Source organism: Pleurodeles waltl, chromosome 11 (genome assembly GCF_031143425.1).
Source record: "Pleurodeles waltl isolate 20211129_DDA chromosome 11, aPleWal1.hap1.20221129, whole genome shotgun sequence".
NCBI classification, from domain to species: Eukaryota; Metazoa; Chordata; class Amphibia; order Caudata; family Salamandridae; genus Pleurodeles; species Pleurodeles waltl.
Genome location: NC_090450.1, coordinates 5,611,675 through 6,765,107, shown reverse-complemented (window position 1 = coordinate 6,765,107; position 1,153,433 = coordinate 5,611,675). Strand labels below are relative to the sequence as shown.

The 1,153,433-nt window shown below is 47.6% G+C and overlaps 1 protein-coding gene across 5 annotated transcripts; it reads right to left on the bottom strand.

The window, feature by feature from the left end:
- Positions 1–419,840: 419,840 nt before the first annotated feature.
- Positions 419,841–1,066,161, bottom strand: FGF12 (fibroblast growth factor 12). Of its 5 annotated transcripts, none has more exons than XM_069212770.1 (5): positions 1,065,850–1,066,161; positions 636,472–636,582; positions 627,199–627,302; positions 459,670–459,868; positions 419,841–420,218 (listed from the first exon to the last, which is right to left on the bottom strand). In XM_069212770.1, exons 1-5 carry the CDS (start codon positions 1,065,860–1,065,862, stop codon positions 420,103–420,105), a joined length of 543 nt encoding a protein of 180 aa, XP_069068871.1. In that variant the 5' UTR covers positions 1,065,863–1,066,161; the 3' UTR covers positions 419,841–420,102. The 5 variants fall into 5 exon arrangements, with proteins under 5 accessions (XP_069068871.1, XP_069068868.1, XP_069068870.1 ...); XM_069212767.1 differs by lacking the exon at positions 1,065,850–1,066,161 and adding an exon at positions 694,934–697,494; XM_069212769.1 differs by lacking the exon at positions 1,065,850–1,066,161 and adding an exon at positions 857,477–857,782 and having other exon boundaries at positions 419,847–420,218.
- Positions 1,066,162–1,153,433: the final 87,272 nt, after the last annotated feature.

The window sequence follows — 1,153,433 nt, the reverse complement described above, 5'->3', positions numbered from 1 at the left end:
CCCACTTGCCAAAAAATGGAGTACTGACAGAACCTGCACCAGAGGGGGAATCCCTGTGGGTTGGCAGATGGGGGACATCAGGTCTGGCTCCAGCTGGGCACATAGTTCATGTATAGTTGCTCTGTCAAGCCTGTATGTAAGTATGATATGTCGTTCTTCCATTGTCGACAGGTCCACCAGCGGTCGGTACACGGGAGGATTCGTCCTTCTCCTCGCAAGGCCCAGCGGACGGTGCCTAGGAAGGACAACATGGAGCACAGAGTCAAGCAACCCACAGGTTCGTTCACACAGCTTGCACAGTACACGAATCGCTATGCATTGAAAGGCTTGTATGAGTGGCAATGCAAGACCTAGGCCTGTGTGACGTAGTAGAAATTATGCCATGTGGGCCCTTGAAATGGCGGCTGCCTGACCTGTGAAGTGTGACAGTGGGATGTGAGGTCAATGCGCTGGCGTGGCACACCGTGGCGGTAGGCGGTCGAAGACCGCGGTGCTAAGCCGCATTAGTTAACATTGCACCCTATGGGTTTCAGTAGCCAATGAGGATGGGCGCCTGCGGTCGCGGTACGCACCGCGGCGGTACGCACCGCCGCGGGCGTGACCGCCATTTTCTATCTGATTAATCACTCGAGACCTGATCATCCACAGGAGAGGACCGATACTGCAAGTGCTGCTGTGACCTCGGTCTGGGAGATACAATGGCTGCTGCGACTGGGGAAAGGGCCCCTGCCTTCACTTCCGAAGAATTGGAGAAACTTGTTGATGGGGTCCTCCCCCACTATGCGCTACTCTACGGTCCTCCAGACCAACAGGTTAGTATACAGGGTGCACGTTGAATGGGCTATGCCTGTGTTGAGTGGGGTGTATGTAAGAAGGTGGGGAGGGGAGCGAATGAGGAGTGCAACGCACGAAAGATGAGAGCATGTGCCACATGGCAAGGTTGGGGAGGGGGGGCCACTCACATTGACCAGGCAGAAAAGTGATGAGATTTCCTTTACCACCCTGTACATGTCACATAGGTCAGCGCCCATCAGAAGATCGACATTTGGCGTGCCATCACCAAGGACGTCCGGGCCCTGGGGGTCCACAACAGACGGGGCACCCACTGCCGAAAGAGGTGGGAGGACATCCGCCGCGGGACCAGAGAGACCGCCGAGTCTCTGCTGGGGATGGCCTCCCAACGTAGGAGGGGTGCCAGCCGCCAATTGACCCCCCTGATGTCCCGGATCCTGGCGGTGGCCTACCCCGATTTGGATGGGCGCGTGAGGACATCACAGCAGACACAAGGGGGTGAGTATCAGCACATTCTGCTATCTTTGCGCGCCGTGAAGGTGTCTGGGTGGGGGAGGAGGGCTGTGGCTATCTCTAGGCCAGGGCGCATTCTGTAGGCTAGGCCCCTCCGTTAGGCATGGCCCTGTGCCCCCGCCCCCCACCTCTGTAGGGTGCCAAGTACAGCTATCCATGGTCCGGCCTCACCCATGTGAGCATTTGTCGTCCATAGACCTGTAGGCCTAGTCACAATAACTGAGTAGTGTACCCCGATTGCACGGCCTAGTGCAGGGGGCTTCTGTGTCTGTCCTCTCCGACAACGGTGTTGCCAATAAATGCACTCAACCTGTCTTCATTTCTCCCCCCCCCATTTTCTTTGTCTTCCTGTTCATGTGTGCATTAGCATCATCAGGCGGAGGAGAAGTGGCATCGGCGCACGAGGGAGCTGCATCTCACATGGCCCCGGAGGGCCATGCAACAGACTCCGAATACACCAGTGAGACGGAGGGCGAGTGGAGCTCCACAACGGGGACCCGTGGAGACGTCAGCGACACCGACACATCCTCGGAAGGGAGCTCCCTTGCGGTGGCGGCAACATCCGTGCCCACCGCCACAACAGGTACAGCCGCCACCCAGCGCACCAGCCCCGCCCTCCCAGCAGCCCCTCAGCCTTCGCTCCGTGCCCGCTCGCCCAGGAAGGCGGGCATCTCCTTCGCCCCAGGCACCTCAGGCCCTGCCCCAGTTACTCCTGCTGCCCTCAGTGAGGAGGTCATTGACCTCCTCAGGACGCTCATTGTTGGGCAGTCTACCCTTTTGAATGCCATCCAGGGTGTAGAAAGGGAGGTGCATCGGAGCAATGCATACCTGGAGGGCATTCATTCGGGTCAGGCTGCCCATCAGCAATCGTTCAACGCTCTGGCCTCAGCACTGACGGCAGCCATTGTCCCTGTCTCCAGCCTACATCTTCAGACTCCATCCACCCAGTCCCAGTCTCCTGTTCCTCTGCCTATCCCATCCACACCATCAGACCAGCCTGCACACACCTCTACACCCAAGGGCAGCTCATCCAGACATAAGCACCACAGATCCCACAAGCATTCACCCAAGCAACATCCAGATGCAGACATGCCAACAGTCACTACCACCTCTGTGTCCCCCACCTCCTCATCTCCCTCCTCCCTCCCTGTGACGTCTCCACTCACACCTGCATGCACACCACCATCAGCCAATACTTCCATCACCAGCACACCCTCCATTACAGTCCGCACACGTGCAGTCACCACCCCCACTGCCATTTAAACGTCCCCTGTGTCCTCTTCCAGTGTGTCTGTCACCCCCTTTTCCAAACCACACAAACGCAGGCAGCCACCCACCCAACAGCCATCCACCTCACAACAGCCTCCGTCACAAGCACCTGCACCCAAAGACAGCACACTTGACTCTCCTACAACCACATCCTCTTCCTCCACTCCCATACCCACTACACCTACCCGTCCCTGTCCTTCCAAAGTGCTTTTCCTTTCCAACCTTGAACTCGTTCCAACCACTGACCCACCCCCTCCATCTGGTAAGAGTAAAAAAAGCACCTCAGCCACCACCAGCCCTGCATCTACAGTGACCATAGTGCAGGGCTATTGGAGTCCACCAGCTCCTAGGGAAGGAACATCGGCCAGCAGCAAGGGGACAGCCAGCCCACCCCCTGGGAAGAGGACAAAAAAAACTAAGGGCCGGCGCGACAAGCCTGAGACGGCTGCCACCAAGGACAGTAGCCTTGCCCCGTCACCTGCCACATCATCAAAGGGAGGCAAGGGCCACAGAGCTTCAGCGAAGGAGGGCAAGGGCAGCAGGGCGGAGAAGTCAGGCAGAAGGCGAGCTGCCCAGGAGGTCCCCACCAGCCCCATTCCGGTAGTGACGGACGACACCCACGGGCCCAGGACTCCATCACAGGAGGGCCCCGCGACCGCAAGGTCGGATGGCGACTGAGCGGGAAGTCTTGGCCAGGTCTGGCTCCCTAGAAACACAGGACAAGCACCGCTGAACAGAGCCCCGCCGTGACAAGAACCGCTGAACAGGGCCCCGCCGTGAGAAGCACCGCTGAACAGGGCCCCGCCGTGACCAGAACCGCTGAACAAGGCCCCGCCGTGAGAAGCACCGCTGAACAGGGCTCCGCCGTGAGAAGCACCGCTGAACAGGGCCCTGCCGTGACAAGAACCGCTGAACAGGGCCCCGCCGTTTCAAGAACCGCTGAACAGGGCCCCGCCGTGAGAAGCACCGCTGAACAGGGCCCCGCCGTGACCAGAACCGGTGAACAGGGCCCCGCCGTGAGAAGCACCGCTCCGCTGGGCCCTTCATCTCAAGCACCGCTCCGCTGGGCCCTTCATCTCAAGTACCGCTCCGCTAGGCCCTTCATCTCAAGCACCGCTCCGCTGGGCCCTTCATCTCAAACACCGCTCCGCTGGGCCCTTCCTGTCAAGCACCGCTCCGCTGGGCCCTTCATCTCAAGCACCGCTCCGCTGGGCCCTTCATCTCAGGCACCGCTCCGCTGGCCACCGCCGTCTCAAGCACCGCTCCGCTGGGCCCTTCATCTCAAGCACCGCTCCGCTGGGCCCTTCATCTCAAACACAGCTCCGCTGGACCCTTCCTGTCAAGCACTGCTCCGCTGGGCCCTTCATCTCAAGCACCGCTCCGCTGGGCCTTTCCTGTCAAGCACCGCTCCGCTGGGCCCTTCATCTCAAGCACCGCTCCGCTGGGCAACGCCGTCTCAAGCACCGCTGGCCCATTGACAGCGCCGGTTCTGTGTCGAGCAGGGCTTCACGAAGCACTTTGGGCACCATGCCTCCTCCATTAACAGTGGAGTCGGTAATCCATCTGATGGACTGTGGCTTTGCACTCCCCAGGATGTAACAGTGGGGAAGCCACCCACTGTAGAGACTTGAGAGACTGTGGCTTTGCACTCCCCAGGATGGCACAGTGGGCAAGCCACCCACAGTAGAGACTTGTGAGACTGTGGCTTTGCACTCCCCAGGATGGGACAGTGGGCATGGAGGCCCCTCGTGGATCTGGCGTCGTGGACTCATGTGGCTGAGGTGCCCCCCCTTCCCTTCCCTCTGAGGTGCCTGTAGTTTTAACATCTGATGCCCCAGCAGTGTTCTCTCCAATGGTATCTGGTCTCCTGTGTGGGCTTTGCCCATGTGTTTGTGCACATTGGCCCACGGACTATGGAACTTTGACAGAATGGGCAGGACTTATTGCCTATGTATATATTTTTAACTATGTTCATTCCTTATTTTGTATATTTCATATTGCATATTTCCCATGACTTCAATGGAGCTATATTATACATATATTTTATAGATCATTTTAATTGTGTCTTTGCATTATTCCGGTGGGTTTGGGGGGTGTCACTCTGACTTGTTGCTCTGCATTGGGGTGTAGGTATTTGGGGTGGGGGGGTGGGTGTATGGCGTATGTGTGTGTCCGTAAGCTTTCCTCCTCCCCCCTCCCCTGTGTCGTAGGTGCAGTACTCACCGTTGTCGTCTGCGCCGTCGTTCGTACTCCTGGTAGATGAGCAGGTAGACAATAGCTGGTAGGATGTTTAATTCGGTTTCCATGCTGTCCAGATTCCTCGTGGAGTGTGTAGAGGTGAGCGTTTTCCCGTTCGTAGTCTGTTTCCGCCGTGTTTTTATCGGTGGGGCTCCCGCCACGGAAAAGGTGGCGGATTGGTGAGTTGTGATAGGGTGGGCGGTACATTGTCTGCCGCCTGCCTGTTGGCGGTGACCGCCGCGCTGTTTGTCTGTCCCGCCGTGGCGGTCGGAGTGTTAAAGTGGCGGCCTGTGTTGGCGGTTCCTGCCAGGGTCAGAATTCCATTTTTTGACCGCCTGCCTGTTGGCGGGTTGGCCGCCGCTTTATCACCGACCGCCAGGGTTGGAATGACCCCCATAATGTCTTCATCCTGGCCTTGAACACGGGAGAAGAATTTATGACGTTCAAACACTGTGCTCAATTTGGGAGTGAAATGTTTCTCTAGCATCAACAAAGACATTTCATAAACATTAGTAGGCTGACCATCTCCAGAGCCCAAAGGTATTTCAGGCAGGTCATCATAAATTCTTCTCCCCTCCTCTCCAAGATGATGAAGCAGTATTGCTGGTTTCCTAACAGGGGTATATCTGTCCCCCGCAATAGCCAATAAATAGGTGGAAAACATATTTCGCCACCGTTTCCCCGAAATTGAAGGTTCACCAGGTACAGGTAGGAAACATGGTGGTGAAGACATATTTTGTTCTGCCATCCTGAAGGAGAAAAACAATAAACTACAATAATATACTAAAATAATAAATTAAAGTTAAAAGTTAAAATAATAATCTAAAATAATAGTTTAATATACAACATATTAGTTCAAATGTTCATATTGGTTCATAAAACAATCCTTTTCCAGCACTGTGTGCAGATAACAGTCCTCTTTTTATTTCTATTCCTTTTTCTTCTGCCCGATAGTCCTTCCACAGTGTTCACTATTCCATATCATCCAATCTGTGTAGGGACGAGTCTCACAGATAAATTGAACTCCGCAAAGGAAGAAGGTTGCCGGATAACTGTGCTCCGAAAATAATAAGGTAAATCTTTCCTTGTCTTTGAAATAATGCACTTTAGTTGTTTTGAATGTTCGTGTAGCACTCACACTACACGCCTCTAGTGTTGTGCTCGGTGCAGTGCGCGTGTACTGAACACGCGCACTGTTTATGTTTAATTGGATCCGTTTATACACGCGCGTTTATACGCGCGCGCGCCGCATCTGAGCTGGATGGCAGGATCACGTCGCACAAAATCACCGATCGTTCAGCACGCGCACTGTTTATGTTCAAATAGATCCGTTTATACGCGCGCGTGCCGCATCCCACAACAAATTTGGTTTATCTGGTCACGCCGCACCAATCGTTCGTTCTTCCTTTTCCTTCGTTTTTTAACTTCAATGTCGTTACTTCAGATCAAAGTTCATTCAAACATACAAGTTCCATTAAATAATATTTGTAGCCATGTACAGTCTTTAAAGTTTTTCCTTTGGATTATTGTGCTGCATAAAAAATGAGAAGAAAAACTTACTTAAGAAGCAGATACTTGTTTACAGTCAATAATTGAAGTCTTGACCGAAATTGAAGATATCCAGGGGTTGGGGGTTATAGTAATTTCTGCCCCCTGCGCAGAACAACCCTCGTCGCCAAATTATGTAGGAATCACGCGGTAATCCAAGTTCGTTTTCTTCGTCTTTATTCCGATGTTGATGGTATAAAAGCATACATAACCCCCAGCAACGGATCAAGCCTCCATCTCTGCTCAACACCTTACTCCTTCTCCCCACACACCACTTCTGGAATCCCCAGACCCTAGGATTCCACCTTCTAAACATTCCCTCACTATGAGGCATGATCCTACAGTGTTTGTTGCTGCTGATGAGCTGGGTGAGGTGGGTGAGTGAGGGTTGACATGTCTGCTGTTATCAGATCTGCCCACTATCTCAGATATGGTTGGAAGGGATATTTTGATTATCTCATGGCATAGAGCTGGGTCTGTTCTATGGTGGTGAGTTCCTATTGAAGGATTATACTAAGTGGTGACCATGCCCCCCTTCTCTGTGAGAGTTGTGTAATGTGTGAACTATTTGGGGGGACAGTGTGTCTTCCACATTTACATCCATCCACTGGGGAGTTAGTATGGTAATTTGGATTCAAGAAACTTCTGTGTGCAGATGACACCCAGCTGTTGCTGAACTTTGGTCAGTCATCTTGTAAGTCATTTGAAGAGCTGGCTAAGTATCATCACTTTTCAGGGCATCAGAGCCTACATCTTCTTAAACCTCAGCACAGAGGAGTCTGATACACTGATGTGAGTGAAGGTCAAACACTCTGGCCTAATTATTATACAGACTGTAAATGTCATAATAATTTAAATGAACAACTTCATATTTAATGTGTGAGTTAAAAAGAAATATTTCATTTTTTTATAATTTAGATATGTAAATTTCAAAAGACTTCATAAGTCAAACATGTTTCACGACTGTATATTTTACAATAGGTTTCTTATTCAAGGCTACATAATTCTTCAATGGGAAGTAATTTAAATATAGATACTATAAATATATATGCAGTGAAGCCCCAATTGTGTCATACACAGACAAGACAAGGGGAGAACAAAAAAAGAAAGACGGAGAAAAATCCCCAAAACAAATCAAGACAATTTTGAGAAAACTAGGAAATGAGGGATACACATCACAATACCAACAAACAGTAAAAAAAAACATGTATTTCGCATCTAATATGCAGTATCAAGACAGTTAAAGAAACTTTGTACACAATTTTCTTAGGTTAAAATTACAGGACTCCTAGAAGTGCAGAACTCTTTCAGGGGTAATAGAACATCCGTCCACACAATAAATGCAAAATCATTTAAATCCTTGAACACAAACATAAGGGGTTTCCTCACAGACATATACTGTGTTTATTGCGTAAACAGTGCTTAGGTAACTCCTAACAAAAAGTATACAATTCTGATAGTCCTTTCATATATTTCACATTTTAAGCCACAAACAAATAATATTAATGATAAATTGAGGCCAATAATATAAACTAAAAATAATTTTTCAAACACTTCCCTGATTGTGGATGTGTTGGCAAAGAAACTCTGTAGAAACAGCTTGGAGCAACAAATGCTTATTTTTGCCTCCACAACCTGGGTAGGAGGTGGCCCAGTTGATGGTCCCCTCCAGTGATGGAATCTTCTTCCCTTCTCCCTGACATCTTTCCATATGTATGAGAACATAGGTGATACCACCTGCCTCTAAGTACATTGAGCTCCGTGATGTCACACCAAGCGCAGGACTGGCGCTCTCTTGAACCAGAAGCCAGGTACCCCTTTGAGGCATCTGGCACAGACTGAACTTTCACCAAAGGGTTGGTCATTTTGTTCTCCTGCTGAGAAGATGTATGCTTGCCTTCTCTGGCTATGTATTCCCCTCCAGGCTCCTCGGATGCCATTCAGGGGGCAGAAGGACATTCTGCCCGTCAGCTGCTGCTCTTTGCTCCTTTGTGGCCCCGGAAGTGAAATAAGACTCCACTTCTGGCTCGTGACGTCAGCATTCACTGACAGTCGAAATAATTTAGTAAAGAAAATACAAAAACGTTGTTCACTACTGAATCGCAGTTTAGAAATTGGTAAATGCAAATTGTGAAAAAAATGCAATTGGCAGTTTCAAAATATATTTTTAGTACGTGTAGGTTAACCAATCTGTAATTACGATTAGTTAGATATAACACTGTGATACAGTAATGGTTAAACAGTACATCGTGCCCTCAGTTCCATGAACCCTAAACACATAAGTTTTGCCCCTCACAAACTAAACGTAAAAAAAAGAAATAGGTGCATCATATTCTTCTAAAGTCTGAGGGGCATATTTATACTCTGTTTGCGCCGGATTTGCGTCATTTGTTTAACGCAAATCCGGCGCACACTTAACTCCATATTTAAATTTTGACACTAGACATGTTTTGCGCCAAAATATTGGAGTTAAAGTCATTTTTTGCCTGCGGAAAAAACCTTGCGTCAATGAGATGCAAGGTAGGCGTTCCTGGGCAAAATATGACTCTAAGGCCCTAGGCCTTATTTATCCTCCCGTGCAAAATCACGCACGAGGGGAAGGAGGGGTCAAAAAATGGTGCAAAGCTTGCTTTGCACTGTTTTTTAATGTGTGGGTCAGGGTAGGCATAAGGGGACCTGTGGGCCTATTTCAATGGTGAAACACCATGGAATAAGCCCACAGCTGCCCTCCCCAGGAACGCCCCCACCTACACCAGAGGGACAGCGGAGGATGGGAGAGCCCATCCCAGGTAAGTTTTTTTTTTAAGTGCTATTTAAGAATTATTCAAGGTGCTATAAATCAGGCCTCTAGTTGGCAGAGGTTTGCACTCTGTCCGAGCCGAGGCCCACTCCTCCAGCCGGGTCAAGTAACATGCACACAGAGGCCCAGATTAAAGGTCCCCTGCACCACTTTAGTGCCGCCTGAGCGTAATTGTTTTTATGCTAAGATGGCGCTAAGGTAGCCTTTTCCCAAAGCCATATTCACAAAGTGGCGCAGTGCATGTATTTTGCCAGTTTGTAACCCCTTGCATTGCGTTATCCATCCGCCAGGCATAATGTTTGCAAATGGGGCATTCCCCTTTAGAGGGAGTGAAAAACCTGTCATTTTTTGGCACTTTGAACACCTGCTCAGGGCAGGCATTAAAAGGGGCACACAAATGTTTACAATGGTCCCCTATGTACTGTTCAGGGTTACCAACAAAACTTTGGTTCTAACCCTGAACAGCACATCAATAGTGTCAAAAATTATAGACACTATTGCTCCCTACCCTGTGCCCTGGTGCACCTTATCTCTGGTACGGTGCACACATGGTGGCGGTAGGGGGGGTTAAAGAGGACAGGGAAAGCGGGGCTGCACCAGGTGCAGTGCCGCTTTCCGTAAATCTGCCCCTAAATGTTTACATGTGCTAACCCTCTGGTAACGGGCACAGAGCAGTCAGGCTAAACTCAAGAGGCAATGTGTGAAGTATTTGTGCCCACTCACGGTAACACAGTAAAAACACCACAAAAGGACTACACACCAATTTGGAAAATAGCCAATATTTACCGGGGTCAAACAAGACCAAAGTGACAAAAATACAGCATATACAATCCATATTATGAATTTTGAAAGATTAATAAAAAATGCAGTGCTTAGACGACAATAGCTCCCACCCAGGGATATATGGTCACGCTGGACTGGGGCAAATCCAAAAATCCAGTCTGACCACAAAGGAGCACGGGTAGGTACAGAAGTCATGCAGACCTGCTGACAGTACCTGTACCTCATGGCTGCTTCAAGGTTCGGTGACGATGCATTGATCCAAAGGAGGATGCTTTGTGCTTGCAGGTGATGCATCATATCCTGATCTGGCAACATTGGTGATGCATCGAGGTCAAGAAGCAATGAGTATTGGTTCTGATGCTTAGGTGCTGTTTTAGCCAAGCTGGGCTATGTTATAAGTTGGGGTAATTGGGTTGCGCAATCGGCAAGCGGTGTCCGCTGCTTTGGTGCAGGCAGTGACAAAGCAGTGTTTCTGTAGTCGGATGCATCGGTTCCAAGCGACGCACCGGTGTTGTTGAGCCAGTTCTTGTGTTGCAGCTCCACACTCACCTCCAAGGGCCCAGGACTGGATTTGGCACCACTTGGCAGAGCAGGACTCATAACAGAGGAGCCCAGGTGCGGGTATAAAAATGTAGGTCAAGTCTTTGATATTACAGAGACTTCAGAAACGGGAGGCAAGCTCAGTCAGACCCTTGGAAAAACTTTAGGCTGCAGGATGTAGCAAGTTAGATACAGTTCTCTCACTCTGAGGTGAGAAGCAGCAGACCAACACAGCAGAGCAAACAGCAATGTGGCAGTCCCTCCTGACAGCCTCTCTGTCCTTCTTCCTGGTAGAATATCCTCAATCTAAAAGTGTACTGAGTATATGGTGTCAGAGGCCCAGTACTTATACCCAAAAGAGACTCTGAAGTGGGGCAGACTTCAAAGAGTGGTTTTGAAGTGCCCCAGTTCCCTTTCAGCCCAGTCCTCTCTGCCAGGAGGTCGGTGGGGGTGGGGTGGTTTTCAGTCCCTTGTGTGGGGGTCAGGCCACTACCCTTTGAACTGTAAGTGAGAGCACAGCCACCCTTCCTGTCCAGGAAGAGCTATCAGTGTGCAGAGGACTGCAGATACAGCTGAAGATCCTATGCTTATGGCTTTCTGGATGGAATACACAATGGGAGATGTCACCCAGCACAGACCAGATGTGGATTGGAGACAGGCTTTAAGGCCCAGAGAGAAGAAAGAGTGGAGGAATACCTATGTTCTAAAAGTGGCATTTCTAAAATAGTAATGTTTAATCCAACTTTACCAGTAAGCAGGATGTCTAACTACAATTCTAAACATACCAAACATGACAACACCACTCCTTTCAGATCAGAAATTACCACTTAAAAGTATATAAGAGAATTTCCAATGTTTTTCTATGAGAGGAGCAGTCCTCACAGAAGTGAAAAAAATGAAATAGGCTGCTTGTCACTACCAGGACATGTAAAACGTAAACATACATGTCCTTCCTTTTAAATACACTGCACCCTGCCACGTGGGTCAAATAGGGCCTACCGTAGGGATGACTTACATGTAATAACAAAGGTAGGAGTGAGCCTGGCAGGTAGCTACAATTACCAGGTCGAAATGGTGGTTTAAGCAACACACACAGGCTCTGCAATGGCAGGCATGAGGCATGTTTGAAAGGCTACCGTAGTGGGTGGCATAACCAGTGCTGCAGGGCCACTAGTGCCATTTAACTTACAGAACCTTGGCACACATGGTGAACTTTACTTGGGACTTACAAGTAACTTAAATATGCCAATCATGTAGGAACAAATGTTACTATATGTTCACACAGAGTATATGCACTTCAGCAGTGGCCAGCAGTGAAAATGAGCACAATGTCCTAAAACCAATAAAAACAAGGTCAGAAAAAAGAGCAGCAGGGAGGCAAAAAGTTTTGGGATGACTCTGCAGAAAGTGCTATTTACAACACAGTATGATTAGGGCAAGCCCCTCTACGGCAGTGGTGAAGGCCCCCCTAGACTCAGACAAGGTGCACGTGCACAGTGTTTTGTGCTGAGTGGGGGCCCTGGAGCTGTTGGGCCCCACCATACTGTGGGGGCTGCAGGGGCCCTTGTTATGCCACTGCTCTGCAGAACACAACTAGCTGTATCAGTGGCCCTCTGAACAGCTGGGGCCCCGGCCCAGACCCCACTTTGCCCATGTCTTAAAACGTCTCTGTCTGCCTTTGCTATCATCTGCAAATTATGAGGCAAATGGTGAATTGTGTAGAAAGTGCAGGAACTCCATAAACATGCGGTAAAAGTCCCAGCAGTGGAATAGTCTAAGTTCTGTGACAAGTGGGAATGCCTTCTGGCTGTATTCCAACCCCATAAAGTTGGAGATATAATTACACCTCCTTTTTGTTTTCTGTTGTTGTTAATTCATTTTCATGGTCCAACTTTCTATATATTTTATGTAAAGTCCAGTGGTGGCTGGACACTGGCCTGTGTCATTGTTGTTTGATTGCGTCACACTGTGTGTGAGTTCTGAGCTCCTGCCCAGGGCCTCGCTGGTCCCAGAGAATCAAGAGCCTTGTGTGCTTGTCAGAAGTGAAACTGTCCCCAAGACCCCGGCCCCCGCTGCGAATGATCATTACATCGGTGAGTGGTTTGTGGGGGGGCAATGATCAGGACAGGCTACAGTTAAGTTTGTCACTCATGAAGTTTAGCAAGCACAGCTTGAGAGCCAGTGGACCAGACTTCTTTGCACATTTATTACATTCCTGTAAAAGTATTATTTTTAAATTGAGAAATAAATAAATATTGACCGTTCAAAAAGGCATACTAAATATTGCAATAGTTAATTCATGCCAGAGACTCGTGTGTATGAAAAGATCACAGCTGCACCACTGACACTGGCTGTGTGTGCTCTTGGTGTTTCACTTTTGCCTTTCTCGATTCTGGAATGTATCTAGTTCTCGGAAGTATCTATGAAAAGAAAGTGTGTAGGTCGACTCACGAAGAGGCATAAGTCATCAGAAGCCTGGACCTGCGCCAGGCAGTGAGTTATCATTTTTGGTGTCGTTTTTCACGAACCTTAGCCCCTGTGCATGTCAAGAGTCAGGGCCTGGAGCGGGTCAGACCTGCTGGGTCTGATTCCAACACGCAGCCACCAGCCCGGGCCACGTAGGAGCCTGGAACAGGTTTATCTTCAATCACAGCTCTTCTGGGACCCAGCAGGGGGGGCAGGCAAGGGCAGCCCTTGTGCACCCACCAGTAAAGTCCTTGGTGGCCACATTCAGTGGCCAGTACAGTGCCACCTGGGGAGGGAGTGCCAAGGGACTCAAGAAACCACTGGTCCTGTCCCGCAGTCTAGGTGCTCTGTTCACTCCATTTATCTGCACCCCTGCCCCAGATTGAACCCTCACCCCCATTTTCCGACGTGCACCAGCCCACATCCTATCAGTACCTTGACATGTTACCCCAGATACTGCCTGCGGCTGTTGTAAGTTTCTTGCTCACACAGTTCCACTAAGGGGGAATCCCTTGGTTTAGAAAAACATAGGCTGAGGATGTCACTTGCAAAAGGATTTCAGAAAAACACCCAGTCATACAGAATCATGTGCCAGCCCTTGGATAAATGCAAATATCTCACAAAGGCCCATAGTTCTACTTTTTGATGCAAACCTGCGATAACACAGGTTTGTGTCAAAAAGTATAGCGCCAGCTAGCGCCATTCCAGGACGCCAGCCGGGTGCCATATTCACAGATTGGCGCAATCCAGCACAAAGTGTGGGCTACTGTCAAAAATTTGACGTTAGCCGGGTGGGGGTATGAGAGAAGCGGGGTTTTGCACTAAAAAAATATTTTAGGCTGGTTAGAGTAAAAAACGATTACTCTAACCAGCCTAGCGTCATTTCTTGACGCTAAACCTACTGTACCACTTGATTCCTGTCTTAGAAAAGACAGTTCATGTCCACCACCCCAATGGCCAGCACAGGGGACAAGGGTCCCCTGGGTATGGCTGATGCACCCAGTGCCATGTATAGGGGCCCATTTCAGGGCCCCTAATGGCACTTCCAAATCCAAAATACTTACCTCTACTTACCTGTAATTACCTAGGATGGGGTCCCCCATCCTCCGCTGTTCCCCTGGTGTGCGTGTCATTGGGGCTTGGGAGGGCACCTGTGGACTTATTCCATTGTGTTCTACCATGGAAATAGGCCCACAGGTCCCCTAACGCCTGCCCTGACCCAGGTGTTAAATAAAGGCGCTCAGCAAGCTTAGTGGCATTATTTAGGCCCGCCTCCCTCCTGTGCGTGATTTTTGCACGGGATGATAAATAAGTCTCTAGGGCCTTAGAGTCATTTTTTTTGGAACGCCTACCTTGCATCTCATTGACACAAGGTAGTTTCCCGTTAGCAAAACATGACTTTAACTCGAATATTTTTACGGTCGACCGATCTAGCGTCAAAATATAAATATGGAGTTGAGTTTGCGCTGAAATAGCATCAAAATAAATGACGCTGTTTCAGCACAAACGAGTATAAAAATGGGCCAAAGAGTTTTCTGAAATGTGAGCCAGGTTTGTACATGTGCCCGACAAATGCGGAATAACGCGCAGAACCCGTATTGTTTCTGCCCTGCTACGGACTGTTGGTGGGGAGTGCCTGCGGGACCCTAGAGCAAGGACAGTTCAAGGGCGGCTCGGAGCCAGCACTGGCATTATAATGGGAGCACATTAAGGATGTGCTTAAATGTGTGACTATCTCCCACGGAATTATGAAAAGCAGTAAAAAATATATCCTTTCGTAGAAAAAGGTAGCTGTCTGGCAGCTTGCTTGACTTGTTTGAGGCGAGTACACACCTTGCAAAGAAAGGACAACAACCCTTGGCACATACCGGCAGTGACCGGTTCAAGCAGGCTCCAAGCCCCTCCCACGGGCATCTTCGGCTCGGCGATGGTCTGGTGAGACGTGTCCCGTTTCTGTGTGAACCAGTCGGTGCTTATCGGCTGCAAGGCATCTTTACACAACGTGTGACTTCGCTTAAAAAACGACGCAAATTTGGTTTCTCTCTCATTTAAACATCACCAAGCCTGACGCAAACACGTTTATAATGCTGCCTCTGAGGTCCGAGGACCCTGCCCTGGATCCTGACAGACTTGTATTTTTATTTTTTATTTTTTTTCGGTAAAATAAACCAAATACTGCAAGCGCATCACCTTAAAAAGTAAAAAAAAAACACCCGAGAGCGTCCCCACCTCACGGGCACAACTCTCTACACACTGACGGGCTCATACTAAGGAGAGAAGTGAGGGACTTTCAGGCCACAGATGGAGGTTAACTGTTCCCCGGCCGGTTTCGGGGTCATGGGGCGCTGGCGGCCTCCAAACTAACACCTGGGGAGGAGGTTCCTGGACTCAGGTCTGTTAAGATTCAGCAACACGTGGCCACTACGCCTTGGCTGCTAAGTCCTGAACTGCCACAGGCGCACGAGGGTGCCAGGGGAAAACTTTCAATCGACCCCGACTCCCTCACCTCTTGGAGTTTCCATGGCACTGACCACCCTCACCATCTGAGTGCACACTCACAGCGAGGGTCATGCCAAGCGTCATATCTATGGAGCTGAGAATAGTAAATATGAGTTTACCTCTGTATGTATAGATACGCCAACCTGCGCAATAGAGTGGTGGCTGATATTTGGGAGTGATATATTTTTTGAAGTCAGAATAACTCGGTAATGTAGCAAAGGACCATATGTGTGTGTGTGTGTGAGAGAGAGAGAGTGTGTGTGTGTGTCTGTGTGTATGCATGAGTGTGTTTGTGTGAGAGAGAGAGTGTGTGTGTGAGTGTGTGAGAGAGAGCTAGAGCGAGAGTGTGTGTGTATGCATGGGTGTGTGTCAGAGAGAGTGTATGTGAGTGTGTGTGAGACAGAGAGAGCGAGAGTGTGTGTGTGCATGCATGTGTGTGAGAGAGTGTGTGTATGCATGCGTGTGTGTGTGAGAGAGACAATGTGTGTGTGTATGCATGAGTGTGCGTGTGTGAGAGAGAGTGTGTGTGTATGCATGTGTGTGTGTGTGAGAGAGTGTGTGTATGTTAGAGAGAGAGTGCATGTGTGTGTATGCATGCGTGTGTGTGTGTGTGAGAGAGAGAGCACTTCTAAGTAGTGGGCATGTGTTACCTGTTTGTATGATGTAGTGTGCCAAGCGGTCGCTCTATGTTTGCAGGTCTGGTGAACCGTGTGCACGAAGGCCTGTCGGTCTGTGATTGGGAAACCTGTTCATTTGTTGGTCTGTGTACAGTGGTGCTGTACACCTGCGGGTCTGTGTACGCAGATGCTTGTAGGTCAGGTGATGTGGGTCTCTGTGGATATATTGATTTGAGTGTGTGCATGGACACCTTCTGGTGTGTTGCTCAGCATATGTGCTTGTGTGTGTGTGAGCACGCCAATGGGTGCATGAAGTGGAGTGTGCATGCCCCACACAAACCCCAGTCATTGGCTTTGTCAGAGATTACTTTTCACTGCATGTTAGCATTTTTCCCATTGGTGCCACACTACTTTAGGGGTGAACCTGGCTATACAAATAGTTAATAATTTTTCCTTTTAATTACAAGGGAGCTTCACTTTTCACTCATTCACCAGGGTGTCTCCTAGGAGTGATTTCTGCCTGCTGGTGAAAGTTTGTTCAGTTCTTTTAGTCAAACGAACTATCAGGGTTCTTCTCCAAATGTTTGCACTGACAAGTTCTACGTTAACCCTCACTCACGTATAGGTATCTGCATCTCAGGTCCACACAACATGAGGCGTGTTCGGATTTGATGAAACTTTGTTGCGGGCGACAAGTTTCTTCACAAAGGTTATAAGCCACCACACTTTGAGTTGAGGCACAAATATTCTGATGTGACTTTAAAAATCCACTTAAAAGAAAAAATATACGTGATAGATAGCACCCTCCTGTTTAATGGAAAATATTTACCTGGACGCGCCCTTCCTGTGAGCCCAAGAGATGCCCACTGGCTCCTCCCCCGGGCAGCCACATTTCTGGCTGACAAGCCTGCTCAGGGTGACAGGAAGGAATGCAGCAGTTATGAAAATACATCTTCTGCACCTGAAAGTCACACCCCACCGAGACCCGCCCCCTCCTGCTCTTCCACGACCAGAATTTATTGTCGCTGAGCTTCCTCCAAGAGTCAGTCCTGTGATACTGCGCGTGTGCTGGAGTATACACCCTACAACACACTGACGCGTAAAGGGATCACTGGAGTACTGAGGTCAGCAGGGTGCGAGGAAGGGGGTTACGCACTATCTGGGATGAGTGGCGGGGCTTAGGGGCCCACCGGTGATGGCCTCCACGTTGATGGTGAGGCAAAGGTGACGTCTGGTGGTGCCTACTCAAGAAGGCAGAAGCTCCTTCTCTTAAGCATTGGCCAACTCTGCCATGATCTAGCTGAACATCAGATTAGAATCTAGGGAATGAAGGTTGAGTCGCTGTTTTGACCACCATTGCTAGGTCACAATCGGACTCTCTCAAAAGAGCCCAGCTCTCCCTGGTGAAGTGTGCAGCCGAAACATGGTGATCACCCACTTGTAACTGCAGATAACTGTGGTTTGTCCATGAATCTCGAACCAGGGACAGATTTGTGTGTTTCAAGAACATTGAGGGGCAGATTTAGAACGGTTTGGGCCACCCCTGCCCTCTTCAAGGCTGCTGAAGGATGATGCAAAGCCTACGGCAGATTTGTACAGCCACACAAGGCCACCTTGCGTGGCCCTGAGGTGCATGATAAACCTGGAGTAGTGCAAAGCAGGGCAAATCGCTCCCTTGCATTACTCTGTCCCAGGGAGGTGTTTCACGGGTGGATCGTGGGTGCACCCATGCACCAGCCTATAGGTTTGGCCCATTCCCAGATTTACCAACACTAGTATACCTGGGAATGCGTCAACATGCTAAGCCTTCCCAGGGGAGGCGGAACAAGCAGCAAATCCTTTGTTTGTCCTTGTTTTGACCTCTTTATTAGTGTCCTGCATTCTGCAGGACACTTAGAAAGCAGAAAATGCCTCTGAAGACTGTTTTTGTGCAGGAAGGCACCAGCACAAGGAAAGGACAGCAATGCACTGTATCATGTTAAACATGGCACATTCCTGTCCTGTCCCTTTCATGCAGCGCAGCATGGTGGCCTGCTGAGCTGCATGTAATTATGATAAATCTGCCCCTTAATTTTGAATGGACTGAGCTCATGGTCAAGAGTTGAAACATTGAGGCAGGTCAGTTTGGATTCAAACATTAAGACCAGTCTTGAGATCACCGAAGATCTGAGCAAGTGAAGAATGAGAGAGATTCGTCTTCAGCAATTTATCAGATTCAAGTTTCAGCTACAAGAAGAATCTCATTATTTTGATTAACCATCTGTGAATCTTGCCATCTGTGCGTTTAATAGCAATGTACCCAAAGAGACAGCAGTGACATTACTTATGCATTATTAATGGTCCTGAAAACCTCTTTGAAACTCCCTTATTGTTAGGGATAGGCAGGAACCAGGAACTTGGAGTTTAGTTTTAAAGTCTCCACCAGTCAGAAGTCCTCAAATAAAGATGACATTGTTATTCGTGGTCACTGATATTTTAAAAATTCAATTAATTTCATCATTTAAGTTGTATAAACAATGAGGACATGACAAAGAGGGGCCACTAAATATTCTTCCTACCAATGTCATCCCAGTGTCATCCCAGTGTTATCACAAAATGCCGATCCTTTCTGTTTCAAAGGTATGTTTTTTCAGCTGCGGCTCCCTCATTAGGGTGGAGGAGCATCGCCCCCTGCTGCCAGAGCACCAAAAGTGAAACATAAAATGGTAATAAAATAAATTACCATTTCATTTTTCACTGCTCTCAGCTTGAGCAGTGTTTGGGGGTGGGGCATTGCTGCTGACTGGCAGCGATGGAGTGGTGCTCACTCCACCAGTTTACCCTGCGCATGTCAGTTTGACCGGCTGTCTTAAGTCGGACAGCCTGACATGCGCAGTCTAAACTTCTTCACCTGGCTGTCTTAGACAGCTTGGTAGAGAGCAGGCACCGGCACCTGTGTCTAATAGAGCATCAAAAGCAAAAACAACAGATGTTGGATGGAATCTGGGTTTAATCCATCTGTTTTTTTTTTGCTTGCCATTCCGGTATGGACCCAGCCATATGCAAATCAGTCTTGACCCTGTTCTCCATGGGAACAATCCAGCCTGAACTGGCAGGCCAGGTCCTCCCTGGACCAGAAACAAGCATCCTAGGACCGGTTTCAGGATATCACCCTTCATCACCCAGGCTAGCTTGAATCCAGTGGCACAGTGAGCACAGGACCCACGTCTGGGCATACCGTTCCAACTTAGAGCAACTTTAGAAACACAAAAGGATGATGGACGGAGTGCTGAACGATGCAAACACTCACCCCCAGTCACAGATCTGGGTTTAATCCATCGTTCTTTTGCTCACCATGCCACCCCAGTTTGGACCCAGCCATATGCAAATCAGTCTTGATCCTGTTCCTCATGGGAACAGTCCAGCCTGAACTGGCAGGCCAGGTCTTCCCTGGACTGGAAACAAGCATCCTGGGACCGGTTTCAGGGTAACATCCTTCATCAGCCAGGCTAGCTTGAATCTGGTGGCACAGCAAGCACAGGACCCATCTCTCGGCATACCCTTCCCTCTTGGGGTGACAAATGCAAAAACAGATGATGGACGGAATGCAGAGCAAATCAAACATTCACCCCAGTCACAGATCTGGGTTTAATCCATCAGTTTTAGCCTGGCTGATGAATGGTGGTACCCTGAAACTGGTCCCAGGATGCTTGTTTCTGGTCCAGGGAGGACCTGGCCGTGTCTCCCATGAGTTAATGGAGAGGGTACTGCAGGGCTTTGGGCTGGGGGAGCGGTTCTGCAATTATGTTAGAATAATGAATACAGACATCTTCAGTTCAGTCATGGTAAATGGTTGGAAAACAGACCCCTTTCCTATCAGGTCTGGGGTAACACAAGGCTGCCCGCTCTCGCCCTCTCTGTTTGCTTTGGTGATAGAGCTACTCGCGGAGTACATCAGGAAGAACCCGAGCATCAGAGGGATCCCGACACCAGGAGACGCAAAGAAAGAAGTCAAGTGCACACTGTACATGGACGACGTCACCCTCTTCTGCACGGATGGGAAATTGGTCCAGTCCCTGCTGCAGGCATGCAAGGACTTTGGCAAAGCATCAGGAGCAAAGATCAACGTGGACAAATCACAGGCAAAGCTCTTCGGCCGCTGGGACCTATGTAATGATCCCCTCCCTTTCCCCATTGAGGCAGGACTGGTAAAGATCCTCGGTATCTGGTTTGGGGGACCAGCGGCGAAAAGCTGGAACGAACGCCTGGCCAAAGTCAAGCAGAAACTGGGATTATGGAGCTTGAGACACCTGAGCACTGAATGAAAGGCTCTTGTGCTCAGGAACGACGCACTGCCTGTGCTGCAGTATGTGACACAGGCCTGGACACTCCTGGCCAATGTAGCACGGGCTGTGAATGGTTTTCCACTTTGTTTGGCACTCAAAGATGGACAGGGTGAAAAGGTCAGTCATGCACAAGGGGCTTCGCAAGGGAAGGAAGGCAGTCCCTGACATCCCAACAATCCTCAGAGCCGTCTTTGTGTGTGGCTGTGTCCGAATAACCCTGATGAATGAGAACAAGGACCACTCAGCCTACAGGGTCTTCTGCATCTTCCTGCTCCTGGAATCGAGAAGACTGAGGTGGGATAAGTGGGAGAATGCACCAACGTCCAACGGGGACCTCCCCTGGTACTACAAGGAGATTGAGAAGTTTGTGGTGGAATTTGGGCTGAACTGTGTCACACCAAGCCTACGGAAGCCCAGGACAATCCACAGACTAATCAGGTCCAGGGACACCACAGAACCAGTTAGCGACCTGCCACCCGCTACAGCAACAAGGGTGTGGGAAAATGTATCCTCCCCATCCCTGACCAACAGACACAAAGACTTTGCATGGATGGCCGTGAAGGGGGACTGCCTGTCTGGTCATTCATGCACAGCAGGGACCTGTGCCCACACAGAGAATGCCCAAGGGGATGCACCGCAGAGGAAACTACATACCATCTGTGATGGGCCTGCCCATTCGCCCAGAGACGGCGGGGAGCCTTAAGACAAGAAATGGAAGCCCACATCCCATACCCAAACATCACTCACCACTCCGTGCTGTATGGGCTGTTTCCAAAGACACATTCAGTGGAGGTTAAGGATGCTGGAGAATCCTCTGCTGCGTAAAGGACATCCTCCTGTATGCCAGGACCCGACTGGTGACCAACGGGGAGGTGGTGAGCAGGGAAGCGTGCCCCAGAATGGTACACAACCTGCTGAGAGATTACACAGACAAGGACAACAAGGAGCGTGAGAAGGAGGAACTGTAAACCCTAACCCTTCTTTCCCACTGAACTCCTCACTCTGCCCCAAGAAACAACCCCCACCCCTTTACTACTACTCACACATGTAAACCAACTGTATTGTTAAGATATGTTTGAAACAAAGTTGAAATGGACTGCCCTTTCTAAGGGAAGAGGTGCCACTCTTTAAAAGCCTATGTATCGCCTACTTTAAGCACTTAATAAAGGTTGCTGAAAAGAAAAAAAAAAAAAAAGGTCCCAGGAAGCTTGTTTCCGGTCCAGGGCAGGGAAGACCTGGCGTGGCACTTCGGGCTGGACTGTTTCCATGGGAACAGGGTCGAGACTGATTTGGATATGGCTGGGTCCAAACTGGGGTGGCATGGTGTAGGAAGTGGGCTCTGTATGTACTATTTCAAAGTAATAAATAGCATGCATAGAGTCCAAGGGTTCCCCTTAGAGGTAAGATAGTGGCAAAAAAAGATAATTCTAATGCTCTGTTTTGTGGTAGTGTGGTTGAGCAGTAGGCTTATCAGAGGGTAGTGTTAAGCATTTGTTGTACACACACAGGCAATAAATGAGGAACACACACTCAAAGACAATTCCAGGCCAATAGGTTTTTATATAGAAAAATATATTTTCTTAGCTTATTTTAAGAACCACAGGTTCAAGATTTACAATCAATACTTCAAATGAAAGGTACTTCACTTAGGTATCAAAGGAACTTTGAATCAGCAAAATAGCATGTATAGTTTTAGCAAAAATGGCAATAAGCTATTTAAAAACTAGACAGTGCAAATGTCAGCAGTGCCTGGGGGAGGTAAGTATTTGTTAGTTTTGCAGGTAAGTAAACCACCTACATGGTTCAATGTTGGGTCCAAGGTATCCCACCGATGGGGGTTCAGGGCAACCCCAAAGTTACCACACCAGGAGCTCAGGACTGGTCAGGTGCAGAGGTCAAAGTGGTGCCCATAACACATAGGCTTCAATAGAGAAGGGGGTGCCCCGGTTCCAGTCTGCCAGCAGGTAGGTACCCGCGACTTCGGAGGGCAGACCAGGAGGGTTTTGTAGGGCACCGGGGGGGACACAAGTCAGTACAAAAAGTACACCCTCAGCGGCACGGGGGCAGCCGGGTGCAGAGTGCAAACAGGCATCGGGTTTAATGGGAGACCCAGGGGTCTCTTCAGCGAAGCAGGCAGGCAAGGGGGGGGCTCCTCGGGGTAGCCACCACCTGGGCGAGGGAGAGGGCCACCTGGGGGTCACTTCTGGACTGGAGGTCGGATCCTTTAGGTCTTGGGGGCTGCGGGTGCAGTGTCTTTACCAGGCGTCGGGTTCTTAGAAGAAGGCAGTCTCGTTCAGGGGGAGCCTCTAGATTCCCTCTGCAGGTGTCACTGGGGGAGCTCAGGGGGGTAAACTCTGGCTACTCACAGGGTCGCAGTCACTGGGGAGTCCTCCCTGTAGTGTTGTTTCTCCGCAGGTCGAGCCGGGGGCGTCGGGTGCAGAGTAGAAAGTCTCACGCTACAGACGGGAAACGTGCAGTCCTTTAAAAGTAGTTTCTTTGTTGCAAAGTTGTTTCTTCTTTGGAGCAGAGCCGCTGTCCTCGGGAGTTCTTGGTCCTTTTAGATGCAGGGTAGTCCTCTGAGGCTTCAGAGATCGCTGGACCCTGGGGGAACGCGTTGCTGTTGCAGTTTTTCTTGAAGTGGGGAGACAAGCCGGTAGGGCTGGGGCCAAAGCAGTTGGTGTCTCCGTCTTCTCTGCAGGGCTTTCAGGTCAGCAGTCCTTCTTCGTCTTCAGGTTGCAGGAATCTATCTTGCTAGGTTCTGGGAGCCCCTAAATACTCAATTTAGTGGTGTGTTTAGGTCTGGGGGGTTAGTAGCCAATAGCTACTAGCCCTGAGGGTGGCTACACCCTCTTTGTGCCTCCTCCCTGAGGGGAGGGGGGCACATCCCTAATCCTATTGGGGAAATCCTCCAACTGCAAGATGAAGGATTTGTAAAAGTCAGAGCCTCCTCAGCTCAGGACACTTTAGGGGTTGTCCTGACTGGCCAGTGACTCCTCCTTGTTTTTCTCATTATCTCCTCCGGCCTTGCCGCCAAAAGTGGGGCCTTGGCCAGAGGGGGCGGGCATCTCCAGTAGCTGGAGTGCCCTGGGGCGCTGTAACAAAGGGGGTGGGCCTTTGAGGCTCACCGCCAAGTGTCACAGTTCCTGCAGGGGGAGGTGAGAAACACCTCCACCCAGTACAGGCTTTTTTACTAGCCACAGAGTGACAAAGGCACTCTCCCCATGTGGCCAGTAACATGTCTGGTGTATGGCAGGCTGGCAAAACTAGTCAGCCCACACTGGAAGTCGGGTATGTTTTCAGGGGGCATCTCTAAGATGCCCTCTGGGGTGTATTTCACAATAAAATGAACACTGGCATCAGTGCGCATTTATTGTGCTGAGAAGTTGGATACCAAACTTCCCAGTTTTCAGTGTAGCCATTATGGTGCTGTGGAGTTCGTGTTTGACAGACTCCCAGACCATATACTCTTATGGTTACCCTGCACTTACAATGTCTAAGGTTTTGCTTAGACAATGTAGGGACATAGTGCTCATGCACCAATGCCCTCACCTATGGTATAGTGCACCTTGCCTTAAGGCTGTAAGGCCTGCTAGAGTGGTGACTTATCTATGCCATAGGCAGTATGTGGTTGGCATGGCACCCTGAGGGGAGTGCCATGTCGACTTAGTCATTTTCTCCCCACCAGCACACACAAGCTGGCAAGCAGTGTGTCTGTGCTGAGTGAGGGGTCCCCAGGGTGGCATAAGACATGCTGCAGCCCTTAGAGACCTTCCCTGGCATCAGGGCCCTTGGTACCAGGGGTACCAGTTACAAGGGACTTACATGGATGCCAGGGTGTGTCAATTGTGGAAACAAAGGTACAGTTTTAGGGAAAGAGCAGTGGTGCTGGAGCCTGATTAGCAGGCCTCAGCACACTTTCAAATCATAACTTGGCATCAGCAAAGGCAAAAAGTCATGGGGTAACCATGCCAGGGAGGCATTTCCTTACACTTGGTGAGCAAAAGAACGATGGATTAAAGCCAGATATGTGACTGGGGTGAGTGTTTGAAAAGTTTCAACATTCCGTCCATCATCCTTTTGTGTAGCTACTGGAGCATCGAGGCAACCTGCTCCAGCAAATCCTGGCACTGCTCTCATGCTGCTCATCTGCAGCATTTTAGCAGTGTCGGAATTTGGAGAGGGGAGCTCCCTGAGGCTCCAGGAGGTGCCGTCACGCTGACTGCAGTGAAGAGAAAGAGCATGGGTGAGTACATTTTTTCTTAATACTTTTAAGTTTTTGGCCCACTGACAGGCACTGTGAGAAACTCACGTTGCCTTCAGCCTTAAATACACAGCTCTCAGTCACAGCCCGGTATAATAATGAGCCATGATTAAGAGCTTTGGAATCTGAGTCTAAAGGCATTGTGATTTATTAGAGTGACTGCCACTGGACCGGCACATGGTTTGACAACCTTCCACTGTTGAGAGTCACCGGCCCCCACTGTTTCAGTTTCACTTTCTGGCCTTCTGAAAATTGGGCCACAGAGAAGACAAAAGAGATTTTGCTGCCTGCGGTATTGCAGGTTGGATAAAAATTGAGAATTTGATCCTATTTTGATAGCCATTCCATTCCCACACATTCCCACGGAATGCATTACCCGCTTACTATTTTTGCTTAGTACAATATGGGGTTAGTATTGTAATGTTTTCCTCTTGGTTCCCGGGCCGAGCATCTCTTGATGGGACGATTGAGAAGCCTCCTCCCCCACCCATTCCAGACTTCCAAATGCAGAGCTGGGTTCATACCGAAGGCACTGAGCTGTCAATCAAATGGTAGTGTTCTGTGCAATGGTGAGCAGGGGTGTAACACAGGACACTATGGCATCTTTTTCACAGGTGGGGACCCCAGTCATCAAGGGGCCTCCAAACCTGCAAGCGGGGCTCCTTTCATGAATATTTATGAGATATGGGAAACTCAGGGGTTCCTCCTCCCATTCTGCAGGGAGGCCCGTCATTTTGCATGATGCCACTGATGGTGATTACATAGTGGGACCGTGCACACAATGGATTTTAGCTTATGTAATGAACTCAAAAATGGAACAGGATGTGTCCCAAAAGAGACTATCATGTTTTAATATGGAAGTTTAAAACTCATAATATTTTATGTGATTTGTATTTGGAAGTGAAGAAGACTTAAAGATTGATATTGGAAATTGTAAGTATGTGATTCCTAGAGGTCGGAGGTAATCTGTGCTACACCAGCAGAGTTCGTGGAATTGTGCCCACTAATCGCTCTCCCAGGAGCATGGGGTTCAGCAAAAACTCTGCCAGCCGCTGCATTGCAGAGTTTTTCTCACATGTGGATCACCAACATTAAGATGGCGAGCAAGAGTGAGAAGAAACGAGCGCTAGGCCGCTGCCTGGCGAGATTTCTCACCGCGGGTGGTCGATGCAGGTCACTACAGCTCATGTTGAGAAAGTTGCCGCTCGCATTGTGAAAGCTGCTGGTTGAGTAGGAAATCTACTCGAAAGAAGCATCGGTCTCCGATGCACAGCATGTTTCACTTCGTGCTGATTTTACAGTGCAGGAGAAGCTTTCGGCGGTAAAAATCAGCTCGACCAGCATGACGGACTGTAAATCCGCCACTGGCAGAACTCTGCGGAATCTTGCTGAGTTTTTAGGTAACTCCACCACATTCCACTGATCATTACTCCAGGAGTTCTGCAAATTCCCACTGATTTTCTTACAATGCAGCCTACCACCTCAAAAAGGAGTGGGATGGGAGATATTGAGTGGCAACAGAGTTAGGGGTCTTCAGGGTGCCACAGAGGGCCAGGTCTACAAAGCCATTTAGCATTTTTTAACAGACCATATTGCTATTTTGGGCCATTAAAATATGCTAAATAGTCTTTTGAGATGTACAAAGCCCTTTAGGGAATCACAAATAGGGATTTCTTATTTTCGATTTCCAAAGCATATGTGCAAAGCATTTCCTAGTTGCGAATTGGCTGGTTAGGAAATACAATTACCATTGAGTTGAAGTCAATGGCAAGCATTTGCAATTTAAAAAAGAATCACCCAAAGCTGCTTTTTCTAAAGTGCTATAGAGCATACACATGCCCCTAGCACATATGTGTGCTCTGCATGTGCACCACTATTTTTGGGGTGGGTAACGGGGTGGACGTACCACCCATAGCCATCCTTGGATTTTCATTTCATAAATAGGAAATTATAATTATAGAAATGCAAAACCAGCCCATTGGAACAAATGCCATGGGATTTCCTAATTGGGATTTCCTTATTGCAATTCCTACTTTAAAGAAATCGCTATTAGGAAATCAGTAAATTCATACATATCATTGTGCATTTCCTAATTAGCGATTTCTATTGAGTCACCATTTAGGAAATACAAAATTGCATTTTGATACATTTGGTCTTTAGTGTTAAACTTCAAAATATGAGCAAATTGGTAGAATCAAAGCACAAAACCATTTCCCACTACATAAGAAAATACTAGCTTGTTAAACTTCATTTATTATTCACTACAAAGCCAGCCTTAATCAATAATTTATGGCCCTCTCCCAGCGTATGGGATAAGCTACAGCCCAGTGCACAGGAATAGGGTAAGGGAAATAGGAAACATTAAGAAATGGTGTTTCACCCAGGAAAGCCTCCATTTTGTTTTGCTTTTGACCTTCTTGTTTTGTCCCTCGCAGTGGCAAGGTATCCCTTACAGTAGTTCCGTTGTTAAAGCTGACATCCTTGGTGTGATATTCCCCAAACTCTTTTGTCCTCACTCCCTGGTTTTTGTGAACTCGTTTTTGTTGGCATTGGGAGGTCAGTGCACTTTACCCCTGCTATCCAATGCCAACGTGATTGTGCTGTCTCCTTCAAACATGGTCATATTAGACTACACCTGATTGGCACATTTGTTTTAGTTGTAAGTGCTTAGAAAACGGCACTACGTGTACTCCTGGCCTGTAAGTTGAATGCTATTAGTGGTAGCACCACTTATCAGGTCATCCATTCGCCTTTTAAAACATAAACACTGTCTCAAGTCACCAAATTATCCTGTGGTGCAGTTTTAAACTTCCGTTTCAAACTGGCAAAAGTAAACATTTTTCCAGGCCTAATATTTATAAGTTACTCCTAAAGTAGGCCCTAAGGACTCAAAGGGCAGGATGCATGGTAAGTAAAAAGTAGGAAATGTGTGATTAAGGTTTACACGTCCTGACTGTAGAAGAACTCCTGAAGATATTTTTCACTGTTGTAAGATCTATCTCTCCTATAGGCTAAAACTGGATTACCAGATTTCAATCAATAAATGCTAACTTTAGATTGGGAGCAGATAGATAAATACTATTTATACTCAAATGAATTGTAATTTAAAAGTCTCTTTAATGGTAAACTTGGATTTATTTACAATTTTTAAAATGCTACTTTTAGAAAGTTTTTTTTTCTGCCAAAGGTTCTGTGGCATGTCTAGGAGTTTCCAGCTGCCTGGGTCTGCTTATGGTCTGACCCCCCTGTCAAGGATGTCTACTGGGCCCAACAGTACACAGTAGGACCTGGGTGCAGCAAGGAGAGAGTTTCCCTGGCAGGATGATCAGGAAGGAGATGTACCCTGGCCTGATTGCATTTCAAAAGTCCTTGCTCACAACCCACACAAAGCAACCTGACACCAGACCTGCCCTGCCTTTTTCACCATAGACAGTTTGAAGCATAACTCAGAGGAAGTGGGGAAACTGACCAGAACTAGTTTTGAGGGTAAGCCACAGAACTTCTCACACAAATGCTTGCAACAGGTATTAAAATAGGACCATTTGAACCACTCATCAGAAAACTCCTGAACCAGTGGAAGATTCAGAAGATGGACGGCCCTGCTGTCTGAAGAAGGGAGACTGGTGCTGCGTGCTTTGAACCCAAAAGTACCCAAAGTACCCAAAGTAACTCCAGGGGTCCGTTGGTGGACCTCCTGTGTGAGCTAAAGGGACACAACAAGCTTCAATAGGTCTCCCTGTAACTGCACAACTGACCAGCTACAACTGGACACTCCTTGACTTGCCTGAGGACAGCTTCTGGCCTCTGCTGGGGTGAGTCCAGATCCCAAAAAAAGATACCCCCCACGTCCTGAACCCTTGGTTGGCATCAGTGAGAGATCTGCCTAAAGAAAAAAATGTAAAATACTGAAGTCGGGGATCCCTGTGACTGCAAAAAGGTCTGTCTGCACCAAAACTCTGCCACTCCCAACGACCACATACACAAATGTATTTTTACCTCTGGTCAAATTTTACCCAAGGTGGGGTTGCTTGGACTTTCTGCACAGTGCACGTCATTTTCGTACACTATAGAGAGAGCCAGCCTCCTACACTCAATAGCTGCTTTTCACGCTATAGCAAAAATAGCCGAAGTAAACAGCTAAAGCGACGCCCCAGTAATGGCCAACTTTTCATGCTACGGCTACGACTGTCCATGATGCTTGCTCGGCTGTTTGTAGCAACCGGCTCTTTGCTCTACATCTACAACCTTCCGCAACACTCAACCTGCTCTTCGCATCAAAAGCCTCCTCTTCATGTCGTTCTCCAACTCGCACCGAACTCTTTGTGCATGACTTGAGATGGTAGTTCTTTAGCTGGACTAACCTGGACCCCGTATTCGACCCACACTCCATTGTAGTCAGCCTGAACTTGTGACTTCCCCCATTCGAGAGCAACCTGATGTTCGAGAAAGGCGCTTTGTTCTTTTAGGTTTTATTTTCATGATCAACTTTAAAAAACAATATATTTGTCTCTACTAATAGGATTGTGTCTGTTTATTTGTTAAAATGTACTCTATTTTTCCTAATTGGTTCTGGATTTTTCTCTGTATATATTTTCACTGTACTACTCCTTGTGTACTGCATACATTCTTAACACAATTCCTTTGGGTTAAACCTGACTGCCTTTGTGCCAGGCCACCAAATGGTTATGCGCAGGATAATTTAGTGACTTTGGTGTTTTATCCGGACAAGGATTGTGTTTATTGCCAGATTGGGGTTCCACCCAAACAAAAAAACAATTGCAGCAGTGATCTGATATATTGATCTTGGCATAAAAATGTGGTGTAATCTCTAGTGCCTAATTTTTAAAAGAGGGTCAGCTGTAGATGGCAGCCAGGGTAACTGGCGCTAAGAAGGTTGCGTGTGGCATGTGCCTTTGCACCTGTGTCGGCAGAGTGAGGAGGACTTTTGTCCGACTAAATTGTGTGATTTAGTTGGGGGTCAGTGTAAGATGCTCAGTGTTTTGACTGAGTAAAGTATGTGATAAATTCTGTTTACATTGTAACTGCAGACTGGAACATGGCAGAAGGCCATCATGGATGTTGTCAAAGTAAACAATTGCTTTCCTGTAACTCTAACCGCTGCAGTCAAGCCTGATTCCTCATGCTATCTGTGCCCAGGGAACTCCCATTTCCACATCTCACACTCTGACATACTTGTACCCTGCAGACCATCTTCTCCCTGTCTCATGACGTCAGTCTTTGGCATCTGTGCTCTGCCTACACTTCTCCAAACCACGTGACTCCCACTGCAAACCTGGTTGTAGGACACTCTACGCCGTGTCTTGTCTCTGCTTAGCAGGGGTCACTGCAGTACATTTGCTCGAGACAATTCGTGACTCGCAGCTCTATCTTTCCATTGTTGAGAAACACTTTAAAAACTTCGATTGGAGAGCAGAGTTTCTTTGAAACTGCTTTTTATGCATAGTGTTGGAACAAGAATCAAAACAATGAGGCGAGTTCTAACTTATCTGGATTCCTCCTAATACTTTACAATAGAACTGGGTGAAATTTAAATTCCACTGGCGGCATTTGCATAATTTAGGTAATTTCGCGCCACACCTGTTAAACGAAATTCCCAAAATTATGCACTTACACCATTGTGTGCAATTCTGCACCATTCAGAGTAAATATTTACAGCAAATGAGCAATTCACTGTGAAAATTTACAACAATGCATGGGCATAACAAATACGAACAGTTGTTCACCGTGCTTTTCTTAATATGCGTCTATGAGCCAGAATTTGACGTAAGGGTGTATTTGCACTAAAATTTGCACATTGCATGATTTTGTCATAATTTTATGTAATTACATGAAAGCAAATTATGCAAGTGTCTCACTCCCCTCGTTTATAAAATGGCATAGCTTGTCAAAGAGCGATTAATGGTTAGACTGAAACAGTGGGCACCTGGAGGACAGAAGTGCATTGGAGAAGACCTACATTTCCGAACAGCCCGAACTGCCGTGTATTCCTGTCGGATGGGGACATATTAGAGTACCGGATATAACTATCCTCTCAGTTGCTTGCATCTTTTCTAGGCAATTGTGCTACAATGTTGCTTCTTCCTGGACTTGCCACTCGGTCACCAGATTACCTTTTGTAAGACGTCGTTGATTATTGCTTGCATCAACAATTAGATCACAGTGAAGTATCATCAAAGTGTTTTGTTGGGAATAAGACATTTTGAACTTGTACACATTTTGACTATTGGAAATAAGGATTAATTTACTGAGGAATTACAATGGACACTTTGAAGACATACTGGTGATGAACACAAGCTTTGCACTTCTGTAATTTGTGAACTAAGGTTTAATCTCCATGGAGGATAATTAATATTTTTTAGTTGTTGTTGGTGGAAACAAACTTGAACTTTATAGAACTCAAGTCAAGATTCAAGTTCATTGTAACAACGGATAGTAAAACACTGGAGGTAGGTTTAATAAGCCTAGCAAAATATTTCCATGCTGTGTTACCTTTGAGAAACTTAAAGTTTTAATGGTTGGTTCTCATGAATTACTAGTTCCTTATTGTCCTACAGATAGTTGGTTGCATAGATACAATTTAGTGTACCTTTTCACAATTGTAGTTACGGTTATTTCTCTGAATGACAAACATAATAACTCTCCTTACCTTGGGGTAATTCACTAAACGTACAGACCTCAGTGACAACCCAGTGACAAAGCAGAAGCAGTGAGTCCTCCGCCTCTGTTTCCTCTGTTCCTCATCCCCTTTGTTTGCCTCTAACACTGGGCCACATATTTCTGTAAATGTGGCACTAGTGAGCGGCAGAGAAGAGCACCACTCCCATTGGATCCTGAGCATATGGTTGTGGCCAACCCGACTCTCAGGAAATTGAGAAGACCCTGCAAGGGCAGGGGAAGACCTATGTAGCTGAAGACCTCCAGTGAGGAGTCTGGGCATGTAGCGGTGCCTAGCTTGTGCTGGACTCGTTCCAAGGCTGCTCACTCCAGCGCCCTGACTTCCTTCAAGGCCCAGTAAAGGGTGCTCTTGCTGGGGACACTTAAGGAAGGTGGACGCCAGGGCTTCTCTTGGACTGCTCCGGTCATGGCACCCAGGGGTGGGCACCTCAGATGCAAGTTATTCAGCACAGTGCACACAAGGAGTGTGATCTCACCTAGACAGCCTTGGGGATGCAGCTGAAGACCACCAGGAGGCCAATCCAGCCCCCACAGACGACTTTGTTAGAAGGAGGAGATCTTAGAGGCTGCAGAATGTACTCAAAATTCTGGTTATCAGTCGTACACTGGTTACAGTACTCATGGCTTGAAGCGAACGCTGCAAACCCTTCTAACACCCATTCATCTGGGTCAGAGATATAGAATTTGTATTCGCTGGTGTTGTGCGGCATTTGGAAGTCCGCAGCAGGAGCCCCGGGCCCCAGTAATCCAGTTGCCACAAAGAGATCTCCAGAGTGTTTCCACAACGGCAGCAACTTGTCCAATTCCCTCCTTTTTGCTTATTCAAATGTATCCCTCCGAGGCAGGGGAAACCACAGGTGTCCCTTACATTGGAAGAATTTCAGTGGACTCATTTCTCTATTGTTTCAGCAGAGCCACATATTCACATGTCCAGGAACTAAAATGGAAAGGAAAATGATCAGTGCACCACCTGAATTAATGTAAGCCATCAGTTATTGCCTGGGGCTGCATCCCAGTCCATATTTTTGCACATCATGTCATCTCAGAGAGGAACCAGCCATGCAAATATCAGCTTTGTCCTGCTCCAGTATGAACAGTCCAGCCTGAACTTCAATGCCAGTCCCCTCTGAGTAGGAACAGAAGCAGCCCAGGGCCAGTCCTGGTCCTGGCAGTTCTGGCTGGACTGCTTCCAATGGACAAGGTTCATTGTTAGCACCGGCACAATACTTACGCCTGCTGTGTTTGCAGGAATTGTGTCATTAAAGCCAAAGCTATTGCCTACTTTTCAACTTATCTACAGTTTTACAAATGGTTCTTATATATATTTTAAAAAAAAAAGAAAAAAAAAATGGACATCGATTTTGTGAAAACATACTAAAATGTGTTTTATTTTGGTGGTAATAGTGCAAAGTACAAGCTTCATCTAGAGCTAAGTGTTGGATGGAACGTCCTCTCATGCCGGGCGGTGCCGCTAAAAACAGGAAAACCCCAAAGGCAGAATAAACCCACAGGCAGGATAACCCCACAAGCTGGATAAACCCACAGACAGGATAAACCCACAGGCAGAGTAAACCCAGAGCAGGATAAACCCTCAAGCAGAATAAACCCATAGCAGAATAAACAGACAATTAGAATAAGCCCACAGCAGAATAAATTCACAGGCAGGATAAACCCACAGGCAGGATAAACCCACAGCAGGATAACCCCACAGGCAGGATAAACTCACAGGCAGAATAAACCCCCAGACAGGATAAACCCACAGGCAGAATAAACCCACAGCAGGATAAACCCACAAGCAGAATAAACCCATAGCAGAATAAACAGACAATTAGATAAACCCACAGCAGAATAAACCAACAGCAGAATAAGCCCACAGCAGAATACATTCACAGGCATAATAAATCCACAGGCAGGATAAACCCACATGCAGAATAAACCCACAGGCAGGATAAACTCACAGGCAGGATAATCCCACAGGCAGTATAAACCCACAGGCATAATAAACCCACAGACAAGATAAACCCACAGGCAGAATAAACCCACAGGCAGGATAAACCCAAAGGCAGAATAAACCCACAGGTAGAAAAACTCACAGGCATAAGAAACCCACAGGCAGAATAAACCCACAGGAGAAGAAAACCCAAATTCAAAATAGACCAACAGACAGAATAAACCCACAGACAGAATAAACCCAAATGTAGAATAAACCCACAGGCAGAGTAAAGCTACAGGCAGAATAAACCCACAGCAGGATAAAGCCACATCAGAATACCCACAGGCAGGATAAACCCACAGCAGGATAAACACACAGGCAGGATAAACTCACAGCAGGATAAGCCCACAGGCAGGATAAACTCACAGGCAGGACAAACCACAGACACGATAAACCCACAGGCAGAGTAAACCCAGAGCAGGATAAACCCACAAGCAGAGTAAACCCATAGCAGAATAAACGCACACTTAGAACAATCCCACAGCAGAATAAACCAACAACAGAATAAACCTACAGCAGGATAAACCCATAGGAGAATAAACCCACAGGCAGAATAAACCCAAATGCAGAATAAACCAACAGTCATAAAAAAAACCACAGGCAGAATAAACCCACAGGCAGAATAAACCCACTGCAGAATAAACCCACTGCAGAATAAACCCACAGCAGGATAAACCCGCAGGCAGAATAAACCCACAGGCAGGATAAACCCACAGGCACAATAAACCTAAATGCAGAATGAACCCAGAGACAGAATAAACCCACAGGCACGATAAACCCACAGGCACAATAAACCCACAGGCACAATAAACCCAAAGCAGACTAAACCGAAAGACAGAATAAACCCACACCATAATAAACCCACAGGCAGAATAAACCCAAAGCAGAATAAACACACAGGCAGAATAAACCTACAATCAGAATAAACCCACAGGCAGAATAAACCCACAGGCAGAATTAACCCATCAAAAGTATAAACTCAGAGCAGAATAAACCCACAGCAGAATAAACCCACAGGCAGGATAAACCCACAGGCAGTATAAACCCTCAGCCATAATAAACCCAAATGCAGAATGAACCCAGAGACAGAATAAACCCACAGGCAAGATAAACCCACAGGCAGAATAAACCCACAGGCACAATAAACCCACAGGCAGAATAAACACACAGCGGAATAAACCCAGATATAGAATAAACCCAGAGACAGAATAAACCCACGGCAGAATAAACCCAGAGGCATAATAAACCTACAATCAGAATAAACCCACAGGCAGAATAAACCCACAGGCAGAATTAACCCACAGAAAGTATTAACTCAGAGCAGAACAAACCCACAGCAGAATAAACACACAGGCAGAATAAACACAAACACAGGATAACCTCACAGCAGAATAAACCCAGAGGCACAATAAATCCACAGGCAGGATAAACCAACAGGCGGTATAAACCCACAGCAGAATGAACCCACAGCAGAATAAACCCACAGGCAGGAAAATTTCACAGGCGGAATAAACACACAAGCAGAATAAGCCCACAGGCAGGATAAACCCACAGACAGGATAAACCCACAGGTAGGATAAACCCACAAGAAGACAGGACCCACTGCAGAATAATCCACGGCACAATAAACCTACAGCAGAATAAATCCACAGGCAGGATACACCCACAGGCAGAATAAAACCACAAGCAGGATAAACCCACAGCAGAATAAAACCACAGGCAGTAAACACACAGGCAGGATAAATCTACAGGCAGATGCTTCTAATTTTATTATCGTCTGAAGGATTAAGTTGAATTCTTCTCTGTTTGTGGCACTTTCTCCAGAAATCAGATGGTTAATAAATGCCACCTAACTCTAAATTAGGCGCGGGATGGTTGTTGAACACCTTTCAGCTCGTCCTTCAGCTTTTAACCTCTGAGGTGTCTGTGGGTCCTGAGGGGGGCCGGCGCGCGCTCACTCCTTCCGGCGGATATTGCTGTGCATTGCAGTTCATTAAATCCCTAAGAAGCTGCTGTAATATAAATTCAATAGCTCCTCTTCACCGCATACATTAGCCACAACCTTCTCCCAGTGAGCAACCCCCCCCCACCCGAGGTCACATGTGCCTGGCATAGCAACTGAGGTCCGTCCCTGGGGAGATCTGTGGGGTCTGCACTGACTGTGCATGTGGAGGTCTGTTGGGTCTGCACTGACTGTGCCTGGGGAGGTCTGTGGGGTCTGCACTGACTGTGCCTGGGGAGGTCTGTGGGGTCTGCACTGATTATGTCTACACGTCTGTTGGGTCTGCACTGACTGTTTCTATGGACGTCTGTGGCGTCTGCACTGACTGTCTATGGAGGTCTGTGGTGTCTGCACTGACTGTGCCTGGGGAGGTCTGTTGGGTCTGCACTGACTGTGTCAAGGGAGGCCTGTGGGGTCTGCACTGACTGTGTCTAGAGAGGTATGTGGGTCTGCACTGACAGTGCCTAGGGAGGGATGTGGATCTGCACTGACTGCATCTAGGGAGGTCTGTGGGATCTGCACTGACTGTGTCTAGGGAGGTCTGTGGCGTCTACACTGACTGTGTGCAGGGAAGTCTGCTGGTTCTGCACTGAGAGAGTCTAAGGCGGTCTGTGGAGTCTTCACTGACTGAATCTAGGGATGTCTGTGGGGTCTGCACTGACTGTGTGTAGGGAAGTCTGTGGGGTCCACACTGACTTTGTCTAGGGAGGTATGTGACTGCACTGACTGCATCTAGGGAGGCTTGTGGGGTCTGCACTGACTGTGTCTAGGGAGGTCTGTGGGATCTACACTGACCGTGTCTAGGGAGAGGTGTAGGGTCTGCACTGTGTCTAGGAAGGTCTGTGGGGTCTGCACTGACTGCTCTAGGGAGGTCTGTGGGATCTACACTGACTGTGTCTAGGGAGAATTGTAGGGTCTGTACTGTGTCTAGGAAGGTCTGTGGAGTCTGAACTGACTGTGTCTATGGAGGTCTGTGGAGTCTGAACTGACTGCATCTAGGGAGGTATGTGGGTCTGCACTGACTGCGTCTAGGCAGGCCTTTGGGGTCTGCACTGACTGCGTCTAGGGAGGTATGTGGGTCTGCACTGACTGCGTCTAGGCAGGCCTTTGGGGTCTTCTCTGACTGCGTCTAGGGAGGTATATGGGTCTGCACTGACATTGTCTAGGAAGGTCTGTGAAGTCTGCACTGACTGCTCTAGGGAGGTCTGTGGGATCTACACTGACTGTGTCTAGGGAGAGGTGTAGGGTCTGCACTGTGTCTAGGAAGGTCTGTGGAGTCTGCACTGACTGCTCTAGGGAGGTCTGTCGGGTCTACACTGACTGTGTCTAGGGAGGTCTGTGGGGTCTGCACTGACTGTGTCTATGGAGGTCTGTGGAGTCTGAACTGACTGCGTCTAGGGAGGTATGTGGGTCTGCACTGACTGCGTATAGGCAGGCCTTTGGGGTCTGCACTGACTGTGTCTAGGGAGAAGTGTAGGGTCTGCACTGACTGTGTCTATGGAGGTCTGTGGGGTCTGCACTGACTGCGTCTAGGGAGGCCTGTGGGGTCTGCACTGACTGCATCTAGGGAGGTCTGTGGGATCTACACTGACTGTGTCTAGGGAGAAGTGTAGGGTCTGTACTGTGTCTAGGAAGGTCTGTGGAGTCTGCACTGACTGCGTCTAGGGAGGTATGTGGGTCTGCACTGACTGCGTCTAGGCAGGCCTTTGGGGTCTGCACTGACTGTGTCTAGGGAGAAGTGTAGGGTCTGCACTGACTGTGTCTATGGAGGTCTGTGAGGTCTGCACTGACTGCGTCAAGGGAGGTATGTGGGTCTGCACTGACATTGTCTAGGGAGGCCTGTGGGGTCTGCACTGACTGCGTCTAGGGAGGTCTGTGGGTCTGCACTGACATTGTCTAGGGAGGCCTGTGGGGTCTGCACTGACTGCGTCTATGGAGGTCTGTGGGGACTGCACTGGCTGTATCTAGGGATGTCTGTGGGGTTTGCACTGATGCGTCTAGGGAGGTCTGTGGGGTCTGCACTGACTGTGTCTAGGGAGGTCTGTGGGGTCTGCACTGACTGTGTCTAGGGGGAAGTGTAGGGTCTGCACTGACTGTGTCTATGGAGGTCTGTGGGGTCTGCACTGACTACGCCTAGGGAGGCCTGTGGGGTCTGCACTGAATGCGTCTAGGGATGTCTGTGGGGTCTGCACTGACTGAATCTAGGGATGTCTGTGGGGTCCGGTGAACACGGCACTCGCTCTCTGTTGAACATGGGCTCAGAGCGTGTGGGGTATTCCCGCCCGTGGCGCCAGGACAAACTGAAATACCACAGATCTACTGCTCACTCTTTAATTCATGTTTTTTAAAGTTAAGAAGCAAACGACAGAGAATGTGGTTATTTGATATTTACCCTCCTCAGAAATGCCACTTCCAGCTGCAAGTGGATGAAATCCTGATGTCCCCTCACATAGCGCTTTAGGGCAGAGCAACCCTAGTGGGCGCTGAACTGGATGAGGGCACTCTCCAGCTTTCAGGCAGCAATAAAAGTGTCAAGATAACTTGGGATGAATGTTCCTGCTAGAGAGAGCGATCAGAGTTTTGTCTGGTGGCAGCGTTGATTCTCCATAAAGTGGAGCAGAGGGTTAATGTGTCTGCTGCAAAGAACGGGTCTGTATTTTAGAGATGATGGGATCTTTTCCAGGTGGTAGTGAGGGAATCCAAGGAGGAGGTCATGGGCTGGGAGGGGGGCACACACAAAGATGTTCTCACTGGCCACCACCCCCACTAAAGCTGGCTCTGCCCTCAGGCTTTAAGCCTGAAGGAGGGTTGCATTTTGAGGGGGCGAGCACATCTCACAAACACGGCATATTGCGTCCTACCACCACATGTACAACCACAACTGCAAATAACAAATGCACCACTTAAAAAGCTACTTAACAACGTGTAACCCCAAGTTTCAGGCTCCTGGTGCTTTCACTCTACATGTCCAAGGACCTGACTCAGCAACAAACGTACTCGTGAGTCAGCATCTATTCTGTGATGAACAAATCTTCATGCCTCCTCCTACTCTGCTTCCAAACATCTGTTGCTGCCCTCAATGTAACAGGATTCCACTCTCAGACCCGCTTCTCCCACCTCTAAGGACACCAGCATTGTTGTGTTCAGTCATGGACCCGCCCATGACGTCCACACTTGCAGGGAATCCCAAGGCTCGCCGATTCACGCCCAAGGCAGGCGTCCTGGTGGTTGCTGGAGCAACCAGCCTTGTCAATTCCTCACTCTACAAGGTGAGCAGCAATTGTTCTTCCTTGGTGCACGCATTCTGGAGTGCACAAAGGGCAGGACAGAGCTGAGGATCCTGTTTGGGGCTATAAGCCTTTGGGAGGTGCAGCAATTCATAAACTGGGACAGTCTGTGGCCGAGAGGGCCTGCCTTTCACCTACTAGTCACTAAAAAGGGCAATCACAGCTCACTTCAAACCCCTGGAGAATCCTGACTACGAACGTTTCCTCCTCAGACAGGCCAGACAACTTCCCAATGAATCAGTTGATACTTTCTATGCGAGGCTAAAAGACCTAGCTCGCACCTGCACTTTACTGGACGTGGAAGATGAAGTCCGTGCGCAACTCATACAGGGATGCGCATCCGTGAAGCTAAGGGAGCACATATTGCAGATACCTAGTATGTCGATGGTAAACATACTCACATTGGGAAGGTCCAAGGAGCTACCTAAGGTACGTACATCTCAAATGGAAGCAGCGCTACAAACCCGGGTCCAAGTGGAGCCAGTGAACGCCATCACCGCAGCTGCTGTGGATAGAAAGAAATCCAGGCAAAGGGCCACCACGTCATCACGATCCAGCTACTCTTGTGGCAGTCCATTCCCTCATCAAGGTATGTGTCCTGCTCAAGGCAAGTAATGCTCGAGTTGCAATAAGTTGAACCAATTCGCCAAAGTATGCAGGCCAACGGTCCGTCCCATGTCACAGAAGCTCAAAGCTGTCAACTCAGTGCAACCACCCATGATGGCAGAAGAAGATGATGATCTGGACGATGATGAGGAGCGTGAAGGAACTGTCCACGTGATACACGTGTTGCAGCCTAGTGGGTATCCTCGGAAGCGAGTACCAAGGTGCCCAATTCTTCTGGCAGGCCATATGGTTGACGCGTTGATTGACACTGGCGCTTCCATTAACGTAATGGCCCAATCAGTATTAAAAAATCTTCCCATTCAGCCCAAGTTACGACCTACAATGACCCAAGTATATGCGTTTGGGTCGTTGCAGCCACTGCCGTTGGCAGGTGTGTTTACCATGACACTGTTTCACAAGGAGAATGCAATACAAGCCAAGGTATTTGTCACCAAGACTGGATCGGATATGCTACTAAGCTGCCGGACGGCAGAGCAGTTAAACTTCATTTCTTTTACATTCAGTGTTCAACTTGAGACTGTGGAGAGCTTGGTAACTGAGTTTAAGTAATTTTTTTAATGTATAGGTTCTCTGAAGGACCGCATGTTACGGCTACACATTGACAAGTCCATACAGCCAGTGGCTTTGAAACATCGCAGAGTGGCTTTCCATCTGAGGCCCAAAGTGGAGGAGGAGCTCGGGAAGCTGGAGCAAGCGGATGTTATAGAGAAGGTCGACGGTCCCACTCCATGGGTATCACCCATTGTGATTGCTAGGAAACCTAAGCAACCAGGAGAGGTGAGGATTTGTGTGGATATGCGCTTGCCAAATGTCGCCATTAAACGGGAACAGCATCTAACACCTACTGTAGATGACATCGTTGCAGAGGTTGCAGGGTTAAGGTGGTTATTGAAAATGGATTTGAGGGCTGGATATCACCAGCTCCTGTTACATCCCGATTCCAGAGGCATAACCACTTTCTCCACTCATGTGGGTCTCAGGCGATATAAACGTCTGAGTTTTGGGATTTCCAGCGCCGCAGAGGTTTTTCAAGACACCATTTGTGGGGTACTTGCTGGCCTACCAGGAGTCATCACGTCGTGCATGTGCCCAGTGTGGAGTCACATTTCTCTCGCCTCCGAGCAACATTCCAGAGACTTCAAGAGAATGGCCTGACGCTCCACAGAGACAAGTGTTCTTTTCTACGGACAGAAGTGGCCTTCTTTGGGTATTGTTTCTCTGGAGAAGGAGTCTTGCCGGATCCAGCCAAGGTAAAGGACGTTCAATCTGCCATGGCTCCCATTAATGTATCTGGTGTCCGTAGCTATTTGGGCATGCTGAATTATTGTGTGCGGTTTCTCAAGAACCTGAGAGCTCTAACGGCTCCTCTCAGTGACCTCATCAAAACCAATGCCGTTTGGGAGTGGGGACCCAAACAAGTACACACCACCCTGGTCTATTTTGACCCTCAAAAGGAGTCTGAACGGTCGGTGGATGCTAGTCCCACGGGGCTTGGGGCAGTGTTGGCCCAAAAGCAATTGGATGGAGTGTGGGCTCCGGTGGCGGATGCCAGTCGTGCCCTAACAGAGACTGAGCAACACTACTCCCAAATTGAAAAAGAAGCCATTGCAGTGCATTGGGGCTCCAGACATTTTCATCTGTACCTGTATGGTCAGCCGTTTGTAGTACACACTGATCACAAGACCCTGATTCCTTTGTTTAATGGGTCGTCGTCCAAGCCCCCGCCACAAATAGAAATGTGGGTTTTGCAGCTGCAAGACTATCGATTTCAGGTGGTGTATCGACCTGGAGTTTTGAATCCTGCCGACTACCTCTCACGGCATGCCAGGCCTGCTACTTCTTGAGAAGTCGCAGATGCAAAAGAAGTAGAAGAGTATGTGAGGTTGGTTGTGGAAAGGTCCCTGCCGCTCCCTCTGTCTCTGGACAAAATCAGGTCAGCCACCGATGGTGATGAGTGTCTGCATCTGGTAATGTCAGCTGTGGTATCCAGAAGATTGCATCCTATTCTTCAAAATGTGACTCTCCGGACGGCGGAAGCTCGTACCATGTTGTCCTCACTGCACAAGGTCAGACAAGAACTGGCTGTATTTCCTGAAGGATGTTTGCTGAGGGGGCACAGGCTGGTCATTCCCATGTCCTTACAGCACTCTATAGTGGAGCTTGCCCATACATCTCATCAAGGAATGGTAAAGACAAAGTCCAGGTTAAGGAGCAAGGTGTGATTCCCGGGACTTGATGACCACGTCGAAAGTGTTGTACGTCAATGTATCATGTGTCAAGCGGTTGGTCCAGCTGAACATCCCCCACCAATCCTTACGGAAACCATTCATCCTGTCCCATGATTTCGAGCGAGCGCTGATTTTGGGAGTCTGCCAGATGGACGTCACACTTTTGTTGTGATAGATGACTTCTCAAAGTTTCCTGAAGTTGAAATTGTGGAGTCTACCACAGCGTCTTAGATCATACCACGTCTTGAAAAGATTATGGCCACCCATGGTTTGCTACACGAGATTCGCACTGACAATGGACCTCCGTTCTCACGCCAAGAGTTTGCTGAGTACTTACAGTCTTGAGGGATTGTACACAAAAAGATCACGCCTCGTTGGCCTCAAGCAAATGGTGAAGTGAAACGTTTTATGAGGACTATTAACAAGGTACTGCGAATTGCTATTGCTGGGGGTCATAATGTGGACTGTGCTGTATATGCATTTTTGCGGGAGTACTGATTTACTCCTCATGCTACCACTGGAGAGACACCTAGCTCTTTATGCATTAATAGGAATGTTTGAGATACCATTCCCCATGTTCAGGAACCGTCCGAATTTCATAGTTAAGTGGGGAAAATGCTCTCACAAAGAAAGGACAGGAATGACAAGATGTCACGGAGAAGGAGAGCTAAGGAGCGAACTATTCATGTCGGGGATTTGGTCCTGGTAAAATGCAGTAGAGGAGGAAGCAAATTTGTGTTACCTTTTGAGAAGGATCCCTGGGTGGTGAGTGAGGTCAAAGGCACCATGATCATTGCTAAAAAAGGCCAGGAGATGGTCACAAGAAACATTTAATTTTTCAAAGTGGTGTGCACCCTGGACTGCCAGGTGACAGAAGCTAGATAACAGTCCTCAATTGGTTTAGACAATGAGAGCATGGATGGTCAGGAGGAAGGTGGTTTCACATCTCAGGGTCCCTGTTTGCTGGCTAACAGTGTGTCATCCTGCGGAGCAAGGAGCCCAGATGTTCAGAACTCTGAGGGTCATCCATTCTCAGAGCCTGATGCACATGGATCGGTGACGGCTGGCTCGGTCTTGTCAAGGTGAGGAATGAGTTGTTATAGCTTACGGCCCGCCCCCAATGCTCGACCAGGCTACAAGATTTTGTGTTAGATTGATCATGCACATAATGCCATTTGCATGCTAAACTCAGTTTCCAGAATGTGTGTAATGTTTTGAACAGTCTTTGAAATGTGAACTGACGTTTTGGTTTTACATGTTTTGTGATGGTTAAAGGAGGAATGTTGTGTTTAGTTATGGACCCGCCCATGACGTCCACACTTGCAGGGAGATGACAATAATCTCTCCTGCAATGGGATAAAGTAATGGTTGAGTCGGTGACACAACCGACTGTAATAAAAGGACTCAGGAGGTTTTCCCGCCAGTCGGGATACTAGCAAACTGTGTGGTGGTGTTCATTTATAGTGCGGCAATTATACAACGTGTGGCCTAGCCCGAGCACACAACAAGCATCACCCCTCTCTGGGGGCAGGATAGCGCCACCTCTCTGTGGTGCTCTCCTGCTCACTCCCACGCGGGTGACACATAGCAACAAGTGTGGGTGCCGAGCTCCGGGGTGGGTCAGTTCTGAAAGTCTGGGCCTTGGCCCGTCCCTTGGCTCTGCTCAGACCAGACTTCCCACTGTTGGGTGTCGGCACATGGAAGTGCAGTCGTGTCATGACTGCTGTCAGGGAGTCTCGTGTGATAACGCCTTGTTTCATCCTTGTGGTGTCGGTCTCCTACAAGACCATCCCTCATCCCAGATGCAGAAAACATTTGAAAGTCCAAAGCCCACACGCGCTAAAGAACATTGCAGCGCATGAAATCTGCAGTGCAAAGGAAACTAACGGTGGACTGATGCCTCTAGATAAACTCCTACAAATGCTGCTCTCACTTTTTATGGCTTTGCGTTTTTATCTCGCGAGAGCATGGCCCAAGGCCATTAGATCGATTCACAAAAGATCAATAATTCGATGACGCATGGAGCCATCGCACCCAAGCAGTGAAACAACAGAGCAACTCAAAGCAGCAAAACGAAGGCACCGGGGTACCAAACACAGTTTTATCCAAATTAACTTTCAAACACAAGAATCAGCATGGTCCTGCCTCAAAGTTCTTTGAAAAGGGAGGAGCCTGAGTCTCTCTTCCGGCGAGCAAGGTGTCGCGTGAGGGGTGACAGATGTGGTTTCTCATGCTTGCTGCAGTTCAGGGAGGGCCTGGTTTGATATAAAACATTTGTTTGAATGGGGGAGACGTAGAAGAGGTGATTCGTCTTATCACAGTCCCCACTGAGTACCAGAGATTTCCAGATTGTCAGTCAGGCAGGAGTGTGAAGAATCCTGAGGTCTTTATGAGTAATCCAGCCAATAACATGGCTGAGTGAATAAAAAGAGGAAACGTCATTAGTGACAGAACTTCCGTATCAAAATATGTGCTGATGAAAATATGAACGGCATTTAACAACCATCAGTGGCTGAAGGGGGCAGTTTCTTAATGCTCAGTGTGTGTGTGTAGTGTATTGATATACAATGGGGCATATTTATAATCTGTTTGTGCTGAATTTGCGTCAAATTTTTTGACGCAAATTTGGCGCAAACCTAACACCATACTTATACTTTGACACCCGATCCTGCGAATGTCAAAGCTCAGCAGTGTGTGTCATTTTCTGGATGCGTGAAACCGCCTTGCGTTAATGACATGCAAGGTAGGCTTTCCTGTCCAAAAAATTACTTTAAGGCAAGTGCGCCTTATTTATACTCCAGCGTCATTTTGACGCACAGGAGGAGGTGGGCCTTACAAAATGGCACCGAGCCTGATTTGCGATGTTTTTTAACGCTTGGGTGAGGGCAGGCGTTAAGAGACCTGTGGGCTCATTTCCATGGTCTCTGACCATGGAAGCAGTCCACAGGTGCCCTTCCCTGCCCCCAAGGACACCCCCTGCCACCCTTGCCCACCCCTGGAGGACACCCATGGATGGGGGACCCATCCCAGCTTAATACAGGTAAGTAGAGGTTAGTATTTCTTTTTAAAGTGGCATGGGGGGGCCTAACTTGGGCCCCCCTACATACCACTATGCCCAATGACTATCCCCAGGGGACAGAAGTCCCCTGGGCATGGCCATTGGGCAGGGGGGCACGACTCCTGTATTTCCTAAGACAGGAGTCATTTCAATGGGGGTTGTGCCTCAAAAAATAGCGCAAGTCCGGTTTTTGACGCACAACCCCCATTCTTCCCTACACCTGCGTTGCCCTGTTAGAGTAATTTTTTTTTACTATAACCAGGCCGCAGCGGCGGCTAATGTCAATCCATAAATAAGGCGCCCGTTTGGCGCGTTGGAATGGTTTTAGCCGGCGGTAAATGTTTTGATGCAAACCAGTGCTGGCGCTGGTTTGCGTCAAAAAGTATAAACATGGGCCAATGTTTTTAAACTACAGCTATCTCTGGCCAGATCTGAAAAGTTAAACACAATAACTGTCCTGCATTACTCTCATAGGCCACATGGTGGCACTCTGAACTCATTGGTGTGTCACGCGCCTGTCTCAGCCGCTTCACACCTCAAACCTCCTCTTTGAGAACTCAGATTTTATTACTCATGTTTTTCCTGCATCTGCCAGCTGACCTGGAAACCGCTATACACAGAGAGATGTGGGTCTGCCTTCACTCACCCAGTGCACGCGCGTTTATTTGCATCACTTGCTGGGATGTTGTTTTCCACAGAAGGTTGTGATAGGATATTTAAGGGTTTAACCAGACCCTCACCCCGCATTTATAGAGGGCTTTCTCACAGGAGTTTGCTAAAGCTTTTTCACTTTTATCTTGTGTTTCCAGTCACTGTTACCTGAAGTTCCAATGTGCCTTGTACAAGATGTTTAAACTCGTTCCAGTGCCCTGGTCTCTCGGGTACCATTGCCAGACAGCACACCACAGGATGAGGTGCGGTAACACGAAACGAGAAAACATATCTGTCACCGCCAGTTTACCACGAAATAATATAATATAACCCTCTATAACGCCCTGTTCCATACCAAACTACAACATAGGATAACGTGACATAACATACAACGTCACAATAACTCGAGGTAACGTAGCATAACGTAACGTCATAGAACATGATCAGTTGTACTAGTGTTCGCAGAAAGCGCTGGGGGCAGGTGCCTTGGGGTGTGAATCCATCTGGATCCTACAGAGAGGTCGGTGGAATTTTCCACAGTCCATGCTGGAGGGCTTGTTGTGAGGAGGTGTACGCATGCGCATCTATGACACTTTCTGAGATGCTGCGTATAATGAGCACGCTCTGTTGTTCTTAGTCTGTTTGTATTGCTGTACAGGAGGAGTTTGTTTTGCTTTTTGAGGATTGGAACTGGCTTTAAAAGCTATTGATCGAGAGTGAGTCAAGAACCAGTCACACGCGGCTTCTTTACGCGTTTCAAGACACCGAATGCACCTTTTAGGTGATATGGTTTTGAGGGGTCTGTCCAGGTTCTCTAGTAATCCTTGGCAGCTAAATGCTTTAGCCAATGGGCAATTCCTACCAGTTTTATTAACTATTAGTTGATATAATCAGTGCAGATGAGGAGCTGTTTTGCCTTCACTCCGCAGACTGGGGACCATTGCGCGATGACAGTGGTTATTCTGCACAGCTTTCAGGTGAGGGACTGCGCAGCCAGGAGAGGAGACATTTTTTAATTTAGCGACTCAGTCTTTTCATATGGAAATATTGAGTGTAAATTTGTATTTTTTAAAATTTTATTGAAGGTGGCACGGTTTCGGGCGGGTCTGATCAGGACTTTGGTTGGGACACCCCTTGAGGTCACCGAATATCCTAAAGAGGTAGTGTACTGGGGAAGAAGAGCTGCTAAAGGCATACACGGAAAGGAGAGCTATGGATAGACACAGGAAACAGGAAAGTAAAAGCAGAGCAACCCTTGTGTGAACAAACAGGAAACGGATTACTAGTGGACAAACACGCTGGGGTTGTACACAGAGTAAGGCGCAGAACCTCCCACAGTGACAGGGAATCTCAATGCCTCTGTGCGGTTTGCTCTTACAGATAGTCACCCTGCCAGCCCCATAGAAAGGAGGCAGCAGAAGTGATTCTGTCTCTGGACCCTAGAGCACAAACAAGGATAGTACTTACATACACAGAACACGCTCTTGTGGGTCCAGCTGGAAACACAGTGGCGATTCCTGAGAAAACAGCAATAGCACACTGTCACTGTTAGGCACGAAATACAACGTATAACACTGGACAAGGATGGGGGCTGGAATTGCCTCCTGGAAACCAGGGGCCAACCCCAGAACAAAGGAGGACACTTATACACTGGTGAAGACTGATAGAACACTTACCAGACACAAAGAACCAAGAAGAAACAGAAGGGAACAAAGAGGCAGAGGCAAGAACTAGGAACAGGCTCACGCTGAAGCAAAGGCGGGTCTAGGACTTGAAAACAGGGCGCAAACTTCTGGCTGGGACAAACAGAGACAGGACTGGGAAACTGAGAACAGGCTCTGGCTGGAACAGGCAAGGACAGGACTGGAATACAGGGAGTAGGAAATGAGCAGTAAACAGGACTGGGAAACAGAGAGAAGGTTCAGGCTGAAACAAGGCAGGAGCAGGGCAGAGAAACAGGGAGCAGGCTCTGGAAGAAACAAACAGGTACAAAGCTAAGAGATAGGGAGCAGACTCTGGCTGGAACAATCAGGAGCAGGGCAGAGAAACAGGAAACAGGATCAAGCTGGAACAGAACAGGAACAAAACTGGAACACCATCCGACAAAGGGTCTGTAACACAAAGGAATCGAAGTCCGATGCACGACGGGGAGCTTGAGGAAATGGCTGCTTATAAGCAGTTCCAAGCTGGGCTGCACAGGAGAGGTCTCAGGCGTGTGGTTGTTTCAGACACTTGCAAGTCCTGGAGGAGAGGATCCAGTGAAAAGGAGCAACTGGACTTCTCCCATAGAAGACAATGGGAAACAGAATCCGGTTTTCCTGACTACCAAGCTGTGCATTATGGGATTTGCAGTCCCAAGAAGCAAATGTAGTCCTACACAAGTGTACCATGGAGAAAAGAGAAACAAACAGGAGTCAGCAAGGGACTCTAGATAAGTGTTTAATGTGATTCCCAGGCTTCCGACATTCCCCGTACAGCGCCCCCTAGAGATGGGACGACAGAGTCATAACAGAAGGTTCCATTTTACCTACCTCTTGTCCTGATGAAGACCCATTGACAAGATTACAATTGGCTTTCTTATTGGGTCGAAACGTCAACAACATACTTGTTTCTTGGTCTATACTGACCTTACAATCCTCCCCCCAGGGATGGAATAAGAACTATTCTGCCATTTTCACAGACAGATAGTATCAAATGAATCTTGAACCTCAATGAATCAGTGGATTGAAGGACAGATAAAAGCTATAGAATAATATATCTTGTCTTTTCACCTTTTCACGAGCACCCTTTTCTAGCACTTTGTTCTATTTTCAAGGAGCAACCATTGTAGTTTAAATATTGTTTGTACACGTACTCATGTTTAATACAAGCAAAGTGTTCCTAATTTGGAGTGTCTTTGTTCTTCCTTTATGTCCTTCTCTGGTTGATTCCTTAATGTGTTTACCATTGTTTGTGTATATGTTGGTGTTTGATTCAGGGGACCGTCTGTTATATGTATCGCCTTTTACCCAGGTCCTTCGCCTTGTTGGGTGACCCCACTGGTTTGTAATCATGCGCATCTTCGAGCAGAACCCAACTTGCTCAAAGTTTGTAAAAGTCAGAAACTTAGATATGTTGGCCTGGATGACATAATCTGATTAGCTTTACAAGCCTTACACCGGAGGCTCCAAATATGTAAATCGTAGAGCACTCTACAAATAGCAAGAAAGAGAGAAATAAAGAAAGAACTACGTCACACCTGGAGATGCTAGTGCACATCACCTCACTGGCACAAACCAGCCTGTGAACTGCACTACGTGCCAATTTAGGAGCAAATCCTCACTGCTCGTCGAAAGCAAATGAATGGTCATTAAACATTCAATGCCAGAATAGCAGCGAAGTGACCTTCTTCGACAGGTAATGTAATAATGCTCCACACAGGAATCGGTGATTCTTCTTGTATTAAGTAGCAGCAGTACAGGAAACAGGTCCACACTCCCCAGCACTGACGCTCAACGGTCAACTCTCAGTCCCACACGTCATAAAGACACACAGAACCTGCCTATGTCACTAAACGCCAGTGACGCGCCATCCGCCCAAGCACACACAACAACCAGGCACAACAGGACTGCAAGACGAAGATATCATAGCTAGAATATTGACTCAAACAATATTGTGAAGGTAAGTACGTTTTGTTAAGTAAAGATTTACTGTTAGTAATTATACAACTACATTCCTCGACGATATATAACGATATTATAGTTAGGTATTGAAATAACACAAAAACACATGAAAAAAACACTGAAATCCTCTACTTCTAGTTTACTGAGATAACTATATCTGCACCCTCGCCACGCACTGCTTATCGCCTCACATATTACATCACTCATGACATGTTAAATGACATCATTGATATCATCATGGTCATATGCAGAATAGAGTTACTATGTAAACTTGTGTCGGTGCGTAGCTTGAAAATATCGTAAGTCTTGGAGGCAAGTGTGGCTCTGCATGGTGAAACCTACACGGTGCACCACGTACAAATCACTGAAGTGTGGGCTGCAGCAGTACTCCACGTGAAACAAGGTAAGGACTGAGTGCGCCTGATGTGAGATGCAGACATATGTTTTCAAGGTAGTTTGTAGTGAAAACCAAGCCTGTTCCCCAAAACGTGCCACAGTACCCCACACTGCAGGTTGAAAAAAACATTTAGTTTCTTTTGGCCTATAGTGGGTTCCGCTGAGTCACCCCCACAAGTGGCCAGGTTTCAAGTTGTCCATACCCTGCTCCTTACAATACTTTTAAAAAAACATGACACATGGTGCTAGTACCTGAGTCCTTTTCTTTGTCTTGAGGCCAGCCCATCATGTGGACGAGTACCTGAATGGTCAACAGGAGGAAAAGCTCCTTCTGCCAATCAATGCATCCTATTTTTTTTATTTTCGGACCGCAGGGATTCTAGCAGGACCAACCGTCCATAAATATCATTTTTAACCTCTTCATGCCACCAAGCACCTCTTTAAACACACATTTCTGAAAAATGGCTGAACAGATTTGCACCAAATCACAAAATGTATGCTTTCTAAAGTTCTAGCTTTTTGTCAAAGTTGGTGTAATTCTGTTCTGCTGTTTTTTTTTGCATCAATAATAGAAGTTTCCTAAGGGAATTAGTATGGGAAATCAATGTTTTGGGGCCTTCCCTTTCCTTGGTCCCCCAATTGATGGATCATCAAAAACTTACCAAGAGGGAGCTTAAGAGAATGAATTAATAAAAAAAAAGGTTTAGTACACATATGTGACATGGTTCCAAAGTTATTAGCAAAACAAAAAACGTTCTACCTATAGAAACCCTGGCCTAACTATATCGACACAGTGGTCACTGTAAAAAATAAAGGTTAAAATGATATAGTAATTTGTTGAAATAAACTAATAACAAATGTTTGAAAAGCAAAAAAAAAGAACGCTGGCATTTGCCAGTTATAGCTTACAGAGCTAACTACAACTTTGTGTCCCCACTGTGCACTGCTTATGACTTCGCATATGGCATCACGTATGACTTGCTCAGTGACATCATTCATGACATCACGCACAACATCTCAAATTTAAGTCTGATTTACACAGGGGAAAAAAAAACGTTGTGAATGTTTGCACTGCAGTTTTGGATACCTTCATTTTCCACTGTGTTCAGCATTTTCAGTGGACGGTCATGCTATGCTATGGTTTTACGTTACTGGGATCCTTCCAGGATGAAATGGCCAAGAACAGCATGAGATTACGCCGGAGCTCAACGGAGTTCTTTATGAGACTTTGGGCCTGATTTAGAGCTCAGTGGATGGGTTACTCGCCACAGCAGTGACGGACATCCCATCTGCCAAAATCTAGATCCCATAGAAGATAATGGGATTTGGACTTTGGCGGACAGGATATTCATCACCGTTGTGATGCAGTAACCCATCCGCTGAGCTGTAAATGAGGCCCGACACATGGGTCAGTTCCTCTACAGCTGCATACTTCCCTACACTTGAAGTCCTATTTATTGAGGTAGCCATTGTGTGGCTGCTCATTAATTACCTTAATTGATGTTCCATCTTGTGCTTAACAATCTTATGAACAGCGACATGTTGGTGAGTTGGGGATCTGTGGGCCTTTTGAGGTCTGTAAATAAGGGCAGACTTGTCACCACTCTTCAAGAGGATGGGCAAACTCTTCCAGGAGACAGCTACTCTGTCCAGTGACAGCAGAAGTAATACACTGATATAGTGGCAGAAGTCTTCCGATGCCGTCAACACAAAAGGTAGCTTGACCATGGGCGATACTCACCGGCAGTCTCTGGCCGGTCCAGCATGCTTAGTGGTGACCAGATACTCTTCAAAGTGTCTTTTCAGATTTATGGATGTCCTTATAGAGAAACAAAGTGATAGAATCCATTTAATTTTTTTTTTTTAAAGAAGTCACTCCATGTGAGTAATTGCACACTTACTAAACAGCTACCATAAAAGACTTGATAAAACCGTTTACCTGTGAAACATGTGGGAATGAAGACCTGACAGTTTTTTAGATGCAGTTGAGACTAGGTGCTCAAGGCTTTAGAACTGATGCACTGAAACAAACAAGGTGATGGAAGGAATGTTTGACATCACTTGGGCCACCTCTCGGTTCATCGAGGTTTGGTCCCCAGTGCCACAGAAGACAGAGACCTGTCAGATGCGAGCAGGCCGTGGCACTGCCCCAGTGTAAGCTGCCCGCAGCAGTGCCCAGGTGAATACAGGCTGAAGATCTGTGAGTTATTGTGACATGCTAAAGATTTCCTTCAGTGAATGAGCAGTTATGAGAATGAACTGATATCAGTTTTGCTTCTTGACATATGAAGAGTGTCTATAGAGTGGTGCCCCAGTCTCGTTTATTACATGCCACACAGGACATGCCACTCTAGTAAGCCTTCCTGTCAGTTAGTGCAGCTCAAGGGTGGACAATACCCCTGCTATCGACCTTGCAATTACCCAGTTGTTCTGCATTGTTGTGTATGAGAAGTGCAAATCATCTTAGTGCTAGGAGTTAGCAGGGGTAGTCCTAAAAAGGGTCCCGTGCCAGCAGACCTAGAACTGGAGATTGATAGACGTTTCTTGTTTTTTCATGAGTCTCTCAGACAAGGACCACATTATTAAAATAGAACTTTTTTATACTGTTTTTTGTAAAAAAAAAAAAAAAAAAAAAAAAATTAGGAATCTTAAAGAGCTTCATTAAAATTGAAATCATCCTGGTAAAATGTTTATGTGCTAGAAAAAGGCCCCACAATTATTTAACAAACTATCTAAACTTCCAAAGTAATAAATAACATTAATTTTCAAAACAACAAAGAGTTATATGCAGATGAAGTTGGCAAATCACTTGCCCAGCTTGGGTAGAATAGGAACAATAGTCTTCACAATGTGTCTAACATAATATATTACACATATAAAAAACACCATTGGGCCTACAAACTCAATTAATTATTGTAATGCTCACAAAAATGATTTAAAGTGTGATTAAAACAACATCATAACCCTCTGCTTAGAACGTTATTCAGAGCGCAGGTCCATATTTCACATCCTGAAGGCAGGAGGCCAACAGAGACACATTATATCAGTTTATTATACATTTCTTTAAAAGGCCTTCAGTATATCTGTGTCATGCATTGTGCTTGTTTGTAATGTAGACCTTCACAAAAGATGTGATCAGAAACGAGTAAACAGTGGATCAAAAATGAGACTCCACAAATAATGACACATATGAAATATTGGTCTTGCAGTCAGTTCAATTCAATCAGAACCAAAAATAATTTATCAGCAAAAAAGTTAAAAAAATAAAATAAAAACCTCAGGTTGATACAGTTGGGTGGATAGAACCCACATGTATGGGGCGTTGATCAGAAGTCCTGAGTTTGGCGTCTTTTAAAGACCCTTGGGTGAATCCTCCAATATCGTTGTTTACGTACCTCATCCTGAAACCAGAGTTGTCGATGTGTTTCGGCCAACAGTTCATCAGGGTAGAAGAATGACAACCAAAGAACTTGTTTAAATCAAACACTGAGACATTTCAGAGATAATATTCGGACTCTCTCATGATGCCCATGTCCTGTTGTACTTTTTTCGTCACAGGTATGGAATGCCGTAAAACTCAGAGTTGGGTCCCAGATAGTGGAACCTGCAGTCTTGATGACCTGCGACAGTCCAAATAGTTTATCCAGTTGCAAAAAAAAAACACCCAAACAGAAGGTACTACCCCCACTTTGGACAAAGGGCCCTGGCACCAAGAGTGAGTCAAGATGTTTTCCACATCTCAGTCTCCTTGTTCAGATGCAGAGTAGATGAACTCTGTCACATGTTTTGCTTGAAGTGGCCAAAATATGGAAGAATTACGACACGTGCAGACGCCACTAAATCCACACAAAAATAAAATTGTCCATTTGTGCTGAAATTTCTGTATACAACAACTCAATCAGAATTTTTACCAAATTTGGAATCATGGAACAATGACCGTTTTTTGTATAACAATTAAAGGTGATATTTTGAGAACTCATAAAGCAGGTAGATATGTACGTCTTTGCTAAACCTTCGGCGAGTCCTCTCCCAAAATCCAGGCACATTCTGTGGAGATCTGCTTTTGGTGCTGATGTCAACTGACGTCAAGAAGATCTATCTCTTTGTATAATACACAGGTGAGTAATCTCTTGCAAACTGTACTGATTGTCTTACGCCTGGAAATCTTCCAAAGAGAGCATGTGACAGAAATACAGCTAAGAAATGGAACTTAATATTAAGAACTGTAACAAGCATTTGCCAAGACCTACACATGGTGACTCACAAGTGGTGGAATTGTACCCACGAATAATTATGTGAATGCACAGGTGGGTTCTGAAAATGCACAGACCTCACTTCATTATGTAGGTATTTACGGGGTATAACATGTAGCCTTTGCGAGATGATTTCATAGAAACAATTATTGCCATGTAAGTAAGGACTGAATCTCAACTTGAGTGATTAAACAACAGTTTTTAATGTGTTGCCACAAACTCTTGATACACGGACATCACCTTCATTTTCAATAGTTTTCTGGTTTTGAAAAAACTCTGAATTTTGATAGCTGCACAGACTACCAAATATAAAGTTCTGTCTCAATCACCTTCGTTTAAATTCATAAGGTTTAACTGTAAAATGAGAAAGGAGAACATAAACAGATGTTGAAAACTCACTTCGAGCTGCACTCAATAATAATTTGCCTTCCATTATATACCGAGATACTCCATTTTCCTGCTTTGGATAATAGAATCCCGGATGCGCTAAAGAATGGGGTACGAAGGAGTCTTGTTTTTCTTCCACAGAGACTGCTTTTCCAAAGCATGAGAGATGTACTAATCTCTCAGAGATGAAGAGGGCTCTCAATGTGAAATGCAAAAATCCTGCTTCAAAGAGAATAAAGAGAAATCTAACTAAAAAGCAAAGGGTATGATTTAGATCTTGGGGGATGGAATATTCCATCACAAATGTATTAACATCCCCATAGGAGACAATGGGATCGTAATACTGTGGACGGGATGTCCGTCATGTTTGTGATGTAGTATCCCCCTCCACCAACTCTAACTCAGCCCGAAGTCTCTGACTCATATTATTACATTACTGTTACATCCCAAAAACCAACTCTCTACGGGTAGATGCGGGACATCCTCGGCCTGATTTAGAGTTTGGCTGAGGGGTTATTCCATCACAATGGTGACAAATATCCTGTCCACGGAAATATAAACCCAGTAGGATATGACAAGATTTATATTTCGGGGGATGGGCTATCTGTCATGTTTGTGACAGAGTACCCCTCCCCACCAGATTCTAAACCAGTCTCGAAGTCTCTGCAACCATATTTCATTACTATTAAATTCCAAAAACTAACTCTCTACAGGTAGCTTCAGCACAGACTTGCGGCCTGATTTAGAGTTTGGCTGAGGGGTAACTCCGTCACAACGGGAACGAATGTCCTGTCCGCTGAAATAAAAATCCCGTAGAATATGATAGGATTTATATTTTGGGGGATGGGCTATCAGTCACCGTTGTGGAGGAGTAACCAATCTTCCGAAATCTAACTCAGGCCCTCAGTGCCTAATTACAAGCTGTGTGCCAAATCGGGTTTGATAAAACCACACCTGGATTTATAATTAGGGAGTGATAAAACTTTCTGTGGGATACAAAAAACTCACTATATCACAAATATTATGTGCAGAACCAATTTTTACAGGGTGAGATTTTAATGCACGTCATTCTATTGTATGTGATCTTTTCCCTGTGTTTTTCCCGGCCAGTAAATTTGGTTGAGAAATACACATGCATGAAAACAAGGCCTCGTCAGGAAATTACATATAAAACAGGAAGTGAATTTGGTCTCCAAGACCAGTGCCAAAACAAGATAAAAAATCATGACTACAAGTAACAGATACGGGCAATGCTGTGTGTGCACATCCCAGGATTGTGGCTGAATGTAAAAAACAGTGTCAGGACCACAAGCGTCTTATTTGTGGGCTACTACCAAAGCACAGAAGGTTGAGCCTGGCCAGTGGAAGCTGCTCCCGGACTCATGCTAACTCTCCAGGAGAAAGCTGTTCGGAGTATTAAAACGTAGACAGCACTGCGAGAATTGGAGGAGGCGAAACTGAAGGTGTAAAGGAACCATGTGAGTGTCACACATAACATTAACACGTGTCTGCATGAGTGCAACACATTGGCCTACGTGGCATGTTGTTGATTAAAGAATTTAGGGTCAGATGTACAACCCTGAGTTCTGCGACTTGCAATTTGCGACTCGTTAACAAGTCGCAAATTGTGAGCCGCAAAACCTTATGTACGACAGTGTCCTTTACACTGTTTGCGATTCACATTGGCGTTGCAAATGACCTACCTCATGAATAATCATGAGGCAGGTCATAATTCGTGACCCCATTGGGAATGGCTGCCCTCACAGGGATGGTGGCCAGCTGGAGACAGCAAACCACCATGTCTGTGACTGATTTTAAATGAAGCAGTTTTTTTTTTTTTAAATGCATCCTGTTTTCCTTGGAGGAAAACAAGTTGCATTTAAAAAAGAAAGAAAAGTTTTCTTTTCATTTTTTTCAGAGCAGGCAGTGGTCGGTGGGACCACGGCCTGCCCTAAAAAATATTTTCCCTGCCATTCACAAAGGGAAATGGGTCCCGGGGGGACCCCTTCCCATTTGCGAATGGGTTAGCACCAGTTTAAAACTGGTGCTATCTGTGATTGTTTTGTGTCTACATTCATGGTCTCAAAACAATGCTACATTGTGCTGCGTCTCGCACTTAGGAAGGGAACGCCCCTTCCGACTTGCGACTCACAAACCTATTTTGTGATTTGGTAAATAGATTACCAAATCACAAAATAGGGTCTGTACACACCAAAATGTTTTTTCCCTGCCGCAAACGGTCCAATTCTGCGAATCGGGCCGTTTGCGGCAGGAAAAGTGGTGCGTACATGTGCCCCCAAATTCACATACCTTTAAAAATACTATAAAGAATATGTCCTTACAAATGAACTAGGAGACGCTGGAACAAAATATATATGTAAATCTTGTAGATATGTCCTGAGACTCCATTTGTCAATCGTTCAATAAAATATTTATTCTGTATAATTTAGCCATAAAAGGATCAAGTAAACATTTAACTACACAAAGCTTCAATTCTTAATTTCATAATACGTATCACTAAAACCATAAACATAAAATATCGCACACCATCTACAAACCCAGCAGATAAACCACTCTGCCTGTAGACGTTATAAGACTTAATTTATATTTTTATTACTTTTAATGGCACTCTGCATGAAATGTATTACAGCTCTGCATGCTGCCTCAGACATGAGCTGCTGTAATAAAACCATTGCCAGTCGTGGCTGATTCCTATTGAAAGAGTGTAAAACTGAGTAGTTTACATTTTACCTAAGAGTATTTAGCACATTGTGCTCTGTGCCGGTATCACATGGGGTTCCGGGAGTTCTTGTGCCTAGGTTGGGTACTCAATCAATCAATCAATCAACAGACTTGTAGAGCGCTACTTGTGACCCCTGAGGGTATCCAGGCACTGGAATGAAAGTAGAGTGCGCAGTGTTCAATCTAAAGGAGGTGAAGTAAAATCTATGTCAGGGTTACTTACAAGTAGGAGATGGGACCCCAATGATCCTGGGGTCAAGGTGAGTAAAGAAGGTCTGCTGAACCATTTCATTTGATGTAGCATCAATTACCTCAGGTCGTGTAAATAAATCTGGAATACTCAATAAACTAGAAGGTTTTTGAGGTGCCTCATGCAGTATCCAAAGATAAATGGTCCCGGATAATTAGCCTGGTGATCTTGACTCTGGCTTTGCCGACATTGTCACCCACAGAAACAAGGGACGTGGTTCAATTAGGTCCTACAAATATGATACCACAAGCTATGTGTGGAACAGTCCTATGGTACCTCAAGGACGCTATACGAAAAAAACAATCACCGTCTTCCTACTTCTGATGTCAGTTTATCCCTATAAACCCACTCAATGAGAGACCACCGATAAAGACTTAGAATGATATGTTGATCACCTCCTTGATAGGTTTCTGCCCCAATTTGGCTGATAGCCTCTGTACTGTTTCAGTGGCCCTTAAAAAATGTTGCTTCCTGGCTGCATGTGCAGGCTCTCTGGTCATGCCCCATACAAGGGGATGCCTACGTATGTAAAAGCCTTCTCAGGCCTATGGAACACCTCCTATGTCGGAATATCATCTTTTAGGGCCTGATTACAATCTTGGCAGATGGGACACTCCATCACAAACGTGACAAATATCCCTCCTGTCATATTACAAGTACCATCAGATATAATATCTTCTTCCCCAACATCACAGTCACCTTCCACCATATACACTGTTCCCACTACATAGCGGTGTCCAGTGTCCTGAATCCTCCAGAGGTGTCTCTGTTCCTTCTTTAGCAGTTGCCCCTGCCTTAATTGAGTCTTTCTGCCCCAATAAGAGGCTTTATTGTGTCAGTCTTGCTCCACCGCTGCTTGTGATTGACATGGTGGTACGTGTGGTGTCGCTGGTTATGGGGTGATGTGGTGCGTTCCTTTCTGTTGTGATACTCAAGGTCTTGTTGCACAAAATTGAGTTGCTGCAGTTGTAGTATGCACATTGGCACATCAGCCCTGCTGCATCTGTCTTCGTCTCTTCCAGGAGGGCATGTTCACACATATTTGCCGGCTGTGCAAAGGAATGGTGGTAAAGCAGTGCATGGTCTGTATTTCACAGGGTAGGCACAAGAGGCTACAGAATATTTGACCCATCGTGTGCTGGGATTACAAATGGAACCACACATTGACCTCTGTACGTTTACCACACTGTAGATACATATGAAACGATTGTAGAAGAAGACATCCAAACTCCTAACCTCTGAAATTCAGATAGTGGGCCTAAAGCATCTACACTTTTGGGTGGCAGAAACACTCAGGCATGCCTTTCCAAAGGTTTTCCCACTGACTGCAATGAATCCCTCTACAAGAATGCCTAACTGCTAGTGACTGAAATTCTGTTCCCCTTTCTTTCTTCAATCTCCTTCTTGTGATGAGTAAGGCTTGAGATGTTAGCAGATGGCTCTCAGCATCTTCTGTACCCCTCAGGGTCACCTGCATGGCACTGTCGGTGCACTTTCTGGCTGGTTTCTGATATCTCCAGCAGCGTCCGATGAAACTATCACCGCTAACAAATGGTTCTGAATCGCAAACTGTGAATCATTGTTTTGCATTTGAGGTTCTTTCGGAACCGCTATTCTATAATTCAATATCGGTCACGATGTCTGATTTAGAAAATTATGCATTCGTACATTTGTGACTTATTGCTGATTGCAATCTGAAAGCATGCGGAATGCAGATAATGCTGAACTTTCAAGAAGTCACAGAAGATAAGGTGATTATGCCAACTGCAGTGAACACCCTCTCTTTGGGGTAGATCATTACCTGCTCTGAAATGAGGGTGAAATAAGCGTTATTAGAAGGTAGAAAATTAAGTGAGCACCCCAATGTTCCAAGGAGGAACACCAGACAGGTGTATTGGCAAGGTCATTTACCTTCCATGTTTAAGAATCCTATAAAACAAAAAAAGTTTCCAAGTGCAGATTTTCGCGAGTGTTAGAGCAGTGGGTTATCCATCAGCCACCAACCCCAGGCCTTTTGGCTAGGTTCGTGCTGAAACAATATTATGTACATAGACACCTACATGAAGCTATATGAGAATTTACAACTTGCATACATTTCTAATTTGACTCTGAGGGATCTGTGTGAATCCTCAAGAGGACAAAAATCGACTTACATCTCAGGCAAATATTATTTGCTTTAAAACACAAATCAATGATTTTCTTCAAAGATGTTTTTTATATGAAATTATGTTTTTGTTCAATATCTGAAATGTGTCATCAATTTGCTCTCGACACCTGGCTTAACTATTTCTGACTCTTTTCTGAAATCCGTTCACGGTCGCTGTGGGCCACTGTGATGTCTAGGACTCAGCATCATCAATTCTGCTAAAGTTATAGTTACAGTTGGCGATCTCACGAGTGATGTTAGTCAATGGACTTTCCTGGCAATACCACACTTAGGGTCAGATTATGAAATTGCTATTTTGCATTTTCTAAAGAGCGAATCCTAAGAAATCGCTATTTAGGAAATGCAAAATGGAATGTTCAAAAATAGATTTTTCCTAATAGCGATTCCTACAGACTAGGAATTGCTGTTAGGAACTCGCTATTTAAGAAATTATACATAATTTGTCCCTATCGGCCTAGGGAAATTGTACATTTGGAAATGCAAACCCAAAAGTACCTAGGGGCAGACAGACCACCTTGATACATCCCCAAAAAAGTACTGCACACATAAAGCACACAAATGCCCTAAGGACATGTATGCACTACATGCCACTTTAAAAAAAGCATTTTAAATTCATTTTTTTTAAACTTGCACATAGTTACCATCGACTTGGAGTCGACAGTAATAGCATTTCCTAAATGTTCATCTGGCATTTAGGAAATGCTTTGTACATGTGCTTAGGAAATCACAAATAGAAAATCCCTATTTATGATTTCCTATTTGGGAATCACAAAATGCAATTCCTAGTAGGTAGAAATCACATTTTGAAATTCCCCATTGGCCTTCGTACACCAGAAAAGGCATTTTAGCATTTCTTAACAGACTGAAATTGTGATACGATCTGTTACGAAATGCTAAATCCTTTTGCACATCTGACCCTTAGGGCCAGATTACAAAAATGCAATTTTGTATTTCTTAAATAGCGACTTCATAGAAATCGCTATTTAATTAAAGGAAAATGCAATGTACAAAGACATCGATTTTCTGAAAGAATCGCTATTAGGATATCGCTATTGAGAAATCCCATTGCATTTGAGTCAATGGGACAGTTTTGCATTTCCCAAATAGTGTTTTTTGATTAGGAAATCACTATTTAGAAAATGCAAAACCAAGGATGGCAATGGGAAAAAGACCCCACTTGGTGCACCCTAAAAATAGGGGTACACCTGTAGCGCACGTACATGCCCAAGGGGCTTGTGTGTGCTCTAGTGCAATTGAAAAAAGCACTTTGGGTGTTTTTTTTTAATTGCCCCTATTTGCTATCGACTTAAAGTCTATGGTAATTGCGTCTCCTAAATACCCAAATCACATTTAGGAAATGCATGGTACATCAGAATAGGAATCACAAAAAGGAAATCCCTATTTGAGATTTCCTATTCTAGGAATTGCAAATTGTGATTTCTACAGGATAGAAATCTCAATTTGTGATTTCTTAAAGGGCTTTGTATGTAAGAAAAGCCTAGTTTGCATTTCTTAACGGCCTGAAATAGTGATTGAGAGGATTAAGAAATTGAAACTGGCATTGTACATCTGGCCCTAAATGTTTACATGAATAAGGCAACATGAAGAGAAATATTGTCCAGTAGTGTTCCCTTGGCCCTATTTGATTTATTTTGTGTAAATTTATTTTATGTTACACGCAGAAGAAACCCCTTCAGTTCATCCTACTATTTTGCATATACAGTTCCTGGGTCTGATTTAGAAGAAAGTGGTGACAGAAAATTGAAGTGATCGCTTGAGGACCTACAGTGATAGTGAGAACCTATAATGGCAACTCATCATCAGCACCAAGTCATAACTGACCACAGCGCACAGAGAACATGCGAAAAGCAGCTCCCCAAAGGAGTGAAGCACATTCTGACACAAAACTCAACTAACAATTTGGCTTGACCAACAATTTACATAATCCACTTTTTGAAGTATATGCTAAACTTGGCGGACCAAGGCACCCTCCGCAGATCTAGCAATTCTTTCCTATAAAGAAGGATTTTCCATTATTTCCTATGGAATTTAGATTTCGGCAGATGGGATACCCGTCAGCGTTGTGGTACCTCCTACGCTCAAATCTAAATCAGGCCCAGATTCCCTGGCACCTCAGGTGAATCTAGAAGTCAATACTGAAAGTACCAGAGCTGAACCATAAATAGAACCCTAAACAATTCTAGAAGTCATTGCAGAGTCACAGGACTAGGGTCAGTTTCCATAAAACTTAAGATACTTGTCCCATATCCATCTTAGAATGTCTTGGGCTATTTTCTCAATAGGCTGCGCTTTCTTCAGCCTAAGTCTAACCGCAGGGCGGTTTTGCTCTCTCTCTGCACAAACTGTTGTGTGATGGTTCATTTTCCTGGATGTCTGAGTGAGAAATATAAAGCTTTTGAACATCCCTGGCCAGGCACCTCTGGTTGTCTATGGTGCATCTGTCTAGGCCCTGGCACACAGCACGTCATAGCCAGGAGTGCTGAGCTCGACTCCAGGGACATTGACAGACGGTCTTTAGCGTCAAATATTTCATACACGATGTGCCTTGGTCGCAGTTCTGAAATCTAACGCGCGTTGTCCCCTGGGAGCATTGCCTGTTTATTCCCGACGAATTATTGTTTAAAGAGGAAATTTATGGGATGGCGGGAGGGACTCAAAATTCAGTGGACTGTGGAGATTTTATCTCAGCCGGACTTTCATCATTTTAATATTTGTCCGTGCACTCTGACTTCCAAGGACTCAAGCATTTCTGTTTCACCAGCAACTTGGAAGGGTTTTTAAAGTGTGAAATTGTTTGGGTTTTTATACAAATTTCAGCTGGGAAATGTTGAAAAAAAGTGCTTATTAAAAAATTAATACACCTCTGAAAGAATTAATACATTAAAAATCATAGAAAACAATCTAGGCTCTTGTTTCTTCGTATATGTTTTTCTTGCACTAATTCAGTCAACACCCAGCTTAAAAGGAATTTACTTTAATCAGAAGGAACCGGGGAATAAAGCAAATACCAAAGAAATGAGGGTGGGGAGCGGCTCCCTGATTCCGGCAACGGTTGGTGAATCTGCTGCCTCTCCTGGGAGAACTCTGCCCACTCAAGAAACTTTATTGGGTGAAATCTGGGAACTTTGCACATTGTGGGGAAAATGCAGAAAATACATAACTAAGTGGTAAACACCACAGTCACAGAATTACCTAAATGCACTGACCCCACAGCTGCCTAATATTTTATTAAAATATATTTAAGACGGATAAAAAAAAAAAAAAAATTGACATTCTAATTTTAATTAGTGCAAATAACAAGCTGGTCTTTGAAGAAAACAAATTTTAAAGGGAAAATATGCCACAATTAACAAGTGATATATCTAGTACACATATCCTTATTGTATAATCGTCTAGAGCGCACAGCTAACCAAACTGGGCAAAAGGAAGCAATGACAGATTAGCATCTTAAACAGCCAGGTCTTCAGGCCTTTATGAAATGCTGGTAAGGTTGTGCAGTTTCTCAGGGGGTCTTTGAGGGAGTTCCATTGTTTTGGGCCAAATGAGTCAGTAATGAGTACCAAGTATAATATAGCCCGGTAATACCATTTTGGAGTTCTAGTAACGAAAACAAACCACTTAGGGCCTCATTACGAGGCTGGCGGTCCTAGGACTGCCAGCCTCATGGTGACGGGTGGACAGCTGCGGCTCTGGCGGTCTGACTGCCAAATTACGACTTTGGCAGGCAGACCCACCTAAAGACCGCCGTACCCGCCAGGATCATAGATCCCGACAGAGTGTAGGTGGTCGGGTTTATAATCAGCAATGGCGGTGCTGAACTCAGCGTCGCCTGGCTGATTACAACCTCACTTTCCACCAGCCATTTCAGACAGTGCACATTTCCAAGGTGCTGGATGGCCCCATCTATGCTACGATATGGGACTCGGCTTCCTTAAGGGAGCTGGGTCCTAATTTTTAGCACTGTTCCCGCTGGCCTGACCAGAGGGAAAACGTATTAGAATGTTCGCGCTGGTCAGACCGAACATTGGACAATATTACACAGTTGTCTGTTTTGTGGTTTCTAGGTTGTAAATGCACACCTGGAAATCATGGCTGGGAAACATCCTGTGCAGTGGGCACTGCAAATCCTGGCCCTTGCCAACCATTCCAGTTTCCTCAGAGGCTGCACACCTTCCCCACCGACAAGAGGCCCTCCTCAACTCCCCACAAACTTTCCGTGTTGCCACTATTCCCCTTTCGCTCTCCCGCTTCCCTAGCACAGATATTTACCACCTGGGAAGTTTATCTCATGGTGAATTAATGGTGGCTATTGTTAATTCCAGCTCTGGTATATCCATGGATATACAGAGGAACTGCTGATGAGGGCATTAATATTAACTCCAAGAATTACAACTCTGTTAGTGTTAGCAGCACACAACACTGAGTCTGCCTATTTCGGGATCTACCACGTCACGTAGAATTTCGATAGTATCATTACCACTTAACAGTAAGCAGAAAATAGCATTTCTCTATGTTAATCTGCAAGCCAGTCCCCTGTACCAGTTGTTCTAGCATGCTCATAAATTTACCAGAAGGTGTAAAAGTGGAAGGTGCAGCTGGCTCCCATCACAGGAGCATGGTCTTCATTTGCTGGAAATTTGTGGGGTGGATTAAACAATTAAATATGAAATAAACCTGTGGAAAAGTATCCATTATAGTTCTCCATTAATGTGCAGATTGAGATGAATGACTACCATTAAATACCATAAAATGAAAAATATCATGTGGTGAGGGTTACACCGTTGTTATATGCTGGGTGTGTGGAGCTCTATAAGTAACTCACTGAGGTCATATCTTTAATCACAGCTTCACGAGGTGCGTTTCCAGCACGTTTCCGAAGATAAATATGTCTGAATTTGGGGTAGTGTTGAATCTTAAATATTGTGTAGGATGTCAGAGATAGTGTTGGGTCTCTGCTTAGTCTATGCTTTTGGAGACAGTAAGTGGTCTATGTGAAATGTAGGATCTCTGGGGCACTGTAGTGCCTCTGGGATACAGTTAGGTTTGCAAGATAGACAAATAGCTTTGAGATAGTGAAGGAACTTTAGGCTAGTGTAAGATCTCTGGGAGATTCTACCACTTCTGGGTTAAAAATAGATATCTGTAATGACGTGGTATCTCTGGCACTTTAGTATGTTTATAAAGTGCTGGATTTCATGAGTATTTGAGAAACTTTAGGGTACACAGAACGGTAAATAAACTTTGGGGCTGATTATTAGTTTGGCGGTCCTCTAACCGCCATAATGGTGGTGGCGGTCCAACCTTCTACAGTCTGGAGGAGCAGACCGCCATATTATGAGTTTGACGGAGTAGCTAACAAAACACAGCCAGCACTCTGCCACCACTTCCAGGCAGCACAGACCGCCGCAGCCTCTTGGAGGGACAAATAGGCCGGTGGAGATCATGTTTGTCGCACCTATGACGATGTTGCATGCCATCAATCTGACTGCTGTGGTCCAACTACCACGGAGCACCGGGTGGAACCAAACCGTATAAATGGAGACACTCACCTCCAGACAGCCTTACACATCCAGAGCCACCATGGAGCCATTCCTCAATGTCATGCCACTGCTCCTGCTTGCCGAAAGACAATGAAATCAATAATGAAGTGGACGACAACAACAATAAGTACTAACACCTACCCGGATTCTTTTCATTTTTTATAAAACTGTATCACTAGCAAACACATCATGGGGGTGGGGATGGCGCCAAGGCCAGCACCTAAACCAATCATTCATGACACACCCACTCATATAATGCAGCATACACACCGACACATTGAAAACATGCACACTTCAACCAGCACACACACACACTGCATGGCAATATCACACATATACACAAGGCTACACAACACTGGGCCAGGGACACCAAAGGCCACACAAAATACACATACACACAGCAACAACAACACAACTAATGCACATATACACACACATTCCACACACAACACTGGCCAGGGACTGGCCACACACACAACACCAACATCAATCAACACTGAAATCGATACACACATCACACACACACATAGCACAATGGATCAACAATACCATGCACAATTCACACTGACAAAAACATACAAAAGACTCAAAGCGTGCCACAACAACAACACCTGCACAGCTGCAATAGGAGCAGCTTGACCATACTTGGGAGGAGACTGCATTGGGACACATGTCATGTTCAACAAAGCCCCAAACAACATGGACATTGTAACTGTCCACAATTGGATCTCAGGGACAACCAATACCAATATTCAAAAACAGTCACATAATGGGGAAAGGTCAATGCTACAAAGCACACACAACTCATACTACATGGGACATACCCCTACACAAACAAGCTACCAGGAACACACACCTAAATGGACACATGCACAACCAAATGAAAAGCAAACTACCACAACCCAATACACTCCAGGTCTGCACTGACACAAATACAGAACACACACACCACATGTACACAATACCCATTTCAGGGAACAAGTCACACACCATACATGCCCACATCACACAACACAAAATAAAAACACATACTACAACAAACACACCACAATACCATGACACCAACATTTCAACTACATACACATAACCATCACACAACATACACCCTACCCTTTGGAGACAACAGCACTGCACACAAGCTCACAGACAGCAAGAAACATAACATGGAGCAGCAAGCAGCACAGACACACAAGCAACATGCACACAATGTCAGCCAGGAGCAATGGAAACCTAGGGAAGGAAAAGCAGTAGAAAGATGTAACCAAACACCAGAAACAGGTTGGGTTTATTATAAAATGATCAATAATGAATAAACAGGTCCAATGCCATAGGCCAGTCCACTTCACACAGGCACCAAGACTCGTCTCCTGACTACTAAAGAACCTCCACAGGTTCCAAACAGATGTGGCTTTAGTGTAATGATTTCATCAACAATGATCCTTAACTTCTCATATGTGAATCGTGGATGTTTTTGTGGTGACAATGTGATGGAAAAAAAGATGGGGAAATAAGAAAAAAGAAATATACGTGCAGTGTGATGAGTGGGTAATGTGCAATGAATGTTGTGATAGGGTGCCAATATGTCTTTGGGGGATGTACTGAGGATATGAGATGTGCGATTCTATGAGGTGGAGTGAATCCTATTCTAATCTTTTCTCTGCTATTGCTGTGTGTGGCATTGTAGATGCAAAGGGTTGTGGTGTGTGAAGGGGTGTGTTTTAAAGTGTGGTTGGTAGGTGTATCGAGCGTGTGAATGCACATCAGCTGTGTTGTGTTCAAATCTATCCAATGTGGTGTTGTGTATTACTGAGAGGAACGCAGACCACCCAAGTTAGCACCGCCATTAGAAGACTGCCATGGCAAGAATGCCGTGGTGATTTTTTACTTGTAATAGGTACGGTGGTTGGTTGGTGGGCTGGTGCTACCTGTGATCAGACCGCCCTTCAGAGTCCCGGTGTTGTCAGGATTTTTGCTGGATTTTGGAGGGGTTGGCTGTGTAACTCGTAATACGGTGGTTTGTGTGACCACTAATTGCGGTCTTTTGGCAGCCGCCACCGTGATGGTCTGGCAGTCAGACCTCCAAACTCGTAATGAGGCTCTCAGTCCTCATTACGACTTTGATGGTTGGAATGATCCGACCGCCAAAGCTGCGGGGAGGGGGCTGCCGTCATACCGGTGGCCTTCCCTCCCAGTTGTATTATGATGTGTCCGCCGGACTGACCAGCAGAAATATTGTATTAGGATGTTTCCGCTGGTTAGACAGGTGGAAACAGTGCCAGGGCATTGGCTTCAGCTCCCTTATGGGAGCTGAGGCCAATGCCGTGGCACAACAGCACCCTTGGAATGCACACTGCCTGTAGGGCAGACAGTGTGCACTCTGAGTGTGCTGGCAGGGTGGCCCTGTACTACCCATGCCATTGGCCCAGAGGGGCCTCCTCAGTAGCTCCCAGAAATGGCTTTCTGCCAGCCTTTTCATGGCAGGGAGAGATTAAGGAAGGGGTGTGTTAAGGAAAACCTAGTCACAGCAGTGGGTGGGCTCAGCAGATCTAAACTCTAGTATTGAATTTTTGCCATCTTGGATTTTGGAGGAATGTTGTTCCCTGGGATTGATTTCCACCACACTTCCCAGGAATGGGTCACTCAAGAGGTTGGTGGCCTGTGCGTGATTGGACAGAGGCACCACCCACTTTCCACCGCTGGAGCAAGGATAAAATTGGAAGAGCTGCACCCTACCGCAGATCCCTGCAGGAGCAAAACGAGAAGAAGAAGGGGATGACCTACTAGACCCCTGGCCTGCACCTGGACACTGCACTCAGAAGGATTGCACCAGCAACACACTTGGTCTTCACCAAGAAAATAACTTTGCCTGACTTCTACTGCTTCAAGAAGGGACTCTCTGTATGCTACAGGTAGAAAATAGCTGGCCAGAGCCCTCTGCATCAAACCATGAAAAATCTGACAAGCTGACCAGTGACCAGTGGTCATTTTTGGTTATAAACCAGATGCATTCTGGAAGTTGGTGTCCTGACCCCCAAGAAGGGACTCAGAGCTTCTGGAACCTTGAGAAGAGTTGTGGATACCTAGAGAACCTTTAAATACCTTCTGGAAGAAGATCCATATGTTTGGAGAATTTCAGAGCAACTTTTGGGGAAAAAAGCTCCATAAATGAACCTATCCGACGTCGTGAGTCAAGCCGGTAAACGTAAATTGTGACACGGGATGCCGTGCAGGTTCGGCCTGCTAAAAAGCACCTCTGCCCCAGACTTCTAGGACTTCACTGGGGGCTTGTGGAGAGGCAATCCGATGAGATTGCAGTGTATCCAAGGAGGCCTCCAGCAAGGTCGGCTTCAACTTAGACTTGGTCCCTCCGAACACAGAACTCTTCATCAAGGCCTCCTGTGATGCGTAACCAAAGAGGGCTCCAGGGAGGTCGACCTGAACTTGTGACTTCGACCTGGTCGTGAAAGATATTCCAAAATTCTTCTAAATCGGAAAGTAAAACTTTCTCTTGCTCAGTGTAGCCGAGCAGGGCTCCATTGCGGTCAACCTCAACTTTTGACTTTGTCCCAGTCAAGAGCGACCAGATGCCCAGATTGCCTCTTTTGATTTCTATGCACTGGAAAACATTTAGGCGGTCACTCTGACCGCGCCACCCGCCATGCAGTCACCGCCATTTGGCCGCTCCGCGGTCACAAGACCGCGGAGGCCATTCTGGCTTTCCCGCTGGGCCGGCGGGTGCCCGCCAAAGGAGCGCCCGCCGGCCCAGCGGGAAAGGCCCTGCAACACAGAGGCCGGCTCCGAATGGAGCTGGCGGTGTTGCAGGGGTGCGAAGGGTGCAGTTGCACCCGTCGCGATTTTCACTGTCTGCTAAGCAGACAGTGAAAATCATGCTGGGGTCCTGTTAGGGGGCCCTGCACTGCCCATGCCAGTGGCATGGGCAGTGCAGGGGCCCCCAGGGGCCCCACGACACCCGTTCCCGCCATCCTGTTCCTGGCGGTAAAAACCGCCAGAAACAGGGTGTCGGGAAGGGGGTCGGAATCTCCATGGCGGCGCTGCTTGCCCAGGCAGGGGAAATCCGGCGGGAAACTGCTGGATCCCCTTTTCTGACCGCGGCTTTACCGCTGCGGTCAGAATGGGCAGGGAAGCACCGCCAGCCTATTGGCGGTGCTTCCGTGGTCATCCACCCTGGCGGTCGATGACCGCCAGGGTTGGAATGACCCCCTTAATCTTGAAAAATGTATATTTTCAGTTCCCATTATTGGATTTTTGTTATTTTAGTGTAATTTTAAAGATACAATTGTAATCTATTTTTATTAATTGGATTTTTATTGTGTTTTGTGTTCCACTTATTTCACTTATTCACTGTTTTGTGATTATTAGATGCTTTACACACCGGTCTCCTGAGTTAAGCCTAACTGCTTGTTTCCAAGCCACCAATGGTTGAGCTGGGATTAATTTATTGAGACCCTGACGGGACCTACTAGGGGTTTGTGGCCTATTGAGTAGTGTAGATACTTACCTGCCCGTCCCAATAATCCACTTTCCAAAAATTATTAATTAGTTTTAAACTGTTAAATAACTAGTTAATTGATTGTTAATTATGTAAATAATTTAATACTGATTTAGGTCCTAATTATGGCATGAGTGATAGTTACTTGAGGTAACTCTAACTAAAACGGTTGAATTTCTATGGTTTTGTACGTTTAAAATATGGGCCTAACTATAACTTCTGTGTAACCTATTTCTATGTGTTTTTAAGTTCATTTCCTAACTACAATGTCCATGTAAAATTTGTTTTTTTCTGTGAATTTCAATTTTTTTCGTAACAAATAGTAATTTTCATTACTATACATTAATCCAACCAACACTGCACATGGCCAGGCCCTGAGGCCACCCTCCTTAAGTCCCCAACCTTGCAATATGCACAGCCTTCGCACGTAAGCTGTGGGGAGTGTCTGCAATGCCTGGCCTCCTGCAACACCCTGAGGCTAATCCCTCTAACCACCCAACCCCATGCAGCATATGGCCCTTTGGTCATGCTTGGTGGGAGTTGGCCATAACCTATCTCTCTGGGAATGAGAATAGGTGTGAGAGGGTGTATCTGTGTGTGAGAGTGGCTGTGAGAGTCTCTGTTTCGGTGTGAGAGTGCGTGCATCACTGTCTGATAAGGTCTGTGAGTGGGTGTATGAGGGTTTCAGTGGTTCTATGAGTTGGTTTGTGAGAGTCTGAGTGGGTCTGTGAGTGGGTGCATGAGTGTCTGAGTGGGTATGTAAGTTGGTGCATGAGTGTCTGAGTGGGTCTGGTAGTGGGTGTGTGAGGGTCTGAGTGTGACTGTGAGTGTGTGTACGAGCGTCAGTAGGTCTGTGAGTGGGTGCAAGAGTGTCTGAGTGGGTCTGTTAGTGGGGCATATGGGTGTGTGAGTGGGAGAAAGAGATTGAAAGAGAGAGAGAAAGAAAGAGAATGTGTGTGAGAGACAGTTTTTTAGGCTTTTTTCTATGATATACTTAGAGTGAGATATGTCTGGACAAAGTGAAAAGAAAAATGTATTTGTCAATTAAATAGAGTGAGATCACCTTTTTATTATTAACCATTTTGAAGTAGAAAACACATTATCTGGGGGCCCTTTTCAGCACCCATGCCCTGGGTACCAGTGATACTACTTATTAGGGACTTTCAGGGGTGACTGAAGTGCCAATACATAGTACAATTTTGAGGAAAGAGATCCGGCCCTGGGAACCTGTTTAGCAGGCGCCAGGGAAACATAACATTTTGAAACCACATCATTTTCCAGGCCAAAAGTGGGGTGCTAAACATGCAAAAAGAGGCCTCTCTCACATGTGCAGACAGCGTGCATTCTGAGGGCATTGTGTGCAATGGCATTGGCCCCCTAAGGGAGCATTGATTCCATCGAGCTGACCGGCTGAAACATACCAATTGCGATGTTTCTACTGGTCAGCCCGGTGGTTACCTTGTAAAACGATGGGGGTGAGTCGGCCAGCTTGATGGGGGCCTCCTCCCTGCAGCTTTGGCGATCCAATGGTTGGACTGCCATAGTCGTAATCAGACCCTTAGTACTTTCAACTCTTTTTATATTATGAAAAGATATTGTCAATTTTTGGACAATATTGGTGTAAAAAAAAAATAAAAAAAAAAAAATATTTAGCTTCTTATTATACACAATCTTATGGTAAATGGTATTTTTGAAACCATTTTTTTTTCAACGATATTGTTTATCCCAACATTTTTTCATTAATACAATGTTGTGATAGTGTAGGATCTCCAATACCAGGAATGTGATTGTGTAGAAGTTGTGGACAATGCAGTGCTACTGATGGGCTGTGCCATCTCAAGTACAGTTTACTGTTCCTGAAACTGTAGCATCTCTGAGATAAGGTTGGATCACCAGGATAGTCTAGGACACCCGAGTATGTGTACAATTTCCTGCTCTTTCAGAGAATGCAGAATTCCAGGTGCGGCACATCACGGATGGTGTTGGATAGTGCTGGATCTCTTGGATAGTGTATAACCTTGAGCACACTATCAGATCTCCAGGATAGCATGGAGCTCCTGTATGGTGTAAGCTGTCTCTGAAGCACAAAATTTCTCCAGTAATCAATGAACTCTGTGATAGCGTGAGACACTAGGGATGATGCCAGTTTTCTGCCATAATAAAGGATCCGTGAGGTGGTGTAGATTTTCAGGGAATCTAGGGCTCATGACCCTGGGTCTGCATCCTCAACAGCAACGTGAAATAAAAAGTAGTTCACCACACACTTGTTATGTTATGCATGTTATGCAGATTTGTAGAGTGTATAAATAACCGGGGAAGGCATCCTGGTGCTAAGCAGCTGTGAGTCTCGCCACACCTAAGGCCTAGAGTGACTACTCAAAAAACCATGCTTTCAGCCTCCTGTGTAATTCAGGAATTGAGGAGGATGCCCTTATGTATAAGGTCAAGTCATTCCATGCTTAGGAGCAATGTAGGAGAAGGCTTGACCACCAAGTCTGGTTTTCTGCAAGCGCTGGATTGTGCAAGTATGAGGCAGGACAAGCAGAGGTGTCTACAAGATTAGTGAAATCAGATGACAGGTTGAGGTGTGCTAGGTCACTGTTATGTAGTGCCTTAAAAGTGTGGGTGGGGTGTTTCAATTTTGCTAGTTTGTGAATGGGGAGCCATTGGAGCTCCTTCAGGTCTGGTGTGATGCGAGTGCATCATGGGAGTTTGAGAGTGATTCCACCTGTCGAGTTCTGAATGGTCTGCAGCCTTCTGTGAGTTTTTTGATGATCCCATCATAGAAGATGTTCCACAAAGTCTAGCTTGTTTGTGACCAGGATATGCACTGTGTTTTTTTGGGTCTGGAATAGGAACCATTTAAAAATCTTCCTCAGCATCTTCATGATATGGGAGCATTAAGCAATGACGGCATTGACTTTGGTGGTCCTGTTGAGTTTAAAGTCAGTTGTGATCCCGAGGTTCTTGGTGTGCGTGGTAGAGTTGAGTGTTGGTCCTAGCACTATTGCCCAAAAGATGGATCCCCACAGTGATGTGGTCTTCCAAATATCATGATTTTGATCTTGTTGTTGTTCAGCTCACTGCGCCACTCGATTCAAGCTTGCTGGGCTGATGAGGGGTGATGCCCTGAAACTGGTCCCAGGATGCTTGTTTCTAGTCCAGGGAGGACCCTGACTGGCAGTTCGGGCTGGACTGTTACCATGCAGAGCTGGGTCAAGACTGATTTGCATATGGCTGGGTCAAAATTGGGAATGGCGTGGTGGGGAAAAAAAATGATGGATTAAACCCAGATCATTGTGACTGGGGGTGAATGTTTGCATTGTTCAGCATTCTGTCTATCATTTGTTCCTTTTGCTGGTGTTCAGCTTTACGCACTTGGTCTTCATCCAGTTGTAGACTTCGATCACGCAGGCATTGAACTCGATCTGGGTATTTGGCATCTTGTCCGTGAGGGAGAGTATGAGTTTTGTGTCATTGGCATAAGAGAGAAAGGTGATGTGAGAGCAGATGATGGCTTGAGGGATCATGTATGTGTTGAAGAGGGTCGGGTTCAGGGAGGGTCCTTGTGAGTGCATGTGCATGGATTCCGATGGTGTCTAGGCGCTGGATGAGGATGTTCTGGGAGACTGTATCAAAGGCTGTGGAGAGGTCCAGGGGAATGAGGGCCACTGTGACTCGTATGTTCAGAATCATATGGGTTTCATCCAAGATGGCAATGACAGCAGTTACCATGCTGTGGCTGGGTCTGAAACCAGACTGTGTGGTGTCAAGGAGTTGGTTGTCATTGATGTATTCGTTGAGCTGTCTGTTGATGATTTTCTTAAAGACCTTGGCAGGTAATGGTAGCAGATGACCTGTCTGTAGCTGGTTCTGCAAAGGGTTTCCTCAGCAGTGGGTGGACAGGTGCATGTTTCCAAGTATTTGGGAAGGCCACAGAAGAGGTGGTGGCATTCAGAATGGGTGTGGGCATGGCACTGATGGGTTGTAGCTCTCTGGAGTAGATGTGGTTGTACATGAGTCCGATGGGTGACCTTAGTGGATGGACTTCATGGTGGCGGCGGTTTCTTCGGGGGTGACGATGGGCTCTGAGTTTATCAATGGTTCTTTGGATGAGGCTGGGAGGTGTTTGGTGAGGTCTGTAGGGTCAATTTGTGGATTGTAGCTGGTGTAAATTGTGGTGAATTTGTTGCTAAAGAATTGAGAGAAATTGTTTCAGAGGTCCTATTGACAGGTGATTAAGTTGGAGGCAGCCTACGGTGAGGTGAAATCTCACAATGGTTGTGATTTCTTTGCTTCTGTTGGTGATGGCATTGATGCAGTCCACCAGAGTGGCGGGTCATTTGGTGGTAGTATGGTAGGGCAGGTCTGAATCTGCTTCTGTCTTCATTGTCTTGACTAGCAGGCAGTGGCAGCTGGCAGGCAGATGATAGCTGTCATTTGGGCTAGAAGGATGTTGAGCATTACTTAAGAGAATAGTCCAATGTCTGCATGCCTCTGGACCAGAATTAATTTTTTGCATTCATTGTAGCGGTTATTTCAGATGTGCACAGCAGTCATTTGCATCATTGGCATTCCTAAAGACTGACCTTCTGATGATGTCTTCTATGTCAACATCAGCTCTAGTACCTGTCTTCTCAGTGTCATGACTGGCCAATTATTAGAGTTACTTGAAGCTAAAAGAGACTTTCCAAAGGTCCATGGAAAACTGTGAAGAGTTGCAAGGATTTTCAGTTTGCCACATGGATGTAAAAATGATCCTTTTCCCAATAGTTTCTTTCACAGAGAGTTTCATTACATTAGTAAAATGGTTCTGCATCACACTTGACTTGGCATTCTGAGCTTGTGTAACACCATTGTGGACAGAAAAGTTTGATTCAGTGAAAATGACCCCAATGTGTGCGCCAATTGCTTTGCAACAACATTTGTGTATTATTTGCAGTTCTCATCCCCATGCTGGCTTAAAGCCTCTTCCGAAGAGTGGGCGCACATCTCACACTTGACTCAGGGTTCTCAGGTAAGTATACTTGTTCACAACCAGCAAACTCAGAATGACCTCAAGACATTTATAATGTCAGTTAGTGATGCCGCTTGGGTTTTTGGATGCAGTCCTTTGGGAGAGAGACCGACCCATGCAATAGTTTATAAAAAATGGCTCTTTATTGGAAGCAGAGCTCACAAGCTGTATAAGCCTTTGACTTAATCACACACTCTAGCCTATCAAAATCTAAACCCATCTCCCCACACCTAAGCATTCCTACCCTAAAGCCTCTACAGCCCCATACCTCTCTTAACACTCCCCACCTTAAATCGTCTCTCCAAGTAGCCCTATGTCCCTGCCATATATCATTGGAACTCTCTGCTCTTCTCCCCACCAGTCCCACCAGGACCAGGCTCCTTCTCACCCCCACTTCAATCATCACTCACTCGTGTCTTTCATCATGTCCTTCACTCGTGTCTTTCACTCGTGTCTTCCAGTCATGTCTTTCACTGATGTCTTTCACTGATGCCTTTCACTGATGTCTTTCAATCATGTCTTTCAATCATGCCTTTCACTTGTGTCTTACAATCATGTCTTTCACTGATGTCTTTCAATCATGTCTTTCACTTGTGTCTTACAATCATGTCTTTCACTTGTGTCTTACAATCATGTCTTTTACTTGTCGAAGTAAGCCTCAGCAAGACCTACTAGTGCAAGGGGTTCGCCCTACTCTGCACAAAGTCCTCAGATCATATAGGAAGAAGTTGGCACAGCAACTGAAATAAAAGACAACGTTTATTAAACCTCATGAGGTGGTACCACAGTTCAAACAGCACCCTTCGGTAATGTTTGAAGTAGCACACTGAACTAAGAGAGCATGGTCCTTTTATACACACGTAGGGGCTATAAGAAGGTGGTACAATTATAGAAGCAAGACTTACATACATATAAGGTCAAATGGAAATGCACAGTCGACAGGTAGGAGGGGCTAACAGTTTTCAAGGACTAGTTGACACATTACTTCCTGTTACTGATTACTAACAGCTGCAGATCTTACTGGGCATGTGCAAAAGTGGGAGATGCTAAATATAACTTGTCACTAGACAGATTTTCAAGAGTAGTTAACAGAAAGGTAGGACAGAGCACATGGCAGAGAAAATGGCTGCAATGAATACCAAATGGATTCCTCAAAATGTTCACAATAGTTGCTAAATACAAGATGTCTTCTGCTAATGCTTAATCTAATCACAACTGATTTACAACAGACGCCCCTTTCAGCATTAGCTGAAGACATTCGTCTTTCTGGGATAATCTAAATATTCATCTTGTATATTTATGCTCATCATTTCAGCTATTTCCTTATCTAACATGTGTTGTGCTTTCATTTCTGTAATATTTCTTTTGGTAGGCATACAAGCAGTAATACACATGGAGCAGAACATTGGACCAAACTGAATACAGATACAGCATGTGAAAAATATTGCACTCATTACACACAGGATAGTCAGTAGTTTCCAGCCTCAAGCGGAAACAAAAGCCCAAAAAAACATCCAGAAATAGTCCAAGTACCAGTCTCTGTGTGGATTTCTGCAGCAATTTTATGCAATTTAGATATTGCATCATGTACTGAAGGTGAGTGATCTGGAATAAAAACGCAGCAACTACTACCGATGATGCGACATGCACCACCTCGATCAGCTAATATCACATCTAGTACCATACGATTTTGGAGTGCTACAATCCTCGCAATTTGGAGCTCCTCGGTAATATTCCCAAGTGCCAGAGCTGCCTGATTGGTAACAGCTTCCACAACCCTAGTCAATCGTCTCACTTTCCTACTGTTTAACGTAGCACTCACAAAGGAGAACAACCCTAAATTAAAATCAACATATTGTTGCAGGCTAGTGTCCGTTTGGTCTACCTCATTTGTACGTATTGTCCTTTTATATATATTTTTAAAGATGTAATTGAACAGTTTAAAATCTTGGTGATATGATGCAGGGGCCAAAAACACAGGGGGTAATAGAAAAGATACATAACACACACCTGACCACCCAACAGGTAGTTGGTAATATCCATAGTTACCACAAACAAAATGTGTATTATGTGAAGCTGTAAAACTACCATTATTTACACCCTCAATAGTTAAAATCAGGGTACAATCGCTTATCCCCACTGGAATTCGCCCAATGCTATGTATATATAAATCTGCTTTAGTTTTTGTAACAGAAATCACAAATTGTTCGTTCTTGTCAGAATCTCTTATATTTGTGAAGACATATGGTATTGAAACATTGTCCAGTTGATACTCTTCCCATTTAGTTCCTTTGGCTTGGGGATACCCATCTTTGTCTTGGTAGCATACTTTATTAAGGCGAAAAAGAAGTCCGCCCTCTGTACGTTTTCCAGATGCAAACAAAAGCGTATACCAAGTTTGACAAGAACCATTGTGTGAAAAAGGAAGAGGAATGAAAGGTGTTCCTCCTTTCTTTTGATGCGCAGGTATCATTTCACATACCCAACAGTTAGTAGTTTTTGTAGCATTATGAGTATGATGCAACATCTGAATGAAAGTATTATTGAAGTACGACTGAAGGTGCTTCTGCTTCTGATCGGGAAGCGTAAAGTAATAGTGATCCTCTGGTACTGGAGTAGTGGCAACAAAAAACTCATGAGCAGGAGACTTCTTTTCAACAAACCAGGTGATTATTGCTATAACCACCAAAACAACAACAAACCCCATAGTACTAATGATCAGTTTGTTATTCATTTTAGCAACAGTGATAATCGACCCTTTCAGAAATTAATTAAAAACAATCGTTGCAGCTCTTATCCCTGGGCAGCCGCCGATTTCTTCACCACAGGCCAAGACGGGTGTCACTACTCTAATGCATGGCTGATCCCCCCCCCTTGCCACATTGGCTCTCTGTTTCACTAACCCAGGGCGGTAGCTCAACCAGTTTTCTCCAGCACTACGGGGTCTTTCCTCGGTCTCAAATTATATCGTGACACTCCAGAAATCGTATGGTCCGGGAAGAACTCTGCAGATTCGTCAGGTGATATAGCACGGCCTTTCTCCGTAGTCAAAATCTCTCGATGATCGATCAGCACAGCAGGTTCCACCAAGGTAGCTAGCACTCTTTTGCAGTGAGTACTATGGACCCAATTCTTTTGGTTCGTCACTCGAACTGCTGTCCTTGTCGCAAAGAGCACCTGCTCTGGGCCTCGCCACCTTGGTTCCAAGCTGCTTGATCTTTCAAAGGACTTAATCATCTCTTGGTCACCAGGTCGGAGTTCATGGCCTTCACCTGTAGATCTGTCAGGAAGTGCTTCTCGAACCTGTTGATGAATAGAAACCAAATTGCTGGTTAACTGTGCCAAATAATCATTCATCAGGACACAAGGTACATCATATACAGAATTTGGCTTAGGAACTCCCCAAATGTTCATTGGCCTTCCAAATACTATTTCATAGGGCGTAAGGCCTGTTCAAGAGTGTGGCACTGACCTAATAGACAATAATGCCAATGGTAATGCATCCGGCCAAGTTAAGGATGTGGAAACCTTAATCTTCGCTAACTTCAGCTTCAAAGTAGCATTATATCTTTCCACCAACCCTGCTGATTGTGGGTGGAAAACCGCATGGAACTTTTGTTTGATCCCTAATCCTTTCAGGACATACTTAATAACTTCCCCAACAAAATGAGGTCAGTTATCATTCCATAAATGTCTGCAAACACCAAACCTAGGGAAAAATTCATTCAAAAGCACCTTCGCTGTGGTAATAGCAGTATTATCCTTTGTGGGGTACGCCTCTATCCATTTACTGAAGGCACATACCACCACCAAGACATACTTTAAATTGTTGCAGCATTCAAGCTGAATATAATCCATTTGTAGAACTTCGAAAGGTGCAGTTGGTGTAGCAAACCCTCCTGCAGGAGTTTGTGTCCCTTTTCCAGGATTGTATTGTAAACAGATCAAACAAGACTGTACTACTCTCTTAGCTGTACTGGAAATTTCTGGATGCTCCCAAACTTGCGTAAGCAACTTCGTTATTGTTGAAGCTCCAACATGTGCCAGCCCATGTGCCATCTGAACCATAGGTTGTACAAAAGCTATAGGCAATTTCCATTTATCCATCTGCTTATTCCGCCAACAGCCCTCATCATCCAATTCTCCTTCTTCAGACCATTGCTCACATTCTTTCACAGAAGCAGATTTCTGTATATCTAATGTGTCTTGTCTAGCATTATGCCAACATTCATCTTATGACTTCACTACATACACAGAAGTAGTACTTCGCTGCATTGCAGTCTCGTGTGCTAAGGGGTCCGCAAGGGCATTACCTTGCCCTATCTTATCGGTCACTTTCTTGTGTGTACTACATTTCACAATAGCTAGTTTCTTTGGATATGTCAATGCAATCAAGAGGTTATGCACTAATTCTCCGTGCATTATCTGCATCCCGTGGGATGTGAGAAAGCCTCTCTCCTTCCAAAGCAAACCAAAATCATGAGCCACTCCAAAAGCGTAGCATCTGTCTGTATTAATGTTCACACATAAGTCAGTACTAAGCTCACATGCTCGTGTCAAAGCTATTAATTCAGCTGCTTGAGCTGACTTCTGTGGTATACGAGCTGTCTCCACTACCTTGTGTATTGTGGTGATTGCATATGCAGCTGAGGTCGTACCATCTGGCAACTTCAAACAAGACCCATCAACCCACAATTTCCCGTCTACATCTGGAAGGGGCGTATCTTGTAAATCAATACGACCCTTTGTCTGTTCTTCGTTAAGGAATATACAATCATGTGTTTCTTGTGACTGAGGTTGAGTCACCGGATACGGCAACAAAGTGGCTGGATTTAGGGTTGCACATCTCTTCAGTGTAATGTGAGGAGCCAGCAATGTCAATTAATATCCTGTCAGGCGAGCGCTAGTTAAATGTTGCGTCTTTGTTTGATTTAAAAGAGCATCAACTGCATGGGGTACTAACACCAACAGCTTATGTGACAAAACTATCCCTTCACTCTGACGTATTGACACAGCTGTTGCGGCAACCGAACGAAAACACCCAGGCAACGCTCAAGCGACAGGATCAAGTACTGCTGAAAAATATGCACAGGGACGCTGCTTATCGCCATGTGTCTGTACTAAAACTGACAATGCACATCCATCTTTCTCATGTACGTAAAGTGCAAAAAGGTTTGTGTAATCTGGAGTACCTAACACTGGTGCTGAACAAAGGGCTTGTCGTAGCTGCCGGAAAGCAGTCTCACATTCATCTGTCCATGGGAGGGGCATTGGAGTATCTTTAGTCAAAAGTGCCAGCACAGGTTTGACAATGTGTGAAAACCCTAATATCCATTGCCTACAAAAAAAAAGTAAGACCAAGGAATGCATGAACATCTTTCTGAGTAGAGGGTACTTGTGTGTCTAAAATAGCTTGAATATGATCTGATGTAAGAGCACGGCCCTCCTTAGACAAAAGGTGACCTAAATATGTTACCTTTGGTCTACAATATTGCAATTTCTTTCGTGACACTTTATGATGGTGTGAAGCAAGAAAAGAAAGTAAGGTCAAAGTGCACTTTCACATTGCTCAGGGCTATCAGCTGCCAACAACATATCATCAACATATTGTATGAGAGCCACAGCTTAAGACAAAACAAAAGAATCAAGTTGTCGTTCTAACGCTTGACTATAAATACTAGGACTCTCAGGATAGCCTTGAGGAACTCTGCAAAATCTATATGATCGTTTATTCAAAGTAAAACCAAACAAATATCGGCTGTCAGGATGAATAGGGATCGAAAATAAAGCATTCTTCAAGTCTGTCACAGAGAAGGTAGTTGCTTTCGGGGGAACCAAAGTAAGAAGTGTTGTGATGTCAGAAACCACAGGATATTGTGGTACCACAATCTATTTGACTTCTCGGAAATCAATAATGAATCGATAAATCCTAGTATAAGTATCCTTTTTCAGAATAGGAAGACTCGGACTGTTACAGACATTATACGAAACTTCCTCAACAACTCCAACTGCAATAAGATCATGCACAATTTTTGTGAGTGCTTCGTCACCCTCCTGTGAAATTTTGTATTGAGGCAAACGTGGCAATACAGCTCCCTCCTTGACACTAATATGTACCTGTGGAATAATCATTTGTCCCCCATCAGTATCTGAAGTAGCCCACAAAGTACTAGGGAGTGAAGCTAATGCAATATCCTCTTTAACAAGACAAACTCTTTCCATCACAGGATGATTATCATTCATAATAACATGCACCCCTTCAGGAGAGCATCGTATTGTAGCCCTGAAATACTTGAGCATATCAAGACCCACAATATTGTCTGATGTATTTGGAGAAAGCACAAATGGACATGGAGCAGTAAATTTATCAACATGGAATGCAAGTGGTTGTGACAATGGGCTAGGGGAAGGTGTTCCATCGAAACCTATCGATGTAATGGTTAAGCCAGACAAGGGAGCCCTTGGAATCAGTTGTTAAGACAAGGTGCTACAAGTAGCTCCTGTATCAACAAGAAACTGATCAGTAGAACCCAAAACATGTGCTGTAACATAGGGACCCCTCGGATCTACTGGAACTTCAACTGATTCCTTACCCCATCCTAGGCAATCCTATGCATAAGCAGAATCTTGGAAATCAGGCTGCACATAGTTAGACATCTGGTATTGGTTCCGTCTATCAAAAGTGTTAAACCCATCCTGCCCTCGTACTGCCCTCGTACATTAGCATCAACCCTAGCATGATCATTTGTGCTTCTTCTAGGCCCTGAATATCCTGAGCGATTTCTCATTTGTCCCCGACCACGTGATCACTGCTGAACACGTAGTGCTGGACAATCGGCAGCCCAATGCCCAAATTTCTTACAATACGCACACTGATCAACAGACAAATTCGAATGAGTGTAAGAAGAACCATAAGATCCATGTCCACCTCTATCACTACCACTAAAAGGCGGACCATATGCTTGAGCTAACATAACCTTCGTCTTTAATTCTTTAATCTTTTTATCCTCGCTACCTTTTGCTTCTAATTCCTGACGTTCATAATACTGAGCCATAGTCAAAAGAGAAACCAGAGTAGAGGTAGTCCATGAACTTTCACTAGCTTTTAGACGACTAGCTATTCCTGGTAAAAGTTTTGCGACATATTTATAGACAAACAAATGTCTGCCCGTATCATCTGACAATAACTGGCCGCTAAAATCATGAAATGCCTCTTCAAAGCGTGTAAAGAAATCAGAGACTGATTCATCTGCCTTTTGCTTACAAGACGCTAAAACAGTCCAATCTATCTTTTTAGGGGGAATAATCGTTTTTAACTTAACTAATATGGCTGCGGGAAGATCTAGAATCAACTGATATGGCTTTTTCGCAGTCCATCTGTTCTAATTCTTTCCATGACGCCCAAAAAACAACACGATCATCAATTTTACGAACAGTTCTCCACATATCTGGTGGTAATATCAATCCGAAAAATAAATCAATGTCAGCCAAAGTCATAGTACAAGAACTAATTGCTCCCTCAACTTCCTCATAAAAGACGGCTGGATTTTTCCGTGGGTCAGGTAATGCTGTTTTAAGTGCCATTACATCTGCCCTATTCCAAGGAGTATACACCCAATTATAAATAAAATAACCCTTAGCATCAACAGAAGTTTTATTATCACTTGTACCCAATCCTTTAGGAGGAACATACAAAGGCGCGGCCTCCCGCATTGGTTTTGCGTGAACTATCATAGTCTTATCTGTTCCGAAGATGGAAGCTTGCACCCCGCCGGTCTGAGATGTCCGTGCAACTACGTCCACGGCCCTTTTCTCCTCTTGCAAACGGACTGCCACAACACATAATTTCACCAAATGCCTGACTGCATCAGCCACCTGGGAGAAAACAAAAAGACCATCACGCATTTGCTTATGATCAGCTGCTACATCATTGGGCTCTAACTCATCAGAATATTTCCGAAATAGTTCAATAACTTCTGTGCCAAATGCCTCAGTAAAATATAGCTGCTCCTTTTCCGTCCACCCTTTCATGTTGTCTAAAAGTTCAGAAGCAGAGACAATGCTACAAATTGTTTTACGAGCAATAGATCTAAGCTCAGATGCACGGTCAGCAGGCAACATAGAGCGACTGTCTCGTATCTTCTGTTGCTCCAAACCGGAGACCTCAGCTAACTCATGAGGGGCAGAAGGAATGACATGCAGAGGTGGAGGGCGACCTAGTAACAAAAAATCATTGTGTGGTTTATTAAGGATAGGATAGAGAGGTTGCCTAACAGTGTATTGGCCAGTTACCTGTAATTTACGTTCTTTCTCTTCTAGCTCCTTTAAGTCATTTATTTCTTTCTCTCTCATTTCCAATGCTTTCACAAATACATTCTTCCGCTGCTCTTTCTCAAGCAAGGCTTGCTCACGCTTCACTCGTCCACGCACTTCTTTCTCCCACATTTGTACACAGTCAAACATATCTTGCCTAGACCTTCGCTTACACATACATTGTTCCACATAGTCAATCTTTCGCAAATCAAATGACCCATGCATAGGCCAACGTAACTCAGGATCCGCACAAGTGTATTTATTCCATAATGTGCTGTACATTATAGAAGAAAGACCATTTTTAACATGCATATCTCTATTGGGCGTCCCCTATGGGGGTGCCGGTTGCGATTCTTCCAGTCTCAAATTGGTACCATTACAAAAGCAACACATCCTACGAAGTGCGCTAAAAATAGGCATGCCAGAAATAATGCAGAATATGCAATATTATAATCAAAGTAGCATTTAAGGTGCCGTTCAAATCAAAATTAAATTGGAGAAAATTCTCCTCATTACCTGCATATATAAATTGCAATTTATATATTAATTCAAAGGACACAAATTGACTTGTCACCAAAAACACGAGAGCCACAGTAAGTGGTGCTAAACTTCATTACCAAACAAAGGCATCAAAACCCACAGCAAGTGCCGTAAAATGGCTCTTACCAATCACAGGGTATCCAGGTTCCAACTGCCAAGTTCTAAAATCGACCAAATGGTCACTGCATGACGAATGAACAAAAAGGATCTCAGTCGAGGACCGGCGCCACCTGGATGGTCAAATCAGAAAGAAGGGAAAAACGCTGTGGTTGCCAAGACTCGGGTCTCCTCAGGCATTGATTGTCCGCAGCGAGATCTCAATCCTTTGTCGCGACCAATCCGTCGGGCGTCCGAGTCGCCGATGAGTCCCTGTTCGGGTGCCAATTTGTCGAAGTAAGCATCAGCAAGACCTACTAGTGCAAGGGGTTCGCCCTTCTGTGCACAAAGTCCTCAGAACATATAGGAAGAAGTTGGCACAGAAACTGAAATAAAAGACAAAGTTTATTAAACCTCATGAGGTGGTACCACAGTTCAAACAGCACCCTTCCGTAATGTTTGAAGTAGCACACTGATCTAAGAGAGCATGGTCCTTTTATACCCACGCAGGGACTAAAAGAAGGTGGTACAATTATAGAAGCAAGACTTACATACATATAAGGTAATATGGAAATGCACAGTCGACTGGTAGGAGGGGCTAACAGTTTTCAAGGACTAGTTGACACATTACTGTCTGTTACTGATTACTAACAGCTGCAGATCTTACTGGGCATGTGCAAATGTGGGAGATGCTAAATATAACTTGTCATTAGAAGGATTTTCAAGAGTAGTTAACAGAAAGGTAGGACAGAGCACATGGCGAGCACATGGCAGAGAAAATGGCTGCCATGAATACAAAATGGATTCCGCAAAATGTTCACCATAGTTGCTAAATAGAAGATGTCTTCTGCTAATGCTTAATCTAATCATGACTGATTTACAACACACTGATGTCTTTCAATCATGTCTTTCACTAGTGTCTTCCAATCATGTCTTTCACTGATGTCTTTCAATCATGGCTTTCACTCGTGTCTTCCAGTCATTTCTTTCACTGATGTCTTTCACTGATGTCTTTCAATCATGTCTTTCACTTGTGTCTTCCAATCATGTCTTTCATTTATTTCTTTTATTCATGTCTTTCACTTGTGTCTTTCAATCATGTCTTTCACTTGTGTCTTTCAATCATGTCTTTCATTTGTGTCTTTCAATCATGCATTTCACTCGTGTCGTTCGATCATGTCTTTCACTCGTGTTCTTCGATCATGTCTTTCACTCGTGTCTTTCGATCAGGCTTTTCATTTATTTCTTTTATTCATGTCTTTCATCATGTCCTTCACTTGTGTCTTTCAATCATGTCTTTCACTGATGTCTTTCAGTCATGTTTTTCGCTTGTGTCTTTCAATCATGCATTTCACTCGTGTCCTTCGATCATGTCTTTCACTCGTGTTCTTCGATCATGTCTTTCACTCGTGTCTTTCGATCAGGCTTTTCATTTATTTCTTTTTTTCATGTCTTTCAATCATGTGTTTCAATGATGTCTTTCAACCATGTCTTTTATTTGTGTCTTTAAATCATGTCTCTCACCTATTTCTTTCACTCATGTCTTTCATTCTTGTCTTTCAATTATGTGTGCCACTTGTGTCTTTCAATCATGTTGTTCACTCGTCTTTCAATCATGCCTTTCATTCATGTCTTTCACTTGTGTCTTTTACTTGTGTCTTTCAATTGTGTATTTCATTTGTGTCTTTCAATCGTGTCTTTCACTCGTGTCTTTCACTTGTGTTAATAATACTGCTACTAATAATAATTATAGTACCAATAATAACATTAATAGCCTGATTTCTAAAGAGCATGGATTCTCCGACTGGAGGGCCCCAGCGCTAGCCAGCTGAAAAGCAGTCTACTCCACACCCCAGGTCCAAGACGGATAGCATTACAGGTGTGTAAAATAACACATGTTGAGGGTTTTTTCCGGAAAATGATTTCAGGGCTTTCCGCCCCAAGATCATGAGGCTAGGTGTGCCAGAGTTTGGAAACACAATAGCTAAAAGGACCCCCCATGCATACTCTAGAAATTCTAGGGATGGGAACAGGAAGCGCATTGGGGGATCTCAGGTTTCTGGTTAGGGGTCTATCTTCTTACCAGATTATGAAGATTTTGGGGACCTTTATAATTCAAAATTATATGACAAAAACAGAGCTTTAAAAGGGATTCTCTTATTAATAGGCAGCCAGTATAATAGCTTCAATGCAGACCCCATTTCCATCTGTCTCTGGATATTAGGAAGCAGACAAGCTTCCGCATTTGAACTCTCTGGAGTTTAGCAAAACGACCTTGAGCAATGCTAAGGTAAAGAACACTGCAGTAATCCAACCTTGACATAACCAAGGCCTGGGTTACACATTTCTTGCACTCCTGGGAAAGAAAGCTGATGAATTTGCTCAGGGTTTTAAGAATACTGAAACATTTCCCTGCTAGGTAAGAGATTTGGTTTTCAAAAGACAGCTTAGCATTGAACCAAACCCTGAGATTCCTCACTTTCATCTGGGGATTACGCACAGACCCTAGGTCCTCCGGCCACCAAGCAAAGGACCAAATCTAAGGTTGCTTCCCGACTACCAGGACCTCAGTTTTGCCCCCATTCAGTTTGAGGCAAATATGAGACATCCACTCTGCAAGATCACAGAAGCAGGATTTAAACCGAGTGGCAGATGTTCCTGCATCCTGAGATAGAGAAATGATGACCTATGTGTCATCTGCATAAGACGCGGTATTAAAACCATGGCGTTAGATGACATCAGCAAGGGGGCATATATATATGGATTGAACAGAGTGGGGGTCAACACTGAGCCCTGCAGCCCCCCCTGCTGTAATGACAATCCCTCAGAATAGAATGGTTGTTGAAATACCTGGAGGGTGTGGTTCTGGAGGAAGGGGGCTAACCACTGAAGGGCCAGCTGCCGCACACCGTACATTCATAACCATTCCAGTAAAGTATACTGACAGTGTCAAAAGCAGCGCTTAGGTCTATCATAACCAGAGCAGTGGTATTCCCTTCATCCGCTATCTGCCTCAGGGATTCAGAAGCTAGCGATAGAGCAGATCGCATGCTAAAAAGAGGGCAAAATCCTAACTGAGCCTCATGAAGAAGTTGTTTTGCTTTGATAAAAAACATCGGCTCATCATTTATATGTTTCTCGGCCACTTTGGCAAAAATCTGGAGCAGAGAAATTGGCCTCAAGTTTTCTGGTTTGAGGGCTCAAGGGAAGGTTTCTTTAACAGAGCTATCCCAGTAGCCTCCCTCCAACCCGTAGGACCGTGGCCCGTAGTGAAGGCGAAGTTAAGGAGGGTGCAAAGTTCTGGAAGAATTTCCTCCAAACTAGGGAGGACAGTCTTAACAATGGAAACAAAGTTGCTTTGAGGAATTCTGCGCTTGCTCAAATGTATCAGTGTAGAAACAGCAGGGTATTTTCGTAACCTTCTTATGATACTCTTTAAGACCTGTACGGTATATCTTTCCCTCCTGCGTATTATACTTAAGGCGCCTACAGCAGTAAAGATGTCTACACTCCTTTATCAGCAGCTGCAGCTCCTCACTAAACCCAACAGCAGAAGACCTTGGCCACGTAGTCGGTGGCTAGTCACTGATGCAATATAGTCCAATGTGTTTAAGGTCCAATTGGTCAATTGAGAGTCTGCCACGCCCACATTAGTGGACAAGGTGGGATGGTTACGCGCCACGCTTTCCAAGAAGGCGGTGGATGTTACCGGCCTCCAGTTTCATGAGAGGAACTGTTTCCTTACATTGGCATTTCTCAAGGGGGCTTGGGCCACAAACTGAAAAGGTATCACCAAGTGACCTGACCAGGTAAGGGGAAGGGAGGGGCAACCACCACTCCCAGGAAATTAGCAAAGATCAGGTCTAGTGTGTGGCCTAATTTATGTGTGGTAAGTGAGCCAATTGAGTACATTGGAGGGATGCCAGGTCTTCATCCAGGGTGGAAGTGGCCTTACAGTCTGTAACTTCAACATGAGATTAAGGTCACCTAGGACTAAAAAAGCAGGAATGTCGAATTGAAAAAGGAGGTAACCTATCTGCAGCATGGTCACAGAGTTCTATCCTGGGCCTGGAGGGCGATAAACTAAAATTCTGGCCACTGAGAATTTGCCCGATAAAGTCAGCGACAAGTATTTCTCTTCTCAATCCACATTGTCAAAAGATGAAAAGGTCCATTTAAATTCTTGTTTAAAACAATGGCTATCCTCCCCCTTTCTTGGGTGTCTGCCTAGCCAAGCGCCGGATAGCATATTCTCCATGGGCTGCTAGTACCACATCAGGTGCCGAAAATTCAGTAAGCCAGGTCTGTCAGAAACAAAACGTCAGGCCTGTGGTCCACCAGAAAGGCAGAGCTCTCTAAAGAGTGTGTTACTAAGGAGCGACAATTAGGTAGAATGCTGCATAGGGTCATAGGGATGTGCTTACCAGTGATATCCTGAGAGTAACTGGTAGAAGAATACCGAAAATTACACCTTTCACAGCCCTCTACCCCAGCAGAAAAATCCAAAATGTGTAGGCCTACTGTGTCAGAAGTAGGGGAGAGGCTGCAGAAAAAAAAGATTCTGACTCAAAAAGACCAAAGGTCCTGGCACCTGGCGCCGTCGAGGCACGGACGGGTGCAGACGAGCTTGCCTTAGGCGTGCCTTCAATGCACCAGCGGCAGGCCCGCTGCGCGGACGCGCCATAGCCGTACTAAAATAGAGTCAGACCCAACTAGCCCATGAACCGCCAGCCAATCAGGAAAAAGCCCACCCACTGCGCTCGCTCTAACAGGTGAGTCAGTGGTAACTATGGGGATAGTAACTCCCAGGGTTACGAGCACAGGCGCACAGAAACTTTTTTCAAAAGAAAACCTTTCTTAAAAATGCCCAAAGTCACCAAATAAAAAGAGCTGCAATTAAATTGATGTTTGTCCACACGCAGAGCCACCAGAAACAAGACGGGAAACGGACTTACTTACTCACTTCAAGACATCACAAAAACCCTCCCCAGAGATGTTTGTCCTGTCCCCTCCACAGCTCCCCTCATCTCCTTCCTCCTACCCCCCATCATCTTCAAAGCACAAGTCCATTTTTCCCCAGTAACTAGTGAACTAGGAGTGTCCACATGAGTAACTTCCCCTCTGCTGTGCACTTTACAAAGCCTTCGACCTCCCTGTTGACGCCTCTGTGCAGCTTGATAACAGCACATGGCGTCCAGTCATCCTGGGTGAGATCTGCATCCAAATAGCATCGACCAAGACCGATCTTCCCCCGGACACTCTCCAAATCGCTTCTCATCATTTTCAATCACCCAGGCACGTGATCTGAGCCCGGTCACTGTAACTAAAATAAACTCAAGCCTGGCTTCCCCCTCACTCCGACAGCTTGGGCACTTATTGGGTCCATCCCACCCTCCTAGGATACGCACGCCCCCTTCCAAGTTGCCATCCTCCATCCCCCGCTCCCATCCATGACCTTACAGGTTCACATGATCACCAACCCCTTTTAGGGTTGAGTGGCACAGTCTACACGTCTGCACCCTTCCGTCTGACTTCTTCCTAACTAGGGATTCCAACCTTTTGATTTATGACTACACACACTCTTTTCAACGCGTCTCACAAACTCACATTCTTGCAGACTTCCATTTACCCAATATCCCCTGCCTGTGCTCCTCCCACCGTCCTCAGTGCGCTATGTCACTGTCCCAGTGCGGAACAAGTGTGTCTCCCATGGTGACTCCTGACATTCCCCATCCTCAAGGACTTCCGCAGCACAACCAACTCGTGCCTGTTCATCGCTGTCTCTCTGCTTTCATGTGTGAGCACTCTGGGCCAGATTTACCAAATTCCCATGCAGTGCAATAGAGCAGCCAAAAATGCTGTGCTGTGCTGCGTTGTGTGAGAAGCAGAGAGCAGGAGAGCTCCACATCTACAGAGACAGGGCAGTCTCCTCCCCTCTCCCTAGCACCGCTAAATAGAGCCGGCGCAGAACTTTGCTGCAGAGCGCCACGCACACACCTTTTTGGCATTGTACATAGTTGTGTGTGAGTCTAACATCGGTTTTAAACTACTATGCTTAGACTACATTTAAAACTTTTCCTACTTTGTATGTGTGCTGGAGAGTGCAGTACAGTGAAATGCAGTAATTTCTCTTTTTAACACCTGATTTCATTTGCCATTATTTATTGATGCAAAACCCTGCATCAGACTTTTGGTCGATAGAGCTTTGTATCGAAAACCAAGGGTTGTTGCATGCTAACGCCCATCTACCACCCATGGAACACCTCTTGGGCTAAGTAATGCAAACCAGACCTAGGCGCTGCATTGGGTTACCTTTAGGCAACTTTCCAGGGCAAAACCAGCTATGCATAGGGAAGTAAATTACAAAAAAAAAAAACATTTTGATCTGGTTTGCATCACATTTGTGACCAAACCCAGCACAGGATGTTAGTAAATCTTCGCTATTGCCTGTTGTCCCACCTCTCGTCCTTCTGTGTGCCTCCTGAGCCTGAACTGGAAAAAATGTTCATTGCTTAACCTGCTCCGTGTTATCCAACACCTTTACTATGCAGTCGCGGCTTGCGCAACGCTGAAGGGGCACCGCAGCGCGCGGGGGGATTAACGGTGGGAGGGTGGGGGATTAAATTAAATTACAATAAAAGAGAAAAAAAACACTTACCTGGGCCGCCACTGCCGCCTTCACCTCCGCCCTGCTCCTCTCCTCTGCCTGCAGGCACAGGCTCCCAGCCTGCTCAGCAGCCAATCCAGACGCTGCTCAGAGCAGCGTCAAGACTGGCCGGGAGCGCCTGGACCGGGCACTCCCAGGCAGACTGGGAGCCCGTGCAGGCTCTCTCCAGCCCGGCACCTGTGTTGCTGGGCTGGAGAGAGCCTAATGCACATGTGTGTTTGACCAGCCCGAGACGGCCGGCCAAGCACACATGCGCTCTGAGCGGGAGTGATGAGCTCTCCCCCTGATTGCTCGTCACCCCCGTGGCCCTACCCCTTTTCCCCCAAAACGATAATAAACAAAGTTTATTATCTTTTTTGTGAAAAGGTTTGCAGCTGCCGCTGCTGGCGAGGGACAACACTCCTGCGCCCTTAAGGAGGAGCCGCCCCTGTTACTATCTTTGGTCAGTGTTGCTTCTCTTCACCACTAACCTCTCCCTGCAATGTCAGGTCCTCTAACCACAGTCCCTGGTAATTTCTGGCCCCAGCTGCCTCTGCCACTCTGAACACTCCAAAAACATTGTGAAAACTGTGTCTCTGAAGAATCCTGTCTCCAGGGTGGAGACAGATGCAGCTCTCAACTGGCTCATTATCACTTCAAGGTGTAATGGTCCAACTATGGTCCCTCACCTTTCTCTTCTCTCTCATCCATCCCTCCACAACCCTTCCCCAACTTTGCCATCATTCACATCATAGCCTGAAGCCCTTGCCACCAAAGACTATCCCTGCCAACTTCCCTGCTATCGTGAGAGCCCCTTTTCCACCAATACCATCACACAGTTTATAACATCATTTCAGCCTTTCTTTGCCTCTTTCTCACAATGTACTTTACAAATTCCATCCATGCTTACCTATACGAGGTTCTTATCGATTTTGCCAGAGAGTTTCAGCAGACGTCAGCACTCTCATCTCTTTATCTCTCATAAGTCTTTTGGCACTCTTTCTCCATGCAGATCCGCCCTTGGCGCCAATCCACAGAACCTTCACCACGGAACATGAGATAAAGCATCTGCCAGTTCCAGGCGCGGCTCCTCCGCTAGGGAGGAGGAGTGTTGACCCACCCTTACCTCTCCAGCAGCAGCAGCTGCAAACCTTTCAGAACAAAAGGACATTAAACTATGTTTATTATCTTTTTGGGGGGGTAAAAGGGGCAGGCCACAGGGTGTGAAGAGCACTGAGGGGGAGTGCACAGCACTTCCCCTCACTGTGCATGTATGTTTGGCCAGCCGTCTCGGACTGGGCAAACACACATGCGCAGTAGGCTCTCTCCAGCCCGGCACTGTGTTGTCGGGCTGGAGAGAGCATGCACAGGCTCTCAGTCTGCTGAGCAGCACCAGGATTGGCCACAGGGCAGGCTGGGAGCCTGTGCCTGCAGCCTATCTGTGAGAGGAGCAGCACTATGGTGATGACGGCGGCGATGATAGAGGTAAGTTTTGTTGTTTTTTAAATTAATTTCCCCCACACCGCCCCCAAACCTGCGTGCCACCCTTCCCCCATTTAGCACAACAGGCCGCTCCTAGCCACTTCATAATCAAGGCCCAGGATGTTTCTGGCTCTGAACAGTACTTTCAGCTGCACGCATCCTAGCACCAGTTCTCACATCTACCTCAGCATCCATCGCTTAATCTCCAAGAATGTGTTTATCACTCTCACCAGTGTTTTGTTGTCTATCATAAACGTACCATTCTTGTTCATCAAATGACTGCACAAATGTTTTATTGCCAGCACTGGTGGCCGCTGACCTATAAACGTGGTCAGGAGTAATCCTTGGCTTGAATTCCAGTGAGTGAGTATGACTTCTTCATAGATGGTTCTGTTTTTTTTTTTTTTTGCACACTTGCTGCCACTCAGTCTTACTTTCGCACACATCTCACTGTTTTTTTCCTCAAATTCAATTTTGTTTCAATTGCACTCAAAATTGTACTCACTCTGAATGACTCAGTCTCCCTAACTTACATGGTTTCACTCATTCTCCCTCTGAACTACTCAGACTTAGTCAGTCACTCAGAGTTACTCAGTCTCACTCATTCGCACTCATCCTCACTCATTCTGACTCACTCATTCTCACTCTGGCTCACTCATTCTCTCTCACCCAGCCTCATTCTGATTCACATTAACTTACACAGACTTACTCATATCACTCATTCTTACTCTGACTCGATCAGTTTCACTCTGATTTACCCAGTCTCACTCATTCTAGCTTATTCCAAAGCACTCAGTCTCACTCGTCACTCATTGTCTCTCATTCTGACTCACTGAATCTCACCCAGTCTCACCCACTGTCACTCCTACTCACTCTGACTTAGTATCACTCACTCACTCAGTCTCACTCACTTGCTCAGTCTTACTCATTTGTAATCAGTTTCACTCAATCTTTGTAATTCTCACTCGGTCTCACTAATTCCCACTCACTCTTACTCAGTCTCCCACTTGGTCTCACTCAGTCCCAGGCCGAGCTCTCCCATGCTGCTGCATCTGTCTTGCTCCTGTCGTCTCATTGCTTTTTCAGCGGCTTGAGACTATCATGGGTGATTTGCTGTGCTTTAGAAATCCTTGATTGATTGAGCCCCACTAAGTCTCCCTCAATCAATCCCACTGTTACTCACCCAGTTTCAATTAAATCTCTCTCGTTCTCACTCAGTCCCACTTATTCTCCATCATTTTGACTCATTTGGTCTCACTCAGTCTCACTCTAACTCGCTCTGACTCACTCAGTCTCTTTCTTACTCATTTTCACTAATTCAGACTCACTGATTCTCACTCATTCTCACTTATTCAATAACTTACTCAGGCTCACTCAGTCTCGCACAGCATAGCAGTCTTTTATGCTCACTGTCATTCTCCCCGCTCATTCATTTTCAGTCATACTCGCTCTTCCTATCATACATTTTCACTCTCTCATTCATTAAGTTTCTTCACTTTCGCTCACACAGATGAATGGACACGTGCACACATGCACAGTGAGTCCTTCACAGTCTCACCCACATGCAAACAGCATTTAGAATATGTTGATACCTCTCTGCCAATGCAAGAGTCCCGCTCTTTCATGTACCCCTGGGAACCCCAATAGGTCTCCTGCTTTAATCAGCACTGGAGCATTAAACTGACATTCTGGAACTGCTCAGTTGCAGACAGGAGTTTTCAGTTTCTGGTCGTTCACCTCACTCTTTCCCAACTCTGTTATGAGGTGGAGAAGTGGGGGGTCATGGCCTATTGGTATGCAGCTTCGGAGGGCCCTGCAGGTGGTTAGCTTGCAGCAGCAATGGCTTGCTTTTGCAAAGACGCGTCAGCACATCATAGAGGAGGGAGGCACCGAGGCATGCAAGGGCCCCGAGGTTAGGGATGGGATTTCCCCAGCCCTAACCATGGGAGAGCTCTCTGATGGCTGATGCGGGCAGCTTCATGCAGTTTAGCTGAGCACAGACTGGATCAGTAAGTCCCTCAGGCTGTTGCAGGACGCGAGGTAGGTCAGCATCTTTTTATTACAGCAAAAGTGAACACTACAGGGCGTGGCCACATAGCCCATCAGGGAGAGCCGCCACTTATGCCAGTATCACTGAGAAAGCCTCTAGGAGGCAGCTCTGTGTTTGTGCCATCTCCAAGGTTCTGCCCAAAGTTCAGTGCATAATCATTCTTTCCAGTACAGGCCAAAGGCTGCTGCTCCACGCTGCCAATGTAAAAAGGCAGTGCCAACCACATTGGCATATACCCATCCATTAACCTCAATCCCATCAGTTCATCCTGCCTCTCATTGAGTCCCATGTTCTGGTGGCTTCGTCATGCGTCTCATTGACTCCCATGTTCTGGTGGCTTCATCCTGCCTCTCATTGAGTCCCATGTTCTGGTGGCTTCATCCTGCCTCTCATCGAGTCCCATGTTCTGGTGGCTTCGTCATGCGTCTCATTGACTCCCATGTTCTGGTGGCTTCATCCTGCCTCTCATCGAGTCCCATGTTCTGGTGGCTTCGTCATGCGTCTCATTGACTCCCATGTTCTGGTGGCTTCGTCACGCGTCTCATTGCCTCAGACACGTGTCTGCACAAGACTCTTCCCACCGGTAGTATTTTGCAAGTTTTTGATGCCCAAGTATTTGTTGCATCTGTTTCACTTCACATGTGATTTTGCTGACCCCTTCACATGACAGTCATCCTAGTATCGATCATTTGTGTTCCTGGAGCCTGGACACCACGAGCCCTGGCTCCAGTTTCATATTCATAAATGTCAGTGTCTTTGCTAATCCCTTCATCTTTCCTGGAGCCATCAGAACCCCCACTTCCTGTGCCACCTGCTTCATTAGTTTGATCAATCGTTCGGACTCCCTCTGCCCTCCCGGTGTCCCACCCACAGGGAGTTATCCAGGCAGTGCCCCGCCAGCTCTGACCCAGACACTGGCATCACCACTCATTCCAGGAACTTCAAAGGTGTGCAAACCACGAGCACCCCATGGGCAGGGCCTTGTCTATACAACTTACTCTCAGGGATGCGCCCACTCTTGTGAGGGAGAGCAGGCTCTGAACTCAGGATAATCCACCACTCTCCCCTCTCAAGAGACGGAGAGATAACTTAACCACCCCATCAGTCCTGCACAAGGAAGAGTTGTGCAGGGGCAAGGGACTGCAACAGGGAAACACAACACCAGCAAGGCGCCCATCACAGGAGACTCCTCTTCAATCCCGAAGGGATGAAATCTGAGAGCAGGGACTGAGAGGGCCATAAAAGTATACCACAAACATGTGTATATCCATCTATACGTGTAGCTACATCTACCCATGTTCACTCTGTCATAGGACTCAAGCTACAGCCTACTGACGAGCCCCAAAGGGAGGAAACAAGCCTGGGTTTGAAAGCAATGGACTGCAACGCAGCTGTGTGATTGCCGGGGGCTGAGGTCCTTTAAACTGTTCCACCCATCACCTTGGTGTTGCTCGGGTCCTAGCCATCTCCCGTCACCCCTGGAGAACAACTTCCTCCTTTCTGCTTCATTAATGTGCCTTTAAGACCCCTCTGTGGTCCCTAGGAGCCCCCACTTCTCTCCTCCCCGCAGGCATCATGCAGGCTAGTATTGTTGCAGGCACACCCCAGGTGCTGCCCCCCTAGACCTGGTCCTTGCCCTCTGGCACAGGGAGCCCTTCTCTGCCCATTGCCACATGGCATACAGCAGCCCCTCCCCTCCACGTGGGGCCAAACTGTGTCTCTTTCACTCCATCACCAACCTCCCGTCAGGGAGCTAGAATTGGGTATTTTATTCTCAAGCCAAAGTCATTTAGTCAGGTCCTACCTAAACAACTTACCTCCAAAACCAGCCACGGGGTTCAACAGCTCTCTGCAAATCTGGCCCGAGGGCTTCACAGAAATGTGTCACTGTTTGTATATCAGACAAGGGAAAAAAAAAGGGAATTATTGTGCAGCGGACTTTGGATTGCTTAGGGATTTAGAGACTTTCTCACTACAAATTAATGCATCACCACCTGAAAGGAAGACTTTGTAACTGACTCTGGGGATTTGTCCATTCACCCCCTATAAATGGTATCGATTGGCTCCTCCTCTGAATGATACTGGGATGGGGTAGAGGTGCTCAGAGGGCTCATACGCCCCTAAATTTAATGACCACCCCTCCTGTTCCAACCGGTATGCCCCCCTTACTGCTCCCAGAATGCCATACAGTTATATGAAATAAATGGTGTTGCTGTCGGCCCATCCCTCCTGTGCCTTTCAGGGTCAGTTTCCTGTCATGAGGTCCGAGGAGGGGGCTGGAATTAAATCCCCCAACGCACTAACCATTCACAGCCCAGCCTCCTCTCCTTTACTCGCTGACCTTATGGTTGCCTCGGGACACGTACAGTGCTACATATATATATTAACTTTAATAAAACAAAGGTTACAGGGACGTTATAAGTAGGTTCACATTTTAAACATTAAACACAAGCATGGCAGCCCGTGCTTGTTTTTTTTGCAGCAGATTTGCAATATCATCACATATTTGCAGCAATTCTTATACACTTTTTTGCCCTGGGTGAGGTTCCCTCTGGGACCCCAGCACCAGAGCTAAAGGGTCAGGGTATCCACACCCTGACCCCCACCCCCTTCTCTTATTTTTCACCTTTTTTTCTGGGACTCATCTGAGTCCCAAGGTACCTGCCAACGCTTCCTTGTTGAAGCTCTGGTAGCCAATCTGATCCCAGCACAAGATCAGGAGTATTTGTAGAGCCTTTGCATCCCTATAAATGCAAATTTGTTTTTCCTTTCATTTCTCAAAAACTACTGACTGGATCCACACCAAATAATAAATAAGGTGCTTACTGGACTACGAGCTACCTTTCTGCCACCAAATTCGGCGTAAATCCGTCCAGTGGATTGGCGCCTATTCCTGTTCAAAATCCCTTTGGAAATGAACATGTAGAAAACATGTTTTAGCACCCCCCTCTTTTTCTCAGCTCCCACTTGACAGACCACCCCAAATCTTTCCAGAAAGCAGCTCATATGAGTATGGAATTTCTTGGGAAATTTTTGAGAAGATTTGTCAACCAGTGCCAAAGATATAGAAAAAACACTTTTTCTCAGGAAACATGGTCTTCACTTATATATATATATATATATATAACCTACTGGCGGTCACCAGTTAGAGTTAGGACAATTTGTCCTGAGAAAAAGCGTTTTTTGACTTTCTTATTTTTTTGTCACTGTTTGACGCATCTCCACAAAATCTTCTTTAAAAAAGTGCGCTGGTGATTCTTATTGCACACATAAAGTTTCGGGACAGGGCCTAGAAAAGGGGGATAAAAAAACACGTGTTTCCCATGTTAATTCCCATAGGAGGCTTGAACCCAACTACAGCCAGAACCGCTGAATGAATTTTCGCCAAATCTAAAGGTAGCTTTCAGTAGGCAAATTACATTTTTTGTTAGGTGGTGTTCATCCATTCGTAGTTGTTGAGAAATGTAAGGAAGGCCAAATGTGTATATCAGTTGCTACGATGACTTTGCGATTAATAACAAGCTTGTGCAGACTGATTGGCTGTGAACACTTCAACCAGTAAAAGTTGGCAGCCATTGTGGGACTCGGCTGAAGCAAGCATGTCGAGTATACTAGCATGCAGAACTGTAAGATGTGGAGAAGAAGGCATGCAGAGGATCTAGGCATGCAAAAGTTTGCATGCAGAAGAAGATAACTTGGAGAGAGTGCAAACATAAGGACGGCACAGACATGCATGCTGCACTGGATTTCAGAGGATGCAGAAACGCAGAAGTGTAAGCATGCAGAGCATGCAGGCATGTTGAGTATCCTAGCATGCTCAACTGTAACATGCAGTGGAATAAGGCATGCAGAGGATCTAAGCATGCAGAATACTACATGCAGAAGAAGGTAACATAGAGAAGATGGAAGCATAAGAAGAACACAGGCATGGATGCTACACTGCCTTACAGAGGATGCAGAAATGCAGAAATGCAGCACAGTATGCATGCATGCCGAGTGAACCAGCATGCAGGATTCTAATATGCAATGCAATGGAAGAAGGCATGCACAGTATCTAAGCTTGCAGAAGTTTACATGCAGAAGAAGGTAACATGGATAGGGTGTAAGCATAAGGAGAGCACAGGCATGCATGTACACTAACTTGCAGATGATGGAGAAATGCAGAAGTGCAAGCATGAAGAGCATGCACGCATGCCGAATATACTAGCATGCAGAACTGTAGCATGCAGCGGAAGAAGGCATGGAGAAGTCCAGTCAGGCAGAAGATATTAACATGAAAAGGGCTCAAGCAGGCACAAAATATAAGCAATACAGATGAAGCAGCCTTTCAGAGAATGCAGTTGTACAGTTGATTCAGGAATGCTGACAGCACAGACATTCAGAGGATACGCACATGCACAGGCTGCAAGTATGCAAAAGTTCCACAGAGTTAGAAGACAGGCAGGAGAAGCAGGCATGTGCGAGACCCAAACATGCAAAAGATATAAGCATGCTGAGGACACAGACATAGAGAGGGCAGATGCATGCTGAGGAGAAAGGAATGCTAAGGTCCCATTGGCTGATCAGAGAGTACATAAATGCATAGAACCCATGCAAGCATTTTGAAACTTTTGTGTCCTTCCTTTCACACTCCTCTACAAAACAAACATTGGCTCAGCCAATAAATCTCGTCTGTCAAAGGCCAAGCTATTTGGTTTGTCAATCATGTTTTGCCAATTGCAGTCATGTGTGCATCAAGTTCCATGCACATAGACATGCAAACACTTTTCTGTCCGTCAAACCCCATTCCAAGGTGTCCACCAATCAACTACATGCTCATATGTGTGCATTAATATGTGCACATGTGTGTTGTGATATCTGCATGCACATGCTTTATGATTAATTACAGTCGTTTTTAATGTAGCATTGTAACACTTCAAAGGAGAATTTGTTGATCAACTGATTGGTCCATTCAACTGACCTACTGGATTTAGCGATATATAATGCATAACTCCGACGCATTACAGAAGAACAAAGGAAAGTGATTTCGTACCACTCCCCTGGTTGTAATAATCTTACCTGCACCTCCACACATAGCATATCTTATAATGCGAACTCTAAAACTGTGCCCCTTATACCATTATCAAAGGCACTCCATACCATTACTGAATAGGTTAAGGAGCATGAATATGTACAGTTCTTTCCTGCCCACACTTCCAAATAGTTTCATAAACTTTATGGCTAGTGAATGACAATTATACATTTTCAAAAATATTGAGTTGCATGAATATTGTGTCAAAAAGTTCATCAATATAAAAACAGCAAGGAGCAGAGGGCCAGATGTACAACCTTTTTGTTTGTGACTCACAATTTGCAATCCATTTGCAAATCGCAAATTGGGAGTCGCAAAATAAAATGTATGACAGTGTTAATTAAACTGTTTGCAATTCCAAATGGGTCTCAAGGGACCTGCCTCATGAATATTTATGAGGCAGGTTGCATTTTGCGAGTGATTTGTGAATGGTCACACTCACAGGGATATGGGGTCAGCAGACCACCATGTCTGTGACAGCTTTTTCAATTAAGTCGTTTTTTAAATTTCCTTAAGGGAAAACGGGATGCATTTCAAAAATGAAAATAAAAAGTTTTCTAATTCAGTTTTTCAGAGTAGGCAGTGGTCCATGGGAGCACTGCCTGCTCTGAAAAAGTATTTTTGCATGCATTTACAGAGGGGAAGGAGTTCCCTGAGGACCCGTTCCCATTTGAGAATGGGTTAACATCAATTTGAAACTGGTGTTAACTGCGATTATTTTGCGACCGCATTCACGGTCGCAAAACAATCATACATCCCACTGCGAGTGGCAATTAAGAAGGTATGCCCTTGGGATGCCCCTTCCTAACTGTGAGTCGCAATCCCTATTTTGTGAGTTGGTAATTGGATACCGACTCGCAAAATGGAGAGGGTACATTGTGCAAGGTCATTTTGCGGTCACAAGCGGCGATTTTCGCCTTTTGTGGCCGGAATATTGCATCATACATCTGGCCCAAAATAAAGGTAAGAATATTGTTTATTTATTTAATATTAGTATTAAATAGAAATATGTAAATATATATAATATAACATATGTATTTATATATAAGAAATATATATATATGTGTGTGTGCAATATCCTTTACTTTAATATGGTTGCATTAAATATTGTTTCGTAATTCATTTTTTATATACTGGGTATTATATTAATGTTAGGTGTAAGTGTTAATAATAGAATTGTTTTTATTTTTTAGCGGAGTTTGTAATTGTTTTAATATGTGATTAATATTGTTTGCGTTTAATTAGTAACTCAAAATTTAGTAGCAGGTTGTTGTTTTTATAGAGGAATATGGTGAGAAGATATTTAAATTATAAATGTGCATTTAGTATGACATTTATACTGTTAATTACATATTTAATTGATTTTGTAAATTGTTTTGTTTTAAAAATAGTGATGTGTATATTGTGATTTGTAATTTATTTCTCAAATGGATTACTTGATTACTAATTTATAATGTAGTAGTGGGTTATATAGGTTAGGGTCGGAATTTATTTAAATGTAAAAGTGATTTTTTTATAATTAATGTGTAATTTGGTTTTTCCATAGTTCAAGTACTCATTGATAATTTAGTTGCAGGTTATAGGGTTTGTAGGGTAATAGGATTAGATGTTACTTAAATTAGTAAAGTATGTTTTATGTTTATGTTAATTACATGTTAAATTGATAATTAATTTATACAGTGTTTAATAAATTATTTTGATTCTGTAGGTATAGTTTATGATTTTTAATGTATATTTCATTTTCTATAGTTTAATTGCTAATTTATAATTTAGTAGTGGGTTGTTGTTTTTTAGTGGAATAAGGTGGGAAGTTATTTAAATCAGATGTTTTACGAATATTTATTTCATGTAAAATAAATATTTAGCAATTAATTACATACATTATTACATTATTCGTTATGTTATTTATTTGTTGTATTTTAAGTAATTCTTTATTTATTGATAGGTGTAATTATTTATACAAAAACAACAAGTGATGGACGGAATGCTGAACATTGTCAAACACTCACCCCAGTCATAGATCTGGGTTTAATCCATCGTTCTTTTGCTCACCATGCCACCCCAGTTTGGACCCAGCCATATGCAAATCAGTCTTGACCCTGTTCCTCATGGGAACAGTCCAGACCGAACTGCCAAGCCAGGTCCTCACTGGACCGGAAACAAGCATCCTGGGACCGGTTTCGGGGTTTCACCCCTCATCAGCCAGGCTAGCTTGAATCCAGTGGCATGGGAAGCACGGGACCCACGTCTGGGCATACCCTTCCCACTTAGGGCGACAAAGCAAAAACAACAAGTGATGGACGGAATGCTGAACATTGTCAAACACTCACCCCAGTCATAGATCTGGGTTTAATCCATCGTTCTTTTGCTCACCATGCCACCCCAGTTTGGACCCAGCCATATGCAAATCAGTCTTGACCCTGTTCCTCATGGGAACAGTCCAGACCGAACTGCCAAGCCAGGTCCTCACTGGACCGGAAACAAGCATCCTGGGACCGGTTTCGGGGTTTCACCCCTCATCAGCCAGGCTAGCTTGAATCCAGTGGCATGGGAAGCACGGGACCCACGTCTGGGCATACCCTTCCCACTTAGGGCGACAAAGCAAAAACAAGTGATGGACGGAATGCTGAACATTGTCAAACACTCACCCCAGTCATAGATCTGGGTTTAATCCATCGTTCTTTTGCTCACCATGCCACCCCAGTTTGGACCCAGCCATATGCAAATCAGTCTTGACCCTGTTCCTCATGGGAACAGTCCAGACCGAACTGCCAAGCCAGGTCCTCACTGGACCGGAAACAAGCATCCTGGGACCGGTTTCGGGGTTTCACCCCTCATCAGCCAGGCTAGCTTGAATCCAGTGGCATGGGAAGCACGGGACCCAAGTCTGGGCATACCCTTCCCACTTAGGGCGACAAAGCAAAAACAACAAGTGATGGACGGAATGCTGAACATTGTCAAACACTCACCCCAGTCATAGATCTGGGTTTAATCCATCGTTCTTTTGCTCACCATGCCACCCCAGTTTGGACCCAGCCATATTTATACACTTTCTAAATGAATTTTACATTTATTACTTTTTATTTTTTATTTTTATTTTGTTGTTGTAATTATTATTGTTTTATTTATAGTTTAGTTTTTTTGGGGGGTGGCGTGTTTTTTGGGTAATAGGGAGGGAAGATAATTTATTTTATTTTGTTTTATTCTTCGTTAAATTATTTTTGCTTGTTAATTTTCATTTTCAGGTTAATGGTAATATTATAAAAGGATTTTGTTATTGTCTAACATGTTGCTGACTCACACTATGAGTACTGACAGAAGAAAACATTTTCTACTTGAGAACCTGGTGATCTATCAAATTGCAGGGTTTGCGATTAGGAGATGTGTTCACACATCTGGCCCTTAGTTTACTAAGGAATCCCAAAGTAATTTTCAGTCCAGCCATAGAATTCTAGATAGTCTCTTAGAGAAAGCAGCAGATTTTGGTAAAATTAAAGTCCCTCTTTCCACTTTTCTGTTTTTCTTCATTGGCATACAGAAAGGATTAACAAGTTGGGAAAATACAAGAGGTAGCAAAAACATAAAGTGAGACATAGCTTGAGAAAGACATATATGCGAGCTGGGAAGTGTCAACGGAACCTCATTGACAGAGTGCAGACTAGACCTTGACAGAGAAGCCAAGGCGGCCTACTGCATTACAGCTGCTATCTATAAGTCTTTAAAGGAGAGAATTCAATAGGACAATACAAGCATCTCCTTTGAGAATGTGCTCTACAAGATCTAAAGCAGGTCTTTTACAAATGAAAACACAATTAAATGACTCAGGACCTCATTACAAATGGAGTCTTGATTCTGATGGGGACTCTGACAGCAGTTACGGACCCATGGAAAATATATTTGCACAGAGATCTTGGCTGATTGAAACAGTCAAAAAAATAATGTGAATGGTTGAAGAAAATGAGACCAGTCATGCTTTCTTAGTGAATCCCCAGAGCCAACTAATGATTAGTCAGATTTTCCACATCCCCAAGGTTAGTGGACAAGTCTGAACATTTTGTTTTTACCAGAAGCATCCTTAAAAATACATTTGATTCTAGACGGTTCATGTTGAATACTCAATTTCAGGTAGTCACTTGTCCAAAAATAAAAATTAAAAAAAATAATGTAAACCTGTAAAGTGAATCACGTGGAGGTAATGAAACTATTTGTGGTTGTTCTTTAAAATGAAAAAGTTTTTTATGTTAAATTTATTTTTCTTTAGAAATCCAAATATTACTGGCCTCTTTTTGAGGTTAGGGGTATCCAGAGAGCTGCAAACAACTGATGGTTCTTCCATCACCCTACCTCTCACATCCTCCGATGCACTTTGATCTACATTTCTGCTCCCATTCTGCTTAGTATGAACTGGAAACAGTTGTTGCTTTTTTAACATATTCACATAACATTGATGTTACCTATCTCAATGTGGTCCAGTATTCCTTCCCAGTCCTTCAGAGATTCTCCACATCCAGCCATGTCAAATTGCTTTGATATTATGATATAATTTGCCTGGCCTTAGGGGCATTTAATTCACTTGATGTAAGCATCGTACCACTAGCCATTTTTTCTAGTTTCTCTAAGTCTTTTTACAGTTTGTTTAATGAGATGTGCTGGTTTTTTGGAGCTCATCCGTGTACCGATGCTGTGGGCATCATTTCTTACAGTTGAAGATGTGAACAGGGGCCTGCCCTCTCTCCTTCTGAGTACACATAAACAACTGGAAAATCCATTTGTATAAACTTGCTTGGTCAGCAAGTTTATTTTTAATCTCTAGCCCAGTGGGGCCACTGTAGAGTCAGTGGTAATACTGGGGTTGCAGGACTGGTGAAGACCAGGGTGGAAGGGCAGAGGCTGGAAAGGAGAATGATGTATCAGAGTGTCGGTGACCTCCAGTCTAATTTGAGAATTGATGAGTTTGATCCATAGTCCAGGTCCTAGTCCTCTCGCGCATCGACGTTGGTAATGATCACCTCACTTGGCACACACCAATTAAAACAGTTTTTTATGCACTGGCTTTTCAACCAAATTTGGGCAGATCTCTCATACTGTGAAATATCTGCATTGACTTTCCCTTCCTACCAGATCCCGCCTTAAAGGGTACTGAGTGATCTCCAACGCGTTCCACCTAAGAAGACATGATTGCCTGCCTTCCAGACTCAATCTCATGTGGTCTAACACACATGATGACATGCAATCTGGATTTATCTGGAATACGGCCTCAGCCCCAGGCCCCTAGACTCTCTAGTAACAGAGTTAGGGCCCGATTTAGAATTTGGCAGATGAGTTACTCGGTCACAACAGTGACGGATATTCTGCTTGTCAAGATATAAATCCCATAGGAAACAATGGGATTTATATTTCATCGGATGGGATATCTGTCACCGTTGTGATAGAGTAACCCACCACTGAAATCTAATTCAGTCCCTTTCTCAATGCCCCAATCCTGAGGCAAAGCTCCCGGTGGGCAACTACCCCCCATGAACATCCTGCACATTAAGTGGTGATAGTGCACTCTGGGCAACAATTAGTCATGTGATACTCACAGGAGTACTTGTTGCTAGTAAATGCCAACCCTCTTTCACCGTGAATAGACTCCCTCAGGGATATGGACCAATGAAATGTCCTTATAGCTTTTAATTAAAAAATAAATAACAAAGTAGTACCCTAGTGCATACAAATGCATAAGAGTAACTGTAACAACAAACCTGAAAGTGGCAATAACAGTGGCAATCGGGCTAAATAAGAAGAAAAATGCCACCAATTATTATGGTAATTCAGAGTGTAGTTGAATTGTGTATTTTTCCTCCAGCCCCTCCCTTCCTCTCTCTAGCAAAACGACTGTGGCACTGAAAGGAGCCTGTAAGAAATATTAGGTTGTCTCTTTCCTCATCTGCGCACCTTAACAGGACAACAAAGATACTCTTGTGCGCAAAAGGGAGTCCTACCCCCCCCCGCTCCCAGAAGGTGTGTCATTTAACAAAAGCAGATAGGACTGTCTGGCTTTCTGAAGGTGATAGCCAGTTTCCTTGCCTTCGAAGGAGAAGATGTTTGCATCTTCTGTAACAATCCTTACTCGCTCAGATTATATTAGCTCTTCCCACACCTCTCATCTGCATCAGGTTCATATACCTTTCTAGGCTCCTCAATTCAATGCTACTAAAAATAACAATCGATGTTACAACTTATTGAATGTTACAGAGAGAAACAATCAATATGGACTTTCATCTACTTACTGGCTCTGTGACACATTATTGATTGTTGAATATGAATGGTGTCTCCTATCAACATTAAACAATATACATCATTGGAGACCACTTGAACTGTGCATGGCAAGTTAAATTGAAGCAAACATAAGATAGAATATTTGTGCAAACAAAAAATAAAATGCAACATGCATTTATAATTGTAACATATGCAGTGAAGTGAACTTACCTAAATACAAGGGGAGGGGCATTAAAGAGGGAAAAAGTGAAAAGCATATGACTTCCAGAAGCGCGTACCACTTGCCAGGCTGGAAATAGATTAATGTACAAAGAATGCGCAAAAACAAAGGTATTTTTCAGCATATAATTGAAAACTCTGAAATTGCCTCCTTTCACATTTTAGACCTTCTCCGTTCTCGATTAAATTCAGGAACAATCTAAAAGTGTATGTCTTCACAAGCATCCTACCATCCTTGACAGTAATCTTTCCCTACCAACTTCCCTATTCTTCTCTCTGATATAATATGTTTTCTACTGCACATTTAATTATATCTGAGAGTTTTTAGTAGTGTAATGTTATGGGTAACAGCTCTGCACGTTTATTTCGACCATGGCTGTCCGAAGACCGTCAGGACCGCGATGGCTGTCTCACCACCGATGGGCCGGTGGTGAAGAACGGCACATTATGTGTGTGGCGGTTTGTCCTCTGCTGGTACCTCCAGGGCGGTAGGACAGCCGGGCCAGGCGACAGCACCTCTGGGCCGGCTGTCCACTGTAGACCGCTGGCGGTATTAGGATTCGCCTGTCCGCCAGGGTTTCCGCGGTGGTAGCACTTCCACGAAAACCCTGGCGGAAAGGCTGCTGGTGACAGGAAATTCCTTTCCTGTCACCAACAGATGACCTCCCCAACCCCCCCTTCCAAGAAAGCACGACTGTTGTTTCCTATCAAATTGTAGCAGGAATCCCTCAGTACTCGTAATATGGCAGTCAGAAGCCCGCCAGCACTGGCGGACTTCTAGCGCTCGCGGCTTCGGCGGTCCAGGTACAAGACCGCCAAGGTCAAAATGAAGGCCTGAGTCCATCCACACAATGAGTGATTGTCAGCCTAACTCCTGGCTAGCTCACAGTACCTCAACCGAACCCCAAAACAACTGGCGTGGTAGGTGATTATGGCAGCCTGAACATAACACTGTGACTCCCTAGGGAAGCCGTGGAAAGATACCTAAACCCTTTTGTATTCTTACTTGTGCATGCCAAGGTGAGACACAAGAGATGTGAGATAAGTTTTCAATACATTTATTGAAACAATCACAATCCGTAATATAAGAAGTGAGCTGCGATAATTAGGCAGATGAAACAAAGTGAAGTAATCAACACTACAAGCATGGTAAAACAGTTCAACCCTGGTGTATGTAGTTCTAAGTGTTCTAGAAGTTCCTAACTAATCCTATGTCTACACTGAGAGCATAGTGGGTGTGCCCTTCTGCCTGGCCCTATCTAATAGATTAGCCCCAACCCCATACCTGGAACAGTGAGAGGAGTTTGTGTATTATGCAGATTACAGTTCTCTCGAGAGGCGGGTAGATCCACACCAGGCTAGATCCGTGTCACCCAGCAGGTGTCCCGGGATAGTCAACACCGGAATGCCCTCAGTCCCGACTGGGTCCGTACTGTACCCGAAGTACAATTAGGATGCAATGCTGTGTTATGTGTTAGAAAATGTCTCTTGAGCGTCCAACACAAACTAACATATCGTGCATTGAGGTCTGTAGTCTTGGACAGAAAGTACTGATTACATGTCATGCAAAGGCTAACTTAACCAGCATCTTGTTCCTCAGTTTCCTAGAATAAAAGCAAGCTGATAAAAATATCTAAAAACTATTGCTAAAAGCAGCCTTACTAAAGTGAATAAAATGTGAACTGTAAAACAAAACTAAAACTGGGGTGACCAGGTCAGTTTCTAGAGGTCCTCGTGACAGTACAGTGGGTGTACTATGGTACATGGTGCTATGGTGTCTGTCTACATAATGGAGGGAGATTTAGTGGGCCCGGAATCTTGGTGTTAGAGGAGTCTCTCCTCAGCCTGTTTGATGATGCTTCTTACGGAATAATAGTCTGATGCTTAAAGGGGTGAAGTGGAGACGACCCCAGTTTGGCATGGCAATTCAGCAGACTAGTGCCCTACTCCTGATGGGGCATCCAGTATGTGTTGTGATTCTCCCCTTCTCTTACCCTTGATCAAGATGTGTTCTTTCTCCCCTAAAAAAGGGGCATCCCTCCTGTAATATGGGAGTCTTGTTGACTTCTTGTGTCAAATGCACTTTCTTTGGAATGCTACAGGAATCATTCTACTTCACCCGTCATCTCTTGGCCAGTAGGGGGCTTCTGCAACTTATTGCATTCTTTTATCTCAGAACTGTGCAGCTCTCACTGATTCTGCTGGTTTTGTCATGAGGTTATTTTAGCACTTTACACAGGCACATCATTTAGCTCTCGGCCTGAGTGAGTCCTTTTACCTAGTTATGTTTCACTTTTAATCCTTTTATTATTATAGCGCAGCTTCATGTTAGTGAAGATGTTTTTAATCCCCTTTTATCAGTTGCCCTTTCTTGCAGAATCTGTTATTCATTTCTTTGCACAAAATTTTCATCCTGTCCTCAACCCCAGGCTGTACATGAGTTGCTGGTCCAAAGAGTACATTGTTTACCCTTTAAAGAAAAATATGTGTTCTTATGTGAGGGCAGTTCTTAGAACAACAGATATGCTGCTCACACTATCTTGGAGGGGGACATACCAGCCAGCTTGCCATCCCACGCAGCATGTCATCGCAGTTTCTGCCGAAACCTTTTGGTTCCTCTTCACCTACATGAGAGGACTGTCAGCAGACTAACAGACCCTACCTTTACCTCTGAACACATGTGTGGGGGTTGAGCTTCTTTCCCAGGACCAGTAGGGCAAATTATGGCTGCCACTGCTTCTTGCTCTCATGTAGAAACTTAGGGCCTGATTTAAGAAAAGTGGCGCTGCGCCCAGGGCATCGCTATTGTTCTTGCGCCCCTTAGTACCCCCTAACACTACCATGTGTGAGCCATATGTAAAATACGGCACACCATAGCATTAGTTAGGGAACTGACATCAGTATCTTTGATGCTAGTTTAGAGCTTTGCAGGATTAGCGCTAAAAATGTTGACGTTAATCCTGCAAAGCCCATTGAGGCCCATTGTAGACAATGGTGCGCCTCCTTTTAATGCCTTCTCTGAGCAGGCGTTAAAGGTGCTTAAAAAAATGACGCAAAGAAATCTCTTTGATTTCTTTGCGCCATTTTTTCAGACTCCCCCCTAAAGGGGAATGCCCCCTTTGCATACATTAAGCTTGGTCCAGGCATAATGTAGTGCAAAGGGTTACAAGTGGATCAATGCATGCACTGCGCCACTTTGTAAATTTGACGCTGCAATTTTGGCTTGGTTGGGCCATATTAGCATAAAACAAATTACGCTAATGTGGCGCAAGGAGGTTGTAGGGGCTCATAAAACTGCCCCTTAGTAGTGTAGGTAGGGATGTTAGACAGGCTATTAAGACATTATGAATGGACTCATCTTGTGTTTCACTCTTTTGGTCACGGCTGTGATAACGCTGGGTTTCATTCACCTGCTAATCGCAATTCATGTTCTTCACATAGAACACAGTTGCTTCAATGAAACCTATTGAACCAAGTCTTGCCTCTGTTTAGTCTTTGCATGTACGAGACGTGCATAACTGAGAGTAAATGGTAAAGATCGGTTCCACCATGACTTCCCAGGGGAATCTGAGTGTCATGCGATAGGCTGCCACAAATCACTCCTACCTCTGGTACTTGGGAGGTGCTGCTAGCTAGCCGGAAAGAGTTAGGCTGACAGCTGTCACACGGTTTGGGATCGGACTCAGTCCACACTTGGTGCTGCTGCTGCTGAAACTCCAGCAGTCTTGTTACCACAAAAGGAGTCTACAGCAGTTTCTTTGCAGCAAACAAGAACTGCTCTCCTGCAGTCTATTCCATGTGATTTCTCCTTCTGTATCCAGCAAGTCCTTTATATCTTACAGACACTGTAGGCCCTATCAGAATACTAGTAACAGAAAGAGAGAGGGTGGAGAGAGGAGAGAGGAGAGCAAGAAAGAGAAACAGAGAAGCTAAAGCTCTGTAATGCATTGACAGGGATTGAGGGGGTCAGGCCTATGTATATATGAAATATGTCTGATACATGATACATTGTGAGACAAGAGCATCCAGTATCAATCCTAGTGTAATTCAGTCCACCTGTAAGCAAAGATTTTAAACATGTCTAGAGCCTTTAGTGGAACAGCAGGCAGCTCATCTTCTGTAGCTGGAAGAAAACATGCTGATTAATTCATGAGTACACAGACGGCTGTAGTTAAGTTTCCCCAGAGGTTGTTAAGCTGAGAATTTGAGCTTAATTTCTGCAAACAAGAACAATTTATAACAACAGAGTTTTATTGAAAAGGTTTAACCCTTCTAGACAGATTTGTTCTATACTTCAACAACAGAGAAACCAATGGGAAGAGTGGTATCAAAGATATCTTGGGTGATTTTTCAAAGTTCATGGCACATGTGCCGTCACAGCTGAAAAGTGCCCATGTGATGTGTGGAACACCTCCATAAACAGCCCTATTCATAAAAAGTATTTTGGGTTGTAAATGTGAGCATTGCCAAAAATATCTAAAAAATATCTCATTAACAACTGCCAGTAATTCACATAGGGATTCTGGGCAGGCATTAATACATTTGGAATTTTCTTGAGCAAAGAGCGAGAAGGGGAACGGATCAACCCCAGATTTGTTGTGGGTGTAGGGGAAGAGGTTTCTCCACTGAGAAACATGTTGACATCTTTGCTATGTAAGCTCATTCCTGCTAGAATAGAAGCCAGCAGGGATAGTCACATGACAATCCAGTAATGCACCTGGAAACCAATTCCTAGCGCAGCTTTCTAGGCATGTTACTGGGAATGTTGGTGAATAGGAAAAAATAAACATGAAGATGCATTCAGATGGAGTCTACTTTGTTTTTTTTTATGAATTCATCGTTAATGGAAAATGCTTTTGATTTTTAAAAAAATGTAACACCTGAAAGAGTTGTAGTCAAAGGTCCAAAGACCCACTTGGCAAATATTTTCAAGGTAGGGAGAAATTACACCACCAGCAAACCTACAAAAAACAAAGGTGGCTACATCCAGGTCTGGGCCAACCCCTTTCTCAACCAATGTCCTGCTTCTTTGACTATCACCCTTCATAACACTTTGTTGAATGTCAGAATATTGTTGACAAAATATTGCTGTATATAAATATTGTGACCTATGTCACGTTTACAAATGTATCACTCCACTGGGTGCACGTTATTAAATCAATATTTTTTTAAAAGATATTTAGAACACAATATATTTGACAGAAGATATTTATCCAGTGTTCTACTATCTATGGTAGGGGCCCTTATATGATCCGCCCACATGCATGATTCCTACAACCCCTTTCTGTTGACTTCTTGAGATGCTTATAAACTACCCTCTTGCTATTTTGGAGAAGTTCCTAGACGGTCCCACCTGTTGATTATTGAAGAATCTGAACCTCCATTACTAATATGCTCTGATCTGTAGCAAAGCTATAATCCTTAAGGCAACAGGTAATGTATTCCAATGTTTTTGGAAGTTTGAATCACTCAAGCAAACTCCACAGTGAGCAATGATCAATTTATTTTGGGGTGTGAGCACAAGATGTTCCTTGGACCCTTCCACTTCCCCATGATGTATTAGATTCATATTGATATGTTGGGGGATTGAGTCAAGCAGGTCAATTCCTTCAAATTTCGCACAATCCCATAGGGTTAGGTGGATGGTCAATCTTTCCTTACACCCATTGACTGAAGCCCATTCCTCATTAGATCCAAGCACTTTCAAAGTACAAAGAGTGAACGAGGTATGAATGCTTCCCCTCCCATTAATCAAAGACCCACCAATATGACATATTTCACATAGCTCATGGTCTCAACAAGATCTTAAATCAAATCTCTCACCTGTGCAGAACACATTGACATGTCACTAGAAGGACTCACATTGCATACACCTAATTCTGCCCACCTAGGGCATCACTGCTGGCTGATGCTGGGATTAAATCAGCCATACTGCTGGGGAAGATTTTTTTAAAGATTCTCTCTTCCCACAAAACTATTCATTAAATAACAGTGCCTAGAAAATTTGTTTTCATAAAGACTTATATTCCAAGACATTTTATTTTCCTAAAGTGTATTGCATAGCGGACCTTGTTTAATGCTGCATACTTTTAAAGTTAAACAAAGAATCCTGTATCACACCATATCAGCAGGAAGAACAAGTATAATTATAAGCGTACAGGCCTAGCAATGGTAGGGCATGCCCTGAACACACCAAGTGCACTTTACTATGGACTTATAGGTATTTTAAATATGCCAATTGGGTATGAGCCAAAGTTACCATATGCAGGGGAGAGAGCAAAAGCAATTTAGGACTGCTTAGGAGTGGTACAGTGGGCAGAGTCCCACAACCAGCAAAAATGAGATCAGAAAAAATGGAGGGAGGCAGGCAAAAAGTTGGGGAAAGACCACTCTAAGGCTGAGCGGTCTGACATGTTCCCACCACCAGCTGAAAGTGGGGGAGAGCTACCCAACCCCTTGGGGTTGCATGAGCCATCTGAGGGGCCTGTGGTCTCTCTGAATCCAGAAGTGAGTCCTAAACAGGTATGGTCTCAGCTTCTTTAATGCCCAGACCACCGCAAATGCTTCTCGTTCAATGGCACTCCACCTCTGTTCCTGTGGCAGTAACCTCCTATTAATGAAGGCTGGGATCAGAGTGGCAGAGAGGTTGACACTCTCCACTGACCCATCACTTTCTTGTGCAGAGAGGAGGTCAGGGAGAAGCTCGCTCCCCTCCTCCGCACCCTCATCTGTCACAAGGAGTATGCTCATTTCAGACATCTCAAAGTGAGGCTTCACTCTATGTGGTGCACTCTTAGGGTGTTCCTCGGGGTCTGGATATCCACTAGGTAAGTGGCCTCCCCTTACAATCCTTGATCTTGTATGGGACAGTTCAGCAATCCTAGAGAGCTCTGGGCTCTACAGGCTATATGACCTATACTTTGTCACCAGGTTGAAACTCCACCAGGGTGGACTTCTGATCATACCAGAGTTTCATTACCACTTGACTGTCCTCAAGGTTGCTCTTGGCCTTTTTCCAGAAGTGGTGCATCTGGTTCCAGAGGGCTAACAGGTAGCTAATCTCATCCTGGGGGGAAGGGTGTTCCCATGGAGCTTTCTCCCACCCTTCCTTAATAATACTTAGAGGTCGAAAGATAGGGTAGCCATAGAGTAGTTCAAAGGGACTGAACCCTATTCTTTTATGTGGCACCTCCCTGTAGGTGAAGATAAGGCATGTCCCACTTATGCCTCATGGCCTCAGGTAGGCCTGCACACATGTCCTTTAAGGTCTTGTTAAATCTTTCAACTAGACAACTGGATTGAGAGTGATAGGGTGTGGTGAACTTATAAGTTACACCTCATGAATCCCAGATGGACTTCATGTATGCGGACATGAAGTTAGTGCTTCTGTCAGACACTATCTCCTGTCTCCTTGGTAAAGATCCCCATCAAAGTCCTGATCACCACAGGTGCAATCCTCAGACGGATTGCCTCTGGATAGCGTGTGGCAGGGCCACCAAGACCAGGAAGAACCTGTTGCCTAGGGCTGTCTTGGGGTCCAATGGACCAATGACATTGATACACACTCAAAGGGGGTGCCAATAATGGAAAGTGGGATCAGTGGAGATTTCAGCTTTTTCCCTGACTTCCCACTGGCCTAGAAGACGGGACAGGATCTGCAGAATGTATCTGAGACTGTCATCATTCAGGGCCAATAGAAGTGGGCGGCAAGCCAGGCAAAGGTCTTGTCCTTCCCTATATGTCCTGCCAGGGGGATGTTGTGAGTCAAACATAGTAGGAAGGCTTGGTAATACTGGGGGGACCACCAGCACATGTGCTGCCCCAGTACCTGGAGCCTTAGGCTCCCTGTATATGAGATCATTCTCCCAGTAAATTAGGTGAGCGCCAGAGGCTTCACCTGCTGCATGGGATGAGGCCTGTTGCCTCAAGAGTGGGATACTCTTTTTGCGCTTTGCAGAATTTCTCCCTGGTGGGCCCACCCTCAACTTGCCAGCCAGCTAGCTCAGGTAGGGCATCTAGGATGGCAATGTCCTCCCTGGTTTGCTCAGGGGCCTCCTCCTCAGGGGACGGGTCAACCTCCACCTTGGGAAATTTGGGGACAGTTTCCTTTACCCCTTCCCCCTCTCCTTGACAGCTGTCTGGACCATTGTTCCAGGCTCCAGACACCCTTGACTCTGTTCCCAGGCAGCCATGGACCATGTGGTCATGTAGACCCACTCAGGCAATCCCATCATTTCAAAATGAGACCTAAGCTCTACCTCCCTCCAGGTAGTGTGCTCCACGTCATTGCCTAACAGACACTCTACAGGTATGGCAGGATTTACAGCTATTTTCAGAGTACCAGACACACACACCCCACACTCATAGGGAACCACAGCCACCAATAGATGGGTCTCATGATTGTTGCCAACTATGACTTGGCGCTATGTGTTTGTTAGGACCTGCTCTGCTGACCCCAGCTGACATTTGACAGTTTTCATGCTGGCTCATGCAGAGCCTCTTCCCATTGCCCGTTAATGGTGACCCACTGGCTTTACCTGGAAGTATTAGCAGGCATGTGGACTTTTAGCACCTTATCTTCATCCTCCAGGGACACTAGGGTTACCTCTGTCTGTTCCCCAAATCTATCTGAGACTACCTCCTCCCTGGGCACTACACTAGCAACCCAGGTGTCTGCCCACCACTGAGTGGCTGTGCTGTCTTTAGACCTTTGGAGTTGCCCTTAGAGTGTCCATACGTGAAGCACTCTGCACATTGGGGTGCAAACCTCCCTGTCTTGTGATCAAGGAACCCTTTCTTCTTAGGATCAGACTGGGACTGGTTACCACTTCTTCCTTGGGAATTATTTTGGGGGCCCTTAGAGAACTCCTTGCTTTAAGTTTTTCCCACCCCTCTTTCATCTGTTGGGAACCCTGACCACCTTTGTGGGTGTCCCCCCAAATACCTTTTGGGACATGCTGCTGCTAGCCCAGATGTCTGCCTCCTCCGCAAGCTTCCTGGGATAAGTCAGCTTACTGTCAGCTAGGTGCTGGTGCAACTGTGTAGAATAAATACTGAGCATGTGCTCTTTTAGGATTAAATTGTACAACTCAACATAATCACAGACTTTGCTGCCCCGCACGCAGCCATTCAGTGGATTACGGGAGTAATCAATTAAATCTTCCCAGGATTGGTTGGGGAGCTTGTTACTGCCACTGAATCTTTGGTGATACTTCTGAGGAGTCAGTCCAGATTTGGCAGTCAAAATGGCTTTCGTCGGCTTGTACTTGGTCTGATCCCCAACCTCTAATGTTAGAAGTGTGTCCCTGCCAAGTGTTGGCACAAGTTTCCACAAGCAAAAATCACTTATCAATGTCATCTCCTACCATGTAGCTGGGCAGAAAATCCTTCAATATACCAACCTTCTTGCCTCCCTCGGTTACTGAATGTATGCTGCCGCCATTACTGCTGGAATCCACTCGCCTGACTTTGAGTTCCAGCTCTTTCAGACTCAGTTCATGAGCCAGAAGTATTTTCTTCTCTGCTAAGGCTCTTTCAGCCTCAGATCGCTTGTCTTCCCTCTCAGCCTCTATATTTAATCTTGCTAACTGCAGCTAAAATCCTCTATCCTCTCTCCTTTCCGCTATGGACCGTGATTTGAGACACTGCTCCCTGCCCTCGCAGGTGGCACAATTTCAGCGGTGTCCCGCTCCAGTGCTGCAGGTGGCTCCTCGGAAGAGCCATATCTAGGCTCCTCCAAATCATCATCACCTTGGGTGCGCGACACTGCCTAGGCACTCAACATCTTTTGAAAATCCACCTTCTTGTTGCTCCTGGGGAAGGTACTCCAATCCCTTTGCAAAAGCTTTTCAAATGGCTAACACTGTGATCCTCCAGCTTAACCAGCTCAAAATCCATAACTCCTCTTGAAGAACCAGCTAGAGGCATGATGTATAGTATGGATTTTAAAAAAATATATGAAGCAGAAAAGAATTGTAGAAAGAGAAAAAAAATGAAATATTTTAAAATGCGGGTAGGTAGTGTACACATAGCTATTGTATGGCACTGCACAAGCACATGTCCTATTCTCATCGCTGATCACCAATGTTAGAATTTGGGCCTCTAGTTGGCAGAGGTATACACCTTGTCCAAGTAGGGTCTACAATACTAGTCAGGGTAAGTCACAACACAACCTAAATTATCCTGTGCTCACCCTCTAGTGGCTTGGCACAGAGCAAGCAGGCTTCACTTAGAAGACAATGTGTAAAGTATTTGTGCAGTACCTCATACAGTAACACAATGAAACCACCACAAAAAATACTCCACACCAGTTTATGAAAATAGATAGTATTTATCTGAAAAGAATAAGACCAAAACAACAAAAATCCTATATGAACAAGTCAAGATTCACTTTTTAAATGTTTAAATGAGTCTCAGTCTTTAAGAATCAGTTGTTGTATCCTTTTAACACACAGTACCTGGGATGCATCAAAAATAACAATGCAGAGGAGCCGCAGAGGAGATGCTTCAAAAAATAAAGTGATGCGTTGATTTTTCTGGTGCTGCAAAAGCGATGTGTTGATTCGTTCCACGCTGCAAGGTGATGCGTCAGTTTCTGGCAGCGCAGCCTTGGTTCCTCATTGCAATGCAGGGATATTTTTGATAGCCAAGGGCGATACGTGGAAATTCCAAAATGCACTGGTGGGATGGAGCAGATGTTGTATCAATCTGGCGGGTGATACAGCAATTGTCCAGCTGCAAGACAGGCACTGCATTGATTCTGCAGTTGATGCATCGATTTTTTGCAGGCATTGCATTAATTTTTTTGATGCATTGGATTTTCTCTGTTTAGTGAAGTCTTTGATGGCCCTGAGACTTCAGATCAGGAGACAGGATCAATCCAATCCCTTGGAGAGCAACTGAGGATGAAGGCAGTGCTTTCCAGCAGAGTCGGGGGTCAGCAGGACAACAAGCAGGCCAGCAGTTCTTCCAGCAAAGCAGTCCAGATGAGTCCTTTGGGCAGCCATGCAGTCCATCTGACAAAGTCCAGTTGTAGGTCCAAAATTCTCTGATTTTGTGGAGTCACAGACCCAGCTTATATACCCAAAAGTGCCTTTGAAGTGGAGGAAACTTCTAAGCATGGTTTTAAAGAGCATACATTCCCCTTCAACTTAGCCGTGTCTGCCAGGAGCCCTGTGGGGGTTATCAGTCCTTTGTGTGAGGGCAGGCCAGTGGCCAAGGGTAGGTCGCTCCCCCTGCCGCTCCACCAGCCCAGGCTCCTGAAACCTCCCAGCAAGTCCGGCTAAAAAACAGTAAGTACTCCCCCCGCCCAGCCCCTCGCCCTGCCCCGCGCTACTCACCTCCTCTCCTGTGCCTCTGTCTTCTGCCTTCCGCTCTCCCCTCCTACCTCTCTCCGCTCCTCCGCCGTCCTTCTTCCCTTCTTCTGTATACTTCATCTGTGTACTTCTTCTGTATACTTCATCTGTGTTCTTCTTCTGTGTACTTCATCTGTGTTCTTCTTCTGTGCACTTCATCTGTGTTCTTCTTCTGTGCACTTCATCTGTGTTTCATCTGTGTTTCTTCCTTCTCTTCTGCACCGCGACCTGCGTGTGCGTTCTTCTGTCTTCATCTGTGTTCTTCTTTTTTCCCTGCACCCTGTCCTGCGTGTTCTCTCTTCTTCTTTGGTCCTTCTTCTGTGTTCTTCATCTGTGTTCTTCGTATCCTCTGCTTCTCAGGTCTCTCCTCTTCTGCCTGACTCCTCTTCCTCGACTCCTCGCTCCTCTTCTTCTTTACCTCTCTTCCTGGCTCTTCTCTCCTCTGTTCTTCTGTTCTTGACTCCTCGCTCCTCTTCTTCTTTACCTCTCTTCCTGGCTCTTCTCTCCTCTGTTCTTCTGTTCTTGACTCCTCGCTCCTCTTCTTCTTTACCTCTCTTCCTGGCTTTTCTCTCCTCTGCTCTTCTGTTCTTGACTCCTCACTCCTCCTCTTCTTTACCTCTCTTCCTGGCTCTTGTCTCCTCTGCACTTCTGTTCTTGACTCCTCGCTCCTCTTCTTCTTTACCTCTCTTCTTGGCTCTTCTCTCCTCTCTTCTTCTGCTCCTGACTCTTCTCTCTGTCCTTCCTTACACCCTTCCACCTCTGTAACCCCCCCTCCCCTATCTTCCTATCGTTCCTCCTTACTCCCCTCCACCTTTAACCCCCCCTCCCCTATCTTTTCTCCCCTCCCTTCTACCTGACCCCCCCACCCTCCACTTTCCCGCAGCCAAATCCTGCTCGCCCCCGCCCCCCCTGCTCCCATTCGTCGCCCCCCTCCTGGCCCCCGCCCCCAGCTGACCCCTCCTCGCCCTCCTCCCTCTTATGGCGGCCGCCGTGTGGCCGCGCCGCTGGCGCGCCAAAGGCACGGCAAAGGCAAGCCCGTCTGCGCCCGTCCGCGCCTGGACCGCACCCAGCGCCACGACCCCTGGCCCCCAGCACTCCCAAGACCCTCAGGACCGCTACGACCCCATCACCCTCCACGCCCTCAACCCGGGGAGCTCCAGCACCTGCTTCCAAGCCAACCCAAAATGTACCCACGGACCCATCGCATGCCACACCTGCAGACTCACCTTCCACCGCGAAACCACCAAGCCCGCCAGCCCAAGCGCCATCAACCACCTCAAATGCATCCTGATCAACGCACGCTCCGTCCACAAGCATACCGTTGAACTATGGGACCTATTGGACTGCACCGCACCGGACGTCGCCTTCATCACTGAGATCTGGATGAACGCCTCCTCGGCCCCCGACATCGCCATAGCCATCCCCGACGGCTACAAGATTTCCAGGAGAGACCGCACCAACCAATTAGGGGGAGGAATCGCCATCGTCTTCAAGGACTCCATCAACGTCACCACCTCCACCGAAGACACCCCCCTCGCCGCTGAACACCTGCACTTCCAGATCCACACCGACCCCAGGACCACCCTCAGAGGAACTCTCATCTACCGACCCCCTGGACCACGCGCCCTCTTCAGCGACTCGATCACTGACTTCATCTCCCCGCACGCCCTTGCCTCGCCGGACTACATCCTCCTCGGTGACCTCAACTTCCACCTGGAACAGAACAACGACCCCAACACCACCACCCTGCTCAACAACCTCACCAACCTCGGTCTCAAGCAACTGGTGAACACCCCCACCCACATCGCCGGACACATGCTCGACCCCATCTTCTCCGCCAGCAACCACGTATCCTTCAGCCACTCCTCCGCTATACACTGGACTGACCACAGATGTGTCCACTTCACCTTCCGACTCGAGACTCGCCACCTCTGCACACAACCCATCCCACGCCGACAGTGGAACAAAATCCCCGCGGATCAGCTCCTCTCCACTCTCAGTGACAACCAACCCACCTTCTCCACCGACCCCAACGACGCAACCCTCAGCCTCACGCATTGGATCACCAACTGCGCAGACACCCTCGCTCCCCTCAGACGCCTCCCAAGACAGACCAACACCAAAAAACCTCGCTGGTTCACTGACACCCTCAAGGAATCTAAAAAAAACTGCTGCAACCTCGAGAAAGCCTGGCGCAAGGACCACACCGCAGATAACATGACTGCCCTCAAGAACGCTACCCGCGAACACCACCAACTGATCTGCGCCGCCAAAAGAAATTCCTTCACTGACATACTGGACAAAAACACTCACAACAGCAGAGAACTCTTCAACATCGTCAAAGAGCTCTCCAACCCTAACGCCAACGCCAACGCCATCACGCCCTCACAAGACCTCTGCAACTCCCTTGCCATCTTCTTCCATCGTAAGATCACCGACCTACACGACAGCTTCGGACACCAGACCCAGCCAACCACCACAGAACCTAAAACCCCAGCCATCACCCTCAACGCCTGGACTCACATCAACACGGAAGAGACCAAAGCCACAATGAACTCCATCCACTCCGGGGCCACCTCGGACCCATGCCCACACTTCATCTTCAACAAAGCCGACGACATCATCGCCCCGCATCTCCAGACCATCATCAACAGCTCGTTTTCTTCTGCCACCTTCCCCGAGAGCTGGAAACACGCTGAAGTCAACGCCCTACTGAAGAAACCTACGGCGGACCCAAGCGACCTGAAAAACTTCCGCCCCATCTCGCTCCTCCCCTTCCCCGCCAAAGTCATAGAGAAGACCGTCAACAAGCAACTTACCAACTTCCTTGAAGACAACAACCTACTCGACCCCTCTCAGTCTGGATTCCGAGCCAATCACAGCACAGAAACCGCCCTCATCTCAGTCACAGACGACATCAGAACCCTGATGGACAACGGAGAAACAGTCGCCCTCATCCTCCTCGACCTCTCGGCTGCCTTTGACACCGTCTGCCACCGCACCCTAATAACCCGCCTCCGCTCCACCGGGATCGAAGGACAGGCCCTGGACTGGATCACCTCCTTCCTCTCCAACCGCTCCCAAAGAGTCTACCTCCCACCTTTCCGATCAGACCCCACCGAGATCATCTGCGGCGTCCCACAAGGCTCCTCGCTCAGCCCGACTCTCTTCAATGTCTACATGAGCCCCCTAGCCGACATCGTACGCAAGCACAGCATCATCATCACCTCCTACGCCGACGACATTCAGCTGATACTCTCCCTCACCAAGGACCCCACCAGCGCCAAGACCAACCTGCAAGATGGAATGAAAGACGTCGCAGATTGGATGAAACTCAGCCGTCTGAAACTGAACTCAGACAACACGGAAGTCCTCATCCTCGGAAACACCCCGAACGCCTGGGATGACTCCTGGTGGCCCACGGCCCTTGGCACGCACCAACCCCCTCAGACCACGCACGCAACCTTGGTTTCATCCTGGACCCACTTCTCACCATGACCAAACAAGTCAACGCTGTATCATCCTCCTGCTTCCTCACCCTCCGCATGCTCCGAAAGATCTTCCGTTGGATCCCCGCTGACACCAGAAAGACCGTGACCCACGCCCTCGTCACGAGCCGCCTGGACTACGGCAACACCCTATACGCAGGAACCACCGCTAAACTCCAGAAACGTCTGCAACAAATTCAAAACGCCTCCGCCCGGCTCATCCTCAACATACCCCGCAACAGCCACATCTCCGCCCACCTGAGACACCTGCACTGGCTTCCCGTCAACAGAAGGATCACCTTCCGTCTCCTCACCCACGCACACAAAGCCCTCCACAACAAGGGACCCGAATACCTCAACCGCCGCCTCAGCTTCTACACACCCACCCATCAACTTCGCTCCCCCAACCTCGCTCTTGCCGCCGTTCCTTGCATCCGCCGCACCACGGCAGGTGGGAGGTCCTTCTCCTACCTGGCGGCCAAGACATGGAATTCCCTCCCCACCAACCTCAGGACCACCCAGGACCACTCCGCATTCCAGAGGCAGCTCAAGACCTGACTCTTCGAGCAGCAGTAACCCCCATCCCCGAGCGCCTTGAGACCCGCACGGGTGAGTAGCGCGCTTTATAAATATTTATGATTTGATTTGATTTGATTTGAAGTGTAGGAGAGAGCTCCTCCACCTTTCCTGCCCAGGGAAACCCATCTGTATTCATATGAATGCAGATGCATCTGAGTGTCCTGTGTTTATGGCTGTCTGAGTAGAATGCACAAGGGGAGCTGTCAACCAACACAGTCCAGACATGGATTGGAGACAGGCTGTATGTCACAGATGGCAGTGAGGGCATAGAAATGCCTACTTTCTGAAAGTGGCATTTCTAAAATAGTAATGTAAAATCCAACTCACTGGTAAGTAGGATTTCTCACTAGCATTCCAACTATATCAAATATGACAAGTTTACTCCTCTTAGATCAGAAATTACCAATAAAAAGCATATAAGGGAATTTCTAATGCTGGCCTATTTGAGGAGCAGGCGTCACAGTAGTGAAAAATGACTTAGAGAGCTTGTCACTGCCAGGACATGTAAGACTTATGATGTCCTGCCTTTTAGTTACATAGCACGCTGCCCTATGGGTTACCTATGGCCTACCTTAAGGGTCACATGTGTAAGAAAAGGGGAATTTTAAGGCTTGGCAAGTACTTTTAAATGCCATGTTGTGAGGAAAGACCACTCTTGACATGATTATCCCCCCACTTTGCCTGGAAAATGCTGTGGTTTTGAACTGTAAGTGCCATGGGCCCCTGCTAAACAGGTTTCCTGGGTCAGATCTCTTTTCCCAAAGCTGTGCTAAGTATTGACACTTCAGCCACCCCTGTAAGTCGATAGTAAGTGGTACCCATGGTGCCTAGGGAATGGCTACTGAAGAGCGCCCCCCAGAGCTGCAGGCACCAATCGTGCCACTCTGGGAGGCCCCACACCAGCCTTACGCAAACTGCCATTGCAAGTGAATAACAAGGTGTACCCCAAAATTGCGAGCTCAACATGGCACTCACCCTGAGTGCCATGCCCACTACCACTGCATGCAATATAGGTAAGTCATCCCTCTGACCGGCCTTGCAGCACCAAGGCAGGTTGCACTATAATGCATGTGAGGACATATGTGTTCATGAGTGACCAAATATGCTGTAACTGTGTCTTTACTAACACTTAAAAAAGGTAAGTGTACAGAGGAGCCATAACAAATGCATGCACTGCACACTGGTCATTTTGAGTTCCCCAGCTACATGATGGCCTCTCTGAACCCTAGGTTGTTTGTTTCAAACAACTCAGAATTATAAACTCACACTGGCACCAGTGTGGGATTTATTATAAAATATGCCCAGAGAGACACTTAGAGGTGCCCCCTGCATAACCTAATAGCCCCGGCATGGTTGCTGACTGGTCCTACCCAGCCTGCCACCATCAGACACAAATCTGGACTCCCGAGATGAGGGCCTTTTGCTCTTATGATCCAGAAAAAAAAAACTTTCCTGGACCACCCTGCACTGGCGTCCAGCTTCAAAGTCTTCCTGCCTTTGAAACTCGACCCTTGCCTCCGCAGCTCACAGCAGAAGGCAGCCCAACAGTTTCTCCCCCACTTTGGGTGGGAAATCCAGTGAGAAAACCTAGCAAGGGTAGGGGACTGGCTACCCTGAGCCTGCACCACCCCTCAGGTCCGGCAGATGAGGTGCCCATTCTATTTCATTTTCCTCCATCTTAGATGGCAGGAACATAGCAAATCAAGGATGGTGATGTGATCCTTTCTTACAAAGAAGTGGTCACGTAGTGAGTGCAGCCACCCTAAATTAAGTGTCCCATTGGCCACTACCAGGTATCCCTCTAATTCCCACTAAATGCAGTATTTAGTGGGCATCCCTAGACCAACAGATCAGGTTTGATAGACACAAGAAGACCTGTGACAAAGAAGACCAGAGGCACAAGAACAGAAGTCCTGTTGCAAGAAGAAAAATGGTGCCAAACCCTGCCTGCTGCTCCTTAGACTCGACAATTGCCGCTTAGGGGTCGCCTGGATGCTGAAGGACTCCAATAAACCCCAGAGGTCCTCCAGTCTTCTGAAAATTGCCAAGAATCTCCCTCTGAGTGAAGGTATCACTCCCTGAACACCACAGACAAGAAACCAGTGAAGTCCAGTTCACTAACTGGCCACTAACCAATGAAGCAGGCATAGCAGCCTTACAAAAATCTACCCAACTGACTCAAAGGATAAGTCCTACGAGAGTGCCAAGTTTGCTGGCACTGTAACTTTCATGGTCCAAGACAGGCCAATGGTCTGGGTACTAGACCCCCAACATCGGACACCTAGAAGCAATGTCCACTACAGACTTTCAAAAGACTAGACGCAAGCACCAGTTGAGTGACTTCAAAACATCCAAGAACTACCCCCAGTGTGGTCCTTCTGACCTGCAATCAACCCTCTAAGTGACCTGCTCCTGGCTCCAAGGACTCCAAGATGAACGACTCCTGGCTGAACTTTCTGCACTGCACTCGGCCTCCATGGGTCCTACGTTGACAAACCAGCTGTACTCTAGGGGTCCCTAACCCCTTGTGACCTCTGCCCTCCAGGGGGACCCACCGGACTTACCTTTAAGCCCACCAGTTTCCAAGTGGTCCCTTCTCTTGGGCGCACCAGCTCCAAGAACTTCAGCTGCTGCTCCCGGTTGAATCAGGAGCCTTCCGAACTTTGCCACCTGGACCATCGGACATCTTGACGACCTTGACCTAAAAATAAAAGGTGACACTTGTGAGAACATTGCCTGATTTTATATGCAATTTAAAAGTTTTCCTATTGATTCCTATTGTGTGTAATTACGCACAGAAACTGAACATTTTCTAAGCTTTGAAAAATCATAACTAAAACAGTACTTACCGTATTTTTATGATCTTGGTCTTAAAAATTTGATAAAAATCTGAAGTCTTGAGTTACTCTTCTGAGTGTGTGTCCACATTTATTGATACCAGGGGTTCAACAAATGCTTAGCACATTTCCTGGATTAGCCTAACTGCTCGACCACACTACCACAAAAATAGAGCATTAAGTGATTTATTTTTAGCTCTGGATACCAAGGTGGAGTTGCTTGGACTCTCTGCACAGTGCTTGTCATTTTCGTACACTATATAGAGAGACAGCCTCCTACACAAGTTGAAATGGCAGTGGAACTGCACACACAGGCCTAGCAATGACAGACCTGAGACAGGGTTAAGGTACAACTTATGTGGGTGGCACAAGCAATGCTCAGGTCCACTAGCAGCATGTAATTTACAGGCCATGGGCACACCTAGTGCACTTTATTTGGGACTTACTAGTAAATCAGATATGCCAATTGGGTATGAGCTAATGTCGCCATGTTTAGGAGAGCGCTCAAGCTACTTAGCACTGGTCAGCAGTGGTAAAGTGCAGTCCAAAACCAGCAAAAATTAGTTCATAAAACTAAAGGGAGACAGGCAATAAGTTGGGGGAGGACCACCTTAAACCTGTCTGGTCTAACAATATATCTTTAGTATATTGCCAATATTTACCTCTGAGTGTATATTTTTGTCATATTTGGCTGCCTAATTTGCTAAAACATGAGAGGCATCCATGTGTGAGTGCACGCATAAGAGTTAAATAAATGTGGAAAGATACCATTTTGCAACTCCATTTAATCTCAAAACACAAAATAAATATGGATAAATACCATTAAGATGGCCAAAAAATAAATATTGAAAACTACAGATGGGAAGGTTAAAAAATAAACACTATGAAACTGGGAACCCTATTTATAAAGACTAAACCTAGCTAGAATAAAATGGGTGCTGCTCGGGGGATGGGATGACAGTATGATGTAGGGATGCATGTTTCACATGAACAGTGAGCATACATTGATTCCTAAAGAATTCTGAAATAGTGTGGCTTTTGGTGTAATTAAGTTCCTATTGAAGCATCTCAGGACCAGTTGCAGGTCTGGTTGAGCATGGCCCTGATTGTAACACCACTTCGCCCTATCTCGAGTTCCCCGGTGCTCCTCCACCTGATGGTACAGCGTGTGGGACCACCATGTCCAATTCTACTACCCGGAAATGCCGGCCGGTGAAATCAAGTATGGGTCGACAGGGGCTCCCACAGACCTTCTTCTATGACATAGGGGAGCATGGAATGCTTCCGCCTGCCTCCTGTGAACCTTTAATGCTCCAGGACCTTCCTCACGCTTCCACCCCAGGCCTATAGCCATCTCCCACTACCATTTACCACCTGCTTAATACATGCAGTAAATGCGAATGGAGAGGGACTTGTTACATCAAATGGAATGCGGATCAGCATCTGGATTGCGTTCCAGTCAAATGTGCTCCACATGTTATTTCCCATTCAGGACAGACTAACTCATACCTCCAGCATTTAGGGGATACCAGCTAGAAATATGAATTCCAGCCACCGGTTATCTTTGCACATAACTACTGGGGCTAAGATTTTTAGGTGGCAGTTTCAGATTTATATAAACATGATATAGAGTGTTTTTAATCTGCAGACTATACTTTTCTGAATTGGAATGTCTAATTGAACTGCAAATCATTTCCATCTTTCTTATACATGTTTTTTTTTTACAAGCCCCTCACCATGCAATGTGGTGCAAGCCACGCAAAGCCACTTTGCGTGGCCTTGTGTCATCATATATCTTAAGTAATGTAATGCAGCACAAATTTCTTCATTGCATTAGTCCTCACAAGGGAGGAGTTTCACGGGTGATGCATGGGTGTCCCCATGCAACATTCATGGATTTTGACGCATTCCCAGATTTACAAGAACAGGTTCACGTGGAATGCGCCAAAAAGATACGCCTCCCCAGGTGAGGCATAACAGGGAGTAACACCTTTATTTCTCCTCGTTTTTCCCCCTCTTTCTATGCGCTTCAATCTGCAGCACGCATGGAAGGAGGGAAAAGCCTCCCGGGATTGTTTTTGTGCAGGAAGGCGACCCTCCCTACACAGAAACAGTCCTACATGAAACGGGGGGGTCATTGAACCATGCTGCAAGAGTGCCTGCGTTGGCGCTAAGCTGCCCATTGTACGCCAGCGCTGGGGAAAGGACTGCGCTGAACTGGGATAAATACAGCGCATTCCTTCATGTTCCCTGTGGCGCCGGGCAGTGCAGCGCGGTGAGCTGCTGCGACGCGTCACTCGGCCATAAATATGACTCATAGTGTCCCACACGCTTACCTCATTGGTGTTCAAAGTAGGTCCAGGAAGGTCAGATCCATGCCAGGGTTTCAGGGTGTCGACGTAAAATACATTTATATATAATTAATGTGAAGGAAAGCAATTCATATACTCAAAGCACAACTTAGTCATTTCCATACAGAAATTCAATGTATATTCACAAATGGAACGTTTTTTGGGTGCAAGTTCACATTTGCGATATTCAAGAACGGATTTATTCCCGTGTGATAAATCACCAGTATAGTGTAATTTTATATGGGTGCAAATCTGCTCCCAAGGGCAGGGAGTTGGCATTCTCATGAGGGACGGTCTTCCAAAACGGGGTTTCGGCAAAAGAGTTGCACGTTTGAGTATTCACAGATAGTTACTCGGCACATTCGCGCCAGAATATGATCACAGATTGACTCTTGTAAAAAGGCAAGTGTAATTATGTACACAAATCGAGAGGGGGTTACAGCCACAAAATAATACCGGGAATATTTTCACCGTGAGATAAAAGCAGACAGAGAGTCGGGACTTTGCATGAGCAAATATGGAACATTTGTTTATCCGAAAAATATATTAACAGGAGAAATACACGCATTCGCTTGCGGTAAAGTCCAAAGCCTCCCACGAAAACTTTTTGAAACTTATGAAATCCAAAAAAGTTGAAAACGTACTCCAGGCAAGGGGGTATGGCTATGGGGGTGAATTTCTAAGTCATCTTTCGACTGGACCTTCTATGTCTATTAGGAACATAGAGAAAGATCTGGGCCTCCAGGACATGCCCGGCCTCAGGTGGACCCCCCTTGCCCCCCAAGATTCTGCATGGAGTAGCCCCGCCCATCAAGCGTTGTCTGATGTGATCAACAACCCATCGACGCACTGCTATTGGCGGAGGCTGCCCCTCTCCCCGTGTACGTGGGATGATGGAAGGTGACAACTTCTAGTTAATCACACAAGCTCCAGAGACGAGGCTGTGTCTCTCTTCTTTACAACGTGCCCTCGCTGCTCTGCGTTTAATTGAAGATGTGCTCATTGAAAGTTACTTCCAGGCAGCTAGTAAATGTCAAAGTAAAAATGCATTTGCCTCTTTGCAATCTAGCTCTGTGTTGCCTGAGTATTCCCAAGTGGCAGTTCAGAGGCTGCCCGAGGCGGCAGGAGATGACTTCTGGGATAGTTCCGCGGAACTACCGCGGTCTCGGCTTCCGAGCTCCTATTACAGATGGTCCGCCTCTGTGATGCTTCTCAGCTGCCTCGCACCGAGCTCCTGGGATGTTGTTTCACATGCTGTTACATTACTGCCCTTGGTTCAATTAAAAATGCCGGATTCATGATGTATCTAAAATATGCTAATTTGCATGCAAATGCGCTTCATGAATAACAATGCGTACAGGGTGTCTGCTTCGTTAAGCTGCACCCAATGCTGCCACACTATTGGTGCTTTGAGATAACTTCTTGCGATGATGGTGGCTTTCAGATGTAGAGTCCGCGCCAACCAGTGTCTGCTGCCCCATGGACCTCACAGCGCCCTCAGTGGTCACAAGGCAAAACCCCATTTTATTTAAATAGTAATTCTACGCGCATTTATATGGCACTGCGCGCCCACCACAGCGCTTCGAAGCGCGCTAGTCTACAGGGGAGTGCTTGGTGGGGGGTTGTTCACTTTGAGCGAGGTGCCCTAGGTCGTTGTTCCTAGGCTCTGATGCCAGGTGGGGGTGCAAAAGACAGAATGCATGGACTTTTCATTATCTGATTGTTGCACCCAACTGTGTGCGTTTTTACTCCACTGCTTAATTTGTGCAGGCGCTCATCACTGACGCCTATCTCTACATACTGGCACTTGTTAATTAGAGTCTACCACACAGTGGTACTGTTGTGGGGGCTGAACCGCAATATCACATGAACCTCAATAATTTCCTTTGAAAGTTCAACCCTGCAATTTGTTTCATTGATCTTGCCGCAAGAGACCACCCTCGTCATCAATCCAAGATATTTAGCAACAACGATTAGCAGTTTAGTTGAGTAATACCATCTTTAACTGGGCTACCCAGGAACTGAGTTCCAAGTCAAAATGAAGTTTAAAAGGTTTAATACAGAATTGTTAATATTACAACACTGTGGTAACAGAACTAGTGAATCATAAATCATGACAAAGCCTACTAAAGGTCAACTCTAATCCTAGGTGTGACACTCATAAGGATAACAAGGCAACATCCTAGATAGAAGCAAAATATCAAACCAATCAGACAGTCTCAGGAGGAAAATAAAAATCCCTCCCAGATCTCTCAAACTAGGGGTTTTATCCACATTTTAGGGATATTCATTTTAAAAAACCTGAAAATTCAGCATTGAACTATCATGGTCAGATCACATTGGGAAACCGCAAGCAATTTTGTAAATTCAAAAGTTTCTTAGCAGTACTCACTTCTTAAAAAAAGAGGAATCTTCAATTTCTTCCCTCAGGTGCTGCACCCAGAGATGTACAACCCAATGTGAAACATTTATTTAGGGTACCCCATAGCATCAAACTCTTCTGCTTGCCTGCAGAGGACCTTCCAGGGGGAATCCTTCCAATGAGTCTTGAGGTACCCGGCAGAGAGATTCATTCACCGTACTTGCTTTCCAACTCTACGATAGATTGACGTCACTGGCTTCGAGGCGCAGCAGAAACAGCGGAGCCGATGGGAGGCGAACTGAGCAGGCCCAAGATGCGCACAGCACTAGAAACGCCATCCGTTTAATTAGTGTCCCAGAGTAAAATGTGGCACAACTCTGGCCCTTCCATAATAACACTTCAATATACAACATTTCAATTGTTTTAATTGCAACATCATCATTTAATCGGTTACGGTCATATGTATCTCTAAGTTTACTCTTTTGACAATTAATCCATCCCCAGTTACCTACTCTATTTTTTGGGCACAGCACGTTAGTAGCACATAAAATACACCGATACACTATTGAAAACATAAGAGAACTGGCACATACGGGCCATCCCTACTGATGGAGCTGACCCGAGCGTCCCCCTTGTAAGAGTGCCATGTTAGAAAAGTGAATGCGGGCACTGGGAATCTGCAGCAGTGACAGGAGCTCTGTGTAGGGCCAGCTGCTGTGGGGCCAGCTGCTGTGGGGCCAGCTGCTGTGGACCCCTTGGGCTCGGACACCTGCAGTTTTACAAATAAATCACTGCTGAGGTAGGGTGACCAGAGTTTGAGGAGCAAAAACCGGGACAGGTCAGACATAAAAGAAGGACTAAATAATTTACTCCCATTTTTAAATCTGGCCTGTCCCGTTTTATTGCGTAGCTTTGTGAATGTGTGCCTATACATGTGTGTGTTTATATATAAATATATATTTATATATAAACACACACATAAACACACACACATTAACAAGACTACACATATAAAATTAGCTATGGCTTGACTTCCCACCATGCACCCCAACCCGCCCCCAGCCACCTCTCTCTGCTCCCCACTCCGTCTCTCTGCTCGGAGCAGACAGGGGACTGTGTTGCCTGACGGTAACAGATAAATTAGTTTAATAATTTCATACTTTGTACGCCTCTGTTAAAGGAGAGCATACCTTTAACATATGCTTCCCTAGGTGATCTGACCTTTGTCTCAAAAACCGGGACATTTATTTAAAATTAAGAGAAGCGTTGGGACACCGGGACAGTCCTCTAAAAACCGTGACTGTCCGGGGAAATCTGGGACGTCTGGTCCCCCTATGCTCAGGAGCAGCTACAAAATCTGCTGGCTACAGGCAGCCATGTGGGGCAAGGAGGGGGAGGGGGGACTCTCTATGACCAATGAGGGGTAACCCTCAGGCACGCGCATGAGAACCACAGCCAGAGTAAATGCTCTGGGGGGGCTCCCTAAGAGTGACAGATCAGGGTATGGACCCAAACAGACCAAAGCTTCCAAGCAGGGAGAGAAAGCCCCCAAGAATCATTACATTGGTAACCAAGAGCAATGCCTCTGCGGGCGCTCCATGCGTGCAACCCCAAGGGATGCAAAGACTCCGTCCAAGGACGCCAAAGGGTAACCTGGAGTAAGGGACATGAAACACACAACCCTGGAGAAGTCTCTTTAGAGTGGACCCAGCAGGGAAAGATTCCTGCTCTGTAAAAACATCAACACGTTGTTTTCTTTCCTTTGCTTCTCTGCTGCTAAACTGGGAAAATGTTGCTTTCTGTTAAGGAATGTCTTCCTCTACCCCTCCCTGAAAATAGGTGGATGTTTGGGGCACTTTCACCCAGAAATTACAAACATACTCCACCAATGTTTACCACTGAAAGGTAAGGGTGAGGTGGGCGTGCAAAGCCAAAGTAATGAGCTAGGAGCTAGGAATAAAAACTGGGCGTAAAGCCAAAATTAAGAGGGTGTGATGCAGCCAACATTCCCAATGGCCATCCCACCTACGACCATTATCTACGTTCCCACCACTAATCCCACAGTATGAAGCTCTGAGGATCTTTCACATTAGCAGATGTGCTGTTGTGTAAAGTAGATTATCAGGTTGAAAAATTCCTCAAACCATGATTCGGTTATTCAGGGCTTCAGTAATTCCATCACTACCTGCAAACTTTGATGGAGGATTGCAAAAGGTTTTGTGAATCAGCAATGATCATCTGTATTCTCTGAAAGACAATTTATTATGTAAAGTTTTGTTTAAGGGTTTATATACCAGCACACAACACGAAGACCTGAGCCTGACGTCAAAGGGTGTCAGAGGGAGAGAAGGGGTCAGCGGTGTGTACACGATGAAAGGCGCAGTACACACAAGTATGCAAGTCTGAGGTCCACGTAAAGTGTCTGGTAGCAACAAGCCATGCTGACATGAGAAACACCTCCTGAACCTACAGAACACAACCCTTGTCCCTTAGTACTCAGTTGTGGAATAAGGTCATTGTCAGATGCTTCTTTGGGTCTGGGGAAGATCTCCTGACTTCACTTCAGTGGTTCATTCCATTGAAGACACCTATGACTCGCCTACTCATTCATTGATTAGAACATTTCAGAGACAGACATGATCAACTGGCTACCAATCATCAATGTATCTTCTTGTCAGCCGGGCTTTCCCTGCTGCTTTGAAAGTAGCCAGGTCCAGCTCGATGTTGGTGGCAATTTCCCTTGAGTCTTGACTCCTCGGACCTGAGCGATTAAAGGTCTCCGGGGCTTCTGAAGAGGTTTGCAGCCAGCAAGCCATCTACTATCAGGTTATGTACAGCATAATCACGTTTGACCACTACTACTGTCACTACTAGTACTACTACTTCTAATATTATTTAATACTACTCCAACTACTACTAGTAATAAAACTACTACAGCTATTACTACTAGTGGTACTAGTATGACTACTACTGCATTTACTACTACTAATACTACTAGTGGTACAACTACTACTACAGTTACAACTACTATTACTGCTAGCATAACAACTATTAGTGCAATTACCGCTACTACTGCCACTACTAGTACTACTACTGCTAATATTTGATACTATTACAACTGCTACTAATAATAAAACTGCTACTGCTATTACTAGTAGTGCTGCTAGTATGACTACTACTACATTTACTACTACTGCTACTAATACTACTAGTACTAGTACAACTAGTACTACAATTATTACAATTACTACTACTAGCGTAACAACTACAACAATTGCCACTACTACTACTAATAGTGCTAATAATATTAGTACAACTACTACTACAGTTAACACTATGAGAAGTTCATGCATTTCGGATCATAGAATGTTGGCTTCAGTGTTCCGTCGCTGTTGTCAGGCACGAGCGTTCCAACTATATCAGTTGGAAACGCATCTAATGGACGATACCGGGATGGTTCTCTTGTGTGGACATAAAGAAATAAAAGGCTGTCGTACCAAGTCAACACGTACATGTGACTTCTTTTCAAAGATCATGACTCACTACTTTTAATAGTACTACTGTTAGAACAACTATTAGTACAATTAACAGTACTGCTACTAGTATACCAATTACCACTACTATAATAACAATAATCATCATATTAATATTATTATTACAACTATTACTACAATTAACACTACTTGTAATACTACTACTGGAAGGAAGAGGAGGAGGATCTGCCCTGAATTCCAGGGATCTCCAGTATGCAGGTGCAGGTATTTAATTTGGCTTGGGGTGCTGGTGTTTGTGTGATTTCCTGTCTGCATCACAGCATTGACTTTTGGGAGTTGTAATTGGTTAAGGCTTTGCTGCCATGGCTTTTGCCCGCCCACATCCAGCTCCTATTGGCTGATGCTTGTAGCTGGGTGGGACATGCATGTGCAGGAGGTCTTTTCTCCCTCTCCACCCATGCCCCACCCTGTACCTGTGGCAGTGACGTAGTGCACCACACTCCAGCAGCTTCAAAGGGGAAGGGGGCGCTTCCGGGTTACACACGTGCCTCTTCTGTCTGCAGGTCAGCAGAGACAAGGCGCATTACAACACTTTTAAAGAATTCCAAGGCAGGTGGTGGGACAAGGGGCTGGGAGCACGGTTATATGTCGGAACCACTGGTGCCTAAATCACCCATGGCTCAACAACGATGTCGGAACAAAAACACTAATGCCTTTACCACAAATGCGTTTACAGCAATTTTACCCTTGTAAACGCATTCCTGGTAAAGGCATTACCAATCAGCATGCACGACCCAGCATGCTTCCACCCCAGCCCCCCACCCCTTAAACCTAAACCCTGCCCCCCTAAACTCTAATCACCCCCAGCCCCCCACCCCAAAAACTAAAAATACCCTGAGTCCCCACCCCGCCCCTAAAACCTGAACCCTGCCCGCCCTAAACCCTAATCACCCCCAGCGCCCCCACCCCCAACCCCGCCCCCCAAAACAGCCCCAGTCCCAGCCCAACTTACCTCCTCCTTCACCGCATCCACTCCAACTCCCTTCTGTACCTTAACCACGCATGTACGTTGTTCAGACATGCGTGGTTAAGGTACAGAAAGCAGGGAGTCGTAGAAAACAAAAGCGTTTCTTAGCTTTTGTTTTTCACAACCTCGTGGTTCCGGACTCATTCTTCCGGGTATTTCCCTGGGAGCACATTTAAGGAAATAGAGAAAAGGAAATCATGAAAGTTGGGAAAAACTGAACAATACAGAGAAAACGTGAATGTTAAATAGAAAGCTGAGGAGTAAAAAATAACCATTAGTAAAAATGTTAGAAAGAAGAGAGAGTTGTAGGAGGAATGGAGAGTGATGGGAAAGAAGAAGGACATGTGGAAGGATGGATGGAAGAGGAGCCACGGGTGAGAGAAAGAGTGTGAGGAAAGAAGGCCGGACAGTGACGAAGAAGCAGGCGGAAGGGTGAAAGGATGAATGGAAAAGTAAAATGGAGAAACAGTTAACGGAAGGGAGAATGAAAAGATTAATAAAAGGATGGAGAAAGAAGGGTGAGAGTAAGGAAAAAGACAGAGTGACGAGATAATGCTAAATTATTGCTTGAAATCTTTTATTTTACACCACTGACAGTTAGTAGACATGTTAGTTTTAATGAGATGTATTTTACACTGCAGCCTGCATCTGTAAATAGACATGACCCTTAATATTAAGATCCAGAAGAAAAACAGAGGGGCCCTATTTTTCAGTGAAAGTTTAAAAGACGTGCCTGTCACTAGCCTTTGCTTTGCACTGGTCTGACCTGCTCCACTTAAGCTGTGACTTTCATCTGCTGGTAACCAAAAGCAAGCGCAGGGGAAGCATCTTCTGGAAGCAGAGGGCAGCCTCCCTCGGACGACCACCGCTTGTCAAGCTAATGCGAGGCTCCTACATGTTTAAACCATTACTGTGAATGAGGCCCTTGGCTCGGCCGCCGGTGTCAAGGTCACTGACTTATCCGAGGGTGCTGACGGAGCCAGAACCTTCCAGGGCCCTCTCTGTCACCAGCTGCTCCTGCACCACCCTCTGAGGCTGTGAGGCATGGTGGGCACCTTCCAGGACCATCTCTCTCACCAGCTGCTCATGCACCACCCTCTGAGGCTGTGAGGCATAGCGGGCACCTTCCAGGACCCACTCTGTGCCACCGGCTGCTCCTGCACCACCCTCTGAGGCTGTGAGGCATGGCGGGCACCTTACAGGACCCTCTCTGTCACCAGGTGCTCCTGCACCACCCTCTGAGGCTGTGAGGCATGGTGGGCACCTTCCAGGGCCCCCTCTGTACCACCGGCTGCTCCTGCACCACCCTCTGAGGCTGTGAGGCATGGTGGGCACGTTCCAGGGCCCTCTCTGTCACCAGCTGCTCCTGCACCACCCTCTGAGGCTGTGAGGCATGGTGGGCACCTTCCAGGACCATCTCTCTCACCAGCTGCTCATGCACCACCCTCTGAGGCTGTGAGGCATAGCGGGCACCTTCCAGGACCCACTCTGTGCCACCGGCTGCTCCTGCACCACCCTCTGAGGCTGTGAGGCATGGCGGGCACCTTACAGGACCCTCTCTGTCACCAGGTTCTCCTAAACCACCCTCTGAGGCTGTGAGGCATGGTGGGCACCTTCCAGGGCCCCCTCTGTACCACCGGCTGCTCCTGCAGCACCCTCTGAGGCTGTGAGGCATGGTGGGCACCTTCCAGGGCCCTCTCTATCACCAGCCGCTCCTGCACCACCCTCTGAGGCATGGTGGGTACCTACCAGGGCCCCCCTCTGTGCCATCACTGCTACTGCACCACCCTCTGAGGCTGTGAGGCATGGTGGGCAGCACCCAGGGCCCCTTCTGTGCCATCACTGCTCCTTCAGTACCCTCTGAGGCTGTGAGGCATGGTGGGCACCTTCCAGGGCCCCCTCTGTCACCAGCTGCTCCTGCACCGCCCTCTGAGGCTGTGAGGCATAGCGGGCACCTTCCAGGACTCCCTCTGTGCCACCGGCTGCTCCTGCACCACCCTCTGAGGCTGTGAGGCATGGCGGGCACCTTACAGGACCCTCTCTGTCACCAGGTGCTCCTGCACCACCCTCTGAGGCTGTGAGGCATGTAGGGCACCTTCCAGGGCCCTCTCTGTCACCAGCTGCTCCTGCACCACCCTCTGAGGCTGTGAGGCATGGTGGGCACCTTCCAGGGCCCTCTCTATCACCAGTCGCTCCTGAACCACCCTCTGAGGCTGTGAGGCATGGTGGGCACCTCCCAGGGCCCCCCTCTGTGCCAACACTGCTACTGCACCACCCTCTGAGGCTGTGAGGCATGGTGGGCACCACCCAGGGCCCCCTCTGTGCCATCACTGCTCCTTGAGTACCCTCTGAGGCTGTGAGGCATGGTGGGCACCTTCCAGGGCCCTCTCTGTCACCAGCTGCTCCTGCACCGCCCTCTGAGGCTGTGAGGCATGGTGGGCACCTTCCAGGGCCCTTTCTGTCACCAGCTGCTCCTGCACCACCCTCTGAGGCTGTGAGGCATGGTGGGCACCTTCCAGGGCCCTCTCTGTCACCAGCTGCTCCTGCACCACCATCTGAGGCTGTGAGGCATGGCGGGCACCTTCCAGGGCCCTCTCTGTACCACCGGCTGTTCCTGCACCACCCTCTGAGGCTGTGAGGCATGGCGGGAACCTCCCAGGGCCCTCTCTGGGCAGCTGATCCTGCACCACCGTCTGAGGCTGTGAGGCATGATGGGCACATTCCAGGGCCCTCTCTGTCACCAGCTGCTCCTGCACCACCCTCTGAGGCTGTGAGGCATGGCGGGCACCTTCCAGGGCCCTCTCCGTCACCAGCTGCTCCTGCACCAACCTCTGAGGCTGTGAGGCATGGCGGCCACCTTCCAGGCCCCCCTCTGTACCACCAGCTGCTCCTGCACCACCCTCTGAGGCTGTGAGGCATGGCGGGCACCTTCCAGGGCCCTCTCTGTCACCAGCTGCTCCTGCACCGCCCTCTGAGGCTGTGAGGCATGGCGGGCACCTCCAGGGCCCTCTCTGTCACCAGCTACTCCTGCACCGCCCTCTGAGGCTGTGAGGCATGGTCGGCACCTCCAGGGCCCTCTCTGTCACCAGCTGCTCCTGCACCACCCTCTGAGGCTGTGAGGCATGATGGGCACCTTCCAGGGCCCTCTCTGTCACCAGCTGCTCCTGCACCACCCTCTTAGGGCGGAGAGGCATGCCGGAAACTTCCAGGGCCCTCTCTGTCACCAGCTGCTCCTGCACCACCCTCTGCGGCTGTGAGACATGGTGGGCACCTCCCAGGGCCCTCTCTGTGCCACCGGCTGCTCCTGCGCCACCCTATGAGGACGGAGAGCCATGCCGGCACCTTCCCGGGCCTTCTGTGCCACCACTGCTCCTGCACCACCCTCTGAGGGCGGAGAGGCATGCCGGCACCTTCCTGGGCCCTCTCTGTCACCAGCTGCTCCTGCACCACCCTCAGAGGGCGGAGAGGCATGGTGGGCACCTTCCAGGGCCCTCTCTGTCACCAGCTGCTCCTGCACCACCCTCAGAGGGCGGAGAGGCATGGTGGGCACCTTCCAGGGCCCCCTCTGTACCACCGGCTGCTCTTGCACAACCCTCTGAGGCTGTGAGGCATGGTGGGCACCTTCCAGAGCCCTCTATGTCACCAGCTGCTCCTGCACCACCCTCTGAGGCTGAGAGGCATGGCGGGCACCTTCCAGGGCCCTCTCTGTCACCAGCTGCTCCTGCACCACCCTTTGAGGCTGTGAGGCATGGCGGGCACCTTCCAGGGCCCTCTCTGTCACCAGCTGCTCCTGCACCACCGTCTGAGGGCTGTGAGGAATGCCAGCACCTTCTAGGACCCTCTCTGTCACCAGCTGCTCCTGCACCGCCCTCTAAGGCTGTGAGGCATGGAGGGCACCTTCCAGGGCCCTCTCTGTCACCAGCTGCTCCTGCACCACCATCTGAGGCTGTGAGGCATGGCGGGCACCTTCCATGGCCCTCTCTGTACCACCGGCTGTTCCTGCACCACCCTCTGAGGCTGTGAGGCATGGCGGGCACCTCCCAGGGCCCTCTCTGGGCAGCTGCTCCTGCACCACCGTCGGAGGCTGTGAGGCATGATGGGCACCTTCCAGGGCCCTCTCTGTCACCAGCTGCTCCTGCACCACCCTCTGAGTCTGTGAGGCATGGCGGGCACCTTCTAGGGCCCTCTCCGTCACCAGCTGCTCCTGCACCACCATCTGAGTCTGTGAGGCATGGCGGGAACCTTCCAGGGCCCTCTCTGTCACCAGCTGCTCCTGCACCGCCCTCTAAGGCTGTGAGGCATGGCGGGCACCTTCCAGGGCCCTCTCTGTCACCAGCTGCTCCTGCACCACCCTCTGAGGCTGTGAGGAATGCCAGCACCTTCCAGGGCCCTCTCTGTCACCAGCTGCTCCTGCACCACCCTCTGAGGCTGTGAGTCATGGCGGGCACCTCCAGGGCCCTCTCTGTCACCAGCTACTCCTGCACCGCCCTCTGAGGCTGTGAGTCATGGCGGGCACCTCCAGGGCCCTCTCTGTCACCAGCTGCTCCTGCACCGCCCTCTGAGGCTGTGAGGCATGATGGGCACCTTCCAGGGCCCTCTCTGTCACCAGCTGCTCCTGCACCACCCTCTGAGGCTGTGAGGCATGATGGGCACCTTCCAGGGCCCTCTCTGTCACCAGCTGCTCCTGCACCACTCTCTTAGGGCGGAGAGGCATGCCGGCAACTTCCAGGGCCCTCTCTGTCACCAGCTGCTCCTGCACCCCCCTCTGCGGCTGTGAGACATGGTGGGCACCTTCCAGGGCCCCCTCTGTATCATCGGCTACTCCTGCACCACCCTCTGCGGCTGTGAGACATGGTGGGCACCTTCCAGGGCCCCCTCTGTATCATCCGCTGCTCCTGCACCACCCTCTTAGGCAGTGAGGCATGGCGGCACCTTCCAGGGCCCCCTCTGTGCCACCGGTTACTCCTGCCCCTCTGAGGGCTGTCAGGATTGCCAGCACCTTCCAAGGTCATCTCTGATACCCCCTGATATTTTTCAGACTGCACGTTTTAAAAGAAGTCTAGCTCCTAATTCCACAGCCCCACCTGCTCCTTGAGATGGAACATGTTTTCCTCTGTGCAGCACTGACTCATAATCAATGGCGCAGGCCTCTCCGGCGAATGGCGCGTGGCCAGATATTTTGATTTGTATTTAATTAAGGAAGTTGGTGCGTGAGCAGGTTCACAGTTTTTGGTAATTTGCATTCGTTTATGGAGAGCTGTTAATGCAGGATATGAGATGAAAGCAGGTTCAGGAGACAGTGTGTACTGGCTTCTCTCTTCGAGTCCTCCGCCCTTCTCGTCCAGCGCGTCCTGGCCACAGTCCTTCTTCTCATGTGTACCCCCCCTCCCGAGATGCGACCCTGGGTTGTAGATATTCTGAAAGCTAGACTTACATCCACTACTCTCTTCCTCGTATACACATTGGACCTATTCACTTTAGTCTGTAACTAGCTTCACTTACACTGGTGAACAACACTCTTATTTTTAAGATCCCCTGGATTAAAGCTCTGGTGTGGTTGAGGACTGTACTATAGTCCCAGCCCAACATGCTCTGTTTACAATCACCTGCCCTTCACTACCAATGGAGCCCACAATGCTGCACGCCTGTTTGGCTGGATGTATGACAGAACCACACATGCATTTACCACACACGCCTTTACAACGCGGTCTCCACAAAGCATGGTCATTACCACGCATGCATTTAGATCAAAAGATTTTACCCCACGCATGCCTTACCACAAACATTATGTGGTGAAGGCATGCTTGCTAAAGGCATATGCATGGTAAAGTAAAGTAAAGTGGTAACATGGTATGTATATATATATATACATATATATATATATATATATATATATATATGTATATTTCTTAGTGGCAGTTGCCGCTCGGTAGTTATAGTGAGGCCCTAATTTCTACACAGAAAGCGTTTCTTTACTTGCCTATATTTTTGGTGCCGCTTGACGATTCTTCACAAAACTTTCCCAAAAAATTTGCCAGTCCCTTCAGCTGCTGCCTAGAAGTGATCCATCTGAGGGGGGGGGAGGTGGAGGGGGGGTTGAGAAAAAAGGTACTCCCAAAACCAGTTTTCCCCATTCATTTTTCTATAGGTATTTTAAACAGCGATAACACAAAACCTACTGGATCACAATTACACCAAATGTTGCAGGAAGGTGGGTCCTGGTCAAGAAACAGTGCTTTTTTGGAGAGTAATTCCATTTTGTAGTTCTTGAGAAATTGTATGTCTAGGGACGCGAAGGATTCGCAACCCCTAACAATTTCATGCTGAGATCTGATTGGCTGATAACACTTCAACAATAGAAGCTATTAAAGTTTTGTCAGCCATATTGGGACTCAGCCTTGTCCCCCCAAAAAAAACTAAAGGTGCCAGGGTACCAACACCCTGACCCCTTAGCTCTGGTGGTGGGGTCCCAAAGGGACCCCTCAGGGCTAAAAAAGCATTTTTTTTTTATTTTACAAGCGGAGACGTGGTGGATCCACAAATCTGCTTGCATAATTAAAAAAACACGAAGCACTTTCAACTGTGCTTTGTTAGCCTAAATGCCCCTGGGTGGAATAAGTCCAGGGGGCTTTGGAAAAAAAAAAAAGTGTCCAGCTCCTGATGTCACCTCCTGGGGCTTACTTTTCTGTATGCGGGGGACTGTGCCCCCCCCCCCCCCAACACTGCCATGGGCAGAGCCACCTCCTCAGGGCTTTCATGTAACCCTGGGGACCTCAACCTCCCGGGCAAAAAGCATTGTATTTGTGGGGGGGGGGGGCACTCCCACTTCCCTGGAGACCTCCACCCAGGGGCAAACAGTAAAAAATTGAAAGGGGATCCGTTTCGGACCTCCGCACCCAGGGGGCCACCACCCCGGGGCAAATTTCACATTAGAGGGGGCCTGTGGCCCCCTTCTTGCAGCCTCTGATGGCCCTGTGGAGAGCCCCCGGGCCGGCTTCTGCTATGTCCCGGGGTGCCCTCCCCTGGGACATAGCTGTTTGCCAAGCCACAGCAAACAAAGAAAACACTCTACTGTTTGACAGCAGGACCTTTAAAGCATGTTCTGTTATCAAACAGCAGAGCTTTCATCAGGGGACAGAGATGAAATGCTTCAAAGCATCTCCGTGCTTGCTGAAGTAATGGCACCGCAGGGCAGGCCTTAAGGCTTTCCCTGCAGTGTCAGATTACCCGTCAAGAGGTCATTTTATTTAAAAAAATTGAAAACAAAAATAATGAAAAACAAATAAGGTGGGATCGCGGTCCCAGATAGCCCATAAAAGGCATTTTAGTTACATTTTTTTCTTAAAGAAATAAAGAAATGAGGAAGGATGGCAGGTCCCAGATAGCCCATAAAGGGCTACAAAAAAAACAAAAAAAACACTGTATCTGAGTGTGGAGGTTGCAGACCTTCACACTGAGCTTTAGGGGTTCGAGTCCGGCTGGACTCATTTTTTTTTTTTTTAAATAAAAAAAATATTATATTCTTCAAAAAAATTACATTTTTGATTTTAAATTGGAAACAAATAACTTTCTAATTATATCAGACATCGAGGCCGAAAAAAATCTCTCTCTCCCTCTCACTTTCTTTTGCTTTTTCTGTGTCTCTTTCAATTAATTCTCCCACTCACACTAACATTTGTTTTTTTCACTGAATATATATTGGCACGTCATCACACGGTAATAAGTCTGAACAGCCATGACTGTAAATGAGAGACGTGCACTCTCTCAGTTACGGTTATATATATATATATATATATATATATATATATATATATATTGTACCTGCCAGTTTTTGAAGGTTCATCCCCAAACTTTTTGCCTCCTATTCATTCTGACCTCTTGTTGGCTCTAAGACTCTGAGCACTTTCTCACTGCTGGTCAGTGCTAAACTGCAGGTGCTCTCCCATCTAAAGTTGGTATGATTGGCTTATACCTAATTTGCATATTTAATTTACCTGTAAGTCCCTTGTACAGTGGTATCTCTATACCCAGGGCCTGTGAATTAAATTCTACTAGTGGGCCTGCAGAGCTGCTTGCACGACCCACTGAAGTAGCCTTTCGAACCTGTCTCAGGCCTGCTAGCGCAGGGACTGTGTGCAGCAGGAAGGGCCCTAGTGAGTGTTAAGCAGGACAGGCAGGGAGGAGGCCTCATTGGAGCCTTCATGCCCCACTGGGCCCTCATCTTTGTACAGAGGTCGCAGGCGGAGAAGAAGCCTCATCAGAGCCCCCTGCATTTGGGTCCCTTTCTATTGGTGCTCTACTCCGCCTTGGAGGGCCTGTCGTGGCCCGGGGGGGGGGGGGGGGGGTGGAGTCACAGGGAGTGTGGGCGCCCCAGGTCAGGTGCGGGCCCCTGTAGGGGCCTGTGTATAACAACGGAGTGGTGCGTGCTGCCCCCCTCCCCTCAATCATAAAACAGCCCCCGTTTTAGTGCTGAGGAGTGATGGGGGCACACTTTCCTTCATGGCACTCTAGGTGCCGTCATTATAAAGACAGGTTATTTTAGAGGCAATGTGTTCGTGGTGGGCATTTAGACTGATATGTTTCTGCGCATTACTTGCCATACATTTTTCTGATGTTCCCTTTATTGGCCTTCTGGGGATGTTATGCTGACCTGTTTTTATGACTTGCGATGTGTTCTCCAATGTTCTGATGTTCCTGTTATGGGCATTTATGATGGTATGTTCACTAGGCCAAGGGCATTTTTAGTGACATGTTTACTGTGACGTAATGCCTTTCTGGTGACCTGTGTTTTTATCGTGATATCTGCTTTATTGTAGTAATGTTTTTCCTGACTACTGCTTATGTTGCAAAACAATGATTAACCTGTATGTTATATGTGACTAATGCTGCTTTCTGCAGGGTAGCATTACTGTGTATGTTCTGACAATTGCTTTGGTAGCAGGGTATTACTGACATGTTGTGTTTGGTCTAATAATGTTGTACACAATACAGTTTATTTTTACATAACTTGCTGTTGTGTTTCCTTTGTGGTCAGGATAGTGCGTCACGTGTGTTGTGTGTGTTGTGAAATTGCTTTGCACATTCCCTCTGAGCTAGGCCTTACTGCTCGTGCCAAGCTACCAAGGGGGTGAGCAGGGGTTATCTTGGACGTGTAACTCCTGCGCCCTGACTAGAGTGGGTGGGTTCTCCTGGCTTAGGAGCATACCCTAGCCAACCATAAACCCCATTTCTAATATATATATATATATATATATATATATATATATATATATATATATATATATATATATATATATATATTTCTGTGATGAAATGGTACCATTTACGAAGACAGCACATGGCGCTGGGAAAGTACGACAGTCATTGTCTTGAAATTCTTCCGTGCACTGTGCACACGCAGGAGATCAGTATCTCCTTGCTGACATCTATTCCAAATCCAAATGCCGGGCACCACCACTGCACATAATATATTCCAAGCAGACGGTCCTAAGCAGTGGTGTGCCTAACTGCCGGTGCAACGTGAGGGCAGAGGACCAAGCCCTATTATATCACCAAGAAGCAAAACGCTGCACTCCAGGAAACTGAAACCATTAAAGCTTTTCATTGGTGTGGAAGAACTATAAATACCAGCATGCTGTGCGAATCATGTGATGGTTGAAACCACTTTGAAGAAGACGGAAGTCGAAACGCGTCAGTGGGACCTGATTTTGCCTCTTTCATGAGTAGAATAAAAGCTTTGATGGTTTCAGTTTCCTGGAGTGCAGCGTTTTGCTTCTTGGTGATATAATAGGGCTTGGTCCTCTGCCCTCACGTTGCACCGGCAGGTAGGCACACCACTGCTTAGGACCGTCTGCTTGGATTATATTATGTGCAGTGGTGGTGCCCGGCATTTGGAATAGATGTCAGCAAGGAGATACTGATCTCCTGCGTGTGCACAGTGCACGGAAGAATTTCAAGACTATGAGTGTCGTACTTTCCCAGCGCCATGTGCTGTCTTCGTAAATGGTACCATTTCATCACAGAAAATAATGGTGAGTGGATGCCCCAATCCTATGAGTGCTGATGTGGCCCTGTATTTTGGGCCCGGAGACTGTTTTGATTTGGAACACTGCATTCTCACATGTAGAGGCGCGGATGAGCAGGATTTTTCGCAATGAAAAATCCAACTGGGAACTTTGAGTTCGACATCGTCTAATTAACTCGATTATTTATTTCACGTTGCAGAATAAGTATGTAAGGCCGATTGTTTAATTGGAGGCAGTACTTTTAAAAGAACACATTTAGATTTACATCGTGAAGACACCTAAATGACTTTGTACGATCGCATTCTAAGAGAGAACATGTGCTGCACAACAAGTTTTGTAATGCTGAGTTTATATCTGGAGGCAGAAATTTTAAAACAGACACATTGGTGAAATTCACTTCTTTAATTGGATATATGACCGGCATTTAATGGCAAATGAAACTGGGAACTCTGAGACTGAGTGATTTGATGAACTTTCACCAGGGTGACACTTTATAAAGAACTCAGTGGTTCTTTTCACGTTGCAGGGAGTGCAAGGAGAGCCTAATTTTCTATCTGGAGGCAGCAATTTCAAAAAAACATCTTTATACTTACAACGTGAAGGCACCATAGTGTATGATGCATGTTAATTACTAAAATGATCGCAATTTTGATTAGAAATACGAGTGGTACAATAAGTTATGAAAGCCGATTTTATATCTGAAGATAACAACTTCATAAAAATAGGAATGATGATGAATAGTGATTTTCACGTACGTAATTGGTTGTTAACAAGGGGGAATAGGTGTGCAGCAAAGGGTGCTCTTGGTAGGATTCCCAGTTCATTGGTGTGGAAGAACTATAAATACCAGCATGCTGTGCGAATCATGTGATGGTTGAAACCACTTTGAAGAAGACGGAAGTCGAAACGCGTCAGTGGGACCTGATTTTGCCTCTTTCATGAGTAGAATAAAAGCTTTAATGGTTTCAGTTTCCTGGAGTGCAGCGTTTTGCTTCTTGGTGATATAATAGGGCTTGGTCCTCTGCCCTCACGTTGCACCGGCAGTTAGGCACACCACTGCTTAGGACCGTCTGCTTGGAATATATATATATATATATATATATATATATATATATATATATATAGCTATAACAATATAACACTTAAAACATTCAACACTTACCTGCAAAACCTTTACCAGGCCTACACCTTTACCATTCATGTGTTTTTCAAAATTAAATAAATAATACTTGCCTTTAATACACACTTTAAAACCTTTACCACGCATATGCCTTTATCATTCATGCCTTTATAACGAAATTTGTTGTGAACGCATGTTTTCTAAAGATTTATTAGTAGTAAAGGCATGCGTGCTAAAGGCAAGCGTGGTAAAAGCTTATTCGTTGTAATGGCTCTTTGGTAAAGGTCCTGCGTGGTAATGACCACATAATAATGGCTATTTTCCATTTGGACTAGGGGTGTACATTACTTGCGTAATTTGTTGTAGCGTAATTATGCAAAATTCCAGCAGATTCACAGCAAATTATGTGCAATTGCATAAGGAGCATAATCCCAACATTCAAAGCCCTTTCTCTTAAAGATCTGAACCCCCCCCCTGAAAGCCACTTCTTAGGAAAATGACGTCTTACACTTGTCCTTCTTCAAAGCTCTCTCAGGGGATACTCCCTCCTACTCATCATTGTGAATACTTCACTCACTCAAGGTAAATTGTGATCCTAAGGCGGTGATGTTAATTCTTTTCTTCTTCCCTCTCTCTTGACTGTGTCGCCGTTGACTCTCCTTCAGAGAAATGGAGAAAGATCTGATTAGTAACCAGCTATAATGTCAATATGAGCTTCCTTCCTGTAGGAAGCTGGCCTGGTGTGTGGTGGGTACCTAAGGTACTTACACCTTAAACCAGGTCCAGGTATCCCCAATTAGTTTAGTGTAGACAGTGTGTAGAAGCCAGGCTCTGTAGAGGTGGTTGTGGTAGCTGTGGATGAGCTGCCAAGGCTTATCTAGGAGACATGCAAAGCCATGGAATACCACTGTAGTCACTTTAGCTTGCTCCGTCACCCCCGCACATCACCACAACACCGCCCGCAGTATTACAACATTTTAAATAGCATGGTGGCGTTGTGTTGGCGGGGTGCTGGTGGCGGACCAAGCTGTATTGACCCCGTTCTCTCCCACAATGTAAGGCAATAATCCGGGGGGGCGGAGGAATGTTGAGTGTTGTGTGCGTGAATGGGTGTGTGTGTGTGTTTGTGTGTGAATGGAGGGGGTTGGGGTGTTGAGTGTGTTTGTGTTTGTGTGTGTGTGTGTGTGTGTGTGCAAGTGTCTGTGTGCTTGTGTGAATGCGTGTATGTGGGGGGTGGGGAGAGGAGGTGTGCATGTATGGGGGTGGGGAGAGTATGTGTGTGTGTATGTGGGGGTGGGGAGTATGTGTGCATGTATGTATGTGTGGTTTGTGCGTGCGTGGATCAGGGGCGGGGGGTACAGAACAGAGATCAGGGGTCAGTACGGGGATGAAGGGTAGAGGAGGGATGTCGCTGCTTGGGGGGCTCCTGATGGAGTCAGGGATGGGGGAGAGGCTCCTACATGGAGGTGGGGGGAGTCCTGTAGTGGCGACAGGATCAGTATTCCTTTTGCCAGTATCCTTACCACCAGGGAGTTTGTGGCGGGGCTACCGCCACGGAATTCCTGTTGATAAAGATACTCATTATACCGTGGGCGGTGCTAGCTGGACCGCCGGGCCGAAGGTGGCCAACCTTTGGTCAGGCAGTCCCACCCCACTAGCGGGACAAGCAGTGAACTGTAATGGTCATAATTTGGCAGTCATGCACTGCCATGCTGTCGGCGGTCTGACCGCAGGCATGGTAGTGCAGGACCGCCAAGGTCATAATGACCCCCTAAATATTTACACTAGTTATCAGAAATACACAGAGAAAGTAATAGAAAACAGTGCAAATGCAATAATACAATAGTGACCCAAGCGGGAGCCCAAACCATATACTAAAAAATGGAATGTGAATGCAGGACCCCCACCTAGGTAAGTAAAATGTGTAGAGGAGAGCTGAGGAACTAGGAAACCACAAAGGTAAGTTACACCCTGCCCCCCCCCCCCCAAGCGACCAGGAAGAAAGGAGTAAGTTACTGGATTTTCCTCAAACCACCCAAAAATAGGAAAATGAAGAAAATGCAACACCCAGACAAGACTGCAAGAAACCAGCGGTGGATTCCAGTAGAGGAAGACCTGTGGAAAGAGGGGACCAAGTGCAGAAGTCACAGAAGACTCAGGGGGAGTAGGAGCTACTACCTACCCAGCTGTGATTGCAGGAGTTGGTCGACGGTAGGACGAAGACGGTCAGGAATGCAGCCCTGGAGCAGGTGAATAGTTCCTGGAGGATGCAGTTGACGTCCCACACTGGATGGATGACTGCAGTCAGTTAGTGGCATGGAAAAGCCACCAACAAGGATTGGCAAAGGCAGAAGTCGCGATGAAGCAAAAGTGGAGCTGTCGGGGACCATCAATTTCCAGGAGGACTCAACCCTTGGGGGGAGTCCTAGAGGGAGGCAGAGAGTCCACAGAAGAAGAGGCAGCCCCCACAGAAGGCCCACTGGACAAGGAATCAGGAGTCATAGAGGAGCCCACACAGCATGACTGGAGAAGTGTCCCATGTTGCAGGAGAAGCAAGCAGAGGGCCGTGTGTCACAGGAAGGAGTACTGAGGGCTGGGGCTACATGTAGCCTTAGGATCCCTTGGAGAAGATGACAACAGCTGCAAGAGATGCAGTGCACAGGGGTACTGTCCTCAGTGGGAAGGTAAAGGCCTACCTCCACCAAAGTTGGACAGCTGACAGAGAGGACCAAGAGGACTACTCCAGACCACCACCCGTGATGTAGGGTCCACGCAGCTCAGTATGAGAGGAGATCCATGCAGCCGATTGTCATTGCAGTTGGTGCCTTCGGATACAGGGGAGTGACTCCTTCACTCCAAGGAAGATTCCTTCTTCCTTCTCATGCAGGCTGAAGACTTGTCACCGTCAAGGGAGGCACAGCCGGGGAAATGTTGCAGAAGCTGGAAGGAGCCATGGAAACTATGTTGCAAGCAGAGTCTTCACTGTGGATGCAGATTCTCAGTTCCTGGAGGGTCCAGTCACAGTTTCAGTTGCCAGAAGTCAAAGCAGAGGTTGCAGAGGAGTCATGCTGTAATCTTCCAAGCTGAATCTGAGAGACCTTTAATAGCCCTGAAAGGGGTATTGGTCTCCTAGCCTATCACCTATCAGGAGGGGGCTCTGACATCACTAGCCTGACCTGGCCACTCGGATGCTCCCAGAGGTTCCTGCCAACCTTGGATTCAAGATGATAGAACCCAGAGATCCTCTGGATGAGTTCTTAGCACCACCCCTGGGGTGATGATGGACAGGGAAGTGGTCACTCCCCTTACCATTGTCCAGTTTGGCACCAGAGCAGGGACTGGAGGTCCCTGAACCGCTGTAGACTGGTTTATGCATGGAGGGCACCAAATGTGCCCTTCAAAGCATACCAGTGGCTTGGGGAGAATACCCCCCCCCCCAAGCCATGTACCACCTATTTCCAAAGGGAGAGGGTGTTACCTCCCTCTCCAAAGGAAATCCTTTGTTCTGCCTTCCTGGGATTTAGCTGCTCAAGCAGCAGGAGGGCAGAAACATGTCTGCGGGGTGGCAGCAACTTGGACTGCCCGGAAAATCCCAGAGGTCTGGTAGGAGCAATGCTGGGGTCCTCTAAGGAGCCCCCAGATTGCATGGAATCATACTTCAAATACTGGCAACAGTATTGGGGTATGATTCTGACATGCTGATACCAAACATGTCTAGGTTCGGAGTTACCACTATGTAGCTGGACACAGGTCACTATGTCCAGTACATGCGTAAAATGGCATCCCCACGCTCACGAAGTCCAGGAGGAAAGTGGAGCTGGAGTTTGTGGTGGCACCTCTGCTATTGCAGGGGTGCCCTCACTCCAGCTACTTGCACCCCGCCCTCTGGGCTAGGAGGGCATGCCATGGGGGTGATTTACAGTGATCTGGTGCAGTGACCTATAGTGAAAAGGGTGCATGCACCCTTTCACACAGGCTTACATGGCAGGCCTGCAGACACACTTCGCACGGGCTCCCTGTGGATGGCATAATACATGCTGCAGCCCATGCTGCAGCCCATGCTGCAGCCCATGCTGATCCCTTGATACCCTAATGCCCTGGATACCTGGGAACCATATACTATGGACTTACATGGGGGAACCTGTGTGCCAAATGTGGGTTGAGGTTGGTTTATTAACCAAGTTTGAAGGGAGAGAGCATAATCACTGGGGTCATGGTTAGCAGGATCCTAGTGAAGACAGTCACACACTGACAACAGGCAGAAAATGGGGGTAACCATGCCAAAAACGAGGGTACTATCCTACTTTCCTACACTTCCTATATGATATACTGGACATTTTAATAATATTGAGGATATATCCGGCCAATAGAGAGATTCCTACACAATTCAGGTTATCTCTGATGCTGTGCAGCATGGCTAAAGAATAAAAAATATCCTTTGAACTGGCTGGCTATGTCATTTAGTAGATGCGTACACCGCTCATGTGCAAGCTTACATAATGACATGGAGACTTTTTGTCTTTGTAGTTACAGATCCAATTTGGATTGGTTACTAAAAAAAAAAAAATTAAGGGGGTCATTCTGACTCTCACTGGCTGCGGTAACCGCAGGGCCGGCGGGAGCCGCCAGAATACCGCTGCGCGGTCACAAGACCGCCGCAGGTATTCTGGGTTTCCCGCTGGGCTGGCGGGCGGCCGCCAGAAGGCCGCCCGCCAGCCCAGCGGGAAACACCCTTCCACAAGGATGCCGGCTCCGAATGGAGCCGGCGGAGTGGAAGGGGTGCGACGGGTGAAGTTGCACCTGTGGCGATTTTCAGTGTCTGCATGGCAGACACTGAAAATCATGGTGGGGCCCTGTTACGGGGGCCCCTGCAGTGCCCATGCCATTGGCATGGGCACTGCAGGGGCCCCCAGGGGCCCCACGACACCCCATACCGCCATCCTGTTCCTGGCGGCCAAAACCGCCAGGAACAGGATGGCGGTATGGGGGTCGGAATCCCCATGGCGGCGCAGCAAGCTGCGCCGCCATGGAGGATTCCCCAGGGCAGCGGAAAACCGGCGGTACACCGCCGGTTTTCCGTTTCTGACCGCGGCTGTACCGCAGCGGTCAGAATGCCCTTGGGAGCACCGCCAGCCTGTTGGCGGTGCTCCCGCGGTCCCCGGCCCTGGCGGTCCATGACCGCCAGGGTCGGAATGACCGCCTAAGTGTTTGGATGGAAGCAACACAGGGGTCCGTGTGGAAACAACTTGTGGAAGGAAACATCTTGAGGGTGGAAACAACACTCGGGGTGCTGGTGGAGGGCCGAAGCTTCACTGGGGTGTGAGTTGGCAGAAGCAACACAGAGCGTGTTGTTGAGTTGAAACTAGACAACACTGAGGGAATGAGTAATGGACCTTTGGGGGAACAAATGGGTGAAATTGTTTTATTCAATACCCCGTGTAAGAGGGAGCACAGAGCAATGACCAATGTTTAGCAATTGCCTTGATTGCTGACAGAGCAGAAGGGGTGGTGCTTGATTGACAGAAACACGCTTCCCTTCGGGTGCGGGTTACGCTGTCTGCTTGACTGCACCTTCCACAGCTGCAGTTAAGATGGACTTCCTGTAATGAATTCCCGCAGACAGAGATTAGCCTTCTCGCTCAGGGGTGCCGCTTCTCCCTGACCGCCATGACACTTACTTCCTTGGCGGGGGATAATGAACTGCCATTGATGTTCTGTAACTGCTCCATAAATTACAGACACACTGCCAATGACCCATCCCAGTGTAAAGCTAAAGGGAAGAAGAAAATACTATAAAAGCCCTGATAGTGGGCTATATTGAGAATCACATTTACTGATGTGGTCCCAGTTGGTGCTTCACATTCACTGACACGGTCCCAGTCCGTGCTTCATATTCACTGACGCAGTACCAGTTGGTGCGTCACATTCTCTGATGTGGTCCCAGTTGGTGCTTTGCATTCACTGACGTGGTCCCAGTTGGTGCTTTGCATTCACTGGCATGGTCCCAGGTAGAGTTTCACATTCACTGACGCGGTCCCAGTTGGTGCTTCACATTCACTGACGCAGTACCAGTTGGTGGTTCGCATTCACTGTTGCGGTCACAGTTGGTGCTTCACATTCACTGATGTGGTCACAGTTGGTGCTTCACACTCACTGTCACGGTCCCAGTTGGTGCTTTGCATTCACTGATGTGGTCCCAGTTGGTGCTTCACATTCATTGACGTGGTCCCAGTTGGTTCTGTATATTTATTGACCCGGGCCCAGGTAGAGCTTCGCATTCACTGATGTGGTTCCCGTTGGTGCTTCACATTCACTGATGTGGTCCCAGTTGGTGCTTCGCAAACACTGATGCAGTCCCAGTTGGTGCTTCGTATTCACTGTTGCGGTCCCAGTTGGTGCTTCGCAAACACTGATGCAGTCCCAGTTGTTGCTTCGTATTCACTGACGCGGTCCCAGTTGGTGCTTCACCTTGACTGATGTGGTCCAAGCTGATGGTTCACATTCATTGATGCGGTCCCAGTTGGTGGTTCGCATTCACTGCCGTGGTCCCAGTTGGTGCTTCACATTCACTGACGCGGTCCCTGGTGGTGCTTTGCATTCACTAACCCGGTCCCAGTTGGTGCTTCACATTCACTGACGTGGTCCCAGTTGGTGCTTCACATTCACTGACATGGTCCCAGTTGGTGCTTCGCATTTACTGATGCAGCCCCAGTTGGTGCTTCACATTCACTGACATGGTCCCAGAAAAAGGTTCGCACTCACTGACATGGTCCAGTTGGTGCTTCGCATTCACTGACACAGTCGCAGTTGGTGCTTCACATTCACTGACGCATTCCCAATTGGTGCTTCACATTCACTGACCCGGTCCCAGTTGGTGCTTCACATTCACTGATGCGGTCCCAGTTGGTGCTTCACATTCACTGATGCGGTCCCAGTCGGTGTTTTGCATTCACTGACGTGGTCCCAGTTGGTGCTTCACATTCACTGAAGTGGTCCCAGGTAGAGCTTCGCATTCACTGACACGGTCCAGTTGGTACTTCGCATTCACTGACGTGGTCCCAGTTGGTGCTTCATTTTTACTGTTCGGTCCCAGTTGGTGCTTCAAATTCACTGACGCGGTCCCAGTTGGAGGCTCACGTTTACTGATGCGGTCCCAGTGCTTCGCAAACACTGACACAGTCCCAGTTGGTGCTTCGTATTAAATGTTGCGGTCCCAGTTGTGCTTTGCATTCACTGTTGCGGTCCCAGTTGATGCTTCACCTTGACTGATGCGGTCCCAGCTGATGGTTCACATTCATTGACGCGGTCTCAGTTGGTGCTTCACATTCACGGACGCGGTCCCAGTTGGTGCTTCACATTCACTGACGCGGTCCCAGTTGGTGCTTCACATTCACTGACGCAGTCCCAGTTGGTGCTTCACATTCACTGACGCGGTCCCAGTTGGTGCTTCACATTCACTGATGCGGTCCTAGGTAGAGCTTCGCATTCACTGACATGGTCCAGTTGGTGCTTCACATTCACAGATGCAGTCCCAGTTGGTGCTTCCTGTTCACTATTGCCGTCCTAGTTGGTGCTCCGCATTCACTGAAGCGGTCCCGGTTGGTGCTTCACATTCACTAACCCAGTCCCAGTTGGTGCTTCACATTCTCTGACGCGGTCCCAGTTGGTGGTTCACATTCACTGACGCACTCCCAATTGGTGGTTCACGTTCAATGACGTGGTTTCCATCAGTGCTTCACATTCACTGACGTGGTCCCAGTTGGTGCTTCACATTCACTGACGCTGTCCCAATTGGTGGTTTCCATTCACTGACGTGGTCCCAGTTGGTGCTTTATATTCACTGATGCTCTCCCAGTTGGTACCTTCCTCCATAAGATTAATTCTCAGCCGTTTCAATGATAGAGAGAGATCTAAAGGGGCACTGAAGGCCAGAGAGCAACCACTGCCAGCCCAACACAATGGAATTCAAATCCATGCTCTCATTAAGCATATCTCATGCGAGAGCACTTCAAACAACATCTCTAAAAGTGAACCTTTCCTGCAAAAGTAATTCATATAGTGTCTTCCTCGTAAATGAGAAAAGCTTTGGACACATCCTGGATCTAGGTATCACACAGAGTAACTTGTTATATGGAAAATGGATGGCTGGTTTCCTGCTCCATGTTGACATATCAGACAGGCAAAAAGGAAGATACATGTAGGAATGTAGCCTCTTTTGGCATGGTTACCCTGACTTTTTAGTTGATGTCAGTATGTTTTGACTGTGTTCACTGGGATTCTGCTAACCAGGACCCCAGTGACTCTGATCTCTACACTAAATTTGGTAGCTTCGGACTTCACACACTCCATATTTGGCATACTGGTGCCCCCTTATACGTGCCTAGTATATTGTACCCAGGTATCCAGGACACTGGGGCACCAGAAGTCCCCCATGGGCTGCACATGTATTATGGCACCCATGGGAGCCCATGTAAAATGTGTCTGCAGGCCTGCCATTACAGCCTGCTTGAAAAGGTGCATGCACCCTCGCACTTCAGATCAGTGCACCAGGACACTGTAAGTCACCCCTGTGGTAGGCCCTCCTAGCCCAGAGGGCAGGGTGTAGGTACCAGTGTGTGAGGGCACTCCTGCATGAACAGAGGTGCCCCTATAAACTCCAGCTTCATTTTCCTAGACTGGGACATGTCTAGTACATGCGTAAATAGCCCTGAAAGGGGGTGTGGTCGCCTGCAAGGTGACCACCTATCAGGAGGGGGCTGTGACATCACCTGCCTGACCTGGCAACTCACATGGATTCAAGATGGCAGAACCAAGTGGCCACTTGAAGGAGCTCTGGGCACCAACCTTGGGGTGGTGATGGGCAGGGGAGGGGCCACTCCCCTTGCCTTTGTTTAGATTTTGCATCAGATCAGGGACTCGGGGTCCCTGGACTGGTGCAAACTGGTTTTTGCAAGGAGGGCACTAAATGTGCCCTTCAAATCATACCAGTGGCTTGGGGAGGCTACCCCTCTCAAGCCATGTTGCACCTATTTCGAAGGGGAGAGGGTGTTGCCTCCTTCGCCCACAGGAAATCGTTTGTTCTGCTTTCCCCTGCTTGAGCTGGTCAAGCAGCAAGAGGGCAGAAACCTGTCTGGAGGGTGGCAGCAGTGCGGGCTGCTTGCAAAACCCTGATAGACTAGTAGGAGCAATACTGGGGGATCCTCTAAGGAGCCCCCAGAGTGCATGGAATCATACAAACAATACTGCCAACAGTATTGGGGTATGATTCTGACATGTTTGATACCAAACATGCCCAAGTTTGGAATTACCATTATGTAGCTGGGCACATGCAGTGACCTGTTCCCAGTATAAGGGTGAAATGGCTTCCAAGCACTCAGAAAGCTCAGTGCAATGGAGCTGGAGTTTGTAGGGGCACCTCTGCTCATGTAGGGGTGCCCTCACACACAGGTACCTGCACCCTGCCCTCTGGACTAGGAGGGGCTACCATAGGGGTGACTTACAGTGACCTGGTGCAGTGACCTGTAGTGAAAGGGTGCATGCACCTTTTCACGCATGCTGCAATGGCGGGCCTGCAGACACATTTTGGATTGGCTCCCATGGGTAATATGATACATGCTCCAGACCATGGGGAAGCCTTGGTACCCCAATGCCAGGGGTACCTAAGTACCATACACTAGAGACTTATATGGGGGCACCAGTATGCGATTATGGGGTGTGCAGAGTCCTAGGCAACCAAATTGAGAGGAAGAGAGCACAATCACTGACGTCCTGCTTAGTATGATCCCATTGAAAACAGTCAAAGCGTACAGATAGCAGGCAAAAAGCGGGAGTATCCATGCCCAAAAGATAGTACTTTCCTACACTAGCCACTGTACCCTGCATACGGAAGACCTCGGCCGGAGATCTTTCGCCTACCTCTAGGCAAAGATCTGGAACACTCTCTCCCTGCACCTCAGACACCATTGTTGCCTCAATTCAGGAAGGACCTTAAGACCTTGCTCTGTGACTGAAGCTCAGTGCAGAAACCTCCTCAGCTCCTTGAGACCCTTGAGGGCGAGCGGTTGCGCTCTATAAATATGGTTGATTGATTGAAAAATGGACCGTTTTCAATTGTTCCATCTTTTAACACTTTATTATTATTATAACTTAGAAGATTGTACTTAAAATACTTGAAAGCAGCAGGACATACACGCTAGAAGAGTTTTTTTTAGCTGGTACACTTCTTTTCTTATGAAATTGCTGTTTTAAACATAATTTTTCCTCAGAATCCAGGGTTTTGAGACCCTCTTCCATGTGTTGAGCTACAAAACGCCCATTGATTGCCTTGATGTTTGTGTGTTGTTTACCTTTTGTCGATAAACCACTGATGAAACAATGTGGATTGATCGCAGCACAGGACGCTTTAATTAACCAAAGCCCTCATGCTTAGCAAACAAGGAGAGTAATTGACTAAGAAAGTGATCGGGCAGTGAACTCTTGTCCTAACCTCTCCCTTCCTTGATGTAATTTCATTAATCGTGAAAAGTAACTCACGTGTGCCATTAAAGTTATGAATTACGTATCTGAACCCACTGCTTCTGTCGCACCCTGGCCCCCACGCATGCGCACACACTGACATATGTTACCAGTGGGCGGGCACATGCTCGGATACCCACCCAGGAATCTACTTCACGTACTCATCATACATACACCTCACAAACGCAGGTGCGTAAATCTACTCCCGCAGCAGCCCTGTCTCTCATGTGGTGACTTCTCTTCTGAAAGGGCACAAAATGATGTCTAAATACTTCTATCTGTAGGTGTGCCTGTGGGCGGGGCAAAGGGAGGGGCTGGAAGTGGAGGTGAGACTCTATAAACTGGGAGAAGGAACATTAAGGAGGGTTCCTAAGGATGGATGTACAACAAACAAAAACACATCACAAAAGGGTCAATCAGGTGCAATTCACACACGTAACACCCACATCTTCTCTAGCAGTAAAGTCCCAAAAAGTGTCAAATCCACTCCAGTCAACTCCTAAATTAATGCACAACCCTCACGTGGCCTCTCAGAAATAACTGCAGCCAATGGGTGCAGAGAGTAACACTAACAGCTTTAATACCTACATTCAAAAAATAAATACATAAGCAATGTCAAATAAAATAAAAGACTGCATGCACTAATAGAAAGACAATTGTGAAACCACGTAAAACATGTCTAAAAAAACATAAAATTAGTTTTAAAGAGAACATCGGACATTGCAGACACTCGTAAAGATCAATTTATAAAAATGTTTAAAAAATGTTAAAAAGCATAACTTATGCCCAGCAGGCAATCAAAGCAGTATAAATAAGCTCTGTTCTTCCTTATTGCAAACTATTCAGTTACAGTGGATGAAACTGACTACCCTCGTCACAAAACATACATTCAAACAAAGCGCTTTCCGGTCTCTTCATCACTCATCCGAGAGGTAGATTATAATCCCTCAGAATCCATTCAAATATCAGGACAACTAATAAGGCACTGTTGTACTGGTATTCAGTGTTTCAAGCTGCTCTAGCTGGAAAGTGTTAGTTCGAAGAATCAGAGAAACATTCCATAAAGAGTGAGAGCAGCTCATGAGAGGCTCCTGGACATCTCATCCCGGGTGTATCTCACAGGAAAGTAAACAAGGGGAAGAGAAACAGCCATTGTACCCTGTCCAACCAGCTGTGTGTCAAAATATCCACAGCAAAGATACTGTGGAACCAGAATATTGTGTCAAAAATACTTTGGGACAAAAATATCAGGAATCGTTACATATAAGGAAGTATAGATTGAACATTCCTAACGCCACATCTACGTACCTTCAATATCTATATATCGTCAGGACACATATATATGGAGCCATATTAAGTTGATTTATATTTACATACATTAACGCATCATCTTGGTTTTTACTGCACAACATCCTTGTACCACAATAATTTGCCGTCGATTTGAAGGTGAAAAACCTTTCAATCTCCAGGGCTCACTCCTCGCTCAGTCCTTGGTCATCAGTAAAGGATAAGGTTGTTTCCCTTGCTTTTCTGGCTTTATATTAAGTAGGGTGCAATGTACAGGTCACTCAGTTACACTAACACCCTGCCTGGCAGGCACAAATGTTACCTCATTAGAAGTGGCCACACAGAATTTAAGCTATGAAACATCAGCACCTTTATTAATTCTGCTCATGTTTGACTGCATGAGATTATTGCAGACTTTTTAACGCTAAAACAAATGTAAATTCTTCAGGTTCACAGCTGGTGGGAATGTGAATTGTATTTCCCACCCTGCAGCATAAACTAATGATCAAAGCTGTCTATAAATCCACCTTTGATGCAAACACATGGACAACACCAGGTAATCATGACAGCAGACTCAACAGAACTTGCATCAAACTAAAGTCAGAGTTCGCTGAACTCACAAACCTATATCTGCACATGACTTCCGAGTCCAAGACACCTATGGAAAACACTGCGGGGCATTATAGGTAACTCTGGCCTCCTCTGAGGCCCTACCTGACGATTCAGGGGCAGAGGAGGTATGTATGCAATCCCCCCAGCCCTCCACTAGGTACATTGGTGGTGTTGTCACCAATGGGCAGGTATGGCCGATACAGCAGGAATCCTTGAATCTCAATCTCTTAGTACACTCATCAAATAGAGAATCCCCCACTGGTCATATGGACCTTTGGTTGTGGACCTGAAGTGTAAGAACTGAGATAACCCCTGCAATGCTTTTCAAGAACTGTGAAACCAATATGGCTTCACAAGAAGGACAGAAAGGATGGTATCCAAACAAAAGGGTTTTAATAGTGCTTTCTGACATAGGACAGTACCCCCTTGCACCACATCTCTTGCAATTGCCAAGGCTCGTTTGCACTCCCTCCTGTGATGCATAGGCCTCTGCATGGTTCTCCTGTGCTGTGGGACCCTTCTCCATTTGTGCTGCATGGGCTCTTCTGTCACTCCTGAGTCCCCATCCATTGGGACTCCTCCGGGTGCTGCCTTTGCTCTTGTGGACTCTCTGTATTGCTGAAGGTCTCCTCTGACTCCCCCTCCTGGGTTGAGTCCTCCTGGGCCTTGCTGGTCCCCGGCAGCTCCACCTTTCACCAACTGCAACATCTGTCTTTGCAAAGCTTGTTGGTGGAATTCCTGCACCAACACCTGACTGCAATTCTTCTTCCAGAGTGGCACATTGTCTGCATTCCTCAGGAACTCTTCACCGACTCCAGGGCTGTAGTGCTGACCTTCTTCACATCACCTTCGACCAACTCCTGCATCCACAGCTGGGTGGGTTGTAGCTCCTACTCCTCCTGCTCCATTCTGTGACTTCTGGACTTGGCCCCTTCTTTCACACGTCTTCCTCTTCAGGAACCCACCGCTGGTTTCTTGCAGTCTTGTCTGGGTGTTGCATTTTCTTCATTTTCTTTAGGACGGTTTGGGAAAATACAGGGCCTCATTCCGACCCTGGCGGTACGAGACCGCTAGGGCCGGGGGCAACGGAAGCACCTCCAACAGGCTGGCGGTGCTTCATTGCCCATTCTGACCGCGGCGTTAAAGCCGCGGTCAGAAAAGGGAATCCAGCGGTTTCCCGCCGGATTTCCCCTGCTTGGGCAGAACCTCCATGGCATGGAGATTCCGACCCCCTTCCCGCCATCCTGTTCCTGGCGGTTTTTACCACCAGGAACAGGATGGCGGGAACGGGTGTCATGGGGCCCCTGGGGGCCCCTGCACTGCCCATGCCACTGGCATGGGCAGTGCAGGGGCCCCCTAACAGGGCCCCAGGGAGATTTTCACTGTCTGCATTGCAGACAGTGAAAATCGTGACGGGTGCAACTGCACCCGTCGCACCCCTGCAACACCGCCGGCTCCATTCGGTGCCGGCCTCTGTGTTGCAGGGCCTTCCCGCTTGGCCGGCGGGCACTCCCTTGGCGGTCGCCCGCCGACCCAGCGGGAAAGTCAGAATGGCCTCCGCGGTCTTCTGACCGCGAAGCGGCCATTTGGCGGTTCCCGCCAGGCGGGCGGCGTCCGCCGCCCGCCAGGGTCAGAATGACCCTCACAGTAACTTACCCCTTTTCTCCTGGTCGCTACCTTACCTTTGTGGTTTCCGAGCACACCCAGCTCCCCTCTACATATTGCACTTACCTAGGTGGGAGTCCTGTGTTGGTATTCCATTTTTTAGTATATGGTTTGTGCTCCCCTTAGGGTTACTATTGTATCACTGCATTTGCACTGTTTTCTGTCACTTTCTATGCCTATTTCTGGAAACTAGTTATATATATATATACATGTCCATTTTTATACTTTTGACGCAAAACTGTGCAAATGCAGTTTTGCGTCAAAAAGTATAGCACCGGCTTGCGTCATTCCAGAGTGCCTGACGGGCGCCATATTTATGGAATCCCGCAAGCCGGCGAAAAAGGTGGGTTAACGTCTGAGAAAATTACCTTAGCCGGGTGGGCGTGGTGGTATGGGGAAGGGATTTTTCACCAAAAAATTACGCTAGGCTGGTTAGATAAAAAAAAAATTCCTCTAACCAGCCTAGCGTCACTTCCTGACACAAAACCATCCATACCACATGACTCCTGTCTTATGGGAGTCATGCCCACCACCCCAATGGCCAGCACAGGGGACAAGGGTCCCCTGTGTATGGCCATTGCACCCAGTGCCAGTGCCATGTAGGGGGGCCCATTTTAGGCGCCGCAATGGCACTTTCACAACATATTTAAAATACTTACCTCTACTTACCCTACTCACCTGGGATGGGGTTCCACCATCCTCTGGTGTCCCTCTGGTGTGGGTGTGTGTGTTCCTGAGGCTTGGAGTGGGCACCTGTAGGCTCTTTCCATGGTGTTTGACCCTGAATGGGTCCACAGGTCCCCTAACGCCTGCCCTGACCCAGGGGTTAAATAATGGTGCTAAGCAGGCTTAGCACCATTATTTAGGCCGCCTCCCCATGTGCACCTTTTTTGAACAGGAGGATAAATAAGACGCTAGGGCCTTAGAGTCATTTTTTGGACGGGAACGCATACATTGCATCTCATTAGTGCAAGTTTGTTTCACACATACAAAAAATGACTTAATCTTTAATATTTTGGCGCTAGATGGGTCTAGCGTCAAAAATATAAATATGGAGTTAAGTTTGCGCTGAATTATCGTAAAAAAATTATGCTAAGTCAACGCAAAGGAAGTATAAATATGCCGCAAAGTGTGTTACTTACCTCCTATTGGAGGGTTTACTCTCTAGTACTTTTAGGTATTGTGTCACTAAAATAAAGTACCTTTATTTTTATAAAACTGAGTGTTTTCTTTCATGTGTGTAAGTGCTGTGTGACTACTGTGGTTTTGCATGAGCTTTGCATGTCTCCTAGATAAGCCTTGGCTGCTCATCCACAGATACCCCTAGAGAGCCTGGCTTCTATACACTTCCTACACTACACTAATAGGGGATACCTGGACCAGGTATAAGGTGTAAGTACTTTAGGTACCCACCACACACCAGGCCTGCTTCCTACAGTTGGCGAACACAAATTTACATTCTCCAGAGTGACTTTCAGGCACTAGAACGATTCCAGGTGAGATTTCTCAGTGCGACAGGTCACGACCATTCATGTTGAGAAAGCTGCCGCTCAAGTAGAAAATCTCCCTGAGCAGTAGAAAAGATCAGCACTCTTGTGCACCGTGTGGTGCTGTTCACTCTGATTTTACAATAGAGAAGACGCTTCTATCACAAAATATCAGTGCAAGCAGTGTGACATGCCCAATTCCGTGGAATCTCGCAGAGTTTTTGTGTAACTCCGTGAAATTCCGCGGAGTGAAACACAGCAAGTTCCACCAAGGCCTAAATACAACATAGACTACGCCTATCTAACTTTACAAGGTACAAGATAAGGCACCTGCGGAGAAGGGGGAAACAAGACTCGTGCTAGGTATTTTATGAAAATACATTGGGTGCAATTGGGTCCCGATTACAAGTTAGGCCAACCTTGATTCTTAACAGATTCTAAACAAGTATAGTTAGTGCAAGTAAATATTGAGTACATTTAAGAAGGCCATAGATTCCCCTTTATGACAAATACATTTATTACAATTCCACTTAATGTATGGAGGCTCTCATCTACATGAACACAAAGGCCCTCACTTCTATTGATTATTGAAATGTGCTCAGATTAATACGGGTAACCTCTTTTGAAGTATATAAGTTGCATATAAAGGGGAGGGTACTAAATTACTCTGCTCTATGACGATGCACTGGTGCGCGGCTGCCCTCCTCAGAGGGCATCTGAACGTCAACCTCCGTATTTATCACTGTCAGACTATAGTGCTTATTCACTCTCTGGGAAAAACAATTGATGGGCAGTGGCACTGATGTCTTGTACCCCATAACTTCACTGTGTCTTGCAATCAGCTGGCCAACAGTTGCCCCATTAGCAGTGTCCCAGCATGGCTCCTGAGGATGTGTCCACTCTCACCAAGGATCTCTTCACTCTCACAGGTCCAGAGCTTGTGAATACTGAACTGCCCAGTCCATGAGAAGAACATTGTCGCATGGGTGTGGCCTTAGAATTGGCACATTAAAGCATGAGACATATTCTGGAGGGTATTCATGGTGCTAGAACAAGGACAGAGCTGGAGGTGCAGTAAAGTCTGTGATCTATCAGCAGAAGCAGGCAGACTAGACCTAGGGGTGCACTCTACCCACCTTTTACTGTTTAAGGAGTTGTTTTTGAGATCTCTTTGCATCTTGGGGGTTCTCCCTTGATCACAAAAAATAAAAACTTGTACAATTTATCTTTGTTTTCAGTCTTGAACATTATTAACAGTCGTGGGCCACCACGTTTTTCACGACACACGCCGCCACAATTATTTATTTTCACAATTCAATAATCGGATACATTCATAATAAACCACATCAAATGCAAAGATCAAGCGTATGACGTAAGCGAAATGGCAATTGTAATGTGATTCTTGATATAGAATCACAAGATGTGAGGGAATTAGTTGAAGGGTGAGCACAGTTAGGTGTTGAATGATATTGATAAGTTCAAGAAGTCCGGCCGTGATAGTTGTGCTGTTGAGGAGGTCTGTGGATTACACGATTAATTCAATGCTGACCACTCTCCATTGCTGCCACCACCTGTTGCGGGCGTCTTGACGCCCCAGGTCTGAGGTTTGAGCACAGGACACACTGGTTCTCACCTTTCTGTTCCCAGGGCTCCAGCAACAAACTGCTGAGTCGTGTCATCCTCTTGCCTGGTGGCCAAAGATTTCAAATGGACATTCTCTCTTCTGCTTCTGAGCCATCAGCATCTCTGCGCCTGATAGTGCTGCAGTCAGTGATGTTTAAATATAAAATGACATAATGGCTGAGGTGAAGTCATAATTGGCTCTCATATGTTTGCATAATCTAGAGCAAGGCTAGAGTGTTCCTGCTTTGCAAGCACTGCACAGGGCTGCATTGAGAAGCAGACTCCAGGGGGCTGAGGGTGGACGTCAGGGCCCACAGGTCCTTCGTGGACCGCGTGATGCTCTGAGCTGCGGTAAACCATCATTACTTCGTGTAACCTGTGGCCGGGGAACTGTAGGAAGAAAGGGGTAACCACATCCCAACAATGGCGCTTTGGAGCACCGTTTGAAAGAGGCACCAGACACAAAGCCATTGCCTCTTGCATCTGTATGAACTGTGATCCATTGACTCCTGTAGAGGTATGACGCTCTGACACAATGTATGAAACAGAGAGTCACAACTCAAAAGCCATTGCCTCTTGCAGCCCTATGACTGTGTTCCATTGCCTCCTGTAGACTCAGGGTGCTCTGATGCACCATATGAAATAGGGAACCATGATTCAAAATCCATTGCCTCAGTAGCCCAATATACTGTGATTAATTGCCTCCTGTAGACCTATTGAGCTCTGATGTGCTGTGTGAAACAGGGAGCCTTGACTTGAAAGCCATCGCAACTTCTTCCCTATGTACTGGGATTCATTGCCTCCTGTAGACCTATGGATTTCTGATGTGCTGTGTGAAACAGGGAGCCTTGACTTGAATGCTCTTGCTTCCCTATGTACTGTGATTCATTGCCTCCTGTAGACTTGTGGTTCTCTGCATGAAACATGGAGCCATGAGCTGAAAGCCATTGCCTCTTGTAGACATATGGTACTGTCAGGTGCCAAATGAATCAGGGATCCACGGCTCAAACCATTCCTGTCTGCATTCATGTGGTTCTCTGAGCTGCTGAATAAAATCAGGGATCGTCAACTCAAAAATATTGCCTTCTCTAAATGTATATTATTAATAAAGGTCAGAAGAGCGCTCTTTTATGGTCTTTCAGGAGCTTTCACTGAGCTTTGGAAATCTGAAAAAAATGGAGTTATTTAACAACTGTTAAGTTCCATCCTTCAGGTATATCACATTCTCACACTTGGAAGTGCTACAATGTGAAAGTGTTGTTTTGCAAACGAGACACTGCCCATATTTGAGCAATTCCCCACTTCAACATCCTCGGAAACCAGAGGGCAGCTGCCTGTCTTGGTGGATTAGTTTAGCTCCAGATCAAGTGAATCCCAGAGAAAGGATCTGGTGTCCCGGTGGCATGGCGCGTCTTGTGGGGTCTACAGGGATCCTGGGTGCGGAGATAATGTGGAGAGGAACAGGCCAACTTGCATTGAATTGCACAGGTTATCCACCCAGCAGCCACTGAAAGAGGGAGTAAAGTGTAATCAGCCCTGCTAGTTGTGACGAGCGGAGTAAAATGACCAGCAAAGAAAGGACGTTCTAAAGGTGAAGACATATGGCACCGAGGGCCAGATCTATCAAGGCTTTGCCTCAGGTTATTGCCACTAAGGGTGATGCAAACTGGTGCAAAATCCTGAAATGAGATCTACTTCACAGATAAATCTTGATTTACTCCTCATAGGAGAACTGAACTAATGCAAAGTAATTGGGTCATCGGGTGGCCTCATGGGTTGGACATGGGTGTTGCCATGCAACTGTCCTAATTTTTATGTAAAAAGTCTTATCTACCAAGAACGGTAGAAAAGGTTTTGTGCCAAAAATGTACACCTCGTTGAAGAAGTAACATTTCAAAACTTTTCTAACTTTGCAAGTGTGGTGAAACAAATAGCACACGTACAAAGTAAAACGAGTTTAAATTACGTCTAAGCATAGTTGTTTGCACTGGGAGTAGACTTTTCCAGTACAAAAGCTATGCTAAAAATCATGTATGCGCCATTGCGCTATGGTGCAAGTGTGTGTCAGTGGCACAAAGCAGCCAAACGTGTGCCAGCACAGGGCATGACAGCAGTACTGCCATATCCTTGTAGATATAGCGCTGTCCTCGTGTCTCTTTTTCATCGCATCTCTGGAAACTAAGGGTGGGTGAAAAATTCGGCCACACCAGCCGAGTTCACAGAGTTTTGTCAACTCCACACTCCGCTTGGAGCTCAGAGTTCCTGCAAAACTCTGCCAATTTGTAGAACTGGCAGAACTTTTTCTAGCACGTTCCTCGCCAACGTTAAGTTGGTGAGTTCGAGTTAGAATTTGCGTCCCGTAGCATGATTTGCAGGCACAAGATTTGTCAATGCCCTCTGGTGCATCATGTGGCGCGTTTCACATTGATTTGACTGTGCGGAAGAAGCTCCCGGCTCTACAAATCAGTGCTAGCGGGCAACATGCCCGATTCCGCCCGCTTGAGGAACTCTGTGGAATCTCATGGAGCTTTCTGTGACTCTGCGGAATTCTATGGAGTAAAACTCTTTGGGTTCCACCCAGGCCTGCTGGAAACATCTGGATTACATCTTTTATTGGGTTCCACTACTGAGGACATTTGTCTACGCAGCAAAGAAGCATCATTTAACTGTTCTTTGCTGCAAATGTTCATCCCAATGGCTATTGGCCTAAGATTGGCTGAAACAACAATATTCTTAGAAACGTCTGACATTTCCTCATCACTTTATGGAAAGACATGCACGAGGTGGTGAAGAAATCTTCCAAAAATGTACTACGTAGCTGTTGGAGGCATGGGGTGGGTTGCAACAGCGGTAGTAATGTCTAAGATTTCTTGAGAAATGTGTTTATTGGTTGACCTGCATGCGCTAAATACAATTTAAATTAGACAGCGGTCCACCGCCATTCTGCATTTTGATTGGCTGCTAGCAATCTGTATCTACCCAGGAGATTCATGGCTAGCACCTGAAAGAAGCCTCTTACAATATTATCACACATATGCCTGAACCTTTTTACACTAACAGAGGCCAGTTAATATCACAGAGTTGTAATGAAGAACTAGAACGCTAACCTCACTCACAGAATGATCCTGCACCGGAAGACATGCTCCTGGAGAAGGCAGTTTCAGACTCATTCAATTTACTTCCTCCGAATATGTGCATGTAAACGATTCTAGTCTCTGCTGTGCTATAATTTCGTGGAATAAGCAGGTCACCAAAAACTTTCCTTTTCATGCGTTTGTGTTATTTACTTAAAGTGTTCACATTCTGTGAAAATCCTAATCTCCAGGATCATGGTTATGGGCTTTAAAAGCACTAGTTGTCTTATTGTTTTGTTAGATTAACAATGTAACTTATTTTTAAAACAAGATTTATTTAATTACATTTGAATTTTGGCATTTGTAAAGTATGCATAGCAACTTGCTATAGAGAATAAATATAAACTTTAATGTGTTTCATTGTGTCCTTATATTCAACGCACAAAAAGTGTATTTATGCAAGAGAGTGCAACTACTAACAGAAGGAACTGGGAGAAGGAAAAACAAAAATGTAGAAACAGCAACTCATTGATATGGTCTTTCTACACATAGCAGCATAAATGTATTCATTTTAAATGTGCACCGTGCCTGGATAAAGCTTCCAGCACCTTTAAACACCTACATCTGTGCGGGAGGATCCAAAAAGCGCTTTGTCTACCTGGGGTTACTACCTTAAACATTCAGGAGGTATGAAAAGACATCGAGGATGGACACACTGAAGAAACAGGTGTGGAAATGGGATGAAGTACTGATACAGCGTTAAAGAAATGTTTTCACAAGCTGTAGAAGTCAAAAAGGGTTTACTGACTACATACAAATAAACATTGGCAAACCCAATACGTCTCAAAGCCTATTAAACACGTTGGCTTTCCCAGTAGTTTTTAGCAATGCTGTACAGCATTGCTGCTCGTGTGCAACTTAGTTAAAAAGACAATTGTGCTACGGCATTACTTTCTAGGTGCACCCGTGCGTTACAAGCTGGCACATGCCAACAAAAACTCTCATGGAGTGCTTATACTAAAATATAAAGTGGTTCTCCAAAAGCGAGCAAAAGACGCGTAGAAGCTGGCCAATCAAAGAGACGGTAAAGTGGCTATGATCCCTGACAAACACAAAACAGACCATCTGAAAGAAGGAAAACCATTTATTAGAAAGCAATGAAACACGAGTGAGAGCAAAGTCAAACAATGGTTGGCAATGTGCAGGCCGCAAGCCCAATATATGTCTTCCGCAACCAGACATCTTGCACAGTCTGGTATTCGCAACCTACTGGATAGTCTCTGAAACAGAGTCAGTTGACCAGTGGTTTCCCCAGACATTATCAATGGAGAAAAACTCCAGAAGCACAAGCAAGACTCAAATATATGTTGTGATACATGAGTTTCTAGGAGTGACTGCATTATGTGTTTCCAGAGAATGGAGAAAGGTCCTAACTTAATATCTAAAAAGTAAACAGTTTTTGGCTGAACCAGCGAGTTAATAATTTCTCGCTTCAAGAGTTAAAATTCAGAGCACTTGAAACATCAGATATTGCTCTTCCTGTTGGTAATGTTAGCCTGAGGGTGCAAACATGGCTGGAAGAGCTTCCAGTTTCCATGCTAGGGGTAAAAGCTTTGGAAACTGTTCACTGCAGGAATCTTTCGAATTAACATGTTCAGACCCTTATAATATATCTTATGCTATAGATGACTAACAACACACTCATTTTAAAGAGATGCTGTCACATCTCTGTCATCTCCTCTATGTTCATTTTCTTCCACCTGCTCATCTGAAAGGGTTTATAATCAATGGTTCTTAATGCAGCGACAGGAAGTTTGGTTGTCCCTCACTTTGCTCTCAATGTCGAAAATTAGCGCTCTAGTTGTTTCTTAGAAAGTTTTCTAAATTGATATTTTTATGTAATTGAAAAGTGTGTGGTTATTGTTTAGAACATTAAAAAATAATTTTTTGTTATTTTGTTGTTTAAGCCTCGACAAAGCGACAGGTGATGTGAAACGTGTCGGCTGCGCTCTTTGTGTTCACTGATTTGATGACATCATTTAGTTGGACTTTCCTTCATATGTTGTATCCGCCAATGAACGGATCATACTTTGCCTTGTCCTCTTTGGGTCTCATAACTAGGGTGATTGATCTAATGATATCACTGTATGGAACCTTTTCTATGTGTTGTATGCGCCAATGAATGAATTATGGTAAGGATGTAAATCAAAAGATTTGTGTGCAGATAACACATGTATTTCGTATAATACAAAGAAGTGCATTCAAATAGTTTGCTTGCGGTGCCCTTTCCTTTGTTTTGGTACTTTATTCTTTTAGGTGATAGGGGCAGCTACCATTTTGGGGTGCACCTTTACTCTGAAGAGAGTCTCCCTTCCATTTGCACAAGTTTCAGTTTTGTGTTGAGACGTGTCTGCAGGTGGTTGTACCTGCATCCGGTACATTCAATGTTGGGTACCTCCTGGGGATGAGGAAGTCTGCTGCTAACTGCTGGTCACGTTGGTGCTAAAAGTAAGCGGATAACAACCAATGGGTGGTTTCATGGGAACACCAATGCACCACCCTGCGAACACCCCAATGCCCTAATGCAAAGTGGTGCATAGCCGCACTAAGCGTGTCTTCGGCCAACTTTGACCAACTTTCCAATGCAAATCCTGATTGTGTACAAAGAGAAGCAAGAGAGAAAGAAGCAGAGAAAGATGTAGAGAGAAAGAAAAAATGAGCAGGTGCGGACATCAAACCTCTCCATGTCGTGCACAGGCGTCGAGCAAAGCTGTACCTTAAGCACTGGGCTCCGATGTCCTGAAATTCACCCACAGATCCTTAGAGATCTTGCATCCCTGGTTATGGCTGGTGTGTAACGGGGAGGCTACTTCCAGAAAACTAAGGGCCTGATTTATACTTTTTTAGCGTGGCATTTGCTTCATTTTTTTGACACAAAAGTGGAGCAAACTTACAAATTATAGTTGTGTTTTGTAAGTTTGCGCCGCTGTTGCGTCAAGAAATGATGCAAATGCGGCGCTAAAAAGTATAAATCAGTCCTAAGTCCTTTCTCATGATAGACTGTTCAATGGAACTCCGGACGTTGACTGAGCGAGCGCACGCACTCACCACAGGCGCACAGACACACACGTGCACGCATGTGCGCACACTCTCACACATACACATTTTCCCTGAAAAATCCAAAGGTTAAAGTGATGTTATAGTAAGGTGAAACCATCGGTTAAAAAACACACACACTTTAAACTCTAAAAACATTGAACTTCACCAGTGATGCAGAGTGATGTCACTAATGATATCATTTCATAGGTCATCAGTGATCTTTTTAATGAGATCATAGAACAAGTCATGAGTGATGTATTATGTGAGGTCATAAGCAGCTCATGGCAAGTGTGCAAGTTATAGTTACTTCACTTAATTGTAAGTTGGAAAGTTCAATGATTATTTGAGTTTAAAATAGTATTTTTCAACTGACAATTTCACTTAACTATAATGTCACTTTAACCATGATTATTTCAATTCATTTCTAAGTTTTTTAATGTAAAGTGTTACCATGCCTAACTATACAGTCACTATAACCTCTTTTTCCTTTCATTTCTAAGGTTTTTCAACGTGCAGTAAGATTTTATTACCGCACCTAACAATCCCCATCCCCCACCATGCAGGGTCTTTGGCTTTTCGGCACGTGCAGAGAGGGGCGGCTGCAGGACCTGTACCCAACCTCCAAAAGCACCCAATGCCTGCTGTGCATGGCCTTCAGGGGTGCACAGCCACCCCCCACATGCTGGCCAACCCCTCTCCCCACTGGCCAACTCTCCCTGCCCCCTCAGTGCTGGCCAACTCGCCCCACCACTGCTGTCTCTTAACACCAGTGGACACCTACTACCCTTGTTTTTTCTTGTTTTGTTTGATTCCATGGTAATCTTGCTGTAATTGTGAGGTACTCCTGTGTAGTTTCATGGTTGGGCCATGCTGAGTACCATAAGAATACCACGAGTCCACAGCAATTTCGAAAAAAATTGCACTTTGACTGCAATGTGGTCCCTCTAGGACCACCCTTCAAAGGCCGGGGGGTTAGTGTACGCAGAGAGTCAGCGCTCCTCCCAGAGTACATTCAACTGAAAACTCACCAGAACCCCTAAAATGTGCATGGTTCCGCCAACAATTAATTCTGATTGTGACTAACATCTGTTATCACCCTTTGCTCCTTTTAAGACCTTCAAAACCTGACATTCACTACGATGCACTTCAATGGGGGCCATGTCACTGAGTATTGTAATGGCTGCACAACATGTTGTCTATGTTGTGGCCAGCCACTAAAGAGGATGGGTCCATCAAATGGCCCTGGGAGTGAGGATGTGCTCACCCTGCACCCTTATATTATTCATTTTCAGTATGCAGGGACGATGTCCCTGAGACCTGTAATAGTTGCCAGAAAGTAATGTTAATTCTGTAGCCAGCCAACAAGGACTGACTAGTCCTCTTTAAAATGCAGATTCAGAGCATATCTATAAATTAGAGGTCCATTTGTGAAATACCTTTTTAACCCCTTCATGTCCCACCCAACATCTCAAAAATGTATGCACTAATTTAAACCAAATTACAGAAAGTATGCTTTCTGAGTAAAGTTCTGACATTTTGCCAAATGTGGTGTAATTTCATGAAGCTATTTTTTTCTGAAACAAAGAGCAAAGTTTCCTATGGGAATCGAGTAGGAAAATTTTACTTGTAGCACTCCCAGGCTCAACTCCTAACATTCACGGTTGGGTCATCAGGACTTCCTGCCACCCTCAGGGGAGAGAGATATTCGTATCACCAGTAATCTCAAGCAGGAAAAGACGGTATCAAAACCACCTCAAACAAACCTCTTCTTTTCAGGATTTGCACCAGAGACATGAATAGACAATCAATGGAGAATCAGACATGACCCATCATTTGCATCTTTCAAAAGCCCACCTGACAAACGAGCAGCTGTAGAACATGATGACCACAACGTGATCATCTCTTCTGTTTTCATTCAAATTAAAAACAGCCTCTCTCTCCCCGCCTACATACATGCACCATTAAGTGCCCAGGAAACCCACCTTATTGCCTAGTTGCTAAAATTAGGCCTGGGAGCAATTTCAATTGCAGTAGAGTAATTTGAGTAATTCCAGTAATTCCGTGTTACTTTCAATGGGATATTAAAGAAAATTACACAATTAGTCCTGCTTTCATGATTTGGGGAGGAGAAAATCCTACCGCAAGAGCACATATAGAGAGTGGTAGTTCACATGCTGTAATCATGTTCTACTGCATTTAGCTCTATTTCTAAGCACAAAAATGCATCCCTGCGTCCATTTTTACGCCCCGTAGCAAAGTAAAGGGCTAAAGTTGTCGCTTCCGAAAAAGTGCATTTTCAGTGTCCTCTCTTCCTCCATTCTTCCCCTGGGAGCCTCCGACTTATATAAAAGTAGAGACCCAATTATTTCTGAGGGACATAAACTGAATTAACATTTTCATTTTCCTGGAAAGGGAACATCACAGTAATGCAAATGGCTAACCCTTTGCTAAGATGTCTCGCTTCAGCAAGTGTGGGGGGCGGGGGGTGTAAAGTTCCTGGAAGCAAGAACGGAAGCACTGCAGAGCTAAGAGCGCGGATTTAACTCCCCTAAGCTTTTCTCATGCATTTTGCTTGACAGCATGGAGTGAATTACTATCCATTACCAAGCAGTGAATGTGACAGAAGTATTGCATTAGTATGTAGCAGCATGCAGTGTATTGGTATGTAGCAGCATGCAGTGTATTGGTATGTGGCAGTCTGCAGTGAATTAACATCTGCTGTGAATTCATATGTGACAGCATACACTGAGATAGTATGTGACACCATACATTGAATTAGTATGTGCAGCATGCAGTGAATAGTATGTGACAGCAGGAACTGAATTATTATGTGACAGCATGCAGTGAATTAGACTGTAACAGCATACGGTGATTAAGCATGTGGCAACATACAGTGAATTGATATGTGAAGCCATACTCTGAATTAGTGTGTGCCGCATGCAGTGAATTAATATATGACAGCATACAGTGAATTAGTATGTGCAGCATACGGTGAATTGATATGTGCAGCATGCAGTGAATTAGTATGTGCAGCATACGGTGAATTGATATGTGCAGCATGCAGTGAATTAGAATGTAACAGCATAGGGTGATTTAGTATGTGACAGCATACAGTGTATTAATATGTGACAGCATACCTTGAATTAGTATGTGCAGCATACGGTGAACTAGGATGTGACAGCATACAGTAAATTAGAATGTAACAGCATGCAGTGAATTAGAATGTAACAGCATAGGGTGATTGAGCATGTGACAGCATGCAGTGCATTAATATGTGCAGAATGCAGTTAATTAGTATGTGACAGCATACAGTGATTTAGCATGTGACAGCATACCGTGAGTAAATATATGACAGCATACAGTGAATTAGTATGAGACAGCATACAGTGAATTAGTATGTGCATCATACGGTTAATTAGTATGTGCAGCATGCAGTGAATTAGTATGTGCAGCATGCAGTGAATTAGTATGTGCATCATACGGTTAATTAGTATGTGCAGCATGCAGTGAATTAGTATGTGCATCATACGGTTAATTAGTATGTGCAGCATGCAGTGAATTAGTATGTGCATCATACGGTTAATTAGTATGTGACAGCATGCAGTGAATGAGTATGTGAGAGCATACCATGAGTAAATATATGACAGCATGCAGTGAATTAGTATGTGACAGTATGTAGTGAATTAGTATGTGACAGCGTGCAGTTCATAACTATTCAGTATCATACAGTGAATTATTGTATGACAGCATGCCTTGAATTAGAATGTGACAGCATGCAGTGAATTACTATGTGACAGCGTACAGTGAATTAGCATGTGAGAGCATACAGTGAATTAGTATGTGACAGCAAACAGTGAATTATTATGTGACAGCATACAGGGAATTAGAATGTAACAGCATACAGTGAACTCGTTTGTGAGAGCATACAGTGAATTAGTATGTGACAGCATGCAGTGAATTAGTATGTGACAGCATGAAGCAAATGGGTTTTTGACAGCATGTAGTGAATTAGTATGTGCAGCATGTAGTGAATTAGTATGTGACAGCATGCAGAGAATTATTATGTAACAGCATGCAGTGAATTAGTATGTAACAGCATACGGTGACTTAGCATGTGAAAGCATACAGTGAATTAATACGTGACAGCATACAGTGAATTAGTATGTGCAGCAAACAGTGCATTAATATATGACACCATACAGTGAATTAGTATGTGCAGCATACGGTGAACAAGTATGTGACAGCATACTGTAAATTAATATGTGCAGCATGCAGTGAATTATTATGTGACAGCATGCAGTGAATTATTATGTGACAGCATGCAGTGAATTAGACTGTAACAGCATATGGTAATTTAGCATGTGCAGCATACAGTGAATTAATATGTGAAACCATACAGTGAATTAGTGTGTGCAGCATGCAGTGATTTAATATATGACAGCATACAGTGAATTAGTATGTGCAGCATACCGTGAATTAATACGTGCAGCATGTAGTGAATTAGTATGTGACAGCATGCAGTGAATTATTATGTGACAGCATGCAGTGAATTAGAATGTAACTGCATACGGTGATTTGGCATGTGACAGTATACAGTGAATTAATATGTGACAGCATACAGTGAATTAGTATGAGCAGCAAACAGTGAATTAGTATGTGACAGCATACAGTGAATAAGCATGTAACAGCATACAGTGAATGAGTATGTGAGAGCATTCAGAGAATTTGTATGTGAGAGCAAACAGTGACTTAGTATGTAACAGCATACAGTGAATGAGTGTGTGAGAGCATACAGAGAATTTGTATGTGAGAGCATACACTGAATTAGGATGTAACAGCACGCAGTGAATTAGTATGTGAGTGCATACGGTGGATTAGTAGGTAACAGCATACTGTGAATTAGTATGTAACAGCATACAGTGAATGAGTATGTGCAGCAAACAGTGAATTAGTATGTGACAGCATACAGTGAATAAGTATGTAACAGCATACAGTGAATGAGTATGTGAGAGCATACAGTGACTTAGTATGTGACAGCATGCAGTGAATTAGTATGTGACTGCATACAGTGAATTTGTATGTAACAGCACGCAGTGAATTAGTATGTGAGTGCATAAGGTGGATTAGTAGGTAACAGCATTCAGTGAATTAGTATGTGACAGCATACACTGAGATAGTATGTTACAGCATACAGTGAATTAGCATGTGATAGCGTGCAGTTAATTACTATTCAATATCTTACTGTGAATTAGTGTATGACAGCATGCCTTGAATTAGTATGTGACAGCATGAAGCAAATGGGTTTTTGACAGCATGTAGTGAATTAGTATGTGACAGCATGCACTGAATTAGTATGTGACAGCTTACAGTGAATTAGAATGTGAGAGCACACAGTGAATTAGCATGTAACAGCATACAGTAAATTAGTATGTGAGAGCATTTGGTAAATTAGTATGTACCAGCATGCAGTGAATTAGTATGTAACAGCATAGGGTGATTTAGCATGTGACAGCATGCAGTGCATTAATATGTGACAGCATTCAGTGAATTAGTATGTGACAGCATTCAGTGAATTAGTATCTGCAGCACACAGTGAATTAATATGTGACAGTATACAGTGAATTAGTATGTGCAGCATACAGTGAACTAGTATGTGCCAGCATGCAGTGAATTATTATGTGACAGCATGCAGTGAATTAGAATGTAACAGCATACGGTGATTTAGCATGTGACAGCATACAGTGAATTAAGATGTGACACCATACAGTGAATTAGTATGTGCAGCATGCAGTGAATTAATATATGAAGGCATACATTGAATTAGTATGTGCAGCATACGGTGAATTAATATGTGCAGCATGCAGTGAATTAGTATGTGCCAGCATGCAGTGAATTATTATGTGACAGCATGCAGTGAATTAGAATGTAACATCATACGGTGATTTAGCATGTAACAGCGTATGGTGGTTGAGCATGTGACAGCATGCAGTGAATTAATATGTGCAGAATGCAGTGAATTAGTATGTGACAGCATGCAGTCAATTAATATGTGACAGCATGCAGTGAATTAGTATGTAACAGCATACGGTGATTTAGCATGTGACAGCATACAGTGAGTAAATATGGTACAGCATACAGTGAATTAGTATGTGCAGCATGCAGTGAATTAGTATGTGACAACAGATAGTGAATTCGGATGTCATAGCATACAGTCAATTAGTATGTGTAGCATAGAATGAATTAGTATGACAGCATGCAGTAAATTAGTATGTGACAGTATGCAGTGAATTAGTATGTTACAGTGTGCAGTTAATTACTATTCAGTATCATATAGTCAATTAGTGTATGACAGCATGCCTTGAATTAGAATGTGAGAGCATGAAGCAATTGGGTTATTGACAGCATGCAGTGAATTAGTATGTGACAGCATGCAGTGAATTAGAAGGTGACAGCGTACAGTGAATTAGCATGTGAGAGCATACAGTGAATTAGTATGTAACAGCATAGAGTGAATTAGTATGTGAGAGCATTTGGTGAATTAGTATGTAACAGCATGCAGTGAATTAGTATGTAACAGCATACGGTGATTTAGCATGTGCCAGCATACAGTGAATGAGTATGTGAGAGCATACAGAGAATTTGTATGTGAGAGCATACAGTGACTTAGTATGTAACAGCATACAGTGAATGAGTATGTGAGAGCATACAGAGAATTTGTATGTGAGAGCATACACTGAATTAGTATGTAACAGCACGCAGTGAATTAGTATGTGAGTGCATACGGTGGATTAGTAGGTAACAGCATACTGTGAATTAGTATGTAACAGCATAAAGTGAATGAGTATGTGCAGCAAACAGTGAATTAGTATGTGACAGCAGACAGTGAATAAGTATGTAACAGCATACAGTGAATTAGTATGTAACAGCATACAGTGATTTAGGATGTGCCAGCATACAGTGAATTAGTATGTGACAGCATACAGTGAATAAGTATGTAACAGCATACAGTGAATGAGTATGTAACAGCATACAGTGAATTAGTATGTAACAGCATAAAGTGAATGAGTATGTGCAGCATACAGTGAATTAGTATGTGACAGCATACAGTGAATAAGTATGTAACAGCATACAGTGAATGAGTATGTGAGAGCATACAGTGACTTAGTATGTGACAGCATGCAGTGAATTAGTATGTGACTGCATACAGTGAATTAGTATGTAACAGCATGCAGTGAATTAGTATGTGAGTGCGTAAGGTGGATTAGTAGGTAACAGCATTCAGTGAATTAGTATGTGACAGCATACACTGAGATAGTATGTTACAGCATACAGTGAATTAGCATGTGATAGCGTGCAGTTAATTACTATTCAATATCTTACTGTGAATTAGTGTATGACAGCATGCCTTGAATTAGTATGTGACAGCATGAAGCAAATGGGTTTTTGACAGCATGTAGTGAATTAGTATGTGACAGCATGCAGTGAATTAGTATGTGACAGCATGTAATGAATTAGTATGTGACAGCATGCAGTGAATTAGTATGTGACAGCGTACAGTGAATTAGTATGTGACAGCATGCAGTGAATTAGTATGTGACAGCATGCAGAGAATTAGTATGTGAGAGCATACAGTGAATAAGTATGTAACAGCATGCAGTGAATTAGTATGTAACAGCATACAGTGATTTAGCATGTGACAGCATGCAGTGCATTAATATGTGACAGCATTCAGTGAATTAGTGTGGTATTGTGTTTATTCCTAGAACAATATTGTAAGTTGTATTTTGTTATAGTATTTCAATGTAGAGTTGTATTTTATGTTTTAGGAGTATTTGTATTATTTATGCTCTATGTGGTATCTCCCAGCTTCACCTGTCGCATTTGGTATCCTCCTCAGCTGGACAGCATTCCGTGCTGGACAGTTGATGGGGCTGGAGGTTTGAGTGAAGACTGGGGTTCCTGTTTTATAATTTAAGAAAGATAACTGAAAATAAATTGGATTTCATCTTTCATTTGCGTGGACCTACTCTCATCTTGAAGACTGATACTACATTTTGGCGACGAGCTGGCGAACTCCATCCTACAACAGGAACTCTAGTTCATTTTGGTCCTGGTATTGTTGGATTCTTACATAATAATAATTTTCTTTTGTACTATACTTCCTCTCTGTTCTTCTTTTACCTGTGCCTTCGTTTATATTAACATCTCTTTGTTCATTTCAATTTCTTTTTCCTTTTCCTGTTTATTTTCCATATCTCTTTTCAGTATCATTCAATTACTGTAGCTACATATATTTTATTTGTTCCACGTGTTATTCCTCCGTTCTCCGTTTATCTGTTTTTCTTATTACTGAAATTCAAATGTTTTATTAAACGCGTTTCATTTTGTTGCTCTGCCGCGAGTATGGTCGCTTAGCAACTAGAGACGTGTCATGTTTGTTTAACTCTGCGCACGTGTTCGTGCCTGCAGAGTAAACACTCTGGCCCTTGTGCGTTGTTTGATTCTGGGTGCTTGGCGACGCATGCGTCACCACGTAGCAACGCGGGACGCTAAGCCGCTAAAGTAAGCCTTTGGGTCCTCGTGCGTTGTTTGGCCCTGGTTGCTTGGCGACCCACCCATCGCTTCTTAGCAACGCAGGACGCTTACATTCCGTGGCTTCATTTCTTTAAAATTTCTCGTGCGCGTGTGTCAAATTACCATTAGTTTCAGATGTGATCTTCTGAATTCAGACACATATATGTTAATTAGAACTAATTGAGCAATTTTAATTGTCTCCTACGTTACATTTGTATCCTTATTTTCAATTGTTTTTTTTCAAACTCAAACACTAACAATAATCCTTTATAGTGATACTAAAACCTTATTTCTGTTTTTAGTGGATTGTTAACTGTATTACAGTACAATATTGTGTTGTTTAAAAATTAAGAATATTATTCTATTATTTGTTAGTGTTTTCAGCTTCTTTGTAAATCTTCGGCACCTTATTTTTTTCTTCTTTTTTTTCTCTTAGTCACTTTCTGGTTCGTTTTTTTCTTTTATTTTTCTTTGTTATTTTAGTTCTCTCTTACAATCTACTCTCTGTATATGATATTCTTATCATTTTTCTCCTTTCATTATGCAAAATATCTCTCCTCCTCCTTTCTTCTTATCCTCTCCGGGTGAACCAACAATTCCTTGGCCAAAATGGAAAAAAGTTTTCCTAACATATTTAAAAGTTTGCGGTACAAACTTATCAATTGAAAGGAAAACGTCACTTCTCCAACACTGTTTAGGTGCGGAAGGGCAGGAAATATTGGAGACATTACCTGCAGTGTCAAGTTTGGATGGAGCAGTTGGTGATGCTCCCTTGAATGACTTTGATGAAACCCTTCTTCGTCTTGACACACATTTCTTACCCAAAGTCTCTATTCTTTTACAAAGGTTTTATTTTGGAAAAAGCAAACAGATGGATGAAGAATCAATCGAAGATTATATAACGAAACTTCGCAAATTAGCTTCTCTGTGCAACTTTGGTGCTAATATAGAGGAACGCTTACGAGACCAATTTATGTTAGAATGCAAATCTGATAAAATCAGGGAAGCTCTGTGGTCGAGAAGTGATCCGTCTCTCGATGAAGTAATGAAAGTTGCAAAACAAATTTAGCATTCTCAATCCTGTATTGAAACGTTGAAGAATTCAAAAGTTTCTTCTTCTTTAAACGTTGCAAAACAAATTGAGCATTCTCAATCCTGTATTGAAACGTTGAAGAATTCAAAAGTTTCTTCTTCTTTAAACAAAATAGATTCCAAACCTAAAACCTCTGTAAATATAAGGAACAAAACGAAAACATTTTGTTTTAGATGTGGTTCACCTTCACATTTAGCGAACTTTAAAGACTGTCCAGCTATCCAAGTTGTATGCAATAAATGCAACAAAAAGGGTCATTTCGCTAAATGTTGCAAGTCTGTTAACAAGAACAATGCAAAAATTAATGAAGTTACGGATGACAACGATAATCAACCTTTCATTCTACAAATAGTGAATGATGTTAATTGCGTCTCCACAATTCATTGTGACTACCCAAAAGATCTTGTATTGATTAATGAAATTCCTGTCACTATGATGATGGATTCTGGTGCAAAGTTATCTCTAGTGTCTGTACAAGATTATGTGACACTTTTTGAAGGCAAAGTTGATCTTCTAACACCTGATGTTTTGCCTTTCTCGTATGGTGGCAAACCTGTTGAATTAAAAGGATATTTCAAAGCGAAGATTTGTTTCAAAGACAGTGAAATAATTGGGAAAATATATGTTCCTGTAGTCGGAGATACCATTTTAAGTTGGCCCCATCAGAAAGAATTGGGAATAGTTTTGAATCCTAATGCTGTTCCGCAAGTTATAGTCCAAGAAGTATCTGATCTTGAACGACAATTGTGGAATGAATGCCCGGAGGTATTTAATTCCAATGTAGGATGTGTAAAAGGCTACATGCATCAGATTGTTTTGAAGAAAGACGCTCAACCCATAGCTTCCAAAGTGCGGAATATTCCCATAAGTTTAAGAGGAAAAGTGAAGCAAGAACTTGAAAGACTTAAAGACAGTGTTTGGATTTGGAACTTGAATAGAATTGTTGTGGTATAACTTGTGTGGGGAGGAGGGTGGTGTGGTATTGTGTTTATTTCTAGAACAATATTGTAAGTTGTATTTTGTTATAGTATTTCAATGTAGAGTTGTATTTTATGTTTTAGGAGTATTTGTATTATTTATGCTCTATGTGGTATCTCCCAGCTTCACCTGTCGCATTTGGTATCCTCCTCAGCTGGACAGCATTCCGTGCTGGACAGTTGATGGGGCTGGAGGTTTGAGTGAAGACTGGGGTTCCTGTTTTATAATTTAAGAAAGATAACTGAAAATAAATTGGATTTCATCTTTCATTTGCGTGGACCTACTCTCATCTTGAAGACTGATACTACAATTAGTATGTCACAGCATTCAGTGAATTAGTATGTGCAGCACAAAGTGAATTAATATGTGACAGTATACAGTGAATTAGTATGTGCAGCATACAGTGAACTAGTATGTGCAGCATGCAGTGAATTAGTATGTGCCAGCATGCAGTGAATTATTATGTGACAGCATGCAGTGAATTAGAATGTAACAGCATACGGTGATTTAGCATGTAACAGCGTATGGTGGTTGAGCATGTGACAGCATGCAGTGAATTAATATGTGCAGAATGCAGTGAATTAGTATGTGACAGCATGCAGTGAATTAATATGTGACAGCATGCAGTGAATTAGTATGTAACAGCATACGGTGATTTAGCATGTGACAGCATACAGTGAGTAAATATGGTACAGCATACAGTGAATTAGTATGTGCAGCATGCAGTGAATTAGTATGTGACAACAGATAGTGAATTAGGATGTCATAGCATACAGTCAATTAGTATGTGTAGCATAGAATGAATTAGTATGACAGCATGCAGTAAATTAGTATGTGACAGTATGCAGTGAATTAGTATGTTACAGTGTGCAGTTAATTACTATTCAGTATCATATAGTCAATTAGTGTATGACAGCATGCCTTGAATTAGAATGTGAGAGCATGAAGCAATTGGGTTATTGACAGCATGCAGTGAATTAGAAGGTGACAGCGTACAGTGAATTAGCATGTGAGAGCATACAGTGAATTAGTATGTAACAGCATAGAGTGAATTAGTATGTGAGAGCATTTGGTGAATTAGTATGTAACAGCATGCAGTGAATTAGTATGTAACAGCATACAGTGATTTAGCATGTGCCAGCATACAGTGAATGAGTATGTGAGAGCATACAGAGGATTTGTATGTGAGAGCATACAGTGACTTAGTATGTAACAGCATACAGTGAATGAGTATGTGAGAGCATACAGAGAATTTGTATGTGAGAGCATACACTGAATTAGTATGTAACAGCACGCAGTGAATTAGTATGTGAGTGCATACGGTGGATTAGTAGGTAACAGCATACTGTGAATTAGTATGTAACAGCATACAGTGAATGAGTATGTGCAGCATACAGTGAATTAGTATGTGACAGCATACAGTGAATAAGTATGTAACAGCATACAGTGAATGAGTATGTGAGAGCATACAGTGACTTAGTATGTGACAGCATGCAGTGAATTAGTATGTGACTGCATACAGTGAATTAGTATGTAACAGCACGCAGTGAATTAGTATGTGAGTGCATAAGGTGGATTAGTAGGTAACAGCATTCAGTGAATTAGTATGTGACAGCATACACTGAGATAGTATGTTACAGCATACAGTGAATTAGCATGTGATAGCGTGCAGTTAATTACTATTCAATATCTTACTGTGAATTAGTGTATGACAGCATGCCTTGAATTAGTATGTGACAGCATGAAGCAAATGGGTTTTTGACAGCATGTAGTGAATTAGTATGTGACAGCATGCACTGAATTAGTATGTGACAGCTTACAGTGAATTAGAATGTGAGAGCACACAGTGAATTAGTATGTAACAGCATACAGTAAATTAGTATGTGAGAGCATTTGGTAAATTAGTATGTACCAGCATGCAGTGAATTAGTATGTAACAGCATACGGTGATTTAGCATGTGACAGCATGCAGTGCATTAATATGTGACAGCATTCAGTGAATTAGTATGTGACAGCATTCAGTGAATTAGTATGTGCAGCACACAGTGAATTAATATGTGACAGCATGCAGTGAATTAGAATGTAACAGCATATGGTGATTTAGCATGTGACAGCATACAGTGAATTAAGATGTGACACCATACAGTGAATTAGTATGTGCAGCATGCAGTGAATTAATATATGAAGGCATACATTGAATTAGTGTGTGCAGCATACGGTGAATTAATATGTGCAGCATGCAGTGAATTAGTATGTGCCAGCATGCAGTGAATTATTATGTGACAGCATGCAGTGAATTAGAATGTAACAGCATACGGTGATTTAGCATGTAACAGCGTATGGTGGTTGAGCATGTGACAGCATGCAGTGAATTAATATATGCAGAATGCAGTGAATTAGTATGTGACAGCATGCAGTCAATTAATATGTGACAGCATGCAGTGAATTAGTATGTAACAGCATACGGTGATTTAGCATGTGACAGCATACAGTGAGTAAATATGGTACAGCATAAAGTGAATTAGTATGTGCAGCATGCAGTGAATTAGTATGTGACAACAGATAGTGAATTAGGATGTCATAGCATACAGTCAATTAGTATGTGTAGCATAGAATGAATTAGTATGACAGCATGAAGTAAATTAGTATGTGACAGTATGCAGTGAATTAGTATGTTACAGTGTGCAGTTAATTACTATTCAGTATCATATCGTCAATTAGTGTATGACAGCATGCCTTGAATTAGAATGTGAGAGCATGAAGCAATTGGGTTATTGACAGCATGCAGTGAATTAGTATGTGACAGCATGCAGTGAATTAGAAGGTGACAGCGTACAGTGAATTAGCATGTGAGAGCATACAGTGAATTAGTATGTAACAGCATAGAGTGAATTAGTATGTGAGAGCATTTGGTGAATTAGTATGTAACACCATGCAGTGAATTAGTATGTAACAGCATACAGTGATTTAGCATGTGCCAGCATACAGTGAATGAGTATGTGAGAGCATACAGAGAATTTGTATGTGAGAGCATACAGTGACTTAGTATGTAACAGCATACAGTGAATGAGTATGTGAGAGCATACAGAGAATTTGTATGTGAGAGCATACACTGAATTAGTATGTAACAGCACGCAGTGAATTAGTATGTGAGTGCATACGGTGGATTAGTAGGTAACAGCATACTGTGAATTAGTATGTAACAGCATACAGTGAATGAGTATGTGCAGCAAACAGTGAATTAGTATGTGACAGCAGACAGTGAATAAGTATGTAACAGCATACAGTGAATTAGTATGTAACAGCATACAGTGATTTAGGATGTGCCAGCATACAGTGAATTAATATATGCAGCATGCAGTGAATTAGTATGTGACATCATGCAGTGAATTAATATGTGACAGCATACAGTGAATTACTATGTGCAGCATGCAGTGAATTAATATGTGACAGTATACAGTGAATTAGTATGTGCATCATATGGTGAATTAGTATGTGACAGCATACAGTGAATTAATGTTTCAGAATGCAGTGAATTTGTATGTAACAGCATATGGTGATGTAGCATGTAACAGCTTACAGTGATTTAGCATGTGACAGCATATAGTGAATTCATATCTGACAGCATACATTGAATTAGTATGTGCAGCATGCAGCGAATTAGTATGTGACAGCATACAGTGAATTAGTATGTGACAGTGTACAGTGAATTAGTATGTAACAGCATGCAGTGAATAAGTATGTAAAAGCATGCAGTGAATTAGTATGTAACACCATACAGTTAATTAGTATGTGACAGCGCACACTGAGTTAGTATGTTACAGCATACAGTGAATTAGCATGTGACAGAGTGCTGTTAATTACTATTCAGTACAATATAGTGAATTAGTGTATGACAGCATGCCTTGAATTACTATGTGACAGCATGAAGCAAATGGGTTTTTAACAGCATGCAGTGAATTAGTATGTGAGAGCATACGGTGAATTAGTATGTAGCAGCATACAGTGAATTAGTATGTGCCAGCATACAGAGAATTACTATGTGACAGCATGCAGTGAATTAAAATGTAACAGCATACAGTGAATTAGTATGTGACAGCATACAGTGATTTAGTATGTAACACCATACAGTGAATTAGTATGTAAGAAGCATAGAGTGATTTAACATGTGACAGCGTACAGTGAATTAATATGTGCAGCGTGCCGTGAATTATTATGTGACAGCATGCAGTGAATTAGAATGTAACAGCATACAATGAATTAGTATGTGACAGCATGCAGTGAATGAGTATGTGCAGCATGCAGTAAATTAGTATGTGACAGCATGCAGTGAATGAGTATGTGCAGCATGCAGTGAATTAGTATGTAGCAGCATGCAGTTGTGAGAGAACAGGGCTGATTGCAGAGGCCCCTAACTTTTTGCTGGTGTTTTCCTGACTCTGATGGTGCCCTGGGTACTGCTAACCAGTCCCAGGGCCTGTGCTCTGTGTAAAATCAGTATGCAAATTAGGCTAATTATAAATGGCTAAGTCAACCTACTTATAAGTCCCTAGTATATGGTAGGGCATGGAGGTTTAGGGACCCCAGCATAGGTAGTGCCCCCATAGGTGCACTGCTGAGGTGCCCAGTGTCATTTTAAAGGCAGGCCTGCCTTGCTGGCTGCTTTTAAATTAAAGTTACATGCAAATTCGACTTTGGAATTAAAAATAGTTCCAAAGTCTTAAACTACCTTATGTTTACACCTACGTCACCCCTGAGGTGTGCCCTATGTGCCCCTAGGGCTGGGTGCCATGTAACTATGAGCAGGGACCTTATAAAAATAGTTTTCTAAGCCCTGGTGAGGTAAAACAGCCAAATTCGTTTTTCCCTCATTGTAGTGAATGGCCTCCATAGGCTTGAATGGGGAGACTTTATTTTAATTGTAAACATCCCCTTAAGTAACAGATAAAAGAAGTTTGGTATCAAAATAATTGTTATAATAAATCCCACAACTTCCAGACTTAATATAACTTGTTTAGGTAAAGAGTTTTAAACTTTACCTGAAAAGTTGCCAACTTCAGCCCTGCAGTGTTTTTGCTTCTGTGCTCTGATTGGCCAGCCTCTGACAGCCTGGCCAGGCTGCCTTGATGAGGTGTGAAGTGGCCTGGCTCCACACAAAGAGATGTTCCTGGGGGAGGCGATCTTACCTCAGCAGATGGTGAAGCAGGAAGGGGGAGGGCTGCCAAACTGGTCTTCAAAGGCAGAGAAGGACATTTGGAGCAACCCAGCAACACCCTCATATCCTGCAAACCCAGACAATTTGGTGCCCCCTTGATTAGACTAGGAGAGGGTGGGAGAGGGGTGTGTTTAGGATTTTTAGCCACACCAGTGGGTGGGCTCAGCCAGAAGTAACATCCACAAATCACTTTCAGCCATGATGGATTTTTGAGGAATGTTGCTCCCAGGGATTGATTTTTGCCAGGAAGTGGTCATCACAGGGGAAGGACCCTGCACCTGATTGGAGAACCAGGACCCCCTGGTTTTTCACCCAGGAGCAGGGATAAAACTGGCACTCCTGCACCCACACCTCAGATCCTTATCAGATTCCAACAAGGAAAAACTACAGGAGAAGAAGGACTGCCCTGCTGGACCCCTGACCTGCACCTGGACACTGCACTCTGGAGGACTGAACCCACTGCACACTTGGGCTTCACCACTAAAAGGACTTTACCTGTCTTCTATTGCTTCAAGAAGGGACTCCCTGTTTGCTACAGGTACAAAGGAGCTGCCCAGAGTCCCCTGCATTAAGTCCTGCAAGCTGAGCCTAGCTGACCAGCATCCAGTGGCCATTTGAGGATTCTGCCAGGTGCATTCTGGGAATTGTAGTCCCAACTCCCAAGGAGCACCTCAGGAGCACCTCAGAGCTTCTGGAACCTTGGATCAAGTTGTGGACACTTCAAGGACACAAAAAGGACCTCTGGGAGAAGATCCATAAGTTTGGAGACGTTTGGAGCAACTCCATAAGTTGAAGAGGTGCATTGTGGGAGTTGTAGTCCCAGGCCCCAAGAAGCACACCAGAGCCTTTGAACCCTTGGCTGGTGCTGTGGACCACTTTCCTGAATCAAACACTTCCAAAAGTAAGTGTGACAGTGTTACCTCGTGGGTGGCCTGAACTCTGGACTTTGTTCCTTTCCAGTGTGACCTTTTTTTAACCCTTTGAGCGCTAGTTGCTTCTATGCACTAGAAAGCATGAATTCTTTAAAAATTAATATCTCTGGTTCCCCTTATCAGATTTTATTTGTTTCAGTGTTTTCTTTAAGATAAACATATAATCTATGTTTAGAAATTGACTTTAGATTTTTAAACTGTTTCCTGTGTTTTATTTGATTACTCTTTTGTGATATTTGAATGCTTTACGCTAAGTTAAACCTTGTCGCTCGTTGCCAAGCTACCAAGGGTTGATCTGGGTTTGATTTACTGAGACCCAACTGGACCTAAGTGGAGGTAAGTGGCCTATTGCTAGGTGTAGGTACCTACCTGCCCTTACCAATAACCCATTTTCCAACAGCAGTGATTTAGTATGTACACTCTACTCTATGCCACTCTATTCTACTCTACACCACTGTACTGTACGCCAATCTAAGTTATAATCCCTAGATTTCTTGTGTGGTCTGTGGGTATGGATGCTGGTCCTACCTTCAACAAACACAAGGTGGCGCACTTGGGGAGATCTTGTTCTCATAGACCAGTATTTCCATCTTGTCGGAGTTAAGCTTCATGCAGCTGGTTTGCTTCCAGTCTGCTACCATGGTCATGCAGTTGGTGAACTTGGTTTTGGTGCTGGTTGTCTTGTCGACCAGGGAGAGGATGAGTTGGGTGTCATCCGAATAGGAGATGACAGTGATGTTGTGTGTTCAGATTATGTTGACGAGCTGTGTCATATAGATTTTGAAAAGGGTGTGTCTGAGAGACAATCCCTATGGGGCTTTGAATATCAGTTTCTTGATCTCTGATCTGAAGAGTAGTAGCCTGACCCTCTGGGTTCTTCAGGTGAGGACGGAACAGATCCATCTAAGATCAGATCCTTGTATGTCAATGTTGTGTGTCACGACTCCCTCTTGGGCTCATGTTATTGCTCCCTTGTGGTGCCTCTCAGCCTCCTGCAACCCATGGACCCCCTCCCAGAGCACTTGAACCCTTGAACGTTCTGTACTGCTGTTTCTCTCAGTATTACACGTTAGATTCCTCATGTTTCCTGGTTAATTAGCCCTATCTGTCTTGACCTGTTGACTCTAACCTTAATCCTTTTGGGTTCCGTATGTTACCGGTAATTGTTTCCAACTGCCACTTGCACCTGCCATCAGCTAAGGTCATATTTGTTATTTTTTTAACACATGCTCTCTCTCAGCTTTCCTTGGAACTTTCCAGTATCCCACATGAGCCAAGTGCACCTTCTAAACCAGCCTCCCCATCATGTATAAATATGCTGTCTGAAAGTAAATCAGGGGTGATCTTGTTCCATTCCTGCACAAGCATCTTCCCTGCACTAACCTCCAGAGTTGCCTGGAGCCCTCCCGAGCTCTAGTACCCTAAGCCTTCCTGTTGGTCCCATTACCCTGACGCCATCAACATTTCCAGTGTCTTCATTTCTAGAGCTAACATTCCACCTCCTCTTGGGCTTTGCACTATCGCCTCCAGTCTTCCTCCGGATTCCAGTTGCACAATTTAAGACTTGTCTAAGTCCTTGATTCTCAGGTGAGTGCCCCGTTCCTAGGAAATCAGACATTATTTGTTTCTATGTTTCTAAGAGTCCTAGTGCTCCAGACACCCTAACTGGTGGATGATCTGAACTTATTTGTCTCATAACTGAAGGTTCTCACATCTGCATTTCTTGACCAGTTTGGTATGAAGATCTTGGAAAAACTTACATTGCATGATTCATATATTTGAGTTTGAACTGAACTGTGTATTTCAAGACATTCTTAGGAGTGCCAGAACCTCCAACTACTTTTTGAATTGTACCTGCTCTCAAGCGTTAATTGTGACCAAGCTTGTAAGTGATATTATTTCAAATATCTGTTTAAAAACTATGGGGGTCATTCTGACCCTGGCGGTAAAATCCACCAGGGCCAACGACCGCAGGAGCACCGCCAACAGGCTGGCGGTGCTCCCATGGGCATTCTGACCGCGGCAGTACAGCCGCGGTCAGAAACGGAAAACCGGCGGTGTATCGCCGGTTTCCCGCTGCCCTGGGGAATCCTCCATGGTGGCGCAGCTTGATGCGCCGCCATGGGGATTCCGACCCCCATACCACCATCCTGTTCCTGGCAGTTTTGGCCACCGGGAACAGAATGGCGGTATGGGGTGTCGTGGGGCCCCTAGGGGCCCCTGCAGTGCCCATGCCAATGGCATGGGCACTGCAAGGACACCCGTAATAGGGCCCCACAAAGATTTTCAGTGTCTGCCATGCAGACACTGAAAATCGCGACGGGTGCAACTGCACCCGTCGCACCCCTTCCACTCCGCCGGCTCCATTCGGAGCCGGCATCCTCATGGAAGGGTGTTTCCCTCTGGGCTGGCGGGCGGCCTTCTGGCGGTCGCCCGCCAGCCCAGCGGGAAACCCAGAATACCCGCGACGGTCTTTTGACCGCGCAGTGGTATTCTGGCGGTTCCAGCCAGGCCTGCGGCTTCCGCCGCCGGCAGGGGTCAGAATCACCCCCTATATGCTGAGAACAGTTGGTAATCAAATCTTTTTACTATTTCTAGTGCACCACACCCGCATCAGCACTAAAAGAGTACAGAGCCTCCTATTCAGTGTTGCAAGGCAGCAGAGCAGACCCAGTGACACAAGTTTATCTTTAATTGTTTTATCCCAAACCCCATTGCCCTCGGGCAGTGAGTGAACTAAGGTTGTGGTTACTTGATTTCATCCTCTGCCTCAGGGTGGCTTAGAGGTCCAGCATCTTCTCCACGGTTGTAACCAAGTGAGTGTGTGACATTGAGAAGTCTTCTGATGAGGGTGTTATGGGAGATAGTGTCTAAGGCTGAGGAGAGGTTGAGCATGAGGGGGGGGTCGCTGTTTCTCCTCTGTCTAGGATTATTCAAATGTAATCAGTTGCTGCGATTAGTGCTGGTTTTGTGCTGTGGTTCTTTCTGAATCCTGATTGAGTGTTGTCTAGAAGATCGTGAAGCTTGATGTGTGTTGTAAATTGTTTGTTGATGGCCTTCTCAATCACTTTGGCTGGAGAAGAGAGCAGGTAGGTGGATTAGAAGTTGCTCAGCTGATTTGGGTCCGATCTGGGCTCCTTGAGGAGGGCATTGATTTCTTCAAATTCCCATTCATCCGGGAAAGTGGCTGACATGATGGAGGTGTAGGAGATGTGGGACAGTTTGCTGGTAATTGATGATGTTTCTAGGCGGTAGATGTGGTGGGGGCACAGGTCCATTGGGGCCAGTGAGTGGATGGTCCACATATTTGCCACTGTGGTGTTTCTGGTGAGGGTTGTACATTTGGTCAGATGGCCATCTTGGTTGGTGGTGGGTAGATTAGTGATGAGTTTTCTGGGGTTGGGTTGGTGTGTGAAGTTGCTATAGATGTTTGCGATTTTGCTGTGGAAGAAGTTGGATAGTTTGTCGCAGAGTTATTGGGAGGCAGTTCTTGACCATTGCGAAGATCTCCTTGTGGCTGTTGGCACTTCTTTCGGTGGGGTCCACTAGTGCTTTTTTGTTTGGTGTCTCTTCCTTGCTGGTGACAGCATTTCAGTGCAGCCATGTAGGTAGTTCTGTTGGTGGTGTTGCGGCAAGCTGATTCCAGTTTTGTATAGTGTCTCGGATGTCTTCTGTGTACCAGCTGTCCTGCTTATTTGATCTAATATGCTTGTTGGGTTTGATGAATGCAAAGGAGTCCATGCAGTTCTTGATCCAGTTGTTGAAGTTGGTGTTGTCTTTGTTGAGATTGTCTGTGGGGCTAGGTTAATCCTTGCTCAGCAGGCTGAGCTAGTCTGCCTCTGTGATATTGCTGCAGCTGAAGTTTGGAATGCTAAAACTGGTACGGGTGTTGTCTTGAGGTTTGTTGATCTGGAAGTGGGTGATGGAGTGAGCAGTCCATGTGAGCGGTGTGGCAGAGTACTATTTGATGCTGTCGCTTGTGGTGAAGATGGGATCCAGTGTCCCTCAGTTGTGTGTTTGTTCTCAGTTGAGCTGGGTGAGTCTGATGTTACTCAAGCTTTCAAGCAGTCCTGTGAAGCCGGTGCATTTTGGTTTTGCATGTGAAAGTTGAGGTCACTGAGGAGAATGTAGGCTCTGGAGTAGATGGTAAGTGGAGCGATGAAGTCACTGACAAGATTGGTAAAAGTGGCTCATGGTTTGGGTGGTCAGTAGGCGAGGGATACGTTCAAGGTGACGTTTTTTGACATTTGCAGCTTGAAGAGCAGCTGTTCCATGAATGGAGAGGATTTCTCAGTGGATGTTGTGCATTTGATGGATTCCTCATAGATGATAGCAAGTTCTCCTCCCGGCTTGTGAAGGGGGTCCTGTCGAACAATCTTGTAGCCCGCTGGGATTGCTGTGCCTATATCAGGAGCCGATGAAGGGTGGTCCCTCAACTCTGTGATGAAGAGGATATTGGGTGCATCGCTGCTAAGCAGGTCCCTTATTTCAGTTGTGTGTTTCCTGAGTGATCATGTGTTGAGAAGCATTTAGCTATATGGGTGTTGATGTGCGTGTTAGCTATGGCATGTGGTGTAGGCTGGAGGTGTAGATGATGTTAGTTCTTGTGCAGCATGCATGTTGAGTGGGTGTTGAGGGTGTTGTTAAAATGTGCGTGAGGGGTATGAGTGGATTAATGTTGTAGAACTGGCAGTGAGTGCAGGTGAAAGTTCCTATCATGGTGTGAGGCACTACAGCAGTTAGGGGAATGGTATCCGGTGTCTGGCAACCTAAGAAATGCTGCACAGTTTTGCTGGAAGATGATCGCACTAGAGTCCTGGTGCTGGGTTCGATGCATGTAGGGACGGGCTCAGAAGGGTTTACCTTTGGCACGGAAATAGAACATCTGCTGCACATCACAGTTGTAGCTAGCATATCAGTAGGTCCTAGGAGGGGAGGTGAGTGCAAGGTACTGTGATGTCATTTCCTGTGCTGATGGGTAATTAAGTCCTCTTGCTTTGCTTCTTCTTTTAAAGGCGGTTTTGGAGGGAAAACCAGTAATGTCACTTCCTGTCCAGATGGATGATGGGAAATTCAGTGGTCACGACCTAAGCAGGTGGATGGTAGGCGAAACAGTGATGTCAGTTCCTATACCACTCTGTATGCCACTCTACTCTGCACCATTCTGCCAATGCCACTATACTCTATGCCACTCCACTGTATGCTACTCCATGCCATTCCCCTCCACAAAATTCTATGCCACTGTACTCTACACACTTTCCTCTCCACCACTCTCCTACATGTCACTCTCCTCTACACCATGTGACCATCATTATCTGCAGCAAGTTCAAATCTATGCAGTCTTCCATACCTTGAAGAAACATTTTTACAGTGTGTCTGTACAAGTTCAAGTATGGGTCACATTTTTAGCTATCTGATTTGTTAATGGGGTAGACATTTATTTTGGTGCACCCGCGTATTTCCTAACCGAGTCCCACCATGGTCATCAATGCTGTTTACATCCGGGGTTTTTACCAGCACCATAGAGCACCCGTTTGTATTTCAATGTATCGAACAACACAATATTCTATGTTTTCTATAGCCAGACCTCTCCCATTACTTCTCTGTATTCATATCTAGGAGTAATACACAGTACTCCTCAGTGCGAACTCAAACTTTATCACAACAGATTTAGTAGTCTGGTAAAGTCGGTGGCTATAAGAATGCCACTACTACACGCCATTTGTAACTAGGGGTGGGTGTAACTTCTGTAATTCTTTGTGGTGCAGTTACACAGAATTACCTAAGAATTCCATGAGATTACGCTTCAATTATGTGACAAGAAAGATTCTGTTTTTAGAGCTATTTCCTAGGGCAAAAATGTGCGCTTGCATCCAAAATAAACTGGAGGGTGCATTTTGCACCAACAACTCATGCTGAATGCAACAGAAGGGAAATAGCTAGAGTGAGCTGCCAGCCACGCTCAATAGATGTGCTCTTGGGGAGGGATTTTCCCCAAATTCACTACTGCCATTTAGCGTTATTTTCTTGGAACAAAATGCACCCTTTCGCCCAAAATGGACACAAAAATACATTTTGCACTAAAAAGGATTACTAAGACACATATTTATACTTTTTTAGCGCCGCATTTGCATCATTTGTTGACGCAAAAGCGGCGCAAACTTGCAAAATACAATTGCATTTTGTAAGTTTGCACCGTTTTTGCATCAAAATGCGGCGCTAATACAGCGCTAAAAAAGTGTAAATATGAGCCTAAATGCAGCAGAACCGAAGTAGCGAGCAGCCACTCATGCTCCCTAAATGTGCTTTCCCAACAGGATTATCCCCCCCAAATTACTCATAATGACACTAGCAGGACCAATTGTGTAATTATCAGTAAATCCGAACAAAAGAGTAATGGTAATATATCAACGTTACTCTGATTAAACCGGCGTTTTTTAAATGCTGCCCAGGCCTATTTATAACAGGTTTTACTGTTATCAAAATTATTGGCCTCTTTTTCCTAAATGAAAGACAGGAGGGCTGAGTTGGCCTTGAGGGATCTGAGCTTGTGACCCGTGGATTCCTGCAGGTTGCAACAGCACGCGTTCACCTCACTGAGCCACCACAGGGAAGGTGGGGACCAGAAGTGATGTTGGACCAGTCACACCAGATCCAGCAGTGGCGTTTACTGCCCTTTCTTCCAAAATTACTTCCACTCCATGCTGGAAAGGATGATGGAGCCGGAGGAAATACCGAGCAGGGACTGATCACCTGTACCACTTGGAGACCTGAAAAGGCCTGGCATAGATCAACATCGGCAGCTGAACTCACCAACGTCAAGTGCGCAATCTGACAAGTAAAAACATTTGTACTGCGAAAACCAATTACTACTTACAAAACTTACTTAAGGTTAACAACAAAGCTCTGTTGAGACTTTGACACACTGCTCCAGCATCTTCCGATCATTTGCTGTTTCTCACTCTGCCAAAAAATATTTGACATTAATGGAAATTTACTAAGAAAACTGACACAGATTCAAAACTGGGAAAGGCTCCTTCCTCGGCGTAAACCTTCTCACACTTTTTCAATAGAACCCTCCTTGAAGCTCCTTCAAACCAGACAACACCATCCTTCTCTGGTATCCTGCACTCTTTAAGGACTACCCTCGCTGTTGATAACTTCATCCCTCGGGATATCTTTCAATCCTGGCCTCATCAGGCGCAGCCTGGACTTCTTTCCAGCAGGTGTCATCAATCATCATTGATGAGGGGTGATACCAACCCACGGCTCCAAAACTACAACCTTGGCCTAGATGAGATCTGGACCTACCATCCGTCACACCTTCGCTCCTTTGGAAACATTCTTAGAGAGGGCAATAGCTAAGCAAGCCCAAGACCACCCAATCACCACAACCCCATCCCATATATCCTCTTCAGATTTCATATTTACTTCTTGTGATGATGTACTATGAGTATATATAGAGTAGGTTAGAATGTAAGTAGGGTGTGCTGTTAAGTACACCACAGAAGAGTGTAGTTAGAATGTAAGTAGGTAGGTTGTCCAGTTAGTACACCGTAGAGGAGTGTACGTAGGATGTAAGTAGGTAGGTTGTCCTGTTCTATACACCACAGAAGACTGTAGTTAGAATGTAAGTAGGTAGGTTGTCCTGTCAGTACACTGTAAAAGAGTGTAGTTAGAATGTAAGTAGGTAGTTTTCCTGTCAGTACACCATGGAAGAGAGTAGTTAGAATGTAAGTAGGTAGTTTTCCTGTCAGTACACCATGGAAGAGTGTAGTTAGAATGTAAGTTGGTAGGTTGTCCTGTCAGTACACGGTAGAGGAGTGGAGTTAGAATATAAGTAGGTACGTTGTCCTGTCAGTACACCGTAGAAGAGTGTATTTAGAATGTAAGTAGGTAGGTTGCCCTGTCGGTACACTATTGAAGAGTGTAGTTAGAATGTAAGTAGTTAGGTTTTCCTGTTCAGTACACAGTAGAAGAGTTTAGTAAGAATGTAAGTAGGTAGGTTGTCCTGACAGTACACCACAGAGTAGTGTAGTTAGAATGTAAGTAGGTAGGTTGTCCTGTCAGTACACCAGAGAGTAATGTAGTTACAATGTAAGTAGATAGGTTGTCCTGTCAGTACACCAGAGAGTAGTGTAGTTAGAATGTAAGTAGGTAGGTTGTCCTGTCAGTACACCAGAGAGTAGTGTAGTTAGAATGTAAGTAGGTAGGTTGTCCAGTCAGTAAACCGTAGAGGAGTGTACTTAGGATGTAAGTAGGTAGGTTGCCCTGTTAGCATACCATAGAAGAGTGTAGTTAGAATGTAAGTAGATAGGTTGTCCTGTTAGTACACCGTAGAAGAGTGTAGTTAGAATGTAAGTAGGTACGTTGTCCTGTCAGTACACCAGAGAGTAGTGTAGTTAAAATGTAAGTAGGTAGGTTGTCCTGTCAGTACACCGGAGAAGAGTGTAGTTAGAATGTAAGTAGGTAGGTTGTCCTGACAGTACACCGGAGAGGAGTGTACTTAGAATGTAAGTAGGTAGGTTGTCCTGTCAGTACACCGGAGAGGAATGTACTTAGAATGTAAGTAGGAAGGTTGTCCTGTCAGTACACCAGAGAGTAGTGTAGTTAGAATGTAAGTAGGTAGGTTGTCCTGTCAGTACACCAGAGAGTAGTGTAGTTAGAATGTAAGTAGGTAGGTTGTCCAGTCAGTAAACCGTAGAGGAGTGTACTTAGGATGTAAGTAGGTAGGTTGCCCTGTTAGCATACCGTAGAAGAGTGTAGTTAGAATGTAAGTAGATAGGTTGTCCTGTTAGTACACCGTAGAAGAGTGTAGTTAGAATGTAAGTAGGTACGTTGTCCTGTCAGTACACCAGAGAGTAGTGTAGTTAGAATGTAAGTAGGTAGGTTGTCCTGTCAGTACACCGGAGAAGAGTGTAGTTAGAATGTAAGTAGGTAGGTTGTCCTGACAGTACACCGGAGAGGAGTGTACTTAGAATGTAAGTAGGTAGGTTGTCCTGTCAGTACACCGGAGAGGAATGTACTTAGCATGTAAGTAGGAAGGTTGTCCTGTCAGTACACCGGAGAGGAGTGTAGTTAGAATGTAAGTAGGTAGGTTGTCCTGTTAGTACACCATAGAAGAGTGTAGGTAGAATGTAAGTAGGCGGGTTGTCCTTAGAAGAGTGTAGTTAGAATATAAGTAGGTAGGTTGTCCTTTTTATACACGAGAGAAGAGTGTAGTTAGAATGTAAGTAGGTTGTCCTGTTAGTACACCGCAGAGGAATGTACTTAGAATGTAAGTAGGTAGGTTATCCGTAAAAGAGTGTAGTTAGAATATAAGTAGGTAGGTTGTCCTTTTTATACACGAGAGAAGAGTGTAGTTAGAATGTAAGTAGGTTGCCCTGTTAGTACACCGTAGAAGAGTGTAATTAGAATGTAAGTAGGTAGGTTGTCAGTAGAAGAGTGTAGTTGCAATGTAAGTAGGTAGGTTGTCCGTAGAAGAGTGTAGTTACAATGTAAGTAGGTAGGTTATCCTGTTAGTACACCGCAGAGGAGTGCAGTTAGAATGTAAGTAGGTAGGTTGTCAGTAGAAGAGTGTAGTTACAATGTAAGTAGGTAGGTTATCCTGTTAGTACACCGCAGAGGAGTGTGGTTAGAATGTAAGTAGGTAGGTTGTCCGTAGAAGAGTGTAGTTACAATGTAAGTAGGTAGGTTATCCTGTTAGTACACCGCAGAGGAGTGTAGTTAGAATGTAAGTAGGTAGGTTGTCCGTAGAAGAGTGTAGTTGGAATGTAAGTAGGTAGGTTGTCCGTAGAAGAGTGTAGTGCAGTGGTAAGAACGTTCGGTTGGGAGGAGGAGAAAGCGTGGAGCACGGAGGTGTACTATGCGTTATAAGTTGGTGCTGTAATTGTTATGAAATAAACTCCTGAAACTACTGCTGGGTTGTTGTCATCGTAAGATTAAGGTAGCGTGGTAACTGACAACAGCCAAGGTGCAGACATCAGTCGGTCAACCACTGATAACGGTGATCCGTACCTGCTGGCGGTACTAGCCTTCTTAAACACATCAGTTGCATTAAAAAGCACAAAGGGACTCATTCGTTGGTAGCCAAGAAATGCATCAGGCATTTACAAACATTCATAGTCCTATAACCTGGAATGACCTCCCTCTGCAACTCCGACTTCCTCCCCCACTGGTGAATTTCAAAAGCAACCTCAGCACGATTTCCCTGCCCCCTAGAATGTATCCCTTTCCCCTAGTCTGTCACTGGATTACCGAGTCCTTTCATCCACTAGTTTCTTCTGACTCACCATGGAAAAATGTCCGACCCATTGGGTTTGCCAATGCTTGTTGAACTCTGTTGCTGATTATTCCCAACACTCTTGGTGAAAAGCATCAGTCGCATTCTGAGAGCAGGGCTTCCTGGTGTTACATCTTTGCAATGTCCTCTGTTCCTCAACCAGTCTTATATGACAATGCCAATCAATTCATCTCTGGCTCCGCCCAGCGCGTGATGAGCTCTCACCAGATGAGGTGTCACGTGCCATCATGGGATCAGCTCTGACTAGAGATGGATCTTTGAGCCTTCTCCAGTTCCTCTTCTCAGGGACTCATTTCACCTCCCACCACATACCCGCATTGCTCTCCTGATTAGGCCTCGTCTTCATTTTCCGCATCACTGGCCGCGGCGCGCGCAGTGGGAGATGGCGCGTGGGGCTCCCCCCTTAATGCAATTCTGTGTCTAGTAAATGGAATGGAGCCCTTAAGACTGATTAGGGGGATACAAGTCCGCCAGGGCCCGTGGAGACATACAGCTTCAGTAAAAGATGGAGTGCGCAATGTCCACCTTGACAACCCCATTGTGAGATGCCCCCCCATGCTTTCACTACTCAACTATTCACTCTAATTCAATTACCACGCCCCCCCTCCCCCCCCGCCCCCCAGGGACTCTACTTATGTCTCCCATCGACTACTGATATTTTTAACCAGTCATTCATCTTTCCAAAATTTACATAAATCAATACTCCCCTCAAAGCACTATTACTCTTGAAATGAAAAGGAATGCGCCAGTGCTTTTATGGGAACTCCCGCTTTGAGGCGCTATCTGACGCCGCAGTACAAGGAAGACCTCAGAGGCAGAGTCCCTTCAGAAAACAACTTAAATGAGAAATCATTAGACACTGAGCGGTTCATTACTGTCAGACACAAGGGTTTGGGGAAAAGGCCAAGATTTCCTCACACAGGGTTACTCCTATTTTTATCTGAATTACAAGAGTCACGAGAATACTGTTTGAAAGTGCAGACGGTGGTAGGTTTCCAGGAGTCCCCCGTACTCAAATACTCAGAATACACATTGGAAGAGGTCCAAAGAGGTGGGAGATTGTTCATACTGAAACTTGACACTTTCCATACTTAACTTTTTTTTGTTTCTCCCCAGGGAAATATTCAGACGTCTATCTTTGAAACTGAGCTACTCCTGCCCTTGAAATGAGTAAGTTAACAAGAAATTACAGAAGGAACAGTGTTTTTATTGGGAATGAAAAAAGCAATGAGTTTGTGTGTTCATCCACTTGTCTAGGAGGACTCACACAGGAACAGCGGGGTTTCTCCATGAAGGCGGGGGAGCGTTGCACCCCTCCTGCTGCGAGTCGTGCTAAATGTGAACAATAAAATAGCAATGAAATGATTTCACTCTCGTTTTATTTTTCACTCAGTGCGGGCAGCTGTCAGCCTGCCCCGGAGCCGGGAGAAATGAGGGGCGTGTCCTGAATGGAGGCCTAGAGCTGTGGAAAGTGCGCATGTCAGTTTGCCATACTGATACAAAGTGGTGCAATGCATGCAGTGCAAAACTTTGTAAACACTTGGGCCACATTATGCCTGCACGAGGCATAATGTATGCAAGGGGGCCCCCAGTTAGTGGGGCTGAAATAATGGTGCAAGGAAATCTAAGAAATTTCCATGCACCATTTTTTTGGCACTTTTAACTTCTGCTCAAAGCAGGCGTTTAAAAGGGGCTCTTATTGAATACAATGGGCCCCTATGTACCCTGCAGGAGTAGAGCCAATATTTTGGCGCTACTCTTGCAGAGTACATCAATAGACGCTAATGCCCCGTACCCTGCGCCATGGTGCGCCATATCTTAGCTTCGACACACACATGGTGGCGGTCGGGACGCACTAAGGGACGCAGGGAAAGCGGCGCTGACCTGCGTGCAGCGCCACTTTCCTTAAATCAAGCCATTGTGTCGGTTTTGTATTATCAAAAACAGACAAACGTACATGTTAGTTCTTTACTTTATGCATGGGGGGTCTCTATTTACGAATCCTACACAAACAATTCCAAGAGTTTCAAGTTCCAGCACATGGGGAGGGCGTTTTTACCTCGCGGGTGTGAGGTGAAGGAGGCAGTTTTGTGTTATTGTAAGTAGGGTGCACGCAGTTTTAGAGTTTTTTCCACACAGAACCTTCAGTGGTTCATTCTCCTCATTTACATGAAAATATTGTCGCTGTAATTTGCACCTATAGAAACCATGGCCGTTCCGATCAGAAAAAAATACTGAAACGTCCTCCACGCACTTCGAGTCAATCACCAGTGCCAGGGGGCATCGACGGTGCTAGCCATGCCCTTTGGACGCCAATATCCAGGGGTACAATAAGTCAGGACACGTCCACCGCACTGGCATGGCAGATCCGCATCATGGATCACGTTTATCCCCGAAGCATTTTCTGCCGTGTATGGGGGAGCAGTTTTGAGGGTAATGCCTACACTCAAGGCAGGCAGGGTGTATCCGACCTGTTGGCACCCTGACACGCTGCAATATACAGGACAGACCTTTTCCAACAGTGCATGAAAAATATGACTTCTCACAAGCCTCTGTCTGGGTGATGTCCTCAGAGAATCGCTGCCAACTACAGAAAAACACAGCAAGAAAATCCGTAGCTTGACTGATGCAAACTGACAGTCCACAGTGGTGGTTCCAACAGAATGCTAGTGGTCACGGGCTCAACAGTGAAAACAACCTGACCGTGCAAAGCAGGGTAACTTTCCCCAGATGCCAAGATTATAAGGCCAGTCCGCCAAGATTGAGTCAAGGCCTGGTTGATAAACTCCGCTCAGCTAGTGGTGTCGGCAGAATTTTGGCCACTCGGTGTTATGCATGTAACGTAGAGTTCCAGCCAAATTCCGTCGACCAACATGTGTCAGAGTTTTTTCTCATGCGCGGCTTGCCAAAGATAACTTAGTGAATGTGAATGAGAATTGGCATCCCCTAGTACGATTTCCAATGTCTAGGGGAGCAGTCCGTTCAGTCCTCCCAACATGGGCGGTTGCAACCGTTCACACTGGGAGAGCTGGCGCTCAAGTAGAAAATCTTCTTACGTGGCAGCAAAACCAACGTGAGGGGCAGCGTCCTCTGGTGTGCCACGCGGTGCCGTTACATTGATTTCTAAGAGCCGAACGAACTCCTGGCACTAAAAATCAGTGCGGGCCCTGCAGCCTGCCAACTTCCATCCACTTGCAGAGGTCCACAGAATCTTGCAGAGTTTTTATGGAACTCTGTGAAATAAAACCACAAGTTCTGCTCAGGCCTTGTTAAGTCCTCATTCTCTATGTTTCCTTACTTTATTTCTGCCATGTCGACATAACTTAAAGGGTTGAAGAGTCTTACAGTTCATCTGTGCGGGAGCTGGAGACACACTGGGGATCTCCTATTCATCAGAAGTTGGCAATGCAGCAGATTGTATGTTGACTGTTTCCAAGCTAATATACTAAATGGTGGTACGTGTGCCACTGCAGGCTAAGTTGGCACAGTCCCTCCTCAGGCCTCAAAAGGTGGCAGCAGAGCCGAAACACCCCACTGAGGGCACCAAAGTAGCACGAGTTGTCTCCTGGTGCATATGTATCCGCCCTCTATGTCAGAGTGGGATCTCTTCCATCCAGTCTATCCTGAAGGGCCAACAACAACCACATGCCACATTCCTCTTAGAGGGTGCCCACTACTTCCCCTGAGTGCCAGTGAGATGTATGTCTGTGAACCAAATGGAGCCTTGCACTGCCTCTTCCTGTAGGCGATACTCCTCGCTGCTCTGAACCAGGCCCCCCTTAGTTCTTCTAACCCTGACTCCATCAACTTCGCTAGACCTGTGGAAGCCTATCAAGGTGTGCTACTTGTTCCATCTTCCCTGGTGACACCCACTGCATTTAGTTGTCACCTGCAGGAAATTGGTTGCTGGTGATGCATTAATATGTCAATGGGCATCATCTTGTCAACTGCCCTCGATTTTTTCAAGGCAGTCTGACCTTCCTCCCCCGCGGTCACACATAGGACTCAGAGGCCAAACTTAAAACATCAGATATGGACACTAGCTTCCCTGCATCATAGTGTGTCCTGGAGCTGCAGATCACATAACCCCTGCCAAATCGAGCCCATGAACCACCAAACTCACCCAATATTCAGCGCCACCTTTTCCCACTGGCTGCAGCTGGTACTGTGGAGCTGTGGAGGAACAGATGTTGTCCCAAACAAGTGCTGTCTGAGGGGTTCTAGTGGTGGAGATGTCAGCTCTCACATCTGCTCTGGAGCCTGGCAGTTGTTGCTGGTAGTCCTGAGGTGTTCTGGTCTCTACCTTACCCTACCAACCTCCCCAGTCTCTCGGGCAATCAATCAATCAATCAATCAATCAATCAATCACATTTATAAAGCGCGCTACTCACCCATAAGGGTCTCAAGGCGCTGGGGGGGAGGGGGTCAGTGCTCGAAGAGCCAGGTCTTGAGCTGCCTTCTGAAGGGGAGGTGTTCGGGTATGGCGCGAAGGTGACTGGGCAGGGAGTTCCAGGTCTTCGCTGCCAGAAAAGAGAAGGATTTTCCTCCGGCTGTGGTTTTGCGGATGCGGGGAACGGCTGCCAAGGCCTGACCGGTGGAGCGCAGAGTGCGCGGAGGAGTGTAGAAGGAGACGCGGGAGTTGATGAGTTTGGGTCCGAGGTTGTAGAGGGCTTTGTGTGCGTGGGTGAGGAGTCTGAAGGTGATCCTCTTGTTGACCGGGAGCCAATGGAGTTTTCTCAGGTGTCCGGAGATGTGGTGGTGGCGAGGTATGTCCAGGATGAGTCGTGCTGCGGCGTTCTGGATCCGTTGAAGTTTCCTCTGCAGCTTGGTGGTGATGCCGGCGTACAGAGTGTTCCCGTAGTCCAGGCGGCTGGTGACGAGGGCGTGGGTGACGGTCTTCCTGGTGTCGATGGGGATCCAGCGGAAGATCTTGCGGAGCATGCAGAGGGTGTTGAAGCACGCTGAGGTCACCGAGTTGACCTGTCTGGTCATCGAGAGGGAGGAGTCCAGGATGAAGCCGAGGTTGCGTGCGTGGTTGGTCGGTTGGGGAGTGCTGCCTAAGGCGGGGGGCCACCAGGAGTCGTCCCATGCGGAGGGGGTAGGGCCGAGGATGAGGACCTCCGTTTTATCTGTGTTCAGTTTCAGTCGGCTGTCTGTCATCCAGGTCGCTACTTCCTTCATGCCGTCGTGCAGTCTGGTCCTTGCTGATGTGGGGTTGTTGGTGAGGGATAAGATGAGCTGGGTGTCGTTGGCGTAGGATATGATGTCGAGTCCGTGTTTGCGTGCGATGTTTGCCAGGGGGGTCATGTAGACGTTGAATAGGGTGGGGCTGAGGGAGGATCCTTGGGGTACGCCGCAGATGATCTCCGTGGCTGCGGATCTGAAGGGGGGGAGGCGGACTCTCTGGGTCCTTCCGGAGAGGAAGGAGATGACCCATTCCAGGGCCTTGCCTCTGATGCCGGCGCTGCAGAGGCAGACTATCAGGGTGCGGTGGCAGACCGTGTCGAAGGCTGCAGAGAGATCCAGGAGAATGAGGGCCACAGTTTCACCCTTGTCGGTCAGGGCTCGGATGTCGTCCGTGGCTGCGATGAGGGCGGTTTCGGTGCTGTGGTTGGCCCTGAATCCGAACTGAGTGGAGTCGAGGGAGTCGGAGGATTCCAGGGCGGCGGTGAGTTGAGCGTTGACGATTTTCTCAATCACTTTGGCGGGGAACGGTAGGAGGGAGATAGGACGGAAGTTTTTGAGTTCGGTGGGGTCTGCTGTAGGTTTCTTTAAGAGGGCGTTGAGTTCTGCGTGTTTCCAGCTTTCAGGGAAGGTAGCAGTGGTGAGGGAGGCGTTGATGACGTCTCGGAGGTGGGGTGCGATGATGTTGTCGGCCTTGTTGTAAATGTGGTGAGGACAGGGGTCGGAGGGTGATCCCGAGTGGATCGAGTTCATGACGCGGGTGGTTTCCTCGGTGGTGGTAGGGTTCCAGGCGAGGATGGTGGAGATGTCGTTTGTGGCTTCCGGGGGCGGGTTCATGTTGGTGGTCGTGAAGCTGTTGTAGATGTCGGCGATCTTACAGTGGAAGAAGGTCGCGAGGGAGTCGCAGAGGTCCTGTGAGGGAGGGATGGGGTTGGTTTCTGCGTCCGGGTTGGAGAGCTCTTTGACGATGCCAAATAGTTCCTTGCTGTTGTGGGCGTTGTTGTCAAGTCTGTTCTGGTAGGCTGTTTTTCGTGCGGTGCGGAGGCGTTGGTGGTGTTGGCGGGTGGTGTCCTTGAGAGCTGTCAGGTTTTCCTCTGTCGGGTTGAGGCGCCATGTCTTCTCGCGGAGGCGGCATTCTTTCTTGGAGTTTTTGAGTTCGGTGGTGAACCAGGAGTTTTTCTTGTGGTTGTTGGTGTTGGTTTGGGTCTTCAGAGGGGCCAGGAGGTTGGCGCAGTCGGAGATCCAGTTGGTGAGGTTGTTGGCAGCCTCGTTGGGGTTGCTGGTGCTGGTGGGTTGGTTCAGGGAGAGCGTTGCTGCGAGTTGTTCTGTGGTGATTCGGTTCCAGTGTCTTTTTGGTGGTTGCCGGGTGTGGTGATGCACGGTGGTTTTCTTGAAGCTGAAGTGGACGCAGCTGTGGTCCGACCATGTGAGTTCGGTGGTGTGGCTGAAGGTGATGTGTTTGCTTGAGGAGAAGATGGGGTCGAGCGTGTGTCCGGCGTAGTGGGTGGGGGTGTTGACCAGTTGTTTCAGTCCCAGGTTGGCGAGGTTGTCTAGAACGGCGGTGGTGTTGTTGTCGGTGTGGTTCTCCAGGTGAAAGTTGAGGTCTCCTAGGAGGATGTAGTCGGTGGAAGAGAGTGCGTGGGGGTTGACGAAGTCTGCGATGTCTTCGCTGAACTTGGTGCGGGGTCCTGGTGGTCTGTACATGAGGGTGCCTCTTAGGGTTGTCTTGGGGTCGAAGTGGATCGCGAAGTGGAGGTGTTCGGCGTCGGGAAGTGAGTTGTCGGTGTGGGTCGAGATGCTGATGGAGCTTTTGTGTGCGATGCCTCCTCCGGTGCGGTTGAAGCGGTCTCTCCGGATGATTTTGTAGCCGTCGGGGATGGCTATGGCGATGTCGGGTGCCGAGGAGGGGTTCATCCAGGTCTCGGTGAGGAAGGCGATGTCTGGGTTCGTTGAGTTGATGAGGTTCCACAGTTCGATGGCGTGCCTGTGGACGGAGCGGGTGTTGACCAGGATGCATTCGAGGTTGCTTCCGGGGGCGTCGTTCTTGGTGGTGGCGGTGTGGGTCCGTAGGCAGGTGAAGCGGCAGTTGCTGCAGGTGAAGGGTCCGTGGGTTCGTTTGGGGGTGGCGCGGTAGCAGCCCGGCGCGCGGCCGGGGTTGAGGTTGGCAAGGGTGGCGGAGTCATAGGTCAGGCGGGGGGCGCGGGGGCCAGGGGTTCGGGCGCTGGGCGCGGTCCAGGCGTGGACGGGCGCAGACGGGCTTGCCTTAGGCGCGCCTTCGGCGCGCCAGCGGCCGCCATTTAAGGGGTAGGTGGGGAGGCGGGGTCAGCTGGGAGGCGGGAGGTGGGCGGGCAGGGGAGCTGGAAGCGGGAAAAAAGAGCGGCAAAAAAGAGCGGCAAAAAACGGCGGGAAAAGCGCGGTAGGAGCGGCGGGAAAAGCGGCAAGGCGGCGAAAAGGGAACAAGAGCCTACTAAAATCTACTAAAAAGGAGGGGCTGAGAGGGGAGGACGGCGCACGGCACTCGGGGCCACACGCACGGGATACAAGGAGAGAAAAGGGAATTTCAGTCACTCGGGGGCACACGCACGGGATACAAGGAGAGAAAAGGGATTTTTAGTCAGCACAAGCACAAGCACTCGGGGTACACGGGCAAGAAGGGGGGAGCACACTCACAGGAGAGGAAGGCAGTCAGGGACTGGAGGCGCTGCGTGAGCAGGGGAGCGACCTACCCGAGAGTCAGTGGTCGCTACCTCTGCCTCGCAGCGGCCGCCATTTAAGGGGTAGGTGGGGGGGCGGGGTCAGCTGGGAGGCGGGAGGTGGGCGGGCAGGGGAGCTGGAAGCGGGAAAAAAGAGCGGCAAAAAACGGCGGGAAAAGCGCGGTAGGAGCGGCGGGAAAAAGCGGCAAGACGGCGAAAAGGGAACAAGAGCCTACTAAAATCTACTAAAAAGGAGGGGCTGAGAGGGGAGGACGGCGCACGGCAGTCGGGGGCACACGCACGGGATACAAGGAGAGAAAAGGGAATTTCAGTCACTCGGGGGCACACGCACGGGATACAAGGAGAGAAAAGGGATTTTTAGTCAGCACCAGCACAAGCACAAGCACTCGGGGTACACGGGCAAGAAGGGGGGAGCACACTCACAGGAGAGGAAGGCAGTCAGGGACTGGAGGCGCTGCGTGAGCAGGGGAGCGACCTACCCGAGGGTCAGTGGTCGCTACCTCTGCCTCGCAGCGGCCGCCATTTAAGGGGTAGGTGGGGAGGCGGGGTCAGCTGGGAGGCGGGAGGTGGGCGGGCAGGGGAGCTGGAAGCGGGAAAAAAGAGCGGCAAAAAAGAGCGGCAAAAAACGGCGGGAAAAGCGCGGTAGGAGCGGCGGGAAAAAGCGGCAAGACGGCGAAAAGGGAACAAGAGCCTACTAAAATCTACTAAAAAGGAGGGGCTGAGAGGGGAGGACGGCGCACGGCACTCGGGGGCACACGCACGGGATACAAGAAGAGAAAAGGGAATTTCAGTCACTCGGGGGCACACGCACGGGATACAAGGAGAGAAAAGGGATTTTTAGTCAGCACAAGCACAAGCACTCGGGGTACACGGGCAAGAAGGGGGGAGCACACTCACAGGAGAGGAAGGCAGTAAGGGACTGGAGGCGCTGCGTGAGCAGGGGAGCGACCTACCCGAGGGGGCAACTGAAGAACTCCCTCTGGCATCATGGAACCAACACAGGAGCCTGTGGCCAGATACAGTGGTACCACCTGTGCCTTCCTATGGGCTCCATATGCTTGGAGAAAGACTATTGGAATACATGGGGCCAGGCATGCACGGCACAGACTAGTAACCAGCATATAATTGTGTTTACCAAGAGGTGTTTCTGGTGTTTTGAGGGTCCAAGTTCAAGATACCCAAAATAGCCTGTAATATATGTAACTTCACATGTCCCATACCCAGTTTGAGCTGCAAGGAATACCTGAAGTGTGCTTGCAGTGAAGTGTTACAAAGGTGAAGGCTGGAATGTTTGAATTAACGGAAGCCACTGGTAATTACTTGGGGCTAGATCCCAGTCCATCGTTATTTTGCACACCATGCCACCTCAGTTTGAACCAACCCATACGCAAATCAATCTTGACCGTGCTCCAATAGAGACTCTAGATCAATTTGCCAGGTCAGGTTCTCCCTGAACCAGAACACAAACAACCAATGACCAGCTTTGCCCTGTTAGGGCTCATTAGTTGCGTACAGCTTCGGCCCAGTGGCACAGTGTGCATGCAACCCACACCGAGGCATACCTGTGCAACTTGGAGTGGTTGATGCACTGAAGTATACAAAAAGGTAATGGATTGAATGCTTGAATTAATCTCAGCCATTGCTAATTGCTCGGGCTGCATACAAACCCATCGTTATTTTTCTCACCTTGCCACCTCTGTTTGGACCTAGCCATATGCAAATAAGTCTTGACCCTGCTCCTACAGGAACAGTCCAGCTTGAACTGCAAGTACACGTCCTCCCTGAAGTGGAACACAAGCAGCCCAGGACCGGTTTTGCCTTAATTGGGGTCATCAGTCAAGTACAGCCTGGTTCCAGTGGCCCAGTGCTTGTAGCCTGTTTTTACTGCTTTGATATGGACAGCCGTAAATTTGCGCTCCTCGGGGGAGCTCTTCTTGATCAATGGTGATAAAAGTATTCAAGCCAGTGTGTGGTTCTGCTTACTGAGTTTGACATCTCTTCATTTGTATTGACAATGTGTCCAGCCTTGTGACAGAGGGGGTTGTTCTAAGATTGAAGGCTGGGGCTTCTCCGAATGTGCTGCATTTAGTGTGCGATACTTAGCAGGGTCGCAGCACATGGGGGTCTCGGCAGAAGTAGACGCCTGCTTGCTTCTTGCTCCTGTGCCAGGCGAAGCACCAGATTGGCCTGACCTGCTCAGCTGGTCAGGTTGTCGCTGCCTCTTAAGTGGTGGGAAGTGTGCGCCATCATGATGGGAGGGCAGGCGCTCGCGCCGCCAGGGCTTCTCGCTCGTACAGGGCTTGTTGCTCGTACAGGGCTTCCCACAGCCCTCTTTAGCAGCCCTGACACTTGATTAATGCCTCTGCTCCAGGTGACACATTGGCTTCACACATTCATCCATCATCTCTGCTCCATTTCCTATGGGTTTAGAGACTTTAACAACTTAATGCATATTATTATAAAGTTTGTGGGGAAACTTCTGTATTCTTCAGTTACTTCAAGATAGCAAACGTTTTAGCGCAAAGATTAGAGATTTTTAATGTAAGTATTAACCCTTGTGATGTGTTTAGGTTCAAGGTGCTTCAAATGTTTTAATGCTGCACATTCGAAAGAGTGCAACAGCCCCTACCCATCCCAAAATGGCCTACATTTTCTCACAAATACTCAAAAAATTTGTAATCTCAACACGTTTAACAAGTCAGACATTGCAGTTATGTTCAGATATCCCTTTAAAAAATGCAATAAGTACGATTGTCAACATCCCATTAGATACCAGGGGGCAGGTTTAAGAAAAGTGGTGCTGCACCCAGCTTCATAAATCTGAGCCCAGGTCTCCCTGAAAGTATGAAAGTTTCCACAGAAAGTACCCTGTATCAGACTTAGGGCTCAGAGGCTGTGAGGATTGTGTCGCAAACACTCTTCCTATCCACTCTTCTGCGACAGACACAGGACCTGCTAACCTTCAGGAGAGACCTCAAGACCTGGCTGTTCAGCAACACCCATTGCCTGCCCCTTCCACGCAAACTGCTGCGTGTGAAGTCGCTGTATTTACAAGGTGTTGTTAAGCCACAAAAAGTGGCTTAACGCCACCTTGTAAATACGGCGCATGGCATTGCGGCACCAGGGAGTTACAAAACGTGACGCTCCGGTGGCGATAGGACCTTGTAAACCTGGCTCACAGTTTATCATCGTTTTATTGTTAAAGGTTTGCAGCTGCTGCTGCTGGCGGGGGGTGACGCTCCTACGCCATAGTGGATGAGACGCGCCAGACCAGATTAGTTGAGATATTGCGCTCCAGAGTTTTAGAACATGATAGATTAGAAGCCCGAGGTTCTGGGTCTGCAATTTAGATGTCTTCACCTGTTCTGAATTTTTAGTCTCAAGATGAAGGCGTGTTAGCTTCACATATCTACATGTGGTCTGGATGCGGAGTTCAAAGTGTACATCTTTGTAACTGAAACACGCCAATGAGGGCACAAGTGAAGATCTATGAGGAATGGCATCAAATGGTTGCATTTGCTGGAGCTCATTATCAGTCTTGAAGCTAGTTGGGGGACTGCTTTTGAGGGTGCTAGTGAGTTTGAGGTGGTCCCTGCTAGGTGTGAGCTCCCATAAGAAAGAGGTATTAGACCAGAAAGTTGCACTACATGCCAAACGTAAGGAAGGAATGGAGAACAATGCCTCACATCCCAGCACTCAGTTTACCCAGATGCATTATGGTAAATTCAGTGCATGATAGCATTTACTTATTCACCATTGTTGGTGCAGTCAGTCATGTGTATCTTTAGACATGTGATTCAGGACTGTTGTCCTTCTTCAGTTGAGAGTAACAAGTTGTTTTAGAGGTACTAGAAGTGCTGCTCAGTCTTCTCAGTACTCTGTACCACTCACTGCACCAAATGTTATTACGGTCTACGCTCACTTTGAGTTTTTTAAGCACATTTAAATTGCCTGAGCCATTCTTAGCTGTGTTCACCATGTGGCTTCAAGAAGAAGTGGAGGTCCCTCCACATGCCCAGAGGTTTCACTGACCTACCCAGAGATGGTACAAATCTGTCGGCATGAAGAAGAGCAAGCACGACATTTTAGGGTTTGGCATCAACTAGGCAACTAACCTGAATAAATTTAGGGCCTGGTTTAGATTTTGGTAAATGGTTACTTTGTCACAATGGTGACCAATATCCTGTCCACCGAAATACAAATTCCATTATTTCCTACGGGCTTTATATTTCAGTGGACGGGATGTCCATCACCCATGTGACAGAGTAACCCATCTGCTGAAATCTGTTTCAGGCTACTAATTTTTCTGTGTCTAGTTTGCAGAGGTTTGAGGACATGTAGCTTTGAATGACCAACAAGCAATTTTTCAGAGTACTTAAATCTGGGACGCGGGAAATCTTTAAGTATCACTGATTGCCATCTCCGTAGTGATGGACAGCGACATTTCTTTGTCCATCAGGATCCTTGGTGGTTCTATGTACCGGTTACTCCTTTACTTTAAGAATTATGTCATGTTCGTGGCTTGACTCAAGTAAATAAAACACAGTTTCACCTGTTTACCCATTGAAGACTGTTTTCCATCATTAACAACACTTATAAAAGACACTTAGACAAATGATGTTGTTATTAGGCATTATTTGACTATTTTCTTGATCTCGAGCAGCTCGTCTACGTTTGAGGATCCCCGCTGTGCATCAGTACCTCCCCCTCTTCGATCTCTTTACCTGCAGCCTTCACAAAGAAGGGTTTATTTCAATCCTTTCCTATACTTCAGGCATAAATATTTGTCTGACCGTTTCGTACAATATAAGCAAGACCACTAGCACTATGCTGTGGAGGAAGACCGAATTGTACAGCAGGGTTGACTAAATTATGCGGTAAAGAAAGAAAAATTATGCAACATAATCTCTCATAGTATGTGATACTACTACTTAATTTTGTTGCCATTTTTCCACATGTTCACACTGTCTGGTTAATCATTTCACATTATTAGGATCAATTTAACACCCAAATGCAACAATAAGTAACTTACAGATTAACATTCAACTTTTGTGAATGGCTTCCCAGTGACCTGGAACACGTTACCATGTTTTAATTAACTTTTGATTCATTCGAGCTAACAACTGTTTTTTGTTAAAATCTGTAGATTATGCAGCAGATGAAGGATTATGTGGCAAATGTGGCAAACCCATAATTAGGTGAACAACGCCGCAGCCGCAGAATTGCGTAATTCCTGAGGCCTTGATTATGACCAAGTCCTGATGCTGCGTTCCCAAGAACCTCTTCTGGTTTTAAATCCGAGTCTGAAGGGTCCTAGGAGAGGAGGCTGCACCTTCTCTTTGGACACTACAGAGTGGAACCATCTTCAGGCATCTCTTCGCCCACTGAGTAACAAGTTAAATTTCTAAAAACTTCTGAAAACTTGGCTGGTCTCCACTTGTGATTCATGGCTTCTGTGTCTGACTCTTCTGGCTGTTTGCAACCCTGGATGCTCCTTACAGCCGCTGTTGCACTTTACAAAACCACGACATTTATTTATTCATTCGTTCATTGACAAACTCACTCAACAGCCACCGGAAAATGATGACTTCATTCCTGTGTCGTTCTCAGGAGAAAGAGGGGGACCATAACTATTGCTGGAACCAGCATTGATTCCACCTTACTCTACTGTGATTTGATTTTTGATCTTAGAAGCGCCTAAAGGACCGTTGCAAAGCGCCTAAACGTTTGCACCGATGCTGCAAGAGCCGAGGTTTGTGCTCCGTGGTTTTCACTCAATGCTCCTACACTTCTAAAACAAAACTGACTACAAATCTCTCAACAGACTGTATTTACAACACTGACCGTGCTGGAGAGAGTCGTGGGCCGAGGCTTCCCTTCACTCTAAGGGTCGTTTACTTTGATATTTACCCAGGAAAGACCTTACTCAAGTAATGTAAGCCTCTTGGCTTTGACTTGATTTCAGAGAATCACCTGGGAGCTGGTGGGGGTGGGGGGCAGAGTCTCAGAGATAACTCGTGCACCCTCACCCCTGAAATAATCTCTACATAAATAGCAGAAAAGCACAAACATCTGTGACTGTTTAAGCCAAAGTTGAAAACTTTCCTCTCATGTAGCTTCTAAAGTTCTTTACACTGTGCACCACAGAGTGCCTGGATGCCGGTCAGTTTAGGCGCTGTATACAACCTTGGACTGGATCCATTGCTGAGCCTAGCCATTGTGCATTCAACCAATGCATTTATACGCACTCAAGCAGCAGGGGCGCAGGGGGTCTGGTGGGGTGGTGCACCCCTCTAATAAATGCATGTTCTAGAATATAATTGGGTTCAGGTGCTTTCAGTTGGATATGGTGGGTTGTCTTTCGGATTTCACAAGGAATTTTTACATAAACACAGACAAAAACCCACACACCCCTCCATCTGCTTTCAAGTCTTCAAAAATGTTGTTTATGTTACAAAATATTGTGTCTTCTCTCACTGAGCTCATATTTAAGAAAAAGTGGCGATTCAGAGATGATGCACTACTTTTTCTGCGCCCCCCCCCCCCCCACCGGCACCTAAGGCCCCCATGGTTGCACTGCATTTAGAATATGGTGCACCGTGGTGGTCAGGGGTACAATAGCATCAACAATGTTGTCCTGGTGCTGCAGGATGCAGGAGGCCGCAGGTTACTATGGGAGCCAGACAGGAAGCCTGGGGACTTTCACAAAACAGAGGCGGGCCCCAGATCACATGCATGCAGCCTTCTCCAGGTGGGGTAGTGCATTTATTTATGGAAATTAAACATTAAAAACCATAAAAGCTTCCTTTGCAGCGGCCCAGAAGTCACTCCGGTGCTGGGGACCCAGCTCTGTCACATTTGTATAGCTCCTCGAAGACGCAGAGCGTGGAGAACGGCGCGGAGCAGCACTTTTACTGGGAGGGAGAGTGGATTTTCAAGAAGGAAACTCGAAGGAGCTTGTGAGACAAAGACTATAGGAAGCAACGACATCTGCCGCTGCTCGGTTCACACCTGGTTTCATGATCACGCATTTCAATGATGCCAATGTCCTCTGGGATATTAAGAACCGCATGAGACCTACAGAGAGTGTAAGGGATGTGGGCCTACATACAACACAGACATGAACTGCTGAACGCATTCAGCAGAAACTAATGATTCACTTTAACTGCTATGAAGCTGTGACTTCACTGGAATGGGGACCAGCGAAGACATGCACCAGCTGTGGCATGAGTGAGCTTACTGGGGCAACATCGGCACCAGAGAGGAAATCCACAGGAACCCCCGGTGGTGGTAAACTGAGAAGGCAATCCACAGGAACCCCTGGGCAGTGGTAAATTGAGGAAGCAAATCACAGGAACAACTGGGTGGTGTTGGTAAACTGAGGAGGCAATCCACAGGGACCACTGGGCAGTGGTAAACTGAAAAGGCAATCCACAGGAACACTTAGGAGGTGGTAAAGTGAGGAGGCAATCCAAAGAAATCCCTGGGTGGTGGCAAGCTGAGGAGGCAATCCACAGGAACCCTAGATAATGGTAAACCAGAGGATGCAATCCAAAGGAACCCCTGGGTTGTGCTAAACGTAGGAGGCAATCCACATGAACCCTGGATGGTGGAAAACTGAGAAGGCAATCCACAGGAACCCTTGGGTTGTGGTAAACTGGGGAGGCAATCCACAGAGAACCATGAGTGGTGGTAACCCTGAAGAGGCAATCCACAGGAACCACTGGGTGGTGGTAACCTGAGGAGGCAATACACAGGAACACCTATGTGGTGGTAACACTGAGGAGGCAATCCACAGGAACCCCTGGATGGTGGTAAACCTGAGGAGGCAATCCATAGGAACCCCTGGATGGTGGTGCACTGAGGAGGCAATCCACAGGAACCCCTGGGTGGTGGAAACCTGAGGAGGCAATCCACAGAAACGTCTGGGTGGTGGCAACCCTGAGGAGGCAGTCAACAGGAACCCCTGGGTGGTGGTATATCTGAGGAGGTAATCCGCAGGATCCCCTGGGTGGTGGTAAAGAGAGGAGGCAATCCACAAGAACCCCTAGGTTGTGGTAAAGCTGAGAAGGCCATCACTGGAACCCCTGGCTGGTGGCGAACTGAAGAGGCAATCCACAGAGACCCATGGTTGGTGGTAAACTGAGGAGGCAATCCACAGGAACCTCTGGGTGGTAGTAAACCAGAGGAGGCAATCCCCAGGAGCCCCTGGGTGGTGGTAAACCAGAAGAGGCAATCCCAGGAACCCCTGGATGGTGGTAAACCGAGGAGGCAATCCAGATTAACTCCTGGGTGGTGGTAAACCTGAGGAGGCAATCCACAAGAACACCTGGGTGCTAGTAAACCTGAGGGGGTAATCTACAGGGTTCCTTAGGTGGTGGTAAAGCTGAGGAGGCAATTCCAAAGAACCCCCAGGTGGTGGAAAAATGAGGAGGTAATTAACAGGAACACCTGGGTGGTGACGAACTGAGTAGGCAATCCACAGGAACCCCTGGGTGGTGGTGAGCTGAGGAGACAATTCACAGAAATCCCTGGGTGGTGGTAAACTGAGATGCAGTCCACAGGAACCACTGGGTAGAGGTAAACCTGAGGTGGCAACCTACAGTAACCCGTGGACAGCGGTAAACTGAGGAGGCAAGCCACAGGAACCCCTGGATGGTGGTGAACTGTGGATGCAATCCACAGCAACCCCTGGGTGAAGAAATCCTGAGGAGGCATTCCACAGGAACCCTTGGGTGGTGAAAACCTGAGGAGGCAAACCACAGGAACCCCTCGTGGTAGTTACCCTGAGGAGGCAATCCCTAGGAATCCCTGAGTGGTGGTAAATCTGAGAAGGTAATCCACAGGAACCCTTGGGTGGCCTTAAACTGGGAAGGCAATCCACAAGATCACGTGGGTGGTGGTAAACCTGAGAAGGCCATCCCTGGAACCCCTGGGTGGTGGCGAACTGAGGAGGAAATCCACAGAGACCCATGGGTGGTGGTAAACTGAGGACACAATCCACAGTAACACCTGGGTGGTGGTAAACCAGAGTAGGCAATCCAAAGGAACCCCTGGGTGGTGGTAAACAAGAGGAGGCAATCCACAGGAACCCCTGGGTGGTGTTACACTGAGGAGGCAATCCAGAATTACCCTTGGGTGGTGGTAAACCTGAGGAGTCAATCGACAAGAACACCTGGGCGCTAGTAAACCTGTGGAGGTAATCTACAAGAACCCCTAAGTGACAGTAAACTTGAGGAGGCAATCCAAAAGAATCCCTGGGTGGTGGTAAACTGAGGAGGTAATCCACAGGAAATCCGCGGTGGTGGTGAATTTGAGGAGATAATCTACAGGAACCTCTAGGTGGTGGTGAACTGAGGAGGCAATCCACAGGAACGCTGGGTGGGCGAAACCTGAGGAGGCAATCCACAGGAATGCCTTGGTGGTGGTAACCCTGAGGAGACAATCCACAGGAACACTTGGGTGGAGGTAAATCTGAGGAGGTAATCCACAGGAACTCCTGAGTGGTGTGAATTGTGGAGACAAACAACAGGAACCTCTGGGTGGTGGTAAACCTGAGGAGGTAATCTACAGGAACCCCGGGGTGGTGGTGAACTGAGGAGGCAATCCACAGGAACCTTGGGTAGGGGTAAACTGAGGAGGCAATCTGCAGGAATCCTGGGTTGCGGTAAACTGAGGAGGTAATCCACAGGAACCACTGAGTGATGGTAAACTGAGCAGGCAATCCAGAGGAACTCCTGGGTGGAGGTAAACCGGAGCAGGCAATCCACAGAGACCCATGCGTGGTGGTCTGTTGAGGCAATCCACAGGAACTCCTGGGTTGTGGAAAACTGAGGAGGCAATGAACTTGAATCCCTGGGAGAGGGTAAACCTGAGGAGGCAATCCACAAGAACCCCTGGGTGCTAGTAAAACTGAGGACGTAATCTACAGGAATTCCGAGGCGGTGGTAGAGCTGAGGAGGCAATCCAAAAAACACCCAGGTGGTGGTGAACTGATGAGGTGATCCACAGGAACCCCTGGGTGGTGGTGAAGCGTGGAGGTAATCCACAGGAACCCATGGGTGGTGGCAACCTGAGGAGGCAATATACAGGAACCTTTAGGTGGTGTTAAACCTGAGGAGGCAATCCCTTGAAACCCTGGGTGGTGGTGAAATGAGGAGGCAATCCACAAGACCCCTGGATGGTGATAAACCAGAGGAGGCAATCCACAAGACCCCAGGATGGTGGTAAACTGTGGAGGCTATCCACAGGAACCCCTGGGTGGTGGTAAACAAGAGGAGGCAATCCACAGGAACCCCTGGGTGGTGTTACACTGAGGAGGCAATCCAGAATTACCCTTGGGTGGTGGTAAACCTGAGGAGTCAATCGACAAGAACACCTGGGCGCTAGTAAACCTGTGGAGGTAATCTACAAGAACCCCTAAGTGACAGTAAACTTGAGGAGGCAATCCAAAAGAATCCCTGGGTGGTGGTAAACTGAGGAGGTAATCCACAGGAAATCCGCGGTGGTGGTGAATTTGAGGAGATAATCTACAGGAACCTCTAGGTGGTGGTGAATTGAGGAGGCAATCAACAGGAACCTCTGGATGGTGGTAAACCTGAGACGGTAATCTACAGGAACCCCTGGGTGGTGGTGAACTGAGGAGGCAATCCACAGGATTCTTGGGTAGGGGTAAACTGAGGAGGCAATCTGCAGGAATCCTGGGTTGCGGTAACCTGTGGAGGTAATCCACAGGAACCCCTGGGTGATGGTAAACTGAGCAGGCAATCCAGAGGAACTCCTGGGTGGAGGTAAACCTGAGCAGGCAATCCACAGAGACCCATGCGTTGTGGTAAACTGATGAGGCAATCCACAGGAACTCCTGGGTGGTGGTAAACTGAGGAGGCAATGAACTTGAATCCCTGGGAGAGGGTAAACCTGAGGAGGCAATCCACAAGAACCCCTGTGTGCTAGTAAAACTGTGGACGTAATCTACAGGAACTCTTAGGTGGTGGTAAAGCTGAGGAAGAAATCCCAAAATCACCCATGTGGTAGTAAACTGATGAGGTGATCCACAGGAACCCCTGGGTGGTGGTGAACCGGGGAGGCAATCCACAGGAACCCGTGGGTGGTGGCAACCTGAGGAGGTAATCTACAGGAACCTGTAGGTGGTGTTCAACCTGAGGAGGCAATCCCTTGAACCCCTGGGTGGTGGTGAAATGAGGAGGCAATCCACAAGACCCCTGGATGGTAGTAAACCAGAGGAGGCAATCCACAAGACCCCGGGATGGTGGTAAACTGTAGAGGCTATCCACAGGAACTTCTGGGTGGTGGTAAACTGAGGAGGCAATCCACAGGAGCCCCTGGGTGGTGGTAAACTGAGGAGGCAATCCACAGGAACCCTGTTTAGTGGTAAACTGAAGAGGCAATCAACAGGACTCCTGGATGGTGGTAAACTGGAACTCCTGGGTGGTGCTAAACTGAGGAGGCAATCCACAGGAGCTCCTGAGTGCTGGTAAACTGAGAAGGCAATACAAAGGAATTCCTGGGTGTTGGAAAACAGCTGAGGCAATCCACAGAAACCCCAGGGCGGTGGTAAACCTAGGAGGTAGTTCACAAGAACCCATTGTTGATGGTAAAGCTGAGGACGCAATCCAAAAGAATCCCTAGGTGGTGGTAAACCAGAGAAGGCAATCAACAGGAACCCCTGGGTGATGGTAAACCTGAGAAGGCAATCCACAGAAACCCCCGGTGGTGGTGAACTGAGGAGGTAATCCGCAGAAACCTCTAGCTGGTGGTAAACCTGAGGAGGCAATCCACAGGAACCTGTAGGTGGTGGTAAAGCTGAGGAGGCAATACAAAGGAACCTGTAGGTGGTGTTAAACCTGAGGAGGCAATCCCTTGAACCCCTGGGTGGTGGTAAACTGAGGAGGCAATGAACAGGAACCCCTGGGTGAGGGTAAGCCTGAGGAGGCAATCTACAAGAACCCCTGTGTGCTAGTAAAACTGAGGAAGTAATCTACAGGAATTCTTAGGTGGTGGTAAAGCTGAGGAGGAAATCCCAAAATCACCCAGGTGGTAGTAAACTGATGAGGTGATCCACAGGAACCCCTGGGTGGTGGTGAACCGGGGAGGCAATCCACAGGAACTCGTGGGTGGTGACAAACTGAGGATGTAATCTACAAGAACCCCTGGGTGGTGGTAAACCTGAGGAGGCTATCCACAAGAAGCCCCATGTGGTGGTAAACTGAGGAGGCAATCCACAGGAACTCCTAGCTGGTAGTAAACCTGAGGAGGCAATCCACAGGAACCCCTGGGTGGTGGTAAACTGAGGAGGCAATAGACAGAAACCTCTTGGTGGTGGTAAACCAGAGGAGGCAATCAACAGGAACACCTGGGTGGTGGTAAACCTTAGGAGGCAATCCACAGGAACCCCATGGCGGTGGTAAACTGAGGAGGTAGTCCACAAGAACCCATTGGTTGTGGTAAAGCTGAGGAGGCAATCCAAAAGAGTCCCTAGGTGGTGGTAAACCAGAGGAGGCAATCAACAGGAACCCCTGGGTGATGGTAAACCTGAGGAGGCTATCCACAAGAAGCCCTATGTGGTGGTAAACTTAGGAGGCAATCCACAGGAACTTCTAGCTGGTAGTAAACCTGAGGAGGCAATCCACAGGAACCCCTGGGTGGTGGTAAACTGAGGAGGCAATAGACAGAAACCCCTAGGTGGTGTTAAACCTGAAGAGGCAATCCCTTGAACCCCTGGGTGGTGGTGCAATGAGGAGGCAATCCACAAGACCCCTGGATGGTGGTAAACCAGAGGAGGCAATCCACAAGACCCCGGGATGGTGGTAAACTGTGGAGGCTATCCACAGGAACTCCTGGGTGGAGGTAAATCTGAGGAGGTAATCCACAGGAACTCCTGAGTGGTGTGAATTGAGGAGGTAATCAACAGGAACCTCTGGGTGGTGGTAAACCTGAGGAGGTAATCTACAGGAACCCCTGGGTGGTGGTGAACTGAGGAGGCAATCAACAGGAACCTTGGGTAGGGGTAAACTGAGGAGGCAATCTGCAGGAATCCTGGGTTGCGGTAACCTGTGGAGGTAATCCACAGTAACCCCTGGGTGGTGGAAACCGTAGGAGGTAATCCACAGGAACCCCTGGGTGATGGTAAACTGAGCAGGCAATCCAGAGGAACTCCTGGGTGGAGGTAAACCTGAGCAGGCAATCCACAGAGACCCATGCGTGGTGGTAAACTGATGAGGCAATCCACAGGAACTCCTGGGTGGTGGTAAACTGAGGAGGCAATGAACTTGAATCTCTGGGAGAGGGTAAACCTGAGGAGGCAATCCACAAGAACCCCTGGGTGCTGGTAAAACTGAGGACGTAATCTACAGGAATTCTGAGGCAGTGGTAGAGCTGAGGAGGCAATCCAAAAAACACCCAGGTGGTGGTAAACTGGTGAGGTGATCCCAGGAACCCCTGGGGGGTGGTGGTGAACCGGGGAGGCAATCCACAGGAACCCGTGGGTGGTGGCAACCTGAGGAGGCAATCTACAGGAACCTGTAGGTGGTGTTAAACCTGAGGAGGCAATCCCTTGAACCCCTGGGTGGTGGTGAAATGAGGAGGCAATCCACAAGACCCCTGGATGGTGGTAAACTGTGGAGGCTAGCCACAGGAACTCCTGGGTGGTGGCAAACTGAGGAAGCAATCCACAGGAGCCCCTGGGTGGTGGTAAACTGAGGAGGCAATCCACAGGAACCCTGTTTAGTGGTAAACTGAAGAGGCAATCAACAGGACTCCTGGATGGTGGTAAACTGGAACTCCTGGGTGGTGCTAAACTGAGGAGGCAATCCACAGGAGCTCCTGAGTGCTGGTAAACTGAGAAGGCAATACAAAGGAATTCCTGGGTGTTGGAAAACAGCTGAGGCAATCCACAGAAACCCCAGGGCGGTGGTAAACCTAGGAGGTAGTTCACAAGAACCCATTGTTGATGGTAAAGCTGAGGACGCAATCCAAAAGAATCCCTAGGTGGTGGTAAACCTGACGAGGCAATCCACAGAAACCCCCGGTGGTGGTGAACTGAGGAGGTAATCCACAGAAACCTCTGGGTGGTGGTAAACCTGAGGAGGCAATCCACAGGAACCTGTAGGTGGTGGTAAAGCTGAGGAGGCAATACAAAGGAACCTGTAGGTGGTGTTAAACCTGAGGAGGCAATCCCTTGAACCCCTGGGTGGTGGTAAACTGAGGAGGCAATGAACAGGAACCCCTGGGTGAGGGTAAACCTGAGGAGGCAATCTACAAGAACCCCTGTGTGCTAGTAAAACTGAGGACGTAATCTACAGGAATTCTTAGGTGGTGGTAAAGCTGAGGAGGAAATCCCAAAATCACCCAGGTGGTAGTAAACTGATGAGGTGATCCACAGGAACCCTTGGGTGGTGGTGAACCGGGGAGGTAATCCACAGGAACTCGTGGGTGTTGACAAACTGAGGATGTAATCTACAAGAACCCCTGGGTGGTGGTAAACCTGAGGAGGCTATCCACAAGAAGCCCCATGTGGTGGTAAACTGAGGAGGCAATCCACAGGAACTCCTAGCTGGTAGTAAACCTGAGGAGGCAATCCACAGGAACCCCTGGGTGGTGGTAAACTGAGGAGGCAATAGACAGAAACCCCTTGGTGGTGGTAAACCAGAGGAGGCAATCCACAGAAACATCTGGGTGGTGGTAAACCTTAGGAGGCAATCCACAGGAACCCCATGGCGGTGGTAAACTGAGGAGGTAGTCCACAAGAACCCATTGGTTGTGGTAAAGCTGAGGAGGCAATCCAAAAGAGTCCCTAGGTGGTGGTAAACCAGAGGAGGCAATCAACAGGAACCCCTGGGTGATGGTAAACCTGAGGAGGCTATCCACAAGAAGCCCTATGTGGTGGTAAACTGCGGAGGCAATCCACAGGAACTCCTAGCTGGTAGTAAACCTGAGGAGGCAATCCACAGGAACCCCTGGGTGGTGGTAAACTGAGGAGGCAATAGACAGAAACCCCTAGGTGGTGGTAAACCTGAGGAGGCAATCAACAGGAACCCCCGGTGGTTGGGAACTGAGGAGGTAATTCACAGGAACCTCTGGGTGGCGGTAAACCTGAGGAGGCAATAAAAAGGATCCTGTAGGTGGTGTTAAACCTGAGGAGGCAATCCCTTGAACCACTGGGTGGTAGTGAATTGAGGAGGAAAACCACAAGACCACTGGATGGTGGTAAACCCGAGGAGGCAATCAACAGGACCCCTTGCATGGTGGTAAACCAGAGGAGGCAATCCACAAGAACCCCTGGGTGCTAGTAACACTGAGGACGTAATCTACAGGAATTCCTAGGTGGTGGTAAAGCTGAGGAGGCAATCCAAAAAACACCCAGGTGGTAGTAAACTGACGAGGTAATCCACAGGAACCCCTGGGTGGTGGTGAACCGGGGAGGCAATCCACAGGAACCTGTGTGTGGTGGCAACCTGAGGAGGTAATCTACAAGAACCCCTGGGTGGTGGTGAACTGAGAAGGCAATCCACAGAAAATCCTAGCTGGTAGTAAACCTGAGGAGGCAATCCACAGAAACCCCTGGATGGTAGTAAACTGAGGAGGCAATAGACAGAACACCCTTGGTGGTGGTAAACCAGAGGAGGCAATCCACAGGAACACCTGGGTGGTTGTAAACCTTGGGAGGCAATCCACAGGAACCCCAGGGCGGTGGTAAACTGAGGAGGTAGTCCCCAAAAAACCCATTGGTGGTGGTTAAGCTGTGGAGGCAATCCAAAAGAATCCCTAGGTGGTGGTAAACCAGAGGAGGCACTCAACAGGAACCCCTGTGTGATGGTAAACCTGAGGAGGCAATCCACAGGAACCCCCGGTGGTGGTAAACTGAGGAGGTAATCCACAGGAACCTCTGGGTGGCGGTAAACCTAAGAGGCAATCCACAAGAACCTGTAGGTGGTGTTAAACATGAGGAGCCAATCCCTCAAACCCCTGGGTGGTGGTGAATTGAGGAGGAAATCCACAAGATCCCTGGATGGTGGTAAACCCGAGGAGGCAATCAACAGGAACCCCTGCATGGTGGTAAACCAGAGGAGGCAATCCACAAGGCCCATGGATGGTGGTAAACTTTGGAGGCGATCCACAGGAACTCCTGGGCGGTACTAAACTAAGGAGGCAATCCACAGGAACTCCTAGCTGGTAGTAAACCTGAGGAGGCAATCCACAGGAACCCCTGGATTGTGGTAAACTGAGGAGGCAATTCACAGGAACCTGTGGGTGGTGGCAAACTGAGGAGGTAATCTACAAGAACCCCTGGGTGGTGGTGAACCTGAGGAGGCTATCCACAAGAAGCCCCATGTGGTGGTAAACTGAGGAGGCAATCCACAGGAACTCCTAGCTGGTAGTAAACCTGAGGAGGCAATCCACAGGAACCCCTGGGTGGTGGTAAACTGAGGAGGCAATAGACAGAAACCCCTTGGTGGTGGTAAACCAGAGGAGGCAATCCACAGAAACATCTGGGTGGTGGTAAACCTTAGGAGGCAATCCACAGGAACCCCATGGCGGTGGTAAACTGAGGAGGTAGTCCACAAGAACCCATTGGTTGTGGTAAAGCTGAGGAGGCAATCCAAAAGAGTCCCTAGGTGGTGGTAAACCAGAGGACGCAAACAACAGGAACCCCTGGGTGATGGTAAACCTGAGGAGGCTATCCACAAGAAGCCCTATGTGGTGGTAAACTGATGAGGCAATCCACAGGAACTCCTAGCTGGTAGTAAACCTGAGGAGGCAATCCACAGGAACCCCTGGGTGGTGGTAGACTGAGGAGGCAATGGACAGAAACCCCTAGGTGGTGGTAAACCTGAGGAGGCAATCAACAGGAACCCCCGGTGGTTGTGAACTGAGGAGGTAATTCACAGGACCCTCTGGGTGGCGGTAAACCTGAGGAGGCAATAAAAAGGATCCTGTAGGTGGTGTTAAACCTGAGGAGGCAATCCCTTGAACCCCTGGGTGGTAGTGAATTGAGGAGGAAAACCACAAGACCACTGGATGGTGGTAAACCCGAGGAGGCAATCAACAGGACCCCTTGCATGGTGGTAAACCAGAGGAGGCAATCCACAAGAACCCCTGGGTGCTAGTAACACTGAGGACGTAATCTACAGGAATTCCTAGGTGGTGGTAAAGCTGAGGAGGCAATCCAAAAAACACCCAGGTGGTAGTAAACTGACGAGGTAATCCACAGGAACCCCTGGGTGGTGGTGAACCGGGGAGGCAATCCACAGGAACCTGTGTGTGGTGGCAACCTGAGGAGGTAATCTACAAGAACCCCTGGGTGGTGGTAAACTGAGAAGGCAATCCACAGAAAATCCTAGCTGGTAGTAAACCTGAGGAGGCAATCCACAGAAACCCCTGGATGGTGGTAAACTGAGGAGGCAATAGACAGAACACCCTTGGTGGTGGTAAACCAGAGGAGGCAATCCACAGGAACACCTGGGTGGTTGTAAACCTTGGGAGGCAATCCACAGGAACCCCAGGGCGGTGGTAAACTGAGGAGGTAGCCCACAAAAAACCCATTGGTGGTGGTTAAGCTGTGGAGGCAATCCAAAAGAATCCCTAGGTGGTGGTAAACCAGAGGAGGCACTCAACAGGAACCCCTGGGTGATGGTAAACCTGAGGAGGCAATCCACAGGAACCCCCGGTGGTGGTAAACTTAGGAGGTAATCCACAGGAACCTCTGGGTGGCGGTAAACCTAAGAGGCAATCCACAAGAACCTGTAGGTGGTGTTAAACATGAGGAGCCAATCCCTCAAACCCCTGGGTGGTGGTGAATTGAGGAGGCAATCCACAAGACCCCTGGATGGTGGTAAACCCGAGGAGGCAATCAACAGGAACCCCTGCATGGTGGTAAACCAGAGGAGGCAATCCACAAGGCCCATGGATGGTGGTAAACTTTGGAGGCTATCCACAGGAACTCCTGGGCGGTACTAAACTAAGGAGGCAATCCACAGGAACACCTGAGTGCTGGTAAACTGAGGAGGCAATATGAAGGAACTCCTGGGTGGTGGTAAACAGACGAGGCAATCCACAGGAGACCCTGGGTGGTGGTAAACTGAGGAGGCAATCCACAGGAATTCTGGGTAGTGATAAACTGAAGAGGCAATCAACAGGACCCCTGGATGGTGGTAAACTGTGGAGCCTATCCACGGGAACTCCTGGGTGGTGCTGAACTGAGTAGGCAATCCACAGGAACTCCAGAGTGCTGGTAAACTGAGGAGGCAATACAAAGGAACTCCTGGGTGGTGGTAAACTGAGGAGGCAATCCACAGGAACCCCGGGGCAGTGGTAAACTGGGGAGGCAATCCACAGAGACCCCAGGGTGGTGGTAAACTGAGGAGGTAGTCCACAAGAACCCATTGGTGGTGGAAAAAACGAGGGCACAATCCAAAAGAATCCCTAGGTGGTGGTAAACCAGAGGAGGCAATCCACAGAAACCCCTGGTGGTGGTGAACTGAGGAGGTAATCCACAGAAACCTCTGGGTGGTGGTAAACCTGAGGAGGCAATCCACAGGAACCTGTAGGTGGTGGTAAAGCTGAGGAGGCAATACAAAGGAACCTGTAGATGGTGTTAAACCTGAGGAGGCAATCCCTTGAACCCCTGGGTGGTGGTAAACTGAGGAAGCAATGAACAGGAACCCCTGGGAGAGGGCAAACCTGACAAGGCAATCCACAAGAACCGCTGGGTGCTAGTAAAACTGAGGACGTAATCTACAGGAATTCCTAGGTGGTGGTAAAGCTGAGGAGGCAAACCAAAAAACACAGAGGTGGTGGTAAACTGATGAGGTGATCCACAAGAACCCCTGGGTGGTGATGAACTGGGGAGGCAATCCACAGGAACCTGTGGGTGGTGGCAAATTGAGGAGGTAATCTACAAGAACCCCTGGGTGGTGGTAAACCTGAGGAGGCAATCCACAAGAAGCCCCATGTGGTGGTAAACTGAGGAGGCAATCCACAGAAACTCCTAGCTGGTAGTAAACCTGAGGAGGCAATCCACAGGAACCCCTGGATTGTGGTAAACTGAGGAGGCAATTCACAGGAACCTGTGGGTGGTGGCAAACTGAGGAGGTAATCTACAAGAACCCCTGGGTGGTGGTAAACCTGAGGAGGCTATCCACAAGAAGCCCCATGTGGTGGTAAACTGAGGAGGCAATCCACAGGAACCCCTGGGCGGTGGTGAACCGGGGAGGTAATCCACAGGAACTCGTGGGTGGTGACAAACTGAGGATGTAATCTACAAGAACTCCTGGGTGGTGGTAAACCTGAGGAGGCTATCCACAAGAAGCCCCATGTGGTGGTAAACTGAGGAGGCAATCCACAGGAACCTGTAGGTGGTGGTAAAGCAGAGGAGGCAATACAAAGTAAGCTGTAGGTGGTGTTAAACTTGAGGAGGCAATCCCTTGAACCCCTGGGTGGTGGTAAACTGAGGAGGCAATGAACAGGAACCCCTGGGAGAGGGCAAACCTGACGAGGCAATCCACAAGAACCCCTGGGTGCTAGTAAAACTGAGGACGTAATCTACAGAAATTCCTAGGTGGTGGTAAAGCTGAGGAGGCAAACCAAAAAACACAGAGGTGGTGGTAAACTGATGAGGTGATCCACAAGAACCCCTGGGTGGTGGTGAACTGGGGAGGCAATCCACAGGAACCTGTGGGTGGTGGCAAATTGAGGAGGTAATCTACAAGAACCCCTGGGTGGTGGTAAACCTGAGGAGGCAATCCACAAGAAGCCCATGTGGTGGTAAACTGAGGAGGCAATCCACAGAAACTCCTAGCTGGTAGTAAACCTGAGGAGGCAATCCACAGGAACCCCTGGATTGTGGTAAACTGAGGAGGCAATTCACAGGAACCTGTGGGTGGTGGCAAACTGAGGAGGTAATCTACAAGAACTCCTGGGTGGTGGTGAACCTGAGGAGGCTATCCACAAGAAGCCCCATGTGGTGGTAAACTGAGGAGGCAATCCACAGGAACTCCTAGCTGTTAGTAAACCTGAGGAGGCAATCCACAGGAACCCCTGGGTGGTGGTAAACTGAGGAGGCAATAGACAGAAACTCCTTGGTGGTCGTAAACCAGAGGAGGCAATCCACAGGAACACCTGGGTGGTGGTAAACTGAGGAGGTAGTCCACAAGAACCCATTGGTTGTGGAAAAGCTGAGGATGCAATCCAAAAGAATCCCTAGGTGGTGGTAAACCAGAGGAGGCAATCAACATGAACCCCTGGATGATGGTAAACCTGAGGAGGCAATCTACAGGAACCCCCAGTGGTGGTGAATTTAGGAGGTAATCCAGAGGAACCTCTGGGTGGCGGTAAACCTGAGGAGGCAATCCCTTGAACCCCTGGGTGGTGGTGAATTGAGGATGCAAACTTCAAGACCCCTGGATGGTGGTAAACCAGAGGAGGCAATCAACAGGAACACCTGCATGGTGGTAAACCAGAGGAGGCAATCCACAAGAACCCCTGGGAGATAGTAAAACTGAGGACTTAATCTATAGGAATTCCTAGGTGGTGGTAAAGCTGAGGAGGCAATCCAAAAAACACCCAGGTGGTAGTAAACTGATGAGGTGATCTACAAGAACCCCTGGGTGGTGGTAGACCTGAGAAGGCTATCCACAAGAAGCCCCAGGTGGTGGTAAACCAGAGGAGGTAATCCACAGGAACACCTGGGTGGTGGTAAACCTTAGGAGGCAATCCACAGGAACCCCAGGGCGGTGGTAAACTGCGGAGGCAATCCACTGGAACCCTGGGTAGTGGTAAACTGAGGAGGCAATCCACAGGAACCCCAGGTGGTGGCAAACTGAGGACCCCGTGAGACCGTAGCCTTCCAGTGAAGATCTAGGTGAGCAGATTGTTACCCCTCATCACCTTCCATGGTTCGAAGTTTTCGAGCCTTTAGGAGTCCGTAAATAATTTAGAAACTGGTTATAAAATGAATCAGGGATGATGGAGGTTCATTTCACGCTTTTTGCCATAGTCTAGAAGGTAATATATTTTTTCCTTTTTATCTAAAGTCACTAGAAAGGTAATTACATCATCATTCAAACTAAAAGTGACAGGTACCGCATTTCGTTCCGTCCAGTTGGATGCACTTTGGAGGTTTCTTTTCAAAATACAAAACAAATTCATCCTAGCCACAGTGCCATGTCCGTAGGCCGACATTATGGGCTTGAGTTAGAACTTGTCGGATAGGAAGCTCACTACAACGTGATGGATATCCCGTACGTCTTATTATAAGAGTCATCGGATATAATGCACTTGCAGTAACACTGACAAGATATATCTGTCATGTTTGTCTAAATCAGTGGTACTCAAAGTAAGGCCCACGGGCCACCCGTGGCCCAGCAGACCTTCCCTTGCAGCCCAGAGACCTTCCTTTGGGACCTGGTCAAGTGTTGCAGAGAAATAAAGCTGCTCAATTTTGATTTATTTTCTGTTGCTGCTAACCAAGCAACATTATTTGGAGAGTCAGGTCTGTTTCTGTATTTATTTGAGCTTCTTTTGTAAGCAGGGGTGCCCTTCTCATAGAACGAGATTAAATGGCTATAGAAAAAAAAGCCTATAATCAGAAAACAGAACAAACAAGCAGATGCACGCAATAGGTCTTGCATATTTACTATAAGTTAATTGTCATCTTTTGACAACGGCACCCGCAAGCAAAAACAAAAGAAAACATGAGTGAAAACTAAGAAAAGATGACTTGGTTAAAAAAAAAAATATATATATATATATCTTTGATCCCTACTCCACAGAGAGAAATGGGAATGATGCCAGGTGTGTCTTGACACATTTCCAGGCTGTGAAGCAGAGTGCCAGGGGAACCAAGAAATGGTGAGTGACAGGGGGCTCCAAGCCCTTTACTGAACACAACTGTGTCGCAAGCGAGACGCATGCGCTCGCAGGCTGAACCCTAAACATGTTACAGGGGTACATTTGTTTGTGCTCTTGTGGGTAGTGGAGTTGTTTCTACATCTAGTTCAGCTTGTATTGGCAGCAAGGCAGCCCTGCGCATACAGACACCTCCGCTGGGTAGACTGGACGTGCAGTCCGAATATGGGACCCACTAACACGAGTGTAACTCGGCAGGGCCAGTGAGGACGAGGTGGGGGCGACGGGCGGCATTAAGAAAGAACACTTGAATCTGCCCCTTCAGGAGCTTTTCATTGGCTGTCAAAATGTGAAAGATTTTGGTATTGTCATAACGGTGCACCTCTTAAAATGTTCTCTCAAACAATCAATCAGTCGCATTTATAAAGCGCGCTACTCACCCGTAAGGGTCTCAAGGCGCTGTGGGGGGGGGGGGGTTCAATGCTCGAAGAGCCAGGTCTTGAGCTGCCGTCTGAAGTGAAGGTGGTCTTGTATGGCGCGAAGGTGGCTGGGAAGGGAGTTCCAGGTCTTCGCTGCTAGGTAAGAGAAGGACCTGCCTCCGGCAGTGGCTTTGCGAATGCGTGGTACGGCTGCCAGGGCTTGTCCGGTCGAGCGTAGGGTGCGAGGAGGAGTGTAGAAGGAGATGCGGTGGTTGATGAGTTCTGGTCCGCGGTTGTGCAGGGCTTTGTGTGCGTGGGTGAGGAGTCTGAAGGTTATCCTCTTGTTGACTGGGAGCCAGTGGAGTTTCCTCAGGTGTCCGGAGATGTGGTTGTGGCGGGGTATGTTCAGGATAAGTCGTGCAGTAGCGTTCTGGATTCGTTGTAGTTTCCTCTGTAGCTTGATGGTGATGCCGGCGTACAGAGCGTTCCCATAGTCCAAGCGACTGGTGACGAGGGCGTGGTTGACGGTCTTCCTGGTGTCGGTGGGGATCCAGCGGAAGATCTTGCGGAGCATGCGGAGGGTGTTGAAGCATGCTGAGGTCACCGAGTTGACCTGTCTGGTCATGGAGAGGGAAGAGTCCAGGATGAAACCGAGGTTGCGTGCGTGGTCGGTGGGTTGGGGAGTGCTGCCTAGGGCAGGAGGCCACCAGGAGTCGTCCCAGGCGGTAGGTGTAGGGCCGAGGATGAGGACCTCCGTTTTCTCTGTATTCAGTTTAAGCCGGCTGTCTGTCATCCAGTTCGCTACTTCCTTCATGCCTTCGTGTAGTCTGGTTCTCGCTGAGGTGGGGTCGTTGGTGAGGGATAGGATGAGCTGGGTGTCGTCTGCGTAGGATATGAGGTTGAGTCCGTGTTTGCGTGCGATGTTCGCCAGGGGGGTCATGTAGATGTTGAAGAGGGTGGGGCTGAGGGAGGATCCCTGGGGGACGCCACAGATGATCTCCGTAGCCGTGGATCTGAAGGGGGGGAGGCGGACTCTCTAACAAAAGTTTAATTTTTTAAGTAAATCTGCAAAAGTCCATGTTCTCTGTTCCAAACTAAAGTCTTGTAAACATGGAGAAATGCTTAAAAAATCAATCGGGGTTGATCTATTTTAGGGACACGAACTGATGTTCAGTAACCACCTGTCCCAGAAAATTTCAGGAAATGTAGCTGGCGTCTCGGTTTTTCGAGGGTCGACTGAAAAGGGTGAAAGGTGCCTTATTATCCTTTCCAAAGCAGGCTACTTAGCAGCTGTTGTAAGAAAGGAATGTAATTAACAGGCATAGCACTGGCTTCAAAAACTGCATTTTATTTACGTTCCTAGAGCATCTTTTGTGACTCTCAGCTGATGAGCGCCTCCATTCTGTCGCCTCGGTTGAGGTAAACATGTGTAGTCCTTCTTCTATGTTTGTGAAATGTTCCGGATTTTGACTTTAGAATTCTAGTCCCCCGACCTCTGATGCTCATTAGAAGCCTCTGCATCAAAACATCGACCTGCAGCAACATGCAGGCAAAATGTCGACTTGCCCAGCATCGCCGTCATAAAGAAAAGTGTAGGACCAGTTGCAGGATCTGATTGGTGATGGGCAGGGTCACCAGTGACAACCAGTGAGACTCTCACCAAAAGAGTGTGACGTCAGTGACCTCGCGAGAACACTCAGGATTCGTGGGAGATGGGAAGGATTGCTTGCAGAAAGTACACCTCTTAAAGACAAGACGCAGGGCTCCTCCCAGTGATGTAATGCACCAGCACGTGTGCATCACTAGTGCATTGTCACGCGATGCACACCACATTCGAGTTATACATCCCCTGCTTGCTTCTTTGTTTCAGCACGGGCGCCTCGGGAAATAATTCAGTGACAGCTGATTAAGTGTAAAAGGTCATTTATTAGGACAGGATTGCATAATTTACATAACCATTAACTTTTAAACATAACCGTAACTTTAATAAAGCCCTCCCATTAACATCTCCTGGCTCATCCTTCCCCTTCAAACCCTTATCTCGTTTCCATTCCCCTACGCGCTCCCCTTTTCCTTTCATGCCCCATTTGGTTCGCGCGTACCCCCACTCAGAGCCTTCACCTGCTTGTTTATTCCCTGGAAGGGTGGCCAAGCCCGCATCTGACTCACCACCCTCCCCCATCTACTGCCAACCAGCAGAAACCCATTTGGCGTTTTGCTGCCCCACCCCCCTTAAGGCCACGCTACTGCGACCAGTACTTCTCATTTCTCGTTTGCAATTCACAATTTCTCTCCCCACAGCTCTTCAAAAACACAGTCTCAGATCTGTCAAATAGTATGCATTTTCCACTGTGGACAGGTGAACACCATAGTCCCTGAAAAGTGCAACCTCCTGCTCTGTAATGTTCCCATATTTCAATATTTTTCTCCCTTGCGCCCCGCAAAAAGCCCTCATGTCTCTGTTAAGTTTCCTACGAGCCCGCTTCATGGCTCCATGCTTCACTGCCCCTCTCCACACTCTACGTGGAACCAAATCTGTCCACCCCAAGCATGTACTATGCGTTTTTTTTTTTTTTTTTTTAAACTCCAAAAACCCTCTGCATGTATTGCAGTAGCATGAGACCTGATCGTTTCACAAGATCATTCTCTCCCAAATGTATGATTAACAAATCTGCACATCCCCCGCTCAATAAGTTAGCAGTGATGAAAGAAGCAGTTTACCCCACCGCATTCTGCTCTTTTCCCACCGTAGCACCTCGTGCCGTCTGCTGGATAGTCCCCAGGCCCGACCAAATATCTGTTCCTCCGCGGACTTCGCCGCCCCATGGACAATTGAATGGCCGACCAGCCATGTAACCATCTTGCCCTGCGCTGGACCAAACTCGTCTCCTGCAATGGAAAAACAACTGTAACATGTGTTTTTTTTTTTTTTTTTATATAACAAACCTCTCCCCCTTTTACCAAAAAACCCCTTACAGCTGTTTCTCCCCACCTTTCAGGGTCTAACGTAATCCTTGCAAAACTTCGATCGCCCGTGGCCTATCGCCCTGATCTTAGCCCAGTCCCAACCCAAAAATACGCCGCAGCCGTAGCTACCCCAATCCTAAACGGATGCGTACCAAAAAACCCAATGGCCTGGCGACCCACACGTCCCAAACGCCATCCTTAAACCTCGTAAAAGCTGAAATCTATTAAGCTTGGACCCTGATCTGTGTACAACAAACCCCTGCTTCCTTGTTTGACATCCGTGAGGATTGAAAATTGCTCCATTCTGTGACTGGGCAAGGCAATACATTGCCCCCTTCCTCTAACTGTACCCACTTCCCTTTACCTAGCTGATTGGTTTCCGACCGTCTAAGTCATGACCCCCCAATCGATCGCCGTGCACACCAACTCCTTGTATCGCATCCCAACTGCTGCCCCCCCCAAACAAATCTGACACTCCAAAAGCTCCAAAAAACATCCACCTATGCATGCGCGGAAAAGTGCTAGTTCGCATTCGTCCGCGCAACTTCCCGGCCGTACGCGTAAACCTCTTTTAGTGACAAATCCAAATCAACGGGTTTCCTGGCCGTTCTACCCTCTACCGCTCTGATTCTGCCCCAAAACATTCCACATTCTTCTCAACGTTCATTTCTTGCCTGGTCGTGATCAAAACAATTTCCCATACAAAGATACACCTGCCAGTTTACCCCTGATCTTGGCCGCTGATAAACTTCTTCGAATCATGCACAGCCCAAATTGCAACTCCTGATGCTCTAGCTGTTATTCACTCTGTCCCCAAAAATTTCCTGTAGCCGCTCCAAAGCTGAAAAACCAACCATGCCAAACGAAAACATTGCTGAGTGGATTCCGCTAAGGACATCTCCACCAGTCCGTGATCATCATTCCCCCCATACCCAAATGTCTGCCGGGTCCGCTGTCTTGGGCCACGCCTCTGCGCCCATCTATCCTCCCAGAAAAACCCAAAAAACATGCGCACCAGCCATACTGTCTCTTCCTCAGAGAAACACTTGGATACCGTTGCATTGTTCCAGAAATGTTTCCCAACTTTAACCTCTCCTCTGAGTCCCACTGACCCTCCTATTCTGTGGTGTGTCAAAAGCTGCGCCCAAACGAACAACCTAGCCGCCTGCAAAAACGTCCTCTCCCCCTAAATGCCCTACAAGCAAAGTTAAAGTGCCCCGACAGCTTCTGGGCTGTTCTCCAATCTATTTTTCATGCCTCCCGCACCGTGGCCGAGAAAAACCAGCATCTCCGTTACTTCCTGTGCCGGTAATCTGGCCGTCATTGTACTGGAGTCTAACTCAAATACCCAGCACGGTGATAAACGATGAGGGTCCTTCGGTCTTTCCGAGTGCCCCAGCACTCCCATCTGCTGTGCCATGTCCTGAATTTATTATATATATATATATTTTTTTTTATATAGCCGTCTGGCATTCCCCTGCATCTTTACTTCCTACAAAAAGGGGGCATCATTCAAAAATAGTGGGTCACCGCCTAAATGCCCACTGCTCTTAACAAAAACCCACCGCATGAAGGTGTTAAGGCTTCGAACCAGGCACATGAAATCGCACAAAAACCCCTGGGCAGGACCCTGTCCGCGTGGCTCGCTCCTCCAAACTGCATCTCCACCAAATCAAAACTCCCTTGGATGTATCGGCAATAGCCTGCACGCTGATTGTATATCGTATTTTGCCAGTTCTGCCCCATGGCCACATGCCCTGACCAATTTTATAGCATCCTCCACAGATACATACACCACTCTGGTGTCTTCCGCTGCCATGAAATCGTTAACATATGTGCCCTCCAGCCATGAGAGGTGATGTTTCAAACTGAAATCACCCGGGCCTTCTTCGGCACGACTCCCCATGTAGATATCCTCCAATTCTGCCTTGGCCATTCATAAATTGGGCCCACAATTCTGCCCAATGCCCGTTCCTTGTCCAAATTTTTTCTTTACCACCTGTGGTGTTTCCTTTGCAGACCGCAATTGTCCGCCCAACGTCTCACCCGTGGGCCTTGGTACCTGACCCTGCAACCTTCTTGCAAACCTTCTGTTAACTTAAAACAGCTGCCCTATACCGTGCATATACGCAGCCATGGGAAAATAAAGTCTAACCCGACTGGCGTAGGCCCCTTTGAGGCCGTAGCGCCCAGTGTCCCTCTGCCTTTAGCAGCCCTCCCTTGTTCAGAGGGACTGAAAAGTGAAAAAACATTGTGTGCCCAGGTGACGGCCCCCGCTCTTGAAGCAGTCATGGTTACCTCTGCAAAGATGTCTGGAGCAGAAACCCCTGTTGAAGTTCCAGCACGCTCCTGTCGTGTTAGGTGTTGTTCTTATGTCCCACAACCACCCCCCTTGTGGCGGGACGTGCCTGAAAACGTCTTATATACTACTGGTAACCCACTGGCCGTATGTGTCGATGTTGCAGATTGTGATGAAATCATCCACTGCATCCCTAATTCTGGGTCTAGGGCCCCCCATGGCTTATCTGTACTAATGCTCACTCAAGCTCTGAACTCCTCGTCCAAAATCAGCCAGGCTAAACCCCCAAAATGCATCTGCACTTCCCTAATGATGCCCCTGTATTTAAATAGTGCTATAGCCCTGTCAAGGTATCTCTCGCCATAAATGCTTGCAAAGATTAAAAACGCTGATGTCCCATTGCCCATATCACTTGGCACCCTCGGCCTACAGGCCAACTCCCACTCCTCTTCCTTATGACCTTTCTTTGGCATGCGTGTCCCTATGTAACAGTTTAAAACGTCTACGTACTCGTGTCTCCATATTCTGTCCTTTGCTTCATCCGCTATGTGTGAGCCAATGGCATAGCCAGACCCATATAGGGTAGCCTTTTCTTTGTTCCCCCCCTTCCTACTCATCTTTGCCTGAATTCTCTCCTGCAGCCTTGTCCCCGCCTTCAGTTGTACCTCTGGCTTGCAGCTCTGTGCCATTTTCCCCTCGCTGCTTATCTTTTCCTGTTAGTGTGTCAAATATCGAAAATTCCCTTACCCCAATGGACTTGTAATTGGAGTGTCGTTCCCTTTTGCACTGTCCCCCCCAAAACCGACCCCCTTTGCCCGTTACCTCTGCCATTCGTAGCCACCGGCCGCAAAAACCTTCCGGGCCCCTCGGCCCCATGCTTGTTCTTGCTTTCTTTCCTGTTGGCCACTAGTGTTGTCCCGCTCCTGCAAAAACGGAAAACAGAGAGAGGGGTTGCGCCGCTCCTGCGTCCCTTTCCCCTCCCCCTTGTGCCGTGCCCTCCGTTTCCTTGATCTCCCCCTCTTCCCATTCTTCCAGATCCTCTTCTCAGTCAAGTTCCAGCACACCCTCTTCGCACACATCCATCCGTTTTGTACCACTCCCACTCCTCATCATGTAGCTATTAGACATGTCATCGTGACCCACATGGCGTCCGCCATCTCTGTGTTGTCCCCGATCCTGCGGAGTAGAGAAGGCCGCCGGAGGCCCCTCTAGCGCTTCTGACCAACGCGCTGGGGCCGTCTTGCGCCCCGTTGGTATGGCTTCCTTTCTGCCAACCTCTTACGTCGGCATTAACCTTCCGCAAGCCGCATGGCCGTATGCGCCACTGGCTCCCATCACGCTGCCTAAACCACTATCCTCCCCGACTTCTTGTCCCCTTCCGCTCAGGCCCCGTACCAAATGCGAAACGCCGCTTGTGCCACCTCTACGACGCGGCTGTTTGCCGCGGCGCTGAGGCGGAGTTCCTACCCGGCCTTGCCTGCCTGTACCCCCCTGCTGCGGGCCCAAAGGTGCGTTGAGAGAGCTGCAAGGCCCTGCCTAACTTGGTGCCTCCCCGGGTCCTGCGTAGAGCCTGGCACGGGGGGGGGGTGTCCCGCTAGTGCGTTGGTTGTGCCTTGTGTAACAGCCACCTTGTGCCGAAACTTTTTTTTTTTTTTTGGGGGGGGGGGGATGGGGCCTGTATTGCCCCTTGCTCACCTAATTGGGCCTTAAGGGCCGGTGGCGAGGGCCCCACACTGTAATGAGGTGGGCTCCCCCACCTAGATAAATATAGCTGCCTGGCCTGAGTCTGTCGCGTAGCATTATCTTTATGTTTATATATCTTTCTATTTTTTTTTTTTTTTTTTTTATATTAGTAGGATTTATTTATTTTATTTTTATTTTATTTTTATTCATTTTTTATTTTTTTGGGCCTCACGCGGTCGGGGCCAGTGTACTCTGCCACCACAGTAATAGCCTGTTGGCCCATAGGCAAAAAGGGGGCCTGCTGGCAGGGCCCCCAGGAGCCGCGGTGACTTAAAAACCCCCACCCACCCTCTCCCGCGGCCGCGACGCCGCAAGTGCGGCCGGCTGGCCAACAAGACCCGTGCCTTTGTTCCTGCTAAAACGAGGGGGAGGGGCGGCCGCTCGAACGGGAGCGCTGGCCGCCTCCTGTAGATATGGGGAAAGGAGGAGGGGGGGCGCGGGATGAAAACGCGCCCCCGACCTACTTCATAAAGGGAAAAGGGGGGGGTACCCGTTTACCCCTTCCCCTTTACCTGCCACCCTACCTGCAACCCAGAAAAGAAAGGGGTCCCGGCGATACAAAAACCCCAGGGACCGCCCACTCCAAACTAATCCGCGCGATGGGAACGCGGAAAGAGGCCGGTCCCTCCACCCCCAACCCCTTTTATTCCCTCCCCTTAAACCCACCCCCACTTACCTTTTTCCCCAATCCCTGTCCTCTTCGCCGTCACTTCCTTCCCGAAAAGTCCCGCGGGAAGACTAGAGCGTTGCTCTGCTTCCCGCGGGCCCCTCCAAAAGAGGCCACTTAAAGTGTTTCTTTATTTTCCATTTGGGGCTTTGCATACAAAATAAATAAAATGTCAGGAAAGGAAAGAATAAAGTGCAAACCATGCAGTGAGCAGGACAAAACAAACGTAAGAATTTATGAAAATTTGAGGGCAACATTTTTCAAATGTTTCAAACGTTACACAAAGTATTGGCATGCCAGAGTGTCCTCTGAATGCGCGCTGAGGCTCACGGGATGTGGTCGCTGTGTGTAACTACACTGCATTGCTGTAGGTAAAGTCTGTTTTGGGAGCAGTCACCTGGCCAAGGTGCCCAAGGGCTCTGCAGTGGTGAACACATTCTTCAGAATAAGGGTGAACAGAAGAGTGCACGGGGTTACCTTCGGTGCACTCATTCGTGTTACCCTTGGCCTATGGTCCTGGGACCCCTCGGGGCGCACAACACCTACCAAGGGGGTCCAGATCTGTTTAAAAAAAATAGTGTTGTTAGCAACTTTATAAAATATATACAAATAAAAAATGAACTTTCAAACATTAAAGTTTAAAAACACGCTTTAAATGTGAAGGGATTTGATAATAGAAGTTAAAATGAAGTTGGCATCCTCTGCTCGATTAGTGGAAGCACCGCAAGTGAGGCAAACTGTGGGCATATTTATGACGCGGTTGTGTCATGTTTGCGCCACGCAATGTAGTACAGACGTGACGCAAACCTCTGAATCAGATTTTTGAGTGGCTTCAAAAATATGTAGTAAGGCAACGCAACAAATGGCTGTTTTGTGTTACTCTGCCCTGGAAGGCGTTCCATGGGCGATGCGTGGGTGTTCCCACACAACTCCCATGAATTGTTGACGCATCCCCAGATTTACAATACTTGACTACCTGGGGATGCGCCTAAATCTTACACCTTCCCAGAGCAGGTGTAACAAGGACAAATATCTCAGTTTCTTCTCAGGGAAATAGGAATACGCCTCCCAGGGTTGTTTTTGTGCAGGCAGGTGCCCCTCCTACACAAAGACAATCTCGTATGCACGACAGGCACCCTAGCTCCATGATGCAGGGATGCCTGCATTGTCGCTAGGCTGCCAATTGTGCGCCAGCACAAGGGAACAGACAGGAGTGTGTTGTAGTGTGAAAAATAGGTTGTACCTTCCTGCGGTTGTATAATATATACGTTGTGCCACGGTGCATATTTCAAAACTGTGCGCAGAACACAGGGAAAGTGCACCTTATTATAAAATGCACTGCCCCAAGGGTACCCACGAACACGTGTGGCCCTGCGGGCAGCACATACAAGTGAACTATACAGCGGCTGCTTACAAGTGGCCTTGTGTTTCACTTTGCACTTTCAAGAGGGGAGAGAGACATCCCCTTGTAGGCAGGCAAGTGCAGTGAGTGACTGCACCTGCCTGCGGGTGAATGTCTTGGGGGCAGGGTCTATGGGAACCTCTACCTCTCCACCAGGAGGCAGCCTTTGCGAGGCCAGCTTTTTGTGACACACTTTCAGTTTGATTCCTCAATGAATGTTTACCTTTGCGTCCACACGGGTAATACAGCACAGGCACAGAGGCAAAGTGATCCTCTCATTTGCATAGGGGCCACGCCCCATGCAAATGAGAGAACTCCCTCTGATGTATATGTACGCCAGCACTATCAGTATTACAGAAGGGGACGCACAAGGGTCTGCGGCCCCTTCTGTACTTCCATTGGTCTCTTGGAGCACACAAAGCAGCTGCACATGTCCCTTGTGCCCCCCCGCGACACAAGGGACTATACGGCCTCTGGTGTCACAGAGGCTGCAGCCCCATATGATGAGCATCTGTGCCAGGTTTGCACAACTGACTGCAGGTGGAGGGCACCGGCGCTCATGTTTAGGGACCAAGACTTCTCTTTCACCATCAGTCTTTGACACTGAGCAACGGAGTGAAAGGAAAAAAAAAAGGAGAACGAAAAAATAGGAAACTAGTGACAAAGAGAAAATGAAGGGATAAAATAAAATAAAAAAGAACCTGCAGGAGTGAGACAGAGAGAACGCAGGAGGAGAGAGGTGGAAGAAATGGGCGCGCAGTGGATTCAGGCCCCTCCTTCCCCAGTCAGAGTGACACTTCAACAAGGATAATCTTCAGCTAATGCCGGGGGTAACACGCTGCAAGAAGTCATCATCTGCAAGGAGCTGGGGCTTTGCTTCCGGCTGGATGCCCCGGCACAGAGGCCATCTCGGTGCAGGAAAGGAGTAGCAGCGGTGCCCAGCGGCTCTCTGATGTGAAACACTAAGGGGACTATTTAATCTGCCAGTGCGGAAGCACCACAGGGACCTGACCAGTAACCTCAGCGCAATCCTTACTTCAGGGGAGCCTGATGAGCAGTGATGGATCTGTGCGCGCCCCAGACTGCGTGCTGCAGAGTCAGTGCTGCCGGGTGTGTAGCACCCTGAGGCCAATGGTGTGGCTTCGCAGTGCGTGCCTCCTGTGAGGATTTCAAGGTGGAGATTGCCGGGGTGTACGGGTGAAAGCTGTAGCAGTGGAAGAAATCGACTCTCATTGGTGCACTTATGCACTCATGCCTCCAGTGACAATTGTCTGATATTCCGTCATCACTCTGCGAGAATTGTTGGACACATAGGGCTGGATTCAGAGTTTGCAGACGGGGTACTCCCCCACAAAGGGGAGGGATATCCCGTCCACCGTATTACGATGCCATTATACCCTATGGAGATGGGATATCTGACACGTTTGTGATGGAGTAACCCATTCACCAAATTCTAAATCAGTCCGGCAGTGATGGACACACACCCAGCGGAATGCGGAACCGAAGAAAAAACAAGCAATGTTGGCTAGTTATGCCCACCGGAAATATGGTTAACTTACAGTATCAAAGAGACCAAAACATGCTAGCTGACCACCAAGAGAATTCTCCAAAAGTAAATGGTCCTGAGCAGCAGTTGCCCAGAGCAGTATTCTTCCGGTATTTGTCGACCTGGTTTTTCCAAACCTGGAATTAGCAGATCCACACATTTAATACTCTATAATTCCAGACCCAGAAAAGATTAGACCTGGACATGCATCCTGCCTATAGTTCGTTGGAATGTCAGATAAAACATACCATTTTAAATTAACAAAACCACCCAAAACCCAAAACGTGCAGAGTGGGTGTGGCGCTGAAACCCGCTGCATAGGACGCCATACAGAAAAACTCTTATGATGGCCAAAGTGATGTGGGTTAGTGGTATCCAGGAAGAATTGACGACTGAGAGGAGCCCACAGTATATGCAAATACTGGAAAACTCTCCAACACCACCATATTCAAACTAGCTCAGATTTAATCTTCCTGCACAGAGTATATTCAAACAAGGACTGCTTAAAAATATATCCTAAACGGGTAAACCAACAGGCGTGGGTTTGATACAATACTAAACATGACGTCTTCTTTTTCCTTTCAGGTGCTATCCTCCAGGATATTGGGATGACAATAGGCTGAGTGGGAGAGAGAGGAGTGAGTGATCTCCTGAACCATAAAACGTGTGCCGTACTGATACCCGAAATAAGAAGCGGGGATTTCAAATCTAAGGTTGTGATTCTCGGTACCTGTTAGCCAAACCTTCCCAAAAACACTAAGGGGCATCTTTAGGGTACAGTAGCACACTGCATCGCAACATATCACTGTGCTGCATCACAGGGAAAGGGCAGGAAAGCACCACATTTAAGGCAAACAGCGCATTCCAGTCCTTTCTCCCTCCACCGGCCCACAATGGGCCGCATAGCACCAACGCATGCACCCTTCCACCGTGGTGCAAAGGTGTCTGTGTCACAGGCAGGATTTATTTTGTGCAGGAAGAGCCACCTTCCTGTACAAACACAGTCCTGAGAGGCGTATTCCACTACATGTGCTGCAGAATGTGCAGCACACGTAGAAAGAGGTAGTAAAAAAGAGAAATAAAGATAGTTGTCTTCGTTACACCTCTTTTTGGAGCATTCCAGGGTGTACAAGGGCTTGTATATCTGGGAATGCATAAAAAACCGTGGGAGCTGTGCAGGGGACACCCATGCAATGCCTATGTAATGCCTTCCCATGGCGGAGTGAGGCAACACATCGATTTGTGCTGCATTGCATGGTCTAGATTTTTGGAGCCACTCAAAGTGGCTTTACATGGCTTCAAAAATATGACATAGAAGTTTACGTCACGCTTGTACCAAGTTGTGTATTGCAAACGTGACGCAACCCTCTCATAAATATGCCCCTTATTTTGTAAGGGCAGGAACTTAGAAAGGGTGGGGGTTGGTTCTTGAGCCCATTACCTCTCCAACCATGAAAGTGCTTCGGAGGGGGGTGGGGCTTTGTACAGACCGGTATTGATGCCCTTTTTAACCCCACCTCAAGAAAAGAAGAAAAAAAAACAGAAGCTTCAAATGTTGCCGCTGATGTCCCGGGGAGGTTGTAAAAACCCAGTGGCTATCATAGTGCTGTACAATCCACACAATCAGTTGGAAACCTCCTCTGTAGTCTGTGGGAGTTTCCAGCTCACATTGTCTACCACTGTTTGACATCGGCTCCTCACCTGGTGAGCGTGTGAAAGGATCTGGTATAATGTGACATACAGTGTGAGGTGGTAGGTCTGTCTTAGCTGCAAGAAGGATAATGACACTGAGTGTAATCGCCAGGCCCTAAATCGAAACATTGATCGTGGACATGCAGCAGTGGGCGTTAGTGAAGTTAATGCCCTGGAACAAATGAAGGATAGAGAGGAGGCTAGAAGAAGGGCACACGGATTGGAGGGAACTCCCTCCGGACTGTCTCTGTTAGACGACCTTGAGGTCTGAGGCAGTAGCGCAGCAAAACCTGTGGGCCCTCCACCGCGAAGTGCATGACAGGGTCTTTCCTCCCCCCATGATTTAGTCAGGAGCTCTCAGGCAAGGGGCCTGCCGCCTGTGCACAGTGCTGGCTGTTCTGAGGGGGGCCCCCTGGAGCTCAGGCCCCACCCCCACACCCTAGGGGCGGCGGCGGCTATTGTTACACCACTGGTGTGAGGTAGATGGGATCCATGGGATGTATTTCAGGGCTGGCCATCATGCACATATCACATGTAGGTGGGAATTATTAGGGTCGAGCCTGCGTTGCATGCGCTCTCCCATGCGTATCGCAGCGAGACGCTTTAGTATTTAGAAAAGGGCTCGGAGCCCTGTCAACTTCACGTCAGTGTTTTTTATTAGTTCGTGGGCTTGCCTAATAAAATCTGCTTTCTTTCATTAGTCGAAGGCATGCATACGTCATGCCTTTTCCGGTAGCTAGCCCTCCTCGAGCGCAGTGACCAAGTACAGAAAACATGCGTGGCTCGCTGTTTTCCATCAGGCTTGTGGACTTCTTCTTCTCTAATTTACGAGCGCGATCTCGCTTGGCAGAAGTCGAGCGCTTTACATAGTCAATTTCACTTTTTCGGGTTAAGTACATAAATGCACATTTGCCCGATAGGTGAAAAGTTGGGTTAGGAGTTTACAACGCGATCAGCTCTAACATGAGCAAACGCGAGACCCGTTGCATTGCAAATGCTTGTATGTGATAGCTATGGACTGTACTAAGCCAAGGGAGCTAGATCACTGAGAGGGTTAGGGTGAAATCTGCGCAGAGTCCATACGGAGATGTCAAGCACATATCTGTGATGTGATAGGGCTTATGTGAGTCAAGGAAATGTGCCCAATTTTCCTAATAAGAATAAGCCGGTAAGGCAGGCAGGTCACATTGGCCACATCTCTGGAATTACAAATGTAGTCGTCTAATGTTATCTTTCTGCAAAATATAAAGTGGCTATGATCATAGTTTGTGTCTGTAATTCTTGTTATTTAAAATCAAAATAAAGTTTAAAGAAGCATTTGCAAAACCAAGAGCTCGTCTTTAACGTTGTATCGCATGGAAATATCATTTGTGCAAGCTAGTATGTGCATTTCTTTCGCTCGTTAAACCCAAACCTATTGACTTTAGTGTTCTTTCTTTACATAACAGCAGAGAAGGAAGGTGAATGGATAAGAGGCAGATGAAGAAGACAATAGAAAATGTCATACAAAGAAACAATAAAGGGAAATAACAAAAAGGGAAGAACCACGGAAAGACAAAGAGGGAAAAAAACAACTGGAAAGAGGGAAACATGCACACAAGAGCTGACTAACACATTTCAAAAAAGTATCCTGCACGTGCGAAACACAACAGAAGCTGATTGCTTTGCGTCTACACTGTATCTGTGGCATGAAGAATGCAATGTGTAATGATTAGGTGGTCTTTTGAAATGTAAAATAGTCCCAGTTGCAATGCAAGCACTCCAATGGAGGCCGAGTGATACACTAAGCAGCCAATAGCATGAGGTGAAAGGGAAATACTCCTCTGGGTGGAGCCAAAGCACCCTCTATGTATGTTTTATATAGTTTGCAACAATAGCTATTGCACACAGCTGTGCTGTCAATCCAGACCTACAAAGAGGACACAGAAAACAGATGCTCTTAGTTGTCGGTGAGAGGGCTTTTACCTGCGAAAAGCACCATTATACTCAACATAGGGTCTGAGATCACAATATTGTTACAGAATATCACTCTCTGAATATTGTCTGACATACATATTGTGACCTGGATTTAGTTTACAAACAAAATTGCCCCTAGAGAGTTAATAATACAAAATCTTCTGCCAATGGGATGATCTTTTAGTAAATTACATTTATGTCAAACTATATTTCTGTATATGAAATTCTGAAATATAACCTTGAGGTGGGTCGAGAGCAGGGGACATCCTGACTGCACGCATCCTCTGTGTGTTACTGCTCCATTCTCTTCACGCCTGTTCAGATTAAATGATGTGAGTGCTTCTGAAGGCCCTGAAGAGTCTTTTCATAATCACCCATCTCTTGTTGAGTCTCCACCAAGGTACCGGGATCCAGATGGCTCTATCTCAACAGATATTGGCTGTGGGCGCTCCCAACAGACTCTGCATAAATATCCCTGATTGGCTGCACAGCTGCTGGGTGTAGGATGCGTGGAGCTGCAGCTACTGTGTGATAGACATTTCATGACGCTGGGCGAGCTTAGGAGAGGAAAGCTACAGCTGGGATTGTCGTGATTCAAAGAAATGCGTAGATTGTGGAAGAATAGTAAAATTACACTATTTATAATAAACGGCAATACTTTGCATTAATAATACGGAGCTCTGTTGTGCTGCTGGGTGATATAGCTCACTGGCCTCCTTGTGCCCGGGAGGGTCACAGCATCTCTCCGCACTGGGGTAGCCTGGGATTGGAAACTGTATTGTGGTGTAAGATAGATGCTAGCTTGGAAGCTGGCAGAGGACACAGGGGCCTCAGGGTTTTACCCAAAGCACCCCAAGACCGGGTATGTTGTGGGTGCTGGGTGGACACTAGGTCAACCACTTAGAAAACAGCGGGTTGTCACTGACACCCGGTATAGATGCTGGCTCTGGAGCTGGCTGAGGCCGCAGGGGCCTTGAATCTTCCCTCACAGCCCCCAACATCTGGACTTATGGGTGCAACAGGTGGGCATCGAGGCACCCACTTATAAAAAAAAGAGTCATAAATGAGCGGCATGTGCAGCTCATTTAAAGGCCCCCGGGGCTTTCTTAATTGGTATTTTTTACTTTCTGTTGGTGCCTCTAGAACAGACAGGAGCGCCCAACCATTTTCTAATAATGTTGAGGGTGGCTGCAATGAGTGCAACAGCCCCATCAACTAAAAAAAACCAACAAAAACCACAGTCTCGTGGGTCATTGAATCCATGGTCCCAGGAGAACTTACTATATTTTTGGAACCCCTCCAAGCTGGAGCTCTATGCTCTTCAGTTGGGGATTCAAGGAACCATTGTGGTGAGTTCTAGGGTTCCATTTTGGGCCTAACAAATACTAAACAAAGACTCAAAGACTTGCTGATTTTTTTTTTAAAGTACGCTTTATTAAAAATATTTCATGACAATCACTTTTATTAAATATTGCCATTTGTAAAATTATAAAATATATACTTGATTATAGTTATTGGTGACATTCTGACAAAGACAACATGTTTGTTTTATGTGTGTTAAGGTGCTGACCCCTCTAGAAAGCCAATAAGCCCATTTTTATATTTTTGTTTTCTGGTCCTTTGACAAGTCAATAGGTCTACTTTACTTAAAATGACACAAGTTATATTGTTACAACTCATGGCCAGCAATGTGCACCTGCAGGTGGTTGGGTGCAGGGCCTGGTATTCGCCCAAACCCATGCTATGCCACTCATGGCTAAATGCATGCACTGCGAGGGGTAAGGTGCCTATGCAGGGTTGAGCACAGGTCCGGGCCTTTGCCCAACCCCATAATGTGCATGCCCAAAGAGGGTGTGCAGTGGGGTGTTGAGTGCCCATCGGGGTTTCGGGTTGGGCATCTAAACCTATGCCACACCACAAACCTCCAGCTTGGTAAAGGGACTCAATAGAGTGATTTGTGTCTGGCTATCCGACAACTAAGGATCCTTGAGGTCACAACATCAGGGCACCCATTCTACATAGGGCGCATTTTTCCTGTTTGCGCTATGGTATACCTTTTATAGAGAATATGTTGCCTTCAGGGCAGGTGCAAATTTATGCTTCCCTGGGAGATGCACATTCAAGGGGCATGCTCCAAATATGGAGTGGCTGGTTCAAAGTCGCTCAGTGTGTCCCTGTGCTGTCAGCAACCTGCGTGCACTTCATGGAGGGATTAGCGATCCCTTTGAAGGCGGGTGCAGTTAGTGACTGTACCTGCCTACAAGGTGTTGTCTGGAGGGGTCCATGAGACCCCCTTACCCTCCCCTGCAGAAGGATAACATTAGGGGGAGCACTGACAGCAGGCCAGCAGGCAGCTTCTTTGAGCCCACCTCCATGACACCTGACGGGTGCAGCAGAAAAGAGATGTCCTCTTTTGCTTGGAACCGTGTCCTCATGAGATACCACTGGTGATACATGTGCACCAGCGCTATCAGTATTATAGAAGGGGCGGCACCACTGTCTGTGGTCTCTTAAGTGATACCAAGGCCCCCAGAGGCGCACACGGAGGGCGCACATGCCTGTTGTGCTCCCAGGCGCTTTCTGTAACACAGCCCCCTGAGAGGAGACACTGGTACAAACAGAAGTGTGCATTGTGGACATTCTTTAACCTAGTTGTAGGGCTTCCAAGAGCAGGACACCAGGTGGTCTTTCCTCCTCTCGGTCTGGGGAGACGACGAGATGGCCGGCTGCAGTGGGGCTCAGTTTTTCAGCTTCCCTTGGGGGTCCTCCTGGAGAGAAGGGTGAAGGTACTTCAAGAGAGCTGCCCCTGCACCCCAATACCAGGATGGCACTTGAGCTGGGCAAACTACAGAAGGTTACACTCAGACAACACACTGCCCTGGAACACATACTACCATCCCACACTACACAGAACAGTGTCTCTGGTACACAAACTACAGAAGGTTACACTCAGACAACACACTGCCCTGGAACACATACTACCATCCTACACTACACAGTACAGTGTCTCTGGTACACAAACCACGGAAGGTTACACACTGACAGCACACTGCCCTGGAACACATACTACCATCCTACACTACACAGTACAGTGTCTCTGGTACACAAACTACAGAAGGTTACACTCAGACAGCACACTGTCCTGGAACACATACTACCATCCCACACTACACAGTACAGTGTCTCTGGTACACAAACCACAGAAGGGTACACACAGACAGCACACTGCCCTGACACACATACAACCATCCCATACTACACAGCACAGTGTCTTTGGTACACAAACCACAGAAGGTTACAGTCAGACAGCACACTGCCCAGACACACATACTACCAGCCCACACTACACAGTACAGTGTCTCTGGTACACAAACCACAGAAGGGTACACAGAGACAGCACACTGCCCTGACACACATACAACCATCCCATACTACACAGCACAGTGTCTCTGGTACACAAACCACAGAAGGTTACAGTCAGACAGCACACTGCCCTGACACACATACTACCAGCCCACACTACAAAGCACAGTGTCTCTGTTAGACAAACCACAGAAGGTTACAATCAGACAGCACACTGCCCTGACACACATACTACCAGCCCACACTATACAGCACAATGTCTCCGGTACACAAACTACAGAAGGTTACAATCAGACAGCAAACTGCCCTGACACACATACTACCAGCCCACAATACACAGCACAGTGTCTCTGGTACACAATCCACAGAAGGTTACACACAGACAGCACACTGCCCTGACACACATACTACCAGCCCACACTACACAGCACAGTGTCTCTGGTACACAAACTACAGAATATTACACTCAGACAGCACACTGCCCTGACAGACATAATGCCATCCCACACTACACAGCACAGTGTCTCCGTTACACAAACCACAGAAGGCTGCACTCAGACAGCACACAGCACAGTGCCTCTGGTACACAAACTACAGAAGGTTACACACAGACAGCACACAGCACGGTGTGTCTGGTACACAAACTACAGAAGGTTACACACAGGCAGCACACAGCACGGTGTCTCTGGTACACAAACTACAGAAGGTTACACACAGACAGCACACAGCACAGTGTCTCTGGTATACAAACTAGAGAAGGTTACACACAGACAGCACACTGCCCAGACACACATACTACCAGCCCACGCTACACAGCACAGTGTCTCTGGTACACAACTACAGAAGGTTGCAATCAGACAGCACACTGCCCTGACACACATAATACCAGCCCACACTACGTAGCACAGTGTCTCTGGTACACAAACCACAGAAGGTTGCACTCGGACAGCACACTGCCCTGACACACATACTACCAGCCCACACTACACAGCACAGTGTCTCCGGTACACAAACCACAGAAGGTTACACACAGACAGCACACTGCCCTGGAACACATACTACCATCCCACACTACACAGCACAGTGTCTCCGGTACACAAACCACAGAAGGTTACACTCAGACAGCACACTGCCCTGATACACATACTACCAGCCCGCACTACAAAGCACAGTGTCTCTGGTACACAAACTACCGAAGGTTACACTCAGACACCACACTGCCCTGGGACACATACTACCAGCCCACACTACACAGCACAGTGTCTCCGGTACACAAACTACAGAAGGTTACACTAAGACAGCACACTGCCCTGACACACATACTACCAGCCCACACTACACAGCAGAGTGTCTCTGGTACACAAACTACAGAAGGTTACACACAGACAGCACACAGCACGGTGTCTCTGGTACACAAACTACAGAAGGTTACACACAGACAGCACACAGCACAGTGTCTCTGGTACACAAACTACAGAAGGTTACACTCAGGCACCACACTGTCCTGACACACATACTACCAGCCCACACTACACAGCGCAGTGTCTCTGGTACACAAACTACAGAAGATTACACTCAGACAGCACACTGTCCTGACACATATACTACCAGCCCACACTACACAGCACAGTGTCTCCGTTACACAAACCACAGAAGGATACACTCAGACAGCACACAGCACAGTGTCTCTGGTACACAAACTACAGAAGATTACACTCAGACAGCACACTGTCCTGACACATATACTACCAGCCCACACTACACAGCACAGTGTCTCCATTACACAAACCACAGAAGGATACACTGAAACAGCACACAGCACAGTGTCTCTGGTACACAAACTACAGAAGGTTACACTCAGACAGCACAATGGCCATGACACACATACTACCAGCCCACACTACACAGCACAGTGTCTCTGGTACACAAACCACAGAAGGGTACACACAGACAGCACACTGCCCTGGCACACATACTACCAGCCCACACTACACAGCACAGTGTCGCTGGTACACAAACTACAGAAGGTTACACTCAGACAGCACACTGCCCTGATACACATACTACCAGCCCACACAACACAGCACAGTGTCTCTGGTACACAAACTACAGAAGGTTACACTCAGACAGCACACTGTCCTGACACACATACTACCAGCCCACACTACACAGTACAGTGTCTCTGGTACACAAACCACAGAAGGGTACACACAGACAGCACACTGCCCTGACACACATACAACCATCCCATACTACACAGCACAGTGTCTTCGGTACACAAACCACAGAAGGTTACACTCAGACACCATACTGCCCTGACACACACACTACTAGCCCACACTACACAGCACAGTGCCTCTGGCACACAAACTACCGAAGGTTACACTCAGACAGCACACTGCCCTGACACACATACTACCAGCCCACACTACACAGCACAGTGTCTCCGGTACACAAACCACAGAAGGTTACACACAGACAGCACACAGCACGGTGCCTCTGGCACACAAACTACCGAAGGTTACACTCAGACAGCACACTGCCCAGACACACATACTACCAGCCCACACTACACAGCACAGTGTCTTTGGTACACAAACTACAGAAGGTTACACTCAGCCAGCACACTGCCCTGACACACATACTACCAGCCCACACTACACAGCACAGTGTCTCCGGTAAACAAACCACAGAAGGTTACACACAGACAGCACACTGCCCTGGAACACATACTACCAGCCCACACTACACAGCACAGTGTCTCCGGTACACAAACCACCGAAGGTTACACTCAGACAACACACTGCCCTGACACACATACTACCAGCCCACACAACACAGCACAGTGTCTCTGGTACACAAACCACAGAAGGTTACACTCAGACAGCACACTGCCCTGACACACATACTACCAGCCCACACAACACAGCACAGTGCCTCTGGCACACAAACTACAGAAGGTTACACACAGACAGCACACTGCCCTGGAACACATACTACCAGCCCACACTACACAGCACAGTGTCTCCGTTACACAAACTACAGAAGGTTACACTCAGACAGCACACTGTCCTGACACACATACTACCAGCCCACACTACACAGCACAGTGTCTCTGGTACACAAACCACAGAAGGGTACACACAGACAGCACACTGCCCTGGCACACATAGTACCAGCCCACACTACACAGCACAGTGTCGCTGGTACACAAACTACAGAAGGTTACACTCAGACAGCACACTGCCCTGATACACATACTACCAGCCCACACAACACAGCACAGTGTCTCTGGTACACAAACTACAGAAGGTTACACTCAGACAGCACACTGTCCTGACACACATACTACCAGCCCACACTACACAGTACAGTGTCTCTGGTACACAAACCACAGAAGGGTACACACAGACAGCACACTGCCCTGACACACATACAACCATCCCATACTACACAGCACAGTGTCTCCGGTACACAAACCACAGAAGGTTACACACAGACAGCACACAGCACGGTGCCTCTGGCACACAAACTACCGAAGGTTACACTCAGACAGCACACTGCCCAGACACACATACTACCAGCCCACACTACACAGCACAGTGTCTCTGGTACACAAACTACAGAAGGTTACACTCAGCCAGCACACTGCCCTGACACACATACTACCAGCCCACACTACACAGCACAGTGTCTCCGGTAAACAAACCACAGAAGGTTACACACAGACAGCACACTGCCCTGGAACACATACTACCAGCCCACACTACACAGCACAGTGTCTCCGGTACACAAACCACCGAAGGTTACACTCAGACAACACACTGCCCTGACACACATACTACCAGCCCACACCACACAGCACAGTGTCTCTGGTACACAAACCACAGAAGGTTACACTCAGACAGCACACTGCCCTGACACACATACTACCAGCCCACACAACACAGCACAGTGCCTCTGGCACACAAACTACAGAAGGTTACACACAGACAGCACACTGCCCTGGAACACATACTACCAGCCCACACTACACAGCACAGTGTCTCCGTTACACAAACCACAGAAGAATACACTCAGACAGCACAAATCACAGTGTCTCTGGTACACAAACTACAGAAGGTTACACACAGACAGCACACAGCACGGTGTCTCTGGTACACAAACCACATAAGGTTACACACAGACAGCAGACAGCACAGTGTCTCTGGTACACAAACCACAGAAGGTCACACTCAGACAGCACACTGCCCAGACACACATACTACCAGTCCACACTACACAGCACAGTGTCTCTGGTACACAAACCACAGAAGGTTACACACAGACAGCACACTGCCCTGACACACATACAACCATCCCATACTACACAGCACATTGTCTTTGGTACACAAACCACAGAAGGTTACACTCAGACACCACACTGCCCTGACACACACACTACTAGCCCACACTACACAGCACAGTGCCTCTGGCACACAAACTACCGAAGGTTACACTCAGACAGCACACTGCCCTGACACACATACTACCAGCCCACACTACACAGCACAGTGTCTCCGGTACACAAACCACATAAGGTTACACACAGACAGCACACAGCACGGTGCCTCTGGCACACAAACTACCGAAGGTTACACTCAGACAGCACACTGCCCAGACACACATACTACCAGCCCACACTACACAGCACAGTGTCTCCGGTACACAAACCACAGAAGGTTACACACAGACAGCACACTGCCCTGGAACACATACTACCAGCCCACACTACACAGCACAATGTCTCCGGTACACAAACCACCGAAGGTTACACTCAGACAACACACTGCCCTGACACACATACTACCAGCCCACACAACACAGCACAGTGTCTCTGGTACACAAACCACAGAAGGTTACTCTCAGACAGCACACTGCCCTGACACACATACTACCAGCCCACACAACACAGCACAGTGCCTCTGGCACACAAACTACAGAAGGTTACACACAGACAGCACACTGCCCTGGAACACATACTACCAGCCCACACTACACAGTACAGAGTCTCCGGTACACAAACCACAGAAGGTTACACACAGACAGCACACTGTCCTGGAACACATACTACCAGCCCACACTACACAGCACAGTGTCTCTGGTACACAAACTACAGAAGGTTACACTCAGACAGCACACTGCCCTGACACCCATACTACCAGCCCACACTACACAGCACAGTGTCTCCGTTACACAAACCACAGAAGAATACACTCAGACAGCACAAAGCACAGTGTCTCTGGTACACAAACTACAGAAGGTTACACACAGACACCACACAGCACGGTGTCTCTGGTACACAAACCACATAAGGTTACACACAGACAGCAGACAGCACAGTGTCTCTGGTACACAAACCACAGAAGGTCACACTCAGACAGCACACTGCCCAGACACACATACTACCAGCCCACACTACACAGCACAGTGTCTCTGGTATACAAACCACAGAAGGTTACACACAGACAGCACACTGTCCTGACACACATACTACCATCCCACACTACACAGTACAGTGTCTCTGGTGCACAAACCACAGAAGGCTACAGTCAAACAGCACACTGCCCTGACACACATACTACCAGCCCACACTACACAGCACAGTGTCTCTGGTACACAAACTACAGAAGGTTACACTCAGACAGCACACTGCCCTGGAACACATACTTACCAGCCCACACTACACAGCACAGTGTCTCTGGTACACAAACTACAGAAGGGTACACACAGAGAGCACACTGCCCTGACACACATACTAGCATCCCTCACTACACAGTACAGTGTCTCTGGTACACAAACTACATAGGGTTACATACAGACAGCACAGTGCCCCAGCACACAATCTTCAGATTACATTCAGACAGCACACAGCACACTGCCCTGGCGCACAATTACAGAAGGTTACATACAGACTGCACACTACCCCGGCACACAAACTACAGAAGTTTACATACAAACATCACACAGCACACTGCCTCTGGTACACAAACTACAGAAGGTTACATTCAGTCAGCACACAGCACAGTGCCTCTGGCACACAAACTACAGAAGGTTACGTATACACAGCACACAGCACAGTGCCCTGGCGCACAAACTACAGAAGGTTCCGTATACACAGCACACAGCACACTGCCTCTGGTACACAAACTACAGAAAGCTACATTCAGACAGCACACAGCACACTTCCTCTGGTACACAAACTACAGAAGGTTACGTATACACAGCACACTGCCTCTGGTACACAAACTACAGAGAGCTACATTCAGACAGCACACAGCACACTTCCTCTGGTACACAAACTACAGAAGGTTACGTATACACAGCACAATGCCCATTGAACACAAACTACAAAGGTTACATACAGAAAGCAAACAGCTTCTTACACACAAACTACAGGTTACAGACAGACTGCACACTGCCCCGGCTCACAAACCAGAGAAGGTTACATAGAGACAGCACACAGCATAGTGTCCCTGGCACACAATCTATAGAAGGTTACATACAGACAACACAGAGCTCCTTGCACACAAAGTACAGGTTACAGACAGACAGCACAGTGCCCCGGCACACAACCTTCAGAAGGTTACACACAGACAGCACACAACACACTGCCGCAGCGCACAAACCACAAAATGTTACACAAAGACGGCACACAGCACACTGCTGCGGCGCACAAACCACAAAATGTTACACAAAGACGGCACACAGCACACTGCTGCGGCACACAAACCACAGGAGGTTACATAGAGACAGCACACAGCACACTGCCCTGGCGCACAATTACAGAAGGTTACATACAGACAGCACACTGCCCCTGGCACACAAACCACAGGAGGTTACACAAAGACAGCACACAGCACACTGCCCCTGGCACACAAACCACAGGAGGTTACACAAAGACAGCACACAGCACACTGCCCCTGGCACACAAACCACAGGAGGTTACACACAGACAGCACACAGCACACTGCCCCAGCACACACTGCTGTTTGTCTGAATCGTTTTCTCCCAGTCTGCTCTGCTGAAGCCTGGAACAATTTTCCTCGCATCATTGCAGATGTCAGCAGTTATTGCTCCGGTTGCGAGAGTGTGACACGAATTACGACGTGTTTTAAATATGCTGTCAAAATATATTAGAAGGCGTCGTGATCAGGCGCCCCCAGAATGACACAACAAGAAACGCCCTCCAGCACCAAGGAAGGAGAGCGCCTTTCATCTCGGGCAGGAGGACGCCGTGTGCGCCTCACCTCTGCAGTGCGCTGCGAAGACAGGCGAATACCTCGGAGCACTGCTCGACGTAAACCTTTCAGAGCACTGAAGCGAGGTGTCAAGGGTCGGCTTTCACCCAGAAACAAACACCATCTGCCAGGAAGCACTCCTGACTCTGTGGGCAGGGCCAACTTTAAGGGGGTGCGACTGGTGAGGCCGCACGGGGCGCTGACCCGCAGGGGGCGCTGTGTTTAGCAATCATTTGCAATTTAAAAGCACCTGATGCAGAGTTACTTGTGTGTCCAGCTTTGAGGCAGCAGTAAAAATGTCAAGATAACTCTTAGGATTAATGTTGTTTCTTAAGAGAGAGATGGCGTTTTGTCCGGTGGTAGTTTTGACGCTATAAAGTAGCACAGAGGGTTGATGCGCCTGCTGCAAAGAACAGATCTGTATTTTATGTGGATAGCTGAGTGGATTAGTAAAGCCAGTCTTTAAAACGAATGACATGTATGCGAGGGGGGGCTTTGAAGAGATGAGGGGCACCTTTGCTGTGTGGTCGTGAGGGAATCTGAGGAGGAGGGTATGGGGGCACCAAAAAAGATTGTTGTTCTGGGCTCCACCAGCGCTGCCGGCCCTGTCTCTGGGGAATGTGCTTTGTGGGGCTGTTTACAAAGTCACCCCCTTCACTGATTAACAAAGAACCTGCTTAGGGCAGCTTACAAGCTGAGTTGTCACAAGGGGGTTCTAAGTGGGGACTAGTGCAAACCCCTGAATCGGGCTACCCATCTCCCATGGAAGGCCTAGCACATGTTTATTATAAAAAGATGCAGCTCGTGCTGAGAATATGTGTTTGTGCGTGCGGCTTTGGGGGCTCGTCCTGTAGCGCACAGAAGCCTCCAAAAACAGAGAAAATACCAGGGCACCTGCATCAATTTGCAAATGGGAGAGCTGTAACTAAAACAAAAATAATGGCAGGAGCAACACACAGCAAGTACATATCTGGTTTAAAGTTATATGAAACAGGTCTTTTCAGTCTGAAGCGCTCGTTCCCTGCGCCGACTGTGCAGAAGATGTCTCCCCTGGTCAAATACCCATCCAACAAGCACTGGCAAACTCAAAGGTTCTCTCCGACAAGAGCTATTGGCTTTGCCAATGTTTTGCGACCACGTTGTAATGCAGCTTATCAGCATTGAAGCATGGCTAAAACTAACTTAAAAAGCACTATCACATGGCCAGGTCTGGGTCATCATGCTGCTTTTTTTTCATTGTCCCTCCGAGGTAAGAAAGAGGATGAAAGGAGGGCAGGAGTCAACACGGTTAGGTAAGGACGCAAGTGGGGAAGGAATTAAAAAATAGCTCTATGAAGGTTCATATCGCTCCTTTTTAGGTTGAAGCCAGCCGGACAGCACAGGTATCTGGCTGTGACATGGGCATTCTGAAAGTTTCCCTGGGAATGCATTCCACCCATTGCTCACCATTGCCTTTCTAGTTTGTAACTCACATTCTTGGCTTTCTATTTGCTAGCTTTGTTTACTTTAGGTCATTCAGCATGTCTTCATCCATCCTGTGGAGCAAAGCTTGTTAACCAACGTTCCTTGTATTCCTCCTCACTTTCTGTAAGCAGATATTTAATGTTCTTTCTTGCTTTGTCACTGTGGCTGTGTGTTCAGAGACAGAGATCAAATATTAAGCTCTGTTGTCCAAGGGAGCTTGATGTTTATTTATTTTTTCTCTGATTTCGAAGTGAAAGGATTTATGAGAAAATCTTGCTAGATTCTAGGAAAAAAACGTTTTTTCTAGCACACAACAAAATTGACATGTCTGTAAATGAGCTGTGCAAATATTTCAGGATATATCAGAAATTGGAAAGCACATATGAACTACATATTTTGTAATCCGGAAGTGTAATGGAAGAAAATGTTTTAATACCACTAAAGCAAATCTGTACTTAGGTGATGCCATATTCACACATTACCATTTTTGCGCTGTATAGTTCTATCAGTAAAACTGTATGTTTGTGTAAATGTAATGTAATTATAAATGTAAATGTAATTGAAAAATGTGTTGTTTGTAAGGGAAGTGTGCTAACACACGATGCATTCTCCACTGAAAACCATTCCATGTTAAACCACTCCCCTCTATGACACTCCACTCTACAACACTGTACTCTACTCTGCAAAACCCTACTCTACGTCAAAACACTACACTCCACCACACTCCACTCCACTCTATACTACTTCACTCTGACAATACACCACTCTACAACACTCCACTCTATGACACTCCACAAAACACTGTGCCATTCTACTCCACTCTACACCACTCCGTGCCACGCCACATCACTCTATGACACGTTACTCCACTCTTTGATATGCCTTTCCTCCCTTCACCACTCCACATCACTCCAATCTAGGTCACTCCACTCCATGACACTCTACTCCACAACACTATACTCCACTGTAAGCCCCTCCCCTCTATGACACTCTACTTTACTCCACACTACTCCATAACACTCCACTCTATGACACTCCACTACACACTGTGCCATTCTACTCCACTCTACGCCGCTCCATGCTACGCCACATCACTCTATGACACTTTACTCCACTCTTTGATATGCCTTTCCTCTCTACACCACTCCACATCACTCCAATCTAGGTCACTTCACTCCACGACACTCATCTCCACTGTAAGCCCCTCCACTCTATGACACTCTACTCCACGACACTATACTCCACTGTAAGCCCCTCCACTCCATGACACTCTACTTTACTCCACACTACTCCATAACACTCTACTCGATGGCTCTTTATGCCACTCAGCTAACGGTAGTCTACTTCACTCTATTCCACTCCTTTCTATGACACTCTACTCCACTATATGCCACCGTATGCCACACCACTGTGTGCCACTTCACTCTAGGCCACTCTACACCACTTTGTGTCACTATATGCGACTCCACTGTATGCCACTTCACTCTAGGCCACTCTACACCACTCTATGTCACTCCACTCTAAGCCACTCCATTCCAAAATTCTACTCCACTCCAGCTTAGACTCGAACAGAAAATAGGCCTGGGCACCAAAATACAAGCGATCCTCCATAAGCAAGTTAGATAGCAAAACAATTGGCACATGTTTGCACATTAGAGCTGCTTTGAATTAGGAACGAGAAGCTGTGTAAGTGTTTTGCAAGGTATGGCGACTGCATGAATATGAGCTTAATGCAGGCAATGTTGTTTTTAATACAGCTGAAATTAATAGTATAATCCAGCCGACCATATAACGGGCCTACAAACAGCCACAAAAAAGGGCCACACAGTGATCTTTCAGATCAGCCTGTCGGGTACTGCCTAATTACCCTATCGGCCAGTCTGAACCTGACTCCACTCTCCTCCACTCTGTGCCACTCCACTAAACTCTACTCTATGATACTTTATGGCACTCCACACCCTTCCACTCTACTCCAGTTCTTGACACTCCACTACACGTCACAACACGCCACACTACAACACTCTACTCCACTCTTCACTAATCTACTCTACTCTTCACCACTCTACTCCACTCTGTGCCACTCCACTAAACTCTACTCTATTATGATACTTTATGTTACTCCACACCCTTCCACTCTACTCCAGTCCTTGACTCTCCACTATACGTCACACTACAACACACTACTCCACTCTTTGATAATCTACTCTACTCTTCACCATTCTACTCCACTCTTTGCCACTTCACTCTATGACGTTCCTCTCCTCACCATTCTCCTATATGTCACTACCTTTTAATTGCACTAAACAGCAACCAAGCTGCTGTACAACATGGCTAATCGACATTGGCAAAGCCAATAACTCTTGAGTAGATGAGATCTGCTGGCTTTGTCAATGCTTGTTATTTATTGCTCCCCAGAGACGACACGGAGGGAGACAACGAGAAATGGAAACCGGATGGAGGCAACACAGAGAGTGGGAGGCAAGGTCGCTGGGGGGCACATAATAGAGGGTGGTCTGTGTGGGAAGGGTCAAGCACAAGGAAAATTCAGGGTGTGCCGGCTGTGCTGGGGGCAAGCAGATTGACAATGGAAGATCGGCAGGTGGGAGGGATGTAGGCAGTGCACTGAGGGAGAAGTACATGAAGGAGACAGATGAAAAATATGCACATATGCACACTTACGGAGTGCTTAAACAAAAATAGAAAAGTAGAGGCTGAAATGATCAGTGGAAGGATACAAGTAATTTGTCAATGCTCCAGTGGAGGGACACACACACGAAGAGGAAGAAAGCCTATGGAAGCTGACCAATAAGGAGCAAGCAAATGAGTGTGACAATGACGCTAACTAATATTAGACAATGGGCAGCTTCTATCCCCTGTATGATATAAATGAAGGTCTTGCAAGAGAGGGGAGACCTACTGATTACATTGAAACATGGAAATCCATTAATGGAGATACATCAAACACAGCAGCCAATGTTATGTTATAATGTTAACTTGCCAAACCTAATGTAATAGGAGGAAACCCCAAGCTTTAGGAGCCAAGTAGGAAAAGGTGGCCCCCTGCTCTGGCTGTTTGGAAGCAGGAGATGTGGACAATCAGGAGGTTGGCAGAGCAGAGATGTCTGGTCGGGGTATGGAAGCTGGTGTGGCTGTTCAAGTAAATGGGTCCTTGCTTATGTATTGCTCTGTGGGTGTGAATGGGGAGTTTGAAGACAGTACACTTGTTTCTAAGGATTGGTTTTGGGTGTGTGTGTTCTGAATGACCTGAAGTCTCCTGGTGATTTGCATGATGGTGATTCAGACATAGAGGGTCTTTTCATAGTCCAGTCTGCTGATGATCGGTGCTTGAGTGACAGATCTTCAGCCATATACAAACTTTGTTAAGGAGTTTGAGGGTGCAGAAGCAAGTGAAAGCGACCTTTTAAACCTGGTACCTGGTTGGACATTGAGATTTGATTGTCAATCACTATTCCTTTGTTAATTGCTGAGTTTAGCAGGGTGGCGCCGGGTCCTAGTTCTGAAGAACACCAAGCTGTGAACCAGAGAGAGGTGTCATTTTCTAAGATGAACAATTCTGTTTTGTTGGAGTTGAACTCCAGGCAGTTGGTCTTCATCCAGTTTGTGATTTGTGACATAAAGTAGGTGAACTTCATCGGGTGCTCAAGGTTTTGCTAGAGAGGGAGAGAATGAACAAGGGTCATCAGTGCAATAGATGATAGTGAGTCTGTAGGACCAAGTGATGCTGTCAAGTGGGACAATGTAGACTTTGAGGAGCATAGGGTGGATCTTTGAGCCTTGAGGACTGCCACAAATCAGGTTTCAGGCAGAGTGCAAGTATGGATCCAGGCTGACAGTTTGTGTGCATTCAGCGAGGAAGGATCTGATGTAATGGAGTGTGGTTCAGAGTGTTCCAGTGGCGTGTAGGCATTGGATGAGGATGGGTCGGAAGAGTGTATTGGGATCAGAAGCGAGGTTGAAGAGGTTGAGTGCCAATGCGCCCCCTTCTCCATGATTAAATTAATGTAATCTGTGGCAGCAATAAGGGTGGTCTTGTTGCTGTGGTTAAGTCTGAATCCTTACTGGGAGTGGTCCAGTAGGTGGTTGGTGTTGAGGTGGTCAGCTATTCATTTGTTAATGCAGTTTTCCAAGACTTTAGCATGAGTGTGGGGGAGAGATGAGTTTATTGCTTGCCAGTGCCTTTGGGGCCACTGAAGGATTTTTCTGGAAAGGTAAGGCGGTGGTGTGCTTTCTGGATTCCAGAAAGGTGGCTGTGATGAACGGGTCCTTGAAGGACGGCATGAGGTCAGTGCAGATGAGTCGAGTCCCTTGTTGAAGATGAAGTGGGACAAAAACAAGGTGATGGATGGAATGCCTGCATTAATCTCAGACACTGGCAATTGCTCACGCCACATCCCAGTTCATTATTTTACACCCATAATGCCACCTCCATTTGGACCTAGCCATATGCAAATCAAGCTTGACCCTTCTCCAGTAGGTTCAATCCAACCCAACCTGCCAGGCCAGGTCCTCTCTGAAATGGAACACAAGCTACCCAAGAACGGTTTCATCCTGGTTAGGGAATGTCAGTCAGGTATAGCATGGTTCACATAGAAAACAGTCTGCATAGGACCCACATTTGGGCAAACCTATTGCACTTAGTGCATCAACGCTAACAGCAATAAGGTGATGGATAGAATGCTTGAATTCATCTCAACCACTGGCAATGGCTCAGGCCACAACCCAGGCCATTATTTTTCATCCACCATGCCACCTCAGTTTGACACAGCCATATGTAAATCAGGCTTGACTCTGCCCCAACAGAAACAGTCCAGACCGAATTGTCAGGCCAATTCCTCCCTGAATGGAAACACAAGCAACCCAGGACTGTTTTAACCCTGATTAGAGCTCTTCAGTTGGGTATAGCTTGGTTTAAGTGGCACAGTGAGCATGGGACCCACAGGGAGAGGAAGAGCATTGGAACAGGTTCTGGAATCTGCCAAATAGATTGCGATCATCATTATTGGGGTTGAAAAAACAGCATTGCACAAATCAGAGACAACTTTGTGGTTAGGAACACCATTAGAGTATTGTTAGAAGCAAAGGCATAATGTTTGGCAGAGAAAAGTGGACAGAGTTTTGCAAAAAGGAGAGACATAACAACTGGCTAAGGAAAGCCTGCTGAACATCCTGGACAAAAAGCCACATAGCATCTAGGAAACATGAACCTAGAAGAAGCATAGTGTTAGGTGATGGAAGGGCTATGAAGCATCCTGAGAACAAATAAACATGGTATTCATTGGTGGAAAGGCTAGATGTCATCCTGGGAAGAATAGACATAACACTGGATGGAGGAACAGCTACAGAGTATCCTGGGAAGAATAAACATAGTGTTGGGTAGTAGAAAGGCTATAGGGGAGCCTAAGAAAAATAAACATACCTTTGGAAAGTGTAAGGGCTAGAAAGTATTCCAGGAATACTAAACATAGCATTAGGTGGTGTTCAGGCTACAGAACATTGGTAAAAATCAAAGATTTGGTGGTGGAAAGGCGACACTCCATCCTGTGACAGATAAACAAAGCACTGTTATAGGCGATCCCGGGAACAATACATTTAGCGTTGGGTGGTGGAAGGCCTATAGAACACCTGTGAAGAACAACCATAGCTCTGGGGAATGGAGGGCTGTGATGAATACTGGGAAGAATAAACATAGCACTGTGGGATGGAGCTCTGTAGAGAATACTGAGACTGGCCCTAATTCCAAATACGCTGGAGCAATCAGAGACATTTTGGTTATTCTGCGTAACACTTTAACACAGAATTACTGATAATCATGCAATTACTTTTGCTCGCGTAATGAAGAGTAATTTGGAGGAAAAAACCTACAGCAAGACGTGGTCTTGCTAATCGAGTTCTGCTGCATTTCGCACTTTTTATTAGCACAAAATGAATCCTTGCATCCATTTTGGATGCAAAAATGCATCTTGTACCAAGAAAATAGTGCTAAATGCCCAAAATACATTGAGGGACAAGCCAATCACAACAGCAGATTTAGTGAGCATGAGCAGCTGCTCACACTTGCTATTTGTGTTCTATTGCATTAAATGCTATTTCTTAATGAAAAATGCAACATTTTGCACATTTTGAAAGAGAAATGGCACTTCTGCACTAAGTGCAGAATTACTATTCTCATTTCATTGCAAAGTATCTCACGGAATTCTTATGCAATGTTGTGTGATTATGCCACACGGAATTACATGAGTTACGTCCACCCCCAGAGAAAACTGGGAAGAGTAAGGATAGCATTGGGTGGTGGAAGGGCTCTGTACAGCATCTGGGTAGAGTAAGCATGGTATTGGGTGGGAGAAGGGCTCTGTACAGCATCTGGGTAGAGTAAACATGGTATTGGGGTGGTGGAAGGGCTCTGTACATCATCCTGGGAAGAATACACATAGGATTGGGTGATAGAAGGCTTCTGTACAGCTTCCAGGGAAGAGTAAACATAGCATTGGGTGTTAGAAGAGTTCTGTACAGCATCCTGGGAAGACAAAATATAGAATTGGGTGGTAGAAGAGCTCTGTACAGAATCCTGGGAAGACTAAACATAGCGTTGGGTGGGGGAAGGGTTCTGTACAGCATCCTGGGAAGAGAAAACATAGCATTGGGTGGTGGAAGGGCAATAAGCATCCTATGAGGACCAAACACAGCATTGCGTGGTGGTGGGGCTATAAGCATCCTGGAAAACTACACATAGCGTTGGGTGGTGGAAGGGTTCTGTACAGCATTCTAGGAAGACCAAATATAGCATTGGGTGGTAGAAGAGCTCTGTACAGAATCCTAGGTCAAGTAAACATAGCATTGGGTCGTAGAAGATCTCTGTACAGCATCCTGGGAAGAGTAAACATAGCATTGGGTGCCGGAAGGGCTCTGTACAGAATCCGGGGAAGACTAAACATAGCATTTGGTGGTTGAGGAGCTCTGTACAGAATCCTGGGAAGACTAAACATAGCATTGGGTGGTTGAGGTGTTCTGTACAGAATCCTGGGGAGACTAAACATAGCATTGGGTGGATGAAGGGTTCTGTACCAAATTCTGGCAAGACTAAACATAGCATTGGGTGGTTGAGGTCCTCTGTACAGAATCCTGGATAAAGTAAACGTAGGATTAGGTGGTGGAATGGTTCTGTACAGTATCCTGGGAAGAGTAAACATAGCATTGGGTGGTGGAAGGGTTCTATTCAGCATCCTGGGAAGACTAAACATAGCATTCGGTGGTTGAGGAGCTCTGTACAGAATCCTGGGAGGAGTAAACATAGCATTGGGTGGTAGAAGACCTCTGTAGAGCATCTTTGGAAGAGTAAACATAGCATTGGGTGGTGGAAGGGCTATAAGCATCATAGGAAGAGTAAACATAGCATTGGGTGCCGGAAGGGCTCTGTACAGAATGCTGGGAAGACTAAACATAGCATTGGGTGCTTGAAGAGCTCTGTACACAATCGTGGGAAGACTAAAGATAACATTGGGGGTTTGAGGTGCTCTGTACAGAATCCTGGGGAGACTAAACATAGCATTGGGTGGATGAAGGGTTCTGTACCAAATTCTGGCAAGACTAAACATAGTATTGGGTGGTTGAGGACCTCTGTACAGAATCCTGGATAATGTAAACATAGGATTGGGTGGTGGAAGAACGCAGTGCAGCATCCTGGGAAGAACAAACTTAGCATTGGGTGGTGGAAGGGCTCTGTACAGCATCCTGGGAAGAGTAAACATAGGATTGGGTGCCGGAAGGGCTCTGTACAGTATCCTGGGAAGACTAAACATAGCATTGGGTGGTTGAAGAGCTCTGTACAGAATTGTGGGAAGACTAAACATAGCATTGGGTGGTTGAGGTGCTCTGTACAGAATCCTGGGGAGACTAAACACAACATTGGGAGGATGAAGGGTTCTGTACCAAATTCTGGCAAGACTAAACATAGCATTGGGTGGTTGAGGACCTCTGTACAGAATCCTGGAGAAAGTAAACATAGGATTGGGTGGTGGAATGGTTCTGTACAGCATCCTGGGAAGAGTAAACATAGCATTGGGTGGTGGAAGAGTTATATACAGCATCCTGGGAAGAGTAAACATAGCATTGGGTGGTGGAAGGGTTCTGTACAGCATCCTGAGAAGAGTAAACATAGCATTGGGTGGTGGAAGGGTTCTCTAGAGCATCCTGGGAAGAGTAAACATAGCATTGGGTGGTGGAAGGGTTCTGTAGAGCATCCTGGTAAGAGTAAACATAGCATTGGGTGGCAGAAGGGCCCTGTACAGCATCCTGGGAAGATTAAACATAGGATTGGGGGATAAAATGGTTCAGTACAGTATCCTGGGAAGAGTAAACATAGCGTTGGGTGGTAGAGTAACTCTGTACAGCATCCTGGGAAGAGTAATCACAGCATTGGGTGGTGAAAGGGCTATAAGCATCCTAGGATGACCAAACATAGCATTGGGTGGTGGAAGGGCTGTAAGCATCCGGGGAAGACTAAACATAGCGTTTGGTGGGGGAAGTGTTCTGTACAGCATCCTAGGAAGACCAGATATAGCTTTGGGTGGTAGAAGAGCTCTGTACAGAATCCTGGGAAGCCTAAACATAGCATTGGGTGGTTGAGGATCTCTGTACAGAATCCTGGGAAGCCTAAACATAGCATTGGGTGGTTGAGGAGCTCTGTACAGAATCCCGGGAAGACTAAACATAGCATTGGGTGGTTGAAGAGCTCTTTTCAGAATCCTGGGAAGACTAAACATAGCATTGGGTGCTGGAAGGGCTCTGGACAGAATCCTGGGAAGACTAAACATAGCATTGGGTGGTAGAAGAGATCTGTACAGCATCCTGCGAAGAGTAAACATAGCATTGGGTGGTAGAACAGCTCTGTACAGCACCAGGGAAGAGTAAACACAGCATTGGGTGGTAGAAGAGCTCTGTACAGCATCCTGGGAAGAGTAAACATAGGATTGGGTGATAAAAGGGTTCTGTACAGCATCCTGGGAAGAGTAAACATAGCATTGGGTGGTAGAAGAGCTCTATACAGCATCCTGGGAAGAATAAACATAGCATTGGGTGGTAGAAGAGCTCTGTCCAGCATCCTGGGAAGAGTAAACATAGCATTGGGTGTTAGAGGAGCTCTGTAGAGCATCTTGGGAAGAGTAAACATAGCATTGGGCAGTGGAAGGGTTCTGTACAACATCCTGGGAAGAGAAAACATAGCATTGGGTGGTGGAAGGGCTCTGTACAGCATCCTGGGAAGAGTAAACATAGCATTGGGTGGTAGAAGAGCTCTGTACAGAATCCTGGGAAGACTAAACATAGCATTGGGTGATAGAAGGGTTCTGTACAGCATCCTGGGGAGAATAAACATAGCATTGGGTGGTTGAGGAGCTCTGTACAGAATCCTGGATAAAGTAAACATAGCATTGGGTGGAAGAAGAGCTCTGTACAGCATCCTGGGAAGAGTAAACATAGCATTGGGTGGTAGAAGAGCTCTGTAGAGCATCCTGGGAGAGTAAACATAGCATTGGGTGGTAGAGGAGCTCTGTAGAGCATCCTGGGAGAGTAAACATAGTATTGGGTGGTGGAAGGGTTCTGTTCAGCGTCCTGGGAAGAGAAAACATAGCTTAGGGTGGTGGAAGGGCTCTGTACAGCAACCTGGGAAGAATAAACGTAGGTTTGGGTGGTGGAAGTGTTCTGTGCAGCATGCTGGGAAGAGTAAACATAGCATTGGATGGTTGAAGGGTTCTGTACAGCATCCTGGGAAGAGTAAACATAGCATTGGGTGGTGGAAGGGCTATGAGCATCCTGGGAAGACCACACATAGCGTTGGGTGGTGGAAGGGTTCTGTACAGCATCCTGGGAAGAGTAAACATAGCATTGGGTGGTACAAGAGCTCTGTGCAGAATCCTGGGAAGACTAAACATAGCATTGGGTGGTTGAAGAGCTCTGTGCAGAATCCTGGGAACACTAAACATAGCATTGGGTGCTGGAAGGGCTCTGGACAGAATCCTGGGAAGACTAAACATAGCATTGGGTGGTTGAGGAGCTCTGTACAGAATCCTGGATAAAGTAAACATAGAATTGGGTGGTAGAAGAGATCCGTACAGCATCCTGCGAAGAGTAAACTTAACATTGGGTGGTAGACGAGCTCTTTACAGCATCCTGGGAAGAGTAAACATAGCATTGGGTTGTGAAAGGGCTCTACACAGAATCCTGGGAAGAGTAAACATAGCATTGGGTGTTAGAAGAGCTCTGTAGAGCATCTTGAGAAGAGTAAACATAGCATTGAGTGGTGCAGGGGTTCTGTACAACATCCTGGGAAGAGAAAACATAGCATTGGGTGGTGGAAGGGCTCTGTACAGCATCATGGGAAGAGTAAACATAGCATTGGGTGGTAGAAGAGCTCTGTACAGAATCCTGGGAAGACTAAACATAGCATTGGGTGGTAGAAGGGTTCTGTACAGCATCCTGGGGAGAATAAACATAGCATTGGGTGGTTGAGGAGCTCTGTACAGAATCCTGGATAAAGTAAACATAGCATTGGGTGGAAGAAGAGCTCTGTACAGCATCCTGGGAAGAGTAAACATAGCATTGGGTGGTAGAAGAGCTCTGTAGAGCATCCTGGGAGAGTAAACATAGCATTGGGTGGTAGAGGAGCTCTGTAGAGCATCCTGGGAGAGTAAACATAGTATTGGGTGGTGGAAGGGTTCTGTTCAGCGTCCTGGGAAGAGAAAACATAGCTTTGGGTGGTGGAAGGGCTCTGTACAGCAACCTGGGAAGAATAAACGTAGGTTTGGGTGGTGGAAGTGTTCTGTGCAGCATGCTGGGAAGAGTAGACTAGCATTGGGTGGTTGAAGGGTTCTGTACAGCATCCTGGGAAGAGTAAACATAGCATTGGGTGGTGGAAGGGCTATGAGCATCCTGGGAAGACCACACATAGCGTTGGGTGGTGGAAGGGTTCTGTACAGCATCCTGGGAAGAGTAAACATAGCATTGGGTGGTACAAGAGCTCTGTGCAGAATCCTGGGAAGACTAAACATAGCATTGGGTGGTTGAAGAGCTCTGTGCAGAATCCTGGGAACACTAAACATAGCATTGGGTGCTGGAAGGGCTCTGGACAGAATCCTGGGAAGACTAAACATAGCATTGGGTGGTTGAGGAGCTCTGTACCGAATCCTGGATAAAGTAAACATAGAATTGGGTGGTAGAAGAGATCCGTACAGCATCCTGCGAAGAGTAAACTTAACATTGGGTGGTAGACGAGCTCTGTACAGCATCCTGGGAAGAGTAAACATAGCATTGGGTTGTGAAAGGGCTCTACACAGAATCCTGGGAAGAGTAAACATAGCATTGGGTGTTAGAAGAGCTCTGTAGAGTATCTTGAGAAGAGTAAACATAGCATTGAGTGGTGGAGGGGTTCTGTACAACATCCTGGGAAGAGAAAACATAGCATTGGGTGGTGGAAGGGCTCTGTACAGCATCATGGGAAGAGTAAACATAGCATTGGGTGGTAGAAGAGCTCTGTACAGAATCCTGGGAAGAATAAACATAGCATTGGGTGGTAGAAGGGTTCTGTACAGCATCCTGGGAAGAACAAACATAGCATTGAGTGGTTGAGGAGCTCTGTACAGAATCCTGGATAAAGTAAACATAGCATTGGGTGGTAGAACAGCTCTGTACAGCATCCTGGGAAGAGTAAACATAGCATTGGCTGGTTGAAGAGCTCTGTACAGAATTGTGGGAAGACTAAACATAGCATTGGGTGGTTGAGGTGCTCTGTACAGAATCCTGGGGAGACTAAACACAACATTGGGTGGATGAAGGGTTCTGTACCAAATTCTGGCAAGACTAAACATAGCATTGAGTGGTTGAGGACCTCTGTACAGAATCCTGGATGAAGTAAACATAGGATTGGGTGGTGGAATGGTTCTGTACAGCATCCTGGGAAGAGTAAACATAGCATTGGGTGGTGGAAGAGTTATATACAGCATCCTGGGAAGAGTAAACATAGCATTGGGTGGTGGAAGGGTTCTGTACAGCATCCTGTGAAGAGTAAACATAGCATTGGGTGGTGGAAGGGTTCTGTACAGCATCCTGGGAAGAGTAAACATAGCATTGGGTGGTGAAAGGGTTCTGTAGAGCATCCTGGTAATAGTAAACATAGCATTGGGTGGCAGAAGGGCCCTGTACAGCATCCTGGGAAGAATAAACATAGGATTGGGTGATAAAAGGGTTCAGTACAGTATCCTGGGAAGAGTAAACATAGCGTTGGGTGGTAGAGTAACTCTGCACAGCATCCTGGGAAGAGTAAACATAGCATTGGGTGGTGAAAGGGCTATAAGCATCCTAGGAAGACTAAACATAGCGTTTGGTGGGGGAAGTGTTCTGTACAGCATCCTAGGAAGAACAGATATAGCTTTGGGTGGTAGAAGAGCTCTGTACAGCATCCTGGGAAGAATAAACATAGGATTGGGTGATAAAAGGGTTCAGTACAGAATCCTGGGAAGCCTAAACATAGCATTGGGTGGTTGAGGAGCTCTGTACAGAATCCCGGGAAGACTAAACATAGCATTGGGTGGTTGAAGAGCTCTGTTCAGAATCCTGGGAAGACTAAACATAGCATTGGGTGCTGGAAGGGCTCTGGACAGAATCCTAGGAAGACTAAACATAGCATTGGGTGGTAGAAGAGATCTGTACAGCATCCTGCGAAGAGTAAACATAGCATTGGGTGGTAGAACAGCTCTGTACAGCACCAGGGAAGAGTAAACACAGCATTGGGTGGTAGAAGAGCTCTGTAGAGCATCTTGGGAAGAGTAAACATAGCATTGGGTGGTGAAAGGGCTCTGTACAGCACCTGGGAAGAGTAAACACAGCATTGGGTGGTAGAAGAGCTCTGTAGAGCATCTTGGGAAGAGTAAACATAGCATTGGGTGGTGGAAGGGTTCTGTACAACATCCTGGGAAGAGAAAACAAAGCATTGGGTGGTGGAAGGGCTCTGTACAGCATCCTGGGAAGAGTAAACATAGGATTGGGTGATAAAAGGGTTCTGTACAGCATCCTGGGAAGAGTAAACATAGCATTGGGTGGTAGAAGAGCTCTGTACAGCATCCTGGGAAGAATAAGCATAGCATTGGGTGGTAGAAGAGCTCTGTCAAGCATCCTGGGAAGAGTAAACATAGCATTGGGTGTTAGAAGAGCTCTGTAGAGCATCTTGGGAAGAGTAAACATAGCATTGGGTGGTGGAAGGGTTCTGTACAACATCCTGGGAAGAGAAAACATAGCATTGGGTGGTGGAAGGGCTCTGTACAGCATCCTGGGAAGAGTAAACATAGCATTGGGTGGTAGAAGAGCTCTGTACAGAATCCTGGGAAGACTAAACATAGCATTGGGTGGTAGAAGGGTTCTGTACAGCATCCTGGGGAGAATAAACATAGCATTGGGTGGTTGAGGAGCTCTGTACAGAATCCTGGATAAAGTAAACATAGCATTGGGTGGTAGAAGAGCTCTGTAGAGCATCCTGGGAGAGTAAACATAGTATTGGGTGGTGGAAGGGTTCTGTTCAGCATCCTGGAAAGAGAAAACATAGCTTTGGGTGGTGGAAGGGCTCTGTACAGCAACCTGGGAAGAATAAACCTAGGTTTGGGTGGTGGAAGTGTTCTGTGCAGCATGCTGGGAAGAGTAAATATAGCATTGGGTGGTTGAAGGGTTCTGTACAGCATCCTGGGAAGAGTAAACATAGCATTGGGTGGTGGAAGGGCTATGAGCATCCTGGGAAGACCACACATAGCGTTGGGTGGTGGAAGAGTTCTGTACAGCATCCTGGGAAGAGTAAACATAGCATTGGGTGGTACAAGAGCTCTGTGCAGAATTCTGGGAAGACTAAAGATAGCATTGGATGGTTGAAGAGCTCTGTGCAGAATCCTGGGAACACTAAACATAGCATTGGGTGCTGGAAGGGCTCTGGACAGAATCCTGGGAAGACTAAACATAGCATTGGGTGGTTGAGGAGCTCTGTACAGAATCCTGGATAAAGTAAACATAGAATTGGGTGGTAGAAGAGATCTGTACAGCATCCTGCGAAGAGTAAACTTAACATTGGGTGGTAGACGAGCTCTGTAGAGCATCTTTGGAAGAGTACACATAGCATTTGGTGGTGAAAGGGCTATGTACAGCACCTGGGAAGAGTAAACACAGCATTGGGTGGTAGAAGAGCTCTGTACAGCATCCTGGGAAGAGTAAATATAGCATTGGGTGGTGAAAGGGCTCTACACAGAATCCTGGGAAGAGTAAATATAGCATTGGGTGTTAGAAGAGCTCTGTAGAGCATCTTGAGAAGAGTAAACATAGCATTGAGTGGTGCAGGGGTTCTGTACAACATCCTGGGAAGAGAAAACATAGCATTGGGTGGTGGAAGGGCTCTGTACAGCATCATGGGAAGAGTAAACATAGCATTGGGTGGTAGAAGGGTTCTGTACAGCATCCTGGGAAGAACAAACATAGCATTGAGTGGTTGAGGAGCTCTGTATAGAATCCTGGATAAAGTAAACATAGCATTGGGTGGTAGAACAGATCTGTACAGCATCCTGGGAAGAGTAAACATAGCATTGGGTGGTAGAAGAGCTCTGTAGAGCATCCTGGGAGAGTAAACATAGCATTGGGTGGTTGAAAAGCTCTGTAGAGCTTCCTGGGAGAGTAAACATAGTATTGGGTGGTGGAAGGGTTCTGTTCAGCATCCTGGGAAGAGAAAACATAGCTTTGGGTGGTGGAAGGGCTCTGTACAGCATCCTGGGAAGAATAAACATAGGATAGGGTGGTGGAAGAGTTCTGTGCAGCATCCTGGAAAGAGTAAACATAGCATTGGGTGGTGGAAGGGTTCTGTACAGCATCCTGGGAAGAGTAAACATAGCATTGGGTGGTGGAAGGGCTATGAGCATCCTTGGAAGACCAAACATAGCGTTGGGTGGTGGAAGGGTTCTGTACAGCATCCTGGGAAGAGTAAACATAGCATTGGGTGGTAAAAGAGCTCTGTACAGAATCCTGGGAAGACTAAACATAGCATTGGGCTGTTGAGGATCTCTGTACAGAATCCTGGGAAGACTAAACATAGCATTGGGTGGTTGAGGAGCTCTGTACAGAATCCTGGGAAGACTAAACATAGCATTGGGTGGTTGAGGAGCTCTGTACAGAATCCTGGAAAGACTAAACATAGCATTGGGTGGATGAAGGGCTCTGTACAGAATCCTGGGAAGACTAAACATAGCATTGGGTGGTTGAGGAGCTCGGTACAGAATCCTGGGAAAACTAAACATAGCATTGGGTGGATGAAGGGCTCTGTACAGAATCCTGGGAAGATTAAACATACCATTGGGTGCCGGAAGGGCTCTGTACAGAACCTGGGATGACTAAACATAGCATTGGGTGGTGGAAGGCTCTGTACAGAATCCTGGGGAGACTAAACATAGCATTGGATGGTTGAGGAGCTCTGTACAGAATCCTGGGAAGTCAAAACATAGCATTGGGTGGTTGAGGAGCTCTGTACAGAATCCTGGGAAGACTAAACCTAGCATTGGGTGGTTGAGGAGCTCTGTACAGCATCCTGGAAAGAGTAAACATAGCATTGGGTGTTAGAAGAGCTCTGTAGAGCATCTTGGGAAGAGTAAACATAGCATTGGGTGGTGGAAGGGTTCTGTACAACATCCTGGGAAGAGAAAACATAGCATTGGGTGGTGGAAGGGCTCTGTACAGCATCCTGGGAAGAGTAAACATAGCATTGGGTGGTAGAAGAGCTCTGTACAGAATCCTGGGAAGACTAAACATAGCATTGGGTGGTAGAAGGGTTCTGTACAGCATCCTGGGGAGAATAAACATAGCATTGGGTGGTTGAGGAGCTCTGTACAGAATCCTGGATAAAGTAAACATAGCATTGGGTGGTAGAAGAGCTCTGTACAGCATCCTGGGAAGAGTAAACATAGCATTGGGTGGTAGAAGAGCTCTGTAGAGCATCCTGGGAGAGTAAACATAGCATTGGGTGGTAGAGGAGCTCTGTAGAGCATCCTGGGAGAGTAAACATAGTATTGGGTGGTGGAAGGGTTCTGTTCAGCATCCTGGGGAGAGAAAACATAGCTTTGGGTGGTGGAAGGGCTCTGTACAGCAACCTGGGAAGAATAAACCTAGGTTTGGGTGGTGGAAGTGTTCTGTGCAGCATGCTGGGAAGAGTAAATATAGCATTGGGTGGTTGAAGGGTTCTGTACAGCATCCTGGGAAGAGTAAACATAGCATTGGGTGGTGGAAGGGCTATGAGCATCCTGGGAAGACCACACATAGCGTTGGGTGGTGGAAGAGTTCTGTACAGCATCCTGGGAAGAGTAAACATAGCATTGGGTGGTACAAGAGCTCTGTGCAGAATCCTGGGAAGACTAAAGATAGCATTGGGTGGTTGAAGAGCTCTGTGCAGAATCCTGGGAACACTAAACATAGCATTGGGTGCTGGAAGGGCTCTGGACAGAATCCTGGGAAGACTAAACATAGCATTGGGTGGTTGAGGAGCTCTGTACAGAATCCTGGATAAAGTAAACATAGAATTGGGTGGTAGAAGAGATCTGTACAGCATCCTGCGAAGAGTAAACTTAACATTGGGTGGTAGACAAGCTCTGTAGAGCATCTTTGGAAGAGTACACATAGCATTTGGTGGCGAAAGGGCTATGTACAGCACCTGGGAAGAGTAAACACAGCATTGGGTGGTAGAAGAGCTCTGTACAGCATCCTGGGAAGAGTAAACATAGCATTGGGTGGTGAAAGGGCTCTACACAGAATCCTGGGAAGAGTAAACATAGCATTGGGTGTTAGAAGAGCTCTGTAGAGCATCTTGAGAAGAGTAAACATAGCATTGAGTGGTGCAGGGGTTCTGTACAACATCATGGGAAGAGTAAACATAGCATTGGGTGGTAGAAGAGCTCTGTACAGAATCCTGGGAAGAATAAACATAGCATTGGGTGGTAGAAGGGTTCTGTACAGCATCCTGGGAAGAACAAACATAGCATTGAGTGGTTGAGGAGCTCTGTATAGAATCCTGGATAAAGTAAACATAGCATTGGGTGGTAGAACAGATCTGTACAGCATCCTGGGAAGAGTAAACATAGCATTGGGTGGTGGAAGAGCTCTGTAGAGCATCCTGGGAGAGTAAACATAGCATTGGGTGGTTGAAAAGCTCTGTAGAGCTTCCTGGGAGAGTAAACATAGTATTGGGTGGTGGAAGGGTTCTGTTCAGCATCCTGGGAAGAGAAAACATAGCTTTGGGTGGTGGAAGGGCTCTGTACAGCATCCTGGGAAGAATAAACATAGGATTGGGTGGTGGAAGAGTTCTGTGCAGCATCCTGGAAAGAGTAAACATAGCATTGGGTGGTGGAAGGGTTCTGTACAGCATCCTGGGAAGAGTAAACATAGCATTGGGTGGTGGAAGGGCTATGAGCATCCTTGGAAGACCAAACATAGCGTTGGGTGGTGGAAGGGTTCTGTACAGCATCCTGGGAAGAGTAAACATAGCATTGGGTGGTACAAGAGCTCTGTACTGAATCCTGGGAAGACTAAACATAGCATTGGGCTGTTGAGGATCTCTGTACAGAATCCTGGGAAGACTAAACATAGCATTGGGTGGTTGAGGAGCTCTGTACAGAATCCTGGGAAGACTAAACATAGCATTGGGTGGTTGAGGAGCTCTGTACAGAATCCTGGAAAGACTAAACATAGCATTGGGTGGATGAAGGGCTCTGTACAGAATCCTGGGAAGACTAAACATAGCATTGGGTGGTTGAGGAGCTCGGTACAGAATCCTGGGAAAACTAAACATAGCATTGGGTGGATGAAGGGCTCTGTACAGAATCCTGGGAAGACTAAACATACCATTGGGTGCCGGAAGGGCTCTGTACAGAACCTGGGATGACTAAACATAGCATTGGGTGGTGGAAGGCTCTGTACAGAATCCTGGGGAGACTAAACATAGCATTGGATGGTTGAGGAGCTCTGTACAGAATCCTGGGAAGTCAAAACATAGCATTGGGTGGTTGAGGAGCTCTGTACAGAATCCTGGATAAAGTAAACATAGAATTGGGTGGTAGAAGAGATCTGTACAGCATCCTGCGAAGAGTAAACTTAACATTGGGTGGTAGACGAGCTCTGTAGAGCATCTTTGGAAGAGTACACATAGCATTTGGTGGTGAAAGGGCTATGTACAGCACCTGGGAAGAGTAAACACAGCATTGGGTGGTAGAAGAGCTCTGTACAGCATCCTGGGAAGAGTAAACATAGCATTGGGTGGTGAAAGGGCTCTACACAGAATCCTGGGAAGAGTAAACATAGCATTGGGTGTTAGAAGAGCTCTGTAGAGCATCTTGAGAAGAGTAAACATAGCATTGAGTGGTGCACGGGTTCTGTACAACATCCTGGGAAGAGAAAACATAGCATTGGGTGGTGGAAGGGCTCTGTACAGCATCATGGGAAGAGTAAACATAGCATTGGGTGGTAGAAGAGCTCTGTACAGAATCCTGGGAAGAATAAACATAGCATTGGGTGGTAGAAGGGTTCTGTACAGCATCCTGGGAAGAACAAACATAGCATTGAGTGGTTGAGGAGCTCTGTATAGAATCCTGGATAAAGTAAACATAGCATTGGGTGGTAGAACAGATCTGTACAGCATCCTGGGAAGAGTAAACATAGCATTGGGTGGTAGAAGAGCTCTGTAGAGCATCCTGGGAGAGTAAACATAGCATTGGGTGGTTGAAAAGCTCTGTAGAGCTTCCTGGGAGAGTAAACATAGTATTGGGTGGTGGAAGGGTTCTGTTCAGCATCCTGGGAAGAGAAAACATAGCTTTGGGTGGTGGAAGGGCTCTGTACAGCATCCTGGGAAGAATAAACATAGGATTGGGTGGTGGAAGAGTTCTGTGCAGCATCCTGGAAAGAGTAAACATAGCATTGGGTGGTGGAAGGGTTCTGTACAGCATCCTGGGAAGAGTAAACATAGCATTGGGTGGTGGAAGGGCTATGAGCATCCTTGGAAGACCAAACATAGCGTTGGGTGGTGGAAGGGTTCTGTACAGCATCCTGGGAAGAGTAAACATAGCATTGGGTGGTAAAAGAGCTCTGTACAGAATCCTGGGAAGACTAAACATAGCATTGGGCTGTTGAGGATCTCTGTACAGAATCCTGGGAAGACTAAACATAGCATTGGGTGGTTGAGGAGCTCTGTACAGAATCCTGGGAAGACTAAACATAGCATTGGGTGGTTGAGGAGCTCTGTACAGAATCCTGGAAAGACTAAACATAGCATTGGGTGGATGAAGGGCTCTGTACAGAATCCTGGGAAGACTAAACATAGCATTGGGTGGTTGAGGAGCTCGGTACAGAATCCTGGGAAAACTAAACATAGCATTGGGTGGATGAAGGGCTCTGTACAGAATCCTGGGAAGACTAAACATACCATTGGGTGCCGGAAGGGCTCTGTACAGAACCTGGGATGACTAAACATAGCATTGGGTGTTGGAAGGCTCTGTACAGAATCCTGGGGAGACTAAACATAGCATTGGATGGTTGAGGAGCTCTGTACAGAATCCTGGGAAGTCAAAACATAGCATTGGGTGGTTGAGGAGCTCTGTACAGAATCCTGGGAAGACTAAACCTAGCATTGGGTGGTTGAGGAGCTCTGTACAGCATCCTGGAAAGAGTAAACATAGTGTTGGGAGGTAGAAGGGCTCTGTACAGAATCCTGGGAGGAAACATAGCATTGGGTGGTTGAGGAGCTCTGTACAGAATCCTGGGAAGCCTAACATTGCTTTGGGTGGTGGAAGGGCTCTCTAGAGCTTCTGGGTGTTATACATATAGCAATGGGGAATGTAAGCGCTATAGAGAATTCAGCGAAGAATAAACATTGCATTGGAAGGTTGAGGAGCTCTGTTCAGAATCCTTGGATGACTAAACATAGCATAGGGTGGATGAAGGGCTCAGTACAGAATCCTGGGAAGACTAAACATAGCGTTGGGTGGTGGAAGGGCTCTCTAGAGCTTCTGGGAGGAATACACATAGCAATGGAGGATGTAAAATCTATAGAGAACTCAGGGAAGAGTAAACATAGGACTGGGTGGTGGGAGGGTTCTGTACAGCATCCTGGGAAGAGTAAACATAGCAGTTGGTGGTGGAAGGGCTCTCTAGAGCTTCTGGGAGGTATACATGTAGCAATGGGGAATGTAGGCGCTCTAGAGAATTCAGGGAAGAATACACATAGAATTGGGTGGTAGAAGAGCTCTCTACAGCATGCTTGGAAGAGTAAACATAGCATCGGGTGGTGGAAGGGCTATAAGCACCCTAAGAAGAACAAACATAGCATTGGGGGGTTGAGGAGCTCTGTACAGAATCCTGGGTGGGAGGGCTCTCTAGAGCTTCTGGGAGGAATACATATAGCAATGGAGGATGTAAAATCTATAGAGAACTCAGGGAAGAATAAACATGGCATTGGGTGGTGGAAGGGAAATGAGTAGCCTGGGAATAATAAACACAGCAGCGGGTGGTGTAACGGTTGTTGACCAATCTTGGAAGAACACACACACACATTAGGCAGTGGAGTTGCCTGGGGCATACCTGGGGCCACATACACCTGGAGTTGGGAGAAGGGGAACAAAGCAGGTATCGATGGAGAGATACGTCATTTAGTGGAGAAAGGAGAATACAAGCTGTTGAAGAGACAAACCCATTGAGTTGTCAACTTGTGATAATGCTTCGTTTGAACGGATGAGGCAACTTGAAGGTCGAGTGCTAATCACAACACTCAGGACAAGGGCACATACATTTCCAAGTTATTGTGACACAAGTTTATTATCTCCCGTTAAGTAAAAACTTTCACTAAAGTATTCCCAGAAATTGTGATCACTTTTAAAACTTTAATTTTTACATTTACACCCAATCAACCATCATCTTGCCTTCATGTAAGTTTCCCCGCCTTTTCTGCATGCAGAGAAAAATAATATATAATTAGAAATACTCAATTGTCTTCAAAATGGTTAAGTCTTTTCATTAATTCTAATTACCAATTCGATAGAAAATATCTCATTCAGTGATAAAAAACAACCATTAAACAGCGCTGAAAATCTTTCCTGCTACAGAAGCTTTAGTTCTTGGCAATCTAAATAATGCAATCAATATGTTTTAATTAGACGAGTAGCTATCTCAGCAGGCAGGCAGTATGAAGAGCCTTGGAGATGCTGATCCGTTAGCAGCTAAACCAGAGCTACGGGGAGCTGCATGGACCAGTCCAGCCCAAGCTGGTACCTGCCCCGTCCAGTCCTTCTGGCATCAGGGTAAATTGGGCTAAAAACTGTGCCCCAGAATTATGGGATTTTGGTGCAGGGCAACGCAGCGTCACCTTACTGTGCTGCCCTGCGTCAAAGGGAAAGGGCAATCATTTGCAGTTTCTACGGTATATGGCACATTCCTGTGCTTTCACCCTGCGCTGGTGCTGTTTTGGCTGCCCAGCTCCAATGCAGGCACCCTTGCCCGTAAAGTTTTGATGCATTCCCAGGTTTACAAGGTCCTGTAAATTTCGGGGAAGCATAAAAATTCATAGTGTAGCATGGGAACGCCCACTGCAACGTACAGGGAATGCGTCCCTGGGCAGAGTAACACAACGCAGCGATTTGAGCTGCCCTGCCTTACTCCATATCTGTGAGGCCATTCAAAGCCACACAAAGTGGTTTTGCATTATGGCGTCATAGCTATGGATGAGTGGTCATAAAAAGTAACGCAACGTCAGTGCAATTTAATGCACTCACCTTGGAACAATCACTCGGACTGGATGATTTCTGCAGAGTTCTTTCACCCAAAATTCACCTTTCTCTCTCACTCTATGGGTAACTATCAGAACCCCCTACATAGCTCAGGCCGGGCTGACACTGGCCAGAGATGGTCTGCGTCAGCTGTAAATTGTTTCCAAACAGTGAATTTTCCAAAGTTTGGGAATCTGACCATGAACAGCAATACAGACCAGAGGGAAGTCTAGCATTAGCCTTTTCAAGTTAGTTTACTGATATTCCTGATGGAGAAGATTAGGGAGATGAACACAAACAAACGGGAGGTTGGGCTTAAGTAAAATAAGTGTAGCCTGTGCTTAGGGAGTAGTAAAATTAGGATAAGATTAGGACAAGGAGTTAGGAGCAAAAGAAGTCAGAGGAGGGAGAAGAAAGGGCAGTAGTAAACCAAACCAGAGAGTAGCCTAGATATTAGTTGCGAGCACGACAAGAATAACAAGAAGTGGGTGTTGGAGGTTAAGATATAGTAAAGCAAAGCATAGCTTCCCTACTAGATATTAGGGAAAGAATAAAGCAGAGATTAGAGATTGGAGGCTATGAACACAAAGAGTAATTTAGAGATAAGGTGATAGTGAGATAAGAAGGGGGCAGGAGATGGGGTGGTAGTTAAATAAAGAGAAAGTTGAAGATTAGTTGCTAAAAAGAAAACAAACCGTAGGGTGGATATTGGATGGTAGGAAAAGAAAGAGAGATTTAGAGATTAAAAAGATAACCACACAAAAAAAGTGAGATTGGAAATTGGGTGGAAGTAAAACATCTAGGGCCAGATTTACAAGGCCCTTGTGCCACATTAGTGTCATTGTTTTTATGCCAATGTGGCGGTGTGTAGGCATCTCTGACACTCCATATTTACAAAATGTAACCCCTTGCGCCACATTATGCCTGCGCCAGGATAATGTATGCAAGGGAGGCTGCAAACATTGGTGCAGTGAAATCTGCAAGATTTCACTGCGGCATTGTTTCCATCATTTTTAACGCCTGCTCCGAGCAGGTGTTAAAGTAGCGGGCCCATAATAACCTATACGCCTCCCTAGTGCTTTGCTGGACTAGCACCATGATTAGTGGCGATGATGCAGCAAAGCCCCACAGTTGCATCATAAATCCTAATGATAGTGTGCTAACGTGCTCCATGGTGTGCTGTTCTGTAAACACAGCGCTACCATGGTGAGGTTAGGGGGACTAGCGCATCAGGATTGATGCACCACTTTCTTGTAGATCTGGCCCCAAATATTCCGGAGATTAAGTGAAAGTAATAGAGAAGAGATACGATAGGAGATTGCTCTGTCATAAAACATAGAGTGGCTTGAAGATAACATGGTAATAAAATGAAATTATCTTGGGCTTAAGTTGACAGTAAACCATGACATGGGCTGCGTTAGTAATACAAGAAAGCGGAGGGTAGAGATTGGACGGGAGCAGGACAAAGAGTGCTTGATCATTACCTTCACGTCCTTATGTCCCCGTCCCATTCATCACAAATGAGGTGAATCCCCCTAGAGAGCGAACAGAGAAGAGGAAATGCTTGAAAAGAGCCCCTCCCTCGCAGACAGTAGCCTATAAGGATACACTTTACCCAGCATTCTTCCCGTTCTTTTTTCTATCTCTCGAGACGGACAGAGGACATTCGGCTTCTGCTGGGCTGGAGCTTGCATTAGGACTTACCTGGTGATTGTCTCTTCTGTGACTGGGCACCGTGGGTTCTTGTGGTCGTGCTTTTGCAATATAACCACAGCCTCACTGGGCGTTTGTGGTGTGCATAGTTGAGGGAGTTTTCAGTGATGAGGATGAGCCGGGCTTCTTCCAGATAGTATATTCGGCACATATGTGGGACCCAGGATGAGTGCGCATGCCCATACTGACATAGCTACTCTCCGGAAGCATTTGGGCAGTGAGCATTTAGTGCTGTAGGGGAGGTAAGTCCGCGTAGAGGTGTTTGGGGTCTGCTGTGTTGGAGCTGTTTTGTAATGCATCGTGTTCTTGGGACCATTATTCTGTCTGATTGCCATGATGAAACATTCACATTAGAAGAGGTATGTGGACTCCCCTTTCTCCAGTGACCCTTCACCCACCCCTCATCCATAACAGCCTGCTAAGGAGGAGATGAGCATCTCAGGAGACTCATCAAGGAGACCCTGATTGAGCAAAATGTGGTGGAAGCTCCTGCAAAGCCAATTTTGGGGGGAGTTTTCTGCTGAGGTGCCATCCCTCTATGAAGAAGAGCAGACCACAGTGGGGGCTGCGGTGAAAAATGGGAGTATATTGTCAGCCCAGCAGGATTTCCCTGCCCCTCCAGATACTATGAACGTTTTGCGCGAAGAATGGAAGGACCCTGATAGGATTATTTTTGCCTAGGGCTATAGTCAAGCTATATCCTATTTCACATATGCATCATGCCTTGCCGGATTTTATTCCTAAAGACTCTTCTGAGGGGCTCACGTCACTAACTGAGGGTTCTGTTATTGGTGAGCAGACAGATAAGAAGATTGATTCCACCCTGAAGAAGGTGTATTCAGGTGCGTTGAGGGCTGGCATTCAGCACACTTATTTGTCTCAGTACCCGATCGCAGATATTAAGCAGCTCTTGAAAGCAATAGAAGAGGGTGGAGAATGCTTTTCCTCTCTAGAGGGTGTTGAATGACAGAATGAATATATGTCGGACATTTATATTAATGTAGTACGGGATACTGCTCTGATGGTTGGGACTTCAATTGTGGCCCAACGCAACTTGGTCCTCATGGACGGGTGCACGGATTCAGGCCTTAAGTCCTATATGCTGCACTTGCTATTTGAGGGTACTCATCTGTTTGGGGCAGAGGTGGGAGAAAAGTTGCATAAACTCTTTAAGGAGAAAAAACACTCCTTTTATCTCATTACAAAAGCTTTTTCTGTTTGTCAACCTTCTCATCACCAACATCAGGGCCAGAAGGGGAAATTTCATACTAGGAGGAAGCCAGAGAAAAAAGACTAAGGCCCTCATTTCAAGTTGAAACCGCCGGGTGGCCGCCAATGCGGCTGCCCTCCCGCGGGGTCTATTTGGAGATCCCGGCTGGGCCGGCGGGTGGAAACCTGGTTTCCGCCCGCCGGCCCAGCAGGGATCTCGGCTGCAACACTGGAGCCGGCTCCAAATGGATCCGGCGGTGTTGCGGCTGTGCGACGGGTGCAGTTGCACCCGTCGCGCTTTTCAATGTCTGCTATGCAGACAGTGAAAAGCTGCATGGGGCTGTGGCAGGGGGCCCCTGCACTGCCCATGCCAGTGGCATGGGCAATGCAGGGGCACCCAGGGGCCCCGCGACTCCCCATTCCGCCAGACTTTTCATGGCGGTTCAAACCGCCATGAAAAGGCTGGCGGGAGGGGGACTCGTAATCCCCTGGGCAGCGCTGCCCTGGGGGATTTAAACCGCTGGGACAAAAGTGGCGGGAAACCGCCGGGACAAAAGTGGCAGGAAACCGCTGGGACAAAAGTGGCGGGAAACCGCCGGTCCCGGCGGTGCGACCACGGCGCTTCCGCCACGGTCGTAATTCCCAGGGAAGCACCGCCAGCCTGTTGGCGGTGCTTCCGACAAAACAGCCCTGGCGGTCAAAGACCGCCAGGGTTGTAATGAGGGGCTAATTCCCCCAAAGAAGCAGCATTTCTAACTTTTTAGGAGATAGCCAGACCTGTGTGGTTGGAGGCAGGCTTCCTTTTTACCTGGGGGATTGACTCAAATCCACTCCAGACTCTTGGGCTCTCCAAATAATTCACACAGGGCACATGACAGTTTGTGTCACTTGCACCAGATTCAGCAGTGAGAGCGATGCCGTGGCCATCACACCAGAAGAAGAGGCTCACTGTTCAGCAGGGGGTAGATGCTTTGTTGCAGAAGGAGCTGATTCTTGAGGTTCCCCTGCTGTCTAGGGGTCAAGGCCTCTAGTCGCAATCTCAAGCATCTGAACAGATTTGTGTAGACTCCCCCGTTCAATATGGTGACAATGGCCTACATAAACAACCAGGGTGCACCAGCTGGAGGTCCCTGAATCTGACAAAACGGTACTGAATGAGCTGGGTGGAGGTCCATCTATTTCCATTTCAGTGGTTCACTTCAGTCATTCCACCCCCACCCCCTGAGATGTCCCTATATGTGCCCATCTTCAGGGAGATTTCTCAGAGGGTTGAGGTTTATTTTCTAGATCTTTTTGCCTCTCAGGTCAATGTCCAGCTATGGAGGCTTTGTGCAAGGGCTTCACAGGAGGGACTGCTGGGGTGATGCTCTAGCAGTCCCATGGCCAAACAAACTGCTCTATGCATTTCTCCCATTTCCACTGGTTCTCGGACGTCAGTCCAGGATTCTGAGGAGTACAGGGCAATGATTCCGGTGTTCCCATATTGGCCCAGGAGGGCACGGTTCCTGATTTTCAAGTCCATGGCCCTGAAAGATCCTTTGTTGTTTTCTCTCCACCCTTCTCCAATTTGGTGCTTGGCCAGAGTTTTCTCCCAGAAGCTGCAACTGTTGGTTTGAGAGTTGAGAGAAGGGGTCGGCAGCAGATAGTGTTAGCTGATCACCCAGCAGCAACAGTTCAGAATTGCTGTTGCCCTTTGACATGGCACTCAGATGGGCATCATTGGGTAAATTACCAGACGTGATGTGAGAGACATTCGGTCTCCAGTGGCTTGTTCTGTTCCTAATGTGTTGCAGTTCATCTGGTATGGTTATGAGAAGCAGTTGTATGTTTCTACGATGGGGGACCAGTGGGCTGCAATCAGGGCTTTCTGTGCTCCTTGGAGGAATTTGAGTGATTCCGACGATTTTGAATTCCACTTGTTAAAAGGTTTTTCTCTGTCTAGGTTGATGGTTAAGCCTCTATTTCCCTAATGTGATTTGCCTTTGGTTTTGATGGCCTGACTTCTCCCTTTCAGCCCCTTGAGTAGACAGACATCAAGTTTGTGAACTTAGAGGTTGTTTTTCTAGTAGCTATTACTTCTACCAGGAGGATCAGGAAGCTTGCTGCTCTCAAGGCTAGAGAGCCTTTCCTCACCTTCTTTGGGATGGTGCGATGCTTCGTCCAGATTCTTCTTTTGTTCCGAAGGTGGCTTCGGCCTTTCACAAGGATTAGGAAGTGGTTGTCCTACCTCTTGGAGGCGTCTGAGGCTCCTGAGGAGATGGGCTGGCATCTCCTGGATGTAATGAAGAGGTTGCAGGATAATTTGGCCAGGACGGAATTTTTCCGTAGATCTGACTCCTTTTTGTTTCTTTTGGTTCTTGCAAGGGTGAGAAAGCTTCTTTGGTTTCCATTAGAAGATAGATCAGGCAGGCTATTAACCTAGCTTGAGCCATTGCGGGTAACCCCACCTGGCTGTATTGTATCAGGGTTATTCTACTAGAAGCCTCTCATCCTCTGTGGCTGAGGCGTGGGGTGTTTCCATTGCTGAGATTTGTAGGACTATTACGTGGGCAGGTTGAAATACTTTATTAAACATTATCGACTTCCGTATCTTTTGCATGCTGGAACTGTGGCCTCATCAGGCGGTTTTGCACTTGGTTGAGACACACAAACTCTTAAAGAACAGCACTTGAGCTTAACATCCACCCCTATATAATAAATTCCTAAGCAACAATAGTTGCGGCCGGTAGTTTTACCAGGTAGGGAATGGGGTAGCACACATGCAAACTTACACCCCACTCACACCCATTCATTCACACACACACACACATTCACAACACTCAATAAAAAATACACATACATTCATACATACGTACACACACCGAACAATAAAATAACACATAAAACTTACCTCAACAGCAGCTCTTTGACATGAAAGCCTTGGGGGTCCCAGGAGGGTTGGACCTTCTACTTTCCCTCACTCATCACAGACTGGGATGGGGTTAGTGAGACTGAGGCCCTGGCCCCTGGAGTCCCACCCCACTCTGCAACGAGGAGTCAGTGATTGACACCCTGCCCTGGACGCTTCAGGGCTTAAAACTGAAGCACCTGAGGGAAGGCAGCAGTCCCATACTCACCACAGACTGGGATGAGGTCAGTGAGACTGAGGCCCTGGTCCCTGGAGTCCCACCTCACTCTGCAACGAGGTGTCAGTGATTGACACTCTGCCATGGGCACTTCAGGACTTAAAACATACGCACCCAGGTCCAAGACAATCGGTGCACCCCCCCCCCCTTCATTATGGGGAGGGCCTTGAGGCACTTTTGCCAGGCTGAGGAGGTCACACCCACAGGGTTATGAAATCCTCAGCCTCAAGTTCAGCTCAGGCAGCCATTCCCCTGCACACTTAGCTCATATCCAGCTCCTGGCTGCCTCACCAGAAAATAGAGTGTCCATCAGGCTGAAATTCGCTCAGCCTGAAAGACACTATTTTTGCCTGTAAAAAGGGTGGTGGTGTGGCGCCTCAGCCCGTGTGGAAGGGCCGCTGCTGATTATTAATTAACTGAATGAGAAAAGGCACCTTATCTCATTCCTCTATGTGTTGGACTGGCACATGAAGAACAGTTTCTTGCACTACATATCAGAAATTCAAAGCAGCCTCAAGAAGGGGCAGTTAATGGAATAAAACATCTCTATAGAACATTTGAGTAGAACATTTCCTCTGTGCCTGAAGGGAAGATAAGAAACGTAATTAATGTTAAAGTTCAAACAGTTTAATTTATACATTTATAATTACATTTACACATAAAAAGAAAGTCCTAATTTGATACCAGTGCATCTAATTGCCAACTCTTTAAATGTGACATCCTTGCAAATATTAGTCACAATATTTTAATCTTTGTATACAGCACAGTGCTTTAAAACGAAGTATACGCTCTCTTGAAATGGCTGCGGACGCCATACGTATGGCAGGTGAGTCTAGGGGAGGTCCCAGGCTGCCGGAGCGGTGGCAGAATTTCATAGTTATTGATCAGGTAAATTAGTTCAGCGAGATTCATTGGCTGTAAATATGAACTAATTTCCTGAACATCAAGCATGTGTCTGCCACTCCTGGACCTGTGTTACGCATGCTTTGTATGGATTATTAGAGTAATCTGTGCCACTAAGGTCACTTTTGTGACACTGAGCGACATCCCTGGGTACAACAAGTTTAGAAGGTTTGTACTTTGTTGGAATGTTTGCACTTGGCGCCGATGCCCTGTTCCTTATGCCTCAGTGCCTCCTTTAGCCTCCTGGCTGTGGGCTCTGCAGGTGCATTCTGACAGAAAGACCACTGATGGTGGGAGGAGCCTATCAGAGCAAACTACTACCACCACTGACAGAGAATGGCTCTAGAAGGCAAAGGTTTATGGAATATCAATACAATGGAGTCCCCTGAAGTTTACAGATAGGAACCCCAATGATCGAGACAGACAGACAACACGTGTTTCACCCATTCCTGGTAAGAAAGGCTAGGTCTTTTTCAAGGATAAAATAGGGTAGCTGCAAGGGGCTTCGATAGGCAGTACATTGCTCAGGTTTGAATAGCAAGAGGCCTAGCTAGATGCAGTGGTTAAGTGGTCCGTGAAAATAAGGCAAAAGGGCTGCGCAGAATCCCAATGTTTCCTGCTGTCTGCTTGAAACAACGCAGTCGGTCTTGTCACTGTCTCAAAAGTGGCTCAGTGTTTTTGATATTTTCACCTACATATGTCCCTTAAATCCTTGCTATTTAAGTGAATCTATCTATCTATCTATCTATCTATCTATCTATCTATCTATCTATCTATCTATCTATCTATCTATCTATCTATCTATCTATCTATCTATCTATCTATCTATCTATCTACTTATCTATCTACTTATCTATCTATCTATCTATCTATCTATCTATCTATCTATCTATCTATCTATCTATCTATCTATCTATCCATCTATCTATGTATCTATCTATCTATCTATCTATCTATCTATCTATCTATCTATCTATCTATCTATCTATAGTACCTAGTGGCGGTCATCACTAGGTAGTTATAGTTAGAACCTAATTTCTATTTAAAAAACAGTTTTTGTTTTGTTAATAACTTTGGAGTTGTTTAATCAATCTTCACAAAATTTTCCAAGAAAATATGATGCTCACTTCAGCGTCAGTCTGGGAAGTTTCAGGGTGATCTGTCATGCGGAGGTCAAGAAAAAAGGGGGTCCCGAAACGCTTTTTCCCCATTCATTTTTCCATATGGATTTTGAACAACGGTAGCACCCAAACCACTGGCTGGAATTACACCAAATTTGGTACAAAGGTTGCTCTTGGTTTAGAAAGCACCCTTTTTGTTAATTGGAGTAACTCCACTCAATACTGTTTAAGAAATTAAAGAAAATCCAAATTTGTATGTATAAGGACGTGAAGGCTCTGTGAACCCTCACGAACTCGTGCTGAAACCTGGTGCTGGGAGGAGGAGCAAAACAGGTATTTTTTTTATTTTGCAAATCCAGCAAAACGTTTTAAATAAAACAAAGAGCAGGCTCCAGCGCTACTTTATTCTAAAGCCCCCGGGTAGGCGAAGTCCCGGGGGCATTGTTAAGTTTGATGCAGGGGTGGTGCTGGCCCCCGCACAGCTCCAGGGACTGGCAACTCCCCAGGGGCTTAAAATACAATTTAATGCAGAGGGGGACACGTGCCCTCCCCCCCAAAGCCCTGGGGATCGCCACCTCCCTGCGGTTATTATTAAATTCTATGTGGGGGGCATGCGGCCTCCCCCACAGCCCTGGGGACCACCACTTATAAAAGGTGAGGGGGAGCTGCTCAGCCACCCTACAATCCAGGAGACACCACCTCCTCGGGGCACCACAGACAAACAATGCAGGGGGGAAATACACCCCCCACACAGAGCTTTAGGGACCACCACTTCCCTGGGGCTACAAAAAAAGAGAAGGAGCTTTGTTTCTGACCCCCACAGCTCCGGGGACCATCACCTCCCTGGGGCTATACTCAATGGAGGGGGGGGGCTGCACGGCCTCTCTCGAGGAGCCACTGATGAGCTGGCTCTGCTATGTCCAGAGGTGCCAACTCCTGGGAAATAGCTGTTTGATTTTTCTTGGTGGGAGCTTGGACACTGAAAGCAGTGTTTTCATCTGACTTCCCTGCACACAACTATGCATACAGGGAATACAGATGAAACATTGCTCCCGCTTGGGTAAGCAATGGCAACTCCTACAGGATGTGGGGAGCTGTATAGGACTGGGGGGACGTTGAGGCTTCCCCTGTGGCCCTGTCACTCTCTCTTCCATCGCATAATGGGAAAGAGGAGAGAGTGAGGAGGGGGGGAAGAGAGAGAGAGAGAGAGAGAGAGAGAGAGAGAGAGAGAGAGAGAGAGAGAGAGAGAGAGAGAGAGAGAGAGAGAAGAGAGAGAGAGAGAGAGAGAGAGAGAGAGAGAGAGAGAGAGAGAGAGAGAGAGAGAGAGAGAGAGAGAGAGAGAGAGAGAGAGAGAGAGAGAGAGAGAGTTATTGCAATAGTCTCTCCATGTCATGACTATAGTAAGTAGTAACCTGTGGCTTAATGGTTAAAGTTACTGACCCTCACAGGGCAAACTGAAGGTTGGTTCTAGTCCAGGTGTGTCTGTGGTAATTTCCCTATGGTATTTTTTTTTTTTTTTCAAATTGGTTCTTAATTAAAAGGTGATCTCACCCTTTAATTGACAAATACATTTTTATTTTCAATATGTCCAGAAATAACTCATTCTAAGTACATCATTCACCAAAGCCTAAAAAACTATCTCACTCCCTCTCTCTTTCTCTCTCTCCCTCAATTTCTCTTTTTCAGTCTCTTTCTACCACTCACACACCCATTCTGACCCTTATGCACCCACTCACAGACCCACTCATGCACCCACTCACAGACCCACTCAGATCCTTGTGCACCCACTCACAGCTCCACTTACACCCTCACGCGCCCACTCACAGATCCACTCAGACACTTGCACACCTACTCACAAACCCACTCACACTCTCATACACCCACTGACAGAACCACTGGAACCCACATGTACTCACTCACAGACTCACCCAGACACTGATGCACCCACTAAGACAATGATACACCCACTCACACATCCAGACAGACACTCATGCACCTAGTCACAGACCCATTCTCACACATCAACTTACAGACACACTGAAATCCTCATGCACCCACTCACAGACCCACACAGACACTGATGTACCCTCTCAGACACTGATGCACCCACTTTCACACCCAGACAGACTCTCACAGCCTCTCTCACCCCCAGATACACCCTCTCACACGTATTCTCACACCCAGACAGACAGGTCACGGGCAATTCTGCCCGCAGGCTAAAGGGCGGTGAGCAGTGTGGGGTTGGGTGGTTAGGGGAGTTGGCCACAGGGTCTGTCTGGAGGCCATGCCCTGCACCCAACCACCCCTGTGCGCAGCCCAAGGCCATGCCCAGCAGTGGTTGGATTAACATATAGTAATGAAAATTACTTTATATAAGAGAAGCCATAGAAATTCACTGAAAAAACAAAAGTCGCAGGAACATTATAGTTAGGAAATGGCACTAAATAAACAGAAATTCAATTAAAAAAAACAAAGGTTACCTGGACGTTATAGTCAGGCTCACACTTTCAATGTACGAAACCATAAAAATCCACCTGTAATAGCTATCTTACGTAACTAGAACACATGCCCTAAAGTGACTATAACTTACATGCACTGCTAAATTCCCCACAAATTACGGCACTCATGACATCTTTGGTAACATCACTGATAATATCATTGTTATACCTGCTGTAAAATTTTGAGGAAAACCTAGGCATGACGAGGGCCCAAGATATAGTTACCCTAGGGAATGGTATAATTACTTGAGATTACTCTAACAGGTAAATTTCTGTGGTTTTGTACGTTTTAGAGTGTGAGCCTAACTATAACATCCCTGTAACCTCTGTGCTTTTTAAGGGAATTAAATATATATATATATATATATATATATATATATATATATATATATATATATATATGTATGCATACATGAATACAAAGGTCACTTTAAACATTTTAAGTAAACATATAACTGCTTTGGAAGAAATGTAGTTGGACAACTTCTGGCGTATTCAGCAGTTGTTGTGGGGGGTACTCGTGGGGGCAACAGAAGCAGAGCTGGGGCAGAGCTGGGGCAGAGCTGCATCCCCCCCCCCCCCCCCCTTTAGAGACGCCACCTGCGTCATTAGCACCCCGTGACAATGGAGCCCCTGTTGACAGAGTGGGGCGCACTGTGAGGTCTGACTGCACTCTACAGGGGACATAAGATACCCGAGTGGAAGGCATTAAGCTCTCAATAGAAACCAAGCCCTACAACATGAAAGCAATTTGAAATATGGGCCGCGGGATCGATAGCCCCGAGAGCAGTGGAATTGGAGCTGTCCGGCAATTATAATTCTGAGAAGAAAAATCCTGAAACAGGAAGGCTGCAGCTGAACAAGAAACAGTGCGGGAGACAGTTTATTTACAAATAAAAAGCCCCCGGCGACTTTATCAAAAGAGACAGGAGGGGGCGTCCAGAGGAAAGAGCTCTAGCGCCGCGAAGTAGAGCGCCTGACCCACACCTGGGTGTTCTGAGAACCGTGCAAAATCCAAAGGCAGAAAGATCTGTCCCTCAGGAAGGAACAGCGCCTAGAGTCGCAGATCAGCACTATGCGCAGAATTGCGTGATACTGTTTGCGTCGCTCTCACGAGAAACTGCTGCTCTATTCCAAAACAGGATCTGATACTCTTATTCAATCACTGGTGCTTCCCAAAACTGACTACTGCAGTTGTTAATTTGTAAATAAATAAGAGCCAGGGCCCTCATCAGGAGGCCACGCAGCTTGCCCCACCCATACCCGCCCCCCGCCAATGACAGAACTGCTAACCACCACCCCCCCACAAGTGTCACTTTTGTGGCTATTCCAGGCCCCTGGAGCTATAACACTGGCTTGGGAGGCGGGTTGGTCATTTTCAAGTATGTTGAATTAATAAACACATGTTCTTGTGCTAATTCCTAAATTATATAAGCAGCGCCACCATATGGTAGACAGACAGAAGAGCCAGTGTTGAGAATTGAGATGCGGTGTTGAGCACCGGAAACCTTTGGATCAAATTAAGCACTGGTACCATAACCCTCTCCTGACAGCTGTTTGAAACCGGTTTCCCAGACCCAGTGTACCTTTGTTAAGTCATTCTGCAGCAAGTTTTCCAATGGGGCCAAAAGGAATGGCCTCATCACGAGGGGCGTAGCTTAGTCAGTGGATTCAGGGGGGGCGAATCTCACATTTCCTAACTAATTAACTGGATTAAAAAAAAACATAGCGACAAAGCAGAACCCACCCAGACCCCACTGCCAAGCCAAGAATACATGTATCTGGGCGGGTGTCAGACCCCAAACGGCCCCCCCTTGAAGCTACGCCCCTCCGCATCATATCTATTCTGCCCCTTGACCCCGAGCCGTGTACCAGGCAGCTTGCATCACCCATGAGGCCCTACACAGACGCGCCTTCACCCCGCTGGCGATCTTGACGTTGTTCATTGTCTTAAGATGTACCACAGTATGTCCCTTTACAGCTAGACTGAGAATGGCACCAGCCAACATGCGTGTTACACACACCTCGCTACTGCTGTGAGGTGCACAGTACCCGGTGTTCAAGGCTCCGTCCCCAGGCCCTCGGATACTGTAGTGTCCCGCCCGCGTGCGCTACGCCATGAACCTCTTCCGTCAGAACTGATGCGAGCGCCGAGAGGGCTTTGGCTGCCCTGGGGCGCTGCACTTTCGCCTCACTCTGGGCTGTTGAGTGCATCATTCAGCCGCGTATAAAGCGCCTTCACTTCAAGGCATGCCTTTCGAAAGATACACATTTTCTTTTTTTTAATGTAGTTGGATTTTTCTACATATTTTTGTCAGACTCAAGTGCGAGTCAGTACAACCACCTCCTTCACTACGGCCACCGTTGAGGGGGCGATTATACCCACCGCCTATGCCACGCCAGTGGTCACCACTGTCACCATTAATGCCACACCACAACTCAACTACCAGCACAAACACCGCTGCTGCCAATTACCACCAGCACCACCACTACTACCACCGTCATCACAATTACAAAACCGCCACACTTTGTCAGCACAGTCACGGCATCCCTCCATGCCTGTTTCCATGCTTTAGCACATGAACGCGAGATCTATTAGCTTTGCGAATGCTTATTAAAACTTTTTTTTTTGTGAAACAACACCCTTCAGTTTCGCAGACAAATGGGCTTTCTCCCTCTGGTCTCTCTCTAGTACAAGGGGGTGATGGTATTTTTGCTCAACCACCTTCAGAGGATACCCGCCACCACCAGCTTTCCATAGTGTTCTTCTCACTGCATGCCAGTCAGCTCTGCTGCTTGCCACCCACTTGGTGCTTGTGCTCACTGCATGCCAGTCAGCTCTGGTGCTTGCCACCCACTTGGTGCTTGTGCTCACTGCATGCCAGTCAGCTCTGGTGCTTGCACCCACTTGGTGCTTGTGCTCACTGCATGCCACTCAGCTCTGGTGCTTGCCACCCACTTGGTGCTTGTGCTCAATGCATGCCACTCAGCTCTGGTGCTTGCCACCCACTTGGTGCTTGTGCTCACTGCATGCCACTCAGCTCTGGTGCTTGCCACCCACTTGGTGCTTGTGCTCACTGCATGCCACTCAGCTCTTATGCTTGCACCCACTTGGTGCTTGTGCTCACTGCATGCCACTCAGCTCTGCTGCTTGCCACCCACTTGGTGCTTGTGCTCACTGCATGCCAGTCAGCTCTGCTGCTTGCCACCCACTTGGTGCTTGTGCTCACTGCATGCCAGTCAGCTCTGCTGCTTGCCACCCACTTGGTGCTTGTGCTCACTGCATGCCAGTCAGCTCTGCTGCTTGCCACCCACTTGGTGCTTGTGCTCACTGCATGCCAGTCAGCTCTGGTGCTTGCACCCACTTGGTGCTTGTGCTCACTGCATGCCACTCAGCTCTGGTGCTTGCCACCCACTTGGTGCTTGTGCTCACTGCATGCCAGTCAGCTCTGCTGCTTGCCACCCACTTGGTGCTTGTGCTCACTGCATGCCTCCTCATTACAAGTCGTGCTTAGAATGTTATCAAGTTGCCTTCTACAGCCTGTAAGGCAGATATTCTTTGTTGATGAGCTGCTGGCACTCAGGACTGATGTAGGCCTCTTTTTGTCTCTGGTTTGCCTACTGCAGCCTTGGAGAATTTTTACAAATTCTGCAAGAAAAGTGAGAAAATAAATCTAATCAATTAAGATGAGCGGAGGCTTTAAAGTGGGCAGTATAATCGGGGCTTGGGCTGGATCGTGGGGCTTCAGAGGACAGGAGGGGAGATGTGGGAATTGTAATTTAGGGCCTGATTTAGTGTTCGGCGGAAGGGTTACTCTGTCACAAAGGTGGCTTGTATCCTGTCCTTCAAAATATGAACCCCATAGCAGGTAATGAACTGTGATACAGCGGACGGGACATCCTTCACTGTTGTGATGGAGTAACTGTTCTGCCAATCTGTGTCAGGACCTTCATTTGATTAGGAAGATTTGGCAATCAGAGCTTCCTCTGTACTTAAGGGGAAAAGCTGGTTGGGGCTGAGCAGTGAGGGGGTGACCTTTTGCAAGAATTCCTGCCTGTCCTGCTAGGGGCTGCTCCTGCTTCATCTCTGAACCTGAAAGGCTTCTCTTTGGCGAGGAAAGCTGACCTTTTGCTTCTGCACAATGCTAATTGGTTCCAGAATCTACCTTGCAGAAGCACACTGGCTGTGAAGCATCTTTCATGAGGAGCAAAGTGTGGAAGTTCATAGGACCACAAATAGCTGCCTCCTCCCAGAAGAAATCAAGAGACCACCGACAGCTGGAGTTTTGGATGTGGTTCCCTTTGGAATCTGGATCTGTGACTTAGACCCTTTCTTATGGCTTGGTGGTGCCCCGCCATCTCACTGGTATGGCGAAGGTGATGACCCTCACCAATCTGTCAGATGACCATCAGGTACGTTTAGAGGTAGCCGCCTTGTTGGCTGAGGTCTCTGTCGCGCCGGCTACGCTTGAGTGGCTGCCATCTTTGACGCAGCTGCAATCAAAGATTTTTTTAAAACAACCACCCAAATAGGAAATTTGTTTTTGAAAATAAAAAAAGAATCGCCCTGACTCTCTCGTAGTGTGGTGACGAAGGATATTCTGTGCTATCGATATATTGTCTAATGTTGGCAATATTGTCCAGGAAGAAGTTGTGCTTTGCAGCGCATTTCTTCTTGGAATTGTGGACGGCAGATCTGATGTGGGGTGTGCATGGTTCTTCATAACCTTGACTAACCTCATCCTTCTATTACAGCCTTCGGTGATGGTCAGTAGAGGTAAACCTGAGGTCTGTAATGAACTCCTTGTAATAGGAATAGAGAACGTGCAGTGCACTGGTCCTTCTTTAGGAGTCTGAGAAGTGTAGGTTTCATCGGCAGTGTAGGGTGCTTGACTGTCATAGCTTGTGTTATCTGACCTTGCCCAGAGCAAATTGTAAAATTGAATCCATGCAGCTGGATTTCCGCTTAAATAAGAGCTTTACCTCAAGCTTCAGGAAGTCGGCTGCCCGGTGAGAAGAGTTTTCACTGTTACCGATGAGGGCTGAGCCCAGCTATGAGCTGACCAGAGGAATGATGCAATCCCATGCACTGCCCTCTCCATCCATGGAGGTCTTGTCCTGTGGGCCAGATCCCTAGGGAGAGGAGGCAGACACACACTGTTCACCCCCCCAGCCTGTAGTTGGCATAGTGGGGGGGTTATCAGGAATGCAGGGTATGGGCGGCGAGTGGCTGCTGGCCACTTGCTCAGTGGCACACAGGCAGCTGGTGGCACTTAGAGACAGTAGGCCCTACCCTTTTATCCAAGGAAGGTTGTCTGTGGTTGTGATGTTCCTTGTCTGGAAGTGTGTGAACTGTCCAGTGTTTATTGAGTGTGCTGGGTTTATGTGTCACCTGCTGGGTTAGAATGGACCTTGGGTCACACTAGAGGGAAAGTTGATTTTGCTCCTGGTTGGGAATCACATTTGTAACCTTGACGGCCTCCCATAATGCACACTTGGTTCGACGAATGGAACCAGGCAACGCTACAGCCAGCCAGGAGTTGTTGCTGAAATCTTGCCTCATGGACAAAGGAGAGTGCATCATGGGGGGATGGGCAGCCGGCATGTCTTGTACCTGGCACCACTGGGCATGCCCTCCTGCCCTGCCAGGGGGTCAGGGGTTGCACTCTTCAGGCTTCAGGTGGACCTACTGGCAGTCACTTTACCCAGGAAAAGTGAACGTGAAGGGGCTTTTACACGTACATTTACTCCTGCTCTTTGTAGTAAATTAATTATTTTTGACTATTCACTAATTCAGTATTTACCTGAAGGTCTACATGTCTCCAGTCCCTGAAACAGGAGATGCAACCACATTTATAATTTTAAACTTAATACCAGTAACTTTTCACATGTAGGCAGATGTCTTCATCAGCAGAGCACAGATCTCCCTCTGACAAGGCACAGGAACAATTTTATTAAAGTTTAAAAATAGTAACAATATGTTTATATTATATATATATATAATCTAGAGTGTCGCTGGTGTTGCAGGGTGCTCCTTACTAGAGCTGCTCTCCACCTAAACTTGGGAACTACCCAGAGTTCTCTATTCTCTTGTTTTGCATATATATATATATATATATATATATATATTAATGTAAATTAATTCTATGTACTTATTTTAAGTGTAGAACAAAATAAAAACAATGGTAAAGCAGTAATAGTTTAGTTTGGAATTAAATATGTATTCAGTTGTATAAACTTGACTGAACATATTTTTAAGAATTTACTTAAAAAATCCTTACTAAAGTAAAATGTTAGTATTTATTTATTGGGTAGTAACATTTACTAAAGGTTGTGGGTAGAATTATTTTAAAATAATTTCCTTATTTTTGAGAGTTACTATATATATATAATATATATATATATATATTTATATATATATATATATATATATATATATATATACAAGTATATATATATATATATATTAACTTTCAAAAATAAGGAAATTGTATTTATATATATGTATATATATATATATATATATATATATATATATATATGTATATATAAAAAATCTAAAAAAAATATATATATATATATATATGGTAACTTTAAATAAAAATGAAATGATCAATGAATGTATTTTAACATTATTACTCATGTGTTGATATTTTATTCCCTGCCTGTTTTCTGGGTGGGGGTCTTGCAGTTTCCGTCCGTATGTGGTACTTGACCTACTCCAGGCCTGAGCTGCAGCACACTCATGTCTGCCTTGGGTCCTTTTTAGTTGTGTTAGTGTTAGAAGTGCAGTTTATGACTAGTAATAGGCTTACTTTATGTCCGTGGGGGCCTGTCTCTGCCGAAGTCCCTCCCTAACTCACACTTTACCACTCCCTAAACCCCACCTATTTGGTCATAAGTATTCCCCATTTTCCAGCCGCTCAGTTTGTCCCTCCCTCATTTTCTTCAAAAACATCGGCGCATGTGTGGGGAGATTTCACAACATAGGGTACAGGAGAGGCGGAGACCTCGGCACGTAGGTTTGTGAGTAGCATTCTGTAGTACATGAGTAGTAAGTTTGCATTATGACTAGACACACTGCTTAGTGGTGTTTGTGAATAGGACCCTGTGGGCGGGAGGGCGGGGCTTGACTTCCATTGGATAAAGCAGATAACGCGGTTGGGCAGATGTTGCGTTGCCCATTGAACGAGCAGGCGAGAAGCAGAGAGCACTCACTTCGGTATCGCTTCCAAGAGGAAGGCACATAAGTGCAGGGAACCTGAGAGGAATTGAACGATCTGAAAGAGAAAAATAAAAAAAATCCTTTGCGAAATTTTCTGTTTCAATAAAGTGAGATTAATGGCTGTGGGTGCGTCAAGGGCTGCCCGAGAGGAAGCTTCCTGAGGCATTCCATTTACTGATTAAAAGCTTGTGCGCTCTGAGGCTGAGCCGGCCCAGGGTCATCATTATTCATGGGCGGCGGAAGGATTGCCCCGCTCGCCCCACCCTTGTGCTGCGGCGGCGCACAGCCAGCCACATTGATCACAGAGTCCAGGACACTTCAAGGTAGTCTGAACAGTGAGTGATGAAATGCGATGCTTGGGGCTCGCTTGCAGCCAGAGGTTTAGCCAGCAGCACAGTCAGCGCACGCCCATGGTCACCGGTCCAACCCCCCTGGGCGTCAACAATAGGGAGGGGTTTAATTTGTTGCTTTAATTTGGTGTTAGTCTTTTGACGCATCAACCAGTCACACAGTCAGCTCCTCAGAGCCCACATACAGTGCCTTGAGACCCTCATGGGTGATTTGCTGCGCTTTATAAATCCTGATTGATTGATTGATTAATTAGCGTATTTGTCCTGGGCAACACCTAAAGCCTTCTCCTTATTAGCAACAGGTGCAGACTTTCGTTGTAATCTGGTGCACCCTGGTGGTGGTGCACTAAGGCAGCTGGTTTGTGTCACCTTATGGTATCACAGGCCTTGCCTAGTACATGCTGCAGCTGATGAAAATATCATGCTGTTTGTTTGTCTGGTTACGCAACATTGCCTCGTATGCAGCATAATCCTATATTTGTTTACAGTATTTTATATTGCAGTTCTAAACGCTGTAAATTATAAGTGTTAATTTTCTTCATATTCAGACATCAGAGGGATGAAAAGCAGAGTTTGCCCTGTCGGCATTTGAACTTGGAGCAGGTGAGCGCATAACGCTTTTTTCCTGGTCACTTAAAGTCCTATTCAACTATTAACTTTTATATATTAAATCCTAAGGAGGTCCTTTCCCAAACGTAAACAGTTTTTACAAGTTTCCTAAAAAATACAATTTTGGCATTCACTTAAAACGGGTTTGGACAGAAACGCGTGCAAGAATAAGAATGTTTGAAATAGAAAAATAAAATGAAACAGCCTCAGTGTTTCATCAAAAGAAATGTCCAATAATAATACATTTCTACAATAGTTTATCATTATAATCAGCATAAAAGTTTCCATCGTGAGTTATGAAACGTGTGCGCTAACAGACAGTAGCTGAGTGTGCACACATCAGGCGCCGGATGCAGGAGTTGTGTTTTGAAGTAGTTAAGGCACGACTACGTTTGCACTACTCACACACTACACAATGTAATTCACGAACCTACAGTCGGAGAGCTCCACATCCCCCTCTCAGTCTTTCTGTGCGGAGGCCTCCACACACAAACCTACAGTGGGAGAGCTCCACGTCCCTCTCTTCAGTCTGTTCAGTGTGGAGGGCTCCACACACAAACCTATAGTGGGAGAGCTCCACGTCCCTTTCTTCAGTCTGTTAAGTGTGGAGGGCTCCACAAACAATCTACAGTGGGAGAGCTCCACGTCCCTCTCTTCAGTCTGTTCAGTGTGGAGGGCTCCACACACAAACCTACAGTGGGAGAGCTCCACGTCCCTTTCTTCAGTCTGTTCAGTGTGGAGGGCTCCACACACAAACCTACAGTGGGAGAGCTCCACGTCCCTCTCTTCAGTCTGTTCAGTGTGGAGGGCTCCACACACAAACCTACAGTGGGAGAGCTCCACGTCCCTTTCTTCAGTCTGTTCAGTGTGGAGGGCTCCACACACAAACCTACAGTGGGAGAGCTCCACGTCCCTCTCTTCAGTCTGTTCAGTGTGGAGGGCTCCACACACAAACCTACAGTGGGAGAGCTCCACATCCCTTTCTTCAGTCTGTTAAGTGTGGAGGGCTCCACAAACAATCTACAGTGGGAGAGCTCCATGTCCCTCTGTCAGCCTGTTCTGTGCAAAGGGCTCCACACACAGACCTGCAGTCGGAGAGCTCCATGTCCCGCTCTCAGTGTGTTCAGTGTGGAGGGCTCCACACACAAACCTACAGTGGGAGAGCTCCACGTCCCTCTCTTCAGTCTGTTCAGTGTGGAGGGCTCCACACACAGACCTGCAGTCGGAGAGCTCCATGTCCCGCTCTCAGTCTGTTCTGTGCTGAGGTCTCCACTCACAACCCTACAGTAGGAGAGCTCCACATCCCTCTCTTCAGTCTGTTCTGTGCGGAGGGCTCCAATCAATCAATCAATCCTGGATTTGTAAAGCGCGGCTAATCGCCCATAGGGTCTCAAGGCTGCACACATGTAGGTAAGCATTTTCGTAGTAAATGTGGGAGGAGGGGTAATGGGTGGAAATGAGGAATACTTACTGCAGTGCGGGAGGGTGGGAGAGGGATTTAGGAGGGGTTTAGGGAATGACATGCTAATGCAAACACACGCAATGATGTAACAAAACGTGAGCGGGTCCCCCCGGGACTCACTCAGGAGCTCCCCGGCCAGAGCACTGTGCTGAGGGGTCTCCTTGGAGCTCGGGGACCCCTCACAGCGTGGGATGTGGGTGTCTTTGTTATGCCACTGAACACATGCACCCACAAAACACTGAGAACATTGGCATTCACAAAATATATTTCTAAAGTTTTTCGAGCCGACTGACAGAGAAAACAAAGGAGAGAGCAAAATAAAATAGCACACATATGAATTAGTTTTAGATTAATTACATTATTTCAGCATTTAATGGTTTATGTCTGTGTGTTTCTGTGGTGTTAAAAAGAATATAAATCGCCAATTGGCTTAGTGTTTTAAAACGTAATAATAAACCATATAAAGTTTTAAATGAAACTTTTAAGATTCCATTAACAAAAAACATTATCAAACGTTACTATCTATTGAATCAAAATAAAGGTGTTAGTGAAATGTATCATTGTTGCTTTTGGTAATGTGTTTATAAATTGCAATATTGCATATGAATTAACTAAATAGCTAATTTAACGATGTCGCTGCATTCACGACTTGAGGCAACATTTCATAGAACGTCATCCACCTGAATATGAAACAATAGCTGTTCATCTGAGAAATCCAAAACTGGGTTTCATCATTTTGCACATTGCAAACTCTTGCCTTTCCTCGACACTCGTAGGCATCCATCCCCTGGGCTTTTCGGTGAGCTGGAACCGTGAAATATCGGATCTCTGCAGCCAAAGGGTGGATGGATTCTATTAGTTAAAGTTCAAAATTATTTCTTATTCTCCGTTTTTTCCATAGAAAATACAGAAATCACTTCTAAAACGTGTTTTAGACCCTTCTGTGGATTTTCCGCACTAACCATTTTTTTTTTTTTTTACTTTTGGGATCAAAATGCAGTTACCATAACCTATTTTGTGGTTTAAGAAAGCTCTGCCTTCTAACCTCTCCGAGACTGCTGTACCCACTGATGTGCAGTGAACCCTTCCAGTCCTTAGAAACTCACCTGACCTGCCATCCATCTGCCAGGAAGGAGAGACATAGCTGGGATAACCCCCTACCTCTGTTTCCTCTTCTCTTTGTAAACATCTGCACTTCTAGTTTCTTCAGTAAGCCTGCCAACGTTCATGACCTGGTAACAGGCATCAGGCTGTCTCTAGACATAGTGGTCCCAGGTAGAGCTCTCTCTTGGCTTTGTTCAGGGAATGTGGCTCTCTGTCCCTTTGCTCTTACCAAACACCTCAAGTGATATCTGATATGGGTGAGTATACCTTCTCCCAATCAGCAAAGGTTATTGCATATTTGGACGTTTCGTTTTAGAACCGATTCCAAACACTGACCTTCCCCAGAGTTTGCATTACAAACCGACTTATCATTCAATTTTGAATGAGTTCTGCAAAAGTCAGACCATCCTCTTTCTGTTCTTACAAGTGCACTATTGCTTCCTAAAAAACTGGAAAACTCTGTCTCGATTAATGCTCTTAATGCTTCAATATCAGTCTGACTCAGCGGTTTCCTCAAAATCAGTCTGACTCAGCTGTTTCCTCAATATGAATCTGACTAAGCTGTTTCCTCAATATCAATCTGACTCCGCTTATTCCTCAATATCATTTTGATTCAGCTGTTTTCTCAATTTCAGTCTTACTCAGCTGTGTTCTCAATATCAATATTACTCAGCTGTTTCCTCAATATCAATATGACTCAGCTGTGTTCTCAATATCAATCTCACTCAGCTGTATCCTCAATATCAATCTGACTTAGTTGTTTCCTCAATATCATTTTGATTCAGCTGTTTTCCCAATTTCAGTCTGACTCAGCTGTGTTCTCAATATCAATTGTAGTCAGCGGTTTCCTCAATATCAATATGACTCAGCTGTGTTCTCAATATCAGTCTCACTCAGCTGTATCCTCAATATCAATCTGACTTAGTTGTTTCCTCAATATCATTTTGATTCAGCTGTTTTCCCAATTTCAGTCTGACTCAGCTGTGTTCTCAATATCAATTGGAGTCAACGGTTTCCTCAATCTCAATCTGACTCAGCTGTTTCCACAATATCAATATGACTCAGCTGTTTCCTCAATATCAATCTGACTCAGCTGTTTCCTCAATATCAATCTGACTCAGCTGTGTTCTCATGATTGAATTGGATTCAACTGTTTCCTCAATATCAATCTGACTCAGCTGTTTCCTCAATATCAATATGACTCAGCTGTTTCCTCTATCATTGCCAACAAATATGCTAAAAATATTTCTACAATGTATCTTTATCCTGGCATGTCTCCCGGAGTCTTTTGAGTCTTTTTTGGGATCCCCCCCCCCACCCGCATGAGTTTACAGAAAGACATTTCAGGTTTAATTTGTGTGATTTGTACTCCTCACGTTCTGTTAGTGGGCAGGATCATTATGTATTCAGTTCATTACGCTCATGGTGAAAAGGTGGAATCTGCAAATGGCAGCTGTAATATTGTAGTGTCCCCTTTGCTGATCCTGCCCCACGAATCTGGTATTCCATAATGTCTTTAATTACTTTGGCTGTCTTCACATTGAACATTCTGGCTGATGTTACACCGGATAAACTAAATTGAAGAATAAAGGACAATATTTTGAACATTTGGATGTGCTGTGGTTCCTTCTGCTCCTTTTGGAGTTATTGTTTATGTCAGAATCACAAAAATATATGTTGCTGTGAAACAACCTGAATGTGGTATGGGAAAGACCTTTCTTTCCGTCCCACTTGTTGCACTTACCTGAGGTACTTGCAAAATGGAGGCTGCACACATCACCTGTTGAACGTTGTACTGGGCCACCTTGGCTCTGCAGGGGATGAATTTACAGCTCCTGGTACAGGTGGAATCCAGAAATGGCGGCAACCTAAAGCCTGACTGGTAAATTCAGAAGAGCCACTATGGCCCAGCGATCTCCATGCGATATAATGGGATCTTAATACAGCGGGCGGGATATCTGTCACGTTAGTGACAGAGTAACCCCATCCACCAAGATCTCAACCAGGCCCTTAGTTTGAGAGGATTTGACTGTCAGAGTTAGAAGTGTGTGGAGTGTTGAAAGGTAAACTCCAGAGACACTGAACAGCACTCCCTCTTACTCCCCCACACCCTCAAACCTCCCACCCCCACCAGGGTAAGCAAAGTTACTTGGACATTAGAGACTTATGATTACACAGATGGTTCTAGTGGCATGAAAAAAGAAATAAAGAATCAACTAACCCCACCAAGAATGACAAGATGCTGATTTACAAGGAGATGCCCATAATAAAGGTATTGACCATGCTATAGCATGAACGCAAATCATAATAGTCTGAGCTTTTTAATGAATACTAGTGACAAAAATGTGTTGATAAACCTGATAATGTATAGTTGTAGATGAAAATAAATATGTAGCGTTGTTGTAATTTAATAGCGATTAGATTAAGCATTAGCAGAAGACATCTTGTATTTAGCAACTATTGTTAACATTTTGCGGAATCCATTTTGTATTCATGGCAGTCATTTTCTCTGCCACATGCTGCCATGTGCTCACCATGTGCTCTGTCCTACCTTCCTGTTAACTACTCTTGAAAATCTGTCTAGTGACAAGTTATATTTAGCATCTCCCACTTTCGCACATACCCAGTAAGATCTGCAGCTGTTATTAATCAGTAACTAGCAGTAATGTGTCAACTAGTCCTTGAAACTGTTAGCCCCTCCTACCTGTCGACTGTGCATTTCCATATGACCTTACATGTATGCAAGTCCGGCTTCTATAATTGTACCACCTTCTTTTAGCCCCTGCGTGGGTATAAAAGGACCATGCTCTGTTAGTTCAGTGTGCTACTTCAAACATTACCGAAGGGTGCTGTTTGAACTGTAGTACCAGCTCATGAGGTTTAATAAACTTTGTCTTTTATTTCAGTTTCTGTGCCAACTTCTTCCTATATGGTCTGAGGACTTTGTGCAGAGAAGGGCGAACCCCTTGCACTAGTAGGCCTTGCTGAGGCTTACTTCGACAGCGTACACAGGACTACATGCAGCTACCTCCTAGTATCAGCTGCAGAAGAAGCCCAAACAATGTGGAAACACTCAAAAAGATTACCTGTAGACACTTCATCAAAGAATGAGATGCATGAATCGGACCCCGAGAAAAATCTGCAGGAAGTGCATAAAAAATTGGCTTGCTGGTTGAGGTAGGTGAAACCCTACTCAAGTGCCTTCAGTGACAATCACTGCCGGGTTGTAACCCAAGAAACCCCAAGTTAACCTGGGCTTCACCCTCTTGTAGCTTGGCTCAAAAACAATCAAGCTTAACTTGGAGTCAAGGTGTAAAGTATTTATGCCACACTTCAAACAGCAATAAAGTGAAAATACAACACGGGGAAAAATCCCACATCACAATTTAGAAAACAAAGAGTAAAATGTAATAAATTACTTGAAACCAAAACAACAAGAATCCAATGAGCAAAACCAGAAATCTGCTATTTTCTGTAAGTTAAAACAGTGCTTAATAGCAAAAAGTGCCACTGTGGTTATCTGGTTGCACCAGACCGGGACTAAGTCCCAAGTTCAGGCCGACCGTGATGAAGCATAGGCTGGCTACTGGGACCAGCGTAGTCCCTCTGAAAGAGGTACCTTCAGAAGTTCAGCATGAAGAGTCCAGGGGTGAGGGGAGCAATGGGGGGCAAGGAGAGTATCATGAATGGGTGCTGCGGTAGCACAAAGAGCAGGCCGGGTGTCATGGATGGCCATCGCTGTAGTGCGATAGTCCCAATGAGTTTTCATAGACGGTCATGCTGGGGATTCATGTTGGCAATCACGGTGGGCTGTTGATGCTGGAGCATGAAGTGCAGATCTCGCATTGGCAATTGTTGCTGGCAGCTGCTTTAGTACGAAGAGTAAGGTTCACTGGAGATTTGCATTGGCAGTAAGCGAGGGCAGCTAGAGCATGGCGTCAACAAGCCTGTTCCTGGTCTGGAATAGCCCAACACATAAGGTTTTCTCTTTTTCTTTAAGGAGGAACTCAATTAAGGCCATATCAGGAGTCCTGACCCTGAAGGACATCTCTTGAGGACCATGAACTCATTCCAGCAGCGGTTTCACAGTCTATATTGAGTCGATGTGTTTGGTTTCTTCTTGGTTGTACCAAAACTCATTCCCTAGGGCCGAGTAATTGGATTTGGTGCCTCTTGGCAAGTCAGGACTCTCAACAAGAGAGCCCAGATGCTGACAGATGAAGTCTTTGATGTCCCTGAAACTTCTTAACAGGAGGCAAGCTCAGGCTAAGCCCTTGGAGAACCTTTGGAAGTAGGATGTAGAAAGCAAAGTCCAGTCCTTTCACTCCGAGGACAGAAGCAGCAAGTCGCAGGTCAGCAAAGCAACAGGCAGAGTGGCAGTCACCCCTACACCATCCAGCTGTCCTTGCTGGCAGAATATCCTCAGTCCAGAAGGGTTCTAACTACGGAAGGTCAGAGGTCCAGTACTTATGCCCATTTTTGTTTTTAAAGTAGGCAAAGTACAAAGAAAAATCTTTGTAGTGCCAAAGGCCATGCCCTTCCCTGCCCCCAGACACACTCCAGGGCGTTGGAGACTGCTATGTGTGAGGCCAGGCACAGGTTTATCCAGGTGTAAGTGTCAGCTCCTCCCACCGCTCTAGTTCAGGAAGATCCATCAGGATGTGCAGGGCACACCTCAGGTCCCTTTGTGTGACTGTGTAGAGTGAATTCACAAACAGCCCAACTACCATTCTGACCCAGATGTGTAATCAGTAGCCAGGCAGAGGCACAGAATGGTTAAGCAAGAAAATGCCCACTTTCTAAAAGCTATATTTTCACACTCACAATATGAAAACCAAACTTCACCAAAAGATGCATTTTTAAATTGGGATTTCAGAGTCCCCAAACTCCAGATCTATCTGCTCCCAAGGGGAAATTACACTTAAAAGATATTTAATATGAAATTATAAAATGAGCCAAAATTGGTGAAGGAGGATAGTGCAAAGTAAATATCCCAACTGCAAAGGAAAATACAGCTGGTAAAGACAAAAATGCATAAGCATAAGAGACGTGTTATTGAAACAGACCAATAAAGGATGGCACACAGCCCAGGGACTAACAACCCTCACAGGCTTTGGTTTGGAGTGTGATTCTGGATTAGAACACAAGCTGTCTGAAGTTCGCAGGAGAGCCAGAAAAGGCCATCAAAAGGGAGCCCAAATCTTCCTGCCTCACACCAGCCTCTCCAGTGCCTGCCTCGCATCAGCTTCTCCAGTGCTTCCCTCGCACCAGTCTTGCTAGTGTTATCCTCAACCAAGGCTCTCCAGGGCATGCTCGCACCAGCTTCTTCAGTGTCAGCCTCATTCCAGCCTCGTCAGTGTCAGCCTCGCGTCAACCTCTCCAGTGCCTGCTCGCACCAGCCTCTTCAGTGTTAGCCTCATTCCAGCCTCTTCAGTGCCAGCCTCGCGTCAACCTCTCCAGTGCCTGCTCGCACCAGCCTCTTCAGTGTCAGCCTCATTCCAGCCTCTTCAGTGCCAGCCTCGCATCAACCTCTCCAGTGCCTGCTTGCACCTGGCTCTCCAGTGCCTGCTTGCACCTGGCTCTCCAGTGCTTGCTTTCACCTGTCTCTCCAGTGCCTGCCTCGCATCAGCTTCTCCAGGGGCTGCTCGCACCAGCTTCTCCAGTGCCTGCCTCGCACAAGCCTCTCCAGTGCCAGCCTCACACTAGCCTCTCCAGTGCCTTCCTTGCACCAGCCTCTCCAGTGTCAGCCTCGCACAAGCTCCTTAAAAACAACAACAACAATAAAAGCATACCTTTTGCTGCCAGCTGCATCGCATCCCTCTTCCTGGTCCCAGCAGCTTCAGTGGTTCCTTGTGCAATCCCTGCGCTGCTCTCATGGTATTACCAAGCATGAGAGCAGCATGGGGATTGGTTTGAGTGTACTGGTTAACCTCCGGCTAAGGCTCGGCGAGTCTGTGCTGTTTCTCCAACCCGGCTGTCAAATACAGCTGTGTTGGTGAAACCTAAGTGCGCATGTCTGTTTGAGCGGCCTACAACGGCCAGCCAAACTGACATGCACACTTAAGTGCACTCACTCCACTCTTCCTCCTGCCTCCCATGGCCCAGCCCCACCCCTCCCTGCAGACGCTGGCTCAGCGTGGGGCGACACTCCTTCGCCATTGAGGAGGAGCCTGGCTCAAGATAACCCTCATTCCATGAACACTTTCAAGGTGCTAGCGGTATGTTAGTGCATGGTACCGGTGTTCATGGGCGCAGAGCCACCACGCCCGCGTACAGCTCACACTCGGGGCCTTATTAAGACACACTGACTGCTAAATGAGGGCCATTAACACGCATGCGCCTCTAGCTCCAGGATGTGTGCACACTTGCACTCATGTTCACGTTCACCAATTACATTCCGTGGGGTGCTGCTGTGGAAAAGCCTAGGGCAAGGCGTATTACACATGTATTTTACGTAAATGTGTAGCTAGAACTACACTTTACACACATTCAGGTTAACATCCTGAAGCCCAGAGAGAGATGAGACCCAGAACAGGCCACGGAGGTGATTTCTGCCCCTGAATAGGCGCTGACGTGCCCGCGCCCAGACAGATTTTATCAGAGATGGATGCCAGGCCGATAAAAGCCTCGCAGGTTCCATGCTACAAATGTGAGGAGGTTACAGCTGAAGTCTGGTTGGATCTGAGATGTATGGGCTGGGGTGGAACTGTCAGGAGGGAGGCAGGAGGAAGATGTTCCCTCAGGGGACCCCGAGATGCCTGGCTCGGCTCCCGGCTGAGCGGGCCCGATAGGTCCTCACGGTTTAGCCAGAGAAGATCCTGAGCTTCGCAAAGGGGCGAGAGAATCATGTAACATACATGTAACAGAGCCCTTCACATCTCTGAAAGAGCAGTAAACTGAAGGGTGTCCTCGGCGCAGGCTGACTGGAGTAAAGCACTGGCCAGACCAATAGGTCTGGCTTTTTCAAAAGTGGGCGATCTTCCTCGACTGATTTGGCGAGCTTTGTGTGTGTGTGTGTCAGTGTGGATGGGTGAAGGCGAGAATGAGTTACTGGTGCTTGGATGGATGAATGAATGGCTGACTGCCTGTGTGGATAGATAAAGAGGGCGAGGCTAAAGTGTGGGTGCAGGGCAGTGTCCGGGGTCCAGGGCAGTGCTTGCAGGTAATGGCTGCATGGGGATTACGGGCAGTGCTTGGGGGGGTGTGAGTGTGAAGCAATGTGTTGTGGAGGGGCAGTGTGGTGAGATATGAAATAAAGCCATATATCGCTGCTGAGTGCTATACTGGTTGTTAAAGGCCCTGACCGGAGTTATAAGCCTGAGCCGCGGGCAGGGAGAGGGCCTTTAACAACCGGTATAGCCTGAGGCCGAAGGGCTATAAGGCTATTAGAACATTCCACCCTCTGAGGGTAGAATGTTTTGAATAAAAGGAGAAACGTGAAGACAAACATGGACCTGTTGGAGCTCCGGGCATCTACCAGTCATTACAAGCCCAAAGCATTCCATTGTCTCCAACATTCCATTATCCTAATATTGATTATAAACTAGCATGTCGCATGGATCGGCTGCAGGCAGCTGCCTGGATTGCATCCTTGTCCTTTCATCTAAGAAACCCCTGAGGCAGAGGCAGCGACACCCCTTGCACTCTTGTGCCTTGTTAATGAGGGGGACACAGAGGAAACTTGTGATCCCAGGAGGTGCAAAGGAAATCTAGTTATCAAAGTTTGGAGCAGTGATCTTTAGTCATTGACATTACCAGGGTTTGACCCTATACCATGTGCCATCCTGACTGACCCTCAATATCTACCTTCACACCAAAGTAGAACCCCTAATAAGAACTTCCCGGGCCGCCCTGCTGGATAAGGACAGAGAGTATGAATAAATGGAGGGTGGATGGAATGCGATTTGAAATACTCCTCAATATTAACCTTCCAGTATCTATGTGACTTCCCAGCTTTCCTTAACCACCACTTGGAGCCTGAAGTTCTGGCAAAATTCCGCCAATTACCGCATGGCAGAGTTTTTTTCTTGTGCACACCTCGCCACTGTTGAGTTGTTCCCCCTAAAATCCCTGTCCTCTTCATGTTGTCACCTTCCCCTCCCACAGCTCGGCCATTGCTTCCCCCTCTCTGCCCAGCCACTGCTTTTATTCAATGTTGGTTAATTTGTCATTTTTCAACACAACACCAATGCTGACTTCTTTCTATCCCCATTGCCCACCCCCCCCCCCAACTCCGTCCCCTTGTGTTTTTTTCTTTTTTTCTGTTTTGGAGGGTCTGACAGCTAGAATTTGATACCAGACTCTTCTTGCCTTTAATGCATACTTTTGTGTATTCTTTAAATTCTTTAAATTTACCACAAGTTCGGTGAAATCGGGTGGGGGTTGTGTCATGCCATTAGCCCAGAGTAAGGTATGGTGAATACCTCTTCTATGGAATTTTCAGTTTCCAGATGAAGCATAACTTGCACAATGAGTAGTTAACACATGAAATCCCAGATTTACTAAATTGTCACTTGCGCTGCTCTGTTTGAGAAGGCGAGAGCAAGCGACGGTCATATTTGCAGGGATATGACACTCTCCTCTCCTCTCTCTAGTGCCGGAACAGACATTTGCTGCAGTGCGCCACGCACACACCTTTACTCCACAGTGCAGGGGCGCCTGCTGAGTCTAGCACAGGTTTTATACTGGAAGGGACCCTGTCAGTACTATATCCTATGCTTAGACTAACTTTAAAACTTTTCGCACTTTGTATGTATGCTGTGCCGTGCAGCACACATGCAAAGTTGGAAGAGAAAGGAGAAATAAAAGCATGTCTCTGTGATAGTGCCTAGATGGAATGGGCACTGTTTTTTGATGCAAAACTCTGTTTCCTTTTTTTAGTAAATAGGGTTTTGCATCAAAAACCTAGAGTGATTGTATGGGAATATCCCTGCAACACCCATGGAATGCACCTTGGAACTATGCAATGCAATACATTAATTTTAAGTGACTTTCCAGTGCAAAACAAGCTTTATGCTGGATAGTAAATAGATAAAAAAAGATTTTGCATTAATTTACCTCACGTTTATGAAGCAAACATAAGAGAAAATCTTACTAAAAATATAATTAAGTTCTGCAGGCCAAATGTATTATGTATTTGGCGTTGGGCAGCACAGCAAGTCTCCTTGCTGCACTGTTGTGCACCAAAGTGAAAGGGCAGGATTGTGCTGTATTTATACAATATGTGCATTCCTGTCCCCTTGTGCCGGCAGTGTTTCGGCAACCTAGTGACAACGCTGCCAATCTTGCACCATGCACTTTGTAGGCAGGATTGTTCTAGCGCCGGAAGGGACACCTTCCTGCACATAAATAACCAATAAAGGCGTTTCCTTTTTCTCTGAGTGCTTCAGAATGCAGCACACATGGAATGAGGAATAAACAAGGAGAAATTAAAATGTTCTCCTCGGTGCGCCTGCCTTGCGGAGGCGTGAGGTTTTGACACATTCCCAGGTTTACAAGTGCTTGTGAATCTGGGAATGTGTCAGAACTCATGGGAGTTGCGTGGTAATACCTACCGCAACGCCCACGGAACACCTCCCTTGCGCAGGGTAAGGCAACGCAGCGACTTGCGCTGCCTTGTCTCACTGCAGGTCTATGAGGCCGTTCAACGCTACACAAACCGCCTTTGTGTCGCCTCATAGATATGGTTGAGAGGTTTGTGCCGCTGGAGCGTACAAAAAAGTGACACTACGGTGGCTGACGTGGCTCATAAATATTGTTTAGTATTTTTTTTCATTTGTTATGTTTTCCCCCTAATACCTGTTGTCAGGTTTCAACTACCACAATGTGAGAGGGGAACATTGTGCGAGGACTTCTAACTTCGATCCCAGTTCAGCCTCGTGTTTACACATCACTTGTAGTGATGGTCTTGGATTCTGGTCTGATATCTTGGATCACTAAATTAAAAGTTAGGTAGGAAACAATGGCACCGCATCATAGCACATATGTGTGCTGTGTGTGGACACATGCGCGCAGACAGGTCATCATTCTCCAGCTGCATTCTTGTTGCATTTGGCTGATGCTGCTTCTGCTTCGGCATCGAGCATGTATTTTCCTTGTGCTTTGAAAAAAAGCATTGGAAGAGGCAGAGGGTTGAGCACCGCCACGAGAAGGCGCGAGCCGCTGGCTTTGCCAAGGCTTGTTTTCTCTTCCGGCCGCGCTGTCTCCCTGAGAGCTGTGAGTGTTTGTCCTGCAGCCTCGGGCTCTCTTCACTGTACACGTCCCTGCAGAGAAGATGTCTCTTCTGGCATCCCCGAGCCAGGGTACTGACCAGCGACAGACACCCAGCAGAAGAGACAGCGCGGGAGTGTTACAGAGACACCCACACTCGTGAAACACTGTTAACCACGAAACAAAGCAGACATGTTTCTTACTGCGTAATGTCAACTGCAAGATAAAAGCATCTCTCTCTCTTTATGTCTCTAGCCGTATGTCTCTCCTTTCAACGTGTTTCTCTCTCTCTTCCTCAGTATCTCTTACTCTTTCTTCTTGTCTCGCTTTCTGCCTCTCTGTCTCTTTCTGCTCTCATCTCTCCTAATGTGTCTCTTCTCTCCCTCAGCCTCTGTCGCGCTGTCCTCCGCTCACGCTCTCGCCCCGTTTCGCTTTCTATCTCTCTCTGTTTGTTTCTCTCAAACGTTTTCTAATCTCTCTTGCTCAAGTCTCTTAATCACTCTCCCTCCATCTATCTCTCTTGCACCTCTCTCTTTTTTTCTCTCTCTCTCTTCCTCTCTTTTTCTCTCTCTCACACTATTTCTCGTTCCCTCTACTCTCACTTGCTCTATCTCCCCTCTCTCTCACACTCTCTCTCGCTCTCTATCTCTCTCGCGCTCTCTCTGTCTCCCTCTCTCCCGCTCTCTCTGTCTCCCTCTCTCCCGCTCTCTCTCTCCATCTCTCTCTCCAGTCTCTCTTTTCCTCTTTCACACTCTCTCTCCCTCTCCATTTCTCTATCTCTCCATTTTGCTCTCTCTACCTGTTTCTGTCTCTCCCTCCCAGCCCCTCACTCTTCCTATCCCTCTCTCACCCTCTCTCTCTCACTCTCTCTCTGTCTTGCTCTCTATCTCTCTCTCTCTCTCCCTTTCTCTTTCTCCCTCTCTTCCTTTCTCTCTCTGTCTCTCTCTGCCTCTCCATCTCACCCTCTCTATCTCTTTACTTTCTCTACCTCTCTTGCTCTCTCTCTTCAGCTCTCTCCCTCTCTCTCTCTCAGTCCCATTATCTCTCTCTCTATCCCTCCCTCCCTCCCTCATCCCTCTCTCTGTCTCTCTTACTCACTTTCTCACTGTCTCTCTCTTTCTATGTCCCTCTCTCTCGCTTTCTCTCTCACTCTCTCTCTCTCTCTCTCGCTCTCTCTCTCTCTCTCTGTCTCTTTCTCCCTCCATCCATCTCTCCCTTTCTCTCTCTCTCTCCCTCTCTCTTTCACTCTTTCTATCTCTCTCTCCTCCATCCATCTTTCTCTCTCTCCCTCTCTGTCTTTCTTTCACCCTCTCCATCTGTCACTCTCTTGCTCGCTCTCTTGTCCTTTCTCTCGTTTTTGTTCTGTCTATCATGTTCTCTCTCTGTCTCTCTCTGTCTCTCTCTGTCTCCATGTCTCTCTCTCTAATTATCTCTCTCACACTCTTTCTCTCTCCCTCTCTTTCTTTCTCTTTCTCTCTCTTACTTTACCTCTCTCTGTCTCCCTGTCTCTCTCTCTCTTCCTCTCTTTCTCACTCTCTCTTTCTCGCTCTCATGTCTCTCTTTCTTGCTCCCATGTCTCACTCTCTCTCTTTCTCGCTCTCGTCTCTCTCTCTCTCTCTCTCTCTTTCTCGTTCTCATGTCTCTCTCTCTCTTTCTAGCTCCCTCACTCTCTCTCTCTTCATCTCTCTCTCACTCTCTCTTTCTCGTTCTCATGTCTCTCTCTCTAGCTCCCTAACTCCCTTTCTTTCTCTCACTCTCTCTCTTTCTCGCTCTCATGTCTCTCTCTCTCTCTCCCCCTGTTGTACCCACTGTCTCTCACTGTTTCCCTGTCTCTCTCTTTCATCCCCCTCTATTTCTGCCACTTTGTCTCTCAAAAATAGAGGCTTCATGTGTGTGAATGAAGGTCCTGAATTATTTTTGCCCCTTTTCTTCTTGTTTGAAGATGGAGTGCTTAGTAATTTTATGACTAAGAGCTTGGTATAAATCTTTGCCGGATTTAGATGTTGGCAATGGATGAAAGCCTGCATTTGAACTGCCATCTCTGCCAAGAAATGCCGCCCGGGCCAACAGCTGGAGCTGGAGAGGCACCAGGGATGCTGGCGGGACCCCAGCCACCCCTCCCGCTGTGCAGATTTGGATGTGCCTCACTGCCAAGGAAATAGTGACGGTCCTATCGTCACGTCTGAGAAGGTGGATTGGGGGTGAAGGGTTTAAATCTCGCCTTTTCCCCCCCAATCCACCCTCGTCTTCGACTGGACAAAACCTGTCACCATTGCTGCCACCAATTCACGGACAACACATGACCCCCCCGCACCGGAATCAAAGATAGGGAGGCTGTATTGCCGGGGTACGTTAGGTGGGCACTGCATCGGAGGTCGGGACCACTACAGGCGTACACATGTCACAGTGACTTTTGGAAATCACTGTGACATCCATATGTTGGGGACACAAGAGGGTCAGAAATGAATGGGGACACAATGGTACACAACACATATTGCACACATACACAACCGTCATTTTTGTGGCAGTATTCAATGGCAAATGAATGCTGATGCCATAATGATGGGTCATTCACTCCTGTCAACTGTGTCAATGTGTGCACATTGCCATGGGACCTGTACTTGTCATGTTGTCCTATCTCTCTTGTATGTGAGTCACTACTTGCATGTGTGTGTGTGAGAGTGTGGATTGGTTGGTTGAGGTGGAGGGAACTGGAGTGCGTGATGTGGTTGTGTATGGATGCATGTCACTTGCACGTGAGACTGAAGTTGTGTCTATTATGTTGCCATGTGACAAATTCAGGTGTGTGGTCATTCTCGTAATGTGTGTAATTGTGCATGTGTGTGTTTTTGTAGCTGAATGTGTAGTTGTGTTGTTTGTTGTGCCATTTATGGGTGCAGTGTCAATGTGTGTGCATGTTGAAGTGGTTAGGAAAGTATTCAATTAGTTTATTGGCGCTGCCTATCCTTAATTCCAAATATGACTAGCTCCTAATGTGCACTGGTCAGGGTGAATACCTTCAAAAGACCTTGTCCGTCAGCAAAAATTTGCTGATAAGCCTGCAGTTTAATATTCACCAGGCACACATCAGACCAGTCACTAACACTAAGTAAGATTACAAATTAAGGAACATTGTTGCAACATTTAATAACGTATCTATTCTATTCGTTTAACAAATCAAATGTATGCTGAACTGGAGGGGGAGGGAGCTCCCCTAGTGCAGCACTGGTTGAAAGAAAAACACGATTTGGATAATTTAACTTGGATGGTTTTAGAAAAAATTAAGGATGTTCCAGGCAAAGAAAGGGAAAACATAAGGAAAAAGCGGGAAGTTTTTGGGATTTTTACTCTGGATACACACAATGGTGGTCTGAACGAGTATATACCTTGGGAAAATGCCTTAATTTGAATATTTCTTTGGTATTTGGCGCAATTCTCCTCAGAAGTGAGCGACCATCTCTGATGGTTGGAAGTATGTACGGTCCTCCCTAAGATTTTGGTTGTTGTGATGTAATAAGAGAGGTCTTGGTCCATTATTTAGAACGTGGAGGAGGATGTCTGGCCCCTACGATGCAAGAGGGATACATATTTTCTATGGTCCCCTGGTATTTCTGAAATGAATCAGTGTAGGTGAATTTATTCTAAATTTTTTGGTAGTGTGGTTATTAAATAAACATCGATTGGGATGTCATTTCCCCCAAAAATACATTCTAGTGCTATTTTTGTTTATCTTTCCATTTTTATGCTGGATGTATGTCCACTCTAAGATGGCCGACCCCGTTTTTCGGTCCTGTTTCTGACTAGTGATCTCGTGATTACGGTTGTAGTCTTGCGGTCTTTTACCGCGAATGCAAATGAGATGCCTGACTTTAAAATGGAGGTTGCTGCCTTCGGCAATTTTATATCGGACACCTGTGACTTGCATCCGTTGAAGGAAATCGGCTACTTGTTAAGGTAGGCTCTTCTTTTCTCTGCTTTAAAGAACAGCAGTTTTTTAACAAAAAGAGAGGATCTTGAGATGCCGATCAAAGATAATTAAGCCGTTTTTAAGTTTATACTTTGACCCGTTTTTCTGTGTACTGAGAAGGCATTGTACCTTGCTCCGGGGAAAGAAATGGGGCTTTGAAGCTTTGGGAGAAAATGTTTAGCCCTTTTTGGAGTAGATGTCGTAATAACAACTAATGTGAGAATTTAGATAGCCAGATAAAAGAATAAAGAGTGACCAAGTATGACGGAGGAACTTTATTCTTATTACAGTATTGATTTCTCCCTCCTTTCTACATACAGATGGAGGATTCATGGAAGTTATGTGAATAGATCCCCCTAGGAATTTTTCTATTGTGAAGAATATCTTGGTAGGTGAAGCAGTAGTTTTTTGTGCCCATTGGCAAAAGATTGGTCTTTTAGATTTTATATTCCTATTTCTTTATTTTTCATTTTTTTGCTTGCTCAAGGTGTTTGTTTTGAGCTATCAGAAGTGGAAGTTAGAGAATTTATCCTTTTCTGCCTTGTGTGTGAGGAAACTCATCAACATCCCTGCTTGGTATTTATTATTAACAATATCCTTTCTGTTTATGCTGTTATGGGGGAATCCACGTATATGGTGGGGTTCTGCTGCACGTATTTATTGGTTTATTTTATCTGCACCGGTTTCAGGTGCTCCATTACTTTTGTTTTTTTTATTTTACCACTTCACATTTTTTTCTTTTCATTTTCTTTTATTTTTGGTTTTCCAGTTTTGGTTTTTGGTTGTGGTATTATTCCAGTGCAAATTTCTGGTGGTTATTTGGATTCCAAGGAATTAGATCAAACTCATTATCTCGTTGTTGTTTATGTCTATCAGGATGTATACGTACAGGAAGGACGAGAAATTATAAGACCGGCGATATTATTAATTAAATATTGAAAAGGAACTGCCCTGATGAAGGTGGCCTTATAAATTGGATGGCTACCGCCAAAACGCGCGTAGGCTTGGTTCCTGCAGTTGTTTGGATGGACTACAAATTTATAGGGTTAAAATAAAAATAAGAAATCTTTTATGAATCAGTGAGACGGAGACGCAGTCAAGATTTGAATTCCAACATGGTTCTATTGTGAATATCATTTAAGTTCTAGAAAAAGAAAGTGTATATTTAGTGTTTATTTCACTGTATTTTTTGTAAATTTAAATTTCATTTTTTGTTTATTGTTGTGGTTTTACTATCTTTTCTGTCTCGTCTTGTGTGATTATTTGTCTGTGTTTATCGATTGTATATATGTGTAGGTATAATTTTTAAAAAAAATTGTGCTTGTCTTTCCTTGTGAATATGTATATATTTATATAACTTTGACTAGGGTGTTTAGTGTTTGTTGTACATACATATGTAATAAATATCATTTCTTGTATCTTTGTTAAGATTGTTTGTGGGTTGTTCTGTTTATCACTGTGGACAACAGTGGACATTAGCTGTAGCTCATTTCTCTTTCTTGTGCTCAAGTATTTTCCTTGGATGGGCTACTTATTGGACCAGGGACCCTCGATAGTCTTTCTCCGTATGCCAAACTGGCATCCGCTCAAGTCCTGTGAGTACAAATAGAGTCTAGTAGAAATTCATTAGTTGCCAATCCAATCCATGTCAAATTAATTCCACAATAAATCTGTACCAAATAACACTAGGATATTCCTCAATCCAGCCTAAGATGTTTGTCAGTCCAGCCAACACGTGTTTCGTCAGGGATATCTCATCTTAGACTTCATCAGGGCTGTAATAATATATACCACAACAATCATTAGGTTCAGAATAGAAACTAATTGTATTATTGGTATCAATAACCATGCGGTGTCACGTGGGTATTAGTTGAATAATGTCAAGCTGGTGATAAATAGATTCTGCATATGTGCTATTTCATACTTGCATGTTATTTGAAAATAGTAACAAAGTATGTGTATTGAAGTGGTTTATGTGCCCAACACCTGAAAGCATTGAATGCGAATAGTACTCCAATCAATCTAGTGAACCCAATCTTAACAGAGCAGTGCAAAGTCTTTTTATCCCCCCACATATCCATGTGATAGTGCCCAGTAAATTCAGCACGACTGACCTGAATACATCAAATGGTTACTTTTTTGCAGGTAAGCTTCTCTGATTAACATGAATTCTTGATTCTAATTAGGTTGGCCCAAAGTATACACCAATGTCTGTAGTCCAACTGTCTAAAGTATAAGAAATGTTAACTGTAATTATCCTAAATATTATCATCATTGTCTCATTTATCCTAGTTATTAACTCTTATGCTAATCGGTTTTACCACTTTTGTGTTAAATGAGATTGCTAGCCGAGAGCAATAACTAAAAGACAATCTTTTAAAATGCTCAAAATACTTATGCCCCCGTCCGGTTCAGGACCGTTGTTACTAATCCTAAATTTATATCATGGTACTGTTGCTGTCACTCCTATAAACCACTGCCGTGTTCACACTATATATTGCAAATCACCGTGAGTACGCTTGTTCCCTTAGCGCGTTATACACACCACGTTATGTCTCGAAGTTAAGCTCGCTTTGCGTGACGACTATTGCATACCCAGTCGTTGTATTGCTCTCAATAATCATGTGCCCCTTCAAGTCAGAGCCGACAGGATTAGTCTCGTATTCGTATCGAAACTACCCCGCCTACCTGGTATGACTGCTCCCGTTCTTCTCTATTTAGATGGGATCCAATGCGAGTACACTCATCAACTGGGCGCGTACCGCACCCGAAGTTAAATAGCCGATTTATCGTATAACGCGCTGGTCTCGTGTCCCATTTGTCCTACTTTAGTTTCTATCTCTGTTACTAACATATGAACATAGAGATAGGACTATAATCCTATACCTATTCTCTAAATGTTAAGACATTTAACTTCCTGTTAAATCGATATGATCATTAGATAACTTAAGCGTCGTACTCATAGTAGTAATACTTCTATTCAAAAAAGGAAAGGGGTAACTCCTACTGTTAAGTAATTCCGTGAAGTAAAAACTGGGCAAAATTAACAAGTTCTGGAATTATTGCTCATGTTCTTATGTGATTATTTAGTTGTGCATTCTACTTCTAATCAGAAATTTTGACTTTGCACAGTAATGTGCAATATTATTACCAATGAGACAATGGTAGGTCATATACATATTCAACATCCTATCTATCAGTATTAATGTCTTAGTTACGTGCCTATTGTAACATTAGCTCGTTTGTAGTCATAAATGTGTAAACTGTGGGCTTCAAAATAAGAGACCGTGTGAACAAGAATACCAAATGGTTACTTACTATTAACATAATAATAAAGATCCTAACTCATGTTCCTACAGAATATTCCAATTCATGGTCTGTATTCAATCTCACCTCTACCGCCTGTAATTTCATAATCCATAACGATTCTCTACGTCTTAACTGAAGCTCCCTATTACCACACCTGGGGTTCACAGGAATATGTTCTAAACCAAAAAAAATGATTTTTGCTTGAGTACATTGACTATCAATGTGTGTGTATGTTATGTCATAGATGTATGTCAATTTGTGTTTTCGGCATGTAAGGGTTCTGTTGTATAGGAGTGGCAAAGCATTAATCTGTGAATGTGGTGTGTCGTGTAGTGTGCAGTGCGAAGTAACAAATATGGCTAAGGTAAAGTGGGTATGTGTCACTTACCTCTATTCCTTAGCCTCTGAGTGTGAAGTAACAAATATGGCTAAGGTGAAGTGGGTATGTCTCACTTACCTCTATTCCTTAGCCTCTGAGTGTGAAGTAACAAATATGGCTACGGTAAAGTGGGTATATGTCACTTACCTCTATTCCTTAGCCTCTGACATTGTACAGAGTCCAATGGATTCCGCAAACAATCTGTGTCCAGTCAATCATCTTGCAGAGCTGTGACATCTAGCTACGGGGGAGGAGGGGTTGGAGACCGTTGACGTTACGGTCTTCTCGGGTCCCCAGCTGGTGCGGTTTGGCAGTGCGACCACGAAGTACTAAATCAGGCCCTATATTCCTTGTTAATTTCAGATAATTCACATGGAATAGTAGCCTGTCTCGACAATGGATTTGGATTTAATCCATTGATTGTACTTGAATTAGTAAAATTAGATCTAATAAATTATCTGTTTTGTGTGTGGGGGATAGACCTTCTAATATTGATAAACTAGAACATTTTAAAGTGTACGGTGCAAAGGGATTGGCTAGAGGCTTCCAAGAATAATCTTGGTGAAATGAAGCATTGGGCCTGATTATGAGTGGGTCGATAAATTGTGAACGTGAATAAATCCCTGTTTACGCACAGGTCGCAATTGCGAGTTTGGCTGTATTTAGCGCATCTGATGCCTCAGATGTCAATAAATTTCAGCAGGTTAAATTTTACAGGGGAAATTATACGGTATTTACCATACCATGTGGATTTTGGTGCATTGTACATAAAATCTGCATGCTATTCCCCACAAGCTAGTGAGAGTTGTTATTTATTGCACACCACAAATAACGTATCATCAATTTATTATGTGCCATAAATGACATGTAAACTCATAATCAGGGCCATAATGGGTTAGTCTAAAGGTGTGCATATGAAAAGAGAAGGGTAGATCATTGCCACATCATCGCCTAGCTCATCGGGACAGTTGATGTGGATGACCGGGTAGCCAGACAAAGTGGCAGAAGTCAAGTCAGGCACCAAGGTATCAGGTAGCCACATTTGTGTGTGAAACACGGCAGCCGGTTGAGAAGAACCAAGAAAATCAAAGATATCTAATTGATATCTGGGCGATCCTGCATTAATTAAAAAGAAGTCAGCTTCCAGGGGAGAGGAATTATTCAGAGGAGTGCCGGGGTACAGGGAGTGTAGAAGTGGGGGTGGAAACGAAGGGGAAGAAGAGAAGCCGCAATATCTGCAAGAGAAGGGGCCATTGAAAAAGGAGAGAAGCCACATCTGATACCCTTGTGATTGAGGTACTTGAGGCCAGATGCGGGTGGGGTCCAATGTCTGGAGCCTTGGAGGACTAGAGACCCAAAGATTCAGGCGCGCTGCGAGGTCTGGGTGTGGACGGGCGCAGACGGGCTTACCTTTGGTGCATCTGCTGAGCCGATGTGCAGATTTGCCACTAAATATTCCACGATTCCTGAAGTGGACATGGCAATAAAGTGCTAGAGCCCTGGAGAACCACTCACAGAGCTTATAAACAGGAGGTGGGGAGGAATAACCTTTGAAACTGGTTCACACCGAATCCTGGTCGGCGGCTAAATTCCCCTGTTAGTCACACTTACCTGGAACCAAGTAACTATTAACATAAAGATATGAAAATGATTACATAAGATACAGGTTAAAATAATATCAAGTCAAGATTCTGGAAGATTGGTGGAGCCAGGCACCTCCACAGCATCCTACAAGGACATTAAATGCTAGGGACACCAATTCCCATAAAACTGTGAGCAGCTGTCAGGTGGCAGGAGTCCCCAACTTAGGCTAGTTCCACTAACATATGCAGCTGCCTCAGCCAAATATGTGGCAATTCCTAAAGAGGCGTGGCCAGTGATGCTCTGGAATGCTAGAGCACTTCTCGGAGAGCTTGAAACTTGGGTGGGGAAATTAAATTTTAATTTGTGGCCTAGTCACTCCTGGCCGACCACTAAGCTCCCTTAGTGGCTGCACCTACTGGGACCAGAACTAACTAAAGGAAAGATGTGAAGTGAAGGCAGAAAATAGTTCATCTGCTCATCATTTTAGACCTGATTGGGTGAAGTCCATCAAGAGGGAATCTTCATCGCTGTTAGTACTGTTCATTCTCATCCCACTCATTGCCCAACTCGTGACAGGAAAACTCCAAGAAAATGCTGCCAGTCAAGGCCCTCCCAACCTTCCCTGAGTGCAGTAAAGGGCCCGTAGTCCAAGCTTCCTCCTCAGTAAACAAAGCTTAGACTGGTACCCAACTGGCCAAGCAGAGGCGCAGGGGCCATAATGACTACTATGGGGATGAGTAGCACTATGAGTAATGAAGATCACCGGTAAGTCATCTGGACATTACTTCTACATCCCTCTCATTACTTACGAGGAATATCCCCGAAAAACTGGCATTCTCAATAAACCAACACAAGTACACACGAGTTGACAAAAATGCAAAAGACCGTGGGTACTCAAAACATAATCATGAACTGTTCTTCGCTTTAGAGAAGAAGTTCACGCTGCCACATGTCCCTGCCAACCTTTGAAGGCTACGCAGTGAATGAAAATATCAGATGAAGCCCAAGATGCTGCCTCGCAAATAATTTAATATATATTTTTTAAACCTCAAATAAATAATAAAAAAAGTTTCAGCATTCTTATCTTAAAAATGTATTCATTAGTTTACATATAGTTAGTTATTGTCTAATTATTTAATGATTTATTTAAAAAAGATCCCAACCACAGTAGTTATTTTTTATTTAATTAATATGAATTTAAATTACTAAAGAGTGTGTGTAGGATTTATTTTAATTTATTTAAGGTTTTTACAAAAAATAAAGGTTTTATTTTTTTAAAAAAAGCTTATAAAAATGTATTATAATATCTCTTTTGTATTATATAATATTTTTTAACAAATAAGAAAAATATATATATATATATTTTGAAATCAAAATAAGTTAATTTATTTTTACTTTATTTCATGTTCTGTGTTGTGTTCAGTCCATGACTTCATTTTTTTACATGGAAGGATGTTGCAGTGCTAGGGGTTGGCCAAGCGTGGTGCTGGGCTTACTCTAGGTCTGAGATGGAGCATTTACAACTGCTTTTAGAACTTTTTGGTTGTAGTAGTTTTAAAAGGGCAGTTTGTGAATACCAATGAGCTTACTCTTCTGTGATGGGACAATGTCCCTCTTTGAACATCAACCTAAAGCCCCCTTAATCTCCTCTAAAGCCCCACATTTACCTGTAAGACATCCCCACTTTCCAGCCACTCACCCGTACCTTTCACATTTACTACTGAACATCGGCTCAGGTGTGCAGAAGTCTCCGCCATGGAGATGGACTTCTGCAAAGAGAAGATGTCGGAGGTGGAGATCTCTGCATGTAGGTTTGTGAATAGCATTTTGTAGGATGTCAGTATCATTACCACAGAACTACTGAATAAATCACAAAATGCAGTTGGTAAACAGTTCCCAACTGTCACCTTTCAGGGGTAGCCCAGGTTGTATGAAGTATTTTATATCTGGAATCATCTCAGACCATCTTGAAATTAATTTAAAGATAATGACCTACTTACATTGCATTTTAAATAAAAGACGCTTCGAGTTACTTGTACTCTTAAATATGTCTCTCCAAAAGTACATATAAAAAGAAAAATGTTTATATTCAAACTTGGAAGGTAGTTTTAGGCATTTATTCAACTGGAACCACCTGACAATTTGGTGAACCTGAAATCAGACCAATGTTTGAATGATCACCTTGGACCAGATTAAATTCATGCTGGAGGGGCAGGGTGAAGAGGGGTGATTTGAGCCATTTAGATATCATTTTTTAACTATGCGTGTGGGTGTTTTGTACAGTGTGATGTGATAGAATGTGAACATGTTTCGTTTTAATAAATTCTGACTCTCTGCAAGTCATTTTCCACTCTAGCCAGTCACCCACAGGCAAACATCACGTAATGCAAAATCTAATATCAAATGGCGAACATTTCATACCTTTTGCGTAATGCAAAATTTGGAAATTATGCAAAAATAGTCTGAGCAGCAAACCTTATGGACTGACCTGATTTTCACATCTAAAGCTGCATCTGTAGTGACCATTTCACATTGTGTCCCAAAGCTCTACGGAGAACAGAAGGGACGTCAAAATGTCGTCCCTCCATGATTTCTCCTTCTACCATGTTGTACATCCTGGAGCCAACCAATAGGGAAAGAGCGGTGAGGGTCACTCTGACCTTCATCTGCAAGGAAATCTGTTAATCAGTAATTACTGAGCTTAGCTGGGCTGCAGAGCGGCAAATAAATCCAGAAATATACACAGGATTATGAGGATGTGTGATCTGCAACAGCAGCAGTGTTATAAACGCAAGGACCAGTGACAGAGGAGGAGAAACAAGCATTGGCAGAGTCTCACCTATGAAAGCTATTGGCTTTGGCAATGATTTATAACCATGCTGTACAGCAGTGCGGATGCTTGCTAGTGTGGCTAAAACTAATTTAAGAAAGCATTATTATTTGTTTCGTTTCTATACATGTCTTTTCTTCCTCTATTATAGCCGTTATCTTGGAAAATGGCAGAAGGGCTGCTCTGAGGAGATATTTCCTGTCTCTATAAGACTACTCGACTGCCAAATCCTATGTTTTCACACCAAAATGAAGTACATAGGCCACGTAGTTCCTGAAATATTACATCATCACTGGAACACATCGGCCATTTTTAAAAATGTCGTCCAGAAAAATTCAGCCCAGATTAGCAATGTCTCCCCGAGCTAAATTACTTCTCTCATGATCCAAAAACACAAATAAAAAAAGAAAAGCTCCGGACAACAATTTGTTTATAGTGGTATATTGGGGGGCAATATTACTTTGGAGACAATAGCTCTTGCCAACAACAGTTAAAGATGGTTGTAACTGGACCTAAAATGATGCCAGTCAAAGGTAGGCTGTTGTGCAGACCCAATTAATTTAGACATTGTACTTTAGATATCCATTTCAACAACAAAGACTTCCCAAGTACAAATTACAAACACATTATTAACTGCTCAGCAGGAAGTACTGTTATTAGTAGACAAAGTTTTGTTACTGTTTTGTTGATGAGTGATAAACATTTATTATTTCCACTTAGTTACTGTGTTCCACGCAAATTAAATCAAATGGACTTAGCAGATATGAAACTACATCTGCCCAGTCTAACAAATGAATGTTTAAAATGCCTTTTGCATTCATTTAGGAAGCCTGGACAGCAGCAAAGAACATGCCTTTGTTTTGTAACTGCAATATCCGCAGCCCTCAGGCAGAGAGAGTTTTTACCGCATTTTTGCAGTTTCCCCTGCCCAATCAGATCTTAATATCTGAGAATGTAATTTACAGGTGAGTACAAAGGGCTCTCAAAGATTTATTTTTAATTTTTTCTGAGCAGAGGAGTCAAGGAGTAGGCTCCCATGTTTCATTTGAGAAAACAATTTCAGATCACCCAGAAGTAATATCACTGCAAAGGCATTGCCTGTAAATGTGTAACAAAAAAGTTTGTGAAGCCCACCTCCAAAGTTTCACGCTTCAAACCAATAAAAGTGAATAACTACAATTTATTTAAGTTTACAGAACTGCCAACTATTTAACTTTTTTAGTTGCCTATATCAATTTGGACCCTGAGCACTACTCACACAGCGATTTGTGATTTAACAGGAATAGTGCTGAGCTGCCCAGGGATTGTACTTTTTAGGTCTCACTTGTGACTGTGCATGCACTGCAGGTGCTCTCGCTTGCAAGAAATATTGACTAAAATAAGGGGCTTGTAGCCTGCCCATTGATTAACATGTGTTGGCTTCACGGTCACTCTTATTTGCTGCCTTATAATTGGCCAGAGTGTGCTGGCTTCACTTCCTCTTTCGTCTGGAGCATGGACTAAGTACTGATTGCTTCAGTTTCTTTGCTGTCCTTTTTTAATCCTTTTATGTATACACCAAACAATGTTTATGATCTGAATATGAAGGAGAAATGTATCACTCCTTTTTAAGACATATTTTCATAGTTCACTTTATTTGTTTTGGCAATCGCTTGTGGTACATTTGCTGAATGTTGAACATCTTTGTGTAACACCGGTTTTGCAAGTACATGTGCGCGTAAGTTCTGTGTGTAGAGGCTTTAGACATTTAGTGGATTTTAGCACCCCATAAATATCTTCCCAACCAAATTCACATGGATCTTTATCGACATATGTATGATACAAAACATTTACTCATCTTCTGATCAAGTAGAAAGCTCTTTTAATGTGTCCACTCTCAGATTATAATGTCAGTGGAAGGTCACTTAATGGGACGGATCTCTTGCACTCACTATACTGAAGATCGTCAAATGTGTGGCAGTCAGAACTTGTTTTCAACACACACACAAGGTATTTTTCTACGTCTTTAAAATCACATTCTTCTTCTGTCTCAGAAAAATCCTTTTAGAAACGTCACAGATTCAGCAGTTAAAGATCAAAGCTTTGTTCCAATTGTGCTCATAGTGTCATCACCTGTAAGAATATGTGCCTTGATAAGAACACCGGGCATCTCTGGGTCAAGTTTCTTGTACAGAATATGATGTCGTATTAAGGGTAGCAAAACGAGTCTGGTGGTCTACTGACCGGCAGACTTGCGGTGGTCTGAGTGCCACATTATAACAGTGAAGGTTGTGCCACGGTCGGACTGTCAGCACCGCCAGTATTAGTCGTCCCGTCAGTCATGGTGGTCCTATTCCACCAGGGCAGCACAGCAAGCAGTGCTCCGAGGGGTATTGCAACCCTCTTTCCCTCCAGCAAGTTCATGGTGGTAACATCACCATGAAAAGGCTGGCAGAGACGGGATGCAGAGGCCAGCACCGCCACAATATTCACTGTCTGCTTTGCACCCTATGCACTACAGCATTGGTGCCGGCTCTATTAGGAGCCAGAGACAATGCTGTACGCTGTTTCCCTCCGAGCCAGTAGGTGGAAACTGAGGTTTCACCTGGTGACCCAGTGGGAAACTCATAATGGGCCCGGCGGGGAAGCTGCCACACTAGAGTCAACCTACCCGTCGGAACTTCGGCGGACGGGCTTTTCCATCCCCTGAAGTCATAATGAGGCCGTAAGTGTCTTTTCTGACCTGTTCCATAACGTATCCATAACTCTAACAATCCTTGACTTATAAACATTTCAACAATTCTATATCACAATAATAACATATGTGTCATTTGACAGTACAATGACTTCATTGGAACCACTTTGAGCAGCCCACTCAACATGTGGCACAACACAAATGTCAGCTTCCCTTCAATTTGCTGTTAAGTTCTTCAACAATATGGCCCGTACCTTTTGAATATATCTCTGCAGGCACCAACTCCTCATTGACAATCACTCCACTTGCAATAATTGGAAATTCAGTGTTCATTGAAGCATCAGCAATGTTTCGATGCGTTAACATCTTCAAGTTCACATTGTTTGATGTTTGATGTTGATGACAAAAACGTATCAAGTTGTACAGGTATCTGTGTCGAATTGTTGATGCAGGCAAGGTCAATTATTCCACTTGTAGACATTTGTCTGAGTCTCTCACATTCTTTGACAGATAGTTCAAGATAATTGTCAAGGACAATGTGCAGTTCTTGCAATGTGCAGTTCTTGCACTTTCTTTGATATCTGTAGAACAGTCTGAACGACCTCTGAAACGTTTTGCATAGATGAAGTCTTGACCATTTGCAATTGTGACGTAGTCCACAACAATAGCAGTTTTCAATGAGGACACCTTTTCGAGTTTAAAATGTTCAAGTGAAAGTTTTTTTTTTTCAAGTTCTTGTATGAGTTTGTGCTTCACTGGTTTGGTTGCAGCATCTCCATCAAATAATATTTGCTGGAAGAAGATCATGTGACAGAATGTCCTTGATACATTCACCGCTTTCGTTTGCTACACCCATCCCTCTATGGGCCTGCGAACGTTGTTTTTGTGTAGCCTGTTTAATGTTGGCTGGTTGGACAAAACTCTCACTATAGCAATTAAAGTGTGGAAGTTTAGCTTTAATGATCATGTCAAACAGCTTTTTCTCTCTCAATACAAATTTCTCCTGCTTCAGGTCTGCATATAGTTTTCATCCATGTTTCAGGAAATCTAGTAGACCTGTCCTTATATTGTTTGGTCATGAAGTTGTGTAGTCTCACAGGCTCAGTCATTTCTTGCTTCTGCATGTAAAGAAGAAAGCTGTCAACATGTTTATTAAGATGTTACTCTCTCTTTCCTCCAAGTTCGTGTTGAGAAACAGTTTCACAATGGTTCATTAATTTTGAATTTATCATCACTCTGAAAACATTGCAAATAGAAAGGACTTAATGTTAAACTAGCTTCCATTGGGCAACACATTCACTTTTACGTGTCTGACCAACAATGCCCTTGGAGCTTTTCTGTGATCTCTAGATCGTCTGTTCCAGTTTCATATCTGGAACCACACAGAATGTTCCTTCTCTGTCTGCTGTTGAGGTATGGTTTTTCCACCTCTTGCCTCTTCTCTCTTTCCAAATACCAGGACCCACATTTCAGATAGTTTATGCAATTGAATTTGCAAAAGACAGTAGTCAGTGACTCCACAGTCTCCACATGGAGCTCCCCATCACCTTCCCGATCAGCATGTACCAAGTTTTTCACTAGAGCCATCATGTGTAAAACATTTCCCCAGTACTTGCATAATTCTGATTTTTCTGCAGATTCTTTGACAATCTCTACAGACTTGGTTTTCAGGTTTTCAGATTTTGAAATGAGTGTATTGAACATTGCCTGACTTTGCATTGCGCCTTTTGAATGAAGTGCATCTTGTGCCTTCTTTACTTCTGAGATATGATAATCAAAACCTAATTTGTCATTCTTGTTCCAGAAAGCATTCCAATGCAATGTTTTTATAGCCTCAGAAATGATGAGCATACCCTGTAACAAACAAACATAATGAGATCTGCTCAGTACTGACTGAACAGTTTGGCTTCCAAAGATTACAGCCTGAATAAGTGCTTTGTCTATGCCACATCCACTGAGATAACTTCCTGTAGACCGCAATACATCTTTTGTCATATGGAAAACGCCCATCATTGGATAAAGATCATCAAATTACACTTGAGTGCTCATACAAATGTCAGCTACAATACAGAAAACACCTTCACAGCAGAAAGATGACAGGATAGGCTGCTCTTCAAGCTATTCACACACATTTTGGAATTTTTTTAGAGCTGTGTATACTGTTGCATAGTTTGCGACTGGAGATGGTATTACTGGTAAAAACCCACCCTTCTTCAGTGGGGCGGTATCGTGGAAGATCAGAGCAAGAATTCCAGCCCACAGAGGAACTGGCTTTTCTTCATTATTCAATCAGCATCAAATAAGCAATATGATACATTTAGTTAATTCAGCTTTGCGGACTGCAGCATCACGTAGAGGAAGCCACTTTGGAACTTTCTAGTAAACTGGAACGTGTTGATGGCTTGTAGTGATTTTGCACACGTTGGCAAGGCAGTTGGGTTATAGGTTTAAAGCTTTGTTTGTTTATGCCTACAGCTGACACAGCTTGTTTTCCAGCAGCTACTTCATTGGTACAGTCTTGAAAAAGCACCATGGCAGTATCATGTGTGCTGAATGTTCCAGACAAAGAAGAGCTGTCTTCAATATCAAAATTATCAAGAGCAGCATTTGTAAATCCTTTCCTGGTAAAGTGACTTTGAGGTGGTGTGCTGTCGGATTCACAAGATTTTACAGCATGAGCTGCTAATAAGTTCCTGCTATGACTATGTCATTTTAACTAGTTGGCACACCAATCCTATTCATTGAACTGATCAGCTCTCTACTTTTGCACTTGCCATAAATTGCGTGGGCAGACATCATGTGTAGCGGAGTTTTCTTTTTGCCGTGCTGTAATTCATAAAACATGATTGGAAAATACAGTATATTTGCACAGCATAAGTCTGTTGGTTCATGGGATTGTCTTTGACTTCTTTGCTTATATCTTCAAACTCATCAGCAATGTCATTGGCTTCTGTTCCAAACTCAAGAACTTTAGTTTGCAACAGTTTTGCTTTGTTGATATTAAACAATGATGTAAAAAAATTTAAAGACAATATCAGGCACTCTTGCTGACTCCCATGATTTGCTAAAACAACAGATGATGGACGGAAAGCAGAGCAAATCAAGCATTCACCCCCAGTCACAGATCTGGGTTTAATCCATCAGTTTGGACCCAGCCATATGCAGATCAGTCTTATCCCTGTTCCCAAAGGGAACAGTCAAGTCCGAACTGCCAGGCCATGTCCTCCCTGGACCAGTAACAAGCATCCTGGGCCCGGTTTCAGGGTATCACCCTTCATCAGCAAGGCGAGCTTTAATCTGGTGGCATAACCTGCATGGGACCCACGTCTGGGCATACCCTTCCCACTTGGGGCGACGAATGCAAAAACAACAGTTGATGGATGGAATGCAGAGCAAATCACGGATTGACCCCCAGTCACAGATCTGGGTTTAATACATCAGTTTTTTTGCTTGCAATGCCATTCCAGTTTGGACCCAGCCATATACAAATCAGTCTTGACACTGTTCCCCATGGGGCATGATTTACTGAGCATCGACAGATTTGTCATTGAGTAAAAAATCTAAATCTTTCAGAAAATTTCGTAAAATGGTTCCTGCTGATTTTACTGCATCCTGTGATCTTATTTTGGCAGAAAGGACTTCAGGAGTCAAATCATCTGAGAACACCATAAGTGTCTCGTTCTTTTTGTTAGACTGACAAAAACTAATACCTTTATTGTACATTCTCACCTGGAAAATTTTAATTCCATTAGTATGGATCAATAAAGTTTCATCAATGTTGACCATTATTTCTCTGATCTCACTGAGTGTGAACTCACAGCCAGCACTCAAGAGTGGCTTTAAAACTTCATTAGCTTTTCAAAGAGTGCAAACTTAACTGAAGGCCGGCAGTTAGATTGCTGCTGAGAGCTCTCTCTACATTCATATTTTCTTATGTATGCACGCATGCAGTTCAGGTGGGCAAACAAATTTACTGCAAATACATTCACCTTGCTGTTTAGATCAGCTACTCAGCTGAAAACCTGATCTTGGAAGAGACTACAGAAAAAAAAGTTTGCCCTTTGAGACTCACATACTCTAGACTTTTTGTTTGTCAATCCCTTTGGCCCTTGCTCTGGCTAAACCACATATAACACACTGAAAATCCTCTGCTTTCTGATCAGGTGCTGGAGGTGGACGAGGGGTAGCCATCGATCTTCTAAGTGGATGGGCATTGGGTATGGTTGTTGTTGCTTTCTCAATAGTCTCGGATTCTTGTTGTGATTCACTGGTTTCTGCTATTTAAAAAAAGAAAATTCTAGGCTTTTGTTCATTGTTTACGACTTGTAGCACTTGTTGTTACAATGACAAAATATTTGATCCTCTCCACCCATCAGTTTGAATCTTTTGTGAACTTCGTCTGCTGTATTTCTGAAGCATCTCAAACTTTCTTCTGTCAAGCGACAGTTGATGTTAGCATTTCTTTCATATTACTTTGGCACATGACACATTTTTCTTTGTGGAAGGAGACCTCAGATTTTATAGTTAGCAACACTCTTTCAGGAGGTAAAGACTCTCTGTTACCATCTGCTTCTCTCATGTTTACAAATGTGAATCAACAGAAAACCTGAAACAAAAACAATAATAATATAAATTACCAATATGATGGCTAGGACACAACATTTTCGAGTCACCATTTTTAAAAAAATTGTGAACAAATTGCTCTGAGAAGTTATTTTCTGTCTCTATCAGACTACCTGACCCCAAAACCTAAGTTTTTATACCCAAATGAAGTATATAGGTCTCATGGTTCGTGAAATATTACATCATCACATCAACCCATCCAACATTTTAAAAAAATAACATCCAGAAAAGATTGGCATGCATTAGCAATGTCTACTACAAGCTAAATTACTTACCTAATGATACAAAATCAAAAATGAAAATCTCTGGCCAACAATTTTTTCTCTGAGGTATATCAAGGGGCCAGGACTAATATGCTTTGAATAGACTTTTCTCCCTATTCTTGAGTTTGTCAAAGGCAGAAGAATTTCAACCTCACACAGTGCTCTGATTAGATGACGGATCTTTCTACTACTGAGTTTAAACCTTACTTTGCAGTACCTGGAGAGAGTAGCTTATCCTTTTGCTCTCAAAGGAGTAGCCAGAAAATTGAAATACCCCCCACTTTGATCGATACTTTGAGCGCCGTAGGCCTTTCATGCATGCATCCATTTATCTATCAATCTTTTCATGCTTCCATCTATTCATCCTTTCACTATTCCACCTATCCTCACTTTCATCATTACAGTATTCCATCCATCCTTCCACTCACACTTCCATCTATTCTTCCATCCTTTTACTCATCCATCCACCAATTCACCCTCCTTTCATCAATCCACCAATCTATCCTGTCACCCTTCCATCCAACAACAAAAAAGGGAGGGGCTAAAGAAATATGGGAGGTTCGGAAACAAAGTCCTGGTCCTGTGTTTAGTGCTCCCATCAAACATATAAATCAAAAGAAATACACAGTTCCACTGCAAGCGTATGTATCTGTAGTTCAAAGGTTCCTGGGAGTCCAAATATTTGAAGCAAGAGCCCTCACTCACCATTTGGTGACATGCTTCATCATTGGGCTATGCTCTTCGTCAGGCCAGCACTGCAATGCCTGACGGGCCCCACAAGGGGGATCTTTGCTGGAGATCTTTTTGTAATGGTAACCAGCCGGTCAATAAGTGTACTAGTATAGCATTGGTATGCAAAGGAAATGCTGTTAAAAATGACTAGAGGTAAAACATAATTTATTGCGATATCTGACCTCTGTCATGATTAAAAACAAGGGTGTGGGGAGAGAATAAAATAAGGTCTAAACTCCCCAGAAAAATAAACAAAAAGTGTTGGTAGTTATCACTAAATCTCTAAATTTGGAGTGTAGTGAAAGTAGGTACAGGATCCCCTGTACTACTCTTAAATCATAGTCAACATGTTTCTCGCTTGATAGTCTAAATGATCTGGTGCAATTCTTCAGGAACAAGACACCTACCTAATCCTTAAAAAATATATAACCCGTATTCGGGGATGTCATGTTTAGCAGAAACCCTCCTCATATTAGTGAATGGGCCCCATCGGGGAAAGCACCAAGCTTGCGTGGTCCAATATGGTTTTAGAAGAGTCCACGTCTTGCAGCAACACCTACACCAGCTCGATACATCCAGACTTCTGCCGTCCAGCCTTTCATCATTCCAGGCACTTCTTTCACCCGTCCATGCAAATTTTGTTTTACCCTTACATCCATCAGTCGTTTCACCCCTCCATCCATCCTTTCATCCTTTCATCCTTTGACTCTTCCTTCATGTCTTTGCTTTCACACTTGCTTTGGGCCCTGTCCCTTCCTCTCTTTTTCTCTTCGCTTCTTTGCTGTGATTAATTTTGCACCCCTGACCTCTGTGATTGTATTCCCTTGCTTTGTGTTTTTGAGAGCTTTTGTATACAGAGCTGCAGACAGGACAGGCGCATAAATAACTATGTGTCAACACCACCCCCACTTAAGCTGCAAAAGAGGGGGATTAAGGATGCCACTGCTGCATCCCATCATCATCTCGCCTCCCACCCCTCCGATATAACGCACCCTAGAGAACCCTAGAGAACTCTTGTCCCCTCCCTGGCCTCTTGTTTTTTTCCTATTTTTTTTTATTGCCCTTATCTCAACCCACATGCTGATGGCTAATGCCCACTTTAGAACATTCCGTGATTTCTGCCCACCCCTATTAATATGGTGAAGGTTTGACTCACTGCTTTTCTCACACATGCAGTCCACACAAAGTCTAGCACACACAGACTGAGGCTGTTATCCCATTTCTGTTCCATTACACACATCAATGCCAACACCATTGTGCACAGTTACACATCACACACAGGAAGAGTGCTACATATGGGTGAGTAAGCAAAAGATTCCCAGGCACGTGGGTGGGGACCGAAGATACTTAGAAATGTCCTAATAATGTGCGTAACCAATCAGAAAATGAGAGGGGTGTGTGGAAAATGAGAGGGGTGTGTGGCTTTAACATCTTTGAAGATGGCGGTGCCGCGCTGAGCTCTGGGCCGGGCTGAGGCCTTCCTTTGGAGTAGACTCAGGGGGATGGACTTTTGGAACAATTTCCCTTCGTAGTCTGCATGGGAAAGTACGGTGAGTCGCCCGCGAAGCTTATTCTTTGGGTATGCCCTCCACTTTCCAAGTATTACTGGCTATAGAGAATGCCTTCAATGTTACCATGTCTACTGTATTTTCTTTAATCTGTTTAGTCAGAACTCTGCACCCAGCTAAAAGAAGTCTCACTATTACCTTTTTCATATTAAATATTTGTAATAATGATGAGACAGCTCTCTGGGGCAGAAAGGACCCTACAGCATGAATCCTAAACATGAGATGCCATGCACAGAACAGAACCGACAGAATGGGGCCGGCTAGAAGCTGGATTAGACAAACCAGGTCGGAATGGGAACATTTAATTAAAACAATGCAAGACAGCATTTGAAGCTAGATTTAGCATATTTATATTTACATTATTTTCCCATATTTGCATTTTTGTATGTACAGTTTGCGGAACAGGGAGATACATTATGAGTTATTGAAGAGAAGAATCTAGCTGTAGGAACAAAGGTCCCCCTCTCTGCCATGTTGTGTACACCCTGCATTGCCCCAGTGTTTTCCTCCTCTTTGGCCTTGTGGAATCACATTTAGGTTCTTCACCAACTTGGGCCTAATGGGCCCTGTGATACACAATGACAATTGGGACTATCTCTGTGGGACAATGTACAACTAACACAAGCTGTGCTTACTGATATGTTTCTGACATTGCCTGAAACGCACTATATAGCAAGGCTTGCCATTGGAACAGCCACCATGAAATATCGTTGTCATTGCATGCTAGCTGAAGCAGTCTTCCTTCTTGAAGATACCATTTGTGTACGTGCTGTTCTCAGTTCTGTCATAAGATGTATCATGCGATATTAGACAGGTAGGACATATTAGGTAACTTCCTTGTCTGTGCTTCAATTTACTACATATGCTGCGTTATGAAGAATTGACTGTAGCACCTTTGGCAATAGTGAAGAAATGATCATACGTCAATGTCAAGGTCCAAGGAAATGCTCGATTCTGTTTGTGGTTTGATATTATAAAAGATCATACATTACTTCCTTATTCAGACTGTTCGAGCTACATTTTTGCTGCTCAGTCTCCATGTACATGTATTCGTTGTTTCTAAATAAACCTTTTTGTCTACTAGGAAGAGCTGGCTAACGGTTGTTTGTATCCTGAGATGGGTATCTAAGATTGTGCTTCTACAGCCTGGCATCCACCAGACCACATCCAGGCTGTCATCATGTTCCTGGTTGCTCCACAGTGGAAGAGAGAATCCAGGCACACAGGCCTTTTCATACTTCCTCCTGGGAGAGGGCGCTCCTGGCACTGTCGGCAAAATCTGTGGACCCTCCCAAAACCAGAGTCCTTCACATTCTGCTGTGTAGATGAAGTGTGGATGTTTGTGTTACTTTGCAGCATGGGTATCCTTCACAGAAGGATGGTGAGCCTGACCTTCTGCATGACCTTCAACCTTTGCTGCTTTCCGCTGAAGACTTATTATTGATTTTGCTGCGTTATATCCTGGGATATTTAATACAAAGCCAGCCAGTTTTGAGGAGATCCAGTGTGCCTGTTATACACATTCAGGGCCAAATTTATCAAAGTGTTGCATCGCTCTTGCACCATGCAAGCAGCACAACTTTTACGTTAGATTTATCAAGCTACGCAAGACAACCTTAACTGGCCTTTCCTGGCTTTATAAATCTAGAGTACATCTATGCATTGCAAAACTATGCCTTGGAACACCAAAGCTCCACCCATGGATTTTGGCACATTTACATATTTATTACTACTCGTAGAACTGGGAATGTGTCAAACTCCTATACCCCACCAGGTGTGACGTAACAAGGACAAATATTGAAGGAAACAAATGCCTCTGAGTCTTGTTTTTGTGTAGGAAGGTGTCCCTTCCTACACAAAAGCAATCCTGCTTACAACGTAGGCACCTTTGAACCATGGTACAAGGTGCCTGCATTGACGCAAGGCAGCACATTGGGCGCCAGCGCAGGGAAAAGATAGAAATGTGGAATATTATGTTAAATACAGCAAATTCCTGCCTTTTCACATTCACGCAGAGCACTGCAACAGAGTCACTTGCTCTGCTGCGCTCTGTGATTTGTTAACAAATATGTCCCTCAGTTTAGAAGAAGACCCAGGAGGAAGTTAGCATAAATGACCACAGATTTTGTTGGTTATTTACTCAAAACTTGATTTATGCAAGAGTCTTTAAAAGGCCATTGCTACCCACTCATGTCCTCAGTTTTGGCTGCATACTAGTGCAGTGGGACCAGTAGCAGTCAACACCCTTGCCTTCGGAAGGATTGCAAAAGGATGACAGGTTACCCTAAAGCTAGACAAAGCATATACGATGATCAAGGTGCCAATGCCTGTGATGCCTTGAATCAACAACAAACATGTCTAGTAGATGAAAGTACGTTGATATGTGGCCATCTTGAGTACAGGGAACGTTTGCTGTGCCATGCATTTCCCCAAACTACAGTGCTGGCACATGGAAAGTCAGAGAAGAGACACATGAAGAAAAGCAACACAGTGGTCCCAACATCACCCAAGGAAGACAAGAGGCTCCAACTGTCCAAGACATCACCCAGGGAATTCAACAGTCTCCATCTGTCCCAAACATTACCCAAGGGAGGAACTGAGGCTCCAGCTGTCCAAAACATCACCCAAGGGAGGAACAGAGGCTCCAGCTGTCCAAGACATCCCCTAAGGAAGACAAGAGGCTCCAGCTGTCCAAGACATCACCCAAAGAAGACAAGAGCCTCCAGCGGTCCAAGACACCATCCAAGGAAGAAAAGAGGCTCCAGCTATCCAAGACATCACCGAAGGACAACAAGAGACTCCAACTGTCCAGCACATCACCAAAGGTAGACAAAAGGCACTAAGTGCAAGTGAACAAATGTACGCTCCCGTTTCAAAGGACTAAGTGCAAGTGCACACACCTACGCTCCTGCTTCAAAGGACTAAGTACAAGTGCACACACCTACGCTTCAAAGGACTAAGTGCAAGTGAACACACCTACGCTCCTGCTTTAAAGTTCTAAGTGTAAGTGAACACACCTACGCTCCCGCTTCAAAGGACTAAGTGCAAGTGAACACACCTACGCTCCTGCTTTAAAGTTCTAAGTGTAAGTGAACACACCTACGCTCCTGCTTCAAAGCACTAAGTGCAAGTGTACGCATCTACGTTCCCGCTTCAAAGGACTAAGTGCAAGTGAACACACCCACGCTCCTGCTTCAAAGGACTAAGTGCAAGTGAACACACCTATGCTCCCGCTTCAAAGGGCTAAGTGCAAGTGAACACACTTACGCTCCTGCTTCAAAGGACTAAGTGCAAGTGAACACACCCACATTCCCGCTTCAAAGGGCTAAGTGTAAGTGAACACACCCATGCTCCCGTTTCAAAGCACTAAGTGCAAGTGTACACATCTACGCTCCTGCTTCAAAGGACTAAGTGCAAGTGAACACACCCACGCTCCTGCTTTAAAGGACTGAGTGCAAGTGAACACACCTATGCTCCCGCTTCAAAGGGCTAAGTGCAAGTGAACACACTTACGCTCCTGCTTCAAAGGACTAAGTGCAAGTGAACACACCCACATTCCCGCTTCAAAGGGCTAAGTGTAAGTGAACACACCTACGCTCCCGTTTCAAAGCACTAAGTGCAAGTGTACACATCTATGCTCCTGCTTCAAACGACTAAGTGCAAGTGAACACACCCACATTCCCGCTTCAAAGGACTAAGTGCAAGTGAACACACCCATGCTCCCGTTTCAAAGCACTAAGTGCAAGTGTACACACCTACGCTCCTGCTTCAAAGGACTAAGTGCAAGTGAACACACCTACGCTCCCGCTTCAAAGGACTAAGTGCAAGTGAACACACCTACGCTCCTGCTTCGAAGGACTAAGTGCAAGTGAACAAACCCACATTCCCGCTTCAAAGGACTAAGTGCAAGTGAACGCATCTACGTTCCTGCTTCAAAGGACTAAGTTCAAGTGAACACACCTACGCTCCTGCTTCGAAGGACTAAGTGCAAGTGAACGCATCTACGTTCCCGCTTCAAAGGACTAAGTGCAAGTGAACACACCCACGCTCCTGCTTCAAAGGACTAAGTGCAAGTGAACACACCTATGCTCCCGCTTCAAAGGGCTAAGTGCAAGTGAACACACCTACGCTCCCGCTTCAAAGGACTAAGTGCAAGTGAACACACCTACGCTCCTGCTTCAAAGGACTAAGTGCAAGTGAACACACCTATGCTCCCGCTTCAAAGGACTAAGTGCAAGTGAACACACCTACGCTCCCGCTTCAAAGGACTAAGTGCAAGTGAACACACCTACGCTCCTGCTTCGAAGGACTAAGTGCCACATTCCCGCTTCAAAGGACTAAGTGCAAGTGAACGCATCTACGTTCCCGCTTCAAAGGACTAAGTGCAAGTGAACACACCTACGCTCCTGCTTCGAAGGACTAAGTGCAAGTGAACGCATCTACGTTCCCGCTTCAAAGGACTAAGTGCAAGTGAACACACCCACGCTCCTGCTTCAAAGGACTAAGTGCAAGTGAACACACCTATGCTCCCGCTTCAAAGGGCTAAGTGCAAGTGAACACACTTACACTCCTGCTTCAAAGGACTAAGTGCAAGTGAACACATCTATGCTCCCGCTTCAAAGGGCTAAGTGTAAGTGAACACACCCATGCTCCCGTTTCAAAGCACTAAGTGCAAGTGAACACATCTACGCTCCTGCTTCAAAGGACTAAGTGTAAGTGAACACACCCACGCTTCCACTTCAAAGGACTAAGTGCAAGTGTACACATCTACGCTCCTGCTTCAAAGGACTAAGTGCAAGTGTACACACCTATGCTCCCGCTTCAAAGGGCTAAGTGCAAGTGAACACACCCATGCTCCTGCTTTAAAGGGCTAAGTGTAAGTGAACTCATCTACGCTCCTGCTTCAAAGGACTTAGGGGGTCATTCTGACCTCGGCGATAAAAGGCGCTTACCGCCGGTCAGAAGACCGCCATAACACCGCCGCGGTCGCGGTAAACCGCCACGGTCATTCTGACCCGCAACTGGCAAACCGCCAAAAACCCGACAACAACAAAAGTTCGCCACACCAACGGCCAGCGAAAAACTGGCGATGACCAAACCTCCACGTCACGCCAACAGAAATACGCCCATGCCATTCCAACCCACAAATCCCCGCAGCGGTCTTTCAAACGCGGTATTCCATTACGGTACACACCGCCGCGCTCAAAATACACACACCTTTACAAAACACAGCCACATTGGACAATTCAAAATACACACACCTGATACACATATACACACCACTCCCACACACCCATTACAATATAAAACACACACCCACATCACCCACAAACCCTTACGATCACAATTGCGACTGAAGGCCAGAGAGAGACAGCACCGAATAGAGTACACCATCACACAGAGGCAAATCCCAACATCACCCACACAATATCCACGCACAAAACACCACACACCACCACACTCACCACACTCTACAACACATACACCGCCCCACACCTCATCCACACCACCCCATGGCACCCCAAAGACACCCCAGGTTTTCTGACGCAGAACTCAGGGTCATGCTGGAGGAAATAGTTCGGGTAGAGCCCCAGCTCTTCGGGACACAGGTGCAGCACACCATCATTGCCAGGAAGATGGAGCTATGGCAAAGAATAGTGGACAGGGTCAACGCTATGGGACAGCATCCACGAAATCGGGACGATATCAGGAAGCGGTGGAACGACCTACGGGGGAAGGTGCGTTCCATGGTATCAAGGCACAACATTGCGGTGCAGAAGACTGGCGGCGGACCTCCACCTACTCTCCCAGAATTTACAGCATGGGAGGAGCAAGTCTTGCACATCCTGCATCCTGAGGGCCTCGCAGGAGTAGCTGGAGGAATGGACTCTGGTAAGTAAAATCTTCACTACTTCATTCCCCCACCCCACCTGCATGCCAAATCATACCCCCACCCTCACCCCCACCCCCATCACACCAACTCCTTGCAAATGGCTCACCATCACAACCCACCCATCCCAACACCTAGCCCTGCATGCGTCCACAAAGCATGGACACCCATCACCAAAGCATGCCCACTGCACATACCCATCTCCCCCACAAGCCACCGTCACAACAGCCCCCACAAGGGAATGCCAGCACTGGGGTACACGGCCACCCACCCATTGCACACTATGGCACACACAGAAGCAATAACCATACTCTTATACCCCTGCAGGACCCGAACGCCAGCACACCGCCCAGGAGGGTCCAGAAATGTCCATCCCACCCCCAGAAGAGGCCCCCAGTGATGACAGCAGCTCTGTCTCCCTGGACCCAGATGACCATCCCGGCCCATCGGGGACCTCGGGACAGTCGGTTCCCCTCACACAGCCACAGGCCACAGCAGACCTACCCCCTCTGGGAACACCAGCACAGCTCCCACCCAGCGGGCCCATGCCTCTGTCTCCAGGTCACGTCAATCAGCGGTGTGTCCACCACTACAGGGCACCCAGGTTGACCCACCACCCCAACAACAGCAGGGACCTGGGGGCAGTGGTAGTGGGCACACGGTCCAGGGGACAGAGGCCCAGGGAAACGGGGGAACTGGGAGGGCTGCTGTGTGACAGGGGGGGGACAGGCCCAGGGAACCCACTCTCCACGAGGCCCTCTCCTCCATCATGGGAGCATACCACCACTCCCAGGAGACGATGGCTACGGTACTGGCCAGGTTCCGAACCATTAGTTCCACAGTGGGGACCATTGTCGTGGCTCTTAACCAGATTGTCACCACATTGCGGGACCATGTGGCACCACAAAGGGCCCCTGGCATGGGCCAAGAACAGGCTGCCACCTCCGCCGGCGCTAGTGGACAGGAGGCCCCCACACAACAACAGGCCACCAGAACCCCACCTCCTGCAGAAGAAGAACCACCCCGCAAGCGGGCCTGAGATCTCGGAAGAAGACAGAGTAGGATGGCAAGACCCCCGCCAGCAAAGGATACACCCTGATGTCATCCCACTGTCCCACATTGTCACCCTGTCCAACCTTAAACTGCCCCTGCTCCATCCTTCCACAGGCATATGGACAATGCACCTGTGAGATTGAAAATCTGGACTCTGCCATGGACATTACTCCACCATCACCCATCACCGATTTTCAAGCATGTCCCTAAATTTAGCACTTAAATAAAATCACTTATTGCACTAAAATTATCTGGAGTCAGCTTGTATTTTGAACAAATGTATTAGACATAACGGTGCCAAAATGTTCAGTTACATTGTGATGACAACATACCACTGTCACACAGCTGTAGTCCATGGGCAAACAAAGCAGAGGTCACGCAGTGGAGCCCACATCTCTGAAAACGTAAGGGAAAGTCACAACTCAGTTAACATAAACTGGGGGAAACTCAGACAGTAGAGAGGCAGGAGACTGTAAGTACATGTAAAATGGCGGTTTGGATTCGTACCTGTGTGTTATTGAAAATACTGTTGTATCACTGTGTCCCTGTTGTCTGTGTCGTCCCCATCGTCTTCCTCCTCTTCACTCTCCACAGGCTCCACAGCTGCCACAACACCAGTGAGACGGAGGGCGAGGGGGATTCCACAACGGGGACACGTGGAGACATCAGCGACACCGACACGTCCTCGGAAGGGAGCTCCCTTGTGGTGGCGGCAACATTCGTGCCCACCGCAACAACAGGTACAGCCGCCACCCAGCGCACCAGCTCCGCCCTCCAAGCAGCCCCTCAGCGTTCGCCCCGTGCCCGCTCGCACACCAAGGCGGGCATCTCCTTCGCCCCAGGCACCTCAGGCCCTGCCCCAGTTACCCCTGCTGCCCTCAGTGAGGAGGTCATTGACCTCCTCCGGACGCTCATTGTTGGGCAGTCTACCATTTTGAATGCCATCCAGGGGGTGGAAAGGGAGGTGCATCAGAGCAATTCATACCTGGAGGGCATTCATTCAGGTCAGGCTGCCCATCAGCGATCGTTCAACGCTCTGGCCTCAGCACTGACGGCACCCATTGTCCCTGTCTCCTGCCTCCCTCCTCCAACTCCCTCCACCCAGTCCCACTCCCCTGTTCCTCTGCCTATCCCAGACACACCTACAGACCAGCCTGCACACACCTCAACACCCAAGGTCAGCTCATCCAAACATAAGCACCACACATCCCACAAGCATTCACACAATCAACATCCACATGCAGACATGCCAACAGCCACTGCCTCCTCTGTGTCCCCCTCCTCCTCGTCTCCCTCCTCCCTCCCTGTGACGTCTCCACTCACACTTGCATGCACCACTTCATCAGCCACTACGTCCATCACCAGCACACCCACCAGAACACTCCTCACACGTGCAGTCACCACCCCCACTGCCATTTACACGTTCCCCTGTGTCCTCTCCCAATGTGTCTGTCACCCCCTCTTCCAAACCACACAAACGCAGGCAGCCACCCACCCAACAGCCATCCACCTCACGACAGCCTCCGTCACAAACACCTGAACCCAAAGACAGCACACTTGACTCTCCTACAACCACATCCTCTTCCTCCACTCCCATACCCACTGCACCTACCCTTCCCATTGCTCCTAAAAAGTTTTTCCTCTCCAAAATTAACCTCTTTCCATCACCTGACCCACCCCCTCCATCTCGTAAAGGTCCAATCAGCACCTCAGCCACCACAACCCCTGGACCTACAAGGACCATAGTCCAGGGATATTGGAGTCCACCACCTTCGAGGGCAGCTACATCGGCCAGCAGCAAAGGGACAGCCAGCCCACCCCCTGGGAAAAAATCCAAAAAAGGCAAGGGCCGGCGCGAGAGGACAGAGACGGCAGCCTCCACAGGCACCACCCTGGCACCGTCAGGAAGTGGGGTGCCACCTGGCACATCTCCAAAGGGAGGCAAGGGCCACAGAGGATCAGGCAACGATGGCAAGGGCAGCACGGCCGACAAGTCCGGCAGCAGGCGAGCTGCCCAGGAGGGCCCCACCAGCCCCATTCCGGGGGTGAAGGAGTACACCCACGGGCACGGGACACCAGCACAGGAGGGCCCCGCAAGTGAGAAGTCGGATGGCGAGTGAACACCATATATTGGCCGGATCTGGTGCCCTGGAGACACATGTGAAGAACCGCTGAACAGGGCCCTTCAAGACAAGCACCACTGAACAGGGCACCGCCGTCTCAAGAACCGATGAACAGGGCCCTTCAAGACAAGCACCGCTGAACAGGGCCCTTCAAGACAGGCACCGCTGAACAGGGCACCGCCGTCTCAAGAACCGCTGAACAGGGCCCTTCAAGACAAGCACCGCTGAACAGGGCACCGCCGTCTCAAGAACCGCTGAACAGGGCCCTTCAAGACAAGCACCGCTGAACAGGGCACCGCCGTCTCAAGAACCAATGAACAGGGCCCTTCAAGACAAGCACTGCTGAACAGGGCACCGCCGTCTCAAGAACCGCTGAACAGGGCCCTTCAAGACAAGCACCGCTGAACAGGGCCCTTCAACTCAAGCACCGCTCCGCTGGGCACCGCCGTCTCTGCACCGCTCCGCTGGGCCCTTCAACTCAAGCACCGCTCCGCTGGGCACCGCCATCTCTGCACCGCTCCGCTGGGCCCTTCCTCTCAAGCACCGCTCCGCTGGGCCCTTCAACTCAAGCACCGCTCTGCTGGGCCCTTCAACTCAAGCACCGCTCCGCTGGGCACCGCCGTCTCTGCCCCGCTCCGCTGGGCCCTTCAACTCAAGCACCGCTGACACATTGGCAGAAGGGGCAGGCCCAGATCAGTGTCGGACAGGGCTGCTCGATAAACTCTGGGCACCAAGAATCCTCCAGTACCGCTGGAGTCTGTCATCCACTTGAGAGACTGTGGCTTTGCACTCCCCAGGATGGCACAGTGGGCAAGCCACCCACTGTAGGGACTTGTGAGACTGTGGCTTTGCACTCCCCAGGATGGCACAGTGGGCAAGCCACCCACTGTCTGGACTTGAGAGATTGTGGCTTTGCACTCCCCAGGATTGAACAGTGGCCATGGAGGCCCCTCGTGGATCTGGCGTCGTGCACTTATGTGGCTGAGGTGCCCCCCCTTCCCTTCCCCCTGAGGTGCCTGTAGTTTTCCTATCTGATGCCCCTGCAGTGTTATCTCCAATGGATTTGGGTCTCATGTGTGGGCTTTGCCCATGTGTTGAGGACCATTGGCCCACGTACAATGACAGAAAGCCAATTTTGACGGGACAATTTACATATGTGTATATAGTTATGGGATGTTCGACTTACTTATTTACTTAGCCTTACAATATATTTGAATTCCAATAACATATTATTTTGTCTTTGCATTCTTCCGGGGGCTTTGGGGGGTGTCACTCTGATTTGTTGCTCTGCATTGGTGTGTAGGTAGTTGGGTGGGGGGGGGTGTTGCGTATGTGTGTGCCCATATTCTTTTCTTCTCCCCCCTCCCCTGTGTCATAGGTGTAGTACTCACTGTTGTCTTCTGCGCCGGCGTTCATGCTCCTGGTAGAGGAGCAGGTAGACAATTGCTGGTAGGATGTGTAGTTCTGGTTCCATGCTGTCCAGATTCCTCGTGGAGTGTGTAGGGTGAGCGTTTTCCCGTTCGTAGTCTGTTTCCGCCGTGTTTTTATCGGTGGGGCTCCCGCCCCGGAAAAGGTAGCGGATTGGTGAGTTGTGATAGGGTGGGCGGTACATTGTCTGCCGCCTGTCTGTTGGCGGTGACCGCCGCGCTGTTTGTTTGTCCCGCCGTGGCGGTCGGAGTGTTAAAGTGGCGGTCTGTGTTGGCGGTTCCCGCCAGGGTCAGAATTCCATTTTTTTGGCCGCCTGCCTGTTTGCGGGTTGGCCGCCGCTTTAACACCGACCGCCAGGGTTGGAATGACCCCCTAAGTGTGGTTGAACAAACACACATTCCCACTTCAAAGGACTAAGTGAAAGTGAACACACCCATGCTCCCGCTTCAAAAGACTAAGTGCAAGTTAACACATCTACGCTCCCGCTTCAAAGGACTAAGTGCAAGTGAACACACCCACGCTCCCGCTTCAAAGGACTAAGTGTAAGTGAACACACCCACGCTTCCACTTCAAAGGACTTAGTGCAAGTGAACACACCTACGCTCCTGCTTTAAAGTTCTATGTGTAAGTGAACACACCTACGCTCCTGCATCAAAGGACTAAGTGCAAGTGCACACACCTACGCTCCTGCTTCAAAGGACTAAGTGCAAGTGAACACACCTACGCTCCTGCTTTAAAGTTCTAAGTGTAAGTGAACACACCTACGCTCCCACTTCAAAGGACTAAGTGCGAGTTCACACCCCTACGCTCCTACTTCAAAGGACTAAGTGCAAGTGAACACACCTACGCTCCCACTTCAAAGGACTAAGTGCAAGTGAACACATCTACGCTCCTGCTTCAAAGGACTAAGTGCAAGTGAACACACCTACGCTCCTGCTTGAAAGCACTAAGTGCAGTGTACACATCTACGCTCCTGCTTCAAAGGACTAAGTGCAAGTGAACACACCCACATTCCCGCTTCAAAGGACTAAGTGCAAGTGAACACACCCATGCTCCCACTTCAAAAGACTAAGTGCAAGTGAACACATCTACGTTCCCGCTTCAAAGGACTAAGTGCAAGTGAACACACTTACGCTCCTGCTTCAAAGGACTAAGTGCAAGTGAACACACCTATGCTCCCGCTTCAAAAGACTAAGTGCAAGTGAACACATCTACGCTCCTGCTTCAAAGGACTAAGTGCAAGTGAACACACCTACGCTCCCGTTTCAAAGCACTTAGTGCAAGTGTACACATCTATGCTTATGCTCCTGCTTCAAAGGACTAAGTGCAAGTGAACACACCCACATTCCCGCTTCAAAGGACTAAGTGCAAGTGAACACACCCATGCTCCCGCTTCAAAAGACTAAGTGCAAGTGAACACATCTACGCTCCCGCTTCAAAGGACTAAGTGCAAGTGAACACACCTACGCTCCCGCTTCAAAGGACTAAGTGTAAGTGAACACACCCACACTTCCACTTCAAAGGACTTAGTGCAAGTGAAAACACCTACGCTCCCGCTTTAAAGTTCTAAGTGTAAGTGAACACACCTACGCTCTCGCTTGAAATGACTAAGTGCATGTGAACACACCTACGTTCCCACTTCAAAGGACTAAGTGCAAGTGAACACATCTATGCTCCCGCTTCAAAGGACTGAGTGCAAGTGAACACACCCACGCTCCTGCTTCAAAGGACTAAGTGCAAGTGAACACATCTAGGCTTCCGCTTCAAAGGACTAAGTGCAAGTGAACACACCCACGTTCCCGCTTCAAAGGACTAAGTGCAAGTAAACACACCCACTCGCCTGCTTCAAAGGACTAAGTGCAAGTGAACACACCTACGCTCCTGCTTCAAAGGACTAAGTGCAAGTGCACACCCCTACGCTCCTGCTTCGAAGGACTGAGTGCAAGTGAACACACCTATGCTCACGCTTCAAAAGACTAAGTGCAAGTGAACACACCTATGCTCCGGTTTCAAAGGACTAAGTGCAAGTGTAGACATCTACGCTCCTGCTTCAAAGGACTAAGTGCAAGTGAACACACCCACGTTCCCGCTTCAAAGGACTAAGTGCAAGTGAACACACCCATGCTCCCGCTTCAAAAGACTAAATGCAAGTGAAAACAACTACGCTCTCGCTTCAAAGGACTAAGTGCAAGTGAACACACCTACACTCCCGCTTCAAAGGACTAAGTGCAAGTGAACACACCCACGCTTCCACTTCAAAGGATTTAGTGCAAGTGAAAACACCTACGCTCCCGCTTTAAAGTTCTAAGTGTAATTGAACACACCTACGCTCTCGCTTGAAATGACTAAGTGCATGTGAACACACCTACGCTCCCACTTCAAAGGACTAAGTGCAAGTGAACACATCTACGCTCCTGCTTCAAAGGACTAAGTGCAAGTGAACACACCCACGCTCCTGCTTCAAAGGACTAAGTTCAATTGAACACATCTACGCTCCCGCTTCAAAGGACTAAGTGCAAGTGAACACACCCACGTTCCCGCTTCAAAGGACTAAGTGCAAGTGAACACACCCACGCTCCCGCTTCAAAGGACTAAGTGCAAGTGAACTCATCTACTCTCCTTCTTCAAAGGACTAAGTAGAAGTGAACACACCCACGCTCCTGCATCAAAGGACTAAGTGCAAGTGCTCACAGCAAGGACATATTTAAGACACCTTAATTTTGTCCTTGCGTCAGAGTCTTCCGCGGTATTTACAAAGCAATGCAAGGTGTGGCTTGGTCCACTTTACGTGGCTTTGTAAAAATTGTAAAACAAGGCAGCTGCTTGCCCTAGGTTACATTACGTTTCAACTTGGAACAATCTCCATGGCAGAAGCATGGATGCTCCCATGCGCCACTCATGGATTTTGTCTCCTTCCCAGATTTACTGATACTTGTAAACCTGGAAATGTGTCAAAATGCTGCTCCTTCCCCGGTGAGGTGTAATGCGGAGAAGTATGTTTACTTCTCATTGTTATTCCCTCTTTCCACTGTAGAAAGAGGAAAATGTCTCTAAAGATTGTTTTTGTGCCAGAAGGGACGTAGGCACCCTTGTACCATCTTGGTGCTAGGCTGCACACTGTGTACCAGCACTAGGAGACAGAAGAAAGGGTCTTTATCTGTCTTTTTTGCATTTTTTTATAACAAAAACTTGACCGGAAGGAGTTGAAGCGCTTTACATGAGCACTAGTTACATGACACAAGGACGCATCCATTTTTCCTAGGCACCGGGAGATTAAGGGGGTCGTTCTGACCCCCGCGGGCGGCGGAAGCCGCCCGCCTGGCGGGAACCGCCAGAAGACCGTACCGCAGTCAAAAGACCGCGGCGATCATTCTGACTTTCCCGCTGGGCTGGCGGGCGACCGCTAAAAGGCCGCCCGCCTGCCCAGCGGGAAAGCACGAGCAACGAGGAAGCTGGCTCCGAATGGAGCCGGCGGAGTTGCTGGTGTGCGACGGGTGCAGTTGCACCTGTCGCGATTTTCAGTGTCTGCCAAGCAGACACTGAAAATCTTAATGGGGCCCTGTTAGGGGGCCCCACGACACCCGTTCCCGCCATCCTGTTTCTGGCGATGAAAACCGGCAGAAACAGGATGGCGGGAAGGGGGTCGGAATCCCCATGGCGGCGCTGCTTGCAGCGCCGCTGTGGAGGATTCCCTGGGGACGCGGGAAACCGGCGGGAAACCGCCGGTTTCCCTTTTCTGACCGCAGCTGTACCGCCGCGGTCAGAATGGCCCCAGAAGCACCGCCAGACTGTTGGCGGTGCTTCCGCGGTTGTTGGCCCTGGCGGTCGGTGACCGCCAGGGTCAGAATGACCACCTAAGTGATTTGCCCAGAATCACCGGATGTTGAGCTGGGACTGGGACTCAATCCTGGTTCCCCAGACTCCAAAGTCAGCTGCATGCATGGAAGTTTAGTTAATGTGTCCCAGAAGGCTCTAACCTCGAAGGCGCAAGACTGCTTCTTCCATCCCCTGTACCCTTCCAAGGGATACATATATATCTATATATATATATATATATACACTCTTTTCAGAGGATTCCACTTACATTTGCCTCCATCCCTCCCCCACTGCGCACAAACAGATCAATGCTCCCCAGAGTCTTGCTAATGACTCCACTGCTTCCTAAAATTACCAATTTGTTTTCAGGACACGAACGCAGAACGGTCCCCGCCTTGTCATTAAACAGAGACAGAGACCAGGCACTACCAGGCACTGCAGCGAGAGCCCTGCTGCTGCCGGTCCCCGACCTCGGGGGGCACGGGGTGCCTCGGATGGAGGCCTCTGACCCCAGTTCACGTTCACTCTAGTACAGCTGCGACGGGGCACGGAGACGCGGCCTGGTCCGAGTGGCCATCCCAAGGCAACCAGGCACCTGTGGCTTGTTTATCATATGCCAATTCAGTGGCATAACAACAGTTAAATAGGCCCACCCTGCAACCCTGCAAATTACCTGGAGCACCCCCAGACCCAGTCAGGGGCCTGCCGCCCGTGCACAGTGTTCTGTGCTGAGGGGCTACCTAAAGCTCCTCTCCCCCACCCCCGCACTACAGGAGCTGCAGGGGCCTGTGTTACGCCCCTGTACTAACTTTATGTACATAAAGAGTGTTTGTAATGTAATCACTTTTAATGTGCTATTCTGAGTATCAGATTTTACTGGAAATAGGAGAAATAAGAAAAGAGAGAAGCAGAGTGCAGTGTAACAAAGGCAGAGACAGAAGCACAAACAAGCACTGAAACAGCACAGATCTCATTACAATGAGGTGATTTTAATAAGAGGGACTACTCAGGAGCAGCATAGAGTGCAGGAAGGGACTGCTCAGGAAAAACTTAGAGTGCAGGAAGTGACTGATTAGCAACAGCTGAGAACACAGGAAGTGACTGCTCAGGAACAGCTCAGAGCGCAGGAAGTGACTGCTCAGGAACAGCTCCGAATGCAAGAAATGACTGCTCAGGGTGCAGCTTGTACTTATAACAAGCAGTACAGACAGAGTCACAGAACGGTTACTGACACACTACAGCCTTGTCCTCCACAGTTACTCAGGTGGTTTTACACAGACATGCCGGGATCCTCAATGCAAATGGTAAATTCCACAACACTATTGAAGAGTCCACAAAATATCCAGTACTAGGAATAGTTGTACGTAATATCATGGTTCAAAAAATATTTGTCAAATTATCAACAACATTAATACCGACTTTACATATATGTAATTCCGAACTAATTGAGTGCAGGAAAATAGGGTAAATAAATTTCGATATTATGATAATAAAATATATATATAGAAGTATAGATAATAGTATTCAAACCTAAAATAAAAGTGGAACTATTTTTTTAAAAACCTATTTTTAGCATACATTTCTGCTGCTTATTCGACCTTGCTGCTACTTTGCTTGTCCTTTCATCGTGCCCATGGTCTGCTCAAAGCCCTGTTGCATTGTCCCTCATCTCACATTCCAAAATAACCCTCCAGAGAGGGCCAAACTCCTGTTAATGCCCATCGGTTCTTGTTCCACAGATATCTCTGTGTCTCTCCGACCACTTCCATCCTTTGGCTTGCGCCACAGTCCTTGATCCAGATCACTCTGTCCTACTCAATGTCCTAACCCACTGCACATCTCATTCTTCAGCCCAGGACCCTGAAGAGAATTAAACAGATCAACACTCATCTCCTAAACCTCAGACCTACTTCAACGCCACCCATGACCCCCCTGTGTACCCTGAAGAACAAGAATTAGCAGAAATGATTTCAATGTTTACATTCAAATGAAAATCCCTACCTCCCTGAAGGCATCACCACTGCTCCGTTTTCTTGCAAACAGCATCAATATTGAGCATTATGTTATATCAGTCGGAGGTTACTGTATCGCCACAGGAGGGCACCCATAATGCTCACCGCAGAAGACAGCTCAACATGCGGGTTGCATGTATTTCTGTAGGGCACCCTCAGCACCAGTGTACAGTTCTGGTAATGCCAAACACATGGACTTGCAGTAAGAATGTCGTTTATGTTTGGAGAGGATATGGATAGCTCCTCAATGAAAGCATGGGAGAGCAGTAGAGGTAGCACCTCGTTGGCAGCAGGAAAGCTGTGATTTAGAGCTCCTCGTTGGCGGTAGAAGGCCTTTGGAGATAGCTCCATTGGCAGCAGGAGACCTGTAATTTTTAGCTCCTCTTTGGCGGTAGAAGGCCTTTGGAGATAGCTCCATTGGCAGCAGGAGACTTGTAATTTAGAGCTCCTCGTTGGCGGTGGAAGGCCTTTGGAGATAGCTCCATTGGCAGCAGGATAGCTGTGCTTTAGAGCTCCTCGTTGGTGGTAGAAGGCCATTGGAGATAGCTCCATTGGCAGCAGGATAGCTGTGCTTTAGAGCTCCTCGTTGGCGGTAGAAGGCCATTGGAGATAGCTCCATTGGCAGCAGGATAGCTGTGCTTTAGAGCTCCTCGTTGGCGGTGGAAGGCCTTTGGAGATAGCTCCATTGGCAGCAGGAGACTTGTAATTTAGAGCTCCTCGTTGGCGGTAGAAGGCCATTGGAGATAGCTCCATTGGCAGCAGGATAGCTGTGCTTTAGAGCTCCTCGTTGGCGGTAGAAGGCCATTGGAGATAGCTCCATTGGCAGCAGGATAGCTGTGATTTAGAGCTCCTCGTTGGCGGTAGAAGGCCATTGGAGATAGCACCATTGGCAGCAGGAGACTTGTAATTTAGAGCTCCTCGTTGGCGGTTGAAGGCCTTTGGAGATAGCTCCATTGGCAGCAGGAGACTTGTAATTTAGAGCTCCTCGTTGGCGGTAGAAGGCCATTCGAGATAGCTCCATTGGCAGCAGGATAGCTGTGCTTTAGAGCTCCTCGTTGGCGGTAGAAGGCCTTTGGAGATAGCTCCATTGGCAGCAGGAAAGCTGTGCTTTAGAGCTCCTCGTTGGCGGTAGAAGGCCATTGGAGATAGCTCCATTGGCAGCAGGATAGCTGTGCTTTAGAGCTCCTCGTTGGCGGTAGAAGGCCATGGGAGATAGCTCCATTGGCAGCAGGATAGCTGTGCTTTAGAGCTCCTCATTGGCAGTAGAAGGCCATTGGAGATAGCCCCATTGGCAGCATGGGTGACAGACAGTTCCTTGTTGGCTGTATAGGAGACTTACCTTCTCGTCAGCACCATGGAAGCAATTACGTATAGTTCCTCATTAGCAGCAAGGGGGGATAGCTCTTCGCTGGCAGGATGGAGGCCATTAGGGATAACTCCTAGTCAGCAGAATGACATCATAGGTGCTGCTAAGGGGATCTATGTGTTGCAGCATCGCAGCCGTTAGCGAAAGATCAGCATTGAGTCATGAGGGATAGCTCCTTGATGCCAGCATGGCGCATCTGGTCGCATCTTTGCCTGGCAGTTCAGTAGTTGGTTATGTCTCAAACCTCCGACTGCGCGCTTCAAGAACACGAAGGGACTGTAGAGTCAAAAAGTGCATGCCCAGAGGCTTGCAGGACTTTGATGACACTACAAAGACCCTACTCCGTGTAATAATGTTAACTGCTTGGATACTCATGCACTCGCATCAGAAATACCCAATATTTACACAACCACCCATTAGAAGCAGGGTTCCAGTCTACGTCAGTGTTCACGGGGTTTGGCCATTTTGGTGGCTTATCATTACCCACTCATCAAGCCCTCGTGGTCACAATCCTTACCTCTTGAGGTATTTCCATCTCCAGCAGAGACTGAAGAGGACTGAAGATCCAAGTTGTTAGTAGCTTTTCTATGTCTATGGTACCTACTATAAAACCCTCCTTCATCTCTCTTCCCGTCTGTTTTCTTTGTCCTGTGACAAGATGAAGGAAGCCACACTTATTTATTTATTATTCTGTTGTGTTTTTTGCAGTGTTTATCAGCATTTACCTGGTAGGCACCGCTATGCCTTCTTGTCACTGAGCTGTGGAAAGAATTGCATTGACCACTGGTGCGATCCGGCTCAGGTGTTGCGCTGGGCAGGGAGCGGGGTTAGGAGCTGGTGCTCAGGTCATTGTGTCTCCACCTGCTGGTGCCCCGGTCCCTCGCCAGCGTGCTTATCCACATGCGTCTGGTAATGGACAGGTGCAAGGTTATATTTGGTAGCGATGGGACCTCATTACCGAGGCCACTTATACGAACAGGTAGCCGTGCTATATTAGTTTCTACAACGGAGGATGGAAAGTTTACCTCCAGCTGATTTGTCTCCTTAGTGAGCGGCAATTAAAGCTCTGAAACTGAGTCAAACCTTCTCTAACGTACCACATTTGTTTTTAGACTTCTTATACGTTTTACACTTAGGAAGCCAACAGTTCCAAAGCTTGCTCCTACCTGGTATTTGTCAGTAGCTTTTCAAGGCCTATTCCAAAAACCCTTATGAATCTTTTGATCAAGCAGGATTTGCTTGAGTATCATAAAAACAGTTGTTGGTAGCTATCACATCAGCAGGGAGGAAGGGTTTTTAAGAATGTTCCCAGACAGGGACCTCCTTAGGTTGGATCCTATGTAGGTTCCAAACGTTCATTCATCTCTCCATCTTACTCAGTAAATCAGTCCTGTTTTTCTTGGAGAAAATAATTTGCAGATTCCATCTTCCTTGGATGTCCTTAGATCCTTGGACTTTGCCTCCTATTCACACGTGTGGTAGCATGCAGCATGTCGTATACATTACAGAGAATTTCAGATCTTCCAATTCATTATTTCTTTTGTATGGCCTTGTCAATAAAGGGAAGAAAGTGACATCTCAGACCATCAGTAGATGGTTATGACAGGCAATTTCCAAGGCATATTTTCAATGGGTCAAAGTGTTTCATTTAACGTACAAAGTCCTTTGACGAGTGATTTCAACTTCAAAGGCAGAATTGAAGGGTACTTTATTCTCAGTATAATTGTAGGGACGCTCTCCTTGCTTTCGTTAAACATTACAAGTCAGATATAGCAAATTAGGCTCATTGCAATGTTGCCTCTCCTGCTCTGAAAGCAGCAATTAAGTAATTTTTGATGTTAATAATTTAATTGTTGCTGTGTTTTATTGCTTGCTATATCCTCAGGAAGTAAGGACTCAGAAGGACTAGATGATGGGGTAATGTTCTAGTTACTTACCGGTAATCTTCATTAACCTGATTCGTTGTTGTCATTGTCCCAGTCCAGAGCCCTCCTTACCTCCCCCTCCACTGAGTTGGACTTGCTATTAACAGGAAGTGAGGTGAGGAGAAAGAGCACTTTACAAAACATAATAGACATAGAAAAGCCACTAGCAACTTGAATCTTCGACCCAAGGGTGTGGGGAGCTCTCTGTCTGAGGTGAGGACTGAGGACCCCTCAAGAGGTAAGGATTAGAGGAAGAGGACCACGAACTGGGGTACTCACACCAGAGAGAGAGCTCACCACGTGCTTGGATCGTAGAGTCAACTTGATAGTAACTTTACTATGTCTATGGTGCTGCTCTACAATTCTCATTCTCCCTAAATAGTTATCAGATCACAAACAAATGAGAATGTATTTGTGATCAGACTTTGAAATGCAAAAAATAAGCTATAATTCTTGAAAATATACTTTGACGAATGTGCATTTTAAAGGTGGTACTCGTGACACAAATTTGTACAAAAAGTAACTTTCTGAAGGTTAAATAGTGTTGAGCAAAAAAGACTATTGCATCTAAAAGATGAAAAGGCAGCACGTAATGGCCCTGGCTTACCTGTCAGCAACAGAAACCTCAAAGCACGAGCTGAAAACCTTTTTATCTCAGCTAAGTGTGGAGATGCATGCGCTTGGAGGCCCCAGGGGCGAGAGGCGCTTGTTAAACACTAGACAATAAAAGATTAAAAGCGCTTGCTTGGGCGCGTGATTGGCCTTGAAAGCTTCCCTCTGGCTTGGAGTTATAAGTTATTTAAGGTCCTGCGTGTGTGGGCTTTCCCTGCTGAGAACTCAGGGCGGAAGGAAGAGTGCTCAGGCCAATGCTTGTTGAGTTGACCTGTATCCTTGTGAAATGTTTAATATCCGCCGGTGCAAGCACACTGGGAAAAGTGAAACACTGAAAGTTCAAAGTGGGCCTAGTGCCTTCTCTCCACTCCAGGTGACGAGGTCTCCTGTCCTGCAGATGCTGTGGAAGAAAATACGGAGGTCTGCAAATTCCACACACGTGTGGTGTTATTTGCACACGTTTACATCTGTGTGCGGAAGAACGCGGCCCACAGGGGCGGCTCCTCCATTAGGGCGGAGGAGCGTCGTCCCCCACTCAAGCAGCAGCAGTAGCAAACCTTTCACTAAGAAACAATCATAAACTTTGTTTATTATCGTTTTTTGGTAAAAGGGGCGGGGCCAAGGGGGGGCGAGCACTGACAGAGCACATGTGTGTTTGGCCGGCGATCTCTGGTCGGCCAAACACAAATGCGTAGTAGGCTTTCTTCAGCCAGCAACACGGTTGCCGGGCTGGAGAGAGCCTGCACAGTCTTCCAGTCTGTCGGGGAGCACCATGTGTTCTCCCAGCCAATCCTGACGCTGCTCGGAGCAGCATGGCAGCCTGGCAGCCTGTGCCTGCAGCAGAGGTGCGGATGGAGTGGTGCGTCAGCAACAATGGAGGTAAGTGTTTTCTTTTATTATTTCTAATTTAATTTTTATTTACTCCTCCCTTGCGCTGCTCCGCCCCTTCTGCATGCCGCTATCCACGACTAGTGGTAACTGCACATGATTTGCGCATGGTATAACTTGTGCGCAGGGTTTACATCTGAGAATTCCTGATTTGGGAAACGGGCTTTAAACTCAGCGGTGTAATTTACACTTGTCACCGAGTCAGTCCTAGTATTAGTGGGGGCCTGGTGGGGCCTTTGCCACATCTGTAATTGTCCTGGGCAAGCACCCCCACCCGTACCCTTTATGCCACACCACCGATGACAGCCACCACCGGTACAAAAACAGTGGGGCACATTTAAGAGCAACTAGAGCCTCTTCGCGCCACATTGGATTCAGTTTTAGTTTTTTACGCTAATGTGGCCAAACAGGCCAAAATCGCCACCCCAGAATTACAAAGTGGCGCAATGCATGCATTGAGCCCCTTTGTAACCCCTTGTGCTGCATTATGCCTGCACCAGACATAATGAATGCAAGGGGGGTCATTCTGGCGCTACGGGGGACGAAAAATGGTTGCATCATGTTTTTGGGCATTTTTTAACACATGCTCAGAGCTGGCATTAAAAGGGGCATGCCATTGTTTTCAATGGGCCTCTATGTACTGTTCAGGGTGAGCAGCAAACTATTGGCACTAACCCTGAACAGGGCATCAAAAGCGTCAGAATTTGCCCTGTGCCATGGTGCCACACATGGTGGCGGTAGGGGGGCGCAAGGGGCCCCAAGAAAAGTGACACTACATGTAATGTAGCTCCACATTTTGTATTTCTGGCCCATAGCATCTGACCAGTGGCGCAACAAAACTATAAGCGCCCCCCCTGCATAGAACATGGAGGGGCTCCCCTCTGGATTCACTCGGGCCAGGTGCTCTGTGGAGGGGGCCCCCTGGAGCTCACCCTCCCAACCCTTCACCGGAGGAGCTTGGGGGTCCTTTGTTACACCCCTGTGTCTCACTTTAAAGGACTGTTTATGGTAATGTGAGACAGTACAAGTAAATACCCCAGGAATGGATGTGTATTTGTGTGGAAGTAAAAAAACTGTAGAATAATATTGGTTAAGCTTAAAACGTTATGCAACAGTTTCACTGTTAAGCCAGACCTAAACGTTCATATAGGTGAATGACTGCCCTCCTCCCATCTGTGCCGCTAATAATGAAAGACAACCACCAAGAATGATCTAGTTATTGAAGACACTTTTGCATTATAACAATGCCACGTGTGTGTCCCTGAAAGCTCAGGTTCAGCCAGCAGAATAAACAGAAAGATCACAGCTGCGTCAGCTCAAGAACATTTTTGTGGAAGCACACGAACTCTGCCCAATTAAAACAGGTGCTCCTGTACACCTGGCTCCCAACATGTGGGCGGGGCCAAAGCCCCTCTCTAGCGATGCTCACATAATCGAGCCTACCTACCTCTGCCCTGTCGGTCTGGGATCAGCCATGTTGTTCATATTTTCATTTCACTGACTCTTGCATTCCATAAGAACAGTTACTGTCTACTTTTTCCGGGGTGTTTTTCTGTAGTTTTCTTCATTAAACATATATAAATATGTGAAGGGGGTACACAGCAGTGAAATATTGTCAGGGCGAAAGTTAAAGAACCTGCAGTGCCTACTAGTGAGTGGGAGCAGTGTGTGGGCAGATGTGGCCAGCCCCTTCTGAAAACTGAATAAAAACATGGCCCTGAGGCTCCACGCCTTGTGGTCACTGACCTTGTCTTTACTGAGGCCACCCACTGACTGACATCACAGGAGGTCCCAGGACCCAAGCTAACGTCACCAAGGAATGGGCCTGTTGTGGGTGGTTCTTGAAGAACTCTGTTGGCCACTTTAAATCACCGGGTGAGCGAGTCTCAGTTTTCATTCCAGGATCTCAAGGGATTGAACGCAGTCTAACTAAGGTTCTCTTCAAAATGTTCCTCCTCTGTCAGTCAGTTTTCATTATCACATGAAGAAAAAGGAGCAGGCCCAGGTCCATCCTTCACCCTTCCAGGGGTTTTAGCAAGATTTATTGAGCAAAATAGTCACAAATAAGGATCCCAATTAGCAGCTTGAAAGAGCTCAGCTGTTCTTTCACATTGAATTTTCTGTACGTCGCTGACCCACCCGGATGATACTGTCCAGAGATTGGATTTGCTGGTCGGATGTGCTCCTGGAGTAGATTAGAAACAAGTGAAGGCGCTGCTCCAGCTCAGAGCTGCTTCTTGGGTCGAGGCGCTGCAGGAAATCCTGAGAGGCACAGATGGTACATTAATTCAACACTTCAGGCGGCTTCGGAGCTGTCCATGGTGCTGAAACTGTGTAACTCCAAGGCATCCTAAAGCAGGGCCACGGAACCATGCGTCAAGGGACGGCCAAATTATGCGCCAGTGTGGAGAAGATTATGAGGCAGGAGAAGACAAATTATGCGGCATAATGTGCCACATTTTGTAATTGTAGTACTTCATTATTTCATCATTTTTTAACATAATAACTGTCTGGGCGTTGGTTGTACCTCATTAGAATCAGTTCAACAGCCAAATCTAGCAATAAGGGGAGAAAGGTGACCAGTTCAGCGTTTCAAAAGGACTTTCCCCGCACAGCAACATGTTGCTGCATTTTAGGTAACTTTGGAACCCTTACAACTAGAAACAATTTTTTCTGTTAAAATTTGCACATTATGCAACGGATAATGGAATTATGTGGCAAATCTATGGTCATGCGAAAATCGCCGCAGCCGCACAGTTGCGTAATTCCAGTGACCCTGCCTATAAGACAGGACGGCGCTGTGCAGTGATTGAGAGCAGTGATACTGAACAGTAAAGTGGTTCACAAATCTTGTACGTGGGGTTAAAACTAAACACATATTGTTGGATAGATCGTTTTTTATTGTGTTTTTTTTAATTTTATTGTTGCCATTTCACACTGAAATGTGGTTTCATTTCCAGAGGTATATCCCTAGCCGGACATCCCTCTGTGTGGTGACTGATTATGTCACATTGAGTCTAGCCCCAGCCTCAGCAGCACTTCCTGCTGCTAGGCCTGGCTGCAAGAAGACGCGAGGGGCAGAGTCAGGAGGATAGGTGACCCTGCCTTCCATCCGGGGCCCGGTCCTCTGCCCTGACTGTAGGGGGAGTCTGCCATGTCGGCTTCCAGAAGACTTGGTGACCCTGCCTTCCATCCGGGGCCCGGTCCTCTGCCCTGACTGTAGGGGGAGCCTGCCATGTCGGCTTCCAGAAGGCTTGGTGACCCTGCCTTCCATCCGGGGCCCGGTACCCCTGCCCTGGCTCAAGGGGGAGCCTGCCACGACGGCCTCCAGAAGGCTTGGTGACCCTGCCTTCCATCGGGGGCCCGGTCCCCTATCCTGGCTCTGAGGGGAGCCTGCCCAGCCGGCCTCCAGGAGGCTAGGTGACCCTGACTTCCATCAGGGGCACGGTCCCCTGCCCTGGCTGTAGGGTAGGCTGTCATGCCGGCCTCCAGAGGGCTTGGTGACCCTGCCGTCCATCAGGGACCAGGTCCCCTGCCATGGCTGTAATTGGGCCTGCCATGTCGGCCTCCGGAAGGCTTGGTGACCCTGCCTTCCATCAGGGGCCCGGTCCGCTGCCCTGGCTAGAGGGGGGTGGGGGACTACCATGCCGGCCTCCAGAAGGCTAGGTGACCCTGCCATCCATCTGGGGCCCCGTCTCCTGCCCTGGCTGTATTGGGGCCTGCCATGCCGGCCTCCAGAAGGCTAGGTGGGCCCCACAACTCCACAGAACTGGGGATGTCCCTGAGACGAACTCTACAAAGATTCACTTTTAGAGGTTTGATGATGGTTACACTGATTGTCAGATACCTCTCAAAACAGAAACAAGGAGTGCGAAGCACCAGATATAAACACCCGCTTTCACTATTACACAACTACTAAACGGCCAAACTGACGCGGCCTCATGTTTATCAACCTCGGAAGAATGAACGTCAAACTCATCGTACAGTGGAGGCATATTCATTTTTAACGGATTTCTGCAATCTTTTTATTCCCTCACTGGTGCATCTTAATCTGAGTGGAACTAGGTAGACGTTCATCTGTGCAGCAGACGCTGGCATCTCGGTGGGACCCGCGCCTGTCACCTGCAGAGCACACGCAGGTTTCTGGTTTGCTAGTCCCACGTGAAGCGCTAACCCAGATGTCCAAGGTCACACGATGCTCAGCTCCAGCAACAGAACCAACGACAAAGGGAGCTTTCCACGATTTACTGATACAAAGTAATTTTTCCAGCCTCGCATCTGTTTTTCTCATTAATATTCTTCGAGCCCTTGGCAAGCGTGTCATAATTAATTAGTCATGGCTAAACAAGTACATGTATCAAAGACAATATTGAAAAACACATCTGTCATTGGGGGGGACGGAACCAGATTTATTTCCTGGGGGATACGTTTCAACCTTTCAGGAAATAAAGCTCATGAGACCTTAAATGTGAGGGGACTCCAGAGACGAATGAAGCTCACGAGAAACAGAAAGTTAATGGACTAAACGAATGAGCTTGGTTTGTCAGAGGGAAAGAATGAATTCATCCGCATGTCAGTTTTAGATATCAGTTGTTATGTGGTGAGGTTCATGCGGGTTTGCTCGTTGTGCCAGGGTGGGCGTGATACCTCTGGACCAGGATGCCACACTGCAGGAGTCCGCCTGCAGCATCTCTTGAGGGGTCCTGATGTCAGATCTTCAGGATCTCAGGTGAGTCAGGGCAGAGGTCACGGCCTGAAGGTGAAGGGTCAGCAGTCATCATCTTCAAGCAGGTCCTTAGGTGACAGACGCTGCAGGGTGGGGTGTTTGCTCTCTCCACAGTGGGGTGGTGCGGGTACCCCGGTAGCAATGCTTACACAGTCCGCAGATGGACCCCAAAGAGGGGTGGGGCCTCCCAGGGTCACGTGTGCGGAGTTCGACTGCTGTAATCAGTGGTGCAACGCAAAATGATGCCCCCCACAGAATATGATAGGGAACCCGACGTTTCCACAATTGCTCAGATATTCATTGGTCTTGGGCTCAAATGGGGCCCCCGGAACGGTTGCCCCCCCTTACGCTGCAGGGGCCTACTCAGCATTTAACTATTTCTTAGTGCAGGCCATCATATTTCATTTTGCAAGGTGTGCTATTATCATGAACAACAAGGGGCACCCATGGATAACAAGCAACCAGGGGTTCACGTATGATTATTAAAGAAACAATGATTCCTAATTAAGAGACGAAAAAAAATATGTACGTATTTGGGAGAAGAATCAGACCCATAATCACAGTCCAACCCACACAAGATACACTTTGTTAGCAATCGAATTACCCAAAGAAATGTAAGTGTGGAACCTTGTTCAATGAGAACAGACCCAGGCAAGTTTGTGTCAAAAACAATGCATCTGATGAGTCACAATTCAACAGAGACACACAATAGCCCTCAGGCCTGGAACGAGCGATCCACAAGGGGTCAAGGGGTCCAAGCCAACAACGTTTTGATCCTTTTAGCAGTACCAGAGTCATCATCAGGACTAAAATAAAAAAAGTCTGAGGAAACTGAACGTTTAAGGGAAACTACATCAATACGGACTGACAATGAACAGTAAAAAGTTCACAAAGCACTGCTACATAATCGTAGGACCCGACCGATCAACTTAATAGAAGGACAGCGGTGAAAAAACCACTGTCATGTCAACCCACAGGAAGAATCGGGTTTGGGCAATGCCGATATTAACAGGTCAGCCCTTATACTGCAGCCCTGCAGGTCATTTCAAAAACTGACCGCTCTCTTAGTACCCCCGGCTCAGACATATCAAAGAGTTACTTTATGTGCTTGGGCTTAATGAACTCTGAGTCTCTCCAACAATTGTCTCCTTTTCATCGAAAATCACCCTCAAAGAACAGTATTGTAATATGGTAGACTCTGAGGAACTGGGGCTAGCACGTCACTCTACACGGCCATGTGACTTTGCCGACCTAAAAGAGATCTGCAAATACGAGGTTTTCTGGGACACAATCCCGGTGCCCAGAGAAAGAATATTGTACTTCCAGTTTCGCCTAGGTACTCTGCTACTAAGATCATTTACCAGTCGCTGGTCCCCTGAGGGGACAATCACTTGCCCAGCTCACTAAGCACCTATTGAAAACCTCCCTCATGTTTTCTTTGTTTGCCCTGCCTATGTTGCCTCTCGTAGAAATGGTTGGCCCCTGCCTGTAGATTATTGGGAGTCCACAGGTCCAATGCTGCCCTTCAAATTCTTAGGTCAGACACGCGTTTGACTCTGGTAAATCGCTGTTGCCAAGTTCCTTGGGGCAATTTGGATTCTTAGAGAACAATTTAATCTGCATGATGGTTTTAGTACTAATGTACCAAATTGCTCCAGAAGAGCACTTAGGTTTTATTCTCTTATATGTACTGTGTATATTTTATATATTTACTGTGTATTTATTTTATCGTTTCTACGTGCTTTTATAGCCCTTGTGGCTGAAATAAAGTACTTTGATGATGATGATGAACAGGTCTGGTGTTCAGCATAGAGAGTGAGGGGACCCACTCCAAAACAAGGAACCTTGGAGGCCCCCACACCGCAAGGGCTGCGGAGTTCGCCGTTACTCCCCTAACTGTGATTGATTAGTATTCATTTACTTGCTTTGGATCTTAAGGCCTGCTATTGTCTTTGAGCCACATGGGTGTATACCCTCATTTCCAATCGGAAAGCATTAATGCTCTGGAGTTAATGGGTTCAAAAGGAGAGCACACAGCAGCAACATGTCCACTTATCATTGTAGGGCCACCTTTTGGGTGGAACGACCCCAGTTTTTGCCAAATCTGGATTGATGGCTTTAGAACTCTGCACACTTTGACCCTGCTAACCAGGAGTTAATGCATGTGCTTCCCATTCAAAAAGGCTTACATTTATTTATTCCTAAATGACAGATTTATCTTGGCTGTAAATCTCTAGTATATTGTGGCGCCTATTTTGCCATCCACAGAGTGGGCCTTTTGAAATTTGTCATTAGGCCTTCGACTGTAGCCATGACTGTTAGAGTGTAAAACCCGTAAACCTGCAGTGCCAAAATAACTATTAATGACCCACAAAGACATCCCTTTTTAATATTAATATGTCACCCCATGTAGGGCTTGTAGCCCAAGGTAGGCTGCATGGTGTTTAAAACAGGGACATGAAACAGGTCAACCCCAGAGACGGAAGTCAAAGGGTTAGATGGGCTCGAACATCTATTCAATACCTGGCCATAGATCTAGCAATTACACCAGTGAGAACTAAGGAAATTAACCTTCAACAATTAAGGAAAGCAGGAAAAGTGAAACAATTTAACCCGCATCACAAAACACTGTCCTTATTGGGTAGAATAGAAGTCACTAAAATGTTGGTCCTTTTGGAAACACTATGGGTCTCATTACAACCCTGGCAGTCAAAGACCGCCAGGGTTGTTTTGGCGATTGTACCGCCAACAGGCTGGAGGTACAATCTGCCGAATTATGACCGCAGCATGGAAAGGCTGGCGGGAAGGGGGGCTGTGGGGCCCATTGGGCCCCTGCACTGCCCATGCACTTGGCATGGCAGTGCAGGGGCCCCCAGGCACAGCCCCACCCTGCTTTTCACTGTCTGCTGACGGGTGCACCCATCGCATGACCGCAACACCGCCGGCTCCGTTAGGAGCCGGCTCCAATGTTACGGCCGACATCCCCGCTGGGCCAGCATACGTAAACTCTATTTCCACCCGCCGGCCCAGCGGGGATGTTGTAATGCGGTTGGCGGGATTGCTGCCGCATAGGCGGCCGTTCGGCGGTCAAACCTGGGCGGACAGCGATTGTAATGAGGGCCTATATGTGTTCCAAATGATGCTTCTGCATGGGCCTGGTGTTTACATATTGAACCCCTACTCCCACTGCTCAGACTCTCTGGCAGAGAAAGAAAGAAGAAGCAGGCAGCCCTGCACACTAAGGCCTTCGCACGGTGAGCTCGGGGCATCCAAACACTCAAGTTCTTATTATGCACTTTCTAGTGCACGGTAGGAGAAGTAAAACAGAAAAGGCCTGGTGCGTACTGGATCCGACTCGAAGAAGGGACACTTACAGGATTTCTATCATTAAAAAAAGCACAGAGACCCTACGCTCTAAATGTCACCAGTCATGAGGCCCCCATTGCAGATCTGGGATTGGTTGGTGGTCAAAAAGGGTCTCTCAACATTTCCCTCACCCTTCGCTCCCGTATGGAGTGGGCTAGGTTTCACACCGGGCCTGGGTGAGCCAGCCATTCTTCAACTTTACAGAGACGGGTGCAGATCCTCGCGAGATACGGTGGAACAAGCTGAGGTGGAACGATCTGAGCACCTGAAAGTGGAATTGGGGTTGAATGAAACAGAACAATTTCAATGTCACCAATGGAGGCATTGGCTCCTCAACCCCCGGTATAATGCAGGGAGATGGGAAGCATGCTGTCTCTCATATCTAAAAAACGTCTTAATGAAACAGAGACAGGAGGAAAAAATCCCATTTTAAAAGGTTTAGGAGAATGAACTACAGATTTCATTGGATGAAAAGCAATGGAATGATATACTTAGTTGAAAAATACATTTTCCACACGCGTGGATGGAAGACCATGTTGAAACTACTGTACAGGGAGCACCACATGCCCTCAAGGCTGGCATCGATGGGTCACCCAACAAGAGGGGTAGTGTTGGTAGGGATGTGCTGAAAGGGGGTCAGTTACACACATGATTTGGTCCTGCCCCGAGTTACAACCTATTTGAAAGAAGGTGCTCCAAAGGATTGAAGAGAATTTAGGATCTGAGCTGTCGGCTGCCTGGAAGTGATACTAGCAGGCAGAGGGTGGACAGAAATATATCCAGTTGACAACTCCAAGACCCCTTCCAGACGGGCAGTCATGTATAGCCTTCATGATCTGGTACCTGAGTGAAGGTGCCTCTGTTTGGGCATACCCTTGATAAATTCCAACGCCTCTCTTTCTTACAACTGGTGAGATTGAAAAAAATAATTTAAGATTACGTTTGATCAACATATTGCCATATTATTGGCAAAAAGAGAGTTGTTAGATTTAAGATAAGGAGCTAAGGAACTGACACCATGTATTCAACCACCTGAGTGCTGACCCAGCTGTGTGGAATCTGCCGTATTCCATTGCAGACTTAAAGATGAGCTAAAAGACATAATAGCTCAAGCCAATCCTCAACCTCAGAATGGTAGAGATTTGGCTGACCTTGGCCTACCCTTGGACCATAAGCGATGAAGTCGGAGAGGGGAGGGGAGGAGCGGCTTGAAGGTCAAGTCTTTATTCACTCCATGGACAAGGTTGCTGATGTTTCTAATCACAGAACTACAGAACCTATAGAAGTAGGAGGTATCTGTGATTCTCTTCCTGTGGAAGAAAAAGAATTATGACCTAAGAACTGCCAACGCTTGTATTGTGTAAACGAACGGTCACTTTGTTCGAGTGCGTTCAACCAAACTGAAGACTAGAGCAACCTCAACGCAGGATGTTGGCAGCTCGCTGTGTCTACGTAGGTGGGAAACTAACCATCTCAAAGGATAACTAGGAGGACCCTTCAGACTCAAATGAATCAGCAGCTGGCACGCTGCAGAGCTCAGTGCCACATCTCATTTTGGACGCCACATTAAAGTTCGAACAAGAGGAAGTCACTGTACGGTTATGCTAGTCTGGCTGGAGGCAAGGGGATTATTTACCTGCCCTTGGCACAGGGCAGAAATACACAGTATCGACAAGATACAGCGCATTTCTGTCCTCTCCCCTGCGGTGGTGCACAATTGGCTTCCTAGCGTCGACACGTACCCATGCACCATGGAGGAAGGATGCCTGTGTCACAGACAGAATACTTTCTGGCAGGAAGGGACACCTTCTTGCACAAAAACAATCCATTGAGGCTTTTTCCTCTTTTTTTATCTGTGCTGCAGGATGCAGCACACACAGAAAGAGGAAAAAAACAAGGAGAAATAATGATATTCCTCCTCGTTGCGCCTTCCCAGGGGAGGTGTAAGATTTTGACGCATTCCCAGGTTTACAGATTCTTGTATATCTCTGATGCATCAAAATGCATGGGTGTTGTATGCATCACCGCAACACCCATGGAGCGCCTCCCTGACGCAGCGTGAGGCGACTCAGCGACTTAAGCATTGTCGCTTCACACCATATCTATAAGGCCATCAAAAGCCGAGCAATGTGGCCTTGCGTGGCCTTGTAGATATGAGCCACCACAATGCGCCGCATGTGCATCATAGACACTGACGCGCAACGGAGGCGCAAAGGCCTCGCAGAACAACACACGTTCGTGCGACTACCAGATAGCTCACCGCTACGCTTCTTCCTGGTTACTTTTCAGGCTTATCAGGGCCTCCCCAATCTTCATTATCACACAAGCCTTGCACCTACGTACCTGTAGCTGTCTGACGCAGCCATACTAATTTCAGTTCTGTACCATCTAACTCAGCCCACTCTACTGATCACAGAGCAACTTCGCTACTATACGCCACCACTTACTTACTTAAACCAGCGGCCCCAGCCTTGATGAAGTCACCTGTGTGACGAAACACGTGTTGGCTGTATCTCCACGATGATTCAATACTTTCGAAGCACCTACAAATAAAGACACCATCTACAAACAGGATTTGAGACTGGTTTCAACATCATTCTTCTCCTAACCCACAGAACCACACCGACAATACCTTTTCTTGCTTCATTTTTGGACATTACTCTCTGTGTGCTGTGGCCATTTTGTCCCATTTTGTTCTAGGGTACTCCTAGTACCTACTTTGGTGCCTACCGGGCAGTAAGGCACCTGGCCGTTTTGCACCGGACTTTACTCGTATTTATTTTGTTTAAACTATTTGTCTACTGCCTAGAAGTGCGGCGCCTCTCACCCTTACTGCCCTCAAGCCCCAAGATGTGTTCACCTAAGTTCAGCAATATGACATCTGTGGGCAAGCTAAAATGACCTTTAAACAGAAAGGGTATTTTACGACCCTCAACACCTCTGAACCAGATCTGGGAGGATCTTTCTTTCTTTGTATTTCATCACTGGTCTCCCTGAAGATCATGGTAAAAATAACGTTCTAGTAGTAGTCATAAATGTTTGTGATTTGTTTAACATCTTTCTGAATGTTGGTGCTCGGTTTTGTAAACGGCAGACCAGTGCTGTCCTCCAGGGGCACGTGCCAGGGTCAGGTGGGCACAAGTGTCCCCAGGCCAGACAGCAAGTAGCTGTGTTCTTGGGGAATAGTCGGAAACTTTCAAAAGTGTCTCCTCCCCAACTGTGTAAAATAATGTCTTCAGGATTGCTAAAGCGACAAATATAAACTCTGTGCCATGTTAAATGATGCAAGTATGGTGAATATTTCATGTGCCCTGAGGGTGCTGTGACAGGCACGGCAGAGACGACGCAGCACTTCTTAGTTTCTTGCACTAGATACAAGCAGGATACAATGTAGCAAGCTGGCCAGAGAGCGTAGGTTCAATGATGGAGTACGGGGACATAGAACGAGTGACTGACCTGAAACTGAAACATTCTGCAAGCAGAGGAGCCGAAGTGCGCAGGAGACTTTAAAGGGCATCTAAGAAGTGAGGCCACCGGTTTGAAGTCCCCTGATCAACATAAGAAGACGAGAAGGGTCCCTTTGGTGCCTTCTTCTTATAGAATTTCCACTGTTGAAAGATTTGAGCTGTGGTCGCTGCTCCTGTGGTCATTGAAGGTGCATTTTTATGTCTAGTAATCTGGTTGCCGGGGGGGGCCGGCTTTGTAGTTGATGGAGAGAGACTTGAATTTTATGATTGACTCGAGGGATGTGGGGGGACCCGTGGCGTTCCCTCAGTGTGGGGTTCATCTGTTTATATTTGCAATGCCTGATGATCTGGGGATTAGTGGCATGGAAGGCGGGCATGAACAAGGTGATGGTACATTTTGTACATGTGGTCCTATATCTATATTCATGTTCACGTGAGCATTGTGTGGCAACTTCGAGGCTCTTGAGTTTCCGGGTGGGTAACTCTAAGTGAAAGGGCGTGAACAGTGCTCGGCATAATGTTGCTTTCAGTAGGCGAGGAATGATCTTTGTGGCAAGGTCGATTTCATTTAGTCTTCAGTGGGCCTCATGTGCTCATGGTGTGAGCTTCTGCAAACCCTCTGATCCTAAAAATCTGTTGGTTTGCAAATGCTACAAAACTTTTCTTTAAATGTATAAAGCCCATTTAGCGGTTTAGAAAATATTTTCTGAATAGTTAAATGGGTTTAGAAAAGGATCATGGATGTGTATCTAGTTGGGGAGTGTTTTGGACATCCCTTCCAAGTACCAGTCCCTTGCGGCATGTCTTAGTGGCTTTCTACCTAAATCGTGTCGCAAAACATTAATGTTTTATCAACACCACAAAGGAGCTGGCAACCCAGTCTCAAATGCAAAGGGGTCTCCAAGGAACAACCTCAGTTTAATTACTCGGATCACTTTATTGGCTACTAAACACACACGTTAAACCTTATTGCAAGCTTTTACATCGACCAGAAATGCAAATAATATTGATTTGTTTGTATACTTCCTGATTCTTGAAATCATTAGGCACATTCAAAAATATGGATCATCGCGCTGAAACCAAGGTCCAGTCCCTGCGCATTCAATAGAATGAGATACTTCGGTGCTGCCAGTTCGAAAGAAGGGTTTCTTCCCCAAACTGAAGCTTTGTTGTGTCACAGACCACAAGACCATTAAAATCTGTGCTTGTGGAATGAGCCAAAAACCTCACTTTGAGAGCAAGGCACCTTCAGCCTGTGTCAGGTGGTTGAGTTGGATTGGTGATTTGGTGGATGGGCTTAGAAGCCTGATTTCTGTTCCTGTGTCAATTACTAATACGCAACCTGTGATGTCTTCACCAAGGAAAGGTTTATATTTTTGTTTACAGTTGTGACTAGTGTCACAGAATAAAGTTGGAAAATTAACTAAGGGTACCATTTAGATTGGGGCTGAGGAGCTACACCCGCCAGATTGTGTTGTCAGCCGTGCAGAGCGTGTGTTGATGTCAGTGACACTCTCCGTACATAGGGCAGGAGAGACACCAATGTCTGGCAGATGTCCCGCTCCGACAAACTCTAAGTAAGTCCCCAGTCCCCCGGCTCACCTCCTAGAGAAACTCTCGAGTACGCCTTGACAGGAACGTCTTGGACTGTAAGGGGCTTTTAGGCGAAACCAAACCATAGCAATGTTAAGTGTGAATTTTATTTGCCCTAAACTGTTTACAAGGAGGAAAGCTTATCTGGGGATGTAACCCTTAACTATAAGGTTGCTTGACATGCAAGGAGGACTCATCAGTCTAGGTAGAGGATGCTAAGAACTCTATAACTCTGCACCTGGCCTGGTTTTGAAGGTTACACTCTACATACTGATGTCTGCGTAAAGGGGAGTGGATTCATGGCTTCTGTAGGACTGATATCTCTGCCAGTAGTGGAAGAAAGATAGCAAGCAGATACTCTGGTCCCCGTTGGTAGCAGCCACACCTCTCCTCCTTAGGATCTCATCTCAGCAAATCAGTCTCCAGGTGAAAGCCAAGCGTGGTGGAAAGGAGTTGCACAGGTCTACTATTTGTAATAACTCTGTAAAAATGATGTATTCAAGTCCCAGCTTTGAAAAAAAAGGAAATACTCCACGTGAAAGAAGCTTAAATAGAGTTCTAAAGAGTTCTTGGATAAAGACCTCACCTGTTGGTGCCAGCTCAAACAATGCCAAAACCCAAAGACCAACACCCAACTCAGGAGGTGGTTTGGAGGATTAGATGAGGCAGGCAGCATCAGGAAAATAGAAGGATCATCAAAATAGTTAGGAGAACTGCATGTATGATTTTTTTAAAAGTTCTAAGGCAAAAAGTCCTAGAAAAAATCCAAGTATTATAGAAAAATAACTCTTCTCTGTGGACTTGGACTTAGCAATTTCAGGTGAACTGTGATGTCCCGCTCAAAGGTGTTACCGTCATACTTAACCATCACCTGATTGGAAAGATTATTTTGATCATTAATTCACTCCTAGCTCATCAGGGCAGTTTTCTGGGCACCAGGTCTGTCCACAGCCTCCCCTTGTGAAGGACAGTCCTCTTCACTGAGCTAGGCCCTCTTAATATCAGTAGCCCTTCTGTTTCTGTGTCCTTGAAAAAGGTAAATAAGGCATCGATCACTTGATCTCCTGAGAGCATTTTCAGCTCCTGGGTGCCAGAAGGATTCGGGGATCCTGAGTCCTTCTGGGAGTTTGCGTCTTCCAGCCGGAGTCAGAATTATTTTCCTCTAGGGATTCCTTCTTTAGGTGGAGTCTCCCCAGGTCGAGGAATGTTCAGATGACGTGCTACTTGAGGCTCCAGATCTTTCCTGTACACGAACCAGAGAACGGAGAAAATGTAACAATCCTAACATCTTTCTCACAGTCCTCCCCCTCATTTGCAGTACTACCTTTTAAAATACTGTAAAATTACCCAGGATCCCATGTTTCAACATGGCTGGAGCCAGCTACTCCCAGACAGACCTGTCTTTGGCCTCTGAGCCACCCCTCTAGGTTTTCCCTCCTACTGTGGCTGGATCCTGATTGATTAGGGAAGTGCAGGGGATGAATACGAGAATCCCTCCTTGGCATCTCCAAGTAAAAAGGGGTAGTGCTCATGCTGCTGTTTGCCAACCCTTCCTCCTACCCACTTCCAGAACTATCAATCCCTGCTAAGTGGTCAGCGGTTCACGCCCACTGGTCTCTCCTGTGCAAAGAGACAGATTGTTGTCTGAGTCAGCTAGCAAGGATGTGAATTCCAGCTCTGGAGGTGTGATCGGTGGCAGAACAGGTTGTCTGTTGCATTTTGACTATAGACTGGCTGTCTGGGAGGGTCCTTGGGATGAACAGAAGCCTTCCCTGACATCTCCAAGTCAAAAGAGGTCCTGCTAAACCTGTAAATTGTTCTGTCAATTGTTCCTGTCACTCCCACATAGCTATTGTCTTCTAATTGGTCAGAAATTAACACCTAATTGCTTTCCTGGGCTCAGAGACCATTGTTTTCTGCGCCAGAGTTGTTTACTCCCTCCTTCAAGGATGTGTACCTCAGATTTGGAGGTGCGATGAGAGGTGGCACTGGTTATAAGTCAGTTCTGGATCAGACAGCTTAAGGTTCTTTTTACACATGTGTTTTTCTTTCTGTTAGAGTTAAAACAACTGATTTCACTGTCAATTCAAAATTGAAAGGAGAAGTTGAAAATAACTCTGAAGCATTATCTAGACCTTTCCTAAGCAGAGGTGAAAACAAAGTTTTAATTTCACCCAGGCCTAATAGCGGAAAGTCTAACCCGGCCTACAAACAGAAATATCTTTTGGATTTTAATTCACTATGAGGGCATATTAATCTCAATATGAAGTGTGCCCTATTATTACATATTAGCACTGTACGATGTGCGCTACAGGGTAAACTTTAGGGATAAGCTAGGAATATAACAAAATAGGCTTTTCCTACATAGTAATGGCATTTTTACCTGTCATTTGGCATGTCAATGAATTTAAACTGCAGCTTAGCAAAAGCACAGTGGTGCTCCTGGCAGACATATATTTTGTCATATATATGGCTGTTGTAAATACACACTGCAGCTCACATATAACATTTAAGTTTTCATGCCATAGGTTCGCTTCAGATCCAATTTACCATAGGCTTACACAGAAGTTATATAGGGTAAACGGGGAATTTGAATGTACAGCACATGCATTGGAAGAGAAACCAAAACACTTTACTGCTGTTTAGCAGTGGTGAAGTGCACAGAGTTCTAAAGTCACCAAATTAAAACATGGGGGATCATGACAAAAATGGGGTAATTTTTTATAGAACTTTACTGAGTTCCAGTGCATGTGACATGTTGCTTGGGAGGTATGCTTTTCTTCAAGCTCCCATCCTGGAGTGTTGAACAAGATATCTGATATCATATGATGTTGAATAGACTCTATCCATTCTACTCTCAGAGTTGTAATTCTATAGTTGGTAGGAACAACATTGAAAGGAAAACAACACCGGGTAGGAGTGCTCTCATTTATTTTCTTCTTACCACCGCCTCCCGGCAATAACTGCCGATTACTCTCTCGCCCCTGACGTTCCACTTTCCACGCAGGGAATTGGAACTACACAGCCATAAACATTCAACATACGACAACCCAACACACACCGCTTTCTTCACAATAACAGAATGATATGTGGACAGTAAATTATTGAAAACTAACATATTTATGGATACACATGTGATAGACTATACTATTTGATGTACAGTGTAATCTTTGAATTTAATAGGACATGACTTCATCCTCCCTGACACTCTCCTGTTCATACTCTCATCCATGCAATCTTCACTTGCTTCTGCACCCAATCTTCTGCTGACACAATCCCTTTTAGATTCTGGCACAATGGAAAGAAAATATTGAATTCATTTCTTCCCATTCTCTAACACAACCACATGATCCAGAACTTTTTTCACTTTAGCAGGAGAAGAAAACTTAGATAAACCCTTCTGCACAAAACCTGGTTTCTCAATTCTCACCCAATCTCCTACTTGAACAACAAGACCCTCACGTTGTGTCTCCTTCGTTCTGTACTTTTCCTGTTCCGCTGATCTCACATCCACCACATTTCCCAACTTGTCCAAATCATCCATTCCTTATTTAACTTTGAACCAGCCACTCTATCTCTTAGTAATGTGAATGGGGATATCCCTGTACTAGTATGGGGTGTTGTCCTAATCCCCCACAGCAAGTATTCAACAGTTTCCTTCCACTGTAACCCACTGACCAATGCCAACTGCAAATTGTCCTTTATGACATGGTTCAACCTCTCCACCAACCCGTTGCTACGAGGATGATAACGGGATGTTAGAGTGTGCTTTATTCCCAAACCAGCCAAAGAAACCTGCCATCTCTTTAGAAACAAGTTGTGTCCCATTATCAGTTACAATCTCTTCCGGAAAACCTTCCCTCAGAAACACTTCTTTGAAAATGTTTATCACGTGATCTACAAATTTCACTTGAGGACACGTGGTCATGTAGTCCACCATTACCAGAGCATACTTAGGTGTACTACCAATTACCCCAAAAGTCCTGAGATGTCAAACGCCAATTTGGACCATGATACATTCTTAACCTCAATGGGGTTCACCGGGAAAGGATATGTCACTCATGATTTATCACTCAACACACACATGCAACAGTCGCGCACATAACGTATAATTGACCTATCCACCCCAGGCCACCAGAAATCCTCTATCACTCTACGCTTCATAGTGCGAATCCCAAGATGTCCCTTATGTGCCAACTCTAACACTTTCTTCCGTAAACTGTCAGGGACTTTCAACAGATTACCTCTGCATGTAATATTTCCAAAGATGGATAACTCCTCTTCATCCATTTTGTAGGGGGTTAGATCTTCTGGTGTGTTTTTTTGCACTGGGCCATCCTCCTCTGATGAAGTTCTTAACTTCCTGCAACACTCCATCATTCAAACACACACTTACCCACTCTTGTTCTGTTAATGCCCCCTTGGAAATATCAACAACAGCATTCACTGCACACACAATTTCCAATTTGTCTACTGTTTCTGATTCATCATCACCTCTTGACAAAGGTAATCTGGACAGGCAATCAGCCACCCGATTTTTAACACCCGGGATATACTCCAATTTGTAGTTGAATTCCTGCAGTCTATATTGCCACTTTGCAATAAGGGGTGTGGCCCTGCCCCCTCCCTTTGTGGTAAAAAGATCTACCGATGGCTTACGATCCGTTCTTAAGATAAATTCTCTTCCCCACAAGAAATTCCTAAGATGTTCACCCCACCACATGGCTAAGGCTTCTTTTTCAATTGTAGAATATGTGCATTCCGCCACCTCAAGGTTCTAGATGCAAAAGCAATGGTTTCCTCCTTTGCATTGCTCCTCATTTGCATTAGCACCGCACCGAGTCCTATATTACTAACGTCAGTTGCAATAATACATGTGTCATTAATGTCAAAAGCCTTGAGAGGATGCGCATTGGCTGTGCTCTATTTGATTAACTAAAATCTTTTGTCACACTCTCTGTCCCATGTAAACTTGACGTTTTTCTTTAGCAGATTGCGTAAGCTCGCTGTCATGTCTGAAAAATTGGGCACAAATTTTGCATAGTCTTCTACTAAGCCAAGAAAAGATCATAGTGTATCTTTATTCGCAGGTGTAGGTGCAAGCCGAATTGCATCCAAAATTTTCATCTTGTGTTCCACACCCTTTTCTGGTACATAGGGGGTCATTCCGACCCCGACGGTCAAGGACCGCCGGGGCCGGGGATGCGGGAGCACCGCCAATAGGCTGGCGGTGCCCCGCAGGGCATTCTGACTGCGGCAGTTTGGCCGTGGTCAGACAAGGAAAACCGGCAGTCTCCCGCCGGTTTTCCGCTGCCCTGGGAATCCCCCATGGCGGCGCAGCTTGCTGCGCCGCCATGGGGGATTCCGACCCCCTCACCGCCATCCTGTTCCTGGCGGCTCCGACCGCCAGGAACAGGATGGCGGTGAGGGGTGTCGTGGGGCCCCTGAGGCCCCTGCAGTGCCCATGCCAATGGCATGGGCACTGCAGGGGCCCCCTTAAGAGGGCGCCACTTTGTATTTCAGTGTCTGCTTTGCAGACACTGAAATACGCAACGGGTGCCACTGCACCCGTCGCACATACCCACTCCGCCGGCTCCATTCGGAGCCGGCTTCCTCGTGGGGAGGGGTTTCCCGCTGGGCTGGCGGGCGGCCCTCTGGCGGTCGCCCGCCAGCCCAGCGGGAAAGCCAGAATGGCCTCCGCGGTCTTTCGACCGAGGAGCGGCCATTTGGCGGCTCCCGCCACCCGCCGGGCTCAGAATGAGCCCCATAGTGTCCCAAATAATCTACGTCTTCCTGCATAAACTTACATTTGTCTCTCCTTAAAGTCATCCCATAGGACCTAATAACTTTCAACACACCCTTTACTCTCTCATTGTGCACATCAACTGTTTCCCCAAATATCAATATATCATCTTGAAAGTACATAACTCCTTTTTTGTTATGAAACAACTTGTTCATCGAAAGTTGAAATACAGCAGACGCAGAGCCAGACCAAACAGCATACGTATGTATCTATATGCACCTTCTGGAGTCACAAATAATGTTTGGTGTCTAGAATGTGTGCTCAATTTCACCTGATGATATGCAGAGGATATGTCAAGGGAGGTGAAAAACTTTGCTCCCTTCAAACTGGCCAACATTTCATTGATGTTAGGAAATGGTTGACGGTCTACCCAAATATTAGCATTCAAGTCTCTCAAATCCACTCAGAGTCTTAAGGATTTGTCCTCCTTACATAACAAAACTATAGGAGCTAACCATTCCGCCCCTTCAATAGGTTCAATTATGTCCAATGAACACAATTTCTACAATGCACACTTCAATTCAGACCGTAGTGCCAATGATACTTTGCACACCTTGTGAGCCGCAGCTTTGGCACCTTGTTTCAATATTATGCAGTGCTGGAATCCTTTAGGTTTTCCTAACCACTCTTCAAATACATCTGGGTAACCTTTGATCCAATCCTTGGTTGCTCCTGTACCCATTTGGTAAATGCTACTACTTTTTGATAAAACCATATCATGGTGATTCCCAAATCTCCTTGTTCTTCCCAACCCAATAAATGTACACCCTCCTTAACCACATACACCATTCCTACTGCACATTTCCCTTTGAATCTTAAGTTTGCTTCAAATTTTCTGACAACTTCTACGCGTTTTCCTCCGTACTCAAACACTTTTATACAAGATTTGTTCACAACTATACTGTCAATATCCTTGAAAACTGTCACGTTAATTAATGTGAATGGGGAGCCAGAAATTTCACATTCTTATTGTTGACTGAAACCACACAAGATGGCGGCCTTCTCTTCTGCATTGCCATCATGGAAGATATCTCCACTGTACAGCTGTCCTCTTGAATTTTAGACAATAGCATGAGGATAACATTCTCCTCTTCATCCGAATCTACGTAGCTGTTTTCAATCATTTTGACTGTCTGTGCTGTAGTTTTCATGCCAATGCTTCTCTTGCATACCCTTGCAAAGTGACCTCTCTTTCTGCACTTGAAACACAATTGATTCACAGCTACACAAATTTTTGAATTACCTACATGAGATCTACTTCCGCACCTGTAACAAGTCATTACACTAGTGATGTTCTTAATCCTGGACGGTAAGACTTGACATACGTCACATCCACTTCGCTTTGTTACTCTTCACGGTTGATTTTTTCACCTGTTTTGTTTTTATGTGTCTTATCTCTGTGGTTTGGACATTTTCATTCATTTCCAGCATGCATATTTGTGAATGTTCTATACTCCTAGCCAATGTCAAAGCAGTTTCTAAATCTTGGTCTTCTGTGGCTGAAAGCTTTTCCTGTATCTTTTTGTTGTTTGTTCTCTCAATTAGCTGATCATGTATTATCTTGTCCCTGAACTCTCTGTAATTGCAACTAGTCACCAGAGTTTGTAGGGCTTCTACAAAATCGTCTATTAATTCTCCCAGAATCTGTGTGCGCTAAAGAAATGTATGCCTTTCAAGAATGATGTTTTTCAATGGGTCAACTCTCTTATCCAACGTGCTGATTATCAAGGCATATTCATTGACCATAGACGTTGACTCAATTCCATCATCCCCCACCATTAAGATACTAAATGCTTCCAAGGGCAATATTTTTTTAATGTTCCTTCCTTCTGTACCCAAATTATATATTAAAAGTTTTTTTTTTCTTTTTAAAACTAAAAGTGTCACCCTCTATCGCCTCCAGGTATGCCTCAAATGTCTCCTTCCATGTTTGCCAATCAATTAGTGGTGTTCCTGATGTCTGTAAGAACGGTGCAGGTGCCAATATCTTCTCCATCATAACTGAAATATTGTACCTTCCAAAGTTGTTTGGATTATGTCCTTAATACCTTCTGCTATCCGGTTTCCTTTTGCTGTAAAAATATATACATGTATTTTCTTTTTTTCTAAAAGTTACAAATGCCTTAGTGCGTTCCGACTTTTGTTCCTATCAAATCACTTGTGTTTCTCCTTTACTTCTTTATGTATATGGGCACTTTTCAATCTGTATCCCAATTTTTCAAAATGGCTACTAGTCATGCATGTTTCTCCTTTGTTTCTAAATGTGGTTGGGCACATTCAAAACTTCTCCCCAACCTCCCAAAATGGCCACCAATCATGCGCGGTGTGCTATTTCTTACCTCTCCATAGTGCTTTCTCACTTTCCTTGCCTGAAAGGCGCACGCGCACGAATATCGATCGCACCTCCGCTGTACACAGATGCTTCCTGGAAGCCCATGTTCCCTTGTGTATACCTCTGGCCTTCTACTAGTCACTCTCCACCTCTGCCAGAACTTAACGAGCCTAATAACGGCCTGTGAACTGGTCGCACTTACACAATCATGGAAACTCTCCTCTGGGATAGTGAAGATATTACCCTCCTGGTTTTGGAAGTTGATTGCCGCAAGGATGACTTCACCTGCTGGAAGACGACACCGGGTAGGAGTGCTCTTGTTTATTTTCTTCTTCCCACCGCCTCCCAGCAATAACTGCAGGTTACTCTCTCACCCCTGACGTTTCACAATCCGCGCAGGGAATTGGAACAAAACAGCCATCAAAATTCTACATACGACAACCCAACAAACATTAAAAATAATAGGCCTGTGCGGTGTTGATGGAGTTCTGCTACATAGAACTCCGCAAAGTGCAGAAAAAACTCTGTTATCCTACACGGAGTTCCGCGAGCGGAGGAGTTTGGGTAAGTCACGTGTTTGCACGTATTTTCAACATGGGAGTTTCTGCCATGCTGTAAAATCAGCTTGAATTGCATCTCCGTGGAGCGCTAGAGGGCGCTAACTTCTTTCTGCCACTTGAGTAGTTTTTCTACTTGAGCCGCAGCTTCCTCACAGTGAGCGGCAGCTTTCTCATCATGAGCGGTTGCAGCCTACTGCAACAGGTTGTGTTCAGAAATCTTGGTCTCGCCCGCCAACTTAGAGATTTCTCTCACTTGCGAATAACAACTTAACGTTGGTGAGCGAGAGAAAAAAACTCTGCTCTGCATCATTTCCTGTTGATTTTCAGAACTCACACTCTGCGGGAAGTGGGGAAAACTCTGTGAACTCTGCCGGCTGAGCGGAATTCTTCAATCACCCTTAATAAATACACCTTTTGAGGCCTAGAGTCAATGTAAAAAAAATTGATAAATAACACACATCTAGCTGTGGACTCTGACCTATGAGAGCTTGTACAATGAAAATTAGTTTTATGGAATCTTTACTTTTTAAAACAATAGGTGCCTTTGATATCAGTTGTTTTGGATCTTGGAACATCAGATGCTGTGTTCACTTGCAAAACTGCAGACTCCACAGGCTCACACATGGAGAGGCAGCTCCCCAGGGTGACACACGTAACGAGGGCTCCATACAATGGCTACAGATGAGCTGCCAGAAATGATTATGCCTCGTCAGGGGCACTGGAATTATGCGGCTGGAGAGGGCCAAATTATGCAGCACGGCTGAGTAAAATATGCGGCCAGAAAAGACAAATTATGCGCACATTTTACGTCATTTTTAAACTTGCAACACTGTCTGGGCATTGGTTGCACCAAATGAACACCTGTTTAATACCCAAATACAGCATTAAGCAACTGACAGGTGACCAGTCCAACTTTGCAAAGGTCCTTCCACTGCACAGCAACACGTGTCGCTGCAATTTTAGTAACTTTGAATTGTTTGAGCTAGAAACAAATTTTGCTAAAATCTGCAGATTATGTGGCGGTTGATTGATTTTGTGGCAAATGTGGCAAATACTAACTATGCAAAAGCCACCAGGGACGCACAGCTGCATGCTTGCAGTGGCCCTGTAGAGTACTGCCTTGTAATGAGGAGGGTGGACAGCTATTTTTCCAAAAACAGAAGTACTTTGACTGTACCCTCATACCCCACCAGAATCTGGAGCTGTGTTTCTGGGCAAAATCCAGGAACACGCAGTGAGCCAGTCAGGGAACTCGTGACATGAGAAAAGCATGTTCTAGTGACCAGAATGATGAAATGAGGAGCAAACTGCCATGTGGTCATCACACTGGGGCCATTCAACCCTTCATCCTTCAGGGGTCTCTGTGTTTGATGCCCGGTATACACAGCATATGATGGCTGATGGTGGTACCAGTGTTGGGTGGAGCCTGGTTCACAGTCCCGCCACACTCACAACAGGGCAGTGCTGTGTTAAAATGATTCATCTCTGCAAGGAAGGGTGATGACAGGTGCCAAGAGTGATGCTGTGTTCTTGAGTCAGAATACCTTTCAAAGACTCCGACAATCAATAAAGCTCCTTTCATCTTGCGGATGTATAAATAGTTCCTATAATCACATTTCTACGCAGTATTCTCCAGCATCCTGTCAGCAAGGGGACTTAGAGAGTGGCATTTTGGAAAGACGCGGTGACGCACAGAGCTGGGTGGAGGACGAGGGGGTGAGGTAGGTAGGTGGGCTGCATGTGTGTGGTTTCAGAACACGTGTAGGTATTCTTACTAATATTGGGGTGAATGGGCTGCCTACAATTTGATTTTCAAACCGACACCTATTCCTTTGGTGCAGATTTTCATCTGCACGTTATCACTAATTATGGTAAATGGATACATATTTTAATCAATCAGGATTTATAAAGCGCTCTAACACCCGCGAGGGCATCCAGCCGCTACTGTGTGTAGGCGCATGCCTGCCGGATGTCTGAAGAAGTGAGCTTCTGTGACGTGCTCCGTGGGGCGGGAGGACTTTGGGTTTTCACCACTTGGGTGGGAGTTCCTGTTGTTGGTGGGCATCTTAATGAAATCGCAGCCCCTCCTTATAAATGCGTCGAGCAGCCAATAGCTGCCTCTGCTTGTGTGAACTTCAGGGTGTGGTTGCCTGGGGGGGGGGGGGGAGTGCATACATTTTCGTCCCCCAAAGCCTGTTCTTTCACGTTGTAATCATGTATGTCTTCACAGTTGTAGTTATGTCACACACTGAAAAGATTCGTGAGTGCTTTTATTTTTAAACATTCTCACAGAATATTAAACTGTATAATGGAACCCGACTTTGAGTTTTTCAGGAAGCGCTTTTGTGGTTGATCTAAAAAGAGTTCCCCTGACCTCTGGGACCTAAACAGCAGCGCAAATTGCATCGAAATATGAACCTAACAACACATGGAAACCATTTTTAGGGAACAAAAGAAACCGAATACGAATCACAATATTAATATCAAAAACACTAAATGCATGTTAATAAATTGTGCGATCCCTCCACTAATGTGTCCGGGTGTGACCCGGACCCACGCGTGGGCGCTCCCAGTCACCCTTGTATACACTCAGGCACGGGCGCTCTCAGTCACCCTTGTTGTATAAACCCACGCATGGACGCTCTCAGTCACCCTTGTTGTATACACCCACGCATGGACAGTCACCCTTGTTTTATACACCCACGCATGGATGCTCTCAGTCACCTTTGTTGTATACACTCAAGCACGGTCTCTCTCTGTCACCCTTTTTGTATACACCCACGCATGGACAGTCACCCTTTTTGTATACACCCGCGCATGGACAGTCACCCTTGTTGTATACACCCATGCATGGACAGTAACCCTTGTTGTATACACCCACGCATGGACAGTCACCCTTGTTGAATACACCCACGCATGCACAGTCACCATTGTTTTATACGCCCACGCATGGATGCTCTCAGTCACCTTTGTTGTATACACTCAAGCACGGTCTCTCTCTGTCACCCTTTTTGTATACACCCACGCATGGACAGTCATCCCTGTTTTATACACCCAAGCATGGACAGTCACCCTTGTTGTATACACCCACGCATGGACAGTCACCCTTGTTGTATACACCCACGCATGGACAGTAACCCTTGTTATATACACCCACGCATGGACAGTAACCCTTGTTTTATACACCCTCGCATGGACAGTCACCCTTGTTGTATTCACCCACGCATGGACAGTCACCCTTGTTGTATACACCCACGCATGGACAGTCACCCTTGTTGTATACACCCACGCATGGACAGTCACCCTTGTTGTATTCCCCACGCATGGACAGTAACCCTTGTTGTATACACCCACGCATGGACAGTAACCCTTGTTTATACACCCACGCATGGACAGTCACCCTTGTTGTATTCACCCACGCATGGACAGTCACCCTTGTTGTATACACCCACGCATGGACAGTCACCCTTGTTGTATTCACCCACGCATGGACAGTCACCCTTGTTGTATACACCCATGCATGGATAGTAACCCTTGTTGTATACACCCACGCATGGACAGTAACCCTTGTTTTATACACCCACGCATGGACAGTCACCCTTGTTGTATTCACCCACGCATGGACAGTCACCCTTGTTGTATACACCCACGCATGGACAGTCACCTTTGTTTTATACACCCACGCATGGATGCTCTCAGTCTCCTTTGTTGTATACACTCAAGCACGGTCTCTCTCTGTCACCCTTTTTGTATACACCCACGCATGGAGAGTCACCCTTGTTTTATACACCCACACATGGACAGTCACCCTTGTTGTATTCCCCACGCATGGACAGTAACCCTTGTTGTATACACCCACGCATGGACAGTCACCCTTGTTGTATACACCCACGCATGGACAGTAACCCTTGTTGAATACACCCACGCATGGACAGTCATCCTTGTTTTATACACCCACGCATGGACAGTCACCTTTGTTTTATACATCCACGCATGGATGCTCTCAGTCACCTTTGTTGTATACACTCAAGCACGGTCTCTCTCTGTCACCCTTGTATACACCCACGCATGGACAGTCACCCTTGTTGTATACACCCACGCATGGACAGTCACCCTTGTTGTATACACCCACGCATGGACAGTCACCCTTGTAGTATACACCCACGCATGGACAGTAACCCTTGTTGTATACACCCACGCATGGACAGTCACCCTTGTTGTATACACCCACGCATGGACAGTAACCCTTGTTGTATACACCCACGCATGGACAGTCACCCTTCTTGTATACAACCACGCATGGACAGTTATCCTTGTTTTATACACCCATGCATGGACAGTGACCCTTGTTTTATACACCCATGCATGGACAGTAACCCTTGTTGTATACACCCACGCATGGACAGTAACCCTTGTTGTATACACCCACGCATGGACATTCATCCTTGTTTTATACACCCACGCATGGACAGTCATCCTTGTTGTATACACCCACGCATGAACAGTCATCCTTGTTGTATACACCCACGCTGGACGGTCTCAGTAACCCTTGTTGTATACACCCACGCATGGACAGTCATCCTTGTTGTATACACCCACGCATGGACAGTCACCCTTGTTGTATACACCCACGCATGTATGCTCTCAAACCCCCTTGTGGTATACACGCATGCATGGGCACTCTCAGTCACCTTTGTTGTATACACTCATGCATCAGAAGCTACTCTTGTTAAAGTTACAACTCTACAAGTGTGGCATCTGCTGAAATGTGTGGCATACAGCAACACACACATAACACACACTAGAATGAATGTAACGAGCTGCACGCATGGGTGTACATATGTCTGTGTGTATGCGAGTCTGTATAAGTTGTGTCTGCATGTGCCTGTGCTTTGTTTGTACATTTGCCTGTGTGTACGCGTGTGCTTGTATGTCAGCTGGCGTGTCCTCGAAGGACCTCTTCCTGTGTCGTTCTCTTTGCATGGAAGGCCGCTGTGTGTAAACTGATGAATTTGCCTGTATACATATGTGCGTGTGGTGAGTGTGTGTGGTGAGTGTGCGAGTGTGTGTGTGGTGGGTGTGTGTGTGTTTGGTGTGTGTGCGTGTGTGGTGAGTGTGTGTGGTGAGTGTGTGTGTGTTTGTGTGTGGTGTGTGTGTGGCGCGTGTGTGCGTGGTCTGTGTGTGTCGTGTGTGTGTGGTGAGTGTGTGTGGGTGTGTATGTGGTGTGTGTGTGAGTGTGGTGTATTTGTGTGTGTCTGTGGTGTGTTCGTGTGTGTGTGTGTATCTACAGGTATGATTACTGTGTGTGTATGTGTGCACTTTTACACAGCACGCAATTGTGTGCGTGAAATGTAGAGAAGGCATACCTATTGGCTTTGCTAATATCTTTTCACGTGACTTTGTATGAATTTCCTCTTCCACTTGGTGAATAAAATGATCCCAGATTAAATTTTTTCACTTCAGTAATTAGTGTAATCGTTCCCACTTTAATACTCCAGGCCCCCGGGCTGCTACTTAATAACGTCTTTTAAGCTATAAATCATCTAATTTGCACATTTCAAAGTGCATTTCATTCCAAATCATTTTATTTAGAGAGTTTATTGCCTCAGTGCCTGGCAGAGGGAAAGGCGTCTCTGATTCAGAGTGTTACAAACAGGAACACGAGCATGGCGCCGCCTGGAGGTGAACCGGGAAAGGGGCAGGATGTAGCCGTGTTGTTAGAAAGAGAGACGGGGGGGGGGTGATACGAGGCAGCGCCACAGGACGCAGACTAGAGGTGGGAGGGGTTGGGGGGGGGGGGCGGGCTCCAGGGCTGGATCCTAGGTGGAGGGGACTCGACACCCCTCGGAGCCAGGCAGCTGATCTGCGCCCGTGGGAGGCCCAGGATACCCATGGAGGGCAGACTGCCAGAAGGCGCCTGGAGGCCTGCAGGTGGTATGAGAAGCGCTATGTTAATAGCACTAGCACACAATGCATTCCAAGGCCAGAAGTTGGACACGAGCAGGTAGGAAGGACTGCGACCCCGCGCAGACGTAAGAATGACGTGGAAAGTGTAGACAGGAGTCGAAGGAGACGTGTAAGAGAGGCGGGAGATGTGAGAAGAAGAAGCCTAGTTTGAGAAGAAGGCGCGTGGACCAATTACAGGTTAAGTGAAAGACGGGACAGATAATTCAAGAAACAGGAAAACAGGTGAAATGAGAAGCAGACAAAAGGAAACTACGAAAGAATAAGACGTTTGATAACCTAGGAGGTGAGCAAAAAACACAAACGTATACAGATTGGAGAGTTGATGCCCACAGACTCAAGAAACCACTCACAGATTCAAGAACCCACACGATTGTAAGAGACGAATGAATAACAACAGCCAGGCTGTGCAGAATTGTGTAAAATGGGATTACCTGCCCTGGCTCCTCCACTGTAGAGCGTTCTCGGCCTTTCTTAAAGTGCTTTCTGGACAGGAGGGCGTCGTAAACACCAGTGATGACATCATGAATTCACAGATCACGTCAGATCACCACTGACAAATTCAAGATGCTCTTAAATCAATAGGTGAACCTGGCCTCATCCTATGCTTTGATAGTGAAACTATATGGAAACCAAGTTCTCCTTCTTTTTCCTGAAGTCAGGCAGGGAGCGCTGATCTCAAGAAAGCAGATGAGATCCAGTTCCACATGAGAGCCAGGTTCTGTCATTCAAGGGTTCAATCAAGGATCTATAAAGTCTGGCAAATCACCCGTGAGGGCCACAGGGTGCTGGAAAACCAAGAGAATAGAGGAGCAAGAGTGGTACAGCAGCGGGGCGAGCTGGGCCTGGGCCTGGGGCCGCTCAATGCGTTGTGGTGGGGGTCCGTTCAGCAGATCCTGGGAGGAGGGAGGGACGCTGGAAGGCACTGGGCGGGGCTAGATGGGAGGCGGGAAATACAGGTGCTACGAGGAACCGGCAAGGGAAGAGCAAGGAGAAAGCAGTGAAAATGAGGTATAACCAATGAGAACGAAACTAAAAAACAGGGAAAAAATGGGGAGAAAGCAGTAAAAATGATGGAAAAGAAAGGAGATAGCACACCGAAAATGGGGTAAACAGCAAGGAGAAAACAGTGAAAATGAGGGAAAAGCAATGAGAAGACCCACAAAACACTGGGAAAAGAAAGGAGAAAGCAGTGAAAATGAGGGAAAAGCAATGAGAACAAACACAAAAACCAGGGAAAAAAAACAGGAAGAAAGCAGTAGAAATGCTGGAAAAGAAAAGAGATAGCACACAAAAAATGGGGTAAACAGCAAGGAGAAAGCAGTGAAAATGAGGTATAACCAATGAGAACGAAACTAAAAAACAGGTAAAAAATGGGGAGAAAGCAGTAAAAATGATGGAAAAGAAAGGAGATAGCACACCGAAAATGGGTTAAACAGCAAGGAGAAAGCAGTGAAAATAAGGGAAAAGAAAAGAGATAGCACACAAAAAATGGGGTAAACAGCAAGGAGAAAGCAGTGAAAATGAGGTATAACCAATGAGAACGAAACTAAAAAACAGGTAAAAAATGGGGAGAAAGCAGTAAAAATGATGGAAAAGAAAGGCGATAGCACACAGAAAATGGGGTAAACAGCAAGTAGAAAGCAGTGAAAATGAGGTAAAAGCAATGAGAAGACACACAAAACACTGGGAGAAGCAAGGGGAAAGCAGTGAGAACAAGGGAAAAGTGAGGAGAAGGCACACAAAAAAGGACGGATAAAGGGAAGAGAAGAAAGGCACAAGAGGGATGTACCAGGACGGGGAGAGCTGGGCCTGGGGCCATTTGCCATTTCTCTTGGAATAGCCACACACTGTGGAAGGTTCATTCATGATGAAGCATGGGTTTCTTGGGAATGGTCAGGACATCACAACAGCCATGAAGTACGTCAACCTAAAACAGAGAAATATGTGTGGTGTATGCCAGCCCGGTGGGCTTAGAGGTTGTACTGGTGCAAGAACAAACCTGACACAAGCGCTCTTTGGCCTGTTCAAGCAGAGCTTTGCCAGAAATGGCAACACTATACTCACAAACACAGCGGTAGGCCCTTGCCAGTGGGGCTGAGTCCATTTTCATTAATATCTCTAGGGACATCTTTTAGGTGGAACAATTCATGATAAATTGCTCATCCCACTTTTTTGGAGCATCTCACTGCACTGAGTGGAGGTCACACCCTTGAAACTGGAGTCCATTATAAATGAACAATTTTCATGAAGTCCCATTTCAGGGATGTGGTTTCCAGCAATGCCATGAAAGACTGAGGACCAAGCATCCTAAGAAAAGCCTTGCAGGCCACAGACTAACAGGGGCGTAGAATGACTTATGAGGTCACTAAAACTGTGAGGATGTGTTGAGCAAATGAAGACCCCAAGTGTTCTGTCTATGACCTTTGTACACGTATTGCACCAACCCTTACTGCACAATATGATGCACTCCTCTGACCCTCATTTCGGACGGGATGTTAAAGATATCATAGCTGAGGCTGTCCAAAGGGATTGAGCTGGCCAACACAAGATGCAAGGGAACAAATGAAAGATCAGCTAGGAGAGGGGAGACCAGGCTGTAGGCATTCTGTGAGAGGGTGATGTACTAATCAAAGGTCAACACAGAGGAGGGAATTTCAGAGCCCTGTTCGAACATGCGCCATGGACTATTGTTGTAAGCACTCAAGGGGCCATGGTTACAGCAAGCAAAGGGTCGGAACAGATCATTCCGTTAAATCCATTTTCAAGAAGCTGCAGAGCAGATCAAATTGTCTTTCACTCACCTCTTAGGACTTCCCCAGTCAACTTCCCAACCAGAAGAACCACACCCAAGAAGCAGAAAGTCAGCCACTGGGGGTGTTTGCAGCCCACTGCCGACTGTTGAGAACTCACCTCCTTTGCATTAGAAGCGGTCATGGATGGTTTTGTTTCTGTGGAGGTGTTTGCAGCCCACTGCTGACTGTTGAAGAGTCACCTCCCGAGCTATGGAAGCTGGCCTGGTTCATTTTGTTTCTGATGAGGTGTTTGCAGCCCACTCCCCACTGTTGAAGACTCACCTCCCTGGTTTTGTTTCTGTGGAGGTGTTTGCAGTCCCCTGCTCACTGTTGAGGACTCACCTCCCTTGATCTAGAAGTCGTCCTAGGTGGTCCTTGGAGGTGTTTACAGCCCACTGTCGACTGTCGAGGACTCACCTCCCTTGCTCTAGAAGCCAAACTGGGTGGCTTTGTTTATGGGGTGGTGTTTCCAGACCACTGTTGAAGACTCACCTCCCTGGTTTTGTTTCTGTGGAGGTGTTTGCAGCCCACTGCCGACTGTTGAGAACTCACCTCCTTTGCTTTAGAAGCGGTCATGGGTGGTTTTGTTTCTGTGGAGGTGTTTGCAGCCCACTGCTGACTGTTGAAGAGTCACCTCCCGAGCTATGGAAGCTGGCCTGGCTCCTTTTGTTTCTGATGAGGTGTTTGCAGCCCACGCCCCACTGTTGAAGACTCACCTCCCTGGTTTTGTTTCTGTGGAGGTGTTTGCAGTCCACTGCCGACTGTCGGGGAGAGACTTCTCAGCTCGGGAAGCTGTCCTGGGTGTTTTTGTTTCTGTGGAGGTGTTTGCAGTCCACCGCCAACTGTTGAGAACTCAGCTCCCTTGCTCTAGAAGCCGTCCTGGATGGTTTTGTTTATGGGGTGGTGTTTGCAGCCCATTCCCCACTGTCAAAGACTCAGTTCCCTTGCTCTAGAAGCCGGCCTTGGTGGTTTTGTTTATTGTGTGGTGTTTGCAGCCCACTGCTGACTGTTGAGTACTCACCTCCCTTGATCTAGAAGTCGTCCTGGGTGGTCCTTGGAGGTGTTTACAGCCCACTGTCGACTGTCAAGGACTCACCTCCCTTGCTCTAGAAGCTAAACTGGGTGGTTTTGTTTATGGGGTGGTGTTTCCAGACTACTGTTGAACACTCACCTCCCTGGTTTTGTTTCTGTGGAGGTGTTTACAGCCCACTGCCGACTGTTGAGAACTCACCTCCTTTGCTTTAGAAGCGGTCATGGGTGGTTTTGTTTCTGTGGAGGTGTTTGCAGCCCACTGTTGACTGTTGAAGAGTCATCTCCCGAGTTGTGGAAGCTGGCCTGGTTCCTTTTGTTTCTGATGAGGTGTTTGCAGCCCATGCCCCACTGTTGAAGACTCACCTCCCTGGTTTTGTTTCTGTGGAGGTGTTTGCAGCCCACTGCTGACAGTTGAAGATTCACCTCTCTTGCTCTAGAAGCCGTCCTGGGTGGTCCTTGGAGGTGTTTGAAGCCCTCTGCTGACTGTTGAAGACTCACCTCCCTTGCTCTAGAAGCAATGCTGGGTGGTCCTTGGAGGTGTTTGCGGCCCACTGCTGACTGTTGAAGACTCCCTTCCCTTTCTCCAGAAGCTCTCCTGCGTGGTTTTGTTTATGGGGTGGTGTTTACAGCCCACTGCAGACTGTTGAAGACTCTCTTCCTTTGCCCCAGAAGCCATCCTGGGTACACCCTCAACATCAGATTGAGGCGATAAATTGGGCTTTTATAAGTATGGGTCATGTGCAGTGTGCAAATGGGCGTGGCAGCCTAAAAATGAATTGCAAGACATAAGAGGAAATAGAGTGCTCATAAGATCACAAATAGATTGTAATACGAAATTTGTTATCTATATGCTCATCTGTAAATGTGAGAAAATATATATAGGCAGAACGATTCGTCCATTGAAAGTGAGGATTTCAGAACATTGGAGGGCGATTAATCAAGAGGATGAACGTTATCCTATAGCATCCCATATGAAAGTATGTAAAACACAGGGTGTTCATAAAATGTTCAAATTTGTAGGTTTTGATCACTGTGAGATGAACCCACGAGGGCGCAACAGAGAACTGGAGTTACGGAGAAGAGAATCTAGATGGATTATGAGATTTGGAGTGTTAGAATGGGGTCTTAATACTGATTACGTAATGGAATATTTTTTGGGGGACAAATAGCCCAGTATAGCGGAGTGCATATGGAGAGATATAGAGTACAATAATATTGCCATAGTGCAAGTAGAAAATTATATATACATTTTTTTTCCATCTGGGTCAACATAGTGACAGGGTTCGTAGTTAAGATCACACCTTATAAGGTACTTAGGAAATAGGATGGAATAGCCCTATAATATTAGAAATATTCATCAAGATATGTGTAGTAAAAGTAGAAAATAATAAAAAATTCTATCTCTGTCAACATAGTAATAGCGCCTGTGGTTATGATCTTACTGTGTCAGGTACTTATGAATAGGAGGGAATTGCCCTGCAGGGTCAGAAATATTTAAGAGTAGAGGTGTATTATGTCTCTCAATATTCTGATACTATATAATGTAAGGGAAAGACAAATTTTGCTCCTATCTGTGGTATCTACCAGAGATAGTAATTCTCTTTAGTGATAGTGCTCGGTGTACTACGGAAGCTAAGAAACACAAAATATAGAGAACATAAGTCCCGATAGGAAGCAGTATAGTCTGCTTTCATTTTTATTATTGTACAAATAGAGAAGGGAGCGTGTGGGATTCGTTCTCTCACTTTACAACAAAGAGAGACATGGAGTGGATCGAGGTATAGAGCCTCGACATGCGATTGGGAAAACGTACATGTCGAGATACAACTATAGTAACGTAGTCCGTTTTCGTTCTCTACCATCCCGGAAGTGTGGACGGTAGTTTGTATAGTCCGCTTTCTCTTTTTACTATAAAGAGAAACGCTTAAATAGATTGAGGTCAGAGGGCCTCGGCTTCAACAATTAGAAGCGTACTCGCACGGGTGAACTAAATAAGTTGGTAAGCAAATGATAGTATGAGGAAATTGTATATCTCGGGCATCACACTATATGGGTGATGATGTACTAGGAGTGGTGAATTTCCAATAGCTAAATTTTACACAATTTTCGCAGGAATAGAGAGACTACCATTACACATTTGGATGTGATTTGGGGATACAGACAAATTGGGTGAGTGTGATTAATGCTTCCATTTTCTTACGATAATGGCATTACTCCTAGTCCTACTCCCTCGCCTTCCTTTTAACCAATGAGGCCTCCCGCCTCCCCTCTAGACCCTCCCTTCCCCTTTCAAAAACCCACCCACCCTTATCCCCTCCTGTACAAAAACCAAGCCCAAGCTGCAACTCGGACAGTCCGTACCGGGAGGGTGGGAGGGAACGGAAAAGGAAGGCGAGGGAGTAGGACTAGGAGTAATGCCATTATCGTAAGAAAATGGAAGCATTACCTCCCGTCCCTCCCTCGCCTTCCTTTTAACCAATGAGACATAGCAAGAAAACACACAGGAGACGGACATCGAGTTGCAAGACCTTTATTTAAAATCCTGCACCAAGAACATCCCAAACATTATCTCATAGAGGATAAGACCCGTTGACCTAACACCGACTCCAAAATACCCAAGTCCGACAGCCTATAATGACGCACAAACGTCGAAGGAGAAGCCCAAGTGGCGGCCCTGCAAATTTCCACCACGGAAGTCCCCTGAAGCTCCGCCACCGTAGCCGCCATGCCTCTGGTAGATCTCCCCTGAATCCCTTGAGGAGGAACCACCTCTTTCAAGGAATAGGCCAACAGAATTAAAGATCGAACCCACCGACTCAAGGAAGCCGTGGAAGGTTTCTCACCTTTGCGAGCCGGACCAAAATTAACAAACAGTGAATCCCCTTTACGAAAAGGAGCCACCACCCGCAGATACTCCAACAAAACCCTGCGCACATCCAACGAATGCAAACGGACCTCCTCCCTTGAGGAGGGATTCGGACAAAATGAAGGAAGGATGACCTCCTGCCGGGAATGGAACAAAGAATTGACTTTTGGAATAAAGGAAGGTACCGGAACCAGAACCACCCGATCGTGAAAAATCTTACAAAAAGGAAAGGAACAAGCCAATGCCCCCAATTCCCCCAACCGACGAGCCGAAGTAATGGCTACCAAAAAGAATGTCTTCAAAGATAGATGGCGCAAATCACAGTCCCCCAAAGGTTCAAAAGGGGGCTCCGTCAACACATCCAAAACCAAGGACAGATCCCATGAAGGAAAAGAACGTACCGGGCGAGGAAATAAATTAACAAGCCCTTGAAAAAATCTCGGCATCAAGCGCCCTTCATCCTGAAGATTACGCCATGGTCCTCTGAATGCCTGAATAGCCGCCCACTGCACCCAAAGAGATGCCACTGACAATCCTAAATGAGCACCGTCCTGCAGGAACTGCATCACCTCAAAGATAGAAGCGCAGGTAGGATCTAACTCACGACTTAAGCACCATGACGAAAACACCTTCCACTGTCTACCATAAGAAAGCAAAGTGGAACGTCTCCTCGAAGCCAGCAATGTAGAACTCAAAGCTACCGGCACCCCCAGAGCTGTCAATCCCCGTCGTTCAACTTCCAGGCCGTCAAGTGTAACCTTCTCAATGACCCCAATGGGAGGCAGGGAAACTCCAGGGGAGACGGACAAAGAGGCAGAGGCCACATCCTCCCGTCCGCCATCAGCCTCAACAAGGGGAACCAATTCGCCCTCGGCCAAAGTGGCGCAATTAGGACAACCCTGGACCCCAGATCCCTCACACGTAACAGAAACGCCCTGAGTAGTTGAAAAGGAGGGAACGCATACAAAAGGCCCTGAGGCCAAGGACATGACATCCCGTCCACCTCCCATGCTTGGGGACATCGAAACCGGGAGCAGAAGCGATCCACTTTCGCATTCCCTACTGACGCAAACACATCCAGCACTGGAAGACCCCAAAGCCGAACCAGATGCTGAAACAGAGACTTCCGGAGAGAGAAAAGTTGAGAGGAAGGAATCACTCTGCTCAGCAGATCCGCCCGAACATTCACCACCCCCCGAATGTACGTAGCCCTGAGAGAAAGAACCCACTCCTGAGCCCACACAAAAATCTCCCTGACTAGATTGAACAGAGCCCTTGACCTGGTCCCTCCTTGCCAATTGACATAAGCCTTGGCCACTAAGTTGTCTGTGCGAACCAGAACCGCCGAACCCCTCAGGGAATCCTGAAAATGGACCAGAGCCAGGAATACTGCCCGCAATTCGCGCCAATTCGACGACCGACTCGCCTCCCGAGGGGACCAAAACCCCTGAATCTGAGCCGACCCCATCCATGCCCCCCAACCGGAGAGGCTGGCATCCGTCGTCACCACCACGGGTCTCAGAGGCGATAAAGAAACCCCTATCCTCAGGTGGTCTGCATCCAACCACCATTGCAACTCTCTGTGAATCAATCCGGACCCTGGAACCCTGTCCTTCAGAGAGCCGGACCCTGGTGTCCACCTTCTCAAGAACCATGTCATCAAGCACAGGAGATGGAAACGTGCCCAAGGAACCAGAAATATCACCGACGCCAAATGACCCTGCAGACGCAACCATAGAAGAGCTCGGGGAGCAGACCGCAACAATACCTTCTTTACCAAAGCCTGTAGGACACCCAACCGTTTTTCTGACACAGTCACCAACCCAAGAAGAGTCTGAAACCGAGCTCCCAGAAAAACCAGATCCTGGGACGGCACTAAGTCTGACTTCTCCCAATTGATTAAAAACCCGTGGTTTTGCAGGACCCCCAGAACATGGACCACCTGCTTCTGCAAAAGGTCTCGTGATTGGGCATGAATCAAAATGTCGTTTAGATAAGGATGCAGAAATACCCCTTCTGAATGAAGCAAAGCCACTAGAGGAGCCAGCACCTTTGTGAAAATTCGAGGAGAAGATTTTAGACCGAAAGGCAGAACGCAAAACTGATAATGGTCCTGACCCACAGCAAACCTCAGGAACTTTTGAGAGGATCTTGCCACCGGTACGTGTAGGTAAGCATCCTGCAGATCCAGTGACACCAGAAAATCCCTGTGTCTGACAAATGGAAAAATAGTCTGAATGGACAGCATGCGGAAATGCACTGTCCTGATCCAGGTATTCACCTCCTTTAGATTGAGCACCGGCCGAAATCCCCCTGAAACTTTCTGCACAAGAAACAAGACCGAATAAGTGCCCTGACCCCGTTCGTCTAGCGGAACGTGGGAAATGGCCCCCTTGACCAGTAAGTCCCGCACTCCGTCCAATAATGCTCTTCTCCGTGACCCCTCTGAAGGCAGAGGTGTGGGACGTACCCCTGAATCTGGAGGAACCACCACAAAATCTATGACATAACCATTGGCCACAATGTCTAGTACCCAATGATCGTTTACACTGTCCTTCCAAGCCGAAAGAAAATGACTCAGTCTTCCCCCAACCGGCCCTCTGCCAGGCCCACAGTGATTGTCAGGACCCCTTCTTGAAACCACCCCGGGTCGCAGGAGCAGACTTCTTAGGTGAAAAACGCGGCTGAAAACGCCGTTTCCTAAATGAAAAGGATTTAGCATCCCTAGTAGGAGAAGATCTGGAATGTTTCTTCCACCCTTTACCCGAAGAAGAACCCCTTTTATAAGGTAAGGCATGCTTCCGTTCCTTAAAAGCCTTGGAAAGCATGGATGGCAATTGTTCTCCAAACAAGGTGCGACCTTCAAACGGCAGTCTCAACAAGGCCGCCTTTTCCCCTGGATCAGCCTTCCAGGAACGCAACCAGAGGGACCTACGAGCCCCAATCAAAGACCCAGATGCCAGAGCCGAAGTACGGACCACATCCGAAGACACATCAGCCAACAATCTGGCCTGCTGCTCCATACCAGCCAGGAGCTCCGAACATTCCGCCCCTTCCTGTACAGCCACCGCCAGTTTATCAAAGTCTTGAACCAATGACTGTGACGCATAAGCAGAATAAATCCCTGCCCTCAGCGCCAGATTCTCCGCAGCAAATGCCCTCTTAAGACCCGAATCCACTTTACGGTCAGTGGCATCCGTAGGCACACAATCCTCCGGATTGACTGCCTTTTTGCCAATCAGAGTAGCCAAAATAGAGTCCAGGCGTACTGAAGGAGGCAAAACCTCCTCACCCTCAAGTAAGTAAAGTTTCTGAAGGAATCGTGGAACCTGAGCCTTATCCACATCCTTCCACTCACGAAACACCATATCCCTCACAGGTCCCTGAAAAGGCATGGCAAACTTTGAAGGTGTCTTATATTGAGGAAATAAATGAGAATCCGAGTTTGCAGGTTGAAACACTGGGAAACCCAAATTGTCCCGAACATGTGCCATCACTTCCCACATATCTTCTCTGGAAACATATTTCCCCCCAGATGACGTCGATGGGGCCTCATCCTCACTCTCCGATGAGGATTTCCTAGCTGCTACCGATGAGTGCGCACATTTAGACTGACCAGTCCTGGCCACGCCTGCTTGTAGTGCCCTGGTCACCGCCACCTCAATCATATCCTGAACCTCCTCTCTGGACATGAGGGGAGTACCCCTGCCAGGTACCTGTGAGGTCTCAGGAGTAGTAATGCTAGCCTCACCCCCCTCCTCCTCCGAGGAAGAAGAGACAATCCTACGTCTCTTTGCTGGAACTTTAGGTATGGTAAACAAATAATCACTGACTTGAACCCCAAAAAACTACCCTCTATATAGGCACCTGGTCCTCCCCCCAATCAGGGCTCCACCAATCCCTAAAGAGGTCACCTATTTCATCAAATACATAAAAACCACGGGCCGAACGCCCGTCCTACCTGAGAGCATCTCAGAATTGAAGTCCCTCGGTTCCCCGCGGCTCCGCGGCGCTGAAACCTGGAAATCAACGTCCCAGCCACAGAGGGCCGGCTGACCCCGTCAGCCGGCCTCCAGGACACGCCTCTCAAGCAACCATGCTGCTCGTTCAAGACGCGCCCCAGCCGTAGCACTCCTCGCGGAGCTCCGCGTCCCGAGGAGTGCCTCCATCGACGACCTCCAGGCCCCGCCGTGCAGGTAAGAAAGGGAAAGAAAACCGTCTAGCGTGGGCTAGACAAAAGAACAGGAGGGGATAAGGGTGGGGGGGGGTTTTGAAAGGGGAAGGGAGGGTCTAGAGGGGAGGCGGGAGGCCTCATTGGTTAAAAGGAAGGCGAGGGAGGGACGGGAGGTAATATGTATATTATAATAAGAACAGTTTATGTGAACCTCTGGAAGGGTAATTCGCTACATAATTTTATATGACAATCTACCTGTGTTTCAGATGGACATATCAGAGACTATGAAATTATAGGAAACATTAATTTGCGTATCTTCCAATTAATTATAAATTGGAGGTATGATTTATCTGATTGTAAGTCACATATTGTGGGTCTACACGGGAGTGTATTTGGCCTTTTAGAAATACATTAGGAGCACGGTGTTCTATGTATGTGATTTGCATGTATATATATGTAGATTGGATAGTCATATCACTTACAATGGTTTAATCTGAAATTCTAGAGGGTTAGTATGGATTGGCCTCACAATTAAGGGTGGTAGATATTCTGATTCCCACTTTCAAGTTAAGTATTAGGTTAGAACTGGATTGACGTGTAACTGTAATTGATACATAATAATTATCTCCTGTAACATTATCCATGGAAATGTTATTATAGGAGGTCCTGAAGAAGTCCGAGGGGTACTCCCCGGATGAAACACGTGTTGACGATGACGATAGGCTGAATTGGTAACCTTTGGGATCGACGATGACGATGGACTGAATTGGTAACCTTTGGGATCGACGATGACGATGGACTGAATTGGTAACCTTTGGGATCAATCACGTAGGAAATACATATTGGACTTTTGGATAAGATTTTTTGGACTTTGGAGGAGAATTCGAAATGAACTTTAATTTTTGTTGAATTAAGGACTATGGGGGTTATTACAACTTTGGAGGAGTGTTAATCCGTCCCAAAAGTGACGGTAAAGTGACGGATATACCACCAGCCGTATTACGAGTTCCATAGGATATAATGGACTCGTAATACGGCTGGTGGTAAATCCGTCACTTTTCCGTCACTTTTGGGACGGATTAACACCTCCTCCAAAGTTAGAATAACCCCCTATATACCTTGGAATATACACGTTAGGAGGATATTAAGTGTACTTTTCTAAATATTTGATTGTTAATATTTTTGATGTAATGTAATATACTTTAAGTACTCTAACTTTAAAGAATCTGGAGTATTTTATATTGCTCATGTGTGCATAGGTGAAGTATTTGGTTTTGTTTATGGGGTAGTGTTTGAAGCCCACTGCTGACTATTGAAGACTCACCTCCCTTGCTCTCGAAGCCATTCTGGGTGGTTTTGGCCTGTGGAGGTGTTTGCAGCCCACTGCTGACTGTTGAAGACTCACCTCCCTTGCTCTAGAGCCGTCCTGGGTGGTCCTTGGAGGTGTTTGCAGCCCACTGCTGACTGTTGAGGACTCACCTCCCTTGCTCTAGATACGTCCAGGGTGGTCCTTGGAGGTGTTTGCAGCCCACTGCCGACTGTTGAGGACTCACCTCCCTTGCTCTAGATACGTCCAGGGTGGTCCTTGGAGGTGTTTGCAGCCCACCGCAGACTGTTGAGGACTCACCTCCCTTGCTCTAGAGCCGTCCTGGGTGGTCCTTGGAGGTGTTTGCAGCCCACTGCCGACTGTTGAGGACTCACCTCCCTTGCTCTATAGCCGTCCTGGGTGGTCCTTAGAGGTGTTTGCAGCCCACTGCAGACTGTTGAGGACTGACCTCTCTACCTATGGTAGCTGGCCGGGTTCCTTTTGTTTGTGAGAAGGTTTGCGCAGCCCACTGCTGACTGTCGAGGTAATATTTGCAAAAGCAGCCATAGCAGAGGATGTGTCCCTCTTTTGCAGCCAACAAACTGTCCAGAGCTTGATGGATGTACTGATCACTTATGCCAGGCAGTGGGGCTTATCCTGGGCTGCCTCGGTACCTCACAGCTCGGGCACAGCCCTCGCAGCTCAGACCTGACCACACACAATAGATTTGCAGGGCACCGTAAAGCTGGCGGTAAGATTTGTCACTCCCATTTTCATTTTAGGTCCAATTTGCCCCAGACCAAACATAATTTCAGTTGTTCCCATTAAAGTTTCATGATTACTCAGATAAATAAAATCTAAGCCCGCATTGCGGAGACAGAAGGAAACAAAACCATTCACTTTGTTTGACAATAATTGTGCTAGAGTCCTGCGGGAGGAAGATTTTTGAAAGTTTCTGCAAACTGCTACATGGCTGCCCTCCAATTCCATTCCTAGCTTCCACAGTCCTGTCCACCTAAACCTCATAACAGCAGGATTTCACTCATATGGACTGGCCTTCTAGGGAGCAGGGCGAACCCCTGGGGGACTGACTCATTGGGAGTTGGTCTTTGAAAGCACCTGTCACCCCTCAACACCCTGCAGAGTCATGCATGATTGCTCACAGCTGTGGTGATTATGTGCACCAGGCACCCTAAGAACGCTCCTCCCACCTGGCCAGCTGCGGGCACTGTGGTTGCAATGTAGGCCTTTGTGGCTTTGTGATGGTGGCAGCATGATGGGGCAATGCCGCAGGTTCATTCATTTGTGGTGTTTCAGCAGAATGTGCCTGGCAGCTATCCTACAGCACCATCTTAAAACTTAGGTGGTCATTCTGACCTCGGCTGTAAAAGGCGTTTACCGCCGGTCAGAAGACCGCCATAACACCGCCGCGGTCGCGGTAAACCGTCACGGTCATTCTGACCCGCAACTGGCAAACCGCCAAAAACCCGACATCAACAAAAGTCCGCCACAGCAACGGCCAGCGAAAAACTGGCGATGACCAAACCTCCACCGTCACGCCAACAGAAATACGCCCATGCCATTCCGACCCACAAATCCCCGCAGCGGTCTTTCAACCGCGGTATTCCATTGGCGGTACACACCGCCGCGGTCAAAATACACACACCTTTACAAAACACTACCACATTGGACAATTCAAAATACACACACCTGAGACACATACACACACCACTCCCACACACCCAATCAAATATAAAACACACACCCACATCACCCACAAACCCTTACGACCACAATTGCGACTGAAGGACAGAGAGAGACAGCACAGCATAGAGTAGACCATCACACAGAGGCAAATCACAACATCACCCACACAATATCCACGCACAAAACACCATACACCACCACACTCACCACACTCTACAACACATACACCACCCCTCACCTCATCCACACCACCCCATGGCACCCCAAAGACACCCCAGGTTCTCTGACGCAGAACTCAGGGTCATGGTGGAGGAAATAATGCGGGTAGAGCCCCAGCTCTTCGGGGAACAGGTGCAGCACACCACCATTGCCAGGAAGATGGAGCTATGGAGCAGAATAGTGGACAGGGTCAACGCTGTGGGACAGCATCCACGAAATCGGGACGACATCAGGAAGCGGTGGAACGACCTACGGGGGAAGGTGCGTTCCATCGTATCAAGGCACAACATCGCGGTACAGCGGACTGGCGGCGGACCCCCACCTACTGCCCCAGAATTCACAGCATGGGAGGAGGAAGTCTTGCACATCCTGCATCCTGAGGGCCTCGCAGGAGTAGGCGGAGGAATGGACTCTGGTAAGTCAAATCTTCACTACTTCATTCCCCCCACCCCACCTGCAGGCCAAATCATACCCCCACCATCACCCCCACCCCCATCACACCAACTCCTTGCAAATGGCTCACCATCACAACCCACCCATCCCAAAACCTAGCCCTGCATGCCTCCCCAAAACATGGACACCCATCACCAAAGCATGCCCACTGCACATACCCATCTCCCCCACAAGCCACCGTCACAAAAGCCCCCACAAGGGAATGCCAGCACTGGGGTACACGGCCACCCACCCATTACAAGAAATGGCACACACAGAAGCAATAACCATACTCTAATACCCCTGCACGACCCGAATGCCACCACACCGCCCAGGAGGGTCCAGAAATGTCCATCCCACCCCCAGAAGAGGCCCCCAGTGATGACAGCAGCTCTGTCTCCCTGGACCCAGATGACCAGCCCGGCCCATCGGGGACCTCAGGACAGTCGGTTCCCCACAGACAGCCACGGGCTACAGCAGACCTAACCCCCTCTGGGAACACCAGCACAGCTCCCACCCAGCGGGCCCATGCCTCTGTCTCCAGGACACGTCAATCAGCGGTGTGTCCACCACTACAGGGCACCCAGGTTGACCCACCACCCCAACAACAACAGGGACCTGGGGGCAGTGGTAGTGGGCACACGGTCCAGCGGATAGAAGCCCAGGGAAACGGGGGAACTGGGAGGGCTGCTGTGCGACAGGGGTGAGACAGGCCCAGGGAACCGACTCTCCAAGAGGCCCTCTCCTCCATCATGGGAGCATACCACCACTCCCAGGAGACGATGGCTACGGTACTGGCCAGGTTCCAGGAGATCCAGGTACTGCAGGAGGAACAGTACATGGGGTTCAGAGAGGAACTGAGAAACATTAGTTCCGCAATGGGGACCATCGTCGTGGCCCTTAACCAGATAGTCACCACATTGCGGGACCATGTGGCACCACAAAGGGCCCCTGTCACTAGCATGGACCAGGAACAGCCTACCACCTCTGCCGGTGCTAGTGGACAGGAGGCCCCCACACAACGACAGGCCACCAGAACCCCACCTCCTGCAGAAGAAGAACCACCCCGCAAGCGGTACCTGAGATCTCACAAGAAGACAGAGTAGGATGCCAAGACCCCCGCCAGCAAACGATACCCCCTGATGTCATCCCACTGTCCCACATTGTCACCCTGTCCAAACTTAAACTGCCCCTGCTCCATCCTTCCACAGGCATATGGACAATGCACCTGTGAGACTGAAAACTGGACTCTGCCATCGACATTACTCTACCATCACCCATCACCGTTTTACAATCATGTCCCTAAATTTAGCACTTTAATAAAATCACTTATTGCACTTAAAAAATCTGGAGTCTGCTTGTATTTTGAACAAATGTATTAGACATAACGGTGCCAAAATGTTCAGTTACATTGTGATGACAACATACCACGGTCACACAGCTGTAGTCCATGGGCAAACAAAGCAGAGGTCACGCAGTGGGGCCCACAGCTCAGAAAACGGAAGGGAAAGTCACAACTCAGTTAACAGGAACTGGGGGGAAACCGAGACAGTAGAGAGGCAGGAGACTTTAAGTAAATGTAAAATGGCGGGGTTGATTCGTACCTGTGTGCTACTGAAAATACTGTTGTATCACTGTGTCCCTGTTGTCTGTGTCGTCCCCGTCGTCTTCCTCCTCTTCACTCTCCACAGGCTCCACAGCTGCTACAACACCACCATCTGGACCATCCTCCTGCAGGAAAGGCACCTGGCGTCGCAAGGCCAGGTTGTGAAGCATACAGCAGGCCACGATGATGTGGCACACCTTCTTTGGTGAGTACATTAGGGATCCACCTGTCATATGCAGGCACCTAAACCTGGCCTTCAGGAGGCCGAAGGTCCGCTCGATCACCCTCCTAGTACGCCCATGGGCCTCATTGTACCGTTCCTCTGCCCTTGTCCTGGGATTCCTCACTGGGGTCAGTAGCCATGACAGGTTGGGGTAACCAGAGTCACCAATTAGCCACACACGGTGTCTCTGTAGATGTTCCATCACGTAAGGGATGCTGCTATTTCGCATGATGTACGCGTCATGCACTGACCCAGGGAACTTGGCATTTACATGGGAGATGTACTGGTCAGCCAAACAGACCACCTGGACATTCATCGAATGATAACTTTTTCTGATGCTGTACACCTGCTCACTTTCACTGGGGGGAACCAAAGCCACATGGGTCCCATCAATGGCACCAATGTTGGGGATATGGCCAAGGGCATAGAAATCACCCTTCACTGTAGCCAAATCGCCCACCTCAGGGAAAACAATGTAGCTCCGCATGTATTTCATCAGGGCAGACAACACTCTGGACAAAACCTTAGAAAACATAGGCTGAGACATCCCTGATGATATGGCCACTGTTCTTTGGAATGATCCACTTGCCAAAAAATGGAGTACTGACAGAACCTGCACCAGAAGGGGAATCAGGTCTGGCTCCAGCTGGGCACACAGTTCCTGTATAGTGGCTCGGTCAAGTCTGTATGTCAGTATGACATGTCTTTCGTCCATTGTCGACAGGTCCACCAGCGGTCTGTACACGGGAACATTCCTCCATCTCCTCGCAAGTCCCAGCGGACGGTGCCTAGGAAGGACAACATGGAGCACAGAGTCAAGCAACCCACAGGTACGTAACCACAGCTTGCACAGAACACGATTCGCTATGCATTGAATGGCTTGTATGAGTGGCAATGCAAGGCCTAGGCCTGTGTGACGCAGTACAAATTAAGCCATGTGGGCCCTTGAAATGGCGGCTGCCTGACCTGTCAAGTGTGACAATGGGATGTGAGGTCAACGCGCTGGCGTGGCACACCGTGGCGGTAGGCGGTCGAAGACCGCGGCGCAAAGCAGCATTGGTTAACATTGAACCCTATGGGTCTCAGGAGCCAATGATGATGTGCGCCGGCGGTCGCGGTACGCACCGCCGCGGTACGCACCGCCGCGGGCGTGACCGCCATCTTCTATCTGCTTAATCACTCGAGACCTGATCATCCACAGGAGAGGACCTATACTGCAAGTGCTGCTGTGACCTCGGTCTGGAAGATACAATGGCTGCTGCGACTGGGGAAAGGGCCCCTGCCTTCACATCTGAGGAATTGGAGAAACTTGTTGATGGGGTCCTCCCCCAGTATGCGCTACTCTACGGTCCTCCAGACCAACAGGTAAGTACACTGGGACCATGCTTTGTGGGCAATGCCTGTGTTGAGTAGGGTGGATGAAAGATGGTGGGGAGGGGATCGCATGCCAGATGAGAGCATGTGCCATATGGCAAGGTTGGGGAGGGGGGGCCACTCACATCGACCATGCAGAAAATGATGATATTTATTTTCCCACCCTGTCCATGTCACATAGGTCAGCGCCCATCAGAAGATCGACATTTGGCGTGCCATCGCCAAGGACGTCCGGACCCTGGGGGTCCACAACAGACGGGGCACCCACTGCTGAAAGAGGTGGGAGGACATCAGCCGCGGGAGCAGAAAGACCGCGGAGGCTCTGCTGGGGATGGCCTCCCAACCTAGGAGGGGTGCCACACGGCAATTGACCCCCCTGATGTCCCGGATCCTGGCGGTGGCCTACCCCGATTTGGATGGGCGCGTGAGTACATCACAGCAGACACAAAGGGGTGAGTACCAGCACATTCTGCTATATTAGCGCACAGTGGAGGTGTCTGGGTGGGGGAGGAGGGCTGTGGGTATCTCTAGGCCAGGGCGATTTTTGTAGGCTAGGCCCCTCCGTAAGGCATGGCCCTGTGCCCCCGCCCCCCACCTCTGTAGGGTGCTAAGTACAGCTATCCATGGCCCTGGGTCACCTATGTGTGCAGTTGTCATCCATAGGCTTGTAGGCCAAGTCACAATAATTGAGTAGTGTACACCGAGTGCGCGGCGTAGTGCAGGGGGCTTCTGTGTCTGTCCTCTCCGCCAACGGTGTCGCCAATGCATGCACTCAACATGTCATTTTTTCTCCCCCTCCCCTTTTTTTTGGTCTTCCTGTTCATGTGTGCATTAGCATCATCAGGCGGAGGAGAAGTGGCATCGAAGCACGAGGGAGCTGCATCTCACATGGCCCCGGAGGGCCATGCAACCGACTCCGAGTTCACCAGTGAGACGGAGGGCGAGGGGAGCTCCACAACGGGGACGCGTGGAGACGTCAGCGACACAGACACGTCCTCGGAAGGGAGCTTCCTTGTGGTGGCGGCAACATCCGTGCCCACCGCTACAACAGGTACAGCCGCCACCCAGCGCACCAGCTCCGCCCTCCAAGCAGCCCCTCAGCGTTCGCCCCGTGCCCGCTCGGCCAGGAAGGCGGGCATCTCCTTCACCCCAGGCACCTCAGGCCCTGCCCCAGTTACCCCTGCTGCCCTCGGTGAGGAGATCATTGACCTCCTCCAGACGCTCATTGTTGGGCAGTCTATCCTTTTGAATGCCATCCAGGGTGTAGAAAGGGAGGTGCACCGGAGCAATGCATACCTGGAGGGCATTCATTCGGGTCAGGCTGCCCATCAGCGATCGTTCAATGCTCTGGCCTCAGCACTGACGGCAGCCATTGTCCCTGTCTCCTGCCTCCCCCCTCCAATTTCCTCATCCCAGTCCCACTCCCCTGTTCCTCTGCCTATCCCAGCCACACCTACAGACCAGCCTGCACACACATCAACACCCAAGGGCAGCTCATCCAGACATAAGCACCACAGATCACACAAGCATTCACACATGCAACATCCAGATGCAGACATGCCAACAGCCACTGCCTCCTCTGTGTCCCCCTCCTCCTCGTCTCCCTCCTCCTTCCCTGTGACGTCTCCACTCACACCTGCATGCACACCACCATCAGCCAGTACGTCCATCACCAGTACACCCACCAGAACACTCCGCACACGTGCAGTCACCACCCCCACTGCCATTTACACGTCCCCTGTGTCCTCTCCCAGTGTGTCTGTCACCCCCTCCTCCAAACCACACAAACGCAGGCAGCCACCCACCCAACAGCCATCCACCTCACGACAGCCTCCGTCACAAGCACCTGCACCCAAAGACAGCACACTTGACTCTCCTACAACCACATCCTTTTCCTCCACTCCCATGCCCACTGCACCTAGACTTCCCACTGCTCCTAAAAAGTTTTTCCTCCAAAATTAACCTCTTTCCATCACCTGACCCACCCCCTCCATCTCGTAAAAGTCCAATCAGCACCTCAGCCACCACAACCCTTGGACCTACAAGGACCATAGTCCAGGGCAATTGGAGTCCACCAGCTTCTAGGGCAGCAACATCGGCCAGCAGCAAGGGGACAGCCAGCCCACCCCCTGGGAAAAAAACTAAAAAAGGGAAGGGCCTGCGCGAGAGGCCAGAGACGGCAGCCCCCAAAGGCACTACCCTGGCACCGTCACCTGGCACATCCACAAAGGGAGGCAAGGGCCCCAGAGAATCGGCAAAGGAGGGCAAGGGCAGCAGGGTGGACATTTCCGTCAGCAGGCGAGCTGCCCAGGAGGGCCCCACCAGCCCTCTTTCGGGTGTGAAGGAGGACACCCACGGGCCCAGGACTCCAGCACAGGAGGGCCCCGCAAGCAAAAGGTCGGATGGCGACTGAGCGGAAAATATTGTCCCGATCTGGTTCCCTGGGAACACATGTCAAGCACCGCCGAACAGGGCCCCGCCGTGACAAACACCGCCGAACTGGGCCCCGTCGTGACAAGCACCGCTGAACAGGGCCCTTCCTGTCAAGCACCGCTGAACTGGGCCCCGCCGTGACAAGCACCGCTGAACAGGGCCCTGCCGTGACAAGCACCGCTGAACAGGGCCCGCCGTGACAAGCACCGCTGAACAGGGCCCCGCCGTGACAAGCACCGCTGAACAGGGCCCCGCCGTGACAAGCACCGCTGAACAGGGCCCTTCCTGTCAAGCACCGCTCCGCTGGGCCCTTCATCTCAAGCACCGCTCCGCTGGGCCCTTCATCTCAAGCACCGCTCCGCTGGGCCCTTCCTGTCAAGCACCGCTCCGCTGGGCCCTTCATCTCAAGCACCGCTGGCCCATTGGCAGGGCCGGATCTGTGTCGGCCAGGGCTTCACGAAGCACTCTGGGCACCATGCCTCCTCCAGAACCAGTGGAGTCTGTAATCCACTTAATGGACTGTGGCTTTGCACTCCCCAGGATGGATCAGTGGGCAAGCCACCCACTGTAGAGACTTGAGAGACTGTGGCTTTGCACTCCCCAGGATGGTACAGTGGGCAACCCACCCACTGTAGAGACTTGTGAGACTGTGGCTTTGCACTCCCCAGGATGGTACAGTGGCCATGGAGGCCCCTCGTGGATCTGGCGTCGTGGACTCAACTGGCTGAGGTGCCCCCCTTCCCTTCCCCCTGAGGTGCCTGTAGTTTTACTGTCTGATGCCCCTGCAGTGTTCTCTCCAATGGAATCGGGTCTCATGGGTGGGCTTTGCCCATGTGTTTAGGCCCATTGGCCCACGAACAATGGATGATAGCCAATATGGCCCGGACTTTTGACCTATGTATATATTGTTCATGATGTAATATATTTTATTTATATATTTCATATTTCACTTAACTTCAATTATGCTATAATATACTTCATTTTTAATGATCATTTTATTTTGTCTTTGCATTCTTCCGGGGGGGGGTTGGGAGGTGCCACTCTGACTTGTTGCTCTGCATTGATGTGTGTGTTGTAGTGGGTGAGGGTGGGGGTGGGTGTGTGGCGTATGTGTGTCCCCGTAATTTTTTGCCTCCCCCCTCCCCTGTGTCGTAGGTGCAGTACTCACCGTTGTCTTCTGTGCCGGCGTTCGTGCTCCTGGTAGAGGAGCAGGTAGACAATAGCTGCTAGGATGTGTAGTTCGGGTTCCATGCTGTCCAGATTCCTCTTGGAGTGTGTAGAGGTGAGCGTTTTCCCGTTCGAAGTCTGTTTCCGCCGTGTTTTTATCGGCGGGGCTCCCGCCCCGGAAAAAGGTGGCGGATTGGTGAGTTGTGATAGGGTGGGCGGTACATTGTCTGCTGCCTGTCTGTTGGCGGTGACCGCCGCGCTGCTTGTCTGTACCACCGTGGCGGTCAGAGTGTTAAAGTGGCGGGCTGTGTTGGCGGTTCCCGCCAGGGTCGGAATTCCATTTTTTTGGCCGCCTGCCTGTTTGCGTGTTGGCCGCCGCTTTTACACTGACCGCCAGGGTTGGAATGACCTCCTTAATGTGTATGTCAAGGAGCCTGTTGGCAACGCACTGTCACAGACTTAAGGGTGTGTCCTAAGGCAAAGGAAAGCAGATTGGCACAGAGTGCCACAAACCCTTACAAGGATGTGTACTTTGCAGCACAACAGGTATTTTTCACTCAAAAGGCTTTTCTAACCACAGATATTGCTTTGCACTGCTTTGCACCAGAGGAGAGTTCCATGGGTGTGACATGAACAGATCACCATAGATTTGATGCAAAGCCTGATCTCCAACAATAGTCAAATGGTGTTTGAGTTAAAAAATGTCTGCATCCTTGACACGGGTGATAACTTGGAGACATGTTTTGATTTCCTCAAACATTTCACATAATGCATGCGTGTTGCACTGTAGAGCACACATCCAATGTTTGGAACATATTAGAACTGTGGTTCCACTCCTGTGGTCTGGGGACCCCTGTGGGTCCGCAGAGCCTCTTCAGGGGCCCGCGACTGCTCAGAAAATTAAATAATATAAACAGATTAATAAAGTGTATTAAATAAAGTGGCTAAATGTACAGCTGGAAAATTTGAAAAGTACTGTAAATGTCAAGGAATTTTAAATTGGAGGCTTAAAATGTAATTATTGTCCACAGATTGATTTGTTGGAGCCGTGCAGGTGCATCGAAGAGAAAATTGTATGAATGATGTGTGGCTTCATTTGTATTTAGAAAAACTCCAACCTTTTTATTAAAATATGTTTATGCATTTTTATGTATATTTGTTTGCAAATTGAATAAAACGTGTTCTCATGTGTTCATTGTTCTGCATTTCAAATCATCAACAATGTTTCGGCTTCCAGTAGTGACTCAGTGGGGGGTCCCCCGGTTCCAATAATGATAAAGGGGGCCCGCAGAAGTATTAAGGTTGAGAACTTTATTAGAGTTTGTCTTGTGATGAGATTTTCTTCTGCAAGGGTATGTTTCAGGACAAATCCTGGGCTGCACGTCACACACACACCTCTCCGCCATGGTGCAAAGCTTGCGTGTGGTGATAGGAGGCTGAGAGTGCACCAGCGATGGTGCGGTAAGCAGCAGCAGGTCATTCTTAGTAAATGTGCTCTTTGCTGCTTCCCTCCCGGAGTGGTGCAGTGCGTCAAGTTTGGTTGCACCAGAAGTAATCACCATGACCCATTGTTTAAAGATGCGATGCTGTGGCAGCGCCATGGAAGGATGGGGTAACATCCGATGGATGAAACATGCAAACTCCACTCCTCTTCCTGAATCAAGCACTACATGACACTTTCACTTATGGAGAGGGGAACATAAGGGAGAGAAAGAGGAAACGAGAAAGGAAGAGAAGGTAAATGAGAGGAAGAGGAAAAGAGAGAAAGAGCTGAGTAAACGGTGAGAGAAAGAGAACTGAGAGCGGGAAAAAAGAGATAAAAGAGAAACAAAAAAGAGAAAAGGGAGATGATGGAATGAGTAATGGGAAACGAGAGAGAAGAAAAAAGAGGGGGGAGAGAGCAAGAGACAAAGGACAAACAAGAGAAAGTGGTAACAAGAGAGAGAAAACTTAAAGAAAGAGAGAGAAATCTCTGCTTGCTGGCAGCCCTGTGAAAGTTCTGACGTCTCACGCCTGATGTCCAGGACCGTGATGTCCAGGCCCCTGATGTCCAGGCCCCTGATGTCCAGGGACCCTGATGTCCAGGACCCTGATGTTGAGGACCCTGATGTCCAGGCCCCCAGGACCCTGATGTCCAGGACCCTGATGTTGAGGACCCTGATGTCCAGGCCCCCAGGACCCTGATGTCCAGGGAACCTGATGTCCAGGACCGTGATGTCCAGGCCCCTGATGTCCATGGACCGTGATGTCCAGGCCTCTGATGTCCAGGACCCTGAAGTCCAGGGACCCTGATGTCCAGGGTGTAACACACCCAGCCCCTGCTGTTGACGGCAGGACTCAGTCCCCTTTGAGTTACAACATGTAATGCCCCTTTCAGGAGTGGATGTGGCTCTCTCAGAGACAGCACCATGTGCTGGGGACTGCTCACCTGACAGTGGAAGAAGCAGCACAGAGGTGACCGGGCAGAGAATGGGGCAGTTCTTGAAGTAGGCACTGGAACCAAAGTCATCCAGGTCTTTACTAGGAGTGGGCGTGACTTGTGTAATTTGCTGTAGGGTAATTACATGAAAGATTATGCAGGATTACACGAGGAACTTGTGGGATCTGAGCAACTCAGAAACCGTAGAATCACACACTTGCCATGTCCTTAGGGCAAGGTATGGGACACCATGTATGTCACCACAAAGGATAGAGAATGCTATGTTCTGAATGGTAGACAGTTGCTGAGAGGAGGTTGTGTCAAGTGGATGGGATCTTCTTTCGTCTGAATAAAGCACAGCTTTACAACCTCATCGAGAATACCACAGAGCTTAACCTTGCCTTCAGCTCTATCGTCTGTCCAATTTACACCTTTGCGTCTAAAATTATATCTTTGTGGGCTAAGAAAATAGCACTAAATGCAACAGAACAGGAACAGCATCAGCCGCTGTGGTCTTCTCAACTTTCACTTTTAATGCCATTGTCCAGGTGTGTAAGATGTGTCTCCATCACCTTTCTTCTCAACGTGCTCTTTGTCCTCTCATCTTCCACTCTTGGCACCTTCAGCAGCCTGCGGGTGACAAGCAGCGCCTGAAAACTCAACGCCATAAAATAATAAACATGAAATGTACTGCACAGGTAGAAGTGCAAACAGCAGCAGTCTCCATGAAATTCACACCACGCGTGTCAATGAGGGAGCTAATGGCTGCTTCCTGGCTTATCAAAAATTAACAAAAAAGCAGCTTGGACGACTCAAAAACAAATTAGCGTGAAGAAGCACAGTCATCATGGATGAGGTGAAGGAATGGCTTCCTTGGGAACTATTGATTATAATGAAAATGGCAATTCTTGGTAGTTGCTGCAATCATGTGCCCGTGCAGCTTCGCAAACCATGTCTCACAATCATTCCTAATTGCAAGAGGGTTTACTGCACACAGCTGGTGCCCGCTGGGGGATCCGCCATTCAACACACATCGATATTACGTTCACAATCCAATACAGAATTGTATTTATCTATGCATAATTTAGCACAAAGCTTTCCTCCAAAGCACTGGGAGCTTGATTTCCAAATAAATGAGTAATCCCACATTTGAAGGTTGCGCCTTTGTGGGGGTGCAGATTGAGTGAGATCTTTACGTTCACAAAGGTTTTCCAGATTGTGCCTCGAAGCCTGCGACAGTCTCATGATTCCAGGCGCACTCCAGGGAACTGCAGTTGGATGACAATTCGATTTACAGCACTGTTGTTTTGCATGCTGGGCCGTATATCTTTACAAACCACATAAAGAGGCATTTTACAAGAAAGTGGCACATGAGCACTTTTCATGCGTTGCTCTGCTCCCCCTCTACGTCACCATGGTAGTTCTGCATTTACTATACAGCGCACCATGGCACATGTTAGCACAATAGCATCTTAATTTATGACGCTATTCTGTCGCTTTGCTGGTTTAGCGCTATAAAGTATGGTGCTAGTGCAGAAAAGCACAGGGAGCCCATAGGTTATTACAGAGGCGTCACTTTAATGCCTGCCCTTAACAGGCTTTGAAAATGATGAAAAAAGGCTCAGTGAAAGCTTGTAATTTTCAATGCGCTCGTTTTTTGGGCCTCCCTGCGTGGGATTGCCCTCCTTGCATTCAAGGCGCAGGTATAATGTGGTGCAAGGGGTTACAAAGTGGCGCAATGCGTGCGTTACACCACTTTGTAAATATGATGCACGGTGGAGGCCTTCTTAACGCATCCTTAGCGTAAAGAAATGACACAAGGGCAGTGCAAGGAGACGCAAGGGGCTTGTAAATATGCCCCAGTATGTCACACACGTCTTGCATTTTCTTATCTATGTGTCTGTTCAGCACCTGCTGTGGGCTCGTGCTCCATTGCATCATTGTCAACCCCCGATCCCTGTGATTTCGCTGTGATTTGTGGCTGCACCCCTTCCTCCCTGCCACTGCCTTCTTCTTGAGTAAATGGCCCCCATCTCTCCACCAAATAAACAGTTTGTTCTTTATCTATTTTTTTAGTGGATGCCACTGCATTAATTTCAGCACGGGTGCCGTCCACAGTGCAGATGCCCTTTCAGGAGTCACCTTACCCCTGAGGATCTGGAGCTCCCTGCCTCGTGCCACGCCTCACCTGTGGTTCTCCCCACCCAGGCTGGGATGTGTTGTTCTTTGGACCTCCCTTAGTGACTCTAATGGACTGTAGGCTTCTGCACAGCCTGTGCTTTCCAACAAAGTTTTTTTTGTTTGCCCTTACCCTAGGAGCACTTTCTCTTTGTGTGTGCATGTGGCTGTGGACACTTTTACGTACATGTGCACAGACACACTTCACCTCCATGTGACACCCACTATCCCTGGACCCAGGAGGACATATAGGGTTGACTCAACACATCACCCCGTTTTTGTTGGGTGGCTCTGGGCCAGTATTACTAAGTTCAGGTCTCAGTGTTCAAAGGTCTAACATGTTCTGTGGCTCATGTGCAGTGCTGACCTGACCTTGACTCAAGGTGGTCATCAGGGCAGAGGGCACTGCCAGCGGAGGGGGGGGGGGGGGTCATATAATGGACAACTAACACAAGTAAGCATGTATGTGCTGTCTCCTGTGCCAGTAAAGAAAAGCAGGAATTATTACTGTGACTTTACTCCACAGCCATCTTTCTCAGGAGAGGTAAGAAGCCCAGGAACAAACACCTGGTGCTGCAGCATGGATTCCACTAACAGGCTGGGCCTGAGCCGCAGGGATGTTCATTAACACACTTAGGAGGTATTTGTAGCAAAGGAAGGCACAGATCATTCTGGAACTCGCTTTGTAGTCTTGATATTGATACCTACAGAGTCTCAGCAGGGCCCTCTGGGAGTTTCCACTGGGGCTGGGATGTGACAGTCCTATTGCAAAGGGACAGGCGATGTGATACATGCGTTGCCGCATGGAGGGGGGTAGAAGAAGAGACGACCAAAAACATAAGGAATGACATGGGACAGAGACATGGCTAAGGAATAACTAAAAGTTACAAGTAGTAGATTCAGTCCAATATTTAGCAATATTACACGCAACGCAGCAAGCAGCCTTGCTGCACTGTGTTACGTGAAATGGAGAGGGCAGGAATGGTCTGTATTCAACCATAAACAGTCTCCCCCTGTGCTGGTGTACAAACTGCTGCCTAGCACGGGCGGCTCCTTCGCAATGGCAAAGGAGCGTTGCCCCCCTGGCGAAGCCGGCAGCGGAAGGAAAAACAATAGTATTGTTTTATATTTCACCTGCTGGCTCAGCCAGCAGTGCATGGAGGAAAGGGCAGGGCCATGGGAGGTGGAAGAGGGGAGGGGGGCTGGAGTGCACCTAAGTGCACATGTGTATTTTTTCAGCTGTCTTAGGCCGGCCAAACATACATGCGCACTAAGGTGCCTGCACCCGGCTATGTTGCACAGCCAGGTTGGAGAAACTGCACAGACGCCCCCATGCAGTGTCTGAGTGGAAGACTATGCCACTAAGACCAATCCTAGTACAGCTCTCATGCTGGGTTTAGTAGGAGAGCAGCGCCACAATTTCATGGGAAGCCTGTGCTGGTGCCCCAGGTACTACTGTGAAACCAACACCATCGAGAAGGAACATGAGGGACGCAGCCAGTGTTTTTTTTTATTAATATCTTTTTTATTTTACCCACCCCATCCTCCCACCTCCCCTTGACATTTGTGGGGGCCGCAGCTGGGATTCCTCAAACAGCAGGTACAGGTCAAATTAGACAACGATTCCTAAGCTGTAGTGCGGGCCGGTCAGAGCAAACTTCCATAAATCATTGGTGAAGCGCGGGCAGAGCAACCTTCCCTAAAGCATAGTTGCAAGTCAACTAAAACAAACCATCCTTTCCCATGCAGTCACAGCTGAAAATTTCCCTGATCAAGCCATAGGCACGTGCCCAGCATAGGAAGCTTCCCTAAGACACAGGACGAGTAAAGCAAGCTTCCCTATACCACTGGCATAGGACAGGATGAGCTACCTCCCCTAACCCACAGGTGCACGACGAGTCGATCAAGCTTCCCTATACCACTGATATAGGAGAGACGGAGCTACCTTCTCTAACGCACAGGTGCACGACGAGTCGATCAAGCTTCCCTATACCACTGATATAGGAGAGACGGAGCTGCCTTCTCTAACCCACAGGTGCACGAAGTCGATCAAGCTTCCCTATACCACTGGTATAGGACAGACGGTGCTTTCTTCCCTAACCCACAGGTGCACGACGAGTCGATCAAGCTTCCCTATACCACTGGTATAGGACAGACGGTGCTATCTTCCCTAACCCACAGGTGCAGGACGAGTAAATCAAGCTTCCCTATACCACTGACACAGGAGAGACGGAACTACCTCCCCTAGCCCACAGGTGCACGACGAGTCTATCAAGCTTCCCTATACCACTGGTATAGGACAGACGGTGCTATCTTCACTAACCCACAGGTGAAGGACGAGTAAATCAAGCTTCCCTATACCACTGGCATAGGAGAGACGGAGCTACCTTCCCTAACCCACAGGTGCAGGACGAGTAAATCAAGCTTCCCTGTACCACTGGTATAGGACAGACAGAGTTACCTTCCCTAAGCCACAGGTGCAGAACGAGTAAATCAAGCTTCCCTATACCACTGGCATAGGACAGACGGAGCTACCTTCCCTAACCCAGAGGTGCAGTACGAGTAAATCAAGCTTCCCTATACCACTGATATAGGACAGACGGTGCTACCTTCCCTAACCCACAGGTGCACAATCAGTCGATCAAGCTTCCCTATACCACTGGCATAGGAGAGACGGAGCTAACTTCCCTAACCCACAGGTGCAGGACGAGTAAATCAAGCTTCCCTATACCACTGGTATAGGAGAGACAGAGCTACCTTCTCTAACCCACAGGTGCACAATGAGTCGTTCAAGCTTCCCTATACCACTGGCATAGGAGAGACGGAGCTACCTTCCCTAACCCACAGGTGCAGGACGGGTAACTCAAGCGTCCCAAGCCACTGGTATGGGACAGACGGAGCTACCTTCCCTAACCCACAGGTGCAGGATGAGTAAATCAAGCTTCCCTATACCACTGGTATAGGAGAGCCGGAGCTACCTTCCCTAACCCACAGGTGCAGGACGAGTAAATCAAGCTTCCATATACCACTGGCATAGGACAGACGGAGCTACCTTCTCTAAAGCACAGGTGCACGATGAGTCAATCAAGCTTCCCTATACTACTGGCACAGGAGAGACGGAGCTACCTTCCCTAACCCACAAGTGCAGGACGAGTAAATCAAGGCTTCTGTATGCCACTGGCATAGGACAGACGGAGCTACCTTCCCTAACCCACAGGTGCAGAACGAGTAAATCAAGGTTCCCTATACCACTGGTATAGGAGAGACGGAGCTACCTTCCCTAACCCACATGTGCAGGACGAGTAAATCAAGCTTCCCTACACCACTGGTATAGGACAGACGGAGCTACCTTCCGTAACCCACAGGTGCACAATGAGTTGATCAAGCTTCCCTATACCACTGGCATAGGAGAGACGGAGCTACCTTCCCTAACCCACAGGTGCAGGACGAGTAAGGCAAGCTCCCCTATACCACTGGCATAGGACAGACGTAGCTACCTTCCCCAACCCACAGGTGCACGACAAGTAAGGCAAACTTCCCTATACCACTGGTATAGGACAGACAGAGCTACCTTCCCTAACCCATAGGTGCAGGACGAGTAAATCAAGCTTCCCTATACCACTGGCATAGAACAGACGGAGCTACCTTCTCTAACCCACAGGTGCACGACGAGTCAATCAAGCTTCCCTATACCACTGGTATAGGACAGACGGTGCTACCTTCCCTAACCCATAGGTGCAGGACAAGTAAATCAAGCTTCCCTATAACACTGGTATAGGACAGACGGTGCTACCGTCTCTAACCCACAGGTGCAGGACGAGTAAATCAAGCTTCCCTATACCACTGGTATAGGACAGACGGAGCTACCTTCTCTAACCCACAGGTGCAGGACGAGTAAATCAAGCTTCCTGTCCTATACCACATGGTATAGGACAGACGTTGCTACCTTCCATAACCCACAGGTGCACAATGAGTCGATCAAGCTTCCCTATACCACTGGCATTGGAGAGACAGAGCTACCTTCTCTAACCCACAGGTGCAGGACGAGTAAATCAAGCTTCCTTATACCACTGGTATAGGACAGACAGAGTTACCTTCCCTAACCCACAGGTGCAGTACGAGTAAATCAAGCTTCCCTATACCACTGGCATAGGACAGACGGAGCTACCTTCCATAACCCACAGGTGCCGGACGAGTAAATCAAGCTTCCGTACACCACTGGCATAGGACAGACGGAGCTACCTTCTCTAACCTGCAGGTGCACCACGAGTCAATCAAGCTTCCCTATACCACTGGCACAGGAGAGCCGGAGCTACCTTCCCTAACCCACAGGTGCAGGACGAGTAAATCAAGCTTCCCTATACCACTGGTATAGGACAGACGGAGCTCCCTTCCCTAACCCACAGGTGCACAATGAGTGGATCAAGCGTCCCTATACCACTGGCATAGGAGAGACGGAGCTACCTTCCCTAACCCACAGGTGCAGGACGAGTAAGGCAAGCTCCCCTATACCACTGGTATAGGACAGACGGAGCTACCTTCCCTAACCCACAGGTGCAGGACGGGTAAGGCAAGCTCCCCTATACCACTGGCATAGGAGAGCCGGAGCTACCTTCTCTAACCCACAGGTGCACGACAAGTCAATCAAGCTTCCCTATACCACTGGCATAGGACAGACGGAGCTACCTTCCCTAACCCACAGGTGCAGGACAAGTAAATCAAGCTTCCATATACCACTGGTATAGGAGAGCCGGAGCTACCTTCTCTAACCCACAGGTGCACAATGAGTCAATCAAGCTTCCCTATACCACTGGCACAGGAGAGCCGGAGCTACCTTCCCTAACCCACAGGTGCAGGACGAGTAAATCAAGCTTCCCTATACCACTGGTATAGGACAGATGGAGCTCCCTTCCCTAACCCACAGGTGCACAATGAGTCGATCAAGCTTCCCTATACCACCGGCATAGGAGAGACGGAGCTACCTTCCCTAACCCACAGGTGCAGGACGAGTAAGGCAAGCTCCCCTATACCACTGGTATAGGACAGACGGAGCTGCCTTCACTAACCCACAGGTGCAGGACAGGTAAGGCAAGCTCCCCTATACCACTGGCATAGGAGAGACGGAGCTACCTTCCCTAACCCACAGGTGCAGGACGAGTAAATCAAGCTTCCCTGTACCACTGGTATAGGACAGACAGAGTTACCTTCCCTAAGCCACAGGTGCAGAACGAGTAAATCAAGCTTCCCTATACCACTGGCATAGGACAGACGGAGCTACCTTCCCTAACCCAGAGGTGCAGTACGAGTAAATCAAGCTTCCCTATACCACTGATATAGGACAGACGGTGCTACCTTCCCTAACCCACAGGTGCACAATCAGTCGATCAAGCTTCCCTATACCACTGGCATAGGAGAGACGGAGCTAACTTCCCTAACCCACAGGTGCAGGACGAGTAAATCAAGCTTCCCTATACCACTGGTATAGGAGAGACAGAGCTACCTTCTCTAACCCACAGGTGCACGACAAGTCAATCAAGCTTCCCTATACCACTGGCATAGGACAGACGGAGCTACCTTCCCTGACCCACAGGTGCAGGACGAGTAAATCAAGCTTCCATATACCACTGGTATAGGACAGACGGAGCTACCTTCCCTAACCCACAGGTGCACAATGAGTCGTTCAAGCTTCCCTATACCACTGGCATAGGAGAGACGGAGCTACCTTCCCTAACCCACAGGTGCAGGACGGGTAACTCAAGCGTCCCAAGCCACTGGTATGGGACAGACGGAGCTACCTTCCCTAACCCACAGGTGCAGGATGAGTAAATCAAGCTTCCCTATACCACTGGTATAGGAGAGCCGGAGCTACCTTCCCTAACCCACAGGTGCAGGACGAGTAAATCAAGCTTCCATATACCACTGGCATAGGACAGACGGAGCTACCTTCTCTAAAGCACAGGTGCACGATGAGTCAATCAAGCTTCCCTATACTACTGGCACAGGAGAGACGGAGCTACCTTCCCTAACCCACAAGTGCAGGACGAGTAAATCAAGGCTTCTGTATGCCACTGGCATAGGGCAGACGGAGCTACCTTCCCTAACCCACAGGTGCAGAACGAGTAAATCAAGGTTCCCTATACCACTGGTATAGGAGAGACGGAGCTACCTTCCCTAACCCACATGTGCAGGACGAGTAAATCAAGCTTCCCTACACCACTGGTATAGGACAGACGGAGCTACCTTCCGTAACCCACAGGTGCACAATGAGTCGATCAAGCTTCCCTATACCACTGGCATAGGAGAGATGGAGCTACCTTCCCTAACCCACAGGTGCAGGACGAGTAAGGCAAGCTCCCCTATACCACTGGCATAGGACAGACGTAGCTACCTTCCCCAACCCACAGGTGCACGACAAGTAAGCCAAACTTCCCTATACCACTGGTATAGGACAGACAGAGCTACCTTCCCTAACCCATAGGTGCAGGACGAGTAAATCAAGCTTCCCTATACCACTGGCATAGAACAGACGGAGCTACCTTCTCTAACCCACAGGTGCACGACGAGTCAATCAAGCTTCCCTATACCACTGGTATAGGACAGACGGTGCTACCTTCCCTAACCCATAGGTGCAGGACAAGTAAATCAAGCTTCCCTATAACACTGGTATAGGACAGACGGTGCTACCGTCTCTAACCCACAGGTGCAGGACGAGTAAATCAAGCTTCCCTATACCACTGGTATAGGACAGACGGAGCTACCTTCTCTAACCCACAGGTGCAGGACGAGTAAATCAAGCTTCCTGTCCTATACCACATGGTATAGGACAGACGTTGCTACCTTCCATAACCCACAGGTGCACAATGAGTCGATCAAGCTTCCCTATACCACTGGCATTGGAGAGACAGAGCTACCTTCTCTAACCCACAGGTGCAGGACGAGTAAATCAAGCTTCCTTATACCACTGGTATAGGACAGACAGAGTTACCTTCCCTAACCCACAGGTGCAGTACGAGTAAATCAAGCTTCCCTATACCACTGGCATAGGACAGACGGAGCTACCTTCCATAACCCACAGGTGCCGGACGAGTAAATCAAGCTTCCGTACACCACTGGCATAGGACAGACGGAGCTACCTTCTCTAACCTGCAGGTGCACCACGAGTCAATCAAGCTTCCCTATACCACTGGCACAGGAGAGCCGGAGCTACCTTCCCTAACCCACAGGTGCAGGACGAGTAAATCAAGCTTCCCTATACCACTGGTATAGGACAGACGGAGCTCCCTTCCCTAACCCACAGGTGCACAATGAGTGGATCAAGCGTCCCTATACCACTGGCATAGGAGAGACGGAGCTACCTTCCCTAACCCACAGGTGCAGGACGAGTAAGGCAAGCTCCCCTATACCACTGGTATAGGACAGACGGAGCTACCTTCCCTAACCCACAGGTGCAGGACGGGTAAGGCAAGCTCCCCTATACCACTGGCATAGGAGAGCCGGAGCTACCTTCTCTAACCCACAGGTGCACGACAAGTCAATCAAGCTTCCCTATACCACTGGCATAGGACAGACGGAGCTACCTTCCCTAACCCACAGGTGCAGGACAAGTAAATCAAGCTTCCATATACCACTGGTATAGGAGAGCCGGAGCTACCTTCTCTAACCCACAGGTGCACAATGAGTCAATCAAGCTTCCCTATACCACTGGCACAGGAGAGCCGGAGCTACCTTCCCTAACCCACAGGTGCAGGACGAGTAAATCAAGCTTCCCTATACCACTGGTATAGGACAGACGGAGCTCCCTTCCCTAACCCACAGGTGCACAATGAGTCGATCAAGCTTCCCTATACCACCGGCATAGGAGAGACGGAGCTACCTTCCCTAACCCACAGGTGCAGGACGAGTAAGGCAAGCTCCCCTATACCACTGGTATAGGACAGACGGAGCTGCCTTCCCTAACCCACAGGTGCAGGACAGGTAAGGCAAGCTCCCCTATACCACTGGCATAGGAGAGCCGGAGCTACCTTCTCTAACCCACAGGTGCACGACAAGTCAATCAAGCTTCCCTATACCACTGGCATAGGACAGACGGAGCTACCTTCCCTAACCCACAGGTGCAGGACGAGTAAATCAAGCTTCCATATACCACTGGTATAGGACAGACGGAGCTACCTTCCCTAACCCACAGGTGCACAATGAGTCGATCAAGCTTCCCTATACCACTGGCATAGGAGAGACGGAGCTACCTTCCCTAACCCACAGGTGCAGGACGAGTAAGGCAAGTTCCCCTATACCACTGGTATAGGACAGACGGAGCTACCTTCCCTAACCCACAGGTGCAGGACGGGTAAGGCAAGCTCCCCTATACCACTGGCATAGGAGAGCCGGAGCTACCTTCTCTAACCCACAGGTGCACGACAAGTCAATCAAGCTTCCCTATACCACTGGCATAGGACAGACGGAGCTACCTTCCCTGACCCACAGGTGCAGGACGAGTAAATCAAGCTTCCATATACCACTGGTATAGGACAGACGGAGCTACCTTCCCTAACCCACAGGTGCACAATGAGTCGATCAAGCTTCCCTATACCACTGGCATAGGAGAGACGGAGCTACCTTCCCTAACCCACAGGTGCAGGACGAGTAAGGCAAGCTCCCCTATACCACTGGCATAGGAGAGCCGGAGCTACCTTCCCTAACCCACTGGTGCAGGACGAGTACAGGAAGCTTCGCTATACCACCAGTGGCGGCTCCTCCGCTAACGCAGGGGGCATCACCCCACTGCTCTGAGCAGTGAAAAAAGGAATAAATAAAACGATGATAACACCATGTTATTATGATGTTATTTTTCATCGTGAGCCAGGTTAGGTTTGGATGGAGCTGGACTGGAGGAGGCCGGAGGAGGGCTGGAGTAGAGGGGCTACGTGCATTTGCATCATAAGTGTGCATGCCTGTTTGGGCCGGACAAACAGACATGCAAACTTTGCATTTCTGCACAAGGCTGTATTGCACAGTCCTTTGGAGAAATGCACAGGTCACACTCCCTGCCTGAGCACCGAAGCAGGCCGCTCAGACCAATTACAATCAGATGGCCTTTAATCTCTCCAGTGATCCCACTGGACATTTTACAGCCCTATCTTTTAAAGAAAGCTCCAGCCGGTATCTGGTGTGTTTCCTCATTCCCTGGCAATGTAGAAAGTTTTCACAATTTTTCTTTATTGGTGCTTTCAGTGGCTTTTTAGTTGAACTTACTCATCATTTTACTGGTGGTATTCAGCATTTAACTAGCTACTTTTTAGATGTGACTTTTTTCTAATTGATTTCTTCCTATGATTATCCTGTATTTTTAACAAACTTTGAATTCATTGTTCATTTTCTTCATTTGAGTTTTTTTCCTCTTTTATTTCATCTCTTTATTTAAACTGGAAGCATACATAGCCTTTTGTTTTTATCTTTTAGGGTATGATTGTAGTTACTCACTGATTAAGCAGGAGCACTCCGTGCACTTTTACGATCGGATGCCGCATAATTCGTGGCCATGGGACGAAAGGTGAGCTGTGGCTGTGCTCATTCTGACGGCTTCACGTCTGGATGAGCAACTAAGCATCCTCGGGGGTTTCCCACTCTAAGAGTCACAGATGAAGTACCAGGGGGCAGGTTTAAGAAAAGTGCGCACCTTAGCCCCCCTAATGCCACCATGTGTGCGCCATATTTACATACGGCACACCTGGCAGTAATTAGGGAACTAGCATCAAAATGTTTGTCGCTAATGTCGCACTTTGGCGGATTATCTTAAAAAAAATTCCCACTAATCCTGCAGAGCACCCAGAAGCCCAATGAAAACAATGAGATCCTCATTTTAACATTTGTTCTGTGCAAGCATTAACACTGGCTAAACAAATGGAGCAAAGAAATCTTTTAGATTTAACTGCACCATTTTTTTCAGCCTGCTCATTGGAGGAACTCCCCCCCCTTGCATACATTATGCCTGGTTACAAAGTGGCACAATGCATTATTTACCAAGCTGAAAGCTCCAGGCAATTACTCCTCCTCTCATCACACAAGGATACATGCCAAGGCTTACTCACTGAGCTCCACCTATGGGAGGTTGAAGGTCAGAGGGTTTCGATTGCCTGAAACTTAACCTTAGAACTGATACTACTCCAACTATTCGAGGGCAGGAGACATTCAGAAACAGAGCTGTTCAAACAACTTATATGGCCCATATTTACCATCTGTGCAGGTGCTGGGTCTACACATGGGAGTGCCTCCGGGTGCAAGCCCCAGTGCTGAGGAACCTTTATATGCAAAACATTCTGTGGACTCGAGTGAGGTTAAAAAAATCTCTAGACCGAAAGGAGGGTCAGCCAGCCTGTAATTTATGGGAAAAGTACATAACGAAGGGGGGAGGGGTCACATTACTAATGAAAACCAGCTTAGGAAGCAATTGAAAACCTGGTTATTCAACCAACGAATCCGTCGTGTCTGGCTGTTTCAATTTTTTAAGTCTAGCGCCGAGAGGCCTGGATGGCAGCTGTGCACTTTAGAACTCTGAATGATTGCAGCAGAATGTTCCCATAGGTTTTGAGGCAATGTGTGCTGACAATGTGTACTCTACTGAAATATTGAGACTTGGGCCCATATTTATACTTTTTTAGTGCCGCATTTGCGCCGCTTTTTGATGCCAAAACTGCGCAAACGTACAAAATACAATTGTATTTTGCAAGCTTGCGCCACTTTTGATTCAAAAAGTATAAATATGGGCCTAGGTTTTGAGTGATAACCTGCGCCAAAGTAAACCTGACACAGAGTCAACAAAATATGGCATCACGGTCCCTGGTATAAGACCTGTAATTGTGGCGCAATTAGACCTTTTCCGTGGTTTAATTGTAGGTATTGTCTTGGTACTGAAGTTTGTACTAGAAGGATTACCCAGAGTACTCTTCTCACTCTCTGCCATTTTTATAAGCGGCTTACGCCGCCGGTGAGTCACTTTTTTGATGCATCAATGGTGCAAGTTACGGGCCCATTTCTACAAGGCCACGCAAAGCCACTTTGCGTGTCTTTTTATGGCCTCAAAGACTTGGAGTAGAGCAATGCACCGCAAGTCGCTGCGCCATACTACTTTGCGTCAGGGAGGCGTTTCATGGGTGTCCCTCGCAACACCCATGGATTATTACACATTCCCAGATTTACAAGATTACCAGGGGTGGCGTAAGGGTGGATCAGTGGGGCAAAATATATTTATTTCTCCATGTTTTTTCCTCTTTCTATATGTGCTGCATCCTGCAGCACTCATAAAAAGAGGAAAACGTCTCTTGTGATTGTTTTTGTGCAGGAAGGTATCCCTTCCTCTCCCTTCCTGCACAAAAATAATCATGCCTGCAATGCACAAACCCTTGCACCATGGTGCAAGGGTTTCTGTGTTGGCACGTGGCAGCAATTTGTGTGCCAGCGCAGGGAACAAGAACAGGAATGCACTGTATCTTGTAGATATGGCTCACTCCTGTTTAGGGCAGCGTCAGGATTGGCTGGGAGTGGTCTGGGAGCCTGTGCCTGCTCTCTCCAGCCCGGCAACACGGTGCCGGGCTGGAGAGAACCTGCTGCGCATGTTTGTCTGGCCGGCCCAAGACGACCAGCCAAACACACTCCGTGTCTGTCATCCCCAATGCCCCACTCCTTTCACCACAAAGGCATAATGAACCAAGGGGCATATTTATACTCTGTTTGCACTGCTTAGCGCCATTATTTTTAACGCTAATTCAGCACAAACCTAACTCCATATTTATACTTTGGCGCTAGACACGTCTAGCTCCAAAGTTATGGAGTTTACATCATTTTCTGGACGTGGAAACCTGCCTTGCGTCAATGAGATGCAAGGTAGGCGTTCCTGTGCAGAAAATGACGACAAGGCCTTAGCGCCATATTTATCCCCCGTGCTAATATCAAGCATGGGGGGATGGGGGCCTTAAATAATGGAGCTAAGCTTGCTTAGTGCCATTATTTAACACCTGGGTCAGGGCAGGCGTTAGGGGACCTGTGGGCTTTTTTCGATGGTCAGAGACCATGCAAAGAGCCCACAGGTGCCCGCCCTTGTCCCCGGGACACCCTCACCCACCATCATCCAATTCAGGAAGACACCTAAGGGTGGGGGACCCCATCCCAGGTTTGTAGAGGTAGGTATGGTTAAGTATTTCTTTTTTTTTCCGAAGTGCCATAGAGGGGCCTAACTTAGGCCCCTCTACCTGGCTCTAGTCCCTATGGCCATGCCAGGGGACATAGGTTCTCTGGGCATGGCCATTGGGCTGGGGGGCATGACTACCGTCTTAACTGATACAGGGGTCATGTCCTTGGGGTTCTAACATCAGAAAATGACGTTACTCTGGGCAGAGGCATTTTTGTTGCCTCTGCCCGTACTATCGTCACCCTCTGACGCTAACCCGCCTTTTCCCCCTAGGCCTCCCACACCCGGCTAGCATCCTTTTCTATGACGCTAGCCAGGCCTTCCCTCCGGCTAGCCTCATACCATGAATATGCCGCCCTGACGGCATCTTGGTATGGCGCTAGCCGGCGGTAATACATAAATATGGCCCTAGTTTATTACTCCTTCTTAGTGAAAGGTTTGCAGCTTCTGCTGCTGGCGGGGGAAGCGGAACGCTCCTCCGCCGTCATGGAGGAGCCGCCCCTGAAAACACAAACAGCGAGAATGTTGGTGAATTAAGCACCATAAGTTGGCTAGTTATAACATCTGTTTAGCACAGCGCCTCGAAGGGATAGAAGTGGATATGTCAGAGTAAGTCAGGAGGATCTAATACTGAAAAACTCTGAAATATTACAAATAATTTGTATTCATTGAGGGGGCTGATTTTCTGTAGGCCGCAAGGGCAACTGAGTGGTGTGTAAATCAATGAAAAAATATCTGAAAATAATATACGTAATTGTGCAAGTACAGCATGATACAATGCTAAAGATAACCACAAAATAAAAAAGGAAATAAATAAATTTCGAATAAAAACAGAATCAAAAGGACAAAAGGATAGCGAAAAAAGAAAGATCCAATGTGATCTTGAGTGCGACCTCTAGAATGCTGCTGTAAAACCCACAGAAGGATACAACGCAGGACTGCTAGTGGGTCAGCAACCCCCACCCTGCAGAGCTGCTCAGAAGCTGGGCTAGGAAATGCTGCTCAGCAGAATTCAGAATTTGTGAAGTAACAGTACCATGGATTACCCCAAACTCTCTTGGGATCTCAAGCTTCATTCTGGGTACCGAGCTAATCCTGAATTTATCCTGGCAATGAACAGATGGCCAGGACAAATTAAAATTAGACCAAAGGTGGGAAGCCCAGAAACCAAAGGTTTGGCTTCGCGAGGAAGGGTAGGAGAGAGTGAAACAGGTGGTAGCCCAGCGATCTTGACATTTCCACCACCCACCTACCCAAAGCGGTCATTGTTTGAATCACCGACAAGGAGCAGATTTAAAAGCCCCTAGTGCCCCTTTCGTGACGCCTTAATGTCATTTTTCTGACACTAAGTGGCCTTTTTCCCCTGCCATATTTACAAAGTGGCACAATGGTGACATTGTGCCACTTTGTAGCCCCTTGTGCACTGTTGTGCTTGTGCCTGATGGCGCAAACAAAGTATAAATATGGGCCTGAGTCCTTGGAAGTGTCCTGGTGACCCGTACGGATCCGATGACTGGACTTCAGTGCTCTAAAGCCAGACAAGGTGCGCGCTATGTCACCTCCGTTACAGTTCATACACTGGTGTCCGCATTGTCTAATGCTATGGTAGAACATGTCTTGGCTCATGGAAGGACTGACAGTCCTTCTAAGCACACTGATGGCTGATTTTAGCAGCACTGCCACAAACCCCTCATTTTTCGAACCGCGCTTTCCTTAATTCAGCCACAGGGGACTGTGTAAAATAGTGGCACACCCAGATTACAATGCCATTTTTGTATGTGTACATCTCACAGAATGCCAGAGAAAATATGTGCCTGCAAGCTTTTATTTTTAAGGGGACATTTACAACAAGAGCTAGTATTTGTAAATTATGTTTAAATTCTGAGATTTAAAGATGCATTGAGGAACCACCTTATGCAATCTAAAACATTGTTTCTAAAAGCTGAAACAAAGTACACAAGATACAGTAATGTGAGCGTCTTAGGAGGCGTCCTTCATTCTAAGGATCGCCACGTTAGTGAAATGGATCAGGTGAGGGTGAAACGAAACAAAAAATGTATCAGTTAAAGCCTAGTGTTGTACAGCCAACAAGTTCTGCAATTTGTCGAAACGTCATTTGAGGGGTTCTCTGCATGCAATAAAGCTGTGCACGTTTTTTTGAAGGAGGTTCGAAATGCATTTATGTGGTCAAATTTACTTTTACATGCCAGAAACATTTTTATTGTTATTTTTGTTTTTTTTAATGTCCAAAAATACAATATTGTTTCAAATGTTATTCCGTATTTGAAATAGATTTAGTCATCACTAAACACCATGAGTTTATAATAATTAGGATTTTTGGTGGTATAAAAAAGTGGGATTGTTTGTCTAAAAACAATTATCATTCGTATTAAAAGTTGAAATTTATTAAAAACGTATAGTTAGGCCCTGATTTAAGAGGGCCTAGCGCCTCCTTGAGCCACACTAGCGTACATTTGTTTACATTAATGTGGCCCAACGAGGCCAAAATTGCAACACCAGATTTACAAAGTGACGCAATGCATGCATTGTACCACAGTATGGCCCTGATTTATACTTTTTGGTGCAAAACTACACCAACTCAGTTTTGCATCAATAAGTTTAGCACAGGCTTGCACCATTGCTGTGCACCAGCCGTGCACCATATTTATGGAATGGTGCAAGCCGGAGCAAAGGGTAGGCTGGTGTAAAAAGAAATTACGTTAGCCGGGTGGGGCTGGCGGTATGGAAGAAGCGGGTTTTGCACCAAAAAATGACGTTAGGCAGGTTAGAGAAAAAAATTACTGTAACCTGCCTAGAGTCATTTTCTGATGCAAAACCATCCATACCACGACTCCTGTCCTAGAAAAGACGAGTCATGCCCACCACCCCAAAGGCCATGGGCACTGCACTCAGTGTCATGTAGGGGGACCATTTCAGGGACCCCAATGGCACTTCAAAAGAAATACTTACCTGTACATACCTATACTTACCTGGGATGTGGGTCCCCATCCTCTGCTGTCCCTCAGTTGTGGGTCGAGGTGTCCCTGGGGCCTGGGGAGGGCACCTGTGGGCTTGTTCCATGGTGTTCCACCATTGTAAAAGGCCCACACATCCCCTAACGCCTGCCCTGACCCAAGCATTAAACAATGGTGCTCAGCAAGCTTTGCACCATTACTTGACCCCTCCTCCCCCATGCATGATTTTAGCACGTGGGGATAAATATAGCGCTAAGGCCATAGAGTCATTATTTGTACAGGAATGCCTACTTTGCATCTCATTCACGCAAAGTAGGTTTCGGCGTCCAAAAAATGACTTTAACTCCATAAATTTGGCGATAGGCGGGTCCAGCGCCAAATTATAAATATGGAGTTTGTTTTGCACCGAATTTGCATAAAGAAAATGACACAAATTTGGCTCAAAACAAGGATAAATATGCCCTATTGATTTTTGTGGAAACGCTGCATCTGTAAAACGAAAAGATACACCTCGGACACACAAAATAAGCACAACTTTATCAAATTTGAATCCCGCTCCTTTGTGTGTTTGTCTGCGGCGTCTGTTTGAAGCCTGGTCATGTAGGTTCTGTTGATGCAGAGCCCATTTTAAGCAGCCTTGCGCTGCACACTGGTACTACTCAGAAACAAAGCAGCATTTGCTGAAGTTCAAATAGCACATGGGTTTTGAGCTGATTCCTCGACACTGCTTCAGGCAGGGGCTGGCGGGGTCAAACGGAAAGGCTTCTAGGACTGGGGCACATTCACTTATATCTGCAGCAAGGAGCTGTCTCTGGCCCTCTACGCCTTTCTTGCAGGGGTAAAGAACTTTTTGGACATTTTCTGTACACTCCAGCAAGCTCTTAGTTCAGAAGAGGTGTGATGTTTTTATTAGCTGCAAGCCAGGGGACCTTGATTTATTTAGGGGAACATTAAAAGTTCACAGAGTTTAGTGACTTCTGTGCTCCAGCAAAACTCTGCCAGCATTAATTTGGTGAGGGCAAGCGAGAATTTTTATTCCCTAGTGTGATTTTTGGACGCAAAATGCCTCCCAGCAAGATTTGTCAATGCGGCTGTCGTGGCAGGTCGCGACTGTTCGTGCTGAAAAAGTTGCCGCTCGAGGAGAAAATCTACACCAGTGGCACAAAGAAGCAGAGACCTCGGGTACACAGTGTGGTGCCAGCGCTCTACGAGCTCCAGGCGCTAAAAATCATGACGAGCAGCACAATGTGGCGCTTTCCGTTACTCGAGGAACTCTGCAGAGACTCACAGAGTTTCCACGTAACTTTGCGGAATTCCTCGGAGTGAAACTCCGCACGATCCGCCCAGCTCTCATTCTAATCCTTACCTCTGCTTCAGCAGAATTTGGGGTGTTCGAGCAAATAGCTTCCCTTCCCCACCGGGATCCTAAGGGGGTGCCGGGATCACAATGCAAAACAAATATTAAACCAAGACCTCAGGGGAGATTATTTTCTGTCTAGTGTCAGGTGATCAAACCTGTGCCTGGCACCATGTCACACACATGTCACACACATGTCACACCCCGGAGCGACATCCCACCATCAGCACAGCCATGTTCTGACATGGGGGGCCTTTGTCCTAAGATGCTGTTTTATTGCAACTGAGCACGTCACTCGCAAATGATAACAACAGCAGGCGATCGAGGGGCGATTTACTTTTAAACTTGCACAGATAAGTGTTTTATGCCCCATGGAAAAGGATAATTGGCCATATAAACTTCTAAACTAATATCTTGTTTCGGTATTCCATTGATGACGTTGCGCAGCTCTGAGTTGTACGTTACCTCCATTAGCCAGCACCCTTATTTACAAACGCCCCAACACTTTAGGTGCAGAGACCTCCTTTCAGCTTTGATGGTCAGATGTTCTTCGGCTCTACTTGTGTGCGAAATCTTTATTGTTTTGCTGAAAAGCAGCCCCTCGAGCTGAATACAAGCAGATTCCTGCTTACAAAGTATAGCAGGATCTTGTCAATGCCCATTTGATACCTGCAGCCCATCAGATAAAACCGGGCCCTACATGGGTTGACGCTGCATAAACACTCAGACAAACGTTATATAATTCTGTATTATATTCTGGACATCTATAAATTGTGCATATTTTTTTCAAACAAAAGGGTTTTGTTTAATCAAAAAGCCACTTGGAATCTTAGCCAAAGATTCTCTACTTTCTCCGCGAAGGAGATGCAGACTGATAATTAACTATCTGCACATTGGAGTATTGCATTTAATTAAAAGGGTGTATTCTAGCTTGCAGAGTGGACTGTCAAATAATTATTGTTCATATGGCTGCGTTAAGCTACAAGACACATTGGTTTAAGACCCTGTTGTTTATGATAAACATAATTTGGCGTCACAACCTCGTGGCACCATGAGAGTTACACTCTGTATAAAAGTATGACTTTATCCTCTATTATGGTGTTGGAAGAAATACATTAAAGACATACAATTTATGTATGATAAATGCTATATATTTACCCCGGGATAAATATAGCAGCATCTCCCTGTCAAATATTCAATTTAAACAAGGGATACCTGTTACATTTCCAATCACAACAGACATGTGGGGATTCAGCGAGTTCTGCATCCTGCGTTGCACTCACATTGCACCAGAATTTGACACAAGTGTCACAGGCTTTGGAATTTACCAAATGTCAATGCACAAATATTTGACTTTGGCAAGTGTATGAATTTCCTTGTGGTACCTAAATATTTAAGGGCTGTAATACACGAGGACATGAGTTGCAGGTTTTTTGCACAGCTTTAGTTCAGAGCTTTACATGTGTAACGGGTGAGCGGGGGTCACTTCCTTGTTACTCAGTATTTTATGTATTCATGTTCAGTTGTTAGTATGATGGGAGGGGGTAGTGACAATTGGGTTTCCGGTTGTTTCAATGAGTTCCACAACTCCTAGAAAGAATTACTTTACATGTGCCTACACTGAGATATTATGACCCTGCCAAAATTAATACATTTTTGTACTAATTAGGCACCTGATGCCATTTAAATCTAGCAGGGCACCTATAGCTGTCCAATCCGAAGAACCAGTCCACAGGCAATGGACACCCCATCCTACTATGTAATGCCCTCGGCTTGGGAAAGGCCTGGGTGAAACTCCTCTTGCTTAGAATCTCACAACACTGATGATTTTTCTTCACTGAAAATTTAAACCACAAGATGCTGAGATGCTGATTGTATATGGTAGAATTTATAGAAGTTCTTTCATCGTTTGTGTGCATCCAGCCTCACCGGTGGTACCACAGGACTAAGGGCCTGTTTTAGACGTTGGCAGATGAGTTGCTCCATCACAATAGTATCCCATCCCCCTGAATCTAACTCCCATAGGATATAATGCAATTTATAGTTCGACCAATGGGATATCCATAGAAATCTGGCCCTAAGAACCCAAATGATGGTGAATAGTTATTTATGTATGCGTTTATTGCATACATTGTGCAGTCCTTCACTCCTGATTTAGTACATTCTTTAACTTAATATTCATAATAACTCCTGAAATAGTATTTGATAATCTTGAAATAATATGAACATTTTCTGAGAAACCTGAGCTACAGCTCTGCATCATTTGTACAATTCTGAGAAATGCTGAGGGAGGAGGGGGCTGCTGCTGGCTTGACCTAGAGGAAGGCTCTGGTCCATCTGTGAGACAGAGTGATGGAAACAATAAACTCTTCTCTTTGAAGCCTGCAGTATAGAAGATGGATGTGTTGGAGAGATGCTTTAAAATAATTCAACTCAAAGCCATTATCTTAACACATTGAATTACTTGGTCATTGAAGCACATTGAAGGGCATTGATACTTTTTTTCAGAATATCATTTTCTGTCTAAAGCTACCCCTGAAACGCAATAACCACTGCCTCTCCATGCCTTAATATAAACAAATTAATTGCATATGTGGCCTTGTAAACTACGTTTTTTATCTGAAAAAATCAAAATGCAGTTAGATAAGATTAAGAAAATCATAAAAGTAAAACTATAACTATTTATGGATATTATTTAGAGTTCAGTCCTTCAAAGCGTTTTTAAATGTAACATCTTTATTATTTTGATGCAGATATGAGAATTGTTTTGATCACAAGAGCAAACAGCTTGCATAAAATGCTAATGGAGTCCATATTTAGAGTATTTGTCTTCATTATTTTTTTAAACATCGCAACAGGCATGATTTGGGTTCAGTCTCCATGTCCTATTAGAAAGAGGTTTTGAGTTCAGAATCTTAAGATCCCGCCGTGGCAGTTTTTCATCGCGGAAGAGGTTGCGAGACGAGGCCGGCTTCGGCTATGTGGACTCCTGGTTCACTTTGGCCCCGTTCATGGTCGGTGTCCCTGAACTTTTTCTCGAACGCTGTTGCTTTTCCCCTAGTTCATGCAGCGACGGTTCTCTGTACATGCACACTGTAAGAGAAATTAGATAAATTAGCCATAGGACTCTGTGATGGAAAACAAAGCAAATTACACAGATCGACTAAACCAATTTCAGCAGTTCCATAGATGATTTATTTTTTGTCTACATTGACCAATAGATCATCTTATTTATCTGCCTCCGTGGATACTATTTTTTAAGATAAGTTATTGTGTTGTGTCAGATTTGTATCTTTTATGATTTTATTTTTAAAAACAAATAAAGATCTTTGAACTAAACTGAACTGGTCTTCAGATCTATAATAACTAACATCATGGTATAGCTCCAACTCAAGCAATAAAAACAAGTTACAAGTGCACTACATTTTTGGGACAGACCTTTCTGAAGCATTTTTTAAATTTTTCTAGATTTCACTCTAGAGATCTGTAGATTACATATCATGTTATAGGGAATCAACCAACATCCTTGAGTTCAAACAACTAAAGTAAACAATAGAATAAAGGTCGTTGGATAATGGAATGGCCAAATCACCCTCACCCACCGGGTTGTCCCACCCAAGGTCACTTAAGGTGACTGGCATTCCTAACAAGCAGCAATAGACTGAACGTTAAATTCTGTACCAAAGACACTTATATAAACTTCACCAGGTCTGGGACCAGGACTCCACATGGATTTGAGGTAAGCACAACATAAATCTTCAGACAAACTATTTCATAATGTGGAGGCCCAAGATGAAAAAATTCAGGGGCATATTTATGAACCACTCGCGCTTCTGTTGCATCACTTTTTGTTATGCAAAGGAGGTGCAAACCTTTCAACCATATCAATGAGGCCACTGTGCATGGCTTTGAATGGCCTCACAGATATGGAGTAAAGTGAAGCAGTGCAAGTCACTGTGTTGCCTTACTCTGTGCCGGGGGCATTCCATGGGCGTTGCGGTGGGTGTTCCCACACAACACCCATGGATTTTTGGCGCCTCCCCAGATTTAGACTTGTAAACCTGGGGATGCACCAAACCCACGCCTCCCCAGGAGAGGTGCAATGAGGAGAAATATCTGTATTTCTCCTTGTTATTTACTCTTTCTATGTGCGCTGCATTCTGCAGCACACATTGATAGAGGAATATGCCTCTAAAGACTGATTTTGTGCAGGAGGTGTACCTTTCTGTACAACAACAATCCTGCATGCTAAGCAGGCACCCTTGCTCCATGGTTGTCGCTGGGCTGCCGAAATGGTGCCAGCGCACGAGAAAGGACAGGAATGCGCTGTATGCCGTAGATACTGCATGTTCCTGCTCTTACCCTTTGATGCAGAGTAACACAGGAGGGTGGGTTGCTGCACTGCCCTGTGCCAAAAGCCCATTCACATTGGCCTTAGTTTTCAGTTTTAGTTCCTTTAGTGAAAAAACCCTTCTTTTTATCTATTATTTTGGTGTTAAAGTTTTTGTTGTTTGACTACTGGGAGGGATGCACTTGTGCAGTATTAGAATGTTGTACTCAAGGCTGAGACATAATCCAATATACACCTAGTGATGATGCGGCCTGGGACCATAATCCATCTAAGGTACCCTGGATATTCAAAGCTGTTGCTTGGTATTTTTTAGCTCCATCCATTTTGCACCCAGTGACTAAATGCTCAGTCTGACCATCTCCAGGTGTTTTAAATATGTGGCCTGTTGGTGCATTCTAGTACTTCAGTAGTTTTGTTCAAAGATTATTTTATATTACAATATTACCAAAATGTCATAGATTAAGAAGGCCACTCCGAAGGTGAGCTCATTAAATATTCAAACTCTTTTATTTGCTATGCGACATAAGTTCCATCTACCAACAAATACATGGATCCCCATATGGGGTTGATATAAACATCAGTTTTGGACAACATTATCGGGGTCATTCTGACCCCAGCGTCGGCGTTAATGTTGCGGTAGTACCGCCCACAGGCTGGTGGTACTTACCGCCACATTATGACATTGGCGGGTTGGCTGAAGCCAACCCGCCAATGCACCACTCTGACCACCAAGGCGGTAGCAGCCGCCAAGCTGGAGATAACCATCTCCAGCCCGGGGGTCACCATTGTGCCTCCGGCTGGATTATGACCCTACTTACTGCCCTGGTTTTCATGGCATTCATAATGCCACGAAAACCATGGCGGTAGGCCCTATCAGTGACAGGGAATTCCTTGCATGTGACTGATAGGAGGCCCCCACCCCGCCAACCTCTCCAGAAACCTCCCACACCCCCACCTCTCCAGACGCTCTCCAACTCCCCCCTGCATTCACACCTCCCCAATCACACACATAAACACACACACGCTCACACACTCATTCACACATACATACACACATGTATTCTTCCATTTGCACACACATCTGCACACACTTTAAAACATGCACGCAGACATGCATTCCTATTTCCATACCTACACGCACTCACACTGCCATACATTCACGCACACAATCAATGCTAAACACACACCCGCATTCACGCACACACTCACACATACAAGCACACACCCTCACGCACACACAACACCCTCCACCCCCCTACCCTATCGGAGACCCGGCTTAACTGGATCCAGGGGTTCTTCCAGCAGGAGACGGGATGGGGCGCTGCTACCACCAGCAGCGCCCACCAGCAGAACACCGCCAGGGCGTATTATTTTTCATAATACGGCTGGCGAAGGTCTACTGGCGTGTTGCTGCTTACCACCATCCGCCAGTATGGCCACAGCAAGATTTCCACCCTTCTTGTGGAAGAAATCCATCTGTGGTTATATTATGGTGGACGGATGGTAGCAGCGGCGGTAGGCGGTTTTTACCGCCGATGTCAAAATGAGGGCCTATGTGTCTTTGATACAGTCTGACCAATGGGGCAAAATGTCATTTTTTTATCTCTCAAATGTGATAAAACCAGTTTCAAAGAATCTAAAATGAGATACACCCCACCATTCTTCCAATCAGTTGTGCATTAGCTACGGTTTTCCCACTCACGCAGCAGAACTACTCCCCAGAATACAGATATGGCCGTTTCTGCATTGTTCCAGCAAAGCACATATTTTCATGTCATCTGTGGTGTGCTTCAGACCAATGAACCACACATTGCAGAGCATGTTACGTGTCCGCAGTAAAGCATCCATTGTGATGCCTGTTCCCACATTGCCTATTGTACTATGCTTCTAGCTAGCCATATATATAATATTATACACAGAACTACATGTACTCATAGGGGCCCATGTTCACAGCTTTTACACACACACATGGGCACACACAGAGTTCCCATCAGTCTCATGTGACTGTACTTGAACTGGCTGACTCCTGTGTTCTTCAGCTAGGAAGAAGATGTGCGCCTGTGCTGGGGTACCAGCATCCTGCCCTTTGGTCGACCCACCCGTGCCATACTAGTGCGCTATTACACAGCGTAAGAAGGCCTGACCACATTAAGTTGGCCATGTCGGGGCATATAATCCATGCAGAAATAGTCATTTCCTGTGCTCTAATCTTGGCGATTGTATGCAACCAGTGAGCTAGTGGCACCATGTGCCTTCAGTCCTGATGGCCAGTGTGGATGAGCAACCATCTGGCTTTCACTGTTAAACGGACAATTCATCATGTTGCAGCACACATAAAACCCATTGAAAGGCACTGGTGTGGCACACAGCAGGGAGAAACCACCTGCATAGACTTGTGAAACAAATTAATGAGCGGCCCGCACCATGTGATGCTCCAATCATCCTCACTCAACACTCTACTAAAACAGAGGCTGCTTCGAAATAGCAACGTCGTTGAGGCAGCCCTCTGGCCTTTCTTTCCATATACCGCTAGTGAAGATCACCCCAGATATAGGTGACAGACTAAAACTTATAATATTGGTGAGATGATGTTCATTTCATGAAAGTAGCCCCAAGCATCACTCAATTCCCTTTCCAAGTTAACAGTTTCATCAGAGTGTAAGGGTAAACTGCTTGCGTCCAAGGTTGGTCTGATGAAGCACTGGCCAATTTGCCTGGATAGGATCTGATTGGAGGTGATATAAATTTGAGGGTGCTAGTTCACTAACCTAACCATCCTTGGGTTACCCATGTTTAGAGATGGATCTCAACCTTGTCTGCTGTTCTGATGCAGAGCCCTTCTCCTTGTCCCAAAAGCTGTGACGTTAATCACTGCAACATCTGGTTTACTGACTGCACCTAGTCGTGAGAGGAGAAGGTTCTTTCTGAAATTAGAAACATCAAAGAAACTTTTTAATTCCTTTATTTGCAACCCACCACTTTATCAAATGACCGAACACCAGGGACCAACAAAAAGCACCAACACGATATCCGTCTAATATCCATCCGCCCTGCAGGTGACACAGGAACGTGTGCTGATAGTTGAAAGAGATGAGCTACTCATCAGCAATGGTCTCCATGTGCAGGTCCTGTACCTACTCCTTGTTGAATGAATTAAGACACAACGCTACACCTCTGGTGCTTGTCAGCTGTGAATAAATGTACAAAGGTGGAAGATGAATATTCAGTCTACATTTATAATTTTTAGTTTTGGCTACATGTTGTGACAATAAGGCCCGTATTCATACTTTTTTTGCGCCGCATTTGCGTCGTTTTTCGACGCAAAAACGGCGCAAACTTGCAAAATGCCATTGTATTTTGTAGGTTGGCGCCGTTTTGCGTCAAAAAGCGGCGCAAATGCGGCGCTAAAAAAAGTATAAATACGGGCATAAATATCTTGAAAGTTGCTCAAGGACTATAAGCTATAAGTGGAGAGAGGGAAATTGTTTATGCTCCTGATATGCTGCGCGCTAAAACCAGGGAGGACAATCTATCTCTCAAATCTTTTAATATCCAAAGTTGCTGCTCTGAGACAGCCGACTATAAGTCATGAACTGTTTCAAAGATATGGCAGTGAAATGCAGTCTTATCTTCTGAAAAGAGCCAAGCATTTCTCATTTTCATCCGCAGCCACTATCTACATAGGAAATGGATTTCAGTTGTGTAGGCTGATCCTGGCAGAGGCGACACAAAAGAGATGGTCAGTCATTTCCCTCCTTTAAGGACATTTAACAACACTAGTGTTTAGGAGAATAATCCAACGTCATTTTTATCATTATTAGCTATTCAGAATGCTTTCTTAGCAGGCATTATCTACAATTATAGGACTGATCAGAAACATTCTGAAGGTATAGGTCCCCTTTCATCACTCTCCTATCTCGGGTTATGGATCATTCTTTTGTGTTTTCTAGAATCACTGGGTATTGTGTTATGTTTCTCCTCAGAAAGGGGAGGATCTGAATTTCCAGGGCTACATGGCACTCCAAGTGATGTGCAGACACTGGTAATCTTTGTTGTACACAGAAATGCAGGGATAGATCACTGCTCATGGGAACCACCGCATGCATGAGATCTTTGAGGTGGCCCTGCTATATGGACTGCCACTCTGCTTTTTTCTGTGCTCTTGCCCTACCCTTGTGTTCTGTGGTGGTGCTCTGAAGGAAGAGGGGAGTGATCTAGTGGAAAAGGGTTCAGAAGAAGGTTGTCTGCCCTCTTATTCATCCATCACTGTGCTGGTCCTCCACAATCATGCACGTTTATCTCCATGACATAGACTCCTCCTCGATCCCTTGCATGAGTCTCAAAGGTTTATCTCCATGGCATAGACTCCTCCTCGATGCCTCACATGACTCTCAAAGGGTTATTCACAGGACATAGACTCCTCCTTGATCCCGTGCATGGCTCTCAAAGATTTATCCCCATGGCGTAGACTCCTCCTTGATGCAGTACATGGCTCCCAAAGGTTTATTGTCGTAGTATAGACTCCTCCTCGACCCCATGCATGGCTCTCAAAGGTTTTTTCCCCATGGCATAGAGGGTCTCATTTACATGAAACTGGTGCATTGTCATCAATGCGTCAGGATCTTGCGCCAGGCGCACATCCTCTAATGATGCCATGGATGCACTGTAATTACAAAACAGAGCTCCATGGTGCACATTTTTATAGATGCATCAGAAATTCTGATGCATCTGTTGGTGCTAAAGTGATGCATTGCTGGAGTTGCGTTGTTAAACTGACAAAACCCCAACAATGCAAAGATAGTCCCATTGGAAAAAGTCCTGCATCAATTTTATGCCTGATCTGAGCAGGTGGTAAAAGTTTGACGCAGTGAAGTCGTAGAGTGATGCAGTTCAAAGTTGTACATTTCTCTACATCAGTTACATGTGGCTTTTTTCCTGGGAACACCTACTTTGCATACATTATACCTGGTGCAGGTATAATGTGACGCAAGGCTTTACAAACTGGCGCAGTGGGCCCAATGCGTCAGTTTGTAAATATGGAGCAGTGTAGTGCACTGCTAGCACCACAGCTGTGTAAAAAAAAACATGATGCATCAGTGGTGCAAGGGGCTTGTAAATGAGGCCTCAAGTCCTCCTTGATCCCACGCATAGCTCTCAAAGTGTCAGTTCAGCAGGAGATGGTGAAGGACCGCTCAGCCATAATCAGACAATCCTTATATTGCCTGGAGGTACAGTGGGCTGGTAATACACCTAATATCCTTTCACTGTGGGGTAACAACGGCTGTTAAATACCCTCCAGGACATTAACAGCTTTATTTGTCTGCAGGTGCAAGCAATAATTCTTAGTTAGTATGAATTATAAATTCATCATCTTCAATATTTATTTGTATTCCTATATCATTTATCAACAATGATGGAATAAACCCAAGGGCATCATACAGCGAATGTGCAGAAATGAACAATGAATATCAGAGTCTATAAGACAGGAGATATTTCTATAATAAAAGGGCATAAAAGAGCTATTAAATTGTCACAGAGACAGCAAAGCAAATACCTCAAAGGAAACGCACTGGCCCTCGTGTCCCATCTGCAGTCTAACCAAAGGAAGCCTTGATGGCCCAGAACAAAACCCAACTGGGAACACAAATGAGACAATGTAATCATCTCCAAATGCCATGACCTTAACATACATCCAAGTGATCATGAAAAAACATGAAAGTCAATGGCAGAAGAGGGGGAACTCTCTCTATACTTCATTTAATGTACTTTTTTAAAGAATTGGTGGCATAACGTCGCTTGTTGTTATATCCTAAAAATGCTGCAGATTGACCTATATAAACCGTCATGAGCCTTCTATCATATAATTACATATTATTCTCCCTTGTGCAGAAATTGCTTTTAATGTGGGGATGTCCACTTCCCTTTTCTGCCCACAGCTGCCTTCTACAGTATTTGTACACATGTTTGTACGGTAGGAACACGCCTTCCAGAGTTTGTGAGCATCCACGGCCACTTCTCCGTCTCCCAACAATAACCACAAAACTCTGGCTAGTCCAGTTTACTGGGGGGCTACCAGCAGCTCTAAATACATCTGTAAACATCAAATATTAGGATTCCATCCACCAGTGTTGCATTATGTGCTCTTTTCGTGATGATCCGGCGGTGCAAGCCCCTCAACCATATCTTTGGCTTTTCAGGGCCTCCTGGATATGGAGTGAGACAAAGCAGCGCACTCACTGACTTGCGTTACTCTGCACGAGGGGGAGGTGGAATTCCATGGAAGCTGCAGTGGATTTTTCCATGCAACATCCATGGATTTTGAAGCTGCCCCAGATTTATTTTATCACACAAACCTGGGGCAGGGCCAAAAGCTTGTGCCTCCAGAGATGAGGCGCAACCAGGAGAAATACTTTTATTTCTCCTAATTTTTCCTCTTTCTGCGTGTGCTGCATTCTGCAGGACATATAGAAAAACAATAGAATCTCTGGATTGTTTTTGTGCAGGATGTTGCCCCTTCCTGCACAAAAACAACCCTGCATGCACAGCAGACACCCTTGCACCATGGTTCAAGGGTGCCTGTGTTGGCACTAGGCAGCAAAATGTGGGCAGGATCAGGGGGAAAGGGCAGGAATGCACTGTATTTCATAAATATAGTGCGTTCCTGCCCTTTCACATTGGCATAGGGCAGTGGAGCAAGAAGACTTCAGGCGCTGCCCTACGCCAAATGTCCATACAAATGGGCTCTGACCACAACGTTGCCACAGACACAATGGTAACCAATGGAACCAGTGCAACATGGTGTGGTGTGTTAAGAATCTAGCTACTTAGTAAGTTGCAGACCAACAAAACTGTTGAAAGTTTGTCCAGATGGCCTTAATACCATCCATATAAAGGATGTTAAATGTCCAGGAATTACTGTAGGTAACTTAGCACTCTCCTTCCTGGAGAGTTGGCACACTTCACATGATATTCTATGGAATGCTCTACTGTCAGCCACTACTGTGCAGTGCAGGTGCCCGGTGACACTGCACATCTCCCAAAACCAACATATGGCCTCTTTAAGTCCTATAATGAAGTGGCACTCAGTGTGGCGCAGAAGGGTTATGAAGTCACTAAGATTACTGTCGGGGATCTGTGTTTGTTGTTGACCACCAATCACAGGTGTCTCATCAGTTGGAGGAATCATTTTGCAGTTTCTTTCCCTGCCTGACTCTCACCGTCGGTCATTGCCCCAGCCAGCAGACGTCTCGATCACTTACAAGATGGTAACCAAATGCCACCTATCTGCAGGAAGAGGTAATTCAGAACCTCTCGTCTAAGATGCTGGAACTAGAACATTCAGGGCAGACCGTGGGGCTTTGGCCTGCAGCGCATGTGCCACAAAGAATTGACTGGATACAGATTCTGCCTTAGCTGATAATGATGCGCCACCTTTTCAGCAGTGACGTAACATTGTCCCAGCAGCCCTTGCGGTGCATGGGGCGGGGAGCTCCAGGGAGCCCCCTCAGTGCAGCCTGCACAGTGTATATGCAGCTGGACCCTGGTCTGAGAGTCCCTGACTGGATCCAGGAGCCCCACTCACATAGTTTGCAGGCTCATTATGCGACTGTTCAGTAGTGGCAGTCTCCACCAAGGATGAGAAATGAAGATCACTTCAGGGCACTGAGAAGCATTGCATTCACCTGATAAAAAATAACATAAGTATATACTTGGACAAACTTCTGTTGTTCTACTCATTCCTTTTGAATTTCGTAATTTTTCTGGGGCTGGAAACTGAAAGCTGATGGTGCGCAAAATAAAAATGGAAATAGATGCAAATGTCCCACTTTCCTAAACGAAACAAATTTGCCTCTTGGCAGGATGGGCGTCTGTGCTGAATTGCATTTGATGGTTTTGGGCATCTCAGAGGCATTTGAATAATGTCATTGGCTACAGTTACAGGCTGTACGCCTGGTGCGTGCCAAGCGACAAATATGAGAAGAATAATTTCATATGTGGCATATTGCTTGTCATTGCACGGAAACTGGTGTACAAATGAAACAGCACCATAAAAGGACAATAGATGGAGATGGATACTGGACTGGACCAAGGAGGAGAACAGAAAGCTGTTTACAAAGGAAATTGGTGCAGCATGTGTGTAAGTCCAGTAAGAGAAATTAAAGGATTTATTTTGTGTATTTAGCTGAAGAAAGTTTGACATCCTGATATGGATGCAATATATTTATAGTGCAAACCTAGCCAAAAGGCAGCGAAGGCCTGTGCATGGTCAAAGACGAGCATGAAGTCAGCAAGTGGTGGGAGAGGCAGCGGTGACGTAGTGTTCGCTAAAGAGGAGCGTCTTCGATTCTTTGCTAAACTGAAGCAGCGTTGCAGCGGTGCTGATGGAGACCTGGTTGTTGTTCCAGATCCTGGGTGCATTTCTGGAAAAGGCCCGCTGCCTTGTTTTTCTTTTATACACATCTCAGTCTTTAGCCTGAGGGTGTCCGGGCTGCGGGTGTACTGAGACTCACCAATTATAGTGAGGTTGTCTGCAGGATAAGCAGGGGTGCCAGTTGTGATGGCTCTGGATATGATGCCGCTGGTTTTCATGCTGCTATTGGGTAGCAAGGAGAGCTAATGTAGTTCCATTAGGATGGGGGTGATTTAATCATTTTTCTTCGGGTCCTAGATGAAACGTGCTGTAGAGTGTAGGATGCACTTATGGGGTGCTATTGTGGAGTCTTGTAGGCCATGAAACAGAGCATTATCATCGTTGAGATGGAAAGGCACAAGGGCTTGAACAGCAGTTATAACGTTTTTTTCTAGCAGGTATGGTTTGACTTTCTTTAGACGAGACATCTGGCACCAGAACATCTTATTTTTTGGCTACGTACTCCTTGAGGGTGAGGTTGGTGAACAAGGTCAACCGAAGTGACTTGGCTTTAGGTGAAATGTGGGGTTTAAAACTATCAAGGTCCTTGTCATCGAGCCAGGTTTGTACTGTTCATTGTTGCTGTTCTTCGGTAAATAACAGGAATTCTGTCACCATTGTGTTGAGCTTCAGGATATACCTTGCAACTGCCCCACTCTTAACCTCAGAAACCCACAACAGAACTGCCATAGAGGGCCACATCAGTGTGCATCTGCTTGCCGTGGTCTGCTTTCTTATCCTCAGGACCCTGCTCATTGGATAACAGTGGGCTGATCCCTGGATGATGGAAACTCTACCAACACCACCTCAAACTGGTCCAAGAGAGACCAATGCATATAGCATTGAATAATTGGTTGGATCCTGAGATCCTGTACCCTGCTGTGATCTCCAGAGACACATGTTCCAGGCTTCACTGGAGCTTTCACAAGCAAGGGCGTCAGTTCAGCCAATTCTAGGCCAGTGAACATACTTTGGACCTCTTCAGCAACCAGATCCCACTTGGCTAAACTGAGCCTCTGATATCAATGAAAGTTTAAAAGACATATTTCATCTAGAACACAGATCCAGCTGTGGGACCACAATGCCTTCCAAGAATTCCCCCCCCCCCTTGATTTTGATCTTATTGTGTTTCTGCCCCTGCTTTGAAGATCTAAGAGTCCTCATAAAAGTTCACCATCCTCCAGAGACTTCATAGGTCCCAGTGTGTAAGACCTCAAAGTGTCCTAAGGGCTAAACTTTTAAAAGTAATGTCTCATTTTTTGACTTTCATAATTTTAATGGCACTTAGTTAATATGCAGATATCATTCTATAATTACTTTCATCTGAAACTTCAGTTCTTTATCTCTTGACTGCCCTTCAGTGGACACCTCCGGTGATCTTACTGATGGGATTAATGTAATACATTGCCAGGGAGAGAAAGGAGGTACTCAAGAATTCATGTTTAAGTCAGATATCTAGGTCAATACTTGCAACACAGAATGCATGGCTGAAGTTATTATCTCGAGCTTATTAAGAGTCTAGGATAATGGGTGTGTTTTATAACACTGCAAGTAGTGGGGATGCCCAGAGTGTTACTGCGGTGGGTTGGGTGATACAAATAAAAAGTTCTCATTTTAAACTCATATTAAACCCATCTCTACACACAAGACGTTTGTTGTCTCAAAGCAGCCCCTTCTCAAACTGAAGTTTAGAGGTTGCAGTATTGTCAAACATCCCGAAGATGTCTATGAATGTTGAACTCCATAAACCAAATCACCAGCCCTTATCCTAAGCCACCTTCTAACTGGACATAAAAGTAGAAAGCAGAACCACATCAGCCCAAAATCAAAAAGGGCTGTTGCAAGAAATAAACATGATTGCTCCACTCCCTTTGGATAGGTAATCCTAACCTGCTTGGGGCTAGAAGAGCGCCTCGAAGTGCTGAAGCCCGCCTAGTCCATGCTGCTCAGAAAGCACCAGCTGTTCATGTATCCCACCTGCCTTTTCCAAATACACCTCATACACCTCTTTCAGGACCATCACTTCAGCTTTATGACTTGTGGCTGCGTTGGCAAAGGCACATTCAAAACACAGTCAAGCCTTGTGGTTCGTGTGCACCTTCTGCTGCCGGTGAAACAGTGGGTAGGATGCAAGTATTTGGCACACATGGCCCCTCATTCCACTGCAGCCCCAAGGGTGAAACAGGAGTTTGTGTTACAGTCATTGCCTCTTTCCTCAGGGGACACACAAATTATTCAAACTGACAGGCACTGATTCTTTCCATATAAAGGATTCCCCAGGGCTCCTGACTCTACTCACTGAAAATACACCAGGTCTCTTTCCTCAGTAAAAAGCATCACTTTACAGACCACATCCTCAACAATGCGAAACTGAGACAGCAGAGACACAACATTAGGAGGCTGAGACGATAGAGTGGATACAATACAAAGCTGAGACAACAGAGTGACAACAACACGAGGCTGAGACAACAGAGTGACAACAATACGAGGCTGAGACGACAGAGTGACAACAATACGAGGCTGAGACAACAGAGTGACAATAACGCGAGGCTGAGACGACAGAGTGACAACAACACGAGGCTGAGACAACAGAGTGACAACAACACGAGGCTGAGACAACAGAGTGACAACAACACGAGGCTGAGACGACAGAGTGACAATAACACGAGGCTGAGACGACAGAGTGACAACAACACAAGGCTGAGACGATAGAGTGACAACAATACAAAGCTGAGACGACAGAGTGACAGCAATACGAGGCTGAGACAACAGAGTGACAACAACACAAGGCTGGGACGATAGAGTGGAAACAATACAAAGCTGAGACAACAGAGTGACAACAACACGAGGCTGAGACGACAGAGTGACAATGACACGAGGCTGAGACAACAGAGTGACAATAACACGAGGCTGAGACGACAGAGTGACAACAATACGAGGCTGAGACAACAGAGTGACAACAACACGAGGCTGAGACGACAGAGTGACAATGACACGAGGCTGAGACGACAGAGTGACAGCAATACGAGGCTGAGACAACAGAGTGACAACAACACAAGGCTGAGACGATAGAGTGACAACAATACAAAGCTGAGACAACAGAGTGACAATGATACGAGGCTGAGACAACAAAGTGACAATGATACGAAGCTGAGACAACAGAGTGACAACAATACGAGGCTGAGATGACAGAGTGACAACAATACAAGGCTGAGACAACAGAGTGACAGCAATATGAAGCTGAGACAACAGAGTGACAATAACACAAGGCTGAGACAACAGAGTGACAATAACACAAGGCTGGGACGATAGAGTGACAACAATACGAGGCTGAGACAACAAAGTGACAACGATACGAAGCTGAGACAACAGAGTGACAACAATACGAGGCTGAGACAACAGAGTGACAACAACACAAGGCTGGGACGATAGAGTGACAACAATACAAAGCTGAGACAACAGAGTGACAACAATACGAGGCTGAGACAACAGAATGACAACAATATGAGGCTGAGACAACAGAATGACAACAATACGAGGTTGAGACAACAGAGTGACAACAATACGAGGCTGAGACAACAGAGTGACAACAACACAAGGCTGAGACGATAGAGTGACAACAATACAAAGCTGAGACAACAGAGTGACAACAATACGAGGCTGAGACAACAGAATGACAACAATATGAGGCTGAGACAACAGAATGACAACAATACGAGGTTGAGACAACAGAGTGACAACAATACGAGGCTGAGACAACAAAGTGACAATGATACGAAGCTGAGACAACAGAGTGACAACAACACAAGGCTGAGACGATAGAGTGACAACAATACAAAGCTGAGACAACAGAGTGACAATACGAGGCTGAGACAACAGAGTGACAATAACACGAGGCTGAGACGACAGAGTGACAACAATACGAGGCTGAGATGACAGAGTGACAACAATACAAGGCTGAGACAACAGAGTGACAGCAATATGAAGCTGAGACAACAGAGCTGCAACAATACTGTGCTGAGACGACAGAGTAACTGAAGGTCACTACTTTTAGCTGGAGGTTTGCGGTTCAGCAGTACCTGAAAGATAAAGTCCTAGAGAGAGTGGTTTGTACCTCTACAATGCTTCAAGTAACTCACTCAAGCTCAGTTCAACCCCACGAGAAATTAACTAATTCTCACTAACCCTTGAATTTTCTGCCAAACTGTTTGACTTGCACACAGACCCTAAACCCCATTTAGATGCCACAATAAATCCAAAATACACCCTCCTACCAACTGGAAGGACTCAAGAAAATCAAACTCTCACTACTAACTGAACTTTACACCAACATGCAAATTATACTCACAGAGCTAGAAGACAGAAATAGAAGAGGCAATTTGCGCTTTTCAGGGGTCCCTGAGAAACTGGAAAAGGTTTATATGATCACTTTCTTGAAAAGCTTTCTGCCCACAATAGCAAGCATTACATTCGATAAGCCTTTAGAATTCCAAAGAGTGTATAAGGTCTGGTTGAGAAATGTAAACAGAACAAACAGTCTTACGCCAGTCATAGCTTGCTTTTTGAGATGTGGTCGATCTTGCAAAGCGTTGTGGCATACAACTGTGCAATGACTTAAAAATCCTTGACTTCTAAGACTTTTCAAATAATGCTTCAGAAAAAAAGAAACTTACTGGCTATCCGTTCACGTGGTCAAACTTAGGTATCATTTACATGCTACTCCTGAAACACTGAAATTGTTGAAAACCAAATGGTGTACTAGATAAACCTGGGGCTTGAGATCAGGTACACTAAGGGCTTCTGAATGTCTGAAAAGACTAAGGGCCTCATTATGACCCTGGCAGTAGAGAACCGCCAGGGCCAACGGGGGCGGGAGCACCGCCGACAGGCCGGCGGTGCTCCCTTGGGCATTCTGACCGCTGCACTTTGGCCGCGGTCAGAAAGGGAAAACCGGCGGTCTCCCGCCGGTTTTCCACTGCCCCTAAGAATCCTCCAAGGCGGCGCAGCTCGCTGCGCCGCCGAGGGGATTCTGACAATCCTTACCGCCATCCTGTTCCTGGCGGCTCGCCCGCCAGGAACAGGATGGCGGTAAGGATTGTCGTGGGGCCCCTGGGGGCCACTGCAGTGCCCATGCCAATGGCATGGGCACTGCAGGGGCCCCCGTAAGAGGGCCCGCTAGTATTTCACTGTCTGCGTAGCAGACAGTGAAATACGCGACGGGTGCAGTAGCACCCGTCGCACCTTCCCACTCCGCCGGCTCGATTACGAGCCGGCATCCTCGTGGGAAGGGAGTTTTTCCCTGGGCTGGCGGGCGGTCTTTTGGAGACTGCCCGCCAGCCCAGGGAAAAACTCATAATACCCTCCGTGGTCTTCTGACCGCGGAGCGGTATTATGGAGGGCGGCATCCTGGCGGGCGGCCTCCGCCGCCCGCCAGGGTCGTAATGAGGCCCTAATTCTATTCTGAATACAATGCCATATGCATGTCATAAAGCGCCTGGAAGATTAAAAGTAAATAGTAGACTACACAGAGGGTCTCAGCTGTGTGTGGCCAGATTTGTGTAGGGCACACTAAACTATACTGGCCAAACTAAGACCAATATTTATACTTTTTGGCGCAAACCTGCGCTAATGCAGGTTTGCGCCAAAAAGTATAGCGCCAGCTAGTGCCATTCCTAGACGCCGGCCAGGCGCCATATTTATGGAATGTCGCTAGCTGGCGCTAAGGCCCTGTTAGGACGCTAACAGGGCTGGTGAGGCGTAGGTGGAACCGGGGCTTATGCACCAAATTATGCCGCTGCACTGTTTAGAGGCGAAAGAATTGCCTCTAGGCAGTGTAGCGCCATTGACGGGTGCACAAATCTCATGGACATGGCTCCTGTCTTAGTAAAGACAGGAGCAATGCCCACCACTCCGTTGGCCATGCCCAGGGGACAAATATCCCCTGGGCATGGACATTGGTGCCAGCGTCGTGCAGGGGGCCCCAAGTCAGGGCCCCAAGCAGTGTTGGGCAGAAAAGAAACAATACTCATCCAGACTTACCTTGGATGGGTCCCCCATCCTTAGGTGACCTCCTGGTGTGGGTAGGCGTGGGTGGGGCTGTCCCTGGGGCCAGGGAAGGGCACCTGTGGGCAATTTCCATGGTCTTTGACCATGGAAATCTGCCTACAGTTCCCCTTACCCCTGCCCAGACCCAGGCATTAAATGATGGAGCTAAGCAACCTTAGCACCATTATTTAAGACCCCCCACCCCCTTGTGTTGGATTTTAGCACAGATGGATAAATATGGTGCAAAGGCATCTCATTGGCGCAAGGTAGGTTTTCCCCTCCAGAAAATGACGTAAACTCCATAACTTTGGCGCTAGAAGTGTCTAACTCCAAAGTATAAATATGGAGTTAGGTTTGCACTAAATTTGTGTTTTAAAAAATGATGCTAATTCAGCGCAAACTGAGTTTAAATATGGGCCTTTGAGTCCAAAGGGTTTTTCGAAACAGATCAAATAAGAAATGCAGACAGACTTAAGACATTCACCGAAATGCAGTCCATTGCCCAGTTCTGGAACTATCGGCTTGAGGTACTGCATGAGAATAATTTGGGTCCCTGACGTCTCATCCTTCAAGAATCCCTGATTCTATAATATCTTACTACTTGGGGCACATATAATGGGGCAGTATCAAATATCTGTAAAACAGATCTAACATTTGTGCCATTTAAAGCTGAGGAGCTGCAGGGCTGTTTATCTCATAGGCATTCATTTGATTATTCAGAAGAGCACTGACTTTACATACTGCAATCAGACAAAAAAAAACCTCCTGGAAGCCCTTCTTAAGTTCTGTTATTTCAAAACTTCTATAGGTGGCACAGGTCCCCGGAAAGGTTGGCAGCTTCAGACCTTTGTAACAACACAAGATGCTGGAAATGCCAGTTCCTAGACAGTAAAATAAGGTGCTCCAAATGTCCTGCCCTCTGAGGCGCTCCAACTGTCCTGCCCTCTGAGGACTGTCCTGCCCCTCTGAGGTGCTCCAACTGTCCTGCCCTCTGAGGTGCTCCAACTGTCCTGCCCCTCTGAGGTGCTCCAACTGTCCTGCCCTCTGAGGACTGTCCTGTCCCTCTGAGGTGCTCCAACTGTCCTGCCCCTCTGAGGTGCTCCAACTGTCCTGCCCTCTGAGGACTGTCCTGCCCCTCTGAGGTGCTCCAACTGTCCTGCCCTCTGAGGCGCTCCAACTGTCCTGCCCTCTGAGGACTGTCCTGTCCCTCTGAGGTGCTCCAACTGTCCTGTCCCTCTGAGGTGCTCCAACTGTCCTGCCCTCTGAGGCGCTCCAACTGTCCTGCCCCTCTGAGGCGCTCCAACTGTCCTGCCCCTCTGACATGCTCCAACTGTCCTGCCCTCTGAGGTGCTCCAACTGTCCTGCCCCTCTGAGATGCGCCAACTGTCCTGCCCTCTGAGATGCTCCAACTGTCCTGCCCTCTGAGGCGCTCCAACTGCCCTGCCCTCTGAGGACTGTCCTGCCCCTCTGAGGCGCTCCAACTGCCCTGCCCTCTGAGGACTGTCCTGCCCCTCTGAGGCGCTCCAACTGCCCTGCCCTCTGAGGACTGTCCTGCCCCTCTGAGGCGCTCCAACTGTCCTGCCCTCTGAGGACTGTCCTGCCCCTCTGAGACGCTCCAACTGTCCTGCCCTCTGAGGACTGTCCTGCCCCCCTGAGGTGCTCCAACTGTCCTGCCCTCTGAGGACTGTCCTGCCCCTCTGAGGCGCTCCAACTGTCCTGCCCCCCTGAGGTGCTCCAACTGTCCTGCCCTCTGAGGACTGTCCTGCCCCCCTGAGGTGCTCCAACTGTCCTGCCCTCTGAGGACTGTCCTGCCCCTCTGAGGTGCTCCAACTGTCCTGCCCCCCTGAGGTGCTCCAACTGTCCTGCCCTCTGAGGACTGTCCTGTCCCTCTGAGGTGCTCCAACTGTCCTGCCCTCTGAGGCGCTCCAACTGTCCTGCCCCTCTGAGGTGCTCCAACTGTCCTGCCCTCTGAGGCGCTCCAACTGTCCTGCCCCTCTGAGGCGCTCCAACTGTCCTGCCCCTCTGACATGCTCCAACTGTCCTGCCCCTCTGAGGTGTTCCAACCGTCCTGCCCCTCTGAGATGCGCCAACTGTCCTGCCCTCTGAGGACTGTCCTGTCCCTCTGAGGTGCTCCAACTGTCCTGCCCTCTGAGGACTGTCCTGCCCCTCTGAGTTGCTCCAACTGTCCTGCCCTCTGAGATGCTCCAACTGTCCTGCCCTCTGAGGTGTTCCAACTGTCCTGCCCCTCTGACGTGCTCCAACTGTCCTGCCCTCTGAGGCGCTCCAACTGTCCTTCCCTCTGAGGACTGTCCTGCCCCTCTGACGTGCTCCAACTGTCCTGCCCCTCTGAGGACTGTCCTGCCCCTCTGAGGCGCTCCAACTGTCCTGCCCCCCTGAGGTGCTCCAACTGTCCTGCCCTCTGAGGACTGTCCTGTCCCTCTGAGGTGCTCCAACTGTCCTGCCCTCTGAGGCGCTCCAACTGTCCTGCCCCTCTGAAGTGCTCCAACTGTCCTGCCCTCTGAGGCGCTCCAACTGTCCTGCCCCTCTGAGGCGCTCCAACTGTCCAGCCCCTCTGAGGTGTTCCAACTGTCCTGCCCCTCTGAGATGCGCCAACTGTCCTGCCCTCTGAGGACTGTCCTGTCCCTCTGAGGTGCCCCAACTGTCCTGCCCTCTGAGGACTGTCCTGCCCCTCTGAGTTGCTCCAACTGTCCTGCCCTCTGAGGTGCTCCAACTGTCCTGTCCCTCTGAGGTGCTCCAACTGTCCTGGCCCTCTGAGGCGCTCCAACCCAAGGACAGTCACGTGCACTATTCGATGCCCACGGGTTGGTACCCGCAGGACCAACTCCAGTTGGATTGGCCGGGACAGGGCCTGGGCGGAGGGAACATTTGGTGTATGTTGTGGGTCTGGGGGTTGTTGCGATGTGACGGCAGGAGGTGTGAAGAAGGTGCGAGCATGGCAGTGGGTAGATGGGCCGCTAGTAATTATGCTGTTGTACATTAAGGGCTCATTGCAAAGTCTATAACGAGACTGAATTGACAGCAAGTGGGATGGATGAACTGCTGTCTGCGTGACACTAGGTCGGGCAACTCCTGGCTGCGCTCTTCGGAGTATTGGAGCCCTTGGCCTGAGCCCAGCTCGCCCGTTCCCAAGTCCAGCCCTGGGTACCAGGCCAGCGTTCTGACAGGAGGTGGGCGAATAGTGCACTGCTCTGATATAGTGATGACAAGGTACTTGTAGCTGTGGTCCTGCAGTCATCCAGAGGTACGAGGTTCTACTGCTCTTCTAGAAGCAGACCATCCTGGGTCCAATCTGGTTGTGATGAGAAGTGTTGAAGTGACATAACTCCGGGCCTCTGCAGCGCAACTCTCTAGAATGATCCTCAAGTAGATCCATCCACCCTGGTATTCCACCCGGGTATCCTAAGAGATAATGAGAAGGGCCACCCACAGATTCAAGTATTCTGAGCCGGCTTCATTGTAACCATTTTTGTTAAGTTCTTCTTCCGAAATGGCACATGAACTTTAATTGAAGCACGCGGTGCTGGCCAGATGCCATCTCTGTGGTTGATCAGTTTTGTTTTTTGTTTATTTTTGGAAACAAACCTCTAACTCTGAGACTCTTCCTAACATGATAAGTCAATGACCCCAAACCATAAAGAGTTTCCCCCCTTCCTAAGGTGGATACTGAGTATTTTCCTGTCCAGGATCACCGTGATGGACAGAACACTCTTGGGAAGAAAAAATAAATGTTTCAAAAGGCAAAATGATGTTTTTTTTTCCAAAGCATTGCTCACAATAGTGCTGTGTTGCATTGGGTGCATGGAAACTGTTCCCTTTCTTGAAGCCAGGTAAGGCCCCAGTGTCAGAAATCTGCCAGATTCCAGAACTCTAAATGAAGCAAGACCATAGGTTTGGTGGAGCCGAGCATCACATATTTTTGCCAAAATGTGGTCCAATCACAAGAAGATGGAATTAATTAATATTAAGTGGCGCTGAATTCCTCCCATGAAGCGTGAGAGAGGAACTTTAGGAACCTTAACTTAACTTTGCCATTTAAAGTCTTCTTTCTAAAGAGGTACCAGCTGGCCAGACATGCCTGGTCCCCTCTTGACCCAGTGTCTTAAGCCTCAACCTCAAGGTGACACCTGGAACCGATGCTCCTTAGATATCCGTTGGCACCACCGGCTGGTGAGCGGCTACTGCTTAGATCTTATGGCCGCGGCGAGGTTCGGATTGACATCATGCTATCCTTGCCCAAAAGGCTACACTGCCAGCATCTCAAAGAAGATATGCCGCATGGAGCGGCTAAAAGGTGCAGTGGTGTGTGCAAGGCGTGTGTGGTTGGCACACCATTGTCTTGTATTAATGTTCCAAGGCTGCACGCGCTCATTTGGATATTGTGCAGCAACCTGATCAAGCGCTGTCTTACTGGAGATGGAAGAACTAATGCAACCAGTACCTCTGTCCCCGAACCCCAACCGCACCACCACCCACAGTGGTCCGGGGAGGAGATACTTTCAAGACGACATACTACACACATTTCTAGAACATCACATGACCTAAGTGGGGGTTAACTTGTCTGGAAATGTTTTTAATATTTAATAGGAATAAAATAAAAAGTTCAGCTGTATATGACTCCAATCGATGATATTATATTACTAAATAATATAATAAAATTCTAGAGTCATTTTTAGTACCGTCCAAACTAATTAATGATCAAATTCTCTTTAAAAACACTAGTGAAAAATAAAGAAAGGGAAATTCCCTGCTGGTGACTAGAAATCCAGAACTGACAGACATTTGTCTGACTGTCTTACCTAGGAATGCTATGGAAAGTTCCTGAAGGGCCATTAACAGCGTAATGCTGTTAACTCCTGTGTCTAGAACATTTTCCTTCAGGTAGGCATGTACGTCTGAATCAATGTATGTTGTAGTGTAGGTATGTGGTGATGACATAGTACAAACCCAGCCAAAAGGCAGTGCAGCGCTGTACGTAGCCCGATGCAAAGACGCAGTGTCTGGAGGGGCGGCTGGGTTGTGAGAGTGGAAGTCGGCCCCTACTGCGGCGTATCACACTGTTCTCGTGACGTCTCTCCTGCGAGAGGGATGGGAGTTGCCAAAAGAAGACTTAGAGCCTGATTATGACCTTGGCGGATGGAATACTCCGTCACAAATGTGACGGATATCCCGCCCGCTGTTTTAGAAGTTCCATAGGATATAATGGAACTTGTAATACGGCGGACGGGATGTGCGTCACATTTGTGACGGAGCATCCCATCCGTCAAGGTCGTAATCAGGCCCTTCATTTTCCTCCTGCTGCCTGGCAAAGCACAGCAGCTAGATAGGCTTCAGCTGGGCATGGCGTTTCAGCGCTCTCTGCAGCTGCGCTTTTGAACTCTCATCTAATATTGTGCACTAGAGGCGTCCAACAACAGCAGGGCTGTGCCGGTGGCTTCTCTCAATGCCACTTTAGTTCTTACTTGTAATCCAGCAGGTTTCTGCTTGATTTCACTGCCAAGAAGCAGTTTTCTCACAGCTTTGATTGATTTAAAGTCTTGTGCCATGACCTGTGTGGAGAAGGGTTTGCAAGACTTTATTTTGAAGATGAATTCACATCTTCTTCAGTTCCTACTTGTTACACAATTTACACTATTCTAAGATGGTTTTCCCATTCTGCCTCAGTTTTGATCCCAATCCAAGATGGCAGGTACAAATCTGTGTAACCCATTTTCCTGTGCCGGCTCAATCACAATATGTAAGGAGACCTTGCCTGCAACTCCCTGCATCACAACACAGCCAGAACTCCTCAGTGGTCTGGAGCATCAGTATTGTTCCAGAGCTTCAGCTTCACGGGACTCTACAACTTCTCTGAACTATAGATTCCTAACTCACTCAGCCTTCCTTCCTGCAACGTCTGCTAAAGCCTGAATCTCTGCCTTCATATTTGAATTGTTCCAGGGATTATAATTTATACCAACAACCTTTTTCCTACAATCGAATACCCCTTTCTTCAGACACCTGGTTTCATACATTCACTTGTAATCATGGCAGTCAAGTGGCTTCCAACGGGTATGGTCCATGAAGATTTGAAAGACGCATGTCACATCCACCCATTGAAAGTTCTTCAAGAGAGGCAACGTTAGCGCTTCTGTAAATGGCAGCAGAGTTGAGGCAGTCTTGCTGGATGCAGGTATGCATGTTGTTCCATAGATTGTGTGCAGAGAGAGAAGGTTCCAGTCTTATCTGTTTCATTTTTGCTCTCCTTTGTCCCAGTCTGATGGTGTCCCACCAGTAAGTGTGCCGAGAGCCACTGAAGGTGGTAAGCTTGTACGCCAGTTAGTTGAGGCTTCCAGGCAAAATTGCTTTGCTGATAATGCAACATCTGTGACATTGTAGCCTATATAGTGAACTGTTTTTAGTCATTAGTAACAATTTTGAATGACACCCCTGAACCAGGATTTCCGACCCAGTGGTTTTAACCTCCAAATGTGCACTTGGCATCTAACACCCTTGAAATCAGATCGGTGGCGCTTCAGATCACTTTTCAGTTGCCAAACATAGCAGAAAGCATATGGCATCTTGTGCCTTGGACACTGTTGGACTTGGCCCTTTCTGCAGAGTATCTCCAAATGTTTTGTTTGCAATTCTCCTATTTTTTCTTTTTTTGCTGAATTCATTTTTGTTGGACTTAGGACTGTGTGCACTTTACCACGGCTAAACAGTGTAAACTGCTTGTGCTAGCTACTCTAAACATGGTAAAATTGGCTCATACCCAATTGGCATATTTAATGTACTTGTGAGTCCCTAGTAAAGTGGTACTATTCGTACCCAAGGCCTGTAAATTAAATGCTAATATTGGGCCTGCAGCACTAATTGTGCCACCCACTTGAGTGGCCCTTTAAAAATGCAGGCTATTTGCGCAGTTTAAACTACCATATCGACCTGGCAAAATAAACCTTTTGCCAGGCTCACACCTTCCTTTTTAATACATGTAAGTCACCCCAGGGTAGGCTGGGACAGTCCAAGGGGATTGGTGTGTTATATTTAAAAAGCTGGACATGTACTCTAAAGTTTTACATGTCCTGGAATTGAAAAACTCTTAAATTAATTTTTCACTACTGCAAGGCCTATCTCTCCAATAGGGTAACATTAGAGTTACCTTATTGCATTTAATAAGCTGTAACTTTCAAATGGGAACAGGTACCCAGTAAGAGTTTGATGTCTTTGGAACTGTAATGAAAAATGTTCTTTTATGGTAAAGTCAGATTTTAAATTACAATTTTGAAAATAACACTTTTGGAAAGTTAGCATTTCCCTGCCTTAGCCATTTAGTGGCTGCAGCCTGCCTCTGGGTCATATTACTGGGTATAGCTGACAGCTGGGCTTTGTGTGTTCCTCTTAGACAGCCACACACAATACAGAGCTTAAGTGTGCATGGATGGGCCATTGCTGGCAGGGCAGGGGAGGGCAGGGGACTCCCCTACTTACACTTGAATAGATGGTGTCTTGCCTCCACACGAAGGGCTACACACCCCTTCAGTACACTGCTGGTCCCATGCAGACACTGTCAGGAAGAAGGACTGCTGTGCTGCTGAAAAGACTACCACTCTTGTGGACTGCTGCCCCGCTGGACTACTTACTCCCTTATGCAACTGGTGTCTTGCTAGATTGCTGCCCTGGTGCCCTCCTGCCTGAGTCAGAGGGATTTGGACCTGCATCTGAACTAGGACTCCCAGAGTGACTCCAATGGCTAATCTCCTGGCATCCTGTTCAGGGACACGCATCATAGCATGCTCACAACTACCTGAAGCAGCACCCATATTCAGCTGAAGCAAGTCTCTGACCTCCAAGCAGTGCCCTTGCGGGTCCTGGACTCTTGGTGTGACCTCAGAGAGGCTGAATTAAAGCTTTTGGGTTCTTTGTGACTGTGAATGGACCTCTTGGTGCGGAAACCTTGTCATTCGAACAGCCCATCAGCGTGAAGTTCCATCGGTCCGGCCTTTCGCGCTACAGCATTGGCCACTTGTGGGGAGCACCATTGAGAGGTACCACCCGAACACTTGCGACAAAAACAGGGTCTTTGCGCTACAGCGAAGCCTGTCTGCGACGCGAGGCCTGCTCTTCGTGCTACATCGACGACCATCCACAATGCTTTCAAATTCCTCATAAACTGCAGATGGGACTCTGCGTTGGACTGACAAGGACCGACCGACACTACCGGACTCCTGAAAGAATGCGCTCTATTGCCTTTGTCCAAGTCTCGCTACAACTACAGCCAGAGATAAAGGACCTGAGACACTCAAGGTTGTGCAAATAACATCTCTGTCATTGTACCCTGGACATACCGGTGCGCCTCCAGGCACTTTTTAATCTCAGTGTTTACCCTGCGCCCACCCTGTCTCCACTCTCAATGAAATGCTACGGATCGCAGAATGCCAGAGTGCTCAGCGTTTCATCCTTCCAGGTCGGCGCTACGGATCGCAGAATGCCAGGGTGCTCAGCGTTTCATCCTTCCAGATCGGCGCTACGGATCGCAGAATGCCAGAGTGCTCAGCGTTTCATCCTTCCAGATCGGCGCTACGGATCGCAGAATGCCAGGGTGCTCAGCGTTTCATCCTTCCAGATCGGCGCTACGGATCGCAGAATGCCAGGGTGCTCAGCGTTTCATCCTTCCAGATCGGCGCTACGGATCGCAGAATGCCAGGGTGCTCAGCGTTTCATCTTTCTAGATCGGCGCTACGGATCGCAGAATGCCAGGGTGCTCAGAGTTTCTTCCTTCCAGATCGGCGCTACGGATCGCAGAATGCCAGGGTGCTCAGCATTTCAACCTTCCAGGTCGGCGCTACGGATCGCAGAATGCCAGGGTGCTCAGCGTTTCATCCTTCCAGATCGGCGCTACGGATCGCAGAATGCCAGGGTGCTCAGCGTTTCAACCTTCCAGATCGGCGCTACGGATCGCAGAATGCCAGGGTGCTCAGCGTTTCATCCTTCCAGATCGGCGCTACGGATCGCAGAATGCCAGGGTGCTCAGCGTTTCATCCTTCCAGGTCGGCGCTACGGATCGCAGACTGCCAGGGTGCTCAGCGTTTCATCTTTCTAGATCGGCGCTACGGATCGCAGAATGCCAGGGTGCTCAGCGTTTCAACCTTCCAGATCGGCGCTACGGATCGCAGAATGCCAGGGTGTCCAGATCGGCGCTACGGATCGCAGAATGCCAGGGTGCTCAGCGTTTCATCCTTCCAGATCGGCGCTACGGATCGCAGAATGCCAGGGTGCTCAGCGTTTCATCCTTCCAGGTCGGCGCTACGGATCGCAGAATGCCAGGGTGCTCAGCGTTTCATCCTTCCAGGTCGGCGCTACGGATCGCAGAATGCCAGGGTGCTCAGAGTTTCTTCCTTCCAGATCGGCGCTACGGATCGCAGAATGCCAGGGTGCTCAGCATTTCAACCTTCCAGATCGGCGCTACGGATCGCAGAATGCCAGGGTGCTCAGCGTTTCATCCTTCCAGGTCGGCGCTACGGATCGCAGAATGCCAGGGTGCTCAGCGTTTCATCCTTCCAGGTCGGCGCTACGGATCGCAGAATGCCAGGGTGCTCAGCGTTTCATCCTTCCAGATCGGCGCTACGGATCGCAGAATGCCAGGGTGCTCAGCATTTCAACCTTCCAGATCGGCGCTACGGATCGCAGAATGCCAGGGTGCTCAGCGTTTCATCCTTCCAGGTCGGCGCTACGGATCGCAGAATGCCAGGGTGCTCAGCATTTCATCCTTCCAGATCGGCGCTACGGATTTCAGAAGGCCACGGTGCCTGCATTGCATCATATAAAGTACAGGCCTGCATAAAATGTAGATGCACGGGCTTAAGCATGACTACCTCGCCCCTCTGTTGTTTAAACAAAGGTCCTGAGTACTTTGTTAAACTCTACTAAACTGACACTAACAGACTCACCATCCACCAACATACAGAGCAGGCAAGTCGATCTGAAACCCAGCCGGGACGGATCAGACCACATTTTCACAACGACAACTATGTAAATTAATTATATTTATATCAATTATATCTGTGGAAAACACACAATGCCCTAAAACTGGATGGTGGCTGGCGGTACACTATGAGCCAGCCCCCCCACCCCTCCTCACCAAGGCCTAGGAGTTGTGAATGTTTCCATTCAGTGCACCAGGACGCAGCCGACCTGGTGTCTGGGGATGGTAGATGGTGGCTGGAGGTTCACTGCTAGACAGCCCCCCCAAGGGGCCAGGGAGCTGTGAATGTTTCCATTCAGTGCACCAGGACACAGCCCACCTGGTGTCTGGGGATGGTAGATGGTGGCTGGAGGTTCACTGCTAGACAGCCCCCGCAAGGGGCCAGGGAGCTGTGAATGTTTCCATTCAGTGCACCAGGACACAGCCCACCTGGTGTCTGGGGATGGTAGATGGTGGATGGTGGTTCACTGCTAGACAGCCCCCCCAAGGGGCAGGGAGCTGTGAATGTTTCCATTCAGTGCACCAGGGCAGAGCCCACCTGGTGTCTGAGAATGGTAGATGGTGGATGGTGGTTCACCGCTAGACAGCCCTCCAAGGGGCAAGGGAGCTGTGAATGTTTCCATTCAGTGCACCAGGACGCAGCCGACCTGGTGTCTGGGGATGGGAGATGGTGGCTGGTGGTTCACTGCTAGACAGCCCCCCCAAGGGGCAGGGAGCTGTGGATGTTTCCATTCAGTGCACCAGGGCAGAGCCCACCTGGTGTCTGGGGATGGTAGATGGTGGCTGGAGGTTCACTGCTAGACAGCCCCCCAAAAGGGCCAGGGAGCTGTGAATGTTGCCAGTCAGTGCACCAGGACGCAGCCGACCTGGTGTCTGGGGATGGTAGATGGTGGATGGTGGTTCACTGCTAGACAGCCCCCCAAGCGGCCAGGGAGCTGTGGATGTTTCCATTCAGTGCACCAGGACAGAGCCCACCTGGTGTCTGAGAATGGTAGATGGTGGCTGGAGGTTCACCGCTAGACAGCCCCCCCAAGGGGCCAGGGAGCTGTGGATGTTTCCATTCAGTGCACCAGGACAGAGCCCACCTGGTGTCTGAGAATGGTAGATGGTGGCTGGAGGTTCACCGCTAGACAGCCCTCCAAGGGGCCAGGGAGCTGTGAATGTTTCCATTCAGTGCACAAGGACAGAGCCCACCTGGTGTCTGGGGATGGGAGATGGTGGATGGTGGTTCACTGCTAGACAGCCCCCAAGGCCCAGGGAGCTGTAAATGTTTCCATTCAGTGCACCAGGACAGAGCCCACCTGGTGTCTGGGGATGGGCGGTGTTGGATGGTGATTCACTGCTAGACAGCCCCCCAAGGGGCCAGGGAGCTGTGAATGTTTCCATTCAGTGCACCAGGACAGAGCCCACCTGGTGTCTGAGAATGGTAGATGGTGACTGATGGTTCACTGCTAGACAGCCCCCAAGGGGCAGAGAGCTGTGAATGTTTCCATTCAGTGCACCAGGACGCAGCCGACCTGATGTCTGAGAATGGTAGATGGTGGCTGGAGGTTCACTGCTAGACAGCCCCCCCCCCCCCCCCCCAAAGGGCCAGGGAGCTGTGAATGTTGCCAGTCAGTGCACCAGGACACAGCCCACCTGATGTCTGGGGATGGGAGATGGTGGCTGGTGGTTCACCGCTAGACAGCCCCCCAAGGGGCAGGGAGCTGTGAATGTTTCCATTCAGTGCACCAGGACAGAGCCCACCTGATGTCTTGGAACAGTTAGTCCACCTGAAGTCTGGGAGAGGGGAGATGGTGGATGGTGGTTCACTGTAAGTTAGCTCGCCAGATGTCTGGAGATGGTGGATAGTGGTTCACCGTAAGTTAGCTCGTCTGATGTCTGGGGATGGGAGATGGTGGCTGGAGGTTCACTGCTAGACAGTCCCCCCCCCCCCCCAAAGGGCCAGGGAGCTGTGAATGTTGCCAGTCAGTGCACCAGGACACAGCCCACCTGATGTCTGGGGATGGGAGATGGTGGCTGGTGGTTCACCGCTAGACAGCCCCCCAAGGGGCAGGGAGCTGTGAATGTTTCCATTCAGTGCACCAGGACAGAGCCCACCTGATGTCTGGGAGCAGTTAGTCCACCTGAAGTCTGGGAGAGGGGAGATGGTGGCTGGTGGTTCACTGTAAGTTAGCTCGCCAGATGTCTGGAGATGGTGGATGGTGGTTCACTGTAAGTTAGCTCGCCAGATGTCTGGAGATGGTGGATGGTGGTTCACTGTAAGTTAGCTCGCCTGATGTCTGGAGATGGTGGATAGTGGTTCACCGTAAGTTAGCTCGTCTGATGTCTGGGGATGGGAGATGGTGGCTGGTGGTTCACCGTAAGTTAGCTCGTCTGATGTCTGGGGATGGGAGATGGTGGTTCACCGTAAGTTAGCTCGTCTGATGTCTGGGGATGGGAGATGGTGGCTGGTGGTTCACCGTAAGTTAGCTCGTCTGATGTCTGGGGATGGGAGATGGTGGTTCACCGTAAGTTAGCTCGTCTGATGTCTGGGGATGGGAGATGGTGGCTGGTGGTTCACCGTAAGTTAGCTTGCCTGATGTCTGCAGCGGAACAGCAGGGCGATGGATCACTGAATGAGGGCAGAGGATGGGCCCCCAGAATGAGGATATTTATTTTCTCCTGCTTTGAAGGAGCAGTGACAGACAGGGACAGCCCGATGCAACTCCTCAGTGTTTGAAAGGATCCCCCGGCAGTGGGAAGTAAACGGACGGGGCAGTTTTATAGTAAATGCCCTGGGGCAGTAGCCAGATGGGCGAGTGAGGTAAGATAATGGACATACTCAATTTGTCTTCATTACAAAACAGTATTTTTCATATTCCCATCGTCCTTTATTGTGCACCCTTTATTCCTCCCAGTATACACCACAGAGGAAAGACTCGGGGCAGGGCCTTTGGTGCTCCGTGAAATCTCAGGGCAGGGTCCTGGTGCTCAGTGAAATCTCCGGGCAGGGTCCTGGGGGTCAGTGAAATCTCAGGAAAGGGTCCTTGGTGCTCAGTAAAATCTCAGGGCAGGGTCCTGGTGCTCAGTGAAATCTCCCAGGGTCCTGGGGGTCAGTGAAATCTCCGGGCAGGGTCCTGGGGGTCAGTGAAATCTCAGGAAAGGGTCCTTGGTGCTTAGTGAAATCTCAGGGCATGGTCGTTAGTGCTAAGTGACACCTCAGGACAGGGTCTTTGGTACTAAGTGAAATCTCGGGGCAGGGTCTCTGGTGCTAAGTGAAATCTCAGGACAGGGTCTTTGGTGCTAAGTGATGCAAACACAAGGACGGACAACATGATATATGAGTGACAGAGATCCAACAAACATGGCGGGGGTCAGCCATTTTGTTTTTTAGATAAGGACTTATGCGCGGGCCTGGATGCGGGGGAGGGTGGGTTGAACTTTAGCAGGCTGCAGCTAGAAGAGGTTGACTTTAGATCACCCACACGAATAACAAGCACCTGGGATCCAGCTTGTTGTGTTAGGAGTTAATGAACTGGATGGATTCCAAGGTGCACCGTGGAATCCTTTGGGATCCAGAAGCCGAGGAGCCCTGATTGCTCGGCGCCCTGGGGCAGAGTGTTTATGTTTTGATGCAGGCCTGAAATGGCCTTCACCTCTCATCCTTTTCTAGTTCACTCATTGGATTATTAGCAAGTACAGTTTCCGTTTCTTCTGAGAGGTAAAGATTGAGGTCCTTAAAATACCAGCGGATGCTCGACCTCCATCTCACCCCTGACCTTCGGTGCCACCATTTGTAATGTGCGCGATTGTTCCACTTTCAGTTTGATTTCCGTAATTAACTCATGTTGGCATCACCGCGGAGTGACTATTGTGAGCCACAGAATCCGTATTCCCACCGCAGGGAGCTGGTGGAAGGGGGCAGCCGGTGCCCGCAGCCTCGGAGTGGTTGTGGACTGGTGACCATGTGCCCACTTGGGAATCCGAAGCCTCAGTTCTAACCCAGGCCTTATCTCCAGTGCAACATGCGTGATGCTTGCCAAGTCCCTTACCCTCTGATGGTGCCAGAAGCATTATTCATTAACTTGAACATAGAGCCTCGAGGTCGGCTGTTCTTGCTCTGTTTGTCATAAAAAGGTCCATGCAGAAGGATCTAGCCATGGGGGCCCGAATTACCCTAAAGCACAAACTATCTGTAAGAAGAACGTTTTAAGCTTGTACCTACAAGTTACATCGTCTTCCACTGATGTGCACATTTCTTGGGAGAGTCCCAGGGGTGTACAGTACTTATTTGTTTTTTCCTAACTGAAGATTTGCCAAGGTAGATTTCCCTGCCAAGAGGATGCATCTCCATGGCTCATTTCTTAGTGAAATGCGTCATTAGCAAACGATGGTTTTAGGACCCATAAAGAGGCACCAAATATGAGACGTTCTTGTGCCAGCAGCCACTGTACCATCCGGTGAGCCCGAGTGACTTGGGCCCGACACTTGAGTTTCACAACACGCGCGCTGATACTTTGGGAGGGCCTTCAGTGTTTTAATCAAATGTTCTGAGATAGATAAGTGCGCAATGTTAGCCTCATCCAGTCAAGAACTGATTCCATCCTGGTCTCTACTCTGAGTAAAGCTCAGAATTGAATCCCTTTCATCTGGAATGGAGGACAGTAAGAAGCCAGCGGGCACTGGTTGGGTCTTTGGAAGGCGTGAGTCCATCTTGCCCTGTTGAGTCTTCGACTCATCCAGTGCAACGAGCTTTATTTCCACCAGTGAACACCAAATCTCAATGGACCACCCGTAGGGACGAGCGTGCTACCCACCATCTCCATAATACCTGGAATCGGCTTTAACTTATTAGGTCCAGGGCAGTGCTCAATCTCTTAGAGTTGGGTAGGGGATTTAACAGTGTTCCAGGTGCCTACAAGGACATGTTCAGCATCTTCTGTCTACCATGTAGGTGGTTACACAGCAATATGGCCCTCGTCTAAAATACCTGCCATCAACAGGTGCGAATGAATATCTTGAAACAGAGCCCCGCCTTGTGGACTCTTCCATTTCAACGTGAATGAGCGAGCGCCACTGTGTGGGATCCACCTTTAAAGAATGTGGCCATCTGAGACGTGCCCTTGATTATGTACACGTCGAGCAGGACAGGCGACGGCTTCAGAGATTATAGACAGGTCCAGGAGAATCAATTCCCTAACAGCACCATCACAGAGCAGACACTGAGCTCCCATAATTGACGTTATTGCAAATGGGATTCCTGGGACCTTTGTCATGAGATCCCAGGTGTCTCCTCTGTAAGGGTGGTAATTATTTACAGGAGTGATGTGATGCTCTTGAGCGTGTTGGCTGGATGGATGCCCTTTCAGATCATGGCTAACACGGTTTGTAGTACGTGCTTCCTGCTAACTGAGGAGATCAAGACCTGAGATGCTCTTTCCTACCCCTAGAAGTCCAGCAGGCCCAAGCATCCTTTCACTTTAATCCTCACGTCTGTTTCTACTATTCTTTTTAAAGTTACACCGCATAACTTTTGTGAGTCATCTATTTATCCAACGTCCAGTATCCCCACGCTTCCCTTGGGAGGGATTAGAAGATGATAAGCGTGTTAGCCTAATTTGATATTTTCTTTATGAATCAGATGTTCGAGGGCCCTTTTGTCAAACCTAAGTTATCAATATATGTGATAGATGAATATATAATGTGATTTCCGTAAAATGCACTTCGCAACGCGCTAAAGAAAAACAAATACAATAAAAAATGATAACATGGTCTACACCAGACCGCATGTTACAGCAACTCATGTATAAGGTACTCCAGTAGGAATGTCCATGTATGTCTCTACCTATGAAGGTATGAACACGTGAGGACTTGTAATAATTGTACATACTCAATTTGAGTAACGTGCATGGCCTGATGTGTGCAGCGGAGAACTACACAAAGAGAGAAGTACCTCTTGGGTGAGTGGGGAAAAACAAAGGGTGATGGGGGCATCAGACAGGGTAGAGGAGAGGGGTTGGGAATAGAGTGGGCGGTGCTCAGGGGGTGATATCATTTGAAATATTTGTACACATTGTTCACAGGTATTTACATTTGTTGTCGTCTAAAAAATGATATCCTGCAGCCTTTCTTTTCATAGTCCCTGTACCCCCAGCAAGATTGTCACACATTTCACTTTCGGAAATCCTTTACATTTGTAGGAGAAAAAGGAAATGGCCCACCAATCTCCATGTTAAAAGAATAAGCATTAATTTGTGGGAAGACACAGCCTGATAGGTGATCTTTATCCTTGCTCCACAGCAAATGTGACAAGGTATACATACAATATAAAGGCATCTTTACCGCTCTTTAACCTTCTGAACTCCGGCCTGATTATTTTGAAGCTGCTGCCGGACCCCCCACAGCCCTACTTCCAGTGCCTGTGGTTTGTCTATGGAGTCACAGCAGACCCTATCATTGGCCCTCTGTGCAGCAAGAACACAAGAGGGCAAATTAACATAGATTTCATTAGTAAAAAACTGTTTTTCGCTACACTGTATATTTGTGGAATTCAGGTTATGACTGTGTCAAGAGATAGCCGGAGGCTTCTAACTCTAAAAGTGACTTTGGGAGATTGTGCTCGGAGGGCAGCTCAGGTGGGTTTATAGTCAGAAGACAAGGTCCTCTCTTTTGACTCAAGATTATCTTAGTTTTAGCTCTCTGCTGGTGCAACCAGAGAGAGGCTCCATCGCCCTGTATCATTTTAACATACGTGTGAGTATCACCCACACTGGGTTGTAGCCAAAGCTGCAGTTTTTCAAGTTTGCTAATCGTGGGGACAGGTATGCATTGATTAGTACCAGGGAGACACAGGAAACCTGAGGAAATCCCACGCAGGATCAGAATTGCTGCAAAAGTGAAGTTGACAGAATTTGACAGGAAGGAGCCAAACATTATCGTGGGAGCTGGGACGGCTATCCATGCCGTCATCAACCACTCAACTGGACCCGGTGGCCCATCACGTCGAAAGCCGTTTATAAGCCGCTGATAGGCCCAACAGGCTCATGAATCGGTGGCGTAAAGCAACGTGAAGTGCCTCCAATGCACAATGTGGTGGGGTCCCTCAGGGCTTCCAATTCTTGCAGATATTCATAGCGCCCCAGGCCTATGGGGAGCACCAGAATAGCAGGGGACCCCAGCACAACACGGGCTGTTGGGGCATACTTAACTTACTCCCCTGTCAGCATTGCAATATCGCCGCTACTCAGCCTATCTAAGGCCTCTTCCCGGAGTCCTATGCGGTCCCTCTCCTGTGCTTTGGTGGAAACTAGATTGCAGGGGTAACCGCTGAGAATGGAAGTTTAACATGAGTCCATTAAATTTGTTAGCTTCTTTTTCATATCAAAAGGAGGTTCTTCTGAATTGAATGTTTTTATCAGGGCCAAAACCACAGGGGGAAAAAAGTTAGCATGTTTCTATAGTGGTAGAATTTGAGAGTTTAAGTTTGGCCAAAAGGGGTGTGACTGGCTCTAGAGAAACTATGGTGCCAGATGTACAAGGCCCTAGCGCCTCTAAGCGCCACACTACCACTGTTTTTTTACCCCAATGTGGCATTTAGGACCCCATTCTCCTTTGCATATTTGCAAAGTGGCACAATGCTAGCATTGCTCCATTTTGTAAGCCCTTGTGCCACATTGTATTTGCGTCAGGTATAATGTACGCACGGGCAGGGGCGTTGCAAGGAAAGTGCCCCATCGGGGCTGATGTGCCTCTTTCTTGTAATTCTGGCCCTGTGTGTAATAAAAAAGCTTTGGTCTTAAAATGAGCTGAAGCCTTGGAGAGGATTTCGTTACAGCTGTCGAGGATAAGCCTTCCTTTACAGTGGAGATTCAAGAAAATTCGTTTATTTCCAGGAAAACCCCATAAAACGGCAGAATATAAAAGCAGAAAAGTTAATTGTGGTGTAAAGAACGAATAAAATTGCAATTATACGATATAAAAATGTATGGTTTTCGCAATGCACTGTTCACAAACTACTTATGCAAGTTATATAATTCTTGCCATTATGTAGCAAGTGTCAGTAATTGCTCTGGATTTCACCATGAAAAATAAACTGTCTACTAGCAGAGAGTACAAGAAGGACTCCTGGGTTATTCACAAGGTAAATTGTTTGATTAGTTAAGGAGATGTACAGCTTCCTCTACACAAACAATAAACAGTTATGACTACAGAAATTCCGAAGGAGGAACAGTAAGAACAAGCATTGGCAAAGCCAACAGGGCTTCCTGTACCACAAAAGTCTAAGGTATTGGGTTTACCAATGCTAGATGGGCGTGGTACGCCTGGGCATTCCTGCCGTGCATCCTCCTTTTAAAGCACCTAAATACCTGGATCCTGTAATATTCAGCGACTTGAGGCCTGTAGCTGAATTAGAATCAACCACAACCTGAAGAAGTAAGTCTGGAGCTGGTCCAACTAAACTCTCAGATACTTGCATTGGAGGCGAGACTGATCCTCATCAACAGAACTGCATTTACTGTCTAACAATAAAGAGGTGGTCCCTCTACCTCTGCTCTGGTGTCATAGTCACCCATAGTTAGTGTAATGTACAAACCGTCCCATTAACAAACGCTTTTAAAGCTAAACACAAATATTCACTCAGAGAGTGTGGTTGCTGTGCTGCGTCACACATGCATCTACACGGTTCTTTTAATGGAAGTCTATGTTACCATCATTTTCTGGCACTGGATCTATGTTTTCTTCCACATTAGATTATCAAGGATGAAGCAATTTGTACAAACATAGCATGAATGTATTGTATGTTGATGTGTTTGAAACTATCACGAGACAGGTCTCTAACACCTCAACAGACAGGGCATATTCACAGCAGAGGTTCCAATCCTGAGGAAGGCCACTGACCAACAGGGGTTGATGGGTGACTGAAACATGTAGCCTCTCAAAGGATGCCACAATAATTGTCATTTCTACCCATCACATATAAATAGTTTTATCAGATCAAAGGCACTCTAACTAAATTTGAGGCTGAGTGCCGGGCCAGATAATTTGAACCTTTATCACATTTTGGATCCTGCCCCGTCAACCTACACAATATGAGAACTCCCACAGATAGGTCAGCTCACCCCAGTAAGATGTGGCTTTAGGGTGGACAGCTCACTGATGAGGCATGACACAAGTTGTAGGTGACAGAATATTCTGCCTTGAAGTTTAGAAGCTACAGAACACATATGGAATGGTTTGCTTCCAATTTAAATGTTAAATTGGCTCCATCCTGTTGTGTTATTTAGTGCACACAGAGAGGTTGGTGTAGCAACTTATAAAAATTCCTATTGCTCATTGTTTTTGTATAGATGACATAAACAGTTGTAAAAAAGACAAAATATGAAAATATAGGAGGAAAAGCAAATACATATTTTAAGGAATCTCAAAACAGAACACTGAAATCAATATTTCCAGACTTTGTAAATCGCATGTTTTTTTTTTTTTTTTTTTATTTCATGCAGAAAACTGAAGATAAATATATTTTTATGTTCTATGTGATCTAGCTCAGAAATACCAGAGAAGGCTAGTTGGAGGTAGGTAAAAGGACATACCTGCTGGCTGAGGCAATGAATAATCAAATGTCAGAATTTACAAGGAAATGTTGCAATTTACTTCCCTTATGATTTTGAACTGAAACAAATGCTCTGGCCATGTGGTGCTCCAGAGCAGCCTGGAAGCAAAGCACCATAAATACTGTCTTTGTGTGCCAATGTGTTGTGTAAGACAAGGAAAAGCCCAGGTTCCATAGGGGCCTAGTGTATATCTTGTTATTAGGAACAGTACTCCATATGGTAAACAATGATGACCAATTCAGGAACGTTATTTTCTTTTTCTAAATGTTAGTATTACTCAAAATGCAAAGCCTAAATAATAAAAACACCCCAAAACTAAATATTGAGTGAGATGAGAAGGTGGTCGGTGCCCAAACTGTGATACAATGGTGCATAGTGAGTAATTTACATAACAACAATTATGCACACTGCCCGTGTAAAAACAACACACTCAACACAGGTCTGGTGCCAAAGGTCGACAGCATTTGAATTTCCTCACAATTAAGGGGTGATCATCAGGACTGAAGATAATACTGCTCGGAGAGAGAAAATAGGGAATATAAATACGAAATGGAAATTACAACATAAGATAAAAACATAAAACTAAATTGAAAGTGAAGTCAGGACGCTGACGTCTCACACCGGAAGGCTATACATGTAACACAAGGTGCTTAGCCGATAGCAAGGTGGAGCTAAAGGTTGGGGGGCAAGGAAGGAAGCTCTGCTACCGACCCAATGCATGGACCAGAAAAAGAATAGCTTGTGTGATTGAGGCAACAAGGCAATCAGAGGCCCGGCTCACCAATATTTCCTCCCCAGGATGGGGCGTGTGGGGCTATGTGGATGAGAATGCAACATATCTCAATGTTCAAGCAAATTAAGAGGGATAGTCAGAACAGATAGCAGAAGCTCTAGACTTCAAAAAGTTTAGAAATCAAGCCGACAAGGAGCACAGAAACACAACTGCAATATTTTGAGATCCAAAAACGGTGGAATTGTGAAAGAGAAAACTAACCCTGAAGCCAGGTTGTGAGAGACATGCACAACGGGGTGTCCCACGCAGTGGCCAATTGGGACAATAAACCAAACAATTGTGCCCAGGAAGCCATGTTACTCTGGCGTGTGTAAACATGTTGAAAAAGAAAGAGGACAAAGCGGTCACATGTGTTATTCTTATCAGACCTCGGTGGCCATATTGAAAGGAAATGCGTACCTAGCACCCACCTCAAAAAACGGTCTTAAAAATAAAAAAAGGTGATTTCTAGAAATTATACATTATATTGCTGAGGATATTCAATACATTTTAAGCATATAGATTATTTTTCATAAGAGAAAAGCACACGGTGTAATAACAAAGTATGTTCCCAGTTGTCAAAGGTAACGTTTGTTACATCAGACATAGCAATAAAAAATCAGGTATTATGCATAATTTTCCAAACTCTATCAATAAATTCATTTTGTACTAACAGAGCAATGAAGTCCAGCCTTCCATGTGGTTCAAGCTCAAAATAGTGGTGTCCAGGTGTAGGTGACTAATTGTAAGCAACTGGATCTCTCATCACCCTCTTATATACCAGGGTTTAGATTTCTCATCACCCTCTTCAACCTAGTGCTTAAATAGCCACCTCCCTCTTATACTTAGGGCTTGGATTTCTGTCACCCACTTTTGGCTCGAGGTTGAATCTCATGTCACCCTCTTCTACCTAGGGCTTAGATCTGTCTCCCCACCCTCTGTAAAAAGGTTCAGCTCTCTTGTCACCATCTTCTACCTACTGCTTGGATCTCTCATCACCCTCTTCTACATGAGGTGTGGATCTCCTGGCACTCTATTCTAGCTAGTGCTTGGATCTCTCGTCACCGTCTTCTACCTACGGCTTGGATCGCTCATCACCCTCTTCTAAACCAGTGCTTGGATCTCTCGTCACCCTCTTCTACTTGAGGTTTGTATCTCTTGGCACTCTATTCTACCTAGGGATTGGATCTCTTGTCACCACTCTTCTAAACTAAGGCCTGCATCTCTCATCAACCACTGCTGAACTAGGGTTTGGATCTCTTGTAACCCTCTTCGACCTCGTGCTTGAATCTCTCGTCACTCTCTTCTAAACTAGGGTTTGGATCTCCCGTCACCCTCTTCTCCTTGAGGTTTGGTTCTCTCATCCTTACTCTTCTACTCCGTCTCATGAAGAAGTAATCACCACTTTTCTACACACGGGGTTGGCTCTTTCATCACCACTCTTCTATACTAGGGGCTAGAGAGCTGGTCGTCTTTCATTTTAAAGTCTTGACAGTTGAAGAAAGGCTTACTTTTCAAACACTGACTTTGAGAGTTGGATTGAATGCCGCTCCTAAGTGACGATTAATGCAATTGATTTTTAGCTCTTTCTTTGTAAAAAATATTAATGAGCCTTTCAGAGCGGGCAAGATGCGATAAAACTAAGAATGATGATGAGGAATAAGTGCATTGGAACATGATCAGTCTGCTTTTTACTCAGCTCCGAAATATTGCGCTGACTAAGTCTTATCCAGTGTATAGAATTTACATCTTAACAGAAAAAAAGGAAAACCATCAGAAAGGGAGAGAGTGGCACAGGTCCAGCGAGAGAGGAAAAGAGAATCACAGCAACATGAGGGGAGAGAAAGAGGGGGTGCAAACAAAGAAAGGGGGAGGGAGAGAGAAAAAGCGAGCCAGGGAGTACATGAGTGTGAGTAAGAAGGGGATAAAATACAGGGAGAAACGCAGCGGGTATGTAGAAGTTTGGTGGGGCCATGGCACAAAAACTTTGCGGGCGTCTCTTAGGTTTCTGACCCAAGAAACAGTTCATCATTAAAAGGCATGTGCTGTAGGGAAAGTGAAAACAAAAACATTGTGCCCACTAGTGGTGTTAGAGTGTTGGTGCAGCAAGAAGGAACACGTCAGGCTTTCTGTTTCATTAATTAGAAGTGTGGTTTAACAGAAAAGTGGGCCCCAAAATGCCCGTCTGCCTTACCCGAGTGATGGCACTGAGGAGGGAGACAGAGAGAGACTTAGATCAAGAGAAGCTTCAGAGAAAGAGACATACAGGGGATGGACGAGACAAGAAAGAAAGAGGGGGAGAGAGAGAGAGAGAGAGAAAGAAGTTCAAGAAAGTCAGAGACAGGAAGGGGGCAATATATAGAGAGAGACTGAGAGAGGCACGGTGAGGAAGGGGTGCATTCAACACCCAAAGGAGAAATAACAATATTTCTTCATCTTACGCCTCTATTTTGATGCAATCCCAGGTTTACTGACCTTAGTAAATCTGGGAAGCTGGCAAAATCCGAGGGTCAATGCACTGGAATGCCCATGCTCCACCCACGGAACGCTTTTCCAGCACTGAGTAACATAAGGCAGTGACCTGCGCTACCCTACGATACTCTGGATTTACTAAGCTACATAGAGCCAGGCTGGGTGACTTTGCATTGCTTAGTAAATCCCATTTAAGGGCTTGTGTTTCCTGACCTTGCCCTGCGTAATGCAAGCATGATGCAAGCTTCCTGACCTTGCCCTGCGTAATGCAAGCATGACCCATGCCCTTAGTAAGTCTGCCCCTTACTCTTTCATTTTTTAAAGAAGGAGCGCGGGTACTAAGGACCAAATGTACGTTGCTTTAGGTTTGCAATTTCCGAATCGTGATTTTTTGAGATTCGCTATTAGGAATACACTGTTTGCGATTACCAAATCGGTCGCAAGGGACCTGCCTCATTATTATTATTCATGAGGAAGGTTGCAATTTAAGAACCATTGGGAATGGCCACACTCACAGGGATGGTGGCTTGCTGCGGTACAACAGACCACCATGTCCGTGACTCCATTTGTGAATAGTTACCAACAATCTGAAGTTGGTGGTAATCTGTGAATGTTTTGCGACCGCATTCCCGGTGGCAGAGCATTTCTACATAGCAGTGCGACTGGCTATTAGGAGGGGACACGCTTGGCAGACCCATTCCTAATATTGCGAGTCTCAAACCCTATTTTACGAGTCGGTAATAAGTTACCAACTCGCAAAATAGGGTTGGTACAGGTCAAAAAAGCATTGACTGGCCATTCGCAACCGGTAAAAAGCTTCCTACATCTAGCCTGCATTTTATGAAAAGAGGGTATAAAGTGAGAGACAGGGCAGAGTTAAAAACAGAACCCATGCAAAGACTTTGAGGAGCTGGCTTACCTTCGATGGGCCTCGGTACAAAATGCGAGGAGGCCTTGGTTTTCTTCACCCGGTTGCCTTTCATGATTTCGCCTTCCTTGTTGAGCCCCAGGAACCAGGCGCGCCCGGACTCCTGCTGGCGGTACAGCGTGGAGGAGTAGATCACGTAGTAATTCTCAAAGACAGACTCCTTGAACTTGCACTCCGGCGTGAAGATCTCCTGGAAGAGGGGAGCACATGAGGTGGTGAGCAAAACACTGAGGAACCTACTGGAAGAGGGGAGCGCGCGAGGTGGTGAGTAAAGCACTGAGAAATTTCCTGGAAGGGGGGAGCGCGCGAGGATAAGCAAAGTACTGAGGAATCTCCTGGAAGAGGGGAGCGCACGAGGCGGTGAGCAAAGCACTGAGGAATCTCCTGGTAGAGGGAAGCGCACAAGGCGGTGAGCAAAACAGTGAGAAATCTCCTGGAAGAGGGGAGCACATGAGGCAGTGAGCAAAACACTGCGGAATCTCCTGGAAGAGGGGAGCGCTCGAGGCGATCAACAAAGCACTGAGGAATCTCCTGGAAGAGGGGAGCGCATGAGGCGGTGAGCAAAACAATGAGGAATCTCCTTGAAGAGGGGAGCGCGCAACGCGGTGAGCAAAGCACTGAGGAATCTCCTGGAAGAGGGGAGCGCGCGAGGCAGTGAGAAAAACACTGAGAAATCTCCTGAAAGAGGGGAGCGCACGAGGATAAGCAAAGCACTGAGAAATCTCCTGGAAGAGGGGAGCGCGGGAGGCTATGAGCAAAGCACTGAGGAATCTCCTGGAAGAGGGGAGCGCACGAGGCGGTAAGCAAAACACTGAGAAATCTCCTGGAAGAGGGGAGCGCATGAGGCAGTGAGCACAACACTGAGAAATCTCTTGGAAGAGGGGAGCGCACGAGGCGATGAGCAAAGCACTGAGGAATCCCCTGGAAGAGGGGAGCGCACGAGGCGGTAAGCAAAACACTGAGAAATCTCCTGGAAGAGGGGAGCGCATGAGGCAGTGAGCAAAACACTGAGGAATCTCTTGGAAGAGGGGAGCGCACGAGGCGATGAGCAAAGCACTGAGGAATCTCCTGGAAGAGGGGAGCGCACGAGGCGGTGAGCAGAGCACAGAGGAAAAACAAGACAACGGCAAAGGTATGGGTGAAATGACACCAGGTGCGTGAGAGAGGCAGTGTTAGCGGACAGAGCACGTGCTTTGCACTAGTGCTTGCACCCCTTCCCAACGCGGATATCATTGTTAGTTTACGAAACTGGCACTGCCCTCAGATTTGTCACTCTGCAGCAGCTTTCCCCTTGTCACTAACTACCACATGTGCTCTCAGCCTCACCAGGGAGTGTGTCTGTGCAAAATGGTAATCACGCTAGCGAAATCTGGGGAAATCTGGAATTCACACTTTTTTGAGTCACGTATTTCACAAACATCTGTTTTTCAAATAATCACACTGTTTTCTTAAAAGGTCTCTTTTGTTAACTAAATGTCGCAAAACTTGTGCAATATGCTTTTGAACAATTATGTCCAATTGCAGGAATATTAGGCAAAATTTTTCACTATGCTATAATCAAATTTAGCAGTAAACACTATCTGCTAGCCTGAAATTCATTGAACGAGACTCAATTTCGCACTAAAAATATAGCGCCAAAAAACACACTGGTGCAAGGCACAGCCGCTCACCTCATGGCTGTTCGCCTTGTTCCTGAGCACTTGCGGACAACGTCGCACAATAGTGTCATTTCGCTTATTTGGTGTAATAGATTAATGTGAAATTGTCGAATTTAAGCAAGAAAAATGTTTTTTTTCCACAGTAGACGGCTGGAGCAAAATTGTGGTTATTCTTGTTATTTTCACAATAAGGACGCCAATGTCATTCGTAAATAATTTTGCTCCTTCACAACGACCTACCTGATTCAGCCATGTGCTGCCGGTGAAATAATCCACAGTGGTTCCATTTTTTTCAAAGGTTAGGATAAAAGAAATGCCAATTTTTATGCACATAACAACGTAAAGAACACCCATTTTAAAACTTGCACTCGATGATAAATGTATATAGTGGGACCATCTGTAGGGGAGGGCAATGAATTCTGCTCTGCAGGCAGAGTTTGTTGAGTTTTGCCAACAAAAATAATCAGTGCCCTCTTCTGATGTGCATTGTGTCACTTGCGTTGATTTCACAGCGTGGGACAAACTCCCGGCATTAAAAATCAGCACGAGCAGCGTGGCTTGCTGCACTCTGCTGCTCACGGAACTCCATATAGCACAGCAGAGCTTTTTCTGCACTTCGGGGAGCTCCGCATAACAGAATCCCGCAAACTCCACTCAGGCCTAACTGCGTGCACAAAAAACATCCCCTAGGGCATGCTTTGATGGGGTTAAACCCAAAATAAGCCTTACACACAAGTTGCTGAGGCACTAGACACACCTAAAGATGAAATGTCACCCACACATCACATCAGCAGTCTAAGATCAGCTTCTCAGCTTGTCATGGAACCAAAAGAACTCTCGCTTGTGAGCAGTAATAGTGTGGCCCCCTCTCTAGGGGAGGGGTGCTGGTACCGTATATTAGCTTTTCATCCACTACATACATGGGGGAATTTTTATGAGGGGTTTGCAGCATGTCTGCCCCACGCAAAGTGGTACATGTGTGGCGCAATCCACTAAGGCATATTTTTGAAGCCACACAAAGCCACTTTGCGTGGCTTTGAATGGCTTAAAAAATATGGGGTAAGGCAAAGCAGCACAATCACTGCTTTGCCTTGCTCTGTGCAAGTGAGGTGTTCCTTCGGTGTTGCGTGGGTGTTCCCATGCAAAATCCACAGATTTTTCCACATTTATAGATTTACAAAGACTTGGAAACATGGGAATGCACCAAAATCTTATGCCTACCCAGGTGTAACAAGTAGAAAAATATGTATTTCTTCTAGTTTGTTTCTCTTTCGATTTGTGCTGCATTCTGCAGCACACATAAAAAAGCCTCTCAGGATTGTTTTTGTGCAGGAAGGTTCTCTTTCTTGTACAAAAATAGTCTGCATAAACACAGACACCTTTGAACCGTGGTGCAGGGGTGCCTCCATTGGCCATAGGCTTCCAAAAAGGCTCCAGAGCCAGGGGAAAGGACAGGAATGCACTGTATTGGATAAATACAGTGCATCCCTGCCCTTTCCTTGTGACGCAAGGCAGCGCAGTGCAGAGACTTGATGCTCTGCCCCTCAAAACCCATAAATATGAGCCACAGTTTACCCAAGTTATCGCTCCAGCTGAGTTAATAATTGAAAAATTGACTCCCAATGGGACAATATTATAGTAAACAATATTTATGTCATAACATTTATGTGAGACAGTATTTCTGACAGCAATATTCTGCCATGCAGCCTGGGATGAGCGCCTTTTATACACTTTACTAGCTTGCAAAGCATTACCCATCCATCGGCTCAGACTTGGAGGGAGCAGTGAGTACCTCTACTCCCCTGTAGGTGTCTCTGTGCTAAGGCTGACTCCTGTCCAGATGCTGAGTCCTGGAGCTGCTGCAGCTTTCCAAATAATTAAAAACATGGACTACATTAAAAATAAAAAGATGCATTCTGGGCACCAAGGGATATATTGTGTGGATGATAACGTCGGGTGCACTGATGGGTGCTTCGGGAGGAAGTGGTCCAGGTGAGGGTCGTCGCTCGGTCAGTATGATTGGGGGGTGTGAGCTTCAGATTTCCGAACAATCATCCTGGGACAACTTGTTTAAACACACTGGGCCTGAGTTAGAGTTTGGCGGACGGATGACACGTGTGACAGATATCACTCCGCCGTAGTACGATTTGCATAGGACATTATGGGATCGTAATACGGCGGACAGGATATCCGTCACATTTGTGACTGAGTAACCCCATCCTCAAAACTCTAAATCAGGACCAATACGTGAGAAGCAGGACCTTGGGTAGCGTAAAGTGAGACGAGTGTGGATTGTAGAGGTACATAAAATGCAATCGTTTTCAACCTAATTGACATTTTTCAAGGTCTTCAGAATGTAGATAAGAGAGAGTGAGTGTTTTTGTCAATATGGGCATGCAAAAACCCCAGGTGAAATCAGACACTTCACATTACGCGACTGAAAGCATGTGTACCCAAGTCATTTCTACAGAATACATATTTTAGGGTGTTCAACACCCCAAACACCCCTCCTGGAGCTACGCCCGTGGTCCAGGGATGCTGACTAGAGTTTATAATTTCCTCTAGAAGGTACCTCTACGTCTGTCCATGAAATACGCCTTTCAAGCGCCTCACACCGCCGCCTCATGAGCCGCGACTTTGTGCGACTGATGCGCGGCGGCCATCATGCAGAATGTGCATTATTACTGCAGTGCAATATTTGCCACTTTCAAACTTCATAACCTTGTACACCTAATAAAATTAAATTGAGAAGACACTTTAATTGGGCGTCCTTTTGTGCAATCAACAAATTAATGTGGCGCCTTGGGATGCCTACCTAGAACTATAGAAGAAGGACAAATGTGAAGGTTGCACCTGGGAAATAGATAGTTCTACGACATTGAACGTAGGTTGGTACGACTCCCTTCCAGTGTGCTGCAGACCAGCCAGGAGAGTTAAAAACAGACGTAAGTGGTTAAATTAAGTTAGGCTTTAAACGGTTATACTCCACCATGGACGTTCATCATTCGTCCCTCTGGCCTCCACGCAATATCAGATTATCCTTTGACATTGACATAGGATAAATGTACATCCAAATGGTGTATCTACAGGATAAAGTCATTGATTGTCTTGAAACATGGGCTGAACCCTGGGCTCCTGCACTCACACTGGACCTCCTGCCGAACAACACTACAAGTGAGGTCACATCTTCTACTCAAGTGTCAGCCACAAGGTTGCTCAGTATGAGGTTCACACAAAATAGGAAGTTCCCTTTGGCTAAGATTCACAAGAGTTTTGCTTCAGGTTTGCATTACTCTTTTCATGCCAAATACATTTCATTAGTTCTTTAACATAAGAGTCGGTATGGTGAAGAAACCGAGGAACTGTTTGTGCGTTACCATTAAACCCACACTCTAAACAGTATTACAGAGCAGACTGAGCACGAATGGACCAGGAGTAAAGGCAAGAAGAGACAAGAGGGCGAGGAAGGAGAGAAGTGGTAAGAAAGCTAATGAAAGGTAAGAAAAAAGACTTTGCTAGAGGCGCGCAGTATACGTTTCATCTTTACAGGGCTGCTATAAGTAACAGTGAGCAGCTAACTTCTCGAATAAATAATGGTGTAAATTCCATTGTTTTCTTTTCTGACTTCACAGTGCTCTGCTGTTCAGCACACATACAAAGTAGCAAACATTTAAAAACTTTAAAAGTTGCCTAGGGGTAGTATTGTTTACTGAAGGGAATCCTTCCGCTAGAAAACCTATGATAGACTCACACACACCCTTGAACTATGGCGCTAAAGTGTGTACATGGCACTAGGCAGCGAAATTCTGCCCCGGAGCTAGGGAGAGTCACATCTCTGTAGACATGGCGCTCTCCAGCGCCCTCTGTCGCGCAACGCAGTGCTGCATATTTGGCTCCGCACTGCGCTGCGGTACATGTTGGTAAATCTGCCCATGGTATTAAGTACTGGAAGGGTACTGCTCCAGTACAGAACCTATGCTAGACTCACGCACACTCCCTTGCACTGCGGTGTAAAGGTGTGTGTTGCTTGGCAGCACAATACTGCGTTGGCGCTACGGAGAAGGGAGGAGAGAGCTGCAGACACGCCGCTCTCCTGCTCCCTCCTTATCGGGTAACGCAGCACAGCACTTTTGGCTGCCGCACTGTGTTTTGTGATGTGTTGTAAATCAGGCCCATAGTATTTTGTACGGGAAGCTACTCTTGACATGTGGAAGTTCTTCTTAGATAGGGGAGGGTGTGTGGCCTTGTTGGTGGCTGAGTGGCTTCCTACATGGATGACTGACTGAGTACAGGGACTGATGAATCAATGTTGCAGTCACTCACCCGTTTATGGATCCGTGATTTGAGTTGCCCTCCTTGTAAATCGACCCCAAAATCCACATATCGTCATGGCGAAGATGCATAGAGTAGTATATATGTACTCCTTAATTCCATACCTACTGACATTGGCTATTATAATAGTATTTATATAGCGTTTACTACCCCTGACGACGCGTCGAAGATTCACAATATGTTTGTATTGAAGTTTGTGGAGCTGATATAAGAGCAGGCGGGTATTAAAACTTCAATATTATCATAAAACATATGTTATACATGCACTAACCGAACTCATGTAGGCTTCCTTCATTCATACAGCAATCTCTCTATGATCCTTGCAACCCATTCATCCCATCCATGAGTTTAGGAACTCCTTCAACCATGCATTCAAGCATCCTGTCTTCGAGTCACTTACTGGTTCTTGCCTTCGCCTCTTCACATGACCTCAGACACAAACTCAGCTAGAAGCACGTACACTCAGGAAAAGAGTCCGCTCTGTTGGCTTTGCCAAGGCTTAGTTAAACCTAGAACCTTCCCTTGCAAAGACCATACAGGACAGCATGGGAAACATGATGAAAGCGGTGACTACAGAAAAATTAAAGGCAACGTATGTCCTCAAAGAGGGCGCGGGTGTTACACGTAGACACACCCGTTCTACACTCCGTGAGTTAAGTTTATTTCACACATACCCTGAGTCACGAGCATCCTACGTTTAACATCATAGGAGGTTACAGAGTTCAACCGGCCTTACTTTGTATCTGTGTTCATTACATTGTAACTCACCGAGATTACACAGCACTCCTCGAGGAGCTGCTTGTAATAGGAAACAGCAGCTGCACAGATTCCCTTCTCTAAAGTCCATTAGACATCACTGGTTGTGAAAATCAACAATGTTACCGTGTGAGACACTGTCTCGAGTGGGTGAGACCCTGTTAACGAGGAGAGCGCCAGAGACAGGGCATTAGGTTGTTACAGATGAGAGCGTATAAAACATACGAGACAGTTTATATAAATCACAGCACCAGAGTTGGTGAGACACCCTGGGACAGGGGAGAGTGCTATAGAGTCGGTGAGACACTCTGGGACAGGTGGGAGTGCCCTAGAGTGGAAGAGACACCCAGCAGGAGAGCCGCATAGACCGGAGGAGACATGCTACGCAGCAAGAGTACCACTGGGACGGAGAGACCGTCTGCACTCACTGATAAGGCCCTGAGAGGTTCAGACATTGAGCCGGAGGTGGGTACGTCCCAGGGATGACGAGACACATCAAGCAGACGAGAGCACCACAGACTCAGTGAAACAGTCTGCTCAGGTGCAAGTGCACACAGAGACGGCGAGGCACCCTGGGACAAGTGCCATAGAGTGGGTGAGACACCCTGGGACAAGTGCACACAGAGATGGCGAGACACCCTGGGACAAGTGCCACAGAGTGGGTGAGACACTCTGGGACAAGTGCCATAGAGTGGGTGAGACACTCTGGGACAAGTGCAGACAGAGATGGCGAGGCACCCTGGGACAAGTGCCATAGAGTGGGTGAGACACCCTGGGACAAGTGCACAGAGAGATGGCGAGGCACCCTGGGACAAGTACCATAGAGTGGGTGAGACACTCTGGGACAACTGCACACAGAGATGGCGAGGCACCCTGGGACAAGTGCACACAGAGATGGCGAGGCACCCTGGGACAAGTGCACACAGAGATGGCGAGACACTCTGGGACAAGTGCCATAGAGTGGGCGAGACACCCTGGGACAAGTGCACACAGAGATGGCGAGGCACCCTGGGACAAGTACCATAGAGTGGGTGAGACACTCTGGCACAAGTGCCATAGAGTGGGTGAGACACTCTGGGACAAGTGCAGACAGAGATGGCGAGGCACCCTGGGACAAGTACCATAGAGTGGGTGAGACACTCTGGGACAAGTGCCATAGAGTGGGTGAGACACTCTGGGACAAGTGCCATAGAGTGGGCGAGACACCCTGGGACAAGTGCACACAGAGATGGCGAGGCACCCTGGGACAAGTGCCATAGAGTGGGTGAGACACTCTGGGACAAGTGCAGACAGAGATGGCGAGGCACCCTGGGACAAGTACCATAGAGTGGGTGAGACACTCTGGGACAATTGCACACAGAGATGGCGAGGCACCCTGGGACAAGTACCATAGAGTGGGTGAGACACCCTGGCACAAGTGCCATAGAGTGGGTGAGTCACTCTGGGACAAGTGCCATAGAGTGGGCGAGACACCCTGGGACAAGTGCACACAGAGATGGCGAGGCACCCTGGGACAAGTGCCATAGAGTGGGTGAGACACTTTGGGACAAGTGCACACAGAGTGGGTGAGACACTCTGGGACAAGTGCACACAGAGATGGCGAGACACTCTGGGACAAGTGCCATAGAGTGGGTGAGACACCCTGGGACAAGTGCACACAGAGATGGCGAGACACCCTGGGACAAGTGGGAGTGCCATAGAGTGGAAGAGACACCCAGCAGGAGAGCAGCATAGACCGGAGGAGACATGCTACCGCAGCAAGAGTACCACTGGGACGGAGAGACCGTCTGCACTCACTGATAAGCGCTGAGAGGTTGAGACACTGAGCCGGAGGTGGGTACGTCCCAGGGATGACGAGACACATCAAGCAGACGAGAGCACCACAGACTCAGTGAAACAGTCTGCTCAGGTGCAAGTGCACACAGAGATGGCGAGGCACCCTGGGACAAGTGCCATAGAGTGGGTGAGACACTCTGGGACAAGTGCCATAGAGTGGGCGAGACACCCTGGGACAAGTGCACACAGAGATGGCGAGGCACCCTGGGACAAGTACCATAGAGTGGGTGAGACACTCTGGCACAAGTGCCATAGAGTGGGTGAGACACTCTGGGACAAGTGCAGACAGAGATGGCGAGGCACCCTGGGACAAGTACCATAGAGTGGGTGAGACACTCTGGGACAAGTGCCATAGAGTGGGTGAGACACTCTGGGACAAGTGCCATAGAGTGGGCGAGACACCCTGGGACAAGTGCACACAGAGATGGCGAGGCACCCTGGGACAAGTGCCATAGAGTGGGTGAGACACTCTGGGACAAGTGCAGACAGAGATGGCGAGGCACCCTGGGACAAGTACCATAGAGTGGGTGAGACACTCTGGGACAATTGCACACAGAGATGGCGAGGCACCCTGGGACAAGTACCATAGAGTGGGTGAGACACCCTGGCACAAGTGCCATAGAGTGGGTGAGTCACTCTGGGACAAGTGCCATAGAGTGGGCGAGACACCCTGGGACAAGTGCACACAGAGATGGCGAGGCACCCTGGGACAAGTGCCATAGAGTGGGTGAGACACTTTGGGACAAGTGCACACAGAGTGGGTGAGACACTCTGGGACAAGTGCACACAGAGATGGCGAGACACTCTGGGACAAGTGCCATAGAGTGGGTGAGACACCCTGGGACAAGTGCACACAGAGATGGCGAGACACCCTGGGACAAGTGGGAGTGCCATAGAGTGGAAGAGACACCCAGCAGGAGAGCAGCATAGACCGGAGGAGACATGCTACCGCAGCAAGAGTACCACTGGGACGGAGAGACCGTCTGCACTCACTGATAAGCCCTGAGAGGTTGAGACACTGAGCCGGAGGTGGGTACGTCCCAGGGATGACGAGACACATCAAGCAGACGAGAGCACCACAGACTCAGTGAAACAGTCTGCTCAGGTGCAAGTGCACACAGAGATGGCGAGGCACCCTGGGACAAGTGCCATAGAGTGGGTGAGACACTCTGGGACAAGTGCCATAGAGTGGGCGAGACACCCTGGGACAAGTGCACACAGAGATGGCGAGGCACCCTGGGACAAGTACCATAGAGTGGGTGAGACACTCTGGCACAAGTGCCATAGAGTGGGTGAGACACTCTGGGACAAGTGCAGACAGAGATGGCGAGGCACCCTGGGACAAGTACCATAGAGTGGGTGAGACACTCTGGGACAAGTGCCATAGAGTGGGTGAGACACTCTGGGACAAGTGCCATAGAGTGGGCGAGACACCCTGGGACAAGTGCACACAGAGATGGCGAGGCACCCTGGGACAAGTGCCATAGAGTGGGTGAGACACTCTGGGACAAGTGCAGACAGAGATGGCGAGGCACCCTGGGACAAGTACCATAGAGTGGGTGAGACACTCTGGGACAATTGCACACAGAGATGGCGAGGCACCCTGGGACAAGTACCATAGAGTGGGTGAGACACCCTGGCACAAGTGCCATAGAGTGGGTGAGTCACTCTGGGACAAGTGCCATAGAGTGGGCGAGACACCCTGGGACAAGTGCACACAGAGATGGCGAGGCACCCTGGGACAAGTGCCATAGAGTGGGTGAGACACTTTGGGACAAGTGCACACAGAGTGGGTGAGACACTCTGGGACAAGTGCACACAGAGATGGCGAGACACTCTGGGACAAGTGCCATAGAGTGGGTGAGACACCCTGGGACAAGTGCACACAGAGATGGCGAGACACCCTGGGACAAGTGGGAGTGCCATAGAGTGGAAGAGACACCCAGCAGGAGAGCAGCATAGACCGGAGGAGACATGCTACCGCAGCAAGAGTACCACTGGGACGGAGAGACCGTCTGCACTCACTGATAATGCCCTGAGAGGTTCAGACATTGAGCCGGAGGTGGGTACGTCCCAGGGATGACGAGACACATCAAGCAGACGAGAGCACCACAGACTCAGTGAAACAGTCTGCTCAGGTGCAAGTGCACACAGAGATGGCGAGGCACCCTGGGACAAGTGCCATAGAGTGGGTGAGACACCCTGGGACAAGTGCACACAGAGATGGCGAGACACCCTGGGACAAGTGCCACAGAGTGGGTGAGACACTCTGGGACAACTGCACACAGAGATGGCGAGACACTCTGGGACAAGTGCCATAGAGTGGGTGAGACACTCTGGGACAAGTGCCATAGAGTGGGTGAGACACTCTGGGACAAGTGCAGACAGAGATGGCGAGGCACCCTGGGACAAGTACCATAGAGTGGGTGAGACACTCTGGGACAATTGCACACAGAGATGGCGAGGCACCCTGGGACAAGTACCATAGAGTGGGTGAGACACCCTGGCACAAGTGCCATAGAGTGGGTGAGTCACTCTGGGACAAGTGCCATAGAGTGGGCGAGACACCCTGGGACAAGTGCACACAGAGATGGCAAGACACCATGGGACAAGTGCACACAGGGATAGCGAGACACTCGGGGACAAGTGCCATAGAGTGGGTGAGATACTCTGGGACAAGTGCACACAGAGTGGGTGAGACACTCTGGGACAAGTGCACACAGAGATGGCGAGACACCCTGGGACAAGTGCCATAGAGTGGGTGAGACACTCTGGGACAAGTGCCATAGAGTGTGTGAGACACTCTGGGACAAGTGCACCCAGAGATGGCGAGACACCCTGGGACAAGTGCCATAGAGTGGGTGAGACACTCCGGGACAAGTGGAGTGCCATAGAGTGGAAGAGACACCCAGCAGGAGAGCAGCATAGACTGGAGGAGACATGCTACCGCAGCAAGAGTACCACTGGGACGGAGAGACCGTCTGCACTCACTGATAAGGCCCTGAGAGGTTCAGACATTGAGCCGGAGGTGGGTACGTCCCAGGGATGACGAGACACATCAAGCAGACGAGAGCACCACAGACTCAGTGAAACAGTCTGCTCAGGTGCAAGTGCACACAGAGATGGCGAGGCACCCTGGGACAAGTGCCATAGAGTGGGTGAGTCACTCTGGGACAAGTACCATAGAGTGGGTGAGACACCCTGGGACAAGTGCACACAGAGATGGCGAGACACCCTGGGACAAGTGCCACAGAGTGGGTGAGACACTCTGGGACAACTGCACACAGAGATGGCGAGGCACCCTGGGACAAGTGCACACAGAGATGGCGAGACACTCTGGGACAAGTGCCATAGAGTGGGTGAGACACTCTGGGACAAGTGGCATAGAGTGGGTGAGGCACTCTGGGACAAGTGCACACAGAGATGGCAAGACATCCTTGGACAAGTGCACACAGAGATGGCGAGACACTCTGGGACAAGTGCCATAGAGTGAGTGAGATACTCTGGGCCAAGTGCAGACAGAGTGGGGGAGACACTCTGGGACAAGTGCACACAGAGATGGCAAGACATCCTTGGACAAGTGCTCACAGAGATGGCGAGACACTCGGGGACAAGTGCCATAGAGTGGGTGAGACATTCTGGGACAAGTGCCATAGAGTGGGTGAGACACCCTGGGACAAGTGCACACAGAGATGGCGAGACACCCTGGGACAAGTGGGAGTGCCATAGAGTGGAAGAGACACCCAGCAGGAGAGCAGCATAGACCGGAGGAGACATGCTACCGCAGCAAGAGTACCACTGGGACGGAGAGACCGTCTGCACTCACTGATAATGCCCTGAAAAGTTGAGACACTGAGCCGGAGGTGGGTACGTCCCAGGGATGACGAGACACATCAAGCAGACGAGAGCACCACAGACTCAGTGAAACAGTCTGCTCAGGTGCAAGTGCACACAGAGATGGCGAGGCACCCTGGGACAAGTGCCATAGAGTTGGTGAGTCACTCTGGGACAAATGCCTTAGAGTGGGTGAGACACCCCGGGACAAGTGCACACAGAGATGGCGAGACACCCTGGGACAAGTGCACACAGGGATAGCGAGACACTCGGGGACAAGTGCACACAGAGATGGCGAGACACCCTGGGACAAGTGCACACAGAGATGGCGAGACACCCTGGGACAAGTGCCACAGAGTGGGTGAGACACTCTGGGATAACTGCACACAGAGATGGCGAGGCACCCTGGGACAAGTGCACACAGAGATGACGAGACACCCTGGGACAAGTGCACACAGAGATGGCGAGACACCCTGGGACAAGTGCACACAGAGATGGCGAGACACTCTGGGACAAGTGCACACAGAGATGGCGAGACACCCTGGGACAAGTGCACACAGAGATGGCGAGACACCCTGGGATAAGTGCCACAGAGTGGGTGAGACACTCTGGGACAACTGCACACAGAGATGGCGAGGCACCCTGGGACAAGTGCACACAGAGATGGCGAGACACTCTGGGACAAGTGCCATAGAGTGGGTGAGACACTCTGGGACAAGTGCCATACAGTGGGTGAGACACTCTGGGACAAGTGCACACAGAGATGGCAAGACACCGTTGGACAAGTGCACACAGAGATGGCGAGACACTCTGGGACAAGTGCCATAGAGTGGGTGAGATACTCTGGGACAAGTGCAGACAGAGTTGGTGAGACACTCTGGGACAAGTGCACACAGTGATGGCAATACACTGTGGTGATGCCGCGTCCTCGCGACTCCAGTTTTACGTCTTGAGCTCATGACAGAGAGAGCTCGAGACATTCGGAGTCAAGAGGACGGTTGGGGCGGTAGCTGCGACATCGCTTACTCAAGAGCTGTGCAAGGAGGTTTGGGGAGAGAGAACTCTCTGTGCACCTGACAGAGCACCTGTCTCCTATGAAGGGAGAAAGATTGAATTGGCTGGTTATTTCGAAGATGTACTTGAGTTCAAGGGAAGGAGAATTTTTGGCAAGGTTTATGTGGCGATTAAGGGACTAAACATTTTATGTTGGTTCCATCAAGGGTTATTCCAAATGGTTTTGAGGCCAGGCACTAAGGAACAAGTATCTGTTGTAGAATCAGGTGATTATGCAGCCAATCTGATAAAGGATTTTCCTTTGGTATTTTCTGAAATGTTGGGCACTATTGAAGGATTTAATCATGTGATAAAAGTAAAGGAGGGAGCCATTCCAGTGAAACACAAATTTAGGAGTGTACCATTCAGTGTGAGGGACAAATTGGAAAAGGAGTTGAAGGACCTGTGTATGAAAGGTATCATTGAACCTATAGATTCCTCTTTGTGGTTGTCTGCCTTGGTTATTGCAAGGAAGAAAAATGATGATTTGAGGGTCTGTGTGGATCTGCGCAGTTTGAATAAACATATTTGGGTGGACTCGCATCCTTTACCTAATATTACAGAAGTGCTGGCCACTATTGGTGAATCAAGGTGTTTTTCCAAGTTGGATTTAGCTACAGCATATCATCAGATTGTTCTAGACCCAGCCTCAAGGCATCTTACTGCTTTTGTTTCACCTTTGGGCACATTTCAGTATTGCAGGATGCCTTTTGGGTTAGCCTCAGCAGCAGCTGTTTTTCAGCGAGTAATGTCTCAGATGTTAAAGGACATAAAAGGGGTAGCTGTATTTCAAGATGATGTTTTGATCCATGCAGCATCCAAAGAGGAACATGATCACATTGTGAGGAAGGTGTTAAGAATCATGCAGGAAAAAAGAGTGGTTCTCAAAAGTGAAAAATGCCAATTTTTGCGTAATAGAGTTGAATATTTAGGACATGTTGTTTCCGAACAAGGGATTGAACCCAAACCAGGGTTAGTCAAAGCGATTATGAATGCTTCTCCACCATCAGACAAAACAGGATTGAAGTCTTTTATTGGTTTGTGCGAATTTTATTCACGGTTCATGAGTGATTACGCTACTAAAACTAAACCTTTAACGAATTTGTTAAAGAAAAATGTTGTTTTTGTTTGGGGTAAGGATTGTCAGGAAGCGTTTGAGTGGATTAAGTCACAACTAGTTGGGCCTAAAATTTTGAAACCGTTTGATCCAGACGTGCAGTGTATTATAACTGTTGATGCAAGCAGTTTCGGTGTGGGTGCTGTGTTGACTCAGGCGAAAGAAGGTACTGAAAAAACTTTGGGATATGCATCAAGAGTTTTGAGAGGGTCTGAATTAATCTTTTCTGTTATTGAAAAAGAATTGTTGGCATGTTGGTGGGCTATAAGGAAGTTTCATCCGTACGTCTGGGGAAACAAGTTTGTGTTGTGCACAGATCATAGTCCTCTTATTTCTATTTTGACTGGAGACAAAATCAGAGAATCAACACCTCGCATTTCTAGATTGGTCACAAAATTATTGCAATATGATTTTGAAGTCCGTTATGTTCCAGGTAACAAGAATGTTAGAGCAGATTTTCTATCTAGATTTCCACTGGTTGAGGATGCGGGTGTTGGGGAGGATGAAGATGAAGATGATGTTGATAACTGTTTTATAGCAGCTGTTGATCTGGAAGATATGTGCGCAATAAGTGAATGTGAGTGGAAAAGGGAATTGGCGAAAGACCTGGTATTAGCTCAAATTGTAAAATTTATAAAAGAACGGTGGCCCAGAGAAAGAAATGTACCTATTCAATTTCAATCTTTTGTCAAGGTGTCAGGTGAAATGTCAGTTGAGGATGGCATTCTGATGAGGGGTGAGAGATTTGTTCCCCCGGAGAGCCTGAGGAAAAGAATAGTTGCTGCTGCGTATGAGGGACACTTGGGCAGGACACTTACTAAGCGCAGATTCCGTGAAACGTTTTGGTGGCCTGGAATGGACCAATTTGTTGATGTCTGTGTGGATGAATGTGTGATTTGCAACAGTTGTGAAAAGGGGTTCAATGTGAGGACTCCACCATTACAACCTATTGAACTACCCGCTAGGCCGTGGGAAAAGCTGGGAATTGATCTTATTGGTCCTTTCTATGCTTTGCCAAGTCCATGTAGGTTTACTGTAGTCTTAATTGATTACTATTCGAAGTTGCCTGAAATCAAGTTTATAAGTGAGCCTTCATCAAAAAATGTAATTGAATTCCTGAGAGATGTATTTCTACGGGAGGGGTTCCCTTCGGCCATTGTTTCTGACAATGGTGTGCAATTTGTTAGTCAGGAATTTAAAGAATTTTTACTAGAAGGTGATGTCAAACACATAAGGAGTTCACTATATCATCCTCAAACCAATGGCCTTGTAGAGCGCATGAATTGAGTGTTGGGGAATTTTGAACAATGGGCTATTGCTTAAAAGTCAAATGTTCAAATTTCTGTACGTACTATGCTTTGGTTATATCACACAACCCCCCATTCTTCTACAGGTGTTTCTCCATTTGAACTGTTGCGTGGAAGGAAACCATCTTCAAGGATCTGTCCTGGTTGGATGTCCAAGTGGGTGAAACAAAGTGATTTGAGTGTAATTGATGATACTGTAAAAAATAATGTCCGGAGGGCACAAATGAAGCAGAAGGAATACTTTGATTTAACAAAGAGGGTCTACCCCCATGAATTTGAAGTAGGGGACAAGATTAGAATCAAACTTCCTGTTCACAGAAAAAAAAGAGAAAAGAGATTTTCAGAACCCATGATAATTGATAAAGTATGTGGTAATGCTTTTAGGGTTAATTTGCGGAATTGTTGGAATGTTGACAGGGTAGTAAAAGTCAAGGAAATGCCTAACAAAATGTGTAAGTCTGATCATTCTATGGATTGTCTGAACAAACCATCTCACAGTGAACCAGTTACTGATGAAATGAATCCGACGGATGTTGATAAAGTCTTTTTTGAACGTTATGTACGCAGGAGTGGCAGACAAAGAGTGAAACCTTTGAGATACCGTTAATTCTGTGACATGTATTTGAGATCTTTGAGATACCGTTAATTCTGTGACATGTATTTGAGTTATGATTTTGTGTTTCATCTTTCATTAAAATTTGTATCTTTAAATGTATTTTTATTTCTTTTGTGTTATTGTTTTTTTTCTGTAGACTGTTATCTTAATGAGTAATGGTTAAATTGTTATTTGCTCGTTTGTAAGGGAAGAGGATAATTTGGTGATGCCGCGTCCTCGCGACTCTCGTTTTACGTCTTGAGCTCATGACAGAGAGAGCTCGAGACACTCGGAGTCAAGAGGACGGTTGGGGCGGTAGCTGCGACATCGCAGCGGTCTACATCTTCAATAAAAGAGCTTAACCTTACCTATACTTGTAGTCATGTTTACTACAGACACCCTGGGACAAGTGCCATAGAGTGGGTGAGACACTCTGGGACAAGTGCCATAGAGTGGGTGAGACACCCTGGCACAAGTGCCATAGAGTGGGTGAGTCACTCTGGGACAAGTGCCATAGAGTGGGCGAGACACCCTGGGACAAGTGCACACAGAGATGGCGAGGCACCCTGGGACAAGTGCCATAGAGTGGGTGAGACACTTTGGGACAAGTGCACACAGAGTGGGTGAGACACTCTGGGACAAGTGCACACAGAGATGGCGAGACACTCTGGGACAAGTGCCATAGAGTGGGTGAGACACCCTGGGACAAGTGCACACAGAGATGGCGAGACACCCTGGGACAAGTGGGAGTGCCATAGAGTGGAAGAGACACCCAGCAGGAGAGCAGCATAGACCGGAGGAGACATGCTACCGCAGCAAGAGTACCACTGGGACGGAGAGACCGTCTGCACTCACTGATAAGCCCTGAGAGGTTGAGACACTGAGCCGGAGGTGGGTACGTCCCAGGGATGACGAGACACATCAAGCAGACGAGAGCACCACAGACTCAGTGAAACAGTCTGCTCAGGTGCAAGTGCACACAGAGATGGCGAGGCACCCTGGGACAAGTGCCATAGAGTGGGTGAGACACTCTGGGACAAGTGCCATAGAGTGGGTGAGACACTCTGGGACAAGTGCAGACAGAGATGGCGAGGCACCCTGGGACAAGTGCCATAGAGTGGGTGAGACACCCTGGGACAAGTGCACAGAGAGATGGCGAGGCACCCTGGGACAAGTACCATAGAGTGGGTGAGACACTCTGGGACAACTGCACACAGAGATGGCGAGGCACCCTGGGACAAGTGCACACAGAGATGGCGAGGCACCCTGGGACAAGTGCACACAGAGATGGCGAGACACTCTGGGACAAGTGCCATAGAGTGGGCGAGACACCCTGGGAAAAGTGCACACAGAGATGGCGAGGCACCCTGGGACAAGTACCATAGAGTGGGTGAGACACTCTGGCACAAGTGCCATAGAGTGGGTGAGACACTCTGGGACAAGTGCAGACAGAGATGGCGAGGCACCCTGGGACAAGTACCATAGAGTGGGTGAGACACTCTGGGACAAGTGCCATAGAGTGGGTGAGACACTCTGGGACAAGTGCCATAGAGTGGGTGAGACACCCTGGGACAAGTGCACACAGAGATGGCGAGGCACCCTGGGACAAGTGCCATAGAGTGGGTGAGACACTCTGGGACAAGTGCAGACAGAGATGGCGAGGCACCCTGGGACAAGTACCATAGAGTGGGTGAGACACTCTGGGACAATTGCACACAGAGATGGCGAGGCACCCTGGGACAAGTACCATAGAGTGGGTGAGACACCCTGGCACAAGTGCCATAGAGTGGGTGAGTCACTCTGGGACAAGTGCCATAGAGTGGGTGAGACACCCTGGGACAAGTGCACACAGAGATGGCGAGGCACCCTGGGACAAGTGCCATAGAGTGGGTGAGACACTTTGGGACAAGTGCACACAGAGTGGGTGAGACACTCTGGGACAAGTGCACACAGAGATGGCGAGACACTCTGGGACAAGTGCCATAGAGTGGGTGAGACACCCTGGGACAAGTGCACACAGAGATGGCGAGACACCCTGGGACAAGTGGGAGTGCCATAGAGTGGAAGAGACACCCAGCAGGAGAGCAGCATAGACCGGAGGAGACATGCTACCGCAGCAAGAGTACCACTGGGACGGAGAGACCGTCTGCACTCACTGATAAGCCCTGAGAGGTTGAGACACTGAGCCGGAGGTGGGTACGTCCCAGGGATGACGAGACACATAAAGCAGACGAGAGCACCACAGACTCAGTGAAACAGTCTGCTCAGGTGCAAGTGCACACAGAGATGGCGAGGCACAATGGGACAAGTGCCATAGAGTGGGTGAGACACTCTGGGACAAGTGCCATAGAGTGGGCGAGACACCCTGGGACAAGTGCACACAGAGATGGCGAGGCACCCTGGGACAAGTACCATAGAGTGGGTGAGACACTCTGGCACAAGAGCCATAGAGTGGGTGAGACACTCTGGGACAAGTGCAGACAGAGATGGCGAGGCACCCTGGGACAAGTACCATAGAGTGGGTGAGACACTCTGGGACAAGTGCCATAGAGTGGGTGAGACACTCTGGGACAAGTGCCATAGAGTGGGCGAGACACCCTGGGACAAGTGCACACAGAGATGGCGAGGCACCCTGGGACAAGTGCCATAGAGTGGGTGAGACACTCTGGGACAAGTGCAGACAGAGATGGCGAGGCACCCTGGGACAAGTACCATAGAGTGGGTGAGACACTCTGGGACAATTGCACACAGAGATGGCGAGGCACCCTGGGACAAGTACCATAGAGTGGGTGAGACACCCTGGCACAAGTGCCATAGAGTGGGTGAGTCACTCTGGGACAAGTGCCATAGAGTGGGCGAGACACCCTGGGACAAGTGCACACAGAGATGGCGAGGCACCCTGGGACAAGTGCCATAGAGTGGGTGAGACACTTTGGGACAAGTGCAAACAGAGTGGGTGAGACACTCTGGGACAAGTGCACACAGAGATGGCGAGACACTCTGGGACAAGTGCCATAGAGTGGGTGAGACACCCTGGGACAAGTGCACACAGAGATGGCGAGACACCCTGGGACAAGTGGGAGTGCCATAGAGTGGAAGAGACACCCAGCAGGAGAGCAGCATAGACCGGAGGAGACATGCTACCGCAGCAAGAGTACCACTGGGACGGAGAGACCGTCTGCACTCACTGATAATGCCCTGAGAGGTTCAGACATTGAGCCGGAGGTGGGTACGTCCCAGGGATGACGAGACACATCAAGCAGACGAGAGCACCACAGACTCAGTGAAACAGTCTGCTCAGGTGCAAGTGCACACAGAGATGGCGAGGCACCCTGGGACAAGTGCCATAGAGTGGGTGAGACACCCTGGGACAAGTGCACACAGAGATGGCGAGACACCCTGGGACAAGTGCCACAGAGTGGGTGAGACACTCTGGGACAACTGCACACAGAGATGGCGAGACACTCTGGGACAAGTGCCATAGAGTGGGTGAGACACTCTGGGACAAGTGCCATAGAGTGGGTGAGGCACTCTGGGACAAGTGCACACAGAGATGGCAAGACATCCTTGGACAAGTGAACAGAGAGATGGCGAGACACTCTGGGACAAGTGCCATAGAGTGGGTGAGACACTCTGGGACAAGTGCCATAGAGTGGGTGAGACACTCTGGGACAAGTGCAGACAGAGATGGCGAGGCACCCTGGGACAAGTACCATAGAGTGGGTGAGACACTCTGGGACAATTGCACACAGAGATGGCGAGGCACCCTGGGACAAGTACCATAGAGTGGGTGAGACACCCTGGCACAAGTGCCATAGAGTGGGTGAGTCACTCTGGGACAAGTGCCATAGAGTGGGCGAGACACCCTGGGACAAGTGCACACAGAGATGGCAAGACACCATGGGACAAGTGCACACAGGGATAGCGAGACACTCGGGGACAAGTGCCATAGAGTGGGTGAGATACTCTGGGACAAGTGCACACAGAGTGGGTGAGACACTCTGGGACAAGTGCACACAGAGATGGCGAGACACCCTGGGACAAGTGCCATAGAGTGGGTGAGACACTCTGGGACAAGTGCCATAGAGTGTGTGAGACACTCTGGGACAAGTGCACCCAGAGATGGCGAGACACCCTGGGACAAGTGCCATAGAGTGGGTGAGACACTCCGGGACAAGTGGAGTGCCATAGAGTGGAAGAGACACCCAGCAGGAGAGCAGCATTGACTGGAGGAGACATGCTACCGCAGCAAGAGTACCACTGGGACGGAGAGACCGTCTGCACTCACTGATAAGGCCCTGAGAGGTTCAGACATTGAGCCGGAGGTGGGTACGTCCCAGGGATGACGAGACACATCAAGCAGACGAGAGCACCACAGACTCAGTGAAACAGTCTGCTCAGGTGCAAGTGCACACAGAGATGGCGAGGCACCCTGGGACAAGTGCCATAGAGTGGGTGAGTCACTCTGGGACAAGTACCATAGAGTGGGTGAGACACCCTGGGACAAGTGCACACAGAGATGGCGAGACACCCTGGGACAAGTGCCACAGAGTGGGTGAGACACTCTGGGACAACTGCACACAGAGATGGCGAGGCACCCTGGGACAAGTGCACACAGAGATGGCGAGACACTCTGGGACAAGTGCCATAGAGTGGGTGAGACACTCTGGGACAAGTGGCATAGAGTGGGTGAGGCACTCTGGGACAAGTGCACACAGAGATGGCAAGACATCCTTGGACAAGTGCACACAGAGATGGCGAGACACTCTGGGACAAGTGCCATAGAGTGAGTGAGATACTCTGGGCCAAGTGCAGACAGAGTGGGTGAGACACTCTGGGACAAGTGCACACAGAGATGGCAAGACATCCTTGGACAAGTGCTCACAGAGATGGCGAGACACTCGGGGACAAGTGCCATAGAGTGGGTGAGACATTCTGGGACAAGTGCCATAGAGTGGGTGAGACACCCTGGGACAAGTGCACACAGAGATGGCGAGACACCCTGGGACAAGTGGGAGTGCCATAGAGTGGAAGAGACACCCAGCAGGAGAGCAGCATAGACCGGAGGAGACATGCTACCGCAGCAAGAGTACCACTGGGACGGAGAGACCGTCTGCACTCACTGATAATGCCCTGAAAAGTTGAGACACTGAGCCGGAGGTGGGTACGTCCCAGGGATGACGAGACACATCAAGCAGACGAGAGCACCACAGACTCAGTGAAACAGTCTGCTCAGGTGCAAGTGCACACAGAGATGGCGAGGCACCCTGGGACAAGTGCCATAGAGTTGGTGAGTCACTCTGGGACAAATGCCTTAGAGTGGGTGAGACACCCCGGGACAAGTGCACACAGAGATGGCGAGACACCCTGGGACAAGTGCACACAGGGATAGCGAGACACTCGGGGACAAGTGCACACAGAGATGGCGAGACACCCTGGGACAAGTGCACACAGAGATGGCGAGACACCCTGGGACAAGTGCCACAGAGTGGGTGAGACACTCTGGGATAACTGCACACAGAGATGGCGAGGCACCCTGGGACAAGTGCACACAGAGATGACGAGACACCCTGGGACAAGTGCACACAGAGATGGCGAGACACCCTGGGACAAGTGCACACAGAGATGGCGAGACACTCTGGGACAAGTGCACACAGAGATGGCGAGACACCCTGGGACAAGTGCACACAGAGATGGCGAGACACCCTGGGATAAGTGCCACAGAGTGGTGAGACACTCTGGGACAACTGCACACAGAGATGGCGAGGCACCCTGGGACAAGTGCACACAGAGATGGCGAGACACTCTGGGACAAGTGCCATAGAGTGGGTGAGACACTCTGGGACAAGTGCCATAGAGTGGGTGAGACACTCTGGGACAAGTGCACACAGAGATGGCAAGACACCGTTGGACAAGTGCACACAGAGATGGCGAGACACTCTGGGACAAGTGCCATAGAGTGGGTGAGATACTCTGGGACAAGTGCAGACAGAGTTGGTGAGACACTCTGGGACAAGTGCACACAGTGATGGCAATACACTGTGGTGATGCCGCGTCCTCGCGACTCCAGTTTTACGTCTTGAGCTCATGACAGAGAGAGCTCGAGACATTCGGAGTCAAGAGGACGGTTGGGGCGGTAGCTGCGACATCGCTTACTCAAGAGCTGTGCAAGGAGGTTTGGGGAGAGAGAACTCTCTGTGCACCTGACAGAGCACCTGTCTCCTATGAAGGGAGAAAGATTGAATTGGCTGGTTATTTCGAAGATGTACTTGAGTTCAAGGGAAGGAGAATTTTTGGCAAGGTTTATGTGGCGATTAAGGGACTAAACATTTTATGTTGGTTCCATCAAGGGTTATTCCAAATGGTTTTGAGGCCAGGCACTAAGGAACAAGTATCTGTTGTAGAATCAGGTGATTATGCAGCCAATCTGATAAAGGATTTTCCTTTGGTATTTTCTGAAATGTTGGGCACTATTGAAGGATTTAATCATGTGATAAAAGTAAAGGAGGGAGCCATTCCAGTGAAACACAAATTTAGGAGTGTACCATTCAGTGTGAGGGACAAATTGGAAAAGGAGTTGAAGGACCTGTGTATGAAAGGTATCATTGAACCTATAGATTCCTCTTTGTGGTTGTCTGCCTTGGTTATTGCAAGGAAGAAAAATGATGATTTGAGGGTCTGTGTGGATCTGCGCAGTTTGAATAAACATATTTGGGTGGACTCGCATCCTTTACCTAATATTACAGAAGTGCTGGCCACTATTGGTGAATCAAGGTGTTTTTCCAAGTTGGATTTAGCTACAGCATATCATCAGATTGTTCTAGACCCAGCCTCAAGGCATCTTACTGCTTTTGTTTCACCTTTGGGCACATTTCAGTATTGCAGGATGCCTTTTGGGTTAGCCTCAGCAGCAGCTGTTTTTCAGCGAGTAATGTCTCAGATGTTAAAGGACATAAAAGGGGTAGCTGTATTTCAAGATGATGTTTTGATCCATGCAGCATCCAAAGAGGAACATGATCACATTGTGAGGAAGGTGTTAAGAATCATGCAGGAAAAAAGAGTGGTTCTCAAAAGTGAAAAATGCCAATTTTTGCGTAATAGAGTTGAATATTTAGGACATGTTGTTTCCGAACAAGGGATTGAACCCAAACCAGGGTTAGTCAAAGCGATTATGAATGCTTCTCCACCATCAGACAAAACAGGATTGAAGTCTTTTATTGGTTTGTGCGAATTTTATTCACGGTTCATGAGTGATTACGCTACTAAAACTAAACCTTTAACGAATTTGTTAAAGAAAAATGTTGTTTTTGTTTGGGGTAAGGATTGTCAGGAAGCGTTTGAGTGGATTAAGTCACAACTAGTTGGGCCTAAAATTTTGAAACCGTTTGATCCAGACGTGCAGTGTATTATAACTGTTGATGCAAGCAGTTTCGGTGTGGGTGCTGTGTTGACTCAGGCGAAAGAAGGTACTGAAAAAACTTTGGGATATGCATCAAGAGTTTTGAGAGGGTCTGAATTAATCTTTTCTGTTATTGAAAAAGAATTGTTGGCATGTTGGTGGGCTATAAGGAAGTTTCATCCGTACGTCTGGGGAAACAAGTTTGTGTTGTGCACAGATCATAGTCCTCTTATTTCTATTTTGACTGGAGACAAAATCAGAGAATCAACACCTCGCATTTCTAGATTGGTCACAAAATTATTGCAATATGATTTTGAAGTCCGTTATGTTCCAGGTAACAAGAATGTTAGAGCAGATTTTCTATCTAGATTTCCACTGGTTGAGGATGCGGGTGTTGGGGAGGATGAAGATGAAGATGATGTTGATAACTGTTTTATAGCAGCTGTTGATCTGGAAGATATGTGCGCAATAAGTGAATGTGAGTGGAAAAGGGAATTGGCGAAAGACCTGGTATTAGCTCAAATTGTAAAATTTATAAAAGAACGGTGGCCCAGAGAAAGAAATGTACCTATTCAATTTCAATCTTTTGTCAAGGTGTCAGGTGAAATGTCAGTTGAGGATGGCATTCTGATGAGGGGAGAGAGATTTGTTCCCCCGGAGAGCCTGAGGAAAAGAATAGTTGCTGCTGCGTATGAGGGACACTTGGGCAGGACACTTACTAAGCGCAGAATCCGTGAAACGTTTTGGTGGCCTGGAATGGACCAATTTGTTGATGTCTGTGTGGATGAATGTGTGATTTGCAACAGTTGTGAAAAGGGGTTCAATGTGAGGACTCCACCATTACAACCTATTGAACTACCCGCTAGGCCGTGGGAAAAGCTGGGAATTGATCTTATTGGTCCTTTCTATGCTTTGCCAAGTCCATGTAGGTTTACTGTAGTCTTAATTGATTACTATTCGAAGTTGCCTGAAATCAAGTTTATAAGTGAGCCTTCATCAAAAAATGTAATTGAATTCCTGAGAGATGTATTTCTACGGGAGGGGTTCCCTTCGGCCATTGTTTCTGACAATGGTGTGCAATTTGTTAGTCAGGAATTTAAAGAATTTTTACTAGAAGGTGATGTCAAACACATAAGGAGTTCACTATATCATCCTCAAACCAATGGCCTTGTAGAGCGCATGAATTGAGTGTTGGGGAATTTTGAACAATGGGCTATTGCTTAAAAGTCAAATGTTCAAATTTCTGTACGTACTATGCTTTGGTTATATCACACAACCCCCCATTCTTCTACAGGTGTTTCTCCATTTGAACTGTTGCGTGGAAGGAAACCATCTTCAAGGATCTGTCCTGGTTGGATGTCCAAGTGGGTGAAACAAAGTGATTTGAGTGTAATTGATGATACTGTAAAAAATAATGTCCGGAGGGCACAAATGAAGCAGAAGGAATACTTTGATTTAACAAAGAGGGTCTACCCCCATGAATTTGAAGTAGGGGACAAGATTAGAATCAAACTTCCTGTTCACAGAAAAAAAAGAGAAAAGAGATTTTCAGAACCCATGATAATTGATAAAGTATGTGGTAATGCTGTTAGGGTTAATTTGCGGAATTGTTGGAATGTTGACAGGGTAGTAAAAGTCAAGGAAATGCCTAACAAAATGTGTAAGTCTGATCATTCTATGGATTGTCTGAACAAACCATCTCACAGTGAACCAGTTACTGATGAAATGAATCCGACGGATGTTGATAAAGTCTTTTTTGAACGTTATGTACGCAGGAGTGGCAGACAAAGAGTGAAACCTTTGAGATACCGTTAATTCTGTGACATGTATTTGAGATCTTTGAGATACCGTTAATTCTGTGACATGTATTTGAGTTATGATTTTGTGTTTCATCTTTCATTAAAATTTGTATCTTTAAATGTATTTTTATTTCTTTTGTGTTATTGTTTTTTTTCTGTAGACTGTTATCTTAATGAGTAATGGTTAAATTGTTATTTGCTCGTTTGTAAGGGAAGAGGATAATTTGGTGATGCCGCGTCCTCGCGACTCTCGTTTTACGTCTTGAGCTCATGACAGAGAGAGCTCGAGACACTCGGAGTCAAGAGGACGGTTGGGGCGGTAGCTGCGACATCGCAGCGGTCTACATCTTCAATAAAAGAGCTTAACCTTACCTATACTTGTAGTCATGTTTACTACAGACACCCTGGGACAAGTGCCATAGAGTGGGTGAGACACTCTGGGACAAGTGCCATAGAGTGGGTGAGACACTCTGGGACAAGTGCCATAGAGTGGGTGAGATACTCTGGGACAAGTGCCATAGAGTGGGTGAGATACTCTGGGACAAGTGCACACAGAGTGGGTGAGACACTCTGGGACAAGCCCACAGAGATGGCAAGACACCCTGGGACAAGTGCCATAGAGTGGATGAGACACTCTGGGACAAGTGCACACAGAGATGGCGAGACACCCTGGGACAAGTGCCATAGAGTGGGTGAGACACTCTGGGACAAGTGCCATAGAGTGGGTGAGACACTCTGGGATAAGTGCCATAGAGTGGGTGAGACATCCTGGGACAAGTGCACACAGAGATGGCGAGACACCCTGTGACAAGTGCCACAGAGTGGGTGATACACTCAGCAGCCCATGAAAGTGTCGCCTCAAGACCCCGAAAGCACTCTGTAGACGGAAGGCCGGCAGTGTGCCCCCCGTGATGGAGTGTCCCACCGCCGCTCAGGCACAGGACTGCGAAAAACCATTCATCCCACAGACGTCAGTCGGCGGCCACCGCAGAGGGATACACTTTCGTCATTAATGCTAATTAACAAATGATAAATACCTCTCAACACACGTTGGTCTCCTTCAGCTGAAACGTGTCTCTCAGCTTGTAACACAAGAATCTCCTAGAGACATAAAATGCAGTGTTTCTGCCTTTTCAGCCACCTCCAGGTGGGGAGGGAGGCAGGCAGGCAGGATTCTTGGGCCTCGGGACAGATATATTTTTACGCCTCTTGTTTCGAACAACTTTGAATTGTATTGCTATTTTCTACTAGTTAAAGCGTGCGTGGTGCCAAGCAATGTTGATTTAAATATATGGTGAAATCTTTTAAATGGTGCCGGGTAGAGAGACCCAGCTACAGAGATCAGCGGAGACTGGAGGTGGGGGTCTGATAGGAAAGTGAACAGAGAAAGAATGAGGGAAGTGGGGAGCGCCGAGAGGGTGGTGGTTCTAGGCACCTGCCCCATAACGTCTCTGGAGGAGGATGTGGGCTGCAGGCTTTACCCACAGATAGTGCCCCCCTCACTATGTATCTCTTATACCCATTGCCAGGAATTCACCCCTAGGGCATTCGAGGCTCTGGGGCCTGATCTTTGACGGAATGGGCAGTGTCAACACAGAAGTGCCAGCCCGGCACTCTGAGAGCTGTGCCATACAGCACAGACAAGTTGGTGGATAGCCTGGTGTGTCCCTCAGCAGCTAATGTAACCCGGTGCTATGCACTGACCTGACAGGGCTCTTAGCACGTGCCTCTAGTCTCTGACCTCAGTTCAGCCATTGTCCTGATAGTCCCCCCACATACGTGCCTCCAGTCTCTGACCTGACAAGTTCTCCACAACGTGCCCTTAACCACTTTCTTGCTAGTCCCCCCACACACGTGCCTCTAGTCTCTGACCTGACACTTTCAGCCACTGTCCTGAGAGCTCCCCCCACACCTGCCTCTAGTCTCTGACCTGACACGTTCAGCCACTGTCCTGATAGCCCCCCCACACACGTGCCTTTAGTCTCTGACCTGACACGTTCTCCAGCACGTGCTTGTAGAAGGAGTGCGGATGAATTATTCGCCGCCAGCGGATTTGGCAGAATTTTGCATACTGCGCACTACATTTGTTATCGAAGGTCCAGCCAAATTCTGCCAAGTGCTCCCTGTCCAAATTGTATTGCTGAATGGTTCCACGATTGGCATTTTTTATTTACTGGTAAGTCCTTAGTATAGTGCACCAGGCATGCCCAGGGCCTGTAAATCAAATGCTATTAGTGGGCCTGCAGCACTGGTTATGCCACCCACTCAGTAACACTTTAAACATGGCTCAGGTCTGCCATTGCAGTGTCTGTGTGTGCAGTTTTAAACTGGCATTTTGACCTTGCAGGTGCACCCACATGCCAGATCTGACCCTTCCCTTTTAGTACCTGTAAGTCTCTGCTAAGGTAGGCCAAAGGTAAGCCATAGGCAGGGTGCAGTGTATTTAAAAAGTAGGACATGTAGTGGTGTTTGTAACATGTCCTGATAGTGAAATACTACTAATTTAGTTTTTCACTGTTGCAAGGCTGTCACTCCCATGGGGTAACATCGGTATAACCTTGAAATATATTTTAAGTGTAATTCCCCATTGGGAGAAAATAGAAATGTGGAGTTTGGGGTCTCTGAACTAACAATTTAAAAATACATCTTTTGGTGAAGTTGGTTTTTGACTTGTAAGTTTAAAAGTGCCACTTGTAGAAAGTGGGCATTATCTTGCTTAACCATTCTGTGCCTCTGCCTGTCTGTAGAATACATGTCTAGGTTGGCTGACAGGTGGGCTCTTGTGCATTCACTCTAGACCATCACACAAAGGGAGCTGTTTGCTTGAGATGTGCTGGTACTCTCCCTCTCAGAATAAAAAAGTGCTGGTACTCAGTACTGGACAGTACCGGGACATTTAAAGCACTGTGCTTCTTCTCCCAGCACGTGAATCTAGACTCTGATCTGACAGGGTCCCCGATACTGAGGAGCGGTGCGTGTGCTTTAATGCAGCATAAAGCTTCAATGCTTCTACGTAAGAGGAGTACCCGAAGGCGGGTGTGACAGGTCAGTTATTGAGACTTTTTTGGTCTCTTTGTGGGCTTCTTTTATTGCCTTTTATTTACTCTTGATTTTCCTGAAGTCACTATAAACATTGCCTGCAGGAACCTCACATATCTGCAAACATTTCCAAGTAAGAAATAGGATGTAAAAAATATTTTGTCTCCATTGACTAACATTGAAAAAGAGGCTACTGTAGGCCGGAGGCAGCTAAAATAAAGCTTGTTTAGCTTCTCACGAGTCAGTGTCCCGAGTCTGTTGGCACGTATGTTTACTAGTTCAAAACTGACCCCCGTGCAAAATGGGTGTTTTTCCAACCTATCTGACACACTAAGGGGGCACTTGTATTTTGGTGCCTAGCCCTATTCTATGCCCAGTCCGACCCTGAGGGTGGATGCATGAAAATAAACCATTATTGGGATGCTACCAGTGGTGTAACAATGGTCCCCGCTCCCCTGCCGTGCTTGGGGCCCGAGCTCCAGAGTTCCCCTCAGCATAGTACACTGTACCCAGGCAGCAGTCCCCTGACTGGGTCCGAGGGTAGGGGGCCCCCTCCAGGTATTTTGCAAGGGGACTCCCTCAAGTCTTGTTACGCCACTGGACGCTACATATGACTGTGATGCATTCATGTCCCATGGAGAGAACAGAAGGTCTTGTGTTGGTGTGTTACGCTGCTGGATGGTGTGCTTTGATCCTGTGGGTGCACAATTTGTGACAGATTTAATTAAACACGCCACGGCCCACTCATTCAGCCTCAAGGAATTAAGGTAAACGAGATACAGCGGTGCTTGCAAGGAAGCTTTTCCATAGCAAGGAAAGTTTGTGCAGGAACAAAGAAGGTTGGCAAGTTTGCGTAATATAATATACTGGTTGCATAGGATGTAGGCCTGGGTGGAATTTCAATTACACAGCAGTAATCAGAGCAATTTTGGTTATTCTGTATTTTCTTTGAGACAGAATTACTGACACTTAGGATAATAACTGCTGCTTGCGTAATTAAAAGTAATGTGAGGTAAAAACTGCGAGGACGAGCGACTATTTCTGTTTGCTGTTCATGTTCAGATTCATGTTCTGTTGCAACTATGTCTTAGAGCAAAATTAATTCTCACACCCATTTTGGATGTGAGGGGGTATTTTTGCTCTAAGAAAGAGCGCTTAATGCAGAAGTACTCTGCTCGTGCAATTGTTATTCTATTACTCTCTGCTCGTAATCTCACGGAATTCTTAGGTAGTTCTCTGTGATTATGCTACACTGAAATATGCAAGTTACACCCACCCCTATCAAGATATTTATTTACAAAGAACAGTAACTAGCCAGCAAATACAAGTACTGGTAAAGCCAATAGGTCTGAATAGCACTTTTAGTTGAAACTCAGATCTTCTGGCTTTGCAGTGCAGCATGGAGAGTGCCGTTTATCCTCACATGAAGAAGAGATACAGTCCCCGCTGTGCAGAGCCCTCTGTTTGGAAAGCCCCCCAGTGCTGTGTGTCTCTGAATATAAAGTACCACAGTTTGTTGTCACCACTACGAGTGCCACGCCCAGTGACCACAACTTTACTCAGTAGTCCCCCGAGCCTCAACTCTCTGCATGTCCCCATGTCCTGGATGCAGAGGCGAATGAAGCTAATGTATGCTGTTTACTGGAACACAGCAACACCTGACAGGTCCTATCTCTCAGCCCTGATAAGATTTAGTACTCCTTTATACCAATTTCAGAGCTGTCAGAATGAGCAATGTGCTCCTGTCCAGCTCAACTTTCATTTCAGGGGATGCGGCTTCCATCACAAAAGCTCTGACGCCATCTTGAATTCTTGGCCATCTCTGGCCAATTGTCTGGGGACTTCTCTGTCTGAGGCATCAGGAAAGCGAGAACGTTGTCGACCGCTCACACTCCCAAGACTGCGTCATGCGACGCCTACAGCTGAACTCATCAGGTCCACGCTTGCACCACGCTTGTCGCGCTTCTGCTCATAAAGCTACTGCTGGACCTGGTGATCTCAACCAGAGGTACTGCGTTTGATCCATAGGGTCGGACACCAACAGTTCTCTCTTATTTTCCGGACATGTTTTCTGTGCATACCCAAACTGAATAAGCAATACACAATACACAGAGAAGGGATCAAGGTCAACCTGTAAGTTCACATAATATTACGCCCCACCATAAAAAAAATAAAAAAATCCAGTCTTCTGTAAAACTTTAATTAACCGAGTATTTGGTGACAATTTCCAAAAAGCTGACATTCATTTCATTCATTTACTCCAAGCTGCGTCAAGAGCTAATTACTCTCAGTGTACAGAAAAATGGGAAAGCCTCTGTAAGAGGAACCATCGAATCTGGTGTGGAATTTGTTCTTTGGTGTATTATTTTGTTTTTGTAGTTTTGACTACCACAGCAATGGATATAAAACTTTTAATTGTTTTGTTAGTTACGAGCTATTTTAAATATGTGTCTGTTCTTTTATTGGGGAAAAACAGTGGTCACTATGGACAGATTTTAAACATATGTTTGCATTAGCATCTACTTGTCAGACATCCCAGACATCCTTGCAAAACAAAATACCTTTTCGCTCCTTGACTTCCACCTAAATACCAACTCAAAAACACTTTTTAACAATACATCTTAGTCAAAATTTTGTATTGAGTACAAAAAGATATAATGGACAAAAAAGTTGATAGTCAGTATATTATTTTACTGTTTTACTACAATAGCAAAGTTGTAAATATTGTTTAATTTAATATTGTCTTTATGGTATTTTATAAAATTGTATTATGTTTTCATTTAATTATATTCAGTATTCTAAAATCATTTAGATTTTTTTTTTAATGTTTTAGAAATGTATGCTTTTTTAGTCTGTTGGTTTTATTGAAGTATTGAAAGTTTTTACAATTATACATTTATCAACGTTAATTAATGAATTGGTAATTATTTCATAATTTAATTTATTTATTTTTTAAATGTTTTTTTATTTTTTTTATTTGCATATTACATTTTAGATCAGGCTGTAGCATGTATAGGGGGATTGGATTGGTAATATGATTTTAATTCGATATTAATCAATGTCCATGTATTAACATGTTCATTATTTAGTATTTTAATTGTTATTTAAGTGTTTACATTTTTAATACATTTTATTACGTATTACATTTTTAATTTGTGTTGTGGGGTTAATTGGGGGATTGGGTGGTTATTTAAAAAACAAAAACTGATTAATTAATTATGTACACAACCCACAACCCATTAATGCAAATACATATGCTTATAAATATATACACGATTAGTTTTAAATGTTAATGTTTATAAAGCATGCCATTAATTAGCCACAAAAACTCTTGCATATATAGTACATGAAACAAAAAATAGTAATTTAAAAAGTGAAAAAATGCTCAAAAATAGCTTCTAGGCACTAATACTATGAAACAGTGAAACATTTGGCACTCGGGGAAGCTTAGTAAAAAGTAAAGAGATTTAGTCATAATCTAACTGTGACCAAAGAACAAAGTTTTAAGGTCCCTCATTAACCTCTATGCATTTTCTCCTAAGTATGTTAGATTTGAGTTAGAATAGTGAACTTGAACTCCATCCACACACATAATTCATGTATTTTCCACAATGATTATATGGTTGTCATTAAAGTATTGTATTTCAATTGATTTTTATAGATTTTTAATGTTTTTAGATTGGAGTTAGTTCACTATTTCTTACTTCATTCTGCATTTTCAAAAAATATTTTTAGGGTATTTCATATAAATGTATACATTTATAAAATGCCTTCATTACTTTTAATGATTGTTTTTTGTGTTTTGTCTTTTAAATTGTTTCTTATTTTTGGTTATGCGATTTCGGGCCAGATGTACTGAAATAGCAGTCGCTTAAAGTGGTTGGAAATTGTGACTAGACATTTTGAGACTGAAATTTTTCAAACTGAACTTTTTACTACTAAGTTGGTTTGCAAAGAGGAAGTGGAAAATGGTAAACAATCACACAACGGTGTGCCTAATGAATATTCATTAGGCAGATGTCAATTTGCGACCCCCTATGATTGGCTATAACCTCAAGGATGGTGGCCTACAAAGTACAATAGACTATAATTTCTGTAATTGAATTTCAAAAGAGAAAGGTTTTATTTAAAGCAGTCAAATTACCTTAAACTAAACTGGGCTGTTTAAAAAAAAAAATAGGGGAAGTTTTCAGTGTCCCTCAGGACCTCTACAACCCCAAAGGGCCACGCTAATTCCGAAAATGGGAAGGCGTTAAAAAGAGACTTGTTCCCCTTTGTGAATCAGTTGTCACACCAGCTTTGGTGTCCTTAAATGATCAGCTTTGCAACCATAATTACAGTTGCAACCATTGATGCATAGCAAACTGATTTACAGTTTTGAAGGAATGCCCAAATCATGCCCCTTCCAAATTGTGAATTGGGGTCACTTTCTTTATTAACATGTAAACTGGATTTAGTAAATATGAACATTGGATTTTGATGTCACAAACGCTGAGTTTGTGTAAATTCCAATGCTTGCAACCACAGATTACCATCATACATTTCACTTTTCGTTTTTAAAAAGCATTTTGATTTTGTTGCATATTCATACACATTATTTTTAATAGTTTAATAAATATAACATGTTTTAAGTGTTTTAAAAATGATTAATAATTAATATAATGATTTGTGTTTTATTGTTCAACATACATTCATAATATATTGTTTATTTTCATATTTTATTTTTTCTATGATTTTAATCTACTTTGTATACTAATTGTTAAATACATTTAAAAGTTACATGTATATATATATATATTTTTTTTTTAATCGTTGTTATAAGCTAAAATATCTGTATATTACACTTTATGGTCTAGATTTTCCAAATGTATTATATTTGATTTAGTTGTGATCATTTAAGTTATAGTTTATAGTATGTGAAGTCAATTTTTTGGTTGTTGATATTTTGACAGCAATATTTTTATGCCACAATATTTAATTTTTCAGCACTTCCTTGGAAAATTTGAGAGTTTTACATTAAGACCCAATTCTACAGAAGGCCCTCTCTCTGCTCTCATTTAACTTATGCTAGTTTGTGTCCTGTATCAGTTACTGTTTGTAACTCTGAGGTGGCCTCGAGGTTCCAATAAAGAATCATTAATAAAGGTTGCTTAGTGTGTTTTCTGGGTCCTAGGTCAATCATTACGTTTTCTGTGATGTCAGAGAGTTCAAGTTCAAAAGGCATGTGCTGTAATTTGTGGCAGCCCATCTAATATTGGTGGAAGGGCACCACAAGGAACTGCTAAGGATTCTGGTCCTTGGCAGTAATCGGTCATGGAAATTATAATATATTGCCAGGAACATGCGAGCTAAGTGCAGATAAAGCTGTAATGTGCAAGACAAGTATATTGGAAAAAATTAGTTCATACGGAGCTGGAGATGGAAAGATATGCAATACTTCCCCATCATTTGAAGGTTTCTGAAGTTTGAGTTGTCAGGTGGTTGTGTTTATTACATTGTTTATCGGGCTGTTTGTGGTTTGATTGCAGAATGATTTGGAACATCTGCTCACAAGAAGATACAAGAAGTTATATGAGTACAGACAAACCATCTTGGATGAAGCCAACAGAACTGCCCAATGGGTGAGCGTCTATACGGATGTATTGCTGTGTTTCTGTGTGTGCACCTCTGTGTTCTTGCAGGGTTTATGTCTTTATTCTGTTGATTTGTTGTTGTACAGCTATGTGTGGTCTATACTAGTTCATATTATATATTATAGGGAGGTATTTTAATTGGTACTGCTTTTTCAAGTGGTGTGGGAGGCATTCTATATGTAGGAGAACTGGAGGTAATTGAGGGCTCTATACGTACCATCCGAACATCTCTGGGGGTTGAGGTGAAGAAACATCTCTCAACCACTTCTGCAGGAACGCTATATTTCGTGGCTCAGTCACACAAAGGAGTGCTACACCCTGGGACCGGATCCACTAAGGTGACTTACTCTTTTGAGTAATTTACACTTTTCAGTAAGATTACAACTGTCAGGCTATTCACAAAATCTGAGTGTAAATTTACTCCAAAAGTGTAACTTGCATACCTGCACCACATTGTGGGTCCCCGGGCTACTCACAAGCATTGGGCCTGCTTCACAAAGGTACACCTCGTATGTTGCATATAGCAAAGAATAATAAACATACCCAAAACTGTAGGAGTAAATTACAAGTGTAGAATTACTCACCTCTGTAATTTACCTTTGTGAACATCCCCAGCAGTTTGTGAATAGCCACCAGGCCCTTCAGTCTGATGGAGACATGTAAATTACACCTTTGGGTTTACACTCAGATTTTCTGAATAATCCAAAAGTAGAAAACATACACACAATTGTAAATTACTCAAACGTGTAATTTTTGTGCATGATTCAAGGCCATGTTTCCCTTACCTCTCCTTGCTCGTGATGTAAAAACTGTGAAATGAATGTAAAAAATCCCTGATGGCTCATTTTCTGTACAGAAAGTGATAGAGGGCTTCTTGGCTTGTGTAACCCTCCAGTGCGGTAAGTGTTGTGTTAGCTCCTCAGAGACTCTCCCAGAGCTGTAGGGAAATTACAGCTTTCAAGATCATTTGATAAAATACAAATGCTTCTCAATTTACCACTGATTCCAACCAGTCTATCTGGGGGTACCATGAGACATGCAAAAGACACCCTAGAAATGGGGCGTGGAGAAGTGTTGGGGCCTGGAAGTTTTCTGGGAGGGAGCTCAGATTGTGAGTGTGTTTGTGAGTCATAGACAGGGCCGCTGGATTTGTGCTCTTGAGTAGAAATGTTCACGTAATTGTAGAGTTTGCCACATTTGTCACATAATCCATCCCTCATCTGCCACATATTCTGCAGACTTGAACAACAAAAATGTTTCTAGCTCAAGTTGTTCAAAAGTTAGTAAAAAAACGCTCCAACAGGCGATGCTCAGTGGAAGGTCCTTTGTAAAGGTTGACTGGTCACCTTCCCGTAGATTAGTGTAATATTTCGGTGTTAAACTGGTACTAAAGACCTACAAAGAATGCCCATAGGGTGTTAAAAAGTTTAAAAATGACTAAACAATGAAGTAATAGTGTCACAAAATATGCTACATAAGTTGTCTTTTCTTGCCGCACAATTTACTCAAGCCTGCCGCATAATTTGACCATCCCTTGCCGCGTAATTCCAATGGTCCTGGTCATAGAACATGACAGACAGTAGGAGGACCCCTAACTGAACCAACCAGAGCTGAGAGAACAGTGAAGGGAAATAGTCCCACCTCCGAGGAGTGCATTTTAATTAACTTGAGATCAAGGCGCTCATCTCTGATGAAAGGATGAAACTCTGTATTTGTGCTTCCCCTCTAGACAACATAAATAACCAATAAGGAGACTTCAAAGCATCGTTAATTAGGAGAGCTTGTTTGTGGCGTCTTCTCTGCTGCTTGTTCATCCAGGTCTCAGAAGTTCGACTTATTTTCGGTGCTTCTCTCTGGGTGGATGAAAACGCTCACACCAATATGTTACACAAGTCTTTCTGTGCACAGCTCCTGTTTCATGCTTGTTTGTTCACAGGTGTGGGGCTCTCTGTTCTTTAGACATGTGTGCTGTAAAGTACTTGTCCTACCATCAGAGAGGCATTATCGATTATAGGAAGGTTTGTCTGTAGCGCCGTAATGAGGTATTCAGTGAGCTACGTGTAAGATCTCATTGAAACTACGAGGATGAGTGGGGATCCGCCGTGTCCTGCAGAGCGCTCCGGGAAGGTCTTCGGGGAGCTGCGTGTAGGAATGCGGGTATCGAGGTTTTCGGGGAGCTGCATTCCGGGAGCTGCATGAAGGAATGCTGGTATCAAGTCTTCGGGGAGCTGCGTGAAGGAATGCTGGTATCTATGCGAAGGTCTTCTGGGAGCCCTAGGCAGTTGGTCTAGGCGCTATGTGAGGGTCTGTCAGCACCCACTGGGGCATTCTTTGAGTGGCTCACGCGAGTGGCCAAGGTGAGACATTGTGCCATGTACATTCTGCTTCTCTGAACCGTGGGAGTGAGGCCGCGCCCCGACCTCAGTATAACACAAGGGCAGGATCCAGGGACACTACAAGTGGGAAGAAATTGAAGGTTTAAATCCAGGGCTTCGGGGATTTAAGTGATGTTCGGGCGCAGAGGGGGTCGCGGCGTGTTCTATTAGAAAATCCCAGGAGTGCATTTGCTTGAGCACTTTAAAGCCAGGATGTTGGTTGTGCCAATGTTTGCTCTGATGTTATCTATAAAATAAATCTAACCCTTTCTACGTCCCTTTCATGCGAAGCCTTGCTCTGTAATTGAATATTCGAACACAGTCTGTCCTCTGATTGGGTCAGTATCGCTGAATGTATCTATGGATGTGAAATGTTTGTTAGTCGTAGCACTTTGGGTAACATAACCCACAGAGCCATCAGCGGCTTGAGACCCTCGCCAGTGAGTAGTGCGCGTTACAAATCCATCCTGGGAAACAGTTGCTCACTACAAAGGAAAGTTTCCTCCATGGTCGGCCCTCTGCCGACGGAGCCAGAACCCTCCTCACTTAATCCGGTTCCAACCAATGAAACAGCGCGAAGCAGGCACGTGACTCATCTCGACCCCTTTACACACCCCTTGTCCTGGTTGTACCGGGGCCGGTGGCTCAGGGGGTTAATGCACCCCCTGCTCTGCTCTGTCACAGATTCCAATCCCGGAGCGTCCGCTGTGCCTTTCCTGCCCCTGAGATTAATAAACAGATTACTATCGAGGGGACAAAAACCTGCGCCCCCCTAGTCTGGCGATCTCATCTGTTCTTACTCCTTGTGTGGCTCTGCAATGTCCATCCTCCCCTGTGGCTGTTTCACATCCAGTCCCCGACCCATGTCCCCACCGATGACGCCTCTTATTAGGTGGTTCTTCATTGTCCCATCTTACCCTCTGGCTGTTTCACATCCAGTCCCCGACCCATGTCCCCATCGATGACGCCTCTTATCAGGTGGTTCTTCATTGTCCCATCTTCCCCTGTGGCTGTTTCACATCCAGTCCCCGACCCATGTCCCCACCGATGACGCCTCTTATCAGGTGGTTCTTCATTGTCCCATCTTCCCCTGCGGCTTTGCTTCACATCCCAGTCCCCGACCCATGTCCCCACCGATGACGCCTCTTATTAGGTGGTTCTTCATTGTCTCATCTTACCCTGTGGCTGTGTCACATCCAGTACCGACCGATGTCCCCACCGATGACGCCTCTTATCAGGTGGTTCTTCATTGTCCCATCTTCCCCTGCAGCTTTGCTTCACATCCCAGTCCCCGACCCATGTCCCCACCGATGACGCCTCTTATTAGGTGGTTCTTCATTGTCCCATTTTACCCTATGGCTGTTTCACATCCAGTCCCCGACCCATGTCCCCACCGATGATGCCTCTTATCAGGTGGTTCTTCATTGTCCCATCTTCCCCTGCGGCTTTGCTTCACACCCCAGTCCCCGACCCATGTCCCCACCGATGACGCCTCTTATTAGGTGGTTCTTCATTGTCCCATCTTACCCTGCGGCTGTTTCACATCCAGTCCCCGACCCATGTCCCCACCGATGACGCCTCTTATCAGGTGGTTCTTCACTGTCCCATCTTCCCCTGCGGCTTTGCTTCACATCCCAGTCCCCGACCCATGTCCCCACCGTTGATGCCTCTTATTAGGTGGTTCTTCGTTGTCCCATCTTCCCCTGCGGCTTTGCTTCACATCCCAGTCCCCGACCCATGTCCCCACCAATGATGCCTCTTATCAGGTGGTTCTTCAATGTCCCATCTTCCCCTGTGGCTTCATTTCACATCCAGTCCCCGACCCATGTCCCCACCGATGACGCCTCTTATCAGGTGGTTCTTCATTGTCCCATCTTTTTGTGTGGCTGTTTCACATCTCAGTCCCCATCCCATGTCCCCACCGATGACGCCTTTTATCAGGTGGTTCTTCATTGTCCCATCTTTCCCCTGTGGCTGTTTCACATCTCAGTCCCCATCCCATGTCCCCACCGATGACGCCTCTTATTCGGTGGTTCTTCATTGTCCCATCTTACCCTGTGGCTTCGTTTCACATCCAGTCCCCGTCCCATGTCCCCACCGATGACACCTCTTATCAGGTGGTTCTTCATTGTCCCATCTTCCCCTGTGGCTGTTTTCACATCCCAGTCTCCGACCCATGTCCCCACCGATGTCGCCATTTATCAGGTGGTTCTTCATTGTCCCATCTTCCCCTGTGGCTGTTTCACATCTCAGTCCCCGTCCCATTTCCCCGCCGATGACGCCATTTATCAGGTGGTTCTTCATTGTCCCATCTTCCCCTGTGGCTGTTTCACATTCCAGTCCCCGTCCCATGTCCCCACCGATGACACCTCTTATTTGGTGGTTCTTCATTGACCCATCTTCCCCTGTGGCTGTTTCACATCTCAGTCCCCGACCCATGTCCCCTCCGATGACGTCCCTTATCAGGTGGTTCTTCATTGTCCCATCTTTCTGTGTGGCTGTTTCACGTCCCAGTCCCGACCCACGACCCACGACCCCATCGATGACGCCTCTTATCAGGTGGTTCTTCATTGTCCAATCTTCCCCTGTGGCTGTTTCAAATCTCAGTCCCCGACCCATGTCCCCACCGATGATGCCTCTTATCAGGTGGTTCTTCATTGTCCAATCTTCCCCTGTGGCTGTTTCACATCCCAGTCCCGACCCATGTCCCCATCGATGATGCCCCTTATCAGGTGGTTCTTCATTGTCCCATCTTTCTGTGTGGCTGTTTCACCTCCCAGTCCCGACCCACATCCCCATCGATGATGCCTCTTATCAGGTGGTTCTTCATTGTCCCATCTTCCCCTGTGGCTGTTTCACAGCCCAGTCCCAAACCCATGTCCCCACCGATGACGCCTCTTATCAGGTAGTTCTTCATTGTCCCATCTTCCACTGTGGCTGTTTCACATCTTAGTCGCCGTCCCATGTCCCCATCGATGACACCTCTGATCAGGTGGTTCTTCATTGTCCCATCTTCCACTGTGGCTGTTTCACATCTCAGTCGCCGACCCATTTCCCCATCGATGACGCCTCTTATCAGGTGGTTCTTCATTGTCCGATCTTCCCCTGTGGCTGTTTCACATCTCAGTCCCCGACCCACGCCCCCATTGATGACACCTCTTATCAGGTGGTTCTTCATTGTCCCATCTTCCCCTGTGGCTGTTTCACATCTCAGTCGCCGTCCCATGTCCCCACCGATGACGCCTCTTATCAGGTGGTTCTTCATTGTCCCATCTTCCCCTGTGGCTTTGCTTCACATCCCAGTCCCCGACCCATGTCCCCATCGATGACGCCTCCTATCAGCTGGTTCTTCATTGTCCCATCTTCCCCTGTGGCTGTTTTCACATCCCAGTCCCCGACCCATGTCCCCACCGATGTCGCCATTTATCAGGTGGTTCTTCATTGTCCCATCTTCCCCTGTGGCTGTTTCACATCTCAGTCCCCGTCCCATTTCCCCGCCGATGACGCCATTTATCAGGTGGTTCTTCATTGTCCCATCTTCCCCTGTGGCTTTGCTTCACATCCCAGTCCCCGACCCATGTCCCCATCGATGACGCCTCCTATCAGCTGGTTCTTCATTGTCCCATCTTCCCCTGTGGCTTTGCTTCACATCCCAGTCCCCGACCCATGTCCCCATCGATGACGCCTCCTATCAGCTGGTTCTTCATTGTCCCATCTTCCCCTGTGGCTGTTTCACATCTCAGTCCCCATCCCATGGCCCCACCTATGACGCCTCTTATCAGGTGGTTCTTCATTGTCCCATCTTCCCCTGTGGCTCCGTTTCACATCCAGTCCCCGACCCATGTCCCCATCGATGATGCCTCTTATCAGGTGGTTCTTCATTGTCCCATCTTCCCCTGTGGCTGTTTCACATCTCAGTCCCCATCCCATGCCCCTACTGATGACGCCTTTTATCAGGTGGTTCTTCATTGTCCCATCTTCCCCTGTGGCTGTTTCACATCTCAGTCCCCGTCCCATGTCCCCAACGATGACGCCTTTTATCAGGTGGTTCTTGACTTGACCTTTTCTTCTCCTCTGAGCCCTTTTGAATTCGGCGGCACTGAATCATCAATGTAGCCCCCAGGACAATGTGTTGCTTGGATGGCCAAGTACCTACAAGGTGCCAAAGGTGAGACCCTTTGGGTCTTTCTACAGTGGATCCATACAACAATTCAACTGTCTTAAAACGAGAAATGGCCACGGCAGCCGCAGAGAGTCAGTAAAAAACAAAAACTATTATCACTTGGCCCAAAAACATTCAGTAAACTGGTTTGTCACCATTTTTGTTTTTTAATTTATTGGTAACTGCAGACCGGTCATTCAGTCCTCACTGCATTTCTTACCTTTGATGGGCTTGGCCCTAACCTGGGAGTAATGGGGCAGCAGAGGCTTCAGAAACATCTAAGGTAGAAGACAGCCTGACGGGGGAGGGGCGTCCAGGCAAGCAATGGTTACTACCCATCTTCAATAACTACAGTCATGTTTGGTGGGGGGGGGGGCATGGGTCAAAGAGCTAAAACATGTGTTCATTTGCGAAAGACTCCAAGAGTCAATGACAAAAGTATATGTCTGAAGTTCCACAAACCCATCTCAGAGCTTAAAAACCGGGAACCGTTACATGTAAACAGCAAAATCCATCTTCTTAAAAGGACCCCATTTTGGGGTTACCTTGTCTTTAAACACTGTAAACTCTAGAAGGGCACGCAGGATGGCAGTGCCATGGCTGTCTAAGCGCAGGGCCACTGGAATTGCGCATCCGTGGCGATATTTGCATCGTTGTAGATTTGCAATTCCATTATCTCTGCATGATCTGCAGATTTTAACAAAAAAATGGTTTCTAGCTCAGACGGTTCCAAAGTTACTAAAAATCCCTCATCATGTTTTGCGCACAGTGGAAGGCCCTTCCCAAAGCTGGACTGGTCACCTTTCAGTTGATTATTGCTAAATTTTGGTATTAAACTGGTACTAATCAGGTGCAATCAATGCCCAGACACTGTAACCACCTTTAAAAAAAGCAAAATAATGAAGTATTAATATTACAAAATGTGCTGTGTGGGGTCACATAAATTGCGTTTTCTTGCAGCATAATTTACTCAACTCTGCCGCATATTTTGGCCGTCCCCTGTTGAATAATTCCAGTGGTCCCGTCTGTGCATAAGTGAAGTGCTTTTGCAATCTTTGCAGAAGGAAGTCTATTTCTCCCAAGTAAACTCTGTGTTCAAAGTCCACATGAGATAGTACTCAGAGGTTGTCACTTGAGGTGCAGTGCATCCGCGTCAAAGCGCTCTCTCGTCAGAGCCACATTTAAGGTTTCTGATTGACAGGTTAATGACGACTAATAAAAGAAATGTTACACTCGGCAACAAAAAAAGATATCTGGAATATTAATCAACAACTAGGTCACGCGACGTGATCTGCGCCATTACTGTGCATTCGTGTTCACATTTTAATACTCGAATATACAAGGGACTCTAATGCTGAGAAATTCATAAGTTTCTTAGAACTAATATGCACATTCAGCATTTCCTGCGCGGAATATTGCTGCCGTCAATCAATGATTTGTTCCTGTGCGGAGGCGGAGGGCGGGGCGGCCTTGAGTTTGTCACGGGGTTTGCTTTGGGTGCCAGGAAGCTCTGAGTACGAGGACACTATCGGGAAGGCAAGTTTCTATAGGTAAGCACAGGTTTACGTACATCCCGTGACCATACAAGTATCTTCAAGGCGCTTGATGTGGCATTAAAGGCGGTAAATCTCTACTGACCTGCATGCACTTATCATGTCCCACATCATGTTTATACTCGATAGTTATCCTGTCATAAAACTGTAGGGAAATGCGACGGCAAAAAGTGACAAATTCGAATGGTTTATTTGTAGGTGCAAAGTGAATGAGTTGCTGAGCCCGCATTATCCAGGTTAGGGGGTGTGGGCTATCCAGACTGTCGGTGATTGCTAGAGGTTCTTGAGGAGGGGCAAGGCATGACAAGAACTGATCCTATAGCTTCCTAAAGATGTCCCTTTAACTTGGACACCTGCTGTGAAGCATCACCCGTAAGATCCTCTACCGCCCTAGGGATGAGGACACCAAGGGGTTATTACAACTTTGGAGGAGGTGTTAATCCGTCCCAAAAGTGACGGTAAAGGGACGGATCTACCACCAGCCGTATTACGAGTCCATTATATCCTATGGAACTCGTAATACGGCCGGTGGAATATCCGTCACTTTACCATCACTTTTGGGACGGATTAACACCTCCTCCAAAGTTGTAATAACCCCCTAAGTGCCTGATGCTTCAGGTAACCAGGATTCAGATGAGATGTGCAGGTGAACTTGACTCAAAGCTTCCACACATCTCAAGGTCAATGAAAGTACATTCAGTGGTTCAGAGATCACTGGTGCAGCATGAAATCATGGCTCTGCCCCAAACATAGAAAGTTATAAATACTGTCCAAAGCAATCTGAAAGCAAGAGCTTCACAGAAATACAACCCTGGCAGCTGAAAGCGCTTGCGTAGGCCATCGGGGCACTTGGCAATTATCCACAAAGCGGGCTCTTGGAAGATGTATTGAGACACGGGGACACTGTTGATCAGCGCCAGAAGCCGGGCCAAGGGCGTTAATGTCTGGCTGGTGCCCAGAAGAACGACAGCGGGAAAGCTGCCAGCAGGCGACGCGTGGGTGGTGGAACGAGCCATGGTGGATTTGTGTGGAAGTGATGTTGCACTTTTTGGTGGAAAGTAACAGGGGGGGCGGGCTGTAGTGAGAGGACATTGATGGGTATTCTGAGAGCCACGCACCAACCTTCCTGTCAAAGGGAGGAGGATTCAAGGCCTCCCTGTGGGGCACCTCTGGTGGTGCAAAAACAAATATGCAAGCAGGATACATACACGAGGAAGGCATTGCTTGTCTGAGAGCCTGAGAGGTCATGAGTGTGTCTGAGGTTTTACATTCCAAGCAATGTTCTCTTGGGGTGCACAGTCTATTCCAAATTACAAGGCAGAACCTAACCAAAGAATGTGACTTGCATTGTGCAGCATTCAGAGCTCAGGCTCCCTCTGTTCACTTCTATTCACCTTATCTTGTTGAGACACATGAACTTGACTCCACTGTCATCTGAACTCGAAAGAAACAGCAGTATTCTGATTACCTTGAACCAAATGCTCCTAAACTTGGTTTTCCTACAATTTGCATATTTAAAACAACCATCATTTACCTTCATCAGGAGGGTCCTTGGATCAGAAAAGTCATTAGCAGGGACACCAGGACGATAGTTTATGAGGCACTTTCTGCAGCTGCCATCAGTCTTTGTCGTGAACTGTCGTGATGAATCTCATCTCACTGCACAGTTTCATCAGTGAAGGTGCAAGAGCGGAACCGTCCTGGGCAGGGGGCAGACAGAGTGGTCTCTGATACCGGAAGTAATTGAATGTCTTTCAACGGCTGGATTCATATTGGAAAAGGGCAACTTGGGAGAGCAGCGCGTGGGCAAGTAGCACAGGAAGAACCCTTCAACTGCGCTGTAGAACTACAAAAGCCCCTTCTAGGCACTAAGGCGCTGCGTTGCCTTACTCTGTGTCAGGAGGTGTAGGAAAGTACCATCTTGCCTGGCATGTTACCCCCATTTTTCACTGTATATATGTTGTTTTAGTTGTATGTGTCACTGGGACCCTGGTAACCCAGGGACCCAGTGCTCATAAGTGTGCCTGTATGTGTTACCTGTGTTATGACTAACTGTCTCACTGAGGCTCTGCTAATCAGAACCTCAGTGGTTATGCTCTCTCATTTCTTTCCAAATTGTCACTAACAGGCTAGTGACCAATTTTACCAATTTACATTGGCTTACTGGAACACCCTTATAATTCCCTAGTATATGGTACTGAGGTACCCAGGGTGTTGGGGTTCCAGGAGATCCCTATGGGCTGCAGCATTTTTTTTGCCACCCATAGGGAGCTCTGACAATTCTTACACAGGCCTGCCACTGCAACCTGAGTGAAATAACGTTCACGTTATTTCACAGCCATTTTACACTGCACTTAAGTAACTTATAAGTCACCTATATGTCTAACCTTTACCTGGTAAAGGTTAGGTGCAAAGTTACTTAGTGTGAGGCACTAGCCAAGGTGCCCCCACATTGTTCAGAGCCAATTCCCCGGACTTTGTGAGTGCGGGGACACCATTACACGTGTGCACTACATATAGGTCACTACCTATATGTAGCTTCACAATGGTAACTCCGAATATGGCCATGTAACATGTCTATGATCATGGAATTGCCCCCTCTATGCCATCCTGGCATAGTTGGCACAATCCCATGATCCCAGTGGTCTGTAGCACAGACCCTGGTACTGCCAAACTGCCCTTCCTGGGGTTTCACTGCAGCTGCTGCTGCTGCCAACCCCTCAGACAGGCATCTGCCCTCCTGGGGTCCAGCCAGGCCTGGCCCAGGATGGCAGAACAAAGAACTTCCTCTGAGAGAGGGTGTTACACCCTCTCCCTTTGGAAAATGGTGTGAAGGCAGGGGAGGAGTAGCCTCCCCCAGCCTCTGGAAATGCTTTCTTGGGCACAGATGTGCCCAATTCTGCATAAACCAGTCTACACCGGTTCAGGGGACCCGTTAGCCCTGCTCTGGCGCGAAACTGGACAAAGGAAAGGGGAGTGACCACTCCCCTGACCTGCACCTCCCCTGGGAGGTGTCCAGAGCTCCTCCAGTGTGCTCCAGACCTCTGCCATCTTGGAAACAGAGGTGCTGCTGGCACACTGGACTGCTCTGAGTGGCCAGTGCCACCAGGTGACGTCAGAGACTCCTTGGGATAGGCTCCTTCAGGTGTTGCTAGCCTATCCTCTCTCCTAAGTAGCCAAACCCTCTTTTCTGGCTATTTAGGGTCTCTGTCTCTGGGGAAACTTTAGATAACGAATGCAAGAGCTCATCCGAGTTCCTCTGCATCTCTCTCTTCACCTTCTGCCAAGGAATCGACTGCTGACCGCGCTGGAAGCCTGCAAAACTGCAACATAGTAGCTAAGACGACTACTGCAACTCTGTAACGCTGATCCTGCCGCCTTCTCGACTGTTTTCCTGGTGGGGCATGCTGTGGGGGTAGTCTGCCTCCTCTCTGCACTAGAAGCTCCAAAGAAATCTCCCGTGGGTCGACGGAATCTTCCCCCTGCAACCGCAGGCACCAAAAAGCTGCAGTACCATTCCCTGGGTCTCCTCTCAGCACGACGAGCGAGGTCCCTCGAATCCAGCAACTCTGTCAAAGTGACTCCCACAGTCCAGTGACTCTTCAGTCCAAGTTTGGTGGAGGTAAGTCCTTGCCTCACCTCGCTAGACTGCATTGCTGGGAACCACGACTTTTGCAGCTACTCCGGCCTCCATGCACTTCCGGCGGAAATCCTTTGTGCACAGTCCAGCCTGGGTCCACGGCACTCTAACCTGCATTGCACGACCTCCTAAGTTGTTCTCCGGCGACGTGGGACGTCTTTGTGCGACTTTGGGTGAGCACCGTTTCACGCATCCTTGTAGTGCCTGTTTCTGGCACTTCTCCGGGTGCTACCTGCTGCTAAGAGGGCTCGTTATCTTGCTTGACGTCCCCTCTACCTCCTGGTCCAATTTGCGACCTCCTGGTCCCTCCTGGGCTACAGCAGCATCCAAAAACGCTAACTGCACGATTTGCAGCTAGCAAGGCTTGTTGGCGTTCTTTCGGTGGGAAAACACTTTTGCACGACTCTATAAGGCGAGTGGGATCTGTCCTCCAAAGGGAAAGTCTCTAGCCCTTTGCGTTCCTGCAGAAACCGCAGCTTCTTCTGTCCAGTAGAAGCTTCTTTGCACCCGCAGCTGGCATTTCCTGGGCATCTGCCCATCTCCGACTTGCTTGTGACTTTTGGACTTGGTCCCCTTGTTCCACAGGTATCCCAGATTGGAAATCCAGCGTTGTTGCATTGTTGGTTTGTGTCTTTCCTGCATTATTCCTCTAACACGACTTCTTTGTCCTTAGGGGAACTTTAGTGCACTTTGCACTCACTTTTCAGGGTCTTGGGGAGGGTTATTTTTCTAACTCTCACTATTTTCTAATAGTCCCAGCGACCCTCTACAAGGTCACATAGGTTTGGGGTCCATTCGTGGTTCGCATTCCACTTTTGGAGTATATGGTTTGTGTTGCCCCTATCCCTATGTGTCCCCATTGCATCCTATTGTAACTATACATTGTTTGCACTGTTTTCTAAGACTATACTGCATATTTTTGGTATTGTGTACATATAACTTGTGTATATTTGCTATCCTCTCACTGAGGGTACACTCTAAGATACTTTGGCATATTGTCATAAAAATAAAGTACCTTTATTTTTAGTATAACTGTGTATTGTGTTTTCTTATGATATTGTGCAAGTGACACTTGTGGTACTGTAGTAGCTTCACACGTCTCCTAGTTCAGCCTAAGCTGCTCTGCTAAGCTACCATTATCTATCAGCCTAAGCTGTTAGACACCCTATACACTAATAAGGGATAACTGGGCCTGGTGCAAGGTGCAAGTACCCCTTGGTACTCACTACAAGCCAGTCCAACCTCCTACATTGGTTGTGCAGCGGTGGGATAAGTGCTTTGAGACTACTTACCACTCTTGTCATTGTACTTTTCATAAGAGAAAAATATACAACACAAGGTCAGTGTATATACACATAGCCAAAAAGTTTTGCATTTCCTCTTTTCACTCTTTTCTAAGTGCTGAAAAGTACTTCTAAACTTTCAAAAAAGTTCTAAAAAGTTTAAAAAGTTTTTTTTTCTCTGTCTTTCTAAAAACTCTGACAAACTTTTTTCTCTTTTTCTATCACTTTAACTCTCTCTAAAAATGTCTGGTACAGGCCAAAATGTTGATCTGTCCAAACTTGCATATGATCACCTTAGCTGGAAAGGAGCAAGGAGTCTCTGCATAGAGAGAGGTTTGAGTGTAGGGAAGAATCCTTCCTTGGAATTGTTACTTAACATGCTTACAGAACAGGATAAGGCTAGAAGTGCCCCATCTGTTGAAAAAGTAGCCAATGGTTCCCAATCTGATCCAGGGACTCCCCCAGGAAAAGATTCAGGAAAGAAACTTCCTAACCTGCCCATTACTAGACAGTCTAGCATAGTTGGTAATGATGAAGAGCCACACCATACAAATAGTGTTGTCTCACATCATAGCAAAAGCATTTATTCACACCACAGTGGTACTGATGTTTCTGTTAGCCAAGCTGTTAGGGTGCCCTCTGTAAGGGACAGGTCTCCTTCTGTCCATTCTCACCATACTTCTGTTTCAAGGCATGTCCCTCCCACCCACCCTGATGACAGATTGTTAGAAAGGGAGCTCAATAGATTGAGAGTGGAACAAACCAGACTGAAGCTCAAGAAGCAACAGCTGGATTTGGATAGACAGACTTTAGAAGTAGAGAAGGAGAGACAGAAACTGGGTTTAGAAACCCATGGTGGCAGCAGCAGTATTCCCCACAGTCATCCTGCAAAAGAGCATGATTCCAGGAATCTGCACAAGATAGTTCCCCCTTATAAGGAGGGGGATGACATTAACAAGTGGTTTGCTGCACTTGAGAGGGCCTGTGCTGTACAGGATGTCCCTCAAAGGCAGTGAGCTGCTATCCTATGGCTATCATTTAGTGGAAAAGGTAGGGATAGGCTCCTTACTGTAAAAGAAAATGAAGCTAATGATTACAAAGTTCTTAAGAATGCACACCTGGATGGTTATGGCTTAACCACTGAACAATACAGGATAAAGTTCAGAGAGACCAAAAAGGAGTCTTCACAAGACTGGGTTGATTTCATTGACCATTCAGTGAAGGCCTTGGAGGGGTGGTTACATGGCAGTAAAGTTACTGATTATGACAGCCTGTATAACTTGATCCTGAGAGAGCATATTCTTAATAATTGTGTCTGATTTGTTGCACCAGTACTTGGTGGACTCTGATCTGACCTCTCCCCAAGAATTGGGAAAGAAGACAGACAAATGGCTCAGAACAAGGGTGAACAGAAAAGTTCATACAGGGGGTGACAAAGATGGCAACAAGAAGAAGGATGGTAAGTCTTCTGACAAGGGTGGGGACAAATCTAAAAATGAGTCTTCATCAGGCCCACAAAAACACTCTGGTGGGGGTGGTGGGCCCAAATCCTCTTCTAATCAAAACAAGGAAAAGAAACCATGGTGCTATTTATGTAAAATAAAAGGCCATTGGACAACAGATCTCAGTTGTTCAAAGAAAAGCACCAAGCCTCCTACCACTACAACCCCTACTGCTACACCTAGTGTCCCTACTAATAGCAGTAGTGGTGGGAGCAAACCTACTAATAGCCAATCCAAGGGAGTAGCTGGGCTCACTATTGGTAACTTAGTTGGGGTTGGTCTTGTTAGGGAGACCACAGAGGCTGTGTTAGTCTCTGAGGGGGCTATTGATTTAGCCACCTTAGTTGCTTGTCCCCTTAATATGGATAAGTACAAGCAGCTACCCCTAATAAATGGTGTTGAGGTTCAGGCCTACAGGGACACTGGAGCCAGTGTAACTATGGTCATAGAGAAACTGGTCCACCCTGAACAACACCTACTTGGTCACCAGTACCAAGTAACCGATGCTCACAACAACACACTTAGCCACCCCATGGCTGTTGTTAATCTCAACTGGGGGGGGGGGGTTACTGGTCCAAAGAAAGTTGTGGTAGCTACAGATTTACCTGTAGGCTGTCTACTAGGAAATGATTTGGAGACATCAGCTTGGTCAGATGTGGAGTTGGAGGCCCATGCAGCAATGCTGTGGCATCCCAGGGCATATTTTTGCTTTGACAAGGGCTCAGGCCAAAAAGCAAAAAGGACAAGGAAGCTTGGATCCTGGAACAATGGACCAAGTGCTCCCTAAAGCTAGGGCTAGTAGAAGCAAACCACTTCCTACTATCCCTCCCTCTACAGTGGATTCAACTTCTGAGGAAGAAGAATTCCCTCCCTGTGCAGAACCTACACCAGAGGAGCTTGAAGCAGACACTGCTGAGCTTTTGGGTGAAGGGGGGCCTGCCAGGGAGGAGCTGAGTGTGGCACAGCAAACCTGTCCCACATTAGAGGGTCTAAGACAGCAAGCTGTCAAACAGGCTAATGGGGATGTCAGTGACTCTCACAGAGTTTACTGGGAGGACAACCTCTTGTACACTGAGCATAGGGATCCTAAACCTGGAGCTGCCAGGAGATTAGTGATTCCTCAGGAGTACAGAAAGTTCCTCCTAACTCTAGCCCAGGACATTCCCCTAGCTGGACACCTGGGACAAATGACAACTTGGGACAGACTTGTCCCCTTGTTTCATTGGCCTAGGATGTCTGAGGACACAAAAGATTTTTGTAAGTCCTGTGAAACCTGTCAAGCCAGTGGCAAAACAGGTGGCACACCAAAGGCACCCCTTATTCCACTGCCTGTGGTTGGGGTCCCCTTTGAAAGGGTAGGGGTTGACATAGTTGGCCCCCTTGACCCTCCTACTGCTTCAGGCAATAGGTTTATCTTGGTGGTAGTGGACCATGCCACAAGATACCCTGAAGCAATTCCTTTAAGGACCACTACAGCACCTGCAGTGGCAAAGGCCCTCCTGGGAATATTTTCTAGGGTGGGCTTCCCAAAGGAAGTAGTATCAGACAGGGGAAGCAATTTCATGTCTGCATACTTAAAGGCCATGTGGAAGGAGTGTGGTGTAACTTACAAGTTCACAACACCCTATCATCCACAAACAAATGGACTGGTGGAGAGATTTAATAAAACTCTCAAAGGCATGATTATGGGTCTCCCTGAAAAACTCTGCAGGAGATGGGATATCCTTCTACCATGCCTCCTTTTTGCCTACAGGGAGGTACCCCAGAAAGGAGTGGGCTTCAGCCCCTTTGAACTTCTTTTTGGACACCCTGTTAGGGGTCCCCTCACACTTGTAAAGGAGGGTTGGGAACAACCTTTAAAAGCTCCTAAGCAGGATATTGTGGATTAGGTACTTGGCCTCAGATCAAGGATGGCGGAGTACATGAAAAAGGCCAGCAAAAACCTTCAGGCCAGCCAAGAGCTCCAGAAGCAATGGCATGATCAGAAGGCTGTTTTGGTTCAGTACCAACCAGGGCAGAAAGTGTGGGTCTTGGAGCCTGTGGCCCCAAGAGCACTCCAAGATAAATGGAGTGGACCCCACACAATTGTTGAAAAGAAGGGAGAAGTCACCTATTTAGTTGACTTAGGCACTGCCAGGAGTCCCCTTAGGGTGCTCCATGTCAACCGCCTGAAACCCTACTATGACAGGGCTGATCTCACCCTGCTCATGGCAACTGATGAGGGACAGGAAGAAGACAGTGATCCTCTACCTGATCTCTTCTCTTCCACAGAACAAGATGCTCTTGTGGAAGGTGTAGTTTTGGCTGATTGTCTTACTGCTGAGCAGAAAGACCATTGCATAAATCTCCTAGATCAATTCTCTGAACTCTTCTCTACTGTGCCAGGTACCACTTCTTGGTGTGAGCACACTATAGATACTGGAGACAGTTTACCTGTCAAAAGTAAGATCTATAGGCAGCCTGACCATGTCAGGGACTGCATAAAGCAAGAGGTCCAGAAAATGTTAGAACTAGGAGTGGTTGAGCACTCTGAAAGTCCATGGGCTTCTCCTGTGGTACTTGTACCAAAACCCCATTCCAAAGATGGAAAGAAGGAAATGCGGTTTTGTGTAGACTATAGAGGTCTCAACTTGGTAACCAAAACTGATGCTCACCCTATACCCAGGGCAGATGAGCTCATAGATACACTGGCATCTGCCAAGTATCTAAGCACTTTTGATTTGACTGCAGGGTATTGGCAGATCAAATTGTCAGAAGATGCTAAACCTAAAACTGCATTTTCAACCATTGGAGGACATTACCAGTTTACTGTAATGCCTTTTGGTTTGAAAAATGCACCTGCCACTTTTCAAAGGTTGGTGAACACAGTCCTGCAAGGGCTGGAAGCTTTCAGTGCAGCATATTTGGACGATATAGCTGTCTATAGCTCCAGCTGGGATGATCACCTGGTCCACCTATGGAAAGTTTTGGAGGCCCTGCAAGAGGCAGGCCTCACTATCAAGGCTTCAAAGTGCCAGATAGGGCAGGGGAAGGTGGTTTATCTGGGACATCTTGTTGGTGGGGAACAGATTGCACCACTTCAGGGGAAAATCCAAACAATTATTGATTGGGTTCCCCCTACCACTCAGACTCAGGTGAGAGCCTTCCTAGGCCTCACTGGGTATTACAGGAGGTTCATTAAGAACTATGGTTCCATTGCAGCCCCTCTTAATGACCTCACATCCAAGAAAATGCCTAAAAAGGTATTATGGACAGCAAACTGTCAGAAAGCTTTTGAGGAGCTGAAGCAGGCCATGTGCTCTGCACCTGTCCTGAAAAGCCCTTGTTACTCTAAAAAATTCTATGTCCAAACTGATGCATCTGAATTAGGAGTAGGGGCAGTCCTATCACAACTTAATTCTGAGGGCCAGGATCAACCTGTTGCTTTTATTAGTAGGAGGTTGACCCCTAGAGAAAAGCGTTGGTCTGCCATAGAGAGGGAGGCCTTTTCTGTGGTCTGGGCTCTGAAGAAGTTGAGGCCATACCTGTTTGGCACTCACTTCATTGTTCAGACAGACCACAAACCTCTACTTTGGCTAAAACAAATGAAAGGTGAAAATACTAAATTGTTGAGGTGGTCCATATCCCTACAGGGAATGGACTATACAGTGGAACATAGACCTGGGAGTAGCCACTCCAATGCAGATGGACTCTCCAGATATTTCCACTTAAACAATGAAGACTCATCAGGTCATGGCTAGTCTTATTGTCCTTCGTTTGGGGGGGGGGTTGTGTAGGAAAGTACCATCTTGCCTGGCATGTTACCCCCATTTTTCACTGTATATATGTTGTTTTAGTTGTATGTGTCACTGGGACCCTGGTAATCCAGGGCCCCAGTGCTCATAAGTGTGCCTGAATGTATTACCTGTGTAGTGACTAACTGTCTCACTGAGGCTCTGCTAATCAGAACCTCAGTGGTTATGCTCTCTCATTTCTTTCCAAATTGTCACTAACAGGCTAGTGACCAATTTTACCAATTTACATTGGCTTACTGGAACACCCTTATAATTCCCTAGTATATGGTACTGAGGTACCCAGGGTATTGGGGTTCCAGGAGATCCCTATGGGCTGCAGCATTTCTTTTGCCACCCATAGGGAGCGCTGACATTTCTTACACAGGCCTGCCACTGCAGCCTGAGTGAAATAACGTCCACGTTATTTCACAGCCATTTTACACTGCACTTAAGTAACTTATAAGTCACCTATTTGTCTAACCTTTACCTGGTAAAGGTTAGGTGCAAAGTTACTTAGTGTGAGGGCACCCTGGCACTAGCCAAGGTGCCCCCACATTGTTCAGGGCCAATTCCCCGGACTTTGTGAGTGCGGGGACACCATTACACGTGTGCACTACATATAGGTCACTACCTATATGTAGCTTCACAATGGTAACTCCGAATATGGCCATGTAACATGTGTATGATCATGGAATTGCCCCCTCTATGCCATCCTGGCATAGTTGGCACAATCCCATGATCCCAGTGGTCTGTAGCACAGACCCTGGTACTGCCAAACTGCCCTTCCTGGGGTTTCACTGCAGCTGCTGCTGCTGCCAACCCCTCAGACAGGTATCTGCCCTCCTGGGGTCCAGCCAGGCCTGGCCCAGGATGGCAGAACAAAGAACTTCCTCTGAGAGAGGGTGTTACACCCTCTCCCTTTGGAAAATGGTGTGAAGGCAGGGGAGGAGTAGCCTCCCCCAGCCTCTGGAAATGCTTTCTTGGGCACAGATGTGCCCAATTCTGCATACGCCAGTCTACACCGGTTCAGGGGACCCCTTAGCCCAACTCTGGCGCGAAACTGGACAAAGGAAAGGGGAGTGACCACTCCCCTGACCTGCACCTCCCCTGGGAGGTGTCCAGAGCTCCTCCAGTGTGCTCCAGACCTCTGCCATCTTGGAAACAGAGGTGCTGCTGGCACACTGGACTGCTCTGAGTGGCCAGTGCCACCAGGTGACGTCAGAGACTCCTTGGGATAGGCTCCTTCAGGTGTTGCTAGCCTATCCTCTCTCCTAAGTAACCAAACCCTCTTTTCTGGCTATTTGCATCTCTCTCTTCACCTTCTGCCAAGGAATCGACTGCTGACCGCGCTGGAAGCCTGCAAAACTGCAACATAGTAGCTAAGACGACTACTGCAACTCTGTAACGCTGATCCTACCGCCTTCTCAACTGTTTTCCTGGTGGTGCATGCTGTGGGGGTAGTCTGCCTCCTCTCTGCACTAGAAGCTCCGAAGAAATCTCCCTTGGGTCGACGGAATCTTCCCCCTGCAACCACAGGCACCAAAAAGCTGCATTACCGGTCCCTTGGGTCTCCTCTCAGCACGACGAGCGAGGTCCCTCGAATCCAGCAACTCTGTCCAAGTGACTCCCACAGTCCAGTGACTCTTCAGTCCAAGTTTGGTGGAGGTAAGTCCTTGCCTCACCTCGCTAGACTGCATTGCTGGGAACCGCAACTTTTGCAGCTACTCCGGCCTCCGTGCACTTCCGGTGGAAATCCTTTGTGCACATTCCAGCCTGGGTCCACGGCACTCTAACCTGCATTGCACGACCTCCTAAGTTGTTCTCTGGCGACGTGGGACTTCCTTGTGTGACTTCGGGTGAGCACCGTTTCACGCATCCTCATAGTGCCTGTTTCTGGCACTTCTCCGGGTGCTACCTGCTGCTAAGAGGGCTACTTGTCTTGCTCGACGTCCCCTCTACCTCCTGATCCAATTTGAGACCTCCTGGTCCCACCTGGGCCACAGCAGCGTCCAAAAACGCTAACTGCACGATTTGCAGCTAGCAAGGCTTGTTGGCGTTCCTTCGGTGGGAAATCACTTCTGCACGACTCTACAAGGCGAGAGGGACCTGTCCTCCAAAGGGGAAGTCTCTAGCCCTTTGCGTTCCTGCAGAAACCGCAGCTTCTTCTGTCCAGTAGAAGCTTCTTTGCACCCGCAGCTGGCATTTCCTGGGCATCTGCCCATCTCCGACTTGCTTGTGACTTTTGGACTTGGTCCCCTTGTTCCACAGGTACCCCAGATTGGAAATCCAGCGTTGTTGCATTGTTGGTTTGTGTCTTTCCTGCATTATTCCTCTAACACGACTTCTTTGTCCTTAGGGGAACTTTAGTGCACTTTGCACTCACTTTTCAGGGTCTTGGGGAGGGTTATTTTTCTAACTCTCACTATTTTCTAATAGTCCCAGCGACCCTCTACAAGGTCACATAGGTTTGGGGTCCATTCGTGGTTCGCATTCCACTTCTGGAGTATATGGTTTGTGTTGCCCCTATCCCTATGTTTCCCCATTGCATCCTATTGTAACTATACATTGTTTGCACTGTTTTCTAAGACTATACTGCATATTTTTGGTATTGTGTACATATAACTTGTGTATATTTCCTATCCTCTCACTGAGGGTACACTCTAAGATACTTTGGCATATTGTCATAAAAATAAAGTACCTTTATTTTTAGTATAACTGTGTATTGTGTTTTCTTATGATATTGTGCAAGTGACACTTGTGGTACTGTAGTAGCTTCACACGTCTCCTAGTTCAGCCTAAGCTGCTCTGCTAAGCTACCATTATCTATCAGCCTAAGCTGCTAGACACCCTATACACTAATAAGGGATAACTGGGCCTGGTGCAAGGTGCAAGTACCCCTTGGTACTCACTACAAGCCATTCCAGCCTCCTACAGGAGGGCATTCCACGGGCAATGAGGTGGGTTTCCCATGGTACACCCAAGGCTTGTGATGCACCCCCAGATTTATAAGGACTTGTGAACATTGGAATGCATAAGAATCTTGCAGCTCTCCAGTGGAGGCGCAACGGGGAGAAATATCTTTATTTATTTATCTTTATTTATTTATAAACACCTCCATGGATTGTGTTTGTGCAGCACGGTGCCCCTCCTGCTCAGAAACAATCCTGCGTGCCATGCAGGCACCCTTGCACCATGGTTAAAGGGTGCTTACGTTGATGCCAGGGTGCCAAACAGGCGGCATCACAGGAGTAAAGGGCAGAACTGCGCCTTATTTCATAAATATGCTGCATCCCTTCCCTTTCGCTGTGGCGCAGGGCAGCACCGCAGGAAGACGTGCAGTAAATATGCCCCTATGTTTTCAGGAGCAACTTCTAGAAACCGCCTGATTAATAAAAAGCTACAATTAAGGGCTGTGTATTCAGATTCTAAAAGCACAGTCAGTGTTTTTTAAGTCTCTGCTGATTACACGTTAACATGCCAAGACCTTACGCCCTTAGGCCTCCCATGGAATTGCCTTATATGTTAATGTGTGTGTGTGTGGGGGGGGTATATACATATATATATATATTTATATATATATTGAACTTAGATGGAAAGCAAAGGAGTGCTTTACAAGCCAAATGGCTTGCAAGGGGCAGGACAAACCACCACGATGAAGGTGCAGAAAGAATGGAGCGGCGGGGAGGGGTGTATATGACAGAAGTGAGGGGGCATGACATTGAAGTAATAAGGCTTGAGGTACCAACCAAGTACAAGAAGACAGAGGCAGCACAGAAGCCTTGTGCAAGGGCTGTCCTCTAGAAACACACTGGTAAAAGAAGTCTGCCATGTCTAGGTGGCATGTTTTGTAAGTTCCCTGATTGGGCAACCTTACAGACTGCACTGCAGGAGGAGAGCAAATGACAAATCCTTTTACTTAATAAAAGGGTTCAGTTAAAACCTGCTTGGTTGCCTTTCTTTCCCGCTAAGGCCCGCCTCGCTCACTCACCCTCCTAGCTGACGTCGGCTCACTTGTCCTTGAGTTTGTACATCGTAACCTTCACAGAAAGAGTTAATAGTCCGGTGAATCTCTCACAGAATGCATCTAAAATGAATTAAAGATTGCTTTTGGAATAATCCAATTTCCATAACTTAAGCGGGTGGTAGCTGCAGCAGAATGGAGAGATTCTCCAACCCCAAGACCATTTCATTCCATCCCATCAGAGCCTCGGAGTGCTTTGAACTTCAGGATTCTGCAAAAATGCTGACATGGGGCTGCTTTGTCAAGTGTGCATTGTGACAGGCGAAGCAGCCTGTCTCCAAGCATGCAATAAGGGATGGGATATTAAATTACATTGGATTACTCCTGCGATGGTCAGAAATGTATCCCAGAAATGAGCAGCTGGCCTTTTAAAAGCAGCAAAGGCACCCCAGTACCGCCCCTCAAACAATGTGCCGAAAAAGGAATGTGATGCCTGTTTTGCATTAAAAATTTCCACCCCCCAAAAATGTGCCCCAAAACATTAACAGATAGTGTATATTCTCAAATTAATAATGTGCAGCAGATAACCCTCACGAGTTAACACCGTTGTATGCTTGACACAGGGCACGAGTTATAGTTACTTGAGATTACTCTAACTGTAACAGGTGAATTTCTACGGTTTTGAATGGTTAAAATGTTAGCCTAACTATAACGCCCTGTAACCTTTATTTTTTTCAGTGAACTTCTATGTTTTTTGTAATGTAAAGTAATTGTAATTACTACATGTTAATCTAACCACCGGCGCACACAGCCGGAGGCCAGGCCCTGCTATCAGCCCCCTATAATCACCTAACCCTGCGCCACTTGGTATGAGAAATGTTTTGACAAACGAAAAAAAAAATGTATTTGAGAAGTACAAAGAGCGAGATCACCTTTTGGTATGTACCTTAAATATTTGAAGTTGAAAAGAACGCAAAGAAGGAAAACAACCACTGACAAACCTAGACTGGAACCATTGCCTTTAGTGTGGGGATAAGAGCCCCTAACCACTAGGCAATCAGGGACATGACTTTGACACATAAGAAAAAACACACATGCAGGTAACGGGGTAGAGTGACACTTACCATTGTGTATTCTCTCACTAACAATTCATTTAAGGAAGGTAAACAAAGTCTGAACATACTAATTACAAAGATTGCCCTTTGTTAACTGCACTTAAAAAAGCTTCTCTTTCAAAAGTCACTTTCCAAAATGAAATATGATTTATTAAAAATATATATTGAGTACAGTGTGTGGTGGAGCTCTGTGTTGCCATCTCTTGGTTCTAGTGACATTTGCAAACCACCGCCCCTTGGCCTTGTGTTTACAATATCAGCAAACCTTCAATGGCAATACTGAGCAATATTACCAGGGCCGCTGGAATAATGCGATTGTGCAGCTGTTGCTATTTTCTCGCAGGTATAGATTTGGCACATTTGACAAATAATCCATCATCTGCCGCATAATGTGCAGATTTTACTTATAAAAAATATTATTCGCTCAAATGGTTCAAAAGTTACTAAAAATGTAGTGACACACTTAGCTGCCCAGTGGAAGGTACTTTGCAATGCTGGGCTGGTCACCTGTCTGTTGCTTATTGCTACAACTAGGTGTAAAACGGATACTAATGAGGTGCAAACAGTGCCCAGACAGTATTACAAAGTTTTAAAATAATGAAATAATAAAGTACTACTATTAGAAAATGCGCTGCATTACGGACAAAATTAGCCTTTTCTTGCCATATAACTTACCCAACCCGCAACATAATTTGGCTCTCTCTGACTGCATAATTCCAGTGGCCCTGTTTATTACATAGCTACTCATTATGTAGCATATATACCTCAAAAACTACTCAACTGACCTACACCAAATGCAGTAAAGACACAACTTTGTGTACATTTCTGTTTACATGCAAGATTTGGTGGAATTCTATTGATTTTTTTTTGTTTTTTTTGTATCGAGTAGTAAATAATGCTACTGGAGTTAAAATGGGAAATGTCAGTTTTGCGACCTACCATATTTTTTAGGCACTCAGTTGACAGATCCACACAAAACTTACTATGAAGAATTCAAAATGGGTCCACTATTTTTTGGAAAGTTTCATGCAGATTCATCAGATGGTATCAACATTTTTGAGACAACAGAAAATGGTTTTTCAATAGAAAATCTGATTAAACGTAACTACAAGGGCGCTAGTCCCTCCCGAGGAACGCTGGGCACAGGAACTCTTAGTATTAGTACATGATTAAAAAAATCACTGAAAAAACAATGGTTTAATGAAGTTATGGTTAGTTATGGTTATAACACCTCAATCTATGTTTTAAAAATACAGAAATTAACTTATATAAAAATAACAGGTTAAAGTGCAGTTGTAGCTATGAATTAAAATTGAAAACCCCCTGCAATTTGCAAGTTATGGCTTGGAGCACAGTTCGTATCTTGCAGAACAATCTTGCAAACAATACTTGGTCACCAAATGCAAAGTAAATCCCTGTAGAGCAGAGGTCTTCAAACTGGGGGGTGGGCCCCCCTAGGGGGGGCCCAAGTGATCCTAGTGGGGGCGCCATACTCTGGCCAAAAGAAGAATTATACAGATAACAGGCCTTTGTTTTAAGCAGAAGCATGTTATTACATTTTTAAAAAGGCAACAGTACTTAACTGCAATGTTTAAATAGGTGTAGGCATATTTAAACATTGCCATCTTTATAAAATAATTTTGGAAAATTCTGAAGGGGGGCCCAATGATTTTTATTTTTCAACTGGGGGGGGCGCGACATTAAAAAGTTTTGAGACCACTGCTGTAGAGTAATTGTATCAGTAAATCAACAGCACTTAATCAAACCAATCAATTATACTATATTCTGTCAATGTGATAAGCATACGTGATATGTGATCTCCCCAGTAAGGTGATTTACGCTACTTCTGATTTCATCTGTGTAGTGATTGTGGAAGGGGGGTCCTGCTGCTGCTGAGGTCAGTGTGTGAGATGTTGTTGCTGGGGAGGTCAGTGTGTGAGATGTTGCTGCTGCGGAGGTCAGTGTGTGAGATGTTGCTGCTAGGGAGGTCAGTGTGTCAGATGTTGCTGCTGTGGAGGTCAGTGTGTGAGATGTTGCTGCTGGGGAGGTCAGTGTGTGAGATGTTGCTGGTTTACAGCCATGCCCTATCAGGATCTCCACCCATGGCATACACTTTAACCACCCTGACCACTTGTACACGTTGTGGACTCCCTTGCCTGTATAGTCCCAGTCTCTCCATCCTTCACTATTTGGAAATATTTTATTTAAAATGTACCATTTGCACGTTAAGTATTTGCATAATGAAAATGATAACTTAGGAATGTCTCTGGCACTAGCCCCTCTGACACCAATTCCTGTGGTTGTGTTTGTGTATCACTTCCTGACAGGTTGTGTCATCTCCTGAGATAGTGTGCGTGTCACTCCCTGTAACAGTGTATGCATATGCTATTTCCTATAGCATATAGCATATAGCAGTGTGTGTTCTACTTCCTGTGACAGTGTGTGTGTCTGTGTGTGTGTGTGTCTGTGTGCTTCATCCTGGCATTGTGTTTGTGTGTTAGTCACTCTCTGTGACAGTGTGGGTGTGCATGCATGACACTTTCTATTTCAGTGTGTTTGTGTGTGTGTTTGTGCCACTTCCTGTAACAGTGTGTGTGTGGGCGGGGGCGGATGTCTGGTCTGTGTGCTTCATCCTGCCACTGTGTTTGTGTGTTAGTCACTCCCTGTAACAGTGTGGGTGTGTTTGTGTGTGCCACTCTCTGCAATAGTGTGTGTGATTCTTCCTATGACAGTGTGTATATGTGTGCCATTTGTTGTGATACTCTGTGTGTGCCTGCGTGTAATGCCTCCTACTTCCTGTTATACTATATGTGCATATGCACCATTCCTTGTGATTGTGTGCAGTTTTATGTGTGTGTGAGACCTTCCCTTGGACAGTGATTGTGTGTTTGTGTGTGATGCTTCCTGTGGCATATGTGCATGTTGTGTGTGTGTGTGTCTGTGCTACTTGCTTTGACAGTGGCTGTATTTGTATATGGGTCAAATCCTATGACATTATGGGGGTCATTACGACCCTGGCGGAAGGCGGAGAACCGGCGGTAAGACCGCCAACAGGCTGGTGGTCTTTTTTTTCGTATTATGACCATGGCGGTTACCGCCATGGTCATCTGCCGGTTCTCCGTTCCACCCGCCGGGCTGGAGACCTGGGTCTCCAGCTTGGCGTCCGTCACTATACTGCCGGTGGTATTTGGACCCGGCTTACCGCCGCGGTTCTCCAGCGGTCTGAACCGCCATGAAAACCATGGCGGTAAGCACTATCAGTGCCAGGGAATTCCTTCCCTGGCACTGATAGGGGTCTCCCCCACCCCCCACCCCCACCCCGAATCCCTCCCCTACCCCCCCATCACCCCTGCCACCCCCCAAAGGTGGCAGGGCCGCCCTCCCCACCCCAAACCCCAACATCACTGCACCCATACCCACACGACACGCACGCAGGCACCACCTACATACTTACATACTTACATGCACACATGCTGACATACATGCCTACATCCACACACAGTCATACACGCACACCCACATTCACACACACACGCATACATCCATAGAGACACCCGCAGGCATACACGCACTCACACACCCCCTCTACATACACAGACGCACACCCCCATGCACCTACACAACACACAACACCACCCCAGCCCCCTCCCCTCACGGACAATCGACTTACCTGGTCCGACGATCCTCCGGGAGGGGACGGGAGCCATGGGGGCAGCTCCGCCGACACCACACCGCCAACAGAACACCACCACGGTGAATCACAGGTCGTGATTCGCTGGGCGGTGTTCTGTTGGTGTGGCGGTGGAGGTGGAGCAACCTCCACTTCCCCGCCTCCCGCCAGTATGGCTGTTGGCGGCTCTCCGTCGGAACTAGGACGGAGAGCAGCCAACGGTCATAATACGCCGAGCGGAAGACCGCCACCACTGGCGGTCTTCAGCACGGCGGTACCTCGGAGGTCTTGCAAAAAGACCGCCGAGGTCGTAATGACCCCCTATGTGTGCTACATCCTGTGACAGTATGTGTTTGCCAGTTGCTGTGATAGTGTGTACATGTGTGTGCCATTTTCAGTAACAGTATGTCTATGTGCACCATTTCCTGTGACTGTGTGCTGTATATATGAGACCCTTCCTGTGGCATTTCGGTATGCCTGTGTGTGTTACTGTGTTACTTTCTATAACTGTGTGTGTGTGTGTGCACTTGTGCTTGTTGTGTGTGTGTGTTACTGCTTGTGACAGCCTGTGCAGCTAGACACTATTTTCTTTGTGTGTATGTGTGATATATGTGTGTGTGAGACCATTGCTGTGACAGTGTGTTTGTGTGGTATTTCCAGTGCGTGTGTCTATGCGAGTGTTGTGTTGTGTGTGGGGGTGTGGGGTTGTGCTATTTCTTCTGAGAGTATGTGCGTGTACACATGTTGTTTATGAGGTACTGCCTGTGGCACTCTCTGTGAGTACACCACTTCCTGTGATTGTGTTTGTTGTGTGTGTTTGTGATTCTTCCTGTAACAGTGCGTATCATTTTCTGTGACAGTGTGAGTGTGTGTGCATGTGAGAGTAGTGCGCGTGTTCTACTACTTCTGACAGTCTCTGTGTGTTTTCGCACCTCCTGTGTATATGCCTTGTTGTATGTGTGTGAAACTTTCTGCGACTCTATGTGTTACTTTCCTTAAAAGTGTGTCTTCATGAAAGTGTTGTTTGTGTGTGTGCTACTGCTTGCGATAGTCTGTGTGTGTGTTTATTGAGATTGGCAGTGTGTTTGGGCTGTTTCGGAAACATTTCCTGTGACTTTGTGTGTGCCACTTCCTGTGACAGTGTCTGCATGCGAGCGTTGGGTTTGTGCATCTTCTTGTGACTGTGATGTGTGTGTCCTACTTCCTGTACCAATCTGTGTATATATGTGCGGGGGTGGGTGATGGGCAGGAGAATTGTGTCCCTAGAAAAAGGTCCAAGAGAAGGCCTTCCTTGGGGTGCCAGGAAGGCGGGACTGAGAAGAAGTGGGGGCGTTGGGGGAGTCCCATGCCCTGCCTCGGGCAGATTAGGACAAACCACTGTTCCACGGTTGTTGTGCTCCGGGCAGAGATGTCCTGCATCCCCAGCGGGAGGCGTGATGCTCTCGCCTACACATGTGGGAGGAGGGGGCGATGTGTGTTCCTGGCAACTGGCACTGCCACCCTGCGGCGCAGCCTGCCTCTGTGCCAGTGGGGGAGCCACCATTCCACTCAGTGCATGAATTAACAGAACTATTTACCTCGTGTGAACCTGCCGACGGAGGGCGGCGAGGGACAACAGGGCTGTGTAATGGCCACGTGTGAGAAGCCCTGAAGGCTGCAGCAAGGGACAAATCAAATCATCAAATCATTAGCATTTATAAAGCGCGCTACTCACCCGTGCGGGTCTCAAGGCGCTAGGGACAAAGGGGGTGGTTATCGCTGCTCGAACAGCCAGGTCTTTAGGAGTCTCCGGAAAGCGGAGTGGTCCTGGGTGGTCCTGAGGCTGGTGGGGAGGGAGTTCCAGGTCTTGGCCGCCAGGAAGGAGAAAGATCTCCCACCCGCCGTGGAGCGTCGGATGCGAGGGACGGCGGCGAGTGCGAGGCCAGAGGAGCGGAGGGGGCGGGTGGGGACGTAGAAGTTGAGCCATCTGTTGAGGTATTCCGGTCCCTTGTCGTGGAGGGCTTTGTGTGCGTGGGTGAGAAGTCGGAAGGTGATCCTTTTGCTGACTGGGAGCCAATGCAGGTGTCTCAGGTGTGCGGAGATGTGGCTGTTGCGGGGTACGTCGAGGATGAGGCGGGCTGAGGCGTTTTGAATGCGTTGCAGGCGATTTTGGAGTTTGGCGGTGGTCCCAGCGTAGAGGGTGTTGCCGTAGTCCAGGCGGCTCGTGACGAGGGCGTGGGTCACGGTTTTTCTGGTGTCGGCGGGGATCCAGCGGAAGATCTTGCGGAGCATGCGGAGGGTGAGGAAGCAGGCGGAGGACACGGCGTTGACTTGCTTGGTCATGGTGAGAAGGGGGTCCAAGATGAAGCCGAGGTTGCGGGCGTGGTCTGCGGGGGTCGGTGCGGTGCCGAGGGCCGTGGGCCACCAGGAGTCGTCCCAGGCGGACGGGGTGTTGCCGAGGATGAGGACTTCAGTTTTTTCAGAGTTCAGCTTTAGGCGGCTGAGCCTCATCCAATCTGCGACGTCCTTCATACCCTCTTGTAGGTTGGTCTTGGCGCTGGCGGGGTCCTTGGTGAGGGAGAGTATAAGTTGGGTGTCGTCGGCGTAGGAGGTGATGATGATGTCGTGCTTGCGTACGATGTTAGCGAGGGGGCTCATGTAGACATTGAAGAGTGAAAAAAGCAGCTCAGCACTGACAAGCTCCTCTCTGGCTGGTGAGATAGCCCAGAGGGTTAATGCATGTGCACCAGTGAACTCAGTAGAGGTGTGCGAAACTCGTTTAATCTGCTGTAGTGTAATTATGTGAAATTACAGCAAAATGACACAAAATTACGCGTAAATACCAAGAATGCATCTATCATTCAGAAACTCAACTGATTGCTTTGTTTGGGTAAAAATTCAACTCGAAAATGTAATTTGGAATTGAATTCCTTTCGATCTAATTCAAAACACTGCTGTTCATGTTTGGACTTGTAGTTTCAGATTTAAAAATTATCTGATCAGTTCTCTTTGGAAAAATCTATCTGAAATACAACTTACGTACAAAATTGTTCAAACTGGACATCTTGCATCAAACATTCTCCACAAAATTATACAATGTGACATAGTCACATAATCTTGGTAAATTTGCATACTTTTGTTACATGAAATGGCAAAATTACACCAATTATGCAGGTTGAGGTAGCATTTGACCCAGCCCTACTCAATACTCCATTGCATACCAACAGACAATATCAGTCTTTCATCATTCTGTGGAGAATCAATCAGATAAAGTTATCTCTCCTACTTTTCTGATACTGCAAATCTTGGAAACTGGCGACACAGTTGTACTTCACAATGGTCAACTATATACGTTTTCAGCTAATTGATTTTCACTGAGGGACATTTATATTCAGTAGTGTTGAGATCATAAATAACACCAACTTCTCAACCCAACACACACACCAAAGCATCCAAACAATGACCATGTGCCACAACAAGGCAATCAGCACACAAGCCACATCCCACGCCACCACCACACAACTGACATAGTGCTTCTTCCTCGGTCCACCTTCATCGATGGACCACATGACGCTGCTCACCCTGGAGCGAGTAGCGTCACGCGCATCAAAACAACCTGCTTTTGCCCGTCCAGAACACTTAGACAAAACATCACAATGCCAAACTCCTGACCAACAACACCACCGACCCTTCCTTGCTTATGACCACAATATCCATCCAACCCACCCACCTCCTTGGCCTGTGATTGTCGTCATGTCTGCATTATTAAGTCTCTACACTTGGCAATATTTGTTAAATTAAGTTACCCGCTCCCTGATTCTTCTCCCACGGGTTTTCCTTGAGCCCTGAGTTCATCACCCTGAACAATCCCTTCACTGGGTTTCTTTCGCCTTTACTCTCTTCAACTCGATCACATCCTCCCTAACTATTCCTCCCTGTACCAGCGCGTACCATCACTGTGTATCACATATTTCTCATGAGCCACAAGTTTTCGTACCGCGTTGCCCCAGCCTGTGCTCTGTGGTCCTCAGCTGGTGAGAAGGTGGTTTTTATGTGTAAGTGTCTACCATTAGTGCTGTAGGTGCAGTGCATGGGGCATCGGGTGCCCACAGTCACAGAGCAGAGGACATTTCCTTTGTTCGCATTAGCGCCCTTGGCACCCTTGGTGCATCGCTGATCAATTGGGCATATGAACTGCTGGGCTGTGCCTAGCGGGGGTCTCAGCACAGTTACAGAGGTTTGCAGACAGCCCACTGCCATGGAGGAACTGAGCTGCCTCAAGCCTGCATGGGCACCATGCCTGGGAGATGGCATTTTGCCATACATCGCCCCAGTGTGGGCATGCCGATGGCGAACCAGCAGCAGGCTGAGAACACATTTTCCTTGCACCTATATTGGTGCCACTAGTAGTTACATAAACATTTTATTATGTTATTCAGACTTGTACAGTGCACTCTCACCCGGGAGGGTACCCTGGCACTGTGCAGGTGTGAGTCTACCACACCTAGGGCCTAGATGGACTACTCAAAAAGCCAGGTCTCTAACTTCTTGTGGAATTCAAGAGGTGAGGAAGAGGGGCTCTTATTTGTACAGACAGCTCGTTCAGGGACTAAGGGCCTCCTTACGACCTTGGTGGACGGGATTACTCCATCCCAAACGTGACAGATATCCTGCCCACTGTATTACAATTTCAATTATATTCTGTAGAATTTGTCAAACGGCGGACAAGATATACGTCTTTTTTGGGACGGAGTAATCCCCTCCGCCAAGGTTGTAATGAGGCCATTAGTGTGATGTGGGAACTGTGGACCCACCACAAGGTTCTCCGATTTTCCTTATGGGCAAGACTGGCTGCAAAGACTCAGGGACTTATTTATGGGTTTTGGAATTGAACAGCACCTCACGTCTTCCTGCTTGATCCCTCATCGTGCACGGAAGGAGCCGTGGTTCAGTGGTCCCTACACCGAGGTGGAGCAGGACATGAGCCACGAGCTCCGTAACCTGGCACCTATGTCCTGGTGCACCCTAACCCGTGGCCACTCGTCCTCCATGATCCCTCACCGTGCACGGAAGGAGCCGTGGTTCAGTGGTCCCTACACTGAGGTGGAGCAGGACATGAGCCACGGGCTCCGTAACCTGGCACCTATGTCCTGGTGCACCCTAACCAGTGGCCACTAGTCCTCTTTGATCACTCACCGTGCATGGAAGGAGCCGTGGTTCAGTGGTCCCTACACCGAGGTGGGGCAGGACATGAGCCACGGGCTCCATAACCTGGCACCTATGTCCTGGTGCACCCTAACCAGTGGCCACTAGTCCTCTTTGATCCCTCACCGTGCACGGAAGGAGCCGTGGTTCAGTGGTCCCTACACTGAGGTGGAGCAGGACATGAGCCACGAGCTCCGTAACCTGGCACCTATGTCCTGGTGCACCCTAACCCGTGGCCACTCGTCCTCCATGATCCCTCACCGTGCACGGAAGGAGCCGTGGTTCAGTGGTCCCTACACCGAGGTGGAGCAGGACATGAGCCACGGGCTACGTAACCTGGCACCTATGTCCTGGTGCACCCTAACCAGTGGCCACTAGTCCTCTTTGATCCCTCACCGTGCACGGAAGGAGCCGTGGTTCATTGGTCCCTACACCGAGGTGGAGCAGGACATGAGCCACGGGCTCCGTAACCTGGCACCTATGTCCTGGTGCACCCTAACCAGTGGCCACTAGTCCTCTTTGATCCCTCACCGTGCACGGAAGGAGCCGTGGTTCAGTGGTCCCTACACCGAGGTGGAGCAGGACATGAGCCACGGGCTCCGTAACCTGGCACCTATGTCCTGGTGCACCCTAACCAGTGGCCACTAGTCCTCTTTGATCCCTCACCGTGCACGGAAGGAGCCGTGGTTCAGTGGTCCCTACACCGAGGTGGAGCAGGACATGAGCCACGAGCTCCGTAACCTGGCACCTATGTCCTGGTGCACCCTAACCCGTGGCCACTAGTCCTCTTTGATCCCTCACCGTGCACGGAAGGAGCCGTGGTTCAGTGGTCCCTACACCGAGATGGAGCAGGACATGAGCCACGGGCTCCGTAACCTGGCACCTATGTCCTGGTGCACCCTAACCCGTGGCCACTCGTCCTCCATGATCCCTCACCGTGCACGGAAGGAGCCGTGGTTCAGTGGTCCCTACACCAAGGTGGGGCAGGACATGAGCCGCGGGCTCCGTAACCTGGCACCTATGTCCTGGTGCACCCTAACCCGTGGCCACTCGTCCTCCATGATCCCTCACCGTGCATGGAAGGAGCCGTGGTTCAGTGGTCCCTACACCGAGGTGGGGCAGGACATGAGCCACGGGCTCCAAAACCTCGTCTTTCTTACTATTTTGTTTAGCTGTGACGCATGAGCCCTCTACAGAGCAGCGGAGAGCTTTGCTAGGATAACATACAACATGTTGAAAGACAAGGGAGGGTAGAAGGGGAGAACAGATAGAGGAATTAGTTACTGCAACATAGTCTGACAAGTGCTTTATGAAAAGGCAGCAGATCAGATTTGGTCCTTAGTCTGATGTGGTCAGGAGTAGAGTTCCATAACCTTGGAGAAAATCATGAAAAGTCGCAGCTTATTTTCTTGTTTTGCATTTTGTGTATTTAGGAATTGAGCATTTTGTCTGATTCCATTCTTTGCCTTACGTTGCGTTACATTGTCCACCTGTGAATTGTAGTTTGTTCCGGGTAGGAGGGTAGACCGTTGTGGGCTATTTTCTGGGTTGTTCGTGCAATCTTGAAGCCTAAGCTCCCCATCCTCGCTTTCAGCGGTGAGTTGCCAATTTGTTTTGAGACAGGAGTGATGTGAGCCGGCTTTTTTGCTCCTGGAACAAGCATGAGAGTAGCATGGACTATGGCTCGGAGAGAAGCAGAGGATTGGAAAGGCCAGCTCAGAGTACATGTCCTCCGTCTAGATGTGGGAGAACAAGGGCCTCTTAAGTGTTTCTGGATGTGAGTGTGGGATTGATGCTTTGAATTTCCTGAATAGATGCAGTTGGGTTGATGCTGATTCTGTTAGCATGGAGATGTGATCTGGTCAATGATGAAACTGCAATGGAGGGGCCCGCGGAGAGAGAGACTCGGTCTAGTCTCTCTGCGGGTACGTTCGGGATGGAGGAAGTGGCGCGGAGGCGCCTTATTGGAGGACAGGTAAGTGGGGGAGGGTTCTAGTTAGGTGTTTATAAGGGGGGTGGAGGGGTGGGGTCGGCCTCTTTCTCCGCGCCGACTAGGTAGTTAGGGAGTGTTTTCTTGGCAGTTTCTCTGGGCCTAGAGGTAAGGAGAGGGTAGGTAGGGACCGGTTAGGCAGGTGGGGGTGGAGCAATTCTTTCGGCAAACCGGCATCTTTAACGGGAGCCGGGGGCAGCGCACACAGGCCAGCAGGGGGGCTGCATTTCGGGCGCAAATTTCGGCAATTTGGAGCAGGCGCGCTGGGCCACAAATTCACGCGCCCGAGCACAGCACCGGCTTGGGCACGCCACACCCCGCGGGGGGCACGGGGAGCACGAAACCGCAGCACAAGCGGGGGGGCCCCTCGGGCAACAATTTCATTATTATATTTATATATATATAAAATAAAAAAAAATAAAAAAAGGAGAAAAATAGTTTAGGCCAATGGGCCCCATATAAAAAAAAAAAATAATAATAATAATAATAAGGAGGATAGGGACAAAGGGGGCAAGCAATAGGGAGCTTACCCATCAAAGTGAGCCCCAGGGGCCACACCACGGCAGGAAAGAAGGCCCACTGTTTTTCTTGCTTTCAATACGGCCACTGGTGGGGGGGGCAGATATAAAAAAACAACCAAAAAAAATATATAGAATATAGATAAATATTTAAAAAAAAAAAAAAAAAAAATGAGAGCCATGGCAGCTAGCCATTACGCAGACGCAGTGAGGGCCGCGCTCCGCGTGCTAAGCGAGGCAGGCCGGGCGGATCTACTTAGACCAGGAGTGCTAGATCAGGCCTGGGTGGGGATGTCGCGCCCAACTAGGGCTGCATCAGGGTGGGTCGCGGCGGCAATCGCGGCATGTGAGTCTCAAGACTCAGACGGGGACAGGGACGAGGGGCCTGTGGCCCCCGGGCAGGGCTCAGGAACGCAGCAGGAGCTTCCCAGTGCACATAGCCCGCTGATGTTTAGCGGAGAAGCACAAGGCGCGCGGGACCGGGAACCGCAGGTGCAGACAGCGCAGCAACAGGGGCCGACCCCGCAGGCGCGGTGGGACAACCGGCCGGGGAGGGAGGGTCCACATTGCAAGATGGGGCGAGCAAGCGGTCTCTACCTTGACCCAGCGGGGAAGTTGCTCCTCTAGATTTGTCATACCACAGCGGAGAAGGACACAGCCCCGGGGGTTTTGGGGCACCGGTAAAGAAGAGAGGCAAGTACGCCGGAAAACCCAGAGGGGGATCGGGGAGAGCCAAGACAGCACCCCGCCAGGCCAGAGGGGGAAAAACCAGGGTAGCGTACGAATCAGGGCCCTTGGTGGCGCTGACCCCACACATGCAAGGGAATTGGGACCAGGCAGAGACCCGGGACTTGGAGGCCAGAATACGGGAACAGCGCAGGGTTGTCATTGAAACGGAGGCTAGGTGGGCACAGTTGTGTAAGGACAGGGAGGAGGCGAACGCTCGCAGCGAAGCGGCCAAGAGGGCCAGAGAGGCCAGGGAGAACATAGGAGCGCAGCAGCCGGGGCCGGGAAGCGGAACCTGGGTATGGGTCCCACAGTCAGAAGGGGATCAGAGACAAGAGGCTTGTGCGGCCGAAGGGCAATCTGGCGCGGGGAAACCCGGTGACGCATACAATCACGGGAGTAGAAGTAAACCAATGCCAACGGTGGAGGTTGGCAAGAGACGGGCTACGCCAACTGGGCGCAACACGGCCCAAACATCTTGGAACGAAGCATTGGAGGGGTCTGCGGTGGCCTTCTCCACCCCAGGGGAGCACGGGTACCGTCCCAATGGTGTGCGTCATGCGGGTACAGAGGCGATGGAGACTACATCAACCAAAACAAGAGGTTTTGCCCAACACATGAGCCAGTGGGGAGGAGAGGATGAGTTGGAACTGGACTATGAGGAGGAAGGGGATGAATGGGAAGATTGTGAAATTCGGGATTTGGAGGTGAGCGCTGTCAAAAAAGGGGGGGCGAGGGCGCAAGAGCGGCACAACCTCTTCTTCGCTTTCTGTGTTGCAGGATACAATTCCAACGAAAGGGCCCACAGGGGGACGGCAAGCCATGCCGCGTGGCAGTGGCCTGAAGAGAGTGCCAAGGAGCTTGGGAGATAATGTCGGAGGTAAGAGATGGTGGTCAGTGTGGGGAGAAGGGGGAGCGACAACAAGGGAGGCAAGCACAAGTAGGTCCATTGGGGTAGGAGACGGGTCAGTTTTGGAAATATCAGGCACTAGTTCCATACAAGGAACGGCCGAGAACAAGGATAAAGAAGGCGCTGCCACGCTAGACGCAGCCACAAGTAGTATGGCGGGTGTGGGGGAGACGACATCAGAGGACAAGGAAGGGGGAGGCCATAAGAAGCGTCTTCCATATATGGGTTTGGCTATGCCACTCGGCTCCCACATAGCGGGAAAAAACAAAAGCTAGGATATGGAAACACGAATATGTGGACATTTTTAAGCTACTGCATAGGGACATACAGGCCAAGGAGGGTTCCAAGGAGGAGGAATGGGAATTAGCGCGCAGGCCCAGGGTACCTATCACAATGGACAATTGGACGTCGGCATTTTTTATATTTGCCAGTATATACTGCGAGAAATACCCGGACAGGGCCATTGCACTATTTAAATACATGGACATTATTAGAAAAGCACAAATGCATTTCGGGGGGTTTGCATGGCTCAGTTATGACGAGGAATTCAGGGCCCGGGTGAGTGTTAATCCTGAGAAAACTTGGGGGGATGTAGTTTTCGAGAAGGTTTTAGAATAGGTTACCAAGGTCCCCGGGAAAGGAGATGGGCTGACAATTTGCGGTCAGCCAAAGAACGGCCCCAGATAGTGCGCGACAAATTAGCAAAGGAAGTGGGCCTAGGCAGAATAGCAGGCCCTTTTTCCGAGTGGCCAAGTGATTCTCTGATTATATCCCCTTTGGGAGTGGTACCCAAAAAGCCGCAGGGAGAGTTTTGTTTGATTCACCACTTGTCATGGCCCGAAGGTGCGTCAGTTAATGATTTCATTGCCCAAGAGGACTCCAAGGTAATTTACGCGTCAGTCGATGATGTAATGAAGTTAGTCCTAAGGTGCGGGAGGATGGCGGAAATGGCAAAATGCGATATTCAATCAGCTTTTAGATTGCTTCCTATTCATCCAGCAGACTTTGACCTTTTGGGCATGCAGCTAGACGGCAAAATTTACGTGGACAGGGTTGTGCCCATTGGCTGCGCGATATCATGCGTGCTTTTTGAGACCTTCAGCACTTTCTTATAGTGGGTCTTTGTGAGAACGAGCGGCCACAAGTGGGTGACTCATTACCTGGATGATTTCTTATTTGTAGGAACAGCTGCATCCGGGGCGTGTGGGCGGGCTTTGGACACTTGTCAGAGGCTAGCACAGCAGGCAGGAGTACCTCTGGCCCCGGAGAAAACAGAAGGGCCAATGCCGATTTTGACCTTTTTTGGTATCGAGCTGGATGCAAGAGAATTGGTCGCCAGATTGCCAGCGGCGAAGGTGGGGGAGATACTGGATTTCTTAGCATTGGTGCGCACTTTGCGTAAAATGGATCTGCGGACGGCTCAAAAGCTTTTAGGTTACCTCAATTTCGCGTGTAGGGTAGTAAGAGGAGGTCGGACTTTCTGTAGACATCTGGGACTGTCCATGTCCGGTGCAGTACTTCCACACCATAGGATACGAGTTTCCTTGACATTGCGAGAGGACATAAGAATATGGGAGATCTTTCTAAAAAATTTCAATGGGGTACCGATGTCTTTTGGTGAGTCGGACACTGTGTGGCAGGTTCAAATTTTTTCTGATGCGGCGGGAGCTTCGGGTTTTGGCTTATACTGGGATGGGAGGTGGTGTGCAGGACCATGGCCTGCATCTTGGTTGCAGCATGGGAGAAGCATCGCGTTTCTGGAGTTTTTTCCCCTATTAGTGGCGCTGGCAGTATGGGGACAGGAGTTAACCAACAGGACAGTGATCTTTCAAGTGGACAACATGGCAGTGGTAGAATTGGTCAACAGGCAGAGAGCAAGGGACCTCAAAGTTTTGCGCTTGTTGCGGCATTTCATGCTTTTATGTTTATCTTTGAATGTTATTTTTAAAGCTGCACATATACAGAGGGTTCACAACGAGATTGCAGACTCCCTATCTCGTTCACAGTGGCGGCGTTTTCGCGAATTGGCACCTGCAGCGGAATGGAACAAGACTGTGGTCCCGGCAGACATTTGGGAATGGGGGGCATGACGATCACGGGGCTGATGGAGATGTCATTAGCGGTATCTACGTGGCAAAATTACAGACTTGCATGGTTGGAGTTTCAATCTTTTGAGCCGTTTGGGGGCAATTTTGGGGTCAAGGCCTGCGAACGCTTGAAGCACGGACCAGACGTTTCATGCTTTTTCTGATCAGGGAGGGTTTATCTCCAGCTACAATTGGGGGAAAACTGGCAGGTGTTTCTTTTTATGGGAAACTCTTTTTCAGTTATGATCCAGCGAACAATGATTTATTGGGTAAAATGTTGAAGGGCTGGGGCAGGGGCAGGGCCAGTGGGGATAAACCAGCAAGAGAACCCATTACGTTTGAAATACTGCTGGAGCTTGTGCATGTTTTACCAGTTTGTTGTACGGATGAGTACGAGGTGTGTTTATTCTGTTTGTGTATGGTATGGATGTTCTTTGGAGCTTTTCGAGTGTCCGAGTTGTTAGGGGTGGGGAAAGAAACTGGGGTACGGAGGAAGGAGGTGTGCATGCATAGGGACAGGTTGGGGATATGGCTCAGACGGTCAAAGACGGATCAGCTGGGCAAGGGCAAGTGGATATGGTTGGAAAGAGGGGGCGTGGCAGTGGCTTGCCTGGTAGCAGAGTGGATCAGTTTTAAGGCCAGGTGGCTAGGGGCAGGCGACTCAGAGGTTTTTATGCATGCATCAGGAAAAAAGCTGACTAGTTATCAGCTGTTACAAGTTATGAGGATGGCACTTGAACGGATAGGGCGGCGTGCAGGGGATTATGGAACACATTAATTCAGAATTTGGCGCAGCGACTGCAGCAGCCCATTTAGGATGGGATTGGGCTAAGATCAAGTCCATAGGGAGATGGAAATCTAGGTGCTGCGAGGGGTATGTCATGCCTTGAAGAGGACAAAACAGGTGGGGGGGGGTTTAGCTCACCACTACAGCTTTTACAGTGTTTTTTCTTTGCAGGATGTGTGGCTGGGCCGCAGAAAGACAAGATGACGACATGGTTGGTCGGCCAGTTGTTCGTTCATTGGGCGGCGAAATGTGCGGAGAAGCAAATTTACGGCAGATCATTGGGATTGCCCAGCAGACACCATGAAGTGCGTTGGTGGGGCAAGAGTGGTATGAGGTGGGGGAGCCTGCTCCCATTTATCACGGGCAACCTGCCGCAGTGGGGATGCCCAGACCTTTTATTGATTCATCTTGGGGAAAATGATTTCATGAAGCTATCGGGGCTCACTTTGATACAACTTATGCAGAGAAATTTTGAACTTTTGAAACAGAAACTATGCGGGACATGCCTGGTATGGACGGAATTCGTGCCAAGAAGGGCATGGAGAGGGGCAAAAGTTGAACAGAGCCATGAGAGTTTTTTGCTGGGCTCAAGGGATCAAGGTTTTAAGACACGGGGACATAGAAGAGCGGGAGAAGGCTTTGTTTCGAGATGACGGTGTTCATTTATCGCAGATAGGAAATGTGTACTATCTAACAGAGCTAAGGTTGATGTTAGAAAGTGTATGGGGAGTAAATTTGTGGATTAGAGTTTAAAAAAAAAAGGGGGGGGAAAGAAGAACATTAGGCAGGGACACTGATTGTAACGGAAAAAGGTTTGTTTTTCCTTGGGGTGGGGCAGCAAAACGCCTCATGGGTTTCGCTGGATGGCAGGAGATGGGGGAGGGTGGAGAGCCAGATGCGGGCTTGTCCACCCTTCCAGGTGGAAAAACAAGGAGGTGAAGGACCAGAGCGGGGGGGTAGGCTATAAGCAAGGAAGGCATGGGAGAAATAGGGGAGCGTATACGGTAGGAGAATTGAAGGGAGCTATTTGAGGAGAGAATGAAGGCAAAGGAATTTGTAAAAGTTAAGTTCTGGTTCAAAAAGACGATATACAGTTAAATGTTAAATGATGTTTGTGTTTAAACCCTGTCCTAAAATAAATGACCTTTTACACCAACAAAGAGTGTCACTGTATGTATGTCCCGAGACTTAGCACGCAGGACCAGTGAAGGGAAAATAACAAACCTATGTAGCCATTTTGGAGGTGGAGAATCATTTCAAGAGAGGGGAATAAATTACACTTTGCTTGAAATCATTTTCAGAAACTGTGAAGGTATCAGGGGTGGGGGAACTTTTGGAATTTCACTTCTCGGAGCTCCTCTGAGTTAAATGAAAACTCTGTGAGATTCCATGGGGTTCTGTGAACAGACGGAAATAGGCATGTTTCACTGTTCACACTCATTTTTTATGCTGTGATCTCGTTCCACGTTTAAAAAACCAGGACCAATGGCACCACGCGACGCACCAGATAGCGCTGGTTCGGGAGTTGAGTTTGCTGCAGCTCGAGTAGATTTTCTGCTGAAGGGCAGCTTTCTGACAGTGAATAATCAGAATAACTCATGACTACCCGTGCTGGGGAAATCGCGATCCGTACCCTCCTATCAGCTGCAAATCTTGCTAGGGACTCCAAATCTTGTTCTCGCTAGCCAGCTTACTATTGGCGAGCCATGTGCCAGAAAAGAACTTCACCATGCGGTGGTTGGCGGAATTTGACTGGAACTCTGAGTTACAAGCATCATGGGGAGTGGCTGACATTCAGTGAACTCTGCCTGTGACACGGAATGTATCACCCCCCCAGAAGGTATCCATTTAATTCATTTCTCGTAGCGTCTCCTACACTGTTGGTGATAAACAGGCTAATTGCAAAACAGGAAATATGCCAAGGAAGAAAGAAGTTTCTTTGGGATGAAACCTCTTCACATGGTACAACATTCACCATGAGAGACAGATATTGTTGTAAAACACAGTCCTTTAGAGAACAGCAGCAGTCGAAGAACCTTCACTGTGGATTTTCAGTCAGAGGGTGTTAAAAAAAGCTGATAGTTCTGGGTCAAACCAACCACCAATGAATATGCTGCTCCTCTGGTGTGAGGGGGCAGCGCGTTTCTTCTAGTTCCTTCACAAGTGGCTCCCAAGACACCCCCTTGAGAGAAAGTGCTTGATCTGTTTCCTCCTCTAAGGTCAGTACACACATTTGTTCATAGCACAACAGACTCCTGGTGGAGGGATGGTCTTGGAGGCCTCACACAGCACTACATTCACATGGGATTCTCTGAACAGGGCAGAGGGATCCCCTCCCTTTATTCTTTCGCTCCACAGGGCTCAGTTTCCCCTACAGGTTGTGAGTTTATTTAGCAGAGCAACCAAAACCCTATCTGTGCCTCCATACACTTCTGGTATCCAACTGTAGCGTAAGCGACATTTAAGATGGATGAAAGGACACCTCTCCCTGGGTACTCCCCGAAGAACAACTCTGCTGCGGTAGGGCAAGCAGGAACATTTATTTCTTCTGTTTCTAGTGTACTTCTAAGCACTTAGGGAAATAAGCATGTCCCTTTTAATTGTTAACTAAAAAGCTTTTTGCTAGACTGACTGGACTAGACCTTGAGAGGCTCCCACCATCTGCCTTCATTCTTTCCCTTCACTGTCAGCAGCTCCTGCTCTGACACAGTGACATGTGGCAGTCAAATATCCCAGGCTCCTAAATGCAACATAGATGAAATAATGTGCTGCCTGGCAGTCCTTTCTTGTAGTTTCAAACTTTTCTGTACAGCAAGGTCTTCCAGGTTTGACTTAAAGGCATGACTCTCCCACCTGGCATCACCTTTAGGTTGTCCTTAGAGAAACAGGGGTTCAGCATCTGAGGTGGGTCTTTGCTTCAAAAGAATGGAGTGAAAGGACATGTCCCAAATGTCAAGCTTTCCGTCTCAGGAAAGATCAACGCAAAGTCATGGTCTCTGCTCTTCAAACACCTAGATGATGAAACGTCTTCACGTTAATGCTGACTACTTGGGTTGCTCCAATCTACAAACGTAAAATAGCTTCCAAAGCACTGGCAACTTTTCAAGAACACAATATTGATCATCAGGAAAGATTTGATCAGAGATTAGGACAGCCATTCAGCCTCAGCCAGCCAGTGCACCAACCTGCCGGTGGGGGTGGACAATGTGGTCTCTGGGAACTTGGCCTTGATACTCGGCCTATTTAGAGATCCTATGTAATCTACACACAACTAACTTTGTGAAGCACTACTGGGGTTTGAGGCTATGCCCACATGATGTTCTTTCCACCAGCATTTGGTCGGGTGAAGGATGTTTGCTTCCCCTGAAAAAAAGGAACTTAGATTGCACTTTTTGTAAACTTCGGGATGGGAGGGTTCTAACTTTGCTCTTTGATTTTCCTTTGTAACCTCTCATTGGAGAGGGTGCATTTTGCTTTATGAAATGTAAGTTTGGACATATTTTAATTGTTTTCATATTATTTTGCTGCTTATGAATATGGTATTGTTGTCTTAACATCCAAAGAGAGGTGTCAAGGTTAGATGCAACATGTCAGTCTTGTTGGATGTGTATAGATTTGATACCCTGGGCACATTATAATTCCAAGATGGCCGTCCAATGTAATGCTTACTAGGCAGTCATTTTGGATTGCTAGTGTGTACTTTGTATCACTGTTTGCTGTTCCAAGATGGCTGATAGATTGCTTCTAAGTGTGACCGTCATGTTGGAAATGTAAAAGAATGATACACTATGCACAATACTATTCCTTGTTGACCGCTCACAGTGACGTTTAAAGTTTTACTTATTTTGTATTTTAAGTAAATACCCACCACGTTCAAGGATTACAGTGGAGGCATTTTGTATCTTATTTAAAATTGTATTCTTTTCATTTATCTTGCATTTGCTTGTTGAGTTTGTGTTTTGATTTAATGCAGAGGTGTAAGTAGTCAAATATAAGAATGACTCAATGGGTGAATGGATGAGTGCATGAAGGAAAGGATGAGTGACACATTGCATGTATGATGGGTTACTTACACTATTCCAAAGCTCGTGACGTAAGAGGCATTTTCATTTACTAACCAGAGCTATTGGCATTGCCAATGCTTGGTTTTGATTCGAGTTGCTGCTTGACTGTGAACATGTATAAATGTATATCTCTCACATACCTTTCAACTAAAAGTTAGAATGAACCTGTGCTTGTGGAATTGGCGCATGTACCCTTTCTGTACCTGATTTGGAACAGAGGCAGGTTTCCAGTCTCATCACGTATGCCTGTCAAGAATGTGTCCTGTTCTTCACTGAGACAATCTTTTCCTGCAGGAGGTTGATGCCTATGATTGGCATGATGGAGGCACACTATGGTGTGGTCAGCCTGATGCCCAGGCACACTGGGAGATCCTCAAGCATTTATTTCTTCGACCTTGGCAGAGAGGTACCCGACTGCGCGTACCCACGTAATCTAATCACACAGCATCCATCATGGCTGCGGCATTAACAGGCACCTGGCTGAAGACAGGGTCTGTAGACGACATGAGGACGAGAGACTGTGGATAAATGACAGGATTGTGTCAGCTACCCTGCTATTTCCACATCAGGAGGCGCTGAACAGTGGTAATCGCCTGAAATGAGGTAAAGGCGGGGTGTAGGCTGAGCGCCAGTGGCATAACATTAGGCCCGCAGCCCCTGGGGTACAGTGGGGCCTGGCTATAATTGTGTGCAAACATTTCCACAACTTCACAGTCTTTGGAGAGTGGGATGTATAACCAAAGAAGATATGTTTCCTCAAAACCTCTAGAAGGTTGAGGCAAGAGAATAAAGTGTGATGAGAGGCTGCACCTTACTTACTTCCCCTTACCCATCTTAGAATGACAAGGTTCATGGTGTGTGTTTCGGTGTGTGTTAGGTGACCACCACTCTGCTACATAGTTTGTGTTGGTGTCACAGTAAGGATAAAACAGTGATTTGTTAAATGGATTTAAATCTTCACCGATCAAGGTGAAGGCTGTCCCTTTATAACGTCAAGGTGAATACAACTCTGGAAATCAGATCTCTCTGAAATCTGTCATGGTGCCAATATGATAAGAAGGAGTTGAGAATATTGGAGCTGTCTATTGGTGAAACATGGCAGTCAAGGGATATGTAGCCAATGACCTTGGTCGATGTTAGTCCAACTCCAGAAGTGTTGGGACTTCATAAAGACTTCTTGGAAATCCAGAGTCAATCCAAGTCAATAAGTGTTGGTTCTGTCAAGAGACTTATTGGTTACCCAAAAACTCAATCCAACTCAAGAAGCGTTGGCTCTTCATAGAGACTTCTTGGTAACCCAAAGAGTCAATCCAACTCAAGAAGTGTTGGATCTTCATAGAGGCGTCTTGGAAACCCATGGAGTCAGGTACCTTAGATGTGACCTTGAAACATGCCTCCACCAGGCATCGTCAGCATGAGATGAGGTGTCAACTGTATGAGTGTTTTCTGTAACCCAATAATTTTCAATGTGAAAGTCAACCTTTATGGAGAACTCCTGGTGCACCAGTTAGACAACAGCAGCATACCCTCTTTGTGTCACTTGTGGTATGACACAGGACAAAAATATCACATCCACCATATCGACGGAAGACCTAATTACAAGCTAGTGGATGTGGACAGAATTTCTTTCAAGGTCAATATTGTCGACCTGATATTGTGGCATAGATCGACCAGTGGGGAAACATAGGCCTCCACAGCCCCTGTGGTCTGGGGGGTCCCTGAGCTCTGTGGGCCCCCTCATCAGAGTAACCTAGCCGGAGAGCTCCACACTGAATCTGGAGGGGGCCTTCCATGTATTTTGCAGGTGGGCCACCTCTGTATTCATTACGCCACTGAGAACCACATCAACGTGTGTCTCTGTAACTTTTTGTCAAAGCGATGCATGCAGGTGGCAATCAATCTACAACTGGTCAATATCAGACAAGTGGCATCTGACTTCTAATGCCACAAGAGGCATCACCACATGGGTCAACGGTGGGAGGGCAGGGCACACAACATTGACACGGAGGAGCAAGCATGAGCTTGCATTGAGCCTTGGCACTTAAGGACATTAAACCAATGAGATCTATAACCACAATATATGACACTATGCAAGATGCAGGGTATAAAAGTGTCTTTAAAGATGGATCTCCTCAAAATGACATTTGTGACTGATTTGTAGGTCAGGGCAGCGCACGCTGATTGCAGGTGATAGTACAAACACTAGTGCACTCCCATAGACTTGCCTGGATGGGTAACACTTAGCTAAAACCCACTTTGAAACTTGCTGACAACAAACCCCGAATGCTAATGTTGTTTCTGGCAGCCGGAAGAATATGAAGTCCCTTAATGTCGCTGTCATGAGCATCTGATGGCAGCCTCTGCACTAATTGCTGATGTTCCACCGATGAGGCACATATTTGCATAATTCAGCCTTTTCTTCACTGGTTCCCTCTCCTCCGCTCTTCTCTTAAGTCTGGCCGGAGATGAGCTGCCAACCCTACAGGTTCTGTGAACCTGAGGATGAAGGCGACAGGCTGAGCCCGCGGAAGCCACAGATGTGGTAAAATGTTTGTGCTGGAGAGTGGGGCAAGTGGAAGAGATTCTCTCACCCTATGGCAAAAGAATGTGTCTTGTGCCCTCAAAAGCTTCCTGCCTTGTTCCACCCTCTGATGGTGACTGACGTAGAACTTTGTCTTGTTCACTATATCATGCGGTGAGCCGGAATCTAAACTCTCTCTTCCGGGTTCTACTAATACCTGCGGGTATACAGCCTAAAGAAAGTGCCTCCAGTGGCGTAACAAAATCCCCCGTGACCCCTGTGGTGCAGGGTGGGAGCTCCAAGGGGCCCCATCAGCATAGTACCCTCTGCACAGGTGGCAGGCCCCTGACTTATTCGGGGGAGAGGGGCGTTCCAGGTATTGGCAGTGGCCCCTCAAGTTTTGTTACACCACTGAGTGCCTCGGACCCTCCTTTCCCCCCGCTTTCACTTAACGTTTTTTGCTTGACTTTTAGTTGAGCATCACAGTGGCGTAACACAACATGAGGGGACCCCCTGCAAAGTACATGGAGGGTTCCCCCTCTGAGCTCACTCATGAGCTCTCAGGTCAGGGCACTGTGCTGATGGGACCCTCTGGAGCTTGGGCCCCTGCCACGTGGGGGCCTATGTTACGCCACTGGACCTTCAACAATGATGTTGTGTGTTGATGTACGACTATCAGTCAACTTTCTGCACACAGGTCACTAATCCAGGGGTATTATAGGCTGAGGGTGGGTCTGGGAGTTAAGTCCCAGCGGTCCCATGGTGTGGGGGCGACGCTCAGTTAGACATAAAACAGCATGGGGTTTGGGGGTGTTAGGCCTAAGCCGACACCCTTGAGGTTTTCAGGTGGGTAAAGCAGCCCGGGGATAGACACAATAGTAAAGTATAGCGAGAGGGTGGGGTTTTTAGAGTTTAGGAAGGTCCAGATAGCGGTGGATGACACTCAGTGCACCAGCAGGTGATGGGAGGGTTTTCACACCCACCTACACTGAATTTAGGGAGTTGGGTTATGGTAAGTTGGACATTTCAGTTGATTTTTTTGTGTGTGAAAAGGGGTGGTTTTGATGAGGAAGGTTTTTTGTATTGTTTTTCAGATAAGGAAGTTATACAGATGTTGCTGGACTTGTCGCTGATGAGCAGGTGCAACAGGCTGGGCAGGTAGTTTGGACAGTTTTGGAAGTCATTACACGGAAGTTGGACAGATTAACATAGTTCAAGGACGTAAAGGAGGGCGGGGAGGGAGGGGCAAGTTGAAAGGCTACAGGAAGTTCAGCGGTTTGTTTACATTGAATAGTTTGAAGCCTGAATTTTTGATGTGAACAGAGACTGGTGAAGTGTGAGCGGCAAGGGAATGGTCAGATGATTTATTCGGGGAGTGGGGAGGTGGATGGATAGGTTACACATTGTATTAGTGAGGACAGGTGTGTATCGTCTTGGCTAGACTTTGCCACACTAAGCATGTCTGAGGTGTCTTTATGAGTGCCGTTCAGCCCGAGGTCCTCAGGAGTGGGTACTGTAGAGACAACTATCTCTTCAGGGACTGACTAGAGCAAGGCAGGTTTTTAGATGTTAATGGTTGCCTCTAACTTAAGGAATCAAATAAAAATGTTATTTAGACTCACTAATTGACCCTTTATAACCCAATGGCAATAGGGGCCTATCGGCCAGTGTTTTGAGAAAGCCATTCCACTATATTTAAATGCTGCTTCTACCAGGCTCTTCTCTGTTACCTTTTATGGTCCCAGGTTTGCTCTTCCTTATGTTAGATTCATGAACAGGTGTTTACATTTATTCGATGCAAGACCTTAGTGTTAAAGATCTCTTGAGGACTCTTGGGTCCAATCTTGCTGTCCATTTCGATCCACCTGAACACTGCAGATGGTAGTGCGGTGATGGGGGCATCAACACCAGCTGAGGAAAGAGGTTGGCATCTTCCACTCTGATCTGCTTTGTTTGACCCATTGCTGGTTGGGTGGCACCAGAAGTTGTGTACTAGACAGGAAAAACTCTCTGCATCCCTCACCCGGTCTTCAACTCACAAAACTGAACATCAAGGTGTCTCATGGCGTAATACTATGATGAAAAGTCCCACCAATCCACAAAGGGGATTCCAATGGAGGTCCATAAAGGAAACCAAAGGGATTATTTTTATGAAGCGACATAACAGTCAACCAAGTATGAAGGATCCATGCAACACTGGCAAAGTATCTCTCTCTCTCTCTCTCTCTCGTTCCCTCTCTCTGTCTCCCTCTCTCTTTCTCCCTCTGTTTCTCTATCTCTCTCTCGCTCTCTTTCTCTCTCTCTATCCATTCCTCAAGCTTTCTGAGACGTTTGAGCCCCTCAATGTTCCATCCAATTTAAATGGTTGATCTTCTCAATGCCTGAAAATGGCTGACGTAGCGGATGTGCGATCCTGGGATGCTTACGCGTCTTCTAAAGATAGAGAGCAGTGTCACTGCAATGCGCTAACAGTTAACAGCGATTTCTTTTTTGCGTGGGCTGTGAAAGGTGTCCTCACAGCTCAGGCGCTGAGGAAGTTGTGACTGAGGAAGTTGTGATTTACTCTGAATATTTTATAATAGTATCTTCTGTGTCCTAGTTTCTTAGGTTGTAGGGTCTGCCTTAGGAGTCAGCTCAGATCTGAGCACAGCTTGTGGTGCATGTTTGCAGGTATGGGCGAGACGTGTCCTCGCCTGTGGACCGGTCAATTCACACTGTTTGTCATGATGAGGAAGTGCTTCATCCAGTCTGTACAAAAGCAATGCCGACACTGGGTGTGGCATGATAGTTGAGTCCTGTAGAACTCTGTGGCGCGTTTATAGGTTCTGTGCATTCCTAGAATGATATTCTGTAAGGATACCCAGGTATAGGCAACGTTGCCGCGAGGACAAGCACTCTACCTACTGCAACCATGCTTGTCATATCTGCAGCTTTAACCAATGTGGGGACAATTCTTCATTAATTAGTCTGTTATTTAGCACCCATTTTAAAGCAAATTTACTTTAGGAGTAGATTTAGAATTTAGAAATTATATTTTAAGGTCAAATCATTCTAGAAATCTTATTCACTAAGATGCTTTAGAAAGGTGTTTGCGAATAGGGTAAGGAAAGGTTCCCTACTTATACCATCTAGAAGAAGAAATAAAATACCACTGAGAGCCCTCAGCGCTTTGAACAGGTGCAGCAACAAGGCCAAGACTGGAATAGTGCACACATGCGAGCACCCACAACCTTTTCAAAGTTATAGGTCTGAAGCTCTATAAGCAACATGGTGAACTGTTATGGAGCCAAACGAATCACCACAAACAACATTCTTCCCTAAGAGGCCTACTGGCTTTAACATATGCTTTTCACAAGAATTAACCCAGGCCTACTGCCTTGGTTATAACCTTTCATTATAAACTCATCAGATATCTGCTGCCTCAAATAACCTTTTCTAACGAACCAACGAAAAAGGATATAGACATGATTGGTTCATTACAGAAAGTTATGTCAGACACCACACGGCAGACATGAAGCACAGAGTCGTACAATTGCAAATTTTTACACAATTAAAACCGGCAACACACTTATCAAACAAGGTAATCAACAGCAAAATCCTTCCCTAAAATGGTAATCTGTGAGAAACTTCCAAGCATTAAACGGCCTGTCTCTAGCCCTTAACACAGTGTAACATCAACCCCATCTTTAAAAAACTATGGATGATATATAGATATACTTATATATATATATATATATACATTTATGATTATTGTTTTTTTTTTTTTTTGCACAATAAATATATCTGGCCGATTTCCCTTCTCATAACCTTTCATTTTCATAAAAGACAACAGAGACCCATGACAAGTAACAAGGAGTACCACAATATCAATCGGCTACTTCCAGGGTTTGTCAGAGGAGGCAACCAACACCAACGACTTTGACTGTCCTTTTAAACATAAACAATACCTGCCCAAAGGCTTTAACACAGTCTAATCACAATCCACCCTTAAAGGTGTATTAGCTTAAATATGTTGTCTTGGATGAACTGCTCCAGGTAGGACTCAAGGTCTCATCTGTCCTCTGCTGTTGCTCACCTGGACACAGAAAGGATCACCAACTTAAAGAAATTAGGGCCAGATGTAGCAAAACTATATTTTGCTACTCGGAAATTGCGACTCTGTGCGACTCGCAATTTCCGAGTCGCAAAACCATATGCAGGAGGAGGGAATCCAAGGAGAAGGTCAGGGGGGTGGTGAGGGTGCCAAAAAAGATTGTCGCACCAGGTGCCTCCAGCACTAAAGCCGGCCCTGATCCTAATGGCAATATTGCTTTCTCTGATACCGCGGTACGCCTTTATGATGCTTTATTAGAACTTCGGAGACAAGCATCTTGCTGCAGGTCCTGCCCCCTGAAGGCTTCCAGTGGAACCCACCACGGCAGTTAATCAAAGGTGAATTGCCATTTTCAGTGCAGATGCAAAGATTTCGGCCAGACTCTTACTGACGGAATTCTAGCTAGGTGGAGGAGAACTCTTCACGCAGGATAAACCAAACCTGGATGGGAAGAGGCTCTCCAATGCGGATGATATTATGGCGTTGGCGATGCTGCCAAACAAGTCCATCCCTTAAAAGATATCTTTGTAGACTCACTTCACTCACGTTTGCCTGAGTGTAGCCATTCATCCTATGGAAGGAGCTAGCCGAAGTTGGAATCAACCAGCCCTTGCTCTCGGCCGAAATCTAATACATTGGTCTAGCTTAATCAATCAGTCAATCAATCAAACAGGATTTGTAAAGAGCAGCATCATCCGAGAGTGTATCCAGGTGGTGGAGAACATCACCATGCATGGTCAGAAACAGAATGGCACACTGGCACATCTACCTAAGATAGGCAAAGGCCTCAACACCCCTTTTCGGACCCGAAGCTGAGTGGGCACTAGATGTACCACCTGATGTACGCAAATTACACCATTTTAATGGATTACACCCGGAAAGAGTCCACATTAATGACTGATCTACTGCAAGCCTACAAGAAAGCAAACAAATGCACAGGCAGTACCCAAAAGAAAAAACAAAGGTTTCTTAACAAGAAGAGTACCGCCTATGGATGGCACCGAACTAGAAATGAAGTGAAGAGGGAGGAAGGGGAAATGAAGGAGTTGCTTTTTAATGAGCTCTAACCGGAAATGTGCTCCGGACGATTTAAAAAATGCACTTCCTCTTCCTTGTATTGCCAAAAGTAAGCAAAACATTGCCCAGGGTTGCTGTGGAGTGTTGTTCCTGACCTAATTTGTTGTTCGGGTACACTTAGAGGAAATTTAGATTAAAGGACTGATTATGATCATGGCAGACCGACCGACGGACCCCCAGGACAGCGGTGGGGAGGATGCCGCAAATCCGTCTGCCTCCCCCTCGCCGTATTATGATCTCCCCGCCCGGCTGGCCAGTGGAGACAGTGCGGAGGGAATGGCTTCAACTCCCAGGGAGAGCTGAGGCCAATGCCACAGCACAGTTGGTGCCGCCACACACTCAGAATGCGCACTGCCGCCATGGCAGACAGCGCGCATTCCGAGTGCGCTGACAGAGGGGCCAATGCACTGCTCTCAACATGGGCATTGGCAGTGTTGAGACCCCCGTGGCCCTGTATCTGCCTTTCCACCAGCCTTTTAATGTCAGGGTCCCCGACATGGAAATGCCGGCGGAAAGGCAAGTCGTAATCGGCATGTTTGACCACGATTTGCACTGCTTCCAATGCATCAGGATCCACGATCCTGGCAGAGCGGCAGTCTTGTGGTGGTCCGACCACCAGCATCCTAATCTGGCCGCCGGACCGCTAAGGATGCGGCGATTGGACCTCCACCGTGGGTAAGGCAGCCCTATGGACCGCCACACTCATAATCGGGCCCTAAGTCTTTGGTGCCACCATATTTCACTTGATAAACCGTTTTTGAACAACCACATACAAGGTTTGAGTTTGGGATGAGACATCTGTCTCTGCTGGTGGATAGGCATCCCTGGGCATGTATTACATGAAGTCCTCTGGATGTGCAACGATCAAGTGCGCCCACATTCTGCATCACTGGGGTACTTTGGTTTTTATAGAAGGGCGGCAGAAGCACCCCCCGCTTTCTGTGATACAGAATGCACAGGTGCACATATGTTGCTACCACAATCCTAAGGGAGTGTCCCCTCATAGCGCATCGCCATGTGAATCACACAAACATTGGGCTTCTGCACCCATGGAGTAGTATGGATGAGGCAACAGAGGGAAAGAGGCTTTCAGAGTCGCACTAACTGTGCATTACCACAGAGCAGGGGCACAGTCAGTGCTTGTGGGTGCCTCCTGAAACGAGGGGGAGCTCATGAACCTATGGACCCTAGGATTCGCACAGACATTGCCCGTAGGTGGGTATAGTCAGGCACCTGTCTGCAGGGGAACTCTGCCTCATTTTGTAGAGCATTCCAGGTTGACACATGCCCTGTCAGAGATGCCTCAAACAACCAGCCTGCCTTTCACTTTTACTCTGCTAGGGGACAGTTGCCAGTCCATGGCTACTGAGAGGGCAGTGCATTCCCTGTAATAGGATGCACTGTCCCTGTGTTCGCCTGCCACACCTAGATAAAGATGCACTGTGGTGCAAACAGGAAGAATGTGCCCGATTTATATAACACCTCCACATCTATTTTTTTAGGATATGATCAGGGCTACTCGAATTATGTGGCATGGGAAGGCCAAATTATGTGGCGGGTTGAGTGCATTATACAGCAAGAAAAGGCAAATTATGCTGCGTAATGCAGTTCATTTTGTTATCACAATGCTTGATTATTCTATAATTGTTATCCTTAATAATACAGTCTCATTTGTACTAATTTAACACCCAAATACAGCAATAAGCAACAGAGAAGTGGCCAGTTAGTCTTTGCAAAAGGCTGCCCGTTGCACGGTGACATGTTTCATTGCATTCCTGATAACTTTTCAACCCTTTGAGCTAGAAACAATTTTCTTTTTGGTGAAGTCTGCAGATTATGCAGCAGAAAATCGAATATGCGGCAAATGCAGCAAATCTATAAATATGCAAAAAACGCCACTGCCTCATAATTGCACAATTCCAGCGGTCCTGGATATGACTGATGTTGGAAAATATATTTCAAGTGTTCAATTTGATGGAATTTGTAAGTACTGAAGTAACAATTTCTAACTCTTAGGATGCACCTTTATGTGGTCCTAATGTCTCTCGAGCTTTATTGCTATGGAGACACTTGAATTTTATCAAGGCATTGTTTATAAATGGGAAGCCCCATTTGAATGAAAACCAGTTTTTAATGAGCATGAGCTTTTCTTTTGGGCACTATGGCTGACGGGACAGAAAGACAGTGTCATGAGCCCCAACTGTGAGATGTCGTGAGGTCTGCCTCCATTGTAGAGCTCTAATGGAGCCACTATTGCAGTGGTGTTCTGTAGTACCACTGGAGTACAAAGATGCAACACGTGAGGCCCTTACTAGGTGGTGTTCTGGATATCAAAGGGTTACAAAGATGCGGTGAGCAAGGGCCTTACTAGCTGGAGTTCTGTAGTATCACCACTGGATTAAAAATATGCTTTACTAGATGCCCTTACTAGCTTGAGTGTTGTAATATCACCAATGGATTAAAATATGCTCTACCAGAGACCCTTACTAGCTGGAGTTCTGCAGTATCACCACTGGATTAAAAAGATGATTTGCTAGGGGCCCTTACTAGCTGGAGTTCTACAGTATCAACGCTGGATTAAAAAGATGCTTACTAGAGGCAGTTACTAGCTGGACTTCGGCAGTATCAACACTGGATTAAAAAGATGCTTTACTAGAGGCCCTTACTAGCTGGAGTTCTACAGTATCAACACTGGATTAAAAATATGCTTTACTAGGGGCCCTTACTAGCTGGAGTTCTGCAGTATAACCACTGGATTAAAAAGATGATTTACTAGAGGCCCTTACTAGCTGGAGTTCTACAGTATCAACACTGGATTAAAAATATGCTTTACTAGAGGCCCTTACTAGTTGGAGTTCTGCAGTATCAACATTGGATTAAAAACATGCTTTACTAGAGGCCGTTACTAGCTGGAATTCTGTAGTATTACTGAACAACACACATTCAGTACAAGAGGCCCCTACATGGTGGAATTACATATATGTCAGTGGATTACAAATATGCAGTAGGAGAACCCCCTTACTAGATGGATTTCTGTTCTGTAACTAGATTGTAAAAATAGAGTACAAAAGGCCCTCACTAGGCGGAGGTCTGTAGTATTAATGGATTCCACACATACAGTTTTAGAGGTCATCCCTAGCTGGAGCTCTTTAATATCACTGGATTACAAAGATACAGTACGAGAGGCCCTTACTAACTGGAGGTCTGCAATTGCACCACAGGATGAGCAAGAAGTCCTGACTAAAACCAGTTCTTTAGTATTATTGTATTTTCAAAAATACTATATGAGAGGTTCTTCATAGGTGGAGCAGTGTGGTATCACTGGATTACAAAAATGTAATATGCAAGACCTTTACTAGCTGGAGGTCTGCAATATTATTACTGAATTACAGAAATGCAGTACAAGGATCCTGTACTAGGTAGGGTACTGTAGCATCACCACTGGAATTTAGAAATGGAGTACTAGAGTCGGTTACTAGGTAAAGTCCTGTAGTATCACCACTGGATTATAACAATTCAGTACAAGGGTCCCTTACTAGGTAAAGTACTGTAGTATCACCACTGGATTATAGAAATGCAGTACTAGAGTCCCTCATTAGGTTGAGTACTGTAGTATCACCAATGGGTTATAGAAATGCAGTACTAGAGCCCCTAGACTATAGAGAGCTGTACTATCGCCTCTGGATTATAGAAATGCAGTATTAGAGCCCCTTATTAGGTAGAGTATTGTAGCATCGCCTCTGGATTATAGAAATGCAGTACTAGAGCCCCTTATTAGATAGAGTATTGTAGCATCACCTCTGGATTATAGAAATGCAGTACTAGAGCCCCTTACTAGGTAGAGTGTTGTAGCATCTCCTCTGGATTATAGAAATGCAGTACTAGAGCCTCTTACCAGATAGAGTATTATAGCATTGCCACTGGATAATATAAATGCAGTGCTAGAGTCACTTACTAGCTAGAGTACTGTGGTATCGCCACTGGATTATAGAAATGCAGTACTAGAGACTATATAAATGCAGTACTAGAGTCCCTTACTAGCTAGAGTACTGTGGTATCGCCACTGGATTATAGAAATGCAGTACTAGAGCCTATATAAATGCAGTACTAGAGTCCCTTACTAGGTAGAGTATTGTACTATCGCAACTGGATTATAGAAATGAAGTACTAGAGTCCCTTACTAGCTGGAGTACTGTAATATCACCACTGGATTATAGAAATGCAGTTCCAGAGCCTATAGAAATGCAGTACTAGAGTCCCTTACTAGGTAGAGTACTGTACTATCGCCTCTGGATTATAAAATGCAATACTAGAGCCCCAGACTAGTTAGAGTACTGTAGTATCGCCACTGGATTATAGAAATGCAGCACTAGAGCTCTATACTAGATGGAGGTTGGCGGACCATTGGGGTACAAAGATGCAGTATAAAAGTACCTTACTAGGTATTACTCTGTAGTATAAACACAGGATTACAAACAAATGGGCAGTATGAAAATTCCCTTACTAGGCAGGGTCCTGATGGCAACAGCACTGAGATTCAAGGATGCAGTATAAGAGTACCTTACTAGGCAGGGTCCTGATGGCAACAGAACTGAGGTTCAAGGATGCAGCATAAGAGTACCTTACTAAGCAGGGTCCTGATGGCAACAACACTGAGAGTCAAGGATGCAGTATAAGAGTACCTTACTAGGCATGGTCCTGATGTTGAGATTCAATGATGCAGTATAAGAGTACCTTACTATGCAGGGTCCTGATGCTGAGTTTCAAGGATGCAGTATAAGAGTACCTTACTAGGCAGAGTCCTGATGGCAACAGCACTGAGATTCAAGGATGCAGTATGAGTCCCTTACTAGGCAGGGTCCAGATGCTGAGATTCAAGGATGCAGTATGAACGTCCCTTACTAAGCAGGGTCCTGATGGCAACAGCACTGAGATTCAAGGATGCAGTATAAGAGTACCTTACTAGCCAGGGTCCTGATGGCAGCAGCACTGAGATTCAAGGATGCAGTATGAGTCCCTTACTAGGCAGGGTCCTGATGCTGAGTTTCAAGGATGCAGTATGAGTCCCTTACTAGGCAGGGTCCTGATGCTGAGTTTCAAGGATGCAGTATAAACGTCCCTTACCAGGCAGGGTCCTGATGGCAACAGCACTGAGATTCAAGGATGCAGTATGAGTCCCTTACTAGGCAGGGTCCTGATGTTGAGATTCAAGGATGCAGTATAAGAGTACCTTACTAGGCAGGGTCCTGATGGCAGCAGCACTGAGATTTAAGGATGCAGTATGAGTCCCTTACTAGGCAGGGTCCTGATGCTGAGATTCAAGGATGCAGTATAAGAGTACCTTACTAGGCAGAGTCATGATGCTGAGATTCAAGGATGCAGTATAAACGTCCCTTACCAGGCAGGGTCCTGATGGCAGCAGCACTGAGATTCAAGGATGCAGTATGAGTCCCTTACTAGGCAGGGCCCTGATGGCAGCAGCACTGAGATTCAAGGATGCAGTATGAGTCCCTTACTAGGCAGGGTCCTGATGCTGAGATTCAAGGATGCAGTATGAGTCCCTTACCAGGCAGGGTCTTGATGACAGCAGCACTGAGATTCAAGGATGCAATGCCACCTGCCATTACTAGGGGACAATTTGCTTTCTCTAATGTTTGTTGCCTTATCTCTACACCAGCAACTACCGCCGAAGTTTAATTGTTTACAGTATTTTTTCTGGTAATATTCAAGATTTCATTTATGCATTAAATATTAAAGAAGAAAGGGAACAGATTTATTATTCAGTTTTATGCTGTCAGAAGCATTTTGATCTTTCCTTACACTGTCACGCGCTGCAGGGTAGTTCTCAGCCTTCTTTGTCACCTCAGAGTTTTCTCCTGGAACAGTTTCAAGTATTCATTCATCACCTAGTTTTAAGGACCAATTATTTCCACTGCAGAAGAGAAGACAGGGCCTCATTACAGGTGCCTCAGATTTCATCCAGGTTACTCCGCCGGTTGGCAGTACCAGTCCTAAGGTACCTTCTGTAGGGGCACGAGAGAGTTACCAGGTATTATGAGTGGGTCTCTAATGCTCCTCCGAGAAATGAGGGATTACCAGAGGAATCTGTAATGACAGTCCTGCCTCCTCTAATTTCCTCCATACTCCCCCGTTGCTACCTCAGTCGGAGGCTCCATGGGCTCCTCGCTCGTGGAGTTGCCGATGAGAGATACAAGGTCCGTGGCCCTACCGTGGACCTGGATTCTCCGTGGACCGGTAACTTTCTTCGATGCAGTTACTTGGTCATCCAAACATTAACCTGTTCTAGTTCTCACTCACTCTCTTACCACACAGCCACAAACTCAACAAGCAATGAAGAGGAACCTTCACTTAGAAAAGTGGCTTTGCTAATGCTTGTTTAAACTTGTCTTTTAAACCCTGAATATCCCTAGGAATGGAGACTTGTATAGGTGACCAATGGTGATTCTCTTCTTCTGCAGAGAACCTTTTTCACATCATGGTTCAAAATCTGTACCTTTTTCCATCCATACTTATGTCTCGTTCCGAAGCTATGATTGATGTACTCATGAGACTTAGGGAGTCAGGCATAGGTACAGATATATGGCTTTGTCAGTCGCCCCTTTAAGGCTAGAACTACAGAAGATGTAAAATGCTCCGATGCTGAACCTGTGGTTCATTTCCTTCCCTTTACAAAGTTGACTAACTTTTAGAAAGTATTCCTATGCTCCAGCCCGTGGCGTGTGGTGCAGCCTCGGTGCAGCCACAGGAGCCCGAACAGGCACTCGGAGGAAGTGATGCTTATAAATAGTCTAAGCATGGGCAATCATTTGGGGCAGCATTCCAAGCCATCATTTTTCACTCATTCTGCCACTCTATAAAGAGATGTAATTTATGTGAATCAGAACTTACCTGATCTTTCTGGGAACAGGCCATCCCCAACGTCAGGCGACCCGCTCCGGAAGGGAACACAAGCAAGCCTAGACTGCTTCCAGCCTTGTTAGACCTCTTGGCTGCATCTGATCTGAGATGCACAGTGGGAAAAACAACGATGGATTGGATTGAGACTTTGAGCGATTGTCAGAGGATAGACTATTTGCAAGCATTCCTCCCATCACCATTTGTGCTGTCGATGCAATGACTAAATGGTCGTGGGTATGTCCAGATGTGGTTCTTGTGCGCACTGAGCCAATGGAACCAAGCTGCACCCGACTGAAGTGCCACAATCAGAGCCGAGCCAGTCTCCCACTACTTGTTTGGAGGACCTGGCTTGACTTCCTCTTCAAGCAGGGCAAGACTGCATATGGATAGGTCAGAATTGAGGTAGGATGGCGAGCAACATAATGCTTGACTGGGAACCAGTCTAGAGAAAGTTCAGGATGGATTGTTCTTGTTAGGAGCAGAGTGAAGGCTGATTAGCATGAGGCTGCTTCTAATATGAGGTGGCATTGCGTCCAAGAAACAAACACAAACAAGCATTTGCAATGCAATGGGTCTCGCATTTGTTAGAGTTAGAAATATTAGCGTTGCAAACACTTAAGCAGACTTTTCTTGCCACATAAACTGAAAATGAAAAGTAAAACAGTTTCACATTTGCGAGCCAATGACTGTCATGTGTGTGAAGGACACACAGAAAAGGAAAAAGAAGTTTGCTCACAGTTAAACTTAACAGCAAAAGTGCAATTATCCATGTAATGAGGTTGATGTCATGTAAAGTGCGTGACTACTGCCCAGCAAAATAAAAAGTAGTCCCAAAGCCATTCGGAAAACACGGACCCTTGTATGTTTTCAATAGTTTACCGGTGCTGTTGAGGAGGGCTAAACATTGGAAAAGACATTAAGATTGGAAAAGGCATTAACGAAATCAACTGAATTTTAAAAGGCAAGCCCACGAACCAACCAAAGGGATGGGTGGCACATGGGAGTGGTTAATAGTCCACAGAGAGATTACAACAGGGGCCAGAGCGCTTGTGCGCTCGACCCTAAAAATGAACCTGAGTGTTTTTTTTTTTTTTGCTCAAATAAGCTGCTTTTTTTGGAGAGTAGCCGATGATGAGTGTGGTGTAATTACAAAATTTGCTGACCTTTACTGCAATGACTTGATATTTTTCTTCTCTGAAATGTGAGTTTTGTAGTGCTCTCACTGTCTCCCAACATTGGCGCAGAGTAGTTGGCGCTGTGTGTCTTTTATTGTGGAAGATTAAAGTCACTGGTGTCTACAGTCTCTCACGCCTGCCAGCTGCACTTGTGTCAGGCTAAGGTATTACAAGTTTCATGTGGAAGGAAGTGTTACTCGTTACAAGATGGCGGCTCTTGTCGTCTCCCTTGACACTGCGCAGCTATCATTACGGTTTTTGCACATACTCATTCCCGTCTCCACCAGACTGTCCCTCGGGTACAAATTAACAGACGGGGATGTTGAAAAAGTCGTTTCATTCCTAACTTTCTGACAACCATCAAAGAAATAAGTAAAAAAATCAATGACTCTGAAATTGTTAGTCTCAGAACAGTTTTGCAAACACAGTTTGCTGCAGGCGAGCAGGAAGCGATGCACGATGGCAGGTTTTATCCGCCGCCGATAACTGCCTCTGATGGAGGCGGAGTAGGCAGTTTTGAATTATCCTGCAGAGGCTCAAATCTGTAATAAAACCTTTTCAAACCCTGCCTGGAAGAATCAATGCATGGAGCACTAGATGTCTGTCTAAGGTACATCCGAAGCTTCCAGAACATTCTGTCTGAACTCAGAGATATGTTTACATGTCTATGTAAAAAGTGCTTATCATATGCCGGGCCTGGTGACGCACCCCCCTAATTAATCTACTCTATACATGCCAACTGACTCGATTCAGGCAGAAAACTCCTAATTTTTCAAGAGAAAAATTGCTTTATTTTCTCTGTTTCCCACCTGAAATTGTCTCCAAAGCCAGTGAGAGAAACCCATTCTACTGTGGCCCAAATTTATAAGGGTTTGGCATTCCCCAGGGCACCAAGTCACCATGCTGTGCTGTCCTACGCCAAAGTGACACAGCAGGAATTCAGGAGCAACCACAGTACCAAGACCACACTCCTCGCAGCCACAGATGACATCCGCACCTCAAAACAGCAGCCCTTATCCTCCTAGACCTTTCCGCTGCCTTCAACACCGTCTCCCGCATCACCTTCTGCACCAGACTACAAGACGCCGGCATACACGGCAAAGCCCTTGAGCGGATCCACCCCTTCCGCACCGGCCGAACCCAGAGAGTCCAGCTTCCACCATTCACCTCGAAACTGATGGTGACCAGTTGCAGCATACCCCAGGGCTCCTCCCTGAGCCCAGTCCTCTTCAATATCTACATGACCCCGCTCACCAACATCATCAGACACCCTGGTCTCAACATTGTCTCCTATGCCGATGACACCCAGCTGATTCTCTCTCTCACCGACAAACCAACAGAGGCCACGGGCAACTTCTACAGTGGAATGAAGGCAGTCGCCGCCTGGATGAAAGCCAAATGTCTTAAGCTCAACACTGACAAAACTGAGGGTCTCATCCGAGGTTCCACCCCCTCTGCCTGAGATGACTCCTGGTAGTCTCTCGGACTCCCCTTACCCAGCAACCATGCATGCAACCTCTGCTTCATCCTCTACTCCTCGCTTTCTATGCCCCCCCAAGTTAACACCGTCTCATCATCGTGATTCCACATGCTTCGTCTGCTCCAAAAGATCTTCAAATGGATCTCCATCAAGGCAAGAAGAACTTTCATTCAGGCACTCGTCAGCAGCAAGATTGAGTACAGCAACACACTCTATGTCAGAATCACCAAGAACCTCCAAACTAGACTCCAGAGAATCCAGAATGCCACAGACAGAGTCATCATAGGCCTCCCCCATCACAACCACATCACCGCACATCTGAGAGACCTCCACTGGTTACAAGTCAACAAAACAATCACCTTCAAGCTCCTCACACAAGCATACAAGACCCTATACACCATTGGACCGCCTACCTCAACCACCACTGCTCCTTCTACACTCCCAACTGACAGCTCCGCTCCACCCAGCTGGCTCTTGTCTCCACCCCAAGGATCCGCAAAAACTCGGCTAGGGAAAGATCCTTCTCCTACCTCGCAGCACGGACCGGGAACACGGTGCCTCTCCACCTCAGTCAATCTCCCTCGCTGATTCAGTTCAGGAAGGACCTCACGACCTGGCTCCTCAACTGATCTGTACCCTTCCTCCCAGTGCCAGAGACCCGCTGGGTGATAAGCTGTGCTTTACTAATACCTGATTGATTGACTGATTGATTGATTTTAACAGTTCAGTGTCAACACAAGTACTATTTCACCCTGGTGCATGCAAGATTGTTTTTAAGGCAGGAAGGGGTACCTTCCTACACAAAAACAATCCCAGAGGTGTTTTGCTCTTCCTATGTGGGCTGCAGAATCTAACACACATGGAAAGATGAAAAATGCAGAGGAATAGAAATATTTCAGCCACTTGTGGTTCACCTCGGGATGTACGGTTCTGGGGCTTCCCCAAGTTTACTTGTAAATCTGGAGCAGTATTTAAAAATCTACAGGTGTTGCGTGGGAAAAGCCCCTGGAAGTCCCATGGAACGCCAGAGTGAGGGGACACAGTCAATTGTGCTGCTTTTTTCACTCCACATCTTTGAGGCCATTAAAAGCCACGCAGAGTGTCTTTGCCTGGACTCATAGATATGAGTTTGTAGTCTGCGCCGCCGAAGTGTCAAAGTGACGTGCTGGCAGCGCATGAGACTCATAGTTCTGTGCTTATGGTTTTTTTTTTAAATCCCTCATGGGGCAGCTTCAGTTCATCTCTGCCTTTCATCCTTTTGAAGTCGATAAAATCGAGTCTGGCAACAATAAACAGGCTTTTCTGCGCCACAGGGTGCAAGTGGACTTTGCAGCATAATGTTTTCCTTGTTAAGTCATCCCAGATGGTTGCGACCATCTCTGTGTAATTCCAGTTACTTAAATCTGAGAATCAAATGTAATTCCTTCTCTCCTCTGAACGTCAGAGGAAAGATCAGACAAGTGATTACAATAGGTACTGATTACGGCAGATCACTAGATCTTACCACCCTGAACATTTCTTGAACAGATTTCAGATGATTGGGACGATTACCGGCAGCTTGCTGTATGACCTCCAAAAATCTGAACATGGTCCAATCTTTTGACCTCTTTGGCTGATTTGGGAACATTGAATACTGTTGTAATCTGTGTGTAACTACAACTTGCCCCATACACAAGTCGATTCCGTGTTTATCCTTCCTCCCTCAGCACCAGCTGAAGCTCTTAGGTCCCCCACTCTTGCCCTGATGACGATTCATTCATCCTATACGGGCGCATTAGCGGCCACTCGTTATCAATTGTTACATCTAGGTGGCCGATCAGCCGCCTTCTGCCCCTACGATTGATCAATAGTCAACCACTTTTTGCAAGAAGCTGCAGGTCTAGATTTCTGTCATTTAATTGCTTCTTGATTCAGGATCAACCTCCGCCAATCCAGGACAAGATGCCCCCTGGCTTTGACTGTCATTTGTATCCATCACTAAAACTACCAGGACATCATGAGGTGTCCATGCTGTCGATAAACACAAAACCAAATCTAGGAGGGTCTGCTACAAGGGGAGTGTTCCATCTGCACCTCAGGGCTTACTTTGTCATCTAAAGGCTTCTACTAAGAATAAGGCTCTCAGTTTTATATTATTTATATTTTTATGATTTCCTTCTGTATGTATACATAGTTATTGTTGGTTAATTGTATCTGTAGTTATCCATCCTTTTTTTAGGTTTTGTGAAAAATTGAAGCTGAGGTGGGTATATTAATATTTCTGCATTTATTTAACTAGTATATGTGCACTCATGACCGACCACTTGATAGGTTTTGGTGATTTAAACACACTTAGATGATAAAATATGTACTTACAAGAACACACACACATGTTAGTATGAAGGTTGTGCAAATCTAGTGTTGTTTAAGGCTCTTTGTTACAATTCCTTTGTTTGTTTTAGCTGCCTTGGCCATTAATAAGCACAGATATTAGTCTAGCAGTCACGACTGACAGCATTTATAATCACTCAAAAACAACCCAATTTGCATTTTTATCCACATTTAAAATAAACACAGGCAGGAAAATAAATGGTTTTAAGCCTGCATTTATCTGTATAGATCAGTAAAAACGGAAAACAAGGAGCCTTAATAAAGAACCACAAACACGGGTGATGACGACGGTGCTCACGGAAGCCACTGATTGGCCAAGAGAGCTGCTCTGCATCATCCTCATTGGACAATAACGCAGTATGAGTTGTCTCGGTACTTTGGAGAAGAGAGTCCAAAGCTGTTCCTGCCAGCCATCGGCACTCAACCAAACTACTTCCTCTCAGGAAGCTGACAGAAGCCAACAGCTCGGATGTAATGAGGAACGCGCCACTGAACACAGCAACGAGCAAAGTAAGACTGTAGCACGGTCTTCCGCAACCAGACCACACACTACTAGCGAACTCTGTCCAGATGATCCAAAAAAGTGCTGCTGAACTCCTGATCATGGCTAGAGACAGCTGAGTAATTGGCCTCTGTCGAGGAACCAGCACACGTAGCGTAGACCAACCACAATGTGTCCGATGGCGTATGAATTGAATGAGTGCAGTGTGCTATAACGACTAAAAGAAGACATGTGGATGTGATATTAACAAGCTGAAGTACACAATTATGACTGTGGTCCCTGTTCTAACTTATTTTCTACGGAACTGTAGATCATCGAAGTATAGTTGAGGCCACTTGAGAACACTCCAGAACACCTCACATCTCTAGAGGGATATTCAATGCCCCCCCTGAGCAAGGGATCCATCCTGGCATCTCAAGGACATTCATCTAATGATGAAGATCACACGTACTGATTCTTTCTCCAGGACTCAGCTCTGAAGATGCTGAAGAGGATGCAGGCAGGGTACTTGGATGGTCTCCCAGTTGAGTCTGCCTTCTATCTTCTAAGGACTGTTTGCTTGTTGTTAATTTCCTCAGTCTGGAAGAAGAGCCTTCGGCTGTTGCAGATCGTCGCTGCTCCTTCGCCACACACCGTTGGCAGTTTCTGCTGGCTAATTTTAATTTTTTTGTGATTGATTTTGTCTACCTGCCAGACTTTGAGCCCTATCGAAGGAGCCTCTCATGGCCAATGAAACTTGCATAATCTTCATGATGGGCATTTATTGTTAAGTTATTGGTAAACCTGGCATGTGTTAAAAAAAAACCGCTCATTGACATCTACATATGTCAACATAATTACCAACTGCGCTCGATAATTCAAGGGAATGTCTCCACCTCATGAACAAGGTGCCTGAATGACGGATGTGCCACAAACACCGGTGTGTGATCATCAATGCTGAGTTGTGAAGTTGTACCTTTAGGAACCTGGCTCTTGTGTTGACACTACATGAAGAGTGTGTTTGGAGTTTGTGTAGTTGTAGACTTCATGGAGTAACTAGGAGTAGCCTCTAGGCCAGGATGAAACAGACTCCTAGCCTGGAGGTTGTTGGGTAGCTGCTGAATACTGCTCAGGATGTTTTTCTGTCTGGTCAGCCAACAATCAGAGTAGATTCCACTTTAAAAGACCCCAGTTCCATAGGGAAGGCAACCAGGAACAGCATACACTCACCGACAATAACCCTACCGCAATGTTAACTACCTGGTTGGCATATCTTTGAGCACGTAAGGAGTCTCAAGGAATGAGCAAAACCTTTTTTGGTGACTTATTGATCCACCTGGCCACTGATGTGGCATTGGTTGTTCAAGTCTTCGTCTTCGAAGGGAGTACGAGCCCAGCTACGCATGCGCACACTTCAAATGTGAGCCAACTGAGTGTATCCAACAGGGTTGTTCAAGCAACTGTCCCATTGGTGGTGGTGGTGTACAGATGGTGAGTGGAGTGCTCTTGAATTCCACAAACAAGAACATCTACTGTCCATAAACATCTTGTGCATCAAGCCACAGCTTTAAATGGGCTGGGCCCGTCTGGGTCTCAGACCTGGTACTAATTAAAATGGATATATAAATGGGTCCCTATTGAGCCCTATGCTAAGGTCCTTAACTTTATCTGCAAAAACTCTGATCAATTTCTGAGTAATGAATTTAAAATCATTAAGGAATCATATCAACAATTTAGTTCCTGTCACATTTTACTTAGTCTTGTATTTTCTAGGAGCTTTAGCTACTACCAGGATTTAGTGTTTCTGTAAGTTTTACTCTTGCACTCTGCATACTTAGGCCCTTATTGAGGCAAACTCTTTGGGTCGTAAAACTGCCTCTCTGCTTTTCCGACCGCTGACCCTATTATGAGTTTCCCGCTGGGCCAGTGGGTGGAAAAAGTGTTTCCACCCACTGGCCAGCGGGAAACTCACCACAACATTGACGCTGGCTTGTAATCGAGCCGGCTACAATGTTGCGGTGCATCGGGTGCGACAACATCCGTCACACTTTTCACTGCCCATAATTTGTGCAGTGAAAAGCACAACAAGGCTGTTCATGAGGGCCCTCGGCACTGCCCATGCCAAGTGCATGGGCAGTGCAGGTGCCCCCATGGGGCCCCTGGCACCAGTCTCTGCTAGCCTTTGCATGGCAGTGGGACCTCCATGCAAAAGCCAGTGGAGAGGGGAGTCGTAATCCCCAGGGCAGCGCTGCTTGCAGTGCTGCCCTGGTGGATGAAGACTGACGGCACCTACAGGCTATCGACTGGCAGCAACCTGGTGGGGCCGGGGGTCAGACCGTGGCGGCTCTGCCAGGGTCATAATGTGGAGGCTGGACCGATGCTTTGGCGATGGTCTGAACGCCAGACTCGTAATGAGCACCTTAGTAAAGATTTGCCTTTAAGTGTTTATAACGGGCCGATATTGAGAGCTCTGTCCTTGAGGTTGGAGGCACTGTGGGCTTGTCACAGTACCTCTAGAAGATCAAAAAGTTGTTAAGAGTTCATGATCATTTAATCTTTGGCCTCTCTACAGAACAATGGTCACAAACTTTAGTTGCAAATGTGTGTGATGGAGGTACACAGTTGTCAAAATAATGATACAGCAAAATGAAAAGAAAGTGAATTGTTTGTAGGTGAGTAGGTATGTTGTGTGTTTGCAGGTGGTGAAGTGAAGTACGGGTGAGGAAGAAAGTTCAGGAGAGAGTGAAAAGGGGGTGCTGAAGAAGAAAGAGATGAACTGTAAGATGTACAGATGGACGAGATATAGAAAGAAGCAATCATACATGTTTAAGATAAGCGATTGAGACTCTCCTGAGACCACTGCCCCACCACAGGCTCCATAATGTTAAATTCACAGGCTCACAATTTCATAAAGAAAACATTTTTAATATTATTTGTTTACCACAACATTATTGTTGTTACTAATTTCTCTGAAATAGCCAGCAACCATTGGCAAAGTCAGTAGTGTTGTCTGGTTTTAGGTGCATGTCAGAAGTGGGGTTGTATATCTTAATGCAATAACAGAAAGCTCAGTGGCACACTTTGGGAATCACAGAAATGTTATTTATGTTTTTAAGCCACGCCCCTTTTACAGTCCCCTCATCTCTCATCCCACTTAAAGCCCTGCATCAGGACCAGCACATGGCAGTAGCCGAGCATCTCACTGCATCCAAGGCAGGCACAATGTGCTGCAAGAGGGTAGTCTGCCTTCTGCTGCCTGGTCCAACGACACCGCGTATTAAGTATTACAGTGGCACCCTCTATTTATTTATTTATGCATTTACTTATGTATTTATTTATCGTGTATTTGTTTATAAGTTTGTTTATGTACTTATTTACGTATTTGTTTATATGCTTGTTTATTCATTTACTTATTTGTTTGTGTACTCATTTGCCTATTTATTTATCTATTTATTCATGTATTTTTGTATTTATTTATTTATGTGTGTGTTTATATATTTACTTTTTTATTTATGTACCTACTTATTTATTTATTTACTTTTTCGTTATGTACTTATTTGCCTATTTATTCATATGTTTGTTTATTTATTTATCTCTCTAGGTGCTAATTTGGTTCTTTATGTTTGTTTATGTATTTATTTATTTGTTTATTTACTTGTTTGCATATGCATTTATTTGTTTGTTTATTTAGACTTTCAGAAGGCTCTCGGGAGTGTTGAGGTCTGAAGGTAACTCGCTTCTGACTGCAGTCAAGAGCTGAGACTAATGCAGAGTTGGGGACCGCGATCCCTGTTGATCTCCCGCCGCTCTCTCGTCTCAGACCGAGTGTATCGAAGCTTTTTTCTCTGTATTCCTAATACATGTTGTTTTGGATTTAATCCTACCACGATTGGTCTCCCACAAACAATTTTGGAACCACAAAGGTTTGAAAGAGTACGAGGCTGGTGATGGCACACTGAGCACTGAACTCCTCGGAAGATGAATTCTCATCATTTACAGGTGAGGACAAGATGCAGTTCAGAGCCCTTCCCTCGTACACCCATGTATTTAAGAGTAGTTCTAAACAGCCCAAATAAAGAATAAATACCGAATATCTGCATGACATTTCTGTCATCAGCTTGTACAGAAGAAAATGACCAGTGCACTGCGAAACATTTAAATATGTACCTACATAAATACATAAATAAACACTGATATTTAAACACATGAAGGTGACCAGGGATCGGTTGGTGCAATATTCAATAATATTCAATAATATGCAATGTGAAAAATGTCTACAAAACAGACTAATTTTCAAAGGAACAACATCGCCCTAACAATGCGGTGATAACTATTCACGTGTGTGTCATCATGCATGTCCACATATAGGCGTCATGATGCTACAGCAGACAAACTGTTGTGACATATACATGTGTGCATATGTCCCCCTACAATATGGATTTGTATCTGCACTTCATCTTGGCTTGGCTGGTTTTAATGCTGAACAACCCACTTGGATACATAGAATACATTGCAAATATATAAATAACAAGCAATTGCTCGAAAATACAAATGTTCTTTCAACTTCCTGGCCAAACCCCCCTTCTATAAGTTTCATGCATGCATCCTCTCAGGTATTACACGTTGCACAATGTCTTCTTCCATTTTGATGCATTTTTTTAATTTATACACGACTCTTGCAGCGAGGTCATACTGTAGTACAATAGATAGCCCAATGAATAGCGCACTTATCCTGACTCTGGAAAGCAAACAAGTAAATCGTGAAGACGCCATCACCTGACTTGAAAAGAACTCCACACCCCTCTTTAATGTGCAGGGGTTGCGAGCGGGGTGGCTCCTCCATTAGGGCGCGGAGCATCGCCCCACCACCCCCGCCAGCAGTGGCAGCTGCAAACCCTTACAAGAAAACGATAATAAACTTTGTTTATTATCGTTTTCTTGTAAGGAGGCGGGGCCACTGGGGTGACGAGCAGTAAGGGGAAGTGCACACCGCTCCTCCTCAGAGCGCATGTGTGTTTGGCCGGCCGTCTTGGGCCGATAAAACACACATGTGCAGTGGGCTCTCTCCAGTCCCGGGCTGGAGAGATCAGGCACAAGCTCCCAGTCTACCTGGGAGTTCCGAGCCAGGGCGCTCCCAGCCGATCCTAACGCTACTCTGAGCAGCATCAGGATTGGCCGCGGGGCAGGTTGGGAGCCTGTGTCTACAGCAGAGGAGCAGATGGAGCAGCGATGGAGGTATGTGTTTTTTCAAATTAGTTTTAATGTAATTTTTATTTATTCGTCCCGTGCACCACCCTTCCCCTTTTGATTGCCACGAGCCGCGACTGGTTCCACGTCCCCTGAATTTCTTTTAAAGCTACAAATAGTTATCTGATGACTCAAGTTCTGTCTGTCTTTGGTAGGTTTGGAATATTAATGCTTTTGTCTACCTTGACTTGCAGTAAACTTTCACGGCAATTCCAAATTTTGCTCGAGACAAAAAGAACCTCAAACATTTGAGAAAGAAGAAAAAAAAGAACAAGAGAATGTCTTATGGTTTCTACCTTTTAATAACTAAAAACAGTGCGCATTTAAAGAATGTTTAAGGAACAATTATCTTTATTTATTGACAATTCTCCATTCGACATCTCACTAATTTACTGTGTGATGTGATGAATGGAAGCAAAATAAGAATACCCTTGGAACCAACCACTGGGTGAAGAGAGCCCCCGAGGCCCACGTGCGCATGTGTATACATGTGTACAGAGGGTCATCGAAGCTGTGGCGATGAACTGGGGAGGTTTCACACCTTTTATGGACATCGGCTGCTTACAGCCTCTGAAAGCGAGCTGGACACCCATTGTTTGCAGTGGCTTCCAGGTCCTCTTTCCTGCTACCATGTGATTTCAGCTCCTCACCTGGAGACCGTATGGAGGGAGCCTAAACTGTGTGACATACGGTGGCACTGTGTGAGTTGGCAGATCTGCACTCCTAACTGGAAGACTAAACAGAGCTGATGCTCTGATCTTTATATAATTGGATGTGGTAGATGCTGTGGTGAATACTAGGCTCAAAGATTGCATCTCTGGTGGGTGGCCAGTGCCAGTCACCACCAAGTGACAGAGAGGAGTTTTAAAGTTGCATAGAAGAAACAGGATCTTAAGTGTCTGCTGACTGAGTGGAGGCCAGTGGTGCTTTCTAAGGGAGCTCCTGGAGGGTGGAAGAGACTAGGACATATTTGCGCTTCTGAACAAGGTTAGCTGAATCTTGGAGAGCAAACCTTAAGCAAGTTGGGGATCCTGTTTTTTTTTTTTTAGACAGATTGTGGTATGGACATGTTAAGAGTTTGTGTGTCTGGCTCCATGCATGTGCACATGTATGTGAATTGTGTTTGGTAGCCCAAAGCATGGTGTGACATAATGGCAGCATCTCAGACACCAGGTAGATTCATTGAAGGGCATGAAATCTTGACTGAGGGATGTACATGAACAGTCCATTGCAACGAGGACATCTGAGTAACCGAAACATGTAGAAAAGTAGGTATGACCTTGCATCTGGAGATTATGAAACAAGGGCACTCAGCTTTTGTGGATGAGCACCCCTCAGTCAGCAGAGGTCACATGCACATTAGACTCTTGAAGGAATCATGGTCATCAGCATATCAATCATGGCAAAGCAAAACATGGGCAAATACACAACTTTGCATTTTCATGGAAAATCAGAGGTTCTCCCTTTAACCTTTCTGTTGCACTTGAAGAAAATACAAGCCCTGTGGCTATCCGTCACAAGAGGCGTCTCAGGACTGCAACGCTAGGTCTGTTGATCACCAGAGCTGGACAATGCCTTTCAGGAGGGAAATACGTCATCTACTACTGCTTAGGTCCGTAATCGAAGGGTTAATGTTTTGACCTACCCGCTGCCCTTTCACGCAGTCCTATTGGCACCTTAATGGGCAGACGACCTGCAAAGAGTTAATGCTACAGGAATCAAACATTGCTTGTAAGACTGTTTTCTGTCACTTCCTGGCCTACCCTGTGACTCATCAAGCCAGAATTGGCAAGGGCAGTGCCAGAGTAACCATAGTCATGCCAGGGACAGCAGGCTGTAGCTCCGAATATGCCTGATTGGCATTTATGAACAGTGGACCCTGGCTTCATTAATGACTGATTGTCTCTTGATGCCCAGAGCTCTCTAGTTGGCACATGGGTAGGTTGAACCCATTCCATGGACGATGTGAGGTACTTTAGTCAACTGGATGAGTGCTATGTGCCAAGTGAAGCCCTTTTGAGGAGGGCACCCTTCTCTTAAACTGGATGGCAAGAATGATCCTTTGCTGCGTTTTCTAGTTGGCATTACCAAGTGACTCTCTTTGGCTGCTCAGACATTCAAAGTTGGCATTTTGGCAGTTTGAATCCAGCTATGACGTTAGTAAAGTGCCTTAGACAATTGGATTTTGACTAATGAGTTAGGAACTGCTTTAATTGGAACACTATCCAGATATGAGTGAAAGGGGGCAACAACTCATTGCAGCAAAACTGGTTCTACACCTGGGTACAGGATTCTGCATATGCTGTTGTGACTGATCTGCAGGGACAGATTGGAAACCATAATCACCCTTGGCAAACATACTCCAACCAGCGCCATCATGGGGAGGCTGTGACCAGGATGGAGTGAAAGGGGGCATGGTAGGTCCTGATACCCCATCCTGTTCTTAAAGAGGCCACTTTATCTGCATCTACCAGTGAAATGCCAGAGCTGCAGAATGGCATATCTGGCCCTGATGATCAATGAGAGGTGACAAAGAGCGATGAGAGACCGCGAGCGGTGATAAGCAGTGATAAGAGGTGAGGAGCAGCATTGAGGAGCAATGAGAGGTAATAGGAAGCAAGGAAGCAATGATGAGTGATGAGAAGTGATGAGAGGCAAACATGACTAACGAGAGGTGATAAAAAGTGATGAGAGACCATGAGGGTTGATGCGAGGTGATGAGCAGCCTTAAGGAGTGATGAGACACTGGGCTGAGAATAGGAGGTGATCAGAAAGAGATGCAAGCCGGTGAGGAGTGTAGAAAGGTGATGAGAGGTGATGGGCAGTCATGAGAGTTACCAGGAGTGAGATATTTGGCTAGAGGCAATGCAGAGCAATGAGAGGAAATGATGAGTGACGAGAGGCAATGAAGTGTGATGAGAGGTAATGATGCAAAGATGAGTACTGAGGCAATGAGAAATTATAGGATACAATATCAGTGAGGAGAACTCTGGTAACAGGCAATGAAGAGGGATGAGGGGCACAGAAGGGGATGAGACGTGATGAGAAGGAAAGACGAGTAAGGAGAGGTGATAAAGAGCAGTGAGATACCATGAGGAGCGATGAGAAGTGATGAAAAGTCATGAGAGGCCAGGAGCAGTGAGGCAACGTGATGAGCAGCGTTAAGGAGCAATGAGATGCTTCAATGAGAGACAACAAGAGGCAATAAAGGTGATGCGAGGCAATGAAGAATCATGAGAGGCAATAGTGAGGAGAAGTCTGTTAGGAGATAATGAAAAGTGATGAGGGGCAATGTGGAGTCTTGAGACTTGATGAGAGACAAAGAAGAGTACTGAGAGGTGATGAGGAGTGATGAGAGGCAATGAAGAGAAATGAGATACTATGAGAATCAAAGATGAGCACTGAGAGGTGATAAGTGATGAGAGATGATGAGAGGCAATGAAGAGCAATGAGATACAATGAGGAGCGATGAGAGGCAATGAGGAGTGTTGAGACGTGACGAGAGGCAAAGAAGACTACTGAGAGGTGATGAGCAGTTATGAGAGATGATGAGAGGCAATGAAGAGCAATGAGATACAATGAGGAGCGATGAGAGGCAATGAGGAGTGTTGAGACGTGACGAGAGGCAAAGAAGACCACTGAGAGGTGATGAGGAGTTATGAGAGATGATGAGAGGCAATGAAGAGCAATGAGATACAATGAGGAGCGATGAGAGGCAATGAGGAGTGTTGAGACGTGACGAGAGGCAAAGAAGACCACTGAGAGGTGATGAGGAGTTATGAGAGATGATGAGAGGCAATGAAGAGAAATGAGATATAATGAGAAGCAAAGATGAGCACTGAGAGGTGATAAGTGATGAGAGATGATGACAGGCAATGAAGAGCAATGAGATACAATGAGGAGCGATGAGAGTCAATGAGGAGTGATGAGACGTGATGAGAAGCAAAGATGAGTACTGAGAGGTGATGAGGAGTGATGAAAGATAATGAGAGGAAATGAGGAGCAATGAGAGCAACGAGGAATGATACGATGTGATGAGAGGCAAAGATAGAATTGAGAGGTGATGAGAACTTATGAGAGGCAATAAAGAGTGATGAGATGTAATGAGAGGCAAAGATGAGTACCAAGAGGTAATGCATGATGAGAGATAATGAGAGGCAATAGTGAGGAGAAGTCTGTTTAGAGGCAATGAAGAGTGATGAGAGGCAATAAAGAGCGATGAGAAGAGATGAGAGGCAAAAATGAATACTGAGTGGTGCTGAGGCGTGATGAGAGATGATGAGAGGGAATGAAGAGCGATGAGAAGTAATATGAGGCAAAGATGAGTACTGAGAGGTGATGAGAGTTGCTGAGAGGCAATGAAGAGCAATGAGAGGCAATGAGGGGAGATCAAACGTGACGAGGGGCAAAGATGAGTACTGAGAGGTGATGTGGAGTGATTTGAGGTTATGCGAGGCAATGAGGAGTGATGAGATGTGATTAGGAACGATGAGAAGTGAATAGGAGTAATACGACACTAACACACGGGGAAACAGAAAAACTTAATTAAATTAAACCCCATTTTAAATTATACATTATTTACATTCATTTTAATTTTATTACTATATAAATTAAATGAAAAGATGTGAATCTTATTTTCTAAACATATGCAATAATATTTTAATGAAGTATATGGTAAATGATAACCCTATAAAAATGTAATACACAAATCAATTAATACAAACCATGCACCTCAGAATGTGCCACATGTAAATTAAATGATACATTAAGAGATAGGGGAGGGAAATTTGTTGATAAATTAATCCTCTCATCACTCCATAAAAATATAATCTTACAAGCAAATAAATCTAAAAATATACAACTAAAAACGTAACCACCCTTATTATAACAAATCATAATACATTTTGACAAAAAGGAAAAAATAACATTTATTTTAATTTTAAAATAATTTAAATGAAGGTTAAAAAATGTAGTTAACAATATCTAATAATGTTTATTTTTAGTCCCTTGCTACTTTGGTAATTCTAGGTGAATCGGAGTTAGAGATATGCATTTTAAATTTTTTATCTAAAAACTATTATTAAAATGTAAAATTAGTTTTCTTAAAATCCCTAGTTACTTTCTATAGTGAGATTTCTACCATGTTGGTAGTGAGCTCAATAAACAGGTTGAAAGTTAGTAAAAGTAGCTTTACAATTGTAAAATCAGCCCAGTTTGAGGGATAGGAAATTCATAAGTTTAAATCTATGCAGAGATTCCTGTACAGAAATGATGAATACCACTCAAGGGGAGATCTACACCTGGGTGCAGGTGGGTATATCCATGCATAGAGATATCTACATATAAACCTTCCATGCTGAATAAGGTCCTGCATGTTTGGACATTGGCTCCAGCGCTTGGAAACAGATTTTGCAATGTCAGTTCCCAGTTTTGCCCATTGAGGGCACAGTGGGGATGATTTGAGGGGCGGATGTGCAGACAGAGAAGACCTGTGCTTCAATGTTTGTTTTTATCTGAAGCAGGAAATATTCAGTTGATCAGGTTATTGTGTTACATATATTGCAGAAGGGGAGGGGCAGGTATTTAAACTCACTGCACAACCTGATTCTGGTGCTCAGGGATGTGGTCTTTGAAGCTCTTGGGGAGGTGTAATGACGATGTAGATCACTCTTAGTAGCACAGAGTATTCACTGGGTGAATATAAGCTGCTCCAGGGAGCAAAGTGTGTTTGGACTATCCATCATGGCAAAAAGTTCCAAGAAGGTCTCATGGAAACTCTAAAAGTTATGGATTTCTGATTTGGTTTCGGAGGGTCTCAGGCAGACAAAGCCCTGGGCTGGTTTCACTTCAAAGGACTTACGTGCCACTGCGCCCAGGACGTTCAAGAAGTTTAAGGGCTTGATTAAAAGTTTGGCGGTCCACGGACCACCAAATTTGTGGAGGTGGACAGACTGCCACACTCCTGGCAGTCCGACTGCCACATTATGATCCTGGTGGTCAGACTGACAGGAGATTGCTGCCTCAGCCGGGATGAGGGATCCCGACAGGTTGGTGGCAGTCAAAGTCATGGTCATCCACATCGCTGCCGAGTTCCGCACCGCTTGCTGGTCACGATTTTACTTCTTGCCATCCTTGAAAAACCAGTTGTAAAGCCAGTGCTGGGGGTCACAGGGCCATGTCGTGGGCAGTGCAGGGCCCCTGTGCCAGCACCCTCGGAATGCACATTCCGAGGGTGCTTGTGTGCAAAGGCATTGGCCCCAAGGGAGCCAAGGCCAATGCTGAGGCCAATGCCACAACACTGTTTCCACCGGTCTGACCCATGGCAACGTGAAAATACAACGTTTCCACCGGTCAGCCTAGTGGAAACATCGTAATTTAACGGGAGTGAGGCTGCCGCCTTGACGCAGAGATCATAATCAGCCAGAACGTTTTTTACACCAGAACCAGCGATATTTTAACAAATAGTAACTTTATATTAAGTGGCAACAAAGAGGCAAGCTGAGAGACAAGGCGTCAGGGTGCTATGAAGAGATTTTAGACTTCCAGGCACGAACAGCAACATTACTTAAACTTCTCCAAAGTTGGCAGTTCTTGTGTTGAGATTTGCAGAGACTGACTGGAGCAAAATCTTGTTTTGTTTTGCATTGGTCTGTAGTCTGAACGTCTTTTTAACAACAGTTGGCGATAGGCTGCACTGCTCTGGTGCAGTGCTCTCTAATGATGGTAAATTAGGGTAAATAACTGGCCATCACCAGCAGTGGAGCAGTCCTAGGGCCTGATTTAGAACTCGGGCGGGGTACTCCGTCATAACATTATAGGACAGAATGGGATCTAGATTTCAGCGGACGGGATATCTATCATCGTTGCGACGGAGTAATCCACCGCCAAATTCTATATCAGGCCCTAAATCTTCACCAATGTGCACTTGTACAACACTGTGCACAGTTGTGCAGCACTTGTGAAATACGGTCCACAAATAGTGCACATTTCAAACAAACATCCACGAGTGTATCCCTCCTAATAGAAGTACAGCCGCACGGACATCAGACCTGTGAAGACACTTAGAAGAGTAAGACAGCTGAAAAACAGTTAATATTATTATTATTAGTAGTAGTAGTAGTAGTAGTAGTGGTAGTTATAGTAATAGTATTAGTATTAGTTGTAATAGTAGAAGAAGAAGTATTATTATTATTATTGTTGTTATTAACACTGCTACTATTAATATTGTTGTTGTTATCAATAATATGTATTATTATTATTATTACTAATAATAATAGGAAAATGATGATGAAGAAGAAGACTATAACAACAGTACCACTATTAATACTTCTATTACTTCTACTACTGATAAGAAGAAGAAGAACAACAAGAATATAACAATACTACTACTATTACATCTACTACTACTACTACTACTAATAATAATAATAATAATAATAATGTAACAATACTACTACTATTACATCTACTACTACTAATAATAATAATAATAATAATGTAACAATACTACTACTATTACATCTACTACTACTACTAATAATAATAATAATGTAACAACACTACTACTGTTACTACTTCTATTACTACTACTGCTATTACTACTACTAATAATAATGTAACACCACTACTACTGTTACTACTGCTATTACTACTACTACCACTAATAATAATAATAATAATTCCCAAAGACAGTGCGCGGCTCACCTACTGCGGACGGGCCCTTCCACGCTTAAAAACAAACATCAGTGTATCTCCGGCCTCTAGAGCAGTTAACACACCTTGGCGGGGATCTGTGCCCCCTGCACCTGAGAGTAGTACACCGTAGTTTTCAGTGTACCATAGCTCCTCCCCTCCATTCCTTGAAGTAGCGCACACCTATGAACACATCTGCAACCATAAGGTCCGTGTTGCTATCCATCCTGGTAATATCTTTCCACCTCCCAATCTTTGTCCCATTAACACCATCAGGAAATAAGCAACCACAAAGGAACCGTTTAACCTGGAACATGGGCAGGATCTTTACGGTGCCTTGTGGAACAGCGCATTGCTATAAAAATCAGAGATACCTGGGGGTATCGCCGGCTCCTCTCGCGGCCCGGGTACGTTATTAAATACGTGTTACTGTATACTTGGGAGAACAGCGTGGTGACACTGCACACATGACACGCAGCGGTATATGAGGCCCAATCAGAACGACTCTTAGTTCGGTTCAACTGAGCCCTTTGTATTCTGTGCCATGCATCATTAGTGGATGATGAAGATTTTGGGTTAAAGTACCACATGGGGTAACAAGAGCCGACTTCTAGTCCCAAGTTTCGCACCAGACCTCACAAATTCACGGTTCTCCCTTTGCCTTAGTTTAATTTTCTTCTGAGAGGCTTTGGAAGTGGTTACATGCTGGCCTTAGATTAAACTCAAGTGATTTCTACTTTAGGATTCTGTGAAATTTGGGAATTTGTGTTTTCCGATTTTAGAAACTACTTTAAAATGTTCATAAGCCTGTTAGGGTCTCAAGGCTCTGTACACATACTGCTGTGGAACCCCTCGTGGCTTTCCCTGTGAGGCACCCATAGGATGAAGCCAGGCATCCAAGCGCTGCCAGGGCTGTTGTGGAGATTAAGCAAACTATTGCCCAGAGTGGGACCCATTAATTAGATTAGGCACCAAGGTGAGAATTATCTGGTGCAAGGGAATTGAGCCCAAGACCCACTGAGGTGGGAATTGAACGCTGGTCTTGGGCCAGATCTCAGCAGCAGGGTCTGCCTCTCTAACCATTGTGCCACACTTCTCCACACTTCATAGCAAAGAGTTTGTAAAAAAAAATATATATATATACATTGGGTGAGAAATCCATCAAATGAAGGATTTTACATGTAAAATGAAGACAAAAGTATTCTTCAAATAGTTTTTTATGTAAAATGTTGCCTGTGGCTGAACTTTTGCGAAGGTGCCAAGCTCTGTAACTTATTAACGTTTGATAGCTTGCTGTCAGTGGAACACTTAGCCTGGAATCAAGGCTAGACTGCATTGGTCTTCATGGGAAGGACATAGGAACTGATGTTTATGGAAGAAAGACCCATCTGGAAGATCTAATACCAAGCAGCCTTGGTGCTTACGAGGCAGAACGTGCAGGTGGTGAAAACAAGAGGAATGTGTTGGAATCACTGGTAGTCACCCTTCAGATTCTTTAACTCAAAGTCAGAAAACTTTATTTCGGCAAAATATGCCTTAAACGCACAACATGAATAGAATAAGCACATACGTCACACCAATAAACATGGAAATAAAACATTATAAACATCATTAAAACTATAGCCACTTTTGTCGTCTAATAGCTTTTTTGTAGCGCCTAGTCCGAAATCAATGGAGATCGAAATGGCAGTGTGCAGCGGTGAATTTCAGGAACCACAACAGCCTGACTAAATAGTTGCAATAATATGCAAAAAAAAACGAATAAATACATTTGTTGCAAGATAAGACCATAAATTAAAAAACAGCCCAGGAGTAATGCAGCAACTTTATACATTCACCTCCCATTTTGTAAATCAAGTTTTGAGTATGCCACCGGCTCCCTGAAGGGTACCTACTCAATCGATCAGGGAGGGGGCAGGAGTCAATTCTTGCATTTCCTTTAAAAAATATTAAAAGCATTTAAAACCATCAATAATACAAAAAAAACGCCCATGTAAAAACCTGACCTAGTACAAACCAGACAGGTATAAAAATCCCAGAGCAACAATTCCAGAGCAACAAACGTGAACTAAAGTGCATCGAGTTGCAGCAAGATCCCAAACAAGTGCCTAATGGCCAGATGTAGCAACAGAAAATTTTGCGACTTGCAAATTGTGAGTCAGACCGACTCGCAATTTGCAACTCGCAAAATTGTATGCAGAAAGTTGTCTCAGACACCTTCTGCGACTCGCTATGGGGTCGCAAACACCCACCTCATGAATATTAACGAGGTGGGTCACAATTTGCGACCCATAGCGAGTCCCTGCACTCACAGGGATGGTGGCCTGCTGGAGACAGCAGACCTCCATGTCTGTGACTGCTTTTTTAATAAAGCATTTTTTTTTTTTTGAATTGCAGCCCGTTTTCCTTAAAAGAAAACGAGTTACAATTTAAAAAAATAATGAAACCATTTGGTTTAATTTTTTCAGAGTAGTCTTGCCTGCTCTGAAAAAATATTTTCAGGGACATTCACAAAGGGGATCCCTTCCCGTTTGCGAATGAGTTACCACCCATTCAAGTGGGTGTTAACTAAGAATTGCTTTGCGACCGCTTTCGCGGTCACAAAGCAATTCTGCATCACGGTGCGAGTCGCAAATAGGAAGGGAACACCCCTTCCTATTTGCGAGTCGGATTCACATTTTGCGAGTCGGTACCGACTCGCAAAATGTGAATCAGCATCGCGATGGCCGTTTTGCATGTCGCAAACTGCATTTTTCGCAGTTTGCGACATGCAAAACGGTTCCTACATCTGTCCCTAAGTGCCTTCCGACAAGCAGAGCATTGTTATACATTCGACTCACATAGTCTAAGAGGGTGTGGTCAAGACACAGAAGGAGGGAGGTCAGACTCCCATCATCGTCACCTAGCAACAGGACTTTTAGTCCCAGAACTCCCAGCACCGGCACCCTTAGTATTTATTGGATAAAGAGACAGGAAGTGCAGGCAGTAGAAGAAAGAGGCGTTGGTGAAATCACGACCAGGCAGCCTCGGTGTTCATGAGATAAAGAGACAGGAAGTGCAGGCGGTGGAAGAAAGAGGCATCGGTGGAATCACGACCAGCCGGCCTCAGTGTTCATGAGATAAAGAGACAGGAAGTGCAGGTGGTGGAAGAAAAAGGCGTCAGTGGAATCACGACCAGGCAGCCTTAGTGTTCATGAGATAAAAAGACAGGAAGTGCAGATGGTGGAAGAAAGAGGCGTCGGTGGAATCAAGGCCGGGCGGCCTCAGTGTTCATGAGATAAAGAGACCTGAAGTGCGGTTGGTGGAATAAAGGAACATGAGAGGGAATCAAGACCAGACAGCCTCAGTGTTCATGAGATAAAGAGACAGGAAGTGCAGATGGTGGAAGAAAGAGGCGTCAGTGGAAACAAGGCCGGGCGGCCTCAGTGTTCATGAGATAAAGAGACAGGAAGTGCAGGTGGTGGAAGAAAGAGGCATGAGGTGGAATCAAGGCCGGGCAGCCTCAGTGTTCATGAGATAAAGAGAGAGGAAGTACCGGCGGTGGAAGAAAGAGGCATGAGGTGGAATCAAGGCCGGGTGGCCTCAGTGTTCATGAGATAAAGAGACAGGAAGTGCAGATGGTGGAAGAAAGAGGGGTCGGTGGAATCAGGACCAGGCAGCCTCAGTGTTCATAGGATAAAGAGACAGGAAGTGCAGGCGGTGGAAGAAAGAGGGGTCGGTGGAATCAGGACCAGGCAGCCTCAGTGTTCATGAGATAAAGAGACAGGAAGTGCAGGCGGTGGAAGAAAGAGGCGTCCGTGGAATCAAGACCAGCCGGCCTCGGTGTTCATGAGATAAAGAGACAGGAAGTGCAGGCGGGGGAAGAAAGAGGCATGAGATGGAATCAAGGCCAGGCAGCCTCAGAGTTCATGAGATAAAGAGATCTGAAGTGCAGGTGGTGGAAGAAAGAGGCATGAGATGGAATCAAGGCCAGACAGCCTCGGTGTCCATGAGCTAAAGAGACAGAAAGTGCAGGTGGTGGAAGAAATAGGCATTGGTGGAAACAAGGCCAGGCAGCCTTAGTGTTCATGAGATAAAGAGACAGGAAGTGCAGGCAGTGGAAGAAAGAGGCATCGGTGGAATCAAGGCCAGGCAGCCTTAGTGTTCATGAGATAAAGAGACCTGAAGTGCGGTTGGTGGAATAAAGGAACATGAGAGGGAATCAAGACCAGGCAGCGTCAGTGTTCATGAGATAAAGAGACAGGAAGTGCAGATGATGGAAGAAAGAGGCGTCGGTGGAATCAAGGCCGGGCGGCCTCAGTGTTCATGAGATAAAGAGACAGGAAGTGCAGGTGGTGGAAGAAAGAGGCATGAGGTGGAATCAAGGCCGGGTGGCCTCAGTGTTCATGAGATAAAGAGAGAGGAAGTGCAGGCGGTGGAAGAAAGAGGCATGAGGTGGAATCAAGGCCGGGGGCGGCCTCAGTGTTCATGAGATAAAGAGACAGGAAGTGCAGGCGGTGGAAGAAAGAGGGGTCGGTGGAATCAGGACCAGGCAGCTTCAGTGTTCATGAGATAAAGAGACAGGAAGTGCAGGCGGTGGAAGAAAGAGGCGTCCGTGGAATCAAGACCATGCGGCCTCGGTGTTCATGAGATAAAGAGACCTGAAGTGCAGGCAGTGGAAGAAAGAGGCCTCGGTGGAATCACGACCAGGCGGCCTTGGTTTTCATGAGATAAAGAGGAAGGAAGTGCAGGCGGTGGAAGAAAGAGGCGTCCGTGGAATCAAGACCAGCCGGCCTCGGTGTTCATGAGATAAAGAGACAGGAAGTGCAGGCGGTGGAAGAAAGAGGCATGAGATGGAATCAAGACCAGGCAGCCTCAGAGTTAATGAGATAAAGAGACCTGAAGTGCAGGTGGTGGAAGAAAGAGGCATGAGATGGAATCAAGGCCAGGCAGCCTCGGTGTCCATGAGCTAAAGAGACAGGAAGTGCAGGTGGTGGAAGAAATAGGCATTGGTGGAAACAAGGCCAGGCAACCTTAGTGTTCATGAGATAAAGAGACAGGAAGTGCAGGCAGTGGAAGAAAGAGGCATCAGTGGAATCAAGGCCAGGCAGCCTTAGTGTTCATGAGATAAAGAGACAGGAAGTGCAGGCAGTGGAAGAAAGAGGCATCGGTGGAATCAAGGCCAGGCAGCCTTAGTGTTCATGAGATAAAGAGACCTGAAGTGCGGTTGGTGGAATAAAGGAACATGAGAGGGAATCAAGACCAGCCAGCGTCAGTGTTCATGAGATAAAGAGACAGGAAGTGCAGATGATGGAAGAAAGAGGCGTCGGTGGAATCAAGGCCGGGCGGCCTCAGTGTTCATGAGATAAAGAGACAGGAAGTGCAGGTGGTGGAAGAAAGAGGCATGAGGTGGAATCAAGGCCGGGGAGCCTCAGTGTTCATGAGATAAAGAGACGGGAAGTGCAGGTGGTGGAAGAAAGAGGCATGAGGCGGAATCAAGACCCCATATTCATCAGCCTTACCTTTTGACAGTAAAGGTGACAGAAGTCCTTTGAACCCTGGAGTTTTATTTTTGACAAATTACGCATTAACCATCATAATGTGGAGTAACTCTAAATTCTTCAGTGCTTTCAATGTTTTTTTCTCCTTAAGAATACAACAGAAACCATGGAATACAAACACTGATGAGCTTCAATTGTTCCCCAAATTATGTTTTTCGGTTGAGCCTACGAGACAGTCCTTCTGTCTGGTTGTGAAATAGATATTGTGAGCTTCCCAAGAACATACAAGGGCTTAATGCCCGCCCATTGTTTTCCATTGCTTAGCTTTACTCTCACTCTCATTTCCCTGCTTCCTATTTGAAGATTTGCATTGCCACCTTGTCTGTCCCTCCCCTGGAGCATCGCCAATATACTAATGTCACTTAAGTTCTTACTTTTGTGGAACTCACTTTCTTCTTTGTCTTAAGCAAACCACAAGAGTGCACGATTTACAGCTGTTTCCTTGGTATGCTTCTGCTGCCATGCTCTCTGTTGATCTCTCTCACTCGTGTGCTGCTCCCCTACCCCTGTGATGAGCTCACCATCGTGTGCTTCTCTCCCTCACCCTGCTTCTTCACCCATGTGCTCCTGCTTTAAGTTTCAGCTCTCTCTTATGCCTGTTTGCTTTTCTGTGTCCCATCATCCAATCCCATGTTGCTTCTGTACTTCCTGTGTTGCTCCCGACCACCTTGTCTTGCTTCTGCTCCCCCAGGTGTTGCTTCCCCCTCTTCTGCTTTAACAATCAATTTCACATTTTCTTTTTCTTTTTATTTATCAGCTAACTCGGATCAGGGGTGCTGGAAAGCATTGCTAAAGCCATTGCAAAGCCAAAATGCCCCAGAGGCTAGATCTGTTGGGCCTTGTAAATGCTTGTTTCCTAAAGTCACTTTTTCCTGCCCATGCTGGGAATCTCATTTTCCATTTGGTCTGCAATTAATTTATTGAAAATTGACTCTACTTTTTTAACAGAGTTACATGTTAGATGCATGAATGCTTTGTAAACATTGTATGAGAACAGGCATGCTTTCCAGGTTTCAGTAGCAGATAAATGCCCAATTCCCTACATTTGTGCTGTCATCTGTAGTTTGAGGACACAACGAGAAATCCACACGGACTGCCCAGGATACGTACTGGCTGGGAAGTGGCAATATTGTAGCCGATGGGTGCACTCATTCCTCTATTTTAACTTATTTTATATTGTGCTGCCTTCAGGACTTTGCAAATAATTCAGAAAAACTACAGGCTGGAAAAGACCGATAGTGACAACAGGAACCGAATCAGCATCTCCCGCAGAAACCATGAATGCTATTTTCAAACGATATTCAGACATTTTTTAGGTCTCGCCTAAGGCAGCGCATGCACTGTCTGCTGGAAGACATTTTGCTAGCTTCCAGGATGCTTATAACCTGCCCATTTCTTATATTTTTTTACTTCTTTGGCATTCTCATTTCCTTGCTCCTAATTTGTTAGCGTGTTTGGGATTTGCTTCCTCTTCTTGGATTTGTCCCGCCCTTGGAGCATAGACCCATTACTTGTCTGCTCCTTCTGCTTCCTAACTGGCGCTGCGTTTTTCTTTTGAGTGTCTGTTTTCGTGATGCCTTCCTCGTGTACATATCCCCCTCCCCCACGCGAGCGTCCTGTGTGTTTTCTTCTATAAAAAACCATTGTCATGAAAAAGCATTTGTGGGAGGTTCTGACGCAGACCATAGAATGGAATTTTTATTCATGTTTGAAAAGTGCAGTGGCGTTCAGAACAATTCTTACCACCCAATTCTTACCAATGCAAACCGTGTTATGTTATAAAATATGGAATTGCAGGGTACCTATGGGTTTTGGCTATCTGATTTCCTTTAGATGTTTATTTTATTATATTGGATGAGGACATATTGATTTTCATTCTGTGTTATTTGTAAAACCTTTTTGGGAACATGGTTGTGGTCTGCTTTTATTCAACGATATACAAAACAGTCCTTTGTTTGCATGGGGGTGTTTGTTTCTTGCTTCCCTCTTTATGTCAGCGTTGTTGCTGTTATCTAAACCGTTCACAGTTATCTTCTGAATACAGTGAAAGAGCTGCAGCCTTGCTGTGCAAAAGATAGTTAACATTTTGACAAATGGTACACTTTATGTTTCTAATAGAGCAGACACAATTTTGCAGAAGTCACATTTATCAGAAAGGAGATGGTGGTCAGGGAAACTTTTTATAGTCAGAAAATATAACAAACAAGCATTGGCAAAGTCAATAAGTCTGCCTTTAAAGAAATGTTTTATAGTGATGTGAGGCATTAAAAGTAAATAGCATGGGGGGTGGATATGTATTTGTGTGGAAGCAAAGAACTGTAGAATTTTCTTGGCATCTTTTAATAGGTCAGGTGTCAGTTGCACAGTCAAGCCAGACCTATAAATTAATGTATGTTAATGACAACCCTCGCCTTATCTGTGCTGCTGCCAGAGAAAAACAAAATGAATGATCTAGTTATCTAAGACACTTTAACAGCATTCCAGAGCCATTTGTGTAGCCCTGCAAGTTAGCTCAACCAGTTGGAGAAATAAACAAAATCATCACAGCTGTGTGGAGAGCAAGCACTTTTTTGTGGAAGCACACGACTTCCGCTGAATCAAAACATGTACTCCTGGATGCCAACATGAGGGAGGAGCAAAAGTCCTTTGCTAGTAACCATCACATAATTGACTAGGAACAGCTGCGCTGCAGGCCGGACCACAACGAAGCATTGGGTGCCAATCCTTGGTTTCCCATCGGCAGTGAAGGCAGCTTCAGTGTGCAGAGGTCCTCCCATCCCTTCCCTGCAGGGATGGAGTCCATGCTGAGGACAGCAGGCTTGGAATGCATGAGGCCACCTTCCTCTTCAGACACCTAGAGAGTGAAGCGTGGGAAGAGGATGTATTTTACCAAAGGGGGAAGGAGCTTTCTCTGAAATATGAATGGTCAGTGATTTCCCTAAGTGATGCGTTCACGGTGACCAGGCTTGGACAAGAGTGGTCAGTGACGTTGCTTCAGTGTTTTTAGTGAGAGAATACGCATCCTCGAATGCACACAGAGTGTGGGCACACCAGTTGGACATCAGCTTCAAACATCTTGAGGGAAATATGCACTTGTTCCTATCAGAGCAACGGATTTGGGGTTCCAAAATCATCTTCTCTGCCTTTGGTTCTCCTTTCTATTGCTGAGTCCAGATTGTGCCTCATTCTGTGCAGACATCTGGCTGCATTGTGTTCAAAACAGTCTCGAAAGAACTGAACAATAAAAATACACCAAAAGTGCACTTTCCAAGTGCAAGTGGGAGTGTTGTCCATGGACACCCATGGTTCAAATATTGAACCCGAGTTGGTACTTTTTAAGGAACTGAGGTGCACACACTCTAAGGCAAAGTCTACTAGACTTAAGAAATACATCAACTTGAGTTTAACTACTGCAATATTCCCACTCAGCATTTTACGTTGTCATTATTTTTGTTTAAAGTGTTACAACTGCTGTCGTACCAGACATCATTAAACCAGCTGCACAGAATAATATTTTGATCCCAGGATCAGAATTTCTAATTGGAAATTCTTTTTTATTGTTCAGGTAAACAGTGCATGTTCGGTCTGTTGTGAGAGATTTCATTTGCTTAAGTGGGTTTAGAGCCCGCCCCTTACTTATGTCTAAACGGCTTTATTACCAGTCTCATTTGCTTGTTTCTAATTTATTACAGTGTGTGTCTTCTTACGTTCTTCATCAGAGTCTGCCCCTGTGCAGCGCTGGCTACCCATGGGGCGCAACCCCTCCTCTTGCGAGCTTCTTCCATCCCCAGCGTTCCTTTGTTACCCTATGTACTTCTCCCCCACTGTTGGGGTCTCGCTCACTCATGCCTCCCTTTCCCCACGCCGCCATGTTGTGGTGTGGCTTCACCCATCCCCTCCTGTTGCTTTCTCCTCTCGGTGTGGCCTTACCGTCATTGCTTACCCCTTCCCTGCTACCTCTGCCCCCACGTGACTTTGATTTTTTTCTTACTAATACAACTTGGTTCAGCAAACAGAAAAAACAATTGTATCATTTTGAAGATGCACACATGCTTGATGCATCCACCTCACAAATGACACGTGTAGCCACGCATTTTGTATTCTTTTTTCATAAGACATGCTGCAAAATATCAAGAAAGCTGCACAGCCTTGCTAGGGCCATTTTCAGAGCAAGTATTTACAAAGACGAGGCCTATTGCCCTTGTCACTGCTTGTTTTACTTCTGTTTACTAAAAACGCCAGTTCTCTTTATGGTACCCAATAAAACACAAGCTGTGAATGACGCCTCCCAGCATAGCCTTCCTGCCTGCAGAGTCGTGAAAAGCAGCATCTGACAGTTCATGTATACATTTCTTTTTTTAGAATCTGCCCTGAGGAAATTGGCAACAAGTACACATGTGATAGCAAATTTGTTCTGCTTAATTAATTGGCCAGGAAGAGGCCTGAATTTCAAAATATAATATGGGTTAAAGCATCTGCTGCATAGATCCTTGTGTGCCCAGTAAATGTCAGCAGATAATAACCCTGGAAAGATAACTCTGCTGGTTCATGTACTTCCTGGAGATATCGGTGTTTGGGCTAGTCACATTTCTAACTCAAAAAATAATACGTGGGTCCCTCCCCTGCTGAAAAGCACATCATGGAACATGCAGAACACAGATTTGCACTTCATGTAGATTGGTAAGTGGGTCACTGTCCTTGACACATATCATTTTGTTACTTCCGGTCCAAAAGTTTCATTCCTTCTCATACAGCACAGTGAGCTATAAACTGGCAGCAAGGACCTGCATGCAAACTGCACATCATTGCTTTTATTGTTTTTTTCCTCAATTAGTTCTAATCACAAGGCTGCAAAGAAGTGCTCCCCTGGGAATTAATAAAGTCTGATTAGTGCACACAATCTCAATCACTCTGTTCCATGTCAAATCCTGGCTTTGGGTTTCTCCCGACCGTGCAGTCTTCCCATGTAATGTGTACACGTATGGACGGTATATGAATCCTATACCTTGTAAAGCTCATTGTCTTATGTAACATTTGCTGCACATTGATTGACACACACATGGTTTATTGTCCTGCAGTATGTGAAGTATAGTGCTCTGACACCCCACACTGGAACGAGTAGCAATATAAAAGTATTCATTTAAAATGTCAGTAAATGCCATTTAAATGGTTATTTGTGTAAATGCTCATAGAGACAGACTCATCTGGCATTCGTACAGTGAGTGCAAATCTCTTACATACAAGGGTTGAACAAAGTCAAACTCCTACCTCCAATCCTAAGTTCTCTTAAGTACTTGTGAAGTGATATCAGTTCACCTTCCTTTGTTCCCCTCCCTCTGCATTGGCATCCCAGTGTTAAGCAGCAGATGGCGCCAACCTGGATGATTCTTGAACATCAGGAGGTCTGATGCCCTTTTACAGCAGGTCTTTGACCTGGGTGCAGCTGGAGCTGAAATCAGGAAAGCCCTCTCACTGCCCACAAGCTGCTGCTCCTCCCAGAAAAGATGACAATGTGTCCGCACTGCTGAATGTGTCCTGGTGTTGGCAAATTACACTGAGACAATTTAATGGTACTTTATAGTGTTGGTGGTTCCCAGATCAGACTGAGAAATAGCTACTGGAACTAGGAACTACGGGCGCCGGCTCACCCTGAATATGCTAATTTACCTTACACTGACTCCAAAGGTGTACACCACACTGACTACACTGATGTACCTCCAATGACTGTCCGTGTACACCAAACCACTTCACACTGACTGTCCGTGTACACCAAACCACCTCACGCTGACTGTCTGTACATAAAACCACCCCACACTGACTGTCAGTGTACACCAAACCACCTCACACTGACTGTCCGTGTACACCAAACCACCTCACACTGACTGTCCGTGTACACCAAACCACCTCACGCTGACTGTCCGTGTACACCAAACCACCTCACGCTGACTGTCTGTGTACACCAAACCACCTCACGCTGACTGTCCGTGTACACCAAACCACTTCACGCTGACTGTCCGTGTACACCAAACCACCTCACACTGACTGTCCGTGTACACCAAACCACTTCACACTGACTGTCCGTGTACACCAAACCACCTCACGCTGACTGTCCGTGTACACCAAACCACCTCACGCTGACTGTCTGTGTACACCAAACCACCTCACGCTGACTGTCTGTGTACACCAAACCACTTCACGCTGACTGTCCGTGTACACCAAACCACCTCACACTGACTGTCCGTGTACACCAAACCACTTCACACTGACTGTCCGTGTACACCAAACCAACTCACGCTGACTGTCCGTGTACACCAAACCACCTCGCACTGACTGTCCGTGTACACCAAACCACCTCACGCTGACTGTCCGTGTACACCAAAACACCTCACACTGACTGTCCGTGTACACCAAACCACCTCACACTGACTGTCCGTGTACACCAAACCACCTCACACTGACTGTCCGTGTACACCAAACCACCTCACGCTGACTGTCCGTGTACACCAAACCACCTCACACTGACTGTCAGTGTACACCAAACCACCTCACACTGACTGTCCGTGTACACCAAACCACCTCACGCTGACTGTCCGTGTACACCAAACCACTTCACACTGACTGTCCGTGTACACCAAACCAACTCACGCTGACTGTCCGTGTACACCAAACCACCTCGCACTGACTGTCCGTGTACACCAAACCACCTCACGCTGACTGTCCGTGTACACCAAACCACCTCGCGCTGACTGTCCATGTACACGAAATCACCTCATGCTGACTGTCCGTGTACACCAAACCACCTCACGCTGACTGACCGTGTACACCAAAACACCTCACACTGACTGTCCGTGTACACCAAACCACCTCCAATGACTGTCTGTGTACACCAAACCACCTCACACTGACTGTCCGTGTACACCAAACCACCTCGCGCTGACTGTCTGTGTACACCAAACCACCTCACGCTGACTGTCCGTGTACACCAAACCACCTCACGCTGACTGTCTGTGTACACCAAACCACCTCGCGCTGACTGTCCGTGTACAACAAACCACCTCACACTGACTGTCCGTGTACACCAAACCACCTCACGCTGACTGTCTGTGTACACCAAAACACCTCACACTGACTGTCCGTGTACACCAAACCACCTCCAATGACTGTCTGTGTACACCAAACCACCTCACACTGACTGTCCGTGTACACCAAACCACCTCGCGCTGACTGTCTGTGTACACCAAACCACCTCACACTGACTGTCCGTGTACACCAAACCACCTCACACTGACTGTCCGTGTACACCAAACCACTTCACACTGACTGTCCGTGTACACCAAACCAACTCACGCTGACTGTCCGTGTACACCAAACCACCTCGCACTGACTGTCCGTGTACACCAAACCACCTCACGCTGACTGTCCATGTACACCAAACCACCTCACGCTGACTGTCCATGTACACGAAATCACCTCATGCTGACTGTCCGTGTACACCAAACCACCTCACGCTGACTGTCCGTGTACACCAAAACACCTCACACTGACTGTCCGTGTACACCAAACCACCTCCAATGACTGTCTGTGTACACCAAACCACCTCACACTGACTGTCCGTGTACACCAAACCACCTCGCGCTGACTGTCTGTGTACACCAAACCACCTCACGCTGACTGTCCGTGTACACCAAACCACCTCGCACTGACTGTCCGTGTACACCAAACCACCTCACGCTGACTGTCCGTGTACACCAAACCACCTCGCACTGACTGTCCATGTACACGAAACCACCTCATGCTGACTGTCCGTGTACACCAAACCACCTCACGCTGACTGTCCGTGTACACCAAAACACCTCACACTGACTGTCTGTGTACACCAAACCACCTCACACTGACTGTCTGTGTACACCAAACCACCTATCGCTTACTCTCTGTGTAGACAAAAGCACCTCACACTGACTGTCCGTGTACACCAAACCACCTCACATTGACTGTCCGTGTACACCAAACCACCTCACACTGACTGTCCGTGTACACCAAACCACCTCGCGCTGACTGTCTGTGTACACCAAACCACCTCACGCTGACTGTCTGTGTACACCAAACCACCTATCGCTTACTCTCTGTGTAGACAAAAGCACCTCACACTGACTGTCCGTGTACACCAAACCACCTCACACTGACTGTCCGTGTACACCAAACCACCCCACACTGTCAGTGTACACCAAACCACCTCACGCTGACTGTCTGTGTACACCAAACCACCTCGCGCTGACTGTCCGTGTACAACAAACCACCTCACACTGACTGTCCGTGTACACCAAACCACCTCACGCTGACTGTCTGTGTACACCAAACCACCTCACACTGACTGTCCGTGTACACCAAACCACCTCACGCTGACTGTCTGTGTACACCAAACCACCTCACACTGACTGTCCGTGTACACCAAACCACCTCACAATGACTGTACATGTACACCAAACCACCTCACACTGACTGTCAGTGCACACCAAACCACCTCACAATGACTGTACATGTACACCAAACCACCTCACACTGACTGTCCGTGTACACCAAACCACCTCACAATGACTGTACATGTACACCAAACCACCTCACACTGACTGTCTGTGTACACCAAACCACCTCACACTGACTGTCCGTGTACACCAAACCACCTCACACTGACTGTCCGTGTACACCAAACCACCTCACGCTGACTGTCTGTGTAAACCAAACTACCTATTGCTTACTCTCTGTGTAGACAAAAGCACCTCACACTGACTGTCCGTGTACACCAAACCACCTCACACTGACTGTCCGTGTACACCAAACCACCTCACGCTGACTGTCCGTGTACACCAAACCACCACACAGTGACTGGCTTCAATGAGTCCTAAATCTTTTCAGAATGAGGCCGCCGGCCCTGGATTAGCAGCCAATATAGCTGGAGAGCATCTCATCTACGTGGTTTATTTGACATCAGACCTTAGGCAGCCCGACCTGAAATACATCAAATGTTACTTAGACTGCAAAGAGGCTGAAAAGCCTCATATTACCGTAGCCAGACCATCATTTCCAATTAATTAATTTCATTGGAAATCAAGGTTGCTCAGACGTAAACTACAATTTATTATTCTAGAAGATTGCGAAACTAAAATTCTGTATTACATTTGTTCGTGAATTGTCAAACTTTTCAAGTCGTGATTCGTTAATTTGCCCATCCTCTGCTGCGAGTGGGATTTATTTTTATTGCAGATTATTTTAACAAAAACGAGGCTCGGGGCAGAACTTCCTTCCAAAAAGTTTAGTGTTAGGGGTTTTCTTTTGCAAAGCTTATAGTTTTCAGGAATCTTCAAGTATCACCCCACGTGAGTGGCTGAAACCACCTTGGCCCACCCTTGTTTCTCAGGGACGGGCACTTCCGGGAGAGCTGTCGTGAGACTCCCTTATGGGAGCCGCTTAATGTTTGAGGCCTTCTGAAGCTGCACACAAGGAGGCGGTGGTGTGGGAAAATGCGGAAATAATCAAAGAAAAAAACAACAGATCAGTCGTGACTTTGAAATAACAAAAAGGGCCAAATATAATTGAGGGAGGGGTGAGACTCTGGTAGAAAATAGGAACACTGGAAGAGGCGCACACCCAGAGCTGGTTACACCCAGAGTAAAATCACAGAAACCCCGAAGAGCAGATAAAAGGAGTGTGGAAAACAAAGCTTCATTCTCTGGCCATTTGCAAAGTTTGTTTAAAGCCTTCATGGGGCGGGGCTCTGATTCTTAAAGCCTCTTTGAAGGCAGGAGGGGCGGGGTAACAGCTGAGCCTATTGAAAGGCAGGTCAATCTTTCTAACAATGTCTGTGGTGCTGGGAAAAGGGCGCAGGAGGTTTTTCTTGTTTTTGAAGGAACAAAAAACTTAAAAGGGATGGAACTGTGTATCGACCCCGATGGAAGGGGCATTATGCCAAAAGACAAACATGTCAGTCAAACACAGGAAATGTTCTGAGACGGTCCCTTATTGGCCCATTCAAACCAATCTCCACCAATAACAGCGATCGGTGGAGTGGAGGTTGTGTGGTGTGCACACACATTGTGGCCATCCTTGCAGCTGAACCTTTGTGTCATAAGGAGGGATCAACGCGCATATAATTTGGAATATAACGTGGGCAGGGCCAGTGAGCATGGCAGGGAGGCCAGAAATGTTGCTGGAAAAAAGAGAATATTCGTTAGCAATTTGATTGCCTTTACCTTGCAGGTAGCTGAATAACATGGAACCTTTACTGACACACAAACCACTATTCTGCGCTATACCACTGTCAAACACGCATATCACCAACACAACACTAAACCGTATAGCACACAACCGCAGTCCCCTCAAATTCTCCTTTCCTTTTCAAGCAAAAAAAACTCTTCCCTCCGCCTACTCCTAACAGACCATATTCCCGCACCTGAACCCCTCTCTTACATCATCCTTCAAGAAGTCCCCTTCCTCTTTTTACCAAGAACACACAAAAACTCCTTACACTCCGCATCACCCAAGACGCTACCTCCTCGTGCTTCCAAAATAACTACAAACACTCATGACCCCTGATTATATCCTCTCACACACCACATACACACTCCTCAAACACACATCACCACCTCTCCCCCTCAACATTCACTCACCACCACTACTTTAGAACCCAATCTTACACACAAACTCACAGCACCAATATCACGTATGACTACTACACAAAAAACAAAAACATTTCTTACTAACTCACCACAAAATACAAGCAGCCAATTCCTCCCTCGTGCATACACAAATAATGGACATCCTACAGCAACTTTGCACACACATTTTCAATTATTTATAACCCAACACAAACTACTTAAATACACACTTCCACTTGACTTTCATCAATTGCACGATTTAGAGCCTTAAAACACAACCCACATGCTCCACCACCACTCCTAACACATACACCTTACACTCTCAACACACACAAACAACATAAACAACACACTCTTGTTCACAACTTTGCATTTCCTTATCTATTACACAATAAGAATTCACCACAAAAACAACTGAACAGCTCATCACCTGGGTCTCAACCACTATTCCCACCACCTGGATTCATAGACTCAGCAAAATGTTTTCTAAGCCTGTTGGGCGAGAATAACGATATAGGCAAATATGATTGTTATTCCAATACAAAGACTACTGAACGCTCTTCCAGAAAACAAACTCACACAATCACCAAAACATAAAGTCCAAACTGCCTCTTAATACATGCATGATCCCTTTCTAAGAAGAAGCTTCACATCTATGACCTACTCACAGACACACAGACTGACTTGCTCTTCATAACCGGCTCGTGGTTGTGGATGTCATGGCACCAGTATTGCACAAAGGGGTTCCTCCAGGCTTTCAACTCTTACAGCTAATTGCATCAGCAAAACAGGAGGCAGACTAGCTGTTATGTTCAAGGAAGCATTATATCTCACTAAAGCTAGGGACACTTCCATACAAGCTGTGAGGGTCTCATCACCAGATGCATCCCTAAACCAACCTTCATCTGTAACTTCTTCCTTCTTTATAAACCACCACCTACCAATGCAACATTCCCATACACAATTCTAGACACAATTTCTAACCTGACACTACACTCCAACCTCTGAATCCTATGTGACATAAACATTTGGTTTTCAAAACTTAATAAGATCCATCCAGAACTATCATCACTGATCTAGACATACTGAACCTACATCAGATCGTCCCCACGCCCACATACCTCACTGAACACATCCTCAATGACATTTTTCCCAATCCAAAACTTGTCACTTTCCAAAGGATTACTCTAGTCGCATAGTCAGACCACCATCTAGTAGCTTTCCAACACACGAGTCCACATCTCACCACACCCAAGGCCACCTTACCAGCAAGCACATATCAACCTTAGAGCAAATCAAATTTTGAGGACTTAGAAACCCGCAACTAACATCCGACAAAACAGGCAGGCCAACTGGCTTATAATCCTTGTCTACCACAAATCTTCAAGAACATCCTTTTAACAACTTCTGCTGCCAGCCCAATCAGACTTAAAAAAAACATACATACACCCCTTATTTAAGAAAACAAACATGGAGCCTCAAGACCCAAACAACTACAGTACTATTGCAAATGGACCAGTCCTAGGAAAACTAACAGAGAGTGCAGTATTCATCCGGATTTCTCAATTTATTAAAGATAACTTCATACTTTCCAACTTCCAAACTGGTTTGTATCCATCACCATTTTGGATGACCTTAAAAACACAGTAGACCATAACAGGGTGCTACAATACTTATTTTGGACCTTTAAGTTCCCACTGACAACTTGTTCATGATACTCTAATCCAAAGAATCAACAAAGTCAGCATAGAGGACACCTCTAGGCCAGATCACATCCTACCTTCAAATCACAACAAATGTCAACTATACTCCTTTCTAATCAACACCCTACATCATAAAAGCAGAGGCGCCTGAAAGAGCTATCATCCCACCTGTGCTTTGCAACATTTACATGAAGTTGTTAAGAGCAATGGTCAATGAATTTCAGCTCACCTGCTGTAACTACGCAGATGACACCCAAATACTTCTTAAAGTGGAAAGCCTCAAGGATATTGGAAACTCTCAAATCTTCAGTCACCTCTAAGCCATTGATCAGTGGATGACATAGAGCCATCTTAAATTAAATGGATTCAAAACTGAAAAATATTCACATGCAGCAATTGGTAAAATTATGACCTACTCTATGTCTGGCCTGACGATCTGGGACTATCTCCGCAAGTATCCAAGAAAGTGAAAAACCTAGGAATTACCACAGACTCTAACATATCAAAGAATACCCAAGTGGATAAGTTAGCACAATCAAGCTTCATTATTATGAAAACTCTGCAACATGTATTCCCCCATCTGAGATTTCCACACACAGACCAAGCCTCTATATCTCTTGCACTGTCTAAACTTGATTACGCGAAAGGCCTCTACCATGGAGCACCTTTATCAACTATGAGTAGACTAAAATAAATGCAATACTCTGCTGCCAGGCTACTCCTACACATAACGCCACAAGCCCACGTCTCCCCTGTGTTAAGGGCCTTACACAGGGTTACCGGTTCCCAAAAGATCTGCTTTCAAGCTGCTCTGTATCACTCACAAAGCAATACATGGAACAGGAACACTTATCATCAGAAAGATAATCACAAAATACACACAACAAAGAAGCCTCTGTTCCAGATTGGCACCCTGCCTCAAAATCCCAGCACACAAGAAGAAAACCATGGGAGCAACACCCTTCTCTTTTCAAGCAGCCAAACTGTGGAATCCATTACCCCTAATTATATGATCCCCAGATAACCATCTTATCTTCAGAGGATTGCTCACATTCAAATTCACTGTATTTTGATTATAAAAGTGGCCATAAAAGCTCATAAAAACAAGACAAGTACTCATCCGTATCACCAAAGCAAACAGCAACCAAAGCCACGTGTTACGTAGTGACAGCTTACAAGACTAACTCACTCAAAGATAAATCCTCCATACAACCATATACAGTTGGAACAAATGTGTTAATTTCCGTCCTTCTTACCTAAACATTGGTTACAATAAAGATTCAGAAATTAGATAGCAAACATTTAATAAAATGCCCACAGAAAAACTTACTCAACCAAATCACATTCTATATAAAATTAACAATCACAACTTATCCCTCTTTAAAACCAAAATATCAGTCCACTAAAAGGTCCCATCCTGTTAAAACATAAATTATGTTATTCTATTGAGAGCACGTTTAAAAAGGAACAAATAGATATACAGATAGATAGATAGATAGATAGATAGATAGATAGATAGATAGATAGATAGATAGATAGATAGATAGATAGATACAATCTTATATTTATGGTTGACAAATGTATATATTACTTATGGTTGAAATATATACAGTTCTTATAGTTATTTTTAAAGTGTAGATAGATAGATAGCTAGATATATAGACAGATGGGTGGATGGATAGATGGATACTCTTATATTTATGGTTGACAAATGTATATATTACTTATGGTTGAAATATATACAGTCCTTATATTTATGTTCAAAATGTATATAGATTATTGTATAAATAACATATAAGTATTTGACTACATGCTGATGGATATTTATGAATTATGATCACTCATGTCACAACATATAAATATGATTATACAGAACTATAACGGGTAACTATTTAATATATGTATTACAAACAAAATCATCAATACACAAAAATAATAATTAAATAATAAAAACAAATAACACTAATTAAAAAAGAATATGGGTATGAGTACATATAATTTGGGTGTAGGGTTATATGGGTGAGGGTGACTCTTCTGTTTGCAAGTTAAATGTATATATAATAACTTGCACCCTGGCCATGCACTTCTACTTACCCCAAATATTACCACACTCATCACATTTTTTATAACCTCAATAACAAATATCAATAACACATTAGAAGTCAAATTATTGATGACAATTCTATGCCTGTTGGGGGTGTGAGTTATAGTTACATTAGGCCACAAGTTATAGTTACTTGAAATGACTCTAACTATAACTGCTGAATTTCTCTGGTTTTTGTGTGTGTAAAGTCAAAACCTAACTGGAACATCCCTTTAACTTTTCTTTTCTAAGTGAATTTCAGAGGTTTTTTTCATTTCATTTCTTAACTATAACGTCCCTGTAGCCTTTAGAAATATGTATATTTACATACATTTATAGTTACTAGTGGAAAGAAAATAAATAAATAACTATATTTTAAAAGCAAATAAATAATATATATAATGTATATGTATAACTTTATGATTATATTCATTTCTAAGTAGATCAAGGCATAAATAACATATAGGATAATGAGAGTATGCATATGGGTTTACTCTCATACAATAACACATATCTGTCACAATGTGTAAATATGATTATAGCAATTGTATCTAAAAGTGCTCCACTATTGAAATATATAAAGAAACTTATATTTCATTTAAAAAATCTTAATTATAAACATTTTTCGATGCATTAACATATAGAACTTTCTCCAGTACAATAGTATTCCTCCTAATTGTTTTCCCTATGTATATCATGTTAAAGTCTCAATGTATGCATATCTATGTCTGGTCATGAATCTACATATATATAAATTTACCCTCACTGCACGTTAAATAAATTCTGCTACTCGCAGAAAAGTGCTTCAGTGCATCATCAGAGGTAGTAAACACTATATAAATTAAATCACAATAAATAATGTAACGTGCACACTGTAAATAAAAGATATATATGGAAGTTAAACAAATCAGTGGTTAATGCATGGCTCTGACAGCAATATCCATCTAGCTATTGCAATAATCCCAGATGTCAATGGTGTAACTATGATCACTAATTTCAATCCTGGTTAATGTACCGAGAAACAGTAACATGTTTATTTATAGTAGTATGAGGTCCCTACGTGTGTCTGAAAGCACTGCGAATATGCAAATCATTTGTTGAAAAATGTAGCATACAAAATTATAAGATTGGCTGATGCAGTGTAATTAATATTACACACATTTTTAGATGCACACATTGTAGTGTAGAATGCACACAATGAACGACAGGTTGCACATATTGTAAGATAGGCTGCACACATTGTAAGATAGGCTGCACAGAGACAGGCTGCACACATTGTAAGATAGGCTGCACACAGATAGACTGCGCATATTGTAAGACAGGCTGCACACATTGTAAGATAGGCTGCACACATTGTAAGATAGGCTGCACGCAGGCAGGCTGCACACATTGTAAGATAGGCTACACACAGACAGTCTGCACACACATAGGCTGCACACATTGTAAGATGGGCTGCACACACATAGGTTGCACATTTTGTAAGATGGGCTGCACACAGCGTAAGATAGGCCGCACACATTGTAATATAGGCTGCACACATTGTAAGATAGGCTGCACACAGCATAAGAAAGGCCGCAAACATTGTAAGATAGGCCGCACACAGACAGTCTGCACACACATAGGCTGCACACATTGTAAGATGGGCTGCACATACATAGGCTGCGCACTTTGTAAGATGGGCTGCACACAGACAGGCTGCGCACATTGTAAGATAGGCTGCACACAGGCAGGCTGCACACATTGTAAGATAGGCTGCACACAGACAGTCTGCACACACATAGGCTGCACACATTGTAAGATAGGCTGCACACAGACAGTCTGCACACACATAGGCTGCACACATTGTAAGATGGGCTGCACACACATAGGCTGCGCACATTGTAAGATGGGCTGCACACACATAGGTTGCACATTTTGTAAGATGGGCTGCACACAGACAGGCTGCACACAGCGTAAAATAGGCCGCACACATTGTAAGATAGGCTGCACACATTGTAAGACGGGCTGCACACAGCATAAGAAAGGCTGCAAACATTGTATGATAGGCCGCACACATTGTAAGGTAGCCTGCACACACATAGGCTGCACACAGCGTAAGATGGGCTGCACACAGACAGTCTGCGCAGATTGTAAAATATGCTGTACACACATCGGCTGCACACATTGTAAGACAGGCTGCACACATTGTAAGATAGGCTGCACACATTGTAAGACGGGCTGCACACATTGTAAGACAGGCTGCACACATTGTAAGATAGGCTGCACACATTGTAAGACGTGCTGCACACATTGTAAGACGGGCTGCACACATTGTAAGATAGACTTCATACATTGTAAGACGGGCTGCACACATTGTAATATAGACTTCACACATTGTAAGACGGGCTGCACACACATAGGCTGCACACGTTGTAAGATAGGCTGCACACATTGTAATATAGGCTGCACACATTGTAAGACGTGCTGCACACATTGTAAGACGGGCTGCACACATTGTAAGATAGACTTCATACATTGTAAGACGGGCTGCACACATTGTAATATAGACTTCACACATTGTAAGACGGGCTGCACACACATAGGCTGCACACGTTGTAAGATAGGCTGCACACATTGTAATATAGGCTGCACACATTGTAATATAGGCTGCACACATTGTAAGATAGGCTGCACACATTGTAAGACGGGCTGCACACATTGTAAGACGGGCTGCACACATTGTAATATAGGCTGCACACATTGTAAAACAGGCAGCACACATTGTAAGACAGGCAGCACACATTGTGAGATGGACTGCACACACATAGGCTGCATAGATTGGTAGATAGGCTGCACACATTGTAAGACGGGCTGCACACATTGTAAGATAGACTTCACACATTGTAAGACGGGCTGCACACATTGTAATATAGGCTGCACACGTTGTAAGACAGGCAGCACACATTGTAAGACGGGCTGCACACATTGTAAGACAGGCTGCACACATTGTAAGATAGGCTGCACACATTGTAAGACGTGCTGCACACATTGTAAGACGGGCTGCACACATTGTAAGATAGACTTCATACATTGTAAGACGGGCTGCACACATTGTAATATAGACTTCACACATTGTAAGACGGGCTGCATACACATAGGCTGCACACGTTGTAATATAGGCTGCACACATTGTAAGATAGGCTGCACACATTGTAAGATAGGCTGCACACATTGTAAGACGGGCTGCACACATTGTAATATAGGCTGCACACATTGTAATATAGGCTGCACACATTGTAAGATAGGCTGCACACATTGTAAGACGGGCTGCACACATTGTAATATAGGCTGCACACATTGTAATATAGGCTGCACACATTGTAAGACAGGCAGCACACATTGTAAGACAGGCAGCACACATTGTAAGACAGGCAGCACACATTGTGAGATGGACTGCACACACATAGGCTGCATAGATTGGTAGATAGGCTGCACACATTGTAAGACGGGCTGCACACATTGTAAGATAGACTTCAGACATTGTAAGACGGGCTGCACACATTGTAATATAGGCTGCACACGTTGTAAGACAGGCAGCACACATTGTAAGACGGGCTGCATACATTGTAAGACAGGCTGCACACATTGTAAGATAGGCTGCACACATTGTAAGACGGGCTGCACACATTGTAATATAGGCTGCACACATTGTAAGACAGGCTGCACACATTGTAAGACAGGCAGCACACATTGTAATATAGGCTGCACACATTGTAAGACAGGCAGCACACATTGTAAGATAGGCTGCACACACATAGGCTGCACACGTTGTAAGATAGGCTGCACACATTGTAATATAGGCTGCACACATTGTAAGACGGGCTGCACACACATAGGCTGCACACGTTGTAAGATAGGCTGCACACATTGTAAGACAGGCTGCACACATTGTAAGACAGGCAGCACACATTGTAATATAGGCTGCACACATTGTAAGACGGGCTGCACACACATAGGCTGCACACGTTGTAAGATAGGCTGCACACATTGTAAGACGGGCTGCACACATTGTAAGATAGACTTCACACATTGTAAGACGGGCTGCACACACATAGGCTGCACACGTTGTAAGATAGGCTGCACACATTGTAATATAGGCTGCACACATTGTAAGACGGGCTGCACACATTGTAATATAGACTTCACACATTGTAAGACGGGCTGCACACATTGTAAGATGGACTTCACACATTGTAAGACGGGCTGCACACATTGTAAGATGGACTTCACACATTGTAAGACGGGCTGCACACATTGTAAGACAGGCTGCACACATTGTAAGATAGGCAGCACACATTGTAAGACAGGCTGCACACATTGTGAGATGGACTGCACACATTGTAAGATAGGCTGCACACGTTGTAAGACAGGCAGCACACATTGTAAGATAGACTTCACACATTGTAAGACGGGCTGCACACATTGTAAGATAGACTTCACACATTGTAAGACGGGCTGCACACATTGTAAGATAGACTTCACACATTGTAAGACAGGCTGCACACATTGTAAGATAGGCTGCACACAGACAGTCTGCACACACATAGGCTGCACACATTGTAAGACGGGCTGCACACATTGTAAGATAGGCAGCACACATTGTAAGACGGGCTGCACACATTGTAAGATAGGTTGCACACAGACAGTCTGCACACACATAGGCTGCACACATTGTAAGACGGGCTGCACACATTGTAAGATAGGCAGCACACATTGTAAGATGGGCTGCACACGTTATGAGATGGACTTCACACATTGTAAGACGGGCTGCACACATTGTAAGACGGGCTGCACACGTTGTGAGATGGACTTCACACATTGTAAGACGGGCTGCACACATTGTAATATAGGCTGCACACGTTGTAAGACAGGCAGCACACATTGTGAGATGGACTGCACACATTGTAAGACGGGCTGCACACATTGTAATATAGGCTGCACACGTTGTAAGACAGGCTGCACACATTGTGAGATGGACTGCACACACACAGGCTGCATAGATTGGTAGATAGGCTGCACACGTTGTAAGACAGGCAGCACACATTGTAAGACGGGCTGCACACATTGTGAGATGGACTGCACACACATAGGCTGCATAGATTGGTAGATAGGCTGCACACATTGTAAGACGGGCTGCACACATTGTAAGATAGGCTGCACACATTGTAATATAGGCTGCACACGTTGTAAGACGGGCTGCACACATTGTAAGACGGGCTGCACACATTGTAAGATAGACTTCACACATTGTAAGACAGGCTGCACACATTGTAAGACGGGCTGCACACATTGTGAGATGGACTGCACACACATAGGCTGCATAGATTGGTAGATAGGCTGCACACATTGTAAGATAGGCTGCACACGTTGTAAGATAGGCTGCACACGTTGTGAGACGGGCTGCACACATTGTGAGACGGGCTGCACACACATGGGCTGCACACATTGTAAGATAGGCTGCACACATTGTAAGATAGGCTGCACACGTTGTGAGACGGGCTGCACACATTGTAATATAGACTTCACACATTGTAAGACAGGCTGCACACATTGTAAGACGGGCTGCACACATTGTGAGATGGACTGCACACACATAGGCTGCATAGATTGGTAGATAGGCTGCACACGTTGTAAGACGGGCTGCACACGTTGTGAGACAGGCTGCACACGTTGTGAGACGGGCTGCACACGTTGTAAGACGGGCTGCACACATTGTAAGACGGGCTGCACACGTTGTAAGACGGGCTGCACACGTTGTAAGACGGGCTGCACACATTGTAATATAGGCTGCACACGTTGTGAGACAGGCTGCACACATTGTAATATAGGCTGCACACGTTGTAAGACAGGATGCACACATTGTAATATAGGCTGCACACATTGTAATATAGGCAGCACACATTGTGAGACGGACTGCACACATTGTAAGACAGGCTGCACACATTGTAAGACGGGCTGCACACGTTGTAAGACGGGCTGCACACATTGTAATATAGGCTGCACACGTTGTGAGACGGACTGCACACGTTGTGAGACGGGCTGCACACATTGTAATATAGGCTGCACACGTTGTAATATAGGCTGCACACATTGTGAGATGGGCTGCACACACATGGGCTGCATAGATTGTAATATAAGCTGCCACAACATGTGTAGAACGAGAATCACAGTATTAGTACTTTTCCAACGCTTTAAATGTGTGTATTTTAGTAATAAGCAATCAGACTGTACCTAATGCAAGCCTTTGATGTAGGTTTCCTATTTCAGAATTAGCGCCGCCCTAACATGACCCCTACAAAGAATAACTCTTTGCCCCCGTGAAGCTTCACTTTATTTAAATGAAGCCTACTCTCGCCCCAAGGAGCCTTTACTTTCCTGATTATCCAATCGCGCTCATTGACTGCTTTCTGGCGGCAGGCACCCTGCTGAGAAGCCTTATTTCACATCTTCCATCACTGCCCAGCACAGAAGAGCCCCCCCACCCCCTCCCAGTCCGAGGAAACTCCAGGTCCACATTAAAAGGTCGAGAAAACGTGTGATTTTGAACAAAACCAAAGAGAACAGTTTTGGTAAAAAAGAAAATCAAAAAAGCTTGGGAACGTGGTTCCCAACAGTTCCCGCTTACTTCGAGATCAGAAAGCAATGCCTCGTTCCAAAGGTTGGGGTCAAGGAACGGTCCAGGTCCTTCTTGTCTGGCCATGACTATCACGACATGCATTGCAATGCCAGACAGGGGCTCAGTTCACTTCTCAGTGCCCACTCGCCTTCCTGCTCGTTGTCGCGATCTCAGAAGCCATGGTTGCCCTCCCTCTGCGTCTTCAGCTGCTCGCCCAGAGCTCTCCTCTTCCTTGCACTGCCGGCCTCTTGGAAAGGCCTCGCTCCTTCTCTCTCCACAATGCTCGTGTTTCTTCTGCCTGATTCTCAACCTGAGAATTACTTCCCTACCTCTCTCCTATTAACAGTTCATGTAAGATCATTTTTCCCGGCCTCGTCTAATCTTTACTATTCCTTACTAAGTCTCTGTGTAGATCGTGTTTCCCTTTCAAAGGACATTTTTAACTCTTCTCTGTGCCTTCGTCGTTCAAGCTCCTGGTTCATGTTTCCTTCGCTTCACATTACAAACTGGCTTCCTTTGTGTCATTGTCATTGTTACATCATCTGCAGCTTTCCGAGGGGTGTTCACCAAGGCAAAGACATTGCAAATACCACAAGTTGCTTTCTGAACTTTTACCCTTTACAATGTTCATGAGGGGTCCAACATTTTTTAAATACATCCAAGAAAAGGAAGTCTTGATTTAGAAGAAAAAAAACAATCTCTGCAAAAAACAACTATTAGCAAGAGTATTTTCACCCAAAATAGGTTTTATCAACAAAGTTATGCAATGTCATGCTATGTTATGCTATGAGTATTTTTGAAGTGCAGTATCACCCTCTATAAAAGAGCCAAGTCTTCAGCTTCTTGCAGGACTCATGAAGGGTTGATGAGCTCTAATGTGGTGTGGTTCGTCATTCTACGCTCCAGGAGTCGTGTATGAGAAGGTGCAACCTCCGGGAGTAGTGTATGGGAAGGCGCAACTTCCCGGTCTACCCTCCGGGAGTCGTCTATGAGAAGGCGCAACCCCCCGGTCTACCCTCCAGGAGTCGTGTATGAGAAGGCGCAACCCCCCGGTCTACCCTCCAGGAGTCGTGTATGAGAAGGCGCAACCCCCCGGTCTACCCTCCGGGAGTCGTGTATGAGAAGGCGCAACCCCACCGGTCTACCGTCCAGGAGTCGTGTATGAGAAGGCGCAACCTCCGGGAGTCGTGTATGGGAAGGCGTAACCTCCCGGTCTACCCTGCGGGAGGCGTGTATGAGAAGGCGCAACCTCTCGGTCTGCCCTCCGGGAGTTGTCTATGAGAAGGTGCAACCTCCCAGTCTACTCTCCGGGAGTCGTGTATGAGAAGGTGCAACCCCCCGGTCTACCCTCTGGGAAGTGTGTATGAGCAGGTGCAACCTCCCGGTCTACCCTCCAGAAGTCATCTATGAGAAGGCGCAACCCCCCGGTCTACCCTCCAGAAATCGTGTATGAGAAGGCGCAACCCCCCGGTCTACCCTCCGGGAGTCGTGTATGAGAAGGCGCAACCCCCCGGTCTACCCTCCAGGAGTCGTGTATGAGAAGGCGCAACCTCTGGGAGTCGTGTATGGGAAGGCGTAACCTCCCGGTCTACCCTCCGGGATGCATGTATGAAAAGGCACAACCTCTCGGTCTGCCCTCCGGGAGTCGTGTATGAGAAGGCGCAACCTCCCGGTCTACCCTCCAGGAGTCGTCTATGAGAAGGTGCAACCTCCCGGTCTACCCTCCGGGAGTCGTGTATGACAATGTGCAACCCTCCGGTCTACCCTCCGGGAGTCGTGTATGAGAAGGCGCAACCCCCCGGTCTACCCTCCAGGAGTCGTGTATGAGAAGGCGCAACCTCCGGGAGTCGTGTATGGGAAGTCGTAACCTCCCGGTCTACCCTCCGGGAGGCGTGTATGAGAAGGTGCAACCTCTCGGTCTGCCCTCCGGGAGTCGTCTATGAGAAGGTGCAACCTCCCGGTCTACCCTCCAGGAGTCGTGTATGAGAAGGCGCAACCCCCCGGTCTACCCTCCAGGAGTCGTGTATGAGAAGGCGCAACCCCCCGATCTACCCTCCGGGAGTCGTGTATGAGAAGGCGCAACCCCACCGGTCTACCGTCCAGGAGTCGTGTATGAGAAGGCGCAACCTCCGGGAGTCGTGTATGGGAAGGCGTAACCTCCCGGTCTACCCTCCGGGAGGCGTGTATGAGAAGGCGCAACCTCTCGGTCTGCCCTCCGGGAGTTGTCTATGAGAAGGTGCAACCTCCCAGTCTACTCTCCGGGAGTCGTGTATGAGAAGGTGCAACCCCCCGGTCTACCCTCTGGGAGGTGTGTATGAGCAGGTGCAACCTCCCGGTCTACCCTCCAGAAGTCATCTATGAGAAGGCGCAACCCCCCGGTCTACCCTCCAGAAGTCGTGTATGAGAAGGCGCAACCCCCCGGTCTACCCTCCGGGAGTCGTGTATGAGAAGGCGCAACCCCCCGGTCTACCCTCCAGGAGTCGTGTATGAGAAGGCGCAACCTCTGGGAGTCGTGTATGGGAAGGCGTAACCTCCCGGTCTACCCTCCGGGATGCATGTATGAAAAGGCACAACCTCTCGGTCTGCCCTCCGGGAGTCGTGTATGAGAAGGCGCAACCTCCCGGTCTACCCTCCAGGAGTCGTCTATGAGAAGGTGCAACCTCCCGGTCTACCCTCCGGGAGTCGTGTATGAGAATGTGCAACCCTCCGGTCTACCCTCCGGGAGTCGTGTATGAGAAGGCGCAACCCCCCGGTCTACCCTCCAGGAGTCGTGTATGAGAAGGCGCAACCTCCGGGAGTCGTGTATGGGAAGTCGTAACCTCCCGGTCTACCCTCCGGGAGGCGTGTATGAGAAGGTGCAACCTCTCGGTCTGCCCTCTGGGAGTCGTCTATGAGAAGGTGCAACCTCCCGGTCTACCCTCCAGGAGTCGTGTATGAGAAGGCGCAACCCCCCGGTCTACCCTCCAGGAGTCGTGTATGAGAAGGCGCAACCCCCCGGTCTACCCTCCGGGAGTCGTGTATGAGAAGGCGCAACCCCACCGGTCTACCGTCCAGGAGTCGTGTATGAGAAGGCGCAACCTCCGGGAGTCGTGTATGGGAAGGCGTAACCTCCCGGTCTACCCTCTGGGAGGCGTGTATGAGAAGGCGCAACCTCTCGGTCTGCCCTCCGGGAGTTGTCTATGAGAAGGTGCAACCTCCCAGTCTACTCTCCGGGAGTCGTGTATGAGAAGGTGCAACCCCCCGGTCTACCCTCTGGGAGGTGTGTATGAGCAGGTGCAACCTCCCGGTCTACCCTCCAGAAGTCATCTATGAGAAGGCGCAACCCCCCGGTCTACCCTCCAGAAGTCGTGTATGAGAAGGCGCAACCCCCCGGTCTACCCTCCGGGAGTCGTGTATGAGAAGGCGCAACCCCCCGGTCTACCCTCCAGGAGTCGTGTATGAGAAGGCGCAACCTCTGGGAGTCGTGTATGGGAAGGCGTAACCTCCCGGTCTACCCTCCGGGATGCATGTATGAAAAGGCACAACCTCTCGGTCTGCCCTCCGGGAGTCGTGTATGAGAAGGCGCAACCTCCCAGTCTACCCTCCAGGAGTCGTCTATGAGAAGGTGCAACCTCCCGGTCTACCCTCCGGGAGTCATGTATGAGAATGTGCAACCCTCCGGTCTACCCTCCGGAAGTCGTGTATGAGAAGGCGCAACCCCCCGGTCTACCCTCCGGGAGTTGTGTCTGAAAATGTGCAACCCCCGGTCTACCCTCTGGGAGGTGTGTATGAAAATGTGCAACCTCCCGGTCTACCCTCCGGGAGTCGTGTATGAGAAGGCGCAACCTCTCGGTCTACTCTTGAATATGCGTGGGATGTGTTACTGAGAGCCCGGCTGAGTGGAAGTGCAGAGAGGTTTGTTGGAACTGCACACGCCTGTTCGGGCAGGCAGAGCCTGTGTTGTTGAGTGCTTTGTATGTGTGGGTAAGAAGCTTGAACTATGTGCGCTTATGTATCAGTAGCCAGTGAAGTTCCCTCAAATGTTATGTGGCGTGAGGTCAGGGTGAGAGACTGCTGTGTTCTGGACGATCTGGAGTCTTTTTGTGAGTGGTGGTTCCTGCGTAGAGGGTGTCCCCCTACTTCAGGCTGCTTGTGAAGAAGGTGTGGGTGATGGTTTCCCTGGTGCTGATGGGTGGCCACTTCAGGATCGTTTTTCAGCATTTTAAAGGCATGGATGCAGGACGTGGCGACTGTGTTGACAAAGGCAAATATGTCCAGCTTGCTGTCAATGATGATTCTCAGGTTTCTTGCCTGTGATGCAGTGGATGGGGGTGGTCTGAGGCCTAAAATTTGCCAAACAAACAAGTCTCTTCCCTCGTAACTGAGCAGTTGTAAAATTGGAGCCTCCAGAAGCGGTAAAATTGTTCACCACCTCAAAGTTTTACTGCCAACATTATTATAATTTCACACTCACTCCTGTGGAGCGCACAAGCACCAATGGTGTTGCCCTTTCATACCTTTCTGGGTCCACTGTGGAAAACAGACACCACAGTGCGGCCCACTTCCAGCATACTGCCTTGTTCAGTGCCTTCATACCGCCTTGTGCACTGCCATCGTACTGCCTTCTGCACTGCCATCATAATGCCTTACGCATTGACATGCATCTGCTAGTGCGTGGGACAGGTGGCGGCCATGTGCAATGGGGCACGGAATTACTCAAAGAATGTAGGGATCCTATTGGAGAACAACAATGCTCTCATAAGATGGAATCTGAGAAGACATGGACCACTCACGATTGTTGTGGGCATGAGGACACGGCAGCAAGAGCAGAAGGCTAGGTCAGGCATTGTAGATCCGTGAAATGAGAGGAATGTTGTGTTGCGCAAGGGATGACAACATATGGTGGTATGACCATCTATAGCTGGCTGAGTATAGATTGCTTGCAACTGAACAGAATGGGCACCCTAAACATGCAGTGTATGATGTCAAGCCTCTTGCAACATAGATATGGCATGCAGATGTTGAGGGGGTTAGGAGGCCGGGGAACATGCCATTGAATGCTACCCAATGTATGCCCTCTCATGGGTGTGACTTTTAGAAGCAGTGTCTCTGTTATCGGTGACATGCGCATAAACCATTTTCCTGGATACATGTGGTCACGTTGTGCTTGAGAACCATGGGCAGGTCCTTTAGGTGACCACTTGTATTTGGTGCTATTGATATTAAAGTGGTAATAATGCTCTTTGCAAAGTGAAAACCTGGCCGAAGCTGAGGCAACAGAGGGCTGTCCCCGACAGCTCTGGGGGATGCAATAATATAACTAAGGGTCAGATGTACAAAGGATTTTTCTGGTCGCAAAGGGCCTGATTCACAGAATCGGGCCATTTGCAATCAGAAAAATACCTTTTGGTATGTACCAAGCAAATTTGTGATTCTGAATCTATTACCGAATCTCAAATTGGGTTTGCGATTCTGTATTAGGAAGGGGCGTGTTTAGGGCGTCCCTTCCTAATAATGGATCACTGTGGCATGAATGATCTTTTACGACCAACATGTGGTCTCAAAACATTTGCATTTTACCACCAACTTTAAGATGTTTAGAAAAAAAGTTTGTAAGCGCAAGAAGTGGTACAAGAGAGCACTGCCTACTCTTAAAAGATGAAACACACATATTTCATTTAAGAAAAAGGGTCTGCATTTTTTTTTCAAATATCTTGATTGAAAAGCGATCACAGACATGGTGGTCTGCTGCCCAGTGCGGCCACCACCCCTATGATTTTTGCCATTCCAGATGGGTCACAAATCGAGACCTACTCCATGAATATTAATGAGGTAGGTCTATTTGTGATCTACTGGGAATCACAAACAAATGTTCTACACACTTTTGTACACCTGTGTTTGCAATTACGAAATAGTGAAATCGTGTCTGTCTTTCCCAAAAATATCAGCAAATAACAGGAAAATGAGCAAAATGACATGTAAATTACTGGAAACTCACCTTAAGATATCTCATTTGATAATAGAACACGAGGGCACACCTTGGGTTCAAAAGTCACTTGAGACATGCACGCAAGCCCTAGACGTTTTCCTTAGAGTGCATTTGGGGTAGATGGACATGTCGGTACCATCTATGACGTCTATAGAAGCTAGCCCTCAGGCCAGCAGCCCCGTGGCTGCATGAAGTGCTGTGCTTGGCCACCACCCGACAGTCTTTAGATAAAACCACATCTCAAGCGCCACAGCAACTTTTCTTCACTCTGCTCTTGTTTAAGGCCTTCATTCTTTGACATGTTCATCTAACTTCACTACCTGACCTCATTGTTTGATTCTGAGAGGCATAATTATTGTTCTTGAGGATTGGCTTCACCCCTGTCCCTGATGAACGATATCTTCCGGTTCACAGTTGGTTGGCTCATTTGATTTTTTTTTAAATTGGTTTTCTAAATGATCCAATTAATTTCTATCAGGACACCATTAATTTTCCCTGGGTCTAGTTCGTTTCTTGTGGGCTGAATTGATTTCATCTGTGGGATGGCTCTTGGTTAATTGAATCTATTTAATTGATTTTTTTTTCGCATTGCCTATGATTAATTCTGTTGGAGTTCATTCGCCACGCCTGGCTGGTTCTTGGTTGACTCGCCTGGGTCTATCTTGACTCGTCTGGGTCCATCACCTCTTAATGTCTTTCCTCCGTCCTCTGCTGTGGCCACACCCCAGATGGGTGTTTGCGAAGGGCAGGCTCCCTGAGTGACCACTGCAACCACCTTGGGTCAGGATCCTCTGCAGAACATGTTCTCAATCCTCTACGCCCTGCAGGGGTCCCTGATGCTCATCTCTGAACCTTCTTCACCGTAGATAAAAAGCCTCAAATGGGCTCTTTTTAAGCCCACTCTTAATGATGTCACAGGTGATATCATGAATTGTGTAATTTAACATATCAAATGAGTCGTAATATGTGAGATCCTACGCAGTGCATGGGGGTTGCAAGTTGAAGTTATCTCACTAAACTATAACTGGAGAATTTCTTTTTTTTTTTCGCTCTTTAACATTAGTTCTTGTGTGACTTTGATATCCAACTATGGCAGCATTCGAGATGTTTTATTCAGTAAAAAACACATTTCTATGTACTGGCTTCTGTACGTTCCCTTGTAATTGATCTGAGAAGTTGAAAGATTTTTCATGTGTAAATATTTTATCAATTGTTCATAGTAAAATTTATTACATATTGTGGTAAAACTATTTTGTAGGGCATTTTTTTTTTGTTTATTTTTTGCAATAATGTTGATAAGTGCATTTAAGTGTGGAATGGTTAAAAAACAAAATAATTGTTTTTAAATAATGTAAAAATAATTTAATTGGTTCCTTTGGATGCATTATTAGTGGTATTTAACCCGGTCTCCAGGGGGAGCGTTTTGTAGCCATATAAGCTGCAGATGACAGCTTTCATGTCACAGTTTTTATGGGTATTTTTTCAGTTTTTGTTGCAACATATGCATACCACGTTAAAATTGCTGAACATTTTACTTTTTGTTAATTTTACACTTTAAATGCCTATTACGTATATTTACAAAATAATAAATAATGTAAAATGTTGAAGGCTTGCTAAAATCAGGTATATTGTCTTTGCCAAAGACTTTCTAATGTGTGACCTCGCAAGCACGTGTGACATACGTCTGTGCTGAACTACTCACTCCCTCAAGCCTTACTCTAGCCAACAATCTTTCAATCAGTCAATCAATTTGTGTAAAGCACGGCTACTCACCGTGAGGGTCTCAAGCCGCGGGGGGGCCATCCTTAGAGCCACGTGTTGAGGTTCTTCCTGAAGATGGAGAGCACCGGGCTTTGTCTGGGGTGGATCGTTCACTCTTTGTGCAGCCACATTTTGGCATCTGGTCATCCACTGACATTCCCATGCATGGGGCCTTCCTTGAGGTTTTAAGAAGTTCTACCACACAGCTTCAGTCGTTTTGTGACTGCATTGGACAAAGTGCCAAGTCCACTGTGACGAATGCTGTACCACCTGAATTCCAAGAACAGGATGAAGCAAGTGGCAGACCTTAGCCTCCAGTAACCATGTCTGCTGCCCAGATGTTCCTCTTCGCTCAGAGTTCATTCTTGGGAAGAGAAGCACCTCTTGTTAAATTGAGCATCCGGACATCCCCTCTTGGCTCAGAGGTAATGTCAGCAGTAGAACAATGCTCTGCTCTTTGGATCATGACAGCTGCCGGCATCTTTGGTGCAGCTCATGGGCCACCGAAAAACATCTAGACACCTCATCAGTAATTGTGGCACTACCTGTGGTGGAGCAGAGGAGATGCATTCCAGCCTCAAATGAGGAGGAAAATGACTCAAGCCCTACAGCGTGGATGTTGCAGGAAACTCCACCACTTGGAATGAGTCTCTGTGAGGACGTCACCTGCTCCACCACAACAACACAACGTGTCCGCAGCGTGGTAAGAGCGCCCTCAAGGGAAGTGACTGGATACTCCATGTATTCCTTCTGACCTGGTTCGGAGCTCCGTTTGACTACCCTTGGCGGACATGTTCTCAGCGCTACAAAAGTACACGATGAACATCCCGTTCGCTAGTATTTGGTAGGAAGACTCCACCCATCAGAGATGCCACCATTAGCCCGGGAAAGAGAGACAGTCCCTGCCCAGCGGTGCTTCAGGGGGCGGGGGTAGGAGGCATGCAGCTTCCATGCGTCCAGTTCTGCCACCAGGTGAAACAAGAAACACGCACAGCATTCCTGCACTCGGACTCTCAGAGACTTGCAAACAGAGAACACACTCTCCCAATGTCAAGCAAAGAAGCCAGACTCGAGAAAATAAGAAATGCTGTGTACTGGGGAGTCTTCTTCACAATAACCTGGTTTCCAAAGCGCTTTAATTCTCAGGCTAACTGATCGCATCTCTCCCTCACTCGCCACTCAACGACTAAACTCTCTTGTCCACAGAGACACTAATTGGCAGCATCCTTACCTCTTACATATGGATAACTTAAACAGAAGAGTCATGACAGGCACTGCACCCAAAGACAGACTACTTCACCATGGGCACTTGGGGGGCGGGGACAGGCACTCAGGACTTCAACCAATCGGCATGTCCTTCAGGAACAGCCACATGAGACATCGCTGGTCCTCCTTTCATCACCAAGGCAACAGTCTGCACTGAGCCCCTGGCACCAGCAGGTGGTGCTCTGCGCCTTCTGCGGACCCACATTAGTTATTGCCATGACCTCTTGCAAGCATCTTAGAGTGAGAAAAACTACGGGACCCACCTCGGCTGGGAAACATAATCAGTGCTACATTCATTCCGCCACTTTCGTTCCTGCTCACTGTTCCAGCAGAGATATAGGCGAGTACTTAAAGAGACAACGCGGGTATATGTCTAAGGGGCTGAAAGATTCCAGAGTCACAGATTTCAAGTCTTGCTGGGTCAGATGAGAGTGATGATTTATATCTGAATTCTGCTACTTGAAATTGTGCTTTTCACGTTGCAAATCAGTATTTCAACTTTCATAATAAAAAGAAAAAAGGGCTTTGCTGTTCCTTCAAGACAAGGGACAAGTTGAGATGCCTCTTGGCCTCGTGCTGACGTCAGATCCCGAAAGCAGCGAGCAGTGGGGGTGTTCTCAGGCCGGAGGGGGTCTCAGAGGATTCACGCAAGTCTCTGGAGCATAATCAGTAAGTCTGAAGATCAGCCAGTACCAGCAATCCACAACCCAGAAGGCCGTGCTGTAGCCAGACCCGGGCACCGCAATCCTCCACCCAAGGTCAGTGGGAATGAGATCTCAGATGGGAACCGAGCGGCGAAAGGAAATAAACTCATTCAATTACCCGCAGCGCCCTGAGCCATGTTAAATCATGTGGCGACGAGGCCAGGCGATCGCGGCTGTGCAAGTACGGGGGGGAGGCGGGGGAGGGGGGGGGGCGTGGGGGGGGTTCATGCCGAGTGCAGCTCACGGATGTACATTGTCAGATGAGAACTCTCTTCAGATCCTGTACACAGGATCTCACATAAAGTGCACAACAGATCTGTGTAGATCCCAGAGAGCTCCATGCTCCAATAGCAGGATCTCGTGAAGTAGATCAAATGAGGCAGAGGCGTGGAACAGAAGAGGCCTCTGATTGGCAGACGGGATCGGATAGCGCTATGAAGTATGGCTGGGACAACATTGCCTTGGTATCTGAAGCGCCCTGGTCTGATGAACCAATGAAATGTGAAGGCTTCACCGACTGCAGAACCCGCCAGTGATGTTACTTAATGGCCCTCAGGTGACATATCGGGTGGTGACCTCAAGCGAGACTGCATAGTCAGTCACTGAGATGAACGAGACTGCACAGTCAGTCACTGAGATGAACGAGACCGCATAGTCAGCCATCCAGAGGAATGATACTGCACAGTCAGGCACTGAGATGAACGAGACTGAATAGTCTGGTACTCAGATGTACGAGACTGCATAGTCGGCCACTCAGATGAATGAGACTGCATAGTCAGTCACTGAGATGAACGAGACCGCACAGTCGGTCACTGAGATGAACAACACTGCGCAGTCAGTAACTGAGATAAACAAGACCGCATAGTCTGTGACTGAGATAAACAAGACCGCATAGTCTGTGACTGAGATGAACGAGGCTGCATAGTCAGTCACTTAGATGAACAAGGCCGCAAAGTCATTGACTGCGGTGAACCCAAGAGGGATCGAGGGAGTCCTGAGCTCGCAGCTGCGCACGTGATGTAGGGGACGCCTCACTGGTGATGCACCCATTCCCCTCCCCCCCAGGAGAGGTGGGCTCCTCCTGGTTTACATTGTAAGGGGGGAGGTACTCCTGCATGTGATGGGAGGAGGGAGTGATTATACTGAGTGCTGCAGAGGGAGGGCAGTGTGGGGTTGTGTGTGGAGAGTCCCCCTGACACGCCATCCGGGGCGCTTTGAGAATCTGTACCTAAGAAGCAGGGTCAGATGTCAGGGTCATATGACGCAACACCACGGAAGTAAATACTGAGCTACAAATATACATTTCCTGCATATGTTTACCACCACGGTATTTAAGTAGTCAGTCCTTTTGAGACAGTATTTCTGCAGCACAGGGTGAAGGGGGGATAACGCTGAAAGGGTCGTGACGAGAGTGGGGGGCGCCTCACCAAACCTAACTACACACATACTTAGATGTTATTGCATCACACACCCCAGGCCCTGTGGCTGGAACATTCCTCGTTGCTGCTACTGGTCCTTGCACCGGGTTTAGTCACTGTGGACATGCACCCTCTGAATGCACCTCTGCCCACCCCCGGTGGCACCCTCGGAGCTGCCAGGCTGTGGTGGGCACTGGCTGGGCTTCCTCTGGGAAGCTCTCTCCCTTCTCCGCTGGTGGACGGACCTCCTCCTGTGGTTGACATGTTGTCCACCACAGGGATGTGTCACCTTCACCGCCCTTGAGGGGTCTCCGCTTCGTGATGGCACACCTGTGAGGACGTGTATTACTCATTGCATGTTCCACCTTGGTGTTTCTGCGGCATCTATTAGTCATCTGTAGCACAACGCCCTTGGGGTACTTGATGCCGGAGGTGTCACTCTCCTTGGCTAGGTCTGTCCTCTGTCCGTCCGTCCACTCTTCCGTCCATCCAGATATCCTTCTGACAGGCCGCAGTGCACCTCGGCCCCAATCACGCAGGACTATGTCCCCGACCCTCTGACATGGTGGTTCGATGCTCAGAGTGCTGCAAAGTCTAAGGGCCTGATTCACAAAGGTAAACTTAGACCAAAAGTTTAAATTTACACAAAAAGTCTAATTCAGATCAAAATATAACTTTATGTTAGACTTTTGTCCTAACTTTAGACTTTTGGTCTACTTAAACCAAAAGTCTAACTTAACAGTTTAGACTTTTGGTCTAAGTTCACCCTTGTGAATTGGCCCCAAGTCTTGAGTGTAGCATCTTTCAGTATTTAATTTGTGAATAAAAACGTGCCTGTGCCCAAAGCTCTCCTCTGTAACACAGGCTGCAGCAGTGCTTAATTTGTAAATAACAACGTGCCAGTGCCCAAAGCCCTCCTCTGAAGCATGCGGCTGCTGTATTTAAATGTGCGTGCACAAAATACTAAGGCGGCGTAATCCTGAAGCCATCTCTGGCCTCTTCAATCCATTTACAGCCACTCCCTGTGCCTTTAGCTCACTCTTGCAGCTTTCTGGTTTTTTTCCATTGTGACACTTTTTCATTTTTGTCTTCCTCCGTCTTTCCCATGTGTGTCTTTTTCTCGCAGTAAATGCTTGAGGCAGAAGACTAAGAGCCGGCCCTCAAAAACAAGTGCCGGTGCTCAGCACCGGATCCAACAAGCACAAATTAAGCACTGGGCTGCCACATGCATATGTGTGATCACAGAATACTGAGGCAGCCTAACCCTGAAGCCATCTGGGGCCTCTTTAATCCATTTACAGCCACTCCCTGCCCCTTGCCTCACTCTTTCAGCTTTCTTCCTTTGTAAAGGTTTTTCGTCTTTCTCCTTCCATCTTTCCATATGTGTCTTTCACTCTCAGTAAATGCCTGATGGAGAAAAATAAGTGCCGCTCTAAAAAATGAGTACTGGGGCCCTGCACCGGAAACCTCTGGCTCAAATTAAGCACTGGCGTCTTCCTTTCTATGGGTTTTAGGTTTTCACTAACAACCAAGCAACCCATATCGGTCCTGCTGCGCTTTAAAAATATGAAATGAAAGTTGTAAAAAAAATAGAATGAGCCCACGTGCGACAGAAAATCAGTATTTAATGTGGAGTTCTAAGTTACAAAAAGAGTGAAGGTTATGGAGTAGTGTCCCGCTAAGATAAAAAAGCAAACACCTAAGATGGGAAAGGTGGTGACGTCCAGGTAACAACCCTGTGTACTGGTTGAAGCCAAGGGTCTCATGGGCAGGGGCTGTGGCAAAGGGAAGCACTGTGCTCTGTGGGGTGCTCTCACTGGGGTCCCTCCCACAGGACAATGCTGGACCTCAGGTTAAATGATGATGGGGTACCTGCCCCACGACCGCATTCGCCAGGAAAGGGGTGGGTGGGTTGGGGGTGGAGGGGTGAACTGGCCAGGGATGCATGGGAATTTATACTGTTTGTTTGATTTTGGAAGTTGTGACTGTGTTTCCCTTTAATTTTAAACTCGCTTTCTGGGTAATGACAGATCTTACCAGATGCTCCTTCTTTGTGGAAGAATGCAAATAAAGCAAAATAACGCCACCCCCCAAGTTCCGCCCCCGTTCACCGCTGCCCCACCCCACAGAAGATTAACAGTGGCCCCTGAATCACTCACATCTCACAGATATTCATTGGCCTTGGGCTGAATGGGGGCTGCCTGAAGGGTTATGTGGGGTCCTCCGGGAGGGTTGGTGAGACCCCTGCACAAGGGGCTCCAGGGATCTGTGTGACGCCCCTGACCCGGGGAGCCAGAAGGGAACCTATAAATACTTAAAACCCTAAGTTGACTCACATTTTTCACTTAAACTTTGCTTCTCATAGTCCGGCAGCTGTTATTTTTTTCTGAGTGTCCTATACATTTTGAACCCTTTGTTTTTCCTTGCATTATTTCAAGTCCATTGAAAAGGCTCTTAGACATGAGGCAGTACATAAAAACAAGAAACAAAAAAACCCTGGACCCCCCCCCCCCCAAGTCCAGAGTTACATTCCAGGCACATTGAAGGCCATTTCCTCCCTCCAGAGCTGAGGCGCGTGCACACTCGTGCACCAAGTACTGGCACACTGTTGACCATTCCCTCTCTCTGGTGCTGAGGCGCGTGCACACTTGTGCACCAAGTACTTGCACACTGTTCAATCAATCAATCAAGAGATTTGTAAAGCGCACTACTCACCCGTGAGGGTCTCAAGGCGCTGAGGTGGGGGTGGGAGGGGCTGCTACCGCTCCAACAGCCAGGTCTTGAGAAGTCTCCTGAAGGTAAGGAGGTCCTGAGTCTGATGCAGGTGGGTGGGAAGAGTGTTCCACGTCTTGGCAGCGAGGTGCGAGAATGATCTGCTGCTGGTTGTAATTCTGGTATAGAGCTGAGGCATGTGCACACTGTTGACCATTTCCTCTCTCCAGAGTTCAAGCTCGTGCACACTTGTGCACCAAGTACTGGCACACTGTTAGCCATTCCCTCTTTCGGGAGCTGAAGCACGTGCACACTCGAGCTCCAGGTACTGGCAAACTGTTGGACATTCCCTCCCGCCAGAACGGAGGCGCGTGCTCACTCGTGCACACTCATGCACCAAGTACTGGCACACTGTTGGCCATTTCCTCTCTCCAGAGCTCAGGCGCGGGCACAATCATGCACCAAGTACTAGCACACTGTTAGCCATTCCCTCTTTCGGGAGCTGAAGCACGTGCACACTCGAGCTCCAGGTACTGGCAAACTGTTGGACATTCCCTCCCGCCAGAACGGAGGCGCGTGCTCACTCGTGCACACTCATGCACCAAGTACTGGCACACTGTTGGCCATTTCCTCTCTCCAGAGCTCAGGCGCGGGCACACTTGTGCACCTAGTACTGGTTCCACTGTAGGCCATTCCCTCTCTCCAAGTCGAGGCGCGTGCACACTCATGCACCAAGTACGGGCAGACTTTTGCCATTCCCTCTCTCGGGAGCTGAGGCGCGTGCACCAAGTACTTCACTCGCTTCTGTCATTCAGTGCTACTTGTGCCAGGCCGTTGCCGTTCACCGGACAGGCTCTAACGGTCATCCAGCTCCTTCTCATTCGCAGTGGCGGCCACCCACCCACGGGCAGCTCCCCTGGCCAGGAATGACCATCAGGCAGCCCAGAGGCCCTTACAGAGGGCTTTGAAGAGAACTGACCACGGGAGGCGCCTTTATTCGAATGAAAGGATTCGAGGCACTTTTCACTGTCTGGTGGACGCTTCACACGGGCACTGACACGGCACTCACCGGAGCACGGGTGGACCATTGAGATAGTACCCACCGGACAAAGGAACCTGTTCCTTTTCAGGTCACTGGGCCTCGTCTTCAAGGCAGTGCAAGATCTATGACCTCCCTTCCCGCCCACCCACCTCAGCATCTGCGCTTCTAGCCCACACTCGCTACAGGTCACCCCCAAATCCTATCGTGGAAGTGTCCCTGAACAGATATTTCCTACAGTTATGCAGCATTTGTTCCCCTCACCCCAGTAGTGCTGCAGATGTTCCCCTCTACCCCTATTCATCAAGCTGCCCCCCCCCCCCCCCGCCACCTCTGCTGTCCAGGAGGCATAACAACAAACCACCGCACGTCAGGGAGGCAGAGGAAGGGGGTTCTGTGGAGTGAGGCATCTCCATGAAGCTGAGGCAGTGGTCCCCCCTCTACTGGGGTCTTCACATCCCTGCCCTCTGCACCTTAGTTTTGTCTGCGCTCTCTTTGGTTTCTATGTATTTTCTTAGAAAAATGGTTTAATCGAGGACACATTCTAAGAAACCATTCCGCCGAGAGTCAGTGATCTACTTTCTAACAATGGTCGGCATTTACCGTGGATAGAAACTACAGCACAAGCTGTCCTTGGCTGAAAGTGCCTTTTCCAAGAATTATCAAGGTGGAAACACCGTAAATCTTCGATTGAAACGGATTCGCTCTGTTGGTTTTTCCACCAGCTTTCAGCTCCCCCTTCTTTTCCCAAGTCCTTCATAGAGTTGTGCGAAGTTCACACGAGTAACTTGTGTACCCACAGCTAAACTTTATGCTCATTATGTAACATTACATGTAATTGTGTAAAACGCAAATCCGTCATTTAGGGCCAGATGTAGGAATCGGCCAGTTTGCGACTTGAAAGATGCTTTTTGGGATGTACAAAGCCCAAACTGCGATTCGGTTATTTTTTACCAAATCGCAGTTTGGGTTTTGCGATTCGGTACTAGGAAGGGGCGTGACAAGGGGGCGTCCCTCCCTAATACCGAATCCAGATGATATATATGATTGTTTTGTGACCCCTTCCCCTTTGCGAATGGCAGCAAAAATATTTTTTCAGAGCAGTCAGTGGTCTCAGGGACCACTGCCTCCTTTTAAAAAATGAAAATAAACTTTTCATTTTTGTTTTCGAAATGCATCTTGTTTTCCTTTAAGGAAAATGGGCTGTATTAAAAAAAACCAAAAAAAAAACTGCTTTATTTGTGAGGGCGACCATTCCCAATGGGGTCTCAAATTGAAACCTACCTCATCATTATTCATGGGGTAGGTTATTAGCGACCCCATTGGGAATCACAAACAGTGTAAAGTACGCTGTTGTATATGCCATTCTGGCATTGGGGGGACAATTCCATGATCCCCCGGGTCTGTAGCACAGAACCCGGGTACTGCCAAACTGCCTTTCCGGGGTCTCCACTGCAGCTGCTGCTGCTGCCAACCCCAATGACAGGTTTCTGCCCTCCTGGGGTCCAGGCAGCCCTGGCCCAGGAAGGCAGAACAAAGGACTTTCTCTGAGAGAGGGTGTAACACCCTCTCCCTTTGGAAATAGGTGTGAAGGCTGGGGAGGAGTAGCCTCCCCCAGCCTCTGGAAACACTTTGATGGGCACAGATGGTGCCCATCTCTGCATAAGCCAGTCTACACCGGTTCAGGGATCCCCCAGCCCTGCTCTGGCGTGAAACTGGACAAAGGAAAGGGGAGTGACCACTTCTCTGACCTGCACCTCCTAGGAGAGGTGCCCAGAGCTCCTCCATTGTGTCCCAGACCTCTGCCATCTTGGAAACAGAGGTGTTTGTGACACACTGGACTGCTCTGAGTGGCCAGTGCCAGCAGGTGACGTCAGAGGCTCCTTCTGATAGGCTCTTACCACTCTTGGTAGCCAATCCTCCTTCCTAGGTAGCCAAACCTCCTTTTCTGGCTATTTAGGGTCTCTGCTTTGGGGATCTCACCAGATAACGAATGCAAGAGCTCACCAGAGTTCCTCTGCATCTCCCTCTTCACCTTCTGCCAAAGGATCGACCGCTGACTGCTCAGGACACCTGCAAAACCGCAACAAAGTAGCAAGACGACTACTAGCAACCTTGTATCGCTTCATCCTGCCGGCTTTCTAGACTGTTTCCTGGTGGTGCATGCTCTGGGGGTATCCTGCCTCCATCTGCACCAGGAGTTCTGAAGAAATCTCCCATGGGTCGACGGAATCTTCCCCCTGCAACCGCAGGAAACAAAAGACTGCATCACCGGTCCTCTGGGTCCCCTCTCAGCACAACGAGCGTGGTCCCTGGAACTCAGCAACTCTGTCCAAGTGACTCCCACAGTCCAGTAACTCTTCAGTCCAAGTTTGGTGGAGGTAAGTCCTTGCCTCCCCACGCTAGACTGCATTGCTGGGTACCGCGTGATTTGCAGCTGCTCCGGCTCCTGTGCACTCTACCAGGATTTCCTTCGTGCACAGCCAAGCCTGGGTCCCGACACCCTAACCTGCAGTGCACAACCTTCTGAGTTTTCCTCCGGTGTCGTGGGACTCCCTTTTGTGACTTTGGGTGGACTCCGGTTCACTCCTCTTCTAAGTCTATGTTCCAGTATTTTTTTTTTGAGGGCTACCTTCTTCTGTGAGAGCTCCCTACGTTGCTGGGCACCCCTCTGTCTCTTCATCCAAGTGGCGACATCCTGGTCGCTCCTGGGCCACAGCAGCATCCAAAAACCCTAACTGTGACCCTTGCAGCTAGCAAGGCTTGTTTGCAGTCTTTCTGTGTGGGAACACCTCTGCAAGCTTCTTCACGACGTGGGACATCCATCGTCCAAAGGGGAAGTTCCTAGTCCTCTTCTTTCTTGCAGAACATCAAGCTTCTTCCAACAGGTGGCAGCTTCCTTGCACCCTCAGCTGGCATTTCTTGGGCTCCTGCCCACTCTCGACACTGTTGCGACTCTTGGACTTGGTCCCCTTGTCTTACAGGTACTCTGGTCCAGAAATCCACTGTTGTTGCATTGCTGGTGTTTGTTCTTCCTGCAGAACCCCCCTATCATGACTTCTGTGCTCTCTGGGTGTTGTAGGTGCACTTTACACCTACCTTTCAGGGTCTTGGGGTGGGCTATTTTTCTAACCCTCACTGTTTTCTTACAGTCCCAGCAACCCTCTACAAGCTCACATAGGTTTGGGGTCCATTCGTAGTTCGCATTGCACTTTTGGAGTATATGGTTTGTGTTGCCCCTATACCTATGTGCTCCTATTGCAATCTACTGTAACTTTACATTGTTTGCATTACTTCCTTTTGCTACTATCTGCATAATTTTGGTTTGTGTACATATATCTTGTGTATATTTCCTATCCTCATACTGAGGGAATTCACTGAGATACTTTTGGCATATTGTCATAAAAATAAAGTACCTTTATTTTTAGTATATCTGTGTATTGTGTTTTCTTATGATATTGTGCATATGACACCAGTGGTATAGTAAGAGCTTTACATGTCTCCTAGTTCAGCCTAAGCTGCTTTGCCATAGCTACCTTCCATCAGCCTAAGTTGCTAGAAACACCTCTTCTACACTAAGAAGGGATAACTGGACCTGGCACAAGGTGTAAGTACCTCTGGTACCCACTACAAGCCAGGCCAGCCTCCTACAGTAACACCAGCTGTGATCCTACCCACAACTCCCCCCTCTGACATGTGACACTGGCTGTGCTCCTGCCCTCAACTCTCCTCTCTCATGTGTGATACCAGCTGTGCTCCTGCCCACAACCCCCCCTCTGACGTGTAACACCAGCTGTGCCCTTGCCCACAACTCCCCCCTCTGACATGTAACACCGGCTGAGCTCCTGCCCACAACTCCCCCCACTGACGTGTAACACCAGCTCTGCCCCTGCCCACAACTCCCCCACTCTGACGTGTAACACTGCCTCTGCTACTGCCCACAACTCTCCCGCTCTGACGTGTAACACCAGCTGTGCTCCTGCCTACAACTCCCCCTCTGACGAGTAACACCAGCTGTGCTCCTGCCCACAACTCCCCCCTCTGACGTGTAACACCAGCTGTGCTCCTGCCCACAACTCCCCCCTCTGAGGTGTAATACCAGCTGTGCTGCTGCTCACAACTCCCCCTCTGACGTGTAACACCAGCTGTGCCCCTGCCCACAACTCCCCCCTCTAACGTGTAACACCAGCTGTGATCCTGCCCTCAACTCCCCCTTCTGACATGTAACACCAGCTGTGCTCCTGCTCACAACTCCCACCTCTGATGTGTAACACCAGCTGTGCTCCTGCTCACAATTCCCCCCTCTAATGTGTAACAGCATCTGTGCTCCTCCCTAAAACTCCCCCCTCTGACATGTAGCACCAGCTGAGCTCCTGCCCACATCTCCCCCCTCTGGCGTGTAATACCAGCTGTGCTGCTGCTCATAACTCCCCCTCTGACGTGTAACACCAGCTGTGCTCCTGCCCACAACTCCCCCCTCTGACATGTAACAGCAGCTGTGTTCCTGCCCGCAACTCCCCCCTCTGACATGTAACACCAGCTGTGCTCCTGTCCACAACTACCGCCTCTGATGTGTCACACCAGCTGTGCTCCTGCTCACAATTCCCCTTCTGATGTGTGACACCACCTGTGCTCCTGCCCACAACTCCCCCTTCTGATGTGTGACACCAGCTGTGTTCCTTCCCACAACTCCCTCCTCTGATCTGTAACACCAGCTGTGCTCCTGCCCACAACTCCCCCCTCTGACTTGTAACACCAGCTGTGCTCCTGCCCACGACTCCCCCCTCTGATGTCTAACACCAGCTGGGTTCATGCTCACATCTCCCCCCTCTGACATGTAACAACAGCTGTGCTCCTCCCCACAACTCCCCTTCTGAGGTGTAACACCAGCTGTGCTCCTGCCCACAACTCCCCCTCTGACGTATAAAACCAGCTGTGCTCCTGCTCACAACTCCCCCCTCTGATGTGTAACACCAGCTGTGCTCCTGCTCACAACTCCCCCCTCTGACGTGTAACAGCAGCTGTGCTCCTGCCTACAACTCCCCCCTCTGACATGTAGCACCAGCTGTGCCCCTGCCCACAACTCTCCCCTCTGACATGTAACACCAGCTGTGCTCCTTCCCGCGACTCCCCCCTCTGACATGTAACAGCAGCTGTCTTCCTGCCTACAACTCCCCCTCTGACGTGTAACATCAGCTGTGCTCCTGCCCACAACTACCCCCTCTGATGTGTCACACCAGCTGTGCTCCTGCTCACAATTCCCCCTTCTGATGTGTGACACCAGCTGTGCTCCTTCCCACAACTCCCTCCTGTGATGTGTAACACCAGCTGTGCCCCTGCCCACAAATCCCCCCTCTGACTTGTAACACCAGCTGTGCTCCTGCCCACAACTCCAACCTCTGAGGTGTGACACCGGCTGTGCTCCTGCCCTTAACTCTCCTCTCTTAAGTGTGACACCAGCTGTGCTCCTGCCCACAACTCCCACCCTCTGACGTGTAACACCAGCTGTGCCCTTGCCCACATCTCCCCCTCTGACATGTAAAACCAGCTGTGCTCCTGCCCACAAGTCCCCCCTCTGACATGTAGCACCAGCTGTGCTCCTGCCCACAACTCTCCCCTCTGACATGTAACACCAGCTGTGCTCCTTCCCGCGACTCCCCCCTTTGACATGTAACAGCAGCTGTGCTCCTGCCTAAAACTCCCCCCTCTGACGTGTAACACCAGCTGTGCTCCTGCCCACAACTACCCCCTCCGATGTGTCACTCCAGCTGTGCTCCTGCTCACAATTCCCCCTTCTGATGTGTGACACCAGCTGTGCTCCTTCCAACAACTCCCTCCTGTGATGTGTAACACCAGCTGTCCCCCTGCCCACAAATCCCCCCTCTGACTTGTAACACCAGCTGTGCTCCTGCCCACAACTCCACCCTCTGAGGTGTGACACCGGCTGTGCTCCTGCCCTCAACTCTCCTCTTTCAAGTGTGACACCAGCTGTGCTCCTGCCCACAACTCCCCCCTCTGACGTGTCACAGAAGCTGTGTCCTTGCCCACAACTCCCCCCTCTGACATGTAACACCGGCTGTGCTGCTTCCCACAACTCCCCCCTCTGACATGTGACACCAGCTGTGCTCCTACCCTCAACTCTCCTCTCTCATGTGTGACACCAGCTGTGCTCCTGCCCACAACTCCCCCCTCTGACGTGTCACAGAAGCTGTGCCCTTGCCCACAACTCCCCCCTCAGACATGTAACACCGGCTGTGCTGCTGCCCACAACTCCCCTCTCTGACATGTAACACCGCCTGTGCTCCTGCCCACAACTCCCACCCCTCTGACGTGTAACACCAGCTCTGCCCCTGCCCACAACTCCCCCACTCTGACGTGTAACACCAGCTGTGCTCCTGCCCACAACTCCCCCCTCTGTCGTGTAATACCAGCAGTGCTGCTGCTCACAACTCCCACTCTGACGTGTAACAGCAGCTGTACTCCTGCCCACAGCTCCCCCTCTGACGTGTAATACCAGCTGTGCTCCTGCTCACAATTCCCCCTTCTGATGTGTGACACCAGCTGTGCTCCTGCCCACAACTCCCCCTTCTGATGTGTGACACCAGCTGTGTTCCTTTCCACAACTCCCTACTCTGATGTGTAACACCAGCTGTGCTCCTGCCCACAATTCCCCCCTCCGATGTCTAACACCAGCTGTGCTCATGCTCACATCTCCCCCCTCTGACATGTAACAGCAGCTGTGCACCTCCCCACAACTCCCCTTCTGACGTGTAACACCAGCTGTGCTCCTGCCCACAACTCCCCCTCTGACGTATAAAACCAGCTGTGCTCCTGCTCACAACTCCCCCCTCTGACGTGTAACAGCAGCTGTGCTCCTGCCCACAACTCTCCCCTCTGACATGTAACACCAGCTGTGCTCCTTCCCGCAACTCCCCCCTCTGACATGTAACAGAAGCTGTGCTCCTGCCTACAACTCCCCACTCTGACGTGTAACACCAGCTGTGCTCCTGCCCAAACTACCCTCTCTGATGTGTCACACCAGCTGTGCTCCTGCTCACAATTCCCCCTTCTGATGTGTGACACCAGCTGTGATCATTCCCACAACTCCCTCCTCTGATGTGTAACACCAGCTGTGCCCCTGCCCACAACTCCCCCTCTGACTTGTAACACCAGCTGTGCTCCTGCCCACAACTCCCCCCCCTGACGTGTGACACCGGCTGTGCTCCTGCCCTCAACTCTCCTCTCTCATGTGTGACACCAGCTGTGCTCCTGCCCACAACTCCCCCCTCTGACGTGTCACAGAAGCTGTGTCCTTGCCCACAACTCCCCCCTCTGACATGTAACACCGGCTGTGCTGCTTCCCACAACTCCCCCCTCTGACATGTGACACCAGCTGTGCTCCTACCCTCAACTCTCCTCTCTCATGTGTGACACCAGCTGTGCTCCTGCCCACAACTCCCCCCTCTGACGTGTCACAGAAGCTGTGCCCTTGCCCACAACTCCCCCCTCAGACATGTAACACCGGCTGTGCTGCTGCCCACAACTCCCCCCTCTGACATGTAACACCGCCTGTGCTCCTGCCCACAACTCCCACCCCTCTGACGTGTAACACCAGCTCTGCCCCTGCCCACAACTCCCCCACTCTGACGTGTAACACCAGCTGTGCTCCTGCCCACAACTCCCCCCTCTGTCGTGTAATACCAGCAGTGCTGCTGCTCACAACTCCCACTCTGACGTGTAACAGCAGCTCTACTCCTGCCCACAGCTCCCCCTCTGACGTGTAATACCAGCTGTGCTCCTGCCCACAACTCCCCCCTCTGACATTTAACACCAGCAGTGCTCCTGCTCACAAGTCCCCCCTCTGACGTGTAACAGCAACTGTGCTCCTGCCCACTACTCCCCCTCTGACGTGTAACACCAGCATTGCTACAGCCGACAACTCCCCCCTCTGACGTGTAACACTAGCTGTGCTCCTGCCCACAACTCTCCCCTCTGACATGTAACACCAGCTGTGCTCCTGCTCACAACTCCCTCCTCTGACGTGTAACACCAGCTGTGCTCCTGCCCACAACTCCCCCTGACGTGTAACACCAGCTCTGCTCCTGCCCACAACTCCCTCTCTGACGTGTAACTCCAGCTGTGTTCCTGCTCACAACTCCCCCTCTGACGTGTAACACCAGCTGTGCTCCTGCTCACAACTCCCCCTCTAATGTGTAACACCAGCTGTGCTCCTGCTCAAAACTCCCCCTCTGAAGTGTAACACCAGCTGTGCTCCTGCCCACAACTCACCCCTCTGATGTGTGACACCAGCTGTGCTCCTGTCCACAACTCCCCCCAAAAGTGATCTGAGCTCAAACCCACTCACCTCCTAGAATGAGCGTTGACTGCTCGATCACAGGTACCACTCAAGAGTCATTTAAACTATCAAAGTCCTACAAACTCTTACAAATATTGGGATGAAGTGTGGATCAGGGAGGATTATCTACAACCACAAACACTTATCTTACACATAACTCCCCACTCATCTCAGGTTCTGACCAAAATCCACAAAGGCACCATGCACATTATCCTTGAGGAGGCATCTTAGTGCCACCACGAAGATGGATGCAGAGTGAGACTACATGGGCGTTCTTAGGTATCAAGGTGACGCCATCCAGATAAACGTAGAGTGGTGCATATCCATCTGCTGTGAACACTGTCCTAATGCTGATAGCGGATGATGAAAATACTACATTTTTTCTTGTTAGGATGCACTACTGGTCTGCTGGGAGAACACTCAAAGCAGTCGTGCTCGTGTGCAAAACAGGGCTCCACGGTATCTAATATGACCCTCAGGTTTCAATATCAGCTTCTCTGCGTGACCATAAAAATAGTGACATTTGGGGCAAAGTCATTTCATCTAACTATGGTTGTATTGTGCGATCTAAACACGGGAAATATAAAAATCCAACTGTGTAGCCTGTCAGTGTGTCCTGGTTACATGTTCTCAAGCAGCTCTGCGATGTGCTCTTGCGTCTGGTATTCGGTCACAAGTAGTTTCTGCGTGCTAGAATATTCTGGATAGACCTCTGTGATAAAGATGTCAGCTTCTAGGAGTTACAAAGCCATATAAGTGGTCGCAAATTACTATTTCTACCCAGTAGAAATCTCAATTTGCGATCACCTAAGTAGAAAATTTCAAATAAGGATCACCTATTTGCGATTGCTATGCACATGTACAGAGCATTTTCTAAATGTGAATTTCGCATTTTGGAAATGCAATTACCATTGACTCCAAGTTGACGGTAACCGTGTGAAATTTAAAAAAAAGCACCTGAAGATACTTTAAAAAAGTGTGATAGATCACAGACACGTCTCTAGGGTATATGTGTGCCCTAGATGTGCACCTCTATTTTTGCAGTGCATTGGGGGCGGGGGTCCTTATTCCCATAAGCATCCTTGGTTTAAGATTTCCAAAACAGCTATTTACTAATAGGATATCAATATTTTGGAAATGCTAATCCGGCCCATTGGAACAAATGGCATGGGATTCCCTAATTGCAATTTCCTAAATCCTTGGATTGTATTTTTAGTTCCCTCAGCACTGGAAATGTACATGTTCAATGTGCGTGCAGTTCCTCCATGATGGACCACTCAAATGCCTCACCCGCCTAGATACGGTCCTTACACTATTCACAGAACCATGCATTTATGTTCCATCGTACCATGTTTTAGGCGTGGGTGTAACCAGGGATACAATATTGAGCAGTAACTGTACCATACGTCCTGCCAGAGCTTCACCTCAGTGAATAACTTTCCTCCAGTGCTCTCTCCTTGCTGCAATCCCCTGTGCTTCTAATCTGCATTGCCAGTGCTCCCTGGCTGGAAGGTGGGCCATCCGGGTACATTCTCTGTAGAAAGGCAGGGCTCAGATGCCCCGTATGCAAGAATATACATGCACCAACTTAAGCCTTATGCTGTAGATACCTTCTCGACCATTAAAACTGCTCTCTCCCCTCCCTAGTCAATTGAGATTCACAGTCCAAGTCACACGTGGTAGAGTGGACAGCCCTCGACAGGGCCGATTCCTGCACAAAAACAAGCAGAGTACAGCAGACGTGGAAAGAGGAAAAAACAAGGAGAATTAAAGATATTTCACCTCTTTACGCCTCCCCTGGGAAGGTGTTGTATACTGATGCATTCACAGGTCTACCACTCATGGTAAAGCAGGAAAGGAACCAGAATCCATGGGTGATGCGTGGGAACACCTGCTCTCCACCTGTGGAATGCCTCACTGGGGAAGCGTGATGCAAGCATGGGACTTTGCTGCCTTACATCACTCCAGTTTACCAAGCACCACTCGTGTGGCTCGGTGATTCTCATGTAGGTTTCGCTTTACCTTGCGTGGTGCACGGGCAACCTAAAACCTTGATAAATATGCTCCTGATGCACAGAATATGTCCCTCAGCCACGCACTCACCCTAAATCCATATTGTAACGGTTCCTTCGCTCTTCGTCTTCAATAAAAGCGGGTAGTCCTATAGCTTCTCTTCGACACAATACGCTGTCTCCCTTTTCTCCCATGCATAGATGTCTCCCACACCTATGACTGTAGTAGAAGCGGGTATGCGCTACTCCCAGCGACCTCATGGGCCACCATAGATGGCTCAGCCCATCATCCTATACGTGCCTGCCGACATTTGTATCCAAAATGCACATCCTAAATTTCGAGTATGGAACATCATGGTACATTAATTTCATTGACAGACTATGGAGAGAAAAAACATCGAGGGGTAAGTATTTAGAAGTTTGCCAAACCACCTCCACATACATGTACCTTGACAATATGTATATCTTAAAGGTAGACAGATGTGGAGTTTGCAATAGTAAATGTATGCTTCCTCTATATGCATTTACTCTTTACTATTTAGTCCTCCAGCATTTTGCCTACGATAATATGTTACCACACTATTCCTAGGCTTGATATTCCATGGCACAATCTTTCACAACACAACCTCACAGAAGCATACAGTATCTGTGAGGATACGTGCACAGGGCCCAATGTACAAAGCAATTTTGCAGTCACAAAAGGTAAATTTTATCGTTTGCAACTGCAAAATGGCCTTGCACAGTGTACCATCTGTATTGTGCGAGTAGATATCCTGTTACCAACTCGCAAAACAGGGATTGTGAGTCACAATTAGGAAAGGGCGAACAAGGATGTCCCTTCCTAATTGTGACTCACAGGCCCATGATTGTTTTCTGACCATGATTGTGGCTGCACAACAATCATGGCTAACATCAATTTCAAATTAGTTTGAACCCATTTGCAAATGGGAAGGGGTCCCCAACGGCACTTTCCCCTTTGTGATTTGTAGCGAAAATGTTTTTTTCTGAGCAGGCAGAGGTCCCACAGACCACTGCCTACTATAAAAAAATTAAAAGAAAACCTTTGATTTTTATTTTTGAAATGTATTCCGTTATCCTTTAAAGAAAACAGGGTACATATAAAAAAAAACAGCTCTACTGAAAAAGTCGGCACAGACACGGTGGTCTGTTGACCCAGTTTGCAACTTGCCTCATGAATATTAATGAGGCAGGTCCTTTGGAACCCATTTGAGATTCACTAACAGCGTCTCACACACTATTGTACATTACAGATTGTGACTCACAATTTGCAACTCATAAAAAATGCAAATTGCGAGCCGCTATCTGTAATGGTTGTACTTGGGCCCATAGATCGTTATCTGGATGAGAAATACTTATAACTCATAAGGACTTTTCAAAGTATGTAATGGCCAGATGTATAAAAATAACAAAAAAAACACTTTGTGATTTCCTAATTGTGAATGCCAGTGATTGGCTATTGGGAAATTGTAAACTGCTGTGTGTTACAGTGTGTTTAACACTGTTTACGATTCCCAAATGGGTCTCAAGAGACCTGCTTCATTAATACTCATGAAGAAGGTCGCAATTTGCAACCCATTTGGGAATGGCCACAATCACAGGGATGGTGTCCTGCCGGGGTCAGAAGACCGCCACATCTGTGATTGCTTTTTTAATAAAGCAATCTTTTTTTTGTAATGCAGCCTGTTTTCCTTAAAGAAATATGGGATGCATTACAAAAAGAAAACTGAAAGCGTTTATTTTCTTTTTTTAAGAGTAGGCAATGGTTGTTGAATGTGGTTTGAGCCCACATTCTCAAAGGGGAAGGGGTCCCTTTGAAACCACTTCCTGTTTGCGAATGGGTTACCACCAAATTGTAGTTAGTGGTAACTGCGATTGTTTTGCGACCACATTCCTGGCGGCAAAGAATCATGCACGGGTCTGCAAGTCACTATTAGGAAGAGACGTCCTTGGCATGCTCCTTCCCAATAGTGAGTCGCAATCCTTATTCTGCGAGTCGGTAACAGGTTACCGGCTCACAAAACAGGGATGGTACATGGCCAGAAGCCTTTTACCGATGGGCGGTTTGTGACTGGTAAAATTGCTTTTTACATCTGGCCCTAAGTCTGACTGCCAGGTGCAGCATAGCTAAAACTGTGGTACCAAAGGTTCAGACTTTAGCTTTCAGGACTTTACACGTCACACCATGGAGCACGTACAGGCTCAGCGCAAACATTTTCATGCTGTCCAGTAAGGCACTACCCATCAAAGAAAGTGACAGATTCACCCAAAGTTTGTCAGAGTTATTAAGCCTAGTTATACCTTACCAATCTTATGTTCTAGAGTTTCCTGGATGTATTTTGATTCCTAAGCATGTAAGACTACACCATGGCCGACTCATTCTCCACTCAGAGAGTCTTTTAACATCTCTACTTGCTAGCACGGCAGCTCATAAACAGCCTGGAAGGTTTTGTTATTTCCTGTAGCTGAATAGAGTGAAAACATCTGATTATAGTCTCCCAGGTGTATTTCCCAGCAATCCATCACATTGCCACGAGTGTCCCCTACTGGTTGCATTACAAAGGATAACAGAAATGCAAAGTTTGGACAGCCCTCTGTGGTGCCATTTTGGAGTCCCTATTTATATAAAATTATTTTCTCAAATTTATCACAAGCCAGAGGACTCGAATAGAGAACCCAGTTCATGCCAGTGTGTGGGGCAAAGGTAAAGTTTTGAAGCGAAGCACTCATCAAACTAAGGGCCTGATTACGAGTTTGGCGGTCAGGGTTGCGGACCACCAGACCCGTGGTGATGAGACTGCTGTCGAGGTGGTGGTCTCCCCACTGGCCCTATTATGTCCTGTCCACTGGGCTGACGGTGGGAACCAAGGTTTTCTCCCATCAGCTCAGTGGTAAAGGTGCAGCAGCATTGCCTTCGGCTCATAATAGGGCAGGGGGGACCCGCACCCTCGAAATGCACACTGTTTGCACAACATTGTCTGCACAGAAGACAGTGCACATTTCGGGGGTGCCGGGGAAGGTGGAGCCCTGCCCTCGTTCTCCACCAGCCTTTTCATGGAGGTTGGACAAGGTGGTAATCAGCAGGGAGGCGCTGACTTTAGCGGCTGTCCTGGTTGATTACAACCTGCACCGCCGTCATTTCAATGGAGATCCTGGCTGGCATGGCGGAAGCCTGGCAGGTCTGTCTGCCAACCTCGTAATTTGTGGTGGGACTGCCACACCCACAGCGGTCCGACCGCCACCGCAATGCTGGCTGCCTTTTGACCACCAGACTCATAGCAAGGTCCTTAACCCCGGGGTGCTAAATGTGTTTTCTAGGTCAAGGGAGGTGACAGCAAAGCCATCTGCACTATGCTGCAGAATCTGTAGTACACATGCAAGATGACTAGGATGTCTCAGGTTAGTTCTCTGTGGAACAAAACCCAACAGACCTTAACTCACCATAGAACGGACCACCCTCCTTACTCTAGTCACCCTGACCTTACTCAGGGTTTCTACTTACATACTGGACATGGATAGTGGGTATTAAGACCCCTCTCAACTAATATCAGCAGATCACACATAGTTGTTGGAAGAATAACAGATTAAAGAGCCTCACCACGCACCTCCTATAATTTATCAATAATTGTAGAACCATTTTTTTTATTCGACCAGGAATTCATCCAAGGTAGGTGTTGTGCTGTGTTTCATTGCATTTATGTCTGGCAGTATCTATTCCATTGTTAGAGGTGCATGTGGGCTGATGCTTTATGCCTCAGTCAGACGAGGTAGAGCTACAGCTCCAAACATTCACCAATGACGACTAAATGAGGTATGCACATGGCACTTAAATAACACCTATGTATCTTTCATCCCTGTATGAAAACCCCCATCTTTCCTGTAGAACCATGCATGCAGCAGATAATCTATCTGGGCACTTCCTTCTTGAGAAGCAGGACATAGGCTCTCTGCTTGTATTGTCGTCTTTGTGGAGTCATGTGTATATGGTGTGGTTATACATTTGTCCAACTTATTATAGTCCAATGCTAGAGTATGTTTTGTGTCAGCCGCTTCATGTCTCCCATCAGTTTTGGTGTTGTTAGAAGATCACCTTCTGGTACACCTAATTTACCATCCAAAACTCCTGTCTCAGGATCCAACTGGCCAACTGCTTCCTCGTCCCATGTGTCTACACAGGGTCCTTACAACTTTCAATGTTTCCCAGCAAGAGCTGTGCAACACCTGTGGCTTAAGTAAAATGTTTTAAACCATTACACAGGTACATAAAAAGAATGTACTCAACTGGATTTATCCAGGGAGCTGATGTAGGGTGAAATGGATGATACTTTAATTGGTCGGATCTTGTTAACCTTTTTGATGGAAGTCAATACTTCTATGAAGTTTTCTCAACTGGATATAAAATGTACCAATAGGTGTACTCTTTACCCCACTTCAAACAATGGTCTCTTGCAAATGACCAATGATTTTGGGCAGAAAGAGTCATGTGAGATATGTTCAAATGTGTCAATGCAAGATCCTGGGCAAACTGGGTCACATCTTCTATCAAACTGAGGCAGAAACTGACACTTTACTGAGACATCGGTAACAACATTTTCTGCTACCACCTCGCATTTACCACAAACTGTCTTTCTCATTTAGTGTAGCAACTTGTTGAGGAAGTACAGAGGGATACGACAGCAAAAAATCCATTGCCACAGAAAAATGTGCTTCATGCAGAAAGTCAAAACCACCAAAGATGCTTTCTGATTAACTTGGTTTCATTAAATTGATAGGACACGTTGTGCATCCTAATTTAGTGAAAGATCTTGAAGTTTGAGACGGCACAGCATTAACCGCATTGCACAGAAGCCATCCATCACACTTTGCTCTTACATGCAAGCTGTGTACATGATGGTGGCCTCACACAGTACAATGTACTCACCGAGCTGTAGAGGTAGCCTTCGCCATTCATGGACACGTAGAGACCTGCCTTCACCCCCTGAATGGCAACCACACGGAGGCCCACCGGGATCAGATTGAAGAGGGCTGCAGGGGAAAGAGAGCATTGAGGTGAGACACCACCTTCAGGTGAAAGCCATCCTTGACTCAAGGCTGATACTGTTTCCTCCAGGACCTTTCCTCGCCACTTCCAGAAGTGTGTCTAAACCCTACAGGAAGTTCAAGAGAAACTATATCTCTGTGTTGGGGAATTCCTTTTGACGTTGTTTTCAACGTAGGACTGATATGTATCGTAATGTTAATCATGGACCCTCTTTTGTCCAATGACTCATCCTGTCTTGCAGTTTAAATCTCTCCTCCCTATTCTTTATGTTCTTTGATACTCCACAAGTGTCCTCTTGGATTGCTCTCACTGGCCCCCACTATCAACGAAAATGACTCAATTTTGCCAGAAGATCTGTAATTCACAGTCTCTTCCCCTCCAAGGTATCATGTGAGTCTCCTTGGGAAGTTGTTCAAATATGTTCATGGGCCACAGGCCACCTCCACTTTCCACTGAGAACTCCATGTATTCCCCTGCCCATCATTTACTCTGTTCCACAGCATCAAGTCACCACATTCAAGCCCCTCTGGGCTTCCACAACATGCAGGCATTCTCCTACCTGGGATGCTTCAGAAGTAAAACTCCCCTCCCCCAACTCCACACCCATCAACTTGGGATCTGCTCACCCTCCCAACACCTTCAGGTTGGCCTTTAAAAAACACTGTGTGCCCTCCACCTTCTGTAGACTATGTCACACGGACAGCCTGGGTCACCATAACGTCTAGAGTATTTACTGTTATCCCATCTCATCTCACCCACCAACAATCAGGTTTTTGTTACTATTCGCTTCAAAAACACATATGCATTCCTTGATGTCTCAGCTTCTGAGGTTTATGGTTGATGAAGTTGGCCAAAAATGTGAATCCTGTCTTTTATTTTCAGAGTTATTTATTTGCGCACTTCACACCACACTACTATTACCTCTGAAATGTTATCCTTTCCTGACACTTCTTGCCGTATCTACATGCCTTGCCTGAAGTCTACCCTCCTGGACAGTGCCGGATTACCAAATAGGCAAAGTAGGAACCGACCTAGGGCCCCACTCCTTTTAGGGGCCCCGCGAGGACAGATCAAAATAATATGGATTTGATCATGAAAGAAAATTATAATCAAGCTTTCTTAAATTGTTTCCAAAAGATAGAAAAACATGAATCAACTCAAAGGAACGAGAATTTACATTAAAGACCCAGAGAAAATACTGTATTAACGTAATTACCCATTAATGCCATAAAGTAAATAACCCATAGACATCAGATTCACACAACAGTTTGTCTCTTAAAAGCTCATTTTCTGTCACCTGTCAGTTTGTAAAAAAATTCAGTGCACACCACGCACGTGTAATGTTTAGCTTTGTGTAATAAAATGGTTTTATTAGAATTGTTGACTGGTAAAATTAAGAACGTATTAGGTGACAATTTGCGGGGGGGGCGCAATTTCGACTCTCTAGGGGCCTCCGCAGGGTGTAATCCGGCTGTGCACCTGGAGCAAAGTTTCAGGATTCTGACACCAGGAGTTCTAGGCTTGAACTTAACCTACACCCTGCACTCTAAGGGAGGAGGAAGCACGTGGGTCACAGGGGGCAGCTGGTACCCTGAAGTGACGTCACAGCATCACACTGTTTGCCCAACTCTTACCTGTGCCAAAGAAAAGTCCGACAAAGAAAATCTTGTTTCATCACGGGAATGCATTATATTCAACCAGAGTGCGGAGATCACTACATTTACTGTGGGTATCATGGATTAAAAGTCAAGACTGAGTACAATAGTTAGTAGTGATGGTCCTTTAAGTAAGTCTCCCTCTTAGCCTCAACCTCGCTGGATGTTCAGGCACATTCAGTGACTGAAAAACATTTTATAATGCAGATTCCAAATAACGTTGCAATATAATTGGGGTGTTTCTATGGTAGCAGCAGCATTACAAAGAAGATGCCGACACCAGGGCCCTTCCATGCGGGGGGTTGGGTCTCACGCGTGGTGAGGTTGGTGGGAGCAATCTAATGGTGTCGCTTAGGGTTGGAGCCGAATAGAAGGACAAGGCTTGCGACGTGGCTTCTTTTCTGGCAATAGAGTATGTTTTGCTACAAATCGGTTTTACAGGGAGCGGCCAAAGTCCTCAAGGCGCTAATATTTTGCTCATAGACATAGCAAAGACAGAGTTGTTTACTTCGGGACACAGATAAAATGCGGTGGTCGGATAGGAAAGTATTGATTTACAATTGCTTAGGTTTTTATCCATCTTCCTGTTTCCAGACAGATGTAAAAGTTTCCTTAGAACTACTTTCATCATTAAAAGTAGCCTGGTGGGGGCCCTGCAGTGTAACTTCTTGAGAGCCAGGCGATCCTCGGGCACCACACGGAGGAGCTCAGCTGGGGAGGGGGGGGGGGGACAGTTGTGGGAAAAACCTCCTCGTTATCTCTCCCGCTCAACCCTCTCCTTGCAGACTCTGGAACCACAGGTAATCAGTCGCGATGTCAGTGCGGCTCTGCTTCAGTCCCATTTGTATCGTTAATTACCAAGTCAATTATAAAGATAATCTGAACATTTACTTGAAAAATGAAGCATAACTCCATGGATAATGAGGGTAAATCGATGTAATCACTCACCCCCTCAAGTCATGTTTTGTGAACCATAAATCATGTGCCTGTTTTTTAAAGTATTTGCAAAGTGTAGGCACAAAACTCCTTGAATGGCTTTGAGAAGTCGTGCCTTTCCTCCATGAGTAATGCATTATCAAGAAAACGTGGAATTATATGGTATTTTGCCCAGGAATAAATGCAGACTGTGTTATTGCTTTTTACCTTTGGTGGAATTAACAAACAGTAAAAGCAGCCCAGACAGAATCAGGATTGAAGTGCACAGACATATAGGCCATCACTCAAGTGGATCAAGCACGCTTTAGAATAGCTGTGAATGGGCATTAGCTCATACTTTCTGACATCACATCTAGGTAGGGTCTTTCTGCCAGCATTACCTCAGTCAATGGAGCACATTATGAGCCCACCTTCACTGACATCCACTGTGGTGAATCCTTGGAGATGCATTTATTCTTCTATTGGTGGTGTCCAGTACTGCGTGTCTGCAATGAGAAGTGCATGACATGTACCCCGGCTGCCACTGTTCCTCTTCTCAATGGACAAGTCCTCCATACTATACTATATATACAAAGTGATTTAGTGATCCGCTATCCGGGCATGTTTTCCCCTTGAGCACGGCAGTGGTTTATGTTTTTGGCCCATTCCACAATACCCACACACAGTTTGTTCCCTTTGGGTTGTTCTTTTCGAAAAAGATACACTCAAGCGGTCACTTTGGCTCACACAGCTTCCACGGTTTCTATCTTGATTGGTCATGGCAGGTCGCCCCGTTCCTTTACCTCCATTCTTACCAGTGCTGTTTCCTACCTGGCTGCCCAGGGTTACCTATCTTGTGTGCCCTGCGTAGTGCGAGTATGTCTTTCTGGGTTAATCTTGACTTACTGAGGACCCATGTTAATAACATTCTTAGAAGACATTCAGGTTTTGGATATATCCCAGAATGTTTTGAGGCCATCACCCAGCATGGAGTCGGATCTTCTTGCACTCACTGAGCAACTCCGTGGCACCCTCAATGAGGCGGTCTTCAGCCTTGATCTTGCTCGATTTAAGAGCCTTTTTCGACACTGTGGGGGTCATTCTGACCCTGGCGGCCGGTGACCGCCAGGGTCACCGACCACGGGAGCACCGCCAAGGTGCTCCCAAGGGCATTCTGACCGCGGCGGTTCAGCCGCGGTCAGAAAGGGTAAACCGGCGGTCTCCCGCCGGTTTACCGCTGCCCCATTGAATCCTCCATGGCGGCGGAGCGCGCTCCGCCCCCATGGGGATTCAGACACCCCCTACCGCCATCCTGTTCATGGCGGGAAACCCGCCATGAACAGGATGGCGGTAGGGGGTGCCGCGGGGCCCCTGGGGGCCCCTGCATTGCCCATGCCAATGGCATGGGCACTGCAGGGGCCCCCGTAAGAGGGCCCCACAAAGTATTTCAGTGTCTGCTTTGCAGACACTGAAATATGCGACGGGTGCAACTGCACCCGTCGCACCCCTGCAACTACGCCAGCTCAATTCTGAGCCGGCGTCCTCGTTGCAGGGGCATTTCCGCTGGGCCGGCCGGCGCTCTTGTGGAGAGCGCCCGCCGGCCAAGCGGAAATGTTTGAATGGCCGCCGCGGTCTTTTGACCGCGGTGCGGTCATTTGTCGGCGGGACCTTGGCGGACGGCCTCCGCCGTCCGCCAAGGTCTGAATCAGGCCCTGTGTCTCACAAAAATCTGCTCTGGTGCATTAGGAGCTTGGCATAGGTGGTCCTGCCTACGGGCAAACCTCCTTTTAGGGGCCCGCGACAATGGATCAAAATAATATGGATTTGATGATGAAAGAAAATTACAATTAAGCTTTCTTAAATTGTTTCCAAAAGATAGAAAAAAATGAATCAACTCAAAGCAACGAAGACTTTACATAAAAGACTCAGAGAAAATACTGGCTAAAATATTAGCCTGGTTTTCCTCCTATCTCTCTGATTGTTCCTTCCAGGTCATTTCCCCCTCCCCCATATAGCTCTCACTTGCACACCCTGCACTGCGGCGTTCCCCAGGGTTCCGCCCTGAGCCCTACCTTGTTTAAAATATATATCCAACCTCTGTCTCAGGTCCTGAAAACGTAGGGGTTTACCCTTGTGTCCTATGCGAATGACACCCAGCTCGTGCTCTCATTTTCCAACAACCCCACGTCTGACATGGCCAACTTCCAAAGTAGAATGTTAGCCAATGCTGTGTGGATGGAGGCTAATTGTTTGCAAATGAATTCTAGTAAAACTTAGATTGTCCTTTTAGGCAATGACACCCACTCTTCGGGTGACCACTGGTGGCCTTCCTCATTGGGTGTCCCCCTCGTCCTAAGTCAGTGGTTAAGAACCTAGGTGTCTGGGTGGATTACACATTAACTGTTGAAGCACAGGTGACATCAGTGGTTGGCTTGTGCTTTGGACTATTCTCAGATTTTTTGATCCTCCTAACCAACAAGTAATTATTCTGGCAACTATTCTTTCCTGGTTGAATGACCTGGGAACCAGCAAGGCTGTGATTTGCAGACTCCAGCTGGCACAAAATGTTGTGGCCAGGCTGCTGTTCTCGCTTCTAAAGTGCTATTCTGTCACTGGCCTCATTCACAAACTACACTGGCTCCCTGTTGAGAAGCATGTGAAGTTTAAATCCCAGTGCGCTACTCATAAGATCATTTTTTCAGGGGGTGCACATTTGGTCCAATCTTGTGTCCCTGAACGTGCCCTCGTGGCCACTGCGTTTGGCCGATTCCAATCTGGCTTTTGATCCACATTCTAAGAGAATCCGAGTGGGAGGCCGCTCTTCCTGTCGTCCGGCCCCTGCACTTTGGAATTCGCTCCCTTGGCCCATTAGCAGTGTCCTGAATCTTTGGTCTTTCAGGAAATCCTGAAGACCCGGTTGATTTCCTCTCAGGTGCTTCCTGCGGCCCTTTGCGATAGATCTGCCTCTCTGCAGTCTGCTTTTCCATTGTAGCGCTGTGGTGCCTCGTTGCTGAGTCAGCTATGCGCTCTACAAATCTTATAACATAACATAACGTAACATAACCGGTATCCTTAGAACAGGAATTGCCATCCCTTAGTAAGTAGGCCCTGCCCCCTACTCCAGTAGTGACAGCAGCTAATTTCCTGAGGAAGGAATATAAATTGCCAATCTGTTCTTCTCCCTTCCCTTTGGCTTGTCTTAACACTAACAGGACTTAGTTGGGGGATAAGGAGGTGATGACTGCTGTATTATAGTCATTGTCACTTTGACTCAAGTGCATTGTGGGATTTTCTCCAATGTGTTTTCCTGCAAGGTGAGCAGTGTGTGAGTCCCTTATGTGAATGAAAGAATAAAGGAATGTGATTGTATGATTATGGGTCATGTGGGAAAAGAGCAACGGTACTCGACTGAGCAGACCCAGACCCAATGTGAAGAAAGAAACGCGCTCTACTTAGAAACACTGAACTACACACACGGGCCGAAGAAATGCCCTCAAAGTACTTTTTTGCAAAGATGGAGTCTAAGATACTAATAAACTCTACTTTTCATCTAGTGCTATCTTCCAGTCAACCGTGACCTACAGCAAGAGATCTAGATCCTCATCCAGCAGCTCACATCTGCTGCATCCTATGCACCCTGCTCTGGCCACCAATTGCAAGAGGCATCCTCTCCAAGACCCCACACATTACCCATCACACTCTACACTGAATAGGATCATCCCTGCTACAGGGTAAACATCATAGACATCACTCCAGTCAAACTCTTCATGCAAAGCTGCTCCTACAACTTGAAATACCAACCACCTACAATCACCAGCTGGAAGTTCAAACATCTATGTTCACATGTTCACAGGACAAAACTTCAGAATTTGCTCCCGGTTCAGAGAAGAAACCTTCATGATCATCTGACCTTTTGCTAAGTGCACTAGCTCTGGCTGTCCAAAAAACACTTATCCCACAGAATGTGCAAACCCTGCAGGGATGTCCATCTCAATGTGGAGCTAGCAGTGAAGCCACACTTCATGTTAGGCAACCCGGCATTCACTGCATCCGAACGGACGAGGACTACAGATCATTGTCAGTAAAACGTGCCTTCTTCCTTTCTCCTGGCTCCATGGCACAAACATTAAAAACAAAAGAGTTCTGGTTAATATATATAAGCACAGAACAATTTCCTTAAACTTTAGTTTATCTTGCACTTACTGTGGCATGACTGGAAAACTTCTCGGATACTCATTCATTTGATTTCAATCAGATATTGTTCAACCCTCAGTCCCACAATCAAGCACATACACCTCTTTCTCGCCAATGTGCACTGATGACTCCTCAAAGACTTCTTTTCCGGACTTCAAACTTGAATTGCCGTGTATGCTTCTTCAGCCCTTAGAATTAACTGCACCAGCTCTCCAGTACTAGGTAAAACCATGTTTACTCACATATTCAGGCTTCACCATCGAAGGACATTTTCATTCACACTCCCTGCATCGCACTCCCCAAGGAGCGCGTCTGGGGCCGAGGGACTTCGTATCATAACCCTTCAAACCATGGAGTCCTTTGGACCATGGTGCACGTATTAATTCTGTAGAGTTACATCTTTGGAGAGTGCTCAGCCCTATTCCTTCAGGAATGTTTATATTTAATGTATGCAACATTTGATTCTCTTTTTTCACTATTGTTCTGATTAAATCTTCATGTAATTAAGAAAGGGAGATGTTCTTTAGCTTTCCACTCACTTAGAATGTCATCAACAAGAAGGTTGTGTTGTGACCTCTGTGGTTGTTGAAGTCCATTGAAATCCTGCAGGCCTCTGGAAGATATCTAAGGCCTGTTCCCCAAAATGCCTGCCTGATGGATTGTAGTGACAATATTTATTGCAACAAACATCTTCTAAGGATAGACAATAGTGTTCTGAGCCACACCGGTTGTCGCACAATTCCATATCAACAGAATGACAGTGACATGTGACGTCTTCTAGTGTTAAAGTATTATATGTAATTTACTAGAGTAGTGTTTTTTTTACAATTTTATAAACCAAATGTAAACATAACCGAAATGGAAAATTGAAGAACTGTATGTTACCAGAGTTTAGTAATAGAAGATCTGAATGCAAACATCCTTCAGTAAAGCCCAATCCTACTGAACTGAGCCCGTGTCACATATTTTATTTCACACAATGTCCTTCCCTCCCAGATTAAGGGCCTGATTCTAACTTTGGAGGACGGTGTTAAACCGTCCCAAAAGTGGCGGATATACCACCTACCGTATTACGAGTCCATTATATCCTATGGAACTCGTAATACGGTAGGTGGTATATCCGCCACTTTTGGGACGGTTTAACACCGTCCTCCAAAGTTAGAATCAGGCCCTAAATGTCTTTGACAGACATCCTGCAACCCTGCATGAATCCAGGTGTGTACACTGAAACATAATGGTTGAAATATATTTGAAAAGAAACGTTTTGATTCAATGTGTTCGATCAAAAATATAGATTTTACATTGATTGAACTGTTTACTCTGTAATTCAATATGTAGGTGACCACTGCTCTACAACATTCTGGGAATAAATAAATCATTATCCTGACACTAATCCTAGCATATTGTGGAAGTTGGTTTTCAGACCCCTTCACACAGTACTCTTAACAGTTCCATAATTAAGTAAATATAATCTTATGTTTACTATTACTGTGGTTATTACTATTATTGCTCCAGTCTTCAATGTTTATAGCAAGGTAAAAGTAGAACAGGCTTCACCTTATGAATAATAAAATGTAATGCTCAGTTACTGAATTGTTTTTTAAAATATAGTTTCAGTAATGTTATTAGTTCCACCCACATTTTTGCAATCTGTTGGTTTTCTACCAAAACTCCTCTTTTATTCCTATTTTTTCCTCCTCTGTCAGCACCACCCCTCTCTCTCAAGGACCTCTACACAAGCGTTGAAGTCAGTTGCTTTGTCTGGAACTTGATTTTGGTGTTTGCACCTGGTGCTTCAGACCTAAGGCCTGGGACGTGTCTAGCAAGACTCAGGACTAGGTAACTCAGGTTTGGTGTTTGCTCAAGCTGTCTCAGTCCTGAGGCCTAGAGGTGTCTAGTATGGTTGGGAGCTGGGTAACTTGATTGTGGTGTTTGCACCAGATATCTCAGACCTGAGTCTTAGAGATGTCTAGTATGGTTGGGAGTTGGGTAAATCGGTTGTGGTGTTTGGCACCAGATGCCTCAGACCTGAGGCCTAGAGGTGTCTAGCATGACTGGGTGCTGGATAACTTAGCTGTTTTGTTTGCACCAGATGCCTCAGACCTGAGATTTAGCAGATGTCTAGCATGATTGAGAGCTGGGCAACTGTGATGTGGGTTTTCCACCATACGTCTCAGACTTAAGGTCTAGGAGATGTCTAGCATGCCTCGTAGCTGGGTAACTTGGTTGTTGTGGTGTTTGCAGCAGATGCCTGGCACCAGATGCCCAGAGGTGTCTAGCATGACTCAGAGATGGGTAACTAGTTTGTGGTATTTAGCACTAGATGCCTCATACCTGAGGACTAGAACATCTCAAGCATGGATGGGAGCTGGGTAACAAAGGTCCTTACTGTAGTCGCTGTTCTCGTCCTTGGTTCCATCGATTGTGCCATCAGGGTGCATTTGCAGGAAGTATCCCTGCTGGCTAAATAACCTTGTGACAATTCCTTTCAGTTGGGGTTCTGCAAGAGAAAATAGGAGACATCTTTAGTCACCTGTCAGAACATTTAAATGCTTATACAACATATCATGTCAACACTAAAATATATTGAAAATGGTTTGTCACTCTGCAACGACCACCACTCCACTATCATTTTAGGGTGTTGAAATAGCTCCAAGAAGTGGGGAACTTTAAAGCTAAGAAGTTAATTTAAAATGAAGTGTTGTACACAGGGGAGTACAGGTTGCTTTGGGTCTGGTTGAGCCCAGGTTACAATATTAAAGATGATATTTGGAGAAAGTCGAGGACATGCCTTTGGGACAGTATTTGAAAACACAACGTACTGTGTGCTTTTACTTATTTCAGTTCTGTTGTTTATAGCCCCCGGAACACAAACATAAACTATTGTACACAGCATTGCACACTATGGGCCTGATTCACAAATGTAAGTTTAGACTAAAAGTCTATCTTGCTACTTTTCGGTATTCACAAATTTAGGTTTTGAGTAGTATCTTTACATCTGCACTCTGGGCAGAATTTCTCCACTCGGGTGGAATCTCTGCATTCAGAGCAGACATACCCCCTGTGTGTGGAGATTCCGCCCACAAGTGCAGAGATTCCTCTCTGGGAGATCCTCCCCAAGTGCGGAGATTCCACTCTGGGAGATCCTCCCCAAGTGCGGAGATTCCACTCTGGGAGATCCTCCCAAGTGCAGAGATTCCTCTCTGGGAGATCCTCCCCAAGTGCGGAGATTCCACTCTGGGAGATCCTCCCCAAGTGCGGAGATTCCACTCTGGGAGATCCTCCCAAGTGTGGAGATTCCACTCCGGGAGATCCTCCCCAAGTGCGGAGATTCCACTCTGGGAGATCCTCCCCAAGTGCGGAGATTCCACCCTGAGTGTGGAGATTCTGACCCAAGTGCAGACATGAAGATACTACTAATAAGTTTCTTTTGTGGATACCAAAAGTCATAAACGTAGACTTTTGGTCCAAGTTTACCTTTGTGAAACTGACATTGGTCTGTTTCGGTGCTAGAGCTGGATTAAAATGTAAGCCTACGGTTTCCGAAATTGGTAACAAAGCTTCTGCTCCTGGAGGTGAGAACAGGACCACGTATTCTTATGGGATGCATGGTGACTGTTAGCAATCCTAGGCAGAAGCAGAGATAGGGAGTAGCAGTGGTAGACAGCACGTACGACGAGTATCACCAATGCAAACGGTATCGATGGTGCACATTGCTAGTGGTGCACAGGAGCAATGGTTAACATCAGTCTTGATTAAACAGCAGATGCTCCTATTGGCAGTTGGTGCCAACGGTGACCAGTACCTATTGGGAGCATCACTGATGGGAGGTACCGGCCATACTGAATAGTAGCGAAGGGGAGCAGAGCAATGCAGAAAAAGCATGAATGCAGAAAGATGCCAGTGGTGGGCAGTACCAGCGGTAGGCAGACTCATTGGCAAGCAGTACCTTTGGTGGGGAGAACCACTGATGTGCAGTTCAAACAGTGGGCAGAATCGATGGCAAGCAGCTCCAGTGTGGTCATTGGCATCAGGCAGTACCAATGGTAGGCAACTGCAGTTGCATGCAGTAGGAATTATGGGCAGTAGCAGAGGTAGGCAGAATAAAAGACGGGCAGTAGCTCTGCCTGGCTGTACCTATGGTAGGCAGTTCAAAAGGCAGGAAGCACATGGTGAACCTCAGCAATGGTGAGAACCAATGACAGAAAGGGGGACACACACATCACTATAGAACTGTCCGTAACCTAAGATACGCATCCCTGGGCAGTGTGAGCTGCACACTGTCCTAAAAGCAGCAAGAACTATGAGCAGAGCCAATGCTAAGCAGGCTATGTGTGCAGTGTCAGCTGTGGTAGTGCCAGTGCGGAGAAGCATCAGGGCCCGTGTCAGCAGTACTGGTAGTAGGCAATAGTAAGGACGAGGTATGATAACACTGGGCAGAACCGATGGTGAACAACATCAATGTGGAGCCGCACCTTTGGTAAGAAAACCCGTAGTGAGTAATAGTGCTGTCAGGCAGCACCGGTGATGGGCATCAGGGTCCCAGCACTAAAGACAAAACTACTAAGGCAAGCAGCACACACAGCAGTGATACAAGAAGTAGACAATAGCAGCGGTAGACAGCAGCAGTGGTGGGCACAGGCAGGAGTAGATTGTTACAAAGGGAGACAACAGTACATCTAGCAAGTACCAGTGCTAAGCAGTGCCAGTGGGACACAGCACCACTGACGAGCAGCACCACTGGTGGGCAGTATAACTGATGGGCAACAATAATGGTGAGCACCACTACTGGTGAGCAGCATTAATAGTGATTGGAACTAATGGTGATTAGCATTAATGGTGAGCAGCATCAGCGATGAGCAGTACCACTGATGAGCAGCACTAATTGTGAGCAGGACTAATGGTGAGCACCACTACTGATGTGCATCATTATTAGTGACCAGCACTAATGATGAGCAGTACCACTGATGTGCAGTTGTAATAGTGAGCAGCACTAATGTTGAGCAGCACCACTGATGTGCAGTATTAATAGTGAGCAGCTCTAATGGTGAGCAGCACCACTGATGTACAACATTAATAGTGACTATCACTAATTGTGAGCAGCACACTGATGTACAGCATTATTAGTGACTAGTACTAATGGTGATCAGCACAGCTGATCTGATAGCAATTAGCATTAACAGTGAGCAGCAGTAATGGTGAGCAGTACTTATACTGAGCACCACCACTGATGAGCAGCAAAAATGGGGATTAGCGTCCATGGTGTGCAGCAGTAATGGTGAGCAGCACCACTGATGAGCAGCACCACTGACGGGCAGCATTAATAGTGAGCAGCTCTAATGGTGAGCAGCACTACTGATTACCAGCATAACTGATGAGCAGCAATAAAGGTGATTAGCATTAATGGTGAGCACCGCTACTGGTGAGAAGCATTAATAGTGATTGGAACTAATGGTGATTAGCATTAATGGTGAGCAGCATCAGTGATGAGCAGTACCACTGATGAGCAGCACTAATTGTGAGCAGGACTAATGGTGAGCAGCACCACTGATGTACAATAATAATAGTGACCAGCACTAATGGTGAGCAGCACACTGATGTGCAGCATTATTAGTGACTAGCACTAATGGTGATCAGCACAACTGATTAGCAGGACTAATGGCAATTAGCATTAACGGTGAACAGCAGTAATGGTGAGCAGTACTTATACTGAGCACCACTACTGATTAATACAAATAATGGTGATTAGCATCCATGGTGGGCAGCAGTAATGGTGAGCAGCACCACTGATGAGTAGCACCACTGATGGGCAGCATTAATAGTGAGCAGCTCTAATGGTGAGCAGCACTACTGATTAGCAGCATAACTGATGAGCAGCAATAAAGGTGATTATAATTAATGGTAAGCAGCAGTAATGGTGAGGAGTACCTATGCTGAGCACCACCACTGATGAGCAGCATTAATAGAGAGCAGCGCTAATGGTGAGCAGCACCACTTACGGGCAGCATTAATAGCAGCTCAAATGGTGAGCAGCACCACTGAGTAGCACCATAACTGATGAACAGCAATAACAGTGAATAGTTTTAATGGTGAGCAGCAGTAATGGTGAGCAGTACTTATGCTGAGCAGCGCCACTGATGAGTAGCAGTAATGGTGATTAGCATTAAAGGTGAGCAGCAGTAATGGTGAGCAGTAGTTATGCTGAACACCCCCAATGATGAGCAGCAATAATGGTGATTAGCATTAATGATGAGCAGTGCTTATGTTGAGCAGCACCACTAATGAGCGGTGTCACTTATGAGAAGCAGTAATGATGAGCAGCACTAATGGTGTGCAGCACCACTGATGCGCAGCAATAATGGTGGTTAGCATTAATGGTGAGCTGCAGTAATGGAGAGCAGTAGTTATGCTGAACACCACCACTGATGAGCAGCAATAATGGTGATTAGCATTAATGATGAGCAGCAGTACTGATGAGCAGCACTAATGGTGTGCAGCACCACTGATGGGCAGCAATAATGGTGATTAGCATTAATGGTGAGCAGCAGTAATGGTGAGCAGCACAGATGTGGCATTCTGCATGGTGATCTATGACAAAAGTTAGCATCATTAACGGTGAGCAGCTGTATTTGGTGAGAAGAAACAATGGTATACTACAGCACAGACAATGGTCAGTGTCAACAGGGGTCAGAGCCACCAGTAGGCAATATGAACTGTAGACCCTGCTAACGGCATCCGGCACCAATGGACAGCACCACCAATTGTGAGCAGTCCCACTTGTGAGAAGTGCCAATGCGGAGCAATGCCAACAAGTGGCAGTGCTTGTGTTAACAGTACCAGTAGTGGGCGGTGCCAAGGGAAGGCAGGACCAGTGGGATTGTGGCATCATCCATATTAGGAAGGCAGGGCCAACGGCTTACAGACCCAAAGCTAAGTGGACAGGACAAATTCTAAATCAACAGCATCGAGAGATAGGAGAAGATTTACTGGTAATTGCCTCTTCCTTTCCTGTATATCGTGGCATCGCCCCAAAACTTAATGTTCATTCAACGAGTCTCTCTTCCCATGATGTGAATGTGCCTCGCGCACAAGAAGCAGAGAGCACATACATTGACACACAAGATTGCTTTTCAAGTTAACATGTCAACACCATGAATGTAATAGAGGGCAGGATCATTAGGTGAAGGTGCAACTCATCTTTCAGAAGAATGAAGTCCTTTAATCAGTCACCCCAACCTTTCCAGCGCATCACAAGCAATCTGTCGTGATATGAGGATGGCGAACTTGTTCCTGAGGGTGGGAATGTCACCTCCAGGTTTTGCATATTCCTTTCTTGGTGTCTGAGTTTAGAATGTGATGAAGATGAGGATGAATTGTTGTCAGTTGTTTGAACCCCGCTGATGGGGTCTGAGTGTAATCTGCTTGTCACTGGTTTAGGCTCTCAGCAGGCATACTCAGCCTTTCATCCTGTGGAAGTAAATCCAATGACTTTCACAAATAGCCATCTGTTCATTCTAAAGATCCAAACTTTGTATGGATGTAAATATCTGCATATGTTTATAGAGGTATACACACTTAAATATATAGTCAAACTTAAACATTTTAAGCACAAACCTCTGCTTGGCAATAAAAGTTCGTTGGCAAGTTATGCGTGGGCAGGTGGACTGTTCCATCAGTTTGTTTTTTCTCTCTCCTCCCCTGGCACATCCACCAACTATGGTAGAGGGGCACAGGAGGAAGAGTAGAAAATGTAGAGCTGTGCCCCATCTGCCCCTCCCACCAAGAGAAGCCAGTGTGTGTATGGCTGTCTTTCAGTATTCTATTCTATTCTAAGCTACTCTACTCTATTGGTTTTTATTCTGCTCTATTCTATTCTGTTTTACTCTATTCTATTCTATTCTATTCTATTCTATTCTATTCTATTCTATCCTATCCTAGTCTATTCTACTCTATTCTATTCTATTCTATTCTTTTCTTTTCTATTCTATTCTATTCTATTCTATTCTAAGCTACTCTGCTCCATTCTATTCTATTCTATTCTATTCTATTCTATTCTATTCTAAGCTACTCTATTCTATTCTGTTGTATTCTATTGTATCCTAAGCTACTTTACTCTATTCTATTCTATTCTATTCTATTCTATTCTATTCTATTCTAATCCTTTCTATTCTATTTTTCTATTCTATTCTAATCTACTCTATTCTATTCTATGCTGTTCTTTTCTATCCCATTCTATTCTATTCTATTCTATTTTATTTCGTTCTATTCTATTCTATGGTACTCTACTCTATTCTATTCTATTCTAATCTATCTTATTCTATTCTATTCTATTCTATTCTATTATAAGATACTCTATTCTATTCTATTCTATTATAAGCTTCTCTACTCTATTCTATTCTATTTTAATCTATTCTATTCTATTCTATTCAATAGCCGACCATGTCATCAACCTTATAAAGGAGTTAAAAGCCTCCCCCCCCAGCGACTGCCCTGACTACAAATATGGCTAAACATCATTCGACAGAGATTTTTCTCTGATGAAATACAGGTATCCTCAAAAGGAACTGGCAATGAGTGGAAATAACCAGGTGACATAACACCTGTCACAGGTAGCCTGCAGAGAAGTGACCGTCACCCACAGCTGTCACACTGCAGGTTACGCTTGGTTCACAGTTTTGTCATCCTGATTGCAGAAGGTAAAAAGCGTGTGAGGTTTCACACTTGAAATAAGTGTGAAAACTATCACATGCATCATTTTGGACAGCTAAAACGTTGCGAAGCAAGAATTTATTTGTAAGTATGTGAAAGCAAGTCTTGCCCTCTGGATATTGCCTTTTAAAAGCAAGAAGTATGTGAGCAGTTCTGGCTCCTGAGGAGGAAGGTACCTGAGACAGGAGCTCATATGCAGACATCTGAATTGAAACGTGCAAAAGTGGCAAAACTGAGCTGTGCACCACAGTGCACCCTCCAGGGGGAGGAAAGGGCACAAAAAGATACCAGTAGGTGGCACTGGAGATGCCAATGGTACTGTGGTACCAGGGATGTGCCAAAGCGGGGGATAGTCCTCAGCGGGAGATGGTTTCCTGGGCTGGGGCAAAGCCACAGAGGACAGAGGGGCACCTTCATCATTATATCATGCAGCGCAGAGAAGCAAGTCACCTCAGTGCGGCGCTGTGTGAAAGGGAGAGGGCAGGGATGCGCTGAACTTAACACTGCATGGTGCAATCCTGGCTTTTCCCCTGTGCTGGTGCCCAATGTGCTGCCGAGTGTCAATGTAAGCACCCTTACACTGTGGTGCAAGGATGCCTTCACTGCCATCCGGATCAACCTCCTGCACAAAACAATCCTGGGATGTGTTTTCCTCTTTTAGTGTGTACTGCAGAATGCAGCAAACATAGAAACAGGAAGTAAGAGGAAGAAATAGAGATAGTTCTCCTTGTTAAATCTCTCATGGGGAGAAACATGTTTTTAACACATTCCTAGGTATAGCAGTAATGGTAAATCTGGGAATGTGCCAAAACCCATGGGTGGATGCTTGCGGACACCCACGCTCCACCCATGGAGCGCCTTCTCAAGGCAGAGTAGCACAATGCAGCAATTTGCTCTTTGTTGCATTACTCTAGGATGATCAAGCCAGGCAAGGCCACCCAACGTGGCCTTACTTGCCTTGATAAATCGAACTTAAAAGTTGCATTGCTCTTCCACCACAAGAGCGACCCAACTCTTTGAAAAATGCAACCCTGAATGCTGAGGAAACAGAGATAAGAGATGGGCCCATTTCCAACCCCTGGTGGCTGTTATTTGAGTAGCATGAAATCCTCAGAGAAATGTATGTTAAGTTCATGTTGAATCTACAGTTTTAAAATAAGGAAAGCAACACAAACCAAATTGGAAAAAGAAAGGAAAAAAGAGCACAAAAATAATTAAAAGTGTGCAAGGGGAACCTGGTATGTAAATTTTTAGAAATGTTGAGATAATCTCCTATAGAAGTTAAAGCACTATTGAAGAATACCACTTTATGTTTGATGTGGACCTAGTTGTCATTCCCGACTCACAGCATTGGAGTGGAGGCCAAATACATCAATGTTCCTGTAAATGTTTGTAACTTTTACCTGAAGACATGACTTAGAGAGTGGCAGACGGGTTACTCCGACGCAGACGGGACAGATCCGTCTTTATATTACAAACTCCATAGGTTATTATGGGATCGCAAAAAGATAGGATATCCATCATGTTTGTGAGGGAGTAACCCCTACACCAAACTCTAAATCAATCCCTCATTTTTTCAGGAAATCAGAATTCTTCAGTGGGGCAAGGTGAGGGGCTGAGGCCAGTTGTCCCTCAGAGTTATATATGTCATTGTCAACATCCTGTTGAAGGCATTGGTTTTGGGGCCAAAAACTCTAAGCAGGACAAAGCGAGATTTTGTAGCTGTCCAGTATTCTTCGCTGCTGGGATGAATTACCCCACTCATCGCGGTCCAGGGTTTTGCCTGTGGTCAGTTTTTGATTCTCAAAATCATTCAATGGCCAAAGCAAAAGGCAGTGGCCAAGAAGGGATCTGTGAGGCTGGATGCCTGTGTGTTCCAGTCATACCTATGTTCAATGCAGCAAAGTTTTAGACTAACCTTGTCAGGGTATGACCTCTCTGGGCAAAATTCAGCACCTTAACTAGGTTCTTCAGAGATGGAAAAAAATGACTAAGTCACCCTTTTATTCAACTGCTGAAAAAGTATTTCGAGTAACTCCTGAAACCCTGCTTATACTTAGGGCAGAATGCTGGGTACCATGTCTCTCTACAACCAAGGACTGTAGATGGTCAATTTCTCAGTGGTCAGCTAAATCATGTTACAGGCAGGAGTCCTTCTGCTTTATGGCCCTGGATCCGGCAAATGGGAGGTCCGCCACCAGCCTTGGGGAGTGGCTCCTGTCACTGGGTGCTAGCATGAGTCAAGAGTCCTCAAGGCTTCATTCATTCAGTAGGGACCTCTTCCCTCATATGGAGTCTTCTCAGGTCCAGGAATTATCTAACAAGATGGTGAGGAGGTGCCCGTCTTGTTTTGTGCACTAACCTGTGACTAAAGAGTTTTTCCTACCAATGATGTCCACTCTCCAGGCCTGTGCCCATCTCCTTCTGTAGCACTTCCTCTTTGTTTTATCGTAAACATTCCCAGAAGCCTTACATCTAAATAGCCAACACTTTCTTCCACCAGGAGCGTTCATGACTTCCTCTAAACCACTTTCCTAGTCACATTCAGATTCACCTATCTGTCAGGGTGCTCCTCCCGCTGGGGTAAGTCTCGGGAGATCTCGGGGCCTGGAAAAGAACAAGGCCAGATACTGTCAGCGCCATTTGGCATCTCCAAGTCTGAAGAGTTAAGTGTTAAGGATGTCCTTTGTTCTTCCAACGGCTCTTATCCCATCCATGGTGAATCCCTTTTAAGTGGCCAGCTGTCCAGCTTCCAGCTTCCTGGGACCTGAGACCATGAGGTCACCCTCCGAGGAGCCAAACATGTGCATTGAGCATCTGGAGAAGATAAAGTTGAAAAACTTGGTTCGGAGCCACTTTTGAGTCAATTAGTACAAAGTATGTTTTTATAAAGTTACTTTTGCAGTAAATTCATCGACAACTGATTGCACTATTAAAGCAGATTTTAAAAATAAGTGGAAAATAATTTCCAATAATTTTGCTATTTTTTTTCCTAGTTGAAGAAATAATTTAAGGGTTTTAATTTTACCAAAGCCAGTTCCTAGCTAATGTGGCCTAAAACTATTCAGTGAAAATAACTTTTGAGCTTTCAGTTACTGAGAGCACACACAATTTAAAGTATGTTGTATGGCATTTTTTTACATATTATGGACTTGAAAGGCGCACTTTAGGAGTGACCTAGTAACATATGGAATAGATTTTTCTAAACAGCAAAGACAATTTTCCTTTTCATGGGTCAATGTAGTGTTTTAAACTGCAGTACAGTTAAAGCCCAGGGATGCCAACAACAGTTTTATATTTTTGCCACATATGTGGGTGGTGTAAATACACACAGTGGCTCACATCTCACATTTGAGTCCTGTTAAATTGGTGGATTGTCTGTGCCATTTTCTATGGCCTTATAGGAAAAGTAAAGCCACTTTCAACAGGACAGTGTTAGCACCAGAGCACACACGCTGCCCCGCTGAGATCACTACCACAGTGCACAGAGTTCTAATGGCAGAAAAAATAAGGTCCAAGTAGAGGTGAAGAATCATAGGTGTCCAGGTACTTTGCTGCAGGGAATGAGCACAGACCTCAGCTGTAACCTTGGATGTCTGGCTTGAACAGCAAAAGTTGGCCAGGGCTGCATGCTGGCAACAGGCATGGGAAGACTTTTTTAATCTACTAAATAAGGTGCAAACATGTACATTATCTGTTATCAGTGCATGTGCATCTGCATGTACGGAAAATGAGAGAGTTTCTGAGTGGCATCTCCATCTGTGAGGCTTGTGGGGTTGGGAAAAGTCAATCAATTGTCAGTATGCTTGGCATGTGACTGTCACAGACCCACCCCAGTGCTCATTCCCCAGTGAAATCCTTTTGCACCTCTGTGTTCCTGTCTGCCATGGCACGAAGAGGTCTCATGGCCAAGTATGCACTGGTTTGAGCTACCACCTTACAAAGTGTACAAACACACACTATCACACATGGCGCCCCTATAATGAAGGGTGTTAGGGGTACGAACACCTCATATTGAGGCTATTTAGTAGTGTTTGCTAAACAACCATTGATAAATGCCTGAGATTTGCTTGTTGTGAGCATCCACACGCACATGTCCTTCGGGCACCGGTGATGAAGAAGAAAGGGGTTTGCTGAGAACAACTCTTAAGGGCTTTTATGCAGAGTGCACGGAACTTTAATGTCTCAGAATAGGGAAACTAATACTATCCCCATCTCTGGGAAGGTGGCAGTCCTCTACGCAGCACATATACCCATATCGGGGCTGACCGCAGGCTTGTAGGGATTCTGTCAGAACACTAGGCCTTTCTACTCATCATCTAAGGATGCTAATGGTCCCAGATCTTCTAGTGGGGTATGGGGGGCTCTTCTTCCTACTGCAGAAGATTCACTGATTTACAGTGGTCTTTTGTGGGCTTCATCAAAGGATCTGCTGAAGCACAATCACAGCTCTTCAAGGCTCCCACCCAGGAATCTAACACTGCAACTAGCCCAGCGTCTATCTACCCCTGAAGGACCATCACTAACGTTGTGTACTTGGGTTAAGGAACGTATAAAGAGGAAGGATACGAGGAAATAGAATGAAAGATAATGTGGCCTAGAATTTTCCAATCTTCTCTAACAGCTTTAGAACACACCATCCTGGAGAAGAGATAATGAGGTTCCAAAGTAGTTCATCTCATCCAGAACCTTTCTGCATGAACCTAGTCAAAGATAAGACTGGGGATGGATGACCTTTGAAGCATCTATCTCTGCAACATGTCAGTACAGTAAACTCCAAGACAATAGCAAAGGGAGCTCTGTTGGGGGCAGGAAGTTTACTTCAGTAGCTTCTCACAGGGGCTGCTAGCCGTTCGGCCTCCATCATGCAAAAAGGTCCAGCTCGATGGGATCGGAGTGCTGCTACTGGCACAATGATGCAAAGAAATCCCTCGGCAGTGGCAAAGCCTCAGTCTTCAGTCACCTTCATGTACCCTGACTTATCCAGCTAACCCACAGCAGAGGCCAAATCCCGGAAGAGGGAAAGGAGGAAGCCATTATTCACTGTTTGTATATTCTACTCACAGACACACTCACCAACCCAGCATTCACTCATAAGCATTGAGGAAGGGCTGTAGGCAGCCAGGTATAGAACTATTGGCGGGCATTAGGCCTGGTGGTGCAGTTACTTCCATTCAATCATAGTGACCTGAGCTTTTAATCTGGCGTCGCAACTCTGGGAACAACAACTGGTGCCCACATTTATGAGAAAGTGGTGCCGTATGGTGCAGGAAGTCTCTTCGTGGCACTGCACTGCATCACTTGGAAAGGGCAGGAACACGCCACATCTAAGGAATACGATGCAATCCTGCCCCTTCCCCCCACACTGGCACACAATGGGCTGCCTAGCACCAACACAGGGACCCTTTCACCATGGGGCATGGGTGTCTGCGTTGCATGCAGGATTGTTTGTGTGCAGGAAGGAACACCTCCCTGCACAAAACTAATCCTGAGAGGCTTTTTCCTCTTTTTATGTGGCTGTGGAATGAAACAGAAATAGGTTAAAAAAAACAAAAAAACAAGAAGAAATAAAGATATTTCTCGTTGTTGCACTTCACCTGGGCAGGTGCATGGTTTTGGTGCATCCTTAGGTTTCCCAGGGTTGATAAGTCTGGGGATGTATCAAAATCAATGGGTGTCGCATGGGAACGCACACTCCAATGGCCAGGGAACGCCCCCCTAAAGCAGAGTGCGGCAATGCAGAGATGTGCACCTCCTTGCATTACTCCACATCCACGAGGCCATTCAAAGCCACGCAAAGGGGGTTTGCTCGGCCTCAAAGATATGTTGAGAAAAAATAACTGTGCCAGAGTAAGAAGAGTAATTTCGGTAATTTTACGTTATTCTGGTGGCGTGAAATTACTGAAAATTACACACTGGTGCAATTGAGAGTAATTTGCAGCAAACATGTCTACCACAAGAGTAGAGGAATGAGGAGTGTTGTTGTTCCTGTTCTGTTGCATTTAGCACTAATTTCTTAGCCCAAAATGCATCCGGAGGTTCATATTTGACACGAGGATGCCTTTGTGGTACTAAAATAGTGCTAAATGCTTGGTTCCATAGCGCTCCTTGCATAATTATGCATAATCTTGTGATGTAATTTCACTAAATACATGAGCAAATTACACTAGTTATACCCACTGCAAAAAGCATCCTTTCTACCTGTGTCTCAAATTATACGTTTGTTATTCAAGAGATCCTCTAGGTGGTGCGTTACAAGCATAATTATTGATTACTGTACAGTACATCTGTGTTTTCTAATAACGTGCCGGTGTGTTTTATCTAAACCCATCACATCTTGGTAAATGCAAACTGTGTTCCGCCAGACCCGCACTCAGGTAGAGGGTAGATGATTTAACTATGTTTCATGCTTGACCAGCTCCTTCTGCAATAAAACTGTACTTTATGAATTATGTTCTCAGATTTATGGTTCCATTTTTTTAAGGTTGTCGTCTGTATGTATCCAAATTTATTTTTTGGCCATCATGTTTGTATTTGTACACATTTATTTTGTGTTTTGAGAATAAAAGGAGTCATAAAATGATAGATTTCCACATGTATTTAACTGATAAACATGCACTTATACTTTGCTGCCTGTCACGTTTCAGTAAATCAAGCAGCCAAATATAACAACACTCTAGACCCAAGGTAAATGCAACCATAATATACAAATATATGTTAAGTTATTTAATGAAATCTGAGGCTGTTTTTACCCAGCCGTGCTATCTGTAATCTCAGCCCTTAGCCTGGAAATCTTGCAGACAGCTTGGAGAGTCTCTCACAAGAAGCACAATTCTCTACATCTTTCTGCTTTTAAAAATAAATACAGACACTAAGCTCATTGTTTTCTGACCGTATTCATCAATAACAAAATGGGAGCCTTGTCTATAAAGTGCCTCACTGCTCCTTAGATGCTAAGTACTTGGTAATAAGGGCACTATACGACCTCCAGCCTAACAAGGTGGGGGCTGGATGTGTTGGGGGTGGGGACACCCCCTCACTCTGAAGTATACAGGGACACAAGTAGAGCTGTGCATAACTTATTACGTAAGTTTGATGAGTTTAAATATTTTGCAAGCTGTTCAGTTTGCTTCAGCTGACGTGTTATGCATAATTTTCGCTCACGGATTAATGTGTTGAAGCTGAACTTGCCTGACAGGATGTAAGTGTGAAACAGGATGTGACCCCTCGTGGGCTGCGCTAGGTGCATTCATCGTCTGGCATTATGGTGGTCATTCTGACCTTGGCGGGCGGCGGAGGCCGCCCGCCAAAGTCCCGCCGTCAAGTTACCGTTCCGCGGTCGAAAGACCGCGGCGGTAATTCTGACTTTCCCGCTGGGCTGGCTGGCGGTCGCCTTCAGACCGCCAGCCAGCCCAGCGGGAAAGAGGCTTCCACGATGAAGCCGGCTCGGAATCGAGCCGGCGGAGTGGAAGCTGTGCGACGGGTGCAGTTGCACCCGTCGCGTATTTCACTGTCTGCGCAGCAGACAGTGAAATACATGTAGGGGCCCTCTTACGGGGGCCCCTGCAATGCCCATGCCAGTGGCATGGGCACTGCAGGGGCCCCCAGGGGCCCCGCGACCCCCCCTACCGCCATCCGGATCTCGGCGGTCCGACCGCCGGGATCTGGATGGCGGTAGGGGGGGTCGGAATCCCCGCGGCGGTGCAGCAAGCTGCGCCGCCGCGGAGGATTCAATGGGGCCGCGGTACACTGGCGGGACCCCGCCAGTGGTGCCGGTCCGACCGCGGCTTTACCGCCGCGGTCGGAATCCCCATTGGAGCACCGCCGGCCTGTCGGCGGTGCTCCCGCGGTCCTCCGCCCTGGCGGTCAAAGACCGCCAGGGTCAGAATGAGGGCCTATATGTGTATGAACAGTATTCTGGGCTGATACCTTATGCACCTTTTGTACACGATTGCAGACCTCAAGATAAAGTTTCGCACAGACAGGCGCCCAAGTGTAATTTGCATTAGTCTCTTTGGGGCATATTAATGAGTGGCTTCTGCCTTCGTTATTTCACTTTTAGTAACTCAGTGGTGGTGCAAACCTCTCAACCATATCTACGAGTCCCGCAAAGCGAGTCTTTGAATGTCCTGATAGATACAGAGTAAGGCAAGGCAGCGCCAGTCATTCGTTGTCTTTCTTTGAGTTTGGTAGGCATTCCATGGGCATTACAGGGGTGTTCCACACAACAGCAATGGGGTTTTAGGCATCCCCAGACTTAGGAGAGCCTGTAAACCTGGGGATGCGCCAAAGTCTTGCGCCTCCACAGAGGGGGTGTAACACAGAGAAATATCTCAATTTCTTCTCGTTTTTTCCTGTTTCCATGCCGTGTGTGCTGCATTACACAGCACACATAGAAGAAGAACCTGCCTCTTGCAATTGGTTCTGTGCAGGAAGGTGCCCCCTGGCTGCACAAAAACAATCCTGCTGACAATGCAGAATAGGGTACCTGCTTTGGCGCTAGACAGCCAAAATGGTGCCAGCAGTTGAAGGGACTGGAATGTGCCATATCACATAGATATGGCGTATTCCTGCCCTTTCATCGTGGCACAGGGCAGAGATGCAAGATGACCTGTTGTGCTATCCTGCGTCAAAATCTCATAAATTTGGTCCTTAACTCTTAAGTGACTTTCATGTTTTTCCTCAGCGGATGACCCTGCAGAAGAGTAGGTAAAGTTCCATGGCATGTTGGTGCACGCTCAGTGGAGACAAGCGGTGCAGTGGGGCCCACAGGTAGAGGCGCAGTACTGATGACCTCAGTAGGTTTGTGGTCCTCTGAAGACCCCATCCCTAGATGACCCCATCCCTGGATGAACCCATCCCTGCACGAACCAATCCTTCCTGGATGACCCACAGGTAGAGGCGCAGTACTGATGACCTCAGTAGGTTTGTGGTCCTCTGAAGACCCCATCCCTAGATGACCCCATCCCTGGATGAACCCATCCCTGCACAAACCAATCCTTCCTGGATGACCCAGCACAAGAGTAGATAAAGTAGATAAAGCTCCAATGCAGGTTAGAGCACGTTGAGTGCAGACAAGTGGTGCAGTGGTCCCCGAAGGTTGAGGTGCAGGCGTGGTGAACTCTCTAAGCTTGGGGTCCTGTGAAGACCCCATCCCTAGATGACCCCGTCCCTGGATGAACCCATCCCAGCACGAACCAATCCTCCCCGGATGACTTGGCACAAGAGTAGATAAAGGTCCATGGCAGGTTTGTGCAAGTTGAGTGCAGACAAGTGGTGCAGAGGTGCAACAGGTGGGATTTACTACTGTTACCTTCATAGGTAAGAATGAAAGATGGGCTGGTGGTCCTCATATGCAGACCGCGGGGAGCCTGGACATTAAATTCACAGACTTCTAGCACGAGCCTCCCTGTACTGCATAGTGCTGTAATGATTGTGTGGAAGGTTTCACAGGGTTACATTGTCCACACACCGCGAGCCTTCCAAACAGACATAGCTGTACCTGTCAGATGTCCACCATGGTCCATGGTGGATCCCTAGGAGTAGTTAAAATGGAGGACCAGTTGGTAGTTGAACGAAAGTTCTGAAATTTTGGAGCACATTTGGGAAAACTATGAGTGTTCGTATTTTTTGGCCGAGGCTGCCGCCAATTGCAGTCCAGAGCAGGCGGTAGACAACTCATCTGAACACAAGCAATCCTCAGAGTATCACAACTCAAAGGAGGTGAAATAGAGGACAATAAACCTTTGGCTCCCTGAGTCCAGGTCAGCCTGTAAATAATAAAACCTGAACGCAGAGCAACTCAAACACAACAACAACTAGAATAAATATGAAACATGAAGGCAAATCAGTAGAAAAATGAAATCTGAGTAAATCACACCCTGAATACAACGCATCCAACAAACCACAATGCGACTCAAAAGTAAACTAATCTAATCCCAACGCAACCTGAAGGTAATGCAACCTCAGAACAAGAGAACCTATCTCATAACCTAGATCCATCACAGCAGCCTGGAAGCAGTACCACGTGACAGGCTAGGAAACATAACCAAAGTGTAACTAAATACAAACCACACGGATTCAAGGCAACCTGAGAAAACTCGACCAGCACAAAAAGTATCTGCAAGACAAAGCAGCTTGGAACCTGTGCAACCACAACATAATCTAGAATCAGATGAAACTGAAATCATGGCAGCATGAAATCAAATCAACCTGAACCAAAACTAACCTGAACCCATATCAACAAGAAACCAAAACACATAACCCGAACTGAAGGAAATATGAGCACAGGCCTGACTGAACAGAACCCAAAGTTAATCCAGGGCACCTGGAGCACAACCTTACCTGAAACCAAGTCAAGGGGTGGCAGTGCCTATTAACCTGAAAGAAAACTAAAGCCAACAGAAACTGAATCCAACATAACCTGAACTCAAAGCAGTCAGAATCCAGCAAAACCTGAACTCACCACAACAGCTGTCGGAGACAAACTGAGCCACTGTAACCTGAAGACTATCCAGTCTAATCTACGCAGAACCCAGTTACAAATTAACTTTTTCCAAAGACAACCCGAATCCAGGTAAACTAAGTAAAAAAACAATACCAAGCCAACAAAAACTAAACCAAACACAACTTGAACCTAACACAGGCATACCAAAGGCAAAGTTAACCCAGCCGAAACCGAAACCCACCCAGACTCAACCCTTGGCACAAACTAACCTGTCACACCAAACATAAACTTCTCTGGATAAAAGCAGAATCAAGGGTCACTAGACTCTCAAATTGAACCAACCCCAAACCGATATGTCCAGCAACCGGCGCACAACATAACCGCAACCGAAGGCAAGTCAATATGAACCATGATACACCTCCCTCCAGATCTGAATTCATTTGAAACTGAATGCACCAACACAACTGAGCCCGACACAAGATGACCCTGATCTGTGTGAAGCCCAAGCACCGGGTTCTACCTCAACTTCAGTCCAACTCAACCTTCATGTGATATTTCTGAGTGGTTGCGTAGATGGTGACTCCGAGTGACCTCACACACAGACGGTCTCCAGAAGGACCTGTCTTCTGTCAGGGTCTCCAGACTTCATTACGCTGCATCCATCGATGCTGTGATTGAGTCGTCCATCTGCCTGATATCCATCCTTTTCCTCTTTTTTCCTTCACACTCTTTTCCAAGGAATTGGTACCTGTGTCTTTGGATTGAGAGCTACAATCTGGTCACCTGTGTTTCAAGTTAATGTTCTGGAATGCTTTTTATCAAGGATACATCTGTTTTGTTTCATGGCTGTCAGTTATTAAATAAATTAAAAAGCTTATATAGCAAGTGAATTTCTGAAGGAGTCTTGGTGCTAAAATCTAGAGCTAAAGCCATCAGCTCTGAACGTGTTTGGAAGAGAGGCCAAAAAAGCCAGGTTTTAAGCTGCCTCCTAAACAATGGAAGATTAGAGTGAACTCTAAGTTCAAAGGGCAACAAATGTAAAACTTTGGAAGCTGTGTGGACAAATCTCCTACCGCCCCACCTGGTCTTGTTGATTCTCAGGGTGGTCACCATTTTGGCTGAACTGGATCGAAGGTTACAAATGGGAGTATACCAGTAAGACATATTTTGGAAATGATCACGGCCACTAGTATATAGGCGGTCATTCTGACCGGGGCAGGCGGCAGTAGCCGCCCGCCATGCGGTCACCGCCATTTGCCCGCTCCGCAGTCAAAAGACCGCAGAGGCCATTCTGGCTTTCCCGCTGGGCCGGTGGGCACCCGCCAAAGGAGCGCCCGCCGGCCCAGCGGGAAAGGCCCTGCAACATAAAAGCCGGCTCCGAATGGAGCCGGCGGTGTTGCAGGGGTGCGACGCGTGCAGTTGCACCCGTCGCGATTTTCACTGTCTGCTAAGCAGACAGTAAAAATCATGCTGGGGTCCTGTTAGGGGGCCCTGCACTGCCCATGCCAGTGGCATGGGCAGTGCAGGGGCCCCCAGGGGCCCCACGACACCCGTTCCCGCCATCCTGTTCCTGGCGGTAAAAACCGCCAGAAACAGGGTGGCGGGAAGGGGGTCGGAATCTCCATGGCGGCGCTGCTTGCAGCGCCGCCATGGAGATTCAGCCCAGACAGGGGAAATCCGGCGGGAAACCGCCGGATCCCCTTTTCTGACCGCGGCTTTACCGCCGCGGTCAGAATGGGCAGGGAAGCACCGCCTGCCTGTTGGCGGTGATTCCGTGGTCAGGTTGGAATGACCCCCATGGTGTTTTGTGAACCAGACAAAGCGACATGAACTTTACTCGCTCAGGGACTAGAAGCCAAGGGAGGCTGATGATGGTTTGCGAACCCGACCGAATTGTGGGATATTCACACACAGACGAGCTGCCACATAATAATTGTGGTTGAATACCAGCGTAAAGGGCATTGCAAAGGTCTAACTTTGAAACGACCAGTGCAATGATGCCTGTTTCTGGAGCTCTGAGGGCATAGAGGGAAAACTTGTTCTTAAGGTTCTGAACAGAAAGAAAACAGGTAGATGTGAGCTGGTTAATCTCTTCTGGAAAGCATATCTTAGCATCAGAGAGGACTGCTACATTTTTGTGGTAACACAAACTGAGCCTGCGGCAATATGTTATAAATACAAAGGCCAAAATTTAAGAAAAGTGGCTCCGCATTATATGCAGCACCACTTTTCTTGCACCCATCAGCGCCCCCCTAATGCCACCATGTGTGCGCCATATTAAACATACGGCGCACCATGGTGCAGGTCAGGGACAATAGCGTCAACATTTTTGACACTATTATAGTACATTACAATTTTGCCACTAATCCTGCAAGGTACATCGGGCCCATTACAAATAATGGTGTGCCCCCTTTAAAACACCTGCTCTATGCAGGCATTAAAAATAGCCGCTAAAAATGATGCAGTGGAATCTCGTAGATTCCAGTGCGCCACTTTTGCAGTCCCCCTAATGGGGGAATGCCCCCCTTGCATGCATTATGCCTGGCGCAGGCATAATGTGACACAATGGGTTACAAAGTGACCCAATGCATGCATTGTGCCACTTTGTAAATCTGGCGTGGCAAATTTGGCCTCGTTGAGTCACATTAGCATCATAAAACATGGCGCTAATGTGGCCCGAGGAGGTGCTAGGCCCTCTTAAATCTGGGCCAAAGTGTTTAGTGACCTAAAACCAGTTCAACCTGAACACAACATAAACTGAGCTTAAGGAAACTTGAGCTCAGTACAAACCAAAGTCAAGATCATCCGAACTAGGCAATGCTAGAAGCAAAGGCTACCGAACTCAGTCCACAATGTGAACACACTTAACCCAAACATGATGGCCCTATGGTGCACTCCATCCTTGTGCCATGAAACCCGAAAACAGGTATGTGCGAAAAAACCTCTACCCATTCCTTTCACCAGGGGACACATCAGCTAACGTGTGACTGATCCTGTCCTACACCTGTCTGCCTTCAGAGGTATCAGTCTGTCAGAGAACCTCCATATTTCTGTGTGGACAGTTCGGACCTCTTGTCACCAAAAGAGATCAAGGTTGAAACGACGCTGTGATGCTTTCAAACGTTGCAGAAATGCTGCTGTACAAGTGGCTGAAAGTTGAAAAATACACCATGATGTAGTCAGCATTGAACGTGTCACAACTCTTTTATTTTCTTTGCTTCCAGCCATGCTCCAGAGCTGCTGCAGAGCTGTGCTACATGGTTATGAAAACATTGACAAAGCCGATAGATCTCACACAGGAGAGGCTTACTGACCTTCCCGATGCTTTCCTTTTTGGTTAACATGATGCAATGGTTTAATGTGCAAAGTGTTGCAGAATGGATGGAGGCTCTGACCTGGGCAGGGGCAGAGCTGTACCACTCGGCCCAATGGTGGTCATGGAGCTGCATCAGCGCTTTCTCAATGGAATGGGCATGAATACAGGTGGGAGGCAGAGAGAGTGACAACTCCCAGGAAAGGTGTATGGGTGTTTTGCATCCGATGATCTTCCAATGGAATCATGCATCAAACTGCAGGGGTTTAAAAAAAAAAAAAAAATGAAATAAAATAAAATATATGCTAAAAGTAAATTTAGTCAGAAAGTGATATGATGCGTCCAGTGCTGGCACTGCTTTGTAACACGTTTTTACGGGTGGGATGGGCAAACAGGGCAACCAGGGATAGGGAGATGAGGTTTGGGGGAGGGGACAGCAACGCAGAGCGGTGGTGGGTCGGAGAATGTCGCAGCAACACTCCAAAAAAGAGTACCTCAGTCACAGCGTGAACAGCGGATGGAGCCTAATAAAATAAATCAATCAGTGATGGTCCATGCACCAGAGAAGAAACAGGAAGGGACACCTGACATACCCCGGCAAGTTAGTACGCAATAAAGCCAACAAATAGTAAACCATGGGCGGGCTCTATGCCCTTTTTGTAAACAATATCTCTCACAAGTGAGAGTGCATGCAATGCACGCGCTGTCACAGGCTCATCCTAAAAATTGACAACAGCATACTTAGTAAGCCAGAAATGGTGATAAAAAGGACTTGTGGCCAGGATCAGTTTCATTCATCCCTTCACACCACATGTGTTTCAGAAGTGCAGAGTGATTGACTCTTGTTGAACCCTCAAAGAGGACTCAGGTCCTGGAACGACAAACGCGATAAATGGACCATTTTAAGCGCCCTTTCTGGTGGGAACAGTCTGTCCCTGTCCCACAGCAGTGTCTCTTGCCATCCCAGGGCCGAGCTAGGAACTAAAAGCAGCCTACCAACAAAGCTGAAATCAGCCCCTCTGCCTCCCCCCTCTTATTTCTATCCATCCATCCATCAGTCCATCTGTCCATCCATCCATCCGTACGTCCATCGGTCCATCCATCCATCCATCCGTCCATCTATCAGTCCATCTGTCCACCCATCCGTCCATCCATTAGTCCATCCATACATTCGTCTGTGCATCCATTCATCCATCCATCCAATCATCATTCCGTCTGTCCAGCCATCTGTCCATCCATCCGTCCGTCTATCAGTCCACCTGTTCATCCATCCGTCTATCAGTCCATCTGTCCATCCATCCGCCCGTCCATCCATCCATCCATCTGTCTATCAGTCCATCTGTCCATCCATCCATTCCTCCGTCCATCCATCCATTCCTCCGTCCATCCATCCATGCATCCATCCATTTATCCATCCTTCCATGCATCCATCTGTTTATAAGTCCATCTGTCCATCCATCTGTCTTTCCATCGATCCATCCGTATATCAGTCCATCTGTCCATCCATCCATCCATCCATCCATTTATCCATCCATCCATTCACTATCTATTCTGTCTCTCTGTCTTCTTCCTCTTTCTGAACTTTTTCTCCATTCCATCTTCTCTTTCACCTGCATCTCTTTCCCTCCCCTCGCTCTCGCTGTCTTTGTCACTACTGGTGTTCCGCTGAGCTGCTGCAATAAAACCAGGAGTGGGTGCCGACACTAGAGAATGAAAGGGACCTGGACTCCCAAAACTGGCTTCCAAAAACACCAGTCCCCTCCCTCTCCCCTCCCTAGGAATGTCCAATGGGATAATCCAGCCCGGTGCCACACCCCCTCACACCTCTCAAGTCTTTTGTGCTCACTTCCACTGCAGCAGCCACAGCGAGCCAAGCTCATTTCAAAAGCATTCACTGAACCTTAAAACCTTTTAAATACTGTTCAAAGCAATTAACTTTCCACTCTTAATTTACATATTTAATGTGTTTCTCCTTTTCTCTTCTCGCCTGCATCTGGCTGTCAGGAGGGATGTACTTCATGTCTTCTCTCTCATCATTGCTTCATGCTTGAAACCCAGCACCGAAGCAGCCCATAACCACTGCTAATGCCTGCAAAAACATCCTCGAGTGAAAATAATCACCAAAGAAACAGCCACAGAGAAGTGATTGCACTGCAGAGGAAGCCTTCTTCAAAAGACAGCGGGAGGTCCCTAACCCCCACAAAGTTCCTGGAGCACAGGGATGTGCAATGCAAAGGCAATGAGGGTTAAAATGAGTCTAGAAAGAAAACAATTTAATACCAGCCCCAAGAAAGGACAATCGGCAAAAAATGATAGGGCCTGATTTAGATGTTAGCGGTAACGGTACCGCAGTCGACTTTTTGACCAAAAACCCGTCTGCCACCGTGACAGTCCACCTGCTGTATTTGGATGCTGGCGGTCCCATAGTCGACTCCACCAAGAAACACCACCTTCGTCAATGGCGGGAGAGGGAAATGTGGATGCCGGCTGGACCCCAGCCCCTCTTCTCGCTGTGCAGATTTGGCTGTGCCTTACCGCCAAGAATAAAGTGGTGGTCACACCTCCACTTCTGCATTGGTGGATTGGGGACAAGAGGGTCCCATTACACCTCTGTCTACATCTGGACATGACTGGACAACACCTGCCATCACTGTTGTCACTGTCCATTGGAGAAAACACAAGCCCCGATCTTCACCGGATTCGCAGGTAGGGGTGCACCATTAGAGTACATTGGGGATGCACTGCACAGGAGGTTGGGCATATACATGTCACAGTAATTTTTTAAAAACACTGTGACACACATATGTAGGGGAGACAGTTGTGTCAGACTTGGCTGGGGACACACAGGCACAACACGCATATCGCGCGCATACACAACTGTCCATGTGGTGTCATCATTCATTGCCAAATAAATGCTTGCACCACAATGACTGTACACTCACACTTGGCAAAGGTTTCTAAGTGTGTCCATTGCAAGGGGACCTGTACTGATAGGTTTGTGTTATCTGTTGTGTATATGAGTCAGTGTACATGTGAGTGGATTGGGTGGTTGAGGTGGAGTAAGCTTGAGTGGGTGATTGTGTCTGTATGTGAGACACTTGCATGTGAGACCAATATGATTGTGTACGTCGCATCGCATCGCCATGTGACACATTCAGGTGAGTGTTGTTGTGTGGTGGATATTGTCATGATGTGTGTAGTTGTGCTTGTGTATGAATTTGTTTGTGTAGCTGAGTGTGTCATGTGTGTGTAGTGTTGATGTGTGTGGGTGTTGTGTCATGGATGCATGTCAATGTGTGTTTTCGGCAAGTTTGTGTTGGAATTGTAATGGATGATGGTGTGTATGTACCGTGTTGTGTAGTGTGTAGTGCAGGGGGACACATATGGTTAAGATGCAGTGTGTGTGTGTCACTTACCTCTATTCCATAGCCCCTGCCATTGTATGAAGTCCATAGGGTCCCGCCGCAGTCTCCCTCCACCAGCAATCTGTTGCCAGTCCTCCGATTGCAGAGCTGTAACATCTAAACGGGCTGAACACCGTCGACTTGATGTTCTTCTCAGGTCCGCCCTCGACGCAGCTTGGCAGTAACACCAACAAGATCTAAATCCGGCAAATAGTGTGGTGTGTAGAGTGTTTTGGGCATAGATCACTGACCTCTGGACCCGGTATCAATCACTAGCTGCTGGACAGGGGGTGACCGCTAGACCAGGCATCCATTGCTGGCCTATGGATTGGGCATTTATCACTGCCCACTAAACCATGGATTGCTGGCCCCAATCAGGCATCACTGGCTGCTGGACCAATTCTCCATCGATGGCCAGTGGACAGGGCATCCAATGCTGGCCACTGGATGGGGCCTCCATCAATGGCTGCTATATCAGAAATCCATCTCTAGCTGCTGGATCAGGACATCTCTGTGGTGACTCCACCTCCATGGACAAACCAGTAGGACTGCAGAGTCTTATTTCACTTTGGTGTACAACAGAAACATTTACATCCGCAGGTGGGCTGGACAAGAAGGGCAATAATAAAAATTTAGGACAGGCTGGTGTCTCTGATAGACAAGTAGGGCTGGACAGATATCTGATAGTCTAAGATTCCTGTACTCATTCCAGAACTGTAAGATCCTCTCTTCCGGACCCGCAGTTCGCATCTCATCCTGTCTCTGGATCCTGCAGTATCTTGCTGTGGTTTGCAATTAGTTTAGTGGGTGATTTATAGGTTGGTAAAGGGAATGCACCAAAAAATATCAGATGGTTCTATCAGCCACCCTTAGCTCTCCCACCCCCAGTCACTTAGAATTGGGAGAAACAATGTTTTTCTCCTGGAGTACCACAATCAGCTCTAGAACTGGCCCATCCACCGTCAAAGGCCCCCCTTTTCCCCCTCTGACTACTGTTGCTCATCATAAACAAAGTCCATCTTTTGACGAAGGAGATGGTCACCGTAAATGTCCAAAAAACGCCCCCTTTGAGAAAGTAACCGTGCTGATTCACCACAACTATGGTCGCTTCTCTATTGACAATGCCCGTTGCAGCCTCTTACGAATGCGTCCCCCTCCACAGCTCTGGAGGGTCCGACGACCAACTCTTTGAATCACAGCCTATTGAAGTCCTTCATTCGGCTCCCATTGTGTACACTCAAACGATGCAGCCCACGCAGGTGTGTAGCTTTATCTCTGTCCTTCGTCCTCGACGTCCTTGAATCGTTTTCCATTTGATACAGGTAACCACTCAACACGATGAACTACCCTCTTCTCGCTAGAGATACCTGGAGCAACCTTTACCTGCGTCTCTTCTCGCAGCTTGGGCCACTCAACACTGAAATGCCCTCTTCTCACCAGGGATGACTGCAGCAACCTTTACCTAGTTCTCCTCTCACTTCGTGGACCACTCAACACTCTGACGTCGTGATCTTCTTTACCTGGTTGTACTCTTACCTCTTGACCAGCCAGGAAATACTTATCTGGTTCTTCTCCTTACTTCTCAATGCTCTCACATACCATCTTCTCGCTAGGGATACCTGAAGCAGTCTTCATCTGGGTTTTGTTTTTCTCTTTATGCCATTTCTTCACTCTTTCATGCTCTGTTATCGCATTATTCTCCACTCTAAAAGTAGGTGTCCACTTCGACCTGGCCTTGTGTTTCACTCCGGAGTTTGTCATGACAATATAATCTTTTCTCTTGCCAATGCTCTCTGTGTTTATCCATGCCTAAATTGTGTGAAATAATGAAGGGACAACCAATCTGTTTTAGCACTGTATCAAGAAACAAAAGTTCACTCATCCTCACATGCATGATGGCTTTTATCACTTTTAGTAAACGTGAGCGATACACGTCATTCACGGGTATGAAAACATTAGCATTGTGGTGCAAACAGAAGGGCATCTGCCGAAGCTCAAAGTTTATAAGGAAACATTATCCTTTCTTTTTACTTATTTACTGATTAATCCGCACTACTAGTGGCCTGGCAGTCACGACTCGCATCACTCATTTCCTCACACTCCTCCTGATTTTTTCGATATTTGAAAATAGGCAGAAAAATCCAAATAGATGATTTTCTACGGTTTTGGGGGTAAAAAGATAAAATGGAAAACTGGGAGCCTTACTGATAATTAGGACCCACAGTTTTCCATTTTGTGATTTTTTTACAGATAAACAGAGACAGGAAAAATTGTTTCCATGTCTATTTAGGGTTGTACGCACAAAGCGCTCATCCCTGTTGTTATCTCTCTACGGCTTGTAACCAGCCCATCAGTTTCATTGGTTGATGGGCTTGCCTTTTAAAATTCACCTGATTTGATTACTGAAAGGCATGCATATGTCATGCCTTTTCCCTGTATTTAACCCTCCTCGAGCGCACCGGCCAACTACTGAAAACATACGAGGCTCCATGTTTTCCATATGGTTTCTGGACTCTTTTTTTCTTTGTTTCGTACGAAGCGCAATCTCTCGCTGGGTAGTAGTCACGCACTTTGCATGAAATGGATGTTGTTACATAGATAATTGCACTTTTGCCGGTTACATGGATAATTGCACTTTTGCCGGTTACATGGATAATTGCACTTTTGCCAGTTACATGGATAATTGCACTTTTGCCAATACGTTTCACTGTGAGCGACCTTTTGTGTGTTTGCTTTGTGGCCGTTGGCTCGTATATGTGAAATTGTTTATCTTTTCAGTTTCAGTTTATGAGACAAGAAAAGTTTGGTTAAGAGTTTGCAAGTCTAATAGCTCTAACTTGAGCAAACGAGAGGCCAGTTGCATTGTGAATGCTTGCTCTGCATTGTGGATAAAAAGGGGAATTAGTATGTTTTTCTGGGATTCTAGACGCCCTCAGCCATAGGCCTTGGAAGTGTGGATTAGCAGGTAATGCAGTTGGAAAGAGAGAACGTTTTCTAATGGGTTTTAAATTAGAGTACATGTACACAAGGTTGATAGTACTCTGTGCAAGTTTTCATTTGAGTGGATTCATTTATCATCTGTGGATATTCATATAATTGAAACCTGTTGGGCCTTCAAGCACAAGTGTACATATATAGGTCAAATAAATTGAATTATTGTATGAATTCACTAGTTTTGCATTCTTTGTTGATACAATCCAAAATAAATATGCATTAACTCACATAAAATTAGCAACCAATAAATCTAGATAAATACCCCCAGAAATGTCCAGGAGCCCTGCTCATCATAGAGATTCTCTAACCATCTTACCACCTGCACTCCCAGGTCCTAACAGAATTCATGGACTTACTCACACTCTCCTGAGTGGATGGATTGTACTCACTCATGCTAAACTCTGTCAAACCAAGAACATTTACAGCAACATTGTGTATGACCTGCCCCATCTGCCTCCCCTTGCATGGCTCTGGAAGTTCACTCTTAAACTGGAACTTTGGGGTTCTCTTTCACACCCAAAGAAACTGGTCTGCATCGGAGCCACAGCTACAGCCACCATTTCTAAATACTGCCCACGATGCACCAGCAGCAAACCAAGGGGCATATTTATGAGGAATTGGCAAAGGAAGAGTTGCAAGTCTGCGTGCTGAGCTGCCCTTCGCCCAAGTGAAAGGGCAGGAATGCGCTGTATTGATGAAATACCGTGCATTCCTGTCTTTCCCCCTGTGCTGGTGCACAGTTGGCTGCTTAACGTCAAACGCAAGGTGCAGGGAACACCTTCCTGCACAAACCGAATTCTGAGATGCGTTTTCCTCTCAGTGTGATGCAGAATGCTGCAAACTGGGAAAGAGGCAAAAACGAAGAGAAATATAACTATTTCTTCTCGTTACACCTCACCTCAGGAAGCGTAAGGTATTGGCACTTTCCCAGGTTTACGTGATCAAGTAAGTATGGGTAAGCCTCAAAAACCATGGGTGTTGCGTGGGAAAACCCACTGCAACGCCCGTGGAACGCCCCCTGACACACAGTAAGGCAACGCGGCAACTTGTGCTGCCTTGCTTTACTTCATGACTGCGAGGCCATGAAAAGCCACGCAAAGCCGCTTTGCGTGGCCACATAGATATGGTTGAGAGGTTTGTGCTGCGTGAGCGTCACGCGCCTCTCATAAATAAGTCCACAAGTGCTAATTCATGAACCACAGTCCCTAGGCATGCACTCTTCTACACATGAATAAATGTGCATTACTTTCTGCAGATACACAACCGGGTTCTGGTTTCCCTCATGTACCTCTAGGGTAACATTTCGCGAATGCGCAGAATTCTGGCCTTTCTACCAACGAAGGAGTCCGATGAGTATTTTGAGGAACAAGCAGAGTTTTATGAGCTGCAGAAAAGTCCACCCATTGGCTTTGAGGCGACTACCCTGAGTCCTAGAGAGGACTCGCGACACCTGGGCGCGGCGGAGGTGTGTGACACATCAACACACTGTAGAAGGCTTCCTTTGTGTTGACTCAGCTGCGTGGTTTGTGTTGTGAAATCTTGAAAATATATTTCATTTTTTCAATATGATAAAAATATTAAAGTTATAACTTGACATTACAATGTTAACTGTAAAAATTATTGAATTACCACTATTAATAGTAATGGTTATAAGTAGCTTTTATTAATAACAACAAAATAAGATGAAGAAGAAACAGAAGAACTAAAAGAAAGAAGTAGAAGAAAATATGAGAATTAGTATTAGAATAAGAACAAGATTAAACATAAAAATAAGAATAATAGTAAAATAAATGATACTGCTTGCTATAATAATAAATAAATAAATAATGTATGTCAATACAGCAATGGCGACCATTGTACTACAATAATAATAATAATAATAATAATAATAATAATAATAATAATAATAATAGTAATAATAGTAATAATAATAATAGGAGGAAGAAGGAGAAGGAGGAGGAGGAGGAGAAGGAGGAGGAGGAGGAGAAGAAGAAGAAGGACGTAGAAGGAAAAACAAGAATGAGAAAGAAAAGGAGAAGGAGAAGGAGAAGAAGGAGGAGGAGAGGAAGAAGAAGAAGAAAAAGAAGAAGAATAAATAGAAGAAGAAGGAGAAGGAGAAGGATAAGGAGAAGGAGAAGGAAAAGGAAAAGGAAAAGGAAACGAAGAAGAAGGAGGAGGAGGAGAAGGAGAGGTGGAAGAAGAAGAAGAAGAAAAAGAAGAAGAAGAAGAAGAAGGAGAAGGAGAAGGAAAAGAAGAAGAAGAAGGAGGAGGAGAAGAAGAAGATGAAGCGGAAGAGCAACAACAACAAAAACAACAAAAGATAAGAAGAAGGATAAAAATAAGAATAATAGTAAAAAAACAAATGATACTACTTGCAATATTAATGGGAAATTTATGTAAAATACAGTAATGCCAACCATTATACTTCTTGTATTTCTAATGATGATATTACTTTTATTCTTCTTATTATTATTATCAATAACAACAACAATAATAATAACAATATTGTTATTAGTTTTAATAATAATAATATTATTAATAATAATAATAATAATAATAATAATAATAATAATAATAATACTTGTTGATTGCAAGACACATAAGGAGAGAGAAAGAAGTGGCTGCATTGAGCCGACTGACTCTGCGTGACCCGGTGAGCCCTTCCCACGAGCTAACTTTATCTAACTCAGTCTGGCCTTGGAGTCAAAAGGGTCTCTTCAGTGACGACTAACTCCTCATGTAATTCGAGTTCATTGCAGCACTAAGGACTGCCTTTGCCTGCTGTGCAGGGGAGCCATGATGTACCCCAAACTTTGCCGTATAGTTGTGAGGTCCCTGAGAAGCACCTTGCTGATAAGATGATGTCACTGAGCACACATAGGGGGTCATTCTGACTTTGACGGGCGGCGGTCGCCGCCCGCCAAAGTCCCGCCGGCAGAATACCGCTGCACGGTCAAAAGACCCCCGCAGTAATTCTGAGTTTCCCGCTGGGCTGGCGGGCGACCGCCAAAAGGCCGCCTGCCAGCCCAGCGGGAAACCCCCTTCCATGAGGATGCCGGCTCCGAATGGAGCCGGCGGAGTGGAAGGGGTGCGACGGGTGCAGTTGCACCCGTTGCGATTTTCAGTGTCTGCTTGGCAGACATTGAAAATCTTGGTGGGGCCCTGTTAGGGGGCCCCTGCAGTGCCCATGCCATTGGCATGGGCACTGCAGGGGCCCCCAGGGGACCCACGACACCCATTACCGCCAGCCAGGTTCTGGCAGTCAAAACCGCCAGAACCAGGCTGGCGGTAAGGGGGTCGGAATCCCCATGGCGGCGCTGCTTGCAGCGCCGCCATGGAGGATTCCCTTGGGCAGCGGGAAACCGGCGGGACACCGCCGGTTTCCCGTTTCTGACCGCGGCTGTACCGCCGCGGTCAGAATGCCCATGGGAGCACCGCCAGCCTGTTGGCGGTGCTCCCGCGGTCGTTGGCCCTGGCGGTCCATGACCGCCACGGTCAGAATGACCCCCATAATTCCAGGATCTCTCAAAACATACACTATAACACAGAAGTTAGTGGTGTCATCAAACGCCCTACTTGGTGATAACACTTTTCAGTGACTGAATAAACCATCCTGTAGCAATTGTGGCCATCTCCAGGGGTGCCGCTTACCTCCCTTGCATTTTGGTAAGTAAAGACCTGGAGTGGGTGGTCTGTGCCACCTCATTGGCTCGCTGTGATGTCTGTCACATCCCTGGGATCTCTATTGGATGCAGTGCTTCTAGCCCCGCCTCAGATGAGCCATGCCCCTTGCCGTCCCAGCCTGCCACAGAGGAGTCTGGGAGGAATCTATCAATGAGGACTTGAGTGAGCAGTCACTCAGCAGCAGCAACGGTTCTCACCATCCAGAGGTTCCTCTGTCCAAGTGCCATCCTTACCTGTGACAGCACAACTTGCTATTCTGCTCCTGCTTCCAAGCCAGGTCCCTGCACCCCAGCCGGAGGCCTTTCAAACACCACTAGCCTTCTCAAACCCACCAGAAATGAGAGGGGGAGCACCTTCCCTACATTTACATAGCAGAGCACATTCACCAGCCACCAACCCAATGTCCTGCCACCTACGCGTTGGCTGCCACCATCACCCCCACTCAATGTGGTCACTGTACTCAACATGCAGGGACGAAAGGCAACTTTCATCCCATTTCACTGAATGACGATTCTTTTGGAGTCACCCTGGTTGGCAGGCTAAAATTCAAGGGACACACTGAGAAAAAGAGGAAAAACAGAGGTGGCCTAGCGCCAGCTCTTTCTTCCAAAACAAATTATACGGTTTCTTCGGAATAGAGACTTCAGAGCTTCTGTTAAAGCCCTGGCACTCTTACTACCTTCTGAAGGATCATCACTCGCTCCTCTTGCCGGCCTCCACCACCTTCAAAACCAGATGTAACATTTACAAACCAGCACCCGCTCTTTCTTGCAGACAAGCTCACCATCTTCGGTGTGTCTGGGTACTCACAGACAGAACACCATCGGACTGCAGACTATGAGCCTGATTTAGAACTCTGTTCGAATATTCCCCTCGTCGAATCCTAAATCCCATGGGATAGAATGCAATTTAGATTTTGGATGAATAATGTTTCTCATCGTTATGATGGGGTAACCCATCCACTGACTTCTAACTCAGGCCCCAAGTGTAAATGAAAATAAAAAACAAGATATCAGGCCTTTTCTTTCTATGCTCCCGAGATCCGGAACAAAATATAATCTAATCCTAATCCAGGATTCGTTAAGCGCGGCAAATCACCAGTGAAGGTCTCAAGGGGCTGATTTGTGGGTACAGGGAGACTAATGTGGTCATTTTGACCTCGACGGTCTTGAGGGACCGCCGTGCGGAAGACCGCCAGTGGTGGCGGTTTGCCGCTCGGCCTATTATGACCGTTGGCAACTCTCCGTCCTTTTACGGACGAAGAGCCGCCAACAGCCATACTGGCGGGCGGCTGGGAAGTGGAGGTTGCTCCACCTCTACCGCCACGCCAACATAACCCCACCCAGCGAATCACGTCCTGTGATTCGGCGTGGCGGTGTTCTGTTGGCGGTGTGTTGTCGCAGAGCAGCCCCCATGGCTCCCGTCCCCTCCCGGAGGATCGTCGGACCAAGTAAGTCGATCGTCCGTGAGGGGAGGGGGGTGGGTGGGTGTTGTGTGCGTGCGTGGGTGTGTGCGTGTGTGTATGTAGAGGGGGGGTGTGAGTGCGTATATGCTTGCGGGGTGTTGTGTGTATGGGAATGAGTGCGTGTATGTCTGTAGTTATGTCTGTATGGATGTGTGCGTGTATGTTTGAATGTGGGTGTGCATGTCTGTGTGTGTGGATGTTTGCATGTATGTCGGTGTGTGTGCATGTATGTGTGTTGGTGGTGCCTGCGTGTGTGTCGTGTGTGTATGAGTGTTGTTCTGTTTGGGGTCGGGGTGAGGAGGGGGGTCCTGCCACCTTTGGGGGGTGGCAGGGGTGGTGGGGGGTGTAGTGGAGGGAGTCGGGGTGGGGGTGGGCGGTGGAGGAGACCCCTATCAGTGCCAGGGAAGGAATTCCCTGGCACTGATAGTGCTTACCGCCATAGATTTCATGGCGGTTACAAACCGCATGAAATCCATGGAGGTAAGCCGGGTCAAAATACTGGCAGCGGTATAGTGACCCTGGTCTCCAGCCCGGCGGGCGGAACGGAGAACCGGCGGATGACCATGGCTGTAACCGCCATGGTCATAATACAAAGAAAAAGACCGCCAGCCTGTTGGCGGTCTTACCGCCGCTTCTCCGCCTTCCGCCAGGGTCATAATGACCCCCTAAGTGATTTGCCCAGAACCACAGGATGTTGAGCCGTTGCGGATGTCGAACCTGGTTCCCCCAGCTCCGAAGGCAGAAGCTCAGGCTGTTACGCCACACCCCCTTTACATCACACCCCCTCCCTTGCCTCATACCCCCTCCCTGAGACATCACTTTATCCACCAGGATTGTCACACACTGCTCCACTTTAGAAAGGATTGAAGATGCACATGTTTAAGGGACATTACTTCTCAATGCATTAATATCCATCAAAGCAAGTGAGTCTCTTATCATTCGTTGACTTTAGGCTTGTCTTCGACCATGTACAGCGCACCGCTGCCTTTTAGCTAGCTTTGCGCTATAGAAGTGCAACACACATAGATGCACATGCACCACCAATTGCAAGTCTGTGCCTTCCTTCTATGGTTGTCATGGAAGATTCATCGCCTGGCCCTAATGTCCAGGTATCTTGAACCCTTAGGACTTCCCACCACGGTGAATATCCCCAGAACGTGCAAAATTATCATTGTGCCCACACACTATTGCAAAAGAGATCAACTTTGCAGTTTAAGTTAGTTGCAAATATCTTGAAGCCACAAATTTTACTAGAGTTAACCTTTATTGCAAAAAATGTTTATCAAGGGAATGTACCTGCAAATGAAGGGTATGATGTGTGTTCGCAAATAAATCTACTTTCCGATTTTTTTTTTCCCGCTTGCTTTTTAAATTATTTTCATCAACTTCCTGAAGGAGAAGTTTCTTTAAAAAAGGTTAGCAGAAGCCAATTTCACAAATTTCACACATTTCATTAAATTGGATGATGATTTAGGTGTATAAGATGCTGTGTGGTGTCTCAAAGATGCCAGGCCTTCATCTTTAGCAGGCCTGGTCCTCACACAGCCCAACCACCTCTGTACAGTGTAACTAGACATGGGGCTGACAGGGGTGTAGGGCACGGAATTTGAGGTCGCTCGGTGTGATAGCGTGCCAAGAAGTCTCCTCAGAGCTACCTCTAGGCAGGGTAAACCCAGCCAATTCACAAGAATAACGACACATTTTAAGAATGCATCGCACATTAGTGCTCATAAAATGAGATTATACACTTAGCCGATGTGGAACTGCTCTGTGGGACACTCTAAACCCGCCCGTGTTTTACACCAGGTAGTAAATACCTTGGAGGTGCGGGTGATATGTTTACAAGGAAAACAGTCTCTGGTAGGTTCACAAATAGAGAGGGGTTTAAAGGTCTTTTCAGGAGATAAGGTTTCAAACATGCCTGGTCAGGCAGAAATATTGATTTTTGTTTTACATGTCTGTTCTATGTAAATGGGAGTTTGAAAGCAACGAAAAAAATCACATCTTTTCGTGGGGAAATCCCTTGGAATATAGCGAGTATTTTGGACACCTGTAGCCCCTTCCTCGACTTCTAGTACAGACAGAGAGTGAACAGACACAAAAAGGAGGTCATGTTCATTTGGGGACTGTGAAAGGCGTGCAGGCATCTTGATGGGAGCGTGGGTGGTGAAGGTGGACGGGCAAGGGCAATAGTCAACCTACTCTGGTCAGCAGAAGGTCAGCTGGCCACAGATCCGGCTGTCGGCTGCCCCTTGAGAAGGGTCCGAGGAGGGCAAGGCTGATCCCAGGACCCCGTGTACCGCACACAGTAAGGACGTCCTCTGTGGGCACTGGGGGCTCGTCCAAGGATGCGGAGGCTAGAGTTTCACGTCTAGTGAACGTGGGCTTTACTCAGAGAGATGATTGGCTCGACTGCCCATCACTTTGACTTACCATCACTGTGAATTATCTTTGCTTGAACAGAACATTAATTTGCTTCACCGGGACATAGACCACTGGCCCAAATCATCATTGTTTGAATAAATGCAGCCATCCTCTGCTGAGACGGGTGTAGGCGCTGTCCTTGGTTTATATTGGCCGAGCATGAAGTAGTCACGGTTGAAGGATGGCACTGGAAGCAGGTCTAGGAACACGCACCTAAGACCAGGGAATATTGTATCAAAATGTGTGCTGGTGGTCTAGGGAAGGATTCAGAATGCATTCAGAAATTTGAGCTTAAACTCGGACACATTCGGGATATTGCTCAAGTTAACAGCCAGGCTGACCCTGAGCTCTGCTCCAGTCAATATCAAAATCACTTAGATGCCTGAAGGGCGTGAGAGCGCGAGACGGGCGTCTAATAGGTGTGAGAGTGAGATGCGGGCATCTATCAAGGGTGAGAGTGAGATAAGGCTGTTGAGAGTGGGATACGGGCATCTATCAGGTGTGAGAGTAAGATAAGGCTGTCGAGAGTGGGATACGGGCATCTATCAAGGGTGAGAGTGAGATAAGGCTGTCGAGAGTGGGATACGGGCATCTATCAAGTGTGAGAGTAAGATAAGGCTGTCTACCGTGGTGGCTCCTCCGCTATGGCGGGGGAGTGTTGACCCCCCCAGTAGCAACTGCTGCAAATCCTTTAACAACGAAAGGATACTAAACTAAGTTCATTCATCTTTCGTTGTTAAAGGGGCGGGCATTGGGGGTGACGAGCAGTGAGGGGGGTGCACTGTGCACTCTACTCAGTGCGCATGTGTGTTTGGCCTGCCGTGTCGGGCCGGCCAAACACACATGCACACTGTGATCTCTCCAGCGGGCACTGTGTTGCCTGGGAGCGTCCTGGCTGGGTGCTTCCAGTCAAATCTAGAGCTGCTTAGAACAGCGTCAGGATTGGCTGCAGGTCCCGCTGGGAGCCTGTGCCTGCCTGCTGCAGATGAGACAGAGGAGTGGTGGTGAGTGCAGGTAGGTTGTTTTTTGTTTATTTTTTCATTTTATTAATATACTCCCCCCGCACATCGCCCCGCCTTCTGTAACTCTCACGAGCTGCAACTTGGTGTCTATCAAGGGTTAGAGTGAGATAAGGGCGTCTATCAAGGATGAGAGTGAGATAAGAACATCTATCAAGTGTGAGAGTGGGATAAGGCCTTCTATCAAGGATGAGAGCGGGATACGGGCATCTATCAAAGGTGAGAGTGGGATACAGGTGTCTATCAAGTGTGAGAGTGGGATAAGACACCTATCAAGGGTGAGAGTGGGATAAGGCCTTCTATCAAGGATGAGAGCGGGATACGGGCATCTATCAAAGGTGAGAGTGGGATAAGACACCTATCAAGAGTGAGAGTGGGATAATGGCCCCTATCAGGCATGAGAGTGCAATACGAGCATCTATTAGGTGTGAGAGTGGGATATGGGCATCTATCAAGCGTGAGAGTACGATAAGGGCATCTATCAATGGCGAGCTCGAATAAGGGTGCCTATCAAGTGTGAGAGCGAAATAAGGGTGTCTATTAAGGGTGAGTTTGGAATAAGGATGTCTGTCAGGTGTGAGAGTGAGATACGGGCATCTATCGAGGGTGAGTGTGAGATAAGGCACCTTCCAAGTGTGAGAGTGGGATATAGACATTTATCATGTGTGAGCGTGGGATGCGGGCATCTATCAAGGGTGGGAGTGGAATAAGGGTGTCTATCAAGGGTGAGTGTGAGATAAGGGTCTCTAGCTAGGGTGAGAGTGAATAGGAGTATCTATCAAGGGTGAGAGTGAGATAAGGGCGTCTATCAAGGATGCGCTCGGAATAAGGGTGTCTATCAAGGGTGAGAGTAAGATATGGGTGTCTGTCAAGGCTGAGAGAGGGTTAGGACATCTATCAGGTGTGAGAGTGGGATGGGAACATCTATCAAGTGAGAGAGTGGCATACCGGCATCTATCAAAGGTGAGAGTGGGATTAGGGTGTCTATCGATAGTGAGAGTTGGATAAGGGCATCTATCAAGGGTGAAAGTGGGATAAGGGTGTCTATTAAGGATGAGCTTGGAAAATGGATGTCTAGCAAGGGTGAGAGAGGGATAAGGGTGTCTATTATGGATGAGCTTGGAATATGGATGTCTATCAAGGGTGAGAGTGAGATAAGGTTGCCTATCAAGGGTGAGAGTGGGATAAGGGAATCTATTAAGGGTGAGCTCGAAATAAGAGTGTCTATCAAGAGTGAGAGTAAAATAAGGTGGTCTATCAATGGTGAGGTTGGAAACAGGGTGTCAATCAGGTGTGAGAGTGACATAAGAACATCTATCAAGTGTAAGAGTGGGATATGGACATCTATCAAGGGTAAGAGTGAGATAAGAACATCTATCAAGTGTGAGAGTGGGATATGGACATCTATCAAGGGTAAGAGTGAGATAAGAACATCTATCAAGTGTGAGAGTGGGATATGGACATCTATCAAGGGTGAGAGTGGGATAAGAACATCTATCAAGGGTGAGCGTGGGATAAGGACATCTATCAAGGGTGAGAGTAAGATACGGGCATCTATCAAGTGTGAGAGTGGGATATGGACATCTATCAAGGGTGAGAGTGAGACACGGGCATCTATCAAGGGTGAGAGTGAGATAATGGCATCTATCAAGGGTGAGAGTGGAATAAGGCTTCTATTGAGTGTGAGAGTGGGATACGGACATCTATTAAGGGTGAGCTCGGAATAAGAGTGTCTATCAAGAGTGAGAGTAAAGTAAGGTGGTCTATCAATGGTGAGCTTGGAATAAGGGTGTCTATCAGGAGTGAGAGTGAGATAAGGGCATTTTTGAAGGGTGAGAATGGAATAAGAGCATTTATCAAGGATGAGAGCGTGATATGGGCAATTATCAGGTGTGAGAGTGGGATAAGAACATCTGTTGAGGGTGAGAGTGGGATAAGAACATCTGTCAAGAGTGAGAGTTGAATAAGAATATCTGTAAAGGGTGAGAGTGGGATAAGAACATCTGTCAAGGGTGAGATTGGAATAAGAACATCTGTAAAGGGTGAGAGTGGGATAAGAACATCTGTTGAGGGTGAGAGTGGAATAAGAACATCTGTCGAGGGTGAGAGTGGGATAAGAACATCTGTCGAGGGTGAGAGTGGAATAAGAACATCTGTCGAGGGTGAGAGTGGGATAAGAATATCTGTCAAGGGTGAGAGTGGGATAAGAACATCTGTCGAGGGTGAGAGTGGGATAAGAACATCTGTCGAGGGTGAGAGTGGAATAAGAACATCTGTCAAGGGTGAGAGTGGGATAAGAACATCTGTCGAGGGTGAGAGTGGAATAAGAACATCTGTTAAGGGTGAGAGTGGGATAAATTATATTCTAATATATTATATTATATTATGTTATACTATATTATATTATATTATACTATATTATATTGTATTGTATTATGTTAAATTAAATTATAGTGTGTTATATTATGTTGTGTTATAATATATTATATTATATTGTATTACATTAAATTGCATTACATTGTGTTATATTATGCTGTGTTAAATTATCTTATATTATGTTGTGTTACATTATATTGTAGTCTATTGTATTGTGTTATATTGTATGGTATTGTATAATATTATATTACATTACATTGTCATGCTTCCTACTGCAGTGCAAGGCTCTGGTTAGCAGCCTCACCATATGTGGTACTACACCGAGGCTGTGGCTCTTAGCTCTGTTACTACCCAGGGGGGTGAGAGGAGGCCTCCTGGAGGACCCGAGTGTGTTTGTGAGATGTAAACAGTAGGGACCCTGGAGCGCTTCATCTTGCCTCACCCTCTTTGTTTGTCAGGAAGAGAATGGAGACCAAGGAGACCGCATCAGGCGCAGGAGAGGGGAGCCCTTACCAGGGTCGGACTGGCCTATGGTGCAATCAGGCAGTGCCCGGTGGGCTGGTCTGGCAGGTCAGTGCTTGGCCAGTTTTAGGCTGTTTGTCGGCCCATTTTATGGTCTGCCGTTGATCTCAGTTAAAAAAAAAAAGTTTGCCTGCAGCAAGTGAAATCCATGCAGGCTTCCATACCTTACAAAAAAACTTTTACAGCGTCTTTACAAGTCTAAAATTGCATTATTTTAAATCATGGGCCACTTTTACAGCTTTCTAAATCACTAATGGGGGTGGGGGGCACTTTAGCTTAGTGCCAGGGCCTATTTTCTGCCCCAGCCCATACATGCATGGTGTCCGATAATCTGTGCACCAACCCTGGTTCTTGGAGAATTCCGAAATCTGATTGCTCGAAATGTATTGATTTGCTAAATGCACAATTCTGAGTCTTAGCGCTTTGAGCTAGTCGGGACTGCGAAGCGCTTTACGCTTTACTTTAAATAGCCACTGTTTGACAGCCACAGAGATCAAGGGTTGCCCAGGATGTAAGATTTGATGAATTGTGGGAGCAGGGAACGAAACTGAGGGCCCTTAGCTCCGTAGCCCCGCCTCTTTCAACCCAGGGCCCCCAGTCTGGTGTCTTACCAAATATTTAATGTGTCATATTATGGCTAAACAGAGCTTCCTTGCCTCGTGTGTATCAACGTTTTTATAATTAAAAACTTAGGATGTTTGTGGGTGAGGACCAGCTCCTCCGGTGGGCGGATGGGAGTGCTCACCATGAGGCTCCCTGGTTCTGAGGCGAGAGGGGTTCTGTCCTTGCCTCTCTTCCCACCTGTCGGTTTGCATGAGAATGTGACCCCTGACCCTCAGGTTCCTGTGGCTTACCCAGTAACTGTTGAGTACCAATGCCCTGTGAAGGACTTCATGCCAAGCCAAAGTGGGCTCTGGCCCCGGGCTGAGCCTTTCAGGGCCTCCTCATAGAGCCAGATGTGTCATGCAGTGTTTTAGCGTGATGAGCTTCAATAATCCGTAAACACATTGGGGCATATTTACAAGCCCCTACCGCTGTCTTGTTCCATCCTAGGATCATTTTTTTAATGCTAAGATGGCATCAAGAAGGCCTTCTCCCCGCTCCAGATTTACAAAGTGGCACAATGGATGCATTACGCCAATGCATAACCCCTTGTGCCACCTTATGCCTGCATCAGGTATAATGTATGCAAGGGAGCGTCCCCCCGCAGGGAGGCCAGAAAATATAGTGCAGTGAAAATTGCAAGATTTCACTGCGCCATTTTTTACATCATTTTTAACGCCTGCCCAAGGCAGACATTAAAGTGACGCTCCGGGATTGGACTGTGGGCCTCCTTCTGCTTTCCTGCACTTTACACCACAACAGCGCCAAAAATGCAGATGCTTGTGTGGTAACAACTGCCATGGTGCACCAATATTGCAATACGGTTCAGCCATGGTGTCTCGGGGGTGCAGGGGGAACGCAACAAATGTGGCACATGGGGAGACCGATGCACCACTTCCTTATAATATGCCCCTTTCTTTTAAATACCATCTTCCTTTAATGTATTTTTAATGTTGGTGATGTGTGAGAGTCTATTACAGACTTTTTGCAGAGAAATGTTATGTTTGTTTCATGCAACAGGTATAAAAAATGTACTTTTAGATCAAACAGAACTTCAGATCTTAGAAATGTGTGGGTGTCTCAGAGCTTATTTGCAGTAACATTAGTGAGCTGCTGCTGTGTTGAAAACACACACCACTGTCCCTGAATATCACATGTAAACACATCTAGAACTTGGGCGAGTGTGCCTGGGCACTGCCCGTGACCTGGCCAAAGAAGACATGAAAGGGCTGAAAATGGATCACAAATTCAAAACTGTTACGAACAAGGGCTCTCAAAATAAGTTTGGCCCCATGGCCCACAACCCTTAAGGTGTCCCTGCTTCATGTCTTTGTCATGCCATGCCTACTACATGCAAAAGCGCCCCAAAGTCATCAGTAGACGCCGGGCATCCAACTAGGTGAGAACCTGCAGCTCACCGTTCACAATCTGAGGAGGGTGGCACCTCTGGCTGTTACCCGTCCTCCGCCGACATGTCTGAGTGAGAGGCAGTGTGCCATGCGTCAGATTCTTGTAAATGAGGCCCGAAGATGTAACAGAGGACACACTCAGGGTGAAAACATATATACACTATTACATTCACTTTTATACCAGAGCCACAAATACTCTAAAGCAGGGGTAATGTTTTCTGCAGTCACTCAAATGATAATTTGTATCAGATGAATGTAAACTCATCTGATACAAATTAACATTAAGGGCCTGATTACAACTTTGGAGGAGGTGTTAATCCGTCCCAAAAGTGACGGTAAAGTGACGGATATACCACCAGCCGTATTACGAGTTCCATAGGATATAATGGACTCGTAATACGGCTGGTGGTATATCCATCACTTTACCGTCACTTTTGGGACGGATTAACACCTCCTCCAAAGTTGTAATCAGGCCCTTATTGCCTTGATGTAACGGTGAATGATTTCTGAAATTAATCTGTTACAGGGGTAATAACTTTGGTGCAGAGAAAAGATTTGTGGAAATTATTTTGAGGTGGGAAAGTCATCACGGAAGGCGAGACAACAGTGGTTACTTGTAGTAACTTTGGGGAGGGGTAATACGTGCTGACCGCTATTATTATGTGGGGTAATAATTATACGTAATTCCTTTGACGCGGTTTGTCATTACTGGCAGTTAGACGATGAGATGGCTGTAATTACTGGTAGTCATTTTAGACCGGGGTAATAAGTGCTGACAACTATTATTATTTGGGGTAATAATTACTGGCAAATGTAAGATAGAAAACGACACTGATTTCTTTTCAATTGCAGTAAATATTAGTGGTATTTACACCTATTTGGAGGCAAAGATTTCTAGCAATAGCTATGACCTGCATAATGAGTGCTGATAAGTACCCTCAGGGGAGAAGCTGATTACTGGAAATTGCTTTTATGTGGGCACAATTACACCTGACAATTACAGCTGTGCTGGAAAATGAGTTCTGATAATCAGTATGAAATTAGCAAATATCTCTGACACTTACTCCGATGCATGGGGCAATAATTCCCACCCTTGTGGTTGTGCACAACAATGATCTCTGCCAGATACTATGACATGGGGCAAATATTTCCAATGTTTACAATGAAGTGAGGCAATCAATTGTGTGATTACCATGAAGTGGGACAAGTAATTCCCGTAATCTGCGCCAGCTTGCTGAACTCATTACAGCTCACTATTGTATTCTGGGGGTTATGCTTTCTGGTAATTACAGTCCTCTTCTGAAATAATTACCAGGATGTGGGGTTAATGACAATATTTATTGTGAGGCTGGAGTGGAGGTCGCTAGTAACTCTTTGATTGTGTTTAAATATGTCAGGGGTGTGCTAAGCCTCTGCCAAATTTCATGCTCATTTGTTGAAGGGTTCTAAACCTATTTTCAAATTAATTTTCAATATAATATATTATAGAACTGATAGCAACACTGAATGTATAGCTCTTTTCTTTCCACTGAAAAGGACTTTTTAAGGTCGAGCACTCTTTCCCTGTCGTAATCTCTCGGTGGGCTTTTAACCACACCCATGTCACGCCCATCACTCTCATTGGTTAGTGGGCTTGCTTCTTAAAATGTGCTTGATTTCATTAGTGAAAGGTATGCATATGTCATGCCGATTCCAGTGTTGAGCTTCCTCTTGCACACCAGCCAACTACTGAAAACATACAAGGCTTCATGGTTTCCGTATAGTTTACGGACTACTTTTTCTCTTTATTTCATATGCAATGTGATCTTGCAGGGCAGTAACCAAGCGCTTTTCATGACTATTAATTAATTCTATTGATTAGCCTAGCGCTACTTCGCGAATTCAAGGTTTTACACAGCACGATCGTGCTCATTTTTTTTTTATTTACTATGCAAAGGCGAAAAAAAGGACCGGTCTTTTTGTTCTGATTAGTCACCTTCACGCTCATTGCGTGGCGCTTTAAATTGCCTCCCTTATGTGAAATTGTATTACTCTTTATTTTCAGTTTATGTGGCAAGAAAAGTCCGGTTAAGAGTTTACAGAGCTAATAGCTCTAACTCCAGCAAACGCAAGACCCATTGCATTCTAAATGCTTGTTGGTTACGTAATCTCACTAGAAGTAAAATGAGGGAGGAAGGTGATAAATGTGGAGAGTGGGATGGGGGGTCAACATTTATCACCCAAGGGCATTTTTGCGCTCCTGTAGAGCGAACACTGCTGAATGTAATGCAACAAAAACTTGGCCTGAAACTAGAGCTTTCCTCATACAGGGCTCAGTTACTTAGCATAATGTTTATTGTAGTGGGAACCCCATAAAACATATACCACAATAAAACAACACACTTAATGTAAATTCATCTGATACAAATTTAAAACCTCATAACACACATCGTCATTGTCATGTCCTCATTAAAAACGATATCATTCTTCACACTATAAGTTTCTTGGTTCGTTCTGCAGCATTTCGTGCTCATGAAATTATAAACAAATTATCTTTTACACTTCATAAAAGGGTAAAAGAAATCTCAAGGTAAAACAATTTTGTATCTGTCATTTTGCACATTCGCTAAAGTGCTCTCTTAAGGTCCAACCCCATAGTAGGAATCTGGACAAGCGAATACAAGAAATTATTTTTTATGTGACTTGCAAATGCATAAAGTGCCCCAGAAATATTTAGTACTAATGGAAGACATACTGGGATAATCAATTTCTGCCTTGGAATAATACATACCAGGGAGTGCAGAATTATTAGGCAAATGAGTATTTTGACCACATCATCCTCTTTATGCATGTTGTCTTACTCCAAGCTGTATAGGCTCGAAAGCCTACTACCAATTAAGCATATTAGGTGATGTGCATCTCTGTAATGAGAAGGGGTGTGGTCTAATGACATCAACACCCTATATCAGGTGTGCATAACTATTAGGCAACTTCCTTTCCTTTGGCAAAATGGGTCAAAAGAAGGACTTGACAGGCTCAGAAAAGTCAAAAATAGTGAGATATCTTGCAGAGGGATGCAGCACTCTTAAATTTGCAAAGCTTCTGAAGCGTGATAATTGAACAATCAAGCGTTTCATTCAAAATAGTCAACAGGGTCGCAAGAAGCGTGTGGAAAAACCAAGGCGCAAAATAACTGCCCATGAACTGAGAAAAGTCAAGCGTGCAGCTGCCACGATGCCACTTGCCACCAGTTTGGCCATATTTCAGAGCTGCAACATCACTGGAGTGACCAAAAGCACAAGGTGTGCAATACTCAGAGACATGGCCAAGGTAAGAAAGGCTGAAAGACGACCACCACTGAACAAGACACACAAGCTGAAACGTCAAGACTGGGCCAAGAAATATCTCAAGACTGATTTTTATAAGGTTTTATGGACTGATGAAATGAGAGTGAGTCTTGATGGGCCAGATGGATGGGCCCGTGGCTGGATTGGTAAAGGGCAGAGAGCTCCAGTCCGACTCAGACGCCAGCAAGGTGGAGGTGGAGTACTGGTTTGGGCTGGTATCATCAAAGATGAGCTTGTGGGGCCTTTTCGGGTTGAGGATGGAGTCAAGCTCAACTCCCAGTCCTACTGCCAGTTCCTGGAAGACACCTTCTTCAAGCAGTGGTACAGGAAGAAGTCTGCATCCTTCAAGAAAAACATGATTTTCATGCAGGACAATGCTCCATCACACGCGTCCAAGTACTCCACAGCGTGGCTGGCAAGAAAGGGTATAAAAGAAGGAAATCTAATGACATGGCCTCCTTGTTCACCTGATCTGAACCCCATTGAGAACCTGTGGTCCATCATCAAATGTGAGATTTACAAGGAGGGAAAACAGTACACCTCTCTGAACAGTGTCTGGGAGGCTGTGGTTGCTGCTGCACACAATGTTGATGGTGAACAGATCAAAACACTGACAGAATCCATGGATGGCAGGCTTTTGAGTGTCCTTGCAAAGAAAGGTGGCTATATTGGTCACTGATTTGTGTTTGTTTTGTTTTTGAATGTCAGAAATGTATATTTGTGAATGTTGAGATGTTATATTGGTTTCACTGGTAATAATAAATAATTGAAATGGGTATATATTTTTTTTTGTTAAGTTGCCTAATAATTATGCACAGTGATAGTCACCTGCACACACAGATATCCCCCTAACATAGCTAAAACTAAAAACAAACTAAAAACTACTTCCAAAAATATTCAGTTTTGATATTAATGAGTTTTTTGGGTTCATTGAGAACATGGTTGTTGTTCAATAATAAAATTAATCCTCAAAAATACAACTTGCCTAATAATTCTGCACTCCCTGTATGGTACAGAAACATATGAAATGCACTTCTGTCCTGCTAGAGCCTTTGCACACTGGACGTTGACTGCTTATTGCCAGGCCTTTGCCCCATCTCACGATATGGGGATTCATGGTAAATTACCAACCATGAAACATACGTAACGTTTTTTTGTAGTATATGGCAGAATGTCATCCATAAAGTGTTCAAACTTGTGAGCACACTTGTAATCCAATAATTTCGATAGAAGGCCTCTTTACATTTGTAACACTCGAGCTGCATTATGCTTTAGTGCTGCTTGACTTCTGGTGAGTTGTGGGATCCACAATAATACATCGATGAGCCGTACCCAAAAGTGATCAAAGCTTTGACCATCTCTAGTCTTGTTCTCGCTACAGGAAAGAAGCCCCTAAATTTATGGTGAGGAGTTATGGCCATACATTTTGTTTTATGGGGTTTATCTCGAAGTTCCTCATAAAAAAAGAAGTTTGCAAACATATACAATAGTGTTTTTAGGCCCATGTGTATCCTTGAGGTAAATAAATTATTGTCTGCAAATCCCAAAGTAAGGATTTTTTTCCCTAGCTATCTTTAGTGCATTGCTTAGGCAATTCTCAAGGTAGGGCTTTTTCCTACTTTGGACAAATTAGTGCAGCAGTTTTGAGGTATCTACATTACAAAAAGGTGCAGAGGTTGTAGGTTGACTTCAAAAGGTTACATGATTTGTACATTTTGCCCACTAAATTGCGGACAGTGTAGGGAGCCAGATGTGTGAATGACTGATGGATCCTCATTTGAAAAATAAACTAATCCGACTGGACAAGGGAATATTAATTCCTGTCTTTCAATGCAGAATCGGAGGGTTCTTGGAGAATCTGTGAATCCAGATGAGTGTATTCACTGAGTGATTTAAGGACTCTTGAAAGATCTGTGAATTCAGATGATTGGATTGGCTGAGCGATCCAAGGATCCACGGAGGATCTGTGAATCCAGATGATCTGTTTAGCTGAGCAATCTGAGGATCCGTGGAGGATCTGTGAATCCAGATGAGCAGATTGGCTAAGCAATGCAAAGATCTATGAATCCAGATGATTGGATCTGCTAAGTGATCCAGGGAGCCATAGAAAATATGTGAATCCAGATGATCAGTTTGGCTGAGCAATCTGAGGATCCGTGGTGGATCTGTGAATTCAGATGATCCAACTGGCTGAGTGAAACTGAAAACTATTTTTGCTGTGACCATTGCAAAATGTCAGGCACCAAAGTCAGTTTCTAGAAAGAAATGCCAGGGGTCATAAAGGGACCTATGGAAGCTTTGTCTGACCATAAGGAGGATGTGAGGGGGAAACTCCAGAGGAAAGTTTCCCTTCTTCTAGTAGAATTCCCATATCTGCCCCTGTATTCGAGCACCTTCAGAACTGAAATGTTGCATTGCCTTTGCAGACCTACAGATCTATAGGTTCTCTTCAAATGTGTCTTATAAAGTGTTCTTGGCCTTTGTATCTGGTTGCATTTTTCAAATTCAGTAAAAATACATGGTGGAGCGTTGGTCACAGGGCCTGTCTGCCTCCAGGCACTGCATCAAGAGCTCACTGTGCAAGGCTGAGGGCTGTGAGCAGCTTAAAAGAGTGGGAAGGGGTCTAGGACAAGGGATGGTCCTAGAATCAAAAGCCTTAACTCTGTATCTACATAGACCCCAAAGTACTTGGAAGAGAGCATAAGGGGTTAGTAGGGCTTTACAAAACACTAATTATACAAGGTTCAATTAGCTGCCCCATGTACATAACAGAGGTTATTTATCAGTTTACCAATCATGAAAGGATGAAACACTGATATGACTTCAACAAGACACATTTTGTAGAGCATAGTAGATGTCATCAGTGAACATTTACATTTAACTTACTGAGTATTCTTGCCAGATAGCCGAGAAATATCTTAGTGAAGTATCTGAGTGTCACAACTGGGATTTCAACATGTAGCCCTGAGGTTACGAAACATCTTCTTGAACCACCGGACATGAGCTCAACTGAGGACCTTTGAGGTGGGGACATGAGCTCAACTCAGGACCTTTGAGCTGCGGATGTGAGCTCAACTGAGGACCTTTAAGGTGCAGACATGAGCTCCACTGAGGACCTTTGAGGTGCGGACGCGAGCTCAACTGAGGACCTTGGAGGTGCGGACATGAGCTCAACTGAGGACCTTTGACGTGTGATTATGAACTCCACTGAGGACCTCTAAGGTGCGGACGCGAGCTCAACTGAGGACCTTTGAGGTGCAGACATGAGCTCAAATGAGGACGTTTGAGGTGCGGACAAGAGCTCAACTGAGGACCTTTGAGGTGCAGACATGAGCTCAACCGAGGACCTTTGAGGTGCGGACGTGAGCTGAACTGAGGACTTTTGAGATATGGACATGAGCTCAACTGAGGACCATTGATGTATGGATATGAACTCCACTGAGGATCTTTGAGGTGCAGACATGAGCTCAACTGAGGACCTATGAGGTGCAGACATGAGTTCAAACGAGGACCTTTGAGGTGCGGACATGAGCTCAACTGAAGACCTTTGAGGTGCAGATGTGAGCTCTACTGAGGACCTTTGAGGGGCAGACGTAAGCTCAACTGAAGACCTTTGAGGTGCGGACATGAGCGCTACTGAGGACCTTTGAGGTGCAGACAAGAGCTCTACTGAGGACCTTTGAGATGCAGACCAGAGCTCTACTGAGGACAGTTGAGGTGGGGACAAGATCTCAACTGAGGACATGTGAGGTGCAGACATGAGCTCTACTGAGGACCTTTGAGGTGCAGACATGAGCTCTACTGAGGACCTTTGAGGTGCGGACAAGAGCTCAACATGGACCTTTGAGGTGCAGACAAGAGCTCTACTGAGGACTTTGAGGTGCAGACATGAGCTCTACTGAGGACCTTTGAGGTGCAGACATGAGCTCAATGGGGACCTTGGAGGTGCGGACATGAGCTCTACTGAGGATCTTTGAGGTGCAGACAAGAGCTTTACTGAGGACCTTTGAGGTGCAGACAAGAGCTCTACTGAGGACCTTTGAGGTGCGGACTTGAGCTCTACTGAGGACCTTCGAGGTGCAGACATGAGCTCAACTGAGGACCTTTGAGGTGCAGACGTGAGCTCAACTGAGGAACTTTGAGGTGCGGACATGAGCTCACTGAGGACCTTTGAGGTGCAGGCAAGAGCTCTACTGAGGACCTTTGAGGTGCAGACAAGAGCTCTACTGAGGACCTTTGAGGTACAGACATGAGCTCTACTGAGGACCTTTGAGGTGCAGACAAGAGCTCTACTGAGGACTTTGAGGTGAAGACATGAGCTCTACTGAGGACCTTTGAGGTGCAGACATGAGCTCAATGGGGACCTTGGAGGTGCGGATATGAGCTCTACTGAGGATCTTTGAGGTGCAGACAAGAGCTTTACTGAGGACCTTTTAGGTGCAGACAAGAGCTCTACTGACGACCTTTGAGGTGCGGACTTGAGCTCTACTGAGGACCTTCGAGGTGCAGACGTGAGCTCAACTGAGGAACTTTGAGGTGCGGACATGAGCTCACTGAGTACCTTTGAGGTGCAGGCAAGAGCTCTCCTGAGGACCTTTGAGGTGCAGACAAGAGCTCTACTGAGGACCTTTGAGGTACTGACATGAGCTCTACTGAGGACCTTTGAGGTGCAGACATGAGCTCAACTGAGGACCTTTGAGGTGCAGACGTGAGCTCAACTGAGGAACTTTGAGGTGCGGACGTGAGCTCTACTGAGGACCTTTGAGGTGCAGACAAGAGCTCTACTGAGGACCTTTGAGGTGCAGACGTGAGTTCTACTTAGGACCTTTGAGGTGCGGACAAGAGCTCAACGGGGACCTTTGAGGTACGGACAAGAGCTCTACTGAGGACCTTTGAGCTGCAGACGTGAGCTCTACTGAGGACCTTTGAGGTGCACTCAGTGCCCGTGTGCACCACAAGTAGTTACCGTGGGCGGGCACAGTATTGCACACCTGGTGCTCAGGACCAGAGACATCTGCACAGGTCTGCTGTGTCACACGCTGCAGTGAGTGCTTGGTCACATGTGGTTGGAGCACTGCCAGGCGGCTGGCTCAGGTGCCTACCAACGGTAAGACGGTCTCCTGCTAATTAATGATGCTAAACCACACAATCAGACTCCATTCCACGGATCCCTAAACGTTTCCTGCCAGAGGATGTCGGGCTGGAGGCAGGGTGGCATGTATAAGCAGCGCCTCGAAGCCCCTCCCTGGCTCTGCAGCCACGTGTAGTGGCCATCTCTGGCTCGTAGGTAAAGAGATACTGGTAATGAGGCAGCCCTACGAGCAGGAGGGACTCTGGAGGTGGCGGGTAATCCCACCCCACATTCACAATGCTTCAATGACCCTGCTCGGTGACACACAGAGTCTGAGTGGTGCCCACGACCCCTTCTCAGATTCCACAAGAGGACGCAGTCCACAGCCCTCGTCAGAACTCAACAGAGAGGCCACAGGCCTCGCATTCTGTGGTCTCATCGCCCCGCACTGGAGGATTGAGGAGAAAAACCCTGAACTGGGGGCTGAGGAGACAGCCCTGCACTGGGGAACTGAGGAGACACTTCCTGAACTGGGGGGCTGAGGAGACACATCCTGCGCTGGGGAACCGAGGAGACACACCTTGCACTGGGGGGCTGAGGAGATACAGCCTCCACTGAAGGGACTGAGGGGATACACCCTGAACTTGGGGGCTGAGGAGACAACCCGACACTGGGGAACTGATGAGACACATTCTGCACTGGGGTCTAAGGAGACTCAACCTGCACCGAGGCCTGGGGAGATACCGTGCACTGGGGAGTGAGGAGATACACCCGAACTGGGGGCTGAGAAGACATATTGTGCACTGAGGCCTGGGGAGACACTTCCTGAACTGGAGAACTGAGGAGACACACCCTGCACTGGGGGGCTGAGGAGATACACCCTGCACTGGGGAACTGAGGAGACACACACTGAACTGGTGAACTGAGGAGACACACCCTGCACTGGGGAACTGAGGAGACACACCCTGCACTGGGGAACTGAGGAGACACACCCTGCACTGGGGGGCTGAGGAGATACACCCTGCACTGGGGAACTGAGGAGACACACCCTGCACTGGTGAACTGAGGAGACACACCCTGCACCGGGGAACTGAGGAGACACACCCTCACTGGGGGGCTGAGGAGACACACCCTGCATTGGTGGTCTGAAGACACACACCCTGCACTGGGGAACTGAGGAGACACACCCTGCACTGGGGAACTGAGGAGACACTTCCTGAACTGGGGGGCTGAGGAGACACATCCTGCGCTGGGGAACCGAGGAGACACACCTTGCATTGGGGGGCTGAGGAGATACAGCCGCCACTGAAGGGACTGAGGGGATACACCCTGAACTTGGGGGCTGAGGAGACAACCCGACACTGGGGAACTGATGAGACACATTCTGCACTGGGGTCTAAGGAGACTCACCCTGCACCGAGGCCTGGGGAGATACCGTGCACTGGGGAGTGAGTAGATACACCCGAACTGGGGGCTGAGAAGACATATTGTGCACTGAGGCCTGGGGAGACACTTCCTGAACTGGAGAACTGAGGAGACACACACTGAACTGGGGGGCTGAGGAGACACACCCTGCACTGGGGGGCTGAGGAGACACACCCTGCACTGGGGGGCTGAGGAGACACACCCTGCCCTGGTGGTCTGAAGACACACACCCTGCACTGGAGGCCTGGGGCGACACACCCTGCAGGTATATCACAATAACCGCATCTGAGTCGTCATCACACACACACACCATGAAAACACTTCCTATGTATCTCAGAATCAAACCCACACCCTCCCAACCAATGACCCTACAAAGTCTAGCTTGCAGTCTTTGTGGAAAGGTGCTTCAGTGTCCCAGATTAGGGTGATAAGTGCTTTACAAATGCCACAATGCATTGCAAGTTGCAACAGAAAGATGATGAGAGCGAGCACCGCAGTATGGCGCAGATGAGACCTACCCTGAACGGAGGGACAGCACAGAAAGGCCCTGGGGATCTAAACAGTCCCCCCAGATCTGATGCTTTAGGGCACACACCCTGCCCAGGGGTCTGAGGGTGCCTACCTGCATCGTGAGGGTGAAAAGACGCACCCAGCCCTGGGGTGGGGGTACAATGTTCACTGGGGTGCTGATGAGACATACCTCTCTCTGGGATGAGGAGCCCTGCACATTGGGAAGATCGGAAGAGGGGTACTACGGATGTTTGTGGGGGACAGTCGAACACACAATGTACTACTGGTGCAGGCATGTGTGCTCCTGCAGGTCCAGCACTGCCACGGGAATAGGAAAGAGACATCCCGAGCCCTGGCAGATTGCACAGAGACGCTCTGCACTGAAAAAATAGAGAAACCCTGCACTTAGGGAGCATTTAGAATGTCACCCTGTCCGGAAGTCGGATCGAACAGAGACACACTGCACTGGAGATATCGGGGAGAGACAAGCTGGGCGAAGCGGAGGCTGAGGACAGTCACCATCGAGTCCAGGAAACAGTAGAGGAACACCCTCTTAAGGGGTGTTGGAAAGAGGGAGCATGTACTGAGGGAAAGTAATGGAGACCTGCCAAACTGGATGAGAAAACCATGTACTGGCATCATTCCACATATTACAGGGATGGGAAGACACCCTGCGCTGTGAGAGTGGAGAGACACACCGACCCTGCTCTGTGGAAGGACATACACACGCCCACACTGGACTGTGGAAGGACATGGACACGCCCACACTGGACGGTGGACACGCCCACAATGGAGGGTGGAAGAACATAGACACACCCACACTGGACGGTGGAAGAACATAGACACGCCCACACTGGACTGTGGAAGAACATAGGCACACCCACACAGGACTGTGGAAGGACATAGGCACACCCACACAGGACTGTGGAAGGACATAGACACGCCCACACTGGACGGTGGAAGGACATAGACTCACCCACACGGGACTGTGGAAGGACATAGACACGCCTACATAGACACGCCCACACTGGACGGTGGAAGAACATAGACACACCCACACTGGACTGTGGAAGGACATAGAAACGCCCAAGGACATAGACACGCCCACATTGGACGGTGCAAGGACATAGACACACCCACACTGAGACACACCCACACTGGACTGTGGAAGGTCACAGACACACCCACACTGGACTGTGGAAGAACATAGGCACAACCACACTGGACTGTGGAAGGACATAGACACACCCACACGGGACTGTGGAACACAACCACACTGGACTGTGGATGTACATAGACACACCCACACTGGACTGTGGAAGAACATAGGCACACCCACACAGGACTGTGGAAGGACATAGACACGCCCACACTGGACGGTGGAAGGACATAGACACGCCCACAATGGACGGTGGACACGCCCACAATGGAGGGTGGAAGAACATAGACACACCCACACTGGACGGTGGAAGAACATACACACGCCCACACTGGACTGTGGAAGGACATAGACACGGCCACACTGGACTATGGAAGGACATAGACACGCCGACACTGGACGGTGGACACGCCGACACTGGACGGTGGACATGCCCACACTGGAGAGTGGAAGAACATAGACACACCCACACTGGACTGTGGAAGGACATAGATGCGCCCACACTGGACTGTGGAAGGACATAGACACGCCCTCACTGGACGGTGGAAGAACATAGACACGCCCACACTGGACTGTGGAAGGACATAGACACGCCCACACTGGACTGTGGAAGGACTTAGACACACCCACACTGGACTGTGGAAGAATAGAGAGACCTGGGGACACTGCACTGTGAAAGACTAGAGAGATACACCTACCATTTACTGCAGAAAAATGGAGACACTCACCCACCCTTTGGAAGTGCAGAGAGACCTGCCCACCCGGCACTGTTGAAGCACACAGAGACACACCCATCCCACACTGTGGCAGAATAGAGGTATGCCCATCCTGGAGTCTGGAGGAGTAGAGAGAAACACCTACTCCCCCCTGTGTGCAGAATAGAGGTATGCCCACCCTGGAGTCTGGAGGACTAGAGAGAAACACCTACTCCGCCCTGTGGAAGAGTAAAGAGAGACCTGCCCACCCGGCACTGTTGAAGCACGCAGAGACACACCCATCCCACACTGTGGCAGAATAGAGGTATGCCCATCCTGGAGTCTGGAGGAGTAGAGAGAAACACCTACCCTGCCCTGTGGCAGAGTAGAGAGACCTGCCCACCCGGCACTGTTGAAGCATACAGAGACACACCCATCCCACACTATGGGTGAATAGAGGTATTCCCATCCTGGAGTCTGGAGGAGTAGAAAGAAACACCTACTCCCCCATGTGTGCAGAATAGAGGTATGCCCACCCTGGAGTCTGGAGGACTAGAAAGAAACACCTACTCCGCCCTGTGGAAGAGTAGAGAGACCTGCCCACCTGGCACTGTTGAAGCACGCAGAGACACACCTATCCCACACTGTGGCAGAATAGAGGTATGCCCACCCTGGAGTCTGGAGGAGTAGAGAGAAACACCTACCCTGCCCTGTGGCAGAGTAGAGAGACCTGCCCACCCGGCACTGTTGAAGCATACAGAGACACACCCATCCCACACAGTGGTAGAATAGAGATATGCCCATCCTGGAGTCTGGAGGAGTAGAGAGAAACATCTACTCCCCCTGTGGAAGAGAAGAGAGACCTGCCCACCCGGCGCTGTTGACGCATGCAAAGACACACCCATCCCACACGGTTGCAGAATAGAGTCTGGAGTCTGGAGGAATACAGAGAAACACCCACCCTGCCCTGTGGAAGAATAGAGAGATACACCCACCATGCATTGTGAAAGATTAGAGACACACCCACTCTGCACTGTGGATGGCAAAACAGAGAGACACACTCACCCTGCATGGTGGAAGAGTACAGAGACAATCTACCTTTCACTGAGTATGAAAAGAGATACACCAAACCTGGAGTGTGGAAGAGTAGGGAGACACCTCCACGCTGCGGTGTAGGAGAATAGAGCAATACACCCGCAATGCACTGTGGAAAATACAGAGAGACACAAGAGCCTTGTACTCTTGAAGACTAGAGACACACACAACCTGCACAGTGGGAGAATAGATAGACACACTTACCACACACTGTGTAATTTTAGAGAAACACACCCACTCTGCACTGGAGTGTGAAAGAGTTGAGAGACAGACCCACCCTGAACTGTGGTAGAATAGACTACACCCATCTTGCACTGAGGAAGAAAGGAGAGACAAACTCCCCCTGCACTATGGAACAATGGAGAGACATGCTCAACCTCACTGTGGAGTAAAAGAGACACACCCATCCTCTACTGTGGAAGAGTAGAGAGGTACACCCACCATGCAGTGTGGAAGAATAGAGACACAACCACCTTGCACTGGAAGAACAGAGACACACCCACCCTGTACTGTGGGAGAATAGAGAGACCCACCCTTCACTGTGGAAGGACAAAAACACATCCACCCTGCACTGTGGAAGGACAAAAACGCATCCACCCTGCACTGTTGGAGAATAGAGACACCCAACCTGCACTGTGGAAGTACAAAAACACATCCACCCTGCACTGTGGAAGGACTGAAACACACCCACCCTGCTCTGTGGAAGAACACAGACACACCCACCCTGCACTGTGGAAGGACATAAACGCATCCACCCTGCAGTGTGGGAGAACACAGACACCTCCTCCCTGTACTCTGAAAGAATGGGGAGGCACAACTTGCACTGTGTGTGAGAGACACAGTACACCTTGAAAGCTTGGAGAGGCGCACCTTGCATACCTACCTTGCACTCAGGGGGGTCTGGGAGAAACGGTCTGCACTGTGGGCGATTTGGGAGACAACCTTACTTTGTCGGGGGGGGTTTACATAAGAGAGTGGGAGAGTCTCTGAGCATACAGTGGATATGGGGAGGACCCCTGCACCATTTAGGGGCAGAGAGACTTCCACCATCGGCGAGAGGGTGAAGAGACCGCATGCAGAAGACACATTGCGGGGTAGGTGTGCGGGGGGGGGGGTATAAGACACAGTAAACAAGGGGGGCACTGGGTAATTAATCCTTAGCAGGGAGGGAGTCCAGAGACACCCTCTCTTACCATGGGGGCAGGAGACAGACGATTTTTGGTTTCGTCTCAGGAGAGACACCCTTAGCAAGGGGGGGAGGCTAGGGCAAACCCCCTTAGCCTGGGGGCAGAGGTCGGGGGCGTGGGAGAGACACCTAAGACATGGATGGAGTGCAGATAAACACTAAGCTGGGATGCCCGGGGCGGCACACTCTGTTTTTTGCGTGTCTGAAGAGAGACACTCTTTGCAGGGGGTACGGAGGGGAGACACCCGAGAGGGAGCGAAGGGGGACACCCTCACCATGGGAGAGTGGGACGTTGGGAGAGGCAATCTTGGCTATCTGTCCTGCAGAGCTGCTGAGAGACACCCTGAAACACGGGGAAGCGAGAGACATCCACGGCGTCTCTGGGGACTTCGTATATCTGGGGACACCGGGAGTGAGACACTACACTAGGAGGGGCTGGGGATAGACTTGCATTGTGGGAACTGCGCATATTTCAGGGTGGGGGACTGGGCGAGACCGCCAGCTCTTAGGTAGAGACAGTCAGAGACCTCCTGCAGCATTTGTTGTATGGGTGAGACACTGTACTCAGTGACTCCGGGCACCAAGCCTGGACAGGGAGCTTGGAAGGGACATCATTGACTCCCACGAAGGAGACCGCCTGCACCGTGAGAGGCATCTGTGGCTTCCAAGGGTGAAGCCGAAGATGCTGGGCGGTGAGAGGCAGTCGGCACCTGTGCCCTGGAGGGAGACCCCTTTAACTGCGGTCAGAGACTGGAGAGAGAGGGACGGAGCCGACTGCAGAGACATGTTGCGGAGGGGGTTGGGAGAGGCACCCAGTACTGGCGGGAGGACGCGGGGTGAGGGTAGAGGGCGCTATTCTTAAGTGGATGGAGCTGGGCAGAAGTCACTCCGGAGGAGAGAGGGCAGGAGCAGTGAGACTTCCCGGGGAGGTCCATCCCATGCACCATTGACGCCCCCAGAGACACCCTCTGCACTACACGGGGACCCGAGAGAGAGCCAGCACTAGTGACTGCACGTAGGAGAAGAGACACCCTCTGCCACAGTGGGAGACCGGCCGGAGACACTCTCACAGGTGACGTCACTCTAGAGAGGAGCGGCACGGCTGGACAGAGGCGGGAAACCTGGGGCCGCGCGGCGCAGAGACACCCTGCAGTTCTTAAATGAGACAGTGGAGTGTCAGCCTGTGCTGGAAGAAGAGGGAAACACGAGCCCACGACTCCTCTGCAAGGTGCTTAAGAGATCACACGGTGTAAGAGGCGCTATATAGAGGAGGGAGCGACAGATGTCTCTCGCTAACCTAGACTTGTGCAGGATATCGCACCCCCCGTGGGCTTGGGAAGAGACACCCTACAACACACTGAGGATGTGGGGGTGCGGGTGGTAGGGGGGTTGTTGCACTCTATATTCATTGAACACTGAGTAGAGAGGTATTTTACTATTGGTTGAACTGGGGAGGTCATCCTTCAACACACCGAGGTTTGGGGTGGGGGGTGCAGGGTAAGACCTGGGAGGGACACCCTACATTTCTCAGGGTTCAGGTGACGTGACACACCTTGTTGGCCGCCACGGAACCCTGATTGCTGGTGTGCACACTGACTACTAGGGGACCTGAGAGCCATGGTGGCCCATGTAGGACCGAAGGCACTGTGACTCAATGAATCTTGCAGAGTCGGCATGCCTTCCGTGCCACCTTTCGACTCAAGTGGGCGATGTGGTCAAATTGTGGTTGACGACACTTGTGGTTGGCCTGAACACTGACTGGAGGTGCGTTCCATGTGTTGTAGACACTGGGACTCAGGTTCGCTGGAAATGTGGTCCATGGAACGTCAGAGACCCTGGGACTCAAGGTGGGTTGTAGATGTGTTCCATATGTTATTGGAGACACTGAGTTTCAAGGCTGATTACAGATTTGGTCCATGTTTTATGGGAGATACTGTGACTCAAGGTTGGCTGGAGATGTGCCTGGCACCTTGTTTGAGTTCCTGGGGACCAAGGTTTCTTGGAGATGTGCTCCATCTTTTTTTAGAGACACCAGGACTCAAGATTGATTGAAGATGTGTTCCATGCGTTGTTCGAGACCCTGGGAGTCACTTTTAATTCGAGATGAGGTCCATGCATGGGTTGCTGAAGATAATGTGACTCACTATTGATTTGAGATGTGGTCCATGTGTTGGTAACACTGGGATACAGAATTAATTTGAGATGTGGTCCATGCTTTTGTTGGAAACCCTGGGACTCACTTTTAATTGGACGTGAGGCCCATGTGTTGTTGGAGACACTGGGACTCATGACTGGTTCGAGTTGTGGTCCATGTGTTGTTGGAGGCATTGGGATTCACGATTGATTCAACGTGTGTTCCATGCATCGTTAGAGACCCTGGGACTCACATGTCATTGGAGATGAGGTCCATAGGTTGTTGAAGACACTGGGACCCACTATTGATTAGAGATGTGGTCAGATTGTTGGTAACACTGGGACACATAATTGATTTGCGATGGGAGACACTGGGACTCACTATTGTCTTGAGATGTTGTCCATGTATTGTTGGAGACACTGGAACTCCCAACTGATTGGTGATATGGTCCATGTGTTGTTGGAGTCATTGGGATTGACAATTGATTTGAGATGTGGACCATGTGTTGGTAACACTGGGACACAGAAATGATTTGAGATGTGGTCTATGCATTGTTGGAGGCCCTAAGACTCACTTTTAATTGGAGATGTGGTCCATGTGTTGTTGGAAACACTGGGATTCCTGGTTGATTCAAGATATAGTCTGTGTGCTATTGGAAACACTGGGAGTCACATTTGATTCAAGATGTGGTCCATGTCTTGTGGAGTGACCATGACTCACACATGATTTGAGATGAGGACCATGTGTAGTTGGAGACAGTGGGAGTCATGACTGATTTGAGATGTGGTCCATGTGTTGGTAAAACTGCAACACACAATTGATTCAAGATGTGGTCCATGTGTTGTTGGAAACACTGGAACTCACAATCGATTTCATATGCAGCCCATGTTGTTGGAAACACTGGGACTCACAACTGATGGGTTATGTAGTCCATGTGTTGTTGGAAACACTGGAACTCACGATTGATTTGAGATGTGGTGCATGTGTTGTTGGAAACACCGGGATTCACAATGCATTCAAGATGTTGTGCATGTGTTCTTCGAGACACTAGGAATCACAATTGATTGGAGTTGAGACCCAGTTTCAATTTTGGTTGTAGATGTCATGCATGTTTTAGTAGAGACACTGGCTGGGAGGCTGTTTGTGGTGTGCCTGATGGCTTGCGGGGGACACAAGTAAGGAGGCTAGTTGTATGTGTGGTCAATACATGTCAGAGAGTTTGAATGCAAAGCTGCTTGTATATGTCTTCTTTATGAGGGAAATGGTCTGGATGTGGTCCTTGTCTTTTGGGGGCAGCAGCACATAAGGGTGGTTGGGGACATGTTTTATATGCACAGTATTGGGAATGTGAAAATTTAACTCTAAAGGGTATTCAGCTCTTCTCGGGTCGGGAGCACTAGAACTTAAGGCTGGCCGGAGACATAATCCATATAGTTTGAGGGGCGGTGGGATTCAAGGCTGGATAGAGATGGGTCCCGTGTATTGTGGGGGGCACTGGGGCCCAAGGCTAGGGGAGATGTAACTTGTGAGGGACAAGGAGAACTCAAGGCTTATTGAAAATGTGGTCCTTATGATAGCATGGACCTTCTGAGTACTTGGAAGGGCTCTGATACCCATGGCTAGCAAGGACGTGGCCCGTGTGTTGTGAGGATGATGGAGTTTAGGGATGACTCCAAAATTCGAGGCTGGTTCAAGATGACAAAGTGGTGACGGAGAATAAAAGCAAAACAGCATTACCTAGCTCATGTTTGTCAAGCACTGTGCCTGAGGTGGTTCGTCAACTCTCATTGCCCAGTGTCTGAATGATCATTGCAATGAAGGGCAGAAGAGAGAACTGGAATCCATCAAACTCTATGCATTGGAGGAAGGTTACACACTCACCTGGTCTCCGCCTGACCGGCCTCTTCCTACCGCTGCAGAAGCGCACCTTACTGAACACCCCCAGCATATGTCTTTCACAAAGGGACCTCCCATCCTTACTGGGACTGGTCCTGCGCTTCGAGGTGGACACTCGGTCACTGTTCTGCTCCCTGGCCTGCCGCTTCTGGCGGATCAGTGAGCTGGCAATGGCGGCTGCCATCTTGGTCGCCACCTTTATTAACTCTAACCGTTTGTTGGGTGCCCCCCAGAGGGGACCCCACTAAGGGCAATGTCCCTGAAGTTTAGTTGGAGGCAATCCAAACAATTTTGTAAGGTGTGGATAGAAGGGAAGATTTGATGCTCATGGAATGAAGCCTGCAGAAGGATACAAGACAATCAGAACATATTCCTGAAGGTTCATAACCAAGGGTTGGTCAAACAGGCCAAAGCTCATATCTCCATCATGTGAAAGATACAAATGAATGCAAGTCTGGCTTCCTCCATCATGGGCCCAAGGAGCTTGGGCTCCTCCCTAGAGCGCTTGGACCCATCAACAACCTACCGGGAAGGTCTCACTGGGGTGTCCAACTGTTAATAAGCAGTAGATCCAAGCAAGTGGTGGGGTCACCCGTCACAACGAAAACCATGCAGGAGGAAAGGAGAGAGCAGGTTGAACAGGTTCACTGAGGTTTCCTGGGACCTAAACGAGTGAGATGATGTGGTGCCTTCAGGGGTTTACCCTCCAGTAGCACAGAACCTTGGGGGCTTCCAGGGTCACCCCAACAGCTCCCAGATGGCAGGTATGGAATGGTCTGGTTTGACCCAGGCTTGTCTGAGCCCAAGTTCAGGTAGGTCGACACAATCCCTTCCCTTTCAGGGCACTTGATCAGGGATCAACTTCCAGTCCACAAATTGGTCGATTGCTTGCTTTTTTTTTTTAATATACTCCAAAGGGAGCAGAAAGAGGTGTGTAGGTCCACTTCTGGCATAGACGATGTGCAGCTCTTCAGCGATGACGCACTCACAGTGTACGGCTTAAACTTCAACAGTCTTCCTATGGCAGTGATCCAACCAATGGCACTCAAAATATTGCTCAAAATATTGGATGATGGCTTCTTTTAAAATAGGTTATACAAAAATTAAAGACTTTTTCAAAAACAAAAAAACAACGTTTTTTTACATCCTACCACTGGGAGGCAAGGAATCAGGCATGTTGGCATAAATTGTGGAAGACACCGAACGAGGCAGCTTCGTGGTCTTGAGCAGGTTTCAGTCGAGACGCAGCGACACGGGAACCCTCACTGGGGTTGCGGGACTTTGGTCCTGAGTGGAAGGGAGACACCCTTCAGGTGGAGGGAGAGGGTTAGCAGGGGTGATCTTCTCTGAAGACAGCTGACCTCAGCGTTCACTCGTCCCACTGTGGAGCTTCTCGTCTTCATTGAATCATTCACTAGCCACCAGCAGTGACCACCTGCTACTCTTCAGCAGCCCCTCCGGAGGTGGCACGAGGGATGGTGCCTCCATCTGGTCCCGGCTCAGTTAGCCGACTAGTGCCCTCGCCATGCCCTCTTCTCCGCAGGGGGTTCCAGGGCTCCTGGTGCCTATGGTGGCCTCTTCTGGTGAGGGGTTGTTCCTTTCTTTCATGTAGGGCATTGGCTGGTGAGGTGGAGACCAGAGATCCATAGGGGGGTGGAAGTGGGGTGCAGGGTGGGCATGGTCACTCCGAGGAACCGAGGATTACTTGGGAGCTGCTGGGCGCCTTGGTGTTGGGATGCAGTAGGGGCTGTGCTGTAGGATGTGTTGGTGCTGGGATGGACGATGCCTTGCTGCTCGGATGGAAGATGCTTTTCTGCTAGGATCGAGGATGTCTTGCTGATGGGATGAACGATGCCTTGCTGCTAGGATAGAAGATACCTTGCTCCTGGGATGAAGGTTGCCTTTCTGCTAGGATGGAGGATGCCTTGCTGCTGGGCTGCAGGATGTTTTGCTGCTAGGATGGGGATGCCTTGCTGCTAGAATGGAGGGTACCTTTTGGTGTTGGGTGGCAGGAGGAGACGGGCTGCAGGATGCGTTGCTGCTGGTACGGACGATACCTTGCTGCTAGGATGGAGGGTGCTTAGTGTTGGGAGGCAGTAGGAGCTGGGTTGCAGGACGCCTTGCTGCTGGGATCTCGGGTTCCTTGCTGCTAGGATGGAGGAAAGCTTGGTGTTGGGATGTAGGGGTCGTCTGGTCGAGGATGTCTTGCTGACGGGACACCGCAGGTGCTGTGGCCGGGTGTCTCGGTGGTAAGGTGCAGCAGGTGCAGTGGTCCCGTACGCCTCGGTGCAGCAGGTGCCGGGTGCCTGGTGCAGGCTGCTGCTGCCGGTTCCCAGCCTTGTTCCTGGTGCCTGCGAGCTTTCCAGCGCTCTCTCGCTCCCTCCCTCGTTCAGCCTCCCGCTCTCTACGCAATCCTACGTGATTGAGGTTCGGATGAGGAATCCTAGCAGGCGGGCAGGGCGCGGGAGCTGCAGTTCGCACATCTGTCCCCAGACCTCTCTGGTGATAAAAAACCCAACCTCCGCCTGCGCCTGGGAGCGCAGGGCGCCCGAGCAGGCAGGGCGCCCTGTGCGGCGGCACGGGAGGGGGGGCTGGGCGATTCAGACCACAAGCCTGGGCCGGGGAGGGGCGTGACTCCCAGCACAGCGCTGCACGTGTGCTGAGGACGGGTCTGCCCCGCACGGAGCCCCACTGATGTCGCGACACCATGCAAATCTTTGTACATTTGACATTAAAGTTTTTAAAACTTTTTATCGATTTATTAGGTAAATGTTGTATTGCCAGACATCACTTTTCTGTTTTCTACGTAGTAAACAAAGGAAGGTGAGAACTTTGAATATTTATCAGATTGCCACTCCCTCAGCAGTCGTGCGTATTTGTCAGGATATTGGTGCGTGCTGTGGCACCAGCTGTCTCTTATAACCAGGCCCTGCCGACGACCTCTGGGCATCGCCTTCAGGACACGGCCTGCTGCTGTGCGCGCCCCACCGCGCCAGTTAGGAGTGTGACATTGGTGCGTGTGTGCATCAGGCAAGGGCGCTGCTACTAAAGTTGCAGCAGGTGCAGTGGCACCGGGGCCCACTGCACTCCAGTTATCAGTCTTTTACTTCCCAGTCTGAGGGGTGTATTTTATCTTCGTTACATCCGGGGCCCAAGCGCTCTTCTTATGTGACTGATGTCATTGCGACTGACAGCTGAACTGAGTGACAGTCCAACCTCCTGTCTGGCAAAGTCTGTCTGCAAATGTACACACTCCGATCACGTCCGTGCCCGCAATGGTTACTGCATAGACCTGCCTTTTTTTAGTGTCCAAACACAATAACGCATTTTTCCAATTGTCTTTTTGAAGCTACTCATTACGTTGCTTAAGAGGGATGAAAAGCTGAGTCAGAACCATTCACAATGAAACCTGTGACCCGTGCGTCAACAGACTATGCGCTCGCTCTCTCACACACGCACACACGTGCTCGCGTGACCCCACACACGCACAGTCTCTCACACACACAAAACACTCACACAAACGCGTACACACACGCACATAGGCCCATATTTATACTTTTTTAGCGCCGCATTTGCGCCGTTTTTGCGTCAAAAAGCGGCGCAAATGCGGCGCTAAAAAAGTATAAATATGGGGTATAGTCTCTTTCACACACGCACTCGCGCACACACAATCTTTCTCTCTACTTCTCTCTCACACACACACACACAGTCACACACACAAACACACACACATGCACAGACACGTACACACACACGCAGTGTCGCACACACACACGTGGGAGGATCCACAAAATTGCATTTTCCATTCAAAGTTCCACACGAGGCTGGGCGTAGCTACGGCAAACACGGGCACACGCATGTACACCAAGCCTGACGTGAAAACAGGGCTCGGACGAAATCTGATCCTTTTTGCGGTGTGTTGCAAAGCTGCTTACTTCTTTTTTACAAAGTTAGTAATGGGGAATTGGACTAGAGCCACTGAAACAATATTCCATTCGGGTAGCAATCTAGAGCTTCAGAGGGGGCCACATTTAATAGGTGGGCGAGTGGCAGGTATGTGAATCACCTGAACCAGTTCAAAAATTGCACAAAACTGAGTGGGTAAGAAATGTTTAAAATGTTTGCAGGAGGAACCATCCCTGAAAGCTAATGCGTCATAGACCACAATTCACACTCTCAGCTCGGGGGGAAATAATGCAGGAACATGTGGGGGCGAAGGGAGTTCTAATGGAATCAAGTGCGGTTCACACTCTACACTCCCACTTGGCCACATACAAAGTAAACTGTATGAAATGGTGTTCCTGCAGCGTAACCACCAGTCCGCCAACAAAAGCACATATTAGTAGTATGTTGGGCACGGCCGAAGCCCATGCCCTGCAAACTCGTGTAATAGTGACGGTGGGCGCAGTGTGCCACCGGGCCCTGTGGGTAGAGCCTGCTTGGCAGAGCCGGGGTCGTGGTAGTGGATCTTTGAGTCCTAGGCGCGCGTCGCGACCTAGGGCACAGAGTCCTTTACGCAGGGCAGGCGACGTGTGGCCACAGCTTGTGTCCAGTTGCATTAGGAGTGAAGGCATAACAGCAGGGCTTGGTGGGAGGTCTGAGGTTCATGCGCATCATATTGTCAGTGCCGGGATAGAGCCACTGGCCCTTGTCATGGCTCACGGATAGATGTCCTGCCAACCTCATCACATTTCTACATTCACACGCAATACAACGATTCCCCAACTACTAACACTAAAATGAAACAAAATTAACAACCTTCAGTGAGAAGATAGTTTGCTGAATATATACATATATGTAAAAGGCCAATGTTACAATGCCGCATGTAACTGCTAAATGAGGGGAGAGGCAGAAAAGCACGAAGGAGAGAAAACCTCAGAGTGTCTCTAACCCATGATGAGGCTTCCAGGATCCTGTATGGGTTCACTCCTGTAATTAAACATGCAGATCTTCATGAATGTTTATAACACAGAGTATTGAGGTACACAAGAAATAATCATTTTGGATTCCAGTTGTCTCCTACGATGCTCCCCTATGCCGCCACGTGCAAGTTCACTGCCAGGATATTCCTGCACATCTTAATAAACTCTTGTCTCCATCATGTGACACTTTGAAAATAAGGGCGATGGACTTGGCGTTAGCTCTTCCTGTGGTATGGTAACCCAATATATTAGCTATTTGTGCTGCCAAAATATTAAAACAAAAGGAGAAAGAGAATCGAACTATACATTTGAAATGTGTGCACACATTCCATGCAATTAGGACATTTAAAGGATTTGTTACCTTTTAATCGACTTCTCTTCAAAATGTAATTATTTTCCTGTACGAGGTAACAGATGCCCTTTGTGACAGACCTAGCACCGGCCAGTACATACTAAAATGTTTGAATAATCTACTTGAAGATAGATACCAAAATAGAGTATTCGAATACCGATTTCTAAGCATTTTGTTTCTGAGTTTGGTTCTTTTTTGACCACCTCGTGATTCATATTTACTGTATCCAAATTACCCGCTTTAAAATGCCCCATTTCAATCTTGTCTGAATCACAATTATCTTCTAGACACAAGTATTTAACCACATCATCAGCTGTTACGATGTAATCTTGATGGTCTGTGCAGTAACATTTGACATGTGTAAATCCTGCTAAGCGCTACTGTTGATGAAATGCGCTACTGTTGATGTATTTACCAATAATTAAATACACGTAGTCCACTTATTAAACTAATAAAATGTGTAAATTTAAGCATCCCTAGACTGTCATTTGTTGAACTCACTTCTATGTTTCCACATATTTCAGTCGGTGTGACGTTTCATTCGGAGGTGATACACAGAGATGACTGTTTTATTATGAGTCATTCGTGTGTAAAACCCAAAGGTGGATATTTACCATATATTTGTCAAAAATTGCAGTGACAAACTCATTGTTTTTCAAACTGCCCCGTAACTAGATTGGCATGTGATGGGGCAAATGGTCTCCCCATGTCGGTACCACATGTTTTTACTAACACTTCCATTACAAAAGCAGTAGTTGTCGCCTAGGCTGAATGTACCCATCTCTAGTATTATGGCAGTATCCTGTGGGTATGATACGGATCTAACAGATAGAAAGCACCTCACTGCCCATTATCCATCATACTGTTTGTTAGAAGCTTGGGTTTTAGTTGAGGGGGTGAGAGCCCTTCTCAATTAAAAGCCACAGTCATCGTCAGGTTGTATCACAAGGGGTTTTGCACTGAGAAAATGGCACCTTTTCACCACAAAACACCTTTAGTGCTGGACAGCAAATCCCCTCTCAGGACTTTGCATTGCTCTGCACTGCTGTGCGCTGGTGCAGAGCCGAAGTAAATGCCGAGCATGCTGCCTCCTCATTTGCATGGGTCATTCCACGATGCACATTATAAGTTTGCCATTCTTGCAGCTCATATGTAGCAAGGGAATGATCTCTATTACAGATGGGTTTGCACAAGTGTCTCTGCCCTTTCTGTAGCACTAAAGATCCCCAGGGGGAAGATTGCAGGTACATATGCTCACAGCGCCCTCAGACACTTCTGATATTACAGCTCCAAGTGCACTATAAAAGCAAACAAGGAAAGCATTATTGAACAAATAAATAAACATAAAGAAATAGGCTGGGCAGTTATTCTGAGACTGGTGATCACACGCTGGAAATGTAGCTTGACATCCATTGATTGATATTGAACAGTGTATGAGCAGGTCTCTGATCCCATCAATAGCTTTTAAATGACCTCACAAATCAACTGAAGGCGAGAGCCATTGGCTGTGAAGGCCAGTGTCCCTGCAGACTGCGAGCAGCCCTGATGAGCTCGGAGGAGTGCGGGGCACCACCGCTGTTCACAAGAGAAGTGCGTAGGGTGCAGCGGCAGCTGTAACGGAAATCTGCAGTGCACACATGCTGTGTACAAAAGAGGAATGCAGCGGGAAATTGCAGTGTGCAACAGAAATGTATGCTGTGCAACCCAGGGAAGGGTGTAGGAAGCACCTGCAGTGTGCAACAGAAATGTATGCTGTGCAACCCAGAAAAGGGTGTTGGAAGCAACTGCAGTGTGCAACAGAGGTGTGGGGTGCCCAACAAAACGTAACTGAAGTATATGTGTGCAACAGAAGCATGTGATGAAAATCTGAACCAAAGTGTTCAACAGGAGTGTGAGGTGTCCATTCATAATGTGCAACTAAAGTATATGTGTGCCACACACGTAGTGTAAGTCAGAAACTGCCATGCGAAGCATAGTGTGCTATGACAATGTGAAAGGGATGTGTTGTCAAAATATGTGTCCATGTTGGTGTACACAAGGTGAATGAAGGCTCGATGTGCAAGCAGGCAATCAGCGTAGAGTGGTAGTGTACATTGCCAACGCTAAGGACTCATTTGCAGCAGTAGTTGTCACAATGCACATCTGTGGCCTGCAGGCCTGGTATCCAACCACAGTGTAAGATTGACACATATGAGCCGGCTTTGAAATGATCCTTTTGTTGTATGTGTTGTGCAGCGGAACAATATTCAAATTATAAACTACCTTTACCTTCATCTCAGGTTCTATCAAAATATTGAACAGTGGAGTCACATCATAAAGGATGAGGATACAAGGTGAGTTTAATGTCATAAAGGGTTACGTTGAATCTGACATCACAGAAGTAGGAGCCAATGGCAGCGTGTGACAGGGTGTGACATCTCAGAGGTAGAAGCCAATGGCAGTAAGAATGTGACATGAAAAAGGACAGAGCTAGGGCCAAGTCTGACATCACAGAGGTGGCAGCAAAAGGCCAAGTGTTATGTTACAAATGACAAGGCAGCATCCAAGGACACCATAAAGGATATGGTCAAAGCGGATGTGATGTAATCAATGCCACAGTCGAACCGAGGGTGACATCACAGAGGTCACACCCAAGTCTGAAGTCATAAAGCGTGGGAGCTGTAGGGTGAAACTGACGTCACGGGGGTGTTGCTTTCAGTTGGCAGGGACATGGAATGGGTGTTGTGGGCCGTAATGTAAGCAAGGAAACCATCCCGTGGTTTGGCAGCCAAAAACATATGCAGTTGGGGTGCTGTGGGCCCCAGATCCCTGTTCCTCGGTGCCCTGCACCTGCTGTACTGTTCATAGGTCTGAGAGGTTGAAGGGGGCCTGCCCTGCACCAGCTTCTGTTATTCTAGATGCTGTCCTGTGAACATTCTGAAACAGAGAGCCTGCTTGGGGTGGTACAGAGACAGTAGGATATCAGGGAGAAATAGAGGAGAGAAAAGATATGGAAAGAAACAAGGGGGTGAAAGACAGAAAGAAGAGGAGGAGAAGAAAATGTGACAGAATTGGAGAAGTCAAGTCCAGCGAGACAGGAGCTAAAGATGAGCAAAGGGCCAGAGGGGAAAAGAAAGGGGTCAGAAATAAGGATGCAGAGAACGAGAACGGAGGAAGAAGGTAGGGAGCAGTGAGAGGCAGAAGATAGGAGAGTCTGTGGTAGGGGTGGGCGTAAACTCTCCTCCTGCGGCGGAACTTGCAGAGTTTTGTCTACTACGCACTCTGCTTGGAGCGCAGATTTTTTCTGAAATCACCAAGTGGAGGAGTTTTTTCCCATGTGCAGCTCACCAATGTTAAGTTGGCAAGAAATGGTGAGAAATGAAGCACTGGATCACCTCCCGGAAAGATTTCTCAAAGCGGGCAGTCGTGGGAGGTCGCTGCTGCTCACGCTGAGAAAGCTGCCACTCAAGCTGAAAATCTACTCGAGCTGCAGAATGAAGTTGCGGCCTCTCACGCACTTTGTGATAACATTCACACTCATTTCATAGCATGGGACAAGCTCCCGGAGCCAAAACTCAGCACTAGCAGTGCGATTTGCTAAAACTCCGCCACTCACTGAACCCCACGAAATCTCAAGGAGTTTTTAGGTAACTCCGTCGAACTCTATGGAGTGAAAGTGCACGAGTTCCCGCCAGGCCTCGTCAGTGGAAGTGAGAGTCTGACAGAAAGGAAGGAGATACAAGAGTGATGGAGGGAAGGAGGGTGAGACACAGAAGAGGGGGAGAAAGGGAGACGGGGGAAGGGAAGAGTGTGTGGAAGGGATCGCGGACAGGAGAGAGGGCTGGAGAGAAGGAATCACTGGTGCCATGGGCACTCAGGAGGCCTGTGAGCAGCGGACAGAACTATCAGTGCAGCAGGTGCAGTGACACCAGGACCAGGGGTTTGAACGGCTCAGTGCACCCCGACTATAACTTTAATGAGGAGCAGCCCGTGTTCATTGCTTGCATTAGGGTCGGTAACAGGCATGTTCCTCCACTGCAGGGGGCACGTGCTGCCGGCTGGACTCAGCTGTACCAAGAACTAAGCAGGAGCCCAGGCAGACATCTCTGAGGGTAGGTCACAGGTCACGTGGGACGTAACAAAGGTAGAGCTTGCAGATTGCCACTGACTGGCCCGTCTCTGAGGCTTCCACCTTTGACACATTGGAGGACCGGACACGCAGGTAAAGCCGTTTGCCCAGGATCATACATTTGGGCGAGCAGGGGAGCTGGGCATAAACCAGTCTCCACATGACACCATATCGATAGAATTCGTGGTAAATGATGTGTGAGTGCGGGGTAGCGTGTGATTGAGAAAGATAGCAATGTAACAATTTCACAAACACTTTAGGCAGAGCAAAAATACCGTGTTGTGGAGATTTTCTCTCCTCTGAAGAGAACGTTCCCTTGACCGACATCTGCAAACATCCCCAATGACTGCTCGTCTCCCAGTGTGTACTTCACAAACCTGCACAAACACACACGCTGCTGATTCTCCCGAGCGCGCCCGGGCCCGGAGTGTGTGTGATAAGCCAATAATGGCCAGATGACAACTTTTGACAAATTGCTGCGCTAAACCTGCTTATTTGTTTTCAGAAGTTGTTTATTCACCGCTCGAGCAGATCCTCAGAGACACAAGGTTCCTGGGCTTTCGGTTTTCATTCAACGGTATTCAGGAATGTTTGTAAATCTGCTGCTTATAATTCTGTCTGTAGCAGTTGGAGAATTGTCTACACTTTAGGATGATGCACAGAAGCATTTAAGTGCACCGGAAGTGGCAGTGCACGAACCCTCTTTTACTTATTCCCGAACAAGAGACGAGGGCTGACACCAGCGTCTTCTATATTTACACACCGATGTAGTGTTTGTGCTTTTTCATTACAATGTATTGTTTGTTGGAAGTTCCCCCTAAGAGTGCCTCGCAAGGACTCACATTGTGCAAACCTCCCATCCCCAGGTTTTGCCGAAGGAAGTGACCAGCATAAAAATCATACTTTACAAAAGTAATCTGTGATACTCCCTCTTCCCTGTTACAAAATGGGATTATCAAAGTGTAAAATCAGTCCAACTTTAATGGCCTATTGGTTTTGACACACGCCTTTCACAAAAAATAAGTCAGGCCTACTTCCTTGGGCCTAACCTTTTACAACACACACATCAGTCCTATGGCATCGGATAGAACTTTTCCCAAAGAGCTAATTCGGTTTATTGCCTTCATCACTGGCTTTTTTAAATAACCAACTCAGACCTATTGCATTGCGCTGAAGCATTCCTACAAGACAACCATTAAGTGCGGAGTCGCAAAGTTAGAACTATGTATCACATTTGAGTTGGAAAAGCAATTTACAGCCCTTGGAAGGGGCCTATACAGGATTTTCAGTCTGTCTTCGACAGCCAGTGTTTCATCAGAGAGGTAGCCATCACCAGACTCTCCTGCCTATTAAAATTACCAATGAGAACCATGTAATTCAAAACCTGCCTACAAGCTTTAACATGGTGTAACAGCAATCTGTAATTGTTTTATTATGCTTTTTACAATGAACAAGTCAGGCCTACTGGTTTTGTCATTCAATTTCAAAATAAACAAATCAGACCTATGGCACCTGACATAACTTTTTCCAACGAACCAATCAGACATATTCCCAAATAATTGTCTATTTAGCCTAACCAAGGCATACTTTATTGACTATAAATCATAAAAAAGTCCAAACATTACAAAAAAATAGTTTTGACGAAAATATACAACCTCTCCTAAGAGGGCTAATAGGTTTATCACAAAGTAAACATTCTGCCTCAAGGGTTTGTCAAAGGGGGTGAACAACATCAAATCTTCAACTACTATAGCAATCATTGAGATTACTTGTGACAATATACATGTCCGCAGGACTTCCACTGTGTATTAACAATCCCCCTTGTAGGTCTCTTCATGTTAACATAGCATTTTTCAACAAATGTTTGCAAGCCTAGCGATTTGGTCATACATTTTCATAATAAACAGATCAGATCTAAGGGATCTGACAAGATGTTTCATAATAAACTAATCAGGCATTTAACATTTGTTATTGTCTTGTTGCCATAAAAACTCAGGACTACTGTACTGAGCACAAACTTTGCCACATTGCAACTGTCAGTATGCACTTATAAGATTACACATGTTCACAAAATTACCATTGGCCAAGCAATGTACAGCCCTTAATGAAATTAAACAATATGGACTCTCAAAGTGCAAATCTTCTACCCTTGGGGTTTGTCCCTTGCGGTAAGTAACCCCAAAGCCCTTCCCTACTAGCATTCAGCAGGATTTCCTACATCAAATACACGTCTACAATTGTGAAGACGGTGTAACGACAACTCACCATTAAAGGCCTGTTGACTTTAACAAATGCTTTTCAAAATAAATAATTCAGCCAAACTTCTTTTTTGTAACTTTTCTTAATAATCTGATCAGGATAATAGAGTTGATAAATTGAGTGTCACCATAACTAGTCAGGTAATTCTGTAGGAAGCGTACGCTTCCTCGTAAGGAGAGATGGTCAATAAACACCTTTTTTTTCAAAACATACAACCTCTGCCCAATCAAAATTTGTATTTGAGGTGATCGTTATCTGGGCAGAGCTAAAACTCCTTTCTTAGAATTAATAAAAGTGAAAATTTGTCTAAAATAGCAGTTGACAAAACAATATACAACCCTTCTTAAAATGGCTTGCAATGGACTTTCAAAGTGTACATATTCTACTCCAAATAGTTTGTCACATGGGATAACCAACACCAAAACTCTTAGCTACTAAGATCATGTGTGAGAGTCCCTGTACCAAATACCTGTCTGCAAGGATAACAAACAGTGTGTAATTAATGTCTATTGTCTATAACATATGCTTTTCATAAAAAATAGGAAATGCCCACTGACTTTGTGATAGCATTTTATAATAAGCAGTTCTGGCCTACACCTTTGATAACAGGTTTGTCACCATGATCAACGCAGTCCTTCTGTGATGAGTGCAAGTTTGCCAGAAAGCGAACAGTGCAGAAGGAGCGCTCTCTAGCGGAAGCATACAGCTTACACCCAATCAAAATCTGTACTTAGGGTACCCAACATTTAGGAAGAGCTAAAGCCTCTATCTCAGTCCTGCTTCTTAAAGCAATTTTTTTGTTCACATAAGGTTAGGTAACAGCAGCACTGTCATGCCAGACCTAAAAATGATCTTATTCAGGCAGAAACTTTTAACTAATATCATGTGCCGTCCAAGGGCATCCTATTACCCAGTGTATGTAGAAGGCACATGTTTTACGTTCTGTGTGCGGGAAACAGTTTTCGCACAGAGAAAATAATTCTCGGGCACCCCCAGCAAATGGAGGAGTGATGTGTTCATAGCCCAGCCCCTGGCCTAAGTAAATCTTTGCCCTTTAGGGCGGAGGGTCAGGTTTCAATCTGTGAATGCTCACAAATGAGGTATTTTCTGCCCTGAACATATGTCTATACATTTTTAATAAGGTCAGCAGTGTTTACATTTCATTAAAATCTCTCCTTTCATCCGCCACCCCTTTGCAGTTCTGTAGAGCTCTGGGCTCTCTACAGGGGCTGGAAGAGAGGTGATGTACACGCCGCCATCTTGTATAAGTGTACTCCTCTGAAAAGGAGAGGGTCCTACAGGCACTTGAAGAGAGTTGAGGCACATGCTGCCATCTTGTGTAAGTGTAATCTGTGAAGACCAAGGGCTCCTAAGGGCCTTTGAAGAGTGGAGATACACGTGCATCTGTCTCATTTAAGCTTAGTCCTCTGAAGAAGACCATCTTGTGTAAGTGTACTCCTCTGAAGAAGAGAGGGGTCTTGGGTCCTTGAAGAGAGGTGAGGTACACGCCACCATCTTGTATAAGTGTACTCCTCTGAAGAGGAGAGGGTCCTACAGGTACTTGAAGAGAGGTGATGCATAAGCAGCCATCTTGTGTAAGTGTACTCCTCTGAAGAAGAGAGGGGGGGTTTGGGTCCTTGAATAAAGGTGAGGCACATGCACCCATCTTGTGTATGAGTGTTCTGTGAAGACCAAGGGCTCCGAAGGGCCTTTGAAGAGTGGAGATACACGTGCATCTGTCTCATTTAAGCTTAGTTCTCTGAAGAAGACCATCTTGTGTAAGTGTACTCCTCTGAAGAAGAGAGGGGTCTTGGGTCCTTGAAGAGAGGTGAGGCACATGCAACCATCTTGTGTACGAGTAGTCTCTGAAGACCAAGGGCTCCTAAGGTGTGGCAATACACGTGTATCCATCTCATTTAAGCTCAGTCCTCTGCAGAAGACAGTGTTCCTCCCTTGGCAGTCCATGCCAAGTGCATGGGCAGAGCAGGGGCCCCCTGTGGCCCCTACACCTGTTCTCCGCCAGCCGTTTCATGGCAGTAAAACCGTCATGAAAAGACTGGTGGGCAACAAGTTCATAATACGCACGGCTGCGCTGGCGGATTACGATGTCTGCCACCGCCAGGCCGTTGAGATTACTGATGCCGACGGTGCTGGTGTATCCCTGGCGGTGTGACCGACAGGGTCTTTAGCTGGTGGTCGGACTGCGTAGCAGCAGCGACCCTGACTGCCACCGCGGGGCTGTCGGTCTGAAGACCGCCAGCCTCGCAATGAGGCCCCAAGTCTACTGTGACCTTCAAAATCATGATTAAAGAACAAATGAATGGAAATGACAGGTGTTTCTAGGGTCACCTCATTTCAAAGGCAGAGGTATCCAAAGACACAAAGGAGCATATTTATGCTTTTTTGGTGCAAAACTGCACTAACGCAGTTTTGCATCAAAAAGTTTTGCACCACCTTACACCATTCTTGAGCACCAGCTGGGCACCACATTTATGGAAAAGTGCAAGCCAGCGCAAAGAGTAGACCAGCATAAAAAAAATTACGTTAGCTGGGTGAGGGTGGCGGTATGCGAGAAGAGGGTTTTGCACCCAAAAATGACGTTAGGCAGGTTAGAGTTAAAAAAAAATTACTCTAACCAGCCTAGCATCATTTTCTGCCGCAAAATCATCCATGCCACATGACTCCTGTCTTAAGAAAAGACAGGAGTCATGCCCACCACCCCAATGGCCATCACAGGGGACCAGGGTCCCCTGGGCATGGCGATTGCACCCAGTGCCATGTAGGGAGGCCCATTTCAGAGCCCCACTGGCACTTTAAAAAAATAAAAATACTTACATGTACTTACGTATAGTTACCTGGGATTGGGTCCCCCATCCACTGCTTTCCCTCTGGTGTGGGTGGGGGTGTCCCTGGGGTCTGGGGAGGGCACCTGTGGGCTTCCACAATGGAAATAGGCTAGGACCACAAGTCCCCTAATGCCTGCCCTCACCCAGGCGTTAAATAATGGTGAAAAGCAAGCTTTGCACCGTTATTTGACCCCTCCCCCGTGTGTGCTTTTATCATGAGGGATAAATATGAGGCTAATGCCATAGAGTCATTTTTTGCATGGGAACGCCTACCTTGCATCTCATTGACGCAAGGTAGGTTTCCACGTCTAAAAAATGACTTTAACTCCATAACTTTGGTGCTAGACGGGTATAGAATCAAAGTATAAATATGGAGTTAGTTTTGCACTGAATTTGCGTTAAAAAAAATGACATAAATTTGGCGCAAAAGAAGTACAAATATGCCCAAAAGTCTTTGTGGAGTTTGGTTAAAACTTCTCGCAAACACTAAAAAAAGTTAAACAAATGTGCCCAAAAAACATTTTCATAGATAGTAACTTAGCCAACATGCTAATTTCTAGTAGTAGAATTGTCTCAGAAAACATGGTTTTAAGGAAAAACTAATGGAATGTGAAATTTGCATAATTTCTTATTGGCGTAAATATGTAAAACTTTAGGCAAATTCCACAAAATTCTGTGTGATTGCTTGAAATGCAAATGTATCATTTAGTACAATATTCTAGAATGAAATGTATCCTCGAGTCAGTCACTGTTTAAGAGGAGGACGTGTTTAATGCGAAAAAATGGTCCAAAAAATACAAGTACCACATCCTGCAGCTGCTTGCGTTCTGGTTGCAGGCAGGTTGTTGGCGTTGGTACTATGCTATAATTTTGCTCTGAACGGTGGTGTAATTACGCAGTGTGAGTAAACCATCATTTCGGGAATTTTTTGTAACTAGCATAACACGAATTAATAAAATGATGCGAATTATGCCAGATTTAGAAAAGTTTTGGTCACGTGAAATTTTGCGAAGTTTAAAAACAGGTGTAATATTTATTAATGTCAAGGTTGTAAATCTTGCCAAGTTTGTGAACTTCTGAAAATAATGAGGATGAGTCCTTTTAAGTATGAATGAATGAGAGGATGAGTGATAAACACACCAGATCTCCGCAGCAAGAAGTTAACCCACTCAGCTGCTTGAGCAGGAACGCCAGAAAGGGGCTTTGAGTCGGATGTATTGGTATGCAGACCCCCTACCCTGATTTTAAGTGACTCGTATAGGTTACGTCAAAATATGTCGATACAGCTGAAAAACTTTGCAGAAAATGACCCTTGTCAATATAAAAACAAATTCTTCCATGTATATGCTAGGTTAGTCAAAATGGTGTCCTAAGTGAAGTTTATTTTTTCGGTCTTTGGCAGGAACCTGGATTGAAAACTCCTCTTTGCAGCGGCAGATATTAGTTTCATAATTTTGCAGCAATTTTCCTGCTTGAACCAGTCCACCGTGGGAAAACATTTTGTAAACAATAATGGCTGTGAAACAAGAATAAATTGTAGGTAAACTGTGTGATGACGCAAAAGGAATTACATGGGATTCATGCCTAGTTTTGAATGTCTATAAATTTGCACTATGACAGTCAGTTCCCTTTTTACAATAAATCTCTCAGAAATTCGGCTGCTAAACTCAAAATCTAGAAGTTTGTTTGTAAGTTATAACACCCGGATGACACCACTTCTGTAATAAGATATTCACCAGTGACTAATTGTGCCAGGAAAATAGGGGCACTGGTATGATGTCCTATGTACAATGTTGTGATGGACTCACTGACCAATGTATAACAGCCTGGCATGATGTCATAAGGCCCCTGCTGCACATCCTTAGGGGCTCTTGTATGAGGGTCACGAGGACACCAGTGGTTTACCTTACAGGCCCTAGTAGCATGGCCTGGAGACGTTGTATGATGCCCTGAGGCCTCTGTTATGATAACATCTGGGTCTCTGGTATGCCAGCCTCAGGGTCTATTTTATAAGATTCAAGGGCCCTAATATTATATCAAGTGGTTCCCGGGATGACAGCTTCACTATGGTTTAGGAGACCTAATAGGATGTCACAGGGGCCCTCATATGAGAGCCTTAGGGGCTCTGGGGTGATATCCCTAGGACCTTAGGGTCTCTGATATCATGTAAAATGCGCCCTGGGAAGAAAGCCTTAGAGGGCATGGTAGGATGTCTTTGAGACCCTTTAGAAGGTCCTTGTGGACATACTGGGGCCCTCCAAGCAGGTAAACGATTTGGGGCCTGATTTGCGAAAATTGGGCCTGCATCCAATGCAGAGCCACTGTTCTTGTGCCCCTTAGCGCCCGCTACCGCCTCTAACGCCACCATGTGTACACTGTATTTAAGATACGGTGCACCAGGGTGCAGGGCAGGGCAGAAAGAATTAACATTTTTGATGCTCTTGATGTAACGGATTTGGTGTGTGCCCCCTTTTAGCGCCTGCCCTGTGGAGGCGTTAAAAGTAGCAGCAAAACATCTCTTAGATTTAACAGCACCATTTTTGAAGTCCTCCTAACAGGGGAATGCCACCGTTGAATACATTACGCCTGGCATGGGTATAATGTGGAGCAAGGGGTTACAAAGTGGCGCAATGCATGCCTCGTTGGCCCACATTAGCATCACAAAAAATGACGCTAATATAGAGCAAGGAGGCGCTAGTCCCTCTCACATCTGGGCCTTCATCCACTGCCTTAGTGACTTACCTTTTATCAGGGGAGTATGTTTTCTATTACCAGTGTTAGCGCCTGAACAAGAATTGTGAGATTCTCACCATACACATATATCTGCTCTGGCTCAAAATGTAAATGCAAGGGCCTCCTGTAAAGGCGTGATGGAAAAGCTGGAGACCACATATACTATTTTTTGAGTACAGCATTTCTTGCATGAGATGCTCCCCTGCAACAGTGTCCTCTGTAAAGTGCATCTCTCCTCCTTAGAGAATGGTTGGCGCTGCCTGTGACGTATCTAAAATAAACAATATGTACCCACAATAACATACAGCGCTTATCCCTTTTTACAGGACCTACACCCACCTTAGACCTCTCAGTAGTCTCCCGCCCTAACAGAAGAAGGATCCTTCTCCACACCTGTTAGTGCTTCCCTTTCTCACTGTTTCACCGGTTCTAAATGAGGAAGCAAGTGAGAACCGTAGGAGATCTCACACAAGAGTGTGGCTGTGAAGGTTCACAGCTGTGGAGAGAAGTGGTACCGGTGGTAGGGGGGCCTCACTCTGAACTCCACAAGTCGCGGGGGATGGTGCCTGGTGAGTCACGCTTGAGGGTGAGGATTGGCATCTCTCTGTCCGAGGGGGAGGTGCCTGACACAAGGAGTGCAAACTAGTCATTTGAAGATGTTCACAGGTTTAAAGGTGAGAGGACAGGAAGGAGAGAGAGAAAGAAATAGATGGCACAGAAAGGGGTAAAAGCGGAACAGATAAGAAGTAAAAAACATGAAAGGAGCAGGCAGAGAGGCAGACTCATACAGAGATAGAGGACACGGTGTAGAGGGAGAGAAAGATGGGAAGAGAACAAGAGAAGAGAATAGACTACAATGGGTCAGAGCCAATTGTTGGAAATACCCATATTTTGTGTGAAATTGCCGCAGGGTTTTGCCTTGACTGTTTTTATTGGCCTTAAAACTCAGCACGCTGTATTCATGCTAACCAGTAATAAAGTGTTTGTGCCCTCTCTTAAACCTGCTAACATTGGTGTACTCCTGAGTGGCACATTTAATTTACTCATAAGACCCAAGTATATGGCACTGAGTGTTTCCGCGGACTGTACATTTAATGCTAGAAGTGGGCTCATTGTGCCACCCTCTGCAGTAGCACTGTGAGGCCCGACTCCAGGCCCAGCATTGTAGCCTGGCTGTGTAGTTTTAAACTGCATATCCAACACGGTCGAAATAAACCCTTTTGACAGACCCAAACCTTGCCTTTAAATATTAATGTATCTCCAAGATAGGCTTTATTGTCCACACGTTAGGGTGCATGGGAATTAAAAGTAGGTCATGTAAAAGTTTAATGCTAAACATGTTATTACAGCCAAAAGGCCCTAAAAGCTATTTTCACTGTAGCAGGGTTGGCTGTTCCATAAGAAAGCACAGCAATGCAATATTACATTTATTAAGTATTATTGCTGGCTAGGAAGTCAGATTTGTAATAAATATTTTGGAAAAGGGATTTTCAGAGAGATACCAATACCCTTCTTGAAATCCCTGGAAGCTAACTCTGCATTTTCCTCTCCCACCTCTTCCAGCCCATAATGTGTATTGAAACAAGCGTGAATGAGTTGTGACCTTGCTCCCAGCAGCAAACAAGCGGTTGTCCTGAATGGGCAGAGGTGACCCATCTGAACTTCACAGACTATGAAGGGTGTGGCTGTGTGGATCCTATTTGTCAAACCCAGCTGGACAGGTCTACTGTTTCTAAATATAACACTTGGGGCACACTTCAAGAGACCCCCCCCCACTGTCAGAGACAATGTAAGCTGACGCTTGGGGCAGGGTCCTCCCTTTACTGCTCCCACCCAGCCAGAACGGTTCCGATGACAGGGGGCCTCTTTTGACATTACTGTGTCAAAGCCTGCTTGCGAGGCCTGCTGGGTTACATATAATATTTGGGGTGACTTTAAAAGAGGGAAAGGGGATGGCATCACAATTTGTGTGCATCCACTGTCTGGTTGCTTACATCTCAGCTTTTGTTTTACTAGACTTTCTTTCAACTGGATTTTAATGTTAGATGTGGGAGGACACCAGGATTACCATAGTACGCTGGCAACACCCACACCCAACCCTCAAAACACAAGTTTGCAAGGCTAAAGAATTCAAGCATTTGAAAAATGTCCAAAGTGGGTAGGGCTAGCCCCGGGAGACTTTACCCCTTCGATTATAGCTCTCCAGTGGCTGTTCACGTCCACTAGCTCGTGCCATGCATAAATATGACATCTCCAGACATCCACTTCAGGGCACTGGTCGCCCCATGGATGATCAGAAGAGGACTGAACCTGCTGTGTGAGACCTGAGAAGATTCCAGAAGATGACAAATGTTCTCCATCCCTTACCCACGATAAACAGGTGGACTCCAAGGGTCGTATGGCTGACTTCATGTTAAACCTCCAGGGACACCGTAGCTACAAAAGGCCTTTTCCTGTAACTGGCTAGCTGACCAGTGACAACCGGACCTCGCCTGGATTCTGCTGTGGTCTATGCCTGACACACTGTTAGCCTCTGAGCTATTTCTAGTTTGAAATTAAAAAAAGAAAACATATCTTTGGTTCCCCTTATTGGAATTTTGTCATTTTGGTGTTATTATGTTTAGTAAATTATATTCTATTTTTCTAATTCATTTTGGGATTTTTATTGTTTTCCATTTTAAATGTATAACTTTTTTAGTACTGCATAAATATCTTCTACATTGCCTCTATGATCAGCCTGTCTGCTCTGTGCAGAAGCAATCCGGGGGTTGAGCTCAGGTTTAAGTAGTGACTCTAATGGTTCACACTGACAGGGACTTTGAATATTACTTGAAGTGTGTCTTCACACCCCCAACTAATAACCCCAATGTTTTACAACAGTGATAAGATAAATTAGGAGAGGGCAAGGATAATATGTGCAAGTATTAGGGAGATAGATAGAGGAATTAGAGATGAAAAGAGAGAGAGAAGAGGACAAACATGCTTTGGAGAGAGCATGCAGAGAGAAAGCGGCTACAAGTGAAAGGAGATGGAGGGAGATGAGCTGTTGGGAAGAAACAAAGGGGGGCATTAAGAACACAAAGGCCCTCATTACAAGTGGTCTCAGTTATGATAGATGAAGTAACTGCTGTTTCCATGCATATTGCAATTATGGTTGTTGGTTATGATAACTACCAACAGGTAATATTTGTTGATACTTTTCGGTAGGAAAATGCCATGAGTTTACCAGAACTTGTTGATTTTAGTGTGGTAAGCACCAAAATCCAAGTTACTCTTCAAATACATGGAAGTGTGGGGTACTTAGCACACTCGATAAATTCAGACTTTCAGTGTTCGAATTCATCAAATGTAATACACATCACACCAACTACTAGGCCACTTGTAATAAAGGCATTCGAGAGAGACAACAGAGGCAGTGGAAGAGAGACAGAGAAATTAAAAGATAGAGAGGCTGAAACATTAAGAATGAGAAAAACAGAAAGGTGGTTGAGAAAGAGGAAGGGAGGAATAGAGTTTGAAAGAGAGAAAGGAAAACAGGGATAAAGGGAGAGAATGAAAGAAATAACATCATTAATAAACTGTTTTATCATATATTTTATAACTGGTCTATCAGAAAGGACAGCAAATTCCTGCACCTACCCAACTCTTGGAACTCTGAAACCTGCCCCTACATTCGGGACTAAACCTTGAAATACTGCTCCTCAGACTGGTGGGAAAAGTCTTCTGTAAAAGAGATTTGGTTTAACCCAAGCAGCTATCAAGGGATCTCTGTCGGGAGCAGCCATGGAAAACCTGAAAGTAGTCTGCAAACAAACCTCTGAAAGCCTCTTGACCTAGGGAATGAGTCTCAGAAGAGCCTGCCAGGCTCCTCCTTTGAATACCCAGAGCCAGAAGAACTGCCAGACTGGCACAAAAAAGCTGGTCCACCGGTGAGTAAGAGATGATCAAACGCTGGACCCACCTCCCACCATCATGTGTTGGGAGACGCATCAGCCAGGGTCATGCCCCCCTCCACACCAGCTTCGAGCCATTGGGCGCCCTCAGCTCTCTCATAATAATGACTATTTAAAGAGCTGACAACATCAAATAAATATACTACCGGGGCTGTGTCATGAACACGTGCTTGAGCGCGCACAGCTGTGCTCCAGTTTTTATGTGCTTGCATGGTCTAAAGAGCGTGCATTTAACCTAGAATGTCTCTCAGTTAATGCATGAGCTGCAAACAGCACAGTTCAGAAAGTGAGGATTTGTTGTCCTAAATCCTAGAGCAGAACGGCGATGACTCTGATTTATCTATTCATTTATTCATTTATTTATTTATTTTGACTAGAGCCCTACCTCGATGGGCACTTCAATTCTTTGATATTAATGATGAATTCATTTTTAGGGAAACAGAAACGCCTGTTGGCATCCAGTGATTTCTGGTGGCTGTGAGATGTGCATTGAGCGTTGTGTCTGATAGAGAGGACACAGTTGCTACATTAGTCCTGTCCCTCTGGGGTCCTCTGACTGGGCAGGAGGTTGAACTGTCTGTTAATGAACCTTGCAGGAAGCCATGATGGACGGGAACAGAGAAGAGGTTCAGGGCCAGTGGGTGGCTTCAGCGGGACCCCGCCTGACCCTGATTGACACCAAGGGTGTGTCTAAGCCGAGGCCACAGCTCCCTTGAGCAAAGCCACCCTCAGCCAGCCTGTCTCAGCCCATCTAAAGCTGGTCCTGAGACACCCAAGAGACCTGTGACAGTCCCACGGTGCCCTCACCAACCCTCAGCCTCTCGGTCCACCCTTGCACTGCTCAGAGCCCACCTGCCCCTCTAGGGGCCTCCAACCTCTCCACAGGCATCCTTAACCTGCCCTCTGCTCATATCACATGCCCTCTGTGGCCCCCTGAAGGCACCTGAGGTGGCTTATGGTGTCCAGAGACCCTCCCTAACTCCGAAAATCAGGAGGGCAGCTCAGTCAGCCCTCGCAGGCACTCACTCAGAAGAAGGAGAAGGAGAAGAAGGAGGAGGAAAAGGAGGAGGAGGAGAAGAATAAGGAGAAGAAGATGAAGAACAAGAAGAGAAGAAGAAGGAGAAGAAGAAGAAGGAGAAGAAGAAGGAGAAGGAGAAGAAAGAGACAAAGGCGAAGGCGAAAGAGAAGAAGATGGAGATGAAGAAGAAGGAGAAGGAGAAGGAGAAGGAGAAGAAGGAGAAGGAGAAGGAGAGAAGGAAAAGAAGGAGAAGGAGAAGCAGAAGTAGAAGGAGAAGGAGAAAGAGAAGGAGAAGAAGGATGGGGAGAAGGAGAAGAAGGAGAAGAAGGAGAAGGAGAAGGAGAAGGAGAAAGAAGGAGAAGGAGAAAGAGAAGGAGAAGGAGGAGGAGAAGAAGAAGAAGAAGAAGAAGAAGAAGAAGAAGAAGAAGAAGAAGAAGAAGAAGAAGAAGAAGAAGAAGAAGAAGGAGCAGAAGATGAAGAACACATTTTGAACATGTGTCCTTATATCTCCCTTTATTGCACTCATGCCCCGTTTCTAGGGCTATCTCAGATTATACTATTTCATCAGTTTAATGGGACTCACGTTACTGATTCTGTAAGGATGGACGGCTGAGTCAGCCTTACTACGATTTATACTCATGATTTGTCAGTTCAGCAGGTTTCAGCTGAGACCCTTTAACTACACGATCCATTATTAGTATAAGTATACACCCATATCCTGTGCAGACACACACATCTCTTCCTCCACACATCTCTTTGCAGAAAGACACACACCCAAACACTGCACCAGCCTCAGCCCACCCTCACCTCTCCCTGCCATGAGTTGGGAGCAGCAAGCATTCTTCAAGTGATGAATGGCTGCTTCTTGTGTCCGGCTGTGGCTGGGTTGCACCTTTCGCACGTGCTTTGGATCATTCAGGGTGGCAAATCCAGAGGAAGCCGAGAAGTGTGTGTGTGTGTGGGCGGGGGTGTGTGTGGGTGCCTGTAGGTTTCATAATCAGTGCCCTGCATCCAGCAGGAATCCCGCCAAAAACCTGGCAGCAAGAGCTGCTGGTGGCCATCACAGCTCTGTCATTTCAGTTGCAGGCGCCCCCTTTTTCATACATTTCCAGCCACATGCAGACCCCCGGCCTAGGGACCCCACGTCAAATCATTCAAGGTCTTGCAGTGTGGGCGGGCCCGGCTAGTCACAGGTCAGGAATGGCACCTTTGGGACTTGAGCTGTACACAAATGATACTAGGGCATTCACCATCAATGATAACAAGCGAGGCCCAGAAGGAGGAAGCCTTGTGCATGCCTGTGCTGCATAGAAGTGAGGCGAGGATGCCTTCTGGTGAAGAGCTGTCTGCAGGACTCTGGAGTATTTCCAGCTGGGAGTTTAGTGTCTTCCACTGAAGCAGCTTCAGAGCTTTCACCAACATCCCCCCCTGCAAGGCCCAGCGGAAAGTTCACACCAATCCAACTCTGGCTTCAGTTGTGTGCTTCCCTCTCTGCAGACATACTGTGGGGTCAGTTGTAATCTTGCATTGCATGGCACTTTACCAGAGATGCGGTGGGTTGGGTTGTAATGATACTCCTTCTGGCAGAGATGTTGTGGGTTGAGTTGTAATGCTGCACTATCTGGAAGAGATACTATTGGTTGAGTCGTAATTATTCATTCTATGGCAGAGATGCTGTGGATTAAGTTTTAATGCTGCACTGTCTGCCAGAGATGCTGTGGGTTGATCTATAATGTTGCACTATATGCCAGGGATGCTGTGGTTGAGTTGCAATGCTGCACTCTCTGCCAGAGATGCTGTGGGTTGAGTTGCAATGCTGCACTCTTCCAGAGATGCTTTGTGTTGATGTATAACACTGCTCTCCCTGGCAGAGATGCTATGGGTTGAGTTGTAATGCTGCTCTCCCTGACAGAGAAGTCATGAGTTGAGTTTTAATGCTGCTCTCTGTGTCACAGATGCTGTGGGTTGAGTTGTAATACTGCTTTTCCGGTATAGATGCTGTGGCTGAGTTGCTAAGCTGCACTCTCTGCCAGATATACAGGGAGTGCAGAATTATTAGGCAAGTTGTATTTTTGAGGATTAATTTTATTATTGAACAACAACCATGTTCTCAATGAACCCAAAAAACTCATTAATATCAAAGCTGAATATTTTTGGAAGTAGTTTTTAGTTTGTTTTTAGTTTTAGCTATGTTAGGGGGATATCTGTGTGTGCAGGTGACTATTACTGTGCATAATTATTAGGCAACTTAACAAACAAAAAATATATACCCATTTCAATTATTTATTATTACCAGTGAAACCAATATAACATCTCAACATTCACAAATATACATTTCTGACATTCAAAAACAAAACAAAAACAAATCAGTGACCAATATAGCCACCTTTCTTTGCAAGGACACTCAAAAGCCTGCCATCCATGGATTCTGTCAGTGTTTTGATCTGTTCACCATCAACATTGCGTGCAGCAGCAACCACAGCCTCCCAGACACTGTTCAGAGAGGTGTACTGTTTTCCCTCCTTGTAAATCTCACATTTGATGATGGACCACAGGTTCTCAATGGGGTTCAGATCAGGTGAACAAGGAGGCCATGTCATTAGATTTCCTTCTTTTATACCCTTTCTTGCCAGCCACGCTGTGGAGTACTTGGACGCGTGTGATGGAGCATTGTCCTGCATGAAAATCATGTTTTTCTTGAAGGATGCAGACTTCTTCCTGTACCACTGCTTGAAGAAGGTGTCTTCCAGGAACTGGCAGTAGGACTGGGAGTTGAGCTTGACTCCATCCTCAACCCGAAAAGGCCCCACAAGCTCATCTTTGATGATACCAGCCCAAACCAGTACTCCACCTCCACCTTGCTGGCGTCTGAGTCGGACTGGAGCTCTCCGCCCTTTACCAATCCAGCCACGGGCCCATCCATCTGGCCCATCAAGACTCACTCTCATTTCATCAGTCCATAAAACCTTAGAAAAATCAGTCTTGAGATATTTATTGGCCCAGTCTTGACGTTTCAGCTTGTGTGTCTTGTTCAGTGGTGGTCGTCTTTCAGCCTTTCTTACCTTGGCCATGTCTCTGAGTATTGCACACCTTGTGCTTTTGGGCACTCCAGTTATGTTGCAGCTCTGAAATATGGCCAAACTGGTGGCAAGTGGCATCGTGGCAGCTGCACGCTTGACTTTTCTCAGTTCATGGGCAGTTATTTTGCGCCTTGGTTTTTCCACACGCTTCTTGCGACCCTGTTGACTATTTTGAATGAAACGCTTGATTGTTCGATGATCACGCTTCAGAAGCTTTGCAATTTTAAGAGTGCTGCATCCCTCTGCAAGATATCTCACTATTTTTGACTTTTCTGAGCCTGTCAAGTCCTTCTTTTGACCCATTTTGCCAAAGGAAAGGAAGTTGCCTAATAATTATGCACACCTGATATAGGGTGTTGATGTCATTAGACCACACCCCTTCTCATTACAGAGATGCACATCACCTAATATGCTTAATTGGTAGTAGGCTTTCGAGCCTATACAGCTTGGAGTAAGACAACATGCATAAAGAGGATGATGTGGTCAAAATTCTCATTTGCCTAATAATTCTGCACTCCCTGTACTGTGGGTAGAGTTGCAATGCTGCACTCTCTGCCAGAGTTGCTGTGGGTTGAGTTGTAATGCTTCTCTCTACATCAGAGATTCTGTGGGTTGAGTTGGAATGTCGCACTCTCTGCCAGAGATGCTGTGGGTTGAGTTGCAATGCTGCACTCTTTGTCAGAGATGCTGTGGATTAAGTTTTAATGCTGCACTGTCTGCCAGAGATGCTGTGGGTTGATCTATAATGTTGCACTCTATGCCAGGGATGCTGTGGGTTGAGTTGCAATGCTGCACTCTCTGCCAGAGATGCTGTGGGTTGATGTATTATGCTGCACTCTCTGCCAGAGATACTGTGGGTTGATGTATAATGTTGCTCTCCCTGACAGAGATGCTGTGGGTTGATGTATAACGCTGCTATCCCTGCCAGAGAAACTGTGGGTTGATGTATAATGCTCCAATCTCTGCCAGAGATGCTGTGGGTTGATGTATAGCGCTGCTCTCCCTGCCAGAGATGCTGTGATTCTGTGGGTTGATGTATAACGCTGCTCTCCCTGCCAGAGATGCTGTGGATTTGTGTATAATGCTGCACTCTCTGCCAGAGATGCTGTGGGTTGATGTATAATGCTGCACTCTCTGTCAGAGATGCTGTGGGTTGATGTATAATGCTGCTCTCTCTGCCAGAGATGCTGTGGGTTGATGTATAACGCTGCTCTCCCTGCCAGAGATGCTGTGGGTTGATGTATAATGCTGCACTCTCTGTCAGAGATGCTGTGGGTTGATGTATAACGCTGCTCTCCCTGCCAGAGATGCTGTGATGCTGTGGGTTGATGTATAACGCTGCTCTCCCTGCCAGATATGCTGTGGATTTGTGTATAATGCTGCACTCTCTGCCAGAGATGCTGTGGGTTGATGTATAATGCTGCACTCTCTGCCAGAGATGCTGTGGGTTGATGTATAACGCTGCACTCTCTGTCAGAGATGCTGTGGGTTGATGTATAACGCTGCACTCTCTGTCAGAGATGCTGTGGGTTGATGTATAATGCTTCACTCTCTGTCAGAGATGCTGTGGGTTGATGTATAATGCTTCACTCTCTGTCAGAGATGCTGTGGGTTGATGTATAATGCTGCTCTCTCTGCCAGAGATGCTGTGGGTTGATGTATAGCGCTGCTCTCCCTGCCAGTGATGCTGTGATGCTGTGGGTTGATGTATAACGCTGCTCTCCCTGCCAGAGATGATGTGGATTTGTGTATAATGCTGCACTCTCTGCCAGAGATGCTGTGGGTTGATGTATAATGCTGCACTCTCTGTCAGAGATGCTGTGGGTTGATGTATAATGCTGCTCTCTCTGCCAGACATGCTGTGGGTTGACGTATAACGCTGCTCTCCCTGCCAGAGATGCTGTGGGTTGATGTATAACGCTGCTCTCCCTGCCAGAGAAGCTGTGGGTTGATGTATAACGCTGCTCTCCCTGCCAGAGATGCTGTGGGTTGATGTATAATGCTGGTCTCCCTGGCAGAGGTGCTGTGGGTTGATGTATAACGCTGCTCTCCCTGGCAGAGATGCTGTGGGTTGATGTATAACGCTGCTCTCCTTGCCAGAGGTGCTGTGGGTTGAGTTGTTGCGCTAGGCTGTCCTGCAGTGACACAGATGTTGCAAGGGCAAGTACCTTGAGATGGTGACTTGCAAAAGAGGATTTAGTTTCCTCTTGCCAAGGGACATTTTTTGCATGCTAATTATGGCAAATCCATTTTCTTGACAGCCGGATCGTCAAGCCTTCTCAGTCAAGATGTCTGCTTCTGTACAAAGCAAAAGGAGGCTCAGTGGAGGTAGAAATGTACTCCCACACTCAGGGCTGGGCTTACACCGCAGGGGTCAATATATTATTTTTTAATGCTTACATACAACACACGGCAAGCCAAGAAATCTGAAATCAGTATGTCTTCTGATATGAAAAGAGTGTGAGGATGTAGAACATATTTTGACTGGTATTTTATGATGGACTAATTGTAGGTTTGTAGCACACTTTAGTTTTTGAAAATTAAGAGAAGTGAAGCGCGGAAAGGCAATGAAATATTTTCCAAGATCACACAACTTGGTAAAGTGGAGAAGCTGAGATTTGTGTATTCCAGGCTTTTGGGCAAGTAAAATAGCTGGTGGGTCAAATTCCCTCTTCTGTCCAGGATGGGTCTGTGGAAGAGTGAGGTTTGTGGTTGAATTCAGAATTAAACAAGCATTTACAATGCAACGGGTCTCGCATTACGTCGAGTTAGAGTATTAGTGTTGTAAACTCCTAACCGGACTTTTTTTCCCACATTAAATGAAGAAAAAAACAAGCGAGATTGCGCTGCAAAATAAAGAGAAAAAGTAGTCCAGAAACCATACGGAGAACATGGAGCCATGTATGTTTCCAGTAGTTTACTGGTGCTCTTGAGTAGGGCTAAACACCGGAAAAGGCATGACGTATACATGCCTTTCACAAATGAAAACAAGCGGATGTTAAAAGGCAAGCCCACAAACCAATGAAAGTGACTGACGTAACATGGGTGTGGTTAAAGTCCCCCTAAAGAGAGATTAGAAGAGGGATGGAGCGCTTTGCGCTCACCCCTCAAAAGGCAATACTTTTGACAGTGCAGAGATGATGAGCAGGCACTGATTATATGCTCAGGTGTTAAGATGTTTTCCTTGGTGCTCAGTGCAGCGGGGTGGTCTTGAGGCACACACTTCCTGGGATAGAGACCTGAGAGACGCACTTTTTAGCTGTGTTTTATCAGTGATTATCCACTGAAAACACAGTACAAATATGGTTCTTGCTCGAAATCGTCAGATTACTGAAATTCATTAGTTGTTTACCAGTACGCGACGCCCACAACATCTCAGAACCCCCACCCAACAATGCTACTAAAACACCAATCCAAAGGTAGAGAAGCAAAGAAGGGGGCCCTTGTGATGAAAGCATGGAACCATGCTGTGTGGCACAACTTATGGCATCTGCATAGTTAACTATAATTGGCTGGTTCAGTGAGTTTTGCCAGAACCATATGCCACTTTTTGAATGTATTTTTCAGTAAATTCCAAAGGGTTTTTAGACACAAGTCTTTATTTGTGGCCAAACCCTGTGTCTAACCTGCAAGGGCCACTGCTCAGCAGACTTTGGGACTGAGACCACACTATATATTATCATAGTTAAGAGAGTAATTTGCTATTTGTTACCATTGATCAGTGTGGGGGAGGGGTACCCACTTATAAGAGGCTTTGCTTGGGAGGCAGGAGGTAGGGTACAAGACCTGACAACAGGCCAGGCCCTGAGTCCATCCCCCGCTGCGCAGGCCACACAGCAGGCAAGGCTCAGGGATTGGCCGCAGGTCAGACCCTGTGCTCAGCCTCTGCTGCGCTAGGCCAATGTCATTCAATGTGTTGTGAGAGATGCAGATCAAAGCAGTCCATGCAGGGGCGGACGTTAATTAAACTAAAACTGAAGAATGTCAGCATTTCTTTGTTTTTAAATAGAAGTTTTTATCCTATTTCAAGACCAAACTATAATGTCACTTTAACCTTTGTTTCTTTCAAAAGATAGATAGATAGACCGATAGATAGATAGACAGATAGATAGACAGACAGACAGACAGACAGACAGACAGACAGACAGACAGACAGATCGATAGATAGATAGATAGATAGATAGACCGATAGATAGATAGACCGATAGATAGATAGACAGATAGATAGATAGATAGATAGATAGATAGATAGATAGATAGATAGATAGATAGACAGATAAATAGATAGATAGACCGATAGATAGATAGATAGATAGATAGACAGATAGACAGATAGATAGATAGATAGGTAGATAGATAGATAGATAGATAGATAGATAGATAGATAGATAGATAGACAGACAGACAGACAGACAGACAGACAGACAGACAGATCGATAGATAGATTATCATTACATAACAATGCTCTTTGAAAGCTTTGAAGACAGGCTTTAAGATCACTCTGTTTGCCTCTCTTGTGTGCACGGCCTCAGACAAAGTCACTCAGCACCTTCAGTTGCTTCCCTGGATTTCATTTTCAGTACTCCCTCCCTTCTAATCATTTCCTACCCGTGCTTAAAAACCACAACACTCAGTCCCACCTCCCCGTGCCCCTAGTTCTTCAAACCCCCGCGCCCCACTGACACTTCTTGCCTGTGACTTACCATTTGGTATTCTCATCCCACCTTACTGATGGTTATTCCAGCGCTCACTCCCTAACTTCCGCCTCTGTCTGGCATTTACCCTCTAACTATACAAAAACCTGAAGAAAACCAGGGTTAAGGGCCTATATTTGCATCTAGCCTGCCAATAACAGAACACATGAGAGCGAATAAGGAACATCAGGGGTGCGCAAGGATTATTGCCCAGACTTCTGTGAATCCCAAAAACCATAGCAGAATGCATCAATTCAATGCTGGACGCCCTCACAGTTATCAATTCTGATTCATTGCTGGACCCCCTTATAGTTATCAATTCTGATCCAATGCTGGACCCCCTACAGTTATCAATTCTGATCCAATGCTGGACCCCCTACAGTTATCAATTCTGATCCAATCCTGGACCCCCCTACAGTTGTCGATTCTGATCCAATCCTGGACCCCCCTACAGTTGTCAATTCTGATACAGTACTGGACCCCCCTACAGTTATCAATTCTGATGCAATGCTGGACCCCCAACAGTTATCAATTCTGATCCAATGCTGGACCCACTTACAGTTGTAAATTCTGCTTGATTCAACACAATTCATGAATATGAAAGATGTTAGAGGTGTGGCCTCACACCGCATGGGCGCATTGCGTCATCAGTGACGATGCTACGTTGGTCCCACCAGCCCTCGGAAGACTAGTCTGGACTCAGAGCAGATTCTGAAGAAGGCATGGAAATGTGACCAAAACAGCAGTAGGGATTCTTCACTTGAGAACAATCCCAAGTCCACTGAGATTAGGCTCATGAATTTGACACACTTTTCTAGGTATTTATCTTTCCCAAACACTGTCTCTACTTCCCATAAAACATTGGCTTCATTGTCTTTAATACTCTCACCCAAGCATTCGCTGCACCTCAGACTTCACTCCTACAGCACTCTCTCCTTTCTTCAATGGCTCTCAAGGGATTACTTACCCAAACACAGGCTCTCCCCTCTACCACTGCTCCCAGGATCTACTCACTCCAACTCTCTCTCCCCACTACCACTGCTGCCAGGGTTTACTCACTCCAACTCTCTCTCCCCTCTACCACTGCTCCCAGGGTTTACTGACTCCGACTCTCTCTCCCCACTACCACTGCTCCCAGGGTTTACTCACTCCAACACTCTCTCTCCACACTAACACTGCTCCCAGGGTTTACTCACTCCAGCACTCCCTCTCCCCTCTACCACTGCTCCCAGGGTTTACTGACTCCAACTCTCTCTCCCCACTACCACTGCTCCCAGGGTTTACTCACTCCAACTCTCTCTCCACTGCTCCCAGGGTTTACTAACTCCAGCACTCCCTCTCCCCTCTACCACTGCTCCCAGGGTTTACTAACTCCAACTCTCTCTCCCCACTACCACTGCTCCCAGGGTTTACTCACTCCAACTCTCTCTCCCCACTACCACTGCTGCCATGGGTTTACTCACTCCAACTCTCACTCCCCACTACCACTACTGCCAGGGTTTACTGACTCCAGCACTCCCTCTCCCCTCTCCACTGTTCCCAGGGATTACTGACTGTAGCACTCCCTGTCCCCTCTACCACTACTCCCAAGGTTTACTCACTCCAGCACTCTCTCCCCACTACCACTGCTCCCAGGGATAACTCACTCTAACACTCTCTCTCCACACTAACACTGCTCCCAGGGTTCACTGACTCCAGAACTCCCTCTCCCCTCTACCACTGCTCCCTGGGTTTACTCACTCCAGCACTCCCCCTCCCTCTCCACTTCCCCCTAGGGTTTACTGACTCCAGCACTTCCTTTTCTCTCTCCACTGCTCCCAGGGTTTACTAACTCCAGCACTCCCTCCCCCCTCTCCACTGCTCCCAGGGTTTACTGACTCCAGCACTCCCTCTCCACTGCTCCCAGGGTTTACTCACTCCAGCACTCCCTCTCCCTCTCCACTGCTCCCAGGGTTTACTCACTCCAGCACCCCCTCTCCCTCTCCACTGCTCCCAGGGTTTACTGACTCAAGCACTCCCTCTCCCTCTCCACTGCTCCCAGGGTTTACTGACTCCAGCACTCCCTCGCCCTCTCCACTGCCCCCAGGGTTTACGGACTCCAGCACTCCCTCTTCTCTCTCCACTGCTCCCAGGGTTTACTAACTCCAGCACTCCCTCTCCCCTCTCCACTGCTCCCCGGGTTTAATAACTCCAGCACCCCCTCTCCCTCTCCGCTGCTCCCAGGGTTTACTGACTCCAGCACTCCCTCTCCCTCTCCACTGCTCCCAGGGCTTACTAACTCCAACACTCCCTCTCCCCTTTCCACTGCTCCCAGGGTCTACTGATTCCAGCACTCCCTCTCCCTCTCCACTGCTCCCAGGGTTTACTGACTCAAGCACACCCTCTCCCTCTCCACTGCGACCCCAGGGTTTACTCACTCCAGCACTCCCTCTCCGCTGCTCCCAGGGTTTACTGACTCCAGCACTCCCTCTCCCACTCCACTGCCCCCCCCCCCAGGGTTTACTCACTCCAGAACTCCCTCTCCCTCTCCACTGCTCCCCGGGTTTAATAACTCCAGCACCCCCTCTCCCTCTCCGCTGCTCCCAGGGTTTACTGACTCCAGCACTCCCTCTCCCTCTCCACTGCTCCCAGGGTTTACTAACTCCAACACTCCATCTCCCCTTTCCACTGCTCCCAGGGTCTACTGACTCCAGCACCCCCTCTCCCTCTCCGCTGCTCCCAGGGTTTACTGACTCCAGCACTCCCTCTCCCTCTCCACTGCTCCCAGGGCTTACTAACTCCAACACTCCCTCTCCCCTTTCCACTGCTCCCAGGGTCTACTGATTCCAGCACTCCCTCTCCCTCTCCACTGCTCCCAGGGTTTACTGACTCAAGCACACCCTCTCCCTCTCCACTGCGACCCCAGGGTTTACTCACTCCAGCACTCCCTCTCCGCTGCTCCCAGGGTTTACTGACTCCAGCACTCCCTCTCCCACTCCACTGCCCCCCCCCCCAGGGTTTACTCACTCCAGAACTCCCTCTCCCTCTCCACTGCTCCCCGGGTTTAATAACTCCAGCACCCCCTCTCCCTCTCCGCTGCTCCCAGGGTTTACTGACTCCAGCACTCCCTCTCCCTCTCCACTGCTCCCAGGGTTTACTAACTCCAACACTCCATCTCCCCTTTCCACTGCTCCCAGGGTCTACTGACTCCAGCACTCCCTCTCCCTCTCCACTGCTCCCAGGGTTTACTGACTCCAGCACCCCCTCTCCCTCTCCACTGCTCCCAGGGATTACTGACTCCAGCACTCCCTCTCCCACTCCACTGCCCCCCCCAGGGTTTACTCACTCCAGCACTCCCTCTCCCTCTCCACTGCTCCCAGGGTTTACTCACTCCAGCACTCCCCTCTCCACTGCTCCCAGGGTTTACTGAGTCCAGCACTCCCTCTCCCTCTCCACTGCTCCCAGGGTTTACTGACTCCAACACTCCCGCTCCACTGCTCCGAGGGTTTACTGACTCCAGCACTCCCTCTCCACTGCTCCCAGGGTTTACTGACTCCAGCACTCCCTCTCCCCTCTACCACTGCTCCCAGGGTTAACTCACTCCAGCACTCCCCCTCCCTCTCCACTGCCCCCTAGGGTTTACTGACTCCAGCACATCCTCTCCCTCTCCACTGCTCCCAGGGCTTACTCACACCAGCACTCCCTCTCCCTCTCCACTGCTCCCAGGGTTCACACACTCCAGCATTCCCTTTCCCTCTCCACTGCTCCCAGGGTTTACTGACTCCAGCACTCCCTCTCCCTCTCCACTGCTTCCAGGGTTTACTGACTCCAACACTCCCTCTCCCTCTCCACTGCCCCCCCCCAGGGTTTACTTACTCCAGCACTCCCTCTAACTCTCCACTGCTCGCAGGGTGTACTGACTCCAGCACTCCCTCTCCACTGCTCCCAGGGTTTACTGACTCCAGCACTCCCTCTCCCCTCTTCACTGCTCCCGGGGTTTACTGACTCCAGCACTCTCTCTCCCCTCTCCACTGCTCCCAGGGTTTACTGGCTCCAGCACTCCCTCTCCATCTCCACTGCTCCCAGGGTTTACTGACTCCAGCACTGACTCTCCACTGCTCCCAGGGTTTACTCACTCCAACACTCTCTCCCCACTACCACTGCTCACCGGGTATACTGACTCCAGCACTCCATCTCCACTGCCTCCAGGGTTTACTGACTCCAGCACTCCCTCTCCCTCTCCACTGCTCCCAGAGTTTACTGACTCCAGCCCTCCCTCTCCCTCTCCACTGCTCCCAGGGTTTACTGACTCCAGCCCTTCTTCTCCCTCTCCACTGCTCCCAGGGGTTACTGACTCCAGCACTCCCTCTCCCTCTCCACTGCCCCCAGGGTTTACTCACTCCAACACTCCTTCTCCCTCTCCTCCCTCTCCCTCTCCACTGCTCCCAGGGTTTACTGACTCCAGCACTCCCTCTCCCTCTCCACTGCTCCCAGGGTTTACTCACTCCAGCACTCCCTCTCCCCTCTCTACTGCTCCCAGGGTTTATTGACTCCAGCACTCCCTCTCCCTCTCCACTGCTCCCAGGGTTTACTCACTTCAGCACTCCCTCTCCCTCTCCACTGCTCCCAGCGTTTACTCACTCCAGCACTCCCTCTCCCTCTACACTGTCCCCCCCCATGGTTTACTAAATCCAGCACTCCCTCTCCACTGCTCTCAGGGTTTACTGACTTCAGCACTCCATCTCCATCTTCACTGCTGCCAGGGTTTACTGACTCCAGCACTCCCTCTCCCTCTCCACTGCTCCCAGGGTTTACTCACTCCAACACTCTCTCCCCACTACCACTGCTCACCGGGTATACTGACTCCAGCACTCCATCTCCACTGCTCCCAGGGTTTACTCACTCCAACACTCCCTCTCCCTCTCCACTGCTCCCAGGGTTTACTCACTCCAACACTCTCTCCCCACTACCATTGCTCACCGGGTATACTGACTCCAGCACTTCATCTCCACTGCCCCCAGGGTTTACGGACTCCAGCACTCCCTCTCCCTCTCCACAGCGACCCCAGGGTTTACTGACTCCAGCACTCCCTCTCCCTCTCCACTGCCCCCCCATGGTTTACTCACCCCAGCACCCCCTCTGCCTCTCCACTGCTCCCAGGGTTTACTTACTCCAGCACCCCCTCTCCCTCTCCACTGCTCCCAGGGATTACTGACTCCAGCACTCCCTCTCCCACTCCACTGCCCACCCCAGGGTTTACTCACTCCAGCACTCCCTCTCCCTCTCCACTGCTCCCAGGGTTTACTGACTCCAGCACTCCCTCTCCCCTCTCCACTGCTCCCAGGGTTTACTGACTCCAACACCCCCTCTGCCTCTCCACTGCTCCCAGGGTTTACTCACTCCAGCACTCCCCCTCCCTCTCCACTGCCCCCTAGGGTTTACTGACTCCAGCACTCCCTCTCTCTCTCTCCACTGCTCCCAGGGCTTACTCACACCAGCACTCCCTCTCCCTCTCCACTGCTCCCAGGGTTCACTCACTCCAGCATTCCCTCTCCCTCTCCACTGCTCCCAGGGTTTACTCACTCCAGCACTCCCTCTCCGTCTCCACTGCTTCCAGGGTTTACTGACTCCAACACTCCCTCTCCACTGCCCCTCCGCCCCAGGGTTTACTCACTCCAGCACTCCCTCTAACTCTCCACTGTTCGCAGGGTTTACTGACTCCATCACTCCCTCTCCACTGCTCCCAGGGTTTACTGACTCCAGCACTCCCTCTCCCCTCTTCACTGCTCCCAGGGTTTACTGGCTCCAGCACTCCCTCTCCATCTCCACTGCTCCCAGGGTTTACTGACTCCAGCACTCCCTCTCCACTGCTCCCAGGGTTTATTCACTCCAACACTCTCTCCCCACTACCACTTCTCACCGGGTATACTGACTCCAGCACTCCATCTCCACTGCTCCCAGGGTTTACTGACTCGAGCACTCCCTCTCCCTCTCCACTGCTCCCAGAGTTTACTGACTCCAGCCCTCCCTCTCCCTCTCCACTGCTCCCAGGGGTTACTGACTCCAGCACTCCCTCTCCCTCTCCACTGCCCCCAGGGTTTACTCACTCCAACACTCCCTCTCCCTCTCCACTGCTCTCAGGGTTTACTGACTCCAGCACTCCCTCTCCCTCTCCACTGCTCCCAGGGTTTACTGACTCCAGCACTCCCTCTCCCTCTCCACTGCTCCCAGGGTTCACTGACTCCAGCACTCCCTCTCCCCTCTCTACTGCTCCCAGAGTTTACTGACTCCAGCACTCCCTCGCCCTCTCCACTGCTCCCAGGGTTTACTCACTTCAGCACTCCCTCTCCCTCTCCACTGCTCCCAGCGTTTACTCACTCCAGCACTCCCTCTCCCTCTCCACTGTCCCCCCCATGGGTTACTAACTCCAGCACTCCCTCTCCACTGCTCTCAGGGTTTACTGACTCCAGCACTCCCTCTCCATCTCCACTGCTGCCAGGGTTTACTGACTCCAGCACTCCCTCTCCCCTCTCCACTGCTCCCAGGGTTTACTGACTCCAGCACTCCCTCTCCCTCTCCCTCTCCACTGCTCCCAGGGTTTACTGACTCCAACACCCCCTCTTCCTCTCCACTGCTCCCAGGGTTTACTCACTCCAGCACTCCCCCTCCCCCTCCACTGCCCCCTAGGGTTTACTGACTCCAGCACTCCCTCTCCCTCTCCACTGCTCCCAGGGCTTACTCACACCAGCACTCCCTCTCCCTCTCAACTGCTCACAGGGTTCACTCACTCCAGCATTCCTTCTCCCACTCCACTGCTCCCAGGGTTTACTGACTCCAGCACTCCCTCTCCCTCTCCACTGCTTACAGGGTTTACTGACTCCAACACTCCCTCTCCCTCTCCACTGCCCCCCCCCCCCCAGGGTTTACTCACTCCAGCACTCCCTCTAACTCTCCACTGCTCGCAGGGTTTACTGACTCCAGCACTCTCTCTCCCCTCTCCACTGCTCCCAGGGTTTACTGACTCCAGCCCTCCCTCTCCCTCTCCACTGCTCCCAGGGGTTACTGACTCCCGCACTCCCTCTCCCTCTCCACTGCCCCCAGGGTTTATTCACTCCAACACTCCCTCTCCCTCTCCACTGCTCCCAGGGTTTACTGACTCCAGCACTCCCTCTCCATCTCCACTGCTCCCAGGGTTTACTGACTCCAGCACTCCCTCTCCACTGCTCCCAGGGTTTACTCACTCCAACACTCTCTCTCCACTACCACTTCTCACCGGGTATACTGACTCCAGCTCTCCATCTCCACTGCTCCCAGGGTTTACTGACTCCAGCACTCCCTCTCCCTCTCCACTGCTCCCAGGGTTTACTGACTCCAACCCTCCCTCTCCCTCTCCACTGCTGCCAGGGTTTACTGACTCCAGCACTCCCTCTCCCTCTCCACTGCTCCCAGGGGTTACTGACTCCAGCACTCCCTCTCCCTCTCCACTGCCCCCAGGGTTTACTCACTCCAACACTCCCTCTCCCTCTCCACTGCTCCCAGGGTTTACTGACTCCAGCACTCCCTCTCCCTCTCCACTGCTCCCAGGGTTTACTGACTCCAGCACTCCCTCTCCCTCTCCACTGCCCCCAGGGTTTACTCACTCCAGCACTCCCTCTCCCCTCTCTACTGCTCCCAGGGTTTACTGACTCCAGCACTCCCTCTCCCTGTCCACTGCTCCCAGCGTTTACTCACTCCAGCACTCCCTCCCCCTCTCCACTGTCCCCCCCATGGTTTACTAACTCCAGCACTCCCTCTCCACTGCTCTCAGGGTTTACTGACTCCAGCACTCCCTCTCCATCTCCACTGCTGCCAGGTTTTACTGACTCCAGCACTCCCTCTCCCTCTCCTCTGCTCCCAGGGTTTACTCACTCCAACACTCTCTCCCAACTACCACTGCTCACCGGGTATACTGACTCCAGCACTCCATCTCCACTGCTCCCAGGGTTTACTCACTCCAACACTCCCTCTCCCTCTCCACTGCTCCCAGGGTTTACTCACTCCAACACCCTCTCCCCACTACCACTGCTCACCGGGTACACTGACTCCAGCACTCCATCTCCCTCTCCACTGCTCCCAGGGTTTACTGACTCCAGCACTCCCTCTCCCTCTCCACTGCCCCCAGGGTTTACTCACTCCATCACTCCCTCTCCCCTCTCTACTGCTCCCAGGGTTTACTGACTCCAGCACTCCCTCTCCCTGTCCACTGCTCCCAGCGTTTACTCACTCCAGCACTCCCTCCCCCTCTCCACTGTCCCCCCCATGGTTTACTAACTCCAGCACTCCCTCTCCACTGCTCTCAGGGTTTACTGACTCCAGCACTCCCTCTCCATCTCCACTGCTGCCAGGGTTTACGGACTCCAGCACTCCCTCTTCTCTCTCCACTGCTCCCAGGGTTTGCTAACTCCAGCACTCCCTCTCCCCTCTCCACTGCTCCCCGGGTTTAATAACTCCAGCACCCCCTCTCCCTCTCCGCTGCTCCCAGGGTTTACTGACTCCAGCACTCCCTCTCCCTCTCCACTGCTCCCAGGGTTTACTAACTCCAACACTCCGTCTCCCTCTCCACTGCTCCCAGGGTTTACTGACTCCAGCACTCCCTCTCCCTCTCCACTGCTCCCAGGGTTTACTGACTCCAGCACTCCCTCTCCCTCTCCACTGCTCCCAGGGTCTACTCACTCCAGCACTCCCTCTCCCCTCTCTACTGCTCCGAGGGTTTACTGACTCCAGCACTCCCTCTCCCTCTCCACTGCTCCCAGGGTTTACTCACTTCAGCACTCCCTCTCCCTGTCCACTGCTCCCAGCGTTTACTCACTCCAGCACTCCCTCTCCACTGCTCTCAGGGTTTACTGACTCCAGCACTCCCTCTCCATCTCCACTGCTGCCAGGGTTTACTGACTCCAGCACTACCTCTCCCTCTCCACTGCTCCCAGGGTTTACTCACTCCAACACTCTCTCCCAACTACCACTGCTCACCGGGTATACTGACTCCAGCACTCCATCTCCACTGCTCCCAGGGTTTACTCACTCCAACACTCCCTCTCCCTCTCCACTGCTCCCAGGGTTTACTCACTCCAACACCCTCTCCCCACTACCACTGCTCACCGGGTATACTGACTCCAGCACTCCATCTCCACTGCCCCCAGGGTTTACGGACTCCAGCACTCCTCTTCTCTCTCCACTGCTCCCAGGTTTTGCTAACTCCAGCACTCCCTCTCCCCTCTCCACTGCTCCACGGGTTTTAATAACTCCAGCACCCCCTCTCCCTCTCCGCTGCCCCCAGGGTTTACTCACTCCAACACTCGCTCTCCCTCTCCACTGCTCCCAGGGTTTACTCACTCCAACACTCTCTCCCAACTACCACTGCTCACCGGGTATACTGACTCCAGCACTCCATCTCCACTGCTCCCAGGGTTTACTCACTCCAACACTCCCTCTCCCTCTCCACTGCTCCCAGGGTTTACTCACTCCAACACCCTCTCCCCACTACCACTGCTCACCGGGTATACTGACTCCAGCACTCCATCTCCACTGCCCCCAGGGTTTACGGACTCCAGCACTCCTCTTCTCTCTCCACTGCTCCCAGAGTTTACTGACTCCAGCCCTCCCTCTCCCTCTCCACTGCTCCCAGGGGTTACTGACTCCAGCACTCCCTCTCCCTCTCCACTGCCCCCAGGGTTTACTCACTCCAACACTCCCTCTCCCTCTCCACTGCTCCCAGGGTTTACTGACTCCAGCACTCCCTCTCCCTCTCCACTGCTCCCAGGGTTTACTGACTCCAGCACTCCCTCTTCCTCTCCACTGCTCCCAGGGTTCACTGACTCCAGCACTCCCTCTCCCCTCTCTACTGCTCCCAGGGTTTACTGACTCCAGCACTCCCTCGCCCGCTCCACTGCTCCCAGGGTTTACTCACTTCAGCACTCCCTCTCCCTCTCCACTGCTCCCAGCGTTTACTCACTCCAGCACTCCCTCTCCCTCTCCACTGTCCCCCCCATGGGTTACTAACTCCAGCACTCCCTCTCCACTGCTCTCAGGGTTTACTGACTCCAGCACTCCCTCTCCATCTCCACTGCTGCCAGGGTTTACTGACTCCAGCACTCCCTCTCCCCTCTCCACTGCTCCCAGGGTTTACTGACTCCAGCACTCCCTCTCCCTCTCCACTGCTCCCAGGGTTTACTGACTCCAACACCCCCTCTTCCTCTCCACTGCTCCCAGGGTTTACTCACTCCAGCACTTCCCCTCCCCCTCCACTGCCCCCTAGGGTTTACTGACTCCAGCACTCCCTCTCCCTCTCCACTGCTCCCAGGGCTTACTCACACCAGCACTCCCTCTCCCTCTCAACTGCTCCCAGGGTTCACTCACTCCAGCATTCCCTCTCCCACTCCACTGCTCCCAGGGTTTACTGACTCCAGCACTCCCTCTCCCTCTCCACTGCTTACAGGGTTTACTGACTCCAACACTCCCTCTCCCTCTCCACTGCCCCCCCCCCCCAGGGTTTACTCACTCCAGCACTCCCTCTAACTCTCCACTGTTCGCAGGGTTTACTGACTCCAGCACTCTCTCTCCCCTCTCCACTGCTCCCAGGGTTTACTCACTCCAGCCCTCCCTCTCCCTCTCCACTGCTCCCAGGGGTTACTGACTCCCGCACTCCCTCTCCCTCTCCACTGCCCCCAGGGTTTATTCACTCCAACACTCCCTCTCCCTCTCCACTGCTCCCAGGGTTTACTGACTCCAGCACTCCCTCTCCATCTCCACTGCTCCCAGGGTTTACTGACTCCAGCACTCCCTCTCCACTGCTCCCAGGGTTTACTCACTCCAACACTCTCTCCCCACTACCACTTCTCACCGGGTATACTGACTCCAGCACTCCATCTCCACTGCTCCCAGGGTTTACTGACTCCAGCACTCCCTCTCCCTCTCCACTGCTCCCAGAGTTTACTGACTCCAGCCCTCCCTCTCCCTCTCCACTGCTCCCAGGGTTTACTGACTCCAGCACTCCCTCTTCCTCTCCACTGCTCCCAGGGGTTACTGACTCCAGCACTCCCTCTCCCTCTCCACTGCCCCCAGGGTTTACTCACTCCAACACTCCCTCTCCCTCTCCACTGCTCCCAGGGTTTACTGACTCCAGCACTCCCTCTCCCTCTCCACTGCTCCCAGGGTTTACTGACTCCAGCACTCCCTCTCCCTCTCCACTGCCCCCAGGGTTTACTCACTCCATCACTCCCTCTCCCCTCTCTACTGCTCCCAGGGTTTACTGACTCCAGCACTCCCTCTCCCTGTCCACTGCTCCCAGCGTTTACTCACTCCAGCACTCCCTCCCCCTCTCCACTGTCCCCCCCATGGTTTACTAACTCCAGCACTCCCTCTCCACTGCTCTCAGGGTTAACTGACTCCAGCACTCCCTCTCCATCTCCACTGCTGCCAGGGTTTACTGACTCCAGCACTCCCTCTCCCTCTCCTCTGCTCCCAGGGTTTACTCACTCCAACACTCTCTCCCAACTACCACTGCTCACCGGGTATACTGACTCCAGCACTCCATCTCCACTGCTCCCAGGGTTTACTCACTCCAACACTCCCTCTCCCTCTCCACTGCTCCCAGGGTTTACTCACTCCAACACCCTCTCCCCACTACCACTGCTCACCGGGTATACTGACTCCAGCACTCCATCTCCACTGCCCCCAGGGTTTACGGACTCCAGCACTCCCTCTTCTCTCTCCACTGCTCCCAGGGTTTGCTAACTCCAGCACTCCCTCTCCCCTCTCCACTGCTCCCCGGGTTTAATAACTCCAGCACCCCCTCTCCCTCTCCGCTGCTCCCAGGGTTTACTGACTCCAGCACTCCCTCTCCCTCTCCACTGCTCCCAGGGTTTACTAACTCCAACACTCCGTCTCCCTCTCCACTGCTCCCAGGGTTTACTGACTCCAGCACTCCCTCTCCCTCTCCACTGCTCCCAGGGTTTACTGACTCCAGCACTCCCTCTCCCTCTCCACTGCTCCCAGGGTCTACTCACTCCAGCACTCCCTCTCCCCTCTCTACTGCTCCGAGGGTTTACTGACTCCAGCACTCCCTCTCCCTCTCCACTGCTCCCAGGGTTTACTCACTTCAGCACTCCCTCTCCCTGTCCACTGCTCCCAGTGTTTACTCACTCCAGCACTCCCTCTCCACTGCTCTCAGGGTTTACTGACTCCAGCACTCCCTCTCCATCTCCACTGCTGCCAGGGTGTACTGACTCCAGCACCACCTCTCCCTCTCCACTGCTCCCAGGGTTTACTCACTCCAACACTCTCTCCCAACTACCACTGCTCACCGGGTATACTGACTCCAGCACTCCATCTCCACTGCTCCCAGGGTTTACTCACTCCAACATTCCCTCTCCCTCTCCACTGCTCCCAGGGTTTACTCACTCCAACACCCTCTCCCCACTACCACTGCTCACCGGGTATACTGACTCCAGCACTCCATCTCCACTGCCCCCAGGGTTTACGGACTGCAGCACTCCTCTTCTCTCTCCACTGCTCCCAGGGTTTGCTAACTCCAGCACTCCCTCTCCCCTCTCCACTGCTCCCCGGGTTTAATAACTCCAGCACCCCCTCTCCCTCTCCGCTGCTCCCAGGGTTTACTGACTCCAGCACTCCCTAACCCTCTCCACTGCTCCCAGGGTTTACTAACTCCAGCACTCCCTCTCTCCTTTCCACTGCTCAAAGGCTTTACTGACTCCAGCACTCCCTCTCCCTCTCCACTGCTCCCAGGGTTTACTGACTCAAGCACTCCCTCTCCCTCTCCACTGCGACCCCAGGGTTTACTCACTCCAGCACTCCCTCTCCCTCTCCGCTGCTCCCAGGGTTTACTCACTCCAGCACCCCCCCTCCCTCTCCACTGCCCCCTAGGGTTTACTGACTCCAGCACTCCCTCTCCCTCTCCACTGCTCCCAGGGCTTACTCACTCCAGCACTCCCTCTCCCTCTCCACTGCTCCCAGGGTTCACTCACTCCAGCATTCCCTCTCCCTTTCCAGTGCTCCCAGGGTTTACTGACTCCAGCACTCCCTCTCCCTCTCCACTGCTTCCAGGGTTTACTGACTCCAACACACCCTCTCCCTCTCCACTGCCCCCCCCCCCCCAGGGTTTACTCACTCCAGCACTCCCTCTAACTCTCCACTGCTCGCAGGGTTTACTGACTCCAGCACTCCCTCTCCACTGCTCCCAGGGTTTACTGACTCCAGCACTACCTTTCCCCTCTCCACTGCTCCCAGGGTTTACTGACTCCAGCACTCTCTCTCCCCTCTCCACTGCTCCCAGGGGTTACTGACTCCAGCACTCCCTCTCCACTGCCCCCAGGGTTTACTGACTGCATCACTCCCTCTTCACTGCTCCCAGGGTTTACTGACTCCAGCACTCCCTCTCCACTGCTCCCAGGATTTACTCACTCCAACACTCCCTCTCCCTCTCCACTGCTCCCGGGGTTTACTGACTTCAGCACTCCCTCTCCCTCTTCACTGCCCCCAGGGTTTACTCACTCCAACACTCCCTCTCCCTCTCCACTGCTCCCAGGGTTTACTGACTCCAGCACTCCCTCTCCACTGCTCCCAGGGTTTACTCACTCCAGCACTCCCTCTCCCCTCTCCACTGCTCCCCGGGTTTACTGACTCCAGCACTCCCTCTCCCTCTCCACTGCTCCCAGGGTTTACTCACTCCAGCACTCCCTCTCCCTCTCCACTGCTCCCAGGGTTTACTAACTCCAGCACTCCCTCTCCACTGCTCTCAGGGTTTACTGACTCCAGCACTCCCTCTCCACTTCCCCCAGGGTTTACTGACTGCAGCACTCCCTCTCCACTGCTCCCAGGATTTACTGACTCCAGCACTCGCCTCCACTGCTCCCAGGGTTTACTCACTCCAACACTCCCTGTCCCTCTCCACTGCTCCCAGGGTTTACTTACTCCAGCATTCCCTCTCCCTCTCCACTGCCCCCAGGGTTTACTCACTCCAACACTCGCTCTCCCTCACCACTGATCCCAGGGTTTACTGACTCCAGCACTCCCTCTCCCTCTCCACTGCTCCCAGGGGTTACTGACTCCAGCACTCCCTCTCCCTCTCCATTGCTGCCAGGGTTTACTCACTCCAGCACTCCCTTTCCCCTCTCCACTGCTCTCAGGGTTTACTGACTCCAGCACTCCCTCTCCCTCTCCACTGCTCCCAGGGTTTACTGAATCCAGCACTCCCTCTCCACTGCTCCCAGGGTTTACTCACTCCAGCACTCCCTCTCCCTCTCCACTGCTCCCAGGGTTTACTCACTCCAGCACTCCCTCTCCCTCTCCACTGCTCCCAGGGTTTACTCACTCCAGCACTCCCTCTCCCCTCTCCACTGCTCCCAGGGTTTACTGACTCCAGCACTCCCTTTCCCTCTCCACTGCTCCCAGGGTTTACTGACTCCAGCACTCCCTCTCCACTGCTGCCAGGGTTTACTGACTCCAGCACTCCCTCTCCATCTCCACTGCTCCCAGGGTTTACTGACTCCAGCACTCCCTCTCCACTGCTCCCAGGGTTTACTCACTCCAACACTCTCTCCCCACTACCACTGCTCACCGGGTATACTGACTCCAACCCCCCCCTCCCTCTCCACTGATCCCAGGTTTTACTGACTCCAGCACTCCCTCTCCATCTCCACTGCTCCCAGGATTTACTGACTCCAGCACTCCCTCTCCATCTCCACTGCCCCCAGGGTTTACTGACTCCAGCACTCCCTCTCCATCTCCACTGCCCCCTTGGGTTTACTCACTCCAACACTCCCTCTCCCTCTCCACTGCTCCCAGGGTTTACTCACTCCAGCACTCCTCTCCCCTCTCCACTGCTCCCAGGGTTTACTGACTCCAGCACTCCCTTTCCCTCTCCACTGCTCCCAGGGTTTACTGACTCCAGCACTCCCTCTCCCCTCTCCACTGCTGCCAGGGTCTACTGACTCCAGCACTCCCTCTCCATCTCCACTGCTCCCAGGGTTTACTGACTCCAGCACTTCCTCTCCACTGCTCCCAGGGTTTACTCACTCCAACACTCTCTCCCCACTACCACTGCTCACCGGGTATACTGACTCCAGCCCCCCCTCTCCCTCTCCACTGATTCCAGGTTTTACTGACTCCAGCACTCGCTCTCCCTCTCCACTGCTCCCAGGATTTACTGACTCCAGCACTCCCTCTCCATCTCCACTGCCCCCAGGGTTTACTCACTCTAACACTCCCTCTCCCTCTCCACTTCTCCCAGGGTTTACTGACTCCAGCACTCCCTCTCCCCTCTCCACTGCTGCCAGGGTTTCCTGACTCCAGCACTCTCTCCCCACTACCACTGCTCACCCGGTATACTGACTCCAGCACTCCCTCTCCCCTGATCCCAGGGTTTACTCACTCCAGCACTCCCTCTTCAGTGCCCCCCATGGGGCTACAATACACTATTCATTTCGTTGTTCGCGACGAGTCACCGATGCCCCTCTGCTTACAGCGAATGTCCTAGAATAAATCACAGATTTTCTGGCGCCCCTGAGGGTTGGTGATGTGGGCGCGGAAGGGGGGGGGGTGTCAGTAGACGTTGGGGGGAGGAGGTTTCAGAGACCCCCCAAGCCTCAGACAGGACCTGGCAGGCCAGGGACCCTCCACTGAAGAGCCCTGCTGGGCACGGAGACCCACAGAATGCACGCGGTCCACTCATCTCTATCAATGCACCGCTGTGCCCAGAAAATGCCAACACGATTTGGCCAAATAAAGACATAAAATAAATTGCAGTCACTTGCAATAACTAATCCCCGCGCTTATTACCCCGTTCTCCTTGCGGCGCTTTGACGACTGTCACCGTCTCGCTGGGACGCGGCCGGGCACCCAGCAAACCATGTATGCGGCATCTCCCATGCCAGGCGGCACGAACTGTCCTCAAATTCGGAAACCTCGGATGCCCTCTGAGAAAACAGCGTGATTTGAGCCAGGAAGGGGCATTTAGCACTGCTGAGATGGCGGCGAGGAGACTTAGTTCAGATATATCAGTACATTGTTACAGTGTGACGTGATGGTAGCTCAGCGGCTTGAGTACCTGCTCGGACATGCCTTGTAAACTGCAGCTCAGCAGATTAATTCGGAGCAGGGCTGACTCAGTCTCTCATCATTCCAAAGTTTATAACACGAGTGCCACTGGCATGCCAATTGCTGGCATTACTGCCTCCTCCGGAAGTGAACCAACTTGTCTCCTGGAGGTTGCTGTGAGTATTGTTATTATATGTGCTATGGAACAGTCCGCCTACGTGTGCTTAATGACAGTACGGATTGTGTAGGTGCTGAGTACACAAAATATTTGCCAAAGAAGGCTGCTGCGAAGAATTTCTGATACATTTAGATCAGAACGTCTCCTGAAATATGAATTATGTGTGTCTAACTGTCTTCACAAGTCATAAAAACCAAAGCAAACATTCGAGTCACGAATGAACAAAGATTTGTGTTAATTAAATGGCGACTCGAGGCTGCGGATCTGGAATACTGAGCACAGTGTGACAATCCAACCAAACATGCAATATAAGAGTGTAAACGTCCAGCATCACCCAGGACGTGATTGGACATGACATACTAGCGCCTGGAGGCTGCTGAGGTAGAGAAGCGTCCACATGTTCAGTGCTGACCAGCACCTGTGCATCTCGGGGTATCTGGAGAGCCAGAGTAGGGCCATCTACACCTCAAGTGCACAAGTCACATATTACACTGGTGTGCAGAGGTCCATCTATCCCTCAAGTTCACGCGTCACATATTACACTGGTGCGCAGAGGGCCATCTACCCCTCAAGTGCACAAGTCACATATTACACTGGTGCGCAGAGGGCCATCTACCCCTCAAGTGCACAAGTCACATATTACACTGGTGCACAGAGGTCCATCTACCCCTCAAGTTCACGCGTCACATATTACACTGGTGCGCAGAGGGCCATCTACCCCTCAAGTTCACGCGTCACATATTACACTGGTGCGCAGAGGGCCATCTACCCCTCAAGTGCACAAGTCTCATATTACACTGTTGCGCAGAGGGCCATCTACCCCTCAAGTGCACAAGTCACATATTACACTGTTGCGCAGAGGACCATCTACCCCTCAAGTGCACAAGTCACATATTACACTGGTGCGCAGAGGGCCATCTACCCCTCAAGTTCACGCGTCACATATTACACTGGTGCGCAGAGGGCCATCTACCCCTCAAGTGCACAAGTCACATATTACACTGGTGCGCAGAGGGCCATCTACCCCTCAAGTGCACAAGTCACATATTACACTGGTGCGCAGAGGGCCATCTACCCCTCAAATGCACAAGTCTCATATTACACTGGTGCGCAGAGCGCCACCTACCCCTCAAGTGCACAAGTCACATATTACACTGGTGCACAGAGGGCATCTACCCCTCAAGTTCACTGGTGCACAGAGGGCCATCTACACCTCAAGTGCACGTGTCACATATTACACTGGTGCGCAGAGGGCCATTTACCCCTCAAGTGCACAAGTCACATATTACACTGGTGCGCAGAGGGCCATCTACCCCTCAAGTTCACGTCCCACATATTACACTGGTGCGCAGAGGGCCATCTACCCATCAAGTGCACATGTCACATATTATACTGGTGCGCAGAGGGCCATCTACCCCTCAAGTTCACGCGTCACATATTACACTGGTGCGTAGAGGGCCATCTACCTCAAGTGCACAAGTCACATATTACACTGGTGCGCAGAGGGCCATCTACCCCTCAAGTGCACAAGTCACATATTACACTGGTGCGCAGAGGGCCATCTACCCCTCAAGTGCACAAGTCACATATTACACTGGTGCACAGAGGGCCATCTACCCCTCAAGTTCACGCGTCACATATTACACTGGTGCGCAGAGGGCCATCTACCCCTCAAGTGCACAAGTCACATATTACACTGGTGCGCAGAGGGCCATCTACCCCTCAAGTGCACAAGTCACATATTACACTGGTGCGCAGAGGTCCATCTACCCCTCAAGTTCACACGTCACATATTACACTGGTGCGCAGAGGGCCATCTACCCCTCAAGTGCACAAGTCACATATTACACTGGTGCGCAGAGGGCCATCTAGCCCTCAAGTTCACGCGTCACATATTACACTGGTGCGCAGAGGGCCATCTACCCCTCAAGTGCACAAGTCACATATTACAGTGGTGCGCAGAGGGCCATCTACCCCTCAAGTGCACAAGTCACATATTACACTGGTGCGCAGAGGTCAATCTACCCCTCAAGTTCACGCGTCACATATTACACTGGTGCGCAGAGGGCCATCTACCCCTCAAGTTCACGCGTCACATATTACACTGGTGCGCAGAGGGCCATCTACCCCTTAAGTGCACAAGTCTCATATTACACTGTTGCGCAGAGGACCATCTACCCCTCAAGTGCACAAGTCATATATTACACTGGTGCGTAGAGGGCCATCTACCCCTCAAGTTCACGCATCACATATTACACTGGTCCGCAGAGGGCCATCTACCCCTCAAGTGCACAAGTCACATATTACACTGATGCGCAGAGGGCCATCTACCCCTCAAGTGCACAAGTCACATATTACATTGGTGCACAGAGGGCCATCTACCCCTCAAGTGCACAAGTCAGATATTGCACTGGTGCGCAGAGGGCCATCTACCCCTCAAATGCACAAGTCTCATATTACACTGGTGCGCAGAGGGCCACCTACCCCTCAAGTGCACAAGTCACATATTACACTGGTGCACAGAGGGCATCTACCCCTCAAGTTCACTGGTGCACAGAGGGCCATCTACCCCTCAAGTGCACGTGTCACATATTACACTGGTGCGCAGAGGGCCATCTACCCCTCAAGTGCACAAGTCACATATTACACTGGTGCGCAGAGGGCCATCTACCCCTCAAGTTCATGCGTCACATATTACACTGGTGCGCAGAGGGCCATCGACCCCTCAAGTGCACAAGTCACATATTACACTGGTGCGCAGAGGGCCAACTACCCCTCAAGTTCACGTCCCACATATCACACTGGTGCGCAGAGGGCCATCTACCCCTCAAGTGCACAAGTCACATATTACACTGGTGCGCAGAGGGCCATCTACCCCTCAAATTCACGCATCACATATTACACTGGTGCGTAGAGGGCCATCTACCTCAAGTGCACAAGTCACATATTACACTGGTGCGCAGAGGGCCATCTATCCCTCAAGTGCACAAGTCACATATTACACTGGTGCGCAGAGGGCCATCTATCCCTCAAGTGCACAAGTCACATATTACACTGGTGCGCAGAGGGCCATCTACCCCTCAATTGCACAAGTCACATATTACACTGGTGCGCAGAGGGTCAAGTACCCCTCAAGTGCACAAGTCACATATTACACTGGTGCGTAGAGGGCAATCTACCTCAAGTGCAAAGTCACATATTCCACTGGTGCGTAGAGGGCCATCTACCCCTCAAGTGCACAAGTCACATATTAAACTGGTGCGCAGGGGGCCATCTACCCCTCAAGTTCACGCTTCACATATTACACTGGTGCGCAGAGGGTCAAGTACCCCTCAAGTGCACAAGTCACATATTACACTGGTGCGCAGAGGGCCATCTACCTCAAGTGCACAAGTCACATATTACACTGGTGCCCAGAGGGCCATCTACCCCTCAAGTGCACAAGTCACATATTACACTGGTGCGCAGAGGGTCAAGTACCCCTCAAGTGCACAAGTCACATATTAAACTGGTGCGTAGAGGGCAATCTACCTCAAGTGCACAAGTCACATATTACACTGGTGCGTATAGGGCCATCTACCCCTCTAGTGCACAAGTCACATATTACACTGGTGCGCAGGGGGCCATCTACCCCTCAAGTTCACGCGTCACATATTACACTGGTGCGCAGAGGGCCATCTACCCCTCAAGTTCAGGCGTCACATATTACACTGGTGCACAGAGGGCCATCTACCCCTCAAGTGCACAAGTCACATATTACACTAGTGCATAGAGTGCCATCTATCTCAAGTGCATAAGTCACATATTACACTGGTGCGCAGAGGGCCATCTACCCCTCAAGTGCACAAGTCACATATTACACTGGTGCGTAGAGGGCCATCTACCTCAAGTGCACAAGTCACATATTACACTGGTGCGTAGAGGGCCATCTACCCCTCAAGTGCACAAGTCACATATTACACTGGTGCGCAGAGGGCCATCTACCTCTCAAGTTCACGCGTCACATATTACACTGGTGCGCAGAGGGCCATCTACCCCTCAAGTTCACACATCACATATTACACTGGTGCACAGAGGGCCATCTACCCCTCAAGTGCACAAGTCACATATTACACTGGTGCGTAGAGGGCCATCTACCTCAAGTGCACAAGTCACATATTACACTGGTGCGGAGAGGGCCATCTACCCCTCAAGTGCACGCGTCACATATTACACTGGTGCGCAGAGGGCCATCTACCTCTCAAGTTCACGCGTCACATATTACACTGGTGCGCAGAGGGCCATCTACCCCTCAAGTTCACACATCACATATTACACTGGTGCACAGAGGGCCATCTACCCCTCAAGTGCACAAGTCACATATTACACTGGTGCGTAGAGGGCCATCTACCTCAAGTGCACAAGTCACATATTACACTGGTGCGGAGAGGGCCATCTACCCCTCAAGTGCACAAGTCACATATTACACTGTGTGCGCAGAGGGCCATCTACCCCTCAAGTGCACAAGTCACATATTACACTGGTGCGTAGAGGGCCATCTACCTCAAGTGCACAAGTCACATATTACACTGATGTGCAGAGGGCCATCTACCCCTCAAGTGCACAAGTCACATATTATACTGGTACGCAGAGGGCCATCTACCCCTCAAGTGCACAAGTCACATATTACACTGGTGCGTAGAGGGCCATCTACCTCAAGTGCACAAGTCACATATTACACTGATGCGCAGAGGGCCATCTACCCCTCAAGTGCACAAGTCACATATTACACTGGTGCGCAGAGGGCCATCTACCCCTCAAGTTCACGTGTCACATATTACACTGGTGCGCAGAGGGCCATCTACCCCTCAAGTTAACATGTCACATATTACACTGGTGCACAGAGGGCCATCTACCCCTCAAGTGCACAAGTCACATATTACACTGGTGCGTAGAGGGCCATCTACCTCAAGTGCACAAGTCACATATTACACTGGTGCGTAGAGGGCCATCTACCCCTCAAGTGCACAAGTCACATATTACACTGGTGCGCAGAGGGCTATCTACCCCTCAAGTGCACAAGTCACATATTACATTGATGCACAGAGGGCCATCTACCCCTCAAGTTCACGCGTCACATATTACACTGATGCACAGAGGGCCATCTACCCCTCAAGTTCACGTGTCACATATTACACTGGTGCGCAGAGGGCCATCTATCCCTCAAGTGCACAAGTCACATATTACATTGGTGCGCAGAGGACCATCTACCCCTCAAGTGCACGAGTCACATATTACACTGGTGCGCAGATGGCCATCTAGTGAAAGGGTCACATATTACATATGTGCGCAGAGGGCCATCTATGGCAACTGTCACATATTGCACTGGTGCGCAGAGGGCCATCTAACCCTCAAGTTCACACATCACATATTACACTGGTGCACAGAGGTCCATCTACCCCTCAAGTTCACGTGTCACATATTACATTGATGCACAGAGGGCCATCTACCCCTCAAATTCACGTGTCACATATTACACTGGTGCGCAGAGGGCCGTCTACCCCTCAAGTGTACAAGTCACATATTACATTGGTGCGCAGAGGACCATCTACCCCTCAAGTGCACAAGTCACATTTTACACTGGTGTGCAGATGTCCATCTAGTGAAAGGGTCACATATTACAATTGTGCGCAGAGGGCCATCTATGGCAATTGTCACATATTGCACTGGTGCGCAGAGGGCCATCTAAACCTCAAGTGCAAGTGTCACATATTACACTAGTGCACAGAGGGCCATCTACTCCTCAAGTGCAAGTGTCACATATTACACAGGTGCCCAGAGGACCATCTACCCCTCAAGTGCAAGTATCACAGATTACACTGGTGTGCAGAAGGTCATCTACCCCTCAAGTGCACGTGTCACATATTACACTGATGCGCTGAGGGCCATCTAACACTCAAGTTCACGTGTCACATATTTCACTGGTGGGCAGAGTGCCATCTTTCACTCAAGTTCACGTGTCACATATTACACTGATGCGCAGAGGACCATCTACCCCTCAAGTTCACGTGTCACATATTACACTGGTGCGCAGAGGACCATCTACCCCTCAAGTGCACGAGTCACTTATTACACTGATGCGCAGACGGCCATCTACTCCTCAAGTTCACGCGTCATATATTACACTGGTGCGCAGACGGTCATCTAGTGAAAGTGTCACATATTACCCTGGTGCGCAGAAAGTTATCTATTCCTCAAGTGCAGGTTTCACATATTGCACTGGTGCACAGAGTGCCATCTACCCTTCAGTACACTAGTGACCAGACGGTCAGCAGAACCATCTACCCTTGGAGTGCACGTGTACATGTCTCATGCTACTCTATTGACCAGCGGGCCAGCAGAAACATCTCCCTATAGTATACGTTGACATGTCTCATACTATACTAGTGACCAGAGGACCAGCAGAAACATCTACCCATAGTATACATGAACATGTCTGATACTACACTAGTGCACAGAGGGCCAGCAGATCCACCTGCCCATCAAGAACACAAGCACGTCTCACACTACACTAGTGCATAGAGAGCTGGCAGAATGATCTACCCAACAGGTACATGTGGACCTGTTTCATACTACACTAGTGCAGAGAGGGCTAGCAGATTTGTCTACCTATCGAGTACATGTGCACTTGTCTCATACTACACTAGTGAAGAAAGATCCGGCAGAACCATCTCCCATCGAGTACACATGCACATGTCTCATACTACCCTAGTGCAGAGACGGGCAGCAGAACCACTTACCCATCGAGTACATGTGGATATGTCTCATACTACACTAGTGAAGAAAGATCCGGCAGAACCATCTACCCATCGAATACACATGCACATGTCTTATACTACACTAGTGCAGAGATGGCCAGCGGAACCACTTATCCATCGAGTACATGTGGACATGTCTCATACTACACTAGTGAAGAAAGATCCGGCAGAACCATCTACCCATCGAACACACATGCACATGTCTTATACTACACTAGTGAAGAGATGGCCAGCAGAACCACTTACCCATCGAGTACATGTGGACATGTCTCATACTACACTAGTGAAGAAAGATCCGGCAGAACCATCTCCCATCGAGTACACATGCACATGTCTCATACTACACTAGTGCAGAGACGGGCAGCAGAACCACTTACCCATCGAGTACATGTGGACATGTCTCATACTACACTAGTGAAGAAAGATCCGGCCGAACCATCTACCCATCGAATACACATGCACATGTCTTATACTACACTAGTGCAGAGACGGGCAGCGGAACCACTTACCCATCGAGTACATGTGGACATCGCTCATACTACACTAGTGAAGAAAGATCCGGCAGAACCATCTACCCATCGAATACACATGCACATGTCTTATACACTAGTACAGAGAGGGCCAGCAGATCCATCTACCCATTGAGTACACGTGGTCATGCCTCATGCAACACTAGTGCAGAGAGGGCCAGCAGAATCACTTACCCATCAAGTGCACATACACATGTCTCATACCACACTAGTGCAGAGAGAGATGGCAGAATCATCTACCCATCGAGTACATGTGGACATATCTCATACTACACTAGTGCAGAGAGAGATGGCAGAATTATCTACCCATCGAGTACACGTAGACATGTCTCATACTACACTAGTGCAGGGAGGGCCAGCAGAACAAGTGTAGGGCCAGCTACAGATTGGGTAAACATGGACATGTCTCATGCCTCACTAGTGGCCAGAAGGCTAGCAGACCAATGTGGGGTCAACTACCTATCGAGTACATGTCGACATGTCTCATATTAAACTGGAGGCCAGAAGGTCCGCAGAGTTAATGTGGGGTCACCTACCCATTGAGTGCATGTCTCATACTACACTAGTGCCCAGAGGGAGGGCGGGAAACCAATGTAGGGCTATCTGCCCACCAAGTACATGTGGACAGGTCTCATACTACACTAGTGCCCAGAGAGTGGGCGGGAAACCAATGTAGGGCCACCTGCCCATTGAGTATATATGGTTATGTCTCATACTACACTAGGGCCCAGAGGGTGGACAGGAAAGCAATGCAGGGCCATCTGCCCATTGAGTATATGTGGTCATGTCTCATACTACACTAGTGCCCAGAGGGTGGGTGGAAAACCAATGTAGGGCCACCTGCCCATTGATTAGACATGGATATGTCTCATACTACACTACTGCCCAGATGACCAGCAGAATCAATGTAGGTTCACCCACAGATCGAGTGTTCATGGACTTGTCTCATACTACACTAGTGCCCAGAGGGTGGGCAGGAAACCTCTGTAGGGCTATCTGCCCATTGAGTACATGTGGACATGCCTCATACTACACTAGTGCCCAGAGGGTGGGCAGGAAACCAATGCAGGGCCATCTGCCCATTGAGTTCATGTCTCATACTGCACTAGTGTCAGTGTTCATGGGTCTGCACCATCTCAGGTGTACAGGTGTCGGCCTTCATGGGTCTGCACCATCTCAGGTGTACAGGTGTCGGCCTTCATGGGTCTGCAGCATCTCAGGTGTACAGGTGTCAGCCTTCATGGGTCTTCACCATCTCAGGTGTACAGGTGCCGGCCTTCATGGATTCGCACCATCTCAGGTGTACAAGTGTCAGCCTTCATGGGTCTGCACCATCTCAGGTGTACAGGTGTCGGCCTTCATGGTTCTGCACCATCTGAGGTGTACAGGTGTCGGTCTTCATGGGTCTGCACCATCTCAGGTGTACAGGTGTCGGCCTTCATGGGTCTGCACCATCTCAGGTGTACAAGTGTCGGCCTTCATGGGTCTGCACCATCTCAGGTGTACAAGTGTCGGCCTTCATGGTTCTGCACCATCTCAGGTGTACAGGTGTCGACCTTCATGGGTCTGCACCATCTCAGGTGTACAGGTGTCGGCCTTCATGGGTCTGCACCATCTCAGGTGTACAAGTGTAGGCCTTCATGGGTCTGCACCATCTCAGGTGTACAGGTGCCGGCCTTCATGGGTCTGCACCATCTCAGGTGTACAGGTGTCGTCCTTCATGGGTCTGCACCATCTCAGGTGTACAGGTGTCGGCCTTCATGGTTCTGCACCATCTCAGGTGTACAGGTGTCGGCCTTCATGGGTCTGCACCATCTCAGGTGTACAGGTGCCGGCCTTCATGGATTCGCACCATCTCAGGTGTACAAGTGTCGGCATTCATGGTTCTGCACCATCTCAGGTGTACAGGTGTCGGCCTTCATGGTTCTGCACCATCTCAGGTGTACAGGTGTCGGCCTTCATGGTTCTGCACCATCTCAGGTGTACAGGTGTCGGCCTTCATGGTTCTGCACCATCTAAGGTGTACAGGTGTCGGCCTTCATGGGTCTGCACCATCTCAGGTGTACAGGTGTCGGCCTTCATGGGTCTGCACCATCTAAGATGTACAGGTGCCGGCCTTCATGGGTCTGCACCATCTCAGGTGTACAAGTGTCAGCCTTCATGGGTCTGCACCATCTCAGGTGTACAGGTGTCCAGGTGTCGGCCTTCATGGGTCTGCACCATCTCAGGTGTACAAGTGTCGGCTTTCATGGGTCTGCACCATCTCAGGTGTACAGGTGTCGGCCTTCATGGGTCTTCACCATCTCAGGTGTACATGTGTCGGCCTTCATGGGTCTGCACCATCTCAGGTGTACAGGTGTCGGCCTTCGTGGGTCTGCACCATCCCAGGTGTACAGGTGTCGGCCTTCATGGGTCTGCACCATCTCAGGTGTACAGGTGTCAGCCTTCGTGGGTCTGCACCATCTCAGGTGTACAGGTGTCCAGGTGTCGGCCTTCATGGGTCTGCACCATCTCAGGTGTACAGGTGTCGGCCTTCGTGGGTCTGCACCATCCCAGGTGTACAGGTGTCGGCTTTCATGGGTCTGCACCATCTCAGGTGTACAGGTGTCGGCCTTCGTGGGTCTGCACCATCCCAGGTGTACACGTGTCGGCCTTCATGGGTCTGCACCATCTCAGGTGTACAGGTGTCAGCCTTCATGGGTCTGCACCATCTCAGGTGTACAGGTGTCGGCCTTCATGGGTCTGCACCATCTCAGGTGTACAGGTGTCGGCCTTCATGGTTCTGCACCATCTCAGGTGTAAAGGTGTCAGCCTTCATGGGTCTGCACCATCTCAGGTGTACAGGTGTCGGCCTTCATGGGTCTGCACCATCTAAGGTGTACAGGTGTCGGCCTTCATGGGTCTGCAGCATCTAAGGTGTACAGGTGTCGGCCTTCATGGGTCTGCATCATCCCAGGTGTACAGGTGTCGGCCTTCATGGGTCTGCACCATCTCAGGTGTACAGGTGTCGGTCTTCATGGGTCTGCACCATCTCAGGTGTACAGGTGTCGGCTTTCATGGGTCTGCACCATCTCAGGTGTACAGGTGTCGGCCTTCATGGGTCTTCACCATCTCAGGTGTACAGGTGTCGGCCTTCATGGGTCTGCCCCATCTCAGGTGTACAGGTGTCGGCCTTCGTGGGTCTGCACCATCCCAGGTGTACAGGTGTTGGCCTTCATGGGTCTGCACCATCTCAAGTGTACAGGTGTCGGCCTTCGTGGGACTGCACCATCTCAGGTGTACAGGTGTCCAGGTGTCGGCCTTCATGGGTCTGCACCATCTCAGGTGTACAGGTGTCGGCCTTCGTGGGTCTGCACCATCTGAGGTGTACAGGTGTCCAGGTGTCGGCTTTCATGGGTCTGCACCATCTCAGGTGTACAGGTGTCGGCCTTCGTGGGTCTGCACCATCCCAGGTGTACACATGTCGGCCTTCATGGGTCTGCACCATCTCAGGTGTACAGGTGTCGGCCTTCATGGGTCTGCACCATCTCAGGTGTACAGGTGTCAGCCTTCATGGGTCTGCACCATCTCAGGTGTACAGGTGTCAGCCTTCATGCTTCTGCACCATCTCAGGTGTACAGGTGTCAGCCTTCATGGGTCTGCACCATCTCAGGTGTACAGGTGTCGGCCTTCATGGGTCTGCACCATCTAAGGTGTACAGGTGTCGGCCTTCATGGGTCTGCAGCATCTAAGGTGTACAGGTGTCGCCCTTCATGGGTCTGCACCATCCCAGGTGTACAGGTGTCGGCCTTCATGGGTCTGCACCATCTCAGGTGTACAAGTGTCGGCTTTCATGGGTCTGCACCATCCCAGGTGTACAGGTGTCGGCCTTCATGGGTCTGCACCATCTCAGGTGTACAGGTGTCGGCCTTCATGGGTCTGCACCATCTCAGGTGTACAGGTGTCGGGCTTCATGGGTACCACCATCTCAGGTGTACAGGTGTCGGCCTTTATGGGTCTGCACCATCTCAGGTGTACAGGTGTCGGCCTTCATGGGTCTGCACCATCTCAGGTGTACAGGTGTCGGCCTTCATGGGTACCACCATCTCAGGTGTACAGGTGTCGGCCTTCATGGGTCTGCACCATCTCAGGTGTACAGGTGTCAGCCTTCATGGGTCTGCACCATCTCAGGTGTACAGGTGTCGGCTTTCATGGGTCTGCACCATCTCAGGTGTACAGGTGTCGGCCTTCATGGTTCTGCACCATCTCAGGTGTACAGGTGTCGGCCTTCATGGTTCTGCACCATCTCAGGTGTACAAGTGTCGGCCTTCATGGGTCTGCACCATCTAAGGTGTACAGGTGTCGGCCTTCATGGGTCTGCAGCATCTAAGGTGTACAGGTGTCGGCCTTCATGGGTCTGCACCATCTCAGGTGTACAGGTGTCAGCCTTCATGCTTCTGCACCATCTCAGGTGTACAGGTGTCAGCCTTCATGGGTCTGCACCATCTCAGGTGTACAGGTGTCGGCCTTCATGGGTCTGCACCATCTAAGGTGTACAGGTGTCGGCCTTCATGGGTCTGCAGCATCTAAGGTGTACAGGTGTCGCCCTTCATGGGTCTGCACCATCCCAGGTGTACAGGTGTCGGCCTTCATGGGTCTGCACCATCTCAGGTGTACAAGTGTCGGCTTTCATGGGTCTGCACCATCCCAGGTGTACAGGTGTCGGCCTTCATGGGTCTGCACCATCTCAGGTGTACAGGTGTCGGCCTTCATGGGTCTGCACCATCTCAGGTGTACAGGTGTCGGGCTTCATGGGTACCACCATCTCAGGTGTACAGGTGTCGGCCTTCATGGGTCTGCACCATCTCAGGTGTACAGGTGTCGGCCTTCATGGGTCTGCACCATCTCAGGTGTACAGGTGTCGGCCTTCATGGGTACCACCATCTCAGGTGTACAGGTGTCGGCCTTCATGGGTACCACCATCTCAGGTGTACAGGTGTCAGCCTTCATGGGTCTGCACCATCTCAGGTGTACAGGTGTCGGCTTTCATGGGTCTGCACCATCTCAGGTGTACAGGTGTCGGCCTTCATGGTTCTGCACCATCTCAGGTGTACAGGTGTCGGCCTTCATGGTTCTGCACCATCTCAGGTGTACAAGTGTCGGCCTTCATGGGTCTGCACCATCTAAGGTGTACAGGTGTCGGCCTTCATGGGTCTGCAGCATCTAAGGTGTACAGGTGTCGGCCTTCATGGGTCTGCACCATCCCAGGTGTACAGGTGTCGGCCTTCATGGGTCTGCACCATCTCAGGTGTACAAGTGTCGGCTTTCATGGGTCTGCACCATCCCAGGTGTACAGGTGTCAGCCTTCATGGGTCTGCACCATCTCAGGTGTACAGGTGTCGGCCTTCATGGGTCTGCACCATCTCAGGTGTACAGGTGTCGGCCTTCATGGGTACCACCATCTCAGGTGTACAGGTGTCGGCCTTGATGGGTCTGCACCATCTCAGGTGTACAGGTGTCGGCCTTCATGGGTACCACCATCTCAGGTGTACAGGTGTCGGCCTTCATGGGTACCACCATCTCTGGTGTTAATGTTGCAAGCCTCCGTGTGTCCGCACCTCTGGCGCTGTACAAGAGACAGGCTTTCCTCTTGGTGATTGCAGTCACTGAGTTGACCCACCCCTGCACCATCGTGGACTTCACAAGTTGGGCATCATTTGCACAGATTTGGAAGTCCAGGCCATACCTGGCTGCTGGGGACATCTGGGAAAGGCTGTGGCGGACATCCGCTCAGCACTGAGACCTTCCGCCCCTCCTCTGCGCTTCTCGGTGCCGTTTTAATAAAAACAAGAACTCTTAAATGAACAGAAAAATAAGTCTCTTGTCTCCCTCCGGCGACAGGCTGTTTCCAATCTCCCAAACATAACACAATATTTGCAGAGCTTTTTAAAACTGATTGAACACAATTGGAAACACCAAATTTTGAGCAAGGTAATCAGTTTTCAGTCCCAGCAAAGGGTAATGTACTATCTGATATTCAGCTGGTAGGAGTCAGTGCAGATCAGTGCCAGGGGAGTCCGTCCTCGCTGTCTGCAGCATCCGTACCATGGAAGGAGCTCGGAAACCGGAAGTCGGACTCCAGCCACACAAATATAAATACAAATGTGACCTAAAGCTAGTATGGTCGCGAGAGAGCTGAAGGAGCAGGCTGGGAGTTCCACAACCTTTACACCCTGTCGGTGCAGCACTTGGCAATACATCGGTTGCGCGCTCCGGGGACTGTGTGGTTTATTCAATGTGGGTTTAGTGAATGCTGAATTCATGGGCATCAGCCAGGGCAGCGGAGGGGCCGGTGCCGGAAGCTCACGTGCCGGTGGGCCCCATTCAGGCGGGAGGCTCCCGATGTGTGAAGCCAAACACAGTTCACATTATTTTTCCGTTCCCTGTGAATATTAATTTGCTCGACTTTTCTTTCAGGTACTTCAGATGCGCGAGCCCTGGAGGTCCACGTTTTTTAATGTTCGCACAATATATTAAGCCTGTGATGCTTTCTTTTGCTCATGTACAGAATGACGATATAATTTCCATTTTTTGTATTTTGAAGCCTCTGGTCTTTCAATGTAATTTTCTTTTTGAATAAGTTTACTAACACCTATTGAAATGCTGTTCTCATTGCCTACAGGGTCTCAGCTGGGGCTGGGGGGTTTCTCCTGTTGTTTTGATATTTTGGGTCACAGGAAGGCTTGTTTTCTAGAGGAAAGGATACATTTCTGCACAAACACAATCCCAAGAGGAAATTTCCTCTTTTTATGTCTTATGCAAAATGCATCACACATCCTAAGAGGAATTAATGGGGCGAAATGTACATGTTTCTTCTTATAACTACAAGGCTGGACGGCACACCATCTTTACGCAATCCAAGGTTGTTTGACTTCAGTGAATCTGAGATGGCTTCACATTCCAAGGGTGGATGCAAAACATGTCCACGCTCCACCCATGGAATGCCACCTAGTACGCAATGTAACGCAAGCCAGCTCAATGGCAAAGTCACTTAAGTCTTTGTGTTGCATTGTATCACCTTGCACGACACAAGGACAACAAAAGGCTTGGTACATCTGAGGCACAATTTGACTGTCAAAAAGTTCATGACTTTAGCCATTTTACCTAAAAAGTAGCTTATCAGACAGAAACGATTTAAGTTTATCAGAGTTAATTGCAGGGAAGTTTCTAGTTGGGAAGTTAGTGACTGCACTCAGTGCTAGGCCCAGCTATGTACAGCACATAGCACAGGTCGGTGTATATGGTTAACAAGTCTTAAGTGCACGAGCCCATCTTCACAGCTAAGAGAACCGGGCATCAGGGTTTAAGGAGAGCTCCTGGTTTTATTGCATTTATTTTGTGACATTTCTGCCTCTATTCATCCATATTTATTCTTTGATAACTTTATGTGTATTTATTCATATTTATAGGGGTTTGTGAACAAAAAAATAAACTACTGTAGTTCCACATTTATTGAATGAATAAATGTGCACTGGTAAGTTTCAATGCTGCAAGTACTACTAGAATATAAATCAATAAACTTATAAGAGAACAGGCATATTTTAGTATAAAATATGTTCATATATACATCTGTGTTTGCCTCGTTAGAAACCTTTTTTTATCTCCATTATCTGTCAATGCACATGGCTATTAACCTGGCAGTCGTTACTGATAGCTTATAAAATCACTGAAAAACAGTCTAATTTCGTTTTTTTATCCATATTTAAAAATAAGTACAGACAGGGAAATTGATGTTTTTCTATCTGTATTTATATGTACAAATCAATACAAACAGAACACTGTGACCCTTAGATATGACGTAGTTTATTTAACAATATCATATATACATCAATATTCTGCTTCCTGTACAAAAGATTTATGCTGAGGTCATTGTTCACGATTTCAGCACAATATTTCACTACAGCGCAGAATAAAACAAAACCTTGCATCAGATGATTTTACACTCTAGCAAACTTATCAGAATGTGTTTAATTAATATCCACAGTCCTAGAGTCACTGTGGGGCATGTGAGAAGTGTGGCACAATGGTTAGAGCGGCAGACCCTGATGCAGAGATCCAGCCCGGGACCAGGATTCAATTCCTGCCTCGCCAGGTCTTGGTCTCAGATAATTCTTGCCTCAGCGCTTGGATGCCTGGCTTCACCCTGGGGTTGTCCAGGAGTGGGTGCCTCACAAGGAAAAGCCAGGATGGGTTCTACAGCGGTATGCGTACAGTGCCTTGAGACCCTAACGGGTGAGAAGTGCACTATACAAGTGTGAAATTTTAATTTTTATTGAGACACATGTATGGATTATTACTTTTGAATTTACAACAAATATAACCAGTTAATGAAAATTCTGGTGTTTTAAATTAATCTGAATAGATTAAACACCAACCTGCCTCCAGCCAACAATAATGTGGGCAAAAAGCTTCCAACATATCAAAGCGGGAATATTCCCTTCCACGCCATAATGAATTCTGCTTATAAATGACGGCGCCTCAGATTCGTTGAGGGCCTTCCTACAACTTGATGAAAGAGCTTCCAGTTAAAAACTGATCTGTAATGATTTAACTTTGATAACCAGCGCTATTCAAATGAAAACTATTATAATATAAAAACTAGTATGCTTAATCATTCATATTGTAATGCTTTGTGTACCTCTTAAAAATCTTTGAAATTACTCTAATTACATTTGCTTTATGAGCAGATGTTCTGAGTCATCTAGTTTTCTTTCAATAACTTTGCACCAAAATACGAATATACTGTTTCTAATCTTCTTTTGGCTCAAAATCAGAGACCCAGGTGGATGACTGAACCCCCACACCCCTCAGCATTGTCCCCTCCAAACTCATCTCCCCCCTAAACACTGGACCCTGCCCCCTCATCTCCAAGGTGCTTCTGGTGGAAATCGACCTGACCTCCAAAAACATTGTCCACCCCACCTTTGCCCATCAGCGTACCAGCTTGTTCAGAGCTGTCACCCATGCACTTCTGCCATGTGTAAGGGAGTGAGGGGGCCGAGGGGGTCCTTGGAGGGACAGCCTGGGGCGTCCATGCACCAATGTGCAGGTAGGACACAGCACCACCGCAGGGCTTGAAATACTGGCCATTACCTTCAATAACAAAGCAATTTCCTGAAGGACATTAATCTCTCGGAGAAACTGATGCAATATCACCTTTGAATACAAATAAGCAGTGGTGCACCTCAGCCTTTCACCCTCTGATGTCTCCTCCAACATTTTATCACACTTAGGATGACTTGAGTCTCTTGAAGTGAAGGCCTCATGGAAAGCCACGGAAAGGCACTCGCGGGGCAGTGTTCCACATCAGGATCTGCTCTAGAGCAGCATTCCTTGTGGTCTGGCCACTTTCTGGTTCTTCTCTCTTTCAAGACACCAAGTGGTAGTCAGACGTACAGTACTAGACAACCCAAGCCCACACAAACCTCCAGGAAAACCACTTTGAGATTACACCTTAAATGTGCCTTAATGAAACACTGGTATGGAACAAGTATGACGTTCTCGCCACAACGTTTCAATCTCCTGGATGAAACTAGATCAAGGAAAGTTTGTCCAAGGAAGTTAAACTCTCCAAGACATTTAATGCAAAAACAAAAATGTCACAAGTAACAGACACAAAATCTGCATGAGAATGACCTCTAAAAAGTCAACAAATCACAGCTGCTCAAATTCTAGTATTCTCTAAGAAAGTCACAAACCCCTCTAACTCTTCAAACACCATTGAAGTCATTTTCAGGATTTGCAGTCTCCACTCTCGACTGTACTGTGCCTGGTTCAATCCACTGTCACCATCGACGTGGTATCAGCACCACTGCGGGGATCCGGCTCACCTTCCTGCGATTCCAACGAGCAGCCGCTTGTGAATTACACAATGGTGGTGAGAGGAGTGGACGATGAGCTACCATCAACCACGCACAGTCTGAGCCAAACTAACTCTTCCAGGGCATTTTCCTTCTGTTCCATAGGAAGGAATTTAGGGCCTGATTCAGAGTTTGGAAGGTGGCTTACCCCGTCTCATCAGTGACGGATATCCTGTCTGCGGAAATACGAATCCCATAGGAAAGAATGGGATTTATATTTCGGTGGAAAGTATATCCATCTGCTGAAATCTAACTCAGGCCCTGTGTCTCCTTTTGGCCAAATCATGTCCTCCATAGCGGTCCAATATTAACAGGGCTGTCACCAAGAACCACGTCTTATAGCCACCCACCACAAATTCAGTGCCACGGTGGGGGCAAAACACTGCCTCACTGCTGTAGAGCAACCTGGGCAGCTCTACGCCTTTACAGTTCTTACAAATAAAAACCCAGAAGGGAGTGAGTGTGCACAGAGGTGGACCTTCGTAAATCGAAATGCGTAGACAACTAAAGGTATATTTATCCAGATCTAACAGGATCAGGAAAGTTATAGAGGGTGGCTCCTTACAATCAACTCAGTTCGCCCTTCATTCCTGTAAATGATAGTTTATAACAGATCTCTCTGCCAGCCCTAGGCCTCCACCAGCTCTCACAGCCGAGTGTGCCTTCAAAGTCCGGATGCTGTTCTTCAGAGGCTACATAGTGTCAAGGGCAACCTGTGAGTGGACTGTGCCAGCCACTGCCTCTGCTTCCTGTCACACCTGATTACACTCTACAAGCTTCCTTGCGGTTGTTGAGAGGTATCTATTGTGTCCTACTCCTCCTGTGTGTGGACTGTGGCCATGGCCTCCGCCTCCTGTCACAGCTGAGTGTGTCCGGCTTGCCGGCGGCAGAGGTATCTATTGTGTCAGACGTCCTCTGTGTGGACTGTGCCAGCCCCTGGCATCTGCCTCCTGTCACAGCTGAGTGTGCCCTGCATGCTGTTCTGAGCACTCTGTATTATACCAGACACCCCCTGTGTGGACTGTGCCAGCCTCTGGCATCTGCCTCCTGTCACAGCTGAGTGCACCTTACATGCCCAGATGCTGTTCTGAGCACTCTGTATTATACCAGACGCCCCCTGTGTGGACTGTGCCAGCCCCTGGCCTCTGCCACAGCTGAGTGTGCCCTACATGCTGTTCTGAGCACTCTGTATTATACCAGACACCCCCTCTGTGGACTTTGCAAGCCCCCGGCCTCTGCCTCCTGTCAAAGCTGAGTGTGCCCTAAATGCCTGCATGCTGGCATGCAGCACTTTGTATTATACCAGACACCCCTTGTTTGGACTGTGCCAGCCCCTGGCATCTGCCTCCTGTCACAGCTGAGTGTGCCCTACATGCCCAGATGCTGTTCTGAGCACTCTGTATTATACCAGACGCCCCCTGTGCGGACTGTGCCAGCCCCTGGCATCTGCCTCCTGTCACAGCTGAGTGCACCCTACATGCCCAGATGCTGTTCTGAGCACTCTGTATTATACCAGACGCCCCCTGTGTGGAGTGTGCCAGCTCCTGGCATCTGCCTCCTGTCACAGCTGAGTGTGCCCTATATGCCCAGATGCTGTTCTGAGCACTCTGTATTATACCAGACGCCCCCTGTGTGGACTGTGCCAGCCCCTGGCCTCTGCCACAGCTGAGTGTGCCCTACATGCCTGCTTGCTGTTCTGCAGCACTCTGTATTATACCAGACGCCCCCTGTGTGGACTGTGCCAGCCCCTGCCCCACCCATGGCAACCACCCACTGACCCATGCCTTAAAACACCTCTGCTTCCTGCACTATGTTGTGCAAAATAAAAAAATAAAAAGTTAAAATTTGCTTTGCTCTGTTATGCTTAAACGGTTACTGAAATGTGAGCAGAGGTGGTCAAAGTACATAAACAAGTTAGGAGACCAGTGATCCTGAGAAGAATGAAGGCGGGGTGATTGAGTGGGGGGCAGGGTCAGACACTTGGCTGCAAAGAGCATTGCACTCTGTAGCAGTTTGGTTGGTGTTTCACCTGCAGATAACTGCATTTAATGAGGGGCGGCCCCTCCTCTGTGGTGGAGGAGCGTTGCCCCACTGCTGAAAGCAGATAAATTAAGGAATAGTACAAAGAATTTAATTATCCCGTAATTTTACTGCTTTTGTAGTGTGGGTTGCGGCCAGCATCCTCCATGTCAACAAGTGGAGGAGTGGTTGTATGCTTCTAAGTGCGCATGTCAGTTTGGCTGGCCGTCACCACACCCCCACCACTTCCTGCAGCAGCCACTACTGCATTTAACATGCAATACACACACCACGAATGAAAAATACTGGTTATGCTTCTCTGTGGGAAATGCATTTGTTTGGCTAGGAAAGCTCAGTTGGTTAACGTGATTTCTTCAGATAACTACGGCCAAATATTTCAACCCTGATTGAATAAAAGTGATGAAATAAATGTGGGGGGTTGCTATGGAGTCATGAGAGGCACTGTTGGAGGGTGGTAGTGAGAGGAACTCCTGGTGGCGGTGCCTACAAAGTTTGTTCCACCCAATGGGTACCATCAATGCTGAAGCCGGTCCTGATCCTGCCACAATCCATGATACACCCGTAGCCGCCCTCCCCCCGCCACCCACACCCCACCACCACCATCACCATGCCAGTATTCTTTTCAGTCCAGCCTCTTGGCATGAAGAAGTGCTCAACCAATGCGGTGGAACCGGGTCCTGGGGACATCTCGCTGTGTACATCACAGCTGTGGAGGAAGCTGCATTTTTAGGGTGACCAGACGTCCCGGATTTCCCCGGTTTTTAGAGGACTGTCCCGGTGTCCTGACGCTTCTCTTAATTTTAAATAAATCAGATTATTAAATACATGTCCTGGTTTTTGGGACAAAGGTCAGATCATCCAGGGAAGCAAAAGTTAAAGAGGCCTACAAAGTATGAAATAATTAAAGTATTTTATCTTCTGGCTGCTTCCAGCAGAGAGACGGAGTGGGGAGCAGAGAGGTGGGTGGGGGCGGGTTGGTGTTGCAGGGTGGGAGGTGAAGCTAATTTTATATATGTAGTCTTGTAAATGTGTGTGTATGTATATAAGTGTGTGTGTGTGTATACATACACGCACACATTCACAAAGCTACGCAAAAAAACGGGACAAGCCGGCTATAAAGGTGACAGTAATGTCTTTAGTCATTCTTTTATGTCTGACCTGTCCCGGTTTTTGTTCTTCAAAATCTGGTCACCCTATGGTTTTTTAACCATACCACCCGCCCCCTCACTTTGTTATCACTCTGAGTCACGTCTGGAATCGGGTCACATGTTGAGAACGTGTTAAAAAATCCAGTGGAATAAATTCTGCTCCAGAGGAAGCTTCCGGAAGATTTACTTGTGCCTTCTAGTGCCCATGATAGATAATTCTGCAGGGAGGTTCCCCACCAGTGGAGAGTTCTCTGACACTTTCACATCAGTGAGGGGTGTGTAGGGGGCCTGGGCTGACACTGGGGGCTTGGTGGGTGGGCGGAAGGAGCATAGGGTCTCAGGTCATCAAAAAGTGACTGCCCTTCTGTGTCGGCTTCTTTACTACAGGGCTTTTTCATTCCAGTGTTATCCCTCCCCGTGGGGGGAGGAACATGCATGCAGTGAGTTGTTTCACAAACAAGACCTGTGACCCCGCCAAACCCAGGTGTAGACATCAGTCGACTCAGCTGAGGATGAGGAGTCCATTTACTGGCAGCCTGTGGTGTTCAGTGCGCAGAAGAAGAAAACTAGGAGGCGAGGCCACTAAACCTCTGTGCTCAAGCTGAGCTAGGAGCGGCCAGGTATGGGAGCCACCCCTGAAGGGAGGGGGGGGGGGACTGTGCCTCTTTATTAAAGAAATGCCCTGTAACTGCCATGATTAGCATCCTAAAGTAGCAGAAACAACAAGGAGTCGGATAGATCGCCCGATTAGTCTCCACCGCTGGCCATCGCTTGGGGTCGCATCCCAATCCATGGTGTATTATAGCTCACCCTCCCACCGCAGTTTGGACCCTGCCATATGCAAATCAGTGTTGACCCTGCTCCTCATAGGAACAGTCCAGCCCAGACCAGGAGGCAAAAAACAACAGAGTGGGATGAGATCCAAGCGATTGCCAGTGGCTCAGACTAATTCAAGCATCTATCCATGCTGGTTTGCACCTGACGCCCTAAGTGCGACGGGTGTGCCCAGAGGTGTGTCCTGGGCTCACTGTGCCACTGAAACCAAACTGTACCTGGCTGGAGAGCCCTAAGTAGTGTGGTACCCGTCCCAGGATGCTTGTGTTCTGGTTCACGGAGGACCCGGCCGGGCAGTGCAGGATGGACAGTTCCCATAAGGAGCAGGGTCAAGACTGATTTCTCTATGGTGGGATCAACGTGAGGTAGTGTGGTGTGCAAATAATGATAGATTAGGATAATTTACCATTGCGTGATATTGATTCAAGCATTCCAACCATCACCTTCTTGTTTTTGCATGAGTAGCATCCAGGCACTTTAGCAGTGAACGTGTGCGCAGTGACAAGCTCAATGTGTAATAAACGACCCATGTCACAATAATATATATATATTTCTGAAATGACAAAATGCCTGACTGGACTCACCTCAGTGACAGGTGTTATCAGGTTCCAGGGCACCGACCCGGCTTCGAACCTGTTGCGTCCACTAACCTCGCAGCAGGTGCGTTAGCCCCCTGAGGCAGTGCACTGAGCCAGGACAATAAACATTGATTTTCTTGCAGCTCAATCTATGGCACCGACGGTCGCTGGGCCGCCTGACTGCGCCGAGGTGCTCAATGCAGAAAAGCTGATCCCAGCCGGAGCCGCTCACAACATCTGCAGGTCACACACACCCGAGGCCGAGCACCCTGGGAGCAACCTGGGGGTACAAGCACCGGTCACCCCATGGTCGGGGCTGCGGTGCCAGGCACATGTACCTCCTGTGGGGATGGATCAGAGAGGGAGGGAGACACAGGGGGGTGGTATCTGTATACACAGAGGGTGACAGAGAGCGGGAGAGGGTGAGATGAGGAGAGAGAGAGACAGAGATAAGGAGATAAGAGACAGAGAGGGAGAGAGGGGGAGAGAGAAGTGTCTGAATAGACAGAGGGAGACAGAGAGGGGGAGAAGGGGAGGATGAGATGGGGAGGGAGAGAGAGAGAGAGAGAGAGAGAGAGAGAGAGAGAGAGAGAGATAGAGACAGATAAAGAGAGTGTGTGAGAGAGAGAGAGAGAGAGAGAGAGAGAGAGAGAGTGAGAGAGAGAGAGCGAGAGAGAGCGAGAGAGATAGCGAGAGAGAGAGAGAGAGAGAGAGAGAGAGAGAGAGAGAGACAGATAAAGAGAGTGTGTGAGAGATAGAGAGGGAGAGAGAGCGAGAGATAGAGACAGATAGAGAGAGAGTGTGAGAGACAGAGAGGGAGAGAGAGAGGGAGAGGGAGGGAGAGGGAGGGAGAGAGAGCAAGCGAGAGAAAGAGAGTGAGAGAGAAAGAGAGAGAGAGGGTGAGAGAACTCTACGATCTCCCCTGCTCCCACATGTTGACAGACGCCAGGCTTCTGTGACTGGAGCGCCATATTGTGTCTATGATTGTGTCCAGTGAACACAGACCTCCACGCTGCGTCTCCCAATAGCCTCCCACCGAGGACTGGATCACACCCCCGTCCTCCAGCCCTACACGCAGTTTTCTAAGAGACTGCTCGGTTTACTAAGCTTTAACTCCAGCAACCAGGATATCCTGACAAGAGCGTTAAGATCTCAAGGGCCGAAGCACGTACCAGCAGCCTTAACATCAAGAAGATGGACATTTAGAGATTAAAAAAGGACATTCATACAGACACCTCTTAGCTTTTTTCCTACTACAAGTCCAGATTTTGAAATGACTGGATCTCACCCATCACAGCATCCTTATCATAGCTCTAAAGGTCCTGGAAGGAGACACATCATTCCTCGTCTAACCATTTCTGCGCCTCCACCTTCTGCTGAGGCCTTCCTGCACGGACGCTCCCTAACACTTTGAAACTCTTCCACCCCTTCATCACTGAGTCGTCAACACCAACATCTATTATTGGAAATGTAACTAGTGGTTCCTTGTGTTTGCATGTATGTATTGTCCCGTTAGATTGATTTTCTTACAATAGGATCCACAATTCCTAACTCACTCTGTCAAATGCTTTTCTTTGGTTTGTGCGTAGCCAGGGCCCGTGGTTCTTGGCAGCATCAGTCATTGTTGATGCCATGCGAAAGTGCTCTATGCGAAAGCTATGCCACCCTCTGGCCCCTGCAAACACATGCACGTTTTTAGCCAATCAACTGTTTAATTTACAAACACCCTCCCCTTGGTATTTCAGAGTGACATTGTTGTTCCAGTTAAACATCACTTTTTGTCTTTTGTATACAGCAATATTTATCCTGCTACATACCGCGTGGATCTTCCTTCCCTTGATGTATGGGATAGAAAGGGCCAGATTTTTAGGGGCCTTAGCACCACCGGAAGTCACTTTCAGGGCGCTTTCCACTGCTCCCTATTAACAAGGAGGCATTAAGCCACTTTTTGTGGCGTTACACCTCCCTGTAAATATGGACCCCTCCTGTGCAGTTTTCTGTGGCAGAGGGGCGTGCAGTGGGTGTTGTGGTGGGCATTCCATCACAACACCCATTGTTTTTGACGCTGCTTCAGATTTATGAGAAATCGTAAATATGTGGCAGCGCCAGGAACTAACACCACCCAAGGGATGCTGTTGGCATGGCACAACGAGGTGGTATGCTTTTATTCCTCCTCGTTTTTGCTTTTTCTATGTGTACTGAGAAGTGAAATGCCATGAATGATTGTTCATGTGCAGGAAGGTGTCCGTTCCTGCACATGAACAATCATTCCAAAACGAGCTTTGGTACGTTCTAGAAGTTTGAATGATGTCTCATAGATATTCCTTTTATCAGATATGAATGTTTGGGCGTGAGGTCTAACATTCATCTATTATATGGACTATGTTAATTTTATTGAATATGACACGTCTCTTGTTTCTTATGTTTCAAAATGATTGTGAACCCACTCACACGATCAATTCTAAGACACAAGAGTGGAGTAGAAAAGGGTATTGAGACCTAGGAGAGTTTCAGTTCTGACGAAAGTATGATGTCATTTTTATACCCATTGTGTGTGCAGCACAGAACTCTTGTCCGGAGCACATTGTGACCTTAGTCGCCTCAGGGTGTCTACAAAGGGCACGATTGCGAGCTCTGGAGTGGAACCTCACAGCAGGGCGAGTGCCCACGGTGCCGTCAGTGGCTGAAAACAGTGTTGAGAATCATGCCCATCCCATCCTTGGCCTCTCTGCTGAGCACACGGGGCAATGGTTACTTATGCCAGGTGCAGATGTGATTCAATGCAAACGGGTGTGAAGGACGGAGCATACCGACAAGGTGAAAGAAAATGCACTGCTTATCCCCGCTTGTGTGGGTTGTGTTTATAGGTGAAGGGAGGGAGAGCAACAAAGTACCTGAAAGTCAAAATGGAAAGAGTGTGCTGACGAGGAAAGAGATGAGATACGAGATAATATGTGGTGACAAAAAGAGCGTGGATGTCTCTCACAGAGCGCAGTGGAAGGTACTGTGAAGGGACAGGAATGATTGAAACTCTCAAGAGCAGTAACTCCCTCCACAGACCTCAGTAACGGTTAATTTATAGTTTAATAATTTTAGAAATGAAACCCTTCCAACATCATTCTTAACACAATCATTATTATTATTCACATATATTCAGCAGCTAACAACCTTTGGCAAAGCCAAAAGTCCTGGCCTGTTTTAGATGTTTGCCAGTCGTATAATATACCTGCATATAGCAATAGAAACCTCGGATGGCATCAACATAGCGATCTGAATTTTGCATACTTAAAGCACACCTTTCATTACACGGGCCACGCCCCCTTTCGGGCACCCACCCCTCTTTCCTAATCCCACTTGGAGCCCCGCTTTCAGATGAGGGGGCGCTGTAATCGCGATTCTCCGGGGGTTCCAGGCAGGTCATGCCTGTGAATGCCGCCCCCTGTCACGCTGGAAGTCTGCGTCCACCGACAAACCTGGGGCGACGCTGCCACCTTGTGGTGAATGACTGTGCTACAACGAAAAGAATCTCGAAGTACCTTGCAACACTGGGTAGAAATCCCTGTTAAGCCCCTTAAGGATGACATGTAGTGTCGTTGGTGCAGGCAGTTAGCGCGTGAATCCACCAATGTACAGTAGATCAGTTGTATTTTTTTCATTATTTAGGAAACTTAGTGGGTCATTTACAAGCGCCTGGCACTGTCATAGCGCCATTTTTAATACCATGGCGGCACAAACAGTCCCCCACCTGTGCCGTATTCACAAACTAGCACAATGTCAGCATTGCGTCACTTTGTAAACCCATGTGCCACATTACACCTGCTCTAGGTATAGTGTATGCAGGGAAGGGGTTCTCCCGCAGGGAGACCCAAAAAATTGGCGCAGTGAAATCTACAACATTTCACTGCGCCATTCTGCCGTCATTTTTTAACGCCTGCCCTGGGCAGCCATTGAACTGATGCTAGGCTCTTTTTACTGGGCCTCCCTGAGCTTTGCAGGACTCTTGTCAACATTGTTCATGCTAGTCCAGCAAAGCATAAAAAATGTGCACGCAGATCTGCCTACAAGCGCCATGGTGCACTGAATACTAAATACAGTACTACCACGGTGTTGTTAGCGGGTGTAAGGCGACACAAGGAAAGTAGTGCATTGGAGCTGATGCGCCAATTCCTTGTAAATGAGGCCCTTAGTGCCGAACGCTATCATAAGCGCTGCACCAAAGTTGCTTTGTGCTGCAGAGTCCCAGCTCCCTGAAAACTAAACAAAAGGGGCGGGAACAGTGCAAATGCCAATAGGGGTTCATGCGAAGACAGACATACTAAACTAGAGTGATCTGACTTTGTGAAATCCTAATACCAGATGAAGCTAGGAGCTAGTAAGGGGCAAGTTGAATATTCCATGATGTTCCAAAGTGCAAAATCTGCAATGTTGTGGTTATTCTGAGCTAATGTATCTTAGGGGTGGGAGGTGAACTCCACTTCACTAGCAGAGTTTGCAGAGTTTTTCCCACTCCATGCTCTGCGTAGAGTGCAAAGTTCCGAAAAACTCAGATAGTGGAGTGAAGTTTTTTTCTCGCTCGTGCTCATCAACAGTGAGTTGATGAGCGCGAGCAAGGAAAAGGTTACTCAAGACCACCACCAGCGAGATTTTTCAACGTGAGCGGTCGCAGATGGTTGTGACTGTTCACATTGAGAAACCTTCCATTCATGTTGGGGTAGCTGCCACTCGAGTAGAAAATTAACTCGAACAGCAGAAAAGAAGTAGCGTCCTTTTGCGCTGCACAGAGAACCATTCATGTTAATTTTTCAGGGCAGGACAAGCACCTGGTGCTAAAAATCAGTGCGACCAGCGCAACCTAACGCACTCCACTGCTCCAGAACTCGATGTAGCGCGGCAGAGTTTTTTAGGCACTTTGCAGAGCTCTACGTTGCGCAAATCCGCAAAACCCACCCAGGACTAAAGTATATGTGGTATGTGAAATTTGTTATAGATTTTTAGATAAAAAAAAATAAAACATTCTTAAGTGCTTCTGATTGCCTAAGCAAACCTATGTCATGTGAAAATCGGTTTCACTTAGGTCATGGTGAAATTTAAATTAGGGCGGCATAATTTACATAATTTAAACAATTTGGCTTTACGCTTGTCATGCAAAATTCTGAAATTATGCCATTACACCACGTCACATAATTAGGCCGCTGTTTGAAGCAAAATTATAGCACACAAAAAAACCACAAAGAAGCAGAACACAAGCAGCTGTTGCTCAAAGCAATGAAGTGTTAAATGTAGAGTGCACATTTAGGATAAACCACAGAATGCTGCATGCTTTGCATTTTTAACTACACAATTCAGTTAATCCTGTCATATTATTTGGCTTCCATTTCCACAAACACCCATTGGCGCCACATATAACAAACTACTTTCACCCTACTTCTATACTGCTACTTCCTGCCATCATCACTTATGCTTGGGTAAAAACTCCTTGCAGAATGAATGTTATGTTGCACAGGTTTTGTAGAGGGCAGTGTTCTTGGCACTATAAATGAATAATGATGCAGACAATCACAGCCACTGACTGGCGAAAGGGTAGATTGTGGGGGGTTCAATGTTTTTGAGTGACAGGATTGGCCACTCCACAGCTTTATAACCTGTGCAGAATAGGCACAGGCCTCTAGGCGCTACTCCTATTAGGAGGAGGTCACCATTTAGTTCAAACTAGTAACTTGATTGTAAGATATCAGTGAAAGGGAGGGCCTCGCCTAGATATTGGTGGACAAGTTACTCTGTCACAAAGGTGATGGCTATCCCGTCCACCAAAATATAAATCCCATTATTTCCTATGGGATTTAGATTTCAGCGGATGGGTAGCCATCACCGTTGTGATGGAGTAACTTGTCTGCCAATATCTAAATCTGGCCCTGAATCTAAAATCTAGCGTTGAGTTGACATAGTCTTAAGATAGCCAGAGCTTGCGCCTAATTCCCTGTGTGCGTCTAACCTACTATTGTGCATGGCGTTCGGCTGTGCGTAGCAGGTGATTGGCTACAGGGTCTGGCCTGCAGACACACCCAATGACCAAGTCAATATGAAACATGGCAGAAATGCAATATTGTGTACATGCAGATTTTGTTAATTAAATTACCCTTTTGGGTAAAAGGAGGTTGTAGCCATATAAAGCCTTCTCTCTCTTCATACTCCACCCATTTTACAAAGTAACACACTGTGCAGTTGATGGGGCCCTTCTCTGCACCCTTTGTCCTTAAGCAGCTGTAATTGAGCTGCACTGGTCCATTGGTCCCATCGAGCTGCACTGGTCCCTTGGTCCCATCGAGCTGCACTGGTCCCTTGGTCCCATCAAGCTGCACTGGTCCATTGGTCCTATCGAGCTGCACTGGTCCCTTGGTCCCATCGAGCTGCACTGGTCCCTTGGTCCCATCGAGCTTCACTGGTCCCTTGGTCCCATCTAGCTGCACTGGTCCCTTGGTCCCATCGAGCTGCACTGGTCCATTGGTCCCATCGAGCTGCACTGGTCCCTTGGTCCCATCGAGCTGCACTGGTCCCTTGGTCCCATCGAGCTGCACTGGTCCCTTGGTCCCATCGAGCTGCACTGGTCCCTTGGTCCCATCGAGCTGCACTGGTCCATTGGTCCCATCGAGCTGCACTGGTCCCTTGGTCCTGGTCCCTTGGTCCCATCGAGCTGCACTGGTCCCTTGGCTCCACAGTACATCCCGCAGTCAGCTTGTTTCAGAGCGGAGGATGAAAGTGGGACATGATGTAGTCAAGAGATGCTTTCTGGACAGGGCTGCACTGATGGCTCCTTCAGAGGGCCCCAAAGGCCATAACATTGAGAATGAGTTTGTGGGTGTGAAATGTTGTGAAGGCAGATGTGTGTTTGTAGAACTTTCTTCTAGTAACCCCTGACACATACCAAAAGTGTTTGCAATAGGGTAGTGCCACACCAAGGTCAATGGCTACTTAGCCCCATAATACCCTGCATTCTTAGGCAACCGGGGTCTGCATCAGAGCAAGTAAATATCCTTAAGAGAGGGAATATTATTCTTTCTGGTGCTGATGGTGGCTTTCCAGTGTTTAATTTATAAAAATAAATAATAATTGTTAGGACCCTGTCAGTAGGTTCACGGCATGCATCTCACATTGCTGCTGCCATGCCACCAATGATAGTACCAACACAACTGCTAACCGTCAACCTCAAAGCAGTGCAGCTAGTCAGACAATTCCAGGCCATCCCGCAAGCTATGAGGATGGCTTGGGTGGCAGGTATTAGTTATTTTAAGGTGTTTTTACTTAACACAAAATTGTTCTTCGGCTCGTCTCTAAATTAGACAAACAGCCCCACCATGTGGTGGACTGTCATAAGTGCCAGTGTCAACAATTTTGTGCCTGTGTAAAGCACCAGAAACCACCGTCTCAAATAAAGCACTGGGGCTTCCCAGTATTCATGCAAGCACCTCCTCTTGGGGGGTAGAGGAAGGGAGGCGGAGGGCGGGTGGAGGCGGTGGAGTTTCCAGCTATTCAAACATAATCACATCTGCTGGATTCAGTCTGCTTTTTGAGCCCCCGTGAAGATGGCATGGTGGCAGACTTATAGTGCCCTATAGGGCAGTCTGGCAGTGCCCGATGGGCTGGTCTAACCTGTCAGTGTCATCTTAGAAATCATGTCTTCACTCACCACGCATAGTCAGACTTGGACAGAAAATACTCCAGGGACCAAAATAAAAGCATCCCATGTTTGCAAATTTGGGCAACTTTGAGTTTGTAAAGACATGATGTATGAGAGTTTTGTAGATATGTAGGACTCCATGGATTTAAGCTTATTGCAGGGCATGTTTGCTTTAGTTTAACTGAAATCAACAGTAAAAACCAGCCCAGCAGACAATCAAACAGGTCCAGAAACAATTCAAAAACTGCCCCCCACACTGACCTGCCAGACCAACCCTTCAGTCGTTGCCTGATTGCCCTAGAGGTCAGTCCGACCCTGGTGGATGCATTGGGCCACTGCTTGGGGAAAAGTGTGTTTGATTGACAGTTTTCCTTTACCTTAAAATCACCAACCACAATCTTCTCCTAAATAACTGCACTTCTCTTTCTGCAGCAAAGTCACTACTAAGAACGCTGGTGACGCACACCTGCAGAACACCAAAATCTCAGGTCTAAATTCCTGCAAATACAATTCGGAGGTTTCTGTAAGTTACTTTTTTCATCATTCTGAAGGTGATTGGATACTTATGAAAACACACACACATAAAACACATATAGATAAAAACACATATACACACACACAAACACATACCCTCATATGCGCACCCATACACACATGCACACGGTCATCTTTGTGTTTCAATTTAAGTCACCTCAGCAGGGATGTTGTGTAACATTCTCTCATGCACAAAGAATATGTGATTGGTTACACAACCATATATACATTTCCTTCCAGAAAGAATGGGCATGATCACTCTTACGGCACAATAATAGGTCCTGTCAAGTATATCCATTAGCAACTTAAACACAGCAAAGGCAAAGTAATGATCAATATTGAATGTGGTGCACAGAGATATTGGCAATTTGAGCTTTGCACTACTGTCTGCTGTAAAATATTTTCAATGAGAAAACAAATGTTAAAGTGATGTTATAGTTAGGTGTATAAATAACGCAAAACCAATCATTACAAAACCAAAAAAAAACTGAAATTCACCAGTTATACTTTACGGGCTAACTATAATTCGAGTCCCCACATTCACCACTCATGACCTTACATATAACGTACCTAATGACCTTCGTAAATGACATTGTTGAAGTCATCAATGATGACATTTCATATAACATGATTGAGTCAGACCTTACGCCTAATCACTGTGTGTGTCCAACCTACTACTGTGCAAGGCCTTCGACTGTATACAGCAGGTGGTTGGCTACAGGGTCTGGCCAGCAGCCACACCTTGTGCCCACACCCATGGGTGGCCAAGACCCTCCACACTTGGCTTTTGGCCTTGAGTAGTGTGGAGTTGGTTGCAGTGTCTGGTCTGTGGCCTTCTCCTCTACTGCGCCCAACGCCTCATGGGCAGCCAAACCCCTGCTGCTCCTGGCCTTCAGCCGTGCACAGCAGAGGTTTGTTGCAGGGCGATGGCTGTAGCCAGGCACTGCTCCCACCTCCCTGCAGACAGACAACTTCTGCCATGCACAGTGGACAATGCATTATTTATGCGTCACTCTAACCAAAAAAAGTTTACCAGCCATGTCAGGTGCTGCCTGAAAAGTTTTGGGTGATCCATCTGGGGAGGGGGGGACAAAAGAGGTGGGGTCCCAAAAAGGCTTTCCCCATTCATTTTTTTCTAGGGATTTTGAACACCAATAGCGCAAAAACTAGAAGAGAGAATTGAACTAAATTTGGCAGGAAGGTAGGTCCTGGCCCAGAAAGAGTGATTTCTTTAGTTTTGGTGTAAGTCAATTCAGTAGTTTAAAAGAAATAAAAGGAAATCTAAATTTGTACATCTAGGGACGCAAAAGACTCGCGACCCCTCCCAATCTCATGTAAAAGTCTGATTGGCTGATAACACTTAAACAACAGAAGTAGTTGAAGTGTTGTCAGCCATCCTGGGACTCGGCTGAAGTCGAGCCCCGACAAAAAGTGAAAAATAAAGAAAATGGCCTGGGGCACAAAGACCCTGACCCCTTAGCACTGGTGAGAGGGTCCCAAAGGTCAGTGACATCACTGATGACATCTCAAATGTCATCACAGATGACATCATCCAGTGTGTGTAAGTGGTTGTATCATTGTTTGAGGGGTGTGTGAGTGGGTCTATGGGCAAATGAGTGGTTGAATTATTTGCTGTATGGGAGTGCGAGTGGAAGTGTAAGTAGCTGTTTGGGTGAGCAAGTGACTGTGTGATTGACTGCATTTCGTTGAGTGATTGGGTGTGTGGGCGGTTGTATGGGTGAGTGAGTGGGTGTGAGAGTGAGTGCCTGGGTAAGTTAATGGGTATCACTGTATTGGTGAGTGAGGTGGTGGGTCAGTTACTTTATGGGTGAGTCAGTGAGTGTATGGATGGCTGTAAGTATAACTGAGTGTCAGTGACTGTATGGAAGAGTGAGTGGGTGTACGAGTGGCTATGTCCTAAAGTGAGTGGATGTGTCAGTTTTTATATAGGAGAGTGAGTGGATGTTTGAGTACTTGTGTTGGTCAGTGAGTGGGTGTGTAAGTGGCTACATGAGTGACTGAATGGGTGTATCAGTTCTTGTACATGTGAGTGAATGGGTGTGTGAATGGCTGTATACTTGAGTGATTGGGTGTGTAAGTGATTGTATTAATGAGTGAGTGGCTGTGACTATATGGGTGAGTGTGTGGGCGTGTGATTGGTTGGACAGCTGATTGGCTGAATGTATCAGTAGATGAGTGATCTATTAATGGGTTTTATGAGTGATTTATGGGTGTATGAGTAGGGGTGTCAGTGGCTTTATGGGTATATGAGGGTATGTGTAACTAACTGTATGAACCTGTGAATACATCAGTTAGTACGGTATGGGTGACTGGGTGCTTGGGTTAGTGGCTGTTTGAGTGAATGAGTGAGTGTATGCCACTGGTTTATTTTTTCTGTGAATGAGTATGAGTAGAGGAGTTTGTATGTGGGAATGAGTGTGTGTGTGAGTGTTTATGTGGATGATGTCATCAGTTATGTCATATGAGATGTCATCAGTGATCATGTCATGCGTGATATAATATATGAGGTCATAAGCAGTGCTTTATGGGCGAGCAAGTTATAGTTAGCTCAGATAACTATAACTGCTGAACTTCTTAGATTTTGCACAAGTAAATTCAGAACTGAACTATAACATCCCTGTAACCTTTGGGTTTTTCAGTGAATTTGTAAGCTTTTTTTTTAATTCCACTTCCTAACTATAACATCCCTGTAACACTTATTTTTCATTGAATTTTATATATATATGTATATATATATATAGGTGGACAATGAACCACATTTAGTTTTGAAGAGGGTGATGGGGGGTAGCGATGGCAGGAGGGCAATAGGGTGTAGGGGTGGTGGGAGGGCATGAGGGTTTAGGGGTGGTAGAAGGGCATGAGGGTGTAGGGGTGGTAGAAGGGCATGAGGGTGTAGGGGTGGTAGAAGGGCATGAGGGTGTAGGGGTGGTAGAAGGGCATGAGGGTGTAGGGGTGGTGGGAGGGCATGAGGGTGTAGGGGTGGTGGGAGGGCATGAGGGTGTAGGGGTGGTGGGAGGGCATGAGGGTGTAGGGGTGGTAGAAGAGCATGAGGGTGTAGGGGTGGTGGGAGGGCATGAGGGTGTAGGGGTGGTAGAAGGGCATGAGGGTGTAGGGGTGGTAGAAGGGCATGAGGGTGTAGGGGTGGTAGAAGGGCATGAGGGTGTAGGGGTGGTGGGAGGGCATGAGGGTGTAGGGGTGGTAGAAGGGCATGAGGGTGTAGGGGTGGTGGGAGGGCATGAGGGTGTAGGGGTGGTGGGAGGGCATGAGGGTGTAGGGGTGGTGGGAGGGCATGAGGGTGTAGGGGTGGTAGAAGGGCATGAGGGTGTAGGGGTGGTAGAAGGGCATGAGGGTGTAGGGGTGGTAGAAGGGCATGAGGGTGTAGGGGTGGTGGGAGGGCATGAGGGTGTAGGGGTGGTGGGAGGGCATGAGGGTGTAGGGGTGGTGGGAGGGCATGAGGGTGTAGGGGTGGTAGAAGGGCATGAGGGTGTAGGGGTGGTAGAAGGGCATGAGGGTGTAGGGGTGGTAGAAGGGCATGAGGGTGTAGGGGTGGTAGAAGGGCATGAGGGTGTAGGGGTGGTGGGAGGGCATGAGGGTGTAGGGGTGGTAGAAGGGCATGAGGGTGTAGGGGTGGTAGAAGGGCATGAGGGTGTAGGGGTGGTGGGAGGGCATGAGGGTGTAGGGGTGGTGGGAGGGCATGAGGGTGTAGGGGTGGTAGAAGGGCATGAGGGTGTAGGGGTGGTAGAAGGGCATGAGGGTGTAGGGGTGGTAGAAGGGCATGAGGGTGTAGGGGTGGTAGAAGGGCATGAGGGTGTAGGGGTGGTAGAAGGGCATGAGGGTGTAGGGGTGGTAGAAGGGCATGAGGGTGTAGGGGTGGTGGGAGGGCATGAGGGTGTAGGGGTGGTAGAAGGGCATGAGGGTGTAGGGGTGGTGGGAGGGCATGAGGGTGTAGGGGTGGTGGGAGGGCATGAGGGTGTAGGGGTGGTAGAAGGGCATGAGGGTGTAGGGGTGGTAGAAGGGCATGAGGGTGTAGGGGTGGTAGAAGGGCATGAGGGTGTAGGGGTGGTAGAAGGGCATGAGGGTGTAGGGGTGGTGGGAGGGCATGAGGGTGTAGGGGTGGTGGGAGGGCATGAGGGTGTAGGGGTGGTAGAAGGGCATGAGGGTGTAGGGGTGGTAGAAGGGCATGAGGGTGTAGGGGTGGTAGAAGGGCATGAGGGTGTAGGGGTGGTAGAAGGGCATGAGGGTGTAGGGGTGGTAGAAGGGCATGAGGGTGTAGGGGTGGTAGAAGGGCATGAGGGTGTAGAGGTGGTGGGAGGGCATGAGGGTTTAGGGGTGGTAGAAGGGCATGAGGGTGTAGGGGTGGTGGGAGGGCATGAGGGTGTAGGGGTGGTAGAAGGGCATGAGGGTTTAGGGGTGGTAGAAGGGCATGAGGGTGTAGGGGTGGTAGAAGGGCATGAGGGTGTAGGGGTGGGAGAAGGGCATGAGGGTATAGGGGTGGTAGAAGGGCATGAGGGTGTAGGGGTGGTAGAAGGGCATGAGGGTGTAGGGGTGGTAGAAGGGCATGAGGGTGTAGGGGTGGTAGAAGGGCATGAGGGTGTAGGGGTGGTGGGAGGGCATGAGGGTGTAGGGGTGGTAGAAGGGCATGAGGGTGTAGGGGTGGTGGGAGGGCATGAGGGTGTAGGGGTGGTAGGAGGGCATGAGGGTGTAGGGGTGGTGGGAGGGCATGAGGGTGTAGGGGTGGTAGAAGGGCATGAGGGTGTAGGGGTGGTGGGAGGGCATGAGGGTGTAGGGGTGGTAGAAGGGCATGAGGGTGTAGGGGTGGTGGGAGGGCATGAGGGTGTAGGGGTGGTAGAAGGGCATGAGGGTGTAGGGGTGGTGGGAGGGCATGAGGGTGTAGGGGTGGTAGAAGGGCATGAGGGTGTAGGGGTGGTGGGAGGGCATGAGGGTGTAGGGGTGGTAGAAGGGCATGAGGGTGTAGGGGTGGTAGAAGGGCATGAGGGTGTAGGGGTGGTAGAAGGGCATGAGGGTGTAGGGGTGGTAGAAGGGCATGAGGGTGTAGGGGTGGTGGGAGGGCATGAGGGTTTAGGGGTGGTAGAAGGGCATGAGGGTGTAGGGGTGGTGGGAGGGCATGAGGGTGTAGGGGTGGTAGAAGGGCATGAGGGTGTAGGGGTGGTAGAAGGGCATGAGGGTGTAGGGGTGGTAGAAGGGCATGAGGGTGTAGGGGTGGTAGAAGGGCATGAGGGTGTAGGGGTGGTGGGAGGGCATGAGGGTGTAGGGGTGGTAGAAGGGCATGAGGGTGTAGGGGTGGTAGAAGGGCATGAGGGTGTAGGGGTGGTAGAAGGGCATGAGGGTGTAGGGGTGGTGGGAGGGCATGAGGGTGTAGGGGTGGTAGAAGGGCATGAGGGTGTAGGGGTGGTAGAAGGGCATGAGGGTGTAGGGGTGGTGGGAGGGCATGAGGGTGTAGGGGTGGTAGAAGGGCATGAGGGTGTAGGGGTGGTGGGAGGGCATGAGGGTGTAGGGGTGGTAGAAGGGCATGAGGGTGTAGGGGTGGTAGAAGGGCATGAGGGTGTAGGGGTGGTAGAAGGGCATGAGGGTGTAGGGGTGGTAGAAGGGCATGAGGGTGTAGGGGTGGTGGGAGGGCATGAGGGTTTAGGGGTGGTAGAAGGGCATGAGGGTGTAGGGGTGGTGGGAGGGCATGAGGGTGTAGGGGTGGTAGAAGGGCATGAGGGTGTAGGGGTGGTAGAAGGGCATGAGGGTGTAGGGGTGGTAGAAGGGCATGAGGGTGTAGGGGTGGTAGAAGGGCATGAGGGTGTAGGGGTGGTAGAAGGGCATGAGGGTGTAGGGGTGGTAGAAGGGCATGAGGGTGTAGGGGTGGTGGGAGGGCATGAGGGTGTAGGGGTGGTAGAAGGGCATGAGGGTGTAGGGGTGGTAGAAGGGCATGAGGGTGTAGGGGTGGTAGAAGGGCATGAGGGTGTAGGGGTGGTGGGAGGGCATGAGGGTGTAGGGGTGGTAGAAGGGCATGAGGGTGTAGGGGTGGTAGAAGGGCATGAGGGTGTAGGGGTGGTAGAAGGGCATGAGGGTGTAGGGGTGGTGGGAGGGCATGAGGGTGTAGGGGTGGTAGAAGGGCATGAGGGTGTAGGGGTGGTGGGAGGGCATGAGGGTGTAGGGGTGGTAGAAGGGCATGAGGGTGTAGGGGTGGTAGAAGGGCATGAGGGTGTAGGGGTGGTAGAAGGGCATGAGGGTGTAGGGGTGTTAGAAGGGAATGAGGGTGTAGGGGTGGTAGAAGGGCATGAGGGTGTAGGGGTGGTAGAAGGGCATGAGGGTGTAGGGGTGGTAGAAGGGCATGAGGGTGTAGGGGTGGTAGAAGGGCATGAGGGTGTAGGGGTGGTGGGAGGGCATGAGGGTGTAGGGGTGGTGGGAGGGCATGAGGGTGTAGGGGTGGTAGAAGGGCATGAGGGTGTAGGGGTGGTAGAAGGGCATGAGGGTGTAGGGGTGGTAGAAGGGCATGAGGGTGTAGGGGTGGTAGAAGGGCATGAGGGTGTAGGGGTGGTAGAAGGGCATGAGGGTGTAGGGGTGGCAGAAGGGCATGAGGGTGTAGGGGTGGCAGAAGGGCATGAGGGTGTAGGGGTGGCAGAAGGGCATGAGGGTGTAGGGGTGGTAGAAGGGCATGAGGGTGTAGGGGTGGTAGAAGGGCATGAGGGTGTAGGGGTGGTAGAAGGGCATGAGGGTGTAGGGGTGGTAGAAGGGCATGAGGGTGTAGGGGTGGTGGGAGGGCATGAGGGTGTAGGGGTGGTAGAAGGGCATGAGGGTGTAGGGGTGGTAGAAGGGCATGAGGGTGTAGGGGTGGTAGAAGGGCATGAGGGTGTAGGGGTGGTAGAAGGGCATGAGGGTGTAGGGGTGGTAGAAGGGCATGAGGGTGTAGGGGTGGTAGAAGGGCATGAGGGTGTAGGGGAGGTAGAAGGGCATGAGGGTGTAGGGGTGGTAGAAGGGCATGAGGGTGTAGGGGTGGTAGGAGGGCATGAGGGTGTAGGGGTGGTAGGAGGGCATGAGGGTGTAGGGGTGGTAGAAGGGCATGAGGGTGTAGGGGTGGTGGGAGGGCATGAGGGTGTAGGGGTGGTAGAAGGGCATGAGGGTGTAGGGGTGGTAGAAGGGCATGAGGGTGTAGGGGTGGTAGAAGGGCATGAGGGTGTAGGGGTGGTAGAAGGGCATGAGGGTGTAGGGGTGGTAGAAGGGCATTAGGGTGTAGGGGTGGTAGAAGGGCATGAGGGTGTAGGGGTGGCAGAAGGGCATGAGGGTGTAGGGGTGGCAGAAGGGCATGAGGGTGTAGGGGTGGCAGAAGGGCATGAGGGTTTAGGGGTGGTAGAAGGGCATGAGGGTGTAGGGGTGGTAGAAGGGCATGAGGGTGTAGGGGTGGTAGAAGGGCATGAGGGTGTAGGGGTGGCAGAAGGGCATGAGGGTTTAGGGGTGGTAGAAGGGCATGAGGGTGTAGGGGTGGCAGAAGGGCATGAGGGTGTAGGGGTGGTAGAAGGGCATGAGGGTGTAGGGGTGGTGGGAGGGCATGAGGGTGTAGGGGTGGCGGGAGGGCATGAGGGTGTAGGGGTGGTAGAACGGCATGAGGGTGTAGGGGTGGCAGAAGGGCATGCGGGTGTAGGGGTGGTAGAAGGGCATGAGGGTGTAGGGGTGGTAGAAGGGCATGAGGGTGTAGGGGTGGTAGAAGGGCATGAGGGTGTAGGGGTGGTAGAAGGGCATGAGGGTGTAGGGGTGGTAGAAGGGCATGAGGGTGTAGGGGTGGTAGAAGGGCATGAGGGTGTAGGGGTGGTAGAAGGGCATGAGGGTGTAGGGGTGGTAGAAGGGCATGAGGGTGTAGGGGTGGTAGAAGGGCATGAGGGTGTAGGGGTGGTAGAAGGGCATGAGGGTGTAGGGGTGGTAGAAGGGCATGAGGGTGTAGGGGTGGTAGAAGGGCATGAGGGTGTAGGGGTGGTGGGAGGGCATGAGGGTGTAGGGGTGGTGGGAGGGCATGAGGGTGTAGGGGTGGTGGGAGGGCATGAGGGTGTAGGGGTGGTGGGAGGGCATGAGGGTGTAGGGGTGGTAGAAGGGCATGAGGGTGTAGGGGTGGTAGAAGGGCATGAGGGTGTAGGGGTGGTGGGAGGGCATGAGGGTGTAGGGGTGGTAGAAGGGCATGAGGGTGTAGGGGTGGTAGAAGGGCATGAGGGTGTAGGGGTGGTAGAAGGGCATGAGGGTGTAGGGGTGGTAGAAGGGCATGAGGGTGTAGGGGTGGTAGAAGGGCATGAGGGTGTAGGGGTGGTAGAAGGGCATGAGGGTGTAGGGGTGGTAGAAGGGCATGAGGGTGTAGGGGTGGTAGAAGGGCATGAGGGTGTAGGGGTGGTGGGAGGGCATGAGGGTGTAGGGGTGGCGGGAGGGCATGAGGGTGTAGGGGTGGTAGAAGGGCATGAGGGTGTAGGGGTGGTAGAAGGGCATGAGGGTGTAGGGGTGGTAGAAGGGCATGAGGGTGTAGGGGTGGTAGAAGGGCATGAGGGTGTAGGGGTGGTAGAAGGGCATGAGGGTGTAGGGGTGGTAGAAGGGCATGAGGGTTTAGGGGTGGTAGAAGGGCATGAGGGTGTAGGGGTGGTAGAAGGGCATGAGGGTGTAGGGGTGGTAGAAAGGCATGAGGGTGTAGGGGTGGTAGAAGGGCATGAGGGTGTAGGGGTGGTAGAAGGGCATGAGGGTGTAGGGGTGGTAGAAGGGCATGAGGGTGTAGGGGTGGTAGAAGGGCATGAGGGTGTAGGGGTGGTAGAAGGGCATGAGGGTGTAGGGGTGGTAGAAGGGCATGAGGGTGTAGGGGTGGTAGAAGGGCATGAGGGTGTAGGGGTGGTAGAAGGGCATGAGGGTGTAGGGGTGGTAGAAGGGCATGAGGGTGTAGGGGTGGTAGAAGGGCATGAGGGTGTAGGGGTGGTAGAAGGGCATGAGGGTGTAGGGGTGGTAGAAGGGCATGAGGGTGTAGGGGTGGTAGAAGGGCATGAGGGTGTAGGGGTGGTAGAAGGGCATGAGGGTGTAGGGGTGGTAGAAGGGCATGAGGGTGTAGGGGTGGTAGAAGGGCATGAGGGTGTAGGGGTGGTAGAAGGGCATGAGGGTGTAGGGGTGGCGGGAGGGCATGAGGGTATAGGGGTGGCAGAAGGGCATGAGGGTATAGGGGTGGCAGAAGGGCATGAGGGTGTAGGGGTGGTAGAAGGGCATGAGGGTGTAGGGGTGGTAGAAGGGCATGAGGGTGTAGGGGTGGTAGAAGGGCATGAGGGTGTAGGGGTGGTAGAAGGGCATAAGGGTGTAGGGGTGGTAGAAGGGCATGAGGGTGTAGGGGTGGCGGAAGGGCATGAGGGTGTAGGGGTGGTAGAAGGGCATGAGGGTGTAGGGGTGGTAGAAGGGCATGAGGGTGTAGGGGTGGTAGAAGGGCATGAGGGTGTAGGGGTGGCGGGAGGGCATGAGGGTGTAGGGGTGGCGGAAGGGCATGAGGGTGTAGGGGTGGTAGAAGGGCATGAGGGTGTAGGGGTGGTAGAAGGGCATGAGGGTGTAGGGGTGGTAGAAGGGCATGAGGGTGTAGGGGTGGCGGGAGGGCATGAGGGTGTAGGGGTGGTAGAAGGGCATGAGGGTGTAGGGGTGGTAGAAGGGCATGAGGGTGTAGGGGTGGTAGAAGGGCATGAGGGTGTAGGGGTGGTAGAAGGGCATGAGGGTGTAGGGGTGGTAGAAGGGCATGAGGGTTTAGGGGTGGTAGAAGGGCATGAGGGTGTAGGGGTGGTAGAAGGGCATGAGGGTGTAGGGGTGGTAGAAGGGCATGAGGGTGTAGGGGTGGCAGAAGGGCATGAGGGTGTAGGGGTGGTAGAAGGGCATGAGGGTGTAGGGGTGGTAGAAGGGCATGAGGGTGTAGGGGTGGTAGAAGGGCATGAGGGTGTAGGGGTGGCAGAAGGGCATGAGGGTATAGGGGTGGTAGAAGGGCATGAGGGTGTAGGGGTGGTGGGAGGGCATGAGGGTTTAGGGGTGGCAGAAGGGCATGAGGGTTTAGGGGTGGCAGAAGGGCATGAGGGTGTAGGGGTGGTAGAAGGGCATGAGGGTGTAGGGGTGGCGGGAGGGCATGAGGGTGTAGGGGTGGCAGAAGGGCATGAGGGTGTAGGGGTGGCAGAAGGGCATGAGGGTGTAGGGGTGGTAGAAGGGCATGAGGGTGTAGGGGTGGTAGAAGGGCATGAGGGTGTAGGGGTGGTAGAAGGGCATGAGGGTGTAGGGGTGGTAGAAGGGCATAAGGGTGTAGGGGTGGCAGAAGGGCATGAGGGTGTAGGGGTGGCGGAAGGGCATGAGGGTGTAGGGGTGGTAGAAGGGCATGAGGGTGTAGGGGTGGTAGAAGGGCATGAGGGTGTAGGGGTGGTAGAAGGGCATGAGGGTGTAGGGGTGGCGGGAGGGCATGAGGGTGTAGGGGTGGTAGAAGGGCATGAGGGTGTAGGGGTGGTAGAAGGGCATGAGGGTGTAGGGGTGGTAGAAGGGCATGAGGGTGTAGGGGTTGTGGGAGGGCATGAGGGTGTAGGGGTGGTAGAAGGGCATGAGGGTGTAGGGGTGGTAGAAGGGCATGAGGGTGTAGGGGTGGTAGAAGGGCATGAGGGTGTAGGGGTGGTGGGAGGGCATGAGGGTGTAGGGGTGGTAGAAGGGCATGAGGGTGTAGGGGTGGTAGAAGGGCATGAGGGTGTAGGGGTGGTAGAAGGGCATGAGGGTGTAGGGGTGGTAGAAGGGCATGAGGGTGTAGGGGTGGTAGAAGGGCATGAGGGTGTAGGGGTGGTAGAAGGGCATGAGGGTGTAGGGGTGGTAGAAGGGCATGAGGGTGTAGGGGTGGTGGGAGGGCATGAGGGTTTAGGGGTGGTAGAAGGGCATGAGGGTGTAGGGGTGGTAGAAGGGCATGAGGGTGTAGGGGTGGTAGAAGGGCATGAGGGTGTAGGGGTGGTGGGAGGGCATGAGGGTTTAGGGGTGGCAGAAGGGCATGAGGGTTTAGGGGTGGCAGAAGGGCATGAGGGTGTAGGGGTGGTAGAAGGGCATGAGGGTGTAGGGGTGGTGGGAGGGCATGAGGGTTTAGGGGTGGCAGAAGGGCATGAGGGTTTAGGGGTGGCAGAAGGGCATGAGGGTGTAGGGGTGGTGGGAGGGCATGAGGGTGTAGGGGTGGTAGAAGGGCATGAGGGTGTAGGGGTGGTGGGAGGGCATGAGGGTGTAGGGGTGGTAGAAGGGCATGAGGGTGTAGGGGTGGTGGGAGGGCATGAGGGTGTAGGGGTGGTAGAAGGGCATGAGGGTGTAGGGGTGGTAGAAGGGCATGAGGGTGTAGGGGTGGTAGAAGGGCATGAGGGTGTAGGGGTGGTAGAAGGGCATGAGGGTGTAGGGGTGGTGGGAGGGCATGAGGGTTTAGGGGTGGTAGAAGGGCATGAGGGTGTAGGGGTGGTGGGAGGGCATGAGGGTGTAGGGGTGGTAGAAGGGCATGAGGGTGTAGGGGTGGTAGAAGGGCATGAGGGTGTAGGGGTGGTGGGAGGGCATGAGGGTTTAGGGGTGGCAGAAGGGCATGAGGGTGTAGGGGTGGTAGAAGGGCATGAGGGTGTAGGGGTGGTAGAAGGGCATGAGGGTGTAGGGGTGGTAGAAGGGCATGAGGGTGTAGGGGTGGTAGAAGGGCATGAGGGTGTAGGGGTGGTAGAAGGGCATGAGGGTGTAGGGGTGGTAGAAGGGCATGAGGGTGTAGGGGTGGTAGAAGGGCATGAGGGTGTAGGGGTGGTAGAAGGGCATGAGGGTGTAGGGGTGGTAGAAGGGCATGAGGGTTTAGGGGTGGTAGAAGGGCATGAGGGTGTAGGGGTGGTAGAAGGGCATGAGGGTGTAGGGGTGGTAGAAGGGCATGAGGGTGTAGGGGTGGTAGAAGGGCATGAGGGTGTAGGGGTGGTGGGAGGGCATGAGGGTGTAGGGGTGGTAGAAGGGCATGAGGGTGTAGGGGTGGTGGGAGGGCATGAGGGTGTAGGGGTGGTAGAAGGGCATGAGGGTGTAGGGGTGGTGGGAGGGCATGAGGGTGTAGGGGTGGTGGGAGGGCATGAGGGTGTAGGGGTGGTAGAAGGGCATGAGGGTGTAGGGGTGGTAGAAGGGCATGAGGGTGTAGGGGTGGTAGAAGGGCATGAGGGTGTAGGGGTGGTAGAAGGGCATGAGGGTGTAGGGGTGGTGGGAGGGCATGAGGGTGTAGGGGTGGTAGAAGGGCATGAGGGTGTAGGGGTGGTGGGAGGGCATGAGGGTGTAGGGGTGGTAGAAGGGCATGAGGGTGTAGGGGTGGTGTAAGGGCATGAGGGTGTAGGGGTGGTAGAAGGGCATGAGGGTGTAGGGGTGGTAGAAGGGCATGAGGGTGTAGGGGTGGTAGAAGGGCATGAGGGTGTAGGGGTGGTAGAAGGGCATGAGGGTGTAGGGGTGGTAGAAGGGCATGAGGGTGTAGGGGTGGTAGAAGGGCATGAGAGTGTAGGGGTTTTAGAAGGGCATGAGGGTGTAGGGGTGGTAGAAGGGCATGAGGGTGTAGGGGTGGTAGAAGGGCATGAGGGTGTAGGGGTGGTAGAAGGGCATGAGGGTGTAGGGGTGGTAGAAGGGCATGAGGGTGTAGGGGTGGTAGAAGGGCATGAGGGTGTAGGGGTGGTGGGAGGGCATGAGGGTGTAGGGGTGGTGGGAGGGCATGAGGGTGTAGGGGTGGTAGAAGGGCATGAGGGTGTAGGGGTGGTGGGAGGGCATGAGGGTGTAGGGGTGGTGGGAGGGCATGAGGGTGTAGGGGTGGTAGAAGGGCATGAGGGTGTAGGGGTGGTAGAAGGGCATGAGGGTGTAGGGGTGGTAGAAGGGCATGAGGGTGTAGGGGTGGTAGAAGGGCATGAGGGTGTAGGGGTGGTGGGAGGGCATGAGGGTGTAGGGGTGGTAGAAGGGCATGAGGGTATAGGGGTGGTGGGGCCATGACTCAAGAGAAGCACATCCTCGCGTGGGCCATAATGCCATTCCTCTCTCTAAACACTGGTAATTATTAGCACATCATAGTATGCACATCCCCATATGTGGTTTATGTCATATAATTTACATTGCATAATTATTTGAATAAAAGTTCTTTAACCGAAACCAGGATTCAAGAGGCCAAGATTCTGTAGTAAGATCACATTCAAGAGGATGTGACTATTAGAAGACTAGCTCCCTGTGTAATTGCTACCTGTGATCTGTGATCTGTGAGGGAATAACCAGTGTTTTCTAAAGTAAAATTAAATTCACAGTGGTAATAAACTTGAATTTGACATGTTCACTATACTAAGAAATGTTTGAATGTCAGTAGTGTACCATAAACTGACAGAGTCACCCTGGAGAATGTGATGAGGGTCTACCAAGACTCCAATATCTCACAGCTGTCCATGGACTTTAGCCTGAATGGGGCCCTGCAAGGTGGAAGGCCCACATTTGCCACAGGGCTGGGGATACATTTGAGGGTTTCCCTTTCCTCGCTAAAGTTCTGAACCACTACCAAGTGGTCGCTAGGTCCATACACCCCAAAACCAAAATGGATGGAAGTGCTCACCCTCATCCCGAAGTAATGGTCCCCACAAGAAGGGAGGGTCTCAAGTGGTGGAGTTGCAATTGAGAAATCTGTACAGGGATTCAACTTGTGTCCAGTGCCCGCACACAGAAAACCTGTGGTGCAGGCTGAAGTGAAAATATCACAGCTAATGGGCAGCAATAATTCCTGAAGTGAAAAACTGAGAAGAAGAGTGTCCTTAAAAAATAGACACACAGTTTGAAATAATATTTCAGCCAATAAAATATTCCTGCAGTGCTGAACTCTTGATGTCCCCAAGATGGAATCCTTATTCTAGCTAGCAGAGATCCCAACATAGACCCTACACTCACCTATGTCATATAAATGCTCTCCACTCATGTGCTGTAGACACAGAGCAAAAAAACAGGTTGGCTGAGACTATTAAGTCTTTTAATAGGAGAGGCTGCTCTTGAAAGCAGAAAGAGGCCATACCTCCCTCTAGTACTCAATGTTCCCACCACTGCTTGTCTCGTGCAGCCACTCTGCAAAGGGACTGGGGGCATGGTCGTGCCCCTTTCTGATCTTCCAGTCAGGCTCTGACCTTTCAATAGATTTACGCATAAGGCCTTCATTGAACACTTTCACTAACGCAAACATTTGAACGCCTGCAGAGGTACCATGGAACATTACCAGGAGCAGGACATTTAATTGGTGTTTAGTGCTGAGACCATTTCAATCCCACCACCCTGGTCAGAGAATCTTCTCACAAGCTCTTTACTCATGAGAGGATGAGCTGAGCAACTCTTAGTTGCCGGGCAATCAACCCAGCACACAGGCTAAATTAGGAATCCCTTGAGGCAGGGAGGTGAGGCAAAATCAACAGAGAAAACATATTATGATGCATGTAAAAATAGGTAAATGTTTATTTAGTTTTGAAGAGGGTGTTATTATCAGTTGAGATCAGCACGCGCCTCCTCACCACTAATGTTCCCACTCAAGTATGCTCAAACTTGCACATGTGAACAGAAGTCACTTTTGTACCATTCCTTTATCTATTTTGCTGCCTTCCCTCCACCACTTTGGTCCACTACCACAGCTGCTGAATGTGCTGAGTAGGCAACACAAATGAAACAGACACTCCCAACTTGCCCACACATTAATTTGTTCAGGTCATAGCAATAAAACATTCTTTGCTTAAAATGTTTAAATGTGACCTTGTATGTGTGTGTGTGTATATGTATATCAAGTATGCAAATATAGATATATACATACAAAATCAGATTTAAACAGTTTAAGCTAACATGTATACATGTGACTGTGCGTAGCTATACAAATATCACAAAAAATTGAAATAAAATGTATATTTTATAAATTCACACATTGTAATGTTGAACAAAGTTGATAGTTTAAGCATTTTCTTAATAACACTTTACTAGAAAAAAAAAACATGTTGTGGAGTCTTTCCAATAAAATTTTTCAGATCAGAAAATGCAGATACAGAACCCCTTATTAGTAGGCCTTGTAGTCCAGCTAAAGAGCATTGAAATCCAGCTAGGATTCCTTTAAAAATACGGTAAACTCTCTGGGGTCATGGAGTCCGTGCCCAACAGACTTACTGATTTTCCTTATATTGCTGGGAGGCTGCTATACTCTCTGCAGCCCCCCCCCCCCAAAAAAAAAATGGTGTTTCCCTTTCTAGGCACCACCAGCAGGAACATATATGAGTCCCTAAGCCATTATTATGCAATTCTTTGTGGAGCATTGAATAATAAACAAGCAACTCCTGCCCCTCACTTATTATTCATTTTTAATTTTTATTTTGTATTTTGTGAGCGCTCCTGTGCTAGACAGGCCACCCATGCAATTGTTTAACGTTGGGGGCAGTGGGAGGAGTAACAAAGCCTTTCTACCACTGCAGGCTCCCCAGTCAGCACCCATGCTGGGTGCCAGTGGGAGTATGCAATTTTTTGTTAAAAGGCTGCGCCAGTGCCCACCTGGAGCGCCCACAACTTCATTTTCATTAGTGGAAAGTTAGGGAGTCTGAAGACTGCTGCGGCCCCTGCCAGCTCCCCAGCCAGCACAGCACTGTGTGCTGGCTTCATTACTATGCTCCCGCCTGGACGAGGCTGGGAGGGGGGCACCTCTCCTACCCTAATTCAGCTATTGGCCCTAATAAATGTCTGTCCAGGGGCATCTCCGAGGCTTAGGGAGGGGGAGAAGCACACCCCCTCTCCTAAACAAAAGAAATAATCACATAAATGTGGTCAGGGTAGAGGCTTAAACCCCCCTCCCATTTTTTTTAAAAAAGCAGCTGATGAGATCTCTGAGATGGGTGAAGCTTTTTTTTTTTTTTTTTTTACAAAGAAACTTCTGTGAAGATTTGCCAAATGGCACCAAAGTTATCTTCAAAAAAAAAAACCTAGGTCCTAACTGTACGTGCACATTGGTGATCACCACTGGGTAGTTATATTTTAGTCAACACTTCCATAGGAAATGCTTTTTTGTTTTGATAATAACTTTGGCATAGTTTAAAAAATCTTCATGAAACTTCACACAAATGTGATCCTTTTTCTCCAGTTTGCGTTTGGAATGTTTTGGTGCGATCTGTTAAGAAAGGGCAGAGAAGAGGTGCTAAAATGTAAAATATCAAAGCATTTTCCATAGACTCTTTTTAGAAGCGTTTTTGAAAAAACTGCTTAACAGAATTGCACAAAAGTTGTCAGGAAGCTAGATCTTGGTTCAAAAAGTGTGCTTTTGTGATCTGGGGTAAATCCATTCAATAGCTTTTTGAGAAATTAAGGTACAAAAATGTTTGAATATATGGGACGGTTGGGTTCAAGGGATTCTCGCAAGATTTAAAAAAATAGAGAGTCCTGATTCGCCCAAAGGGCTTTTTTTTTCCTTTGGACCAATTTACTCCCACATGAGACATTCTCACATAGTACAGAGTGCTCTGAATAGGTGTCAATATCATTTGATGGTAGCCAATACAGAACTCAGGGACCTAGTTCTTGTCCTGAAAATATTAAAAATAAATAAATATAAGGTCCCAGAGAACAAAAAAAGTAAAAAGCATAAGCTTTTTTTCCATGGCCCTGTACGACTCCAGCAGGACTGCAGAAACAAATGGCGGCATGCCATTTTTAAATCATATTTGAGGAGGAGCGTGAGCTTTCGGGACACATCGCAAGCCCATTTTCAGCCCCAAGGAACCCATCTCCTGTGGTCAACTTGTAGAAACAGGGTAGGAAAATGCATTTCCGACTTGCTGAACCTGAAATGGTCCCAGGAACTCCACCCCTCAGGGCAAACCACTTTATTGAAGGGGAGAGGTGGTTCACAGCCCCCTTCCATGAGCCAAATTGGCCCCGGGGACCCCACCCCTTGGCTAAATAGTTATTGTAGGGGAGAGGGGGTCACATGAACCCCTCTTGAGTCTTAAAAGGCCACGGGGACCTCATCCCCCAGTGCTCAGGTAAACTTAAAAGTGAGTGAAGGCTGCGCAGCTCCTCTTCCTGAGCCTCCTAAGGCCCCTCAACCCCATCCCCTGTGCCAGCTCACAGACTGTTTCCCAGGGAGCCCGTCCCTAGGAAGGAGATGGGCTTCTGTGCCAGCACCAGTGCGAGCAGAGAAACATTTGATTGCTCCTGCCTGGCTTGAGCATTTTTAAATCACCCGCCGGGTAGAAACAAACACGCCTTCCCTTGATGAGGGCCAAGTTCATAAAAAATAACCGTTTTTTTGCCCAAGGGTGGGATCTCTGACACCTCTTAAGGCTTGGAAAAGGGGGGGGGGTCACTGCACCCTCCTGTGTTATCATTCTTTGGCCCTGGGGATGGGCTACCCAGGGCCTATTTTGGCTTGGGGGACAGCCACCCACCCCTTCCATAAAATATTAGTTTTTGGCTCCGGAGATGGGGGTCCCCAGTGTCTGTGTAGGACCAAGGTGGATGGCATGTTATCCCACCTTTATTGTTAATTTATGGCCCCAAATGGGGTCCTTGGGGAATGTATGTAGTCTGGGGGGGGGGGGCACTGGCTCAACTCCCCTAATATAAATGGTTTTGGTCCCGGGGGAGGGTGTTTCCTGGGCCTTTCCAGTAATTACTGTATGATGCCAGGGGATGGGGTCCCCAGGGAAAATAGTGGTATGTGGAGGAGGGAATGCAATCCCCCTCCCCTTTCTTTAAAAAAGGCCCTAGGAATAGGGTCCAAAGGGCCAACTGTGTCTTGGGAAGGAGGGCCATATGACCCCCTCAACTGGCAGGAGGTGACTGCCTGTGGCCAACCCCTGCCACATGACAGAAGGATGTGCAGGACTGGGGTTGGCTGCCCACGGGGGAAGGTCGTGCATGGGCTTGCTAGAATCTAAGGTGTTGGCCGCAGGGCTGTAGGCCGTGCACAGCAGGGTGTTTACTTTAAATATGGAAATATATTATAACTTTATGTCAAAAAAGTCTTCATCTTCCAGTGAAACAAATAAAGGTTAAAGGGACATTTTAGTTAGGCACGATAATAAGATCTTGCAAGAGCCCTGAGGTTGTGCAAAATGAAAAATAGAGCAATCTGATTGGTCGAGTGGGCTTTTATCTCCATCGTCCTTTTTGGTCTTGTGAAAGCAAGAGGCTCCTACAAATTCTGCAGGAGCTTGCACCCTGATTGGCTGACTGTGGAGAAACAGAATGTTTGGTCACTTCTAAGTGCAAGCTCACAATTGTAAAATGTGAAACTACACCATACTCCTATGGGCACACAAAAATGAAAACACACCATATATACAATGTCTGAAAGGGGCTGGCTCGAACATGTCAATCGCTGAAAGGGACTGACCAAAAGCCCTTTCAGTGTACTGAGTATGTTGATAACCTGAGCTCTAGCAGAGAGCAAATGCTGTATGTAACCAGACCTGAGAATAGAGGGAAATCAGTCATCCTTAATAATTACAATGCCTGGGAGCCTCCGTGAGAGATCCCATTGGGTGATATAATTAGATGCCTATTGAGAAGACGGGGTAAGTGACTGTTGTGGTGTTACACATGTGACTGTTGGAAAGGAAGGAAAACCATCAGTAGTTGTGTTGGTACACTTCACTGTAGGTTTACTTATTACATTCTGCCTCAGGTACCCTGAGTAGAGACTGCAATACTGTACAGGAAGAAATATATAAACAACACTAAAGACATTGAGGCTTATTTACAAGCCCCTGAGGCTCCCAGTGAATTACTTTTTAGAAGGCCCTGCCAGCGCAGAGTGCAGACCCCTATCTACGAGGCCTCGCAAAGCCACTTTGCCTGGCTTTTCATGGTCTTGTAGACATAGTGTAAGGCAACGCAGCACAAGTCACTGCGTTGCCCTACACTGCGTCAGGGGGCGTTCCATGGACATTGTAATGGGTTTTGCCATGCAACATCGATGGGTTTTACTCATTCCTGCACTTATAATGATTTGTAAACCAGGGGATGCGTCAAAAGTGTACGCTACCCCAGGGGTGGCGTAAAGGGAGGAAATATCTTTAATTCTACCATTTTTCTCCTCTTTCCATGTGTGCTGTGTTCTACATAGAAAGAGGGAAAAACCTCCATGGATTGTTTTTTGTGCAGGAAGGTGTTCTCTACTGCACAAAAACAATCTTGACAGCAACACAGATACCCTTGCACCATGATGCAGGCGTACTCCATTGGTGCTAGGCACCAAATTGAGCACCGGTACTGACTGAAAGGACAGGAATGCACCATATCTCCTAAGTACTTTGCATTCCTGCCCTTTCGAAGTGGCGGAGGGCAGCACAGCAAAAAGACTTACAGCGCTGCCCTATGGCAATTCATTCTAAATGTGCCCCACTGGATGAAGCCTAAAGGGGACCGAAAAGGAAAGAAAGATGGAGGGGAGGATTGGAGGTTAGCGCCTGCCAGGGGGCGGGCCTCCAGTTCTACAAGAAAAACCTATTGACATCCATCACGGATTGCATGATGTTTGCATCTTCTTTAGAGGTCTTTGCAACACTTGGTAAGTTTGTGGAGCAAAATCAACAAGGTGAAAATGTTATTTTTGTTTATTTACAGGAATGCAGTAGGAAGAACATGAACAAAGGGATTTCGCGTGTATTTGGTCACTTTTTTTTACCATTGCACCTACCTTGAACTTGCTGTTTCCACTAGCTCACTGGGTGTGGTGCAAGCGAAAAATGACTGTGAGCAAAATATCACTTATCTCAAACTGATCAAAGCAGCAAAAATGTAAATATAATTTTTCCCCATTTTTGTGACCTCACAGGTGTTCATCTCTCTGTTTCTGTTTCACTTCTGCTGTAACAACAGCCAATCTGAACCTGATGGGGAAGCCCCGGCCTCCTCCAGTAGTTCAAACAGTGCTGCAGACCTGCCATCCTCTGAAGTCTGTCTATTGTGTGAGAGGAGGGGCCGAGGCCTTGGAGTGGGTGGGGCTTGTTCCAATGAACTGCCTAGGAGGCGCATTTAGACTTCCCTTACCACCCCTCACCACAAAAATCGAAGAACTTGAAGCTGCCTGCGATGAGCTGGGGATGTTTCAAACCTGTAAAGGACAAAGGCTGATCAAAGCCTCCAAACACGAGCTGGAAACCCACTCTGAGCAGACAGCAAATGCTGTATGTAACCAGAGATGAGAATGGAGGGAAACCAGTGGAGTTTCATACTTATAATGCCTGGACGCACTCGTGAGAGATCCCAGCTCATCCATTGTTCCACTGTGTGATATTGTCTCGTCACCGGGTGACTGTGTGAAGTCAAATGATATTAGGTGACTCACAGCGCACTGTGTGAGTTGGTAGGGTGAGTTGGTAGGGCAGATAGTACAACATGAGGTGCCTGATTCAAAAAGGTAAATTTACACCAAAAGTCTAGCTTAGACCAAAAGTTTAACTTGACTACTTTTCGGTATTCACAAAGGCAAAGTTAGATCGAAATTCTAACGTTACTACTTTTCGGTAGTCACAAAGGTAGACCAAAGTCTTTTGACATTCACAAAGGTGAGTTACTACTGTAAATTTAGACTTTTAGCCTAACTTTACCTTTGTGAATATCGAAAAGTAGCAAAGTTAGGCTTTTGGTCTAACTGTACCTTTGGGAGTCGGGCCCAATATCTTTTTCTCAGAGAGTGAGGGGTAAGGAAAGCAAGCACTTCACAACACGACTCTGGAAAAGCCCTGGCAGCTTTATTTTACAACACAATCATTCTATGATCTAACACTGCCATCTAGTGGCCAAAGAGAAAACAGCATTGACTTTCAGCTGAGGATGGCTTCTCAAACCCCGGCACAAACAGTATGGGTGCTGCTTGTCTGTTGTCTGTGTTTTCTTCCTTCTGTTTCAGGCTGGTGGTATAAAATGAGGCATAGCTTGCTTAGTAAGGGGGAGAGGACTTGATATTTCCCAACAACCATGCTGTTTAAAATACATTATATAAGAAGTGTGGGTTGGGGAGCTTAAGGAGCCGTAGAAAGGGCGAGGAGTGCGGACTAAGAGTGGATACTTAAAACTCAATATTTTGTAAAATAACCTTTTTTAAGGCCTTTAAAACAGACAAAGGAGTGTGTGTGTGTGTGTGTGTGTGTTTGTCTGCATGTGTATGTGAAAATACCAATAACATCTTACCATATCCGACTTAAACCACCTGTGCCCAACTATTAACTACAGAACACATTTATTAGGGGGATGTAACACCCCAAACACCCATGGGTAGAAAATTAGAATCCTGGATAGGCAGATGCGCAGAAGATACAATCACACAAAGCTGCTTCACTATAAGTGTTTATGAGGGGGCAGGAGCACCCGAGGTCCAGAGTTGGGTGAAGGGCCCAGCCTGCCCTGTGGTGGGAGTAGTTATACTACAGGTCACCTGCCACTGATAGATTTAAACACAGCCTGTCTGAAGCCTGACTTTGTGTTTACACTTGGGGGAGGAGAGTGAGGACTATGGGGTAAAGGATAAGTGAGAAGTGGAGAAAAGAGAGTGAAGTAGTGAAATCATTGGAAACTGTGAACAATAGAAACAAGAGGAACGTGCAAAAGAAAGGAAGAAGCAGCTATGGATGAGGAAAGGGAGAGCGGTGAGAAAGGAGACAAAATAAGGATGTCAAGGAAGGAACAGAAGGAAGGAGATGAAAGATAAAGAAGCAGGGACAATATACAGTGTTGAGATAAAAGGAGGAGAGCGATAGAGTGAACAAGTGGATTGAGAGGAGGTTGGAGAGAGAAGGGCAGAGAAGATAAGTAATCCGGGAACGTTGGGGCAGAATGAAAAGGGGAAGAAAAAGACCTTAGGGTTGGAGGGAGGCAAGGCGAGCAAAGTGAGGTAAAGGTAGAGGGAGAGAGGGTCACATGAGACAAGAAAGGGAAACTAGATGGAGGAAGGGGTGACAGGGGGATGGCGGTGAGAAAGGGAGGAGGGAGGAAAAGGCAGACAGAAATAAGAACATGTGAGGCCTCTGATTATCATTAGCAGATAAGGTGCAGTGGCACCCAGGTCCTAGGTTATTAGGGGCCCACTCTGCACTCAGTTATGACTGACTTTAAATACAAACCCGGGGTCATAGACCCGCTTTCCTGTCTTGCATTAGTGTCATACCCTTGATACCATTCTTGTTCTAAAGTCCAACACCTGCACCTGGAATGGAGAACAACACTGGCCTTTCACACACACATAGGCTACGCGCTCCCCTGTGCTTCAGACCGGTGACGTGAAAGGCGAAACAAGGACACGAGCAGAAAGATACAATTCCAATTACAAAAACCCAGGTATCTTTCTGATTCTACGTCTCATTTTTATCGGTCTTCAATACTAGGAACATCGTAATTTGTAATTGAGGCACAAGCTCAAATGAATACAAACTTCGAATCCTTCCAAATCTAACTTAATCCATGGATTTAGTGCAGAGTAGAGGCCCAAGTCTTTCTTTGGGTGTAATTTCTAAAAGTTGTTATCACCTGACATAACAATGCTCAGTTTATGAACCCAGAAGGATAAAATATAGATTTGAGCACAGGGTGTAGGCTGGTCAATGAGATTTGAGTGCTGTGAATCTCAAATTTTCCAACTAAAAAGGCAATAGGCAACAGGGTGACTTTGTGAGGTGACCAGGGTTCAGGATGAACACTTCCACTTAGGGCAGGATCTGTACAGATTTGCATTAGTTGGGCCTCTCAGGCTGATTTAGAGTTGGCGAACAGGTACTCTGTTGCAAGGGTGGCAGCCTACCCTGTCAGCCAACCTCAAGGTCTATCTGCCCAGTTATTCATTGGGCAGACAGCAAATGTTACACTTATAGAGTAAACTTTGCTTGGTCAACTTCTTCAACAACCCACAGGAGTAGGAGACATTGTAAGTAAGCCAAAGACCATCCACCCTATCTCGAACAGTCATATGCTTTTTTTTTTACTGTCCATTACTGCCAGCTATATATACCAGCAGCAATGGCGAGTAAAAAAAGAAAAATGACCTCCACACCACGGGAGAACACTGATGTGGAGATCATTATTACTCATTTATTTTTGTAGACAACCTCTACTTTGGGAATTTGTTTTTTGAAAAATATAAAGACTTTGTAAACGTTTCAAGGGCACCCGTCATGTTTGATGGACTGATCTGTTAACCTTTTCCTGCAGCGACAGGAACCGCTGTGATTTGGGTTCCTGTCAATATGTAGAGATATCCCCCAGGGTGGGAGACATCACTTAATTTGGTGGACGGTGTAAACGCGGTTAAGTCTTCTTCCATTCTGTCTGCCTTTACCAGAGATGGGTGATAACAGTGCAGTGCCATTCAAATGAAAGCACGTCACTCACTCTAATCTGTCTGACCTATTGCAGCATGAAGCCATTGGTAGTGTCAGAGGTGAAAGTTCACAGTGGATTGTGAGGGCTTTGAGAATGAGAGCAGGCTTTGCTATTCGTTTGTACGTGGCTGCTGGGGCGGTCAGTGGTTTGTGAAGGGGGAGGTATGTTAGATTGTGTTTTGAGAGCTGGAGCAGGAAGTTGAAGATGGAACAACTGTTAAGAGTAACAAGGACCAGTTATTGGGGGCAGATTGTAATGATGTGCATCGCTGTGACATTTAACCTTCAACATGTGTAAGAGGTGCACTGGCTCGTATAATCACACTTAAATTGCTCAAATAATGGGGACCACTCTGTAGGCCTCCAGAAAGGCGCTGTTGGTTCTGTGCTCTCTCAGATGGACTCTTTGCATGTGAGGTATCATGTGTGCAAAATGAATCTGAATGATGGAAAATCCTGGATAAAATTGTCGACTGCCTGGGTGTATTGTAGTTCATTCTCCATACGGCAGTGACCACTGTGGCTCGCTGATTCCATACCCTCAACTTAATTTTTGCAGAGGAAGCAGTCGTGACTCCATGTGATCGTGAGCCAGAGGGTTGAAGAGCCCGGGAACAAGAGGAGCAGGAGCTGTGGAGGAGGAGAAGGGAGAGGTAGCACAAAAACAGGGATAAAAGAGGTAGAGAGGGATTGTGAAATGGGGATAGAGAGTGCCAGTGAAATGTGTAAAAAATGTAGACCAAAAACAGAATGAAGGATTCAGACAGCGAAACAGAAACAGGAATAAACGTGATACAAGAAGAGAGAGAAGGTCAGAAGGGGTGGTGAATGGGGAGAGGTTAAGAGAAAAGGAGAAAACAGGGCTCTTTATGCAAAGAACGAGACTAAAGTAGGGGTGGGCAGAACTCCTTGGAATCTCACAGACTTTGAATGGAATTTCACAGATTTATGTGTAGTAAAATTCCACGAGTTCCACCCCCCTCGCCTTTTCTCTGTCTGCCAAATCCTAAATCAGGCCCTCTGTCTAGAGTGGCACAGTGGGCAAAAACAATGGTTTGGAATGATGCTCCAAACGAATGGCAGTTATTAGACTATTTGCAAATATTTGTCTCATCACCTTTTGGGTGTTTGATTGCCCATAGTGTGCCTGGGACCCTAGAACTGGCACAGCCTTCCAAGTCTACTACTGGCAATGTTTGTGAATTCCAAAAGTAGTACATTTGCATCCATTCAAACTGTACTTCTATGAGAGTATATTTGTTAATTTTTTGGTAAACTGCCCACTAAGGAGCATATTTGCAAAGAAGTGGTGCAGCATAGTGTAGCCAGCAAAACTGCTGTTCTGCTTTGAGTCTCCTGAAGAGAGCGGAACTCATCCGTCTCTTCAAATAAATGGTGCATTTCTACTCCCTGTGTACGAGGTCCCTTTGGGCTGCCTATTACCGAAGCAGGGACCCTTATGACACAGTGCAAGGGTGTCTATGTTATGGTTGGACGTTCATAGGAGGCTGCCAGGCCCATTGCTGGGTCACCTTCACTCATGGTTGCTTCTTCTGACATCCCAGGTGAAGATGATCAAAGATGGTGTCTGGGAGAAGGTAACAGGATTAGGCCTGGGTGGAGTTCACTGACTCCGACTCTGCGGAATTCCACTGAATTGAAAAAGAAATCTGTGGAATTCCATTGGGGTGGAGTTCTTTGACCGGCGGAGTCCTGAATGCACCTGATCTCGGAAGCACTAAGCAGGGTCGGGCCTGGTCAGACTGTCTGTGCTTGGGCTGCAGCATGCACCAGGTGAGATCCGCTCTGCTGGGATGGCTTGTGGAGTTTTTGGGGAACTCTGCGGTCCAAGTGGAGCACGGAGTTCCAAAAACTCTGTTAGCTCCACCAGCAGAGCAGAGCCCCCCGCACACCCCTAAACAGGATGACAGAAGCTAAGTCTACAAACTTGTTCTTAGTCCTGGCAAGTGTGTGCTGCCAGGTTCTGAGTGCATGTTCGTCCTATGGTGCAAATGTGGGGAGGCCCTCACTCCCACCAGCCTCATAGTTTGCAGCCACAGACTAAATGTGTGGAGAATGTGTGCTCTCAGTTCTGCATCTATTTACACTGTTGAGAGTCACTTTTGGCAGGGCCTGCTTGTAATGATATGACATTGATATGAGGAAGGAGAGGGATGCCAAGGACCACACATAAGTGTGCAAGGCCAATCAAGGGGTCAAAGACAGCTCTTGACCTGTGATGTCCAAGAACTTCATCCCTGCCCTTCAAAAGCCTGTAAAATGGCCACCGTGATGGACAGCACCACAGACACGCTCACAACCACGAAAACAGGAAATCACCGACAGCAGGTCAAGTCGCAGGACAAATAAAAGATGTCAGTAAAAGAGAGAGCGAGAGAGGCATGGAATTTATGGTTTTCAGTAAGCTGGCAGCCTTGAGCTGGTTCCCCTCAGGGTATTGTAAAGCTAAAGTCACAACTACTATGTAGACACGTTTCTGGAAGCCTACGGCGCTGCCGACCTCTCTCCTTGGGGTTGGCCCAAAAGTAATGGATGGAAATGGCAGTGTTTAGCCCCTAGCACATTACACACTTTCGGAATAGTTCCAAACACAAGCTTAATGCCATTAGGGCTCCAGACTGAAAGCACCGGGCACCACTAAACAGCCACCTAGGCACTCTTGCCCACAGTCTGGGATGCTGATGTACTAGTCCTGGCTACAATGGGCAGCTGAATACCAGGGAGAAGCTTTTCAGTAACTTGTGGATTGTTCATCCTTTTATCTTGCATCTCCAGCTTCTTCCAGAAACCTTCACCCGTAAGGATTAAGATACCTGCCAATTCTCACTCTCCAATTCCATTGTCAGCGATAGTCATGATACTTCAAACACAATAGAGAGGATGGAGGAGGTGGTGTCCTGCCTCCAGGGTGCTCTCTCAGACTTTAGGAAAAGGCATTCTCTTCCTTCCTCCCTCCCCCACTTCAGGGATCTCACTCAGACCTGACCCCATAGTTCTCAAACAGTTTACCGTGATTTCTGTCTCCTTGTCATGATTCCTCTCATTAATTACAGTTCTATCCTTGATTACAGCTTCTTCGCTCATGTCCCACCATTGATGCCCTGTCAGACAGACACCTGACACCACCCACCTTTAAAGTGCTACAACTCTCTCTTGAGGGACGTGGGTGCTTAAGGGAAGACCAGCCTGTCCGCAAGGGTCCTGCCTCATTCCCTCTCCTTTGCTCTCACCTTCCATCTCTCCATTTTACTTCCTCCCTCCCTCTTCTGCCCACTTGGAGTGCTAAGGTGGGTCTGTGGTGGGAGTGGCTCAAAGCACTACACAAGTCATAAACTTATCGTATAAGTGAGACGGCACAGGCTTTGCCTAGCTCAGCTCATGAGGAGAGCGTGAACCTGCCCCTGCAGGTGAGTCAAGGGTTGAAGGGAGCATCAGCAGTAACTCTGTGTTTTACGAGAACCGGTTGCAAAGTGCTGCAGGTCAAGCGCATTCGGTGTCGCGGCACTTGATGCAAGAATCGCTCCTTGTGGCTCTGTGCTCTAATAAGGCCCGTTGCTGGGTCAGATGGAACGTGGCGCTTCTTCATTTTCCACCCTTCTCCGCACGGCAGTCTGGTGTCGTGAGCAGGTGAGTGTCCCTCCCCAAGGACCTGCCTCACTAACAAGGCCACCTCCCTGGGAGGGGGAAGAGCTCACTCTTGTTCTCCAGCCTCCTGGGATTGGTCATTAATACGCGCTTTGGTGCATCCTATGGGCTATAAGCTGATTACTGACGCATACATTTCCTACCTTGGGACCTCAACTTGTCTGAGTCGATGATTGGAGTCAGAGCCGAGTTCTCTAGAAGACGTAGATCCACTGCTTATTTGTGTAGGTTTTCTCTACTTGTGCTCTCCACGGTGGCAAAGATGCAAGCCGTGACACAGATCTGCTCCTCTCCTCTCGATGCATGGGCTGCACAACGCAACACTATCAGTGATTACGCCCAGTACTGAACATTGAGTATGACCATCAGCATTACCCTTGCTTACTCAGTGCTATGTCTTTATTTTATGGTATTAGTAAAGCTAAGACGGGTGTAATTATGGTACTCCTATTAGGCTCTATGTTTTCCACATTTTTTTTTTTTTAATTATATTCCTTTTTATTTTGGATCCTTATGTGGAAAGACTTCCCATGTCTCCACTCTCCTTTCCTTCTATTGTAATTTAGGGACCTTGGAATAAAAGGCCTTCAAAGAAGTGCATGTCTTTCATCTGGGGGCGCTCTCTTTCGCTATCCTAGTTTTTAAGTGTCCCTATGCCAAGAAGTCAAATGGGTTCCTTTTACCTTGCAGGGTAAGTGTTTGAAGGGTATCTATTGTCAGTCGTTTTCAACAGCCATATGACTGCACTACTTTAGCTTAGAGTGGGATTATACCTTGGACGTCACCATGGGGTGTTATCTAGGGTGCCACTATTACGTGTATTGAAATCACATCTGCATAGGCGGTGTGCTGGGGGGGATGGGGGGATAGGCTGGCACCATGCTCTGGGAGAACTGAGGGACTTTCCTATGTTGATGGTGTGTATACTCCATTGCAAGGGTGACGAGGATACGTACAGCAAACATAACGGTGTGCACACCCGATTTATATGCAGGAAGGTCGTAGGTTTGGATATAGCGGAGTCTGCTCCACCACGGCCACAGCCAAACCTTGGTGATGGCCCAGCAGAGTAAGGTCCGTCAGAGAAATGGCTAAATGTCCACCCACCAAACTATGACGTTTTCACTGTCCATCACCGCCAGGCACACCCTGAGGGGCAGTGAAATGGTAAAAATGTCATCTTTTATTTTCAGAATGAAAAGCCTGTTTTGTGAGTTTATTTTTGAAAAAAAAAAAGAAAACGGCTTGGTACAGGAATGAGTCATGCTGACGCAGCCCTGCACTAAACAGCAAAACGCAGTGTCAGGAACAGCTGACAGCAGTTCCAGCCGGTGCATTATAAGCGCCTGCCTGATTGGCAGTCATGTTTAAATGAGGTGAGTGGTTCCCCAACTAGGGGGGGACAGCGGGGCACAGTAATTTACTCTGTCTCCTAGGTGGAACAATGGGCCATTCCCCAGAATTTATTCAGCCCCTGAGTTATGACTGAGCAGTCATTTCTGTCTCTGACAATGTATTCAATAGTAATCCATGAGTTGTGTTTCTCTGAATTCCCTACGCTCAATGGAAAAGTCACAATTCCCCGACAAAAGAAATATAATCAAAGCACTGTGACATGGTAAGAAAACCACAGGGACTTATTACCGAAGTACCAAGATTTAAATATCGACCTGCCAAAGCATTGACAGCTACAATATTGTAAGGGCCATTTACATAGGTAAGTACAGGTTTAAAATACTTAACAGCTGCACATATACCTTGACAATCTATATATCATGGAGGTAACAAGATGAGGCATTAAGATTAAGAAATCTATAATCATCTATAATCATCTATAATCATAATCATCTATAATCATCTATAATCATAATCATCTATAATCATCTATAATTTATAATCATCATCCTTATATCCAGGTGGTCCATATATTTCCTTGCTAGTTTGATAGGGCCATATTGTTGTTCTTGAAGTTCTCACACACAACCCAGGAGGTGCTTTTGGGAGTTCTAGGTTTTCAAGAGAGCAGCTCCTTTGGTGTCTTAGATCTGTAGATGTTTTGGTGGTCGCGGCTCTATGGAATAGATGACTCACCTCGAGGGAAACTTTCGTCCTTTGCTCGATCACCTGGTGTAGGGCTCTTGCTGTTATGACCATGAGCCCATACTGTCAGTGCATGTCACTGGTAGTAGGTGATGGGACATTTCCTTATTATAGTGGCCTTTCTGGACATTAAGAGTTACCATCAGTCGGTCATGAGTTAACTTCAGGAGACGAACCTCCAGTATGGCTACTTTATCAGCTCAGATTCGCTAGGTAGTTGGTTCCAAACTGGTCTCAAAAGGTCTGTAGCACTTAAGGTTGAGCCTGTCTTCTCTAGCTTGTTTATTTATGGTGCCTGGCAGGCGCTCCCATCCCCTTGCACTCTCACAGCTGGCTGCTGTCTCTTGGTTCACTGATGACAATCTAATGTGGGGTTGTTAACGTTGGACAATTCCAATAGCTCATGTGTGCTTGTCCTGTTCCCCTGCAATGATAGGAAGGGTTTGGTTCAAAGTGCCCCCATCATATATAATAAATAATTCTTCACTGCCACCCGCCAGGGAACTTTACTAGCTCCATTTCATGGCCCGCCCATCTTCAAAATCAGCTGAAACATCTACAAAGCCATCACAACCCACACCTCCACCTACCTGGCCGACAATCGCACCATCTCTGGTGACACTCAGAAGCATGGTCATGTGATGAAGATGGCCGCAGGCTGTCCTGGCATCCACCAGTGCTGAGGGTGCTGGCACTCCCTACATGAGCCCCCCCAACCAAGACATACCTCCACTGCGGCTAACAGCGGAAGACTTTACATATCAGGCCAGGACCTAACTAATAAATGGTTAAGGTGGCCCACTCCTTCCCTCCCACCCTCTGAAGCTACGTTCCATGTTCAAAAAGGTTTTGCATCTTTGATACTGTCATGTGTGCAGTCCTTATAGCAGTGCTGGAAATGGAAAATCTTTACTTTGGGAACCCATAATTTGGGGGGGGGTCAATGTCTGACAATAAAAAGAGGGTGGAGTTGCAGGGGACCAACTCATGGGAAGCAGTCTGACACTCAACTTATAAATTTGTTTTTAAAAATCTAAATACAAAAAAAAAATGGCAACAAGGAGAAACGTGACAGTAAATCTGTTCTGGCTTAATTAATTGCAAATACTACATTTTGAAATATCTTACAGGGGTTAAGGCATCTGCTGCAGAGATCTTTGTGTGCCCAACATATCTCAGGGAGCATTAGTGATGGTAAGATAACTCTTGTGGTTAATGCACTTGCTGTTAAGAACAAGGTTTTGTCTAGCCACGGTTTTGACTTAAAGTAGCATTGAAGGTTAATGTGTTTTTTGCAAAGCACACCTTGCAAATGCATGACAGCTTTTATTTTGTGTAAAAAGGTAAATGGGTTACTAATTTTAACACAGGTTATTTTGCTATTTGCAGTTCATAAATTGCAACCCTTCTAATATGACTCAGTTATCTATTAAGGACATGTGTCTCCTACAACTTGTAACCCCCTGTCTATAACACATCCTGTACATTGATTTACACACTTGCATGATTTGTTGTCAATTTAACATGTGTGTGTGTGATGCAAAGCACTCAGACACCCTACTTTGAAAGGGTTGCACTCTAAAAGAATGACATTTAAAAAAAAGTATCTGTATCTGTGTAAATACTCATCCAGACCGATCAATGCAACATCCCTACAGTGCGTGCATATGCACAGCGATTGAATACAGTAAACAGCTTGTCTTCAAATGGTGCTGTCTCTTAGATACTTGTGACAAGACAACCTGCGCCTTTGTTTACCCTGCACTGCATTGCCACCTATGTGTGAGGCTCTGGTAGCTCCCAGCCAGGATCACACGGAAACAGCAGGGGAGCTGATGGCCACTTAAATTCCATCTTTGTTTGGGGCGAGTTAACATTTTATTGTGAGAATAGTCCACATTGTATTATTTTTCCTGGTTTAAGATGGCTGCCAGGGGTTGAGGTCTTGGATGAGAGGGATATCCAGAGAATGATTGACCTGACTCCGAAATGTGCTTCTGAAAAGTCAAGACAGAGAGAAGATGGAAGCCTTTGACGTATGACGCGCTTGGAGGCAAGGATGTGGCTGTTCAAGGTGTGACTGTCACTTCATGTATTTTTCTATTACTTATGGTGTAAAAGCAGTGTCAGGAGCAATAGCAGAGAAATTATTAACTGCACTAAATTTGAATTGCAGATCAAGGTTTTTTTTTTCTGCGTACTGAAAGGCTGGAGCAAAATTATTATTTACAGCCAAGATTACAAGGAGGTGTGGAGGTTTGAAAGCACAGTTTTGGTTGCTAATCCTAGCTAAGCCAGGCCCACATTGATAAAAAGAAAGACTGCTGGCTCTGACGTGCTTGCGTCTAGGGCTCCCAAACCTCACAAATTGCTGGACCCTGACCCCACTCACCCTCCTAAAGTGGTGCTGTTGTGTAGCCATTTTAGTTATAGCTCCATGCACGTTATTCTAGCACACCAGGCCTGCCACTGTGCACTTTAACCTAGATATATTTTAGTCAGCTTTGTTTATTATATTAACAATAGCCACATTTGTGGTCTTGTTTTATTTCTCCCTACCTAGCGGTTCTTTTCCTAGGCCAGCATTGTGTTCTCAAACAAGATATTTCTTTCACTCTGTGCTTTCTCAAGGCTGCAGTAAGATAGGTTGCCGGTAAACGTGGTAACGCTTTGTCTCCGGTACTTATAGAAACATACACATCCTTATGTAGCAACATTTTCTCAGAACATCAGCTGTTTTATTATAAAAACACTTCCCTGTCCTTTACATGTTGGAGGGAGATTCCCGCCAGATCACCACGACCGTATGCTGATTGCTGAACGCTTCGCTACAGCTGCTTATGCAGACTTCAGGCCTTTGCTCAGGTATGGGGGATGATGTCTTCCCAGGGGAACCTGAAGGGCAGAATCAGAGTTTAACATGCTGTGGTCCATCCTAGCCTAGGTAGGAATTAGTCTATTGACTCTAGTGACAATATGGTAGCGTTATTTCTATGTTCACTCTCCTTGTCACAATTCTAATCATGTCATGCTCTATCATCCTGGTTATTGCAGTACATGCTTTATTATCTAAGATGCAGTTGCTTCATTAAAACCTTATTGAAACATATACTGCCCCTGATTGTCCTTGTATATGTGACACTAATGTAAATGAAAGAAACAGATGAGACCTGAGTGACCACAAATTCCCTGACGAGTCAATTGTGTCATGCGCTCAGCTGCCAAATCATCCCTGCTCTTGGGTGGAGATGAGGTATGCTAGTTAGCTGAAGCAAAACCCAGATTAGGCCAACAGGTGTCACCTGTAGAAGGTCAGACTCAGTCCCCCACACCTCTAGTGATTCTGCAACTCAAATCCAGTAGTCTCATTAGAATAATGAAAGCCTACCTGTCAGTGCCACGCTGCTGCAGACAGTTAAATCCTTAGGAAGTTCTGAAAAAAGGAACAGGCCAGTAGCCCCTATAAAAACTAGAATTTCACTCTCAGAAGTGATAAGTGTCAACAATGTCACAGTCCAGCACAGCTCATAGTCCAGCAGCACCGCCACCAACTTTGGTCACGCTAACCTCATCACTAGCGTGACATTCAGTTAAAAACCATGAGGAAATCAGGAGGTGTCCTGCTGCACACGCGACTGACTGGGATCCAGTCCCACAGGCCTCTCAGATCCCTTGCCTGAAATTAATATTTCTATTCTCTGCAGGATGGGGTGAGGGTTGAAGAGGTGCTCAGAAAGTTTCACGCTTTAGGAGGGGGGAACCTTCATTTCAAAGATGAGGGAAAGGGACAGAGTGAGGCACACGGGCTGGAGTTTTACAGCAGGATCCGTGATGGAGGCTGGAGCTTCAAGAGATGGGGGCACGACAAAGACCCCAACCAGTAATAATGGCTCCAATAGTGACAACTTACAAGGGGGAGCCCGAGTGAGTCGAACGAATGAAGCATTGAGATGTGTGAGCTATACTGCGCGAATGTGAACTTACCTTAAAAAACAAGTCTTTTGTCAAAGCAGGAACAGTTTGTTTAATTAAACATTACGGCCAGGAGAACAGTTACAGGTGGGGTCTGGGGACGGTCTCAAAGTGCGATTTTTCTGAGCGGTGTTTTCTATACAGGGAGTGCAAAATTATTAGGCAAATGAGTATTTTGACCACATCATCCTCTTTATGCATGTTGTCTTACTCCAAGCTGTATAGGCTCGAAAGCCTACTACCAATTAAGCATATTAGGTGATGTTCATCTCTGTAATGAGAAGGGGTGTGGTCTAATGACATCAACACCCTATATCAGGTGTGCATAATTATTAGGCAACTTCCTTTCCTTTGGCAAAATGGGTCAAAAGAAGGACTTGACAGGCTCAGAAAAGTCAAAAATAGTGAGATATCTTGCAGAGGGATGCAGCACTCTTAAAATTGCAAAGCTTCTGAAGCGTGATCATCGAACAATCAAGCGTTTCATTCAAAATAGTCAACAGGGTCGCAAGAAGCGTGTGGAAAAACCAAGGCGCAAAATAACTGCCCATGAACTGAGAAAAGTCAAGCGTGCAGCTGCCACGATGCCACTTGCCACCAGTTTGGCCATATTTCAGAGCTGCAACATCACTGGAGTGCCCAAAAGCACAAGGTGTGCAATACTCAGAAACATGGCCAAGGTAAGAAAGGCTGAAAGACGACCACCACTGAACAAGACACACAAGCTGAAACGTCAAGACTGGGCCAAGAAATATCTCAAGACTGATTTTTATAAGGTTTTATGGACTGATGAAATGAGAGTGAGTCTTGATGGGCCAGATGGATGGGCCCGTGGCTGGATTGGTAAAGGGCAGAGAGCTCCAGTCCGACTCAGACGCCAGCAAGGTGGAGGTGGAGTACTGGTTTGGGCTGGTATCATCAAAGATGAGCTTGTGGGGCCTTTTCGGGTTGAGGATGGAGTCAAGCTCAACTCTCAGTCCTACTGCCAGTTCCTGGAAGACACCTTCTTCAAGCAGTGGTACAGGAATAAGTCTGCATCCTTCAAGAAAAACATGATTTTCATGCAGGACAATGCTCCATCACACGCGTCCAAGTACTCCACAGCGTGGCTGGCAAGAAAGGGTATAAAAGAAGGAAATCTGATGACATGGCCTCCTTGTTCACCTGATCTGAACCCCATTGAGAACCTGTGGTCCATCATCAAATGTGAGATTTACAAGGAGGGAAAACAGTACACCTCTCTGAACAGTGTCTGGGAGGCTGTGGTTGCTGCTGCACGCAATGTTGATGGTGAACAGATCAAAACACTGACAGAATCCATGGATGGCAGGCTTTTGAGTGTCCTTGCAAAGACAGGTGGCTATATTGGTCACAGATTTGTTTTTGAATGTCAGAAATGTATATTTGTGAATGTTGAGATGTTATATTGGTTTCACTGGTAATAATAAATAATTGAAATGGGTATATATATTTTTTTTGTTAAGTTGCCTAATAATTATGCACAGTGATAGTCACCTGCACACACAGATATCCCCCTAACATAGCTAAAACTAAAAACAAACTAAAAACTACTTCCAAATATATTCAGCTTTGATATTAATGAGTTTTTTGGGTTCATTGAGAACATGGTTGTTGTTCAATAATAAAATGAATCCTCAAAAATACAACTTGCCTAATAATTCTGCACTCCCTGTATTTCCCTGAGCACCATAAAACAGTTTAAGCATTCCTTTCTTGGGCAAGAATGCGAGCAGTTGTCTTGGAGTCATAAATAGAGACCTGATAACAAATGCAGGCGGGCCGCGACCTTGCGTGGACACAATGGAGGCCAGTGGATAATATGTCCAGATGCTGTGCGTGCTGTGTTTTGTTTGGCTGGGTGTTCCTAATAACATGTGGCATCTGGCTTTATGGTGTTTGGGAATGTGCCCAACCCTCTGGCCGTCTGTGCTTTATTGGGGCCAATCTCCTGGGACAATTGTGGTGTTACTGCTCCTATCTGTGGGACTGACCTGAGTTTCCTGTTTGTGCGTTTGTCTGCCGCTATGTGCTGCCCACCTGTGACCTGTCACCCAGTAGCATCAGGCCTAAATCTCAGAGCTAGTGGGAGTCAGGGTTCACAGAGAGATCATGAAAGGTGAATTCAATAGCGATACAAATTCGTTATTATATGTAAATGTTTCATGGTGTACATCAACATCAATGTTTCCAACATTAACAGCTATGCAGACTGCAACTTCAAATCCTGACAGGACTGACACTGCCCCTTATACTTCTGAAGTGGATACAAGAAATAATCATTTTGATTGCTTTTTAATAATTGTGCATTCAACATCAAAATGTCACTGCTGTGAACCAGTATGCATTTCTATGTATATAGTGCAAATCTAGCTGGATAGCAAGGGAGCGCTTTACGCTAATAAAGGCATTCAGTGACCCTACAAGATTGTGTATGCCAATTAGGGATTCACACATTTGTATTGCAAAATGAGCTACATATCATGGATTTACAATTAGGTTTCCCTGTGGTAATTGTGTTACCAATTATATTGGTTAATATTTATAAAATGACTGTCCTGAAATTCTTATTATTTAAAGACATTTATTTTCGATTTACTGTTTCATCTTCTTTTACTGTACTTGCAATGTCTCGGAAAGTCCTCTCCAGCTCCTGAGCTGGGAGTCTGAGAGGCTGCATCTAAAGTTCATTGTCGGAGAGTGGCTGTCAGACGTCCAGTCACTCACTATGGCACCTCCGTCGGCGGTGAGTTTGATAGAGCGTTAACTTTGTGTTTTTAGTATTCAAGGGCCGCCTTTTCTGACCAGTAAACATGTAAGATCCATTTACGCACTCGTGTTCATTCCATTCTTTCTTCTTTACAATTTGCCACATACCTTTTGGCCTGTAAGCTTTCTCCATTTTACAAAATATATAATGCAGTGTGAAAATTGAATTTGTGTATACTTTGTCTTTGCACATTCGCTTTCTCATGCTTGGAATTACTCTTCCAAGGTTTATACACAGTAACTGTCTCACCATCCTGTTCTCTGCCCTTCAAGGGCTCCACAAAGTGTCATCTGTTTGCCCAGCATGCCTGCCAAGCAGGACGTGACGGTGGGGCAGGACTTCACATGCTGACGTCAACAAGGATGCACGTGCCCCCATCCTGCATATTCTGTGGGTTCAGAGGAGTCCTCTTAGGCCAGTAAGGTCATCTGATCATTTGGTCCCGGAAAACAGTTCACACCGTTTTCACACCGATTCAAATGATAATCCCTGGCCGGGAGACATTTGAGAGCAGAAGCAAATGAATCGCCAGGAACTTCAGACAAGGAAGAGGCAACTTTCTAAAAATACCCTTACCTTAACATTTATTTAAAATCTGACTTCATCACTGAATTGCATTTTTAATAACTATTAAAAATAATGTTTATTTATTTTTTCTAGCAAGCCGTTTCCAGAGATACAGTATTGGGACTGTAATCTCTCCTCTGGTTCTCTAAATAGCACATGCAGGCCTGACTCAGTGAAACAAAGCTTTGGGTGTTTATCAATGTCAGGACATTTTAACATTACAGTTCTACATGTCCAACTTTTAAATAACATGCATCCCCTCTCATCGACTACCAGTGCTGCACATGAGTGCCATTAATAATTAAAAGGGAGGTTTTGTCTAAGAGGTTTCACGGGTTGAATTGCATTTTTACACCGCTATAGTCAGGCTACGCGACTAGGCCTGAAGCCATGTTTGCACTGCCACCGTAGTGGATAACACAATACATTCTGCAGTCAGCTGTTGGCATTTCACTTCCAGGCTGTGGGTACACTGTGTACAACATACTAGGAACTCAGAGTTAGGTGAATGTAGCAATTAGGAGTATGCAAATTTGACCATTTTAATTGGACAGCACATGCACTTTACACCTGGTTAGAAGGCTTAAAGTCTACAGAGTTCTAAAAGCAGCAAAAATATATTGTTCAACAAAAGGCAAAAAATAAAGGTAACCACGCTCAGAAGGCAGGTTTCCAAGAGTTGATAATGTGCTATTTACTACAGAGTGCATTTCGAGCTAAATAATTCTAGAATTTCCCTTGCACAAATTAAATTTATCCAATCCTGGCCATGAAGCATATTTCAAGGAAGGCACTTCCCCGTAAGGGAAGGTATCTTGTAGCAAGGGACATTTTTATTTTGGTTTCAGCTGTTCCACACACAAGTCCCACAAGGTGTATGTGTATTCTTTCCACTGCAGGCTTTGTGCTGTGTGGCCAGCAGTGTGGACTTCTGTCTGCAGGGGGCGCTTTGCGTAACAGGCAGGGCCCCCTTGGGTCCCTGAGCAGGCCGCATTAGTTGGTCCGTGCCAGAGCACACATACGCACCTGGGCCATTTATCACAGTTTAAGTGGCCTCTCTGGCGTGCTCAGCAGCGCCTGTCATAGGTCTGCTGCTCGCAGGACAGCTGTGCAAACACATACCTGGCAGTAACACAAACACACGCCCGCTGCATTAAGCATCTCTCGCCCACGACACCTGTGGGTGGCCAGCAACACTGTTTGTCTGTTTATTTAGATGTTTCCATTTTAAAGTTAAATGCACTAGAAGCTTGGTGTTTGCCCTGGCCAGTGGTGCGTGGCTGATCACGTGGCCCACGAGTGGCAGGTAATATTTTAGGCGCTAGACGCCACACCTAAACCTTCCTTCTTTCTAAAGTTGTGTCTTGGGTCGATGTTCGCGCGCTGGGTTATAAATGCAGATTTTCTCTAAAGCTTGTGTGTGGTAGATACGCAGAGGCTGCAGTGGTTAATTTCTGCAGGAGCGTGCAGCGGGGGGGGGGGGGGGGGGGGCATCAGCACTCGTTGTTGTGGGCCTTGTCTCCCTCATCAGACTTCGACCCAGAGCGACTGTGAAAATGACATTCAAAAGGAGAACAGAGGAGGAGGAGGGGGAAAGAGCGACGACAGGGAATCAGGGATGAAACAGAGGCTGCGGATGAAGGATTAGAGGCAGGAAGGAGATGGGGGGATGGACGACGCATGCGCCACTGATGTTTGCCAGCGCTTGCTTTGGCAGCATGGGTGGAAACGTTTATGAAAATTTTAGGCCTTGAACGTTTTATATTTTATTATAATGTATTTTTACAATATAAGGCACACACCGGGGAAGGCAGCGGAGAACTGTTGCAGGAGGCCTGATGCATTGTCCACCAGAAGAGTCCTGCCACGTGCAGGTCACACCTTCTGTGGCACATTCGGTGAAACATTCAGAGTGGGAGGATGGAAAGGGCATTAATGAGAAGAGGCTGCCACGTCCACGAGGGGACCCTGCAGCAGCACTGACAGAGAAACCCGAAATCAGGCTTTACAGGTGCTGGGAACTTCACAACAACTTCCGGGATATGACCCTTCATGGCCCCGCCTATAGAACGTGTTACTTTCATCCAAGGTAATGGTGCTCAGCGTATCATACCCAAAGGAGGAAGGGGGAGTCAAACTTCCAACCAGTGCACATGGACAGAGGTCTCACCACCAGGGCCACAAGCTGCTGACTCGTCTTCCCAGCTTTCGATTCAGGAGACAGGAGGGTAAGCAGATAACACATCATATAAGGACCCAGGGCCTCTAGAAGTATGTGATTCTGCAGTCGCAGCATTTTTCCTATAATTGTGGTTTTGCCACAATTGCCTTATAATACATCATTTAAAAAAAAAAAAATGCTTCTAGCTCAACCTGATGCAAAAAAACAGATGATGGACGGAATGATGAACATTGCAAACACTCACCCCCAGTCACAAAGATCTGGGTTTAATCCATCGTATTTTTGCTCACCATGCCACCCTAGTTTGGACCCAACCGTATGAAAATCAGACTTGACCCTGTTCCTCATGGGAACAGTCCAGCCCGAACTGCCAAGCCAGGTCCTCCCTGGACCGGAAACAAGCATCCTGGGACCAGTTTCAGGGAACCACCCTTCATCAGCCAGGCTATCTTGAATCTAGTGGGCAAGTGAGCACAGGACACACATCAGGGCATACTCTTCCCACTTAGGGTGACAAATGCAAAAAGAACAGATGATGGTCGGAATGCTGAACAATGCAAGCATTCTCCCCAGTAACAAAAATCTGGGTTTAATACATTTTTTTACGCACCATGCCACCCCAGTCTGGACCCAGCCATACGCAAACCAGTCTTGATCCTGTTCCTCATGGGAACAACTCAGGTCAAACAGATCAAACGTTATTCTGCACTGTGTAAGGTGCTTCTCAAAGGTTGGCTAGTCATCTTTCAGCTGCTTATTTCTATATTTGATTGTTAAACTGGTAATAAGAAGGTGAAATAATTGAGGAGACCATGTAATCATGCATAAAACGTAATGAAGACATACTATCAGAAAATGTGCTGCATTACACCATATAATTAGCTATTTCTTGCCAGATAATTTAGTGAACAGCTCCAGATAGATTTAACCTCCCAACCACATAATTCCAGTATCCTTGTATATACCGCAAGATCCCTGCGTGTGTCCAGATGAGCTTTGCTTGGGACCAGACTCCGAAATCAAGTTGGTTGAAGTAGGACATTTCAAACGAGATGTACTTAGTAACAGACTCGTAAAGAAGCACTTAGGGCCAGATGTAGGAAGCATTTTGCATGGTGCAAACTGCGAAAATCGCAGTTTGCGCCATGCAAAATGCTCATTGCGATGCTCATTCACAACTTTGTGAGTCGGTACCGACTCGCAAATTGTGAATGCGACTCGCAAATAGGAAGGGGTGTCCCCTTCCTATTTGCGACTCGCATTGCAATGCTAAATTGCTTTGTGACCGCGAATGCGGTCGCAAAGCAATTCGCTGTTACCACCAGTGTCACACTGGTGGGAACCCATTCGCGTGAGTGTCGCCCAAAATGTTTTTTCAGAGCAGGCAGTGGTCCAATGGACTACTGCCTGCTCTGAAAAAACGAAACCAAATGGTTTCCTTAATTTTTTTTTATTTTGCAACTCGTTTTCCGAGGGCCTCTTCACAGGTGTGGGCAGTTATATGTCCACTTTGCTAAGAGCAGAACGCTCCCCGCTGAGCAGGCTGCACCGAGGCGGTGTGAACGGGGTTGCGGTGGTAGCCCTGGTTTGTCCCTGCACTGAAGGCTCAATGCCCCATGTTTGTATGTGTGTGTGTGTGTGTGAGAATCTTTTATGGTTTACTCCGGCATCCTTCCAGCTGTGCAAACTGCAGCGGGAATCAGGCATAACAGATGTCAGTCTGTCTTCTTTGTTCATTACCTCATTCAAAGTTCTGTTTTCCATTTTTATTACTATGCTCTTTTGTTGCTTTATTCATCGGCCGGCGTGCAGAACATGTGCAGCTGCTGCAGCTCCTTCTTAGCTTCAGTCGTTTACGTGGATGATGAGATAACTTGCGTGGAAGCGTTTCTGACCTGGTTTTGTGGAACTCAAAAAAGAGCTATTAATGCTGCCTGTTGTCTTATGGTTAATAAACAAGAAAATAGTATGTATCTTGTCTTATAGAGTCTGATCCACAAATGATTTCACATATCTTATTACAAATTAGACGCCCCATGCGTCATTTGTGGGAGTAGAATCGTGTTCTTGTCTTTCAGAATCAGGAGTCGTGGGACTTGGTTCTTGTTCATTGTAGGTTTTCACACCCACAATCTGCCAGTGAGCCCCCGGGGGCCGTGATGATGCATTCTTGTAAGCTGCTTACATGGCTGACTGTGTTTCCAGACCACTGACTTATGGGCTTGATAGGGAGACGCTGAGCCCGTTATGAATGAATGAGTGAGTGAATGAATGATATTTCTAAAGGGCACTGTGAGGGTAGTATGGGTGAGAAAGGAATGGTAAACGCTTGGTTAATAGCTGAGCAATAGGTCTACTTGCAATAGCCTTATAATGTATCTCTGGAAGAACTTATTCCTTATAATAGCATTGCATTACATAACATAATGTACCGTAACATAATATAACATGGCATTACATAATATTACATAACATAACATAGCGTAACATAAAATAGCATAGCCTTGCATAACATAACGTACTGTAACATAATGTAACATGACATAACATTACATAACAAAACATAGCATAACACAAAATAGCATAGCCTTGCATAACATAACGTACTGTAAAATAATATAACATAACATAATATTACTTAACATAACATAACATAGCATAGCATAACATCACATCACATCACATCACATCACATAACATAACATAACATAACATAGCATAACATAGCATAGCACTGCATAACATAACGTAACATAATGCAATATAACATTACATAACATAAGATAACATAGCACAGCACTGCATAATATAACGTAACATAACATAATTTAACATGACATAACATAAGATAACATAACATTGCATATCATAACGTAACATAAAATAATATAACATGACATGACATGACATAACATAAGATAACGTAACATAAAATAAGGTAAGACATAGCATGACATGACGTGCCATAAAATGTAATTGTTAGACTACATGTTCATCCCAAAGGAGTGTCTAGGCACTATAAGCAACTAATGAATAATGTTACCAGATTCAAAGATGGTCATTTCATCGACCTCAGATAAAGGAATGAGGTCAAACACAGAGGTCTAAAGTGGATGCATCAGCCCATTGAGCCACTAGATACCAAACTATGATGAAACTCTCTTCTCTCTTAAGACATATAACAGCTGTAAATGCATAATCAATCAATCAAAACAACCTTAATTCGGCCAGAAAGTCCATTAAAAGTCATTCCACAGAATAAACACGTACCAATAAAATCACTGGTTTAAAAAAAATAAACAAAAAAAAAAGTTTTATAAAACATAAAAAAGACAAATAAAAACATTTTGTCATAAAAGGTCTATTACAATTAATGCCACAAGCCAATTAGAACCAATACATAATTAAAATACATATCAAATAAGATAGAGCTGAAATATGAAAGTGGAACTAGTGCAAGTAAATACAGCTCATCTAATCCATGTGACCAATCATTTACCAACAGTTGTTATGGCTTCCAAAAGAGATGAAGTGGTACATCACAGCACACACTAAACCAGTCCACAACAACTGCAGATATAGCACTGCTTCCTCACAGCATCTCATCTTCAGGGCTCTGAAGAATGGAATGAATATGGCCCTTCTCTGCTCATGCTATAAACCACAGAAAAAAACCTATGTAGCTGAGATTGAATCGTGAAGGGATCGCACGGACAGAGAATTAGATCCTTTGTGGGTTGTACATTAAACAGTTAGGCCACCAGAAAACGGGCAAGACCCGCTCAAGACCTCATCAGATAGAATCTATAACGCGGGCACCGCTAACCAATATGGCTGAATTCTAGGAGTCTTACAGAGAGGAACGTATGCTGCCCCACACCTCTACCCAGGCCACTATTCCATCTCCCGACAATATCCCACCAACCAGCTCATTCTTGACTGCCCAAGTGATCTCTTTATTTGTAAGCACTGGCTCCAGAAAGAGCTCAGATCTGTTAATGCCGCCAAGAGCTTCCTTCTCGTACATCAACCACTTACACTTGTGCACCCGCTCAAGATTCAAACAGTCTAAAATCAAGGACTGAGTCAACACTGCTTCGGCCCACGCCACACTGACAGCCGCAATCGTACTGGTACCAAGCGTACCGTAACCTCCAAAAATGGACTATAATAGAAGGAATACTGCCAGGAAGGGACAGCAAACTTCTCACTAATCTGCCATGAGGTTGAATCGGTATACCCCCACACACCAGCGCCGTATGTGGTGACAGAGGTGGGCTTAGCGTTACACACAGTGATAATCATATCAAGTGGTGCAGAGCCTAGTCTGAAGACAAACTTTCACAGAGATGCGACTGCCTGCTACTATTGAAGGGTACCCCCAAGTAGGTGAATGTGGAGACACATTTAAGAGGTGTATCTCCAACATAAAAAGGGCAACCCTACTTCTTGGGCGACCACAAACCATAGTATAGGATTTTGGTTTGTTCGTGGAAAGGCCCAGAGCAGACATGTAATCAACACATTTGTCTAGCAGCTTATGGAGGCCCCTACCCGTTCGTGCCATCAGGACACAATCATCTGCATACAAAAAAATAGGTTGTGGATCAACACTAGAGCTTCCGCAAGGTCATTGATACAGAAACTAAAAAGAAAGGCAGTCAGAACACACCCTTGCCTGGCCACCTGCCTTACCTTGGTATATCCGGAGCATTCCCCGTTAGGCCCATACCTTACATCATTGTGCCAATAGATAAACAGTTTTAGGGTTAGCCCCTCGGTTGATCAGCATTTCCCATAATTTACTCCTTATGACATTATTTAATGCTGCACTTAAATTAAAAAACGCCAGGTAGAGACAACCCTCCCTGGCACTTATGCATTTCTCAGTCGGGAGGTGCAGATTCAGACATTGGTCAGTCATACCTAGACCCCGTATAAACCCATACTGGGCAGGTGACAGATACTGTTATTGATTGTCGAAGACTCTAGATGATCTAAAAGGATCATACCAAACATTTTAGCTGTGGCATCAATCAACAATAAGGGACGATAAAAGGTTGGATCATTTTGATTCTCTTTTTTAAATATTGGCACAATGGTGGCCTTTGATCAAGTTAGAGGCGGATTAGTACTTACAGCACCCCTACATATGTAGACCAAAACAGGGGCCCACAGTTCCAAATTATCCTTGAACAGGTCAACTTGAACCCCATCAGGGATGAGGTTTTATTTGAAAGACATCTATTAATAGCCAATATTACATCACCAAGATGAATAACCCAAGTCAGAGATGTCAGTAGTGATTTCAGCAGGTTCCACCTCATTGCTTTCATATATCTTTGTGAAGTGATCAATCCAGGCATGCTCTGGAATGAAGACCTCTAACCCATTACTAGAGTTAGGGGCAAAGAAAGGGGTGTTAATCGCTTTCCAAAACTAGAAAACATTATTTACCGCAGCTGCATAAGCCAACTTCTCCGAGGCCTCCTCTCTGATCTCCTTTTATCTTAACCTGATAGCTCCTTTATAGATAAACCTGCACTTCTTCACTTCTGTTTGAATCCTGGGGTTACTCTTCAGATCCCGCATGAGGTTATCATGGGCTTGTGAACAGGCCTTCTCAAACCACTTTATGGCTTCTGAACTTGAGTTCATACGGATGATGCTAAATGAGCACTGACCGATGCACAGATGTCTGCAATGCACCTAGAAACAGCCTTGGAGCAGGGTCAGTACTTAAACACTGATCAAACATCTCCCTATTACTCACCACCAATCGCACCAAAAAAGCCTTGGGGGTCGACATTACGACATTTACATTGACCCCCCTATTTGTTGCATATTCAATAGGACATCCCATCTTGTCGCATCACTCTTCGCAAAGCCAACACTCGGGCGAAGCACTAGCGGGTCATGCTCACTCAGACTACTAGCAAGGACCTGAAGATGATCCACCTTTATGATGCACATCGTGGATACTGCAACATGATCGATGGCTGATCCTCTACCCTTTCCTGTGTACGTTACTTGTTGAGTAACATGCCTAGGGAGCAGATCAACCCCAAAAATTAGATCCTATGTCCTCAGTAGTCTCTTTAGCTTTTCTCCACATGGGCTGTGCACAAGATGTGCACAACTAATAGCCTCAGTGACAGCTAACCCACATACCCTATCGTCGCCGGTAGAGCAAGGATTAAGGTTAAAATCACCCCCCAACACAACTACAGGGTCACCTTTCAGGGCCACCACCATTTCTTCAAGACCGTGGGAAAAGAGATCCACAAATGGCACCTTACCTCTGGAGAAGTGATTGTGATAAACATTAACAAGCATTGTTAAGGGCCACCCCTTCATAGATAACGCTATCTTCTGGAAAAAGGGAGAATCAGTCTGGATCTTGATCACTTTTGCCAACAGAGAGGTACTAATGAGTCTAAGAAAAGAGCAAACCGGGGCACTCCAAACAAAGAGAGTCCAAAAGTCGGGTGACTTAGTGTGGAAAAGTTTAATCCTCAGTAATTGGTCGTTGAATCATAGTTCAAAATTGTTTGAATCCACATATGAGAAAGTATATAGCAGGTTACAATAACAAACTGACTCCTCAGAATGAACAGGCATAGATGAGCAACAAAACAGCCAACACGTGTTTCGTCCTCTCGGACTTTTTCAAGGCTCTAGGTATACTTTTTAGGTAAAGAATGGCTGATGGTGTTCAGTTAGATATCCACACGATGAAATAGACCTGACTGTTTCTAACCGTAGAGTTCGGGAAGCAAATAACAAAGGCGTATGTGCTTGCCACTGCAGCGTCTGATACCGCTGCCGTTTCACCATATGAAGTCGAGAGGTACTAATGAGTGTCAGTAGTCCCCCCTCCTGCACCCTGCAGGAGATGGTGTCACTAGGGTTGAAATGGACATAAAATCATCGACGTAAACATTTGCATTTACCCAAGTTTCCTGAAGGCAAACTTCTTGTTGAATCGATATCAGAGAGGTTCAAATACTACCTGTCACTTTACCTCTAATGCCCGCAATCTTCCAGAAAAGAACATTCCGATCACATGTAGAAACTGCACCTCTACCTGCAGGAGGCATAACACTGCCTCCCCTAACCGAAAAATCCTTCTCACCCTGGGCATCCAGCAGGGAGGTAAAGAACAATCCCTCCCGGCTTCCTTGCCTCCCCTCAGGATACTGTGAGTGATCTCTAAAGACACCATCACCAGTGGGGATATCCGGCCTACCATTATCAACAGCCCCCCAATTACCACTGTTGCATAACAAAGAGGCATGAGGAGTGGGGACTGCCCTGCAGAACTCCGGGGAGAGGGGATGCCAACATTCCCATATAGAGTAGTGCTACTGTCCAAGATAGCACAGGTAAACTAGTTAGGACATAAAACAAGCAACTAACAACCAGATGTAACCAAAGCCCACAAAGCCATTACTCCGTTAACTGAAGAAAGTAGAATTTGCACTAAACTCTTTATTCACTAAACATGCAGAATATGCCCTCACTCTTATAGGCAAAAACCCCTATAACTAAGGAAATAAATCTGGCTAAATGTTGGTGGTGCAGCTGAAGAAACTGAAAGTCTGTTCATTCATTCCATCCAAATGAAGTGACTCAGGTCACTTCCTCAGGCAGCCTCAAGGGATAAAACAAGCATTAGATGCATCCTGAAAGGCCTATGTCATTCAAACCAAAGGGAGACTTTGGTAGAAGAATCTCACTTCACGGCCATCTACATCTACCGTCATTGATGGATGCTGGGGGCGGCTATGAGAAGATGAAAACCCAAGAGAAGACTGCGGCGGTGATGTCAGGCTTGCTGGACAGTAAAGCACCAGGGTAAGATAGTTTCACTGGTGAGGGTTACCGAATGCGCATGTCCCAGATAACTGAGATGCTGCTGGGGGCATTCGCAGACGTGGAAACAACTGGTACTCTACGCACGTTCTTCTACAACTGGTACTCTACGCACGTTCTTCTACAACTGGTACTCTACGCACGTTCTTCTACAACTGGTACTCTACGCACGTTCTTCTACAACTGGTACTCTACGCACGTTCTTCGACAACTGGTACTCTACGCACGTTCTTCTACAACTGGTACTCTACGCACGTTCTTCTACAACTGGTACTCTACGCACGTTCTTCGACAACTGGTACTCTACGCACGTTCTTCGACAAAGTGATGATATCACTGTTTCCGAATCCTGGGAGGGTTCATCCGAGTTATAAAAATAACTCGTCACAATCTCTACTGAATGTCGATGTTAAGGCATTAACAACCAAAGTGAAAAAGTCATCCCCACGAGACACCTTTGACACGAGTTGGCCTTAAGCCTGGGCTTCAACAAGATACCACCACCTCACGACATCCTCCCTCCTATGGTGGCTTTCCAGAGTGCAGGCAATGCCATTGCACTCTTGCTCAGTGCTCAGAAAGAGGTCACCAAGTCCAGCGAGGACACTTGTTCAGGATGCTTGCATGGGTTCACCTGTTTATATTGATATCACTGGAGGGGGTTGCTAGTGTTTCCAAGCACTTGTGGAGTACAGGACCCCTGCTGCTTGATTGACTGAAGTGGCATTGTGTTTAAAGTGGAAAACACTACTTTTGCACACGCCACTATGGTGACTCACTTCACTGGCAATGATAGAGTTAACAATGAACAGGTGTAATGTGTTGTGAGGGTGTGTCCATGAGGATTTCCCTCTGCCTACACATAAATATTTGTAAATGAATGTGTAATATTAATGTGTGTGTGTCCCAATGTACTTTTCCTTTGTGTAATAAAGTACCAACTGTTAGATGGTTTGTTGAGTGTTGTTCTGTACTGGACAAAGTGGGCTAGTAGCCCACAACACCTCTTCTGAGCCGGACTGCTCTGCTAAGAGTGATGTGCTACAGCACTTGGTTTCCAGGAAAGGGAAGGCTGCAGACCTATTACTTGTGAAGGACTCACCTTCTTCACAAATAATAAACTTCTTTCTTGCAGTCCTGTTCACAGCTATCCTGTGAGGAGAGTACAGGTGGTGATGACAGTCACTGGCCTCCATTGCCATTATGTCCTGAGAATGCTACCCCTAAAAGAACCCCAAGACCCCCTCTACAACAAATAGACAAATGCATCAAAGACATTGTGCGAGGGAATAACCACTCTACTGCAAGACTATATACTCAGCCTCCGTTGGAGAACTTTGTCTACCACACATTTGAAATATTGAATCTTACGTTCACATACATCATTTATCACAGGTAGGTTATCTATGATTGTCCAAACTGGAAACCCGCTTGTGGGAAGCCATAGAGGTTGAGACTCGAACTCTGTGAAGGACGTAGTGCTCTACACAGATTATCGCCTCTGGCTGATTCAAACCCCATGAATAAAGCCATTCCTCTGGGTAGCCAGAAAGTCCATCATCTGTTAAGGTTCGGTCCTCTCCTTGCATTTATCACCACTCACCCTTTGGACACTGTGGTCATTTGGGTAGGTGGACTCTTGTATGAGTGGACCAAGTGAGGTGCAATGGGACGGTCACAGTAGAGCATCTCCTTCAGGGAGACCAGCTCAGAAACCTCCCTGAGGTCAGCACAGAATGAGAATCTCCCATTGGACAGCCATGGTGATGCATTTGTCTTCTTGCTTGAGATGCGGATTACCAGGCACTCCAGCCCCTCAAGAGCTCAATGATTCTCAGTTATCTAAACCTACGGGTAAAACACCAAGATTTGGTATCTAAGTTACACCAACCAATGTTAGTGACTTATTCTCCACCTGCAGTAGTTATCGCCTGGCACATTTTGGTCTACTGCACCTTCACAGGGGTCTACTGTAGACAACTAGGATAACTTAGTGACTTTACATGCAGTAACATGACAGAGACTAGAATCCAGTTTAACTACTTCAAGAATCCTATACATTTGATAAAAGGTATCACAACATATTCACAGGGTAAGTCTACTTGCATGATCGAAAAGCTGGAGGTTTGCAAACATTCATTGTGAAAAAAGCATGCCCTAAGGTCTTACGTGCACCTTGACCCTTAATGGGCAGACATATGGAAATATCTTAAAGACCTAAATAAAGAACCAACATCCTATTCAACAGGATGGTCCTACTCCATGACAGATGTGCTATGCCCAACATCATCTCCCACCACAAGAAGAGATGAATGGTGACTTTACTGGCAGTGGGCGAGGTGAACCCATTCCACCTTTGGAGAACCTGGTTGGTCCCCACATATGCAGAAGGAATTGTAGAAATGTACAGGATGGTCTTCTAGTAATTTACAAAGTCCAGGACCAAATGGAGGAAGTTGATTGATTTGGTCCCAAAACTAGACTTAAATATTTATTCTTAGTCATTTTTTAGAGCTTGTTACTGAGAGGACCCCCCCCCCCCCCCCACTCCTTTACCCTTTCCCTCCCCCTGTGTGATGGTGACCTTGCAACTATTGGCAATGACTTATTTGGAGATGAGCAGCTGCACACCTCACAAGTAAGATTGCCACCAGATGCAGGGCCTGATAGCGACTTTGGCAAAGGTGTTTACTCCGTCCCAACTGTGACGGATATCCCACCCACCGTATCATGAGTTCCATAGGATATAATAGACTCGTAATTCAGCCGGCGGGATATCCGTCACATTTAGGACCGAATAAACACCTTTGCCAAAGTCGTAATCTGGCCCATAATCTTCATATACTATTTTCATTTAGGTATCCACCTTTTTGCATTATATGTATTCATTTATTCAGATGTATGTTTTTTTTTTATACAAATGCGTACTTGACAATGTCATTAAAGTGTGTTTCATTGCAATGTATAATTCAGCATGCTTGAAAATATTGATTAATGTTTTGTTGTAGCATAGTCTGACATTTTGGTTTTCCATTTATTATTTATTTTTATACTATATATATTTATTAATCATTCCTATATCATTCATATGTTATTTTATTTATTTTCATGTTTTATTCGTTTGCAATATTTTGCATTTATAGTATATATTAATTAGTTAATATGTACTATCATACAATGAGTATTCTATTTATTATGTATATGTTTTTTATTAACTGATCTCTTAGTTATTTTTCGTAAACAGTGGCTAGAATGTATTCCATAGTGATTGTTTATTTAATAATATTCAACAATGTTCAAGGCAGGGTATGTAGGCTACATTGAAAGATTGTTCAGTGGCAAGGAACTTTCATTCAGGGATTCCTGGCTGAAGGTCGTGTTGACAAGAGCTCTAGCTGTAAACAGCTTTTGTTGCTGAAGGTCACTGGAAAGGCACGTGACCTCCACCAGGCTCCTCCGTAGCTGCACCCCGAGAACAGACCCCCCCATAGTCAGCAGTTCAGGGAGACCTCGACCTCCTCCCCTTCAGTTTGAGGCAATAGCTGGCTGTGCCCCTGACACTACACCGGGAGTGGAACACTTTTCAAGATCCCCAGCATCGAGTGTGTTCATGTCTTGGGAAGCCACATTGTGCCAAGGGTTTGGTTGTTACACACTCGCCGCCAGGGCTGGGGGCCTCAGTGCGACAGTCATTTCCGGCACGCCGCATTGAATGGTACACCTTCTACGCAGCAGGCACATTGACCCTCTGTGCTACTTAACGGCGAGTCAGCGCTGGCACAAAACTCTGACCGCTCTCCCCAGCAGGAACATTATTCACAAGAGTTATCTGTACATTTTTATTGCTGCCTGAAAGCTGGGCGCGGGGACTCCGCAGCAGGCGCTTTTAAATCCTAGGTTATTGCTAAACATAGCGCCCCCTATCCTGGGATCAGCCCTACCTCCCCCATGCCAGCGCCCAGTGCGGCCGCACCAGTCGCACTGCTCTAGGGTTGACCGGCTTGCCATCCACGCCCTAAAACTACACGTTAGATCCGTTCGCCAATGACTAGTGAAATTGTTTCTATTAGGCTTGGTATATATGTGCATGAGCTGTAGATCCTTAGCGGTACGGGGGAGGGGGAGAGAAGAGGTCTGAGCCCATCATGTGTGACGCATGTGGTACTCATTCGGGACAACTTTGGTTGCAAGGTGGCTTTGCAATGATGCACACCTAAGCCTGAGTGACCATGGCTCTCACCCTGCCACCCTTATTGTGACTGCTAATACTACAAAGACATGTTTCACAACTGAAGGTTGTGGAGGAAAGGAGTACTGTTACTATGTCAGGTGCCACACTCCACGGAGACCGGCCACAGAGCACCGGGGACTGAGGCTCAAACTTCTGAAATCACTGCTTTTCTATTACAGGACGACAACAATGGCCAGTGTATCTCTGAAGGTGCCCTCTCCAGATGTATCCGGCATACTGATCACTGCAACTGCTGGGATACCACGGTGGGCGCCCTTCGAGGCGCTTGATGCCAGACCTCTAAAGTCTAAACAGTGGCGGTGAAGACTGTTGGCAGGGAGGTGGTCAGTCCTCACAAAGCCTCCCAGTGTCCCTCCATCTCTCCCACTGCCACGTGTACTCGCGCCCCTGTGTTAGGGACCCACCTTCCTTGGGCCACACGTGGCTTCTCCCCTGTGGCCTGATTACAAGGGGCGCGTGTGATATCATCATCTGACGTCACGATGCGCGGAAATTCTTGAAGGAAATAGCTGTCAGCTGCTCTGAATTTGTGAGGACTAACATGGATTTTGCTGCTCTGATAAATCTGACGCGGGGTGTTTGGGATTTATTGAAAGAAGTGACTCCCACCTTTTCTGGCATTTCGAGGAATAACGTGAATTTTGATGCTTTTCACTTCAGATAAATCTGACCCAGAGGTGGGTTTTGTATCCGATGAAAGTGTATCTCTGTTCTCACTGTTTGGGTAATAACCCACGGATTGCGGCATTTACTGCGCAAAGTCCTCGCGCCTGGTAAATACGGGGACTTCTCCTCTTGGTTCATTGCAGCAGCTTTGACTTGCTGAAACGTAATAACGGTTTATATATGTTTTGCACCCGGTAACTCCTGTACGTGGGAAACAGCGCAACACTTGTAAATCTCTCTTCAGATATATCAGTTTACCAGGCGGGTGGGAATCAGGGCCTGAGGGGCGCGTTCAAAACCAGCCTCTTTTACAAACCAAGCAATAGACAACTCAACACCTTGAAACGGTGCTTTTGAAGCAAGAAGACAGTTAAAAATACAAATGAAAACATTAGTATTCACTGTTTTGTTGTCCCCTTTTCATTAATTGTATCGCTTTATTTTCATGAGAAACCCCTCGAAGCTCCCGAGGCCGGCTGCGGGCACAGCCCTGCCACGGTGTCCTCCTCGGGGCTCCCTTCGGAAACTTTTAAACCGAGTAGTGTGAGGTCACCACGACCTGTTACGGAAAGAGTAAACAGAGCTCAAGGGCAGCAAGTGGCGCTTTGACATTCAGCGGCCGAGTCGTGGAGCTATGGAAAACCCAGCAGAGGTGACTCAGTGCTGGCTGTGAGGGGGCACATGATGCTGCCACCAAGGGCAGGCCGCCTCCTCCACGAGCCCTTCAAGGCTAGAATTGTTGCAGGTGAGTAGCGCTGCAGGCGCCGTCTCAAGGCGCATTATCGCGCTTGGCGGGATGTTTCCATTCTAACACTCTCGCCTTCCGGGTGTCGCCTCCGCAGGGCCGGAGGGGGGTCGGTGTTGTTTTTAAGCGCAGGCGCCTCCTTCCCCTGGGGAGGATTTCTATATTAAGGCCTGTGTGTACCAACACGCCTGCTCTCGCAGGCACGGGCTTGTCCTGAAGCAGCAGGCCGGCCTCTGCACCATGGAAGCGCGCCATGTCCCTCGGCCACCTGGGGGGCACTCCGAGCATACACCCCGCTCTTTGTGGCCTCTGCTATACGTGCCCTTCTCAGGGCTGCCCTGTAACTGGGCCCCCAGCTCAGAGCGATGGATGAAGTGTTTATTGCAAGAAATGCATTCACCTCGCAAGGTTCCAGCCCAGCTTCTCAGGAGGCCTGTTGTCAGGACGGAGGAGGTTCACTGAGACTCACTGTATGGGATCTCAGTCTGTGTGGATATTCAGAAGATTTGGCCTAGATCCGGGTTAAGTGACAACAAGCTGGACAGACAAACCTCATTGACATGCACCATATGACACACACATGGCACTGAGTCATGCAAACACACTGTCCACGAGTCAGAATGGCGCTGATTCCAATCCGCCTAAGGTTTTAGTTCCACAGGTGGAACTGGAGGATCTCGGTGACTCTGTGTTACTCTTTTAACATGGATTTCTGGCCAAATTCCACAAATCGCCACGTGCAGGATTTTTTTATCCATTCGAGGAATGCAATGACACTGGGAGCATCGCGAGGCTCCAGCATGCAAGCTGTTAAGCGCAAGCGAGATTTAGCGTCCCCTAGCATGATTTCCGCCGGAAGCTTTCAGACGCGATTTCTAATACAAGCGGGAGCTGTCGCGGTTGCAGGATCACTTCTCGAGTAGATTTGCTGCTTGAGCACCAACAAAATCAGCTTAGATGCTGAGCGCTCTCGCACACTGTGTGTTGCTGTTCACACACTGCGTGTTGCTGTTCACACACTGCGTGTTGCTGTTCACACACTGTGTGTTGCTGTTCGTACAGTGTGTATTGTTGTTCGCACAGTGCGTGTTGCTGTTCGCACAGTGTGTATTGTTGTTCGCACAGTGCGTGTTGCTGTTCACACAGTGTGTGTTGCTGTTCGCACACTGCGTGTTGCTGTTCGCACAGTGTGTGTTGCTGTTCGCACAGTGTGTGTTGCTGTTCGCAGAGTGTGTGTTGCTGTTCGCACACTGCATGTTGCTGTTCACACACTGCGTGTTGCTGTTCGCACACTGCGTGTTGCTGTTCGCACTCTGCGTGTTGCTGTTCGCACAGTGTGTGTTGCTGTTCACACACTGTGTGTTGCGTGCGCACAGTGTTTTTTATCATGGAATGTGCTACCAGCACCAAATCACAGTGTGAGCAGCTCAACGCATTTGTTCCGCTGAGTGTCAGAACTTGGCAGAATCTCACGGAGTGTTTATGTAACTCTGCAGAATTCCAAAGAGGGAAATTGCTTGAGTTCTGCCCACTCCTGCCTAAGAGTCAGTACTCCTGTGGTACCCAACTCAACAGAGATAACTAGATCATGGACCAGAGAGAGGCTCCGCCCTACAGTCTGACTCCAGCTCTCTTCACACACCATTTCAATGTACACCCACCATGAACAGGCCCCACCCTGGCAGCAGTGTACTTGCTGTTGTTCACATAAAATTGTGGAAACAGTCACTTCAAGTCAATCAATGTACTAACCTTCAAGATTCCAAAAACCTCATCTTCCTGCTTATGTCTTTCCTTCATTTCAGTCAAAATTAACACACATGTCCTGTCCCTTGATCAATAACTTGCAAAAGAATAAGTTCCAGTGCCCAAGGCTCTGGCGCAGGGCGGCTCCTCCACAATGCCGGAGGAGCGTCTCTCCACCCCCACAGCCAAGAGCCAGGAGATGGCTCAGCCAGCAGCGCAGGGAGGGGCAGGGCCGGGCCACGGGAGGGGACGAGGGGAGAATGAGTGAAGTGCTGGCCAAACACACATGCGCACTTAGAATTTTCCATCCCAGCTGTGTTGAACAGCCTGGCTGGAGAAACTGCACAGACCCAGTGCACTCTCTGAGTGGCAGTCCAGGCCACTCAGACCAAACCTGGTGCTTATTTCATGCTACGTTTAGCATGAAAGCAGTGCCAGGATTGCTGGGGAACCTGTGCTGGTGTCCCGGTGAATGCTGTGACACCATCAGGAGCAAAAGAGGAGGCGGGAACAGTGGAAAGGTTCAGTGTTTTTTAAAATTATTATTTGTTTCCCCATCCCCTTTATACCCCTTGCCCCCCCTTTGAAATTTGCGGTGGCCACCACTGCTCTGGTGATGCCATTGAATGTTGTGTGTCGAAAACCTAAGGGTGCAAAGTTGTAAACCCACCTCATGCCTCTTTAAACCACTACCAGACACTGCCTGTCTCTTTAGCACATTCTGGCAAGTTCCTTCTTTCCGCCTTTCTGATGTTCTTCTGCCGCTCTCTCCCTCGTTTTTCCACTTTATGTTTTTTCCTCTTTTGCTCTGGAGAAGTCTCTTGTGCAGAAAAATAGAGCCAGTCCCCAGAAATGAGTGCTAGTGGGTCCCGCCAGCAATCAACACCTCAACTGATGTCCTGCGCTGTTAACACTTTAATCCATGCTCTGTGCTGTAAACCCTTTAATAAATGTCCTGTGCTGTAAACCCTTTCACCAATGCCCTGCGCTGTTAACCCTTATCAATCCCCTGTAAGGTCTACACATGTGTGCATTTCTAAGCAATCACCTCTCAAGTGACTCCTCATTGGACATCCTGAAACTTCCCTGCTCAAGAAGTCACCCTGCTCCATTCCCTTCTGAACCTAAAGAAAGTTGATCTTCAATTAGCAACTCATCTCAAGGTCGGCATTCAGGCCCAATCAACCAAAAAAATCCACTTGACCTCTGAAATGAGGAGAAGCTACGTAAGCCTCCATGGTACATCAGTCAGAGCCAGTGGCTTCCTGGTTACCAAGCGTGTCGAAGGAACCCAAAAGTTGCATTAGCTCAAGCAGAAAGAGAAGATATGGTGAAGGTGGTTCTTGTACGACCTTGCCAGCTTCTCTTCTCTTCTGATTTTCCTATCTATTCTGTAACATTTATATTTTGGCGGAGTAAATTACTCTGTCGCCCCATTGGAGGGACCGTCCACCAGATTTATAAATGACCACTGTGAGGAAATGCCTTCCTTGGCAAGGCTTCCCCCTGACTTTTTGCCTTTGCTGATGCTAAGTTTTGATTGAAAGTGTGCTGGGACCCTTCTAACTAGGCCCCAGCACCAGTGTTCGTTCCCTAAACTGTACCTTTGCTTCCACAATTGGCACAGCCCTGGCACACAGATAAGCCCCTTGTAAATGGTACCCCTGGTACCAAGGTCCCGGTGGCCATGGAAGGTGTCTAAGGCCTGCAACATGGCTTATGCCACCCTGGGGACCCCTCACTCAGCACATGCACACTGCTTCACAGCTTGTGTGTGCTGGTGGGGAGAAAATGACCAAGTCAACGTGGCACTCCCCTCAGGATGCCATGCCAACCTCACACTGCCTGTGGCATAGGTAAGTCACCCCTCTAGCAGGCCTTACAGCCCTAGGGCAGGGTGCACTAAACCACAGGTGAGGACATATGGGCATGAGCACTATGCCCCTACAGTGTCTAAGCAAAACCTTAGACATTGTAAGTGTGGGGTAGCCATAAAGAGTATATGGTCTGGGAGTCTGTCAACTACGAACTCCACAGTTCCATAATGGCTACACTGAAAGCTGGGAAGTTTGGTATCTCAGCACAATAAATGCACACTGATGCCAGTGTGGAAATTATTGTAAAATACACCCAGAGGGCATCTTTGAGATACCCCCTGAATACCAGTCCAACTCCTAGTGCTAGGCTGACCAATTCCTGCCAGCCTGCCACAACTAGGTGAGTTTCTGGCCACATGGGGTGAGTGCCTTTGTCACTCTGTGGCCAGGAACAAAGCCTGTACTGGGTGGAGGTGCTTCTCACCTCCCCCTGCAGGAACTGTAACACCTGGTGGTGAGCCTCAAAGGCTCATACCTTTTGTTACAGCACCCCAGGGCATCCCAGCTAGTTGAGATGCCCGCCCCTCTGGCGACTGCCCCCACTTTTGGCAGCAAGGCAGGAGAGGATAATGAGAAAAACAAGGAGGAGTCACCCACCAGTCAGGACAGCCCCTAAGGTGTCCTGAGCTGTGGTGACCCCTGCCTTTAGAAATCCTCCATCTTGAGTTTGGAAGATCCCCCCAATAGCATTAGGGATGTGCCCTCCACCCCTCAGGGAGGAGGTACAAAGAGGGTGTAGCCACCCTCCAGGACAGTAGCTATTGGCTACTGCCCTCCTGACCTAAACACACCCCTCAATTTATTATGTAGGGGTGACCCTGAACCCAGGAAATCAGATTCCTTCAACCTACAAGAAGAACGACTGCTGACCTGAAAGCCCTGCAAAGATGGCGGAGACGACAAGTGACTTTGCCCCAGCCTACAGGCCTGTCTTTAGACTCAAAGAACCTGCACGGTGACGTATCCGACAGGGACCAGCGACCTCTGAGGATTCAGAGGACTGCCTCACTCCTAAAGGACCAAGAAACTCCCGGGAACAGCGTCACTGTTCAAAACCTGCAACAACTTTGCAACAAAAAAGCAACTTCCAAAGAACTCTCTCTTCCCGCCGGATTCATAACACTTCTCAGTCTGCATTGACAACCACTGCAGAGAGGACTCCCAGGTGACTATGACGACGTGGGTATCCTTGGCCGACCTCCCTGCAACCCCACAACGACGCCTGCAAAGAGGATCCGAAGGCTCCCCCTGACTGTCCAGTAACAAGGGACCCGATGACCGGAATCAGAACTGCACCTGCAGCCCCCGGGACCGAGAGGAACGAACCACTGGTACATAAGTGACCAGCAGACGGCCCTCTTCCTTGCCCAGAAGGTGGCTGGCCCGAGCAGCCCCCCTGTGCCATGCCTGCATCGCTAGAGTGACCCCCGGGTCTCTTTATTGATTTCGACAGAAAACACGACGCCTACTAAGCATGCTGCACCCGGCCGCCCCTGTGTTTGCTGAGGGTGTGTTTTGTGTGCCTGTTTGTGTCCCCCCCAGTCCTCTACAACCCCCTGTGGTCTGCTCCCTCAGGACGCAGGTACTTACCTGTAAGCAGACCAGAACCGGAGCACATCTGTTCTCCATAGGCGCCTATGTGTTTTGGGCCCTCGTTTGACCTCTGCACCTGACCGGCCCTATGTTGCTGGTGCAGTAACTTTGGGGTTGCCTTGAACCCCCAACGGTGGGCTGCCTATGCACTGAACTTGTAAGTGCTTTGCTTTCCTGAGAAACTTAACCTTACTTACCTCCCCCAGGAACTGTTGATTTCTGCACTGTGTCCACTTTTAAAATAGCTTATTGCCATTTTTACCTATACTGTGTATGTTACTGCTCTAATTCAAAGTTCCATACTTACCTGTGTGGAGTACCTTGCATTTTATGTATTTACTTCAAATCTTGAATCTTGTGGTTCTAAAATACATTAAGAAAATATATTTTTTCTATATAAAACCTATTGGCCTGGAATTAAGTCTTTGAGTGTGTGTTCCTCATTTATTGCCTGTGTGTGTACAACAAATGCTTAACACTACCCTCTGATAAGCCTACTGCTCGACCACACTACCACAAAATAGAGAATTATCTAATTTTGCCACTATCAACCTCTAAGGGGAACCCTTGGTCTCTGCACACTGTCTCTCACTTTGAGATAGTATATACAGAGCCAACTTCCTACAAACACCAACCAGTCGGCCACTATAAAGCACTGGCAGGAGCCACCATCATACATTTTATGTTTAGTACACGGTTCCATCAGTGGTAGGATACCATTTTCCAAGCAGTTGTCGTTCTTTTATTTTCAAAAAGAACAACTCTAAAATGGGATTTTCTTTCTGAAAATGAAAAATACAATGCATCTAGCAGTTTTCATTGCCCCCAAATGCCAGGGTTTTCTCTGTGGTGAAGGGCAATAAGAATTGACCTGTCATTCTGCCCATTTAAATTAGGTGGGCTGGGTGACAGGTCAGCCTCCACCAGTGTTTACGCTGCAGGGCTGTCAGAGGGGTGAAACCCAGTGGGGACAGTGCATTCTCCAACTTGTTTAACCCTAATATCTACCTGTATTAATATTCTGTGAGTGGACAGCATTCCTAGAGGTAAGGATACTCCACCACCGTTGAGACAGAACATCCTTACTGCCAAGACTTAAATCGACCTCTTATTCCTCTCTTCCTCATGTGGACAGCATGTTCTAAAGTCCAACAAATATAATAAAACTGGAAAAGCAAAGCACCCAAATTCAAGGCCCACTACCACCACAAATTACTTAGCCACCACTTGGTAAACTGGTAATTTCAGCACATGCTTCTAAGTGGTAAGCAAAACTACAAGTCCCAGAATGCAAATGATTAAGAAGACTAGGTGAAGGTGACACGTGGAATGAGCATGGCTTTTATGCAGGCATGTAGTAATTTGTTTCATGATATTTGCTTAAATGTTCAATCACTTTAATTTGTAGTATAAGGCATTTTTTAAGTATTTTGTGTTTCTTTCATGCTGTTCAATGTAAATGTGATTTACACTTACAAAAGGCTGCCCTATTTATGACTTATTAGTAGGCTAACAGCTTGAAAGTATTCTTCATCCACCCTCCAAAGAGAGAGACCATTTGAAATATTCATGGAGAAAGGTGCTGTTAAGCAGGCCATTAACGACAAATTTACAGGAAAGGTCAACGCAGCTCGTGCTTCCGTCAAAACCCTTTTGAACCAGTTTGCGTCAGTCACCCTACTACTCTATGGGTGGTTTGTGAGAGCAGCGCTAAGTACTCACACCTGCTAACTCACATGGTGCCATGGTGTGTTACACAAAACCAGCTCTCTTCTCACGGCCACCCAGTGAAGGGCTGATATTACATGGTTGGCACCAGGTGCCACATGATGATGGTCTACTTCACATGGTCACCCAGCGAAGGGCTGATATTACATGGTTGGCACCAGATATCACATGATGATGGTTCTCTTCACATGGTCACCCAGCGAAGGGCTGATATTACATGGTTGGCACCGGGTGCCACATGATAGTGGTTCTCTTCACATGGTCACCCAGCGAAGGGCTGATATTACATGGTTGGCACCCGATATTACATGATGATGGTTCTCGTCACATGGTCACCCAGTGAAGGGTAGATATCACATGGTTGGTATCGGGTGTCACACGATAGCGGTTCTCTTTACACGGCCATAGAGTGAAGGGCTGATATTACATTGTGAGCACCAGATATCACATGATGATGGTTCTCTTTACATGGTCACCCAGCGAAGGGCTGATATTACATGGCTGGCATCAGATATCACATGATGATAGTTCTCATCACATGGTCACCCAGTGAAGGGTAGATATCACATGGTTGTCACTGGGTGCCACATGATAGTGGTTCTCTTCACATGGTCACCCAGCGAAGGGCTGATATTACATGGTTGGCACCCGATATTACATGATGATGGTTCTCTTCACTCTGTCACCCAGTGAAGGGCTGATATTACATGGTGGGCACCAGATATCACATGATGATGGATCTCTTCACATCGTCACCCAGTGAAGGGCTGATATTACATGGTTGGCACCCGATACTACATGATGATGGTTCTCTTCACTCTGTCACCCAGTGAAGGGCTGATATTACATGGTTGGCACCCGATACTACATGATGATGGTTCTCTTCACTCTGTCAACCAGTGAAGGGCTGATATTACATGGTGGGCACCAGATATCACATGATGATGGTTCTCTTCACATGGTCACCCAGTGAAGGGCTGATATTACATGGTTGGCACCAGATATCATATGATGATGGTTCTCTTCACTTTGTCACCCAGTGAAGGGAAGATATCACATGGTTGGCACCGGGTGCCACAGGATGAGGGTTCTCTTCAGAAGATCACCCACTGAAGGTCAGATATCACATGATGAGCACTGGGAGAGCTGGACACTCCTGCAAAGGTAGGTTTCCTACTCATCATTTTAGACTCTGCACTGCTGGCCGAAGCCTGGGAAGCCTGCGGAGAGGGCAGGGGCATAAGAGCCTCTCAGGCAGTTCTTGCCACAAAGCCCTGCCCTTTCAAGGCCTCCCCCTGCTCACGCTCTAAATATTCTTGAGACATTAACTGGTCTTTCTACTCTACATTAGAAGTGTTGTTTTTATTCCCTCCAGCACACAAACTGCACACTCCAAGTAAGACAAAGGGATGAATGTCTCCACATTTGAGTTATAGCCCCGAACAGGTCAGGCTCAGTCAACCTGGCTTCAGTTTTCTTTAAAGTGTCTCAGTCTCATTGCTGCTTGTTCACCCTCTGGAGTAAATCATGTGCTCTCTACATACTCATTAACTCTGACACGCCAACATGCCAGCCAGAGTTCTTTGGTTAATAGAGGACGTACATACTATTCCCATGCACACCCATGGTTTCTGACCATTACTCCTATTTACTAACATATGTAAATTGAGCTTTGCGACAGAATAGTATTGCTTCTTTGTGGCTGGTGTTAATTTTCAGCAATGTTTTTATTTCCCCAAACGTTTTCAACTTTTCATGTGAGCTGCACTGCCTAGCACCTAAAGAAAGAGGGAAAGGTGTTAAACTATGTCTAAGCACAACATCTCCTGCTAGAAGGGCATCCTTTCAGTACAAAACCTACGCATGACATCACCGCGGTGAAGGGGGGGCTCGTCTGTGTGTGGCAGCCTGAAGTGCGCATGTGCAGGGAGAGAGGAATCCACCATCGCATCTTATAGATATGGAGCTCTCCTGCTCTCTCGTTTTTCATGCAGTGCAGAGGAGAACCTGCCTGCGGCTCTGTGTCCTCTGAAAAGTGAGTAAATATGTCCTGAAGTGTAAATAAAATCAGACATGTTGCTCGGTTTATCATTTGCCAGATGTCCTGGCATTGAAGCTTGTGCCAGATCCTGCTCACCTCTTATCCACCCTGCAGAGCTTTACATTGAGCTGCACAGGCCTGTGTGCACGATGAAGTCTTCAGCACATGGGGCTTGGTAATCTAGGGCTGCACTTATGCTTTAGCACTTGCTCAGAAAGCGCTGCAGAGTTTAGAGATCCAACCCTCTCTTTATTTAGGGGGTGTACTCTGCACTCTTTTCTGCCCAGAAGATTTGGGGGCATATTTATACTCTCTTTGCGCCGGAATTGCGTCATTTTTTTTGACGCAATTCCGACGCAAAACTAACTCCATATTTATACTTTGGCGTTAGACGGGTCTAGCGCCAAAGTCCATGGAGTTTGCGTCATTTTTTAGCGTGGACACCTACTTTGCGTTAATGATATGCAAGGTAGGCGTTCACGTCTAAAAAATTGACTCCGAGGCATGTGCGCCGTATTTACACTCCCGGGCAAAATTCACGCCCGGGAGTGGGCGGGTCAAAAAAAATGACATACGGCCGCTTTTGCGCCGTTTTTTAGCGCCTGGAAAAGGCAGGCGTTAAGGGACCTGTGGGCTCGGAAGGAGCCCAGAGGTGCCCTCCCATGCCCCCAGGGACACCCCCTGTCACCCTTGCCCACCCCAGGAGGACACCCAAGGCTGGAGGGACCCATCCCAGGGACATTAAGGTAAGTTCCGGTAAGTATTTTTCTTTTTTCTTTTTGTGGCATAGGGAGGCCTGATTTGTGCCCCCCTACATGCCACTATGCCCAATGGCCATGCCCAGGGGACAGAAGTCCCCTGGGCATGGCCATTGGGCAAGGGGGCATGACTCCTGTCTTTGCTAAGACAGGAGTCATTTCTATGGGGGTTGGGAGTCGAACAAAATGGCGCAAATCGGGTTGAGGCGAAAAATTTGCCTCAGCCTGACTTGCCCCATTTTTTGACGCCCAAGCTCCATATCCCCCTACGCCGGCACTGCCTGGTGTACGTCATTTTTTTTCACGCACAACAGGCAGCGCCGGCGGCTAACGCCGGCTAACGTCATTGATTAAATACGGCGCCCGCATGGCGCTTCAGAATGGCGTTAGCCGGCACTAATTTTTTTGACGCAAAACTGCGTTAGCGCAGTTTTGCATCAAAAAGTATAAATATGGCCCTTGGGAGCAGTATGGGTTTTAAGGGGCTGGGAAAGACCCAACAATATGCATTGTATTTCTCAGTACCCTTTTCTGAAATCCCTTGATAAATGCCAGTGAGTGCGGTCTCTCTCTGCCATGGTGCGCGCATGACCCATCTACTCTGAAAGAGCATCAGGGCCGCCGGTCCACTGTGCATCAGGCTACATAAACATATAGAATAGGCCTAGGAAGAAACTTGAATTGCACCAACATAAATTATGACATTTTTGTAATTTTGCATTATGCTTTTTTATGGGAAATTCGCAAAATTATACCATTAATTCATTTTGCATAATCATGCACAATTCAAGAGAGAAATGTACCACACATTCAGCATTTGTTGTAAAAATGGAGAGCAAACGGACATTGACAACTCACTACTTTTTAAGCACAAATGGATACTTGTATCTAATGACGGGTAACGAACTACACGTTATTTTAAATTATTTTGCTGAAATTTCATATAATTATGTAAAAGCAAGTTTTGCACTCCATTAAGTCAGATCACTGTATGTCACTTCTGAAGACGAGAGGGAGGAACCTTTCTCCAAATGTTTCAATTTTAGAAGTGTAATACTGGGTTCCATTTTTAAGTTTAGCTCAGAGACAGTTTAGGTAATTCAAAAAAATCTGAATTAATAATCCGTATTTGGGAAGGGTTCGACTCAGCATTTTTCATCTAATGGTCTGTACAATTGTCACTCAGGTCTTGTTTCCGCCCCCAGCAGCACAGGGCAGCGGGTGAGCCCACCTCTGCCACTGCCTACTTGCACCCGCCTTCAACCACATGTTTGCCTGCTTACATCTGTCTAGCTACCCTCAGAATTAGGTCACTGCTGGGCTGGAGATCAATACTTTCCAATATTTTTCTTTCTGTGCATTCTTTATTTTTGATACTTGTAGTCATCCCCTGTGTTTAAAGTACAGCTCCTTTATTTCCAAGAGTTCCCTCGCCTGTTCTGAGTGCACCTGTCTCCGAGGATGACCTTGTTCTGTTTTATAACATTATATACATGTTTGTTTTTTGTATTGTTTTTTTGTAAGCACATTTAGGAGGGCAATGACCAAAACATATTCTTCGCAATGTATTCATATTGCACATTGTCTATATGGTTGTATATATGTGATTTACTGAATGCACATTGTACAGAGGCACAACGTTTAAGGGAAATGTAACAAGTGCCTTTGCCTTGGACGCTCCCATGAAATGATGTTTGATGTGTTGGCAATTCTGACATGTTCTGATGGAGAATGACGAATGATAACTTTAGTGTGTAACAAACGCCTTAGGTTGGAGTCTCTACACATGAGTTCCACTGTTTGCATCCCATGTGCACGCCTGGACTCTATGTAGTTACTGGGCAGACCCCATAAATAGCAGCTTTCAGGGCAGGCGCTGTCCTCGGTGGGGCAGATGGGAGGGTAGAAGATGTGTGTGGGGAGGGGCTAAGGCTCACTTCTCCAGGTCCCACCACACCTGTGAGCGGCTGTGCCCACACGGAACCTGGTGCCACAGCTGGAGTTTAGCCATCTGTGTGCAGAGGTCAGACAGGCATCCCTCTGCCAAAGGTGTCTTTCACAATGTGCACATCCTGTGATCTTGGAATCTGTGTTTGACAAGGACACAAAGGCTGCCAGGTCTAGGCAGAGAGTTTCAGGCGCAGTGCTCTGTCAGACGGTTAGCCGAGTTTAACAAGCCTTCTGGTATGTATGATCGGGGCCACTGAAATTATGTGGCAGTGGAGGACCAAATGAGGATGCAGGGAGGGACAAATTATGCGGCAAGAGAAGGCAAATGAATACAACACATTTTGTGGTAGCATTGCCTCATTTTTTTGTCACAGATGACAACACTCTCTGGGCAAAGAGTTCACCTCACTGGTGTCACTTTAAGAACCAAATACAGCAACTGAAAGGTGAACAGCCAACCTTTGTGAAGGGCCTTCCACTGCGCAGGAGCACGTGATGCTGCGTTCCAGTAACTTTCCATCCCTTTGAGATAGAAACAATTTTTTTGTTGTTAAAATCTCCAGATTAGAGGAAGGTGATGGGTTATGTGGGAAATGCGATAAATCTATAACTAAGCAGGAACTGCGCGGCCGCAGACATGCCTAACTCTGGGGGCCCTGTTTATGAGGCCTGTTTCACAGGGTGCAGAGCTCAAGTGACCGCGATGATTATTCATTTTGTTGGTACTAGTTATTCAAAGATCCTGTGCAGAAACACATGAATTTTACAACAGTTTGGATAAACACGGGCTTCAAGGAACAGTGCCAGGGCATTGTTGACAAGTGTGTATTCATCAGGGTCACTGGTGGTGAAGTCACCGCCAGGGGTGGTTTCATACTGGATCCTATGAGGACACCTGAGTGTGATGGCTTCTGATGCCCAGTGGCATCTGTGGAAAACAATGTTAGGGGTCTTGGCACATATTGGGCCACAGAAAAACGGTTGAGCCACCCACAAAGGTTATATATATATTTTCTTAAAACATTTGCATCAGACTTTGTATGTAGGTTTTACGTGTGGTTTTATGTGTATATACATGCTGCTTTGCAGTGAGAAGTGTGGCGAGGTGCAGTGTGTTTTTTTATTTATGTGGCCTCCTGGTACGTTCAGCAGCTGTGTTGTGGGGTACAAGGGAGGGAATGGGCACACGTGGTGTTGGAACAAAGGCCCCATCAGGCCCACACTGCAGACGTCATACTTCCGCTATGAATGTCGTGCTCTGAGGTCACCCAACAAGTGCTTTTGAGTTGAGTAAAGCCTATCGTTTCACAGAGACCGCATGTGTGTGGAGGGCAGACCCCAGTGAATGAGAGAACTGTGGAGACGCCTCAGCGCACCTGCGACAACAGGTAACCCCCCCCACCCCACCACCACCACGTCAGCAAGCGTGACTCCAGCGCCTGAGTGGGAAGTCTCATCTGAGGGGCCTTTCTTTCATTCGAGAAGCGTGAATAATTCATCTCTCCCATGAGAGGGGGATCACGGAGGAAACCAAGCATCTTGTTACCAGGGTAACGAGCAGTAGCATCTTTACCTGACGCTCAGGGATACAGGAGGGGAGGAATGCTTGCTGGGTTAGGGCCCAGGCATCAGAGGCAGGGGCAGGGATGCACTTTCTTCGACCTCAAATGTAGGTCCCGCTCTGGACTCAGGAATCACCAAAATCTCATAGACAAAGAAATCACTGGGCCACTTGCAACTCACAGATTGCAATTTTTAGTGACTTTCAATTTACGAGTCACAAAAGCTGATGTTCAACAATGTCTCAGACACTGTTTGTGATTGACAAATGGGTTTCAAGGGACTTGCTTCATTGATATTCATGAGACAGGTTGCAATTTGCACCCCATTGGAAATGGCCGGTACTCACAGGGATTGTGGCCTGCTGGGGTCACAGATCACAGTGTCTGTGACTGCTTTTCAAATAAACCATTTTTTAAATGTAGCCTGCTTAGCTTAAAAAAGGATGCAAAACAAACAAAAAAATGAAAAGTTTCCTCTTTATTTTTTTCAGAGTTGGCAATGGTCCGTCGGACCACTGCTTGCTCTGAAAAAATGTTGGTTCCCCCAATCACAAAGGGGAAAGGGTCCCTTGGGGACCCTTACTCGTTTGTGAATGGGTTACCACAAATTTGGAATTGATGAAAGCTGCAATTGTTTTACCACTGCATTCACAGTTGCAAAACAATCATCCATGGCACTGAGACTCGCTATTAGGAAGGGACGCACGCCTCTTCCAAATAGAGACTCGCAGACCTATTTTGCGATTCAGAAAATAGATCACCGAATGACAAAATAGAATTGGTACATACCAAAATGCTATTTTCTGGTCACAAACGGCCCAATTCTGCAAATAGGCCAGTTTGCAAGCAGCAAATAGCTACGTGCATCTGGCCCTAGGTTCTTGCTACAAAGATGCATTGGTACCCAGTTTCATATACAATGTGGTTGCCTTTCATTTAATTTTCCAATTTTTAGCCCTTTGCACATCAGTCAACTGTTAGATTTCTTAGTGCAGTGCTGCATCCCTATGTCTATTGAAAAGTGTCCGTCAAGGCACTTCTCATCAAGTGTTTGGACTGCTTGAGTAACGTTTGATCATTTGTGTTGAAATATGCAAATTATGGAGCATATACAGAAACATGGCTTAAATGCAACAAACTCAGTATTACACAGAAAAGGCTGTAGCTATGTTAGCGCACATCGCGACTGCGCTTAGTTATGAGATATGCTGTGTTTCTGTGTCAAAGCACGTAGGCCTGCACTGTTTGGAGTGCCATGAAGCAGTCCTTGTGGGAGAACTGTCGTTTGTTGGATGTACAAACGTTGTACAGTCTGACCTGTCGCGTGTTCTGTTGGGTGTTTGGTGTGGTATGTCTTGCTGGCAGCGGGTGTTGAAAGTAGTGCTGAGCGAGCTGTTTCCAGTTACTTCATGGTCTGATGAAGCAAAGTCTGAGGAAATGCAGCAAATACATCTCCGCCTACCTTGGAAAAGAAAAAGGTGCTTAAGCCAAGAAATGAACCATTCAGGCGCTTTCATTAAGGTCATGCGTGCACATAAAAGTCACCAGTGAAATAAAGTCCAGTGCAAACCCCGCAGACCATTAGAACTGCCCAGGTTGGTGCAGTAAGTGTAATTCTCGTCTCTCCGTGGCATTTGGTTTGCCAGAGCGGACCATAGGAACCGATTGACTCGCAACATTGATGCATTTCTCAGACTGAACGTGGAGCAAATTTAGGAACCCCAGAGTATAACTGGGCTTAGATTCATATGATGTTGGGTTTATGTGTTGAATGTGTTTTTGGCACACAAAACTCAAAGTTGTTTGGGCAGTTTTTAAAGTTATTTCTAGGAAATCGTTTTGTCAAATAGGAGCACAAAATGGTCCCAAACCAAGAACCCCACCTGTGTCACACATTCATATGCAGCGTGAACCTTGGGGGGTTTTGTAGCCCAATGTGTCCTTGCAAATGACTTAAAAGATTGGGCTGATCTTGCCTATTTCATGTTTTGTGAAGTAGTTTCAGCCACCCTTACTTTTGAGTGCCAGGACAGTCAACCGTGAATATGAGAGATATTCTGTCTAACGTGCACTTTTAGACATGTGTGTCATGTAGATGCTCCATGAGAGGCAACTACACACCGTCTGTCCATTCCTGATGTGTGTAACGTGTACTTTTAGACACATGAGTGGATTAGCTGCACCACGAGAGGCAACACGCCTTCTGTCCATTCCCGATGTGTGTAACATGCACTTTTAGACACGTGTGTGATGTGCATGCACCAGGAGAGGCAGCTACACGCCGTCTATCCATTCCTGATGTGTGTAACATGAACTTTTAGACACATTCGTGGATTAGCAGCACCACGAGAGGCAACTACACACCTTCTGTCCATTCCTGATGTGTGTAACGTGAACTTTTAGAAGGCTGTTTGGGTCACTTGATGCTGGTAAGTGACATTCGCAGGACCGTGATAGCCAACATGTGTGACGCCTGAGTAGAGTTCTCTCTCATGGCATCTGTTGGGCGCTTGCGTGTGTCATTTGATGGTGAAAGTGATACTGGAACCCGTGATCCCATGATACCTTGACAAACATCAGAAAGGTGTCCACGGCGCGCGCACAACGCTAGTACGCAGCCAAGCACAGTGGCGATAGCGACATTAATGCCCTCTGCGTTCCGAGTTGAGGTGCCAGGTGAACTGTGTGGGCGCTGAGCCAAGGAGGCATTCTACCCCTCCCCTCATTATCAGGTGAGTCGCAGGCAGCTCTGGCCATTGCCTGAGCCCTCTGTGTGTCTGACCCCTCCCCAGCTCTGCAGGCCCATCGCAGGAACCTGGCGGGCATGGCAAGAGACGCGTCTGCAACTGAGGCTGCAAAGCAAACTGTCAGGCATGAAAATACACCTCTGTAGCAACGTCTGCAAGCAAACCCTCAAAAACAACTGTGCACTTGTGTGACCAAAACTGCAAAGCAAACTGTGAGACAAACAGAACACTTCTATCTCAACAAGTGCGAAGAAAACTGTGAAACAAAGCAGGACACTTCTATCTCAACAAGTGCAAAGTACACTGTGAAACAAAGCAGGACACTTCTATCTCAACAAGTGCAAAGTACACTGTGAAACAAAGCAGGACACTTCTATCTCAACAAGTGCAAAGTAAACTGTGAAACAAAGCAGGACACTTCTATCTCAACAAGTGCAAAGTAAACTGTGAAACAAAGCAGGACACTTCTATCTCAACAAGTGCAAAGTAAACTGTGAAACAAAGCAGGACACTTCTATCACAAGAAATGCAAAGTAAACTGTGAAACAAAGCAGGACAATTCTATCACAAGAAATGCAAAGTAAATTGTGAAACAAAGCAGGACACTTCTATCACAAAAAGTGCAAAGTAAACTGTGAAACAAAGCAGGACACTTCAATCTCAACAAGTGCAAAGTAAACTGTGAAACAAAGCAGGACACTTCTATCTCAACAAGTGCAAAGTAAACTGTGAAACAAAGCAGGACACTTCAATCTCAACAAGTGCAAAGTAAACTGTGAAACAAAGCAGGACACTTCTATCACAAGAAATGCAAAGTAAACTGTGAAACAAAGCAGGACAATTCTATCACAAGAAATGCAAAGTAAATTGTGAAACAAAGCAGGACACTTCAATCACAAAAAGTGCAAAGTAAACTGTGAAACAAAGCAGGACACTTCAATCTCAACAAGTGCAAAGTAAACTGTGAAACAAAGCAGGACACTTCTATCTCAACAAGTGCAAAGTAAACTGTGAAACAAAGCAGGACACTTCAATCTCAACAAGTGCAAAGTAAACTGTGAAACAAAGCAGGACACTTCTATCTCAACAAGTGCAAAGTAAACTGTGAAACAAAGCAGGACACTTCTATCTCAACAAGTGCAAAGTAAACTGTGAAACAAAGCAGGACACTTCAATCTCAACAAGTGCAAAGTAAACTGTGAAACAAAGCAGGACACTTCTATCTCAACAAGTGCAAAGTAAACTGTGAAACAAAGCAGGACACTTCAATCTCAACAAGTGCAAAGTAAACTGTGAAACAAAGCAGGACACTTCTATCTCAACAAGTGCAAAGTAAACTGTGAAACAAAGCAGGACACTTCTATCACAAGAAGTGCAAAGTAAACTGTGAGAACAAAGCAGGACACTTCAATCTCAACAAGTGCAAAGTAAACTGTGAAACAAAGCAGGACACTTCAATCTCAACAAGTGCAAAGTAAACTGTGAAACAAAGCAGGACACTTCTATCTCAACAAGTGCAAAGTAAACTGTGAAACAAAGCAGGACACTTCTATCTCAACAAGTGCAAAGTAAACTGTGAAACAAAGCAGGACACTTCTATCTCAACAAGTGCAAAGTAAACTGTGAAACAAAGCAGGACACTTCTATCTCAACAAGTGCAAAGTAAACTGTGAAACAAAGCAGGACACTTCAATCTCAACAAGTGCAAAGTAAACTGTGAAACAAAGCAGGACACTTCTATCACAAGAAATGCAAAGTAAATTGTGAAACAAAGCAGGACACTTCTATCACAAAAAGTGCAAAGTAAACTGTGAAACAAAGCAGGACACTTCAATCTCAACAAGTGCAAAGTAAACTGTGAAACAAAGCAGGACACTTCTATCTCAACAAGTGCAAAGTAAACTGTGAAACAAAGCAGGACACTTCAATCTCAACAAGTGCAAAGTAAACTGTGAAACAAAGCAGGACACTTCTATCTCAACAAGTGCAAAGTAAACTGTGAAACAAAGCAGGACACTTCTATCTCAACAAGTGCAAAGTAAACTGTGAAACAAAGCAGGACACTTCAATCTCAACAAGTGCAAAGTAAACTGTGAAACAAAGCAGGACACTTCTATCTCAACAAGTGCAAAGTAAACTGTGAAACAAAGCAGGACACTTCAATCTCAACAAGTGCAAAGTAAACTGTGAAACAAAGCAGGACACTTCTATCTCAACAAGTGCAAAGTAAACTGTGAAACAAAGCAGGACACTTCTATCACAAGAAGTGCAAAGTAAACTGTGAGAACAAAGCAGGACACTTCAATCTCAACAAGTGCAAAGTAAACTGTGAAACAAAGCAGGACACTTCAATCTCAACAAGTGCAAAGTAAACTGTGAAACAAAGCAGGACACTTCTATCTCAACAAGTGCAAAGTAAACTGTGAAACAAAGCAGGACACTTCTATCTCAACAAGTGCAAAGTAAACTGTGAAACAAAGCAGGACACTTCTATCTCAACAAGTGCAAAGTAAACTGTGAAACAAAGCAGGACACTTCTATCTCAACAAGTGCAAAGTAAACTGTGAAACAAAGCAGGACACTTCTATCTCAACAAGTGCAAAGTAAACTGTGAAACAAAGCAGGACACTTCTATCTCAACAAGTGCAAAGTAAACTGTGAAACAAAGCAGGACACTTCTATCACAAGAAATGCAAAGTAAACTGTGAAACAAAGCAGGACAATTCTATCACAAGAAATGCAAAGTAAACTGTGAAACAAAGCAGGACACTTCTATCACAAAAAGTGCAAAGTAAACTGTGAAACAAAGCAGGACACTTCTATCACAAAAAGTGCAAAGTACACTGTGAAACAAAGCAGGACACTTCTATCACAACAAGTGCAAAGTAGACTGTGAAACAAAGCAGGACACTTCTATCTCAACAAGTGCAAAGTAGACTGTGGAACAAAGCAGGACACTTCTATCACAACAAGTGCAAAGTAGACTGTGGAACAAAGCAGGACAATTATGTTACCAAGACTGCAAAGCAAACTGTCAAGCATGAAAATACACTTAAATAGCAAAGTCTGCAAAGCAAACCCTCAAATATAACAGTGCATTTGTTTGACCAAGACTGCAGAGCAAACTGTGGAACAAGACATGACACTTGCATAACCAAGACTGCAAAGAAAACTGTGAAGTATGAAGTGTACTTCGGTTACCAAGTCTCCACAGCAAATCTTCAAACATAACAATACCTTTCTGTAAACAAATCTTGAGACCTTGAAACCTGACAATTCTCTTTTATAAGTAAGACTGAAATGGAAATGGTCAAACAACAATACACCTTTATAACCAATTCTGAAAAAAACCTGGGAAGGATGACAGTATCCTTCTATAAATAATACTGCAAAGCCATCTCCAAAACATCACAATACACTTCTATAACAGAGACCGCAAAGCAAACTCTCAAAGATGACATTACATTTCCATAACCAAAACTGTAAAGCAAATTGTCAAACACAGACGTACACTTCTATAAGCAATCTTGCAAAACAAAGTGTAATCATTTGTAGGAAAACGTTCTTTGGGCAACATCTGAAAGAAGTGACTAGTCAGTTAAAAATGGAAAAGCCCGAGTAATAAATTGTACCCTGTCTATGATCACGTGACGTGTTCAACAATGGTAGCTAAGCATTCAACACCCAATTTTGTCAGTTTCTGCAAATGAAAAAAAGTGTGAAAAATAGTAATTATGGAGAAAACAGGGAAGTGTTTGATTCTACGCAGTGAGGCTTTAGAGAACCCAAGTTTGTGTGGGTCTCCTTCCAGAAATAATGGATTTGTTTGTGCTTTCTTCAACTGTAGATTGGACTTCCACTTGGTCAAAGGTTCTCACATTAGTTGAAATGATCAGCACAACCATTTGATAAAGGCAACAAGTCTATCCCAGGGTGCAACAATGTTCTGAAGCCAGTGAAGACCGGTGCTGACTTGGCCACTTAAGGGTCCAGGCCTGGACAGGCAGTACCGGGCACTGGGCATTTCCACCAGAGGCTGGAAGGGTGGGAGGCGCTTTTGTCACCAAGAGCCAGTTTTGTAGTTCTACAGTAATTTTAAAAGCACTGCAGAGTTCCTTGTATATCCAACAGTTTCAGGCAACAATAAAAGTGCTAACATAACTATGGTGATGAATGTACCAGCTGGAGCAACATCAGAGTTTTGTCTAGTGGAAGCTTTGACTTATCTAAGGTAGCGCAGAAGGTTAATATGCCTATCCCAAAGAACATACACTGTGCAGATTACAGGACAGTATTTTATGTGCATAGCCCAGTAGGAAACTGTTTTTGTCACACAGCTCCTTTTTGTTACTGTGCAGTACCTCAGTTAGAATCATAATTTAGCCCATGAGCTATGAGATGCCATCAGAGAGCTGCATGCAAACTGCATGGTACAGACTAGAAATGTATGTTTTTCCCCAGTCTTTGATTATCCTGATTTAGCTAAAAGCAGTTTGCTGGGATAGAAAGAGATTGTTACTAGTAAAGTCAACAGTAAGCATTGTGCGACGTTCTGAATCTTGAATTTATGCTTCTCCAGACCGCGCACTCTTAAAAAGTGCCACCAGTATGGATGATGTGTGAATCCTACACCTGGTAGTCTTATGTAACATTTCTTATAAACTGGTTTACACACGTATGATTCATTGTCTTTCTACGTGAATATGATGTAAAGTGCTCCAAAGCCCTACACTGGTAAGAGAGGCGCTATAAAACAAATGACGTACATGTGAGAGAGGCGCTATGGAGAGAGAGATGAGGTGCACTGTTAGAGGGTGATGGGGAGGAAATCATTGAAGAGCCCCAACAAAGATTAAAGACCTGGGGGGTCATCATTTGCTATGCTTTCAAAACGAATACAATTCACTATATATTGAAAAGTGTGCTGTAGAATGCACTTTTTTGCCATTTTCCCCCAAACTTTTATTGGTGGGAGGAACTCTGCAATTCCCATTGTAGTGGTCAGGCATCCCTGCTATGCCTCCTATGGGGGGGCTGGTCTGACAACATTTGCAGGGCTGCTTTAGGGTCCCAGTCCGCCTTTGCAGTGTCGAGGCTCAGCAACACACTTGTCACTCAGCCAAGTATGGAGAGGTAATGTTCTTGTGACAAGATGAAGACTTTTACAAACATTGAAAGCCACATGATCGTATTATAGGGGTTCTAGAGTGAAGGCACCTGCAGGGATCGTTTTGTAGGAATCTGAACTTTGAGGACTCAAGCGCTGGATGGAAATAAATGCCTGGTCCAGAAATTAAAGAAATCAAACACATCCGGAGCGTCCACGGTGAACCAGGCCCTCGGCTCCTCACCCAGAGCGCCTGGTTGGTGATTACCTGCAGGTGTGTGTGTCAGGTGTTTCCGGAAGTAAACAGAATTAGCGGGTCAGGTCTTCCATTGTGGGACTCGAGGAGACCGGAAGTGGGAAGGGGGAAGAGTGTCCTTACCTTGTAACAATGTGGGGATGCTGGTTACCCCAACAATCGCACGAGCCGTGATTCTGTCAAAACACTGAACTCCAAGATAAATGAAGGCTCAAATGCTTACCCAGGCTCTTGTGACTCCAAAATTCATCATTAGTTTAGTTCCCAAAACTGTTCAAACTTTCATGTTGCTTACGGCTTCTGTATGAAAACAGTAACTTATTTGTAGAGCCACTGGAAGAACGTGGCCGTGGCGCACCGAACTATGAGTCAGGGTTGAATGATGAAAATCCAAATTATGCGGCGTAGTGCTGCACATATTGTGGTGGTATTTCTTCATTATTTTTGCAATTTTTTTTTACGTGGTAACACTGTGTGCAAACATCCTTAGTACTGTTTTAACAACCAAGCAACTGAAATGTGGGAATCAACCTTTCGAAGAGCCACCCATTGCGCGGGAACAGATGTTGCCAGATTTTTAGCAACTTTTGATCCATTTAAGCTAGAAACAATGTTTAAAAAAAATCTGGGGTTCATACAGCAAATAATGGATTATGTGGCAAATGTGGAAAATCCATGATAATCTAAAGGACTCTGCAGTGGCAGAATCACATAATTCCAGTGGCCTTGCTTTGTGTGAACTAAGTGTCCTGATTCACTGTAGCTAACAACTGTTTTAGATCCTTTGTAAATACTAAACATTAACACTTTACTGCTGTTGTCTGGAGGTCCCTGGTTACGCATGTGTCCCCCCTAGAGGGCGCACTTCATTCCACGCGAGCTGATCTGGCACTTGAGCTGCTAGACATGGTGGCCATGTTCCAGAAGGCGGAACCTCCAGAGAGTGAAGCAAGCTTGGCAGCCAATCTGAAGCCAGCTGTCCCGCTGCAGATAGTTGGGCTGCCTCCCGCCAGGAGACCAACCTGTCCTCCAGGAAGCCACATCAACCAGCCACAGTACGCGTCACTGTGCCACGATGCCACCTCTGCACAGGGACTTCACGCAGTCGGCCCGGAGCTCGGCTCAGCCGCATAGGAAACAGAGCTTGCAACACTGATGGCTCTCAGGTTGTCAGGTGCTCAACCTGGTCTGCCAGCATCCGATCCTTGCCTAAGGGGGGACCTTTACAGCACGTGATCACCTCCACCTGCATGGACCCACACCAGTCACTGAGATTGTGGCCATGGACACTGGGGGCTTACACGGCCTCAGTGCAGCTGCGTCACACAGGGACCCCCTCAGCATCTAAAGCGCTGATGAGCAGTGATGTGGCCAGTAAAAGAAGTGGGAGAACAATTGCAAGACTCTTGGTGCAGTGGTAAAGCTTCAGTGGTCTCCAACACCGGGAGTGTTCCACAAAGTTATACTGTAAGGTCTCACCGTGTCCTGACTTCTCAGGATGAGTAACCGGAATGGGCTCGGAGACTTATAAACTGTAGACTCGTGTGTCAATGGAGTATGTGGTCCAGGCACACGTGGTGGGTGGAAATAGGGCATCCCCAATACCCTTGACCCTCCCACCCCTGCAAGACCACCTCCAGGAATCTGTGAGTTACAAGGAGTTATTTTCACACAAGGCAAGAGCACAAGGGTAGGAAAACTACTTGCATCCTCTCTAGCAAAACTTCAAACACCTATAGGCAACTAGGTTAACCTTCTGAAACAGGTCCTGGAGAAAATCCAAAGATTTTGGAATAAATATTTTACCCACTATGTGTTCTTCTTCAACGTCAGGTACTATCCATACCCTGGTAGGATAATACCACCAAGACTGACTCAACCAAATTTGCGAGTTCTTGTACAGGCATTAGGTAAAAAATACTGAACGAAAGGCATGTGCCTAGTGTATCCTGCCTATACGTCTTCGGGGCATCTTCAGTGTCCAACGTAGTAAGGGTCTGTGTGTAAAGAGTCTCCTCACTAACTCCTGGAATAGGGGTGGCTTACACTGGGATGCCTACTCCACCCTGAGGTCTTCCACAGCATCCACCAGGGAGCGGTGGTGATCTTGCTGAAGAGGTCTTCCGTGATGCTCTACTGAGGAGCATAAAACGCGTGTCCCCCATGAGTCCATCACAAGGTGGGCTTTGCCGCAGCACCGTTTAATGGATTGCACTTGTCAGATCCAATTTTGGGTTTTGTGGTAGATACCCAAGGAAGCCCTCCTGGGCTCTCGCCTGCATCTGCAATCAGGCTCCTGGCAGCCCCGAAAAGCTGCCGCCATCTCTGGAGTTTTCTTCCACCTCTCAACACATCCTATATTTAGCGGATTCGTAACAGGATACTTTTTAGGACACCGTGGTTAATGGGACTAAAAAAGCTGCTTTGCAATTATGACCAGATGGGAGATTACCTAAGCAACAAGGTCTGGTGTTTATGAGCAAAGAAAAGGCAGAGATGGCTGTCATGACTGAGAATACCCAGGGGTGTGCAGGTAGATGTGCAGACCGTGGATGCAGGCTCGAGGTATGGGCTCCAGGGGGCGCCTCTCCTGCTGGGTGCCCCACGGGTGTCCCTTCAGTGGTGAGCACAGAAGCAAGAGTTATCCTGAGCTCGCAGTTCCACGCAGACTGGTAACAATGGCAACAGTGTCAGTACCTGCTGTCAGCAGGGCGGAGCGTGCGTGTGGGTCATCAATGTGTGACCTGCCATACGGTGAGAAGAACTAGGTTACTACATCAAATATATATACACACACACACACACATATATACATATACATTTTCATTGCAATCTGAGTGGACAGCGAGGCATGATGGGAGGTGCCCACAGGAGGGGGCATCCACTCCCAGACACAGGTCCTCTGCACTTTAAATGAAGTTTTCTCACCAGTTTGGACATTGTACATAAATGCATACATCATGAAGCTGCTCTATGGCTCACCAGAAGGATTAGGTGACAGATCCTTCAGCATCTGAGATCCCTTTCACTGGACTCTTCTTCACCCTAGCCGTGATCTTCAAGATCATTTACAAAGTGCATCACATTTTAAAGCCACATGATAACACGCTCAAGGCCCCTCTGGGGACTCTGCCAAGCATACAACATAAAGAACATTCAAGTGACACAATCTAAGAAGATATCTCAAACATAATAATGGCTAGGAGTAAGGAAAGGAGAAGCGTACGGTCCAGGATCACGAAACGACCTGCAGTCGTCTACAGCATATACATCCATACACACGATGCTCCAGTCCATACAGATGCATAGCTGATGTGTACAAAATATAATTCATCACTAAACAATCCACTTGTCTTTTCTAACCTCACGGGCCATTCTGTAAAACAACTAAACTCTTATGTGAAACACAGCTGAAGACAACACCAGTCGACCATATTCAGTCTTGGTGAAGAATGTCCAGGAACCATGAAGGGTGTGCAAGAGCACTGAATGGCCGTACATATGGTGGAAACACTAAAAATGTAGATAACACATGTTATCCCAATCGGTCTTGGGTTGGACAATTTAAACGTGCAAATGAGCTTTTTCAGAAAATCAGACTACAAGGTGTAACTCTGGACTTTTGTACCACACTGAGAGGTCTGTGCTTCAGCACTAGAAGGCATTGGCCTGGCTATGTGGCTGTATGTTGATGTGTGACATGTTACTTTGAGTCCTTCTGCATTCTCAGGTTTCAGTGTCCAAGGGCGCCTGAGATGACCAAGAAACTTCTGAACACAGAAAACATGGCAACATGGTTCAAGCACCAGTTGCATATTCACTATTTCTCTCAAACGCATCAGATGAGTATTCACCATTCCTATCAAACACATCACTTGTGCATTCACCATTCCTATCAAATGCACGAGCTGTGTATTCACCATTCCTATCAAACACATCATTTGAGTATTCACCATTCCTATCAAACACATCACTTGTGCATTCACCATTCCTATCAAATGCACGAGCTGTGTATTCACCATTCCGATCAAACACATCATATGAGTGTTCACCATTCCTGTCAAACACATCAGTTGAGTACTCACAATTCCTATCAAACGCATCGGTTGAGTATTTCCCATTCCTTTCAAACACACAAGCTACGTATTCACCATTCCCATCAATCCCACCACTTGCGTACCCACCATTCCTGTCAAACACATCACTTGTGCATTCACCATTCCTATCAAATGCACGAGCTGTGTATTCACCATTCCTCTCAAACGCATCAGATGAGTATTCACCATTCCTATCAAACACATCACTTGTGCATTCACCATTCCTATCAAATGCACGAGCTGTGTATTCACCATTCCTATCAAACACATCATTTGAGTATTCACCATTCCTATCAAACACATCACTTGTGCATCCACCATTCCTATCAAATGCACGAGCTGTGTATTCACCATTCCGATCAAACACATCATATGAGTGTTCACCATTCCTGTCAAACACATCATTTGAGTATTCACCATTCCTATCAAACACATCACTTGTGCATTCACCATTCCTATCAAATGCACGAGCTGTGTATTCACCATTCCTATCAAACACATCAGATGAGTATTCACCATTCCTGTCAAACACATCAGTTGAGTACTCACAATTCCTATCAAACGCATCGGTTGAGTATTTCCCATTCCTTTCAAACACACAAGCTACGTATTCACCATTCCCATCAATCCCACCACTTGCGTACCCACCATTCCTGTCAAACACATCAGTTGTGCATTCACCATTCCTGTCAAACACATCAGTTGAGTACTCACCATTCCTGTCAAACACATCAGTTGAGTACTCACCAATCCTATCAAACACATCAGTTGCAAATTCACCATTCCAGCCAAATGCACAAGCTCCATAGTCACATTCCAATCAATCCCACCACTTGCGTATCCACCATTCCTATCAAACACATCAGTTGAGTATTCACCATTCCTATCAAACACATCAGTTGAGTATTCACCATTCCTGTCAAACACATCAGTTGCAAATTCACCATTCCTTTCAAACTCGTGAGCTGTATATTCACCTTCCATATCAAGCACATTAGTGGCATTTTTCAGTTCCTATAAAGCACATCAAGGGCATTTTTCAATTCCTATCAAGCACATCAGTTGCATTTTTCAATTCCTATCAAGCACATCAGTTGCATTTTTCAGTTCCTATCAAGCACATCAGTTGCATTTTTCAATTCCTATCAAGCACATCAGTTGCATTTTTCAGTTCCTATCAAGCACATCAGTTGCATTTTTCAATTTCTATAAAGCACATCAGTGGCATTTTTCAGTTCCTATCAAGCACATCAGTTGCATTTTTCAATTCCTATCAAGCACATCAATGGCATTTTTCAATTCCTATCGAGCACATCAGTTGCATTTTTCAATTCCTATAAAGCACATCAGTGGCATTTTTCAGTTCCTATCAAGCACATTTTTTTCAGTTCATATCAAGTACATCAGTAGTCAGTTCCTATCAAGCACATCAGTTGCATTTTTCAGCTCCTATCAGCTCCTATAGCGTATTTACCATTCCTATCAAACGCAATACAAACTAAATTGTTGGTAAGTGTTCCGATAATGGATGGATCATGCCAATTTGTTTGTTAAGTGTAGTTGGATTAATCTGCATTCAGTTGCTTGATGCTGGCATCATCACATCGTATTATAGGATTCCTTGTGCTTGAGGTTAAATACAAATAGGATGTCAGCAAAGGCAAAAAACTCAGAGGTCATAAGTAGAGGTACTCTTACTTGACATGACACAAGGGTCAACACATTACTTTCTCACTTCACAAACAACTGAAATGTCTCTCACACATCTGGCCAAGAAAACAATTTCAGCATGGCTGTGAGTGTAAGAAAACCGAGGACATACAAGAGACATAAATAAATGAAAGAGTTCCCACAAGTCCCAAAGAAGAAAGCTGAACTTTACAGCCGCGCGGCCCAGGAAACCAGGAAACGCAAATGTCCTGTAGTTCTCTAAAAATGTGCCTGTTTGTGATGTGCAGCACAGCAGAACTCAGCTTGTGAAGGGGGGGGGGCGTGTACTTGAACATTTGAGCAAACAGTAAGTGCTTAAGTAAGTTCCCACCATCCCAAGGGAGCAGCAATCTGCAGAATATGTGAGAAGAAGAATTCTGCATTTAGCTCTATGGTCTTGGTGTGAAAGCGCCCGCTTGTGTCCAAAATGGCTGCAAGGGATGCATTTGGTGCTAAGAAATAGGGTTTAATGCACCAGAACCTGAGTGGTGAACATGAGCAGACCCTTGTGCTCACTCAATGTGCACTTGGGTGCACGGGTTCTCCCAGCTTACTCATGGCATTTGACCCTACTTTGCACAATTCACCCTAAGTACACCCTCGCATCCAAAAAGGCACTACCTAAAGGCAGCCTAGCTGCACTGCATGAAGATAGTCTATTGGCGCTACAAAGAGAGAGATTAGAGGCGCTACACAGAGGCAGCCTAGTGGGGCTAAATAAACTCAGCCCAGTGGGGCTACATAGAGGCAGCCCAGTGGGGCTACATAGAGGCAGCCTACTGGCGCTACATACAGGCAGACAGAGGCACTACATAAATGCAGCCTAGTGACGCTACATAGAGGCAGCCCTGCAGAGCAACATAGAATCCGCTTAGCGGCGCTTTAGAAAGACAGCCCGAGGTGCTACACAGAGGCAGCCTAACGGCGCTACCTGGAGGCAACCAGTGGTGCTGCATAAGGGCAGTATAAGAGCGCTACGTAGAGGAAGCCTAGCGGCCCTACAACAGGTTTTGCGGGGCGCTTTGTAAATCGCGTGTGCGGCACAGAAACACGAGTGCACCGTTAGCATACAGTGACAATGATAAACGCATCACGATCTGCCTCGACTAGGTAAGTGAAAAGCATTTAGTGCCAAACAAGTCGACGAGAAAAAATGTGTCCCCCGCGGGTTCGAAAGTTAGAAGATGTGAGTTCCCGTTACTAACAGTCGAGAAAACCAGCAGCCCCGAGAAGACCAGGGAAGGAGCTCAGGGCCTCTCATCGGAAAATAAAAGTGGTCCGGAGACAGTGGTGCAAAGTCCGAGGCCAGAAACCCCAGACAGCATCAAAGAGGCACCCCGAAGCGGGACCGAGGTACAGCCCCAGCAGAGGGATGTTTCAGCATCCTGAAGAGAACCCCAGGAGGCAGCGGGGGCACTTCACACCCTTCACAGACCCTTAGGTGGCACCTCCGAGACCCCCCAGCACCCCCCAGGAACCACCCTCAGCCAGCGGCCAGTGAATACTATAGCCCGGCGACAGACGCCTGGCTGGCAGCTATGAGAAACTGTAGAGCCCTGGGCAGACCCCTCGCAGCAGCTCTGAGACAGGTCAACACCCTGGGCAGACCTCCTCCTACCTGAAGCTCTGAAAAATGTCAGGACCCTCGACAGACCCCCAGTTGCAGCTCTGAGACAGAGCAGGACCCTGGACAGACCCCCAGCTGCAGCTCTCAGACAGATCAGGACCCTAGACAGACCCCCTCCCTCAGCTGACAGACACTTCAGGACCCTGGACAGACCCTTAGCTGCAGCTCTCAGACAGATCAGGACCCTAGACAGACCCCCTCCCTCAGCTGACAGACACTTCAGGACCCTGGACAGGCCCTTAGCTGCAGCTCTGAGGCAGATCAGGGCCGTGGACAGACCCTTAGCTCTGAGACAGATCAGGACCCTGGACAGACCCCCAGCTGCAGCTCTCAGACAGATCAGGACCCTAGACAGACCCCCTCCCTCAGCTGACAGACACTTCAGGACCCTTGACAGACCCTTAGCTGCAGCTCTGAGGCAGATCAGGGCCGTGGACAGACCCTTAGCTCTGAGACAGATCAGGACCCTGGACAGACCCTTAGCTGCAGCTCTGAGGCAGACAGGACTCTAGACAGACCCCCTCCCTCAGCTGATAGACACTTCAGGACCCTGGACAGACCCTTAGCTGCAGCTCTGAGGCAGATCAGGGCCGTGGACAGACCCTTAGCTCTGAGACAGATCAGGACCCTGGACAGACCCTTAGCTGCAGCTCTGAGGCAGACAGGACTCTAGACAGACCCCCTCCCTCAGCTGACAGACACTTCAGGACCCTGGACAGACCCTTAGCTGCAGCTCTGAGGCAGATCAGGGCCGTGGACAGACCCTTAGCTCTGAGACAGATCAGGACCCTGGACAGACCCTTAGCTGCAGCTCTGAGGCAGACAGGACTCTAGACAGACCCCCCTCCCTCAGCTGACACACACTTCAGGACCCTGGACAGACCCTTAGCTGCAGCTCTGAGGCAGATCAGGGCCGTGGACAGACCCTTAGCTCTGAGACAGATCAGGACCCTGGACAGACCCTTAGCTGCAGCTCTGAGGCAGACAGGACTCTAGACAGACCCCCTCCCTCAGCTGACAGACACTTCAGGACCCTGGACAGACCCTTAGCTGCAGCTCTGAGGCAGATCAGGGCCGTGGACAGACCCTTAGCTCTGAGACAGATCAGGACCCTGGACAGACCCTTAGCTGCAGCTCTGAGGCAGACAGGACTCTAGACAGACCCCCCTCCCTCAGCTGACACACACTTCAGGACCCTGGACAGACCCTTAGCTGCAGCTCTGAGACAGATCAGGACCCTGGACAGACCCTTAGCTGCAGCTCTGAGACAGATCAGGACCCTCGACAGACCCCCAGCTGCAGCTCTGAGACAGATCACGACCCCGGACAGACTCTTAACTGCTGACCTGAGACACTTCAGAACCCTGGGCAGAGCCTCACCTGCAGCTCTGAGTCATCGCGAGACCCTGGAAAGTCAACTCCCTCAGCTCTGACACTTCGGGACCTTGGACAGACCCTTAGCTGCACCTCTGAGACACCCCGAAACCCTGGACAGAGCCCTCACGCTGCTATGAGACACTTCAGGACACTGGACAGACCCCTACCAGCAGCTCTGATACAATTCAGCACCTAGGACGGAGCCCTAGCTGGCAACTCTGAGAAACTTCCGGACCCTGCAGAGACCTCCTTCCTGAGGTTCTGACAAACTCCAGGGCCCTGGACAGAGCCCTGTCTGCCAGCTCCGAGACACTTCAGGACCCTGGACAGAGCCCTGGCTGGCACCTCTGAGGCACTTCAGGATCATGGACACACCCCTCACGTGGCTCTGAGAGACTTCAGGACACTGGACAGAGCCCTGGCTGCCAGCTCTGATACTATTCAGCACCTAGGACGGAGCCCTGGCTGCCAGCTCTGAGACACTTCAGGATCCTGGACAGAGGCCTGGCTGCCAGCTCCGAGACACTTTAGGACCAGTGATAGACCCCTGGCTGTCAGCTCTGAGACACTTCAGGATCCTGGACAGACCCCTAGCTGCAGATCTGAGGCACTCCGGCACCTAGGAAGGAGCCCTGGGTGGCAATTCTGAGACACTTCGGGACCCCGGATAGACTTCCGTCTCGTGCTCTGAGACACTTCAGAACCCTAGACAGACGCTTCGGGACAGCTCCGAGGCATTTCCGGACCCTAGACAGACCCCCGACTTGAAGCTCACACAAACTTCAGGACACTCGACAGACCTTCAGCTACAGCTCTGAAACAATCCAGGACTCTGAAAGACCCTCATCTACAGCTCTGAGACAGATGAGGACCCTGGACAGACCCCGCCCTGCAGCTCGGAGACATTTCAGGACCCTGGACAGACCCCCGACTTGAAGCTCAGACAAACTTCAGGACCCTCTACAGACCTTCAGCTGCAACTCTGAAACAATTCAGGACTCTCACCTACAGGACAGACCCTCACCTACAGCTCTGAGACAGATGAGGACCCTGGACAGACCCCGCCCTGCAGATCGGAGACACTTCAGGACCCTGGACAGACCCCCGACTTGAAGCTCAGACAAACTTCAGGACCCTCTACAGACCTTCAGCTGCAACTCTGAAACAATCCAGGACTCTGAAAGACCCTCATCTACAGCTCTGAGACAGATGAGGACCCTGGACAGACCCCGCCCTGCAGATCGGAGACACTTCAGGACCCTGGACAGACCCCTAGCTCAGATCTGAGGCACTCCGGCACCTAGGACGGAGCCCTGGCTGGCAATTCTGAGACGCTTCGGGACCCCGGATAGACTTCCGTCTCGTGCTCTGAGACACTTCAGAACCCTAGACAGACGCTTCGGGACAGCTCCGAGGCATTTCAGGACCCTGGACAGACCCCCGACTTGAAGCTCACACAAAATTCAGAGACCTTCAGCTGCAACTCTGAAACAATTCAGGACTCTCACCTACAGGACAGACCCTCACCTACAGCTCTGAGACAGATCAGGACCCTGGACAGACCCCTCCCTGCAGCTGTGAGACAGATCAGGACCCTGGACAGACCCTTCGCTGCAGATCTGACACACTCCAGCACCTAGGACGGAGCCCTGGCTGGCAATTCTGAGACGCTTCCGGACACTGGACAGATCCCCTACCTGAAGCTCTAGCAAAGTCCAGGACCCTGGGCAAACACCCTACCTGAAGCTCTGACAAACTTCGGGTCCCTGGACAAACCCTCATCTATGACACTCCAGGACTGGACAGACCCTCATCTGCAGCTCAGAGACAGATCATGACCCTGGACAGACCCTTCAACTGCAGCTCTGAGACACATCAAGACCCTGGACAGACCCTCAGCTGCAGCTCTGAGACAGATCACGACCCCGGACAGACTCTTAACTGCTGACCTGAGACACTTCAGAACCCTGGGCAGAGCCTCACCTGCAGCTCTGAGTCATCGCGAGACCCTGGAAAGTCAACTCCCTCAGCTCTGACACTTCGGGACCTTGGACAGACCCTTAGCTGCAGCTCTGAGACACCCCGAAACCCTGGACAGAGCCCTCACGCTGCTATGAGACACTTCAGGACACTGGACAGACCCCTACCAGCAGCTCTGATACAATTCAGCACCTAGGACGGAGCCCTAGCTGGCAACTCTGAGAAACTTCCGGACCCTGCAGAGACCTCCTTCCTGAGGTTCTGACAAACTCCAGGGCCCTGGACAGAGCCCTGTCTGCCAGCTCTGAGACACTTCAGGATCATGGACAGAGCCCTGGCTGGCACCTCTGAGGCACTTCAGGATCATGGACACACCCCTCACGTGGCTCTGAGAGACTTCAGGACACTGGACAGAGCCCTGGCTGCCAGCTCTGATACTATTCAGCACCTAGGACGGAGCCCTGGCTGCGAGCTCCGAGACACTGTAGGACCAGTGACAGACCTCTGGCTGTCAGCTCTGAGACACTTCAGGATCCTGGACAGACCCCTAGCAGCAGATCTGAGGCACTCCGGCACCTAGGAAGGAGCCCTGGCTGGCAATTCTACCTGAAGCTCTAGCAAAGTCCAGGACCCTGGGCAAACACCCTACCTGAAGCTCTGACAAACTTCGGGTCCCTGGACAAACCCTCATCTAAGACACTCCAGGACTGGACAGACCCTCATCTGCAGCTCAGAGACAGATCATGACCCTGGACAGACCCTTCACCTGCAGCTCTGCGACACATCAGGACCCTGGACAGACCCTCAGCTACAGCTCTGAGACAGATCAGGAACCTAGGCAGACCCCTCCCTTCAGCTCTGCGACAGTTCAGGACCCTGGACAGACCCTTAGATGCAGCTCTGAGACATCGCGAGACCCTGGAAAGTCCCCTACCTCAGCTCTGACACTTCGGGACCCTGGACAGACCCTTAGCTGAAGCTCTGAGACAGATCAGGATCCTGGGGAGACCATTCCCTCAGCTCTGAGACACCCCAGGGCTCTGGACAGACCCTTATCTGCAGTTGTGAGACACCCTGGGACCCTGGACAGACCCTTAGCTGCAGCTCTGAGACACAGCAGGACTCTGGACAGGTCACCAACCGTTTATTTAATGTTTGATTGGTGTCAATACATGTATGATCCATATGGGGATTTTGGTGACGCTTCCACATTCACATGTATGTGCATCATTTTTTCCCTCACTTTCCAGAACACTCTTAACATTACAAGGATACAACGTGTTTGTTCCACACAGAGCGCCTCGTTCATTTTGCGTAAGTGGCATGTGACCTTAAACTGCCCTTAACCCTGGAGGCTTCAGAGCACGTGCGACATCTATAACAAGTGATTTTGGTCGATGGTCACACGGTGCGCCCACGTGGGTAAGGCCGGGCGATCGCTTTCGTCTCAGTATCCATCAACAGCCACTGAGCCACCTGAATATACCAACGCTATTTCAAAAGCGCCAACCATATCTTAGATTGCCCAGGATCACACAAGGGCCAACTTGGGTTACTCTAGTAAGCTGTATCCACGCAGGCCAACTGACTGCCTAGAAAACATCAAACATTCTATAGCCACCCACCTGAAACTCACTCAAAGATACCATCAGTGGAACACAAAATAGAAGCTTTTACCCGTAACCCGGGGACCAGTGGGCGCGCAGCGTGCCCGCGGAGCACAAGTAAGGGGATTTAAGACTCAAACGGTGATTACGTGGATAGCGCCTACCACGCTGTTTGCACATGACTCCGCTTGTGTCTACCTGAAAAACACATGCACAATAACAAGACACGTCACACGAGGGCCCCCGGACTCCATGTACAGACAGCAGGCAGCGGGTGTGTACGGAGCAGCAGGTACAGCCCCCGCAAGGAGCGCTAGGATCTCACCAGGCACTTTCTTCCGCTGTTTTAGGCGCTTTGCACATAGACACTGCAGCATATGCGCTCCTTTCTCCGGGAAGCGCCACCGAATCTTCATGAGCTCTGTGTCCGGAGCCCGCGGGTCCCACGAACTGCACTTCACCCAGAAGTTACCAGCACATCGCCCCCTCCACGGCGGGGAGGGAAGGCAGGCTAGGGGTCCGGAGAGGGGGCTACAGGGAGCTCCGGCGGGCCATGGTGGACTCCACGGCGGAGGCAGCTAGCCAAAGGGAGGGGTGGAGGCTGGGCCAGTGAGCAGGAGACGAGGCAGGGGGAGGGATGGAGAGAGACAGGGAGAAGAGTGAGTGAGAGAGGGGGAGAGCTCTGCAGGCGTCAGACGCAGTCATGGAGACAAGCCCCGCCTCTCCCTCACAACCAGGAAGTGGCCGGACCCAGGAGGCTGCAGCGGGAGCGGAGCCACGGGAGCGGAGCCACGGAGAGGCAGCATGCAGGACACTCTGGAGAGAGGGACAGGCCTCTCGGTGCATCGGTTTATTCCGAATGAAAGCAGCCCAGGGGCCCTGGACCATCGATTTATAGGTATGGATGCCAAAAGCGCCACAGAAGGGCGACTTATTGATGACAGAGGAACACAAACATCAAAAGTGACACCCATTGATGGATTCTGACAGCAGATGGACATTCTGAGAGACAGATAGACAGACACAGATAGATAGACAGACGGATGCTGGGCAGTATGTGAAAGGTGGGCCTATACTGTGCACAATAGTGATCCCACAGGTGTCCTTTGGTTCCAACCCTCTACAAACCTGTTACACTAAACAGCTCACAGTGTATCTCACACACGCGTTGTGCACGAGAAGTAGCAAGGCCAACATGTGTCCAGTCACTCTCTACATTTTGAGACAAAGGGTTGTAGGATGTATTTCCCATCCCTGAGTCTGGGCCTGGAGACTTCTGTGCTTGTCAATCTGTCGGCCAATGCTGCAGGGGCGGCTTAAAAGTGCATGTCATGCTGGACAGACCGACCTGGCACAAGGTATTGGTGCAACATGTCTATATTAGGACTGGGTAAAATCTAAAATATGCCAGCACAATTCGCATAATTTCTGGAATGTTAGGATAGAGTTATGCAAACTTCCTTAAACTATGCCACTACAACACTGTGCACAATTATGTGCTGTCCCAGTAACCATGTACCGCAAATTGTACCATTCTTGGTAAACATTTACCATGAACCCACAAGAACAGAACAACAGTGGTTCTTCTTGGAGTGCTTTTGTTTAAATGCGTCCTCATGGCACAAATTGATGGAAAGACAAATTTGAGCTAAAATTTAGCATTAAACGATGGATTTGCATTTTGCATAATTATGTGTCTGTTCTTGTGATTTTGTCATAATTTCACATATTTACAAGAAAAGCAAAATTCACAACCCTCTGGTATGTATGACATGCATTTCATCACATGACAAAACAATGCAATCACTAAATCGATCTAACATCTTCATCAGCAGCTAATTCTAAGTAGCTAAGCAGACAAGGAGATAAGAATAGCATCTACATACTTACTTAAGGATGTTGTAGAAAGTGATTTAGTAAATGAGATAGTAATATGCCACAACTATGAAGCTTGGTGTCATCTGCAGCTTCCTGAGACCATGTCTCGCCCGAACCATGCACCAATGCACTCACTAGTGCCCCTCAGTGCACTCGTGTCCACACCCTTTGAATGCGTGGCCTTTAAACAAGTATAATGGGCAACAGTGCACATTTAGCAAAAATGAGCTGTGACTGAGCTGTGGCCAATGCACAGTCTGGTGCACTAGTCGGGCTAACACTGCCTGCAGCAATTTATAGCTCCTGAGTGACTTTCTCTTTGGTCCAGATGCTTTAATTTAGTGCATTTTACCAGAATTTAAACTAATCCTTGACCACCAAGATATTGTAAACACTTCCTTGAAAGCTCAGCTGGACAAATGAGTCTACACTTCTCTCAAACATGTCAGATTGAGCATCTTCCTCAGATGCCCTCTAAAGAACCCCGCGACATCGCCAATTTGTGCCCCCCCTTTACATTTGTGTTGCAGAAGGGTATCCTCAAAAAGACATTGAAGTCTCCTGTAAATGCAAATAAAATAGAGGATTCCAGTCTAGGTGGGTTCCCTCAGGAGAACAGAATTAGTTCTTCTGCGTGAACTCAGAATCTGAATAGACAGTAGAGGTGATGAGACCATTTCCACACCATAAGTGACTTTGCACAATGCCAGCCTGTTGATTCTTCCATCGTGTCTGGCTAAAACTTGTATCTAGGACACCTCCTGGTCTAGGTAGTTTCTCCCTGACCGGCAGGGTTTAAAGCAGTCACATTATCACTGAGTTAGCCGTCAGGTTAGCATCTGACTAGCAACCTCCCACAAGCTGAAAGCTTGGCCAGATGATCATTTTAACATTTGCAATGAGCTTCTTAATGGTCTATTTCTAAGTCCTAATTAAAAAAATGTAAACCACATGCTGATCACACTGAGGCAACAGGGCTCCTGTAGTTTGTCTTCTGGCATCTTGTTTTATGGGCCTTGACCAGCAGATGTCAGCTAACAAACGCCAGCTTGTTCTCTCTAAGACTGGGGACCTTATCCTTGGCCAGCTGGCCTCTACCAGTTTCTGATGTGTAAGCAGGCCTCTCTTAAACCCTGCTCAGTAGCTGCTGATGCCTGAAGGACCCTGGGGATGATCCTGTGTGACTGGAGTTTATCAGAGCTGGTGGTTTCATCTTCACCCTTCCAACCTTATCCATAAATATCTGAGTTTCACCCAGACCTCTATAAGCTACTCTGGCCTTGCCTGGCTCCTGGCTGGACTGTGCGATCTGGTCCACCTTGGGCTTCTCAAACACAGGCAGTCCAGTCTGCAGACCCATGGACTGGAAACCCAGCCTTATCATGCCCCTTCCTCCTTGCAGACACCACTCAGCCTACTGATGCAACAGTGAGCCATGCTTAAAATGTAGCGTCAACTCATTTTTCACTTTAGAAAGAATTAGAACCCCATTTCTTCTCTACCAGGTTTGAGAAATTAGATTGAACCGACGCCTGTGACCCTCTGACCATTTGTTCTTCCCCAGGGTTACAAAAACCCACGAAGGAAGCTGACTCTGGTGATTTCTGCGAGCAAGGTTCTAGAAGCTGATGTCTCTCTTTCTTATGTCGACATTGTACACTCTTGTCTTAGGAAAGATCTGGAGCATAAATATAGGTGTTACTGCAAAGTAATTCTTTTGAGACTCTTCCAAATTTGCAAAAACATATTGAAAACTCAAGTATTAAAAGGTTGCAAAGATTTATGCTTCGCAACTTCTGCATAAAAAACATGCATTTTGTAACAACGAATATTTCAGTACCTCAAGTCTTTGACGCAATACAATCTACAGAAAATATTTAGTGACTTTTTCCTGACGATTGCTTTATGAAAAGAAAAAGTGAGCAGTGTAAGCTCCAGAGAAAAACTGTGCAATTCCTTGCCATTCAATAAAGAAAAGATTTTCAAGAGGTAAACTTGGTTACATTTTCCAGACCTCCTGGGTTTCACTATTGTGAGGACTATCCTCCAATGTGATGAAGACTGGCTCGCAATGAAGAGACATCTTGGTTCGGCAGACTGAAAACTGGGAATTCCGGTCTCTGGGAATGGCAAAAATTGGGAACATCGCAAACATTTACGAGGAAAAAATGTAATTTCCCTAGTTGAACAAGAAAAAAAAAACGTGTAATTTTCAAACACAAAAACTAAAGGTACTATAACATAGAGCATGTGATTTTGAAGAATTGTCTGACACAGGCAGAATTCTTGAGTTAAACTTCTTGCATGATGATGAAGTAAAGTGCCAAGTGTTTTTTATTCTATCAGGTTTTATCTTGCTGAACTGGTTTAGAAAAAAGCAACCCGGAAGTGCAAGCACACAGTGTTTGCGCTTGGTGGACAGAAACAACAGATGCACAGTGTGGCAGTTTAAACCACTGTGGCTTCATGGGAGGCATGTGGCAAACGTGGGACACTCCACCTAGGCTCCTTGTGCTGGCTTGTTGGACCAGTTTGGATTTCTGCAGCTTTGATGAATTACAATCAAGGACACACCTGCTTTGGCCTAGGTCTAGTGGTGGTACACAGGGTTGGCAAGAGTTGGCCATCAACATGGGGACCCACTGTGCCACAGTAATGTTTGCACATCCTGCCTGCAAGAGACACCAGCGGTCCCAGCATGCACTAATGCCATGCCCAGACCACCTCACTATGAGTGCATCGCTCCATGTTGTTGGTGGCTGTATTTATTAAGTAGCAGAACTGTGTCACCTACACTATGAAGATCACTGCTTCCGGTGTGATGGCTCTTTACGAGGCTGTTGGTGTTGAGTGGTCCCTCAGCTGTAAGGTTAGCTGTACGGTGCGGATTTATCTGAGTATTCAAGTTTAAAGTGTTTTGAGTGGGTCGGATGCTCCCAGGCTGAAAGGCATGAAGGATGGAAGCGGTCAGGGGTGGTAACTCTCAGGAGGTTGGGTGTGTTTGCTCTCCATGAGCTGCACACGTGCCTTAGGAACTTTTCACTGACACTGATCATGCTGCACCTGTTGTTATATGTGCTCATGATGTACTTGTGTGTGAGGGATGTTTCCACTGCTCCTACCCATGCTCTACCTGCTGTGTGAGAGGGAAGTTTGAACAGCTCCTGCCCAAGCTGTACCTGTTGCATGTGATGGAAGCTTGTACTATTACTGCCCATGCTGTACCTGTTGTGTGTGTGTGAGGGAAGCTCACACTACTCCTGTCCAAGCTGTACCTGTTGCATGCATGAGAGAAGATTACATGGTTCCTACCTACACTATATCTGGTGCTTGTGAGAGAGAAGCTCATACTGATGCTGCCCATGCTGTACCTGTTGTGTGTGAGGGAACTTTGCACTACTCTTGCCCATGATGTGCTTGTGTGTGAGTGAAGCTTGCACTGGTCCTGCCCATGCTCAAACTGTTGTGTGTGAGGTAAGCTTGCTCTACTCCTGCCCATGATGTACTTTTTGTGTGTGAGGGAAGACTGCATAGCTCCTGTCAGACTGCACCTGTTGTGCGTGAGTGAAGTTTGCCCTGCTCCAGCACATGATGTACATTTGGTATGTGAGAGAGAAGCATGCACTGCTCCTAACCATGCTTTACATGTTGTGTGTGAGGGAAGCTTGCACTGCTCCTGACCATGCTCTATATGTTGTGTGTGAGGGAAGCTTGCACTGCTTCTGACCATTTGCTATATGTTGTGTGTGAGGGAAGCTTGCACTGATCCTGATCATGACATACCTGTTGTGTGTGAGGGAAGCTTGCACTGCTCCTGACCATGCTCTACATGTAGTGTGTGAGGGGAGCTAGCACTCCTTCTGACCATGCTCTACATGTTGTGTGTGAGGGAAGCTTGCACTGTTCCTGCCCGTGCTGTAAATTGTGCATATGAAAGAAGAGTACACTGTTCCTACCAGGCTGTACCTGTTGTGCATTAACGAAGCTTGTGCTGCTCCTGCCTCTGCCATACCTCTTGTGCACGAGGGAAGCTTGCACTGCTCCAGCCTGCAATGCACATGTTGTGTGTGAGGGAGGCTTGCACTGCTCCTGCTGTACCTGCTGAGTGTTGGAGGGAAACTTGCCCTGCTCTAGTCCATGTTGTGCCTTTTCTGTGAGAGAGAAGCTTGCACTACTCCTGGTGTTCCTGTTGTGTGTGACGGACGTTTGCACGTGCTACAGTCCACCTGTTGAGTGTGTGAGAGAAGCTTACACTGGCCCTGCCCATGCTATATTTGATATGTGTGGGGGGAAGCTCGTACTGATCCTGCCCATACTGTACCTGTTGTGTGTAAGTGAAGTTTACACTACTCATGCCCTTGCCGTATTTGTATGTGAGTGAAGTTTGCACTGGTCCTGCCCATGACGAATTGTGTGTGAAGGAAGCTTGCACTTCTCGTGCCCATGCTCCAACTGTTGTGTGAGAGAAGCCTGCTCTACTCCTGCCGATGATGTACTTGTGTGTGAGGGAAGATTGCACTGCTCCGGCCAGGTTGTACCTGTTCTGCATATGGGAATCTTGCACTGCTCCAGTCCATGCTCCACATGTGAGGGAAGCTTGCACAGCTCCTGCCGATGCTGAACCTAGTGTGTTTGATGGAAGCTTGCACTGCTCCTGCCCATGCTGTGACTGTTGTGCACGAGGGAAGCTTGAACTGCTCCAATCTATGCTCTACATTTTGTGAATGAGGGAAGCTTGCACTGCTCCATCCCATGCTGCACGTGTTGTGTGTGAGAGAAGCTTGCACTGCTCCTGCTCATGCTGTACCTGTTGCATGTGTGAGGGAAACCCAGAGATTTTCAGTCGCGGAGGTTTGGTGCTGAACAGAGAAACACAACCTTTATATGCGAACATTGCTGGGTTCTGTCGGTTTATTGCTCTCCCGTCACTGCCTGTATCATAGCTGGTTGAATACATGATCCTGGTGGCCCAGGTTACATGGTTCACTCCAACTACGCGTCAGTTTTTTTTATGCGGGTCTCGCTTTTAGTTATATAACGCGACAAAAATATGAATTAGAACTGTCAGAAGTTAACCTCAGACTTCACATCGTAAATTGCTTTGAACATCGTTCTCGCTTTGCATATGTTTGGGATAAATTCGTCATTGTTATTTAATCTATACATTCCCCCTAGCAGCAGTTCAGACATAAGTTCTGCTGAGCCTTTATGGACCAACTAGGATGCAAATATTTCATTTTCCAACCTACTTCCGAGCAGTAGGGTAGGATGCCGGTGTCTCCCCTTCTCTACATCAATAGTCACCCCTGGTGAACCGGAAGTGATCCGGGGAGCCCCTCGGCCTCTGGTGCATCATTCTGTTTCAGGCACCAGGGCAGGTGTGTCCTTGGGTGACTATTACATTCAATCTGGCACTCAGTGCCATGCACTGGGTGGCAGCACACTGGCAGCGCGACCCCACGCCTACACATGTTTCCTACACATGCTTCTCTCTGAGATGTGACCTCAGGCCTCCAGCGACTGGGATGGGTTGAACTCTCTCTCTTCTGACTACTCTGGAAGTCGTGAGTCTTAAGGAGTCGCTCAGTGAGTTTGTTGTAACAATTGCATCTTTCGCTGGAATAAGCAAAGTGTAAAACGCATTGGAAAATAACTTAAAACTCCCTCTGTGTATAGAACATACACGTGTTCAGATGAGATGCCAGCGTGTACTCGGTGGGATGGCCCTGGGCATCGTCTCTTCCTCAAACTTCTACCAGCGGCTTCTCCAGCAAAGCACTGAAGTCTTCCGGGGGAGGGCCAAGCGCGTGCTGCGGGAGTCAGTGCACCAGAGAGAGCGACCCTTGCAATCCGTGCGTCACCTCTGAACCCAGGGAGGAAGGTTGCTCAGAGGGTTGAGCGTCTGCTGCAGAGACCTGTGTTAGTTGCCAGGTTTGAATACCCGCAGGGCTGAGTTGGCAGTTTATTCTTACCCAGCTGTGAAGAAGTTTCCCATTAAGTTGGATGATAGACATGAGCATTAAAGCGAGGGGGGGGGGGGGGGGCAGTTCATTGAACAAGGTGTGCACTATTAGTGGGCAATCTATAAATACGTGTATGTTTTGTTTCTTTCCCTCCTCTTCCCCCAGGGAGCGGTCCTTGAGGGGGTACAAGCGAGCGCTGCCCGTAACCAGCTGCGGGCGCTGATAATGGGGCACCAGGGATGGCTTGGACCAGAGCTGGGTACATGTGACCCCACCCCAGCCCCTTTCATGAGATGCAAGTGCGACCCAGAAGCCATCCTTTCATCACAGGCACGCGAGCGAGGAGACGCCCCATCCAGATGTGAGTGACGTCACTAAAGGACATATAGCATGGAAAAATATGTCTGCTGCGCTTTGAGATTTGACTGAACAAGTCAGTAATTTCTCTCGCGTATTAGTGGATATTGGCCTCTTCGTGGACGAGCTCAGGGGCCAGGTCGGGCACGTGCCAGGCTCACGTCTGAAGAGCTCGTGGGTGGGATTTCCTTTTTTTTTTTTTTTTTTTGGAGTCTCTTAAAGCGTGAAGGTAGCCCAACAGCACGAGAGTGCTTTACAAGACAAGAGGGGTTCACCTACGGACAGTAATCAACAGATAGAAACACGCTTCAGAACACAGTGGTCAGGTCACAAAACAAACAAGCATTTGCAATGCAACGGGTCTCTCGTTTGCTCGCGTTAGAGCTGTTTGCGTTGTAAACTCCAAACCGGACTTTTTTTGCCATATAAATTAATAATGAAAAGTAAAACAGTTTCACATAGGCGAGCCGATGTTCGCCATGAGCATGAAGGAGACAGAGAAAAGGAAACAGAAGTTTGCTTGCAGTGAAACTTAGTGCCAAAAGTGCAATTGTCTATGTAACCAGCAAAAGTGCAATTATCCATGTAACAGGGTCAATGTCATGCAAAGCGCTTGACTTCTGCCCAGAGAGAATGCACTGAGCAGAAAATTAAAAGATAAAGTAGTCCAGAAACCATACAGAAAACACGGAGCCTTGTATGTTTTCAGTATTTTACCGGTGAGATTGAGGAGGGCTAAACACCGGAAACGGCATGATGTATGCATGCTTTTCATTAATGGAATCAATCGGTTTTTAAAAGTCAAGCCCACAAACTAATGAAAGTGACGGGCATGACATGAGAGTGGTTAGAAGCCAACATAGAGATTACAACATGGTCCAGAGTGCTTGCGCACGCTCGACCCTAAAAACTGTCCGTGGACCAAGGAGAGTTCACAGCCTCAAGGTAGCTTTGAAACAGGAGAACCTTGAGGTCTTTTTAAGGGGGAAGACGGAGGTGGAAGGGGGGTGGAGGGCTCCAAAGGGCTGGTGGGAGAGAGCTCCAATCCAGAGTTTAAATTACAAAAGATCCAATGTCAGTGTTACAAAAACATATTTTTTGTTTCTTAGGTTGACTGCGTTTTCTGGTGGACAAATGATGGCGTGAAAAGCATCTGAAGGAGGTCGGACCGATCAATTGGGAGGGATCATGGGATCCTCTTAAGCCGGGACAGGATCATGTAAAGCTACCAGATCCAGAATGACGTCTTTACAGCACATGGGTTTGTGGTGATTTTGAAGAGATCCCTGCTGCAGAGAACTGAAGAAAACGAAATCAGAGGTTTATTGTTGTCATCGCCCAAAAGCTGATCCAAATCACCACGGATTGCGGTGGCTTCGGGCAGGATCCCCTGTGTCATCCTTTGTCAAAGGGGAGCTGGCGGGTGGTAGATAGTGCTTAATTTGAGCCGGTCATCTTGGGGCTCGCCACCGTCACTTAATTGCCAACACCTGCACTTATGACAATCCGCCACAAGGTAGCTCTGTTGGCCTTATTTAAAGATTACCACAGCAGTAGTTGTTTATTAATTCAATATACATAAAAATACCTACTACAATCCAGCCGGTTTTGGGGGACTGGATAGTATAAATCGTCGCACTCGCAGGAGTGCGATGGTTAGTAGCTGTGTTTGTATGGTCAGTGGTCGCTGGCAGAGCGATGAGTGGTTCACGCTGACGTGGCCTCCAATCGAGGGCCCGGGCACTTGTTTTGTTACAAATTAAGCAGTGGAGAGGACATTCAGTCTGATAACAGAGGCTTTGAGGCAGGCATTGGAAGAGGGGCTACCAAGTAGTGGGACAAGCTCAGAAGTTTAGGGTTCTCTTGCGAATGACACTCCCCCACCAAGTCCATCTTCACAGTCCACCACTCGAACACCCTTGCGGGTGATAGTGCACTTTACAAATACACATAACAGAAGAGACTGGAGTGATAGGGGGCCCACCTCCTTCAAGTCCATTACGCACACTCGCCCCAGTCCTGGACCAGCCTCTGATACCTGCATTGATTCTGGATATTCTCACCTTCTTCTGCCTCCTTCGTCCCAATCACACGGGCACACCTGAAATAAAAATGTCTACGGTGAAGGTTCAGAAATGCAGTGTCCCTGTCCAGTTGGAGTCTGGGGCTCACCCTCCAGGCTGCAGAGAGGAGGATGTCCAAGATATTGTCTGAGCAGTCAGGCTGGCAGGTTTAGAAAGACTCCATCCAGGTCTAGTGCAGGTATCAGAGGCCGGTCCAGGACTGGCGCGAGTGTGCGTGATGGGCTGGAGGGGGGTGGGCACCCTGTCTCTCTGTAATTAACTGCAGAACGGCACCAACGAGGGGAGGGAGTCACCATGGATACAGGATGTTTTGGGATTAAAATGGGACCAGGCGGAGGCTCTGAGAAAGAAGTGTCAGACGCGTCAGACTCCCCTCTGAAAGACACATGGGGCACAATGCTGCCAGACTCCCCTTCTCAAGGACGGACATATTTGGATTTAATCTTCGAAGCCAGAAAACTTTCATCTGAAAAGGCAGAAGAGCTGAACGTGACTTCACCACACGCTTGACTCACCTTTGTAAGGCTAGTAGGATGAGTGTATATGGTCAGTCATGTGTCACTCTCACCTGTGAATGTCCACTTGGGGTGAATATAGAGTCATCCGTATCCGGCTGACCTCTGGAAGGCGGGGACAGCACAATAAATCATCTGTCACATTTCTGATGGCCCGGGAGGGTTGTGAAGTGCAGGGCATATGCCAGGCTCCCTCTGAAAGACCGGGGAGACTGACTGCACAGTCAGTCACACAGCTAGCTAGTGCCCTGAAAGTTCAGCATGGCTGTGTACCGTGCCTGTGATGTGTCGGGCTCCCTCCGAAGGGCTAGTGGGGTGAGTGCACAGTCAGTCACATGGCTGGCTAGTGCCTGAAAGTTCATTATGGTTGTGTACAGTGCCTGTGATGTGTCGGGCTCCCTCTGAAGGGCTAGTGGGGTGAGTGCACAGTCAGTCACATGGCTGCCTAGTGCCTAAAAATTCAGTATGGTTGTGTACGGTGCCTGTGATGTGCTAGGCTCCCTTTGAAGGGCCAGTGGGGGTGAGTGCACAGTCAGTCACATGGCTGGCTTGTGCTTGAAAGTTCAGTATGGTTGTGTACAGTGCCTGTGATGTACTAGACTCCTCTGAAGAAGGCAAGCTGAGCTGTGACATTATCCATGACTGTGAATGACCGGAAGAGATGTGCCTTGCGTGACTGATTCATTACCAAGGGCTCCTGGCTATGAGGGCCTGGGGGACTTCAGCTCGACATTAACTTATGATAAGTGCCCAAGTGTTGGTGTGGACCTTTCAAAGTGTTTCTTGGCGCCTTCCTTGAGAATGACAGGATATGAAAGAATGAACAGCATTTCATGAGAAGACAGAGGCGGGGGGCAGAAACGCACAAGGCTGCAATTCAAAGCTGTGTCCCATATCTCACACTTCTTGCCCCCATGCATGATATAATTCAAGTTGGCGCTCTGGAATGATGCAAGCCGGTGCTATACTTTTTGTCGCAAAAGTGTGTTTTCATAGTTTTGCGGCAAAAAGTATAAATATGGGCCCTTGTTTTTAAATAATTCCCCAGGTCACGCCAGGTGCTATAGAAGAGCCTCCCGGGGTTACGGAGCTGGCTCTCCAGCTGTTTACTGAGACAAGTGCCCCAGGGCTCCTCCCCTCACACAGTCGGTGTGTCTCATAGTGCCACGGTGTGGCTCTGGGAGCCCTGAAGGCGCTGGAATGAATGGAGCCCGGGTGGAAACATCGTGTTTACTCTGGTAGCCACCTGTCCCCACAGACCAGCGGGCTCTGAACACCCTGGTACTCCTTCCATCTGCGGAATCCTACAAATAACAGAGCAGCGGCCCAACTGCCTAGCAACCCTGTGCTCCTGGGCACCTGAGGAGGCGAGGCAGAGAACACTCTGAACCAGAGAAGCCCCAGAGCTCCGAACCCACAACCGCAGGATGGTACTATATGAACATGTCTTGCAACACCAGCAGGAACATGGTGAGGGCTGTGTACTTCAGTGGATGCAACACAAGCATGGACACAATGCCCCAGGACCAGAGCCACTGCAATTATGCGGCAGAGGACCAAATTGTGTGGCAGGGTTGATTAAACTATGTGACAAGAAAAGGCGAATTGTATGGCTTAAAAAGACTCATTTTGTGATACTATGACTTCATTACTTTGTTATTTTCACAGATGCAAACACTGTCTTAGCAAAGGTTGTACCTCACTAGTACAAGTTTGGAAAACAGAATACAACAATCAGTGACTGAAAAGTGCTCAGTCAAACATTGTGAAAAGACTTCTACTGTGTGGCCAAGAGTTTCAACACTTTGTTTTAGTAACGTTTGGGCCATTTCAGTGACAAATATTTTATTTGTTAAAAATGCAAAATATGAAGCAGGTGATAGGTTATGTAGCAAATCTATAACTATGCAGAAATGTTCCAGCCACAGAATTTCATGGTCAGAGTGAGTGAAACTGCTGAACAGGGGCTGTGTGGTGCTGTGATTCAAGGCCCTGCATCACTCTGAGTTGAATCCATAAAACCTTCCGTTCAGGAGCTGCGTGGAGCTGCGATGCAAGAACCTGCATCGGTCTGCCTCAGATCCAGCGAAGCTTCCATTCAGACCTGCGTGGAGCTGCGATGCGAGGCCCTGCATCGCTCTACGTCAGATCCAGAGAAGCTTCTATTCATAAGCTGCGTGGAGCTGCGAAGCAAGGCCATGCATCACTCTGCATCAGATGCAGAGAAGCTTCCATTCATGAGCTGCGTGGAGCTGCAATGTGAGGCCCTGTGAGGCCCTGCATCGCTCTGCATCAGATCCAGAGAAGCTTCCATTCATGAGCTGCGTGGAACTGCGATGCGAGGTCCTACATCGGTCTGTGTCGGATCCAGAGAAGCTTCCGTTTATGAGCTGCGTGGAGCTGCGATGCGAGTCCCTGCATCGATCTACGTCAGATCCAGAGAAGCTTCTATTCATAAGCTGCGTGGAGCTGTGATGCAAGGCCATGCATCACTCTGCATCAGATGCAGAGAAGCTTCCGTTCATGAGCTGAGTGGAGCTGCAATGTGAGGCCCTGTGAGGCCCGGCATCGCTCTGCATCAGATCCAGAGAAGCTTCCATTCATGAACTGCATGGAACTGCGATGCGAGGTCCTGCATCGGTCTGCGTCGGATCCAGAGAAGCTTCCGTTCATGAGCTGCGTGGAGCTGCGATGTGAGGCCCTGCATTGCTCTGCGTCAGATCCAGAGAAGCTTCCATTCATGAGTTGAGAGGACCTGCAATGCGAGGGCCTGCATCACTCTGCATCAGATCCAGAGAACTTTCTGTTCAGGAGCTGTGTGGAGCTGCAATGCGAGGGCCTGCATTGCACTGCATTAGATCCAGAGAAGTTTCTGTTCAGGAGCTGCGTGGAGCTCCACTGCAAAGCCCTGCATCGCTCTGTGTCTGATCCAGTGAAACCTTCAGCTAACAGGGAGAAGTACACTCTGACCCTGATTACAAGTAAAATTGCAAGTAATGACACAGAGAGGTACTTTTTTTTTAGGCGCAATAAATAGCACTTATTATGAGTTTCTGGGGAATAATATGCAGATTTTGATGTTTAACACAAAAAACTGCACGTTACCATGAATACTGTATGCTTTTCCCCTGTTAAATTTTGGCATCTTGGATCTGCCAATATTTAATGGAGATTGAGGGTTTTAAATACAACCAAACTCGCAATTCCGATCACTGCATAAACAGGGGTTTATGAAGGAGTCGGAAAACAACAACCAACTCGTAATCAGGCCCCCTGACTCTAGCCAAGGGCCCAAGACCATGAAGATAGCACTTGAGCGGTCAGGACTCACTCCCACAGATGCCAGCAGAGGGGACCAGGTAAGGTCCAGTTAGATCTGGTCTGCTGGGAAGCAGGAAAGGTCTCTGGAAGCTTGTTGTGTCCCTTCAGCTCAAACAAGAAATCAGATGATTGACCTTTGGACTCACTGCTGGTATCTCCCATGTCCAATCAATCAGTCAATCAATCAGTACATTTGTAGAGCACGGTACTTATCCTTGAGGGTCTCAAGGCGCTTGGGGGGGGGGTGGGCAGCTGCTACTGCTAGAACAGCCAGGTCTTCAGGAGTCTCCTGAAGGTCAGTAAGTCCTTGGTCTGATGTAGGTGGATGGGGAGGGTGTTCCAGGTCTTGGCAGCGAGGTAGGAGACTGATCTGCCACTGGTTGCTGTCCTGTGGATGCGTGGAATGGTGGAGAGGACGAGGTTGGCGGAATGGAGTTGACAGTTCAGGGTATAGAAGGTGAGTCGAGCATTGAGGTATACTGCTCTGCCGTTGTGGAGTGCTTTGTGGGCGTGGGTGAGGAGTTTCAATGTGATCCTTTTGTTGACAGGGAGCCAGTGTAGGTCTCTCAGGTAGGCTGTGATGTGGCTGCGGGGGGTGGAGGTGTCGAGGATGAGGCGTGCAGAGGGGTTCTGTATTCATTGCAGTCTTTTCTGGAGATTGGCCGTGGTTGCCGCATAGAGAGCATTGCCATAATCCAGTCTGCTGCTGACGAGGGTCTGGGTGACCGTCCTTCTTGTTTCGGTAGGGATCCACTGGTAGATCTTGTGGAGCATGCACAGGGTGTTGAAGCAGGAGGATGACGCGACATTGACTTGTTGGGTCATGGAGAGTAATGAGTTAAGGCTGAAACCCAGGTTGCATGCGTGGTTGGTGGGCATCGGTGCGGCTCCCAATGTGGTCGGCCACCAGGAGGTGTCCCAGGCAGAGGGGGTAAGGCCGAGGATTAGGACCTCTGTCTTGTCCAAGTTCAGTTTTAGGCGACTGTTCTCCATCCAGTTAGCGACAGCCTTCATACCTTTGTGGTGGTTGGTTTTAGTGGTGGTGGGATCCTTGGTGAGGGAGAGCAGTGTTGTTGGCGTATGAGAGGGTGTTGAGGTTGTGAAATCGGACGATGTTGGCGAGCGGTGCCATGTAGACGTTGAAGAGGGTCGGGCTGAGGAAAGAGCCATGTGGTAAGCCACAGGTGGTCTTGGTGGCTTCAGATCAGAAAGGGGGAGGCAGACTCTCTGGGTTCTGCCGGTGAGGAAGGAGGTGATCCAGTCCAGGGCTTTGTCACGGATCCCTGCGTCGTGGAGGCGTGTGTGGTGGCAGACGGTGTCAAAGGCGGCCGAGAGGTCAAGGAGGATGAGGGCTGCGGTTTTGCCTTTGTCCAGGAAGGTCCTGATGTCGTCGGTGGCAGCGATGAGGGCGGTCTTGGTGCTGTGGTTGCTGCGAAAACCGGATTGGGACGGGTCCAGAGTGTTGTTTTACTCAATGTGGTGGGTCAGTTGCCTGTTGACGATCTTCTCGATGACCTTTGCCGGGAACGGAAGCAGGAAGATGGGATGGTAGTTTTTTAGGTCTTTAGGGTCCGCCTTAGGTTTCTTGAGTAAGGCGTTGATCTCGGCGTGTTTCCAGCTTTCCGGGAAGGTGTCGGTCTCGAAGGAGCTGTTGATGATCATGCAGAGTCGGGGGCAATGATGGAGCTTGCTTTGTTGTAGATGTGGTGCGGGCATGGGTCAAATGGTGAGCCGGAGTGAATGGTGTTCATTACTTTGGTGGGGTCAACTTCACTGACGTGTGTCCAGGAGAGCAGGAGGTTGGTGTGGTTGGGGGGCGGTGAGTCGGAGGTGTTGGCGACTGCCGGTGGGGTCTCGATGTTGAAGCTGTCATGGATGACTGCGATCTTGCGGTGAAAGAAGGTGGCGAGGAAGTCGCAGAGGTCTTGCGAAGGTGGGATGTCGTTGGTGCTGGAGCTGGGGTTGGAGAGTTCCTTCACTATGTTAAAGAGCTCTTTGCTGTTGTGCGCATTGCTGCCGATTCGTTCCTTGAAGGAGGATCTCTTTGTGGTCCGGATGAGCTGGTGGTGCTTGTGGATGGCGTTCTTGAGGGCCGTGTGGGTGGCTGGTGATGGTTCTTGGCGCCACTTCTTCTTCAGTTTTCGGAAAGTCTGTTTGGAGATCCGGATGTTGGTGGTGGACCAGGTGGCCTTTTTGATCGCGTCTTTGTAGTAGGGTTTCTTGATCGGGGCGAGAGCATTGTCGCAATCATCGATCCATTGCCTCAGGTTGCGGGCAGCTGTGTCGGTGGTGTCGGCTAGTGTGGCTCGGGCGAGGGAGGAGATTAGCTGGTTGTTGATGACTTTGTTCCAGCCGCGGCAGGGGATCGGTTGCAGGTGATGGTGAGTGTTGGGTTTCTCAAAGGTGAAGTGACTGCAGCGGTGGTCGGTCCAGTGGAGTTCGGGGGTGTGGCTGAAGGCGATGTGGCTGCTGGCGGAGAAGATGGGTTGAGCGTGTGTCCGGCAGAGTGGGTGGGTGACATGACAACCTGTTTGAGTCCGAGGTTGTCAAGGTTGTCGAGCAGGGCGGTGGAGTTGCTGTCATTGGTGTTTTTGAGGTGGAAGTTCTGGTCTCAGAGGAGGATGTAGTCTGTAGAAGCAAGGGCTTGAGTGCTGACGATGTCGGTGATGGAGTCACTAAACTGAGGTCGAGGTCCGGGGGTCTGTAGATGAGGGTACCTCTCAGGGAAATCAGGTCCAGTCTTCCTTCTTCAGACAGCATGGTCACCCTTGTTCTGAATCTAATCAGGTCCAGCAGTGTTCTAAGTTCAGGTTCTTTTGGAGCTACCACTTTTATGCCCAGGGCCAGCCTGTGGGTTTGGGACACCCCTTGGTCTAGCTCCATACTGGTTCTGCTCAGTTCCTCTTCTTCCCTTGACTTTGGCACCGGTATGTCTAGTGAAACAAAGGGCAAGCTGGCCCAGGTATGAGCTGCATTTGCCAGTGACAGGGTAGACATCTTCTGGATTCAGGAAGGGGATAGGAACAGCTCTCAGGCTAACAGCGGAAGCTCTGGAAGGGGTTGCTTACAAGCCTATGGACATCAATTAATCAAAATGCCAGGGGCAGTGGAAGTGACGTCACCTCCAATTTTACTCACACACATACTTACACATACACACAAATTCACACTTACATACTGTCTCACAAAAGCACACTTTCACCCTTAATCACACACATAACATACATTTAAAAGCATATTTTACTTATCTCAGCTGCAATGGAAGGACATACCCCAACCATTTATTTACAGTAATAGTTAATTATTAATTATTATTCAATATTAGTGTAATAACAAATTGACAGAAAGCAAAGAGAGTGGAGCCCCAACCGACATCCATAAGGATAAGCTTCCCCAGTGTCATTGCACTGAAAATGTCACCTCAAGGGCCAGGGGTCACAATAGGAGTGCCAGGGGGACCAAAGGGCAAGCCCTGGCAACCCCTAAATGGCATTCATGTACAAACCCCCAGACCATACTGCTCAGGAGAGGAGCATCTTTCCCCATACCCAGTGCCCTTTGTCCACTGTCTGGGATGAATACTCATCACACCCCAGGTGAGTCATTAAAAACCAGGTGACTCTGAACACTGGGAGAAACGCACATTTGAGTTAGGCAGAAATAGGCCAACTTTCTAAAAGTTGGCATCTTCCAATTAGAAATTTAAAATCCGACTTCACCATTAAAGAGGATTTTAAATTGCAACTAAAATGAGCAGAAGAGGTATTTCTCTAGTTGTTCCCAAACGGAAAGTAGCACTTAATGAATGTAATAAGGTAAACCAGTGTTAGCCTATGGGAGGCAAGCCTTGCCAGATGGATATAGTACTTTGGAGATTGTGCACTGCAAAAACAAGTAAAACCTTAAATATACAAGTAATACATTTTAAATAGCAGGCACCCTTCCCTATGAGCATTTGGGGTTTACTTTAGGGTGACATAAGGATTAAAAAGGAATTTAAGCCTTCCTAAAAGCTTATTTTAACGGCTAGAAATTGCACTTTTAAAAACTGCACCCTCAGACAGCAGTGGCAGAGCTAAGACTTGTTTTACAGGTCGCATTTAGTGGGTGGTGCAGTGAGTGCTACAAGCAGCTTACATGCCCTGGGTACATATAGTACTATATACTAGGGGCTTGACAGTAAATGAAATGTGCTCATTGCTAAGTTTTCCATGTTTGCAAAGAGGAGCCCAAATCACTTTACCACTGTTTACAGTACAGTACGCAGAGTCCTAAGGACAACCAAACTAGATTTAACCACAGAATGCAAGAAATTTGGGGTGACTCTGCAGAAAGGGCAAATTTAAATTCACAATTAACATTGTATCAAATTAATCCACCCTGAAGAGCGGGGAGGCTTCAGTGTCCTCCTTGAAATTCACCAAGTCCAACACTACCAGTGATGTAGTGCTTATTACGAGGCAGACATGTAAGAAAATTACCAACTGGGTATAAGCAGAACTGTCTACCAGTAAATAAGAAACTAAAACAAAAACCACAAGGGTTTTTTCACACTAAGAAGTCAAGAAATGCAGAGCAAAAAAAACAACAAAGATCTTCACATCTACAATTTGCAACACAACCTATGGGAATAAGTTATTTTCCACCACCTTGAAAGAATATGTGAGCTGGGGTTGTGGATTATCTAATTCCTTACAATATCAGCCATGTTATCAAAAGAATAGCCAGAGACAATGAAGCTTTGTGTCCAACATCTGTGGATGTTCTCCAAAGACAGAGAAAATTCTGTGTGCCCATCAGGGACACTATTAATTGAGCAATTACTTGTTTGTCTTCTGTATCTGGAACAAGACAACGGATCTCCTTATTGAGTCCAACCTGAATTGTATCAACCCAGCAACTACAACCTGAACCTTATCAACACAGCAACTACAACCTGAACCTTATCAACACAGCAACTACAACCTGAACTTTATCAACACAGCAACTACAACCTGAACTTTATCAACACATCAACTACAACCTGAACCTTATCAACACAGCAACTACAACCTGAATCTTACCAACACAGCAACTACAACCTGGACTTTATCAACACAGCAATAACCACCTAAACTTTTTCATCACAGCAACTACAGCCTGGATTTTATCAACACAGCAACTACAACCTGGACTTTATCAACACAGCAATGACCACCTAAACTTTATCATCAGCAACTACAGCCTGGACTTTATCAACACAGCAACTACAACCTCATCTTTATCAACACAGCACCCACAACCTGAACCTTATCAACACAGTAACTACAACCTGGACTTTATCAACACAGCAATGACCACCTAAACTTTATCATCAGCAACTACAGCCTGGACTTTATCAACACAGCAACTACAACCTCATCTTTATCAACACAGCAACTACAACCTGAACTTTATCAACACAGCAACTGCAACCTGGACTTTATCAACACAGCAACTACTACTTGAACTTTATCAACACAGCAACTAGAACCTGAATGTTATCAACAAAACAACTACAATCTGGACTTTATCAACACTGCAATGAGAAGCTGAACTTTATCAACACAGCAACTAGAACCTGAAATTTATCAACACAGCAACTAGAACCTGAACTTTTATTATCACAGCAACTACGTCCTAAACATTATCAACACAGCAACTAGAACCTGAACGTTCCCAACACAGCAACTACCACCTGAACTTTGTCAACCCACCAGCTATTTGTATGTCATCGGCAGAACAAGACAACAGATCTCATTATCACATCCAACCTGTCCTTATCAATACAGCAACTACAACCTAAACTTTATCAACACAGCAAGTACTTACATGTCATCTGCAAACAAGACAACAGGTGCCGTACTACAGAATACAGCACACTGTACTTGTTTGTACCAGGTACACATTTCAAAAGGTGCGTCTGGTGCAAACAAGGAGAGTGTGCCGTACTATATCGAATGCTCTGTTCCCAGGGCAGCCTCAAGCTCGTGCTTCCCTTGGAGCAGCACATTGAAAAGGAATGAGCTGATTAAAAGCTGCTCCATGTTTCTCTGTGCAGGCAGCAACCCACCTGCACTTTTAAGAGGGTTTAGAGATCCCCTTGCAGGCAGGTGCACTGAGTGACTGTACCCACCTGTAAGTGGATGTCTGAGGGGTCTGCGGGACCCCTTTTCTCTTCCCACAGAGGGTTTCCTTTAGAAGGCGTACTGTAGGTGCACCAACTTTTTGCAGCATGCTTTTGGTGTGCTTCTGAAGCCATGTTTCCTCTGTGCCTATGTTGGTAATATGGCCTGAGTGCAGAGGCACAGTGATTCCCTCATTTGCAGGGGGCCACCCCCCATGCAAATGAAGAAACACCGTCTGATGATAGTGCTGGCACTACACGTGCATCTGCGGCCCCTTCTGTTCTACTAAAGTGCCCCAGGGGCGTGCAAAGCAGTCGCACATGCCCATGGTGCCCCCTAGGCACTTTATGTTCCCCAAATCTCTTTATCCTCTCCAACCTGAACATTATCAACACACCAGCGACTTGTATGTCAACTGTGGAACAAGACAACTGATCTACCTATTTGGTTCAACCTGAACTTTATCAACACAGCAACTTCTTCTTCTTGATCGGCAGAACAAGACAACAGATATTTCAGTAATTTTCAACCTGAACTTTATCAAGGCAGCAACTGCTTTTTTTTCATCTGTATCCAGAAGAGGACAACGGATCTTTCTGTTGTGTCCAACCTGGTCTGTATCAGTGTAGCAGTGTGGATTTTAATGGAGCAATCACTTGTTTTGTTTGCATCCGGTAAGAGATGGTGGCTCTTGCAAACTATAAAGAGTGGAGAACTGCATCATTTCACCGCATGGAGGATGTGACAGCTGAGATTAAACGTGTCATTGAAGACAAAAGGCAGGTGTTTGGCAGCAGTGGTGGGGCTCAGGATCGCAGATCAAAAGCAAGCGATGTCAGTTGTCAACCCTAATAAGCAAAACAAGCCTTTCATGGGTGGTGTGTATCTATTATTCATAACTTGCACGTTTTTGAATAGCAGAACTGCAAACATCGAAAACTCACAGTCCATTGATTCATCCAAAACCTTGAGGGTGCAGTCAACACCGTGGATGTGTTCAACAGCTGGCCACGAGGAGGCGTCAAGACAAGAGTCCACTTTTTATGTATCCTTCCAATGGTTTAAGAGTGCCTTACTGCCCTGGAACCTTGAATAGCATGTGTCCTTACACAGCATACTGAGCTGGTAAGTCTCCTCACTTACTGCAAGGAGATGGTAGCCAAGTGCTTCAAATGTTTGTTACATAAAAACGTCACTTGGGCACTACATTGGTTCCACATATGTACATAAAACCCAACTGGTGAGACCTTCCACTTTGCAGAATCCATAACATCTGATGGCTGCCAGTGGCATAAACCAGCAGGTCCCTCTAGGGCAGAGGTCTCCAAACTTTTTAATGACGCGCTCCCCTAGTGGAAAAAAAAAAAATCATTGGGCCCCCTCAGAATTTTTCACAATTATTTTATAAACATGGCAATGTTTAAATATGTCCAAACCTATTTAAACATTGCAGTTAAGTACTGTTACCTTTTTAAAACTGCAATAACATGCTTCTACTTAAAGAAAAAGCCTGTTGTCTGTATAATATTTATTTTGGCCAGAGTCTGGGGCCCCCCTGGGATCACTCGAGGCCCCCCCTAGGGGACCTCTGCTCTGGGGCAATGATATTCAAAGTACTGCATGGGGGCCACATGAGGCCCTCTTGGCCTCGTCAGTTGACCCTCAGCTGAACAGCCAGACTGGGCTGCTGAGAGCACTGACATTCATAAATATGTTAATCAAATGGGAAAGTGTTAATTTGCACCAACTGAAACAAAGGAAGAGGAAATAAGGTGTCCTGCACCATTTAACTTTAGATTAATTCATTTTAAAGACACCCACCTCTCAACAAACGTGTACAAAATAAATTTGCTTCAAAATAAAAAAATTACAATTTTTATTTTATTAACATGTGTTTCACCTTGGTGCATAAGTGCTTTGAGATGTATTTTATAAACGTGACTTTTTTCAAAATGAAGCTAGAACCAGCCACGCCTCCTCCCAATCTGGCAACAACACCAATACTGAACTAAAAGGCGAATCAGTTATCACAAGGAACCCTCTGGGTGCTCTGGGTTGCTGTTAAAGATGGACAGCATTGTGTTTTAATAAATCAAACACAAGATACAGTTTTATAGAGCATGTATCTTATATACACATATATTTCAATGTGCTCTTATAGGTCAAATGAAGAAAAAAGAGGCAAATTGATATTAGACAATTGCCTAGGATCACACAATTTAGTAAGGTGGGGAAGCTGTGATTAATCGCTGGATTTAAGGTTTCACATTGTGCAATTCTATTTCATTCCAATTATATAATTAAATAATATACAACAATAAGTTGAAAGGTATCTGTGGGCACACACCTAAAATTCCAAAAATATAATTCTACATTTATCTCACCCATACTGTGTTGCTCCAAAAGGGAAAGGCAACCAGCACACTTTGGGCGATTCAATAGTTAGGTCACTTCCTTTTTACACTTGCCTCCCTGAAGGTAGTGATAGCGAGCAGAGGAGGCTTATCCAAAGTGCATAAAAGGATTGCGACTTAGCATGACAAAAGCCCCACTGCCACCGTGCATGCGTCAGTGCTGCCCTTGGGCACATCACAGACCTCACTTTGAGACCCCATGGATCATGTTTGCGAGTACCCATACTCTTACAACATACAAAATGTTCTCTAAAGTCGAGAATGTGAAAATGAACCACTTTAGATTCACTGTCGATACTGGTGAATCCCTCCACTGACGGTGTGTCACCAGCCCCTTTGTAGCTTTAATCTACGCCCGCGCACACTGCATCCCCCCAGCGCCCCCACCAACACAATCTGAATCCAGGGTTTGGGTCTTCACCTCTTTCCGCAGGTACCTCCACTCTTGTCACTTTTACTATGGGCCATAAATAAATAAATAAATACATGTTTAAAATCCCTGTCAATAAATGTTTCAGGGTGTGGAACTGTGAGAGGTTTTCACTGATCAGTGAAACACCGCTGTAAGATAGACTGTCACTGACACAAGGAAGGTGTGTGTTTCAGGTGGCGCTGGGTCATACGCATCCAAGAGTTGGAATCTCTCCTCCCCATCCTCAAGAATGGTATGGCCCACTGCGTGCATATCTAGCTCGCCCTCCACCACAGTCCACACTATGCACAAGTGCAGCTACACGACCACACACGACACAATGAGCAGAGTCTGCCACTGGTCACACACAACACTGCACAGTTCTCAAAATGATACATTTATAATCCCCCCTTTGGCTTCTACTTTCTGATCGTCCTCAGTGTAACTGCAGCAGCTTACCACGTTTGTACTGAATGGTTTCTTGGATCTGCGCCATCTCTGGTGTGTAAAGCCTGACTTTCAAGTTTCAGCTCGGGGTAAGAATTTTGTAATAGTTTCCTCAGGTTTGCAAGTTTAAATTATTATAAATAACTACCCAGATTCCCGGGTTCATGCATGATATGCTGTTCCAGGCCAGGTTTAGTCCTTTGAATTCTGGGACTTATACACAAGAATGCAAGTCCCAGAATCCATAGAAAAACCCAGAACTGAAGCAGCACATAGTGCATGGAGCTGGGAATGTGGCAGGGCTGATTATATTATGTTGAAAGGCACATTTGTGCAAAACCACACCATGTGTTTGCACCTCCCTTTGTTTCAGTGTTGCCACATGATACCCACTGGAGCCCTATGTATGAAAGCATGTATGCCTGCTTTAAGGGCATATTTAAGAGCCCCTAGTGCCACCTTTGTGCAAACATAACATCATTTTTTTTTAAATGAAGGAAGCGCTAAAGTGCCTTTTTCCCCTCGCCATATTTACAAAGTGGGGCACTGCACGCATTGCGCAGCTTTGTAAACCCTTGCACCACATTACGCCTGCGCAGTCAGAATATATGCAAGGGGGGGCATCCCGGCGCTAGGAGGCCCCCACAAATGGTGCAGTGAAATATAACAGATTTCACGGCACCATTTAGGGTACAATTTCTAATGCCTGCTCAGAGCGCGCACTAAAATGGGGCTCCCACAGAAATCTATGGGCCTCCTTGCACTTTGCTGCACAAGCATAAACATTTTTGACACTAGTGTACGAAAGCGCCACAACAGTGTCAAAATGCTGACATTATTGTGCTAAAGACCACAATGGTGCACTGTATCATAAATATGACACAACCATGGTGTTGTTAGGTGCCGGTGGGCGGGCACAGAAACAGTGCGGCTTCAGCTCGGATGCACCACTTTTTCATAAATATGGGTGTTTGTGTTTAAACTCCCTGTGTTCTGTGGAACCCTTTTGTTTCCTGTATCTTTCATTCACAGATTATTTTCATTTTGTTAATAAACATTTTCAGACATCGGATAGAGCTGTGAACAGCTTTATTTGTCATAACTATACAGCAATACAATTATACAAAGCTCGGGTGCTGTTTCCATCAGGCCTGTTAGCCCCACGACATTGCTGTGGCTGACACACACACCAAGAGGATCCCACAGAGGTCACACTGAAAATCAACAACCGTGCAGCCAAACTCATTCTGTGCATTGTCACCCGGTAGCGCACTTCAATGCTTCATCAAGGGCATATAGCATGCAATTACTTCAACTGAAATGCAAAGCAAAAAGGAACCACTAACTTTGGTTTTTTTGCTAAAGCTCAGAATATTTGTGGGAACCCAGCAAGGGACTCGACATGAGAAAACATTGAAACTCGGGCCCCCCTGAGGTAGGTGAGCACAGCGTGGACTGGCTGAAGTCTACTTATCAGTGAAAAGTTACATAACTGGTGATGTCATTGGCTAAGGTTGAAACAGACACATGACTTTCCAAACACTGCGCCTGGAAACCTCTGACTCACAGCACTATGTGGCATATTCCTGGAGAGGTTTTTAAAACAAAAAAATATATATATATATTCACATACTGGAGTGACTCGTACAAAGTTTCACAGCTGTGAATTTTAAGCTGCAACACAATCTTCTGAAACTGAAACCATGAACAAAGCAGAGTTCAGCTTCGTCAAGCTTCGCCCATCTGTAGCTTCACACGACGCTAATTGTGCGCAGAAATGTCATTTTCCAGGGCGCGCCTACTGGTGTCTCTTGGACCGCGCTGCTTATCCCTGCCCATTACGAAAGGCGCCGTTTGCTCTTTTGAAAATTGACATAATTTGGGGAGTGAACATGAGTAGGATGACCAGATTTTCAACAAGAAAAACCAGGCCAGGGACAGACTCAGAAAGGACAGCAGGAGAGCTCCAACCGGTGAACCTCTGTCCCTGGTTTCTGAGAGGCCGGTTGAACCGTGAGCCGGCACAAATCTGTGATCACTGAGCAGGTGCACCCGACCCTCCCTTAAAAACCAGGACATTTCTTGGTTTTAGACGGAAGTGTCAGGACACCGGGTCACTCCTTCGAAAACCGGGATCGTCTGGGAAAATCCGGGATGCCTGGTCATCCTACCCCTGAGAATCGTGGTACTGCCTTTGTGATTCTTGGCCTCAGAGATGGCAATATCCGTGCCAAGAACACGGGCGGCTCAGCATGCCTTATTTTCTGCCAGTTCTTATTAGAATAGTAGTGAATAATGTTGTATTATTCACTATTAGTTTCATAAAAAGGGAAGCACTCGCAGCTGAAACTTGGCCTTTGCTGGCAGCCGTAGTGTGTAAACAGTATTTTAAATGTATGTTATGTGTGTGCTTGCAAGAGCGAGTGTGGTTAAGTGGCAGAGAGGGTATGAATGTGTGTGGACGTGTGTATGTATGCACAAGCATGTGTGAGTGAGTGACAGCCAGTGAAAGGTAGTGAGTGAGATTGCGTGAGATTAAGGCCTAGGTTTACGGTTTGTAAATACAAGGTAGCGCTGCACCAACGTTGCAGCACTATCTTGTGTCAAAGGGAGAGAGAAACAGTGCCATGTCTTCTAAGACACGGTGCATATCTCCCCCGTGAGCTGGAGCGCCTTTGCCAGTCATGTGACAACGTACACATAGGGAAAGGCTATGTGCGTTCTCTGAAGCATTGGTTTTGTACCAGGAAGTGCCCCCTTCCAGTACAACTACGCCTTATAGCTTTCCCCACTTTAATTGTGTGCTGTACAATGCACCCCACAGTCAAAGATGGAAAAACAAGGAGAAGTTAAAACATATTTCCTCCTTACTCCTGCCTCAAGGAGACATAGGGGGTCATTCTGACCCTGGCGGTAGACTACCGCCAGGGCCAACGACTGCAGATGCACCGCCAACAGGCTGGCGGTGCATCCCAGGGCATTCTGACCGCGGCGGTACAGCCGCGGTCAGAAACGGCAAAACCGGCGGTGTCCCGCCGGTTTCCCGCTGCCCTGGGGAATCCTCCATGGCGGCGTTTCAGGCAGCGCCGCCATGGGGATTCTGACCCCCTTCCCGCCAGCTGCCAGAACCTGGCTGGCGGTAACGGGTGTCGTGGGGCCCCTGGGGGCTCCTGCAATGCCCATGCACTGCAATGGCATGGGCACTGCAGGGGCCCCGTAACAGGGCCCCACCAAGATTTTCAGTGTCTGCCAAGCAGACACTGAAAATCGCGACGGGTGCAACTGCACCCGTCGCACCCCTTCCACTCCGCCGGCTCCATCCGGAGCCGGCATCCTCATGGAAGGGGGTTTCCCGCTGGGCTGGCGGGCGGCCTTCTGGCGGTCGCCCGCCAGCCCAGCGGGAAACTCAGAATAACCGCGGTGGTCTTTTGACCGCGCAGCGGTATTCTGGCGGTTCCCGTTTGGCTGGCGGCGCCCGCCGCCAGCCAATGTCAGAATCACCCCCATAATGTTTTAGCAGAAATTCCTGTTGATCGACGCTTGCAGCTAGGAATTTGCATCACAACCCATGTGTGTTTCCATGGGAATACCCATGCACTACCCATGGAATGCCCACCCAATGTAGAGCAGAGCACTGCACAACTTTGCATTACTTTGGGATACATTCCATGCATATCCTGCTCTGCGCTGGCCACTGAATCCCACAATAACACGCTGAGCTGGGCTGGCATCACCTGCCACAAAGAGCAAGAAGACCTGGGCCAGAGTGTCAGTAAGTATGAGTAAGAATGAGTGAATTTATGAGTGAATGCGTCTGAGTGAGTACAGTGAATCGGAAGTGGAAAGGGAGTCTGAGAGAGTATCAGTGAGGATGAATGATAGTGAGTGTTAGTGATGAGTGATTGTGAGGGATGAAGGTGAGTGTGAGAGAGGGTGATGCAATGAATGTAAGCCCGCCATTGGCCCTGCCATAGTGAAGGTAATAAATGTCTTGTAGAAACATCCAGGGCGCGATACTGCTGGTGGCACACTGGGGGCAATTCTTGGCATAAAGGGTTCGCGTGGTAAAACACTGGTACTAGCACAATAGAGGTACTTCATGACACATAGGGTACACATGGAACAATCCGGACACATTTAAGGACATTATTGGCATGTGGGCACCAGTGGCAAGATGTCAGTACTATCACAAAGGAGGTAATTCTTAACATTATAGTGGGAAGGTGGCAGCCCTGACAAAACGCTCACCCTGACATACTAAGGTCATTTTTGCCTTACGGGTCACTTATGCCATACGAATGGCAGAATTTTCAAAATTCTGGCACTAGAATCTTTTGTGTAATTTTTCAATCTCAGGGGATAAAGGGGCACCCTAATTCAATAATGGGGTCAACTGCTGGGGAGCATTAGGTTTCATTAGCTTGGCGCACCGTGAAAGGATTTGAATATTTAATGAATACTCTTTCAGCTGCTATGGCATTTTAGCAAATCCCTGCCACTGTTGTGAATCAACGCTGATGCTTTTGGAGTATTTTATTAAGAACTTACATAGCTCTTCGTGTCTCTACGGAATGGTTTTGAAATGAGAATCAGAGATTTCTTTTTGACAGGACTGTACTGAAGCCTGAGTACCAATCCAGTGTGTGACTCTGACAATAAACTACCGAGAAGTGTGCCTGGCCTGGTGTACACAAAGCTGAAACAGAGCATTCAAATGTCCTCATAAAGCTTATCCCTTACACTGTTCCAGAAGCTGCCATGGGTTCCAGGCCCGGTCTTGTCCTCTGAGTTAGAAGGTGGATGGGTTTTGCAAGCTTTTCGACTCACATTTACTAAAGGCTGGGGCAGGTGCACGCGCAACTCAACATGACATTAAAGACAGAGTTAATTTTCTCATTTTAGTGGCAACAGCAAACTGAGAGAAGCTGTAGAATGTTGTCATCGGGTTACCAGCCTGACACCTGGATTATGTATTACATACACCCTAACCTGCTGGTGAGATTGGTTGCAGGTCCCTGTTACTGAACAATTGGCATTGCTTGTCCAGGTTGGTTAGTTTACCTCTCTAGTAGCTAAGTTCAGGTGAATATTTGCACTGGAGAGGAACCAGGTGCCACTGCCAAGGAGCTTCATGGCACCCAACTGTTGAATGTTACTGTGACTGTGCAACTGTATGTAGGTCAGGTGGAGGTCGTGCACCTGGCATCACCGAGCCCTATCTATCAACTACCGAGGGTGTAGAGTCTCCTCAATGATCAACAAAGGACCGAGAACCTGATACGTAACACACGTAATATGTCTATGCATCTTACCTCGAAAAATAGATATGATGTGTTAAATATAAAACTAAGGAAGTGTTTCCAAAGCCAATAAAAGCTGCTTTAAGGTGATAAGGCATGTAAACAAAGACCTGCCCAAACATTGTGTGCATGCATTAGCACATTAAAGCAGGGGCGGAGCTTCCATTGGTGCAGCAGGCGCAGTGGCACCCAGAATTGCGGGGCCCATTGAACCCTGATTATTGCTGTATTTTACAATTCAAACAGTAGCCAGGGCGAGGTGTTTCCTTGCTTGCACTTGTATAGAGGCCATGACACACCGACTACTCCCTTGCATTACCGAAGATGTGTGAGGGCCAAAAAATTAATAGGGTGAGCCGAGCCAAGAATGTTTGCAGTGTAAATTATACAACAAACATCAATTAAAACACAATAAAGTCTCTTTTCAAAATTCCAAATTTTTTAACATGTGGAAACTGCACTGCATTGTAGCACTGCACTGAGAAATGCTTACTGAAAGCGTAGCTTTTAAACATGAACTTAGAACAATTCCTGCCCAAGCCCTGGCGACAGTGCCATTAGTGAATTAAAAGTAGGCCTGGGTGGAGTTCACGGAGTCCGAGTCCGCGGAATTCCACAGAGTTGGAAAAACCCTCATTGGAATTACACAGAGGCGGAGTTCCATGACCTGCAGAGTCCTGAATGTACCCATTCTCTGAAGTGCTAAGAAGGGTTGGACCTGGTCAGACAGCCCCGACCCTGCTTAGCACTTCCGAGATCAGGTGCATTCAGGAGAGGCCCGTAGGCAGTGAGAGCTGCTGTTTCAGGCCTCTTGTGCACCGGCCTGTTCCGTGTGCAGTGCACATGGGACAAGCTCGCGCACAGGAGCCCTGAAACGGCAGCTTTCCCTGCCTATGGTCGTGGTCTGGATTCAGGCCAGGGCCATAGGCAGCAAAAGCTGCCATGCCTGTTGTGCATCGGCCTGTCCTTAGTGCAGTAGACATGGGACGAGCTGGTGCACCAGAGCCCTGAAACAGCAGCTTTCACTGCCTATGGCCCTGGCCTGGATTCTGGTCACTGTGCACAAACAATGAAAAAGAGGTAAGGACTAGGTCTTCCAGGGGGTCCTCCTCTCCTCCTCGTCCGATGATGAGTCTGCAGTGGCTGCCTCCTCTGGCCTCTGCTCCAGTGTGTTCTGCAGCCCAGTTATAGGCTGCACAGCACAAGCGCAGACTGTCTGCACTTGTGCTGTGGAGCCCATAACTGGGCTTCAGTGCACTGGGTGAGTTTTACTCCAATGGCCGGGCTAGCAGAGTTTTTGGACTTACTCCACGGTCCAAGCGGAAAGTGCAGAGTTCCAAAAACTCTGATAGCTCTGCCAGCAGAGATGAGCTGAGCGCCCCCTGAAGCCTGTGTAGATGCAGGAAGAGTACAGACTATTAAGTCAAACACAATAGAAGTCTACAGCTGGTACTCTGAGCTCATGTAATTGAAGGTAGTTTCATATGAGCGAGTGAATTAAAAGGAGGGCCAGTAAAATAAAATAGTTACCTAAGATCACACAATTTAAGTGGTGAAGCTGCGATGTATCTAGATTTGTTTTCACTTTGAACAAATCAACTACTAAATGGGTATTTATTTGTCTTTACTTGTTACCTCAAATGTTAATTCTTTGTTTACACTTCTTTATTCATTAGTTTGAGCGTGGAAGGCAGAACCCACTTGAAAGTGTGGCTCATTATAGGCTTGAGGTTCCAGCGCCTCGACCTACTCCACTTTAAAGGCACACCTTTTGGCTTTGACATTGCTTGTTTTCTGAGTTTGTGTTTTTATTTATGTTAACTGAAATATATGTCATTAAAAATTCACAGTTTGCACCTCTGCCTGGGCACAGTCTCTGTACAACGCAAGTAATCTAGCTCTGTGGTTCCCAAGCTGTGGTCCAGGGACCCTGGGGTCTGTAAGTCCTCCTTAGGGGGCTCCGTAACTGCTTAGAATATTAAATAATATTCACATATTAGTAAAGTGTATAGAAATAAAGTTTTAAGCTACTGTAAATGTCAACAAATTTGAAAATGGATGGTAAAAATCAAATCGGTATCCTGAGGTTGATTCTTGGGAGCGGTGCGAGTGCATCAGACAGAATATATTATGCATGATGTGTGGCTTCAACTCAATTTAGAAAAGCTGCAGACTTCCTAATTTTTAACTTATATTTGTGTTCATATTAAATAAAATGTGTTATCATTTGTGCAGGTGTTTGATGAATGCTTGTTTCTGTATTTTTTGTGTATTGTTTTGCTGTTCAAATCATCGACAATGTTTAGGCCGCTGATGTACTTTTACGAGACATAACTGTGTGATCGATTAACTTTTAGGCAACTCCACTAGAGGGCAGTAGAGCATCTTCAATGAAAACACAGCATCCTGAACATTTTGGAGGGGGTGTATGAACTCTCAATGATAGTATTCTGTTTTATAAGGAGGGGGCATGCTCTCCTAAACCATTGGGGGCGGGCCAACGTATAGCTCATTCTTCAAATGGGCTTCAAATACTTCTAGAATTGATCACTCCTAAAACCAAAGTCATGCATAAGTTCTCCAATGGCCAATCAATAGACCTCTTTACAGCTTCTTCGTCTCATTTCCATCTTTACAGTTTACAGTTTAAATACTCAGCACTTCCGATCACCTCTAATTTACCAGGCAGCGAATAAACTACACAAAGTGACACAAATCACTCAGTGCAAGTTGTGCTTTGTGACTTATTGATATTTTGTTTCAAGCACTACCATTGCCAAAGTGCCTCGAAAGGTTCGTTCTCCGCAGCGCTGCTTCACGTCTCTATCCGCAAGCCCTGCCTGTAAGATTTACGATGTTCCCTCTTCAGGGTCAGTGTTCAGTCATAGTGAGGTACAGTGAAAGGGGGGGGTATGTCTCACTTGGACCAGGACTGTTGTTTCAGCATTCATACTTGTCTTTTTTTATTTATTAAAGTGTTTTGGAGAGCTCTAGCTCTTAGCGCCTCGCAGCCAGTTCAGGGCGCTCAGAGTCCTTAGATGCTCAGTGTAACTCTGATGGTTCAAGCCGGTGCCAAGGCGGTTGTTCAGCGGGATGTGTGGTGGCCATTCACCAAGGAACTCAGGGCCATATCTCGAGGACACAGGGTGGGTCAGCAAGTGCCTTGCTGAGGTTCCCTGCCCACCACAAAAGGGCAGGAATGCGCCATATCTACAACATATGATGCACTTCTGTCCTCTCCTCCTGTGCTGGGGCACAAATTGCTGCTATGTGCCAATGCAGGAATCTTTGCATCGTGGTGCAAGGATGCCTGCGATGCAAGAATTATTGTTTTTTTTGCAGGAAGGGACAAGCGACTTTCTCCTTCTATGTGTGCTGTAGAATGCAGCACATATAGAAAAAGGAAACAAAAATAGAAAGAGGAAAAAACGGGGGGAAATAATGTTATTTGCGCCTGAGGTGGTATAGGAATCTGACGCATTCCCAGCTTTGTAAATCTGGGAATGAGTCAGATTCCTTAAGATTCTGAGGGTGTTGCCTCGTAACATCCACAGCAACACCCAAGGAGAGTACCGTTCATGGAGTGTTACACATGAAGGGTCCATGCTCACAAGCCCATGAAAAGCCATGCAAGGGTGCTTTGTGTGACCTTGTAAATATGGGCCAGCACACTGTGCCTCTGAAGCGTTAAAAAAAGAATCACACTCCTGTGGTGCAGTGTGCCACTAGGGCCTCGTAAATGAGGCCCTCTAGGGGATATATACAACCCTGTGAACTGAGCCATATTTACAAGGTCGCACTAAGCCGCATTTTGTGGCTTAGTGCCACCTTGTATATATGGGCACCTCCGATGCAGTTTTCTGTGGCAGAGGGGTTTGCAATGGGTGTTATTGTGGGTGTTCCTCCGCAACACCCACTGCTTTTGACGCTGCTCTAAATTTACAAGGAATTGTAAATTTGAGACAGCGCCAAAACAAATGCCACTCCAGGGGTGGCGTTAGCATGGCACAACAAGAAGAAAGGCTTTTAATTCTCCTCATTTTTGCTTTTTGTATGTGTGCTGCATTATGCATGGAAAGAGTGTAATGTGATGAATGATTGTTTATGTGCAGGAAGGTGCCCCTTCCTGCACATAAACAATCATTCCCTTCAACGCAGACACCCTTGCAATATGGTACAAGGATGCCTGCGTTGGCGCTGGCAGGTAAAAATGGTGCCAGCACTAGGGGAAACACAGGAGTACGCCATATTTTTGTAAGTACAGCGCATCCCTGTGTTTCAGAACTGACGCAGTGCTGTGCTGCCAACTTTGGTGAGCGCCGCACTGCACCAGTTCCTTGTAAATATGCCCCTCAGTTTCCTGCAACATCCTCTGATTGTTAACCCACCCATGATCTTTGCTGCAAAACCTTTTCTGCTAAATTTACTCTTAAAGCAGATGGTAACAAGGAGAACTGTTTTTATTTTTCCTAACTATCACACATTGAATGAAAAGTTTCAAAGTTAGTGTTTGCATTGGATGTTGTACTACATGGCTTGGCTTCCAGTGCAAAGCCCGTGACAGATTTCAAGCGCACACCTTTGCGCAAAAGTGTGAGCATGGTCAGACTGGGGCGGAAAATAGACGCAGGCACCGGAAGTGCCCCCATTAGTGAAACAGAAAGCTGAAAAAGTGTCTGTGTTTGCTAATTGGGTCTGTTTTGCCCCCCCCCCGACACCCTTGCCTTCTGAATTTCCACTATGGCTGAATTTTTATTTATGTATTCATGGCTCCAAGAATGTTGGGCAATTTGGACCAAAGCAATGTGTGCAATAAATATTCTTTATTTGATTTCACAGTTTAATAAATAATTGTTTGTAAAAAAGAAGCTGTACAGCTTTGGGTAATGATCAACACATCCAGGCAAAACGTCTGTGTACACCAGAGGCATCAACGGGTTTAAAACACCCACCATGGACCACAGCAGGGCCCTGATTCCCATCTTGTGGGCACTTCAGACCTGCCCACAAGCCCCCCTCCCTGCCTACTACCGCTGGGATCTGCCCTGGCTCCATCCGTCTCACGTATCGCCCACTGCCCTGCTCCCCCTCCCATCTACATGTGTTGGTAGAGAAATAACCCTTAATCCTTCCAAAGCCCGGTTCTCCCCAACAGGAACCTCTAAAGAATCACTTTGACAAACAAGTTATTTGTTCCTGTGAAATTGTACTCTTGATTAAGGTATCTATTCCTTATGCTCTAACTGCATTATATAAAGATATTAACAATGTACACGCATTTTGTGAGTGACAATCCATTCTTTAAAGGATCCAAATGTTTACTCGCAGAAGAAGATTATGTAAATACTCTCATTCTTTGCATAATGTTTATTCCTGCTCTTAACGTCCTTGTCCTGGGATTGTTGGATGCAAGCAATTAATTTGCATCAACATTGTGGCTCCGTTGCTAGTTGTTTACCTACTTTCAGATCTCTTGATATACTCTTTTACATATATAATATTTGTATAATAATTGTTCACTTTTATGTAACGCTAATATATTTGAGATCACTCAAAATTTTGACGCACATTCGACGCAAACCGTGCACCATATTTAAACTTTGACGCCGACCCCGCAGACGTCAAAGCAGCTCGGTGTGCGTAATTTTTTTGATGCGGGAAACCGCCTTGCGTTACTGACATGCAAGGCGGGCGTTCCTGTCCAAAAAATGACCTTAAGGCCTGGGCGCCTTATTTATACTCCTGCGTCATTTTGACACACAGGAGGGGGCGGGCCTCAAAAAACGGTGCACAGCCTGATGTGCACCGTTTTTTAATGCCTGGGTGAGGGCAGGCGTTAAGGGACCTGTGGGCTCACTTCCATGGTCTCAGACCATGGAAGTAGTCCAGAGATGCCCTTCCCGGCTCCCAGGGACACCCCCTGCCATCCTCTCCCACCCCAGGAGGACACCCATGGATGGGGGGGGGCCCATCCTAGGTAAGTACAGGTAAGTTGAGGTAAATATAATTTTTTATTTTTTAAAGTGGCATATGGGGGCCTAATTTGGGCCCTCCTACATGCCACTGTGCCCTATGGCCACGCCCAGGGAACAGAAGTCCCCTGGGCATGGCCTTTGGGAAGGGGGCATGACTCCTGTCTTTGCTAAGGCAGGAGTCATTTCAATGGGGGTTGTGCATCAAAAAATGGCGCACGTCCGGTTTGAGCCTTGATTTTTTACTCTAACCTGACTTGCACCATTTCTTGACGCACAACCCCCATTTTCCCCTACGCCAGCGTTGCCTGGTTTTAGTCTTTTTTTTTTACTCTGACCAGCCCGCAGCGCCGGCTAACGTCAATCCTTAAATAAGGCACACGCATGGCACGTAGGAATGGCGTTAGCCGGCGCTGGTTTGCGTCAAAAAGTATAAATATGGTCCAGGGTGTTTAATCCTCAGGAAGAGAATTAAGCTGAGAGGTCAGAGTAAAGTAACTTATTCCTCAAGGCGTCCAGAAAGCCAGACTGTTACCATTCAAGCAAAGAGTGTAAGAAATGTCCTTCCAGGAAAAGGAGTGACCCCCTGAGTGGGCATGGTCCTTAGGAGAATGGCAAGAAGGTGATCGTGCAACAACAGACATTTTGTGGTGAGAGAACTTCTGTCGAAGATATATGGGACCGGTGCAGTGAAAGGTGTGATCGACCAGACAAGGAGCTTTAAATTCTACATGGAAAAGAGCAGGAAGTCAATGCAGGGAAGCAAAATCAGGCGAGAGATGTGTTTGACAAAGAGATGGAAGATGACCTGAACCGTAGCCTTTTGGACATAGGAGAGTTGGACTAGGGAAGTCGCAGGTGAACCAAGATTCAACAAATTGTGGTAGTTTAGGAGGGAAAGGACAACCACCTGAGCAGTTGCTTGTCAAGCCGAGAGAGGCAGAAATTGTCTAATCTTTCAAAGAAGTCTAACGCATTAAAAGCCAGAGGAGTAGAGCAGCTTCATCTCCAGAGAGAGAGAGACAGAGATCTGTCCTCAATTCAGCTGAAGAGTTGGAGAGAAGCAAGAAGAGGACGGCCTCCAGCAGGATCTGCAGGCCACCACTGGAGATCCAGATGCGGAGAAAGTCAGCTATACAATCTGTGTCTTATCAGCAGCTGCCACTAGAGGGCACCAGGGCACCACCCATGTCCGTTATCAAGTGATGTGAATGGGAATTGCCAGTCAACTTCCACATGTGTTTTTTTTGTAAATTAAATAAGGGATTCAAGCCCATACTAGGTGCTGCCTCAGTGCCTGTCTGCCTCTCACACTTGCTGTGAAGAGCGTCAGGCAGCCAGGTACTTTTGAGAGGGACATGTCAGGAGGTGCCCTGAAGCATTTTTCTTTAAACAATTGTTGCAAAGTCATCTTTTTGCCCTGTTCATCCCCATATTTTTGTTGCTGACTGGTGCTGATGATAACCGACTCTGACTGTGCCCTGGACTCTGTTAGCCAGACCCAGGCCAGTGCTATGTTAAAACACACACTTGCAGTAGAGTACACTAGGTATTAGGGTACCCTTTCGATTGTCCAGACAGACCCTTTAAGTCTCTAGTATATAATGGGGCAAGGGTGTACGATCTGCCTATAAGCCCCTATATATTAGGGCATGGAGATAAGAGTCCCAGCAGAATTTCTGCTCTTGCGTTTGGGCACTGCTGTGTGCTGCCTGTCCTTTTAAATGCAGACCTGCCTTGGAGCCTGTCTTTAAAAGTTACATTCCTACCATTTGCATGACAGCCTCTGTAGGTCCCTAGTAAACAATGTGGCAAGGGGGTGCCAACGACCTTTAAGACCCTCGTACATAATAGGGCATGGAAGTAGAGACCCAGCAGAATTGCTGCCCTTGGCATGTGGGCACTGCTGAAGGTTTTCTGTCATTTTAAAATGCAGCCTGACTCTGCAGACTGCATTTAAATGGAAAAGGTGTCCCAATTCGACTTTGGTGCTGTAGACACTTTAAATGTGATGATCTACCTTATTGTCACATATTAGGAACCCCCAGGATCTCTCCTAGGTATCCCAGGGGTGGGGGGTCATGTAACCATAAGCAGGGGTTGTATAAAAGATGTTTTATAAACCCATGTAAGGGAAAACTGATCATTTCCTTTTTGACCCACTTTAGATACTGGCCTTCATAGGATATCATTGCTATATAGTATTTTCATGGTAATAATAGTAAGGAAAAGCACAGAAAAGTAATTCTAGGACTTAAAATATTTGTTTGATAAATCCTGCAAATTGGTGAATTTATCACAACTTGTACAGAAAATATGTTGTAAGGCTTTTCTTTCTGTAAGCCAAAATCCAGCCTTCTGACTGTCCCCTCTGATTGGTCAGTGCTAACGGGATTAGCAGAGCTGCTTGATTAAGTGATAAGTGGCTGTCCAGAGGAGAGCATCTCTGGTGAAGGCCAGTTCAGGGGCTACACAGGAATGCATGAGCAGGGGGAGGGGTAATAAAACATGCAGCCTCAAAGGAGAGCAAGACAGGAGAGAATGCCAGATCACCTAACTCCCACCTTCTGGACCCCTCAGCCAGATACTAGTCTTAAGGAAGGCATTTGCAGATGTTAGAAGGAGGAGAGCTATGGAAATGAGCCACCACGGAGGATGGTTTAGTCAGCTCTTAGTTTCAGACATCATGGATTTTGGAAAAATTGTGCTTTCTGGGGCAGGAATATGCCACACTTTGCAGGAAGTGGTCATGCATCTGGGCATCACTCTGCATTCAATTGGTTGGGAACCCCCCTTCCTGAGAATAAATATGTGAAAGGTGCATAGCCTCTCAGATCTGCTGCCTGAAACTACAAGAGAAAGAAGGACTGCCCTGCTGGAATCTGGATCGGCACCCTTGGCCTACACTTCTGAGTGAACTGTGCCTGCTGCACAATCTGGTACTACAGCCCTGGGGACGGTGCCTTGCTTCAAGAAGGAATCAGGAGTGGACTCCCTGCAGGTACAGGTTAACAGAACTTCACCTGCATCATCCCCAGCAAGAGTCCCCAGCCTGGAGTGCATCCAGTGGACTTTTAAGGATTTGGCCATGTGCATTGTGGGAATTGTGGTCCAACTTTCCAAGGACCATCAAGGAGATTCCAGACCCTTGGATTTGTGTTTTGGACCCTCTGTACCTGCAAGGAGGACTTCAAGAAATGCCTCCTGAAGATTGGAGAAGTTTGGCGAATTTTACTAAAATTGGCGCTTTGTGTTTCTAAGCACTAGGAAGTGTTTATTCTTTAAAAAATTCATTCACATCTCCGGTTACAAAGACTCACCGGAGATTCCAGACTCTTGGATTTGTGTTTTGGACCTTTGTTACCTGCAAGGAGGACTTCCGGAAACACCTCCTGAAGTTTGGAGAATTTTGATAAAGTTGTCACTTTGTGTTTCTAAGCACTAGAAAGTGTTTATTCTTTTAAAATTCATATCTCTGGTTCCCTACGTTGAATTTTTGTCGTTTTGGTGTCTATTTACTCATAAAAATACAACCTATTTTATAAATTGGTGTGGGATTTTTATTGTGTGTTGTGTCTCACTTATTTACTGTATTGGTGTTTTTGAATGCTTTACACTCTTGTCTCCTAAGTTAGGCCTGCCTGCTCGGTTATAGCTACCAAGGGTTGAGCAAGGGGGCTAATTTACTGGGTGCCAGTGGTAGGTTCATAGTTACCACTGCCAGTAACCCACTTTCCAACAACCATAAAATCCCTAAACAAGCTAAGGGCTATCCTAGGGCCAGCCCTACCATGCAGTTCTGGGGGGTCTGAAGAGACCTCCCATTCATGGTCCACAGCAGCATCATATTTACAAGTAGTACTGGGCGTCTAGCGCACAAGCCCTGTATTTCCGGGACCGCCTTTTAATCACTTTCACAGACTGAAAGCAACAGCGTTTCCCAACTCGTCACCTGTGAATTGTTGGGCAAGGGTGTTGCTTGCAGCTATGAAAAAGATTGTGGGCATGTGACTCGAGGTGATCTCCAGCAATATGCATTTGCCATGTAGGTGGGACTGTGGGACATAGGCCTTCCATCATGTCTGCCAGCCTTTGTTTGGTTTTTACTGTGGCCCTGATAAAGGTGCTGTTGCACATCACATAAACATTCAGTATTATATTATTGGCGCAAAGCTTATCTCACTTGAACAAAATTCTAAGACTGCATTTTGCAGAGTTTTTTTGTTAATGGCAGGAAGTGAACACGAAACAGACCGGAAAGCATGGGGAACACTAGAAGTTACAAGAATAGCAGATATTATAACTAGGGGTCGGCAAAAAATTCCTCTCTGCCAGCGAAGGTCACAGAGTTTTCTTCACTCCATATTTCACTTGCAGCATGGAGATCTGGCAAACCTCCACCAACCACTGCATGGTGGAGTTTTTCCTCACATGCAGCTCACCAACATTAAGTTGTCGAGGAGAATTTGCATTCCCTTGTGTGATTTTCGGGTGCTAGAACACCTCTCAGCAAGATTTCTCAAAAGAGGGCAGTTGCAGCAGGTCGCTAACGTCCTACTAAAGCGGCATAAAGAAACAGCCAATCAATCAATCATAATACTTGTAAAGCTCAACTGGTCATCCGCTGTGGTCTCAAGGTGCGGTAAGTGAGAGGCCGTCGGTCAACAGAGGGGATCAGGTGAAAAGCCAAGTTTTGAGGTCCTTTCTGAATTGCGAGAGGGGGGGTGATCTTCTGAGGTGGATGAGAAGGGAGTTCCAGGTCTTGTCGGCGTGGTGCCATTCATGCAAATTTTACACTGCACAATATGCACCTGATATTAAAAATCAGCACGAGAAACTCAATGTGCCCATAATCTGCCCATTTGCGGAACTCCGTGGCAACTCACAGAGTTTTTATATAATTCCGTGGAATTCTGTGGCGTGAAACTCCGCAAGTTCCACCCATGCCTAATTTTAACAGGACCTTCTGCAAGTACAGGACGAGACGTTTATGAAAATATTCAACTAATGATTGAGGCTCCACTTGTACTCATCCGTTTTCTTGCTTGCTCGCTAGGGCCCAACTCTTCTCCTACTGAACCTTGTTAGCTAAACACAGGTTCTGCTAAGAACCAGGCTGCTGTTGGGCCATTGGATCGGTACGCTGTAGTTCATCTCCAGCCTCGCAGGCAACTATTACTCCACTTCATGGGTCCCTCTAGGGCTCTGCTACCGGTCTTTAATCTATGAGGTTCTCCAAGGGTCCAACATGGGGGCCTTCTCATCTACACCACCCATGTGGTGACATTACCTTCTCATTTAGCTTTCTGTACCACAACAAACAAACCTCTTTCCTCTTTCCGTTCCTCACCACAATTTCTGCCGAGTAGCAAAGCCTTGCAGTAAACTCTACCATCAAATGATGTTCTTTTCATTAGGCCTGGGTGGTATTTCTATTATGCCCGATTAATCAAAGTAATTTTGGTAATTCTGCATTACTTTATGAAGCAGAATTACTGAAAATTACATGATTACACCCACTCATGAAATTAAGAGTAATTTGGGGGGAAATCCTACTATAAGAGTGTACCGAGCTGCTTCTGCTCACTAAATGCTGTGTTGCATTTAGCGCTATTTTCCAACTGCAAAATGCATGCTTGCGTCCATTTTGGATGAAAAGGTACATTTTGCACCAAGAAAATATCACTAAATGCCAGGAGTAAATTGGGGGACAATCCTCCCCAGAGTGTACACTGAGCATGCACGAGCAGCTGCTTGCGCTCGCTATTCATGCTCTGTTGTGCTTAGCGCTATTTCTTAGACAAAATGTATCCTCACATTCATTTGGGATGTGAGGGTGAATGTTATGAGCTAAGAAAATAGTACAAAATGCAGAATTACTCTTCTCATGTAATTCTGCATAGTCTTGCATAATTTGTGATTAATTCCACCTCGGTCATCTACATGGAATTGCACAAGTTATACCCAACCCTATATTTCATTCACATATCCTGCAAACTCCTTTTCAACACAGTTTCCTTCTGAAAATCTCGTTTTGTTTCTAAGACAGAAACCTTGGTTTTCATCAGACTTTCCATTTACTTCCCCTCAAACTCCACAGCGTCAGAGAAATCTGTTGTTACTTGACATTTCTTCCTGAAAAAAACTCTGAAGTGATACTAGGAACCCAGCAGACTGGCTCTTCTGTTCCAGCTCTTTCCACAATCTGACTGCCAGGGAACCCACAACTTCTGTCCCAGAACTCTGCTCACCCTCCCTGGACCCATCAACCCTCACTTTTAAGACCCCAGAAAGGCTAGATCTCTGTATGTAAGACAGCCCTAGACACTCTCTCCATACTTCTTCTGCCCAATTCATGCTTGGGCCTATACCTAACACATCCCTGGTGCAAGCCTGTCAACCCTCCCCACTGTCACACTCTACACACCTCACTATCGTAGAAGGCTCTCATGCAATTCAGAGGGTCTGAATCTTTGCCTTCCTGTTATTGACTGGACCATCCCCATCCCCACCGGATGTGCAGGCAAATTTGGACCTTCTCTTGAAGCATCCCTCAGGACACATGTCCTCCTCCGTACAGTATGAGGACTGCAGGCTTGTGATGCTTGTGGTACCACAGACCCATTTACACAGAGTGTGGTGAGTAAATGTATGGTCACTGTTATCCTCGGTACTGTCCCACCTTCTCCCCTAATATTCGCCCACCAGCAAAGATGTTTCACCATCATTCACTTTAGTGCTTGAAGTTCCCTGTGTCTTCTGAGACCAGAAGGTCTGGTCAAATGACTCAAGAGTTCACTGAAAATACCTTCAGGAGCTCAGCGCCATCTTAGATACATCTTCACACTACTGTCCCTTTTTTGTAAATAATGGGCCTTTGCAGGAAGCACTTCATCTTGGGTTGTTGGGGGTCCCATGGGGTCTGCTCCACCAGGGTCAAGGACCGCAGAGAGGTCAGAAGCCTGTGAAACAGGCACCAGAGGCTGCAGCCTGGACCTGCTAGAGCCATCAGTGCCTAGGCCTGCTGAGGACTGGCTGCCCCGAACGGTATCACCTCGTCGCCACATGGAAGGATGAAGGGCCGAAGACAAGTTGAGAATAAAAGCCATTTATTGAAGAGCCCACGCCCACATGAGCCAAGCTTCTTGTTGTAGGTAAGAGGCATTCACTTCAGCAGTGTTTAGGACTAACAAAGCAAGCTAGGATGGAAACATGGGGGAGGTTAATACGGAAACAATGTCAAGTAAAAGTCACATGACCGGTGCCACATAAAGGGCCTGATTTAGCGTTTGGCAGATGGGGATACTCCCTCACAAATGTGACGGATATCACATGTGCAGGATTACGATCTCATTAAATCCTGTGGAAATCGCAACCAGGCGGACGGGATATCCATCGTGTCTGGAACGGAGTAACCCTCCTGCCTACTTGAGTTAGCATGAAATTAACCAGTTTACATTAGACTTAAAAATGACCACGTTTGAGTGAGATCGATAAAAAGAGGAGAGCCACACGTCATACATCAAGATGGATTTCAGAAGAGATCAAGAGAATATCCTCGAAACCTGTGCTGAAGTGTGAAGCTCTCCTCGCCTCCTCGGATGCAAGGTTCATGACACACTTTTTGGAAAACACGATTGACGCATTGCAGAAGGCACATAGGGGGTCATTCCGACCCTGGCGGTCATGGACCGCCAGGGCCGGGGACCGCGGATACACCGCCAACAGGCTGGCGGTGCATCCATGCCAATTCTGACCACGGCGGTAAAACCGCGGTCAGAAAAGGGAAACCGGTGGTTTCCCGCAGGTTTTCCCCTGGCCTGCAGAATCCTCCATGGTGGCGCTGCAGGCAGCGCCGCCATGGGGATTCCGACCCCCTTACCGCCAGCCTGGTTCTGGCGGTTGTGACCGCCAGAAGCTGGCTGGCGGTAACAGGTGTCGTGGGGCCCCTGGGGGCCCCTGCAGTGCCCATGCCACTGGCATGGGCACTGCAGGGGCCCCCTAACAGGGCCCCACAAAGATTTTCAGTGTCTGCCAAGCAGACACTGAAAATCGCGACGGGTGCCACTGCACCTGTCGCACGCCTTCAACTCCGCCGGCTCCATTCGGAGCCGGCTTCCTCGTTGAAGGCGCTTTCCCGCTGGGCTGGCGGCGGCCTTCTGGCAGTCGTCCGCCAGCCCAGCGGGAAAGCCAGAATGGCCGCAGCGGTCATTTGACCGCGGTGCGGTCATTCGGCGGCTCCCGCCGGCCCTGCGGTTACCGCAGCCGGCGGGAGTCAGAATGACCCCCATAATGCGGAAACGGTCAGCACCAGTCAGAGTTAAAGGTGCATTAATGACTGACCATTAAGAGTAGCCATGATCCCTGCATGGGTCAGGGCACCATTCATAGCTGTACATTCACTGTTACTGCATAGCCATCACAGCAGCGACTGTGTACCTCACTTCCAATGCTCTTTTCCGACTCTATCCACACACACCAGCAGGAAAAGGAGAGGCCTTGGTGTGTACCCTCCTGCACTCTGGAACAGCCTATTACTACAGACCGTTCCCCCCAACCCTCATCTTGGTCAGAGAAACTTTAAAAACTCTGGGGGTCATTCTGACTCCCGCCGGCCGCGGTAACCACAGGGCCGGCGGGAGCCGCCGAATGACCGCACCGCGGTCAAATGACCGCTGCGGCCATTCTGGCTTTCCCGCTGGGCTGGCGGGCGACCGCCAGAAGGCCGCCCGCCAGCCTAGCGGGAAAGTGCCTTCAACGAGGAAGCCGGCTCCGAATGGAGCCGGCGGAGTTGAAAGCGTGCGACGGGTGCAGTGGCACCCGTCGCGATTTTCAGTGTCTGCTTGGCAGACACTGAAAATCTTTGTGGGGCCCTGTTAGGGGGCCCCACGACACCCGTTACCGCCAGCCAGGTTCTGGCGGTCACAACCAGCGCCGCCATGGAGGATTCTGCAGGCCAGGGGAAAACCGGCGGGAAACCGCCGGTTTCCCTTTTCTGACCGCGGCTTTACCGCCGCGGTCAGAATTGGCCTGGATGCATCGCCAGCCTGTTGGCTTTGCATCCGCGGTCCCCGGTCGGAATGACTCCCTCTGTCTTCACCCCTCCAGGGGTCCAACATGGCGATTGCCTTCATAGGAGGAAGTGATGTCATGTTCACCTGTGATTTAACAAGGAAGAACGTGTGTAAACAAACCAATTACCTGCTAAAAACGTGAGTTTCCCTATGTCATGTGTTCTAATTATTCTCCCAGGTCTCCCTAAGTCATGTGCTCTACTTACACACTCAGGTCTCCCTGACTCATGCGCTCCACTTACACTCTCAGGTCTCCCTAAGTCATGTGCTGTGCTTATGCTCCCAGGTGTTCCTAACTCATGTGCTCTACTTACACACTCAGGTCTCCCTGAGTCATGCACTCTACTTACACTCTCTGGTCTCCCTAAGTCATGCGCTCTACTTACACACTCAGGTCTCCCCGACTCATGCGCTCCACTTACACTCTCAGGTCTCCCTAAGTCATGAGCTCTACTTATGCTCCCAGCTGTTCCTAACTCATGTGCTCTACTTACACACTCAGGTCTCCCTGAGTCATGCGCTCTACTTACACTCTCAGGTCGTCCTAAGTCCTGTGCTCTTCTTACGCACTCAGGTCTCTCTGAGTCATGTGCTTTGCTTAAGCTCCCAGGTCTTCCTAAGTCATGTGCTCTACTTACACTCTCAGGTCTCCCTAAGTCATGCGCTCTACTTACAATCTCAGGTCTCCCTAAGTCATGCGCTCTGCTTATGCTCCCAAGTGTTCCTAACTCATGTGCTCTACTTACACACTCAGGTCTCCCTGAGTCATGCGCTCTACTTACACTCTCAGGTCTTCCTAAGTCCTGTGCTCTACAATAATATAACAAGCAGACATGATGTAACAAGAATAGATGACGTGGGAAGTGAACATGGCGTAATAAGAGGCAGTAGAAAGTGGGTGTAATATAACAAGCTGATCTGTTTTAACAAATATGAATGACACGTAAGATAGGCAGGGCGTAATAGGAGGTGGTAGGAAGCAGGTACACTTTGTGGTGTAACTAATGGGTATGGACATGTAATAGCCATATGATATGATGAACAAACACGATGGAAGAAGTGGGAATGATGAAGCAGACCCTAGGATGTATCAAGCAGCTTGACGTAACAAGAATTTATGATGAAGTAGGAGGCATCAATTCTAAGCAAGAATGAAGCATGCGCAGCTATAGTGTAACAAGCAGGCATGACGGCTAGGGGTGGGAGTAACTCATGTAATTCAGTGTAGCGTAATCATGCTGAATTGCCTTAAATGTTCACAAGATTGTGTTGAATTAAACAAGAAGAGTAATTCTGCACTTAGTGCTATTTGTTAGTACCCTCTCCCGTCCAAAATGGCACAAGGATGTATTTTGCACTAAGAAATGGCACTAAATGTCACAGAACATAAACAGCAAACACAATCGGCCCCTCACGTTTGCTAAATAAGCTTTGGGGTAGAATTTGCCCCCTAAACATACTACTGACATTTAGCGCTGTACAATGCAGCAGATCACAAATAGCGAACACGAGCGGTCGCTCGCACTCACCATATGTGCTTGCACATTAGAATTGTTTCCACCAAATTACTCTTACTTGTGCAAGGAGGAGTAATTGTGCGGTTGTCGGTAATTCTGCATCAAAGAGTAAAATGGGACTACTGAAATGACTCTGATTACTCCAGCGTAATTGAAATTCTGCCAGGCCTGAGAGGAAGCAGCTGGCCATGGTGTAGAAAGCAGTAAAGTGCAACAGCCACAAGCAGGCAGGGTATCACACCCCGGCTGGCGCTCACACACAGGCAGGGTGTGCAACAAATAACTGCGAAGAGACACTCGGGTACAGTGTAACAAGCAGGCGATTCTTGAAACCATGGGCTCGCACAAGGCAGCTTAGATGGTAAACATAAAATGCATCACACCCCAGGCTTACAATATTGTTGACAGCAACATGCTTTCGGCGCATGTACGCATCCTTCCGCAGTGGAGAGTGTAGGACCTCGCCGTATGGCCTTGGCACATATACGTCTTATCAGACCCATAATTGTTTCCAGGTAAGGGATTGTTTACAGATTCGAGGAAAAGCTGCAACTACCAGTCCCAACAGCATCCAGTAGAGGGCAGCAAAGGAAAGTTATAATTGAGAAATCCATCATTTCACCGCCCAGCACAGACACTCAGAAGGCTGATTCCTACAGAGCTGTGGCACACACGGAAGTACTCCCAACACTGGGCCAGATGTACAAATATTAGCAATACCAACTTCATAATTGTGATTCTCTCTGAATCAGAATAAGAACATCGATATTCCTAATGTTTGAAACTCATCGAATTTCATTTAGGGATTCCTCATGGGTCACAAATCGATCTACGTCATAAATATTAATGAAGTAGCTGCAGTTTGCAACCCATTGGGAATCTCAGCCACCACAGGGATGGTGGACTGCTGAGGTCAGCAGACCACCATGTTTGTTACTGCTTTTTTAATAAAGCACTTTTTTTTTTTTAATACAGCCAGATTTCCTTAAAGTAAAGCAGGATGTGTATAAAAAATATATATATATGTTACCACCAACTTTGAGTTGATGGCAAATGCAAATGTTTTGCAACCGCATTTCAGTTGTGAAACATTTATACATACTAATGAGAATCGGTATTAGGTATTAAACACGCCTGTTCCAAACACTGATTCACAATCCCAAATTGTGATTCGATGACAGGTCACCAAATCACAGTTTGGGCTTGGTACATACGAAAATGCCTTTCTGCATTCGCAAGTAGCCCGATTCTGGAATTAGGGCTGTGATCTGCGAATCGGGCTGTTTGTGAACACAAAAAATCTTCGCACATGGAGCCGCCTACCCTGTTAGGATCCCCGTTTATGTGGATGAGATGGGAAACTTTCTTGAGATCTGCAGTTCCAGGAGTGTTCTTATGTTGGAAATCTACATCAATTGTAGATTTTCAGGTGTAAATTGTCTTCACAAATGTGGTGCAGGTATGTCATCCCCATGGTGGAGTTTGTGAATGTGTAAATCATGGAGGTTGGTGATTTTCATACTGATTTTTTCCCCCAGAGGGGAAATATTTCACCCAATGAAATAGTTGGTCAAGCTCTTCCCTTCCACATCCCAGAAAGGCACTTTACTCATTTCATATGGAAGTAAAGTTTGCTTGTGTATCCACAGTGGGGCACCACTTGCTAAATTCGTGTTCACTATTCTCAAAAGTGCAAGATAGGGATATTTACCACTTTTGTATTTTCACCACTAGTTAACTTACAACCATAGTGATGGATTTATGTCACAATGGTAGTGATGGATTTAGGTCACAATAGTAGTGATGGATTTGCGTCACTATGGCTGATTCTTAAGGGTCATAAATGCACCCAAAGCTTCCATTACTAACTCACCAAACCCCACTCTACTACCATGACCTCACAAACAACCCTACTAACTAAGCCCTCATTTATCTCACCCTGCTACTATGCTCTCCCTAACCCTTCCACATACTCTTCCCTCCTCCATCCCCCTTTACTCATCCCAAGCCTTTGGGTTGAGTAAATTAAGGATATACTCCCAATTAACACTTCTGGATTTCTTTCCTCCTCCACCCCTCCATTACTCCAGTCAATCTAACTAACAAACTCTCATATCCGCGGCTCCAAGTAACTCATAATAATATTAAAACTGTACATATATTTCCCGATACTAATCCATCACTAATTCTTGTTGGGTCCCAGAGTAGCGTGCTACTCACCGAAAAGCGCTTTGATGCCTCATCAGGAGTAGTAAGCGATATATAAATACTATTATTACTATTACTATTACTCGTGAGTCTGTGAACAAAGATACTGCTCTAGGCTACGGGAGGGAGTGGTAACTTAAGGTTGCAAGGCTTTGAAAACTGCACACAGTAACCTGTCCCAAACACTAGCAATTTAATTGGTGTTCACACACCATTGGCACATCATTCCCCATCTAGGAGGTACAGAAAACCCTAAATAAAGCTTTCCTCAGGGAAGAACAAAAATGTGCACTGTAATGGTATACTGCAAGGAAGCATTTTATTTAAACATTTCATTTTTCAACATTTTAATATTTATATCAACAATACTGTTTTGGTTGAAATAAAATGAAACCAACATGAATGAATCGCCATAATCATGCAAAAAAGAAAATGAGATTGTTAATCCAGCCAGTTCAGGAGCTGAACCTCCCAGAAGGCAGAGGGACCTCAAAATACCCTGTCTGGCTCCAATGACTGAATCTTGTCCATACAAATGCAAAGTTACAAAAAGAACTCTGAACTGCTTGGATCAAGACTGAAGATGAAACTCGTTGGGAGAGGAGGAGTGATCAGGCCATCATATTTGTAAGGTACATACTGGATAAAGTACCCCATGACATGCATTATAAGGATAATGCAAGTCACAGATGAGTTCCATGGCCATATAGATGAACAAGAGTGGGAGCTTACCATGGGGTACACCATGTGAAGGTAGAAGCCCCTTTGTTATTAATACCCAAAGTCTAACGTTCTATCGGTGTAAGCCACACCCCAGGCCTGGACGTCCCACACTCTGCCTATGATGGAGTCAGCTACACCTCTCCTGAGTACTAAGAAATGCATCCTATAGAGCAGTGTTCCCCAACCCCCGGGCCGCGGACCGGTGCCGGTCCGTGGATCAATTGGCACCGGGCCACCCCACTGTGGCGGGCGGTAAATGTTTGATAATTTTTCCGTGGCCCGCTTGTCACACAATAGGACAAGCGGGCCACGGAAAAATTATCAAACATTTACCGGTCCGCGGCGATAAAAAGGTTGGACAACACTGCTATAGAGGGCTAGGGGCTCAGGCAGGCTCCATCCTTGCTGGTTCTGTTGCTCATTCCAGCTAAACTTTGGGTTATATGGGTACATTTGGCCCCCTAAACAATCTTTCAACCGCCTTATGTCAGTGCAAGGGGAAAACTGTGCTTGGGTCAGTGCAGGGTGAGGAGTGTGCCGTGAGGAGAGGTGTGCCCATGATAGTGTATTTTGAGATGTGTTCCTTTACTTGTGCTTGGTGTCTGGGTGAGTGTAGGGTGAGTACTTCTCCTGTGTGGGTAAGGAGTGTTTCTGGGTGAGTTCATGGTGTGCAGTGTTCCTGTGAGTGCTTGGTAAGGGCTGTGAGAGGGTGAGTGCAGGGTGAGCAGGGCTCCTCAGTGAGTGCATGGTAAGGTGTGTGTCTAGGTGACTACAGGGTGAGCAGTGTTCCTGTGTGAGTGCATGGTAAGTAGTGTGTCTGGGTGAGTGTAGGGTGAATTCTTCTCCTGTGTGGGTAAGGAGTTTTTCTGGGTGAGTGCATGGTGTGCAGTGTTCTGTGAGTGATTGGTAAGGGCTGTGACAGAGTGAGTACAGGGTGAGCAGTGCTTCTGTGTGAGTGCATGGTTAAGAGTGTGTCTGGGTGAGTGTAGGGTGAGTACTTCTCCTGTGTGGGTAAGGAGTGTGTCTGGGTGAGTGCATGGTGTGCAGTGTTCCTGTGAGTGATTGGTAAGGGCTGTGACTGGGTGAGTGCAGGGTGAGAAGTGCTCCTCAGTGAGTGCATGGTAAGGGGTGTGTCTAGGTGAGTACAGGGTGAGCAGTGCTCCTCAGTGAGTGCATGGTAAGGAGTGTGTCTGGGTGAGTGCATGGTGTACAGTGTTCCTTTGAGTGCTTTGTAAGGGCTGTGACAGGGTGAGTGCAGGGTGAGCAGTGCTCCTCAGTGAGTGCATGGTTAGGGGTGTGTCTAGAAGAGTGCAAGGTGAGCAGCGTTCCTGTGTGAGCGCATGGTAAATAGGAGTGGGCAAAGAATTCCGCTTTGTCGGCAGAGTTTGCAGAGGTTTCCCCTCTCCGTGCTCCAAGAAGTGACGCAAAGTTTTTCCTCTTGTTCACACTCGCTGGTGTTAAGTTGGCAAGTGAGAGAAATTGCTAAGTTGGCGAGCGCATGTGAGATTTCTAAATGCGAGCAGTTGTGGGAGGCCATGACCGCTCGTGATGAGAAAGTTGCTGCTCATATTGAGGTAGCTGCTGCTTGAGTAGAAAATCTACTCAAACAGCAGAAAGAAGTTAGCACCCCTTGCGCTCTTCGTGATGTTGTTCATGCCGATTTTACAGCATGGGAGAAACTACTGGTGCTGAAAATCAACACAAAGCGCAACTTACCAGAACTCCACCACTCACAGAACTCCGTGGAGCGCAGCAGAGAATTTTCACCACTTTGTGGAGTTCCACATAGCAGAACTCCCCAAACTCTGCCCAGGCCTAGTGGTAAAGGGTATATCTGGGTGAGTGCATGGTGTGCAGTGCTCCTGTGTGAATGCATTGTAAGTGCTCTGTCTGGGTGAGTGCATGGTAAGGGGTCTATCTGGGTGAGTACAGGGAGAGCAGTGTTCCTGTGCGAGTGCATGGTAAGGGGTGTGTCTGGGTAAATCCAGGGTGAAAGGTGCTCCTAAGTGAGTGCATTGTGAGGGGTATATCTGGGTGAGTGCAGGGTGAGCAGTGCTCCTGTGTGAGTGCATGGTAAGGGGTGTTTCTGGGTGAGTGCATGGTAAGGGCTGTGTCTGCGTGAGTGAAAGGTGAGCAGCATTCAGTATTCCTGTGTGAGTGCATGATGAGGGGTGTGTCTGGGTGAGTGCAGGGTGAGCAGTGTCCCTATGTGAGTGCATTGTAAGGGGTGTGTCTGGGTGAGTGCAGGGTGAGCAGTGTTACTGTGTGAGTCCATAGTAAGTAATGTGTCTGGGTGAGTGCAGGGTGAGCACATCTCCTGTGTGCATGCAAGGTGAGCAGCGTTCCTGTGTGAGCGCATGGTAAGTAGGAGTGGGCAAAGAATTCCGCTTTGTCGGCAGAGTTTGCAGAGGTTTCCCCTCTCTGTGCTCCAAGAAGTGACGCAAAGTTTTTCCTCTTGTTCACACTCGCTGGTGTTAAGTTGGCAAGTGAGAGAAATTGCTAAGTTGGCGAGCGCATGTGAGATTTCTAAATGCGAGCAGTTGCGGGAGGCCACGACCGCTCGTGATGAGAAAGTTGCTGCTCATATTGAGGTAGCTGCTGCTTGAGTAGAAAATCTACTCAAACAGCAGAAAGAAGTTAGCACCCCTTGCGCTCTTCGTGATTTTGTTCATAGCGAATTTACAGCATGGGAGAAACTCCTGGTGCTGAAAATCAACACAAACAGCGCAACTTACCAGAACTCCACCACTCACAGAACTCCGTGGAGCGCAGCAGAGAATTTTCACCACTTCGTGGAGTTCCACATAGCAGAACTCCACAAACTCTGCCCAGGCCTAGTGGTAAAGGGTATATCTGGGTGATTGCATGGTGTGCAGTGCTCCTGTGTGAATGCATTGTAAGTGCTCTGTCTGGGTGAGTGCATGGTAAGGGGTCTATTTGGGTGAGTACAGGGAGAGCAGTGTTCCTGTGCGAGTGCATGGTAAGGGGTGTGTCTGGGTAAATCCAGGGTGAAAAGTGCTCCTAGGTGAGTGCATTGTGAGGGGTATATCTGGGTGAGTGCAGGGTGAGCAGTGCTCCTGTGTGAGTGCATGGTAAGGGGTGTTTCTGGGTGAGTGCATGGTAAGGGCTGTGTCTGCGTGAGTGAAGGGTGAGCAGCATTCAGTATTCCTGTGTGAGTGCATGATAAGGGGTGTGTCTGGGTGAGTGCAGGGTGAGCAGTGTCCCTATGTGAGTGCATTGCAAGGGGTGTGTCTGGGTGAGTGCAGGGTGAGCAGTGTTACTGTGTGAGTCCATAGTAAGTAATGTGTCTGGGTGAGTGCAGGGTGAGCACATCTCCTGTGTGCATGCATGGTAAGGGGTGTGTCTGGATGAGTGCAGGATGAACAGTGTTCCTGTGTGAGTGCATGGTAAGGGCTGTGTCTGGGTAAGTCAAGGATGAGAAGTGTTTTTGTGTGAGTGCACAGTAAGGGGCGTGGTTGGGTAAGTTCAGGTTGAACAGTGTTCCTGTGTGAGTTCATAGTAACGGGTGTGTCTGGGTAAGCCTGGGATTAGAAGTGCTCCTGTGTGAGTGCATGGTAAGGGGTGTGTCTAGGTGAGTACAGAGTGAGGAGTGCTCTGGAGTGAGTGCATGGTAAGGAGTGTGTCTGGGTGAGTACAGGGTGAGAAGTGCTCCTGTGTGAGTGCATGGTAAGGAGTGTGTCTGGGTGAGCGGAGGGTGAGCAGTGCTCCTGTGTGAGCACAGAGTAAGAGGTGCTTGTGGGTGAGTGGAGGGTAAGCAGTGTTCCTGTGAGTGTGTATGGTAAGGGCTGTGTCTCGGTGAGTCCAGGGTGAGAAGTGCTTTTGTGTGAGTGCATGGTAAGGGTGTGTCTGGGTGAGCTTAAGGTGAATAGTGCGCTTGCGTAAGTGTATGGTAAGGGATGAGTCTGGGTGAGCACAGCGTGAGCAGCACTCCTGTGTGAGTGTATAGTTAGGAGTGTGTCTGGGTGAGCAAAGGGAGCAGTGATCCTGTGAGTAAGTTCATAGTAAGGGGGTGTCTGGGTAAGCTTAGGATGAGCAGTGCTCCTGTGTGAATGTAGGGTAAGGGATGTGTCTAGGTGAGTAGAGGGTGAGCAGTGCTCCTCTGTGAGTGCATTGTAAGGGGTGTGTCTGGGTGAGTGCAGAATGAGCAGTGCTTCTGTGTCAGTGCATGGTAAGGGGGAGTTTGGGTGAGCGCAGGATTAGCAGTGCTCCTGTGTGAGTGCGTGGTATGGAGTGTGCCTGGCTGAGTGCAGGGCAAGCAGTGTTCCTGTGTGAGCGCATGGTAAAGAGTGTGTCTGGGTGAGCAGCGCTCCTGCGTGAGTGTATAGTTAGGAGTGTGTCTGGGTGAGCGCAGGGTGAGCAGTGCTACTGTGTGAGCACAGGGAAAGAAGTGCTTGTAGGTGAGCGGAGGGTAAGCAGTGTTCCTATGAGAGTGTATGGTAAGGGGTCTGTCTGAGTGAGTGCAGGGTGAGAAGTGTTCTTGTGTGAGTGAACAGTAGGGGTGTATCTGGGGGAGCTCAGGGTGAAGAGTGCTCCTGTGTGAATGCGTAGTAAGGAGTGTGTCTAGGTGAGTGCAGGGTGAGAAGTGCTCCTCAGTGAGTGCATGGTAAGGAGTGTGTCTGGGTGAGCGGAGGGTAAGCAGTGTTCCTGTGAGAGTGTATGGTAAGGGCTGTGTCTGGGTGAGCACAGGATGAGCAGTGCTCCTGTGTGAGTATTTATTTAGGAGTGTATGTGGGTGAGTGCAGGGTGAGAAGTATTTTTGTGTGAGTGAACGGTAATGGGTGTGTCTGGGTAAGCCTAGGATTAGAAGTGCTCCTGTGTGAGTGCATGCTAAGGGATGTGTCTGGGTGAGCACAGGATGAGCAGTGCTCCTGTGTGAGTATTTATTTAGGAGTGTGTGTGGGTGAGTGCAGGGTGAGAAGTATTTTTGTGTGAGTGAACGGTAATGGATGTGTCTGGGTAAGCCTAGGATTAGAAGTGCTCCTGTGTGAGTGCATGCTAAGGGATGTGTCTGGGTGAGCACAGGATGAGCAGTGCTCCTGTGTGAGTATTTATTTAGGAGAGTGTGTGGGTGAGTGCAGGGTGAACAGCACTCCTGTGTGAGTTCATAGTAAGGGGTGTATCTGGGTAAGCCAAAAATGAGCAGTGCTCCTGTGTGAGTGCATGGTAAGGGATGTGTCTATGGTGAGTACAGAGTGAGAAGTGCTCTGGTGTGAGTGCATGGTAAGGAGTGTTTCTGGGTGAGTACAGGGTGAGAAGTGCTCCTGTGTGACTTCATGGTAAGGGGTGTGTTTGGGTGAGTACAGGGTGTGAAGTGCTCCTGTGTGAGTGCATGGTAAGGGGTGTGTCTGGGTAAGCCTAGGATGAGAAGTGCTCCTGTGTGAGTGCATGTTAAGGGACGTGTCTGGGTGAGTACAGGGTGAGAAGTGCTCCTGTGTGAGTGCATGGTAAAGGGGAGTCTGAGTGAGTGCACAATGAGCAGTGCTTCTGTGTCAGTGCATGGTAAAGAGGAGTCTGGGGGAGCGCAGGATGAGCAGTGCTCCTGTGTGAGTGCATGGTAAGGAGTGTGTCTGGGTGAGTGGAGGGTGAGCAGAACTCCTGTGTGAGCACAGGGTAAGAGGTGCTTGTGGGTGAGCGGAGGGTAAGCAGTGTTCCTGTGAGAATGTATGATAAGGGATGTATCTGGGTGAGTCCCGGGTGATAAGTGTTTTTGTGTGAGTGAATGGTAAGGGGTGTGTCTGGGTGAGCTCAGGGTGAACAGTGCTCCTGTGTGAGTGCATTGTAAGCGGTGTGTCTGGGTGTGCCCAGGATGAGAAGTGTTCCTGTGTGAGTGCATGGTAGGGAGTGTGTCTGGGTGAGCGGAGGGTGAGCACAGGGTAAGAGGTGCTTGTGGGTGAGTAGAGGGTAAACAGTGTTCCTGTGAGAGTGTATGGTAAGGACTGTGGGGGTGATTCTGACCCCAGCGGTTCACTACCGCCGGAGCCAGGGTCGGCGGGAGCACCGCCAACAGGCTGGCGGTGCCCCGCAGGGCATTCTGACCGCGGCGGTTTGGCCGCGGTCAGAAAGGGAAAACCGGCGGTCTCCCGCCGGTTTTCCGCTGCCCTGGGAATCCCCCATGGCGGCGCAGCTTGCTGCGCCGCCATGGGGGATTCTGACAGCCCATACCGCCATCCTGTTCCTGGCGGTTCTCCCGCCAGGAACAGGATGGCGGTATGGGTTGTCGTGGGGCCCCTGGGGGCCCCTGCAGTGCCCATGCCAATGGCATGGGCACTGTAGGGCCCCCCGTAAGAGGGCCCCACATTGTATTTCAGTGTCTGCATTGCAGACACTGAAATACGCGACGGGTGCCACTGCACCCGTCGCACCTTCCCACTCCGCCGGCTCAATTCTGAGCCGGCGTCCTCGTGGGAAGGCTCTTTTGCACTGGGCTGGCGGGCGGCCTTTTGGCAGCCGCCCGCCAGCCCAGTGCAAAAGCCAGAATCACCGCAGCGGTCTTATGACCGCGGAGCGGTGTTCTGGAGGGGGGGGAACTCTGGCGGGCGGCCTCCGCCGCCCGTCAGGGTCAGAATGACCCCCTGTGTCTGGGTGAGTCCAGGGTGAGAAGTGTTTTTGTGTAAGTGAATGGTAAGGGGTGTGTCTGGGTGAGCTCTGGGTGAACAGTGCTCCTGTGTGAGTGCATTGTAAGGGATGTGTCTGGGTGAGCACAGCGTGAGCAGCACTCCTGTGTGAGTGTATAGTTAGGAGTGTGTCTGGGTGAGCACAGAGTGAGCAGTGATCCTGTGTGAGTGCATGGTAAGGGGTGTGTCTGGCTGAGCACAAGCACTGTTCCTGGGTGAGCACATGGTAAGGAGTGTGTCTGTGTGAGCGCAGGGTAAGCAGTGTTCCTGTGTGAGCGCAGGGTAATCAGTGTCCCTGTGTGAGCGCATGGTAAAGATTGTGTCTGGGTGAGCGGAGGGTAAGCAGTGCTCCTATGTGAGAGCATGGTAAGGGGTATATATGGGTGAGTGCAGTGTGAGCAGTGCTCCTGTGTGAGTGGGTAGTAAGGAGTGTGTCTGGGTGAGTACAGGGTGAGAAGTGCTCCTGTGTAAGTGCATGGTAAGGAGTGTGTCTGGGTGAGCAGTGCCCATGTGTGAGCACAGGGTGAGAGGTGATTGTGGGTGAGTGGAGGGTAAGCAGTGTTCCTGTGAGAGTGTTTGGTAAGGGCTGTGTCTGGGTGAGTCCAGGGTGAGAAGTGTTTTGTGTGAGTGAACGGTAAGGGGGTGTCTGGGTGAGTTCAGGGTGAACAGTGCTCCTGTGTGAGGACATTGTAAGGGGTGTGTCTGGGTGAGCCCAGGGTGAGAAGTGCTCCTATCTGAATGTATGGTAAGGGCTGTTTCAGGGTGAGTCCAGGGTGAGAAGTGTTTTTGTGTGAGTGCACCTCAAGGGGGGTGTCTGGGTGAGCTCAGGGTGAACAGTGTTCCTGTGTGAGTGCATGGTAAGGGATGTGTTTGGGTAAACCTAGGATGAGAAGTGCTCCTCTGTGAATGTATGGTAAGGGGTGTGTCTGGGTGAGCACAGCTTGAGCAGCACTCCTGTGTGAGTGTATATTTAGGAGTGTGTCTGGGTGAGCACAGAGTGAGCAGTGCACCTGTGTGAGTGCATGGTAAGGGGTGTGTCTGGGTAAGCGTAGGATGAGCAGTGATCCTTTGTGAGTTCATAGTAAGGGGTGTGTCTGTGTAAGCCTAGGATGAGCAGTAATCCTGTGTGAATGCATGGTAAGGGATGAGTCTGGGTGAGTACAGAGTGAGAAGTGCTCTGGTGTGACTGCATGGTAAGGAGTGTGTCTGGGTGAGTGCAGGATGAGTAGTGCTCCTGTTTGAGCACAGGGTAAGGAGTGTGTCTGGGTGAGCGGAGGGTAAGCAGTGCTCCCGTGTGAGCACAGGATAAGGAGTGTGTCTGGGTGAGCGTAGGGTAAGAGTGTTCCTGTGTGAGCACATGGTAAGGAGTGTGTCTGGGTGACCAGTGCTTCTGTGTAAGTGCATAGTAAGGGGTATATCTGGGTGAGTGCACGGTGAGCCGTGTTCCAGTTGAGTGCATGGTAAGGGGTGTGTCTGGGTGAGTACAGGGTGAGAAGTGCTCCTGTGTGAGCACATGGTAAGGAGTGTGTCTGGGTGAGTACAGAGCGAGAACGTAATCCTGTGTGAGTACATGGTAAGGGGTGTGTCTGGGTAAGCCTAGGATGAGCAGTGCTCCTGTGTGAATGCATGGTAAGTGATATGTCTGGGTGAGTACAGAGTGAGAAGTGCTCAGGTATGAGTGCATGGTAAGGAGTGTGTCTGGGTGAGCGCAGGATGAGCAGTGCTCCCGTGTGAGCACAGGGTAAGGACTGTGTCTGGGTGAGCGGAAGGTGAGCAGTGCTCCTGTGTGAGTGCATGGTAAGGGATGTGTCTGGGTAAGCCTAGGATGAGAAGTGCTCCTCTGTGAATGTATGGTAAGGAGTGTGTCTGGGTGAGCGTAGGGTAAGAGTGTTCCTGTGTGAGCACAGGGTAAGGAGTTTGTCTGGGTGAGCACAGGGTAAGAGTGTTCCTGTGTGAGCACATGGTTAGGAGTGTGTCTGGGTGAGCACTGCTTCTGTGTAAGTGCATAGTAAGGGGTATATCTGGGTGAGTGCACAGTGAGCAGTGTTCCAGTTGAGTGCATGGTAAAGGGTTGTCTGGGTGAGTACAGAGTGAGAAGTGCTCCTGTGTGAGCACATGGTAAGGAGTGTGTCTGGGTGAGTACAGAGTGAGAAGTGCTCCTGTGTGAGCACATGGTAAGGAGTGTGTCTGGGTGAGCACAGGGTAAGAGTGTTCCTGTGTGAGCACATGGTTAGGAGTGTGTCTGGGTGAGCACTGCTTCTGTGTAAGTGCATAGTAAGGGGTTATCTGGGTGAGTGCACAGTGAGCCGTGTTCCAGTTGAGTGCATGGTAAGGGGTGTGTCTGGGTAAGCCTAGGATGAGCAGTATTCCTGTGTGAATGCATGGTAAGGGATGTGTCTGGGTGAGTACAGGGTGAGAAGTGCTCCTGTGTGAGTGCATGGTAAGGAGTGTGTCCGGGTGAGTGGAGGGTGAGCAGTGCTCCTGTGTGAGCACATGGTTAGGAGTGTGTCTGGGTGAGCAGTGCTTAAGTGTAAGTGCATAGTAAGGGGTATATCTGGGTGAGTGCACAGTGAGCAGTGTTCCAGTTGAGTGCATGGTAAAGGGTTGTCTGGGTGAGTACAGGGTGAAAAAATGCTTCTGTGTGAGCACATGGTAAGGAGTGTGTCTGGGTGACCAGTGCTCCTGTGCAAGTGCATAGTAAGGGGTATATCTGGGTGAGTGCACAGTGAGCCGTGTTCCAGTTGAGTGCATGGTAAGGGGTGTGTCTGGGTGAGCGGAGGGTGAGCAGTGCTCCTGTGTGAGCACAGGGTAAGGAGTGTGTCTGGGTGAGCGCAGGATGAGCAGTGCTCCCGTGTGAGCACATTTTAAGGAGTGTGTCTGGGTGAGGGTAGGATAAGAGTGTTCCTGTGTGAGCACAGGGTAAGGAGTGTGTCTGGGTGAGCAGTGCCCCTGTGTGAGCACAGGGTAAGGAGTGCCCCTGTGTGAGCACAGGGTTTGGAGTGTGTCTAGGTGAGCGCAGGGTAAGAGTGTTCCTGTGTGAGTACATGGTTAGGAGTGTGTCTGGGTGACCAGTGCTCCTGTGCAAGTGCATATTAAGGGGTATATCTGGGTGAGTGCACGCTGAGCTGTGTTCCAGTTGAGTGCATGGTAAAGGGTTGTCTGGGTGAGCGCACGGTGAGCATTATGCTGTGTGAGTTCAGGAAGCAGTCCACAAAAAAATGGTTCCCTCTTATTAAACGCATTTGTAAAACTGTCAATATTTTCTTTGTTATTCCAAGTTTTCTTGTCTTTTTTTGCAGTGAGTTTGTGAATCAATAAATTCTCTTTTATGCATATTCCATTTTCTACATCATCAGTTGGCCAGCTGACTTGGGAAGCATCCCGAACAACGAGTCCTGAACAACGAAGTCGTGGAAAACGAAAGCAAAACAACGCTTTCGTTTTATACGGCTTCCTTGTTCAGGGCCTTAAACATGCATGTGTGAACCACGTACATGCATGGTTAAGGCACAGAAGAAGGGAGTCGACGCGATCCAGGAGGAGGTAAGTTGGGCTGGGAATGGGGCTGTTTTTTTGGGGGTGGGGAGCTGGGAGTGAGTAAGGTTTAGGGGCGGGGTCAGGGTTTAGGTTTTAGGGGTGGGGTGGGGGGTTGGGGTGCTTTAGGTTTTATGGGCGGGTGGGGAGTCGGGTATTTTTAGTTTTTGTGGGTGGGGTGAGGAGCTCGGGTGACTGAGGTTTAGGGGTGGGGAGGGGGGTCAGGGTTTAGGTTTTAGGGGTGGGGTGGGGGTTTGGGGTGCTTTAGGTTTTAGGGGCGGGGGCTGGGGTGGTGGTAATTTTGGGGGTGGGGGTTGGGGTGGTTGTGGGGCTGGGGGGGTCACTGTAATTTTTAGGGGTGGGGGGCCAGGGGGAACGCATGCTGGAACCATGCATGCCGATCAGTAATGCCTTTACCAGGAATGCCTTTACAACGAAAAATCGTTGTTAAGGCATTCGTGGTAAAGGCTTTAGTGATAACAACAAGGTTGTTGTAGCGACCTCTTTGTTCAGCCATGGGTGGTTGAAGCACTCGTTCCGAGATACAACCGCTGACTTTAAACTCTGTTCTTCTTCTGCTTGCCATCCCCGTGCTCACTAAACTGCCAAAACCGGAAGTCCAGGTGGCCACAGGTAGTGTGCCTTTTTGTGTGACTTCCTGAGCTTAGTTTTCGGTGCTCTCTCTCTCTCTCTCACCACTGTAGGCTGACCAGTGAAAACCTTGAATCTGAGCTCCTCTCAGCATAATGCATTTCTAACACATCCCAAACTCACACAGGGCAAGAGAGGGGTGAACGCCAGACCCACATCTATGACAAACGTGATTTATGCACATACTTTTTATTTTGATTGTACAAGTTTCTGTTTCCAGTCCCTCAGATGAAGCGGTCTTCACCCTTTGAAACCCACAAAACTGTGAACTTCATTTACAAGAGGCTTGTGCCATGGTTGGGTGCTCTGGTGTGCAGGCATCTGAAGCATATCTATGAGGTCATGCAAAGCTGCCGTGCGTGGCCTTTATTGCCTCTTAGATATGGAGTAAGGCAAGGCACTGCAAAGTGCTGAGTTGTATTACTATGTGCCAAGCTTTCCATGGGCATTGCGGTGCGTTTTCACGTGCAACGCCCATGGGTTTTGACACATTCACAGATTTACAAAAATCTTCAAACTTTGGAATGCGTCAGAATTGTACGCCTCCCCAGAAAAGACACAATGAGGAGAAATATCTTTATTTCTCCTGGTTTTTCCTCATTCTATGTGTTCTGCACTCTGCAGAACACATAGAAAGAGAAATAATGCCTCCATGATTTGTTTTCATGCAGGAAGGTGCCACTTCCTGCACAAAAAACATTGTGCCAACAATGCTGACACCCTTGCACCGTGGTGCCGGCAGAAAGGACAGGAATGTGCTGTACGTCAGTAATATGGCACGTCCCTTCCCCTTCCTTTTGTTGCAGGGAAGTGCAGCAAGAAGCCCTGCAGCACTGCCTCGAACCAAAAGCTTTAAATGAGGCCCTAGTTCTTCAAGTTCTGTTTCCAATAGTGCTCTAGGAGTTGTAACAAACTATTTAAAACACCTTTGTGCATAACTTCTTCCAAACTTCATAATTTAGAAAGTAAGATGCTGACAGAGATATATTCTGCTTTGTTGTAAATTGAGGTTACCTATATTAATATTTGGTGCAACGCAACAAAGCAAGACAACTTGCTATAGTGCTTTGCGTCAAATGGAAAGGGCAATAATGCATGATATTTACTTACATATGCCACATTGCTGATCTCCGTTTTCGTCACTGGCACACTGGTGAGTGCCAAGCGCCAAAGCAGGTGCCATTCTGTCATGGTGCAAAGGTGCTTGACTTGGAAGCAGAATTGTTTTGTTCAGGAAGGGGCACCATCCTGCACCCCAAAAATGTCTTCTGAGGCATTTTACTCTTCAAAACTTAAAATGGTGTATTTGTGAAAACAACTACCAAACACCAGTAAACGTAGTTAAAAATGGCAGAGTAGAAAAAAGAGATATAACAATGAAGAAAATGATATAGAGGAATGAATAATTAAAAAAACACCAAACCTCAAAGCATAGGAAAGCTGTGAATAATGGTGTTTAATGTTATTCACTGGGACATGCAAAAAAGTTAAAAAATAATGAAGTGTCCTCTGTAAGCAGACTTGGATGTAGGAAACCCGAATCGTTCAATCACATGTCAGACAGAGGTCAGCCGCACTGAAAGAAATTTCAGAAAAATATTCTTAGGTTCAGAATCTTGAACAGGAAAAGCCTAAAAAAATGAAAATAGTCATCATTTTCCAGTAAAAAGGTGACCCCTATTGTCAGCGAGTAGTTTTCAAAGTTTTTAAAAAGTTTTAGAAAAGTTATTAAACTGTCAAAACTAGCACCTGAGACCCCAGAACACTTCCCCTTAAAGGAAGTTCCCACAACTATGTCCATATGATGTGTCCAGTTCTAACTGGTTCACGGGACCTCTTACAGCTACGTGATGGCCATAGCTCTCTCACCGCCTTCTGACCCCTCCACTATCAGGAGGAGGTTCCAAAAAGACAACCAGCTTCACCAGCAGAACCCTCACAGCTTTTAACAGTGTGGGCACCAGGGGGCAGCACGAGTAGTCGTGGAGACAGTATGACACAAATCTGCCAGGCAGGCAGATAGGGGGGTTAATGCAACGGGCAAAAAGTGTTTTCTTTTCTGTAAATCATCACAGTTTTTCTTTTTGAAGTAGGTTTGATTAGGGAAAAGTAAAAAATTCCACTTGTGTCGACAGTTAGCAGAGTTTTGCCCACTCCGCGCTTTGCATTGAACACAGCGTTCCGACAAAAGCCTGACCATCACCACGTGGTGGAGTTTTTCTTGGGCGTGACTCACCAACGCTAAGTTACCAAGCACAAGCAAGACTTTGCTCCCCTTAGCATGCTTTTTGGGCACTAGAACAACTCCTCGCGAGGTTCTCAGTACGGCGGTTGTGGAAGTCCATGGCCATTTGCTTTGAGGAAGCTGCCGCTCAAGTGGAAAATCTACCCGCGTAGCGGAAAAAGCCGCACCCCTGGCACGTTGCCTCTCGTGCTGAGTTTATAGGATGAAAAAAGATCCCAGAGCTAAAAATCAGTGTAAGCAGCGCAATGTGCCATTCCGCCCACTCGTGGACCTTTGCAATATCTCGCTGAGCTTTTATGTAACTCCGTGGGATTCTGTGGAGTGAAACATCACAAGTTTCCCTAGGCCTCATAAGGACATTTTAAAGAGTAAAACTGTCAGTCCTTGGCAGAGAGCCCACAGTTACTTTTTAATGGATCTCCCAGGATTTTGACTCTCAGCTTTCAGCAAAAGCGATACACTTCCATCCCTAAATACAAGATTTGTGTCAAAAACAGTGCAAATATATGTGCACCAGTATTCAAATATGTGAATTACAGAACCAGATGTGCACGAGGTTTAGCCTGTCCCAAACCCCGGGCCCTCCCATTCCATCTCATTGGGTACAAAGAAAGCCCCCTCTCCCCCCACTTTGTGTTAACACTTGGCAGGAAAGAGCCCCCTGGTTATACTGACACCCCTTTCCAGCAAAGTAGGGTGAGTCAGGAGTCTGTTTAAATGCATATGGTGTATAAAGCTAGAAATATGTTCTCTAATACAGGTTGTCAGGAAAAGATACAATCTAAATTCATGTTATGTTTTGGAACCAGATGGGGCAAATATACACACTCTATGCCGGCTTCGCCAAGAAGCTGCAACCAAGACTACAAAGAGTCCAGAATGCAGTGACCAGACTCATCCTGGACATCCCCCGACACAGCCACATCTCCTCCCACCTCCGACACCTACATCGGCTCCCAGTCAATAAGTGCATCACATACAAACTCCTGATCCACACCTACAAGGCGCTTCACAACATAGGACCGGCATACCTCAACCACCGCCTCACCTTCCACGTACCCAACAGACATCTGCGCTCTTCGCAGCTCGCCCTTTGCAGCATTCCCAAGATTCGATAAAGCACAGCAGGGGGAAGAGTCTTCTACCTTCGCAGCCCGGACATGGAACGCACGAGCTCTCAAGCTCAGGCAGACCGCATCACCGAGACCTGGCTCTTCGACTGAGCAGCCCGGACATGGAACGCACTACCTCTCAAACTCAGGCAGACCGCATCACCGAGACCTGGCTCTTCGACTGAGCAGCCCGGACATGGAAAGCACTACCTCTCAAGCTCAGCCAGACTGCATCACTGAAGCAGTTCAGGAAGGACCTCAAGACCTGGCTCTTCGACTGAGCAGCCCGGCCATGGAACGCGCTACCCCTCAAGCTCAGACAGACGCATCACTGAAGCAGTTCAGGAAGGACCTCAAGACCTGGCTCTTCGACTGAGCAGCCTGGACATGGAACGCACTACCCCTCAAACTCAGACAGACGCATCACTGAAGCAGTTCAGGAAGGACCTCAAGACCTGGCTCTTCGACTGAGCAGCCAGGACATGGAACGCACTACCTCTCAAGCTCAGGCAGACTGCATCACTGAAGCAGTTCAGGAAGGACCTCAAGACCTGGCTCTTCGACTGAGCAGCCCGGCCATGGAACGCACTACCGCTCAAGCTCAGGCAGACCGCATCACTGAAGCAGTTCAGGAAGGACCTCAAGACCTGGCTCTTCAACTGAGCAGCCTGGCCATGGAACGCACTACCTCTCAAGCTCAGGCAGACGCATCACTGAAGCAGTTCAGGAAGGACCTCAAGACCTGGCTCTTCGACCGAGCAGCACGCCCGCAATCAGCGCCTTGAGGCACCACAGGTGATTAGAAGTGCTATAGAAATACTGATTGATTGATATATTCTTCACAGCTGCTTCCCATAACTGTACTCTGTGCAGGGGTTCAGTGCATTTACACTTTAATTACCAGAGTGAGAGCTACTGCAATTTAGGAAATAAAAATGGACCTTTTTAAATGGAGCTGATGTAGGGTAAACCTCTTAATAAGAGAATGTCACTGTGAAAATATCAGGTGGCCATGCAAACAAACTGGGGAGACGCACTTATGTAATCGACCCCTTGGGGATGATAGGCTGAAAAAGATTCGGCGTATGTGAACTCGAGGTCACGTACAGATCTCTGCAGCAGCTGCTTTACTCGACGGGGCTATCTTAGCACGAGGCAGCACTTGCACATTGTGTCTGGCTGTTGTTTTTCATTCAGGGGACCTCGCAGCTGCCTTTGTGTTTCCAGATTTTATTTATAAAGTAACGTGGTCCCATAATTCTCTCAATGAAGCTTCCCATGGAGCTAGTGCTCACTGCAGAGCGCTGGACTTCGCCGGTGTGAGATTTCATGCCCCCTGCTCGTGGTTGTGTCACCAGCTCTCCAGTTTCAATAGCTCTACGTTTGTGAGAAGTTCCATTGATTTTAGAATTCAATTTCCAGGAGGTTTCTGCCCGGCTGCTGGTTTATTAATGATCGTTTTTCGCTGACCCTTCCAGCTTTGGCTCTTGAGAGAGGCCAGAATCACGCACACGATTCAAATCTCTGTGGCAGTGTCATGCAGGAGTTTTTTTTTTTCTCGTTGATGTTATTTTTCCATTGAATAATATTTCGTTTTTTTGTCATTTGTATATTTCATTCTTCCAACAGTTGTTCAATTTTGTTGCTATTTCTGGAGAGAGCTTTTCAGTGACGTGCATGAACAGATGTAAACTCCATCACTGTGGTTTTTTTTAATTCCTGATCTTGCCAGGGTTTCACGAGCCACCTGAACAGAGGCTGAAACAAAGGGTCCTCGTTGGACTCCTGATGAAGGATTGCTGACAGAAAAGAGTGAAAGCTTCGAGCCGCGCTCCCATCTGTGACATCAGAGCACTCTACTATAACTGCAATAAACATGTGGGCCCAGACTTGAGAGCCCCTAGCGCCTCCTTGCGTGCCATTAGCGTCATTTTGTTTACGCCAACATGGCCCAACGAGGCCAAAATCGCTGCACCAGATTTACAAAGTGGCACCATGCATGCATTGCGCCACTTTGTAACGCTTTGCCCTACATTACGCCCGTGCCAGACCCAATGTATGCAAGGGGACCATTCCCTTGTTAGGGGGGCCTGAAAAATGGTGCAAAGAAAGTGATGAGATTTCTTAGCGTCATTTTTTCAGACCTTCCAACGCCTGCTCAGAGGAGGCGTTAAAGGAGACACCATTATTTACAAAGGACGCTAATCCTGCAAAGCTCCGAACTAGCGTCAAAAAGTTTGATGCTAGTTCCCTAAGTACACCTACGGTGTACGGTATCTCGGATACAGTGCACACATGGTGGAGTTAGGAGGGGGTGCTATGGGGTGCAAGGATGCAGTGACACCTCACTTAAATCAGGCCCATAGTGTCTTCAAACCTCTGCCTCTGGTGTAACCACTTTTAGGACACAGATCTCCCAGTACATCAAGAAAGCGCCCATGTTTCTTCATTGAAACATTCCTGCTGTAAGGGCAAGGATCCCATCCTACACACCCTGGGCAAACATGCTGTGGCCACCCTAAACCAGAGACAGAGGAGAATATTACGTTTCTCAAGAACGCAATACAGAATTCTCCCTTGTCATATGTGATAGTCTGAGCGCAGCCTAAATGCATGGGGTAAGTGTGGTTGGAATCCTACAGTTTTGAGCCCAAATGTCCCTCCATCTACCACAGCGTGATCATCCCCATTCCCATAAACCTATCACGCAAACTCAAAATCCAAGACCCCAAAGTTCATCAACACCCTTGTCCTACACACCAGTCTAGTTTAACCCTCTGACACAGCAAACAAGCTCCATTCCAAACATCTTCTGCTCAACAGCCCAGCAACACAAAATGAAAACAGAAAATACCAGGGCACTCCAAATAATAAGTCCACAGTATGCAGAAATCCCAAAATGTGTATTCCTTATGCTGAAAAACATCGACACATCAATGTTCAGAGACAGCCAACACATGTTTCGTCCAGCAGGACTTTTTCAAGGCATATAACTGGATAAATTACTGAGTCCAAATGATGTCTCTTAGTCAACAGGAAATGTGGGTCCTATATGATGAGTAGGCTGTATATGCCAACTATCCGAAGTCTTAAGAGTTGTGCATGGCGGGGCATATGCATACACACCACGCGCACGCCGTTTGACGGTTTTTCCTGACTCTCTGGACCGGGAGAGGACAGGTGATTGGGCTTATCAAGGCCCCGCCATGCACAAATCTTAAGACTTCGGATAGTTGGCATTTACAGCCTACTCATCATACAGGACCCACGTTTCCTGTTGACTAAGAGACATCATTTGGACTCAGTAATTTATCCTATATATGCCTTGAAAAAGTCCTGCTGGACGAAACACGTGTTGGCTGTCTCTGAATATTGATGTGTCAATGTTTTTCAGCATAAGGAATTAACATTTTGGGATTTCTGCATACTGTGGACTTATTATTTGGAGTGCCCTGATATTTTCTCTTTTAATTTTGTCTATACAGCATGGCACAGAGGAAGCATCTTCGTATTCTTCCTTGTTCTGTGCATTGGAATACCTGTGGTGGTTGGGTATTTATACCAGGTTGGCACCCTTCTCATTACCTTTTTGTATCTACCTAGACATCGTTGTTTTTGTTGCAGATGTGCGATTTGCAAACATCAACCACTTTTTCAGTAATCTTTATCAGCCCAGTAACACAGCCAGCAATGCTGAGCCTGACCCCATCAAACAATGAGGCTCAGAGTACAAGTAGTCCACAACGAATAACCCCGATACAACATGCTAGACCAGGGTCTTATCAATGTGAGGAAAGTAGGTGTACTCTGACACCAAGAACATTGAACAAAGCTCAAATACATCCAACTCACTCCTGATACAACATGGTAGACCAGGGCCCTATCAATGTGAGGACAGTAGGAGTACTCTGACACCAAGAACATTGAACAAACCTCAAATACATCCATCACACTCCTGATACAACATGGTAGACCAGGGCCCTATCAATGTGAAGACAGTAGGAGAACTCTGACACCAAGAACATTGAACAAGCCTCTAATACATCCAACACACTCCTGATACAACATGGAAGACCAGGGTCTTATCAATGTGAGGACAGTAGGAGCACTCTGAAACCAAGAACATTGAACAAACCTCAAATACATCCAACACACTCCTGATACAACTTAGTAGACCAGGGCCCTATCAATGTGAGGACAGTAGAAGTACTCTGACACCAAGAACATTGAACAAGCCTCTAATACATCCAACACACTCCTGAGACAACATGGAAGACCAGGGTCTTATCAATGTGAGCACAGTAGGAGCACTCTGACACAACAACATTGAACAAGCCTCTAATACATCCAACACACTCCTGATACAACATGGTAGACCAGGGCCCTATCAATGTGAGGACAGTAGGAGGACTCTGACACCAAGAACATTGAACAAACCTCAAATACATCCAACACACTCCTGATACAACTTAGTAGACCAGGGCCCTATCAATGTGAGGACAGTAGAAGTACTCTGACACCAAGAACATTGAACAAACCTCAAATACATCCAACACACTCCTGATACAACTTAGTAGACCAGGACCCTATCAATGTGAGGACAGTAGAAGTACTCTGACACCAAGAACATTGAACAAGCCTCTAATACATCCAACACACTCCTAAGACAACATGGAAGACCAGGGTCTTATCAATGGGAGGACAGTAGGAGCACTCTGACACAACAACATTGAACAAGCCTCTAATACATCCAACACACTCCTGATACAACATGGTAGACCAGGGCCCTATCAATGTGAGGACAGTAGGAGGACTCTGACACCAAGAACATTGAACAAACCTCAAATACATCCAACACACTCCTGACACAACTTAGTAGACCAGGGCCCTATCAATGTGAGGACAGTAGAAGTACTCTGACACCAAGAACATTGAACAAACCTCAAATACATCCAACACACTCCTGATACAACTTAGTAGACCAGGGCCCTATCAATGTGAGGACAGTAGGAGGACTCTGACACCAAGAACATTGAACAAACCTAAAATACATCCAACACACTCCTGATACAACTTAGTAGACCAGGGCCCTATCAATGTGAGGACAGTAGAAGTACTCTGACACCAAGAACATTGAACAAACCTCAAATACATCCAACACACTCCTGATACAACTTAGTAGACCAGGGCCCTATCAATGTGAAGACAGTAGGAGTACTCTGACACCAAGAACATTGAACAAACCTCAAATACATCCAACACACTCCTGATACAACTTAGTAGACCAGGGCCCTATCAATGTGAGGACAGTAGGAGTGCTTTCACACCAAGAATGTCTAACAAGCCCCTATGTACACACAGTGAGCACAGTGTTAATCCTAAGAAACACTAAAAATATGTCCCAAGTTCAACTGTCCCTCAAGAACCACAGAACTCTTACTATATTAGCCAAGGGGCAATACATAAACAAAGTCAAATGCTTCCTATCTATAGCATACCCAGTCCATTTTGGCAAAAACAAGATCTGACTTTAATTACTGCAACTATCATTACCTCAGTGTCCCATGAATGAAAATGTGGCTGTTACCCAAACAACTGGGCTGCCTTAATGGGCAACACCGCAGACCATGTGAGCACTCAGGTCAGCCATCAATGTACCTCTTAACACACTTCCTCTCGTATCCCCGCCGCAAGCTGAGAAAAATAATGTCCAGCAATACACGTGCTCATTACTGAATAGGTGGGTTGGGGGAATAGATGTTGTAAGGGAGCACTGAGCCAAGCGTAACCGGGCTGTAGCCATCATGACTCAACAGGGGGACGACTGGACCTCTCCTGATATGTCAGTCGAGTCTAAAATGTAGAAATCTTTTTTGAAAATCTGAGTAGTTCACGCAATAAATAGTAAACATCTGTATTTTCCCTTTGACTTGCGCTAATTTGAGGCTTCAGAGAGGTGTAATCTCTGACCTCAGGCAGTGGAGAGATGAGCCTCTTGAATCAATGTCTGACTGCCTTGCTCATCTGTCACTGCTCTCTCTGGCAGTGTTTCCTGTCTCCTTGTCCTGCTTCTGTCTGTCTCTTTCTGATTAGCAATTAAATTGACGCTTCTTTTACTTCTCGTTCAGTAAAACATAATAATTATATTACTGCATGTGCTAATGTAGTGCACACAGCACTTCTAAGCTCTATTAGAACATAGAAATGTCAAGAGTTCCATCGAAGACAGTGGCGTAGCTCCGGGCTTCTAATGTCTGGTAGATGCCCGGAGCTCCAACAGGTCCATGTTTGTCTTCATGTTTCTCCCTTTTTTATTCAAAACATTCTACCCTCAGAGGGCAGAATGTTCTAATAACCTTATAGGCCTTCTGCTTCAGGCTATACTGGTTGTGAAAGCCTCACTCCCTCTTTATAGGCTATCACATGCAGCTGAGGCCTATAACTCGGGCTTAGTGCCTTTCAGAACCGGTATAGCCCTCGGCAGCGGGATATAAGGCAACAATGGATTCTCAAATTTTAGAGCAGACTATTACCCAACAAACCTGAGACCCTACTTATTGATGCGGGAAGGATTTAAAGAGGTGCTCTATATTGTAATCAGGGCTATATAGCCAGAGGTACATCTAAATAATATTACTGCTCAGGACAGAAAGCTTGGAGCTGTGTAGCATCAAGTGGTTGTAGTTTGAACTATGATGGTGAGTCACAAATGTGTGCATTTTGTGAGATGCTCTCTAGCCTAAGCCTTTCTACTCCGAGCGATTAGCAGTGGTTAGCAGGAGGACCTGCCTGGCAGTTCTGGATGGAGGGCTGAGTGCCTAGCAGGCTTTCATGCTTACATTGGTAGACATTCACAGGGGGTGCCATGCATTGTGACCTACCTAATTAATATTCATTAGAGAGTGCATTTTGTGATCCCCTATTAATGTACAATTTGTGATGTGACATCTACGTACGTAGGTCACATAGCAACTTGCATTCCTATTCATAAACCATTTGTTTTGGGTACCCACACAGCCACAGGACTCCAAATGAATGAGTAGTTGCCACTCACAGGTGAATTTAGAGAGAAGTGTTTGCATTGAACATTGACCGATTACCCAGTTAGTCCGTTTTCCCAAACCAGTTCATCTCAAGTGGATAAAATGATGGATAATGTTCACTAAATTCTTATTAGAATTTAGAAACTTCTTGTTGAGTCCTACAAGAAAGTAAGGGTGGGCGGAGCTCACGGCATTCTACTCCACGGAATTTCAAGCGTTAGCTAATAACTCAATGAAGTTCTGCGAAGTTCTGCGTGCTGCAGAATGCCACCTGTTCTAGTACCAAGGCCCGAACCTGCTTAGCGCTTTGGAGATCGGGTACATTCAGGGTGGTATCTACGGCAGTAGGCAGCAAAAGGTGCCATCGCAGGCCTCTTGTGCTGACATAGCCCACCGGCCTGGAGCCTGCTGCTCTCAACCACAGCTGCACACTTACCTTCACCAACTTCCCTCTTTCACAAACTTGCTACAGACGGCCAAGCACACCCCATGTCTTTCACTAGCCTTGCAATCTCTTCCTCTGCACTTACACACAGCCTCAGACTGCCCTTCTTAAGGGCCCAGCACTCATAGCAGCAAACCAGCTCATGACCAGCAGCATGCTAGTTTCACAAAGTGCCTAGCCTTGATTGCCACTAGGCACTAAGGACTCTTTCAGGCTGCATACATCTCTGTCTGGTGGGGGCTGCCAGACTACCACTCAGCAGCTGATGCCCCCCCCAGTCTCCAGCTCTCCCTGCTGGCCTCAGCATCATACCCCACAACACCACTTCCTTTCTCAAAGATTGTGGGGAGCAGTGGTGTAACAAAACTTGAGGTGCCACCTGCAAAGTACCTTGAGGAGGCCCCCTCACTGCTGGATCCAGTCATGGGCCTGCCGCCCGTCTCAATGTACTGTGCTAAGGGACCCCTGCATCACGGGGCCCCTCTAACTGCAGGGGCCTTTGTTATGGCACTGCTGGAGAGACAGGTTCTTTTCAAGTGAAGCTCTGACTGCAAGTTTCCTTTTTTCCAAGCCCAGACCCCCCTTATACGTCCTACACTGTCCAGTGCAGTGCCAGTGCCCATGTGCACTAGAATAGAAAGTGAAACAAGGGTCTGACCTGAATGCTGTCTGGGTCCAGGTCCCCGTTGCTAGTGACCTGGCTCTCTGCCACCATCTTCACCCTGCTCCCAGGCTGCTGAGGACAGTGAGAGGAGGTAGGCCTGGATCCACATCCGGCGTTGGTGCAGCCCCTCAGCAGCAGCTTGCAGCAGCTCCACGCCTCCCTCTGCCACCTGCTCCCGGGCTGCTGAGGACAGTGAATAGAGGTAGGCCTGTATCCAGAGCTGGCGCAGGTGCAGCCCCTCAGCAGCAGCTTGCAGCAGCTCTACGCCTCCCTCTGCCCTCTACCACCAGGCTGCTGAGAACAGTGAAAGGAGGGATGCCTGGATCCGAAGCTGGTGCCGGTGCAGCTCCTCAGCAGCAGCTTTTACCAGCTGCACGCCTTCCTCTGCCCCCTGCTCCCTGGTTGCTGAGGACAGTGAAAGGAGGGAGACCTGGACCCGAAGCTGGTGCCGGTGCAGCCCCTCAGCAGCAGCTTTCACCAGCTGCACACCTTCCTCTGCTCCCTGGCTTCTGAGGACAGTGAAAGGAGGGAGGCCTGGATCCTGAGCTGGTGCAGCCCCTCAGCAGCAGCTTGCAGCAGCTCCACGCCTCCCTCTACCCCCGCTCCCAGGCTGTTGAGGGCAGTGAAAGGAGGGAGGCCTGGATCTGGAGCCGGCGCCAGTGCATCCCCTCAGCAGCAGCTTGATGCGGCTCCACGCCTCCCTCTGGCCCCTGCTCCTGGGCTGCTTAGGACAGTGAAAGGAGGGAGGCCTGGATCCACAGATGGAGCTTGTGCAGCCCCTCGGCAGAAGCTTGCAGCAGCTCCACGTCTCCCTCTGCCCCCTGCTCCCTGGCTGCTGAGGACAGTGAAAAGAGGGAGGCCTGGATCCTAAGCTGGTGCCGGTGCATCCCCAAGGCAGCAGCTTGCAGCAGCTCCATGCCTCCCTCTGCCCCTGCTCCCAGGCTGCTGAGGACAGTGAAAGGAGGGAGACCTGGATCCAGAGCCGACGCTGCCGCAGCCCCTCAGCAGGAGCTTGCAGCAGCTCCACGCCTCCCTCTGCTCACGCTCCCAGGCTGCTGAGGACAGTGAATGGAAGTAGGCCTGTATGCGGAGCCGGCGCAGGTGCAGCCTCTCAGCAGCAGCCTTCAACAGCTCCACGCCTCCCTCTGCCCCTGCTCCCAAACTGCTGAGGACAGTGAAAGGAGGAAGACCTGGATCCGGAGCCGACGCCGCTGCAGCCCCTCAGCAGGAGCTTGCAGTAGCTCCATACCTCCCTCTGCTCCCACTCCCAGGCTGCTGAGGACAGTGAATGGAGGTAGGCCTGTATCCGGCGCAGGTGCAGCCCCTCAGCAGCAGCTTGCAGCAGCTCTACGCCTCCCTCTGCCCCCTGCCCCCAGGCAGCTGAGAACAGTGAAAGGAGGGATGCCTGTATCCAAAGCTGGTGCCGGTGCAGCCCCTCAGCAGCAGCTTTCACGAGCTGCACGCCTTCCTCTGCCCCCTGCTCCATGGCTGCTGAGGACAGTGAAAGGATGGAGACCTAAGGCAGCAGCTTACAGCAGCTCCATGCCTCCCTCTGCCCCCTGCTGCCCGGCTGCTGAGGACAGTGAAAGGAGGGAGGCTTGGATCCAGAGCTGGTGCAGCCCCTCAGCAGCAGTTTGCAGCAGCTCCACACCTTCCGCTGCCCCCTGCTCCCAGGCTGCAGAGAACAGTGAAAGGAGGGAGGCCTGGATCCGTAACAGGGGCCAGTGCAGACCCTCAGGAGCAGTTTTCAGCAGCTCTACGCCTACCTCTACTCCCTGCTCCCTGGCTGCTGAGGACAGTGAAAGGAGGGAGGCCTGGATCCTGACCTGGTGCTGGTGCAGCCCCTAGGCAGCAGCTTGCAGCAGCTCCACCACTAGCTCTGTCCCTTGCTCCTGGGCTGCTGAGGACAGTGAAAGGAGGGAGGCCTGGATCTGGAGCCGGCGCTGGTGCAGCACCTTAGCAGCAGTTCCACACCTTCCTGTGCCCCCAGCTCCCGGGCTGCTGAGAACAGTGAAAGGAGGGAGGCCTGGATCTGTAGCTGTCGCCCTTGCAGCCTGTCAGCAGCAGCTTGCAGCATCTCCACGCCTCCCTCTGCCCCCTTCTCCCAGCCTGCTGAGGACAGTGAAAGGATGTAGGCCTGGATCTGGAGCTGGCTCGGGTGTAGCCCCTCAGCAGCAGCTTGCAGCAGCTCCACACCTCCCTCTGCCTTCTGCTCCCTGGCTGCTGAGGACAGTGAAAGGAGGGAGACGTGGATCCGGAGCTGGTTCCAGTGCACTCCCTCAGCAACAGCTTGTGGCAGCTCCATGCCGGACCAGTTATGGGCTACACAGCGCAAGCGCAATCCCATGCCAGTTCACTCTACTCCGCAGCCGGGCTAGCTGAGTTTTTAGCCAAACTACGCACTTCAAACAGAGTGTGCTGTGTGCCAAAAACTCTGTTAACTCCACCATTGGAGCAGACCATCCCTACAGGAAGGCTGCAGCCATTTGTCTGCCAATTCTGAAAGACTTGGTCAGAGCCTCAAAGTCCTTTTGTTCACACTTGGGTTACTAAAGTGGTTGACTCTCCTTCTTCTGTTAGACTTCTCTTTGTGTATCTAAATCTGAAACACTCTTGCTTCACTAGTGATTTTGCAAAACAAGGTGTGGAGTGCTGGAAACTGGAGGCCATGGGAGACTAAGAGAGTGAGTAAGAGAGATCAAAGGAGAGAGAGAGAGAGATTGAGAAAGAGGGAGAAAAGGGGAAATAGTGGAACAGAAATAGCAAGAAGCAGAGAGAGCGATTTGGGGGTGAAAGAGAGAGGGAGACAGAGAAAATAAGAGGAAGAGAGACGGATAGGAAGAAGGAAAGAAAAGTAGAGAAAGGGAGGGAAAGTAGAGAGAGGTAGGTGGAGAGAGGGGGAGATTGAGAGAGAGGGGGAGAAAGAGTGAGAGATAGAGAGAGAGAGAGAGAGAGAGGAATAGAGAGGGAGAGAGTGAGGGAGCGAGTTTATATAGCCTGAAGGCTGGGGGGATTTATTTTCTTTCCAATGGTAAAATATGGAAATTTATTATGAATTATTTTCAGAAACTTCTTTTCTATTCTAAGAAATGTGTTTTGTTCAGGTTTAATTGACCACAGTTAACATTATTTAAACATAACAGCTTTTAACAATAATAGCAGTTGATTTTTAGTTTTACATTCATCAGATGTTATTGTTACAACATCAGCATGAGATCCACCTCTCGCTGTGACTCTACTGCCTCTTAGGATGACATGGGATCGAAAAATAACAGCCAAAGTACAACATAAAGCAACACACCACACTCTATAAAAATACCTGAACCAGGAAGGGTGCTTGGAAAACACAACATGGTGATGGAGTGGAAAAGTCTCCTGCATAGAGATGGACGTGCACCCGTGCCGTGAGGGTCCGAGCTGCAGGACTAGCTGGATCCTTGGTACTGACTTTTCATCATGTGCTAAGAAGAGGAATGCTTCTGCGCCATGACCCAGGCTTGTCCCATGGATTGCAGTCTTGTTAGACCAGGAGGGCTACAAGGCATTACTCTGGTAGCGGTAAAGGGCTACTGACCTTACTGAGAGTTAGGTAGCACGTGGGTTGTGGTGTCAGCATACTGTTTTTGTAATAGTGATAAGTCGAGTGAATAGACCTTTCTACCTGTATCAGTAGAGTGAGGCCTACCTGCTCTCCTATGTAAGTTGAGCGCTGTGCACTAAACTCGCCCTTGGCCTGCATCATCTTGGTATGTAGCACTGAGCAGCAGCTTCACACTGTGATGGACTTCAGCCAGGTGTGAAAAGCTCACCCTATTGTAGGTCAGAACATATCTCTTGATTACCCTTTATAAAGCTAACGTCCCATTGGGTGCAGATTTTCTGTTATTAACTGAGATGGGGTGATGATTTTCTATTCAACATTTAGGACCAGAGATTGATGCCACATAGTCTGACAGTGCAGTCCTGGCCCCAGCTCGCCCATCCCTAATTCAAAGCCTTTCATGGGAAGGTTGCAGTAGTTCACTGCTGAAGATGCTCGGGCGCGGAGCTCTCTTCCTCTCTCCATCTTGTTTCATCGCTGACGTCTGCATCTCTACGTCCCTGCATCAGACCTTCCTCTGCGTCCTCAGCACCATCCTCCTCCATTTACCTTGTCCATTAAAGTCAAGGAAGCCCCAGGAGATCAGCGCTCTCTGCAGAAGAGCCTCCGGCTTCCACCTCAAAACCGTGTAGTGCATCAGCAGAGCCGTCCAATCAATCACAGCGAGAGGCATTATCGGCTGATTATTGCGCAATATTCCCCATTAATGCGCTTCACTTTGCTCGCCGCGATTTTGAAACACATCTAAGAGACTCAGGATTATCTTCCTATAGAATAATAACGATGATGACGATGAAATATCATTGTTATTTTTTTATCATTATTATTGTTATTATTGTATTATTATGATTACTATTATTGTTACTATTATTATTATTGTTACTATTAATCATAATAATAATAGTATCACTATTATTATTATTATTATTATTATTATTATTATTATTATTATTAATGATACATGATGATACATGATGATAATAATAATAGTAATAATAATAATAATAATGATAACAATGGTGATGATAATGAAATAATAATACTAATACTAAGACCAATAATGGTGCTGATGATGAAATAATAACTATAATAATAATAATAATAATACAAATCATAATAGTAATGATACTAATAATACTAATAATAATAATAATTGTTATTATTATCATGATGGTGATGCTGATCATGAAGATGAAATAATATTATTACTAATAATAATAATGATGATGATGACGACGAAGACGACGATGATGATGATGACGATGATGATGACGATGATGATGATGATGACGACGAAGACGACGATGACAACGATGATCTAAGTTATAACCTGGTTTCATATCGCGCAGCGCACCGCCCTTCTGCAGTTGACTTTCCAAGCCCTCGGCCAGAAGCGCTATGACCTTCATCAATAGAACCCACCTTCCTGACCACGGAAGCTTGGAAGATGGCGTCGGCTTTGCCCGGGTTGACACTTGGGACGTGCAGCACACAGGGGATCTGCAGCTCATGCCTCCTTCCTGGTGTGGTGAATACTGATATCAGCACTACTGTTGGTGGGGTTGGAGGAGAGGAGCACCCAATGGTTGTCACCCTGGAAGGATGCCTCTGGGATCCTTGTCCGGAGCAAGGGTTGGAAAAATGTCCATTACACTAGCAAAGTGATGTGGAGGTGGAAACCCTGTAACTTGTGAAAGCTGCAATGGAATAGTGTATGATTGAAATGTTCTGTCTGCTCAAGTTGTTGCAGGTTATTTGTTCTTCTAAATGCTTTTCTGCAGGACCACATTCCTGAAAAAACTAGGATTTGTTGTTATTTTTCTCCCAAAAAACCTACGGGTTGTGATATTTTTATTGTATTTGCACCAACACCAGCAGAAAGGGTTTTTCTGGGCCCTACTGAAGTACCCACAAGCCACTTGTGTTTATCATCCTAGAATAGAGGCAGGAGAGAGGTGCTGCCGCCCCCCCCCCTTTACTGGTTTCAATCCCTCTGTGATGTGCTGTCCTGTCCCTGTGCAGTGAGTCTCACTGGCTACCATGTTAGTAACACCTCCCCCACAGTGGAGCAGTTTTACCCACATGCATTCCTGTCTTCTGCATTTCTGAAGAGCAGGACCTCCCAGAGCTGGTTGGTACCAACAATGGCACTGGCAGGAGCTTGTCACCTTGTGGTTGTTTCTGCTAAGCTGAATATGTCCTCTTGGAGCAACCGTCTAAGCTGTTGGCCTCACTTAGATGGTCTGGGTAGAGCCGGTGCAAGCAACCCCGGGACCTCGCGTCTGTCCTCGTAGGGGTCACACTCATGCTCTAACAAGGCCATCCATGGCTACATTATAACCTTGTTTCCACCCACTCATGATATTTTCAACACCTTATAACTAAGCTTCATCTAAAATCCACCTGTTGGGATAAGGATGAAACTCTCTTCGAGCATGGGCCCAGCAGCCTTCATTAGAGTAAGATGCCTGCATGCAGTGATCAGTGATGGGACAAAGCACACCGTCAACCCATGCAGCCAATATTCACAGAGGTCCTGTCCTCTGGAGGTCTCAGACACCGGTGTAACAGAGAGTAAAACACACCTCAGTTCTGTTCATGCATTTGCTACACCTTCCACAAGAGCCTCTTCTTCTGTCCACTGTACAAAACACTATAGGTGTGGGGGCCAGACATTATAGAATGTGTACCATGACTGTTCTATGAAAGGAGCCTACATCCCTTACAATCATCAGGCAGATGCTAACCATACTGGAGGGGTGAGGGGAGGCCCTCTGAGGCCATGCGGAACATGCATGTCAAAGCGAAGAGGGGGTACATGATGCAGAGCTCTGGGGTGCACAGCAGAAACTGCAAGAACGCAGTGAATGGCTTATTTAGAGTCCAGAGTCTTATTTAGAGGTGTATATAGCATGAACAAGACATCATGACAACTTTTTGTAAGATTATATTTTATTTTATGGTTTCTGAATTGACTGCTGAGAGAAGGCTCTGCCAGGACTGACACTCTGGTGGCCTCTGCTGAGTAAACTCCCTGCTGGCTGCATGGACGCACCAGGGTGTTGACAGTTCTGGGGTGACACAGCAGGGGGCACATAGGAATTTGCATAGAGTGATACTTGGGGTGTTGTTTCTACTGAGTGGATCTGACTGCCGCAGGCTGACTCTGCTAAGGAAACGGTTTGCAGGGAGTAATGAGGTCCTCCTGCTAGAAGCGACACTTTGGTGAGCTCTGGCTAACTCGACTGGTAAAAAAAACATTTGGGGTGTACAAGAAGAGTTGTGAGTGGAGGGCATAGGAGTGGAGACTTTACTCTGAAACCCCCTTTCTTTGAATTTTTATTTTATTATATTCTGGATGTTTCTATAGTGTGATCTTCCACCCCGGAAGAGCTTTACAGACATCGATGAGGCACCCACATTCTATATGATGCACTAGTATAGATGATACGTTCATAAAAATATATACTATGTATATATATATATATATATATATATATATATATATATATATACACACATATACACATATGCAATAATAATGAGTGAGTGTATATATATATATATATATATATATATATATATATATATATATATATATAAATATATATGTAATAACTAGGGGTGGGCGGAACTCAGTGGAGTTTCATTTTGCGGAATTCCTAGTGTTATATGAAAACTCTGCGAGATTCCGCAAACAGGTTAAAATCACCACGTTGTGTGATTTTTAGAGGCAGAAGCTCATTCATAAATGGCACCACGTGGCATGCTAGAGGGCGCTGCTGCTTGAGTTGATTTTGCTGCTACTCAGGAAGATTTTCTACATGAGCAGCATCTTTCTCGCTGCAAATGGTCATGACTGCCTATGACCACCCATGCTGGAAAAATCCTGCCAGGTGCCCTCCTAGCACCCGAAAATTGCGCTAGGGGGCACCATTTTTTCCACATGATTGCCAACTTACTATCAGTAAGCAGCACAAGAAAAAAACTCCACCACTCAGTTTTCACCAATCCCAAGTAATAACCTACCGATGGGAGGCATGCAGTAAATATGGAGCATGGGCATACAAAATCTATATCACTTCACGTTTAAACCTGGTACAGAATAACAGATTCTGGCAAGGGGGTATAGAGGGCTATTTGTTGGCAGCCTTGCTACACGTGCTTTCTGAATTGTTAGAGGCATTGAGCTACTAGAATGATGTGTCCTAAATATTGTTTGACAAAAGTATTGGGTCCTGAGAATTTGTAGGACTGGTCTGGAACTACGGATGTCCAACAACCCTGTGAGTGCACATCCTGGTTACAGGGCCTCATAGTGTACTCTACATCTGGACACAGATTGGCTGAGTGAATCTCAGATGTCCATGGTTAGGCGGGCCAGCTATTTCTCATGCAAGATTCATTCTGAAAATGGACTGCTGACTGTATGGAGTCTTGGGATAGAATGCTCCATCTGTCCTTAGAGTTCAAGAACGTACCACCTGACGCTGCCTGGACAGAGCACCAATGGAAAAGACATGGGGACCCAGGATGTGTTTCCCATGGAAGAAACTGTCCATCCCAATGGTTGCCACAAGAACCTTAGAGAAAGGAATGGGGGTACAAGGGTTGAGGCACTACCCTATGTGGAAACATCCAGTCATGAGCCTTAAGCACAGTGAATGTCCAGTAAAGTTAATCCCCTATGAAAGAATGGTTCAGGGAGGGGGCTCTCGGAGGTGTGCACCCAAAGAGACATTATTGAACAAAGTATAGACCATATTGATGTGTGCCTTCCACACCAGAAAGCATAGAAAACTCCGCCTAGAACTCTTCAAATCAGGGCTGCACTATGGTGTGACCAGCTGGGCTCAGATCTAGGCAGCTATTTTTATGTCAAGACACAGTTCCAGACAGTTCCCATGACTTGTCCCAAACATTGTTGCAAGTGTAGAGTGGCAGCACCAGGATGCAGCGTTGAGAGCATGCTGTGCCATGAAGGGCACTGGGTTGGGAGCAGTGCTTAATTTATAAAATAATAAGGGCTGGTGCCTAGAGCAATGCTCACTCTTCCGTGGCCAATACTACTGAATGTCAGTGCTCTGTATACCAAGGCTGCGTAATCCTGAATTCTATTGCATGCCTCTTTAATCTGCTGGCAGATTCTCCCTGCCCCTTTATTTCCACATGGCAAGGTGATGTGTCGATTTCCAGGAGCGCAACCATGGTTCCTCACTGTGGTGCGGGGAAATTTTACTCCCAGGAATGATGCATGGAAAATCCAGAACATGCACATGCTGTGTAGATCTGGTAGGCAATGCAGCGGGTGTTCAGCTGCGAGGCAGGTGCTCCTTCAATTTTTGCAGGCATTGTGTTGATTTACCTATGCGCCGGATTTTCTCTCTCTGGTGAAGTCTTTGATGGTCCTGAGACTTCAGAACCGTAGGCAAGCTCAATCCAAGCTTTGGAGAGCACTTGCGAGGAAAGGTAGAGTCCTTCCAGCAGAGTCAAGGGCCAGCAAGCAGCAGGGCAACAAGCAGGAGAGCAGTCCCTTTAGAAAAGCCGCCCAGATGGTCCTTTAGGCAGCCAGGCAGTTCCTCTGACAGAGTTCAGTAGTAGGTCCAGAAATGTCCTATTTGGTGGGGTCACAGACCCAGTATATATACTCAAATGTGCCTTTGAAGTGTAGGAAACTTCAAAGAGTGGTTTTGAAGTGCCCAGGTTCCCCTTTCACCCAGCTCTGTCTGCCAGGAGATCTGTGGTGGGTGATCCGTCCTTTGTGTGATGTCAGTCTGCTAGCCTTTGAAGTGTAAGTGAGATCCCCTCCACCCTTCCTGCCCAGGAAGACCCATCAGTATGAATGCTGATGCAGCTGAGTGTCCTGTTTTTATGGCTGCCAGGGTGGAATGCACAGGAGGGCTGTCAACCAGCACAGACCAGACGTGGATTGGAGACAGGCTGCAAGGCACAAAGAGCAGTAAGGGCAGAAAAATGCCTACTTTCTGAACAATATAAAAAATAATTCATATGTGCAGACAGACTATAGGTTGATCGTCACTGACTCCATCCCTCGTGACCCACCTTCTTTGTGCCATCGCTTCCCCAACATATGGGTTCCCTGCATCAGACAAAGCATGAGAGTGGCTAGTCACCGAGCTGTATCTGATTTATACATCTGAATACACAACATCCCTACCCTCAGTGCTTAATTAGAGACAGTGATTTCCAGTGCTTGGCACCGGTAGTAATTGTGAGCAGCGATGACAATCTGCCACTTGGTGGCACTGTTTGTCTAATTTAGAGGTGAGCACAACAACAGCTTTGTAGCAATTCTATATACTTAAAAAATGACTATTATCTGCCATCCAAGCTATTGTTATAGTGTTGGGCACCTGGAAGCGCCTGAATTGTCACAAGCATAGGAGTGTGATGGTTAGCAGCAGTGTTGGTACTGTCAGGCAGGGCGATGGGTGATGAAAGCTGCAGTGGACACCTGACGAGGGCCCTGGCACTGATTTTTTAACATATGAAACAATGTCTAGCCGTCTCTCAATCAATCAAATCAATCAGGGATTTGTAAAGCGGCGCAGGGGTAGGTGGGGGGGTGCCGAGGACCAGTCGAACAGCCAGGTCTTGAGGTCCTTCCTGAACTGTGACAGGGTGGGGGATTGCCTGAGGTGGATGGGGAGGGTGTTCCAGGTCTTGGTGGCGAAATGGGAGAAGGATCATCCTCGGGCTGTGGTTTTCTGGATGCAGGGGATGTTGTCAAGGGCCTTGTCAGCAGAGCGGAGTTGTCTGGCGGGAGTGTAGAAGGAGAGTCTGTGGTTGAGGTAGACTGGTCCGGCATCGTGTAGGGCCTTGTAGGCATGGGTCACAAGCTTGAAGGTGATTCTCTTGTTGAAAGGCAGCCAGCGTAGGTATCTTAGAAGGGCAGAGGTGTGACTGTGTCGTGTGCATTCTTGATGAGACAAGCGGAGGTCTTCTGGATGCGTCGTAGTCTTTTCCGGGTCTTGGCGGTGGTTCTGGTTAGAGTGCATTGACGTAGTCAAGGCGGCTGTTGACAAGGGCCTGGGTGACTGTCCTTCTGGCCTCGTTGGGGATCCACTTGTAGATTTTTTGAAGCATGCACAGGGTGTGGAAGCAATCCAATGAGACTGCGCTCATCTGTCGGTCCATTGAGAGCGATGAGGCTAAGATGATGCAAGGTTGTGGGCGTGGTCGGTTGGGTGTGGGCGTTTCCAAGGGCGTCGGGCCACCAGGACTCGTTCCAGGCAGAGGGTATGGAGCCAAAGATGAGGCTTTTTTTGTGTCTGAGTTCAGTTTGAAGCAACTATCTTTCATCCAGGCGGCGACTGCTTTCATTCCTTCATGGAAATTGTTCTTGGCAGTGATCGGGTTTGTCGGTGAGGGCTACTGTCAGTTGGGTGTCGTTGGCATAGGAGACGATGTTGAGTGCATGGCTTCTGATGATGACGGCCATTGGGATCATGTAGAGGTTGAAGATGGAGGGACTTAGTGAGGATCCTTGGGGGATGTCACAGCTGATCTGGATGGCTTCCGAGAGAAAGGGGGAGAGTCGGATTTTCTGTGTTCTGAAGGTGAGGAACGAGGAGAGCCATTGCAGTGTTGAGTCTTGGATGCCGGCACCATGGAGACGGTTGCGTGGTGTCTCGTGTGAGACTGTGTCGAAGGTGGCAGAGAGGTCCAGGAGGATGAGGGCAACAGTGTTGCCTCAGTCAAGGAGGGTGCGGATGTTGACTGTGGCGGCAAGGAGGGCAGTCTCGGTGCTATGGTTGCTTCTGAATCCATCCAGACTGAGAGGGGTCCAGGATGTTGTTGGTTTCCAGGAAAGCGGTGGGTTGTTTGTTGACTGCTTTCTCAGTGACTTTGGCAGGAAAGGGGAGCAAGGAGATGGGCCGGTAGTTCTTGAGGTCTGTCGGGTCAGCTGTGGGTTTCTTCAGTAGAGGTTTGATCTCTGCGTGTTTTCAACTCTCTGGGAAGGTGGCAGTTTCAAAGTAGCGGTTGGTGGTATGCTGGAGTTTGGGTGCGATGATGTCGCTGGCTTTGGTGAAGATGTGGTGAGGGCAGGGGTCGGTGGGTGCTCCTGAGTGGATGGTTTCCATGATGTTGCGGGTCTCGTTGTCGGTGATGTTGTTCCAGTGGAGGAGGGTAGCTTTGGTTGATGGGCTGGTGGTGAGAGTTGTGGGGGGCCCTGTGTGGTGATGCTGTCTGCGATCTTGCGATGGAAGTAGTTGGCAAGGTTTTCGTAGAGTTCTAGCGAAGGGGGATGTCAGTGGAGTTGGGGTTGGTGAACTCTTTGATAACTGTGAAAAGTTTCTCCCTGTAACCTAGTGTGCGCCATGAGGCAGGTTTGTGGAGTATGCAGCACTATCGAGCTATATAATTCACACAATCAGTGTTGGCGCTGGATGGACAGGCTATTTAGTTCCTGCACTTGCTACAAAGTGATATTTTTAGGGTTGAGTACAAAGCGTTTCGTCCCCGGTGTAATCTCTCTGTGGGCTTTTGACCATGTCCATGTCACGCCCATCAATTTGGTTGGTTTGTGGGCTTGCCTTTTAAAATTTGCTTGATTTAATAAGTGAAAGGCATGCATACGTCATGTCTTTTCTGGCGTATAGCCCGCTTCGAACACAATACCCAACTACTGAAAACATACGAGGCTCCATGTTTTCAGTATGGTTTCTGGACTACTTTTCTCTTTACTTCTTAGGCAGTGTGATCTGGCTGGGCAGTAGTCAAGTGCTGCACATGACATCGACCGTGTTACATGGATAATTGCACTTTTGCAGGGTACATGGCTAGTTGCACTTTTGCCGATACGTTTCACTGTGAGCTAACTTCTTTTTCCTTTTGTGTGTCTGCCTTGCGCTCATGGCGGCCGTCAGCTCGCTTATGTGAAACTGTTTTACTTTTTTTCATTTTTAGGTCGAGCATAGCAGCACACAAGCGCTGCTTTTCCAAGGTGTTGGTATGTACCTGGGCTTTCAACTATGCCCACCGCATGCCCATCACTATCACTCATTCATGGGCTTGCCTTTCAAAAATCCTTTGTTTTCGTTGGTAACTGCTTTATATTTGTCCCTCCTTAAGGCGATTTTGTTGCCGCCTTGGCCATCGACCCTGTTACTTGGAAAATTTTAGTTTTGCCAATAACTTTGAATGCCAGCGAACTTCTTTTTCCTTTTGTCTGTCTCTCCACGCTCAAGGCGGCGCTTTTAATCGGCTCACTCATGTTAACTGTTTTACTTTTTTCTGTGCGGCAAGAAAAGTCCAGTTAGGAACTTACAACGCTAATAGCTCTACCTCGAGCAAACACGAGGCCCATTGCATTGCAAATGCTTGTTATTAATGGAGCAGGTCCTGTGGTCTCAGGGGCCGTCACGTGCCCTCATCCTGTGTCACGCCAGAAGGAAAGGTTTCCGAGCCCGGTCTCTGCTTGTTTCCTCATCACTGCCCCTGTTCTTTGCCCTCTTTATCTCACTCAGCTGAAATCCGACAAAAAGATGAATTCTTCCTGGGTGTAATGAATGGCCCCCAAAGAGCGCCGCGGTGACAGACTGATATTTCACAGCGAACCGCCCCTCCCCCGGGATGCCATGTTGCCGGGCTGCGGTCTCCAAGCGCCTCTCAGGTTAAAAATAGGAAGTTTCATCTTTAGCCCGAAGGATTTTTTTCTCCGGTTTGTAAACTTCGCCGCCAAGATTTGTCTTCTCTGCAGAGTCGGCAAAGAACAAAAGCCCCGTCCTTCAGAGTTCGAGGGGGGTGGAGGGTGGCAACCACCGTGGACCCTCGGGAAGAGAACGTGGGTGACGTGAAAGGGAATCTGGCACTGCTGTGTGCCTGCTATGGAAGCTGGCACTGCTGTGTGCCACCTTCTATGGAAGCTGGCACTGCTGTGTGCCTGCTACGGAAGCTAGCACTGCTGTGTGCCGCCTGGAAGCTGGCACTGCTGTGTGCCACCTGGAAGCTGGTAGTGCTGTGCACCGCCTGCTATGGAAGCTGGCACTGCTGTGCGCCGCCTGGAAGCTGGCACTGCTGTGAACAGCCTGGAAGCTGGCACTGCTGTGAGAAGCCTGGGAGCTGTCACTGCTGTGCGCCGCCTGGAAGCTGGCACTGCTGTGAGAAGCCTGGGAGCTGGCACTGCTGTGCGCCACCTGGAAGCTGGCACTGCTGTGAACAGCCTGGAAGCTGGCACTGCTGTGCACCGCCTGGTATGGAAGCTGGCACTGCTGTGTGCTGCCTGCTATGGAAGCTGCAACGGCTGTGCGCCGCCTGCTATGGAAGCTGGAACCTGCTAGAATGTGCAGACCGGCTGTGTGCGAGGGGTGGCAGCACCCCACAGTCTGTAGCGCCTAGAGGGTCTATTTAGAGCTGGCATCAATTTCAATTGTTCGGAGTGATTTCAGTATTTCTGTGTCACTTTGACACCTAATTACCAGTGTTCAGATGATTAGGCCGCTCGCCTCATCAGGAGGAATTTGGGGCGAAAATCTTGCAGCGAGAGGACATTGATCACACGTAGCGGCCGCTCGCGCTCACTGCGCGAGTTCTGTCGCATTTCGCGCTATTTCTAAGTCCATAAGGCATCCTCGCATCCATTGCAGACGCAAAGGGGCACTTTTGCTAAAAAAAAATAGTGACAAACGCAGAATTACTCTTCTCACCTAGGGCCATATGTACAAACACATTTTCCTAAAGACACAGAATGGGCAAAACTGCTTGCTACATCTGGCCCCTAATTCTGAATAATCTCTCTGAATTTTTGCGTAATTCCGTGTGATTACTTATCAACGCATTACCCGCTGGACACAGAACAGATAAACACTTTCATACACCAACCAGAAGGCAAAACCGCAAACATTTTTTTCTAAATGTATTTATGAAAATTATGCTTTGGTGGTTGTCTGTGTACAAATTGAGTGTGAAATGTTCCCTGAAACAACTCTGCCAATGTACTAGGCACTTTTCTAAATAAGATTGTATTCTCGGGGCGTTTCCTGCAAAAATGACATGAAAAGCATGAGTCTTAGATAACACATCAGCTGGGGGCATTCGGTGTGGCCCACTATAAGGCGTGTGCTATACCGCATGACAATACTGCAAACATTTCTGCCAAAGGGCTGCATGGAAGGGTAAGTGTTCATGCGTGTAAACAAAGGGCCTGATTTCGAGGTTGGTGGACGGGGTACTCTGTCACACACATGACGGATATCCCGTCCGCCATGTTTCGATCTGCACAGGCTATTATGAGATTGTAACACGCGGCACAGTCGTCACCTTTATGACGGAGCATTCACCTCTGCCCACCTCCAAGCCAGGCCCCGGTTGTCCATGCACCGGAGTCACCATCAGTGCAGGTTTGCAGTCATGATCAGTCAGTAGAGTGGCACAACACACAATCTTCGGATTTACATGACACTACACTTGCATAAAAAGTAAGCAAGTACGGAATTTAAACTAAACTGCCGCAATTCACATATTTTCAGGAATTTCAAATTAGACTTCTTACAGAAAATATGACAAACATGTCAATTGAAGTAAAAATTTAACAAGAATGTGCAATTCGCAGTAAAAATGACTGTGACCCACAGGGAACAACAGAACGCAAGCAGCTGTTTTTACCGAGGCTTTTGCCTACATGAAGCCTAGTGCCAAAAATTGACATGATGACACATTTTGTGCTAAAGTACCGCATGAAATAATTAAGTTGCATTTCATGTATTAATGCGTAATTTAGTGTAATTGTGACATAATTATGCAGAAAAACTACACAAACTATGTACACCCCTCCTGTAAAATAATTCCACCACACCTGCACTTCCTTGATACTCAGCCTATGGAACCCCTTTGTCCTCCATCAAGAGTTCAGAAACATTTTAAAGATATAAACAAAGGCCCAGATTCATCAAACTGTCACACAAGGTAGCGCAGCACAACAACCTCTTGTGGTGCGATGCACGGGAGGGAGTGAACAGGAAAGCACTATGGTTAAAGAGATGTGCACTGTCTCCCTCTCTCCTTAGCATCGGTGCAATTCAGGCTGCTGAGCGTAACACACATGCACGCACGCACACATGTGCACACTCACACACATACACAGACAGTCACACAGTCACGCACACGCAGCACAGTCACACACACATGCATGCACACACAAGCACACATGCACACACACACACACACATGCACACACGCACACACACATGCACACACGTGCACACTCACACACATACACAGACAGTCACACAGTCACACACACGCAGCACAGTCACACACACATGCATGCACACACAAGCACACATGCACACACGAACGTACGCACACACTCACACCTATACACACAGTCACACACTCGCACACACGCACACACAGTCACACACTCGTGCACACACACATACACACACAGTCCCACACACACAGGCATGTACACACATGCATTCTCACACACATACACACGCACACACATGCACAGACAGTCACACAGTCACACACACGCAGCACAGTCACACACACATGCATGCACACACAAGCACACATGCACACACACACACATGCACACACAAACGTACGCACACACTCACACCTATACACACAGTCACACGCTCTCACACACACTCACACACTCATGCACACACACATACACACACAGTCCCACACACACATGTATGTACACACATGCATTCTCACACACATACACACACACATGCGCACACACACACACACACACACACACCCACATATACACACACACACAGTCACACACACATGCATGCACACACACATGCACGCTCACACACATACACGCACACACACATACGCACACACACACGCTCACACGCATACACACACACACAGTCACACACACACACTTGCATGCACACACACATACACACACGCACACACACACACACAAACACAGTCACACACTAACACATATGCACACACAGTCACACACTCACACACACCCACACACACACAAACACACCTTTGCACTTTAGTGCAAGGTGCTTGCATAAGTGTAACATCGGTTTTGTCCTGGAAGGCTACATCTTCAGTACAGAATCCCATGCTGAGACTAACTTAAAACTGTTCCCCCTTTGGATGTCTGCTGTGCAGGGCAACACTCGTGTCTAATGGGGACAAAAGCATTTCTCTATTGTAATGCCTGTTTCAAACTGGCTTTATTTTTTGGTGCAAAACTGTCCGTTACTGTTAGCAACAAGTGTTTTCCCTTCAATCCGTAGGTGGGTGCGTTGGAACGCGCATGTACCATCCATGAAATGCCCCCTCCATGCAGAGGAATGCCGCACGGCACCGCGCCGCTCTGCGTGATTTCATTCGACTTTCCACGCAAAACAAGTTGTGCACTGAAAGCTATTCTGTCAAGAATTATTTTGTGCAAGGTCACATCATTCTTCTGTCGCATACCCAGCGCATAAGGTTGGTAAGTCTAGCCTACGCTTAGTGTCGTTGTGCAAGTGAGTTCACTGGTGCAGGCAACCGCAACCAGGGCTGGCAGAATGGTGCCCTTGCTAATGCCAGGATGAGGGGCGTTCCATGAAGTCACAGACCCCCTCCTGGTGGTCTCCCGCCCTGGGATTGCCCAATACTCAATCCTTTCAAACGCAGGAGTGAGCTCTTTTTAGGATGGAGATGAGTTAAGATTGCCATTGTGTGTAGATGGGGTGTTAGGGAGAAGGGTCATAAATAACAAATCTATATTCTCGCGAGATCACACTAAAAGCATTTTGCCTGCCCGTTTGGAGCTGGGTGGATGCTTGCGATATTTGTTTTCTTGCAGCAACTTTAAAAATGTGAACATAGGGTGCAAAGTCCGTAGATTCACATGAAAATCCACAGTCGGATGTCATGGGTTTTCTGGTAGCGATTCTCAAGAGTTAGGGGAAGTTTGTAAGAACATAACTTTGCAGTTTTCCCGCCCCTAAAGAGATGACACGCCCCATTCTAATGTTGGTCTCTTTGCCTCAATATTAAACCCCCTGATTTACATCAACGTTTGTTGGCACTGCCAGCCTCAGGAAAGGTGCCCGAGAGAAACTCTCACTCAGGAAAGTCCTCTGGGTCCTGGTTGGCCAGGGTAACTTAGAACCCGACTCCCTGCCCTCAGAGGTCAGAGCTGCGCCTCCTACTGCCTAATGCACGGACTGCCCCGTTCTGTGCGCCAGGGAGACCAATCTTAGGAAGTCTGAGCCGCTGGCCGTCCCTGGAGAAGCCCCTGTCAGGCCTGGAAGGGACCGAAACTCCAGGTGTAACTCAGGCCCCGCGAGGCCAGTGCAGAGGGCACCGGGGCCCCGGGATTCTTTCACCTCACATTGAAAATCAGGATATGCATACTGGCAACCGGAAGTGAGCAGTCGCAGCACAGTGGAGGCAAGAAAGAGTTCTTGACCTTTCACACTACCAGATCATGTCATGACCAGCAGCACCTCAGATTCATGTGTGGGGGGTGGGGGGGTACAGACAGCACCGCACACAGAGGCACATTAAAGGCTCAGCAAGGAAACCGTGGCCCTAATGCAAGCGGAGGAAAGGGGTCCTCCTCCCCGAATTTTTGTAATTAAATAAAGCTTTTATTGGGGTACAGAGTACTCAGGTGCTTCACCACTGGGCCCCGGCACTCTAGCAACGTCTAGCATTGTGTACAAAAGCGTGTTTCTAAGACTAAGCACTAAACTAAAAACTGCTTCTATGACTAAGCACTTAACTAAACACTGCTTCTATGACGAAGCACTTAACTGACCACTGCTTCTATGACGAAGCACTTAACTAACAACTGCTTCTATTACTAAGCACTTAACTAAGCACTGCTTCTATGACTAAGAACTGAACTAAGCACTGCTTCTATGGCTAAGAACTTAACTAAGAACTGATTCTAAGACTAACCACTGCTTCTATGACTAAGCACTGAACTAAGCACTGCTTCTATGACTAAGAACTGAACTAACAACTGCTTCTATGACTAAGAACTTAACTAAGAACTGATTCTATGACCAAGCACTACTTCTATGACTAAGCACTGAACTAAGAACTGCTTCTATGACTAAGCACTGCTTCTATTACTAAGCACTTAACTAAGCACTGCTTCTATGACTAAGCACTGAACTAAGCACTGCTTCTATGACTAAGCACTGAACTAAGCACTGCTTCTATGACTAAGAACTTAACTAAGAACTGATTCTATGACTAAGCACTGCTTCTATGACTAAGCACTAAACTAAGAACTGCTTCTATGACTAAGCACTGCTTCTATTACTAAGCACTTAACTAAGCACTGCTTCTATGACTAAGAACTTAACTAAGAACTGCTTCTATGACCAAGCACTGCTTCTATGACTACACTCTCAACTATGCTCTGCTTTTATTACTAAACACTTAACTAAGCTCTGCTTCTATGACTAAGCACTTCACTAAGCACTGCTTCTATGACTAGACAATGCTTCTATTACTAAGCCCTTAACTAATCACTGCTTCTATGACCAAGCAATGCTTCATTCACAAAGCACTTAACTAACCTCTGATTCGATGACTAAGCACTGTTTCTATGACTAAGCACTTAACTAAGAACTGCTTCTATGACTAAGCACTGCTTCTATGACTAAGCACTTCACTATGCACTGCTTCTATGACGAAGCACTTAACTAACAACTGCTTCTATTACTAAGCACTTAACTAAGCACTGCTTCTATGACTAAGAACTGAACTAAGCACTGAATTTTGTGTGATAGACAAATGCATTCTGGGAGTTGTAGTTACGTTGGTTCCATTGAAATAAATATATTAGGTCCTGCAGGGTCCACAGGAGACAATAAGTATGCAAAACAATGATTGTTGAAATGTTTGAATTAATCAGCCATGAGTAACCCCTCAAACCACATCCCAATCCATCATCATTTGGTACCCCATGCCACATCTGTTTGGACCCAGCTATAAACAAGCCATCCCTGACCCTGCTGCATAAGCATCAGTCCAGCATGAACTGCCAACCCAGGTCCACCCTGAACCAGAACACAAGCGACCCAGGGCCGGTTCCGCCCTAGTTATGGGCTCATGAGCCTGGTCCAGTTAGTTTCCACTGACACAGTGTGAACAGGACACTTGTCTATGAATATCCGCTCTACTTAGGGTGACACAATAATTATACAAAACAGTGATGGATGAAAAGCTTGAATTAATCTCGGCCACTGGTAATCACTCGGACCACGTTCTAATCCATTGTTATTTAGCTCACCATGTCACCTCAGTTTGGACCCACCTATATGCAAATCAGTCTGGGCCCTGCTCTAATGGGAACAGTCCAGCCCAAATTGCCAGGCCAGGTCCTCCTTGAACCAGAACACAAACATCCCAGGACCAGTTTCATCCTATTTATCCACTCATCAGCTGGGTACAGCTTGGTTCCAGTTACACAATGTGCACAGAACCCACGTCTGGGCATGCCGGAGACGTATGTTCCTGTCTTACCACTGCTAGCGTATGAGTCGGTGCTATAGAAAATCAATAATGGGTAGGTGAACAGTTTAGTCCTGGAAACAGTGTCTGCAATGACCTCAGTTGTGGCTGTTGCCCCCATGTCTTTAGGAGAAATAACATATTCAGGCACAAAGCCAGGGAAAATTAGATATTAGGGCTAAATTGGTGAAGCCATTAACTATTAGTTTATCAGTCTGTATCTCTATGGTTCCCCATGTGTTCTTCATTTTTGGACCAAAAGCAACTAGACCCCTTCTTTAGACAGAGCCGTCTATCTACATGATTGCTGCTATAAGAACAATCACGTTCTCTCAAATCAGCCACTGTCGGGGGGCCTACCACAGGCCATCAAACATTCAGAGGCGTCTGTCTCTTCATGGGGGTCCAACCATTCAGGATCACCGATCACCTCAGGCCCCCCAAACTATTCAGGGGGCTCCTTTTGTATCAGGAAGGCCCCAACCACTCATGGGCCCTGTCACCTCAGGGGACTCCATTAAGTTCAAAGCCAATTGCCATCTGTAAAAATAAAGGAGACCCAGTGACCATTGATCAGATTCTGCAGGCAGGTGTGTTTGTGTGTGTGTGCATGTGTGCGTGTGTGTGTGTGCACATGCGCGTGTGGTATGGGTCATCATTTGAGTGACACATCTGTTTCAGTGGGAGCGATCTGAATGCCTGTCACCCTATGAGCTATTTGGCCTGAAAAGATATGACCTGAAGTAAAATGAACAGGATGTTTCCTGAGTGGACACAAATGTTCAAAAAGTTCAGCAATTTCTCCCAAAAATGTTAGAGAGAAAATTCTCACGCTCATGTGTTTCTGAAACGGTCTATCCCCGAACCACCACACCAACCCACCATCACAAAGGCTATTTTCTTTTATTATATTTATTTTGGATTTTTTGTGCATTAACAAAAAACAGTCATAGTTTTGAAAACAAAATCATAATTCTTTAAGAGAAAAAAAAACAATTATGTAATCAGTGACTTTTCCAACCTTCAGACATATTATTTAAAAAAGCCTAAAATATTTGGGTTTAATGAAACTCTTTGTGTAGGTACTTAGTAAAAAAAGAGAATGCAAGGTACTTAAGTTTAATTGTGTTCTGAATGATCAAGCCTGTGTACAATAATAAATTAAAACGGATGTAAAAACCTGACCATCGCCAACATGTCAAAATAATCAGAGACATTTACGACTGTAATTTCCTGGTATTGTTTTTACTAATTCTACTAAAATCCTAACATGTTCTAGAGGAGAACAAAACACACAATGAATATTCTATTGATCAGAAAATGTCCATAAAAAGGTGATCTTTTATCTACAAGAGACAGTGTGGAGCCTACAGCCGACACATTCTCCCGCCTTTTCACTGCTTGTGGAGGAGCATGTGCTGCGGAGATCAACACATAACCTGATTACCAAAGTGTGTCTGAGAGTTTATTATAAAATGAAGGGCGTATAACCAGATTATACTACGTATTATCATTTGGCGTGGACACAGGGATTTTGGTGTATAAAAGTTGCCCTTGTATCACAATGAATGAAATGCCCTGGGTGTAGGAGGCTGGACTGGCTTGTAGTGAGTACCAAGGGGTACTTGCACCTTGCACCAGGCCCAGTTATCCCTTATTAGTGTATAGGGTGTCTAGCAGCTTAGGCTGATAGATAATGGTAGCTTAGCAAAGCAGCTCAGGCTGAACTAGGAGACGTGTGAAGCTACTACAGTACCACTTAGTGTCATATGCACAATATCATAAGAAAACACAATACACAGTTATACTAAAAATAAAGGTACTTTATTTTTATGACAATATGCCAAAGTATCTTAGAGTGTACCCTCAGTGAGAGGATAGGAAATATACACAAGATATATATACACAATAGCAAAAATATGCAGTATAGTCTTAGAAAACAGTGCAAACAATGTATAGTTACAATAGGATGCAATGGGGAAACATAGGGATAGGGGCAACACAAACCATATACTCCAGAAGTGGAATGCGAACCACGAATGGACCCCAAACCTATGTGACCTTGTAGAGGGTCGCTGGGACTATTAGAAAATAGTGAGAGTTAGCAAAATAACCCTCCCCAAGACCCTGAAAAGTGAGTGCAAAGTGCACCAAAGTTCCCCTAAGGACAAAATAGTCGTGTTAGAGGGAGAATGCAAGGAAAACACAAATCAGCAATGCAACAACGATGGATTCCTGTCTGAAGGTACCTGTGGAACAAGGGGACCAAGTCCAAAAGTCACAAGCAGCTCGGAGATGGGCAGATGCCCAAGAAATGCCAGCGGTTGGTGCAAAGAAGCTCTTACTAGGCTGAAGAACTGTGAATACTGCAGGAACGACAAGGGCTAGAGACTTCCCCTTTGGAGGATGGATCCCCCACGCCTTGGAGAGTCGTGCAGAAGTGTTTTCCCGCCGGATGGACGCCAAGAAGCCTTGCTACACGCAAATCGTGCGTTTGGCGTTTTTGGACGCTGCTGGGGCCCAGGAGGGACCAGGAGGTCGCAAATTGGACCTGCAGAGAGAGGGGACGTCGAGCAAGACAAAGAGCCCTCACTGAAGCAGGTAGCACCCGGAGAAGTGCCAGAAACAGGCACTACGAGGATGCGTGAAACGGTGCTCGCCGAAGTTGCACAAAGGAGTCCCACGTCGCCGGAGACCAACTTAGAAAGTCGTGCAATGCAGGTTAGAGTGCCGTGGACCCAGGCTTGGCTGTGCACACAGGATTTCCGCCGGAAGTGCACAGGGGCCGGAGAAGCTTGCAAAGTCGCGGTTCCCAGCAATGCAGCCCAGCGAGGTGAGACAAGGACTTACCTCCACCAAACTTGGGCTGAAGAGTCACTGGACTGTGGGGGTCACTTGGACGGTGTCGCTGGATTCGAGGGACCTCGCTCTTCGTGCTGAGAGGAGACCCAAGGGACCGGAGATGCAGCTTTTTGGTGCCTGCGGTTGCAGGGGGAAGATTCCGTCGACCCACGGGAGATTTCTTCGGAGCTTCTGGTGCAGAGAGGAGGCAGACTACCCCCACAGCATGCACAAGCAGGAAAACAGTCGAGAAGGCGGCAGGATCAGCGTTACAGAGTTGCAGTAGTCGTCTTTGCTACTATGTTGCAGGTTTGCAGGCTTCCAGCGCGGTCAGCAGTCGATTCCTTATCAGAAGGTGAAGAGGGAGATGCAGAGGAACTCGGCTGAGCTCATGCATTCGTTATCTGAAGTTTCCCCAGAGACAGAGACCCTAAATAGCCAGAAAAGAGGGTTTGGCTACCTAGGAGAGAGGAAAGGCTACTAACACCTGAAGGAGCCTATCACAAGGAGTCTCTGACGTCACCTGGTGGCACTGGCCACTCAGAGCAGTCCAGTGTGCCAGCAGCACCTCTGTTTCCAAGATGGCAGAGGTCTGGAGCACACTGGAGGAGCTCTGGACACCTCCCAGGGGAGGTGCAGGTCAGGGGAGTGGTCACTCCCCTTTCCTTTGTCCAGTTTCGCGCCAGAGCAGGGGCTAAGGGGTCCCTGAACCGGTGTAGACTGGCTTATGCAGAATTGGGCACATCTGTGCCCAACAAAGCATTTCCAGAGGCTGGGGGAGGCTACTCCTCCCCTGCCTTCACACCATTTTCCAAAGGGAGAGGGTGTCACACCCTCTCTCAGAGGAAGTTCTTTGTTCTGCCATCCTGGGCCAGGCCTGGCTGGACCCCAGGAGGGCAGATGCCTGTCTGAGGGGTTGGCAGCAGCAGCAGCTGCAGAGAAACCCCAGGAAGGGCAGTCTGGCAGTACCAGGGTCTGTGCTACAGACCACTGGGATCATGGAATTGTACCAACAATGCCAGGATGGCATAGAGGGGGCAATTCCATGATCATAGACATGTTACATGGCCATATTCGGAGTTACCATGGTGAAGCTACATATAGGTAGTGACCTATATGTAGTGCACGCGTGTAATGGTGTCCCTGCACTCACAAAGTTCAGTGAATTGGCTCTGAACAATGTGGGGGCACCTTGGCTAGTGCCAGGGTGCCCTCACACTAAGTAACTTTGCACCTAACCTTTACCAGGTAAAGGTTAGACATATAGGTGACTTATAAGTTACTTAAGTGCAGTGTAAAATGGCTGTGAAATAACGTGGACGTTATTTCACTCAGGCTGCAGTGGCAGGCCTGTGTAAGAATTGTCAGAGCTCCCTATGGGTGGAAAAAGAAATGCTGCAGCCCATAGGGATCTCCTGGAACCCCAATACCCTGGGTACCTCAGTACCATATACTAGGGGATTATAAGGGTGTTCCAGTAAGCCAATGTAAATTGGTAAAAATGGTCACTAGCCTGTCAGTGACAATTTGGAAAGAAATGAGAGAGCATAACCACTGAGGTTCTGATTAGCAGAGCCTCAGTGAGACAGTTAGTCACTACACAGGTAACACATACAGGCACACTTATGAGCACTGGGGCCCTGGGTTACCAGGGTCCCAGTGACACATACAACTAAAACAACATATATACAGTGAAAAATGGGGGTAACATGCCAGGCAAGATGGTACTTTCCTACACTGGGTAACCCTATTTATTTGTTGAGATGTTTCTGTGTGTTTGGTGACTCACCACAGGGTTTCTGCAGCAAAAGGCCATAAGTAGCTGGTTTGCCTACAGTGAACTGCAGATCACTTTTAATTAGTGGCCTTAAATGCCACTTTTTAGACCTGGACAAACTTTACACTATATCAACATTATTAGTGTAATTACGATAACAAGTTACTCTTGTTATGCAAAATGTATGTTATGTGAAGTAAATTGTCACAAAATTCATTATTTTCAAAAAGATTAGGGCAAGCAAAAAACTCTGCAATCATCACTAATTTACAAAGTCCTCAAAAGATCTTCTGAAAAGTTGTAAGTCAGCTTAGAAACATGAAAAACTTTAATTTATAACTCACACATGTAAACAACGTGCCCTAGATATCATTTTTCTCATTTGAAAAGATCTGTCCCTACACAAAACATTATCTGTAAGAAGGGTCTCTCAGGAGCGTTGCTGATTTCCCACATCTATCTCAAACACTGTTTCATCTGGCTGTTCTTGCATATTGGGGTGTTTTACAGTGACGCAGATACAAATGTGTCCCTCATGAGTATATGTCAGCTGCTTCTTTGGTTTTTACATGCTGCTCCCCTGCATACAGATGCCAGATGTCTTGTGTGTGGGTTGGCACAGGTCCAGATACTTGGTTGGCACAATGGTTGGCACATTGCCCATCTTCACCAAGTCAACAAGAGAATCACGTTCAAGCTCCTCACCCACACTCACAAAGCACTGCACAACGCCGGACCAGAATACCTCAACAGACAGCTCTCCTTCTACACCCCGACCCGCCAGTTTCACTCCGCTGACCTTGCCCTCGCCACCGTTCCACGCATCCACAGAACGACTGCCATTGGCAGATCGTTCTCCCACCTCGCCGCCAAGACATGGAACACTCTTCCCATCCACCTGCAACAGACACAGGACCTGCTAACCTTCAGGAGAGACCTCAAGACCTGGCTTTTCAAGCAGTAGCAGCACCCCCCCCCCAGCGCCTTGAGGCCCTCACGGGTGAGTAGTATGCTTTACAAATGCTATGACTGATAGATTGAATGATGCATGGCTGAAAGGGACTGTTCTCTTAAATACAAGAAGCCACCCTAGGGTTGTGCCTCAATGATTCAGAGAATGTCATAAGAGCATCACGTGTTCACTGTCCACCACATGAGGGATCAGCACATCGTTTTCCCTTAAAAGCTTAACTATTTACAAGCAGCATCTTAGGAGGAGTGGTGATTGGGGAGCTCACCGTTTTCAGGAAACAATTTAATTACCTTCTGGAATACTCCATGTTGTCCCCCCTGCCCCACAGTGCTTCAGGGAATTGCAGAGACCAACTATATCATCCTTCCCAATCCAAGAGAGTGGACCCACTAGCTTCCTATGGCTGCTTTAGAATGCAGGACAGCTTCTGTACTTTCTGTGGTGTCATTTCTTTTTTAAATCATCCATGACACCCTAGTCCTGAAGGAGGAGGCGGAGTTGGGCAATATCAGCATTCCCAATGGAGGGTGATGGGTGCACTGGTGTCCTACAGCTGTTTTCCAATCCAAGATGGCGCCTGCATTTCCTGTGATGGTGCTTCCTGTTTTTTTATGGTATAAAAGGCTTGTAGAATTCAGGGGAAGGTGCGCTTCAAACAGCTGTTAGTATTTTCATTACAATCTTCGCTGCTACGCAAGATTTTTGTTCCATTGTTTTTCCTTCTGATTGTCCTTGGATTCAAGAATGTTCTGCAGGCCTTTCCCGCAAATCTCGTGATTATGGAGGTTTCACTAATCCTGATTCTTGCTTCATATCAACTCTTGTTTTGTTTCTCTAAACATGTTCTTTTATCTGCCTTTGAGGCTTTTTCACCTCTGTGTGTTTTTCCTCCCTAGTGACCCGCCTGGAGGGCACCTGCTTACCTTGCTTTGCCCACCGGAAGGACCTGTGCAAGCATCAGTCGGCACCGAGGGGTCCTCAGTCCGGCCTGGACCTGGGACTTGCACAGAAAAGACAACACAACTGATTAGATTGCTTGACGCCTGCGATGCGGCTCCAAATCTGGGACATCCCGCCTCGTGCCTGGAATCCAGGCCGTGTGCACGGTGGCACAACTGTAATGCAATGTTGCTTTGCTGTCAAAGGAAATCTCATGTTACTGTGAAATGAGATGCAAATTGTGCGCCGTGTCAAAGGCCAGCGTTCTCTCTCGGGAACTCACACACTTTCTGCTGAAATACCTCGTCCTCTTGTGATGCCTACAGATCACTTTATTTTTAGTTTTCAAGAGCGTAGTCGCCCCAAACATCATTTGTCCACATGCGGGTGCTCATGGCGCGTGACACTGACAGCTCATGACGTCACTAGGAGTGAGACATTGCTCTGTGGCTCGAGGAAGGAGACCTTCATGGTAAAGATGCTTTTGAGGATGCATGTATTATTCCTCGGTGCACGTGCAGTGGGCAGGCAGGGCTGATGACGTGACACTGACAGCTCATGACCTCACTAGGAGTGAGACATCGCTCTGTGGCTCGAGGAAGGAGACCTTCATGGTAAAGATGCTTTTGAGGATGCGTGTATTATTTCTCGGTGCACGTTCAGTGGGCAGGCAGGGCTGATGACGTGACACCACAGCTCATGACGTCACTAGGAGTGAGACATCGCTCTGTGGCTCGAGGAAGGAGACCTTCATGGTAAAGATGCTTTTGAGGATGCGTGTATTATTTCTCGGTGCACGTGCAGTGAGCAGGCAGGGCTGATGACGTGACACCACAGCTCATGACGTCACTAGGAGTCAGGCATCGCTCTGTGGCTCAAGGAAGGAGACCTTCATGGTAAAGATGCTTTTGAGGATGCGTGTATTATTTCTCGGTGCACGTGCGGAGGGCGGACAGGGCTCATGAAGTGACACTGACAGCTCATGACGTCACTAGGAGTCAGGCATCGCTCTGTGGCTCAAGGAAGGAGACCTTCATGGTAAAGATGCTTTTGAGGATGCGTGTATTATTCCTCGGTGCACGTGCAGTGGGCAGGCAGGGCTGATGACGTGACACCACAGCTCATGACGTCACTAGGAGTCAGGCATCGCTCTGTGGCTCAAGGAAGGAGACCTTCATGGTAAAGATGCTTTTGAGGATGCGTGTATTATTTCTCGGTGCACGTGCAGAGAGCAGGCAGGGCTGATGACGTGACACTGACAGCTCATGACCTCACTAGGAGTGAGACACTGCTCTTTGGCTCAAGGATGGAGATTTCGAAGTTAAGGATGCGTTTGAGGACGCATGTATTATTCCTCGGTGCACGTACAGAGGGCAGGCCGGGCTGATGATGGCAAACAGGCTCTCCTCCCAAGAGCCCGTCCCTGCAGGCCCCCCAGGTGAGATGGGCGCTGAGAGGGAGCCGCTGCACGGTGTGATCTAGGGAGGCGCAGGGTGTGAGATCAATGCTGGGGGGCGGCGGTGGGGGTGGTGGAGAGAGGGTGGGTGGAGTGCCTGCTGCCTGAGAGTGATTGATTCAAGTGGGGCTGCACCAGGACTGCAGGAGGCTGGGCCCCGAGGCACCGGAAGTGGCGGGGGAGGGCGGGATCACGAGGTAATAAACAGACTGCCAGCCAAGGTAGCTGTTCTGGTCTCCGGCCGGTGGTGTCTGGTAGTGACAGACCCAGCAATCACTCCTTGGAAGGCGTGCGGGGTGTCTGAATACCACTGGTACATGGCGGTCTCCATCCCTGGGCCCAGGCGCCCCGAGGAGCCCATAGGACCTATCCCTGACTCATCATGAGGAGGCCACATCCAAGGAAAGGGTCAGGAGAGGACCAGTGCCGTAATTACACTTGAGGGGGTCCTCCTGCAAAGTGTGTGAAGGGCCCCTCCCTGACCCAGTCAGGAGCTCTCGGGCCAGACTGGGTACTGTGCTGAGGGGGGCCTGGAGCTCAGGGTCCCTTGTATGTTGCAGTGGTGAGGAGAGGGTGGGACCTGGGGCCGGGGTTCTATAGATCACCAATCAGAGAGCTTCCCTTGGGAGTGACATGAGATGGAACATCGTATTGTTTATTTGATGTTTTTCCGTCTTCTACATCGCGAACGCGGGCTATGGGCATCGGAGCGCTTCATATGAGCACTTTTATATATGACAAGGGTAGATTCATTTTTTAAAGTACACACGAAAGTACGGGGTTCTCTAGAAGCGGACGTCGCGGATATTAGCGTAGTCCTAGGTTGTATGTATTCCTATTTGGAAGGGTAACGTCAGTGGAATGTCAGTTGGAAATTACCGAGTGGAACAGCGAGGGGTGGGAAGAAGGGAATTTCCTTTTACGGACTAGGTGGTCTCACACACTATATAGTGTCATGCTTCATCATTTGACCACCTAGACCCACCCAGGTAGGACATTGCCACCTGGGCGGACTCAACCTCACTGTTAAAGGAACAGGAGGGAGTGCGTAAATAAACTTGTTTCTGGAAAGATCGGGATCCAGCTAATCTACTGAAAAACTAAAAACACCTAAGCAGACACCTGTGAAGAGCAACAAATTTAATGGTGGTGTCTGTCTGGTGTAGTTAAAAAGGGGGGTTGGGACACCTCTGTGAGGACAAGGACTCACAGGGTCACCTAACTAATTACTAGCCAACATGTTTCTGCCCTCAAAAGTGAGCCAATGAAGGTCTCGGGGCATTCGTCAGGGCCTAGGATCCCTACGTCTCACGTTGGAGGAAAATACTCTATGGGGAAATCAAAGAGTGAGAAAATGAAAAAAGAATGATCTACATTACCCAAGGAATTACCTTGAGGCGGCCTATGGGGAGAAAAACAATTAATTAGCACTCTGGTGGCACACAGCACTGCAAAACCAACCGACTACACACGTGTCAAGGGGATGCATTCATGCACGAAACACATATGTTCAAAAAAGGTAAAATACATGCGTGGAGTGACTGAGTGGGTATATCTACACAAGTGGACAGTCCTATCACTGCAGGGAATTATAGTTCTTACCCTTTTCTTAGAGGCAGCTAGCCTCTGGTATCCAGGAGGGGGAGTGTCCCCTTATAGTCACACATACATCAAAGGGGACGCTCGCCGTGCGCCTACTTCGTCCTCTCCTTGGACCGCTTGTGATTCATTTTTTAGACACCAGAATCACAGGACATTGAGCTGACTCCGTGACTCGAACCTGGTTCCCCAGTTCCAAACTCGGCAGTTCTGGCTGTTAGGTCGCATCTCCCGCCGGAGCCGGGCGGGGGTCACCAGTGCAGAAGGGACGCTTTCTGCTCTAGTGCAGCGCCTGGTTTGGTCAAAAGTCTTCCAGTGGCCTCTAGGTGGGCGCTGCGAAGCCGAGGGTGACATCCTGCATGTGCTGCTGTGGACTCCAGTGTTTGCTTCTGGACACTGCAATATGGGTGCGACCGTTCCAGATGTTTGTAACGTGACCGTTCACTTTCTTTACATTATAAATTCTTCTAACTAAATACTTTAAAATACCCACCAGATCCCAACTCGCTGTAACCTACCTGTTCACTTTCAGCTATGACATTATACATGTTTGTAACTAGATATTTCCCAAAAATCAAGCACATTTCAAATGTTTGTAACATGACAGTTCACTTTAATCTAGTCCTTTTAAAACGTTTCTAACTATACCCATCAGTTTCCAAATGTTTGCACAGTGACACCACTCTCATCTATCACATTAATAATGTTTCTAACTAGATACTTCTAAAATATCCAGCACATGCCAGAAGTCTGTAACTTGTCAGTTCACTTCCCCTAGTCCCTTTTAAATGTTTCTAACTAGATGTTCCAACGCCAATTAGATTCCAGATGTTTGTAACATGACACTTCACTTTCATGGATCACATTATAAACGTTACTAAGTAGATACCTCACAATACCCAGCACATTCCAGATGTCTGTATCGTGACAGTTCACTTCCTCTAGTCCTTTTTAAATGTTTCTAACTAGATGATCCAACACCCATCAGATTCCAGATGTTTGTAACATGGCACTTCACTTTCATGGACCACATTATAAATGTTACTAAGTAGATACCTTACAATACCCAGCACATTCCAGGTGTCTGTAACTTGATACTTCATTTGTCCTATCCCTTTATAAATGCTTCTAGCTAGATATTCCAAAACCCATCAGATTCCAGATGTTTCACAGTGGCACCACTTGCATCTATCACATTATAAATGTGTCTGTAACTAGATATTTCACTAATATCCAGCAGATTCCAGATGTTTGCAAAGTGACACTTCACTTTCGTCAATTCCTTCATAAATGCTTCTAACTAGATACTTCAACAAAACCAAGCACATTCCAGATGTTTATTCTGTGACAGGTCCCTTCCTCTGTTCTTATATAATTGTTTCTAACTAGGTGTTCCAACACCCATCTGATTCCAGATGTTTGTGCAGTGACACCACTCTCATCTATCACATTATTAATGTTTCTTACTATATAATTCAGCAATATTCAGCACATCCAGATGTTCGTAACATGGCATTCCACTTCCTCTGTTCCTTTATAAATGTTTCTAACAAGATGATCCAACAACCATCAGATTCCATATGTTTGTAAAGTGACAGCACTTTCATGTATCACTTTATCAATGTTTCTAACTAGATACTTCAAAAATATCCAGCACATTCCAGATGCTTATAACATGACACTTCACATGCATGGATCACACTATACATTTTTCTAACTAGATGCTTGACAACACCTGGCACATTCCAGATTTCTGTAATGTGACACTTAATTTGCCATATTCCTTTATAAATGTTTCTAGCTAAATATTCCAATACCCATCAGATTCCAGCTCTTTTTACAATGACACCACTTTCATGTATCACATTATGAATGTTTCTATAAGTAGATACTTCCACGATATCAGCACATTCCAGATGTTTGTGCCGTGACAGTTCAATTTCCTCTATTCCTTTATAAATGTTTGTAACTCAATCTTCCAACACCATCAGATTCCAGATGTTTGTGCAGTGACACCATTCTCATGTGTCACATTATTAATGTTTCTAACTAGATACCTCACAATACCCAGCAGATTCCAGATGTGTGTGCAGTGACACCACTCTCATGTGTCACATTATTAATGTTTCTAACTAGATACCTCACAATACCCAGCACATTCCAGATGTCTGTAACGTGACAGTTCACTTCCCCTAGTCCTTTTTAAATGTTTCTAACCACATGTTCCAACACCCATCAGATTTCAGATGTCAAATGATGGATGAATGAGGGGAAATATAGATGTAAGGTTGATGAATGGAAGAATGGATAGATGAGTAAAAGTGGTGGTGGAGAGGGTTGGAAGAAAGGATGGACGGATGAGTGAAAGTGTGAATGGATGGATGGATGAATGAATTGATGGATGGCTAGATGGATGGATGAGTAAGTGAAAGGATGGGTGAAACGGTAAATGGATAGATGAGGGAAAGGACGGCATGAAAGTGTGGATGAGTGGATGAGCGATAGGATGGATGGATGATAGAGAGGATGGGTGGATGGATGAGTGAAAGGATGAACGGATGGCTAGGTTTGGTGGATGGATAGGTTTGGATATGGATGGGAACATGGATATATGGTCATTTAGAGTGGTGAAGGATTGAATGATGGAGGAAAGAATGAATTAATGAATGACAGAATGTGAGAGGGAAATGATGGATGTCAGCGGTGGATGGGAGGATGAAAGGATGAATGGATAGATGCTTAGATGGAAAAGACAAGAGAGCTCTTCTGGGGAGGGTTGTGATGACTTGCTTGGTGCCATAAGAGCTTTGGTTCAAAGTGTGAGGTATTTTAATTTTCTGCCTATCCTTTGTCCATGTCTAACATTTCTGTATTTTCCGTGTGTTTACGTGTGGCATATCTACATCATGTGTGTGACATTTTGAGTGAGACCCAACTGCTACTTAAATGTTGCACTAGTAATTGTAAATTGTAGATGTTTTATTTTAAGTGTGTGGTTCTAGAGAGAGTGTTATAGTGCCATGAGCTGTGCTTGAGGTGTATATCGACTCTGTAGCAATAGGCAGAGTGTCCAGTTGAACTGTGTAGTAGTGTATTTTCTGTGCCTTCTTCAAGCGCTGCAGGGAGCAGCACCCCTGGACCCCTGCCAGCCAGTGCTAGCCCCCCGCTACGGCGTACTTATTACAGCTATTAAGCGCCCATAAGTAAAGTCTGACTCCCATTTTAAGTCCCACTTGTTGACACACTCGTAATGCACACCTGTAGTGTGTCTGCCTCAGCAACCCCCTTAGTGAACCACCACAGCAAGAGCTCTTTAGTAACACCCCCTCAGCAATGCGATGCAAGAACCTCCTGAAGACCCCAAGAGCAGACATGACCAGTTTCCCAGGGATGAGTAAGGCCTCAGCATCCAGTCTGTAGCTAAGAGCCGATCCTCAGTCGCCTTGAAACAAAGCCAACCTGCCTGTAATGCTTCTCTGTCCACATGATACAAAGGCCTAAACTCTCATCTCATAGCAGCCGTGTGAATAGACAGCCCTGGTGAACTGCTGCAACAAACACACACTCGTGCATGACAAACTCACCCAAGCTGTGCACTGCCTTATCCTCACAACTGCTTCACTCAGGGTCCCAAAATAAATGCATCATCTAACTTTAATCTAGTCACAGTGCAAGGGATGTCTAGGAGACCTGCAGCTCCCGCTGGCACAGGCGCCCACCAGAGGAGGTCCCAAGCTGCTCCTTTCTACCACAGGTAACAAGCTCTGCTGTTCTTGTCTTGCATCCGGAGCCTGACTTTCCATTGTTCCATCATAAATTCAGCAGTACAAGGTCCAAATGAAAGGAGTACATCAAATGATGTATAATTTTGGGAACTGTAAAAACTCACGTTTCGAACATCCTTTTCCCAACAGGGGTGATTGCAACCCTTCTGTGAAGTCGCGTCAAAGGGAGACGCGGCGCTTGTCTACAAGCGTGCTTTCCCTTGGTGCCTCAGAACTCGCTGCCCTCCTAGTTCTCACCTGGGATTTATAAAGCTTTCAAATAAAAATGAAAAGATATGTGCATTTGAACTCAGATTTATTTTGCTATACCCTGTTGCCTAACTTTTACCATCGTGAATCCACTGAATTATTATTCTGCTGTGCTCTGGACTTTCCATCGTGCCCTAATCTGGAAACAATCGGTATCGATGAATGAGGAGATCCATCTCTGTGAGGCCGGTGCCTGGCTTTCCATTCAATGTGACTAATGAAATCCACTTAATATAGGTTTAAAATCGACAGACTTATTTAATTTGCGTATTTATCTTTTTACAATTGCAATTACAATTGCGACTCGCAATTTCCGATTTGCAAAATTATATGCAGAATGGTGTCTCAGACACCTTCTGCGAATCGCAAGGGGTTCGCAAAGTCCCACCTCATTAATATTAATGAGGTGGGTCGCAATTTGCAGACCTCCATGTCTGTGACTGCTTTTTCAATAAAGCAGTTTTTTTTTGTTGTTTTTTTTGTATTGCAGCCCATTTTCCTTAAAGGAAAACGAGTTGCAATACAAAATAAAAAAAGAAACCATTTGGAGAGTAGGTTCATTGGACCACTGCCTGCTCTGAAAAAATATTTTTTGCGACATTCACAAAGGGGAAGGGGTCCCATAGGGACCCCTTCCCCTTTGTGAATGAGTTAGCACCCACTTCATGTGGGTGCTAACTGCGAATTGCTTTGCGCCGGCTTTCGCGGTCACCAAGCAATTCTGCATCGCAGTGCGAGTCACAAATAGGAAGGGAACACCCCTTCCTATTTGCGAGTCGCATTCCCATTTTGCGAGTCAGAACCGACTCGCAAAATGGGATTGTACATCGCGATGCGCGTTTTGCATGGCGCAAACTGCGATTTTCGCAGTTTGCGCCATGCAAAACGCTTCTTACATCTGACCCTAGGTCACTTGGCGATACCAAAGAAGACTAAAAGCCCAGTGGTGTTGCTTTCTATGATGTCACTTTTTGTGATGTCACATGCAAATTAGAGGGTCCACACGTCTTCTCTTTCGCCCACCACACAAATCCGGACACCTTCCTGCACAAAAACAATCAATAGAGGGTTTTCCCCCTTTCTATGCGTGCTGCAGAATGGAGCATGCATAAAAAGAAGAAAGAACACGAGGAAATAAAGATATTCCTCTGGGTTACGGCTCCCCGAGTGAGACGCATAGCGTTGACGTATTCCCAGGTTTACACGTCCTTGTAAATCTGGGAATTAGTTCAAACCCATGGGTGTTGCCTTACACCATAGCTGCGAGGCCACGAAAAGCCACACAAAGTGGTTTTATGTGGCCTTGTAGATACTTTTCTACACTATGTGCCACCAGAACATCAGAAAAAGTGACGCACCAGCGGCACAGGGGATTGTAAATATGCCCCTTTGTATTAGACATTGCCCCTAACCTCATGAATTGCTTTTCATTCCTAATACAACATTCACAAAGTGCCCTCTTTCTACTGGGTTTGTATGCAATTTATAAAAATACAAAAAAAATACAAAAATGCTCACTGCTGGTTGGCTATAGATCCAAAGTAGAGAAACATCACTGAAAGCAGGATCCTACGTAGAGGGGCATAGCTTTAGCGGGGTTGGTTGGGGTGGTAGTTTATTTTGTGAGAAATAGTTGGGTACAGGTGCTTTCAGTCAGTGTGTGAAGTGTGTCAGATTTGAACAGTAATTTTTGCCCGCACTAACAAAAATGCACACAGTCTCTCTCCCTCTCTCTGTTTGGAAAGACATAAAAACATGTGTATTTCACAAAAGAAAGTACTTTTGTTATAATCTGCTATGCTTGTAGTGTAATCTGTGCACACCTCCACTGTACTCTGCTCTGCTCAGCCAGTGTGTGATGTCATGGAATGCTGGAGAGTGACGAGAAGTGGGAAAGAGAGAGTGGGCGAGCAGAGAAGATGCTGCTCTTTGTGGGGTCTCTTTATTAAGTAAATTGTAACATATCCTTTAACTTTCTAAGTAAATTTACAACCTCTATCCTACTTGAATTGGCTACCTGACTCCTACTGCCAAGAATTAATCTTTGACTACAACAACTTTATCTCATTTAATACTCCTACCAATCCCCATTTCCCTCCCTTTCTGCTGCCTCCTAAGCCTCTCTTGTGCACCCTGTGCGTTGTATAACATATTTTACCATTGCGTGCCAGCCTGAGTGTTGGAAAACCTGAAGCTCACACCCTCCTTAATCTTACTGGCCAAGCTGTGCCACTGGGGGCATGCACAGAAGAAGGGCACATTGGAGGTAATGAAGGGTGCAGTTCTGAGACTTTGTGAGTGCTCATTTACATGACTTTCATGTGCCCTGGAATAATTCATAACAAATCCTGGTGTGTGCTGTATGTGCTGTGAGGGTTCCAGGAAGAACATGAAGGGGTCTACTTAATCCATGTAGTTTTTAAAAAATATTTATATATATTGCAACCTCGATACAAAGGTATTGGAGTGCTTTACGTGAGCCCCAGTACACTACACGTGCTTGCTTTCATTTTTTAAGCCACAGGAAGATTAAGTGACTTGCCCAGAATCACAGGATATTGAGCCGATGTAGAGATGCTTACTACCTAATTGGCCAGTTTCATAATTAGAAACGTTGGCCTCAGCTCTGAGTGGCACTGTCCTGCCAGCCCTGAAATGCATGGACAGGCTGGTCCATGGCTGAGTAAATGTTACTCCAGGGCAACAAAATTTCACAAAACCCCCAGGTTGAAGGTAATCGTAGGGGTGTGCAGGGGTGGAAGGTAAGGGGTGGTAGAGTTCTGATGGATTAGAGGGATTCTAGGGTTCTCTGTTCCATCCCTGGATCTGGGGTGGCTTTTGTTTGTCACCAGTTCCTGCGGGATGTTGTGCTGACAAGTAATAAACTCGCCGGCTCACATCACTGTCTGTAAGCTTCTTTACAGTGGGAACTCAAAATGTGTTATATGTCCGACTTTACTAGAAAACTTTCCATTTCTCTATGCATACCACTTGAGTACCATTATCAGTCACCATTTCCTCAGAGAAACCTTCCCTCAAAAAAAGGTCCTAGAAAAGTTTTATGACAGCATCGGATTTTATGCTATCCACAAATTGTATTTTCAAGTGCCTGTGCTCTCTCCTTTAAACATGATGAAATTGGCTTACACCCAATTGTCATAATTCATTTACTTGTACGTCCCTAGTAAAACGGTACTACAGGAACCCAGGGGCTTTAAGGAAATACCACTATTGGGCCTGCAACCCTGACTTTGCCGCCCACTTAAGTAGCCTTTTCAACATGTCACAGGCCTGCCACTACAGCCTGTGTGTGCAGTTTCAAACTGTCATTTCGACATGAAAAAATAAAGTTTTTTCCAGGCATGTAGTTTCCTTTTTATTACATATAACTCACCCCTACAGGAGGGCCTAAACAGCAGGGTTCAATGTCCTTAAAAAGATGGTCATATACATTTAGGTTTTGCATGTCCTGATAATGAAAAAAAAATAAATTTGTTTTTCACTACTGCAAGGCCTACCTCTCCCTTAGGATAACATTGGGTTAACTTATTGCATTTAATAGTGATAACTTTAAATTGAGAGTTTGGTATTTAAAGAATCTTAATATAAAGCCATCTTTAATGCTAAAGTCTGATTTTAAGTCACAATTCTCAAAATGCCACTTTTAGGAATTTGCATTTTTTTGTCTTAACCATTTGGTGTTTGCAGCCTGTATTCTGTGTCACGTGACTAGGGGTAGCTCACACTTGGTGTTTGTGTGTGCTCCCAGGCAGTGAGACAAAGGAGATTTTAGCAGAAAGGGACATCTCTGACTTTATAAGGGGGAGGAGCTGTAAGCTACCACACTTGCACATCACACTGGTTCTGTCCGAGCACAATCACAAGGAGCTTGACACTAGTTTATTGAGACCCCAGACAATATGTGTCCAGAGCAGGGAAGAAGGAAATATCTAGCACCTCTGGTCGGCGGAACCCTCCAGAACCTTCTCCTACTTCAAAGTGTGCACTAGGTAGAAATAGTGGACCCTCAGACCCAACTCTTCAGTACACCTCTGGGCCTGCAGAAGACTCAGAAGCACTGCAGTGCAGTTCTGCAAGAAAGACAGCTTCTCTGCTGCCTGAGGGAAGGACTAGACCTGCATGCAGTGACTCCAAGAACTGGTTAGCTGGCCTCTTGATCAGAGCCTCAGGCACAAAACAGGCTCCAATAGCCGTGAACCGAGCACCTGGAGTCTGCTAGCTGTGAGTCAAGTCATCCCAAGGGGTGCCATCTCAGTCCTGAACCCTTTGAATTGGGCCTGAAGGTGCTCTGCCAGCCCATCTGTGGCCCCAGCTGGACCGACACAGTGTGGTACAGCGCCTCACTAGACTGCATCAGAACCGCTGCTCGACGAATTCCCAATGCAGGACTTCGTATCACAGCCTACAGCCCATTTGAACTGCTGCTGTACGATGCTTCTTCCTGCACCACCTTCGAATCACCACTGCAGCTACCTTAGAAACATTGCCGTGCAATGAATTTCCACACAAGGGCCTCTGCTGCGTGATGCACCCTCGACGCAGGACCTCCTGTTGCTCCGCAACCAGAATGCAAGTTTTTTTTGTTCAGAAGCCTAACTTGGTCCCCCTAGCTGGCCCATGCTGCACTGCGGTTAGCCCAAACTTGTGCTTTTGGCCCGGTCCGGCGCAACCGGAGACTCATATCGCTTTGTGCTTCTAGGCACTATTTTTACTTAAAACTTTAAAATTGCATATCTCTGATTCCACTGATTGGATTTCTGACATTTTGGCCCCAAATAATTTATTAAAATGTACCCTATTTTGCTAAATTTCTGTGAGATTTTATTGTATTGAGTGTTCACCTAATTACTGTTTGAAGTACTGCATAATTACTTTACACATTGTCTCTAAATTAAGCCTGACTGCTTGTGCCAAGCTACCCGAGGGATAAGCCAGGTTAATTTGGCATTTGTTTGGGACTTCACCCTAACAGAAACTGTAGTTGCTGCTTGAGAAGGGTTTTACCCACTCAACCAGTAACCCAATTTCCAATATTGCTCAACTGTAATAAGTTATTACAGTAGTGTTCTGAAGCCACAATGCAGACTACTCAGGATAATTATTGTGGCACTTCTAAAAATGAAATCTGCCTTTCTTTCTTCTGTTTTGTTTTTCTAGATGAACAGGGATCCGCATAAAAGAGATATTCATGGCAAAATGTTGATTTTTTGCACACTCTTGGTAATTACAGGAAATATAGAGCGCAGCGCCTGCGAGGCTGCAGTGATGGAGGTGGCCAGAGTTCTGCACTTTCTCTGCCCGGAGAGCAGGCGGCGGAGGGAACAGCCCCTCTCTGCAGGTGATGTGCTGCGTTAGGAACAGACAGCACCAGCCCCGAGCGAGGAACAGCTCAAGGTCTCTGCACACTCAGCGCTATAGCTCAGTTACAAGACCACGTGACGTAAGTGCTGACAGAAGTGCTGTGACGCCGGAAGTTTAGAAGGGGAAGAAAACCTCCATAGAGGCTTGAACACAACACTACAAGGAGGTCACCCGCTGATCTCTGGACAATCAACCCGGAACTGCAAGAGGAACGGTCCCGCCGCACGGACAGACCGACTGAATGCTCAGCAGGAATGCCCTTAAGCAGAGCCAGGCTGACAGTCCAATTGATGGACAGACTGGCTGACAGGTCAGCAGGCATCTCCTGCAGTGGCAGGGAGATAGACTGACAAACCTGTTCAAAGGTCAGTAAACTCACCCTTAGGACTGGACAGTTCCCAAGAGGAGCAGGGCCAAGACTGATTTGCATGTGGCCGGGTCCAGACTGGGGTGGCGTGGTGAGCAACAGAGTGATGGATGTAACCCAGATCTGTGACTAGGGGTGAATGTTTGAAAAGTTTCAGCACTCCGTCCATCATCTCTGTGTGTGTTGACTGGTCAGCAGACATGTCCTTAGAACGGCAGTAATAGAGAGACAGACGGATGGACTGCCTAACTAGCAAACGGGCATGCCAGTATAAAGGGAGAGATACACCGACATACCAATAGATAGACAGACTGTCGGGTCAGCAGACATCCCCTTAGAAAGGCAGAGACAGACGGACGAAAGACTGACTGGCCAGCAGCCATGACCACTGAAAGGCAGAGATAGACAGATGGACAGCCTGCCTGATGTGTCACAAATATGCCCTTAGGCAGAGATAGATAGACAGAAGGCAGATCAGCTTTAATACAACGTTACTGCTGACTGTAATAATGTTTAAAATGAATGTGTATCTGAAATGTGTCACAGATATTCGGAGAGCAGCTCTCTTCAGCACCAGCTTCAGTGGGAGGGTTGAAAGAGTGAACTAGGTTTTTCATAAAACACAGAAACGCCAGAGACATCTTGCCACCAGCTGGCTTGGCGAGCACTTACAGGCAGTACCAGATACCCTTGCTCTTCTGCTCCTAAAAAAGGATCTTGTAATAGTTATGATTCTGGGTTTCCCACAGGAACTTCATTTCAACTAGATACAGCTGGAGAGCAGGGTCTTCTCTAGAAGTGATTTGGAAGCAGTGACACACTGGGCTAAAAATACAACTGGTTGGGCTATTTGCAATGTGCAATTGTTAGGAGTGTGTACACACGTGTATCTGTATATATATATATATATACATATATATATATATACATATATATATATTAGTTTATCCAAATGGTCAGAGTCATTTTCTTAAAGGCTCACTCAGCTGCTGGTGCGGGTAACAAAGGAGACCACCCTCAAAATATATTTTGTGTCCAAAAAGTAATTTTTCGCACTCCAAAGTTTGTCCGTTTCCCTACAGGGGATGGAGTTTATGGTGCAACACCGCCTTGGCACAGAACATGCCAATGCTGATGGTCTGTCCAGATTTGTCCGCCTTAGTGATGAGAACTCCCATGAGGTTGGGTAGTTCTTCCCACTTTCAGCTGGGGGGACACATGTTAGACATGGCATCATTGGTGTGGTCTCCCCTAACTTTTTGCGTTTGCTTCCTAGGTTGCTGATGTGTGCTGGACTCTGTTTTTGCTGTTTTTGCTACTCTGGGTACTTTACCACTGCTAACCAGTGCTAAAGTGCAAGTGCTCCTCTGTAAAATGTATATGTATTTGGCTTATCTGTGATTGGCATATTTGATTTACTAGTAAAGTGCACTAGAGGTGCCCAGGGCCTGTACATAAAATGCTACTAGTGGGCCTGCAGCACTGGTTGTGCCACCCACATAAGTAGCCCTGTAATCATGTCTCAGACCTGCCACTGCAGTGTCTGTGTGTGCAATTTTAACCTGCCAATTTGACCTGGCAAGTGTGCCCACTTGCCAGGCCTAACACTTCCCTTTTCCTTCATATAAGACACCCCTAAGGTAGCCCCATGGGCAGGGTGCAGCGTATGATTAAGGTAGGACATATACTATTGTGTTTTATATGTCCTGACAGTGAAATACTGCCAAATTCGTTTTTTCACTGTTGCAAGGCCTATCTCTCTCATAGGTTAACCTGGGGGCTGCCTCTAAACATGATTAAAGCGTAGATTCCCTTTGGGAGCAGATAGACATGTGGAGTTTGGGACCTCTGAACTCACAATTTGAAAATACATCTTTTAGTAAAGTTGGTTTTAAGATTGTGTGTTTGAAAATGCATTTTCTTGCTTGAACCATTTTTGTGATGCTGCCTGTTTGTGGATTCCCCGTCTGGGTTAGTTTGACAGTTGGGCTGTTTGCACCTCTCTTCAGACAGTGACACAAAGGGGGCCGGGGTGTAGCCTACATATTCCAATGAGCCATCTGTGCTAAGAGGGAGGGGAGGACTGGTCACTCGCACCTGAAAGGGCTCTGCCTGCCTTCACACAATGCAGACTCCAACTCCCTGGTGTGTGTCTGAGGCCTTGCCTTGTCAAGGCAGGATTTCACAAGCAAGTGAGACTTTCCTTTGAAGTAGGCCTACTTCAAAGGCCAAAATGGGTATAAGAAGAGGACCCAAAACCACAGACTTTAGACACTTCTTGGGGTAGACACTCTACCTCACAGACACTTCCTGGAGAAGAAAACTGGAACCAGAACCTGCATCCTGCCAAGAAGAACTGTCTGGCTGCCCAAAGGACTCACCTGACTGCTTTCTGTGAAGGACTGCTGCCTTGCTGTTGACCTGCTGCCTTGCTGCTCTCTGGCTGTGGTGAAGAAGTGCTCTCCAAGGGCTTGGATAGAGCTTGCCTCCTGTTCCCTGAAGTCTCAGGACCAAAAAGACTTCTCTCTTGCAACTGGACTCCTTGTGCAGTGAAAATTCGACGCACAGCTTCCTGAAACCGACGCACAGCCTGCCCCACAGTGAGAAATTCACTGCACACCGATCCGGAATGACGCAGCGCAACTTCGCAAGGAGAAGATCGACACGGCGCCTGCATTGCAACCGGAACTTAGACGCACGGCCCACCGGATCGTGACGTGCAGGAGAAAATTCCACGCAACACCCACCAGATCAACGCAGCACTTGTGACTTTGCTCCGCAAGCCCAGGATTCCACGCACAGACCCCGGGCGTCTGAAAACCCCGCAACCCGACAAGGATCCACGGCCAAGCGACGGAAATCGACGCACAGCTGTCCCTGGTGGAAACTAAATGACGCATCGCCGTATGCGGCCTGAGAAATCGACGCACACCCCTTTGTTTCCACGCTTCTCCTCCTCTGCGTCCCTTTGAGGAGAGTTTTCATGCAAACCAGGTACTTTGTGCTTGGAAGAGACTTTGTTTGCTTTAAAAAGACTTAAGACACTTTATATCACTATTCAGTGATATCTCTACATTTACTTATTGCATCTTTGATCGTTTTGACCTGCAAATATCCAGATAAATATTATATATTTTTCTAAACACTGTGTGGTGTATTTTTGTGGTGCTATATGGTGTTATTGTATGGTTTGTTGCACAGATACTTTACACATTGCCTTCTAAGTTAAGCCTGACTGCTCAGTGCCAAGCTACCAGAGGGTGTGCACAGGTTAATTTGGATTTTGTGTGGCTTCCCTGACTAGAGTGAGGGTCCTTGCTTGGACAGGGGCTAACCTGACTGCCAACCAAAGACCCCATTTCTAACACTCACCGAAAACCTCACTGGTAGGTCCCCATTCCTGCTGCCACTGTGACAGCTCAGGGACCTCCCCAGCTCAGCCACCTGTTCCTCTATAGGCTCCGGGCATCACCCTCAGGCTCCAACTCTTCCCGGATTGTGGGAACTTCGGCAGCCGTTTTCCCATGCCCCTTGCCCTTCCTCCTGTTGGCAGTTCCCTGGGCCACTGTTTCAGGCTCCTTGGGGTTTCTGACCACCCTTGGGGGCTGCCATTGACCAGGTAGACACACACCCACCCAGGCAGACCCAACATCTCCAAGTGTGACCTGTGTTCCACCTCCTTTCAAGGGTAATCCTCCAGGTCATTGCTAAGCAAACACTCCACAGGCATGGTTGGACTCACAGCTACTCTCAAGGCACCTGAGACCCCCACCCCATTCAAAGGGAACCTGCGCCACCCTGCACAGGCGCTCTGAGTGGTCCACTGCAACTACTTGGTAAACGGGGATCTATCTGCTCCTCAGACACCAGGTGACTCCTCACTGTAGTCACAGTGGCTCCTGTGGCTCTCAGAGCCTCTACCCTCTGTCCATTGATGGTCACCCACCGCCTGTACTTAGTAGTGTTTTCAGGCACGAGGGCTCTCTGGACCATCTCACTGTCTCCTAGTGAGACAAGGGCCATTTCAACTGGCTCCCACCCACATGGAACCAACTCCTCCCCAAGACCTATACTGGCCAAACCTTGTGACTGAGCACCAGTGGATGCCGGTGTCCCCATGGCACATTTGGAATCCCCTCTCACATGACCCACCTAGTCACATGCATAACACTTGTGGGGACCTTCCTCTGCAGGTTTCCCTTTGGAGAACCATGGCTTCTTCTCACTGGGGGGTTGGGAATCCTTACACAGGTAACTAGGTTGGGGCCCGTTAGAAAACCTCCTCTGTTTACCCCTACCCCCCTTTCTTCTGAGAAGCAAAAAAGGAGTCCAGCCCACATCATCAACCTGGGAAGTAGCAGCAAAAAGTTAGGAGAGACCACGCCAAGGTTGCCAGGTCTAACAGTGCATATGACATCAGTCTACTTCAAAGCTCCGCCCTCCATCCAAGCACCACTCTGTTCATACTGGGTATTGTGCATGCTTACGTCACTATAAGATGAATGTACACAATGGGCTGGCACAAAATCCCTGCCAGCAGTGATTACATATTTAAAATAACGGGAAAGCGTCTTGTTATTCCTCAGCCATGTTACAACAAAGGGCTTTTTACCATGTGACAAACATTTCTTAGAAAGGCTTCACGGTGTCACCTTCCCACTCGCACTGTGTGTATGCGCAAGTGCTCCCCTTTCACAATGCACATAAAACACAGGCGATGGCACTGAGCCCTGCTCTGGTCTGCTTAACAATGGCACAGCCACTCCACTTCTCAGCACTGCTGGCTTTAGGCAGGGACGTGGGAAGTGTGCTGCAGGTGCCAGTGAAAGCAATAGAATGGGCCTGTGAGTGAGTAGGAGCAGTGGGTATTTAACAAACCTGCCTGGTGTCAATGTACCTGCTGCACTAGTTACAAATATGCCCCTGTCTTTGGTGCACAACAGGTACTTTTAAATAGAGGTGGGCGAGCCACAGAAACCTGGTGCCAGGCTCGAGCCTGGAGCAAGGCTATGGCTCAGCTCAAGGTCTGTTAAAGCCTGGAGCCCATAATCATGTGGCTTTGTCTGCCGCCCTCTCTATCCAGGCTGTGGCTACACAATCATAGCTGCCGACTCTGGAGAAGGAAACCAGGCTGGAGTCTCGGCATCGGCTCAATATCCTGTGATTCTGAACAAACCACTTAGTATCCTGGTGCCTACAAAATATGAAGGTAACTGGTGCTCATGTAAACCGCTCCTATATGTTCTGTGTGAGCTTGCACTACATAGTAATTACAGAAAAATTCACAAAGATGTAAATACAAATCCATACCATAAGGAAAGACAAACAGATCTCCATTCTGCAGCTGATTTGTCCAAAGTGAAACCAGAAAACCCAGATAAATCGGGGCTTCCCTGCATAAATTGTGTGATCTTAGGCAAACATTTTATTTCACTAAATCTCCTTTTTCAAAATTATCATTATGAAAGCACTTTCAAATATGTGAGTTCAGAATACCAGTTGTACAAAACCTACTGTCCTTGATTAAATAGACTGTAATGGCATTTTTAGGGCTCGTCTCGTGCACGGGCTCTAAGAGCCGACTGGACCCTTAGCTCGGCTCGCTAAGTTAATTTATTGGCTCCCCCAAGCCCTACTTTAAAATTATTTTTCACAGTTGACATGGAGAGAACCTGAACTTGCTGCAAAAACTCCTGTGCATGGATATCAATTCACCAAATGTCAGATGTAGCAGAAGTGATATCACTTACACTTTGATCGTAATGACATCAGAGAAAGTAACATCACATGGCCTTCGATCCTAAATTACACGGCACCACAAACATGAGAGATACGAAAGAACAACAGTGGTCACGCAAACCTGCATCAATTCATATGAACCTAGGGGATATTTAGGTATTTATTGGCAGCGGGCAGCACAGCCAGTCACCTGGGTGCACTGCCCTGCATCACGGGTAAATGGCAGGAATGCACCGTATTAATCCAGTGTGGCACATTCCAGTCCTGTCCCCCTGCATTGGAGCCATTTTGGCAGCCTAGCACCAGTGCAGGTACCCTTGCACCGTGGTGGAAGGGGGTCTGTGTTGTAGGCAGGATTGATTATGTGCAGGGAGAGGCACCTTCCTGCACAAAACAATCCTGAGAGGCGTTTTGTCTTTCCATGTGTTCTGCAGAACGCAGCACACATACAAAGATTTAAAAACAGGACAAATAAACATATTTCTCCTTGTTACGCCTCCCCTGGGAGGCGTATCTTTTTGCCGCATTCCCAGATTTAAATGGTCTTGTAAATCTGGGAATGCGTAAAAAACCATGGGAGTTGCCTGGGAACACCCACCCAGTGCCCGTGGAATGCCTACCCGGGCAGATAAAAGCAACACAGCAGTTTGAGTTGTGTTCTATTTCTCCATAATTTTGGGGCCACTCAAAGCCACGCAAAGTGGTTTTGCATCGCTTCAAAAATATACTTAAGGAGTGCGTCGCTTTTGCTTCACGTCATTCAAACACATTACTTTTTTATGCACTCACAATAGCAAAAGGTATACGTTTCACTAAGAGGTGTATTTTGAATGTACTTCTTTTTATGAAGTATTCTGAAGAATGTACATTACGTTACTGAACGTATTTATATTACAGAACCAACGGATTAATGTCCCAGTAGATACCTCAAAACAACTCCTTGAATGGTTAATGGGAGCGAACCAACACCTGAAGACGGTCATTTAAATTTGTAAAGGCGGGAGCAACAGTGGGTGAGAAGTACATGAAATGGAGAGAGACCAAAGTGGGGTCATACATGAGCATCAGAGCAACACCGTGGTAGAAGCACACAAGGGTAAGTGCACCGCAGAGGGCCAGAAGAGCCACAAGGGCAGGAGAGCAACCTGGAGCGCAGTGAGGCAGGGAGAGAAGTACATGAGGGAGACAGCTGGAAAACACATGCACACTCAAATGAATACTTACTCAAACACTCAAACAGAAACAAAAAAAAAACTATGCTTCAAAAGTAAGCAGTGGAAGATCATAAGTAACCAGGGCATGATCAAGGGGAGGGACAAATATGAGAAGAGGAAGCAAAGCCCGCACAAGCTAACAAATATCATGCAAGTAAATGGGAGTGACATTAAAGCCAACCCATGGTAAGCAGTGGGTGGGCTCTAGATCCAATGCAAGCTGACAGTAGGTCTTTTTAACAAACTGACAGCTTGCACTGTCTGCTGGGGGGACATATACAAGGTGGATTTTGTCACTTTTGCATTTCAGCAACCTTCCCCTCTGATGGCAAGGATTGCAGTGTAAGTGTATTGAGCATTGAATAATGTTCATTCAGATTATTCCGCTACCAGTACAGTATTTCTGGATGGTGTACAAAGAAAATCCATTACTGAGTGTGGTGCGTACCTTAAAAGCTCCTTGCATCAAGAAGCCTCCAAGTATCTGTTAGAATTGGTTGTGTTGCTCCCTGTTCAGCCACAGTTGCCAGCTTCTCTCACGCTCTCTCTTACGGTTTAAAATCTAGAAGAAGCTGCTGTTTTCTGTTGCTCATTATAAGAAGAGAGTGATGGGTGGCATTGCAAATGGCTGTTTTTTAATCTGCACTTAGTGGTTGTGTGTGCCATTAAGCCACATACAAGAAAACAGGAATTAAATATGTTTATCCACTTCGGAAGGATTAAGGGCCATATGTATGAACACATTTTCCCATTGACACAGAATGGGAAGAAGCCTTTGCTACATCTGGCTCTAAGTTCTGAGTCAGTCCTACGTGGATACGAATATATACCATGCTGGTTAGAGACGCACCTAAGCGATGAGTGCCTAATCGTTGAGCTAGCTTCTATCGTAGCGCTATAATATATATTGCAGTAGGCACTACAGCAATGTTCTGTGCTCGCTCTTCTCCGCTCCTCACTTTTCATCTTCATTAGCTAAGGGCGACTGTACCTTCATTAGTTTATCTTCAAATTAAAAGAGGGAGAAGTAAGGGCACACAGATGTGTGTTAGGTGGTACTGTTGGGGAGCAAGACTTGGGGTCCATGTCCGGTCTTATTTAGCTTGTAAGTAAAGAGAGAAGGGGTGGTAGGCTGGAGAGGTTTCTAGGTCCTTGCTGGGGTATGTAATGTGATACTTTCATGAGATGATATGATATCTCATAGCTGCCTCTGAGTAGATATTGAAGAGGTTGGTGCAGATATGATTGACAGGCTCAGCTCCACGTTACAGCTAGGCTGACTCCACATTTCGTCCACAAGCAGAATGCGACCAGCTGTGGCTGGTGATGAGCACTAGATGAAGAAACAGCCCTGGTACCAGGAGACTGCTGGGCTGTGGAAAGAGCACTTACTGGATAGATTCCTGCCCCATCTGGCTTCTGGTAAATGATGGATGCAATGTGTATGAAGGTACATTAGAGGCATTGATTCCAATCTATGCATTAGATGGCTCAGCTTGCTGCGAGGCCAAACGTTGTTCACAATCCTCGTCTACGACAAGCACCATGTGTTCCTCTTTGTGACGCCCAAAGTGTGCTTGGCAATCGGGATGTTTGAGGTCAAATCATATGTATGTAGCCTCAAGTTGTCAAGTGTCCATCAAACACCAGGAAAGCTCCAGCCCTAGATGGAAATGTGCGTCTGAGGAATCCCCTCTACGTCTGTCCATGACACTCGGGGGCTTCTTGGGGACTCTGGACTGCTTCTAAAAACGTTATCCTTATGCTGGGTCTCCCCCTCCTCAGAAATCAATGTTTCTGATAGTCATTGTCCTCCAACCCCATCTCTTTCCCTGTATCCCCCCTCCCTGTTCTCAATCCTGCCCCCTTCTCTCCTAGTCCCACTTTTAAAACACAAAAATGGTCCCCTCCTTGCCATCCTCTGCATCAGCCAATGAGGAATGTCCCCCTTGTTTATTGTCACTGAAGGGCCCTGATGAGGCACAAAACACAAAGAGAAATTCCCTAATTTTTACCAACTGCGGGACCTTGAAATATTGCTTTGAGCATCTCATCCATTCGTGTGTCCCCCTCAGCCAGTAACCTCGGGGTCCCATTATAAAAGCACATGTGACTGTTCTCCATCATCATGTCACCCCCATGTCTGTCGCGACCACCTTCTTGGCCGAGGCAAGGTCTGTCCCTACATCAAAGTCCACTGAGGAAAGTCCACAATGGATAGTTTGATTCTCAGCGGACTGACCTATGGCGACGTCCTTACGGCTGTTCCTCGTTTACCTCCTTCTGAACCCCTTGAGGACGCTCTCATTGTCGCCATCTACACCCCGTTTCCCTTCCACGGGTCATGCTGCACCTTTCCACCAGGCGTTAAGCACAATGCAACCTTTATTTCAGATTCTGCACCAACAAAGTAGTTTTATGAAAAAAGAGGGATGACAGAATATAGGTATAACACTACAAATACTCAATCAATCAATCAATCACTCAATCAGTAGATTTGAAGACCGCCTCTTCTCACCCCTAAGGGTATCCAGGCACCGAGTGCAGGAAATAAGGGGGATTCATTTGACCCTATAACCAACAGCCAATATTGACCCAGATGTGGCTAAATCCACTGAAATATATTGAATATATCCTGGTGTAATTTGCTGACACTGAGACACATTTATGCAAGTTACAAGCAGCAACCTCCATGTGACGAGGGGATTTTGTTAGTTTTACTTCCAGCACAACCCAAAACAAAGGCTTGATTTAAAGGGCCATAAGCACTCCCTGTTTTCGAGCAAGCTTGGAGCTCTCTGGAGCATAACACCAAGATGCCAATTTACTGGAGGGAAACAACGGCGAACAGGGCCTCATTTAAAAGCCCCCAACCGCACCCTGTGCTACCGGCGAGGCATTTTTTTTTGCACTCCGGTGGTGCAGTGTGCCTGCCCCTATTGGCAAGGCCACTCAAAGCCACCTCAGATGGCTTTTCATGGCTTTGTAAATGTGGCCCTATTTCACGCATAACTCTGCAAGAAAGGTGCGTTCCGTGGCTGTTGCTGTGGATATTACCAGGCGACATCCATGGAAGCTGACAGAATATGATGCATTCCCAGATTTACAAGACTGCGAATGTGTTAGATTCCTGCGCCTCCTCAGGGGTGGTGTCAAAGTGGGGCACCAGGGGGGAAATAACATTATTTCTCCCTGTTTTTTCCTGTTTCTATGTGTTCTGCACTCTGCAGCACACACAGAAAGAGGAAAACACATAAATGGTTGTTTATGTGCAGGAAGATTGTTTATGTTAAATCTTCATTAAACAATCAACTCTACAACGCAGGCCCCCTTCCACCATGATGCACGGGTCCCTGCGTTGGTGCTAGGCAGTGGTTTGTGCACCAGCGCTTTCGGTAGTATAGAGAAGCGTTGTATTTCTGTAAATACGATGCATCCCTGCACTTTCCAGATAACGCAACGCAGCAAGCGGGCTTGCAGCGCCACACTGTGTCATTTCCTCATACGTGAGGCCCACAGTTTGTTAACACCTCACGAGTACTTAAGAAAAACTATAATTTGAGGCAGGTTTTTGCCTTTGTTCAGCTCCTGTATAAAAAAGATATGCATGCACCTTAAGCATGTCAGATGTGTATGTCTGTATGAGCAACAGCAACTTAACTAGCACTTAACAAGATATATATATATTTTTTAATTTTTACAGCACTATTCATCCCAATGCAGCATGTCAGAGCGCTTTGTATCACACTCACACATTACACGTAATCAATACACCAAACAAATATGTAAATGGATGTACGAGAAATGTTACATAAGACAATGAGAATTACATGTTGTAGAAGCCACACATCCCCTTCACTGGTAGACGTATTATGTTAAAAGTGCGTGGTTGGGAGGAACAGGAAGCCAGGATTTAAAACATAATTCAGAGGTTTGGGTTGTCCGTACTAGTAAAACTTTATTAAACCCAAACAACCCCCTTTTATCAACCGTAGAATGACACCAGATTGAGAAAAGCAACACGTTTCTAGACCTGAGCTTTGCAGTTTGCATTTAGATCCTAGACACCAGTTCATGCCCACTCTGCCATTTGGTGAGGGTTGCAACTTATGAGCTGCAGGCAGCAAACGATCCATGTGTTTAAAGCAGCAACCCACTCAACTACACAAAATACAAAGCGGTGACCTGCATGTTACACGATATGCTTTGAAGCCAGCGCTTTGACCCTCTATGCTACATTACGAGTCAAAACAGTGACTAGGCAAAACACAGATCTCTCCACCAGAGGCATTAACAACCAGAGGTATCTTAGCATAATTATTAAGTTCTGAACATTTCCGGCCACACAAAGCTGTCTGCAGTAGGTCACTAAATTCCATAAAATATTTTAAAACACAGCCTTTGTGACCAATTAAGTAAGTCAGCAAAGACAAATTTCTCATTGTTGCCAATTTCTTTGCGGTGCAGTTTAAAAATATATATATATACAACACAGATTCTGCTTTTCATGGCCCCGCCCCTCGTGGCTTCATCCCTTTTTGCTATCACACCTTGACCCCCAATTTAAGCATTTCCATAGTTATGTTTTTTTTTTCAGTTCTAGCAATGTGAATACCTTAGACATTGCAGTATTGCAGGTGAGGCACAATGCCACATTGCAGGTGAGACACAATGCCACATTGCAGGTGGGGCACAATGACACATTGCAGGTGGGACACAATGCCATATTGTAGGTGGGACACAATGCTACATTGCAGATAGGATACAATGCCACATTTCAGGTGGGATACGATGCCAGATTGCAGGTAGGACCCGATGCCAGATTGCAGTTGGGACACAATGCCATATATCAGGTGGGACACAAAGTTACATTGCAGGTGGGGCACAATGATACATTGCAGGTAAGGCACAATGCCACATTGCAGGTGGGACACAATGTTACATTGCAGGCAGGGCACAATGCTACATTGCAGGTGGGACACAATGTTACATTGCTGGTGGGACACAATGCCACATTGCAGGTGAGACACGACGCCACGTTGCAGGTGGGGCACAATGGCACATTGCAGGTGGGACATGATGCCACATTGCATGTGGGACAAAATGCCACATTGTAGGTGGGACACAAGGCTACATTGCAGATAGGATATAATCCCACATTTCAGGTGGGACCCGATGCCAGATTGCAGGTGGGACCTGATGCCACATTGCAGGTGGGACACATTGCCAGTGGGACACAATGGCACTTTGCTGGTAGGACACAATGCCACATTGCAGGTGGAACACAATATCACATTGCAGGTGGGACATGTTTTCACATCGCAGGTGGAACACAATGCCACATTGCTGGTGGGACATGATGACAAATAGCAGGTGGGACACAATGCCACATTTCAGGTGGGACACATTGCCACATTGAAGGTGGGACACAATGGCACTTTGCTGGTGTGACACGATGCTACTGTGCCGGAGTGACACGATGTCACAATGCAGGTGGAACACAATATCACATTTCAGGTGGGACACGATGCCACATTGGAGGAGGGTTACAATGCCACATTGCCTGTGGGACACAATGCCACATTGCAGGTGGGTTACAATGCCACATTGCCTGTGGGACACAATGCCACATTGAAGGTGGGACACAATGCTACATTGCAGGTAGGACAGAATGCTCACAGGGAGCAGCAGTAAGTGTCAGTGAAAGAAGAGCCTGCGGTCTGCAGGGGCTGTCCAAGACTTCTGCACAGCATATGCTATATACTCTGAAGCATCCTTTCAAAAGGCTAAAACAACGGACCAGAAGCAATAGAGTGGGGTGAACTAATGTCTGACAACCAGTCAGTGGTTCAAAAACTTCTAAGATGTCATTTGGGATGTCTCCTGGCCTGGGAAGGGCCCCAACCTACTCCAAATATAAACCATTGAAGAGAATCTTCGACAGAGATGTTTCTCTGCAGAAAAGGAACCCATCGTCCGACTCTCCTCACTTTACATGATATTGTCACCGTTGAAAGAGTAGCAGAGGAGGGGAGAGGTCGACAAGTCACCGGCCTTGGCCTGGCCAGACCGGACTTTTCAGTTCGGTCGCCATGTCCCTTCCCAAGGTGGGCAGTGACACATTGCAACAAATGTGAGAAGAGTCAAACAGCAGAAGAAAGCATAGCATACTAGTTTTGGAGGTACTCAGCTGAAAAGCATAAAATAATGACCTCCACCGTGCAAAAACATTACACTTTTCAGGAAAATGTTGGAATAGTGTTTGTAGTGAGCTCCGTGTGAGGACCTCACTTTCTTTTCATCTCTTGGGAATGTTATGACCACTTCTCTCTCGCTTTTCGTCTCTTGGGAATGTTATGACCACGCCTCACTCTCTTTTCATCCCTTGGGAATGTTATGACCACGCCTCACTCGCTTTTCATCCCTTGGGAATGTTATGACCACGCCTCACTCTCTTTTCATCTCTTGGGAATGTTACGGCCACGCCTCACTCGCTTTTCATCTCTTGGGAATGTTATAACCACTTCTCTCTCGCTTTTCATCTCTTGGGAATGTTATAACCACTTCTCACTCGCTTTTCATCTCTTAGGAATGTTCTGACCACTTCTCTCTCGCTTTTCATCTCTTAGGAATGTTCTGACCACGCCTCTCTCGCTTTTAATCTCTTGGGAATGTTATGACTACTTCTCTCTCTCTTTTTATCTCTTGGGAATGTTACGGCCACGCCTCACTCGCTTTTCATCTCTTGGGAATGTTCTGACCACCTCTTTCTCTCTTTTCATCTCTTGGGAATGTTATGACCACGCCTCACTCTCTTTTCATCTCTTGGGAATGTTACGGCCACGCCTCACTCGCTTTTCATCTCTTGGGAATGTTATAACCACTTCTCTCTCGCTTTTCATCTCTTAGGAATGTTCTGACCACTTCTCTCTCGCTTTTCATCTCTTAGGAATGTTCTGACCACGCCTCACTCGCTTTTCATCTCTTGGGAATGTTATGACCACGCCTCACTCGCTTTTCATCTCTTGGGAATGTTATGACCACGCCTCACTCTCTTTTCATCTCTTGGGAATGTTACGGCCACGCCTCTCTCGCTTTTCATCTCTTGGGAATGTTATAACCACTTCTCTCTCGCTTTTCATCTCTTAGGAATGTTCTGACCACTTCTCTCTCGCTTTTCATCTCTTAGGAATGTTCTGACCACGCCTCTCTCGCTTTTAATCTCTTGGGAATGTTATGACTACTTCTCTCTCTCTTTTTATCTCTTGGGAATGTTACGCCCACGCCTCTCTCGCTTTTCATCTCTTAGGAATGTTCTGACCACTTCTCTCTCGATTTTCATCTCTTAGGAATGTTCTGACCACTTCTCTCTCGCTTTTCATCTCTTAGGAATGTTCTGACCACGCCTCTCTCGCTTTTAATCTCTTGGGAATGTTATGACCACGCCTCTCTCGCTTTTAATCTCTTAGGAATGTTCTGACCACTTCTCTCTCGCTTTTCATCTCTTAGGAATGTTCTGACCACGCCTCTCTCGCTTTTAATCTCTTGGGAATGTTCTGACCACGCCTCTCTCGCTTTTAATCTCTTGGGAATGTTATAACCACTTCTCTCTCGCTTTTAATCTCTTGGGAATGTTATAACCACTTCTCACTCGCTTTTCATCTCTTAGGAATGTTCTGACTACTTCTCTCTCGCTTTTCATCTCTTAGGAATGTTCTGACCACGCCTCTCTCGCTTTTAATCTCTTGGGAATGTTATGACTACTTCTCTCTCTCTTTTTATCTCTTGGGAATGTTACGGCCACGCCTCACTCGCTTTTCATCTCTTGGGAATGTTCTGACCACCTCTTTCTCTCTTTTCATCTCTTGGGAATGTTATGACCAATTCTCTCTCGCTTTGCATCTCTTGGGAATGTTATGACAACTTCTTTCTCTCTTTTCATCTCTTGGGAATGTTATGACCACGCTTCACTCGCTTTTCATCTCTTGGGAATGTTATGGCCATGTCTCACTCTCTTTTCCTCTCTTGGGAATGTCAGGACCATGCCTCATTCGCTTTTCATCTCTTGGGATTGTTATGACCACGCCTCACTCGCTTTTCATCTCTTGGGAATGTTATGGCCATGTGTCACTCTCTTTTCCTCTCTTGGGAATGTCAGGACCATGTCTCACTCTCTTTTCATCGCTTGGAAATGTTATGACCTCTTCTATCTCGCTTTTCATCTCCTGGGAATGTTATGACCTCTTTTCTCTCGCTTTTCACCTCTTGGGAATGTTATGACCATGCCTCACTCGCTTTTCATCTTTTGTGATATAAAATAAGCCCGTGCAGGGGTGTGTTACATAAACTCAGTATGGCATTTGTGGACTGAGCAGCGAACAAGTCACGGTTTTGGGATCCTGCCAGGTTCGAGTGTCCTGATGTTAAACCACTATGCCGAAGCCTGGCTGGCTTCTGAATGTCACCAGAACCACAAATTGCATCATATTTGTAATAAAGTCACCGACAGTGTGCCATGTTGTGGATGAAAGTTACCAGGGCAGTCTCTGACCATACAAAGGGACAAGGCCGAGGGTTCAGCTGTTGGTCAATGAGACATTCTGTGGTCATGCAGGTCACGTGATCAGTAAATGTTGGATGTAACACAGATGCGAAACAGCAAATAAAATATGCTGGAGTTTTCCTTCTGTCGATCCTGGAAAGACAATAGAGGTTGAGCTGAAATCTCCCCAACGAGCGCTCAATCCCCTGAGTTATCCGCCAGGCAGATAGTGGGTGGTTAAGTGATTTTGTTTCAGTTTTATCATCAGTCTGCACATCAGTGAATGATAAGGCAGGCTGGGCAGGCCCAGTGAAAGATTCATGAGTAGGTAATGGGGAGACACCTATGAAGGTCTGGAGAAGAGTCCCATATCTTCCTATGGGAACATTCCCACAAAGGCCTTTGGTAACACACCTTAGGACAGATATATTACAAGAGATGCTGTAGGGCGTGGCATGTACCCCGTGGGATGCACGCCCATGTCTGCAGATAACGCCTTTGGAAGGCATGGACTAAACCTTCCTCGCGCGTGTGACATCACCGAACCTCCTTTGCTCTGTAACAGGTGTATTACAGATGGGAGAAGGAGTGGTATGGTTTACAGAACACCCTAAGAAATCACGTATGTTCAGATTACAAGGAAAATCAAAGGCTTTTCATATATTAAAGTCATCTGGTATAAATGTTAAAACGTCAACTTAACAAGGCACATATTCAAAATATTACTAACGCTGAGCACTGTAAAATCTTCTAACCTACCTTGAGTGGTAAAGTCGTGAAAAGTCTTAGTAAATTAAATGTATGCATTACAAAATCGTAATAGTGCTCAAGACAAACGGGTCGCACTGAAAGCTTCACATTCATATCACAACAATAAAAAGAGCAAGCAATGAAAGAATATAAAAAACGTAATTTTAAATATCTTTTATTAAAAGTGCATTATCTTTAAGTCACACATCGAATATTAATTTGTGTAATAATACTTTAGTTTTATGTGGATTAAATATTCGTACATCTGTTTAAGTTAAAAAAATAAAAAAAAACACATACACTATACATGGAGCAGTGTTCATTTAATGACAAAATCCTGGAAAAAAAAGAACACACTGATCACGCAATGTTTACAGTGCTGGAGGTGAATTTCGCCTTATTTATTGTCTGCTCTGGGGAGGCGCGCGCCTTGTTGGAAAGGACTCTGCTCGTGAGCGCAGAGGTGCCCTCCGGAGGCAGGGGCGCCAAATCCGAAACTAAAGCGCTTCATATGTGATCTCAGAGGTGAGGAGGGCATTAAACACGGGTGACGTCAGGATGAGAGAGCAGATCGAGATGTGACACGATGAAAACACTTTGCAGAACCTGACACGCGAGCAGGATTCACACCCAACACCCACCACACACAACACATGTAGGGAACAAGCGCATGTCGCACATACGAGATGCAACTCAGGAGACTTACAGGTCATTTATAACTCGTGAGGCGTTGATCGAACCCTCCACGTCAGAAGTTTCACAGAAACACCGGGGGATGGGGAAAGGTCTCATATGAGGAGCAGGGCTGATGAAATGGGCCTGGCACTTGGAAGCAGCTGGAAAGTCCAGGAGAAGGTGGTCTGCAACTGCACAGCTGACACTCCACAGACCCTGCAGGAAGAGCCTGGACTCCGCCAGTAACCGACCACGGATGCTGCCCAACCTGCCCAAAGGCACCGTAGACCCGGTGTGACGGCGCCAGGGCTCCTGGGAACTGAGAAACGGAGGGACGAGTTAGCAAGGGGGTCCTCTAAGCCATCACCACAGAAGGGAAGAGATTCAGCGAACCAGAAGGCGAAGGGCGGCGCGGCTATGGGCTCAGGCAGAACATAAGTTCTGAGATCCAGGAAATGTCCCCCGATCCCGCCACATGGAGTATTTGAGATCCATTCAGGAATTCTTCTGACTTTCATCAGCATAATTTATTTTTACACAGGCATAATGTGTGTAAAGTCTCACACAGGTCTCCTCTAGGTGGTCCCCTAAACCCCACGTCTCCACCATCTGTAGTCAACCCCTCTAAAAAGTCCAGTGGGTGATGGCGGGGGGGTGCAACCCAACACTCTCAAGTTTTTCAGGTTCAAATTCGATTTCACCCGTGGAGTAACTGTTTTTCTTCACAGACTTTTGATTTTTATGTACAACTGATTGCAAACTGGATGGTACAATATTCTTTTTTTTTCAAACTGTTATCGTCGGACTTAACCATTCCCCTTAAGCGTATTACGAACAATAGAACGTACAAGCTTTTTTTGACCTCTGAATGATGGTATAAACCCTGAACATATGTCATTAATGTTGCTAGATTTTGAGGTGTCATTGAAACAGTGTGAGGGGAAAGACTTGAACTTCTTTTCACCCCGAGTGAAGGTTTCTGCTCCCTCCAGACCACACTAGATGCACCCGGCACACGCTGCAGACCACCTCTGCCCCCCCTCAATGCTCCTCTGAGCAGGTCCTCGTCTTCATCATGTACTTAAGCGGGAATCCTCGGTCACTCGTGGCTGGAAGAACTCGACACTCTGCGTCTGTAGCTTCCGGGTAGAGGGAACCAGCTCTGTGGCTTCCGTCTCCCTCGACCCCTGCACCTGTGCCGACCCCTGACCCCTGAAGTACTGAGGGCCCCCTAGATCCTGAAGAACTGAGGGCCCCGTAGATCCTGAAGTACTGAGGGCCCCCTAGATGCTGAAGTACTGAGGGCTCCCTAGATCCTGAAGAACTGAGGGCCCCCTAGATCCTGAAGAACTGAGGGCCCCCTAGATCCTGAAGTACTGAGGGCCCCCTAGATGCTGAAGTACTGAGGGCTCCCTAGATCCTGAAGAACTGAGGGCCCCCTAGATCCTGAAGAACTGAGGGCCCCCTAGATCCTGAAGTACTGAGGGCCCCCTAGATGCTGAAGTACTGAGGGCTCCCTAGATCCTGAAGTACTGAGGGCCCCCTAGATCAGTGCCCCCTAGATCCTGAAGTACTGAGAGCCCACTAGATCCTGAAGAACTGAGGGCCCCCTAGATCCTGAAGTACTGAGCGCCCCCTAGATCCTGAAGAACTGAGGGCCCCCTAGATCCTGAAGTACTGAGCGCCACCTAGATCCTGAGGTACAGAGGGCCCCCTAGATCCTGAAGTACTGAGGGCCCCCTAGATCCTGAAGTACTGAGCGCCCCCTAGATCCTGAAGTACTGAGTGTCACCTAGATCCTGAAGTACTGAGGGCCCCCTAAATCCTGAAGTACTGAGCGCCCCCTAGATCCTGAAGTACTGAGCGCCACCTAGATCAGTGCCCCCTAGATCCTGAAGTACTGAGGGCCCCCTAGATCCTGAAGTACTGAGGGCCCCCTAGACCCTGAAGTACCGAGGGCCCCCTAGATCCTGAAGTACCGAGTGCCCCCTAGATCCTGAAGTACTGAGGGCCCCCTAGATCCTGAAGTACTGAGTGCCCCCTAGATCCTGAAGTACTGAGAGCCCACTAGATCCTGAAGTACTGAGGGCCCCCTAGATCCTGAAGTACTGAGTGCCACCTAGATCCTGAAGTACTGAGTGCCACCTAGATCCTGAAGTACTGAGGGCCCCCTAGATCCTGAAGTACTGAGCGCCCCCTAGATCCTGAAGTACTGAGTGCCACCTAGATCCTGAAGTACTGAGGGCCCCCTAGATCCTGAAGTACTGAGCGCCCCCTAGATCCTGAAGTACTGAGCGCCACCTGGATCAGTGAAGTACTGAGGGCCCCCTAGATCCTGAAGTACTGAGTGCCCCCTAGATCCTGAAGTACTGAGGGTCCCCTAGATCCTGAAGTACTGAGTGCCACCTAGATCCTGAAGTACTGAGGGTCCCCTAGATCCTGAAGTACTGAGGGCCCCCTAGATCTTGAAGTACTGAGTGCCCCCTAGATCCTGAAGTACTGAGGGGCCCCTAGATCCTGAAGTACTGAGGGCCCCCAGATCCTGAAGTACTGAGCGCCCCCTATATTGACCGTCAGTGCCTCTTCTAACGTGGCGCGGTTTGTGTTACCCACAAACTTCCACTTTTTATTATTTATTTCCTTCTATTGCTTTTGGGGGAATCCCTCAAACACCATATTTTTTATCGGACCCCATTTCTCCTTTTATCTTTTCCACCCTGAACCCTCAAAATCCCTTATCTCCATTTACCTCTACCAACCCCTGAACCCTAAACACCATTTACATCCCTGTGCATCTGCCAACTAGTGAACCCCAGTGGTATTTACTTGCATGGTAATGTCCTGTGGGATAAAGCCAGCTGGGTAAAGATTGCATACCTCAGCAGATGCTGAAAAAGGCTTCTACTTGACTTTTTCCCAAAATGTTCCAAGGCATGTTGCCCTGCTGTGCCTCAGCTAATCCGGCAGGCTACTCTGGGGCTTCCATCCTCTTCCACAGGCTTTTATGGAAGAGAACCACAACTCCCAGACTGCAGTTCCACCTTCAGGCCAGAGATCGCGTGTTTATGAGGCTTTCGCGTCTACACCAGCTCCACGTGGCTCGAAGAACCACGCTCGAGGCTCTAAGCAGATCCACTCGATCTCACTGATCCTAGAGACTATGCTCTTCAAGAGTATTCCTGCGGAGACTCCCCCTTTCAACAAACCTCTCCATGGAAGAGGAATCCACTTGGTGTCCAGTTCGACCCTCCGGAACCACCTCCCACTGGATCTCTTGACCTCAGATTCTTTTGTGTCCCTTTTCCCTGATGAGACAGAACAAATCCTGCTTCCCTCATAATATGAACCTTCTAAGAGACCAACATTGATAGTGCAATGGTCCACGGCGTGGTAATACCACCACAGCTGATGCTCTGTGCTTCATTAATGCAAAACAACAGAACAGGCCCTGGCATACTGATGGAACCTGCCCACCCTCCCTGCTCAAGGAGCCGCCAGTGTGCGTGCCTACCTCCTGCCCGCAGACACTGATGAGGAGCCTCTGCCCCCTTGCACCCACCTCTGCCCAGTGACTTAAAGTCCCTGTACTGCGCCTGCACACTGATCCAAGGTTGCCACCCACCGACTGGCCACATCCTGCAGTCACATGACCAAGGCACCATTCACCCTGTCTGTCCACACCCTGAGGAGATGCAAACAAAAGTCAATCAAACTTCATACAGGACTGGTATACAGAGGTCCCTCAACAAACTGTTCGGAGTGAGAGCACACCGGGGACTCTAATCCGGAAGTGACCTTCAGGGAAGTCTCGGGTAAGGGCCAGGCAGGAGCCAAAATTAAAGGCAGAAGTGGCTGTCCGAGATGCTCTGTCCATGAAAGCCACTCTACTGCTGGGCGCTCCAGCGTGATGCCCCACCTTGGTGGTGGTGCACGGGGCCACCCGAACTTCACTGATGATGGCCAGGTCACCTGTGCACAGACTTCCGCCCCACCTGAGAGCACAAGAGCATTGGCATCCAACTCACCTACTGTGAATTCAGCCTTCTGTCTGCTGATGTGCTCCCGTCTCGGCCTGTACCAAAGAGGGCCCACGGGCAGACCCACCCAACCCAACCACCACAAAGCAGTTGGAGATGTAAACGGGACCTGAGTTGGTGACCAGACTTCCATTATAGGGGCAGGGGGAACTCCGTGGAATCTAGCAGAGTTTTATATGACTCCACTGAATTCTGCGGAGTAATACTCTGTGAGATCCGCCCACCCCTACACACAGGTCACTTAAGAAATTGTGGAGTGGAGCTTCACACAGATGTCAATTAACTGTGTAGAGGAACTTCACACAAGGTTCAGGTACCCAGCAGTGTAGAGGAGCGGCACACAGGGGTCAGGTACCCAGCAGTGTAGAGGAGCGGCACAAAGGGGTCAGGTACCCAGCAGTGTAGAGGATCGGCACACAGGGGTCAGGTACCCAGCAGTGTAGAGGAGCGGCACACAGGGGTCAGTTACCCAACAGTGTAGAGGAGCAGCACACAGGGGTCATATAAACAGTGTATAGGAGCGGCACACAGGGGTCAGGTACCCAGCAGTGTAGAGGAGCGGCACAAAGGGGTCAGGTACCCAGCAGTGGAGAGGAGTGGCACACAGGGGTTAGGTACCCAACAGTGTAGAGGAGCGGCACACAGGGGTCAGGTACCCTGCAGTGTAGAGGAGAGGCACACAGGGGTCAGGTGCCGAGCAGTGTAGAGGAGCGGCACAAAGGGGTCAGGTACCCAGCAGTGGAGAGGAGCGGCACACAGGGGTCACGTACCCAGCAGTGTAGAGGAGCGGCACACAGGGGTCAGGTACCCAGCAGTGGAGAGGATCGGCACACAGGGGTCAGGTACCCAGCAGTGGAGAGGAGCGGCACACAGGGGTCAGGTACCCAGCAGTGGAGAGGAGCGGCACACAGGGGTCAGGTACACAGCAGTGCAGACGGGCGGCACACAGGGGTCAAGTACCCAGCAGTGTAGAGGAGCGGCACACAGGGGTCAAGTACCCAGCAGTGGAGAGGAGCGGCACACGGGGTTCAAGTACCTAGCAGTGGAGAGGAGCGGCACACAGGGGTCAAGTACCCAGCAGTGTATATGAGCGGCACACAGGGGTCAAGTACCCAGCAGTGTAGAGGAGCGGCACACAGTGGTCAGGTACCCAGTAGTGTAGAGGAGCGGCACACAGGGGTAGGGTACCCAGCAGTGCAGAGGAGCGGCACACAGGGGTCAGGTACCCAGCAGTGGAGAGGAGCGGCACACAGGGTCAGGTACCCAGCAGTGGAGAGGAGCGGCACACATGGGTCAGGTACCCAGCAGTGGAGAGGAGCGGCACACGGGGTTCAAGTACCTAGCAGTGGAGAGGAGCGGCACACAGGGGTCAGGTACCCAGCAGTGGAGAGGAGCGGCACACAGGGGTCAGGTACCCAGCAGTGGAGAGGAGCGGCACACAGGGGTCAGGTACCCAGCAGTGGAGAGGAGTGGCACACGGGGTTCAAGTACCTAGCAGTGGAGAGGAGCGGCACACGGGGTCAAGTACCCAGCAGTGGAGAGGAGCGGCACACAGGGGTCAAGTACCCAGCAGTGGAGAGGAGCGGCACACAGGGGTCAGGTACCCAGCAGTGGAGAGGAGCGGCACACAGGGGTCAAGTACCCAGCAGTGGAGAGGAGCGGCACAGCGGCACACAGGGGTCAGGTACCCAGCAGTGTAGAGGATCGGCACACAGGGGTCAAGTACCCAGCAGTGTAGAGGAGCGGCACACAGGGATCAGGTACCCAGCAGTGGAGAGGAGCGGCACACAGGGGTCCTATTAATAGTGTACAGGTGCGGCGCACAGGGGTCCTATTAACAGTGTAGAGGAGCGGCACACAGGGGTCAGGTACTCAGCAGTGGAGAGGAGTGGCACACAGGGGTCAAGTACCCAGCAGTGCAGACAAGCGGCACACAGGGGTCAGGTACCCAGCAGTGTAGAGGAGCGGCACACAGGGGTCAAGTACCCAGCAGTGTAGAGGAGCGGCACACAGGGGTCATAGAAACAGTGTATAGGAGCGTCACACAGTGGGCAGGTACCCAGCAGTGTAGAGGAGCGGCACACAGGGGTCAGGTACCCAGCAGTGAAGAGGAGCGGCACACAGGGGTCAAGTACCCAGCAGTGTAGAGGAGAGGCACATAGGGGTCAAGTACCCAGCAGTGGAGAGGAGCGGCACACAGGGGTCAGGTACCCAGCAGTGCAGACGAGCGGCACACAGGGGTCAAGTACCCAGCAGTGGAGTAGAGCGGCACACAGGGGTCAGGTACCCAGCAGTGTAGAGGAGCAGCACACAGGGGTCCTATTAACAGTGTAGAGGAGCGGCGCACAGGGGTCCTATTAACAGTGTAGACGAGCGGCGCACAAGGGTCCTATTAACAGTGTAGAGGAGCGGCACACAGGGGTCCTATTAACAGTGTAGAGGAGCGGCGCACAGGGGTACTATTAACAGTGTAGAGGAGCGGCGCACAGGGGTTCTATTAACGGTGTAGAGGAGCGGCGCACAGGGGTTCTATTAACAGTGTAGAGGAGCGGCGCACAGGGGTCAGGTACGCAGCAGTGTAGAGGATCGGGACACAGGGGTCCTATTAACAGTTTAGAGGGGCGGCGCACAGGGGTCCTATTAACAGTGTAGAGGAGCGGCGCACAGGGGTCAGGTACCCAGCAGTGTAGAGGAGAGGCACACAGGGGTCAGGTACCCAGCAGTGTAGAGGAGCGGCACACAGGGGTCCTATTAACAGTGTAGAGGAGCTTCACACAGGGGTCAGGTACCCAGTTGTGTAGAGGAGCAGCACACAGGGGTCAAGTATCCAGTAGTGTAGAGGAGCGGCACACAGGGGTCCTATTAACTGTGTAGAGGAGCTTCACACAGAGGTCAGGTACCCAGTAGGGTAGAGGAGTGGCACACAGTGGTCAGGTACCCAGTAGTGTAGAGGAGTGGCACACAGGGGTCAGGTACCCAGCAGTGAAGAGGAGCGGCACACAGAGGTCAGTTACCCAGCAGTGTAAAGGATCGGCACACAGGGGTCCTATTAACAATGTAGAGGAGCGGCACACAGGGGTCCTATTAACAGTGTAGAGGAGCAGCGCACAGGGGTCCTATTAACAGTGTAGAGGAGCGGCACACAGGGGTCAAGTACTCAGCAGTGGAGATGAGCGGCACACAGGGGTTAGGTACCCAGCAGTGGAGAGGAGCGGCACACAAGGGTCAAGTACCCAGCAGTGCAGAGGAGCGGCACACAGGGGTCAAGTACCCAGCAGTGCAGAGGAGCGGCACACAGGGGTTAGGTACCCAGCAGTGGAGAGGAGCGGCACACAGGGGTCATAGAAAAAGTGTATAGGAGCGTCACACAGTGGGCAGGTACCCAGCAGTGTAGAGGAGCGGCACACAGGGGTCCTATTAATAGTGTACAGGTGCGGCGCACAGGGGTCCTATTAACAGTGTAGAGGAGCGGCACACAGGGGTCAGGTACTCAGCAGTGGAGAGGAGTGGCACACAGCGGTCAAGTACCCAGCAGTCCAGACAAGCGGCACACAGGGGTCAGGTACCCAGCAGTGTAGAGGAGCGGCACACAGGGGTCAAGTACCCAGCAGTGTAGAGGAGCGGCACACAGGGGTCATAGAAACAGTGTATAGGAGCGTCACACAGTGGGCAGGTACCCAGCAGTGTAGAGGAGCGGCACACAGGGGTCAGGTACCCAGCAGTGAAGAGGAGCGGCACACAGGGGTCAAGTACCCAGCAGTGTAGAGGAGAGGCACATAGGGGTCAAGTACCCAGCAGTGGAGAGGAGCGGCACACAGGGGTCAGGTACCCAGCAGTGCAGACGAGCGGCACACAGGGGTCAAGTACCCAGCAGTGGAGTAGAGCGGCACACAGGGGTCAGGTACCCAGCAGTGTAGAGGAGCAGCACACAGGGGTCCTATTAACAGTGTAGAGGAGCGGCGCACAGGGGTCCTATTAACAGTGTAGACGAGCGGCGCACAAGGGTCCTATTAACAGTGTAGAGGAGCGGCACACAGGGGTCCTATTAACAGTGTAGAGGAGCGGCGCACAGGGGTACTATTAACAGTGTAGAGGAGCGGCGCACAGGGGTTCTATTAACGGTGTAGAGGAGCGGCGCACAAGGGTTCTATTAACAGTGTAGAGGAGCGGCGCACAGGGGTCAGGTACCCAGCAGTGTAGAGGATCGGGACACAGGGGCCCTATTAAGAGTTTAGAGGGGCGGCGCACAGGGGTCCTATTAACAGTGTAGAGGAGCGGCGCACAGGGGTCAGGTACCCAGCAGTGTAGAGGAGAGGCACACAGGGGTCAGGTACCCAGCAGTGTAGAGGAGCGGCACACAGGGGTCCTATTAACAGTGTAGAGGAGCTTCACACAGGGGTCAGGTACCCAGTTGTGTAGAGGAGCAGCACACAGGGGTCAAGTATCCAGTAGTGTAGAGGAGCGGCACACAGGGGTCCTATTAACTGTGTAGAGGAGCTTCACACAGAGGTCAGGTACCCAGTAGGGTAGAGGAGTGGCACACAGTGGTCAGGTACCCAGTAGTGTAGAGGAGTGGCACACAGGGGTCAGGTACCCAGCAGTGAAGAGGAGCGGCACACAGAGGTCAGTTACCCAGCAGTGTAAAGGATCGGCACACAGGGGTCCTATTAACAATGTAGAGGAGCGGCACACAGGGGTCCTATTAACAGTGTAGAGGAGCAGCGCACAGGGGTCCTATTAACAGTGTAGAGGAGCGGCACACAGGGGTTAAGTACTCAGCAGTGGAGATGAGCGGCACACAGGGGTTAGGTACCCAGCAGTGGAGAGGAGCGGCACACAAGGGTCAAGTACCCAGCAGTGCAGAGGAGCGGCACACAGGGGTCAAGTACCCAGCAGTGCAGAGGAGCGGCACACAGGGGTTAGGTACCCAGCAGTGGAGAGGAGCGGCACACAGGGGTCATAGAAAAAGTGTATAGGAGCGTCACACAGTGGGCAGGTACCCAGCAGTGTAGAGGAGCGGCACACAGGGGTCCTATTAATAGTGTACAGGTGCGGCGCACAGGGGTCCTATTAACAGTGTAGAGGAGCGGCACACAGGGGTCAGGTACTCAGCAGTGGAGAGGAGTGGCACACAGGGGTCAAGTACCCAGCAGTGCAGACAAGCGGCACACAGGGGTCAGGTACCCAGCAGTGTAGAGGAGCGGCACACAGGGGTCAAGTACCCAGCAGTGTAGAGGAGCGTCACACAGTGGGCAGGTACCCAGCAGTGTAGAGGAGCGGCACACAGGGGTCAGGTACCCAGCAGTGAAGAGGAGCGGCACACAGGGGTCAAGTACCCAGCAGTGTAGAGGAGAGGCACATAGGGGTCAAGTACCCAGCAGTGGAGAGGAGCGGCACACAGGGGTCAGGTACCCAGCAGTGCAGACGAGCGGCACACAGGGGTCAAGTACCCAGCAGTGGAGTAGAGCGGCACACAGGGGTCAGGTACCCAGCAGTGTAGAGGAGCAGCACACAGGGGTCCTATTAACAGTGTAGAGGAGCGGCGCACAGGGGTCCTATTAACAGTGTAGAGGAGCGGCGCACAAGGGTCCTATTAACAGTGTAGAGGAGCGGCACACAGGGGTCCTATTAACAGTGTAGAGGAGCGGCACACAGGGGTACTATTAACAGTGTAGAGGAGCGGCGCACAGGGGTACTATTAACAGTGTAGAGGAGCGGCGCACAGGGGTTCTATTAACAGTGTAGAGGAGCGGCGCACAGGGGTTCTATTAACAGTGTAGAGGAGCGGCGCACAGGGGTCAGGTACCCAGCAGTGTAGAGGATCGGGACACAGGGGTCCTATTAACAGTTTAGAGGAGCGGCGCACAGGGGTCCTATTAACAGTGTAGAGGAGCGGCGCACAGGGGTCAGGTACCCAGCAGTGTAGAGGAGAGGCACACAGGGGTCAGGTACCCAGCAGTGTAGAGGAGCGGCACACAGGGGTCCTATTAACAGTGTAGAGGAGCTTCACACAGGGGTCAGGTACCCAGTTGTGTAGAGGAGCAGCACACAGGGGTCAAGTATCCAGTAGTGTAGAGGAGCGGCACACAGGGGTCCTATTAACTGTGTAGAGGAGCTTCACACAGAGGTCAGGTACCCAGTAGGGTAGAGGAGTGGCACACAGTGGTCAGGTACCCAGTAGTGTAGAGGAGTGGCACACAGGGGTCAGGTACCCAGCAGTGAAGATGAGCGGCACACAGAGGTCAGTTACCCAGCAGTGTATAGGATCGGCACACAGGGGTCCTATTAACAATGTAGAGGAGCGGCACACAGGGGTCCTATTAACAGTGTAGAGGAGCAGCGCACAGGGGTCCTATTAACAGTGTAGAGGAGCGGCACACAGGGGTCAAGTACTCAGCAGTGGAGATGAGCGGCACACAGGGGTTAGGTACCCAGCAGTGGAGAGGAGCGGCACACAAGGGTCAAGTACCCAGCAGTGCAGAGGAGCGGCACACAGGGGTCAAGTACCCAGCAGTGCAGAGGAGCGGCACACAGGGGTTAGGTACCCAGCAGTGGAGAGGAGCGGCACACAAGGGTCAAGTACCCAGCAGTGCAGATGAGCGGCACACAGGGGTCAAGTACCCAGCAGTGTAGAGGAGCGGCGCACAGGGGTCCTCTTCACAGTGTAGAGGAGCGGCACACAGGGGTCCTATTAACAGTGTAGAGGAGCAGCGCACAGGGGTCCTATTAACAATGTAGAGGAGCGGCACACAGGGGTCAAGAACTCAGCAGTGGAGAGTAGTGGCACACAGGGGTCAGGTACCCAGCAGTGTAGAGGAGCGGCACACAGGGGTCAGGTACCCAGCAGTGGAGAGGAGCGGCACACAGGGGTCAAGTACCCAGCAGTGGAGAGGAGCGGCACACAGGGGTCAGGTACCCAGAAGTGTAGAGGATCGGCACACAGGGGTCCTATTAACAGTGTACAGGTGCGGCGCACAGGCGTCCTATTAACAGTGTAGAGGATCGGTGCACAGGGGTCAAGTACCCAGCAGTGTAGAGGAGCGGCACACAGGGGTCAAGTACCCAGCAGTGTAGAGGAGCGGCACACAGGTGTCAGGTACCCAGCAGTGTGGAGGAGCGGCACACAGGGGTCCTATTAACAGTGTAGATTAGCAGCGCACAGGGGTCCTATTAACAGTGTTGAGGAGCGGCACACAGGGGTCAGGTACCCAGCGGTGTAGAGGAGCGGCACACAGGGGTCAGGTACCCAGCAGTGTACAGGATCGGCACACAGGGGTCCTATTAACAGTGTAGAGGAGCAGTACACAGGGGTCAAGTACCCAGCAGTATAGAGGAGCAGCACACAGGGGTCAGGTACCCAGCAGTGTAGAGGAGCGGCACACAGGGGTCAGGTACCCAGCAGTGTAGAGGATCGGCACACAGGGGTCCTATTAACAGTGTAGAGGAGCGGCACACAGGGGTCCTATTAACAGTGTAGAGGAGCGGCACACAGGGGTCAGGTACCCAGCAGTGCAGAGGAGCGGCACACAGGGGTCAGGTACCCAGCAGTGGAGAGGAGCGGCACACAGGGGTCAAGTACCCAGCAGTGTATAGGATCGGCACACAGGGGTCCTATTAACAGTGTAGAGGTGCGGCGCACAGGGGTCCTATTAACAGTGTAGAGGAGCGGCGCACAGGGGTCAAGTAACCAGCAATGTAGAGGAGCGGCACACAGGGGTCAGGTACCCAGCAGTGTAGAGGAGCGGCACACAGGGGTCCTATTAACAGTGTAGAGGAGCGGCGCACAGGGGTCCTATTAACAGTGTAGAGGAGCGGCACACAGGGGTCAGGTACCCAGCGGTGTAGAGGAGCGGCACACAGGGGTCAGGTACCCAGCAGTGTACAGGATCGGCACACAGGGGTCCTATTACCAGTGTAGAAGAGCAGTACACAGGGGTCAAGTACCCAGCAGTATAGAGGAGCAGCACACAGGGGTCAGCTACCCAGTAGTGTAGAGGAGCGGCACACAGTGGTCAGGTACCCAGTAGTGTACAGGAGTGGCACACAGGGGTCAGATACCCAGCAGTGAAGAGGAGCGGCACACAGAGGTCAGTTACCCAGCAGTGTATGGGATCGGGACACAGGGGTCCTATTAACAGTGTAGAGGAGCAGTACACAGGGGTCAAGTACCCAGCAGTGTAGAGAAGCGGCACACAGGGGTCAGGTACCCAGTAGTGTAGAGGAGCATCACACAGTGGTCAGGTAACCAGTAGTGTACAGGAGTGGCACACAGGGGTCAGATACCCAGCAGTGAAGAGGAGCGGCACACAGAGGTCAGTTACCCAGCAGTGTACAGGATCGGCACACAGGGGTCCTATTAACAGTGTAGAGGAGCAGTACACAGGGGTCAAGTACCCAGCAGTGTAGAGGAGTTGCACACAGGGGTCAGGTACCCAGTAGTGTAGAGGAGGGGCACACAGTGGTCAGGTACCCAGTAGTGTACAGGAGTGGCACACAGGGGTCAGATACCCAGCAGTGAAGAGGAGCGGCACACAGAGGTCAGTTACCCAGCAGTGTATAGGATCGGGACACAGGGGTCCTATTAACAGTGTAGAGGAGCGGCACACAGGGGTCCTATTAACAGTGTAGAGGAGCAGCGCACAGGGGTCCGATTAACAGTGTAGAGGAGCGGCACACAGGGGTCAAGTACTCAGCAGTGGAGATGAGCGGCACACAGGGGTCAGGTACCCAGCAGTGGAGAGGAGCGGCACACAAGGGTCAAGTACCCAGCAGTGGAGAGGAGCGGCACACAGGGGTCAAGTACCCAGCAGTATAGAGGAGCGGCACACAGGGGTCAGGTACCCAGCAGTGTATAGGATCGGCACACAGGGGTCCTATTCACAGTGTAGAGTAGCGGCACACAGGGGTCCTATTAACATTGTAGAGGAGCAGAGCACAGGGGTCCTATTAACAGTGTAGAGGAGCGGCACACAGGGGTCAAGTACTCAGCATTGGAGAGGAGTGGCACACAGTGGTCAGGTACCCAGCAGTGTAGAGGAGCGGCACACAGGGATCAGGTACCCAGCAGTGGAGAGGAGCGGCACACGGGGGTCAAGTACCCAGCAGTGCAGAGGAGCGGCACACCGGGGTCAAGTACCCAGCAGTGGAGAGGAGCGGCACACAGGGGTCAGGTACCCAGCAGTGTAGAGGATCGGCACACAGGGGTCCTATTAATAGTGTACAGGTGCGGCTCACAGGGGTCCTATTAACAGTGTTGAGGAGCGGCGCACAGGGGTCAGGTACCCAGCAGTGTAGAGGAGAGGCACACAGGGGTCAAGTACCCAGCAGTGTAGAGGAGCGGCACACATGGGTCAGGTACCCAGCAGTGTAGAGGAGCGGCACACAGGGGTCCTATTAACAGTGTAGAGGAGCGGCACACAGGGGTCAGGTACCCAGCGGTGTAGAGGAGCAGCACACAGGGGTCAGGTACCCAGCAGTGTACAGGATCGGCACACAGGGGTCCTATTAACAGTGTAGAGGAGCAGTACACAGGGGTCAAGTACCCAGCAGTATAGAGGAGCGGCACACAGGGGTCAGGTACCCAGCAGTGTAGAGGAGCGGCACACAGGGGTCAGGTACCCAGCCGTGTAGAGGATCGGCACACAGGGGTCCTATTAACAGTGTAGAGGAGCGGCGCACAGGGGTCCTATTAACAGTGTAGAGGAGCGGCGCACAGGGGTCAGGTACCCAGCAGTGTAGAGGAGCGGTACACAGGGGTCAGGCACCCAGCAGTGTAGAGGAGCGGCACACAGGGGTCAGGTACCCAGCAGTGCAGAGGAGCGGCACACAGGGGTCAGGTACCCAGCAGTGGAGAGGAGCGGCACACAGGGGTCAAGTACCCAGAAGTGTATAGGATCGGCACACAGGGGTCCTATTAACAGTGTAGAGGAGCGGCGCACAGGGGTCAAGTACCCAGCAATGTAGAGAAGCGGCACACAGGGGTCAGGTACCCAGCAGTATAGAGGAGCGGCACACAGGGGTCCTATTAACAGTGTAGAGGAGCGGCGCACAGGGGTCCTATTAACAGTGTAGAGGAGCGGCACACAGGGGTCAGGTACCCAGCGGTGTAGAGGAGCGGCACACATGGGTCAGGTACCCAGCAGTGTACAGGATCGGCACACAGGGGTCCTATTAACAGTGTAGAGGAGCAGTACACAGGGGTCAAGTACCTAGCAGTATAGAGGAGCAGCACACAGGGGTCAGGTACCCAGCAGTGTAGAGGAGCGGCACACAGGGGTCAGGTACCCAGCGGTGTAGAGGAGCAGCACACAGGGTTCCTATTAACAGTTTAGAGGAGCAGTACACAGGGGTCAAGTACCCAACAGTATAGAGTAGCGGCACACAGGGGTCAGGTACCCAGCAGTGTAGAGGATCGGCACACATGGGTCCTATTAACAGTGTAGAGGTGCGGCGCACAGGGGTCCTATTAACAGTGTAGAGGAGCGGCGCACAGGGGTCAAGTACCCAGCAATGTAGAGGAGCGGCACACAGGGGTCAGGTACCCAGCAGTGTAGAGGATCGGCACACAGGGGTCCTATAAACAGTGTAGAGGAGCGGCACACAGGGGTCCTATTAACAGTGTAGAGGAGCGGCACACAAGGGTCAGGTACCTAGCGCTGTAGAGGAGCGGCACACAGGGGTCAGGTACCCAGCGGTGTAGAGGAGCAGCACACAGGGGTCAGGTACCCAGCAGTGTACAGGATCGGCACACAGGGGTCCTATTAACAGTGTAGAGGAGCAGTACACAGGGGTCAAGTACCCAGCAGTATAGAGGAGCGGCACACAGGGGTCAGGTACCGAGCAGTGTAGAGGAGCGGCACACAGGGGTCAGGTACCCAGCAGTGTAGAGGATCGGCACACAGGGGTCCTATTAACAGTGTAGAGGAGCGGCGCACAGGGCTCCTATTAACAGTGTAGAGGAGCGGCGCACAGGGGTTAGGTACCCAGCAGTGTAGAGGAGCGGTACACAGGGGTCAGGCACCCAGCAGTGTAGAGGAGCGGCACACAGGGGTCAGGTACCCAGCAGTGCAGAGGAGCGGCACACAGGGGTCAGGTACCCAGCAGTGGAGAGGAGCGGCACACAGGGGTCAAGTACCCAGTAGTGTATAGGATCGGCACACAGGGGTCCTATTAACAGTGTAGAGGAGTGGCGCACAGGGGTCAAGTACCCAGCAATGTAGAGAAGCGGCACACAGGAGTCAGGTACCCAGCAGTGTAGAGGAGCGGCACACAGGGGTCCTATTAACAGTGTAGAGGAGCGGCGCACAGGGGTCCTATTAACAGTGTAGAGGAGCGGCACACAGGGGTCAGGTACCCAGCGGTGTAGAGGAGCGGCACACATGGGTCAGGTACCCAGCAGTGTACAGGATCGGCACACAGGGGTCCTATTAACAGTGTAGAGGAGCAGTACACAGGGGTCAAGTACCCAGCAGTATAGAGGAGCAGCACACAGGGGTCAGGTACCCAGCAGTGTAGAGGAGCGGCACACAGGGGTCAGGTACCCAGCGGTGTAGAGGAGCAGCACACAGGGGTCAGGTACGCAGCAGTGTAGAGGATCGGCACACAGGGTTCCTATTAACAGTGTAGAGGAGCAGTACACAGGGGTCAAGTACCCAGCAGTATAGAGGAGCGGCACACAGGGGTCAGGTACCCAGCAGTGTAGAGGGTCAGCACACAGGGGTCCTATTAACAGTGTAGAGGAGCGGCGCTCAGGGGTCCTATTAACAGTGTAGAGGAGCGGCGCACAGGGGTCAGGTACCCAGCAGTGTAGAGGAGCGGTACACAGGGGTCAGGTACCCAGCAGTGTAGAGGATCGGCACACAGGGGTCCTATTAACAGTGTAGAGGAGCGGCGCACAGGGGTCCTATTAACAGTGTAGAGGAACGGCGCACAGTGGTCAGGTTCCCAGCAGTGTACAGGAGCGGCACACAGTGGTCAGGTACCCATCAGTTTAGAGGAGTGGCACACAGGGGTCCTATTAACTGTGTAGAGGAGCAGTACACAGGGGTCAAGTATCCAGCAGTGTATAGAAGCGGTACACAGAGGTCCTACAAACAGTGTAGAGGAGTTGCACACATAATTTTTATTAGCACCACCCCTACGTTGCTTTACACTGAGGTGGGCACATGTTACATAACAGGTTTACTTGAGGAACGCATACGGTGTACCTATGAGGGATAATTTCATCTGATGTGCCCACAAATCAGTCACAGGCCATTTTGTTAGTCCAGTCACAAAGACTAACCTATTAATCACCCTCTGAACTAGTTCCTCCTATCCTGCTGGTCAAACCATTAAGCATGGCCCTATCTTTCCTATATCCTATATCCTTGTTACCTCTGCAGGTAGGTTCCCATCTGCACACCCCACCCTTCTCCTGGCTGATTATCTGGTTCATCCAGGAGTTATTGATTACTCTCCTTCCTATAATGCTTCCATCACCTGAAACATTCCGAGGCTACCTCAAAAAGGCATTCATCATTTCACAAAACCCAACTAATGATAAAAGAATTAAATAAATTAGTATACACCATATGTCCCACATGGACTCAGCAAAAGACAACACAAAACACAGAATCACAAGAAACAGCACACCATGGAGACGGCCTTAGTGATGAGTACATTTACATTGTGTACTGTACGTGCAGGTACGAAACCAGATATCCCTCAGGCGTTGGAAGATGGAGTAATCACGATAAAGCAAGCCAAGCATCTTTCCACCAAAGCTCACAACTCAGAGATCTGGACTCCTATATGTGGAAAAAATGCACAGAAGGGGAGGTGTGATGGAGAGTGAGGGGTGTAGCGGGATAGGAGATTATGAAGCCGTCACAAACGTTGGGGCTTTTAGAATTGAGCTGACAATGGGTATCACCAGTAGTACTAGTACTATAATCTTCAGATCAACCATAGTGCTGACCAGTTCAACCTTAACCAATAATTGCCTACCACCCCGGAAGGGTCTGCACTATGGAAGGTGGTGAAGTCATTAAAGATTATCAAAACCAGATGAAGTTAATGATTGTGGTGTCCGAGAGGAAGCAGGCTTCATTGCAAGTGGGGTGAAGGCTCAATCTTTAATATCCCAATATTGCGGGAGGCTTCGTTGGATAGTCTAGGGTGATCCTTGGACTACTTTTTATGAGTTCATACCTAGTCTTGGTTGGCTCAAGTGCGTGTGTTCAAACAACTAAATTAAAGAACTGCCCTAAAAGTAGCCTTATGAATTATATTTGTGAAGAGGATGAGACTTGTGCAAATCAAAGATGATCTAACATGAAGCAGGTTGATTGTGTTGAACACAATAATTCTTGGATGAACCATCTGTAATGGTGTCCAGTGAGTGATCGTGTACACTTTCAGCCGGCTGCATGTGTTGCTACTATTCTGCATGACTTAAACCCATGCATTTGCAGACCACACTGGCCATGTGATGGAGGCTGTCCTGCTAAGTCACTCTGAGCATCTCAGTATTGTCCTGGTCACCCAGCTAAGCACTACTAACCCAACACGTCTGAGTGGTGTTTTCCTATGGAGCACTCAGGACCATACTGCCGCTGATCCCTAGCTACAACTGAGAGCTGAGTAACTCCAGCGGATGCACTTGCTCATTCCTATAGGTCAGGGGTCATATTTACAAGGTCTGTGCAACACCAGTGCATCACTTTTTTGATGCTCCGGCAGTGCAGATCAAAATCTATGAGGCCACGCAAAGCCACTTTGCTTGGCTTGTCATTACCTCGTAGGTAAGGAGTAAGGAAAGACAGAGCGCATCGCTGCATTGCCTTACCCTGCGTCAGAGGCGTTCCATGGGCGTTGGAGTGGGTTTTGGGCAAGGACTCACTTTAAAATAGAGAAAGTACTACAAATGGTGCTACAAGTTACTGAGAAACGAGGATTACTTGAAGAGAGTGGGGAGCATCTGAGTTGCTCTAAGAGGTCTAAGAACAATAGTGTTTCACTTATTTTGTGCAGACATGGAATTTGGCCATATCAACATTTGCTAAGGATGAATTACATCTTGAATTTGACTTGTGATTAGGGCTCCTGAGTAACCGTTTGCTGTTGATTACCAAGGTACTTTTAACACAACACATTTGTGTTAGTATTTTATATTTTTCATAATTAGGCAATGTCTTTCTGGTTTCTGGAAAGACGCAAAAGGGAAATTTACTGATACAGCACACTTCTTCAGGCAGGGATGGAGTGGTTTATTTTGACTGAATGATGTTTTGTGATGATAATTTTGCACTTTCACGAGATCATCTGGTTATTACCCAAGATCAGGGCATCGTGAAAACAATATATTACTGTTGATGCTTTTTTGCCAGGATAATGTACTCTCTCAAATTTGCTGGAACTTATAAAACGGTTTTAGGACCTGGCAGTGTTAATGCACCTTTCTTTCCATTTAGATTAGAATAGTTCAGCGCCATCCATACCACAGTTAGAAGAGGCGGGTGGTCACACTGCAGTTTGAGTTGTTTGGTTTTAAGATTTTAGATGCATGTGGTGCTATCTGTATTTGAGAATTATCTAGCTTCTGATTTCTATAGGGAGCGGTTTGCTGAACACATAAAAGGGAATCATGGGATATCCTTGTTGTATCCCAGGAGGCCTTTAAGCGAATAAAAAAAGTTATTTCTGACTTCTTCGTAATGTATTTGGTTATGAAGGAAGGGAAGGGTCTCATTATTGTGTCTTTTCACCTACGGGTGACCTGGAGATGGTCTCTTGGTGACATTATTAAAGGGTAATGAAAGGTTCAAGGAAACTGACATGTGAAGGGAATTTGCTCTGTACGTCCTAGTAGGTGAGGCTGTTTTGATACCATAACAAAAGAATTGGAACACACAAGCATTTGTTTAAGAATTAGCGAAGGATATTGCATATTGCTCTAGTATTTATAATCAAGAGGTAATTTACCACCGGTATCTGGGCCAACTGGAACTACCGATGGACACTAGTGATGGTGATTTAAAAGCAGATGGCAATTGCTGGATTACAAGATAATCAACAATTTACCTGTTATGCTAAGGTACACTGTTTGTCTACCCCTAGTCAGTGATAAAAGCAAGAGACAGTAGAAGACGCAGACTTTCTTTGATATGTACGACTGATTGAGACTGAACGATTGAGGCTGCCTGGATCGGTCCTTGTGATACACCTTTTCAGGTTATCTTAGATTTAGAGCCCAGGAAGGTATCTTAGAATTATTTACTTCAGTGGGGCCCAATGTTGGGAACACCAACTTAGATAAACATCCTAATGACTTAGGACAAAGAAGAACTTTGGTTAGTTTTTTGGATGTATACATGGTCTTTTTTAATAGTCTGGGGTAGTTTTTCTTATTTTAGGTTTCACATTACCCCCCAGAGAATCAGTGACTCTTGAATATTAAAATATGTATTGAGAATTATGTGTGCTAGTTTGTACCTTCAGTTTGCCTGCAAACTTTACCCATTGGGTGAAAATTATGAGCGGGAGGATTTGGTTGTTGTTTATAAAACATCAATCACATTCTCAACACAGTACAGTTCAACACAAAACAGAGTGACAGTAACATATGATTACATAAAACACATTCAATGTCAGCAAAGCATGATTTAGGAAGTGTAGCATGATGTGTGAATGGGTGGAGAAGCTGTGAGGAATCATCGCTGAATGCAAAGAAATGGAATGGAGATGTGGGGGCTGAATATAGAGTTTGGAAATAAAGTGGTAGACACAACATCATGAGATAAGGAGGACAGAATGATGGGGAAGAATGCAGTGGCTGCAAGCAAGATAGTCCTAGGTAGGAAAAACATCACTGGAATCCCATCACAAGATGCAGAATTAAGTAAATAATAAAAAAAAAAAATCATACGGAAATGAAAAATTCAGGCCGCTCTTCCATGGTCCTTCAATATGCGATCTCCTTGCTAAGACCGGAACCGGAAGCACTGAGATATCTCTGCATGAATTGAAGACTCCGACTGGAAGTAAAAGGTTGGTTAGTTGTGAGGAAGGGGTAAGGAAGGTCAGTTACAGGATCCAGGGAGGAAAGAGAGAGTGACAAAGGGTGAAGATGGAATAAACAAGGGATCACTCAAGGTGGGGGGAGGGCACAAGGATCAGAAGGGAAGAAAGTTAAGAAGGAAGGAGTCCCTAGGGTGGTACATCTCAAGCCACAGGGCGCCATCCAGCATGATTCCCCTCTCACTCCTTAGTTTCATCTTTCTCGCTAATGGGAAGAGACTCACTAAAAGTATGTCAATACAGTGGGCGGAGTCTAAACATGAAGTGCATAGGTTCCACCTGAATCCATTGAAGGAACCTTCAGTAACGGGGCAGGGTTGATGGTTCATGAGAGCATCTTACTACCTTCTAAGGCAGAAGACATCCACTCTCTGAAGAAGAAACTCACAAGGAGCTGGATTATTACAAATATTGTGTTTTTTTTATTCTAGGAATCATGTTACCTGAGATGTGTTAAATAAAATCTACTACCTGAACTTCTATCTGGGACACGCCCTGCGACCAGACAGCAGCCGGAAGCCCCTGCACAAGCACCAGATGTGGTAGAACCTGCAAGTGACATAGACAGAGTCAGAAGCTGAACATGTGTATCCCACTTGCATGCTGTTCCACTGGCCACCCACCGACCCTAGCCTCCAGGTCACATCAATGTCTTGAACCCACCTGTACTCAAGGCTGGACCAGAGGCAACAGCCATAATCCCTTGGTATTCATGATAGACGTCAACGCCTGTAAGATGTACCTACAGGAGCCAGATGATGTGGACACTGACCCCTTGAGGAAACAACTGACAGTTTCCTGTCCTAAACCTTAGCTTCAAATAAGGTGACTCAACAGTTGGTGAGTATCTATTGAGACTGCAAAAAATGCAAACAGTGGTGTTTGCAAGGTCATGGTGCATTTGCAATCAGAGATTATTGACAGCACCGGATGGTTGTATAGCTGCTGAAGGCCATCGCAAACATGAGGAGGATGTCACTTCCATTCCATCACACTCTCCCAACATTAATAGTTCCTTTTTCTTAAGGGGGCGCACATGTAGTCCTCAAAGGGGCATTCTGGAACAAATGAGGAGGCACTATGCTGTGACCTATAGCCCAACAAAGGGTACAACCACCACACATAGCCCACGGTAAGTCGAAGAGTAGTTCACACTGTGCGACGCTCTGTAGGTAAGCTATCAAGTGCAAACTCAGACAGTGAATAAGGTGCATTTATTTTAGTTACTCAAATAGATACATTGGGGAAACATTTCATGGTGTTTGGAGGATTCTACTACATTAATTCTTTAGCCAATAGCAAGGAACCAACCAATGATGAACTGTTGGAGAAGGAAAGAACCATGAATGCAGGTGGTTTGAAAGAGGGAAAATTGTTGTTGGAGGCAAAATGACCACCAGTCTCCAGCTGACTCCAATATATGGTCCTATCCACGTGTAATCCTTTCTTAAACTGGAAACTGCATTTTAAACTGAATTGCACCATGCAAGGGCTAGCTCTCCAAAAACCTCACACAACACATCATCAACATGCCTTTGAGGAAATCCTCTGAAGTGTATCAGTCTGCACTTCTAATCATCTGGAGACTGTAAACACACTGCACTGACATCATAAGGGCTCCTGACTGGCTTCTGTAAAGGTGAACACCTTGAGGAAGAAAGTGTATGCTGCCCCAAGACTATGGCAAGATCTGGGCCGCGCTTGGTTGTTTCAGCATAAGGTAAGGAGGGCTATGGTGTTCTGGAATGCTAATAATGGAATTCAATTAAAAAGTGGTTTCATGACATCAGCAGTGAAAGGCTGCACCCAAGTGAATCAAAAGCAAGGATAAGCAAGCTGTGCCCCAGGGAAGAGACAAACGGAGTCAGACTGGCCTATCGGGAATCGGCAGCCTGATGGGCTGCTCTGACAGGTGTGTGTGTGGGAAGGTTTTTTGCCATCTTGGGGTCTGTTTTTGGCTTGGTGTACCAGTGTTTCCTGTGGGTTTCTCTGATATTGCCACAAATATATCCTGCAACAAGCACAAATGCCTGCAGTCAATGCTGCCTTTCAAAACACTTTCGGAACATGCAGGGGCGGCTCCTCCGTATGGGTGGAGGAGCGTCGCCCCCGCCAGCAGCGGCCACCGCAAAACCTTTTCAAGAAAGCTATAACAAATTATGTTTAGTATTGTTTTATTTGAAAGGGGCGAGGCCACGGGGGTGACGTGCACTGAGGGGGAGTCCCTTCACAGCGCATGAGTGTTTGGCCGGCCGTCTCGGCGCTGTATGCTCTCTGCAGCCCAGCGATACAGTTGCCGCGCTGGAGAGAGCCCGCACAGGCTCCCAGTCTGCCTGGGAACGCCCCAGTTGGGCACTCCCAGCCAATCCTGATGCTGCTCTGAGCAGCGTCAGGATTGGCGCTGGGCAGGCTGGGAACCTGCAGAGGCAAAGGAGCATTGAGGGATGGAGGAGGGGCGGAGGAGGTAAGTGTTTTAAAAAAAAAAGAAAATAATAATGTTCATTCCCTCCCTCCCCTCCCTCCTGCGCCTCCCGGCCCGCCCCTTCCACGGCCTGCGAGATGCTACTGGTAGCGTGCCGTTATAAGTTTATTAAAAACTGACCCTATTTGCAAACGTGGCCACTTTTTCCAGCTCTTTGATTCACTGATGGAAGCCACTTTTGTGTTGGTGCCTGTGACTATTTTCTGCCCCAGTCCGACCCTGAGGACAAACAAAGAATTGTGAAGAAAGCCCCAGGAAAATGTGAGGACGTGAGATCGGGAAAAAGGTCATCTAATCAGGAGCAAATGCTGACTCTGAGTAAGATTGAACACAATGCTGTCGTCTGCTGACAGCTCGAGATGTCTGTATCAAGAGCACACGTATGACAAACTAGGAGATCACAGAATGGTCAGGTAAGGAGTCAGATCAAGCTGCAAGTGAAGAACTTGTGTTTGTACTCATGGCAAGGACAACGAGCTCTTCAGGAAACAAACCAGGAGATGCAATGAGGCCCTGGTCCGTGTAGTGCAGTTACAGCAGCGGCCTCGTTACATTGCGCAGAAGTTGACATTCCGCCCACAAGATGCGCATCATGGATCAAGCCGCACACATGTTCCCGAACCTTCCATTAGTAGCAAAGTACTCCAGGGGCACAATTATTTCCTCAAATACCTGTTGAGGACTCAGAACACCTTAACAAATTATAGGTCATATTTTGTTCTTGTCCTTGAATGCATGATAGGGAGTCTGTCTCTAGCCTTATATTGAAGACACCAGATGTATTAATGTCAACAAACTTGAGGCTACTTAACCAGCCAAGAGCAATAATCTTGGACAGAGCCAATCTATCTCACATTTTGGCTTCCTAAACAGACATAATGGAGAAATTAATGTTTTACCCCATGTGGTAAAGCATCAGCAAAACAAACATGATGACACGTGCACGTTCCACCGGTAATCAAACCTGTGATTATAAATTACGCTGCTATGGTGGCCCAACATAATGTTGTATGCATGCATGTATCACATCCTATGTGCACCCCTGTGACATACGGCTGCAACAGTTTTGTTTATCATGTCTTTACCATTCCAAGATGTCTGACAGCAATCTTAGGGTAGTAATAAAAATAAAAATATAAACCTGTATTTGGTAGAATGAGTAGCCTGCCAGGGAATTGCAGCTGCATAGCTTTCCACAAAGTTAAGAAAAACTTTTAGAAAAAGCAAAGATTAACAGTGGGAGGGGTGATGGAGCAAAGACTTTGGAGGAAGGAAATCAAGGGGGAGCTGCTGGGTGAGACAGGAAGGTGAGTGGGGGAGGTGCAGGAAAAGAATGGAGGAGCTTCAAGAGGGGTAAATGTGACCCATATACTACAAGGAAAAGCCTGATTGGGAGGGGTGAGGGGAGCAATGGATAAGCTGAGGGGTTGCAGCAACGTGGAGCAGGTGTAGAGCATTAATTTCAAAGGGTTATCAGCGCACTAGGGAGAGATTTGACAAGCATCCACTTCCATGGAGTGCTGAAAGAAAAATAAAAAAATAGTTCTCTGAATGTAAACAATGGAAGGATACAAGTTATTCAGCCCGAAGGATGGTAAATAGGCCATGCTCCATAGGAAGGATAAAGTTAAAATAAGGAAGGAAAGCCATCGAATAAGGGACAAGCAAATGAGATTAATGAGAAAATCAACAATGGTGACAGTGGACTGGCCTAAAGCCCTACCAGTATGACATCAATGGGTAGATTATTTAACTGCCGACCACTACAAAGAGTAATGTGTCTGCAAAGATCTAGTGTCACCACTGGATCATGAATGGCATCAGACAGAGTGGCGTCATTTTTTTCTAGCTTGGCATCAAGCATATAGGCAACCTTAATTCAGCAAACGTGGTGAGGAAAAACATTTAAGAGACAGTTTGAAAACGCCAAAGATAAGAATTGCCAGTAGTTGTATATATTTACCCAGTTTGTTTGTGAAATCTCTCTTGGATACACAGCTGTATGAAAAGCATCCTTTGCCTCCAAGGGGAGGCAGTGAAGGCCAGATACACGAACCTCCATGCTGGGGTTCATATCATGACTTTACCACGGCTCCTTCTACCTACTTATTGAAATGTGTTTAAAATGTTCTGAATTCATCACAAGGGCAGTAGAGTCGTCTCCAGCTCTAACCACGAATTATCATAAGAAAGTAGCACACACTAAAATACGGTCATTTTTCCTGTGTACCTCGGTTGCACTTACTCTTCTCCTTCCGCTTCTCTCTATCTTCTTGGTCAGGTTTCCAGCATCAACAAACCCTCGGGTAATCAGAGCGTTCCATATTAACCGAGGTGGAAATTTATCAAAAGCTTTTTTGTGCAGGAAGGTGTAAATTAGAGTCATAGTCATAGGTAGACGGAAAGGTGGCCTCCTATGGTCCAAGGCGGTGGAGCAGAACACGGGCACCAGGCTCAGCAGGTGAGAATCTCCTCCCTTCGTCTCATCAGAAGATTGTCATGCGGAGTAGACAGGGGAGGCACTCAGACAGGAAGATCTTTTACAAAAGGCAGGCCATCAGCCATCTTGCAGTTAGGAGGAGATTTACTATATTCATAGCATCAACCTAAAAGAGTTTGTTTCAACAAAAAAGGGCCAAGCACATCACCCTGGCTTTGATGAAACTCTGGTGTCTACTAGAGGAACAAATGATCAATGCGTATTCAGTCTATGGGACGTACACAGGATGCATGCCAGAATACAGATAGATCCAGGAAATCACTCCCATTATAACTCAAGATGAAGTGACCTGAGGAAGCACCAGAATAGACATGTCCCAATATTTCAGAATGAGAAAGCAAGGGGGGAACTATCAGAGTTCATGGACACTGCACCAGGAAGTCTCAGTGCTTCAGCTCAGAGCTCTATCTGATCAACCATCACTCAAGAAGTCCCCCAGAGTTCTGCCTGATCACCCATTACTCAGGAAGACTTCCAGAGCTGTGTCTGATCACCCATCACTCAAGAAGTCCCCCAGAGCTCTGTCTGATCACCCATAACTCGCGAAGACCCCCAAATCTCCCTCTGATCACCCATCATTCAAGAAGACCCCCAGAGCTCTGTCTGATCACCCATCATTCATGAAGAAACCAAGAGCTCTGCCTGATTACCCATCATTCAGGAAGTCCCCCAGAGCTCCGTCTTATCCCTCATCATTCAAGAAGACCCCCTCCTAGTCTGTCTGATCACCCATCATGCAAGAAGACCATCTTGACTAGTGTGTTCAGGAATCTTTTCCTTAACACCCTGACAGTGCATGGACCAGCAACATCTCGACGGCAGAGCTAGCTGCTTCATGTAAGTGAACAGTTCTGCTTGTGAGCATCAGTGATTGCACCAGCAGCGACAAAATCAATACCACATACAACCACATTTCTGATGTTTCTGTAGAAACGCAATGCTGCAAGGTGACTTCACAGCGATAAGCCATCAAAATACAAAAAAATGAATAAATACCTAACTATGAATGCCAGATTAAAGAAACTTACAATTGGAACCTTGATGTTAACAAATTTTAGTGCAGTTGTTAAAGCTTTGCATTATAAATCAAATCAAAGTTGAGCCAACATGTTGTACAGAAGTGTTCTGCACGCGTGAGCTGGCACAAGCCTGTACTCGACTCTCTCCTCAGAACAGATACTGTTCTATCTGCTGGTGTCCATCTGTTGTTGGAGGCCAGATGCCCAAGACACATTGAGGTTTGATAGCTAGAAGGATCTGCAGTGGTCAATCCGAGAAGCTGAGAGCGTGCCTGCTTAAATGATGTACAGGAGACACGAGACACATTTAGGGCCATATGTACGAACACTTTTTCCCATAGACACAGAATAGGTAATAACCTTTGCTACATCTGGCCCCTAGTATCATATTCCAAAGTGACTCCAGCAAACAGTAGTCGGTGCTGCCCAGAGGAAAACTCCACTGTCCTGAAACTTACTATGTTTCTGAGAGCCACTAAGAGACGAATCAAGTACTAGCATGAGCCGGGAAAAACCCATCCTCACTGGACTTCACCAACATGCCAATGTCGACAAAAGTCCACACCACAAGTTACCACGAACCATATCCAACCTGATAGATATGTCCAGCATGAGTCTCCATCCTCAACCCAGGTGTAAGTGAAAAGCCTCGAACACTATGCAATTGAGGGAATCCACCCTCAGATAACCAGCATCAGCCGCCGAGAGGCAGAGCCACCAAGTGGAAGTTTTATTCTTCTTCGGCATAGGTCATGCAACCTGACAAACGTGACTGACCTCTTGGCTACCACTTGCAAGAAAAACAGAGAAGCTTTCAGCTGGAGAGCTTGGGATCCATGAAGACAACCAAGTCCTAAGGTAAACTTTGTTTATTCAGCCATACCTCCCGGCTCGACTTGACTCATTGCAATTACATTTCCTAACTATGTCCCAAGTCACCACGAAAAGGAAAATGGGGAGGTTAGTCACTTTTCAGATGATTCAGCCACGTGCTCTGACGCGTCACCAGATTCCTTAGACTTCCATGCTCGCTGCCTTTCAGTGGAAAGGTGAGAGATCTTTTTCTTTTCATTTTTCCTTTATTTGTCTTTCATTTTTTATAGCCAGCTTTTACATCTCGACATTTACGAAATTGGTCTTCAGTTTGTATTCATTCCACTATTTTGTTTCTCAGTTGCTGGGCCCTGCACTTCTGTCAGAATGATACTTCACCCTGGAGCAGGACAGCAAAGACCGAGCTCACACTACTTTGCTAGTTTTAGGAGATCTTTGATTGGTCTCCGCAAGATTCTACTGGAATGATTGCTGGAGCTTTCTAATAGTGGTGGTCATGCTTTTCGTATTTTAGCTGCCCACATGGGTGTACCACATTTACAATTTGTGAACTCTATACGTTTAATAAAGTTTATAAGTCATTTTGAAAAATGGTCGAAACATTATTGTAAAAGTAAACTTTATTGCAGAGAAAACCAATGAAACCCACCTTTGCAGCAAGAAGCCTTTTAGTTGCCATTGGAAGATGCCGCCTCACCTCAACAAAGTTTCTAAAATTACCGAAAAATAAATATGCATGCATTTATTTTGCTGTAAAATTAAACAAATATAAATTGTGAATTACTTTTCATCTGTCTTGCCTGTTAGTCAGTTGTATCTTTCATAAGCTCGAAGGAGGTAACGTTTCAAGGACAAAGTCTGCAGCATGCTCTGGCTACAGTAAATACTTCTATTGCCAGACTATGGAAAGCTTCCTTTTAGCATCATACATTCTGAAGAAATTAAAGTGTAATTGCATCTTAACAATACAAGTCAACAGATGGAAAAGAGCAAAAAAGGTTATTTTTTGTGCAACATCTCAGTTTTGTTGCTGACAGAATGTGGTGTATTTAAGTGTCACAGAATTGTTCTGTAATACATGACTCATTCATGCTGTTCAAAATATTACAAGAGGACTCAAATGTACAGCTAGTTACTTCATTACATGCGCATTTTGGCCATTTTCTGTTTGAAGGTAATCTTTCATTATGGTCTGGCTTGACAGCACAGCTGTCACCAGAATATTATGTGGGAATCAGTAGAGATGGGCTTTGGCGCAGTTCACATGTTGGGAGCCAGGATATGTTTGATTGGGCAAAAGTTGGGTGCTTCCACAAAATAGTGCCTGGCCTCTTTACAGCTCTGATGATATTGTTTTTTATTTAGCTCCCTGAGCTTGAACTTTCAGGGACACACACATGACACAGTAATGCTTTTAGGGTGTCTTCGATAACTAGATAATTCCTGGTGTTTTTCTTTGGCAGCAGCACAGATGGGTGGAGGGCAGTCATTAACCTGCATAGATGTTTATTTCGGGATTGACAGTGCAACAGTCACCTGGACTTTTGTAATAAACCAATATTATTCAACAGTTCTTTGCTTCCACACATATCCATTCCACTGCTATTTACTGCTAAGGCTTCACATTACCATTAGCATACAACATTCCTTTAAAGCCAGACCTATTGGCATTGCAATGCCTGTTTTTCATTTATTTTGCTCGCTTTAACCTGGAATCAGTTGCTTATTTTACTTGGATTGTTTCCAGGCAAGCTTGCAATGTGCACACAATGTTATGGGCTTTCTGAGCACACTCTGATGTTGTAATGAAGAACTCTCTCTTCCTGAAATTAATGATTTTACTGTTTCAATATGCCTTTTTTTAAATGCGGCTTACTTATTTTTGTCCTGGGCAATTTATGTGCTGCCTACAGTTGATTTAATGAAATGTGTTATTTTTGCTGGTTTAATTACTGTTCTAATATCAAATATATTTACTGACTAAGTCTAATATTGAAAAGATCAAGAGCCTGTTTTGAAATTATTCATGACAGAATTTCTGATTCTACTTTGCCTCCCATTGACCCTGAGAATGGACCATTTATGAGTGATCAGAAAGCGCCAACCGTTCGTGGTTGACAATGCCGGGCAGCAGTTTTGAGGGGCTGCCGATGCATTAATGTAATGAGCCCTCATTTTTAAGAATTCTAATGGAAGTCCACAATGGCCCTTGGAACGGAGACCCGGTCCTAGCCTGAAGCACTCTGATGTGGGAGGTGCTACAGTTTTAATTTTGTGTTCTTATTGTTGACAGTGTTGTACTAAATGATGTCACTGTTGTTGATTATTTGTTTGATGCTGACTGCATTTTATGTGCTAATTTTTGGTTTTGGTAAACTGATATGTCAGAAACGTGTGCACACATACACATTTAGCAATTTTACATGCACCCTTGGCACTCAAAGTGTCTTTTAGTTGAGTTCTTGATATTCTTTGGATGGGCCTCACTCTGCTGCAATGAGTCCATCACAGTCACTTATGAAACATGTTCAAGGTCATGCCTTGTTTAACCTTGACAAAACTTCTGCTTTCAAGTTTGTGCCTTTGGAGATCAAGGATCTTCAGTTTAAGGGTCTGATTACGAGGTTGGCGGTCAGAAAACCCCACCACCAGACCCGTGGTGAGGAGTCCCCCGCAGAGCTGGTGGTCTCCACACCCGTCCTATTATGAGTTTTCCACTGGGCTGACCAGGACAAAACAAGGTATCCAATGGTCAGCCTAGTGGAAAATGTGCAGCGACATTGGACTCGGCTCCACATGAAGTCGACTCGATGCCATAGCACAGTGGGCCCCCCCAGCACCCTTGTAATGTGCACAGTCTGCACAGCAGAAAGTTCTCATTCTGACGGTGCTGGGGAGGGTGGCCCCTGCACTGCCCATTACAATGTTGTGGGCAGTACACGGGCCCACCTGTGGCCCCCTGCACTTGTTTTCCGCCAGCCTTTTCATGGCAGATGAACCTCCATGGAAAGACTGGCAAGGAACATGGTTGTAATCTGCACCGCGGCGCTGACGGCAGAGCTGCGTGGCTGATTACAACCACGACTGCCGTCATCCCACTGGGATCAGAGATCCTGGCGGAGACGACGGTCTTCTGGCGGCACTGACTGCCACTGTTGTAATATGGCTGTCAGATCACCACAGCAGCGGTGGTCTGACCTCCACCGCAAGTCTGGGGGTCTGCAGACCCCCAGACTCATAATCGGACCCTTAATCTCCATGCTCTGTAACTCTTTTCCCTAATGAAAGAGATCCCCAAACTGCATCTCCTTCTGAAACCAACTGGAAAACTTATGCTATGTCATGTTATGTAATGCTATGTTATGCTATGGTATGCTATGTAATGTTATTTAATGTCATGTTATGGTATGCTATGTTATGTTATGGTATGTAATGTTATTTAATGATAGAAATTCAGAAATAATTTTAAGCGCGTGGCTCAATATCAGCAACCCCCAGATACCCAGGTGTGAACTCCACAGCTATTTGTGCTGCGAAAGTGTAACAGAACGTACTGTTTGTGGGAAAGTTGAGGCAAAAATAATTTTCTACTATAAAATGTTGTTTTCTTTTTTTATACAGTTAAAAGAATGTTTGCTGTAGACAAGTTTATTCCCTTCCAAGCCGCCCAGAGGTTTCGTTGCTGTTCTCACCACTTTTTCTCTTAGAAATTAATGTAATCCTGACCCCCACAGCAGTACATTTGTGAGCATTTTCGGAAGAGGGAGGGGCCCTTCCTGCAAATAGCGCGTGATTACATGTAACAAGTGCGAGAGCTGCATGCGTTCACCTGTAACATGGTCCATCAAGGAAACCCGCAAACCCACCTCTGGCCTGAAAGTCTGAAACCCCCCCCAACATAAAATACATCCTGTTGGTGAAATATCCATGAGCATTACGTCACTTGCGAGGGTACACTGTGACGGATGTTTACCTTTGCAAAGGATGTTTTTGAAGTACTTCAGATGCACAAAAATGTTTAAGAATCCGGCTAATAAGGTCTTTTTGTTTCAGACCTGGATTATCCCTCTAATCCTATGCTATCCATATATCTTTATTCGGTCAATCGCTCGACCTTTAATCCACAAAAACATACAACAATAGTCAAAAATCAATCAATAATCCGTTAATACCTTTGTACAGAACAATAAATAACATCTCAAATTAAGCCAGCAATTAATCATATTATATAAAATATTGACAGTTGTGTCGTAAACTAGGTTAAAATTAATCTTAATTGCCTGTAGCCATCTTAAATTATACAGCTGTGGGAATCAGTTCAGTACAGCAGGACACCCGGAGGAAATGCAAAAAATTGTACAAAAGAGTAAACCTTCCTAATATAAGTTAAATGCGTATGTGCCATACTAAAAACATAAAAAACATACTTAAATATATAAAACAGACTTACGGGGGGGCGTTCACATGGTGTATCATCATTCGTATAAACCTACATTGCATTAACATCCAGAATGATAGGCGGGCAGAGTGCCTAATTAAAGAAATACATCTAGACTAGTGAGTCATAGCTCTCAGCCTATCCTCCCACGGATTGTCTCCACTTTAGCACCGCCGCGGAGGAGAGAGCTGAGTCTCACACAGGTCTCCACATCACACAACATTCACGATGACTCAACTCTGTCAAGAGTGGCTTAAGAAAAATTCTAGACTGTGGAGTAAAAAATCTACAAAAAAACATGACGAGCAACAGAGACTGCTTCCCCTGGCCGTCACATGAATGTGGCGGCGTGAAGTCTCCAAGTAGTCTGCCTTCAGCCTGAAAGCACAACAGCCTCCACACCGTGCCTGCTCCCACTGGCCGTCACATGGATATGGCGGTGTGGAGTCTGGCCGTCACATGGACACGGTGGCGAGGAGTCTCGAAGTAGTTGGCCTTCACCCTGAAAGCACAATAGCCTCCACACCGTGCCTTCTCTCACTTGCTGTCACATGGACATGGTGGCGTGGAGTCTCCAAGTAGTCTGCCTTCAGCCTGAAAGCACAACAGCCTCCACACCGTGTCTGCTTCCACTGGCCGTCACATGGACACGGCAGTGTGGAGTCTCCAAGTAGTCTGCCTTCAGCCTGAAAGCACAACAGCCTCCACACCGTGTCTGCTTCCACTGGCCGTCACATGGACACGGCGGTGAGGAGTCTCCAAGTAGTCGGCCTTCAGCCTGAAAGCACAATAGCCTCCACACAGTGCCTGCTCCCACTGGCCGTCACATGGACACAGGGGCGTGAAGTCTCCAAGTAGTCTGCCTTCACCCTGAAAGCTCAATAGCCTCCACATTGTACCTGCTCCCACTGGCCTTCACATGGATACAGCAGTGTGAAGTCTGGCCGTCACATGGACACGGTGGCGTGGAGTCTCCAAGCACTCTGCCTTCACCCTGAAAGCACAATAGCCTCAACACTGTGCCTGCTTCCACTGGCTGTCACATGGATACGGCTGCGTGGAGTCTCTAAGTAGTCGGCCATCACCCTGAAAGCACAATAGCCTCCACACCGTGCCTGCTCTCACTGGCTGTCACATAGACACAGCGGTGTGAAGTCTCCAAGTTGTCTGCCTTCACCCTGAAAGCACTATAGCCTCCTCACCGTGCCTGCTCCCACTGGCCGTCCCATGGACATGGCGGCTTGGAGTCTCCAAGCAGTCTACCTTCACCCTGAAAGCACAATAGCCTCCACACCATGCCTGCTCCCACTGGCCGTCAAATGGATATGGCGGTGTGGAGTCTCCAAGCAGTCTACCTTCACCTTGAAAGCACAATAGGCTCCACAGCGTGCCTGCTCCCACTGGCTATCACATGGACATGGCGGTGTGGAGTCTCCAAGTACTCAGCCTTCACCCTGAAAGCACAATAGCCTCCACACCGTGCCTGCTCCCACTGGCCGTCAAATGAACACAGCGGCGTGGAGTCTCTAAGTAGTCTGCCTTCACCCTGAAAGCACGGTAGCCTACACACCGTGTCTGCTTCCACAGGCCTTCCCATCGACATGGCAGTGTGGAGTCTTGCCGTCACATGGACACGGCGGCAAGGAGTCTCCAAATAGTCGTCCTTCACCCTGAAAGCACAATAGCCTCCACACTGTGTCTGCTTCCACTGGCCGTCACATGGACACAGCAGTGTGGAGTCTATAAGTAGTCTGCGTTCACCCTGAAAGCACAATAGCCTCCACTGTGCCTGCTCCCACTGGCCGTCACATGTACATGGCAGTGTGGAGTCTCCAAGTAGTCTGCCTTCAGCCTGAAAGCACAATAGCCTCCACGCCGTGTCTGCTTCCACTGGCCGTCACATGGACACGGCGGTGAGGACTCTCCAAGTAGTCGGCCTTCAGCCTGAAAGCACAATAGCCTCCACACAGTGCCTGATCTAACTGGCTGTCACATGGACACAGCGGCGTGGAGTCTCCAAGCAGTCTGCCTTCACCCTGAAAGCCCAATAGCCTCCACATCGTACCTGCTCCCACTGGCCGTCACATGGACACAGCAGTGTGAAGTCTGGCCGTCACATGGACACGGTGGCGTGGAGTCTCCAAGCACTCTGCCTTCACCCTGAAAGCACAATAGCCTCAACACTGTGCCTGCTTCCACCGGCTGTCACATGGATACGGCTGCGTGGAGTCTCTAAGTAGTCGGCCATCACTCTGAAAGCACAATAGCCTCCACACCGTGCCTGCTCTCACTGGCTGTCACATAGACACAGCGGCGTGAAGTCTCCAAGTAGTCTGCCTTCACCCTGAAAGCACTATAGCCTCCACACCGTGCCTGCTACCACTGGCCGTCACATGGATATGGCGGTGTGGAGTCTGGCCGTCACATGGACACGGCGGCGAGGAGTCTCCAAGTAGTCTGCCTTCAACCTGAAAGCACAATACCCTCCACACCGAGCCTGCTCCCACTGGCCATCACATGGACACAGCGGCGTGGAGTCTCCAAGCAGTCTACCTTCACCCTGAAAGCACAATAGCCTCCACACCGTGCCTGCTCCCACTGGCCGTCACATGGACGCGGCGGCGAAGAGTCTCCAAGCAGTCTACCTTCACCCTGAAAGCACAATAGCCTCCACACCGTGCCTGCTCCCACTAGCCATCACATGGACTCAGCGGTGAGAAGTATGACCGTCACATGGACACGGAGGCGTGGAGTCTGCAAGTAGTCAGCCTTCACCCTGAAAGCACAATAGCCTCCACACCATGCCTGCTCCCACTAGCCATCACATGGACTCAGCGGTGAGAAGTATGACCGTCACATGGACACGGAGGCGTGGAGTCTGCAAGTAGTCAGCCTTCACCCTGAAAGCACAATAGCCTCCACACCGTGCCTGCTCCCACTGGCCATCACATGGACTCAGCGGTGAGAAGTATGACCGTCACATGGACACGGAGGCGTGAAGTCTGCAAGTAGTCGGCCTTGACCCTGAAAGCACAATAGCCTCCACTCCGTGCCTGCTCTCACTGGCTGTCACATGGACACGGAGGCGTGGAGTCTGCAAGTAGTCGACCATCACTCTGAAAGACCAATACTTTGGTCTTCATTTTCATCCGTTTTCTTCTCTGTTGGTGGCTCTTCTTTCCTTGAAGCCGTCACACCTTCAGCAGTACAGCCAACACAGCGCTGAGGCAGGAGGCTTGGACAATGCTAAGTGAATAACTAAGATTAAGACGTAAGTTCTCGGAGTAGAAATCTTTTCAGATCTGCACAATCTTGAGAGATGTACTCTGTCCATAGAAGTAAAAAAACAATTTTAAACCATTTTCCTAAAAGAAACCACCTTATCTGGTCAAGCTTCTTATTATGACCGAATGTGAATGGAATCTTAAGTGCTCAACTCTCTTTACCTGGCGACAACGAAATTAAAACACTCCTCAAATCTAAATGAATCATTCACTGGTGCTGCAGCCGAACCAATGGAAGTGTCTACTTCGTCAGGTATGAATTCACCCCAACCTCATATCTTTCAGAAAATAATGAAAACCCATTGGGCCACATTTATCAAACTTTCACGTAGTGGAACGCAGCAAGACATCCTGCTGCGCTGGTCTGCATTGTGCTGATTGAAAAAGGGAGGGCAGGAATGTGCCATTTCTATCAAGAAATGGCTCATTCCGGTCCTCTCCTGTGCTGGTGCACAATTAGCAGCCTAGCACCAATGCAGGCACCATTGCACCATGGAGTAAGGGTGCCGGAGGTACAGGCAGGATTGCTTTTGTGCACGAAGGGGTGCTTCGTGCACAGATACAATCCTGAGAGGTATATTCCTCCTTCTAAGTGCGTTGAAGAATGAGGCACACATGGAAAGAGGAAACACCGAGAAGGAATACAGATATGTCTACTCGTGGGAAGGCTTACAATCCTCATGCATTCCTAGGTCTGCAACTAATGGTAGAATTGGGAATGCCTCAGAATACGTGGGTGGAAGTGTGGAAACACCCACACTCCACCCATGCAGCACCCCTACAATTTAGAGTGCGGCAGGGAATGGACTTACACTGCCTTGAGTTACTCCAGATTTACCAAGCCACGGAGTGCTACGCGAGGTGGACTTGTGCGGCTCGGGAATTCTCATCTAGGTTTTGCATCCACCTTACGTTACCTAGTGCGGCACACGGGTGACGGAAAACGTTGATAAATCTGACCCATGGTGTCTGCCCCGTTTAATGTATAATAGCTGGTTTCCCCTGCTTCGAACCGTATTAATTATAGGTTAGTATTCATTAAGTCTTGCTATAAATGATGTCTTCCTGTTATAAGGGACCATGTCCGAGGTCCTCCTGGTCACACCTTTTGCACTGATGTCTTTCCATTACACTTTGTAGCGTTTCATAATTGTGATTACTTTGCTCCATGTACAACACACTGGTGCTTCTCGGCGCTACAAAGAGCTGCTAACGAAAGAGGTACCTGTCTCCAGGTCTTGGCTCAGGATAACTGGGGCTTCTCTTCTGGTTTGCAGGATTGCTCTGAAGGGAGAGTCGACCCTGGCCGCCTGCCTGCTGCGTCTCTTATGCAAACACTGCCTTCGCCTCTAAGGCTGAAGCTTTGATTTATTCACGTGACAATATACCGATGCATCGCTTCATGTAATCAATCCATATATAGCGCTATAGCGCCTGCTGGCTCTGCACGAAGAGGCACCTGCCCGTTGTGGGTGCTGAATAAATGCCCCCGTGCATTCACCTGCTCCAACGAAAGACTTCTCAATCCATCTGCCGAGAGCACAGAATGAAATATTCTCACAATTAAAACATTGTCAGCTTTTCTCCTTCCCCCCACATTACTGCAAAATATGCTGCGGTTTTAAATGTGCTGAACAAAGGCCCTGACTCAGCAGCACCCAGGAAATGAACTTCATAAATCACACAGAACCAGGAGACGGAAGTAATCTGTAGCTGTGCATAGGGTGGGGGTGGGGTGGATTAAACAATGCGCCTTCCAAGAATGCTGGCACCACCTGTGAGAGGGAGAAGTCTGGAGGACTCCAGCATAACAAAGACATCTGAGCACAGGCTGTCCTGGCCTCACACCCTTTCAGGGGGCAGGAGACACAGCGCCCTCTCCCTCCGGCTCAGTACAGGGCACAGGGCACAGCCTCGGTCCCCGCAGCACCCTGGGTGAAGCATCCCAACATAGTACAGACATCTGAGCACAGGCTGTCCTGGCCTCACACCCTCTCAGGGGGCAGGAGACACAGCGCCCTCTCCCTCGGCTCAGTACAGGGTACAGGGCACAGCCTCGGTCCCCACAGCACCCTGGGTGAAGCATCCCAACATAGCACAGACACCTGAGCACAGGCTGTCCTGGCCTCACACCCTCTCAGGGCAGCAGACACAGCGCCCTCTCCCTCGGCTCAGTACAGGGCACAGGGCACAGCCTCGGTCCCCACAGCACCCTGGGTGAAGCATCCCAACATAGCACAGACACCTGAGCACAGGCTGTCCTGGCCTCACACCCTCTCAGGGCAGCAGACACAGCGCCCTCTCCCACGGCTCAGTACAGGGCACAGCCTCGGTCCCCGCAGCACCCTGGGTGAAGCATCCCAACATAGCACAGACATCTGAGCACAGGCTGTCCTGGACTCACACCCTCTCAGGGGGCAGGAGACACAGCGCCCTCTCCCTCCGGCTCAGTACAGGGCACAGGGCACAGCCTCGGTCCCCGCAGCACCATGGGAGAAGCATCCCAACATAGCACAGACACCTGAGCACAGGCTGTCCTGGCCTCACACCCTCTCAGGGCAGCAGACACAGCGCCCTCTCCCTCGGCTCAGTACAGGGCACAGGGCACAGCCTCGGTCCCCACAGCACCCTGGGTGAAGCATCCCAACATAGCACAGACACCTGAGCACAGGTTGTCCTGGCCTCACACCCTCTCAGGGCAGCAGACACAGCGGCCTCTCCCTCCGGCTCAGTACAGGGCATAGCCTCGGTCCCCGCAGCACCCTGGGTGAAGCATCCCAACATAGCACAGACATCTGAGCACAGGCTGTCCTGGACTCACACCCTCTCAGGGGGCAGGAGACACAGCGCCCTCTCCCTCCGGCTCAGTACAGGGTACAGGGCACAGCCTCGGTCCCCGCAGCACCATGGGAGAAGCATCCCAACATAGCACAGACACCTGAGCACAGGCTGTCCTGGCCTCACACCCTCTCAGGGCAGCAGACACAGCGCCCTCTCCCTCGGCTCAGTACAGGGCACAGGGCACAGCCTCGGTCCCCACAGCACCCTGGGTGAAGCATCCCAACATAGCACAGACACCTGAGCACAGGTTGTCCTGGCCTCACACCCTCTCAGGGCAGCAGACACAGCGGCCTCTCCCTCCGGCTCAGTACAGGGCACAGCCTCGGTCCCCTCAGCACCCTGGGTGAAGCATCCCAACATAGCACAGACACCTGAGCACAGGCTGTCCTGGCCTCACACCCTCTCAGGGCAGCAGACACAGCGCCCTCTCCCTCGGCTCAGTACAGGGCACAGGGCACAGCCTCGGTCCCCACAGCACCCTGGGTGAAGCATCCCAGGATAGCACAGACACCTGAGCACAGGCTGTCCTGGCCTCACACCCTCTCAGTGCAGCAGACACAGCGCCCTCTCCCTCAGCTCAGTACAGGGCACAGGGCACAGCCTCGGTCCCCACAGCACCCTGGGTGAAGCATCCCAACATAGCACAGACATCTGAGCACAGGCTGTCCTGGCCTCACACCCTCTCAGGGGGCAGGAGACACAGCGCCCTCTCCCTCGGCTCAGTACAGGGTACAGGGCACAGCCTCGGTACCCACAGCACCCTGGGTGAAGCATCCCAACATAGCACAGACACCTGAGCACAGGCTGTCCTGGCCTCACACCCTCTCAGTGCAGCAGACACAGCGCCCTCTCCCTCAGCTCAGTACAGGGCACAGGGCACAGCCTCGGTCCCCACAGCACCCTGGGTGAAGCATCCCAACATAGCACAGACACCTGAGCACAGGCTGTCCTGGCCTCACACCCTCTCAGGGCAGCAGACACAGCGCCCTCTCTCTCGGCTCAGTACAGGGCACAGGGCACAGTCTCGGTCCCCACAGCACCCTGGGTGAAGCATCCCAACATAGCACAGACACCTGAGCACAGGCTGTCCTGGCCTCACACCCTCTCAGGGCAGCAGACACAGCGCCCTCTCTCTCGGCTCAGTACAGGGCACAGGGCACAGTCTCGGTCCCCACAGCACCCTGGGTGAAGCATCCCAACATAGCACAGACACCTGAGCACAGGCTGTCCTGGCCTCACACCCTCTCAGGGCAGCAGACACAGCGCCCTCTCCCTCCGGCTCAGTACAGGGCACAGCCTCGGTCCCCTCAGCACCCTGGGTGAAGCATCCCAACATAGCACAGACACCTGAGCACAGGCTGTCCTGGCCTCACACCCTCTCAGGGCAGCAGACACAGCGCCCTCTCCCTCGGCTCAGTACAGGGCACAGGGCACAGCCTCGGTCCCCACAGCACCCTGGGTGAAGCATCCCAACATAGCACAGACACCTGAGCACAGGCTGTCCTGGCCTCACACCCTCTCAGGGCAGCAGACACAGCGCCCTCTCCCTCCGGCTCAGTACAGGGCACAGCCTCGGTCCCCTCAGCACCCTGGGTGAAGCATCCCAACATAGCACAGACACCTGAGCACAGGCTGTCCTGGCCTCACACCCTCTCAGGGCAGCAGACACAGCGCCCTCTCCCACGGCTCAGTACAGGGCACAGCCTCGGTCCCCACTGCACCCTGGGTGAAGCATCCCAACATAGCACAGACACCTGAGCACAGGCTGTCCTGGCCTCACACCCTCTCAGGGCAGCAGACACAGCGCCCTCTCCCTCGGCTCAGTACAGGGTACAGGGCACAGCCTCGGTCCCCACAGCACCCTGGGTGAAGCATCCCAACATAGCACAGACACCTGAGCACAGGCTGTCCTGGCCTCACACCCTCTCAGGGCAGCAGACACAGCGCCCTCTCCCTCCGGCTCAGTACAGGGCACAGCCTCGGTCCCCTCAGCACCCTGGGTGAAGCATCCCAACATAGCACAGACACCTGAGCACAGGCTGTCCTGGCCTCACACCCTCTCAGGGGGCAGTAGACACAGCGCCCTCTCCCTCCGGCTCAGTACAGGGCATAGCCTCGGTCCCTGCAGCATGCTGGGAGAAGCATCCCAGCATAACAGGATCCCTTGAACACCCCGCCCCCTCCAGCAGGAAGCCGCAGTGATGCTCAGTGTCAGCATCAGGACCACATCTGCTGCAGCAGCAGCCACCGCGTCAGGTCACCTGGCACCACACGGGCCTATTAGTATGATGAGCGCAGTGACACCGCACGAAGCCGCGCATGCGCAGCCTCCTCCAGCCAGCCAATGAGGCAGGACTGAGCAAAACACGCCACGCAGGAAGCAGGGAACGAGTGGGTCTGGCTGTCGGCACCTTCAGTGCTCTGGGAGGGGAAGAGCATGGGAAACACCCAGAGTGGTATTTAATCCAAAAAGAGCAGTCCCTTTAATTATGTCTGGTACACACAGGAACACACCCCCCAGACTGTGTCAACAGATTCCACCCAACATCCAGGAGCAATCAAGTGTTCTGGAAGTTAAAACATACACACCAGGTGCCACAATAGTAGTCTTTTCTACCGCCAGCCAATAGCTCTAAATATCTGTATAATCTCAAAACAGCGTCACTTCACACTCGACTTTGTCAACTGGAGTAAAACTTCATGAAAAATCTTTGTATTTGAATTTACTGTGTTCAAGTCTGCATAAGCCATCAATAAAGATTTCACAGAACCAAAAGTCCAAGAGATTCTTAATGTAGAAAGATATCCTCAACGGAAGCGGTGTCCGCGTGCGCCACACCAGTTTCATTTTTAAATCTCCCACGAACATAATCTGCCAACCCTGATGCTATTAAGAAAAATACAAGTGTGTAGGGAGACCTATCACGTCAGTGCCATATAAATACAGTGCTCTTAAGTTGTTAAATTAGAAATAAATTGCATATTTGATAACATCACAAGAAGTAATGTCACTCAAATGGTCAAATCGGTAACATCCCACTGGCTAAATGATAACAGAATAAAAATGAACCTAAGTTAAACACAGTGGCTACAAAACCCCACTAAGGTAGACGAATGGCTGACGAAAGCTGCGAAGCGGCACATCTATGTGTCTAAAGCAACTCCCTCATTAGATGAAGGAGACGGTAGAATTGCTCCCCCAGAGGTGGCATTGCTCGTGAATTTTCTACAGCTCCCAGAAGCCACTGCATACAAAGCAGCACTCTGAGGAGAGGTGCATTCAGAGATCAGATCCTAGCCCTTCTGAGATGGTGTGATATTTTGCCTGTTGTGAGTGAGAGCTGAACTCAACCTCTACATGTGTGAGTCTCACTCTCAATGAGTGACACTAGTAGACTCTGACAATAATGTAGGTGTTACACTGTATGTGACTTGTCCCTGTATTGCAAATTAGGTTATTTAACAACAAATTATGGGCCTGATTTAGAAACGGGCGGATGAGTTACTCCTTCACAACGGTGGCGGATATCCTGTCTGCTGAAATCTAAATCTCATTCTATCCTACGGGATTTGAATTTGGTGGATGGGATATCTGTCACTGTTGTGATGGAGCAACGGAGTATCTCGTCCTCCGAGTTCTAAATCAGGCCTTATGTCATAAGGGAATAACATTGTGCAAAAGTCTCCTTCATGTGCTATAGTAAAGAACATTTGGCATGCAACAAAAGCCCACAAGGAAACACATGCACAGAAAAAGTACACACCCACACACTTGAACAAATGTGTTCACACATACACATGTATGTACACACACACTCAAGAATGTGCACACAGTTGGGTACACACACACAGTGCAGTGCTTTGGAGAGGAATACTTCACACAAATTGAGGTACAAATTCTGATAATAATTCACATATACTTTGTGGACACCCCTCAATTTTCGGCATGACCCCTGACAGCCTCCTTGCGTCCTCTCCTCAACTTCATATGTCTTCATTCATGTTTCACTCAGTTTTATGGTCTGGCACGACAGACCCAATCACAATTTACCAAACACCTGTCCATAGTGGGGGGGATCTGATAATCGTGAAACAAGCATCACGCAGCTAGTTCATAGCAGATGTTTGTTGCTTAAGAAGGCAATAACAAGAGAGTCGTATTACTGACACACAGCAGATCACTGCTGGGTTAGGTTCCAGTTGCCTATTGACCGAGAGATTCTCATGTGATGCTAATAAACACAGAAAAAGGACTAGCCTGCACTCAGTGGTACCAAATTATAATAAACACAACTTTGATTACTTAGGAATTGACAGTGAGATAAACAATTGTTCATAAATTCTAAAACACATCAGTTTAGTAATGGATTACTAACCTGAGCAGAAAAAGGTTTCATGCTAAATAAGTAAAATATTTGTTACATTTTCCAAATGTTCTTGGAGTTGACATCATGTAGCCATTCACAGATTATCAACTCTGCCCACACCCGGGAGACCCCTGAACTCACGTGACACCCATGCATTTCAAAAGTAATTTAATTCATAAATAGCCTCTGCTCCGTTGATTCTGTTTGCCTCATGTGGCCACTGCTCACCATTTGTAGCTTCAGTTGATGTCCCCCTCTGCTCTTCAGAAGATGACCTACGGAAATCAGCATACTGGTGGATATGCAGCCCCCCTGCACACACACTGCTAAGACAGTGTCACCTCCTGCGGATCAGAAGATGAGCCAAGGAAGTCAGCACCCACCCTGCACACACACTGCTAAGACAATGTCACCTTCTGTAGATCAGAAGATGAGCCGAGGAAGTCAGCACAGAGGAAGATATGCACCCACCCTGCACACACACTGTAAACACAATGTCACCTTCTGTAGATCAGAAGATGAGCCGAGGAAGTCAGCATAGTGGTGGATATGCACCCACCCTGCACACACGCTGCTAAGATAATGTCACCTCCTGTAGACCAGAAGATGACCCAAGGAAGTCAGCACAGTGGTGGAAATGCACCCACCCTGGACACACACTGCTAAGACAATGTCACCTCCTGTAGACCAGAAGATGAGCCAAGGAAGTCAGCATAGAGGAAGATATGCACCCACCCTGCACACACACTGTAAACACAATGTCACCTTCTGTAGATCAGAAGATGAGCCGAGGAAGTCAGAATAGTGGTGGATATGCACCCACCCTGGACACACACTGCTAAGACAATGTCACCTCCTGTAGACCAGAAGGTGAGCCAAGGAAGTCAGCACAGTGGTGGAAATGCACCCACCCTGGACACACACTGCTAGGACAATGTCACCTCCTGCGGATCAGAAGATGAGCCAAGAAAGCCAGAATAGTGATGGATATGCACCCACCCTGGACACACACTGTAAAGACAATGTCACCTCCTGCAGATCAGAAGATGAGCCAAGGAAGTCAGCACCCACCCTCCACACACACTGTAAAGACAATGTCACCTTCTGTAGATCAGAGGATGAGCCGAGGAAGTCAGCACAGAGGAAGATATGCACCCACCCTGCACACACACTGCTAAGACAATGTTGCCTCCTGTAGACCAGAAGATGAGCCACGGAAGTCAGCATAGTGGTGGATAGGCACCCACCCTGCACACACACTGCTAAAAGAAATTCACGTCCCCTGGACCAGTGGATGACCGAAGATAATCAGTATTTCTACTTCTCAGTGTAGATTTGTTTTGCATCATCAGCATTTTCCGTGGATTATATTGTTAAACCAGCCTATTTCTGGGTAAGTTGACTTGGCGAGAGTTTAGTGGACTAGTACATATTATTTAAAAAAAAACGTTGGCAGATAGCACTCAAAAATATTGATTATCCAGTCATTGCAGTGACGAATGAACGCCCCTAATAACAGGTATTATTGCTGCAACATTGAAACTCAAAGAAGTGCTGGAAGGATATTCTTCATTTTGTCTGGTGAAATGTGATAATTTTCTACTTAATTCTTTTCCTATGCTTTATCCCTCCTCTTTCTATGTTTACATTTTTCTAGCTAGAAGTGGCCTCAGCCTCTGCTGACTGTGATCAGAGGAAGGTGGTGGGGTGCAGAGAGGAAGGTGGTGGGGTGCAGAGAGGAAGGTGGTGGGGTGCAGAGAGGAAGGTGGTGGGGTGCAGAGAGGAAGAGGCAGGTGCAGAGAGGAAGGTGGTGGGGTGCAGAGAGGAAGGTGGTGGGGTGCAGAGAGGAAGAGGCAGGTGCAGAGAGGAAGGTGGTGGGGTGCAGAGAGGAAGGTGGTGGGGTGCAGAGAGGAAGAGGCAGGTGCAGAGAGGAAGAGGCAGGTGCAGAGAGGAAGGTGGTGGGGTGCAGAGAGGAAGGTGGTGGGGTGCAGAGAGGAAGAGGCAGGTGCAGAGAGGAAGGTGGTGGGGTGCAGAGAGGAAGAGGCAGGTGCAGAGAGGAAGGTGGTGGGGTGCAGAGAGGAAGGTGGTGGGGTGCAGAGAGGAAGAGGCAGGTGCAGAGAGCGACTGGTGAAAGAGGTGGACTTGAGGGCGGAGGGAGGTCGCGTTGGGGACGAGGTACCGAGAGATGTGAGGCAGGCAGGGATGCGAGCTGTAGAGAGAAGGTGAGGTAGCCAGAAAGGACAGGAGAGAGAGTTAGTACGAGAAAGGTGTAGATACACACTAGGTGCTGATGTGGAAAATCTGTCTCAGGTTCCCTTACATCAATACTTAACATTTCTGCAAAATGGTGCAAAATTACACACAATTGCATGAATGCAAAGCCATGTTGCAGTACTATACCTCAGCTTGAAATCAGGGACGGCTCCTCCATGAGGCCAGAGGAGCATCGCCCCGCGTTTATTATCATTTTCTTGAAACGGGGTGGGCCACAAGCTGTGACGAGCACTTGACGGGATTGCACAAAGCATTCCCCTCAGAGCGCATGTGTGTTTGGCTGGCTGTCTCAGGCTGGCCAACACACATGCGCAGTGCGCTCTTTGCAGCCCAGCAACAGAGCTGCTGGGTTGGGAGAAGCAGCACAGGCTCCCAGTCTACCTGGGAGCGCCCGGGCTGGGCACTGTCAGCCAATCCTGATGCTGCTTGGAGCAGCGTTAGGATTGGCGTAGGGCAGGGTGGGAGCCTGTGCCTGCTGCAGAGGAGCGGATAGAGCTAGGCCGTAAGTCTTTTTTTAAAATTATTTTTTATTTAATTATTTCATTTTTATTCCTGATCCCCACCTCCCCGCGCCCCGCCCCGCCCCTTCTGCTGGTCGCAAGCCACGACTGCTTGAAATACATTCCCACATCAACTGTTGACACAAGGACTCACCCCACAGAGAGCCGCTCATGTTGTGTTTTTTCTGTGCATTTGCAGTAACATTTAACAGTGATTGGGGTAATTTATGCTAAGAGTCCTGATAGGTTAATTGCAGGAATTTTGCGTAACAAGTAAAGCATTTACTATGGCATAATTTGAATATTACCCAGGCCTATTACATGCTTCTGGAGAAAGATAGACGGGGAATTTGAGTGAGCGAGACCTAGACACCGGGACAAGGCATTACAGATGGGGGGGGGGGTACACAGAGGGTCGAGTCAGGCAGAGAAGGTAAAAGAGACAAGCGATCCAGAGGAGGGCGAAGGCAGCGGTGGGTGGAGACAGGCGCAGGGGGAGCAGAGAGGTGTCGAGCGTTGAGGGTGGAATGGGTGGAAGGCGGCGGACACAGACCACAAGGCCCAGATATACAGGGCAGGTAAAGAGAGGAATGGAGCAGAGAGAGGTATGGAGGGCTGGAGGGTAGAAAGAACAGAGGTGCAGACGAGACAGAGAGGCGTTGAAAAAGAGGTAGTATAGATCCAGAGGGAGAGACAGAGAGGGAGAAAGAGAGGTGATAGACGTTTGAAGAGAAACAAGCAGCTAGAGGGCGAGGCTGGATTTGAAGTTGATGTTGGCCACTTGGCTCCGCCTCAACAGAGGGAACAGAGAGGTGCGATCCTAGCTGGTGGCCCCGTGAGGCACCTCTTGCAAAAAACATGCACGTCCTTTGGAGTTTAATGGATGACGTGTCGAGGTGTCCTGTGAAAACGAACTTTAAGTCATTTTAAATATCTGACTCTGAACTTTTGTAAAGACAGTACAGATTGTTGTGTTACAATGGAGTTTGAGCCTGCATTGGAACAGGAGGGAATCTTAAGACAATGTTACACATGATGTGTATATATTCTTATGTGCAATACATGACCATGCAGCGGGCACCTGACCATGATCAGTACACTGCTGCCACCTGACCATTCATCAGCACACTGCAGGCAACTAACCATGCATCAGCACACTGCAGGCAACTAACCATGCATCAGCATACTGCTGCCACATGACCATGCATCAGCACACTGCAGGCAACTGACCAAGCATCAATACACTACTGCCACCTGACCATGCATCAGCACACTGCAGGCACCTGACCATGCATCAGCACACTGCAGGCACCTGACCATGCATCAGCACATTGCTGCCACCTGACCATTCATCAGCACACTGCTGCCACCCGACCAGGCATCAATTCACTGCAGGCCACTAACCATGCATCAGCACACTGCTGCCACCTGACCATGCATCAGCACACTGCTGCCACCTGACCATGCATCAACACACTGCAGGCAACTGACCAAGCATCAATACACTACTGCCACCTGACCATGCATCAGCACACTGCAGGCACCTTACCATGCATCAGCACACTGCAGGCACCTGACCATTCATCAGCACACTGCTGCCACCTGACCATTCATCAGCACACTGCTGCCATCTGACCATTCATCAGCACACTGCAGGCACCTGACCATGCATCAGCACACTGCTGCCACCTGACCATGTATCAACACACTGCAGGCACCTGACCATGCATCAGCACACTGCTGCCACCTGACCATGCATCAACACACTGCAGGCAACTAACCATGCATCAGCATACTGCTGCCACCTGACCATGCATCAGCACACTGCTGCCACCTGACCATGCATCAACACACTGCAGGCAACTGACCAAGCATCAATACACTGCAGGCAATTAACCATGCATCAGCACACTGCTGCCACCTGACCATTCATCAGCACACTGCTGCCACCTGACCATGCATCAGCACACTGCTGCCACCTGACCATGCATCAACACACTGCAGGCAACTAACCATGCATCAGCACACTGCTGCCACCTGACCATGTATCAGCACACTGCTGCCACCTGACCATGCATCAACACACTGCTGCCACCTGACCATGCATCAGCATACTGCTGCCACCTGACCATGCATCAACACACTGCAGGCACCTGACCATGCATCAGCACACTACTGCCACCTGACCATTCATCAACACACTGCAGGCACCTGACCATTCATCAGCATACTGCTGCCACCTGACCATGCATCAACACACTGCAGGCACCTGACCATTCATCAGCACACTGCAGGCACCTGACCATGCATCAGCACACTGCTGCCACCTGACCATGCATCAACACACTGCAGGCAACCGACCATTCATCAGCACACTGTTGCCAACTTACAATGCATCAGCACACTGCTGCCACCTGACCATGCATCAACACACTGCAGGCAACTGAACAAGCATCAGTACACTGCTGCCACCTGACCATTCATCAGCACACTGCAGGCACCTGACCATTCATCAGCACACTGCAGGCACCTGACCATGCATCAACACACTGCTGCCACCTGACCATGCATCAGCACACTGCTGCCACCTGACCATTCATCAGCACACTGCAGGCACCTGACCATGCATCAGCACACTGCTGCCACCTGACCATGTATCAACACACTGCAGGCACCTGACCATGCATCAGCACACTGCTGCCACCTGACCATGCATCAACACACTGCAGGCAACTGACCAAGCATCAGTACACTGCTGCCACCTGACCATGCATCAACACACTGCAGGCACCTGACCATTCATCAGCACACTGTTGCCACCTTACAATGCATCAGCACACTGCTGCCACCTGGCCATCCATCTACACACTGCAGGCACCTGACCATGCATCAGCACACTGCTGCCACCTGACCATGCATCAACACACTGCAGGCAACTGACCATTCATCAGCACACTGTTGCTAACTTACAATGCATCAGCACACTGCTGCCACCTGACCATCCATCTACACACTGCAGGCACCTGACCATTCATCAGCACACTGTTGCCACCTGACCATGTATCAGCACCCTGCGCCACCTGACCATGCATCAACACACTGCAAGAAACTGACCATTCATCAGCACACTGCTGCCACCTGACCATGCATCAGCACCCTGCAGGCACCTGACCATGCATCAGCACACTGCTGCCACCTGACCATCCATCTACACACTGCATGCAACTGACCATGTATCCACACACTGCAGGCACCTGACCATGCATCAGCACACTGCCGCAACCTGACCATGTATCAGCACACTGCAGCCACCGACCATGCATCAACACACTGCAGGCACCCACCATGCATCAACACCCTGCAGGCACCTGACCATTCATTTTCACACTGCTGCTACCTGACCATGCATCAACACACTGCAGCCACCTGACCATGCATCAGCACACTGCAGGCACTTGACCATGCATCAGCACACTGGAGGCACCTGGCCATGCATCAACACACTGCTGCCACCTGACCATGCATCAGCACACTGCTGCAACATGACGATGCATCAATGCACTGCTGCCACCTGACCATGCATCAGCACACTGCAGCCACATGACCATGCATCAACACACTGCAGGCAACTGACCATTCATCAGCACACTGTTGCTAACTTACAATGCATCAACACACTGCTGCCACCTGACCATGCATCAGCACAGTGCTGCCACATGACCATGCATCAATGCACTGCTGCCACCTGACCATGCATCAGCACACTGCAGCCACATGACCATGCATCAACACACTGCAGGCAACTGACCATTCATCAGCACACTGTTGCTAACTTACAATGCATCAACACACTGCTGCCACCTGACAATGCATCAGCACACTGCTGCCACATGACCATGCATCAATGCACTGCTGCCACATGACCATGCATCAACACACTGCAGGCAACTGACCATGCATCAGCACACTGCTGCCACCGGACCCCTTATCAGCACACTGCTGCCACCTGACCATGCATCAGCACACTTCAGCCACTGGACGTCTCATCAGCACACAGCTGCTGTCTAAACTTCATCAGCGGACTGCAGCCGCCTGACCCCTTATCAGTAGATTGCAGCCAGTCCACCACAGACCAGCAAACCACCATCACTGGACTCCTCACCAACACAGTACAGCCACCTGACCCACCATAAGCTCACTGCAGCCACTTCACCACTCATCGCCACACTGCAGCCATCGACTCCTTACCAACACACTGCAGACACCTGACCCACCTAAGCACACTGCAGTCACCTCACACTCATCGCCACACTGCAGCCACCGACTCCTCACCAACGCACTACAGCCACCTAACCCACCATAAGCGTACTGCAGCCACCTCACCACTCGCCACACTGCAGCCACCGACTCCTCACAACACATTACTGTTGCGCCAAGGCGCGTGACACGAGCCGAACACATGGCTCAGGCCGCGGCGCGCAGCACTGAGATGCGCCGCACCCCCAGTCTCTCTTGCAGCATTCGAGGCCCCAAATTGGGCATGGGGCCTCATTTCTTTTTTTTTGTGCAGCAAGCCTTCTTTCACACCTAACCTTTCCCCCACTCACCTGATAATGTTGTCCTTCCTTTCTGTCGCCCTCATTTGTGCTTCCCTTTATGTTTTTCCTTCTTTCCCATTATTTTCTTCTCTTCCCAGCATGCATTGGTTCCCTAATCACTATGGTTCCTTGTCCATTACTTTCTATGTGTTTTTTCCCTCTCTTATATGGTGTCCTTGCACTTCCTGTTGGTCGCTTGGCTCCGCCTCAACAGTAGTGGCAGTAGTGTTTTTTGGGTATTTAAGGGCTGTGATTCTTTTCCTCCTTGTGCTGCAACACTTCCTGTTTGGATGGTGTTTTCGCTCCTTCTCCCTTGTGTCAGATACTGGTTACACTTTTGTTCCAGTGTTTTCCTGTTCCTTTTTTGATCTTATATTTTACTTATTGATTTTTGCTTTTGTTCCAGGAAATTCCTTTTTGAGGTTTTTCCCCTTTTTAGTTTTTTTTTCCCTCTGGGACTAATTCTGAAGGACACGGACTGCCATTGGAGTTCCTATTGCCTGCAGCACCGTGGCTACCAGAAAGAGTCACCCCTACCTCAGCCAAGGCCAAAAATTCAAGAACAAGAACCTCGTCACTCGTTCAGCAGACTCCAGGCTCAAGTAACGCGTAAGTCGTGACAACTGCAGCCACCTGACCCACCATAAGCACACTGCAGCTACCTCACCACTCATCGCCACACTGCAGCCACCGACTCCTCACCAACACACTGCAGCCACCTGACCCACCTTAGGCACACTGCAGCCACCTGACCCGCCATAAGCACACTGCAGCTACCTCACCACTCATCGCCACACTGCAGCCACCGACTCCTCACCAACACACTACAGCCACCTGACCCAACATATGCTCACTGCAGCCACCTCACACTCATTGCCACACTACAGCCACCGACTCCTCACCAAAACACAACAGTCACCTGACCCACCTTAGGCACACTGCAGCCACCTGACCCGCCATAAGCACACTGCAGCTACCTCACCACTCATCGCCACACTGCAGCCACCGACTCCTCACCAACACACTACAGCCACCTGACCCAACATATGCTCACTGCAGCCACCTCACACTCATTGCCACACTGCAGCCACCGACTCCTCACCAACACACAACAGTCACCTGACCCACCTTAGGCACACTGCAGCCACCTGACCCGCCATAAGCACACTGCAGCCACCTCACCACTCATCGCCACACTGCAGCCACCGACTCCTCACCAACACACTACAGCCACCTGACCCAACATATGCTCACTGCAGCCACCTCACACTCATCGCCACACTGCAGCCACCGACTCCTCACCAACACACAACAGTCACCTGACCCACCTTAGGCACACTGCAGCCACCTGACCCGCCATAAGCACACTGCAGCTACCTCACCACTCATCGCCACACTGCAGCCACCGACTCCTCACCAACACACTACAGCCACCTGACCCAACATATGCTCACTGCAGCAACCTCACACTCATCGCCACACTGCAGCCACCGACTCCTCACCAACACACAACAGTCACCTGACCCACCTTAGGCACACTGCAGCCACCTGACCCGCCATAAGCACACTGCAGCTACCTCACCACTCATCGCCACACTGCAGCCACCAACTCCTCACCAACACACTACAGCCACCTGACCCAACATATGCTCACTGCAGCCACCTCACACTCATTGCCACACTGCAGCCACTGACTCCTCACCAACACACAACAGTCACCTGACCCACCTTAGGCACACTGCAGCCACCTGACCCGCCATAAGCTCACTGCAGCCACCTCACACTCATCGCCACACTGCAGCCACTGACTCCTCACCAACACACAACAGTCACCTGACCCAACATATGCTCACTGCAGCCACCTCACACTCATCGCCACACTACAGCCACCGACTCCTCACCAACACACTACAGCCACATGACCCAACATATGCTCACTGCAGCCACCTCACACTCATCGCCACACTACAGCCACTGACTCCTCACCAACACACATCAGTCACCTGACCCACCTTAGGCACACTGCAGCCACCTGACCCGTCATAAGCTCACTGCAGCCACCTCACACTCATCGCCACACTGCAGCCACTGACTCCTCACCAACACACAACAGTCACCTGACCCACCTTAGGCACACTGCAGCCACCTGACCCGCCATAAGCTCACTGCAGCCACCTCACCACTCATCGCCAGACTGCAGCCACCGACTCCTCACCAACACACTACAGCCACCTGACCCAACATATGCTGACTGCAGCCACCTCACACTCATCGCCACACTGCAGCCACCGACTCCTCACCAACACACAACAGTCACCTGACCCACCATAAGCACACTGCAGCCACCTGACCCGTCATAAGCTCACTGCAGCCACCTCACACTCATCGCCACACTGCAGCCACCGACTCCTCACCAACACACAACAGTCACCTGACCCACCTTAGGCACACTGCAGCCACCTGACCCGTCATAAGCTCACTGCAGCCACCTCACACTCATCGCCACACTGCAGCCACTGACTCCTCACCAACACACAACAGTCACCTGACCCACCATAAGCTCACTGCAGCCACCTGACCCGCCATAAGCTCACTGCAGCCACCTCACACTCATCGCCACACTGCAGCCACCGACTCCTCACCAACACACAACAGTCACCTGACCCACCTTAGGCACACTGCAGCCACCTGACCCGCCATAAGCTCACTGCAGCCACCTCACACTCATCGCCACACTGCAGCCACTGACTCCTCACCAACACACAACAGTCACCTGACCCACCTTAGGCACACTGCAGCCACCTGACCCGTCATAAGCTCACTGCAGCCACCTCACACTCATCGGCACACTGCAGCCACTGACTCCTCACCAACACACAACAGTCACCTGACCCACCTTAGGCACACTGCAGCCACCTGACCTGCCATAAGCTCACTGCAGCCACCTCACCACTCATCGCCAGACTGCAGCCACCGACTCCTCACCAACACACTACAGCCACCTGACCCAACATATGCTCACTGCAGCCACCTCACACTCATCGCCACACTGCAGCCACCGACTCCTCACCAACACACTGCAGCCACCTGATGCACTATAAGCACATTGCAACCACTGAATGCCTCTGAGCCTCGGATCAGCATATAAAAGACAAGCAGCCACTCATCAACACATTAGAGTCACCTGACCCATCATCAGCACACTACAGTCATTAAGTCAGGCACATGAACACAAAAAATTATCTTACCAACTGAATCTACTCTAGGTCTTTCTTTCCACTATGACTGTGTGCTAAATGTTCTGCTCTTTTCTCACCAAGCAGATTTTCATAAAGTTTAACAGTGTTCGAAATGTATGAGCATTTATATTTTTTAAGCCCTGGTGGAGCTCACTGGAATTCCGCAGAGTTGGTCAAAACTCAGTGGAAATTCACAGAGTTCCACATGCAACGCAGTGCTGCGTAGTCGCAAGCTACACCTGAATTATGCACTTTATCTCGGAAGCACTAAGCAGGGTCGAGCAGCCCAAACCTGCTTAGCGCTTCTGAGATCGGGCACAAGTCACACTTCCTTTCACCAACTGCCCTCCTTCGCAAACTTGCTACAGAGGGAGCACAACCCCTGTCTTGCACCAGCCTTGCAATCACTTCCTCTGCACTCGCACACAGCCTCAGATCGCCCTTTCTTAAGGGGCCAGCACTAGTAGCAGCAAACCAGCTCATCACCAGCAGCCTGATATTTTCACATGCTGCCTAGCCTTGCCTGCCGCGGGGCTCTAAGGCAACCTCTCAGGTCACACACATCTGGTGGGAGCGGCAGGTCTACCACTCAGCAGCTGGTGCTCACCCTGTTGGACTCGGCACCGTACCCCATAATACCACTTCTTTTCCTAGGGATGCTGGGAAGAAAAGTTCTCTTCAAGAGGAACTCTGACTGCATGTTTTCTTTTTTACAAGCACAGATGCCCCTAAATGCAAATCCTGCCATGCCCAGTGCCTGACCCCACATGCACACAGAAGAGAAAAGGAAACGAGGGTCTTACCTGCTGGGTCCAGGGAGGGTCCCTGACTCCCTGTTGCCAGTGGTCTGGCTCTCTGCCTCCCTCTGCCCCCGGGCTGCTGAGGACTGTGAAAGGAGGGAGGCTTGGATCCAGTGCTGGCACTGGGGCAGCCCCCAGCAGCAGCTCCACATGGACTGGCAAGTCGTGCAGCACCGTTATGGCCCACACAGCACAAGCGCTGATTGTCTGCACTGGCACTGTGCGGCCCATAACTGGGCTGCAGACCAGTTATGGGCCACATAGTGCAAGCGCCAATTGTCTGCGGTTGTGCTGTGTGGTCCATAACAACTAGTGTGGTGAGCTCTGCTCCACTCTGGGCTAACAGACGTTTTGGCAAACTCCACGCTCCAAGCAGAGCACGTAGTGCCAAAAACTCTGTTAGCTCCACCAGAAGAGCTCACCGCCCACCCTCAAAAATTTAGTGCATCATTACCATTATGCAGAATACCGTTCTACACTCAAACACAGATTCTGCGATAGTACTAGTCTTTTCCGATGATGTGTAGAAGTGTGTTTTCCTGACTTTTGTCAACTAGTCCTCAATTTGGTCCTAGCACCCATGTCTTCCAGAATGGGTGTTACCCAAGTCACCACTGTCCTCCCCCTGCACGTCAGCTGTCGTTTCTACAGGCAGCACGTACTCTATTAAAATATTATTTATTTATTTCCACTGTGTCCCTCCTGTTTTTGATTAACTTTCCCCGGCTCAGTTACAGAACTACAACTATTTCTTCAAAAGCCTTTCCGCTAGATCATCACAGCCTGTTCCTTCATAGGACACACTGTTGGGATGTATCTGGTTTGTCCTACCATCTCCCGAAGACATTAGCACAGGGGGTCTAATAATCATTCACGCAGTGGGGTCGTGCTTAGGGGCTGAGGCAAGATGACGTTTTACGAGAATTCGCTCCGATTTGCTAATAATGTAAAATTTATAATCCATCCACGATGATTCTGCAGTTCTGTTAATTTCATATGCGATTTTGGGAATGAGCTAGAAACTTTCCTCTGTGCATTTCTGTGACTTGCTTTATTTTCTGAGAGCCTCCGTGGCATTGACTCTGTGTCTCCTTACTGCTGAATTTGTACTTAAACCCTTTAACTATTTCGCTGAGCCAGGGCTCAGTTATTGACAGAGCTCTTTTCCTTAGTTGACTGTATTTTCTGATATTTGGTGTCTTGGGAGGTGCCTTGCCTCGACGACAACTTGCCTCTGGAAATTGAGGTTTAACACTGACTCTGATTCATCAGAACTGTGGGTGCCTTGTTAATGTAAATTTTGGGTTTCAAAATTGTGAAGTCCCCCATGCCAAATCATCTACATTTAAAGCAGAGAATTGGTGGCGACCCTTCGACTCCCCCATAATCTCCATCACCCCACCCCCTCCCAGGGGTCAGGAACCACCTGCAAAGACTGTAGATATCCTGGTGCAACCAAAGGGGTTGGGCTGAGTCAAAACACGTATTTTGGGCAGAATTATTAGCTGTGATTGGTTGTAAATATTCACGTTGTGGAACATGATGTACCTTCAAACTCTAGGATTGTGCATTTGTACATGTAAATAAAATAAAGACCTTTTACCACTTTAGCAAGAAGCAGATAAGGGGCAGTTAAACGTGACACGAATGTAGATATTTAACAGCAATGCAACACAACATGTGACACACAGAAATGATGTATCATTAAATTCACATAACAACACGACAAAAAATACACAAGAGCACACAACTTACTGCTGCAACAAAATGCAAAAAAAATGAATGAAATCTCAACAATCCAACAATAACACAGCAAAAAACACAACAGGTCAAAGTAACATCCAGGGAAAATGAAACACTAATGCACAACTAAACACAATATTACACCACAAGAACAACATAGGAATACAACACAGCAACAGCGCATTGACTCAGTCCAACAATAAAATATAGATTTACCTTTGTACATTTGGTTTTATGGTGTGTCGTTGAGTTGTGGCTGTAATGGAGTGTGTTTCATTGAGTTTCGGGTTTGTTGTAGTGTAGTGTGTGGGTATTGTGTTCTACTGTGGCGTTTTTCATTTTTCTATTATCATGTTGTTGTTGTTGAGTTTTTATTATTGTTGTTCTGTTGTGTTTGTGCGTGTCCTATGTTTGTGTTGTATTGATGTTGTGTTGCCTTATTGTGTTCTTACTGTATACTTCGACACATTGGGCTAGATCTCCAGGAACTGCATTAAAGTTATCGAGACAGCAGGCCCTTTTAATTTTGGTAGGACAGTCTCTACAGCTCGACCTGTTCATTCAGCACTCTGCCTTCAAGCAGCACTGCAGGCCCCTTTGGGTGGTCTGAGCTGCAGTCAGTGTCTGTGTTTGTTGTGATGTTACAACAAGCAGCACTCCAGGTCCCTTTGGGGGTCTGAGATGCAGTCAGTGTTTGTTGTGATATTACAACACGCAGCACTCCAGGTCCATTTGGGGGTCTGAGATGCAGTCAGTGTCTATGTTTGTTGTGATATTACAACAAGCAGCACTCCAGGCCCCTTTGGGGGTCTGAGCTGCAGTCAGTGTCTGTGTTTGTTGTGATATTACAACAAGCAGCACTCCAGGCCCCTTTGGGTGGTCTGAGATGCAGTCAGTGTCTGTGTTTGTTGTGATGTTACAACAAGCAGCACTCCAGGCCCCTTTGGGGGGCTGAGCTGCAGTCAGTGTCTGTGTTTGTTGTGATGTTACAACAAGCAGCACTCCAGGCCCCTTTGGGGGGCTGAGCTGCAGTCAGTGTCTGTGTTTGTTGTGATGTTACAACAAGCAGCACTCCAGGCCCCTTTGGGGGTCTGAGCTGCAGTCAGTGTCAGTGTTTGTTGTGATATTACAACAAGCAGCACTCCAGGCCCCTTTGGGTGGTCTGAGATGCAGTCAGTGTCTATGTTTGTTGTAATGTTACAACAAGCAGCACATAGAGGCCCCTTTGGGGGTCTGAGCTGCAGTCAGTGTCTGTGTTTGTTGCGATATTACAACAAGCAGCACATAGAGGCCCTTTTGGTGGTCTGAGATGCAGTCAGTGTCTGTGTTTGTTGTGATATTACAACAAGCAGCACTCCAGGCCCCTTTGGGTGGTCTGAGATGCAGTCAGTGTCTATGTTTGTTGTAATGTTACAACAAGCAGCACATAGAGGCCCCTTTGGGGGTCTGAGCTGCAGTCAGTGTCTGTGTTTGTTGTGATGTTACAACAAGCAGCACATAGAGGCCCCTTTGGGGGTCTGAGCTGCAGTCAGTGTCTGTGTTTGTTGTGATGTTACAACAAGCAGCACATAGAGGCCCCTTTGGGGGTCTGAGCTACAGTCAGTGTCTGTGTTTGTTGTGATGTTACAACAAGCAGCACATAGAGGCCCTTTTGGTGGTCTGAGATGCAGTCAGTGTCTGTGTTTGTTGTGATATTACAACAAGCAGCACTCCAGGCCCCTTTGGGTGGTCTGAGCTGCAGTCAGTGTCTGTGTTTGTTGTGATATTACAACAAGCAGCACATAGAGGCCCCTTTGGGGGTCTGAGCTGCAGTCAGTGTCTGTGTTTGTTGTGATGTTACAACAAGCAGCACATAGAGGCCTCTTTGGGGGTCTGAGCTGCAGTCAGTGTCTGTGTTTGTTGTGATGTTACAACAAGCAGCACATAGAGGCCCCTTTGGGGGTCTGAGCTACAGTCAGTGTCTGTGTTTGTTGTGATGTTACAACAAGCAGCACATAGAGGCCCTTTTGGTGGTCTGAGCTGCAGTCAGTGTCTGTGTTTGTTGTGATATTACAACAAGCAGCACTCCAGGCCCCTTTGGGGGTCTGAGATGCAGTCAGTGTCTGTGTTTGTTGTGATATTACAACACGCAGCACATAGAGGCCCCTTTGGGGGGCTGAGCTGCAGTCAGTGTCTGTGTTTGTTGTGATGTCACAACAAGCAGCACTGCAGGCCCCTTTGGGGGTCTGAGATGCAGTCAGTGTCTATGTTTGTTGTGATGTTACAACAAGCAGCACATAGAGGGCCCTTTGGGGGTCTGAGCTGCAGTCAGTGTCTGTGTTTGTTGTGATATTACAACAAGCAGCACTGCAGGCCCCGTTGGGTGGTCTGAGCTGCAGTCAGTGTCTGTGTCTGTTGTGATATTACAACACGCAGCACTCCAGCCCTCTTTGGGTGGTCTGAGCTGCAGTCAGTGTCTGTGTTTGTTGTGATGTTACAACAAGCAGCACATAGAGGCCCCTTTGGGGGTCTGAGCTGCAGTCAGTGTCTGTGTTTGTTGTAATGTTACAACAAGCAGCACATACAGGCCCCTTTGGGTGGTCTGAGATGCAGTCAGTGTCTGTGTTTGTTGTAATGTTACAACAAGCAGCACATACAGGCCCCTTTGGGTGGTCTGAGATGCAGTCAGTGTCTGTGTTTTATTGTGATATTACAACAAGCAGCACATAGAGGCCCCTTTGGGGGTCTGAGATGCAGTCAGTGTCTGTGTTTGTTGTGATATTAAAACAAGCAGCACTCCAGGCCCCTTTTGTGGGGGAAGGGGGTCTGAGCTGCAGTCTGTGTTTGTTGTGATATTACAAAAAGGAGCACTCCAGGCCCCTTTGGGGGTCTGAGCTGCAGTCAGTGTCTGTGTTTGTTGTGATATTACAACAAGCAGCACATAGAGGCCCCTTTGGGGGTCTGAGCTGCAGTCAGTGTCAGTGTTTGTTGTGATATTACAACAAGCAGCACTCCAGGCCCCTTTGGGTGGTCTGAGCTGCAGTCAGTGTCTGTGTTTGTTGTGATGTTACAACAAGCAGCACATAGAGGCCCCTTTGGGGGTCTGAGCTGCAATCAGTGTCTGTGTTTGTTGTGATGTTACAACACGCAGCACTCCAGGCCCCTTTGGGTGGTCTGAGCTGCAGTCAGTGTCTGTGTTTGTTGTGATGTTACAACAAGCAGCACATAGAGGCCCTTTTGGTGGTCTGAGCTGCAGTCAGTGTCTGTGTTTGTTGTGATGTTACAACAAGCAGCACATAGAGGCCCTTTTGGGGGTCTGAGCTGCAATCAGTGTCTGTGTTTGTTGTGATGTTACAACACGCAGCACTCCAGGCCCCTTTGGGTGGTCTGAGCTGCAGTCAGTGTCTGTGTTTGTTGTGATGTTACAACAAGCAGCACATAGAGGCCCTTTTGGGGGTCTGAGCTGCAGTCAGTGTTTGTGTTTGTTGTGATATTACAACAAGCAGCACATAGAGGCCCCTTTGGGGGTCTGAGCTGCAGTCAGTGTCTGTGTTTGTTGTGATATTACAACAAGCAGCACATAGAGGCCCCTTTGGGTGTCTGAGCTGCAGTCAGTGTGTGTTGTGATATCACAACAAGCAGCACCTCCTGTCCTGCAGCACATTCATTACCTGGCCCCTCTTTTCTGCCCTTCCCCCCTCACCTTCCAGCTGCGAGTGGTCCCTCTTGGCTCGTCGCGAGAGTCCAGTATGTAAATAAACACATCTCAGATATACAGAGCATGGAGGAGAGGAAAGGGCGGCGCCGCCCCCGCCCGGCCACAGGAGGCTCGGGTTCCCCCCAACCCCCGGGCCACAGGAGGCTCGGGTCCCCCCCACCTCCCACCCCCGGGCCACAGGAGGCTCGGGTTCGCCCCCGTCCACCCCCGGGCCATAGGAGGCTCGGGTTCCCCCGCACCCCCGGGCCACAGGAGGATCGGGTCCCCCCCCCCATCCCACCCCCGGGCCACAGGAGGCTCGGGTCCCCCCCCTCCACCCCCGGGCCACAGGAGGCTCGGGTTCGCCCCCGTCCACCCCCGGGCCACAGGAGGCTCGGGTCCCCCCCCACCCCCGGGCCACAGGAGGCTCGGGTCCCCCCCCCTCCACCCCCGGGCCACAGGAGGCTCGGGTCCCCCCCCCCTCCACCCCCGGGCCACAGGAGGCTCGGGTCCCCCCCCACCCCCGGGCCACAGGAGGCTCGGGTCCCCCCCCCTCCACCCCCGGGCCACAGGAGGCTCGGGTTCCCCCCCACCCCCGGGCCACAGGAGGCTCGGGTCCCCCCCCCCTCCACCCCCGGGCCACAGGAGGCTCGGGTCCCCCCCCACCCCCGGGCCACAGGAGGCTCGGGTCCCCCCCCTCCACCCCCGGGCCACAGGAGGCTCGGGTTCCCCCCCACCCCCGGGCCACAGGAGGCTCGGGTTCGCCCCCGTCCACCCCCGGGCCACAGGAGGCTCGGGTTCCCCCCCCCCATCCCACCCCCGGGCCACAGGAGGCTCGGGTCCCCCCCCCCATCCCACCCCCGGGCCACAGGAGGCTCGGGTTCGCCCCCCCCCTCCACCCCCGGGCCACAGGAGGCTCGGGTTCGCCCCCCCCTCCACCCCCGGGCCACAGGAGGCTCGGGACCCCCCCCCTCCCACCCCCGGGCCACAGGAGGCTCAGGTCCCCCCCCTCCACCCCCGGGCCACAGGAGTCTCGGGTCCCCCCCCTCCACCCCCGGGCCACAGGAGGCTCGGGTCCTCCCCCCTCCAGCCCCGGGCCACAGGAGGCTCGGGTCCCCCCCCCTCCACACCCGGGCCACAGGAGGCTCGGGTCCCCCCCCACCCCCGGGCCACAGAAGGCTCGGGTCTCCCCCCTCCACCCCCGGGCCACAGGAGGCTCGGGTCCCCCCCCCCTCCACCCCCGGGCCACAGGAGGCTCGGGTCCCCCCCCCACCCCCGGGCCACAGGAGGCTGGGGTCCGCCCCCTCCACCCCCGGGCCACAGGAGGCTCAAGTCCCCCCCCACCCCCGGGCCACAGGAGGCTCGGGTCCCCCCCCACCCCCGGGCCACAGGAGGCTCGGGTCCCCCCCCCCTCCACCCCTGGGCCACAGGAGGCTCGGGTCCCCCCCCCTCCACCCCCGGGCCACAGGAGGCTCGGGTCCCCCCCCCTCCACCCCCGGGCCACAGGAGGCTCGGGTCTCCAGTGCAGGGTTCAAGGAGTCCATGCAGGGAGGCGGCTGAGGCTGAGGCTCCAGGAGGCCTAGAGCTCTGCCTTATTCCGCCGAGAAAAGCACACCCAGGGCACAGGCTGTGAAGACCACCTGTTTCTCGTGGTCATCTCTCGAGTAAATCTGGTACTTTGTATCCTAATCCCATTTCACAAGCAATTTAAAACAAGCCTTGGTAAAGCTAATAGATCGCACTTCGGCAAGTGAGCATTCTTTGCAAACATCTGCAACATGCAATAAAAAACATATATTTAAAAAAAAGCAGTGACCCAGCAGCCTTGGCACACCGGCCCCTACAAAGTGCACTCTGTTTTAGGTGTGCTGTACACTGACCTTTGACCCCGTGCTGTATGCTGTGCTGGGTGCAAACAAAATGTCAATGGCACCTGAATAAACAAATGGCTGAAGGAGACTGGTAAAAGCTACTATTTGTATACGTATTTTTATTATATATTTTTCTGAAATCATTAGGGCAGATATAAAAATGAGGATTTTCTCTAGTTTAAATTGCCTGGAATATTTTCACCCAACCGGACCACCAAAGTTGAGTGTTAGGGTGATGTCAAGAGTTGTGTTATTACTCCCATCCCTTTAAATGGAGCCTGGAACACAACGCACAGACACACAAGTACATGCTGTGGTGTTGTGTGCTGTCAATGGGTGAAAAATGTCCAATGTCTCACAGAGCACCTAACCTGTGATATCAGCAGAAAATTAAAAAGGCAGAATCAGGCTATAGCGATTATAATTCCATCTCTTGTGTAAAAAGGAAAGAAAAGGTGCGTGTAGAAGCTTCTAGAAAGGGGTGGGGTAGGGGAGGGGCGCAGCTGCTCATGTGCAGGCGCAGAGCGCTGACTCAGCGCCCCCTCACCCCAGGGACACTCCAGTGTGCGTTGAGGTCTGGTGAGAACACAACACCACCACGAGGAGACACCGAGAAGCAACAAGAGGCCTTGTGTGTGCTCAACGGGGTGTTAGAGGGGTGAAGGGAGGTGTGGGTACACTGGAAAGCAGGGGTAAGGAATCAAGGGGTCCACCACCCACCCAACACCCAAGGTCACCATAAGGGGCATAGTTATGAGTCCCTAGAGCCACTGGAGGGTCACTTTACAAGACGCTCCAGTGACACTAACCGCAGCTCCATATTTACAAGGAGATGTAACGCCACTTTTTGGGGAGTTACACCTCCTTGTAAATATGTGTGCCTCTGACGCAGTTATCTGCGTCGGAGGGACGTCCAATGGGAGTTGCATGGGTGTCTGCGTTGAGGGTGGATTGTTTATATGCAGGAAGGTGTCCCTTCCTACTCATAAACAATCATTTCACAATGACGCATTGGCACTTTTGTGTAAGCTGCATTCTGCAGCACACACAGAAGTGCCAAAGCTCCTTTAGTGATTGTTTATGTACAGGAAGGAACACCTTCCTTCACATAAACAATCATCCCCCTCAATGCAGACACCCTTGCACGATGGTGCAAACATGCCTGGGTTGGCGCGGGCAGCTAAATTTAGCACCAGCGCAGGGGGAAACACAGGGGGGCACCGTATTCATTTAAATACGGCGTATCCCTACATTGTGAAAATGACGGAGCACGGCGCTGCCAATTTTGGCGCAGCATCGAGCTCCGTCATTTTCCCATAAATATGGGCCTAAGTGTGTCTTCCACTGCCTCAAATGTCCGGGGTTCAAACAGCTGGACAGGGGAGGTGTCGTAGAGCCTTCTGCCACTGCAGACCCTACCGAAGGCCATAGTCAACCACCTTCCTCAACGAACAGCCAATATCCGGCTTCTAGGCGCTCTCCAATAACACTCAAATGGCCCCTCCTGCAGGAAAATGCTGTTTTCATCCAGTCAAAGCTCCGTAACACCTTTAAAAACCTTCAAACATCTGTCACAAACACCCAATTTGGCAGATACCCCACCGGCTCTGTTCACAATGCATCCATAGGCACCCACCCAACCCAGGACGGACGGGACATCTGCTGCAGCTTGATAAAGTGCCTTGAGACCCTCAGGAGTGAGTAGCCGCGCTTTACAACTCCCTGATTGATTGATAAAGGAACCTTATCCACGTAACTCTGAATCGGGGCCTTGTTGTTTCATTGATACGGAGACCTCTTCGGTGCCTAATATTAGCATGTTGGGCCACTGGCATGGTACTTGGTGACTGGCACTGATTTTTATTCATCAGACTAACAGCAAAATAAAGAGAATCTGTGGGGGGTAAGGGAAAGAAAGTCAAAGGGACACAGCAAGAATGAAAAGTAGCCAACGCCATCCAGGGGGAGAACATCAGTGGATGAAAGACGGACGAGGTGGAATAAAGAATAGTCAGCCTTGGTTTCCAGCAACTCTGACCTTTGTCGTCCACGCCAGTAGCCATCTCAGAAAACTTTGGAACCCGGATCCTATTGTTATACAAATTAAGCATTAGATCTGTTCATACACCCTCCAAATACAGCCCATGAGACGTAAAATAAGCAGAATTGGGCTCCCCTTGAAGTCTATGAATTGCAAGTTAGAGGCATATACCACCTTCTAAGGACACAAACCGGCGTCTATGCACCTCAACAGTGGTTCCCAACCTGTGGTCCGTGGACCCCGGGGGTCCACGAAGCCTCCTTAGGGGGTCCGAGACTACTCAGAAAATTAAATAATATTAACAGATTAGGTCCCCAGCTTACAGTAATGACTCAGTGGGGGGACCCGGGTTGCAGTAATGATAAAGTGGGGTCCACCGAAGTCAAAAGGTTGGGAACCACTGCACTACAATATTTCAGCAACATAGTGAGAAACTTTAAAAAACATGCTTATCTAACATGTTTTCAGTGCCATTCAGGAAAATATGTGTATCTAATTTGAATCGAACTCTTTATATTTTCCAACAAGATGTAGAATAAATTAAGTTGTCTTAAGATATTATTTTTATTCTTTTAATTATTTCGGTTTTCGTCTGAGTAAGTGAATAACAAAGATACAGAGTTATATTAAATCACTATCATTGTACTATAAATTGTGATTTTCAGTATCTAAAGATAATCTGAATTTACATACAGTTACTTCAAATGGAAGTAATTTACGCAGTGGTTTATCGTACAAATGTTGCCCTGCTGGCCCATGTTGGACAATCTCACTCAAAACACAGTTCATTTACAAATTGCACCTTCAAAATAAAAACAGATTTATTGCACAGCTCTTTGACAGTTTCTTTCCAGTTACTTCTGTACAGTAAACATAAACATTTTTTAGAATTAGCATAAGATTTTCCGATGATGAGACAAAGAAGTTATAATAAGTGAATTATTCCCAGTTCAAGTATAGGAGTGTCATGAAACAAAGGGAACTTGAACATGTGGAAAGGATATTGCTGGAATAAATTCCAGGAGAATAGTGCAAACACTAGTGGTGTGGCGTAATGGGTGTTCCCGCATAAGGGTGGGCGTAACTGGCGTAATTCTCTCTAGCGTAATTACTGCGATGTTACTTGTAATTATGTGTAATTGTGTGAAAAGCATAATCAGGGATTTCCTGTTATTCTCTTAGTGCATAATGCGCCCTTGCATACAAAGGCGGCCCGAGGATGCATTTTACTTTAAGAAACGGGCACCAAATGCTACCGGACACGAAGAGCGGTATCCGGCAGCCGCTCGCTCTCTCGTAGTTTGTTGGTTCTGTGCTCTTGCAGTAGGGCGTTTGCCCCAAATTACTCTTCATTACTAACCTGGTGTAATCACATAATGTTGGTAATTTTGCATCACAATAGTGGTGTGTAATTTTTGAATTTACTCCAGCACATTTAAACATTCTGCCATACTAATGCTTTGGTGACTTTGGTGTTGGATTTGGCAAACACTATCTCAGAAGGACGTTACAGGTACATAGAGTGCAGTACATAGAAAGTAGGAGCCCCTTGCACCATATATCACCAAATTAGCATAATTTGTTTTACGATAATGTGGAGATAATATGGCAAAAACGCTGCACCAAATTTACAAAGTGGCGCAATGCATGCATTGCACCACCTTGTAAACCCTTGTGCCACATTATGCCTGCACCAGGCATAATGTACGCAAGGGTGGGCATTCCCCCATTAGGGAGGTCGAACATTTGGCACAAAGTAATGTAAAAGATTTCTTTGAGACATTTTTTCTGCGTTTTTAACTCCTGCTCAGATAAGGTGTTAAAACGGGGCACACCATCGGTTACAAGGGGCCCCATTGTACTGTTCTGGGTTATCACAAAAATTTTGGCACTAACGTTGAACAGTACATCAATAGTGTCAAAAAATTTGACGCTATTTCCCCTACCCTGCGCCATGGTGTGCTGTATTTAAAATATGGTGCACACGTGGTGGCGGTATGCGGGTGCTAAGGGGCGCAAGGAAAGTGGCGCTGCACTAAGTGCAGCGCCACTTTTCTTATATCTGCTTCATGGTTGTGTGATTTTAAAACACATTGTAAAAGTACCACTTTTCCCAATGATGTGTCATTTAATTTCTCTTAAGTGAACAGCTTGGCAGGTCCACATGGCCTCTCCAAATGCCAGTTGTAAGGCTTTTTGTTTTGGGCCACCCAGTTACATGGAATTCCTAAAGCTATGCTATTAGTGTGTTGCTGGTGGTAGGGGGCACAGTGTTGTGTGTCGTGGTTTTATCTTATCTCTTGACACCGTGAACTTGGGTTACACAAGCAGTTTTATTGGTAAACTTATAACATTTGCATATTATGACATGGGTAGAAATTTGGTTGTGGTGCGCACTTACCACTTTCACATCACACCAGTATATAGGAGCCCTTCATCCTATACAATCTTCTGATATTATTCTAGTTCATAATTTACAAAATGTCAGATTTGTACTTTCCTTTCTGCTGAAATAACATGGATTATGAAACACTTGAGAAGCTCAAGCTCAACTATTTCAATTTTGTATTAGAAAACATGTAGCTTGCTGTGACCTTCTCCTTTCAGACTCCATGTGTGCCAAGAAGATTGTGACCAGGTTCATTTTACACAATTCATTCACTCTGCAGTCACAAAGGGAAAGCATAGCAGCCACGCCGTGGTACCAGAAGCAGCAGCAAAGTGTCAGGGCCTTGCTCTCTGTCTCTCTATGCTCAGCAAAGAATGTGAAAGGTCTCCTCACTGTTCACAGTCCTTCTGAATTTCTTCAAGATTACTCTGGGCTTGGTGGGGCTCTTCCTCCCTCCGCCCCTGCACTCACCCTAATTCCAGCCTTACTGTTCATGCCCATTGAAAAAGCAGAAAATATCTTGTATGTAAAAGAACTAGACAGCAGAACAAGCAATATGGAGCAGGCAAAGAGGTTTTCCAACAAGCAATCACCCTACAAGAATCATCTATCGCATGAGTAACTAAGCTAACACAGAGGGATCCACCTGAGTAGACACGTTTCAGTCTATAATCAGTCTAATGAGCAAATACCTGGACGAGTTAGGCAGATCACCCTTGAGTGTAAACAAACAATATTCCAAATGCATAATCACACAGCCAGACAAACATCTGGACTACTGAACAAGGAACCAGCCTGCAGAACTGGCTAGACAACGAGTGATCAGAGGGTAACTTCTATGTCTTCCGGTATGGGTGAAAGCTGGTTCGGAGATATACCCCCAGGATGGTTCATCTGTCCAGGTAGCCCAATACAATCCAGTGAAATGGTCTGCACCCTCGTACAACAGTAAAACATAAGCATAATCAAGATTCAGAAGGCGCCTCCAATCCATGAGCCCGGTGCTACTGCAGCTGCTGTACTAATGATAGCTATCCTTCAGAAGCAGTCCAGATTCCCTAAGAAACCCAGGGCTGTGCATACAAGGATCCAAAGAATGTGCTTGATTATTTCCTAGAATATCTTTACCCGGGTGGTTTATCCGAAACTGGGAATTTGGTAAAATTGGGAGCATAGACCTGTTTTGAAATTGACTTTCACCTCAACTTTATTTGGACCAAAAGGTATTTCCAAAGTGATGGATCAAGAACAAGGGTCTCCTAGTATGTTGTCCCTAAAATTAGACATTATGAAGAGAAGGTCGAAGCAGAGCACAAACTGCGTCAGGTTTGTCAGACACATCTGAGTTTCCAGAAATGATGGATCTCCACAACAGGACATCCTACGAAGTGCGTATAGATTTTAGACACAATTATCTCGCTGTCCAGCCTTTTCTCCCTCCACATCTACTCTTTGTTTACGCCACTCTTTCTCTTTCCTCCTGAACATTGGATGGTTCCTCCCTCTTCTCCTACATCTAAACATTTTATCTTACTAATGCTACATGGTGTTGGCCCCGCTGTCTTCCCAAGTAACCCAGTGTCCAATATCCTTGCATTCCACAGACAGGTGCTAGGAGAAGGGGAAGCTACCCAGTTGAAACCCAAATAGGAAGACATTTGAATTGTTTCAACCGCACCTTCAAGCACTCTCAGAAAGAACAGTGTAGTCGTCACAAATTTTGTAAACTTGATAACTACGTTATTCACGAGTTTCATCATTTTATCCATTGCCAATGACTTCCTCAGCGCTGGAAATTATAAAAATCATACTCAGTTTAAATGGTTATAACTTGTGATATTCACCTCCACCATAGGCAGGGCCACTGGAATTATTAGGCAAGGGAGGGAAAAATTATGAGGCAGTGTTGAGTAAATTTTGCAGCAAGAAAAGGCAAATTATGTGGCATAATGCAGCCCATTCTGTGATATCATTGGTTTATTATTTGTAATGTTTACACTTGTTAACACTGTCTGGACATTGGTTGCACCTAATTATTACTAGTTTAGCACCATCATCTACTTTTTGCCTGTTTCACAGGTTGTTGATGTCTACTGGACTCTGTTTTTGCTGTTTTTGTTACACTGGGCACTTTACCACTGCTATCCAGAGTTAAAGTGCAAGTGCTCCTATGTAAACTGTATGTGTAATTAACTTTTCATGATTGGCATATTTGATTTACTACTAAGTCCCTGGTACAGTGCACTAGAGGTGTCCATGGTCTGTAAATCAAATGCTACTAGTGGGCCTGCAGCACTGGTTGTGCCACCCACATAAGTAGCCCTGTAGACATGGCTCAGAACTGCCACTGCAGTGTCCGTGTGTGCAGTTTTAAATTGCCAACTCAACTTGGCAAGTGTACCCACTTGCCAGGCCTAAAGCTTCCTTTTTTATACATGTAAGGCACCCCTAAGGTAAGACCTAGGTAGCCCCATTGGCAGGGTGCTGTGTATGTTAAAGGTGGGACATGTACTCATGTGTTTTACATGTCCTGACAGTGAAATACTGCCAAATTCAGTTTTCACTGTTGCAAGGCCTATCTTTCTCATAGGTTAGCATGGGGGCTGCCTTTAAATATTGTTAAAGCGCAGATTCTCTTTGGGAGCAAGTAGAAATATGTAGTTTAGGGTCTCTGAACTCACAATTTAAAAATACATCTTTGTGTGTTTGAAAATACCACTTTTAGAAAGTAGGCATTTTCTTGCTTAAACCATTCTGTGTCTCTTCTTGTTAGTGGATTCCCTGTCTGGGTCAGTTTGACAGTTGGGCTGTTTGCACCTCTCTCTAGACAGTGACACAAAGGGGACTGGGGTGTAGCCTGCATATCTTGATTAGCCATCTGTGCTGGAGGGAGGGGAGGAGTGGTCACTCACACCTGAAAGGGCTGTGCCTGCCCTCACACAATGCAGTCTCCAACATCCTGGTGTGTGTCTGGGGCCTATCCTGGGTAAGGCAGGATCTTGAATACAAGAGAGACTTCTCTTTGAAGTAGGCCTACTTCAAATGTAGATAGGGGTATAAGAAGGGCACCCAAAACCCCTGAATATTAGATCACTTCTGGAATCAAGAGGAACCTCTCCCAAGAAGAATAGCTGAAGAGCTGAGGAGAAGTGCTGCCCCTGTCTGTAACTGTGCTTTGTTGGGCTATCCTGCAGTTGCTGCTTCTGCCTATAAAAGGGGACAAAGACTGGACTTTGTTGTGCATTCCTGCTTGAGAAAACTTTCCACGGGCTTGACCCGAGCTTGCCTCCTGTTGTTGAAGTCTCAGGGCCATCAAAGACTTCCCCTCCCAGCACCTGGACTCTCTGCTGAGACTCCTGCCCTGCCAAGTGGTTCCCCATCCAGTTCCTGGGCCCTTGAAAGGTGAAGTTGGCAGCAAGAGCTGAAAATCCAAAGCACAGATCGCCGTGCAGGGAAATTTCCAATGCACCTTCTGTGACGTGGCTAAAATCAATGCTCCACCTACATCGCTGCTGGAAGATCGACGCAACACAACTGGAGAAACTATGCCCAACTCCCGCTAATGGAGGCTGATAATGACGCAAACCCCACACAGCACGGTTTTGTGATACCGTGTGACCGAATTTTCAACGCAACATCGCTGTGCAAGGAAATTGAATGCAAAGCCTGCCCGGACCCGAGGGGCCTGTCCGGATCGACGCCTCGCTCTCTTGCAGGAGAGGAGAACTGACTCACGCTGACCCGATAGGAGGAGGAACAATGCACGGTCTCTCTTGCAAGTGAGAAATAAGCGTATCGCTGGTCTTTTTCGACGCACCGCCCGTGCGGCTTTATTTTGTTGCTACCCAGGTACTTTTGTGATATAACAGCATTCTCACTGTTTTCTAAGGATTAAGACTTTTATTCTTTGAAAATTCATAACTTGACTTGTGTATGTTGGATTTTTGTCATTTTGGTCTTGTTTTGTTTAGATAAATGTTACCTATTTTTCTAAACCTTGTTGTGTCATTTTGTATTGTTTTCACTGAGTTACTGTTTGTGTTGGTACAAATACTTTACACATTGCTTCTGAAGTTAAGCCTGCCTGCTCGTGCCAAGGGGGTGAGCGGGGGTTAACTAAGGGTGTTTCTCCTTTACCCTGACTGAAGTGAAGGTCCTTGCTTGGACAGGGGATAACCTGACTGCCAACCAAAGACCCCCTATTTCTAACAGTGCCCCTCTGGGAATCAGTGACATTCTGATGGAATAAAGCCTGGGATTTAGGACAGAATGTGATCACTTCCAGAGTCTTATGACGTCACTGGCAGACTCACTTTAAACGAGCACCATTGGTCAAAATATGGTGGGATTTAAAGTTTAAAAAGAGTTTGCGGATTATTTAGAAAGAGCGGAAATAGTGCCCTGTGGAGCACAGCAGTCAGTAAAATAAGTTGAAATTTGGTTTATAAACAGAATATTGACATTAAATATAATCCTAACAAAATATTGTGGCCAAAATAGCTACAATAACAATATTGGGACCGTAAGGATAGATTTACTGTATGTAACTTGGCTACATATGTGTGTAGCATGAACAGATGTGCAGAGTGTAATATTCTATTTATCACCCGTGCTGAGCGTGTGGAAGGACCATTACTCACAACCCTCAGGTGAATCGCAGCGCCCCTTGTCTCTCTCAACAATGGTAATAAATAGCAAATTATACTCCATAGATCTGGGGTATGCCACGGCACGTTTCAATGTGTATTGGCTTTAACAAAAGGTATTTGCCAAAACCAGGACGCAAGGGGTTACATTTGTGGAGGAAGGTAAAATCACAAGAGACACCTTATGAGCCGAGAGGCCTTCCCAGTGTAAAGTAACTGTTACATGCAATCTGTGAGGAACTAAAAGGTGTTTTTCCTGTCAATTATGCTGAACTGTGTTAAAAACCTTGACTTACAGGCGTGCACAAGAGGGCTGGGCCCAAAACTCCACAGACAGACAACCCCCACTGCACATCCTTTGCTATGTGCAACACAGGTTCCTATCCTATAATCATTTTGTTCTAAATACAATACATTTTTGTATTTTTGTTTGTGAAAAATATGTGATTATCATGAAAATCACAATTTTCTACACTTAAAGGTGCCTTTTTCCAGAGGGGTAAAATCTCTCTTAAAAATGTAATTTTACCATTGCAAATTCATTTTACCATCTAATCTTAAACATTTTTTTCAGTTTATTAATGTGATTTCCCATAGCTCAGATCTCTCCTAATGCTTCCCCAGTGCTGTGGAATTTGTTTTGTACAGTGTAAAAATTATGATTTGTTTTTCAAAAATGCTTATTTTTAAGATGGCAGAAACAAATAAAGTTTGTTCATCTGTCAATCATATCTAAGAGAAACTTAATTGTGATTCACAATTTTCTGAATTACAATTTTAAATGGCACAGATATACAAAAAGTGTTAACCATGTAAACTAAATTTGGCAACTTTTTAAAATAATTAATGCACAAAAACTGCTGAATAGGTTTTAACAAAAACAATTAACACACTTTCCTCCCAAGCTTGATGCAAACCCAATCAGCGGTTTGGGCTGTAGGCGTGATAAACAAAACATTGGAATGGGTGGTAACACGCAAAAAAAAACATATAATCATATTTTGTGGTATAACTATAGTGCTTTACCCACTCGGGCAATATAATTCTTGCATAAAAATGCTGTTTAAGTCCTGGGTTCATATGAAATCTTTCATGGCAATGGTGCTTTCCATACTGGGGCGATGTGGATTATGACATGGCAATGGTGCTTTCCATACTGGGGCGATGTGGATTTATGACATGGCAATGGTGCTTTCCATACTGAGGCGAGGTGGATTATGACAACGCAATGGTGCTTTCCATACTGAGGCGATGTGGATTATGACATGGCAATGGTGCTTTCCATACTGGGGTAATGTGGATTATGACATGGCAATGGTGCTTTCCATACTGAGGCGATGTGGATTATGACATGGCAATGGTGCTTTACAGACTGGGGAATGGGGATTGTGGCATGACAGTAGTGCTTTACATTTCCAGACTGTCATTTGTGGGGTTATCCTGTGGCTTCACAGACATGTGTGATGGTGATACTTCTACAGTAATCTTTCAATGTCACACTGATGTGATGTGGCGGTGCTTGGAAACCTGTGCATACCTCTAAAGTTTGAGGTGCGAGGATTATGGCTACCAGACATCGAACCGAGTACTCTGAACAGCACCCCGCCTCCTGTGAGAAGCTCGTTAACACAGTGAGTTACCACCTGTGCAGTAGGCAGTGCTGGCTTTTGTGCTGGTTGTTTCTTATATTTATGCAGATGCTGTGTAGCAGCTGCTCTGCTATTGCTGCTACTCCTGCCTGTGCTGATGCTCCTATACCGCTGCTTGCTGCTGATTTCAAATCAAATCAAATCATTAACATTTATAAAGCGCGCTACTCACCCGTGCGGGTCTCAAGAAATGTAAAGCACTACTGTCAAGGATTTGATGCAGCTGCTCTGGTTGCTGAAAACCCTGCTACTTCATCTGCTGTTTGTTATGTTTATGCAACGTCTGCGCTGCTGGTGCTACTATTGCTGCTACTCCTGCCTGTGCTGCTGCTCCTATTCCTCTGCATGCTGCTGCATTGATGCAGCTGCTGCTGTTGCTGAAAACCCTGCTACTTCATCTGCTGCTCATACTGTTTTCTATACTTATGCAACTGCTGCATAGCTGCTGCTGCTGGTACTGTTGCTTCTGATACTTTTGCTGCTACTCCTGTCTTTCTTCCTGCTCCCGTTCCCGCTGCTGGTGTGTTGCAGTTGTTGCTGTTGCTGTTTACCCTTCTGCATCTCCAGTTAATGCTTCTACAGTTTCTACTTATGCAACTGCTGCATAGCTGCTGCTGCTGCTGGTACTATTGCTTCTGATACTTTTGCTGCTACACCTGTCTTTCTTACTGCTCCTGTTCCCGCTGCTGGTGGGTTGCAGTTGTTGCTGTTGCTGTTAACCTTTCTTCATCTCCAGTTAATGCTTCTATTGCTTCTACTTATGCAACTTCTGCATCAATGCTGCTTTAGTTATTGCACTACTGTTTCTGCTACTACTGCTGCTGCTTCTGCTGCTAGGAGAAAGAGATTCTCACCATGGATTCTTCTTCATTCCCTGGGGCTGGACACAACCGTGCTTGAACCCACTACACCAGCCACTTTTGCCTGTTCTTGGACCCCCAGGGCTTATGTTATACACACACAGGATCAGTCATGCTGAGGCAGCCATCGGTTCAACAAACACACGTGTGCGCCATTTTGTTTTAGCTTTGAGTTTGTGTAGAGCAGCTATACCCAGAGGGCTTCAGCACACTTTGCAAATACCAAGAAAACGTCTGAGACTGGCTCGTTTGCAGGGATGCTGGTCTATAGGCCCCTTGACTATGAACTACTTTCATCGATGAGATTGTGGCTCTTATAGAGCCCTACATGGTAAAGAGTGGGCTGACCATTTTAGGTGCTTTTAAGTTTTCCCTTGAAGATAATGCTAACAAAGACACTGTGGCATTTAAGGAGACCCTTAGTAATGTGGGGCTCTGGCCGTTGGTTTTGGCACGACCCATGACGCAGGACACACGCCAGATGGCATGTTTACGAATTATCCCTGGATTGCATGCCAGTCTGAGCCTCTCTTAGTTGGTCAGACCATGGAGCTATGTCTTTTGCTCTGACACTTCCCCCTTTCAAATATGAATCACCTTTCATGCAATGCCAAGGCTGCAGGAGACCCTGGAAGGGGGTGTCTGTCTGCAGAAGCCTTTGCTGATGCTTTAGATAATTTGCCCCTGATAAAAGTGCAGAGGCCTTTGCAACTGGCTGGGAAAGGCGGCCGACTCAGTAGCCCCCATTGATGAGATTAAACATAGGATGAACTCCCTCACTGCCCCCTGGTTTAATGAGAGTCTGAGAGCTGCTGGGCAGGCCGGCCACCGGCAGGACCAGTATGGAGGAAGTCCTACGAGGTGCAGGAAAGAGCCATTCATAGGAGTACGATTAGAGAACATAAAGTATCTCTCAAAGAGGAAAAATCATTATACTGTGCCAACAAAATTAATTCAGCTAATTTATTATTTTTTAATTATTTATGATATAATTCAGCTTGCTCCCCCATTCTCTGACTTCTATCAAAGGACACTTGCTCTTCAGAAAGGCATTAAAGACCTGGCTGAATACAGTATAGGCTGCTCTCTATTTGGCCTTGTATTGCTGGATTGTGTGGGCTTCTGTAACTGTAGCGCCTTGACGCCTATAGGAGTTTGTGGCGCTGAACAAATTTTAAATCAAATCAATCAATGAGACAAGTCAATGAGAGAGATAATATGAGACATCAACACCAGTGTCAAAAGGGATGGAGGCAAAATGACCAGCAATCACCAAAGAAAGCAACAGTGAGTATGCAGACCATGAACCAAGGATACCATGAAAGATCATCACTGACATCAATAGGGATGGAGGACAATAGACCTGTAATCACCAAAGAAAGCAACAGTAAGTATGCAGACCATGAACCAAGGATACCATGAAAGATCATCACTGACATCAATAAGGATGGAGGACAAAAGACCTGCAATCACCAAAGAAGCAACAGTAAGTATGCAGACCATGAACCAAGGATACCATGAAAGATCATCACTGACATCGGTCGGGATGGAGGACAAAAAGACCTGCAATCACCAAAGAAGCAACAGTAAGTATGCAGACCATGAACCAAGGATACCATGAAAGATCATCACTGACATCAGTCGGGATGGAGGACAAAACACCTGCAATCACCGAAGAAAGCAACAGTAAAGATCTAGAACTTGCACCAGAGATATCAGATGAGTCACCGAGGAAGAATGAAAGGGCTAGAACTGAATAGCCAATGAGCACCCAAACAGCGGTCTGATGTCACACCTTGTTCTCGTCTTCCTTCACAAGTCTTGTTCAGAGGTGGGTGAAAAATTCTCTTCCGCGGGCGGAGTTTGCAGAGTTTTGCCAACTCCACACTCTGCTTGGAGCACAGAGTTACAGCAAAACTACTCCAGCTGCTGTGTGGCAGAGTTTTTTTTCGAGGATGGCTCACCAACATTACTTTGGTAAGCATTGCGCAAGAATTTGCATCCCCTAGCATGATTTTCAGGCGCGAGAACGCCTCCCAGTAACATTTCTCATTGTGGGCAGCCGTGGAAGGGTTGCGAGCGTTCGCATTGGAAAAGCTACTGTTTTTGTGAAAAATGTACTCAAGCGTCAGAAAGAATCAGCACCCTCTGGCGAGCCGCATGGTGCCCTTCGCGCTGATTTTACAGCCCTGAAGAAACATCCGGCGCTAACAGTCAGGGCAAGCAGCGCGACAAGCCAGATTCTGCCATTTCACTGAACAGCGCAAAATCTCACTCCATGTTTCTCTAACGCCACGGAATTCTGTGGAGTGAAACTCTGCGATTTCCGCCCAGGCTTAGTCACGATACCACCGGGAACCAGAGTAACACAAAGGGCTGCCTCACTGCAGTAGTTAACACACTGTCACCCTTTCACATTCACTGTGAAGTTATCTTAGTTGTTCCCAACTTGATTGGATAATTGAATTCCAGTTTTTAGTTAGTACATCCTTAGAGACAAGAGATGGAAGATGAACACAGGTGGCTGGAAGTGGTGGACAGACTGCTCCCTGTCCATAGGATACTCAGGGGGTTCCTACTGGGAAAGAATCTCCTGTACCATATCTGGATGAGAGAAGCATTCCAGTGAAGCCACCACCCAGGGATAGATATCTGAAATCTCAGCAGATCCATTGTGGAAGCAACAAGGCGAGAAGGCTGACTGTTGACTCTCATAATATCATCAATTAAAATGAAACATGCACAAGCAAACACAAGCACAATACACACAAAAAAACAAACAGAAGCAGGTGGCACAAACATACTGGCACATACGTGATACAAATGCACAGATACACATGTTGCACATCTGGTGGTCACGGAGAAGCGTTGCATGCTGGATGGGCTGGTGCTGCCCCTGCAATGATGACCATGTCACCCAGGCAGCAGCACAAGCATGTTTGTATTGCAGGTATGATTCCCCTGTAACACTTAGGTAAGAAGCGGGGACAACAAATCCCAATGCTCTTCAGCAAGGTTGGGGTGTCAAGAAAGCCCCCCAACCCTACTCTATGGTGATTAAGGGTCACATAAGACTCTTGACCTTGGACAAGGTAGAAGTGCTTGCAGATATCCCCTGCCCCTGGGTAAACTGTGGGATGGAAAATACCTAGCCACCTAAATATCCCATCAGCCCTGGACAAGGAGAAATACATCCTCTGCCCCTTTCAGGAAATGCCCCACATCACCCTTGGGCATGCCTGTGGGCTGGCAGGCTCACACCTTTGAGCAAGGTCAAAAATCCCCTTTCCCCCCTGGGCAGTCTAGAGGGCACTCTTATATTGAAGTCTGTTATCACATGATATAAACCTTTTATATTTTTCTTAGTATGGATTCACAATTAGCAATATTAAACAAATTATTGGTAAATTGTCAAATTTGCTATCACTATACAAGTTAAAACAAAAACGATAATTTTGTCACAATGAAAACCCATTGAAGTGTGTCTACCCCTTTTAAATCATTTGCATTTAATAACCCTGTGGTCATCACATTCAAACAGAGTCACTTCTTTTCAAGCATCCTTGTCTTAGAAATGGTGCATTATAAGTATACACACATTGTTGGGCTTACCCCTCCCTACAGGGCCATCACCAGTCTCCTTGTCTTCACCTTCCTGATTTCTGAACCTGTTTTGTTGGTTTTGTGGATTCTGCACACTTTACTACTGCCAAACAGTGCTAAAGTGCCTGGGCTCTCTCCTTCCAAAATGATAAAATTGGCTTACACCAAATCGACACATTTAATTTACCTGGAAGTCTCTAGTTAGCTGATACTACATGTACACAAGGCTTGTGAATTAAATGCGACTAGTGGGTCTGCAGCACTGATTGTGCCAACCACATAAGAAGCCTTTTAAACATGTCTGAGGCCTGCCAGTGCAACCTGTGTGTACAATGTTAAACTACAAATTCTTCCTGGCAAAGTAAACCATTTCCCAGAGATAAAACATACTCTTTACTTCATGTAAGACCCCTTAAGGTTGTCCCTAAACAGCCAACAGGGCAGAGTGCAACTTTCTAAATAATACAATGCACTCTGCAGACAATGGGAAGAGATATGTTGTATCCCAGCCTTTACCTGCCCACCACCTCCCTGGGCCTTTCCCTCCTTCCAGGACCTCCTTTAATGGAGGCCACAGTGGGACACCATTGAGCAGGTCCCAGGTCCAGCTCTCCCAGTGCTGCTGCATCGCTCTTGTTCCTGTCTGCTCTTTGCTTTATCTCCTGTTTTGTAGTGACTTCCCTTGGTTTCACTGCTTTTCCCCTCTCTCCCCTGCCCCAGAGTTCAATGTATTTAAAAAGTTGGAGATGTACTTTTAACTTTTACCTGTCCTGTAGTAAAAGCTCTTAAATTCATTGTTTATTACTGCAAGGCCTACCTCTGTCACAGAAGAACTTATTACATTTATTAAATCATAATTTCAATTGAGAGCAGGTAAGAAAATCAAGTTTGATCTCTAAAGAATTGTGCTTCAGACTCTGCTTCAATGGTAAAGTCAGATTTTAAGTAAAAATTCTGAGAATGCCACTTTAGAAAGTTGGCATTTTCTTCTCCTAACGATTTGGTGACGCAAGGTGAGGGTGGCCAACAGATCACTCCTGAGGAATGAATCCCAGTATAGGCAGGTCCATGGACAGCATTAGATACATATAAGATCCCCAAAAAATAAAATAATCACTGGACAACACTTTGGTTACACAAACTCCCAAACGATGGGCTTACATCCCTCTAACAACTTGAGCACCCCATAGTTTTACATCAAGGTTCAGTCTTTACAACCATCCATAAGAGCCATGTGACTCAGGAAGGACACCTTGACCAGTTGCGTGAAGTTGGGAAACACTATGAATGTTTCGATTCCCAAGGCTGGGCCTTGCCGTGCAGGCGGCTAGAGGTCTTCGCTCTGGTCGGATCGCATCAGGGATCTGTGCACAGCTAAGGGCATGCATCAAGATGGTGGCTTTCTGGCTACGGACGGGTATAGAGTTTGTTTGTCACGTCTTCTTCAGGGGTTGCATGTCAGAATATCAAAGACGAAAATATCAATCAAACAAAATATTGTGCCCAAAATATTGACTTCCACTATGTCGAGATGGTGTGAATCTACAATTAAGTGTAGATTAATTATTTGTAATTATTTTTAAATACATATCTTTGCACCGTGAAGCTATATATTGTCAAGGTACCTACATGTAGAGTTATTTTGGTTACTGGATGATAAAATCTTAATCTTCTGTTAAAAACATTCCTCATATTTTTTCCTTTTAACTTCAGAAATACCAGAGCTTCCAATCAGAGATGTTTTCTTGGACAAGGGGAGCATCTAGAGATTGTGGTTTATTTTTCATAGAAAAAATGTAATTTCCTTTGGCGGATATTTTAAAATGAAACGTTGTTGCTTATTTGAATCGTCAGAGCAGGGTCGAGTTTGACGTGTTGGGGACTGTATTACGGGGTCACGTGAGAGTGACGACAGTTGACGGGCATGTAATCGAGCCACTGCTGGGCGTGGGTGTTGGATACGATGGTCTGTCCCGCTCGGTGCGGTGGAGCACATAAGCCTGTGACCTGGGTGCAGCCAGACAGTGCCCACGTCACATCAAGTGGCACTATTCCCAGTGCACGTGTGAACATCTGGCTGCACTGAGAACCGTGCGACAGTGAAAGGTGGTCCGATTGTTTGAAGCCTCCGGTCTGCCTTTCATGGTGCATTTAAAAGGGGGCAGAGGTGCCCATGCAAGTGGGAGCATTGAGTGACTGCACCCCCTGGAAGAGAGGTGGCTGGGGGTCCCTTACATCTCATTTGTTCCGTATCAGCGGGCACCTGCTAAGGGCGCTCTGCTTGAGCGCCACCTCTCTCTATACAGCACGGTAGCGCACCTCCTGACAGCCTTGTTTCATCTGATCCCAAAGCTGTAATACGGCACAGGCGCAAAGGCAAAGGATTCCTTCATTTCTGTGGGCCACGCCCCCATGGATTCCTTCATTTCCGTGGGCCACGCCCCCATGGATTCCTTCATTTCCGTGGGCCACGCCCCCATGCACAGGAGGGGACTCCCCAATGAGATCAGATGGTGCACGTTTAGCACTGGTGCAATAAGGATTACAGAAGGGGCTGCACAAGAGACTGTAGCCCCTCCTCCAATGCCAAGGGTCCCCAAGATGCACACGCCCAGGGCACAGGGGTGAGTTCCTAGAAGGGGGCCCCTGATCTGGCGAGTGACCAGCAGCGGCTGAGGGAGTTCCTATGGCTGCAAACACCAAGGTCTTCAAAGTCAACGGCTAGGACGAGGCTCCTCGGTCCAGGGTTCCTGGCCAGAGGGGGGGGGGCAGTCAGGTATGGGAGGAGGAGGCAGGACAGGGCTTCTGCTATTAGTCAGGGGTCTCAGCAGGGTTTGCAGCAGCAGTTTGAGTATTTTTCAGGAAGGAAGTCCTGTATCCTGTGCTGCGACCATGATTGCAGTGATGTGTGAGATGTGTTTGTTGGGGGTGAACAGGCCGGATGGCTCACGTCCCTGTCTCTCTTAATTCATCTGAGGTGGTGTCGAGAGGCTCTACTGCAACTTGGAGACCTGACAATGAATCCCGGCTCCTCCACTTGATCTCTGTGATTCTCAGCAGATCACTTAAGCCCCTTCTCTCTCGTTCCCCGCATCATCCACCATCCACATTTGGGAGACCTTAGAAGCATCCCCAAAGCCTGACTGTGGGTTATTCAGAAGGTAAACACTCTCTCTCTATATATATATATATATACACACACACACCCGGATAAACAAAAATAATGTATTAAAGTATTTACTTCTGGATTCCAATGCCGGGTTCGCATTATATGAAGTTATTTTATTGCACTCGAAATATTGCACCAAAAATGGCAGGAAATGGACAGGTAATGTTGATTTTCGAGCTGAAGTCCTTAGTTATAAACACTCAAGGCGACTGCGGACTGCGCCCCGCGAAGCTCCTTCGGGTGGGGGCGCAATGGGGGGCGCAGAGAGCTTGTGTAAGGCCTAAGCCGTACCCCAACATGCACTATTTTGAACCAAATCCCGCACAATCTTTTAAAAAGAAAAGGAACCGCGCCCGGGGTACCGCCGTGTACTGAAAACACGCGCACAAACGCCGCCGCCCTAAGGCCATGTCCCGGGTATTAACACACATCGCGACTCCACGAAATGTCGCATCGAGTGCACGTCTATACTGCAGCGCTTCGAAGCCCCCGCGTGCACATATGCAGGCATTGGGATGTCAGTGGGGTCTGCGTCAGGGCCTTGCGCCCACGGACATGGCCTATGCACATGCCTGGGCTGCCAATCTGAGGAGCAGGAGGGCAGGGCGTCCCTTCTCAAAGCCCTGGCATGCCAGGGCTGGGATGGGCGGCGCCTGGCAATGCTGAGGTGGGTAGCGCCTGGCAGTGTTGAGGTGGATACTGTCTGGCAGTGCTGAGGTGAGCAGAGCCTGGCATTGCTGAGGTGGGTATTGCCTGGTATTGCTAAGGTGGGTATTGCCTGGCATCTCTGGGGTGGGTATTGCCTGGCATTCCTGGGGTGGGTAGGGCCTGGCATTGCTGAGCTGGGTAGCGCCTGGCATTGCTGAGGTGGATAATGCCTGGCAGTGCTGAGGTGGGCATCGCCTGGCAGTGCTGAGGTGGGCAGAGCCTGGCATTGCTGGGGTGGGTATTGCCTGGCATTCCTGGGGTGGGTAGGGCCTGGCATTGCTGAGCTGGGCAGCGCCTGGCACCGCCTTAAGGGGCCGGTCATGAAATGGGGGATGCAGGCCTCCACATTCGGGAAGGCTGAAGGCACATGCCAGGCGCTACATGGCACGTACCGACAATCCCACAGCCAAAATACTGTCCGGGCTATGTGACCGGCACCTCCATAGCAGTGCTGCACACCCAACCTGGCGTGTGAGTGGCTGTGCGTGGCTTGCATGTGACTGACCTATAAGTGGTTCAGCATGAGTGACGTTTCAGTGACTCAGCAGGGCTCTCCTATGACTGACGGTGTATACCTGGCAGAGCTGTCATGTGCCCGACTCTACATGAGTGGCACCCACCATGTGACTGAGTGCATGAGTGTCACCCACCAAGTGACTGACTCAGTATGAGTGACCCCCCAACCAAGTGACTGACTGCATGGGTGATACCCACAAAGTGACTGACTCTGAATGAGTGATACCCACCAAGTGGCTGACTGCATGAGTGACACCCACCAAGAGACTGACTCAGCATGGGTGATACCCACTAAGTGATTAACTCTGCTCTGTATGATTGTCTTTTAACTGATTCATGTGGCTGGCAAGTGACTGACTCTTGATACCTGACGTGTTATTCACAATGCACAGCTGACGTCCGACTGCATGCTTGGAATGTGACTGACTCGTCATATCTGGTATGTGAATGGGTATGCATGGCTGACATGTGCCTAACTCTCCATAACTGACACCAATGACTGACTCTAAATGCCTGAAATGTGACTGACTCTGCATACATGACATATAATTCACTGTGCATGGCTGAAATCTATCTGACTGTGGATGCCAGACATGTGAGACTGAATCTGCATTGTTGACATGTAACTGACTCTGCATGAATGACTTGAAATTGATTCTATATGCCTGACAAATTACTGACAGTGCATTTCTGACGTATATGACTGAATCTACATGCCTCTGGTGTGACCGACACAGCATACCTCACATGTGTGACTCACTGCATTTCTGACAAAAGATTGACTCTACATGTGTGACATACTGATATGCATACCTCACAAGTGTGACTGAGTCTACATGCCTGACATATGACTGACATTCCTTGCTTCTCTGTGACTGGCTATGCATGCCTGACATGTGTAACTGACTCTTCCGGCCTGGCGTATGATTAACCCTACAAGCCTGACATATGACTGGCAATGCATGCCTGACATATGACTGACTCTACATATCTAAAATGTGTGACTGACTCTTCATTCCTATCATGAGACTGGCTCAGCATGCCTGACGTGGGACTCACTCCACATTTGTGACGTGGCTAGTTCTGCTTCCCTGACATATGACAGATTGTGTGCCTGACATATGTGATTGACCCTGCATGCCTGACAAGTAACTCATATTCCTCGCAAAGCATGTGACTGACTCTCCATGCCTGTCATATATGACTTCTTCTGCATGGCTAGCATATGGCTGACTCTGCATGTCTGAAACATGACTTAGTCTACATACCTGCCGTGACCGAATACCTGCCGTGACCGACTACATGCCTTACATATGTGACTGACTACATGCCTGACATAGGTGACCGACTACATGTCTGACATGTGACTACATGCCTGGCATATGTGACTGACTGCATGTCCGGCCCGCCTGCTCTGCCGCCGGCTGCCAGTGCCGCAGCGCAGTGTCAGCGCCCCCATCGATCCCAGCCCACCCGCAGCACTGCAGTGCCCCCCGCCCGTGCGCCCCCCGCCGGACCCCCACGTCTTACCTTTGCTCTCCATGGTAGCCCTTTGGGAGTGCCGGGAAGTTGCAGGAACTTGCAGGAAATGTGCGTCTTGCAGCAAAAATGCGAATCCGGCTGCCCCTGTCCCTGGAGTGGAGAGGGCGGAGGAGGGAGGGTCCCGGCCGGAGGGCAGCAGTCACCGGGAGGGGAGAGGTGAGTGGGGCCCTGCCTGCCAGCTGTGGGGCCCGGGCCTGGTGCAGGAGCTGTCCTCTGGGCTGGTGCTGCAGCCTGAGTCTATCTGCCTGCCATGGAGAGCGAGCCCAGCCTGAGCCTGGAGAGGGACGGGGCAGGCAAAGCCCGGAGCGGAGCGGGGGGTGGAGGCAAGACCCGGCCTGGAGCCGACGAGCTGTGTGTGAGAGGGAGGGAGGGAGAGAGGGAGATGTCTGCGTGCCAGAGAGAGGGAGTGTGTGTGTGTAAGTGAGAGGGAGGGAGGGATGGAGAGAGATGTCTGCGTGCGTGAGAGAGGGAGATGTCTGCGTGCGTGAGAGAGGGAGTGTGAGTGTGAGAGGAAGGGAGGGAGAGAGAGTATTGGAGAGAGAAAGAGGTCTGCGTGCGTGAGAGAGAGAGAGTGTGTGTGTGTGTGTGAGAGAGAGAGAGTATGGGAGAGAGAGATATGTCTGCGTGCGTGAGACAGGGAGAGAGAGAGGGAGAGAGTGTGTGTGTGTGAGATAGAGAGAGAGCATGGGAGAGAGAGAGATGTCTGCGTGCATTAGAGAGGGAGTGTGTCTGTGTGTATGTGAGAGGGAGGGAGGGAGAGAGATGTCTGCGTGCGTGAGAGAGGGAGAGAGAGAGGGAGAGTGTGTGTGTGTGAGATAGAGAGAGATCATGGGAGAGAGAGAGATGTCTGCGTGCGTGACACAGGGAGAGAGAGAGGGAGTGTATGTGTGTGTGTGAGAGAGAGAGAGGGAGGGAGAGAGATGTCTGCGTGCGTGAGACAGGGAGAGAGAGAGGGAGAGAGAGTGTGTGTGTGTGTGAGAGAGAGAGAGAGAGTGTATGGGAGAGAGAGATATGTCTGCGTGCGTTAGAGAAGGAGTGTGTCTGTGTGTATGTGAGAGGGAGGGAGGGAGAGAGATGTCTGCGTGCGTGAGAGAGGGAGAGAGAGACGGAGAGTGTGTGTGTAAGATAGAGAGAGAGTATGGGAGAGAGAGATGTCTGCGTGCGTGAGACAGGGAGAGAGAGGGAGAGAGTGTGTGTGTGTGTGAGAGAGAGGGAGAGAGAGATGTCTGCGTGCTTGACAGAGAGAGGGAGAGTGTGTGTGTGTGTGAGAGAGAGAGACAGTTTGTGTGTGTGTGTGTGTGAGACACAGTGTGTGTGTGTGTGAGAGAGAGAGACAGTGTGTGTGTGTGTGTGTGAGACAGTGTGTGTGCGTGTGTGTGAGAGAGAGTGCGTGGGTGTGTGAGACACAGTATGTGTGTGTGTGAGAGAGATAGTGTGTGTGTGTGAGAGAGAGAGAGAGAGAGGAGAGGGAGAGAGTGTATGTGTGTGTGTGAGAGAGAGAGTGAGACAGAGTATGTGTGTATGTGTGTGAGAGAGACTGTGTGAGAGAGAGGGAGAGTATGTGTATGTGTGTGTGAGATACAGCATGTGGGAGAGCGAGAGAGGGAGAGGGAGAGAGTGTATGTGTGCGAGAGATGGGGCGAGAGAGAGTGTGTGTGTGTGTGTGTGTGAGACACAGTATGTAAGAGAGAGACAGTGTGTGCGTGTGAGAGAGACAGACTGTGTGTGTAGGACACAGTGTGTGTGTGTGAGAGAGAGAGAGACTGTGTGTGTGGGACACAGTGTGTGTGTGTGAGAGAGAGAGAGAGAGACAGCGTGTGTGTGTGTGAGACAGTGTGTGTGTGTGAGAGAGGGAGAGTGTGTGTGTGTGTGAGAGAGAGAGAGACAGTTTGTGAGTGTGTGTGTGAGACAAAGTGTGTGTGTGTGTGTGTGTGAGAGAGAGAGACAGTGTGTGTGTGTGTGAGACACAGTGTGTGTGCGTGTGTGTGAGAGAGAGTGTGTGGGTGTGTGAGACACAGTATGTGTGTGAGAGAGATAGTGTGTGTGTGAGACAGTGTGTGTGTGAGAGAGAGAGAGAGGAGAGGGAGAGAGTGTATGTGTGTGTTTGAGAGAGAGAGTGAGACAGAGTATGTGTGTATGTGTGTGAGAGGCTGTGTGAGAGAGAGGGAGAGTATGTGTATGTGTGTGTGAGATACAGCATGTGGGAGAGCGAGAGAGGGAGAGGGAGAGAGTGTATGTGTGCGAGAGATGGGGCGAGAGAAAGTGTGTGTGTGTGTGTGTGTGTGTGTAAGAGAGAGACAGTGTGTATGTGTGAGACAGTGTGTGTGTGTGAGAGAGACAGACTGTGTGTGTGGGACACAGTGTGTGTGTGTGAGAGAGAGAGAGAGAGAGAGAGAGAGAGACTGTGTGTGTGGGACACAGTGTGTGTGTGTGTGTGAGAGAGAGAGAGAGAGCGTGTGTGTGTGTGAACAGTGTGTGTGTGAGAGAGAGAGAGGAGAGGGAGAGAGTGTATGTGTGTGTGTGTGTGTGTGAGAGAGAGAGAGAGAGAGAGAGGGAGAGGGTGTGTGTATGTATGTGTGTGCAAAAGACAGTGTGTGTGAGAGAGGGAGAGTGTGTGTGTGTGTGTGAGAGACAGCATGTGGGAGAGCGAGAGAGGGAGAGAGTGTATGTGTGCGAGAGATGGGGTGAGAGTGTGTGTGACACAGTGTGTGTGTGTGTGAGAGAGATAGTGTGTGTGTGTGTGAGACAGTGTGTGTGTGTGAGAGAGAGAGAGAGAGGAGAGGGAGAGAGTGTATGTGTGTGTGTGAGAGAGAGAGTGAGACAGAGTATCTGTGTATGTGTGTGAGAGAGACTGTGTGAGAGAGAGGGAGAGTATGTGTATGTGTGTGTGAGATACAGCATGTGGGAGAGCGAGAGAGGGAGAGGGAGAGAGTGTATGTGTGCGAGAGATGGGGCGAGAGAGAGTGTGTGTGTGTGTGTTAGACACAGTATGTGTGTGTAAGAGAGAGACAGTGTGTGCGTGTGAGACAGTGTGTGTGTGAGAGAGATAGACTGTGTGTGTGGGACACAGTGTGTGTGTGTGAGAGAGAGAGAGAGACTGTGTGTGTGGGACACAGTGTGTGTGTGAGAGAGAGAGAGAGAGAGAGAGAGAGAACGTGTGTGTGTGTGTGAGACAGTGTGTGTGTGAGAAAGAGAGAGGAGAGGGAGAGAGTGTATGTGTGTGTGTGTGTGTGTGTGAGAGAGAGAGGGTGTGTGTATGTATGTGTGTGCAAAAGACAGTGTGTGTGAGAGAGGGAGAGTGTGTGTGTGTGTGTATGTGTGTGTGAGAGACAGCATGTGGGAGAGCGAGAGAGGGAGAGAGTGTATGTGTGCGAGAGATGGGGTGAGAGTGTGTGTGTGACACAGTGTGTGTGAGAGAGAGAGAGAGAGTGTGAGAGAGAGACAGGGTGTGTGTGTGAGACAGAGACAGTGTATGTGTGAGACAGACACTGTGGGGCATATTTATACTCCGTTTGCGCCGGATTTGCGTCGTTTTTTTACGCAATTCCGACGCAAAACTAACTCCATATTTATACTTTGGCGTTAGACGCGTCTAGCACCAAAGTCCATGGAGTTTGCGTCATTTTTTAGCGTGGACACCTACTTCGCATTAATGATATGCAAGGTAGGCGTTCCCGTCTAAAAAATTTACTCAGAGGCATGTGCGCCGTATTTACACTCCCGGGCAAAAATCACACCCGGGAGTGGGCGGGTCAAAAAAAATGACCTCCAGCCGCTTTTGCGTCGTTTTTTAGCGCCTGGTCAGGACAGGCGTTAAGGGACCTGTGGGCTCGGAAGGAGCCCAGAGGTGCCCTCCCATGCCCCCAGAGACCCCCCCTGTCACCCTTGCCCACCCCAGGAGGACGCCTAAGGATGGAGGGACCCATCCCAGGGAACATAAGGTAAGTTCAGGTAAGTCATTTTTTATTTTTTTTTGTGGCGTAGGGGGCCCTGATTGGTGCCCCCCTACATGCCACTATGCCCAATGACCATGCCCAGGGGACAGAAGTCCCCTGGGCATGGCCATTGGGCAAGGGGGCATGACTCCTGTCTTTGCTAAGACAGGAGTAATTTCAATGGGGGTTGGGAGTTATAAAAAAAATGGCGCAAATCGGGTTGAGGCGAAAATTTTGCCTCAGCCTGACTTGCCCCATTTTTTGGTGCCCAAGTTCCATATTCCCCTACGCCGGCGCTGCCTGGTGTACGTCATTTTTTTTCACGCACACCAGGCAGCTCCGCCGGCTAACGCCAGCTAACGTCATTGAATAAATACGGCGCCCGCATGGCGCTTCAGAATGGCATTAGATTTTTTGACGCACAACTGCGTTGGCGCAGTTGTGCGTCGAAAAGTATAAATATGGCCCTGTGTGTGGGTGCGCGCCTTTCTCCACTCAACGGGGGCACCTGATCGCTCCAAAGCACCACAAGCTGAGGGCCAGGGAGCCCCCCAAAGGCAAAGACTGGTCCGTGGGGGCAAAGCGCCTCCTGTCTCAAAGTTGGGGAGTGCCGCGGCCTCACAACTGAGCAACTCGGTGCCCCTTTTTATGTTTCACGTTTAAACTTTGTATTTCATTTTATATGTGGATGAGCGGACTTCAGGATACTGTGGGGCGCCTTCATTCAGGGTCGTTTTAACCACAACTCACAACAGGTCACGTGTCCTGCCTAAACAACATTCAAATGCCGCTTCGTGGCTAGGGGCCTGCAAAATTCGGGTAATTTGCTCTTGCGTAATTGCACGAACTTTGAGGGAAATTGTGCAAAAAAGCACATAATTACACACAGCGCAAATCTGTCATTTGGCATTTAGCTTCCTTGTGTCAGCTCTCCAGTTTGAAACACACAAGTGCCACAAATAACAGCTTCGAACCACAGCCGCCCTCATTTGTGTGGTCTGCATTGTTACCTCAGTCCCGCGCCTTCATTTTGCCACAAACAGCGCCTTAGTTATGAAATGTGGCTGAGGGGCGCACGTTCAGGAACTTCGCACTGCAAGGGCGATGCAATATTCCTCACACTGCACGCAATATCCTTCGATAGGATCAGTGATCTCGTTCCCCTTTGTTACCGAATGTAGTACAGTCATTTTGCTAAACCCTCTCCCCCCGCCACCCCTAAATTGTGTATAAATATATATTCCAAGGATACTGTGGTGGGCACTGAGCCTGGCAAAATGGGTAATGTCCACACATATGTATATCCCTTTGTTAACCGGACTAAAGCAATTCCGGATTATTGGTGCTTAAAAACACACAAAATGTTTCTTTTCAGGCACCAAACTGAGGACTGAAATGTAACTGAATGAGTGAACGCCTAAAAAAAATGCTGCAAACTCAATAATCTCAAGGTGCTTTATACCTCACACGAGCAATTAAAAAAAAATCCAGAGATGTGAGTTTGTAGTGCTGTCTGGGAGAGAATATCGAAATGTTCACAACGCCTCACTAAAATATTCTACAGATCACTGAAATGGCAGCTGTTGCAATTATGCGATTCCGTGGCCTTGCCTTTTGTCACATAATTATGGATTTGCTTCATTTGCCGCATAATTCATTGTCTGGTGCATAATCTTCAAAGTTTAACAAAAAAATGTTTCTATCTCAAACGGATCAAAAGTTATAAAAAAAACAGTCAGACGTGTTTGTGTGCAGTGGAGGACCCTTTGCAAAGATTAACCAGTCAGCTTTATGCTCCTTTTGCCAGTATTTGGTTGTTAAACTGGAACTAATGAGTGAGAATCTTTGCTCACACAGTAGTTACATGTGTAAAAATTACAAGACAATGAACTAGTAGTATAATGTGCCACATTATTCATCATAATTAGCTTTTTTCTTGCAGCATAATTTAATCAACCCTACTGCATAATTTAGTGCTCCACTGCCGCATAATTCCAGGGCCCTTGTTATTGTACCATAAATGGATGTGTTTGGTATTTATATTTTTTAAATATATTTTGCTGTAATAAACCTTAACCTGTAAGTGTTGCTACAGTTGTTGTAGCAAGTCACAAAATTGTCTACCAACCATTGTAATGTTCCAAAAAAGGAACTGGAAATTCAGACAAGACAAACATTTATGCTTTCCACCCAGTGGAATGAAAATTGCGACTTTTGTGACAGCCCATGTTGCAAAAGTTAACCTTGCATGGAATAATTCGGCAAACATTATTAATAGTGGCTGGGTTTGGGCAGAATGAAAATGATCTGTCATGCCATGAAAAATCACTTGCAGTGTGCTGAAAAATGTTCACAGGTACAGACGAACTTAAATCCAACACCAATCGGTATATTTACAAGCCCCTAGCACCAACCTGCGGCGCCATACTGCCATTTTATTTCTTTACACTAAGGTGGCGCTAATGTGACTTTCACCCCATGCCATATTTACAAAGTGGTGCAATGTTTGCATTGTGCTTGCAACCCCTTGTGCCACATTTTGCCTGTGTCAGGCATAACGTATACAATGGGCGTTCCCAAGCAGGGAGAACCCAAACAATGGCGCAGTGAAATTTACAGCATTTCACTGCGCCATTTTTTCCATCATTTTTAACACCTGCTAAGAGCAGGCGTTAAATGACGCACCCATTTTAACCAATGGCCTCCCTGTACTTTGCTGCACTGGCGTCGAGAGTTTTGACGCTTGTGCAGCAAAGCGCCACAATAACATCAACAACGTTGAGACTATTGTGTTAATGAGCACCATGGTGCTCTGTATTGTAAATACATTGCAAACATGGTGTCGTTAGGTGGGCCAGGGCGCAATGCGACATGCGCCACTTTCTTGTAAATATGCCCCTTAATTTGCAATGTTAAATATAAATATTGCACACCCCTTTTTAATACACTAATAAAATACTATTAACAAAGTCGCACTCTATGCTGAATGCCAGTCAATTGGGAAAGTTTGTTCAGTAGGTGCAACTGACTTTCTTACAAAGATGGATCCATCAAAAATGACATAGTTTGCACATCTTCAAGAATGAGCCTCACTCCATTTGACTGGCTGCCCTAAATGAACACTCCATTCCATTATTTTAAAAAATGTGCAACGTGGGAGTGGTTGATTCTAAACTCAATCTTGTCTTTATTTCAGTAATACGTCTTAATATTAGCAAACACAATATTGATTTAGCACCAAATTGTAAAACAAATATCGATTACCAAAATATCGCCATAACATACAAAACCAAGAAAATCACAAATATTGCTAACAAAAATATCACTCTCAAAAATCTCTAATTTGGGGGGCGCCAGAGAGCCCACAGCAAGATGGCCACCCCATGGAGCAGTTCCGCCTGCCGGGATCAATAATTTGTCAATAATGGTGCCACCCGCCTTGAATATCTCTGCGTAAATACAGCGGCGGCGCGCGTGTGCTGGCAAGCGGAGGGCCCGCTGTAAAAGAATCTGGAACTGGCCCTGGCCCTGAAACAGGAATGTACTGGCCGGGGCTGGGGGCCAGTGGCAGACTCCAAAACACACCCCGAACCCCGCCCCCTGATAGTGAGGAGACGCGGCAGCAAAGGATGAAATTGGGGCCTGCGCGCTCCTACGCGTTCTTACTTCCCCCGTACAGTGAGTAATTGCCACTGGGCGAGACTGTCGGAGAGTAGTTGAGGGGCGAGAGGAGTGCGCATGGACGCAGAAGAGGCCCACAAGGCTGAGTAGTAGACGCCAGTGTCTGCTGAGTGCAGGCAGGCCGCGTCGCCGACAAGGAGGCTGCCGGGGCCGGGGGCCTTGAGCATGTCCCGCGGAGAGGCATGGCGAGGGCTGGATGGGCAGACAGACACTGGAAGCCACAGCCACGAGGCTCCTGTACTAATCACTGCGCTGATTCCTGGGAGACCTGGTGCCTGAGAGCAAGCCGAGTGAGGCACTTCTGCACTGGGACACAGTTTGGTAATCCGGACAAAGCCTGCAGCAATGGAGTCCTCTGATGGTGCAATCACTCTCAACATAGAACTGTAAAGTGGTGGGCCTGATAAGATACGGCAGGGGGCACTGCAAGGTGGGCATCAGCTTCCTTCTGGGCAGTAATGTTTGGCAAGCCACTGTAACTCAGGCACTGAGCGCCAACCTCAGTTAATACCCACCTGGTTGGGGGACGGCTTTACTACCAGTGGCTTGCTCTGATATGGTGTCTGACACCTGAATGTACTGACCATGCAGGAAATATAGGGCGGCAAACCCAAGTCACCCCACATCAAGTAATTAACTGACCTGCACAGGTCCTAGTTTGGGTGACTGGTACCCTGCAACTTCACATCACAGGTACCCCCTGGGTAGAGCGTGGTGCCTGCACCAAAACTGACATGGAAAAGTCGACAAGCCTCAAACACGCCTTAGTTTTGATGCTAGGCATGCAGCTAGAGCGCCCCATGATCTCAGCCAGATCCGGAACAAGACAAAGAGATACAGGTGACATCTGCTCTGGGAACTACCCTAAACCCATGCGACAAAGTCTTCAATCAGTTGATGGGGAAAATAGACTCCTTGAACGTATGCATTGAACATATAGCAGCTAAAATTGACAGTCATTGCAGATCACAGCTGTGGAACAGAGAATATCTACCACTGAAGACAAACTGCAAACCTTAAGACCAAAGGGCCTCAACATGGAGAAAGTCTTGCCGGTGAACTAAGCAACCACTGAGGATCTCGAAGCCCATTCATGCAGCAATAACTTGGGCATCATCGGGGACCCAGAGTCGACCAACAAAGGGAAAACTGAGGCGTATGCAGAGCAGATGATAATGTCATAGTTTGGATCCTACAATCTGTCATCTCTATTGGTGGTCGAGAGTGTGCACAGATGTGTTGCCTCTCAACCGCCACCTGAAGCCCACAACGTCCAATAATGCAAACCTGCTCAACTATAGGGACCTTTGCATGTGCTCAGACTTGCACAAGAAATGAAAGATATAAAATACCAGGGGAATTCAAACTCATTCTATCCAGATTTCACAGCAACAGTACAAGCAGCATATAAAGAATATGTACGGATTAAAACGCATCTGCAAAAAGCAGACATTCCATATTCTATGTGGTATCCCACATGTCTTCAAGTTGAACATGGAAAAAAAACAAAAACCTTCCCAACCCCCAAAGCAGCTAAGGTATTTTTTTAAATCTCTCACACCACAGAAAATAAATCAGCACATGAGAAAAAGTGATGAGGAGGAGCCTCAGCGCAACGCCAAGTCCACAGCAACACCAGGACGAGTATAAACACTGAACTGACACTGAAGTTCTAGACACAATGGCTGAGGTCACATTATACAGCTGGCCTGCTGGTGTGAATGACCCCAAGGACTGCTATAGCAATGGATATCCCAGTCCCCTCGGCTTTACTGGGAACCTGGCAATCCCACGAGGGAACACCCCAGTGCATTTGATAAGTACATTGCATTCATTTGAGTTGTATTTTAATGTTGTATGGCTCAGTTTGATGCCTTTTGGTAGAGTGCCTGTCTTTAGAAAGTTGGGCCTGGTGAAGTGAATGGGGAGATGGATATGTGTTGTTTGCTCAAGTCACAACCGTCATATAGCATACCGCATCTCACTGCCGGTAAAATTGATATGCACAGGGGGCACGTAACATTGTTAACATAGAACATAAGAGGGCTCAATAACCCACAAAAAACATGAATGGCCCTCACATATCTAGATAGACAAAAAGTGTAACTTGGCTTCTTGCAAGAGACCCATCTGACACATAGCACTGAACAGGCCATTGGAAAGAGATGGGCGGTTTATCGACTGATGTCATCACATTCATTCTGTTCCAGGGGGTAATGATACTAATGCATCAGGGAGTGCAGTTTACATTTACCAGTACCATGGTTGAACAGGGACCTTAGGCTAATGCATAGGGTTGTATAGGAGTCACGCCAGTAACACTGATCACCACATATGTCCCTAATGTTGGTGATCCAGAGTTCTATGCGAAAGTCTGCTGACATATCCATGGCCTCATGCCACAAAATATTATATAGGGTGCAGATCTCAATACATATTTGGCCTGCGCACTAGATAGATCTGCTATAACGGACAGGCATGGAAAAGATGATGCAGGGGTGATAGGGTAGGGGTGGAGGAATATGGACTCCGATATCTGAAGGCTACGCCACCTGTCACAACGTGAGGGCACCTTTACCTGTACAGTACATAGGTCATGGTCCAGGCTTGATTATTGATTGCTCACACAGGAGCTGTGCACATGGAAAAATGAGGTCCACATATGCCAAAGACACTTCCAGATCATGTGCCAGTGAAGCTGAGACTGCGCCTACCCTCTATACTCCCCACCCCATATATCTGGGGATTTTAAACAACATCTCTCTTGGATTCTGTGTTCCTGGAGGGGATACAATCAGCTATCATTTAATATTTTGCAACTAATGTGGTCTCAGTGGAAGGCAAGGGTCTTCTTTGGGAGGCCTTCAAGGTAACGATCGGGAGAGTTTGCATCAGTTCTAAAAGCCATCCATGATCAATTAGTCAAACCTGAAGATATATTGCACACACTTGAGAGGGATTAGTCTAATAACCCAAAACCAGCCACACTGGCTGGGATTAGGGGATATGTCACTATGATGATCTGCCCAAACGAGGTTGAAGTTTGGATGAAAAGCTGAGCATGCAGAAGGCCCCAAACATATAGTGAAGATAATCACTCCAGATTTAACGGAACATTACAGCACACCTTCCATTCTCCAGGTGTTTACAGAATACCATGATGGGTTACATAGCACCCACATGTCGCCCACATCACCCAAGATCTATACCTATTTAGAGAATGTGGCATTGGCATAACTTACTATTGGACAGCGTGAATACCTGCTACAACCCATAACAATTGACAAGAGCAAAAACACAATCCGTAAGCTTCCTAAGGTAAGGCACCAGGCTCAGATGGGCTCACTGGGGAGATCTACAAGGAGTTTGTGGAGCTTTTAGCCCCACATCTACATGCCATGCATGAGGAAGCATATACCAACCAGCAGCTGCCTCCTTCTTTACGGAAAGCTCTGACAGTGACCCTGTTAAAACCAGACGAAGCAGTTGAAAAGTGTGAGTCATACTGACCTCTCTACCTCATCAACATAGGTGCCTAAATTCTAGCCAAGATTATAGCGGCCAGGCTTCAGCCATTAGTGCCTCAGTTGCTCCTCCCTGATCAGTCGGGGTTCATATCAGCCACATCTACGTCACATAACCTGTGCACTCTCTTAGCTCTACTTCTTTACTTTGACTCCGCCTTGCAGACAGAGGCAGTCCTATCAGACGCAGCCAAGGCATTCAGCTCTATTGGAAGGAGGTATATGCTGATGGTTCTTGCACGAATGGGAATGCCAGATGCATTCTCGCGCTGGATACAAATTCATTACACAAACCCAGTAGTCCATTTACGTCTAAATGGTCACACCTCAGACAACATCCTCATATGCTGGGCACAACAGGGGAGCCCTCTGTCACCTTTGTTATTTACATTGGTACTTGAACCACTGGCCTGTGCTACATGGCGGAAATACGCCACATTTGAACTGTGATTTCAACGGCATCCACTTAGCATATCATTATATGCAGACGATATGGTACTGTACATTCGAGATTCACACATTCTCATGGCACTGGTCATCAGAGAGTACATCAAGTTTGAATGCCTATCAGGATTGAGGATAAATTGGTCAAAGTCAGTCATAATCCCATTAACGCCTTCCACTCAGGAGTGTCCACTTGAATTTCCACTGATGTGGAGCACAGATCCGATCAAATACTTGGGGAAATGGATCCATAGGAAACCTTAGTTGGTACTTAGAACTAACTCTGTCAGGCTGATCACAAAATTAGAAGACTGAGGTGGTCATTACAACCCTGGCGGTCGGTGTTAAAGCGGCGGTAAGACCGCCAACAGGCCGGCGGTAAAAAAATGAGCAATTACAACCGTGGCGGAAACCGCCAACAAAGACAGCCACTTTAAAACTCCGACTGCCACGGTGGTACAAACAAACAGCGCGGCGGTCACCGCCAACAGACAGGCGGAGGGCACACTATTATGACAGGCCAATCCGCCACCTTTTCCGGGGCGGATTCACCGTGGATAAAAACACGGCGGAAACAGGAATCCCGAATGGAAAACGCTCACCTCTACACACCCCACGAGGAACGAGGACGCCATCGACCCGGAACTCCAAATTCTTCCTGCAATAGTCTTCCTGCTCCTCTACCAGGAGCACGAATTCCGGCGGTGAAGACCACGGTGAGTACTGCACCTACGACACAGGGGAGGGGGGAGGCAAAAAACAGGGACACACACACGCAACACCCCCACCCTCACCCACTACAACACACACACTAATGCATATCAATACATCACAGTTACACCCCCAAGCCCCCCGGAAGAATGCAAAGATAATAGAAAATGAGTGTAACCATTGTAATATATTAAAAGCAAGTAGGCAGAAAAATATATATACACCATGTACATAATATATATACCAAGCATTGTAGTCCAGGTAGTGCACTAAGAAAGTCCGTGAAACACTGGGACCACACGGTATGGGCGAGGCCCACACAAGATCCCCGACCATGACGGAGAGAACACTGCAGGGGCATCATAGAGCAACTAAACAGGCACCTCAGGGGGAGGGAAAAGGGGGGGCACCTCAGCCGCTTGAGTGCACAATGCCAAATCCACGAGGGGGCCACATGCCCACTGTTACAACCTGGGGAGTGCTAAGCCACAGTCTCTCAAGTCTCTACAGTGGGTGGGTTGCCCACTGTTCAATCCTGGGGAGTGCAAAGCCACAGTCTCTCAAGTCTCTACAGTGGGTGGTTTGCCCACTATTACATCCTGGGGAGTGCAAAGCCACAGTCTCTCAAGTCTCTACAGTTGGTGGGTTGCCCACTGTTCAATCCTGGGGAGTGCAAAGCCACAGTCTCTCAAGTCTCTACAGTGGGTGGTTTGCCCACTGTTACATCCTGGGGAGTGCAAAGCCACAGTCTCTCAAGTCTCTACAGTGGGTGGGTTGCCCACTGTTCAATCCTGGGGAGTGCAAAGCCACAGTCTCTCAAGTCTCTACAGTGGGTGGTTTGCCCACTATTACATCCTGGGGAGTGCAAAGCCACAGTCTCTCAAGTCTCTACAGTTGGTGGGTTGCCCACTGTTCAATCCTGGGGAGTGCAAAGCCACAGTCTCTCAAGTCTCTACAGTGGGTGGTTTGCCTACTGTTCAATCCTGGGGAGTGCAAAGCCACAGTCTCTCAAGTCTCTACAGTGGGTGGGTTGCCCACTGTTCAATCCTGGGGAGTGCAAAGCCACAGTCTCTCAAGTCTCTACAGTGGGTGGTTTGCCCACTATTACATCCTGGGGAGTGCAAAGCCACAGTCTCTCAAGTCTCTACAGTTGGTGGGTTGTCCACTGTTCAATCCTGGGGAGTGCAAAGCCACAGTCTCTCAAGTCTCTACAGTGGGTGGTTTGCCCACTATTCCACCCTGGGGAGTGCAAAGCCACAGTCTCTCAAGTCTCTACAGTGGGTGGTTTGCCCACTGTTCCACCCTGGGGAATGCAAAGTCACAGTCTCTCAAGTGGATAACAGTCTCCACTGGTTCTGGAGGGGGCATGGTGCCCAGAGTGCTTCATCCTGCTAAGGACAGAGGTAGTGGATGACAGTCTCCACTTGTTCTGGAGGGGGCATGGTGCCCAGAGTGCTTCATCCTGCTAAGGACAGAGGTAGTGGATGTCAGTTTCCACTGGTTCTGGAGGGGGCATGGTGCCCAGAGTGCTTGCTCCTGCTAAGGACAGAGGTAGTGGATGACAGTCTCCACTGGTTCTGGAGGGGGCATGGTGCCCAGAGTGCTTCATCCTGCTAAGGACAGAGGTAGTGGATGACAGTCTCCACTGGTTCTGGAGGGGGCATGGTGCCCACAGTGCATCATTCACCCCATGACGGACTCAGTTGCGTCAGTGCCCTTGCCGCTCATGGGCCAGACTTGAGATGGCGGTGCCCTGTTCAGCGGTGCTTGAGATGGTGGTGCCCTGTTCAGCAGTGCTTGAGATGGTGATGCCCTGTTCAGCGGTGCATGAGATGGCGGTCTCCATTGCAGGGTCTCAGCTGCTGGCGGTCCTTCATGGCCCAGCGGGGCTTTTGCTGGCGGTCCTTCATGGCCCAGCGGGGCTTTTGCTGCCGGTGGCCTCCTGGGCAGGTGGGCTGGTGCTGGCGGTGGCCTCCTGGGCAGGTGGGCTGGTGCTGGCGGTGGCCTCCTGGGCAGGTGGGCTGGTGCTGGCGGTGGCCTCTGGGGCAGCTGGGCTGGTGCTGGCGGTGGCCTCCTGGGCAGCTGGGCTTGTGCTGGAGGTGGCCTCCTGGGCAGCGGGGATGATGGCGGTCTTCTCCACCGTGCTGCTCTTCCCAGACTGCCAGGTTTCTTGTGGCCCTTCCCCACCTTGGAAGGTGTCACAGCTGACTCCACACTCCCACCGGGATCCCTGGGAGCGGCTTTGGTGGCTGGAGTCTTCCCGCTCTCCCACCGGGCACTGGCCAACTTCTGATGCTTCACAGGTGGGGGACTGTCTGTGCTGTGGCTCCGTGCCACACTGGCTGCTCTGGTGGCCGGTGCACTCCAGATTCCGGTGACTACAGGCACCACTGGTCCCGGAGATGTTGTGGCTGAGGTGCTAGTTTGGGACCTAGGAGACGAACGGCGTGGGGGAGGTGTGGGAAAGAGGTCAAGGGTGGACGGAAACGTTTTTTGGACAAACGGGGACGGGTAGCTGGAGGGGGTTTGGGAGTGGAGGAAGAGGTGGTGGTTGTAGGAGGTGTACGTTTGGTGACTTTGGGTGAAGGTGCATGCGCTGGAGGCATCGTGAGGTGGATGGCTGTTGGGCGGGTGTGTGCCTGCGTTTGTGTATCTTGGGAGGGGGCGTCACAGACACACTGGGAGAGGACACAGGGGACGTGTGAATGGTAGTGGGGGTGGTGACTGCACGTGAGCGGGGTGTGCTGGTGGGTGTGCTGGAGAGGGACGTAGTGGCTGTAGATGTAGTGCATGCAGGTGTGAGTGTAGACGAGACTGGGAGGGAGGAGGGAGACGAGGAGGAGGGGGAAACAGTGGAGGCAGTGGATGTTGGTGTGTCTGCATGTGTCTGATGCTTGCGTGAGTGCCTGTGGGATGCGTCGTGCTTATGTTTGCAAGAGCTTCCCTTGTGTGTTGACGTGTGTGCATGCTGGTCTGTAGGTGTGCTTGGGATAGGCTGAGGTAGAGGGGATTGGGTCTGGGTGGTGGAAGTTGGAGGGGGGAGGCTAGAGACGGGGACAATGGCTGCCATCAGTGCTGAGGCCAGAGTCTGTAAAGCTCGCTGAAGGGCCGCCTGACCAGAAGGAATGCCCTCCAGTAATGCATTAGTTTGTTGTAACTGCCTCTCTAAACCCTGGATGGCATTCAAAATGGTAGACTGCCCAACAGTGAGGGACCTGAGGAGGTCAATGGCCTCTTCACTGAGGGCAGCAGGGGTGACTGGGGCAGGGCATGAGGTGCCTGGGGCGAAGGTGATGCCCACCCTCCTGGGTGAGCGGGCACGGGGCATAGGCTGAGGGCCTGCTGGGAGGGCGGCGCTGGTAGGGGGGGTGGCGGCTGTACCTGTAGATGTGGGGGCACAGGTGTTGCCACCACCACAAGGGAGCTCCCATCAGAGGACGAGTCCGTGTCACTGGTGTCAGCTCCTGTCCCCGCCGTGGAGCTCCCCTCGCCCTCCATCCCAATGGTGAACTCCGAGTCTTTAGTGTCGTCCTCCAGGGCCATGTGGGATGCAGCTCCCTCCTGCTCCGGTGCCACTGCTCCTCCGCCTGATGATGCTAATGCACACAAGAACAGGGAGACCACAAAAAGGGGACAGAAGAAAGACATGTTGAGTGCATGCATTACCGCTACAGTTGGCGGACACGACAGACACAGAAGCCCCCTGCACTACGCCGCGCTCTTGGGCTCCACTGTTCAATTCCTGGGAAATGGCCTAAAAGGCTATGGACGACATCTGCACACATAGATGACACAGGGGCATGACTAGGTGTACTTGGCACTCTACAGAGGTGGGGTGCCACATGGCCTGCCTTACGGAGGTGCCTTGCCTACGGAACTCGCCCTGGCCTAGGGAAACCTACAGCCCACCTCCCCCACCCAGACACCTCCACTGCGCGCAAAGTCAGCAGAATGAGAGTGTACTCACCCCCTTGTGGCTGCTGTGATGCCCTGAAGCTCCCATCCAACTCCGTGTAGGCCACCACCAGGATCCTGAACATCAGGGGGTCATGGTGCGACGGGCACCCCTCCCACGTTGGAAGGCTATCCCCAGCTGAGCTTCCACCGTCTTCTTGCTCCAGCGGTGAATGTCCTCCCATCTTTTCCGGCAGTGGGTGCTCCGTCTGTGGTAGATCCCCAGGGTCCGGACGTCCTTGGCGATGGCACGCCAAATTTCTTTTTTTCTGGTGGGCGCTGACCTACATGAAATGTACAGGGGAAAAAGAGAAGTTATTACCAACTGCACCATCAAAGAGATTGGCCCCCATCCCTACCCTTGCCATGTGGCACATGCATTCACTGTTGTTTCATGCACGCAGCACTCTCCCCCCTTCCTTCTTACATCCAGCCCTCTCCACACAGGCATAGCCCATACAACATGCTCCCTGTGTATTTACCTGTTTATCTGGAGGACCGTAGAGTAGCGTGTACTGGGGGAGGACCCCATCCACGAGCTTCTCCAACTCCTCCAATGTGAAGGCAGGGCCCCTTTCCCCAGACACTCGAGCCATTGTCTCTTCCAGACCGAGGTCACCGCAGCACTTGCAGTGTAGGTCCTCTCCTGTCGAAGATCAGGTATCGAGTGATTGAACTGATGGAAAATGGCGGTCAGGCCTGCGACGGTGCGTACCGTCACCGCCGGTGTACATCGTCATTGGCTCCTGGGACCCATAGGGTCCAATGTTAACCAATGCAGCATTGCGCAGCGGTCATCGACCACCTACCGCGACGGTGTACAACGCCAGCGCAGTTACCTCACATCCCATTGTCCCACTTTACAGGTCAGGCAGCCGTCCATTTCAGGGCCCCACATGGCTTAATTTTCAACTGCGTCACACATACCTAGGCCTACACTCTACACACATACAGGCCATCTTTTGTGTATGAATGGTGTTCTGTGTAAACTGTGGGTACGTACCTCTGAGTTTTTTGACTCTGTGCTCGCTGTTGTCCTTCATAGGCACCGTCCGCTGGGACATGTGAGGAGATGGCGGCATCCTCCGGTGTACCGACCGTTGGTGGACCTGTCGACAATGGAGGAAAGACATGTGCTCATCACATACAGGCTTGACCGTGCCACAATCCAGGAACTGTGTACCCAGCTGGAGCCGGACCTGATGTCAGCATCGCCATCCCACAGGAATCCCCCCTCAAGTGCAGGTGCTGTCAGTGCTCCATTTCCTTGCAAGTGGGTCTTTTCAAACAACAGTGGCCATAGCATCAGGGATGTCCCAGCCTATGTTTTCCAACGTATTGTCCAGAGTGTTGTCTGCTCTTCTGATTACCCCAACCTGTCATGGCTACTGACCCCAGTGAGGAATCCCAGGACAAGGGCAGAGGAACGCTACAATGAGGCCCATGGTCGAACTAGGAGGGTTAACGTGCAGACCTTCGGCCTCCTGAAGGCCAGGTTCAGGTACCTCCATATGACAGGTGGATCCCTATTCTACTCACCAAAGAAGGTGTGCCAGATCATCGTGGCCTGCTGTATGCTTCACAACTAGGCTTTGCGACAACAGGTGCCTTTTCTGCAGGAGGATCGTCCGGATGGCGGTTTTGTGGCAGCTGTGGAGCCTGTGGACAGGGAAGAGGAGGAAGCAGAGGAAGAAGACATGAACAGCAGGGACTCAGTGATCCAGCAATATTTCTAGTGAGACACAGGTAAGAGTACAGACTTGCCTACTACATGTACTTTAACATTACTACCTCTCTACTGTCTGTCGTTTTCACCCAGTGTATGGTCACTGAGTTGTCACTTTCCCTTACGATTTCACAGATGTGGGTCCCACTGTGTGACATCTGCTTAGATTCTTCATGGACTAGAGCTGTGTGACATAGGTATGTTGACATTACAATTGAAAGAGCATTTTGTCACTGTAATTGCTAATACACCATTTTGAAATCACAGACAAACTCCAGATTGTTTTGTGCTTTAAGTGTGTTTATTTAAGTGCTCAATATTGGAGGGGGTAGTGAAATGGTGAAGGGTGATGGTGGAGGAATGTCCATGGCAGAGTCCAGTCTATTAGTCTCACAGGTGCATTGCCCATATGGGCATAGGAAGTGGAGCTGGGGCAGTTTAAATATGGACAGGGTGACAAAGTGGGACAGTAGGATGACAACCAGGGTGGTCTCATTTCTTGGCGGGGGTCTTGGCATTGTGCTCTGTCTTGTTTCTTGATCTCAGGGACCATTTGCGGGGTGGTTCTCCCTCTGCAGGGGGTGGGGTGCTGGTGAGGTGGTCCTGTGGCGGGGCATCCTGTCCACTAGCGCCGGCGGAGGTGGTGGGCAGTTCATCGTCCATGCTAGTGCCAGGGGCCCCTTGTAGTGCCACAGTGTCCCTCCTGGTGTTGAGTACTTCCTTCAGCACCCCTACGATGGTGCCCAGGGTGGAGCTGATGGTTCTGAGTTCCTCCCTGAAGCCCAAATGCTGTTCCTCCTGCAGGCGCTGGGTCTCCTGAAACTTGGCCAGTACCGTTGCCCTCGTCTTCTGGGAGTGGTGGTAGACTCCCATGATGGAGGAGAGGGCCTCGTGGAGAGTGGGTTCCCTTGGCCTGTCCGCCCCCTGTCGCACAGCAGCTCTCCAAATTCCCCTGTGTTCCTGGGCCTCCGTCCCCTGGACCATGTGCCCACTGCCACTGCCCCCAGGTCCCTGTTGTTGTTGGGGTGGTGGGTTAGCCTGGGTTCCCTGTAGTGGTGGACACACAGCTGATTGACGTGTCCTGGGGACGGAGGTATGGGCCCGCTGGGTGGGTGCTGTGCTGGTGTTTCCAGAGGGGGGAAGGTCTGTGGTGGCCTGTGACTGGGTGAGGGGAACCGACTGTCCCGAGGTCTCCGATGGGCCGGGCTGGTCATCCAGATCCAGTTGGACAGATCTGCTGTCATCACTGTGGGTCTCTTCTGTTGGTGGTGTGGATATGTGTGAACCCTCCTGTCCGGTGACGTTGGGTAGGGGTCCTGCAGGGGTATAAAAGGATGGTTATTACATCTGTGTGCGTTATGGTGTGCAATGGGTGGGTGACCGTGTACCCCAGTGCTTGCATTCCTGTGTGGGACCTTGTGTGATGATGGTTTAGGGGGTTGTATGGGTATGTGCAGTGCGCATGCTTTAGTGATGGGTGTCCTTGCTTTGTTGTTGCATGCAGGGCTTGGTGTTGGGATGGGTGGTTTGTGATGTTGGGACATATGTGAGGAGTTGAGGTGCTGGGGGTGAGGGTGAGGGTGGGGGTATGTGCTGGCATGCAGGTAGGGTGGGGGATGTAATAATTAAGATTTGTCTTACCAGAGTCCATTCCTCCACCTACTCCTGCGAAGCCCTCAGGATGCAGTATCGCCAAGACCTGCTCCTCCCATGTTGTTAGTTATGGGGGAGAAGGTGGGGGTCCGCGCCAGTCCGCTGAACCGCCTGGTGGTGTCTTGAGACCACGTAACGCACCTTCCCCCGTAGGTCGTTCCACCTCTTCCTAATGTCCTCCTGATTTCTGGGGTGCTGTCCCACTGCGTTTACCCTGTCCACGATTCTTTTCCATAGCTCCATCTTCCTTGCAATTGAGGTGTGCTGCACCTGTGATCCGAATAGCTGTGGCTCTACCAGGACGATTTCCTCCACCATGACCCTGAGCTCCTCCTCCGAGATCCTGGGGTGTCTTTGCCATGCCATGGGGTGGTGTAGGTGATGTGTGGGGTGGAGTGTGTGGTGATAAGTGTGCTGATATGTAGAGGTGTGTTGTGTGAGATGCGTGGAAGTTCTGTGGATGATGGTGGTGTGTGCGCCTGTGGATGTTGTTGTTCTTTCTGGTGCTGTCTCTCTCTGGCCTTCTTTTGGAATTTTTGGTAGTAGGGGTTTGTGGGTGATGTGGGTGTGTGTTTTATATTGTGTTGGGTGTGTGGGAGTGGTGTGTGTATGTGTATCAGGTGTGTGTATTTCGAATTGTCCAATGTGGCTGTGTTTTGTATGTGTGTGTGTATTTTGAGCGCGGCGGTGTGAACCGCCAATGGAATACCGCAGTTGAAAGACCGCCACGTGGATTCGTGTGTCGTGATAGTGTGGGCGTATTTCTGTTGGCGTGACTGTGGAGGTTTTGTTATCGCGAGTTTATCACTGACCTTTGGTGTGGCGGACTTGTTTGAGTGTCTGAATTTTGGCGGTTTACGTGCTGTGGGTCATAATAGCTGTGGCGGAATTCTGCGGCGGTGTGTTGGCGGTCTTCTGCACGGCGGTAAGCGGCTTTTACCGCCAATGTTGTAATGAGGGCCTAAGTCAGTCAATGGGCGAGACTGCCCTGTCACTGGCGGACAAATAGCAATTGTAAAAATGGTGATCTTACCAAAGTCTTATAACTTTTTGTAAACATACCAATTGTCTTGCTGAAGTACTTCTTCAGGTGGCTTCAGACACATCTGTAAACATTGGAGTGGGCTGAGAAAAATCATTGAGTTTGCTGGGATGCAGTCACATTACCACATACATGTGGTGGCTATAATGCCCCAGATTTTTGTCTCTGCTATTTATGCAAGCAGGCCCATTTTGCACACTACTGGTATACAACCCTAGGATTACACCCCCCCATGTGGCAGTGGAAGTGCATGACGCCCACCCCATTTCACTCAAAGCATTACAACCACACAAAAGAAAGGGACTGGCACATACAGAGTTTAACAGTACATACTACAACAGCCTGGCGAGGACCAGGGGATAGAGAAGAGGACAACCTTCTTTATGCACGGGCGCTGCCATTGCACCATCACCCTGCAGCGTCAGTGCCTAGGGAAGGCACTATGCTGTGGATACTCATAAGCGTGGGTATCAAGACCTTGTGAGAGGCATTAATAAATGGTTGGAACGTGGCCACGGAGGATGTTGCAAGTACAAAGCGACACACTCCGCCGTTGACGTTTACATATTATCAGCTCAGAGTCACCCTGCAAGACTATTACCCACCATTTCCAAGTGAAGCGCGGACCGTGGATGCATTACAGGTGCCACTCACAAATGACACACGCAGACACTTGATAACTATACTATACAATGCAGCATTAATAAATAGGCTGCAGACAACAAACAGGGCAAAGGAGAGCTGGAACGCTCTTCTTGATACACCACTGGTGCCCACAGAGTGAACGTTCTGCTGTACACAGTGTCACACCCTCACATCAAATTAAAATCTGCATATTTTACATTTCAAATATCTACATTGATTGTATTATACATCAATTAAGCTTCACTAATTTGGACTATGGGCAGATGCGGACTGTGTCCGCAGTTAGCAAGGTAATGTGACCCTTTTCGACGATATTGGGCTGAAATTGCAGAGACGCTTACAGCTATGCTATCTGAACAAGTGGAATGTGCTTGTTGATATTGGTTAAGGACCTACAGCCAACAACCCTGAAATTAAGACTTGCGTTTCCACCAGCCTTTCCACGGCAAGGACCGCACCATGGGAAGGTGGGTGGAAAGTCATGGATGGGATCACAGGGGAGCCTGGCATGGGTAGTGCAGCCCCCACCCCAATCAGCACCCTCAGAATGCGCACTTCTCCCATGGCAGACAGTGCGCATTCTGAGGGTGCTGGGGGCACCGACCGTGGGATAGCATTGGCCTCAGCTCTCCCTTGGCCAATGCAGCCTCACTGCCCCGTGGAAACATCATAACACAGCAGTGGGGAGTCCACCAGCTTAGCGGCCGCCTTCCACCGTCATATTGGTGGTCCGACGTTTTTACCGCCAACATCATAATGAGCTCCTTTGTTATTTGTGTTGATTAAACTGTATATCTGTAACACTGAACTCCACATATGAAATAATAAAAAAAACTAAAGCAAATAATATCAATAACAACAATACTCGACTAACTAAATATTGTTAACTCATTAAACACATACAAACAATGTGGAAAGCAAGATACTTGCCAACAATATCACCAAAAAAGCCAAAGTATTGTAGTATACACAGTGGCTCATGAAACCCATGCAACAAGATGTAATCACTGAAATACTGTGAGAAAGTAGCCTCTTTCTAGCATGGTTACCCCCATTTATGGCCTGTTTGAAAGTGTTTGTCAGTGTGTTTTTCTGTCTCACTGGGATCCTGCTAGCCAGGACCCCAGTGCTCATAGTTTGTGGCCTATTTGTCAGTGTGTTTTTACTGTCTCACTGGGATCCTGCTAGCCAGGACCCCAGTGCTCATAGTTTGTGGCCTATATGTGTTGTCAGAATGCTTGAAGTGTCACTGGAGTTCTGCTAACCAGAACTCCAGTGCTTACGCTCTCTCTGTTTATCAAATGTGTCACTATAGTTTAGTGACTCCATATTCCAATTCTGATTGCCACACTGGAACCCCCTTATAAGTCCCTAGTATATGGTACCTAGGTAACCAGGGCATTGGGGTTCCAGGAGATCCTTATGGGCTGCAGCATTTCTTTTGCCACCTATGAGGAGCTCATACAAACACTCTTCAGGACTGCCACACTATTTCACAGCCATTTTCACTGCACCAGGTAACTTATAAGTCACCTATATGTCTAATCTTCAGTTACTGAAGGCTAGGTGCAGAGTTACTGTGTGTGAGGGCACCCTTGCACTAGCAAAGGTGCCCCCAAGTTGTCCAGGACCAATTTCCCAGACTTCGTGAGTGCGGGGACACCATTATAAGCACGCACTACATATAGGTCAATACATATGTAGCTTCACAATGGGAACTCCGAATGCAGCCATCAGAGGTGTCTAAGATTGTGAAATTGAACCCCCAATTCAAACTGATATTGGGGGGCCAATTCCTTGCACCAGGGGGCTCCACCATGGGCCCCCAGTACTGCCAAACCAGCTCTCTGAGGTTTTCATTGCAGCCCGAGCTGCTGCCACCTCACAGACAGGTTTCTGCCCTCCTGGGGTCTGAGCAGCTCAATCCTAGGAAGGCAGAACAATGCATTTCCTTGGGGAGAGGGGTATTACGCCCTCTCCCATTTGAAATAGGTGTCACAGGCATGGGAGGGGTATTCTCCAAGAGCCTCTAGATATGCTTTGATGGGCACAAACAGTGCCCTCCTTGCATAATCCAGTCTACACCAGTTCAGGGACCCCCAGTCCCTGCTCCAGTGTGAAACGGGACAAAGGAAAGGGGAGTGGCCACTCCCCTGTCCATCACCAACCCAGGGATGGGTCTCAGAGCCCCTCCAGAGTGTCCATGGCATTAGCCATCTTGGATTCCAAGGTGTGGGGACCCTCTGGGAGCATCTGAGTGGCCAGTGCCAGCAGGTGGCGTCAGAGACCCCTCCTGACAGGTGCATACCTGGGTAGGTAGCCAATCCCCCTTGCAGGGCTCTTTAGGGTCTCTCCTCTGGGTGTTTCCTCAGATTCGGTTTGCAAGTCTCCACCAGGACTCTTCTGCATCCTCTGCTTCAGCTTCTGACTGTCAGATCAACCGCAGACTGGTCCAGGAACCGCTGTAACTGCAATAAAGTGTCCAGGAAGGCTCCTGTGACCTGCAAATTCAGCTGCAGCCAGCAACTGCAATAGTTTCCAGGTTGTGCACACTCTGAAGACTGCCTGTCTTCACCCTGCACCAGAAGAACCGAAGGAATCTCCTGTGGTGTGACGGAGTCATTTCCCTGCTTCAGCAGGCACCTCTCTGCGATGACGACCAGTACTCTGGGACTACCCTCCTGTGAACAAGCGTGATTCCTGGAACACAGTTGGTGGACCAAAGTGATCCTGACGGTTCAAAGGTCCAGCTGTCAAAATTAGGTGGAGGTAAGGGCTTGCCTCCCCGTGCCAGACAGTACCCCTGTGTATTGCATCCTCTGCAGCTCCTAGGACTTCTGTGCATTTCTTCCAAAAGTTCTTTGTGCACAGCATAGCTGAGATTCCCAGCACTCCATCCGGCGACACTCAGCTCCCTGAGTTGTTCTCCCGCGGCTTGGGATCCTTCTGTGTATTGCTGCGATGACTACACTATGCAACTCCTTTTTCCCCATGTCCTGGGACTCCAGTGGGTGCTGCATGGTCTTCTGAGGGCTCTCTGAAGTGCTGAGAGCCCCCTCTGTCTCCTCAGTCTGAGTTGAGACCCACAGTTCCCTCCTGGGCCCGGGCAGCTCCACTTTGACGCAAAACACGTTCTTCCGTGAACCAACGCTTGCTGTCGGAATCCAGCAATGCAAACAATCTACATCCAACGACTTGACATGGGACATCTCTTGCACCAAGCAGGAACACACAGCTATCTTCTTTGGTCCATTTCTGTACTTTTGTTCCAATTGGAGAATCCACTTTTGCACCTTCTTTCAGGTTGGCAGGGGATCCTGTTCTTCCTTGTCTCTTCATCGACTTCTGGACTTGGTCGCCACTCTCCACAGGTCTTCAGGTCCAGGAATCCATCATTGGTTTCTTGCAGTCTTGCTTGGTTTTTGCATAATCCTTCACCACGACTTCTAGTGTGTTCTGAGGAAACTTGTTGTACTTTAATCCTGTTTTCCTGGGCTCTGGGGTGGGGTACTTTACTTACCTTTGGTGTTTTCTTACACTCCCAGCACCCCTCTACACCCTACACTTGCCTAGGGGGGAATTCGCTATTCGTACTCCACTATTTTAGTATATGGTTTGTGTTGCCCCTAGGCCCATTGCAATCTATTGTGTTTTTCACTGTTTGCACTATTCTATGACTGTTTACTTACCTGATTTTGGTTACTAGTGTATATATTGTTTATAATACTTACCTCCAGTAGGAGTATTGCCTCTAAGATACTTTTGGCATTGTGTCACTAAAATAAAGGGCCATATTTATACTTTTTGACGCAAAACTGCACTAACGCAGTTTTGCGTCAAAAAAATTAGCGCCGGCTAACGCCATTCTGAAGCGCCATGCGGGCGCCGTATTTAATCAATGACGTTAGCCGGCGTTAGCCGCTGGCGCTGCCTGGTGTGCGTTGAAAAATACGACGTACACCAGGCAGCGCCAGCGTAGGGGGATATGGAGCTTGGGCGTGAAAAAATGGTGCAAGTCAGGCTGAGGCAAATTTTTCGCCTCAACCCGATTTGCGCCATTTTTTTCGACTCCCAACCCCCATAGAAATGACTCCTGTCTTAGCAAAGACAGGAGTCATGCCCCCTTCCCCAATGGCCATGCCCAGGGGACTTCTGTCCCCTGGGCATGGTCATTGGGCATAGTGGCATGTAGGGGGGCACAAATCAGGCCCCCTATGCCACCAAAAAAAATAAAAAAAAACACTTACCTGAACTTACCTTAATGTCCCTGGGATGGGTCCCTCCAGCCTTGGGTGTCCTCCTGGGGTGGGCAAGGGTGACAGGGGGTGTCCCTGGGGGCATGGGAGGGCACCTCTGGGCTCCTTCCGAGCCCACAGGTCCCTTAACGCCTGCCTTTTACAGGCGCAAAAAAACGGCGCAAAAGCGGCCGTACGTCATTTTTTTTGACCCGCCCACTCCCGGGCGTGAATTTTGCCCGGGAGTGTAAATACGGCGCACATGCCGCGGAGTCAATTTTTTAGACGGGAACGCCTACCTTGCATATAATTAACGCAAAGTAGGTGTCCACGCTAAAAAATGACGCAAACTCCATGGACTTTGGCGCTAGACGCGTCTAACGCCAAAGTATAAATATGGAGTTAGTTTTGCGTCGGAATTGCGTAAAAAAAAACGACGCAATTCCGGCGCAAACGGAGTATAAATATGCCCCAAAGTACCTTTATTTTTGGTAACACTGATTATTGTCTTTTATTGTGTGTAAGTACTGTGTAACTGTAGTGGTATTGCAGGAGCTTTGCATGTCTCCCAGGTCAGCCTAAGCTGCTCTGCTACAGCTACCTCTAGACAGCCTAAGCTGCTAGACACTGACTACATTTCACTAATAAGGGATAACTGGACCTGGTATAAGGTGTAAGTACCTTAGGTACTCACTACAAATCAGGCCAGCCTCCTACAAAAACATATAACATTAAATACTTTTTATTAAACATATATTTCTGAAAAAAATAATTAGCTATAGAAGAAAGCACATTTGGTGGTGTAGCTGGGGTGTCGGTGTCCAGTTGCAGTGGTGATGAGCTGAAGAGCAGTGTTCCATGTGTCCCTTTGCGTGGTGTAGCTGGGGTGTTTATGTCCATTTGAAGTGGTGGTGGTTGCCTGCTGGGCAGTGTTGTCTGTGTCCACATAGGGTATTGTAACTGGGGTGTCTGTGTCCATTTGCAGTGGTGGTGGTAGTCTGCAGAGCAGTGTTGTCTGTGTCCACATTCGGTGGTGTGGCTGGGGTGTCCGTGTCTATTTGAAGTGGTGGTGGCCTGCAGAGCAATGTCTGTGTCCACTTAGGGTATTGTAGCTGGGGTGTCTGTCTACATTTGTAATTATGGTGGCCTGCAGAGCAGTGTTGTCTGTGTCTACATATGGTTGTGTAGCTGGGATGTCTGTGTCCATTTTCAGTTGTGGTGGTCTGCAGAGCAGTGTTGTCTGTGTCCACATGTGGTGGTGTAGCTGGGGTGTCGGTGTCCATTTGCAGTGGTGGTGGCCTGCAAGACAATGTTTTCTGTGACACATGTGGTGGTGTAGCTGGGATATCTGTGTCCATTTGCAATGGTAGTGGCCTGCAGAGCAGTGTTGTCTGTGTCCACATGCGGTGTTGTAGCTGTGGTGTTGATGTCCATTTGCAGTGGTGGTGTCCTGCAGAGCAGTGTTGTCTGTGTCCACATGCGGTGTTGTAGCTGTGGCGTTTATGTCCATTTGCAGTGGTGGTGGGCTGCAGAGCAGTGTTGTCTGCGTCCACACGCGGAAGTGTAGCTGGAGTGTTGGTGTCCATTTGAAGTTGTGGTGGTGGCCTGCAGAGCAGTGTTGTTTGTGTCCACATGTGGTGGTGTAGCTGGGGTGTCTGTGTCCACTTCAATTGGTGGTGGCCTGCAGAGCAGTGTTGTCTGTGTCCACATGTTTTGGTGTAGCTGGATTGTCTGTGTCCATTTCCAGTGATGCTAGGCTGAAGAGCAATGTTGTTTGTGTCCACATGAGGTGGTGTAGCTGGTGTGTTGGTATCCATTTGCAGTGGTTGTGGCCTGCAGAGCAGTGTTGTCTGCTTCCACATGAGGTGGTGTAGTTGGGGTGTTGGTGTCCATTTGCGGTGGTGGTCGCCTGCTGAGCAGTGTTGTCTGTGTCCACATTTGGAAGTGTAGGTGTGTGGTCATTATCCATTCGCAGTGGTGGTGAGATGGTCGGCTGTTTGGCATTTAATGTCAGATTTGATTGATTCAACCTTCAAGTGGGCTTCCCGTTGATGACCTTACTTTGGAGGAGATGAAGTCTTATATCTGATGGCCATTTTTTGAGGCATTACATTGTACAGTTCACAATATTTTTTCTTCTCAGTTACCAGACTTATGCTTTTAAATCTTCCTGCTTTTCACACTTTTTTTTTACTTCTCCTTTTGGTGAGTGAGAGCGCATTTAGACTTATACATGATAACAGGTTTGTTTGGGGTAAACTGAGCATCAGATTGTATGAAGTTTCTAGCACTAGCGATGGCAGAGGAAAAGCTGTAAATAATGAAGCATGTGCCTTGGGACCAGGGCCCAGGGTGGTTGAGTGGCTCACAGTGCCACAGTCATTGCTGTATTTAACTCACAAGCCAGGAGATGTGTGACCCACTTGCGTTGCATGCATGAAGGCACTGGGCTCCCTTGCTATGCCACTGATCTCATTTCTAGAGCTACACACCAGAGTCTGGTTAGACATCTTAATAAATGTTGGGGTAGCATCTGTGCATGGGGATGCATCTATTAACAGGACTGTGGCGCAGATTTCCTATCAATATTGGTGAGAGAGAGCGTGTGTGTATTTGTTGCAGTCAGGTGAACCACTTCCTCAATGGGATCAGTGAAGGACTTGTTACTAAACCGGTGGTTAATTTGTTAATAAAAAATGTGCCGGTACCCAAAGCTCTCCTCTTAACCCCTTAGCTGCTTGGCCTTCTATCCCCTCCCCCCACCCCCCAGTGCTGAGCCCTTTTTTGGCTATTTGGGGTAGTTTGCGCTTAGGCCTTCATAACTTTTAGACCACATAATCTACCCACACCAAATTTGCGTCCTTTTTTTCCAACATCCAGGAAATTCTAAAGGCACCCAGAGTTTGTGGGTTCCCCCGGAGGAGACCGAGAAATTAGCCAAAAATACAGCTACAATTTGTTTTTTTAGAGAAAATGGGAAAAAAATGCTGTAGAAGAAAGCATCTGTTTTTCCCCCTGAAAATGGGATCTACGAAGGGTTTGCAGTGATAAGATCACCATCTTCCCAGCTTTAAGGAACAGGCAGACTTTAATCAGAAAACCAAAGTTTTCAACATAGTTTTGGCATTTTACTGGGACAAACCCCATTTTTACTATTTTTATTGATTTCAGCGTCCTTCCAGATGGTGACAGAAATGGGTGTGAAACTAATTGTGAATCCCAGACAGGTAAACATTTCCGAAAAGCAGACAAAATTCTGAATTCAGCAAGGGGTCATTTGTGTAAATCCTTCAATATTTTTCTACAGAAAGTAACAGTTGAAATAAAAAAATATTGACCTTAAGTTGAAAAAAACAGCCCTTTCTGACTATGTTTTCTTCCGTAACTTTTCCAGCTATGATAGATTTTTGAAAGCAATATACAGTTATGTTTGCTGGACCCTCCTGGCTGTGGTGATATATAGGTCTTGTAGGTTCATCAAGAACCCAAGCTGCTCGGAGACAATAAATGAGCTGCACCTTGCAATGGGTTTTCATTGTATACAGGGCATACAGCAATTCATTTGGTGAAATATAAACAGTGAAACATAGGTATCAAGGAAACCTTTGTATTTCTATAATGGGCACAAAATAAGGAGTTTAGAAACAGTGGCTATTTCCACATCTCTGAATTCTGGGGTCCCCATACTAGCACGTGAAGTACAGGGCATTTCTCAAAATGACTTCTTTCTTACACATTGTCTTACATTTGGAAGGCATAACTATAGAGAAAGATAAGGGGCAATAACACTTGTTCTTCTATTCTGTGTTCCCCCAAGTCTCCCAATAAAAATGGTACCTCACTTGTGTGGATAGGCCTAGTGCCCGCGACAGGAATTATGTGTTTTTTGCAAAGTGCTTAGCTATGGATTTTGGTCTCTAGCTCAGCCGGCACCTAGCAAAACTTTACATTTATGGAAAGTAGACACCTAGGAAAATCCAGAATGAAGTGACTTGTGGGGCTCTCACTGGGTTCTGTCACCGAGAATCCTTTGCAAACCTCAAAATTGGGATAAAAAACACCTTTTCCTCCCATTTCGGTACTGCAAAGTTCTGCAATCTGAGGGGAGCTACAAACTTCCTTACACCCAGCATTCCTCCAAGTCTCCCAATAAAAGTGGTACCTCATTTGTGTGGGTAGGCCTAGTGCTCGCAACAGGAAATGCCCCAAAACACTACTTGTACACATCACATTTTTCTAATAAAAACAGATGTATTTTTTTTAAAGTCCCTAGCTGTGGATTTTGGCCTCTAGCTCAGCCGGCACATAGGGAAACCTACCAAACCTATAGATTTATGGAAAGAAGACACCTAGGGGAATCGAGAATACAGTGACTTGTGGGGCTCTCACCAGGTTCTGTCACCCAGAATTCTTTTCAAACCTCAAAATGTGGCTAAAAAATATGTTTGCTGCATATTTCGGCGACGGAAAGTTCTGGAATCTGAGGGGAGTCACAAACTTCCTTCCACCCAGCAATCCCCCAAGTCTCACGATAAAAATGGTACCTCACTTGTGTGAGTAGGCCTAGTGCCCGTGACAGGAATGGATCAGACAACGGTCAATGTTAGTCTTTACATGAGGGCAACTGTTGACCCTGGAGTGACCCATACATGACGCAGGCACTCGGTACAGGCACTCAGGTGTGGTAGCATTTTTATCAGGACCTGTGGGGAAACACTGGATGGTAGGAATCCCAGCATATTCCTGTAGTTTGTGTGACAGAAATGCAAGAAAAAAATGAGTTTGTATTCAACATTTCACCTTTGCAAGATATTCTGGGTAAGAAAACTTTGGGGAATCTACACAAACCACACCTCCATGGACTCACCCGGATGTCTAGTTTCTAGAAATGTCTGCGTTTGGTAGCTTTCCCTATATGGCCGCCGAGCCCAAGACCAAAAACCCAGGTGCCTGCCTTACAAAACCAGGTTGTTTTGTGATAGATAATTTTGATGTCTCCACAATACGATTTGGGCGGTGGAATTTGGGGCTGAACTAAGTTGGGGGAGCTCCCAAGAGAGCACTCTCTCTGTGCTTGTTGCTGCATGCACCTGCTCTCTGGTTTGGGCTAACCTGGTATTGTCCCGTTGCACAGACTGTGCTTGCGAAGGGACAGCAGGACTGTCCTCATCACCTCCCCCATAATTACTGGAAGAGGAGTTATCGAATGGGACTCCTCCGACTGAAAAATCACTCCCAGAGTCTGCGCCGTTGTCCTATCCCTCAGATGCTGTCCCAGTATCTGCTGTCTCAGTCTCTGATCCTACATCAGAGCTGTCCTCTATAATCCGAGTGGGAGCTTGAGCAGCAGTCATCCAACGAGACGCCATCTCTGTTACTGGTTAAACTTTTGCTCTAAAACATTAGCCTATGTAGACAGTCACAAAATTGCTTTGGGTGTATGTGTGATGGGTGCAACAGTAAGGGTCAGTCACCTTACCTTCACTTTTTCCCTCAATCAGCATGTTCTCTCAAGATACTTAAAATAAACACACTATTACCTCACCTTGTCACATACTCATCGTCCCAGTCTTTGGTGCCTGTTTCGCCCAGTCCGACTATCATTATTGGTGCTCCTACTCCCCTGACCTCCTCCTCGGAGTCCCTCACTAACTCCCAGCAAAAGTGCCTTCATCTCTCCATAGCCCCTCTCGCATATACATTTAATTTGTATTATAAAGCAGGTAATGGCTGGCTTTACTAATCCACCCAGCTATTCACATAAAATACAGATCTGATCTTTGCAGCAGGTATATAAACCTTCTGCGCTACTTTGTGAGATCAAAACTGCCACTAGACGAAAGTACGATCCTTCTCTAGCAGAAACATAATCAGAGTTAGCGTGACTTTCCCATTGCTGCCTAAAAGCTACGGTTGTAACGCTTTGGTTGACGTATGTGCATCGCTTTGAAGATGTGTGCTGCGATACAACCATATATATATATATATATATATATATATATATATATATATATATATATACATGTGTAAAGAGATCACTTTCATATGTGTTTGTGGTTTCCCTGCGGGCCGATCGTAACCCCCAGGTAAACCACACATGCATTGACAAACGTGATCTCCATATAAATAGATATATATATATATATATACATATATATCTATATATATATATATATATATATATATATATATATATATATATATACATATATATAGTTCTATATATATATCTACATATATGGATCTATATCTTTATACATATATATATATATATATATATATATCTATATATATATATATATATATAGATATATATATATATATATATATATATATATATATATTACAATTTTTTTAATAGCTGTGTGGTTTCCCGGGGGAGAGGGTGGGTGATCGTAGCCCCCAGGGAAACTGTACATCTATTTTTAAAAAATTGCCCCCACAGGAGGTCAGTCCTGCTCACGGGTAACCCGCTGTCAGTTTCATTTCTAATTTATTTTTAAATGTTTTTTTATTTTTAACACCTGAGGGATGCAATCACACCCTCCCCAAGGGGTAAACTATTTTTTTTTTTTTTTTATTATGCCCCCAAGCCATTTACAGAGGGGATTAATACCCCCCCCCCCCTTAAGTGTAATCCCTGGTGTCTAGTGGGGTTTCCTGGCCGTGGATCGCAGCACGGTTGCGATCCACGGGCAGGAAACCATTTCAGGAAGGCCTCATTTGAAAGGGGAGAATCTCCCCTTTCGAACGAGGCCTTCCTGAAGGCTCGGGAGGCCCTTACAGGGCAGCACAGGCCTTACTTGCTGCTTCTTGCTCCGGTGGGGAAAACAAATTGTGAGGTCAGCATGCATTGTGGCGCGCTGAAGTCACAGAGGGCGATGGGAGAATGGGGGGAGACACAGAAACTCTTCTGTGTCTCCTGAGAGACTTTTCAATAAAAAAAATCCTCCGGTGCAACGCCCTGGAGGATTTTTAAAACCCCTTCCTGGTGTCGGCCACTGGTTGTGACCAGCAGCAGGGAGGGTGTTTGTGCGTCGGCCAGTGGCCGACTCACGCACGTATGAAGTTAAACACGCAGCTGCTGCATTTAAATGTGTGAGCACAGATCACTGAGGCAGCATAATCCTGAAGCCAACACAGGCCTCTTTAATCCATTTGCAACCACTCCCTGCCCCTTCACCTCACTCTTGCAGCTTTCTGCTTTCTCCATTTGTGACGATTTTCCATCTTTCTCTTCCTCTGAATTTCCCATTAGTCTCTTTTGCTTGAAGTAAATGACTGATGAAAAAAAATAATTGCCGGCTCCCAAAGTAAATTCCGGTGTCCCGCACCAGCAACCACCGGCTCCAATTAGGCACTGTATTAAACAGTGTTGTTGGTTTGTGAAGTGAACTTTTACATGACAGGCAGAGATATGCTTCGAATGCAATGCGGTGGCTATGAAAGAAAGAGCGTTGTACAATATGTGCTGAGGCTGGATCAGGACAGCAAAAAGAGAGGATTTGAAAACATTTGATGCCTGTATTGAGATGCAACAAAAGTACTACGATCCTTTGGTAATCTAAAAGAGGAGTTGTGGCTCAAAGACCTTCCCATCAAGTCTGCAGAGCTTGCAGGAGCGAGAAAGGGGAAAACACCCGAAACTTTGCAGACCTGGATGAAGGAGAGTTTAAAGTTTATTTGGTGGAGGATTGTTTCTTCCATAGGACACCACATGAGAGTGTTTCTACCATGAGATGTGATTCGGTGATTTCTGGTGAACGGTGGCACAGTGCAGATGTTGGTAGATACTGAGTATATTACACCTTGATGATGACAGAGATGGAAACACATTTGGAGATGGAGGGTGGACGTTGGAGCTGCTGGTGTCAATCCTGGTGCGCATGAGGAAGCATCTATAAAAGAGCCCAGAGTCCAAACTTGCACAATGTAAGTCTTCAACAAGGGCACTTTACTGCTCGTAAGCCCACACCAGCTGGGGCTTCGTATAATTCTTAATACAACAGAAACATCTTTTACAGATATTTCATCCAGAAGGTAAAATAAAGAATCATTTTCAGAAGGTTCCAGTGCACAGCTATGTTGTTTTTCCCAGTAAACCCAGTTGTTGGCCAGTATGTAATGATAAATTTACTTTGAGAGAGACAGATAAGCGTCTGCCAAAGGAATATTTTCACACTGCCAATGTGCCAGACTGCGAGTGTCTGAAAACCTGATTTGTAATTTGGGACCAGCCTCATGCTAATCTAGTGTGTGCGGAGAGGCCTAGGCCTGTCCCTTGTATACGAGTGAAGTCCTGGACCTGTCCTGTGACCTGGCGGGGTACACCACACATGATGGTGGACTACTGTCTCTGTCATGGGTTTAGCATGAATAGTGATAGTGGCAGTGTACCATGTTTTGGGAATCCATTGTAGACCTTTTTATCTGCTTTTCTGTACTGGACTCCACCTGCACCACCTGTATCAGTTGTTGGTGTTTGTGTATGTGCCTCTGTGATACACGCGTTGTGTGTTTGAATGATCCAGAGTAATGGAGGCCTCTTGGTTCCATTTTGGAAGTCCCTGAACTGTTTGTCTGAGCAATGGTGGTGATTTTATTTTCTTATACAGAAGAACTGCATTGCTGACATTTCTCAAGTTGGAGTGAGGAGACCTTGACGCTGAAGCGGAAAATGAGGAGACAAGGTTCCTTTGGAAATTCAGTCAGGCCTTTTGCTGAGAGGAGCTGATGACTGGTTTCATTTAGCTCTGCCATTTGCAGATGGTTGGGGTGAAGAGTAGGAATGCAGACTGTTTTTCAAGGTAAATAAGACTTCTTTAGGTAAAGTCAGCCTTTTGCCTCTCTCCTGATCATAGTTCATTGTGGTTGTCGATAGATAGGCATAAAAAGCTCACACCTCTTTGTGCCTCTGTTGTGTGTGCTCCTTGCGGGATACTGCACTGGTGTGAGGATCATAACTCTACACAAAAGCTGTGTCTGGAGCTGGAAAGGACACTTGAATGAAGAACCACCTCACATCCGTTCCTCAAGTGCAGACAGGAAATCCACATCTCCTGCTTTTATGTGACTATATAAACATGGGAGTCACTGACCGGCTTGTTATTCCATTTGCACTTTCTCTATGACCAAGAAGGGTCATGCTCCACAAAGTACTCAGCTGATTACTGTGCAAATGCAGATAACTTCCCCTGGAGGTTGTAGAACATCACCTGAAGTCTTATCTTGCTAGAAGAAGCTGTTACTCTGACGTGAGTGCCTAGAAGCCCGTGTGCCAGCTGAAAATGGGAAGGAGCCTGCCCGCCCGTCAGGAGTTCCAGCTACCCACGGAATGCCAGAAGCTGCTTGACCCTAATGATCTGAGGGTACCAGGAGAAAGAGGGCTGTGGAGACCAATCTGTAAACTGTGGGAAGGTGGGGACCACAGGTTGTGGTGTGAGGGGGAATGAGAGGAAGCAGCTGTTGCCACTGTAACCAAGTACTCTGCCTGAAGTGGATGTTGCTGCTCAGACTGAAGTTGAGTTATCAGTGGCTGAGATTATTTTGAGCATTCCATCCACTACTCTTTTAATATACTTCAATGTGACACCCTAAGTGGGATAGGTATGCCCAGAATAGGACGATGTAGCCAGACATGGGTCCGGTGCAAATTGTGCCACTCGAGCCAAGCTATACCCGACTAATGAGCCCTAATATGTGCAAAAGCAGTTTTGGGTTGCTTGCGTTCTGGTACAGGGAGGACCTGGCCTGGCAGTTCAGGTTGTTTTCAATGGAGCAGGGTCCAGACTGATTTGTATATGGCTAGGTACAAACTGTGATCGCATGGTGTGCACAATAACTATGGACTGGGTTGTGACCCTGAGTAATTACCAGTGTCTGAGATTGATTCAAGCATTCCATCTTTCACTTTTTTTGTGTACTTTAGTGTGAAGTCAAAGCAGACGTGACCTCTGTGAGCAGAGTTCACCCATCCATCTATCTAATCCTCCCGTCCATCTAGCCTCAATCCATCCATCGTCCATTCACCCTTTAACTCATCCTGTATCCTTCCACTCACTCATCCATCCTTTCTCTCACATCCATCCATCCTCTCATTCACTCACCAACCTTTCACTTACTCATTCATGCATATATTCATTCACCCCTTCCCTCGCTGACCATTTCTTTCACACACCCATCCATCCTTTCACTCACTCACCTTTCACTGTTTTGCGTTAATTATGAGCCTTTGTCTGCCCTGCAGACAGGAGAGGTCCACCAAAAACGAACCCCACTATAGCTGCTAAAGACGAGTGGGCGGGTAATGATGTCCCTGCATGTAACACTGCCTCTGCCACCCGTCATTCGCCTGTGTGGCCCTAATATCCAACTCTCTGCTGTCCACCTTGCTGAAGCCTCCTTCTTCTAGTCCTATAGAGACCCAACACCCTCACCCCTTCAATTGTACAAAAAGGACCAATAATAAGGCAGCAACAGCCGCTCGCGACAAGCAGTCCCAGGAAGCAAACGCATATCTCGCCTTAGCAGGTACTGGGTTTGCACACATTAGGCAGACCCAATGAACTACACCTGTCCTGCATCACACACAACAAAGTACATGGAGATCTGTGATCTGCAACCATCACATGTGGAAACTAAATTATAAAGAAACGAGATGTATACATAATATGGAAATATACATTAAGTCACTGTGATCTCAAACCTGATCTTTTCAGCAGATACAGGGGCAGCAGTTTCCACTGCCAGCTAATTAAAATTTTACTTGAGAACTTTAAGGATGGCCAGTGGCAAATAATATATGCAATCAAATGACAGTTGGCACAAATCTTGGTGATGTAAGTTTTTTTCTTTTCTTTTACACGTCAGTTTATATTTTGTTATGAGCATCTATACATATTGTAAAGTATTTCTAGTAAGATTAATCCAACATTATGTAACCAGTAGAGCAATTTTTTTCCCTTCCTCTCTTCCTCCAAAATATGAGAGAACCAGGGGTGGACCAAAAAATCTGCTCTGTGGCGGACTTCGTGGAGTTTTTCCCTCTTCATGTTCCACCTGGAGCACAGTATTCCATCTAAACTCTGCCAACCGCTGTGTGGAAGAGTTTTTCCTCATACGTGGCTCGCCAACATTAAGTTGGTGAACGTGAGCAAGAATTTGCCTCCCCTCAACACCTCCCATCATAATTTGTCAACACGGATGGTCACCACAGGTCACTACCGCTTGCGTTGAGAAATCTGCTGCTCGAGTAGAAAATCAGCTTGAGGGCTAAAAGGAAGCAGTGCCCCCTGGCACGCCGCATGGTGCTATTCATGCTGATTATACGGTGCAGGACAAGCTTCCAACACTAACAATCAGCACATGCAGCGCGACATACCAATATTCTGCCACTCACAGAGTTTTTAGGTAACTCTGCAAGTTCTGCCCAGGTCTAGAGAGAGCCACCCATACCATGGAGCTTGTGGAAGGGACAATTTATGACAACAAGCAGCTAACAGAAGGGGACCGGTGGTGGTTGAACTTTGGAAAAGTATTAAGCTAGATTTCTTAGTGTCAGAGGGTGAGGTGACTTTTAGAGCTATTCTTCGGTGTTTACCTAGGGCCCGGCAGGTGGACTCAATGATTTTGATGAAGCAGTAATAATGTTAGAAAAGAGACTTGAACCTTGTTAGCAAGAGGTAGATATAAATTCTACAAAAGAACACATAAAGAAGGAAGAACGTTTGACGAGTTTTTTGCTCGCTTGAGAGCATTGTATATGCAACGTAATCTTGGTACACTATGCATGGAGATGAGAAATTATCAAATAAGTGTACATATAGGTGTGATGTTGTGTTATGAGCAAATAAAACGCAACTGGATGGCGTATCTAGAAAAGGTACGTGCGTTTATTCGAAGTCGCCCCAGCCATCTTATTTCACCTCTCAACTGTCATTGCGCATCACCTTCATTCTACCGTCCATCTCCATGATGATCGCGCGATCCCACTAAACAACTATACATCACAGTAGGTAATAGGAGGACTGAAGGACAGCTTTGGGTATTGGCTGACCCTAGTCTAGTTGACACCACCAAGGCCAAGGCTACAGAGATGGGGAACACTAGTGCTGACCGTAAGGTTGAAAATATACGTCCTAGTGAAGACGTGTGTAGTAGTGGTCATTGCACTTTTGGTAATATTAGTTCTAATCACATAAGAAAGAAGCGTGTGGCGTGTTTCAGATGTGGTATTTACACTCAAGTTTCTTTTCTTTAAGTTACATCTGGGAGTTAGAAAGAAATGTAGAAACTGTGGAAAGGTAGAGCGTTTCCCCCAAGTCTGCTGCAGCAATATAGATATAGGGCCAATGTATCAAAGGGTTTTACCCATTTGTGTCAATGGGAAAATGTCTTCATACATATGGCCCCTAGTAACTACCAGAAGGAAAAAGTAGCAGATATCACTGAATGTGAGGAGGAGGGCGACACCAGCCAAGTTTCTGGAAGAGCCTCCCTGGGGAGTGGCTAGTCTAAGTTTAGCTGTCCCAGATGTAGGTGATGTATCCAATGATGAGATGATGCCCTCCTAGGTATTATGGTCTCGGCTTTAGGTAAGGAACTCATATTAATGGCTGATTCTGGCTCACTGTGGAACATCATCATCAAGGAATGTTTTACAGAGAAATTTGGAAAGTTTATTGATATGAAAAAAATATATCCTGAGTCTTGAAAGTGTGTTCCCTGATAAGGGTTTGCATGAAGAAATCCTGCATATGGGGCAGAGCATTTTTCCTGATATGTTTGTGAATGGCAAGAGTATTAAGACAACATTTTTGGTGGTCTTCCTTAGATAGGATGGAGGACGGTTTGGTAAGAAATTGTTGAGTGCAACCAAAGTGACACATCTGCACAACCCATTTCAGCTCCATTAAAACCTGTACAAAAGTCACCGTTTGATGTTGTCGTTGTTGAATATCACTCATAGAGGCCAAAGTGAAATTTGAGAGTCAAGTGACCCATATGGGGAGCATACTTCTATACTTATGCAACAGTTCACCTCCAACACTCTTCTCTTTGCAAGTCCTGCTCCCACCACAGGTACACCCACATGTGCTATTGATGTGGAAACCGCATGGCCAAGCCCTCCAGTATCTACCTTTGTCCCCCACCATCACAGGAGTCCCTTCTGTCCCATGTGGGAACCTCTTCCTTGCCCTTCACTCGTCCATGGTGGCCTCAATGTGGCTTCTGGGCTGAGGTCCTCTTGAGGCAGCTTGCTCATCTCTTGCACAGGGAGTTCCTCACTACACACGTGTGATTGGTGATGACGCTGTGGCTGAGCGGCCGTGAACATCCAACTTCACTGCATCTTTCTTCCATCTTCCTAGTGTCCCCGAGAAGGGAGATCAGTGCCCCCCTCCCCTGTACGTGGGGCCAAGTTTCTGAGTGCTTCTTGGACGCAAAAGGTGATCTTGCTTTTCTTTCTCCCACAACTGCAGTATCTATGGAGCATACATTAACTTGCAAAATCTACAAGGTAATGTATAAGCTGGAGAAAGCAGAGCTCAAACAGAGAGGCAACCCTGAGACATTGTGAGTCATAGGCAAAGTGGGCAGTTGGCCAGAGCCCCCACCTCCAAGGAGCCACCTGGGAAGGTAGGCTTGCTCTTTTTGTAGCTTATCTCTGTTTTTCCCCACATCTCAGCCTCTCTCCCCTCTGTCAGCTGCTACCACTGAGTCTGTCTCGCTTTGCCCAGAAGTATCGTAAGAATATTTGGGGATCCTGGAACGCCATATTTCAATTGTTTTCATGTGAACACTGTTTCCGAAAGTTTGTTCGGTATCAGGTGGGCTTCAAGTAGCAGAAAATGGGAAATACAGTTACAAGCAGGGGGCCCCTAAAATGTCTTGCACAGGGCCCCAAAATCATAACAAGACAGTGAGGGACTTCCTGAGCTACATTTCTGTGTGGAACAGTTTGCATTCCAGGCACCAGCAGGGAGATATTCAGAGTTAATTCAGCTCTGTTCACTGGGCAATTTTGGGAAATATAAGCTTAGGTAACTGCCTACATCATCACTCTGTACTGAATAATACAAGGTTATGGGCCCCAGGTACCATCTCTGTTCTGAATGGCGTCATGATATGGGCGCAGTATGCATCGAGACGCTACATTGAACAGCATTTTGAAGCAGTCTCAGAGGTGAACCTGCATCCACAGCTCAGGCCTTGACCCTGCAGAGCCCACCTGCCTCTCTATACCTCCCCTTTCCTAGTTCTGCTTCTTCAGGTTTGGTAAATAGCTGTGATAATGCACTCATTGTGTTATCAATGGCAGGTACGAACAACAGTGACACGTTTCCACCATTTCTCCTGAGAGAGATCTCTTTTAGTTCAGTTATTTGGAAAGGTTTGCTAACATATGAACCTTGCTTTTCAAACCCTGCATACCATTTTTAAACCATCACAATAATATCTGTCCTTCATGGTGAGTTAAGGCAGGGCTGGTGCAACCACCTGCCTCCCCCCCCAGTATGAAAGAAGACTTATGTAAGTGGTAGTGTGTAACCAGAACGTTTGTGCATACTTATGCTGTATTTTGTTTGAATCATAAACGTTGCGATGCAATATCTCAGTGTTTTTGTGTGGCTGTGTGGCTGTTTTGAGTATTTTGTTCTGTTGTTAATTTGCCTTGTATTATGTCCCTGTTCTTTTATAATATTTTTTAAGAAATGGGGTCTCTAGTCGGCAGTGGTTTGCAACCTGTCCAAGTAGGGACCCTCGCTCTAGTCAGGTTAAGGGCGCCAACCAGCTAAGATAACCACTGCTCACCCCCTTGGTAGTTTGGCACGAGTAGGTGGTCTTATCTCAGAGACAATGTGTGAAGTTTTTGTACAAGTACACACACACACGCACTAACACGGTGAAAACACCACAAAAGTACTTCACACCATTTTAGACAAAAAGTCAATATTTATCTGAGTAACACAAGACCAAAACGAGAAACATCCAACATACACAAGTACAGAAATACATTTTCAAAGATTAAATTTAAGTAACGCGCTTAGAAACACAATAGCTCCATCTGGGGCTATCACAGAATCTTGATGGAGATGTTCCCAACAGCCCCACGCCACTCGCAAGGGAATGCGGGCCAGTCACAGAGTTACACAGACCCCCAGATACAGTGCATACTTGCAAAATGATGAGGAAACAAAGACATTGCATGGAGTCTGGGATGTGGTTCCTTACTGCTGCTGGGGAGGTGTGGCATTAGTTCCTTACTGCTGCTGGGGAGGTGAGGCATTGGTTCCTTACTGCTCCTGGGGAGGTGCGGCATTGGTTCCTTACTGCTCCTGGGGAGGTGCGGCATTGGTTCCTTACTGCTACTGGGGAAGTGAGGCATTGGTTCCTTACTGCTCATAGGGAGGTGAGGCATCAGTTCCTTACTGCTACTGGGGAGGTGAGGCATCGGTTCCTTACTGCTACTGGGGAGGTGCAGCATCAGTTCCTTACTGCTACTGGGGAGGTGAGGCATCGGTTCCTTACTGCTCCTGGGAGGTGCGGCATTGGTTCCTTACTGCTCCTGGGGAGGTGAGGCATTGGTTCCCTACTGCTCCTGGGGAGGTGCGGCATTGGTTCCTTGCTGCTCCTGGGGAGGTGCAGCATTGGTTCCTCACTGCTCCTGGGGAGGTGCAGCATTGGTTCCTTACTGCTACTGGGGAAGTGAGGCATTGGTTCCTTGCTGCTCCTGGGGAGGTGCAGCATTGGTTCCTTACTGCTCCTGGGGAGGTGCAGCATTGGTTCCTTACTTCTCCTGGGGAGGTGCGGCATCGGTTCCTTACTGCTACTGGGGAGGTGCGGCATCTGTTCGTTACTGCTCATGGGGAGGTGCGCATCGGGGAGGTGCGGCATTGGTTCCTTACTGCTCCTGGGGAGGTGCAGCATTGGTTCCTTACTGCTCCTGGGGAGGTGAGGCATTGGTTCCCTACTGCTCCTGGGGAGGTGCAGCATTGGTTCCTTACTGCTCCTGGGAGGTGCGGCATTGGTTCCTTACTGATACTGGGGAGGTGCGGCATCTGTTCGTTACTGCTCATGGGGAGGTGCGCATCGGGGAGGTGCGGCATTGGTTCCTTACTGCTGCTGGGGAGGTGCGGCATCGGTTCCTTACTGCTACTGGGGAGGTGAGGCATCGGTTCCTTACTGCTCCTGGGGAGGTGAGCATTGGTTCCTTACTGCTGCTGGGGAGGTGAGGCATCGGTTCCTTACTGCTACTGGGGAGGTGAGGCATTGGTTCCTTACTGCTCCTGGGGAGGTGCGGCATTGGTTCCTTACTGCTCCTGGGAGGTGCGGCATTGGTTCCTTACTGCTACTGGGGAGGTGAGGCATTGGTTCCTTACTGCTCCTGGGGAGGTGCGGCATTGGTTCCTTACTGCTCCTGGGAGGTGCGGCATTGGTTCTTTACAGCTCCTGGGGAGGTGTGGCATTGGTTCCTTACTGCTCCTGGGGAGGTGCGGCATTGGTTCCTTACTGCTCCTAGGGAGGTGAGGCATTGGTTCCTTACTGCTCCTGGGGAGGTGCGGCATTGGTTCCTTACTGCTCCTGGGAGGTGCGGCATTGGTTCCTTACTGCTACTGGGGAGGTGAGGCATTGGTTCCTTACTGCTCCTGGGGAGGTGCGGCATTGGTTCCTTACTGCTCCTGGGAGGTGCGGCATTGGTTCTTTACAGCTCCTGGGGAGGTGTGCATTGGTTCCTTACTGCTCCTGGGGAGGTGCAGCATTGGTTCCTTACTGCTCCTGGGAGGTGCGGCATTGGTTCCTTACTGCTCCTGGGGAGGTGCGGCATCGGTTCCTTACTGCTACTGGGGAGGTGCGGCATCTGTTCGTTACTTCTCATGGGGAGGTGCGCATCGGGGAGGTGCGGCATTGGTTCCTTACTGCTCCTGGGAGGTGCGGCATTGGTTCCTTACTGCTACTTGGGAGGTGAGGCATTGGTTCCTTACTGCTCCTGGGGAGGTGAAGCATTGGTTCCTTACTGCTCCTGGGGAGGTGAGGCATTGGTTCCTTACTGCTCCTGGGGAGGTGAGGCATCGGTTCATTACTGCTACTGGGGAGGTGAGGCATTGGTTCCTTACTGCTCCTGAAGAGGTGCAGCATTGGTTCCTTTCTGCTCCTGAGGAGGTGCGGCATTGGTTCCTTACTGCTCCTGAGAGGTGCGGCATTGGTTCCTTACTACTCCTGGGGAGGTGCGGCATCGGTTCCTTACTGCTACTGGGGAAGTGCGGCATCTGTTCGTTACTGCTCATGGGGAGGTGCGCATCGGGGAGGTGCGGCATTGGTTCCTTTCTGCTCCTGGGGAGGTGCGGCATTGGTTCCTTACTGCTCCTGGGGAGGTGAGGCATTGGTTTACTACTGCTCCTGGGGAGGTGTGGCATTGGTTCCTTGCTGCTCCTGGGGAGGTGCAGCATTGGTTCCTTACTGCTACTGGGGAAGTGAGGCATTGGTTCCTTACTGCTACTGGGGAGGTGAGGCATCGGTTCCTTACTGCTACTGGGGAGGTGCAGCATCTGTTTGTTACTGCTCCTGAGGAGGTGCAGCATTGGTTCCTTACTGCTCCTGGGAGGTGCGGCATTGGTTCCTTACTGCTCCTGGGGAGGTGCGGCATTGGTTCCTTACTGCTCCTGGGGAGGTGCGGCATTGGTTCCTTACTGCCCCTGGGGAGGTGAGGCATTGGTTCCTTACTGCTCCTGGGAGGTGCGGCATTGGTTCCTTACTGCTACTGGGGAGGTGAGGCATTGGTTCCTTACTGCTCCTGGAGAGGTGCGGCATTGGTTCCTTACTGCTCCTGGGAGGTGCGGCATTGGTTTTTTACAGCTCCTGGGGAGGTGTGGCATTGGTTCCTTACTGCTCCTGGGGAGGTGAGGCATTGGTTCCTTACTGCTCCTGGGGAGGTGCGGCATTGGTTCCTTACTGCTCCTGGGAGGTGCGGCATTGGTTCCTTACTGCTACTGGGGAGGTGAGGCATTGGTTCCTTACTGCTCCTGGGGAGGTGCGGCATTGGTTCCTTACTGCTTCTGGGAGGTGCAGCATTGGTTCCTTACTGCTACTGGGGAGGTGAGGCATTGGTTCCTTACTGCTCCTGGGGAGGTGAAGCATTGGTTCCTTACTGCTCCTGGGGAGGTGAGGCATTGGTTCCTTACTGCTCCTGGGGAGGTGAGGCATCGGTTCCTTACTGCTCCTGGGGAGGTGCAGCATTGGTTCCTTACTGCTCCTGGGAGGTGCAGCATTGGTTCCTTACTGCTCCTGGGGAGGTGCGGCATCGGTTCCTTACTGCTACTGGGGAGGTGCGGCATCTGTTCGTTACTTCTCATGGGGAGGTGCGCATCGGGGAGGTGCGGCATTGGTTCCTTACTGCTACTAGGGAGGTGCGGCATTGGTTCCTTACTGCTCCTGGGGAGGTGAAGCATTGGTTCCTTACTGCTGCTGGGGAGGTGCGGGATTGGTTCCTTACTGCTCCTGGGGAGGTGCGGCATGGGTTCCTTACTGCTCCTGGGGAGGTGCGGCATTGGTTCCTTACTGCTCCTGGGAGGTGCGGCATTTGTTCCTTACTGCTACTGGGGAGGTGAGGCATTGGTTCCTTACTGCTCCTGGGGAGGTGAAGCATTGGTTCCTTACTGCTCCTGGGGAGGTGAGGCATTGGTTCCTTACTGATCCTGGGGAGGTGAGGCATCGGTTCCTTACTGCTCCTGGGGAGGTGCGGCATTGGTTCCTTACTGCTCCTGGGAGGTGCGGCATTGGTTCCTTACTGCTACTGGGGAGGTGAGGCATTGGTTCCTTACTGCTCCTGGGGAGGTGAAGCATTGGTTCCTTACTGCTCCTGGGGAGGTGAGGCATTGGTTCCTTACTGCTCCTGGGGAGGTGAGGCATCGGTTCCTTACTGCTCCTGGGGAGGTGCAGCATTGGTTCCTTACTGCTCCTGGGAGGTGCGGCATTGGTTCCTTACTGCTGCTGGGGAGGTGCGGCATCGGTTCCTTACTGCTACTGGGGAGGTGCGGCATCTGTTCGTTACTTCTCATGGGGAGGTGCGCATCGGGGAGGTGCGGCATTGGTTCCTTACTGCTACTAGGGAGGTGCGGCATTGGTTCCTTACTACTCCTGGGGAGGTGAAGCATTGGTTCCTTACTGCTGCTGGGGAGGTGCGGCATTGGTTCCTTACTGCTCCTGGGGAGGTGCGGCATTGGTTCCTTACTGCTCCTGGGGAGGTGAGGCTTTGGTTCCTTACTGCTCCTGGGGAGGTGCGACATTGGTTCCTTACTGCTACTGGGGAGGTGCGGCATCGGTTCCTTACTGCTCCTGGGGAGGTGAGGCATTGGTTCCTTACTGCTCCTGGGGAGGTGAGGCATCGCTTCCTTACTGCTCCTGGGGTGGTGCGGCATTGGTTCCTTACTGCTCCTGGGGAGGTGCGGCATTGGTTCCTTACTGCTCCTGGGGAGGTGAGGCTTTGGTTCCTTACTGCTCCTGGGGAGGTGCGACATTGGTTCCTTACTGCTACTGGGGAGGTGAGGCATTGGTTCCTTACTGCTCCTGGGGAGGTGAGGCATCGGTTCCTTACTGCTCCTGGGGAGGTGCAGCATTGGTTCCTTACTGCTCCTGGGAGGTGCAGCATTGGTTCCTTACTGCTCCTGGGGAGGTGCGGCATCGGTTCCTTACTGCTACTGGGGAGGTGCGGCATCTGTTCGTTACTTCTCATGGGGAGGTGCGCATCGGGGAGGTGCGGCATTGGTTCCTTACTGCTACTAGGGAGGTGCGGCATTGGTTCCTTACTGCTCCTGGGGAGGTGAAGCATTGGTTCCTTACTGCTGCTGGGGAGGTGCGGGATTGGTTCCTTACTGCTCCTGGGGAGGTGCGGCATTGGTTCCTTACTGCTCCTGGGGAGGTGCGGCATTGGTTCCTTACTGCTCCTGGGAGGTGCGGCATTTGTTCCTTACTGCTACTGGGGAGGTGAGGCATTGGTTCCTTACTGCTCCTGGGGAGGTGAAGCATTGGTTCCTTACTGCTCCTGGGGAGGTGGGGCATTGGTTCCTTACTGCTCCTGGGGAGGTGAGGCATCGGTTCCTTACTGCTCCTGGGGAGGTGCGGCATTGGTTCCTTACTGCTCCGGGGAGGTGCGGCATTGGTTCCTTACTGCTACTGGGGAGGTGAGGCATTGGTTCCTTACTGCTCCTGGGGAGGTGAAGCATTGGTTCCTTACTGCTCCTGGGGAGGTGAGGCATTGGTTCCTTACTGCTCCTGGGGAGGTGAGGCATCGGTTCCTTACTGCTCCTGGGGAGGTGCAGCATTGGTTCCTTACTGCTCCTGGGAGGTGCGGCATTGGTTCCTTACTGCTGCTGGGGAGGTGCGGCATCGGTTCCTTACTGCTACTGGGGAGGTGCGGCATCTGTTCGTTACTTCTCATGGGGAGGTGCGCATCGGGGAGGTGCGGCATTGGTTCCTTACTGCTACTAGGGAGGTGCGGCATTGGTTCCTTACTACTCCTGGGGAGGTGAAGCATTGGTTCCTTACTGCTGCTGGGGAGGTGCGGCATTGGTTCCTTACTGCTCCTGGGGAGGTGCGGCATTGGTTCCTTACTGCTCCTGGGGAGGTGAGGCTTTGGTTCCTTACTGCTCCTGGGGAGGTGCGACATTGGTTCCTTACTGCTACTGGGGAGGTGCGGCATCGGTTCCTTACTGCTCCTGGGGAGGTGAGGCATTGGTTCCTTACTGCTCCTGGGGAGGTGAGGCATCGCTTCCTTACTGCTCCTGGGGTGGTGAAGCATTGGTTACTTACTGCTCCTGGGGAGGTGCAGCATTGGTTCTTTACTGTTCCTGGGGTGGTGAAGCATTGGTTCCTTACTGCTCCTGGGGAAGTGCGGCATTGGTTCCTTACTGCTCCTGGGGAAGTGCGGCATCGGTTCTTTACTGCTCCTGGGGTGATGAAGCATTGGTTACTTACTGCTCCCGGGGAGGTGAGGCATTGGTTCCTTACTGCTCCTGGGGAGGTGCGGCATTGGTTCCTTACTGCTCCTGGGGAGGTGCGGCATTGGTTCCTTACTGCCCCTGGGAGGTGCGGCATTGGTTCATTACTGCTTCTGGGGAGGTGAGGCATTGGTTCCTTACTGCTCCTGGGGAGGTGCGGCATTGGTTCCTTACTGCTCCTGGGAAGGTGCGGCATCGGTTCCTTGCTGCTCCTGGGGAGGTGCGGCATCGGTTCCTTACTGCTACTGGGGAGGTGAGGCATCGGTTCCTTACTGCTCCTGAGGAGGTGCGGCATTGGTTCCTTACTGCTCCTGGTAGGTGCGGCATCGGTTCCTTACTGCTCCTGGGGAGGTGCGGCATCGGTTCCTTACTGCTCCTGGGAGGTGAGGCATTGGTTCCTTACTGCTCCTGGGGAGGTGCGGCATTGGTTCCTTACTGCACCTGGGGAGGTGCGGCATTGGTTCCTTGCTGCTCCTGGGGAGGTGAGGCATCGGTTCCTTACTGCTCCTGGGGAGGTGAGGCATTGGTTCCTTACTGCTCCTGGGGAGGTGCAGCATCGGTTCCTTATTGCTACTGGGGAGGTGAGGCATCGGTTCCTTACTGCTACTGGGGAGGTGCGGCATCGGTTCCTTACTGCTACTGGGGAGGTGAGGCATCGGTTCCTTACTGCTCCTGGGGAGGTGAGGCATCGGTTCCTTACTGCTACTGGGGAGGTGAGGCATCGGTTCCTTACTGCTACTGGGGAGGTGAGGGATTGCTTCCTTACTGCTACTGGGGAGGTGAGGCATCGGTTCCTTACTGCTACTGGGGAGGTGCAGCATTGGTTCCTTACTGCTCATGGGGAGGTGCACATCAGGGAGGTGCGGCATTGGTTCCTTACTGCTCCTGGGGAGGTGAGGCATTGGTTCCCTACTGCTCCTGGGGAGGTGCGGCATTGGTTCCTTGCTGCTCCTGGGGAGGTGCAGCATTGGTTCCTTACTGCTACTGGGGAAGTGAGGCATTGGTTCCTTACTGCTCCTGGGGAGGTGAGGCATTGGTTCCTTGCTGCTCCTGGGGAGGTGCAGCATTGGTTCCTTACTGCTCCTGGGGAGGTGAGGCATTGGTTCCCTACTGCTCCTGGGGAGGTGCGGCATTGGTTCCTTGCTGCTCCTGGGGAGGTGCAGCATTGGTTCCTTACTGCTACTGGGGAAGTGAGGCATTGGTTCCTTACTGCTACTGGGGAGGTGAGGCATCGGTTCCTTACTGCTACAGGGGAGGTGCGGCATCTGTCGTTACTGCTCATGGGGAGGTGCGCATCGGGGAGGTGCGGCATTGGTTCCTTACTGCTCCTGAGGAGGTGCGGCATTGGTTCCTTACTGCTCCTGGGGAGGTGAGGCATTGGTTCCTTACTGCTCCTGGGGAGGTGCTGCATTGGTTCCTTACTGCTACAGGGGAGGTGCGGCATTGGTTCCTTACTGCTCCTGGGAGGTGCAGCATTGGTTCCTTACTGCTACCGGGGAGGTGCAGCATCGGTTCCTTACTGCTCCTGGGGAGGTGGGGCATTGGTTCCTTACTGCTCCTGGAGAGGTGCGGCATTGGTTCCTTACTGCTTCTGGGGAGGTGAGGCATTGGTTTCTTACTGCTCCTGGGGAGGTGAGGCATCGGTTCCTTACTGCTACTGGGGAGGTGAGGCATTGGTTCCTTACTGCTCCTGGGGAGGTGAGGCATTGGTTCCCTACTGCTCCTGGGGAGGTGCGGCATTGGTTCCTTACTGCTCCTGGGGAGGTGCAGCATTGGTTCCTTACTGCTACTGGGGAAGTGAGGCATTGGTTCCTTACTGTTCCTGGGGAGGTGAGGCATTGGTTCCTTACTGCTACTGGGGAAGTGAGGCATTGGTTCCTTACTGTTCCTGGAGAAGTGAGGCATTGGTTCCTTACTGCTCCTGGGGTGGTGCAGCATCGGTTCCTTACTGCTACTGGGGAGGTGCGGCATCTGTTTGTTACTGCTCATGGGGAGGTGCGCATCGGGGAGGTGTGGCATTGGTTCCTTACTGCTCCTGGGGAGGTGCGGCATTGGTTCCTTACTGCTCCTGGGGAGGTGAGGCATTGGTTCCTTACTGCTACAGGGGAGGTGCGGCATCGGTTCCTTACTGCTTCTTGGGAGGTGTGGCATTGGTTCCTTACTGCTCCTGAGGAGGTGCGGCATTAGTTCCTTATTGCTCCTGGGAGGTGCGGCATTGGTTCCTTACTGCTCCTGGGGAGGTGAGGCATTGGTTCCTTACTGCTCCTGGAGAGGTGAGGCATCGGTTCCTTGCTGCTCCTGGGGAGGTGAGGCATTGGTTCCTTACTGCTCCTGGGGAGGGGAGGCATCAGTTCCTTACTGCTCCTGGGAAGGTGCGGCATTGGTTCCTTACTGCTCCTGGGAAGGTGCGGCATTGGTTCTTTACTGCTCCTGGGAGGTGAAGCATTGGTTACTTTTTGCTCCTGGGGAGGTGAGGCATTGGTTCCTTACTGCTACTGGGGAGGTGAGGCATTGGTTCCTTACTGCTCCTGGGGAGGTGAGGCATTGGTTCCTTACTGCTCCTGGAGAGGTGAGGCATCGGTTCCTTGCTGCTCCTGGGGAGGTGCAGCATTGGTTCCTTACTGCTACTGGGGAAGTGAGGCATTGGTTCCTTACTGCTACTGGGGAAGTGAGGCATTGGTTCCTTACTGCTACTGGGGAGGTGAGGCATTGGTTCCTTACTGCTCCTGGGAAGGTGCGGCATTGGTTCTTTACTGCTCCTGGGAGGTGAAGCATTGGTTACTTTTTGCTCCTGGGAGGTGAGGCATTGGTTCCTTACTGCTAGGCAGCAGAGGTGAGGTGTTGGTTCCTTATAGTAGCACGTAGGTGATGCCGATCAATGGTAAGGTGCTGGCTCCCTGCAACCCAGCGGGGTCGATGAATCCCGATGGTCAAAATGTGAGGCATCAACTTTGCGGTGTTGTGATCACACCACCGGGCCACAGGTGCTGCGGCGGAGTCGCGTGTCCTGGTTGTCAGTGACACAGCACTCAGGACTCATGCTGTATTGGGACTTCGGAGGCGCTGCAGTGGTGTCAGGCCTGTGTTGCACGTCGCAGTTGTTGCACTCAGCGGGGACCGGTGCAGGCAGTGGCGCAGAGTCGGAGAGCAGCGCCAGTTCTGAAGTAGCTGTGGAGTCAAGGTGCTTAGTTTCTTCTTAGTTGCATCAGGCCTCACTTCCAAGGGCCCAGAAACTGGATTTGGCACCCCTTGGCAAGTCAGGACTCTAAGCAAGAGAACCCAGGCTGCTTTAACAACTCAAAAGGATGATGGATGGGGTGCTGAATCTTTTCAAACACCCACCCCAGTCACAGATCTTGGTTTAATGCATTGTTCTTTTGCTCACCATGCCACCCCAGTTAGGACCCAGCCATATGCAAATCAGTCTTGACCCTACTCTCCATGGGAACAGTCCAGCCCGAGCTGCCAGGCCAGGTCCTCACTGGGCCACAAACAAGCATCCTGGGACCGGTTTCAAGATATCACCCTTCATCAACCAGGCTAGCTTGAATCCATTGGCACAGTGAGCACGGGACCCATGTCTGGGCATACCCTTCCCACTTAGGGCAACTTTAACAACACAAAAGGATGATGGTCAGAGTGCTGAAACTTTTCAAACACTCACCCCTCAGGTGCTGGCAGATAACGCTGTTGATATCCCTGAGACTTCTTAACAGGAGGCAAGCCTTGTTCAAGTCCTTGGAGAACCTTTGGAAGCATGATATAGAAAGCAAATTCCAGTTCTTTCACTCCCAGGACACAAGCAGCAAGCCACAGGCCAGCACAACAAAGCAACAGGCAGAGTGGCAATCCCTCCTACAGCATCCAGCTCTTCTTCCTGGCAGAATGTCCTCAGTCCAGAAGGGTTCTAACTATGCGGGGTCAAAGGTCCAGGAATTATATCCATTTTTGCCTTTGAAGTAGGAAAACTTCAAAGAGAAGTCTTTGTGGAGCACAAGACCCAATCTTTCCCAGTCCTGGCTCAGACATACTCCAGGGTGTTGGAACTGCTTTGCATGATGTCAGGCGCAGCCCTATTCAGGTGCAAGTGTCAACTCCTCCCACAACTCTATCTCAGGAAGACCCATCAGCATATGCAGGGCACACCTTAGCTCCTTTTGTGTGACTGTCAATAGTGTATGCACAAACGGCTCAACTGTCGTCCTGACCCAGAGATGTATTCAGTAGACCGACAAAGGCACAAAATGTTTAAGCAAGAAAATGCCCACTTTCTAAAAGCAGCATTTTCACACACACAGTTCAAAAACCAACTTCATCAAAAGATGTATTTTTAAATTGTGAGTTCAGAGACCCCAAACTCCACATCTCTATCTTCTCCCAATGGGAAGGTACGTTTAAAAGATATTCCAAGGCAATCACAATGTTACCTTATGGGAGAGATCGGCCAACAATAGTGAAAAAAAAAGTTGGCAGCACTTCACTATCAGGACATGTAAAACACACAAGTACATTTCCTACCTTTTAAATACACTGCATCCGGCCCATGGGGCTGCCCTGGGCCTACTTTAGGGGTGACTTGCATGTGGTAAAAAGGAAAGGTGTGGGCCTGGCAAGTGGGTGCACTTGTCAGGTCTAAATGGCAGTTTAAAACTGCACACACAGACACTGCAATAGCGGGCCTCAGACATGTTTGCAGGGCTACTCATGTGGGTGGCACAATCAGTGCTGCAGGCCCAGTAGTAGCATTTGAACCTGGGCACACTGGGTGTACTATACTATGCACTTACTAGTAAATAAAATATGCCAATCATGGAGAAACCAATCACCAATACAATGTAGACAGAGAGCATATCCACGTTAGCACTGGTTGCATTGCACTACTTTGCAAATATGGCACAGCAAAACTAGCCTCCTTGACCCACATTAGCTAAAAATAAATTACGCTAATGTGGCGCAAGGAGGAGCTAGGCCTTCTTAACTGTGGCCCATAGTGTGATGCTGATAAAAACTGTCTATTTTAGAGCTGGCATATGTTTTGCTTTGGCTTTCAGTATTAGCTAATTGCAAAATGCATTTGCTGCCTTTAAGAGTTGCAAAAACCAGGAATATTAACACATTGATTGCAAAGCACACGTCTTTCTCTTCATCCTTCCGTGCACAAAGCCTTTTTACCTCCACACACTGGTACAGAGTGCACATGTTTATGTCCACAGACTAGTTGGAGATTTGGAGACACTTTGGAGCATACTTTGAATCCCCTTGAGCCGCTGGTGGGTCACTATTTATAATACTCTGTTGTCGCAGAGCACAGACCCATAGCTATGAGGCCACACAAAGCCACTTAGCCTGGCTTTTCATTGTCTCGTAGATGTGATGTAAGGCAAGTCGCTGTGGTGTAATACACTGTGTGACAAAGGTGTTCCATGGCGTTGTAGTTGGTGTTCCAACGCAACTCCCATGGGTTTTGACGCATTCCCAGACTTACAAGGATCTGTAAATCTGTGAATACATCAAAACTGTACGCGTCCCCAGGGCAGGCGCGTGGAGGAGAAATATCTTTATTTCGCCTCATTTTTCCTCTTTCCCCTTCCCACAAAAACAATCCATCCAACAAAGCAGACATCCCTTGAACTATGGCATAAGGGTGTCTGCTTTGCCGCAAGGCAGCAAAATGTGTGCCAGAGCAGGGGAAAGGAGAGAAATGCACCGTATCTTGTAAATACGGTGCATTGTGTGCTTTCTAATTGGTGCAGCCAAAGACTTGCAGTGCTGCCTAAGCCAACTTCTTGAAAAGATGCCCCATAGGCTGCCATGAACCTACACACACACACTTTCACCATAGTGCAAAGGTGCATGTGTTATGTCAAGAATAGGTTTGTACTGGAAGGTAACCTTCCAGTACAGAAACTATGCTCCAGTACTTTCCCACTTTGTATGTGTGCCGTATATTGCAGCGCACATGCCACGTCTGAACAGTATAGAAAAGGTAAAATATTTCTCCTTGGTTACACCTGCCTCTAGGAGGTTAAAATGTTGACATAAATCCGTATCTATAACTGTTGGTATAAAGAGACCTTCACTAAAAGTCGTGGGTGGTGGGATAGGACCTCCTATGGAGCCTCCCACCCCGTGGATTGGCCCCTTTAATGCACATTGGAGCACACTGCTACTTTGTCCATCTTTCCCATCCAAATCCTGATTTGTGTTGAAACGTAAGTGCCACCACCAGACTTTGTGCAGATTGTGTGCTACAAACTAGCACAAACCTGTCACAAAGTTTTGGCTACTCGGGGCCTGGATGTGTTATTTCCTCTCAAGTATACTGCAGCAGATATAGGGGGTCATTCCGACCCCGGCGGTCAAGGACCGCCGGGGCCAGGGTTGGCGGGAGCACCGCCAACAGGCTGGCGGTGCTCCGCAGGGCATTCCGCCGCGGTCAGAACAGGAAAACCGGCGGTGTCCTGCCGGTTTTCCGATGCCCTGAGGAATCCCCCAAGAGTGGTGGATTTGGGTGGAGTTTGGGGTGGGTATAAGGGTGGGTCTAAGGGCGGGGCAAGGGGCGGGGCTAGGTTTTCGGACATTCTAAGCTTTGTATGCCAGAAATCTGCATGCACTGTAAGAATGAAAGATGTATCTGTCCATGAGTTATTACACTAATGACCATTTATATAGTACTTATATAGAAGTGATGATTATTAACCAACTAACCAAAGTAATCCTTCTTTAGCAGTCTTAGAATAACAATGTATTGAGGAAAAAACAGCAACATTCCCAATGTATGCCTTGCTGTTTTCATGTATTTCCTTAATGCAGGTTCATGAATCATTAAGCTATATCCCAAGGATTTTAACGACAGGTAAGACAAGGATCTCTGCAGCAAAAACAATAACCAACTAAGCTACCTACATAAACAAATCTGTGATCTGCATGTTTCATTCTGCGCATTATGGCAGACACGTTGATCCAGCCTTCCAGGGGGGCCTCTGATAGAGCCAGCTCTGTTCTGGAGAGAGTCTTGCCCTGATGACCTTGAATAATTCTTAAACATGTTGTTTTAAATAGTGTTTTCCTTTAATATATTTTTAATGTAGGTGATGTTTGCATTTTACAGGCAAGTGTTGTGTTTATGTTTAATGCAACCTCCATAAAAAAGTTTATTGTATCTCAAAACAGTACCTCACACATGAGAAAAGGGACGGTTTCACAGAGATTATAGTAATAATGAGCTGATGCTGTGTTAAAAACTTAAAATCACGTCACTTTCCCAGAATACTAGATGTAAACACATTTAGAATTTTGCCGAGTGTGTCTGTGCTCTGACAGTGTCCTGGCCAAAGAGGGCACAAAAGAGCTGAAACTAGATCATAAATTCAAAGCTGTTCCAAACAGGGGCACCTTAAATACATTTGGCCAAGGGCCATGAAAACCTTAAGATGTCCCTGACTTAAACATCCATTTCATACTCTGAATCACCTTCAGTTTCACACAAACACAAGTTCCACATTTCATTCTCACAGGCATAACTGTGCTTGCAAACTCGCACACTTTTGGCTTTTAATTTCCATCTCTCACATGCTTTCTGCTTTCTCCCATTGAGAAGCATTTTCGTTTTTCTCTTCCTCCATCTTTCCCATGTGTCTTATGCTTGCAGTAAATTCTTGAGGCAGAAAAATAAGTGGCGGCCCTCAAAAATAAGTGCCGGTGCTCAGCACCGGAGTAGAAACCACTGGCTCAAATTAAGCACTGCTCACATGTTGTCTCTATACACATACTCTGCCGGACAGAGGCAGCTCTCAAAAATGTTGTAGATCCTGCACCAGAAGCAGTGCCCTGAAGGATTCAGTATTCACCATAAAAAATACCAAAAAATAGTCATTGCTGATCTTTGTTCTATGCATAACATGTGTGGACTTCCACAAAATATGTAAGCAGGGGCTGGTAGTTCCAATGGCCTCCTATGTAACATTTTAAATCCATCCCTGATTTTTACAATACATGCTTTATTGCTGAGATTTGTTTAATCTCTTGCGTAGAATGAAAAAAAGAACTACAAATCCCAGAATGCACAGGTTTGGCCTCTAAAATTCAAAAATGTATGAAAATGTCACATCTTCCATGGACCATCTTTCATGTAACAATTGGTTTGGATCTGGTTTTCCATCTAAACCAAGAGGTTGCCACTTGTAGAATGCTAAAAAAATCATTTATTTTGCCTCTAATGTAGTTTTTCTTTGAGGTTAATCGGGAAAGATGGTGGAGAGGGTAGAGATTTTCTTTCACGCAAACGCCTTCACTATAAACACTGATGGGTGAAAATGTGCAGGCCTTTTAAACAACGGGCTTACTAAACAAGCTGAACTTCCCTGAACAATGCTTCCCACACCCCTGCCCCTTAGGTTTCACAATCACCTTGGAAGCTAAAGATAGCGCCCTGCAGCCCTCCCCTGGTAACTTCCACAGCAGCTCAGGTAGCTCACCGAGGCCTACACACAAGAACCGCTGCTCCGGCGCTCTTACAGCAGCTCAGCCCCGGCTTCCCCCCTCTGAGGGGCACTTGAAACTGAAACTGCTGCCGAGACAGGAATTCATGAGCAGCACCACTTGCGTCAAGGCCAGGACCCCCGTGAGTACCGGTACTCTCCTTGTCAGAGGAAAAGTTCCGGTACTCAAGGGGAGAAAATAAAAAGGTGCCGGTACTCCGTACCGGTGAGTACCGGCCCATTTAAAGCACTGGTTGTTGGTAGAGATGCCCAGTACATAGAGGTCCTGCCACGTGCCCGGTGAAGTGACGTGGAACTTTCAATACGTATTCGCGTTTACTTTACTGGGGACTCTGAGTTGCTATTGCGTTTTGTTAAATAAAGTTCTTATTGTGGAAAATGTTTGTTTGAGTTTGCGGGCTTTCAGTGTTTTTCTAGATCTTTTGATCAGTTTGTGGCACTGCGGTGGTGGGGGATCAGGGCCAACCACACCTTCTCTTTCAGATTCGGGGTGTTTCAGTCGTGCCTGAGCTAATGTTGGTGCCCGCAGGCCTCTGATGTTGTCCTTGTTCGTCCCGTCTCCCTCATTTGGAGCCTCCTGGTGCAACCACACCGAAACCCTGCATCAACAAATGCCGATACCTCATGATGAACCCAGATGTAAAAACGTAAGTTGTGTTTTTATTTTACCGAATTGTGTTCCATTTAAGTGCATACTAACAGCAGCAGAGCACATTTTGCATGTGATGTTACTGCATGTGTCGTCATTGCATGACGTTTTGCTGCATGAAGTCACTGCACATGTGCATACATGCAGAAATCATGCTTCCGAGCTTCCAGACCTGCCATTGTGGACACACCAGGGTCTCACGTGCACCCACAGACACACACATGAGAAGACTAATTCTGTTCTTCAGAGCTCCAGCATGCAAAATGCCAGCCATTGTGTGTGCACAACCCTGTCAAAAGCACAGCTGATAGCAAACGGTGTCATTCTGGTCCCTGGACACCCGGAGTGCGTTTCAAGCAGCAGCTCCATCTGCCTGCAGACACAGAAAGCTGAACTCTTCAGGTCAGGAGAGGGCAGGAGTGATGAGAGAGGAGGCTGCAGGGGCAGATGCGCCATTAGAGCGGAGGAGCATCGCCCCACTAAAATGTCCCCAGGAAAGCCTCAGAGACAAAAATAAAGTTAGTTCATTAACATTGCATTTTTCATCAACCCATCCTGACTGAGTGTCAGGATGGAGCGGGGCCTGCTGAGTGTTATCAGCAGCATGGAGTAGTGGTGGGCTGCCTGCGCACTAGTTTAAAAGTACGCATGTCTCTTTGGCCGGCCTCCGTGCAATGGCCAGCCAGACGTGCCTTTTAAACCTCTCTAACCCTGCTGTCTTAGATGGCTGCGATGGAGAAAGCACAATCCTCCAGTGCTCTTAAGAGCACTGAGACAGGCTGCTTCCTCCAATCCTGGTGCTGCTCTCATGCTGGTTATGAGCATGAGAGCAGGGCCAGGATTGATTAGGGGACTCTGCTGGAGGCCACGGATCCTGGAGGGGAGAGAGCAGAACACGGACCAGAGCGAGGACGTCATGCAACACGGAAGGTAACTGCCTATTTCTTTCTATTTACAGTCGCCACTCACCTTGCAGTCATGCACCCACCCACCACCCTTTTGCCTGCTCCCACCTCTAGCTGCTTTCAGGCCACCGCTCAGAAGCTGTGTCTTTTTGCGTGTGGAGTTAAAGACATCCCCCAAGTACAGTCGCTGTTGTGGTACATGATAACCAAAAAGATGAATGTTGTGGCCACCTACCCTCAGGAGCATGTAGAGCTTGAGAATAGGTGGGACGACCTCAAGAGGATGGTCAGACGCATCACTTCGAACAGCAGGGTGGTACGCGTGACACATGTGGTAAAGATGGAATTCGAATAGAGACCTGTGGAAATTGCCAGCAACTAGTAGGTGTGTAATCAATTTAAATATTCCTTCATCACGTAGATAGAACTTCATATTGGGTCATCGGGAGTGGGGCAAACTTTCCACCAATCATGCGTGCATACAAGTACACAAACATATACCTCTCTAACAGTGTTTGCTCCATGGGGGCACCACTCAGTCGTGCCTCCTTATATCACCTGAAAGATTATCTGTGGTGGAAACATTGCAGGCAGTGAAGTGCAGTGGGTATTTACACGCGTATGAGACTAAGAGGTCCCACATTGTGATGGGATGAAACATGAGTTGGATGGCACCTTATACTTGGTGAGACCATGTTGGAGTGTGACTGATATATTCCCCTGGAGGGAGAGTGATGTGCATACATGTGCACGCACTCATCTACACATCTCTTTGCAGGTGACCATCATCATCATGGTGTAGAAATGAAAGGGAATGAACTCACCTTCACTCAAGTGCCATCTGCAGCAGGTGTGAGGGCAAGTGTCCACAACCCTGCTGCCACCCGAAGAGCTGCCATGTGGGTGGAAGTTTCTTTAATTTTACTCATTCACAACTTGTTTTGGTGATTGACCCTTGAAAGATATTCTTTTGAGTATTTTCGTGGGCCCTATAACTTTTGTTTGCTGCATTTAAGCACATGTAATGTTAGTGCATACGGTTGTACTGTGTGTGATTGTACAGTCGGCACCACCATTGCATGCAGTAAAAGCACACGCGCTAACATTGCGTACGCTAAACCCACCCACAAGAGGTATAAACACATGCTTACTCCTCCTTGTGAGGGGTGAATGTGCAGCGGAGTATTGCCCAGAGTATGCAGTCACACGGTAGCACTGTCCTCTGATTGGACGCCTGTGTGGTGGCCATATGGTGGCCTACATATGTGCTGATGGGAGTTTTTGCGGTGATTTCATGAGGCAGGTGAGTGCTTGCACGTGGTCCAGCATCCACTTTGCCTCCTACGCTGCTGTTCTTGTGTTTGCTGAGAAGGAGGAGTGTCTTCGGCACTCCTCACCAATGTGCAGCAGGAGCAGGGGTCTCCCTTTCACAGTAGAAGGGGAGAGGATTGGAAGAGGCCATCTTGTTTCACTCCAGGGGCTTCTCTGGGCACCAGCAGCTGCAGGCGACCTTCTCACGCACAATGTCAAACACACAATGTTGTCAGCTGTTCAGCCCAGGAGGGGTCGGCTTTAATAGTTCTACCATGTTCTCCTCAGGTGCAGATGACAAAAAAATGTAGATCTCGCTCCTGGAGTTTTGTCCTAAATCCCTCAGGATGAAAAGCCTCGTTTGCGGGGCCCCTGTAGGAAAGTGGATTATTACTAGGGTGGAGGAATGTTCACCTCAGAGGATGAGGCCACCACCTGCTAGATGTCCCAAACATTAAATACAATAAAACAGTCCATAGGCCCCAGTAACATGACACAAATGAGTCAGCCTTAAAACGGAGACAATGCGTGAAGTGTATCATCAGTGCATAAACAACTGAAAAAGTCACACAAAACACAATGAAACAACAATCCAACTTTAAATAAAAGGAACATTTTTATGAGTAAAATAAGCCCCAAACAACAAAAATCCAGTAAGAGAACCGTATATATGATTTGTTTAATTAAAGTGAAAAAGTGCCCCAAAAATAAAGTTCCCAATCTAAGTTACTAGTCACAGTAGACCATGACCAATGTGCAATTTCAGACTGTGATGGACTCATGGTCAAGTACACCAAGTAGATTGGTTCCAGTAAACTTACTGACACCAAAAAGTTAAAAGAATGTTTCTAAATCCCATTTCAGGAAGGGACGGCCACATTTTTAAAGTAAAATCTTGAACTATCTTCTTGGTCCCATTTGTCACTTATTAAGAAGAAAAATCCTCTCCGCGTAGGACACCATTGAAACTGTAGCTGCTGCTGTGGAACTGAAGCCCGGATACCTGAAGCAAGTTAGTCCCTCTGGCATTTTGGAGCTTTTGAGTTTCCTGCTGAAGTCTGAACTTAGATTGGGGATTAGATATTTAGTCCAATGTGTGGAGAACTCCCCTCAGGACAAAATATGATGCTGTGGGACTGCCCATTGGATACTTTTTCTAGAAGGCCCACTAAAGCTATGGAGGAAAAGTTTTCAGAAGTTTCTAAACTTTCTTCTGGTGTCCAACCAACAACAAGAGTACTCTTCTAAGGACCCAGGACCTCAGTGTAAGAGACTTAGGGGCAGATTTAAGAGCTCCTTGCGTCATATTATCACCACACAAGCGTCATTTGTTTTACGCTAATGTGGTGATATTATGGCAAAACACGTCACCATATTTACAAAGTGGCGCAATGCATCCATTGCGCCACTTTGTAACCCCTTGCACCACATTATGCCTGCGCCAGGCATAATGTATGCAAGAGGGGCATTCCCCCGTTAGGTGGAACACAAACCATATACTAAGAAAGTGGAATGAGAAGGTCAGTTTTCCACCTAGGCAGGTGTAGTGTGTAGAGGGGCGCTGCGAGTATTAAAAAACACCAAAGGTAAGTAATAGAACCCACCCCAGAGCCCAGGAAAGCAGGAGTAAATCACAGTAACTTTCCTAGAACACACAAGAACAAGAGAAAGAAGATAATGCAAGAACCAGGAGCGACTGCAAGACACCAGCGATGGATTCCTGGACCTGAAGACCTGTAGAAGAAGGGGACCAAGTCCAAGAAGCACTGAAGAGTCCAGGGAGAACAGGAGCCCCTGCTAACCCGGATGAAGGTGCAAAAGAAGAACCACCGGTGAGGAAGATTAATCAGTACTGCACTCAAGAAGATGGATGCGGGTTCCTGGTGGGTGCAGAAGCTGTCCAACGCCGGGTGGATGATTGCACTCCAGTTTGCGTTGCTGGATTCTACCAACAAGCCTTGGCATACACAAAGCTCACAGTTATCGGAAAATGGCGCTGCCCGGGACAAGGAGTGACCTTGTGGACTCTACCCAGAAGGTGGCGTCAGATGAGGCTCTCAGCAACTCAGAGAGCCCTCAGAAGACCAGGCAGCATGCACAGGTGTCCCACAGCACGGGGACAAAGGAGGTGCAAAAGGAGGCCCATGCAGCACTACAACAAAGGGTCCCACTCAGGAAGCTGTGAGTTGCGGGATAGAGTGCTGGGGGCTGGAGCTGCACGGTACATGTAGAACTTTGTGGAAAGATGCCAACAAGCCTTGGCAACGGCAAAACACGTGGTGCACAGAGGTACTGTCTTGCGTGGGGAGGCAAACTCTTACCTCCACCAAACTTGGACAGCAGGACGTCAGGACCGTGGGGACCACTTCAGTCTACCACCTGTGATGAAGGATCCATGCACTTTGTCAGCAGAGCGGACCTACGCAGGAGAGTGACTCCTTCCCTCCAAGGGAGAGTCCTTCATACTTCTGGTGCAGTCTGAAGCCAGGCTGTCCTCTGAGGATGCACGTTTGGGAAACATTTGCAGTTGCTGGCAGGAGCTGAAGATACAATGTTGCAAAAGTTGTCTTGGCTTCTTTGTTGCAGTTTGTAGAGTTCCTGGAGGGTCCAGATGCAGTTTCTTCGGTAAGAAGGTGAAGTAAAGGATGCAGATGATTTCTGCTGGAGTCCTGCAATCCAAATCTGAAGAACCACCTAAGACAGAGACCCTAAATAGCCCTGGAAGAGGGATTGGTCAGCTAAACAGGTAAGCCCCCTTTCGGGGGGGGGCTCTGACATCACCTACTGGCACTGGCCACTCAGAGGCTCCCAGAGTTCCCTGCCAAATTGGAATCCGAGATGGCAAAACCCAGGGACCCTCTAGAGGAGCTCTGAGCACCACCCCTGGGTAGTGATGGTCACTCTCCTTTCCTTTGTCCAGTTTTGCACCAGAGCAGGGACTGGCGGTCCCTGAACTGGCGTAGACTGGATTATCCAAGGAGGGCACCAGCTGGGCACTTCAAAGCGTTTCCAGAGGTTCTGGAAGACTACCCCTCCCAAGCCTGTCACACCTATGTCCGAAGGGGGAGGGCGTAACACTCCTCTCCCAAAGGAAATCCTTTCTTCTGCCTTCCTGGGCTTGAGCTGCTCATGCAACAGGAGGGCAGAAACCTGTCTGAGAGCCAGCTGGGGCTGCCTGGAAAACCTCAGAAGACTGGAATGGCAATACTAGGGGTCCTCTAAGGAGCCCCCAGAGTGCATGGAATCATACAACCAATGCTTGCAAAAGCCTCGAGGTATGGTTCCAACATTGTTTATACCAAAACACGCCTATGTCCGGAGGTACCATTATGTAGCTGGACATAGGTAGTAACTATGTCCAGTACACGTGTAAAATGGCATCCCCACACTCACTAAGTCCGGGAACATGGTTCTGGAGTTTGTGGGGGCATCTCTATTAGTGCAGGGGTGTCCTCACACACAGGTACTCTACACCCTGCCCTCAGGACTGAAGGGGCTGTGCCGTAGGGGTGACTAATAAATGACCTGGTGCAGTGTAAATAGCAGTGAAAGGGTGCATGCACCTGTTCACACAGGGTGCAAAGGCCGTCCTGCAGAAGCATTTGCATGGGCTCACTATGGGCGGCAAAATAAATGCTGCAGCCCATAGGGATCCCCTGAATCCCAAAGCCTGGGGTACCTAGGTAACATATACTAGGGACTTATAAGGGGGCACAAGTATGCCAATTGTGGGTGGTAATACTGAATTAGCAGTATCCCACAACCATAATTTAAGGGCCAGAGAATAACTACTGGGGTCCTGATGAGCAGGATCCCAGTAGACACAGTCAAACACACTGACAAACAGGCCAAAAAATTGGGGTAACCAAGCTAGAAAGAGGATACGTTCCTACAGGATGCACAAGAATTGTGATCTGGTTCTGTTTTATCCTTTCAAGGACACAAAAGTTTTACATGTGCCTCACACAGGCCTGGCACGTAGGATCTGACACTTCCTCAAAGGCAGTGCCAGCTGCCTCACCCGAAATGTTCTGATGAGCTCAGATGAGTCCTTCCTGCCCATTCAGGCCACCCTGTCAATCAAAGTGTTCTATTGTGCTGCTCCTGGATGGAATTTCACACCTCATTGCAGTCGGAGTATGTCGGCCAGCAGCTGCAGACAAATGCCAAATGGCATTCAGTGGCTCAGGGGAGTGAATATAACTATTCTAAAAGTTGTATTTGCCAATTAGTTAGAAACAAATCCAACGTTACCAACACATTTCAATTTTAATTAAGGTTAACAAATGTGATTAACTTTTCCTGTGTCTCTTTCCTTCTGTTCAATATAAAATCAGTGACTTAACATGCTTTACCAGTATCTACTATGGGAACGGCTAAACCCAATATAGTGAAAATAGTATTTTGGTGATTTATTTACAACAGGTGTATGTGATCATTAATCTAGACATCTTAGCACTTCTAGGCACTTTCCTACCCTACCTTATGGGCAATGAGGTCATTTAGGGGTGGCTTGTTTAGCATTTAGAAGAGGGTTTTTAGGTGTGTAAGAGTGTATTTTTACTGATCTGCCTGCAAACATGAGGGCTCGCAGGCTGCAGTGGACCAGACCACAGTAGATGTCGCTGTTATATTTTCAGAGTCACAAAGTGGACGCACAAAATAGTTCTTCATCTCACACGCGACATTTTAATTTTCCATGGTAGAAGAGTAGTTTACACCACATACAATGGTCTCTTGGTGAAATTAAATATTCTCAATATGGTTTTAAGCCAATTTGAACTTTGTTTAGGGGTCAGAGCACATGAACAAAGCACTGGGTAGCAGCATACAAGTGTTATAGATCAAAAGTACCAGCACATAAGTCCCCAGAAAATGAAAACTGTGAGTTATCACCCAGAAAGGGGTCTCTTTGCAACAGCCATGTCTAGCTGTTTTCTCTATTCTCATGCTCAGAACTTGACCAGTGTCCAAAAGTGAACTCTCTGCAACTTACACGACCAGCTATCACACACGCCTTTGAAGTCTGAAGCAGGTACAATGCCGACCAGAAACCCAGATGATGCTGCATTTTAGACACAATTAATCCTAGTTCATCTTTCCAGGAAATGGTCTAATCCCAAGGTAGTGCACATCCAGGTTTTGTGCTTTACTGAGGCAGACATTTCTCAGTGTCACAGAGAATGTGCATCCCTTCCAGGTGGTGCGTCAGTCAGTCAGGGGCCACATCAAAGTCCTCATCTCCAAGGGTGCAATGCCTAGGGAGTTGCGCAGGTGCAGTTGAACTGGGGCAGTTGCGCTTGTGCTTCTTACTCCTTGGCAACCCAGAGTGGGCCTTACACTACAGCTAAGAGCACCCCTGAAGGGTTGGGAAGGCGGAAGGCAGGGCAGTACCTATGTGTGTTCTATGCCCAGAACTCTCACATGGGTTTTCCCTACTTAGGAGATTGGCTCCTTCCATAGGTTTTGCAGATTCTCTTTCAGTGGCCTTAAGGCCCTGGGCACTTTCCTGCTGCTAGCACAGAGTGAAAGTTCATGCGCCCATCCTAAATATGTTGGGAAGTGGCACTCAATAATGTGTCCCACTTGCCATCACTGGTTGGTATGTGCACGCTTGCACCACAGTGTTTTAACATGTGCCCCACCTGCCACTGCTGGTTCAAGTGTGCACGCTTGCACAAGAGTGCTTTAACTTGTGTCCAGCCTTTCATTACAGGCGTCTATTTGTGCACTTGCAACAAGGGTGTTTCTAAAAGTATTGAAAAATACCCATATGTGTTCTCACTACCTCTGGAGTTTGTCCTCCCCGTAGGCTAACGTGGGGGATTGAGTGGATTCACTCCGAGATGCAATATTGGATTGCAGATGAGCATCCTCATGATGTTTCCTATCCTTAGATTCACAGTGATACATCCCTTCCTGTGGCAAGGGTGGTTTTGCCATTTATAACTGAGAAATGCCACTTCTGCAAAGTGGCCATTTCTTTTCTCTAGAGTTGTCTGTGTGCCTTCCCACCTGGCTCCAATCGACACCTGAGGATAGGGGAGCACATCTGTGCATTCCCCATCAAGAACTATAAACAATGGGCACGCAACTGGAACGACAGGCCTTTGCCATTTGAGGGCCTGGCTGGATAGAGTGGAGGGAGAGTTTTTGACACTTGGCCTCTGAGAGCCGGATCATGGCCCCACTAAAGATTAGGATCAGCATTCCATGGCCCAATGGCAGGCAGGACTGAAATTAAGCGAGATACCTAGGGTTCAAAGAGATAACCTTTGATCTGCCCCCAACTTGAAAGGCACACTACAACATAACTACTGGTGTCATCCTGCAGCAGGGTAAAGATACACTTCCATTGACACGGGACCAGAGACGCTGGGCCACGTGGTGCACACTGCCAGAGGAATCTGTTGTGCGCACAAGCAGCATTACTGCCCACGAAAAAGGACCACACACACTTCCTGAATCATGGGCTGTCTTGGGCAGACTGCCAGCTGCTGTGTGGCACCCTGAAGTGTGCTCTCCAAGGGCTTGTCAGCTTGCCCTCTGTTCTCTTGTGGAGGTCGCAATGACATCAAACATCTCCACAAGGGACCCACACTATCTACTTGTGACATCTGGTGAGAGATACCCTCATAAGTTCCACATCATCTGCTGGGTTCCAATTGGCAGTGCTGAGTGAGCATGAACCTGAAAATTGTGCCTGAAGTCTGGATTACCTAAGGAGGAGCCACAAAAGCATTGCCCGCACCTAAGGAATGTGTCCCCTGCACCGTAGGGCCTCGGCACACAAAAGAGTCTTGTTGGTGGTGAGCGGATTCACTAGTGCGGGACCCCTCATGGTCTGCTTCATGATCATTGCATGCGGTGTCTGCTTTGCATGTTGTGACCCGCAAAGGTGGGGGCACTACTGAACTTATACCTTTGTGTGGAACTGGAATTGTCTGGTGCAACCTGTATCAACGTGCACCGGGTGTTGTGCTTCATTTATGGTGAGGTACTGAATTAGCATTTCTTCGATTGTAAGTGACTGGAACTGTCTGGTGCGACTTGTATCAACACACAGCAGGTGATGTGCCTTATTTCTCAGGAGGCACAAGATTGGTAATTCTTAAATGTAGGTGAATGGAACTGTCTAGTCTGACTCGTATCATTGTGCACCAGGCGTGGTGCCTCATTTCTCTGGAACATAGAATTGGTAACTCTTCATTATAAGTGATCAAAACTGTCTGGTACAAGCCTTATCCATGTGCACCACATGTTGTGCCTCATTTCCAGGGTGGCACAGAACGCGCAACTCATCGTTGTGTGTGTGAAGCTGTAATTGTATGGTGTGACTTGGATTATCATGCACAAGACATTGTGACTAGATTGCCTGCGTGCAACTTAGACCAACGTGTACCTGACGGGGCATCTCTGTCTTCTGAGAGGCTCCCCTGCTACATTCCCCTCTTAACTGATCATTTTCTTTGGGTCAGCTGTGCGGCAAACTACCTGCCTTCTCTTCACCCAGCCCCGGGCGACATTATGTGCAAAGTAGTATTGCCCAAACCGGGCCTGGGTGGTGAGAGTAACTGACCGTACTGAAGGAAAGCTTCCAAGAGCTATTGGAAGTGTGTCAAGAGCCTGCACAATCACTCCACACACCCCCACACACACCCCTGCGGTGCTTCGCAGAGCAGAAGTGGTGCCAGAAGGCACAATATTGATTCCTTCCATTGAAAAAACTATTTCTCTCAGACATTTCTGCTCTGCATTCTGTGGGTGAACTTACTGAGTGGTGGCCAACCCCTGTTTGCTGGTTAACTGCCTCTTAGTCAGTCCTGCTACCAACCTCCACCCTCCTCTCCATGAACTCAACTAAGTGTGACTTGGGCCGAGAGCAGCCTCATCTCAATGAGGGGGGGGTGAACTCTTTCCAATCCATGGGTGTGGGCTCGTCGGTGTGAGACGTAGGGTGGAGGAGGGTTTAGGCCACGAGATCTGCATTGTGCTACCAATTGACCTGTTGGGTATTAGTTGCACTGTATATTGGTGCTGTGTGCGTGCATGTGAGTGTGGTTAGTACGGACGTGCCTGATACCCATAGCAAAGCGTAGCGATGCTGAGTGAACGTGTGTGTGGCGGGAGTGCTTGCATGAAGACCATCTGCTAGTGATTACATCGACTGGTGGTGCTGATTTACACGTTGAGTTCTTGCCAGCTGGATACTACATTTGACAATAGTTCTTTCTACCTGTGCGGCCTTGGCCCATAGTGCTGCTAAAAGTGTTGTTGTTATATGTGTGTATATATTCTTGAAATTGTTTCGATCTGGGGTGCATCCTATAACTGTGTGCTATTGCATTATATTAATTGCCAGGGTGGGCCTAGTTTTGACAACGTTTCGCACCGCATGAGGGTGCTCGGGGAGTACTGTATGATTTCTCCTAAGTGTGCATGGTACGGATGTCATTTTAATGTGGCTGAGCCTAGTACTCCTAGTAACATTATCAAATGTGATTTATGCCCAGAAGCTCAGGATTTTTATTCTGCGTTAATTATGAGTGTATTTAATGCAAACTATGTTTACCTCCCACATGTCTGAAGTCTCTTTTGTGACACTCAGTGTATTTATTGTGGGGGTGCTGTGCCAATGCTACCCAAGGGTGAGCGCAGGTTATCCAGTGAGTGTAATCACTCACCCCAGACAGGAGTGGTAGGTCTTGCCTGGATGACAACATAACTATTGTTTATCCAATGTATAGTTGCCAAAGGACTTGCTCTGTCGCACCAGATTTCTGTCTCTAGGATTTACCTAACCGCTGGTGGCATACTTGAAAGGAAGGAAAACAGGATGCCAAAACAGTTCTAGCTTATCCAATGTCTGGTTGCTGGAAAAGCCTATTTATCCTGTCAGGATTCTGTCACTGGGTTTATTTGAGCGTGACTGGACCAAACCTCGATTTTGGTGTTAGATGTGGGAGGACACTAGAGTTACCATAGTATACTCCCTACATACACCCAGAGACCAAGGCCCTCATTCTGACCCTGGCGGTCGGCGGAGAGACGGCGGTCGGACCGCGAACAGACCGGCGGTATTAAAAATGGCATTCTGACCGCGGCGGTCCCCGCCGCGACCGACCGCTACTTCTCCGCTCCGACCGCCGCGGCGGTCATGACCGCGGGGCTGGAGTTTGCGCACTCCGGCCCCGCGGTCGTCCCAAGACCGCCAAGGGTATTATGACCCTGCCTACCGCCGCGGTTTCTTGCGGGCGGGAACCGCCGTGCGAACCATGGCGGTAAGCACTATCGGGGCCAGGGAATTCCTTCCCTGGCACTGATAGGGGTCTCCCCCACCCCCCACTACCCACCCGAGTCCTCCCCCCACACCCTCCACCCCCCTGCCACCCCCCAGAGGTGGTACGAACCCCCTCCCCACCCCCACCCCGACATGTACATACATGTACCCCGACATGCACACACCCCCAACATGCACATATACACACCCCCTACACACACATACACAACGGGGACACATACCCGCACACATACATGCCGACATGCGCACCTGCCGAACAGCACACATTACCCATAGACACAGCAGCACCCCTCTACACACTCACACGCACACCCCCATGCACGCCCACATCACACAACACCCCCCCACCCCCTCCCCTCACGGACGATCAACTTACCTTGTGCGTTGGTCCTCCGGGAGGCGACGGGAGCCATAGGGACGTGACCGCCAACAGAAGACCGCCAACAGAAGACCGCCACACAGAAATGTGGGTCGTAATTCTGGGGGCGGTGTTCTGCTGGCGTGGCGGTGGAGGTTGACCAGTCTCCACTTTCCCGCCGACCGCCAGTGTGGCTGCTGGCGGTTTTCCGGCGGAACGCTCCCAGCGGTCAGAATGCGCACAGCGGCACACCGCCGCGGTCGGCGGTCTTCACCGCGGCGGTAACTCGGCGGTCTTGCGAAAAGACCGCCAAGGTCAGAATGAGGGCCCAAGTCTTTCACCATCTTTAAAATGCCCAAGGATGTGGGTAGAGAGGGCCCTAGGAACGTTTACCCTATTGATTAGAGTCATCCCCAACCACTGGCATTTGCTGGGCATGAAAGTGGCATCTCCACGCAATCCGTTCAGAACATACTTGGATGTGAGGAAGATCTGAAGAGGTCTGGACCTGCTCTCTGTGAGATTAGAACAACCCCGAAGTGCTAGGCCTGCTTGCTCGTATACCTAGGACAAAGTCGACTCCAGAGTTCATAGCTGACCTCCTGTTCAAGCTATAGGGACACGACAAGGTACAAGAGGACTTTCCTACAACTATCTGAATGATCAGTGTCAACTGGACTGGACTCTGCCTCACACCCTATGAAACTAAGTGCCTCCCCAGAGGTCCTCGGGGGCTTTAGAAGAGCAGTCCTGTGGAGGATTGGGACTTAAAGGGCTAAAGTCAGAAGTAAAATCATTTAATAGGACTAACCTGGTTGGTGTATCCAACCCACGTTCCTTCGTGGTCAGAATCAAACTGTGCCTAGGCCCAGGTACCACAACTATAGACTATCACTGGCCCTTTATTCCTATAGGTCCTATTATTACTTTAGACTTTAAAAAATCACATCCCCGGTTCCCAGTACTTGGATTGGTGTTGTCTTGGTGCCATTTTGTTTATTAAGTTTTACTCTATTTTTCTAACTTCATTTGGGATATTTATTTGTTTGCATTTTGACTTTATTCCTGTTTTGGTACTTCATAAATACTTTACACATTGCCTCTAAGTTACACCTGTCCGTTCTGTGCCCTTGATACCAGTGTGTCAAGAATGTTGATCATTCTTTGAGATGGATGGTCCCCCAGCCCAATTAATAATCCAATGTCTTGCATTTCCTGCATAGGAAAACATCTGGTTGGGATGAAACGAGAAGCATGGTGGAGAAAAACTGCTGCAGAGACTTTCAAACCCACAATGCCATTTGAGTGTAAACAGAAGCCAAGTTATAATGTTCATATATCAGAAAGGCCTGCGTAAGCTGATTTTCTAAGAATATAGCCATAAATAGCAGAAATGTATTGATTGGTATGGTATAAAGTTCTCTCAATGGCTTGCAAGCATTTGTACTAATAAAAAATGCATAAGCTTTCCCGTGCAGCAATGTGAGGTATTGTTACTTGGCTGAAGCTTGAGTGGGGCTCTCCTGGTAAATGGATGACTGTAAATCTGAGTTTAAAATGAAATGAGATGACGTTGATGGGGCTGGGGCAGCTGACTTCCTCCACTCATTTCTTGTCTTTTTCGTCTCTTGGACACCCTTTATTGGGGGATTGTTCTAAAGAAGTCCACATATCTATCATCTTTAATGGCCAAGAACACTGCTGGTCTGTCTGATGTTTTACCACTTCTAGGTGTGGGAGAGACAGACCAGGGAGTCAGTGTTCTCATTTGTCCGAATCCTCCATTACCGCAGATTGTCTCCCATTTTACCATCATGTTTCCAAAAATGTAGCCCCATGCCTCTCCCCAAACCTTGTGTTCATCTGATAGAAATTGTGCTTTTCCATTGGGGATTTTTGTGCACTTTATACAGACCAGTATTCCTCTATGTTGCTACTAAAAAACGAAGTTAGAATATTAGAATATTGAGGGTAGTAAATATCGAGCACAAAATATCGAAAACAAATATCGACAGGTAACATGTTTAGGTTTTCTATACCTATCTCCATATATATATATATATATATATATATATATATATATATATATATATATATATGTATATATCTAAAATCAAAACACAACGCAGGGTAGAGTGACACATAAATTATGCAAAACAGAAAGAACTCTGGGTAGTTCCTAAGTTTAGGCGGAGAGCAGCTCCAGTAAGGAGCACCCTGCAACACCGGCGACACTCTAGATTTGCTCACCTCAAATGTATATATATATATTTATTAGAAGAAATAGGTATACACCTACACAGTACATATAGCTTCAAGGTACGTAAATGTGGTTCTAAGAATAGTAAATCTATACTTCCCTACATGCACTTACCTTTCGTTGTTTTAACCCTCGATATCCTGTCCTCGATATTCTTGTATGTCTAAATTCTTCTTGTTGATATTCAGTTGTACAATCAACAATGTTGATACTATTAATTGGAACCCATATAGAGCCTCATGTGTGTACATCCACATCAAATGCCTAGACATTTATAAACACTCTTACATTAAATCAATGTAGTGGAATTTCACCAAAAATACTTCTTCTACTTCCTACTCTGGTTTTTGGATTTTTAGAGTGAGGTGTTCATATCGTTTAAACTTTCTTTTTTTGTTGCAATTTTTTATTAGAGAAATGGAACAGTACAAACATAGTACAGGAATAAAACAGAGTACATTCCTCCACTACATCATTTGTACATGACAGAGGAAGTCAGTGTCTGTTATCCTAATAGAAAGATGCGGGTGATAGGGAAGGAAGAAGTGGGGGAGGGGGAGGGCATGGGGGGCACTTGGTGGGGGGCTTAGAAGCATTGGGGTAGTATGACTGTGCGGCGCACCTAATGAGCGACGTCCAAGGTTTCATTGTCCCGTAGAATTCCAGATAGTTCCAGGGAGTGCTCCCCTTCCAAGACAGCCGTGCAGCACTACTTGGAGCCAGTGTTCGGTGAGTGGACTAAGCAGTCTACCTGTCAATCCAGATGCTGGGAGTCAAGGGCGGGGGGGACCGGTGGTGGATATGTCATAGCGCAGTCGAGGAAGAGGGGAGCGCAGAGAGCAGCGGTAGTCAATGGGTTGTGCCATCAGGTCATTGCTCATTGTGTGTAGGGCGTGCAGCCCACAATGAGATAAGGGGATGGGCATTGGGAAGGGGGGGGGGGCACGGGAGGAGGTTATAGGAAAGGGGTAGTAGAGTTGAGAGAGGAGAGGGTAATAGATGAGGGTGCGCATTCGAGGAGATCGAGCCAGAGAAGAGTACGGTACTGCAGGACCAGATAGTGTTGGGTGAAATTAAGCTTAATAGCACTCTATATGGGGAGGTTGGAAGAGGTGAGGCAGAGGAAGGTAGAGTTGGCTATTATAGGGACTTTTTAGGAGGTGAGGGATGGGGAAAAGGTCAACTACTCTAAGGAACATGAAAATGCAAAAACAGAGAATCAGGTAGGAGAGAAAGAAGAAAAGAGACACAGTGAAGAGTGAGGAACAGAGGTAAGGGGGGTGGGAAGTGTTAAGTGCAGAGGCAACGGGCCTAGAGGCACTCAGCGCCCATCTCAGTCTGGGGGGGATGGGGCTCATGGGAGGAGGAGTATGGGGGGAGAGGGGGAGGTCCTGGGATGGGAGGAGAGGAAGGTGGGACAGAACTGGGGTAGGTGGAAAGCTTAGGTCACAGTACTGGCAGCAGTGACAGGCGGTGGGGTAGATAGATGGTGAGTGTTCTAAGATTCTCTTGCAAGAAAGGGCGCCCAAGTCTGCTCCAAAAGAGCACCTTTGTCCTCCAAATGATAGATGACACATCCATGAGCGGCTATTCGGATCACTGCTGCTATCCACTCTTCCGGGGTGGGGGGACAGTTGACCTCCAGTGACGAAGGATGCAGATCTTGGCTGTCCCTAGAGCCGTGTGAAGCAGTCTTCATTGAGGCCATGACAGAGCGGGGAGATGTCCTGTGTCGTGCAGAAGTATGAGAGAAGAGGAGAGCGGCAGCTGAAGCGGCAGAGAGGCACCGAGGATGGAGCCGACTGCTTCCCACAGGGGTTGAACCAATGGGCAGACACAGAGAACATGGGTCAAATTGCACCGGGTCTCCGAGCATCGCCAGCAGTCCGCATGTAGTAAAATTCCCGCTCTGTATAATTTCACAGGGGTCCAGTACCAGTCATGGAATATTTTAAAGAGACATAACTTCAGGTGGGCTTCTCGGGTGCCTCTGTCTAGGGCGTTAATGATATCTGACCAGTCTTCTGTGGCATATTCCGGCTGAAGGCGCATCTGCCAGTTAGAAAGTAGTGTTTTGAGGAGAAGCTGCAAATATAGATGCTGTGTAAGAACGTCATATAGACCTGCCATCACACCCTTGCAGTGTCCCCATGTCTTCAGATAAGCCACTACAGGTGAGGCCTGAACGACCCAAGCGGTGGCTCCCATACTTCGCTGAAGGCAGTGCTTAAGCTGCAGATAACGCCACTCCTGGCAAGGATGGAGACCGTATTCCTCTTGTAGGCTCCCGAACGGTTTAATTACGCCATCCTCAATAATTTGGTCCAGACTGTCAATGCCGGCCAAACTCCATTCTGCCCAGCTAAGGGTATCTCCCCCATCTCGTAGACTGTCGTTTCCCCACAAAGGGGCCCGAGAACGTAAAGAAGGATGTATTCTAAGAAAGCAGAGCACCCTACGCCAGTCCACATGCATCGTCTTCAGTATCGGGTTGGCAGGACATGTTTGTGGAAGGCCGGTGCGGTACAGGCCACTAAGGCCACCTCGATGGGAGAGTAGCAGTCTTTCTGTTTTCATCCACTGTGGTGGATCTGTTACTCCGGGGAGCATGTATGCTAACTGGGATAGGTGGAGAGCATGGGCGTAAATTTCCACAGAAGGATGCCCCATGTCTCCGCAAGAGCGGCACGCCATAAGTTTTGCTGACGCTAAACGGGGGCGAGTGGATCCCCACACGAAGGCTCTGATCTCTGCGTCTATCGGTCTCATGGTCGAGAGGGGCGCTTGAAGGGGTAACATTCCTAGCACATATGTCAAGCGCAGTAACATAACCATCCTTACTGCCTGCACCCTGCCCACCACGTGGGGAGGCCGAAATGAGACCATTTTTCTAAGTCCATTTTAATACAGGCGATGAGAGGGTCCAGGTTATCTGCCACCATACATTCTAATCCTTGGTTATCAAGTATCCCTGGGAATTTGAGGCGGGTCGGTGTCCAACGGAATGGAAATCCGTGTATTGCTGCTCTCGTTGGGATAAGCAAAAGGGGCAGCGCTTCACTCTTGTCCCAGTTCAGCAGGGACCTGGATGGGGTCGCAAACCCATCAATCATCTCCAGTAAGGCCGTAAGGAATGGCCTAAGTCTGCTAGGGTGAGTAGGATGTCATCCATATATACGTAGAGTTTGCAGACCCCCCCCCCTTGCAGGGGTATTCCTGCAAGCAATGGGGATTGGCGAATAGTGGCCGCGAGCGGCTCCATGGCCAATAGGAATAGAAGTGGCGAGAGGGGACAGCCTTGCCTCGTCCCTCTACGGATTGGAAATGGTCAGACAGGAAGCCCCCGCAGTTGACTTGCGCCATGGGACAATCGTATAGCAGACGGACTTTGGCAATGAATTGTTCACCCAGTTCAAATTTTTGCAGGGTCACAAACAAGTAGTCCCATTCAATGCGGTCAAATACTTTTTCAGCATCAAGGGATAAGGCCAGGGCTTTGTCCGGTAGATTTCTGGCTTCCCACAGGGAATGGGAGAGAGTGCGTAGGTGGTTTCCAGAGGTGCGTCCCGGTAGAAACCCCACTTGTGTGTGATGGATTAAGGATGGGATAACTTTGTGTAAATGGGCTGCTAAGTCGCTGGCCAGGATTTTGATATCTCCATTCAGGAGGGAGTTAGGTCGGTAGCTGCCACAATGAATGGGGTCTCGCCCAGGTTTATGTATAACCGCAATCATTGCCCTTTTGGAAATTGCGCCCAGCGAGACCTCGCGGCATGCCTTTCAGAGCGTCTCGTATATGAAATCTATCACCTCTTCCCCAGTCCATTTATAGAATTCTGTAGGAAAACCATCCTCCCCATGTGATTTATGACAAGGGAGGTTAGAGATGGCTTGTGCTATTTCAATCTTACTGATCGCTCGGCTCAGCAGAGTTTGACCCTCAGCCAATAGACAGGGAAGGTGAGTGCTTTCCAAGAAGGCCTCAACTTGGACAGGACTGGCCACCGTTTCTGGGGTGTACAGATACTGATAAAAAGTCGCAAACTCATTACCAATTTCCTGTGGGCGGATGAGTATTTCCCCATTGGTGGATGCAATGGTGGGGATGGCCTGGGCAGCCTCTGTCTGGTGAAGTTGAGTGGCTAAAAGCCGACCAGCCTTTTCCCCTTGTTCGTAGTGTCGTCCTTGCAGACATTGCAGTGCAAATTCGGCCTGGGACCTGTATAGTTCATTGAGGGCCATTCAACCCCGGCCCAGGCACTGGCGAGCAAGGGTAGATGGGTTGGCAGTGTATTGTAGGGTGAGATATGTAATGTCGCCCTCCAGTTTTGCCTGACAGGCCCTTCTGTTCTTATTAGCCTGTGGCGTGTCACGCATCATTTGCCTGCGAAGGGTCACTTTTGCAGCTCCCCATAAAACCCTCTGGGAGCGAACAGTGCCTTTATTGTCATGCATATAAGTGGACACATGGGACTGCAGTCATGTTTTGGCCTGTGGGGAGTGATAACGGTGTACTGCAAAGCACCATGGCTTGCGGCCCAGAGAGAGAAGACCCGCGGCGATGGATAATAAGATCAGAAAGTGGTCTGAGAAACCACACTCCAGTATTCAAGTGTCCTGGATCCGGGCCACCAAACTATGTGTCACGAGAAAGTAGTCCAATCGTGACTGAGTTCGAAGTACTGATGATAGGAATGTGAATTCCATGTCTGTTGGAAATGTGAGCCTCCAGTGGTCCACCAGCCCATGATCTGAGGACACGTCAGCCAGGATGGTCCTGTCATGGTTGTTGCAGACATCGATGGGTCCGGTCCTATCCAGCACTGCATCTCGGGCCAGGTTCCAGTCTCCCCATATAAAGTAGCAGGTTGCCCCTATCTCTGCAAGAAGGCAGTTAATTTGAAGGAGGAACAATTGTAGGTGGATATACTGAACCAACGCATAACGAGGAATCTCCCGCCTTCAGTTTGGCAAACACATATCTCACCTCAGGATCCGACCACGATTTTGAGACAGTTATGGGCAGTGTCTTATGAAGTAAGATCCCCTCCCCACATTTCCTTGGCGTCCTCCTCCCCGACGTCTGTGGTGCAGGACAGCAACTAAATACCGCCTTTCCTACCCAATCACAGTGCAGTTTACTATATTCAACATCATCAGGATGCATCTTTTGGAGGAGAGCTACATCAGCCAGCTTAGAATGAAGGAGAGTATCTTCTTTCTTTCCACAAAGTGGGTCAGACCATTGACATACCAGGATAGGATCTGGAGTGGACCGGTTGGGTTTGGGACCGAAACAGCCATGACAGCACTAGATGTGGGGGACCAGTGGAAGGGTAGAGGATATGGAGGCCAAGGAGAAGAGGTTTTTGGAGGGAAAGAGGTGAGTTGGGACAGTGGAGGCGGAAGGGGAGGTGTAGGGCGCTGGATGCCCACCTGTGGTGGTTAAGGGAGAGTGGAGGAGGGTAGGGTGGAACAGAAGGGGCTAGGGATAGATGGGAAAAGAAAGGGAGACAGAGAGAAGGGAGGGGGGTGCGAGGAGGGAAGAGAGAGATAAGGGAAAAGATAAAGGAAGGGTGGGAGAAAGAACTGGGTACCAACTGGAGAGGGAGGTGGGTCTACCAGTTACGGGTAGGGTCAGAACCCCAAGGGTCTTGATCTGTGGACTTCGGGTATAAACCTGTGGAGCCTATGCGCTCGGCCGGGAGGGCCCCATCTGGGGGCAGGACGCGCACGGTGAGCCGCGGTATGTAGAGTAGCTGTGATCTTCGTGAGCGTAGGGCCCCAGGGTCCCAGATAAGTGACCCAAATGGGAAAAAATATGAGAGGAGGGTGCCAAAAGGGGTGAATCTCTAGTGTCATCTTCTGCCAGGGCAGGAGCGGGGGACGAGCACGAAAAAACTCTGCATGGGTATGAGCGCCTTGTAATGGGTAGTGTCACATATGGTGCCATATTGGATATTAACAATAACAGCAGACAATCCGGGGAGCTGGAACAGCCTGGTTCCGGCACCAGTTTAAACCGCATAAGGTACAACATAAAATATTCGAAATGAGACTTTGTGGGCATAAGCCCAATACATGAAATTGTTTGATTTAGCTCAGAACTGTGCACTGCATCCTACATCTTACATGTAACTCGTTACATTGTACAGGTCATGTATTCCTGCTGATGCTCTAACAGAAACCTGGTACGCCAATGGAGCGATAAGTATGTAAGTAAGGAGGAGGGAGGAAGGGGAGATAGAAAGAGGAACAGTGCTATAGACCACATAACAGAATTTGACTTATTGTGACTTGCTAGTGAGTCTCAACCATAATCTGATTACACTACAACTAGGGTATCTCATTTAACAACATACAGCAAGATACTCATCTGTCCGCCGATACAGGTGCGAAGTCTCCAGATCTCGATCAAGTCTCTCGGGTCTTGTCTGGCCCATGTCATCACTGTGACACCAGGTGGGGACATGAAAAGGTTTCAAAGGGGAGCAAGATTTGTCTATGTCCGACACCTAAATGTGGTGCACCACCGCCTGCAGTTTGTGATGGTTTCTCCACTCCAATGTGGCTGGAGGAGGCAGTGCACCTTGAGAGTCAGTGGTCTGACCTGGAGGCAGGGCCATAGGAGTCGTATCCATTAACTGAGGAGATAAGATGTCCAGGAAAAGCCGTAAGTCCTCTGGTTCGTAAAAGTCCTTGGAAATTCCGTATTTGGTGATCCACATCTGCGCTGGGTCAAACAAGCCACATTTCACTTCCAGTTGGCGTAGTCATAGTCTGAGTGACAGGAATGCTTTTCAACGATCGTTGGTCTCCTTCGAGAAGTCCGCTGAGATGCAGACCTCATATCCCTCTGTTCGGAATGGTCCATGGCAACGAGCTATGAGGAGGAGTTGTAAGACCTGCCCGTGTTGCATGAGACAGGCGATGATCGGGTGGGGTCTGTGTGCTCCATCATTTCGCTTTGGGCCCAGCCGGTGTGCCCTCTGGAACTCCAACGGTGGGTCAAAGGTTCAGCCTGTTAGTTTGGGGAGGGCAGTCTGCAGGAAGGCCTGAATGTCTTTCCCTTCTATTTGTTCCGGGAATCCGAAAAACGGAGGTTGTCCATGCAACTCCTATTCTCCAAATGAATAAGCTTACTGCGGAGATACAGAAGTTCTTGGTCTGATGTGGTGTTGAGATGGTCCTCCACTGTAACTACCTTTTGCTTCAGCCCTGAAACTCGGGACTGGAAACCCGCAATGTCTAAGCGTATATATTTTGTCTCTGCTGTCAGCGAGGATATAGAGTCCATTACTTCAAGTCTGCAACCCACAGCTGTAACTTCTTGAAGTGTGCATAAAATAGTTGCTTCCTGTGCTGGACAGGCTGTGGTGTGGAGCAGGTCTGCCGGTTGCGTTCCTTTGGCAGAGGTCGTGTGTGTTGGAGGGCTTCAGAGAAGAGAAGCTGTCTTGCTGGCTTACCAGAGGATTTACCTGTCGTTTTGCCGCTGGGCATCTCTGGGACAGGCACCTCGTGTTAGGACCATAGGGTTGAGTCCCGAAGTTCACGCCTCTGACAAGCGTACTGAGTTCAGTGCCAAAAAATGAGAGGGGTAAAGATAAAAGGGGAAAGCTGGAGGCTGACCCTCTTGTCCAGTTACATGAACTTGCTCCGTATCGATGCGGGTAAGGCCTTGGTCCAAGCCTGTCCAGGTTAGTGCTGTTGCCCAACTGGGGGCCAACGTCGTCTCGTACTAGCAGGGGTAGCTTCTCTACTATTATTGCAAGGCCGGGAGAGAAGGGCCGCCCTGTCTATTGCGCACCCAGTATCTTTGTAGAAGAAGCAGGGTGGAGGAGGGGATGGGAAGGTGTCACTGGTAAACCAAAGACTCTAGTTCCTAGGGAGTCCCCTCCTGTGGGCACCACCCCTGTCTGGTCCACTCTGCCGTGGGTCCTCTCCACTTTTCTAAGCCTCACTGGTGGTGTTGTGTAGGGGGGTGGTGGAGCCGGTATGCGCTAGTACCTTTGAGCGGTCATAGTTTAGGGTACTCTGCTCCTGGGTCCATGCCGTCTGCGGTAGCCTCCGCCCAGGTCTCCCCTACGAGGTCAACGAGTCGATAGGTGGTGGTTCCGCTTAGGGTTTACGTGCTAGTCCGTAGGCACAATGGCCTGCAAGGTGCAGGTAATGGATGTATGACACCGAAAGGGTAGGCAAGGCAAGGTGGGTCAAGGCAACTCGTGGTAGGACAGGTCACTTTCTACAATTCCGATCTTGGGGGGTGGGGGTTGTCTTCATACGGAGGGCCCCCACCTTGTCCGGTGGTGTGATGGCAGTGGCAGTTCTTTGGGGATGGCTACTGCCCCCTTGACATATCCCTCACCCCCCGCTCGTTCCATCCTTGGGCTCACTGGGGCTGTATCCAGCCTCCCCTGTACATATCCCTCACCCCCCTGCTCATTCCCTCCTTGGGCTCACTGGGGCTGTATCTGGCCTCTCCTGTCCTCCTCGGCCAACCGCAGGTCGAAGAGGTCAATGCGAGGACGTGCAGTGCTATGTAGTGGGGGGGGCAACCACAAAGAGGTGGGGGGTCCCCTGAAGGCCTTTGTAGCAGTGTTGGTGTGGCATCGTTGCGGGGGGTGGCACGTCCACGTTGTGCCCCTTGCTCGCCCCTGTGTTTCAGCGTGATCCTCCCCTCGTGGCTGCGGGCTGGAACAGTCTTCTGCAGCGATTTATGGGGGGAGGCAGGGAAGGTCTCCAGGAGAGGGTGAGAAGGGGGATCCCCACTGGATCCACTCCTGTGTTATTGGTAGGGGGGCTGCTAGCCCAGGTCCCGAGGTGTGTCTTTATCCCACCAACGGCACTACTCTGCTGGCACGCAAGGCCGCCGTCTCAAACGGAAGGCTAGGCCTCGCCTGCCTTTGTCCAGCACTGGGAAGGCGCTTGTAGTGGAGGGCGCCTCATCATTGTCCCCCTGGTCGGGGCACTTCTCTCAAAAGGTCCCTCGCAGTTCAGTTGTTGGGCCTCACAGCTCCCTGAGCACTGCTGTCCCCGTCCAGGGCCCGCCACCTCACGAAGCCCCGGGATCAGGCGGCCTTCTCCATACAGGGTCAGGACATCCCCCATCGTTTATACTTTCACTAGCCTGCCTTGGACTGTAATATTTATTTCATTTCATTCATTCATTTATTTGTTTTGTATACTGTTGATCCAACCTTTCAGCTGCTTTAGAGAACTAATGCTGTGAGGGGAACAACACCACGTAGGAGCTAATCAAGAAAGAAGATGGCTGATTAGGCAATTACTAGTCATAGCATTAATGAAAGAGATGCACTAGAAGGCTGTTGCCTTGGTTCACAAAGTCTACCTCCAGATGAAGGATGAGTGGGAGAGTGTACATAGCTAGAGGTCTTGGGAGCTGATGACCAGGAGCGGAAACATTATTGCACGGTGCAGAAGGTCTGCTCTGTGCAGTCAGCGATGGGGAGCTGGTGGGTAGTCCACAAACAGCAGCTTAGACATCTATGATCAAGGCTTTGGATGTGAGGCACTGAGCTTTGAATGTTTCCTCATGATTGGTCAGTGTCAGTGGTCATCCATAGTGCTGGGTGGTCTGTTCAATCTGTCTCCAGCTCAGCAGTATAGGCCTCATTTATGGCACAGTGCAGCCCAGCAAGGTGCCTGTGTCTCAGGAAAGTGCAGGAATGTACTGTATTTAAGGCATACACCTCATTCCTGATTTTTGCACCTGTGCTGGTGCACAATTGGCTGCCTTTTTCTAACTCAGTTACCCTTGTGCCATGGTGCAAGGGTGCCTGCGTTGCATGCAGGTTTGTTTTCACGCAGGAAGGGACAGTTTCCTGCACAAAAACAATACTTAGAGGCACATTCCTCAATCTATGTCAGCTGCAGAACGCAGCACCCGTAGAAAGAGGAAGTAACGAGGAGAAAGAAGATATTTCTCCCCATTAAGATATTTCTCCTGGTTACGCCTCTCCTGGTGAGGCGTATCTTTTTGGCGCATTCCCAGGTTTACAAAGTCTTGTAAATCTGGGAATGCATGAAAAACCAAGGGAGTTGTGTGGGAACATGCACACAACGCCCACGGAACGCCATCCCATTGCAGAGTTACACAATGCAGCCATTGTTGGTGTGTCGCGTTTCTCCACATTTTTTGGAGCCATTCGAAGCCATGAGAAAGTGGCTTTGCTTGGCTTCAGTAATCTGACTTAAAGGTTAGCGTCATGCATGTACCACATTGCGTGGTGCAAACATGATGCAACCCTCTCATAAATATGCCCCCCATGTATGGTGCAGATCTGGCCTCTTCGGAGGTTACCTTAGATTTTTGAAGGATGGCTGCAGGAGATGCCATTCAGTAGCTGATGTGGGAATAGACATCGGTCTGTCCGTTGTAAATCAGCATAAAACCTCTCACTGAACTGAATTTACAAGATGTCTCATTTGGGGACGGATAGCCTGCCACAAAATTATTTTTCTGGGCATGCCACAGATTTTGTTGGACAGACATCAGAGATTTCAAAATCGAGCTGTCAAAATGTTTCGAAACACAGAATTAGAGCCCCCCAAACCAGCTTTAAAGCACTGAGTTGGCTCTCAGTTGATGATCTGGCCACAAGTTCACTCCAAGTAGGCATCTTCGCTTAGCCTTGTCACATCTCAACAAACTGTGCACTTCAACCGCCAGAAAAACAGAGCTGATCACTTGGAGATCTGGATCTAACACTATGAAATTCTCTGTCTCCTCAAGGCAGAGCCACACTTACCTATAACAGATACAAAATGTTTCAGAAGACACCTTTTCAACCAAAACTTTTGCCAAACAGTTGCATTAGGGTCTTAAAATGGTGGAATGTAGGAGGTGATGTCCAAACCAGCAGCCTGGTCTCTGAGAGCCTGGTGTTTACTCCATACTGGTTGTGATCCCCAGAACGGTCTGCTCCTTACTGTGTTTATGGTCTAATGATCCGTGAAAAGGGGACACCTTTGTTGCGAAGGTGGTCAGTGCCACTAACGCTGATGAACTGAACATATCTGAGCACCTAGCTGGAGAACTTCTTGCCAGACATAGGACCCTGGGACAGCTGGTGAATAAGGCTCTGTTTTATTAGATGGGTGCTCAACTTCTGCATTATCTAGGGCAGAAGAATTCGGATTCTCCCTCACAGTCAGTTAAGAGGGGAGTGAGTGAATCTCTTTGCATAAACAAGCTGTGCTCCCGGTGCGCCACAGACTCTAATAGAGTTCAGCACTACCATGACTCCAGGCGTTAATTCTTCTGAGCGTGTTTGAATTAGGACGGGATGCACCTTACAAGGAGGAGCCCTTCTCTATGACTAGGGCACAGTCCACCAGGCAGCGGTAGGAAGAACCAGAGATGCAGCTGCCCTTGAAGCCTTCCTCAGTGAGCTGAACCCTCAGGGGTCCATTTGTTGGTGGGCAGAGTGGGATGGCGGCTGTAATCTAGGCCAGGGTGAAATTTGCATTACACCAGATTGATGAGCATAATCTCGGGTTACTCTTGTTACAAGAAATTCCTGAAATTACCCTATTATGCCTAATCATGTAATTATGCGCCATTTGTCGTTTACCCCAAATGCATCATTCACTATAACAATGCACTACAAATGCAGCATCAGCAGCCGCACAGGAACAAGTTAAGCGACTATTGGTCGCCGTTCTTTGTGTTTTTGGAACAATTTTTTTAGTGCAAAATGCATCCTGGTTTCCAAAGTAGGCTCTCTTATCACTAAAACACAGGACCAATTGTCAGTTTCTCATTTCACTTAATTAAATGTAATTTTCCTAAAATTTTGCGTGATTATGCAAAACCAAATGATGTGTATTTTGCACCCCCTACCACTAATCGGTGGGTTTCGCACCCCGCCAAACCTCCAGCTCCCCTCCTCATTGAGGGGTTAGTCGGGGGGGGGTCACCAGATTATAGACAACAGAGTCTCTGCTGACTTTGCCACAGAAATCCATCGACGGATTACCCATCTGCAACAGGACCACTGCCTTCTGGTCTGAGACACATACACTCAAAGTATGTGTGCTCAGTCACACATTACACACAAACTCAGAGATACTCACAAACATGTATGCACACACACTCACACACACTCTCACAGTATCACACCTTTTTTTTCCATCCCACCTTCCACTGTGACCTCAGCTCTCTCTAGTGTTGGGGCTCTTCTCTTCTCCCTCACATGAGAGGGTCTCCTGGAGGGATGGGGTGGGCAGGGGACCCTCAAGATCCCATTACCTGGGGAAAGAGGGCTAGCAAGTGTGCTAGGGAGGGTGGGGGGCGGTGCCATAGGCACAGGGGACAATTGGAAGAGAATATGGAAGAGGAAATAGACAGCAGTAGGGCCTCTGGGGCAATCAGGAGCTCATTAGAGGGAGTTGGGAGCTGTGGAAAACCTTAGTGACCTTGAGGATGGGGTCAGTGGAGATCCCTGGGAGAAGCGGTCCTTCCCCCGCTCCTCTTCGCCCTTATCCTTCTCCCCTGGATCATGCCTCATCTGTCCACAGAAACCTATGCCCCAGGCACTCACCATTCTTCCTGTGTGGGGCCTTTGCCAGTGCCGCGTCCACACCTCATTTGATGAGTTGGTCAGAGGAGTTGAAGTGGTCTTGCTTTGTTGCCAGGCGGAGGCAGTAGGTTTTGCAGATGATTCAAGCTGTGCAGCAAAACACAACCCCTGCAAGTTTGCTTGGAAGGATTTGATCATGTTTACCATTCCTGAAGTGCCAGCATATTGTATTACCCTTTTCTCTTGCCATGAAGGCAGAAGGTGTGTGCTCTTTTTGCAATGGGTATTCTTTTGCCTCTTGGTAATGTTCCCCTGAGTTCCTTTTTCAGAAGCACCACCTATCATGTTGCCTCATTGAGCTGTTACCTGGCAGAACTGATGCATAGCCAAAAAAAGGGACAATGCTTAATTATTTCTGCCAAACAGTGCCACCCATTACATGGCCGAACCCGCACACTCTCCTTTAAGTCTCTAGGAACTTTTGACTTACGAAAAAGTTGGAAAAGTTGGAACCAAATCTTGACCGATGTTAAAACAACCTGAAATTCAACTAAACAATTCTGATGTTTTGAGAAACATTTTCAGGCACTTTCTGTTGTTTTGTTAAAGACAACCCCTGCTGTCTTAAACTTACCTCAAAATATACAATACTCCACAGAGCCAATCCTATCTCAAGATTAGATGGCTTTTGTGTCAATCTCAGTTGCTTTGCTCCTATTGCTTAATACAGCAGAGGGACTGCCCTTTTGATACCACCTCGAACTGGGGCCAATTAAAAGAGAAAGAGCGAAGGGTTCTAGCGGACGCTTATTCAATCAACAATTAGCAATGAGTAAAAACATTCAGTGAAGTCCTTCATCATAATGAAAGGTTCCTCAAACACAGTTCACAAGTGCTAATCAGTCAGTGACAATAGTCATAAATGTAGCTCAAAAATGCAATATTTTTTTATTTTTTCATATTCGTTCTCAGGAGACCACGCGGGGATTAGGGAAAAAAAGGAAACAGGCGAGTGTGTATTACCCAGGCTGAGCAGTAGATGAACAGATCTGCTGTCGTTTTCACAGGTCTTGTGTGTTAAGTCCATTCATAACAGGGTCACACGAGTATCCAGCGACTTCAGCTTTTTTCAGAAGCTGTTGGAAGCCGCCAGCCCTGTTGGCTTTACCAGAAGTTGGGTACCCTGCCAGTGCATATCATTCAGTAAACCATTTCGCAAACCTACTTTATCCACAGTATGTAATTATCTGGAATTATGATTTTGGCACTTGTGTTATCCATACATCTAGATAAATGTTGCCCACCAAATACAGAGACTGCTTAGTCCTACATCCACCGTTTGTCTCTTTAATCCAGTACCCAACACTCCCTGCCCCTCCATCTCACTGTTGCAGCTTCCTGCAATCTCCCTTTCTGATAGATTGTCTGTCTTCTCTTTCCCTGTCTTTCCACTTGCTGTATTGTTCCCTCTCTCTACTGAGCAAATGTGTAATGCAGGAAAATACGTGCTGGTCGCCACAAATGAATGCTGATGGTGCGCACCAACAAACAACGGCTCAAATTAAGCACTGCTCCTGCTGTTGTCAAACGGCACAAGGACACATTCAGGGCCATGTTTATGGCCCGGTTTGAGTCGTTCTTTCACCGCACATCATGGTGCAAAAGCGGTGCAAACCTCATGTCATATTTGTGAAGCCAGGTTAAGGCACTTTTCGTGGCTTTGAGTGGCTCCAAAAATATGGAGTAAAGCAATGTTGTGCAAATCTCTGCGTCGCATTACTCTGCCCTAGGTAAGCATTCCACAGGCATTGCGTGGGCGTTCCCACACAACTCCCATGGTTTTTGGAGCATTCCCAGATTTACTAGACCTTGTACACCTAGAAATACACCAAAAAGATCAACCTCCTCAGGTGAGGAGTAACGTGGATAAATATCTCTATATCTCATCTTTTTCTCATTTGCAGCCACATAGAAAGAGGAAAAAGCCTCTCAGGATTGTTTTTGGGCAGGAAGGTGACCCTTACTACTCAAAAACAATCATGTCTGAAATACAGGATGCAAGGATGCCTGCTTTGGCACAAGGCAGCCCTTTATGTGTCATCTCAGGGGGACAGGACTGGGTTGTGCCGTGTTGGATAAATACCGAGCATTCCTGCCCTTTCCCTGTGATGCAGGGCAGTGCACCAAGGTGCGTGGCTGTGCTGCCCTGCACCACAAAACTCATAACTATAGCCCTAGGATATTTCACTGAGGCCTGGCTGGGTCCCAGATCCTGCTCAATAATATCTGCTGGATCAGCGATCCTGTAGGATCTACCTCAATTCCTGCCCTGATCACAAATAAAGCAAGTGCAGTTGGGTGGGTGTAGTCCTGTTTACATTTACATGGCCATGCTATGGAAGGCAGACTAGTGCATCAGTGAAATCGAGCCTGTGAGTGTGGACTTTGACCCTCAGTGATGGATCCATTCAATATATATGCTGTGGTGCCCGGCTGGAGAGCAGGCACAGGCTCCCAGTCTGCCTGGGAGCGCTTCTGATGGGCGCTCCCAGCCTATCCTAATGCTGCTCTGAGCAGCATCAGAATTGGCGCAGGGCAGGCTGGGAGCTGGTACCTGCAGACTGCCTGCAGCAGAGGAGCGGCGTAGTGGTGGCAGCAGCAGTAGCTGCCGCGACAATGCAGGTAAGCATATTGTTTTTTAATTCCCCCTTCCCCGCGTGCCGCGCTGCCCCTACAAAGTACTGCAAGCCGCTTAAGTTCATCGTCTAAAAGCACTGTTGTAGAGTGACATCATGTACTTCTTGTGAATGGGTTGTCTGGTGTGTTCTGATATCCTGAAAGTTCAAGACAAGCTGTACAGCTAGAATAATTTCAACAAAACAACCTGCTCCCATTAAGGTGATACCCCTGTTTGCATCATTAAATATTGATTTGAAAACTGTAAATGATCATTCTGTTCAATTTCTCGGCAGGCGGTCACTTGCAGCTGCTTTTGTTCACGAGACCCTTGCACAACAGCACCCCCATATGCATCCATGGTCTTTATACTTCATGTGGCTGATTCTGTGATGATGTGACTGACGTGGGGTGAGTGAAGGCCGGTCCTCACTCACTCAGGTTCAAGAAAAAGCAGATCTGACATATGTATGACTCCTTTTAGCACCAACAACGGTGATGGCATTTAATTATACATTTAGGAGCTCGCATAACAAAAACACGTCCCCTCCCAGACATTCAGATCCTCTTTACCGAATGTGCTTAGTTCTGAGGGAATATGAGACATGAAGGGTGGGAAGGAAGAGGTTGTAGCCTTCTTCCAGGGTTAGCACCTTCTCGAGGTCCTGGTGTGGACGGTGTCTTGGTGGTGAGGATGTCCAGCTGAGGGCACTCCACTTCAGAAGACACCTCCTGGAGTCTGAAAACTGATTCCTGGTAAGTGGGATCAATGCATCTCCAACATGTCTCTTTGTAAAGTAATCCCCCCACGCCCTGTTGCTCGATCAAAAAGCGGAAGCACGTGGGAGGAGCCTTGGACACCCGTCTCCTCCTCTTTATGTTGGATGGACACATCTTCTTCCACCATCCAGTGCAGCACTTCTCAGCACATCCCCAAAGTCCAAATGGTAAAAAATGTCCCCAATGTCTCCCCTTAGTCTCAGGGCTGAACAGATTTGACAGCTCATGTCTGACATGTACCCACTGAAATTCCACTCCCTTTCAGGATGCAGTAGTATTTCATAAATGAGCAAATTGCCTTACAACATGCCTCTTTGGGTGACCTGTCTTACAGTGTGCCTCTTCGAGTGACCTATGTCTTCCAGGGTGCCTCTTTGGGTGACCTATGTCTTACAGCGTGCCTCTTTGGGTGACCTATGTCTTAGAGCATGCCTCTTCGAGTGACCTATGTCTTACAGCATGCCCCTTTGGGTGACCTGTCTTACAACGTGCCTCTTCGGGTGACCTATGTCTTACAGGGTGCCTCTTTGGGTGACCTATGTCTTACAGCGTGCCTCTTTTGGGTGACCTATGTCTTACAGCGTGACTCTTCGAGTGACCTATGTCTTACACTGTGCCTCTTTGGGTGACCTAAGTCTTACAATGTGCCTCTTTGGGTGACCTATGTCATACAGCGTGCCTCTTTGGGTGACCTATGTCTTACAGCGTGCCTCTTTGGGTGACCTATGTCTTACAACGTGCCTCTTTGGGCCGACATATGTCCGTGTCCTCTTAAGCAGGGCAATGAATCTGTCACCATGTTCTTCACCTGCATGATGCTAAGTGAACCAGTTCTCACTAACGGCTCCAGTATACAGGTTTATCCTCTTACAATAGGAGGAGTCGGTGACTGATGTCACCATCGTAGACCTGGATAGCGCTCATCCTATACCATTCTCCCTTCCTTACACAGCACACTGAGCCTACAGAAGTATGCCTGCAGTGATTCCCCAAATCTGTAAACAAGTACTCAAAAAGAGAGCGGAGGACCGGCACAGGTCACGCCAACTCACAGCATCCCCAATGACTTATTACCCATGCCCGGAGGCATTGCACGAGTTCACACCAAGAACTGGGGCAGAATGTGCTGAGATGCAAAGTACAGCACAGGCCAATGGAGCACAGACACTTTGGGGCGTATTTGTACGTTTTACTAAGTTTTGAACACAGCAAGTCACTTTGCTGCCCTGCATCAAAAGAAAAGGGCAGGAATGAGTCCTCTTCCACTGTGCTGGTGCACAATTGGTTGCCTAGTGCCAACTCCGGCACCCTTCTGCAAGGGCATCTGCGTTGTACGAATGATTGTTTTTGTGCAGGAAAGGAAACCTTCTTGCACAAAATCATTAAATTGAGGCATTTTCCTCCTACGTGTGCTGCAGAATGCAGGACATAAAGAAAGATGAAAAGACGGAAAGAAATAAAGCTGTTTCTCATCGTTGTGCCTACCCTGGGGAGGCATAGGCTTATGGTGCATGCGTAGGTCTCCAGGATCTTGTAAATCTGGGAATGCATCAACATCCATGGGTGTTGCATGGGAACACCCACCGAAACACTGATGGATTGCTTTCTTTGACATAGAGTAAGGAAACACAGCGACTTACGCTGCGTTGCTTTACACCATCTCTATAAGGCCATGCACGGTGGCCTTGCGTGGCCTTGTAGATATGGGTCTGTGGCCTGCACCACCAGTGTATCACAAAAACT

Coding starts and splice junctions, on each gene's coding strand:
- FGF12 (XM_069212767.1), bottom strand. CDS start 695,132: ATGGCAGCCGCCATTGCCAGCTCACTGATCCGCCAGAAGCGGCAGGCC. Junction 627,303..636,471: donor GGACGAGAACAGCGACTACA/GTAAGGACCTTT, acceptor TTTCCCCTGCAG/CCCTCTTCAATCTGATCCCG. Junction 459,869..627,198: donor AAGGCTACCTCTACAGCTCG/GTGAGTACATTG, acceptor CCCCTCTTCCAG/GAGATCTTCACGCCGGAGTG.